The following is a 1,153,433-nucleotide window of genomic DNA, read 5'->3' as shown; positions in this document are numbered from 1 at the left end:
TATGCGTGCTTATGCGCTTACGCGCTAAGGGCCTTTCCTCGGATTTCACGCTGACGTGCCAAATTTTCACGTGCCAAATCACTCCGTATCAAGCTGGCCACACGAAAACACACGGAAGACCACGCTCCTGCCCAGAAGGCCGAGTTACTGCCCCCCGTGCCCCGAGCAGCCTCCCACGTGCCATCTGCTGCTGCCTGCCTGCCTGCCTGCTGCCACCGTGCCCTGCCATTTGGTGCCTGCACATCAGCCATCTGCAGGGGTCCAGTTGCTGTGTCCACCCCTGCTGGAACTGAAGACTCCCGACTGGGATTACATCGCTCCACAGCCCAGCCCCAGGACCCAGTTGCCCACCCACACCTTCCTCTGGGGTTGCCATGTCGGGCACTTCCACATCTGGCACCAGTGGCAACCCCAGGCCAGAGGGGCAGAGGGGCACCAGCTTCACTGCCACCGAAGTTGGTGTCCTGGTGGAGCATGTCCTGGGGCAGTATGATGCCCTCTTTGGATCGTCCCGCGCCAGCAAGGATGGACGGGAGAGGATCTGGGCCGACTGTGTGGTTGCCATCAACGCGGAGGGGGTGGCAACCCGCAACATCCAGAAGATCAAGAAGCGCTGGGAGGACTTGAGGTCCAGGACCCTTGTGAAGGCCCGGCGCCTCGTGGAGGGGGGCCGGGGCCGCATGAGTTCCATCCAGATGAGGGTCCTGGAACGCGTACGCCCAGCGCTCCACGCCCAGATCCTTGAGAGGGAGGCCCGTCTGGAGTTGAGCGGTAAGTGTCCAAGCATTACTGTGTGACACAGGGCATGTTGCTGTGTGCTGGGTCTATGATACTTGCCTGTATGTGTGCCATAGGCCATGTATGCATGTATGTGTGCATGGACATCATGGTAATGCATGTGCAACCTGTGATGTGTGACCCACATGGTTGTTGCATGTGTTCAAATGCCGCATGGGGACCCCTATGCAGATTTTGAACATGAGAGCATGCCAGTCTCTGTACCGGGACATGGGTGGGGGTGAGGGATGGGTGCTGATGCCAGGTACATATGTGGTAGCCATGTCTGTGTGGCTGACCTGCGTGTCTGTGACTTGTGCATGCCATGGATGCATGACACGTGTGTGACAATGCACAGATTCAGTGAAGCAGCCAAATTGCCCTTGTATCCGCTGTGTTTGTTGTGTTTGGGGCCAGATGGATGTGACTGAGGTGAAGTGTGTGCATGTGAAAGGCATGAGCCATGATGCATGTGAGTTCCATATCATTGAATGTTTCAAGAGTCCATTGGACATGCATGGAAATGTCCATGGCATGCAGCATGCCTGTTACTGTGTGTGTTTTGCCTGGACTGACCCATGTGTTGTGGAGGGACATGATGGAAGTGTACTTTGACAGCGGTGGTCATCTGCTATTGCTTCCTGTCTAGGGGACCATTGTACAGTACCCTGATGCTTGTGTTCTTTGTCTCCCTCTACGCAGCGGCTAGTGAAGAAGAGGGCGGAGACGGCGCTGTGGAGCAAGGCGGCGGGGATGCCCCCACGGCTGCAGCGGAAGGGGTGGGTGAGCCCCCACAGGGGCCTGCTACGGTGCGAGACGGTGAGGAGCCATCCAGGTTGGTGGTTTGCACAGAGGAGGAGGAGGCCGCCACTGGGGCACACATGGGGCCTGGTGGGGGCATCCCTGCTGGTGCAAGTGGTGCAGTCCAGGGCCAGGGGCAGGAGGCAGCACAGGTCACCGTGGAGGGGCCTGTGCATGTCGCTGTCCCTGACCCTGTGAGTGCACCACCATGCACCAGCAGGGATGCCCCGTCCCAGGCCCGTCCGCAGGTAGAGGGGATGTCCATATCACCTGACTCCCCTCCACCTGCGGACGTGGGAACCCCTGGCCGTGCGGAGAAGGTCCTGATTGGGGTCGCGATGCGCACGGCTGTGATTCGTGATGCCGTGCGTGCTTCCCGGGAGGAGCTCGCACGTCATCACGAAGTGCACCGTGCCGACGTGGCCCAATTGGGATCGGCCATGTTCGGGGGTTTCCTGCATGTGTTGGCCAATGTGGCGGCCCTCTCCTCCTCTGTGCAGGCTATACACCAGTCGTTCTCCTTGCCGTCTTCCAGCCCAGATGCCACCACGGCCCCCTGTGGACCTGCCCCGACCAATGCAGCCAGCTCGGTGGGGATCCCATCCCTGCCACAGTTGGGAGTCGGAGGTCCAGCAGGGGTGGACAACACAGCAACTGGACCCCAGCAGATGGAAGATGTGACAGCATCATCAGACAGGGCACGTGCACGACCGCGTCGGTGGTTTCCATCAGCCTGGATGCCGTCGTGCTGGCAGAGGCAGTGGCGTCGGAGGCAGCAGCGGGCTCGACGTGGGAGGCATCATGGCTCGGGGCCATCAAGATCAGAGGGGCAGGCATCGGCCGGAGGGCAGGGCAACCCTGGGATGGTGGTGTCTTCCGTGTGGGAGCAGTTGGTCCAGCGGATAGGTGCGGAGCGGCAGCGGGCGGAAGAGGAGCGGCTCGCCATGGTCAGGGCGGAGTTCTCCATGCGTCGGGCGTTGAGGCGGGCTGAGTGCCTCGAGGAAGCTCGCAGGGAGTTTGAGCTGAACATGGGGTTATCCCTGCGAGACCTCGGGGCCAGGACAGAGTTCCGCCTCCAGGACATCGACATGGAGTTCGATGATGCCCTGGCCAGCAACATCAACAAGTGAGCCGCAGGACTTGCCCGCTGCCTTTGTATATAGTTATATAGTTAGTTAGTGTTAGGTTTCCTTTATTTGTTTTTATTATTTTGGACCGCTCGGACAATGGCCACTTTTTTGTATATATTTTTTTCATTAGGTAGTAGTAGGTTTCCTTTATGGTGTTGGGCTCATGGACCCTGGTACATTCCTGTATTTAGTTTGTTTTTTGAAGGAACATTTTCTTTTTTTCATTATTGTGTTCACCATGTGGAAATGGTTTTTCATTCTTTTCCTTCTACTTGATATTGCTTTGGTCAACATTTGTTTTTGTATTCCTTTTTATTTTTTTGATTTTTACTTTTGTTCTCCGACATGGACCATTTATTTTGTTATCCACATAGTTGTATGTTTGATTTGTTTACTTATTTTTAATCTTTAATACATTTTTTATTTTTACTTCCACTTGTGTTATTTTGTCTTTGGTTTCATACATGTCATGATATGGGTTTTGACATTCACTTGCAGCCATTGTGTATGTGTGTGTGACGGACATGTGTTCATTTACATACTTGCCTTTGGGGTTGTGTCATGTAATTGCATTCACTATGTGGGTGGATGCAATCCTTGCCTGGGTCTTTGTGCTGGGTATGCTGCCCATTACTGCCATGATTGTGTATCGTCAGGACCTGGGGGCAGGGGGACATGGGTGGGGGCCTGGTGGAGGCTGCCCCTGGTTGCTGGGGGTGGGGGGGGTGGGAGACATGGGTGGGGGCCTGGTGGAGGCTGCCCCTGGATGCTGGGGGGTGGGGGTGGTGGGTGACATGGGTGGGGGCCTGCTGGCAGGTGCCCCACAGTGCTGGGTGGTGGGGGTGGCGGGAGACATGAGTGGGGGCCTGGTGGAGGGTGCCCCTGGTGACTGGGGGGGTGGGGGTGGTGGGAGACATGAGTGGGGGCCTGGTGGAGGGTGCCCCTGGTGACTGGGGGGTGGGGGTGATAGGGGACATGAGTGGGGGCCTGGTGGAGGGTGCCCCTGCACTGCTGGGGGGTGGGGGTGGTGGGAGACATGAGTGGGGGCCTGGTGGAGGGTGCCCCTGGTGGCGGGGGGGTGGGGGTGATAGGGGACATGAGTGGGTGCCTGGTGGAGGCTGCCCCTGCACTGCTGGGGGGTGGGGGTGGTGGGAGACATGAGTGGGGGCCTGGTGGAGGGTGCCCCTGGTGACTGGGGGGGTGGGGGTGGTGGGAGACATGAGTAGGGGCCTGGTGGAGGGTGCCCCTCGTGACTGGGGGGGTGGGGGTGATAGGGGACATGAGTGGGGGCCTGGTGGAGGGTGCCCCTGCACTGCTGGGGGGTGGGGGTGGTGGGAGACATGAGTGGGGGCCTGGTGGAGGGTGCCCCTGGTGGCGGGGGGGGTGGGGGTGATAGGGGACATGAGTGGGTGCCTGGTGGAGGCTGCCCCTGCACTGCTGGGGGGTGGGGGTGGTGGGAGACATGAGTGGGGGCCTGGTGGAGGGTGCCCCTGGTGACTGGAGGGGTGGGGGTGATAGGGGACATGAGTGGGGGCCTGGTGGGGGCTGCCCCTGCACTGCTGGGGGGTGGGGGTGGTGGGAGACATGGGTGGGGGCCTGGTGGAGGGTGCCCCTGCACTGCTGGGGGGTGGGGGTGGTGGGAGACATGAGTGGGGGCCTGGTGGAGGCTGCCCCTGGTGACTGGGGGGGTGGGGGTGGTGGGAGACATGAGTGGGGGCCTGGTGGAGGGTGCCCCTGGATGGTGGGGGGTGGGGGTGGTGGGAGACATGAGCAGGTGTGCAGGGTAGTCCCCTGTTTTGTGGGCTGCCTGCAGGGGCCGTGGAGGGTGTACAGGGAACACCTGTGAGGAACCACCCAGCCTAATCGCGTGTGTAACTTCCCACGCACCCCTGTAATACACGTACCAAGCCAAATCGCGTGTGATAATTCCCGCGCACCCCTGAAATACACGCGCCCAGGCTATTCGCGTGTGGAAATTCCCACGCACCCCTGAAATACACGTACCCTGCTGTAATCGCGTGTGGGACTTCCTGCGCACCCCTGAAATACACGCGCCCAGGCTATTCGCGTGTGGAAATTCCCGCGCACCCCTGAAATACACGTACCCTGCTGTAATCGCGTGTGGGACTTCCCGCGCACCCCTGAAATACACGCGCCCAGGCTATTCGCGTGTGGAACTTCCAGCGCACCCCTGAAATACACGCGCCCAGGCTATTCGCGTGTGGAACTTCCCGCGCACCCCTGAAATACACGCGCCCAGGCTATTCGCGTGTGGAACTTCCCGCGCACCCCTGAAATGCACGCGCCCAGGCTATTCGCGTGTGGAACTTCCCGCGCACCCCTGAAATACACGTACCCTGCTGTAATCGCGTGTGGGACTTCCCGCGCACCCCTGAAATACACGTACCCTGATGGAATCGCGTGTGGATCTTCCCGCGCACCCCTGAAATACACCTACCCTGATGGAATCGCGTGTGGAACTTCCCGCGCACCCCTGAAATCCACGTACCCGGCCAAATCGCGTGTGAGACTTCCCGCGCACCCCGGTATACATGCACACGTATTTTTTGTCAGCGTGTCCGTGTTTGTGGGTACCCCTTTGCACGTCATTTGTCCAGGAGGGCCACAGTATAGGACATTCATCATGGCAGTATATGGGTGCTATTTGTTGGCGCACCTTTTGGCGCACATTTCTTACAGCCGCAGAGACGCTACCGCCTGCTTTCTTGTGGCGGTCGTGTTTGTGCCTATGCGCTGGTTTGAGCGTGCGCTTTTTTGCCCTATTCTATTCCATGAATACGTGTTGTAGGCGAGCGTGTGGGCGTTCCGCGCACTTGTGCCCTGTACTTCCCCCGTGACGCCCACGTTTTTGCAAGTTGTTCCCCATTCCGAGTGTTACGCCCGTGTTCCGCCTACTTTTGTTGCGTGCGCCGCGCTATGTGCGAATTTCGCTGTGGCCTGTGCGATTTTCGCGGTGACCTGGCGCACGCTGTTAGATGGCCTGTGCGCCAACGTGCGCGGCGCACTTTTTATCGCACATCCGCTGGTTTTCTCGCGCACGGACTTCCATGAATCGACGTGCGCTGCTTTTCGTGCGATTTTCGCACTTGCACTGCGATTTTCGCTATTCCACTGCGATTCGCACGTTTTTGCCCACTTGCGCCGCGCTAATTATTCCATGAATCAGCCTGTAAGCTGTTACTTGAGCACTGAGAAGTCTTCTTTAGATTGTTTATATTGACACATGGTATTTTCTATCTCAGTCATGACTATTTCTGCTTCATTTAGAATGAGTGGTTCTTGGCTTCCTGTAAGGGAAGGTTGGCTGCCCTCGGGAGTGTCTTTATCTAGTTGAGCTTCATAGTCGTCCTCTTGTTGTCGTTCATTGTCCAGGAAAAAGTCTCCCACAGGGAGAGGTACAAAGGAGAATGGTTGTCACTTGTTAATGTCAGCACATAATCAGTTCCTCAATTAGGTGTTTAATGCATAGTGGTCTGATGTTAGAAAGCAAGGAGGAATACAAAGGTGACAGAAGTTTCTATCTGCCCCTACCTCTCTAAGTCACTTTCCCTAGGCATCGCTGGTGGGCTGCTTATCTAAAGGTGGATAGAATAAGGAGGTGCAGAGAATTGCTTCAGAATGCTTTTACTATAATTAGACTATAGATGTTTATCTTGTCTTTAGTTAGTCTTTCAAATGACTAATAATATGCAAGACTATTGCAGTTGTGGCCCGAAGAAGGGCTGGTGTTAGTTGTGTAACCAAGAGCTAGCAATATGATCAACTAAAAACAGGGCAGGACGCCCCCCACCCACAGATATTGTGGCAATGATTTCTTTATTAGCCTGTACTGTGGCTGAGTGTGCCATGGTAAAAAGGGAGGAAAAGAGCCCTCTCAATAGAGCAGTTTAAAAAAGGATGTTGCCTAGGGAAAGTGATTTGTGCTAATACACTTCGCTTGGCATAACCCAGTCATAAATATTGATAAGCATTTAACCCTCCTTTTGTGTGAACCCAGCGTTCATTGTCCAACATTTCTTTGTATTGTTTGAAATTGGCATTTGTTATACTCCTATCATTTGCTTTGAATGCAGTTTCAAATTAGTCATAATCATCTAATGATTCTTCTTTTCTCCAAGGTTTAAAAAGTTGCAGTAGGACCATGTAATACAGTTCTCTGTTTTACTGGGCTTCCTTCACAAGTTGAGACTGAATATTTGCTGGTTGTCTCATCTGATGTGACATTGGGCCTCATTATAAGTTTGCCGGTCCGGTATTAAAGGCACCGGTAAGCTACCAGCGCTGTTACTACCGTACTGGCAAACTACGAGTTCTGCTCGCGGGTGACTTTTTCCCCGCCAGGTCTGACACCCGCGAGCAGAGCACGTTGGATGCAACGGCACCATTCACAAATGGGTCCGGTGCATCCGACCTACCCATTCCCATCCAGCCCTTGGGGCTCGATGGGAATGGGGAGTAATTACCGGCACTCGGTAATGGGGATGTACCGGGTCAGCTGGTGCTGGAATGCCCAGGTACAGCCCCATTGCCGGTTCCCAGTAAAAAATTACTCTGGTACCGCCGTAGTCATAATGAGGCCCATTGTTTTTATAGGAGTCGTTTTGGCTACATCGTACAAGCACATGTTCTCCAAAGCAGTACTTCTGTTTGGGTAGTATGTGTCAATTACATTGTTTTTTAAAATGTCCTGGCTGTTGGGATCATTTGTGGCTATTGTTTCGATCTCTTGGTAGGATTTGAGTACTTTTTTTTTTTTTTTGGGATGAAGCTGGACCAAGGTTTAGCCAGACACTGTGTTCCGATTTGCCATATAAGGCTGTACCTGTTAAACGGCCTGCAGCCTCGTAGCACCTGCATTCTCTATAAGAGAGCATTATTATACTGAAGCTGTACAATTTTTCTGATAGTGTTTTGTCAGATGATCTGTCATACCAGAGGTCTTTTAGCTCTGTTTTCTCAGCTTTGGTGAGATCGGTTGTGAAATATCTTGCAACTGCAGTGGGATTGTCTGCAATGTATAATATGTCTATGTTTGCATTCCATAAGAGGGCAATGATTGTATTGTAATCATTGATGTACTTGGATGCTTTGTCCCTTTTAGTGTTGTATGTGTTTTTAGAGGATTTGACTTTTACGCTGTGTCTAACAGAAGATATGAAGCTATTTACTTATTTTGCAAACGGGTCTAGGGAAGCCAAAGTGACATTTGGTATAGTATTTATCTTTGTTTTTATATGTACGTCTGCAGTATTTGCCACACGTATCTTTTTGGAAGCATAAGACTTGTGTACGTAGGTCACCATCTGTGGTTTCTGAAGGGATATCGCAGTTAGTGTATTTTTCAATAAACTGTAAAACAGTGGTGTCGCTGTCGTGGCCAAATTTGGGTGACAATAGCAAAACAAAAGAGTTGATGGCTGGAAGGTTTAGAATAAATCTTGACCTCTGGCATTGCTCTGGGCAACCCTCCAGACCATCGTTCTTCGCCTGCCAAGCCATTACAAAAGGGGAAAAACCATATGCAAATCAGGCTTGGTCCCACCCCCAAAGGGGTAGTCCAGCCCGAACTGCTAGGTCACATCCCTTTTGCACGAGACCACAAGCATCCCCAGACATGTTTCAGCCTTGTTGGGCGTCATCAGTGAGGAGTAGCTTGGGTCTCTAGGCCCAGCAGGCAAGGGACCCACGTCTGGGCATACCCTTCCCACTCGGGGTGACAATAGCAAAACAAAAGAGTTGATGGCTGGAAGGTTTAGAATAAATCTTGACCTCTGGCATTGCTCTGGGCAACCCTCCAGACCATCGTTCTTCGCCTGCCAAGCCATTACAAAAGGGGAAAAACCATATGCAAATCAGGCTTGGTCCCACCCCCAAAGGGGTAGTCCAGCCCGAACTGCTAGGTCACATCCCTTTTGCACGAGACCACAAGCATCCCCAGACATGTTTCAGCCTTGTTGGGCGTCATCAGTGAGGAGTAGCTTGGGTCTCTAGGCCCAGCAGGCAAGGGACCCACGTCTGGGCATACCCTTCCCACTCGGGGTGACAATAGCAAAACAAAAGAGTTGATGGCTGGAAGGTTTAGAATAAATCTTGACCTCTGGCATTGCTCTGGGCAACCCTCCAGACCATCGTTCTTCGCCTGCCAAGCCATTACAAAAGGGGAAAAACCATATGCAAATCAGGCTTGGTCCCACCCCCAAAGGGGTAGTCCAGCCCGAACTGCTAGGTCACATCCCTTTTGCACGAGACCACAAGCATCCCCAGACATGTTTCAGCCTTGTTGGGCGTCATCAGTGAGGAGTAGCTTGGGTCTCTAGGCCCAGCAGGCAAGGGACCCACGTCTGGGCATACCCTTCCCACTCGGGGTGACAATAGCAAAACAAAAGAGTTGATGGCTGGAAGGTTTAGAATAAATCTTGACCTCTGGCATTGCTCTGGGCAACCCTCCAGACCATCGTTCTTCGCCTGCCAAGCCATTACAAAAGGGGAAAAACCATATGCAAATCAGGCTTGGTCCCACCCCCAAAGGGGTAGTCCAGCCCGAACTGCTAGGTCACATCCCTTTTGCACGAGACCACAAGCATCCCCAGACATGCCAAGCCTGATTTGCATATGGTCTTTCCCTTCTGTAATGGCTTGGCAGGCGAAGAACGGTGGTCTGGAGGGTTGCCCAGAGCATTGCCAGTGGTTAAGATTAATTCTAAACCTTCCAGCCATCACCTCTTTGTTTTTGCTATGTCACCCCGAGTGGGACGGGTATGCCCAGACGTGGGTCCCGTGCCTGCTGGGCCTAGAGACCCAAGCTACTCCTCACTGATGAGCCCCAACAAGGGCGAAACATGTTTGGGGATGCTTGTGGTCTCGTGCAGAAGGGATGTGGCCTAGCAGTTCGGGCTGGACTGCCCCTTTTGGGGTGGGGCCAAGCCTGATTTGCATATGGTCTTTCCCTTCTGTAATGGCTTGGCAGGCGAAGAACGGTGGTCTGGAGGGTTGCCCAGAGCATTGCCAGTGGTTAAGATTAATTCTAAACCTTCCAGCCATCACCTCTTTGTTTTTGCTATGTCACCCCGAGTGGGACGGGTATGCCCAGACGTGGGTCCCGTGCCTGCTGGGCCTAGAGACCCAAGCTACTCCTCACTGATGAGCCCCAACAAGGGCGAAACATGTTTGGGGATGCTTGTGGTCTCGTGCAGAAGGGATGTGGCCTAGCAGTTCGGGCTGGACTGCCCCTTTTGGGGTGGGGCCAAGCCTGATTTGCATATGGTCTTTCCCTTCTGTAATGGCTTGGCAGGCGAAGAACGGTGGTCTGGAGGGTTGCCCAGAGCATTGCCAGTGGTTAAGATTAATTCTAAACCTTCCAGCCATCACCTCTTTGTTTTTGCTATGTCACCCCGAGTGGGACGGGTATGCCCAGACGTGGGTCCCGTGCCTGCTGGGCCTAGAGACCCAAGCTACTCCTCACTGATGAGCCCCAACAAGGGCGAAACATGTTTGGGGATGCTTGTGGTCTCGTGCAGAAGGGATGTGGCCTAGCAGTTCGGGCTGGACTGCCCCTTTTGGGGTGGGGCCAAGCCTGATTTGCATATGGTCTTTCCCTTCTGTAATGGCTTGGCAGGCGAAGAACGGTGGTCTGGAGGGTTGCCCAGAGCATTGCCAGTGGTTAAGATTAATTCTAAACCTTCCAGCCATCACCTCTTTGTTTTTGCTATGTCACCCCGAGTGGGACGGGTATGCCCAGACGTGGGTCCCGTGCCTGCTGGGCCTAGAGACCCAAGCTACTCCTCACTGATGAGCCCCAACAAGGGCGAAACATGTTTGGGGATGCTTGTGGTCTCGTGCAGAAGGGATGTGGCCTAGCAGTTCCGGCTGGACTGCCCCTTTTGGGGTGGGGCCAAGCCTGATTTGCATATGGTCTTTCCCTTCTGTAATGGCTTGGCAGGCGAAGAACGGTGGTCTGGAGGGTTTCCCAGAGCATTGCCAGTGGTTAAGATTAATTCTAAACCTTCCAGCCATCACCTCTTTGTTTTTGCTATGTCACCCCGAGTGGGACGGGTATGCCCAGACGTGGGTCCCGTGCCTGCTGGGCCTAGAGACCCAAGCTACTCCTCACTGATGAGCCCCAACAAGGGCGAAACATGTTTGGGGATGCTTGTGGTCTCGTGCAGAAGGGATGTGGCCTAGCAGTTCGGGCTGGACTGCCCCTTTTGGGGTGGGGCCAAGCCTGATTTGCATATGGTCTTTCCCTTCTGTAATGGCTTGGCAGGCGAAGAACGGTGGTCTGGAGGGTTGCCCAGAGCATTGCCAGTGGTTAAGATTAATTCTAAACCTTCCAGCCATCACCTCTTTGTTTTTGCTGTGGCCAAATTTGGGATCATCTTTTATCCACACAAGAATGTGGATGTGTGGTGCTCCTCTGGATTGATAATCTTTTCTCCAAAATAAGTGTTGTACTTCTCTGAGCGGAGGGTTAGTTTTATTGCAGATGAAGTGCAGCATGGCAATTAAGCGATGGTGAATGTACCTTGATACATTGACAGTCAATAGAACAGAGTTCTCCTGGTGTTTTTATATCTATTCCCTCTTTATTTTGGTTTACAGTGTGTAAGAAGTTGTGCAAGTCATTACATGCGTACTCTGCACAGCTTAAAGTAACAAACCGTGTGGGTGGGCCTAGGTTACTTAGCATACAACGTACATTAGCGTGACGTTGGAACCAGTATTCTTTTGTACCCTGCATGTTTGCCAAGAGATCTGTGATAATTGAATGCAAAACTTCATCTTTGTCTTTATTTTTTTAAGCAGTTGGGTAGCGGACGTGGTTAAAAAATGTGAGCCTGATTTTAATATGTTCCGCACCATAACATGGAGTTGCTAGTTCACTTTCAAACAGGAGGCGCAAAATGTATTTTACATTTTGTCTGAATCTGCTGTCTTCAGAATACAATTGTAAAGATAGATATTCTAATGCACTAATTTGTGTGGACCTTTTGTCATATCTTTCTCCTTTATCTGTCAGAAAGAGTAGAGGAAACGAACGTGCTTCTACACTGTTTTACCTTATGCTGATTGGGGCTTCTTTGGATTGACGCATTTGATATGTTTCTAATGCATCTGCGATGGTGTCTTTGGAGTGTGGTGGGTGAATTGTATACCGGTCTAAAATGTTGGCTGCAGTAACAGGATCTACATGTTCAAATTGGCCAGTTGCTGGTGAATCTTGAACTATTAGGGTAGTTTCTTTTAAGTTTTCCTGTTTATATTTTTGTAGTATTCATTGTTTTCTTTCAGATATTGCAGGGCTTGACTAACTTTGTTCAAGTCTACTAGTTGCCAATTTTTGTTGTCTTTTGTTGGTACACCTTGAACTAGTACAATCAAAGATTGAACTATTGGTCATTGCACTCCTAGAGTTTCTACATTTTCATTAAGATTTAATGGCAAATATATATTACTTTGCTACTGATGCCCTTTAGTAACTCAGATGGAGGCAATTTGGCTGTTTCCGACTGAAAGCGTATTATTTATTTAAATGGTGTACTGTTTGGATTATAATGCTCTCATACAAGTTAAGTTGTTAGAGACGCTTTGGAAGTGGGAATATTAGTGATAGCATTTGAGGGCATTTGGTTATTGTCAAGCTTTGTGTTGTGAGTATGTGCAAACTATTGAGGGGTGAGTTATTTTGTGTTTATTTTCTGCTGTTAGATATAAAGCTAATTGGAACCATTGTGATTCTTTATTGTCTTCTATTTTGTAGGCCATATCTACTGTTTTTATGCTCTTTTTATAAAAAAAGTTCTCCAACAACAGACATACTTGGTCTGGTGTTTCAGCAGATGTGTTTGGAAACTTAACTATTTCTTTTTTGTATTTGTGTGAGGTTTTCGGTAATGTTATTGAAGTTACTGAATTGTCTAAGTCAACTTCAGTTCCAAAGTGCTTACTTTGGATGTGCTCTATTTTTAAAGGAGTTCTTTGGCTGTCCCATGTAGGGGAATGTTATTTTGTAGTTCTATAGCAGGAGATTTTGCATAGTATAGTCTATGCACAAGATTCTGTATAGCAGAATGTTGTGTTGCTAATATTTTGATGTGGTGGAATGTGCTTGTGAAAGCAGATCCCGAAATGCAGACTGATGAATTTCCTTGCAGACCAGAGTGGCTGTGCACTGAACAGGAGCCCATGGTTTTCATTCTACTTCTGTCTTTTAGTTTCATATAGTGATTGAGGAATTGTCGTAAACATTTGAAGGAGTATTGCCTTATGTTCCACATGGAGCTGTATGTACATTTGTACAATGGATGGTTTGTTTGGGGCGAAAGGAACATTTGGTTGAAATTTTGTTGGGGAGGTTTTTTCTATAAGGGTTCATTTACCATAATGGTGTCTCCTGATATTCACGGTCAATGGCAATTGTTTCTTTTTTGTGTGTTTCTATAAGCCTGCTAACTGAAATATGGTTCTGTGCTGTTTGTGTGAATCCATTCACCTTCACAGAAATTTGAAAAGGTATCAATATTGACATTGGGCATGTTTAGAAGCAGTGTGCAATGCAATAATGCATTTAGTTAGTGGTTTCATTCTCTTTAAAATCAATATAAACTATTTTTCCTTTAGTAGAAATGCGTTGTCAATTAGAGCTTGAAGGATAAGTCTCCTGCACTCATTTTTTAAGGGTAGATCGTGACTTTTCAGCTTTTGTGATAAGATTTTAAGGTTTTCTACAGTGGAAAATGTTTTGTAACATTCATTATTTGGATTGCTTTACAGTGGCTATGTTAACACTGGTAGATATAGTGTTAGGATCATTAGTAGGTCTGCTTTTCTTTGTTCATCTTTTTTTACTTTTAGTTTCTTTAGGAGGGGCCTTACCTTTTTCAGTCATGGCTGGTTTCATTTTTTTGAGTCAGGTGAATGAGTATATGGTTTGCTTTTATTTTGATCTGCTCTATTTTTTCTTTCTTTTCTACAGAGTCGCTTTTTAGTAGGCATTGTGTTGTGTCTGTTGGAAAAAAAGAAAGGTTGGGTTTGAAAGTTGTGGAATGCATATGAAAGTATTTTGCATGGGTGTGTCGGTGTGATTGTAGAGATGAATAGCGTGTTGTGTGATTGTGTAGTGGAATTATAGTTGTGCTTGGAAAGGTTGTAAGAGGAAAAATGTGTACAGGTGTGATGGGTTTGGGTTGGTGAGTAAGAGAGTGGTAGTGTGAATGAATAAGCAGGGACATTGTGATGTTTTGAGGAAAACAGTGGGTGTTGTACCCATGGTGTTGCGATGGGAATAGAAAGAGTGTGCATGTTACAATATGGGTAAGGGTAAAATAAATGTTGATTTGTAAAAATACTCAAAGAACTCTCCCCTTTAATCACATCCTTGATCAATGCCTCATTCGCAACGGGCATTGCTCCAGCTAATCTCAAGGATGCCCAGGTCCTCCCACTACTGAAGAAACCTACTCTAGACCCATTAACGCCTCCTTCGCCACTAGCACCATCCCGCTCTCCCTTAAGGAAGCTTGGATTCGGCCTCGTCTAAAAAAACCTACCCTTGACCCAGACTCCCCTAACAACTACCGCCCAATCACCACCATGCTATTCCTTCTGAAAATACTAAACAAGGATGCATATCTTCAGATCCAGGCCTACCTAGAAGCGCACAACATCTTGGGAAAAACAATCTGGCTTCCGCCCTCGGCATGGCACAGAGTCAGCCCTACTTGACCTCAAGAACCAACTACACAAGCCCATGGACAAAGCCAAGTCCTCACTCCTCCAACTCTTAGATCTCTCAGCGGCCTTTGACTTGGTTGACCAGAAGATCCTATGTAAATATCTTACTGATACAGCCCACTTCTCCCAAGAAGCTACTGCCTGGATCACATCATTCCTGAATGGTCGAGTCATGAGAGTCTTTTCTGATCAGGCATCTGTCTCTTCATCACCCATCGGTTGTGGAGTCCCACAGGTCTCGTGCACCTCCCCTTCCCCCTATAATCTATTCACTCTCCCCTTATTCGGCGACCTAGAAGATTTCGGCATTGCCTTTCTCCAGCATTGGATCTTTCATGGATTCACATGCTTAGAATATTCCCCGTCGTCAGGCTGGGAATCCTCGGTAAATTATATAGACATTTTCCATAAGAAAACTTCCTACACTTTTGTGTCCTATCTATGTCGTTTTGGGCCACGTACGGCAGCGCCACTAGGACATAGAGGTATAAATAGCCCTGCCCCGCGGCTCCCTCAGATGTCAATCGTCTTCCAAAGTAGTGGGATTACCTCGAGTATCTACTATTTTATTAGGTTGTGCGTTCTTCTTCTACGACTGTTTATTTTCGAAGAATGTCTGGAAAGGCGTTATTTTGTCCGTGTGCTACATGCGGTCTTAAGAAAGTGTATGAAGGAGACGGGCATATGGACTGTATTTACTGTCTTCACCCTCATCATAAGGCGGACATGTGTGAGATCTATCAGGGCTTCTCACAAAAGACCCTAAAAGATCGCAACAGACGCCTGGTTACTTGGCTCAATGATGGAGCGGGTGCGTACCCGGCATCGGAGGTAGGCTCCACAGCCTCGAGATCTAAGTCTCCTGTGCCCCCTCATTGCTCAGTGTCGGCGGAGCCTCCGGCGAAGAAATCACGTTCATCTGAAAAACGCCCCTCGGAGAAACATCCTGCGCGGTCCTCCTCTTCACATAAGGCTTCGTCTTCTTCCTCCTCATCTAAAAAGGAGAGAAAAGACTCATCGAAATCCTCCTCAGGAGACCGTCATAAGTCTACCTCGAGTCGAGAGTCCTCGTCCCACAAGTCGAATTCAAAAACGATGGGAACGCCTCAAGGCCCTGCGCCACAGACTTCATCGACGACGGTCCGATCGTCGACGCCGGCTTTGTCTTCGGCGACGGCTCTTCCTACGGCTATTTCGTCAGGTCAAACAGCGCCTATGGAAAAGATGTCATCGTCAGTGGGATGGCAACCAGAGGTTTTCGATCCGATCCCGCCTGAGGCCTTGCTACAACCAGAAGCGGCTTTCTCCATCTCATCCGCGGAGGATGACCATGGTCCGGTCGCACATCCAACTGATCTGGGATTACAACCAACTGGTTCGGTGTCGCTCTCGAGTGGAAGTGCCATTCAAGTTACCTCTTCCTTACTGAATCCCCAGACAGTTCTGTCCCTGGAGGTGTTGAACACGTTACAGAAGCTGTTGGAGCTGTTGGACACACAGTTGCCTCAGCCTAGTGTTCCGACAGTGTTACAGCCAGTCGTCGACGAGCCAGGCCCGGCTCCTCGCCCTCCATCCAGAATTCCTACCGCTTACCCGGTTGAGGAAGATCGTTCTCGTCCACAGGAAGAAGGAGAACTGTCAGAGTCGGAACGTGAAGGGTCGGGTTCAGACATCTCGTTATCTCCCTCAAGGGACCCGACATGGGACTCTGAAGCGGAGATGGAAATGCCAAAGAGTCCGGCGCAGCCATCACCACCTGATGACGTGGGTGCTTTCCATGCCATGATGGGTAAGGCATGTGCGGAGTTTGGCCTAGTCCCAGAAGAAGAGAAAAAAGATTGTTTGCTGTTCGATCATATGGGCAAGAGTAGAAAGTCGATATTTGCTATCCCCATTTTAGACCAGTCTGGCAGGAGGGACTAAAAACCATGTGTCATCCTTTTTCGGAACCGGCAGTAAAAGGTCGATTGGAAAAGAAATTCAAGGCTCCGGAAACGACTCCCAAGTGCTTGACGTCTCAACCTTCGCCGGAATCAGTGGTATCCTCCGCGACGGCCAGAAAGGCAAGGTCGCAACACAAATGCACGACCCCACCAGACAACGAAGCCAGGAGACAAGATGCTTTTGGAAGATAGTGCTATCGGTAGGAAATATGCCATGCTGCTCGTACGTGAGGGAGAAGAGGCTTCCAATCATTCCATTAACATTGCTGTCGACCTGGCGGAATCAGGCTTTAAGCAAATCAACAATGGCGTAGTGTTGCGAAGGCAAGCTTGGCTGAAGTGCACGACGTTCAGACCAGAGGTACAATATAAGGTAATGCATATGCCGTGCAAAGGAGAACACCTGTTTGGGGAGAAAGTGGATGAGGCCTTGAAGGGCATGAAAGAAGATTCTGACACGGCTCGTTCCCTTGGAGCCCTCCAGAGTGGTAGGAATTTTCGTTCCTTTCGTCCTTTCAGAGGAGCATCAGGTAACTCCCGGTTTGGATCGTCTACAGACCGAGGTTTCAGCAGACCCTCCTACTCTTCCCAAGGCTACATACGTGCAGCACAAGCTACTCGTGAAGGCAGAGATTACCAAACCTCCAGACGACGAGGCGCCTACTCCTCGTCGACGAAGGATAAACAGGCCAAAAGCCAGCGATGACAATTTACAGGATGTCCTGGGGGCAGAGTGTCTCGTCACGTCGACGAGTGGGCGCGCATAACAGACCAATGGGTTTTGGACACAATACATCTGGGCCATTCTCTACAGTTCAAGGGCAAGCCACCACGCATTCCACCAGTGTTCTCGACGCAGCCCCACCTTCAAATACTAATGCAAGAGGTGGCGCTTATGCTGCAGAAAGGGGCTATAGAACTGGTCCCAGTGGCAGAAAGAGGACAGGGAGTGTACTCCCGTTACTTTGTCGTCAAGAAACCCAATGGAAAATGGCGTCCCATTCTAGACCTACGAGCTCTCAACAAACTGCTCAAGAATCTAAAATTCAAGATGCTGACACTCCAAGAGGTGATCCGTTCGATACAACCGGGAGATTATTTGTCGTCGCTAGACCTTCAGGACGCATACTTCCATATCCCGATGCGTCGACGACACAAAAGATTTCTACGGTTCATCGTCGGACGAACCCACTATCAGTTCAAGGTCCTCCCGTTAGGAATGAAATCGTCTCCCAGGCTCCAGTAGCAGCCTAGTTAAGGAAAGAAGGTCATCATGTGTACACTTATCTGGACGATTGGCTAGTGAGGGGATTGTCTCCGGAAAGGGCACAGGAAAGTCTAAATGCCACCATGTGCCTCCTACAACGTCTGGGCTTCGCAACAAACTTCGAAAAGTCCTCCTTATCGCCATCAAGGACCTTGGTCTTTCTGGGGGCGGAGTTCCAGACGCAGTCAGGACTGGTAAAGCCATCCATCGAAAGGGTTCTGAAACTACAGCAAAAAGCATCAGATTGGAAAGTCGACACCAGAGTGTCAGTGCGAAAGTACATGTCCCTACTGGGGACCATGTTGTCCTGCATACCCTTAATCAACAATTGTCATCTCTTGATGAGGCCGATTCAGGAATTCTTGGTGGATCGATGGGCACAGAGTCAAGGGCGTTGGTCGGACAAATTGACCATCAACAGCAAACTCGTGCAGCGCTTCAATGGTGGAGAGTTTCCATAAATCTGACAAAGGGAATGCCCTTGCTGGAACCGGTGGTCCAGATGACAGTAGTGACGGATGCTTCTCTAACTGGATGGGGAGCTCATCTGGATTCCCTACAGGTTCAGGGTCGTTGGTCATCGGAGGAGTCCGGCCTTCATATCAATGTGCTAGAGTTAAGGGCGGTGCGTTGGGCCCTGAAATCCTTTCTTCCATGGATAAAGGGATCAGTTGTACGGATTATGACAGACAACACAACAACAATGTTTTATCTAAGAAAACAGGGAGGAACTCACTCCAGAACTCTGTCGACAGAAGCCCACGAGATCTGGCATTGGGCCCTTCAGCAGAAGATATATCTATTGGTGTTCCACTTGCCAGGAGTCAAAAACGTGCAAGCAGACTCTCTCAGCAGGGAGATGAATCGACTACACGAATGGGAACTGAACGACCAACAACTACACCGTGTCTTCGAGAAATGGGGTCGTCAGGCCCTCGATCTCTTTGCGACGAGAGACAACAGGAAATGTCCACAATACGTGAGCAGGTGGCCACAGCAATACTCACTAGGGGAAGCGTTCTCTTTCCCGTGGACGGACAAGTTTCTGTATGCCTTTCCCACGTTTCCGCTCATACGTCGGACGCTGCAATGGATCCACAGATATCCATGTTGGGTGATCCTGGTGGACCCGTACTGGGCCAGACAAGTGTGGTTCTCCGATCTACTCCATCTTTCAGCGGCAGAACCAGTGAGGTTCCAGAAAATCCCGAACCTTCTGTCTCAAGAGAAAGGGGTTGTTTGGCATCACGACCCAGACAGCCTCAGTCTGACAGCCTGGCTCCTGATTTCTCCGAGTTTGGTACGTTAGCGATTCCAGCGGACTGTCGTCGCATTTTGCAAGCTGCGAGGGCGCCGTCCACGAACGCTTCGTATTCATACAAATGGAAGAGATTCTGCATATGGTGCGCAGGTCAACCAGGTTTGATCCCGCTTAATATCACACCGGAACAGCTTCTACCATACTTGCTACTCCTAGCTCAAAAAGACTTGTCTGTTTCATCCATAAAAGTGCATCTGGCTGCCATTTCGAGATTTACTCGGAAGAGACATTCAACTCCGTTATTTAGTGACCGGCTGATTAAACATTTCCTTAAAGGATTGTTCCAAACCTTTCCTCCCACGAAAAAGATTCCTCCAATCTGGATTCTTAACCTGGTTCTGGCAGCGCTGATGAAGGCCCCTTTTGAGCCGATGTCATCGTCATCATTGAAATTTTTGTCGTGGAAATTGGCTTTTCTGGTGACTATTACTTCGGCTCGACGACTGTCTAAATACAAGCTTTAGTGATCGATCCACGGTACTTGAGGTTTTTCAATAATAAAGTCGTGTTGGCTACTAATCCTCCGTTTCATTCCTAAAGTGCCTACCATGTTCCATAAGCACTCTTCTATAGTGCTGCCGACCTTTTTTCCAACACCTTCGTCGGTTGCGGAGAAGACTCTCCATACATTGGACGTGAAAAGAGCTTTAAAATTTTACCTCCATCGCACTCAAAGCTTCAGAGACACGAGACAACTATTTGTGGCTTATGGCCCTTCGGCTAAAGGTAAACCGATCTCAAAACAAGGACTAGCCCGATGGGTGTCGTCTGCGATTTCCTTTTGTCACTCAAAAGCCGGCAAATCACTGGAAAAGCGTCCAAGGGCCCATTCGGCGAGATCCACTTCTTCGTCGACGGCATTGTGGTCCGGAATTCCGCTGGGAGATATCTGTCAGGCGGCTTCCTGGTCGGTACCACACACGTTTACCCGGCATTATTGCCTCGAACAGCAACATGCTGAGGTTACACAGATGGGTCGTGCAGTCCTACGGCACCTGTTTCAATAAGGTAAACCCCAATTAAGGGGTCACATCCTTCGGCTAATGTACTTTTAAGTGTGGTGTTTTCACTGTTAACATACTATAATGTGATGTTTTGCCATGATAAATATGCATTATGGTTATTGTGATATTGGTTTGCATACACACCTCCAACGTTGGGGGATACTGCTATACAATCTATTCTAAGCATGTGAATTCCTGAAAGATCCAATGCTGGAGAAGGGAATAGTTTCATACCTGTAACTCCATTTCTCCAGCATTGGTATCTTTCATGGATTCTCATGCGCCCGCCAGCCTCCCCTACGCATGCAAACCAGAGATCCCCCCATACTACTTTGGGGGCCGAAATCTGAGGGAGCCGCGGCAGCGGGGCTATTTATACCTCTACATCCTAGTGGCGCTGCCGTACGCAGCCCAAAACGACGTAGATAGGACACAAAAGTGTCGGAAGATTTCCTATGGAAAATGTTTATATAACTTACCGAGGATTCCCAGCCTGACGACAGGAATATTCTAAGAATGTGAATCCATGAAAGATACCAATGCTGGAGAAATGGAGATACAGGTAAGAAACTATTCCCTTCTGACGGAATGAGCCTTCTTTTCAAACATTTTGGTTTTTGAGGAATACGGTACATTTTTAGATGGGGTGTGTACAGTGCACGTAGTCTATTGTACTCTATGATGCAAGGAATTTCTGCACTGACTGCAGTTGCATCAAAATTAACTAGATGGTCCTTCCAGTGTACGTACTCGTGACAGTGCTACGTAACTCATGCCTTCTTTGAAGACTGTGTTGCCAATATCAATCAATGCTTGATCTAAGGTTAGACCTTGCGATTTATGAATAGTTGCTGCATAAGGTAGCGACAGAGAAGACTGTTCTCCGCGCACATACATGTCCTTGAAAAGAAGGAATCTTGCAGTTGTGCGTCCCATATTTTTGATTTCTGAAAGTTTATCAAACTTGATGTTTACAAACTGAATGCTGTTGTCCCGTGGGGATGTCTGAAAGCTAACAACTGTACCAAATGCTCCATTAACTAAACCTTGCTCTACATCAATGTTACGCTTCAGCATATGTCTGGCAGAGGGACTCCCAGGACCCCCATTGGTAACTCTACAGTTGATACATAAAGTAAACATTTTCTCCAAACCAACTGTGTTGGAGATGGAGTTCTCCAAAGCTTGTAGTCGTGCTATGCCTTGTTGACACATAGGTATTGTAGTGCATTAAATTGTGCACAGCTTGCTAGAGTTGGCATTAAGGACATACAGCTGACATTTTTCTGAGCTAATTGTTCCATGACATCAGTAGCACATATGTTACACCCGTAAAGCTCATGGATGCGTCTATTATTGAGGGTAGACTGAGCCTCCTTTGAGAGTACACCAAGCTGTATGTTTTTTAAAATTTTGGCATAGGTGAGGTCTGCAGACTGATGCATGTTTTGAGTTAATGTTATGTTAATGTTGCCAAAGATTTACATTCCTGATGCTTCCAAGACTTTTACGGCACTGTTTGTGTCCTAAGGTTTTGAAGATAGGTTCACCTTTGACTGGTGTCAATTGAAGGAGATCTCCGAAAACAATGACATTCTTTCCTAGAAAGAGTTCTTCGTAGTCTATTTTAAGTACCTATAGCAATCTGAGGTGAATCAAATCCAACATTAGGTTGGAGACCATGCTCACCTCATCTATTAGGAGCATTTTCATTTGTTTCAAAACTCTGCGTAGCTCCATAGCAGATTCTGCTGAAAGTTTAAAGTACTCTAATTTGTTTTGGTGTTGTACTGGTAGGAGTACCAATCGGTGTAGTGACTCCACCTATGTTGTAGGCAGCCAAACCTGTAGGGGTGGTTATAACCGCAGAAAGGTTGTTTGTTAATTGTTGGAGGTATTTACTGGTAATTTTTATTAAGAATGTTTTACCTGACCCAGCTTCACCACTTACATACAGCAGTACGGGTTTGTAGTTGTCACAGGTTCAAGTTCTACTTTCGTGCTTACTTTTACAAGAATGGTACGCTGTTCATCGTTTAGTTGGGATTTAAGTGCTGCCAACTCTTCTGTAGAGTGCTCATACTGAAGCATAGTGGTAGTTGCCTTTGTCATGGCTAATCCTGCCTCATTTGCTAGGAGTGGCTCTCCAAGTGGTTCTTGGCTGCCTGTTTGCGAAGGTTCACTGCTCTTAGAAGTGTCTAAAGTTAGTTGTACTTCAAGTTCTTTTTGGCGTTCACTGTCCAATATGGCTTTGTACCGTGTAACATTTTCATATGTAATTGTACTTTCAGTGGCTTTGAATGCATCTTCATAGGAGGTGTAGGTGGCTAGGAAATCTTCTTCTTTTATCCATGGTTTGAAAAGTTGCAGTAGAGCCATGTAGTGCAGTTCTTTGTGTTGAGGAGTTTTTAAGGACAACTTCATATGATTAATTAGGCTGCATTTGGTAAGTATCACTAGGCTGCCTTCACAACCTTCCACTCTGTATCTACCTTTTTACTCATTTGGTGTAATGTTTTTGTATGAGAAGTTTTGGGCTACCTGGTACAAGCGCAAGGCTTCCAAAGTACTTCTGTTTGGGTAGTATGTGTCCAATAAGTTGTTCTTCAAAATGTCCTGGCTCTTGGGATCACTTTTGGCTATTGTTTGTATGTCTTCGTACGATTTAAGTACTCTTCTTCTGGATGCAGCATGCCCAAGGTTTAGCCACACTATGTTGTCAGATTTCCCATATAAGGCTGTGCCGGTTAAGTGGTCAGCGGCTTCGTAGCTGTCCCATTCTCTATGGGACAGCATTGTAATGCCAAAGCTGTACAATTGTGGTGCCAGTTTTGGTTAAGTAGGCGGTGACATATCATGCAACAGCAGTGAAATTGTCTGCAATGTACTGTACATCAACATTGGCATTCCATAAGAGGGCAATAATTGCATTGTAATCATTGATGTACTTTGATGCTTTGCTCCTTTTTATGCAGTATGTGTTTTTAGGAGATATTCCTTTCACACTGTGTCGAACCAAAGACATAAAGTTGTTTACTTGGCCTGTTGTTGAAACTGGTCTAGGGAAACCAAAGCAGCATTTGGTGTAGTTTACCTCTGTTCTTACATTTGTGTCGACAATACTTACCACACTTGTGTCTTTGGAATTGCAAAATGTGTGGTAGTAGGTCACTATGGGTACTTTCCGAAGGGATTTCGCAAGTGACATATTTGTGAATGAACTGCAAAACCATTTAATCAATTTCCTCACCAAATTTAGGAGCATGTTTAATTCACAAAAGCATGTGGATGTTTGGTGCTTTTGATATTCTTTTCTTCAAAAGAAGTGTTCCACTTCTCCGAGGGGAGGAAGTGCTTTATTGCAAATGAAGTGCAGCATGGCAAGGAAGCGATGATGAAAGTAGCGTGAAACATTTACTGGATCGAGAGAGCACAGCTCTCCTGGTGTTTTCATGTCTACACCTGTTTTTGTTTGCTATGCGTAGGAAAGTGTGCAAGTCTTCCCTTGCATACTCAGCACAACTTAAAGTGACCCACCATGTGGGAGGGCCAAGGTTGCGTAGCATACACCGTACATCTGCGTGACGTCGGAACCAGTACTCTTTCGTACCACGCATGTTTGCCAAGAGATTTGTAACACTTGACTTTAAAACTTCATCCTTCTCTTGCACCTTTTGAAGTAGTTGTGTAGCAGACATAATGGGAACCTGTTTTTAATGTGTGGGCAACTCCATAACATAGCGTTGCTAGTTCACTTTCAAAGACCTTGTAGAATATGTACTCCACGTTCTGTCTAAATCTAGGGTCTTCAGAATACATTCGTAAATAGCAGTATTCTGATGCTGGTATTTGTGTGCTGCTTTCATCATATCTTCCACCTTTTCCAGTGGTGAAGAGTAGAGGAAAGGCTCGAGCTTTGACAATTTTTTTCCCATATACTGATTGGCGCTCCTTTGGCTTGCCGCATTTGATATGTTTCTAGTGCGTCATCTATGCATCGTCTATGGTGTCTTTGGAGTGCAGTGGGTGAATTGTATAGTGGTCGAAAATACTGGAGGCTGCAGTAGGATCTAGACATTCAAATTGGCCCCTTGTTGAGGAGTACTGAATTATTTTGGTTGTTTCAGGTTTTCTTGAACGTTTATTTCCTTCTAGTATTCATTGTTTTCTTTAAGGTACTACAACGCCTCTCTAACTTTGGTTAAGTTCACTAGGTGTTGCCAAATTTCTTTGTCTTTTGTAGGTACACCATTTACCAGGATAATCAACTATTCGTGTATTGGCCTTTGCACACAGTGTCAAAATTTTCTTTGAGATCTAACTAACATGTATGCCTTTCAGTAATTCGGTGGGAGGTAATTTTGCAGTTTTTGGTTGAAGACGTATTATTGCTTGAAATGGGTGCACTGTTTGTATTATAATGCTCTCATACAAATTAAGCTGCTGCAGTGCGTTTGGCAGTGTAAATAGTTCCAAATTATTACTAATTAACCAAAGGCCTTCACGGGCATTGTCAAGTTTTGCGGTGCAATATGTGCACAGTATGGAGGTGTTTATAAATTCGTACTTGTTTTCTGCTAGAAGGTCCAGAGTTCATTGAAACCATTGGGATTCTTCATTGCCTTCTATTTTATGCATTATATCTACTGTTTTGATTCTCTTTTTATAGAAAGTTCTACGACAACACACACATTCTTGGTTTGGCATTTCATCAGAAGTGCTTTTGAACTTTTGTATTTCTTTTCTGTATGTGTGATATAAAAAGTTGATAGCGGCACTGTTGTCAGTACTGTTGCCTGAAAATGTTGAAGTGTGTAAGTGCTCTTCAGTTCCACAGTATTTACTTTGGATGTGCTCAATTTCATCGAGCACTTGTTTGGCTGTACTATGTAGGAGAATATCATTTCAATGTTGGAGTGCTAAAGCTGGAGTTTTTGCATAGTACAGCTTGTAAACTAGATTTCTGACTGTTGAATGGAGGGTTGCTAACATTTTTATACAGTGGAAGGTGCTTTTGCAAGGTGGTCCAGAAATACAGGCTAAGGAATGTCCATGTATTGCAGTGTAGTTGAACACTGGACCTGAGTCCATAGTTTGTAGTATTTTCATTTTTATTTTGTTGTTGCTTTTGACATACTGATTGAGGAATTGCTGCACATTTTTGATTAGGCATTGGCGAACGTTGCACATTGGTGGGCAAGGCCATTTATAGGTGCAGTGTGTTGGTTTGGTGGATTGGAGAGTGACATCCAAGTTTGTTGGAGATATTTCAGTTTCCTCTTCCATTATGGTATTGTGTATCTTTTCATACCCTCGTCCACTCCGATGTAAGGCAGTTTGGTTAGTTTGTTGTTGTTTGTATGATTCTTCATTGAAGTATGGCTCTGTGTTGGTGGTGGGACTCCACTCACCTGTACAGATGTGGCCAAAGGTATCTATGCTCACATTGCGTTTGTTTCGAAGTAGTGCTTGCAATTTACCAATTAATCTTGTTAGTGGTTTCATTTTCTTCAAAATTACTGTAAACAATTTCTGCTTCACGCTTATAGCACTGTCTACAAGAGCTTCTAGGATGACTTTTCTGCGGTAGGTTTTGAGGGTTGAGCGTAATTTCTGCCCTCTACTTGTAAGGTTCTGAAGGACTCTGTGGTGGAATTTCTTTTTGTAAAATTACTTTTTTAGAATGCTTGCTTGTGATTACATTCCCCTTTGTAGTGCTCTCTTAGCAGTAATGTGCGTTGCACTGTATTTAGTGGGTTTCTTTACATTCACATTTTGACAGATCACCTACACTGTCTTTACTGATAGAGGCATCCGTTTTCCTTAATGACTGAATTACCTCTTCTCCTTAACCTTTCTGTTCACGGTGAGCTTGCTGTGGATGGCTACTTTCTGTGTTTGTAGGTTGCGTGGCTCTCTTTCTGTGTTGCTTTCTACAGAATTGCCGTTTGGTAGGCATTATCTAGTAGCTGTTGGCGAAGAAAGGGAAGTGTAGGTGTGCACATTTTCACATGTATATGTGTGCAATGTTCGGCTGTGCAGTGGTGTGTAAGGTTAGGTTGGGGATACTATTTTAGTATGTGGGCGTTATTCTAATGGTGTCGACATAACAAACATGTAGAGGATTGATCAGTAACAATGAAGTACATAGTGCTGCATGGGCACACATCTATATGCTACAGTACAACACTAGTGCACTCGTTTAGTAAGACAAACAAGAGTATGCTGGTATTGTACTTACTTTCTTGATTGCAGAGAGTAGGTTTATTGTAGGCTGTATTTTGAAGTGCACACTCCAGTGGCTTTCCAGAGACAGGTGGGCACTGCTCCTGTATAAGAAGATGGTAAGAAAATATGTTGGCTAATGACATAGTGCTTACATTTGTAAATTACATTCTTCAAAAGTATAGGGGGATGTCTTGGCAGGAAGACAAAGTGTGTGTGTGTGTCTATAAATGGAAGGTGTACAATATGAAGGGCGCATGGGAGCATAAGCATGTTTGTTAAGGGAGTAGGTGGGCTATTTGGGAGTTTAGTGTATCACTTGTTATGAAAAACGTGTGTGTATTAGTGTAGGCCTATTTACTTGAAAAATGCAAGATTTACACGTTGTGGAGGATGAGACAAAAGGTGCAGAAGGATGTACAGAGTGCAAACCACTGTAGGAGCGATTTAATGGTAGGTAATGGGAGACATAACAGTACAAATTTTGAGTACGTTATGGAGATTTACTGCTACGTACACCGTTGCTACGCACGTATAACACAGTTGGCACTGTACTGTAGAAAACATAGTAATACCTACTGGATGTGGTGATGGGTAGCGATGCTGATGTTTGTGGGTGCAGAACGCGTAGTTCATTGTACAGTACTTTCTAGTGCAGGTGCTTTTGATTTACAGGATATTTCACCTGTGTGTTTAACGGCTGTTATGCACTGTTCAATAGATGTGATAGCATTACATGCACAGTCCTTGGATGTAATTGGTGGATGTGTATGTAATACTTTAACAGTAGCCAATCAGGGAGCGCTGCTGAAAGAGTACTTGAAAGGGAAGAAGGACTGGCCCTGCTTTACTGGGCCGCAGCCCTCGTGGTAGTTGGGGAAATCACATGTGCTACATGCTGTCCTTCGTAATGTGCTTGCTATGGAAATGGGAATACAGTTTAGCGATTCATGTGTATGTCTGATTTTGTGTTCCATGGTAGGATGTTCTTTTGTGCCCATGACAACGTTGGTGCTTGGGGTGTGACGTTTGTCAATGGCCGTGACTCCTCCTCCCCTATTGCAATTAGTAATCTGTTGCACTATGTACAATGTACGCTGCAGACACACGTGTAGTAATCTACAGAGGACAAGCCGAGAGCAACCCCTAACAAGGAGCACACAAAAAGGTGTTTCTTTACATGTCCCTTTAGCAAAATTAGAAAAACACTTTGCACAACTTATACGAAGACGCCCACTTTCTATGATGCTTAAAATGTGTTTGTGCAGGCCCGTACAAAGGGCAATATGTTGGTGAAAGCCGTGCCTTTTGGGGGTGCGCACGTGCTACATCTGGGTCTTTTGAGGGTGGCTGCAATGGAAATGGTACTGTGCAGGAGTTGGGATTGGTCAATGTGAATTTGTGACAACAGTTGTGCCAGAACATCTTTTTGCCAATAGGAGTGGACATGGCTACGGGGACAAGTGTGTTGTTCAGTAGGCGGACTATATGGCTGTTGCGCGACTCATGGATACATTGGGTGCAAGTTTATGCAGAACGTTGTACACTAGCAGCACACCTTGGTTTCCATAATGTTGATGTGTACTGATACGTGGGATGCAGTGGTTCCATATGGGTCCTCTTTTTTTGTGCCAGTTTGGTGACGCTTGCTCATCCAGACATTATTATTGTTCATTTTGGAGGGAACAGTTTGGGGCATGTTACCGGCATTTCACTGCAGTTTGCAATGAAGGAGACATTTCGGCAACTCATGCATGGAAATGTTTCCAAAATCACACCATTTATTTATTGCATTGCCCAGAGACAGATGTGGCTGCGTTCTTCCTTCTGTGGCCTACAAATGAAGAAAGCGCGGCGCAATGTGAACAAGGCTGTTTGCGCTTTCTTTGCCCGGCGTTTGCATGTTCTCCTTCCACAATGAAAACATTGTTTTTCGTAGTAGGAACATTTTTCGTTCAGATGGAGTTCATCCGACTGATGCTGGCAATGAGATCTTTCTGCATAATATCCAAAATGCTGCACAGCGCTTCCTGCAAGTGTAGGAAGCATTTTCCCTTTGGTTGTTCACCATTTTTAACGTTGAACATACAAAAAGCACAAAAAAGGCTCTTTTCAGAGCCACCCCTTTTTGCAAATGCGTACAATGCTTTTGACGGCGTACAGCCGCCCATTGTTGCCATCTCTGTACACTGCGCTTATAGGCAGCGTCACCGCTTGCATGCTTGCATTCAACTTCTATTTTTGAACAGTGCAAGGTGGCTCTGAAAAGAGCCTTTTTGTTCCCCACACCTTCTGGCTGTGTAGCATTTTTCTTGTTATAAAACACACCAGAAAAATCCAGCAGTGGAAGGGAGATTTGGCAAAGGGTATCAACCACAGGGATAAGAAATTGTACGTGGAGAGCAGAAGATGTGGGGTGCACCTTACGTGGGTAGGGGGCAGTGTCTGTCATGCTCACAGACCAAAGCCTCAAAAGCACTTAGCAAATGTTCTCCCATACACAGTACCACGTCGCAATATATGCACAATACAGTGACCTTTGAAAGGTAGGGTTCTGTTGCACTGCGTATGTCCTCCAAGGCTGCTTGCGGGACGCAGTGGCCCACTGGAGTGTCCCTAGTGGTAGCAGGAGCAGATGCAGAGGATGCTGTAGAGCACAATAACCTACTGCCTGCTTGGAAGGGGATAGCCTTCCGAAGAGCAGCCTGGTGGTTCGCTTTCAGGTGCCCGCTGCATGGAGGTGGTGCCATATCTGCACAAGCCAGGTTTTCTGCGACTGAGTTGCACTCAGCGCATTGCACCTGGTTTGCATGAGATTTTGGCACATCTCCAACGGTCCTAAATAGTTTCCACACCCAGGATTGACGCTGGCTGTAGGCAATGGGGATTCCTTCTACTTTATTCTCGTTTCCTTTTCGATGTCCCTCCACATTATGATGCCTGTCCCCTTGCTCAGGACGTTCAGAAGGAGGTGTTGGTCGTGAGGGTGTGGGTGTTCCTGAGTCAGAGGTAGTAGCAGAAGCTCTGGTGGCCATTACTTGGAGAAGTAGTTTGCAGGCACACAATTGGTGAGAAAGCAATTTCTACCCCAGCCAATGTGCATCAGTGCTATTTGTTAGAAAGCCTAAAAGAGAACTTGTGGGGTGTGCCCTTTTATCGGTCTGATGTGGAGCACGTGACACCGCAAAGTGGCACTAACTCTTTCCCTACAATATCTACATGTAGAAGAAAGAGTGGAGGATCTCTTTAAGGGCGCACTATCACTGTAACACTACATGCATTGCAGAAAAATGTCCTCTTTCGATGTGTTACGGATCTGGGTTGTATCCGCCAAATAAGGGACCGCACGCACCGTTGATCCAATACCATGATGATGTCGCCATACTTCTCTATTTGCAAGCTTGTCTGCCGGACGTATATTGGCGGTTATACTTTGTGGCCATGTGCATAGTTCTCCTACCGATACTCTTGCCAACCCTGGACTACTTTAACATATGGCACACGTACATTGCACATTTCTACCTACGCTTGCTGTGAGCATGATACAATAGGTGGAATGTTTATGTGCAAAAATACTAGCAGGACGTGGGTGGACGCTTCCAGCTAGTACAACTACATCACACGTCTATTCACATGAGTCTAGGCAGATAGAACCATCAGAAATGCTTTTACGGTAAGAAATGCATGTCATTGAGCACATCAGTGTTTGGCCTCTATTGTAGTCTACTGAACACTGCTAAAGTTAACGCCGAAAAAGCGCTTCCGAGTGTTACGGCTGTCTGACTCCATGGCGTGAAAAAGATACAGAGGTGCACCTCAAATTTCGCGATTGAAAATCAGTGACCTTCTTCTCATATTAAGGAAGACGGATAATCTAATCAATTTGGTCATCCCTAATGTGGATTTTGAATCTAGGCAGAGAGTCAGAAAAGACTTGACGTTTGCACAGGCATTTGCCGCTAGCACATGGGTGTTGGGAGATCATCTTCTTAGTTGGCTTTGTAGGTCACCAAGATGTAAGTTTGCTCACTTTCTTTCAGTTTTTGTGCACCTTGTCCTGCATATCATTTTCTGCAGGGGCATATTTGGCAGAAAGTCACAAATGTTACCTCTAGTTGTATGGTCTGAAAAATGTGCAGCTTTGCTTGTTATTATGGCATGAACCCGATGAACATGGGAATTGCTCACCTTGGGGGTGAACAGGAATCTTGGAATTGGCAAGGTTTGAATGCAGTCAGCATTCAACAAGTTTGAGGTGGTGGTCCCCAATTCCATTATGGAGTATGTTTAGTGTGAGTGCTTAGGTTCATGCTGTAATAATATAAAGCATTGACTTTTTGTCCATGCGTTAGTGCAATGAATTCTGGAGGTATTGTCCGCATTGGGCTGGGGTTGGAACCAATCTTGTGATAGAGCTGCCATCGGCCAAGTTTTTCCTATTACATCGATCGTGTTTCATGAACTGTTTAGTTGAAATAAGGACCGCCTTATCATTGCTCACTCTTGAAAATGGGATACATTGTAGTCCTTTTTTTGGTGTCTCTTGGATTAATGGACCTGCTCTTGGGTGCATGCAATTTGCATTAAAAATTGAATTCCTGTCTGAATATATTTTTGACTTTAAAAGTGGCGTTGATGGTGGAAATGATACGTATCCAAAAATCAACTTCGTCTCCAGGTATGCGTAATTTATTACTACTCCTCTCCCCAACCCTCCAGTGAGACGGTAGAGTGTAGCCTAACGGTGAATATCTTCTATATATCAGAAGTACGTTTGTACACTACACTTCCTCTGGAACGGTCCAGCAATGATCTACTAGTGCTAGTCTCCACTTACTCCTCACTTCTTATCTGCCACACTCCTTCAGGAGGCCTCCAGGTCAAGATGCAGACTCCTTGGAGGTCTGCCATCTGCACTGGATCATTAGGAGTAGTCTGACTTTGTCTTGATCATACTCTCTCATGGCACCAGCAACCGCTACAGGTGTCCCCTATATGGTAGATGTATCCAAGCTAGTCTTTTGTCCTACTGTTTTTCAGAATCCAGTGAAGCTCATGCAGTTGCACGCTTTGGCAGGTGGTTGATGGGCATCCTCATTGCCTGTGTTGAGTTCAGTTCCTTCTGAGACAATACGCTTGAACTGCTATAACACTGTTTTCTCATGGTTGCCAAGCATTCCTTTTCCGTGGGTCGGGGTGACTGCTGGGTCTGGGTTTTCTCTGACTTTGACTGGCTGTTACAACTACACAATGAACTCTCAAACTCTTAATTAAGCCACACCTTGCTTGTGATTAGTTTCCAGGATTGCTTACGCCCAGAGTTGACACCACCCAACATACAAGCACAGGGTTCGAAATTGCTATTTGGGTCTTGCGTCTACTGTAGGAGAGCTTGGTTAGCGTAATGCCAATGGCTACCGCGAGCTACTTTTGGTTCCTAGGGACAGCTGGTGCCTTACAAACACCTCTGTAACACTTATTTAATTGTATTTGTAAAGCGCACTAACAGCCCGCAGGCATAGAGGCGCTGTTGCAGAGATTGGGCCTCATTCCGAGTACGGCGCTAACCAATGGCGCTATTAACGCCTTGGTTGACGCCGTACCCGGACCGGCAGCGCCTTGGTGGTTGGCGGAATTACCGCCCCATTCCAAGGTTGGCGGGGCGGTAATTCCCCAATCCCCATTTACCCTTCCCCATTCCCATTCTTGCCCCATAGGGCATAATGGGAGTGGGGAAGGCGTCAATTACGCCACCGTAAATTACGGTGGCGTAATTAACATCAAGGTCCCTTAGCGCCATGGTATTTAACGCCTGCTAAAAGCAGGTGTTAAAAGCACCATGGCGCTAAGGGAACTCGGAGTATGGCGGTAAGGGATTACCGCCACCGCTCTCGTTAGCGGTGGCCGCTATCCCTTACCGCCATACTCGGAATGAGGCCCATTGTCTTATTTGCACATATTTCTTAGTTACACTGGTGTGATTGGCTCTTGGTTACATTGAGCATGAGAACAGTGTTGCCGTAGGTACATGTGGAGATATTGGTACAGGAGACATGCGTTAGCTTTTGGTTACAGAGAACAGCAGTCACGGAAGAGGAGCTTGGGTTCTGTTAGGTAAGTCATTAACTTTCAGTGTTTGAGAATATTAATAAAGAAGAATTAGCTATATCTTATACAGATTTAAACATAATGATCACACATACTGCACAAAAGATAGTGGTCATCTCACGTGAATGTTGCTCCTGGTTGCTCAGTTGTAGATCCCACTTACCGGGTGATGCCGACACCCAGGTGTTGGTTTGGCTCTTGCCCACAGCTCCCGCTTACTGGGTGATGCCCGACACCCAGGCACTGGCTGTAGCTCCTGCCCACAGGATGATGCCTGCCCAGGCTCTGGCTGTAGCTCCCGCCCACAGGGTGATGCCCGATGCCCAGGCGCTGGCTGTAGCTCCCGCCCACAGGGTGATGCCGGACACCCAGGTGCTGGCTGTAGCTCCTGCCCACAGGGTGATGCCCGACAACCAGGCACTGGTATAAGCTCCTGCCCACAGGGTGATGCCCGACACCCAGGCGCTGCTATAAGCTCCTGCCCACAGGGTGATGCCTGACACCCATGCACTGGCGGCTTTAGCTCCCACTTACTGGGTGGTGCCTGACACCCAGGTGCTGCCTGTAGCTCCTGCCCACTGGGTGATGCCCGACACCCAGGCGCTGGTATAAGCTCCTGCCCACTGGGTGCTTATACCAGCGCCTGGGTGTCGGGCATCACCCTGTGGGCAGGAGCTTATACCAGTGCCTGGTTGTCGGGCATCACCCTGTGGGCAGGAGCTACAGCCAGCACCTGGGTGTCCGGCATCATCCTGTGGGCGCTCCCTGTGGGAGCTAATGCCAGACACTCAGGTGCTGGCATTAGCTCCCGCTTACTGAGTGATGCTCCTGCTTATCAAATCTTCATTTTGACCCCTGAAGCGCAGTACAGGTCCAATGCTAAATCGGTTTCTTCAGCATTTTGGTCCAAAATTAATATTTAAGTAACCTCTCGGCCTCTTACATCACACACCCCAGCCCTGCATGTATATTGCCCTCTGTGCTTCATCCTCGGTGATGTGGGTTCGGAGTGCGTTTGGAGCTACTGCTTATGACTGGACACCAGCACTTCTTTGGACCAGGCAAGGCACATGAGCTTTCTAGAATGCAGTATCTAAAAGCTTGTTGACAGCAGGGGAGCAGACTTGCAGCTAATCCTCCCAACTGGCATGAAACGGAACTATACACGCCTGCATCCAACCTTCATTGACTACTTGGCCAAGGCTTCCAGGTACCCGGGGCACAGGAGTTCCTGTGCTTGGTTGTTATTTTAGAAGCCATCTTGCAGGGCTAAAGTGAAGATGGGATGAGCAGAAGCAACAGGCAGCTCCTTGGAATCTGGCATCCCCCAGTAAGCAGGATCTGGTATATGGGGGTGGGGGGCTCAAATTGAACTTAGACTTGTTATGCAAACTATAATCAGGGGGCAAAAACTCGGCTGCAAGCCACTAGGCAGCTATAGCAGTTAGTTGCCATCTAAACTCTATACGTACAGCACACAATTTCTTACTGAGAGTCCAATATCACTAAACAATGTCTAGTGCAGATTTTGCACCCGCTATGTTTTTGTTCCATTAGTATATGTGGCCCATGTGATATACTGTAAACCTCTTCTAGACAGGTCGTCCTTTTCCTTCACACACATTCCGAAACACTGTAGTCACCAAGGCATGTTACACGCCATTTGGCCGTGGGAGTCAAAACTAGGTCCTGGTGACTATTGGTGTCGAGCTCGCTAGACTTTTCTAGGCAGTGCCCAGGAGCTATATAATCTCCCAGCACTTTCAATCCTGGACCTTCTTAACCCATTGCATGTTTGCTCTTTCAGAGTGTTTGATAAATTGGCGAAATTCACTTGTGACTTTGTGGTCTTTGTGCTGACTGTCTGGTACAGTCTAGCAGCTCCCCAGCATGACGGGTGACGCAGTGGTGTTGGAGAGATTTGTTTGCAGAATATTCCACACATTTCTCATTGCAGAATATGAATTAATTTAGTCACCAGAGGGTCAGAAGGAAGATGCAGTCTCTTTTAAGACTTTTTGTGTGTTATTAAAGGAAAGGATAATGCCCATCTCTCCCTGCTTCTTCCCTACCTAACAAGCCAAGGTGCTCGTCAGTGAATCTGTTCACCGTCCACACTGATTATCCCAACTGGCATTGTATGGAACTATACACGTCTGTATCCAACCTTCACAAGGTCTGGCCAAGGCATTCCAGTACCTGGGGCATAGAAGAGGGGAGGAGGAGGGTCCCTCTAGACACATGCTTTTATATGCTCGAAGTGGAACACTTGGGAGTCATTCTCCTGTCCTTTAGTTGAGCGTTGCATGGAGGTCCCTTTCATTCTCCTAGATTGGCTTCTGTAGCTGATTTCCAAGTAGTCTCTTGTGACTTCTTTGACCAGTTCATACAGTTCTCTCAGTACTTCCTTATGTTTTGGGGTGTCCATGACTCCAGACGGATATCTTCTCCCTTGTGAATAGTTTGGGTTTGCTTCTTACTCCCCTCTTTAGTTTTACTACAAAGGGTTATTCTTCCCTTTCCATGTAGTTAACAATCACTGCGCACTGTTGGAGCAGCCCGCTCACCTCCTTCCTGCTACGTAAGCCCTATCGGTCTTTTGGGGGATTGTTGCTTTTTTAAAGGATTTTTTGTCAAAATCAAGTGGAGCGCTCAAACACACTGCTTATTTAATGGGTACCTTAAATTCACCCATCTGCGTTGCACACATGTTCCTGGTGGTGTAACCCCACAGAGGCAACTTGGCCATTGTAAATCAGCATTGTGAACTGCATCCTCAAAAATTGCTGTTTCTTCTTTCCGAGCAACAGCCCACCACCAGAAGCTGCTCTGATTCTATTGGCTGCCACTGCCATCTTTTGGCCAATCCAAATTGCCGGCAGGCTTAAGCCGGCCCCTCACACAAAGGCTATGCAACAAAGTCTCCTGGCGGTGCCTGTCGGGGCCTTGCTGGGCATGGGCCCCGCTCCTCTGTTGCCACTGCCAAAGACATGGATTATGCTGGGCACCCCATCCTAGCACCCTTCAACTGTGGCATCCCTGCTGCCTCACGTGAGTGACTATTGCTCGGTATCTGCTACATCTCTCCTGGACTCTACCCTCCTCCCTCCAGGCATTTAATTGCCCGATATCTACTGTGCCATACTCCCTTTTAAGGTTGATCTACCTCCTCCATGTATTCTTTCCTTCTGGATCTCCCACCTCACTACCCTCGTTTCTGTACTGCTGTGCTGTATCCTGGTGTGCTTTCCTTGTGCATTAATTGTGACTGTTAGTGTGCCCCCATCCTGCATTGGTCTAGTTCTGCTAGTTAGAATTCTACTTACTCCCTCTGTTTTGTTTCTGCCCCTGCTCCCACCACCCCTCCACACCCCGACCACCTTTAGCTTCCACTGTTCCCCCATTCCTCTGGTGTTTCCTTGTTCCCATTCTTATTGTGTCCGCTTATTCTCGTGCACCCTCCTACTAACTCTCTCCTGTGTGCCTCAGCTGCTCAGCCTGGTTAAGTGTAGCACCTCTGTCCCCCTCATTCCGGCGCTCTATCTCTCCTATCTTTATCTCCTACCCTTCACCGCTCACCAATTCGGGCAGGAAGACACTTAAGAAGGACACACTTAGTGTCACCTAGGTGGCCGAGGCCGAACTTGGGTAAGGTTATGAATGTGAGTGGATGCCATGTGGGGAAGGGACTGCAAGTATCGGACGGGCCAGATCAGCACAGAGACGCAGAGATGCTCCCGCAACCCACCTGGAGACAATATGGAAATTCAGCGCCTCACTTCAGCAGTGCCAATGAACCAATCCACTAACCATTTCACCCCTCTGCCTGCACCGCAATCTCTAACCAAACACAACCACGAGCCTACAACACATCAATCCGCACAAACTTCACTACACTGCAACAACAAAACAAACCACACATAGACTTGCACAAGACTACCGACCATAAAACACCCCAAGCTCAGCCAACGGACCCACGGGGCTGAGGCCACCAACAGCACATCACTGCTCTCTTGCACTTCTCCAGTTTATTCACACTAACTCACCCCCACCCTTTTTCAGAGCCACCGGAGGACCACTGCTGTAGTGATAGTTTGAGGTACAAATATCCTTTAACATTAACATCCAACCCGGGCCTTTCTATCACTGACAGCGTCGGTGCTTCCGCCAGAGAGGCTCTTATCGACCTCCTTTTTCTTCGTTCCTTCCCCCGACCTATGGACTCTCCATATGGCCGCTCTGCTCTCTTCCTCCCACACAAATGGTGGCACCTACTGGGAGGCCCTTGCCTCCTCGACCTCAAGGATCATCAGAAATGTCTATCGTAACGGTACCGTCTTGGTACAGGGGCCTCAACTGAACCTCCTTTTTGATAGGCAGCTCCCTTGCCTTATCATTTTCCACCTTCCTCTTCACTGGCACCCTTGCCAAGTGCTCCTTCATCCTTGTCAGCCTCGTCCACGCTAGTTCCCCAGCCACCCTCTGCATGCATCTGGGGCGCCCTTGCCTTCTGAGACCCTTCCTTCACTGGTACCATTGCCATCTATTACCGTCCCGGCTCTCTTGCCTGCACTCCTTTCAGTTCCAATGCTTTCTCTTGCTTCTATCTCTTTGGTGTCCTCACTGCTTACGAGTGGTACCTCTGTCCCCTGCACCCCACCCCGTAAATCCTTAAACATCAATCTGCTCCATGTTGCCACACTAACTCTCGCTCTTCCGTCAAGCACTCCTCCTTGAACACCTGGATCTGGATGTTCTTGCTCTCACTGAGACCTGGTTTAAGGACAGCTATTACAAGTTTTAACACCCTTTTCCCTGAAGGTTACAAGATCACCTCTGAACCCAGGCTTAACCGATCAGGTGGGTGAGTTTCCCCGATATTTCCAGAGTGGATCGCTGTTTCCCCAATTCCAATTCAGGCCTACTCTTCTTTAGAATGCCTAGCCTGTAGGCTCTCTCTCAGGTCTCCTCTTACTCTGGCCACCTTCTATCGGTCGCCGGGCTAGTCCACACTCTTTCTCTCGGAATGGGCTGACCTAGCCTCGTCTCGCCTTTCCTCCTCGCATCTCCTCCTGCTGAGGGATCTCAACATCTCTCTCGACTCCGTTGACGCCTCAGGAGCTTTCTGCAACCTTTGAGACTCACTCTCTCCATTCTACCCTCTGGTCCTACACATACAGCCGACCACACCTTGGATGCTGTCCTCTCCAGACATCCCACTCTATTCCTCTCACTACTTCACTCTCATGGACTGGTCATTCTCTTCTCTTCTCACTTGAAGCTTTCTTCTGCTTTAAGCCCAGCAGACCCTGCACTGCATCCCACCTACAAGGTCTTCCGACCCATGAAGAAAGTGTCAGTGGCTGCCTTTGGCTCCACCTACTCCCCGCCGCCTACTCCTGTGGCTGACTCCCACCCTGACACAGCCCTCTCTAACCTTCATCTCTCCATCTCCAATACTCTTGACATCCTTGCCCCTTTCATCAGGGTCCGACAGAAGCCTCCCAGAAAGTGCCATTCTTGGTACGACTCCGATCTGGCTGACCTTAAATGCAAGTGCACGGCAGCTGAACGGAAATGGGAACTTCAGGTGCATCCTCTGATAAACTGGCCAACCACCTTTGCAAAGGCAATATAGACTCTGCATCCGGGTCAAGAAAAGTCCATATTCAAGCCTGCATCTCTGCAGCATCCAACAACATGGGCAAACTTTTCAAAGTCTGTAAGGAGCTGACCAATCCTACTGCAGCCTCATCCTCTGTTGCACCCACCCAGGCCCTCTGCGGAGCACTGGCAGCACACGTCCCCTCCAACTCAAGACCTCTTGTCCCCTCTCTCCTTCCGCGCCCACTCGAGCACCATCATCTCCTGGGCCCCCTTTCAGCCGCACCCACCACACCCCCTCTTCTCTCCTCCCTGTCATACCCGAGGAGGTTTGCAGACCAGTCCACTCTATGAAAGCTTCGTCCAAACAGGTAGACCCGTTCCCCTCCAAAACCATCAAGGACAACATTGACACTCTTGCTCCAGCCTTGACAATCCTCTGCAACTTCTCCTTTGCCACTGGAGTCTTCCCCACTTCTGTCAACCATTCTCTTGTGCACCCTCTGCTCAAAATACTCACTGCCGACCCTTCTATTCTGGCAAACTGTTAGGCAGAATCCTGTGCAGTGCCCTTAGGGACCAAAACACACAATTAAGACTACGAGTGGTAATACAAGTTCACCTTTGGTACAAGCCTGTACTACTATATTAAAGTGGTAGCAGTAGCGGAGCAGCCAGGCTTATCTCAAGAGTATATGAGCAGTAGCAGAGATTACACAAAGGACCACAATTACTGTGACTCAAGCAAACACTGATTCAAGGTTTCAGGTAAAAAATATAAGTACATTTATTTTTAAACCATCTGTTATAAAACACTTCACTTCTATAGATTGGAAACCACACGTAAAATACACCCCACACAACCAATTCCACTTGTGCCAGTAAATTCAAGGTAAGTACATTAGGATTTGACAGACCGGTGTTGCGATACTAACGCGTACCCGTGGATAGAAATGCTCACAAAGTTAAAACACACTTTGTACTTAAGAATTTAAAACAAGGGAAAAGTGAATAAAAATCAAAGCCAATACTTTTTCAAGGCAGGGAGACTCGAGGAAAAGTTCAAAGATTCAGATTAAAGTCAATAGGCCTGCGCCAGTGTCAGTGGAGCAGATGTCCAGTTGCTGAGGATCACACGTTGAACAGTTCGAGATTCGGGATGCCAAGAGTTCGTAAAGATTGTCAAATGGAAGGAAAAGTTATAAGAAGGAGGGAAGAAAGAACAAATCTCTGTGGAGGAAAAGGGTTTGCCCCGATTCCGGCTGGTCAGACGGAGAGAAAGACCAAGTGTGCATAGTACCTTATTCCATTGGAGAAAAGCTGGTGCCACGGCAGTTGTTCCTGGTATTTCCTGCAGACTCACGCTTCCTGCGGCTTCAGTCTTGGGGACAAGAAGGATGACGTCTGGAGCGATCTGCACTACCCAGGGATGAGGCCAGCAGCAGCGAGAAAGACAATGATGAATAAACGGAGCACTCCTTTAAATCAGGAGAGGGCTCTTCTGATGGCTATCCGGACCACTACAGCACAGCAGTGATTTCGACCCAGGAGAGGATTCTCTGACTGAAGAAAAGACGAGCTGGTTGGTCCCACCAGGCTCAAGGGAAGAAGACTCCAGACTGGATCTTCTCTTAGTCGTTGAAAGGGTAGATAGCTCAGGACTGCAGCAGGGCTTCACTGGGACTCGGGGTTGCAGCAGCCGTCTTCTTCTACGCTTCTCTTTGGTTCCTTGTAGTTCCAGAGGCGACTCTGCCTTCTAGCTCAAGAGTCCTGCCTTTTATGACAAAATCCCCCATTCACACAGCCTGGCTGTCACTCAGCAGGTAGGTTGTCCAGCCCGGTCAACCACCTAAGCCAATCAATACAAAGTGCGACTTGGGTCTCGAAGGAGACCCTGTGCAGGGGGTGACTACACCCCTCCCTCACATTCAGCCCACCTAGACATAGAGACGCCAAAGGAGGGCTTCTGGTCAGAACCCCGCCAAAGGTCGGCGAACAAAGGAGGCAAACCTGGTTTGCCGCGCAAAGAAAGACCCAGGAAGGATGTTAACAACAAAAAAAGGCGATAAAACCCAATCGGAGCCGAAATGAAAAGTATTTGGGGCTAGCAGGTTTAAAGTTCCAGGCTACTAAAATATCCTAAAACAATACCACATTATGTTATATAATTGCGGTAGGAAAATTATGGTAGATACCACTGCCACCAGCCAAGTCTTAATTTTAAGGGAGCGAAACAATGCTCCAGGAGGTAGAGATAAAAAGGGCTAAGAATTAACCCTTTCCAATACTCCATATAAGAGGGGGTGAACTGGTTCTGTGGTTAAATGACTATGTAAAGTTAATGGCAACTTTACCCTTTTCTGGGGGACAGTAGTCAGCCCCAGAAATGGAGTAAGTTGGAAGTCGAAACGACAACCCTCTGTCACTTCACTGAAGGTTCTGTGTAACACACAAGTGTGGGGCTACTGAAGTGGTGTACTCCAGAGTCCACAATCACAAAAACAGATTAAATACACATGGTAAAACACACGTAAGAGTGGGGGAAAAGCTCACACTCTTACCAAGTGGAAAAAATAAACTCCAGAAATCCAGCAAAGCTGCTGAGGGACTCACTAGGCAAGGCGAATTAGCCATAGAATGAGAATCCTTCCTAACACAAACTATCTCCCGATCTCCGTCATTTATTTCCTGGGCAAACTCCTGAAGAAGTTAGCTATTTCAGCTTACTCTCCACACAGAATCCGTTGGCTGTCTGGATTTAGAGCATCCAGAGGCACAGAAACTGCTCTTCTGAACACCCGTTCATACCGGCTTGACATCCTTGATTCTAAATCTTCCTCTGTCCTCATTTTCCTTGACCTTTCCTCTGCTTTTGATACAGTAAACCACAACAATTAATTGCAATTAATTAACAAATGGTAATTTAGTGCCATTTTGTTGTTTTTTGCGGACCCATGTCCTGGGAGAAGGCCCCTTGCTTCCTTGGCCTCCCCGCACCAACTTCCTGAGTCCTGTGCCCTCCCAACCCGCTCTCCACCCTCCCATTGGCTCCCCTCCTGGTCTTAACTGGCCCTCCCAGGGCAGCCCTCTGCCCGGCATCCTCCTTCGGCTAAGGACCCCTAGGCAAAGGGCGGCTCCAACAGAGGCGGCTCCAAGAAGTGTCAGCAGGTGTCCACAGGGGAAGCAAAGGAAGCCAGCAACGAACAGACACAAACAAAACTGTAAGTGTGGCATGGGTGGGGTGTAGAGCAATTACTCCACTCCAGAAAGCCCTCGACACTCTACCTTACCTCTCCATAACATTAATATTGAGTGTGCCCTAATGGCATCACTATAGAAGGTATTCCAACATCATTGAGGGTGCCTAATAGCGCCTCTGTGTTAAAGTTGAACTTGGAAAGTGTGCCCTGATAGCGTAACTATAGAAGGTATTCCAACATTGAGTGTTACCTAATAGCCTCACTGTGTTAGAGTTGAATTTCGAAGGTATTCCCAACATCATTGAGTGTGCCTGGTCGCATACACCTTACTGATTACCACAATATCACACTACTACACTTACTCTCTCCTATATACCACCAGTCAACTAGAACACAGCAGCACTATGACACATTCGGTAAAGCTGTTCTCATACTAACCCGACTCATCAAACCACCCATCATCCTAATAAAACACTGTTAGCTAGCACATACCGGCTCGCTTAGGCGTCTCCTCAGGCCTAACGCAGCCAGAACTCAGTCTGGATGTCCACCCCCCAGACTGAACACATTCAACTGATCTCCTCAGCACCACACTTGCTGCTAAGAAGCAGCTACCATGCAACAACCACACCAGCTGCACACATACCTGGTGCACGCGCACTTTCTCTCTCTCTCTCTCTCTCTCTCTCTCTCTCTCTCTCTCTCTCTCTCTCTCTCTCTCTCTCTCTCTCTCTCTTTCTCTTTCTCTTTCTCTTTCTCTTTCTCTCTCTCTCTCTCTCTCTTCCTCCCAACCCCCCCGCCCCCGGAGGGCGTTCAACCTACCAGCGCCTTGAGATCATACCAATGGTACATAAGACGCTACAATACAAATGCAAAATAACATAACATTCACCAGGGACAGTGTTACCAGGCGTCACAGGATGATATACGCATGTGCGCAGCTGTGCCACAGATAAACGGACGCTCCTGCAACTATTTACTGGCGGAAGAAGGGATTGAGGTCTCATCGAAGCATCTCTCATGACACTCAATTTGCGGCCGGGGGGGCTGGGAAATGGGGAAGGCGGGCATGTGCAAATTGGGCAGTGATATCTTATTTTCCCCATTATATGTTCTTCTACAACATTTCTTAAGGCAGCAAATTGGAAGAGCAACTGATCGATTTTGGCGTCCAGGAGGTCAACTTGTATATGCCCAGTGTTTACTTCAGTTTCGGTGGACGTATGTTCCTTTGGAAAAGGCGCTGCTTCTGGTGTACTGCTTTGCATTCCGGTATGTTCTGTTAAAAGACAACAAATGTGGTTAATTCACATGAAGTATTACATTGTGATTGTGTTCATCTTGGCACCGCATTCCCTACCTATGGGGTTACTATGCTCACTCATTTGGTCATGCAGGAAATTCTCCTCCAGCCATTCAAGGGTGCTTGCCCTTACAGTAGCTTTCCCTTTTCACGGTGCGGCGGGTAACAATGGGCCTATCGTCATCACTCATTTCTTCATGCAGAAAATTCTCCTCCAGCCAATCTAGGGTGGAAGCCATTGCTGCGCACAAACGGAAAACATCACGCTTTGCTACTATTGTACACTACCAGACCTGTGCAATTATAACATAAACTTTTGTGTACTTACCACGTTGCTCTGATGTTCTGTTCTTGGTAGTTGTCTGCTCCTCTGCCTCTTCGTTCTTTGTTTGATTGTGCAGCAGGTGTGCAGCAACATTGATGAAGGCAAACGTCGCTTTTGTTGGTGCTTTCCATTGTGCTGCATACCCTATGCCTTTGGGCACTTTGTTGCGAAAGTACAGATTTTGTACAGCTATGGCATTTTCCCTTCCCATTCACGCACTTGCTGCTGTTTGTGTATGTTTTTTGTCGCTGCTGCATGTTACCACTTTTTATGACCACCCCTCCCTTTCTGGGCACGTTGGACTCCACCCGACCTTTGCAAACGGACACAGTGTTCCCAACCTTTGTGCCTATTACTATAGAGCCACCGGCTTCAGTATGTTGTACAGTACATCTTTACAAACTAAGCGTATCCTATAAAAAACAAATGCAATTCAGTGAAAGACACATTATTACAGGGACGATGTGGTTCACCTGTGCAACTCGCACCCGATCACCTTTCCTCAAAAAATATAATGATGTCATGGATGTAAGTCCTTGCAGTGCACAGTGGTAGCGGGAGTTATGGTTGCGTACCTTACCATAACTTGTGAATTTCTGGGATTTTTAGGTTGTACCTGCAACCATAACATCCCTTTAACAACATTTTTTGTTATATATATATATATATATATATATTTTACACTGCCCGCAGTAGCGGCTGTGTAGTTATGGGTAAGTTGCTAAACCCATAGGAAGACCACTTTTTCTGCGGCTTATAACTGCGCTCCCCTGGACGAATCCGCACCAAACTTTAACTAAAAAAAGTATTTGGCCCGCTCTGAATTTTTTTCAGCAAGTTTGGTGAGGTTTCGTGGAAGTTATAGGTGGGGGGTCCCAAAACATATTTTTTTCCATAGACTGAATGGGCAAAAACTTTGTGCACGGCTAGAGCCCGAACGGCTGGACGGATTTGCACCAAATTTGCAGCAGGAGCGGGGCCTTGGGTCAGAAAGCGTGCTTTTATGTGTTTGGTGGGAATCCGATCAGTACTTTTGTTGCAAACAACTGAAATGTACGTCTCTAAAAATGTGTGATATCTGGGTCCGTTCCACGGACAGGAGTGTCATTGACTTGCGGTATGACATGCTGTCAGAACTTTGGACGCGGGTGGTGGTTGGCTGGAGGGAAGTATGCTGTGCCACCATGGTGTATCAGAGGACAGTGCGCCGGTGGAAGAGTCTGGAAAATATACTGTATGCCATGTGTTGGCGGCAAGAAGGGAGGGAATGGGTGGGAGAGTGAGAAGTGGTTCATGTGACATATAGGTGGAAGAAGACCGAGGAGTGCCTGCAGTATTTGTGCGTATTGCACCATTTCGCGGGTAGCTAGACAGGCGACTACTTTGTGTGGTGATTGGAGACAGCTGTCGTAACGGCCCAATAGCTTGTGCTGCAACCTGTTTGCGGCAACCTCTTTCCTTGAGGAGTGGTGGCAGGGGAATTTCAGAAGGGGAGTGAATTGCACATGACATAGGTTGGGTGGGAGCACAGGTGTCTGTGCTCTGCGCATGGATTGCGGTAGTTGGACACATGGTGGCATGCATGGGTGCATGAAGTAGCAGTGGGTCTGTTGAAGGATTAGACTATTGGGTGCATGGCCGTAGGGCATGTACTCAAGAGCCAAGGGCTTCAGCACACCCACCGCAGCAATGCATGTCTGACTCTGCATCCAGTGCGCGGTGGTGCTTGCATAGTGTGGTGTGTGCAGATTGGTTGGAGGAGGGCCAATGTTGTGAACAGTATGTGGGTAGGTTGGCAGTTACACAGTACTTTGTGAATGGAAGTGGGTATGTCCATAGTATGTGAATGAAAGTGCACAGGGGTGCAGGAGACAGTGTTTTCTTTCTATATTATGGTAACTGTTACAATTTTTTGCTGGATAGCTCCATGGCGGTGTGCAGATTGGGTAGGAGTGCTGGTAGCTGTGGTGTGTATGTGGATTGTCGTAGTTGGTGACATGCATGGTGGCATTATGGTGCAGTGGGTGTGTTCAAGGCCTAGACTATTGGGTGCATGGCCGAAGGGATTAGCCTAGGACTTGAGCACACCCACGGCAGTAATGCATTTTTGCATCAGTTAGAGGGTGGTGACTTGTACAGACTGGTTGTGGAGCACATTTCAGATGCAATAGAGCAGCAGAAGAGAGCTGTCATGCCTGTATGGTTGGTTTAGCAGGTGAGGTCACTGTTAAAACATGATAAAGTTTTTCATGTGTGGTTGGAGATGGTGCAGTGAAAAGTCACGCAGTGTGGGCACTGGGTGCAGTGTTTGCATACTGTCAGAATGGAAGAGGGTATGATTGAAGTGCAGCTTATATGTGCTTGGATAGAGTGCTGTGTGCAGATTGTTTGGAGTAGGGGCAATGTTGTGAAAATGTTGTGGTTAGGTTGGCAGTGACACAGTAATGTCTGAGTGGAAGTGGGTAAGACCATAGTATGTGAATGAAAGGGCGTAGGGGTGCCGAAGACAGTGTGATGTTTGTAGATTATGGTAACTGTTGCATTTTACGCTGTATAGCTCCATTGCAGTGCAGAGGTTGAGTAGGAGTTCTGTTGACAGTGGTGTGTATATGCATAGTGGTAGTTGGTGACATGCTGACATGCATGGTTGCATTACGGTGCAGGGAATGTGTGCAAAGAGCACACCCACTGCAGCAATGCAGATTTGACAGTGCATCAGGAACAGGGTGGTGATATTTGGAGAATGGGTGTGGAGCACATTGTAGATGTGCTACAGATGCACAATTGAGTTGAAAAGCGTATATTGTGCGTTCCATGGTTGTGGTGATAGTTGCAACATGCTACAGTATTTAGTGTATGGAAGGAGATGGTGCAGTGTTTATATAATGTGAGTATGGAAGAGGAGATGGTTGAAGGGCAGCTTATATGTGCTTGTTACTTTGCTGTGTGAAAATGTATTGAAGTAGCCCCAATGTTGTGAAGATGTTGTGCTTAGGTTGCCAGTGACACAATACTTTGTGAATGGCAGTGGGCAGTGGTAGTGCAGGCTGTGGTATGTTTGTGGATTCTGCTAATTGTGACATATTTTCATGAATGGGTGTTTTATGGTGTGGGGGAGCTGGGTAGAAGTGCTGCTTCGTATGTTAAATTTGTGCATAATGTTAGCTGTCCACATGGTCGCATGCATGCATCCATAGTGTTGTATTGGGTGTGTGCAAGGGCTGCACTGTTGTGTGCATGGCCAAAGGTGTGCTGGGTGCACCTCAGGATCTTTGTGGATGCTGCAATCGTGCATTATTTAACAGAGGTTTCTGGTGGAGGCTTTGGAATCAAACGTAACGTTCACTCAAAGTGTTTAACGGTAAATATGGAGTGGTGTCCAGAAATGATAGTGTGCAATGCAGAGGTTTTGTATGTGAGTGCTGCATGTGTGTTTGGAAATTTGACAGCACCCAATGAGGGAGTGCTGCAAAAATTCCAGTGCAAAGGGAAGAAGTATTGTGTCTGCTTTACTAGGCCGTGGCCCTCATTGTAGATGGGGAAAGCGCACGTGCCACATCCTTCCATTATGAGCATGGTGGCCATGGAAACGGAATTGTGGGAAATGGGCAATTGTGTTTAGGATGTGGATGACAGCCAGGGGTGGTACCATTTCTCCCCAATACTGTGTCGTGAGGTTGGTCGAGATGGAGAGACGCACGGTGCTTATTGTCGGTGATACCTTTGTGCGCCATCTGCACAGAGTGTTGTGTGCAAAGAGGCGTTGCTGGTAATTTCGTGTTGGAAGGAGTGGACGCTTTCTGGGGCTGTCGGGGTGACTGCAGCTTCAGCGTGATGGTTCGCCTTTGCAGATATGTGGCCTCCGTCATGAACATTGACTTTGTCGTTGTGCACTATGGAAGTCTACATTTGGGTTACATGTCGTGTGGACTTTTAATCCGTCACCTGAAGAGGTTGCTGAACGCAGTGATGCAGATTTTTCCTACTGCCATTGTCGTTTTCCTCATGCATAAAACCATGCCGGTGTAATTTGTCCCCAGCCAGAGGTCGAAAGGTTTGTTATAAACAGAAGCATGTGTGAATTTAATCATACTGCTGGCCTGTTCTCCACCCACTATGCGATCATGAGGTCACAAAATATGCAGTGGTTCCGTAGAAATGGCTTTTATTCGAGTGCCATTGGCAATGCCGTTTCCTTTTACACTATGCAAGAAGCATGGACCAGAATGTAGTAAAAGAAAACAGTTGCTCACATGCAAATTAAAAAAAAAAACCTTTATACATCTACGATGGAAGACTCAATCCCCGACCCAGCTTGATATTGCTTCCCCCGCCACTCCACTCCCTCACTATCACAAAAAGCTAGCGGATTCTGCAGTACTTTCATGATTATATGTGCCACATCCTGGGTGGCCATGTGGATGGAGAAATCGTGCATACTTTTACTGAACTTTGTAGTGGACGTGCTTTGGAATGGCACACTTGTACTGTAAATGTGGAACGGTACATTTAAAGTGTTGTACAGGAGTGACAGTGTTGGATGATGGTGGCTTCAATGCAAATGGTGTATGCTTGTGTGCCTATTTACGCGTAACCCAATGAGGTAGTGCTGCAGAGAAGATAGTGAAAAGGGAAGAAGGACTGCTCCAGCTTTACAGGGGTACGGCCCTTGCAATACTTTGGGAAGCACACAAGCCACAATCTGCCCTTGGCACCATGCTGCCCAATTGACATGGCACTGTGGGGATTATTCAATCAGGTACGGTGGGTGTGGTTCACAGGATGGGCCGGTCAAACTGTTGATTATACTCTGCGTACTGAGGGTGGCTGACATGGCAAAACTCATTGTGTTGACTGTAGGTAATCCTTTTGTCATAGATCTGCACAACTATGCCCTGGAAAGACACTTTGACAGCAATTTCGGTTTGGAAGGAGTGGATGCATTGTGGAACGCTGTGTATGTGGGCAATTTCGCCAAAATGCATGCACTTTGCGATGACCTGGCCACTTTTGCTACTGTGGATGTTATTGTCCTCCAGTGCGGCGTCATGCATATGGGTGACGTGGCTTGCTTAGATTTGTTCCGTCGACACAGGAGATTGCTGGATGTCGTGAAGACGCTTTTTCCCACTGCCAAGGTGCTTTTCTCATCACTAATACCACGAAGAGTATGGGCTACTGCTCATGGATGTTGTTCTGAGCCAGACGCAGGAACAGAAGCATGTATACTTTTTTGTCCGCTCGTGTAATGCTCTTCTGCAACAATGACCTCATTACTTGTGGAAATGCAGACTTTTTCCAAGAAAGTGGCATTTTGTTGTCACTCATTGGCAATGCAGTTTTGTTTGCCCGTCTTGGGGATGTGGTGAAGAGTTTACTATAATGTGAGCACAAGAAAACACAAAAACAAATAAAAACCAGAAAAAAAGTGTTTCTCTGGAAGTATCTAACAAAAACCAAAAAAAGGCTTTTTTAAGAGCCACCCCTTACCACGAACTCCCCCTTCCCTGGTTGCAAGTTATTCCCCCACACCCGTACGCAGCACGAAAGCCACATCCGGGGATGTTGAGGCTGATGGAAATGGGACTGTGGGGATAGGGGATTGTCCAATCAGGTGAGTAGGGTGTGCGGCAATAGGAAGGACTCCTGCTTCACTCTGGCCTGGCCTTCGCAGTACTTGGGAAGCGCACAAGCCACATTCTGTGCTTCTCACCATGCCAGCCTATGGAAATGGGACTGTAGGGATTGTCCTATCACGTGCTTACGGTGTGCGGCACAGGAAAGCGCGCCAATAGGAAGTACGACTCTTGCTTTACTGGGGCGTGGCCCTCGCAGTACTTGGGAAAGCATAAATGCCACAATCTGCGCTTTTCACCATGGCGGCCAATAGAAATGGGACTGTGGGGATTGTCCAATCAGGTGCTCAGAGTGTGCGTCACAGGAAAGGGCGGCAATATATTTTCCCATTACTCTGTGTACTGACAGTAGCAGGCAGAGATGGAGAGACGCACTGTCTTGATAGTCGGTGATGCCTTTGTGGAAAATCTGTTCCAGTATGCCGTCAAAAAAGGCTTTCATGGCAATTTTGATTTGGAGGGAGTGGAGGTTTTGTGGTGCTGTGGCGATGTGTACAGCTTCGGCCCTGTGCTTGCAGTATGTCGACGAGTGGCCACTTTAGCTACTGTACATAGTGTGGGCGTGCACTATGGAGCGTTGCATTTGGGTTCCATGCCTTGTTCCCGTCTGTACCATCAACTGAAGAAGGTGATGAAAGTAGTGCAGCGTATTTTTCCCACTGTCAAGGTGCTTTTCTCATGTGTACCACCAAGATTACTATGCACCTATTCCAATGATTGCTGCCGCCAGCTAGATGTCGGAAGGGGTCTCATCAACAGACACATGTATACTTTTTTGTCCGTTCATGGGATGTTCTTCTGCAACAATGACCCCATCAGGTGTGGAAATGCAGAGTTGTTCCAAGCAAATGGCATTTTGTTGTTGTCCATTGGTAATGCAGTTTTCTTTGCTCGTGTACAGGATGAAGAATTTATTGTGATAATGTGAGCACAAAAAAACACAAAATCACATACAAACTGAAAAAAAGGTGTTTCTCTAGAAGCATCTACAAAAAAAACTCTTTTCAGAGCTTCCCCTTACAACGAACTCCCCCCTACTCTGGTCGCAATTTATTCCCCCACGCCCACATGCAGCACGAAAGCCACATCCGGGGATTTTCAGGATGGCGGTAATAGAAATGAGACTGGAGGCAGAGGGATTGCGCAATAATGTTTCTGGCTGTGGTGTGTATACAGAGGACTGTTGTACAGAAATGATACTGTTACATGGGGAGCTCTTCAATGTTATTGGTGGATGCATGTGGAAGTTTTTAACTGTACGCAATGATGGTTTGCTGGAAAGACAGTAGAAAGGGAAGAAGGAATGTTTCTGCTTTATTGGGGCACGACCCTCGCCGTCTTTGGGGAAACGCACGTGTGCATACTCCTAGGTTCAGCTTGCTACCCATGACATTGGGACAGTGGCGACTATCACACCTGCGGGTGTGGGTCACAGGAAGGGCCATTCTTAATTTTCTACATTACTGTGCACACTGAGCCGGACTGATATGGTTGCAATTACTTGCAAACGCAATTTATCACACCCCATTTGGTCCAACATCACTTACATGCCAAACCTATGTGGCCTGCTACTGTGTTCTGAAAAGCTGCAAACAGATTGCGGAGCAGCTCTGAGGTGTGGCCTTTTGTTCAAAAAAACTACACACATGTACATCGGCCCATTGTGGTGTGTTTGTAAGCATGTACTTTCCGAAAAACACTTCCTACGTTCCTCAACACTGTACTTTGCTGCTGTCTATGGGTCCGGATCATGTCACCGAAATAAGGGCCCACGCGAAGCCTGGGTGCGGTCGCATGGTGACATCGCCACTGCTCTCCTTTCGAACTACTGTCCACAAGACGCATTTTGGGCAGAATACGTTGTCCGCATGTGCACACCGTTGCCACTTCTATACTTAATAATAGGGCGCCATATGTGTGCTGAGCATTTTGGGAGACGCTGGCTGTTTATAGGGTATAGCAGGTGGGATGTTTATCTGTATAGGTACCTGTAGACCGTGGGTGGGCGCTGCAACCTAATTAACTTTCGTTCGCATATGCTGCACAGTGGCAGTGTTACCAGGACACAGGAACAGATACACATGCGTGTACTTGCACAATACCCAAATGTCCCCTCCCACATGCCTTCATAGGTGGAGGACAACATGCAGACATGAGAGCATGCTGGCGTCGTACGGATGTCTCCATTGTCACTGTGGATAGGCTGGGCAACTGCAGCGTCCATAGGACACCTACCTTTTCCTTAATTGCTGTCATTCCAATGAGCAATGTGCTGCAAAGTGAGAACAGCATTTCAACAAAAAAAAGGTATCACATATACACTCAACAACCTTTCACTTATTAACGTTTACTTGTACACATTCATACACACCATTAGGAAAGGGAAGTGGTAGCATAAGTGGATACTTACTGTGGGGAATTGAGGATTTCCTCAAGTTGGTTGTGAGGAGAGGAAGACATTGGGCCTCATTCCGAGTACGGCGCTAACCAATGGCGCTATTAACGCCTTGGTTGACGCCGTACCCGGACCGGCAGCGTCTTGGTGGATGGCGGAATCACCGCCCCATTCCAAGGTTGGCGGGGTGGTAATTCCCCATTCCCCAAGGCTCTTCCCCATTCCCAAATGAGCCCCCATAGGGCTCAATGGGAATGGGGAAGATGCAAATAACGGTGACCGTTCATTACGGTCACCGTTATTGGCTTGGAGGCCCCTTTGCGCCCTCGACTTTAACACCTGCTCAAAGCAGGCGTTAAGGGCGAGGGCGCAGAGGGAACTCGGAGTATGGCGGTAAGGGATTACCGCCACCGGTCTCGTTACCGGTGGCCGCTATCCCTTACCGCCATACTCTGAATGAGGCCCATTGAGGTCTTACCTTTAACATCTGCCATCACACAGATTTTGAGGGGATGGCGCCTTTTGAGATGGAGGAAGTGGTACACGTCTGCTAGAGCTGTTTCATTTTGTCAATAACACACCCTTGTACGCAACCTTTCAGCCGGCACAATTGTTCACCAATTTTTCCACTTTGGCTTCCAGGCTGTCCTTTTTGCTATGCACAGAGTTTCTTTCCTTTGCTATGGCCGTATGCTGTTGTGGAAGGTTTGCCGCTTGTGCTGCCTTGCTTTCCTTTCCAATATGTTTTCTCACAGAAAAGAAAATATGTTTGGTGTACATATAGCAATATATATTACATAATGTACACTTCACAGTGCTGTGCGTATCAATAGGTTTAGTAGTGTAAGCCGCTGCGTCACTGGGGGAATTTTCTTCTAGCCACTCTAAGGTGCTTGCCATTGCTCTGTAATAAATGAGAAAGTATGCTTCTCTACTATTGTTTACTGCAGCACCTATGCAATTAGTAAATAAACTTCAGTGTGCTTACTACATTGTAGTGACGTTCTGGTCTTGGTACTTTCCAGTCTGTACTCTCTGAAAACACGTTGTTAAAGAGAAGTTATGGTAAAGTTGCACTAGCAAAAACCTATGAAATTCAATGGAAAAACGTTGTTACAGGGACGTTATGGTTGCAGATCAAACCGAAACCGCTGAAATTCGCCAGTTATGGTAAGCTAAGCAGCGATAACTCGTGCCACCAGTGTGCACTGCAAGGACTAACACCCATGACATCAAAGATGCCATCACAAATCTCATAGATGACATCACATGTGCATTTAGATTTCATGGAACGCCTCCACAAGGGTTTGTTATTGTAATGGTGGCAGAAAACTATCAAAGATCATTGGAAGAACTATCATGAGATAAGTAGTTCATTGCGCAATGCATTGCCATGCACACCATTGTATTAGAGACTTCTTTGCAGTACATGAAACAACTTACGTGGAAATGTAGCCATTGTCTGCACCATGCCCCATAGAACTGTAATCTTCAAAATCTTCCCATGTTACATAGTGCAATCATGAATGCTTTCGTTTTAGAGTGTCAGGTACTGTGAAACATGTAAGAAGTAGCTACCATTGCCTTAATAACTACATAATTACACTAATGCACAGAAAACATAGACCCCACAATGCATACAAATATGAGCATACAGGGAAATTACAGTAAGCAAAAAAGGAGCAGTATTACTAGAAACTGTTCATAACATAACTGCTTATCTTCATGCACCAAAATGATTGCTGGGTTTTACGCTTTCTTCTTCCCCTATATGTATCATATGATGTGAGTGAACCCTAAGGAAAGTAGTGCAGGAACATATGAGAAGGGTTCTGTACACATAGATAGAACCTTTTGAATTGTTAGTTCCTGACTGTTGGTGAAGAAAAGCACCTGCCCTACTTATGGCAGTGAACAAAAAAGAGGCAGCCACATATGTGATGTCATCAATGAGATTTGTGATGGCATCTTTGATGTCATGGGTGTAAGTCCTTGCAGTGCACACTGGTGGTGCAAGTTTTTTTTTTTCAGTTTTACCTGTAACTATAACGTCCCTATAACGTTTCTCCATTGCATTTCATAGGTTTTTGCTAGTACAACTTAAAACTTAAGCTATATATATATATATATATTACTTTCCATAATGTATATTATATACTTGGCTGCGGTAGTTATGGTTAAATTGCTAAACCCACAGGAAGAGCACTTGTTTGGGCAGCTTATAACTTTGCTCCCCCTGGACGAATCCTCACCAAACTTTGCAAACAAACGATATGGCCCACTCTAAATTGTTTTGCAAAGTTTGGTGAGGTTTGGTCAAGGGTGGGAAAAGTTATAGGGGGTCCCAACATTTATTTTTTAGACTGAATGAAGAAAAAAATTTGCTCATGTCTACAGCCCAAACCGCTGGATGGATTTTCACCAAATTTGCAGCAGGAGCGGTGGCTTAGTCCCGAAAGCGTGCTTTTGTAAATGTGGTGGAAATCCATCCAGTAGTGTTTTTTTTTTTTAAACAACCAAAAAGTAGGTCCCAAAAAATTAGTGATATCTATGTCCGCTCCCTGGACACACTTCTCTGTTCGCTCTGCGGACAGGACACTGATTGGCTAGGGGCCTATGTCATGTTCGCAGACAATCAACATGTTTGCAGATTGGTTGGAGTGAAGCGTGAGGTGCATCACATTTTCTCGATGCGCCCGCCATCTTGGATTCGCGGTCATCGGCCGCTGTCTGTGGACATCGCGGTAAAACATATAAAAAAACACAACATTGCACTTGTCAAATTTATCAAATAATCTCTGGGGAGGTGAGGGGTGATTAGGATGGGATGGGGATATGGCTGCCAGAAGCAAAAACAAAAAAAACGGGTGTTTTTCACCGCTAAAGTCTGCGAACAGTTCGGGTGTTCGCGAACGAAGTTGGCGGGCACCTCTGCATTACAGGGTGGGTGAAAAGCAGTTTTGGATGGCTTATAACTTTGGTGCAACTTAATGATACTGCATGAAATTTTGCATTCATATTCTTAACCCGATTCTGAATGGGTTTGCAACGTTTGGTGGGATTCTGTCAAGAGGGGGCAAAATTAGAGGGGCAGGTCCCAAAATAATATAAAGGCTTATAAATGAGGTGCCATTTGAATCTACACAAAGGTTTGCAAACTGATAATAGAGCTAGATATAAATGTTTTTGCCACCCTGAGTTACCTGGGGGCAACCAGACGTGGACTCCCTGCTCACTGTGCTCAGAGAGGCACAGCTTCACCTCACTGATGAGGCTCAACAAGGCTAAAACAAGTGTATGGGGTTGCTGTTGGTACTCTTGTTCAGAGAGGAATTGCCATAGCATTTCAGTGCTGGACTGCCCATGTCGGCGGGACAAAGACTGATATGCAAATGGATATTTCCCATCTGTGTAAGGTACAGTGAGCAAAAAGTGTGTGCTGCAAACTCTCATCTCAGAACAGGTCATCATGCCATGTTCTTTCTGGAGAGGAGCGCCTGCTACCTTTTTTGATAGATCTAGATATAAATGTTTTTACAGTCTAGTGGGATTTTGTCAACAGGGGTCAAAATTAGAGGGGGGAGTCCAAAAATATTGTAAAGTCTTAAAAATGTGGTGCAATTTGACGAATCTACACAAGTTTGCAAAAAGATTTGAAATCTAGATATAAATGTTTTTGTGAAGTCTGAATGGATTTTGTCAAGAGGGGGCTAAGTTATATGACTATTGTATGCGCATACATTTGAGACACTTGTGAAAAAATAAAACGTGGGTGGATTTCCAGGAAACATGTGTAAGGAGCATTGGCAAGGACCTTAAAGCATGGTTTTTCAAATGTGTCAGTGTTTTAATGTAGGTACAAAAAATAGTGATATACCTTTGGTGACTGAGGTGTAGCCTGTGGCTATAAGCAGTGGCCACATTGTCTGGGTCATGGAATAAGGTCATGATCCGGACAATATGGCTACTGACCATGACTATGAGGGACAACACATGGGGTTAAAGTGGCCATGTCTACCTGGGACTGGCTTTGTGGTAAAGTTATTCGAAATTGTGATAGTAGGTTTGAAAGGGAAGAAAAATGTGCTTGTGGTAATAACGTCATAGGGTTCTCTTTTCGTCTTCTGCAGGCTGCCATGGAAAGTGAAGAGGGGCCTTGTATGGAACCCCGCCTTCCCTTTCCATGGTGGCCATCTTGGCCACCATGCGGTATCCCGGTGTAGGAGGAAAAATCCTTTTTTTTTTTGTTTTTTTTTAGCGCCCCGGGTTCCCGCTTTGGGAACTTCGGGTGCTAATGGCCTTCATCCCCCATTACACGGGCTGTAATGGGGGATAATGGTCCGGAGACCTCGTTATCCACCCTATCTTCGCTTGGGCTGGTATCCACCGGTTCACTCCCTAGAACGGGGGATGAATGTCGCAATATTCCCATTAGCATAACACAAAATACAAATGGAAATGTTGGAAAATCTTATTGGGTCTATGTACTTCACTGAGAAATGTAAAGTAGATGGAGTCTATGGGCCTCATTATGACTTTACACCATGACTGCCTCCAAAATCATGTCTGGGTTCCCTGAATGGGGAAATACCGGGCCATTCCGACTTTGGAAGGCCCAGTATTTCCTCCTCCAGGGAACCCGGGCCTGGTCCTTCCCCATTCCTATTCGAGCCCCTATAGGGCTCAATGGGGAGGGAGTTTACAATGGGCACGTCAATTATGGGCCCGTTGTTAGCTCCCTGGTCCCCTCACGGGACCCGCTATGGACGTCTGGAAAAACCAGACGTCCAGAGCGGGTCCCGCGAGGGGACCTCGTAATAGTGCGGAGTGGGTTCACTGGCGCCGTTAAACCCATTCTGCACTAGTCTTAATGAGGCCCTATACGTTTAAGTTCTATTTTTTAACTGTGAAAGGTGGCTCCTAAAGGAACATTTCTTTTGTTGTTTTCGGATGTATTTTTTTTTTTTTTTTGGCACGAGAGCTTAGAATTAAATGTGGGGAGGGAAATGAGGGAAGAGGCACCAAACACTAATATGGAGGGGCAGGTGGACAGGGGAAAATGTTCCGCGTTTGTTGTTTCTAAGGTAGCGGGCAGTGTTTCTCATGCTCCTTGATTACAGCATTGGTGGTGGATCTTGGGGAAGATTGATGGCATTAGTTGATGCCATTTTAAGATAAATTACAGTTTTGCTAAAAGTATGTACTGTGTACTGGATTGTTAATGGATAATGAGTGTAGGAGCCGTGCAAGGGACATTTCGAAGTAGAAAGATCCTAGATCAGTAGAAAATGCAGTTCCGAACTGTCCGCGAAGCAATTCAATTAAACAACTTCACCGTTGACCACTTTGTCCTGCCCGAGAAAGTCTTGGTTGTCAGCTACTGAGGAAAGCCGCTGGTGGGTTTCCCACCACCAGAAGCCGACAAAGACATTCCAAGGACACTGATGCAGTGAAGATCTGAGGTCCAGCCCGTGGTCGAGTCCCGATCGCAGAAGCTATCCCGAGGTACGTGCTGCAGCACCAACCGGTCAGAGGACTGCCAAAGCAACTCCTGACGTCTGCTGCTGGGCATAGATCCATAATCCAGTCTTCTTTGCAGCACTGAATACTTTGCATCAAGGTTTACCGCATGCCTCATCTTCCCAGGACTTCCACGATTGATCGTCAAAGAGCAACGCGAATATTGAAGCTGCAGCATCACCGCAAGTGTTCCACTTTTCCTTGAGGTTCTCAACGCCCAGTGGCTCCTGCTTGAAAGGGAGTCCACCCTTGAAGGATACCATTGACGAACCGTTGAAGAAACTCGCCCACTTCAGGTACATTGGTGTGGTTGAACCTTTTAACCAAGAAGCAAGGCTCATTGAGCATTTATGGACTGAGCTTGTTAATTATTTTATTACAGGTTGCCCAGGTGGGGGAACCTCATTCAGAATTGTGTATCTCTATCCAAAGAAAGCATTCTGCATTGGTTTAACTTTAGCCTGCCTTCCTTCCTTATTGTCTGTTTCCCTCGTAGCGGGCTGTCCATGAGAAAGTGTTTGTGTTGTAAAAGAGGGAAGAGTTCCTAAATATCCTACCGGGTAGGATGGAGTAAAGGTGTTACATGGAAGGGGATACCACATCTCCCCATCCGGTGTCCTATTCCCCGAACACCTCACCCAGGTGTTCCTCCCGCACTGGTCCATCCCCAGGAATTGGATCCAAAAGCGCTGGCCATGTCCTGGCCACCTGGATGACAGATCCCCAAGGACTTGTGGGTGAGATACCTTCTGGTGTCTCACACCACCCCGATGAGGATTTTCCTGCCTATTAAAATAACTAAAGGAAACCCTGTAACAAAAGGATTCTGTCCCTCACACTTGTCCATACAAAAAACTCAACAAGGTAATATATGGCAATTCCGATATAAAAGAAATAAGTTATGTTCAAAACCATCTAACTGTTTCTCCTTATAATCTGGTTGTGACCCTTCCCTCAAACAGGATTTCAATCAAGAGTTCAAAAGAATAAGGACATCTTGTCTTGCAACAAAGTTCCAATAAAGTTCTTCTTGCTCCAGTAAGGCTCTCACTTGGACTTAATCAATAGTTCAAAATGTTCAACAAGTTTTGATCTTTCCAAAGAGTTCTACTCAATTTCTCCTCAGAAAGTAAGTCAACTCCTACAGTTCATCAATATCAACAAAAAGGCTTCTGTCAGGATAATTCTATAACAGTTCACAAAATACTTGTATCAGCCATATTGATTTTTCAGGATTATTCCACAACTATTCCCAATGTGCTTTGGTGGTCTTGCCACTTCAACACGTTTACCACACCAAAGTACTTCAAGGTCTTCCACCTGGTCCACTCACCTGCCAGGCCTACTTCTACAAGGTGCCTTGTCCTGGTGTACTCTCCTGCCAGGACTAGTGAAACTACTTATACTTCTACAAGTACTTTTGTGGTTTCGTTTTACTTCACAGAACTCAGTCTTGTGACTTTTCACAACATCAATTTTGACTACTACTTCTGGGAAAACATGAGATACATTGTGCTGTTCCAACCTTTTGATGCCACATGCAGTGCAAGTTATGCTCCTCTTCGGCTGAATACCTTCTATCAAAAGGGCAGCCTTCCTGCCACTCTTGTCTTCCCACTTTTGAATTAACCAAATGCTGAAAATGGCTTATTTTCACTATTCTTCTTTGGCTTGGGCAATGCTTGGTTAGGTCAGTCCCCCCTATTGCTTCTGTCTCCCTCTGACAATAGGGTATATAAACAACATTGTTCTCAGTTGCCCTCTCTTGGCGTTGGCAATGCTGGTTCTCTTTACTTTGCCTTGCTATTGCCCACTTCATGCTTTGGCAATAGGTCTGACCTTCCAAAACACAATGATGCTTTTCTGGCCTATTAGCCAGGTTCTTATGTTGCCACTTTCTACACTTCGTGTCAGCTTTGTATTCAAAGTAATTAGTATTCTGCCTTAAATCAGTTTGATGATCAAAATACTTTTGTTTCTGCCTCTTTACTCTGTTTACATTCAATCAGCATTAACAGTACCCAGAAGTGTCGAGCGATCGAACACAGAGCGCTCCGGGGTCACAGTAGGTTAGGGAACTCACCTGGTTTGGGACGCGCGCCCGCTGCTCCACTGCCTTCAGGTCTTCTGCTTCTTTTTCCCAGCTCGACAGGGTAAACAGCTTTTGTGTATTTTTGAAAGGAGCGTTCTTTGCTCACAGGGCTCTCTGGTGCTCGCTTCCCACCAAACAGTCGGCAATCGACTGCAGCTTTCGGGTGTCTTTCTTCTCCTTCAGCTTTAACTGCAATGTGGGGTTGAAGCAACCACACCAGCTCCCACTATTGCTCTATATGCTACTCTCCCTGGTCTGCATCTGAGGGGGCCCTGTAGTCCTCCCAGTCTCCCTCAGGTGTGGGTCATTAACCCTATTAACCTGCAACTTGCAGATTACTGCCTCTGCACCCCTCTTCTTCGTCCCAGTACGTTGTGCATTGTGGGACTTGAAGTCCCCAATGTTCATATCGCCATTTTCCACAGTTTTGATTGTCGGGTCTTTTCCCATTCATCCTGACCTGCTTCCTCCTTCATGTTATTCTCTTGCAGAACAAATCCCCCAGGGTCAGGATCAGGCAGTGTCTGCCTTTGCCTGGCCACATGAGAAGGGTGCCAGGCCTGGTTTTCTGGTGGAATCATCTCTGATTCATAATCGGGCCCTTCGCGGCTGTTTCAGGGAGACCTACTAATCAAATGTTCCGCTGTGCTCTAGATTCCAGGTAGTCATTTTTGTCCAGCACCTTTTTCATATCTCTTTCCAAGTCGGACCCATCCGCTCCATCGTTTTAACTGAATCCTCTGCTGTACCAATACGATTCTCCACTTCTGACATACTGCCACAAAGTTGTTCGATCTTTTGTTGGGAATTACCAAGTCTGCCCATTAAAGTGTCAATTTTTTGTGCAAACATATTCAAGGTGCCCTTCATATCAAGCATTAAAGCACTTAGCTCCACAGATTGCTGCTATTCAGATTGACTAAAAGAGGTTGTAGGTTCCGATGGAGTTGCTTGTTACTTCAGTGAAGGGGTAGCTTTAGCAAAAGTGTCCAACTGACTCTGCTTCTTGGCGTTGGAGCCAGGCATCTCGGCTCTGATGAGGGCCCCACAACAACCCCTACACAGTCTCGACTGAGCAAGCTCTCCCCTCCTCCTGCATTGTGGACCCTAGGCTGGGCAAGGCTGCCAGCTAGAGGTGCCCACTTGCTAAAGTGAGAAGCTGAGGTTCTAGCAGACACAAGAGGGGCAATCCCACAGGGCTACCCCTACAGGATTCCAGCAATGCAATGTTGCCACCCATTGTAGTCCTCCACTCGCCTCCTGCAGCTAAGAAAATCACCCAGCCCCATGAAGCAAAACATTACCTGGGGTCCTTTACTGTAATGTACATGGGCGTTAGCAGTCATTCCTTCCCAATCCACTAGGGCATTTGAGATTCACTGCGAGTGTATCCAGGCGTGTGATTTGATTGCAGTGCTCTCTAGCCACAGTCATCCTCTTCCACAGCATCGGGTACGCGCCAAGCCAAGAGAGGGTGTTCACAGCCCGATTCACTGTCGAGCCTCCACCTCCTTGCACCGGAGCTCCGGATCGTAATCTCTCTCTCTCTCTCTCTCCCTCCACCAGTTGCAAGTCTGCTGGAGTGGGTCCTCCGCCTCCGTTCAGATGTCGGTTCTGTAAGAAACTCATGTTGGCAACAGTAAAGGCAGACACAAGCGATCACAGTTCAAGTGTGTTTATTAAACTGTATGTGCAGGTTGGAAAAGCGCCTAATCTAAATCTAAGATGGGAGCAAGCTACGGCTATCAAATAATAATAAGGCAGTCCTAGTGGAGTCTTGTCAAAATAAAAGCACCCATACTAAAAAAAAAAGATTGCCAATCCTTGCAACTAAATTCAAAAAAGAGTGTGAGATAGTGTTGACAAAAAGGAAGTGTTCATAAAGGATAAGTCAGGATATGGTAGCCGGGAGTCTCCCTTCCCCACGTTTTGAGCAGGGACAAGGCGGGACTCCTGAGCACCACACATGCTCAGCCTTTCCCATAACGAGACAACAGTTCCGTTCTCAGCTATCAGGATCTTCAGTGGTTAAGTCTCTTTTCTACAAAAAAGTCTCTTGCCTCCGAGGACCTGATGTGGTCAAAATAACAGACAAAAGGTCCTTTCCATATGTACGTTGGGTGATGACTTTTCACCCCTGGATCCCCCTCTTCCGGGCTCAGATCCACCAAAAAGTTTCTAGTGATATCATGACTTTCTGTGTTTAAGTTTCTTGCTTCTGAGGGTCTGATGTGCTAAAGTTCCTTTCTGGTTGCTGTTAGGGTGATGATTATTCACCCCTGGGTCCCCCTCTTCCGGGCTCAGACCCCTCTCGAATTTCAAACTCCCTCTATCAGTTTCACTAAGGCTTGAATTCAAAAGATTTATTCACGTGCCGTGCAGTGATTGTGTTTCCCCCCTGGATCCCCCTTTTTTATTGAAACTATTACGGCTCGTTATGTTATGTTAACTGAACTTGGAGAGCACACGTACACCCTAAGGCAGTTTGACTTGTATTGTCGTTTGCTTACTCCAAGAGTCAATTAAGGCCGTACTTGCCTCCCGTTTATCCAAGCCTTTACATAGGTAAAATAGGTCAGAGTTTGACATAAACAGATGCTAAAGGTCTCTAGCTCTTCCTCTGCTTCTTCCCACGCTTCGCCCTTTAAACACCCTATTTCCATAGGTTCTTCCTTTATATTCTTTGGACAGTGTCTAGCTAAGTGTCCCATTTCTATACAGGAGAAACATACTGGAGGAGGTGGTTTGCCTCCTTTTTACATCCGCTCTTCTACCTTAATATTTGTTTTTTGAGTCTATCATCCTGATCTCCACTCTCTCGTGTAAAGCCTTCTTTACTTCGGAACAACCCCCCTATTTCATCTATTCCCTAAGTTGGAGGTTGGCATACAGGGTGATCCTTCCATTCCTCCAAACAATGGACCGAGTGGAAATGTTTAGCTGCATCTGAATGGTTTTGTGCAGTTCCTATAGCTATGGCTAGGGTACGCTGATTTAATTGCAGAACGGCCTTATGCAAAAAAGGGGGTTAGGAGTTAGTGAATTGTTCCAGGGGGATAATTTCTGTCAGTTCTTCTAAGGATTTGTCACTAATACAGAGTGCCAATGTGTTTTTGACACGTTCACCTATTTCTATGGGGGTTTCTCCTGGTTTCAATCTAATGGCCCTCAATTTCTGCTGATTAAAAATTGCAGGTTTGTTGCACTCTTTTAAGCAACCATTCTTTGATGGATCAAAAGGTGGCTCCCTGGGCATGATTAAGTAGCTGATAAGAGGTTTGTAATTCGTCTTTCAGTAGAGGGGCTAGATAGCATCTTCTAAGGTTCTCTTCCCATCCTAGTTGTTCAGCTAGGCGTTCAAAGTTTAGAAAATAATTTCCTAAATCTTCACCTTCAAAATAGGTTTGGATCACCCCCTGTGGTAGCAAGGGTCTTGCTTGCAGTTCAATTAGCTTGGCTACATTTTCTTGAAGTCTAATCTCGGCTTGCATCTGATGGGCTGCTAAGTGGGCGATGACATTGGGTAAGTCGGCCATTTATTCTGGTGATATAAGGTGTCCCTTGTGTAGATGGCTCTGAATCTGAAAGGAACCAACTTTCAATTCCGTCGGATAAGGTCGCAATCTTCTGACTCCGAGTTTGTCAAAGTAATGGACTGCAGTAGATTGATCCCTAAACCTGATGGTCCCGCAATAGATCATGAATGGGTACTCAAAAAAATAAAAAGGTTTGGAAGGAAGCAGATTCAGGGCACTAGATCTGATGAAGGAAAAAACAGGCCAAACATTTAGAATTATCCGGTCCCACGGTTGTATGTGGTAACGAGAGAGAGGAAGGGCATCTAGTAACACTTGGGTCTTCAAGAACAGATCCTGTTGACCAGGTGGGACACCCAATTGAGAGGACACCACCTCTTTCAGCATGGATACATGGTCGGAGTCAAAGAGATCAACTATCTTATTTTCCCCTTCTGGTGGTACCACAATTATTAGCATGGGTTTCATTTTTTATCAGTTGAATCACATCCCACTCCTTACACCACATGTAAAACTTGTGGTGGCAACAGTAAAGACAGACACAAGTGATCACAGTTGAAGGGTGATTATTAAACTGCATGTGCAGGTTGGAAAAACACATAATCTAAACCTAAATCTAAGTTGGGAGCAAGCTACGACCATCAAATAATAAGGCAGTCCTAGTGGTGTCTTGTCAAAATAAAAGGGCCTATACTAAAAAAATCTACTGCCAATCCTTACAACTAAATACAAAAAAAAGAGTGTGGATAGTGTTCCCAAGAAAGGGAGAAGTGTTCATGAATGATAAGTAAGGATATGGTAGCCGGGGGTCTCCCTTCCCCACGTTTCTGAGCACAGCACACACTCGAGCTTTCCCAGCATGAGACAGCAGCTCCATTCTCAGATATCAGTATATTCGGTGGTTAAGTCTCTTTACTACAAAAAAAGTCTCTTGCCTCCAAGGACCTGATGTGGTCAAAAAAACAAACAAATGTTCCTTTCCATATGTACGTTGGGTGATTACTTTTTTCACCCCTGGATTCCCCTCTTCCAGGATCAGATCCACCAATAGGTTTCTAGTGATATCAGAACCTTCAGTGTTTGTTTCTGCTTACGAGGGTTTGATCAGTTAAAAAAACAAAACAAAAAAAATTCCTTTATGGTTGCCGTTGGGTTGATGATTCTTCACCCCTGGGTCCCCCTTGTCTGGGCTCAGACCCCTCTGGAATTTCAGCCTCCCTCCGTCGGGCTCACTACGGCTTGAATTCAAAAGGTTTATTCATGTGTCGTGGGATGAGTGTTTCACCCCTGGATCCACTTATTCCAGGCTCAGACACTTCTCGACTGTTTGCCTCCCTCCGTCAGTTTCACTACAACTTTTCCTCAAAACACTCATCTGTAGCATTCACGATTCTTAATGTCTTTTTAAACAGTTCACTGTGGACATCCCTCTGTCCAGTTCACTCTTTGTCAACACACTGTTCATTGGGACGTCAGGCCTCGCCCCGTTCTATCGCATCACTCTGTCAGGTTCACTCTTGCCAATCATAGAGGTTCTTTTTCTTGCATTCATTATGTGGGATTCATCTCCGTTAGCTTTCCAATTATATGGAGGTGTGATAATTCTGGAGTTCGTGGGGGAAAGATGTCAGAGGAGACTGCTGCTGAAAACAACGATCAAGTTGGACGGGATAAGAAAGGCTGACACAAGTAGGGGCGGGATTTGTATTGCCTTAGAGATGCCCCAGTTCATTATTGTCTCAGCTGTAGCAAGGTCCTTTTTTCTAGGGAAATATAATATCCTGTTTTCTTGTTTGTTAATAGGAGACTGGAGCGAATGAAGAGGAGGAAATTGTCCGTTACGAGTGGGTTTATTAGGTTGGAGACCAGTGTGACCAAAGTTATTATAAGTAAAGTTCAGTTAATAAGTAGCAAGTAAATTGACGATACGCGTACGTTCGTGTCATCTGAAATGCAAGATAAATGCTCTGGCTCGCAGAAGCTGCGTTAGCCGAGTGAAACTCTCCGGTAGATGGCTGCCCTTAGTCTGTGAGCCAGACGTCGGCCCGCCTCGACATACCGCCGTGAGACGGACGAGCCCACAGACGAGCTTCGCTAAAGAGGAGGCTTGGTTGCTACGGCGAATCAGGTGCGCCGCTTACACAGTGAGGAGCTGAGTGAGGAACACCCATCGACAAGCGAGAGAACAAGCGTGTCAGACGTAAAGGAAAAGCACGATCGCTGACACGCCTTTCCCAGCTGATCACATCCCTCTCAGGAGCCGATTACGAAACAGGTCAGGGGGGAGGGCCTCACGAACTTTGAAGCGACAGACCGCAGAGATGTGAAAGCAAGTCGACGCTGTGTTTGGCAGAAGGACCTTGGGGTCTTTTGGTATTAATGATGGAGAGTGTTTACCTGCCTTAGTAGAAAAACGTGACATGCGAGCTAACAGAAGAAAATAAAAGATACACTCAACTAAAGACTGGTTTTCCCTTCAAATAAGCGAAAGCCTTGGCAGCCTATAAAGTATATGTTAAATGTTTCAAAAGACTGCTCCACATTTGTCTTAACTGATAAGAAAGTCCAAGAGATAACATACAAGGCTGAAAGGCTCACCAAGTAATAAAATAGAAGAAATTTCAAGACATACCTAAGAGACTCTAACAAGTCTGAAGGAGTGCCTATATGAATGAAGAGACAATTCAGTTTAGGATGGTAACTTCTATGGGAGAAGAGAAACCTGTGGTATTCATCAGCACCAGAGGTCCTACAGTACAGAAGGAGATCTTCACTTCCTTTATCCTTTTTTTCAAGCTTGAACATAGAGATTGAAATAAAGTTCTTTTAAAACCACACACCTATCAGTGTGTGTGTGCTCTTATTCCCACAAGAAGTAACAGGCGGTCAAAGACTTTTGACTATAAAGGGTTTTGCTAGACCCCTGTATGACCACTGTGACCTTTTCTTTGCGGCTCCCATAGGGCCTTTTGGTTTCGTCAGTTTCAACAAATGCAGGATTAACCAGAGTCACTTGAGTGAGCAACCACATGGTGCCGGACCCCTATGCAGCTGTTTTTCCCTTAATGTTCACAGTTCTTTGAACTTTTCTTAATTTGTCACTTTATCCCTGTGGGGAAGGGAAAGGACCATCAGGTGTGTGTGATTCTGGTCAATTGTCTGAATTTGCCTGACACTTGTGTTGGGACACGTCGGGTAAACGGCTCTGGTGTTAGTCCATTGTCTTTCGCACTGTGCGAAAGTGCTGTTGTTGGAAAAGAGGTGAGTGATAGAGTTTTTGAGTATCCTACATGGTAGCCTGGGGAAAGGTGTGAGAAGAAGGGGGATATTGCGTCTCATCCATCAGTGTCCCGCTTACACTCCCCGAGGACCCCCCTCCAGGTGATCCTCTCGCACGGGTCCACCCCCAGGAACTGGATCCAAAAGCGATGGCTGTGTCCTGGCCACCTGGATGACAGATCCCTAGGGAAGAGTCAAGAAGACACCTTCAGGTTTCTCACAGTTCGTACAAACTCAAGCTGCCATTGCGTCGGAACTCCTTCAGAAAGGGGCGTTCACAATACAGGGCCGCACAGGCCTCTCCTCATATGAACCGCAAGTTCACAACTAGCTTCCCAAACTTGCCTCAGAGATGCATCTCATGTTCGTCTTCCACCATTAGGCATGTAAGGTTTCTTGGTAGTATCTCGGCCCCTCATTAAGAACAGGATTTTTGGTACCCCAGGCGGCAATGAGCACAAGTAGGGTTGCAGCTGTCAATGATAATTTGCAACTCTTCTGGAAATGTAACCGGGTCTTCATGAATCTTGGGAAACCTTTGCAAAAAGTTAAATAAGTCAGTTGAACTCCATGGCATGTGCACGGTAACTAATGTTGCCTGACTCGGGTAGCTGTATTAAAGGGAATGATGCAGCGTCATTTTGTGGTGGTGAATTTGGAATTCCCTCAAAAGTGACAGATGCATTGGTAGTAGACGCCACAAAAATATTGGCGACCATCTATTGCGCAATGCATAAACAGTTGAAATTGATTGCTATGTAGAGCTTCTTAATGATCGAATAGGTATTGACTGGATATATGCTGGCAGTTAAATGAACGCTGAATATCAGCTTTGGGCTTCACTCTGTCCGCCTGGTGATAGCGGTGGAGCAGAAGCTGCTGCTTTTAATTTGAACAGGTGCTTGATTATGTGCACATTCAGCTTAAGAGTTTTATGAGTCTTGCATGTTCTCTAGAGTATCCTTTTGTAGTAGGCCCCTTACCAAGTGTCACTTCGGCCTCACCTTCAGCTTTTAGCAAATAAGGAGATTAGACACAGACTGATGGGTAAACCAAGCTTCTTGTATTAGATAGAAATGGTGGGAAGGTACTTGGCATGATATTTGGCAACAGCAGTCAACATCTCATTTGTGACCTTGTGACAAAGCCTTGCAGGGACATGGGCTGGGTACGTTGTGTTTTAATATGGTTTTAATATGGATAAGCAGCATTCACAGAAACACTATTGGTATCTACCATATATGGTGCTCATGCTATACTTGTAGAGAGCAGACAGAAGAGAAGGTCTGATGTGTCCCTCTGCCTTGTTATGGGGTCTTGGTCCAATCTGCACCAGGGAGGGTTTGAGAATGTCAGAAGAGCTGAGTGCAGAGAGCACAATATAGCTTACCATAGCGTAACCAGCCTACCACATCACTTTGGTGGGGATTACCTTTGAGGTGGTAAAGCCTATCATAATCCTTTTTGTTTTTAGGGGTTCCCAAATTAGCATGCTCAGCTTTTAAATCTTAACTATTCTTGAAGCTTATTGTAGATATGTCATGGCTCTAGTCTTCTAACTGATGTGCTGATTTGTGGCTTCCAAGAGCCAGTCGATCAAAGAATCCAACTGTTGTTGATGCCCTTTTTAGCCCCCGGTTTCTAGGGATCCTAGTAGATCAATCATTCTAAGCAGATTAAATGGACCCTCTTCAGGGAACTGTATTGTGGGGTCATTAGTAAAATAGTGCCATTTGTGCTGGAATTTACAAGTTTTTAGGAACTAATGTGCATACATGAAATGTGATGAACTTCTATAGGAGCAAGTGGCACTTGCCTTGATCTGCCTGCTCTCATTCTCACAGGGTAAGGTAAGTAATGGCTTAGTGCAGAAGTCTGTACTGCTCTTTTGGAAAGCCCTGCGCCATAGCATGGATGGAGCACTAGAGCCGAAATGCATCATGTGACCTCTAAAAAAGAAAAAACGCCATACACACCGGTGCCAAACATGCTTTTTCCTCATAGACCCATAGCAACTATTGTGGATTTTAAAAAACTCAAGACTCTACTTCAGATTTGGACATGGGCTGTTTGCTAAACTTCAATAGTGACAAAGTGGAAAATGACAGAGGAACGTATACATAACAAGTTGTCAGACAAGCGAGCCGGTCCTGTTTTTCCCCTTCACTCCACATCTTTGTTTTTGTAGGTTTCCTACTACATTGGAGCCTATGTGTTCAGTTAAAAGAATTGTAAACTTCATTTAAGGAGGTTCCTCTGATTTCACAATTATCTTCAGAGTCTCAACATATAAGGGATACATTCAAATTTACACCGAATACTCCCAAACATTCCAAATGTTAGAAGTGCAGCTGTGCGGCCATCATTATAATTGAATTTACAATCCTATTTAGGCTTCTTTTTAAATTGGAACTTGCCGGATTTCCAATAGAGACCATCTCATATCTGAACCTTCAAGTCCACAGTTGATGGTCAGGCATTGTTAGAGAAGATGAAGTTACTTTCCAGTGTAACCTAGTTATTGTAGCAAATGCTTGCCAATGCATTGTATGAACAAACTCTGGTGTTTTATGAGTAATTCCAAAACACATCCATCGTGCAGCTACTGTGACAAGAGGGCTTTGAGTCAAGAAAATGCTCTGCAAGTTATAAACAATTTAATCTCTGGAACTTGTATTGCTGGTTCTTACTTTTGTATCAGCACATCCTGACTATAGAAACACATTTCTTGGGTTGTGTTAATTTGAATTTGAGAGGAGGATTAGACTACTGTATTGTAAGTTGTTACGATGCTGCCATATGGGTGGAAGGTATAACACAAAGCATCACAGAACAAATGTGGTAATTACAAACCAATATTGCTCCTTAATGTAGATGTGAAATTATTAGCAAAAATATTTGTATGTAGACTTGGGAAGGTGTTGCCGAAAATAATTCACAGTAACTCGGATAATTCGAGGGAACTTATAGATGTAATCTACTTGTACAAGAATGTGATAGAACCCGTCTTAGTAGTGGGCATTGATGCTTAGAAAGCATTTGACCGAGTAGGTTGAAACTATAAAGTCTTTGTTGAGGTTAATGAAACGTGGCCCAAATGTAAGTCTATAATTAAGGCACCCTATAGCAAGGCCAGAGCTCAAGTAACGATGAATGGGGTGGCCTCATCTATATTTAACATTGAGAGAGGAATGCATCAAGGGTCCCCTCTCTCACCCTTGCTGTATATTTGATTTATTAATCAAACTCCTTACAATATTTCTTAGAAGAGACCCTGGGATTAAAGGGATTGATAAAGGTGATCATACCTCTAATGTTTTCATTTATGCCAATGACTTTATGGTTCTCTTATCTGACCCAAAAAACTAATTTAAACAACTAGGACAGGTCTTAGAGAACTTTTGGAAGGTATCTAGTTTCAAAGTGAATAATAGCAAGATGGATGTATTTGCAATTTTGAGTTATTGTCACAGAGTCCAGATTACCAATGAAGACCTTCTCATATCTGAACCCATAAGTCCACAGTTGGAGGTCAGGCATTGTTAGAGGGAGGATGAAGTTCCTTTGGAGAACTGTTATTTTATGTTATGCTATGTTGATTTATAAAGTGCACCACTGCCATTTGCATGGTCTCCAGGCGCACATGTGGCTGTGTAAGGAAAGTGGGTAGGGCTGATTAGTGAGGGAGAGAGGGATAGGATAGAGATTGTGCTCATCTGTTGATGTGTGCAGAGCCAGAAGAAACTGGTGTCGGCGCGTGTGAGCTTTATGTGCTTTATGTGCACTGGGTTTGTTGTGTCTGGAAAGGTGGAATCCAGTGTCTGAGGTGCTTGTTGTCTGGAAATATTGGGTTTGTGGCATAATTGGAGAAGGGTGTGTGGTTTGCATGTTTTGGTGGGCTGCTTCATTAGCCCACTGGATGTGTTTGGTACATGAGAGTTGTGGAGTGTGAAAAAGAGAAGGTGGTTGGTTGGTTGTCTTCTGTGATCTCTGGGTGTTGAGTAGTTTTATTGTCAGTTTTTCATTCTGTGTGTTTGCTTTGATCCAGGAGTATGGTTTGTAGGGGTGTGTATCAATGTTTATCTCAGTGATTTGAATAGCCATGGTTTTAGTTGTTTCCTGAATGTTAGGTGGTATTCCATTGTTCTTATTTCCTTCAGTATCAAGTTCCATAGTTTGACTACCAGATAGTAGAAGGCGGTTACTTCAAATTTCCTTTTCTCGTAGTATCTTGTGCTATTTCGAGGTTGTTGCTCGATCTTAAGTCTCTTGCTGGTTGATAACAGGTGATTTTAGCTTGGAGGAATTCCTCTTGTTGTCTGTGTAGTGATTTATGGGCAATGTAGGGCTTTGAAGTTAATGTGTTTATTTGCTGTCAACCAGTTTAGACTTCTCAGGGCCAGTTTGATGTGGTCTCGTCTATCTTGCCTTAGGAGTAGTCTTGCTGCAATATTTTGGATGCTTTGTAGTTTTTTTGTAAGTCAATCTGGCAGTCCAAGGTAGAGCCTATTTGCATTGTGTTTTCTTGATAATACCAAGGAGATGATCACAAGGGTTCTGTGTGAGAAATTGAGGTAAGGGAGGATCCCTCTTATTAATCACAGGAGGTAGAAACATTGTTCCTATTGCATTGACTTGTGATTCCAAGGAGAGGCTGTTGTCCTTGTGGATTCAGATTATTTTTTCACTGTCAGTGTCTCCAGTTGGGTTCCCATGCTCGGTTGCCAGGTCAGGTATGCCTGTGTTTAATTGTCTTCCGTTGGGGGGATCATTATTTCTGTTTTGGTTTAGCTTGTGGTTGTTTTTTGTCATTATGTTGGTGGGGCATTTGTTGAGGGCGTTGTCTGGGTCTCAGCCTACAACTGCGCAGATGGCACCCAACTCATCTTCGGCATAACTTCCGGCTGTCAGTCCATGGGTTTGAATAAGTTTCATTAGGGAGGGGTATCATGTAGATGTTGAAGAAAAGCGGGGAGACGCTTGATCCTTGTGGTACATGGTAGGTGATAGTTTTGGTGTTTGATGTAAATGGTAGTGGTGCGTTCTTTCGGTTCGGTTGGTAAGGAAACTGTCAGCCGTTGTAGTGCAGAGCTTTTAATACTGCATTCCTCCAGTCTCCTTGTTAGCATTTTGTGTCGTATTGTGTCAAAAACAGCTGGTATGTCCAGTAGTATGAGAGCCGATTGGGTGCTGTTGTCCGTGTTTATTTGTAGGTCTTCCAATATGGAGAGGAGTGCTGATTCAGTACCTCTCATAGGTCTGAAGCCGACTTGGGATTGGTCAAGTATTCTGTAGCTTTCTACATGATTGAGTAGTTCTTTTGTAGGCATGGTTCTCTAGGATTTTCACTGGCTATGGTCGTTTTTGATATAGGTCTGTTAATAGGGTCTTCTGTATTTTCCATCTCATCTTATAGGAGTGGTTTGATGTTTGTGGATTTGAATTATTTTGGTGCTATTCCTGTGATTGGGGATAGATTCCTTAGTAGTTGGAAGTATAAGTGTCATGCCTACAGCACGTTCATTCACTCAACCTTGTGCTCCTTCCCGACCATGTCCCAGACCGGGTACTAGCTCTCACCTCCATTCCCCCCATGAGATCAGATCTTCCGCTGGTGGCAGGAGTTGGGGAGGCCATCGGAGAAAAAATCAGGTAAGGGGTCATCGCCTTTATCTCAAGTGGCGACTCCCCTGGCGTATGTCCCCAATGCACAATCGGTCCACCTCTGGCAAACAACCACTAGGGGCATCAAACCTGCACAATACCCGGACCTTCACCGAACCACGTGTTACGGCTTCCGCCACTCCTACTCCCCAACAGACATCCATTAGCTTATCATGGCACGGCATCGCGGGTGGCTGCGGTAACGGCCACGCCTCTTTGGACCACCGCATTTTCATTGGATCCATCAACGTTCAAGTCTCCACCGACAGACGCAGTGGTCACGTGACACATAACGCGTCCTTAGTAATCACGTGACATGTCTCTGGGTATTTAAGGAGCTCCAGAATGCTACACAATGCTTCTCAACTGTTTGTTTACGCCGTTTTGGAGCCTCCTCTTCGTACTTGTTACCTGGAGCTACTGTTTTTTGACCACGGACTACATATTATGGATTCCTCAGCTTTTCCCTTTTTTGGTACTTTGTTTGGTCTCTATTGGACTCTCGGAATTACAGACCACGGACCGTCCCTTTGATCATGTTTAGTCTACTCCTTTGGCAAAGTCATACCCGGACTCACTGTTGATAACTTGGTGCTCCAGCTTCCATCCTCCAGGAGCATACTACTCGGGTGGTTTCCAGTGTGGCATTCCATCTTTCCTCCTCTGGCCTCCCTGATCTCAGCCCACTGAGGGAACAGGCATTACCCCATCGTTTAGGCTTACCATCTAGTGGTTCTTGGTAGGTGTAATTCTCCTTTCGGTAATTCTGTATTGTCCTGCCTTGTGTGTTCCTGGTCTTACCTGTTCCTCTTCCTTTACAGCAGTCATCTGGACCATGCAGGTATCCTGTTTCTCCACCTGTGGCCCTAATCCTCGAACAGCAAGTGACTATTTTCTTGATGTTGGTGGCTTCGGGACAGAGGTATTCTTGTTCCTCGCGACCATCAAGTCTTGACAATAAGGCTGGTGTTCTGTAGTTGAGAACGTTTTTTTGTAGCTACCCTGTGGGCTTGGGTCACTGGGAGATCCGGTCATGTTGGTGTCTTATTAGTTTCCACGCTTATGGGTTTGAATCGATCGAGTATTATGGTGGTTGATGTAGTTGTTGCAAGAAGTTGAGGGTTTTATTTCCTTGATGATTTTGAAAGGTTACATGTGATTGATAACTAATGGAAAAATAACAAATACAAAATAACTAATTCCACAATAACTAATTTGTCATTGGTTTGGGAGTTTCTCCCCCCAAATACCCTCTTTTTTAAAAAAAACTTTTCCCCCACCCCCAAAACCACTATTTGCTCTCACAAACCCATTTTATGTTTTTTTCAAAATTAGTTATTTTGGTATTCGTTTTTTCTTTCGTCATTCTTTCATTCGTTGTTTTGTATATAATCAATGCATACCATCTGAACGTTTCTTTTTGTGGGTTTGTTGCCAATTGGATTCTTGTGGTGTATTATGGTTTTTTGGCTTTTAAGGCTGAAGATTTGTAAAGGTGGATATGTCGTTGGTCGTTTTTTTCAAGTTGGTTGTACTGTTTTCTTCATCGTTATTCCAGTTATTCCAGTTTAGTTTTTTTTGTTTTGTTCCCTCAGTTCTTCTGTGAACCATCTTGCCGTGATTTTTTTTTGGAGTGGGTTTGAAGAGTTTTAGGGGTGCTAATTGATTTAACGCATCTGTGATTCATGTGTGAAACTTCTCTTCCACTGGGTTCAGTGTCATTCTATTTAGTTGGAAGGTGTCAGGTTTGGTAGATTTATTATTATTTTTTTTTTGGGTTTCCATGTCATTTTCTTTTGTTTGTCACCGGGAGTTTTATGTTTGTCAGCATCATGCAGCTTGGTATTTGGCGGTGAACGGGATGATTTGATCGTTGCCCCACATGATTGCTACCGGTGGGATGGCGGTCAAGAGTCCATCTCTGCAGAAGATTGCATCTACAGTGTGGGTGGGACCGTTTACTATTTGTTTGAAGTGAAGGGTTTCCAGTAGGGTGCTGAGGGAGTTTTTAGTGGTTTCCTTTTCTCTTTCGAACCAAATGTTGAAATCTCCTAGAACAATTATATTGTCATGGTTTGTAGAGGGATTCGCTAGGGCATCAGTAAGATGTGTGGCCAAGTTGCTGTTTGCAGTTGTAGTTGGTCTATAGATCAGAGTGAACAGTAGGTTGCATTGGTCGTTGAGATTGAGATTGACTAGGAGTGGTTTGCAGTCTTCTATGTCTATTGAGGGCAGGGGTGTTAAGCAGGTGTGATTTTTGTGTGCTAGGGCGATTCCTTCTCCTATTCTGTTTTCTCCGTTAGTGTGTATTAGTTTGTAGTTGTCGGGTATGGCTTTGTGGGTGATTACTTTGTAGTTGTCAGCCATGTTTCAGTGAGAAAGAGGGTGTCTGTTCCGCCTTCACTTAAGAGGTCGTAAATTTCAGTTTTGTGCTTTGCCATAGATTGTACGGCTGAGTAGGCTGCAGTGTAGGGTGTGCGAGTTGGCTTGAGCTTTAAGTGCCATTTCTCGCGTTTTGGTTGGGGAAGTGACTCTTACGCACTCTTTGGGGGATCCCATTTTTTCTTAGTGCCCGGTTGAATCCTCTGTCCCTTTATTGAGGAGTTCCATTAATTTGACCCATGGGTTTCTCGTTGGGGTTCCTGGGGTCCTGATTCATTGTAGTGGGGTGCTTGGTTGTCTGTGTGGTCTTTTTCTAGTCGCTGGTTATGTAAGGGGTGTGTATGGTTAGGGATTCTAGCGTAGCTATGGTTCTTATAGGTGTCTTTTTTAAGCTGTTTTCCATGTTGCTAGGTTCTGTGCATGTTGGTGGGTGGTTTGATCCCACTAATAGCAGCATATGCTTGTTAAAGCATTGTATGAAGAACCTCTGGTGTTTTATGAGTAGCTTCAAAATACATCTATTGTGCAACTACTGTAACGAGGGTTGTGATTCATAAAACATTTCTGGAAGTTAAACAATTTAGTCTCTTTGGACCTTATATCACTGGTTCATACTTCTGTATCAACACATCCAGACCACGGATACGCATTTGATAGTTGAGTGGAAGAAGTGACATTTGGAAATTAGTGAAAAATATCTGTCTAGAGGCTTCTCTATGGAAAAATCTCCTGCTATGAAAATTAATAATCAGATTCTAGAACTGTGAGCTGAAGGAGATGGCAGCTTGAGAGCTCAGCTCCTGCCCTGAGATCCTACTTGTATTGAAGATGACAGATTTAGCCTCAACCTCTGTTGAAATGATGGACCCCCTTCTTCTAGAAGATCAAGACGGGGGTGAATCTACAGAGCACCAGGAAAGCGAAACCCAACCCTCCAAAAGTTAAAAAAGATGGCCTGATTGCCTACAGAGCTGAGGGACAGTCTACTGACAATGACCTGACAGAGATCATGGATAGCGTTGTACTGTCTATTGGGAAAAAATGAACTGAAAGGCTGTGAGCTAGCGTATCTGATCTGAGGACTATCTCTGCCCTTGAGGATAAAGTTTCCTATCTGACCCTGCATGTGGCTGAAGCTCAAAAAAAGATCTCTGAGCAAGAAAATTATACAATATGCTCAAATCTGAGAATAATTGGTTTTCCTGAAGATGTGGAGAACAGACGCCCTGAGGACTTTCTACAGAAAAGTGCTTGAAAGTGAAAGGAAATGCCACATCCTAGGCCCAAAGCCTGCTCTGGGTCAACCGCCTAGGGCTTTCTTGGTGAAATTACTCAGATTCCCCATCAAGGAGCTCTTGTTGAAGAATAGTAGAGTTCTAGGTGAGCTGAGCTGGAATGGCCACAAGATTATACTTTTCAATGACTACAGTAAAGATATTGCTGTCCAGAGGAAGATTTTCTTGGAGTCAAGGTGCCTGGCATGGGAGAAGCACTTTGTTCATTATATGATTTACCCTGCAATCTTTAAAGTTGTCATGGATGGTGTAACCCATGCCTTCACTGATCATCATAAAGCCATCAGCTTTCTTAATGCTCCAAATTCAGGGAAAAAAGGAAAAAATGCCAGCCGTGAAACAGAGGGCCTGATATCTGGCCAGTATAATATGCATTTATTTTTAATCCCTCCTATGTTGTCTTCATTTTTACACAATCCTTCTTAAAGTATCAACGCTTTAACATCTTTTTTCATAAGAGACTTTCAAATCCACTATGCAATTGCAGTGGATCAGTTAAATTTGAATTTCATCAACAAGCTGGGTTTGGAAACCAGGACTGTATACGTCCTTTCCTCTAATGCCTTGTTTCAATGTTCAGTTCCCAGAAGGATTCGCAATGTCCACTGGATCGTCCGTCATTATTCCTGTGCTCTCTGTTGCCCGCCACCAATGGGTTAACTTGCTTAGCCCCTGCCGTTGGAGAGGCAGAGTTATAACGGGGAGTTGGGGAACAAGGGGAGTTCTGGGTAAGGCGCAAGAAGCGACAGTTATCGTTTGGTGGAATAGTAATAAAGATGTGTTGAGTGCATGTCCTCCTTTCAGGCCTAGTCAGATGCAACACTGGCGACGAAGGCTGTCCGTGCGCACAACGGAGTCCTCCTTTGGCAATCCGCCTTATCCTCCCTCGGATGTCCGCCGAGTCTCCTCTTACTCCTCCTCCTCCAGTACGAATAACGTGCGCGAGGGCGTTTTCGCCGAACTCCTCCCCTCCTCCATCGTCACGCCTGGGACGGCGTTCCAGACAGCTGCACGAGCACTAGGAAGTGCGCATCTGGTCCCGGCAGTCCGCCAGGTCCGCTCCAGCGACGCGTGCCGGTGATCCCACTCGCACCCTCCAGCTGCACCTCTGGCCTCTTTCTCCGAAAGGCTCACCCTCAAATGAGTGCAAGTCCACGCTCGCCTGCGTGTTAGGCCTACACCAGTGTACGCCATCGCCTGCGGTGCGGCCGCCAAACCGAGGCAGCATTTGGACTGACTGCACGCCCGCAGGCTCCCACCGCCCAGCAACATGAGCAACCCCACGTCCAATCCTGGATCCCCCCAACTGGCCCGCAAGACGAAACCAATACAGCTGCGTTTACCTCCGCCATTCACCATGGCGCCCCAAGCCACCAAGGGGCCGAGATGGACTGACTGGATGGAAGATTTTCAGCACTACGTGCGGGGGTCTGGCGATGGCGACTCCCCCAATATCAGGGACATCTTCCTCAATCTGGTGTGGGGGGAGATAAAGACAGTTGTGAAAACGATCCCAGCAGCCCAACAAACCACATTCACGAATTTGATTGGGGCCCTTGACAAACTCCTCATCATCGAAGTCAACCGCGACTATGAGCGGTATCTATTCAACAAATGCACCCAATTGCCACATGAGACAGTCGATGAATTCATAACCCGCCTGAGGGTGAAGGGAGCAAACTGTCAGTTCGACACATTTGCCCTAGAAGAAGCGATAAGACTGAGGGTCATAGAAGGGTGCCTGTCCCCCGCACTCAAGAAACAACTGCTGAAAAAAACCCTCACCATCCCAGAAGTCAGCGAGCTTGCTCGCATACATGAGGGTTGATGCCCAAGCTTTATCCATGAGCAACGCAGGCAACCCTAAACCTGACACCAATGAACTCGTCGCAGCCATACAGCCCCCTCGTCAAGGCGACAGAGGGTCACAACCATACAGAGCGCCAGCTACGCAGGTTCCGCGCCAACAGAGACAATGCTACTGTTGTGGGATGTCCTTCCCACACTCCGGGTCATGCCCAGCTCTATCCCAACGATGCACAAACTGCGGAAGAGAAGGACATTTTCACTCTGTATGTAGAGAGGGCATACCATTTCCTCCAATGCGCCCCCAAGCGCCCGCCAGGACGCCTCTCTGCTCGCCGTCCCCACAATACAATCAACTCAGATACCACCAGCAAGGGCAAGGACAGAGGCAATACGTCAGAGCCATCGACGAGTACCAAGCACAGGGGTACCCACCACAGGTGGACCAGGCAGACCAAGCCAGATATTTCACGGATGAGTATGACTACCCACCAACAGAATATAGGCCTGAAACATTCTACCACGACGAGCCGGAAGCAGCATACAACACGCCATATGATCAATTCGACCAGGACGAATACGTCAATCTTATACTTGACAACGAAGAGGCCAGGGAAGCCCCCAAAATCCCGATCAAAATGTGGAACTGCCAATTCCAATTCATGGTCGACTCAGGCGCTACTGTCAATATCATGGGCGAACAGGACTACGCCAAAATACCAAACCCGCCAATGCTCGAACCATCACACTCGAGAATCTTTCAATGGGGAGCTGCCACCCCCCTGCAGACAGTGGGGCGTTTCACGCAACGGCTCTTTTTGAATGGGCGGCAAGTGGACACAACCATTCACATCATCCGCTCACTTGCCAGAAGCCGATGCATTCTCAGCTATCACACGGCATCCCGCCTGGGACTGATTGAGATACACGTAAAAGCAGGAGACACCATTACTGCCACCTCGAACAGACTGAATCCGAGAGACTCTGTCAGCACCATGGCGTGTTACCAATCCCAGAACCTCATCACACAAGGCGACATCACAAGAACATTCCCCAACCTATACACAGGGCTGGGTAAACTCAAGGCCCCTCCCATCACACTCCATATCGACCCCTCGGTAAGACCGGTGCCACAACAGCCCAGAAGAGTTGGGTTCCACATGCAGGAGGCAGTGTCAGCAGCCCTCCAACAACTGCTTTCCGATGGGATCATCGAACCGGCAACGGGGCCAACGCCATGGTTATCTCCTCTGGTGGTCGTACCCAAGGAAGGAGGAAAGATCCGGTTGTGCGTGGACATGAGGGTTGCGAACACCGCCATTCAACGGGAGAGGCATCCGGGCCCGTGCATTGAGGACATGATTGTGCAACTTGACAATGCCCGGATGTTGTCCAAGCTCGACCTCATCAAAGGCTACCACCAGCTAGAGTTACATCCTGATTCCAGGCCCATCACAACGTTCGCGACGCACGACGGTCTTTTCAGATACCTGAGACTGAATTTTGGCATCTCGTCCGCCGCAGAGATTTTCCAGGAAGCCATACGCCAGGTCATCAGGCCCATAAGAGGCACGCTGAATTACAGTGACAACATCCTCGTTTTTGGGTCTTCAAAAGAGTCCCACGACAAAGCACTACATGCCACGCGCGCCGCGCTTCAGGAGGCGGGCCTCACACTCAACATCGCCAAATGCCGATTCAGCAAGAAAAAACTAAAATTCTTCGGACACATCTTCTCCAGTGAAGGGATGATGCCGGACCCCGACAAGGTCGACACAATCACCAACCTCGGCGAACCACAGCAGCTTGCGGATGTCCGCTCTTTCCTCGGCATGGCGGGATACTGCACGAGGTACATACCCCATTATGCCTCTCTCACTGACCCGTTGAGGAAGCTACTGCAAAAAGACTCAACCTTTGAGTGGACCCCCGCCTGCCGCCAGGCCTTTACCAGCATCAAACACGACGTAACAGAAGCCCACCGCCTTGCCTACTTCAATCCCTCATGGCACACAGAAGTGGTCGTTGACGCGAGCCTGGTTGGCCTCAGCGCCATTTTGGCTCAAACCAGCGGCGAAGACATCAACCCCAGGCACGTGGTTGCTTACGCAAGCAGGGCATTGTCAACCCCAGAACTAGCCTATTCCCAGGCGGAGAAGGAGAGTTTGGCAGCGGTCTGGGCATGTGAGCATTTTCACAATTTCCTCATTGGGAAACGGTTCACGATGATCACTGACCACCAGGCGTGGTTGTCGTTGTTCGGGAACCCGCACACCAAAATGCCCCCGAGGATTGAGCGGTGGGGCATCCGTCTACAGGAATATGATTATGACATTGTCCATCGCTCGGGGGTGAACTTAACCCTGCTGACTACCTATTGCGACATCCAGTCGGGTCCCCATTAACCCGGAAAGGCGATGACGCCTATGTGCAGTACGTAGCATCCAACTCGCTACCTCCGGCTCTGTCCCTTGAGATGGTCGCCAACGCTTCGGCTGCTGACCCTACGACAGCCCTCGCTATCAGCCTCACACTGACCAACAAGTGGAAAGACCATCACAGAGCAATGCTGGCACACCCGGGAGTGAGCAGGTAGGAGATCGAAAGACTGGCGAGGGTGCACAGGAAACTGGCTGTCAAGGACAACAACATTCTTCTCAGAGGATGCAGGATTGTCATCCCTGCCACACTAAGGAGCGAGGTTGTCCGAACGGCCCATGAGGGGCACAGAGGGGCCGAGAACACCAAAAAACAGCTCAGGTGCCATGTCTGGTTCCCTTTCCTAGATGCAGCAGTAGAGGAATGGGTGAAGAACTGCCATGCCTGCCAGTGCACAGCCCCGGCAGAGAACCCACCACCACTACAGCACACGCAGATACCCGATCGCCCGTGGGAGCGAGTAGCCATGGACTTTTATGGGCCCACGGAAGCGGGTGGCTACCTCCTGCTGCTAATAGACAAACATTCCAGATTCCCAATCGTCAAACTGGTTACCACCACAGCGTTTCCCCAAGTAGCAGAGGCGCTGGAGGAAGTATTCAGCGAGTGGGGAATCCCCAAAACAGTCAAGTCCGACAATGGACCACCGTTCTGTGGCCACGACTTCGGGGCATTGGTGAAGCATCTGGGTTTCACACACATGAAGATAACCCCCCGCCACCCGCAAGCAAACGGAATGGCAGAACGTTTCATGGCATTGATTAAAAAGACGATACAAAGGGCCAGGGTCGAAGCAGTCAATCCCCACCAGGCACTGTGTCGACTCCTACGAGACTATAGAAACACACCCCACGAAGCCACGAACAAGACACCAGCCGAGCTAATGCTCCGCTACGAAGTGCGAACCCGCATACCACGCAACCTGTCAAGCGATGAACCGCCTGACATGGACCTACTCCAAAGGGATGCAGAAGCCAAAGACAGAGCAAGACAAGATACCGACACTCGCCGCCACGCAGTGACAAAAGATTTCCACATAGGGGATGAAGTTCTCGTCCAACAGCCAATGCCCAGAAAGACAGATCCGCGGTTTGCCCCAAGTCCTATGAGGGTAACCGCAGTGAAAGGTACAATGGTGACAGCCGAAGATCAAAACAGAGCTGTCACCAGGAACTGTCAGCAATTTAGACACTATGTCAGACGAGAGGGAACGGAGCTACCTCAGAGACCGTGTTCCCCAGAACCGCGAGAGCCGCGGGACGACCTGTGGACCCCTCCGGTAGGAGATCCTGGAGGGACAAGCCAAGAAGAAGGAACTCAGGAAATGTCAGGGCCAGTTGCCCAAGATGAGAGACCACGGCGAACCATCAAGAGACCTATGAGGCTTGTTGAAGAATGTTGAGTTGATGTTTGGACATATTGTTCGGGAGTGGTGTTGCCCGCCACCAATGGTTTAACTTGCTTAGCCCCCGCCGTTGGAGAGGCGGAGTTATGACGGGGAGTTGGGGAATGAGGGGAGTTCTGGGTAAGGCGCGAGAAGTGTCAGTTATCGTTTGGTGGAAGAGTAATAAAGACGTGTTGAGAAATCCCTCCGTGTGCGCGTCTTCCTTTCAGGCCTAGTCAGAGGCAACACTCTCCTGGCTAATAAGACTGAAATGGACTGCCTGTAGGGATTTCTATTTGCAGCCCACGCAAGCATTGTATTGCAGTTCGTCAATTCCCGCTCCAAGATGTATTCATCCTGCAATACGCTCATGCCTGCCTACATCCAAAAATGCAGATCCCGGGAATACGCCACCGGAATACCATGTCTGCATGTTCGCAAGTCTACGCCTGAACCATGATCAGTGGGAGCGGGTGCTGGAAGCCATTACTGGCGTATGGGGATAATGGAATTATGCACTGCAGTCACTCCTTGGCAGCACTGCTCTCAGCCTCACTTTGCTCCCTTCAGGTTATTTGCGCAGTTAACGTGGATTTTCTAGAAACATGCACTCTGCAGATTCAGAAATGGGAAAGCGCTCTTATTATGGGCCAGCTTATTCCTGATGTAAATGCTCATTCCTACTGTGCATAAAGGCGAGCATGGACACCATACGGAAACTGTGCCAAATGTCACCAACTCGTGTCGGCCAATAATCTCTAAAACGCATGAGCTTGCCATGATTAAGGTCCCTGTTCTCACGGTTCGCTACCTACTCGCCTAAACATACTTCCATTCCATTGCTTCAAAACACTATGCTTCAAGTTAGACAGCTAGATGGCAGGAGACATTAGGGAAAGTAATCATGTTCTCCTGAAGCTTCATATTAACAGTGAACGTGAAGCTGATCCAAGGGCATCTGAGAACAATTGTGTGAGTGGGGTGAACTCCTTTAGATGTGGCATTTTCAATACGTTGGTGTATATTGATTATTATTGAATCCTTTATTGGACACATTATTTTGTGCAGCGATACGCCGGAGAGTTCAGCACTAGCCTCATGAACTAGGCGCACACCTTTTAAATGAAAGGACTTGGGGGTGAACAGTGGGAACAAACGTCCCATGCTGCCTTCCTTTCTCTTGCTTAACCTAAATTACCTTATCTCGTTTCGTTTATACTTATGGTGTAACAAATAGAGATTACGTTTCTGATTCCGTTCTGGGTTGCATTTCCTTTGTCGTTTGAATAATAGCCATTATATAGGAAAATGCTGCTTTTCGCTCTGTCTCCATAGTCAGAAATGTGACGGCATGGTTGCTCTGGATCTATGCCCTAAACAGTGCGCTGAGTTCAGCAAGAATGCTTAGGTTATTATGGAATGGTGCGTTTGTCTATCTGTATGGCCGCCTTTAACCAACCCCCCCTGTAGGTGATTTCACACAATTGTGTATAGTGTTGTGTTGAGGTTTGGTGGAGGCCTTACATAGAATATGAGGTTTTGGAGAGGATGCATTTGGCCATTGTGCTGGAGCAGCCCATAGATGCCTGATGTTAGGGGGAAAGATGCGAAGGGGAGGTAGAGATAGGATAATGTCCATATTCTAGTATTGAGACGCAGTGGTTTTGCAGGACCCAAATAAACTTCCAAGGTCTAGCCGTCTTGCTGACTTTGATGTCCTACACTGTGTGTTGCTATATTTAATATGAAGGCTTCTACATTAGACAAATGGTGTCACAAACACATGTTAACCAATGCACTGGCCGTGTGTCCATAATTAGAATAATTTTGTGTATTTATTTGGTGGGGAGGGTGAAGGACCGCGGGCAAGACTGTGATATGATGCAAATCTGTCAGATTGATGCACACAGATGTAATAAGGTAAACAACTGGTTTCCCCTGTTCTTGCCCACTCCCCCACTCCCTCTTGTTTTTTTTTTTATTTAGTACCTGTATAATCAGCGCATCTTTCGCAGGCTTGATGACAAAGGGGAGGGGAGGGGGTGTGGGGCAGGAATGAGGGGGACAAGAGGAAGAAGGGGTAGATAAGGATACAGAGATTAAATTATATGATATGTTTTAATATGCTGTATTGGGTATTAGATCTGAACATTGTCTGCATTAATGTAGATAACCTTGGCTGATAGGTTCGGGTATGGTATCTTATGCCTTATTAACTGATAATAATCCAATGGCATTAGAGTGGAGGATCTTTCTGGCGGGTGGGTGGATAGTTTGCTTTGCTTGGGTTGCAAATATGCTTATATGATACTACTTCCTTCATTTGAATTTTAAAACGTATTTCCACTCCCACGTTAATGAAGATTGAGGATTCACACAATTGTTCCATCTGTTCCTTCTTAGGTTGTTTGTTTAAGTTGCCTAATTCCTCTGTCTCTTCCACTGGTTTTACTCAATAATAATGGGCTGAGAGACTGTGTTCTCTTTTCTGCTACTCTTCAGCCATGTTATGGACGACCTGTTTCAGCTTACATTTTCCATTATGCTTATTGTCTTGTGTCTAACTCTTTGTCTAATTTTCATTGTTTCGTTTGTTCTATTTTCTGTTTTTAGGTTTGCTTTGCTTTCTTTTCCATACTTTTGTAGGGAGGTATACTTTCAAGTCATTTGCGGATGCATTGCGAAAATGTATTTCATGTGTCTTATAGATCTATGTTTGGGCAGTTGTTTCATTGGGGCTATGACCCTGATATTTGGCTGTCAGATCAACTACAAAATGGAAATTGCTTTTGATTCACATGTCAGAAAATCTGCGTATATTAAGTTGAAATGTGAAGGTGGTTAATAGCCCAATAAATAGGAGGAAGGTGCTAAATTTCCTAAATAGGAGGAAGCCCGATATTGTCCTACTCCAGGAAACCCACCTACAATAAGATAAATCAGAATATATTCTGAATAATCTATTTGTAAAAGAATATTCAAGTGCATTTTCCAGTAATTCGCAAGGGGTGGCAATTCTATTTAGGAAAAACGTAAGGTTCTCTGTGGAAAAAGTGGACATTGACTCTGAGGGTACATTTGTGGCTATTAAGGTGTTAGTGGAGAACAACCATTTAATAATTAACATCCATGCTCCAAATTTTGCACAATAAAATGTCTTCAATAAACTTGGAGACATCATGCCGAGTATGGGGGATGGCGCAATAATAATAGGCAGTGAATTCAATACTATCCTAGATGGAGTGTTGGACAAGTCAGAACGTTCGCGCTCTTATGCAGAAGAGCGGGCCAGAAAGGGTCTCTTGCAACTTATGCAGACTTGGGACTTGCCTGACATATGGCGCGAATTGAACCCTAATAAGAGACAGTATAGCTTTTCCTCTGTTTTGCATGGTACCTTATCCCGGATTGAATATTTTTAAGTTGGCAGCGATCTTTATAGCGCTGTACGGGTGTCTGGTATGGGGGACATTGTGGTTTCTGATCATACTTGTGTGCTCCTAGAGCTGGATCAGTCTTTGGGAAGTGAGATGTGCACAAGACAATGAAGACTAAATACTCGCTTATTAATGGATGAGGATTTTGTTAAGCAAATTAGTGCTGAAATTTCGCTCCTTCTGGATGATGACGCTGGGTCGGTTAGTAGTTTATTTGCCATCGGGGATGCACTGAAGGCTTATTTGCATGATCAAATAATTAGTTATGCCTCATACAAAAAAAGATGGCTGAAGCAGATTATGTTAATCTAGAAACTAATTACAAACATTCGGTGACTACCCAAGCTGCTTGCCCTTCTGAGGCTACCCTATCTGCAATGCTGAGGGCTAGAAGCTTGCTGGATAGCTAAATTCTTCCTAAAGCGGAAAAGGTATATTTTACACCATGCAGGCGTTCTGGGATCATGGGGAAAAGTCAGGTGCCTTGCTTGCAAACCGACTGAGGGATAGAGAGTGAGGTAGGAAGGTATTGTCCCTGTGTGATGGTAATTGGCTTTTTCTTGAAAAGAATGAAGAAATATATGGTGCATTACAGAATGTTTACGCGTTGTAGTTCTGCAGTAATTTTAGTCCAATTTCTCTTCTAAATGCGGATGTTAAGTTATTAGCAAAAATGTATGTTTCCAAAATTGGTCCACTGAAATCAGACAGGCTTCATTGTTGGTAGGAATAGTTATGATAAACTGAGGGAATTACTGGATGTTATACATTTAAAGAGTAACTCTGTGGACCCATTTGCTAGGGTCAGCAGTGATGCAGAAAAAGCATTTGGTAGGATTAGCTAGGTTTTTCTCAGTCAACTATTAATTAGAGTGAACTGTAGCCCTCATTTCTTGAAGCTATTTTCTGCTCTATAAAACGATGCCGAAGCAAGAGTTCTAGTAAACGGTTGTTTATCGAATTGTTTCTGAAACTATCGGGTTACAAGCCAGGGTTGTCCCTTATCCCCTCTATTGTTTGCCCTTTTATAGCGCCATTGGCTACCTCAATTAGGGAAAATATTGGCATAAAGGGTATTTTGATGGGCAACTGCACCTCTAAAGTCCTGCTTTATGCACACAACCTTTTAGTTCTACTTACTGATCCTGAAGCCTCGTTCAAGGAACTTATTTTGGCACTGACTAGATTTGGTCAAGTTTCAGATTATAAATTAATGTATTAAAAACACAAATGTTCCCAATTTCAGCCTTATGTCATAGAGGTCTTTTCGGTGTTGAGCTGGGAATTATTTTGTAAATCTGGGAATACAAATTTCTAGGCGTGTTAACTGTTTGTTAGCCTCCAATATTAGAATCAAGCTCACAGAGATTGGGCTGCTAAGTTTGTAGTGGAAAAGATTTAACCTACAATTGTGGGGTAAGATTCATGTAATAAAGATGTCTCTGCTTCCAAAACTACTTTACGTCTTTAGCAGGCTTCCTCTTCCTTTAACGGTAGATTTGCTTTGCAACATTAATAGAGTTTTACATCATTTCCTATGGTGAGAGGGGGGCAAATCCAGGATCCCAATGGAGGTACTTATGAAGCCTGTGCATTTGGGTGGTTTTGGTTTCCCTGATACAGTCTCATACCATAGGGCCTTTTCCCTGCACACACTGCATTTCTAGTTAAGAGAAGATGCAGCTAGCTGGCCGAACTGGGTCAAAATATAGAGTGACATGGTGCACCCAGTCCCTTTTGTATTGCTGCCTTAGTATGGAAAAAAGATACTGCGGATAAATTCATGCCATTTGTTGGCCACATCCTTAAAGACTGGAAGAATTGTTGTGAAAGTTCTGGAATTAAATAGATACGGAGTCCGGAATCTTCCATCTGGAGAAACTCAGCAATACGTTTTAATAACCGTACCCTCTCGTGGCACTCTTGGCAATCTGCATGTATCTGATGTTTGGGACAGGTACACAATGGGCATCCAATGCTCTCGTTTGAATTCCTCAAGTTTAAATATAAGTTGCGTATGTCAGAGGATTATTGATGCTGAGTCCTCTGCGATGTTTTGACAAATCTACTTGCACCTTTAAACGCCTTGTTCCATAGCATCCCTCCTATATTGTAACTATCCAAAAGTATGCCTCTATCGGCTTCCACTTTGTACAGCCTTCTTGTGCAGGTGGGCAGTGATGTTCCTTCTGAGCAGGGTAGCGCAACTTGGTCCCTTGATATGGGACTTGAGTTATCTGAGGAAGTATGGAAAGGAATTTATGCAGGGCTTTGTAAGTATAAAATTGATCTAGTTTTGAGGTTTACTGAGCAGCGAATTGTGCGTTGCATCTACTGGACACCTTCAAAAATGAAGCATTGGAAACTTGTGCAGGAAGGCACATGTTGGAATTGTAAGTCTGATGGGAGTACTGGTTTGCACATGTTTTGGTCCTGTGTGAAAAGTAATAGCTTCTGGGATGATGTTCTGCAACGCGTGGCATTTGTCTTGGGTTTCTTATCCCCCCGCACACTTTTGCTGTGTCTACTGGGCTTGTTCCCAGTAGATATTCAGCTTTCGGTTGGTCAGCTCTTTTGGTCTTATAGGATGCTATTGGTAGCTAAAAATCAAATCTTTAAATACTGGAAAAGTGATGCAAAGCCTTCAGTCGATGGCTGGTTGCAGGATTTAGCCATTCTTTCAAGTAGGGAGAAGGTAATTTATCGGAGACTGAAAAAGACTGATACATATTGGTCTATATGGAATGCCTTCAATGAATTGTATATCTGAATAATTTCCCTTTCATTGTATTGCATTGGATGGGTTTTTTTTCGCTTTCTTCTCCTCTCCTCTCCTTTCCTTCTTCTTTGGCTCACTGTTTGCTCTTTCTTTTTTTTCTTCCTGTATGCCAACTTTCTCAGGCTTTCTTTCCTTTCTTGCTCTATATGCCTCCTGTAAAAAATGTGTAAACATACTGTTATATTGTTTGAAAGATGTTTACTTGTTACAATATGATATTGCTGTTTAGCTTCTGTATGTTATAAAAATTTAAATAAAGAAATTTGATAAAGAAAAAAATATGTATCAAATGATCTATTGGAAGACTTGGCAGAAGGCTGGTATCTGGAAAATCGGTCAGATACTAAATGAATATGATATGCTAGAACTTGAATATTTAGGATTTAAATGCCGGCTAGACAAGGGAGAAAGAACACACAATCATAACTTATTTTTTCTATTTCTATATACATTTTTGAAGTATTGAAGGTGAAGATATATGACCCCCCCCCCATGGTTTTGTAAAGTTAAATCTTCTCCTAGGTCTGCCTCTTCAATATAGAATTGACGCTGTCTGTAGCCAATAACAAATCTGTAATCCGTGGTTATATTGAATGGGAAATGGAATTTAATCAAACTATAAATGCGAAGGATTGGGATAAGGTATGCTCCAATCCATGTTAGAAAGTTGATCTCAATCTTTGCTTTACGCACATAGGGTATTACATTGGGGGTATTTGGTCACTGATTAGGATGTTTACTTGCAAAGTCCAATATTATGTGGATTGTTGTTATTGTAACAAAGAAATGGGAACCTTCACACATTTTTGGAATTGTGCGAAGGGTAAACCTTTTTTGGAGGAAGTTCCAGAAATGGTTGATATGATTATGGGTCTCTCTCTCTTCCAAGAAAAAGGACTTCATACATGTTGGGATTGATCCCTCAGAAAGAGCGTACTGAAGTTCAATCAATGTGGTTATATAGAGCACTTATAGCTGATTTTGAAATGTTGGAAAATGTAAGAAAATCAACCTGTGAAGAAGCTGTATGATATAGCTATTTTATCTGCTAGAGGAAACGTTTCTTATTAAAAGGATGACACTGAAGATGATAATGCTACGTGGGGTGGTTTCAATGAATTGTATGTTTGTCTTAATTATTTCATGCAATGTTTTGTGCATTATTTGGTTTTTCACGGAACTGCTTTAGACACCCTTTTTTATTTTGCTATTTTTATGATATAACGATAATGCTCTGTATAATGGAGTAGTAATAGAAGGCGAGATTTCTGACACGTGGCTATTATTTGTAGACTTTCGATCAGCATTCAAAAGAGTATAGAGAAGCCTATTAAGGCACAACATGACTAGATTGAATGTAGATCAGGAACTTATGCATCACGTCAAAAGGTTGCATACAGATTTAGTGTCTGGGTACGGTTGAGCAGCATGGGTCCTGTGCAGATGAAATTAACAACCTTGAGGGTCTGTAGCAGGGGTGTGTACTGGCCCCCATGCTTCTCAACGTATACCTGACTGATCTGCCACAGAGACTTGAGAATGTCAATTGTACTCCTCCCAAAATTGGCAGCCAATGTGTGAGATGGTTGTCCTATGCCAACGACATTGTGTTGATCGATCGCTCACTGTGCGGTTCTAAGGATGGCAGCTAGGGAACTGATTGTGTATGCCTCAGATAATGGGTTAGATATAAACTTGGAAAAAAAACAAGTATATGATTATTGGCAAATCTAGAGATACAAGAAGGAAGATAATTTTAGATACTGGTGTGGTTGAGAGGGTACCACATGTAAATATCTTGATTATGTTATTGAGGAATCAGCTGCCTATAGCAAATTATTAGTGAGCAGTAAGAAAGCATGCACCATATCTTTGATGAAACTGGCCAAACGACATACAGAGCGAACAGCCGCGTACAAGCTAAAAAGGCATGATTACTTTATACAAACAAGAGGTGGTACCTGCATTGCTCTACGTGTTGGATGCTAGTTATTGAAATGATTTAAAATGGCTGAATGTGCTGGAGGCAAAAAGTATGGCAGGGCATATTGGGTAAGTACAGTGAACCTGATTGATTGAATTAGGATTGAATTGGGCCTTATGTTTCTGTTGAGGATGATAAGGCTAAGGAGAGGAATATTCTATATCAAGGCCATCAAAAATCCAGTGTGCCAGCTGTTGTGGTTGCTTGGCACAAATATGAAACAATCTAGCGTGCACGCCGTAGACCAGTTTAAACAGTTAAATATGTCTGGATTGGCGGCCATTGAATAATGCCCTGATTGGTCACTAGGATACCATGAATTAGGTGCACAAATTAGGTACAAACTGCGACTCTGTGATTGGAATCTGAATTATACCCACTTTGATTCATTAAAATCTAACATTGGGCACGCTAGGCACATTTTTAGGTATAAAACTTCAACATTACTTGGTCAATCCCTCGCCTAAACTGCAAAGGTATATTTTGCAACTTAGATTAAATATAATGCCTACATTATCATTCATTGGCACTAGAACAGGGATTCGAGGGACAAAAGGATATATTGTTTGTGTAAATGTAACTATGCCATGGAGACTAATGGGCATGTATTAACCGGTTGCCTCGCTATGAGGGACTTGTACGAGAGGCATCTCAAAAAATCGTGCATGATTTTAACTAGTTCGGTAAAAACTCCTTTTGGGACTGGTGTATTAGCGGGCACTCAATCTCTCTTAACATCGCTCTGTTTACCATCTGGCAGAGAAAAGATTGACAGGAGAGGAAAGCCTGCCTGAGCTACTTGAAGAAACGTGCATTTATTTATTGTACTGTTTTTTTTCTTTTTTTTCTCTTTTACCAATATCACAGTAGAGCTTGGTTCATATAGATGTACTGTTGTGTTCCTGCACCATGGATAGCCCTTTTTACAATATTCTGTATAATATTAGAATTACTAATACTTTATGAATGATTTTATTAATGCTGTGAGTTAATGCAAAATGTGAATTTGTAGAAGATTTTGTAATGTCCAGTTAAAATGTTGATGTACATTGGTATTTTAATCTTGTTGTGTGGGATGATTTATTATTTAAGTATATAAGAAAAGTTCAATTTGAACTAAAACAAATTAAAACTAAATACAAAATAAAGATCATGCTGAACTCTATGTTAACAGGTTGAGGTTTTGTATGTTTGTTTAATGTAATAAATATATTTGAACAAAGCCTCATGATGACCAACACTGTCATACATTGCTTCCATAAAAGTGGGAGGGATAGCACTATAATGAAAGCATCATGATGATCAAGTACATTTATTGAGATGTGGAAGGCATAGAGGTCAAATATGCATATCAGATTCGCCATCACTAAATAAAGCAAAAGTGTGACACCTACCAAGGATAGAATGATGACACAGAATTCACCCCCATTGGATGTTTCATAGATTCACGTGCTTGAATTATTCCCTGTGATCAGACTGGGAATACTTCAAGCATGTGAATCTATGAAAGATACCAGTGCTGAAGAACTACAGTTATAGATGAGCAACAAACTATCCCTGCCAACACCACTGGATCTAACTGGGAAGTGTGTAATACAAGCCCTGTGGCTCTTTATGGTGCTGACGAAGATAGAATTCCCATTTACTTTTGAGAAAAACTGTGGACATGGCATTTGCTTACTGAATTGGTAGTTTATAATATAATTTAGTTATATACAAACAGCAACAAATCCAAATCTTCATTTGTTTTGATGAGAGGATGTTCAAAGTTAATTCAGTTAAATGAAAAATATAGAGATTGTTTTCACAGGGCCAAATATTCACTTTTTTGAGTAGGTTGGTGTTATTAAGCTACCCCAGTTAAATGACAAAATAAAAAAAACATTCTTTGCATCCATGAATAAAAGTGGTATAATCAAACTGTTAAAACCTTGCCTTGAGTGCTGTTATGAAACAGTGTTAACATAGCAACTGCACAAGGATACCTTTCAGAAGTGGTGAAAATAACATTGTTAAAACCTCTGGTCTTCCTTTCTAGCCCAGTCAGTGTGCAGTAAAGGGCAATGTGCTGTCTAATCTCACTACCTCAGAGGGAAGAATCTCATTGGACCGGATTGCCCAGGTATGAACTCAGCATTTCCAGTCGTTAACTTTCTATTTTTGTAAATATATTTATTAGATGTTATGCAACATCAACCAAACTGTTATTACCATCAATGCATTATTGATCATTTTCACATACAACCCCCTTCCCTTCCCTCCCAAGACCACAGATTGTCTTTCAGTTCTGCCGTTACCAGACTCCGATTACGAGCTGCTTGTTTCATCCGTAGTAGTATCGTCTCTCCTTGGGTTAAATAGTAGCACCGTGAGCACCACCTATTGATGTAAGTCTTCGCTGGTGTCCAGCTTCTGTTCTGGAAGTGCATTCTCCCACGCCCCAGATTCTGCGGTTACCCACTTATGAAGGTCTTCCCACCACAGTACGACACTTGGGCCTTTTGTGTTTTTCCATCCCATAGCAATGCGTCTTTTCGCTAGTATGTACATAAAATCCTTGAGCTTGTTTAGTGGTTTGTTCTTCCGGCTCTTTTTATATGCACCCAGGATGCATGCTGTCTGAGTTTGTACGTCCAGTACAATATCTGCCTCTGCCACCCTTGCAGCTATCTGTGTCCAAAAGGATTGTATTACCCGGCAGCCCCACAACATGTGCGTCATTCCTGCACTAGGTTCATTACATTTAGGGCATTCTTTAGTTCCCGCCCCCTTAAACCTGGAAACCACCTCTGGTGTAAGGTACGCTCTGTTGGTAATATAGAACTGTATGAGCTGTAATCGGGCGTTCCTGGAGACCTTCGTATGATAGTGGGTTATGGTTCCCCATGCCGTGTCCTCGAATTCCAAGCCCAGTTCGTGCTCCCATTTTGCCTTACATTTAAGCTCTGATTTGGTTGTACTATCCAATAATGTTTCGTAAAGCCTCGAGGTTTTGTGCCCACCCTCAGCAACATTCAGCATATTCTCTATTGTCTTGTGTTCTTTTTCTAGATTCTTGACGTCAGGCTATCTGTCCATAAGCTTTTGCACCACTGCTCCGTGAAGCAGAAACTGTCCTGTAGGCAGTCCCGTGATTTCGTTCAGCAAAAGTTAATATCCCCTGGTCGTTCACTAGGTCCCCCAGTATAGGTACTGCGCAGGGTTCCCATCTATTTCTTAACTCTTTTTGTCCCCAGGGTCTGCTCGCCATAATTGCTGCTATAGGAATCTGGGGGGAGATTGGGTCATTTACCTTCACCGTCCTGCAGACCCGTTTACAAATCTGGATCCCCAGTTTCACCAAATGGGGGCAATTCTGTGTTGCGCCTACAGGGGCCCACAGCAGATCCCTAAGGAGCATTTGAGGGACAGCTGGTTGTAAGAGTCAGGTGTCTGTCGTGGTCTCGTCCGCCATCCATTTCGCTACATGTCGCAGTTGACATGCCAAGTAATACAGTTCAAAATTGGGGATTTTCAGGCGTCCCTTTTCGTAGGGTCTCTGTATTAATTGTAGTGCTACTCTGTGCCTCCCTCTCTGCCAGAGGAATATTCTGCAGAGCTTATCTAAGTCTTTGAAGAACTGTGGAGGAACGTTGAATGGGACGTTACTAAAACAGTGTAGTAGTCGGGGGAGCGCCACCATTTTGAGAAGTCCAGCCCTTCCTGCCACCGACAGCGGCAGTTTACTCCAGAAGTCTATTGATTTTTCTAGGCCCTCTTTGGCATTCACCAGGTTCAGTGTGTTCAATTTTGGGATTACGCTGGATAGTAATTCTCAAGTATTTGAAGGAGGCGGTCCTCCACTGGAAGGCCATAGCAGGGAGACTCTCAATTCCGTCCTCGCACAGGGCAGCAAGGGGGAAGAGGCATGATTTTTCTTTATTGATTTGGAGCCCTGTGTATCTATAAAACCCATCCAGTGTCTACAATATATATGGTAGTATGTGTTCAGGGTTATTCAGGTAGAGTAGTGTGTCTTCTGCATACATTGACACTAAAGGAGTTACCCCGTCTATTACTATGCCCCCATCCCTCATCCTTGTCGTGTGCCCCTGTGTAGATGCCACTTGTCAGAGTATGTTTTATCCGTACGCACTCTAGCCATAGGGCCCGTGTATATGAGTTTGGTCCACTTTAAGAAGGCTGGTCCAATCCCCATTTTTGTCATGGTGGCATATATCCAGTTCCACCTGACTGAATCAAAAGCTTTAGTGGCGCCCAGAGACGCCACTGCGCATTTCTCGGGTCTGTTGTTAGTGTTGTATATGACATGGTGTAGTCTATGCAGGTTTTCAGTAATGGTCTGCCCTGGCACGTAACCCTTCTGATCTTGGTGGATCAACAGAGGGATCACTTTACGTAGTCCCCTCGCCAGTAGTGCCGTCAGAATCTTGTTATCTTGATTTAACATAGATAAGGGCCTGTATGAACCGCACTCCTCCCCGTCCCTTCCAGGTTTTAGTAGTGGAATAATTACAGCCTCGCTCATGATTTCTGGGAGGGTGCCTGCGTCATACGCAGTGTTAAACACTTGGGCTAGGAGTGGCGCCAGGACATCTTCATACGCTTTGTAAAACTCTCCTGGGAGCCCATCAGTTCCTGGGGTTTTTCCAGATGGTAGGGATCTAATGGTAACCAGTAATTCTTCTGGGGTAATGGATTCATCTAGAGCATCTGCCAATTGTGCGTCTAATTTGGGCAGCTTAATGATGTCTAAGATGTCCTTTATTTCAATGTCTGTGGGAGACGGGTTGCTGGCATAGAGGACCTGGTAAAACTTAGAAACCACAGAGTTTATTTCTGTTTGTGTGTGCACTACCCTACCTTCCGGGTTGCGGACACGGCATATTGGCGTCCTAGGGGCCTCTCGTTTGTATATGCAGGCCAGTCATTTCCCTGGTTTGTCACCAAGGGTGTGGCTTCTTTCAATGTGTTTCGTGTAGCTATATTTCCCCAATATGTTAAACAAGCTTGTCTAAGCTCGATCTCTTTCTTCAAATGTTCAGGGTTTGAGTTGGCCTCCGCTTCTAGTTTCCTCAGTTCCCTTTCGGTGTGTGCTAATGAGGTTTCAATGGATCTCTGGGCTCCCCCTATTGCAGCAATCATTTCTCCCCTAATGACCACCTTGTATAGTTCCCATACTGTGCCAATGTGTTGCATGCTTTTTTCATTTATCTGCCAGAAGAACTGTGTGCTTTTCCTATTCTGTTCACGAAAAGACACATCTAGCAAGGCCTCACCTTTAAGCCTCCATACAGGTACAGGGGGTCTAGTTGCAAACACTGTCCAGGTGGCCATGAGTGGGGCGTGGTCTGATAGGACTCTGGCTAAGTATTGTGTGTCCCCGAACTTAGCTTGTTGCTCTTCGCTTACAAATATATAGTCTAACCTAGTGTGGACAGCATGCGGGGGAGAATAAAATGAGTACTCCCTATTTTCTGGATGCAGACCTCCTTTCCTTCTATAGTGCTGTGTATCAAGGCCATCCTACCTTCGTTATCTATTTTGTGGTTATAACTTTAAGGGGAATGTTTGGATCTATCCAGATCAGGACCCCCTGGCATAGGTAGAGTATGTGGAGCCTATCAGTGTCCCTCTCCAAGACTTGGCTAAAGAATCTAGCTTACATGCATCCAGGTTGGTCTCTTGTAGCAAGGCGATTCCTATCTTGTTTCGCTTTATATGTGCATGGATTCAGCAATGCTTGACAAAACTGTTCATTCCTCTGACATTCCACGTCAGGATTCTGATCTTGTCAGCCATAATGTATGGAAACCCATGTGTTCTTGTGGGTGGCGCATCTGGTGGTGTCTCTACTGGTTTTGATGATCGTTAAAGCTCTGGATGGTCTTGTCCCTTTTTATTTCCTCAGCCACGATAACAACTCCCTTATACCCTCCCTTCCCCAACTTTAAACTCCCCAGTAATAGAACTTTTCCAGCGAGGTTTCCCCCCCATTATGACTATCCCTTTTCCATTCAACCGTATACTGGTCTCCTGGCGCCCTACGGGCGGTTAACTATACCCAAATAACTTCTGGGGGCAAAGGAGGTCTGCTTTGTCTGTCCTCACATTAGGAACAGACCATCCTTCGCACGGCTCCTCTAGGTAATCGATCTTGCTGTGTTTAGATATGGATTCAGTCTGTTATTTGTGTGTGCTTAGTTTGAAAACTAGTCTTACATGCAACCTCACCAGGCAGTCCTTGGCGTGTGTTGTGCCCTTTTACTTCAAAGTCCTGGATCTGTTCTCCGTCCATCCATTCCCTGGCTTCAGCAGGTGTCTCGAACAGAAGGGCTCGTTTGTTATGCAGCACTTTCAATCTCGCTGGGTATAAGAGCATATACCGTACACCTGCTTTTTCAATCTTGCTTTTGTGTAGATGAATTGTGCCCTCTTCATTTGGACTTGGAAGGTGTAATAAGGATATATGGATATCTTCGCAGAGTCTCTTTGGATCTGGCCTCCCGATCTTGAAAAGGGCAAAATTGTTTCTCTGTCTTTATAATTAAGCATGTTAGCTATCACCAGCCTAGGCGAAGCCCCAGGCGGCGGTCGTTTAGTGAGGGATCGATGGGCCCTTTCAACGTTGAAGCCTTGTGAGAGTTTCTGCGCTCCGATCTCTTGTATCAAAAGATTCTCTACGTAGTTAGTGGGATCAGTCCCCTCAATTCCCTCGGCAAGGCCTAGAATTCTAATGTTATTTCGGCATGCGCGCCCTCCAGCTTCCTCAGCCCTGCTTTAGTTGTTTTACTTTTTGTGCCAGTTCGTTAACATCTTTCAGAAGCAGTTTTTTGGCGTCTGTGTTTTCTCGAACCTGGGTCTCAAGCGCTTCAGTCCTGCCAGCGATGGTGTGGACATCTTGTCGCAATAGGCCCAGGTCTATTGCCACTGCATCAATTTTGTTCTCCATCGTTGTCTGGAGCATCTTAATGGCGTCCAGGATCTGTGAATTGCCCGGTTCGATCATAGTTTCCGGAGTTTTGGTCAGTGCTGCCGCAGTATTTTTAATGTTGGTTTCAGGTCTTGTTGACCCTCCAGCGGCGAAGGTCCCCATGGTGGTCTGTTTTTGTTTGGCTTTCACCCCCCTTTGAGAACATTACACCAAGGGTAAGGGGTTCTATAGATTCCTAGGTGGGGCTCTGCGTCTTTTGCGACTTCTGCACAGCTGTGAGGCGGCGTCATCACCTTGCGTCGCTTCGAGTGTCACCGTAGTAAGGCGCCAAACGGTGACGTCCTTGTAGCCCTGGGGTGCTTGGTGTTATCTTGTGTTTCTCCTCGAATGAGTTAGGTTGGACCTTGGATCTCTGTTATTGAATCTCCCTGCTTTGTATGATGTCTTTTAGGGCGAATGATCTACTCTGGCTCTTAGGCTCACCCCCTGTTTTCCAGCTCCCCACCTCTCCGAGCTTTCAGCGCCTGTTCCTCTCAGTCTTCATTTGGGCCCTGTCGCTCTTCTACAGGCCCCTGGCAGCTTAGAGGCTGAAGTCTCTATTTCCACTATGTCCAGCAATAACGGGCAGGGGGGGGTTCGCTTTGCCTTCTGGGCGCAAGGGTGTAGCGACCTAGCTGGGTCCCCCCACCACTAGCCCCTCACCTTGTGTTTGATGCTCTGCCAGGCCCTTCTAACGGCTCCCATGGAGTGCGCGTCCTGCACTCCTCTGCAGGCCTCCTGTGTTCGGGTCCTCCTGCCGCAGCGCCGCCACAGCTGCTCTCCAGGGGTTAGCCTCCACCTGCCATACTCTAGCGCCGCCGCCTCCGAGCTCACCTGCTCCATCGCAGGCTGTGTGTAGCGATTGGGTCCCAGCATGTCTTCCACCAGTTCAGCCGTCTTGGTCCCCTCAAGTCTCGGTCCTCTCGTGGGGCTCCGGGATTGCCGGCGCCGGTCTGCAATGGCAGGCACTCCCGTCTCTGCTCTTCCGTCTCAGCTACCTGCCCGTCTCTGCAATTGCTAGACTGCATCGGGTTCTCAATCCGCCCTCCAGCTCATCCGGGCTCGTCAGCATTCAGCCCATTGGTTCGGGTCTGTCAGCGCAGCGCCGCCTCGATTTCTCATGCAGCAGGCGACATTTTCAGCCCGGCTCCCCAGCTCAGCGTTACGCACCAAATGGGACTCTCTGGAACACGAAACTCGGGACAGAGCCACTCGATGTCTTCAGCAATAATTTTAGCAATTAAACAGATGTTTTGGTCATCATTAAAATGTATTTTAACAGCATATCCTGGTCACATCGTGCGCAGCTCGCCGAGTGTGCGCCCTTCCGACATGGCAGTTAACCACACCCCCCTTCCAGTTTTTACCTTTATCACCATCTCCAGTTTGTTTTTATTTTAAATGTATGTACCTTTTCCTTTAGTCCTCTTGACTCCAACCAACTAGAAAGATGCAGTATCTGATGCAGTATCTGAGATACCCTTTTCTGAAAAAAACAGTATTACCTGGAGGTGTAAACACAATGTGTGGCAAAGTTGCAGCTCATCTACAACATTTGAGTTCAGTCCATCTGTCATACCAGGACCAGCTGCGAGTCAGGGTCATACATAGCACAGAATATCCTCGGAGAAACTGTATCTGTATGAGAATAAATCATCTGCATATTTTATACTTGTGTTATACACTTTCGATATTGGCGATCGCAGTATCCCCATGCAACATCAATCAGACTGATTGTGGCCACAACTGACAAACCTATGATAGATCACATCGTTTTTTGGCAGGAATACAGCATTGGGGAAAATGGGAACTTAATGTCACAATTTAGCCCAGTCAGCAATGGTGTCTAATGAGTATGTATGTCCACTAGCAAACATTAATAGCAGAGAATCAGTGTCCACTCATTTTCTTGACTTTTTCACTGCTTTCAATACCATAGATTACAACACCCTTAAAGAGCAGATGGCTTGTTTCAGTATCCAAAGAACAACCCCAAATTGGATTTTATCATTCTTAGCTGGAAGCAAGCAGGGGGTGAAACCGGAAAAATGCCAGTAGTACAATAAAACACCCTAAATTGGCATTGAGTCGGAAGTAAAGATTCAAGTACAAGAACACCCCAACGTGTACGCTCCCAAGATGAAAGAAGAATGAAGAACATTTGAACCAGAAGTGCAGATAACTGGGTGAGTAGTGAAAAAAACAGTCTTACCTGGAGGTGTAAACACAATGTCTGGCGTCAGGAAGGAGACCCAAGCAATTTGCAATAGCAATGCAAAGGAAACTGGAGACAGTCCAGAGGTCAAGTAACCGACGGAACGATCCCCATTCTGGACGCAGATGCCAAGGAAGACCAAATGTTCACAGGGGGCCTGACTAAGCAGAGCAAGGGATCTACTAATCAACCTGAGACTCCTTCACTGATCAGGTAAGTAACCACCCAGTTGAAGCAGATTGTTCCAAGGAAATGGGGAAATCCCAAAATTCAGGAAACAGTAAACAGAACGTCAAAAGAACCCCCAGGAAAACCAGACCTCCAAAGGTAAGCAAAGAACACCAAACACAAGCGAGGATCCAAACTTGGTCCATACAACAGGCCAGGGCCAGAAGGGAATAGCCACAAGGTGACACAACCAAAAAGAATAAGGAAGAGCAGTTGAAGATCCAAGTCAAGTAAAATACCAGAAAACAGGACCCACAGGAAAACATGCTACTCAAGGTTGAAAACCAATTGCGAAGCGCTGTGAATCGAGAGGTCTTAAGTTCCAGGATCCTGGCTAAACCATGATGCCATTGGATGACGTTACAGAAGAGGTGCTGACATCACGCAACATCCCTAACACCTGAAAGGAAAGTGCAGCTGACGTCCGACGTCATCCTAGATGCAGACAAGGAAGGTGCTACACTCCACGGGCCTGACCAAGTCTCTGTGGTAACTAATAACGCCTCCACAGCATATCAGTAAGCAGATGCCTACGAGACCTGACACCGATGCGGTCATGCCATATTACTGCATGCATTAATATTGCACCTTTAAAGCTTTTGTGCAGTGGAAACCTCCTCCACACAAAGGCAGGCAGTGTGGTAAAAGTGGTGGAATTGTACTACCACCCCTTTTAAACTGCAAAGCAAAACTCTAAATGGGTCGTTCGTCAAGAGAAAAGCAAAATGGGGCCAAACACGATTGCTTGACAAAAGTCCAAGCTTGGATTAACTCAAATTGGCTTGCCTTGATTGTCACAATTCAGATGCTATTGACCATGAATGAAGGTGCAGATTCAATACGGTTTCCAAGGTCAGCCACCTCAACAAATCTCCAATGCACACTGATAATATTGGGCTTAACCTTAGACCATCTTCAGTCTTTCAAACTAAATGTGTCTTTGGCAGTAAATAAATACAACCTTTCCTGGAATCGTGTTAGTAGCATCCTCCCTTACTGACAGACAACAAAATCACCATTTTCTCAGTCATCATATTACCAAGAATAGATTATTGAAGCTAATCACTGGTCAGGGTCTTGTGACGAAATGACTGCTGCTCTGCAGGAGTACAGGGATGAGTAGTTATTACTAAATCAGCAGTGTTCTCATTCATAACGGTGAAACATGCGCAACTTGAATCATACACCACCTTTGACTCTTTAAGGTAGCTATAATCTTCAATGGGGGGGGTTGAACCAAAATAAAAGAAATGTCCATCAAGGTTCTATAAAACTATGAGACTTTAATTATACTCCAAGGACAAACAAACTCTTAAAAACACTAGCAACCCTGTAAGAAAATACAAAGATAATGAATACTTGTAGGTCAAATTGGTACTCTGGGTATAAAGAAAAGGGGTATGCAGGCAAATAGTATTTGCAGTAAATTCAACTTCCAAGGTATAAATGGGACTCATTACGAGCAGTGTTCGTCGCCAGGAATCAAATTTAGGAGGGGCACGGAGGGGGCCAAAGACAGAAGTAGGGGGGCACAGACAAATGTAAGGGGAGAACATCGTCACTGCGCGTCTTAGGCAGGGGGGGCACAAGGGTGGGCACATGGTTTCACAGAGGGGGGCTTCCCCACCCCCCCAGGTACCCTCCTAGCGACGCCACTGATTACAAGTATCTGATATGAAGGAGTTCCCTTTTGGCCATTTATGCTTTTAAAAAGGAACCTACATGAGAATGTTTTACTCGGTTTCTGCATGTGCACATTTCCATCTGTGCTTACATTTACATTACGAGTTTGGCAGTATTTCGTGGTAGTAGGGAGGTGTAAGTCCCCATTTTTGGAGTCCATAGGATTCCATTGGGATTTGGTAGGAATTGCTGCCAACGGTGATTCTGCCGATTTCTGGCAGTAGGGAGAAGGTTTTGCTTCCAACTTTTAGTCATAGGTAATCCTACCACCATACTGCTAAACTCGTAGCTCAGTGCTGCGCTATTTTGACAGTAATGCAGTGGTAATGGAATTACCACAGTATTACCACAGTTTTTACCATTCTCGTAATGAGCCCTAAATGGAGTCCTAATTGACACTCTGGCCAATGGAGCAAGGCCAGAGGGGGAAGAAACATTTTTAGATACCTTGATGCCTTCCTTGGGGTGAAGTGAGATCCTTCCCATTGTCTCTGTGAAAAGGTGAGGCTGACTTCTGCCCTCCTCTTCCAGGTAGGTTGCCAGTGACACTTACAGGGCTGCCACTTCCACTGGCAGAGACCTGTGAACCAGTGTCTAGCAGCAGTCTGGTTTTCCTCCAGCAGCGCCTTGGTGTGATGTGAGGCCCTGCACTGGGTCTCTGAGGAAAGGTGAGCCCATTTCTGCCCTTCCCAGTCAGGAAGGGATACTTGCAGGTTTGCTCTTTCAGTGGGCAAAGTCAGGGGGCCAAGAATCCACCAGCAGTCAGGCTTTTCAAACAGCAAGTCACTTAATTCCCCTGAAGCATTTGAGGGAGAGTCTTCACCTTCTTTGGAGATCCTTATCTTCACAAATGGCTGGGGACCATGGGCAATCTTTACCCGAACATGGTTCCATGGAAATTATTTGAGAAGTTTCAAAAAGATGGTTCCATGAAGATGATTTTGAAGTTTTGGAAGATGATCCAATGCGATAATACACTTGGGAATCATCCGATGCATGCGGCATAGAGCAATCATTGAACCAATATTTTTAAAAGGGCAATAACGTATTACATTCTACGTGTAGGCCTATATCGCTTAGTTGGGAGTTCAAAGATATTTAGGCGGTTACCATATGCCTGTATCGATTATTGTGGCCAATATAATGGCAGATAACCAATTGGGATTTATGGAAGGGTAAGAGGTTGTAAATCGGTATTTTGAATCTATATATGATTGCAGCTAAATATGTCTATCTTACTAATGCCCCAATCTATTTGCCATTTGTGGCACCATCCACTGTTCTTGACCTGTTGCTCAGGGGCTACTTTGGGTTATCCTAGTTGACTTGAGCTTCCCTCCTGGATTATTACAATTGTTAATTCCCATCCACATAGAAACCTGCCACCTTGAGACGTGGGGAAGCCAGAAAACGCACTGACTATTCTAAAGGGTTAAGACAAGGCTGTGTACTGGCCCCTTTGCTATTTAGGGCCCGATTCATGGAATCTGGTGCAGAAATGGCGCAAGGGCCGCATGGCGAGAAGGAACCTGCGTGAGCCATGACGGAAAAAAATGTGCGCGCCCTGCGTATTCATGGATTTCAAGACTCATTACTAGCCGTCGCGCAAGTAAAAACAAGCTGCGTGAGGATCGCCCCCAAAATGTCCCCATGCACACCAAAAAGCAAGTAAAAGGACTAATGCGGCGCAAGCCTCAGTGCCATCCCTGGCCCAGCATCCAGTACCACAGGGAAAATGCCTGACAAAACCTCGCAATTCCAGCCCGCACCCCAGCAAAATCACGAGCCCTCCCTCGCAACCCCAACCAATACCCTAGCGAAATCGTGTGCCCCCTCATAAGTGTAGGTTAGACCGCTTAGAAAAACATTAGTTCCCCCCTACACCCTCGGCACCCATCCTGTCCACATACCCCCCTACTGCACATTAACCACTGTAGTCCACACACCAGCTCCCGTCACCTGCGACCCCCCCCTGCAGGCAGCCCCCTCCACAAGGGACAACCCCCCCCCCACAGGCAGCCTCCTCCAGACGGTACACTACCCCATCCCCCCTCACCTGTGACACACCCCACAGGCAGCTCCCTCCAGACAGGATACCACCCCACAGCACCCCTCACCTGTGACACCCCCCCCACACACAGCCCCCCTCCAGATGGGACACCACCCCACAGACAGCCCCCTCCAGACGGAACACCACCCCCATTTCCCCCCTCACCTGTGACACCACTCCCCCCAGAGGCAGCGCCCTCCAGAAGAGACACCCACCACAGGCAGTCCCCTCCAGACGGTGCACATCCCCCCCAACGCCTCTCACATGTGACACCTCCCACAGGCAGCCCCCACCAGACAGGACACCACTCCCCAGCCCCCCTCACCTGTGCCCCCCCCCACAGGCAGCCACCTTCAGAAGGGATACCGCCCTACAGGCAGCCCCCTCCAGAAGGGACATCTGTTAGGTATTTCAATCAGGTGAGACACCCTGGTCTCAGCCTAGTATGCAGCGCACAGCTGAAATGCTTATTTTATTATGTCTATAGGTTCAATATTCTGAGTGATATACCACTCATATCACACCCCTTCTCAAAATAACCCAGGTCACAATGGACCAGGAATCAGGCTGGTTGGTAAAGGTAATATTTATTTAAAATTCAAATTAAACATATACTTGGTAATAGGGTGCAGCAATCACCAATGTGGTGACAATAACAGACAAGAAGGTAAGTAAGGCACTTAAATTCAGTCTTTAGCACACAGAAGGTAAACACCAGAGAAACAGAACACTTTTGGCTTGTTTAGAAAGATAGCACTTATGTTAGGATTTCTCCCTGCAACATTCCTCAACTCACAAATAAGCAATTCTAAACAGATGTAAGGTAGCAGCAGATATTCAGGAATAAAGCACCGTAAACAGAATTTAAATACCACCTCCCTCCCCAAACAAGAGAGAAAAACAGGTTTGCAATCTTACACTTTTAAAATGACATTCGAAAATGGCTTAGCAAAACAATGAAAAATGTGCAAAACCCCTTAATTCAGCATAGATTTCTATGGGAGCAACATTGGAAAGATGCTAACAATTATTAGCTATAGTTTGAGTAAAATGAAACACTTTGAATCTGAATGGAAGGTTGAAAATAATTTAAATTGAAAATCACACGTGTAAAACTTTGCAGAAATGCAGATCCCCGCTTAAATTTAACCAAATGTTTTTTAAAAAAAATGCGTGAAATACACTAATTTGGAGTGTGGTTGGGGGGCTAGCTATGGGCCTTAGCTATACTCCAGAGTTGAAATGAAGTCTCTAGCTATTAAATTGTGTGAGTTACGCAATGTTGAATGAGAGACGTTTTTGGAAAATAATGGTGCGGAAAAAAAAAACAGAAATCAATTTTAACAAGGATAGTTTTATTCTACACTAGGGCATTCAGGCTAGGTTACCAGATTGAAACACGGTAAGCTCTAGAGTTGATCCGCGGAACCAACACCAGCACCTCCGTGTCCGCCCTGGCGGACTCAGTCCGATTACCCGAGGGAGGATTTAAGAGTTTGGGATTTCACAAGACAAAATTGTTTAGAGAAGTTAGCACTAGTGCAAAGAATCAAAGGTAAGTTTTCAAGTATGGTTCTGACAATATTACAAGTTCTTAAGGTAAGGCTAGCATGGTTTAGAGATTGGGATGAACAAAACAAGGCAAGGTATGCTATGATTTTCTATGCTTCCTATTAATACTTACAGTCCACTTTAATTTAGGATTTTGGACCTTCAAGGCTTCTGGTCATCACACGTATGTGGTCTAACCAAGGACAGCTGGGCAACTCGGGTAGAACAGGATCAGGTGGGCGGTTCTGGTCACTGGACTGGCACTGCGGGGTACTGCACTGGACTGCCTAGTTAGTTTGCAGCAGGCATGCATTTAGTAGTAGCAAGCCAGACTGGATCAAAAAATGTTTCCCTTAGGTTTTGGGAATTGTTTAGAATTTGAGGCCTAGCTGGAAAAATGAGTCAATAATGCTTAGGCCTTGGCTTTGTAATGAAATCAGGAATCAGGGTCAAGGATGGAGAATTCAGGAACAGGGCGCCACGTAGAAAATCAGGATGAAGTCAGGAATCAGTGTGTCCTGGTGTTGTGAGGTTCCCTTATTCATAATGCCAAATGACATCCCTAAATTACATGGCAGGGGCAGTCTTACTGTCCACACCCCTACTGCTAGGATTGGGCAAAAGCACAGTTTCCGCCTTGCTTTTCGCTGATTGGTGTTATTTACACAATGTCTAAAAACCTCCCCTAGCTATTGGGACCAAAATCTAACTCTACCACAAATACATATTTATGTAGTTTGACCCATAAGAAAATCAAATACACAGGTCACATATTTTGTTGGTTATAATTAAATCCAAATCCTGTCACGCACTCCTCTGTCACGCACTCATCCTCAAAGCACATATCTGGCAGTAACCCCGAAATCCCCCTGGCTCGCCCTTGTCCCTCGACTCCATCACGTTCCTCACTCAAATTACGGGACTCACGTGTGCAGCCTGCTGCCTCTCGTGTGCAAGCATGGGTCATCCTCAGCAGGACGCACTCCCGATTGCGCCTGTTTTGTCATTGGCAACTTCCCTGGCGCCTGAAAGACCGGCTAAACTACAGTACACTTCCGCGTCACGTGACTGATGCATCCCGCTCATGTGACTCAGGAGCCCGTCCACGTGATGCGGTTGTGCGTCACGTGACCAGGAAGTAGCGTGAGTATTTAAACAGAGCTATCCGTATACTCGCCGCTTCACAGCTGTTCCCTGCAACTCTGTTTGGCATCTTGCACTCGTTCATTTGGATTCATTGGACTCAACCTTGGCTTTTGGAATTACGGACTTTTCTTGGAAAAACCTTATTGGCTACTGGTAACTTGGATATACTTTGCTGATTGACCACGGACCGTTTCTTGGATTGCTCTTGGATTACCCTTTGGCACCCTTCTGTCTTCCTACTAAGTCCTCCACAGTTACCTGGATCTGGATTTTGCAATCAGGTGGGCCTAATACCACACTGCTCAGTGGGCTCTAACGCTGATTGCTCCACATTGAGGGGCGCTGCCCACGTGAGTCCTGGAACCCCAACCTCAAAGGGTTAGCAGTATCCTCCCTACCCTTACCCTTTTCTTGTCAGCACGTTCCATGTTATTTTATACTGTTCTTAACTGTTTTTGCTTGGTACTTAATTGATATTTTCTTTACAGCGGATTGGGGTCTCCAGAGGTTTGTGGTTCCGGAGTGTAACATCTCCCACCTGTGGCCTCAAGGGTTGCACAGGGAGTGACTTTGGGTTCTCTCTGTGCGACACTTGGGGACAGAGGTTTCTTCTGCCTACACGACATTCAAGTCACGACAAATCCCAAGTCTGTGGGACCTGCTTTAGTCTTTCTACAACATTTTGGCAATTTTAACCATGAAAGATTTGGCCTAACATTTCCCAATTTTGTACATAGATACTCATTTACCCCTAGGATATCTAGACACAATGTTATGTTTACAACATTAATACTTTTTGCGCAGTCGGTCCTTCATTATAACTTCTGTTCCTTACGCAGTAAGAAGTTCTACCAACTTTTCAAATGAATAGCATAAAATTATGCACTTTTCACATGTTTCCTCATTCTTGTGGCAAAGTTAAATGTCTTTAAAGTTAGGTTACAAATAGGCTTTGTCAGTTTAGTTTTCTTTTTCCCAAGTGTAAGCAAATGTCAGTCCTTTGAAGTAGAGTGAGGGGCCGCTTCCTTGAGAGTGAAGCTTCCTGCCCCTCCCACTGGAAGGGTGAATGTCTTAGCCTGCTATTGTCTTTGCCTGGGGCAAAGACGAGTGTCTAATGTGACTTGAAAATCCCCATTGTCCTGGGAATTCAAAGCCTCCCGCTAACAATTAGCCTTTTCCTGTTCCAGGAGTTGAGGTCTCACCCTTTCTCAGGGTCAGCACCGACAAAGCAGGTTCTTTTTCTTTTAAATATAGTTTACCAACTCAGACGGGGTTGAGCTTTGATTTATACTTTTAAATCTTAACTTTTAAAAATATAGAATGAAAACAGTTTAAGTGTCTCTTCCATTACAAATCCTTTTACATTTCTTAAGTAATTAAGCCTTGACACAACAATGTACTTTTAAAATACGCGATTTTCCCCCTTCAGTCAAGAAAAAGCCCATTTTACTATTACTTTAAATTCTGTTTTCATCTCAGCAAATCAACACTTTGTGCAGTTTATAGTTCTTGTCTTGAGTGCTAGAATTGTTTTGCAGCATGGATACAGTTAGTCATCTAATCTGAGTCTCTCTCTGGACAGCAGATCCTTGATACTGTTGCAAAGAAATAGCCACGTTTCTCGTGAAAATGAAAACCAAGACTCGGGTTGAATTTTCCAAAGATACATTGGACTGGAGCTGTCACTCAAATGAGGCCCGGTTCCTCTGAGCCGCAATGAATGATCCTAGGCATTGCAGGGCCTTTATAATCGCAGTGGTTTATAAGAAAATGATGCATTTAGCGCCAAGGAGCACTTTTGAAGGTTGGGAAAGTGTCATTTTAAAAGGCATTTTTGGGTTTTCAGCCCAATGAGGCTGCTTCATTCACTTTGCTCCATGTCAAATATTGCAGAGCCCAATGGCATACTTCTGGAGTGAGGACTCTGTTTTCACCCCCCCTGAAGTGTGTGTAGCAGGGTGTGCAGCAAATTTCTTGTTGTGACACAAACGCAGTTTTAAAGATCTTGGCGCGCACAGGAGTCAGCGCAGTCATTTTGGGCTGTTTCTTTCACCATTGCAGTAAAGTGATTTAGTGAGCATAGCTGAGTGGGTCAAAATATCCCACAGAATTCCCCCCCCCCCCCCCCCCGACTTCATCTTGACTTCCAGTTGTGGGGGAGTCGGGCAAGTGGGATGTTTTTCTTTTCGTGAAAAAGCAAGTTCAGTCAGGTGTAAGTCCTTCTCCCATCAGCGAATGATGCAACATGCTCTCCTAGGATTTGGAATGATACCCCCAGCCTTCGTTCAGGTTTACTTTTCTGGTGTGGCGCAACACTCTGAATTTACTTGGGTCTCTCCTTCCGGGTCCCCGAGGAGGTCCTCCTTGGTTATTGTATAATCAATGCCAATCTATAAAATAGAACACGAAGCAGTTATGACAATTTTCCCCCTACTGTCCTCCAATCGGGATTTCAGCAGTGGGATATACATGCATTCAGTGAACATAGAAAACCCAGTAGGGGATACTTCTGAAGCATGGAAATATTTCAATGGGCTCCTATTTGCCTGAAAGTGTGCCTGGGGTGGCAACTCTTTAGCTGATTGATGTGGACCCACTTTTTTCTTCTGTCAAGTCGCCCTTGGGGAGGCGGATTCTATAGGCGACTGGTGAGATTTTGTCCACAATTGCAAAAGGTCTCTGCCAACTAGGCAAAAATGTGCGCTCTTTGGCTTGGTTCCTTTGGAAATTGTGCAAGTAGACCCTGTCTCCTTGGTATTCCTTTTTGGTTGTCTTTAGATCATAGTGGGTCTTCATGCTGTCTGTAGATCATTCTAGATTCTGCTGAGCATACGCAAAAGCATGTTGAAGGTATTTTCTCAGATTTTCAACATACTCGTGAGTTGTGGAGGCATTTATTTGTGTCTACTCTTGGGTTCTATAGAGCAGGTGCTGGGGTAGCACCATCCTTCATTCAGTATTCAGCTTGAATGGAGACATTTTTGTTGCAGAAGAAGGGGTAGATCTGATGGCCATCAGGACAAGTGGTAATCGAATATCCCAACTTGGCCCAGAGTCTGCCACAAACGTTTTTAGTATGCTCACAATGGTTTTATTGTACCTCTCAACTCCACCACTAGAGGACTGGCGGTATGCAATGTGTAGTTTCCTTTTTACCCCAAGTATCTCCCACATCTTTGTCATCATTTTGCTGGTGAAGTCACTACCTCGATCTGACTTAATCCTTTGGGGTAGTCCAAAACGTGAGAAGATGTGATTGACCATCAGGGCAGCTGCTGTTTCTGCCTTGCAATTTGAGTCCGGGAGACATTCCACCCATTTAGTAAACAAGCATGTTACGGTTAAAACTTACTTGTTCCCCCTAGAGGAGCGAATCACGGGCCCGATGAAATCTACTTGTAAATCTGACCAAGGCAGTGTCATCCCCCTCTTTTGGAGGGGAGCTCCGTGTGTGAGTGATGTTGGCTGAAATTGTGCACAACAAGACACCCCTTCAAGTATTGGTTGAGGTACTGCCCCGTGTGTGGCCAGTATGCAACCTCTCACAAGATTTCTCTATGTAGTATTAAACCCACGATGATCGGCTGTGGCCGCATCATGGGCGTGACTTGGCATCAGGCTTCAGAATGAGGTAGGGACCACCCACTGGTCACAGCCAGATATGGATCTCCTCACCAACAGACCGTCTTGGATTCAGAACATTTTTGGACATTTCATCAACACTCTGAGGTCCTCTTTCCCAATGCAGTCGGTATCCGTCAGGGGGAAATTTCTCAGGGTCCTCAATGTGTTGATAACACTTAACAATGATTGGATCCCCTTTTTGAGCCGTGATTAAATCAGCATCTGGGGTCTCCTTACTCCACTGGGCAGTTGAGAGTTCATTGTGAGCATTTGTTGGGTCTGTTAGTGTTGTATATGACATGGTGTAGTCTACGCAGGTTTTCAGTAATGGTCTGCCCTGGCACGTAACCCTTCTGATCTTGGTGGATCAACAGAGGGATCACTTTACGTAGTCCCCTCGCCAGTAGTGCCGTCAGAATCTTGTTATCTTGATTTAACATAGATAAGGGCCTATATGAACTGCACTCCTCCCCGTCCCTTCCAGGTTTTAGTAGTGGAATAATTACAGCCTCCCTCATGGTTTCTGGGAGGGTGCCTGCGTCGTACGCAGTGTTAAACACTTGGGCTAGTAGTGGCGCCAGGACGTCTTCATGACCACCTTGTATACTTCCCATACTGTGCCAATGTGTCGCACACTTTTTTCATTTATCTGCCAGAAGTATTGTGTGCTTTTCCTATTCTGTTCACGAAAAGCCACTAGGACTCTGGCTAAGTATTGTGTGTCCCCGAACATAGCTTGTTGCTCTTCGCTTACAAATATATAGTCTAACCTAGTGTGGACAGCATGCGGGGGAGAATAAAATGAGTACTCCCTATTTTCTGGATGCAGACCTCCTTTCCTTCTATAGTGCTGTGTATCAAGGCCATCCTACCTTCGTTATCTATTTTGTGGTTATAACTTTAAGGGGAATGTTTGGATCTATCCAGATCAGGACCCCCTGGCATAGGTAGAGTATGTGGAGCCTATCAGTGTCCCTCTCCAAGACTTGGCTAAAGAATCTAGCTTACATGCATCCAGGTTGGTCTCTTGTAGCAAGGCGATTCCTATCTTGTTTCGCTTTATATGTGCATGGATTCAGCAATGCTTGACAAAACTGTTCATTCCTCTGACATTCCACGTCAGGATTCTGATCTTGTCAGCCATAATGTATGGAAACCCATGTGTTCTTGTGGGTGGCGCATCTGGTGGTGTCTCCTGGTCTCCTGGCGCCCTACGGGCGGTTAACTATACCCAAATAACTTCTGGGGGCAAAGGAGGTCTGCTTTGTCTGTCCTCACATTAGGAACAGACCATCCTTCACGCGGCTCCTCTAGGTAATCGATCTTGCTGTGTTTAGATATGGATTCAGTCTGTTATTTGTGTGTGCTTAGTTTGAAAACTAGTCTTACATGCAACCTCACCAGGCAGTCCTTGGCGTGTGTTGCGCCCTTTTACTTCAAAGTCCTGGATCTGTTCTCCGTCCAACCATTCCCTGGCTTCAGCAGGTGTCTCGAACAGAAGCGCTCGTTTGTTATGCAGCACTTTCAATCTCGCTGGGTATAAGAGCATATACCGTAGGCCTGCTTTTTCAATCTTGCTTTTGTGTAGATGAATTGTGCCCTCTTCATTTGGACTTGGAAGGTGTAATACGGATATATGGATATCTTTGCAGAGTCTCTTTGGATCCGGCCTCCTGATCTTGAAAAGGGCAAAATTGTTTCTCTGTCTTTAGAATTAAGCATTTTAGCTGTCACCAGCCTAGGCGGAGCCCCAGGCGGCGGTCGTTTAGTGAGGGATCGATGGGCCCTTTCAATGGTGAAGCCTTGTGAGAGTTTCTGCGCTCCGATCTCTTGTATCAAAAGATTCTCTACGTAGTTTGTGGGATCAGTCCCCTCAATTCCCTCCGGCAGGCCTAGAATTCTAATGTTATTTCGGCATGCGCGCCCTCCAGCTTCTTCAGCCCTGCTTTAGTTGTTTTACTTTCTGTGCCAGTTCGTTAACATCTTTCAGAAGCAGTTTTTTGGCGTCTGTGTTTTCTCGAACCTGGGTTTCAAGCGCTTCAGTCCTGCCAGCGATGGTGTGGACATCTTGTCGCAATAGGCCCAGGTCTATTGCCACTGCATCAATTTTGTTCTCCATCATTGCATTGGAGCATCTTAATGGCGTCCAGGATCTGTGAATTGCCCGGTTCGATCATAGTTTCCGGAGTTTCGGTCAGCGCTGCCGCAGTATTTTTAATGTTGGTTTCAGGTCTTGTTGACCCTCCAGCGGCGAAGGTCCCCATGGTGGTCTGTTTTTGTTTGGCTTTCACCCCCCTTTGAGAACATTACACCAAGGGTAAGGGGTTCTATAGATTCCTAGGTGGGGCTCTGCGTCTTTTGCGACTGCTACACAGCTGTGAGGCGGCGTCATCACCTTGCGTCGCTTCAAGTGTCACCGTAGTAAGGCGCCAAACGGTGACGTCCTTGTAGCCCTGGGGCGCTTGGTGTTATCTTGTGTTTCTCCTCGAATGAGTTATGTTGGACCTTAGATCTCTGTTATTGAATCTCCCTGCTTTGTATAATGTCTTTTAGGGCGAATGATCTACTCTGGCTCTTAGGCTCACCCCCTGTTTTCCAGCTCCCCACCTCTCTGAGGTCTCAGCGCCTGTTCCTCTCAGTCTTCATTTGGGCCCTGTCACTCTTCTACAGGCCCCTGGCAGCTTAGGTGCTGAAGTCTCTATTTCCACAATGTCCAGCAAGGACGAGCGGGGAGAGGTTCGCTTTGCCTTCTGGGCGCAAGGGTGTAGCGATCTAGCTGGGTCCCCCCACAACTAGCCCCTCACCTTGTGTTTGATACTCTGCCAGGCCCTTCTAACAGCTCCCATGGAGTTCGCGTCCCGCACTCCTCTGCAGGCCTCCTGTTGTTCGGGTCCTCCTGCCGCAGCTCCGCCACAGCTGCTCTCCAGGGGTTAGCCTCCACCTGCCATACTCTAGCGCCACCGCCTCCGAGCTCACCTGCTCCATCGCAGGCTGTGTGTAGCGATTGGGTCCAAGCATGTCTTCCACCAGTTCAGCCCTCTTGGTCCCCTCAAGTCTCGGTCCTCTCGTGGGGCTCCGGGATTGCCGGTGCCGGTCAGCATTGCCAGGCACTCCCGTCTCTGCTCTTCCGTCTCAGCGACCTGCCCGTCTCTGCAACTGCTAGACTGCATCGGGTTCTCAATCCGCCCTCCAGCTCATCCGGGCTCGCCAGCATTCAGCCCAGTGGTTCGGGTCTGTCGGCGCAGCGCCGCCTCGATCTCTCATGCAGCAGGCGACATTTTCAGCCCGGCTCCCCAGCTCAGCGTTACGCACCAAATGGGACTCTCTGGAACACGAAACTCGGGACAGAGCCACTCGATGTCTTCAGCAATAATTTTAGCAATTAAAAAGATGCTTTGGTCATCATTAAAATGTATTTTAACAGCATATCCTGGTCACATCGTGCAGAGCTCGCCGAGTGTGCGTCCTTCCTACATGGCAGTTACCCACACCCCCCTTCCAGTTGTTACCTTTATCACCATCTCCAGTTTGTTTTTATTTTAAATGTATGTACCTTTTCCTTTAGTCCTCCTGACTTCAACCAACTAGAAAGATGCAGTGTCTGATGCAGTATCTGAGTTACCCTTTTCTGAAAAAACAGTATTACCTGGAGGTGTAAACACAATGTGTGGCAAAGTTGCAGCTCATCTACAACATTTGAGTTCAGTCCATCTGCAATACCAGGACCAGCTGCGAGTCAGGGTCATACATAGCACAGAATATCCTCGGAGAAAATGTATCTGTATGAGAATAAATCATCTGCATATTTTATACTTGTGTTATACACTTTCGATATTGGCGATCACAGTATCCCCATGCAACATTAATCAGACTGATTGTGGCCACAACTGACAAACCTATGATAGATCACATCGTTTTTTGGCAGGAATACAGCATTGGGGGAAAAAGGGAACTTAATGTCACAATTTAGCCCAGTCAGCAATGGTGTCTAACAGATGTCCACTATCCCCCTTTTTAATGAGTTTGTATGTCCACTAGCAAACATTAATAGCAGAGAATCAGTGTCCACTCATTTTCTTGACTTTTTCACTGCTTTCAATACCATAGATTACAACACCCTTAAAGAGCAGATGGCTTGTTTCAGTATCCAAAGAACAACCCCAAATTGGATTTTATCATTCTTAGCTGGAAGCATGCAGCGGGTGAAACCGGAAAACTGCCAGTAGTACAATAAAACACCCTAAATTGGCATTGAGTCGGAAGGCAAGATTCAAGTACAAGAACACCCCAACGTGTACGCTCCCAAGATGAAAGAAGAATGAAGAACATTCGAACCAGAAGTGCAGATAGCTGGGTGAGTAGTGAAAAAAACAGTCTTACCTGGAGGTGTAGACACAATGTCTGGCATTAGGAAGGAGACCCAAGCAACTTGCAATAGCAATGCAAAGGAAACTGGAGACAGTCCAGAGGTCAAGAAACCGACGGAACGATCCCCAATCTGGACGCAGATGCCAAGGAAGACCAAATGTTTGCAGGGGGCCTGACTAAGCAGAACAAGGGATCTACTAATCAACCTAAGACTCCTTCACTGATCAGGTAAGTAACTACCCAGTTGAAGCAGATTGTTCCAAGGAAATGGGGAAATCCCAAAATTCAGGAAACAGTAAACAGAACGTCAAAAGAAACCCGAGGAAAACCAGACCTCCAAAGGTAAGCAAAGAACACCAAACACAAGTGAGGATCCAAACTTTGGCCATACAACAGGCCAGGGCCAGAAGGGAATAGCCACAAGGTGACGCAACCGAAAAGAATAAGGAAGAGCAGTTGAAGAAGATCCAAGTCAAGTAAAATACCAGAAAACAGGACCCACAGGAAAACATGCTACTCAAGGTTCAAAACCAATTGCGAAGCGCTGTGAATCCAGAGGTCTTAAGTTCCAGGATCCTGGCTAAACCATGAATCCATTGGCTGACGTTACAGAGGAGGTGCTGACATCACGCAACATCCCTAACGCCTGAAAGGAAAGTGCAGCTGACGTCCGACGTCATCCTAGATGCAGACGAGGAAGGTTATACACTCCACGGGCCTGACCAAGTCTCTGTGGTAACTAATAACGCCTCCACAGCATATCAGTAAGCAGATGCCTACGAGACTTGACACCGATGCGGTCATGCCATATTACTGCATGCATTAATATTGCACCTTTAAAGCTTTCGTGCAGTGGAAACTTCCTCCACACAAAGGCAGGCAGTGTGGTAAAAGTGGTGGAATTGTACTACCACCCCTTTTTAACTGCAAAGCAAAACTCTAAATGGGTCGTTCGTCAAGAGAAAAGCAAAATGGGGCCAAACACGATTGCTTGACAAAAGTCCAAGCTTGGATTAACTCAAATTGGCTTGCCTTGATTGTCACAAATCAGATGCTATTGACCATGAATGAAGGTGCAGATTCATTACGGTTTCCAAGGTCAGCCACCTCAAGAAATCTCCATTGCACACTGATAATATTGGGCTTAACCTTAGACAATCTTCGGTCTTTCAAACTAAATGTGTCTTTGGCAGTAAATAAATACAACCTTTCCTGGAATCGTGTTAGTAGCATCCTCCCTTACTGACAGACAACAAAATCACAATTTTCTCAGTCATCATATTACCAAGAATAGATTATTGAAGCTAATCACTGGTCAGGGTCTTGTGACGAAATGACTGCTGCTCTGCAGGAGTACAGGGATGAGTAGTTATTACTAAATCAGCAGTGTTCTCATTCATAACGGTGAAACATGCGCAACTTGAATCATACACCACCTTTGCCTCTTTAAGGTAGCTATAATCTTCAATGGGGGGGGGCTTGAACCAAAATAAAAGAAATGTCTATCAAGGTTCTATGAAACTATGAGACTTTAATTATACTCCAAGGACAAACAAACTCTTAAAAACACTAGCAACCCTGTAAGAAAATACAAAGATAATGAATACTTGTAGGTCAAATTGGTACTCTGGGTATAAAGAAAAGGGGTATGCAGGCAAATAGTATTTGCAGTAAATTCAACTTCTAACGTATAAATGGGACTCATTACGAGCAGTGTTCGTCGCCAGGAATCAAATTTAGGAGGGGCACGGAGGGGGCCAAAGACAGAAGTAGGGGGGCACAGACAAATGTAAGGGGAGAACATGGTCACTGCGCGTCTTAGGCAGGGGGGGCACAAGGGTGGGCACATGATTTCACAGAGGGGGGGCTTCCCCACCCCCCCAGGTACCCTCCTAGCGACGCCACTGATTACAAGTATCTGATATGAAGGAGTTCCCTTTTGGCCATTTATGCTTTTAAAAAGGAACCTACATGAGAATGTTTTACTCGGTTTCTGCATGTGCACATTTCCATCTGTGCTTACATTTACATTACGAGTTTGGCAGTATTTCGTGGTGGTAGGGAGGTGTAAGTCCCCATTTTTGGAGTCCATAGGATTCCATTGGGATTTGGTAGCAATTGCTGCCGACGGTGATTCTGCCGATTTCTGGCAGTAGGGAGGTTTTGCTTCCAACTTTTAGTCATAGGTAATCCTACCACCAAACTGCTAAACTCGTAGCTCGGTGCTGCGCTATTTTGACAGTAATGCAGTGGTAATGGAATTACCACAGTATTACCGCAGTTTTTACCATTCTCGTAATGAGCCCTAAATGGAGTCCTAATTGACACTCTGGCCGATGGAGCAAGGCCAGAGGGGGAAGAAACATTGTTAGATACCTTGATGCCTTCCTTGGGGTGCAGTGAGATCCTTCCCATGGTCTCTGAGAAAAGGTGAGGCTGACTTCTGCCCTCATCTTCCAGGCAGGTTGCCAGTGACACTTACAGGGCTGCCACTTCCACTGGCAGAGACCTGTGAACCAGTGTATAGCAGCAGTCTGGTTTTCCTCCAGCAGCGCCTTGGTGTGATGTGAGGCCCTGCACTGGGTCTCTGAGGAAAGGTGAGCCCATTTCTGCCCTTCCCAGTCAGGAAGGGATACTTGCAGGTTTGCTCTTTCAGTGGGCAAAGTCAGGGGGCCAAGAATCCACCAGCAGTCAGGCTTTCCAAACAGCAAGTCACTTAATTCCCCTGAAGCGTTTGAGGGAGAGTCTTCACCTTCTTTGGAGATTCTTATCTTCACAAATGGCTGGGGACCATGGGCAATCTTTACCCGAACATGGTTCCATGGAAATTATTTGAGAAGTTTCAAAAAGATGGTTCCATGAAGATGATTTTGAAGTTTTGGAAGATGATCCAATGCGATAATACACTTGGGAATCATCCGATGCATGCGGCATAGAGCAATCATTGAACCAATATTTTTAAAAGGGCAATAACGCATTACGTTCTACGTGTAGGCCTATATCGCTTAGTTGGGAGTTCAAAGATTTTTAGGCGTTTACCATATGCCTGTATCGATTATTGTGGCCAATATAATGGCAGATAACCAATTGGGATTTATGGAAGGGTAAGAGGTTGTAAATCGGTATTTTGAATCTATATATGATTGCAGCTAAATATGTCTATCTTACTAATGCCCCAATCTATTTGCCATTTGTGGCACCATCCACTGTTCTTGACCTGTTGATCAGGGGCTACTTTGGGTTATCCTAGTGGACTTGAGCTTCCCTCCGGGATTATTACAATTGTTAATTCCCATCCACATAGACAACTGCCACCTTCAGACGTGGGGAAGCCAGAAAACGTACTGACTATTCTAAAGGGTTAAGACAAGGCTGTGTACTGGCCCCTTTGCTATTTAGGGCCCGATTCATGGAATCTGGTGCAGAAATGGCACAAGGGCCGCGTGGCAAGAAGGAACCTGCGTGAGCCATGACGGAAAAAAATGTGCGCGCCCTACGTATTCATGGATTTCAAGACTCATTACTAGCCGTCGCGCAAGTAAAAACAAGCTGTGTGAGGATCGCCCCCAAAATGTCCCCATGCACACCAAAAAGCAAGTAAAAGGACTAACGCGGCGCAAGCCTCAGTGCCATCCCTGGCCCAGCATCCAGTACCACAGGGAAAACGCCTGACAAAACCTCGCAATTCCAGGCCGCACCCCAGCAAAATCACGAGCCCTCCCTTGCAAGCCCAGCCAGTACCCTAGCGAAATCGTGTGCCCCCTCATAAGTGTAGGCTAGTCCGCTTAGAAAAACATTAGTTCCCCCTACACCCTCGGCACCCATCCTGTCCACATACCCCCCTACTGCAAATTAACCACTGTAGTCCACACACCAGCTCCCGTCACCTGCGACCCCCCCTCCTGCAGGCAGCCCCTTCCACAAGGGACAACCCCCCCACAGGCAGCCCCCTCCAGACGGTACACTACCCCATCCCCCCTCACCTGTGACACTCCCCACAGGCAGCTCCCTCCAGACAGGATACCACCCCACAGCACCCCTCACCTGTGACACCCCCCCACACAGAGCCCCCTCCAGATGGGACACCACCCCACAGACAGCCCCCTCCAGACGGAACACCATCCCCATTTCCTCCCTCACCTGTGACACCACTCCCCCCACAGGCAGCCCCCTCTAGAACGTACACCCCCCCACAGGCAGCCCCTTCCAGACAGGCCACCACCCTCCAGCCCCCTCACCTGTGACTGACACAGGCAGCCCCCTCCAGAAGGGACACCCCCCACAGGCAGCCCCCTCCAGACGGGGCACCAGCCCCGCCTCACCTGTGACACCCACCACAGGTGGCCCCCTCCAGACAGTACACCACCCCTAGCCCCCCTCACCAGCGACACCCACCTCACCTTTGACTCCCCCCACAGGCAATCCCCTCCAGACGGTACACATCCCCCCAACGCCCCTCACATGTGACACCTCCCACAGGCAGCCCCCACCAGACAGGACACCACTCCCCAGCCCCCCTCACCTGTAACACCCCCACAGGCAGCTCCCTCCAGATGTGACACCAACCCTTAGCCCCCTCACCTGTGCCCCCCCCCCCACAGGCAGCCACCTTCAGAAGGGATACCGCCCTACAGGCAGCCCCCTCCAGAAGGGACACCTGTTAGGTATTTCAATCAGGTGAGACACCCTGGTCTCAGCCTAGTATGCAGCGCACAGCTGAAATGCTTATTTTATTATGTCTATAGGTTCAATATTCTGAGTGATATACCACTCATATCACACCCCTTCTCAAAATAACCCAGGTCACAATGGACCAGGAATCAGGCTGGTTGGTAAATTTAATATTTAATTAAAATTCAAATTAAACATATACTTGGTAATAGGGTGCAGCAATCACCAATGTGGTGACAATAACAGACAAGAAGGTAAGTAAGGCACTTAAATTCAGTCTTTAGCACACAGAAGGTAAACACCAGAGAAACAGAACACTTTTGGCTTGTTTAGAAAGATAGCACTTATGTTAGGATTTCTCCCTGCAACATTCCTCAACTCATAAATAAGCAATTCTAAACAGATGTAAGGTAGCAGCAGATATTCAGGAATAAAGCACCGTAAACAGAATTTAAATACCACCTCCCTCCCCAAACAAGAGAGAAAAACAGGTTTGCAATCTTACACTTTTAAAATGACATTCGAAAATGGCTTAGCAAAACAATGAAAAATGTGCAAAACCCCTTAATTCAGCATAGATTTCTATGGGAGCAACATTGGAAAGATGCTAACAATTATTAGCTATAGTTTGAGTAAAATGAAACACTTTGAATCTGAATGGAAGGTTGAAAATAATTTAAATTGAAAATCACACGTGTAAAACTTTGCAGAAATGCAGATTCCCACTTAAAATTAAACAGATGTTTTTTAAGAAAAATGCGTGAAATACACTAATATGGAGTGTGGTTGGGGGGGCGTAGCTATGGGCCTTAGCTATACTCCAGAGTTGAAATGAAGTCTCTAGCTATTAAATTGTGTGAGTTATGCAATGTTGAATGAGAGACGTTTTTGGAAAATAATGGCGCGGAAAAAAAAAAGAAATCAATTTTAACAAGGATAGTTTTATTCTACACTAGGGCATTCAGGCTAGGTTACCAGATTGAAACACCGTAAGCTGTAGACTTGATCCGCGGAACCAACACCAGCACCTCCATGTCCGCCCTGGTGGACTCAGTCCGATTACCCGAGGGAGGATTTAAGGGTTTGGGATTTCGCAAGACAAAATTGTTTAAAGAAGTTAGCACTAGCGCAAAGAATCCAAGGCAAGTTTTCAAGTATGGTTCTGACAATATTACAAGTTCTTAAGGTAAGGCTAGCATGGTTTAGAGATTGGGATGGAACAAAACAAGGCAAGGTATGCTATGATTTTCTATGCTTCCTATTAATACTTACAGTCCACTTAGGATTTTGGACCGTCAAGGTTTCTGGTCATCACATGGATCTGGTCTAACCAAGGACAGCTGGGCAACTCGGGTGGAACAGGATCAGGTGGGCGGTTCTGGTCACTGGACTGGCACCGCGGGGTACTGCACTGGACTGCCTGGTTAGTTTGCAGCAGGCATGCATTTAGTAGTAGCAAGCCAAACTGGATCAAACCATGTTTCCCTTAGGTTTTGGGATTTGTTTAGAATTTGAGGCCTAGCTGAAAAAATGAGTCAATAATGCTTAGGCCTTGGCTTTGTAATGAAATCAGGAATCAGGGACAAGGATGGAGAATTCAGGAACAGGGCGCCATGTAGAAAATCAGGATGAAGTCAGGAATCAGTGTGTCCTGGTGTTGCGAGGTTCCCTTATTCATAATGCCAAATAACATCACTAAATTACATGGCAGGGGCAGTCTTACTGTCCACACCCCTACTGCTAGAATTGGGCAAAAGCACAGTTTCCGCCTTGCTTTTCGCTGATTGGTGTTATTTATATAATGTCTAAAAACCTCCCCTAGCTATTGGGAGCAAAATCTAACTCTACCACAAATACATATTTATGTAGTTTGACCCATAAGAAAATGAAATACACAGGTCACATATTTTGTTGGTTATAATTAAATCCAAATCCTGTCACGCACTCCTCTGTCACGCACTCATCCTCAAAGCACATATCTGGCAGTAACCCCGAAATCCCCCTGGCTCGCCCTTGTCCCTCGACTCCATCACGTTCCTCACTCAAGTTACGGGACTCACGTGTGCAGCCTGCTGCCTCTCGTGTGCAAGCATGGGTCATCCTCAGCAGGACGCACTCCCGATTGCGCCTGTTTTGTCATTGGCAACTTCCCTGGCACCTGAAAGACCGGCTAAGCTACAGTACACTTCCGCATCGTGTGACTGATGCATCCCGCTCATGTGACTCAGGAGCCCGTCCATGTGATGCGGCCGTGCGTCACGTGACCAGGAAGTAGCGTGAGTATTTAAACAGAGCTATCCGTATACTCGCCGCTGCACAGCTGTTCCCTGCAACTCTGTTTGGCATCTTGCACTCGTTCATTTGGATTCATTGGACTCAACCTTGGCTTTTGGAATTACGGACTTCTCTTGGAAAAACCTTATTGGCTACTGGTAACTTGGATATAGTTTGCTGATTGACCACGGACCGTTTCTTGGATTGCTCTTGGATTACCCTTTGGCACTCTTCTGTCTTCCTACTAAGTCCTCCACAGTTACCTGGATCTGGATTTTGCAATCAGGTGGGCCTAATACCACACTGCTCAGTGGGCTCTACCGGTGATTGCTCCACATTGAGGTGTGCTGCCCACGTGAGTCCTGGAACCCCAACCTCAAAGGGTTAGCATTATCCTCCCTACCCTTTTGTCGTCAGCCCGTTCCATGTTATTTTATACTGTTGTTAACTGTTTTGGCTTGGTACTTAATTGATATTTTCTTTACAGCGGATTGGGGTCTCCAGAGGTTTGTGGTTCCGGAGTATAACATCTCCCACCTGTGGCCTCAAGGGTGCACAGGGAGTGACTTTGGGTTCTCTCTGTGCGACACTTGGGGACAGAGGTTTCTTCTGCCTACACGACATTCAAGTCACGACAAATCCCAAGTCTGTGGGACCTGGTTTAGTCTTTCTACAACATTTTGGCAATTTTAACCATGAAAGATTTGGCCTAACATTTCCCAATTTTGTACATAGATACTCATTTACCCCTAGGATATCTAGACACAATGTTATGTTTACAACATTAATACTTTCTGCGCAGTCGGTCCTTCATTATAACTTCTGTTCCTTACGCAGTAAGAAGTTCTATCAACTTTTCAAATGAATAGCATAAAATTATGCACTTTTCACATGTTTCCTCATTCTTGTGGCAAAGTTAAATGTCTTTAAAGTTCAGTTACAAATAGGCTTTTTAAACACCAAATGTCCTTGTCAGTTTAGTTTTTTTTTCCCAAGTGTAAGCAAATGTCAGTCCTTTGAAGTAGAGTGAGGGGCCGCTTCCTTGAGAGTGAAGCTTCCTGCACCTCCCACTGGAAGGGTGAATGTCTTAGCCTGCTATTGTCTTGGCGTGGGGCAAAGACGAATGTCTAATGTGACTTGAAAATCCCCATTCTCCTGGGGATTCAAAGCCTCCCGCTAACAATTAGCCTTTTCCTGTTCCAGGAGTTGAGGTGTCACCCTTTCTCAGGGTCAGCACCGACAAAGCAGGTTCTTTTTCTTTTAAATATAGTTTACCAACTCAGACGGGGTTGAGCTTTGATTTATACTTTTAAATCTTAACTTTTAAACGTATAGAATTAAAACAGTTTGTGTCTCTTCCATTACAAATCCTTTTACATTTCTTAAGTAATTAAGCCTTGACACAACAATGTACTTTTAAAATATGCGATTTTCCCCCTTCAGTCAGGAAAAAGCCCATTTTACTATTCCTTTAAATTCTGTTTTCATCTCAGCAAATTAACACTTTGTACAGTTTATAGTTCTTGTCGTGAGTGCTAGAATTGTTTTGCAGCATGGATACAGTTAGTCATCTAATCTGAGTCTCTCTCTGGACAGCAGATCCTTGATACTGTTGCAAAGAAATAGCCACGTTTCTCGTGAAACTGAAAACCAAGACTCGGGTTGATTTTTCCAAAGATACATTGGACTGGAGCTGTCACTCAAATGAGGCCCGGTTCCTCTGAGCCACAATGAATGATCCTAGGCATTGCAGGTCCTTTATAATCGCAGTGGTTTATAAGAAAATGATGCATTTAGCGCCAAGCAGCACTTTTGAAGGTTGGGAAAGTGTCATTTTAAAAGGCATTTTTGGGTTTTCAGCCCAATGAGTCTGCTTCATTCACTTTGCTCCATGTCAAATATTGCAGAGCCCACTGGCATACTTCTGCAGTGAGGACTCTGTTTTCACCCCCCCTAAAGTGGGTGTAGCAGGGTGTGCAGCAATTTTCTGGTTGTGACACAAACGCAGTTTTAAAGATCTTGGCGCGCACAGGAGTCTGTTTCTTGGGCTGTTTCTTTCACCATTGCAGTAAAGTGATGTAGTGAGCATAGCTGAGTGGGTCAAAATATCCCACAGAATTCCCCCCCCCCCCGACTTCGTCTTGACTTCCAGTCGTGGGGGAGTCGGGCAAGTGGGATGTTTTTCTTTTCGTGAAAAAGCAAGTTCAGTCAGGTGTAAGTCCTTCTCCCATCAGCGAATCATGCAACATGCTCTCCTAGGATTTGGAATGATACCCCCAGCCTTCGTTCCAGTTTTCTTTTCTGATGTGGCGCAACACTCTGGATTTACTTGGGTCTCTCCTTCCGGGTCCCCGAGGAGGTCCTCCTTGGTTATGGTATAATCAATGCCGATCTATAAAATAGAACACGAAGCAGTTATGACAATTTTCCCCCTACTGTCCTCCGTATCGGGATTTCAGCAGTGGGATATACATGCATTCAGTGAACATAGAAAACCCAGTAGGGGATACTTCTGAAGCATGGAAATATTTCAATGGGCTCCTATTTGCCTGAAAGTGTGCCTGGGGTGGCAACTCTTTAGCTGATTGATGTGGACCCACTTTTTTCTTCTGTCAAGTCGCCCTTGGGGAGGCGGATTCTACAGGCGACTGGTGAGATTTTGTCCAGAATTGCAAAAGGTCTCTGCCAACTAGGCAAAAATGTGCGCTCTTTGGCTTGGTTCCTTTGGAAATTGTGCAAGTAGACCCTGTCTCCTTGGTATTCCTTTTTGGTTGTCTTTAGATCATAGTGGGTCTTCATGCTGTCTGTAGATCATTCTAGATTCTGCTGAGCATACGCAAAAGCATGTTGAAGGTATTTTCGCAGATTTTCAACATACTCGGGAGTTATGGAGGCATTTATTTGTGTCTGCTCTTGGGTTCTATAGAGCAGGTGCTGGGGTAGCACCATCCTTCATCCAGTAATCAGCTTGAATGGAGACATTTTTGTTGCAGAAGAAGGGGTAGATCTGATGGCCATCAGGACAAGTGGTAATCGAATATCCCAACTTGGCCCAGAGTCTGCCACAAACGTTTTTAGTATGCTCACAATGGTTTTATTGTACCTCTGAACTCCACCACTAGAGGACTGGCGGTATGCAATGTGTAGTTTCTTTTTACCCCAAGTATCTCCCACATCTTTGTCATCATTTTGCTGGTGAAGTCACTACCTCGATCTGACTTAATCCTTTGGGGTAGTCCAAAATGTGAGAAGATGTGATTGATCATCAGGGCAGCTGCTGTTTCTGCCTTGTAATTTGGGTCCGGGAGACATTCCACCCATTTAGTAAACAAGCATGTTACGGTTAAAACGTACTTGTTCCCCTAGAGGAGCGAAACACGGGCCCGATGAAATCTACTTGTAAATCTGACCAAGGCAGTGTCATCCCCCTCTTTTGGAGGGGAGCTCGGTCTGTGAGTGATGTTGGCTGAAATTGTGCACAACAAGACACCCCTTCAAGTATTGGTTGAGGTACTGCCCCGTGTGTGGCCAGTATGCAACCTCTCGCAAGATTTCTCTATTTAGTATGAAACCCACGATGATCGGCTGTGGCCGCATCATGGGCGTGACTTGGAATCAGGCTTCGGAATGAGGTAGGGACCACCCACTGGTCACAGCCAGATATCGATCTCCTCACCAACAGACCGTCTTAGATTCAGAACATTTTTGGACATTTCATCAACACTCTGAGGTCCTCTTTCCCAATGCAATCGGTATCCGTCAGGGGGAAATTTCTCAGGGTCCTCAATGTGTTGATAACACTTACCAATGATTGGATCCCCTTTTTGAGCCGTGATTAAATCAGCATCTGGGGTCTCCTTACTCCACTGGGCAGTTGAGAGTTCATTGTGAGCATTTGTCGGGTCTGTTGTTAGTGTTGTATATGACATGGTGTAGTCTACGCAGGTTTTCAGTAATGGTCTGCCCTGGCACGTAACCCTTCTGATCTTGGTGGATCAGCAGAGGGATCACTTTACGTAGTCCCCTCGCCAGTGGTACCGTCAGAATCTTGTTATCTTGATTTAACATAGATAAGTGCCTATATGAACCGCACTCCTCCCCGTCCCTTCCAGGTTTTAGTAGTGGAATAATTACAGCCTCCCTTCATGGTTTCTGGGAGGGTGCCTGCGTCGTACGCAGTGTTAAACACTTGGGCTAGGAGTGGCGCCAGGACGTCTTCATACGCTTTGTAAAACTCTCCTGGGAGCCCATCAGTTCCTGGGGTTTTTCCAGATGGTAGGGATCTAATGGTAACCAGTAGTTCTTCTGGGTTAATGGATTCATCTAGAGCACCTGCCAACTGTGCGTCTATTTTGGGCAGCTTAATGATGTCTAAGACGTCCTCTATTTCAATGTCTGTGGGCGACGGGGTGCTGGCATAGAGGTCCTGGTAAAACTTAGAAACCACAGAGTTTATTTCTGTTTGTCTGTGCACTACCAAACCTTCCGGGTTGCGGACACCGCATATGGGCGTCCTAGGGGCCTCTCGTTTGTATAAGCAGGCCAGTCATTTCCCTGGTTTGTTACCAAGGGTGTGGCTTCTTTCAATGTGTTTCGTGTAGCTATATTTCCCCAATATGTTAAACAAGCTTGTCTAAGCTCGACCTCTTTCTTCAAATGTTCAGGGTTTGAATTGGCCTCCGCTTCTAGTTTCCTCAGTTCCCTTTCGGTGTGTGCTAATGAGGTTTTGATGGATCTCTGGGCTCCCCCTATTGCAGCAATCATTTCTCCCCTAATGACCACCTTATATACTTCCCATACTGTGCCAATGTGTTGCACGCTTTTTTCATTTATCTGCCAGAAGTACTGTGTGCTTTTCCTATTCTGTTCACGAAAAGCCACATCTAGCAAGGCCTCACTTCTAAGCCTCCATACAGGTACGGGGGTCTAGTTACAAACACCGTCCAGGTGGCCATGAGTGGGGCGTGGTCTGATAGGACTCTGGCTAAGTATTGTGTGTCCCCGAACATAGCTTGTTGCTCTTTGCTTAAAATATATAGTTTAACCTAGTGTGGACAGCATGCGGGGAGAATAAAATGAGTAGTCCCTATTTTCTGGATGCAGACCTCCTTTCCTTCTATAGTGCTGTGTATCAAGGCCATCCTACCTTCGTTATCTATTTTGTGGTTATAACTTTAAGGGGAATAGTTGGATCTATCCATATCAGGACCCCCTGACATAGGTAGAGTATGTGGAGCCTATCAGTGTCCCTCTCCAAGACTTGGCTAAAGAATCTAGCTTACATGCATCCAGGTTGGTCTCTTGTAGCAAGGCGATTCCTATCTTGTTTCGCTTTATATGTGCGTGGATTCGGCATTGCTTGACAAAACTGTTCATTCCTCTGACATTCCACGTCAGGATTCTGATCTTGTCAGGCATAATGTATGGAAACCCATGTGTTCTTGTGGGTGGCGCATCTGGTGGTGTCTCTACTGGTTTTGATGATCGTTAAAGCTCTGGGTGGTCTTGTCTTGTCCCTTTTTATTTCCTCAGCCACGATAACAACTCCCTTATACCCTCCCTTCCCCAACTTTAAACTCCCCAGTAACAGAACTTGTCCAGCGAGGTTTCCCCCCCATTATGACTATCCCGTTTTCCGCTCCATTCAACCGTATACTGGTCTCCTGGCGCCCTACGGGCGGTTAACTATGCCCAAATAACTTCTGGGGGCAAAGGAGGTCTGCTTTGTCTGTCCTCACATTAGGTACAGACCATCCTTCGCGCGGCTCCTCTAGGTAATTGATCTTGCTGTGTTTAGATATGGATTCAGTCTGTTATTTGTGTGTGCTTAGTTTGAAAACTAGTCTTACATGCAACCTCACCAGGCAGTCCTTGGCGTGTGTTGCGCCCTTTTACTTCAAAGTCCTGTATCTGTTCTCCGTCCATCCGTTCCCTGGCTTCAGCAGGTGTCTTGAATAGAAGCGCTCGTTTGTTATGCAGCACTTTCAATCTCGCTGGGTATAAGAGCATATACCGTAGGCCTGCTTTTTCAATCTTGCTTTTGTGTAGATGAATTGTGCCCTCTTCATTTGGACTTGGAAGGTGTAATAAGGATATATGGATATCTTAGCAGATTCTCTTTGGATCTGGCCTCCCGATCTTGAAAAGGGCAAAATTGTTTCTCTGTCTTTATAATTAAGCATTTTAGCTATCACCAGCCTAGGCGGAGCCCCAGGCGGCGGTCGTTTAGTGAGGGATCGATGGGCCCTTTCAATGGTGAAGCCTTGTGAGAGTTTCTTCTCTCCAATCTCTTGTATCAAAAGATTCTCTACGTAGTTAGTGGGATCAGTCCCCTCAATTCCCACCGGCAGGCCTAGAATTCTAATGTTATTTCGGCATGCGCGCCCTCCAGCTTCTTCAGTCCTGCTTTAGTTATTTTACTTTTTGTGCCAGTTCGTTAACATCTTTCAGAAGCAGTTTTTTGGCGTCTGTGTTTTCTCGAACCTGGGTTTCAAGCGCTTCAGTCCTGGCAGCGATGGTGTGGACATCTTGTCGCAATAGGCCCAGGTCTATTACCACTGCATCAATTTTGTTCTCCATCGTTGTCTGGAGCATCTTTATGGCGTCCAGGATCTGTGAATTGCCCAGTTCGATCATAGTTTCCGGAGTTTTGGTCAGCGATGCCGCAGTATTTTTAATGTTGGTTTCAGGTCTTGTTGACCCTCCAGCGGCGAAGGTCCCAATGGTGGTCTGTTTTTGTTTGGCTTTCACCCCCCCTTTGAGAAGATTACACCAAGGGTAAGGGGTTCTATAGATTCCTAGGTGGGGCTCTGCGTCTTTTGCGACTGCTACACAGCTGTGAGGTGGCGTCATCACCTTGCGTCGCTTCGAGTGTCACCGTAGGCGCCAAACGGGGACGTCCTTGTAGCCCTGGGGCGCTTGGTGTTATCTTGTGTTTCTCCTCGAATGAGTTATGTTGGGCCTTAGATCTCTGTTATTGAATGTCCCTGATTTGTATGATGTCTTTTAGGGCAAATGATCTACTCTGGCTCTTAGGTTCACCCCCTGTTTTCCAGCTCCCCACCTCTCCGAGCTCTCAGCGCCTGTTCCTCTCAGTCTTCATTTGGGCCCTGTCGCTCTTCTACAGGCCCCTGGCAGCTTAGGTGCTGAAGTCTCTATTTCCACTATGTCCAGCAAGGACGAGCGGGGGGGGTTCGCTTTGCCTTCTGGGCGCAAGGTTGTAGCGATCTAGCTGGGTCGCCCCCACCACTAGCCCTTCACCTTGTGTTTGATGCTCTGCCAGGCCCTTCTAACGGCTCCCATGGAGTTCGCGTCCCGCAGTCCTCTGCAGGCCTCCTGTTGTTCGGGTCCTCCTGCCGCAGCGCCACCACAGCTGCTCTCCAGGGGTTAGCCTCCACCTGCCATACTCTAGCGCCACCGCCTCCGAGCTCACCTGCTTCATCGCAGGCTGTGTGTAGCGATTGGGTCCCAGCATGTCTTCCACCAGTTCAGCCCTCTTGGTCCCCTCAAGTCTCGGTCCTCTCGTGGTGCTCCGGGATTGCCGGCGCCGGTCAGCATTGCCAGGCACTCCCGTCTCTGCTCTTCCGTCTCAGCGACCTGCCCGTCTCTGCAACTGCTAGACTCCATCGGGTTCTCAATCCGCCCTCCAGCTCATCCAGGCTCGCCAGCATTCAGCCCAGTGGTTCGGGTCTGTCAGCGCAGCGCCGCCTCGATCTCTCATGCAGCAGGCGACATTTTCAGCCCGGCTCCCCAGCTCAGCGTTACGCACCAAATGGGACTCTCTGGAACACGAAACTCAGGACAGAGCCACTCGATGTCTTCAGCAATAATTTTAGCAATTATCACCATCTCCAGTTTGTTTTTATTTTAAATGTATGTACCTTTTCCTTTAGTCCTCCTGACTCCAACCAAGTAGAAAGATGCAGTATCTGATGCAGTATCTGAGATACCCTTTTCTGAAAAAAACAGTATTACCTGGAGGTGTAAACACAATGTGTGGCAAAGTTGCAGCTCATCTACAACATTTGAGTTCAGTCCATCTGTAATACCAGGACCAGCTGCGAGTCAGCGTCATATATAGCACAGAATATCCTCGGAGAAAATGTATCTGTATGAGAATAAATCATCTGCATATTTTATACTTGTGTTATACACTTTCGATATTGGTGATCACAGTATCCCCATGCAACATTAATCAGACTGATTGTGGCCTCAACTGACAAACCTATGATAGATCACATCGTTTTTTGGCAGGAATACAGCATTGGGGAAAAAGGGAACTTAATGTCACAATTTAGCCCAGTCAGCAATGGTGTCTAACAGATGTCCACTATCCCCCTTGTTAATGAGTATGTATGTCCACTAGCAAACATTAATAGCAGAGAATCAGTGTCCACTCATTTTCTTGACTTTTTCACTGCTTTCAATACCATAGATTACAACACCCTTAAAGAGCAGATGGCTTGTTTCAGTATCCAAAGAACAACCCCAAATTGGATTTTATCATTCTTAGCTGGAAGCATGCAGCGGGTGAAACCGGAAAACTGCCAGTAGTACAATAAAACACCCTAAGTTGGCATTGAGTCGGAAGGCAAGATTCAAGTACAAGAACACCCCATCGTGTACGCTCCCAAGATGAAAGATGAATGAAGAACATTCGAACCAGAAGTGCAGATAGCTGGGTGAGTAGTGAAAAAAACAGTCTTACCTGGAGGTGTAAACACAATGTCTGGCGTCAGGAAGGAGACCCAAGCAACTTGCAATAGCAATGCAAAGGAAACTGGAGACAGTCCAGAGGTCAAGTAACCGACGGAACGATCCCCAATCTGGACGCAGATGCCAAGGAAGACCAAATGTTCGCAGGGGGCCTAACTAAGCAGAACAAGGGATCTACTAATCAACCTGAGACTCCTTCACTGATCAGGTAAGTAACCACCCAGTTGAAGCAGATTGTTCCAAGGAAATGGGGAAATCCCAAAATTCAGGAAACAGTAAACAGAACGTCAAAAGAACCCCCAGGAAAACCAGACCTCTAAAGGTAAGCAAAGAACACCAAACACAAGCGAGGATCCAAACTTGGTCCATACAACAGGCCAGGGTCAGAAGGGAATAGCCACAAGGTGACACAACCGAAAAGAATAAGGAAGAGCAGTTGAAGAAGATCCAAGTCAAGTAAAATACCAGGAAACAGGACCCACAGGAAAACATGCTACTCAAGGTTGAAAACCAATTGCGAAGCGCTGTGAATCCAGAGGTCTTAAGTTCCAGGATCCTGGCTAAACCATGATGCCATTGGATGACGTTACAGAGGAGGTGCTGACATCACGCAACAGCCCTAACGCCTGAAAGGAAAGTGCAGCTGACGTCTGACGTCATCCTAGATGCAGACGAGGAAGGTGCTACACTCCACGGGCCTGACCAAGTCTCTGTGGTAACTAATAACGCCTCCACAGCATATCAGTAAGCAGATGCCTACGAGACCTGACACCGATGCGGTCATGCCATATTACTGCATGCATTAATATTGCACCTTTAAAGCTTTTGTGCAGTGGAAACTTCCTCCACACAAAGGCAGGCAGTGTGGTAAAAGTGGTGGAATTGTACAACCACCCCTTTTTAACTGCAAAGCAAAACTCTAAATGGGTCGTTCGTCAAGAGAAAAGCAAAATGGGGCCAAACACGATTGCTTGACAAAAGTCCAAGCTTGGATTAACTCAAATTGGCTTTCCTTGATTGTCACAAATCAGATGCTATTGACCATGAATGAAGGTGCAGATTCAATACGGTTTCCAAGGTCAGCCACCTCAAGAAATCTCCAATGCACACTGATAATATTGGGCTTAACCTTAGACAATCTTCGGTCTTTCAAACTAAATGTGTCTTTGGCAGTAAATAAATACAACCTTTCCTGGAATCGTGTTAGTAGCATCCTCCCTTACTGACAGACAACAAAATCACCATTTTCTCAGTCATCATATTACCAAGAATAGATTATTGAAGCTAATCACTGGTCAGGGTCTTGTGACGAAATGACTGCTGCTCTGCAGGAGTACAGGGATGAGTAGTTATTACTAAATCAGCAGTGTTCTCATTCATAACGGTGAAACATGCGCAACTTGAATCATACACCACCTTTGCTCTTTGAGGTAGCTATAATCTTCAATGGGGGGGGGGGTTGAACCAAAATAAAAGAAATGTCCATCAAGGTTCTATAAAACTTTGAGACTTTAATTATACTCCAAGGACAAACAAACTCTTAAAAACCCTAGCAACCCTGTAAGAAAATACAAAGATAATGAATACTTGTAGGTCAAATTGGTTCTCTGGGTATAAAGAAAATGGGTATGCAGGCAAATAGTATTTGCAGTAAATTCAACTTCCAAGGTATAAATGGGACTCATTACGAGCAGTGTTCGTCGCCAGGAATCAAATTTAGGAGGGGCACTGAGGGGGCCAAAGACAGAAGTAGGGGGGCACAGACAAATGTAAGGGGAGAACATGGTCACTGCGCGTCTTAGGCAGGGGGGGCACAAGGGTGGGCACATGGTTTCACAGAGGGGGGGCTTCCCCACCCCCCCAGGTACCCTCCTAGCGACGCCACTGATTACAAGTATCTGATATGAAGGAGTTCCCTTTTGGCCATTTATGCTTTTAAAAAGGAACCTACATGAGAATGTTTTACTCGGTTTCTGCATGTGCACATTTCCATCTGTGCTTACATTTACATTATGAGTTTGGCAGTATTTCGTGGTGGTAGGGAGGTGTAAGTCTCCATTTTTGGAGTCCATAGGATTCCATTGGGATTTGGTAGGAATTGCTGCCGACGGTGATTCTGTCGATTTCTGGCAGTAGGGAGAAGGTTTTACTTCCAACTTTTAGTCATAGGTAATCCTACCACCATACTGCTAAACTCGTAGCTCGGTGCTGCGCTATTTTGACAGTAATGCAGTGGTAATGGAATTACCACAGTATTACCGCAGTTTTTACCATTCTCATAATGAGCCCTAAATGGAGTCATAATTGACACTCTGGCCGATGGAGCAAGGCCAGAGGGGGAAGAAACATTGTTAGATACCTTGATGCCTTCCTTGGGGTGCAATGAGATCCTTCCCATGGTCTCTGAGAAAAGGTGAGGCTGACTTCTGCCCTCCTCTTCCAGGCAGGTTGCCAGTGACACTTACAGGGCTGCCACTTCCACTGGCAGAGACCTGTGAACCAGTGTCTAGCAGCAGTCTGGTTTTCCTCCAGCAGCGCCTGGTGTGATGTGAGGCCCTGCACTGGGTCTCTGAGGAAAGGTGAGCCCATTTCTGCCCTTCCCAGTCAGGAAGGGATACTTGCAGGTTTGCTCTTTTAGTGGGCAAAGTCAGGGGGCCAAGAATCCACCAGCAGTCAGTCTTTCCGAACAGCAAGTCACTTAATTCCCCTGAAGCGTTTGAGGGAGAGTCTTCACCTTCTTTGGAGATCCTTATCTTCACAAATGGCTGGGGACCATGGGCAATCTTTACCCGAACATGGTTCCATGGAAATTATTTGAGAAGTTTCAAAAAGATGGTTCCATGAAGATGATTTTAAAGTTTTGGAAGATGATCCAATGCGATACTACACTTGGGAATCATCCGATGCATGCGGCATAGAGCAATCATTGAACCAATATTTTTAAAAGGGCAATAACGCATTACGTTCTACGTGTAGGCCTATATTGCTTAGTTGGGAGTTCAAAGATTTTTAGGTGTTTACCATATGCCTGTATCGATTATTGTGGCCAATATAATGGCAGATAACCAATTGGGATTTATGGAAGGGTAAGAGGTTGTAAATCGGTATTTTGAATCTATTTATGATTGCAGCTAAATATGTCTATCTTACTAATGCCCCAATCTATTTGCCATTTGTGGCACCATCCACCGTTCTTGACCTGTTGATCAGGGGCTACTTTGGGTTATCCTAGTTGACTTGAGCTTCCCTCCGGGATTATTACAATTGTTAATTCCCATCCACATAGACACCTGCCACCCTGAGACGTGGGGAAGCCAGAAAACGCACTGACTATTCTAAAGGGTTAAGACAAGGCTGTGTACTGGCCCCTTTGCTATTTAGGGCCCGATTCATGGAATCTGGTGGAGAAATGGCGCAAGGGCCGCGTGGCGAGAAGGAACCTGCGTGAGCCATGACGGAAAAAAATGTGCGCGCCCTGCGTATTCATGGATTTCAAGACTCATTACTAGCCGTCGCGCAAGTAAAAAGAAGCTGCGTGAGGATCGCCCCCAAAATGTCCCCATGCACACCAAAAAGCAAGTAAAAGGACTAACGCGACGCAAGCCTCAGTGCCATCCCTGGCCCAGCATCCAGTACCACAGGGAAAACGCTTGACAAAACCTTGCAATTCCAGGCCGCACCCCAGCAAAATCACGAGCCCTCCCTCGCAAGCCCAGCCAGTACCCTAGCGAAATCGTGTGCCCCCTCATACGTGTAGGCTAGACCGCTTAGAAAAATACAGGCAGCCACCTTCAGAAGGGATACCGCCCTACAGGCAGCCCCCTCCAGAAGGGACACCTGTTAGGTATTTCAATCAGGTGAGACACCCTGGTCTCAGCCTAGTATGCAGCGCACCGCTGAAATGCTTATTTTATTATGTCTATAGGTCCAATATTCTGAGTGATATACCACTCATATCACACCTTTTCTCAAAATAACCCAGGTCACAATGGACCAGGAATCATGCTGGTTGGTAAAGGTAATATTTATTTAAAATTCAAATTAAACATATACTTGGTAATAGGGTGCAGCAATCACCAATGTGGTGACAATAACAGACAAGAAGGTAAGTAAGGCACTTAAATTCAGTCTTTAGCACACAGAAGGTAAACACCAGAGAAACAGAACACTTTTGGCTTGTTTAGAAAGATAGCACTTATGTTAGGATTTCTCCCTGCAACATTCCTCAACTCACAAATAAGCAATTCTAAACAGATGTAAGGTAGCAGCAGATATTCAGGAATAAAGCACCGTAAACAGAATTTAAATACCACCTCCCTCCCCAAACAAGAGAGAAAAACAGGTTTGCAATCTTACACTTTTAAAATGACATTCGAAAATGGCTTAGCAAAACAATGAAAAATGTGCAAAACCCCTTAATTCAGCATAGATTTCTATGGGAGCAACATTGGAAAGATGCTAACAATTATTAGCTATAGTTTGAGTAAAATGAAACACTTTGAATCTGAATGGAAGGTTGAAAATAATTTAAATTGAAAATCACACGTGTAAAACTTTGCAGAAATGCAGATTCCCGCTTAAATTTAACTAAAATGTTTTTTAAGAGAAATGCGTGAAATACACTAATTTGGAGTGTGTTTGGGGGGGGGCTAGCTATGGGCCTTAGCTATACTCCAGAGTTGAAATGAAGTCTCTAGCTATTACATTGTGTGAGTTATGCAATGTTGAATGAGAGATGTTTTTGGAAAATAATGGCGCGGAAAAAAAAACAAATCAGTTTTAACAAGGATAGTTTTATTCTACACTAGGGCATTCAGGCTAGGTTACCAGATTGAAACACGGTAAGCTCTAGAGTTGATATGCGGAACCAACACCAGCACCTCCGTGTCCGCCCTGGCGGACTCAGTCCGATTACCCGAGGGAGGATTTAAGAGTTTGGGATTTCACAAGATAAAATTGTTTAAAGAAGTTAGCACTAGCGCAAAGAATCAAAGGCAAGTTTTCAAGTATGGTTCTGACAATATTACAAGTTCTTAAGGTAAGGCTAGCATGGTTTAGAGATTGGGATGGAACAAAACAAGGCAAGGTATGCTATGATTTTCTATGCTTCCTATTAATACTTACAGTCCACTTTAATTTAGGATTTTGGACCGTCAAGGCTTCTGGTCATCACACGGATCTGGTCTAACCAAGGACAGCTGGGCAATTCGGGTGGAACAGGATCAGGTGGGCGGTTCTGGTCACTGGACTGGCACCGCGGGGTACTGCACTGGACTGCCTGGTTAGTTTGCAGCAGGCATGCATTTAGTAGTAGCAAGCCAGACTGGATCAAAGAATGTTTCCCTTAGGTTTTGGGATTTGTTTAGAATTTGAGGCCTAGCTGAAAAAATGAGTCAATAATGCTTAGGCCTTGGCTTTGTAATGAAATCAAGAATCAGGAACAAGGATGGAGAATTCAGGAACAGGGCGCCACGTAGAAAATCAGGATGAAGTCAGGAATCAGTGTGTCCTGGTGTTGCGAGGTTCCCTTATTCATAATGCCAAATGACATCACTAAATTACATGGCAGGGGCAGTCTTACTGTCCACACCCCTACTGCTAGGATTGGGCAAAAGCACAGTTTCCACCTTGCTTTTCGCTGATTGGTGTTATTTATATAATGTCTAAAAACCTCCCCTAGCTATTGGGACCAAAATCTAACTACCACAAATACATATTTATGTAGTTTGACCCATAAGAAAATCAAATACACAGGTCATTTATTTTGTTGGTTATAATTAAATCCAAATCCTGTCACGCACTCCTCTGTCAAGCACTCATCCTCTAAGCACATATCTGGCAGTAACCCCGAAATCCCCCTGGCTCGCCCTTGTCCCTCGACTCCATCACGTTCCTCACTCAAGTTACGGGACTCACGTGTGCAGCCTGCTGCCTCTCGTGTGCAAGCATGGGTCATCCTCAGCAGGACGCACTCCCGATTGCGCCTGTTTTGCCATTGGCAACTTCCCTGGCGCCTGAAAGACCGGCTAAGCTACAGTACACTTCCGCGTCGCGTGACTGATGCATCCCGCTCATGTGACTCAGGAGCCCGTCCACGTGATGCGGTCGTGCGTCACGTGACCAGGAAGTAGCGTGAGTATTTAAACAGAGCTATCCGTATACTCGCCGCTTCACAGCTGTTCCCTTCAACTCTGTTTGGCATCTTGCACTCGTTCATTTGGATTCATTGGACTCAACCTTGGCTTTTGGAAATACGGACTTCTCTTGGAAAAACCTTATTGGCTACTGGTAACTTGGATATACTTTGCTGATTGACCACGGACCGTTTCTTGGATTGCTCTTGGATTACCCTTTGGCACTCTTCTGTCTTCCTACTAAGTCCTCCACAGTTACCTGGATCTGGATTTTGCAATCAGGTGGTCCTAATACCACACTGCTCAGTGGGCTCTACCGCTGATTGCTCCACATTGAGGGGCGCTGCCCACGTGAGTCCTGGAACCCCAACCTCAAAGGGTTAGCAGTATCCTCACTACCCTTTTCTTGTCAGCCCGTTCCATGTTATTTTATACTGTTGTTAACTGTTTTGGCTTGATACTCAATTGATATTTTCTTTACAGCGGATTGGGATCTCCAGAGGTTTGTGGTTCCGGAGTATAACATCTCCCACCTGTGGCCTCAAGGGTTGCACAGGGAGTGACTTTGGGTTCTCTCTGTGCGACACTTGGGGACAGAGGTTTCTTCTGCCTACACGACATTCAAGTCACGACAAATCCCAAGTCTGTGGGACCTGGTTTAGTCTTTCTACAACATTTTGGCAATTTTAACCATGAAAGATTTGGCCTAACATTTCCCAATTTTGTACATAGATACGCATTTACCCCTAGGATATCTAGACACAACGTTATGTTTACAACATTAATACTTTCTGCGCAGTCGGTCCTTCATTATAACTTCTGTTCCTTACGCAGTAAGAAGTTCTACCAACTTTTCAAATGAATAGCATAAAATTATGCACTTTTCACATGTTTCCTCGTTCTTGTGGCAAAGTTAAATGTCTTTAAAGTTCAGTTACAAATAGGCTTTTTAAACACCAAATGTCCTTGTCAGTTTAGTTTTCTTTTTCCCAAGTGTAAGCAAATGTCAGTCCTTTGAAGTAGAGTGAGGGGCCGCTTCCTTGAGAGTGAAGCTTCCTGCCCCTCCCACTGGAAGGGGGAATGTCTTAGCCTGCTATTGTCTTGGCCTGGGGCAAAGACGAATGTCTAATGTGACTTGAAAATCCCCATTGTCCTGGGGATTCAAACCCTCCCGCTAACAATTAGCCTTTTCCTGTTCCAGGAGTTGAGGTGTCACCCTTTCTCAGGGTCAGCAACGACAAAGCAGGTTCTTTTTCTTTTAAATATAGTTTACCAACTCAGACGGGGTTGAGCTTTGATTTATACTTTTAAATCTTAACTTTTAAACGTATAGAATTAAAACAGTTTAAGTGTCTCTTCCATTACAAATCCTTTTACATTTCTTAAGTAATTAAGCCTTGACACAACAATGTACTTTTAAAATATGCGATTTTCCCCCTTCAGTCAGGAAAAAGCCCATTTTACTATTCCTTTAAATTCTGTTTTCATCTCAGCAAATCAACACTTTGTACAGTTTATAGTTCTTGTCTTTATTGCTAGAATTGTTTTGCAGCATGGATACAGTTAGTCATCTAATCTGAGTCTCTCTCTGGACAGCAGATCCTTGATACTGTTGCAAAGAAATAGCCACGTTTCTCGTGAAAATGAAAACCAAGACTCGGGTTGATTTTTCCAAAGATACATTGGACTGGAGCTGTCACTCAAATGAGGCCCGGTTCCTCTGAGCCACAATGAATGATCCTTTGCATTGCAGGTCCTTTATAATCGCAGTGGTTTATAAGAAAATTATGCATTTAGCGCCAAGCAGCACTTTTGAAGGTTGGGAAAGTGTCATTTTAAAAGGCATTTTTGGGTTTTCAGCCCAATGAGGCTGCTTCATTCACTTTTCTAAATGTCAAATATTGCAGAGCCCACTGGCATACTTCTGTAGTGAGGACTCTGTTTTCACCCCCCCGTGAAGTGTGTGTAGCAGGGTCTGCAGCAATTTTCTGGTTTTGACACAAACGCAGTTTTAAAGATCTTGGCGCGCACAGTTTTGGGCTGTTTCTTTCAGTAAAGTGATGTAGTGAGCATAGCTGAGTGGGTCAAAATATCCCACAGAATTCCCCCCCCCCCCCCGACTTCGTCTTGACTTCCAGTCGTGGGGGAGTCGGGCAAGTGGGATGTTTTTCTTTTCGTGAAAAAGCAAGTTCAGTCAGGTTTAAGTCCTTCTCCCATCAGCGAAAGATGCAACATGCTCTCCTAGGATTTGGAATGATACCCCCAGCCTTCGTTCAGGTTTTCTTTTCTGGTGTGGCGCGACACTCTGGATTTACTTGGGTCTCTCCTTCCGGGTCCCCGAGGAGGTCCTCCTTGGTTATGGTATAATCAATGCCGATCTATAAAATAGAACACGAAGCAGTTATGACAATTTTCCCCCTACTGTCCTCCAATCGGGATTTCAGCAGTGGGATATACATGCATTCAGTGAACATAGAAAACCCAGTAGGGGATACTTCTGAAGCATGGAAATATTTCAATGGGATCCTATTTGTCAAGTCGCCCTTGGGGAGGCGGATTCTATAGGCGACTGGTGAGATTTTGTCCACAATTGCAAAAGGTCTCTGCCAACTAGGCAAAAATGTGCGCTCTTTGGCTTGGTTCCTTTGGAAATTGTGCAAGTAGACCCTGTCTCCTTGGTATTCCTTTTTGGTTATCTTTAGATCATAGTGGGTCTTCATGCTGTCTGTAGATCTTTCTAGATTATGCTGAGCATACGCACAAGCATGTTGAAGGTATTTCTCAGATTTTCAACATACTCATGAGTTGTGGAGGCATTTATTTGTGTCTGCTCTTGGGTTCTATAGAGCAGGTGCTGGGGTAGCACCATCCTTCATCCAGTAATCAGCTTGAATGGAGACATTTTTGTTGCAGAAGAAGGGGTAGATCTGATGGCCATCAGGAAAAGTGGTAATCGAATATCCCAACTTGGCCCAGAGTCTGCCACAAACGTTTTTAGTATGCTCACAATGGTTTTATTGTACCTCTCAACTCCACCACTAGAGGACTGGCGGTATGCAATGTGTAGTTTCCTTTTTACCCCAAGTATCTCCCACATCTTTGTCATCATTTTGCTGGTGAAGTCACTACCTCGATCTGACTTAATCCTTTGGGGTAGTCCAAAACGTGAGAAGTTGTGATTGATCATCAGGGCAGCTGCTGTTTCTGCCTTGCAATTTGGGTCCGGGAGACATTCCCCCATTTAGTAAACAAGCATGTTACGGTTAAAACGTACTTGTTCCCCCTAGAGGAGCGAATCACAGGCCCGATGAAATCTACTTGTAAATCTGACCAAGGCAGTGTCATCCCCCTCTTTTGGAGGGGAGCTCGGTGTGTGAGTGATGTTGGCTGAAATTGTGCACAACAAGACACCCCTTCAAGTATTGGTTGAGGTACTGCCCAGTGTGTGGCCAGTATGCAACCTCTTGCAAGATTTCTCTATGTAGTATGAAACCCACGATGATCGGCTGTGGCCGCATCATGGGCGTGACTGGGCATCAGGCTTCGGAATGAGGTAGGGACCACCCACTGGTCACAGCCAGATATGGATCCCCTCACCAACAGACCGTCTTGGATTCAGAACATTTTTGGACATTTCATCAACACTCTGAGGTCCTCTTTCCCAATGCAGTCGGTATCCGTCAGGGGGAAATTTCTCAGGTTCCTCAATGTGTTGATAACACTTACCAATGATTGGATCCCCTTTTTGATCCGTGATTAAATCAGCATCTGGGGTCTCCTTACTACACTGGGCAGTTGAGAGTTCATTGTGAGCATTTGTCTGGGACCTAGTGATAGCAGTGACCTGGATTTCCCCCCAAGGACTCGATCTCAAGGAGATCCACGTGGATGGCTCTAGTTTTAGCCAGTTGATCAGCTGGGTAATTTCCAGTTTTGTCTGGTCCCTCTATTCTGGAATGACCCTTGATCTTTTTCTAGTAGATGGTCATCCCACAAGAGGTGACCAGATCATCAATATTTTGTGTTAGCTTGCCATGTTTGAGTGGTTTGTTAGCACATAGCATGCCTCTTGTCTTCCAATTTACCAGGTGCTCCACGAACCCGTTCCGGACCTAATCTGATCAGTGATTATGACCAGTTTGTGGAGCTGGTGTTGGACGGCAGTGAGGATGGCTTGATGGACTGCCATCAGCTCTGCCACCTGACTACTACGGGGACCGATTTTGTACCCAGCGGAGGGTTCTGGGGCATCATTCACCCAGGCATTCTCAACACTGGCCACCAGTTACTATTCCCTGTTGTTGTCAACATGGTAGGAGCACCCATCCACATAAGCAGTGGGCATTCCGTCGCATTTGTCTTCTTCATAGACTTTGTGCGGGGAATTCAGGTATGCCTCCATGTTGTCCTGGATTTTAAGACTTTCGTCCTCAAGACTGTTTTTTCTGGCACAATCATGCAAGTCAGCCAGACCTTGCGCAAGGGGACTCTTCTTGTTTTGGCCATATCTGACTTCCACAGGAAAGCCTTGCATTGACAGAATCCAGGAAGTAATTCTGGAATTACTCACATTTCTCGCCCGGATTCTGTCACTTTGAAGATATTGCAGAGGCTGGTGTGGAATCTCCACTATGATATGTTCCCCTTGGATGAACAGGAGGTAATTTTCCAATGCCCACACCGTTGCCAGGAGTGCCTTCTCAAAATCGTTGAATTTTTCTTCCACAGAGGATAAAGTCTTACTTGCATAGGAGATGACTTTATTCACCTTGTCATGCTTTTGGTATAATACTGCGGTCAAGCATGTATTTGAGAACCCTGTCTCCAAGAAGAACTCCTTGTTTTTGACAGGTTAAGCTAGACAAGGCGCTTGTAAGAGGCTTCTTTTGAGTTGCTTTACAGCCTTGGCTTGTTCTGGACCCCATTCCCACTTGACTCCCCCTTACAACAGATGGATCAGGGGTCTTGTGATCTCTGTGTAATCCACAATGAACTTTCTACTGTAATTAGTCAGTCCAAGGAGGCTCCTTAGCTCACGCAGAGTTGTGGGGTATTTTAGTTTCAGGAGTGCTTCCACTTTCTTTTCCTGGGGACAGAGAACCTCAGGAGTTATCTCATGCCCCAAGAAATTGACACGGGTCCTGCACCACGGTGCCTTTTGGAAACAGTTTTGCTTCGGCAACCCTCAACTGGGTAAGAACCTAACGGATTTCCGCTATGTGTTCCTCCACAGTTGAGCTTTTGATTAGAACATTATCTACATAGGCGAGGTTACCACTTTTGCCCAAGTCGGGCATGGCCTTGTGTAAGAATGTTAAATTCATTGCCAGAGTTGATGCCTCCGAAGGGAGTCCGGGTCCATGTGTACTGCTGCCCCCGAAGGTAAAGGCCAGCTTGTATTGGTCCTCCCTACTGACAGGTACGGTCCAGTACCCATTGTCAGGTCAATGGCAGTGTATACCTTTGACCCCTGGAACTGGGCCCGCCCTGGTCAATGTAGGGGAGGGGCCATCGGGACATATGGACCGGTTTGTTTAGCTCCCTTATGTCAGCAGAGTCTCCACTGGCCGTTGGGTTTAGAAATTCCCCAGCACTGGATTATCAAAGGTGCTGTGGACTGGACGAATTATCCCACGGTACTCAAGTTTTTTGATTATTTCTGTGAGGGACTCCATGGATGCGAGAGGCAAGCGATATTGCTTCACCAACGCTGGAGTCACACCAGGGTTCCTGGGAATTGTCGTTGTATGGATTTTGGTGCAACCACAGTCATGAGTCCACCGCAAAGAGATCTTGAAAATCTAAGAAAACTTGTTTTAACTTTTGCTTTTGTTCCAGAGTCCCACAGGCATCAGCTAGGTTGACTCTCTCTTCAACCATTTGCCGGAAGCCTGGAAAGACTTCTGGTTTGGCTATTTCAGCGGCCTCCTCCAGCTGGGTGGAGAAGTCCTTGGTTAAAGTATTGACCTGGACAGAGGGTTTCAGGCAGGGATGGCAGGTCTTGTGGACTTGGAACATCACCTCATCCCTCCTGAAGTCACAGGTCATCTCCTCCTTACCGTAAGGGAAGAAATAGTACACCAGGAAATTCCCCCCATGCCGGGTAAAGATCCTGTCCGGTGTTATGTCATTGTCGCGATCACTGTCAAAACAGTCATTGGGGATCGGTCCTATCAGTTCATTACCTAAATCTATGGAAAAATGTTGGTCATCAACCACCATTCCAATAATTGTGCCTGCGCCCAGAGTGATGCTCCTAAGGTCGCTGTTATCCACCAATATAGTGATGGTGTTGTGTTCTACATTGACTATGTCTTTATGCTTATAACACGCCGACAGCCCGCAGGCATCAGGACGCAGAAAAACCAATAATGTTTACTTGCCTATTTGGCACCACAAAGATCTTGCTGACCTGTGTGGTCGAGAATCTGGGATGATGGTGTTGGGTTTAACCCCAACCATTGCTGTTGGAGATGGCCGTTGAGGTGAACATATGCATCAGGATTTTGCAGTCTCTTTTAATTCTTAATTCAAGTGGGAATAATTGTGTCCGTCTTGGGATGGTGACTTCCTCTCCAATTTGAACTTCAACTGCATGCTGCAGCAATTGGGCTCACCAAAATGCTTTTTCTGACTCATCAAAGCCCGTGGGATTACCCCCTAATGGGGACCAGGCTTTGTAGTTGATCAGGTCCAAATTAATGGCTAAGCGATTGAGGATGTCACTAAATAAAATGCAGCAGGGACATCTCGCACAACCCAACAATCATGTACTATGCTTTTATTGTCTATAGAAATTTTGAGCATACACCTGCTAGGCACGAGATGTTTGGAATTGGGAGTTTCCAGGTCTATTTCCCATTTAGCAATCAATTTACATGTGGGAATGGCTGGATCTTTTGGGAGTTTTCGGAACATGGCTTCGCTGATGAAGCTCTTACCGTTGTTCACGCTCACTCGGGCAAGAACAGATTCCTTCCCCTCATTTAACTGAATCGGGACTCTTTGCTAATTTTCCGAATGTCAGCTAAACCTTGAGCTGGTTTCTCATCATTTAGGACTATGGAATTGGAATTTTCAGATTGTGAATTAGTATAGAATTTCAGAGAATTTCCTTCCAGTGTGGAATGCCACTTGAAACTGGAAGGAAGGTTGATTTTCAGAAATAGAGACTCATTCCCATCACCAGTTTGTTGTCCTACAGAAATGACTGTCATGTCAGGGATTTTGTTGTTTTGAAAATGGAACTCAATAGGATCCTGTTTTTGTTCAACCATGTGGCACGTGCCATTTAAACTAACATGGTTGAAACTGTTTTAATTTTATTGGCCAGTTATTCTGGGTCCAGAGGATCTAGGGGGGACAACCTTCGCAGGATGTCATTCCCCAGTAGACCGGGTGTGCCCTCCGGTGTCATGACTATGACCAGGTGTTTCACCTTGAGTCACCCAATTTTAATTTCCAGATCCGCATTCCCCTCGACACGAATTTCATTCCCGTCGAAGTTCTGAAGTTGTTCAGAAAGAGGGGTGAGAGGGATCTGGTATCTCCCCCTTCCTGAATTCAGCAGATCAAAGGCCCTCTTTGACAGAAGAGGTGCTAGGGATCCAGTGTCCACCAGTGCTGACACTATACACTGCCCTTGTATTTGGACCAGGGCAAAAAATCTTCCCTCCTTCCCCTCAAGGGGGCAAAGATAATGTGCATTTTGGGCCAGTCAGTTGGTTACTTTCTTGATTCTTGACTCTGACACAGGGATAGTTTGGTCATGATTCTGTGTGGGAGCTTGGGGATCTGCAAGAAAAATGTGGCAGTTGGATATTTGGGGAGTTTTGTGCTCCCCTGTTTCTGATTCTGGGCCGCCCCCCTTGTTGGAGGCAGTCACCAGAATAGGTTTGGTCAATGTGGTTTCCTAGATTATTATTTTGGGGTTCAATGATGGGCGATTCTAACTTAGTCCCCACATTCACCCAGTCTTCATTAGGATCTCTTGGGACCCATTTCTCTTTGGGAGGAGTTGCCCCGTCCCTGAAGGTGAAGACCTTTTTTCGAGAATCCTCTGAGGATCCCTCTCCTTCAAATTGGAGGACACTAACCACCAGACAATGGGCCTTTTTAGGTTCTTTATTTCTCCTACCCACCCTCTGTTCCTTGGGTTGCAGAATTTCAGGGGCAGGAGATTTTGGTTCTGGTTCCTGGGTTTCCAGGGGCTTTTCACAAGTGGGGAAGGAAGCTTCCTCTAAGGCTTTACACCTCCCCTTCCCTGTACCTCCTCCTTTGGTACCGGTGAATTGTTGGGGTTCTCTCCCTGTCATTGTTCTGGAGTACCAGACCCTTGGTTTGTGGGGTTCTGAGCCACCATGTTCATCTGAGGGTTCTGCTGAGCCCTCAACATGCAGCCCAGATCCTGGGACAAGTACTGGACCTGGCGCTCCAGTTGAGGCCCCCGTTCCGGCTGGTACGGGGGTCTCTGGTCCATCCTAGGTGAATCACAGGAACAGTAACTATCCCTTCTCCCATAGTACCCTGGGTTGGAAAATTGGGGTAACCCTCCACCCTTGGCCTCCCCTCTCGTGGATTGGGCTGTCTGGGCCCAGGAAAGTGGGGAAAGAAAGGAGGGTTGTTTTGTAGGGTTGAAGTTTTGAGGGTACCGGGGAAAGAAACTCAACCCATTATTGCCCTCCTGGGGAAAGTTAGGAGGGGGGTTTCCTGGGGTGGTACCTACCTGGTTAGATTTCCCCCTTCTTGGGCTGGGGGAGTCCACACATACCCCAGGATGGGTTTGTTACCCTTGTATCGGGGATAATGTAATTAGGGGAGTTTGGGGTCCCATTTGTGGGATTACCTCCCTGACTACCACCTGTCTGGGATTGGCCCGAGGGCCTTCTGGTTCTTTGGCTGGACGGATTTTGTACAGGTATATATTTAAGCCCTCCCATCTCCAGATCTAAAATGGGGGGGCAATCTTCACCTCCGCCACCATAGAAGCAGCAGGGGTGTTGGCTGGTTTGGGGTTTTTATTTGTGTTCTTGTTATCTACAGGTTTTTGTACCTCATAAATACGGGTCGCCTGTTCTATGACCCAGTCTAGTGATCTCTTTTCATGAAAGTCCCTCACCAGCTGGGTCATTATATATTTGGGGAGTGCATGGAAAAAAGGTGTTGATGAACTCCCTACTATCTGTGCGCACCCTCCTGGTGGTCTGCGCAAAGGCACGTTTGAGTTCCTGCACAAATTCTTGTGGGGCCTGATCTTCCTCGCACTGTAGATTGTAGGCCGCCTTGCGGGCCTCTTGTGGGTTTCTATGTGCAGAGAAATGTTTTAAGATGGCCACCCTGTAGGTGGACCATCTTGAGTGATTCTGATCCTCCAGTCCCCCAAAGAAACTGGAGTATTCCGGAGAGAATGTCCATTTCACATACTGGATGCAATTCTGGCTATCTTTCCGATGAAAAGTGTCCACCTGTTCAAATAATTCTAGGTGTTCCCAGACTGAACACTTTGCATATTTATGATACAGAGTTATAACACTCCTAATGGCCTTGATCTGCTTCAGGGGATCTTTCTGCATAGCTCTCTTAATTTTGTTTGCCTTTTTGGTTTTAGTTATTGTTATTGTTATTTTGCATTTATATAGCGCCTTATATACCATTGGTATGGTCTGAAGGCGCTGGTAGGTTGAACGCCCTTGGGAACCGAAGTTCATATCAGTAGAGAGAGAGAAGAGAGAGTCAAAAAGGTGCGTGTGAGCACCAGGTATGTGTACAGCTCGTGCAGTATCAGTGTAATAGCTGCTTTCTAGCGGTAGGTGTGGTGGTTGAGAGGTCAGGAGTATGTGTTCGTTCTGGCAGGATTAATCCAGATCGGATGTGGCTGCGTTAGGCCTGAGGAGAACGCCTTGCTGGGGGGTGTGTAACCAGCAGTGATTATTTAGAATGATGTGGAGTGAGCAGCGAATGTTGATATGAGAACAGTTATACCGAATGGTGTCATAGTATCTCTGTGTTCTAGTTGAGTGGTGATGTAAGGAGAGAGTCAGCGTGTTGGTGAGATATGATGGGTTTCATGCCCTTTCAGAGACTTCTAATTCACAGGGAGGCTATTGGGGACACTTCTAAATTCAACTTCATAGAGAGGCTATTGGGCACATTTCTAAATTCAACATTTCACAGCTATTGGGTGCACTTCTGAATTCAACTTTCTAAATGTACTTCTAAATTCAACTTTCCACAGAGAAGCTATTGGGTAACTTCTAAATTCAACTTTCTACAGAGAAGCTGTTGGGTACACTTCTAAATGCGACTTTCTAAATGTACTTCTAAATTCAACTTTTCGCAGAGAGGCTATTGGGCACATTTCTAAATTCAACTTTTCATAGAGAGGCTATTGAGCACAATTCTAAATGCAACATTTCACAGCTATTGGGTACACTTCTAAATGCAACTTTCTAAATGTACTTCTAAATTCAACTTTTCGCAGAGAGGCTATTGGGCACATTTCTAAATTCAACTTTTCATAGAGAGGCTATTGAGCACAATTCTAAATGCAACATTTCACAGCTATTGGGTACACTTCTAAATGCAACTTTCTAAATGTACTTCTAGTTTCAACTTTTCACAGAGAGGCTATTGGGCACATTTCTAAATTCGACTATCCGCAGAGGAGCTATTGGGTACACTTCTGAATTCCACTTTTCACAGGGAGGCTGTTGGGTACACTTCTAAATTCGACTTTCCACAGAGAAGCTATTGGGTACACTTCTAGATGTACTTCTAAATTCAACTTTCCACAGAGAGGCTATTGGGTACATTTCTAAATTCAGCTTTTCACAGAGAAGCTATTGAGCACAATTCTAAATGCAACATTTCACAGCTATTGGGTACACTTCTGAATTCCACTTTTCACAGAGAGGCAGTTGGGCACTCTTCTAAATTCTACTTTTCACAGGAAGGCTGTCGGGTACACTTCTAAATTAAACTTTCCACAGAGAAGCTATTGGGTACACTTCTAAATGTACTTCTAAATTCAACTTTTCACAGAGAGGCTATTGGGCACATTTCTAAATTCAACTTTTCATAGAGAGGCTATTGAGCGCAATTCTAAATGTAACATTTCACAGCTATTGGGCACACTTCTAAATTCAACTTTCCACAGAGAGGCTATTGGGGACATTTCTAAATTCAACTTTTCATAGAGAGGCTCTTGAGCACAATTCTAAATGCAACATTTCACAGCTATTGGGCACACTTCTAAATAGTACTTTTCACAGGGAGGCTATTGGGTACACTTCTAAATTCAACTTTCTAAATGAACTTCTATATTCTACTTTCACAGAGAGGCTATTAGAAGCCATCTAAGTGTGGCATAAGCTAACAATCACATTTCTGGCTAGATGAGGGGGAGGCTAATCAGTGTGGTTCTCTAGGGCAATGGTGCTGGTTAACATTAGACTGCAGGCCATTGAAAGGTATGTGAGAGTGGCAGGAGCTTTCTGGAGTAGAGTAATTGCTCTACCCCCCACCCAAGCCAGCACTTACAGTTTTGTCGGTGTCTGGTGGCTTCCTTGGCTTCCCCTGCGGACACCTGCTGACACTTCCTGGAGCCGCCCTTGGCCTTGGGGCTGCCGGGCAGAGGGCTGCCCCTGGGAGGACCTGTGATGAAGGGCTCACGGCCCAATGAGAGCGGGGGTGGGCGGGTTGGGAGGCGGGAGGGGAGCGGGAAACAGGAAGAGGGTGCGGGGTGGGAGAGGGACGCTCCGAGGGCCTGGGGGCCCAGTTGGCTCCAAAATCGGAGGCATGCCCAGAAGGGCTTCCTTACCTTGCGTCGGCCGCCTGCACTGAAATGTAGGGGCCGCCGCGAGGAGGGTCGCTAGACCCTTCCAGCTGGGGCTCACGGCCCAATCAGAGCGGGGGTGGGCGGGTTGGGAGGCGGGAGGGGAGCGGGAAACAGGAAGAGGGTGCGGGGTGGGAGAGGGACGCTCCGAGGGCCTGGGGGCCCAGTTGGCTCCAAAATCGGAGGCATGCCCAGAAGGGCTTCCTTACCTCGCGTCGGCCGCCTGCACTGAAATGCAGGGGCCGCCGCGAGGAGGGTCGCTAGACCCTTCCAGCTGGGGCTCACGGCCCAATCAGAGCGGGGGTGGGCGGGTTGGGAGGCGGGAGGGGAGCGGGAAACAGGAAGAGGGTGCGGGTGGGAGAGGGACGCTCCGAGGGCCTGGGGGCCCAGTTGGCTCCAAAATCGGAGGCATGCCCAGAAGGGCTTCCTTACCTCGCGTCGGCCGCCTGCACTGAAATGCAGGGGCCGCCGCGAGGAGGGTCGCTATACCCTTCCAGCTGGGGCTCACGGCCCAATCAGAGCGGGGGTGGGCGGGTTGGGAGGGGAGCGGGAAACAGGAAGAGGGTGCGGGGTGGGAGAGGGACGCTCCGAGGGCCTGGGGGCCCAGTTGGCTCCAAAATCGGAGGCATGCCCAGAAGGGCTTCCTTACCTCGCGTCGGCCGCTGCACTGAAATGCAGGGGCCGCCGCGAGGAGGGTCGCTAGACCCTTCCAGCTGGGGCTCACGGCCCAATCAGAGCGGGGGTGGGCGGGTTGGGAGGCGGGAGGGGAGCGGGAAACAGGAAGAGGGTGCGGGGTGGGAGAGGGACGCTCCGAGGGCCTGGGGGCCCAGTTGGCTCCAAAATCGGAGGCATGCCCAGAAGGGCTTCCTTACCTCGCGTCGGCCGCCTGCACTGAAATGCAGGGGCCCCCGCGAGGAGGGTCGCTAGACCCTTCCAGCTGGGGCTCACGGCCCAATCAGAGCGGGGGTGGGCGGGTTGGGAGGCGGGAGGGGAGCGGGAAACAGGAAGAGGGTGCGGGGTGGGAGAGGGACGCTCCGAGGGCCTGGGGGCCCAGTTGGCTCCAAAATCGGAGGCATGCCCAGAAGGGCTTCCTTACCTCGCGTCGGCCGCCTGCACTGAAATGCAGGGGCCGCCGCGAGGAGGGTCGCTAGACCCTTCCAGCTGGGGCTCACGGCCCAATCAGAGCGGGGGTGGGCGGGTTGGGAGGCGGGAGGGGAGCGGGAAACAGGAAGAGGGTGCGGGGTTGGAGAGGGACGCTCCGAGGGCATGGGGGCCCAGTTGGCTCCAAAATCGGAGGCATGCCCAGAAGGGCTTCCTTACCTCGCGTCGGCCGCCTGCACTGAAATGCAGGGGCCGCCGCGAGGAGGGTCGCTAGACCCTTCCAGCTGGGGCTCACGGCCCAATCAGAGCGGGGGTGGGCGGGTTGGGAGGGGAGCGGGAAACAGGAAGAGGGTGCGGGGTGGGAGAGGGACGCTCCGAGGGCCTGGGGGCCCAGTTGGCTCCAAAATCGGAGGCATGCCCAGAAGGGCTTCCTTACCTCGCGTCGGCCGCTGCACTGAAATGCAGGGGCCGCCGCGAGGAGGGTCGCTAGACCCTTCCAGCTGGGGCTCACGGCCCAATCAGAGCGGGGGTGGGCGGGTTGGGAGGCGGGAGGGGAGCGGGAAACAGGAAGAGGGTGCGGGGTGGGAGAGGGACGCTCCGAGGGCCTGGGGGCCCAGTTGGCTCCAAAATCGGAGGCATGCCCAGAAGGGCTTCCTTACCTCGCGTCGGCCGCCTCCACTCGTCCTCAGACTCAGAGGCACTACTACTGGATGTGGCTTCTTGATCCTCTAGGCACTCCCTGATTCTGCGATCTTGAGAAGGGCTGGCAGAATGTTGGGGCCTAGTTTCCCTGTTCCTGTGGCGTTCAGAAGAGTCTTCTGACTCTCCCCTGCTCCCAGGATTGGCAGAGTCCCCCCCCCGCCCTGACTGGGTAGAGGTCTTCAGGATACTCTTTTTGGGCTTCATTTCCTGAAGTTCCCCACCAAATTTCACCAACTGATCTTTTGGAAGGCGGTATTTTTGTGGATCCAGTTCCCTGACTCTCTCCTCATGAGTCTTCCTGGTCAGAGATATTAGCCCTAATCTTTGGGGATCTGTACAGGGACGCCTGTTCAGTTTCTGGGGGGTGCTGATCTGTCAGTCCCATTTTACCAACTCTTTTGAAGTCTACCATCCCCATGGCCCCTGGCTCATATGAGCCAGTGGACATGAAGCTGGCAGAGTTCATGGTATTGAAGGGGTTTGAGTCCCAGAGTACAGGGGTTCTGTTGTTGGGATCAGGAGTTGCTCTGTCCCTCTCTACCTTTTCGCTTTCAGCCCCTATTCCCTGGTGATAAGCAAAAATCTGAGCCTTTTGTTCCTCTATCAAGGCCTTACTGGTCTCAATAATTTGCTCTTGCATTGCTACTCGTTGGTGGAGCCTATCATTCTTTTCACAGAGAGTCTCATTGCCTCTCTGAGCTTCCTGCATGGTCTGGGAATATTGGGCCAATTTCTGCTGCAGGAGACTCGCCTCCTGAGTTTTAGCATCTTTGGTATGGTGGTTCGCTTCAAGCGCATCATCCACCCATCTGGTGTGCTCTAGTAGCTTCCCATATCCTGTTTTTAATTCCTTCAGCTCCTGAAGGGCCAGTTTTCTTCCCTCTAGCTCAGTTTTTAATTGGCTTACTTCCTGGCCTAAGGTGTCTCTCTCCTGATTTAGGGTGCCCCTCTGTTCAACCAGGTCATCCCTTTATTTTTGAACGCATTGGATTTCTGTCTGAGAGTGCAAGTCTCTCATAATTAATTTATCATTTTCCTCTTTCAAGGTTTCTATCTGTTTTTTTAAGGTAACTATCTGTTCTGCGCAGACTCTATTATAATTTAATTGTTGATTTAACTTCTGGTGACTCTCCTTCAAAGAGTCAACCCTTTCCTGACACTCCTTTTAGTGCCCGTAATTGGGTGTCTTGCTCTGCATTCTCTTTCTGTAGGAGAGCCAGATCTTCTTTTACTTTTGTGACATGCTTTCTAGATTCTGCCTCTATTTATTGGCTCTTCAGTAGCCTTTGTTCTGCAGAGTCGAGATCATTCTGGATGCTCTCTAGTGATTCCACTTGATTCTGTGCTAGAACTATGTTTTCAGCGTGCTTTTCCTGCATCACTCCTATGTTGAGGTATAGGTAGGCTGCAATTCTGGCAATTTTACTTTGCTCCTCTTTAACTTTTGGGGCCATGTAAAATTCACTGAGAGCTTGGTGTAATGGGCCCTTGTCCTGCCATCTATCCAGGTTCATGGCAGTGACCTGTTCTGTGATTTCCTGCAGCCATAGATGTTCATTCTGTTCTGGCCACTCACCCTCTGACAAAAAGTTTGTGCAGGATGTGCTCCCTAGCGATACTAATTTCTACAGGAATCGCCATTTTGGAACTATCAATTTCTTTATTAATTGATTCGGGGTTGATTTACTTTTTACAGACCGGCCTGGTCTTTGATTTAGAGGTGCTTGTACAGTGTAGCACAGTACACCAACCAAGCAAGGGATGTCTACCCTGCAGGTTAGTCTGCTGTGTTAGACTGTCACGGGTGGTAACTCAACTTCAAAATCACGGCACAAGCCCCAAAGTATTTCAATCAGACGATACACCCTGGTCTCAGCCTAGTATGCAGCGCACAGCTGAAATGCTTATTTTATTATGTCTATGGCCCTCATTACGATATTGGCGCTAAACCATGGCGCTATTAGGACCATGGTTGGTGCCGGTATCATAACAAGTCCGCCAATGTTCAATGGGGAATTAACACCCCATTCCAAGGTTGGCGGGGCAGTAATTCCCCATTGAACATTGGCCCTTCCCCATTCCCATTTTTGCCCCATAGGGCTCAATGGGACTGGGGAAGGCGCTAAGTACGGTACCGCAAATTGCGGTACCGTACTTAGCACCAAGGTCCCTTTGCGGGTCCCTACTTTAACGGCTGGTCTAGACCAGCCGTTCAGATCGGGTCCTGCAAAGGGACCTCGTAGTAAGGCGCTAATGGGTTAATGGCGCTGCAGCCTTTTATGGCGCCGTTAACCCATTAGCGCCAGGGTCGTAATGAGTCCCTATAGGTTTAATATTCTGAGTGATATACTACTCATATCACACCCCTTCTCAAAATACCCCAGGTCACAATGGACCAGGAACCAGGCTGGTTGGTAAATGGAATATTTAGTTATTTAAAATTCAAATTAAACATATTTTTGGTAATAGGGAGCAGTAATCACCAATGTGGTGACAATAACAGATAAGAAGGTATGTAAGGCACTTAAATTCACTCCTTAGCACACATAAGGAAAACACCAGAGAAACAGAACACTTTTGGCTTGTTTAGAAAGATAGCACTTATGTTAGGATTTCTCCCTGCAACATTCCTCAACTCACAAATAAGCAATTCTAACAGATGTAAGGAAGCAGCAGGTATTCGGGAATAAAGCACCGTAATCAGAATTTCTCCAGCATGGGGTCTGGCATGGATTCACATGCTCATGAATATTCCCCGTCGTCAGGCTGGGAATCCTCGGTAAAGAAAAAACCAGTATCAGTTTCGTTTCTGATCTGTCTTTCGCAGTAATAACCAATCACTGGTCTCTGCGTCATACTGACCACAGCCAATGACTGCCCTCTACCTAAGCACCGCCTCTGGCAGCCATCTTCAGATTTTTACCGCACGTTCATGTGTTGGGATCCTCGTGCTATTGCTCTCGAGCGTTAGTGCTTTTTTTCGTGCTTTTTCACAAAAAACTTCGATTCTTTCGGTCAAAAGAGCCTCAAGCTCCACCGATCCTACATCCGATCAACGGGGACCCGTGTCGGATTCATCTGTGCCCCTCAAGGGTGAAGATTTCGTCGAGCTACACTTCGGAGGACTCCAGAAGCTTCTCAGGCCCGGTCTCGGAGATGGCCCAGGAGAAGGGAAGCTCGACGCCCGGAAAGCTGTTCAGGGTCTGCCCTGGATGCCAGCTGCAGAACGTCTTCAAGGAGGACGAACACTCTTTCTGCCTTTACTGCCTTCATGAGGACAAGACGCACGTGGAGAAGGACTGTGCGTTTTGCGGCAACATGTCGGAACGGACCATGAAGGACCGCCATCAACGTCTCGCCAACTGGCTGGAGGGTAAGAGCCCGTCTGGCGAGAAGAAGAAGAAATCCGAGCGGTCTTCTAAGACCTTTGAGGGCGCCCCGGCGACGGGGGCCCAACATAAGGCCAAGCACCGCGAGTCCGCTGGCACCGGGAGCGCCGAATGGTCGGGCTCTACGGGCGCCAGGCAGGGCGCACCCTCCCCGGCACCATCAACCACGAGCCAACGCTCTGGGTCGGGTAAGAGGAAGGCCGAGCACCCGGCCAAGCTCCTGGAGAGGCCCCGGTCGAGCTCTAAGGCAGAGGAGGAGCGTGGCAGTGCCCCCTCCCTCAAGGATAAGGCGGTGAGCGCACCTAAGGTGGTGAAGGCCTTGATCCATCCGACCAAGCCCTCTATCGAAACGGTCGCGGCGGCCCTGGCTCAGCCTGTGGTGGCTGCACCAGTGGAGGCGACCTCAGGGCCCAGAATCTCCCTGCCTCCTCGGAGGGAGTCTTCCTTTGTGCCCATCAATAGGACCCCCGTGAAACCCTCCGTGGGGAAGAAGAAGGGGGGGCAGGGTGTCGTCGTAGATTCGGCCTCAACCTCAGAAGAGGAGCTGATCGAGGTCTTAAGCCACGGCCTAGGCGTGGAAGAAGGCCAGCCCGTCGGAATGGACCCCGACGCAGGTGACGACGACGACATCGTCGAGGATACCGACGGGGCCCCTGCTCGCCCGTCGGATTCCCCTCTGCCAGCGCCGCAAGACAACTCGGCGGCCATTTTGTTGGCCATACAGTCCTTATGCTCCGAGATAAGGACGAGGCTACCGTTACCGACGGAGGAACCTCTCCCGTCGGGGGATCCAGAACCGGGACCTTCTGGTGTTCCCCCTACCAAGAAAAGAAGGATCCATCCACCACCTCCTTTTCAACCGTCGCGCCCCGTCCAGCCCTCCTCCCCGTCCACCCGAGGGGATGATACGGGCACTGACACGGCAGCGACGGGTACGGACGACGAGGCATACGACGAGGATTTTCCGTCGTCGCCTCCCACCAGGGCTTCTCCGCCCGACGAGATCGGATCTTTCCACTCCATGATCTCCAGGGCTTCCGAGCTTTTCCAACTCTGCCCTGAGGAGAAGAAAAAGGAAGGCTTCCTTTATCAGCGGCGCGAGGCCAAGAGGAAGACGGTCCTCGCAGTGCCTCTGTTGGACGACATTTGGGATGAGGGCCTTTCCCTCCTCAAGAACCCTTCCACGACGCCAGCTAGAAGAGACCGGTACGAGAAAAAGTACCGGGTCCCGGACACGGCCCCCCTATGCCTCCGGGCGCAGCCTACCCCGGACTCCGTCGTCTCCGCGGCAGCCAGGAAGAAAGCGGGGGGGGGTGCGGCCTCCACATCGACTTCCCCGCCGGACGGCGAGGGAAAGAAATTGGATGCTATGGGACGTAGAGTCATCTCGTCGGCAGCGACGACGATTAAAGCGGCCAACGCCTTGGCTATCGTGGCCCGCTACGACAGGGAGCTCTGGTACAAGATAGCTCCCCTGCTGGATTTTCTGCCGGACGACAAGAGGGCGGAGGCCCTTGAGATCCTGCAGGAAGGTGAGGTGGCGACGGACATCGCCGACACTGGGTTCCGCCAGCTGGGCAACGGCGTTTGCCTTCGACGTCGTGGATGGCTCAAAGCTACGGACTTTCGGCAGGACGTCCAGACCAGGGTCCTGGACATGCCCTTCGACGGGAACAACCTGTTTGGGAAGACAGTGGACGATTCCCTTCAGGCCATCAAGGCGGATACTGAGACGGCCCGGGCCCTTGGAGTCCTGCAGCAACGACGAACGCCCTTTCGGAGCGGCGGAGGCAAGGGCGCCTCCAAAGGTTCCGGCGGCGGTTTCGCTTCCTACCGTCAAGCGGCCCGCTCGTCGTCGCAAGAGGCCTACAGAGGACGAGGCAAGTCTAGCGGACCCCGCCGTCGTCGCCAAGGAGGTCAAGGCGGCAAGGCCGCGTCCAAGCAGGATTGAACCGGCCGTGGGGTCGGGCCCCCACCGAAGCACCCCGGTGGGAGGCCGGCTGGCGGGCTTCGTCAGCGTGTGGGAGTCCATCTCCACCGACCGTTGGGTGCTGGACGCCCTGGCCCGGGGCCACGCGCTCGAGTTTCAAAGAAGGTGCCCGCGCGTCCCCCCCGTGGCCAGGAAAGAACTTCACGTCCCTCAACTTCTCCTGGAGGTAAAGGCGATGCTCAGAAAGGGCGCCATCGAACTCGTCCCAAAGAGGCTTCGGGGCTCCGGAGTCTACTCGCGATACTTCCTCGTGAAGAAGAAGACGGGAGGATGGCGCCCCATCCTAGACCTGCGACGTCTGAACAAGTTCATCAAGGCGCAGAAGTTCCGGATGGTCACCCTCCAGCACGTCCTGGGTCAGCTGGAGGAAGGAGACTTCCTATCGTCGTTGGATTTGGAGGATGCCTACTTCCACATTCCCATCCTAAAGGGGCACCGAAAATTCCTCAGATTCGTGGTCCAAGGGCGTCATTACCAGTTCAAAGCCCTTCCCTTCGGACTACGGTCGGCACCCAGGGTATTCACCAAGTGCCTCGCACCGGTGGCGGCGCAGCTGCGCCGCGAGGGGATTCACGTCTACCCCTACCTGGACGACTGGCTCATCCGCGCCAAGACGAGGGAGCTCGCCGTGGTCCACACGGCAAGGACCGTCCAACTCCTCACGGACCTGGGATTCTCCGTGAACTACGCCAAATCCCACCTGGTGCCCGCGCAAGTCGCACTGTTTCTGGGAGCGAGGCTCGACACAGTGTCCCTTCTGGCCTCCCCGTCGGAGGAGAGGACCAGGACCATCTTGGGCAAGGTACAACGGATGTTGGTGGCCGACGCGGCCAAAGTGAGGTCCATCAAGTCCCTCCTCGGGATGATGTCTTCCTGCATCTACCTCATTCCCATGTGCAGGCTCCGGATGCGCCCGTTGCAAGAATTCCTGGATGCGCGCTGGATCCAGACGACGGGCAGCTTCGAGGAAAGGATCAAGCTCGACGAGAGTTTCCGACGAGCGATACGGTGGTGGGGCAGCCGCGCGCATCTGACGGCGGGCATGGACTTCCAGACCCCAGCCCACCAGGAGACTGTGACCACGGATGCCTCCCTGGAAGGGTGGGGAGCGCACACCGAAAATCTGCACGCAAGGGGACTCTGGCTCCCGACGGAGAAGTCCCTGCATATCAACGTCCTGGAGCTCCGTGCAGTGTTTTGGGCCCTCAGGTCCTTCCTTCCGTCCCTCAAGGGCAAGGTGGTGAGGATCTTCACCGACAACACCACCACCATGTTTTACATCAGGAAACAGGGCGGAACCAGGTCCCCAGCGCTGTCCAAGGAGGCGCAGGACCTGTGGCATTGGGCCGTCGCCCAAGGGATTTTTCTGGTGCCGTTTCATCTGGCAGGGATAAAAAACACCATCGCCGACTCACTCAGCAGGGAGCTGCGCTCGTGCCACGAGTGGGAACTACGGCAGGATCTGGTGGATCGCCTCTTCCGACGGTGGGGCACACCCCAGATCGACCTGTTCGCGACGGCGACGAACACCAAGTGCCGGAGGTTCGCCAGCAGGTTTCCCCAGACGAGGAGCATGGGCGATGCTTTCTCGTTCCCCTGGGAGGGCCTGTTCCTCTACGCGTTCCCTCCCTTGCCTCTGCTAATCCGGCTCGTCAACCAGCTCAAGAGGTCCCGGTGCAGGATGATCCTCGTCGCACCTGCGTGGCCGAGGCAGATATGGTTCCCGGACCTTCTGGACTTGTCAGCGTCCCCGCCGATCAAGCTGCCGGCGGACGCGGATCTACTCTCCAGGGAAGGAGGCGCCATCCTCCACCACAACCCGAAGTCGCTGAACTTGCAGGCCTGGCTCCTGCAGCGCTAGAGTTTGGAGGATACGACATACCGGCCGATTGCAGAGAGGTTCTTGCAAAGGCCAGGGCGTCCTCGACTCTTAAATGCTACGGACACAAATGGAAGAGGTTCTCTGTCTGGTGCCACGCACAGAAGATTAACCCTCTACGGATTACGGCTCCCCAAGTACTGCCGTACCTGCTGACGCTGGCCAAAGCTGGTCTGGCACACGCGTCCATCAAGATTCATCTTGCTGCGATCTCCCGATACACCAGAACCACGGGGCGGACGTCCTTGTGGTCTCATCGTCTGGTGAAAGAGTTCATGAAGGGACTGTTCAGATCGTTCCCGCCGGTGAAGGCTCCGGCCCCGGCGTGGGAGCTCAACGTGGTGCTGACCAAGCTCATGGGACCTCCGTTCGAGCCTCTGCACTCGGCCCCGTTGAAGTTTCTATCGTGGAAAACAGCTTTTCTTGTGGCCATCACCTCCGCACGACGAGTGGGAGAGATCCAGGCCCTTTCCTGCAAGGCCCCGTACTTGACTTTCCACGACACGAGGGTAGTGCTCAGGACGCACCCCTCCTTCATGCCCAAGGTACCGTCGGACTTCCATCTCAACGAACCCTTGGTGTTACCTGTGTTCTTCCCGTCGCCTTCATCGCCGGCTGAGAGGACTTTGCACTCGCTGGATGTAGCTAGAGCGCTGAAGTTCTACGTGGACCGCACGAAGGGTTTTCGGAAGACGTCACAACTCTTTGTGAACTTTGGACCTGTCAATCAGGGGAAGGCTCTCTCGAAGGCTTCCATCTCCAGATGGCTCTCCGGCTGTATCATGTGCTGTCACCGGTTGGCAAACCGACCGCTGCCTGGCCGTCCGAGAGCCCATTCCACCAGAGCGATCGCAGCTACCACGGCGTTCCTATCTGGTGTGCCCCTGCTGGACATATGCAGGGCTGCTACGTGGAGGTCGACGCACACCTTCACGAAATTCTACTGCGTCGACCGGGATTCCAGGGAGGAGTCCAGGGTCGGCCAAGCAGTGCTGCGCAACCTGTTCGCCTGAGGTGAGCCTGGTGAGGAGGTAAGATGCTTAATGTTGAGTTGATGTGATGCTTAATGTTGAGCCTTTGCCACCTCCCGTGGTTGTGCATGTGTGTACTGCTATGTATTCTTTATTCATGAGCATGTGAATCCATGCCAGACCCCATGCTGGAGAAGGAACAAGTTACTTACCTGTAACTGTTGTTCTCCAGCATGGGTCTGGCATGGATTCACATGCGAACCCTCCCGCCTACCCCTCTGCGGCTCTTCACTTGGTCATACTGCCACTTCACGTGCTTCCAAATCTGAAGATGGCTGCCAGAGGCGGTGCTTAGGTAGAGGGCAGTCATTGGCTGTGGTCAGTATGACGCAGAGACCAGTGATTGGTTATTACTGCGAAAGACAGATCAGAAACGAAACTGATACTGGTTTTTTCTTTACCGAGGATTCCCAGCCTGACGACGGGGAATATTCATGAGCATGTGAATCCATGCCAGACCCATGCTGGAGAACAACAGTTACAGGTAAGTAACTTGTTCCTTAAATAACACCTTCGCTCCCCAAACAAGAGAGAAAAACGAGTTTGCAATCTTACACTTTTAAAATGACAATCGAAAATGGCTTGGCAAAACAATGAAAAATGTACAAAACTCCTTAATTCAGAATATATTTCTATGGGAGCAACATTGGAAAGATGGTAGCAATCATGAGCTATAGTTTGAGCAAAATTAAACACTTTGAATCTGTATGGAAGGTTGAAAATAATTCAAATTGAAAATCAAACGTGTAAAACTTTGCAGAAATGCGGATTCCCGCCTAAATTTAACCAAACGGTTTTTAAGAAAAACAGGTGAAATAAACTAATTTGGAGTGCGGTTCCTAAGTTGGGAGGTAGCTATGGATCTTAGGTATACTCCAGAGTTGAAATGAAGTCTCTAGCCATTCAAATGAATGAGTTATGCAATGCTGAATGAGAGACGTTTTTGGAAAATAATGGCGCGAAAAAGAAAACAAATCAATTTTTACAAGGATAGTTTTATTCTACTCTAGGGCATTCAGGCTAGGTTACAAGATTGAAACACAGAAAGGTCTAGCGTTGATCCGCAGAACCAACACCAGCACCTCAGTGTCTGCCCTGGCGGACTCAGTCCGATTACCCGAGGGAGGATTTAAGGGTTTGGGATTTGCAAGACAAAATTGTTTAGAGAAGTTAGCACTAGCGCAAAGAATCAAAGGCAAGGTTTCAAGAATGGTTCTCACAATATTACAAGTTCTTAAGGTAAGGCTAGGATGGTTTAGAAATTGGGATGGAATAAAACTAGGCAAGGTATGCTATGATTTTTCTATGCTTCCTACTAATACTTACAGTCCTTTAATTTAGGATTTTGGACTGTCAAGGGTTCTGGTCATCACAAAGATCTGGTCTAACCAAGGACAGCTGGGCAACTCAGGTGGAACAGGATCAGGTGGACGGTTCTGGTCACTGGACTGGCACCTCGGGGTACTGGAATGCCTGGTTAGTTTGCAGCAGGCATGCATTTAGTAGTAACAAGCCAGACTGGATCAAAAATACTTCCCTTAGGTTTTGGGATTTGTTTAGAATTTGAGGCCTAGCTGAAAAAGGAATCAGCAATGTTTAGGCCTCGGCTTTTTAATGAAATCGGGAATCAGGAACAAGGATGGAGAATTCAGGGTCAGGGTACCACGCAAAAAATCAGGATGAAGTCAGGAATCAGTGTGTCCTGGTGTTGTGAGGTTCTCTTATTTATCATGCCAAATGACATCACTAAATTACATGGCAGGGGCAGTCTTACTGTCCACACCCCTACTGCTAGCATTGGGCAAAAGCATAGTTTCTGCCTTGCTTTTCGCTGATTGGATGACAGAGAAGGATGTCATGTTTCTGGTGTTACTTTTATAATGTCTAAAAACCTCCCCTAGCTATTGGGACTAAAATCTAACTTTACCACAAATACACATTTATGTAGTTATGACCTCAAAGAAAATCAAATACACAGGTTACATATTTTGTGGGTTATAATTCAAGCCAAACCCCCAGTCTGTGGCACCTGGTTTAGTCTTTCTGCGAAATTTTGGCAATTTTAACCATGAAAGATTTGGCCTAACATTTCCCAATTTTGTACATAGTTGCGCATTTACCGTTGTATTGTGTAAACAATGTTATGTTTACAATATTAATACTTTCTGCACAATCGGTCCTTCATTATAACTTGTTTCTTCTGCAGTAAGAAGCTCTACCAAGTTTTCAAATGAATAGCATAAAATTAGATTTAGAAATATGCACTTTTCACATTTTTCTTCATTCTTGTGGCAAAGTTAAATGTCTTTAAAGTTCAGTTACAAATAGGCTTTTTAAACACCAAATGTCCTTGTCAGTTTATTTTTCTTATTCCCAAGTGTAAGCAAATGTCAATCCTTTGAAGTAGAGTGAGGGGCCTCTTCCTTGAGAGTGAAGCTTCTTGCCCCTCCCACTGGAAGGGTGAGTGTCTTAGCCTGCTATTGTCTTGGCATGGGGCAAAGACATATGTCTAATGTGACTTGAAAATCCCCATTGTCCTGGGGATTCAAATCCTCCTGCTAGCAATTAGCCTTTTCCTGTGCCAGCAGTTGAGGTGTCACCCTTTCTCAGGGTCAGCACTGACAGAGCAGGTTCTTTTTCTTTTAAATATAGTTTACCAACTCAGACGGGGTTGAGCTTTGATTTATACTTTTAAATCATAACTTTAAACATATAGAATTAAAACAGTTTGTGTGGCTTTTCCATTACAAATCATTTTACATTTCTTAAGTAATTAAGCCTTGACACAACAATGCACTTTTAAAATAGGCGATTTTCCCCCTTCATTCAGGAAAAAGCCTATTTTACTATTCCTTTAAATTCTGTTTTCATCTCAGCAAATGTACACTTTGTGCAGCTTACAGTTCTTGTCACGAGTGCTAGAATTGTTTTGCAGCATGGATACAGTTCGTCATCTATTCTGAGCCTCTCTCTGGACAGCTGATCCTTGATACTGTTGCAAAGAAATAGCCGCGTTTCCTGTGAAAATGAAAACAAAGCCTCGGGTTGATTTTCCAAAGATACATTAGACTGGAGCTGTCACTCAAATGAGGCCCGGTTCCCTGAGCCACAATGAATGATCCTAGGCACTGCAGGTCCTTTATAATCGCAGTGGTTTATAAGAAAATTATGCATTAAGCGCCAACCAGCACTTTTGAAGGTTGGGGAAAGTTTCATTTTAAAAGGCATTTTTGGGTTTTCAGCCCAATGAGGCAGCTTCATTCACATTGCTCCATGTAAAATGTTTCCAAGCCCGCTGGCATAGTTCTGCAGGGAGGACTCTGTTTTCACCCCCCCCCCCCTGAATGTGTGTGGCAGGGTGTGCAGCAATTTTCTGGTTGTGACACAAACGCAGTTTTAAAGATCTTGGCGCGCACAGGAGTCAGCGTGGTCATTTTGGGCTGTTTCTTTCACCATTGCAGTAAAGTGATGTAGTGAGCATAGCTGAGTAGGCCAAAATATTCCACACACAGCCCCCACAGGCTGCCCCTTCCAGACAGGACACCACACCACAGCCCCCTCACCTTTGAGCCCCCTCCAGATGGGACCCCACCCCCAGATGCCCCTCACCTATGACACCCCCCCACAGACAGCCCCTTCCAGACGGGACACCACCCCATCCCCCCTCACCTGTGACCCCCCTTCAGGCAGCCCCCTCCAGATGGGGCACAACCTCCCCATTCCCCCCTCACCTGTGATGCACCCCACAGGCAGCCCCTTCCAGCGGGACACTACCCTCCATCCCCCTTCACATCTGACACCCCCCATAGGTAGCCCGCTCCAGACAGGACACAAACACCCAGCCCCCCTCACCTGTGAACCCCCCTACAGGCAGCCCCCCCTCCAGAAGGGACACCATCTCCCAGCCCCCCTCCTCACCTGTGACACCCTCACAGGTAGTACCCTGACAGTCTGACACATCACCACTGCAATGAATGTCTGTTGCTCACCTGAACTTCTGTGGTGTGACAGTACCATGAATTGCAACATGAACATAAATCCTGAAAATCCAAACAACTGCAATCACCTAAGGTCCATCCATTAGTGGAGCATCTGCTCACAACCCTCCCAGGCCCTTATCATTCCCCAACATACACATGTGACAAGTGAGTGCAAGAACATGTGCATGCTGCCCATGGCACATTGCCATAGCATAAAAGCAAAGTGACAGAATGTGGGCCGACGACAGAAGCAAACATACTAAAATGTTTGCAAGATCCACAAATAATAGGCAGGCATGTCACAGCCTGAGCATGAGTGAGCTGGATGGCAAAATACCTGTCGGGGAACTATCACATGACCGGTCCATGAATGGGTGATGGTAGGTTAGTCACAGAGAGCATGACTCGCAGAGGCTGGTGAATCCTGCAGCCATTCTGGAATATAATATGTGGCACTATTGCTCTCTAGTATTAGAGGTTGACCAACACATGAGAGAAGGCATTGCGTCATTGCACATGCTGGTGAAGGTGTATGCATGACATGTTTTTTACACGGCAACAACAAAGTAATGTGCTATGCTAGTGACCATGGCACACTCCCACAGGGAGCCCACCTCCATCCACCCCAACCACAGTGATGCCAAACACAGAGTGAAGCAGCACAGGTCGACGCAAATCCAAATATACAGTGCACACCCAATCGTCTCACACACCACCACATGTCAAGCACATGTGCATCCTGCCATCCGCAAGCATCCTAGCAACAATACCCAAGCATGCACACAAGACACATGACTTGCAATGGAGAGATGCATTAGTTCAAAATAGAACTAGCAAACAGGGTGACACACAAATGAACTGCACTAAGTGTTGAATTTTACAAACACATTGAGATATATATTGAATGAATATCTATAGAACATTTTTTCAAATGAAGCTTAAAGTAGGACTGGTCAAATAAAAAAACAAATGATCCTTACGCCTAAATAACTATATACAGGAAAAAAAAGGGGGAAGGAATGTCAAAAAAGTCTGGGGAAAAGAAAAAAGAAAGGAAACCTACGCCTAAATAAATATTTAGACAGGCAGCGGGCTAGTCCATCTCCTCATCCCTAATCTCGCTCAAGCTCTCCACCAGGGCTGAGTCCAGCGCCACATCCTCATCCCCAGGCGGGCCTCTGTTGTTGCCTGGATGGCTTTCAGGGCCTCCAGAATGTGTTTCTATCACCTCGGCTTCCCTGCAAGTGGCCTCCAGGATAGCAGCTCACCCGACACAGCACAATCCCAGCCCTGGCCAACAGCATCCTTGCATCCCGGGCCCACTGCCTCTCTGCTCCGATTTGCTGTCAATATCACTGGAACACAGAAGACATACTTTTTCCGAGGTCCACGTGTTCCTCCCGCCTCACATCCTGCACCTGCCTCCTTTTCATTTTGGGCCCTGAGAAATGTAGCCTCCTCCTTAATGCCTGCTTTGTGTGTACGCCCTCTGGGATGATGACGATACCCGGGGGCGTTCAGCCCGTGCCCTGCTTCTGGGTGCCTGCTGTCCCTTCATTGCAGGTGACCGTGGTGCCTGGGTAGGCACTGTGACCACCTCAGCTGATTGACCTTCAACTCCCAACTCGGGCAGGGATGTTGGCTCCAACAGACTGGGCAATGTGTGTGTGACTGGTGCACAGCGTTTCCTGGTGGGAACTGGGCCGGAAGGCACCCCGCAGGACGACTGGCGCACAGGGGAAGACGATGAGAAGGGGGATGCATTAGTGAACAGCCCCATGGGTCTGAGTGGAGGCATCCCGGAAGGTGCATACAGCTGCATCTGCTAGAGCTGGGACATTTTGGGTGATGCCATGCCCCAGGCCACTAGTGGTCCGGCATCTGGGCCCTGAGTGGTCCCAGCCACACAGGGTCAACACCATGTGACAAGAATGCAACGCCTACACCGAAGGAACAGGCTCAACCGCATGCCACGGCACAGGACACCGGCACGTTGAGGAAGAGGAACTTCAATGATGAAGAACTCGAGATCCTCATGGACTACCTGACCGAGCATCATGACATGTGCCTGCAACCAGGGAGCACACATACATCTGCTCAGTGTATGGTGCATTGGCAGCATGTCACAGATGAGATAAACGCCTTAGGGTATGAGAAGCGCAGTGCTGCTCAGGACATGAAGCGCTGGAATTACCTCAACTGTGGCACTAAGTCAAAGATGTGTGTCAACCTCTCCTCTGCTATGGCAACTGGAGGGGCTCACCAGAAAAGGAGTTCACCCCGCATGAAGAGGCTATGAGCCAATTAATTCTATTGGATCAAGTGCAAGGCATGGGAGGGCTGCCAGATTACGAGGGCATGTCCGGTGAGTGACCAAGATTGTTTATCCTGAGTACGTGTATGATTGTGTTGCGCTTACGCCTGCATGTTAATGACTGCCCTGGCTGAACCATGTCATATTGTACTGACTCCTGTCCCGTGTACTCAAGAGTGGATACAACCAATGTTTTATACATCCATAGCACATGGCCGTGTGACAGTACTGATCCCCCACTAGCATACCCAACCAACATCTGCAACATGCTACCACAACGTGCCATCTAGTCAGTTGCATCAGTGATGTCAGTGACTCTGCTAGACATATGCTTGTGTGTCTGAAGCCGAGTTACACTTCATGCACTGCATGGTGTAGATTGTCTATTCACACATGTGCATAGGTGGTTTCATGCTACAAAGAACTTCCAAGAAGACTACCAACACGCCTCACAGTGTGCTATGAATGACCGTGCATATTTCTAGACTGTGCACATCCCTGATGCAGCTATGGCAATGACTCTGGTGTCAAATTGTTTTGAGGACTGATCCCTGTTACCTTTCCACACTCAGCACACACTCCAGGGGTCCATGCCCCTGTCCCTCTTGTGTGTCACTGTCCCTTCTTCCTATCTCCAAGTGCATGTAGTTACTTTCTCCACTTTACAGACCTTGTCTAGGTCTTACTCTTACAGTCATACTTCAACTGGGACTGTTTCCTTTTTTCCACACTCAGGGCATGTTCACATTGTGTGCAGTCCGTGTGCCAGTTCAATAGTGGTGTGGCATGTGATGGAGGCGTACGTGGATGTGAATAAGTGTCTACCTGTTGACATGTAATGTAGTAGCATGTTACTGAGCCACATAACCATGCCCATTTCACAGGTATTTGTCAATAGTTTGCAGTGCCATGTGCCATAATGTGCTTGCTGAGAACCATGTTTGTTGGCAATGTGTCCACTGGCTACATGGGCCTGAACATGGAATGTTGTTGCCAGTCTGCATATGCCATGATCAGAGTGCTTCTTGTACATAGTGTGTGTATGCTATTTCTCTCATGGTGAAATGCCCTGCATTGTGTTGCATGACAGCAATATGATACACATGTTTACTGTAGACACGTTTCACATGAATCCTCATGTCTTTTTATGTCCATGTGCAGGTGAGGAGGCACCAGATGCGGAGGAAGAGGTGGAAGAAGAGTCTGTGCTGGTCCAGACCACGAGTGGAGGACGTGACATGGCAGGCCAGGAGAATCCACTGCTCCTACAGACCATCCTATGACTTTTGGCATATGACACTGACTCTTGGGAATCCAGTAGGTCTGGTGCTGAACCGGATGTGCAATCTTCAATGCTGGTGGAGGGGAGTGCACCAATTGTTGGAGCAGTTGGGGCCTGTGAATCTGCAGGGGATTTGTTGCCTTCACAAGGCCAGTCAGTGGTGTCAGGTGCATCTGTGGTTACGGATGCAAGGCCATGCTCTCATGTATTGGTTTCTGGTCCTGGGCCAGATGTCCAAGGGAGGGTTGCAGTCCTGCAGTCAGAGACAGGGCATCACAGCAAGGGCCATGCTCCCTTGGGTCAGGCAGGAGTAGGCCCCGCACAAGTGGAGGACGTGTGCAGCCTGGACAGACAGTGTTGGAGCAGCAGATGTTGCGGCTGCGCACCGACCAGGTGCTGCCTATGAGAGTTTGGCTGAGGGCATGGATAGGGTGGCCAGTTCCTTGATCCCACAGGCAACACAGGTGGAGCAACAGTTCCAGGTAATGTGGTCCACATTCCTGCTCGCACAGGCTGCATATGGAGGCCAGCATCAGGAGCCGACAGGCAGATCTGAGGTCACTGCAGGCATCCTTGCTTGCTGAGGGACAGGCACACAGGGAAGCCCTGAGGCCAGAGTTGTTGGACCACAGAGCTGCAATCCAAGAGGAAGAGGCAGCCACCAGGAGACTGGAGATGCTACAATTGAGGCAGAATATCTTGGAGGAACTCTGTGCATACCGTGAGGTTATGCATGGTGACCTCCAAGCCCTTCGTGTGCTGGTGCATTCATCAGTGTCGCGCACGGCCGCTGCCACTGACGAACAGGCCAGGGCACTGCGTGGTGAGCCTCCTACACCACTACCACCTTCTGATTCACCACAGCAAGGTGGTGTCAGCAGAGACATGCCTCGCGGTCCACCACAGCTGTGTAGTCCATGGGCCCAAGGGTAAGTTGACATGCACCCTGCCCCTGCCCCCACCTGGGTGGACCCTACACCCGCCACCCACTCCCAGTCCATGATGGAAATTTAAGATTTTTTGTGTATACTTTTGTTCAACCCAGGTCCGGATGTTGGCATTGTATTTTTGATTTGGCCTTTCCTGGTTATTCTTTTTTCCTTGATGTGTGATGTTAACATCTCAAGGCCTTGACTTGTGCAGAGGTGTACATGCAGTGAGGACAACTTGCACGTTTGCATGGTGGTGCACAGGATGGCATGTGCAGGTAATTATGGTTTACGTGTGCAATTGCACATGTGTGCAGTGTCTATGGTACCTCACTATGGCTGTTTTAATGTCTTCTCCCGTGTTAGAGTAATCCGTGACCTGGTGGTGACTGCTGTTCCAGGGGAGACACCCTGCACCCTTTGACGTCCATGCTCCCCATGCCTTCCACCAGGCACTGCCCTCCTGTACCTGATTAGGAGACACAGTTCCTGGTGAAGGCGATGCAGAATTGACACCATGCCGGCGCAGTCAGCGAGTAAGCTTGAGCACTGTCTTGCATGTTGAGCATGCGTCATTGGTGTGCATGTTTGCTGCATATCTTGCTAATTGTATAAGTGCTTAGCATGCTCACATGCTGGTATGATTATTTAAGTGGTGCTCATGTCGCATTTTAATCTACCTATGTGTATCCTCTATGGCTGCACCTACTGTGCTGTACAGCATCTCATTGTCCAATCTCCATTTCCTTGGCCTTCCCTCTCTGTGTCACTCTCTCTCCCTCTCTCTGTTGTGGTACACTGCACTCCTGGGCTGATCACAATCTATTTCCAGTCACCCTCTGGCACCCTGGGTTGCTCCTGAAGTGGGTGGTCTCTGCATTTCTCCAGCATTGGATCTTTCATAGTCAGATGCTTGAATATTCCCCGTCGTCAGAACGGGAATCTTTGTGATTTAAATAATTATTAAAAAATGTAATATATATACATTTCCATAGAAAATTAATGTAGATTGTCCATTATGGCCCATGAGCCATTCAATTGTCTAGTCCCTCCACCTCACTTTGGTCCTTTATGTCCCTAACCAAAGGGGTGGCAGGGCTTAAACTCCGCCCCAGGCAGCCATCATCAGATTTTTCACTGCAGTCTAACAGTTATCTGTTTTCAAACTATTTGTCAAAATATATTCCATCTGGATCTCCTGATCATATTGATTGTGTGTTTCTGGACTCAAAAAACACAAAAATTCGACCTGTTTTCGTCAAGGGAAACTTCACTTCACACCATGGCTGAAGAACTAAAAGCCTTCCCTGTTGAGGGACTGCACAAGGTGCAAGAAGAAACTTGTTTATATGAGGGACCCTCATGAGCACTGTATTAACTACCTCTACCCTCATGATATCCACAAATGTGACATTTGCAAGACATTCACCAACAAAACCTTGCAAAACCGACACAAGAGACTTTTGCTACACCTTGAATCAAAAGGACACTCTTCTGATGAGGAATCTGTCAAGACAGCTCCTGTCCCATCTGAGAGGTAAACTTCAAAGAGAAGGGCCTCCTCAATGGAAAGGAGTACTTTTCTTTCACATAAAAGCAAGAGAAAGGTGGAGATGACCTCCCTCACACCTTGTCTTAGCTCTGGGCACTACAAGAAACGGCTTCCTGAGGAAAAAACGATCTCCAAAAGGTAAGGAGGCGTTTTCTAAAAACTCATCGGGGAGGGGGGGGCAATCGTCCACGAAAACACTGTCTACAAGCCAACGGTCCATCACTCGTAAACGAAATCATCGTCGACGAAGCAACCACCATTGTAGACGAAACCGTCAAAGCTATCAACACCTACGCCGACAGAGAAAAGCAAGCCTAAAACACTGTCCACGGACATCCCAGTTGCGCCGTCCAATGAGGACAGCACAGAAACCAATGAGCACGATTCCTTACACTTCAGAGGTCCACGAGGAACCAATACGAGCCCAGTTATCTCCCTTAACAGAGATGACAAAGCTGCCTGACATCATTTTACAGGAAGCATTTTAGGACACTGAATTTATATGGGGAAAACCTATTTTCACTCCTAAGGAGAATAGCCCATCCTGGCATCCCAATACGGAGGAGCCCTCGGACCCATACGAACCAGTACTCATGGAGTCAATGCAAAGGATTATTAACGATTTCAATAGGCGTCGGTCTTCTACTTCGACAGATGCAAGGTCCCCTCGGATGGACAAATCACCTTCCCATAGCACGCCGAGAAGCTCACCTCCCAAGATCAGACCTCATAAAAGACCACGTTAATTCGAACCTCCTCGCAGATCTAGGAGCAGGACACGTAGTGCTTCACCAAGGTCTTCGCCTAGACCAAGACCACACTCGCCTGCAAGGAACCCTACAGTTGTACTGTCGACTGCTTCGGTTTCAGACTGGCAGGAGGACCCATTCAGAGATTTTTCAGACACCAAAGAGGGAGAGTTTACTTATGAACCGGACACACAAAGCGAGTGGGACGACATCATAGAGAAACCCAGGAAGGATTCACCAGGAGGTACCTCACCACCTGACGATTTGGTATTGTTCAATACGATCATCAGCAAGGCAGCAGATCATTTCAAGTTGCAAGTTACGGCCAAAGAAAAGAAGTCAGTTTTATGAGAACATAGGGATAAGCATAGGAGAACAATCACCACTATCCCTATTTTAGACACCATGTGGGACTCGGGAGCAAAGATTTTGTCTACACCCCTGTCCACACCTGCACTCGTCTCGCAGCCAGAAAGGAAATACAAAGCTCCAGACACGGCACCTCTATGCTTAAGAGGGCATACTAAGCCAGACTCCATAATCACAGTGGCATCCAGAAGGAAATTGGCTAACCCTTCATCTCCCTTATCAGCCCCACCTGATAAGGAAGGCTGTAAATTGGAGGCTATGGGCAGAAAAGTGTCCTTGTCGGCTCCCCTTTCCATTAGGGCAGGCAACGTTCTGGCCATGACAGCGCGACTAGACCCTGAGCTATGGCTTAGTTATCCAAACACTCACTTGCGGAATTACAGGAAGAGACAACGGCAATCATATCAGATGGTGAACCTACATCCGATCATATGATTGATGCAACGGTGGACGCAGCAGAATCAGGCTTTAAGCAAATGGCCCACGGTACGGTCTTGAGAAAACAAGCCTGGATGAAAGCAACAAACTTCCGGCCGGAGGTCCAAGCTCAAATATTGGATATTGTCACGCGCCGGACCCCTTAGCGTTTGTGGTTTGCTTGGCGGCTCACCCGCCATTAGGATGTTCCACTACGCTACCGTCTTTCTGGGCGCGTAGGTCTAGTCTTTCTGTCCTATCTTTCTGCATCCTCCTTTATAGCTCCGTCCTGCTCTCCCCACGGTGCGTTCCAACCCTTTCCTTTTCGCTCCGCTCCTGGGTTAACATGCTAGTATTCTTGTTCGCTTGCTACCTTGGTTTAGTCACTTACGTTCCTCACCCTAGTTGCTCTCTCTAACTCTCCATCTTCCCCTCGCCTTCTCCTTTCCTGATTGCCGGGACGGATTGCTGTTTGTTCCGTCTGACTACTACTCCTTTGCTGAGTCTCGCCCCGGTCCTCTCCGTCTTGTTTTTTTACCTCTTACCTTCCTTCCAGGACTCTCCTCCCTTCCGGTCCTGCTCACCTGGGTTTTCAGTTTCTTCTTTTCAGCTTCCAGACCAGCTTACGGTGTTTACCTGTCTAGCCTCCTTGCGGTCCTTACGGATCTCTGTCAGTGTCCTCCGGTTAAGGTTTTCTATTCTTCTGGACTCCACTCCTGCCTTCTCTCCTTCCTCTGGACTGCCTTCAGAACCTTAGCTGCCTGCTCCTCATTTCTCATGTGGATACTCCTTCCTATCCTGTTTGGACATCCAGAATCGCCATCTACAAAACTACTGCTCCATCCTGTGTTTGCTGAAGACATACCCTCCACTCGCTACATTCCCAGCGCCACATCGGATTGTACGAGAGTTTTTTTTCTTCCTCCGGCTTTTTCCTTTCTTGGGCTCTTTCGGGAAGGGGGTCCTTTGCTTGCCATTACCAGAAAGGCAGCAGAGCGGCTTCAACCAGAGGGAGGCCTTATCTCTACAAAAGAAACATAAGGATCAAAAACGGGAAAGAGGCCAGAGACATCCACGGAAGATACAGGTGAGGAGGAGGGGGACATTGAATTAAGTGATGACCCTGAAACTTGTGCCACACCCGACCAGTCTGAAAGATTGGCCCTTTGATGGACAAGATCTCTTTGGGAAAAAGATTGATGACCATCTCAAGGGAATAAAACAGACCCTGATACAGCCAGAGCCATCAGTTCCCTTAACAATACGATCCTTTCGAGGATCATCGTCCAAGTACAGAGGCTTTAACCGCCCACCCTACGGTCAAAAGACACAGGGCAACAGCTTTCAAGACAACAGATGCTATCAGTCGACAGCCAGGTACAGCAACAGGGGGAGGTGTGGCTCTAACTAGACCAAAACACAAAGTAAACCAAATTGACAACTCCTATCTTCCCTTACCATGTCACACCCCGGTAGGGGGGAAAGTAAGCTGCTATTACCCACACTGGCGGACAATAACATAGGACAAGTGGATGTTGCAAGTGATTCGAGAGGGTCACACTATCAAATTCCTGGATCAACCCCCCCATCCCTTGCTCCCATCCCACGCAAGGTGTAGCTCTTGAAACATATCATGTAGGAAATCCGCAAGTTGATTTAAAAAAACCAGCTATAGAACCGGTTCCAGATCAACAAATGGGAAGAGGCTTCTACTCCTGGTTTTCCTCGTAAGAAACAGGAACAGTCAGTGGAGAGTGATATTGGATTTAAGAACGCTGAACAAATTTGTCAAGCGCATCAAATTCAAGATGACGTCCTCCCATGGTTGAACAAACCTGATTTCCTAGCCACCCTGGACTTGGAAGACGCCCATTTCCATATTCCCATTCATCCTACCCACAGAAAGTTCCTCAGATTCGCAATAGGGGAGTTACGTTTTCAATTCTGTGTTCTTCCATTCGGACTAAGGTCAGCATAGAGAGTCTTTACCAAGTGTCTGGCACCAGTGGCAGCAGGATTCGGGCAAACAGGAACTCAGGATCATCCATACCTGGATGACTGGTTAATAAAGGCAAGCTCGTTCAAACTTGCAACCGCGGCTGTGACAAACAATGAACCTATTGAAGGGGCTAGGTTTCTCAATAAACAAAGACAAATCCTGTCCAACACCTGACAAGACAGTACTCTTTCTGGGAGCAGAACTTATCATACCCAGGGTACAGCCTTCAGCGGACAGAATATCAGCAATGCTTCAACTAACCTCTTGGTTCCACGACAACGTGACAGCCACAGTACGCTCTTTCAAGTCACGCCTGGGCACGATGTCCTCATGTATATTTCTCATACCAAATTGCAGGCTTCGCATGAGACCAATCCAAAAGACCCTAGACCGGCAATAGAGACAAGCATTCGGGTCAAGGGAAGATACTATCCAGCTCCCAGAAACCTTCCACAAGGCACTTGAATGGTGGAACACCCCTCAAAATCTGTTGCACGGAATGCCTTTTCAAGCTCTGACATCGATGCTTCTCCTCAGAACAGATGCATCGCTATCAGGCTGGGGAGCCCACCTGGCAGATCTGCAAACAAAGGGCGCTTGGTCAGGCCTGGAGTCCGGGCTATATATCAATATATTGGAACTCAAGGCGATACTCTCGGCACTGAAAGCCTTCCTTCCGGTACTAGCAGGGCAAGTAGTAACCATCCACAACCTCCATGCATTATACCAACAAGCAGGGAGGCACGAGATCAGAGATGTTGTCCCAGGAAGCGCAGAAGCTATGGACCTGGACACTACAACAAAAGGTTCACATCAAAGCAGAACATCTACAGAGAGTGGACAATGTCTTAGCAGACAAGCTAAGCAGAGACTACAGTGCATCCCACGAATGGGAACTGGACGAAGCAGAAGCTCAACAGATATTCCACGAGTGGGGATCCGGAGATCGACCTCTCTGCCACAAAGAGCAACAGGAAATGTAAAATGTTTCACTTCCAGATACCCAGAACACCAGTCACTAGGGGATGCCTTCTCAGTGAACTGGACAGGCAAATTCCTTTATGCCTTCCCGCCGATTCCTCTGATAGCGCGAGTACTTCGCAGATTGAAGGAACAAGTGTGCACAATGATACTGAAAGCACAGGATTGGGCTTGTCAGGTTTGGTACCCAACCCTCCAACACTTATCCCAGTGGCCCCCGATTCACCTCCGACTCACCAGAATCTTTTAACACAACAGAATCACAAGGTTCTCCACCACGACCTGGCGAGCCTGTCTCTCAAGATGTGGTTCCTGAGTTCCTGAGCAGCGAAAGCTAGCTAATCTGACTCTCCCCCCAGAATGCTGTGACATAATCAAAGCCTCTAGGGCTCCGTCCACATGGACCACATACATCGTAAATGGACTTGTTACATCAAATGGTGCGAGACGTCACTGGTGAACTCATTCACTGCGTCAGTAGAACAAGTGCTACCATACTTGCTGCACCTAGCTAAAGCAGGGCTTTTCCTGGCCTGCATCAAGCTGCATTTATCCGCCATATCTGCCTACACCAGAAACCCAAATCAACCATCCTTGCTTACCAACACGTCTATGAAGGTATTTCTGAAAGGATTACTGCATACTTTCCCACCAACGCCGGTTCCTTCTTGGAGCCTGAACACGGTCCTGGCAGCGCTCATGGAATCACCATATGAACTGATACATAAGTGTGACATGACATTTTGGATCCTGGAAAACTGCTTTCCTAGTAGCAATCACATCAGCCAGGAGGATTAGTGAACTGCAAGCTCTTTCATCAGAACATCCATTCACCATGTTCCAAAGGGACCGTGTCACCCTGAAAACGCACCCTAAATTTCTACCTAAGGTGCTATCAGAAATGTCCTTCTCGGAGCAAATCGTGCTTCCAACTTTCTTCACAAGCCACGCATCTAATGCGGAGAGATCATTACACTCGCTAGATCTAGCGTGATTCGTAACATTTTACATACAGAGGACCAAGGAGTTCCGCTCCTCTACAAGACTTTTCATATCTTTCGTTGGTCGCACAAAAGGACAGCATATATCCAAACATAATCTAGCAGGTTGGGTGACCCAATGTATTACCCACTTCCATCAGTCTAAAGGCGATCCTCTTGCCAAACTGCCTTCAGCTCACTCCACCAGGGGAAGAGCAGCTTCAGTTCCGCTCCATGCAAGAGTAGCCATAAAAGACATCTGCAGAGCTGCGACCTGGAGCACATTGCATACTTTCGCCAAACATTACTGCTTTGCTGAGGATGCCAACAAGGAAGCAGCGGTTGGACAGGCGGTCCTCCGCCACCTCTTTGTGTAAGGTAGGAGCAGCCTCCTTCCCAGCTTTCCCTAGTAAATATTATTATTATTATGACTTGTGAGTTGCTGTATGCTAGGTGCACAGAAGACTACTTCAGAATATATAGTATTGTGGGCGTGCTTAACTGCTTGGTATTCCATTCACGCATCTGAATCTATCAAAGATCCAATGCTGGAGAAGTCTTAGTTACGTACCTGTAACTGTATCTCTCCAGCATTGGTATCTTTCATAGATTCACATGCGCCCAACCACCTCCCCTGAGAGGCTGCTCCAAGGCCCGGCAGTCATCATACATGTAGTCTACTCACCGTTCAAAATCTAAAGATGGCTGCCTGGGGCGGAGCTTAAACCCTACCACCTCATTTAGGTTAGGGCCTTAAAGGACCAAAGTGAGGTGGAGGGACTACACAATTGAATGGCTCATGGGCCATAATGGATTCTTTTTCTATGGAAATAATGTATATATATTTATTTTTTGTTAATTATTTAAATCACCCATAGATTTCCGGTCTGACGACAGGGAATATTCAAGCATCTGAATCTATGAAGGATACCAATGCTGGAGAAATAGAGTTAAGTAACAAACATTTTCTGTATCAAATCATGTGTTGTCATGGATGTGCAATTTGTTTCTCTTGTTACGATGCATGTTATTTCATTTAAAAAAAAAAAATGTTTTATTGTGGTGTAAACCAAATGGTTTTTTCACAAATATAAAGAAAACTTTCAAAACGTACATTTCATCTTTAAAACAGATTGTTTTCCTTTTACCTACTAGCCATACACAAAGAAAGAAAAACATTATACGTCCAAGTTTCTAATCTTCAACTTTCGCTATTCAAGAGAGTGGATGGACATTTTCAATTCAGAATTAAACCTGTCTGTTGCAGCACTCTAACCACATTTATCGTCAGCGCAGTTTCATACCCTGATGTCAATCTCACCCAAAAGTCCTCCGATAACAACCAGTCACTTGAGCTAACAAAGTGCCCCAGATATTTCTTCGAACATCCCACGTTCCTTGGCAAAATCTTAATAGATGCTCAAGTGTCTGTTCTTTTGTGTCTTGACATTTTGCGCATAAAGATCTGCTTTTTGCTCCCCACCCCCAACGGGCAAGAACAGATCCTGTGTGAGTCAGACCCAGACACATTTGGAGGAAATTATGCCTCCCGTTTGCATCCAGGAATTTCGTCAAATAATTTGGAAGATATTCAAGTCTCTTATCCGTCGGAGAGAGAGAAGGCGCCACTGGGGAAGATTGTGTATGTTCAATTGTCTTTATCCAATCTGATGTTAGTAGCGCCCTCTTTGTCTTCATGGAGTTTACAGTTAGAGTATCCATGTCGCTATTGCATCTGATCAGAATTTCTTGGGATGTTCTTTTTAGATCACACAATACCCCCACGGAAACAGACTTCAGATGGTCTTGTAGGTCTTCATATAGGGTATTGCGCCTGGGGTTAGCTATCAGGCTAAAAAATGAACCAGCGTTTCCAGTCGACCTGCGACCCGAGTGAGAAGAGACCCAACTCAAATCTCAAACTGGCCATCGGCAGGCTTTTTGGCAGACAAAGCTTTTTTCCAAATCCTGCCCTCTATTATCTGACAGTCGATGGTCCAGGCCAATGGTTTTGCCTCTAGGCCAAACAGGAGTACTGGAATAATCTTAGCTGTATAGAACCGGATTGCTGGCAGGAGGGAGAACTTACAGTATTGTTTGATCATTTTCTGTAGTTGCGACGTCAGTTGGGTACATTTTTGTAGTCACTCTGCCCATGCAAGGCTGGCTTTCGGTGTAGCACGTAGTGTAACCCAGATAAAGGATTTCCTCCACCACTGGGATACATTTGCTCCCCACCGTCCAGCAAAACCTGCCTCCTCTCCCGCCTTTCTCCCCAAAGATCACCACTTTCGATTTTGCAGGGTTTCCTTGGAGATCGTTATCCTTTATATATTGGTCCAAAGCATTTAGCAGCCTCTGGAGGCCCACTGGTATTTTGTTCGGGAGGACGATATCATCCGCGTACATGAGCCACTTAATTGCATTTGTGCCAATCTTGGCACTGCCCAATGCCGCGATCTCAACCTGTCCAAAATCAGCCAGATAAAAATTAAACAAAAAGGGAGCAACCATGCACCTCTGCCTCACCCCCCTTTTCACTTTGAGGTGTTTAGATAAGAACCCATCTAGATTTAATTTTACTTGCACCGTATTTCCTTCGTGCAGGGAAGCTAAGATGTCTATAAGCGAGGCCGGAGCACCCCTACCTTTAAGTTTAGACCATAGTCTGTCTCGGTTCACCAAATTGAAAGCACTTGATAGATTATCGAAGGCACCATATAGTCGTGGTGTTTTCCCACCTTCTGTGGTGTTACAGAGGGTGGAGAGAACTATACCGTTCAGGGATGTTGAATGCCCTTTCCGAAAACCGGTCTGTTTCGGGAGAATATTATTTGACTCAGCCCAACGCTCCAAGTCTCAACAGTAGACTCGCAAACAATTTGCTTTCCACGTCGCGAAGAGTAATAGGGCTATAATTTATAGGGCCCTTCCAGTCCCCCTTTTTAAATATTGGAACGATGATACCCGATTTCCAGGATATCGGAATCTTTTTATGCCTTATTATCCCCTGGAACAGTGTAATCAAAAGACTGGCCCACCTGTTAGGGTTTCCCTTTAGGACTTGGTATGTAAGGCCACTAGGGCCCGCTGCTCTTGAAGCCAAAGACTTCATTATTAGATCGTAAATGGATACTACAGAAGAGGAAAAAGTTCACTGGCCCCCAGAGGTGCAGAGAATTGGCTCACCTTTCAACTTGGCATATTTTTTTAGAGAAAATTTACCCACTCTAATTCAGAGACCGTATTTAACAAGGCACTGACTTGATTAAATGCTTGTTTATTGATCAAGGACCAAAGTTTTTTTTATTTTTTTTATTTAGGATAGCCTGAAGCATAGACTCCCCATCCTCCTGTGCACAAGACATTTGTTGTTGTATAGACCATTGTTTGTACTTATTTTTAATGGTCTTAACTTTAGCTTCCCTGATGGACTTATCCGTTTCATCGCTTTTTATAGCTCTTACCAACCACCTCATCTCACGTTTCTTCTGCCAGGTGTGTTCATCAAATGTGTCTACATGCTATACTCTTTTGGGCTGCCATTATTTGGGGTGCCTCAACTGACCACAGAAAGTCATAGAAGGTATGAGGGTTGCAAATGTCTACCAAGTCTCTGTCGCTTTACTGATAATTTAATTTGTCCAGAGCTTTAATTGCTCTCCATCCCTCTTGTATTTACCGACTGTTTTCTTTGGATTGTTTACGGCTATATGCTCCACCCGCCTCTTTATGATCTTTTCATATTGCCATCTAAATGAAATTTCTAGATGCTTGTGGTCACTTGTACCTCCTTCTCTCACCCAGAAGTTTCCACATTTATCAAACATGCTCGATGACATGAACATATAATCCAAAATTGATTCTGATGACCCCCGGGAACATGTGCTAGCAGGGGGAATATCCCCTTCCAGAGACCCGTTTCCCATTTTCAAGTCCCATTCCTTGAAGAAAGATAACCACACATTCCCATTTGAGGAGATACCCTTTTGTTTCAGTGCCCCTCCTCCCTTGCCCACTATCCACACATTGTGCATTCAAGTCCCCTGCCACCAGAACATGAGCATCGGGATAGTCCACTTTTATTTTAGTCAGCACATCTGATAAAGCATCCAGAAAGTCAGCAAGCTTTGAACAGGCTGGGTTCCAGTATAGATTTACTAGTGTTATATGCTTCATCCCTTGGGATGTTGGTACCACACATTTTGTTGCCAAAATCCCCTCTTGTTTGCTGGGAGTTACTACCACCTCTTTAAAGAGAGTGGCATTACAGGCCAGCAATAAGCCACCTTTTGGCCTTCCTTTCCCAATTGTTGTTGCTGGTTGTGTGGTAATTATGAAGCCCTCTAGCTCTGGCGATTTGACTAAACATGTCTCCTGTAGGAGAATCAGATCATTTTCACCAAATACCTCCAATCTCATTTTGAGGTTCCTAAAAGAACTGGAGCCCCGCGTGTTCCAACTTACCACCCTCATGCTCCCCCGACTAAAGATGGGTCTCACCCACACCCAGCTTCTGGCAGACCTGTATTATGATCTCCGGCAGCAGCGACCACATCGATGCCTTGTTCCCATTGACCTGGTCTTGCTCAGTTGCTGATGTTCCCTTGGCATGATCTTTTTTTGTTCTAAACCCCCCACCCCTCCGTTCACTGCCTCCACCCTTCGTTCCCCAACACTTGCATTTGAGGCCATGGATTCGTAGATGGTCAGACCTTGTTTCTGCAAAAGGCCTGCTGCTTCCAGCACTGCCCTCGCCCCTATCTTAGATGTGAACCCAACTTCCACTAAGTGGGTCAGCTGCCACTCTGGGAATTTAACATACTCTATGTTTTATATGCAAAAAGGTACAAATCTGATATCTTTTTAAAGAGTATCAAAAGTGATATTTACAGTTTACAGTTCGTTTTGTCTTTGTGGCCCTGGAACCAGAGTCATGGGACTGCAAAAGGATTGATTTTCCCAGGTGGTGATTCCATTTTGCCAATTTCATTTGGATCTCCTTCTTGTTTGCTTCCAGTTTCTTTACTCTATAGTTGCTCTTCATGGGTATCGTTTGCTGCATCTTCTTTGGGCCTCAGCGATTTTTGCGGATCGCTTTGGGCCAAGAGTGCTAGTGAACTTCCACTTGTTCCATCTTCTCTCTTTTCATGGCCTTCTGATGCTTTTGTGTGCATTTTTTTTTTTTTGGGTCCTTGAAGGAATATTGGAGCTATTTTTTTTTTAAGGGGGCTCCTAACTGAGGCAGTATCATTGAGGCTGGCTTGATTCTTGGTAGAAAAATCGGTGCCCATTTTATCGATTTCCCAGCAGTAGCTGGGAGTAGTGTGCCCACACATGGCACAGCAGAGTGGTCCAAAATGTTACCTACAACTTGATCCGTTTGTTTGCCTACTGTTTTTTTTTTAGACGTTTTTTAATTTCAGGTCTCAATTTATCCCTTGTCTCTTTGTTGTTCGTTCCCGTCGCCGGGGCATCTGAAGACTCCATTTCGGGATCTATAGGATATTTGTCTCCTTTACCGGTCTTCTCTTTCGATTTTTTTTTTGATGGATTTGTAAGACTGCTGATAAATTTGTTCGTATCAGTGTTTGCTTTTTTTGGTCTTCATATTTTTGGATTTATTTTCCTGTCTAGTTGGTTGTTGAGATTTTTGTCTAGCATTTTTCTGTTTTTCTTTTTCCTCATCCTCCTCCTTCGGGATGTTTGTTCTGCACTTTCCTTCCATGAGTTCTCTCCCTCTCCAATATCAATTGGCTTTGAAGGCAACTCTTCTTCTATACAGATCACTTCATCTTGAGGGACTGCATCAGCCAGTTGAGCTAAATGACAAAATTCGTCCATCACCGATTGGGACAGCAGAGTGTCGTCCAAAGTGGAGGGGGATCGCTCTTGGGAAGGCTCAATAGATGGAGGCTGCTCCCGCCCCTTGTCATTTCCATGGATATGGATATGGATAAAATGTAACAGCATAGATTTAGTTTCTTTTCCTTCTGTGCTTATACTATGGAGCATGGTGTTAATATCAGCTAGCTCTGCTTTCTGTAAAGCTAAGGCCTCTGTCAGTGTTGATAGTGATGGTATAATTGCACTGTTTATGGCGTTGGTAAGACCCACTATCGAAGACTCAAACAATTCAATATCTTGACATTAATAGTAAAATTCCAGTGTGTACTTGAATGTCTTCCTTTGTTGCCTCAAAAACCCCCACCAAAGAATTTAGTACACAATTCAGGGCTGTTAGAGTGATTTCACTAGCCATGCATTCTTCGGTTGGGGGGCTGTATATGTTCATTTGTTTGGAGTCTCGAGGCCAGTTGCTCTCCTGATTCTCTTCTGATGTTTTCTGTTGAGTTGAAAGAGGGACCCAGATTTGGTGCAGTGTGCGTTCAAATTGCACACAGATTGCTACCCTCTGAGAGGTCTAAACATGCATTTAGAAGAGTGGCATTTCCCATCTCTACCGCAGTTTTTGTTTACTGTACATAGGCGTTTGTGAACCCTCTTAATCACCAAGGCATCTGTGGCCTCTCCTCAAAATATTGGTCTATTGTCCCCTTAATATTAGAGGTTGTGAGGGTAAAGTCTTTACCTCTTTTAAGCGTCGAGACCAATGAGAATGCTGTATCACCCATGTCCTCTCTTCCTTTCTGATGTGAGAATACAGTGTCATGTATTTGCACATTTGTGGCCACCGTCTGGCCTGCGGGGACACTCGATTGCAGTTTTTGAATGGGACTGTCTTGTTACATTATTGCGTTTTGATTTGAGGAGCCCTCTCCTTCCGAGTCCCCTTGATCTTCTACCAATGGACCACTCCTCAGATTTTATCTCATTGACATGATAAATTATCAATGTCCCAGGGTGGGTCCTCAGGCTAAACCGAAAAAGAGACGGTAACAGATTTTGCCAGGCGGGATCAAAGGGGACAGAGCCCCAACAGTAGCCCGTCCTGTTTCAATGTAGTCTGGTTTAGCCATGACCGTGTGAAATTGTTTCCTTCTCTTCTTCCCTGTCGGGAGACGTTCCGATGTCTATAGTCAGTATACAATGGAAATCAAAGTCGCACTGTTGTTTCCAGGAACCCCTAAACAGTGAGGAGACTGAGGGACCCCTCAACTGATCTAGAGGAATATATTCAGACAAGTTGCTATGATGGTTGTCTGACTTAGTCCGACCGACAAGTGGTGTGCAGAGACAATAGTTAGGTGCACTTTAAATGTTCTCACCAACCTTTTAGTAACCAATAATCTGTACAGCAATCAATCTAGGCAGTGGCCGTGTGGGAGAATGAAAGTGATTACTCACGTCTTTATGTCTGGAGATATCTCTGCGGCCCTGGTCCAGACAAACAGACAGATAGCAGCTCTTTACGCAGCAGGGCTTAACGCTGCAATGGCTGCTGGGTCCCCAATTTATACACACTTCCTCCTTCCATCAAGGGGGCAGGACCGGAGGGTGTTAAAGGCACAGTGCGGCATGTAGAGTGGTGAGCAATTCCTTTTGTTTCCTTCTTCATTCTCCAAAAGAAAAACAAAAGCGTTCCTACTCCAGACCCACCAGACAGCAAATTGCAGATAAACAGACAGCAGCCCTTTACGCGGCAGGGCTTTATTTAGGGGAAGCGTCTCCCGATGGTGTGCATCGTATGCAAGGCTGGTGGGTTCACTGGACAGGTAAGTGAATGACATTCGCTGACACTTGTGGGTGTTTGCATGGGAGTCTAGCACCGTGTGTGTTCACTTGGTATTGACTTGTCTTGTGGTCAACCACTATTTCTTAAGGGGTGCATGTTTCACAGGGGGCGCTTCTGATGATGGGTATGGGCATGTTGTTTTGATGGATTGCTGGGGCCACCGTTTACTAATTCTAAAATGTGGGCATTCTAACTGTGTGGGGCTTTCATGGTTGTTTGGAAGCGGGTAGCATGGCTTACTGTTTGTGGTCTGTGACAGGTTTTGATGGTTGTGCTGTTGTGTGGCTCATGGCACATTGATCATGTGTAATGAGTGACACCTCACATCCCTAGCAGTGTTTGTGGGTTTATGGCTCTATGGTACAATTGGCCTGTCTTGATTATGGATCAACCATTACGGTGTTTTGCATCAGTTTAAAGCCACAAACATGTGGGTATGTGTGCATTTTTGTGAGATATCTTGTGTACCAGCACATTAGGGTTAGTGTTGTTGGTGCTTTCTCATGTATTTACCACGGATGCTGCACCATTGTGTTTGTAGCTTCTAGTTCACTAAAGCTGGGTGCATGGTACTGCTGCATTTGATTGAATGCAGTATTTGACCATTTGTATGCTGTAACAATGAATTCTGTATTGAACATGGTCTTGTGGTTAACATTGTACTTTTAGCATGCTTTTATCTTTGTTTGCTGTATCACATTGCTTTGAGTGGTCTGCTTATGTCTTACCATAGCAGTTCACTCGATGCCCAGAATTACATTGTGACAGCAAGCATGGTCCTGGCGGGAGTGCAAGAGGTGAGTATGCACTTGCCAACCCATCCACTGTATCTTCTGCACCTACTCCTTCACAGTACCTTTGTAATGTGCTTGCATCTCATTTGTTTCCCAGGACATACTAAACCTCTTGTGGCAGGCTCTTCAAACACAGCCCTCTGCACCTCTTCCCCCCCCCTACCACTCACCCTCCTCTTTTCTCATTCTCCCCCTTCACTCATGTCTCCCCTGAAGTAGTCACTAGAGATGTCAACCCCATGAAAGTGTCATCCAAACTGGTGTGCCGGTGCTCATACAGAACCATGAAGAGCAAACTCTCCTCTCTGGCACTTGCTCTTGCTAATCTCTGCAACCACTCCTTTCCTGCTGTTTAGTTTCCTGCCTCCATCAAGCACTCCCTTGTGCGCCACATCCTTACTATACCATATGCAGAACCTTCCTGACCAGCAAACTACTGCCACATTTCAATCACCACATTCCTGGGTCAACTGCTTTAGAAGTTTGCCCTCCAACAAATGGATGCCCCCGATATTGTTGTTGGTGGTGGTATCCATGTACACCAGTGTGGATTCAAACCATCCTGAGCCACGGACACTGCTCTCCAGAACACCCATGAACAAATGGTAGCATCCTCAATTCATAATCCCTTGCTGTCCTCATCCTCCTTGATATATCATCTGCTTTTCACACAGTGAACAATTACATCCTCATTAAAATGCTCCATGAACAGCCAGTGGACTTGCTTAGCTCATTCCTAACCAACCATTCTGTGCCCTTTCTTCTCCCTACTTCAACCTCCACCTGGGGCGTCCCACAGGTGTCCATTCTTTTGCCATGCATCTTTGATAAACATTTCCTTGCTGAAACGTTTCTTTGCCTCATTCTCCCACAAATTCCAGTGATATGCCGATGGCACACTACTCTTCAGCAATGTTCCTATGGACACACTTGCACCCTCATTCCCCCTGACTACCTCTCAGCCATCCTGCCCTGGCGCACTGCAAACGACCTTGGCTTGTACGCCACACAAAGATTAGAGTGTCCCTATTGGATCCCCTGCAGCATACTTCTGTCATTCACTCGGTCCTTCCTTCCTGGGCTCACTCCCTGCCCCCTCATCCGAAGCCAGGAATCTTGGAGTCCTCTTCGACTACACCCTTTACTTTATGCCTCATATTCGGGAGATTGTCAAGAAATCAGACTTTCTGCTCCTGCTGCTCAAAGTAACTGTACACTTCCCACTGAGGTGCAATGTTACACATGCTGTGGTTCTCTTGGATCTACGTGATCCGACCGCAGCTGATTTTACATGGCCAAAATGTTTGCATGTGAAATGTACGAACCTTTTGTGGTTTGTACATTTCCCATGCGAACACACATCCATAACCCCTACATACCCACACCCCCACAACACCCCCTAACCCCCCCACGACACCACGCACACCCCCAACATACCCACACCCTACTTACCTGTCATTGCGTTGCGCTGTGTCCCTGCATCACCATTTCCCTTTCACTTCCGTGATTGGGAACCAGCGCCGCAGGGTCACTTTTTTTTTGGGAGCTGCAGGGGTTTTCCCCACAGCCCTCAGTCAGTAAAGTGAGCGGGGTGTTGCGGAGGAAACCCCTGCAGTCTTTTTGTTTTATACTTACCTACAATGCTACCACCAAAGGTTCAAACATTTGCTGGTAGAATTTTCCGGTCTTTTTGTACGGTCAGACCTTTTTGCTTTCAGGCAATGAGGAATACGTTGGAGGAACATCCAATCGAAAGAACGTTACCAGTTGGTAAGTAACTTGTTCTTCGAGTGGATTGTGTCCTCCAATGTATTCCTCATCTTAGATAGACTCCCAAAGCAGTATGGACAATTCCTCTGGAGGAGGGGGTACATTTTTCGATACTCTTAGATGGCCGAGTATAGTACTGCTTTTCCAAAAGTTAGCTCCCTAGACTGGAAGCATCCAGGTTATAGAATTTTGAGAAGGTGTGTAGCAAAGACCAAGTTGCTGCTTCGCAAATGGATCTTATTGGAACACCTCTTTGAAGGGCCGTGGAGGAGGCGATGCCTCTGGTAGAATGAGCCCTTAACCCTTCCGGATGGTCTTTTTGAGCTAGTCTGTAGCATTCTGAAATGCAAAGCACAATCCAGCATGAAATTGTCTGTTTTGTCACCAATTGACCCAGTTTCCTTCCTGTGTAACCTATAAACAGCTGGTTGTCCACTCTAAGTCTGGAAAATCTAGAGATGAAAAAGCTTAAAGCTCTTTTCGGATCCAACCTGTGTAATCTTTCCTCCTCCTTCGAAGGATTGGGTGGAGGATAGAATGCGGGTAAGACAATTTTCTGACTTAAATGAAAATCAGATATTACTTTTGGAACACAGTATAGGGTGACCCAGAAGACAGTGCCTGCAATTCGTTCACTCTTCTTGCTGATGTTAGAGCAACCAAGAAGGCCGTTTTCCACGTTAGTAATCTTAATGGACACGTGTGCATAGGCTCAAAGGGAGCACACATTAAGAATTTTAGGACTAAATTTAGATCCCAGATCTGTACTTGAAATGGGTGAGGAGTAAACACATTAGTGAGTCCTTTTAAGAATTGTATTATCAAAAGGAATTTTGAAGTAGGAGCATTCTTCCGATGAGCGCTTGAAAATGGAAAGCGCCGCAAGGTAACCTTTTATTGTTCCAATATTCAGACCTCTATGTGCTAGGGTCAGAAGGAAAGATGATACTTCCGGAATAGAACATAGAAAAGGATCGACATTCTTTTCTCTGCACCAGTTGCAAAACTTTTTTCCAACGGCAACGGTATAGAGACTTTGTTGCTGGCCTTCTTGCCGAAAGCAACACCTCCATAATGTCATCTGCAAGGTTCCAATCCCTGTATCTCAGCCTTTCAGATACCAAGCATGAAGGTTGAGCGTTATGACCTCTGGATGGAGAACCTGATCTTCCATTTGAGAGAGAAGGTTCTCTCTCTCTGAGGAAGACATACTGGAGGACAGATGGACATGTCTAGAAGGTCCGGGTACCACGTTCTCCTGGCCCAATCCGGGGCAATTAGGATCATGCAGCTCCGAAACCTTCTCAGCCTCATGATGACCTGAGGAATGACGGGAATCGGAGGGAACGCGTACAATAGTGGGAAATTCCACTCCACCACAAACGCGTCCCCCAGGGCTCGTCTCAGGGGAAATTCCCTTGAGCAATACCTTTCGCATTTTCAGTTGATTCCGGTTCCAAACAGGTCTACTTGAGGGGTTCCCCAAAGGGCGAAGATCTCTTGAATGACTTCCTGAGCCAGTTCCCATTCGTGGGATACCGTGCTCTGCCTGCTCAGAGCATCTGCCGTCATTCTCTTCACCGGCTAGATGAATTTCCGTTAAAGAGATTCCTTCCTGAATTGCCCAATACCAGAGCTGCATTTACCTCTCTGCACAGGGGTAGTGACTCCACACCACCTCTTTTGTTTAGGTAGTGCATGGCCACTGTGTTGTCCGTCATTATCAGGACATTCTTTCCCCTGACAGATGGCAGGAAGGCCTTCAGCGCTAGTCTGATTGCCCTCAGCTCTAAAAGGTTGGTTGATATGTAGTTTGGACTCCGATGGAGACCAACGACCGCTGATTGTCAAATAATTGGCATGAGCTCCCTACCGCAGGAGTGAGGCGTCCATCACTACTGTGATCTCCGGCCATGGTTGCCAAAAATGTTCTCCTTTTAGGATGTTCTCTGTACAGGTCCACCATAGAAGGTCTTGTCTGACCTTGTTCGGAATCTGAAGATCTTCCATTTGACCCGAGAAGTGGGACCACTGAGTCTTTAGGGCTCATTGAAGGGATCTCATCCTCAAGCGTGCCTCTGGCACCAGAAAGGTGCAGGATGCCATGAGGCCGAGCAACCTTAAAAAAGTCATAAGTCTGGAGATTTTGGGCATTTTGGAATTTGGAAACCATCTGAAGAATGTCTTGAGCCCTCGACATGGGAGGCAAGCTCTTTCCCAAGGACGTGTCTAATACAGCTCCTATGTACTGAAGCTGTTGGGAAGGTGTCATCTGCGACTTCTTGAAATTGAGGGAGAAGCCCAGTTTGTGGAGGAAGTGGCAGGTGACTTTCAGATGATCCAGTGCTTGCTCGGCAGAGCGCGCTCTGATCAACCAATCATCCAGGTAGTGGTAGACATGAATCCCCCCTCTCCTGAGGAGCGCTGCCACCACTACCATTAACTTGGTGAAGACCCTCAGGGCGGCGGTCAACCCGAATGGCAGGATTCGAAACTGATAGTGTGAGTCGCCAACTACGAACCTCAGGTATTTTCTGTGTTTGAGATGAATCAGCACATGAAAATAAGCATCCTGGAGGTCCAATGACACCAACCAGTCCTGGAGATGAAGGGCCTGAAGGATCTGAGAAAGGGTAACCATCTTGAACTAGTTCTTCCTGAGGAACTTGTCCTTCCTGGATCTCAATCCTCTGGCCTTTTTGGCGATCAAAGAATACGGGGAGTACCAACCCTTGTTCCTCTCCGCTGCAGGTATTGGTTCTATAGCACCTTTCTCCAACAGGGTTAAAACCTCCTGCTTAGGAGCGGGTTTGAAAGTTTAAACGGGTGTCTCCTTGGTGGATTGCTTTGAGGTTGCATTAGAAAAGGAAGGCAATAGCCATGGGCTATTATTTCTAGAGCCCAAACATCTGAAGTAATGGTTCGCCATTCTTGCAGATGCTGCGACAGCCTGCCTCCTACAGGTGTTTTGTGGTGCAAGTCCTCAAAGTGGTTTTATGGCGGATGTTGCAGCTGCTGCAGCAGGAGCTAGCTTAGCACGTTTTCCTCGTCCACCACGAGTGGCCTTTCTTTGGCCCCTTTGAATGGCCATTCCTCTCTCTTCCTGTATGAGGTGTAATAACGATAGAATCGTCCCCTCCATGATTGCCCTTGTGCACAAAAACGCTGAGGTTGCCTAATAGCAGCTCCTAAGGATTTTGCCTCTGCTTTTGAGGTCTGCAACCTCTTAAGGCTCTCGTCAGCCTTGTTGCCAAAAAGGTGAGACCCGTCAAAAGGCAGGTTCAGGAGACGGTTCTGTACGTCCGGTGCAAAACCAGACTTCCGTAACCACGCAAACCTGCGCAACTATCCGCAGTGTCCAATCCAGATTGAAGGGATTCCTGCATGGCCTCCTTTCCATCTCCAACGATGGCTAGGAAACCTTCCCTTTCTTCCCCTTCCTGAATGTGCTCCGTCGCCATTGCGATGCCCTCCTATAGAGTGTACGAACATTTTGCCAAGGCACATGTGGAGTTGTCAGATTTTAATGCCATGCTCCCGGCTGAAAATACCTTCCGTGCCCAACCATCCACACGCTTATCGTCCCTGTCTGGAGGGATAGACGGGTACGCAAGTTTGTTGGAAGCGGTGGCTGCCTGTATGACCAAACTCTCAGGAGTTGGATGTTTTGACAGATAGCCTGGGTCGCTACTGGCTGGGCGGTATTTTGATGCAAGGGATTTATTTACCGGAGGAATAGAATCCGGAGTTTCCCAAGTCTTGGCCACCCTGTTTTATAAGGCTACATGAAAAGGTAGTACTGGGTTTTCAGGGGAACCATGGTCCAATATGTCTGTTAAATCGTCCTGGACGAATTGGGCTGGTGGTCTAGACCATTCCAGGCAATCTACCACCTTGGTCATTAACTGACAGTAAGATGGACTGGCATGCTCTCCTGGATCTGGTCTACCAAAGACATTCTCAGGAGAGGTGTCAATGCCACTTGCATTGTGTAAAGACTCCACCAAATCCCTCATTCTGCTTTCCTCTGAGATCAAGCATTCTGGGACATTTGGGATGCCATACTCCAATCCAAAAGGTACATTTTCCTCCTCGGATCTCTCCTGTTCCTCAAAAATTGAGGTCAAGGATTTGAAAAACTCCTTCCTAGGGAGAGGCTTGAAAACCTTCTCTGACTGAAGGGGGAACATTGCCTATTTAAAAGTACATTGTTGTGTAAAGGCTTGATTACTTAGAAAGGTAAAAGGATTTGTTACGGGTAGGAATACACTTATAAACTGCTTTAATTCTATGGGTTTAACGTTAAGATTTAAAAGGAGAAAATCAAAGCTAAAACTCAGGCTGAGTTGGCAAACTATATTAAAAAAATTTACTCTGCCAATTGCTTGGTCTGAGAAAGGGTAAGACCCTAAAAATTCTAGAACAGGAAAGTTCCTAATTGCTAGCATGGAGGCTTTGAATACCCGGGACAAACGGACTTCTCAAGTCGTCATCAGACATTCATCTTTGCTCCAGGCTGGGACAATTGCAGGCTGAGACTCACCTGTCAAGTGTGAGGGGCAGTAAACTTCAATCAAAAGAGAGACCCCTCATACTGCTTCAAATGAATTGACATTTGCTTGCAGTTGGGGAAAAGAAAAAAAAACAGATTAAGTGACAATAGACTTCCCATTGATTTTAAAAAGCCTATTTTGTAACTGAACTTTAAAAAGAATGAGGAACAATAGAAGTTTGAAGTTCTAAATCTAATTTTATGCTCTTTCTGGGAAAACCTGGTAGAACTCCTTACTGCATAAGGAACAGAATTTGTAAAGAAAGATGTAAAGAATGACAGGGGTAAACACACATCTGTGTACCAAGATGGGACATTTTAGGCCAAATCTTTCATGGTTAAAATTGCCAAAATGTAGCAGACAGGCAGAACCAGGTCCCACAAGCTTGAGGTTTGGATTGAAATGTGACCCACAAAATATGTAACCCATGCATCTAATTGTCTCAGTGGTTATAACTGTATAAATATGTATTTGTGGGAAAGTTAGATTTTGGTTCCAGTAGCTAGGGGAGATTGAGTCATTGTAAAAATATCATCCCATAAACATGACATCCTTTTCTGTGATCCAATCAGCGAAGAGCAAGGCGGAAACTATGCTCTTGCCCAATCCTAGCATTATGGGTGTGGGTAGTAAGCCTGCCCCTACCATATACTGTAGTGATGTCATTTGGCATGATAAATAAGGGAACCTGACAACCCACACACACACAGATTCCTGACTTCCTTCCCGATTTCCTGTGTGGCGTCCTGTTCCCGATTTCTTCATCCTGCTTGATCCCGATTCCAGATTTCATTTCAAAGCCAAGGCCTATGCATTGCTGAACTCTTTTCAGCTAGGCCTCAATTTATAAAAATAAAAAATCCCAAAAACCCAAGGGAAGCATCCTGATCCAGTCTGGCTTGCTACGACTAGATGCATGCCTGCTCCAAAATCACCATCGCACTGATCTCCAGTAACCAGAAAGGCCAGTCCAGTGCAGTCCAGTGACGAGAACGGCCTAGATGATCCTGTCCCGCCAATTTGCCCACCTGTCCTTGGTTAGACCCGATCCGTGTGATGACCAGAACCCTTGACGTCCTAAATTAAAGTGGACTGTAAGTATTTATAGAAATCATAGGAAACCATAGCATACCTTGCCTTGTCTCATCCCAATCCCTAAACCATCCTATCCTTACCTGAATAATTTGTAACAGTCTCAGAATCCTTATTGCAATCCTGTTCTTGATTTGTTTTGCTAAGCACCATTTCTATAGTCATTTTTATCTTGTGTAAATCCTAAACTATCAATCCTATTTCAAGTGGTCGGTCTGGTTGCTCCAGAGTGGGCTCTGGGGTTGAAGTCATGAACCGACACCAGAGCTTACTGTGTCCCTCTTTGGTATTCTAGCTTGCCTGCTCTAGTCTAGAGTAACATTTTTGTAAATATTTTCATGTCCAAACTGAGTTTCTTTTCTGTTTTCACTACCTGTTTTTTTTTTTCTAAAAACACCTCGTTCAACATTGCATACCTCCATCATCTCTTTCACCCATTTTTCTTAAAAAGCGTATGGTTAATTTTAGGCAGGAATCCACAATTTTGCAAAGTTTTACATGTGTGATTTATATTCTAAATTATTTTCAACCTTACATTCAGATTCAAAGTGTTTACTTTTGCTCAAACTATTGCTTGCATTTGCTAGTATCTTTCCAATGTTGCTCCCATAGAGATTTGTACTGATTTAAGGATTTTTGCACACATTGTTTTACCTAGCCATTTCCGAAATACCATTTTAAAGTGCAAGATTTCAAATCCGTTTTTCTCTTGTTTGGGGAGGGAAGGTTGGATTCAATTTCTGCTTTCCATTCCTTATTCCTGATTACCTGCAGCTTCCTTATATATATAGATCTAGAATTGTTTAGCACTTAAGTGCTATCTTTCCAAACAAGCCAAAAGTGTTCTTTTCTCTGGTGTTTTCCTTCTGTGTTGCTAAAGAGTGAATTTAAGTGCATTACATAACTTCCTGTCGGTTATTGTCACCACATTGGTGATTGCCGCTCCCTATTAAAAGTACATGGTTGATTTGAATTTGAAATAAATAAATAGTATGTTACCAACCAGCCTGATTCCTGGTCCATTGTGACCCCCGGGGTATTTGAATAAGGGATGTGATATGAGTGGTATATCACTCAGAATCTGGAACCTATACAGATAATAAAATAAGAATTTCAGCTTTGCGCTGCATACTAGGCTGAGACCAGGGTGTATCACCTGATTGAAATACTAAACACAACACTCAATCCCTCCAAAGCTGCCACACATTTACCACGCTTGCTGCATTAATCTCATTTAGTAAGATCTGCCTGCAGAGCAAAATGCAGCAATTATTCAAAACATTCCCATTCTAACTGCTTCACCCTTGCATGTTAAACATTTGCCGTCTCTCCCCATCCTCTCAGCTTCCCCTTGTATTTCCTTTTCCCTTTTAGCAGACTATGGTATGGATAACCTACGTAGGGGCACAAAATCCCATCTCACAGACGTGGTGTTTGGCACAACATGAAAACAGTTAATATTCTATCAGTTATGAGTGCTTTTGCATACTTGTGTATTTATTTCAAACATGCTCCATTGTTTATGTTTGCAGTCGATGCTGAACGGCAACCTAACCATGCAGCCTCTGGCCTACCAGCACTCGGCTTGGAATGCAAAGGAGTTGGGTCCTTTTCTGCGCCTGTGCCTCTTGGACCAGCACTTTCCTGCCTTTGTTGAAGATGTCGAAAAGGAACTCCAACAACTAGCAGATGGGTGACCGGGCTTGGACTGCGCTGTTGTGGTTGGAGAAGACAACACTAAAAAGTTGAGAATAAAGCACTGACAAATGTTTCTTTTAGTAGTTTATTTTTTAAAAACCAGTGAATTCGCTTTTTTTTTTTTTTTTACATCATTGCACTTCAGCAAATTTACACAGAAAGCACACGGTCATGCACCTAGCAACACCACATGAAAACCCTGACTCAGTGCAGAAATCTAACTCAAACCCCACAAAGATATCAGACCTCAGAGAATACAGACCTATTGATCTAATTGCATAGAATAGAACCATGCTAGAGAACATATCAAGACCTTAAAAAAAAAAGAATTATAAAAGTTTGTCAGAATGAATGTACAATATTGTTGAACAATCAGTGCAAAAAAGGATTAAGAAAAATTACAATTTCAACTAAAACTTAAAATGTCTCTAATCTATTATGCACCTATGGTGGTGTGAGCATAAGAGATGAGACCCAGGAGCTAGAGATCCACAACAAGAAAACAGACAAGTTGGTCCACAAATTCCGATAAAAGAAAAAAAAAAACGATATTTGCCCATGTAAGCTTGTCTTCTATACAATGATGAACTTTTGTGAACAATGGAGTTTCATATTTTACGTGCCTTGCTATGAATGAATCAATAGCTACAGTCAAAAGTCAGAACAGATTTGTCATCCATATGTAGCAAAGCTTGACACCGTGCATCGCACTGACTTAACTTGTAAAGTTAAGTAGATGAAATCAACCATTGGGCAAAGTGGATCCTCCCAAGAGACATGCTCGATTAGGATGATTGCTTTTTCAGCAAAATGTTTTTTTATTTGTCCAAACACACATACAATAAAAGTACAGAGTGATAAGAAATATACATTTCTAGTGAGGCTCGTACATTAAAATATTTAACAGTAAAAATATATGTTACTTTGTACCTCCACAGATCACCTTCATTTTGTAGTATCATAACTAAACGCTTGGCTTCCAAGTGACCGGTAGCCCCAGCACGGAGTGATGGCACTGTCAAACACATGTGTACCTCATCTTATGCAACATTCTTCGTTCAATATTTACCTGTGTTTTTCATCAAGCATTCAAGGAGAGCATGCCAACATTCGAATGTAAGGAAAAGTAGTATGAAGAAATGAAATACTAGTGTGCATTTGGTGCCTGCAAATATCTTTTTCACTTTAATATCTCTGCTCAGCTTCCCAAAACCTTGAATAATTCTACAGCAATATTGCTAAAAAACTAGGGAGATGGAAGAGAATTAAGGCTGATGTAAGGAGTTTATGAATGTGCCAAACAGACTTTGCAGCTGCCTTACACCCCTACCAAGAAGTAAGTTTCAATGCAACCATGATATGACTAAGCAAGGGAGCGCGGTCTTTTGCTGAACTAATATTTGGTAAAATAGAGAAGTCTGTAAGGGTAATATGAAAAACTACCATACAGTACTTTAGTAGGAGCACTCGCAGGAATGACAAAGGCCACAAACAAATAAGACGGGGCATTCCTCTTTCCTATTCAAAATGGCTGCAAATCTGCTACATTCATGTGCACCCTGCGATCCAAAAATGAACAAACAGAAAGACAAACTAAATATTTGGGGTGGTATGACCGGACTGCTAATACCTCCTTGTTGTGAAAGACTATAAGCAAGTAGTTTCATAAGGAAGCAAATAGTTCAATGAAATGCAAAAAATGCTATGCCTGAAGCAAAAAAGAAATTCCATCCACAAAACTCAAGGATATACTGAATACTATAGTACGATCTGAGGAAGCAGAAATGACAGTATGAACTTAGTGGAAAATAATACAAAAACACTGATACAAATGTTGTAGTGTTACCATCTGCAATACTCTCAAAGGCCAGAAAAAGCGTATAATAGATCCAAACTAGTTTTGCAGTGATTACCATTATTCAGCTACCTAATTTAAAAGGTTCATACACTGAACAGTTCTAGAAGGTGCTGGAGTGAGTGGGGCTGGTGCGTGGGCTGTTCTGCAGATACATGATTCACCAAGACAGTTCAACAGTGGTACTTTAACATAGTTACAATGCTAGATTCATCATGTGTTGCAAAGCGTAAGATTACCAGCTCACCCTTTTGCTGTGTGGCTTTAACATGCAACTCTGCTGAAATGATAACTGTTTTATCATGTTCAAGTTAGAAAATAACCATTCATTAAAACATGGAAAATTAAACTTTGAGTGCTTCAAGGATGTGTGGTCGATCATGTGAGTAGAAGTTCTTACACATACCCACCACCTATGTTTGGCGTTGGGTTGCCAGTATTGCAACTCACCCATCAATTCTTTGATACCCCAGTCAAACAAGTTTTGGCATTTCATCTTTTTAGTTCCAGTGCTAAAACGTCTACCTTGCAACCAAGAATATTTGGTTCACATTAGAAGCACTATAAGGAACTCAGCATCTGAATAGATTTAAGTAAAAGGCAAAATCACCACATGCACAAACCCTGTCTTTTCATTATATTAGAGAAAAGACAAGAGTATTGTGGAAATAACCCAAAACCACAAAAAATAGGGAATCAGAGTTTGCACTTGAAGATAGATGCCACAACCATCACCAAAGTTAAATTGCCCTTTGGTGGGTGGTGGTAGCTGGGTTTTTAGTGGAATGACCCATCAGATTCTTATAATATTTTGGTATAGCACAGATGCTTCCCAAAAATCAAACACACAAAATCCCTTTAAACTTCCCATCAAAGCAGCAATGGTCATGCTACTGTAAAAAATAAAAAAGGGCAATAGATTAGAAGCCAGAAAAGTATTTGCACAATCACAAAGATATTATGGTTGCATCAGCAGCTGCCTGTGTCAGTGAGATTCTGCCAAAACAATAACCAAAAGGTTTATTCTGTTTGAGGAGCAATTAACAATCAATACTCAATAAAGTGCCTAGGGATACGAGACTGATTATTTTAAAAATGTTCTACATACCTAACACTATAGAGAAAAAGGAAAAAGTGTTCTCTTGGTGCATATGCAAGCTGCAAATGAAATGATAGCACTGCCACCAGACTGAAAAAGATGGGTGGTTATTGGCATTACTATCCAGTAGGTCCATTTCTATAATTGGGAGATGGTGGCGGCAGCCAGTTGCAATGGCCTCAATTTGCTAGGTCTTGTGGTTCTGTGAGACTTGCCACATCACATGCACAATCAATGCTGTGATCCCAGAGTTCTAGAAGGTCTCCTTATTCAAAATGACTCCCGATTACAAATGGGAAATTCTGTCCGAATTAAAGGATAAAAGACAAAACAGCTAGATAAACCTGGAAAAGCACCATTTTGCCCTTCTAAAGCTGGGTGCAAAGCATAGAATCGGTTTTAAACCGAAGAAGTTGACTCAAAGCAAACATGGCAACCATAACAACATAGGCAACTATATAAAAAAACAGACTAATAAAACCCTCAGCATCTCTTGAGACAGAGCTGTAGTTTCCAAGGTTTCATTAATATTCTTGGTCAGATCAGGAGAGATAAACACCCGCATTCTCAAACCAGATATTAGCATCTCAAATGCAATTATCAACCAAAGTTACTGCAAATACATTTTTTTCGACATCATCCTCCACAGGCAAGCATTTCCCCACACGTGACCTCCTGTGCCTTTACATATGCATCCTAAGGTATACAAACGAAAAGCGTCAGCCGGTTACAGGGGGGATAAGGGGTACCAACAATCAAACTTTGTGAATGAAAGAAAGCATTGCAAGTGTTTTTGTAGCCAAGGTACCAAATCAATGGAAAGTGCTAGTAACAGAGGGCAAGAGGACAATGATTTCAAATGCGTTTTTTTGGAAGTTTACCAAAAAGGAATATTCAAGGTTGTGAGAATCTAAGGAGAAAATAACACTTCTTTCAATGCACAGGTATTCTTGTTTTCTCGGTCATGTTTATTTTCACAATATGGAAACGGTAATTAATGCAGTGGGGACTAGCCTCGCCCACATTAAACGTGCATGCATAGAGCCACACAAAATCACTTTGTACTTCAGTTCACAAAACCGAAACTGGTGCAACTTTTAAAGAAAGTTTTTAGTTAAAGAAAATTCTTTTAGGATAATAGTTCATGTGAAGCCCAATGGTAAATCTTGGTTTAAATTAACCATGAAAGCACCAAATGGTATTTCCCTACAAAACGAGGAGCAAGATGGAACGGAATGATCAGCAGAAAATAAATGACTTAACAGAAAAGCATAGTTCCACCTTCCAGAAATACCCTCCCAAATATATATATATATATTTATAAATATGTATATACTGTATTTATTTTAGGTTTTGCTGTAATCTTTAGATGGCAGCTGTGCAATGCTACTGGAGCAATTTTGGGAGCTTTCCAAATTCAAGGTATCACAAACCACCTTAGGATGCAAGCAGTCTGTACGAGTGATTATAGAGGAAGCAAGGGTGTGTCAAAATACTGACAGTTACAGAACGTTTACACGAGTTAACCCAACACACAGGTGTGTAACAGGAAATTGTCGAGAGTCCAAAAAGGCTGTGGAATCAAGGTTAATCAGATCTCTGCACATGCACCATTTAAACAAGGCATAATACCCTCTCCCTTTGCAAGATACTGAAAATACAGATTCAATAAATGAAAAAGGGGCAGGGACAAGCTCTAACACACATCTTATATGACTATGCTCCGAGATGAGACTAGCCCACTGGGAACAGTGGGATTGCGGTCAGTAAAGTGTACAGAGCACCTGATCATGCGCCAGTTAAGGATCCTTTCTCTAAAGAAACAAGGTGAGGATTCAAGTCCAAGGTGCACAAGGATCCTGTACACAACTGTTTTTCACCTCCATCGGGTTTAGTCTTTGGCAGGGCTGGGTGAGAAAACCCTCCAGTATGCATCCACCTTCAGAGATATATAGATTTTTCCTTTCTCTTTCGGTATGAACAAAGTTGACTGCATGGTATCAAATCCTAAAGGCCAGTACATGGTGTTCTTTAATCGTATGTATTGGTTGAAGATCCTAAGGTTCTCAGTGCAGGGCTTCCATCCTACACAGGAATGTCCTTCTCATTTTCCTGACAGCACCATAAGAGTGACTAATCTTCACACTATTACCTTCGGTATTGGATTCAACCATTTCAAAGCTTTTCAATATGTTAATGTACATATATTTTTGATAGAAATACAAACCTGTACCATGAATCCTTTTATGCTCCAAATTTACTGCAGGAATCCAGTATATAGAAAGACAGAGGGCACTGATACAGTCATGATCCTTTGCAACACACTTCGAGCAAACAGAAGACAGAAATAATCGCATTCCTCTGCAGAAGCCCAATTTAAGAGGCAGAACGATTTACAAACCTCAGGTACAAAACTGGAGTGTGAAATACCTTACTGCTTCCATACAGACATGAACAACGGAGCATGCATGACCTGCCTCACAGGATTGGAAAATTCCCAATTTTAAGTACTTTAATGAATAAAAAAGCCACATCCACTGCACATCGAGTCCAAAATAGATTACAAAGTCAACACTGAAGCACTGTAAAATGTAATGTTCGATCACCCTTACAGGAGAGGCTAAATAAGGCATGCTTTAGACACTTTATCCTCGCTCACTTAAAACAAATAAAACCGGAAATACTGATCAGGACCAAGCTTGAGCCCAGAGTTCCAGACAGAGTTCAGCATGTCAGTTTGTGGTCAGCCTTCAGAAAAGCAAAGCTCTCGAATTAAACAGGAATCGGAAGAGAAGATCAGACTTCATCCTCTGTAAAGCGACACCGTCTGCAACAAAACAATGGTTGGAGAGTAAGAAAACGCATGAAATAGTGATCAAATGAAGGTATATTGCAAATGTCAGGAATATGTGTGATAAATCTCATTACACTGAACCTCTTCACAGTAATCAGTAGTTTGTGGTCTCCTGAAACTCTCCAATGGAGATCTATGCCCTCTACACTCAATCATCAGTTCTAGTAAGGAGGTTTGCTGCAGGAGCTCTTGCACTTTTCTTTCTGTTTAAGACATAATGCGTAAAGGGCACACCCGTGATTGTGTATGCAGCTACACTGAAGCACAAAACAAAAGTGAAAAGCTACCCCTCCCTCAGACCTCCAGTTCTAGTCAGACCTTTCTTTACAGTGAATACACATTATTTTCAAATGCACTACACCTATGCAGAACGTTTTGGTGCTTACAAGTTCAATGTATTAATTTTTTGCTCGTTAAGCACTTTCCGTAAACATTTTAATTACATGTATATCATAAAAACAAAAACTTTTCACAACATTTTCTCATACAGTGTAATTTGGGCTTATTTTCGTCTAAGCCAATCATGTGGGGTTAGTATTCAGTGGAGTGCTTGTATTGCAATAAGAGTATCAGTATAACACATTGTTTCTACAACTGATTAACAGGTGCCTTCGACACAAACCGTTTTTTATGGCTAGTGGGAGCTACATGCATATAGTTTTTCTTCGTCTAAGCCACAGTCAATATTGGTTGAGTCTTCAGATTTTCTGCACCTTGTGGTTTACATGCCAATATACACAGTTGCCACTCTTTTGGTTTGTTACTGGGATGTTGGTTTCACAAGATGCGTCAACACAATGTGTTTCGGCCTTTTGGTGATGGTTCGCACATCCAACTACCATACCATTTGATATTTAGGAGGCCTTCATCAGGATGGTAGATTTGTTGATGTGATTTTAAAAAATCTGTTTTCTAACCCTTTATTTGGATGGTGATCTGGTAATGACTCAGATCATAGGGACACAAAAGTTCCATCTAGTGGGCCATTATTCTGTGTCCTGGTGTCAACTCTCGAGGTAGTTTCTTTTTTTGGAGCATCTGGATTGATAATTCAACTCGCTCGCAACCTTCACTGTTCGCCACGCGGTCTCTACACTGAACATGTTTTCCAACCTGAAGGTTACCAAGACCCTAACCTAGCATCCAGTGCAAACGTGGCAATAATAATAATTTAGCATTTATATAGCGCTACAAACCCTCAGGTATCTGAGCGCTGCTTATTATTACCCACGTTGTGTGGTGCTCATTTATCAACCTCAGAAGGATGAAAGGCTGAGTTTGGCCCTGCCAGGATTCGAGCCTGCGTCAGCAGGCTCTGCACAGGTGTCAAAGCGAGCGCTCTACTCGCTTGCCACTTGACCTCTGTGAGCCGAGTTAGGCCCTGGACTCACACAAAGGAAGTTTCCAGGATCAGAGTGTGCAAGTCTAGATGGGATCCTAAGGAGTATGGGTGCCTGTGCTCCTTCTGTCCAAACCAATTATCCCTTTTAAAGAGGATGCAACCTATGCAGGGATAATAGTGGATGGACATTAGCACTTCGACAGTGGATGTTTACTGCAAGGAATGGTCCATAGTTAAGCTAGATGGGACACCTGTTCCTCCTCCTGCTTCACCTTCCCCAATAATATGATGAATCTAATGAATTCCTGTGGGGCAGGAAACAGTTAAAAGTAACAAACTTACATCACAATACTTGCAACATACCCTTTTTAACCTTCAAATCAATTATTACAATCACCATCAGTATAGGAGAACAGATTGCACTACAGCGGCCCCGAGTAAAGAGCCTCTTGAATCCCACCTTAACAAATAAGTCATGAAGATAAGGCCGCCCTGGATCCCTTTTCCCTCCTTTCCAAGAGCATCTGCTCAAGAAGCTGCCACCCTTCTAGTAGAACTGCCCTGGATAACGGGAGTAAGGTGGACCCAAGCAGCCCTACAGGTAAGAGGTGTATCAGCCACGTTTATTCCCAGAAAATGGGCAAATACTCCGGAAAAGTAAAAATACTCCCAACAGGAAACAGACATTTAGAACCATGTGCCTCTGCTTTCACCAACACAGCTCCATGGATATGTTTCGGTCATTACTGCACATAGTACCGCAGGAAGAAACTATTATTGCTGCCTGATCGGAAGTAGTAAACATGTATCTTTTAATGTGCGTGAATCCCTAGGTGCAAAGAAATGCTAACAAAAACATTTCCGTTTTCCAGTTAAAACAATTTTACTTGCTTATAAACTATTCCCATTGGTAATTTTACTTCCATATTTACTCCCTAAAATCATTTTACTGCCAGTTTTAAAATATATGGAGTAAAATACTCACCCTTACAAATCCCATCTAGAGCACTGGATACAACATTAATTCCACTTCCTCTGAAAAACTGTCAGCAATGTCCAGTTGGCATTGACAAGCAAGGATTTCTTGTTTGAATTTGCCAACGATTCCTGGATGGTAAGGTTTCGAAGAAACTTCCTGGAAGATGGATCATTATTCTGGGCATTACAATTTTGTTTTTTCCCCCCTAATGGCCTTTCATGGTTTTTCTGCTGCTTTTTTCTGAGCGCCCGCTTGGACATTCATAGCGGACACATTCTGTTGTGAGGGTTGCGAAATAACGCAAACTTTGGCGTGGGAGTTGGCACGGTCCATATTGGAAATCGTTCTAGTAGCTGTCGGTCTACCCAGGGGACTCGGCTTGGATTTGGCTTATGGCAGAGTTAAATCTGTGGTATTTTTAACATCAGTATAGCCTGAGACAGATCGGCTAATTCTGAGTGCAGCTGTGTCTAGCTAGTCTGAAAATATGCTTTTAACTCAGCCTCATTGGAGGCCTTCTCCAATTTCTTGTGAATTGAGCCAAGTATGATCGTGTGCATTTGAGCCAGACTTCACTCTCATTAAGGAGGGTCAAATTATGACAGCACGTAATTCAAGGCAATCAATGTTTTTTGAGCACCAGGACTTTGATCTCCGCCGATTTGCATGGGTAACTCATAAGGCCAATTTAGCTGCTGTGGCCAAGGAGTAGATGTATGATGTAATAGTTACATCACTACCATCTCTTCCAGTCAGTATAGAAAGCAGGAGAATGAAAACTATTATCCTCACTCTCTGCTAGACCATTTTCTTGATTAGTCAAAGCAAAAACTATTTTGTCATGTGACACGGATGGTTCTCATGCTCTTCATTAGAGCCCGCCACTCGCCCAGTAGTTCCTTTGTGTTTTATACTGTCAGTTTTTGGAAGTAATGGGGACTGTCGTTTCATAGTTTCTCTGGTCGCGGCTTATATTATCCAAAGGTAAGCCAGTAATGGGACCACTCCCTCCTTCACCGGGGGAAGCCAGTAGGGGCAGATCTGTAGCCATCTCAAACATTTGTTCTGCAATGGTTTGGTCCAAAGGCTTTGAAAGGCTCCACAAAAAGTACATATTTACTAAATATCAAAGTAAGTAAGATAACACCACTTACAGTCAGCCCTACAGATAAGGGGCGTATCTGCCATTTTTACTCACTAAAAATTGAAAACTACTATGGAAAAAAAATAGTAAGTAAAAATACTCCCAACAAGAAAATTGGAAAAACACGTAGAACCATGTGCCCCTGCTTTTACTCACAGTGCTCCATGGATACGTTTGGACCAGCAGTGCACGTGGTACCGCAGGAAGAAGCCTTTTTAACTGCACGATTTTAAGTGAACATGTATTTTTTAATGTGGAGGATTTTTATAATGTGCATGAATAAGTAGGTGCAAAGAAATTACAAAAACATTTCTGTTATTCAGTTAAAACATTTTTACACGACTTACATTTGTACTCCCTAAAAAATAAATTAAAATATGGCGAGGGACATAAAACGGGGAGGACCACCCGTTGCTCCAAGTGAAATGCAGAACAAATTTTAAGTAGGAACTGCAGACCAGTACCCAAAACTAGAGCATCTCTAAGAAGCTTAAAATATTGAAATGGCAGAGCATGCCAAAATACTCCCCGCTCAGCCAAAGGTGAGAAAACCATCAAAACGTCAACCAATTTAGAGAAGTTTCCTGAAGCAGTTCAAATGGCGATCGAGCAATGATCTCTGAATCAGAGACAAGTCTCACAGTAATAAGGGACACCTTAGAAGGAGGATCCAACAGGATATGTCCTTTCGAAAGCATCCAGCCTATCAAGTGCAAAGCCTCAACCTCCCCCCCACTACCCGCCGCCCTCGACTTCCACCCAGTCAAAAAGGAAGTCTTTTATAGCAACCCACTGAACGTTTAACATGAAACACAGGGAAACCCTTTGATAGCGCTGGCAAAATTACAAAATGAGACGCCTTTCATCTCTGAAATGAAACAGAGTGACTTCAATATGCAGTCTCGAGTGTCTCCTGGACTGAACAGCAGCCTCGTCTTATAAACCCAGCTATCATAAACTCGCCTCAAAAAAACAGGTCAACAGCCAGAGTTGAACATTTTCCATTCAGACTATACCAGATAACAGTGGTAAATGAGTGAAGTCTAGCTTTCAACTCAATGATAAGGATCCAAGGCCTTTGACCCAAAATGGAACCAACAGAATAATTTCTGCTCCCTCCCCTTGAGCTTCACCTGATCTTTGAAGATTAGGAGAAATGGAGGTAATGCAAATAGGGCCTTCGGCTAGGACACAGAGTGGAACCACTATGAAAACTGATCGTAGAGTTTGAACAGAACATCTCTAACAGTATTCTCACAGCAAGTCTGTCCATAGTTCAAACCCTGCAAACGCAACAGAGATTCTGCAATGCCGCATGCAAAAATAAAATGGACTCCAGTGAGGAGGGGAAAAAACGTGGTTGAGTGACAACACCACAGAACATGCCTGCATGTGTACGGCTGACAGGGAAATAAAAAGAAAAAAAAAAAAAAAGAAATCGCTTTAGCCAAAGTTAATTTTAGTACCACCATAGCAGTTGATTTACGATTTTGAAAATACCTTATCTGTTGGTATTAGTTCATATGTGCTGTTGGTCTGACTGGAAAAAGCTGAAACACTCGATTGCTTTGAGGTCATTCCAGCTCGACAATTTTGCTAAGTGTTCCAAAAGGATACTTTCCCTGGAACTCTTAATTGCTGTACGTTGCCTCACGCACCCCATAACAATTGTGCATCTGATCCAACCACCAGCATTGGGTGATTGAGGGGCATTCCCTTTGCCAGATGACCCAACTGAAAACGCAAGTTCATCCTGATTTCTTCTGTCACAGGAATCTTCATTTTGTACAACTGCAGTGATTCACAAAAGGTTGCCAGTAAAATCTTGCCCAAGGACCAAAACGGCCCTGGCCTGTGCCTGCTATTGTCAGAGTATGAAACTCGTGTCTTAGCAGTTGAGCCCTCTGCTACAATCCTTGTACAGTACAGAATAGAGTCCCTATGCACACCTGACAAGATGTGATATTTTTAAAAACCCACTAGAAATCTCATGCTGCGAAGTCAGCCAGGAGCCTGATCTGTGGCCCTAACTACTTCTTTCAGAAATTCTGCATGGATCGACCAATCGTCCAGGTACAGGCATATTGTAGCTTTATACTTTCCTGGTGTACCATTTCAATCACGTGTCAACACCTTTGTGAATTATCATGCAGGTGGGACTAGGTCCAAAAGGCAGCAATGGTGGTGGTAATCCATGATGCTGAACCAGATACCACTGGTGAGCAGGCGCCATTTGAATGCGATATGCATCCGGGAAATTGGTGGACACATCCGAAATTGGCCTGTCCCTGTAGGGGAATAAGCCTTCATAGAGTTTATTTCTTTAAGTTTATAGCGAGAATCCAACAGTCGAGATTACTGTCCGCAATGAATTCCAAATCCTCCCAATACTTTAGGTGGCAATAACAAAGGAATAGGACCCACTCTCTTTAGGGGAACCAGTATAATCACTCTTGATCATTAGGTAGTCAAAACTATGAATTAAGGCTTTTGCTCGTAATTTCTTTGGGATCTGTGTCGCTCGCACTCTTGAATTCCAAGGCAGTTTTTTTTACTACAAGTTGATAAGCCGCCGAGGTAAAACTCGGATGTGACCTTTGGAAGGACAGAAGGGCACTCTCTAAGCCACCTTGTTGTTGTAAAAGTTTGTAAAAGGAGACATACAGGACAGGACTGCAATTCGCTCACTCTCTGGGCTGAGGAAATGGTAACCAAAAAGGTCATCTTCCAGGAAAGTTGCCTAAGAAGACACAAATGTAATGGCTCAAATGGCAAAGCCATGAGAAATACTACCATGTTTAAGTCCTGGCCCGGTACCATGAAGGGTGTCTGAGGGGAAAGCGTTTGTCAGGCATTTTAGAAAACTGCACCACCAAGGGGATCGGGAAGTACAATCCTTATTTTGGCATGCACTTAAAAATGGATAGCACTGCTAAATAGCCCGTGAAGGTGGTGACCTGAAGGCCCCGTCTTGCCAAACGAAAGAAGGTCAACACCTTTGAGGTGTTGCTTGGAAAGGGATCCACATGGTGTGCTCTGCACCAGCTGCTGAATGATTTTCAATGGCAGCGGTATAGAACTTCAGTGGCTGGGCTTCTGGCCGAAAGCAACACCTCAATCACGTCTTCTAGAAGGTCCCAATCCCTGTACCTTAGCCTTTCAGAAGCAAGGCGTGCAGGTTAAGCGTCTGTATGCTCAGGTGAAGAACCAGCCCCAGCTCTTGCGAGAAGGTCTCGCCTCCAGGGAAGATGGAGGACAGATGGCCAAGTCTAAGATCCAGGTACCACATTCTCCTGGCCCAGTCTGGGGCAATCAGGATCATAGTTGCTCAGTACCTTTTCAACCTCCTGATCACTTGAGGGATGATGGGGAATTGGTGGGAACACATACAGGAGCTGAAAGTTTGTCCACCACCAATGTGTCCCCCCCAGTGCTCCTCCCGGAGGAAATTACCTGGAGCAGAAAAGTTTGTGTTTCCTGTTCACATGGAATGCAAACAGATCCACTTGAGGGGTTCCCCAGAGGCTGAAGATCTCTAGGAGAACTTCCTGGCACAGCGTCTACTCATGAGAAACCAAGCCCTGCCTGCACAGGGTGTTCACCGTTTTATTCTCCTTCCTGGTGAGGTGAATTGCCAACAGGGAGATCTTGTTCTGTCTGCCCAGAACCAGAGCTACATTGCTTCTCTGCAGAGGGGGTTGGGGAGGGGATAACCCTACACCACCTCTCTTGTTGCTGCAAGGTTCGAAATTGCAGGGAGCGATTTACCTCCTGGTTATAGCCAAGGGGAGTCTGGTGAGCTTTAAACATCTACCAGGAGCTACTTTTGGCTCCTGGCGTAAGTGGCTTTGTGATTTTAAATATGCATGTTTGGGAATGTATACAATGATGATAAATAGCACACTTAAGGGACATTTAGAGCATATTGGAGAACATGAAGTTTGTATCTCGCAAAGTTAGATTTGCTGTACACTCCGTACTACCTCTTGGTTCCCAGAGGTAGCTCCTGCCTTACTCTCTATGCCATACGGCATAGGCGGCACTAGGAGCAAAAAGCAGCTCCTGAGTCACCAAATCCCAATTTTGATTTCTATTGATGTAGTGCATGGCCACTGTGTTGTCGGTCATGATCAGGACAGTCTTCCCCTGCATGAAGGGCAAGAAGGCCATCAGCGCTAGTCTGATCGCCCTTCGCTCCAATAGGTTAATGTGAAGCTCTGTCTCAGTCACCATAACCCGTTCACGGTCAGCTCGTTCAGGTGAGCGCTCTAGGTTGGCCATGGTTACCAAAATAATTCTCTGGCCATCAAGTTCTCTGTGCAAGTCTACCACAGGAGATCCAGAGCGACTGTTTGGGACTTGAATCAAATCAGTCATAGCACCGCAGAACTGCAACCATTGAGATCAGAGGGCCCATTGGAGTATCTCATTCTCAACCGAGCCTCTGGCACCGTGAAGATGCAGGAGGCCATGAGGCAAAGTAACTGTAGGAAGTTTAGCGTTGGCACGTATTGGGCGTTCTGGAATTTGGTGATCTGCAGGATGTGTAGAGCCCTCTCCTAGGGAGGAAAAGCCTTGCCCGAGGGCGAATCCAGGACTGCTCCAATGAATTGCAGCATTTGAGGTGGTGTCAGTGGGGACTACAAATTGAGGGAGAAGCCCAGCTTGTGGAGGATGTGGCAGGTGCGATTGAAATGATACAGCACTTGCTTCGGAGAATATGCCCCAATTAACCAATCGTCCAGGTAAGGAAAGACGAGAATCCCTGCTTTCTTGAGACTGGCTGCCACCACTGCCAACGTCTTGGTGCAGACCCTCTGGTGGATGCAAGCCCAAAAGGCAGAACTTGAACCTGGTAGTTAATGTTGCATATGACAAACCTCAGCTCCTTCCTGTGCTTTGGATGTACTGGCACATGGAAGTAAGCGTCCTGTAGGTCGACTGACACCAACCAATCCTGAATGTGTGGGGCCTGGAGGATCTGCAAGAATGTTGTCATCATGAATTTGTCCTAGATGGGCCGCAGACCTCTGTCCTTTGGGAACTAAAGATTGCGGGAGTATTACCCCCCCCCCCACCCCCATTCCTTTCCTGTACAGGTACCAACTCTATGGCACCCTTCTCCAGAAGCAGTGGGTCTGCAACAGGAGTTTTCTGGCTAGCGGGGGGCAATCTGGCTGGCACTTTAAAAATGCAAGGCAGCAACTATGGGAGAGTACAGTCAGTGCCCATGCGTCTGAAGTAATGGTGCATGGTGTAACAGATGCTTCCCCTACCAGTGTAGTGTGGCAGAAATCCTTAGAGGTTTTGTGGCAGGAGCCGCATTGGAGGGAACAGACGCACAGGTGGTTTGGAGAGAAGTGTCTTTGACCTTGACGGGCAGCAGGCAGTTTAGCCTTTTGCCCATAATTGTAGTAATGAAGCTTTCCCTTGCATTAAGTGAAAGGTTGCCTCACTGCTTCACCTAAAGACTTTTCCACAGCCTTGGAAGCCTGAAATTATTCAAGGCGATCATCTGCCTTTTGACCAAATAGATGTGTGCCGTCAAAAGGCATGTCAAGCAGTTTTGCTTGTACATGCTGCACAATCCCCGACTGAGCCAGGCGAATCTTCGCATGACGGAACTTGCTGCCATAGATGATCTCACATAATCAACTGTGTCTAGTCCTTACTGCAGGGATTGGTGCATGGCTTCCTTTCCATCCTGCACTATGTTGAGGAAACCTTTCTTCATTTCACACTCTAGGATGTACATGGATACCAGCTCTAACAGACCATAGGGTATATGTCTATACTTGGACAGTGCACATGAAGCATTAACTGCTTTAAGTGTCATACTGGCAGAGGAAAAATCTTTTTTGTAAAAGCGTCATAACGGTTGTCACCGCGGTCAGGGGAGCAAGGATGGATAAGTGCTAGCCTCGTTACCCACAGTCGCAGCCTGCACACTACCAGACTCATGTGCTGGATGTTGGGTTAGGAATTCTGGATCAGATAAGGCAGGTCTGTATTTCTTTGTAAAATCCTTGTGGATTGCTGGCCCCAAGCAGGGAGTCTTCCATAGCTCATGAAGGGATTTTTGATGGCATTATGTAAGGGAAAGAGGGGTTCAACTGTTGGTCCCTTGTCTAGGATGTCAGTCAGGCCACATTACGTTAGGTCACTAGGTACGGACCCCCAACCTAAGGCTTCAGTTACCTTAGCCGTCACCCTCCTATATGCCGCATTAGTATGGTCTCTAGGATCTCCCCTGTGGGAATTCCACCTCAGGAGAGGTGTCCAAGCAACTTGCGTCATGCAGGGCAGAAGCTAAATCAGACAGCCTTTGTTCCACATACTGAAACTGCAGGATGTTGAGTAAGGCCAAGGGAGTCAAACCCAAAGGCAACAGAGTCATCATCCTTATAAAAATGTCATGACAAGAGGACATAAAAGCCATCCTAGATTTTGGAGTAAATTTAATCGAGGGATATTAGACAGTCTTCAATGGATCATTTTTTGATGTCGACAGCACAGATTGAGTTGCTGGGATGTCGAACGCATCAGCAACCTATGGTGTAGACCCTCCTCAATGAAGGATTTCACTTGTCTCTGGGTGCACGAGGTGGTTGTTGAGCAGAGTCCCTGCAAGCATTGAACGGCATGGTGGGGTCGATGGTTTTCTTCCAGGGGGATGAGTGATCGAGCCAGCCCGCTTTCCCAAAGATTATTTTGATGCAAAAGTCTTCCCATTTCTGCGCTGAGGCGGATTTAGACGGGAAACTTACCCATCTCTCTGGGGATGAGTGACAAATGCTTCCTCCTTTTCTTCTTCAAATAGGAAGAATGATGGGAGTCACTCTTCAAGTGGGATCAATGTTGGGATGGAAATGAGTATATCCCACCCCCCCTAGGCGCTTTCAGGTGAGGCAAACCCCATATCAAGTGGTGTAGTGTACAAGAGTGGAGAAAACCGCATCATTAAATACAAAGAAATGTAGCGCCAACAGGAGGTGCGCAGCACTAGAACACATAGAATGAAACTCCATTTTGCAGTAGGCCATGAAGCAAAGGCTTGTATGATCACGCTGCACCCGCCAAACTCCATGAACCCAGTTCACTAGGCCCAACCCCATTAAGGCATAATGAATCCGCAGAGTCCGTCCTCACAGACGTTCAATTCCCCCTTCTCCCTCCACTGTTGCAAAAATTTAGTATCTTTCAGAGAAATACACCCTGCAAGAGCGTGAGACACAACCAGGCTCCGCGCAGCGTCCATTCATCTCTACCAAACTGCCAATGGACCTCTAACACCCTCCCCGCCACCCAGCAAGCACAAATGTTAGGTACACACCACTGAGTCGTCCCCCACCCCCATGAGTAAGGGGGGAGGGTGGCACCACATTAACTGTCTCGACCAGAGTGGGAGAAAAATATAATGAGAAACATAGGAGCTTTGTATAATTAAAGAGCTCTGGAAAAGTAGTGGTTATTTTAGTTTATTTTGTTGGTGTACTTTAACGTGTACGGAGGAGGCCCAGGAGGGGTGTATGTGACATGTGTGAGCGCATCAGGGGAGCATTTAGGGAGTGTATGAAGAAGCTCTAGTGGGAAGCATGAGAGGAGGAAAAGTGAATTGATTTTCTGTGAAATTGATAGTACTGACTGGTGATAAAGACACGATTAAGGTGTATATGCGTTAACTAGTGGACACATTTCTGTTTTGACTGTGGTGTAGTAGTACAAGCATAGCCCCGACATAAGACATCCTCCGGTAAAGGACAATGGGGACAGACACACCCCTAGACACTATATATAGCCTTGTCTATATACTGTGAGAAAATTAAAAAGTACCACAATCAATGGGCGACAGACAAAAGGGGAAGGAGTGCCCCACTCCTGGCCAGAGCATGGGTCCTTCGACAAATGCACCCCCTAGATCATATGTCCACCTATTTGACCGCAAGGTATAAGGGGAGACCATTGCAGAATAGAAGGGAAATATTAGACCTCGGGAGAATGTTCGAAGAAACAGGTCACAAAAGGGGAGGGGGGCAACATCGGACAGTGACAAGACGACAAGTACAGAGGAGACCGGGAAGAATGTGGAGACGAAAAAGGGAATATATGCGCTAGCAACGTGCCCAGCAAAAGGGTATACAAACCAGACACGTGTCGGCAGGCACTATGGTGGTCAAACCAGGTACAGCCCAACCATATGTCTCACCCCCAGAGGTATCGACCCACACCGGGTGAGCGCAAGAGACCTAGGAGGTAGCTTTAGCCTCAACCTGCACAGGACTGACTGATGACACAGAAGAAGATTGAGAGGGGCTGAGTAAGCGCCACAGACCATTCAGATTAGAAAGCCTATGGGAAGGAAGATTAACAAAAAGTTTTGCTAGAACAGCACTGGCACGGAAAAAGGGAAGTGTAATCAAAGGCGGGAAAGGAAAGGCAAAGCTGCAAAGGCCCCTAATACACAAGGGAACAGGGCGACCACACTGTGTACCCAGGGCACAAATGGACAAAAATAATCTCCTGAAGCCACTCTCACAACTCACAGGGGGGGTGGGGAAATGGATCTACGCATTTGAGGAAAAACACAGCAGGGGTGCCCTTAGCCATAGGGGGCATTAAGAGTTTGTTAGTAGCAGCAGTGGGAGATCAGGCAGAGATGGTGTGGATTAAGGCTGGGTACCCAGGAGTAACGCTAAGGATGCCCATGATTGAGCACCAGTTAACAAGATTAGAGCGCGAGTATGGGATGCGCTGCAACGCACGTTCCCAGGCACCCCAGATTTACAATCAATAATGCAATGCACAATGGGGGATGAGGAAGATGCTGCGGCAGTATCGACACGGCTGCCCACAGAGTAGACTGGAGAGGAGGGATGCACCTCCATTGCGAACCAGGCAAGGATAGCAGCAGTTTAGGCTGATGGCGGCCATGGCCAGTACGGAGGAAACCAGTACTTCTCGGGACCCCAATGGCAAAGAGGGCAGTAACGAGGACAAAGTGGGTTCCAAGGGCCTAGGGAGGGCGTCGGGGAGTGGTGGGCCTGGACAGTGCTGGACTTGTGTGAGCACTTTTACAGACAGTCACAGTAAGCAGGGAGGGAATTAGAACTACAATCAAAACCGTGTGAGCATACCCTCCCAGATAGCCCCACCAACGGCCCGATTGTGGAATGACATCAATACCATACGAGATTCACCAGGCCTATACGCAGTTACCTCCCCAAATCCCCAGCCCATACCACCCACCACACCAACAAGCAATGCAGCCACACCAGCCCTGACCCAGCCAACAGCCTGCAGAGAGCAGACATCCATTCGCAACTGCACCCAACAGAGCAGCGGCCCCCATATCAAGGAGCTACCGTGGTAGGGGGGAAACCCTTTTTCGTTAACCGGGACAGGACGTACCCAGACTAGGACAGCCCACAAGGAGCACTTGCATGTCCAGTCCTGTCAATTACCTTACACCCAGAAGAGAAACCCCTGGTGGAGGCAGAGCTAGGGAATTTAAGCAATTCATCTTCATGGTGGACTCAGAGTGGAGAAGTCGTGCATTAGTGAAGGAAACTTCCTGCTATCAGGAAAGACTCGACACACAGGGATTCTCTAGGGCTGTTTTAACGGTTCCTTACATAAGATCTAGACTTCAAGGTGGGAGGGAAGGTTGTAAGAGTTCCCCTGCTCTTTTCCGAGAGTTCCCCTGACAAATTGTTTGGTAGGGACCTGCTTAGTAAATTGAACAAGACAATTTCATTTACAGACAAAGGGATTGTTTGCAACACCTGGCATGTGCTCCCTATGAGCAATGCTTGTAATACATGCCGTGGCAGTGAGGGGTATCCCCATAAATCCTGACATGCTTGTTTATGGTATCAAGATACTTGCACGTGCTGTCCCCCAGATTACCAGAAAAGAAAAAGTGGAGGATACCCACTGCCTTCATTTTTTGACATGAAGTGCTCCCTGAGCTGGTTGCAGGGACAATCCTATCATTAAATCTGGAAGGCCTGGTGGCATCTACAAAACGGATTGTAGTGCCGGGTACTAACCCCCACGGGTGCCAATGGCACACTATTATGCATCAACCCTAATGTGCCCCTAAGAGAATTGTCCGCAAAGACCATGGCAATAATGATGGAGAAATCATCCGAGATTTGCATACCTTGTGAAATAGTTGTGCAATAGGGGGAAAGTGCAAAGTCCCATCATGGCTATTGTTAGTGGACCACCCCCATTCAGCAAGAATAACAAAATAACACTCAAGCCAGGGGCAGTACTTCCACGGGTGAAACAATACTCGCTGTCCAGGGAGGTGGAGGAGGGGGATTTAGGAAACACTGCAAGCCCTGTTGCACCAAGGGATCATAGTGCCCACCACCTCACCATGCAATACCGCAATATACCCCATTAAAAAGGCAACAGGGCAGTTGGAGGATGATCCAGAATTTGAGACCCCTAAATGAAGTAGTACAGTAGGAGTTTCCACTCATCCCAAACCCTGCATCCATCTTGTGTAGCATCCACTAAGAGGCAACTAATGTCTCTGTTGTGGATCAGAAGACTGCCTTCTTCTCAGTTCCCCTGCACCCACACTCAATACCTCATAGCCTTTACCCTGGGCTGAAAGCTCTATGAGCACACTTGTCTTTAACAGGGTACTACATGAAGACCTAGGGAATGTCCAAGTACCCAGCACGATAATTCAATACTTAGATGACTTACTGGTCTGCAGCGACAACAAGCAAGGTTGTTGGGACTCAAATGCCTTACTGCAGTTGCTAGCAAGGAAAGGGTAAAAGGTGGACAAGTCGGGGGGCGTGGCTAGGAGCCAGCGCGGACGGCATGGCTTCCTGAGAGCTCCGGCTGGCCCAATGCTCCGTAACTAATTTGCACCGGCCAGAGGCCCCGATAAATGCTGAAACTGGCACATGATGTGTCAGAGGTTTCCCTGCGGCTGTCGCGCTGGTGACTTCCAGATCCGAAGCCAAATGAAGAGGTTATCGGCCGTTTTGTTCGCAAGGTTCCCGCCGGCTCCCAAGATGGCTGCCGCAACTCGCCCCCGCGCGGAGGCACTGAGAGCATGAATTGGGGTCGAGGGCCGCGTTTGAACTGAAGCCGCCGATCGCCACTTCCAACTTTCCCAGAAGCGCATCCATCTGCAGCAGGATTTGAACTCACCAGAGCCGCGTTTCTCCACTGAGCAGGGGATCGGAGCCGCATATTGCATGAACGTGCACAGCTGCCTGGCGCCCGAAGCTCGCTCGGCGCCCAACGGGTAAGGTCTGTGACTCAGCCTGAGGAGGCGCGAGCAGGAGCAACAGGGTGAGACTATGGCCCACACCGCAAGAAAGAAGCATCAGGACCAGATTCCGGCTGGCGTCCTGCACTGCGCCGGTCGCCACTCCTAGGGAGTATTTCATCGGAGCGGTGCGGGGCTCTTTTCTGGACCTCTGTGGCCGCGGAGTACCCGCGGATCCCTTCCATCCAGGCAGCGAGAGCAAGGTGGACATAGCAGGGCGCCCCAGATACCCGTGGCTCTGCCTTCCCAAGCCCCATTTACGCTGCCTCAAACCTGCTACCATCCAGCTGAGCAGCTCACCTACTCTACATATCGTAAGCACCCACGCACGGCAGCAGTCGGAGGCCCAGGGGATCGAGGGCCGCTGCCAGAAAGGTGAATCCCACTGAGTGCAAAGACCCCGGCCGGGACCCGCCACTTGATGCAACTGCATGCCACATCGGCCCGAGGCTTGGAGGTGAGGAGTTGGGAAGGGAAGTGATCCTGTTAAGCTTTAGAAGGTCCGTCGGGATCGGGGCTCACTTGCAACTCAATCCTAGCTGGACCGAAATCTGCTCCAGGACTAGCCATTGGGGGTGCATGCACCGCACCATAGACCAAAGGGACCCCGGTCTCTGAAACGGGCGCAACCCGACTGGTGCCAATCACCCAGAGGGCGAGTAAAGCAGACCCAGACATCCAGCACTTTTGCACACGGAAAAGGAGAGACACCGAAGCTGGAGCCAAGTGTTACAGCCTCACAGATACCGACAGCATGTCTAAAAGTGGGAAACCTTCCAAGCAGGCAGATATTGCCGCCCTCATGGTCAATGCATCTGCGGACAGGTCCAAAAGGGCCGACCCCCCGGCAGACCCAATCGGGATCGGTGTCTCCGCCTTGGAGGGAAAAGACCCCAACGCAGCTCAGGCAGCCACCAAGTCTGACCTTCAGGACCTATTGACAGCATTGACTAGGGAGATTCAAAAGGGGACGGAAGAAGTTACGAAGAAAATCAACGCCTTAGATAAAAGCATCGGGGAAGTGGAGCAACGAACCGCCGGTTTGGAATCTGAGGTCTGCGAGCAAAAAATTGACAGCGAACAGGACAGGGACAGAATTTCAGCCCTCGAAACCAGATGAAATGCCCTTGAAGCAAAACAGGAGGACTAGGAAAATCGTTCACGAAGGAACAACATCCGTATTAGAGGGATCCCCTCTTCGATCGCAGATGCAGAACTGAAATCCTATGTGACGGAGTTATTCCGATTTATCATCACCCTACCGGATAACTCGCCCCTGGAGCTAGACCGGGTTCACAGAACGACCCCCAGGAATACATCTAAACTTCCCCCTGATGTTCTTGCCAGAATACATTTCTTTCAAATAAATGAAGACATAATGCGGGAAGCTAAGCAGCTACAGCAAATCACCTTCCGGGGCTCAACATTATCTTTATAGCAGGACCTGGCAATGCAGACCCTCCAAAAGCGGAAAATGATGCGTCCATTGACGGCGTGGCTATGGAACAAGAAAATCCCGTACCATTGGGGATTTCCCACCTCAGTGAAATTCAGATGGGAGGGGTCCCAGAGGCAAATTTACACAATGAAAGAAGCGGAGAAACTCATGAGCCGGAAGAGTGCAGGGGAGGAATCCGAACCCGAAGAAGCAACCAACACTCAACCGGAGGTTGACAGAGGAGGGGAATGGACAAGATCTAACAAGAGGCGCAGACCTCAGGGCCCACCACACCAAGGAAAGACAGCGAATTGGGCTGAGGGTCTCCCGCGGAAGGCTCCGATGGACCCCAACACCAGTTACCAGAACCTGTCCGCTTGGAGGGGTAAGCGGACATACAGCAAAGAGTGGAAAGTTCCATCTATCCAAGTGAGCGATGAATGATCATTTGCAGCGCTTCAGCAAACCGGATTTCGGCGCCCAGTTGCCAGCAGTTGGAGCATTGGTGCCACCAGTTCCCCGGTGGCAGTAGGATGCCGGTTCTCCTACCAGTTCATTGTTGGGTGGAGGGAGGGGGGGTTGCTAGGGGTCTTAGAGGGACAAATTCAAATCTGTTGACAGCATTCACAGTGAGGGACATTCCTCAGGGCAACATCACAGTACGCAACGAGAATACAAGTACATGGACCGTTTTAGTTCGATCACAGATTCCGCTTATCATGCACACAGCCCCGGAGGTGGAGCGGGTCAGATTTCATAAGCAACATGAGCGCCTGGGCTATGGCTGATCGGAGCGAGTTACGAATCCTATCTTGGAATGTGCAAGGCATGAATTCTCCAAGGAAGCGCCGCTCAGTAGAACATCTGCTTGAGCAACTGGCTGGAGATATTGTGCTACTCCAAGAAACCCACCTATTGCAGGAAGACGAATGCTGCATAAGATTCAAAAGATATAGGACGGCCTACTTTGCTACCGCGGAGTCAAAACAAGAGGGGTTGCGATATTGTTAAGCAATAAAGTTCCACTCTCAAACATTACAATACAAAGAGACTCGGAGGGCTGCTTCCTCCTGCTCAAGGGCCTGTTCGAAGAACTACCTATCACGATTGTTACAATTTATTGCCCCAACACAGCCCAAAACAAGTTCATCAAGGACCTGATCCCAACTATCTTAGCATTCCGTGAAGGCCATTTGTTCATCGGGGGGGGGGAAGGGGTGGGGGACTTTAACCCCACGCCAAACCTGGAAGTTGACAAAACCCTTCCCTCTACAGCAGCAGACATCACACATGCTCTTTCTCTAGCCGAACTGTTCAGAGAGACGGAGACTGTGGATGTGTGGAGACTATTCAACAGCAACTCAAGAGATTACATGCACTTCTCCAACGTGCACAAAGGCTTCTCGAGACTAGACATCTTGTTGCCCGGAACATTATTCCCATGTTTAAAGAACGTAGAAATACACACATGCATGATTTCGGATCACGCGCCAGTCTCCGCAAACCGAACTATATCAGGCCAAAGGAGCCCCGCTTTGTGGTATTGGAAATTAAATGACTCCTTGCTGCTAGATGAAGCCATCAGGTTGGAAATTGAGAGCATATTAACCAACTACTTTGCAGAAAACACCACTGAATCATCCCCCATCAATATCATCTGGGACCCAATAAAAGCGGTGGTCAGAGGTGCTCTGATAGGGGCAGGAGCGGAGCAGAGACGAATATCGACTATAGCTATGGCCAAGCTAGAAAAAGAAGTGTCCCAACGAGAAGCGGAACCGAAAGCATGTTACACCAGGAAGGCCTAAAGATCTGAGAAAGGCTAAATTAGCGTTAGCAATGCACTGCGCTGGTCGCACCGCCAAATCCCTAGCATATAACTAATCAATTCTATTATAGCAAAGGGAACAAAGCAAACAAAATTCTAGTGCAGAAACTGAAGAAGACGCATAGCCGCAACATCGCAAAGATACGTGGACATGATGGGAAGCTGTACTACACCGACACAGGGAAAATCAACGAACTAGTGAAGCACCATCAATCCATTATGTCTGGCGATCCACGGTCCTGGATGGGCTGCCAGAATTCCTAAGTGCCATTCCCCCAGATGGAGTGTCTGGATGAACCCGTTAATGTTGAAGAAATCATCGAAGCTATCAAATCCCTTACATCCACAGTGCCGGGTCCAGATGGCCTTCCCGCACATTTTTACAAAAAATATACCAGAATACTAGCCCCACAGCTAGCTAATCTATTTAACTCCTTTTTATCCACAGGCTCCATGACTGACTCAATGGCCGAGTCGATCACGATCTTATTACACAAGCCCGGGAGGAATCCTGAATCCCCGTTCTCCTATCGACCAATATCTCTCGTGAACAACGATAGCAAAATATTCACGAAAGTATTAGCGAAAAGACTGGGCACGTTCCTCCCGGCTCTGATTAATCGAGACCAAATGAGGTTTATCCCGGGCAGAAGCACCCATGACAATATCAGAAGAATAAATGTGATCGAAAGTGCCCGCAAAACAAAGGTCGGCATGGCCGTGATTTCACTAGATGCACACAAGGCCTTCGACCAAGTAGATTGGGGTTATATCCGTGCAGTCCTTGAGCATTTTGGCCCCAATTTTATCACTTGGGTTATGGCCAACTATCAACGGCCTACAACACAGCTATGGGTCAATGGCATAAGGTCAGAGCCCATATAGATATCCAGGGGTACTAGGCAGGGTTGCCCGCTTTCCCCGTTGTATTTGCCCTTTCGATGGAGCCAGTTGCGGCCAGAATCAGACAAAATGGGGATATAGAGAGGATATCAGTGGGAGATCACAAATCCAAAATTGCATTATATGCAGATGATGTGTTAATTACTGCATCATCACTAGAGAAATCCCTGCTTGCGATGTGGGAAGAGATCAGGGAATTCGGTACCCTGTCGGGATTTCAGATGAACCGGTCCAAATCTGCAGCCGTGGATATCAATCTCACTGCACAAGAGAAAGAATCGCTAGCTCCACTATTTTCAATCCCATGGGCTAAAGGGACTATTGAATATCTTGGGGTTCAGATAACAAGAAACCCTTTGCGACTTTACTCTAGCAACTTCACACACCTCATACGCAGCCTGCAGGATGACCTTAAAAGGTGGACACAGCAGGAGATCTCTTGGTTTGGCCATATTACAGCGATCAAAATGACCCTAATTACCAGATGGCTCTACCACTGCACAGCTTTGCCCATACACATCTCAGGCCTGGCTCTAACCGCTCTGCAAAAGAAGATCCTAGACTTCGTCTGGGGGTGGGAAAAAGACTAGAATTAAACAAATCATGCTAAAAAGGGAGGGTGCAGGGAGGACTGGAGTCCCAGACCTAGCTAGATGCACCCTAGCCACCCAATTATCGCACGCATTCACATGGGTGCAGGAATCAGACCCCCCCCCCCCCCCGGAAGTGAAGGCAAATCGAAGAATACTGGTGCCTGGTCCCATTATCAGACCTCCCACACCTACCAAATACACGGTTGTTACGAGCCAATGTTGGAAAGCGGCTTCCCAGAGATGGGGCATCCGTGGCTCCGTTGACCCCTATATGGAATAACCCTCTCACCAGGCAGGCACCCACGAGAGTTCCAGTCCTGGATAGATGGTGGGTTGGTTAAAACTAGCGATTTCCTAGAAGAGGGGACCCCCATCACATTTGAGAGATGTAAAGTAAAATTTGGAGTAAGGGAACGGTAAAGATTCCACTATGCCCAGATCAGGCGCTGGATGTCTGGTAGACTAATCCGTGAAAAAAGCGCAAGAGACCTGTCGGCTCTCGAGCTCTCTTTAAACACACCTACTAGCAGGGGTAGGATCTCCACTATCTACCGCCTCCTAGACAGGACAGACCCGGGGAAGAAGGAACAAGTTACTTACCTGTAACTGTTGTTCTCCAGCATGGTTCTGGCATGGATTCACATGCTCATGAATATTCCCCGTCAGGCTGGGAATCCTCGGTAAAGAAAAATCAGTATCAGTTTCGTTTCTGATCTGTCTTTCGTAGTAGTAACCAATCACTGATCTCTGCGTCATACTGACCACAGCCAATGACTGCCCTCTCCCTAAGCCCTGCCGCTGGCAGCCATCTTCAGATTTGGTAGCACGAAAAGTGGAAGTATGACCAAGTGAAGAGCCGCAGAGGGGTAGGCGGGAGGGTTCGCATGTGAATCCATGCCAGACCCATGCTGGAGAACAACAGTTACAGGTAAGTAACTTGTTCCTTCTCCAGAATGGGGGTCTGGCATGGATTCACATGCTCATGAATAAAAGAATACATAGCAGTACACACATGCACAACCACGGGAGGTGGCAAAGGCTCAACATTAAGCAATTCTTACCTCCTCACCAGGCTCACCTTAGGCGAACAGGTTGCGCAGCACTGCTTGGCCGACCCTGGACTCCTCCCTGGAATCCCGATCGACGCAGTAGAATTTTGTGAAGGTGTGCGTCGACCTCCACGTAGCAGCCCTGCAGATGTCCAGCAAGGGCACACCAGATAGGAACGCCGTGGTAGCTGCGATTACTCTGGTGGAATGGGCTCTTGGACGGCCAGGCAGCGGTCGGTTTGCCAATCGATGACAGTACATGATACAGCTGGAGAGCCATCTGGAAATGGAAGCCTTCGAGGGAGCCTTCCCCTGATTGACAGGTCCAAAGTTCACAAAAAGTTGTGACGTCTTCCGAAAACTCTTTGTGCAGTCCACGTAGAACTTCAGCGCTCTAGCCACATCCAGCGAGTGCAAAGTCCTTTCAGCCAGCGACGAAGGCGACAGGAAGAAAACAGGCAACACCAAGGGTTCATTGAGGTGGAAGTCCGACGGCACCTTGGGCATGAAGGAGGGGTGCGTCCTGAGCACTACCCTCGTGTCGTGAAAAGTCAAGTACGGAGGCTTGCAGGAAAGGGCCTGGATCTCTCCCACCCGTCGTACAGAGGTGATGGCCACAAGAAACGCTGTTTTCCACGACAAGAACTTCAACGGAGCTGAGTGCAGAGGCTTGAACGGAGGTCCCATGAGCTTGGTCAGCACCACGTTGAGCTCCCACGCCGGGGCTGGGGCCTTCACCGGCGGGAACGATCTGAACAGTCCCTTCATGAATTCTTTCACCAGACTAGACCACAAAGACGTCCGTCTCGTGGTTCTGGTGTATCGGGAGATTGCAGCAAGATGAATCTTGATGGACGCATGCGCCAGTCCAGCCTTGGCCAGCGTCAGTAGGTACGGCAGTACTTGAGGAGCCGTAATCCGTAGAGGGTTAATCTTCTGTGCGTGGCACCAGACAGAGAACCTCTTCCATTTGTGTCCGTAGCATTTAAGAGTTGGGGACGCCCTGGCCTTTGCAAGAACCTCTCTGCAGTCAGCCGGTATGTCGTAACCTCCAAACTCTAACGCTGCAGGAGCCAGGCCTGCAAGTTCAGCGACTTCGGGTCGTGATGGAGGATGGCGCCTCCTTCCCTGGAGAGAAGATCCGCGTCCACTGGTAGTTTGATTGACGGGGACGCTGACAAGTCCAGAAGGTCCGGGAACCATATCTGCCTCGGCCACGCAGGTGCGACGAGGATCATCCTGCACCGTGACCTCTTGAGCTGGTTGATGAGCCGGATCAGCAGTGGCAATGGCGGGAACGCATAAAGGAACAGGCCCTCCCAGGTGAACGAGAAAGCATCGCCCATGCTCCTCGGCTGGGGAAACCTGCTGGCGAACCTCCGGCACTTGGAGTTCGTCGCGAACAGATCGATCTGGGGTGTGCCCCACCGTCAGAAGAGGCGGTCCCCTAGATCCTGTCGTAGTTCCCACTTGTGGCACGAGCGCAGCTCTCTGCTGAGCGAGTCGGCAATGGTGTTTTTTATTCCTGCCAGATGAAACGGCACCAGAAACATCCCTTTGACGACAGCCCAATGCCACAGATCCTGCGCCTCCTTGGACTGGGCTGGGGATCTGGTACCGCCCTGCTAACTGATGTAGAACATGGTGGTGGTGTCAGTGAAGACCCTCACCACCTTGCCCTTGAGGGACGGAAGAAAGGACCTGAGGGCCCAAAACACTGCACAAAGTTCCAGGACGTTGATATGGAGGGACTTCTCTGCCGGCAGCCAAAGACCCCTCGCGTGCAGGTTTTCGGTGTGCGCTCCCCACCCTTCCAGGGAGGCATCCGTGGTCACTGCCTTCTGGTGGCCTGGGGTCTGGAAGTCCATGCCCGCCGTCAGATGCGCGCGGGTGCCCCACCACCGGATCACTCGTCGGAAGCTCTTGTCGAGTGTGATCCTGTCCTCGAAGCTGCCCGTCGTCTGGATCCAGCGAGCGTCCAGGAACTCCTGTAACGGGCGCATCCGAAGCCTGCACAGGCGGATGAGATAAATGCAAGAAGACATCATTCCAAGGAGGGACTTGATGGACCTCACCCTGGCCGCGTCCGCAACCAGCATCCGCCGCACCTTGCCCAAGATGGTCCTCGTCCTTTCCTCCGACGGAGAGGCCAGAAGCGACACTGTCGAGCTTCGCTCCCAGAAACAGTGCGTCTTGCGCGGGCACCAGGTGGGACTTGGCGTAGTTTATGGAGAATCCCAGGTCCGTGAGTAGTTGGACGGTCCTTGCCGTGTGCTCCGCGGCGAGCTCCTTCGTCTTTGCTCGGATGAGCCAGTCGTCCAGGTAGGGGTAGACGTGGATCCCTCCAGGCGCAGCCGCGCCGCCACCGGTACGAGGCACTTGGTGAACACCCTGGGTGCCGACCTCAAACCGAAGGGAAGGGCTCTGAACTGGTAGTGACGCCCTTGTACCACGAATCTGAGAAACTTTCGGTGTCCCTTTAGGATGGGGATATGGAAGTAGGCAACCTCCAAATCCAACGACAGGAAATCGCCCTCCTCCAGTTGACCCAGGACGTGCTGGAGGGTGACCATCCGGAACTTCTGTGCCTTGATGAATTTGTTCAGTCGTCGTAGGTCCAGGATGGGACGCCATCCTCCCGTCTTCTTCACGAGGAAGTATCTTGAGTAAACTCCGGAGCCCCTAAGCCTCTTTGGGACGAGCTCGATGGCGCCTTTTTTGAGCATCGCCTTTACCTCCAAGAGAAGTTGAGGGACGTGATGTTCCTTCCTGGCCACGGGGGGGATGCGCGGGCACTTCTTTAGAAACTTGAGCGCGTGACCCTGGGCCAGGGCGTCCAGTACCCAACGGTCGGTGGAGATGGACTCCCACACGCTGACGAAGCTCGCCAGCCGGCCTCCCACCGGGGTGCTTCGGTGGGGGCCCGACCCCACGGCCGGTTCAGTCCTGCTTCAACGAGGCTTTGCCGCCTTGTCCTCCCTGGCGACGATGGCGGGGTCCGCCCGACTTGCCTCGTCCCCTGTAGGCTTCCTGCGACGACGAACGGGCCGCTTGACGATAGGTGGAAAATCTGCCGCCGGAACTTTTGAAGGCACCTTGCTTGCCTCCGCCGCTCCGAAAGGGTGGCCGTCGTTGCTGGAGAACACCAAGAGCCCGGGCCGTCTCCGTGTCTGTCTTGATGGCTTGTAGGGAATCGTCCACTGTTTTCCCAAACAGGTTGCTCCCGTCGAACGGCATGTCCAAGACTCTGGTCTGCACGTCCTGACGGAAGTCAGTTGCCTTGAGCCATCCATGCCGCCTAAGGCACACGCCGTTGCCCAACTGGCGAAATCCAGTGTCAGCGATGTCCGTCGCTATCGTAATGGCGTGGTCTGACGCCATTTCTCCTTCCTGCAGGATCTCTAGGGCCTCCGCCCTCTTGTCTGGTAAGAAGTCCAGCAGGGGGGCGATTTTGTTCCACAACTCCCTGTCGTAGCAGGCTACGATAGCCAAGGCGTTGGCAGCCTTAATCGTCGTCGCTGCCGATGAGATGACTCTGCGTCCCATCGTGTCCAATTTCTTTCCCTCGCCGTCCGGCGGGGAGGTTGACGTAGAGGCCGAGGCCCCCCCCCCCGCTTTCTTCCTGGCCGCCGCGGAGACGACCGAGTCCGGGGTCGGCTGTGCCCGAAGGCACAAGGGGGCCCCCCGGTGCTTCTTCTCGTACCAATCCCTTCTCACAGGCGTTGTGGCTGGGTTCTTGAGGAGGGCGAGGCCCTCATCCCAGATATCGTCCAGTAGAGGTACAGCGAGGACAGTCTTCCTCTTGGTCTCGCGCCGTTGATAAAGGAAACCTTCCTTCTTCTCTTCCGGGCAGAGCTGGAAAAGATCGGATGCCCTGGCGATCATGGCGTGAAACGATCCAATCTCGTCGGACGGGGAAGCCCGGGGAGGAGGTGACGACGGGAGATCCTCGTCGTCTGTACCCGTCGCGGCCGTGTCAGTCCCCGTATCATCCCCACGGGTCGTGGACGGGGAGGAGGGTTGAGCAGGGCGCGATGGCTGAAAAGGAGGTGGAGGATGAATCCTTCTTCTCTTAAGAGGAGGGCTCCCAGAAGGGCCTGGTTCCGGGTCCCCCGTCGGGAGCGATTCCTCCATTGGTGATAACGGCAATCTCGTCCTTATCTCCAAGCATAAGGACTGTATAGCCAACAAAATGGCCACCGAGTTGTCTTGCGGCACTGGTTGAGGGGATTACAACGGGTGGTCAGGAGCCCCGTCAGCACCCTCGACGTTTCCGTCGTCTCCTACGTCGGGATCCGTCCCGACGGGCGGGTCTTCTTCCACGCCAACGCCGTGGCCTAAGACTTCGATCAGCTCCTCCTCAGAGGTTGAGGCCGTATCCACGACGACCTCCTGCCCCCCTTTTTCTTCTCCGTCGGAGGTTTCACGGGGGTCCTGTCGATGGGCATGAAAGAGGACTCCCTCCGCGGTGGCAGGGAGACTCTGGGCCCAGAGGTCGCCACCACTAGTGAAGCCTCCACAGCCATCAAGGCTTTCACCACCTTAGGTGCGCTCACCGCCTTCTCGTTGGGGTGAGGGTCACCGCCTCGCTCCCCCTCCGATGGGGCCTTCGAGATCGACCGGGGTCTCTCCAGGAGCTTCGCCGGGTGCTCGGACTTCCTCTTACCCGAGCCAGAGCATTGGCTCGTGGTTGATGGCGCCGGGAGGATGCGCCCTGCCTGGCGCCCGTAGAGCCTGACGGTTCGGCGCTCCCGGTGCTAGCGGACTCGCGGTGCTTGGCCTTCTGTTGGACCCCCGTCGCCGGGGCGTCCTCATAGGTCTTAGAAGACCGCTCAGACTTCTTTTTCTTCTCGCCTGACGGGCCCTTCCCTTCCAGCCAGTTGGCGAGACACAGATGGCAGTCCTTCATGGTCCGCTCCGACATATTGTCGCAAAACGCACAGTCCTTCTCCACGTGCATCTTATCCTCATGCAGGCAGTAGAGGCAAAGGGTGTATTCGTCCTCCTTAAAGACATTCTGAAGCTGGCATCCAAGGCAGACTCTGAACAGCTTTCCGGGTGTCGAGCTTCCCTTCTCCTGGGCCATGATCGAGATGGGCCTGAGAAACATCTGGAGTCCTCCAAAAGCGTGGCTTGACGAAATCTTCACCCTTGAGGGGCGTAGAAGAATCCGACACGGGTCCCCGTTGATCGGATAAAGAAACGGTGGAGTTTGAGGCTCTTTTTGACCGAAAAAGAGAAAACTTTCCTAAGAAAAAAGTGTGAAAAAGCACTACAGCTCGAGAGCAATAGCACGAGGATCCCAACACTTCAACGTGCGGTAAAAATCTGAAGATGGATGCCGGAGGCGGGGCTTAGGGAGAGGGCAGTCATTGGCTGTGGTCAGTATGACGCAGAGATGGTTACTACTACGAAAGACAGATCAGAAACGAAACTGATACTGATTTTTCTTTACCGAGGATTCCCAGCCTGACGACGGGGAATATTCATGAGCATGTGAATCCATGCCAGAGAAAGAAAGATTTATGTTGGAGTGGGAAAAAGATCTAGGCCGAGAAATAGAGGTTGAAGAGTGGGGGAAAATATGGACGAAATTGCACAAAAGCTCTCAATGTGTCACGAATAGGGAAGGAGGCTATAAGTTAAGCTACAGATACCATGTAACCCCAGTCCAAATTCAGAAGGCCAATCCGGCCACTCCTGGTAGCTGCTGGTGCGGTTGCCCAGCCCCCGGATCATTGTTCCACATGGTTTGGGACTGCCCGAAGGCAGAAAAATACTGGAGAGAAATACTAAATCACATTAAAGATATCACAGGGCTCTCCTTACCCTGGCACCCGGGGATTGTTCTATTGGGGGAAACTGCCCTGACAGTGGGTATGCTCCGTTACCAGAGAGCCAGCCTATGCACCCACCTGCTCCTAGCGGCGAAGATCGCAATGGCCAAACTATGGAAAGACGAAGGGGGACCATCGATAGCGCTGCGGTGGTTCAAATGCTGGGACATAGCAGTGGCCGAGAAAATTGCAGCTATCCGAGTAGGCGCCCTGAACAAAACTGACCACCTCGGACCCTTTTTTTGACTTTGTGGCTAAATTCCCAGCCCTCCCGAGGAGGCCCCCTCTCACCAGATGGCTGCAACACAGCCCACTTCTCTGAACAATAGGCGCGGCTGGGAAAAACTATTAGCAGGGTAACCAGCGCCAGATGGGGCCTGAACTGTTCCAAAGTTGTTAACCACAGAAACGTGGAGTCATTGGCAATTCCTGTAATTGATAACCACATTGGGAAACAGGTCTATATGTAATGTCTCGCTACTGTTGCAGTACTGCGATTTCTGTAGTGAATTGTAAAATTTAATAAAATGTTAAAAAGAAAAAAAAAAAAATTAAAAAAAAAAAGGTGGACAAGGCAAAACTCCAATACTGTCAGCAGAAAGCTTTTTACCTAGGTAAACTCATTTCCAAAGATGGAAAAGGGATAATTCCGGACAGGGCAGCAACAGTACGTGCCACTCCCAAACCACTTACAGTGAAGGACATGCAAAAGTTCCTAGGTCTATGCAATTATTGCAGGGCACGGATTTTGGACTATGCAGCATACCCAAGGCCACTCTTAAAGGCTTCAAGGAGGCCCATAAAGAGCAACAACATTGAATGGACCCCAGAGATGACAATTAGTTTCAATGACTTGAAAGTAGTAATTTCAACAGCACCTGCCCTTGCCAGCCCAGATTACACAAAGGAATTCTACATCACACTCATGACAGCAGTGCTCACACAGAAGAGCACGATGGGTCATAAACCACTAGCCTATTACAGTGGCAACTCGATTCTTTCATGCAGGGACAAAGTTCAACAATTGTCATGGGGCGCTCAGTAACGTATGTAGAGCATTCACTTTTTGCAATCCTGGACCGCTCAAGTCCACACTCGCCACACAAAGAGCATCAACATATGAGATAATACTGTACAGCCCCCACATCTATGTCATACGGTGCAAGACAGTAAACCCTGCCACATTCCTCATTCAGCCTTGCATGCCTGAAGATTTGCAACAGCATGGTTGTGCATCATATGAAGGGGAAGACAATGTTATCCCCAGAGCCAAAGACAGCCCCCTAGAAGAAGTGTTCTTCGTTGATGGATCAGCATCAATTGACCAGGAAACAGGCAAAAGATGTGTTAGGACAGCGGTGGTACGCCCAGGAGGGAGAATACAAAACACTGGTCATGAAAAGATTGCCCATGCATTACTCTGCATAAGCAGCTGAACTAGTAGCGCTCATAAAAGCTCTACAGACCTCTGAGGGGTGCCATGTTACCATCTACTCAGATTCTGCCTATGTCACTACCACAGTGCATGCAGGTCTGTCGAGCTGGAGAAGGGGGGGGTTCAGAACAGATGGCTCACCATTACAGCATGCTGCCGAACTCAACACGCTGATTTCCACTCTCGCAGTGCTCTCTGTGGTGGTCAAATGCGCCGCACATACACACAATACAGACAAAACCTCACGCATATCTCCCAGTGCCAACATCTGCTAAATATGATGCGACTACAGTAAACACCAGGCCAGACACAGATGCATACACAGCTCTCACCATCGCACAGATAATTGAACTACAGCATAGGGTACCCCAAGAAGACTAGGACATATGGCTCAAGCTTGGGTGCATACAATTGCCCACAGATCTTTTATGGAGACAGCCAAGTACAGGGAAGGTAGTAATGCCAGTGTAATTATTGCATACATCCTTCAAGCAATTGCTTTACCCATCCCATAGCTCTAAGCAGCACATTGCAACAGACATTCAGGAAGATTGGTTTGTCCCAAACCTACAGGAGCACCTTGCAACATGGTGGTGCAATGTACAACATGTCAAGTATTTAGTACAGGCATGACACTGAGAACACAGAGGAACGCTGCGCTGCCCTGTCGGCCCATTCCGTGAGCTGCACATTGATTATGCAGACATGGGGGGGGGGGTCCGGGGGGTGATGCAATGGCGCACGATATCTAATTGTGTTGGTGTGTTCCATTTTCCCGATGGGTTGAGACTGGCTCATGTGCCCACACAGATGGTAAGTGTCCCGCAAAATTCCTCGTCGGGGAAGTATTCCCCCGGTCGGGAGTGTGACGTTTTGAGATCAGATAATGGCACCCAATTATTCAATGAGCTGTTCAAGGAAATAACAGTCTTTTTAGGAATAAAGCATTGTATGTGTTCAATTTACCACTCACAAGTGAATGGAGTGGAAGAAAGGATCAACCGCCTCCTTAGAAGCAGATTCTCCAAGCTGTGTAACACCCTAAAAAAGAATTGGTGTATTGCCTGCCCCTGTTCCATCTGCCTACACAGCCCATTAAGGACCTCTACCTGTCCCCTCACAAAATAGTGACTGGCCAACGCATGCAAACACCTCTGTCACCAGTACGAAGAGCATCAGATGCTCACAGAGCAGCAGCAGTCCACGGGGAAGTGTTCAAACCATGCCTGTCCCAACTGACACGTGCGATAAGATGCATCGCAAAACAAATTGCTCCGCCACACACAGAGGAAGCACAAATGACAACTGCCCTGCAAACTGACACCACCCCCGCACAACCATTGTTTCTGGGTGAACTGGTCTATGTCAGAAGCTTTGTTCGAAAATGGAACAACCCCAGATTTCATGGGCCGTACAAGGTCGTGTTATCCACCCAACCTCCCCCCATCGCAGTAAAGGTGAAGTGGATGAGATATTGGATACACCTCTCAGATGTTCACAGGGTCCCACTGGACAACACAAGGTGTCCAGAATGAAGAAAACAATATTACCTCAACTCTTGTAGCTTCTTGCCGACTATATGAAGTGCATGTGTAAACATGCATTGCTGCTACAGCACCAGCTATGTGAATTAAAACACGTTTGCTCCCTTTCTTGTTCTTTCCTGCCCCCTACCCCCTCCTCGCCTCCCTTTTCCCCCAAATTACAGGTATGCCAGCGATGGAGAGAACACCCAGATACTCAACAGCAGAAGACAGAAATAGTATCAGTAGTACTAGAATGTACAGCTAGGATTGTGGTCTTCATTTTATGGCCATTTTGTTGACTGTAATGTTTGCATTAAGAATTTATTGGGGAACATCTTTTATCTGGGCTCACCATCTAAAAGGATCGGTTTCAAATAGTACTGAAGTATATTTTAATGTCACTATGGTCCTTCCAATGTAACTGAAGTTCCTCCCACTATTGCTGAGCTCGCCCCTAGAAGTCCCCCGGCAGTTAAATTCATCCCGACCCCCACCTCCCCAGTCATAATACTAAGTTCCAGTCCAAGCCTAAAGCCGAATGAAAGGATGAATGAAAGTGTACCATTCAATATTTCAGAACCAACCACTGTAATGAAAATTGGATCAATGTATAATATGACCGTCGCAAATAGTAGCAGCTCCCAAACCACTATATGTAATAGTAAAATGTTCCAAAAACTGACAAATGTAAAAAAATGTCTTCTGTAATGGGAACAGTAATGTAAATATAACTAGAAGTACAATAGTGAAAAGACACGCAATACGTAATAGAAGGAAAAGACAAGCGCGCCAACATAAATCTGATGCATACCATGGTCTAGTACTAGATGCGGCGCAAGATATTCGTCACCCTAAACACTCCAACAGTTGGTACTTCGACATGAATGCAATTGGAAGACAAACGACTAATGGTAGTTGCTACGTCTGTTCCTTAATACTGCATGCATCTGGGGCACCCAGGGTCTTCGTTCTGCAAGAAGTACCCATGATAGAGACCCAATGTCTAATTCATCTTGCGCTATGTAGGATCAAAGGCACTTTCCAGGCACGCAACATTCATCTAGAACTCATTGATCTGGACCCCCTGAAAATGCAAAACCCAGTTCCAATAACCCAAACTGTCTGAAAGAACCACATCTAGTAATCGAATGGCAGAGAGGTGTCAACGAGTGGCAAGAAGCAACACATGCATGCAAGGCTGAAGGGCTTTAGGGTTATCTAAGAAAATTGCAGCACTCATGGAGCAGACAAGCGCACAAACTTTGGCCGAACCCATCACCAAACTTACATGGGTTGCATCTCGAGAAACCAGTAAAAGTGCACCAACTAAAAATCATATGAACTTTGTTTTTATAATGAAGCAACAGTTTGTAGGGTCGAAGGAACAATGCAACCAAACTGTCATAGTACCCAACCTCAAGACAGTTACTGCCACGCTGATGGACTATTATTGGATCTGTGGCCAGCAAGCGTACTTGAACCTCCCGCCTTCTCGGAGGAGCTACTGTTCACTAGCAACGCTGCACTCTGCCCTGTTAGTAGCACCAGAAGAGGGAAATGGCCCAAAATGTAGACACCCCCTTACACCACATATGTGGGTGGGTATGGGATAATATCGTAATATGGGGGAGGTGTGGGGGTGTCTCCCCAGCATACCTATTTGGTGGAAAGGGGGTTTAATTAAAAAATAAATTTTCAAAAAGTCGGCATTTTCAGCCGTCGCTATTATATGTGGTCGCAGTGATCACATAGATCCCCAGAAGAGCACCTTACACCCGACAGTCGAAACATGACAATGCCACCACCAAAACTGCATACTCCCTGAGAAAGGGTCCTAGACCAGCTGCAAAGAAGAATGAGATCCTCAAATTACATATCAAAGGACTCGTACGAACTGCTTGCGCAAATACCCAATGAATACAGGCTCTATAATTCAGCAGAGACATTTTTTGCATCCCTAATACCCAGCATCTAGACATGATTGAATGCAAAGTTGCTCCGGATCATCAGGTGGGAGCTGATCCAGCTAGCTAACGATACTGAGCATGGGTCCAATGTCAAAAGTGGAACGAAGGGCCCTAACATTAAGGACAATGCAGAACCGCTACTTATTGGATCTCTTGATAGCCATGGAAGGAGGTGTTGGCAAAAAGATCGGGAGTTCATGTTGCACATTCGCACCTTCCGAAGAGACTGAGAACGGGATATTGTCACACGTCATTGCAGAAGTGCATGAACTAGGGGTAAAAATGAAGAAAGAAGCTAGAGTTAAAGAAGACTGGTTCACCACAGCCCTCAGCTGGGTCCCATCTTGGCTTGGAACATTGGTGAAAATGTTGGTCACCATCATCGCGGTTATCCTGGTAATCGTTTTTGCACGTGCCGATTGGGCCTCAGGTGTTCTGCCAGAGCTCTGCCTAATAGCGCAATGATGATGGCTAGGAGTGGTAATACTAAGGGACAGCGTGATACAAAAGAAGATAGACTGATCAAAACAACCACCCCCCCCCCGTGCACCACATGATCCCAATTCCTATTGGAGATCTAGTTGATGCATGACATGTACACTTGAATAGTATGCACAAAGAGGGGAAGTTTACGACAAGTGTACAGAGCCTGGATGCCAATTAAGGGAACAGCTGCATGGGATGAGGCAGTAAGGGGCGCAATGAGTAAATATGGTGGGGGAGAATTAGTTAATGTAGACGTGACGAAAGGGAGGAATGTTGGGTACGAAATTAGTATATCTCACCCTCCTTCCCCCCCAAGGCGCTTTCAGGTGAGGCGAACCCCATATGAAGTGGTGTAGTGTATATGGGGGGAGAAAACTGCACCATTAAACACAACGTAGAAGCAATGTAGCGCCAACAGTAGGTGCGTGACACTAGAAAACAGAATGAGACTCCATTTTGCAGTAGGCCATGAAGCACAGGCTTGCAAGGTCACGCTGCACCCGCCAAACTTCATGAACCTAGTTACTAGGCCCAACCTCATTAAGGCAGAATGAATCTGCACAGCCCGTTCTCACTGAAATTCACTTCCCCATTGTCCCTCCACTGTTGCAAACATTTAGTATCTTTCACAGGAATGCGCACCGCAAGAGCACGAGACAACACCAGGCTCTGTGCAGCGTCCATTCATCTCCACTTAACTGCCAATAGGCATCTAAACCCCCACCCAGCGAGCGCATATGCTAGGCCCACACCACTGATTCAACCCCCACACATCTGCATTCCATGATAAGCAAATGGCCCTCCTGTCCCAACACGAATCAAGTGTTCATAAAAGATCCAAGCATGCAGAACTATTTCTTCCAACATAAAACACAACCTTTGTAACACAGGTACACGGAGGGATAAATTAAAGACCAAACCCAGGGTGGAGACCTTGAGTGCGGGAAGTGTAGAATCAACGAAGCCCTGAATGTGTGGATCAGCTTGACTATATTTTAGCCTCCCTTCCCCCGGCACTATTTTCCGTGCCACCCAGGTGCATGCCACAATGATGGAATAAGGAGTTTAGCATGTTAGTTTAGATGTAACATTGTATTATATGAGCAACCGGACCTTCACCAAAGACTGAGATGAGCGCAGCTGACCCACGTGGTTCCTGAACTAACCAATTGTTGCCTGGCATCCCCTTTGGAGGCCATCTATAAGGTACCACCAATCAGTACCACCAGTTTTTACTTATATGATGCCACATGGCTTTTTAAGCTTCTGCTTGTTCTTAGATCGGAGTCCTTTGCTGATATTTTGTATTCTGCACAATTAAACCTTTGTTATCCTTGCAACACCATCTCATGGCCTATTCCCCTAGAGGATTGTCTATTCTGGAGTGTGCGTAAAAAGGGACTTGCCTTCATCTTCCACTGTTTTTTTCAACAATTTGTTTATTCTTTTCAGGCTATTAATTGGCTGCAGAGCGCTCTTTGTTTTGTCTGATCTTCGAAGATGTTGTACTTGGGGACTTCGAAGAGCGACCCAGGGTCGATTTTGAGGCTCTCTCCTTTAAGGCTTTAGGGTCATAACTGGCCATGAGCCGCAATACGCCACAACGTGATCGGTACCGTGGTACCACAGACGAACTGGGGATCAGTAAGCGACATTTTTGCGCTGCAATTACAGCACTTTCTGAAACTGAAGGATTCGGGAGTAGACCTGTTGAAAGAATCTACCAACATTCAAAAGATTTTTGAAAGAAAGGATTTCTCTGAGGCGAATTTCCCGAATATTGTGCTGGGCATGCAAAAAAAAAAAAGGAATGAGGTCACTGGGTGCGCTATTTATGCCCACATCACAGACTCATCGGCCATAGACGTTAGTGCACACGACGCTCCTGGCTGGGAAAAGGTTTATAGAGAGCTGCAAAGCAGGAGACAATATATCTAAGATGAGGAATCCGTGGGAGGATATCGCCTATTAGAAATGTCATCGACAGACAACTACCAGTTAAGAATTATGTGCAGTCTATTTCACGAAGGAGCTAGAGGAAGGGGACCAGACTTTGAAGAGACAGCATATCACCCCCTCTGCACTGTAGAAGAGATCCACCACTCACTCTTGGTATTAGGCTTTTTAGAGAATACTGCAGATTTCCCCTGCATGGGTTAAGACTACTTCCTCTCCTAAAAAGCCAACACCTCCCCCCCCCCCACCCCCGAGGTCAAACAGCAGGTTTCCCAAACCTCTCATTCATAAAACGACTTTCCTTTGGCAGTTTTGGACATGCATATTAAGCCTTGATACCAATCAGTGCAGCTGCGGTTGTAGAGTAATCACTCTGCAGAAATTAACTATATCTGGTGTTCCACTAAAAAAACTTCATCATGCCTGTCCTGAAGGACAGAATGAGGCAGCGGATGCCTTTAATGGTAAATCCACTAAACCCATCTACAGCAGCTCTTGACATTTCTTCTGCAGTTACAGATTTGCATAAATGGTTCTCTACTTGAGTCAACAATTAACAGATTATGTCATGTTGCTGTCTGCCCCTGCTCTAGGTACTATTTGACAAAAACCTGGGGAGAATTACTTTCCCCTGCTCTTGCCATTTCCAGTCTGTCACGTTTTGCACACATTTTAACAAGAAACGTGCAGTGAACTTATACAGTCACCTGCCTTCACTTCATTCTCTGCAGTGGGAGATTGAAACTCTTCCATGCATGTGCTGAAAGATCAGGGCTTTAAGGAAATGAATCTGCACTCAAAATAAGGGTCTTTGAGAGGAACAAATACCCCACCTTTAGATATATCCTGCAATATCACTGTAGTCTGAGGAAGGCGGGGGGAGGGACGGGTGGGGAGGGGGGGGGAGAAGAGGTCCATCCAATGACTTTGGATTCCATCATTGACCTGTTGGCTTCCCAGGATGCTGCAAACTCTTAGGGAATATGATATGATAGGTTATTTAGAATGCGCTTAATACCCAGAAGTTTCTGAGCGCGACCGGGGATTGAACCTGTGGTGTGTCGTCTTGCTTCCAAGCAGAGCATGTTGCCCCTGAGCTATCCTCCCGAGTAAAATCATGACTTTGCCTGCTCCTACTCTGCCTCGGACGTGGCGTGAATTACTGCTCTGATGCTCATCCTGCCTGTCCCAAGTTTAGTGACTGCACCTACTCAGTTTGAGCGCTTGTGTTCAAGATGGGACAGAGGACCTTGTTTCATGGGTAGAGGACCTTGTTCAATCCACCTGCCAGACAGTCTGCATCTTTCGCATTCCATTTATTATGGTGCTGCACGATCCTTGAGCTCTCTCTACATGACCTGATCTAGCGACACTGTTTGGTGCATCCATGGACCCTGTGTCTCTCCAACAGCTCTGCCAACTAGATCTGCTCACTCTGATCTCTTCACCATTTTCGAAGTAGTCTGGATTTCAACTCCAATGTGGCTACTTACAGCCAGGGGCCCCGACGGGGCTTTTCTTACAAGTGAGCACTGAGCATAGACAAAGTTGAAAGTTCTACATCCCGGGTAAGTCACTCTCCCACAGGGAAGTGCGCATTAATGAATAATTTTCCTTTCCCCACTTACAGATGGGGTGTTAACGTCCTGAGAAGACAGTGCTGGAATAACGAGAATAAGCCGTACCTGCCTGTCGCCTGTACAGACAGGGATTTGCACCTCGGATACTCCAGAGCAGATACTCTTCTTGATCTGTAAAAATGACTCCTGCATTCCATCAATAACAGCAATGAAAACTATGAAACACGACGATTCGTAAATACACTTGCTATCGACAGCTCCCCTGGCTTCGGATCTTCAAAAACTGCCCTTGCAAAGCTGTGCTTAGATCAGTGGTGTTCAAACTTTTTTGGCCTGGGCGCCCCCCCCCCCCCCCTGAGCAAAGTTTGGGCAGGCCGGACCCCCCAAAAGTGCCAGATGGACAGTATGTAGAAATCGCTATGAACTTGTTTGCCGTCACCGCACCCTACTCCCATTACAGACCCTGGGCTCTCCCCACTCTACTCCCACCACTATCCCAGTGCTGCCGCCCATCCTGCTCCCACCACAGTCCCATAACACAAGCATACACACATCCATACACGTTTAAATAAAAAATAAATTGCCATAAACGTACCTTCTGCAGAGGCCTGCGCATGGTTGCTAAAATGCCCCGCTCCAGGTTGCTCTGATACATGCAGTGCCCCAGCCAGCATTTCCAATGAGCTATGCATGGCTGGCGAAGCAAAACACCCCCAGCGTTGCATGGCTCAGTGATAATGCGTGGCTGGGGAAATGAACTGTCAAAGGCAAACAGTGTTTCCCTTTGACAGTTCAGCCAGCCCAGGAGCACTCCCTCAGCTGGAAAAAGCAGCTGAGGGAGTGCTCAGTGTTTCACTGGGCTGACTCCTCGGCTCCTCCATAATGGGTGAGGTGGCCAGTGGGTAGACGCCCCCTCACCCATTATGGATGAGCCGGCAGGCTTGGACTGGCCTATAGGGCGATGACCGTACCAAAACTGCAAAATGCTAGTGTAGGCCAGTCAAAATGGGCCACGTTTTTGGCCAATGTGGGCCAGTTTGATGCTATGTGAACTATGCAGCTAGTAGTTTTGACCATTGTTGCTGAATAAATATTCTTTAAATATCACAATTTGTTTACATTTTAACAGAAAACAACCCCTTGGGTACTATTCAAACCATCTGTGACTAAAGGACTCAATATCCATTTGCAACTGCTGGCCATTTTTTAATTGGTGCCTAAGACTGTTATGGTCCAGTCTGACCATGTGAGATGCCCCTTCTCATTTCCTCCAATCAAAAAATAATTTTTACATTTCATGCTGGGCTCTGGTGCCCCCCCACACCCCCCAGGGGGCGGGGGGGGGGCACAGTTTGAAGACCTCTGCCTTAGATGTATTCTTTGTTCAACCAAATGAACGACAAAGACCACTAGGGGCAGCCACGCTCTACATGCCATTCTGCGTTATGTTTTGTGACCACGCCGGGATTAAAGATTTGCGTTATTCATGCTATCTGAGGGGGCCCTGATGCGGCTGGATCTAATCATTCTACATAGATCAGTATACAAAGCCAGTTGGCTGTCAATTTCTAATATTAATGGGGTTTCTTCTTCTAAAGTAAGTTCGACTGATAGTGATAGCAAATACCAAACTGCTGAATTAGGAGGTATTGTGATTACTAAGCAGGTTTTGATAATTGGTTGTTGTAATGTACGACAGGATAGGTTAACTCCTTATTTCTTTCTTGTTCTTTGCACACAAGTGAATGGGGTACACGTATATGTTTTGAAACGTTGACTTATACCGCGCGCCACCACCCAGGGACAGTCTCCAAGTGCTCTATGAATGAGTAACTTGGATGTCGTCCCTGATGCTGATGAATGGGTATCAAAATCATTCTGTGCATTAAGGATTTAAATAGATATTCAGTGGAAAAAAACGTTAGTTGAAGCACCATTAAGGTGAAACAATCTGATGCAACGAAACACTTGAAATTCAGTTAAAGAAATCTTTAGTGAATGTGACGTTAAAGTTGCTGTTTTAATGCAACAAAACCACTGAAATTAGACAGGGCTAGGAAGCTGCGCCACCTTAACTAGGAGTCCTCAGTGTGCAGCTCTGAAGCACACTGATGACATCACAAAGGGCATCACCATGGGCATGTCAGATGCCATCAGTGCCGACATATGAGAAATCTGGAAGGAAATCAAACAACCTACTCAATGACCTTACTCGTAAGTACAAGCCATAAGTAAAAATGTTTTACTGTGCCTTCTGTGAATGTCTAAAAACATTTAGCAAGAATTATAAATGGTAGGGCAACTACGGAAAGTTAAATCTTGCACATAATCTACACTTTCAGATGCAATACAGCGGGAGTCTGCAACCTTTGGATCGCCATAGGTTTTACATTACAACTTCCACTAGCCCGAACCAGCACAGGCAATGGGGAGGGATCATAAGCATCCCAGACCAAAACATGTAGTGGAAAGCAGGCTTCAGCCCCAGGTACAAACCATTACAACTTTCGTCCGTCCAGTACATTAGCTACTCTATTCCGGATAACCCTGGCCCTTCACAACACAAAAGAGTTAAACATTGTTGAGCTTTGCAGGCTACCTGCTCCAACCTGTACCATTTGACAGGTTAAATCTTACCTTTTAATTGATTATACTGACAGTTGACCGATATATGCAGACATGTTGATTTCGGAAACTGTTCCTTCACAGGTATGTTGAATTCTTTGGTGGTCTGTTACACAATCATAATTGTACTACCCAAATGTTCTCTTTGCATAGGGGACTGTTTTTACAACAGATTGATAACGGTACTAGAGTATCTCATCATGGCAAATACTGATTCAGTAAAAAGTTACTGGTGTGAAATAATACCATGGTTGTAAACAGACAGTACTTTTACTTGCATGCGTAATCTGCTTTACCAATGATGCCATCAGTGTGCTTTATGTCTGTGCAATGGAGGCCTCAGTTAAGGTGGTATAGCTTCCAGTACCTGCCTAATTTCAGATTTTGTTGCATTAAATGGGCACCTTAACATCACATCAACTAACGTTTATTCTACTCAATTTCAAGGATTTTGTTGTATCAGATGGTTTCCCCTTAACAGTGCTTCAACTAAAGCTTCTTCACTGAATTTCAGGGGTCTTATGCTATAAATCCCATCACCTGTAATTCTACAATTCTCTGCTATAACTGTTGTCATAATTTGTTATAAATGTGTTCAGCTATCCAACATCTGGCTTATCAAGATTTTCATCTTTTTTTTCTCCACCAGTAAGAATGGATTACTAATGGTGTACTGGACAAGGAAGAGGGAGGAAGTGCAGTGCAACATATTTGGGCAGTGGTATGAGTAAGAGCGATGTGGCAATAATGCTAGGGTTACTGATGTGGTACTGGGCAAGTTGGGGGATTGTGACAAGGAAGATTGAGGTGGTTATTGGGATGAGGAACAAGGATGTGAAGTAAAGACATGGATTATTATTGAGTACTGGGGTGAGAAAGGGGAGGTGACGTAAAGGTAGGATTACTAATTAGGTACTGTGATGAGGAAATTGGTGTGGGGTAATCCTATTAATAATTGGGGTACTGCAACGAGTAATGGTGAGGTGTATAGTGTGGCATTGTGATGAGGTAGAGTGAGATGGGTTAGTGGTGGACTGAGGAAGTGTGGCATGGGACTGACCAAGAAGAGGGATGTGAGAGAAAAAGTTAAGATTACTATTGGGTACTAGGAGTAAGAGGGATGTAGTAGTAAAGACAAAATGACTATTGGGTACTGGGATGAGGAAGAGGGATGTGAGGTAATCACATGGATTATTACTTGGTACTGGGAATTGAAAGAGGCAGGTGAAGGTAGGATTACTAATGAGGTACTGGGATGAGGAAGTGGGAAGTAGGGGTGATGCTAGTGGTTACTACTGGGGTACTGCGATGAGGAAGATTAATGTGCGCGGGGGGACCAAGGAAAAGTGAGGTGTGTAGGGGGACTGACAAGGAAGAGTGAGGTGTTGGGACTGAGGAAGAGTATGCATTTTAATCAGAGGCCCAAACAAACAGGACTGAAAGGCCCACCAGAAAAGTGACCCATCAGCCTTCAAAAACCATCACGCTAAAAACTGGCCTATTAAGGCAGACCATGTGGGTGTCTTTCTGCTGCTGGAATCCAGAGAAAGCCGAATTTGTTTTAATCATAGTGCAAATTGGAAAGGCACATCACATTGCTGGCTGGGAGATAAATGTAGCATTTTCACTTAAAGTGCCACCCATTAAAAGGTGGTGCACTATGACAACCCAGACTCACTTTTCTACATAAAAAGAGCACGATAAAAAATTATTTTTTTAATGACTAAAAGAAACAACTCTGTACTTCCAGCTGTCATATTTATAAACCAACGCAGTGTGAAAAGAAGAAGAAATCCACTGATGCAAAAAGCAAAAGTAAACCATGTGGGTCTCTGGGCAGAAGTTGCAAATGGCTTTCTCCACTGCAAGCCTGTTGGTCTCTTGATCTGGAGAGGGAATTCTTTTGAAGCTCTTGCATCCCAACTATTTACAATTTAAATAAAGTGTGGCTTGCCCTTAATGGTGTTCAAAACAAACTTTGCACATGGTCAGACCTGTTGTCTCTGAAGGCTCATTCTTTGTAGGGCCTAGCCAGTGCGTGTCTGGAATTAAGTGGAGGAGCTGTGTAAACAGGGGCTGCAACCGAGGGAAGCTGAACTCTGAAATAAATGCACAGAAAACAGAAGGCTTTCAGATGGAAATGGTGGTCAACTTCAGATACCAGGACTAAATGCCAGATGTCATCATGGGTAGCTGATGGATCCCAACTATTTATGACCTACAGCCTACCAACTTCAAACAAAGATGCAAATAAAAACAGTTGAGTAAGCTATGGTCACATGCTGGCCAAGAATCGAAACTGGCCTGAAGAAAGGGGAGCTCAGATTTGCATAGATGAACAAGTTACTCCTTACCTGGTAACGTTCTTTCGATGGGATGTTCCTCCGACGTATTCCTTATCTATGATATTTGTATTTCCAGCTTGCTGGCCTCAAAAAATGTTTTCCCAGTAGAGGGCGCTGTGCGTCGACGTCCGTCGAGTAGATGTTCCTCGGCAGCCACCGTATCGACGCCGACGTCATCATGCCTATAAATGGCCACGCGCAGCGTCCGTTGCTCAGTTCCGTTTTGTAGAGTAAGGTAGTTATTGCATGAAAGGTTACTACCCTTGAAGGAGTGTAAGCTGCAACCACAAGGGAAATGTTACTGCGGGGATGGATGGGAGGGGCGATAAGGAATACGTCGGAGGAACATCCCATCGAAAGAATGTTACCAGGTAAGGAGTAACTTGTTCTTCGAAGGGATTGTGTCCTCCGACGTATTCCTCGTCTATGATAGACTCCCATAGCAGTGGTATGTGATTGGAGGCGGGAGTAAGAGATGCCATATTACTCTTTAAGAATGAACAGATTGTAACACAGCTTTGCCAAATCTAGTCTTTTGACTAGAGGAGCAATCCAGGCTATAAAATTTGGTAAAGGTATGTGCGGACGACCATGTGGCAGCCGCACATATGTCTCGAATTGGTACCCCTCTTTGAAGAGCTGAGGAGGCTGCGATACCCCTGGTCAAATGAGCCCTTAGATTTTGAGGGGGCTCTTTCCCTGCCAGTTTGTAGCATTCCAGAATGGCTAAAATAATCCATCTGGAGATGGTTTGTTTGGTTATTGGTAATCCCAACTTATGTCCTGCATAACCTACAAAGAGTTGGTCTGCTTGTCTAATTTTAGCAAGTCTACTGATATAAAAACTCAAGGCTCGCTTAGGGTCCAGCCAGTGTAGTCTCTCTTCCTCTTTCCCCGGATGGGGAGGAGGATAGAATGAAGGTAAAGTAATCTTCTGAGTAATGTGAAATTCAGAAACTACCTTTGGGAGGAAGTTAGGCTTCACCTGTAGAACGACTTTGTCCTTGTGAAAAATTGTATGAGGAGGTTTACAAGATAGGGCTTGTATCTCGCTAACCCTTCTAGCAGATGTTAATGCTACCAATAAAACAGTTTTGAGGGTGAGAAACTTTAATGAACAAGAGTGAAGTGGTTCAAATGGAGCACCCTTTAGGAAGTTTAAAACTGGGTAAACATTAGTTAGACCTTTCAGGTATTGTATTACCAATGGAATTTTGAAATATGAAGGCTCCTCTGCATTGCGCTTAAAGATCGATAGCGCTGCGAGATAGCTCTTAATAGTGCCAACTTGAAGGCCTGAATTTGCCAAATAAAGTAAGAAGGATAACACCGCAGGTGTACCACATGAAAAGGGTTTGATATTCTTTTCTCTGCACCAGCTGCAAAATGTATTCCAACAGCAGCGGTATAGAGTTTTAGTTGCTGGCCTTCTGGCCGAAAGCAACACCTCCATGACGTCATCTGGAAGGTCCCAATCCTTGTACCTCAACCTTTCAGATACCAAGCGTGAAGGTAGAGGGTCTTGATGGCTGGATGGAGAACCTGACCTCCCTTCTGCGAGAGAAGATCCTCTCTGTACGGTAGACGAATTGGAGGGTGGATGGACATGTCCAGAAGGTCCGGGTACCACGTTCTCCTGGCCCAATCTGGGGCAATTAGGATCATGGTCTTCCGAAACCTTCTCAACCTACTGATCATCTGAGGAATGACAGGGACCGGAGGAAACGCGTACAGAAGTGGGAACTCCCAGTCCACTACGAACGCATCTCCTAGAGCTCCTCTCGGGGGAAATTCCCTTGAGCAAAATCTGTCGCACTTCCTGTTGATACTGGTGGCAAACAGATCCACTTGAGGGGTTCCCCAAAGGGCGAAGATCTCTTGAAGGGCTTCCTGAGCTATCTCCCACTCGTGGGAGACTGTGTTCTGCCTGCTCAGAGCATCCGCTGTCAAGTTCTTTTCTCCGGCTAGGTGAATTGCCGATGGAGAGATTCCTTCCCAAGTTGCCCAAAACCAGAGCTGCATCGCCTCTCTGCACAGTGGCAGTGACCCTACGCCTCCCCTTTTGTTGAGGTAGTGCATGGCCACTGTATTGTCTGTCATTATCAGGACGTTTCTCCCCCGTACAGACGGCAGAAAAGCCTTCAGTGCCAGTCTGATGGCTCTCAGCTCCAATAGGTTGATGTGTAGTCTGGACTCCGATGGAGACCAACGACCGCTGACGGTCAAGTCATTGGCATGGGCTCCCCACCCAGTCAGTGAGGCGTCTGTGACTACTGTTATCTCCGGCCATGGTTGCCAAAACAGTTCTCCTTTCAAGATGTTCTCTGGATAGGCCCACCATTGAAGGTCGTGGGCTACCTTGTCCGGAATCCAGAGGAGATCCGTCATCCTCCCTGAGAATTGTGACCACTGAGTCCTCAGTGCCCACTGAAGGGATCTCATTCTCAGGCGAGCCCCTGGCACAAGGGATATGTAGGATGCCATGAGGCCTAGCAACCTCAAAACGTCGTAGGCTGGGAGACGTTGGGCATTTTGAAACCTGGTGACCATCTGCAGAATATCTTGAGCCCTCACCTCTGGTGGTGAGGCTTTTCCCAGGGACGTGTCCAGGACTGCTCCAATGAACTGGAGTCTCTGTGATGGTATCATCTGTGACTTCTTTAAATTGAGGGAGAAGCCCAGCTTGTGAAGGAAGTGGCAGACATAATCTAGTTGGATCAGAGCTTGCTCCGAAGAAACTGCTCTGATCAACCAATCGTCCAGGTAGGGGTAGACGTGAATCTCTTCCCTCCTTAGACTGACAGCCGACATTAGCTTGGTGAAGACCCTCGGGCGGAGGTCAGCCCAAATGGCAGAACTCGAAATTGATAATGAGAGTTGCCAATTGCAAACCTCAGGTACTTCCTGTGCTTGGAATGGATTGGCACATGAAAATAAGCATCCTGAAGGTCCAGAGATACCAACCAGTCCTGAAGCTGGAGGGCTTGAAGGATCAGAGAGAGTTACCATCTTGAACTTGTCCTTCCTGAGGAACTTGTTCAATTCTCGTAAGTCCAGGATGGGTCTCAGACCTCCGTCTTTCTTTGGTATGAGAAAGTAAGGGGGGGGGGGGGGTACCAGCCCTTGTTCCTGTCCGCTACACGTACCGGTTCTATGGCACCTTTCTCTAGCAGGTCTACAATTTCCTGCAAGAGGAGCGGATCCGGCACTTTCAGAGAGCTGGTCCCCGGTGGATGGCTCTGAGGGATGCGTAGAAAAGGCAGGCAGTAACCTTGGGCAACTGTCTCCAATGCCCAAGCATCTGACGTAATAGCCTGCCATTCCGTCAGATAGTGAGTTAACCTGCCCCCTACAGGTGTCTTGTGATGGGAGACCTCAGAGTGGTTTGGGAGCGGCTGATGCAGTTGCCGAAGGTAAAGCGGTTCCTGCTCCTGCGGCTTTTTCCTCTACCCTGTCCACCACGGGTACATTTTCCTTGGCCTCTTTGAGCCGGCCGTCCTCTGCCTCTTCCATATGAGGAATAATTGCGAAAGGACCTTCCTCTCCAAGAGGATCCTGAGGGACGAAAATTAGTTTGGCGGATTGCAGCTCCTAGTGACTTGGCTGCTGCTTTAGATGTTTGCAGTTTTTCCAAACTGTCATCTGCCTTTTTACCAAACAGGGAAGATCCGTCAAAGGGCATATTTAAAAGTCTGGCCTCTATGTCAGAAGCAAAGCCGGACTTTCTCAACCACGCATGCCTGCGGATTGTGGTACTTGCCGCCATAGCCATGCTGATACTGTCAGCAGAATCAATGCCAGTTTGAAGGGACTCACACATTGCATCTTTACCATCTCTGATATTTAAAAATGCGTCCCTTTCTTCCCCTTCCTGAAGGCAGTCAGCCGCTGATGAAGCATACTCCCAAAGAGTGTGGCTGAACCTAGCGAGCGTACAAGTTGCATTAATAGATTTTAAAGCCATGATACAGGCCGAGAAGACTTTCTTAGCCATGGCATCATATTTATCATCATCCCTATCCTGTGGAGCAGTGGGGTATGCAGATGTACTGCCTGATGAAGTTGCAGCCTGGACCACCAGACTCTCTGGAGTAGGGTGTTTAGATAGGTATTCAGGGTCAGAAGCAGATACCCTATATTTCGCTGACAACTTCTCGTTAACCGCAGGGATAACTTCAGAAGTTTACCAGTTAGTTAAAATCTTTCTCTGTAAGGCAGAGTGAAATGGAACCACAGGATCCTCCTGTGGACCTTTATCCAAAATGTCAGTGAGGTCATCCTGCTGAAAACCAGGTGAAGGTGCAGACCAACCCATGAATTCTATGATTCTTGACATTAGGGTTCTATAAGGGGTTTCAGCCTGTTCCCCTGGGTCTATTTTGACAAATTCCACTTCAGGGGAAGTGTCTAAACCACTTGCTTCCTTTAATACATCCTGAAGGTCTTTCAACCTTCTTTCCTCAGGGTCAAAAGTCTCTGGTTCAGGTGAAGGCCTTTCTTGATCTGAGTCTTCCCTTTCCTCATAAATTGAGGTTAAAGGGGGGTGTTCTGAGTGAAAAGGGACAAAACTCATTTCTACAGCAGAAGGAGCCATCATCACTGGCCTTGAAAAGGTTGATGTCGTCGACACCAATGTAAAAATCCTCGAAGGCGCCGTCAAAGGCGTTGAGAAAACTGGAAGAGTCCCCGTAGAACTCGAAAGGATTGGAACCCTGCTCGAGGATGTCGACGACGCTCTCGGCGTCATGTCGGAGGCTCTTGGCCTAACCGTTGGCTGTGGAGTAGCCGTGGTTTTTTCTTTCATCGGCGTCGACGCCAGTGTCGTCTCAATCGACGGATGCGAAGAACCCTTCGATAACGGCGTTGATGGCGCCGATCTATGCTTCGAAGGGGCTTTCGACGATGGCGTCGAAGATGCTTTACTTCCCGATAGCTCATGGCACTTTCGGGTCGACTCTTTCGCCAGGAGCTTCGACTCGCGGCGTTTAGATTTTTTGGGCTTTTCACCCGGGGTATCTCCCTCAGCTGACTTCGAGGGGGTCGAGGCCGCTTTCTCAAAGACGCTTAGCATCTTTTTTCTGAATTTCTCCCACTCAGCCTGAGAGCTGTGTTTTGTGGGGCAATGTACGCTTTCAGGGGAACTAGAAGACAACGACGAAGGAGATCTTCTACGTCTCTTTTTCGAGTGTCTAGACCTCGACGAGTGGTGGGAGCCACTTCGAGACCTAGACCGAGAATGCTTTCGACGGTGAGGAGACGAATGTCTCGACTCTACCGCGGAAACTTTCGAGGAAGTTAAAACTGACCTACCTCTCTCGAGCTTCCCCTTACGCTCCTTCAAGGCTTTCGCCATCATGGATAGGCATTCCTCACACTCCGAACACTGGTGTTAGATTCCCAGCCACCACAAAGAGATCCTGTGAGGATCCGTCAACGACATTTTCTTCCCACAGTCTCAGCATTTTTTGAAACCGGACCGAGGAGTCGGGTCGGAGAAGGAAGCCATCGAGTACGAGTCGGTTTTCTCGAGGAAATATGAATATATTTCGACTGACGAACTGAGCAACGGTATTCCAAGGCACACGAAGCACGGAAAAACGGAACTGAGCAACGGACGCTGCGCGTAGCCATTTATAGGCATGATGACGTCGGCGTTGATACAGTGGCTGTCGAGGAACACCTACTCGACGGACGTCGACGCACAGCGCCCTCTACTGGCAATTTTTTTTTCCGAGGCCAGCAAGCTGGAGATACAAATATCATAGATAAGGAATAAGTCAGAGGACACAATCCCTTCGAAATGAAGATTTGCAATTAGTTTAAATGGCTATTATAACTGATACCTTTTCTCAGCAACAAATCACACTGCATCCATTTATGTGTAATGTTTAAGATAGTTTCAAGGCAATTTTGTTGAAATAAAATGTATCCACATGCAACATATGGAATTGTAATAGCAAGCTAAAATGTGTTTTTGGCTGCTCTGAAAACACCATGAATTTAAGAATTGGCGAGCTGGTGTAGTGTAAAGTTAGGTATTTAGAGAGCAAACTGCATGTTCATAACGATACCTTTTGTATAAATGGCGATAATTTGCCACATGCCTGTGAAACATGGTGCAAACCCAACTGTTATTAAATCCCCTATTATTGGCTGAAGCAGAATATATATATTAAGGCAGTTATTAGTAAATTATCAAGGTTTTGCCATGTAGCTACTTTCTGGGTGAAGTTGACATAAGAACAAAAATTGTAATTTCAAAGGGGAGTTGCAATATGTGTGTTCTGGACTCCTGAATCAATCCTTAGGCAGGGGATGGTCTGGGGGTTGGAGAGACACGAAGGACCAATGAAACGTGCGAGCATTCTCGCAGTGCACTGCCCAAGATTGAAATCTTGATGGCGTCATCACTGGTATATAAATGGGATGCACTAAGAGAGGGGAGAGCTGCTAGAAATTACCACCAGAAAGAGCTGCACAAATATTACCAAGAGGGACAGCTGCCCAAAAAGTACCAAGAGATTTGCTGAAGTTTCTTTCGGGTGGAAAGATTGTTGGGGGAAGACTACAAAAGGAGCCAGAGAGAGAGAGAGAAGTGCTGTGGGATCCAATTGACTGAAGCACTGGCTAGAATCCTGTTTTTCCCCTACAAGTGAAGCTGCTCAGTCCCAGAGTGCCAAGCCCAGAGATTTCTAACAGCAAGTAGAATGTCCAACAAAAAGGTATGCAGGGGGATCCACTTAATCCTTAAACCCTTAATCCTTAAACCCTTTCGTCGTTGGGTTCTTTTCAATTAGTGGGCAGAGGCAAATTGTGTAGATCCTTAGCCTATTTGACTGAAATTAAATGTAAAGAATTCCCATTTAGCAAAGCACCCCAGGTGATTTTGGTAAAATTCGGAATTCTCACTGTATGCTGAAAACTATAGCCTGTAAAGTAATTGGGAAATCCTATTTTTCCTGTTGACGCCAACTTTAAGGAAGAGGGGTGTCTTTGTCCCTAAAATAAAATTTAAAAAATCCCTAAACGGTCAATGTCCCCAAACACAGGTTTTTCAATTGGAAAGGGGTCTGCAAATCCAAAATTCCTTAATCATCCCCATTCAACCACCCAACTTCCCCCACCCAACACTGGCCTTTAGGTGAGGAGGAGTGGGGGGGTCTGAAACACAAACTTTTAAACTGTCCCCAGTTGGGGGTGCTTGCAAAAAGTGAGACCTCATATATACAACATTGTAAACCAAACTGCTAGCCTTTTTAAGCGCACAGTATAAATGAAATTGCACAGCACTGCATATGTTAATTGATTTTCAAAGTTTACGTTTATTAGATATACTTTTAGCCAATTGGCTTTGTATAACACAAGGACATTACATAAAATTAATTTCCGACATTAAAAGGGTTATAGACCTAAATCATTCAGAAATCTATTCAATGAACTTTAAAATCACTACAATGCTTAGATAAAATACAACCATAAAATAAATAAGATTAATATCATTACCCCTCAAATATTCCCCACAGCGCCTCAATTGCATTCTGATCGATCATGTAGTTATAAGATTTCATATATTTGTAACGCAGATCATGCAAACTTTCACAATTCATGAGCAAGTGGTAAAGTGACTCAGTAGTATTGTTTCCACATAATCGGCACATCTGCATATCATGCGATCGACCAAACCTCTCACCCTTTGTATCCAGCGCCTCTGAGATATTAAATATCAATAGGGAATAAGTAAGAAATGTTTTTACACTTGGATAAGTGTTAATATACTTTGGTGCAATACACAGGGTAATCTGCTCTTGACAATATGGGACACTAGGCACCTTTGTTGCCAAATTAATGAGATTTTGTTCAAAACACAATTTCTTTCAATTTATGGTTCAATTGGTATTTCACGCCATTTGCAGTCTGCCTGGTAGTAGTTAACATACCAGTCCATTTCATATGAAGGTCTTTCAATATGCCCTTAGTACCAACTGGTAAGTTCCCTTCAGACCTCAGAAACGCCTTTATATAAGTAACTACTTTTGTATCGGTTTCAAGTTTACATATATTTTCAAAGGACAATACACATTGACTTATGTAATCATACTATATCCCTTTGATGTCGAATTCAAGGTAGAGATATTCCACACTTACATTTTGGGGTAACCGCAACAATTTGCTTAACATTTTAGCTTCAACGATCTCCAATTGTTTATCAAATTTGTGATCCCACATTGCTATTACATATATTAAAGTTGCATAGATAGTAAGCACAGCCAATCCCGAATAGCCACTATTCCGCCGTTTAAAAATACTTTAACGCATTTACTGATGCAAGACATCATGCTTTCAATGAGGACCACTGAGAGTTCCATCGTAACTTTTCATCAGCCTCAATTCCAAGGTCTTGTTATTTAGTGTCCATGCATTTTTTCAAAAATACCATCACTTTACTTTTGCAATGTTAATAGTTAGACCATTCACCCGACAGTATTCCTCCAAGGAATCAAGCATATTCTGGAGTCCTGCTGGAGTATAATCTAAAATAATCGGGTCATCAGCATAAGCAAGCCACCCGATTGCATTATTAATCTTTACAGGATTAGCATTTGATAAACTGAAGGTTGCTTTCATATCTGCTAAACGGAGATTAAATAACACTGCTGCTACCATGCACCCTTGCTTAACTCCACTAAATGTGTCCATAGATGTGGAGAGTTTACCCATTGCATTTAGGCGACTAAGCAAATTTGTATCTGTGTGTAATAACATGAGCATTCGCAAAAGGTCTTTGGTGATACCCCAAGCACGAAGTTCCTGCTACAATCTATTTCTCGGGACCGTATCGAAGGCTGTGGAGAAATCAATGTATGCACAGTATACATCAAAGTTCTGTTTTTTCCCCAATAGTGCTCCACTGCAGTTGTCAATAGCAATAGGTTGTGCAAGGTGCTAGACTGCTCTCTAAACCCAATTTGATTAGGTTGCAAGATTTTCTCAGTCTCTATCCACACATTCAATTCTTGTAACAGAACACTAGAAAATATCTTCGATGAGATATCAATCATCGCTAAGATGCGATAATTGCCAGGACAATCCCAAGCTATTTTTTTGTGTACTGTGAAGATATGGCTAGACTGCCAAGATTTCGGTATTATGCCAGTTTCACCAATTTGTTTAAACAATAGGTGGAGCGCAGCAGCCAGAGTTCAGGTTGCTTTTTCATGAGATTGCATACCCCGTCAGGACCTGCAGCATGGGATTTTTTTAGATTTTGTATTATCACTTATGTCTAGAATTTAGGCTTTACAGGCCCAGTTGATTTTCTTCATTGACCAGTGTTGATTATTCCTTGAATTGAAATCTGTTTAACGTATTGCAATTTCTGTTTTCCCAACCAACTTGTGCAATTTATGTAAAAGGTTTAATCAGGAGCCACAGAAAAGTTGGCATGTGTGGTTTTAGTGCGACTTCCATTACTTGTAATTCAAATAAATCTAAATATATTTTCTGTACACCAGCCTGGTTCTTGGCTCATTGGTGGCACAGGGTGAGGGATCAAGGGGCATGATATGAATCTGAAATCGGCCTGAACAAAGAATCAAACAATTTGTTGTGCAACGCCCTGCCTGGGGAAGGAAGGAAGGAACTCCATGTTGAGGATGGCCTCTCAAACCGTTACAAGTGAGATGGGGATAGTGGGGTGCTGTGACAAGGAAGAGTGAGGTGGGGCTAGTGTGGCATTGACTTGGAACGGGGATGTGGGGGTAAAGTTAAGATTACTATTTGATAAAGGGACAAATAAGAGGGATGTAACGATTAAGCCAGGATTACTAATTGGGTACTGGGACGAGGGAGGTGCAGTAATGTAGAGATCTTAGCTGATATCAGGAGAAGATCGAGGTAATAACTTAAGTCACTCAAAAGCTTGTGCAATCAAAACAAAGCATATAGAAAACATGCATCGGCATCCCTATCTTCTGGTATGCACTTTAGCAAATTCAACACCCACAAACAATTAAAAGCTCCCCAAAATACCCCTCCCTCACAGTTTAATTTAGGAAGAAATCTCCAATTTATTTTTTTAAGAAAAATAATGCTTCCTAAATAAACATAAAACATTTCTCTTCCCCCAACTAGTCATCACTGTGCTTGCCACATTTCAATATATTCTAGTTGTGAATTTACTTTTTTCTATTTCCACTCAAGATTCAGATCGCAGCAAAATAATTGAAATAAAAAAAAAAAACACTTGCCAAGCCCCAAACCTTCACAGATCTTACCCCCTCTCCCCCACTCCCATGCAGCCCCGCTGCAAAACTAGCCTAGTCACACATCTTGTATCATTTGAGGGCAGTTTACAAAAACGAATAAAGATCTTTGATCTCAAACTGACAGTGATGGATTTTCAGGAATGAAAAGCCTTAGTACCAGCAATGCATCATGGGAGATCATGTTTAAGATACATGGGTACCCTGCTCTATGCCAAATACTATAAAATATAATGGACAGATTCAGGCCAAACCAAGGAAGGATTTCCTTTGAGCGCTCTGTGCCCAATAGGTTTCTTAATTACAGAAAATCCTTCCAGTGGTTTTGGCTGTGGGCTTCAGCAAAACATTTTCCCTATGGGAAAACGAATGGAAAAGTGACACCACCATTTGACTCTTTTCTATCTTTTGAACTGCAACACAGAATTTCACTTTAGGGGGCTCCAGGTCTGACATCTTGTTCGGAGAATTGATATAGCTCAAAAATTGGAATAGAATGTTTGCACTTCTCATGAAGATAGGTTTCACCTTAATAGGGCAACTAACAGCCTATAAAAAAACGAACACATTTTTATATATATACACACACACATACATACACACACACATACATATACACACATACATATACATATATACACATATACATATATACACATACACATATACATACACATATACATACACATATACATACACATATACACACATACATACATACACATATACATACATACACATATACACACACATACATACATACACATACATACATACACATACATACATACACATATATACATATACATACACATACACATACACATACACATACACATACACATACACACATATACATATATATATGCATACATATGCATACATATACATACATATACATACACATACACACATACACATACACACATATATACACATACACATACACATATATATACACACATATATATATACACATACACACATATATACACACATATATATATACACATACACACATATATACACATATATACACATATATACACATATACACATACATACACACATACATATATATATTTTTTTTTGTTGCCGGAAGCATTTCTCTGCGGCCGATCCTCCATCATGCCTGCATCTGGTGTTTGGGTATACATCGTCTTTTGCTGTGGGATTCACCCGAGGTCTCTGCACACACTTCTCTCCATGTCACAGCGGGGACCGGTACCAAATACGACCAAAGACTTTGTACGGAACAGGAGGGAGGCAGACATCAGTAAAGGGGGGGCCGTACCTTCAGGTGAGGTATGTGTTTCGGCACCGGCCTTCGGTATCTAAGGGAAGACCGTCTCCTCAGTTCTGGGGTCTTCATAGGACCGTTAAGGGGGTAACCCCAGGTGTGTTCACCTGAGAGTAACTCAGAGTGGGAAAGTGTCTGAGAAGATCCACCCGGTAGCGGAAGAATTATTTACACCAAACAAAATTATTACAGTACCGGGGAACACTCTAATGCTTTGGTAAACCAAACAGGCAAGGGTTCCTTCAAAGAGGCTGACGCCTCCGGGGTTGACTCAGTATTTTTCCGATTCCCCTGTATCCGCTACAGCCAAGTTGACTATTGCATGTAAATCGTCAGTACCGAAGGACATCTTATCCTCGGTAACCGCAGTTGAGCCCTCAAGCTCCTCCGTACCGAAAAAGTCACAAGATTTCTCCAAGGAAGCACAAGCACGACAAAAAAATACAAAAAAAAAAAATCACCCGTTGCATCCATTTCCGATTCAGTACCTGAGAGTCAAAAAGATAATTCCTTTCTAGTTGACTCCGAAGACTTTGATGCTTCACATTTTTTAGTTTCTCCAGAACAATTATTCAGCACTCAGAGCGAATTCACCTCAGATATTGCCACTATTTTCTCCTCAATCTGAGGACAATTTGACTCAACCGATTCAGATTCCAGCAGAATCTGGATCACAGCAGGATTTAACAAATATCCAACCGTCTAGACCTGTGGGTTTCAACATCTACAATCCAAACCATCCGTCTACCAGGGTTGACTCTTCTACATCTCCTTTTTTTTAGGTTATAAGAGCCCCAACCTAGCCCTTCTCATATGGCGAATGACATAACTAGTACAGTACTGAAACCATGCTTTGTGAGGCATTCTTAGAAGTTCAGGCTCAACGCATTAAAGACAACATGTAGCCTATTATACCTCCTCAGGGATCAGTGCCCACCGATCCTATCCTTGAGTCAATAACTGTCAGTTGACAAGGATTCAACTCTTCCGTCTAAGAAACAAAATATCCAACGATTATGAAACAGATTCAGATGACAAGGCTCCGTCACCATCAAGGTGGTTCATGAGATTGTGACAAAAGCCATGCAGGCCTTGGAAATCCTTCCTAAGGAAAAGCCTGAAACGACTGGCGTTTGTGGTAAACTGCCTTCTCAGCAGTCTAAAAACCCACTTCCCCTTGAGTTATCCGTCCTAGAGCAAGCGTTGGGGAAAACCTCATTTCAGATCTGCACATCTCCAAAGCTTTTGACGCCAATTTGATGGCAAATCTTGCAGCACAATCTTCAGTAGTATCTGCTACCCTAGGCACCAAATGAAAGGCTCTTCATCTCCAGCTTCAATTCTTGATAAGAATGCAAAAGCATGGGAGGAAAAGGGGAAAGGTCCTATACTAATGCTACCTTACAACTCAGACAAGTAAACACTGCTACAGTTTTGGCAGGATGGAATATCCATAATTGGGAGAATCTGAAACGCTTTACAGACATGCTCCCTCGGGTGCTGATGCGTTTTCCTTTTGTATTTCAAAAGGTAGAGAGGCGGCTATGCAGCAGCTTCAGGTAGTTAAGGACCTCACTGATACAACAGCAAGAGCAGTCACTAATGCAGCATACATGCATAGACATGCATACTTATCAGCCTCTTCTCTTCACCAGGATATCCAAGAGAAAGTTCTTGACTTTCCATTCAACGGCAAGACACTTTGATCCTGCCACTGATGAGGTGTAAAGCCAGTGCCACTGCAGCTAAAACCCTTCGTTCAATTTCTGTGAAACAAACACATCACCAAAGCTTCAAATGGTTCAAACCACGTCCTCAAGGAAATAGGTGTCCATCCACTCCCACAAAGTCTCATTACTTTTCCAATAAGAGAAGATACAGACCTAAATCTAAGTCGAGGCCTTCCCCTACCTCCAATTCTTCCCAAGAACATAAGTAGTATTTTTGACTTCCTTCCGGGCATCTGCTCGTACCATCATCAATGAGCATACATTTCCGGTAGCAGGAAGGGTGTCCAACTTTCTTCCTCATTGGGAAGCATTGCTCAAGAGGAATAGGTCTTGATTATTCAACATGGTTACCATCTTGCCCTTCCAGCTTTTCTCCCATCCTCTCCTCCAAAGCTCCAAAAAACGTCCCCTGAGATCCTGGAAGAGATCCAAAAACTCCTTTCCTTAGGAGCTAAGGAATTGTTTCCTTAAGAGAAATTAGGTTGCAGGTTTAATTCCCGTTACTTTCTAATCCTGAAGAAAACCGGCAGGATTCGGCCAATTCTGGACCTCTCAGAACTCAACCAGCTTCCGTTAATCGAAACCTTCCATATGGTGACCATTACTCAGATTTTAGCCGCTCTTCATCAGAACGATTGGATGGCATCTATAGATCGGCAGGATGCTTATTTTCACATTCCCATCTTTAAAGATCACGGTCGGTTTCTGAGGTCCACCATAGGAAAAGTCTTAAAGGCATAAATTAGTTTTCAACAATTGATTAGGAGAGATGGCAAATTAAAATGTTCTTGATTGCCAAACCAACCTATTTGATTGGCAATTTTGCACTAATCTGTTCAATGTCACCATAGGTTATTTGTGCCAAAGACATCAAATGAGCAACCATGCAGCAGGTTTGTGTATTTTATTGGAGGGCAGGGCTTCTAACAGCCTTTAAACCCGAGCCCGGTAGACTGATGTGCAGCATTCTAGCCCTATGCACCCACAATATTGACTTTTATCCTTATTAGCACTCAGAACCGCCCTCTGGGGGTGCCCATGCTATTCTGAATGTTTTTAAGATAACTAGGTATTGCGCGATTCATGATTCCGTTGAAAAGTAGTTACACATGTCTGATTGGAAATTACTATTTCCAGGACTTGGTGGTGCACGGGTAAGTGGGCAATGGGTGTCGAGGTGTGGAGACTCAACCTGGAGCACCTCCTCAAAAGATGTGGTGGAGGCTGGGCAGAGGCGCAGTGGGGCCAAAATGAAATGCGGGTGGCTACTTGCAGATTCAGCTTGAGCTCCCAGTTTCTGGATTAGCCAGCTCTCTTCTGCAGGTGCTAATATATAATACAATCGTAATAGAGTAAAGCCAGCTCTGGGAGGCGCACTACAGTGTACGGTATTGAAGTAGATCTGTAGCTGTTCTGACTGTATGGAACTATTGATCACTACTTTGCATCGTTCACTTAACATAAACATCAGCTTTGTATATACATTATGTAAGAGGAAAGAAAGCAAGACTAAGCAGAGTGGGTGGTGTAGCATGCAGACAACTGGGGACAACATGTAGAATATTGTAGTTTGTGGCCACCTCTATTTCAAACTAGATGGTATAAAGCAACAAAGTGATAAGCTAGTATGTCTAGGAGTTTGGGATCCGCTCATGGGTTGGGTACCAGGTGGACAGATACATGCAACTAAAGTCACAGAACTAGGGGTGCCATTAAAAGCATTTGGCTGTGTGATCATGTAAGGTTTCAAAAGTGTCCTCATCAATGTGATGCATCTTCCCTAACAAAATGGAATCTAGTTGACGCAGATATTTAGATACACTAACCTGAACTCAACTGAAAAACATGCATACAATGCTGTTTTTTTACAATAGCAATACTGCAATTATGCAACAGGAATGGAATTGCAGGACTCTCTTATCAAATAAAGGTAACAAATGCAGGTCTTCGCCAAACTGGAATTCGTTTTACTTCTGGTTTGACATTATTTGAAAAATAAAGAACTTATCTTGCCTAGCAGTCCCACACCGGCCATTGACAGTTTTAGAGTGGAGGGGTTGATTACTGTGGCACTTACTCTCCATTATCACCTTTGAACTTGCAGTGAGCAGGGAAAAGAGTGGAGAGAGCCCTGGGGGTAAGAGGAATGCTAGGTGAGCGTTCATTGAGCAGCGGAATTTAAATAGCTAACTGTGCTACACAATTGTCAATTTAATTAGCAAACCTTCATAAGTGCATAGCAAAGTGCTATGCAACACTGCTTATTTTATGCCTTAATCTCAACAAGCAGGGGGGGGGGGTACTCGTGCCCTTCCACGGGTCTCCTGGCAGAGGAGATTTGGTATTGGGTCATTCAGAACCACATTTTCTTGTTGGTATCCCATCTGGAGGGAAAGAAGAACGTCCTAGCAGACAGACTGAGCAGGTTACAGTCTGCTCTGCACGAGTAGCAAAGACGATATTTCAGAAGTGGGGCCATCCATCAATAGTCCTCTTTGCCAACCAGCACAACACTATGTCCTCAGTTTGCATCAAGTCACGGTCAGGGTCATCAGTCTCTGGGAGATGCTCTACACCTGGATTGATCGAACCTAGAACTATAAGCACTTTTTGCTTTTCCACCTCTCGCAATAATACACAAAACAATGCTCAAATTCAAAATGTGTCAGAGTCTAACAATGATTTGCATAGCAGCATTCTGGCCTTGCCAGATTTGGTTTCCAGATCTCCTAGAATTAGCAGTGACTTCCAAATTAGATGTCCCATCATCGAGGGATCTGTGGACTCAAAAGAAAGGACAGGTTCTTCATCCCTCCCATCAATTGCTGAACTTGAAGGCTAGGTTCCTGAAAAACTAGCCTACTCGCACCTACATTGGTTAGAGCAAAATCTAACAATCTTGTCAGCTTCCAGAAAAGCTTCTACTAAGAGGCAATACTGTATGGTTACAGTTCCGTCAATGAGCATTAGACCGAAATCTTAACCCTGTAGAGGCTTCTATTGATTATGTCATGTCCTTCGTGTCTCATCTAGTTTCCACAGGTGTCAAAGTAGACCCTTTCAAACACTAATCAGCTATTGGAGCATACCTAAACAGAGAAAATACATCTTTCTCACCTTAAAACAAAGCCATTCGTAGGCACTTGGAGGGCCTTTTACGTTTACATCCCTCTGTTCGTGAACCTTCACCTCAATGGGATCTCAACATAGTTTTGTCAGCTCTAATGCAAACATCATTCCAGTCTATAGCATCATGCGAATTAGAGCTACTAACCTGGAAAACTGCATTTTTAGTAGCCATTACTTCGGCTAGAAGAATTTGAGAACTGCAAGCTCTCGCCTCCAAGGAACCTTATATAGTTTTCCATAAGGATTGTATGGTCCCCTCCTTTCTGCCAAAGGTGGTTTCCGATTTTCATTTGAATCAATAAATAGGTCTTCCTGTTTTTCTTCCTAGGCTGCATGCGTCTCCGGCAGAGAAGACATTACTTAACCTAGACGCAAGAATACAAAAATGTTATCTAGAAAGGACCTAACCGTTCAGAAAAGCAGACCAGCTCTTCACTAGTTACGGTGGTCCATCTCTTCGCAATAAAGCAGCTAAACTTTCCATTGCCAGATGGGTTGTCTACTGCATCTCCAGGGCTTATCTGAAAGGGCTTGCGACTATGCAGAGACTTTGGGCTCATTGCACAAGAGCCACGGCAGCAACCACAGCCTTCACCAGGCACTTTCCGATTGTAGTAATCTGTAGAGCTGCTAACTGGGCTACCCCTCTTGCAAGCACTATGCTATTTATACATTCTCTAGAACCTATGGAAAATTTGGCCAAGAGGTGCTCCGCAACTCATTTGCCTGAATTCCGTAGATGCAGTCTCCTCCACCCTTACTTATTCTATGGCTTTTTAGTCTGGTCCCAACCAGTTGGGAAGGATGGGGAGCCAGGAAAAAATTAAAAGTTACCTTCATGGTGATTCAGGTTCTCTTAATCCAGGCTCTCCCTCCTTCACAACACCCACCCAGCCATTCCCTATAGTAAGCATATACTTAAATTTCTAACGCCATCGGCAGAACCACAGGAACTGGTTGTGGAACGTTGGTGGCATAGGGGTAAGGTGTGGGCCCAGCATGCAGAGGGACGCATGCGTGACATAGGCCGTATGGCTTCAAATTTCTTTAGGTGACCACTATCTTTTGCAGCCAGCCTTTCCGGCCTGTCTGCGGATGCAGGCGTTCCAAAACAGTTGTGAAGGAAGGAGAGCCTGGACTAAGAGAACCTGAATCACTATGAAGGTAATTCTTCATATATTCTAGTGTGGCGGTTGCTGCACTATAGTTCAGGTGTGTAGTGAGTTCCATAGGAAATCAAAAAAAGGAATTGCTAACTTGTATGATGAACTTGGCTGAAATTCTGCAGACACTTTTGTACACACAGGCCCCCACAGACTGGACATATTTTAGTAAAGATTTGTTCAAAAATAAAATGAAAAAAAAGCACTCAGCCTAGTCACCATTTATTTTCCCCATAGACAAAAAGGTCATTTTTGTCACGCCGCCCAGAAAAACAAATTAAAAAAAAAAAAAAACACGCTGGATGGAATGGCACCAGGTCCGAAACAACTTTGGAACAAAGCACTGACTACCAATCCTTTTGTGGTTTGGGGTATTGTGTCCAGTACTTTAAAGAAATATATTTTCTGGAGAAGGGTGTGCCCCTTTCTCCCAAAACCATAGCTATAGCTCCCATGGTGCTTTGCAGGATGAGGCTTATCTGAAGCAAGAGTTAGCCACGGCTATACCTGCGATTATCAGAAAACGATAATCAGAAAATGGCATTTCGAGCCAGAAAAATTGACATGGGATCAGTGTAGATGGGTGTGGGCAACAGAAGAGGGAGGCCACCATATGACATTTGGGAGTCGGAGCTAGGCTAGGGACCAAGTTTGCAGCACAAATGTTTGACCGTAGCCATGATTATCCAGTCTGATAAACACAGCTATCAGAGAAAACAAGATCAGGAAAGCAAAGTGCTTCGCAGGGAATGAGTGTTTGAATGGGGGTATGGGAGAGCTGGGGAGGTTAACAGGTGTTGGGGGGGACCTGCTCATGAGCAAAGGGGCACTTGGCGAGTGAGGATCCAAGGGAACACAAAGTTTGACGTTTTTCCCCATAATCCCAGCTATATGAAAAGGACGGATAATCATGCCTAGATGTAGTTCGTTATAGCAGTGGTTATGGGGAAAAAGTGAAAAACAAAGTGCATATTTATTCAGCTACATTGAGGTTGGGGCTGAAAAAAAACATCACTGCCTGGGCAGTTAGTGCTTCAAAGGGAATTAGCCAATTTGATCAAATTATTCATTTGATCGTTTGTAAGAGGTACAAATGGACCTTCTGTTAAGTGTTTGGGGGCTGCAGGGGTGTCTCGCTTCCATTGAAAGGATTGCAAGGGAAGGAGTGGTGGTGTGTGTGTTGGGGAGAGGTAGATGTCCAGGGAATCATTACAATAAGTTGAGGCACAGCGAACATTCCTCTCCGTAGCAAAGGGGAACTACAGCATAAATAGGGCAATGGAGCCGTTGTGTGAAATTTGTCATTTTTGACACGCTCAATATTTACTGGTTTTCCATCTACGCACAAACGGTAACTTGGAACAATTACATTTCGGTCAGGTCACCAGCAACAAATCATATGCGAACACAAATCCCTTGAAATTATACAGTGGGCACAGCCGAAGCCTGCATCCAATGGCCCTGTCCAAAGGCCAATGCAAGTGGAGTCAAAAAATATGCAGTGGTCACGGTCGTGGCCACTGGCCATGAGAAAAGACCACGGCCCGTTGTGCTAAAAAATATACAGTGGGCACAGCCAGAAGCAATGAAAAATGTACAGTCTGGCCATCATCAAAGGCCATGACCAGTAGTGCCAAAAAGAACAAACAAACTTGACATTCAGTGAAAATAAATGTGTAAGTGCAGTTAAGGTGACTAAATCCAACAAAACAATTGAAATACATTTTGCACTTTGGGAAACTCAGGACCAACTTAACTCAGCGTGTTCCCAATGCAAAGCCCAAGAGCACGTATATATATTTTGAGAAGCTCCCCAGAAGCTCTCAGTCTACAGAGCTCTGGTTCTCTTTAGGCTGGACTACTGCAACAGCCTCTTTCTAAATTTGCCTTCTACTCTCCGCCATCTGCAACTCATCCAGAGCAGGAATGCAAGACTGCAAGAGTTATCCTTTGCCTAAAGCCCGGGGATCATCTCTCTCCAGGACTGAAATCTCTTCATTGGCTCCCAGTGGCTGCGAGGATTAATTTCAAAACCATCTGCATTGTCCACAAGGCCTTCTGGGGTCGGGGGAATCAATACCTTCAACTCTCACTTCCTAAATATCTTCCTTCCTGAGCTCTTCGCTCATCTGCCTCCAACTCCCGCAGGGCCAGTCGCTTCTCCAAGCAACAAGTTGTTGGTAGATCTCTTTCTTCGGCTGGGGCCTCCCTCTGCAACAGCCTCCCTCCCACCCTGAAACTCGAGGAGAATCATCTCCGGTTCCGGAAGCACCTCAAAACCTCTTTGCATGTGCTTTTTCTCCTCTCCCCTGCTGACTTCCTGACTGAAACTGAAATTGCACTGGTTACCTGGCCACCCTCTGTTCTCGGGCCCAGGTCCCCTCGCCCGCCAGTCGCACACCTGCACTGTCTTCCTGGCAGCCCCCGCACTTTGGGACGGCTTTCTGTATCCCTACAGTTCCACTACCAGCACTTAATACCTGATGTCTGCAACCCCTCCACATCCCTGCACCTGCCACCAGCTGGCTGTGCTTTTATTTATTCTATTAAATAACACCTGAATGACACCTGGCCTAGTAGGATCGTTGTCTGTCTTCCCTCTGTTCCCCCTCCCTTGCCTCTTCGTGCCTTGAAACACTTGTGTATAGGCGCGTTATAGATGCCATATCATTCAAAATGTCATACAAAATGGCATTATGTGGGATATGGCATTATGGGGGAGATCAATGGGAACGCAGAGTACCAATGCTCTCCTACTGGTTTCTGTGCTCTCCACATCGTCAGGGAGACCGTCTTTCCTTGCACCTCACAGTCTGTGCAGGTGTTTTCTGCTGCAAAGACTTCTAGCTGTAGTAATCAGGTTTGCAGGGTATCCGCTCACACCCAGACCCACAGTGGGGGGGAAGAGGGGTGTAGCCCACAATGTGGCACTCCAAACAGGGCATTTGTCACCCTGGTGCAGCACCCTATGGGATTCTGAAGCTTCCATCCTTCAGAAATCCATGAATATTAACTGTCCAGGAAAGAAGGGCACACTCTGGTTCCCTGCACAGTTAACCTAGTAAGCCTTCTGGTAGCTGTAGGAAATATATGCCTGGCTTTGGAGTGCCACACTGTGGCCCCCCCCCCCCACCACTGTGGGTGCAAGCAGGTGTGTGTGCAACCCTAATGAATACAGCTACCTACATAAAGTCCTTGCAGCAGAATCAATATTGATTGATTACACCTGCACCAGCTCATTGCTGCAAGTGAGTGCCTCCCCGATGACGTGATGAGCACAGAAACCTGTCGGAGGAGAACATCAGTTACTTACCGTAATCGTATTTCTGATGCTTGGATCTGTTTAGATTCACATGCTATGTATAGGCCGACATCTAGTGGAAACTGCAGAGTATTACAGTTGCTTTCGAAACTCGGAAAAAGGGACGTCAACAGGGTGTGCCAGTAATACTATCCCTAGTGTGAAGTCTACTGTACCCACGGTGCTTCACGCGTCGAGGTCCCTCAGATTGTTTCTGACATGAGGTTGTATGAAGTGTAGTGCGAGTACAGGTGTTGTAAAGCAGATTATGTACAGATAAGCCCAGAAAAACATCTATGAAACTTCTACTCCACGGGGAGGAAGGGAGGGCGCATGTGAATCTAAGCAGATACAAGCATCAGAATAACAGTTACTCACCATAGTGAATACCTTAGTCCTAGTCCATAATCCCCTTTCCTCCATACTTGTGGGACATTCCGCTCTTCAGGACGGGACCAGAGCAGTTTTGTCAAAGACTCAAATTAAATTTTTGTCCTTTTATTTTTACTCGGGGTATTGTGCGTGGCCGTAACCCTGCCCTCCCGAGCTCCGCCCATCACCCTTCAGTCCTTTTCTATCGCCAGGTCTGAGACCATTTAAGCAATAATAGAGGATACTTATTAGAGGTGGCGGCAGGCGGGCGTATGGAGGAAAGGAGACTATGGACTAAAAGTAAGGTAGTTACTACAGTGAGTAACTTTGTTATACTCCTATGTCCCATCCCCTTTTCTCCATACTTGTGGGAGATTCCCAAGCACATACCGTAGGTAGTACGGGTGGATGGAAAACCCCTTTACAGGAATAAGTTCTTAAGAAGAGCCTGGCCAAATTGGGCATCAGCCCTGAAGCTCAGGTAAAGCCGATGGGGAGGCCCATGAATCCGCCTTGGCGATGGACTCCCAAGGGACAAACTTTGGAATGCAACAGCAGTTGCTTTGCCATAGACTAGATGTGCATGGATACTCTTCGGTGGATGAAGGCCTTGAATACTTTAGGCTACTGAACAACATGAGGCAATCCAGCTGGGAATAGTTGCTTTGGAAGCTGGTTTCCCCTTCAGGTCTCAGAATGTGACAGGAAAGGAGACAGCTTGTTTGAAATGAAAATCCGCAACCACCTTAGGCAGGAAGAAAGGATGAAAGCGAAGCACAACCTCATCCTTGTGGAACGTGAGCAACGAATGCTTTAAGGAAAGAGTGAAGCTCACTTACTCGCCTTGCCGATGTTTTTGCGATCAGAAGGCAACCTTCCAAGAAAGGTTCTCAAGATGTGGCCATGGGTTCAAATGACTTATTAGCATAATGCCCCAGCGGAAAAAATGGAGACCCGCAAAATGACTGGATAAGGCAATGAAAAGAAACAGCTGTCCGTGGACAGATAGGCCGCAGTAGCAGATAAGTAAGTACTGCATAACAGAGCATGGATGCCAGAAACGGCCAGATGAGAAAGACAGAACAGTGTCAACCGAATCTTGCCTGGAATTGAGCTGTTCAGCTAAACGCCAAAGGCAAAAACGGAGTCATTTGCTCCTGTACGAAGCCCTCGTAGAGGGCTTCCTGTACGCTTGGATAATGCGCACATTATCCTTGGACAGATCGAACTGTGTTAACGATCTGAACTCAGGCCCTGGCCCCCAAGCTGAACGATTGTGGGGAGGGGTGCCGCATCTGGCGAATGCTCTTGTGAAGCAGGTGAGGAATCTGCAGCAATCTGATCAATAGGTACTGACAGATGCTGTAGCTCCGAAGTCCAGAATCTGACTGGCCACCAAGGAGCCTTGAACAGGAGAGTGCAGTTGAATGTGCTCTTGAGCTTACAGAGAGACCGATGGATAAGACGCAATGAAGAGAAAGCATAAGCTTACATGTTGTTCCATGGGATCTCGAGGGCGTCTCCCAGGGAGGACGCTCTAAAACCGTCCCTGGATGCATGAAGAGGCAGTTTCTGGTTAAAAGAAGTTGCAAAGAGGTCCACCTCTGGAGTGTCCCATTGATGGAAAATGTTGGAGGACATTGCTGTTCATCTCTCACTCGTAACAGATGCCGACAGTGCATCTGCATCCACACTGAGGTGACCGAGGATGTGTACAGCCTGGAGCCAAACAATGTTCTGGATGGCCCATTCCAAATTGGTATGCAGTGATAAAATCAGGGCAAAAATGTCGCCTGTACAAAAAAATTGCAGCAGAAATGCTGTTTGACCTGTTAAAGGTGTACACCATTTAAGGAGAGCGGGTGTTGCAGGGATATCCCCCATTCCCCTTAAATGGTATAATAGATCCAGGGGTTGCGGGGGTGTCCCCGCATCCTTTACATGGATTGCGGCGGCAAAACCACTGCCTTTTTGCTGCGATATTTTGTTCCACAGCCATTTTTGCTGCGATTTTACCACATGGAACCTGCAAATTTGTATGGCAGGATCTATAAGGAGAGGAGACTTGGTGCTGCCATGCTTGTTGATGCTTGTTGATGTAAAACATTGCCACCGAATTGTCCGTGCAAACACAAACTACACTGCTGCTGTAAGGGAGGCAATCAAAATGGCCGCCATGATCGCAGAGGTTGGGCCACCATTTTGACAACACCTGGGGTGAACTGCGTCACAGGAGCAAGTGAGGCAATAGTCTCCCCAGGGGAATCTGCCGCCTTGCGTGCCATATTAGCCTTGAAACAAGGAACCACGGCAGAGCAGGTACTGGCAGATCTAGGGTGTTTACTCTACACATAGAGACTGCCCCAGAATTAGCCTCTAGTGGAGGATTCTCTGCCGAGCCAGTACTGGAAGGCCTATGGTGCGTGACCACCTTCTTTTGCCCCCCTCAACAGAACTGGTATCACCACGGCCGTGTGCGTGGGAAGGCTGAGGGGATATAGCTTACAGCCAAGACCCTCGATGAGGGCCCTAAATTCTGTTGGTGTCCGATTTAGCCCCAAGAATGGGAACTCCGCTTTAACCCCGGTACATATAGCCACCTCGAGAGGGGCCTTGAAGCCAAGACTTGGTACAGTTGGCTCCAGATGCAGAAGCCTCAGGAGGAACCCTGGTATCCAGAGCCACAGCAGAACTGGGCTTAGCCTTAGCAACAGGGAACCTCGGAAGAAGATCCGATTTTGGCAGACCCCCGCAGGGCCCTCAGAGTCGTCTCAGTTCCGTCTCACTGAGCTGAAACCAAAAGGAGTACTGGAATCTGAAAGTGTTTTGCTCCTACGGAGAACCGCAGATATTTCCCATGGGGGGCCCAAATCAGAATGTGCATGTACACATTCTGGAGGTCCACCACACTGAGCCAAACGCCCTTCCGAAGAGAGGACTTAATTTGGCAGTGCGGGATCACCTTGAATTTCTCATTAGGAAGAGAGATTGAACTGGGAAAGATCGAGGATAGTGCGTAGGCCAGCCTGGGTGTGTTTAGGCACTGTGAAACAGACAGGAGTAATAGCCCCCTTTTGTCCCTGAGGGGAACAGATTCCACCACTTTGAGTTCTAGAAGTTGCTGTACCTCGGTTCTGGGGGAAGAGCGTCCTGATCTGTTGGAAAGGAAGTTTGAAGCGTGGGGTAGTGGAAAAGGCCAAGTAAAAGCCTGCGTGAGTGATGGACAAACCCACCGGTCTTCGGTGATGGTCTGTCAAGCCTCCAGATGAGACGAGATTCGTCCTCCCACCGGAGTCTCGTGCGACGACAAAAAATATCATTTGGATAATTTGTCGGCAGGGAGAATACCTGTCCCTGCATAGTAGGCTGATGGCCAAGAGCAAAACAGACCACCTTGCCGCTGCTGGTGGGGCCACCAACCGGAGCTTCAGACCGGCACGCACGATGACCCCAAAAACACCTGAATCCAGACAGTCTAGGACCCTGACCACTGTACAAGGGGCCTTAGCTGAAGCTTTTGCAACGACCGATAAACAGTTTGTCGTTCACAAAGCGTGGAAAGTTTGCTCAGCCCCAAAAGAAAAGCTCCCAGCAGCAGCCGTCGTGAACATTGGTGTAAGGGAGGTATCCAAAATGGCAACCGTGGACCAAGAATGTTGGGTGGCCATTTTGTCACCACCTGAGGAGAACTGCGTCATTGGAGAAAGTGAGGCAACCGTCTCCTCAGGGGAGTCAGGGGACTTAAATAATACTTTAGCCTTGAAACAAGGATCCTTGGCCGAGCCGGTGCTGGCAGATCTAGGATGTTTACTGGACATCTTAGGAACTGTCCCAGAATAAGCCTCCAGTGGAGGAACCTCAGCAGAGCCGGTACTGGAATGCCTGTGGTGCTTGACCGCCTTTCTTTGCCCCCTCGACAGAACCGGTAACACCACGATCCAGAGCTTGGGACGGTTGAGTAACGTACCCTACCGACAGGATCCTCAGAGGATCCATTGACTGTCGGTACTGGATTTAGCCCCAAGAAGAACAACCTCAGGTTTTAACCTGGGATGAACAGCTCACTCAAGAGGGGCCTCGAGCCGTGGCTCAGCGTGAAAAGTTCCAGAAACTGAGACCTCATGGTGTACCCCGGTATCAGTGTGGAAAGCTCCAGAAATGGAGACCTCGGGGCGAACCCCAGTATCCAGAGCCACAGACAAAGTGGGCTGAACCTTAGCTCCCAAATGGTGAACCTTGGAACAACGCCTGATTTTGGCTAACACTCCAGTGTGTGTATTAGGCTCTTGGGCACCCTTCAGGTTTTAAAGTATTGTACCTGTCCACCGGTGTCTGGGGCAGAGGAGGAAGAAATGGAGGAGTTCCAGAAGGAAGTGGGAGTGGCACCACCGGAACCTGAATCAGAACAGCCGGTGCCAGGGGTGGAACAGGAGGCTCAGGGTACATTTCCCTTAGACGCTTGGAATGTGTCCTCATAGGGACAGAATTCCTGAGCATCTGAAACTTCCCAAAAAACTCCTCAGCTGAGGGCTTAGGCTTTGGACGAGGAAGAGGCTGCTCGTAATGGGCATACCCCCACGAAAGCAGAGAGGATGGTTGACAGGAGGGTCCACCACTGGCCGGGTTCACATAGATCAGTGGCGCGGAAGCAGGCGGTAGCGAGACAGTATCAAGCAGCGTAGACCCTGCACGCCAGTCGGAAGAAGGGCGTAACAGGTTTTTGTTGTCCACGTGGTGTGGAAAAGGCTGCTGAGCCCAAATGGAATACTCGGCACCAGACGTTGTGAACGTAGGTGTAAGGGAGGTATCCAAAATGGCCGCTGTGGACCAGAGACGTTCGGTAACCATTTTTTCTACACCTGAAGATAGCTGCGTCACATGTGGAGATGAGGCAATTGTCTCCTCAGGAGAGTCAGGGGACTTAACACTTTAGCCTTACAAGGATCCTCTGCAGAGCCAGTACTGGGTGGTCTCGGATGTTTACTGGACATCTTAGAACCAGCCCCAAACTTCGCCTCCCATAGAGGAACCTCGGCAGAGCCAGTAGTAGAGGAATAATAGTCCGTGACCATCCTCTTTGCCCTGCAACAGAACCGGTACCACCACGACCCTGAGCATGGGACGGTTGAGGAATATACCTCACCGACAAGACCTTCAAAGAGGGTATCTCGGATCGGTCGCTGCAGACCTTCGCCTCAACAAGAGGAACCTCAGGTTTTAACCCGGTACGAAAAGCTCCCTCAATGAGGGGCCTCGCGCCGTGACTCGGTACAGAAAACTCCAAAATAGGAGACCTCAGGGCGAACCCTGGTATCAGTGTGGAAAGCTCCAGAAAAGGAGACCTCAGGGGGAACCCTGGCATCCAGAGCCACAGACAAGCTGGGCTTAACCTTAGCACCCAAATGGTGAACCTTGGAACGATGTCCCGTACTGGCCGGTCCGCTGCAGGAACCCTCTGAGAACACGCCGGTACGCCTATTAGGCCCCTGGGGCACCTCAGGGGAAACCCTGGTAACAGCTACACGAGCCTCTCTCGGACCTAGAAGACCCCGGGACGGAGTCCCCTGGTCGGAGCACCCTGAAAAGTAAAGCACTTACCGGGCGTTTATGAAAAGCTGGAAATGAGGTGGAGGAACGCGCTGAAACACTTCATCCCACAGAAGAAGACGGAGTGCCTGGACGAAGAGGGAGCCGCAGTAGAAGCAAGAATCTCTGCAATATTCCGGGCCTAGACACTCCACAAAGAGTGGGTATTCACTCTCGCGAAACGACGTTCGCATGAATAACAGGACACGAGTCCCAGACGCTGCGGCATAGACGGAGGACTAGATGACTGGGGAACTGGAGCAGGAAGGAGGGACAAAGGGAATAAAAATTCCCAGTGATGCTAGTGCATCCAGCCCGACCGCGCGGAGAAAAGGACTGAAGGGCGATGCGAGGGGCAGACCTCAGAAGGGTGGGGTTACGGCCAGAAGCGGTACACTTTGTAAAAATAAAAAGAACATACATTACATTTGTTATGCTTTTTGACAAAAATGCTCCGGTCCTGTCCCGCAGGACGGAATGTCCCACAAGTATGGAGGAAAGGGGACGGGATGTAGGAGTAATACGATTACGGTAAGTAATGTATCCCTTGTGGAATCTTCTTAGATCACATGCTATGCATAGATTAGTGAGCAGTGTTTGTAGAAGGTGGTGGGTTGTGCGACGGTACAGTGGCACCCGCCACTTGATCACGTACATTTTATAAATTAGACAATGATGCTTATAATACTACTGAGCATTTTATGGTTTCCCCTTCCGGTTGTCCTTTTTGTGCTCTTTTCATTTTTGGTGTTTTGCCCATAGCCGCTTAGCTCAAATCCATGGTCTCAATTTTATATGGTGGAATGCAGCCGCCATTTTGGAAATGTTTCCATGGTGCAAAGAGAATTTCGAGAAAAGGGCATAGTGTTCATATTGGTTGAATTATAGCACCAAAATAGATGCAGTGTTGCATCGTATATTGACAAATGCAGTGTGTACTCTTTTTGAAGCCACTCATATTTTGAGCAGTGATTTTATCCTTCACTTGGGCTAAAAGCTTTATAGATAACAGGCTTATGTAGGTTACTTGGAATAATTGCATATACACTGTGCATAATACAGATAACCACAATGTCTAAGCTACCGTGCATTTGGGATATTTGGGCATAATGCCCAGACATATCACAATTAGAATACTAACATGATAAGTAATTTGGACCCATATTATGTTGCATTTTAATTATATCCTATTTGCCAGAGACAACATCTAACAAAGTGGCCAATGCTCTGAAATAAAGTGCAGTTCCTTAGAGCAGCAGTACAATTAAATGTTCAATATTGAACAATATATAGAGAACCAAGTGCCAACTATTTTAAGAAAGCACGATTTGTTGCTAAGTGCCTAGTGCTCACAAAGTGCATGATGGTTACTTCTTCCAGCTCATTTGGGCACAATACCCAGGCAGATCACGATAAATTACCAACATGAGGACATCATACAATTAGAGCACATGTTATAAGGCGTTGGATATTGTATTGCATTTGCCGGAAATGACACTGAAAGTGTTCAATGCTTTGAAGTAAATTGCAGAATGCAGTTGTAACAATGCAATTAAAAACAATATGTACAAAGCGAAGTGCCATCCATTTTAAAAAATCGCAGTTTGTTGTAAAATGTCTAACGCGCACAATAAAGTGCATACTCGTACCAGCTCATTGGAACATTAAGCCCACTTGCAGATAACGCCAAAAGTCTTTGCACTTTGTATTTGTTTTATGGCCATATTTCTATAAAGTGCATTCCAATACAACTCCAATTTAATAAAAAGCGTTGCTCACCATGAGACAAAGTGCATAAAGGTTCTTATACATTCAACTAAATATTTTGTCAAAAAGCCCTATTGCACATGACTAGAGTACATACACAGATGAAGAAGAACAGATTTAGGAAAAGGAAATAAAATATAAAAAGAAAAGGAAATCTAAAGGTATCAAACACTTCACATTCTAAGTTCAGTATATGTACCCTTTATCGATATTTGTCTGTTTATTCATAACCACCACAGCCATAGAGGCATGAAAAAAATATCTACAAGAAACTTCACAAGGAAATTACTAACTGGGAAAATGCCTTCCAAGAATAAACAAATGAGCCAGAGAATGAAGTCACAAATTAGGGGAGGTAAGGGACAAGCGCAGAAATAGGCCATCTACTAAGGTGGCAATTAATATAACCTAACAGACATACTGGGTCAGGCAATGACAATTCACCTGTTTTCATACTCTTTGAGCTTGTTGGACTTTATGAACTGGAGCAAAAATATTTGTCTAGGTCACCAGTTCATGTCCCCAGAAAGGTATAGAGTTCTTAATCTAAATTATGTCCTTTGGGTTTTTTGTTTCAAAATCTAAATTGAATCTGGTTTCCATCTGCGCAGTTCAAGTTTGTGATTACCACCTTAAGGTTTTTCCTTAATTTGCTGTAGCCCAAAGAATCTTAGGCTTTTAACCTTGCCCTCATGTAAATCTGTAAAATGTACAGCCATTGGGCAGACGGATCAAAGTTTATTGCTCTCATATGTTGCAGAATTCTCAATTTTAATTTCCTAATTGTACTGCCCACGTACCATACATCACATGGGCATACAAGAGCGTATATAACAAAATCAGTGTTACATGCGATTCTAGTCTTCAATTCTACCTAATGGCCTATTGGAGGATGGTGATAACTGGTTCTGTTAAGAGCATGTTTACAGACCTTAGATTTGGTGCATTTATAAAAACCGTCATAACTAGCATTAAGCCATGGAAAAGCATTTACACTTTTGGTTGTTGCAGACAAGTGAATCTTTGATAGATGTTGATTTTCAGAAAGTTAGGTTTACACATTCGCTTAAGAAGGCAATTAGAGCTTCATCTAATTGTAGCACATGCCAGTGACTGTACAGAATTTTATGTTTGATACTCGAGTGGGTACCATGTGAGGATTAGTCTTTTCAGGATTTTCTTCTTCTTTAGTTTCCATTGATACTCTATTTGTTGACAATAAGGATGCTCGATTTAAATCGAGCTTTGCATTAAGCTCGTTCTAGAATAGCTTTGGGATATATTTGTTTTACAAAATTTTGTGCAGTATCCCTGCATTCCTTATCAAAGCATTCTAGTTTTGTGCAGATTGATGTGGTTCTGAGCTACAGTCCGAGACCACAGACCCTGAGCTGTGTGGTGAAGGTAGTGAGCCCCACCCTGCTAGTGAGGCGTCTGTTGTGACAACGCCTGTACCTCTGGATCGTAGAATGGTTTTCCTTTCGTTAGATTTTCTCTTGTCCACCAGCGAAGATTTTGTATTGTGTGTTGGCGAAACGACCACTAGATCGTCCCACTGACCACTTGCCTGAAACCACTGTTTCGCCAACCACTCCTGCATGGGTCACATGCGCAGGCGCGCATGAAGACCAGGTAAATGCAAGATGCCCATCATGCCTATTAAACATCATAGCTTTGCGCACGCTTATCTGGCGGCTGGCCTGATAATTTGGTATTTGCAGTAACAAATGTTTTACTCCTTCCTCTGATGGAAAGACCAACCCCTCCTCTGTGTTTAAGACAGCTCCTAGGAACTGTTTTGAAGTGCTTGGCATTAGGCTTGACTTTTTCTTGTTGCTGCAGAAGCCCAATTGAAAGAGGAGGTTGATTGGTCTCTGAATGTTTTGTCTGCAAATCAGGGGTGATTCCCCTGTAATGAGCCAGTCGTCCAGGTAAGAGTACACTGGGATTGTCTCCCTGCGCAGGTGCCCTGCCACCACTGCCAGTGCCTTTGTGAATACCCTTGGAGCCGAGGCTATTCCAAAGGGCAGCACTTTGAATTGGTAGTGCTGGTTCGCTATCTTGAAACCAAAGAATCTTCTGTGCGCTGGGAACATTGAAATACGAAAATAGGCATCTTTCATATCCAGTGTTGCCACATAATCCCCCTTTTTAGTAGAGAGATTACCACTTGTAGCATAGTCATGCAGAACTTTTGTGGCTTGACATACTTGTTTGCAGGGCGCAAATCTAATACTGGGCGCATTGTTAGATCTTTCTTTAGCACAAGGAAGTAAGTTGAATAAATACCCCCGTTTACCTGGTTGGCCGGGACGACTTTGATGGTGTCCTTTAATAGAAGTGTGGCCATCTCTTCGAGAAGGATACGCTGGTGTTCTTCTGAGTGGATATTCTGTTGTGGGGGGTGGTCGTGGGGACGTTGGAGTAGTTCTATACAGTATCCGCCTGCTACTGTGGACAGCACCCAACTGAGGTGATTCCCTCCTATGCGTGGGTGAAGCTGGAAATGCGTCCTACTGCAGAAGCATGGGAGAGCACCTAAAGCAGAAATTCACTTGCTCTGAGGTGGTGTGCAACCTCAAGCAGGACCTCTCCCCTGACCTCTGCGTTGACATATGGGATAGCTCTGGGAGGATTGGCCTGGATTACTTCCCCAGAAGGAACCTTGACCTTTATTGTAGCTGGATCCTCGTTGAGTTATGACCTCGAAAACAGTGAAAATGTCCGTTACCCCTCTGTCTGGAAGGCTTGATAGTGAGTTGACCTAGAGATTTAAGAGGGTCATACTCGTCCTTGGCTGTTTTAAGGGCGTCTTCTACAGCCTTAACGAAGAGCACATTACGTTCGACTGGCATAGAGTGGCCTGCGTTTCTGGTCTAAAACCTGACTGGCGCAGCCATGCATGCCTTTTAATAACTGTCCCTTGCGCAATGACTATTCCAGCATTGTCCACTGCGTCAACATTTATTTTAAGGAGACAGCTAGACACTGCCCTCCCATCTGCAGCCACCTGTGCTATTTGGGATTTGAGTGGCTCTGGGGCAGACGAAAGTAAAGCAGACATTTCCTCCCACTTGTGGCAGTTGTAACTAGCCAAGAGTCTCGCATTATTCGCTATTGTGGTCTGATAGGCGGCAACCTTTCTGCCCATGGCGTAAATCCTTTTGCTCTCCTTATCTGGTGGAGCCTCGGAGGAAGCAAGGGGTGTGCCTGCTCTTTTTCTAGTTGTAGTCACAACTAAGGAGTCTGGTTTCAGTTGCCCTCTAATATATAATGGGTCTGAAGGTGCGGTCTGAATAATTTCTCTACACGTGGGTTCACGGCCCGTGTGAGATCAGAGGCTTTTAAAGATGGCTGTATTCTGCGCTGCACTGATTTCAGTAGCAGAATAAACTGGGCCACTGTCTTTTTGTTCCCAAGAATTTGTTCTGCAAAGTCTTTACCCTCCTGTGCCTCCTGGGTGTCAATCTGAAAGTGCTCAGCCACCTTGGCTAGAACTTCATTGAGGAGAGGGTGATTATCAATAGGAGAATCGACAACTGGAGTGTCTTGGTTAAGAGGGGAATCTATAAAGTACATATTGGCTTCTTGGTCTGCCTCTTGGTCCTAGTCATCCCCATAAGGGTCCTCTGTATCCTCATCAATAAACTGAGTGTCAGCTGTCTCTACAAAGGAGAGATCTTCTTGGTGTGATTCAGGGTCATAGAGACCTATGACTGTACTCTGTAAAGGAGCATTTGAACAAGACCTCTTAGAAGGGGGTTGAATAGGTAAGGGAGAGGCTTGAGAACCAGATGGAGCTGTGGTGGGGGGAGTGGAGTTGAAGCTCTGAAGGTAATCTGGGTTCTTTTCGAAGAAATTGGCCATAAAGGTCATTCTTTTCATAACTGTCAATATCTTGTGAGGTCCACTCCTTGGAACTTGGAATTACCACATATTGAGGGGAAGTCCTAAATCCTCATCTGTGGGAGGTACCACTTTAGGCTTAGACTGTCTAGGTTTTTATATGGGCCTGGAAAGATTAGGTTTTTCTTTCTGAGGTGCTTTTCCCTGGAAGGGCTCTTGTCCCTATGAGGAGATTTTGAGGACTTTTTGTGATGTGCCCCCCCTGCCCCTGGGCCCCAGAGGAGTGTTTTACTGACTTTATGGGGCCTGCCACTTTGACGCAGAGCGGCGAATTTCGGATGCTGGTAGGGCCGAGGCCTCGCCTGCGGACAATCGACCTTCGGAGGGAGTTTTGCAAGCGACATCCTTGCCATCTTTCGACAGTTGGGCCCTGTCGTGTGGCGATCTCGAACGAGATTGCCCAGAGGACCGGGAATCTCGACCTAGGCTTATGTGCTTAGTGGTGTGAGTCTTTGTAGCGCTACCGCCGCCGGGTGTTGTCCCCACAACATGGCCGCCGGCCTATCCTACGGGGTTGGGGGCCTGCGCTTGTGTAGCAGGAGCTACTCTGTCGCACTCGCCGTCCGAAATGACGGCGTCGTTGACATCGCTTAAGGCACCTTCTACCCTCCATGGCCTCGAGCTGCCTGGCGTAGTGGGCCCAGCGTTTCATGGAGCGGTCCTTTAACGTCTTTGGCTTGAAGAGCCTGCACGCTCGACAAGACGTTTCAAAGTGGTCTCTTGGGAGACACAAGTTACAAACTAAGTGTTTGTCTAACCATAGGAATTAGCAATTACACTTGGGGCAGAATTTAAAAATGGTGCATTTTCCATAATTATAGGTTATGGCAGCTGGGCGAACAAAGTGTAGGAAGGGGAGTATATGCATCCTAAAATGGCCTCCCCCCTCTCTCCCTACTGTCTGGGCCGAGGCCCGGGGCGGCCTTCCAAGGTTGAACGGTCCGTCGCGGTAGTCTTTGACGGGCAGTCTGTCGTTACCGGCGCGCTGTTTCGCAGGTCGGTGAAAGGATAGAAAGAAATACTATTGGTAATTGTAAATAGTCGATGGTTTTATGCCGAGAGGAACTCCACTATACACGTCCGTCTCGAATGGCGGAAAAAAAAAACAATCTGAGGGACCTAGACGCGTGAGGGATCATGGCTACAGTGTACGTCACACTAGGGATAGTATTACAGGCACGCCCTGCCAACATCCCTTTTCGAATTTCGACAATAACTAATACTCCGCAGCATCCACTAGATGTCGGCCTATGCACAGCAATAATATCCCCAATGTGGCATCCACTGTACCCATGGTCCTTCATGCATCTAGGTCCCTCAGATTGTTTTGTTCTGACATGAGGTTGCATGAAGTGTAGCGTGAGTACAGGTGTATCCAAGCATAAAGATAACAAAGCTCTTAACATCTATGCACCTTCCCCCAGGGGAGGAAGGTTGAGCGCATGTGAATCTAAGCAGATACAAGCATCAGAAATACGATTACAGTGAGTAATGCATCCCTTCTAAGGCTTGTGCAATCTGCTTAGGTCACATGCTATGCATAGATTAGCAAGCAGTGTTAGAAGGTGGTGGGTCATGAGCAGGTGTAGCAGCAAATTGATGTTTTAGAACCGCTTGTCCCCCCTGTCTATCTGCTTTGGAATGGGTGGTAATGCAGTGGTGCTGAGTGAAAGTGTGTACTGAGCTCCATGTAGCTGCTTTGCAAATGCTGGTGGGACATTTGCGATAAAAGCCAGAGTAGCTCCTGTGCTCCATGAGGAGTGAGCTCTTGGTGTAAAAGGCAGTGTCTTGTTTGATAATGAATAGCATAAATGTATACATCCGACTATCCATCTGGAGATGGCATTCTTGGAAATGCGGTTCCTCTGCTTGTTGCTACGGAGACAAACAGTTTATCTGTTTTCCTAAGCAGCCTTGTCTTGTTTACGTAGTAAAGGACAGCCCTCCTCACATCCAGTGTGTGGAATTTTACCTCAGTTGAGCTAGATGGACTCTGAAAGAAAGCCAGAAGCTCAATAGATTGGTTCACATGGGATTTGGAAATTAATTTAGGGGAGAACCTAGGATGAGTACATAAAACCAATTTATCTATATGGATAAAAAAGAAAGGGTCCTCCACTGATGATGCTTGCAATTCACTAACTCTTTATGGAAGTAATAGCCACTAAGAAGGCAGTCTTGTATGTCGGGTGTTTAAGACTTGACTTATGCATAGGCTCGAATGGGGGTCCCCATGATCTTTGCTAGTACTACATTGGGTTCCCATCCTGGCGATGGGTTTGAAATTGGATGGTGGAGTCTTTACTCTCTCCATGAATGCCTTAATGACTGGAATTTTCCACCACAATAATTTACTTTGAGAGGTGGTATAAGCTGATAAAGCCGCCAGGTGGTCCTTAATAGAGTTGAATACTAACCCTGAATCTAACAAGTTGTGCATATAATTTAGAATGTGTGAAGGTGTACATTCTATGGGGTTTATTTGTTTTGACTAGCACCAAATTACAAATCTCCTCCACTTGTCGAAATAACAGTGTCTAGTGTTTGGTTTTTCGTGCCTACTTGAGGATATCCATACACCACTGTGGCAGATTAAGGTGTCTAAACTCTTAGACTTCAGGAGCCATGCTGACAAGTTCATTGAGTGTGGTTTTGGGTGCACTGTTCCCCCCCCCCCCGTGTTGGGTTACCAGGTTGAATTGGCACAGGAGCTTGATGGGAACGCACATAGCCAGTTTGCGCAGATGTAGGTACCACGGTTGTCTCTCCTACATGGGAGCAACTAGGATGAGTATCTGTTATCTGTGCATCTTGTTCACTATCCTACTCATTAATAGAGTCGGGGGCAGGCGGGGAAGCATAGGCAAATTTCCCGACCAGTTCATCCATAGGGCATTCCCCTTGCAGTCTGGCTGGGGGAACCTGGATGCGAAGTCTGGGCATTGCTTGTTTTCTCCTGTAGCGAATAAGTCTAGTGTGGGGTAACCCTACTGAGAGAAGATGTGGTCTACGACGTTTGAGTCTAGTTGCCACTCATGTTCCTCTGGTAGGGGATCTCTGCTCAGAGAGTCTGCTAGAGTGTGGAGTACTCCTGGAGCGTGTTGGGAGGATAGGGATATCCCCCGTCTGAGTGCCCAGTACCATATTTTTCGGCACCAACTTGGAGAGTGTTCCCCCTGTTCGTTGATGTAAAACATAGCAGTTGTGCTGTCCATTAGAATCTGAACCAACTGGTTCGTCAGTTGCGCTTCGAACGCTTATAGTGCTTTGAATACTGCTAGTAGTTTCAGAAGATTGATATGGTTCTGTGCCGTGATGCGAGTCCACAGACCATGTGCTGTGTGGTGAAGGTAATGAGCCCCCCACCCGGATAGCGATGCATCGGTTGTGAGAATCGCTCGTGCTTCCGGATCGTGGAGGGGTTTTCCCCTTTAACAGATTTTCCCTCAGCCACCAGCGTAGGTTTTGAACTAGTGTTGGCAAAACGACCACTAGATCGTCCCACTGACCACTTGCCTGAGACCACTGTTTCGCCAACCACTCCTGCATTGGTCGCGTGCGCAGACATGCGTGTGGGACTAGATAAATGTACAATGCCATCATGCCTAGCATAAGCATTGCTTTGCGTAGGTTTATCTGGAGACCGGCTTGATACTGGGGTATTTGCTGAAGCATGTCTGCACTTTTTCCATGGATGGAAAGGCTAAGCCTGTTTTTGTATGTAATACAGCTCCTAGGAACTGTTTTGTTGTGTTTGGTACAAGACTTTACTTTCTTGTTTATTGAGAAGCCCAACTGAAAGAAGATGTATGGTTCTTTGCATGTTTCATCTGCAAAGATGGGGTGTTGTGTTTCTCCTGTGATCAGCCAGTCGTCCAGGTAGGGGTACACTGGGATGGCCTCCCTTCGCAGGTGCACCGCCACCACTGCCAGTTCCTTGGTGAATACACTTGGTGCTGAAGCTATTCCGAAGGGTAGCACCTTCAATTGGTAGTGCTGGTTTGCTACTTTTAACTGCAATAGTTTTCTGTGCGCTGGGAGCATTGAAATATGAAAACAGGCATCTTTCATATTCAATGTTGCCATGTAATCTCCCCGTTTTATCAGGGTAAATATCTCTTGTAGCGTTGTCATGCAGAACTTTTGTGGCTTTACATAAGTGTTTGCGGGGCGTAAGTCTAATACTGGGCACATAGTTAGATCCATCTTTGGTACAAGGAAGTATGTTGAATACATACCCTTGTTTACCTCATTGGACGGCACAATCTTGATGGCGTCTTTGAGGAGAAGTGAGTGGACTTCTTCTACCAGGATGAGTTCTTCGCTTGTTTTCATTTGGCACGGTGGGTGGTTCGATGGTATTTCTAGGAGCTCAACACAATAACCTCCTGCTACTGTAGATAACACCCACTTGTCGTTGTTATTCCCTCCCATGCGTGGGTGAAGTGTGAAATCCGTCCCCCTACTGGGGAGGCGTGGGAGGGGACCTGTTGCAGGTAGTCATTGCTTGGGAGGCGTTCCTCCACCTCTAGATGTGGAGGATCTGCCCCGGCCTCCGGATCTGCGCTGACCTCTTGGATAACCCTGGGACAATTGACCGTGGTTGTTCCATGACGAATTTTGATTTTTTCTGTATCCGGACCCTCTTTGGGAACTTTGGCCATGAAAATTGCTCCCGCCCCTTTGGCCAGTATGTTTGTTAGTCAGTTGCCCAAGGGATTTGAGGGTATCATTCTTCTTTGGCGGATTTGAAAGCATCTACCGCTTTGCCGAATAGTACGGTTGGTTCCACTGGCATGTTGAGTAACGTTGCCTGGGTCTCATGCTTGAAGCCTGACTGGCGAAGTCAAGCATGGCGCTTGAGAAGGGTTCCTTCCGTAATAATACGACCCGCGTTATCTGCAGCGTCAAGGTTGTTCTTCAGCAAACTGCTGGCATTGGCTTTGCCCTCCGCTGCTAGTAGAGCAAGTTTAGATTTTAATGGCTCTGGAGCCGATTCGATGAGGGCCTAATCGCGTCCCATTTTATGGCAGTCGTAGCTCGCCACCAGTGCAGAATTGTTGGCAATCCTAGTTTGAAATGCTGCCGAAGTTGCAACATTCCTCCACATGGTATGGAGCTTCTTGCTCTCCTTCTCTGGGGGAGCTTCTGAAGAGGCTAGTGGTGTACCTGCCCTCTTCCGAGTAGTTGTGATGGCTGAAGCTGTCCCATGATATATAAAGGATTAGATGGCGCCGGGCGGAATAGTTTTTCTATCCGCGGGTTTACTGCTCTAGCTAGTTTGATTGGCTGTCTCCAGTGAAGGTTGGATTTGTCTCTGTACAGACTTCAAGATGGGGATGAACTGGGCAGCAGCTTTTTTGTCTCCCAGGATATCTTCGACAAAATCTTTGTCTTGCTGAGTTTCCTGTGTTTGAATACCGAAGTGCACAGCTACATTGATTAATAAGTCATTGGATAAGGGCTGATTATCTACTGGAGAATCAGGGACTCGGGAATCGTGTTGAATTGGAGAAGACATAGTATACACTTCTGCTTCATCACCACCATCAACATCATAGTATTGATACTCTTCATGATCCCCGTTCAGTGTCTGTATGGATGTCAAAAAGGTCAGCAGAGGTGTGAGACCTTTTTGCTTGTGGCTAGGACAAAGACAGTGGCTGAGACCTTGAAGCCTGAGCAGTAGGAGGTGTGATTTGAAAATTCTCTTGCCCGAGGGTTTTTTTCCAAAGAAATTTGCAAAAAAAAAAGTAATTCTGGACATCACCTTATCGATGTCCTCTGCTGACCATAGGGCCAAGCTGGGGATTACTCCTGGGTAGGATATGGCAGGGACTTGGGGTGTATGAGTGGGTAGGCCTTTATTTTTTTATGGCCTCACTTAAGGAACCTTCTTCTCCTCGTTCCTGTGGGACATTTACAATTACTTTTGAAGGGGTAGATTTGTACCTATGAACCTTGTCTTTGTTCTTATGGGACTTGTCTCAATCATCAGAGCTTTTTGTGGAAGATTTTTTGGAATTAGTAGGCTTAAAAAGTCCTTCTGGGACATGTTTTTTAAAAAAACTTTTTTATTTAGCTTGGCAGCACAGACATAGGCAAGCAACAAACAAAACAGGTACAATGCATTGGCAGTATAAATAATACAGGTATACAGGACCAACTTACAGTTTGATTATACACTTGGGAGATACATGCAGAGTGGGTGCGGGATTGGAGAGACAGCAGTTCAGGAAGGGGGACTAGAGTGAGGGGGGGTTGGAAGTCTGATGGAGTTTCCATAGCTGACATGTAGGATCGAAACTTAAGCCAAATGTCTCTGGGTCTCGAGTGAGTGGGCTGTAGTAGGGACCAGGATTCCTCGGTGTCTGAAGCCCAGGTAACCGCCCTGAGCCATTGCGCCTAAGTGGGTGGTGTGGGCCGAAGCCAGCAAAGTAGAATGGACCTCACTGCGAGTAACAGGCCGGCCAGTTTTGTGGAGTCACGGCGGAGTTCGGGAAAGTCGTGGAAGAGACACCTCATTGGGGATGGAATGATAGGATGCTCAAGAATAGTTGACACGGTAACACATACCAAATTCCAGAACTGGGCGAGGCTGGGACAGGACCAGATCATGTGAATATAGTCGGCAGTATCATAGCCACATCTGGGGCATCTTGGGGAGTAGTCATTGAGCATATGGTGGGTGGAGTCTGTTCGGGGTATAGTGATAACTGTGGAGTACCTTAAACTGGATTAATTTGAAGCGGGAGTTGAAGGATACTCTGTGTATGCGTGCGCACATATGGGCCCAGCGTTCATGCGTCTTTCAGTTTGGTGAATTCTGGGGTGGTTCTAGTTTGAACCATGGTATAGAGCCTGGATACTTTACCCCTCGTGGGCATTGGAGAGGTTAGCTCCGCAATTGCAGGGTCATCTGGCGGTATTGCTGGGAACATAGAATATTTGCGTTTAAGGGTCTTTCTGAGAGATGAGTACTGAAGCCATATAGATGGGCCCTGTCTCAGGGATAGTGGGAGGTATGACCATTCAATGAAGTTACCCTGCTCAAAGATGTCTCGGATCAACTAATATCCTGCCTCGGCCCAACGGTGCACTACGAGTGGTGGTACATGTGGGACCCCCGGAAGGAAGTTCCAGAGTGGGAGGTTACCGTGGAATGGATGGGCAGTGCCGAGTAATGTCCATACTTTCGTTAGGGCCAGGGACGTACAGGTCACTGGGTCAAGTGAGTAGGGGACTGAGGGGATGGGTTGGACAACTAGGGAACGAATGTCCCGGTCGCCAACCGCTAGTTTTTCGAGCCTGACGTGTGGGGGGAGGGGGCGGTTCTAGGGAGGGGGGTCTAAGATGTTAAACCAGTGTGACGTGAATTGGACTTGCGCTACCAGCCAGTATTTGAAGATGTCAGGAGCTCCGAAGCCACTACCCTCCATGGGGGTGGACAGGGTCCCAAGTTTAAGTCAGACCGCACCAGAGTGCCACAAGGTGTTAATCGTGCAAGTCAGTGTTCGAAAGAACCCTTCAATTGGCCATAAGGGGATGTTAGTGAACCTATACAGAAGTTGGGGTAGTACTATCATCTTTAGTATCCCTATTCTGCCTGCCAGGGAGATAGGCAGCTTACTCCAACCCAGTGCCCTGGTTGCGAGGTTCGTGAGATATTTTTGGTAGTTTTCTTCAAAGGTCAGTTCAAAGTGACAAGCTATTTCTATTCCAAGGTAGGTGTATTTGGACTGAGCCCAGGCGAACCCCAGAGTATCGGGGGGGGGGGGGGGAGAGGAGTGCAGACTGAGCGGGAAGAGGGTGGATTTAGTGCAATTCACTTAAAGTCCGGCGATGTGTCCGAAACGGATAACATCTTCCAATATTGGGGCCAGATTGATGGAGGGGGAGCGGATTAAGAGAAGCGCATCATTGGCCTGGCCCGCAGTTCGTAAACCTCTATGTGCGTGGGATTGGCGTAGCATATCGGCAAATGGTTCCATCACTATGGCGAAAACCAGGGGAGAGAATGGGCAGTCGTGCCTCGTCCCCCTAGTGATCTGAAAAAGGGGAGAGCATCGGTCCTCAGTGCGGACCCTGGCAACAGGGTCGGAGTATAGTAGTCTAACCCAGGTGAGAAAGGAGGGGCCGAGTTTGCATTTTTCAAGAACCCGCCAGAGGTACTCCGATGAGACCGAATTAAACGCTTTTGCATGTCGAGAGTAGCGGCTACTGCGTGGACATTTGGGTTTATTCTGCTAATTATATTAAAGAAGGCGCCTCAGGTTCAGGGAGGTGGGGCGTCTTGGAATAAAGCCTGCTTGATCAGGATGAATAATATGCGGCATGTAGGGGGCCTGGCGTAGAGCTAACAGTTTGGCGTAGATTTTGGTGTCACAATTAATGAGCGAGAGTGGACGGTACGAACAGCATTGTGTGGGGGGTTTGCCAGGTTGGAGTCAGACCGTTATCGTGGCCTCGCGGAGAGAGGGGGGGAATTTGCCCATCTCCACTGATTCCTCCAAGAGGGCCATTAGGCTGGGGAGTAAGAGCGATTTGTAGCCTTTATAAAATTCAATTGGGATGCCATCGGAGCCTGGGGACTTCCCTGTGGAAAGTGAGTCTAAAGCATCCGAGAACTCCTCACTGGTAAATGGGGAATCAAGAGACTCAATGGTTTCGGGGGAGGGCATCAAGGTAAGAGTCGATCTCCAATGTCGAGGCGCTGTCCGCTTTGGTATATAGGTCTTCATAAAAAGGTAAGAAATTCGGAATTGATATCTTGTGATGAAGTGGCCAGGGAGCCATCGGGCCTCTCCACCCCAAGAATGTGTGGGGCACCAAGCTAACGCCGGAGAAGCCTGGCCAGGAAGTGGCCCGGACGTTCACCCTCACCATATTTCCTAGCCAGGCAGGGGCTGTCCAGGAATTTTAGTTTGCGGTGTGCCAGGGTGCGGAAGGTGTCAAGTTCCGCTCCCATGGATGCTAGGGCTTCAGGAGTTTGGTGTAATGAGCATTGGGCTTCCATGGCCGATATTTAGGACTCACTTTCAGCGATGTCCTTTCGGATTGTTTTAAGGATACCATTTTCCTTGGATAGTGCTTTGCCCCTAATGTACGCCTGAAAAGATTCCCAAAGTGTGGCCTGGGAAGGTACCAAGTCAGTGTTTATTTCAAAGAGCTCTTCGATGGCTATCTCAATTTCGGAACTGACTACAGGGTCGAGGAGAGAGTGAGGCTTCATCCTCCAGTGCCTAGTTCGATCGCGCTCCGGGCCCCAACAAAGGGTAATGGTCACTGGTGAATGGTCAGATTGGGTTCTAGGAAGGATCAATAGCTGCGTCACGTTTTTTATCAGCATATCAGAGACTAGCCATCTGTCAATTTGGGAATAGGCGTCATGTACCGAGGAGTAGAAGGAGTAGGAGCGGGAATCGGGATAGAGGAACCTCCATGTGTCGACCAGTGCAAGACGAGGGAGAGACGACAATGTAGTATAAGCTGCTTTGGTAAGTTGATGGGGTCTGGAGCCGGACCTGTCCAGGTTCACGTCAAAAATTGTATTAAAGCCACCTCCCCAAAGTATTGGTATTAAGGGGAAGCTATCCAGGAGGGATGCGAGATGTAAATAAAATTCTGGATCGTCAATGTTAGGACCGTAAATGTTCAGTAGGACCACTTCCCTGTTCTGAAGTATGGCATGGAGTAGGACATATCTGCCCTGGGGTTTCAATCTGTGAGGATATAAGCTCGAACTTGAGGCTCCTGTGGATTAGGGTCATGACCCCATGACTTTGGGTGGAGTAATTAGTGAAGTATCTTTGAGGGCCCCGCGTTTTTGCAAATGTTTCCACAGTATTCAGTACAAGCGTGCGTCTCCTGCAGGAAAAGGATTTTGACCCCATGACGTTCAGACTGCAACTGAAGTTGTCTCATTTTCTTAGAAATTACCCAGACCACGCACGTTCCAACTCATGAAAGTTAAGTTATCTTCAGTTACCAGTTTAGAGATATTAGTGAAAAGTCAATATTTGACGGAGCAGCGGTCCCGATGACTGATGGATTGGTCTAGTAGCCCTGCAGTACCATCGGTTCAGTGCTACCTTGCGCTCAATCCTCGCTGCAGCCGCCAAGCTTTTTACAACATAACACCCAATATAACCCACCCACATCCCTCCCCCAAACAGAGGAATGATAACTCCATTAACCAAATCCAAACCAATGGCATCAATGCCGGGGGGCCTGTGAACTGGCCTGGTGACGATGCTCCGAACCATGGGACAATTTAAGGATAAACATGGTGCCTGACAGTGACGTCATCTGCAACTTGGGGAGGATTTTGTACACATAGATATAGCACGGTCGTACAACGGTGAACCAATTAGTTCTGGGTTGAAAATGGTAGAATTGTAGGTTACTGACGCAGAGTGGTGACCAGTTTTAGTAATCTCTCAGAGTGACAGCATTCGGAAATATTTGGTGCGGCGGGAGGTTTAGCCAGGGAAGTGTTCGTCAATGAACCTGGAGGCCTCCTCTGGAATTGTGAAAAAATACACCTGGTTAGAGTGTTCAATTCGTAGCTTAGCGGGGTATAGCATGGAGTATTTGACTCCATGGTCCCTTAGTCTTCTTTACCACCAAGAAGGTCTTGCGTTCCCGCTGAACAGCCACTGAGAAGTCAGGGTATAGGTGTATTCTGGCACCCCCACCCCCACCCCCCCAACAGCAGCTCGCCCTTAATTCTTGCAGCTCTGAGGAGGGCATCTCGATCTCGGAAGTTCAGGACCCTGGCTATGATAGGGCGCGGAGGGGCTCCCGGCTTGGGTTTAGCTGTTAGGGCTCGATGAGCTCTCTCTATAACGAATTGCAGGGAAAGTTTTGGAGAGTCAAGTAACATCAGCAGTGTGTGCTCGATATAGTCTTCCATCGGCTCATTGACACCGTCTTCAGGGACACCAATAATGCGGAGGTTGTTTCGTCTCGAACGGGACTCAAGGTCCTCGTTCTTCTTCTCGACCTCAAGGACTCGGTTGGAGAGAGAGGATACCTCTGCATGAAGGACGCCCAGGTTATCCTCAGTGGCGCATACCCTTGTCTCGATCTCTGCCACCCGGCCGCCAGTCCACTCAATGTGGGCCTTAATGGAGGATATGGTACAATTCATGTCATTGAATTTGGAATGAAGTGTGGTGAAGCCATCGCAGATAAATTCCATCATGCTCTGGGAGTCAGAAGGGACAGACGAAGTTGGATTGGTTGAAGGCTGCTCCGGCGCCTCCTCGGCTGATCTCGGAGTTTTTGCGAACATATTGATAGAGCATTGTTTTTTCCCTGCTCCTTTGGTCATGGTGCCGAGAGAAGTTCTGAATGAGGTGAAAGGTAGGCTTATAGAGATCAACAGTGGTGCAGGCAAGTAGCCAAGTAGGATGCAGAGAGTGGGAAGGAGGCGTCTCGTGAGTTGGCAAGTAGGTGACTACCAGGGGCACCAGTAGAATGTAACGAAAACCTCTCTAGTATCAGGGATAGCCAGGTATTGTGAGGAGGTGAGCCGACTTTCCTCACCAACAGCCGAGGCCGGCGTGATGTACCTAGGGTGGGGGGGGCTTGGAGGGTGAAGCAAGAGGGCGCCGGAGAACAAAGCGTCCACCCCCACGAAGTCTCAGCAGGCCCAGCTGAAGAAGTATGAAATAGGATCCTGGGCCGCAATGGGAGAGAGGCAAGCGGCACTCCAGATCTCCAATGTGCGCAAGGCTCCTGGTGCAGGTATTAAGGATTGCTGAGGATCAGGGAAGATGCCGCGAGTCCGCCACCCAGAGGGCCGCCGCACCAGGGACCAACAGGTCGAACATTTGGGGAGATAATGGAGGGCACCACCACAGCTGTTTCGCTGGTCTGCGAGTGTCTAGCCCCTGGATATCAAGTTTGAGCAGGGGGGCTGGGACGCACACCCCCGCAACGTTGATCCCCATGAGGTCGCCTCAGGATGAAACGCTGTGCTCCAGAGGGGCCACCATAAGAGCTGTGGGGCACACGGCTGATCCGGGCAGCGCCGGGATGTAGAGACAAGTAGCTGTGTCGAGGCGCCCCCACCGTGTTGTTAATGAGCAGGGGTCTCGTGCCCCCCCAGACACGTCTAGGGGTTCAGGAATGCCCCTGATAGTGAGTGGGTGTTCGTAGGGGGGAGCGGAAGATGCAGACTGCGCTCCCGAGATGAGGGAGGCCGTGGGAAAAAGAGGATATGTCTTTGCGGGAGGAGCGGCAGGGGGGCAAGGGCCTCGCAGAACTCACCATGCCCACCGGAGGCGGGGACGTCCCATGGGCAAGCCACAGCCAAGGCTCCAACAGACCTGGCGTCGGAATGAGGTCCGGAGCACAGCACGCCACCCAGGAGGGGCAGCGGAGCAGTCCGCTCTACAGGACGGGTTGTGGAGCTCCGAGGCTTCTGGCAGCGTGGGTGTCCAACGGGTGCTCCCCCCAGGGCGTTGTAGGTAGTAGGTCCGTGTCTTGCCTCTGTCCCTGGGTCTTCCACCCCCCCCCCCCAAGCCACAACAGTGTTCTCTTCTTGGGTCACATAACAGCCCATGTGGCGTGCGTTATATGATGGGGGTTCACAAGGTGTTTATTCATGCCTTTCGTGTTCCACAGCTGCCGAGGCCAGTATATTCCTATCCAATGGAGTCGGGGGGAGCACGGCACCAGGATTCCGTGGTGCGCCGCGCCTCAACCCCAGGTGTTAGAGTCTCGCTGAGGGGGGGCACACCGGTACGTGTCAGCCCCCTCAAATGGCGCTGTATAAACCCGCGTTGGGTGGTACAGCCCACCGCTGAGGTGGGGCTTGCCCCAATCCCTCGGGCGAATGCCGGTCCGAGCCACTGATACCACGGCCCGCAGCCGCGCAGGCAGCGCCGCGTCGCACTCGCAGGCCGAGGCTCTGACGCCGCGCTTCTCCCCTCGGGGCTCCGCTTCCAGGCCCAGCGGCTGTGGGCGTCCGTCCACCGCCAGGTTCCAACGAGGTCAGCAGGCTGTCTCCTTGGATGTGATCCAGGTCTGCTCCCACCCTCCGCAGCGCAGGGGCCGTTGGCTTTGGCGCGCAGCTTCTTGGCCGTTGGCGGGTGGCCACGGCCGTATGGGCTTTCGTTCTCTAGGTTCCTGGCACCGGTTTTGCACCAGTCTCAGGCCGGGTGATCCCCAGATCAGCTGCTGCGAAATAGTTTAGTTGGGTTCACTCAAGTAGTGCACCTGTGCAGAAATATCAAGAGAGGAATCCGCCGGCTACAGAGCACGCTAATCAAGCAGCCATCTTGTTCGGCGCACAACAGCACCCTCCCCTGGGACATGTTTCTTAACCTAGTGAGAGAACCCTGTATTTTTGGACTTCCAAGCCGGTTTCAACGTAATAGGTTGAGTTTCGGCATTGGAAGGGACCTCGGCCTCATCTGATGTTCGGTCAAAGAAGTTTTATGGGTGGTGTCCTTTGTCTTACAGGGCCTGTCATGGGGCGACCGGGACCTAGAGTGCCCAGGGGACAGGGAATCTACTGATCTCCCCCTAGACGCCGAATCTGGGCATTTGGTCAGTGGTGGCCTCGGCCTGCATGGCGTGATGGGCCCAGCGTTTGGTTCTGCAATCTAAGCATCTTCGGTTTAAAGAGCTCGACAGTGTTCTTCGTCGTGGTCGCAGTTTAGACACAGGTAGCACACTGTCGATCCACGAACATTTCTTATTACAAATAGGGTAGAATTTAAAGGGCATCTTATCCATGTTTGGGAAAGGCAGCTGGGCGATAAAGGGAAAGGGTGGGAAAATGCATTTTACAATGACGGCTCCCCACTCTCCCTACTGCATGGGCATAGGCCTGGTGGGCCTTCCAAGGCCGAAAGGGTCAGTCGAAACTTGACTTAATCCGACGGCAGAGTCTTGTCTTTTCCACTGCATTGATGAATAGGATGTCAGAAAGGAAAAGGACAGAAAGAGTAACTATTTAAACTTTTCATAAGCAAATGGCGTCAGCCAAAATTGAACTCTGCGAGAAGCGACCACTCACGATGGCGGACAAAAACAATCTGAGACCTCGACGTGTGAAGGACCATGGCTACAGAGGACGTAACACTAGGGATAGTATTACTGGCACGCCCCGCTGATGTCCCTTTGAGTTTCGAAAACACAACTAATACTCTGCAGCTTCCACTAGAGAGAGAGATAGATCTAATGCATTGCTCACCGCAATCGTATTTTTGGTGCTTGTATGTGCTTAGATTTACATGCTGTGCATAGTCTAACATCTAGTGGTAGTGGCAGAGTATTACAAGATTTGTTTTCAAAACTCGAAAACCGATGTCGACATGGCGTGTTAGCAAGACTTCCCCTAGTGTGATGTGTAGTGTACCCATGGTCCTTCATAAGTCGAGGTCCCTCAGATGTTTCTAACATGAGGTTGCATGAAGCGTAGCACGAGTACATATATATTGTATTTGGTTATTTATACGTCGCTCTTTCCCCACTTGTGTGGCCTCCATGCGCTTTTCCCTCGGTTGTAGCGGCCTTGGTGTCCGTAGTAGTCATGGTTGGAAAATTCTAGGGAGTTTAGCTTAGGAGATGCATGTGTGCATGTTGGTGTTCTAAGACTTGGGTGGCTGGCACGGCTCGACTAAGCAGCCCAAGAAAGGTCAGACATGGGTGGGTGCTGTTGAGGATTAGAGCTAGTTTGCTATTGTTGAGTCTTTGAGGCCAGCTATACCGCCTTCATTTCAGGTGGTGGTCGCTGTATGCTAGTGGCAGAGGTGTTGCGGTAGGTCAGGTGTTTCAGTCTGGACGGCTATGTGTGAACTAGACCGGATGTGCTTGGCCATTACCGTGTTCTATCATGAATGGGTGCTTGCCCGTACCTGCAGTCTGTGTCCACACAAGTGGTGTGAAGATATACGCACCGTAGGCTGTGAGATTGCTCGGCTGGAGCAATGTGTGTCCAGGTCTCGAATTGAGAGTCCTATACCAATGGGCCAAGCTTTCATGCTGTAGCCGGTACACCTAACAATGCAGTTTAAGTACAAAACTAAACACAGCTAGATTTGAGTACAAGACTAAAATACAGCTAGACTTGAGGGTCCTGTTTAGTGGGAGAGGGGGATGTAGGGAAAACTAATCACAATATTGTACAGGTGTAGTTAAGTTTGCTAAGTGGCTGGGCTTCTAGGGTAGGTTAATTGTTCTACTCCCCACCCAGGCCACTCCTACCGTACTTCGTCATTGCTGGTTGACGTTTGGCCACAGGCTTCCCCGGCTGACACCTGCAGACACCGGTTGGAGCCGCCATTGTTGGAGCCGCCCTTTGCCCTGGTGCCCTTAGCCACAGTGGCTGCACGGGCAGAGGGCTGCCCTGGAGAGGTCGATTAAGGTTATTGGTAAAGCTAATTTGAGTCGGAGGACGGGCTGGGAGGCAGGTTGGTAGGGAGGTCGAGTCGAAAGGGAAACGCAGTGGGCACAATAGAGGCCTAGGGGGTCACAAAATGGATGGGTCGGGTGGGCCAGAGCCCGGGAGGGCTGTGGGCTATACACTGACCTGCGGTGCCGGGGACCAAAACAGGATAAAGCATAAACAGTGATAACCCAGAAAAACATCTATGTGCCTTCTACTCCAGTAGGGGTGGAAGGATGGGCGCATGTGAATCTAAGCAGATACAAGCACCAGAAATACGATTACGGTGAGTAATGTATCCCTTCTGGGGCTTGTGGATCTGGTTAGATCATATGCTCTGCATAGAATAGCATGCAGTATCTGGAGAAGGATGCGTGAAGTGAGAAAGCACAGCGGCAAAGAGATGTTTTAGAACTGCTTGTCCCACCTGTGAATTTGCTTTAGAGTGAGTATCAATGCAATAATGCTTTGTGAACGTATGGCCGAATGACATCTAGAGGGACGTTTCAAATGAAAGGCAAGGTAGCTCCTGTACCTCTGATAGAGTGGGCACTGGGGGTGAAAGGTAAGACTCTTTTGGATAGGGAATAGCAGAGTTGTATGCACTCGACTATCCATCTGGAGATGGTGTTTTTTTTTTGTATGTGATCGCCCTCTCTCGCAGGTGCTATGGAATCAAATAGTTGATCCTTTTTCCTTAGACTTTTAGTTTTATTCACATAGTACAAGACTGCCCTCCATACATCAAGTGTATGGAGGCTTCTCTGGGCTGAGTTACATGGATTTTGAAAGAAGGTAGGAAGTTCAATGAATTGATTAACATGGAACTTTGAAATGAAAGTCAGTGAAAACCCAGGATGTGTTCCGAGTACCACCATGTCGTTGTGTATAATGAAGAAAGGGTCTTGTACGGATAAAGCCTGTAGCACACTGACTCGTCTTAGAGACAATAGCTACTAGGAATGCAGTATTTTAAGTCAGATGTTTTAGGCTGGCCTTGTGCATAGGCTCAAAGGGTGGACCCATGAGCTTCGAGAGCACAACATTAAGATCCCAACCTAGAGGAGGATTGGAAACTGGGGCAGTGGGTATAGCCTCTTTACCCCTTCCATGAATGCTTTCATAACAGGAACATTCCACCAGGACACACTTTTGCAAAGTGGTGTAAGCCGACAGAGCCACCAGATGTACTTTGATGGAGTTGAATACTAGGCCAGAGTCTAGTAGGTAAAGCATGCAATGTAGAATATTAGCTGGGGAACATTCTGTTGGGTTTAGTGTTTGTGATGTGCACCATATCACAAATCTCTTCTACTTACTGAAATAGCTGTGTCTGGTGTTGGGTTTTCGTTCCTCTTTTAGGATATCCATACACCTTTGTGGAATTTCATGTGGCCAAATTCTATGACTTCAGGAGCCAAGCTGCCAAGTTCATAGATTGAAAACGCAGATGGAGAGATGCTCCCTTGTGTTGTGCTGGCATGTTGTACAGGCATGGGTGCTTGATTGGGTCGCACATCGCCAGTTTGAGCAGATGTGCAAACTAAGTTTGTTCCAGGTGCATTTTGTGCACTATTTTGCTCAGTACTCGTATTGGTGCAGGGGGAAGGAAGCATAAGCAGATTTCCCTGACCAGTTCATCCACAGGGCATTCCCCTTCAACACTGGTTAGGAAAACCTGGACGTGAAGTCTGGGCATTGAGGCTCTTGGCGAACAAGTCTAATGGGGGGGGGGGTGGCCCCATTGTGAGAATATTCCGTCTACGCTATCTATCTGTCCAGTTGCCACTCATGTTCTTCTGGTAGAAGGTATCTGCTTAAAGCATCTGCCAGACAATTGAGTTCCCCTGGAACGGTTAGGAACATGTTCCGCTTGAGTGTCCACTTATAAAATGTTCGGGATAGCTTGGACAGTGTGTGCCACCCAGCTTGTTTAGGTAGAATATGGCAGTTGTGCTGTCTGTAAGGCTTGCACTGTCTTGTTGCTGAAAGGCCTGAAGAGCCTTGAGGACTGCCACAAGTTATAGGAAGTTGCTATGGCTTTGAGCTGCAGCACGTGCCGACTGGGTGTGTGGTGAAGGAAGTGATGGCCACCCCCCCATCCGGCGAGTGAGGAGTCGGTAGTTGGGATCGCTTGTGCTGGTGGAACACGAAAGCATTTTCCTTTTAGCAGGTTGTCCCCGGACCACCAGCGAAGAGCCTGTATCAAGGTTAGCGAAACAGCCACTAGATCGTCCCACTGACCGCTTTCCTGAGAACATAGTTTCTCTAACCATTCCTGCATTGGGAGCATGTGCAGGGGCGCGTGTGGGACCAAGTGAACACATGAGACCATCATCCCAAGCAAGCGCATTGCTTTGCGTACAGTCATCTGGCAACCGGTCTTGCAGTGAGGTACTTGCACAAGCATATTTTGTACCCTCTCGTTTGACGGCAAAGCCAGCTCCTCTTGTCTTTACAATCGCCCCTAGAAATAGTTTTATTTGGCTGGGGGATAGGTTTGATCTCTTTTCGTTGGAGAAGCCCAGATTGAAAAGCAGGTCTATTGTCTTTTGTGCATTTTGTTTGCAAATTTGAGGATATACCCCGGTAATTAGCCAGTCTTCCAGATAAGGGTATACTGGGATGGACTTTCTGCACAGGTGCTCTGCCACAACTGCGATCACCTTTGTGAATACTCTTGGCGCTGAGGCGATGCCTAAGGGGAGTACCTTGAACTGGTAGTGTACTGCAGCCATCTTGAAATGCAGATATTTTCTGTGTGCAGGGAGCATTGAAAGATGAAAGTATGCATCTTTCATATCCAATGCTGCCATGTAGTCCGGCCATTTTAGGAGGGGGATTACTTCTTGGAGTGTGGTCATTGGAACTTTTGGGGTTTGACACATTTGTTTGCAGGGCGCAGATCTAGTAATTGGCGCATGGAAAGTTCTTTGGCAGAAGGAAGTAGGTTGAATTAAAACCCTTGTTTAACCAAGTTGCTGGGACCATCTCTATGGCGTCCTTTTCCAGCAGTGCCCTTACTTCTTCCAACTGTGTGCGCATTTCTTTTGGTGTCATTTTCCTCTGTCTTGGCAGGCGGTTTGGTGGTTTTTGTGACAGTCTGATACAATAACCGTCTGCCACATTGGACAACACCCATTTGACTTTATCCCCTCCCATGCGTGTGTGAAGTGTGAAATTCGGCCTCATACTGGAGTGGCATGGGAGGGGAGGGGACCTGTAGCAGTGAGTCATTGTTTGGGAGGGGTGGGGCCACTCCCAGATGAGGTTGTGCCTCTTCCTCTGGCCCTTTTATTTCCTCTTTGAAAACCGGAAGAGGAAGCGCGTCCTTGCCATGGGCCCCAAGAAGACTGTCCGCCAGAGTATAGCCAAAAGAGCGTTGAACACCCTGACCCCGAAACCTTCTGGAGTTTGAGGAGCCCTGTTGTACGTAAGGCTTGTCAGCTGGCCAAGGGATTTAAGAGGGTCATTCTTTTCAACAGCCTTACCGAAGAGTACATTAGGCTCCACAGGCATGTTAAGGAGGGTGGCCAGAGTCTCGAACTTAAAACCAGACTGAGCCAGGCGTGGCACTTGATGAGCGTGCCTTCTGCGATGATGCATCCGCGATGGTCTGCTACATCAAGATTGTTTTTTGAGGATGCAGTTTGATACCCGCTTGCCCTCTGCAATAGTACTTAACAATTGTGACTTTAGGGGTTCAGGAACAACTTCAATATGACGTTCCAGGGCACCCCATTTGTGGCAGCCGTAACTAGCTAGAAGTGTAGTGTTGTTCGTGATTCTGGCTTGGCATACTGCTGAGAAGGCAACATTTCTCCTGAAAGAACAAGTTACTTACCAACTGTAACATTCTTTTGACTGGATGTTCCTCCCACGTATTCCTCATCTAATGATCCTGCCAGCTTTGCGGCTTCGGAAAAAATATTCGCCAGAGGGTGCTGTGCACGAGGTTGTGGCGTCAATGTCCCTCGACGGGCTCCATACCGTGTTGACGTCACCATCAGTATAAATAGCTTGTGCCACTCCGTTGGCTTCAGTTCTGTTTCTACGAGGAAATATTCGAGGAACACCCAGGCGTACCTCATGACTGATAGAATCTTCGTGAGAGGAAAGTGTAAGTAACGTAAACTGTACTGCGGGGTAAAATGGGAGGGGCGATGAGGAATATGTGGGAGGAACATCAAGTCGAAAGAATGTTACAGTTGGTAACTTGTTCTTCGAATGGATTGTGTCCTCGCATGTATTCCTCATTTTATGATAGTCTCCCATAGCAGTGGTAATTTTGGAGGTGGGAGTACTAATTATTTTTCTCATGGACGGAATGAAGTACCGCCTTGGCAAATAAACCTTCATTGGAAGAAGTGGCATCTAAGCAATAATGCTTGATGAAGGTATGCATTACTGCCCATGTTGCAGCTGAACAAATATCTGCTGCAGGGACTCCCCTCTTCAGAGCCGCAGAAGTAGCCATCCCTCTAGTGGAATGTGCTTAAAGCCCATCCGGTGGGTCTCCCGCCAATCTGAAGCACTCAATTATAGCCAGAATGATCCAGCGGGATATAGTCTGTTTCGTCACCACTAATCCCAATTTATGGCCTGTATAACCTACAAAAAGTTGGTCATCTTGACACAATTTTGACATTATTGAAATGTAAAACCAGAGCCCTTTTAGGGTCCATTCTATGCACTCTCTCTTCTTCTTTGCCCAAATGAGGAGGATAGAATGTTGGTTATATCATTTTTTGTGACAAGTGGAATTCAGAAACTACGTTTGGTAAGAAAAAGGGTTTAACCTTAAGAACCACTTTGTCCTTGTAAAAAGTAGTATATGGAGGTTTACATGAGAGAGCCTGTAGTTCACTATGTTAATGCCACAAGGACAGTTTTTAATGTTAGAAGCCTCAAGGGACAGGAGTGCAGAGGCTCAAAAGGTATACAAGTTAGAAACGTAAGTACTAGATTTAAATCCCAAGTTGGGACATGAAAGGGGACTGGAGGGTACACATTAGTAAGCACTTTCAGGAATTGAATTATTAACGGAATTTTGAAGTAAGAAACCTCTTCCGAGGAGCACTTGAAAATGGACAGCGCAGTTAGATATCCTTTAATTGTCCCAATCTGGAGCCCCAGATTAGCTAGATGCAATAGGAAAGAGCACCATTGGGGTGCCACATTGAAAAGGGTCCACATCCTTATCTTTGCACCAGTTACTGAACTTGTTCCAACGATACCGGTACAAGGATTTTGTTGCTGGCCTTCTGGCCGAAAGCAAAATCTCCATGTCGTCATCCGGAAGATCCCAATCCTTGTATCTCAACCTCTCAGAAACCATGCGTGAAGGTTGAGTGTTTTGACCTCTGGATGGAGAACCGGACCTTCCTCTTGCGAGAGAAGATCCTCTCTTTGCGGAAGATGTATTTGGGGGCAGATGGACATGTCCAGAAGGTCCGGTTACCATGTTGTCCTGGCCCGATCCAGGGCAATTAGGATCATGGTTTGCCAAAATGTTCTCAACCTCCCGATTACTTGAGGAATCACGGGGACTGGAGGAAACGCATACAGAAGTGGGAACTTCCAATCTACCACAAACGCGTCTCCTAGAGCTCCTCCTGGGGGAAATTCCCTTGAACAGAACTGTTTGCACTTCCGGTTGACCGTGGTCACGAACAGAGCCACTTGAGGGGTTCCCCAAAGGGCAAAGCTCTCCAGAAGGACTTCCTGAGCTAGCTCCCACGCTGTGTTCTGCTCTCCGGCTAGATGAACTGCCGATAGAGAGATTCCCTCTCGTATTGCCCAGAACCAGAGCTGCACTGCCTCTCTGCACAGTGGTAGTGATCCTACGCCTCCGCTCTTGAGGTAGTACATGACCACCGTGTTGTCAGTCATTATCAGGACATTCTTTCCCTGTACAGAGGGCAGGAAGGCCTTCAGCGCAAGTCTTCTTGCCCACAGCTCCAATAGGTTGATGTGTAGTTTGGACTCCGATGGAGACCAACGACCGCTGATTGTCACATTGTTGGTGTGGGCTCCCCACCGCGCGAGTGAGGCGTCCGTTACTACTGTTCTCTCCAGCCATGGTTGCCAAAAAGATTCTCCCTTGAGGATGTTGTCATTGCGAGCACACCATACTAGATCCTGAGCAATTGCGCTCGGGACTTGCAGAAGATTCGACAGCCCCCGAGAATTGGGACCACTGAGTTCTGAGGGCCCATTAGAGAGATCTCATCCTCAGTCGAGCCTGTGGCACCAGAAAAATGCAGGATGCCATGAGGCCGAGCAACCTCCGACAATCAAAGGCCGGCAGATGCTGGGCATTCTGGAACTTTGTTACCATCTGCAGAATGTGGAGAGCTCTCACTACGGTAGGCGAGGCTTTGCCCGAGGAAGTATCCAAGACTGCTCTGATAAACTGGAGCTCTTGGGATGGTATCATGTGAGACTTCTTGAAATTGAGGGAGAAGCCCAGTTTGTGAAGGAAGTGACAGGTGATCGACAGATGTTCCTGAGCTTGTTCGGGAGAACGCACTCTGATCAAACAATCATCCAGGTAGGGGTAGACCTGAATCTACCCTCTGCTGAGACTCGCTGCCACAACCGTCATCAGTTTGGTGAAAACCCTCGGGGCGCAGGTCAGCCCAAATGGCAGAACACGAAAGTGAAAGTGAGAACCGCAAACCTCAGGTACTTTCTGTGCTAGGGATGGATTGGCACATGAAAGTAAACATCTTAAAGGTCCAATTATACCAATCAGTCTTGGAGTTGGAGAGCCTGAAGGATCTGAGAAAGGGTTACCATCTTGAACTTGTCCTTCCTGAGGAACTTGTTCAAGTTTCTTAAGTCCAAGATGGGTCTCAATCCTCAGTCCAAGATGGGTCTCAATCCTCCATCCTTCTTTGGAATGAGAAAGTAAGGGGAGTATCAACCCTTGTTCCGCTCCGCTACAGGTACATGCTCTATTGCACCTTTCTCTAGCAGGGTTAAAATTTCCTGCAACAGGAGCGGATCTGGAATTTTGACTGAGTTGGTTCCCGGAGGATGGTCCTGAGGCCTTTTTAGGAAGGGGAGGCAGTAGTCTTGAGCTTCTGTCTACAGTGCCCAAGCATCTGAAGTAATGCCCTGCCATTCTTTCAGATGCTGAGAGATTCTGCCTCCCACCGGGGTTTTGTGTGATAAGGCCTTAGTGATTTGGAGGAGACGGAGGGCAAAGATGCCGTTCCTGAGGCTGGTTTTATACTTTTTCCTCGTCCACCACGAGCGACATTTCTCTTGCCTCTTTGAATGGCCTGTCCTCTTCCTCTACCAAAAGAGTAGTACCGAAAAGAACAACCTCTGCAGGAAGATGAGCCCGAATAAGGTTTCTGAGACCGTCGCATGGAGGCGCTAAGATTTAGCCGCTGCTTTTGGAGGTCTCTAGTTTTTCTGAGCTTTCATCAGCTTTACTACCAAACAGCCTAAAGCCATCAAAAGGCATGTTGAGTAGTCTGGCCTGCACATCTGGTGCAAACCCCGACTTCCTCAACCACGCAAATCTGCGTAGCACTGTGCTTGCAGCCATGGATCTGCTGATACCATCAGCAGTATCCAGTCCATTCTGGAGACTTTTCCACCATTGCCTTCTTTCCGTCTTTGACAATATTTAGGAAACCTTCCCTTTCCTCACCTTCCGGAATATGTTCAGCAGCCGCCGAAATGCAGTCCCACAGGGTATGGGGAACCTGGCCAGGGTACAGGTGACATTAGTTGACTTGAGAGCCATGCTACCCGAGGTAAAGACCTTACGGGCCCAAGTCCCAACCTTCTTATCCTCTCTATCCGGGGGGGATAGATGGATATGTGCTGTTTGTCTTGAGGAAGTTGCAGCCTTAATAACCAGACTTTCTGGAGTGGGGTGCCTACTTAAACAATCAGGGTCAGAACTAGAAGTTCTATACTTCTTTGGAAAATGATTGTTGACTGCAGCAATTGTATCAAGAACTTCCCAGTTTTTTTTCTACCGTTCTTTGATGTGCCCTATGGAAGGGGAGAACTGGATCCTTCTGGGGCCCTGATCAAGTATATCAGTCACATCATCCTGATTAAAAGTGGTTGAGGCTCTACCCCAGCCCATGTATTCAACCACCCTATTCATTAGACTCCTGTACCTTGAATCTGCATGTTCTGCAGGGTCAGGTTTTGCAAACTCTAGCTCAGGTGACGTATCGATGCCACTAGCAGAGTGAAGGGTATCACACAAGTCTCTCATTTTCGATTCTGGATCGATTAATTCTTCTGGGACCTCTCTAGTACCATATTGCACCCAAAAGGAGAAAACTTCAGAGACACTTTCTTCAAATATAGAAGACAGACTTAAAGAAGTCTGACTTAGGTAAGAGAGTAAATCTCCTTTCCTGTACTTGAGTTTGGGTCGAAGGAACCTTTGATAGTATCGAAGAAGTCTTCGAAGACACAGATGAAGTCTTCGAAGACACAGATGAAGTCTTCGAAGACACAGATGAAGTCTTCGACAAAGGCGTCGAAGCAGTCTGCGCCGATGGAATCGACAAAGTCTTTCGAGGTTCACCATTACTACTGGATCTTTCCACAGTAGTTCCCGACTTCCCTGTGTCGTCCGACAGAGCGACCGGGGTCTGGCTCTTTTGAGGCTTCTTTGAGGGAGTCGAGTCCATCATCTTCCTTCTCAATTCATCCCATTTTCTTGGGGAATCAGACTTAGTCGGGCATCGTACCAATTCGGTAGACGTATCAGGAAGAAGAGGGAGATCCATGCCTCCTCTTAACCTTTTTTGAAGAGGAAGATGAAGAGCATCTCAATCTACTGCGTGATTGAGACCTCTTTGAATGTTTACGGTGATCCAATTCCTTCGAATCGCTCGATTTCCTATGTCTTTTTGAGGAGGCCTTGGAAGCTTCCTGCCCCACCGACAGTTTACCTTTCCTCTCAAGAAGGGCCTTCTCCGTCATCGACTGACAGGAACCACAGTCGCTAGTGTCATGGTCTGAACCTAGGCACCAAAGACAAACACCGTGAGGATCTATAATCATCATCTTCGATCCACAGTCGATGCATTTTTTTAACCCTGTCTTGGGAGTAGAAGGGGTGGAAGAAGACGACATTTTCTGAAGAAAATTTCAAAGCGCGCCGGTCTAAAGCAAAGCAATTGGAAAAACGGAACTGAAGCCAACGGCCGCGGCACCAGCCATTTATTCTGATGGGGACGTTGACACCGTACAAAGCCCGTCGAGGGTCATCGATGCCACGACCTCATGCACAGCGCCCTCTGCCGAGAATATTTTGTCCGTAGCAGCAAAGCTGCAAGGATACGATTATCATAAGATGAGGAATACGTGGGAAGACAAAATCCATTCGAAGCATAGATTTTCTTGCTTTCCTTGTCTGGCTGGGCCTTATCCAATGCCAGGGGAGTGCCCACCCTCTTTGTGGTAGTGGGGACCACTAGTGAATCAGGTTTTAGCTGACCCCTAATATACAGAGGGTTAGTGGGCACTGGCCTGAAAAGTTTCTCTATTCTGGGATTAACTGCCCTTGTGAGACTAGGCGCATGTCCGGAGGGATGCAGGTGTCTTTGGACAGACTGTAGAAGTGGAATAAACGGAGTGGTGGACTTTGTCTCCCAGAATCTCCACAAAGTCCTTGTCGACTTGTGCCTCTTGAACGTCAATGTTAAAATGTTGTGCACCCTTCAGCAGCAGTTATTTATATTGTAGATGGTTATCAATGGGAGAATCTGCTACCAGCGGGTCTTGGTGGTCTGTCGACTGGATGGCGTAGATATCATAGCTCCCCTCGAGAGCCAGGGTCTTGAGACCCTGTGAGATCCTGTGAGATCCTCATTGAACATGTCCTGAGAGGGGTCTTGGTAGGTCAAGGCTAGGAGATGGAGGGGGCATAGAGCAGAGGTGCTAAGCTGCGGCTCAAGATTAGGTTTTTTGGGCATGGGGTTGTTGTGTTGAGGCCCCCCGTTGTGAGGCATCTCCAAGGGACACTAGTTTTTCTGGATGCCTGTCCATAAAGTCCACAGAACAGGACATCCTTTTTAAAATTGTATTAAATTGTTCAGGAGTATTGTCACACGACAGTGGGAAGCCTGGCATAGTAGGGGTGGTTTGGGAGGGAGTCTGGTTCTTGTGGTGCACATCCCCTGAGAGTGTGTCTACAGGGGAGGAAGAAAGTACAACCAGAGAGCTTTTGGAGGACAAAGGAGTCGAGGATTTTGACTTTTTTGGTGACTTTGCTTTTAACAGGGTAGCACTGATGTGTGTTTATGAATTTCTGCATTTTTGGCAGTTGTTTGGGAGTTGCTCCTTTCAATCGTCTGATACTCGGTGCGCGAAAGAAGAGCGTTTGTGCATGGTGCCCGAACTGACCTTGTGGTCTGGTTTCGGAGGCCTGTTGTGAGGTGAAAGCATACGAGATGGCCCAGAGGACAGGGACGAACCAGAGGATTTTTCTGCCGACGCCGCATGGGCCTAGATGCTCAATTTCGTCGAAAGTCAGGCATGGGGTATGTGCTTTGTGTTCTTGGACTTGTGTGATATGGCTGCCAGGTGTCATCTCTGTCAGAGCCACCGGCCTGCTTATTGGAGATGGGGGGCCCGCACATGGAATTCTGATGAACCCCGCTCGCCTTCGGAGTCACTAAGGATCCGATACTGCCCTTGCTTCAATCCTCCGTCATGTCGATGGAGGCCTCGGCCTGCGTTGCGCGAGTGGCCCAGCCTTTGGTGCGTCAATCTTTTAGCGTCTTGGGTCAAAAAAGTTTGCAGGACTTGTAAAGTTAGTAATTGCACACTCAGTGCATGTCCTCCGATAGGAATGTTCAATGGCAGGTATGGCAACATTTAAAGGGAGTTGTGTCCATTTACTGAAAGGGCAGTTTGGCGAGAACAAGGGAAAGGGGATGGCAGAATATGCATTCTTTAAAGAGGTCAGTATGAAGAACCTCCCCCTTTCTCCCTACTGTAAGAGCCGAAGCCCAAAGAGGCCAGTGTAGGCAGTGTCTCGTCATCGATTCACGCAAGTAGTCGACAAAGTTGTCAGTCGAAATCCATTCACCAGTCTGGTAGCCGTGCTGCAAATGCAGAAAATAAGGAGAGAAAGAAAAGTCTAACAGTAAACTTTCAATCAAAAGGCATCAGCCTGGAAAGGAACTCCAACTGGCAACCGACCACAATAAGGGAAAGAAACAATCAGTGAGGAACCTCGAGGCGTGAAGGACCATGGATACAGTACACGTCACACTAGGGATAGTATTACTAACATGCTCGGTCTACGTCAGTTTGAGTTTTGAAAACAAATCTTTTTACTCAACTACTACCACTAGATGTTGGACTCTGCAATGCATGCAATCTAAGCAGTTCCACAAGCCTAAGAAGGGATACATTACTCATCTGGAATCATATTTCTGATGTTTATATCTGCTTAGATTCACATGCTTTGCATAGGCCGACATATTACACATGAAGTTTTTCGAAGTTTGAAAAGGAGCGCGAACAGGGCGTGACTAATACTATCCCTAGTGTGACATACCCATCATCCCACACATGTTGAGGTCCCTCAGAGTATATGTTTCTGACGAGAGGGAGCGCAATTTGGAATTGTGGAGTGTAGGTAGAGATCTATGATCTTCTCCCAAGCACCTTCTACTCCAAGAGGTGAGGCAGTGCGGGCGCATGTGAATCTAATCCGATACAAGCATCGGAAATACGATGGATAAGTAAGGTATCCCTTCTGAGGCTTGTGGATCTGCTTAGATCACATGCTTTGCATAGATTAGCAAGCAGTACTTGGAGGTGGGTTGTTATAAGGTAGCGTGGCAAAGAGATGCTGAAGCACCACTAGTCCCACCTGTATATCACCCCTGGTATGTGTGTCCAAACAATGTTGGGTGAATGTGCGTACTGAACTCAAGTGGCATCAATGCAAATGTCATCCAGGCGTACATTTGTATGAAGGCTAGAGTTGCCTCTGTGCCTCGAGTTAAGTGTGCTCGTTCTCCAAGCAGGAGAGTAACAGAGTTGGATGCAGTCGACAATCCATTTAGAAACTTCTGCTTTAGAGATAGGGTCCCCTTCTCTTGCAGTGGCTACAGATACAAAGAAACAGTTTTTTTTTGATTGGCTTCATCTTTAGATGGCAGAACATAACAGCACTGTGTACATCTAGCGTATGAAGGTTTTTTTCTGTGTTTGTTGGATTTTGGAAAAACACAGAAAGCTCTATAGCTTGATCAACATGGAATTTAGATAACTTGGGTGAAAATTGAGGATGTGTGCGTGGCACCACCTTGTCGTCGTGTATAACTATAAAGGGGTGTGGGGTGTTGTACTGACGGAGCTTGTAGTTCGCTAACCTTTCTGTTCGAGGTAACTGTTACAAGGAAAGACATTCTTTATGCAAGATGTTCCAAGACTAGCCCTGTGCATGGGCTCAAATGGGGCTCCCATGAGTCTTGTGAGTATGATAGAGGTCCCAGCCTGAAGTAGGATTAGAAATGAGGAGGGTACAGTTTTTTATGCCTTCCATGAAAGCTTTAACTACAGTTACATTGCACCACAAAATTTTATTTTTAGATGTGGTTTAAGCGGAGAGAGCCGCTTTGCGTACCTTGAGCGAGTTAAAGACTAATCCCGAGTCAAGTAGATCAAGCGGGTAGTTGACTATTGGACGGTGGGCTGTCGGTTGGAGTAAGAGACCGTGTTCTGTACCATAACACAAAGCATTTCAATTTGTTAAAATAGCAGTGCCTTGTGTTAGGTGTGCATGCTTCTTTGAATATTTCCATGCACTTTTGGTCTAAGTGGACAAATTCTACAACGTCTTAGTTCAGTATCTAAGGGCATGGATGGATCGTTATTCCCTGATCCAGAGTTAACAGGTTGTCTGGACAATGTAGTTTCATGGGAGGACACAAGGACATAATTTGAAGATGGGAAAACCAGGTCTGTCATGCCCACATTGGAGCCATTAGGATCAGTGTTACTTGTTCCTGGTGTAGCATGGACTATTTTGTTGTGATACGGATTGGGGGGGTGGGGGGGACACGGGAGTGTAGGCACATTTCCCTGACCAGTTCATCAGGAGTGCATTCTCCTCGACTCTTTTCTGGTGAAACAGGACCGGTAATCTTGGCGTTGCACGTTCTCTAGGGTGAAGAAAAGGTCAATTTCTGGGAACTTCAGTCTGAGAAGGCATTGTCTAGCATGACTGTTTATTTGCCACTCGTGCTCCGAAGATAGCATTGCACTCCTACTTAGCACGTCTGCCAAAGAATTGAGTTACCCTGGAACATGTTTTGCCACTAGGAACATGTGATGTAGAGCCCACAGCCAGATGTTCTGAGCTAGTTTGGCGAGTGTTACCCAGAGTTTGTTTATATAAAACATTGCAGTGGTACTCTGAGGACTAGGACTGTCTTGTGCGCTAGCTGACTCTTGAAGGCTTGAAGTGCTTTGAGAATTGCTAGTAGTTACAGAAGGTTGATGTGCTTTCAGGTTAGCGCCCATGTCCACAGGCTGTGAGCAGTATGATGAAGTGAGCACCCCACCCTGTCATTGACGCATCGTTTGCGAGTGGCTTTGATCGCTGGTATCTGGAAAGGCTTTTCTTTTAGAAGATGGTTTCTGTTCCACCACTGTAGCGATTGAACCAAAGGTTGCGAAACCACCACTAGGTTGGTCCCACAACACGCTCGCCTGCAACCATTGTTTTGCTAGCCACTCTTGCATTGGACGCAAGCACAGCCTGGCGTGGGCCACTGGGTAGATGCAGAAGACATTCCCAGCCAGGGATATGCCTTTTGTACCGTCAGCTGACGAACAGCTGCATAAAGAGTCATTTGAAACAGCATGTTTTGGACCCTTTCTTTTGAGCGGAAGAAGACTAGTACCTAGTCAGTTTTGATCAGTGCCCCCAGAAATTGCTTTACTTGGCTGGGCAGTAGACTGGACTTTGTTTAGTTTACGGAGAAACACAATCAGAACAGCAGATTGATTGCATGTTTTGAAGGCACCTCTGGGGAGAGCCGCTGGTAATTAGCCAGTCTATTTAATGGTACACGGGAATGGACTGCCTTCGCAAGTGGGCAGCTACCAGTGTTTGGACCTTTGTGAATCCCCTGGGGGGGCTGATACAGTGCCGAATGGTAGCACCTTGAATTGGTAGTGCTTGTCCCCAATTTGAATCCGAGGTATTTTTTGTGCGCTGGCAACATTGAAATATGAAATTATGCATCTTTCATGTCCAAAGATGCCATGTAATCTCCTAGTTTCAGTAGTGGGTAGACCTCCTGTAGGAAAAACGAACGCAAGTGTATCCTATACAGATTCTTAGGACAGAAAATATCCAGAGCAGTGGAGCACCACCAACCAGCCTCCTTATAGCCCAGGTAAAAAGGGGGACCGAATGGGCTGGGTCTTAGGACTTGCTGTGACGATTTTCCTTGGTTATGAGGTCTGTGTGAGGGCCAGACCACCTTAAATAGTCAGGGATAAGCCGAGGAGGAGGAACCGAGGCATGGTCAGTGAAAATGGTTAATGAATTTACATGTAACGACTTTAGCTCCCTCCGGCACATGATTCGTAGTCAGGCCCTGCCTCAAACCACAGCCGTCCTGCTGGCTTCAATCATGAAGCTGTAATAAAAAAAAAAAATAAAAAAAGAAATCTGATATTTCCTGGTTTATTCCAACCCCTCAATTTCAAGGTAAAGTTTCCTTTCCACACCCCAAGTAAATGGATAAATGCTTCAAAAGATTAACAGAATCACACATTGTCAGCATTTATACCCATTCCTTACATACAAATCAACCCACCAGCAACCTATCAGGTAAATCCATTATAAACACAAGGCAGATTTCCACAGCCACCCCCCCTCAACTACAATGCAGAGCAACATTTAGTGAAAGCTAGGTACAAACCACAATTGTGTGCAACAATGAAGCAGGTGACATGGTTTCACTTCATAGAATGCAAACATATATTTACATGTTTTTGCCGTGGAGATGCGTTATCAGGTCCCTAACTTAGTACAAAATACGTTTTGAAACAATATAAGTAGTCGGGATATAAAATATGGTAAATATGGCAAGACAAGTTTTGTCAAAAGAAAAATGCTGAGGAAATATTGTGACAGGATCATTTAACTATTGTGAAATAGTTAAACGCAAATGGGTGTGTGCGCAATGGTAAACAGGGCTTGGTACTACGTATTGTTCGGGTTTCTTTTTTGCCCTCTTCCCTTTAATATGTACACAACATAAGTTCTAAAAATATATGGTTCAAGAAATAACCACACGGCTTTTTATACAGGAGTTTTCGATGTTGAAAGCAATCATTTTCAATGTCACCTTATGGACTGCCCCGTTTGGTACAATTCAATATTTTTTTTTTACACTAAACAAGTTAGAATTGTGTTCGGACTTAAACGATCGTAGGCACTTGGTTAAAATATAGTTTTTAAAAAAGGGGTCCAACTATGAAAGTTTTACTTTGCCCTAGCCACCGCACACAGCTTCCTTAGTGCCAGAGCTAGCTCGAGTATAGCTTCAACGTCTGCTGAGTCTTTACCACTGCGCCAGCCTTACCTCATGCGTTAAAGAAGCTGTCTGCTGCACATGGCACAGACCAGAACCACCCTTCTGTAGTCTGCCCACAGGTATCGCTACGGATAACTTTGGAGTTTTAAACTATTTAAGATCATGACTGAGATTATAACTAAAGAACGTAGAGACTTGCGGTTCCCATTTGTGCCTCATTTGCACCCTTATATTGCTCGTGTTAGATCAATATTGCATTCCACCCTATTACGCTTCAGTTAGACGTCTCAGTTGGTATCTGCCCTGCTGCAAATACCAAAATGCAACTTGGTGTTCACAAGCTCGAATGGGGGTAAGGTGGACTCATCCTTTCAGCCTTGTGAAGTTGATAAAAGGTGCCACTGAATAAAAGTAATTACTAATATTGTACAACTGGAGTTGGCAGGTAAAGGACTTTCATGAACCATCAAATCAAACTTATCAGCAAATGGCACAGGATCTAAACATCTAACTGCCCATCAAGTCGGTGTCGCACAGCATGGCAAACAAGGAGGGGGGAAGGGGAGGACGGGAGGGGATGGGGGGAAATCGCCCAGACAATTTATTTTTACCACCAGCTGATGCAACAAAAAGGAACTTATTGTCCACCAATGAGATTACACCTTCACTGAAGTGCGTGTGTGCAAGTATTTGTGTGAGACTAAAAACTTCACTTGTGTGCAAGAGAATGTGTGTGAGAGCTAGTGCACTAGAAAGTGCGAGTATTCATGTGACAGTGTCAGACATTCACATGAAGTGCCAGTAGGAGCGTAGGTATACGTGTTTGTGAGAATGGTTGCGCTTCAGTGTGTGCGTATAACATGTGACTGCAAACGTAAATGCATGAGTGTGAACAGAACAGTGCATGTGTGCGAGATCAGGAAGTATGATAAAATGTGTGAGTGGAAGGGTCGATGTGGGATTTAGTGTGCAAGTAGTGCCCACGCTTAAGAACTGGGTACTTACAACCTGCACCCATCACAGGTTTATCTGCTTTTCCTACTGTTACACTGAATCCTGCCCTTCCAACCCTTTTTTCTTACAGCGCCAAGATTAGCAGGTCCACAAACAGTGGCAGGAGGGTGCAATACAAGACCACTTACATCAGCAGTAGGTGCTTTGAAATAAAGAAGGTGTTAAAGACATTCCTACCATATTTCGGAAAGACCTTCGACTTACAGGAATGTGTACCATCCTATGTGTCAGAATCTGAATTTATAGGTGTGTGTACATTAAGTGTCTATGCAGGTGAGAGGCACGTGTACTTTAAGTATAGAAAAAGGTGAGATAACCATGCATAAGACTAACTTAACAGCAGTAACTATTAGACAAAAGTCTGTAAAGGCAAGCTCGTCTGCCTGTTTTAAATAGAAAATGTGCATATAACCTAGAAATCCACAGGCACACACCAACACCACCTCGCACACATTCGGCATACTTACAATAACCATTTAATTGGTGTTCCTCTGTCGCAGGTTCTTGTCTTTGTGATTGTTGGTAGAGTTGGTTTTCCTACAAAAAAGTGAAAAACACATCATTTGAAATTAATTCTTAGGGCGAATTATGCAAAGACTCTAGAAGCAAATAAAAAAAAACAACCAGAACAAGATATGATTAAAGGGGGCAAGTGTGGGAGGTTACAGCAACACTGGAAGTCATTCATGAAACTGCTGTGTTATCTTGCTGTGAAATGTTTGTTGACCACGAATGGGGAAAATTCATAGACAAAATATAAGGGGTAGGCGACTTACACTTACTTGTCCCTTTACAATAGTGAATCAAACTCTCTTTGTAACTGATTTGAGAGTCGAACAGTTGATCTATGAGTAAGTAAAGAATAAGGGAATAGTTTCTTACCTGCAACTCAATTTCTCCAGCATTGGTATCTTTCATGGATTCACATGCTTAGAATATTCCCCGTCGACAGACTGGAAACCCTCGGTACATTTATAAAGCCGTTTCCCATAGGACACAAAAGTGCCGGAAGGTTTCCTATCTGCGTCGTTTTTGGGGCCGCCCATGCATGCCCCACTAGGACGCAGCGGTATAAATGCCCCGCCTCCGCGGCTCCCTTCAGCTTTCGACCCCTCCAAAGCAGAATGGGGTGAAAACCTAGTTATACAAGTAGATTGCATTCCGGGGAGGCCGACGGGCGCATGTGAATCCAAGAAAGATACCAATGCTGGAGAAATGGAGTTACAGATAAGAAACTATTCCCTTCTCCAGCATTAGATCTTTGCTGTATATTCTATTCTAAGCATGTGGATCCATGAGTGATCCTGAAAAGGGGAGGTGTGAATGCAATCCGGCACCCTCCTAAGGATACCTATACCGAACCATGCTTACTTAAAACTGCCAACGTATAAATACGCCAATGTACATGCACATATATCTATATATCTATCTATATATTTTCAAAAAAGGAAAAGAATGCCCTAGGACAGGGCAAAATTCGATGGGTTGCACTCCCAAGAGCAGCTGAGAAACGAAATCCAGTCTCAGCAAGGAAAAGGCATGACAGCAAATCCAGGCAGTACAAGTGTTTATTAATAAAAAGGTGCAGCAAAAAGGGAAAGCTGGTTACAAAACGACGCGTTTCGCGGTACACTGACCGCTTGTTCACGTAGGTAGGGTATTTCATGGAAGAAGGACTTCTTATATATGCTTTAAAAACCTCTATGATACAAGTGCATAGAATGTCCCCATTCACGAGGTGGTACAAAATGATGAACACATGGCAGCCATCTTAAAAAATTTAAGGAACTTCAACATGAAGTGTGTTAAGTAAAATAGAAACACATCGTAAGTGTCAATGCATCAACCAAATGTTCTATGATTAAGAATATAGCAACAATTGCACAGATGTGCTGGCTGCGAGGACTGGAGGAAAATGGCAAAAAGAAAGCCTCAGATACACAACGTGTGTGAAAGGAAAAATATATATAAAAAAAGATATATAAATATATATAAATACACATCGTTCAAAATAAACGTGTGTTTTCCAATAGTATATCTGTCAACAAGGCTGGTACCCAAGATTAAATAAAGTAAAAAAATAATGCCATTCTAAGGCAACCGCCAAAAACAGATGGCGCAAGACTGCTCTTCCCATTTGTACCTCGTCCGCATGCTGCCGTTCGAGGCAGTAATGGTGGGTAAACGTGTGAGGCAATGACTATGCCACCGCCTGGCAAATGTCTGCCAGTGGGATTCCTGCCCACAACGCCATCAAAGACGAAGTTGCCCTCGTGGAATGAGCTCTTGGACGCTCTTGTAGCGGTTTTCCCGCTTTGGAATGTCAGAAGGCAATCATCGACGAGACCCATCGGGCCAGTCCCTGCTTTGAAATTGCTTTTCCTCTCGCCGATGGACCTTATGCAATGAAGAGTTGCTGCGTAGATCTAAGTTGTTGAGTCCGATGAAGGTAACATTTTAGAGCTCTCTTCATGTCCAAGGTATGGAGGACTTTTTCCGCAGCCGATGAGGGGGTCGCGAAAAAGGTAGGCAGGACAATGGACGAGTGTTTATGATAAGCCGTAGGAACTTTTGGAATGAAACGAGGATTAGTTGACAGAACCACTTAGTCCTTAAAGAACCTTAGATACGGCGGGTCTACGACCAATGCTTGCAATTCAGAGGACTATGTGTCCATTGGTTCAAAGGGTGCTTTCATTAACCCTGCTAGCACCACATTAAGACTCCACGTTGGTGGAAAACGTTTAATCGGCGGGAATGTTCGGAACAGACCCCTCGAAGTGTTTCACCAGCCTGTCACTAAACAAGGGAGACTGCCTCCTCCTCGTGAACCTTGAGATCACCGCCAGGTGTACCTTTATTGATGAAAAGGATAATCCGCTCTTCGCTAGGTTTAGCAGATACGGTAGAAGTTGCTCCGGAGTTACCCTTAGAGATTGCACTCCCGGTTGTCCTTGACACCACGTACAGAACCTTCTCCACTTACATGCGTACGACTTGGTGGAAGGGGCCCGTGCTGCCTGCAGGATTCTCCGACAATCCGACAAAATGCTCAAGGCACCAAATTCCGAAAAGTCAGGAGCCAAGCTGTGAGATTGAGACTGTCTGGATTGTGATGCCACGCTGTTCCTTCGTCCCGGGACAAGAGATTGGGAACCTTCGGGAACGTTACCGGTTGTTCTATTGACAGGTGAAGCAGGTCGGAAAGCCACAGCTGCCTCGGCCAACACGGTGCCACTAGGATGACCCGGCACCTGTACCTGCGTATCCACTGCAGAGTTCTCCGTATAAGAGGGAACGGGGGGAAGGCGTAGAGGAACTTGTCCGTCCACGGGAAGGAGAACGCTTCCCCCAGAGAACCTTCCTGTGGCCACATGTTGGCATACATCTCGCACTTCTTGTTCCTCTTCGTTGCAAAGAGATCCAGCGGAGGGCGTCCCCATTTCTCGAAGACCTTCGACAACTGAACGCTGTCTTTCTCCCGTTCGTGTATTTGGTCCATTTTTCTGCTGAGTGAGTCCGCTTGCTTGTTCCTTACTCCAGGGAGGTGATGAGCTACGATGGATATATCGTGTTTCAGAGCACAATGCCACACCTGAGCCTCGATGGAAAGGGTTGTGGACCGCTTGCCCCCTTGCTTCCTCAAGTAAAACATCGCTGTCGTGTTGTCTGTCAATATTCTCACTATGGAACCTCTGATGTGCGGCAGGAAAGACTTCAAGGCCCAGCGCACTGCTCTCAGTTCCAGAACGTTGATGTGCAGGAGTGACTCCCTCCGGGACCAACGACCTTGCGTTTGTAGAGTGCCCATGTGTGTCGCCGACACATTGGTATGTGGAAGTACGCGTCCTGCAGGTCCAGAGACGCCAGAAAATCCCCTTCCTGAAGTGATCGGATCACTTCCTGGAGCGTGAGCATCTTGAATTTTAGGCTTTTCAACGTCTTGTTGAGATCGCGCAGGTCTAGAATGGGACGCCATTTTCCGTTTGGTTTTTTCACTACAAAGTATCGGGAATAAACCCCTTGACCCTTCTGCGACGACGGAACCAATTCTATAGCACCTTTTTGTAGGGTTGCCAGTCAAACGATCGAATCTAAAGGGTCGACTGGTCAAAGGATCGACACCAAAGGGTCGACAGGTCAAAGGATCCCCCCACCCCCTTTTTTTGCTAAAAAACACGTTTTCCCTAAACGAAAACCTAAAAAGAAATACATATAATAAAAAAAAAATTCGATCCTTTGACCTGTCGACCCTTTGGTGTGGGTGGCGATCCTTTGACCTGTCGACCCTTTAGATTCGATCCTTTGACTAGACCCCTTTGTGTAGCTTAAGTGCTACTTCCTGCTGCAACACGCTCAGATGGGGTTGCACTACAAATGCCGGAGGAATGTGCGGAGGGTTGCTTTTGAATTGCAGGGAATGTCCGTACCTTACTGTGGCCAACACCCACTGATCCGTTGTTATTTGCTCCCATTCGTCAATGCAGTATGATACTCTGCCTCCCAGAACGTTCCGATGCCCGTCATTGCTGGTCCTTGGTCTGCTCATCTCTCGTCGATGACGAGTAACCTGTTCTCTTCCTGGAGGTCTGGTAGTCCCAGCGTCGCTTTGCCGCTTGAGAAGCCCGTCTGTATCCCTGGGAGGGGTACGCCGGCCTACTGAAGGATCTGTCTCTCGATGCCGAGAATCTTGGGTTTCCCGATGCTCCCATAAAGGGACGAAAAGAACAAACTTCGACCACTCTGGAGGGCACCCAAGGAACGCGCCGTGTCCGAGTCCTCCTTCATGCCCTTCAGGGCCTCGTCCACCTTCTCGCCGAACAGGTGGTCTCCCTTAAAGGGCATATCCAGCACCTTGTATTGCACCTCTGGTCTAAAGTTGGTGCATTTTAGCCATGCTTGCCTTCATAGAACCACCCCGTTATTCACCTGTTTAAACCCCGATTCTGCAAGGTCCACCGTGATGTTTATGGCATGATTGGAGGCCTCTTCACCTTCCCTGACGAGTAACATTGCCGCCTTGCGATGTTCTTCCGGAAGATGCTCCAGCACAGGTGCCAGTAGGTGCCACATCTCTGTCGTATCTGGCTACTATAGCCAGAGAGTTGGCCGCTTTCTCTGTGGTTGCTCCTACCGACAGCACTTTTTTGCCAAAGGCATCCTGTCTTCTGGCCTCACTTTCCGGGGGGGTTGTGCACTTGTGCTGGGCCCTCGCCTTTCTCGCCGCCGCCGCTGTCACCAACGAGTCAGGGGTTGGTTGGGAGGACAGACACTTGGGGATAGCTTCTAAGGCCTTACATTTTTTCTCCAGGCGACCTTTTATTGCCGGTTCCGAGAAAGGGTGTCGCATGGTCTGTAACCCCTCCTGCCACACATGATCCTGGATGGGTACCGAGAACACCGACTTTCCCTTTCCCATGTGGTCGAAAAGAAAAAAAACAGTCCTTTCTCTACTCTTCTTGGGCCAACCCGAATTCTGTACACGCTTTGGGCATCATGGCGTGAAATGACCCAATGTCGTCCGGGGGAGACTGTTGAGCTGGGCTTCTCGGGGTTTCTAATTCCACCTCAGACTCCCAGAATGGATCCCTGGAGGGGAAAAGTGAGACATCCAATAAGGTTCTCCTTTCCGAGTCCGAATCTATCAGTTCTCCCTCCTCGTGGCGTGCAGCTGAGAGGTCTTCACCCGCTGGCACTGCCGTGGGGATTGACGGAGGTAGCCGACGAGACAGGCCCGGTTCGTCGATGGCCGACCTGGCCGGAGTTGCTAGAGGTAGCCTCTCATCCAGTATCTTCAACAAAGTCTGTAACGTGGATAAAACCTCCAGCAACAAGAGTGACTGCGGATTAAGAAGAGGGGTAGACCCCGGAATGCCGGCTCCCCCGGAGAGAGAGGCTTGGTAATTCCTCGTAACCCGAGGTCTGCTACTCTCACATCCTCATCTCCCGAGGACACCGACAAGGCTGCCTCTTGCTGCAGTAGGGTCTCCGGCAAAACTGGGCCGATTACTTCTGGTCGCCAGGCCTCTTGCGGAATCTGTCGACGAGGCTAAAGCTGGCCCCGTCGTCGTCGCCACCATCTGCGGTCCAAGAATAGTTGAGACCAATTGTATCAGTGGCAGAGAAGGGGTCGACGACTGCCCTGCCGTCAACAACGGTGGTGGTCGTGTAGGTCCCTGAGGCGTTCCCGCCTTTTACGAACTTGACCTACGCTTCTCGACTCAAGGTCGATCTATGGTGATCGCCCGAGTAGGATTTCGACTTTTCCTTTCTGTCTTTCTTCGTCCAAGATGAGGATGACAAGGCTTTCTTCGATGAGGACTCCTTAGAACGGCTCCTCGATGATTCCTTTTCTGCCGGTCGTGATTTCTTCACCGGGGGTTCCGACGATGTCGAGCGGCGCGGGGCCCCTGAAGATTTTGACGCCGAGTCCACGCTGCGCGTGGAGCCTACCTCCGAAGGCGGGTATGCCCCCGCTCCATAGTTTAACCATGCCACTACTCACCGACTTCGATCTTTAAGTGTCTTCTGGGAGAAGCCCTTACATATGTCGCACTTGTCTGCCGAATGATGAGGGTGCAGACAATATATGCAATCCATATGCCCGTCCCCCTCATACACTTTCATCAACCCGCACGTAGCGCACAGGCGGAACAGCGCTTTTCCATACATCAGGACAAAACTCTAACAGCACAACCTTGACAAAATAGTAGACTCCACGAGGTGCTCCCACTACTTTGGAGACGGTTGAAATCTGAAGGGAGCAGCGGGGGCGGGGCATTTATACCACTACGTCCTAGTGGGGCATGCGTGGGCGGCCCCAAAAACGACGTAGATAGGACACAAAAGTGTCAGAAGTTTTCCTATGGGAAACGGCTTTATAAATGTACCGAGGGTTCCCAGTCCGTCGACGGGGAATATTCTAAGCATGTGAATCCATGAAAGATCCAATGCTGGAGAAATCAGTTACTACTAATGCATGCTTTGTAAATCCTCCCAAAACGACTAGAATTGAAAGTGTATTCTGGGACCCATTAAAAAAATAGCCCTGGCGGTATGTTCTGATCAGGATTACCATTGAAACAATTAAAATCGAAAAAGTTGTGATGGGCAACATGGACACGCATCTAGTAAGCGCTTGAGATCTACCCTCTGTGCTGCATATTCCATAGTTTGCACTGAAACCATTTGAAATCAGTACATCCCTTCAAATGGAGCAGTCTAACCCCCCAAATGCTAGACCAGGTTTCTTCTATGCAGAACGAGCAACCCCAGGCATGGTTCTCTCTGCCCCTGTTGGGCTTCTTTAGATAGGTGAACTGGAGTTTTTAAGACCAGCAAGTGATGAATTCAGCTCAAAATAGCGACCACGGTCTAGTTGCTGTCTAACAGGCACTTTTACCTGGTTTACATCAGATTTCTGTGAAGCACATGGGCATGGACGACATGAATGTTCTCCTAGTGCGCCTGAATTCTGAACAAAGTAAAATAGAGAATTCATTTACAATTTAACTAGTTTTCTTGTTTTTTTTTTTCAGGGATTGGAGGGTCTACCATTAATCCAGATCTGTGTTTTTTGATGCCCTGTTCTTTCACGTGAGGAGCCAAGTTTACCATTTTTCATCCTGTGAGAAATACATTTGTGCCTTTCATCCTTGAAAACTTTATAAGTATAAATAATGGAATTTCACACATCAGAACGTGAGGATTGAAAATGGGACACTCATGGTGGCATGTATGATTAAACATTTCTTACATGTTTTAATAATTGGTTTGTTAATGGTTGTAGGAACAATTAAATGTGACGTGTAGGCCTAATTCAATATTCTGGTGTGCAAGGTAAATTAATGGATTACATTAGTTTATTACACACCAAATAAAATATTCAGCAATGTTCTTGTCCCCATTGTAACATTCTTTACTGTTTTGTGTAGTCAGAAACTTTGCTGATTATTGTGCTGAACAACACATGAACACGCAGACATTGGAAGCCAGGTGATAGGCCTCAAAACAAGTTGGCATTGCTTTAGTTAATCTGAAAAAGATTAATCTGTTATGGTATTTGTTGTTTACCAGACGTTTTGTTGATATGAATGAATTTAATGTTTGCCATTTTGATACACTGAATTTTTAATTTCTTTGACTATAAAACACCTTTAAATAGCTTTCACTCAATTTATGTGTAACTTTAAATCTTGCCACCCCTTTTCCTGTTTGTCATAGTATGTTGTGAATAGGGGTTTAGGACATTTGTATTTGTTAAAAATTGACCGATTTAAGAAAAGAAAATCCTTGTGTGTTTTTTTGATGTATTAATGGTCCTCAAAGAATCTGCAGTTACTAGAATAGTCATGCTCCGGATGATCATTCACAAAGTCTTTACATCTGGTTTGCTTTCTTGCCCTCAAACCTCAGTGATGTGCATTATTTTTTTTTAATGTTCATGATCTTGTAGTGTCTTGTTTAAATGCTTCATTATTGCCGTTATAGTCTGACATAATTACCTTTCAGTTAACCAGAATATATTGATAGTTTACAATGCAGAAGGAGAACTTGCAAATCAATGTTATTTTTTCTGATTGTCATGATTGATTGGATTCCTTTATTGATATATTACATTGCTATGAGAGGTTGTGAAATGGATAATGTTGAGCATAAAATGGCTGAGCTTGAATATATGTAGGACCCATAGTATTTAAATTACATAACCGAGTTTTGATTTGGTAATGAGGAATAACCAGATAAAATACTGTTGTAATAATGAACTATGGAATGTGATGTTTTTATGTATTTAGTAAAATCTGTGGTAACCAATGAATTGAACTATATGGATTACTTATTGCGCTCCGATTTAGTGCTTCACCTATGCTAGTCTATCTGGCTGGTTAAGACATCATGCTTAGTGTGCTCATTAAAATCTTAGAGTTTTATTGCCTATTGTTTTTTGCGCTACGTAGGATTTATTTAATGTTCATTAATTTGTATAGTGACATTTTCAAATACATGGTTATATTTTGCTTATTTAGTGTGACTTGTGTACATTCTTTGAATATATTGGTTAAGTAATAGAAAATCAAAACAATCTGAATATTTAGTATGTGCTGTTTTTAAAAAATTGTTTTTAAATTCAAAATTCAACAAGTTTCCTGTTGTAATGCCAATTTGCAATCGCAAGTCTGGGATGATGTTCTGTCTTGTCACTGCCAATGTCTAATTTGGCTAAGGTTGTGATCTTTCAGTTCATGCCAATGTGCAGAAAGCAGGTGGGGTAGATGACATTTTTCATGTGTTCCTGTATTCCTTCAATGATTTTAATTTCTATTCCCCACATATGTTGTAAAACAAATAACACTTCACAGGTGGTATTACACCATCAAAATTGTGTATCCTCGTGATACATTGGACTGAAAATTCTTTGCACTGGTCATGCCCTATATATGCAATGTGCAGTTTCCATGCTAGCAGAATCTTAGTTTTGGGGATAACCAGGCTTCTTGTCCCAATTACTTTTCGATAAGTTAATGGGACCAACTTATTTTTTTTAACACAGTGCTCTTTTGTAAAAATATATATTTTTTTCTTTAGTATATTCATATACAATTGTAGAATGTGCAGTTTCATATAAACCAAAAGCAAGTCCCCTTTCTGCCATACTTGTAGGCATTAGTACGTATGTGGGCAGGACAGGAGCATATTGCTCGAATCTTGTGCATATTCTACTGGGCACATCGGCCAGTACTTTCTCTTCGCAGATGTAACAGCAGCATTTGCAAGCAAAACTTTTCCAATCTGAAAAACCTTTTTCACCATGTTTATCTCCCACTATGTGAGGTTGGGACGCTGTGCTTTCTGCCATAGATTGTACACTGCTTCAGACCTGCACGCAGTCGAGAGTGTGAGCCCAAACCATTCTTGCGGAGATTCTGCAGCTTTTTCCAGTAGAATGCATGCCATGAATCTTGTGAACCGGTAACGGTAGCAGATCATTCACCAGGCAGTGCCTCCATTTCTACACCTACTCTTTAGGCAAGATCAGTATTGTTTATTTTCTGGACATACTTCTGTGAGGTGACTTGTTTCTGGTTACTCACTGACCTAGGAGAGACTTACTTGGCCCTTTGCCACACCTTGAGCCATGAGGCACTGGTGCTTTTGGTGAGGAACACAGGACTTCAGTTAGGATCAATGCTGACATGCTGCTTGCCCAGCCCATCACTGGCCTTTGCATTTGCGTTCAGGTTCCTATAGGTTCTCTTTGCATCAGCGGCTGCAGCAACCGCCACAAAACCGCTTTGAGCACTTGAATCACAAGAAACCAGTGGGAGGCAGGCTGTCACAGCATCTGCAAGAATGGCGAGCCATTACTTCAGATGTTTGGGCTCTAGAAATAGCCCAAGGTTACTGCCTTCTTTTTCTAACGCAACCTCAAAGCAATCCACCATGGAGACACCTTTTGAAGTTTTCAGACACGCACCTGCAGAAGGAAGTTCTATCCCTGCTGTAGAAAGGTGCTATACAACCAGTACCTGTAGCGGAGAGAAACAAGGGATGGTACTCCCTTATTTTTTTATCCCCAAAAAGGACGGAGGACTGAGACCCACCTTGGACTTAAGAGGCTTGAACAAGCTCATCAGGAAGGACAAGTTCAAGATGGTTACTTTTTCTCAGATCCTTCAGGCTCTGCAACTTCAGGATTGGTTGGTGTCATTGGACCTCCAGGATGCTTATTTTCATGTGCTAATTCATCTCAAGCACAGAAAATACCATAGGCTCGTAGTTGGCAACTCGCAGTATCGAGTCCTGCCTTTCGGATTGACCTCCGCCCGAGGGTATTCACCAAGTTAACGGTAGTGATGGCAGCGCACCTCGAGAGGGGGGATTCACGTCTACCCCTACCTGGACAATTGGTTGATCAGGGAACGTTCTGCTGAACAAGCACTGGATCATCTGAAAGTAACCTGTCACTTCCTCCACAAACTGGGCTTCTCCCTCAATTTCAAGAAGTCACAAATGACACCTTCCCAACCGCTGCAGTACATAGGGGCTGTATTAGACACATCCTTGGGAAAGAGCTCGCCTCACAAGTCGAGGGCTCAAGACATTCTTCAGATGGTTTCCAAATTCCAAAATGCCCAAAATCACCAGGCCTACGATTTCTTAATGTTACTCGGCCTCATGGCATCCTGGATCTTCCTAGTGCCAAAGGCACGCCGGAGGATGAGATCCCTTGAATAGGCTCTAAAGACTCAATTGTCCCAGTTCTCAGGTCAAAGGACAGATTTTCTACAGATTCCGAACAAAGTTCGGCAGGATCTTCTGTGGTGGAATTGCACAGGGAATATCCTAAAAGAAGCGCAGTTCTGGCAACCATGGACGGAGATTATAGTAGTGACTGATGCCTCACTCACGGGATGGGGAGCTCATGCCAACGATCTGACAATCAGCGGTCGCTGGTCTCCATCGGAGTCCAAACTACACATCAACCTTTTAGAGCTGAGAGCAATCGGACTAGCGCTGAATTTTTCCTCTGACAGATGGTAGGAAAGCAATGTCTTGATAATGACGGACAACACAGTGGCCATGCATTATCTAAACAAAAGAGGTTTATGGTCACTACCTCTGCAGAGAGGCAATGCAGCTCTGGTATTGGGCAATTCAAGAAGGAATCTCCTTAACGGCAGTTCATCTAGCCGGGGAGGACAATATGCCGGCGGATGCTCTGAGCAGGCAGAGCACAGTGTCCCACAAGTGGGAACTGGCTCAGGAAGTCATTCAAGAGATCTTCGCACTTTGGGGAACCCCTCAAGTAGACCTATTTGCGACTGGAATCAACCGGAAGTGCGAAAGGTATTGCTCAAGGGAATTTCGCCCAAGAGGAGCCCTAGGGGACACGTTTGTGGTGGAGTGGAACTTCCCACTATTATACGTGTTCCCTCCGATTCCCGTCATTCCTCAGGTCATCAGGAGACTGAGATGGTTCGGAAACCGGATGATCTCAATTGACCCGAATTGTGCCAGGAGAACGTGGTACCCAGACCTTCTAGACATGTCCATCTGTCCCCCTGGTACGTCTTCCTCAGAGAGAGGACATTCTCTCACAAATGGAGGGTCAGGTTCTCCATCCAGAGGTCCAGATTCTCAACCTTCACGCTTGGTATCTGAAAGGCTGAGATACAAGGATTGGGACCTTCCAGATGACGTCATGGAGGTGTTGCTTTCGGCAAGAAGACCAACAACAAAATCTCTATACCGTTGGAAAAAGTTTTGCAACTGGTGCAGAGAAAAGAATGTTGATCTTTTTCTATGTTCTATCCCGGAAGTACTGTCCTTCCTCTTGTCCCTACCACATAGAGGTCTAAATGTTGGGACCATTAATGGTTATCTTGCAGCGCTTTCCATCTTCAAGCGCTCGTTGGAAGAATGCTCCTATTTCAAAATTCCTTTGGTAGTACAAGTCTTAAAAAAGGACTCACCAGTGTGTTCCCTCCTTACCAAGTACCAATTTGGTATCTTAATCGGGTTCTAAAATGTTTAATGTGTGCTTCTTTTGAACCCCTACACACTTGTCCCTTAAGATTACTGACATGGAAAACTGCTTTCCTAGTTGCTTTAACATCTACAAGAAGAGAGCGAATTGCAGGCACTGTCTTCTGGCCCACCCTATACTGTGTTCAAAAGGGGCAAAGTGGTATTAAGGCTTAAACCCTCATTTTTACCTAAAGTTGTGTCTGATTTTCATTTGAATCAGAAGATTGTTCCACCCACATTCTATCCTCCACCTCATCCTAGTAAGGAAGAGGAAAGATTGCACAGGTTAGATCCGAAAAGAACTCTAAGATTCTACATTTCTATGCTTTCCAAGCTTAGAGTGGATAATCAACTTTTCATTGGCTACACCGGAAGGAAATTGGGTCAATCGGTGTTGAAACAAACCATATCACGTTGGATTGTGCTTTGCATTTCAGAATCCTATAGGTTAGTAGAGAAAGACCCACCAGAAGGCTTAAGGGCCCATTCCACCAGAGGCATCGCCTCTTCGACAGCCCTTTAAAGAGGTGTTCCCATAAAATCCATTTGTGAAGCAGCAACTTGGTCTTCGCTGCATACTTTTTCAAGATTCTATAGTCTGGATGCTTCCCAGTATGAGGAGCTGAATTTTGGTAAATCAGTACTATATTCAGCCATTTAAGGGTATCAAACAAATCAACTCCAACCTCCAAAGAATTGTCCATATGGCTTTGGGAGTATCTAAGATGAGGAATACGTTGGAGGACACAATCCACTCGAAGAACAAGTTACTTACAAACTGGTAAAGTTCTTCCGATTGGATGTTCCGCCAACGTATTCTTCATCGCCCTCCCAGCCTACCCCTCTGTAGATTTGTCTGGGTTATTGCCACTTCAACTCTCGCAAGGCTAACACCCGACTATCGGCACAATCTACACAGTAGAACAAGAGTGAGGTGGAAAAACAGAATCGAGGCCAACGGGCGCCGCGCGTGCTACTTGTATACCCGATGACATCACCCTCAACGGAGGCCTTCGAGGGACCATCAACTCAACGACATCGACGCACGGTGCCCTCTGCCGAATTTTTTTCCAAAGCAGCTAAAGCTGGATGGAATACATCTAAGATGATGAATACGCTGGAGGAACATCCAATCGAAACAACGTTACCAGTTGGTAAGTAACTTGTTCATCTTAGGCAGGAGGGTGTGTCTATTTCCATGTACCTGGAAAAATGGCTCTTAAGAGCCCTCTCATCAGAGAGGGCATCTTCCTAACTTCAGAGGCCTTTGCACCTTGTGTATTCCCTATGCCAATCCATAATCACAAAGAAATCGTCAAGCAATATAAGCCTTCTAAAGCATCTTTGCTTAGACTAATGATCTGCACCTGATGAAGGTGTCAGGAAAGCTAAAGAAAGTCAAAAATAAACAGTCTGATATTGCATGTGTGCTTACATTATAGTGTTGTGTGAAAGTGAAAACTGAAATTTAAATAGGTGCCCTGCAAATTGCATAGAATGGGAAATTTGCAATAAAACTAAAGTGGACCCTCTGCTAAGTTTTAGGAGTGAAAGTAAAACGGTTTGTATGCCAACTTGCAGCAGAGTTGACCAGTACAATCCACATTGCAATGGTAGATTGTGTGACAGGACACCTATCCCTTACTGTTGCTAAAGAAACAAAACGGACCGGTTTATTGTAGTAATGTTAATTGTCGATGTCGAGACTGGGCTATGCTAACTCCCTATACCTAGGAGCCCTAGCAAACCAACACAAAGTCCAAAGAGCCCAAAACGTTGCTACAAAACTGCGCCTTGTCCGAGGTCCTTAGAAGCCACTTCACACCAATTCTCCCAACCCTCCACTGGCTCCCTGTTGGACAAAGGGCCACCTTCAAGACCCTATGCATCACTTGACGAGCAGTGCACAAGACCGGCCAGTTATACCTCCAGAACCCCAGCAACCGATGACTAACTGCTCAATGAGACCCCAAGCAATGTTGTCACCGAATACGCCCATTAATTCGCTACAAGCGACCCACGCCCGAAATATCGATCACCTTAGATAATAACTCCACCCAAACACTATCCTCTGCATATCACTATGCTTACTCTCTGCTCTACACATCACACAATTATAGTGCAGCTACTCCCCTTGATCAATTCGGCCTAGCTGCTCACATAGGAACACTACCCCATAGACACCTCATCATTCTAATAAAACGCAGCTATATACCATGACAAACCAGACTACCTGCTCACAGAAGCGTCCTTCAGGCTTCACGCAGCCAGAACCCAGTCTGGATGTCCACCGGCCAGACAGCACACATTCAACTGATATCAAAACTACCACACCTAATGCTAGAATGCAGCTACCATCAGGCAATCACATCAGCTGCACACAACTGGTGTACCCATGCACCCTACGACACCTTACTCTCTCAACTGACCTTCACTACGGTCCCAGAGGGCGTTCAATCTACCACTGCTTCGAGGTCATACCAATGATATATAGAACGCTATATAAATGCCAGATAACATAACAGATAGAATATTAATGAACTACGCACATCGAGTTAAGTGACTGTTTTTTTTAAGGTTTTGAAAGAAATAGGTTATTCTATTGACTGATCGACATGAAATTTGCAAATCAATTTAGGAGAAAAATGGAGAATTCTAAATACAACCGTATGTCTGAATTGTTATGTTAGTGGAATTTATACCACGCACCACTCGCATTTGCATGGTATCCACGTGCCCTTGCTGATCTGAAAATGAGAGGGGTTGGTTTGTTAGTGGGAGAAGGAGGAGTGTGCAAAGTGTTCTTGCTATGATATTAGTAGTTTCAATTCAGAAAAATTGGCCGCTCCGATTTTGCTTATATGTGGTCTGGGTTGGTGGGCGTGTAAGTCGTTTGCGTCCATAAGGGAGGTCTTGTGTGCACACGTTATGAGGATGCATTGGCTGTGCTGAAATTGTGCAAGTTACTGGAGGGGATGTGGAGTTCTGCTGTTTGGTGTCAGTGTGGGGGGACGTTATAGGTGTCATGTGTGCATGGCATAGCTGGTGTGATATTTTTTCAGAATGGATTAGAGAGAAAGTGTAATCCTAATGGCATCGGGTTAAGTTGCAGTTGCACAGGTAGCCTGTTGGGTCAATTAAAACCCAGTCAGCTGTGTTTGGTCTGTGACAATGGCCTTCAACTTTCAAGTTAGCGTGGCCTATTAAACAGCCAATTTGTAACTGCTTTCCTGAAGGTGAAGTTCAGGTGTTTCTCTATTGTGCATATTACCTAGGGGGGCAGGGGAGTTTCAGGGTTTCATTGAGATGCTTGAAAATCCTGATCCACTATATTTCATTTTCGAATAATGTTGGAGTACAAGTCTCATTTCATTGCTAGCTAGCATGGTTCCTTTTTGTCGGTAGACAGATTTTTTTTCTTACAAAAAATCCTTGGCCATGAATTGCTCTGTAACAAATGCACGGTGTGTTGAAATAGATCCCATTCTTGACTGATCGCCAGTGTAGTGATCTTTGTGCTGGCACGATGCATTCTCTTTTGAATCTTAAGCAACTTGTTGCAGCGTTCTTAATTCACTGCAGTTTTTTGGTGAGGTAGTCAGGCATGGCAAGGTAGATGATGTTTGCATATTCTATTCATGACAATGTTGGTGTAGAAAAGTGAGATAGGGTAAAGGTGTGATACATCGTGGATAGAAGACATTTCTTTACTACTCTGTTGCTTTTCTAGTGATGGCTCATTGTCCATAAAGATTCTGAGATGTTTAACCACTTGGGAAGCTTCCGGTCCGATTCCCATTTGAACATACCATGTTATGGGTGGTTGTATGGAATGGCCGTTGGGTGTGATCCAAATTTCATATTTAACCAGTTTAAGGTTGTTGTTGCGCAGCCATGTATTGATTTGTGAGAGGCGATTGACATGGTTTTGTTGTCTGTGTCCTTGCTGGTGTGATTTTGCAGATTGAGTGATATCTGCCTAGTTGCAGCATGTACACCCTTGTTTCAGGAGTTTTATGAGGGGAGCCATGTAGATATTGAAGAGTAGTGGTTAGATGGATGAGCCTTGTGGAATGCCACATGCGCGTATGTGAGGTTGAGCTAAAAGGGGCTAGCCAGGGGGTTTACATTCTTTCTGAAAGGAAGGATTTCATCCATTGTAGCACTATGTTGCTTACCACTGTTTCTTCTACTCTTGATGAGAATTGCATGGTAGACTGGCAATTGCTGCAAAAAGTTTTAATAGTATCAGTGCAGAAGTGGTTTTGGAGTCAGAGTTCCTTTTTAGGTTGTCTGAGATGGAAAGTAGTGCCGATTCAGCCCTTATCATTAGGTCTGAAACAGGCTTGTGCCTGGCCAAATAGATGGTCTTCTACGTTAAGATTTGTTTCTAGGAGTTTGACCAGGTTAAGGATATTGGGCAGTAGTTGGTGGGGTTGTCTGTGCTTCCTGTGGAGTCTGAGGTTCAATGTAGATGGATTTGAAGCTACTATGGACAGTTCCTGTTTCCAGCAAGTGGTTCATGAGCTAGTGAAATTATTGTGCAGGTGCTCCTTTGTGGAGGATTTTCTTGTAAATGTGCTGTGGGCAAGGGACTTTGTCACAGTTTCTGCAAGGCAGTGGGGAAGTTATTGCATGAGGTTGTATCTCGTCTCTCTAATGTTCAACATGTCTGTGTACTGCTTGCTTTTGAGATTTTTGCAGCATAGTGCACTTTCTTTGCTTTTAGGATTTCTGCTTTATAGCTGAATCTGCTTGTGGTACAAGAGTTTATCCTTTTTATAATGTTTCCTCCAGGATTGTTCAATTACAGATTTATTTTCTTCAATGCTGGTAAAAGGGTATAAACCATCTTGTGGCCAATTTCTTTTGGGAGTGGACAAAGTGTTTCTTTGGTGCTACAAAGTCTGATCCATTTTTGGAGCACTCCATTATTTTGTCTGGTGGTGGTGGTGGCGTCCTCAGGAGAGACTTGTGTGGTTTTGTGTATTCCAATTTGGTGTAGAGTTCTGCTGTGTTGAGGGATTTCCAGTTTCTCGATTAATGCTAGATTCTGGTGGGTGGCACATACTCACACTTGAGTGTTAATCACAAAAGGCATATGGTGGGGTCTTCAGAGAAGTGAAGTGGTAACAGTTGTAGTTACACTTTTCTTTGCAGAAACTATATCCAATATGTGTCGAGCACTGTGGGATGGCCCCTTCATTTTTTCGGAGGTAGAGGTTGGCCAAGTGGGCAGTTATTGATTTGATAGAGTTGCTATTCTTTGCTGCAAACTAGATGTTAAAGTCACATAGCATGAGGTGCTTGTGTTATACTCCAATGCTGGTTATGCGGTGTGCACATTTCTCTGAAGGTCGGGTTGTATGTGGGTGGCCTGTAAATGAGGGGGAAGGATAGATTGGTTTGATGGTACAATTAGAGGTGGAGGAAAAGTGATTCCCAGTCTGGGTTGTTTAGCCATGGTGCCACTCTGATTCTTAGGGGTTCTTCACAAGCTATGATTGGGGGGGCTTCCTACTTCTCGGTTGCATTGACCGAGTTTGAGGTTGCTAGGGAGGTATTTGTGAGCAACTACCTTAAAGTCAGCCATTATCCAGGTTTCTACAGTTGAGTCAGGAACCTTTGCAGTTTGGTACTTCGCAGAGTAGGCTGCATGTAGGGTCAATGTTGCTTTTGCGGGTGCATGCAATTTTGGGAGTTAGTATTTTGTTGTCTCACCAGTCCTCAGAGATCAAAGGAGTCTTCAGGTGGGTCACTTCTCTTATCCTTTGGGCATTTCTTAGCCTGTTGGTGGAGGTTACATCTTCTCTCACAGTGTTGGTGTGACTTTTCAGGTTGCCCGGCTTTGTAGGAGAATTGGTATTGCAAAACAAAGTGATTTTGGTTGAGATGTTGTGAATGGGCTCTGTTCTTTGAGGAGGGTCTACCAGGTTTCCATGAAGCAGTTGGTTTTGATTTTTGGCTTCATTTGCTAGTGCTTGCACCTTTATGAGTAGTTGTCTGATGGTCTTTCCGTGAGCAAGGTAGTTTAGCGTGGTTCTTGTGATTAGCTTACGGGGAGATGTAATCCTAGCGGACTGCCTGTGTGCTGTAGAGCATGGGGTGGGGAGGGGGTTCTCATTTTTCTTCTGAGTGCCTTGTGGTTAACTTGCTTACTAGTAACTGGTTATACTTTATTGGTGGGTGTGGGGAGGTTTAGTTTACCATTGGTAGCAATCTGTGTGGCGCTTTGGCTTGTCAACAGTGGGTTAATATCCTAATGAGAGTGTCATGGAGCATTTATCAAAGAGCTGTTCTAGGGACATATGGGAGTGCAGGAAGTGAGTAGTATTGAAGTCAGGGGGGCATCTCCGAGGAACATCAGGCAAAGTTATCCAAGTCGGGCAAAGTTGATTTTATTTATTGAATATTTATAAGGCGCACTATACAGCATAAAGTGTTTCCAGGCACCACAATGCAAAGAGGTGGGGGAAGACAGGGGAGATAAATAATAACGGTCCTACTAGGCCTTGACACGTCCGGATCGCAGGGGGGCAGACGTGGAGAGGTGGAGGGGAGATTGCAGGGGGGATAAGTGACGGGAGGGGAAGTAATATGCAGGGTGGAGAAGGAAAAAGGGCCAAGGGATAGGCAAGTGCTGGGGAGAGCCTTAGGGAAGGGGGGTGCAAGTGCCAGGGGATGCCGGGGGCAGACCAACATCCAAGTGCGAGGATGGTGGTGGACCAGGCTTGGGAGAGGTGCCCAACCCATCAGGCAAGACAGGGAAAGGGGCCTGAAGGGCAATGCTAGTTTGGGGGTGCTGGTATGCACTGTTAAGGGAGGGCCTGGTGCTCTAAAACTTAGGTGAGCAGGTCGCCAGTCGCAGCGGTTGGGGGGGCATTAGCAAGGGTGGTTGGTAGGAGGACTTGAGAAGCTTCTGGAATTTAAGGAGGTCTGGCTCAAGTCAGAGGGGTAGGGTGGCCATTCCAGAGGGAGGCCCCTGCCGAAGAGAAAAATCTAACCCTCACTACCTGCTTGGAAAAACATCTGATCTGCAGAGAGTTGGAGCTAGAGGACCGAAGGGCTCTAGCAGGAATGTATTTGGGGGGAGTTTTAGAGGTAGCACAGTCCCAGTGGCTTTGTGGATGATGCAGATGGTCTTGAATTTGATCCTTAGTTTAGTTTATTTATAGAGTGCACCTAATCCAGAGGTACCTGGGTGCTTAATCAGTAGGAAGTGGTTACAAATACAGAGCATAAAGTGATTTTCTTGCGTTACATATTAAGTCAGCGTATACAATGTAGGTGCAGCTAAAGTTAGTATGATACAAACAATAGTGATACAGTTAATAAGAAACATGTAGATATGATATGATCCGAAATAGCAGTAATGATCCAGTTAATAAGATACATAAAGCAATGTCGGAGTGTTACAAGATAAAGCATTTAATCACCGGGCCTGAGCGAAGAGCCAAGCTTTTGCTTCTTTTCAGAAGGTCAAAAAGGAAGGGCTCTAAGTGCTGTGGGGATGGAGTTCCAGAGTTTAGCGACTATCACCGGGAAGCTAGAACCGCAAGCTTTTTGTAATTTGTATTCAGGTATGTTAAGACAGTGTAAGTATTTCTACCTAGTGGGTCTAGTAAATTGGTTGCTGGTGAATTTGTCAACCAGGTATTTTGGAGCGGTGTTGGATAGGCATTTGTGTGCGATTACTAGTGTTCGAAGCAAGATTCTATCTTGCACTGGGAGCCACAGTAACTTGCAAGCATAGTGCCCAGATGCCTACGGGCTTGGCGCGCTCTACAAATAAATAAACAAAACTGTATATTGCGTCCAATTGCTGGGACGTGGTTTGAGCAAGGGATGTTAAGGGCAGATCTAAGTGAGTTACTTTTGCAATACTTTTAGTTTGTTCAAGTTCCATTAATTGGAGCCTAGGTATAATGTGTTACAATAGTCTAACTTGGAAAGAATCAAATCTCTGGCTAGGATAATGTAGCTGTTGGAAGAGAGAAATGGTTTGCAAGCATCAATCAGTTTAGAAGTGTATGCAGTGGCTGAAGTGGTTGCATTGACTAGCTTAGTGAGGGAGAGGGTTGAATGCAGGTATGTACCTAGCGTTTTGACCTCACTGGAGACTTTAATGGTGTTCCCATCAATGTTGAAGGATTTGTAGAGGGTGTCTAGCTTATTAAGTTGGGGCTGTGAGCCTATGAGAAGAAGCTCAGTCTTATCATTCAGGCAGAGGCCATGAAAGGCCTTGCAACCCTGAAAGTAAAGATAGATTTTTTTTTATCATGTTGGGGTCTTTATCGTAGCAGCCCGTAAGCATGATGAGGGCCTCTCTTGGCCCTCTTCCTGCTCCTACCTGCAAGGCAAAAAACCTCGGGGTCATCTTCAACTCCACACACTCCTTCTCTCCTCACATATCCGACGTCTCTAAGAAGTCACACTACCAGCTACACCTCCTCAGAGGTATCCTTCCTTTCCTCTCCTTCCCCCAGAAGCTCACTGTCTCTAGAGCCCTGGTTCTCTTGAAGCTGGACTACTGTAACAGCCTCTATCTAAATCTGGCTGCCTCTACTCTCCGCCTTTTGCAACTCATCCAGAACAGGACTGCAAGACTTGTCCTTGGCCTCAAGCCCATGGACCGTCTCTCTCCAGGACTGAAATCACTACACTGGCTCCCAGTGACTGCGAGGATCAAGTTCAAAACCCTCTGCATTGTCCACAAGGCCTTCTGGGGCCTTGGCCCAAAATACCTTCAACTCTCTCTTCCTAAATATCTTCCTCCTCGAGCTCTTCGCTCATCTGCCTCCAACTCCCTCAGGGTCAGCCGCTTCTCCAAACAACGAGTTGGGGGCAGATCTCTCTCCGCTGCAGGGGCCTCCCTCTGGAACAGCCTTCCTGCCTGAGGAGAACCATCTCCAGAAGCACCTCAAAACCTTCCTCTTTGCCTCCGCTTTCTCTCCCCCTTTCCTCTGCTAAAATTACTGAAACTGCACTGAATCTGCAACTGGGCCACCCACCATTCTCGGTCCTCGCCCAGCCACTCTCCCCTGCACTGCCTCCGGGGGAGCCCCTGCACTGCGGGACTGTGTCTGCATCCCTACAGCCCCCATTCCCAGCACTTACCTCGCACTTGCCATCAGCTGGCCCTTGTTATTTATCCTGTATGCCAATTACCCTGTACTGCACTTTCCCCTCTCCCTTACCCCTTGCACTTTTCCCTTCCCCTCCACCCATGCACTTGCGCGATCTGAATGACACCTGGCCTAGTAGGATCGTTGTCTGTCTCCCCTTGTCCCCCCCCGCCTCGTCGCGCCTTGAAACACTTGTGTATAGGCTTGTTACAAATGCCATATCATAAGTACTTGGGTGTCGTCTGCATAATTAGTGTAGATGACACCCAAGTCGTCTAGGTGGTCGAACAGGCTCTTTGTAAAGATGTTGTATGAGGTGGGGAGAAACAGGAGCCTTGTGGTAGTCCGCAGGAGATTGGTACTGGTTCGGCTGAGGCCGAGGGGGCAAAGACTCATTCCTGTTTGCTAAGAAAGACTGTATACAATTAGCAGTGTTCGGGGAGAAGGACACCACCAAGGTCAGATGTTTGGCGAGTATGTTATGGTTGACTAAATCGAACGCGTCTGAGAGGTCCAGCAGCAGGAGGATGGCCAGTTTGCCTTTATCTTTTGATTCGTCCATTTGGATTTTCAGATCGAGGAAGGCCGTTTCAGTGACATGTCTGAGTCCTGATAGTCAGAGGCCTAGGAGACTTGTCGTCAAGGTGCTTTTGGATTTGAAGGTATGCTGCTCTGTCAAGGATTTCATGGAGAAATGGAACAGTAGTCATGGGTCTGTAATTAGTTGGGATGTTTGGGTCCAGGTTAGTTTTTAAAAAAAAGAGGCATAACCCATACATACCTCCTTGAGATTGTTTGAGACTATGCAGGTTTCAAAGGAAGCATTAATCAATGACGTGATGAACGGGGCGAGATCCTTTGCTCCTTCCTTTATGATAGTGGCTGGGAAAATGTCACCTTGACATTTAGAGGGTTTAAGGCTGGCTTTGATATCTTCTACCTCTTTGGTGGATACCGGGGAGAATTGGAAAGGTGGGCAAGAGATAGGCGGTGAGTCGTGTGACTCACTGAGCTAGTTACTCAGAGTAAGACTGCCTTTTGGCTACTATTTTGGATTGCAACAGAGCTATTTTGTCAAGTAAGGCTTTTTTCATATTGGCACACCATAATGCATCCTTAATGCAGGCATGGGGTGTTGGGGGGGGGGGGGTGCAACAGGGGTCTCCAGCTCTCAGAGGATGATAAAAAGTTATTTTAAACCTGATTTAGCATTTTGTATTCTAACGTTGTAGTTCTCTCTTTTGGTATTTAGGATGGCGGTTTTGTATAATGAATCCGCAGTTGTGAACTTTTCCTTGTTTAAGTCAGGTGTTTTTTCCACAGGGCTTCGGAGGATCTTTTGGAACCGCGTAAGGTTTTTAAAATCGGTGGAGAACCACTTGTTTAGATGGGCTATAGGTTTGGCTTTTATTATTTTTAGCAGAGCTATTTTATTTAATGCCTGTATTAAGGTATGGTTGTACAAGTCCACAAGCAAAGATGTGTCCTTGTCTGGGCCAATATCTGGGTTGGTAATGGGTTGTAGCAAGGGCAGAAGGCTGTCTGCAGTGATGGTCCGAATATTTTTAGAAAGGGCCTGCGGGGCTAGGATGACATTAGGTTTTGAAGGCAAGCTGTTCTGAATGGTAAAGGAGATGCAGTGGTGGTCTGACCAAGCGCAGGGTGAATTGGCAGTGATCTTGGTGGTGCAATTTATGTCTGCAACCAATCCAAGGTTCTTCCCTTGTTGTGGGTTTGGCCGCTGATAGTGTTCAAAGGCAAGCTAGGAAAGGGTATTCTCTACGGCTATTGCATTAATATTGTTTGCATCATGAAGGCCTAGATTGAAGACTGGCATCACACAGAACAAGGACAGGTATATGGTCATTGTTATTCTTATTCATCAAAACAACTGTTCTTGTGTTCCCTATGTTTCGCCCTGACCAGAACACCACCCTGGCCCTCCGAGGTGTTCTCACCCTTGGTTACAGTGGTGCACCGCCTATTTAACAGGGGATAGCAAGGGTGATTTACTAGCCTTAAAGCTACAATGAGAGAGTTAATCAAGATAAAACAGACAGATCTGGGAGCCAGTCCCAGAAAAAAACTGAGCGGGTTATAGTAGGCAAAAAGCAGTTCATGGGGGAATATTCATTGACTGGTAATATCCAGAAATTTGACTAACCCTCCGTAAAGTATGCTAAGCCTACCCATAAAAACCCATTTCATAATTAGAAAAGGAGAGTAAATTGGAATACTTTCCAAACATCAGAGGTTTATCTACATGCGTACATTGTTTTTCTTTATCTTTAGTAGAGTTGAAGCCACAATGAGCCTAATTGCGTCAATATACAGACAATGTTTGAAAGACTCAACAAATGTGGTTAAAACCAAATATGTGTCATATAGGCACTGGTCTTTCAAGATATTTTCATTTCTTGCTTGTATCTTGTATGACTTCAAGATATCTGCATATGCTTGTGTCGACCCCTTTTCGATTATCTGTTTGTTACTGTTATCATCATCAAGACCAATTTCTTTTGATGGAGCATCAATCTTCCACCCATCTGGTGTGACGGAGCACTCTGCCCAACCTAGGGAGAGTCAAAATTACCCATTAAAGGCTGGGTTCTATATAGGAAAATCATTTTTTTATGAGCACTTACTGGTATTCATAGTATATGTTGGGCATGGACATTTTCTGTGCATGTCTCATTCTCCCCACGTAGTTGGGTATACACACATTTTCCTTTACATTTTAGGTAACTTATATCGCTTGATCCATGTGTTCAGCACGCGTGATGCTCGAGGATGGTGTCATTTTCATAGGCGAGCATCTTAGTTGGGAGTCTCCACAGGAGCCATGCTGTTGGCAGGTAGACAGAAAGAAATGCTTTCAGTTCATTCTGCCGTCTCTTAAGAATTAGACTAGCTGCTGTCCCTTAGCTAGTAGGGCTTGTGGTTGTTGCTGCATACATTCGTATAGATGTGAAATTCTCTGGGAAAAAAAGCCTCTTTTTTTTGAAGTTTTTTTTCCATAACTATTATTTTTACACAAAATTATAACACATTAGAACATACATATAAGTGAATTTGCAGTAAAGCCACAATCAGTTTTTACATAACACATTCCATATCAAAGTACCTTATTATATTTTCATAAGAAACCCAGCCCCACATCTCATCTTAATTACAACACACAAAGACAGGACAATAGACCAGACAAACACCCGCCCACCACCCACCCCCAATATTCTAATTTACTCCCCTTTTCTATTTATAAAATTGGATTTTATGGTTAGGTTTAGCATACTTCATGGAGGGTTAATAACATTTCTGGCTATTACCAGTCTCTGAATATTCCCCTGTGGAATGCTTTTAGCAGACTATAACCCGCTCGGTTTCTTTTCTGGGACTGGTTCCCAGATCTAGGTGTTTTATCTTGATTAACTCTCTCATTGTAGCTTTAGAGCTAGGAAATCTCCCTTGCATCAAATTTTAGATAGGCGGTGCACCACCGTAACCAAGGGTGAGAACACCTCGGAGGCCATGGGTGGTGTTCTGGTCAGGGAGAGACCTAGGGAACACAGTAACAGTTTTGATTAATAAGAACAACAACGACCATATACCTGTCCTTGTTCTGTGTGATACCATAATGTTAATATAACAGGAAGGTCTACATCCCCAGTTGAGATGTAATTTTTATAAGAAAAAAAACGTATGACCCCGAGTGGTTTTTGTGCTAGATTGAAGTCTCCCTGTATCATAATTTGGGAGCAAGGTTTGGTGTTGCACGAGAGGAGTAGAGTGATGTCTTCCTCAAAGGAAGCAATTGGGCCAGAGGGCCGATGAAGGAGATGTAGCAAGAGTATGTGAGGATGACAATGGGAGTTTGACGGAGAAGTTCACCTGAGGGGAAGGGTTTGTCAGTAATCTGAGGCCTAGTTGGTTTTTAGTAATGAATGCAACTCCACTGCCTCTGCTGGTCTCTGTCTGCTCTGATGATGGTATAGTTCTCTGGGGGAGCTAGAGACAGATGGCTCTGTGGCTGGATGCAGCCAGGTTTCAGTGATTGGCAGAAAAGTCAAGAAGGTTGGAGATAATGAGGTCTGCTATGTCTAAGGCGTGGGCAGTTAGTGATCTAGCATTGATGAATGCCCATTTGATGTGAGGTACCTCGGTGGTGGGTGTACCAGCACCTGAGGATGTGGTCGCTTGTGGTATAGGGGTATTAGTGATGTTGAGTTCAATGTTAACTCAAGAGGTGGTGGTGGGGGGGGGGGGGGAGTTAGAGCTTAGAGGGTACGTGGTGCAAGTTAACCATCCCTGAATGATTGACGTGAGAACCTAGTCTGGCATTTCTGATACCTAAAGGGCAGGGTTGCGTGGGCCGGGAGGCGTAGTACTGAATCCATTGTAGTGAAGTGATAGGGCATTGGCCCCTAACAGCTGAGTTTCAGTTGGTGCAAGGCAGCGGCAGGTAAAGCAGTGGAAGGAACCTAGTAGGTGCTATGGCGTTGAGTAAAAGTAGGAGGGTAGCCATAGTTTATGTAACTTTACGTAATGTAGCCATGTATTTGGTAGGACAGGCAGCGCAAGCTGTTGTGCTATTAGATGGCTACCTGAAGGGGTGGTAGAGAGGTAGGGTCAGTGCTGACTGAATAGATGTCAGTTTAGGCTATGTAGGACAACGAGATGGAAAGGCTGCGGTTAAGTGGTGGCCAGAATGCGAGCGGTCAGCAACTAGCGGCCTAGCAGTAGTTACACAATCTGACTGGGCATGCCTGGAATAGGGCAACGTAGCAATTGGATAGCACTAAAGTGACAGCTAGCGGCCTGGTAGTAGATGCAGTCTGACTAGGCATTCGTGAAATAGGGCAGCATATCAGTTAAAAAGCACTTACTAACAGATTTTGACAATGGCTTTGTGCATGCAGGGAGCCTGCGTTAAGGTGCCAATGGCATGTAGCTGCGGCGGATGAGGGCGTGGAGGAAAGGACAGGCGCTTACTAGATAGGAGGGGTTGGTGCCATGTTCAGTGACGGTAGAAGTGCCCAAGAAGATTGTACCGGCCCTTCAGTCCTCCCGGCTTTGGACAGGGCCTTATACATTGGTCCTACGAAAAGGGGCCGGCATCAGCCTGCAGGCAGACACTATAGGGTGATATAGTCAGCTAAGCAACCCTGTAAACAATTCAAACACTGAATGTGGTGGCCATCTTATCTATGCTAATGCTTCCAGATTCTTGTAAATTTGAGGCAAAAAAAGCTGGTGGACCACAGAGCCAGTGTTGCACATGGTATTCAAGGCAAGGGATGCCTAGGGATTTAAAATCAAATTCGGAATCAGATTTGTGGCAAGGGTGGCATCGATGGTCCCACAAGGATCGCTGCGCATGGTGGATTTTCCTTTTTCAACACGTGGATTCAGGCTTCTGCATAGACCACTCGGGCGGCTACGTGGGTATTGGGGCTCCTACCCTTTCTATACTCTATTGCAGCCACCAGAAGCTAATGGAGAGATTTAAGGGCTGCAGCGATGCCGTCCCTGGGCTTGAGGACAAGTATAAGTCTCAGTCCTATTCTGGATTAGTTGAAGGTGGGGGAAGAGAGGAAAGAGATTGAGGAAGAGGCTGTTTCAGTAGTCAAGCCTAGAGAGGACCAGAGCTCTGGAGAAATTGGGCATCATTACAAGTTTGCCGGTCCAGTAACAATGGTGCTGGTAAGCTACCAGCACCGTTGTTACCGAACTGGCAAACTACGAGTTCTGCGGGCAGGTACCCCCCTCCGCCCGCCAGGTCTGACCTGGTGGGCGGGACGGCACCCGCTCGCAGACCTTGGCGGATGCACCGGTGCATCCGTACTCCCCATTCCTAATGAGTCTAATGGGACACAAATGGGAATGGGGAGACATTTTTTCCAGGCACCCGGCAATAAGGAATTACCAGGATCGCCGGGGCTGTAATGTCCGGTAAGGCCCCATTGCCGGGCGCTGGAAAATGAAATGACTCCTGCAGTAGCTGTGCCGTTTTTACCGGCTCGGCTACAGCCTGACACATACTGAGGCCCGTTGAGTTTCTGGGGGGATGGGGGGGGAAGGGGAGACTGCCTTTGAGGAGGTGAAGCTGCAAGTGGGCCTTCTTGGCAAGGTCAGTGATGGGAGAGGGAGAGAGGGGGGATCAAAGATGACACCAAGGTTTTTAGCCTCATAAGATGGTGAAGGGAGGGGACCGCAGAAGGGCGCCAGAGTGGGAGGAAAGCAGGGGTCCCAATGAGAAGGATCTTGGCCCTACTGACATTAGGGCAGAGATCATTAGCCGTGCACCATGCCTGGATAGGAGTTAGACAGTCAGGAATGAGAGAGGAAGAAGAGTGGGTGGGTGGAGGGAAGCTTGAAGCAGAGCTGTGTGTCATCAGCATAACACTGGAAATGGAGAGGAGAAAATCAAGAGGGCCAGAGGGGCAAGGTAGATGTTGAAGAGCCATGGCGCTAGTATAGAGGCCTGAGGAACGCCGTAGGTAGGAGAGTTTGATGGAGGAAAGGAAAGGGCTCAGTTGCACCTAGGAAGGTTGATTAGATGGGAAGGTGGTCAAGCAATCCAGTGCCAGGTCTGAGATGCCAAATGTATCATAGTGCTGCTTTATGAGCGTGGAATGATTGACTGTGTCAAAGGCAGAAGAGAAATCAAGGACGACAGGAACAGCGGGAGAGTTGGAGTCGAGGTTTGAGGAGAGGTCTTCATGGGTGTTCAGGAGAGCAGTTTTTGTGCCTATGGATGCTCTGAGGCCAGACTGCTGGTCAATGAGACAACCAACAGATTAATTGTGGTGGGTCAAGTCAGTTGGGAGATGACCAACTTCTCCAAGAATTTGCCTAGGAAAGGGGTGGTGGAAATAGGGCTGCAGTTAGCCGGGCTGGAGGGGTCAGTGGACAGATTTTTGAGGAGAGGGTGCACAAGGGAGTGCTCGACGAATAGTCGGAAGGGGCCAGTGGCAAAAGAAGGGTTACAGAAATCAGCCAAGGCAGGAGCGAGAGAGGCAATGTTGTCCTTGATCGTTCTGGAGGAACAGGGGAGCACCTACTTGGAGGAGACTTTCATAGAGTGGACAGCTTTAGAGAGCTCATCCAGTGCCATCGGTGAGAAGGAGGAGATCATGTCGGAGGCAGGAGGGGGTGAAAAGGAACACCTGACAAAAGGTAGCGGAGTAGATAGAGGGGTAGAGGACTAGAGGAGTGTGAGGCCAGGAAGTCCTGGATTTTGGTTGTGAAACAAGAGCCCAGTGCAGTACAGAGGGCCTTGGCTGGACGAAGTGGAAATTGCAATAGGATTGGCAAGTTCCTTAGAGATTTTGAACAGTTTGGCCCTATTGTTGGTAGACCCAGTTATCCACGTCGGGCAAAGCTATCCACATCGGAAGCATCACAGTGGTAAATTCAATGGTTGGTAGATTCTCGTACTTACACAATATCACAGTAGCAAATTATCAAAGTGGCCAAGTACCCAGTGGCCAAATATCCAAGTGGCAAAATATTGAATTTGGAAGTATGTATCTTACTTGCATATTGATTGAGAGGTTTGTACTGCGCCGATATGACAAACCAAATCTTATCTCGGTGCAGCTGTTAGAAAATTAATTCTTCAATGGGTGACTAATCAGTGGAAATTACAATATGGTACAGGGCCATGTATCCTCAACATTATTTGAATCGATCAGTCTTTAGTTTTTTTTTCAGAAAATGGACAATGACTAGTTTCCTGATCGCTAGTAGCAAACTTCCAAAGTTTCGATCCCCAGACCAAGAATCTGCAGTCTCCTCTAGACACACAGCGAGATGGAGGGATGAGGAAAAAAAATATAATCTCATCTGTGAGGGGTCAGAAATGTGAGGCATACAACTTTGTGAAGGTTCTTCATACAATGACATTTTATTTCCCTGCCCATCAAAAAATAACCTGAAGGAAACACTGACAAAAAGACTCTGTACATCACACTTAAAGATACAAACATATTAAGGGAATACACAGCAATTCAAATAAAACAACAACAATTATGTCCAACAAACTTGACTATTTCTCCTTGTAACCCAAGTAATGTTCCCATCCCCAGGTTTAAAGCAGGGTTTTCCGTTAACAGTTTAAATAGGAAAGTCCAGTTTTACACGTTCTGGTGAGATTATTCTTACTCCAAAAAAGTCTCTCAATTGGACTTTGCAACAGTAAAGAAAAAAAATACTTGTCTTTCCACTTGCAGCAAATAGTTCAGTACAACTTCTCAGGAAACCAAAAACACTTCCACAGTTCATCATGAGCAACAGCAATTTTTTGTCAGGATGATTCCACAAGATAATGTAGCAGTCTTGGCACTCTTCTTCACAGTCTTTGACCAAAACACATTACTTGAACAATTTTTACCTGGTCCTCTAGCCTGCCAGGTCTACCAGTACCAAGTCCTTTGCCCTGGTATACTCGCTTGCAAGGACTAAAAAGCTTCTAATACTACAAGTACTTCAGTGGTAAAGTTCTTTTCAACTGAAAATACATTAAACACTTTGATGCCGTTTATACCACAGGAAATGCAGATTATGCTGCTCTCCTCCTGAATATCTCCCGTCAGGAGGGCAGCTCTTTTGCCACTTGTTTTCCCCGCTTGCATCAATCAAACTCTGATAATGGCCTTTTACCACACTTACTTTTCTTCGACTTACACAATGCCTGTTTGTGTCTTTAACAATTGCCGCCTCCTCTCTCTGGCCATAGGGATCACAATTAGTTTGTTTCACATTTGCCCTATCGGCTTTTATTGTTAATCTTCCTTAATATTGCTCTCTTGTCTTTGGCAATGGCTTCGATTTTTATAATTATAACCTTGTTTGTTCCCATGGATCTTACTCTGAGCCTTTTATTTTTTATCAGTTTGGTATGCAAAATGATTTAGTCTGCTCCTCTTGTTCCTTTACACCAGTTTGGTATTCAATATTTTTATCACAGTGGCCAGCGTGCGATTACGGAGCACACCGGTGTGACAAAGCTAGTGAACTCAACGGGTGCTGCAGACGCATCCATTCCTCCTGGCCTGACCCCTCCTCCCCCAAGTGATCCTTCCACCGAACACCCCCCAACAGTTTTAGGATCAGGAAGGGTCTGCCTTTCCCTGGCCACATGGGAAACCTTGATTAACAGGTTTTCTGGGGGAATCAACTCAGATTCATCGCAAATCTGAGAGACTGTGTTGGTTGGTACCAATTTGGCTTATCTACCAGATATGGGGAGCTAAATCGTTCAGGCATTTAAGTATCATGCATCCAATCTTGAACTTAATCCTGTCCTCCACAGCTAACAATGAATTAATTGGCGAAGCCCTGAAATTGGTGTGTACTTATTCACTCTGAACAGCAATCTAACCGATGCGCTCTTAGCCTTCTGTAGCCACTGAATTTGTTTGGCAGGAGCACTGGCCAGAAGGCTATTACAGTAATCCAATTTGGAATTTACCAGGGATCCTACCACTACTACATGGTCCTACTGAGGTACATATAGGTGGGCCAGCGTAGCAGTTGCAGGTTGTAGAAGACAGGCTTCACCCACTTTAGCCCCAATTTGACACTCACAGCTAAGGTCACTGCTACATGCAGCCAAGATTTGTTATCCTATTTGTATACTTCAATTCTGATCCCAACAGAAAGGGGTGCGTCACTAATCGACTTTCGAGGGACGAGTGGTCCAGTGATGAATATCAGTTTCTAAACCATCAATCAACCCCTCACCTCTAGTAGACCAGAAGGGATCTGAACAGATTGGAATACAAGTGAATTATAAAACCGGTTTAATTTTGATAACATGGACGGAACAGGCTTATCGCCGCAAGGTCGTGGATCGTTGGTTAGTTGCAACACAGCGAAAATACAATTACCCAATGATAAAAGGGACTGTCCAGTCAAGGTTGTATACAAATATCTACTTTATTATTACTACAACAGACAGTTCTAGCACACTACAAAACACACACTGGGATACAGAGGGATGCACTCTGGATACGGACAGGATGGTAATTGGTAAAGTAATCAATCTTACCGTTCAAGGTTATTTGGTTCCAGCACCAATGGGGAAAAGGATCATAACTATCTCCAGGGGCCCTCAGAGAAGGACCGGGGGCAGAACCACAATATACTTGGTGCTGAAGAAGTTCTTGGTGCTCAACAGCGTCAAGGTGGTTCCAGGGCGCTTCACAGTCCTCGAGACAGTTAGTTGTGGGAGACAGCTGCGGGTATCAGACGTCTGCAGACTGTCCCGTGCGGCGACTCAGGGCCCAGAATCGTGGTCTGTGCTGTTTGGCGGATCTGGAGCACTAGTCGAGGCGGACGGCTCTGGTGACTGCGGCATGACAACAGTCAGCAGTGCAGCCAGATGCGGTTGGCGGACTCGACTGTCTCGAAAATGTCATTAAAAGATGGACACTGGATGATGCTTATAAATGGCACTCCTAGCTTTTTCGCAGGGTTTGCGTCGTCCTTTCAAGGCGGACGGTCCAAAGCTCAGAAGAGTGTTTGCAGGCAACAGCCTTGTCCTTGGTTAAGTCACTCTCCGGCACTTCGCACCCAGGAAGCTTGCTGGCAGAACCTAGCAGGGCATGCTGTGTGCTGGCTGGGTACCGGTTCTGGAGCTGCTGGATGGGTCCTCTGAGTCTAGTATCTCCCTCTGTACCCTGGGAGATGTTTAGGTGAGGGATCTTGCTTCCCTCTTGGAACACCTGGCCTTCCTTCACTGGCGGAAGATGCAAGGTAGATTGCACCTTCCTTGAGCCTGGGCCCAAATTAGTCCTTACTCCTTTCAAAGCCATTGGATGATCTGCTAAGTGAGGGGTTCAGCCCTCTCAAAGCCAAATGGGCCCCAGTAATTGGTTCGGACTAAGACCACCTTAATGAACCAATCCTGGGTCCCCACCAACAATCTTCTGTTATGCATGAGGGCAGGACCAGAGTGCTCTGCAATAGGACAGATAAGGGGTGACAACATATACCCAAGTCCCACCCATCTTCCCGTCTGTTGTAGATCAATGTGTCTCTCTGGTTAATGGAGCCCTCTGACTCCTGATTAAAGCGCAGGTCTCCCTTGAAGTACATGGCGAGAGCAGGCTTCCTGTCTCCCCCAAATCACATACTTCTCCCCTCTGAAAGGGATCAGCTCAGCAGGGGTTTGTCTACTGTAAATAGTGGACTGAGACATGCATTTCACTGCCTTTCATACAGAGGAGTGGGAACTAGCTTCAAAGTTGACACATTGCATACCAAAGGAGCATTAGCCCCGTTTTTCCTGTTGTCTGTTCCAGCAACCAAGCCACTTCAAGGCTTACCTCAATTATCTCATTAGTATGCACTGCCACCAGTCGGATTAGATAAAGGGAAAGCAGATCAAGGGAGCCTTTGATGTTTAAAATAGGCTGCCCATGGCTGGAGGAAGGCGTGCCTTCCCCCTTCTTGAGATGCTTTAAAGTAACTGCGGGTGTCACATTCCAGCTGAATATGACAGGGGAAGATGGCGCATGTAGACGGTGTCCTCCCAGAGTGCACATGACTGTTTTGTGCGGTGAGTGGAGGAAATGTGTGGAATTGGCCTCGCATACTTCCAGAGACTGATCGCTCATCACTTATTTTACTTATAGACAAGCGCACTCTCCCTATGCAGATGGTTGAATTCCTCACAGGGGGTTGCGGGGGACATCTATTCTCCTCTATGTGCTTCGGGCCAAACAAAATAACCTCTATTTTGTTTGGATTGAGTTAGTACCAGTTAGTGCGCATCCAACCACCAACTTCATCTAGATTACAGCTCACCCCCGAGGACTCCTCCTCGATGGCACTTAGCCTGAGGAACGCCTGAGGGTTGTCTGCGTATGAATGGAAGTAGACCTTATGACTTAGCAAGATGTTCATTAGGGGATGTAGATATAAGTTAAGTAATAGTGGTGAGAGAGAAGACCCCCTCGGGAACTCCACAGTGCTGCATGAGGGCATCTGATTGTTAACCCATCCCTCGCCCCAACCTCACTCGTTGCTGCCCCGACATAAAAGAGGTGAACTATTTCTTTGTACTGGCTGAGACATTCCCTAATGACCTCAATCACTCAATGAGAATGTTGTGGTCCACTGTATCGAAGGCCGCGGACAGGTCCAATCTTACGAGAAGTGATAGTTCCCCTTTATCTGCCACTCTTAATAGTTCATCCCAAACCGCAACCAATGTGGTTTGTTTCAAATTTTGGGTAGAAACCAGATTGCAGTGGGTCCAATAGAAACTACATATTCCTGAAGCGGCACGTAGCCAAATTCAAGGGTTTTACGAGCCCATTGGAGACACGCAACTGGGCATTAACTCTGCAAGTTGTCAGGATCTAGATTTATTTTTCAAAGTGGAGAAATTATAGACAACTTCAATTCAGCTGGAACTATCCCTTGGCTCAGTGACGCGTTTACAAAACAAGTCATTAAAAGGGGCCAAATCTGCTGCCAGACGCTTTGCCGTACAAGCAGGGAGATTAAATAATTAATTTGTAGGTTTAAGGGCTGTTAGTAAAAACAATATCCCAGTGTCAAGTTGTGAAAGTGGCAAATTGTTAAGTGGCAGGGTTCGGATTTGCTGGGCACTAATTAGTTCCTGGTTTTATGACTGGGCACCTGCTGGTGTCCCTTTCAGCTGTTTGCAGGCGCTGCCATTAGCGCCTACCGTGAATTCAGTGTATGTGATCCAATACCCTATTTTCACCTGAAGATGGCAGCCGACAGCAATTCTAATAATGGTTACAGATCAGTTAACAAATATGCCCTGGCGTCAGAATGCACATCTTGCTGAACAGAAGCCCCTCAGCTCCCCCAAATCCCCCTCCCTCACGTCCAGGCAACAGTCAGGTGTCCCTGTGGCACGTTAAGGAGGCGCCGAGGCTGCTTCAGTGGTGAAGGCAGGCAGCACACACAACTTGCCTCTGCAGTCTTCCAATGCCAGTCAACACAGCCCTCCAGTATCCACTGCTTGTCCATCACTGTGCTGCCCACTGCACCCCGGGCACTGAAGTGCCAGTTGCCTGTGCTAGCGATCATGACTGTCCTGCCTTTCGAGGGGACAGAGTGGACCGATTTCCTTCCAAGTAGGCCTGGTAAATGCTCAGCAGAGCCTGCACTGGAAGTAGTACCACGCTCTTCCAGATTAAAACCAACCATTTAAACACTGCATATTAGTTTCTCATCGATCTACATCTTTAATTCAGAACGCAGCTAATCAACCGGCTGAAACAGATTATTCCCATTTAAATAATACCATTATATCCACGCTCGTATAGCTGCATAAAGATAGGGGATTACTAAAATCAATGAATTGTGCCATGAATAAAGTACCAGACCCAACGGGTCTGGTAACTATTTACGCTAGCATGCTTAGAGTCACTCGGGAGGTGCTCACCCAGTCTGGTTCTTTGCATTGTGGGAATTTCAGTTCTGATTTAACCTTGTAAATACTAGCCTTTAGGTGTCACAATGCAAAGAAAAAAACAAGACTGAAAGTGCAGCTCTTTAATACCACGGGGCGTGCTGACATCTGTGCATGTTGGAAGTTCCTGTTTTTAACAACAGACTCTGCTGCTTCCCCTTCAAATCCTGTCAGAACCCCTACAAATGCAGGTCACTTAATCACTTACCACTAATTAGTCTGATGATTACTACTGGCGCAAAACACACCAAAGACGCTTATTTGCACCGAAGACGGAACCTTCTTTCCCCCCGGAGTCCTATCCTCTCCTTGTTTGACAATTGATCTAAAAAGTAAACACTTAGGTAGGTGCATTGCAAACATGTTGCCAATGTAAAGGGAAATTTGACGGATAAGATTTACAGAAATAAAAAGCACAGCGAGACAAAATAAGTACATAATTTCAGGGAATATGATCACAGCCATACAAAAACATCTGCACAAACTGTGCAAGCACCTATGCAATACAGAACCATACTTCCCTTCAAATTGCAGTGCATACACTAATCTAAATAAAACGCGCTGCGAGCTTCGGAAGATGCTCATCCTGTCCCGATTTATTTTCTTTGCATTCTTGGACTTGTAGTCTGGGATTTACAAAGGAAAAGCAAAGAACAAATCAAGATTGACTGAGCACGCCCAGTAGGACGAGAAGCATCGGGCATGCATGTAAATTAGCAGTCTGGCAGCAGTCATGGTGTACAAAAAAATAAAATAAAAGCAAAATCTGGTCTGGCCTTGGCAAACGGTGAGGAGGCGGTGTTTATTGGAGCATAGCTTGGAGATGACTGGAGGGAGAGGTGTGGGGTTAGAACAAGTTACTGTCCCATCTTCAACAGAGTATATATTTAAGCAATAAGCCCCGAGTGGGGGGGCATTACCACTTCCGATAATGCCCCCCCAAGCGAGGGGCTTATTGCCATTAGTACCTGGGCCCGTAAAACCGGGTACTAAATATTTGTTTGTTCCGAAACGCTCCTGCGTTTTGGAACAGAATTTTTTTTTTTAATGGCCGCTGGGGAAGGGAAAATTAAGTCAGTTTTCCCTTTCCATGACGGCATGTCACAGATCAGGAGCGCGCCCGCTCCCGAAATGGACCCTTTAAATTCTCTTTACTCCCTCAATGAACGCTTGAACAGGGACATTACACCAGGTGTACATGGATAGAGAGGCTAGGTGAACCTTGGGGGTGAATACTAGGCCAGAGTCTAGTAAGTGAAGCATATAGTGAAGAATGTGAGAAAGTACATTCAACAGGGTTTAGATTTTTTGACTAGCACCACATTACAATTATTTGCCATTTGTTAAAGTAACTGTCTGGTGTTAGGTTAATATGCCCCCTTGAGGATTTCCATACACCTTTGAGGTGGTCTTAAATGACCAAACTAAGACTTCAGGAGCCAAGCTCATAGATTGAGGATGTGGGTGTAACATTGTCCCCCTGTGTTGGGTGAGCATGTTGAAGGGGCACAGGAGCTTGATAGGGTTGCACATCACCAGTTTGAGCCGATGCGGAAACCAAGGTTGTCTCGACCACATTGGAGCAACCAGGATTAGAGTTGCTTGTTCCTGGTGCATTTTGTGCAACATTCAGCTGAGGAGCAGTGTCGGTGGAAAAACGTAAGCAAATTTACCTGACCAGCTCATCCATAGGGTGTTTCCCTTGGATCTGGGTTGGAGAAACCTGGATGCGAAGTCTGGGCATTGTGCGTTTTGGTTTGTGGCGAACAATTCTAAAGAGGATAGCCCAGGAGGGGAAATATATTGTCTAAAAATCCTCTGTTGCATTGCCACTCGTGTTCTTTCGTTAAAGGATCTCTGCTTATAGAGTCTGCTAGAGGACTGAGTTCCCCTGGAACATATTGAGATACTAGGAACATGTTCCACTTGAGTGCCCACTTCCAAATTCACAATGACAGTGGTGCTGCATGTGAGGACTTGCGCTGTTTGACCTGTTAGATGTACATGAAAGGCTTGTAGGTCCTCGAGTACTGCTAGTACCTCCAAAAGGTTGATGTTGGATTGTGATCTGTTCCCACAGGCTATGGGCTGTGTGATGAAGGTAATGGGCTCCCCATCTGGAGAGTGAGGCATCTGTTGCAACTATGGCTTGCACGGGAGGATTGTGAAAGGTTTTTCCCCTTTAACAGATTTTCCTTTGTCCACCAGTGTAGCGCTTGAACTAGGATTCGCGAAACAACCACTAAATCGTCCCACTGACCGCTTGCCCGAAACCACTTTTGCTAACCACGCTTACATTGGGCGCATGTGCAACTGTGCATGCAGAACCAGGTAAAAGCTTGAAGCCATCCTCCCGAGCAAGCGCATTGATTTGCGTACGGTTATTTGGTGACCAGCCAGATGCTCATGTATTTGCAGCAGAATGTTTTGTATTCTTTCGTTTGAGGGGAGACTAGCCCCTCTTCTGTGTTTATGGTCGCTCCTAGGAAACTGTTTGGTTTTGCTTCGAACGAGACGATTTTTTTCTCGTTGATGGAGAATCCCAATTGGAACAGACGATTGATTGTCCTTTGGGTGTTTTGCCTGCAAATTTGAGGGGATTCCCCGGTTATCAGCCAGTCGTACAGGTAAGGGTACACGATTGATTCTATGCGTAAGTGCGCTGTCACTACTGCCAATATTGAATTGGTAGCGTTGATTTGCCAATTTGAAGCTTAGGAATTTTCTGTGCACTGGGAACATTGAAAATGAAAGTATGCATCTTTCATGTCCAAAGTTGCCATGTAGTCCTCCTGTTTTAGCAGTGGGATTACTTCCTGTAGCGTAGTCATGCAAAATTTCAGAGGCTTGACATGTGTTTGCAGGGTGCAGGTCTAGGACAGGGCGCATTGTAAGCTCTTTCTTTTGCACAAGGAAGTACATTGAATAGATACCCTTGTTCACCTGGTTTGCCTGGACAATTTCTATCGCGTCCTTTAATAGCAGTGCTTTGACCTCTTCCAGCAGAATGTGCTGTTCCTCCTGTGTCGTTTGTCTTTGTCTTGGCGGGTGGTGTTTGTACGAGTTCTATACAATAGCCTCCCGCCACAGTGGAAAGTACCCCACTTGTCTGACATGATCCCCTCCCGATGAGTGGGTAAATTGAGAAATGCAACCTACTGGAGAGGCATGGGAAGGGACCTGGAGAGGGTGGTCATTGCTTTGCTGGGGTGGAGCCTCTGGAGTAGGATCTGCCTCTACTTCTCGAACTTCTGTGGGCCCTTTGAAACTTTTGTTGGGAGGATTGCCCCTGCGAGCTGTCCCAGGGATTTGAGGGTGTTCTACTCCTCCTTAGCACTTTTCAGTGCGTCTGACAATTTCCCAAATAAAGAGTTATGCTCAATTAGCATATTTAAAAGGGTGGCTTGGGTTTCCAGCTTGAAACCTGATTGACGTAGCCATGCATGGCGTTTAATGAGGGTACCCCCAGCTACAATCCGGCCTTCACGGCCTTCATTATCTGCTGCGTCCAGATTCTTTTTCAGGATGCAGCTTGCAACCCGTTTACAGCTACTGATTTTAAAAGCTGCGTTTCAGGGTTACGGGGCAGAGTATTTGTTGTAAGATCTCATCCCACTCATGGCAATAACTCGCCAGGAGCTTAGTGTTGTTGGCTATCCTTACTTGGTAAGCAGCCGAGGGAGCTGTTTTCCTGCCCGTTGCACATGTTTTTGCTCTCCTTGTCAGGAGGGGCCCTGTCAGAGGATAAAAGGTGTGCCCACACTTCATTGCGGTGGTCACCACGAGAGTCAGGCAATCGCTTCCTCCTGATGAACAATGGGTCTGATGGGGCAGGTCTAAACATCTTCTCAATGCGAGGGTTCACTGCCCTGGTAAGGTTGGGGGTAAGTGAAGGCTGAATGCACCGTTGGATGGATTGTAGCAGTGGAATGAACTGTGCTGCAAATCTGTTATCCCTAAGGGTATTCTCTACAAAGCCTTTGACGACTTGTGCCTCCAGGGTATCGATTTTAAAATGTTCTGCAGCTTGTAAAATAAGATTATACTGCAGCTGGTTATCCACAGGGGAATCAGCTACAGGTTGGTCAATAATGTCTGGAGATTTATTTATATATCATTATATTGGTCTGTATTCTCCATGTCCCCTTGGTCTGCTATTGAACAAGGTATTGGGAAGGACACTTCACACGTGAGAATAGTAAAGTATTTTACTTCACACATTCAAATCATGTTACAGTGTAAGCAGCCCCAATCCGCCTTTTCATCAGTGCCTGCTTCTCACGTTCAAATTATAACATCCCAACAGCATAGCAATATTCTGTTCCAGAATGCAATGGATTCTGCTGATCAATCCAAGGGTTTGGAATTATGCAGGATTGTAATAATGATTGAACAGTACTTACATGTTTATGCATTTGGCCGATATAACACCTCCTTCCCTCTATTAAAATGTCATGCATAAGACCTTCCTTTAACATTCCTTTCCTGTTCAACATATCACCACTCTTTCCTTGCTCCACTTCTCACCATTGCTCAGTAGCACAGTGTTTCCAAGATCTTTCACTACCCATGGCGGACTTGAATACTTCATGTATCCTTTCTACACCATCCTCCCACTTCACCACTTCACCCTCTCAACCGTTCTCTAAAAGCTTTTCTCATCTCTTTTTTGATTTTATTTGCTCTCTTATAAGCCTTTCTCGCACAACCTCGAGACACCACTCTACGATCACTACCAAATTTCCCCATCCAACCTGGCTTCAATCTTGTGTTTGGTAATCTCCTTCCCAATGCCTTAAACAGTGAAACTCCTTTCACATGACGGGGTGCAATCCTATATTGTATGACCATCTCCATCACTGCCCATGACCAATCATCGCTACAGAAATTCATATCACTTCCAGTGTCCTGTTAAATATCTCCACTGTCATTTCCCTTAGGATTATATAATGCTGTGGTGGTATGCTCTACGCCTTTCTCCTTCAGTAATTCTTCCATTTCTCAACACACAACTTGTGGCCCATTATCTGACAGCAGTTACCTTCTCTCCAAAACACGCCTTGCAGAAAGCTCACAACTTTGTACGCACTTTTGACCTTATCCACACACACATTTGGACAACAAGTCCACAACCACAATTACATAAGTGCTCTGTTGCCCTCTTGCTGATATCTGACCCAAAATGTCTACAGCAACCACATCCCACACACAGTTGGGTGGTTTAATTACATTCATGTGTGGGGTCCTAGCAACAAGAACCTTACTGCAATTTTGAAAACCATTTCCGATCCAGGCCACCATAAATCTTGCCAAATCAATCCCTTTGTATTACACACACCGAGATGCCCCTCATGGGCTATGCCAAGTACTGCTCCCCTCATTCCTTCCGGCACCATCATCCTATCTCAAGTCAAAATCCCTTTCTCCACACAATTCATTTTTTTTAACTCTCGTATACCCTTTCAATTCTCCCTCCACATCTTCTTTCGGGCCATCCCTCCTACACATACTTTACAACCGTGCCATATAATCTGTCACACTGTTCTCTCCATTCCTTTTCATCCGCCACTCTGAAATTGACAAACACTTCTCCATCTTCCTCACACCTCTTCCATTCCTCATCCTCTACAACACTTTGAGACAAGGCATCTGCTGTCACATTCAGTTCCCCCTTCACATATCTTATTTCCATATCCAGGCCCTGCATCCCGCTGATCCATCAGGCAACTCACCTAGAGATGGCATCAAATCCTTTCTTATTGAAGAAACCACAAGGCTATGATCAGTCACTAGTACAAATGTTAACCCCCACAAAAACTGTTTAAATGTTTCCACTCCCCATACACAAGCTAAAGCCTCCCGGTGTATAATTGAGTCCCTCCACTCTGTCCTTCAGCAATCTTGACGCAAATGCTAGTTTCCAATTCTCTACCCTTTTGATGCATCAGCACACCCCCAGAACATTCTACTGGCATCCGTAAACAACTTCACATTCCAATCCACTTGAAATCCTTTTAAAACGGGTGCTTGTATCAAACAAATTACATCCTAAAATTCCCTTTCACACCCCTCACACCAAACATACCTTAACCGTTTCTTTACGAACATTCTCATAGTTTTCGTCCTTTGCCAGGTTTTTAATAAATGTACCATAATACGCCACAAGGCCTAAATAGGATGATAACTCCTTTCTCTCTTTTGGGGACCTCATCATTTTTATTGGCTCCATTGTAGACAACTTGGGGTTTATCCCCTCAGCAGACGCCTCATGAGTCAAATATTGTACATTATTTACTTTAAACTTGCATTTTTCCATTGATCTAGTCAAATTAGCTTTGTCCATTCTTCCCAACACACATTTCAATCGCTCATGTTCCTCTAAATCTTGTTGTCACACTAGAATCTCATCTTGATAACAGATCCTTTGTATTCCTGAGTAATTTGTTCATTACTCTTTGAAATACACAGGATGCAGAGATCAATCCAAACGGCAAACCCTGCACCTATACAAACCAAAAGGTGTTATGAATGCTGTAAGATCCATAGAGGAAGGGTAACTTCATAACTTCAGATCTAGTGTTAAAAACAACTTTCCCCCTTCAATTTCTGACAAAAGACTATCAATCTTTGGCAATGGAAACCTGTCTGTTAACACACTCTTATTCAACCCCCTCAAGTCAATACATAGTCTAACACTACCATTTGGTTTGCGCACTGCCACTATGAGCTCATTTACTCCGCTACTTCAATGATCCCTTCACTTAACATTTTTTCTAACACCTTTTCGACATCCGGTCGTAGAGCCAGAGGTATAGTACGTACCTTGGATCTCACAGGCATGGCAACTGGTTTCATTTTTTTTTTCTTCCACCAATTTCACTTTCCCTGTTTTTTTTCCGAATGACCATCATTTGCCTTGGATGATCCGGATCTAGTCTCGACCCAAATCAGCCTGGGCGTTACAAGATAGCAGGTTCCCTCCTTTTGCTGTGACCCTCGCTATTCCTTGTGCACAACCTTCACCATACTTTAAGTGTGCACAGAATTCCCCTACAATGTCTATCAGTATCCCTCCATAAGCATGCGCTCTCACAGTGGGTTCTTGCAGTTCACAAAAGTTAAACCTTTCCTTCCAGGTATCTAGATTCACAAGTGTATAGTCCACTCCATTGTAAATTAATACATTCATAAGAACATAATTTACATTAATCTCGGCGTGGGGTTTTACCCTTCGTGGCCTTGCATCAATTGCATTCACCACAGGTTTCATCTTCATCACTTGTACCACTATGTTTCCAGTAACTCGTACAATCACCAATTGTCTTTGTTCCTCCAGGCTTGCTCCAATGCATTCAACAGCAAGCAATATGCCCCTTCCTGCCACAATCTCTGCATAGTATATGATGTTCGAAACATTGTCACTTGCTGTGTGTTCTGGATTGCCGCATCGAACGCCTTTTGTTGACGAACTTCACATCATAGTTGTGTTTCAGTTTAGAATAATTCTTTGGTGCTGCTTTCCCTCCTTATTCGCCATTTGTTTTCTTGGTATTATTTATTGTACCACATTGATTGCTGGGACATTAGCTTTTTCAGCTTCAGTGTCCAAAGCTTTGACGATACTTCCATCTGTTACACCATTTTCGCTATTTCGATTGTTCTCTGAAGTGTTCTGTGGCACATCCTCCTCTCCACACAGCCTCTCTGATTCTTGGTCACTGCACCTTATTATATGATCCCTAATATGTCATCTCTGCAGTGATCATATTTACATTTATGGCTAGACCACAGAGCACTGTTACAAACTCCTCAATGGATTTGCCGTTCTTTTGATCCTGCATGGCAAAGTGGTATCTCGCTAGAAACATGTTCCCCTTAAGAATAAATTGTTTGTCCAATCTGCCCAAGCTCTGCCCAAAGCTTGATCAGCCCTGTGCTCCATTTGCTGAGAGTTCCGGTAGTTTCTTGAAAACGGCCTGTCCTTCTAGCCACACGCAATGATAAAGCAAGGAGTCCATTCTGTCACTGGCAAAGTTGTTGCCATATAACCCATGTACATATCTGATGAACCCTTCCTTACAGTCATCCCATTTCATAGTGGGTTCCCCTGGATGCGGGAAAAATAACACTGGTCCTGGAATGTTCATTTTTCTGTTTTATATGGGTTGTGCCCGACTTGCTGATGGCTCCTCTACTTCCTTTTCATCAATGTCCAAAGGTCGCATGACCTTAAAATGTTCACCCTCTTCTGTTTTCAGCAGTATCTTGTCGTCGCTTGACCTTGAAATGGCCGGTCAGCACTCTTCCCTGTGGTGTCTGACACTTGCTTGGCTTTAAAATGGTTGCCTGATCTCAAAATGGCTGTCCCGCACTGTTCCTAGTAATGTTGAAGGTCGCCTGACCTTATGATGGCCGCCCCGCCTCATGTTGCCGTATGCAGCATTCTTTTGGCATATATGCCTTACTGCAGCTTTGATGGCCGCTGCTGCATTCTTTGTCCCTCAACTTTCTAGGACTCCCTGTGGCCGTGCAGCTCCCTTGCAGCTAGTGGGTAGCGTGCGCACTCTGTAGTCTCCCTCACTTGCAGTCTCCTTGTACAGTCCCTGCCCCTCTCGGCGCTTAATACCTTATGCGGCAGGGGGAAGGTATCTCCTGGCTGGTGCGCTCCAGCTCCCTCACAGTGGGGGCTGGACTTCACATCATCACAAATGCTTCGACCTGTACCAGCTGCCCTCACCTTGCGGAGCTGCTTGTAGGCTGGGGCCGCTTTTAAAATCCTCGTCGCCAGTATTAGGAAGGCCACTTCACACATGAGAAGAGTAACATTAAAGTATTTATTAAACTTCACACATTCAAATCATGTTACAGTGTAAGCAGCCCCAACCCGCCTTTTCCATCAGTGCCTGCTTCTCACTTTCAAATCATAACCTCTCTTAAGAGCATTACAATATTCAGTTCCGGAATGGATTGTGCTGTCCAATCCACGGGCTTGGAATTCTGCATGGTTGTAATAATGATCAAAACAGTATTTACATTTGGCTGATACAACACCAGGGTTCTGCGAACCTGAAGTGTGAAAATAGTATACGTCGTCAGATATGTTTTGAGAAGTAGAGCTACTGGGCTGCGCCATGTCTACGCGTGGTCTTTTGGTGTCAGGCTATTAGCTGCTTCCCCTTGAGGGTGCCCCTGGAGATTGGTAAGTTGATCAGGGTGTTGCTCAAAATAGTAGGAGCTAGACATTTCCCTCATTACTCTATCAAATTTTTCCAGTGTCCATTGAGTGGAACTTGGTAAAACTGTGGGAACAGGGGTAGGGAAAGGCTCTGGTGTAGCGGGCTGTTTGTGGTGTATTGCCCCTGAGAGGGTGTCACTAGTGGCAGTGTGCTTTATCCTTTGTAACCAGTGTTTGAGTATAGGGGTGTCACAGATTTGGAGTTTTTGGATTTGTGGAGTGTGTCTGGGACGTATTTTTTTAATGAGTTCACTCATTTTAAATTATTAGCAAGGGCCATCGACGTGTCTAGACGCACGGTCACTGGTAGTCGAGGATTTTTATTTGCTTGCGGTGTCGGAAACTGACTTCAGGGTCTGTTTTGGGTGCCTGTGATGTGGTGAGCGCGGTGGCCCAGAAAACAGGGACTTTTCAGGCCTTCTCTTCCACGGAGCATGCAGCGGATTTATAGATGATGCGGTTGACTGTCGGCATTTGGGGGTCGGGGGATGTTTAGTGTGGCGTGCAGTGTGGGTGCTTGAGCTGCCAGGTGTCTCTAGCAGAACCACCAGACTGCCTGTTGGAGTCAGGGTCTCGCACGCGGGAAACTGTTGGGTCCCAATAGCCTCCAGCAATGGCTACATCCTAAGTGACTCTGAGGGCTATCGCAACGTCCATGGCGGCCTCGGCCTGCATGGCAAAGTGGTCCCAGCATTTCGTCTTAAGTCTTCCGATCCTTCCGTGTCTTGGCCCAAAACACAGGATTTGCACTGTTTTTCAGAATGGTCCCTAGTAAGGCAGAGATTAGACACCCTGTGTGAATCCTTCCAGGGAAACTTCCTGTTACAAGGACAACATTTAAACTGTCTGTTTTCCATAGTATGGAAAGATGGCAGCTCCGCGAAGTAAAAGGAATAGGGAAATGGGCATTCTCTAAATGAGATTAATTATGACCTCCATGAACTCTTTTGTGCAGGGCCGAAGCCCGTTGGGGCCACCATAGGACGCAGACAAATTATGTTGAGATGGGTGAGTAGATGTCATCGACAAATGGTCTTGTCCTCGAAAGCCGCCGCTGGAGATCTTGCAGTGTATAGCCGGCAAAAGGATAGAAAATCTAAAATTTAAACTTTGTATAAGTAAAGGAGTTAGCCAGAAGAAGGAACTCTGCAACTTGCGTCCGACTATGATGGCGGAAAAAACAATGAGGGACCAAGACGCGTGAAGGACTATGGGTACAGTAGCAGTTACACTAGGGATAGTACTGGCACACCTTATCGACATCCCTTTGAGTTTCGAAAACTAAAAATGTATTCCTGTGCGGCTACTACTATATGTTGGCTTGTGCATAGAATGTGATATAAGCAGATCCACAAGCCTCAGAAATATATGTATGAAGCCCGCGGGTCAAGGGCGCGGGGTGTTGGCAGCCCACTGGGAACGCTGTTTGTCCCTGGAGGGACTCCTTACTGGTGGCCACGCCCCCGTGTATTTCTCCCGCGACCCAAGCCCGGCAGGGTGAAGCCCGCGGGTCAAGGGCGCGGGGTGTTGGCGGCCCGCTGGGGTGTTCGCGGATCCGTGGGGGGGCTAGACAGACTGGCCTTCAACGATCTGTGCTGGACCGTGCCGAGGTGAAGAACGCAGCGGGGCAAGGTTTGGCCTGCGGCGGGAGACCTGCCTGGTCCGGCTCGCAAATTCAGAAAATTGAGGACCACGTAAGTGCCACACGAAGCCACATAAGAGACAGTCATCAAGCAACCACAAATCCAACTGCTGCCAAGGGGGGACAGTGATCGTTGGCCATGACTCTCCTAAAGTCTCTAAGGTCCCTAAAGTCTCATGCTGTGCCAAGGAAAGCTCCCTCTGTTTTGCCCCTCCTCCCCCCCCTTTTGGCCTCACGTCTGCTCCCCATGTTAACGGTCCTGAAACGGAACGCAAGGTACTGGTTGTCAGGAGGCAGCGTCAGCAGTGTCATACAGTTAAACCCCCTAACTCAGCCCTCCAGAACTCCGATGAGGTCGAGCTCCCCACACCTCAGCTCCCCACGATACCCAGCGCCTCAATTGGGACTTCTGTATCCGGCCAATCCTGTTTCGAGCAAGAGCAAGAGGGGGAACAAGAGAGGGAAGCGGCCGGGACTGTAACATTGGAAAGCAGCTGTCCACCACTAAAGCATGGTCCTCATCCCAGTCCCTTGCCCTAACCCTGGCTCTTGCACAGAGGTGGGCCCGTCCAGCTCCACCCCTGTCTGCTCACTCAACGCGGGCAGCCTACATCTTTGCAGTCTGCCTATTGACATACCCCCGCTGAATATATCCTCTGACCATAGCAGTCTCTGGAGCGATTATTTGTCACCGTCAAGCCCTTCAGTCAGGTCGCATTCTCATCGATCCTTACTCGGGGCTCCGAAGCAACAACCTGATGACCCCAATTCCGCTGTAAAACCAGCCACTGACCCCCCCAATTGGGGGTGATTTTACAGCCAGGGTGTGCAAATGTGTATGCATCCAAGTGTTGGCTGAGTTGGCAGTTATCAAAAATCTGCTCTCAGTCCTCATAGGAATGCAGGGGGAAAAGCAGTGCAAGGGGGAGCCCTGTAACATTCCAATAGCTCGCAAAGGGCCCATTGTCTCACCCCTGGCCCACCCCCTGGCACACCATCAGGAACAGGCCCCTGTGACACCCACGTTCACTGAACCTTGCTCTAGCATGGTGCTTGGGAATCTACAAGCAGCCAAGGGTATAAACCCCAGTACTTGTGTCGAGCCTAGAGTGTCCAATGGGGTTCCCCAATCTAAGGCAAAACCTACATCTCGGGAGGACACTGCACCAAGCAAATCGGGCCCAACACGCCTCATTCCTGGAGAGGGGAGAGCCTATGGCTCGCGGCGTAGAGAGAGGTTACCTCCACCCTATGTCCTAGGCCGGACCGGACAAGCTACCGTGTACCTGCATGGCGTACCCAGGTTGGAAAGGGACAGGAAGGAGTCAAGGGCTGCCCTCCTCAACAAAAGTTTACATTGGCTGCGGTATGTAAGAGGCTGCTCTTTTGTGTCCAGGGAATCCTTGGCAGGGTGTCGCAGAATGCCAAGAGTGGACAATCAGCAGGGTGACATTGTGGAACTTGCATTTTGGGACCTGGGAGTGGCAAGGGCGGTCCTAGGACAATGTGGGGGGACTAGTTGGTCACCCAGGAGTGGTATTCTAATTAGTAGTCATCCTCTAATAGTCCTTGAGTGCCCCCCGAGGTTAACTATGAGACCCTTCCCCCTGTCTGGTGCTAACCTCACCCCTTTGGGTCGTCATTGGTCAGGCTCCTTGGGGGATAGGCCCTTGTAATGGGGGATTTCTTGATGGTAATGGGGCTCCTAGTTTTACTTATTTTCCTCCTCAATGATTTTTGATGGGGTGCATTCTGTTATCTCTTGGAATATTGAATGTAATTGTTTTTGTGTGATGCTTTTTTGTGTTTGATGGATTTTCTTCGGAATCCGAATAAACGTGTTGATTGATTGATATATGTATGACTCACCATAATCTTATTTCTGATGCTTGTATCTTGTACAAATATAGATTTACAAGCTATGCATAGGCCGACATCTAGTGGTAGCCGCGGATTATTGCATGACTTGTTTTCGAAACTCGAAAAGGAACATCAACTGGGCGTGTTTGTAATACTATCCCTAGCATGACATACCATACCCATGGTCCTGGAAGTGTTTGCGCGAGTACAAAAAAGATAAAGCAGAAAGGTAAAGATGGAGACATCTATGCACCTTCAAACTCTAGGCAGGGAGAGTGCATGTGGATCTAAGCAGATACAAGTCTCGGAAATACAATTACGGTGAGTAATCCATGCTTTCTGAGGCTGGTGGATCTGCTTAGATCACATGCTATGCATAGATTAGCAAGCAGTACCTGGTGAAGGAGGTGGGTGGGTTGTGAGAAGGAACGACAGCTAATAGATGTTTTAATACTGCTTGTCCCACCTGTGAATCTGCTTAAGAGTGTGTCTAAGCAGTAATGCAGAGTAAAGGTATGAATGGAACTCCAAGTAGCAGCATTGCAAATGTCATCTAAAGGAACATTTGCAATAAATGCTAAAGTAGCCCCTGTGTCTCGGGTAGAGTGGGCTCTAGGTGTAAAAGGTAAAGTAATTTTTGACAGTGAGTAGCAAAGCTGGATTGATTTGACTCTCTGGAGATAGCATTGCTTTTAGAAACATTATCTCCTTCTCTGCCAATTGCTGTGGAAACAAAGAGCTGATCTGTTTTCCTCAGTGGTTTAGTTTTGTTGTAGTACGAGACCGCCATCCTTACATCTAGGGTATGGAGGCTCTTTTCTACTCAATTTGTAGGATGTTGGGAAAAGGTAGGAAGTTCAATACATTAACATGGAACTTTGATATGAATTTTGTGTTATAAGAACCACCTTGTCTTTGCGGATAATGAAAGGATCTTGTACTGAAAGTGTTTGCAGTTCAATGACTCGTCTTATGGAAGCGATAGCCACTATAAAAGCAGTCTTGTAAGCTAAAAGCTTCAGACTTGCCTTGTGCATAGGTTCAAATGGTGGACCCATCAGTTTTGAGAGTAAAACATTTAGGTCCCAACCTGGTGGTGGATTAGAAATGGGAGGGTATAGACTTTTTACTCCCTCCATGAATGCTTAGCTAACAGGTACTTTCCACCAGAAAACCTGGTTTTGAGATGTAGTGTACACAGACAGAGCTGCTAAGTGCACTTTGATAGAATTAAAGACTAAACGCGAGTCTAGTAGGTAAAGCATACAGTGAACTATGTGCAATGGAGAACGGTCAATTAGACTTATGTTGCGTGATCTCCACCAAATGATAATTCTTTTCCACTTGTTAAAATAACCATGTCTTGCGTTTGGTTTCCATAAGGATAGCCATATACCTTTGTGAAAGATTTAAATGCCTACATTCTATGACTTTGTGAGCTAAGCTGCCAAGTTCAGATTCTGAGGGTATGGATAGAACGTTGTCCCCTTACATTGGCACAGCATGTTGAATGGGCACAGAATCTTGTTTGGTTTGCCCATTGCTAGTTTTAGTAGGTGTAGTTTTAGTAGGTATAGCAACCATGGTTGTTCCGCCCACATTTGTGCTATCACAATTAGTGTAACTTGGTCCTGGTGCATCTTGTGCACCATGTTGTTCAGGAGTGGTGTTGGTGGAAAAGCGGAAGCAAATTTCCCCGACCAACTCATCCACAACGGGTTCCCCTTGGATCCTGGTTGGGGAAAGCAGGATGCGAAGTCTGGGCAAAGTGCGCTTTGCTTTGTTGCAAACAAGTAGGTTTGGTGAGGTAGGATTTTATGGCTTTCATGAGTTTAGTGCTGTGTGCAGATGCTGAGGCCATAGCACGAACTTGTCTGTTAATTGATAATGTAGCATCAATGTAGATGCCTAACGTCTTTACAGAAGAGGAGACTGGGATGATAGAGTTGTCGATGTTAAAGTTTGAATCGTGGCAGTTTAGTTTCGCTAGGGTGGCTTTCTGCGTGAGGATAAGGATTTCTGTCTTATCCCCGATGAGGCATAGGCCGTTAGCCACCATCCAGGCTTGGATTGTAGTGTAGATTTTGTGTAATGCCAAGGCGTCCTGGTCCTAAGAACCAGATAGTGGTATGAGTATTTCGGTATCATCAGCATAATTAGTATATGCTATACCTAGAGTATCAAGTAAGTCTAAGAGAGGCTTCGTGAATAAGTTGTACAATGTAGGGGATGTACATGAGCCCTGAGGAACTCCACAGTGTATGGTAGTAGGGACAGCATTCGCTATGTTAGAGAATACCTTCATAGCTCTGCCCTCCAGGAAGGAGGTAATCCAGGAGGTATTGTACTATCGGACCGAAAAAAAGGTCCGACCGTACAATACGACCAAAAAATGCTACCATCAAAGGTTCGAACACCAAAAGTTCGAACCTTTGGTGGTAGCATTGCAGTTAAGTAAAAAAATAAAATAAAATAAAGACTGCAGGGGCTGCAGGGGTGTCCTCTGCAGCACCCCGCTCACTAACACCCCGCTCACTATACTTTTCCTTGGCTTGAGAATTGGTATTGGAGATCCTATCATTGAATGAGTCGGCTTTAGCTGTAATGATGGCTTCTTTGTATTGGAGAGCTAGCTGCTTGAAGCTGTCTGGTTGAGTCACTGGGTTGGCCTGCCAGTTTTTAAGGGCCTGACGTTTCTGCAAGCAAAGAGCTTGGAGCTCGTCTGAGAACCAGGAGTTACTGTGAAAGGACTTTTTCTTCTTACATTCGAGTGGAGCCATTGAGTTTACCGCATTAGTGAGGGTGTCCTTAAAAATGTCTGCTAGGATGTTGGGATCCTGCAAGAATGGGGGTGATGGACATGGGATGTCAAGGTATGGTCGGAGGTTGTCCAAGTTCAGTTTTTTGAGCTTCTTGCTTTAGCTGGAGGGGCATGTGTGAGGGTTTTGGGGATAGGGGCCGTAGCAATAGTGAATTGAATGCAATTGTGATCAGTCCGGGGGTAGGCAATGTTTGAAGTGACGGTGGAGGCACAATTGTGGTCCACCATTCAGTCTAGGGTGCCCCCTTTGGAGTGAGTAGGGCTCATAACTTTTTGAATGAATCCTAGGTCTAATAGTTCTTTGGCTAGTGCTATAGCGGATTTGTCCTTGGGGGTCATCGAAGCCTAGGTTTAGATCTCCTAGAAGTATAATTTTTTAGGATTATTTGATATTGTTGCTAAGTAGGTGAGTGAGGCATCCTTGAAAATCTGTGGGGAGGCCTGAGGGCCGATATAGGATATGAATGTTGATGGAGTTATTGGGCGAGAGGGATAGTTTAGCGGATAGGATGTCCGCATTGCCGTCCCATATGCTCGAGTTGGACCTAATGGATAGAGAATCTTTGTAGATGAGGGCTACTCCACCTCCTATTCTGGAAAGTCTGCCCTGCCGCAGGAAGGTGTAACCTGGAGGCAGGGCAAGTGTGACGGCAGGGCTGGAGGCGTCATGTAACGAGGGTGCGGTGATGCCTAGTATGTCCAAGTTTTGGCTGGATAGGAGGTCATTTATTTCCAGGGCAGGCAGGTTTAGAGAGTCACGGGAGCCACTGGTGGCAGAGGCTCTACCCCTTCCTTTATGTCCTCTTTGAAAAGTGAGCTGGTAACTTGTGGACTGACACTGTATTGCCCCAGGGAGAGGACTGTCCTCATCTGTATAATTATATAATTGTTGTTTTATAACCAGCTTAATATCAATGAGGGGTTTCTAAGCACAGGATCGGGATTCGAACCTGTTCTAAGTTGCGTTCTCTTGCTTCCAAGACAAATGTGTTGCCCCTCAGCTATCCTTCCACCCCATCCTTGCACACGAAAGGAGTGTCTAGTATTGAACACCTCCCGTTGAATAAACTGTTATTTAGCCCAATGATTTTAATGTTTCATGCTCCTCTTTCGCACTCTTTAGTGCATCATCAACAGCCTTGCCAAATCGCACATTGGGTTCTATTGGCATATTTAAAAGGGTGGCCTGGGTCCATAGTTTGAAGTTTGACTGTCGCAGCCATGCGTGCCCTTTTATTAGGGTGTCTTTGGCTATAATGCATCCAGCATTATCTGCTGCATCTAAATTATTCTTTTGGATGCAGCTGGCAATCAGTTTACCCTCTGAGATGGTTGTAAGGAGCTCAGACTAAGGGCTCAGGAACAGTGTCAATCTGTTGCTGTATTGTCTCCCAGATATGGCAGTTATAACTGGCAAGTAGGGTGGTATTATTGGCAATACGGGTTTGGTATGCCACCTTCCTGCAGAATGTATATATGTTTTTGCTCTCCTTGTCTGGTGGTGCCTCCATAGAAGCTAGTGGAGTCGGGCTTTAGCTGACCGCTGATATAAACAGAGTTATTTGGAGCAGGTTTCAAAATCTTTTCTATACAATAAACATTCTTATTAATGTGGGAGTAACTAGAGATGGTTGAAAAAGTCTCTGTACATACTAGAGAAGGGGAATAAACTCACAGATTTTGTGTCCCCTAAAATGTCATCTACAAAGTCTCTTGAATGGTTCCTGTGTATCAATGTTAAAGTGCTGAACAGCTTTAATGAGCAGCTCGTTGTATTGCAGTTGGTTATCATTTGGGGAGTCAAAACTAGGCTGATCCTGGTCTTCTGGGGATGGAATTCTATATATGCCTGGATTGTCAGAACTGGTCTTGGTAAAATTGGTCATCTTGTGAGATTTGATCACCTTGATGGGTAGGGTCAATAATGTAGGTGTCATCTGAGGTGTCCAGACTAAGGGTTGGTTTGTGAAAGTACTAGGTTGCAAGCTGCCTTGTCTCTGTACCTTGGAAGGTGGTTGCCCACTACCCTGTTGTGTTGTAGTACCCTCGGAGTGCATGAAGTCCTCTAGATGCCGGTGTATAAAATCAAAGAGCACAAGATCCTCTTCTTGGCTCACATTTTGCAGTAGTCCACTCGGTGGATCTTGGAAATGGGTTTGGCCCCCCGATGGAGAAGGTTCTGGGTGAGAGGAGTGTATGACGATGTAATGCCCCTGTTAAAAAGTGTCTTGAGGGTGTATAATATTTTTCTTGAGACTTCTCTTTTTCGGGTGTCGAAATAATTGTAGATTGACGTCTTTCCCTTCAAGAAAGGTCTTGGGAACATGTTTTTGTATTAACTGTTGCATTCGACAGGCCTAAAGTGTGCAAAGATTTATGTTTTGAAGCATGTTCTTCAGCGTGTGAAAGAAAGCCTTTTTTGGAGCAGTGTCAGAAACAGGCCTACTCAATGCCTGTTTGAGAGTTCTGTCTTGTGGTGATCATGAGCACAAGGACCCAAAGTACAATGGGCGTTTTGATTTTTCCTTCCCTCTCTAGACACTGCATTGCTGTGTTTTTCTGACAGCATGGTCGAAATACGGCTCAGGGTTGCGAGTTTATGGATGCAACGACTTTTGCCGCCTTGTGTTATCTCCATCACAGGGCCGCCGACTTTCTTACTGGAGCCAGTGACTAGCATGTGGGGATCCGCGGAACCCAGATCATCCTCTGTCATTTTGTGCACCGTAGCTGCCTTCATCAGATTCTTTTGCACCTGCAATGTCAATGGATGACTCGGCCTGAATAGTGTACGCGGCCCAATGCTTTGTGTGGCGATCCTTTGAAGTTTTGGGCTTTAAAAGTTTGCAAGACTTGCAATGCTTTTTTCGGCATGGTCTTGCAGAAGACCGTGATTGCACACACTGTGCGTGTCTTTCCAGGGGCACTTACAAGAGGGACAAAACGTAAACAGTATTTTCCGTATCTAAAAGGAAAGGCAGCAAGACTTCTCATGGGAAGTGGTGTGAGGAAAATAGGTATTCTATAGAGAAAAATAGTAGATCTCCTTCCCCCTGCTACCTACTGTGATGGGCCAGAGACCGGTGAAGTCAAGGTTTTACACAAAAAAAAAAAATTTGAGGATTCCTCTTTGATTAAGGTAACCAGATCAGTCCGTCGAGAATCACTGAAGGTTGCTTGATAGCAAGAGGCAATTAAAGGATAAAACAGCAAATATAATTTAAAACTTTGTAACAAAGGTGTATAGCCAGGCATCTCAGCAACAGGCGACCAGCTATGATGGTGTGGTGAAAAAACTGTGCAGGTCCTCGACGAGTGGAGGACCATGGGTACAGTAAACGTCACACGGGATAGTATTACAAAACCGCCCAGTCAACGTCCCTTTGAGTTTCGAAAACAAGTCATGCAATACTCCGCAACTACCACTAGATGTCGGCCTATGCATAGCATGGATTTGGCTGAAATTGTACAAACATTATTTAAAATTGTACTTACAGGGTCCCCCAAGACTGGGCATTTTGGAAAAGGTCCATTAAACATGTATTAGAAAAAAAGAAAAGGCTGTTTCTGCCTATTCCCAATCATTTTCCCATAGAGAAAAAAGTACATTTTCTGCTCAAGCACACAGTGAAAACCGCTGGACGGAATTGTACCAGGTATGAAACCACTTGACACGAAGCGTTGACTTGATTTCCAAGGGACTAAGGGGGTCTGGGGCCACTGCATCCAGTAGTTTTTAAAATATTTGATAAAGAAGGTGCCCCCTTCTCACAACATTTTAAGTACATCTTCCATGGTGCTTTACAGCAGAGAGGCTGGCAGGATTTCCAGAAATTAAAAGGCGTCCATTTCTTCCCAAAACTCTATTGCTAACAACTTTTAACTTGCTGGATGAATCTGGATGCAATTTTCAAAAGAAGTTTGTCGATGGCCCCCCCCTAGACTGCACATTTTGGGAACGTTATAAAAAAGTTAAGAAAACAAAAACACCAGTGTTCCACAGTTTTCATCCCAATCATTTTGCCATAGAGAAAAAGTGCAGTTTTTGGACACCCGTCTGGGCAGATTTGGACCAAATAAGAAACCACTTGGTGACAAAGTGTTGACTTAAATTCCTTAAAACATTTATATCGGCCTTAGTGCTTTTTAGAGCAGAGAGGCTGAGCAAGGCTAATAAGTTGACTAGCTGTTTGGATTACATTTTCACAACAGTTTATCAAAAGCCCCACAAAACGGGACATTTTTAGAACAATTTGATAGAAAATAAAGTTAAGAAAATATCACACTGTTTTTTGCCTACTCTCATTAATTGTGAAGTATTTGAACAGCCGTAGCATGTAAACTGCTAGGCCCGATTTGGATCAAATAAGGAACATTTTCGGCACAAAGTGTTGACTTAGTTCCCTTGACTGATTTGGGGTAAATCCATGAAGAAGTTTAAAAAAGAACTCGCCGCAATCCTATTTCTGATGATTTTATCTTCTTAGATTCACATGCTGTGCATATAGCCTGGCATCTAGTGGTGATAGATGAGTATTTCATCTTTTTTTCCAAGATCAAAAGGGTCGTCGACATGTGCGTGACTAACACTATCAGTAATGTGTAGTGTACCCAAAATCCCTCAGGTGTCGAGGTCCCACTGGTTGGGTTTTTTCTGCCATGAGGGAGCACTCTAGTCTGCGTGAGTGAATACAGAAGAGAGTAAGAAGTCCATGTTCCTTCTAGTCCAGGAGGGGAGGAAGGGTGGGCGCATGTGAATCTAAGCAGATACAGTCATCAGAGCAGTACCCAAAGATGGAGGGATGTGTCAAGGAACAGTAGCAAAGTAGTCTTAGCACAGCTAGTCCCACCTGAGAATCAGACCTACAGTGTGCATCTAGACTGCAGTGTTGTGTAAAGGTGTGTACAGAACTCCATGTTTCTGCTTTGTAAATGGAATCTAGAGGAACATTTTGCAATTAATGCTATGGTAGCCCCTGTGCCCAGAGTCGAGTGAACTCTAGGCGTGAAGGGTAGTCTCTTTTAGCAAGAGTAACAGTGAGATGCAGGTTACGATCCACTTGGAAATAGCCAACTTAGAGACAGGGTCCCCTTCTCTACCAGCTGCCACTGATACAAAGAACAGGTTTGTTTTTCTTAGTGGCTTTGTCCTTTCCAGATAGTAAATAACCACTCTCACATCTAGTGTGCAGAGGCTCCTTTCTGTCACGTTAGTGGGGTTTTGGAAAAAGGTGGGTAGTTCTATGGACTGGTTTACATGGTACTTTGAGATACATTTTGGCGCAAAGCATGGGTATGTGCAAAACCACCTTGCCTTTGTGAATTGTGACGAAGGGATCCTGAACTGAAAGGGCCTGCAGTTCACCAACTCTCATAGTGGTGATCGCCACTAGGAAGGCTGTCTTCTAGGTGAGTGCCTTAAGGCTAGCCTTGTGCATTGGTTCAAAAGGAGGTCCCATTAGTCTGGTAAGAACATTCAGGTCCCATCCGGGGGATGGGTTGGAGCTAGGGGGATGAAGTCTTTCACCCCCTCCTTAAAGGCTTTAATCACAGGAATCTTCCACCACAAAGACCTGCACTGGGGTTTGGTGTACGCCAAAAGAGCAGCTAAGTGGAGGTGTGTCTGGAAAGCCTTCAGGGCCTTGAACACTGCTAGTAGTTCCAACAGGTTGATGTGATTGGATGCGACTGCTGGAGACCACACGCTGTGCGTGGTCTGTTAAAGGAGGCGAGTCCCCCACCCCCGACAGAGGAGTCTGGTGGTAGTGGCTTCTACTGCGGGGTTGGTGAAGGTTTTCTCCTGGAATAGGTTTTCCCTTGACAAAGGATTTCCTTTGACCACCACAGACTGAGCGAGGGCTGCCAAAACAGCCACTAGATCTTTCCACTGGCCTGACACTATTGGCTCGAAAGCCACTCTTGCATGGGGCGCATGCGCATACGAGCATGAGGAACTAGGTAGCCGCAGGTAGCCATCATACCCATCAGTCGCATGGCTTTGCGTACGGTCACCTGGTGACTGGCTACATAGTGAGGCATCTGGAACAGCGTGTTTTGGACCCTCTCATTGGAGGGGAAGACGAGCCCATCTTCTGTCCGAATAAGACCCCACAGAAGCTGTTTTACCTGGCTGAGGGTTAGACTGGTTTCTTCCGTTGATAGAGTCCTCGGTTGAACAGGAGGACTACCGTCTCCTGGGTATTTGTCTAGCATGTTCCGTACAAATCCCATTATGAGTCAGACGTCGAAGTAGGGATGGACTGCTTGCGCAGGCGAGACGTCACTACCTTTGTGAACACCCTTGGGGCTGAGGTAAGGCTGAAGGGGAGAACATTGAATCAATAGTCTGTGCCCTCTATCATCAACCTGAGGTACTTTGTGTACGCTGGCAACATTGAAATATGAAAGTATGCATTGTTCATGTCCAATGTGGCCATGTAATCCCCTGCTGCAGAAGTGGGATTACCTCCTGAAGTGTTGTCATCCTGAACCTTTGAGGTTTGACATACTTGTTTGCAGGCCTAAAAAACAGGGCACATTGTGAGATACTTTTTGGGTACAAAGTACTCTGAAATCGTACCCCTTCTGCAGCTAAACAAGGGTATTTATTCAATGGTGCCCTTTTCCAGCAGGACCTGAACTTCATCCAGCAGGATGCGCAGGTGTTCTGGCGACAGGAGTCAGCTTCTTGGTGGGTAGTAGCAAGGTGGTCAGAGAAACGCAATACAATACCTGTGGGCAACTGTCTTTAGTACCCACTGATCTGAAGTGATCCCCTCCCAGGTGTGGATAATTGAAGACAGGCGACCCCTGGTTAAGTCTCGTGCTCCTTTTTTGCAGTTTCCAGGGAGTAGTCAAAAAGCCTTCCCAAATAGGTTAGATTCCTCCCCTGGCTTGTTAATTACAGGCTCTTGTTTTGGGTTTGAACCCAGAGTTTAACCAGGCATGCCGCTTGAGTAGGGTTCCCTGGGGGAGGGTGCTTCCAGCAGTTTCGGCCAAGTCCAGTGTGTTTTTCAGGATATTCGGGGTCACTTGTCTGTCTTCACGACAGAAGGCGTGATCGGGTAGGTTCTGGAACTTCCCGAAGACCATCCTGTACTAGGCCCCACTGAACATCACTAGCTCGCAAGGAGTGTAGTGTTGGCAACTCTCGTGGAGTAGGCCGCAGAGGTGGCGACACGCTTCCCAAGGGTATACAGTTTTTGCAGTCCTTTTCTGGAAGGGATTCTGCCGAGGACAGTGGTACCCCTGCCCTCTTGCGAGTGGTTACTACCAAAGAGTCTGGTGTGGTGTCACCCCTAATGTAGAGGGTGGTCAGAAGGGGCTAGGCAAAAAAAAATATTCCACACAGGGATTAACTGCCCGTGTAAGACATGGGGACAGTAAAGGAGCCCAGCGCCTTATAAGACAATGGCTTGGCTAACCAGAGTCTTTTCTAGGAGGATGTTTTCCACGAAGTCTGAGTCAGCTTCATGCGTAGAAATTTTGAAATGGTTGGCTGTTCTCAGAGGGAGTTGATTTGGTCGTCAACTAGTGACGAATCTCTCTGCGTAGGAGTACTAGGGGGATTCTGACAGATGACGTCTCGCTCAGATGTATGTGGCAGTGTGTGCCATGAGTGCTGGTCATCCGCCCAATCCCAGTCTGGGTCTTGATAGACTGGGAGCTGATCATAAAGGTTAAACCCTTCATAAGAAACCTGGGTCGGGTCATCGGGGTCATCCCCAAAGATATTACTGCAGTGTCCCAGTCGTTCCTCCCAAGAGGTAAACTGGGAACCAGGGAAGGGAAGTTTCTGAACTTTAGAGGGGATGGGGCAAGAGTCTACTTCCCTAGGTCTCTTCAAGGCTTAGTTATACTGGTCTGAAAAGTCAATGAACTCAGCCATACACTGTTCAAACCTCTCCCTAGTCCATTCGGAGGAAGCTGAAAGGTCAGGAGGTGGGAAGGTCTGCCTAGAAGGGGCGTGAACCCTTATGCAAGGCCTGAGAAAGAGGCTGGGGGAGAGTCAGACAAGTCCTCGCAGGGAGAGGGGGTCTCTTTGGAGACCCTGGCCGCTGAAAGGGTATCCAAAAGCTTCTTGCAAAGCTTCCGAAGCTGTATTGACAGAGTAGAGGGTTTCAGCACGCCTGAAAGCGCTGCCGCGGATGGTGACACCAGCAAGTCCTTCGGCGTTAGGAGGACCAGCCATTCCAGAAGTAGTGTTATGCCCATTTGCATGCCGAGGTTGCAGGGAGAATGCTGAACTGCGAGGTTCGGAGGGTACTGTTGAAATTTACGGCAGCCCTATGGGCGTTGATGCCTTTTTTGATGACCCAGTCGAAGAGGCCTTAGGGATTGTGTGCTTAAGTACACATGGTGCGTGGGTGCCCTTGTCGCCGGGGTGTGACTTCCCCATAACAGTGCCAACAGCCTACCTATCGGGCTGGCACATGGGAGCACGTAGACTCTGCAGAAAGTTTGATGGCTTCTGAAGCATGGGAATCTCACAAGATTACATCGACAATGCCGCAAGATGCGCTCAGAGAAAAAAAGTGTCACACGAAGCAATGAGTGATGGGTTAACGGTAGAGGGTTAGGGAGGGGAAAAAAGCAATTGGGTGGGGTGACCGGGAAAAAAGAAGGGGTACACATGTTGAGTGCCGGAGAAATGTTCCTGTTATTGTGGGAAATCGGTGTAGCGCTACTCTTCCGCAGGAATTCATGCTATTGGAAATGTTCATAGGGAAATGATCGCAGGAATACGGATTTAGAGGGCAATGGGTGTTTGGTGACAGATTAATGGTTTGACTTGGCCAGTGGGCCCAAAAGATAGATTGGTGCAACATGCACAGAGGCCACGGCCGAAGGCCAGAGCCAATGAAACCTGGACATGAGTAGAATGGGTAGCATGGAAAGAGGAGGGCACTGGGTGCTTTTTTACGGTCAACAGCAGTCATTTGCAGGCATTTACGGATAACCAGGGTAATTTATTGTACATTGCTAAACTAACTGTGGTTATGGGAGAAAGTGAATACAAAAAAGCTGAATTTTACAGCTACAGTGAGTTGGGGGTAATGGGTGTGGCCGAAGGATGCGGCTATTGGGTTACTTTAAAGAAACTAATGGTGCAATATGGAAAATTGACACACCCAAAGGCCATGGCTAGTGGGCCCCCAACAAAACCTATTGGGGCAACATGTCAAGGGTTCCAATATGGAAAGTATACACGGCTGATATCCATGGTGAACTAGTGGGTCAAAAAAAAACATTGGGGGAACATATACAGTGGACATGTCCAAAATCCATGGCTAGGACGTCCAAAAGACCTGTATAGTGGCCATCTAGTGGTTCCAAAGAAAAGATATTGGGGAAACATGCACAGTGGACACAGCAATGTTTTAGAAACGCTGTGTGGCCCTGGATAATGGGACCGGCATTGGCCGCCTAGTGGGCCCCAACGAAACCTATTGGGGCAACATGTCAAGGGTTGCAATATGGAAAGTGGCACGGCTGAAGGATGTAGGCACCTAGCGGGTCCAAAAGAAACATTGGGGGCACATGTACAGTGGATACAGCCGAAGGCCCTGGCTAGTGGGCCTGAAAGACATGTATAGTGGCCATGGCTGAAGGACATCTAGTAGTTAAAAAAAAAATATTGGGGGTCATGAAAGTGTTTTAAAATATACAGTAGCCAAGGCCAAAGGCCCAGCCCACTGGGCCCGGCCGTTGCTGCCTAGCAGGTCCAAAAGAAACATTGCGGGGGACATTCACAGTGGACAAGTGGACACAGGGAAAGCCGTGGCCACTGGCAGAGTCTGAAGGCTATGACTAACACTGGTTAAAAAAACGTGGCCTTCAGTTTCCACTGTACATCTTCCCCCCCCAGGCCCTCCTTACTTACAATAGGCTTCTTTTGAACCCACTAGGTGGCCATGGCACAGCCACTATAAAGGTCTTTCAGGCCCACTAGCATTTTAAAACACAACCGAGCCACTAGCCATGGCCTTCCTCGAGGCCACAGTCTTTGGCCATGTCCACTATACATGTTCCCCCAATAGGTTTCTTTTGTACCCACTTAGACTGAACATGTCTTTCGGGCCACTAGCCAGGACCTTTCAATTCAGAAAAGCCTCTCTGCTGCAAAGCACCATGTGAGATTATCTATAATTGTGTCTACCCTTCTCTTCCTCTCCAGAACTGGAGTGAATGCTTTGTGCCCAAGTTGTTTTGTACCTGGTCTAATTCCATCCAGCGGTTTTTGATGTGCAGTCCAGAAAAAATTGCCCTTTTCTGTCTATGGGAAAATGAATGAATACTAGGCCCCAAGTATTTTATTGTTATCGTGATAACCTTTTTATTTTTTAACAGGTCTTTCCAAAATCATTTTTTGCATTTGCAATGGTCCGCAACATGCAACTTACCAAAAGTGCAGCAACTGCCACACTAAAATACGTATATGGATGCAATTATAAATTGTCTCGATTATGCCCACTGTACACTTCCTCCCAAAAGTTCACAAGAGCACAAGCCACCAGGTAGGCCTATCACATTCACTGGGGATCTACTGGTAAGCCGATCCAACTATGTTGACAAGGTCCTTTTGCCATTTCTTTCAACTCTTCCTTCCTACCCCAGGGACACTAAATACCTACTTTGTAAGATCAATGGAATCCCCCGGGGAACAGAGTTCATGTTGGCTACACTCAACATAGTTTTGTTCTCTCCTTGTCTATTAAACACAAACATGGGAAAAAAGCCTGCCAATATTTCTTAAACATGAGGTGCTTGAATTATTTACAGCACACCCTCATGATCATTGAAACGATTGACTTATATTTGACAATATCTTTTTCTTCAACAATGAGTACTTCATACAACTCCAAGGTACAGCTATGGGGGCGATCTTCACGCCCTACTACACTAACCTCATGATGGGCTGGTGGGAAATGTTTGTTGTGTGGACAGGAGAAAATACCAGGTATACAGATAAAATGCTCTGGCTTCGGTTCATCATTTGGCAAGGTAATGAAACAGATTGCAAAGAGTGCACGACAGCTCTGAATGAAAACCCTTTGAATCTAACATTCAAAGACTCATAGTTGCAACTCATTTTCTTAGATGTAAGAGTGAAACATGACAAAGGAGCACTAATCACAGAACTCTACAGGGAACCTATGAGTTCAAGAGTTCAAATGCACCTTTGTTTGCCACTAGCAGCCAGGGCACCCTCTCCCCCCCACTCTGAAGTGGAGCATCCCCTACGGGAAATTCCTTAGAATTCAATGCAATTGACAACTGTTCTAGAATGGAGTCTTGACTGCAAAAGTAGAATAGCAGCACAAAGTTTTAAGAGTCAACAGTACCCCAATAGTGATAGAACAGGTCTTTATTAAAGCCTGCAACTTGAACAGGGATTCTCTACTACTCTCGACCTCAACAGCAAAGGAAACTGAGGAAAATGAAGCAGTCGGCTCAATTTTCAGAAAATTCGACTTGAATTCATCAATATGAGACAAAGTGAATGTTACATTCCGCAAATCATTATCATTCAAAGCCTCTTTGGTGTTCAGTTACTCGGCCACAGATAAACTGTCACAGTGATAACTGGCTCAGTGAGTACACCCCTGGGTTTTACACATGTTTCAAGTGTAAAGCATGCCAATATGCCATAGCAAGCATCCAATCCCTGAGCATGAACTCCTGCGACACAGATTGTCTCGTTTATTTAGTAACCTGTGCATGTGAAAAATTGTATGTTGGCAGTACCATTGGCAAACAAACATTATGTATTTTACAATGCATCAGCAATCAAGAATGCAGATCCATCCTATCCAATAGCCAAACTTTTACATAAGCACGAGGGCTAACTGCAAGGCTTTGCCTTTTTCAACATTAAAAAAAAACAGGAGTATTACAGATGCAACAGCTAGAAACCCGAAGCATCCTGGACTTTGAGAGACAAAAAAAAAAAAAGTCCCCACAATCTAGACGAGGAACTGCACATTTTTCATAACGTGACTAATTATTTTTGCATTGCTTTTGAGTCAGTGAGGAGGGTCCTTATTTTCTCTTCTTTGGTCACATGTCATTAGTACCATTGATTTATTTGGTATTTCATGCTGCCAGAGTCTTTATTCCGACCTACGTGCTTGGATTATGAATTCTAAAGTATGAGGCAATGGCATTTCATTGCAATGAACATTTGCATCAATTTTTCCTTTGTATGGCGTTCATTCATATTTAATTTAAATTGTGGTTTTGGAAAGCCACTTATTTCCAAAGTGGGATAAGGTATGCGTAATAGCCTAGAGCAGTGTGGTCAAGAGAAAGGAAATTTACCACGAAATCGTTTTGCAAATGTATGTTGAATGCATTTTATTAATATGAATTTGGTAATATTGGTTGAACATGCAACTAACATTTCTCGGGTGCTCAACACTGCCCAAATGATAGGGATTTTTTGCGTAATTATATTTATCTTAATGCACTTGCACTTCAGTGTGCAATTTTATCAAACAAAAAAAACGGCATGCTAAAAAGCTGTACTGGAATGCACTTGCACCTTATCGAGAGACCGATTTGACACTCTTATAAGGCGGATATATTGATGTTAGAATCTTATATTTGTGTTTTATTTCATTGGTGGTACTACTATGTATAGGTGTACTTGCATTCTATTTAGCGACTTAATTGCCACCATGGAAATGCTGCCATGCCTTGAATTGGCACTGTTATGCGCTGGCACATTATATAGATTCTCAATTTTTGTAATGCTGTTGCATCAATGTTAGAAAAACAATATTCTGATTTTTCCCTGATATTTCTTCGTTAGCTACACGGTGATGCATTGGCACTTTATAGGTCCACTTGTGCGTTAGCTGGTGTTAGGAAAGATTTCGTAATTGTAGGTAATTTTCCTTCCATGTGGCAACCCCTAAACTTTTTGCTGTTGTTTTTCACCTTGTTCTCGACTTTGCCAGAGAAGTGCAGCCTTCTGCCGCACTCCTCTGGGCTTTCGCTCCTTTCTTACGGGGAAACTGACATGCCCTTAAGACAGTCAGTACCGGGGAACGCTGTTTCCCGTAGTTTCTTTTATCATGTTGCGGCTTTCGTGCAACATGACAAGAGGGCACTGTAAGCTAAGTTATAGCTCTCTTGGGTCTCTAGCCTTCTACAGGCCCTAGATACTCTTTTAGGATTGTAACTGATCGGTGCAAGTGATTCAGGGACGGGAATGGTGGCCGCGATCGCTACCTTGATTGGTCTGGCTTGTCCAGAGGTTACCCTGTTCCAAGTAATTAGGTTGGCCTTCTGAACTTCTGCGCCACCAGGACAGAGTTCAGAAATCCGTCTTAACAAATTGGTGTACAGCGGTGGGATACGACTGAAGGTATCCAGTGTTGCGCACGAACTAAGGCATTTCAGGTTATTCCAACCAGGACACGTAGTGAATTGTTGTAGTATAACTTTAAAAAGGCCATAGTCCTATCTAACAGTATGGAAACAAATACCTTGTTAACTTTAAATGCTTCCAAATCAGAAACATTGAAAAAGATGAGTGCGGAGAGAGGTGTTTCCTCTCAAGGCACGAAATTGGAAATGATCCAAAGAATCGTGGCATGGCAAGAAGCGCAGCTTGACGCTATAACTTCTGAGGACAGTGCGGAAGGAGGTGGGGCTGCTCTCACTGGTAGAACCGACGGTTCTGCCGCTGCACTGATCCAACGCGACCACGAGGACAGGGAGGATGAGATGTCTAATGTTTCCTCTGCCAGTGCTGATGGGGAGGCTATGCTTGAATTCAAGAAGCAAGAGCTGCGGTTTAGGCAGCAGGAGCTTGAATTCAGCATAGCCAACTAAAAATAGAACAGGCAGAAAAACAAAAAGACAGGGATCACCAGTTGGAACTGGCCAAGCTTCAGGTTGCAAATGGGTCCAAGGGTCCTGGACATGGGTCTGGGGCCTCCTCTCATCCACGGTTTCCGAAAGAGCTGCTCAGTGTGTATGAAGAAAGGAATGACATTATGGACTGGCTGAATGCGTTTGAGTATGCATGCGAAGTTCAACAAGTTGACAATGCTGATAGGATTGCCTGGTTACTCAGCCGACTGCCCCATTCTGGCTGTAGTGCCATTATGGAAATGTCGAAGGCTGAGCGAGCTGATTTCGCAATGTTAAAGCAAACTCTCATTTTAAAGTTTGGGAAGACTCTGGCCCAATATTTGAAACGTTTCAGAGAGTATAAGAAAAAGGAAGGTGGTACTTGGGTATCTTATGTCACTGAATCCTTGAAAAACTTAACTGGCTGGGTCGAAGGTTATAAGGTTTCTACCTTCGAAGGCATGATAAATCTTGTCATGCTGGAACACATTTTTGCATCTTCTTCCCCGGAGCTTAAGCAGCATTTGGCCGATTCGAAGGAGATAGATCCTAAGAAGCTGGCCATTGCAGCAGACTTATGGGTGTCACACCGAGTGTCCCATAAGGACAAAACTCATCCTGGTAAGCAGGAGGAAGGGAAAAAGTCCAAAGATAGGGAGGGTGGAGAATCTGATAAATCTTCTCATAAGGGCCACAAAAAGAAAAATAAGGGTAAGAGACAAGAGAACTCATAGGGTAGTGGAGGTCAGCCTCCGAAACAGAACTCTGGTTACAATAAGCCTCCCTATGTAAACAGACCCAATGGATCTTGTTTTGCTTGTGGAGCAACTGACCACGTGAAGGGGGATCCCCGGTGTAAGGTTAGACCTTTGGGGGTCCACTCCGCTAATCTGGCCTTCTCCTCCTACGAGGAAGAAGAGATTACAGGAGCATCCTTCTCCTCAAACTTATTCCCCAGCGGGATAGAGGCTGAGGTAGTTTTAGTTTCCCTGGGTTCCTGGGAGCCTAAAGTCGCAGAGGCTTATGCTAGGATTCCGGATAATACCAAGCACTACTTTAAAGACATTGTGCTGATCAATAGAGTAGATACTCCAGCTCTTAGGGATAGTGGGTGCAGTCGCACTGTAGTGGATTCTACCTTGGTAGACTCAGAGGAAGTTGCCAGAGCTACTCTGATGCCCACAAAGTTGGCTGACGGCCCCCTCCGTATGTTCCCAGTAATACCTGTAAATCTTACTTTAAATGGTACAGCAGTCAGGATTCCAGTGAGCATTCAGAGAAACGTCCCAGGAAAGGTCTTGTTAGGTAATGATCTCAGAGCTTTAGGGCTCGTAGGAGACACTGCCGAAAGACCCTACACACGGTCTCAAGCACGGGCTGCATTGGCCAAGACCAATACGCCGCCCCCGCTGAAGGGGAAACCCAAGGCGAAAGGATCGACAAGTCAAGACGAGGGAAAGGGAATATTCCCCCGAGCTCGCCTACCACTGCGGTGGAGGAAGTTGGTCAATCGCCCGGGCCTGACGAGGAGGTGGCGATGCCTGAAGTATTTGACCCCAACGATCATCCTGAACTAAAAGACTTGTTAGCTGAAAGAGGTCCTGATAGGGACGAATTCAGTAAAGGCCAACGTGAGTGCCCATCTCTGGAAGGCCCAAGGAGACAGGCCTGCTCCCAGCTTGAGGGTGAACCTCCTGGGACGCATAGGATTTATTGGGAAGGTGGACTCCTGTATAGTGAGCCCACAGAGTCTACAGAAGGAGACCATAGGAGGTTGGTGGTTCCCCTTGCTGTTAGGCCCTTCCTCCTGCAGTTGGCGCATGAAGTTCCCCTTGCTGGTCACCTTGGTATGAAAAGGACCAAGCAAAGGTTATCCATGCACTTCTACTGGCCCAAGATGGCGGTGCAAGTAGAAAGTCACTGCAGGAGTTGCGCCTCCTGCCAGTTGTTTGGTAAGGTTGGCGCGACAATCCAAGCTCCGTTGGTACCTCTCCCAGTTGTGGGGGTACCATTTGAAAGGGTAGGGATCGACATCGTTGGTCCCCTTGACCCGCAAACATCCTCAGGCAATAGGTTTATCCTGGTGCTGGTCGACCATGCAACCAGATATCCTGAGGCCATCCCATTGAAAACTGTAACTGCCAAGTCAGTTGCAAAAGCTTTACTTGGCATATTTACTAGGGTTGGCTTCCCTAAAGAAGTTGTGTCGGATCGTGGCAGCAACTTTATGTCAAAGTATATGCAGGCTATGTGGAAAGAATGTGGGGTCACCTACAAGTTCTCTTCTGCATACCACCCCCAGACCAATGGTCTGGTGGAACGTTTCAACAGAACGTTAAAAAGCATGATTGGGGCTCTGGAGGAACCTCAGAGAAGAAAATGGGATCTCCTTTTACCGTGCTTACTGTTTGCCTACCGAGAGGTACCAAAGGAGGGTGTTGGCTTCAGCCCCTTCGAACTTCTGTTCGGTCATCCAGTACGGGGACCCTTAGCCATCGTCAGAGGGATGGGAGATGCCCACTCCCCCTGTTACTACCAACGTAGTTGATTATGTGCTAGGGCTCAGAAAACGGATGGTACTTCTGATGGGCTTGGCTAGTGATAAATTGAAGGCAGGACAAGCGCTGGTGAAACATTGGTACGACCAGAAAGCTTCCCTCATCAACTTTACACCTGGTCAGCAAGTCCTGATCATGAATCCCATAAGGCCTAGAGCTTTACAGGACAAATGGTCAGGCCCTTACACAGTGGTTCGTCCCAAGAGTCGAAATCGCAGCACTGGTACTGGCTTCAGATGTTGAGGAAGAGGAGTCGGAACCTCTCTTTGAGGGTGTCCGAGTGGCCCCTTACATGACTTCTGATCAGCAGGCTGAGGTGAAAAGTTTGCTTAGGCAGTTTTCCCCCCTGTTTTCACAGTCGCCTGGTTTGACATCTTGGTGCAAACATAACAGACACAGGAGACAGTGTACCTACCAAAAGTAGGGGATACAGGATGTCAGACAAAGCACGGTCTTATATTAAGACCGAGGTCAACAAGATGTTAGACCTTGGGACGAAAGCCTTCAGCCTATTCAGGTGAAACACTTTTGGAGCCTGTCCAGGCCTTCCAAGGTCCACTAAATAGTTAACCTCACCCAGGGGCTCCACCACTGTGTAAGGGCCTGACCATTTGTCCTGTAAAGCTTGAGGCCTTATGGGATTCATGATCAGGACTTGCTGACCAGGTGTAAAGTTGATGAGGGAAGCTTTCTGGTCGTACCAATGTTTCACCAGCGCTTGTCCTGCCTTCAATTTATCACTAGCCAAGCCCATCAGAAGTACCATCCGTTTTCTGAGCCCTAGCACATAATCAACTACGTTGGTAGTAACAGGGGGAGTGGGCATCTCCCATCCCTCTTTGACGATGGCTAAGGGTCCCCGTACGGGATGACCGAACAGAAGTTCGAAGGGGCTGAAGCCAACACCCTCCTTTGATACCTCTCGGTAGGCAAACAGTAAGCACGGTAAAAGGAGATCCCATTTTCTTCTCTGAGGTTCCTCCAGAGCCCCAATCATGCTTTTTAACGTTCTGTTGAAACGTTCCACCAGACCATTGGTCTGGGGGTGGTATGCAGAAGAGAACTTGTAGGTGACCCCACATTCTTTCCACATAGCCTGCATGTACTTTGACATAAAGTTGCTGCCACGATCCAACACAACTTCTTTAGGGAAGCCAACCCTAGTAAATATGCCAAGTAAAGCCTTTGCAACTGACTTGGCAGTTACAGTTTTCAATGGAATGGCCTCAGGATATCTGGTTGCATGGTCGACCAGTACCAGGATAAACCTTTTGCCTGAGGATGTTTGCGGGTCAAGGGAACCAACGATGTCGATTCCTACTCTTTCAAATGGTACCCCCACAACTGGGAGTGGTACCAACGGAGCTAGGAACTGGTCGCCCTCCTGCAGGAGCCCATAGCTTTTCCCCGCTGTGTCAAAACAGCGCCCTTTTCCGTACTCGCGCTCTGCTTCTGCCCACAGTAGAGGCTGCGCTTGAGTCGCGGAACTTGTTCTTCTTTTGTGCACTAAACTGAACTGCCCGACTTCCTTCGAAGAGACTCCCCTTTTGCCCGTTGGCACCAGTTTCACTTTATACCAATGACCATAGAGATAGGCTTTCCAGAGGCCACCAGGGGGCGCGCAAGCAATGGCTGCCTGATCGTGCTGCTCCCGACATAGCAGGGCTGTATTAGGGGATTGAGCCCCTCCGAAGTCCCCCAGGCGGACCAAGCAAGACGGAGGGGCGCAAGGAATCTTCCGAACACCCAACGAGCGAAGGAGCGACGCTCGAGGCCCCCGGGAAACGCGAAAACAAGACCCGCAGTGCCAGGCGGGGACGAGGCCGCACCGGGCCTCGGCGCCGAAGAAGCGAAGTAGAGCCCCAGTGAAGCCGCGCGGACACAGAGGGCTCCCTCCTCTCCCGCCTTCCTTGACCGATCCCTCGATCCGGTGGAGCCCTTGGTCCCGCGATCGGGGGCCGGGACGGATCGCGGGGCCTGGCCTGATCTGTGCTACGGACCCACGCCCCTCCCCCCCGCGACTCGTCGACGGGAAGAAACCAGCGTTGGGAGGACCTGTGCTGGTGATCCCTCTGGAGAGGTGCAGGAACCTCAGAGCACCGGGCGGGACGCCCTCAGCTGGATAGCTGGCACCACGCCACAACAGAAAGAGCCCGGGCCAGGCGAAGTTCTACTGGGCGGGCGAGATGGTCCTCGCCCGCACGCCGTGAAGGAGGAAGGCCCGGGGTGGGAAGATCCATTTGGGACAGGCAAGTGTGGTGCACCCCCGGATTGAACCCAGGGCCCCGCCGCCCCTGTTAGGACAGTTTTTCTGAAGTCCAGTTAAGGGCCTAGTAAAACCATTCAACTGAGGCAGTACAAGACTCCACTCTTAGTATAAGACTGTACCACCTGAGTACATGGTAGCGTAGGCAGAGCAGCCAGGCTTATCTTAGGAGGGAGAGAGGGCAGTAGATACAGTACAAGTGAAAATTGTAATACAAATGATCCAAAGAAACACTGAAACACTATGTATGATAAAAATAAAGGATTTATTTAAATACAAGTAGGCCCAGATAAATCTAGGGGTTAAGTAAATACTGAAACATTATATGAAATCACAATATAAAACACAACACTATACTTGAAAGTACACAGACCCAAGTATAGACCTTATTTGGAACACCTAACAGTAGTTCTAGGGAAGTCAAAACCTTGTTATACACATTTAGTATAGGCCAAGCCTATTCCTTGGGAGTAAAAGACCAATGGTTACTTTTAGATTACTTTTGGTAATACAAGGACAGTAGGCCCTTCCAGTTGTACAGTGACTCTTGGAACAAATCACAAACAGTCAACTGGACACAATACTTTTGATGAATAGTGAAACACTTATTCTAGGTGCAGTAAAAACCTATCACTACTTTTGTCATAACACACAGTTATACCAGGTGAGCAAAACCTAATGGATGTAATATACAATTACAGATGCTTTGGAAATCAGGGAACCCCAGATGGAGATGAGCAATAACTCTTGTAACTTGTTTTGGATGGCACACAGCTAACACAAGGTAAGTAAAACCCACTTACTTTAACTTCACAATGAAGGGTAAAGTAAAACCCAATGTCACACTTTACAGAATAGATAATCCTAGGTAGGCAACAACCTAATGTAGACTTATTAAAGACAGGCTAGCAGCAAGTCAGGGGAAGCAAGACCCAGTTGGGGGACACTCATACAGTTATCCTAACAGGACTAACCTGGTGATACCAACAGTTGGAGGACAATCATACAATTACCCTTCAGGAATAATCTGGTGAAACCAACACATTACTTTTGTAAAGAGGCACAACCTAATCACAGGAGAGTAAAATACCTTCACATCTACTTTCTTTTAGACTGGCAAAACAGTGGCTAAGGAAGGAAGGATGTTAACCATACTTTTAAGAATAGTGCATCACACATTCAAGATCAGTAAGAACTTTTGTAACTGTTCACTCTTAGAATTACAGTTACCAACCAACCAACTCTTTACAAGTAAGTAAAACACTTGATTTCTTTTGCTAGGCAGAAGTCCCAATCCCTTCAAAGTCTTTCCCTTTGAGCATGAGTGTTCTCAGTGGCAGAAGGGGGGTCACTAGGACTAGTGACCAACAGGCAGTGTTAGAATAAGTTCTTTAGTAGCAAAAGTCAGGGTTTCCTTAGGAAAACTGGCAACCAAGTGAGTACTTTACTTCTAGGGTTAGAAGAGGGTCCAGGGGCTTCGCAGAAGACACCCCAGCAGGATTCTAGCAGTGGGACTGGGTGTACTGGACGAGGGACCTCCCAATCACAGAAAACACCCCAGGACTACACAGAAATCCCAACAGGCTTAAGGTAAGTATATACCCAAGCCAACACAGTACCTCAGCAATGAAGAAGAGATTGCAGCAGGAGAACTTCAGGGACTGCAGCCAAATACCCGGTCACTGGATTCCTTGTCCTGGAGACTGAACACAAGACCTCAGAAGGGACTTTGCAGCAGGGATCGATGAAGAAGGCTCTAGGCAAGATTTCTCTCGCGGCTGAATGCGGTTCTGCGGGTTTGGCGCCTTTTCAAGGAGCACAGATGAAGACAGAAAATCGCGGTTGAATTCTCGTCGTTTAAAAGGTCCAGCACTCTTGTGAGGGGACTTTTTGGACTCGATTCGTGTCTCTGGAGATAGACCAAGATGCCCACGAAGTTTCAGCGAGATTCGGAATTCGGAAGACCATGCACCGCACAGTGGCAGGAGGTCCCAGGGTATTGGGGTATTGCAAGAACGCAAGGTCGCAGGAACCCGTGGGATGGCTCAAAATGCAGGTCGTCTTGAGTCTAGTGGGTCTCACCAGGCTCTGGGTTCGGGTCGTCGGTTTCGGAGACCCCAGGTCGATCGAAAGGAAGGGCTGCAGCAGGCTCCGGTTACAAAGCAGGCTCTCCGGCCGCTGGAAATCATTCCCGCCGCTTTTCCTTCGTCATCCTCTTCGGTTTTCAGTTCCAGTGGTCGACATGACTTCAGCCTCCAGGTTTCCAGTATTTATCAGGAACTGCAACACAACCTCTGCATTCTCTCCCCGCATTTTACAAGAAAGGGGCGTTTGGCTGTCCAATCAGGACAGCCAACCCCCCACTGGGATTTGGCCCAGTTGAAGGAAGACCTAAGACAAAGGAGGGGGAAGTTTGGGACCCCTCCCCCACTTCCTGTGCTTACAGACTGACTGGAGCCTGGGCGGGGTGTCCAGGGGACTCCCGCCGAAGACAAAACTCAAACAAAGGATTTTCCCGCCCTGGATGTCAGGGGAAGGAACAAGAAATGACAAGAAACACTAAAATGGCAGAAAAAGAAGACAGGGGCCATTTTGGAAAAAATGAGCACCCTTAGGTGCCTTTACTGCAGCTGTGATTACAGCACGCGGTAAAGGTGCACCAAATTAGTAAAAGGTATCACTGCCATCAGCCATTAAAGGTAAGCTTGTCACTGTAACATAATTGTTACAGTTTAAATGTGAAAGGGGATACATTGTATCTCCCCAGCACTCCACATAAGGTGGGGTGTGCTGGTTTCACAGAAGTAAATGTAAAAGGGATCCAAAGATCCTTTCTACCCTTGGGAACTGTAGTTCACTCAAGGTTAGCACAAGAAAGTTAAAGGGGGAGCCCCTAGGGCAACCCAGCAACAACAGGCACTTATTGCCAATAAGTTGTTAGACATGATAACTTTAAAAAGACACTATGGAGAGTCTTAAAAATGACACCCATAAAAAGAGTTAAAGACAGGTGAGTGTGGAAAAAGGTTCCCACTCACTGAGGTATTAATGGAAAATATCTCACTAGGAAAGCAAAAAGTTCTGGAGTTGAACCAGGCAAGGAAGATTTACCAGCCCTGTGGAAATCTTACCTAACAGCCCCCACAAGGAGAGCCCCAGCAGCTACGAAGGTCCCCGGGAGCGAGGCCCCCGCCAGGCCTTGGCGGGGCGTGTGCCCGCCCTGGGACGACATCGGTCCCCCCCACCCTTGGGGACGAAGGTGAGGTGAATTGGGGGGGTGGAGGCCACGTATCCTGTGGCCCATAAAGACCAGTGGCAACCTAAGCGGACTGCGGCCCCTTCAGCCCGGGTGTGTGGCCCCCGCCTGGAGACGGTGGGGCGTGTGCTCGCCCGGTGAAAACCCCCTGCAGCAGCACACGACAGTAGGGGAGGGGCGCGCCTCGCCCGGGGGCCCCCTCCCCACTAGTCTTCACGTCCCTGATCTGAGGGCCCCAGGAGGGAAAGCACTGGCTAACCTAGGGGGGGAGCCCGATGGACTGGTGGGCAAACCTTACAGGAATTCCGCTTTCAGGAGATGGCGTCCAGCAAGAGAAGCCCAAGCCCCACCAAAGGACTTGCACAGTCGGAGACCCCAGGACCCCCCACGTCTGCCATGGAAAGAGGCTTCGCCTCCATATTACAGGAGATCAGGGTCATGCAATCTGACATTGCCCAGAAATTTGAAAAAATAGATCAAAGAGCGGACAAGGTCAAAGACAGACTGTTGCAGGTTGAGACCAACCAAACATCGACGTCTCTAGAGATGGATCTAAGGCTGAGGATAGCAGCCCTGGAGAAAAGGGAGGAGGAAAGGTCCAGGCAGATGGACGACTTTGAAAATAGGGAAAGGAGGAACAATCTCAGAATTTTTGGGGTACCGGAACAGGAAGGGGAAACGGAAAGAGACATTACCCGCACGGTGAGAGACATCATCACGCTCCTCTTTGCTGAAGAAATGACTATGGAACCCACGTTCGATAGAGTGCACAGGGCTGGGGGTAGAGCGGGGGGCCCCCGGTCTATCTTGGTCCGGTTCCACTATTACTCCGAAAAAACAAAGGTGTTGGAGGAAGCCAGGAAGGCTCGGGAGATCACCTACAACAACGCCCAGATTTCAATCTACCAAGATCTCTCCGCCTACACCCTGGCCAAACGCAGGATGTGTCGCCCACTAACACTATCTGAAGGAAAAGGGGGTCCGCTACCATTGGGGCTATCCCTTCTCTTTGACCTTTGAGTACATGGGCCAGCGGTCAACTCTGACCACGGAAGACGACATACGAGGAGCCAACTAGGACTACGTTGTGGACACGAATATCAGGAGGGCACCGTCGGGGCCGTGGAGGGATACCCCAGGGAGCCCGGGCCCATCGAAAGACAAGAGACGAAAAACTGGCGCGGGGAAATACAGGAAAATGAATACCCCATCGCCAGTTAAGGAGGGGGAGCGGAACGATTCCGAGGATTGAGACTGGGGGAAACCCACCAAATCATGTGGGACGCACAGAAAAGTCCGCGGATTCACCATTAATAGCGTCCCTACGAACAGCAAGTATTGGGGAGTCATGAGGGGGACGGCACGGCAAGGAGTGAGGGGGGGCTCACAGAAACACGCTTTCCACAGAATGCCCTGCAGCAGTGGGTAGGCTGGTGGTTCGGCCAGTAGCCAGGGATGGCAGAACTATTTGGCCGGACGCCGGGGAAGGGGGGACACGAAGTTGGGGTAGTTCAATTACGGTTTGGGGAAGGGGGACAGTTGGGGTCTGGTTCTTGGCCCACCCGGAGGGGAGGGGGGAGTCAGGGAACGAAAAGTCAAAGCAAGGGAGCACGCTAGGAAGAGCATGTTGAGAACGTTGACTGGGAGAGAGGAAATCTTAGATTATGGCTAACAGTCTGCCCCCCCTGGGTGTGGGCTCCCTAAATGTACCGGGCTTAAACACCCCCACAAAGAGATCGCTGGTCTGCAGGGAATTTAGAAGGGCCAACCTCGACTTTCTCTTTGTGCAAGAGACTCATTGGCCGCGGGGTAACGAGCCCAAAATGCGGGGATGACGAATAGGGGAGGACTTCAGTGCTTCCCATAAAGGCAAAAAGAGAGGTGTTGCCATCTTAGTATCGAGGAATGCAGGCTTCGAGAACGAGGCCATGCTGAAAGACCCAGAGGGCCGCTATGGAACAAGTTACTTACCTGTAACTGTTCTCCAGCATGGGTCTGGTATGGCTTCACATGCTCATGAATATTCATCGTCATCAGGCTGGGAATCCTCGTTAAAGAAAAAAATCAGTATCGGTTTCGTTTCTGATCTGTCTTTCGTAGTAGTAACCAATCACTGATCTCTGCGTCATACTGACCACAGCCAATGACTGCCATCTCCCTAAGCCCCGCCTCTGGCAGCCATCTTCAGATTTGGTAGCACGTGAAGTGGCAGTATGACCAAGTGAAGAGCCGCAGAGGGGTAGGCAGGAGGGTTTGCATGTGAATCCATGCCAGACCCATGCTGGAGAACAACAGTTACAGGTAAGTAACTTGTTCCTTCTCCAGCATGGGGTCTGGCATGGATTCACATGCTCATGAATATAATAATACATAGCAGTAGACACATGCACAACTACGGGAGGTGGCAAAGGCTAAACATTAAGCAATACAACAACTCAACATTAAGCATCTTTTACCTCCTCACCAGGCTCACCTTAAGCGAACAGGTTGCGCAGCACTGCTTGGCCGACCCTGAACTCCTCCCTGGAATCCCGATCGACGCAGTAGAATCTCGTGAAGGTGTGCGTCGACCTCCACGTAGCAGCCCTGCAGATGTCCAGCAGGGGCACACCAGATAGGAACGCCGTAGTAGCAGCGATCGCTCTGGTCGAATGGGCTCTCGGACGGCCTGGCAGCGGTCGGTTAGCCAACCGGTGGCAGTGCATGATGCAGCCGGAGAGCCATCTGGAAATAGAAGACTTCGAGAGAGCCTTCCCTTGATTCACATGTCCAAAGTTCACAAACAGCTGTGATGCCCTCCGAAAACTCTTCGTACGATCCACGTAGAACTTCAGCGCTCTAGCCACATCCAGCGAGTGCAAAGTCCTCTCGGCCGGCGACGAAGGAGACGGGAAGAAAACAGGTAACACCAGGGGCTCGTTAAGATGGAAGTCCGACGGCACCTTGGGCATAAAGGAGGGGTGCTTTCTAAGCACCACCCTCGAGGCATGGAAAGCCAAGTACGGTGCTTTGCAGGATAGGGCCTGGATCCCTCCCACTCGTCGTGCGGAGGTAATGGCCACCAGGAATGCAGTCTTCCACGACACAAACTTCGTAGGTGCGGAGTGCATCGGCTCGAATGGGGGCCCCCATGAGCCTAGTCAGCACCACGTTAAGTTCCCATGCCGGGGCTGGGGCCTTCACCGGCGGGAACGACCGGAACAGTCCTTTCATAAACTCTTTCACCAGTCGATGGGACCACAGGGACGTCCGTCCTGTGGTTCTGGTATATCTGGAGATCGCCGCCAGATGAATCTTAATGGAGGCATGGGCTAGCCCAGCCTTTGCCAGCGATAGCAGGTACGGCAGCACCTGAGGGGCCGTAATCCGTAGGGGGTTGATCTTCTGTGCTCGGCACCAGATAGAGAACCTCTTCCACTTGTGACCGTAGCATTTGAGAGTCGAGGACGCCCTGGCCTTTGCAAGAACCTCTCTGCACTCGGCCGGTATATCGTACCCTCCAAACTCTAGCGCTGCAGGAGCCAAGCCTGCATGTTCAGCGACGCCGGGTCGTGGTGGAAGATGGCGCCTCCTTCTCTGGAGAGAAGATCCGCGTCCGCCGACAGCTTGATGGATGGGGACGTTGACAAGTCCAGAAGGTCCAGGAACCAGATCTGCCTCGGCCACGCCGGTGCGACGAGGATCATCCTGCACCGGGACCTCTTGAGCTGGTTGATGAGTCGAAGCAGCAATGGCAACGGAGGGAACGCATACAGGTAGAGGCCGTCCCAGGGGAACGAGAACGCATCGCCCATGCTTCTCGGCTGGGGAAACCTGCTGGCGAACCTCTGGCACTTCGAGTTCGTCGCTGTTGCGAGCAGGTCGATTTGGGGTTTGCCCCATTGTCGGAAGAGTTGATCCACCTGATCCTGGCGCAGCTCCCACTCGTGACACGCGCGCAGCTCCCTGCTGAGCGAGTCGGCAATGGTGTTTCTTTCTCCTGCCAGGTGGAAGGGAACCAGGAACATCCCCTGGGCGACCGCCCAGTGCCACAGATCCTGCGCCTCCTTGGATAGGGCTGGGGATCTGGTACCTCCCTGCTTCCGTATGTAAAACATTGTTGTGGTGTTGGCCGTGAAGATCCGCACCACCTTGCCCTTGAGCGACGGGAGAACACTTTGAGAGCCCAGAACACGGCTCGGAGTTCAGGATGTTGATGTGCAGGAGCTTCTCCTCCGGGAGCCAGAGGCCTCTTGCGTGGAGATCTCCGGTGTGGGCGCCCCAACCTTCCAGGGAAGCATCCGTCGTCACCGTCTCCTGGTACGCCGGCGTCTGAAAGTCCTTGCCCGCCGTGAGGTGCACTCGAACGCCCCACCACTGAATTGCCCGCCGGAACACCTCGTTGAGGGGGACCCTGTCTTCGAGGTGCCCTTCGCCTGCGTCCAACGGGCGTCGAGAAATTCTTGAAGAGGGTGCATCCGTAGTCTGCATAGGCGCACCAGGTAGATGCAAGAGGACATCATCCCCAGGAGGGACTTGATGGACCTCACCCTGGCCACGTCCGTGGCTAGCAGGTGCTGCACTTTGCCCAGAATGGTCTTCGTCCGTTCTTCCGACGGTGCCGCCAGGCACCTCACTGTATCGAGCTTCACTCCCAGAAACAGGGCCACCGGCGACGGCACCAGGTGGGACTTTGGGTAATTTATGGCGAATCCCAGGTCTGTGAGTAGCTGGGCGGTCCTCGCAGTGTGTTCAACGGCGAGTTCCCTCGTCCTTGAGCGGATGAGCCAGTCGTCCAGGTAGGGGTAGACGTGAATCCCCGGCAGGCGCAGCCGTGCCGCCACAGGTGCTAGGCACTTGGTAAAGACCCTGGGGGCCGACTTCAATCTGAACGGCAGTGCTCTGAATTGGTAGTGGCATCCCTGGACGACGAACCTGAGGAACTTTCGGTGACTTCTGAGGATGGGAACGTGGAAGTATGCATCCTCCAGGTCCAGCGACAATAGAAAGTCGCCTTCCTCCAGCTGTCCCAGCACGTGCTGCAGGGTGACCATACTGAACTTTTGTGACCTGATGTATTTGTTCAAACGACGAAGGTCCAGGATGGGGCGCCAGCCGCCCGTCTTCTTCCTGACGAGGAAGTACCTCGAGTACACCCCGGAGCCCCAGAGCCTCTTCGGGACGAACTTGATGGCGCCTTTCCTGAGCATCGCCCGTACTTCCAACAGCAGTTGCGGGACGTGATTTTCCTCCCTGGCCACAGGTGGAATGTGAGGGCACTTCTTCAGGAATTCGATAGAGCGTCCTCTTGCCAGGGTATCCAGCACCCAACGATCAGTGGAGATGGACTTCCACACGCCGACGAACTTCGTAAGACGGCCTCCCACCGGGGTGCTTCGGTGGGGGCCCGAGGCCACGGCAGGTTGTCCTGCTTGGAGGTGGTGGCCTTGCCGACGGCGCGAGGCGCTCCCTGCTTGCCGCGACCCCTGTAGGCCTCCTGAGACGAGGAGCATGCCGCCTGGCGGTAGGACGACGAGCCACCGCTGAATCCCTTGGAGGCCCCCTGTGCCTCCGGAGCTCCGAAAGGGCCGTCGTTGCTGAAGGGCTCCTAGGGCGCGGGTCGTCTCCGTGTCCGTCTTTATGGCTTGGAGGGATTCGTCCACCACCTTCCCGAACAAGTTGCTGCCGAACGGCATGTCCAACACCCTGGTCTGGACGTCCTGACAGAAGTCGGTCGCCCGGAGCCAACCCCGTCGTCGTAGGCAAACTCCGTTGCCCAGCTGGCGGAACCTGGTATCGGCAATATCGGTTGCCACCGTTATGGCGTGGTCCGACGCCACCTCGCCTTCTTGAAGTATTTCCAGGGCCTCGGACCTCTTGTCGTCCGGTAGGAAGTCCAATATGGGGGCCAGCTTAAACCAGAGCTCCCTGTCGTAACGGGCCACGATCGCCAGGGCGTTGGCCGCTTTGATCGTCGCCACTGACGAAATGACCCGTCGCCCCATGGCGTCCAACTTCTTTCCCTCGCCGTCTGGAGGGGAATTAGACGTTGAGGCTCCTGACCCCGCCACTTTCTTCTTCGCCGTCGCCGAGACGACCGGGTCTGGCGTTGGCTGGGCCCTGAGGCACAGGGGAGCGGTCTCGGGGACCCGGTACTTCTTCTCGTACCGGTCCCGTTTGGCTGGTGCCGTGGAGGGGTTCTTGAGTACCGACAGGCCCTCCTCCCAGATGTCATTGATTAGAGGCACCGCGATCACAGTCTTCCTCTTGGCCTCCCGGCGCTGATAGAGGAAAACTTCCTTTTTCTGCTCCTCCGGGCAGAGCTGGAACGATTCGGACGCCCTGGCGATCATGGCGTGGAATGAGCCAATCTCGTCGGGCGGAGATGCCCGTGCAACGGGAGACCCATTCCGTCGTCGTCGCCCTCAGAACCCGTCGTCGAGCCCACCGCACCATCATCTCCCGACTCGTGGGAGGATGAGGAGGGAACTGCAGGCCTTACGGGGGCGAGCGGAGGAGAGGGTTGGGTCCTCAGTCGTTTGTTCTGAGGACTTCCCGACGGGCCAGGTTGCGGGTCCTCCGGCCTGGGCCGTGGTAATCTCGTCCTAATCTCAGAGCATAAGGACTGGATCGCAAACAAAATGGCCGCCGAGCCATCCTGAGGCCTAGGTTCTGGCTGCACCGGAAGGGAAGGCTGCTCTTCCTCGCCATCGTCGTCTTCCTCGGTTATCTCCCAAGGATCTTCCTTGCGGGACCGAACCTTCTCGAATTGTACTTCGAGATTCCTCGCGACCTCGGTCAGTTCCCCCTCCGAGGCTGACTCAGAGCTCGAGGAGGCTACCGTGCCCCCCACCCCTCTTGTTCCATCATGGGGGCCATGACGATGGGCTGAAAAGAGGATTCCCTCCTTGGCGGCAGGGAAACTCTAGTCCCGGAGGCAGTCTCCGCTGGCGGGGTCTCTGCCGGCTTGGCCAGAGTCGCCGCGATCGCCTCGATAGAGGCCTTTGCCTGCTGGGTAGGGGCCTTCACCACCTTAGGTGCGTCCTGGGCCATCTCCTTAGGGGGAGGGGCGACGCCTCGCTCCCCCGAGATCGGACGGGGCTTCTCCCGAAGCTTACCCGGGGTCTCGGACTTTCTCTTCCCCGAACCGGAGCGCTGGCTCGTGGTTGACACTGCCGGGGAAAGGTGCGCCCTGCCTGGCAACCGAAGAGCCCGACCTTTCGGCGCTCCTGGAGCCAGCGGACTCGCGGCGCTTAGCCTGGTGTTGGGCCCCCGTCGCCGGGGCGCCCGCACAGGACTTAGAAGCCCGCTCGGACCCTTTCTTCTTCTTCTCACCCGTTGAGCCCTTCTCCAACCAGCTGGCGAGACGAGATTGACGGTCCATCATGGTCCGCTCTGACAAGTTCTTGCAGAACTGGCATTCCTTCTCTACATGAGTCTTGTCCCCATGAAGACAGAGGCATCGCAAATGTTCGTCCTCCTTAAACACATTCTGCAGCCCGCATCCAGGGCAGCTGCGAAACAGCTTGGGTCCGGGTGACGAACTCGCGTCCTGGGCCATCTCGAAGTAGGCCGCGAATATTCTGGAATCCTCCAAGAGGTTGATTCGACGAAATCTTCACCCTTGAGGGGCATAGGAAAATCCTGCAACCGGTACCCGTTAACGGGAGTAGAAACGGTGGAGCTTGAGGCTCGATTAACTGAAAAAATGTGAAAATTCACCTGAAAAAGCGCGAAACATGCAGTAAAAGCTCGAGAGCTAAGCACGAGGACTCCCAACACATGAACGTGCGGTAAAAATCTGAAGATGGCTGCCAGAGGCGGGGCTTAGGGAGATGGCAGTCATTGGCTGTGGTCAGTATGACGCAGAGATCAGTGATTGGTTACTACTACGAAAGACAGATCAGAAACGAAACTGATACTGATTTTTTCTTTACCGAGGATTCCCAGCCTGACGGGGAATATTCATGAGCATGTGAATCCATGCCAGACCCCATGCTGGAGAACTGATGTTGCGGGGGTCCCTTCAGTGGGCCCCGCTCACCCTTGCTTTTATCTATGCCCCAAATGAAGGCCAAACCCTATTTTGGGAAGAGGTAGGGGACAAACTCAAGCACTTTGTTCATGGGTCGGTGGTGGTGGGGGGGGACGTCAACATGGTCCTGGACCCAATCCGGGACAGAAAACGCACAGGTCCGCAGCCCTCCAGGGCGTCAGACGAGACCATGGCGCGTAACTTCCAAGGGGTTAATCTAGACTTGGGACTGATGGACACGATCCCGATCCCCAGAACAAACACCCCCCCTTCACATATTACTCAGCCATTCATGCGTCGTTCTCCAGGATAGACTATATCTTGGTGGACCAGATCCTGCACCCATTTACCCCAGGCCATAGGGTTGACCCCGTCCCCTGGTCCGACCACGACCTGGTCCGAATCACGATAGCAAGGGGAGGATTAAGCGAACGCAGGGGGAGGTGGAAGTGCAACGACTCCCTGTTAAAGGAGGAGGTACTAGCTCAGGAAGTTCGAGGCCATCACGGATTTCTTCAATTTTAACGATAATGGGGAGGTAGGTTTGCATACCCTATGGGATGCCTTTAAGGCTACCCTACGAGGAGTCCTGATCAAAATGGGAGCCCAGAAAAAGAGGGAGGCCCAGGAAAGACTACTGAGGGAGAAAATAGCCCAACTCCAACCGGGAGGGGCTCCCCACAGTCCCCTTGGACCGAGGCCAGGTGGCCGCCCTGGAGGACTGTAGACTCCAGCTGAGGGACCTCCTCCTCCACCAGACAGAGAGAAGCCTTCAATTGGTCAAACAAAAGTACTACGAAAAAGGGGACAGGGTGGACAGGATTTTAGCTTGGAAGTTGAGGGAGGTACAGAGAAGCAGATTAGCGAAAGCAGTAAAGAACGAGGTGGGGGAGGTAGGTTACGACACATCCCACATTGGGGAGGCCTTCCGCCGATACTATGAGAAACTATACTCGTCCGGATTCAACGGGAGGGAGGCGGAGATTGAGGGGTTCCTGAACTCGATACAGATCCCGGCCCCGTCAAGGGAGACGGCAGAGGGGTTGGAGGCCCCGGTGACAGAGGAGGAGGTGGAGCGCATGATCAGAGGGATGAAAGGGGGTACTTCCCCTGGCGAGGACGGCTACTCGGTCTATTTCTATAAGAGGTTCTGCTCGACCCCATCCCCCTACTTGGTTAAGGTATTCAATGCAGTGCTGGAAGGGGGACCCCTCCCGGACTCCATGATGGAGGCAATTATAGTGGTGCTCCCCAAGGACGGTAGGGACCCCTCGGAGTGCTCCTCCTACCGCCCAATTTCTTTGCTGAACACCGATGTAAAGATCCTGGCTAAGGTGATCGGGGGGCGAATGGAGGGGATCCTGTCGAAGCTGGTCCATGGAGACCAGGTGGGGTTCATTAGGGGGAAGACAGGGCTCTGGCAATATCTGAAAAACCATAGACTTGTTCCACTATGTCCAGGTGTCGGACCTAGACGCGTGCGTCTTGTCGCTCGACTCAGAAAAGGCATTTGACAGGGTTGAGGGAAATTCATGGAACTCGCCCTCCAGAAAATGGGCTTTGGGTCTCACATCATGGGTTGGGTGGCGGCGCTATATAGGGCCCCAAAGGCCAGGGTCCAGGTGAATGGGCAGGCTGTCAGAGCCTTTCCCCCTCTCGCGGGGAACACGGCAGGGGTGCCTGCTCTCCCCCCTCATCTATGTCCTCACCATGGAACCCCTGGCCATAGCGTTCAGAGCACACCCAGACATCAAGGGGATCCGGAGAGGCGAAGTAGAATTTAAACTCTCCCCGTTTGCCGATGATATCCTGGCCTACCTGGTGGACCCGGGATCCTCGCTCCCCCCCCCTCATGTCCCTGATGGCTGCATATGGTCGCCTCTCGGGGCTCAAGACCAATGCCTCTAAATCAGTCCTGCTCCCCATGAGAACGAGGGACCCGGCCCTGGACCCCCTGATCAGCCTGGGAGGGATAAACGTATGGAAGGCTTCCATCCGATACCTGGGCGTCCCTTTCACCCGGGACCTCTCCAACCTCGCCCCAGCTAACTACGACCCCGTAATGGCAAGGGTCACTGCAGATCTAAGGAGATGGGGGTCAATGATCCTGTCCTGGTACGGCCGCATGACGGCTGTGAAGATGAACATACTCCCGCGCTTGCTAGATCTCTTCACCGCCCTCCCAACCTGTGTTCCCGACCAAATCTTCAGGATCTGCCAGAATGCGGTGCGTGAGTTTATATGGCAGGGTAGGACCCCCGAGGACTGCAAGAGCGATCCAGACCCTCCCGAGGGAGGAGGGAGGGTTCGGGCTGCCGGACTTCCAACTCCAGTTGCGTGTACTTCTTGAACATATGAAGGAGGGGATGGGTACATACTGGACGTACTTGGAGGACATGGACGCCCACCCACTTAAGGTCAGGGACCTTCTGTGGGCCCCAAGCAAGTTCATTCCGAATAGACTAAAATCACACCCAACGTTGGGAGTCCTCTGGTCGATCTGGCGGGAAAGCCCCCAGACGGCACACCTAACGTCATGGCCGTCACCGATGTCATCGCTCTGGGGTCACCCCCTCAGACTGGGAAGCAGGGGGTTCCGCAATGCTCAGTCCTGGTCCGATTCGGGGATGGAATGGGCGGGGCAAATGTTCAAGGAGGGGGAATTCTGGCCCTATGAGGAAATGAGAGAAGCCCTGGGGCAGGGGACACTCTCCATCTTTGAATATCTCCGCTTGAAGGGAATTTTATGCGACCAATCCTGGGGGCAGAACTTGAAAAGACAGTTGACCCCCTTCGAAAAACTCGTGGTCACAGCGACATCCAGGAAGGGGGTGGTATCAGGGATGTATAGAATACTGAACACTGTCAACCTGGGGGAGAGGAGGAGGTTCCGTACCTTCTGGAACGATTTGGCGGGGGATGAGATCTCTGAGGATGCCTGGGCAAGGATATTTAAGATAGCTTTCCATGGGAACTTATTTACAGCGGACATGGAACACAATTTCAAGATCTTGCAGGGGTGGCACAGGGATCCTGCGAAGTTGGCGAGAATTTTCATGGGAGTGTCCCCCGCATGTCCAAGGGGATGTGATCAGGTCGGTACAAGAGGTCACATGTGGTGGCACTGCCCGAAAGTCCAGGCATACTGGGAGGAGGTACGGGGCTGGATCGCTGAAGTTACTGAGGAACTACTCCCCCAGAACCCCCTGACAATGTTGCTGGGCCTCACCGCAGAGGAAACAGACATAGCTAGATACACAAGGATGTGGGAAACCATGTTGAGGGCGGGGAGGGTGGCCCTGGCACAAAAATGGAAGAGCCTGGAGACCCCATCAAAGGAGGTCTGGTTGAAAAAGGTTAAGAACATGTTTCTGATGGACAAACTAACGGCAATGATGAATAACGAGTTGGGCACATTCCAAGCGAACTGGTTCGGGGTACAGCAGACCTGGGGATGGGACGTTCACTGACCCATGAGGAGGAAAGAAGGAGGGATCGGGCGCCCACGGCCCGGGGAAGGGTGGACGATGTACAGCCACAAACATAGTCCACGTTCAAGCTCTTTCTCAAGCTCCAGACATATAAAGCTTCCACAGCGTCTCCCCAAATAAGGAGACCCATCTGGGTCCAAGTTTCTTTGGGGGGGGGGGGGGGGGTCCGTTTGGGGTGGGAGAGGGGAGGGGGGAGGGTTGTTGGGCCAGCCATTTGTATATCTTTTTGAAATTGCTTTGAGCCCTTTTATTATATTATAAAAAATGCTAATAAAATAAAGTTTAAAAAAAAAAAAAAAAAGAGAGATAGGCTTTCCGAAACGTATCTTTGTATGTGATCAAGCAGTAGGAAGGCTGCGAAACGCTTCGTACCGTGGCTGTCTGTTTTTTAATGGAGGTATGGAATAACATTTTTTTTATCTTAATTTGCTCTGTGCACATGGTTTTTGGCCCACTGATATCTTTGGCGCAGTTCAACGAATTATGAAACTTTGGCGGAAAAAAAAAATAGTCACCTCTGAATAATTTAACGAAATTTTGGGCAATTTCATTAAGGGGGTCCCAAAACGTTTGAAATCCGGATATACATGAATGGAAAATGTTTTGCTCGGCTACAGCCCAAACCGCTGGCTGGACGGATTTGCACCAAACTTAAACACTCAAATACACAGCATTACACTTGTCAAACAAATGAAACAATCTCTGGGGTGTTGGGGATGGGATATGTCCAGAAAAAGCAAATAAATCGGGTGATTTTTCTGCTCCCATGTTTGGGGGCATTGCGGTGATGTTCACAAATTTGACAAATCTTGGATGACATCCATGCTTATTTCTGCATTACTGGGTCAGTAAAGAGCAGTTTTTGGATGGCTTATACCTTCGGGGCCATTCAATGAAACCGCAAAAACATTCACAGTTGGGTCTACAATTGTATTACACACTTTCATGCAAAGGCAAAGTTTGGAGAGATTTTGTGAAGATGGGGCAAAATTAGAGGGGGAGGGGGTACCAACATTCTTAGAAGGCTTATAATTTTGGCACCGTTTGACGAATCTGCACAAAAGCTTGCAGAAAGGTTATTGATCCACATCTGAGTGTTTGTGCACAGTCTGAATGGATTTTGTAAAGTGGTGGCTAAGTTATATCACTATTGTATGTACCTACATTTTGACACTTTCCAAAAAATACAGCACAGACGAATTTGCAGCAAACTTATGCAAGGACAGGAAAGCATGGTTTTGCAAATGTGCCTGTTTTTTTCTTTTTCTAAAGTGTAATAACCTGGTGACTGAGGCAGAGCATGTGGCCATGGCAGTGGCAAGATTATCCGGCACATAGGCAAAGGCCATGTCCCAGACAATCTGGCCACTGCCCATTGCAACCAAAGGCCAGCAATGGGGTTAAAGTGGGCATTGCCACCACGGACCGGATATGTGGTAAAATGTTCAAAATCGGTATAGGCCTGAATGGGGAAAAATGATTCTGCTTGCAGCTACAGCCTGAAGGGATGGATGGATTTGTAGCAAACGTGCACAAGGAGCATAAGCAAGGACCTGAAAACATGCTTTTACAAAGCTCTCATGAGTTATTTTTTCCAAAGCATCAAAATGCATGCACAAAAAGTACTGATGCAACTTGTGCATGGGCAGTGGGCCTCACCCTCTGCAAGGACACATCTCTACTCTGTTGCTTATTGGGGCCTGCAGCATGGCCGAAGCCCAAGTCCCATGGATTGTGGTGACTGGCCATGGCTGCAAGCCATGAGCACTAGCCATTGGTCACATGATGGGGGTATAGTGGAGGCTAGACCATAAAGAAGGCTAGGTGCAATGGATAATGGGGGTGGTTTGGTGGGGCTGGGGTCACGGTCTAGCCTCATGCCATTGGCCAGGGCTATCCATCTCCAGGCCACAAGGGCCAGAATCCAGACGGGTTTTCAGGATCTCCCTCAATATTAATGAGGAAAGATTTGCATACATTTAGTATCACTTTATGCAAATCTCATGAATATTAATGAAGGCTACCCTGAAAAGCCGAAAAGTTTCCAGCCCTCGAGGCCTGGAGCTGGACAACCCTGCCCTAGGCAATTCAACAATCACTTGCGTCTACAGCATGCATTGCTGAATGTGGTGGTTAGAGGTTTATAGTTTTCATACATGTTAAAAGAGGAATTATTAATAACATACATTGCTGTAACATGAATCATTTTTACTTATAAAAAAATTCAGTGAAAAACAGTTACAAGGGACGTTGCACAGTAAAACATTTTTAATCTGGTAATATTGGCCAGTAGATTCATAAATCCAAGCCTATCAGAATATTGACCAATGGGAAACTTGGAATTACCAGCTAACAAAACGAATTACTAAACGTTTTAGTACAAAAAATATATAAATCTGAGGCACTTACATGGAAACTCTAGTAAGGAAGAAACCTACACCATGACTATAAAATATACCAAGATTAAAGTTTGTCATGTATAAAAAATGACTTGCCTGCTTACTGATCCATGTATTTACACCAAAAGCTCAGGCCAAACCCCAAGGAAAGTATCATAAGAACATAACGTTAAAGTCTACATATACAGCACCTTTAGAGTATGTTTTAGCATATTTTCAATGCAGTATGACCAGCTCAAGGCCTCGTGTTAAAATACTCACCGTCAATGAACAAAATAATTGCCCGGATTTGTGATGTCATTAGTGTCATCATCTTTGATACCCTGGGTGTTAGTCTTAGCAGTGCATGGCGGTGGTGGGAGTTATGGTTGCATAGCTAAACTACCACAACTGGCATATTTCTTTGGTTTTTCGATTTTACAGTGCAACCACAACTTCGCCTTTAACAAAGTGTTTCACTGAATATATATATATATATCCTGTGTGTCTCTTATAAATGTCTTTGTTATACTAACTTGACATTATAACTTCACCGCCCAGGATGAATCCTCGCAAAATTTTAAAATATGTAAAAAAGAAAAAAGTATATGGCCCCCATCAGATTGATTCTGCAAAGTTTGTGGAGGTTTCGTCCAGTGGTGGATCAAAGTTACAGGGGGGCGGGGGACTAAAAAATTGGCAGGTTCTTCCCATAGACACAATGGAAAAAATGTTTTGCTCACACCTACAGCCCAAACCGCTGGACCGAGTTGCACCAAATATACGTCAGGAGAGGTGGCTTAGATTTAAATTGTGTAAATCCGTCCAGTATTTTTTTTTAAACTGTCAAAAAGTAGGTAAAATAAAATGAGTGCTACCTGGGTTCGGTTTGCATACTCACTTCTCTGTTAGATCCACAGACATGCTCAGTGATTGGTCCAGAGGGCAGTGTGATGTTCGTAGACATCGGATGCGCCTGCTACTAGGATGAACAGCGTGAGGTGCGTCATTTTCAAAACACCTGCCATGTTGGATTCGTGAACAGCTCCTGCTGTCCGCGAACATGACGAAAACACACCATTGCACTTGTTAAACTAATGAAACAATCTCTGGGGAGGTGAGGAATAGTATTGGATATGGGCATAAAAAGCCACAAAACAAGCCGATTTCTTCCGAAGTTCGCGAACAGTCCGGATTGCCGGGGCAGTCCTGTGATGTTCACAGACATCTGAGATGTTCGGGGGCGTACATTCCTATTTTTTAATTACAGGGTTGGTGAAAAGCAGTTTTTGGATGGCTTATAACTTTGGCGCCATTCAATGATACTGCATGAAATTCTGCAATTACATTCTAGGCCTGACTCTAAATGGTTCTACAAAGTTTGGTGCTGTTTTACCAAGAGGGACCAAGATTAGAAGGGTGCAGGGGGTCCCACAATATATTAAAGGCTTATAAATGTGTTGCCATTTGATGAATCTGCGCATAAGTTTGCAAAATGATTGTAGACCTAAAAATTAGTGTTTTTGCAAGGTTTGGTGGGATTTTGTCGAGAGGGCAAAATCAGAGGGGGCCTCAACATTTTTAGATGGTTTATAACTTTGTTGCCATTTGACGAACGTGCACAAAGGTTTTCAGAAAGATTAGACCCAACCTTGAAGGTTTGTGCAAAATGTGAATGGATTTTGTCAAGTGGGGGCCAAGTTAAATGACTATTTTATGTAGATACATTTTGACACTTTTCAAAATAAAACATGGATGAATTTGCAACAAACTCTTGCAAGGACCTGAAAGCATGGTTTTGCCAATGTGTTGTGTTTTATTGTTTGAAAAGTGTAATCATGTAGGTACAAAACAAAAAAAAATAATGATATACCTTTGGTGACTGAGGTATAGTGGCCATGGGCAGTGGCCAGATTGTCCCGGTCACGGCCAAAGTCCATGACCCGGACAAAATGGCTACTGGCCATGACCACGCGGGACCAGCAATGGGGTTAAAGTGGGGATGGCCACCAGGGACCAGCAATGTGGTAAAGTTCATCGAAATCGGGATAGGTTTGAATGGGAAAGAAAATTCTGCTTGAAGGTACTGGTTGAAGTGCTGAATGGGATTGCAGCAAATATGTACGAGGAGGATCAGCAAGCACTTCAAAGCATGGTTTTGCAAAAATGTGTTATTTTTAATAATGATGTTGCTACACAACACAGTAATAGAACATTGGTGTCTGGGAAATGGGCCTGGCTGTCAGCAAGGAGAAATGTGTACTGTAATTTGCTTATTGCGGCATGGACGAAGCAGTAGGTTGGATTGGGAAAAAATATTCTGCTCGCGCTTACAGCCTGAAGTGGACTATATTACAACAAACTTGCGCGACGAGCATCAGCAAGGACCTGAAAGCATCTTTTTGGAAAAATGTCTTGCGTTTTATTTTTCCAGAATGTAATAATGAAAGTACAAAAACTGGCGATATAACTTTGTTGCCTGGGTAGTGGACCTTGCCGTCGGTAAACGCAAATGTGTACTCTGATTTGCTTATTGGGGAATGCGGCATGGCCAAAGCCTTTGCCTCATGGATTGTCATGGCTGCAAGCTAAGAGCACTGGCCATTGGTCCCATTATTAGGGTATAGTGAACAATCAGCTAGGGTAGGTGCAGTGAATAATAGGGGTAGATTAGTGGGGCTGTGGTCATGGTTGAGCCTTATGTCAAAGGCAATTGAAACTTGCATCCCAAGCATGCGCTGCTGATAACGACATAAGTATGTGTTGCAAAAAATATGTTTCTTAAAGGATGTTTATAGTTCTTTATATGGAAAGAGGAATTCTTAAACATACACAGTGATGTACGATCATGAAACATTTCACTTATAAAAACATATTCAATTGACAGAAAAAACTTTGTTAAAGGGACATTCCGGTTAAGATGCATCCCACCCTTCGGACTCACCTGCTCCAGTAGTTAGCCAGTGGTGTCCCACCTTGGCACTTTCCCGAGTTCTCATGAGCACTTGCCCATCCGTACTGCCCCTTCTATTTATGCTCTTCTCTCCCTGCACAATGCATGTGTGCATTTATAGGAGCACTTCATACAAGTTGTTGTGTACAAGGAAAATGCAGATGCAAAAGATTTGAAGAAGATTGTTAAGTGGTAATTGGTGTGTGGAAGCTTAATATGTTCATATGGTTGTATGTACAGTTTTTGGAAGTGATTGCTGGATGGATGTGTGACTGTTTGAAAGCAGGCATTGAGGGAGTGTTACAACTATAAAACTAAAAAGGGTAGAAGGGCTGCCCTTTGCCATGGTGTGCACATGCCATCCGGGTCTTTTAATGATCCATGGCCTGGAGACCGTGGATAGTTATAAACGTCGATTATGCTCCTTATTGTACGCTAGAGAAAAGGACAAACAATACTTTCATATTTTTCTCCAGTATACAATTGTGCATTATTCCCATTAGCATAATACAAAAAGCTAATGGAAATGCGGGAGAATCTTGAGTCCAACTACTTTACTGAGAAATGTAAAGTAGATTGAGTCTGAGATTATATTGTTTAGTTCTTTTTTTAACTGAAAGGTGGTTCCTAAAGGAACCTTTTTTTAATGTCATTTTTTGCGGGAGAGGTCAGAAAGTAAGGTGGGGAAGGAAATGAGCCAAGAGGCACCAACCACAAATATGGGCAGGTGGACAAAGGAAGATGTTGCGCATGTGGTACAACTAAGGTAGGGTGCAGTGCTGTTCATGCTCCTTGATTACAGCTGCAAAAGCACTTTGAAATTGCTGCCCTCTGCAGAGTAGTGTGTTGCAGTATATACAGAGTACTGTAGTCTTCAAAAGATATGGATCAACAGCCTCTTTATGGCTTGCAAGGTAGCTGGTGGGATTTTGTGTCCCACAGAAGTAGGCTGTGTGGTTACAGCATTGGTTGAGGAAGAGGAGGTAGAGGAAGACAGCCTACTTCTTCCTATGAAAGGAACAGCCTTTCAGAGAGCATTGTGGTGGTTGTGTTTGGTGTGGCGGCGCATGGAGGTGGTCCCATAATCCTCAACCGAGTACTCCGTGCATTTAACTTCGTTAGCTTTAGCCTTTGGTACATTCCCCAACAGTGGTAAAGAACTGCCACACCCATGATTCTCTCTGGGTGCTAGAAGTAGGCACTCCTCTACCACATCTTCTTGGTCCTCCTCATTGTCTTTTGAAGAACTGCGCTTTTTTGTTGTGTAGGTCCTCCAGCTGGGATGTCAAAAGGTGATGCCAGTTTTAAGATAAATGGCAGTTTTGCTAATATTCTTCCAAGTATGTGCTGTGTGCTAGATTGTTAAAGGACAATGATTAAGAATAGACGTAGGAGCTGTCCAAGGGTACATTTTGAGCTTCAAAGTTCCTAGATGAGCTGAAAAAATGCAGTTCCGAACTATTTGCGAAGCACGGACCTGTTCGCGAAATGCAGACGTGTTCATGTACACGTCATGCTGCACGCTCATGTGTCACATGACCATGTCCGGAAAGTCTGCGATGACCTCAGACGTTCGCGAACGTCTGCCAACACAAACTGTGGAAAAAGTTGAGAAATGGCAGAGTTTTAATGTGAAACTTTATAAATTGGACACAAATGTTGCTAAATTGTGGTAAGTAATATAAGTAAGTTGTAGGAAATTAAGAGTGCACTGGTAAAAACCTTTGAAATTCACTGAAAAAACTGTTAAAGGGACGCCAGTTACAAGTAAAACCGAAAACCACATACATTTGCCAGTAATGTTAAGCTAAGCAACCATAAGTCACACCACCACCGTGCACTGCTAAGCCTAACACCCAGGAACATGAAAGATGACATCAAATGTCAGTGATGACATAACATTAAGTTACTCATTTTAATAAACAGTCCGTACAAGGGGTTGTTTATATAATGTTGGTAACAAGATGTTAGGGGTGATTCAGGGACCTATCATGAACTACTTAATGTATTAAACAATGTGCACATGTAAACAAATCCTATTCTAGTGTTAGCAGCAGACCCTAATCTAAATACATCTAGGCAATGGTTGCAGCATGCGCCATAGAAATACAATATTTTTAATCTGGCAATTTCAAATGGTTAAATAATAAATGCCATCTCTTATGAGAGTTTGGAGTTATGTTAAACATAGAATAAATAGCTAACTACTGAAAACTTACTACCACTTGTGTTGTGTTAGTAGAAAAAATACAAATAAAAATGCACAATGCATACAAATTAGAGGCACATATCAGGAAATTAAAGTAAGGAAGAAAGAGCACCAAAAAATGAGAACATTACATTTAATCATCATGTACACAAATTGTGTGTTTGAGGCCTGCTTATTGCACATGTATGTGCACTATGAGCTCAGATTAAACTAACTTATCAAAAATCATGAAAAAAAAGGCTGTAGCTATACATCCCCTTTTACATTTTAGAAATTCTCATTGTCAGTAAAAATGAAAACTAGCATAATCATGCCAGTAAACAGCAAGTGGCCCAGATAGAACATTTGTGAGGTCATCATTCATGCCCTGGGTGTTAGTCTTAGCAGTGCACATTGGTGGTGCGAGTTATGGTTGCTTAGCTTACCACAACTGGTGAATTACTGGGGGGTTTCGGTTTTACTTGTAACCCCCTTAACAAAATATATATATATATATATATATATATATATGATACAACATCAGAAATAAGATTACTTTGAGTAATGTATCTGCTTAGATTCACACGCTATGCATAGGCTGACCTCTAGTGAAAGCTGCAGAGTATTACAGTTGTTTGCGAAACTCGAACAGGGATATCGACAGGGTGCGCCAGTGATACTAGCCCTAGTGTGATGTCCACTCTACCCATGGTCCTTCATGTGTCGAGGTCCCACAGATTGTTTTGTTTCTGACATGAGGTAGCATGAAGTGTAGCATGAGTACAGGTGTATTAAAGCAGATATGTATCAGATAAAGCTCAGATAAAACATCCTTGCACCTTCTTTCCAAGGGGAGGAAGGGTGAGCACATGTGAATCTAAGCAGATACAAGCAATCAGAAATACGATTACAGTGAGTAATGTATCCCTTCTGAGGCTGATGGAATGTGCTTAGATCACATGCTATGCATAGATTAGCAATCAGTATTAGGAGGAGGTGGTGAGTTGTGAGACAGTCCAGCGGCAAACAGATGTCTTAGAAAAGCTTGTCCCACCTGTGTATCTGCTTTAGAACGAGTGTCAATGCATTAGTGCTGAATGAAAGTTTGTACTGAGCTCCATGTAGCTGCTTTGCAAATGGTGTCTAGCGGGACATTTGCGATAGAAGCCAACGTAGCTCCTGTACCCCCCTTGAGGAGTGAGCGGCAGTGTTTTAATTGGTAAAGAGTAAAGAGTTGTATGCATCCGACTATCCATCGGGAGATGGCATTCTTTGAAATGCAGTCCCCTTTTCTGCGCTACAGAGACAAATAGTGTCTGCTTGAAGTTCACCAACACTTCTTATGGATGCGATAGCCACCAAAAAGGCAGTCTTATATATGAGGTGTTTAATACTTGACTTATGCACAGGCTCAAATGGGGATGGGGGTTCCCATGAGCCTAGAAAGTACATTGAGATCCCAGCCTGGCGGTGGGTTTGAAATAGGAGGGTGGAGCCTCTTCCCTAAGATACAGATGGTTATTCAGAAAGTGACACCCACCACAAGGGGGTGAGATCTCAACAGGACCCATACACAACTAGAACAAAGGTGGGTCCATAGACTGGATATGGTACGGGCAGGGCTCAATGTTTCTGTAGAGTGGAAATCATTTCTGTGACTTCACAACTTTGATCACCCCAGTGAAATTGTGGCTTCCATTTAGCCACTTTATGCTACTAGGTCTTGATTGTTGATGACAGTATATAAATTGTAGTACACAATGTTCTGTTAGAACAAGCTGGGTGCACATCCCCACATCTTTACTCTGTGTTGTTAAGCCTGAATGATACGTCTTGACATTATGTCACTAGGTCCTGATGGTGATGAGTATATGAATTGTAGTACACAATGTTATGTTAGAACAAGCTGTGTATACATCCCTATATATCTTTACTATGTGTTGTTAAGCCTGAACGAGACATTTAACATGTCTAAGTGTTTGCCTTACATTGATGTACTCGCCCTTCTCCATTATGATTTACTTCTGTTGCAACGCTCCTTCCCTACACAGTGATTGGGTACAGCCTGTATGGGAAAATGCACTCTATGTGATTACGACTAGACCCACAATAGATACGACCTCACCATTGTTTGATTAGCAAATGCTTGCACTCTATTGACTGGAGTGTGACCCCCCGGTCGTTACCATGGCAACGACTTGATACATTTGGTACCTGTTTACCACAACGTTATACCCCTGGAGGGCATCCACTATAATTGCTTTGTGGGTGTTTTTGCACTCTTGAGGCAGTTAGTAATGAAATCCAACGAATGGTGTAGCACACCATTTCAAGAGGGCCGACGTTACTTATAGACGCGTGACCTAGCAACAGCGTAAGCAACGCTGTGCTACTGGGCCCGCCACCAACAAACAAGCCTGCTTCACAATCACTTCGTAGACCGTGACTAGCCACACGATCCCGGGTGCATTAAACGCTCACTTTGGCTTGCTTGAAGAGAGACCTTCAGAGGTATTCTTGCGGTTACAAACTATCATACAATAGATCGCCAGTATTTAACTATAACCATCGGTCCCACTAACCGTGTGCCCTCTCCTAGGCCACGCTTTGAAGCGGATCCACTACGATCATGCATATATTGCACCACGAAATCCTCAGCCACCCGCGTCGAGGTAAGCCGACATATGTGCCTGCATGACTCACTTGTGCACAACTCAGATGTGCTACATTTTTGAATAAATGAGTAGGAAACAACACTTGTTTTCCTATTCTTTATTCACTAACAGGAGTCCACTGAGACTTTGATGAGTTATCCCATTAGTACACCAGTGGCCATTCCTATCCCACAGGTAAGCTGTGTCCATTAATCATGTTTGACACACAGTGATTTTATCACCTTGTAGAAACATTTAGCTCAGCATTCCCATTACTGTATTTTCTTTCACCTTTTGCAGCACCTTCTGAACATCCCGATCATACAGTCCCTGTCCTGATGAAGGCCGTGTCAAATATGAAGCATATCCAGCCCCTATAGACAGCTCAAACACCTTGGTGTAGACGAACTTTCAAACCACAGTGTTACCAATGCTTCCACACTGTCCTGTACACAAATTCATTTCGTATCTTTGTTCCAAATGTTTATTTTTTTACCATTGTAACCATATATCGACAGTAGAGATCTGCACTCTGTTCATTGTATAAGTAATTTCTGACTTGATGTTTGTTGTCCTGTGAAATTCTGTATGACTTTACTCTGAAACTTTTGATGTTTAACTTTGTACCAAAAACATTATGCAAATAGATGTTGCTACATAAAAACTAGAATTTTATATACCTAGGTGCAATACTCAATTTTGTCTGAGTTTACAGTGATTGAACAGTAAGGGAGTGCATCAGTCTTCACCGACCCATTCACTTGTATCTTTGTGTCTCTTCACTCCCTCCATCAATGCCTTAATGACGGTAACCTTCCACCATGATACTTTCTTGTGAAAGGTGGTGTAAGCTGATAAAGCCGCCAGGTGAACCTTTATCGAGTTAAATACTAACCCTGAATCTAACAAGTGGAGCATATAGTTAAGAATGTGGGATGGACTACATTCTATGGGGTTTATTGGTTTAGATTGGCACCAAATTACAAATCGTCTCCACTTATTGAAATAACAGTGTCTGGTGTATGGTTTATGTGCCTCTGAGGATATCCATACACCTTTGTGGTAGATTTAGGTGTCCAAACTAGGACTTCAGGAGACATGCTGCCCAGTTTATTGAGCGATGTTGACGGCGTAATGTTATTCCCCTGTGTTGGGTCAGCAGATTGGTCTAGCCCGGGAGTTTGATGGGGTCGCACATCACCAGCTTGCGCAGATGTGGATATCATGGTTGTCTTGCCCACATGGGAGCAACTAGGATGAGCGTCATCTGTTCCTTGTGAATCTTGTTCACCACCCTGTTCATTAGTGGAGTTGGGGGAAAAGCGTAGGCAAATTTCCCTGACCAACTCATCCAGAGGGCGTTGCCCTTGGAGTTTGGTTAGGGAAACCTGGACGCAAAGTCTAGATATTGCTTTTTTTCTTTTGTAGTGAACAAGTCTAGCTTGGGGTAACCCCACTGTGAAGATGTGCTCTACGACGCTTGTGTTGAGTCATCATTCATGTTCGACTGGTAGGGGATCTCTGCTTAGCACGTCTGCTAGGGTGTTGAGTTTCCCTGGAACATGTCAATTTAGGAACACCCCCCCCCCCTTTTCCACAATTTCAGTGCTAGCCTACACAGATTTGGAGAAGGTCTGCCCACCTGCTTGTTGATGTAGAAAATTGCAGTGGTGCTGTAGGTTAGGATTTGGACAGACCGATTTGTCAGCTGTGCTTTGAATGCTTGAAGCGCCTTGAATACCGCCAGAAGTTCCAGCAGGTTGATATGGTTCTGTGCTGTGGTGAGAGTCCACAGACCATGTGTTGTGAGATTAAGATGATGTGCCCTCGACCCGGACAGCAATGAGTCTGTTGCAACGACCGCCTGCACCACCTTTCCCTTTAACAGATTCTCCCTTGTCCACCAGCGAAGGGCTTGTACTAGTGTTGGCGAAACAACCACTAAATCGTCCCACTGACCGCTTGCCCGAGACCCCCGTTTTGCCAACCACTACTGCATCGGGCGCATGCGCAAATGTGTGTGGGAGACCAGGTAAATGCAAGATGCCATCATGCCGAGCAAACGCATACCTTTGCATACGCTTAACTGGTGACCGGCTTGATACTGACGTATTTGCAGTAGCATGTTTTGGACTCTTTCCTTTGACGGAAAGACCAGCCCTCCTTCAGTGTTTAGGACAGCTCCTAGGATCTGTTTGGTTTCGTTTGGTACAAGGCTTCATTTCTTCTCGTTTATTGAGAAACCCAATTGGTAAAGGTTTGTTCTTTGTGTGTTTTGCCTGCAAATTTTGGGCGACTCCCCTGTGATCAGTCATCCATCCAGGCAGGTGTACACTATGATTGCCTCCCTACGCATGTGCGCTGTCACCACCACCAGTACCTAGGTGAATACCCTTGGAGCGGATGCTATTCTGAGAAGGGTAGCACCTTGAATTGGTAGTGCTGGTTTGCTATCTTGAAACGCAAGAATCTTCTGTGTGCTGGGATCATTGAAATATGAAATTAAGCATCTTTCATATCCAAGGTTGCCATGTGGTCCCCCCGCTTTAGCAGTGGGATCACTTCTTGTAGTGTTGTCATGCAGAATTTTTGTGGCTTTACGTAGGTGTTTGCAGGGTGCAGGTCTAATACTGGGCGCACTGGTAGGTCCTTCTTTGGCACAAGGAAGTACCTAGTTTGCTAGGACAATTTGGATGGCATCCTTGAGCAGCAGTGTTGCAACCTTTTCTAGAAGGATGCGTTGCTCCTCCTTTGTGGTGGATTTTTGATGCTGGGGATGGTTTGAGGGTCGCTGCAGTAACTCCACGCAATAACCGCCTGCCACAGTTAATGACACCCACCTGTCCGATGTGATCCCCTCCCATGCATGGGTGAAGTGTAATAAACCCTCCTACTGGAGAGACATGGGAGGGGACATGAAGCAGGTGGTCATTGTTTGAGGTGTTGCGCCACCTCTGGAAGTTGATGCGGGATCTACGCTGGCCCCTTTGGAAGCCTTGAGAGGCTTGTCCTCAATTTGAACCCCAGAATGAGCTTTGATTTTGGCTTTATCCTGCACCTCTCTGGAAGTTTGGTCCTCGAAAGCGACGAAAATAGTTTCCGCCTCTTTGGTTTGGTGGTTTATTAGTTAGCTGGCCTAATGATTTAGGAGTGCCATAGCGCATTTTAACGCATGCTCAACCGCTTTACCGAATAGGACATTCGGTTCGAAAGGCATGTTGAGCAGTGTTGCGTGCGTTTCCAGTTTAAATCCTGATTGGCAAAGCCATGCATGGTGTTTTAAGCGTGTCCCCACAGCGATTATTCTGCCCGCATTAGCTGCAGCATCCAAGTTATTTTTTAGGATGCAGTTTGAGACTACCTTTCCTACTGCTACTGTGAGGGCCAGTTGCGACTTGTTCTGGAGCCGAGGCAATTAGGGTTGCAATCTCCTCCCACTTGTGGCTGTTGTAACTTGCCAATAAAGTGGTGGTGTTGGCAATCCTGGTTTGGAATGCCGCTGAAGTTGCCACTTTTCTCTGAAGCATGTGAAGCTTTTTGCTCTTATCGGGGGTGCTTTCGATGAGGCTAGAGGTGTTCCTGCCCTTTCTCGGGTTGTGGACACTACTAGTGAATCTGGCTTTAATTGGCCCCTTATTTACAGTGGATTTGTGGATGCAGGGCGGAACAGTTTTTCAAACTGCGGGGTCACCGCCCGCGTTTGGCTAGGAGTTTCTAAAGAGGGTTGGATTCTTCTTTGAACAGACTGAAGAATAGGTATAAATTAGGTAACAACCTTCCTGTCCCCCAAAAATGTCCTCTACAAAGTCCTGGTCTAATTGCGTCTCCAGGGTCTGAATGTGGAAATGCTCTTTTGCTTTTATGATTATGTCATTATACTGAAGTTGGTTGTCCACCGGTGAATCTGCCACTGGTGAGTGTAGGTTAACTGGAGAGGGTAAGTTATATACATCCTCTTCATCGTAGTATTGGTCCACCTCCTCTAGAGTTTCAATCTCCTCAGAGTCTGTGTTTGGATCATCGAGATCAATTTGGACTGTGTCTTGCTGAAGGGTAACTAGAAGGATGTCTGGACGTGGCCTCATTGCTGTGGGCTGCAATGATGTGGCGCCACTGATAGGTGGCATGTTTTGTAAGCTTTGCATAGCCGGAGTATTCTTTTCAAAAATTGTGCCATGAAGGTCTTGCGTCTCATCACCCCATCAATGTCCTCAGAGGTCCACTGAGAGGAACTTGGTATGGTTACAGGAGTTTGTGGTGTTATAGGAGTAGGTTGACCCCTGTTCTTTAAGGCTGCTGCCATGGTATCCTCCCATTGGGAAACAATGTCTTTCTCCTTGTGTGGTGTACTTGTTTTCTCTATGAGAAAGATGACTCTTTGAAGAGCTTTTTTTGGAAGTACTCCCATTAAGGATACATGCTTTCACACCACATGAGCTATTTCCGAAGTTTTGCTGCTTTTTGCCGATTTCTACGTTTGTGGGGTGTGTTGAATTTCAGCAGATAGGAGGTCTGAAGCTGCGTCTTCAGATGCTCAGCTGATGATTTGGACACAGCTTCTGCGTCGTCTCGTGACTTTGAGGGCCTGTCGTGTCGCGATCGGAACCTCGAGTGCCCAGAGGACAGGGAGCCACTGGACCTACCCCTCAACACAGTGTGTGGGCGTGTAGAAAATGCCGTCGTAGACTCTCGGCCATTGGGTGTTTAGTGTGGGCTGATATATAATTTGGCATTTGTATAGCGCTACGAACCCTCAGGTATCTGAGCGCTGCTTATTATTATCCACGGTGTGTGGTGCTCATTTTAATCGACCTTGGAAGGATGAAAGGCTGAGTTTGGCCCCACCGTGATTCGAACCTGCGTTAGCAGGCTCTGCACGGATGTCAAAGTGAGCGCTCTACTTGCTGTGCCACTTGACTGGCAAGTGTGCTACTGCCGTTGGGTGTCGTCTCCGCAACAGCGTTGCCGACCTGTCTGATGGGGCCTGGGGCTAGCACATGGGAATCGGTCGGTTCCCCATCGCCTTCGTCCGAAAAGACTCGATGCTGCCGTGGCTGGATGCACCCTCCACGTCTATGGCGGCTTCGGCCTGCATGGCGTGGTGAGCCCAACGTTTGGTCTTTCGGTCCTTTAAAGTTTTAGGTTTGGCCATCCTCGTGGTACCGTGCAAAACAGAGGTTGCACACCTGGTGCTGGTCTTTCCAGGGGAACATTTTGTTGTTACTGGGGCAGAATTTAATGGTGCATTTTCCATATTTGGATGAGAAGGCAGCTAACCAAAAATAGAGCAAAAAGGGGACATGCAGTCTCTTAGTGGACTAAGAAATGTCCACCACCCCCCCCATTCTCCGAACTGTCTGGGACGATGCCCGGAGTGGCCTTCCAAGGCCAAACGGTGGTCAATGACAGGATTTTCGTCAGAACGACGTTCTTCCTTATTACCACCAAAGATGATCGTCGAAGGTCAGTGATGAGTACTAGCTATAATAACGTTAATAATTCATGGCGTTAGCTGAAATGGAACTCTGTTATAGCGTCAGATGATGGTGGAAAAAACAATCTGAGGGACCTCGATGCGTGAAGGACCCTGGGTACAGGAGACGTGACACTAGGCGAACAAGTTACTTTCTTACCTGGTAACATTCTTTCGATGGGATGTTCCGACGACGTATTCCATATCCATGACAGGTAATCACCACAGCTGTGCTGCTTCGGAAAATTTTTGGCGTCTGCGTCCTTCGTTGATAAGCTGTCCTCGAGGGCCTCCGTCGAGCCGACGTCACTGGATGTTATAAGTAGGGCGCACGATGCCCATAGCCTCAGTTGTAGTTTTTCCCCAGAATGTGTGGCACCAATCTTCTGCTAGTATGACAACAGAAAGCCTTGCGGAAACGTAAGCTGCAATCGCATAAGAAATTCTGTAGCGGGGCAGGCTGGGAGGGTACGATATGGAATATGTCGTCGGAACATCCCATCGAAAGAACGTTACCAGGTAAGAAAGTAACTTGTTCTTCGAGGGGATTGGTTCCTCCGACGTATTCCATATCTATGACAGACTCCCAAAGCAGTACCAACGTATGGAGGAGGGAAAAGAATTTAGAAATTTAGAATGCCCAACTAAATTGCAGAATAAAGGACCGTCTTGCCAAAGGCCAGATCCTGCCCATGGATAGAATCAAGGGATTAGTGTCTTACAAAAGTATGGACCGAAGCTCATGTGGCTGCTTCACTAATGTTACGAATAGGAACACCACTCTGCAGAGCAGTAGAGGCAGCCACACCCCTAGTAGAATGGGCCTGTAAGCCTACCGGAGGGTCCTTACCCGCCAAGCAGTAACATTCAGAAATTGCCAAGATAATCCATCTAGACAAAGTCTGCTTACTAACAGCTTGTGCCAAACACCTTCCAGCGTATCCTATAAAGAGCTGATCGTCCACTCTGACCCGGGACATGCGTGAAATGTAGCAACTTAAAGCTCTCCTAGGATCCAACCTATGGAGCCTCTCCTCTTCCTTACCAGGATGCGGAGGAGGATAGAACACCGGAAGAATGACCTTCTGGCTTAAATGAAATTCTGACACAACGTTCGGAAGAAAGGATGAAAGGACGAACTCCCAGGACAACCCTGTCCTTATGAAACACTGTGAAGGGTGGCTTAACTGAAAGTGCCTGCAACTCACTCACTCTGCGAGCAGAAGTAACTGCAACTAAAAATACAGTTTTAAGGGTTAACAGTGTTAAAGGACAAGAATGTAAAGGCTCAAATGGAGCACCCATTAGGAAATTCAGAACCAGGTTCAAATCCCAACTGGGAACCTGGAAAGGTGACGCTGGAAACACATTAGTGAGCCCTTTCAGAAACTGAGAAATTAGCTCTTTAGTGCCATGGGTATTTCCCCCCCAGTGCCCGGGACTTTTTTGGTGATTTTGGTATGTGGCCATTCAATGCCTTGTAACTTTTCGGTTAGGTTGCTGTGGGGTGGGGAGTGTCAGAGAAAATAAGCAAAAAGGGCAAAAATTTTGGGTTTTTTCAAAAAAAGTCAATAAAATGATGTACAAAGCAGCCTGTAGCTTTTTTCTTTGTAAGAGCTAGGAACAAATGGTTTGCTGTGCCGAGTTCCCCAATTTCCTGGCTTTGAAGAACAAGTTGAGTGGAAACAGTTTTTTTTAATGTGGTTATCAACTGTTTTGTGAGAGGTAGGCGATTTTGGCCATTTTTGCCAATTGGACATGCATGGATGGAACGTAAGAAAAGGATAGGAAAGCCGAACTGGAGGACAGAAAGGCATATATTTCTGAAAAGTAGACAAAATTCCAAGTTTAGGAAGGGGTGATTTGCGTAGGTCAGGTAACAACTAGGTAGGGGAAAATGCCATAGATTGGGGGAAAAGCGGGAAAATGACCGAAAAAAGGTATGTGTTGGACATGGTTGGCTTGGTACAGCAATGGCTTCTATGAATTTTGAGAAAAGCAATGCTCCGTTACATTCTCCCGACTCTTGCAGTTAGGAAAGCACACATTTTTTGTAGTGTTTTACAAAACAAGCAATACCACAAGCCAAACACTGAGCCATGGTACACAGGAGTTTTATGCTCACGGCCTGAACAGACGCACTTAGCATGTGTAAATCGGGAAAACCAATGTGGTGAGGAACGGCAAGCATCCATTTTTTGAAAGAGCACAGGCAGACCTTTACAAAGGTGGTGACTTGTGCAGGTTACAAAAGTGCATGGTGCCTAAAGCAGCGACTAAATGTAGGTTACATTTGGGAAATGAAAGGGTTGTGTGACAAAGGGCACCAGCAAATGGGTCAAAACGTTATGAAAACTACACAAACACAACAAATGTTATACCTTCCTGCGTTCCCACATGTGTCCCGATGGAAACGGTACCTCACATGTGTGGGTGCACCTACCTGGGCACCAAGGGGAAAGCCTAAAACACAGGTAACCCCAAGTCTGTTTCGACACCTGAATTTGTACCTTTCTCCAGACCAGCACAACATACAGATATGGGCCTCGGGTGTCCAAGCCACCAAGGAAAACAGGGAACCCCATGCATTTCCAAAAAGAGGACACCCGTGGGAATCCACAGACATCTGCCTTGCGCAAATTGCCCCAGTTTGCATTAGCCAAAATCCTCGACAAAGTGCGATATTTGGTGGGGAAAAACACAAGTTTCACTTTGTCTGAGGTTCTGGGTAATAAATTCTGGGCTGCTTTGCGCAAGTCAGACCTCTGTGCATTCCTACGGTGTCCTCTTTTGTGAAATGCATGGGGTTCCCCGTTTTCCTTGCTGGCTTCGACACCCTAGGCCCAAATCTGTAGGTTGCCCACATGAACAAATTGTGCTGTGGCGAAAGGCTTGGGGTTACCAGTGGGTTACCCTTTTCCTTTTGCGCCCCCGGTAGGTGCACCCAGACATGCGAGGTACCTTTTACGTCGGGACACCCGTAGGAACGCGAGAGGGTATGACATCGGTTGTTGGCGACGTGTTTCGGTGAGTGGACACATGGATATGTCTCTGAAATAGGCTGGCAATGAAGACAATTCTCAGACATTTCGCTCTGGCAACCCACCGAAACACCACCAACACTACATGGCCTACCTTCCCGCGTCCCCACAAGTGTCCCGATGAAAATGGTACCTCACATGTGTGGGTGCACCTACAGGCGGCGCAAAAGGAAACGGGTAACCCACTGGTAACCACAAGCCTTTCGCCACTGCCCATTTTGTTCATGTGGGCAACCTACAGATTTTGGCCTAGGGTGTCGAAGCCAGCAAGGAAAACAGGGAACCCCATGCATTTCCCAAAAGAGAACACCCGTGGGAATATACACATGGCCAAATTGGAGGGGCGGCCCATCTCATGTAGCCCTCCTCAGGGGCAGATAAGGGGGGGGGCTATCCAGCACTCCTCCCTGGGCTCAGGCGTGCATGACATGGCACCCACTCCATTGCGGCAGGAGGGGGGACAACGCCCCATCCCATTAGAACATTCTCAGAGCCTTTAGGGTGACCCACAGCCCTCCCTAAAAAGCGTTTCACTATTTTCACTTTTCCTTTGGTAACCCAACTCCCCTTGGTGCAGAGAGGCACATTGATGTGCCAATCAGGCTCTGGGGTGCCCACACCTTACTGCCCCACCCACTGGGGGGCCTGTCCCACCATTTTGGGGGGCCCTCTCCCCCCTACCCCAAATGGGTGGCGGGGCACCTCATGCAGGCCTCCCTGGGTCTCCTACAAACGGCTGTGTGAGGTACACCCTCCCTCCATTTGGGGTGGGGGGAGAGGGCCCCAACAAATGGTGGGACAGGCCCCCCAGTTGGTGGGGCAGTAAGGTTTGGGCACCCCTGGCGCCAGATTGGCACACCAATGTGCCCCTCTGCCCCAAGGCAAGTTTCGTAAACAAAACAAAAAAAATGAAAAGGTACACTACACTTTAGGGTGGGCTGAGGGGCACCCCAAACCGCCAGGTAATTTTCAAATCTACTGGGAGGTAACCCTCTACCCCCCCTACACACCCCAAATGCAGGGAGGCATCTCATGCAGCCCTCCCTGGAGTCAGATGCCCCTTCCTAGGAGCAGATATCTGTCCCCAAGGAGGGCTACAAGGGGTGCCCCCAATTCCCCTTGTGTGAGGGGGAGAGGGCCACCCTCCATCTCTGTAAAATATATCCCTGGTGGCTAGTGCCCCCCCCCAATCCCACCTAAAATTCCATTTTCTTATTTTTATTTTATTATTTTGTTTTGCCCCCTTCCATGGAGGCAGATCAGCCATCTGCCCCCGGGGGAGGCCTAACCTGCAGGCCCCATCCCTTGGGGGGCCTGCACACTAATTCCCGGCAGCCCTCTCCCCCCACCCCCAATTGGATGGGGGGCCACCTCATGTACTCCTGCCTGGGGCCATAAATCTGCCCCCAGGGAGGGCTACAAGGGGTGCCCCCCCTTTCCACTTGGTGTGGGAGGGGGGAGGGCCACCACCATTTCATGGGGGCAAAAAAATCCCAGGTCCCCCACCCCCGTTCTATTTTTTTTTTTTTGCCTCCTTCCCTGGGGGCAGATGATCAGCCATCTGCTCCCAGGGTTCTGCACATATGTGCCCCCATGCTTTGGGGGCCTGGGGGTGGGGGGGGGGGGGAAGACCGCTGCTTACTTGAAGCAGCCACCCTCCCCCCCCCACGTCACAAAAGTTTCCATGGTGGTCCAGTGGGTTGCTGGTCACGGATCGAGCGCTCTGCACTGATCCGTGACCAGCAATGCCTCATATACGTGGTGTCCTTGGAAAGGGGAGAACCTCCCCTCTACAAGGACACCACTTTTTCCTATATCCCTGGTGGCCTAGTGGGCCCCAAAACCCCTCCCACCTCACCCCTTCCCTCGCCTTTTTTAAAAAATGATTTGTCACCCCTGGGGGCAGTGATCATCTGCCCCAGGGGTCTCCAGCGCTGTGGCCCCATGCTTTCGGGGCACGAGGGGGGGGAAGGGGGCCGCTTACCTAGTAAGCACCCCCCCCACCCCTGCGTCACAAACAGATCTCTATTGATCCTGTGACATTGCTGCTCACGGATAGGGCACCCCGCGCCCGATCCGTGAGCAGAAATGCCACACAATGGGTATCGTTGAAAAGGGGAGAATCTCCCCTTTCCAACGATACCCGCCTCGATCTCCGGCTTGAAATACAGCCGGAGATCGAGGCTGACAAAGAAGGGCACTAACCTTCTTTCTTCACTGCAGCAGCCGAAAATGGCTGCTGCAGTGACTTTACTTTGTTTGTTTCACGCCGACGTGCACCCCCTATGTGAGGGGGACCACCCCCTCACATAGCCTGGGGGTTGCATTACAGTTTTGAGCGATCCCTGCTTTACAGGGATCACTCAAAACAAGGTGCCAAAAAAGACGAGATACCTCGTCCTTGGCACTTAAGGGGTTAAAGGAATCTTAAATTAACACCACTCAGACGAACGCTTAAATATGTACAGCGCCACCAGGTAACCTTTAAATGGTACCCACTTGCAGGCCCTTGTGGGCCAAGGAAAGCAAAAAAAACACAGGGATGTCACGTGAAAAAAGATCGACATTCTGAACCCTGCACCAGTCTCAGAACTTTCACCACCGGCAACGGTACAGGGACTTTGTCGCAGGCTGTCTGGCCGAAAGCAACACCTCCATCACATCTTCAGGGAGGTCCCAATCCTTATAACTCAACCTTTCAGAAGCCAAGTGTGAAGGTTGAGGGATCTGACCTCTGGATGGAGAACCCGACACCCCCTCCCGTGAAAGCAGATCGTCTCGGTAGGGAAGACGGCGTGGAGGGCAGATGGACAAGTCGAGAAGGTCCAGGTACCACATTCACCGGGCCCATGCCAGAGTAAAGAGGATCATCCGGGAACCAAACCTCAACCTCCGCAGCACAAACGCGTCCCCTAAGGCTCCTCTTGGAGGAAATTCCCACGAGCAGAACCTTTCGCACTTCCGGTTGACACTGGTGGCAAAGAGATCCACTTGTGGGGTCCTCGAAAGGGTGAAGATCTCCAGGAGAATCTCCTGAGCCAGCTCCCACTCGTGAGAGATCGTGCTCTGCCTGCTCAGAGCGTTCGCCGTCTCGTTTTCGTCTTCGGCCAGATGAACTGCCGAGATCAACATTTCCTGCTGGATGGCCCAGAACCAGAGCTGCATCGCCTCTCTGCATAGAGGAAGTGACCCTTCCACCCTGCAACCCCTTTTTGTTGAGGTAGTGCATGGCCACTGTGTTGTCCGTCAGAATCAGGACATTCTTCCCTCACAGTCGGCAGAAAAGCCTTCAGGGCAACTCTGACAGCCCACAGCTCCAACAGATTGATATGGAGACTGGACTCCGGCGGAGACCAAGGACCGCTGACTGTCAACTCGTTGGCATGAGCTCCCCATCCCGTGAGGGATGCGTCCGTCACGATCGTCATCTCCGGTCAGGGTAGCCAAAACGGAGCCCCCTTCATCAGATTGCCTTCGACGGCCCACCACAGAAGGTCCTGGGCAACCTAGGGCGGCACCTGAACAGGATCCAACATCCTGCCGTAAGGACTGTGACCACTGCATCTTGAGAGCCCACTGCAGAGATCTCATCCGCAGTCGTGCCTCTGGCACCAGAAGAATGCAGGATGCCATGAGGCCAAGCAACCTCAAGAACTTGAACGCTTGAAGACTCTGGGCATGTTGAAAGTTGTGCACCATCTGCAGAATGTGATGAGCCATCACATGGGGAGGCGAACACTGCCCCAGAGAAGTGTCGAGCACTGCTCAGATGTACTGGAGCCGCTGGGTAGGTGTCACATGAGACTTCTTTAAGTTGAGGGAGAAGCCCAGCTTGTGAAGGGAGTGGCAGGTGACTGACAGATGACCCAGGAGGACTTGCTTGGGAGAGCGTGCCCTGATCAACCAATCGGCCAGGTAGGGGTAGACGTGAATCTCCCCCATTCCTGAGATACGCTGCCACCACAACTATGAGCTTGGTGAAGAACCTCGGGGCGGAGGTCAATCCGAACGGCAGGACCCGAAACTGAAAATGCTAGTCACCAACCTCGAACCTCAGGTACTTGTGCTTGGGATGAATCGGCACATGAAAATAAGCATCCTTGAGGTCGAGACACACCAACCAGTCCTGAAGTTGAAGGTCCTGGAGGACTTGAGAAAGAGTAACCAAGTTGAACTTGTCCTTCCTGAGGAGCTTGTTCAAACCGCGCAAGTCTATGATGGGTCTCAATCCCCCGTCTTTCTCCGGGATCAAAAAAATAAGGGTAACACCATCCCTTGTTCCTCTCCGCTACAGGCAATAGTTCTATGGCGCCTTTCTCCAGCAGGGATTTGATTTCCTGTGCAAGGAGCGGATCCAGACTCTTCAAAGAGACATTCCCTGGTGGATTGTTGTGAGGCCTCTCTCCGGAAAGGAAGACAGTAGCCGTGGGCTATGATCTCCAGAACCCACACATCTGAAGTAATGGCATGCCATTTTACAAGATGCTGCGCCAGCCTTCCCCCAACCGGCGAACCATGGGACATGGCCGCATGACTGAGCAGAAGCGGCTGCGGCATTGCCCGAGGGTAAAGAGGCAACTGCCCGGGTCGACCATGGCACCTCGAGTACCTTGTTTTCCACCTCTGGCACTCCTACGGTGGCCCCTTTGACTTGCAGCCCCTCTCACCCTACCAAAGGAAAAGTAGTAACGAAAGGAACCTCCCCTCCATTGCTGTCCCCTAGAACGAAAAGGCGGAGGTTGGCGAACTGCAGCGCTCAAAGACTTCGCTGCAGCTTTGGAGGTCTGCAACCTCTCAAGGCTCTCATCAGCCTTGCTGCCAAAAAGATGTTCACCATCAAAGGGCATGTTGAGAAGCCGGGCTTGCACATCAGGAGCAAATCCCGACTTACTCAACCACACAAATCTGTGCATTACGGTGCTCGCCGCCATGGACCAGCTGACATGTCCACACCCGACTGAACGGATTCACACATGGCATCCTTGCCATCCTGAACAAGAGCAAGAAAGCCATCCTTTTCCTCCCCTTCAGGAATATGTTCAGCCGCCAAAGACAATTCAACAGAGTACGAGTTAAACATGCTAAGGCACACACAGAGTTGGCTGCCTGTAAAGCCATATCCCCTGAAGAAAACGCTTTCTTCGCCCAGCCATCAAAACGCTTGTCGTCCCTATCAGGAGGGATGGTAGGGTATGACACCCGTTTTGCTGGGGCCGTAGTCGCCTGCACCACCAAACTCTCCGGAGTGGGGTGCGTAGTCAAGTAGCTGGGGTCACTAATGGCTGGACGGTATTTTTTCGGCAAAGACTTGCCCACTGCCGGGAGACTCTCCGGAGCAGTCCAAGCCGCTGCCACCCTTCTTTGCAAGGCCATATGGAATGGCTGTACCAAGTCAGTTGGTGGACCTTGGTCCAAGATATCCGTCAGGTCATCCTGCAGAAAACCCCATGGTGGCACAGACCACCCCAAGTACTCCGTCACCCTCGACATAAGGTGCCAGTACGAGGATTCAGCATGCGTACCCGGCTCAGGCCTGCCAAACTCAACCTACGGGGAGGTGTCCAGACCACTGGCGTCGTGCAAAGACTGACGCAGGTCTTCTAACTGGCTATGACCAGATAATAGGTAATCAGGAACCTCCACAGGAACCAGACCATTATCAAACCCTTCATCAACCTCAGAAATATAATCAAGAGGCTGGAATAAATCCCTGGATGAGGGCACAGAAATAGGCACGTGTTTGGACTTGGCCAAAGCCTTCCTCGAAGTTTCCACCAGTCTACGGGGCACCTCCGATAAAGCCTCCTCGAAAGGCGTCGACGGAAACGTCTAGTGTGGCGCAGATGGCTTCAACACAGGCCTCAAGGGCGGTGCCCCGAGCATGTCCTTCGACGGCCTCAGTCGATGTTAACGACTGGCAATCATCCGTGGCATGGTCCTCACGAAGGTACCAGAGGCAGGCGTTGTGCGGGTCCGTCAGCGACATCTTGGAACCGCAGTTCCGACACTTCTTGAAACTCGGCCGTGGGGTAGAAGAAGACAAAGACATCAGGAAATCTTCACAAACGGGTTCGAAAGAACTAATAGAATAACAAGAACCGAGGCGCGCCGAGATCTCCGAAGTGAACACGTTCGCAGAAAAAATGGAACTGAGCCTATGGGCGTCGTCGTCCTACTTATAACACCCAGTGACGTCTGCTCGACGGAGGCCCTCGAGGACAGCGTATCGAAGTCATTGACGCAGGAGCCGAACATTTTCCGAAGCAGCACAGCTGTGACGATTACCTGTCATAGATATGTAATACGTCAGAGGAACCAATCCCCTTGAAATAGTATTAATGGCACACCCTGTCGACGTCCCTTTGATTTTCGAAAATAACTAATACTCTGAGCTTCCAATAGATGTCGGCCTATGCATAGCATGTGATCTAAGCAGATTCCACAAGAGATATACATACACACTGAACAGACATTTTAGACCATATCGTTTCCCTCTGGGGTTATCCTGTGGATAAGCTGGTCAGGGAAATTTGCTTATGCTTCTAGCCCCCCTCAAGCCCCCGACACCGGTCCTAAGCAGAATAGTACACAAGATGCACCAGGAACAAATAACTAATCCTAGTGGGTCCAACGTGGACAAGACAACCTTGGTTTGTCTTTATGATGTCCCTTTTCAAAAACAAAAAATGTAACACTCCACGGCTACCACTACATGTCAGCCTATGCACAGCTTGTGATATGCAGATCCACAAGCCTCAGAAATATATATTTGAGGTTTGAAGATCTGCTTAGAATCAGATGCTTTGCATAGGCCGACATTTAGTGGAAGTTGCAGAGTATTGCACATTACATTTTCGAAGTTCGAAAAGGGACCTCGGCAGGGTGTGACTAATACTACCCCTAGTGGGACGTACCCATGATCCCTCACGCGTCAAGGTCCCTCCGATTCTGCCATCGTGTCAAGTTGTTCTTTCGTGGAGTCCGTTCTGCTCAGACAGGCTTCGGTCTACAGTAGTAAGATTTGGGGGTGACTGATCCTTTGTTATAGAAAGTATACCCCCCCCCCCCCATTTACTTACTGCCCCTACTAGATTTGTCCTGCTGAATTTGTGTCCGCCTACCACTATGGAGTACACCTTTTAAATTCAGTCCCAAGTGCAATAGAAAATTCCTGTGGGTCGACAGTTTTGCAACCACGGTCTTCCACATGATCAGCTCTAATCCCGTTGCGCAGCATGAATGCTCTTTAGGCCCGAGATCCTAAAAGGAACTCCAGATCAAGCAGTGGGAGGCACACTCATGTCAGCAGAGTCAGAAACAGCCGCTGGGACTTTATTTTTATTTTATTTTCAAAATCGGGCCAAGGAGGACAAGGCAGCAGAGACTGATTCGGAGCTCGAGGACACCATTAGGTAAGATTTCCATTTATGTGCAATTTTCTATCCAGTTGTGACCCCCCCCGCGCCCCATTTTCTGTTGTCCAACCATGATAGCCTGACTTTCCAGTGGAGCCTGTGATGCTGGAAATGCATTGGAGGGACAGTGCCTCCCTGTCCTTGTCCTGTAGTCCTTTTTCATTTGTATTCTGTAATGTTTTCTGCCCAGGAGTTCATGTGGGACTCCTGGCACCGCAGATTTTCCTGTTTTTGGTTTGGTGAACAGACCCATGGGATACCCTTATGGCACCCGTGGGTGGGGGTGACACCCTGTGCCCATAGTGCAGAGCAGGGTAGGGGCTGGTGGCAGCTCCATGCTGAATTTGACAGGTGCTCCCAGTATCCTCCATTTTGGGATACCCAGGCCCTGCCATTGGAATCAGTCTATTCCTGGTAGGAAACATGATGGCCCCTGTGGCCTCCTGTTTCCTATTGCCTGTTACCTTGTTTTCCCAAAGTCCTGGGAAGCCCAGACTCTGTCCCTTCCCCCTGACTGGCTGTTGGGTGGAAGTTCCATATATGGTGTTGTTGTGAAGTCCAGGCCAGACTGGCTGGAGCCTTCCCAGTGACTGTTGTGGGTACGCCTTGTGGGTGGGACTCTGGTGAATGCACTTCTTGTTGTGGATGTCCGGTTTCTGGTATGAGATACACAGACTGAGACAACCCTGCCCAAAACTGGCATGAATGCAGTGTGTAGTGTTGAATGGCTTGGTACTTGTCCCAATCCACATTCCTTGTTGCGAGTGTCTGAAAGGGAGGAGTATGGTCTGAATACACTGTATGCCTAATTGGCTGACTGACTGCATGAATGCCCTTCTGTATGATTGGCTGCTGAGTGTGACCCAGCAGTGTGGATGAGAGACAGAATCGTATATCTGGGGACCTCTCACCACTGGAAATTGTTCAGAAGCTGAGTTGACACTTTAAGAGTAACTGGAATTGCTCATCCTCGACGCCCAGCTGGAAGAAGAACTACATTTGCTTCTACCCGATCCGAAAGCTGTAGAGTTCGTCGAGGACTGATCAGAGAGGGCCTGGTTAGGCACCCTCTTCCCGTGCTCCGAGGGACAAATGAGCACTGCTTAGCTTCGCCAAAGCTCCCTGGAAGTCAGACCCTCGAAAGGCTGCCGACCGGAGACAGGGATCACCGAGGAGAACGAAGTGAAGCACCTGGACATCAACGCCGACATCCATTGCCGTCAACCAGGGTTCGGAGTATCGGTGTTACCGCTGGAGGCCCTGTCGAAGCCATGTTGCCCAGAAGAGGAGACCGCTTGACGCTGTGCCGCCGACGACCGGAGCCGCCCGCTCCTTTGCCTAAGACTGTTACATCGAAGTACTCCCCTGTCTGCACCGTCGACCACTTTATCCCGCCGGAGAAAGTCATGGACGCTGACGCGCCGAGACGAATCCGCCGTTGGGTTTCTTGCCACCCAAAGACCACAAAGACTTTGAGGACTCGACACCCTTCTCAGGCCACAGTTCTTCAGAAATTCTTAGCGGTTCTGAACTATCAATCGCCGAGGTGCCCCGCACACCTCATCCTCACAGGACGTCACAGACGAGCACCACCTGGATTGACGCCGTGGTCTCGGCACCCTCGAACTTTTCATCAAAGCCAAGTTCAACTTCTTCGATGCCTCTCGACAATCCGTGGCTCCTGCTTTAAAGGGAGTCTCTCAAGAAGGCTCCATCAACGCCTCTTTGGAGAACTCTGCTCTACCAGGTACATTGGGGGCAGGGGGTGTATAAACAGATGCCACAGGTGCCACCAACCGGAGTGTCAGTCCTGTGAGCCTGGCAGTCCTGAAACCCCCTTGGAGCCAGAGAAGGATCCAGACAGACCCCGACCTCTGGGTGTAAGGGGCCTTAGCTGGGACCTTTGCCAGGACTGACAAGTAATCCGTAGAAGAGTGAACAACTCCTTTCCGTCGAAGGGAAGGTCCAGAACTTTAGCTTGCACCTCCTTCGAAAACTTTGTTGCAAGGAGCCACGCCTGGCAGGAGGTGTCAATTTCCACCATCAGGCCTCGCGCTGAAGTATTCACATGGTGTGCCGCAGCCTCCAGGATAGCCTGTGCCAACACTCTAGCGTCGAACAAGCCGGCCTTGAAGTAGTCTAGCCTATCCGAAGGAATGCACTCCTGGAAATCAGCCAACTCCCTCCACAGCTTCATATTATCTGCCACCAGGATCAGCTCAGTATTTGCTTGGCTGAGTTAGCAAAGATTTTCTTGCCTAAGGAGTCCAGAATGTTGTCTTCCCTGGAGAGAATCTGAGCTGCAGCTGTAGAGGTCGCACATGCAGTCTTCGATTGAAGCATGGCCGCAGCTACCACTGTTGAGGAAGGGAGCAGGCAAGACGCCAAGGCTATCTCCTCGGAGGTGGGAAGCCTGTAACAGGCATTGATTCTCTTAATATGTAGCCCAGTGAAGGATTTATTCCAGACCTTATGGGCCTCAGCCAAAGCGTCCTTATGGAGGAACAGGCCGGTGCGCTCTTGAGGTGACTAGGTGAATGCTCCCGAAAGCACCCCTTCCTGTGGAGCGGGGGGGCCTCAGGTACTGGAATGTCAAGGAGGGCCATCATATCCAGAACCCGGTCATGGAATGCTCGGACAGAGCGGGGCCGCTAATCACTATCAAGATATGCCTGAAGGTCATCCGATGGATTAGTGGCAGACGGCTGAGCCGCCACATGGTTTAAAGTGCTATCCTGCTCCACCGGTGTCTTCTCTAAAGGAGACAACAGGGGTAGGGGAGAAAGAAGTGGAGGTGGACCGATAGGGAAAGGTGGTACAACCGCAGAGCCGCTGGAGTGGAAGGTGGCGCCCGGAGGATCAGGATACCTTTCCTTGAAAAGACCCTTAAAGTACTCCTTCATAGGGTCAGAGTGCATGAGCCTCTGAAATTTTCCAAAAACATGAAGGCTTAGGCGCTGGAGTAGGCAGGGGCCTCTCATAAGTGGCGTACTGCCAAAAACGCAATAAGGAAGGTTGCCAGGAAGGCCCACCACCAATCAGGTTCGCGTAGATCAGTGGAGCAGAAGTAAGAGGAAGCGAGACGGTATGTGGCAGCGGCATCCGAGCGCGCCAGTCACAAGAAGGGCAGAACAGATTTTTACATTCCGCCAAAGGTGCAAAAGGCTCCTCAGCCCCAAAACTAAGATTCCCAGCACCCGCCGTCGAGAACGTAGGTGTAAAGGAAGGATCCAAAATGGCCACCGTGGACCATGAGGGGTGGGCTGACATTGTGTCGATGCCTGAAGAGAACTGCGTCACATGTACAGCTGAGGCAATTGTCTCCACAGGCTGGTCAGGGGACTTAAGTAACAATTTAGCCTTGACACAAGGATCCTCGGTCGAGCCGGTACTGGGGGATCTCAGATGTTTGCTTGACATCTTAGAGGTGGCCCCCAACATTAGCCTCCAAGGGAGGAACCTCGGCAGAGCCGGTACCAGAGGAGTTGCGGAGCAGGACCACCCTCTTTGCCCCCTCGACAGAACCGGTATCGCTGCGATGAGCGCAGGAAAACTGAGGAATGACTCTTACAGACAAGACCTTAGGAGCAGGTCTCTCGGTTCTGTTGGTACAGACCTTAGCCTCAAGTAGAGGAACCTCTGGTTTCGTCCCGTATGTATAGCTCCCTCATGAGGGGCCTCAATCCGTGGCTTGGTACAGAAAGCTCCAGAAACGGAGACCTTGCAGCAAACCCCAGTGTCCAAAGCGGTGTCCTGTCAATTGGTCGACTGCAATTTGGTCGACACCATTTGGTCGAATGCCAAATGGTCGAATTTTTTTTTTTTAATTTATATATATTTTTTGTGGGTTTTCGTGTGGGGAAAGAAAAAAAAAAAGAAAAAAAGGGGGTGGGGGACCCCCCCAAAAAAAAAAAAAAAAAAAGGGTAAAAAAAAAAAAAAATAATAATTCGACCATTTGGCATTCGACCAAATGGTGTCGACCAAATGTTTTCGACCAATTGACTGGTAACCGTCCAAAGCCTCTGACGAACTAGGTCTACGTTTAGCACCAGACAGGTGAACCTCAGAACGTGTTCCATTCTTGGCAGGTCAGTCGTGGGAACCCTCAGAGAAAACGCCGATACCCCTTATTAGGCCTCATCAGGAGACATCCTGGTGGTAGAACTACTAGAGCCCCTCTCGGACCGAGAAGACCCCGGAAAGGAGTCCCCAGCCGTTGCACTCTAAAAAGTAAGGAACTTATCGGGCGTCTTTTTGTCGATGAAAAGCTGAAGATGAGGTTGGAGGAACATGCTGAAAAACGTCCTCCCACAGAAGACGGTGCTCGAGTGCCTGGATGGAGAGGGAATCGCAGTAGAAGCATGAATCCCAGCGATGGTCCAGCCCGAGACACTCCAAGCACAGAGAATGGGGATCCGCCCTAGACAAGCGACGTTTGCATGAAGAACAGGACACAAATCCCAGACACTACGGCATAGATGAGGACTACACGACCGCAGAACCAGAGCAGGAGAGAAGGACAACAGGAATAAAAAACTCCCGAAGATGCAAGTATGTCCAGTCCTGACCGCACAGAGAAAAAGGACTGAAGGGCGATGCGTGGGGTGGAGCTCAGGAGGGCGGGGTTACGGCCGCGTGCGGTACCCCACGTAAAAAGAAGGATAAAAATGTTTGATGCTTTTTTGGAAAAAAAGGGCTCCGGTCCCATCCCAAAGGACGTAATGTCCCCCACAAGTATGGAGGAAAGGGGACGGGACCTAGGAGTATGTTAGTCACTATGGTGAGTAACGTATAATTACTCCTATGTCCCGTCCCCTTTCCTCCATACTGTATTGGTGATTACAAATGAATGTAGCCCCAGGGTGGAGAGTTGACCCTCCTTAAGAAAACAAGTTCCTTAATACTGCCTGCTCAAATTCCACTTCTGACCTGGAGGCAGCATCCAAATAGTAGTGCTTGCAGAAGACCAATGGAGTGGCCTACGTGGACACCCTGCTGATGACCTGCCACGGAACGTGCCTCTGGAACCAGACTGCCGTGGCTCTAATGGCGTGAGCATGCAAGTTTGCCAGAAGTGGTTTGTGCTGCCACTCATAAGCCTCCTTGATGGCCAAAACCATCCACCTTGCTATAGAGGCATTGGAAGCCTGATATCCAGGCCATGACCCGCCAAATGTAACAGAGCCTCATATTTGCAGAAGCTCTTAGTCCCTTCCAGATAGAATGTCAGCGCACGCTTGACTTTTAGACCGTGCAAGACCTGCAGAGCATCGTCCTTCGGGTCTGTGAAGAAAGTAGGTAACACTATCTCCTCATTTAGGTGAGAAGAGACTACCTTAGGCAAAAACGCGGGATGCGGGATGCGTTCTAAGGACAGACTTCTCTATTGAAAGGTAGTGTAAGGTTCTGAAGCCACCAGTGCCTGGATTTTGCTGACCCTGCATGCCGATGCAAGACCCACCAATAAGGCTGTCTAAATGGGGACTAACTTGATGTCCACGGATGCCATTGGCTCAAAAGGTTTGTGCGCCAAGGCGCCCAACACTACGCTGAAGTCCCACACAGGGTGTGGCTTCTTGATAGGCAGGAAGAGCCTGGTGAGGCCCGCCACATGTCTCTTAACCACCTGGTTGGCGGAAGAAAAGACCTATTCCGAATTCCTGTAGGCTCCGAAAGCTGCCGGATAGGTGCGAGATGGGTCTATCTGCACCAGAGTGTGCAAGGTGAGCCAAGAAGGATAGCAGGTCATCCAACGTTTAAGTTAGAGGATCAACCTCCTCGTTTGCTCTTGTACTGGCTGCTAGAAGCAGAGCTCCTAGCGCCCTGTATGATATGATATGGCATTTATAACACGCCTATACACAAGTGTTTCAAGGTGTCTAGGTTAGCCTGTAAAAGACACAGATGCTTTAGTTAGAGGGCTAACTTCAGCGGGGCATGGTGGATGACCCTGCCTCCCTGCTGTGATAGAAGATGAGCTGGACCCAGCAGAAGGTGAATCGGCGGCTGGTCCAAGAGGCTGAGCCGTTCCCAGAATCATGGTGTCGCAGGCCACCACGGAGCTATCAGAATGAGGCTGAGGTGTCGTGACTGCCTTACCTTGCAGATCACTGTGGACCAGGGGAGTGGGAGGACATTTATGTGTGTTCATGCAGGTCCACTAAGGTGTTGCCCAGGGAGCCTATGCCCTGTCCCTGCCAGGACGTGAACAGAGGGCACTTCCTGTTGTGCCAGGTGGTGAAGAGATCCATCTGGGCCTGCCCGCATCTGCTGAAGATCCCCTGAAGGACCCGATAATTCAATTGCCATTCCTAATTTTCAGCACCCAGCCTGCTGAGCCTGTCCGCTCCAGGTTTGACTCCCCCGGGACGTGAATCTCTGTCATGTGTGTGTTCACCAGAGCCCATTCCCAAATACTGACTGCGAGGATGCATAGAAAAGACCACCTGGTGCTACCCTGCTTGTTAATGCAATACATGCTGGTGGAGTCGTCTGTTTGAATGAGGATCGTCTTGCTGCTGATTAGCGGTAGGAAGGCTTTAAGAGCCAGCCAGATGGTCTTCAAATCTAGCCAATTGACATGGGCCTCCTGTTCCTGACGAGACCATACTCTGGATGCTGTGGTTGTCCAGGGTAGCTCCCCATTCCTCAAGGGAAGAGTCTGTGGTGATGGTAACCTGTGGTGCTGGTTGACGGGAGGGTCTGCCTATCCTCAAATTGCAGTCCGTGCTCCAGACAAGGTCCTGGTGGAGAAAAGGAGGAATGCTGATGAGTTCCACCTGGGAACCCTGCTCCTGACTCCATGAGGCTGCGAAGTGCAGCTGTAATCTCATTTTAGGCCTTGTGTAAGGCACTGCCAATAGACATGTCGCCATGATACCCAGGAGGTGCTGGTACCACTATGCTGAGGTCACTGCTCTTCTGAGAAAATTACTTATGACCCCCTGGATGGCTGTGTCTTGTCCTCAGAGGGAAGAAAATCGTTCGGAGCTTGTGTCCGAGATGAGTCCCAGGAATGCCAGACTCAGTTGGCTGCAGCTGTGACTTCTTGAGATTGATGAAAAAATCCCAATTTGTGTAGCGTATTCATGAGGGCGGAGGTGTGAAGGACGGCCTCTGTGTTGCTCGGCCTGACGAGCCAGTCATCTAGGTATGGGTTGACAGTGTGGCCTTGAGCCCCGAGGAGGGCTGCCACCGCATTCAGCCTGGTAAATACCCTAGGGGCTGAACTGAGACGAAAGGGTAGAAACTTGTATTGGAAATGAAAGCCCATGATCCGGAACCTCAGGAAGGACCGAAGAGGCTGCCAAATCGGGACGTGTAGATATGCATCCTTCAGATCCAGGGAGCACATCCAGACTCCCCTGCACAGTGTCTCTGTAATAAGTGCTGGTGCAACCATCTTGAGCTTTTCAAGAGGGAGGGCAAGGTTCAGGGTGGAAAGGTCCAACACAACTCTCAGGCCAGTCTGATTCTTGTGTATGACGAAAAAATCCTGGAGTAGAAGCCCATGCCCCGCTGGGAGGCTGGGACTTATTGCACTCCCTGGCTCCCTACGAGTGATCGAAATTCTGCCAACAGAGTTGGCCCAATCTGTGGGAGCAGAGGTGAGGAGAGGGAGGAACCGGAAGGCAGTAACCCGTGGACACTACGTGCCGGATGCAGGGGTCCGCGAACCTTGTGCGCCCATGATGTGTGAAAGGCAAGCCTGCTCCCCCCACCCGAGACAGGTGGACCCGGAGGGGAATGTCATGCCTTCTTTCCCGCTGGGGCTGAGAAGGGGGACTGGAAGAATCTTATTCTCCGCTTTGCGTTTGCGGCTGTGCTGACTCAGAGAGCAGTCTGGCTGCCTGGACCTGTGCTCCTGAAAGCCATGTAACCTGCCGATGGCCCGGTTTCTATATGCGCAACGGTGGATGCCATGATGTCCTGCCTGACTGTGCACAAATGTTCTGGAAGGAAGTTGGCTATGTCCCGCCAAAGTCTCTGATTAACGGCTGCAAACAATGCATCTGCATTAGACTGACAAAGGTGCAGTGAGGTGTTGGAATAAGCCTTCTTTCCATAAGCCTCCAAGATCTTCTCCTTGCCTAGAAGTGCCAAAGACGAGGTAGCTGAGGACGACTGAGACTTGGAGTAGAGAGAGGTTGCAGCAATCACCAACGAGTGTGGTTGAGGGGGTGCCGACAGCAAGAGTGGATCCCCCTCCAGTTGTCTGTACTTGGCGTTGAGGCACTGATTGGCAGGCTGCGCCGAATGGGGTTTAAGCCATCCGTTCTTGGCCAAGGCGACCAAGTCCTTTTGACTCAGGATCCCTGTTCTGGCCACAGGGTGTAGAGTGAAGACCTCGTGCAGGACCACTGCCTCGGGTTGTTCCACTTTGGGTTGTGGAAGCCCCAAGTGTTGTGGAAGCCCCAAGTATTCGACCAAACCTGCAAGTCCTTCATGAAAGGCCTTGGCTGAAGATGGCGTGTCAGGGTCCTCCTCCTCGTCAGTGTCCACCAGGGTGTCCGGCTGGTCTGGCGCCAAAGGGGGCAGTGCTGGGCGCTGAAGGCTGAGGTGTGGAGACCGGAGGCTGCTGTGGAGGCTGGTGCAGAACTGCCTGAACTGTAGGAGGCAGGGAAGCTGGAATCAAAGGACCCGACGTGGGCAGCTGGAGCAGAGGCACTGGAGCCATAGAAGGAATGACTATATGCACTGGTGGTGGGACTGGAGGCAGCATGTCCCTGATCACATCCCGAAGGATGGCAGCCATCTGAGGGGACCTCATAAGCGTGAGGAATTTCTCGAAAAACCTGTCCTCACAGGCTGGAGGGGTGGCAGGTGGTATTGAGTGAGTAGTGGGTGGCTGCTGAGGCCTGTGCGTACTCTGCCTGGCTGGGTGAGGGGTATATATCTGCCCTGCGACGCTGAAGGATAAGCTGTAGGCCACGTACCTGGCAAAGATGAGTCCCGCCAACTGGACACTCGATCTACCTTCTCCCCGAACAGGGCTGGTGTCATACGAGTGGCCATTTTGTCAGGCTGCATGCCACGTGCCTGCATCGTGGTGCTTGCCTCGCCAGGCCCGGCCTCCTCCTGGACTCTTGGCGGTGGACCTTGAGGCCTAGTCTGCACCTCAGGACAAGACCTGGTAGGCGTGCTGCCCCCGGCTGTGTCGCCGTTAGTGCTGTGTCGCCGTTAGTGCTGTGTATTGGTGCCCCCTCAGACATTTGTCTGAGGAACTAGGGCGTAGCCCCTTGTGTGGATACCCAGTAAAAAAAAATAAAAAATGAGGTTCCCTCATCACTGTCTCTGGAAGGATCTAGCGACCCCCTCAGCCGGGTTAACGGTAGCTGAATGAGCCTCGGTACCTATGCTGGTGTGAGAACCTGAACGGTCCCTCCCAATCGGACGAGTCCTAGGAAAGGAGTCGCCCTTGCAGGGTGCGATAGAAAGTGGCCCTACCTTGGGCCTTGACCTATGTTTGACTAAGTTCAAGTCCTTTGGAGTTGACTTATCAAACAGCTCCCTCCACCGAGCTAGCCTGTTCTTCAGGGCGCACGGTTTAAGCGGGTCACACGCACTACACCCCTCGCAGCCGTGTTCAGGGCCAAAGGCAGCAGAGACAAAGAGTGTGGGGGTCGGATGTAGGGAAGAGCCCCTCACAGGCTGGACAGCTGCTGAAGCCCGATGACATCGACAGGCGCTCAGGAGGAGCATGGCTCCAGAGGACTGAGTACCTGATTAAAGACAAAAAGACAAAAGACCGTATCTGGGGAAGAGCGTGTGGAATTACAAGGCCAAAGCCAAACCCAGGAGCGCTGGTGAAAACAGTCTGTTCCAGTCGACACGGAAAATTAGGACTGAGGAGTGGCGCCGGTGGGCAAAGTCAGGGGAGCACATGCTCCCAGGCCCACGCTCCTGTGTGCCTCTAGATTTAAAGGGGCAGAAGATTTTTTTCTGCTGAAAAAGGTTCTGTCTCTCGTCCCTAGCAAGGGATGCCCATACAGTATGGAGGAAACGGGACATAGGAGTATAAGCCCATTAGCCAGGCTATTCCTCTCCTAGAGTCCATCAAAAAGAGGATCGCTCCATCCCAGTCTACTCGCTCTCTTTCTAGGGCAGTTAACACACTGGTGGTGAAGTCTTTTAGGCCCTCTCTTTCAGATCCCCTTTACATTAAGGGTCACGTCCAGCCCGATTCTCTGGCGATGACCACTACCAGAAAGAGATGGTGTTCCACTCACAGCCTCGGAGTCCTCCCCACACCCCCTCCCAAACAAGGAGTGCAAGAGATTTTCTAAGCTGGGAAAGCGTATTACAACCTCTGCTGCGTACCTCACCAGGATAGCAAACACCACCTTGTTTGCCAGCTACAGCAGCACCCAGTGGGATGAAGTCCTGCAGCATCTAGACAGTACCAGAGCCAGCTCGCACCCAACTTCTCAAGACCACCACCGTAGGCAAACAGGTTTCCCAAAAAATCCTCAAAAATCTCTTGGATTCCGCAGACACCTGCGGAAGTGTCATTGCAGAGGATACCATATTAAAAAGACATTCCTGGCTCAGAGATTCAGGATTTAAGCCAGAGACACAAGTGGCCTTAATCAACATGCCCATTGAGGAGGGTCTCCTCTTTGGCAAAGGTGTGAACGACCAGCTGGAAACAGCAAAAAAAGGAGCATGATAATCAAGACCCTTGGTCATATCTCCAACAAGCCCTTTGTTTCTAGAGGAGCGTTTAACACACAACGTAACTTTCTGGGGCAAGGCTAAGGAAAACGAGGACAAGCTAGAGCAAGCATGGCTGATGCCTACTTTTAAGCCTCCCATGTGTCCACAGTCAGGGTTTGCATAACACTCTTGGCCCAGCAATGGGAGGGAACGTTAGGCCGCTGGGTGCTCCATACTGTGGTCAAAGGATACTCTGTGGGGTTCCTCGAAACACATTGCCTCCATCCACCATTTGTAGGACGAATGTCCTCCAAAAACACCTCCACATCCTATTACAGAAAGGAGCCATCGAGCAGATGCCTGTCATGGAACAGAATCGAGGTATTTATTCAAGCATTTCCTTGTTCCAAAGAAAGATCTAACAATGCGCCCAGTGCTGAATCTGCTCCCTGAAAACACGTCAAACCTCAAAAATTCAGGATGCCAATGCTGCAGGTGGTCATTCTACTATTGAAAATGGGGGATTACATGGCAACATTGGACATGAAAGATGCATACTTTCATAGTTCAATGTTGCTAGCACACAAAACAATACCTCATTCAAAATGGGAAAGCAGCACTAAAAATTCAAGGTGCTACGATTCGACATTGCATCAGTCCCCAGGGTATTCGCAAAGGTCCTAGCAATGGTGGCAACCGACTTGCGCAGGTAGTGCATTCCAGTGTATCCTTACATAGACGTATTACCGGGAACTCTCCCCAGAGGGTCCTCAAAACACGCTGCAAACTATCAATCTGCTGTTCCATTTGGGCTTCTCCATAAACGAAAAGTCCAGTCTAGTGCCCAGTCAAGTAAAGCCATTTCGGGGAGCACTAATCAAAACAGACTAGTCTAACCCTCATAAGAGAGGGTCCAAAACATGCTGTTTCAAACACCACAGTATGTAGCAGGTCGTCAAGTTATGGTACGAAAGGCAATGCATCTGCTGGGAATGATTGCTTCCTGCATCTGCCTAGTGCTTCACAGCAGGCTGCACATGCGTCCAATGCTAGAGTGCTAGCGAAACAATGGTTGCAAGCAAGCGGGTTGTGGGACAATGTAGTGGTGGTTTAGCCAACCTCTGGTTCAATCGCTGCTGTGGTGGAACAGACAATCTGGTAAAAGGGCAGCCTTTCCACAAACCAGCGATCAAGGCCACTCACGTCAGATGAATCAATGGCAGGGTGGGTGCTCACTTCCTACATCACACTGCTCATGGCCTATGGACACCGGCGCTAACAAGGAAGCACATCAACCTTTCGAGCTACTAGCGACTCTCAAAGCACTTTAAGGCTTCAAGACTCAGCTAGCGCACAAAACAGTCCTAGTCCTTACAGACAGTACCACAGCCATGTTTTATGTAACTGAGTCTCCCGGCCTGTCCAAACTAGCCCAGAACATCTGGCAGTGGGCACTGCATCACAGGTTCCTAGTGGCACAACATGTTCAAGAGGGAATTCAATTCTTGGGCAGACTTTTTAAGCAGGAGTATAATGCTACCCTCAAGAGCACGAATAGCAACGTAACACAGCTGTGCTATACAACGTCTTCTCAAACTGGGAGTTCCCAGAGATGGTCCTTTCCGCAAACCCTGAAAACACGCAATGCCAATATTACAAATCCAGGTTTCCCGAGAATGGGTCCAATGGGAATGTAGTTCTGATTAACTGGTTAGTGAAATTTGCACCAAACACCTCTGCTGTACAAAATAGTCCACAAGCTGCACCAGGAACAAGCAACACTGAAGTTATCAGCTTGGCTCCTGAGGTCATAGAATTTGGTCACCTTAACATAGGAACGCAAGCCTTACACAGGTACTGCTATTTTAACAAATGCAAATGTGTTGTGTTATGCCGCAGAACACGGTCTCTCAATATCACCAACTGTTCACCTACTAACCGTCAACTACAGGCTCCACTTACTTGACTCAGGATTAGTCTAACTCACTTAAAGTACACAAAACTGCTCTCTGACTACACCACGTCTCAGAACAAGATTGTGGTGGAAGATGCCAGTAGTTAAGGCTTTCATGGAGGTTATAAAAAAACTACACTCCCATCTCTAATCCTACTCCCGGCTGGGACCTCAATATTCTCACAAGGCTCATGGGGGACCCCTTCGAGCCTATGCACAAAGCCAGCCGTAAACAAACACTTTGCATAAAAAACAACCTTCCTAATTGCTGTTACTTCTATCAGAAGGGTCAGTGAACTACCAGCTGTCTGTACAAGGCCCCTTCGTAGTTATACACAAAGACAAGGTGGTGCTACGCACACATCCTTGCTTCTCACCCAAATTCATATAAAAACTCCATCTCAAAGTATATAGCTTCCTGCATTCTTCCAAAACCCAACTAACGCAGCAAAGAGAAGTCTATATACACTAGATGTATGCACAGCTGTCCTGTTCTACCTTCAAAAGACAAAGCCAATCAGAAAGACAAAGCTTTGCATCTGTTGCCGCTGGAAGAGAAGGGTACCCCATCTCTAAAGCAGCGATTTCTAAATGGATTGTCAACTGCCTCTAACTCCGCTAGTCTCTTGCCAAGAGAACATTGCCCTTTAGGCACACAACTCGAGGCACAGGGGCAACTTTAGCCTTTGTAGCAAATGTGCCTCTAGAAGCCATTTGCAAGGCTGCCACTTGGAGTTCAGTACACACCTTCACCCAACATTACTGTCTGGACACATTCTAAGGGTGAATCTAAGCAGCTACAAGCATCAGAAATACGATTACAGTGAGCAATGTATCCCTTCTGAGGCTTGTGGCTCTGCTTAGATCACATGCGATGCATAGACTAGCGAGCAGTATCAGGGGGAAGGTGGGTTGTGAGAAGGTACGGTAGCAAAGAGATGTTTTAGCATTGCTCGTCCCACCGGTGAATCACCTTTAGAATGTGTGTCAATGCAGTAGTGCTAAGTAAAAGTTATGTATGGAACTCCATGTAGCCGCTTTGCAAATGGCGTCTAGAGGGACGTTTGCAATAAAAACCAAAGTAGCTCCTGTACCTCAGGTAGAGAGCTCTTGGTGTGAAAGGCAGAGTTTTGTTTGATAGGGAATAGAATTGAATGCATTTCACTACCATCTGGAGATGGCGTTTTTTGAAACATGATCACCTCCTCTGCCCAGTGCTATGGAGACAGTTGATCTGTTTTTCTTAGCGGTTTTGTTTTATCTACATAGTTTAAAATAGTTTTTAGGTTCTTCTCAGCTGAGCTTGAAGGATTTTGAAAGAAAGTAGGTAGTTCAATGGATTGGTTAACATGGAACTTGGATATGCATTTAGGTGAAACCCTAGGATGTCTTCTTAGAACCAACTTGTCTTTGCGGATAACAAAAAATGGGTTTTGTACTGACAAAGCTTGTAGCTCACTAACCCTTCTTATGGCTGGGATAGCTACTACAAAAGCTGTTTTGAGTTAGGTGTTTGAAGCTGGACTTGTGCATTGGGTCAAAGGGAGGACCCATGAGCTATGAGAGCACCACATTGAGATCCCAACATGGAAGCGGGTTGGAAATGGGGTGTAAAGTCTCTTTACTCCCTCCATGAAAGCCTTAGACTTTCCACCAGGACACCTTGTTTTGTGAAGTGCGATATGCGGACAGAGCCACAAGGTGAACCTTGGAGTTAAATACTAGGCCAGAGTCTAGTAAATCAAGCATGTAGTAAAGAATGTGTGTGGGGGTACTTTCAATAGGGTTTATATCATTTAATTGGCACCACATTACACATCTTTTCCATTCGCTGAAATAGCAGTGCCTGGCGTTAGGTTTGCATGCATCCTTAAGGAATTCCATACACCTTTGAGGGAATTTAAATGTCCAAACTTTTGACTTCAGGAGACTGAGGATGTGGGTGGAATGTTGTCCCCGTGTGCTTGAATAGCATGTTGTAGGGGGCACAGTTTCATTGGTTTGCACATCGCCAGTTTGAGCAGATGTGCAACCCAGGGTTGTCTCGCCCACATAGGAGCAACTAGGATTAGAGGTGTGTGTTCCTGCTGCATCTTGTGCACTATCCAGCTTAATAGCAGTGCTGGTGGAAAAGCTTAAGCAAATTTCCCTGACCAGCTTATCCACAAGGCGTTCCCCTATGATCTGGCTTGGAGAAACCTGGACGCTAAGGCTGGGCATTGTGCGTTTAGACTTGTGGTGAACAAGTCTAAAGGAGGGTAACCCCAGAGGGAGAAGGCATTGTCTAGAATCCCTCTTTTGAGTTGCCACTTTTGTTTCTCGGGTAGAGGATCTCTGCTTAGAAAGTCTGCTAGGGAATTTAGTTCCCCTGGAACGGAACATGTTCCGCTTGAGTGTCCACTTCCACATTTTCTGGGATAACCTGGACAGACAGAACGGCTGTCGTGACCACTGTGAGGGGGCACAAGTTGTGCCACAAGCAGGCTTCCACTAGAACCCTAAGGGCCTTAAAACACTGCAAAAGGGCTCCTGGAGCCAGTCCTGGCACCTTTGGCGCCAAGCTCATATGTAGGAAGGAAGGGCTGTTCAAACTAGGTCCCATTTATGTACATGGGCCTTTAAATCCAACATGGAAGCACCCACACAGTCTAGTTCTAAGAACCAAGCCATGCGGTTTAGTGTTTTGGGTGTGGCAGGCCTGGAACTACTTTCCCTGGTACTACTTTAACTGGGCTATATAAACTACACCCCGACTGCAGAACACACTTCGAGTTATTTGGCAACCCGCAGCGTGATGCTCACTGTGTCCAGCTCCTGGTCTTCAGCATCTTTCTGTAATCCTGCAAGAAGATTATTCTGTTTTACCTGAGAAAACACCATCCAGCACTCAGCATCTCAACTGGGCTGCAATCTGTGGAAACCGAGAAGAAACATCACTCACCTGTGAGTACTAGCTTAAGGACTTGCGGCGAACCGCTACCACAGCTGCAATTTGAACATTGCGACCTGCAATAACGAGAAAGGGAAAAATATTAGAACGTACGCTTCCAAAACATCAAATTCAATCAGTCTTGCCTGAATTCCATCGGGCTATGCCACGCTTCCATCCGGAGCACCACAGCAACATCTGCAAAGAAAAAGAGACATTCAGGTTCGCTTTCAATATTAAACAACCACACAGCGCTGTACTTACCTTAACGTATTCTGGGGGCCTGTTTGTCATCACGCTCTCATCCACTCGCAGCACCACAGTGGCCTGTGGAGAAGAAAACACAGGTTAGCTTTGAAAGACAAAGGCGCTGCGCTTCGCGCTTTCTTTTACCTAGAAAACGTGCCTCTCCATCCGGCACACCAGCATCAAGACCGTCGCACATGAAAAGGAGATAAAGACATTAATGAATTCCAACCATAAACAGAACAAAGACTTACAATTAACAAACCTACCTGCCTACCAGCAGATTCGGGGTCACAGCAGGCCTGGGCCCAAGGAAGGCGTACTGCACCAGTGAAGCAACTCAGGCAGCTTGCCAACAAACGTCAAGCTCCCCTGCACAAGAAACGCAGGACGGATAGCTCACCCTACAAATAACTAACGTGAGAAAAGAACCCAGTGGGAAGGGAATCAGTCAGAGGGAGGTGGGAGATTCACCCATTAGAGACAGTTGTCACAAATCCTCCCTTCTGTAATTGCCGCTTCATTATTCAGCACTGGGCAACTACGCATCCAGGGTTCCAGATCTCAGAGCCTTCCAGACGCCCCCGGGGATATCAGGTGAGTGTAACAGTGTGCCTCCCTGTTTATGTAGAGCATGGCAGTGGTGAGTTCTGTGAGGACTTGCACTGTTTGGCCTATTAGATGCATTTGGAAAGCTTGCAGGGCTTTGAGCACCGCCAGTAGTTTGAGGTATATGTGGTTTTGGACTGGCGTCATATGTGTCCTTAGGCCATGCCCTGTGTGGTGTAGATATTGAGCTCCCCATCCAGAAAGTGAGACATTGGTTGTAACCATTGTTGGTACTGGAGGATTGTGAAGTGCTTGTACTAGTTTTAGCGAGATAACCACTAGATCGTCCCACTGACTACTTGTCTGAGACCACTGTTTCGCTAACCATTCCTGCGCTGGGCGCAGTCACGCATTTGGTACCAGATAAATGCATGAAGCCATCATCCCTAGCAGGTGCATGGTCTTGCGTATGGTTATTTGGCGACCAGCCAGATGAGGTATTTGCAGCAGTGTGTTCTGAATTCTTTCGTCTGAGGGGAAGACTAGCCCCTCTTCTGTTTTTATTATAGCTCCTAGGAACTGTTTGGTTTGACTTGGAATGAGGCTTGTTTTTTTCTCGCCGATTGTAAACCCCAGTTGGAACAGCAGGTTGATTTTTCTTTGGGTATTGTACTTGCATATTTTGGGGGAACTCCCATTATCAGCCAGTTATCCAGATAAGGGTACACTGGGATTGATTCTCTAAGTGCACCCCCACCAACGCCAATACCTTGGTGAATACCTTTGGGGAAGAAGCTATGCCAAAGCGTAGCACCTTGAATTGATGGGGTTGATTTGCTATTTTTAAGCGCAGGAATTTTCTGTGCACATGGAACTTTGAAATATGTAAGTATGCATCTTTCATGTCCAATGCTGCCATGTAGTTACCTCCCCGTTTTAGCAGTGGGATTACTTCTTGTAGCGTTATGTGGATTGACGTGTTTTCAGGGCGCAGGTTTAGGACCAGGCGCATTGTAAGGTCTTTCTTTGGCACAAATACGTACGATGAATATATACCCTTGTTTACCTGGTTTGCTGGGACTATCTATGGCCTCCTTCTCTAGCAATGCTTCAACCTCTAGCAGAATACCCTGTTCCTCCTGCGTTGTCCATCTTTGTCTTGGCGGGTGGTTGGGTGTGTTTGTATGAGTTCTATGCAATAGCCACCCGCTACAGAGAAAAGTACCCACTTGTCTGACGTGATCACCTCCCATGCGTGGGTAAAATGACAAATGAGACTTCCTACTGGAGAAGCATAGGAGGGGACGTGGAGCGGGTGGTCATTGCTTTGGTGGGGGGGAGCCTCTGGTGGAGGAGGCCCTCCCCTCTACTTTCACCTTTTTTGCACTCTTTGAAAATGTTGCTAGGGGATTGTGAGGAACCCCAAGATTAAGCTTGTCCGCCCTGGTTGTCAGCCTCGGAAGTTGTGAATGAAACGCAACACTGTACAAAGGGTTTATTCGTTAGCTGTCCCAGGGACTTGGGGCGTCTTACTCCTCTTAAGCACTTTTCAGTGTGTCGACTGCCTTCCCAAATAAGGTGTTTGGTTCAATCAGCATATTTAGTAGGGTGGCTTGTGTTTTAAACCCGATTGACATAGCCATGCATGACACTGAATGAGAGTACCCTCAGCTACAATAAAGCCTGCATTATCTGCTGCATCCAGATTTTTCAGGATGCAACTTGCCACCTGCTTACCCTCAGCGTTTGTTTTTAAAAGCTGTGATTTAAGGGGTTCTGGGACAGTCTCGAATTGCTGTGAGATCTCGTCCCATTTGTGGAAATTGGGACTTGCGAAGAGTGTGCCGTTATTGGCTATTCTTACTCGGTAAGCAGCTGAGGAAGCAACTTTCCTGCCCGGCATATTTATGTTCTTGCTCTCCTTGTCAGGAGGGGCTTCAGCAGAGGCTAAGGTTGTGCCTGCTCTTTTTTCTTGTGGTAGTCACAACAAGAGAATCTGGCTTTAATTGACCCCTGAGGTATGATGGGGCTAGTCTAAACATCTTTTCCAATATGAGCGTTAACTGCCCTTGTAAGGTTGGGTGTGCAGTAGTGGTAAGGAGTGTGCTGCAGACCCTTTATCCCCAAGGACGTCCTCTACAAAATCCTTGTCGACTTGAGCATCCTGGGTACCAATTATAAAATGTCCTGCAGCTTTTTGAAGGAGCTCATACTGCAGCTGATTGTGTACAGGGAAAATCAGCAACGGGTTTATCATGATGGTCCAGGGATTGTATTATGTATACATCATAATATTGGCCTGTGTCAGTAGGTCCCCTTCGTCCTCTAGGACTGCTATTGAACCAGGGTCCTGCAAGCCTGAAGTGTTGATCTAGTATAGGTCCTCAGGGGTGTTCACTGAGGTACTAGGCTGGGCAGTGTCTAGGCGGGGTCTTTTGGAGTCCGACTTATTTTTAGCTGCTTTGCCTTGAGAGGGCCCTTGGAGACTGGACCATTGATCAGGGTGTTGATCAAAAAAATTTAGACATTTTCCTCATTACTCCATCAAATTGTTCAGGGGTCCATTGTGTGGTGCTTGGAAAAACTGTAGGAAAGGGGTAGGGAAAGCCTCAGATTTAGAGGGTTTGTGGTGCACTGGACCCGAGAGGGTGTCACTAGGGGCAGTGTGTTCTTTAACCCTTGAAACTGGTGTTTGAGGATCGGGGCATCAAAGATTTTGAGTGCTTTAACGTTTTGGATTTGAGGAGTGTCTGGGACGTGTTTTTTAATGAGTTCTCATTTTGGAATTATTAGAAAGGGCCTTTGACGTGTCTTTCGACACACAGTCGCCGGTGCCGAGGACTTGTCTGATTTGCTTGCAGTGTCGGAAACAGAATTCGGCATCTGTTTTGGGGGCCCATCATGTGGCGAACGAGATGGCCTAGAGAACAGGAACTTTTGGATCTTCCTTTCTACCCAGCGTGTGCCTCATCGGTCAAGGACACGGTCGAATGTCAGCCATGGGTCGAGGAGGGTGTGCAGTGTGGGTGCTTGTGCCGCCGGGTGTCGTCTCCGTAGCAGGACCCCCTGTTGGAGTCGGGGGCTTGCATGCGGGAAAGAGTCAGGACCAGATCGCCCTCGGCATCACTTAGGACACTGATGCTGCCAGCGGGGGAGGCTCCCTCCACATCCATGGCAGCCTTGGCCTGCATGGCGTGATGGGCCCAGCGCTTAGTCATCCGGTCCTTTAGTGTTTTAGGTTAAAACAGTTTGCAGACCTTCACTGTTTTTCAGGATGATCCCTGGGAAGGCAGAGGTTACACAGCCCGTGTGAGTCCTTCCAGGGAAACTTCCCGTTACAGGAAGGGCAGCATTTAAATGTTGTATTCTCCATTATCTAGAGAGATGGCAGCTCAGCAATGGAAAGGGAAGAATAGGGAAATAGGCATTCTTTAAAATAAGAAATTATGGCCTGCCCCCCCTCTCCCTACTGTGAAGGGATTTGAGGGTTGAATCAGTCGTCGAGGAATCTGTCCTTGAAAGCAGTCGCCGAAGATCTTGCGGTGTGCAGCCACCGAAAATTAAAGAGTCTAAATGTAAACTTTGTATTTTGAAATAATTAATGGCATTAGCCAGAAGAAGGAACTCAGCAACTTGCGTCCAACTATGATGGTGGAAAAAAATAATCTGAGGGACCTCGACACATGAAGGGCAATGGGTGCAGGGGACATCACACAAGGGATAGTATTACTGGAACGCCCTGTTGACGCCTCCGAGTTTCGAAAACAATGTAATACTATGCAGCTACCACTAGATGCCGGCCTATGCATAGCATGTGATCTAAGCAGATCCACAAGCCTCAAAAGTATATATACATATACACATACATCTTTTTGGACAGGACACTCACTTTACTGTTAAGAAATTCAGTTTGTAATTAATCCTATTACTTATGGAATCTGAATCTAAAATATGGTGAGGGGTAGGAGTAGTGAATGTCAGACCTAGATTAACATAAAGCTCAACAAGAGGCCCTCTTCTCTTCATTAAGTCCAAGAACCAAGTTTGCAACAAGATTAATTGCCTACTGAAGGATCTGAACTGACGCCAGCTAAAAGGGCATTTTATGGAAAGAGAATTAATGGTACACCGTCCCATTGGATTTACGCTTAAACCTCAGATGCTGTTCAAGAAAAGAACAAAAAAACACTGTAGGTAGTGGAAAGTATACAAACAAACTTTTCACCATAATGGTATGCTCCACATTGATATGCACAGAAGAAAAAGGCTGCTGGGTTTGGCAACCGATAATGCCATGTAAATAGGCAAACACTAATTATATGCAAGACTATGCATGGTCATCACACCACAGAAAGCAGGGAAACACATGAAGGCACGCACCCAGTTCTATCGTGATCTAGTCCGTAGGCTTTCTGAGGTGGAGGTGCAACAAGTATACCGGACTCTAGGATCTAGTATATTGTGCCTCTTGGCAGTAAAAATGGATGTTACTTGTTTCACTGTCTCATGTAAATTAGGTACTTGCAATCAGCATCTTTTTATGCAATAAAAACCAAATTCTTCTACCTCTAGGCCCAAAATATTGACTGAAAAGCCACGTGTTTTCTAAAATCTGAACATGTCAAAGGTAATCTGCAGAAATTATTCATGTGTAGTTTGAATCAGCAGAGGGCCTAGCCTTCTGGGTCATGAAGAAAAGCTGGGATCTAGATTAGTTACAAAAGAATCCTATTGGCAAAGAGCATGAAGTAGCCCAACTCTGTACTACTTTTGTCTTTAAGCTGTTTCTGACAACTGAGCCACCATGCCTGGTAATGTGTTTCTCAAGTAATACGTTTTTTGCACAAGGTATTCGAAATGGCAACAATCGGTTCCCGCTCTGTGGCAGTGATTTGTGAAGTCATAACATGGCCCTCATGAAAACAACTATCATCCAAGAATTGTACACATTTTGTAGCCAAATAAAGTGACACTTCTCTTCAAAATATTCATACAGTTCAACGCTTTTGAATGAAAAGTTCAAGTTAGGTCAACATTTTAATATCAGAGAAAATGTCAAAGGTTGATGGGTAATATTGAGATTGCATTTATCTTTCATCACATTGCATCCCAAAGCTGGTTCTAGAAACTGCAATGCCTACTTAGGTTTTCTCAACTTAATGCTCTACGTGGCACACGTTTCCTATGTTGAATAGCTTCACAAAATAAGCATTACTTCAGTCTGATAGCCTTTTATTCTTACAATGCTAGTTTATTTTAACTGCTATCCACTAACTGTACACTATTCTAAGAACATATTTTTTTATTGTAATAGCTCCTTGTTCATGTGGGTAGCTCCTGGTCAGAGTAAAATTCCTGACACCAAGGAGCTGCTTTCAGCTCCTGCTTCACAATTTCCAATTTCGAACCCTACAGTTGCCAATTGTCAAAGTGGTACAAAGTCAAAGTAGAAAAATATTACAGTGGTATGCTATGAAAGGGGGGAAATATTACAGTGGTAAATTATCAAAGTGGTGAAAAATCCCAGTAGCAAAGTAGGCAAAACATTACATTGGCAAAATAGCTTAGATGAGAAATGTAACGGTGTTCAATTATGAAAGTGGCAAGTATCACAATGCTAAATTATCAAAGTAGTGAAATATCAGTGTCAAACTGTCAAAGTGCCCCAATCTCAGAATGGTAGCTCAAAGTGGCAAAATCTATCAAGTTCACAAAAAATCAAAATGTTGTAGCGGCCAACTATCGGAGCAGCCATGGTTAATTATTAACTGCTCTGTACCTTAATGAGACCAAGTGCTGCTCTCAGTGAGTTATTTTGGAGCACCTGAGGTCTATTTAAGTTGTGTTCAGAGGAACCAAGGAACAATGTGTTTCAGTAGTCAAGTTTAGATAAAGCGAGTGCTCTAGCTAGCGTTAGAGCTCTGTTTTTGGGTAAATACGATTTACAACTGTAGATCAGTTTATTGGTATAAGCCGTGGCATACGCCACACTACTGACCTGTTTAAGAGAAAGAGTTGAGTCGAGGTAGACCTCCAATGTTTTTATCTCTCTAGAGACATTAATTTTATTACGGTCAATGATGAAAGAAGAGTATCTGGTGTTGAGTTTATTCAGGCGCACTGGAGTACCCACGATCATTAACTCGGTCTTGTCGTCATTGAGGCATAGACTGTTGGTGTCCATCCATGCTTGGATTTCGCTGTAAATGTTGTTTAGCAGTTTGGAGTCATGGTCGTAACAGCCAGTGAGGGGGGTGAGGACTTGAGTGTCATCTGCATAGTTAGTGTAGATGACACCCAAGTAGTCCAGGCGGTCAAAGAGTAGCTTCATAAATATATTGTATAATGTGGGCGACACACAAGACCCCTGGGGGACACCAGAGTATCGGTGTGGGATCTGCTGAGGCCGAAGGGGAGAAGACTCTGGTAGTCCGATTTGATAAGAAGGATTTAACCCAGTCAGATGCATTGGTGGCGAACGCTGCTGCTGTGTTAAGATGCTTGATGAGAATTTGGTGGTCGAAGGACGCAGCTAAGTAGAGGAGTAGGACTACTGTTCACTTACCTTTGTCCTTCGCCTGGTCCATTTGGATCTTTATATCTAGGAGGGCTGTCTCAGTTCCATGTCTGGATCTGAAGCCTGATTGAGTCCCACGAGTTCATTGTTTTCCTCTAGGTGCTTCTGGATTTGCAGATAGGCCACCTGATCCAGGATTTTTTTAGAAAGAACGGGATAGTGGTGATGGGTCTAAAGTTTGTGGGGACATTTGGACCTAGGTTATTTTTCTTTTAGTAAGGGCATAACCCAAGCTTCCTTGAGGTTGTTAGGTACCTGGTTGGAGGGGAATGAGGAGTTTATCAGGGAGGTGATGAATAGGGCTAGGTTTTTAGCTCCCTCTTTAATGATGGTGGCTGGGCAAATATCCCCCTTGGCAGTGGGATGGTTTTAGGCTTTTTAATGATAGCTTCAACTTCCTTTGAAGTTACTTGAGAAAAGGTAAAGAGAGTATAGAGATGAGTGGTTTTCGGGTGAGGGGCAGACTGGGAGTCTATAGTAAGGCTTGTCTTTTTAGCTTTGATCTTATTTTGCAGTAAAGTGATTTTATCTGCAAGGGCTTTCTGGATTTTAGTACACCATTCTGCATCTTTGATGCAGTCTTGTGTAGGCGGTGCAGGGGATTCAAGCTCTTTTAGGATGCTGAAGGGTTCCTTAGTGCTGGATTTGGTAGTGTGGATTCTGGAATTATAAGTTTCTTTTTTTTGCCGAGAGTATAGCTGCTTTGTAAATAGCAGAGGCCGACGTAAATGCAGTTTTGTTGTTGATGGAAGGTGATTTGCACCTGGTGGATTCAGCTGATCTTTTATTGATTGAGGTTTTTTAGTTCGGGGTGAACCACTTGTTAAGGTGGACCAAAGGTTTGGCTTTCCCAAGTTTGAGGGGCTGCGATGTCTAAGAATGATTTAAGAGTATTGTTATAGAGGTCCCCCAAGTTGGGAGGGTCGAGCTTGTTGAATTTAGTCTCATTAAGGATGTCGCTAATGAAGGGCTGGAGCAAAGGGGGTGCTAATGTGGATTTAATGGGAGAGGGTCCAGGGATGGAGAACAAGATGAGGTGATGGTCTGACCAAGCTACTGGTTCATTTTGGGTAATGGAGACAGAACTGTTAAGGTTTGGCACCTAGTCCAGCGTTATGCCTTTGGAGTGGGTAGGTGTTGTGATTCTGTTTGTAAATCCCAGATTAGAGTTGGTGTTGTCTACGGCTAAGGCAAGAAGATCGTTGGGGTCCTGGAAGCCAAGGTTGATAGCCAAGGAGGCTAGTTTGGGATCCAAGTTTAGTGTGAGTGGAAAGGAGGTTTAGGATGTCGTCCTCAACGGATGGAGAAGGGCTGGGAGGCCGGTAGACCAGGTGCAGGAGTATTGTTTGGCAGGGTGAAAGTTAGTTTCACTGATCGGAGCTCCAATGGGTCAGGGTAGAGGGTGTTGCAGAGCAGGGCTAGCACCAGGCAAACAGGAAACACACCCTTAGCCTTTGCTCTTCACCGGCTGACCAGGCAAGGATGCCCTATGCGAACTGTAGAAATGGGAGGCGACTTCCTAGGCATTGGGCAGACCTTGATTTCACAAACAGATTGGGGAGAGGGCTGTGCAAGATGACTGATTGCAAAGCTAATTTCTTTTTTGGAAAAAAGCTTTAAAAAAGAAACCATCCAACGACCAACACAATACTTGCTGTTTTAAAGCCTTAAAAAGGGAAAAATTGGATTTCACGTAAAAACTGATCAAAATACCTAAAAACCACCTTCTACTACCAATCTCCTCTCCAGACAAAATCTGGTCTACTACTGCTTGAAGTTTGCTTGCAACGAAGAAAGCTACCTTATAAGTGAGGTCCTTAGGGAATCTTTGTGCCGCAAAAGCAGTACCCATTAGTCTATGTAATACTACATTTAGATACCAACTTGGCGGTGAGTGCGCCACGATAGAATATATACCTTTGACCCCTTTCAGGAAAGCTTCGACAACTGGTACGTCCCACTTGTGTTGTAAAATAGGGTATGCCACTAGAGCTACAAAATGTACCTCCAGGGAATTATATACTAACCCAGAGACTTGAAGGAACAGGAAGTAGTTAACATTCTCCAGCATGGGGTCCGGCATGGATTCACATGATTATGAATATTCCCTGTCAGACTGGGTATCCTCAGCAGAAGTAAACATTTTCACTTTAGCTTGAAAACTGTATTTCTCCTAAACCAATCACTGTCACTTGGTTCATACTGCCCCAGTCCAATGAAAATCCTGTCCCTAAGCTTCACCACTGAAGCCATCTTCAAATTTCGGCAAATTTTTGTAAAGTTCTTGACCGATTTTTGTCTAATCGTTCGACTGGAGGTCAACTACCGGCAGCAGGGACACGCTGTTGGCAAAGATCACACAACATTGTATATTATTCATCTAGTTTCGAGAAGGCCCGGGCTTGGGCCTACTTTGTGCCTTTCCACCATGATCGAGGAGAAGAGATGTAGGTTAAGGAACCGGTACCTCGAAGATAGACACTATAAATGTCTATTACCTGCATCCGGACGATGAGGAGGGATACAAAGTCTGGCATGGATTTTTCAAAAAAGACAAAGAACGATCGCTACAGCAGGCTGGCAGCGTGGCTCAAATCAGGCAAGCCCTCTTACTTCCCCCAGGACCAGCCCGCCCCATGAACAAACTGCCTCAGAAAAGAGGTTGAGAACCCCTGCCCTCGTGGTCCAAAAGAAAGCAAAGCTGCAGGTCGTTGACCCACTCTAGCGTCGCCGCTGCTGGAGGTCCCAGCTGAGGAAAGACAAGGTCACCGTTACCAACCACTTCTAGAGTGACCCTACCCGTGAGGAGCACTCCCTCCAAAAGAAAGTGCTTGACTTCTTCAAAACTCTGCTTACCGTTGGCAGACAAGGCGACGAAGGAGAGATCCAAAGGGGGTCCTTCGCTGCCCCCCTCAGCAGCACAACCTGCCAAAACAACTCATCAACGGTCACGACCACGTCGACAAAGGCTCCTGCTACCACCCAGTCGACGACCACTACTACTTCATAAAAAGGAGGGCTGGCACGAAGGTGGAGGCCACAGTCGCGGCGACTGCCGCCCAACATGTGTCGCTAGCACTATGACGTGAAGCAGCTGCTGCGCTCCGGCAAAGGCCCCTGGAATGGGAACGGTAGCCACTCCTCCCCAGAAGTCTACAGAGAGGGGAAAGCGTAAAACTCCTACAGACCCTAAGAAGGTTACGGAGCCACAGGCTGCCCCAGGGAGACCAGTACAGATTTACACGATCCCCGATGAGGGAGACAACAATTTGCTTGAAGACTATTATTCGGACTATGAATGGGTCAGGAACCCGTGTCTGTAGGTGGGTCACCATGAGGCGAACCCGGTCCTCGACCTTGCCAGAAGAGGTGCACCAGTCCAAAGCCTCCACCTCGCATTCCTTACACGCCTCAGCCCATGGACATGGCTTTGGACATTCTGACCTCACTGCACGCTTGCATCAGAAATTCAACAGAGACTGCCAGCCGCACCACTGCTCAGTCTAGGAGTCCCACCAAGATCCGGCGCTGTTCAAAGGACCCTGCTGGTTAAGGCGTCAACCAACACCGCTGCCTCCACCTCGGGACTTGGTCCCCAACTGGGGATCCTGCCAGGCACATGGACACAGTGGCTACGGACACAGATGAAACTGATGACTTTCTACCAGCTGACAGGGAACCAGTGGGTGTGGATGAACTGCACAGGGCGTCTCCGCTGGATGAGGTCAACTCCTTCCACGCGATGTCCAGGGCCTCTGAACCTTTCCAACTGGTGCCTTAGGAGACTAAAAAGGAATGATTCCTTTACCAACATCGCGAGTCCAAATGGAAGATCATCATGTCTGTCCTCTTGCTGTAGGATACCTGGGATTAGGGCCTGGCCCTAATGAAGAATTTGAGCAATGCTCCACCCAAGCGGGACAGACTTGAGCAGAAATACAGAGTTCCAAATTTGACCCCCCAGCCCCCCCACCCACCCACGACCCACCCCCCCACCCGCAACCATTCACATCAATGTCCCGGAGCTTCGGGCTGTCTTCTGGTCCCTCAAGTTCTTCCTGCCGTCGCTGAGGGGCAAGGTGGTAAGGATCTTCACGGACAAGCCACCATGATAGACATCCGGAAGCAGGGTGGGATGAGCTCTGTGGCTCTCTAGGGAGGCCCAGGCTCTGTGGCACTGGGGCCATTCATCAGGACATGTTTCTCTTCCCTTTTCACCTGGAAGGCACCAAGAACACTGTTGCAGACTCGCTCAGCAGGGAACCACTTTCTTGCCATAAGTTGGAGCTTCACCAGGACCAAGTGGATCTTCTTTTCCACAAATGGAGTCAACCCCAGATCGATCTTTTCACAACAGCAATGAATTCCAAGTGTCAGATGTTTGTCAGCAGGTTCCTGAGGCAGAGGAGCACGGGGGAAGTATTCCAATGGGAGAGCTTTTTCCCCATACGCTTTCCTCCAGTCCCACTCCTGCTATGAGTGATCAACACACTGAGTGTCAGTGCAGTATGCTATTCGTCGCTACGGGGTGGCCGCGACAAATCTGGTATCCAGACCGGCTAAGTCTGTCGGAGGCTCAGTCCATCAGGCTGCCACTACTTCCCGAACTTCTCACCAGAGAGGGAGGGGCAATTCTGCATCAAGATCCACCGCCGCTGAGCTTCAGGGCCTGGCTCCTGCAGCCCTAGAATTTGAACATTCTTTACCTGCGTAGCGCAAGGACATCCTGTACAAGGCCATAGCCTCTTTAACATAGACGTGCTACGGCCATTAGTGGAAGCGTTTCTCTGTGTGTCACAACCCTGCAGCTCCTACCATACCTGCTTTCCTTGGCCAAGACTGGACTGGCTCACTCCTCTACCAAGGTGCACCTGGCCGCCACATCCAGTTACACCAGGACACCGGGTAGGCCCTTCCCTGTGGTCGCACAGACTCCAAGGAAAGGCCTCTTCAGGACTTTTCTGCTGGTGAAGGTTCCTGCCTTAGCTTGGGGACTCAATGTGGTCTTGACTTAACTCATAGGGATGCTTTTTGAGTAGATTCATGAAGCCCTGTTCAAGTTTCTATCGAGGAAGACTGCTTTCCTTGTGGCGATCACCTCAGCCAGGCGGGTAGGGTAGATTCAGGCCCCGTCTTGCAAGCAGGCGTACTTGTACTTCCACGCTTCAAGCGTGGTACTGCATGCACACTCCACCTTTATGCTGAAGATGCCGTGGGAGTTCCACCTCAACAGGCCTTTGGTGTTGCCCATCATCTTCCTGCATCAGTCGTTACCAGCGGAGAGAGGGCCTTGCATTCGCTGGATGTTGCTCGGGCTTCCCTTCGAGGCCGGCCAAAAGCCCACTCCACCAGAGCAATCGCTGCAACACTGCTTCTCTCTTGTGTTCCACTGCTTGACATCTGCAGGGCTGCAACGTGGAGGTCCATGCACACCTTGACAAGGTTCTACTGCATCGACAGGGATTCCAGGGAGGACTCCCGGGTCGGCCAAGCGCGCTACACAACCTGTTCACTTGAGGAGGGACTGTTGCAGGGGTGTTTATTTACTTCTGTTGAGCCTTGCCACCATCTGTGGTTGTGTATGTGTACTGCTGTGTAATCTTTATTCATGAGCATGTGAATCCGTGCGAGACCCCATGCTGGAGAAGGAACAAGTTACTTAACAGCAACTCCTGGTCTCCAGCATGGGTCTGGCATGGATTCACACGCAAACCCTCCTACCTTCCCCTCTGTGGCTCTTCTTGGTTCATACTACCACTTTACGTGCAACCAAATCTGAAGATGGCCTCCAGGGGTGGAGCTTCGGGAGACAACTGTCACTGGATGGGGGCAGTGTAACCCAAAGGACAGTGATTGGTTTAGAGGAGAAATACAGTTTAAGTTAGTGAACATTTTTTCTTTTACTAAGGATTCCCAGCAGGACAACAGGGAATATTCATGAGTCTGTTCCAGGGGTGTGTGTTTCTTTACTTCTGTAGAACCTTGCCACCATCTGTGGTTGTGCAAGTGTACTGCTGCGTAATCTTTATTCATGAGCATGTGAATCCATGCCAGATCCATGCTGGAGAACAGAAGTTAAAGGTGGGTGGTGCACGGTGGCCGTGTTAGATTGTGTGTTATGCTACACGCTTGTGGGGTAATTTAAGCGTCCGAGTGAATTGGAATAGAATAATTTATAGATCCACGAAATTGTTGGAACTCGTTGGGGCGAATGATAATCCTCTGTTTAGTACAGTGTTGTCCATATTAGTTAAAGGTCTCGTTGACCGCCACCACCATGCACCTTCAACCACCATGTAACAATGCAACCAGCATTTATGAGGCCTAAATGGCAAGCATAGAGACACTCCCCATTCAGCCCACAAGTGTGTAGCAGAACACAATATAACAGCCACTGTGCACCACCATGGAATAATGCACTAGCATAGACCTGGCTTAATGGTTAACATGGAGATACTGCCCACTCTCACCCACTTAGTCCCGTCTCCCCTCTCCACCATAATCGGTGAAGCACACACAGCTTTCAACCATGCAGACAGCACCAATAAACACGCACCATAATTCATGAACACACCAAGGCCCCAGTAACACACCCCTGGGACTCCTCCACACACTGCCAACCAGCATGCTGCACCCAGCTGGGACCAACATCAGACTAAACCAAGATTGCTGTTCTCAAATCACCACAAACAATGGGAAACTGAGCCCTGCAACCCAGAAACGTGGAAACAAACTAAGGAACATCAGGTAAGAAATGGCAATTGAACCATATATTCCCCTCCCCCAGTCCATAAGTAAGACTAAACCCTTTGATCAGAAATACTTGCCCAATACTAATTCTCAACCTCCTCTCTCCTTTCTTCCTTCCCAATCCCCATCCCCTACCTGTATGTATGTCCAACTGTCACCAAATTATGTACATTTCATGTTGCACGAATAATAATTTATCGCCTTAATTTGGTATAACCATGCAATATCAACTAGGATCTCCAATGTCACCAATTCTGTCAGTTTCACTGCACAGATGGTAATGTTTAATACTCTCTGCCGTGATAAAGACCCAGAGGTGTCAAAACACGTGTCTGCTGACAATGATTTCGCATTTATATAGCGCTACGAATCCTCAGGTATCTTGAGCGCTGCTTATTATTACCCATGGTGTGTGGTGCTCATTTATCGACCTCGGAAGGATGAAAGGCTGAGTTTGGCCCCTGCCGGGATTCGAACCTGCGTTAGCAGGCTCTGCACAGATGTCTAACCGAGCGCTCTACTCGCTGTGCCACTTGACCGACAAAACCATAACCATGACAAAAAAAAAGATTAAAACTTTATTTCGAAGGGATTGTGTCCTCCGACGTATTCCTTATCTTTGATATAATCCATTCCAGTTTGCTGGCCTCGGAAATGTTTTCTCAGTAGAGGGCGCTGCGCGCCGACGTCCCTCGAGTCGGTGTCCCTCGACAGCCTCTGTATCGGCGCCGATGTCATCCTGAGTAGAAATAGACCTTGCACAGCGTCCGTTGCTCAGTTCTGTTTTTCTGCGCTTTGTGTGCGCTCAGTTTGTTTTCTTCATAAAAAACCTTACTCTTCGAAGATATTTGGTTTTACACAATAGCATCTTCATCCGAACCATTGACTCCACGGTCCGGTTTCAAAGAATGTCACGACTGGAAAGAAAATGTCTTTAACAGATCCTCACAGGATCAGTTTGTGGTGCCCGGGATCGGAGCATCACTGTTCAGAGTGTGAGGACTAAGGCTTTAAAAACTTATGCCCCTTCAAAGGTTTCTTCGGCTGACTAGAGGCATTCGTCTCCTTATCGTGAAAAGAAACACTCCCGTTCGAGATCTCGAAGCGGTTCCCATCATTCTTCGAGATCAAGACACTCCAAAAAGAGGCGTCAGATCTCCTTCCTCTTCCTCTAGTTCCCCAGAAAGGGTCACCTGCCCCACGAAAAACAGCTCTCCGTCTAAGTGGGAGGAATTCCGCCAAAAAATGCTTAGCGCCTTCGAGAAAGCGGCCTCGACCCCCTCAGAGACGTCTAAGGGTGATACCCTGGGTGAAAGACCCGAAAAATCAAAACGCTGCGAGTCGTTGAACCCAGCGAGTAAAAATACTCAAGAGCGCCATGAACCCTCGAGCAAAGGCAATAAGACTGTCGACGCATAAATCTGTTTCATCGATGCCATCTTCGACGCCGTTGTCGACCCCGATAAAGGACAAGCCTAGAACTGCCACTACATCACAGGCAGTAGAGATGTCGAAAGCCCCGACCATGATATCGAGAGTGGCATCGACAATCTTGACGGCGCCGAGTAGGATTCCGATCCTCTCGAGTTCATCGAGTCCTTTTCTGACGTTTGATGCCCTTTTCAGCATTGTTGAAGCCTACGATGTCCACAACCACAACATTTTCTCAGGCAGCAACACATTTGGCTCCTTCTCTAGAAATGGGGTTTACACCACATCCTAGGTCTGATTACTTTAGAGCCTTGTCCTGCATATATGAGGAAGGGGAGGACACTGACAATGAGAGACCTTTTGGTCTGCAAATGACTACAATACCCATCCCAGAGGAATTAATCCCTGAAGAAAATAGGTCAAACCATCTTCAGGAGTCTCTACATGAGGCAAGTGGTATAGACACTTCTCCAGAAGTAGAGTTTGCTAAACCAGACCCTGGAGAACATGCCGAGATACCTTATAGGGCTCTTATGGCTAGAATAATTGAATTTATGGGGTGGGCTACACCTGCTCCTTTTCAGCAAGAAGACCTTACTGATATATTAAAGGACCCCAGGAAGACTGTTGATTTTCATGCTGCTCTACAAAGAAAAATATCTGGAAATTGGGAAACTCCTGAAGTTATCCCTGCAGTAAATCAAAAACTCTCTGCTAAATACAGAGTATCAGCTTCAGATCCTGAATATCTAAGCAAGCATCCAACTCCGGAGAGTTTAGTTGTGCAGGCAAAGACTACATCAAACAGTAAGTCAGCATACCGTACCATTCCACAAGACGGAGATAAAAGATTTGACGCCATATCAAAAAAAGTATTTTCGGCATGTAGTATGGCACTTAAATTTATCAACGCCACTTACACGCTAGCAAGATTCAGCCACACACTTTGGGCATGTACTTCATCTGTGGCTGACTGTCTCCCAGAAGGAGAAGAACGGGAAGCATTCTTAAACATCATCAGGGATGGAAAGGATGCAATGGGTGAATTCCTTCAAACAGGCATTGACTCTCCTGACCGTATCAGCAGGGCCATGGCGGCAAGCACCACAATCCACAGGTTTGCGTGGTTGCGGAAATCTGGGCTTGCGCCAGATGTGCAAGCCACACTTCTAAATATGCCCTTTGACGGCACTTCTCCATTTGGAAAGAAGGCTGATGACAGCCTGGAGAAATTGCAAACATCCAAAGCAGCAGCAAAATCCCTTGGGGCTGCATTCTGGCAAACTCCAAATCATCCTTCAGGTACATCGTGGAGGGGTAAGTCCTTTCGTTTTTACTCCGCATTCGGAAAAGGCAGAGGACAGCCAGCTCAAAGGGGCCAGAGACGATTCTCCCGTTGTGGACGGGGTAAAGGTACAAAATCCGCATCAGCAGGTGCAACTTTACCCTCAGCATCTGCGTTCTAAACCCTTCTGAGGTCTCCCCCTCACAAGACACCAGTAGGGGGCAGGTTAACTCAACATCTGGCAGAATGGCAGGCTATTACATCAGATGCTTGGGCATTGGAGACAGTTGCCCAAGGTTACTGCCTGCCTTTCCTACACTTTCCTCGGAGTAATCCACCAGGGAACAACTCTTTGAAGCTTCCAGACCCACTCCTTATGCAGGGGATTTCAGACCTGCTAGAGAAAGGTGTCATAGAACCGTTACCTGTAGCAGAAACGAACAGGGTTGGTATTCCCCCTACTTTCTAGTACCAAAGAAGGACGGAGGACTGAGACCCATCTTGGACTTGCGAGAATTGAACAAATTCCTCAGGAAATACAAGTTCAATATGATAACTCTTTCTCAGATCCTTCAGGCCCTCCAGCTTCAGGACTGGTTGGTATCTCTAGCACTTCAGGATGCTTATTTCCATGTGCCAATCCATCTCAAACACAGGAAATACCTGAGGTTCACAATTGGCAACTCATTATCAATTTCGAGTTCTGCCATTTGGGCTGACCGCCCGAGGGTCTTTACAAAGCTAATGTCGGTTGTGGCTGCAAGTCTAAGGATGGAAGGGATTCACGTCTACCCCTACCTGGACGACGGGTTGATCAGAGCAGTATCGCCAGAACAAGCTCAGATACACCTAGATTATGTTTGCCACTTCCTTCACAAGCTGGGCTTCTCCTTCAACTTAAAGAAGTCACAGATGATACCATCACGGAGGCTCCAGTTCATTGGAGCAGTCCTGGACACATCCCTGGGAAAAGCCTCGCAACCAGAGGTGAGGGCTCAAGATATTCTACAGATGGTCACCAGGTTTCAAAATGTCCAACGTCTACCAGCCTTCGACTTTTTGAGGTTGCTTGGTCTCATGGCATCCTGCATCTTCCTAGTGCCAGATGCTCGCCTGAGAATGAGACCCCTCCAGTGGGTGCTAAGGACCCAATGGTCACAATTCTCAGGAAAAATGTCAGATCTCCTACAAGTCCTGGACAGAGTAGCTCGAGACTTTCATTGATGGGCCTGTCGGGAGAACATCTTAAAAAGGAGAACAGTTTTGGCAACCATGGCCAAAGGTAACAGTAGTCACGGATGCTTCACTCACAGGGTGGGGAGCCCATGCCAACGACTTGACCATCAGCGGTCGTTGGTCTCCATAGGAGTCCAGACTACACATCAACCTATTGGAGCTGAGAGCGATCAGACTAGCGCTGAAAGCTTTTATGCCATCAGTACAGGGAAAGAATGCCCTGATAATGATGAACACAGTGGCCATGCACTACCTCAACAAAAGAGGCGTAGAGTCACTGCCACTGTGCAGAGAGGCAATGCAGCTTTGGTTTTGGGCAATACAAGAAGGAATCTCTGTCGGCAGTTCACCTAGCCGGAGAGAAGAACTTGACGGCGGACGCTCTGAGCAGGCAGAGCACAGTCTCTCACGAGTGGGAACTAGCTCAGGAAGTCCTTCAAGAGATATTCGCCCTTTGGGGAACCCCTCAAGTGGATCTGTTCGCCACCAGCATCAACAAGAAGTGCGATCAGTATTGCTCAAGGGATTTCCCCCCCCATCCCCCCACCCCCCCCAAATCCCCCCCCCCCTGAGAGTAGCTCTAGGGGACGCGTTCGTAGTGGACTGGGATTATCCACTTCTATACGTGTATCCTCCAGTCCCCGTCATTCCTCAAATAATCAGGAGGTTGAGAAGATTCGGGAAACCCATGATCCTAATTGCCCCAGATTGGGCCAGGAGAACGTGGTATCTTCTAGACATGTCCATCTGTGCTCCGATTCGTCTTCTGCAAAGAGGATCTTCTCTAGCAGAAGGGAGGTCTGTTTCGCCATCTGGATATCAGAACCCTCAACCTTCACGCCTGGTTTCTGAAAGGTTGATATACAAGGATTGGGATCTCCCGGATGACGTCATGGAGGTGTTGCTTTCAGCCAGAAGGCCAGCAACAAAGACTTTATACCGCTGCCGTTGGAACACATTTTGCAGCTGGTGTAGAGAAAAGAATATTGAAACCTTTTCATGTATTACACCGATGGTTTTATCTTTCTTGCTTTACTTAGCAAATTCAGGTCTTCAAGTTAGTACGATCAAGGGCTATCTCGCAGCGCTGTCAATCTTTAGGCATACTGCTGAGGAGCAATCAATTTCTGAAAGGATTAATGTTTATCCCCCAAAGCCTTTTCAAGTTCCATTGTGGGACCTAAATCTAGTCTTAAACTTTCTGATGGGTACTCCTTTTGAAACACTTCATTCCTGTTCATTAAGATTTCTCACTCTTAAAAACAGTCTTTGTAGTGGCTCTAACTTCTGCCAAAAGAGTGAGCAAATTACAAGCTCTATCTTGCAAACCTCCTCATACAATCTTTCATAAAGACAAGGTTGTTTTACAAGTGAAGCCCAAATTTCTCCCCATGGTGGTCTCTTAATTCCACATTACTCGGAAAATAACTTTACCCTTGTTCTATCCTCCTCCACATCCAGGGAAAGAGGAAGAGAGATTACACAGGCTGTATCCAAGGCGTGCCTTAAGCTTTTACATGAACAGACTTGCAAAAATCAGACAAGCAGACCAATTGTTTGTGGGATATGCAGGGCACAAATTAGGGTTGCCAATTACAAAACAAACCATTTCAAGATGGATTATTCTAACTATTATAGAATGCTATAAATAGGCGGGAAAAGAGCCACCTCAACATCTTAGGGCTCATTCAACCAGGGGTATCACAGCCTCTTCAGCTGTCCAAAGAGGGGTTCTGAATAAGGTCATATGTGCGGCTGCCACATGGTCGTCCGTACATACTTACCAAATTTTACAGCCTTGATTTCTCTTGTAGCCAGGAGACAAAATTTGGAAAAGCTGCGTTGCATTCTGTACATCTTTAAAGAAAAACATTTCATTTTTACTCCCGCCTCCTCTTTATACTACTGCTATGGGAGTCTATCAAAGATGAGGAATACATCGGAGGACACAATCCCTTCGAAGATCAAGTTACTTACCAAATTGGTAACGTTCTTTCGATGGGATGTTCCGACGTATTCCTCATCGCCCCTCCCATCCATCCCTGCAGTAAAATGTCCCTTGTAGTTGCAGCTTACGCTCCTTCAAGGTTACTAACCAATTCATGCAAAGCAAAACTAAACTTCAAAACGGAACAGAGCAACAGACTCTGCGCAAGTCTATTTATACTCAGGACGACGTCAGCGCGGATACGGAGGCTGTCGAGGGACATCATCTCGAGGGACGTCGACGTGCAGCACCCTCTGAGAAAACACTTCGAGGCCAGCAAGCTGGAATGGATTATATCAAAGATAAGGAATACGTCGGAGGAACATCCCATCGAAAGAATGTTACCAGTTTGGTAAGTAACTTGTTCTTCTCAAACCTTAAAAATATATATTCTCTAATGAACTGAAGCGCATGATAAACCGGACAAATACAAATTCTAGCGGAGACACAAGGTGTGGGGAACACCTCAACAACCGCAACCTCGCAGCTTAAACCCAAACTGAAAGCAACCAAGAAAAACCCAGAGGAAAAGCGCAAGTTGAGTCAAAGCTTTGTGCCCAAACTTTACTAACACTAGAAATTAAATACAATTTGAGGTGTCATGCAGCACCTGGAAAAAAAGCATTTCTGGTAAGAATGGCATTCTTTCAGTGCAATCCAGTTCTCAAAAATTAACTTAAATTGTAAGATGCATGTACCTGTTTTCCAATATGAAAAGAGGTTTCCAAAAAATGAAGAACTGCAAAACATGCATAAAACCAGAACTAGATGTCTGTCTAGCTGACCCTGTGTGTATTACATAGAAAAAGCATATTGGAACCATGTGGAAGAGACTTACAGATATCAAGTCGCTAAGTAGTTTACAATGGTGTTCCCCTACAAAAGGAGATTCGGAAATTGAAGCATACACTCAACAAATGCTCTCTTGAACCAATTTCTTTAAACAATTATGGAACTTTCAACACAACTTACAGAGTGATTTATTGAATAAAGATGCAGTGAAAACGGGGCTTACGCATGCAAAACGCGCGCAAGCGCCCATTTACTTATTCATGGAACACATTGCGTGTGGCTTACCCGAGACCTGCGTTGAATCCACGCGGGCCCAACACGTCATTGCGACACCACAAAAGCCTTGCGCGATACGGCCAGCGAAGGCACACATCGTCCAGTGCACACACCTAAAAGGAGGTGGAACACATGGAATGGGAAACAATCGAAAATGTGGGCGTTATGGGGAAAGCATTGCAGTAAAATCCTTGCAACGCCCATAGGCATGCTAACACGTATTCATGGAATTGAACAAGGCTCACCGGAACTTGGGAAAAGACGTGCAAACCGGGAAACACATACACCACACAAAAGTTGGCATAAGCGCCCCCGCGGAACAAATGCAATGCATAAAAGTGCGCACAAACAACAAACGCGCGTATACAGCTACGATGAATGTACCATTCCTCGCAGCAGTGATCGCCGGACACCGCAGGAGAAGGAGGATAGCCAGGCCCTGCATTTTATAGCCAGGACCAGCCTTTTAGGGATGCCTGATGACCAGGTCTATGGCAGGTATAAGTTTCCATCTCTCATCATCCTAGACCTGGTCACTGAGTGGGAGGATGACCTCACATCACCCACCCTTTGCTCCCAAGCACTGAGCCCCTTGGAACAGGTGCTCAATGTACTGCATTTTTTGGCCACTGAGTAATTTCCGCGGATAACTGCCATAGTTGGGGGTGTCTAACAGCCCATGCAGTCATGCTGTCTACACCAGGTGTTCGCAATCATGACTGCACGCCGCTCAGTCTGCAGGCACATATATGCCCAGAACACCTGCAGAAAGGCAGGCCGTAGTCCAGGACTTTTACAGCGTAGCACACTTCCCCAAAGTGCTTGGTGCCATCGATTGCACCCATGTGGCCCCACGTCCACCTAGGACCACTGAGCACATCTATCGCAATCACAAGCACTGGCATTCCATCAACGTGCAGTTTGTATTTGATGCCAAGGGAATCATTACCTCAGTCTATGCCAACTATCCAAGGTCCACCCATGATAGTTTCATACTCAGAATGTCACCCCTAAACCAGGACCTGGAATTGGGGAGTACAAATGCCTGTGCACCTGCATGTCACACAGACAAATAGACAAACCCAACTAATGACAACCGTTATCACCTCGCCAGGAGACAGTGCCTACCCTCTGAGCACCTACATGATGCCAATACAGAACCACACCACCCTAGGTAAGATATAACGCAGCCCATATTGCAACCAAGGCCATAGTGGAGCGCACATTCAGAGTGCTGAAGTAACAATTCCACTTCCTTGACCACTCCGGTGGACAGCTACTATATGCACGACCAGTAGTCTGCAGGATCATTGTGGCAGCATGTGTCCTGCACAATGTAGCAACATAGCAGGGCGTACCGGTGGACATGGTGGTGCCCCCACATCCAACCACATGCACGCCCGGTGCACATAGGAGGGGAAGGGCACATGGTGAGGCTGCCCGTACCCAGCTTGTGGCACAATTTTTCACCTGAAATCCCACCCCTGTGAAGTGCACACAGGCCTGGCACATTACCGGTGACAATCAATGACAAAGGGACAAACAACTGTCACAACCTTACCACCCTGAGAATGTGTCCTTGGAAGTGCTACAATGTGCGCATCCCTAACTACTTAAACCAACACAATCCTGTGTGACCAAAAGGCACACATTCAAGATGCAGTATGCCACTAACCCTATGCAAAACAGCACATCCAAATACTGGTATGTCACCTAAACCCTCCCAAAACCCATGTCACCGGGCCGACACGACGGCATGGCATGCAATGTAAAAAGTCCAAAGTAAATGCACAACACATGACAACTGTCACAAAGTGCACATTGCCAAATGGAAATAGGTTGGAAACAATTCTGACAGATCAACATGAAACCGTACACAGGAACATCGATTTACCAGCATAACATATAAACACAGGACCCAACAGTGACAATGTCAGTGACCAATCACAATAGCACAAGGGCCTCAATGTGACAAAGCCACCACATGGACCCGTTCCATCTTAAGTGTGTCTCTGCTAGCTAAGGGGGGCAGGGTAACGCATACAGCATGAAGGACATCAATAATGGAGACAGGCAATGACCATTTAACAATATACAAACCAAAATGCATGCTAAACTGGACAAAATCATGAATCCCTACTAGGGGTGTATACACAGGTTGGCCTTCAGACAGGCCACATAAATGACGGAAGCCCAATGCCTCTAAGTCACTGTCACACCTGCCCTCCTTGCAAGTCCATGCATGTATAGGGGAAGCAGGAGAGGCATATGTTTCTGAACCCCAAGCCACAAACACAAATGCGAGACAAGCCTGTATGGGCCCAGCCGGAACACACAGTGGGTGCCTTTGGATGCCACACAAAGCAACACACTGTTAAATGAATGCACAATAGACAAAAAATGTAAAAAAGAATAAAAATGGCCATGGTGGACTGAGGTGGCGGGGGTAGGAGGGGTCAGGCTGACCACGCATAGCCCTGGTATGCTCCTCATTGGCAGCAAGCATGCATGCCTGAAAGGTCTGATTCTGCATAATGATGGTACGGAGGTCCCCATGCAGCACCTCACGTGTAGCATGGAGTTCTGCCTGCAAGACCTCCTGGGATGCATGGAGTACAGCAGAGGTGTTGTGCGTCAGCTGCTCCATCTGCTGTTCTGCCAGTCTACTGCGGGCCATCTCAAGTGCAGCCAGAGTAGAACTGAGGTAGGTGTTCTGTTCCTTCAGGGCATCCCTGTGGGCCTCTGCCTGTGCATCTATGGCTGTGCGCAGAGCCCCCAGTTCAGCCAGTCGGTCCCTGTTGCTGGCCAACATGTCCAGCCTGTGCGAGTGGCATGTGGACCGCACTGCCTGCTGCTGGAGCTCCATTTGCTTTTCAGAGGGCAGGGGGAGAATGGAAGTGGTCACCCCTTCCACGCCCTGAGCCAACATCTCACATGATGCCCCGTTGCTGTGTAATGGCATACATGGAATTCTCCCACACATTATTCCCGGGTGGCACATGGCCACCGGGTTGCCGGATACTACACCTGTCGGGCCCAAGGATACCTGGCCCTGGCTGCCCTGGTCGCTGCAGGACTGCATTCCTCCATTGCTGAGCTGCCCCAAGAACAGGAGCAATTAGTGCGGAGCGTGACCCTGCATCCGTAACCACCACAGACAACGTACCAACACTGACTGGCACCATGAGAGGTCTAGCACCCCCCCCCCCCCCCTTTGCAGGTGTGTCGGACAGAACAGCATCCACTGCAGAATCACTCAACTGCGACAGCAATGAGGGTTCAATGTTCGATTCCGCACCAGAGGCATAGGGCTCCTCAGAGGCGTACTCAGACACCCCTGGCCAGGATGGTCTGGCGCATCAATGGAATTTCATGGGCCACCACACCACAGCCTCCACTGGTGCCTGGTTGGGGCTCTGAATAAGTAACCCTCTCCACCCTCTCTTCCTCCACTGCATCCAGTGCCTCATCACTTGCAGAAAATCAAAAGACATGAACACATGTTAACAGCATAGGCCACCCATAGGTATCCATGTTGACAGCCAACACATGAACCAGCCATGTCACATGACAAACACTCAGGCACGCAGTGTCAATGAAATGTAAGGGGAGCCTGAAAGAAGACATGGATGCATGTGGAGTGGCAAAATAAGACATGTACTGCATGGTGCATAGCACCTGCATCACACACAAGCTTGTGACTGGCATAGTCCTTCCATAAACATGACAGATGCCAACACACAGATGACACGTAGCACACCCATGCCCAAATTGTCAACCAGAACCAGATGGAAGCCAATACTACTGTCCATGAGCCATGTACAATGCATGTCATTTGACATTTCATTGAAATGATAAAACACACATGTGACACAGGCTGCAACAACGCTGGGGTGTTGAAATACAGTGAAGGAAGGCACATGGATTCATTATCGGCAGGTCACTTTGACATCACGCAAATTAATAGGAATGTGGAAGGAGAGAACAGGGTTCAGAAGTGTGTGGGTGCAGTGCAGTACACGTGTACGGCCTCAACTATCATTGAGAACACAGAGGCAGTAATGTGAATGTTGTGGACTGATGGCAGTGTAATGGCAAGTGTAGTCATTCTGTGTTAAGTGTTGGTTGTGGGTTGTAGGGATACAGTAAAGCCTACCCCCAAGGGCAGGGGATCGTTTGGAGGTAGTGCATGGCTCAAAATGGCTGCTCAGAGTACTGTGTTGTAGCAGACAGTGTGGGAAGGTGTCAATTGCATTCTTTCAGTCATCTGGGACAACAGCAGGGGAGAGGAGGACAGTAAGCACAACACATGTGGAGGCATCAGAAGTGCCCCCAGACCCTGAGAAGCTACACCACCAGTTGCATAGAGGCAGGAAGGCTGTACGAGAGGGAGGCTTCCGTTCGACAGATGAGAACCCCAAACTAATGGCTAGGAGAAGCAACTGACCCTGAGTGAGCAGGAAAGGGATGATCAAATACCATGAGAAGGAAGCAAATACTGGAGATGGAGTTGAATAAATTGCTTGCCCAGGACCCATATGGACTTGCTGGGAATGCACAGGGTCCAGGAAGCAACACTTATAGCCACTGTGAGCCTGTGCCATCCGCACAATCCGAGTGAGATACCCTGCACCAAGGCCAAAGGACGTTCCACACAGTCCAGGTTTGGCAGAGGGAAGAGTGTATATTCTCATGAATTCAGGTAAAGCCTGTTGCAGTATTCAGCCATTAGAATCACCAGTCCCATGGAGACAGTGAGCTGCTGGGGGATGGAGAGGTAAGGAAGAATGCCTCTGAGGAGGAACAGCTTACAGGGTGACCTCACAGACGTCAGTCATGCCACGATAGAAGGCAAGTGTTGAGTGGAAGATCATCAAAGGCCATCCGCGACCATAGGTTGGAGAAAGAATAGGGCCAAGAAAGGCTGCACATAGATTTTCATGGAAGGAAGGAGCAGGTGTGGAGATGAGGATTGCCTCCGTGTGCAGGACATGGTTTGTATGCAGTCTGCATGACAACAAGCACGTATCAGTTCAACATCACATGGGTCACACATGGCAGTCATGTAAATGTAGCCTGAACTGGCAGACAATCATAACACATCACCCAAGCAACATACACATGGCCTGGACACACACGCATCACCACTCACTGGACATTCTCATAATTTCGCAGGTCTCCCACGCCTTGGACTTGCTCCACTGCGATGAAATTACCAGCGATATCCTTATGTGCAGTGAGTTCATCGTCTTCTGGTGGTGTCCCACTGCCAGTCACCAGAGTAGAGGCGAACTTTGCAGCCAGCTTATCTTTCGGTCGGCGTCGGAGGTCATTCCAACGCTTAAGGACATCTGATGTGCGCCTCCCATGTCCCAAGGAATGGATACGGTCCGCGAGGCACTGCCAGTGGGCCCTACGCTGAGCAGGCCCATGTGTGCTCCCTCCCCGCACCAGCATGTCGCGGCCGTGATCCAGCACGTAATCCACAAGTGCGTCCAGTTCCTCATCAATGAAACTCCTCTTCCTTGAAGTGTGGGACTCTTGAGCCGTGTCTGGGGTACCAGCCTGTACCGCTGGAGCACGCGTCTTCCGCTTGTGAGATGGTGCAGACCCCGAGTGGCTTGCGCCGCTCCTGTCAGTAGGGGTTGAAGTAGAGGTGGACTGGCCAATGGAATCAGGCAATGATGCGACAACCGAAGGTCGGACTCCAGGTATTTGCAGCTGGGTGCTGTTGCCAGGACCCTGCGCGCCGCACCTGCCTTGGTGACACGACCCGTAACCAATCCAGTCCTGGCTGGGTGACCCAGAGCAGGGGTGGTGGTAGCTGCAGCTGCCCCTGCCGCTTCCACACCCTGGCTACTCGGGACAGCAGATGACACTGCTGCTCCAGATCCACGTGTCCTGGTGGCAGCAACTTGCCTTGGCCTTCCGGACACAGAAATCGGCCATTGAGTCACCCTGTGGCTGTTCCGGGAGTACTGCAGTCCGGGCTGGCTGACCCTGAGCCTGGGTGGTGGTAGCCGCAGCTGCCCCTGCAGCTTCAAACCCCTAGCTGCACAGGACAGCAGATGGCACTGCTTGTCGGGTCTGACGGGTGCTGGGGATGTCAGCAACATCTGCATCTCCCTAATCCGCTTGGGTGGGGGGCATGAGATCCCTGCATGGGCCTGGACACCTTGCCCTCATGGACCACCCTGGCCACGTCTACCACCTTGGCCATGTCGCCCAGCCTGGCCAACTTGCCCACCACGGCTACCTCGCCCAACTCCGGTAGGTCGCCCAGCTTTGTCTCCCTTACCACTTGTTGCCCTCCCAGTCATGGCACTGATAGACTAGTGCAATGGGAGGTGCAGACAATTGTTCTGGTAAATTTGGAGTGAGGGGGCAGGGTACGTGATGGAAAATGTACCACTGTGCTCCAGCAAGGTTGTATGTGCCCCCTGGGGGAAAACTAACTGGTCGCTCAGGCACCCCAAAAAATAAACGTGTACGCGACCCCTCGGTAGCCCACGTGTCTTGAATAAAGGTCCTGCAGTACGCAGTGGCACCCAGCAACACAAAAAATGCGTACGCGAGGAACGCATAGGCTACTATGACCTCAAAAATGAGGTACGCGACACAGGGGCAACCACAGTCGGGAAAAATACGTGTGCAAATCACCCTCTGCCTCAAAAATAAGAGCACACGTGTGTGCGTGCATAGGCAACTCCCCCGCCAAAACAAGAAGTACGCACTGTCATAGTAGTGAACAATTCGCGTGTGAACCCAAAAAAATAGGAATCTAACGCGTCGGTCTCCACAAAAAGCACATACATTTCACTGTTGTCCTACATGGACCTTTAACCCGTACTGAACGGCAACGCCCAGCGAGCGTCACGTAACGTACGTGCTTAGGGCCTTTCCTCCAATTACACGTTAACATGCTGTTTCAGCACGTGCGGAGTCACTGTTTCCGGCTAGCCATGCAAAAGAACACAGAAGACCCACACTCCTGCCCACAAGGCCATTTACCTGCCTCCGACTGCCCCAAGCTGCCTCCTAGAGCCATCTGCTGCTGCCAGCCCACTGTGTGCCTGCTGCCCATGTGTCCTGCATTTTGGTGCCTGCTCTGAAGCCATTGCCAGTGATCCTGTTGCTACCACCTCTGCTGATCTTGAAGACTCCCGAATGCCATTCCATCCCTCCACAGCCCAGCTCCAGGACCACCTGCCCACCCATACCTGCATCAGGGGTTGCCATGTCTGACCCAACTCCATCTGAGGCAAATGGCAACACCACGGCAGAGAGGCAGAGGGCTGTCAGCTTCTCTTCCACAGAAGTTGGCATCCTGGTAGAGCAAGTCCTGGGCATTACGAAGGCCCCTTCCCTGGACCATCGAGAGTCAACAAGGAAGGACAGAGTAAGATCTGGGCGGACATCGTGGGTGCCATCAACACGGAAGGGGTGGCACCCTGTGACTACCAACATGTCCAATAGTGCTGGGAAGACTTCAGGTCCAGGACCCTCAAGGCCCGGCACCTCCTCAAGGATGGTGATGATCGAGCAAAGCGCCGGGCCGGTTGACCAACGATGCTTGGATCTCGTGCTCCATCTGGAGTGGACTGGTAAGTGTCGATGTGTTCTTGTCCACCATAGTGCATGTGTATGTGTAGGTTGACGTGTGGCTGGAGTGTGCATGTGGTCTCATGTCTGGCATGCCTCCTGTACAGATGTCTGTGTGCATGTCCCTGACAGTGCTGCATGTGAGTCCATTCAAGCATGACCCACATCAATGGTGTGTGTTGCAATGCGTGATGCGCACCGACATGTAACGAGGTGCACATGTTTGCATACCTGTGTCTGCACTGGGGCATGCGAGAGGTGCGACACATTGGTTCTTATGCCACCATCAAGGACATGAGTGGTGTACATGTGCATGTGTCCGAGTAGTGTGTGTGACTGGCCAACCCCATGGATACATGACACATTAGCATCTCAATGCATGATTGACTCATGTGGCCCAGTTGTCCCCAAGTGCAATGTGACGGGAGGTCTACAAGGCCTGATGCATGATTGTCAGGTGTTGTGTGTGTGTATGTGATGTGCATGTACCATGATGCATGTGAGGTTCAGCCCCTCTTCTAATGTGCCTGCAGTGCCTTGAACACGGATGTGAATGTTTGTTGCACATGGCATGCATGATTGTTGCTGGCACTGACCTGTGTGTTGGGGAGGGTGATGGTTGTGATGTTTGACAGTGCCACTCATGTGCATTTGCTTTGTGTCAAGCAGACATTTGTTCGGTACACTGATGCTTGTGTTCAATGACTCCCTATCCACAGCGACGACGGAGGAAGAGGGCAGAGTTGGCGCTGTGGAGCACCATAGCAGGGATGCCTCCACCAGGCACTGACGTAAGGTCCAGTCGTCCTCCCAGGGTTTGTCATCTTCCAGGAGCGAGGAGGCTGGTGCGGCGTCAGTCATCAGCCGCAGCTGCTGAGGGGAGGCCCAAGAGGGTGAAGTTGGTTGTGGGCTCCTCAGCAGTGGGGACAGGTGAGACCACACAGGGGCAATCCAATGCAGAAGACCGTGAGGAGTCATCCAGGTTGGTGGTTGAGGAGGAGGAAGCCACATCAGCCCAGCACATGGGGCCTGGCAGGGGTGATGAGGTAGGCATTCCTGGTGCAGTTCAGGGTCAGGGGCCAGAGACAGTGCAGGTCACTGTGGAGGGGCCTGTGACTGCTGCTGTCCCTGGAATTACGACAGTATGCACCTGCGGGCATGACTCAGGCCGGACTCGTCCGCAGGCGGCGGATGTATCCACGGAAACAGATCTTAAAATACCGGTGGATGAGGCAATTCGTGGCAGGGTTGAACTTGTGCTAGCCGGTATTGTGAGGCATACAGCCAGCATTCGTGATGATGTGCATGCTTCCAATCGGGTGCTTGCACATCACAATGAGGCCTGCCTCATCAACTGGCTACCACAGTTCATGGTCACGAATGTGCTACGTGTGCTGGCCACTGCTGCGACCCCCCTCTTCTTCCTCTGTGCGCCAGTCGTCCTCCTTGCCGTCTTCCTGCCCAGATCCCACCAGGCCCCCTGGGTACCTGTCCAAACCCTGGCGGCCAGTCTGGTGGAGACCACATCCCTGCCACAGTCAGAAGTCGAAGGAGGATCATCAGAGGTGGTCACTGCAGCAACAGGACCAGTTGCAATGGAGGAAGTGCAGGCACCAAGCAGCAGGGCACGTGCGCGACAGCCCCAGAGTTTATCCCAGAGGCGCAGGCACCAGTCTCGCCGTAGGCGGCGACAGGGCTCGGGCCCTCAACATCAGAGTGGCAGGTATCGGCCATCAGCCAGGAGGGAAACGTGGACCTTAAACACAAGGATGTCTTCCGTGTTGGAGCGAATGGGCCAGCAGATTGGAGCAGAGCAGCAGCGGGCATGACTCCCCATCGCCAGGGCTGAGAACACTGTCGGCAGAGAGGCGGGCAGAGAGGCGGGCCGAGTTCCTCGAGGAGTCTCGCAGGGAGTTTGAGAGGAGCATGTTGGAGTCCCTGTGGGCCCTCGAGGGGAGAGCAGAGGCCCTCCTCAGTGAAATAGACACAGAGTTCGATGATGCTCTGGCCGAAACTCTTGGGGGGAAATGGTGAGTCTTAGAACTAACCCATAGTTTTATTAATAGTACTTCTAGGGTGTTCTTGTATTTTTGGGGATCATGGACCTGTGAACTTTGTATATAGTTGGGATCTTGTCGCATCTGGACCAATTGTTACCATGGAGCAATGGTTTTATTCACATTTTTCTTTGCATTTTCATATACTGCAATGGACATGGACCACAATTTGGAGTCTTATTTTTCTATCCATTTTTTTTTCTGCATTTGAATTTCATTTGGAATTATTATGATGATTTCACTGGTTTTATTTTAATGTGTTTCATTTGGAAACAGGATTAATACATTTGTATACCTTGAAGTAAAAGTGGTGTCTGCTCTCAATGTTTTGGTGCACGTTTCAATCTTCCTTGTCTGTATTACGTGTCCCTGCTGTTGAGCAAGGTTTTTCATGTGTGTGCAAACATGCATGCGTGAGTTTGTGATTTCCATGGGGCATGTAATGGGGAGCAGGAACAATGGATGAGTGTTGAGGTGCACCATGTGGGTGCAGCAGGTGGTGGGATTTTGGTGGACATATGCTACATGATCGAATGGTGTACAAATGCGGGAGGTTGGGGGGACATGAGTCGGGGGCTGACTGCAGGTTGCCGTCACTGGTGGGGAGACATGAGTCGGGGCCTGCCTGCAGGGTATGGTCACGGGTGATATGGGTACCTTGTGGTGTGGGTTGCCTGCGGGTTTGATCTTGGGTGATAGGGGGGTCCTTTGTGGTGTGGGCTGGCTGTAGGGTATGGCCACGGGTGATGGGGGGGTCCCTTGTGGTGTGGCCGGGCTGCGGGGTGTTTTCTTGGCTAATGGCAGCACACACGTCCCTTTCAACTAGATTTGGCTGGCACACGCAGGGTATGCGATTTTGCGGCGGTATGCACAGCCCTGTACACGCAACTTGTTTGGTGTGAGCGGGGTACACGATTTTGCAGGGGTACGTGCAGCCCTTTGCATATGATTTGGCTGGTGCGAGCGGGGTACGCTCTGAATTTCACACTATTACGATGGAGCGGGGGCTGTATGCTGTGCCACGGATGGCAAGGCACCTTGCGCCGTATTAGCCATTTCACTGGCTTTTTCCTGCGTATGGGGCAGTGTTTGGGGCGTTACTGGTGCTGCTTACTTTTCATTGTGCCACGGCTACTGAAGCATTGGGAATTCCATGAATATGCGTGCTGCGCAATTGCTGGTTTGCGCCACGGCTGGCGCTCACTTAGCGCACGCTCCTTCTCGGGGCGCGGCGCTGCTTATGCACTGGAGTCTATGAATCAGGTCCTTAATATCACAAATGAAAGGGATTACATTAGAGTTAACAGTCACACCTGATCAAGAAGAATTTTCATCCTTATTAGAATAGATCGTAAATTGGGTAGATATAAGTCTGAATTAACACTTTTTTTGTTGAACCATTCAAAAGAGACACCTATTATAATTTAAATGAGGAAGTCCATACGTTGATGCATAAATATAGGTACCAGAGCAACACCTATAAAAGAACAAGCTCTACAGAAACTGAGTTCCAACTCAGATATCAGTACAGCGGATACTCTTATGAATACAGGTGGATTACAGGATCTCTGAATCACAAGAACCAGGATCCAATGGTAGGCAGATCGAAGAGCCACTCCATCACAGGTTTTTTTTTTGTAGTTCAAGACACAAGTACAAAATAACCAGGAGGAAGAGAAGGAAGACAAACCTAATCTATCACAGAACAGGTATCCAACAAGGAAGACCTAGTCATTTTATATAATCGCATTCTCAATAAAGCAGAAACGTACCTTACAAAAGGGACTTAATTTTAACTAAGTTCAAGTTTATTTGAAACTAAAGTTGGGTTGTTCAAGTTTATTTGGAAAAAAACTTAAAACCATTTTGCTAATTTAGACAAGGTCAGTATGCACACAGATACTGAGGACATGGAATACTTCCAACTGAAATGTAAAAGTAACTCTATTCCATCATTACCACACGCCACGATAGATGTATTCCATACAGCAGTACCAAGAGATCTATAGAAACTTTCATGCAAGCTACCCAAATATCGTAATTTAAGCTGAAGAGATTTCAACATCATTAGAAATCTCTACCAAGATGATCATATAACCATCCATCTAGATGACAAAGGTGGAGCCTTATTGATTTTAAACACTGAGGACTATGGTGCAGAAGGCCATCAACAATTGAGTGACAAGACGTACACATTCTTAGACCATGACCCTACCATAGAGATCACAGAACATTTGAAAACTCTAAGGAACTTGCTGAGAGGTATGAGTGGATTAATGATTAAACTAAATGTTTTCTTTTGAAACTTTATCCTAAGACATCACACTTTTACCTTTATCCGAAGGTACATAAATCTCTTGATAAACCATTAGGACACCCAATTGTTTCTGCTACTGATGGTATTCTACAACTGTTTGGGGTTTACTTTGATACCATCTTTCAACCCTTATTACAGAAGTATCCCAATTAGATAAAAGATACAACACTTTATAAATATATTTAACTCCTTGCACATTGAAATGTAAAAAATGTTTTTTTAAAAATGTAATTAAATACAGGATATCTTGGTCACAGCAAATGTGAGAAGGTTATACACATCTATTCCCCACAACCTAGGGCTAAAAGCAGTGGAGTGACCTAGGGCTAAAAGCATTGGAGTGACCTAGGGCTAAAAGCAGTGAAGTGGATTCTGCTCAATGAAGGTGCACCCAAGGAATTTGTGTAATGTCTACTAGATAACATATCGCAAAAGGCACATTTTAAGTTTAAGACAAATTACTATTTCCAGACAAGTGGAACGGCATGGGTGCTACCATGACACCTGCCTCTGCCAACAATTATGTTGAAATTTGAGCAAGATCACAACATGCACCAACATACTGGGAAAGGTAAATCAATGTAATTTTTACCTGGAAAGATAATCTAGAGGCATTGTATAGTTTTCAAAGACTACTTGAATGCCATAGATGCAAGGATACAGTTCACCTATGAGATTGGGAATCCAGGATTACATTTCTTAGATGTACAAGTAAAAACAAAGGTGCAAGGGTTCATTACTACTGTCTACCATAGACCCACTGACTGCAACAAATTGCTGCACTGTCTAGTCTCCATCCCACCCACTACACTCAGAACTCTCAAGTACAGTCAATTACCGCATGCCAAAAGACTAGACAATAAAGCTGCATTTATAGAGGAATACACTAAGGTACTTAAACTTGCAGAACTAGCATACCCAGAGAATGAGCTAGATTTGGCAAGAGAAATAGTTGAGTCTAGAACTCACACTTCATTACTTGAAGCTAAAACCAAGACCAATGAATCTGTATCCACACCATTTGTTTTTGTTAGTAAATATAGCACCTAATCATCTCAAATCAAAAATACCATTTTGAACCACTGGCTGATTATTTCATGTGACAGTAGACTCATTTGTTTAAGGACAATCCTATTTTCTCATACCAAAGGAGCAGTAATCTCAGATTTGCTAGTCTCCACTAAACCGGTTAAAACCAAGAAAGCCAGAGCTAGACAGAAAGGCACATTTCCGTGCTTGTAATGCGGCAACTATAGTGTAATAAAAGGTGATGCATCCTAAGAGGGGAAAACAGCAAGAATGTGCTATATACTAGCAAATGTCTGATCTGCTTTATGTAGGATAAACTAGCTGTAAGGCCCAGATCAGATGGAACGACCACAATTCTAATATTCGATTACACAACTTTAATTCAGCTGTCGCCACACATTTTGATGAACAGAAACAATTGGCACAAATTAGATATCAGAAGTAGCGGATAAGGATTAAATTATGAATATCAGAAAAAAAACTTGAACAAAGGGAATCCTACCCAATAGAGGGGCTAGATACTGTCTTTCCTAATGGTACAAATTAAGTTACTTTTGAGCTGTTGTGGGAATAAAATGAATAGGAGGGTGACTATTGTATTATTTAAGCTACTTTGTGTATTAGAACTGTCCTTTTGAGCCTGTTTGACTACTGTCACCTCACTGGATTATATATAGCATTATCTAAAATGTACCTTCTATGGGAATGATCGTTGGATAACATCTAGACAGCTTCGATGCTGGACTTCTTGTATCAGAAATTGTTTGATGAGGTTTATATTTGTATTTTATTGAATTTATATAGCACTTTAATCCAAAGTGCTTTACATAAGAACTAGAAGAAATACAAGCATAAGATGGTAATTGAATCACAACTCGTAAAGGGAGTGGAGAGGGACAAAGGAATAAGGGGAGGAGAGATACAATAAACAAAAGATAATTGAAACAAATTGAAAACAGTATAAGGAACATTTAACATTATTGGTGAGGAGGGAGTGGAGAGGGACAAAGGAATAAGAGGGAATGGGAGGGATGAGAGGAGAGGGTGTGAGGAAGAGAGGCAAGAATAAGGCTAAGAGCAGGAGGTAGGATAAAAGGGGAGTAGAGGGGAGGAGAGGGTGTAGAGGTGGTGGAGAAGTAGGAGGTGAGGCATGGGCGGAGAGAAGTAGAAGAGGAAGTGAGAGGTATTGGGGGAATGGAAAAGATTCAATTTTATAGAAGAGCAAAAGGTATGGTAGTAGGGAGAAGAGCGGATGGGTAGGGGGAGGCGGTTCCAGTGGAACGGAGCAAGGATTTGGAAAGAGCGGAAGCGGGAGGAAGCAGAGGGAGGCGGAGGAGAGAGTAGGAAAAGATCAGCAGAGCAAAGAGAACGAAAGGGGGAATAGAGAGTAAGAATGGAGAAAAGGTAGGGGGGTGGCAAGACCATGAAGGGATTTGAAGACAAGACGACAAGACAGAGGAACTTGAATTTAAGCTGGGAGTGAAAAGAAAGCCAGCCTAGGGAGGCGAGAGAAGAAGAGATAGAGTCAAAAGGCGAGAGAAGGAAGAGGGAGCGGATGGCGGAATCGTAGATAAGATTTTAGTGGGGATAGGTGAGAGGAGGGGAGTCCGAAGAAAGGTAGGAACAGTAGAAAAGTCTGGAGAAGATGAGGGAGGTGATCAAGAGTTTAGTAGCATGAAAGGTTAGGAGTGGTTGTATAGGTGAAAGCAACAAGATTTGGCAGTGACAGAAATGCGGTGAGATAGGGAGAGGTAAAGGTCAATATGAAGACCAAGGTTACGAGAGTGGTGAGAGAAGCAGAGTTGTGAGGGGTAAAGAGAATGAGAGGTGGAAGGGAGGGAGGAGGAAGAGTTGGCAGGGAAGAAAAGGAGTTCAGTTTTTTCAGCATTAAGAGTAAGGAAGTGAGAAGACTAGCAGAAAGGCATATATTTGTTATTGAATATATTTGTTACATCACATTACATGCTCTGTGGATTTACATGAACAGTTTGGGAAGCTCACTTGCCATACATAATGTGCATGGGGTTGTTAGAAGACAGTTGTTGACAATTGATGGCACTTAATTAGGATTGACGACTATTGTGTATATTATACTGTTTATTGTGATAGAATGTTAATTGCCATCAACACTATCCAACCTAAGGCATAGAATCTACTAAGAGGATTACTTGAGATGTTCCTGTTAGACATATATGTAACATGTTATTTTTGTTTAATCACGTTATGTTGCATCTTTACATGACAATACTCAATGTATTATATAAATGCTCACATGCTGTCCCGTTTATCTGTTGAATGCTTACCTACAATTTTTAGTTTATCTGTTAGTTATGTAGTGATACTGAGATAGGATGCATCTGTAAACAGCAACCATGTCTTTACAAAAGATGTTTTAACCATTTTTTGTATGTATATATTTGTATGCGTCTTGGGAGGATAGCTCAGCTGCAACATGCTCGCCTTGAAAGCAAGACGACACGGAGCAACACAGGTTCGATCCACAGATCTGTGCTTGGACAGCTCTGGCTATTTAGCGTGTTATAAATAACCTATCATATCATATTTGAGGCTTTTCCTTATGTTGATTCATGTTCATTGATGTGGACTTGTACACAGCAATATAATACCGTACATTTATTCCAATAGGCATCACCTGGCCAGTTTGGGCAATATTTCCTTAACCCATTAGGAGCATTTTTATTACATCATGAAGTATTTGTGATTTCTTTAATGGCTATGCCACACTGTTATTGACCTAATTCGTGTACATTCGCAGTAGAGATTGCAAGGACGTCACATCACAGCATGTGATGTCACAGGTCATAACACCACTCGCTCGGTTCTATGAGTCACACAGGCATTTTTTGCATTTGTTTAAGGTTAATAAGCAAGTGTAGATGTGGCGATTCTTTCTGTAAGAGAAACACCATCCTGTACTACTAAGCAACTTGGCAACCAAGTCTTTTCCACATGGTTCAAATATGCTTTTTCTATGCCACACACACAGGGTCAACTAGATTCTGACACCTAGTACTGTTTTGTGTGCATGTTTTACAGGTCTTCATTTTTTGGAGGCAGCTATTTTCACATTGGACATCTTACATTTCAGTACATTTTTGAGATCTGGATTGTTTTCTTACAGTAGGGACATTTTCATTTTCTTTTACACATGCACTGTTTCTTTAGGTCGCTAAACCCTTTCGGTGCAGTTAAGGAGCTGATTCTATATTTTAGTGAGATTTTGGTTCAGAGAAAAGTTAGAGACTCACCGTTTTAACTTTTTTGAACACCTCATGGGATTATGTGGTCCTGTTTACCATTTGCAGATATTTTTGGGACATGAGAAAAATCAAATTGTAAATATATAGTTTTAATAAATATAGCCCTGACGATGGACCAATTGTCCGAAATGCATCGGCTGTTTCTGCTACCTCTGAGCTGCGCTAACAATCGGATGCACCAATAAAATATTACACCAAAAGAATTAGAATTTTCTTGATAGATTGTTATATGCTTGCATTAGCAAAGTAATACATGCAGTAGTGTGTACCACACAAACTGTCTCTCCAGATCTGATTATCAGATTACAGTTATGTGCAAGGATGCCTGTTGATGTGCACGTGCCATGAGACTTGCTGTGGGCTCCCCACCCGAAATTTGATGCATCTGTTGTTACCCTCACTTGTACTGGTGAATTCACAAAATGTCTTCCTTTTAAAATGTCTGCTAGAGTCCACAACTTTAAGTCCCTTTCACCTTTTGGGAAACACCCACTAGACTTGTCCTAGTCACCTGTGAACAGTGGCTGGACAGCCACTCTTGTAGAAAGTAAAGGTTTTGCCAGAAGGGCCCGAACCCTTCCCTGTGAAGGTTATGCAATTGCTTTGTGTGCAGAACTGCTCCTAGGAACAACTTTTTGAACAGACTATAAACTAAGCTTTACTTGAGCGTTTGAGAATCCCAGTTGATGGGCCTGTTTTTTTTCTTCATATTTGCGGGTGCTTTCCACCATTATGAGCCAGTTATCCATACTGGGATATATATTGTGATTTTCTGCCTGTGCAAATGTGCTGCAATCACTGCCAACATCTGTAAACACAAGGTGTCAATGCAATCCAAATGGAAGTACTTTAAATTGATTACTTGCACCTACTTTGAACTCTTCCGATAAGGAACCATGGACACAAGAAAACATGGTTTGACAAATGTGCTGGGTGCAGTTGTAACACTGCTCATTGTTTGGTATTTTTCAGGCATTCAGAGTAAATACTTAGTTATTGATGTTTGGGAAACTCCTCAACTGCCTTTTTATTTTTTTAAAGTGTTTTCACTTCAACCTGCAGAAGTTGCTGATGGCTCAACAATCTTCTGTGGCATTGCGATAGATCCGTTTTCTGACAATTCTGATGCAGCAATACTACTCCACTGTGCCAAGCACCCACTTGCTCTTAGTGATCCGCTTCCATGTGTGGGTGAACACCAATTGTCAACCTCATACTAGAAATAAATGGAAGATGACATTTACGCTGCAGGTATTGTGTGGAGGAGGTTGCTGGTCTTGTGAATGCACCCCCCATTATCCATCCATACGTTGTCCTCTGTGCGTGGAGCTATATGTGATGATTTGACCTGCCGCAGTGCCTTGTCCCCAACCTCTGTAGATAAGTCTTGAAACTGAGTGCGTAGAAGCTTGACTGTCTGCATTGGTGTGCTGCAAAAGTCGATTGGAGGCAGGTCTTTTTGATTGTCTGTTTACGAGGGAATAGAGCAACTCCTAGGACTCTTCACTAGCGACTAGACAGCGGACCATGCAAGGCATGCAAAACATTTACAAGTTTCAGAAATAAAGTTATGCGTTGGTTCGCTTTCATATAGTACAATGGTGGGGAGAAAGAAGGGTAAAGACTTAAGAGATGGTCTTTGAGACTGTGGCACTTTTCTCAGAACCACCACAAATGTCTTGCTTTTGTACCCCAATTATGCCTTCTTTTGTTTTGAAAACTTTTTGGAACAAATTGAAAACATTCCCTCAACAAAACCCCCCCCTCCACCCTCCCACCCACCTCCCTGAGGCTACGACTACTCCATTCCCGATTCGCTTTCTTCCCGGGCTGACACTTCACGCTCATTGCAGATCTAATAGTCTCAGGCGTTGTGGACACCACATCACTCTAAAATCAGAAAAGTTACTATTTCCCCCCCAGTTGGCCAATCCTGAGTCTTGGTGGTCTCTGGGCACTTCCAACTTTGGGCTATTAACATCATAGCCACCAAAGTTAGTATCAGTTTTGCTTTCTCCCTCGCCCTAGGTTCCCCCTCTCTCATAGTTCCTCTAATGCCTAGGAGGATCTGCGCTGGCAATCTTCCATCTCAGGAACCAAAGGCCTGCTCCTGCGCCCCCCTGTATCTGCCTCCAGAAAGGTTCAATGTTTGGGCATTCCCACCAAATATGCTCTGCTGTGCCCACCAGCCCGCAGCCCCTCCAGCACACCCCCGGGGTTCCTGGATACATCTGATGAAGGCGGGCCGGCGTATAATGCCAACCGACCAGTATCTTATACCAAGCTTCCTGCAATTGGGAAGCTTTAGCCAATTTGGCTACTTACCTCCACAACCTCTCCCATTCTGCCCCACTGATTTCCCTCCCCAAGACACGTTCCCATTTCTGCATATACCCCCACTGGCAATCTGCGCTCCCACTACTCAGAATCTTATAAATATTGGAAATGAGGCCCTTCGCTCCATCATTAGATAAAAAAGCTTTCGAATTTCGTTGGTCCTCTAGTAGCCGCTTTCCTGTTCTCCGGGTGTAACACCCAGTGCCTTATTTGTGCATACCTTAGTCGTTCCCCTTCCTGTAGTGCATATTCCTGTTTACAATCCTTGAAAGACATCAATTCACCCCCTCGGAACATATCACAGCTTTTTACAACCTCCATCCTGCCAGTGCTGAAAAGCACCCCCTTCTCCATCCCCAGTGTGAAATCTTGGTAACCGAAAATAGGTGTAAAAGGCGAAGGAAATGTCGTAATTCCCATGGGTCCCGGGGAGGGGGGGGGGCGGGGGGAGGAAGCAGCTATTGTGATACATGGAGAAATGCCTGGGTCCAGAAGGGGCAGCTTTGGTTTGAGAGGAAGTGAAGATCCAGATGGGACCTATTGAAGTCAGGTGAAAGTCAAAACCTATTTGAATCGCGAGGGCAAAGCAGGGTCCAGGCAGGTCCTCTTTGAATCTTGGCAGGAAGCCAAGGTTGAAGAGAGACTGGATGAAGCCTCAGAGAAAGCTTTCGAAGACGAGACATATTTGGATATCTGAGAGAAAGCCAGAGTCTAGGAGGACAGTGTGAATCTGGAGAGAACTTAAAGGTCCTGAAGGTATCAGTTGTGAACCCTTCGAGAGTGAAATTCTAGGAGGTACTAAGACATGAAAAGAGTTGATGACGGTAAAATAGAGATCTGCGGAAACATTGTTATTTAATTTGTGTATATGGCGCAGACACATATGGGGTCTCAGGGCGCCAAGACAAACCAACATAAATCAAAACTGAGGAATGGGAGCAGAGAGCTACATCAATGCTTTCATTAAAAAGAAAGGTTTTCAGATTGTAAAATGTCTTAGTACGATGTCAAGAGGAACAACATTTCAAGTTTAAGGAGCCAGGTATCAAATCTGGAGCCCCCAAACAAAGCTTATATCCAGGTTGGCACAACAAAATGCCATTGTTTGACCAAAGTTCTGGGGATGGGTTTCACTCGCAACCAAACACTCAAATAGCCGGGAGCACCATCATAGATGCATTTCTTTGTCGAGACATGACCTTATGTTGACCAGGATGAATCACAGGGAGTGAGTGAAGGGTACGCCTGAAAGAGGTGACATGCTCTGTTCTGAGTCCGTAAGAAGCCCAGACTGCTCCATGTTGAAGAATTTGCAACTTGTTCAGATTTTTCTTGGAAATCCCAATAAACAGGCTATACGATAGTCGAGCCCAGAATTCTTAAGGCGACTGGCTAGTAGGGCTCCATTTTTTAATGATCGGTATGGATGGATTTGACACAGTTTTTTTCTTTTTTTTTTATTGTGTTCGATTCAAAATAGAAACTTTACAATTTTATAACACATTTTTGTTTGTTTAAAAGAAGAAAACATAACAGTATAAATTCTCAATTCATTACATATTAAAAGACAACAGAATATAAAATTACTTCAATTTACATTAATTCATTTTGTGCAAAAATAGCTTTCATTATGACCTTTAAAAAATTAGTCAGATTGATAAGTAACTTACAACTGTTCCCCCACATACACCTATTCCATAAGGTTTGTTTGGAGAATTCGGTATCAGAATACAAGTTACTTCTTAGATGTCTATTTCTTACTTCATCGAAGTGTTTACAATAGATTACCAAATGTTTCAGCGATTCAGTGACACCATATATTTGACAAAATCTGCAATCTGCACCTTGTCTATCAAACTTCACACCTTTATCAACCCAGCTCTGAATTCGCTCAAAAGTAGGAAATAGGTTCAAACAGAACCGCATATATAAGTTCCTTTCTAAAAAATTAGGAAATAGGAACAAATACCTAGGTAAAACCCCCATTTTACTTCTAAATGACGCATATTCTTTATACATCTTAAAGTTACCAATTTGGTCAGATTGCCGACACCAAGCCAAGAGTTGGAATTTACGTTTGTTTGCAGGTAGACACAGTAGAAAGTCTTCTTTAGGAATATTTGTGATTTCTAGAATGTCATCCATTTTCTTAGTAAAGTTATCTAATTCAAATAAGGAACCATGTTCTATTATTTGACCAAGATCACCATAGAGTGAGTTTCCTAGGTGGATTTAACATCTTTCTGTAGTTGTTCAAACGTCTCCAATTCCACTTGGCAGACAATGGCAACAATCCTATTTCATGGAGAATAATTGCATTTGGAACAGATCTAGCAATACCCAGAACCTTTTTCCAAATTTGCCCTTTAATCAGGTCAAGAAAATCCTCCATATCAAACATACACGAATCAAGGATGTATAATATACAAGGTTCGATCTTCAGCAAATAAAACTGAATGATTGGTATCAGAGAATAATTGCAATATTTCCTGAATAATATGCTCATTTGAGATATCAAGGGTTTAGTTCTTTCCCTTAACAGTTTAGACCACCATATCTTAGAATACAGATCAGTAATAGAGTAACCAAGAGAACGCAGTTCTTTAACCACCTTTAGTTTTTCCATACCAATTGCCCAATCATACTTTGATATTTTTCTTCCCATCCGCAAAAACCAAAATTTTAGATTTAGCCCAATTTATTTTCAAATTATGTTCCTCTGCAAAAAGATTAAATGCATCCAGCTTGTTCTAACCCAAACGGAGTTCTATCAAGGAATAATAAATCATCTGCGAAACTAATACAGTTCAGTTTGAGATGTCCAAGTTTAGCCGGATAGCATGTTATGCCTTTCCAGAGAGTTTCAATTTGGGAGAGATAAATATTAAATAATATCGCGGCCATAGAGCAACCCTGTTTCAGTCCAATTTCAGTAGGGATTTGATCTGTAAGGGTTCCCATTTTATGAACACAAACCATATAATTTGTGTTGGCGTGTAGTAAGGCTATCAACGCCACCAGATCTACTGGAATCCCTAGATGGATCATAATCTTCCATAGAAGACATCTTATAACAGTGTCAAAAGCTGAACTAAGGTCTATCGCAGCCATATAGACTGCTCCAATTCCCTTTTTTTTGGTCTGACACTGGAGAATAGATAAAATAGTGGCATTCAAGGTACACCCCATATCCTTACGGAAACCAGTCTGAAATTTGGACAGAATATCATTCTGAAATAAGTATTCTTGAAGTTCTTTTAGAATAAGCTGAGAAAAAACCTTAGCAGAGGCATCCGTGATCGCAATTGGCCTAACATTTTGGGGATCGTTGGAGGGACCCTTCTTATAAATGGGGACTATAATTGCGGAGCACCAAGTGAATGGAATTCTTTTAGTAGCAAAAATTGAATCAAATTTAATTTTTAGGATAGGAGCCCAAAAATGCGGGTCATGTTTAAGTACGCATGCCAGGATATAATCGGGGCCAGAAGCTTTAGTATCTTTCAGCCTGAGGATAGCATCTATCACATCCTCAACTGACCATGGACAACATTCCAAAATAAATTCTGCAAATTCAACGTGAGGAATATTTCGGAATGATTTTGGTAATAAAATTTGTTCACGTATGTAGGTAACCCAAGTAGCAGCTAGAATGGAAGGTTCACAAGAGACACTGGTAACATGCAAATTTCTAATGAGAGACCAGATATAGTATCATGGTCAAAAGCATGCCAATGTTCACTCCAAGTAACAGATGGTCTAAGGGCGTATGCTATATCTAACAAATTTGTTTGAATGATATAATTTAGTTTAGCTTCCGTTTTGGGTTTATGTAGCTCATGATTCCAATTAATAGATAGAAAAGTTACATCATTCTTGATTTTATCAATCAATTTTCTGCAAATGTATCTGTTCCACCGTATGGACAGACCAGGCCCATCAGTCTCCGACAATTGCAACGATTCTTCCTTAACTAAACTCCACTCTTTCATATTTAAGCTAATAGAGATGGCAATATAGTCCCCATAACCAAAGTTTAACATTTGGGTTGGTTCGCATGTATTATAAAAGTAAGAAGATATGAAAAAATTGTCAATATAAGAGCTACGATCACCACGTTTCCAGGAATACAAGGGGGATCCATGCTCGGGCTTAATTAGTTGCATGTCCCAACCTAACAAATGCCGTACCTATTTTTTGCCATTTATCACAGTTATTGGTAAACTCCAATTTACGATACACATTCCAAAAGATTTGGTCCCATAACAGGAGGAATTAAAATCGCCACTTAAGATGATCTGCACATGTTGCATAGTTGAGAATATATCTTCCAATATTCCATCAAGTACTTACAAAATTCGATCCCAGGTGATAGGGGCTCTATTCCAATAAGGGAATAGTTTCTTACCTGTAACTCCATTTCTCCAGCATTGGTATCTTTCATGGATTCACATGCTTAGAATATTCCCCGTCGTCAGACTGGGATCCTCGGTACACATATATAGCCTTTTCCTATAGGAAAAACTTCGACACTTTTGTGTCCTATACGTCCTTTTAGGACCCGCCTACGCATGCTCTGTAGGCCGTCCCAGTATAAGAGGCCCGCCCCCGCGGCTCCCCTTCAGATTTCGGCCCCTCCAAAGTAGGAAGGGTTAAACTTATCAAGCAAATACATTGCATTCCGGGGAGGCTGGCGGGCGCATGTGAATCCATGAAAGATACCAATGCTGGAGAAATGGAGTTACAGGTAAGAAACTATTCCCTTCTCCAGCATTGGATCTTTCATGGATTCACATGCTTAGAATAGATTGTATAGCAGTAACCCTGACACGGCGGTGAGAATGTAATATAATATACCCCACCATAATACACAATGCATATGTACAGCAGGAATAAGTTTAGTCATATAACCTTACCCACATAAAGTATACGGTCATCAAAAGGTAGAACAGACTCTCCACAGTGTGGAGCTTACCTTACTGAAACAGATGGCGCAGGACAGCTCTTCCCGTCTGCACTTCGTCTGCATGCTGCCTGGCAAGGCAGTAGTGGCAGGTAAACGTGTGGGGCACTGACCATGCCGCAGCCTGGCATATGTCAGTTAGCGGAATTCCTGCCCATAATGCTGCTGAGGACGTTGATCTGGTAGAATGGGCTCTAGGATGCCCTTGCAGCGGCCTTCCGGCCTTGGAGTGGCAAAACGTAATCGTCGATGAGACCCATCGAGCCAATCCTTGTTTAGAGATTGCTTTTCCCCTCGTCGACGGACCATATGCGATGAACAGTTGTCGAGTAGACCCGAGTTCCTGTGTACGATGTAGGTAAAATTTCAGAGCCCTCTTAACGTCCAAGGTATGAAGAGCTTTTTCTGCTGATGATGGGGTCGTGAAGAAAGTAGGGAGAACAATGGACGAGTGTTTGTGATACACTGTCGGAACTTTTGGGACGAACGTAGGATTAGTTGCCAGGACCACCTTGTCCTTAAAGAACATTAAGTATGGTGGGTCTACGACCAGTGCTTGCAGTTCCGAGATTCTCCTAGCTGATGTGATAGCAATTAAGAATGCCAACTTCCACGATATGAATTTCATGTCCGACGTGGCCATAGGCTCAAAGGGTGGTTTCATTAACCCTGCCAACACTGTGTTGAGACTCCAAGTTGGAGGGAAACGTTTTACCGGGGGAAAATTTCGAAATAAACCCCTCATGAAGTGTTTCACAAGTCTGTCGCTGAATAGAGGAGACGACTGCCTCTTCCTCGTGAACCTCGAGATGGCCGCCAGGTGCACCTTTATCGATGTGAGGGATAAACCCCTCTCCGCCAAGAGAAGCAGGTAAGGTAGAACTTGTTCCGGGGTCACCGTCAACGGTTGTAGGCCTTGCTGTCCTCGACACCATTGACAGAACCTCCGCCACTTATAGGTGTAAGATTTGTTGGTAGAAGGGGCTCGAGCCGCCTGCAGAATTTTTTGACAATCCTCCGTAACGTCTAACTCACCGAACTCCGAAAAGTCAGGAGCCAGGCTGCAAGGTTGAGACTGTCCGGGTCGTGATGCCACACCGTGCCTTTGTCCCGGGATAGTAGGTTCGGGACTCTCGGAAACGCTATTGGATGTTGCAGCGACAGGTGAAGCAGGTCGGAGAACCACGGTTGCCGCGGCCAGTACGGTGCCACTAGAATTACCCGGCAACTATCTGCGTATCTGCTGTACTGTCCTCCGTATGAGAGGGAACGGAGGAAAAGCATAAAGGAACATGTCCGTCCATGGGAAGGAGAATGCCTCCCCCATGGAACCCTGCTGAGGCCATCTGCTTGCGAATTGCTCGCATTTATTGTTGTCCTTGGTTGCAAAAGCGTCCAGAGGGGGGTGACCCCATTTCTCGAACACTTTCATCAGCTGAACTGTGTCCATTTCCCATTCGTGTATCTGGGCCATGCTTCTGCTGAGGGAATCTGCTTGTGAATTCCTCACTCCCGGGAGATGGTGAGCCACGATGGAAATCTCGTGCTTCAATGCCCAATGCCATGTTTTCAGGGCCTCTATGGAAAGAGTTCTTGATCGCGTCCCTCCTTTCTCAAATAAAACATGGCCGTTGTATTGTCGGTCAGCACTCGTACTCGCGATCCCTTGATGTGTGGTAGGAATGCCTTCAAGGCCCATCGTACTGCTGAGCTGTAACACGTTTATGTGTAGGAGTGACTCCGTTGGAGACCAGCAACCTTGCGTTTGAAGAGTACCCATGTGAGCTCCCCATCCGGTTAGGGACACATCTGTGACTATGGTTCGCTGAAACTCCGGTTCCTGTAGGGGTACACCGTTGTTCAGATTGTGGAAACTGCCACCACTGAAGGGTCCGAAGCAGCTTGTCGTCGTCGATGGTTATCTTGTCTGACCACGATCCTTGGGCCTGCGTCCATCGGTCCGCGAGGAATTCCTGGACTGGCCTCATGAATAGGTGACAGTTTTCCACCAGATGGATGCAGGATGCCATGGCCCCTAGGACCGAAATGTATTTCCTCACTGAGAGCCTGGTGCTTTGTCGTAGTCGGCTCGTCAGCTGATTGAGTTTTGAGGTTCTGTCGAGAGAAGGCTTCACTAGCCCTAACTGGGTCTCGAACTGTGCCCCCAGGAACACCAACGTTCTCGATGGCCGCAGAGAGGATTTTTCGAAGTTTATGGCAAATCCCAGCTGTTGTAGAAGCTGCATGGTGGCTTGCAAACTTGTGTTGGTCGACGCTGAGGAGGATCCCCTTACCAGCCAGTCGTCGAGGTATGGGTATACGTGGTGGCTTTGCTTCCTTAGCCAGGCCGCTACTGGGGCCAGGCATTTTGTGAACGTTCTGGGGGAGGTCTTGAGCCCAAAGGGGAGAACCGTGAATTGGTAGTGAGTCCGCCCTATTACAAATCTCAGGAATTTCCTGCGTTTCCGACACATTGGAATATGGAAGTACGCGTCCTGTAAATCCAGGGACGCTAGAAAATCCCCTTCTTGAACGGCGCGGATCACTTCCTGCAGCGTGAGCATTTTGAATTTTAGGCTCTTTGTTGCAGTATCCTCAGATGGGAATGAGCGGTGAACGCAGGTGGAATGTGCGGAGGGCTGTGCTTGAATTGTAGAGTGCCCGTTCCTTATAGTGTCCAGCACCCATTGATCCGTCGTTATTCGTTCCCATTTGTCGACATATGCTGACACTCTTCCCCCCAGAACGGTGTGTTGGCTGTCACTGCTGATCTTTAGTTTGTCTCTCGACGACGACGGATAGGATGGTCTCTTCCCGGACGTCTGGAAGTTCCGGTGTCGGTTTGTCGTTTGGGAAGCACGCCTGTATCCCTGGGAGGGGTAAGCCGACCTGCCAAAGGGTCGGTCTCCAGACGCAGAGAATCTGGAATTACCTGAAGCCCCTCTAAAGGGACGAAAAGACTTGTAGCTTCGGCCACTCTGGAGGGCACCCAATGAACGTGCCGTGTCCGAGTCCTCTTTCATTCCCTTTAGGGCCTCGTCTACCTTCTCTCCGAATAGAAGGTCTCCCTCAAAAGGCAGATCTAATACTTTGTATTGTACCTCTGGTCTGAAGTAGGTACACTTAAGCCATGACTGTCGTAATACGACCCCATTATTGACTTGCTTGAAGCCTGACTCAGCGAGGTCCACCGCAATGTTTATTGCGTGATTGGAGGCTTCCTCACCCTCTCGGACAAGTAACATCACTGCCTTCCTATGCTCTTCCGGAAGATGATCCAGCAACGGCGCTAGCCTGTGCCACATCTCTGTCGTATCTGGCTACGATAGCCAGAGAGTTTGCGGCCTTTACCGTGGTTGCTCCCACAGATAGCACTTTGTTGCCAAAGGCATCCTGGCGTCTTGCTTCGTTTTCAGGCGGAGTCGTGCACTTGTGCTGGGCCTTCGCCTTCCTCGCCGCTGCCGCCGACAACACCGATTCTGGCGTTGGTTGGGAGGATAAACACTTGGGGGTAGACTCTGGAGCCTTAAACTTTTTCTCGAGGCGTCCTTTCACTGCCGGCTCTGAAAAGGGGTGACGCATTGTCTGCAATCCCTCCTTCCACACGTGGTCTAATATTGGTATTGAGAACACAGACCTCCTTCTCTTACCCATGTGGTCGAACAAAAAACAGTCCTTTTTCTGTTCTTCCTGGGACAAACCAAATTCTTTACACGCCTTCTCCATCATAGAATGGAATGATGCAATGTCGTCCGGAGGGGACGGGTGAGCTGGGCTTCTTGGGGTTTCTAACTCCACCTCTGATTCCCAGGTTGGATCCCTGGAGGGGGATGATGAGATATCCGACATGGCTCCCCTGTCAGACTCCGAATCTGGCAGCTCACCTTCCTCTTGTGGTGCCAGTGCTGGAATTGGCGTGCGTAAGTGCGTCGGTGGACGGGACGGGCCCGGCTCGTCGACGGGTGAATGTGGCAGGTTTGCCTGAGGTAGTCTCTGGTCCACGACTGCACAAAAGACTGAAGCGTGGACAGAATTCCAACGACAAAACAGATTGAGGATTGAGAAGAGGGGCAGATACCGGTATACCGGATCCCCTCGTCGACTACTTGTCAACCACTCGTAGGGTTTCCTGCAAAAGAAATATTTCATGGTTTTTGCTGGATTTATCTTTACCATACCACCGCTGGAAATTTACAAGTCCACAACAATTCCAGGATGTAATTCTCAGTTCACCATAGCTACGCTATATCATCTCTGTTAGCTTTTGCAGGATGACATACAACATCACTAGATCCCGAGGTAACTCCGTTAAGGGCAACCACTAATGCGAGCAATTGTTTCAATGTATCAGCACTAACATTTAGTTCCGGGGCCACTTGTGTATTCACAGCTTTGGGAATATCAGTTTTGAGTGGAGTTGTCAAGAATTCATCTGCACCCTTAACGTTCATAAAAACAAATGGAGTAATACCCAGTTCCATGAAGTTTTCCCTTTGCTCCCAGACCATCTTCATAATTAACATTGACTGAAAGCCACATAATATGCGATGATTACAATGAATACCAATCCGTATCCAGTCAATGTCATCAGAACGAAGAGTTCTAAGTGGGGGGATGGATTGAAAAGTTTTCAGCATAAATGTTCTGTTTAAACTGGTTCTACCGTTTATTTGCACATTATTTTCCCGTCCCATAATAACCGGCATACCAGGAGTCAATTTCACATCCTGTTCCACTTTATCAATACATGACTTGGAATCATCATTTTCATAAATCGACTTGGATTCCAATTCCACATTATTCTCACAGTTAAGGGAGTAGGGCCAGATATCACACTCGGAGCTTGCTTTTTTATCTTAATTAAAGGTTTCTTCACTCCCTTATTTCCTAAACCCACAGGTTTACTTACTCCTTTAGTTTCAGAACCCATATCGCCATTCACTTCTTCAATCGTTTCATCAAAGTGATTATCTCCACTGTCCAACACAGTTTTATGACCTTCATCTATAACCTCCTTCATGTTATTACCATTACCAATGAGGTTATTATTCGCCATAATTTTTCTGTTTTTCTTTTCAGCTTTTATTGTTTACAGGATAGAATTGAGAGGGCAGTTTGCACACCCATTGTACCCATACCTATCGATGTAGACTGGCCCTTTGTAGAGAGCAAACGATTACATTCTTTACCAGACTTGCTGGCATTAGTATTCTTGTCAACATTTAGGTGTTTGCATTTTTTCAAACATTTTTTTGGCTGCAATATATCTTCATTTGAGCCCTCGGAAGTCAAATTTAAATGGGCCTTGGACTCATCCAATTGATGAAGATCAATGCCCTTCTCTTCACTGGCACCAATCCTTTCTTTGTAAGCTACGGTCTCAAACTCCTTTTTGGATTGAACGTTCATATTTTTCTCATTTGCTTTTTGGGATTTATTTCTCTTTGCTTCCCTTTTCAGTGCACGGCTAATGTTTTTTTTCTCTCCTTGTCAGTACCACTTTATGCTCTACACAATCATTTTCAGATTTGGACTCATTCAAACAGTCACTCATCTCTTCATTTCTGTCCTCCGTTAGATCAATTAAATCTAAAAGCAGTGACGGACTATTCATCACGTCCCCACGAGACATCGGTTCTACTTTAGGCGAAATCAGGCACTTATTTTCGATATTTAATTTTCCCACAAGATTTTTTTTACCTCCTCTATGTCGATTTTCAAATTTTAATATCGCTACTTAAGTCACCTATAGCTTTTATTAAAGAAACAGAAGCTTTTGATTCGTAATTGGGCAAACAAACTATTGGAGGAGTCGCCATTTCTGCAAATGTTTTCAATTCAGCATTCACCATTCTTCCATCCGCTGGAGTTTGTGTAGAGCAATCCTTAGTATTTAGTCTATTTTTTTTGTAAACTAGATTAGACACTGCGTCGCAAGTAAACAGCAGCCCCTCTACTTTGTTCACCCTACATAAGAGCTCAGTTATAATTGATCTCAAATAAACTAAATAACCATGCGTTTGTTCGTGTCCCTTATCTAATAAATCCAGTATCCTTGAAAGAACTGGAAAGTCAATACCAAAACCTGGGGCATCACGAGCACGCAAGTCCAATTCCTCATCCACTTTTACATCATCGCAATTCTTTCCTTTGAAACTCATACCTTTCTTTTTTTCAAATTGTTCAATTTGTTCATTAGGGTCCATGTAGGAATTTTTCTTAGTTACCAGTGGCTTTTTAAGGATTAGCAAGGGTTTGCCTTCAAGACTATCACCTTTACAAGCTTTACCATCATAGTCACCATCTTCACTCAAATTGCCCACAAAAGAGTGGCGGTCGTGTCCGTAATGGGTTGGTAAACTAAACATATGGACGTCCTCTCTACCCATCATTCTATTTGAGACAGGAGTAGATGGCCCCATAGAGAATCGCATTCTCTTACCCACTTCCATCTCAATGGTCGGACCAAGAATAGAACAGTCGTTCAGGCCCCCCAACACTCTATTACGATTTCTAGAATCAAGCTTACTTCCCCATCCACTCATCCAGCTCGGGCTCACTGGGGGCCATATTCAAGGGCACATTGAATTCATTTACCTCCTTAACATTATATTTAATCGGTGAGGATGCGAGATTAGATAAGGCATGATATCCCATTTTAGGAACGTCCTTTAATAGAGCACTTTCCTCATTAGTACTCTGCATCTGATCAATTTTAGATGCTTCAAAGGTTACCCCCCTTCCTCATTCATACTCTATTTGTTCAATCTTTGAGGCATTCAAAGTTACCACTTCATCATTTGAACACTGAACGCCATCATTTTTTGAAGCAATCGGAGTAACAATACCATCCTCAATCACAGCAGGGGGCAGAGGCAAATTATTGAGACTATAGTCACTACATTCGTAGTTAACCACCGCATCCTGAATGGCATCAAAATTGACATCAAGATTACCCGGATCTTCATGTGAGGATCTTTCATTGAACAAATCCAAAGGTGCTATGACGGGACTCATTGCCCCTTTAAGCTTCCTACCACTCCTAAGCCAGTTAACCATATTCATAAGACTTGGAGCAGCAACCCTCAGATATAAACTTAGTACTTATAAAAGGTCTGCACGCTTATCACCAAAATACAGAACTCGTGCTATAGAGGAACAGGAACAACCACAATAATATCTGTCCGTTATAGGTATCAGATAGATAAGAATAGAACACATATAACCATGCATATAAACCTTATTAGGGAAACTAAATTTCAAAAATGTAGAATACCAGCACTCTGCCCGCATGCACGCCACCACTCCTAACAGCCCAACAGCCACTTCTGATCCACTTCCGATGTGCTCGCGCAATGCGCGTGCATCAGCCCAAATATAGGAAGTGGATCGTGGCCAATGGCGCGGGAGGCATGCCTATGGAAGCTGAAACAAGAGGAGAGAAAGAAACTGTCACGCTTGAATACGCTTGAATATTACGAGCGCGCACACAGACACAGATCAAGCCGCGGCTCAACATTGATTTAAAGAGTGTTCAGGAGTTCACAAGATGCAAGATGCATGAACTCAAAACAGTAACTAATGTCAAATTACTTCAGTCCAAACGAGTGAAAGTTGAAACACTGTTCCGGCGGGTCAGAAACTTCCTCTCACCAACGACGATCCCAACATCAAGGAAAAAGCGAAGAGCAGGGTTTTAGGCAGCTACAGCTACAGCCCAACAGCCACTTCTGATGCGCGCAGTAGTTTTGTTAACGTACCCACATGTGGAACCAAGATGAGCAACATGATTGGAAAAGAGCAGCCAAGAGTCGAAATGGACTCCCAGCGTTTTCACACAGGATGCAACCTGAATGTGTCAGCCCGCAATACAAAGTACTCATATCTAGTGTCCAGTTTACTCACCTGAGCCAGCGATGAGCAATTCTGTTTTGCTGCCATTCAGCATCAAGGAATTTGTTGCCATCGACAATTGGTTAATGGAAAAAAAAAATCTTATTGAGGGTCTGGGAATCTGATCATGATCATTTGATAACTAAAAGGATTTGGGAGTCAATCTGCAAAATTGGTATAGGGGATGCCAATGTTATCCAGAAAATCAAACAGTGGTCTAGTATATACATCAAACAGTGTGGGCGAGTGGCATGCACCCTGTGGAACCCCACACTAAAGGTCCACTGGGGTCGCATGCAAATAAGTCACTGCTATCCTAACTGTACGGGGCCCCAAAAAAGATGCGATCCTCGTGGTTGCATCATCCAAGCAAATAGCCATCTCACCTAGTCTCCATCAGCAGAGAATGATCGACTAAAATCAAAGTCTGACAAGTCTAAAGAGCATAAGGACTGCAGTGTGCCCTTTGTCAATGATCTTATTTATATTGGCTTTAAAGTCCAATAATGCTGACTCAGTGCTATGCCTTGCCCTAAAACCAGACTGCCGAACACCCAGGATATATTTCTCAATATGTTCAAGTAGTTCAAGGTAGGGAATTCTAATTCTATCTTCATACGGAAAGGGGTGTTTGTAATTGGTCTATAATTACCTGGGATTGTAGGATCCACATTTTCGTTTTTAAGTAAGGGAGTGATACAAGCTTGTGTAAGGGAAATGGGGACTTTCAAGTCTGCAAAGGATAAATTGACAATATGAATAATAGCCGGAAGTAAGAAATTCAAACAATCCTTAAAAGTTTGTGCTGGTCAGATATCTCCCATACAAACAGTGGGTTTGAGGTTTTTGATGATAGTTCTAACTTCATCCTCAGTTACTTGGTGAAAGGAAAAACTAGGAAAGTTCTTAACTAACTTGGAATTAGCCAGCACATCCATGAAGTTTGATAAAATAGTATCAGATTGTACTTTCCTCAAAGTGATTGCTTGTTTGTGCTTTTGTTACTTTAAAAATTCTGAATATTTTGGCACCATTCTTTAGAAAGCCAACAATGTTTTTTAGAAACCGCCTTGCCTTCAAGCTCTTTAAGTATGATAGTTATCTGGAATTAGACTTTGCATTGGCTATTCTTGTGCCATAGGCTACTTGCTTGGTATCTAGAATAGCCGGTTTATAATCTGACAGATTTCTTATAGGCTAGTGAATTTTCATACTAGGAGTTTTTCGCCATAATCTTTTTGGCACATTACGTCTTTCATGGTTTTACTGACAGCATCAATAAATCAGGTATTTTTGGGTGTTTTCTTTTTTATGGTTTTAGTAGAAATAGAAGCAAGAATGTCAATGGCATCATGTAAAGTTGCTAGAAAATGTTGTACAAGAACCTTAGAGGTTTGAAGTCCAGAAAATTATGGGAGGGCAGACAAAGGCTTGACAAGAGAAATAATCTATAAACCTGAAAAGCTCAAATAAGCATGTGAACAAAGTCCTTAACAAGATTGAGAAACCGCGCTACAAAAAGCTTCACTGAAGCAGGTTTCCATTTGTTGCTACAGACAAGGGATAGACTAAGGATAGGTTTTGGACCGTTTAGGCAATCGTTGGAACATTTTTGTTGATCGAGTAGAGTAGCCAGAAGGTAAAAGGATTTAAGCTCAATAGTAATAACTTTAATTTGGCCCATAATTTGGAACTCTGTTGTAGAGTAGGGTGTCCCAAGGGTAGACAATGACTTAACTTCAAACGTGTAGACTTCATAACTAAGGTTGCTAGACATCTGGGAAGAACCCCACATCGGTGTTAATATCCCTACTTTAGGTAAATCTTTTGTTTATAACGTTATGGCTCGACCCTATAGGTTTTGAAACAACCAGTCCTTGCTAGAACTGTAATAAAAGAGGACACTATCAAAACACCCATTGAATGTCATGCAAGTCACTACTCAGGCCTCACAAGCGTATTCTCAAATGATTAAAGCCTGTGTGCTCCCAGCACGCACATATCAAAAACTGCTTGGCCACATGGTGGTCTGCATGATGGTAGTCAAAACCACATGACTGGTGAGGGGTCAGAAATGCGAGTCAAACCAGTAACTGGAGTTCTCACAAGTAGCCATTTATTTAATAATATGGGTGAGATAAAAACCCATCTTCCCCTAAGAAGGACTTCCCTACCGGTCACACTAAGGCTAAAAGAAAATAATCAAACATATCTATCCCTCACACTCATTCATACAAAATCATACCGGGACTATATGGCTCCATAAAATAACAGGTATATTGATGTTATCAACATGTATTCTTGTCACCAGGGTCGGATCTCCTTCCCCCAGAATCATTTCAGGGTATTTCAAATCAAAGTTTAAATCAAGATAGTTATTTTCACTAGCTAAGTTCCAAGTATAACACAGTTACTTCTATTCCACAAGTCCTTCACTTGCCAGTGGAATGTCTTATTTTCAAACCAATTTCTTCACTCTTCAAACAATAGTCAAAATGTCCGTAAACCTCTGCTTGACAACCAGAAAGACTAACTTCACACACCCAATCGGTATTCAATATAAATTATTGTCTTCTTTGATTACCAATTATTTCCTCTATACACATTTCTTCCTTCATAAGCAACACAGTTTTGTAAGGATGGTTTTACAACAGTTCAACAAAACATTTAGTGGACTTGCCACTTTCTTTACACCACAACCTTCTACCACACTGTAGCAATTGCCAGGACTATCCACCAACTGTCCTTTTCCTGGTACACTCGCCTGCCAGGATAACACACTTACTACTGTGTGGTGAGGTTTGCTTAAGACTTTCCACACTTAAATCCTCAATGGGGAAAGTACATCAAAAACACTGCTTTTAGATAAATCTTTTGACTTTCAACAGCAACTTCTTTCATACGGATACTGCACACAGACACTGTCTCTCACATTGATTCATTTGCCACAAGCAATGCAGGTGACATTTCTCTTCCCCATTTTGATTACATGATATGATATGGCATTTATAACACGCCTATACACAAGTGTTTCAAGGCGCGACAAGGCAAGGGAGAGGAAACAGAAGGAAGAGAGACAACAATCCTACTAGGCCAGGTGACTGACATTTCGCAAGTGTAGGGAGGGTGTGGAGTGGGAGTGCGGGGGGGGAGGTGGCAGTGCAGTCCCTTATAATAACATGGAAAGAAAATACAATAAAGATGGTTCCCCACTACTTTTCAGAGACTGTCAGCAGAAGTTCGGCGAACGGGAAAAGGGAGCGGTACAGGTATGCGCAAATAAGACATTGGATAACCCATTCGACGGTGAAAAGGGCAGGCACACGACCGTCTGGCCTAGAGCTAACCTTGCAGGAGGGTCAGACAAAAAAAGGGATCACCAGTCTCTACAAACTTCTCTCAAATTCCCAAATGACAGACTGCCTCCCATATCAAGTAAATTGGGAAAGTGACCTGCAAGAGTCCTTAACAGAAGAAGAATGGTGCAAAATATGCTCACGTGCGCCTGGTACCGCCAGATGCACCACGATTAAAGAATCCGGCTATAAACTGTGCCTCAGGTGGTATATGCCCCCACACCGTCTGCATAAGATCACCAAGACCTATTCGCCATACTGCTGGAGAAACTGGAGAGAGGTGACTTAATTCACATGTGGTGGACATGTCCCAAAGCGGTGGTCTATTGGAAGGAGATATTGGGCTACATTAAAGACATCACTGGCGTCGAACTCGCGATGTCCCCGAAAACTATCCTATTCGGTGTCCCGATAGCTGGCAAATATGCAATGTCATGGGCGACAGCCACTCTCATCACTCACCTGTTATCAGCGGCTAGGATGACCTTAGCAGAAAACTGGAAAAACGAAGAGGGCCCCATAGTGGCATGGTGGTGGATCAAGGTTTGGGGAGTGATAGCCATGGAGAAAATATGCACACTCGCTACAGGAAAATACCAAAAATTCCTGCCGACCTGGACTCCATTCCACGAGTGCCTGAGCGCCAGAGGCCCACTTCTTTAAACCCCGTCTTCTCAGGAGCATACATGTTGTATAAGTGCCATCAACAGCAAGAGGGAATGAACACAGACCAAATCCTACCCAGAGCCCTCACACATGTTGATCTCTGTATTGTATTATATTATTCTGAAGTGTTGGTTAAAGCAGGGAGGGGGGTAGGAAAAGGGAGGGTGGGACAGGGGAAAAGGGGTGTGTGGATTGCAAAATGAAAAATGAAAACACTCAAAGGCTAAGAGACCTTGATCATTGTTGGACAACATCAGAAGAGAGGGAAGATGAATAATAACGTTAACTTACTATTTCTGAACTGTTTAATACATCTGTATGCCCTTGATCCAAAAATAAAGCTGGTGGCAAGTGCAAGGGTAAGTGCAGACATCAGGGGCAAGACCTGGTAGGGGCTGTAGGGATACAGAAACAGTCCCCGAGAGCAAGGTTTGCCAGGTGGGGGGGGGGGCAGTGCAGGTGTGCAACTGTCGGGGAAGGGGCCTGGGCCAGAGTTCAGATGGTAGCCAGGTAACCAGTGCAATTTCAGATTCAGCCAGGAGATCAACAGGGGAGAGGAGAAGAGAAAGCAGAAGCTAAGAGGAAGGTATTGAGGTGCTTCCAGAACCAGAAATGGTTCTCCTAAAGTTTCAGAGGCAGGGAGGCTATTCCAGAGGGAGGTCTCAGCAGAAGAACGACCAACCACCAACTTGCTGCTTGGATAAGCGACTGACCCTGTGTTACGCTCACCTGGTTCCCACAGGGGCGTCGATCGGACCCGGACAGCTGCGGTCTCCACCAACGTGATGCGTAGTGAAGAGAGGACAGTCTGGACTGATCCGCCTAATATTGTATGATGGACTCTTAGAAGTATTCTCCTGCAAGTGGAGAAAGGGATTTAGCCACCCGTGGACTTTAGTGATGCCCCCCCGGCCACCCAACTGTTCTCGTTCTCCCCACTAATCACCTCCGATATCCCCTCTTGGTAACCTCACTTTATGTTTTTAAATGATGAGCTCTCCATCCTGCATGGCATGCAGGGGCGCCTAGATACCAGTTACTTCACTGGTTTGAAAGTACTGTAGGAGTTCCGGAGGAATATTGACTCCAGTGTCTATAAAGTTCAAAGAGTTCAATATGTCCGATGTTCACTCTTGTTCCATTCCCTCGTTAGGTTGCAGCTGGGTCCAAAAGAATATTGCCTGGAGGCAGCTGATGGCGTTCAGGTAAGAGTCTGTATTACCAAACACTGTCTGGTAAAAGTTGCATGAGTTTAACTTGCTGTTCGCTCTCCCTTTATAGGTGCGGCATAGAAAGATGCAGCGAATTAAAAGATAATACCTCCGGTGGTAAAGCAGTTATGCCTATGGTGGCAAAGAGATCGTCTGTCGGTTTTCTCGGCTCACCTTGTTATTCTTTTTGTTTTCCCCCCAGGTGCTGGGTTTCGACGAAGAAAATGGAGGCAGCGCCGAGTTGAAAGATGCGGTGGACTAGTGAGTATAACGCGGCGCTGCTGCTGGCGAAGCGACGCGTGCTGAAATCATGTCCTTTCCAGGCTCGGAGATGTGCTGGGTCCGGAATCAGGTAAAGAATCAAACAATTTATGTGATCCAACCTCTTCTCCCTTCTTTTCCTTTTGTCTAGGAGCTCCGGATTCGAAGCGGGTGTGGCAGAAGACTGGATGCTGACTTGCAGACATGTTGAGCGTTACGCTGCTGGATGCAGAATAACACGGAGCATGAGCTGCTGTTCGGGCGTGGTTTAAATAGCCTGCAAAGTAGTCCCAGGAAAGAAGATCCACAGAACCACACCAGAGTAAAAAATAGTCCCTGTAATAAAATAGTCCCATCAAGGCCTCACGTTGGTTTGGACTCATTTGCAGCATGGTCTGCATAAGGTAAGTAAAGTCTATGAGCCTGGCGCCTAAGGCACCAGGACTGAATCCAAACAGCCCCGAGCCGGGGCTGTTGGGGTTTTAATGAGTATCTGGATGCCTGCTTCCGGGGCTGATTGACTCGATCCGGATGCCCGGGGGTAGTTATGACACCCTGAGGCAGTTGGAGGTAGATGAGCAAAGAGCTCGAGACTGAAGATATTTAGGAAAAGAGTTAAAGGTATTGAGCTCCCAGGCCCCAGAAGGCCTTGTGGACAATGCAGAGGGTTTTGAACGTAATCCTCGCCGCCACTGGGAGCCAGTGCAGGGATTTGAGTCCTGGAGAGATGAGATCCCTGGCCTTGAGGCCAAGGACAAGTCTCACAGTCCTGTTTTGGATGAGTTGGAGAGGACAGAGTAGAGGAAGGCAGATTTATAAAGAGGCTGTTGCAATAGTTCAGCCTACAGAGAAATGGAGCTGTGGTGAGATGAGCTTCTGGGGGAAGGAGAGGAAAGGCAAGGAATACCACCTCTGAGGACGTGCATCTGGTAGTGTGACTTCTTATAGACGTCAGATGTGAGGCGAGAAGGAAAGCGTGGAGTTGAAGATGACCCTGAGGTTGATTGCCTCACAGGTGGGAGCAGGAAGCGGGCCAAGAGAGACCAGCCACAGGGTGACAGGAAGAGAGGGTGTGCAAATGAGGAGAAACTCAGTCTTACTGACATCAAGACAGATCATTGGTGGTACACCACTCCTGGATCGCCGACAGTCAGATGAGAGAAGAAGAGGGGGGAGGAAGGAGCTTGAACCTGAGCTGAGTGTCATCCGCATAGCAGTGAAAGTTGGGGCAGAGAGCGGCCATGCAGTGGGCAAGAAGTGCCAGGTATGGTAGAACAGCCAGGGAAAGGAGGTTAGACTCCTGGGGAACACCAGAGATAGAGATAGAGGAGAGGAGAGGAAGGAACCAAGTTGGACCTGGGAGGGTCGATCGGAGAGGAAGGAGGTCAGGCAAGCCAGGGCCTGATCGGCGATACCCAGGTTATCATGTAGACTATTGAGCAGGATGGCATGGATGACTGTGTCAAAGGCAGAAGAGACAAAAAGTCAGATGAGGACACAGGGTGTGTTGGAATCAAGATTGGATGTTCAAGAGAGCAGTTTGCATGCTTCTGGCAGCTGCGAAGCCAGACTGATGGTCATGGAGACAACCAACATATTCAGTGGGAAGACTTATCTGGGATATGGCTAGCTTTTCCAGCTAGAGTTTGCCCAGGAAAGGAGTGACAGAGATTGGGTGGTAGTTAGCAGGGCACCACGGGTCGGCAGAGGGTTTACGAAGAGGGTGCACAAGGGAGTGCTTCAGGGAGGAGGGAATGACTCCAGTGGCAAAGGAATGGTTGCAGAAATCAGCCAGAGTAGGAGCCAGGGTGTCAATGTGGTCCTTGATGGTTTTGGAGGCACAGGGGTGAATCTGTTTTGACGAGACTTTCATAGATCTGACTTATCTAGAAACCTTGTCTGGGGAGAACAGGGGAAAGGCAGAGAAGGGGAGAGGTGGCCGAAGTAGGGCCAGAGGAAGAGAGGGGAGTAGAAGGGGGAGGAGAGGAAGAGAGGACAGGATGTCCTGAGTTTTAGAGATGAAATGAGAAGCCAGAGCCTTGGAGAGGGCCTGGGAGGGGAAAGAGGAGGTAGAGACTGCAGCAGGATTGGCCAGCTCCTTGCATATTTTAAAGAGTTTGGCTGAGTTGTTGGATTCCGCGGAGACGCAGGCTTCGATGTGGGCTCTCTTCTTGGTGCAAACAGAGCCGGTATTGCCTTTGGAGCAGGCGGCAGGCCAGTTTGTCAGAGGATGTACTGGAAGCACGCCATTTTCTCTCGGCCACCCTGCACTTGCGTTTAAGGGTGATGAGGTCTGAGTTGCACCAAGAGTTGCACTTGGCTTTGGATTTCAAGAGGATCCTCATGACAGGGGCAAGAGCATCGAGAGTATCAGATGAACAACTTACTTACCAACTGGTAACGTTCTTTCGACTGGATGTTACTCCAACGTATTCCACATCTTTGACATGTAATGTCAACAGCTGAGGGCGTTGTGCATCGAGTCGATGTCCCTCAAAGGCCTCTGTGGAGGGCGTCATCAAATGATGTTATAAATTGGACGCACGGTGCCCAGAGACTAAGTTTATGTTTTTTCCTCCATAACGTGTGACATGCACATATCCAATGCCTGCTTGACTGCACATAGCCTTGCGGGAATGCAAGCTGCAATCGCATAGGAAATTCTCCAGAGGGGCAGACTGGGAGGGCGATGTGGAAAAAGTTGGAGGAACATCCAGTTGAAAGAACGTAACCAATTGGTAAGTAACTTGTTCTTCGAATGGATTGTGTCCTCCATCGTATTCCACATCTTTGACAGACTCCCTAAGCAGTACCAGAAAATGGAGGCGGGAAAAGAATTTAGCATACCCAATCAGGTGGCATAGTATAGAACCGCCTTACCCAAGGCCATATTTTGACCATGGAGCGTATCCAGGGAGTAATGTTTGACAAAAGTGTGGATAGAAGCCCATGTGGCTGCATCACAAATATTCCTAACAGAAAAACCTGGCTGCAGGGCTGTGTAAGTAGCGACGCCCCTAGTGGAATGAGCATGCAACCCTTCAGGAGGGTCCTTGCCCGCCAATCGGTAACATTCCGTAATGGGGAGGATAATCCACCTGGACAAGATTGGTTTGGTAGCAGTCTGACCCAATCGGTGTCAAGCATACCCCACAATGAGTTGATCGTCCACTCTGACCCCGGACATCCTACAAATATAAAACTCAGAGCTCTCCTATGGTCCAACCTAGGGAGTCACCCCTCTTCCTTACCAGGATGAGAAGGAGGATAGAAAGACTGAAGAATCACTTTCTGGCTTAAATTAAATTCAAAGACTACCTTAGCTAGAAAGGAAGGTCGTACCCTCAGTACAACCCTATCCTTGTGGAACACAGTAAAGGGTGGCTTAGATGAAAGTGCCTGCAATTCACTCACTCTGCGAGCAGAAGTAACCGCAACCAAGAACACCATCTTGAAAGACAACAGTCTCAAAGGACAAGCATGCAAAGGTTCAAATGGAGCACCAATCAGGAATTTCAAGACCAAATTCAAATCCCAAACTGGAACCTGGAAAGGGGACGGCGGGAACACATTAATGAGTCCTTTAAGAAATTGGGAAATCAAAGGAATCCTAAAATAAGAACATTATTCAGACGAGCGCTTGAAGATAGACAGCACCGCCAGGTAAACCTTAATGGTACCCACTTGAAGGCCCCTGTGGGCCAAAGAAAGAAAGAAAGACCCATGGGAATGGAAGGATCAATATTTTGTCCTCTGCACCAGTCGCAGAACTTAAAGCAACGGTACAGGGATTTTGTTGCTGGCCGAAAGCAACACCTCCATCACATCATCCGGGAGGTCCCAATCCTTATACCTCAACCTTTCAGATACCAAGCATGAAGGTGGAGTGTCCTGATCTCTGGATGGAGAACTTGACCCCCCACACCCCTCCTTGCTCAAGAGCAGATCCTTTGGGGAGGGACGACAGCGTGGAGGGCAGATGGACATTTCTAGAAGGTCCGGGTAAGACGCTTTCCTGACCCAATCCGGAGCAATGAGGATCATGTGGGACCCGAACTTCCGCAACCTCCTTAACACTTGAGGAATGACGGGGACGGCAGAAACGTGTACAGAAGTGGGAATGACCAATCCACAACGAAGACGTCTCCTAAGGCTCCTCTCGGAGGAAACTTCCTCGAGCAGAATCTCTCGCACTTCCGGTTGGCACTGGTGGCGAAGAGATCCACTTGTGGGGGTTCCCCAAAGGGCGAATATCTCCAAAAGGATTTCCTGAGCCAACTCCCACTCGTGAGAAACTGCTTGCTCACAGCATCCGCCACCGCATTCTCCTCTCCGGCCAGATGAACTGCCGAGAGCGATATTACCTGCTGGATTGCCCAGAACCAGAGCTGCAGCGCCTCTCTGCACAACGGGAGTGACCCTACCCCCGCTTTTCTGTTCAGGTAATGCATGGCCACTGTATTGTCCGTCATGATCAGGACACTTCCCCCGCACAGAACGCAGAAAAGCCTTCAGGGCCAGCCTAATGGCCCTCATCTCTAACAGGTTGATGTGGAGTTTGGACTCCGATGGAGACCAACGACCGCTGGCGGTCAAATCTTCGGCATGAGCTCCCTCTGCTGCGAGGGAAGCGTCCGTTACAACTGTCGCCTCCGGCCATGGTTACCAAAACGGCTCCCCCTTCATCAAGTTCCCCCTCGTTGGCCCACACAGCAGATCCTGTGAGACCAAGAGTGGAATCTGAACAGGATCCAACATCTTGCCAGAGAATTGTGACCACTGCATCTTGAGAACCCATTGCAGGGATCTCATCCTCAGTCTGGCCTCTGGCAACAGAAAAATGCAGGATGCCATGAGGTCGAGAAACCTTAAGAATTCAAAAGCCGGAAGACACTGGGCATGTTGACGTGTCCAACACAGCCCCGATATACTGAAGCTGTTGGGAAGGTGTCAGATGCGACTTCTTGAAATTGAGGGAGAAGACCAGTTTGGTGAGGGAGCGGCAGGTGAGACCGAGGTGATCCATCCCTTGCTCGGGAGAACGCGCACGGATCATCCAGTTGTCCAGGTAGGGGTAGACGTGAATTCCCCCTCCCCCGACCTCGCCTGAGATACGCTGCCACCACCACCATTAGCTTGGAGGGGACCCAAAACTGAAAGTGCGAGTCGCCAGCCGCAAACCTCAGGTACTTTCTGTGCTTTGGATGAATCAGCACATGAACGTAAGCATCCTTTAGATCCAGAGACACCAACCAATCCTGAAGTTGAAGGGCCTAGCAGCCTTGAGAAAGAGTGACCATCTTGAACTTGTCCTTCCTGAGAAATTTGTTCAACCATCGCAAGTCTGAGATGCGTCACAATCCCCAGTCTTTCTTTGGAATCAAAAAATATGGGGACTACCATCCCTTGTTCCTCTCCGCTACAGACACCAGTTCTATAGCGCCTTTCTTCAGCAGGGTCAAGATTTCCTGCACAAGGAGCAGATCTGGAAGCTTCAAAGAGATTCCCCAGTGGATTGTCGTGAGGCCGCTTTAATAATAGCTCGCCATTCTTCGAGATGCTGAGACAGTCTGTCCCCAACCAGCAAACAATGGGACATGGCCTCATGCTTGTTTTGGAGCAGCTGCGGCAGCGCCTGAAGGCAAAGAGGCAGCTGCCTGAGCAGCTTTGGCGGCCCCATTTCCCAGACCACCACAGGTACTCTTACGCTGACCCCTTTGACTGGCAGCTCCTCTCATTCTACCAAAGGAGTAGTAACGAAAAGAACCTCCCTTCCACTGCTGTCTCCTAGGAGAAAAAGGCGGAGGTTGGCGCACAGCTGCGCTCAAAGACTTTGCTGCAGCTTTTGAGGTCTGCAACCTCGCGAGGCTCTCGTCAGCCTTGCTGCCAAACAAATGCGCACGCCATCAAAGGGCATGTTCAAAAGACAGGATTGCACATACAGAGCAAAATCCGACTTCCGCAACCACGCAAATCTGCGATAACTGTGCTTGCAGCCAAGGACCGGCTAACACCGTTGGCCGTGTCCAAACCCAACTGAAGGGATTCACACATGGCAGCCTTGCCATCTTGCACGAGAGCAAGGAACCCATCCCCTTTCTTCCCTTTTGGGAATATGCTCAGTCGCTAGAGAAACAATTCCACAGAGTGTGTGAAAATCTTGCCAAAGCACAAGTGGAGATGGCTGACTTCAACGCCATACTCCCTGCAGAAAACACCTTGCGTGCCCAACCGTTGGAGCGTTTGTCGTCCCTACCAGAGGGATGGTAGGGTACGCCGCCTGCCTCGAGGTGGCCTTAGCTGCCTGAACCACCAAACTCTCTGGAGTGGGGTGAGATGAAAGGTAGCTGGGGTCGCTACCGGAAGGGCGGTACTTTTTAGTTAACGATTTGTTAACTGCCAAAAGAGATTCTGGTGTTTGCCGAGCAGCCGTCACCCTTTCCTGCAACGTCAAATGAAAAGGTAACACTGGGCCAGAGGACGGACCTTGATCCAAAATATCCATTAAGTCATCCTGAACCAAAGCTACAGCAGGACTGGACCAGCCAAGATACTCCATGACCGAGCCATGAGCCTCCTGTACGATGACTCAGCATTAGGCCCAGGCTCAGGCCTGCAACGTCCACATAAGGAGAAGTGTCCAAGCCACTGGCATCATGAAGAGACTGCCTCAACTCTTCCAATTGACTGTCTCCAGAAAAGACAGGAGCCACATCAGGCTCAACAGGGTCAAAATCGAAGTCTGACCTCTTCTCCTCCTCATAGATGTCATCCAGAGGGAGGTAAAAGTCCTGCCTCGAGCCAGAAGTGGGTCTGGAGTCCGTAACAGATCTCTCAGACTTTGAAGTAGCCATCCTTGGAGGATCCACAGTAGCAGGGATCTCCAACGGTAAATTCCTGCCCAAAGGCGTTGAGGGGCCTGAAGGCTTCGGCATCGATGTCGATAACGGCACTGAAGGCTGGTGCAAAGTAGCAGGGAAAGCCTCAAATGACACACGCTTTCATGGGTCGGATAACCGAGAAGGTAGGTGGCAGTGCTGGAGTTGGCTTGACCTAGGGTAGAGAGGGTGAGTTGCGCCGAGAGGAGAAAGTGATCACTCCAGGAGAGAGGAGTGGTGAGAGAGATCGAAAGGGGAAGGTCTGAAGGGATCAGAACATCCAGGGTGTGCCCTGCAGAGTGTGTCAGGCCAGAGGGGAGAATAAAGAGTCAGAGGTCACAAAACAGTCCAGTGGAAGGACAGGAAGCATCCAGGTGGATGTTGAAGTCTCCAAGGAGGCGGAGTGGAGTGGTTGATGCCAGGAGGGAAGAGGAGAGGTCCGCCCACTCAGAGGAAGGAGGAGATCTGACAAGGTGGCTGATCGATTGTAGCCACTGTAAAGGAATGGCCAGGAGAGGGAGAGAGGGCCTGCAGACGAGACATTCGAAGAGGATTAGGCCTCCGTCGGAATGACAGATGCAGGAATACACTTGGGGAAGATCAGGGCTACACCCCACTCCCCCCAGAGCAGTTGGATCTGGGCACGGAGAGGATCTTGTAGCCATCAGGGAGGAGTGTCAAAGCTCGTGACAGAGATGGCCGTGAACCAAGTCTCGATGAGAACAAGGACATCGAGGTCAAGTTCCTCCAGGAGGCGGCAGAGGTCAGAGGAGTGTTTGACAGCTGAGCAAGAGTTTAGAGTGGCAATATGGAGACGGTTGCAGTCCTTAAAAGACTTCCGGGGAGGTGTACAAATCAGAGGTAAGCCCTGCCGAGGTGTAGAAGCAGCCCCAGGCGGGGCAGAAGAGGAAGGTGGAGAGGGCAAGGTAGCCGAGAAGGAGACAGCAGAAGGAGGCAAAGAGGCTGTGACGGGGAGAGATGGGACAGCAGGAGAAGGAAGGGAATTGATGAGGCGCGGGAAGCGTCTATCAAAGAGCAGGTTGGCTTGAGGGCCTTGGACCAAGATGGTACCATTCAGGTAAACATTGACCTTAGAGGAGTGGAAGGAGTCCAGGAGGACCTCCCACTGTGCGTCACCATTAATGGGAGAAGAGAAAGGAGAGAGCACAGAGACCATATGTAGAGTCCATAGGTCTGGTGAGGGAACGACAGAGGATGTCAGTGAAAGTTTCCCTGGAGGAGGCACTGGTATAGGTGTCGGCGATAGGGAGGCCTGGGTTGGAGACCAGGATGCCTTTTTAAAACTTCCTACCAGATTTAGACAAGTAGAATTTGGACAGGATGACAGGCGCGAGGTAGTAGTAGAAAGGTGGGGCCATAAAGAGGGCTTCTCTCCTGCCATACTTGCTTTCCTACTACACCATGAATAAGCTGCTGGTAATGCAGTTTCCAATGTTCCTTTCCTGGTAGCCCTTACTAGGGAAGTTGTACCCCTTTATTTACAATTGCCTTTCTTTGGCTTAGGCAATGGTGGTTATACTCTTCTCTCAAAGGTAGTCTCCCCGTTTGTAAGTTACAGCCATTTTTGTTTGAATATTGTTCCCTTTTTACTTTAGGAATAGATGTTACAATAGTCTTCTACTTAGTCCCTCTTAAACATTGAGTTGTGCCCAAAATGCTTTAATTCAATAGTTCGATATTCAAAAGCTTTACTTTGAGTAAAGAGTTAATTTAAGAGCGCCCTGTGGTTATGTAAGGCAAACACACGGTTCTTTCCTTGTGTCTCCATTGTACCTGCTGCTTTGGTTTCTTCGTTCGTCGGGATGGTCCGGGCACTTGACAGCTCCGGTAACATCAGCTGCTCACACCTGCTGAAAAGGGAGCTTTCTAGGTTCTGCGCATATTTCGGTGAACGCCAACCATGGAAGTCGGATGCATTGCCAGGAGAGCTTCTCTCCCCCACAGGACAGCTAGTCTTAGTGCCACTCCCCACTGCACGTCCTATGCATTCAGGATTACAGACTTCTGCCCCTCTCTCAACACGATGTCCCACTGGCAACACAGCGGCAGTTCCTTCTCCTTCTTGCACTGCTTCTCTTCTATGGCCGGCACCCGAATGGCCTTTATATATTTAAAGGTCCCACTCTGGTGTGGGCCATTACAACCTCTAGACTGTACACTACAGTTCTGCAAGTTGAGCCCCTCTTCCTTGTCTCAGTACCAAGAGTATTATGGGATTTGAAGTCCTGAATGCTCTTCATTTGAACCTCAGAATCCTCAACTTCACAATAGGCCATAAAAATCGTATGATCATTATGGACATTTTTCAGAGTGTTCTCCCTTTCTTCCTGACCTGGGCCTCCTCATGTGATCCTCTTGCTTGATACCACACCGCCAGGGTCAGGGAGCCACTGCCTTTCCCTGGCCACATGAGAAGGGTTCACGGCCAGGGTTTCTGGGATGATCACTTCTGATCCACCACACTGTAGGAGTACAAAGCAGAACCATCTGCTGCAGTGTTGGAACCAAGAGCTGTAGCCCCCAGTTTACCATGATGACCATCTATGCAAAGGTGCCCCCGTTTTATGAATTGGATGCCTGTGGCCTCCACTATGGAGCCTTTGATTCTCCATGAAGTCCACAAGCTCCACGATATCTGAAACTAGCAGGACCAGAACCTGCTCATCAAGGTGATCTAACTAAAGACCATTTTCCTCGCCTCAGAAGCCTTTCTACCTTCGATTCGCAACTGCAAAGTACTTGAGAAAACAGGACACCAGAGCCAGATTGTACTTAAACAAGCAAACAAGCATTGGGTCTCTGAAACTGTGCAATAGAGGACAATAAAGCACTGGAGCATTCAGAATGGAGTTCAACCGGTACCAACTCACCTAGTGGAGACCCTCTGTCTCTGAAGCAACTCAGGAGTTGAAGCTCAGTAGATTGCCTCTGCCATCTTTAGCAGAGGGCACTCATCTCTCATGGATGTTTGCCAAGCTGTCGAAACGGAAAGTGCCCTCTTGCCTTTGAGAGGAGAGAGGGAGCTGATGCACAGGGAGGTTTTTCTTAACGCCTAGCAGAGGCAGAAAGCATATGACTTTGCACCTCTTACCCTCATCCCAAAGGTGATACATAAGCTGAGATGGAGCGACAATTGTCAAAGGATCTAAATTGCCCGATACTGGCCAAACAGTTATTTGTTCTTGGACATACTCAAAATGCCCAAGACACTATATTGGATACTTCTGATGTGGAAGTATCGCCTCACAGCAGGGAGACATGGTTTTCCATCCATCCGAATGGTCAACGAACATAGGAGCCTGGTACATGAGGAGGTAAATAAAAAAACCTCCACTAATTGAGTTGCCAAGAAACCATGTATGAGATCCCGCTATTCTAGAAAATAGACTAGGATTTGCTACTGGTGTCTAGAGATTGGGAATGGAGTTGCCTGTATGTAGTTTGTGCAAGTCTGGCCTGGCAACAAATATGATTCCCGTCACACATCCGTTGCCATCAGCATTACAACATTTCTGCAGAGTTCCTCCTTTTCCGTTTCAAACTCTGAAGAGCCTTCAATGGTAGCCAATCCCAAGGCCCAATATCTCAATCCTCCATGAGATCGTCCAAAACATCCATGGGATCTCAACATAGTTTTCTCTGCACTGGCTCACAAACCATTTGAGCTTGTAGCTTCACAGGAATTGATGTTTAGAGCCTGGAAGACCGCCTTTCTGGTTGCAGTTACATTGCCCTGTGGGATAGGCAAACTGCATGCAACCAATCTCCCATTGCGGTGTTGCACAGGTATGACAACGCAAGTTCTTTCGAAACATGGTCACAGAATTCCACAAGGACCAGATCATTTGCCAAGTTGCTCCACAGACCTAGAACGAGACAGGATTCTGCACAATCATGATATTCGTAGGGATCTGAAAAGTATGACCTAAGGGGGTTTATGCCCTTCCCACCTTTTATTCCCCTAGGTTAGTCCTTCTCTGGGATCCGGGACTGCCAAGAGCACAATTGCACAGTGAATTGCAGACCACATTTTGCAGTGCTACTCGCTCACAAAGGTCCCATGTCCAAAGATGTGGTAGGATCATCTGGCTAAGGTAAAATCTGCTTCTGTTGCTTTCTGTTAGTGCTTCATTGGAGGACATATGTCAAGCTACACATCAAACCTCCTGCAGACACTATTCCGTAGACCCCAGTCTCATGGAGAGGCCCAGTTTAGCCAGGCAGTGCTCTGCAAAATGTTACCTTCTTCCATCCTCTCCTTGGTGTGGTCTTTGTAGTCTCCCACAAACATTGAAGAAATGTGGTCTAAGAACAAGTTATTCATTGTAGTCACTAATGTATTCCTAATGCATAGTGCCCTTTTCTTTATACAGCCCTCCCTCTTTATACAGCCCTCCCTTTTAAATGCTGTAATAAAAGGACTGGAGCCAGGTTGTTCAGCTTGGAACGCGATAGAGGTGGTACCAATACCTCCCCCGATGTAAACAGCATCTCCCCTGGCACAAAAAAAACTAAAAGTAAAGGCTCAAATAACAGTCTGTTCAACAATCCAAGGTAAACCTTGGTCAATCCTCTTCCTTTTGCTAATTTAACCTGTTAGGATGGCAACATGGCTGTGTTGGAGAATCCCTTTGATATTGGACTTGCTTGGAGAGTACACTTACGAGAAAATCATAACCAGAGCCACTTTGAGAATAAAGATTGCCCATGCGACTAGCGCAGGAAGTCTTGATTCTAGTAAAGACACGGAGGCGAGCATTATGCTTTTCTTCTTTAATTGCTGCTAACCACAGCTTTTTAAATCTTTCTTTGTTTTCATGTATAACCCTTTTTTTATAACTCGTATAAACAGAAAAGAAAAAATGAAAACATCGTTTTAACATGATAAAACTACATTTCCCATGAGGCTTCTCTGCCTGGTAGTCCCACAGCCTCTCTTTCACTGTCCAATCCGGCAATCCTTCCTGCTATAAGTCCCTGTTTCCCTGGTTCCCTTCCTCTTCTTTTGCAGCGCACAGATTAACTGAGCAAAGTCTAAAATCCAACTGAATTATCGTAACTCCAAACAGAAATTGTCTTTTCTATCCTCGATAGCTTTGCCGTGCTCTAAATTCGCAGGACTGCTGCCTTCCATACACTAATCTGTTACTCTCTTGATCCTCTCCTACGCAAAAAGAGAAATGTGCATGTTAGGGAAGGGGAATATAGTTCGTCACATATCATAACCAAGTCTTTACGTAAACAACTTTGAAACCATTATAGATCATAACATAACACCCATCGCTGTATTCCATAGGGTGTTATAATGCTCGCCTCCGTGTCTTTAATAGAATCAAGACTTCCTGCGCTAGTCGCATGGGCAATCTTTATTCTATGACAAGACCGGAGGCGAGCATTATGCTTGTTCAAAGCTTTCTACCACAGCAGCTGCTATATTGGATACTGGTTTGAAATAAAAAGTCTTAAAGACGGAGTCGCTCGACCAGTCTGCTGCTTTCATGATCTCTTGCAGCGGAACTCCTACTGCAAAAGCCCGTGAAGCCATTGCTCCCCTGGTAGAATGAGCCCCAAATTTAGACGTGTCTATACCTGCCAATTCCATTATTTCCTTCACCCATCTAGCTGTAGTAGCTGATGTGACTGCTTTATACGCGCTATAAGCAATTGTTTCACTCCTTGTGGCCTAACCGCTGCTGTCGCTGCTTCATAACACTTTATGCAATTTGCCACACACAATTTCCCATTATTCGGCCAATATGGGTATGAGATCACTTTAGACTTGGTCTTTGTACGCTGCGCTATGGTAAAGGCTATCCCTTCTGGGTAATACATCTTTCTGTCTATCTCGAGTGCTTTAACTTCTGAAACACTTCTACAAGACACTAAGCAAAGGAGTGTAGCTAATTTGCCTGAAAGTTGCTTTCCTGACAGAAAGTTGTTACTAGGCCATTGCTCTAACAGATGTATGATTTTTTGGACATCCCACAGTGATGAGTACTTGGGTCCGGGAGGTTTGCTCATCTTCACACCTTTCAGCAATCGGGACACCGCCGGGTGTTCCCCCATTGGTGCCCCGTCCACTAACTCGTGCCCCGCGGAGATTGCTGACCTATATACCCCTACGGTCCTGAAAGCTCTACCTGCTGAAGGGAGGCTGGCTAAGAAATTCACTACTTGCACTACAAGTGCTAAAATGGGAGATATACTCCTCCTCCTGCACCATAAATCCCAGGCTTGCCATGCGGAATTATAGCTCCTGATCGTAGATGGGGCCCATGATAGATTGATAAGTCTTGTAGCGTCTTCTGAAAGGCCTGGCAATCGCCATCTATGCCTGAAATTCTGCACGCTATCAGTGACAAGGATTGATCCTCTATCAGAAGATGAGGAACTCCTGCTGGATCGACCAGCAAGTCTGGTCTGTATGCAATCTTCTGTGGAAAATCCGTAGAAAGTTCCATCAGAACTGGAAACCAGGCTTGCGACTTCCACTCTGGCATCACTATCACTATTCGCGCCTTGTCTCTGCGCACTTTTGCTAGTACCCTCGCCAGCATCGCGAAGAGGGGAAAAGCGTAGTGCTTCTGCGACCCCCAATGATGCATGAATGCGTTGGTGCCTTGGGCTTCCGGGTCTAGCCTCCAGCTGAAGTAGTTCGCCCATTGAGTGTTCAGTCTCGAGGCGAACAGGTCTATGTGCAGGGGACCCCATTTTGCTTCCAATCTCTCGAATATGTCCCTGTGTAGTTTCCAGTCGCTGTAATCCACTAGGTGTCGGGAGTTCCAGTCCGCCACTGAATTCAGGGCCCCTGCGAGATACTCTGCCTTCACTGTGATCTGTCTCTGTAGGCAGTCGTGCCAGAAATCTTTCGCTAATTCCGCTAACATCTTGGACCTGGTACCTCCCAGTTTGTCGATATATCTTACTGCAGATATATTGTCCATCCTGAGAAGTATGCTGCAGTGCGCTTTGTCCCTGGTAAATGCTTTCACTGCGAAAGATCCCACTAGCAACTCTAGACAATTCATATGAAGTTCTAATTCTTCTTTTGACCATCTTCCTCCTGTCTCTATCTCGCCACATCGCGCCCCCCAGCCGGACCTGCTGGCGTCTGACTCTATAACCAACTCTGGTACGTCGCCGAAAATGGCGCGGCCGTTCCAGGCTTCCATATTGTGGAACCACCAGATGAGCTTGGACTTGCTTTCTTCGTCTAAGGGCACTAGTCGATGGTATCTCCAGCCTTTCCTTAGGTATTTGATCTTCAGCCTCTGAAGAGCTCGATAATGTAACGGGCCGGGAAATACTGCTTGTATGGATGCTGCCAATAGCCCTACTATCCTGGCTAGATAACGAAGAGAGATCAGCGGCTTCTTGAGCGCTGTCCTCAGATCTTTCTTGATAGCCTTCATTTTCTGAGTTGGCAACTCCAATGTAGCTTTCTTTGTATCATTGGTGAAGCCTAAGAATTCTAGTCGCCTGGTTGGCGCTAGCTCTGATTTGTCTCTGTTCACCAGGAATACCAGATTGGAGATCAGCTCTATTGCCCAGTGGACCTGCTTTTGTAAGCGGTCTTTGTCTTCGGCCATGAAAAGGATGTCATCTAAGTAGACAATCATCCGACATCCTTGTTCTCGAAGTGCTGTCGCAACGGGCCTCATGAGCTTGGTGAACGCCCATGGTGCAGATGCTAGACCGAACGGCAGGCATTTGAATTGCCAGAGCTCGCTTCTCCACCTGAATCTTAGGAAGTGTCGGAAAGGCGCTGCTATGGGCACGGTGAGATATGCCTCTTTCAGGTCCAGGCGCGCTAGCCAATCTCCCTTCTTGAGCAAGTCTCCTAGTAGATGGATCCCTTCCATCTTGCAGTGTTTGTACACTAACCAGCTGTTGAGCTCCTTCAGATTGATCACTGGACGAACTTTGTCCTTGCGATGTACTAGGAAAATATTGCTCAGGAAGGAATGGGCGCTCTCGGTCGCTCTCTCTATCGCGTTTTTCTGCGCTAAAGCTTGGATCTCTGCTCCTAATAGAGATTCTTCTGTTTACGTCATTTGAATTCTGTGAGGCCGATTCTGCACTGGATGATCTACGAACTCTAGCATAAAGCCTTGTACCGTCTGAAGGACCCACGCATCTGACGATAACTCGCGCCAGTTGTGCAAATAGAGCGTTGTCCTGCCCCCCACAGGAGGATAGGTCGCTGCGCGTTCTCACCTGTATTGTTGCTCTGGTGTCGGTAATATCCGCGTCCCCGCGAGCCCCGTCCTCTGTTCGGGAAGAAGGTGTCTTGTTGTCGGTTCTCCCAATATTGGGCTCTGGGGCCTTGCGCTCTTCTGTTATTGAAGCGGCCGGTCGAGCGGCCTCTATCGACCGGCCCCTGAAAAAACTCCCCGGAAACACCTTCCTGATGGAGGCCTGCGCCTTCTCCAGCGCCGTATATGTACCGACGAACCTGTTCATCTCCTTAACGAATGTATCACCGAACAGGAGACCTTGGGCGCTTTCCCCGGCTTCATAGGACGCTAAGTCCCCAAGTTTGTTATCGATTTTCAATAGGGCTGATCTGCGTCGTTCCAAAGATATGGCGCAGTTTGCATTGCCTAGCATGCAGACTGCTCTCTGTGCCCAGCTTGCTAGGATGGATGGGTCGACTGGCTCCCCTGTATCTCTGGCCCTTTCGGCCAGGTCCATTATCTTGGCTATAGGGCCGGCTATGTCTAGCAGCTTGTCTTGTCATGTTTTCCATGACCCATCCATACCTTTCCTGGTGTCTTTCCCTGCATTTGTAATGAAGGTTAGCATCTTTGCGTCGATTTCGGGTGTATATGCAACTTTCCCAGTCAGCTCTGACACTCAGCTTTGAGTCTGAATGTCTTTTTCCATAGGCTTCCTCATTTTTTGAGGCATGTAAAGGGCTACTCTTGGAGAAGGCGTCCAGTCTGTCGATCTGGGGTGCCTTATGGTGTCTGGGTCGAACATGTCCGATATGTCCTCTTCATCCAGAAGGGCCTCCACACTGCTGGCTTTAGGCTCGCCTGCACTCTTTTGCGAGACCATGCTTACTTTGCTTATGCTTTGAACATCCTCCTCTGGCTGTTCTTGATCTGAGTGCTCCGAGGATGAATAGGCATCCCCTTTATTTTTTGCCCCTGGGGTAGGGGGTACAGGTTGGGCAGGGCTGTCTTCGCAAGGAAGGCACTTTTAAGCCTGTTGAATGCATCAGCCACCTCCAGGGATTTATCCTTCCCTGTATTTTCACCCGGGGGAGTAGAAGAGTGTTTCCTCTTCCGGGCCACTTTCTTCCCCTTCTCACCTTTTTGCAGAGGATTTTGTGTGGAGGTTCCTTCTCTGGGATCAAGCGTGCCAGCTTTTCTGGCCAGCATCTCTTCCAGGACTAATAGCCTGTCTTGTAGAGGCTTAACTCCTAGTGCTACGGCTTGAACTAATGAGTCGCCTAGCACTCTCTTGAAGCTTTGGGAGAGGTCTACATCTTCCTCCATGCATTCTGCTTCCTGGTCCAGTCCTCCTTCGCTCCCTTCACTCCAAGCCTCATTTCCCCTGCTGTATGCCATGGTAATTGTATGTGCCGTACAGAGGAAACTAGTGGGTTAAAGACGTAGCTCCTCTACAATGGCCACTGAAATTATGTATTATTATTATCTATTTTTTTTTTTGTAAATCTTTTAAAATCTGGGATACCTCTCTGTGCTAGGGCGAACTGCTAAGAAAATAGTGAAATTCGCGCTCCTGGGAATGAAATAAGGGCGAAGGACTGGCCGTACGTTTTCTCCGAGTGAGAAAACGTTCCACTGAGGAGATTGTAAGTCGATGCGCATGCGTGTGCTTCACCTTGTTTCTAAGGTCAGTTGGGCTTACTCCGCGTATAACGCGAGCTCCATCAACATTAAATGCATTGCCGTGTGGCCGGCTGCCTGAGCCCTAAAGCGAGTGTCAGATCACTCATGGGCTCGGCAGGCGGCCGCTCTGAAATACACTATGCTACTCGCGAGGTCAGCGCATATAAAGCTCGCGCGAACGCTATGCCGCTTGTTAGATACACGCAGGCACAATTAATAAGTAAGTCCATTCCTGAAACGTTTCAACAGACGAAGATAGTATAATCAAGCACTATCCATGATAAACGTCACTTATCTGTGGCTGCAGCAAAAAAGAAGAGGAAGGGACCCAGGGAAACGGGGACTTATAGCAGGAAGGATTGCCAGATTGGACAGTGAAAGAGGCTGTGGGACTACCAGGCAGAGAAGCCTCATGGGAAATGTAGTTTTGTCATGTTAAAACGATGTTTTCATTTTTTCTTTTCTCTGTTTATATGAGTTATAAAAAAAAGTGTTATACATGAAAACAAAGAAAGATTTAAAAAGCTGTGGTTAGCAGTAATTAAAGAAGAAAAGCATAATGCTCGCCTCCGGTCTTGTCATAGAATCTAAGCACTAAAGACAGTTGGATGATTCTGTTATACCAAACGGGTGATAACATTGTAGGCGCTAGATCTGGTGAATCCCAGTGGCAATCTAACATACTGTAAGACTTGCTGATCTTTATGGTCAATGCCGATGTAATAGACTGGTCTATACTCCGATAATGGACAGTATGTCCTGGTTGTCAGCACTGACACACACATAGGCAGTAGAATTTGGGATTTTGGTAGATTAAATGGATTACACTGGATATGAGATCAGATTTCAGACAGTCATTTATGTAAGAAATAAGGTACTAAAACTCGAAATCCTACAATCAGATCACTCTTACTGCATACTTGAATCTCAGATGAGTCTGCCTGCAGGTGTGACTGCACTCCCCAAAGAACTATGGGCTGAAACAATATGGACTGCAGTTAAGAGAAAACTCCAAAATTCCTTAATTTGCCAATTGCAGGACACTCATGGATTCAGGGGCAGGTAGCATACCATCTAAGGTTTTCTGACAGGCACATTCTCAAGTTGGTCGATGCTTAAGAATGACAATGATTCCCAATTAGTGGAGGCGTTTAAATCGGTAGCAACCACTTTTGCCGAAAAGCCTTTTTGGCACTTTTTTTGCCAATGTTTAACCACTAAAATATGAATGGTAAAGTTTGAGTTCGGTATATAAAAAGGGGAGTTTGTTTAGAGGGAATGAGATCTCTCTCCCACCCCCTGATTTTTGCGGGTAAAAAAAGAAGGGAAAAAAAGATTCGGAAAAATTGCCATTCTGCTAAAAAAAGCAATGACTGTTCATAGATCTTTTAAATCGGCTAACCTTTACTGATAGCTGAAGGTCCAAGTAAAAATACATGGCTTGATGAGGGTTGAAGGATGGCGCAGTCTGAACTTTTAACTGCTATAAATTCCTACTGCTTCACCATCAATCCAAAACTCTGCAAGATCTAATTAAAGAAGCAAATGCCATATCATATCATATCAAGCAAAACAAAAAGAACTAGGAGCAAAACATGCTCATGAACAGGAAAAGTGGAATGTATTGCTTACTTGCTATAAACCTAACTATTCAAAGGATGTTTGGCAAATATCCAACGTCTCCGGGGTCAATACCACTGATGAGGCTATACACAATTATACTACTTCAACACTGGTATTGTGGGCTATATGGATGTACAAATATTGGTTACAATTTACTTCTACTACTGGTACACTAGTTCAAGAACGGTCACTCACAAACCTAAATAGGCCAATTAACTTAAACCTATGACAGCTTTGAGTATGTTGGCGTTCCTTGAGACTTCAATAAAGCCAGTATAATTCCTGTTTGGTTCCTCTGTAAAATATTTGGTGTCTGAATTTTAAAACTGCACTTTTGCCAAACACATTAAGTCGGTTAAAGTTCACATTTTCAAAAAAGGATGCAGAGACGACCCATCCGGTTACGATCCTATCCCTTTCGGAGACATTTCCCGTAAATTACTTGCCATATTTATCTATGAGAAACGAGACTGGATAAATAGTAACAATATTCTGAGATAATCGATTTCGGGAAGGAGTGAGAAAAAACAAACTTAATCCATCAATCCGGGGGACAAATACCAAGATATCATATGGTCCTACATTTACCTGGCCTTCATGGATTTGTCTACCAAGTTTGAACGAGTTGACCCATCACTTCTGTCGTAATTTCTCACTGATATCAGTGTGAACCAGCAGTAACTTTGTACTTATTGTGCAGTTATATATCTGCATAAAGGCCTACCAACATTACTAAGGGAGAAAATGTAAGCAGACTTAATGCTTCCTCCCTCCCCCCCCCCACGTGGTGCTCAGCAGGGCTGTTTCATAGCTCCACTTTTATTTAATCTACATTTAAATTGTTTGGATGAACACCTTATTTGTTACACCTGATGTCTCCATAGGGACTGTCTGGCATATTCCACCCACTGCTTCTGCAGATGTCATTTGTGTCTTCCCTGTTGAGAGGTAGAGGTTTTGGCCGCTTACACTCCTAAATAGGAACAGACGCAAAGAAGGTGCACACAGCTTACTCCATTCAACATAGTGTTCCTCCTCTACGATGGTGGCCACCATACTACCAGCTGACCATACCAAGTTGGTGGACTTCCGGGTCGCTGGAGCATGACGCTGGGTACCTTCAATAGCAGCTTCAGCCCAGGACACACTGCGTCTCAACACTTAGGTTATTGTACATGAAGTTGGCCTTGTTCCTAGTCCCGGTTCATGCATTTTCCTCCTGTGATTCTGCTGATCCCTTGAACATTACGTTTGCTGCTCACCCAGTTTGTCCTGCCTTGCATTGTGACCTACAGTCGAACTTCTGCAAATTGGACTTCCGTGGATTCTACCATCACGTTAGCTGCTCTAATCCGCCCAGAGTTATGTCAATCCCCCGCCCCCCAACCCATCCCTCCCAACCCTTCCCAGGTTTATTTTGCTGCTACTCTAGCTTCACTCCCTGGGGCCTCCATTTCCAAAGGTATTCCCCCCATACCTCCTCTGCTGGTATGATGGCATCGGGGGTGTTGAGGGGGGGCAGGTATAGAAACATCCAATTTTCTCCAGAACAGAGCGTGCCGAGGTAAGACCTGCACTTGTCAGATGTCCTCTTAGGTAGGAAGCTGAATGTGCTCCAAAAACTGCAATAACTTTCTTTTTAGATTCAAGAAAAACTATATAACACAGCCAAATCACAAGTGTTAAGCTATCAGAGGTGCTAAGAAAAGTGCCAGTTCCACATTAATAATGTTGCTTCATCCAAAGTCAGAAATTGTAAGTAATTGTTGATGTAAGCAAATAAGATGTTTAGCAACAAGGCTAATTTATTCTAGCAAATCCATCATATGGTTTTTCAACTCAGTACAGTAGTGGGTGCTGTGACCCCACCAGCCTTAAGGCCAAATCCGTTAGCTTGGCAAGATACGGGCCTGGCGTTTTGGCAACATTACTTATGGAGCCAATTACCAAAACTGAATGCACATTTTTAAATCACAACAGAAGTGTTACTATACTTGGAAACTCCCATATTGCCCATAGTCTCGAAATAGTAATTTGCGCTGGCACGTGGTGTGTGTTATGGTGTAATGCCAAAGCTACTCTTAATGAGCTAATTTTACATGGCACTAGCTTCTGATGAGCCTAATTCATCCAGATTGATTTCTGGAGTTAAAATTAAGCATGCATCTATGTTACATTCTTCAGGCCTTTTAGATCTTTTCTTTGATTTTAGTATTCAATCAACAAAACAGACGATTTTACATGCAGCATCTGCCAAAATGTCAGGCTTATGGGAAACGCCCTTGGTAAGGCTTCAATGCTTGCCTTTTTACCCTTTCATCACTTGTCAGAATCCTCTTTATTTTGAATGACAATATCGTCAGCAAGAAAATTACTACCAAGACTACAGCCATCACAGTGACTATAGGCAAAACATGGCACACTTTGTAAATGTGATAATCTGTCCTAAGACTTCTATACATTGTTCTTCTGTCAATGGCATGTTCTTCCTAGAACCCCTTTAGTTCTTTTGCTCAAGAAGTTGATATTTACTGTTGTGCAGGATTTGTATATTTAATATTAATGAATGATGGATTAACTTGGCGTTTACAACATTTCAGGCCTCATTACAAGTTTGGTGGTAACGTGACGGTAAATGGTCCATTGTCAAACTATTGCCGTCAACTTAGTCCCGCGGATTTACTGCAGGATTACTAGGACAGTGTTAATCCCCATTTTCAGAGTCCATAGAACTCCATGGGGATTTCGGTGGAATTACTGCTCGTGTAATTATGCTGATTTTGGTGGCAAGCTGGAGGATTTACCTCCATCTTTTTGCTAGCAGTAAATCCTCCCCCCTTACTACCAACCCTTTAGGAGAGTGGTGCAGCAGTTAAGGAATTACTGCCGTTTTTACCCACAGCACTGCACTGCACTTGTAATTTGCCTCCGTTACTGCTGTGTTGCAGATAAGACCAAAAATTATAATTTTTTTATAAAAGATTTCCGGTTTTTCAAACAAATTAAAATTGAAAAAAATTTTAGCAATGTCTTACTCATTTACCAACTCCTCTTCCCAAGCAAATATGACTCAACTACCACAATAAAACATTAACAATCTTGTTTTCAAACAGCGATTTCCCTCTTAAGCACTCAGTATACTAATACATGCAGCCTTCTCAATATAAGCAGTCTGAACAGGTCAAACCGGATCATTAGTCAGAAATTCTCATTTGCTCCATATCTTCTGGTGTTTAGGAAAGCATCCAGTGGCTCTGAATACCTTTGTTTCTGTTGAGCAGCATCTATCCAGTCCCACACTCCAGACCAATTACCTTGGCATGTACGTACTGTGAGAAACCAGACAACGTCCTCACATCTTCCCCAGCCCCCCTCCCCCTTGAGTCCTCTTCACAGCCGACCAGGGAAAGCCATTGCTTTTGTTTCCTGACCCTGGGGGTGGAGAAGCGAGGGAGAAACACTTGGGTAAAGTGCTCGTGGGGCAATAGCAGGAAATGTCCTCACGGGAAACACAGTATTCTCCCTACTACATGATGAACTCTTAATCCCAGAAGCCTTTATGGGATATTGTTTTACCATTCCCTCTGGTCAAAGTAACAGCAGGAGAAGAACACTGAAAACCTAGAAGGAAGGTTAGTAAAAGTGGGGTGTCTTTGGGCGGGACATGGTATCCCGTTGCCATAATAACAACCAACCCTACCCCAACATCTATGGGTTATTGCAAGCCAGCGCCCCCTCTTTTCTCCACAACTGAGCCATGCTAGAAGGTTGCCCCATTCCTTTCTATTCAACGTGATTTGTCCCCTGTGGTGGATGACCAGCTCAGGAGTGTCTGAGGGGCACAAACTGGAGTTCTGACACTAAAGGAAGAAGGCTGTGTGATCTGCGTGCAGTTCAAACATTCAAAGTGACTAGTGAGTTTCTGGTGCTTGGGGAAACCCAGTGCACGTGTGTGAACAGGAGCATTTCCTGAAATACTTTGTATCGGAGTGGTCGTGTCTGGCAAGGAGCACGTTTTAGAAAGTCTCCAAACACTGAACTATTCAATTAAAGTGAAACAAAGTTATGTGTCACCTCTTAAATAAGAGGGAATACTTTGAGAAAAATTACCCTAAGCCAGAGGTCTAACTATTGAATACCGAATTGTCCTACAACTTTGCTGCTAAACAGAATCAAACCATCATAAATTGAAGTGCTAAACTGAATATAATTCTTAAATCCACCACAGTACGCTGAGATATGACTTGAAATGGCAAACAAAGGATACTGAAGCCCTATTTACAGTGATATTTCCAACATGTGTAAAAATTATCGGAACTGTATATTTGAACTGCGTCCAACAACAACCTTAACTAAACTAAGTAAGACAGGGACATTGTGTTTCTTTTTCGAAGTGTGACACTTGGAGAATCTGAAAAGACTTGCATCTAAAATTCAAGAAAAGGAATCCCAAGAGATTTTTCTGTGTGGTACTAGTTTATACTTTGGGATGGGAGCTGAAAGGAAGCTACCAGCTGGAAGAAGCTCAGAACTTTACGTTTAACACTTTCTTGGTTGCCGACATCCTTGCACTTTATATAGATTAGTTGTGAGAGCAAGCATATATTTTGGACACAGATTCCTAAATTGAACCCTTTGACGCAGACTTTCCTTAGTTTTATTTAGGTTGGGAAATCCCACCTTTGTATAGGGAAAGTTGGACCTTTCGCCATTCTGACATTTAAGTTAATAAGATTGGTGGTTTTGAATTTGGAATCTGTTATCTGTGTCCTTCATGATACCTTCACAGAGCTTCACTCCCCATCGGATGCAATATTTTTGCCACTGCCAATGCCGCATACGTAAATAACTAATATCTGGACAGGTCAATCTCACTCCAGATAGTTGGTAATACCAGTTTACGCCTCTTCTAGAACGATCCGGCAAGAGTCTTAAGGATCGCAAAGATCTTCCTCCAATAATTCTGTATCTTTGTGAAAATAAATATCCGGCCTACACCCCACAGCAAAGAAATCTGGGATCTGGAGACTGGCCTATCCTACGCAAGCACACCCTTGAATAATAGATCCTGTAAACACATATCAGTCTACATTTACTGCAAACAGCCACTTCTTGTGTGAACATACTAGCCTCCACTCGGCTTCATCTAAAATACAGACATTGGATTTCAAATTAGGTTTTGGATTCATAAGAGGTGAAAACCTTTGGAATAACGGGATAGAAAGTAGGTGAGATCGCTTATTTTTTTTCTACTGCGATCCGCTTCCACACAGTAGTATTCTGGCAGATCCAACCATTTCCTCAACTGAGTTTGTAAGGCATGCCCAAGTCTGACATACAAATGGAAATACTTGAGTAAATGCAATCTCCCCTTCAACAACCGAAGGGATGTTAAGTGTACATGTTGTACAATGTCCCCTACATTTTTGATGCCTTGTTAAATCCAACAGTGTATCATACCAAGTTTACCAATTTTGGGAATATCTGAATTGTCCCAAGTGGCACTGTTAGGATAACCTCCCCCACCCTAGAAGCCATATCCCTGTAACATCCCTCCATATCGGAATAGGCCTTTTAGTCGCTTATGGGAAAATCACATTGTTTGCTTTTCCATTAAGAAATGTAGATGGAAATTCTTGCTCATCTGGGCAACTTCCAGTTTGAGATGTGATCTCTTTGTCCCCATGTAGCCACTGGTTAGCTGCCACAAAATGGGTTGCCCAATAATACTTGCGGCCACTCAGTAGGCCAATGCCAATCTCACACACTTCAGTAGAGGGTCCTCAGTGTAGCACAGGGTACTTTGTCCATATTATTTATCTCTGCTTTCCTTACACTTGTAACAAATTCGACCTGTTGGTGTGTTCTGAAGGACAAAGCTTCTGTAGGGATATCATTTGGAATGGGGTGCCCACTCCAGCCTGAACATTGGGTGGGTAGGCCAATGCCCTGTATCCCCCTGTAGTCAATCCAGGGTTCAGATTCCTGAATGAGGATTTTCATTTCCACATATTACAATAATCTCATAACTAGAACTATGGCTGGATGGATTTATGATTGCCTAATACTGAAAAATCATCCGCATATAGCGAGATTCAATAATCCCAGTGCTCTGGCAATCTGAAAAAAATTATCTAGTCTCTCCTCATCAATAACTTTCAGCCGTAAAACCATAAAAGTACATTGTGACACAAGTAAATCAACAACAGTAACAAATATAACATTCCATCCATATAACAAGCAGAACATGCACAGCACCCCTGTGGCCTACTTCTGTCCACAATGGCACACACTTCTATAAGTGAATCCTGTGCCCAAGTAGCACAGACTGACCATCTCAACATCACAGCGGTTTGACCCAGAAGGATTTCCCATTGTCCTCCCCTATCCCCCCCCAACGAGACTACCTTTGCGCCTGACAGCAAAGGCCAATGGGGGCTATTTACAGAGTGGGCAACAGTGTTTGCCCCCCAGGTATTCCCGGACTAGCACTGGGAGTGGCATCTCCTAGTAAAGCCCAATATACCTTTCCCAACACTTGGCTCCCTGAAGTCAAATGGAACAGTCGTGGGTAGTCCCCCCCCCCCCCCCACCCCGCCCTCCCCCACCTGGTAGGGCAGCCTGGTACACCTTAGGATTTTCTCCCGTGTTATGAAAAGGCAACACCACACAGCCCGGATCCATTGAATACACTTCTTCACACGGGCTTCGCTGGGTTCATTGTAATTTGAGGCAATTTTGGGACCATATACAGACCCTCCCCTGCCAGGCACTATCCCTTCCTGGATTTGGCATTAATATTTAATGGTGCATAGCCAACCACGCTAGATACATTTCCCATTGGGCCTAGAGCCAACTTCACCCTTCCTGGTAGTGGTCTGCAAGGGTTGGGGTGGAAGGAAATCTAAATATTCATGAGTAATCTTGCCCCCTTTGGGCAAAAGGGGCCAGAGGTGCTGTCAAGGGGGGCACTTTCAGTTTTACCACTCACAGTCACTAGTAGACCCAAGCCTGATGGGGTTGGAGTTTACATTGTTGTGAGTGGTGACATAGTTTACAAAAGATAGAGTTGTTCTTTTTACCCTCCCGCATGGTAGGAGTCTTGCTGTTTCAACCTCCTTTCCCGTGAGCTTCCAGCAGCAACTGGAGTTTTTCAATTGATGCCAACTCAATCAAGACAAGGTTGTATTTGCATGCTTGAGCCCCTGGATCATCCATCCACTCCTGGTCAGCGTTGGGCATTAGTACCGATCCGAGTGGTGTGGGGGAGGGGAGGAGGGGAGATGCAGTGACATAAGTCGGTACCAGGATGAGAGTCAGTGTTAACACCTGTATGTTCATCTGGATATTCCCAGGGACCCAGTTGCTGTCTTACAGACGACCCCTCCACCCGCCCTTCCCTGGGGTTTGCATGTATGCCCTATGATCGGGTTAACCCACCCTGCTGTCTGCCACCAATGTGGTTAGCCTCCGGCCCCCCCATTCACCCTGACTGGTTGCAGGGAACTCTGGAGTATCAGAGGTACCAATAATGTCATGGATAACCGGTGGAGACTGGCTGGAGGTTGGACGGTCTGGGGCTGAGGTGGTCAGAGTTGAAGACATGTTGATCATGGAGGCTGCTGGGGTACTAGCCTGGAATTCTATGCTTCCTGTGGTCACAGGTGAACTGGGCTTTTCCAAGGCCAGTCGCTTTATAAATTTACAATTATAAATTATTCTACTATATTGATTCCCAAGGATGTTAGTATTGCCAAAAAATGATGTGATCCGCTAATAAGGGCGTGAGCCTCCACCACAGATCTTGAGAAGTAATTGTGCTTGTTCTTCATTGTACCCGATTAGCATGGGGAGGCGGTAGGTAGTTTTCTTACAACGGTAAAAGGTTTCCGCTTTGGTGAAGTAGGAGGCATAGTCGGCGAGTTGGCGGGCGGGGTGACTATGTTTAATGGATAGTTGAGTAATGATTTTTGGGTTTTCACAGGCAGTGGAGATCATTTTCATTTAGTCAGCACGGAAAAGGGAACAAAATGAATGGTTGCAAGAACATATGCCCATGTTCTTTTGCCCCCATGGTGAAAATCAAAAGCTGGCGCCAATGAAATATATCCACAGTAAATGGACATATCTTAAAGTGAAATATACAACTGCAGTTCAATTGACCTTCCTCTTAGAAGAACGTGTGCAAGACAAAAGAAAAGTAATGAACAGCAGAAAAATTACCTTACAGGGGAAATGTTTCAATAGATTTGCTGGAAAAGTATATAAGGTACTCACCTTTTAAACCCAGCAATGTGTATTGAAATATTCCCTGGAAAACAAAATCCAAATACGAGACAATTGTTTGTGGTCTGGAGAGTAAGCCTCTTCACTGGGAACACGATAACCTGAATAAAATACTGGTAGCCAAATACTTGAGCAAGCTTGCCAACCTCAAAAAATCCAAGGGGTTGTGTCCAACCACTGAAATAAAGTTACGCGGTCCACCCAGCCCGACAGATAAGGCGTGTATCTGCCAATTTTACTCCCTAAAAAAAGGCAAATCTCAAAAAATAAAAATGGGGAGTAAAAATAGGAAACAACGTAGAAGCTTGTGCCCCTGCTTACACCCTCACAGCTCTAAGGATATGTTTGGACTAGTGCACGTAGTAGTACAGGAAGAACTACTACTGTTCCTGCCTGATCAGAAGTAAACCTGCATCTTTTAATGTGCATGCATAACTAGGTGCAAAGAAATAACTATTACAAAAGCATTTGTTTTTCCAGTTAAAACCTCTTTACTCGCTTATAAAATACTCCCATTGGAAATTGGACCTACATTTTTAGTCCCTAAAAATAATTTTAAGACAGGAATCTCCAATGTAAATATATACTGTATGTAAATAGATTTGTAAAAATGTGATGTATATGTAAATGGATAAGTAAAAATGTGATCTATAGGCATCATTTGTTTATTTATGTGACTGTAACCTTGCAAGAAATGCGCCCAGATGCCTTTGGCCCAGGCGCACTACACAAATCAACAAAATACAAATAGAAATACTCATGCATGCTTTTACACTTCTTGGTGTTAAATTAGAACATCTGTTACCATTCATTCCCTATCTGTTACTTTGTTACTATTACCTCTTTTTCAAGAAGCCTCGCCAAGAATATATACATTTCTTGAAGGAGCGTCAATTTCTTTAACCGTCCTAATGGACAGACTGGTGAGCCTACCTCACTCAGACTTCAGATTTCCTGATGCCAAGTTTCCTCTAAAAATCACCCACAGCGCGCTTAGAATTACAGAAACCGGATCACCTCCCTTTGTGAGCTTATATCAATCCACACAACACTAACTCGGAGATATAAATGCTTGGCCAGCTGATGGTAACCAGGATGACATGCTGTTCACTGCACCGCCAGCCCGTGCTGCTTCACTGGCGAGAAAGGCACGCGGTCACTGATGAGCAAAAACATGTTTTATTCTTGTGCTAATGGAGGAGCAGGGGCAAGCGGTGCAGTGAACAGGTGACAGCAGCATGATGTACTCTTCTTTAGAGAGCATTGCAGGTGCAGGAACATCCTGTTCATCGTTTTAGCCCATATTAATAGTTCTGGAAGAAATATTAGCTCCCTTTGTGCCTGCATCTTGGAGTTCATCCTGTACCGTTTCAGAATTCCCTTCCGTTTTACGAGAGCCATTAACAAAGATAAAGGATGCGTGCTGTGTTTTTAAAGCTTGAATGGCTAGCTGGAGATATGTGGAGTCCTTTGACTTTATCGACTCAGGATTTAAGTCCTTCATCGAAGTTGAGACCTCATAGGATTTTACAGAACACTGCACCAGAGATGTTTCCAGGGATCAATTTTGAAACGCTAGTCGGGTCAATGCTGAGCCATTTTTGGTAATTCCAGGGCCTTATGGAACTCCACAGTGGTGGCTGTGATCTATTGGCAAGTAACAGTCTTTTCAAGCCATGGACAGGTTTGCACAGTGCAGAATAATGAGACCATGCCCCTTTCAGTCCATCACATACCTGTGCACAGTGAACAACTGACGAAAAAAAGTCCATGGCCTCATGCCGTTCCTACATACTTTCCAACGCACAGTGTCTGATAATTATTGAGACATTCCTGTAATTCTGACTTGCTATCTCACACCTGCACACATCAGCGCACCAAGCCAAATTGCTAATGGGACAAAGTGTCAGAGCTTTACTAAACCAGTGTTTTCCAGCCCCCAAATAAATTCAAAACAAAAATTCGAAGTGATTGCAACAAAGTTAACAAACATGAAGTCATTTACTTTGTTGCAATAGTGTAGGACCATTGAGACATACTATGGCCTTTTTGAAGGACTACAGTTGCAGTGTGTTTTGGGGATAGTTGGGAGGAAGCTACCAAGATATCTACCTCTCTATGTAAATGGCCCCTCATTGATTGGTGGTAATGTGATTATGATGGAGAGAGCGTTGAATTCGTTTTATGGAAAACTGACAATACAATATTTTACATAACTAAGGATCATGGTCCAAAGTAACATTTGTTAGTGTGTAATGTTTTATAAAGGTATTAGCATAGTTGTTTGTGCTGTGATAATGCACTTGAGCAGTCCATTTACAAAAATATAAAACTGAAAGATTGGATTATGTTCTCAAGTCATTGACGGGTAACCAAATCTCAATTGTGGTTGCTCTAATGTTTAAAATGAACTGACAGTACTGATTTATTGTTAGATTGGTACAATGTAAAACTAAAGTTTGACACAAAAAAAAAAAAAGTGTCGGGTTGGGCAGGGAGCATTTGTGAGGGTGGTGTGTGGGCCTGGTTGCATAGGCACAGTATGCTCGGGTTCTGCCTCCTAGGAGAACATTAGCTACCTCTATGGAGGAAAGGGGATTATGCACTAGGAGTACAGCAGCCGCAAGGATGAACAGCTTGATCTTCATTCGGCCTGATGTTTTACAATTTTTGGGGACTCAATGGTTTGGGGTGCTCCGTGCTTTCGATTAAGCACTGTGCACCATGGACTGGAGTTGACTGTTGAAGCGGCCGCTTGTGAGTTTAATTTCGTTTCTGTGCGGTGCAGCTTGACGGTATCGGTCTTGGATTGAGCAGACTTCGAGCACAGAGAGGCCCTTTCCTCTAGCCCTCAATCCAACGCTGCGAGCAGGGAAGTGCTTGCAGAGAAGAGGTTGTTCCAAAAACTGGAAACACTACAAATGTGGTAAAAGGGTAAACTGGTTATCACAGTAATTACTGCAGAATGAGGAGAACACTAATTGATACGAGTGGAGGCAGGGGATGAGCGGCCGAGGTGCTGGGTGTAAATCTTGGTTTTGGTAGCCCTATTTTAGAGCACTAGTAAGGGTTTATAGACCATTGGAGCAAAAATTGGATCAGAGTGGGGGTGACTGAGGGAAAGGCAAAGGTAAGCGACCCGGACAGACATCTGTTCACGTTGTGGTGTGCTTTGACTTTACACCCCTCTGTTGTCCATGTGGCCTCCTGTGTGAGGCATTTTTTTTCCTTGGTGCAGCTCTGCCTCCCTTAACACACTTCAATTGGAGGTGCGACGACTGGGGATAGACTCCCTTTGAGCCTGTTTGGTGACTGCAGGGTTCATCTTTTAAAAACCCCAAGAGCCGAACATTGATTTTATTTTTATGTAAGAAAATAACGCCAGGGACTGTCGGGAATTTCCCTTCAGGACAGATTATATTTTAGCGGTCAATTTTGTTTTTTTAAAAAAATAACACTTTGGGGAATTCTTTAAACTGCTACAAGGAGAACAGCACTTAGAATCTTCATGTAAAGCACATAAAAAGGTTTTGCCAGTGCCCATTTGTGGCACTATGCATGGCAAAACTAAGATACAAATTAAGGAGTGGGGAACCCACACCCCTGGATAAGGAAAGTAAACTTAGGGCTGCAAGATGTAAGAGTAGATCAGGCAATACAATGCAAATGATACAGCCAAGTAGCTCAATCACTTTCTGATACTGCAATATTGGAAACTGCAATATCAGAAAGGGGTAATATGGCAGAAGACATATTTTGGGTCCAGTTCTTTGTGATGTGGAAAGGTGAGCAAGTACTTCATTGATGAATGCGTGTCTAAGCCTAGATGATGAAATTCATACTTTAGATATTCCATCAACACGTCTAAGTATTTCACATACTTTGAGTCTCTGGGGAACATTGAAACCACAGCTCATTTCATGAATAGTGAAATGACAATCATACACAATTTGAAAGTAGTCCCGCTTTACCTTTTCATGGCAATGCCATTTCCTCTCAGGAATCCACTCAAATGGGCGGCAGTTCTCTAGCAGCATTGAACGTGGTTCTGCAAATCCTTTATACGATTATACAATAAAAAAACATTTGAACACAAAAGATCAACCTCCAAAAGACAGCATTATAAATGAGGTGGCAGAGGATTTGGCTCAGAAAAATTCAGTAAAAGAGGAAATCCGTCACTGAAGTTCCACTAAAGAAATCAAAAAATATAAAAGGAACTGCGAAAAATATTAGTAAGATTCAAGGAAATTCCTCCAAACAATTATGGGTGCAACACATTGTTGTGAACAGATAACAGAGCGGTTAAAGGACCAACAGCATCTAGAGATGCTACAATTAAAGGAAACAGTTACCGACAAAGAGGGAGCGAACTCTGGAGGAAAAGAAAAGACAAAGTACAACCCAAGCCCATTCTCTAAGAAGTACAACCCGAGGAGCTTCCTAAAACAGTTAGAAAATTCTTCTCTGCAATAGATACAGTGGTGGAGTCTGAGTCAAAAGAAGAACAAAATGTGATTGATTCCAACAGTTTTGGTAAAGGTCAAGATACAGAGAGTAATTGATTTCGTTATACCAGTCATACATCAAAATAATAAACTGTTTAACACACGTAGACTGGTGTCAGATAAAGATGATGGGTCCAAGATAACAGTTGAAACTATAAGAACCTTTTATGTAAACAAAAGTATCACATCCAAATATTAATTCACTAATATTTAAATCTGTCTTAAGAAAGTTTCAATATACATCTAAACAGATCCAGAATACTGTCACTTAGTACGATTCCACAATTGGAGTCAATATTGTCCACACATCTAATATTTGTGTATTTATTTGATGAGTGGTTGGGGAAAGAGTACAGTTCATGTTACTCTATTGATAAACAATTTGGTTCATGCAAATTATGACAATATTTTAAAATGGGGGTTTGCCTCATTAAAACCAATTGAAAATGAAGAAAATGGTATGTTTGACGATTGTAGGATGTAGTTGCCAAAAATGAATTTAAAATGTACGGTTGATGGGCAGGGACGAAGGCAGGTCACGTTTAATCAAGAATTTGACAGTTGGGCATGGCTGGCAGCCTCCCTTACTACCAACATTGGAAAGCATCGTGGTATTAAATAAAAAAGAGGGTAAAATAATGAGTTGGAACTCTCAGGGCCATAATAGGAGAAAGAAAATCCTGGAGTTAGCCTTTGTTCGAAAAACAGGAAACCTGGTTAGAGGTTATTCCAACCATTGCTAGGTACCTTGTGGACATTAAGTTAGCTAGAAAGGTTAGTAAAGAGCATCCCTATGAAGTAATTCTAACAGCAGTAAAAAATGGTCGAGGGAAGGGTACTGACCATATCAAATCGGGATCAGAGGCTGTTTTGGCGACGCATGTTTGTACACAAAATGGGGAAACAATCAAGGATGTAAGTCATTAATGTTTATTTTAATACCATTACTGATGATATAGATGTTAATGAATTGGAAAATATTTTAATGGATTTTAGTTTGAATTGCACTGATAGTCCTATATTAATAGTGGGTGATTTAAAAAGCATTTGTTTAGGTGTTGATAAATCTTTTAAGGAAAAGAAGGGAGGGGAAGTTATTGCATGATCTGGGACAGCAAGTAAGAAAGATGGCAGACAGAGGCATTTGCGCCCAATTTTTGGCAAGCTGTGAGTGTATTCAATTAAACTCGTTTTTGCCAAAGTCAAATCTCAGCCTCTACTTGGTTTGGTATTGCCTCGTCCTCAGCAATAATTCCATCTTTCGTCAAACGTTGAAATAACAGATAGCACTGTAATGTCATTATAAGAATGCAACAGAAAAACTTGAGGAAAGATCTTAAGTAAAGAATATCTTAGAGATGGACTGGGAGGAGAAAAAAAAAGTAAAATGTGTTTGCTTAAACAAAAATACCAACATTGGTTGCAGAACTATACAATGTAGAATTATATCAAGTATATACCGAGTCCTGGCACAATGCAATACCAATTCAAATAAAAAAAAAAAAACCGAAGACAGGATTGACCTTTGAGTTACCATCCAATTTCTTACCGATTGTTCTTTGAAGGTCCTTGCTAATTTAAGCTTGAAGGAAAGGGATTGGAACAGTGATCAGTGGGATGGTGCTACATTCATGTATGGTTCAGGCAGGTAAAGCGACGGGGTGTACACTACATGTTGCAAGCCTGAATCTATCCTCTGCCTACGTGAATAGATCAATTTTGGGGAAGAAGTTGAAGAGGTGAGGGATCGAAATGGTGATGAATCCGGTAAAAACAGTGGAAATGACAGTGAGTCTGATAAAAGTAGTAGACTTTTTTTGTTATTTGGGTTTTATTTTTACAAATATTTTTTTTTTAAATATGCAGACAGATGAGTAAGCTAGAGCTTGTGTATCTTTAATGAAGTCTAGTCAATTTAGGCTATGTGCCTTTTCTCTTAAACCATTGATAGATTGTTATCATATGAAAGTAACCCCCATGATTTTATAGAGCAGAAATTGTTAATTTTCCAATTAGGATATTTTTGGATATACTAGATGGATATATTCGGCGGGAAGTACTTCAGTCCCTCGATCAGTTCCACTAAGTGTGAAATGCCTAGAAATGAATTTACAATCTTGATGTGCCTCATATACCAACAAGTATCTATTTGTATAGAAACATCACGGAGGGTGGTGTTTAATTTATTGTTCACTTGTTTGGCGCTTATACAGCAAGTACATACTGTTTCAAAGCGCCCACAGGGCAAAAGAGGGAACAAGGGAGTGATGCATATTGAATACACAACAGAGAAGGGGGAAAGGAAAAGGACAAGCCCACTATGCCTTGTGAGTAATTCAGAACGTGCAAGTGCAGCAAGGAAAAGGGCAGAAGGGGAAGGTGCTGGAGTATCTGTGCTCGTGAGTGAGCAACAGATGAAGTGGCGAGAGAAGTGTTACACAATCAAGAGCCGTGTTAGGTCTAAGTGCGAGCCTCCCGGCGTAGGGAATGCCAAGGCAAGTGCTGAGAGTAGACAGAAGATGGGACGATTGGATGTGGGAGGTCAGGGACCTTGAGGATGCATAAGTGCCCAGGATACCAATCACAGCAACTGTGAGATTAGGAGAGGAGATGAGAAGGAGGAAGGTCTTGAGGAGCTTCCGGAATTTAAGCAAGTCCTGCTTAAGGCGTAGAGGAAAGGGAGGCTGTTCCATATACGGGAGCCAGCTGAGGGAAGCAATAGATCTCCTGCCCTCTGTTTAGCTTGGCAAGTATTAAGGGAGAGACTCTAAAGGGAGATTTTAATAAATCTTACATTTCAGAAGATGCCTTGAGTCTAGACAATTGCGGAGTTTAAAAAAGGAATGTACAATTAGCATTACAAAGCAAAAGATGCGAAATTGGGACAGAATAACAGACTCCAAAGATTTACAGAGATTGAAATTGTATAAAAGGAAAATCTGTGTGGTACTAAAAAAAAAAAAAAAAAAAAAAAAAAATCTAAGGCCATGCCTTGTTAGATTTAGTTTGATGTTTGATTTCTGTATATGAAATTTCAATTCAACTGTCTGCCTATTTTGGAAGTGGTCAGACCTAAATAAAAAATTCCCTCAGAACCAAGAACCTGTAGAGTTTGTAAAGGTCTGAATGCAAAGGGGGCCCTGCTGAGCAGCAAGAGAAATGGTGGCCCAAGTTGGAGCTCCAGCAACATCCTGAATCAGCTACTATCCTTCTGTGAGTCATTTGAGAAGGCAGCGGCTGGGAACCTTGGGCACACGCTGACTGAACAATAAGCTTGCTTAGTGGCAAGACGACAGAGCCTGGAAACTGTTGCAGAGAAGGCAGGGAGATTGAGGTAACCTGCCCAACAAACGTCTCCACCGGGCTCAGAGCGACAGGCTTCTGCATCAGGTGCGGGGAAGGCCGACTGGTGGAGGGGCAGGAGTCCACTGTAGCCCCCGCTGGGCTCCCACTGCTGCAACATTCTCCAGGAGACTGGTGGCCCTGTGTGGCAGAGTACGTAAATAAATGCACATGGCTGGTGTGCCCTGTGCCATCACAAAGCGGACAGTGGTGGAAAGGTCAATATGCAGTCCCATTTGAGAGGTACGACCCAACGGCAGCTGATTCCAGCTCCGGTGGGCAGAGAGGTGTGCCTGCACCAGAGGCTGTGGGCAGCCAGCGAGAGTCTTGGAGATCTGTGCCCCCCCCCCCCAACTCCACAAATCCTCACTGTTAGCAGGTGGCGCCCCCCGAACTCCCTTGGCACTGCAACCAACACATTCTTACGGCGACCTTGACAAGGAAGTACTTTGGCCCAACACAGACATTTCTGGAAGGGCACTCTCATCCCTGAGCTGAGATTATTATAAACAATGTAATGCTGGTGCGAATGGGGCGAGGACTTCTGGCAGGCACCGTAAAATACCACCACTGCTAGAGGCTGCGAGGTGAAGACATTTTTATATTGAGATAACAACCCACATGTGATCAGAAAGCATAAGAGGAGCAGGAGGGTGTCCGCGCAGCATCATAACAAGGGCGGGTATAGCTCCGGTCCTCGCTGCACTGTGGGGCCCGGGATAATGTGTGAAGTTGGGGGGACAGGACCAGGTGGCGCAACAAATAAATATCTGACCCGCGAACCAGCATTTGGCTCAGTACGTGGGGCTCCTTATTAGAGTGCGACACAGAGCTGACCTCGGAGCCCACTCTCTAAACTGTTGGGAGACAATTTGAGGCAGGCTAGACAGTGCAAGACAATCAAGAAGTTTATCCTCAGGACACAGTGCTGAAGTACTGGCACTGTTGGGTACTCCCGAGTAATAGTTAGTAACCCAGATGGACTAATAACTGGGGTCGTTCAAGAGGGGGGTCCATTATCCTAGATACCCATGGGCACATTTGAGTGCGGAAGTGGCTCGGGCTGTACTGGGTTCAACTGGCACATTCCACGACTGGTGAACTGGTGACAATAGAAGGCGAAAAAGATTCTTGCATATTTGCACGGTCACTGGCCCAGAGTAGTAATGCTTCAGGAAATGCATGTTTGAGGGCCGCTGAACTGGAAGTTTGCACCCAAATGGGCAGACCAACAGTACTACACGTAATAAAGTGATCACCACCCTGGCTTGTCGAATACTCCACCGGGCTCTGCTTTCAGGAGGAAAAAAAGGAGCCTTGACTTGCAGGGTCGCTATGCGATTGTGTGGGGGAGACTCATGGGCATAATGGTGGTTAACACATACAGGCCAAATATAAATGACTGGTTTCTATGGGGACCTGGTCGAGATACTGTTGAAAGGGATAGCTACTGTGATTTGGGGCGGGGACTACAACATGGTTCTGTACAGCATATTGGACCGATCTATAACTACTCAGAGAGATCTGACCGGGGCAGCATCCATGGTCACCCAGCTTATGACTCGGACAGAGTTGGTTGATGTCTTGAGACCATAATCCGGGGGTGGCCGAGAACGTGGATTACTCAGCGGTTCATGACGCACATTCCAGGATAGACTATTGGCTACTATCCAGTACATGGGCAACATAGATGCGGGACTGTGTGATCCACCCAAGGACCCTCTCTGATCATTCACCAGTTGAGATAACGTCAATGTGGGAGGGGGGTCTGCAGGCCCTCGACTGTTGGAGGATTGCCCCCTCAATAATGCAGGACAAATTGCAGCTCTCATTGCAGGACAAAACTGAGGGTTTCATTGGGAGGAACGAAGGATCTGTACTCCACTATGCCACATCACTCTCCTCGTCCTATCTGCAGAGGCACGTGCTGCTCTAGATTCATCATTTACGGTGGAGAAGTGGCAGACGCAATAACACTGGCCTTTGAGAAGGCCCTGGGTTCCAATGGCCTGAGTATTGAACTGTATAAAGAACTAGGGTTCTGAAGCTGTGGGAGGAGTCAATGGATTCAGGCAGGCTTCAATGTGTGCAATAATAATCATGTGATGTGGTCTACCTGCTCTGCACTGTAACCTGCCTGCCTATGGTTACATAAAGTTAATTTAAAAAGTCTGTATGGAAACTATCAAGTAATGATTCAATGTCCATTGTTCCCATCTCAGGATAAAACATGTTGGTCCATTTGTATCTTTTACCTCAAAAGGTTTTATCACAAATAGCATGGAAAAAACTCATGAATGGTGTAAAAGTATCCTGAATATTAGCATTAGGTTATTAAAAAGGTTTTTAAATTGGTGAAGTGATTTGATGGAAGTTTTAGTATGGTGGTAATCATGGGGAGGTATTCCTTTTAAATTTTGATATGATGAATTTGAGCGTTCTCTTGTCACGATTATGGAGTTTTATGGTTGTTTTGAAGATAAAAATGGAATTCGAGGTTTTCTTTTTTGATAAATTTGTGAATGGTATGTTTTATACCTAAAATCAATAAAAACTGCATATTGTTCCATACATTGCAATTAAGATGCAAGAATTCCCACAAAGGGGAGCTATTAATCTTGATATGCGCTCGTTGTATTTAATATTGAATTTACCAACATTTCTTTTCAGTGATCTTTACTTGCTAATCTCGTTCGATTTACAGAATTTTCAAATTTAAGTAAATACTCCTCTTGTTGGAGGGAATTTAATATTATGGCTACTGTGGTTTAAACACACCATCCTCTACCAACTTGGCTTCTGTGCACTTTCACAGTAAAATATCAAAATAAGATACACTTAACTGCATTTTGTAGATGCTCATGTACGTTACAAGATAATTTCCAATAGACCAATAAAGATGGTAACATTGCTAATGTTAATTTAAGTGTCAGTTAATGCAGTGGATTTCTCTTGTTCTAGTCAAACTGCTCTTTTTAAAAGCAACAGCTCTGTACTTTCAAATAAGGATTCCAATTTCCCCTGATGGTTTGAAACTGCTTGCATGTATAGTTCTTCTCCCCTTTTGATTTTAATTCCAGAAATAATTGTCCAATTCCACCCTCCTTTGATTGCATTTGGGCCATCCAAAAAGCAAGTAGTGAATCCCATCAGCTGCTCGGATACCTCCTATCCCAGGACATCCGCTCACTCCAATTCTTGTGATAGTAATTTTTAAGAGCCATTGTTCCCTTTTCTGATGGGACAAGGTCTTGCACTATTACCCATATTCTGCCCGTCACAGTCCCCACCCTGCATTTCTAGTTCAATATTAACTCAGTAATGGAGTAATGCTTTTGTGTTCAGCGTTTACTCTTTGGAGTCTAAAAAATATTTGCATTTCAAAATAATCCAAACTAAGATTAGTTTAGGCACTTAATAACAGAATGTAAAATTTGTTTCATATCCATTCATTTACCTCCATATGTCTGTCACTGCCAGATCTATTGTATTAACCAATGATTTTACATGACCAGAGTGGGTTGAAGACTATTAAAATCAGACCCAATTATTATCTTTCTCCAAAAAACATCCTTTATCTGGAAACACTATTAAAACGAATTGTTTGACATTCACAGGGGTCCATGAAGTACAATGGGAATATGCTCTAGTCCACAAGAAGCCCAGAATTAGTCGATGCACTCTCTAAATAGCCCCACCTCCGGCAGCTGCACTTATTAGACTATTCACCCCACACTCATTTCCTGTGAATTATAAGAATATCTGCATTGGATACTCCTTTCAGAACGTGGTTGTGATCAGTTACACTCAAATGGAGGATTGTTGGGTTGGGAGGGGGCTGGAGTAAGACGGAAGGGGCAATACATTCACATTTCTGTGAGTTTGAAAACATCCAGTATGCATGATGAACCTGTTCCAGAAATTAAGGTCCAGGATGCCATTTAAGTACCAGGTTTACACCACAGTGCGATTTACTACCCCAGGCATTTAATTCCATCCTTCATGATTACCATTCTTCCCCATTAGCACCAGTTGCCCATGTTTGGGATATCTCGGGTAAGTGTTCCACAATTCTGCACAATCCAGAATCTTACATAGACACTTAAAAATGCACTTGTACATTTAACAAGTCCCCATCTCCATATGGAGTACCACGCAGTGGACAATAACTTATTGCAGCGCTTAGATACCTGCGGGTTGGTAACACTATATAACAACTTGTTTTTATCATTATTGTACTGTCCATATATTAGCTTGTCCATGACAAAACGAAAAAGGCGCATAGAGCACTGGGGAGAATGGGAGCGCCATGATGAGGAATGTGAAGTGAGGTTGTAGCAGCAGCGACAAAGAGCAAGGCCAGATTATAAAAGTCTGAAAAAAGCAACATGCAAAACTGCTGATAGTTGTCAGATGAAAAAGCAATCAGAACCCACAACCACTGAGTGCCGGTATACGATGAGCTACCAGGCAGAGCAGGTTGAGTCACTGAGGAATGGGCACCAGGAATGATGCATAACCCAATCTACTACTGATATGCTGCCATCGAGCTGGAGGATGTGGACGGCTACTATGCTCCTGGGTCAGAAGATCATTTGCAAAGTACTGCCAGAGAGCACACAGAAGGTATGTGATACGGAAAAGACAACTGAACTATGCAAGCAACTGCTTTTGGGAATTCAAACTAAAATCCCAAAGCATTCCAAGTAAGAATATGACCAGTGAGGCAAACTGACTAAAAAGGAAGTGAAAAGGTCCATCAATGAAAAAGAAAAAAGAAAAAAACTTCTAGAAGTAAAACTCTAAAAATGTAGTTTGCTTAAACTCGGTTGTAGAAGTTTAATGATATTACTCTGCCATAACTGAAAGTTTCATACCCCAAATATCACATTAAGTTTTAGATGAAGGAATGCTTTTGGACCAAATATATTACATTTTAGGTTTGCGCATCCTATGCAGATTATAAGCAATAGTGCCTTCTATTGCCCGTCCATTTACACTTCTACACTCAAAAGGAACAGACACTTTAAAAGTATCAAAACATACAAAAACAAAACCAGCAAATACATATCCCTCACAAAAGCCGACATCAGGTAAACAATGGAAAAATGCGGAAAAGTACTCTTTTCAGTCATCTTCTATTTTTCATGTCATCTTTCACTTTTCCCTGCTTACTAGATAGAGTCACCCGATGCCTCGGTCTTGGTTGGAGTTGCACAATGCAGTCTTCTATGATGTCAGAGTACAGGTTCCTATGCATCGCGCAATTCCATGATCTTGGAAGGACCGGTTCTGGTAGTGGAGGCCACACTCCCCTTTTAACATTAATACCAATTTGACAGTGTGACGAATTGTGGGATTCAGTCACTTCTCAATGGGGTGGATGCCTTTCCTTCTGATTCTACGGAGGTGAGCCTGCTGCACTACCTTCGCTTACGGGTTGCAGCAAGAGAGACATCACTGGGAGAGACACTCTCTCGCCCCTTCTCCCCCATTGGACAAAGTCCCGTGCCGATGAGGAACTTTTCTCCTTGCCCACAGACCAACAGCGACAGTCACATTGAGAGAGAACACTAAGAGCCTATTGGAGACCGGACAAAAAAAAGCTCAAGACTTATAACAATGTACCAAGAAAATACTGCGACAATGAATACCAATGAAGTTAAAATTAATGTAAGCCAGAAACAGGACTCCTACAAGCTGCCAGGGAAATCCCAGGACCTCCTCGTAAAATTAGGAGGAGAGAAAGAGAGAAGCACAGGAGTTTTGGATCTGCTTTGAGAGGGACGTTCACCTGAAGGTGCAGAGACTGTTTCCCCAAGACGTAAGGAAGCTGTGGGAAGCAGTCTCATATACCTCTGGCAAAGGGGAACACCTTCAAGCTGCAGAGTTGATTGCCAGGTAAAGTTCAGACACAGCAGGCTACCAAACGCCAGAAAAGTAACATTCAGTTCCAGAAGAGACGAGAGAAAGCTGAAGAACAGACTGGTGAATAGAAAAGAGCTTGCGAAGGCTAATGAAGTCCTGGGATGGACATAAGACTTAGATGGCCGGAACCAGGAATGTGAGGAAGCACTCAGCGAAGCCAAGACAACTCGTATAAATGATTTTTGGAAAACACAGCAAAAGGAAAGGCAACTCCGTATGGAGGATATCCTAACAAGAAACAGAGAACCAGAGAAAGAACGCTGAACCGGGGAGACAACCCACTGTAAGAGCCAACAGGGGGAGCAAGAAAGCCGGAGAGGGAGGCAGTGATGACGGCTCCCTTAACAGTTACTGTCACTGTTGGATAAATGAAAATAATGATCAGGGTAACATACTCGCGTCAGCGAGAGGACCAGTAATCCAGAGAAACAGCATTGCGAATATCATACTCGTACTAGTGAAAGGACTAATACACTAGAGACTAAGAAACAGTGTCATAAACAGCTTCCTCGTCCCAGTGAGGACCAACAATAAGAGGGATAATCATTCTGGGACTCTGCCTATTTGTCCCAGTCAATGGCACCAAGAAGGGTGAAACCCATCAAACTCATCTCAGTGATACGAGACAGACTCAAGTAACAGAATCACCAAACTTATTTTCTCATCTTAAGAATACACAAAGTGGTCAAGAGAATGAGAATAACCATTGGGTCTACTATACGTGCCCCAAAGAGATGTTCAGTGACACTCGTAGTCCGAGAGATTCAAAATCTAAGAACACAGATTAAGTTTTCAAAGGGAAGAGAGAGCCAGAGATTTGGAACAGTCCCCTGGACGAACTCTATAACCTAATTGAAAAGATAGTCAAAAACTATCCAACATGACATAATGAGGCTTGGGATGCCTATCCAGAAGAGGGGAGACATTCTCCTTGGCTTTTGTTTCATCTTAGTGGTAGGGACAGTGTAGCTTAGTTTTTGAATGGAGGACACGGTCTACTTTGGACTTTACAGTAGACGAGCACCCTAGTTCGTTCTGTTAGGCAGTTGAAATACTTAGATCAAGGATGCTGAGGCTTTTTTTTTAACCTAGTATTTCAATAAAACCTTATAAAAATGAAAAAACTGGTCTGCCTCCTGATCTACCACAACGGTTAATTGTTAGTAGAGGACATCATTATCATTAAGACAGTTTGTTACATCTGTCACTTTTCTGTGAAAGAACACTGGGTTTGATCATGAAATATTTTTATTCCCGCACCTCTGAATGAGATGAATGAGCTTTTACTTTGACCTATCAATTATTTTACTTTGAAATGGTGGACCCTAGTAATCGCATCCGACTGGAACCCATTCTTTTGTTAAAGCAAAGAATATTTTGTATGTTTGATAGGGCAATAAATGAATATGGGTTAAACAATGCCAGTTGCATTTTATGGCCACATTCTAATACTGTTTCCAGTACAACCTGTTCAACATGCAGACTCACTTCCTCCCTCTACGCTTGTTGTTGGTCTGCAGAGTAGAGCCGCAACTCCAATTGAGATTTCCATTTTTCTTATCCGCACATAAGCTCTAATAGTGTTAGAGCCTGCACCAACCATTCTGTCAAAATAGATTGTATGCTATACCACGCTCGGTTCCATTACATATTATACCAGATTCAGCTGAGGCTTCCACCCCAAGTGAAATCAATTGACTAGATTTCACGGTGGCATCAAATCAGATGGGTAAAAAAAAATCTCACCCAGCACTCTACACTAAATAGTTTATATTGCCATTTGACATGCCTATTCACAGCTTGAAGATAGTTTTCAGCCATATGTATCGACTAGCCCACCTATTTTTTCCAATACATAGCAACACTGCTTTGCTAGAACTAGGCCCAGTGTTAACAGGATTTGCTGTGCAAACAATCGCTTGAGAAGCAGCAACCCCAGCATACACAACCCCAACCAAGAGGTCCAGTCTGCACACCAGACACGTTTATGTTTTACATTTGTAAATCGCCCAAGCCCAAGGGCACTCAAGTTGCTGTTGCGAACTTGTTGCATATAACGCATACTTGCAGAGATAGTACATTGTGTCGGGGTTGCGCCAGAGACTCAGGCAAGCATCTTAGAAACTGAGTGCTGCAGGAGGCCAATATTTAGGCAAAGAGCCACATTTTTAAAGCTTTTAAGTGTCATCTTATTTTTTGTTTATAACAATATCGTCTTGTTGCTTGCAGTTGTGAAAATCCTCCTGATGCCGTTTAGTTTTTGCATGAAATTTATTGGGGAATTTGAAGCAGCGCCCGACATGACAAACAGAACATGTTGGCTTTGTCTACGCTTGTATGGTCTTGGTGTCAAGAGTGGCCATTTTATATTGACAGCAGTGGTTATTTTGTGCTTTGGTGAAGGGGTATTGCGAGCCAGGAAGGAAGTGGCTGGCGAACATTTCTTGGTTTAAAAAACACATCCGCCTGATATTTATTCTGTTTTTGGGAGTAAAGATCAGCAGAATGTTTTTTTTATTGTGTCATATTTGAGGGAGGCCACAAAATAGCCGTTTCTTTCTTATTATACAAAAATGTAAAACTGCTAGATGTTTTATGTCAGTGCAGCAAACCACAGTTCTGCTGTTTGCTTGGAAAGGAAGGAAGCGTTCGGTATGGATACTTTGACATAGCCACAAACTCAGTTCCTTCTGGACTGTTCTATGTGCCAGCAGGAGGGGCCTACATTAGTAGTCTGTTAGAGAGGCGCACATCAAATTACTGTGAGGTTAAGCTACACAGTTTTTCAGAACCCCCATGGGTTGCGCACCTCTGTCTTGGGATCCAACTGCACCCTTTGTTCTGTATGGGGATGCAATATGAAAAACGTGAAGATGCAGTGTGACGAATCTGGTAAATTTGTCCTTTCTCCCCAGTAGGGAGCCATCCTCTCTGAAGTTAGGTAGGTGAGCCCGCTCTGCAAAACCCTCCCTGGGTGTATTGGAGTAGCGGACCGCATTGGTAGCAACTCCCCTTTGTGGGTTAAGGACTCCTGGTCCGAGAAAGCCCTCCGGGACCAGACCCACGTGTCAAGCTACATAAATGTGGAAAATACTTTACTACTGACCTAAGAAAAAGGGGGAGGTAGCAGGAGGGGAGGGGGGGGGGGGGAGTCTTCCAGTCTACACCTTTGTTTCTAAAATGGCTGTGCCAGTTAGGAGGCAGGCTTTGGACCAAGGACATTTTATTTTGTTTAATAGGTAGGGAACGTGCCTCTTAGGAAGTGGATGATCATGTTGTTCCCTTCTGGAGCCTTGGTATTACTTATATTCCAAGAGTGAGTAGAATAGGAGGATCCTAAACAAACTGGTGAAACGTCAAAGGGTTGAACTGGACTGCGCTCAACTACTTTATAGTAGCTGTCATGAATGATCATCTCATGCCTGGTTCGTAATTGAAGCCATCAGAATCATGGCATCTAATGGCAAAAATCACCAGTTAATTTATAGGATCCTCCTATTCTAGTATTATATGATAGGTTATTCATAATGCGCTTAATACCCAGAGGTTTCCAAGCGCAGACCAGGGGATCGAACCTGTGGTGCTCCGTGTCGTCTTGCTTCCAAGGCAAGCACGTTGCCCCTGAGCTATCCTCCCGAGACGTATTCCCAAAGTGAGTCTCTTTGGTCCTTTATGAACATTGTTTTGAAGATCACATACTGGAAATCAAGTAAAGACTAACGAATCACTGGTGCAAGTAGGTTTTTCCTCTAAACTTATATGGCATGACATTTTTGGATGAAAAGTGAATGTTGGGGCGTTTTGTCTGAAAAGGAGGTTGTCTATTTTATTTTTTGTATTTTATTTGTGTTGGTTTTACAAAACCTTTACAAAATGAACACAAGACATTGAAACCTAACAATTCAAATCATAACAAAGCAATTTGTGACAATAAAACAATTCTACTGACCTATGCACCAACAGCAAAGCAAAACTAAGTCTGTAGTCAATTTTTCCATAGACATTTTTGGAGACCTTGATCATACCTTATGCTATTTTTGGTTGCTAGGTGAAGAGGAAGTGCCAAGCACCATCCACACTCCAGCCACCCCCTTCACAGTACCAGGTACGTTCATGCCAAAATATGCGACGTATGAAGAACAAATAAACCAGCAGAGAGCAGCAGTCGGGCTCTGCCCAGTACCTATCAGAGTAACAGAACCTATTGAAGTACTGACACCTAAGAAAACCTGGACAGTACAGTACCCACTGAAAAAACCAAATCTACAGGCAAGACAAAATGACAGTTGTCAGAATGGAATACCCAAAGAAGCCAAGAAGATAAAGGAAGACAAATGGTGACGTCATAAGAAATCGGACTTACGCACATATAGAAGATATACTGACCTAAGAAGACTGACAGACAAAATACCATGGATAAGTGACATCTTCAGCCTAAGGTGGAGTAGTTGATGTCAAGATACAGAAACCTATGCCATATGCACGATGAAGACAGTTAGTTTAAACATGTACAGATGCAAGGAACCGCAAGAAGCAAAGAAATTGTTAATCTTGCTTATGCTTAGTAGTAAATAGATTGCAGCAAGCGCCAACATATACATATATACCTCAAAAGCACTTTATAGATGAGTGAAAATCCACTATGCACATGAGCAGAATTGAACAAAGGTTACTAAAGGTCTCAAGAGCAGAGCGTTGCAGCAAACAAATCGAGAATTCAGCTGGGTTTCTCTGTCTTAAGGTAACCATGCCAAGAATCCAAGGTCGTATCGGGCTGGAAAAGGCCAACAGTGGATACAATTAAAGAGAAAAAGAACAGAGTATCCTGTTCAGAAAGGTCAAGATAAGCCACAGATGGTAGAAGACTGGCAGAATTAAAATCAAATGCATGAAAATGCATGAAGAGGCCAATTTCACGGTGTCCAAATCACGTGACAAGACAGGCAGGAAGGGATGAGACGTTCACACCTATGCATGGATCCCTGCCATACCCATACTCCTTAAACTTTCTCAGACCAAGAAGCAGACTCTAGGTCAAACTACAAAGCAGTAATTGGCATGACCACTGAGGTGATGATTGATTGTAACATAATTAGACCAAATCTATATGACCCAAACCTTGGATTTATGACCCAACTAACATCCATACCAACGCAACATCCTCAAGCTCCTCACCACTTCCTGACCCTTGGCACGTAAGTCACTTCGATCAGAGCTGACAACCAGGGTTTCCCTAGACCACTACAGCTTTGCAAAAGCGCACACCAGACCATCCCAGGGTTGGGGATCCATCGCTATGCTCCTACAGAGACGAGCCTAGAAAAGCAGGGTTTAAGCCCACCTCCAACACAATCATAGGAGTATGTCATCCAAAGCACTTCTCCAATGTACTTCACTTGAACAGAATATGATGACCTGATCCTAGTGAAGAGGTAGCGAGGTGAGTAACTCTCCAGGGACTCACCCACGGTTGGGAGTGGGGCCTTCCATTCCACATGGCCAAGGCGGCAGAAATGTTAAGTCATCCTTACTGGGAAAAAGGAGGAATTCCCCTAACTGAGAAGAGTGAAAAAGTGGACAGCTGTGATGGCAATCATTCTTGAGGACATCTGGGAGGATAGGCTAGTGGCCAGGCATAATCCTTTTACAGCCCCTACAAGGGGTGACCATAGGGACAATAACCTATAAAGCCACCAATCATGCACCGAAATGCCACAGAAAACTAACTAGCTCAGACTCCATTATAAAAGCTACAATCAGGAAATAGTCTGCAAACCCTTCCTCGCCATGTGCAGTTGATCCGGACAAGAAAGTGAAGCAGTTGAATGCCTAGGGGGGAGAAATTCATCAACATGGCCATAACCAGAGTAACAGCAACAAACTCTTTAGAAACAATCGCTTTAGCCATAATAGTGCAGGATGAATGTGAACTCCGTCTCTGCAGTAGCAAAGCCTGGTTGCAGAGCTGGAAAAAAAGGCATACTTGGTCTGCATGCACAGAAAGGGGATTCTGGAAAGAGCATGTAAAATGATGATTTACTCCCAGGAGATTTAACCCGGTTATTTGAGTGCCTTTGACCAACATAGAGTGACCAACTAAGAATACTACGGATATTGAACAGACCCTAATACAGTCAATGAGTATGAATCAATCTCAATTAACCCCGGTCTTGAGAAAGGCCTAATGGGCGAAACATGTGTTAACCACTAAGGGCAATTTAATCAATCTTGTAATATTGGACAAGAACAAACCACAATAAAATGTGTAATAACGTTGCATTTGTGTTATGAATGCCGGCACAACACTTGAATACAACCAAACCATTTTCCAGATGAAGGAAGGGGCACTCCTTTGTATTTTTATGTGCCACAAATATTACTAATTAATTTGTATTACTAACTCTAGGCTCAAGAAGTCAGCCTATAAACTCCACTCTATTTGCTGACACAAGATGAGCCGCATTTTATAATTCCTGCCTGACGACACAGGAGATGCATTCACTCTCATACACGAAGGGTAAGCTGCTTCTTGGCATACATGGGTGGCCCAAGGTAATTATTTCAAGCCAGATGTGGAGGCAAAAATTGTTATGCTGGTTGATGTGGGCTGACCCCATAAGCACAAATATGGATAAGACAAGACCACCTATAACAGATATGGATAGGCCAGATCATTGGGCTTGCCGCCACAAAGATGTTCGAACCACTCATTCTTTACCAGATTGAAGGTAATCAAGATCAGGAGGAAGATTGCCAGCCTTATACCGTTCAAACAGTCTGCAAACTATAAGAAATGCTGTCAAGATTAGTGATGGAGTCTCATGGCAAGGGTCTCCTCCCAGCTTAAATTGCAGATTTTCAAACAGCATTTCAGCATCCCAGTGGGGGAAAGGGTCTGTCCAATTAAATTATTCGGTGGGAGAAAGTGACATCATACCGTTGGGTGCTATTGTTTTTGGCCACATCGTAGAATTTCTGCAAAAGCCACTGATAACATCACTGGTCACAAGAATGTAGACTACCTCGATATCCTCCACGAAGAGGTCAACAAAGCGTTAATTCTGTGTAGGCTCCAGCTGAGACTGCTTGAGATTGATGGAAAATCCTAATTCGTCTAGTGTATTCATCAGGGTGGAGGCGGTGTGTTGGACTGCCTCCAGAGATCGTGCCCTGACGAGCCAGTCGTCTAGTTATGGGTAGACGTGGTGACCCTGGGCCCTGAGAAGGGCTTCCAACACATTCCTAAGTCTATTAAAGACCCTGGGGGCTGAATTTAGGCCAAATGGTAGGACCTTGTATTGGAAATGAAAGCCCATGATGCTGAACCTCAGAAAGGACCGATGGTGCTGCCAAATCGGAATGTGTAGGTACGCATCCTTCAGATCCAGGGAGCACATCCAGTCTCCCCTGCACAAAGTCTCCACAATAAGCGCTGGAGTAACCATCTTGAACTTTTAAGAGGGAGGAAAGGTTGAAGGTGGAAAGGTCCAACAACTCTCAGGCCAGCCTGGTTCTTCTTGCGTATGGTGAAAATCCATGAATAGAAGCCCGTACCCCGCTGGGAGGCTGGGACTTCCACTGCCCGACTCAACGGGCAATTGAATTTCTGCCAACAGAGTTGCTGTCCCAATCTGTGGGAGCAGAGGAGAGAGGGGAGGGAGGCATTGGTAGGTGGTAGCCAGTGGACATTACCGAGAGGATCCAGGGGTCCGTGAACCGTGTGTGCCAGCATTGAGCTTGACTGGCAAGCCTGCTCCCCACCGGAGACATGTGGTCCCAGATAAGGGTGTCATGCCTTTTTTCCCCTCTGTGGCGGCAGGGACTAAGGGGGACTGAAAAAAGCCCTTATTCCCCACCTTGTGTTTGCAGCGGTGCTGACGTAGGGACCGATCTGGATGCCTGGACCTTTGTTCCTGGAAGCCTTGGAACCCGCCGAAGGCCCGGCCCTTGTTGGAACGCTGGTGCACCTGGCTTTAGGTCTTGAGCGTGGACGTGAGGATAGATCAGTATTTTGCAGTCTGGGAACTAATTTTCTTCTCGTCAAGTTCCTCAAATTGTGCAATGAAAAAGGTTGCCACCCTCGAATGGAAGGTCCAAAATGTGCTCCTGGACGCCGTGTTGAACTTGGTAGCCCGTAGCCAGGCTGATCTTATATCTGTAGCGATGCAGATGGCACGGCCAGAGGTGTCTGTGTGGGCCATAGTTGACTCCATTATGACAATTTTTGCTTCTGCCAGCCCCACCTTGAAGCGCTCCTGACTCTGTACCGGAAAATCCGGAAGGAAATCGGCTATTTTCCGCCGAAGTCTTTGGTTGACAGCAGCAAGCATAGCATCCACATTGGATTGACGAAGGTGCAGCAAAGCGTTGGAATAGACCACCTTTCCATACGCTTCCAAGATCTTCGCCTTACCCAGGAGTGCCGAGGTAGCCAAGGAGGATTGCAGCTTGAAGTAGAGTAAGGCTGCAGTGATCACTGAGGAGTGTGGCTGACGGTGTGCCGACAACAAGAGTGGATACTCCTCCATTTTCCTTTATTTGGCATCGAGGCACCTGTTGGTAGGCTGTGCCAAATGGGGTTTAAGCCATCCTTTTTGGCCAATGGAATACCACTTCTAGTCGCGGGGCGTAGAGCAAGGACCTCTCTCAAACTCCCACCTCTGGTTGTTCAACTTTGGCTTCTGTGAGCCCCAGGGATTCGGCCAGACCTGCGCGCCATTCATGAAATGTCTCGGCAGAGGAAGGTGTGTCGGAGTCGTCCTCATAGGTGTCCACCAAAGTGTCCTGTTGGTCCGGTGCAGCTGGAGGACTGGACGCCGACAGCTGAGGTACTGACCGGAGCCGGCTGTGGGGGCGGATACGGAACCACCAGGACTGCAGGAGGCCGGTATTGTGGGAACAGGCATGGGCAGCAGAGGCTGCACGGTGGCTTGAGATGCTGGAGCCACGGGCAAAGCAGCCGTGGGTACTAGTGGCAGAACTGGAGGGTGCATGTCCCTGATAACATCCTTGAGGATGACGACCATCTGTGGGGACCTCATAAGCGTGAGGAACTTTTCCAAAAACCTGTCCTAACAGGGTGGTGGGGTGATTGGTGGTGCGGGCATAGGCGCATGGCCCTGAGGTTGCTGAGGCCTGGCCACACTGCCTCACTGCTTGCGGGGTGCATCTGCCCTGCGACTCTCAAGGATATGCTGTAGGCCACGTGCCTGGTGAAGACCAGTCCCACATAGAAACTTGTTCTCCCATCAGTTCCCCGAAGGGGGGGGGAATGTGTCGGACGAGCGGCCATTTTGTCTGGTGCCGTTGCCATTTTGTCGGGCTGCATGCCACATGCCTGTCGTGACACTTGCCGCACTGGGCCCAGCCTCTTCCTGGCCTCTTGGCGGTGAAGGTTGAGGCCTACACTGCACCTCAGGTCGGGGTCTGGTAGGCGTTGTGCCCTCTGCGGTGTTGCCAGTAGTGCTGCGTACAGGTGCCCCCCTCAGACATTTGTCCGGTAGTAGGGCATAGCCCCTCAGGTAAAGGGCCGGTAATCGAACCTTGCAGTCCCTCACCGGTAGGATCTTGCAGCCCCTCGGCCTGGCAGCCGGTAGCTGAAGCAGCCTCAGTACCTGTGCTAGTGCTAGGACCTGACGGGTCCCTCCCGCTAGGACTTTCCTGGGGAAGGAGTCGCCCTTGCGGACTGCTGATGAAAATAGTAGCCCTACCTTGGGCCTTGACTTGTGTCTGACGAAGTCCTTCAAGTCTTTCTGGAGGCAACCTTCCAAAGAGCTCTCTCGACCGGGCCAACCTATTCTTCAGAGCGTGCGGTGTCACACGCGGAGCACCCCTCCCAGCCGTGATCGGGGTCAAGGCAGCAGAGGCAAAGAGCGTGGGGGTCGATGTAGGGAAGAGCCCAGCGCAGGTTGGAGACCTGCTGAAACCCTATGACATCGACATGCGGCGGGGAGGAGTGTGGCGCTGGAGGATAGAGGTATCTGAATAAAGACAAAAAGGCAAAGATACTTCTCTGGGGAAGAGCGTGTGGAATTACTAGGCCGAAGCATAACTCTAGAGTGCTGCTGAAAGCGGTCCGTTCTAGTCAACGTGGAAAAGAGGACTGGGGAGTGGCGCCGGTGGGCAGAGTCAGGGGAGGACATGCTCACCTTAAAAGGGAAGATTTTTTTCTGGTGAAAAAGGTTCCGTCTCCCGTCCTTAGCGAGGGACGCCCAAACAGTATGGAGGAAAGGGGATGGGGCGCAGGCGTATGAGGCTGATAAACCAGCAACCACTTTTAATGCTCTATGTACACAAACTGTGATAAATCAGAATCAGGAGATGGCCTTACCGGACTATCAATGATTCTCTCCAAGATAGTTTTCCTGGTTTTCCCCTTCAAGCGATCTTGCTCCAGTCTCTCCATTGATTGTCTCTAATAGATTCCAGAGATGGGGAAGATGGGTTAGATGCTATACTCAAGCAGGAGACACTTTGTTCAAGTAACTCACCCTCAGAACCTCTAGGGAGTTCACGAGTGAGGAGAATGGTTGGACACATGGCCGAGAGGTCTTCTGGAACCAGGGAAGGGCGCTTCCTCGTTGCACCCAAAGTTTGATATCCCCGTTTTATAGGTGCTAGTCTAGTATATCAATGGACATGTGGAGGCTGGTTGGGCCTAGACCATCACAATAACACGCAGCCTTTGGGCACACCCTGGAATGGTTTGGTCTTAGCATTGCTGGATTGGGGGGTAGAGAGGGGCAGGAGTGTCCACCAGTTTCATATAGGCATTCCCTGTTGTGGGGACGTCTGCACATCTTTCTTCTAGCACATTGACCGGGAAAGTTTTCAATCAGCAATCTCGAGAGAGGGTGTTTACCCTGACCTTTTTGGGCCATAGTCGAAGGGGAGACCGATGATGGGATGGCAGCATGGTCAGACCAGTCAAGCGGGATAGGGTCTGCACAGGTGATGCATGGGGAGGAGGTGAAGACAATGTCTAGGGAGTTGCCTTTGTTGTGCGTGGGATAGCACAATTTGCATGAGGTCCATGGAAGCAGTCAGTACGAGAAGTGTGCTTCAAGTGCAGCTGTCATCCTGGGACTCGGGGATGTTAAAAATTAAAAAAAGATAGTAGAATGTGGTACTTTGGCAAAGGAGAGTACGTTGGAAACATCTGGGTTATGGTCTCTAGTGGCGTTCCTTGGCTATACTTCAAGCCCCGCACTGGTGTGGGCTTGTTCTCACCCCACTCTAGAGTATTTCTTGTGGCATCCAACTTGGGGAATGGTAGTGCTCACCCCTCTTTGGGGTATGGTTTCCGGCTCCCTGCCCTGTAGTTTGCTTGCAATCCCCTCCAATGTCTAACGGAGCTACTGCACACTGCTCTCTGTTGCAGTCCACCTCGAGCAGATGGGAAACTTTGGGGTCAGCATCAGCGACTTTCCTCCTCTGCCGCAGTAAGGAGGCATCACAGTTTTATCTTGGGCCCCTCACATTTCAGTGGCATTTGCATTCTGCCCCACTGTCTCTTGACTAAAGACCCTCTGAGCATTCGCAGGTCTTGTGCCTGTTGGTGTCTCCGCGTTGGGAAATGTCAGGTGTCAGTTTTCATCTCCTAGACAACTCCCAGGAGGTGGTCTTCCTGTCTCTGCTGCTCTGCCGGCATCTCGCCTCATTCTGCACTGCATCTTTATGTTTCAACCCAAAGGGGAGGGGGTGCTTCTTGGCCACATTCTCTCCTCTGGGGGGACCGCCATGGGGTCAGAAAAAAGTCAACCATTTGTGTATCCCGTTGGGAGTCAGTACACCATTAAATTCCATTGTAACCAACAAAACATATCACTTTGGGATAATGGAGGATAACATATCCCCATCTTTGTATTGCCTGTCCTTTTAAAAGAGGGGAGGGGGCCACCCCCATTGGGATCCCACTTTCCCCGACTCCTAGCAGGTGTCTGGCTTAGCGGGCTCACCTTCCCAATCCCAAAGGGGGCGGTCGCTCCCCTCTGAGACGAATAATTCCCTGGATTTGTCACATACCACTGCTGTTGGCTCTGAGCTACCTATTGGGGTTGCCATTTTGGCCGGCACACCTTCCTGCAAACCCCATGTTGTGCTCCTGCTTTCCTTGATAAAGGTGTGGGGTTGGGGGGGTCAGTACATCTTGGCTCTTCCCACATTGGGGAACTGAAGTAGGTCTGAAAAAGCTGGAGTAGCCATCACAATAATTATCTCCTTTGGGAGTCCGTGAACGAGTGCCACATTTAGCAAGGTGTGGTCACCCCGGACCTCTGAAGGTGATTGAACACTTTGGGTAGAATTAAGCCACCGCGAGAATATGTGATTCTTACAGCATCTTCCGGAGCTAGGCTGTTCGCATAAACAAGTCCAGTGAATGGTCATTTGCCTGCTGCCTGAATCAATCTGGTCATTGGCACCAATTTGATTAACTCAGACTGGTTTGCAGGCCTGGAAAGGGACAGGTGCTAAATAACAGGGTGTTGGTCCCGTCAGTTGTTTCGCCCCGATTTTTTCTTCCCACTCCTGCCATCCTTCTACCTCTAACCACCTTACCTACAAAGGACCTTCGGGTTGATTTTTCAGGCTGACGCGAACATAATGCCCCTCTTCTCCACATGAGAAGGCAGCAAGGGAGAGGGGTAGAAGGAAGGGTTTTTACTTTAATAGTATCAGAGATACAATGGGTTTTTATCAGGGGCAGGTCTCCTTATAAACTCTTCCTTCCTTTTCATGACGAAGGGCAGCAGCATTTCTCAACCCTTCATTAAAGGAGCAGGGAGTCTGTCACCTGAGGTTTAGGTTCTTTTCTAGGTTCGGGACACTTTCCAAACCTAGGCTATTTGAAGAAGTGGAATGCCTCGGAGTGAGCCTGGGCAATTTGGATGGCCATCTCAAAAGATGATTTATATTCCTCAGGGTTTTACAATCTGCGGCTCTCCAGATGCAGTTGACTGCAACTCCCATGATCCCTCACCACTGACTTTGCTGGATAAGGCTGATGAGATTTATAGTCCAAAACAGCTGGAGAGCCGAAGTTTGTAGACCCTCCCACCCCCGAAAGATTTCATACACCTTCATTGCATTATTGATAAACATTATCTTTATACAGATTACTTCAAATTAAAACATGCATAATAATTAAAATATTACAATTACTCTATAGTAAAACTTTTCCACGCTAGTAATAGTCGGCAGTTAAACCAATGTAGACTAATACTTCAGGTTATATATTGCATTTTGTCAGATTGACTGACCCTATTTTTGCATTATTGTCCGACATCAGTACTTGACAAACTGACCTTTTATCTGGTGGGGTCATATGCACATTATTACCAAGGTAGCAATTCCTTGCAGATTGAGGCTTTATAGTATACAGGCTACCTGCCCTGGGTTTTGCTTGTCCTTCCCCCCTTGCAGTGTTGCCCGAAGCTATAGCGTACCTTGCTATTTGTTGCATGACTCATTGGGCATATGAATAGCATTGCGCACACACAGAGTGGTACAAAACAAGTGTCAAATATACATGATAGTCCAAAATTAATAAAAGATTAGGAGGTCCCTGAGGCCAGAGCGAAAAAGCAGAAAGGGAGAAGACAAGAGCAAAGGGAGAAGACAAGAGCAAAGGGAGAAGACAAGAGCAATGGAGAAGACGAGAGCAATGGAGAAGACGAGAGCAATGGAGAAGACGAGAGCAATGGAGAAGACGAGAGCAATGGAAGAGACGAGAGCAATGGAAGAGACGAGAGCAATGGAAGAGACGAGAGCAATGGAAGAGACGAGAGCAATGGAAGAGACGAGAGCAATGGAAGAGACGAGAGCAATGGAAGAGACGAGAGCAATGGAAGAGACGAGAGCAATGGAAGAGACGAGAGCAATGGAAGAGACGAGAGCAATGGAAGAGACGAGAGCAATGGAAGAGACGAGAGCAATGGAAGAGACGAGAGCAATGGAAGAGACGAGAGCACTGGAAGAGACGAGAGCAATGGAAGAGACGAGAGCACTGGAAGAGACGAGAGCACTGGAAGAGACGAGAGCACTGGAAGAGACGAGAGCACTGGAAGAGACGAGAGCACTGGAAGAGACGAGAGCACTGGAAGAGACGAGAGCACTGGAAGAGACGAGAGCACTGGAAGAGACGAGAGCACTGGAAGAGACGAGAGCACTGGAAGAGACGAGAGCACTGGAAGAGACGAGAGCACTGGAAGAGACGAGAGCACTGGAAGAGACGAGAGCAATGAGGAAATTAGCAACTTGGAAGCATGAAACGTGAGAAAAGGTCAGGCCTTACGGATAAAGATGAACCATGCAAGAGTGAGAAACAGATGAGATGTGCACAGTAAAATAAAAAGAAATCTAGGTAGACACCGAGATTATGGGCGGATTGAGAATTAGGAAGCAAGGAAGGAGGAAAGGGAACAGAAGCAAGAGATGCCGGGCGAGGGATGGTTAAAGCAGGGAAGAAAAGAACCCCAGTCTTTCAAGGATTAAGACTGAGGTAGTGAACAGCCATCCGTGATTGGATGGGCAGGAGGTTGTCTGAGGTAATCAGCATAGAGGTGGTGAGAAAGACAAAGGATGAAATTATAAGAGCAAAAAGGAAGGTGCAGATGGAGAAAAGAAGAGGGACCAGAACTGAATCTTTATAGAGACAGTGGTGGAAGATTTGCCAACCCAAGAAACAGTAGGTATGATTAGCCCAGTACGACAAGAACCACTTCAGAACAGCTCCAGAAAACTCGAGGGAGGAGAAGGGGGAAACAGGAGAGTGGTCAAGAGTATCGAAGACTGTTGACAAGTCAAGAAGGAGCAAGTGGCAAGAGTGTTTCACACAGTGTGCAGAAAGGAGTGGGTCACAGACAGCAAGCAAGCCAGTCTCTGGTGTGGCAAGGGCTCAAGCCAGATTGAAAGTGTGGGGAGGATGGAGTTAGAGGAAGAAATGAAGGAAGAAGTATTGAAAGATCATAGATTACAGTGATGGTATGCGAGGAGGGAAGAGACAAGGGTGCTAAAAAGAGGGAATCATCGAAGAGAAGATAGTGGTCTGAGGAATATACAGGAAAAGCGAAGAGGATGTGGATAAACAAGAGAAAATAAGGTAAATATGAGAGCCAAAGGTGTGTGAGAAGGGTAGCGATAGGGGAGAGGTAAGAATCAAGAATAGAAGCCGAGGAACAGAAGAGTAGAAGTAAGGTGAATAACAGTACTCGGGAGAAGAGGAAAGGACGGGGGGAAGAGAAGGCTTCAGAAAATAAGTATAGTGATACTCGAATTAACAAAAAAAAAAAAAAACAGGAAGAAAAGGGGCAGTAAAGTAAGAACGATGGAGAATACGGACCCCGACCCCTCAACCGGAGACGCTGAGGGGGTGGTTATGCAGCAAAGAGCTAGACGAGGTGGAGAGATTAGCAGATGTGACAGAATTGAGAGGGGGAATTGAGGTCTTCTGAGAAGATTTCCGCTTTTCTGCCGCAATAAGCATCAGTCGTTCTCTCTTGGGCCTCACATTTCGGTGGCCATCAGGCTCTGGCCCACCATCTGTCTCGACTCGAAACCCATCAGAGTGCTTGCAGCTCTCATCTGTTAGTGTGTCTGTGTGCCTCTTTGTGCTGGGGAATGGCACGCAACGCGCCCTGCGTCTCCTAGACAACTGCCAGGAGGACTTCTTCCCACCTCTGCTGCTCTGCACTGTATCTTTATGTTCCAAAACTCTAGGTTCTGGGCCTGACTGTCGGAAAGGGGTCAAAAGACAACCATTTGTTGTAAGCCAGTACACTACTCAATTCCCATGTAACCACCATAACTGTTATTGCCTGTACTCGAAGGATGGGGGGAGTTGGTGGGTCAATTTTCAGAAGAATTCCACTTGTTCTGTCCTCTAGGAGACAGAAGGCTTAGCGGGCTCACCCCCCTTGTCCTCAAGGGTTGGCTTCCCCTCGAGGAGAGGGGACAAATTCCCTGGATTCATCACAACTGCTTTGTTATCGCCCTGAGGATTCTCAGGCTGACGATCGGGGGAATATTCCAACAGCATGAACATCTATGGAAGATACCAATAGTGGAACACTGCAGTTACTGTTTGGTTGATTTTTTCCTTCGGTTACGTGCAGGAATAAAATGCATTAAAGTGCACAGTTGTATCAAATATAATAGGAATCCAAATGTTCTAAATGGAGCATACATGTCTGCCCCTAAGAACGCTCCCAAACGCATCTTAGGCAAGCAGTGCGATAGTAATGAGGGAGAAAAAAGGAGCAAGATCAACACTATACAGATACATGCATGCACACAGTCCCACCAAAGCAGATTAAAGATCTGGCAGGTAAAGAATCAGGTCATGGCAGGGTGGTCCTTCATCCATAGCCTGCACATCTGCTACCCAAAGGTTTGGGAATTAGGATGGATGCTGCATAAGGTTTATGAAAGTGGGTAGGAAGGAGTAGATTGTTTAAATTTACTTAAATGGCATATTGATGAACAGTGCAAGGAAGTTCTAAATAAGAGGTCTGCTTTCCATTACACAAGTTACTTTCAAAGAAAATGTCAAACTTGAAACTATCCCTGGAAGAGGATATTCTCAAAATAGATGTAATCATTCAGAAGGTAAAAAATACTTACATTGGCCCAGCTGGTTCATCATCTACATAGGAGGTCGATGGTGTTCCAAGTTTCGAAAGAAAGGAGAGTGGTAGGGGATAAAAACAAAACCAAACGTTAGAGAAAATAAAGAGTCAATGGAACAGTGGCTTCAAACAGACTTTCTACAACAGACAGACCATTCACTTGGTAGGTGCAGAGGGTCATGGTTACTGGTCTGAACTTGCAATTTCATGGTAAGTTATGCTGTTCTAATGGGTTTCAAGTAACACTTCAAATGCTATGCCATGAAAAACTGCAACTGTAGTGGACAGATCGTTGCACTATTAAGTAGAGAAAGTTATCTTGTCCCCAAGTTCCAGTGGTTCACTCTGCTAAAGTGATGAGAAGACAAACCAACATTTCAGTTGTAAAATCCTGCTGTTTGTTTCCTTTCACTGAGATTTAGTGCATGCTTTTTATGAAGTGTCAGGGGGGTGGTGGGTCTGTGTGTCTTGAACACATACTGCTGGTTTGCGAGATGGTGCTTCATGAAGTCTACACCCTTACCTGATACACTCAGTAGAGTATCAGCTGCAGCTGACGTGCAATTTGTCAAGATAAGTTATGGTTGTGTATTCTGTAAGTGTGCACGCTTGTGCATGTTTGCGTGCAGGTGATATGATCCTTCACCCAGTACCCGGTCCGGCAGACTTCAGCTACTCCGAAATGGATTATCGGGAGGAGACTACAGATCTTAAATGTGATTTTAGGGAGGAATGCTTATTTGACCAACTTTTTAAGTAAAATTTTAGTAAATTCAATTAGAAATCTTGATTTAGTTGCACTTCCTCCATTGCTCAAATTATCTTAATATTTGAGCCACCAACCCAAAGTGTAATCACCTAAAGTAATAGCAGCGAGATCAATTACTGTAACCAAGCTTAAAATTGTTTCCCATTGTTCTTTAACGTTCTAATTGAAGATGTGCCATATTTCACTGAAGTCTTCTAGAAACGCGCAGCAGGATTCCACAAGGCGATTTGTGCACATGAAGCAGTTAAATGGAGAAAAGGGGACTGTCTCAAAACAAGTGGAAGTTGGCATCAGCATGAGCACAAACAGGAGAAATGTCATAATTCAACTCCCTCTAAGAAAACAAGGGGTGGGAAAGCAGGGGATAACCCCTTCTGTCCCTCCAGTCTGCAGAAAGGCAATGTTACAACGCAGACAAACGCAACAGGGAAAACGTTTTTTGAAATGCAAACAATTTTTAAATATAGTCACAAACCAACAGTTTAAAGAAACAGCCAATAAAAGACCACACCAAAGACACATCAGTGTCCAAAGAATTCCAATGTTATCAGGAATAAGGCACTGAGACGCAACAAAGAACCAGGACTGGGACAACAACTAGAGGATGGGTGAGCAATACATAACAGACGCAGCAGGACCAGAGACAGGACAAACAGATCCCCTTTCACGCATTGCTAAAAGGCCCAAAAGGCCTGAAAGCCAAAAGTGAACCCCCCACTATATTGTGTAGGTCATTTTGCGTAACCAGACAGGTGAGCATAGTGCTCACAGTGCAAGCGAGAGTCTCGGTGCATTCCGGGACAAGTCTCCACTACACATCCCAGATTTCAATGAGTTAAAATAGGATAGACGGACTTAAAGGCTGTATGATATTCTGAAACAAGCAACTTCCTCTGCACAGACTAGCATTGCAGATCAGGCATTTGTAAAGCAAGCCTTTGCTCTTTGACACACATTGCTTCAAATGCTGGTGTTAAAGTAAACCATTGTGACCGATCATTTGCAGACCTAATTTTTCAATGTCGCAGTACAGTGGCTACATAGCCACTGAGGTAGAAACATTTCCACAAGCATGGCACTCTGAGCTAAGGTCTTATCACTGACTGCTTTGATCAGGGGAGTCGGGTGCCTAATATGCAGACAGATGCAATGTTACCTTGTACAATTAATGAAAAGGGGTACATTTACATGAGTAAGCAACCAGGCTCAAAAATTGGAGTGGTTTATTTTTGTGGTCCGAAATCAAAATGTACCTCCGAGGACATACCTCACGAGCTGTACGAGTCATTGCCTTTGGCCTACGCATATTTGTTTAAATGGTCACCAAGATGTACCTACATTGCTGTCCAAGTAAATGTCTTCTAAATAAGATCTTCAGAAGATTTCCCTCTTACAATATTTATTATATCCAAGCATGGATAGTATGTTTAACAGGCACCAATCTAATTTTATGACCAGGTTATTTGCGACGATAGGACTGTCCACTTGCTGCAACTGGATGAGCAAAAACACCAACCTAGTTTTGAGCTTGTATTTTACTTCCTGGTGTAAATCAATGCATGCAGCTCACCCCTAAAATGTTCGGGCCACCAGATGTTTCGGACTACTACTCCCATAGGACCTAGTCAACAGACAACAGTGAGGCAGTCCAAAACATCTGGTGATCCACAAGTTGCATTTACCTAAACTAGTCCATCTCCACACTTTCTGCTTTTTTAAACACACTAGATTAGAGATGGGATGGGATTCCCCGTCTTTTTATAAAAAGAAAATGCTTTCCTCAAACATTAAGAGGCTATAATAGGATAATAGCGCCAGTTAGGAGAGCAGCAGTGTAACCTGCTTATAGCACACAACTCCGCCATTCATAGTTACTGGTGAACACGTTAATTCACTTTATAAGGCAAATTCAGATTCTCGCTATGGAAATACTTAAAATGGACTGTCAGAAATGGGGATGAATGATTGTCTTTTGGAGTATTTTATGCTCCATTTCCAGACGAATATCTGGTGTGAATCCTAATGTCTGTATCTGATGAAAAGGGCTTTGGGAAAAAGGTGCACCAATTACTGCCCAGCAGCATTACAGATCTCAAAAAGGATAAGCTGACCGTGCTTAGACTTTGCAGAGTAGACTTCGTCACTTCAAGGACAAGCCTCCCTACCCAAATCACAACAAGTGCCATTTGCAAGCAGATTCTTTGCCACAAGCACACCAATTGGAGCGTGGATGGGTTGTGCAAAGGTCATGTAAAGCTGCTTTCCTTACTTTCAACGCCATTCCCTCCATAATCATTCTCCCGTGCGAAACCACACCAGGAAAGAGAGAGTGATCATAAAATACACCCTTTCAGGGAAGAGCGACTACACACAAACCTGTTGGAGACAGATTGGTTTTTCGCCACATCACTTTGTCGTATGGTGTTCATCACCTCACCACATGAAAAGGTAGAGACTTCTGGGACAGTAAACTGGCTTCAATAAGCACCTCAGGACCAAATGCAACCTCAAAAGGTAGCAGCTATCAAGGATAAACTAGTTGAAAACATTGACATCTGTATCAAGTGTTGATCCAAACCCAATGCAGCCAGAGATATTCTAAAAGATAACCAGTGTACAGCTGCAGATATTTTTTTACCACACATTTCTTTACCAAATGTTTGCCTCTAAATGCAGGGTGGTAGGTATAAATGGGGCAATATGGGTAAAGAGTCTGGTGTGTAATGGGGGGTTTCTCCCCTCATTTTGGGTACAAATAAATGGTAAATAATTTGCTGTAAAACAAAATCCACCGTGAAAACGCTTCAGATATGCATAGATTGCGTGCAACTAAGGCTTCACAGGAGAAATTTGCAGTCTAAAGCTAAATTAATATGATCAATGATGTAAACTTAACTTTGTCCTCCAAAAATGAGGATCTAAAGTTCACTGCAGAACTGGAATATAATGGAGGTTCTAGAGTCATCTGATGCACCAGAGAAACAGGGGTGTAGTCCGATCTAACAATGTTTTTCTGGCTGTGATTTCACTCTACGCCTCCCCCCACTACCAGTCAGCATATAGTTTTGCAATGGACAGTCCATGCTTTAGTGTATGTAACGGTCTTTATTTCAGAGCAAGACGTGGCATTGTATTCCCTGTAAAACATCTCTACTCCAACATTTTCTCTGTCTCACACAGCATGGAGTCTGCCCCTAGGTGGTAGCAGTGTGCAGGAATAAAGCAACATAACATCCATGAACCAAGAGCGCTACCATAGCGTATTATAAGAGCAGGAAATATGGAGATTCAAAGGCTGGGTATAGATGTATAATCCCTTTCACAAGGAGTTAGGGTTCATAGATTTCTTTTGACTGGAAAGGATGTGCACTGTAACCCCTGATAACATGGTTATATCAGAGAAGTTACTGTGAAGGAAGCCAAATCCACCAAATATGTTTTCTACGTATTTATTGAAGGCGAAAATGCATCATTGTGCACTAGTACATAACAGCATCTATATCTAGTCCGCACACAAATGAGAGTCAGTGATAGAGTAATTTTGCTCTATTTCAGTTTTTAGCTCATAAAGGCCAAACACTATTTTATAGCAGATTTCTTTTCTAGTGATTAAGACCAGAACAACTACCTTGGAATCCATAAACTATAGACTTGCAAAAGTGCAAACATGTGGGACCAAACGTGATGCCTTGCATAAAAGACTACTGCCACACATTTTTGTAGGCCACAAGAGACCAAGGCTTGGCTAGCAGTTTGGGTTGACTGCCCCTTTTTGGGTGGGACCAAGCCTGATTTGAATGTGGTCTTTCCCCTGTTTTAATGGCTTGGCAGGCGAAGAACGATGGTCTGGAGGGCTGCCAAGAGTAACGCCAGCGGGTACGATCAATTCAAAACCTTCCAGCCATCACCTGGTTTTTCTACAGTCACCCGGAGCGAGACGGGTATGCCCAGACATGGGTCCTGTGCCTAGAGACCCCAAGCTACTACTCACTGGAAAGGTCCAACAAGGCCGAAACATGTTTAGGGATGCTTGTGGTCTCGTGCAGAAGGGATGTGAACTAGCAGTTCAAGTTGGACTGCCCCTTTTGGGGTGGGACCAAGACCGATTTGAACCTGGTCTTTCCCCTTTTGTAATGGCTTGGCAGGAAGAGAACCATGGTCTAGAGGGTTGCCCAGAGCCATGCCAGAGGGTAAGATTAATTCTAAACCTTCCAGCCATCACTTCTTGTGATGCCTAGACGATAAGCCAGAGTGACAATCTTTCAATCTTTTTGTTGAGGTTTCGCTTCTGAGAGCAAATGTTCTAAATACTATCACAACTTAGTTCTAACATGCTTTCAGTGTTCTTGGCTGCTACAAGCCATCCAGTTTTCTTAAACTAAAGTGTTTGCTATTTCTTTAACAAAAGCTATCAAAAAGCATTCCATTCACTAAATATGAAAATCAGGAGATTGCTTGTCAAATTGTGAAAACTACTTTCCTTTCAACTTTAGGATCAGTGTTTGGCAATGCGTACTTGTGGTTGGAAAGCATCAATGTGCTCATGCAGGAGGTTCGCAAAAGGAAACCCTTATAGGAAGCTGTTACCCAAGTGATGCTGCTGGTTGTGTTTACAAACAACTGACAAAGTGGAATTGGTTTCCCATGGACGAGGAAAGCCCAAAGACACTACAAATAAATTAATGGTCGAACTGGAGTTGTGCAAAAATACAAGGCAAGGCTATTAGCAATTCTGACAAAAAAGCCAGCCACATGTGTGCAAAACCGTCTCAAATAAGAAGAGGGCACATCCATGAGAGGCTAGGAGAGTAGCAAGGTTATTGTCCACGATAGCTATCAAGGACTAGGTAAACCTAAAAGGTCTGTAGAATTATGACGCAGACTTGATGTCCTTTTTCCTTTTCTGGACTCAACAAAATCCCCAGTTGAGGCATACTTGTAAGTCAAGGTCTTGTGTTTAGTAGGTCCAAGTATCAGACAGGAGAAGCAAATAAATCTGCAAGTGGTGAAATAACCAGACAAACTCAACCTAACACATGGTCTACACAAGCTACCTAACAGGCCAGCCCGTTTTAAGAGCTAAAGAGAATTACTCAAAGATTAATGTTTGAAAGGGTGAGCACAGGATTAGTTTCAGAAATCTGCACCAGACCTCAGAAGGTGGGCAGTTATTGAGAAAGGCCAAATGTTGACCATTTTTAATTGAAAACCTACGGTTGCTATAGCTGGCCAAGTTTCAGCTGGCTTCCAGCGCAGAACGTGACGGGGCAATGACATCAGCACAAGAACAGAACCATAGCAGGGTATGCTGTGAGAAATGAGTGTGCAGCATACTTTGAGTTCTGTACCTTACTTTGCAACAGCATCAGTAGCTGAGTAGTAAGGTAAACCCACCCAGGGCCCACCGTTGACCATAACATGGGTTAGGGGATTAATGCAGTATCATAACCACCACCTATTTTGTTTGCAAAAGCTTAAGCTAAGGGGTAAAAGGTCTTTCAAAACATTCAGTGTCACTTACCTTGCAGATAGATGCATTCCTATTTAATCTGAGCATGCAGTGAAGTAAATTAGAAAGTTCTAGGTGGCTTGACGTTTTCCTCTCCAGAAAAAGTCAAGAAAGACTTGGCACACTGCAAAGACCATCTAAAAAGACAGCTATTCCTCATTGGGTTGGTTGAAGATTCAAAATGGTGGGACTGTACACAGGACAGTATAAAAGATTGAATACTGCACTTTCTTGAAGCATCTCGTGTCAGTGAAAAGCCAATCATGTTTTAGTGTGCGTAAGTTTATAGGACTTAAGGTCACTCCTAAAAATATACATTTACTTAGACATTATGAGGTATCCGTTTCTACATATATGTTAAGATCAGCATGATGCTCCTCTGCTGTGCAGGTTTAGGAGGCCAGTGAGCAGCACCTTCCCGTTTGTGTAAGTGTTTACACAGGATGCCTAAAAGTTGCTGGCCGAGTCCAAAACCTTGTGAATTTTTACCTTAACGGGAAGCCAACAAGAATGAAGATTTCAGACTGGGATCTTCCTCTGAAGCCATTATTGTATTTTTCCATTTGATCGGACAATGTATGCTAATTTCTTGGTTTTCTGCTCAACATAGAATCACAGAGGTTCATAAATATGGTTGTCAGGGCGCTAGAGAGCCATCCAAGATGGCTGCCTCCTAGAGAGCTCCGTGTGGCTCTCCATTAATCCTGCGACATCCTTCCCTCTGCGGTGTTCATTTCTCCCGCAAACACAGACTGGAGCCTTCAGGAGACACCGAACAACATTTTAAGCCCGATATTGTCTTTGGCGGGGAAGCGGCGGCCGAGTCCCGGCCAGGCAGCAGGCCTGCGGTTCGTGCCGGCGGTGAGCCTGGGACGGAGGAAGGAACGAGAAAGAGGCGCAAAGGCTCCCCTTCGAAGCTCGAGCGGCGGCGCTGATGTGTCACCCGACACCCAGAACCTACAGAGATCCGTGGAGTTGAAGAGCTGGGCCGCGTCAAGCAGCGGGTAGACGTGCGCGCCGGTGGCGCCAAGAGACACACAGTCTCCGTCCCTGCAACGGCCCAGCCGACGCCCAAGAAGCAGGACGACAAGCGGTGGTGCTCTCGCCGAGCACCCAGGTAGGAGCTCCCCCCAGCGTGCGCAAGCTACCTTCCCGATCCCCGTCAAATCCCTCGGTGAATGAAGGAGGCATAGCAGGGTACGCCTCGCCAGCAACCGTCTCCAACGCCCAACCGGCTGCGTCCCTCCAATACGAAGAGCGCGCTTGACCGGCTCCGAACAACCGGGGATATCTCCACCATCACCCGCGGCCACAGCGAAAGCCACAGCGAACAGCCCATTTGGCCAGGGCCAATACAATCAAATCCCAAGGCCGCCGATTTGCAGAGCCCAGTTCAGAGACCCTCTGCGCCCCATAGCATATAGCATAATTCGGCAAGCAGAGGAGACCCAGACTGACAAGATCACCATTAGGAGGTTGGCTACGATACAGGGCCTAACGTGCCACGACTCCTTACACTGCAGCTCGATAAACACTCGACGGCTCACGCCCAGAATATCGGCAGCCAGAGGAACACAGCGATCCCGTCTGAAAACCTCAAAAGTCGCCTCCCCCCACGAGAACAGCACTAACCAAAGTAACTCTGGTGGTCCCAACCCCCGAGCCAACCACAGACCCAAGGATCACTGCCGTAAAGAGAAAGGACGGCTTGTGCAGGCCCTACAGAATCAGGGGGGAAAAACCACCTCACAAGGAATTCACTCCAAACCACCCCCAAATAGCAGCCCAGCGCAGACCCGGCAGCTGCCCCAGCGCAACACCACAACGAAACCAATAGACGCCACTCAAATACCAGTGTTTGGCCCACAGTTACCAGTCGGCCCCATTGTTGAGTGCCCAGAAGCAGAAGAAAGTTTAATATGGGGAAATTAGACAAATCCCAAAAGAAACTGAACTTTGAGTCTGGCTCCACCAGCAAACCGCACTCCGAGGCGAGCGGAGTAGTGTCACCAACACCCACTACGTCCCCGCCAGAAGAACAACTACCATGTTTCGATATCAGAGAAATCCTGATGGACCTCAAAGCGGGAATCGGCGACTTGGGCAGTAAACTCGACAACCTATCATCGAAAGTAGACCTGCTCCAACATCGCCTCGACAAGCACGCCGACAGGCTAGACACGGTGGAGCAACGAGTATCCGACCTGGATGACGGCGCAACAGGCCTTGCCACACGAGTCACCGCCCTCGAGTCCCAGATGAAGTCTGTCAATGCCAAGAATGAAGACTTAGAAGGACGCTCACGAAGGAATAATATCAGAATCATCGGATTCAGAGAACAACAACTCCAAACGAAAATGGAGGACCATGTCGAACAGATTTGCATAGACCTTTTCGGGAAAGAGATCCTCTCCAAATTGTTCGTAGTCGAACGAGCCCACAGAATTCCGAGCGCCAAACCAATCCCAGGCGCAAGTCCACGGCCGATTATTGCAAAACTATTAAATTATAAAGATAGAGATGCGATACTCAAGGCTGCCAGAGAAAAAGGGAAAATTCAATATGACGGAGACCCAATTCAATTTTTCCCAGATTTCTCCCCTACCGTTCAAACACTGAGGCGCTCCTTCACGACAGTTAAGAGAAGGCTGCAAGACAATCAAATACAATACTCAATGCTCTTCCCAGCAAAGCTTCGCATTCAACATGATGGGAAAGCACTCTTCTTCCACACGCCTGAGGAAGCCAGCGACTACCTGGATCACGCCGGCTACAGATCCGCCGCTAATAACTCCAGACCGCAGCGTGAACACCAAAGACGCAGAGAACCGCCATAACGTTCAACCCAGACACCCAAGGAAACAGAATCCATATCCTAGGTAACAAGACATAAACCTAATACCGCAGAGACTAACTCCTAGTGTAAAGGAGAGCCACCCTTCCCTCTCGGGAGGCACAAGTGCCCCAAGCACAGCAACCTGTTCAGTTTAGTTATGAAAAGGGAACCTTGCGGGTCAGTTGGGGGTTACCCGCGTGTGGGAGGGAAGTCACAGTTACCATACCACCTCCAGTTGAGGTGTACATCCTCACCCCAGTTTAGCCGTAGGAAACGGCCAAGTTTTGCGCCACCAGTTCCACGCCATCCTCCGACCCTGAGCCCCCTCCGCTCACCACCACCTCTATCTCACCGTCCATCCATTGAACCTCCAAGCAGGACCAAAAGGAACAAAAAACGAATCAAAATGGTCCCCGATCAGTTCTATTCAAAATCATAACCTGGAATATAAGAGGAGGCAACATCCCATCCAAAACCAGAAAAATCCTCCAGTACCTTAGAAGACATGAAGTCGACGTTGCCATGCTTCAAGAAACTCACTTACTCCCGGAGAAGGATCACCAGTGGGCCAAGAGCTGGGGGTGCCATAGATATTTTTCATCGTACTCATCTTACTCCAGAGGAGTCGCGATCTTAATACACAAAAGGATCAGCTTTCGGCTTGTCCACACCACAAAAGACGCCGAAGGGAGAACTCTTCTGGTGAGTGGCATTATAGCAGGTCAGAGAATCACCTTTGTTAACTCCTACGCACCGAACATAGACGGCCCCGACAACTTCGGCTGGGTACTTTCCCGTCTACCATCTCATGAACCAGCGACTATAATCTGGGGCGGAGATATGAATACAGTGATGGATCCGGTGAGAGACAGATCTAGAGCAACCCCGCAATCTCCATCCAAAGCCAGCCTCCAAATAAAAGAAATCTGCAAAGCATTCAATCTGAAAGACGCATGGAGAACGTCTAAAGGGGAGCTGCGCGAATATACTTTCCACTCTGCCGTACACAACTCGAGTTCCAGGATCGACTATCTGTTCATCTCTGTGAACGGCCCATGGACAGGCGACCCATGTGATATCCATCCAAGAACTCTCTCAGACCACTCCCCGGTGACTCTCGTACTAAACCCAGCATGCCCCAACCCCCCTCTACAGCGGTGGCGCTTCAAAACCGGCTCGATGCGAGACGAGGTGTTCGCTGCCGAACTAAGAGAAGAGATTGCGGTGTTCCTCGAAGTCAACACAGGTTCCGTAGCCTCACCCAGCACACTGTGGGAAACTCTAAAGTGTTTCGTCAGAGGGGTCTGCCACGCTAAAGAAAATGGCATATTGAAACTTATACGACGGGAGCTGACAATTTGTGAAGGGAAACTAAAACAACTCGAACTTCAGCGCGTGAGCGCAACCAACCCGAACATACCAGTCGCTCTGAGAGAAGAGCTACAAAAATTCAATAGCGCAGCAGATCGAGAAGTGAAATTTCTAAACCGCAACAGCCTAATCAGACAATACGGCGAGGGTCAAAGACCGGGCGCCCTCCTGGCAAATCTGGTCAAGGCACACAATAAACTAGCGCCAATTGAAAGGATTCAGACCAGGCAGGGACACTTCGTCCACACTGATGAAGACATAGCAGAGGAATTCAGGCTTTTCTATCAAGACCTATACAGCAACAGCCACAACAACGACCCACAAGTCTCGTTGGAATACCTCGAAGACGCAGAGTTATACTGGGTCGAGCACTCCCTGCGGGAACCACTGAACGACCTAATCACACAAGAGGAGATCACAGAAGCCATCAAATCCCTCCCTAGCTCAAAAGCTCCTGGCCCAGATGGCCTAACAGGAGAGTTTTACAAAGCCTTCGCCACCACCCTCGCCCCCCTCCTGGCGACAGTATATGCCGAAGCACTAGAAAAGGAGACTCTCCCCCATTCCTCCCGTGAGGCCAACGTCATCCTCCTGCATAAACCAGGCAAGCCACCAGAGGATTGTGCGTCGTACAGGCCCATCTCCCTCCTCAACCTCGACAACAAAATACTCGCAAAAGTGCTTGCCAACAGGCTACTACCATTGATGCCCACCCTCGTCCTAGCAGACCAGGCAGGCTTCATTCCTGGCCGCAACACGACCTTCGGCATCAGGAGGCTGTTCAGCGTCATTGAAGCACTAGATCCCTCAACTCAAGCAATAGCGGTCCTCCTCGACGCTGAAAAGGCATTCGACTCGGTGGAATGGCCATTTATGTTCGCTGTACTCACCAGAATGGGTCTGGGAGCCCGCTTTGTCAAACTAGTTTCGTTATTATACAACGAGCCACGCTCCAACATCATTATAGGCACGGCAAAATCGGCTCCAGTGATACTCCAGCGAGGCACCAGACAAGGCTGTCCACTTTCAGCATTGATCTTCGCCCTGGTGATGGAACCGCTGGCCTCCATCCTAAGAGAACATCGACAACAAAGAGGTCTTGTTATCGGACCACACAAGCTCATAATATCCCTCTACGCAGACGACGTGGTCCTATTCGTCCGCAATCCCGAAGAGAACCTGAACCCTGTCATGAGGGAAGTAATCAAATTTGGAACAGCCTCTGGCCTGAAAATCAATCAGTCAAAGTCCATCATCTTCCCGCTGACTCCAGCCACCAAACCCTTTGTAGATGACTTCCAATTCACTTGGAAAACGTCCAATGTCCGCTACCTGGGAATCCAAATGTCCTTGAACTATCACGAGGTGTTCCGTGACAATTACGAAGAGGTGACCAAGTCCCTCCAGGAAAAAGTGACAAGATGGAAGACCCTTCCACTAACGCTCTGGGGAAGGGTCTCCCTAGTTAAGATGGTGATCCTACCAAAATTACTCTACCTGTTTTCCAATATTCCAATATTCCTTCCTCAAACTTATCTGAAGAGACTGAAGAGCATGGTCCTTGAACTTCTATGGGCAAATAAACCGGCCAGAGTGGCATATGCAACGCTAACACTTCCGGTGACATGTGGTGGCCTTGCCCTCCCGGACCTGGAAAAGTACTTCTGGGCAGCGCAAGCACAATTTCTCAGTCACTGGTACGCCTCCCACACAATCAGACCCCACGTTCAGGTGGAACGGGCGCTGGCAACACCGAATCTGTTAACCGCAGTAATCTTCAGTCAAATTCCCATTCCCAACTCCACCATGAACGTAATGCTCTCAACTTACAGAGTGTGGCTGCGACTGGCCCAAAGGCAAGGGGTAAAAACGAGATACTCCCCACTGTTACCAGTTAAATTCATTCCAGGAGTTCCACTCACATCTGAAAAAGTGTTTCATCAGTGGGCCGAAAAGTTGAAAATTGAGACTCTGGGGGATCTCTTCACAGAAGACGGCTTTATAACTCCGCAACAAGCTAAAGCGAAAGGAGGCACCACCGCACTCGATGTATTCCTCTACTTCAGGACCCGTTACACATTTCAAGCGATCCTACCAGATTTCCCAAGACAGCCACGGACCTGGCAATTACTTCACAACGCCATTCAAGCGCAGGGTGAAGGCAAGCTAGTGTCACAAATCTACAAAGCTATTACTACCGATACATCACCTAAACTCGGCCAAGCAAAGACCAGATGGGAAAGAGCCCTGCACAGTACAATATCAGCGGAAGACTGGACTTTCATCTTGAAGCAGACTCAAAAAATCGCCCTCAACACACGCTTTAAACTAATCCACTTCAACTTCCTACACCAGACCTACTATACACCTGCGAAAGCGAACAAACATCACCCTGAAACAGCTGCGAAATGTGAGAGATGTGGGGAACATTCGGCAGACTTCGTCCATTTGGCATGGGACTGCCCCGAAATAACACCATTCTGGAATCAAGTCTTGGAGACAACAGCAGCAATAGTGGGAGAGGCGATACAGCCGAGCCAGACTGCGGCATTGCTGGGTATGACGAGGCTGCTCGCTGCCCCGACAAGGAAACTGACAGGTCTTCTGTTGACACTGGCCCGAAGGAGAGTGGCCATGTCCTGGGGCCGAGGCCCCCCTCCATCGTTCAGCGCCTGGCGCAAAGATATCCTTTACTGCCAGGATGTGGAAACAGACTTTGTCAAGCTACTTCCCCTACATGCCCGACCTCCAGACATCTGGGGACCGTTGATAACATTCTTGCTAAGAGAATCGGAGGAGGTCTTTACCAGCCAACCAGTTGCCTCAGACACAAGAGAAGGGTCTCAGTGAAGGCACAGGACTAGCAGCACTATTTCCATGCTACATCGACCTGGAAACAAGATAGCACGAACAGTAGAATCATGGGCCGAGCGAGGGGGTGGGGAGGGGAGCGGTGGGAGGAGGACAGGTGTGTGGGACATGGCGCAGAGTTAAGTCCACCCTAATGTGGGTGTGTATTTGTTATTATGTCGTTACAGGACTACACAAAAACCAAAAATAAAGGTTTTAAAAAAAAAAAATAAATATGGTTGTCAGTAGGTAGGATGGTTTAGCACTCAAATCAATCTTACTCTAAAGAATACAACAAGACCACAATCTCAAGCATTGCTTCTTGGTGGAGGAAAAAGATATTTGTACTGGTGAGCCCCACCCACCACCCCACTCATAAAATACATTACAAAACACAACAAACAAAAGTAGTCTGAATCCCCAGACTTGGGGGAGGGACAGAATTTTGAGGGTCGGACAGAATTACAGATAAAGGGTACAGAAACCCAACAATAAAATTAAAGATTATAAACAGCAAACTGAAATCCAAATTAGTCGTGAAACGTGAATGAGGAACTCTAATAAAAAAGTGTTAACATCATGAACTGCGCATCTTATAGACGGAAGCAGAGATAAGACAAACTCCAAGACATGCAGAACTCTCACTTACCACCAGGGTTTTTTTATGTGTATGATGCAATTGAAGGGGGGAAAAAAAAGAAGTCACAGTAACCGACAAGTATCAATAATAACCCCCCCACCAACCTTCCCCAGTCACATGACAAAACCATCCCACCACCCATTATGAAGCTAGACTAATGGCACACCTTAGAACTATGAAGCACTACTGCACAACAAATTAAGCAAGCGGCTTGTGCTACTGATTCCTAATGTCAACAAAACGACCCAGTCTGAAAATTGAAAATGGGTTACAAGGAGGTAACTGTAAAGGATAAAGGTGATCTCAAGCTGTCTTTGCAGGCAGAGTTTTCATCCCATTTTGCTCCTAAGATTATGTGCCATGAAGAATCGGTTTCCACAAGGCTTCATGACTCAGATGTCCCATTTACCTGTAAAAACATCTTCCTGTATGTGATGAATAATTAATTGCAAACGTTTTTTATCCCTAAAATCTGTAATAGTCTGAATGAGAAGATCCCACATTTTGATGAACCCACTGGTCCAAATCCCTTTATTTCTCTCTTTGCAAAGGGATGGGACAAACATTTCATACACACTGCAGTACAGTTCAAACCAAGTACAATCACCACTGGGCAGGCTGGGGATCACACAGGGATGAGTGGCAGCAGATTATTACCTATAGGTCACAACTTACATTTCTCACTTGAAGGTGAACCTTTTTTAGAGGTGCGCAAGTCATAGCACTCAAGGAATTCGAAATTTAACAAGCTTCCCGTTTAAAAGGACATCTGAATTATACCCCCACACTCCTACCTGACTGGCGTGGGTTTGGGGTGTCTGCCTTTTCCCTGTTGGGGAAGGTTACAATTGTCCTCATGCATTAGGAAACTATACAGTTTTAACGGTGTAGAACATTCCTAGTACTCCTCAAAAAGGAAGTAAATTGAAGCAGAGCAGATAAAGTCTAAATACACCTTATTCAAACATGTATTTTGTTACCATGACTTCCTTGTACCTTTTCTCTGTGTGCGTCTCCACCATAAAGCTCAAAACCAGAGTGCCTTCTGCTTCATAGTAAAGAGGCACATGTTCATATCAAAAGCTTGCATGCTATTCTCTACTTTGAATTCTAGCATACAGCAATTCAAGGAAACCCATATAGGAACTTTAAATCAAAATAAACATAAGTGCGTTAACAAAATAAATCAATTTGATAATGGTTAAACAAAATGTGCTGCAACGACACTCTAAACTGTTGACAGATAAAAAAAAAAACAGTATGAAAGTTTATAGAGATTAAAAACGTGAAAATGTATGGCAGTAGCCATCAAACACATTCAAGCCAAAAGGAAATACACCATGCTAAAGGCACTACTGTGCTACTGGATGCACCTAAAGTGGACACATTGTGTGCTTCAATACAAAAGTTATAAAGTATAGCAAAGTGGATGAAGAAAAGTATCCCAATTGTTGAAACGCTTTTTAGGAGGTGTTATCCCAGTGACACTAATGATAACTTCAGGAACGCTGGATCCATGTCACTCCACTCTTAACAGTGCTGAGAAGCTTACCAGAGTAAATGAATGGCAATACCATTGGCACAATCAAAACACTTCAGCTACAGAGATGCAGTTGATAACTCCAATAAGGGGCACTTCTGATACTGCCTCAATAAAGACGGGCTATTACAACCTTAACCATTGAAGTTCCCCAACCAAACATGGACACCTAATATTGAGAACAGCCTCGGACTAACTCCATTAATAATTCCTCCAATCCAAATAAGCCACTGATAAATTCCACAAAAGTCTAATCAGTAAGGCCTTGCAACTCCAAGAATACAAGTGATCAGCTTCGAGAACAAACAATTAAACTACTTCAGCACTAAGGAATGCTAATCAAACACTGCAAGCAGACTAACAAAGCACACATTTTGATCTGGGAGGTAAACGTCACAACAGAAATAACCCCTGCATAATCCACTACAGAAATGTCACTTTAGCAGATGATAAAATGTTTAAATCACAAACATGTGCCTCGACAAGCTCTTGCATACGTAAGAGTGGGAGACTGAATGGTTTCTGAAAATAAAAATCCAATAAAGCAACCATTAAAGTCATGTATAGATGAAAAAAAGGAGTGCTCTCCCTGGGGTCTTCAACCACTGTAGAGAGATGGCAATGAATACACCGAACAGCATAATCCACATTTGGTGACCTAATGTACTATCAGATACTTGGATAAATCCTGCAAGTGCAAATCAAAGATTCTAGTTTTAAAGAGGACAAATGCACTTAATTATTGCATACAAGTTGTGCCAACCATAAACCATTACGAGTTTCAAAAGAGCCACCAATTAACTTCCAGCACTAAAAAACAGAAATGTGCAAAACTATATTGCTAATAAACCCTTCCAGGCATAAGTCATACTATTGATATTTTTTCAGCAGAGTATACCAATCTATTCTAGCACTAGTTAAGTACCATCCCCAGTCTTCAAAAATAAACTGCAGGTCCAACACTTGGGAGACTTCAGATAAACCTCAAGCATCATTAAGCAGCAGCAAGTGAAACTGAAAAGGGAAATTAGGAGTTCTAGAAAATCACATTTTGGATTAAGTGCTTACTTTCGTTAACCCTTAGGGCTAAAATAAAGGTTCAAAGTAGTTCATGAAATCCAAAAGACAAATGACCTCATGCAGATTTAGACTGTCCAAAGAGCAAAAGAAATTTCAACATTACTCAAAGCAGAAATTTCCAATTAACATTCCAACACTGAGAAAGTATGAATCCTAACTGATAAACCCTCTGGAAATGATCTATGGCAGCACTTAAATGTTCGGTTTACAAAAGGACTGTCAAAAACATACTTCTGTTAGAAAGGCATTTATAAATTCTACTAGTGTAAGGAAACCACATCTGCATTTAACTTCTGTTATTATGGAGGGCTTCCTGCTGCCACAGAGACACTAATGGGTGAATTAATTAATCTCTTAAATTCAATGAAGTGATTTAATTGAACTCCACAACAGTAAGGAGCAGAATTGTATTCTCCCCATATCAGAATAATCAAACTCTCGAGCCCTAAATATTTTACCACTGAAAAGCAATCGAACATTTCCGTGCCAAGCACAACATCATTACACGTTACGCCCTAAAGAGGCATGAATTCCTTTCATCACCAAAATGAGTCATCAAACTACTCCATTAGTAATGAGCACCAGCGGTAAACATTTTTTTTTAGAAGTAATGGAGATCAACCTCTATGCTTATAGCACTAATCATTACTATGAAGTAACCTTAGTTGGCATGTTAGAGTACTACAGATAAGAAAAGTCATCCATTGGCAATTAGAGCAGCATTAAAAAAGGGATAATATTTAGTAGCAAAGCCACACTAACAGGTCATTGGCTAGGGAAGACAACCAAACAGTTCCAAGATTAAAGTTGGTCTTAGACAAACAGACTAAAAGCAGCTTTTTGTACAGTAATGAAGACGGACCGCCACAACACGAACATTGTGCTTAGATTATCGCACATTTCCCAGAGTAAGGAAGCAAAATAATGTGCTTTTAATACGAGAAAGACAACCGCTTTGCATAAATGGCACCATGTCATGGTAATCACTTGCAGCCAGAAAACAAAATTGGCCTCTTTTGATGAATTCTTATAGTGCCTGAAAACCGCAAAAATTAACCCCTTAAGCACTGAAAACTTTACCACACTAAAGAGTATGCTCACTGATCCGGCAAACCAAATAACCACCAAGCCCTTAAGGATTTAATTGAGAAAATCTGCTAAGCAAAAACAGTTTTTTAAACTATTTACTACACTAAGAAAACACTTTCGACAGAAATGAAAATTGAGGCATAATAGTGAAAAGTACTCTAGCCCAAATAAAGAATACAAACATCTCTACACTAAGGATCCTCATCAGGTTTCCAAATATTTCAGCAGTGAGGTTGACAATGTAAATGGCTACGAGTATTAAAATAAATACCATTGCAAAATTGTAACCGTATGTAAAGCCATCAATTGTGTATCCTACTGAGCAATACAATGAACTGTTAAGCACAATGGTTGATGCTAGTGTAGAAAAAGCCAGAACAAATTCACAGAATTTAGATGTGGTTAAACATTTCCATGTGGGAGATGTGCAGTCAATAAACCCAATCGGCAAAAAGGTACCTCTAGTGACTTGCTAGCCCCTTGTAATCATCTAGAAAATATAACTAATGATAACCATCAATATATTGATTTACGAGCAAGTAGTGCAAATTAAAACTACACTTTCATCCTAATAGTGCTCTACAACCCGTGCCTCTCCAAATGTATTGCGACTACAAATCCCATGATCCCTCACCATTGACTATGCTGGCACGGTTGACTGACATGGTCCAAAACATCTTAGAAACCAAAAGTTGCAGACCCCTGCCCTAATATTAGTAAAGCATAATTAAACCATTATTTAACCTTTTGAGAGCACAAGTGAAAAATAAAGCGCCTCTTGCACTCCATTAGAGAGCATACAAGCAATACTAAAAGGATCCAAGCACTCGGGCTCTCCACAATTTCCGAAATATGGGGCCTTGAATTATTTGGAGGCCAACAAAAAAACTATCTGCACCACTAACATACCTTGCCAACACAAACAAGGACTATGAACGCATTATTCCAGCATGAGCAAGCTGTAATTAAAAATAAAACAGGAGAACCTGCATCAATCTTCTCCTCAAGCACTTTGGAAATGTACAGAGGAACATACAGTGTGCAGGAGAATAACCAAGCAGTACTATAACAATACAAGGTCAGTCTAACTCGGAAATAAAGTAATACATACATAATTCTGCCAACACTAAACATCACTTTAAGGACTACTCCAGCACTCAACAGCACTGTTAAATAGCTATTACAGGATACAGGAAAAACCAAGATAAAACATCCAAGGAAATATGCAAGCCATTATCAATAACTTTGCCATGGATGGATGCAGTGAATACATTTTTACAAAATAGAGTTTGATAATCCTTCCTGAAGTATTACCAATGGGCTCTTCCAAAATTAGATGTGATTAAGCAGCAGGGAGACCTACAGAAAGTACTTTAGATTAAATCGCTCAATTTACATGCCTGTCACAAATGAGTGACCCATATCAATTCAGCATTGAAGAGCAACATTAAATAGGTGAGTACTGAAAAAGCCATTCAAATCTACTTCAGGACAACCTATAGTGTGTCAGATATGTGCTGAACGATAAAGAAAAAACAAATCGGTAAAAGGAAGAACGATTAAGTATGAGGGAGGAGACCAGGAGAAGGGACTAGATTAGAGAAAGATTGTGTGAAAAAGCTGAAAAGCAAAGATACACTGCCTGATTCATGGAATTATTTGCGTGAAAAACGTAGATGTGCGCACCTTTCTGCCCGAAAATCCCCATACTTCAAACAGGGATTTTCGGGCAGAAAGGCACGCACATCTGCGTTTTTCACACAAATAATTCCATACCATTAGCCATACCAAAGCCATTAAAACAACGCTATTTGCCTAAAATGCATTTGTCACCCAGCAAGTAGTTACCCTATACACTACTGTAACCCAACGCTAACACCCTAACTGTACTATGTAACCTTGCTCATATGCTGTAACCAAGTAACCACTGCCTGTTTTTAATCTTGCTTACGTACACCTTGTAACCAGCGCCTCAATACCTGCGGGCTGCAGTGCGCTATATAAATGTAAAAAAATAAAAAATAAAAACCGTCCACCTGGCACTTCCTTCTCATTGGCCCGCTCACCCAGTTCCTGCACTTCCCCAACCCCCCCACCCCCACATCTTGCACTTCTTGTTATTGCACTTGCACAATCTGAATGTTGTAAGACCTACTAGTATCGCTACTATTCCCCTACCTCACCCCCCAGCCCCCACCCTCTGCCTTGCTGTGCCTCGAAACACTTATGTACAGGCACACTACAAATGAACAATAAAATAAAATCCAACCACAGCATTAATAGAAACTCCCTCAGTCCTTTTAGTAATGAAGCAATTTGTAAGACTGTTGCCTTTACATGGTATATCCAGAGCTGCGAGCAATAATTTTCCGTTTCTAAATTCTTTTGTTTATGCAGTGTTGTCTATGTAGTACACTAGACCTATGCTTAAAATTAAAATATATATGCATAATCCTTCTGCCACCAGTAGTGTGATTTAACCCATTTTCTTTAATATTGATCGAGTGATAAAATTATACTACTTTTGGGAGAACTCATGAGCTACCCCCATAGCAGTGGGTTGTCTGAATAATTGTATAATAGATTCCACAATTGGTGGAAACTGAGTGGAGCGCACTTTGTAACGAGAAAATAGCAACCAGGAATGTTACTTTCCATGACAAATCTATAACCAGATGGTGTACAGATGTTATGTGCTACAAATCTAAGTTGGTTTACGATCATGTTTAGATTATACTTTGGAGCTGCAAAATGGTAATAAATCCCTTTAAAAAACAATTAATGGAATCACATAGAAAACTGGATGACATTTCATTTGTGCAGCTAGAGCTGCAAGATGGAGGTCTATAGAAGTGCATATTAACCTGTCAAAAACGTTCATGGAAATCCAGATCGGGTGCCCTCTAGGGACCGAGGGGGGGGGGAGGAAGTCATCCAAGCAGGAGAAATAATGTGCATCCTCATACTTTGGAACCACTTTTAGCGACAGTGGCAGGAGAAGGGAATAGTTTCTCACCTGTAACTCCATTTCTCCAGCATTGGTATCTTTCATGGATTCACATGCTTAGAATATTCCCCATTGTCAGGCTGGGAATCCTCGGTAAATTATATAGACCTTTCCCATAGGAAAATATTGACACTTTCGTCCGATCTACGTCATTTTGGGCTGCGTACGCCTGCGCCATTAGGACGTAGAGGTATAAGTAGCCCCGCCCCCGCGGCTCCCTCAGATTTCGACCCCATAAGTAGTCTGGGGGATATCTGGTTTGCATGACAGGGGAGGCTGGCGGGCGCATGTGAATCCATGAAAGATAACAATGCTGGAGAAATGGAGTTACAGGTGAGAAACTATTCCCTTCTCCAGCATTGGATCTTTCATGGATTCACATGCTTAGAATAGATTGTACAGCAGTATCCCCCATAGATGGAGGTGTGTATGCAAACCAATATCTCAATAACCATAGTGCATATTTATCATGGCAAAACCTCACCGTATAGTATGTTAACAAGGACAATATTACACTTCAAATTACATTAGCCAAATGATGTGACCCCTTAATTGGGGCTTACCTTATTGAAACAGGTGCCGTAGGACTGCGCGTCCCATCTGTGTATCCTCAGCATGTTGCTGCTCGAGACAATGCCGGGTAAACGTGTGTGGTACCGACCAGGAAGCCGCCTGACAGATGTCTCCCAGCGGAATTCCGGACCACAACGCCGTTGACGAGGAAGTGGATCTCGTCGAATGGGCCCTGGGACGCTTCTCCAGCGGTTTTCCGGCTTTTGAGTGACAACAGGAAATCGTAGACGACACCCATCGGGCTAGTCCTCGTTTCGAGATCGGCTTACCTTGAGCCGAAGGGCCATAAGCCACAAATAGCTGTCTCGTGTCTCTGAAGCTTTGAGTGCGATGGAGGTAGAATTTTAAAGCTCTCTTCACGTCCAATGTATGGAGAGTCTTCTATGCAACTGACGAATGTGTTGGAAAAAACGTCGGCAGCACTTTAGAAGAGTGCTTATGAAACATGGTAGGTACTTAATAAAATGAGGATTAGTAGCCAACACGACTTTATTACTGAAAAATCTCAAGTACGGTGGATCGATCACTAAAGCTTGCATTTCTGACAGTCGTCGAGCTGAAGTAATAGCTACCAGAAAAGCCAACTTCCATGACAAAAATGTCAATGACGACGATGACATCAGCTCAAAAGGGGGCTTCATCAGCACTGCCAGAACCAGGTTAAGACTCCAGCTTGGAGGGAACTTTTTCGCCGGAGGAAAGGTTCGGAACAACCCTTTAAGGAAATGTTTAATCAGCCGGTCACTAAATAACGGAGTTGAATGTCTCTTCCGAGTAAATCTCGAAATGGCGGCTAGATGCACTTATGGATGAAACAGACAATCCTTTTTGAGCTAGGAGTAGCAAGTATGGTAGAAGATGTTCCGGTGTGATATCCAGCGGGACTAGACATGGGTGACCTGCGCACCATATGCAGAATCTTCCTAATTGTATGAATATGAAGCGTTCGTGGACGGCCCCCTCGCCGCTTGCAAAATGCGACAACAGTCCGCTGGAATCTCTAACGTACCAAACTCAGAGAAAATCAGGAGCCAGGCTGTCAGACTGAAGCTGTCGGGGGTCGTGATGCGAAACAACCCCTTTCTCCTGAGACAGAAGGTTCGGGACTTTCTGGAACTTCATTGGTTCTGCCGCTGAAAGATCGAGTAGATCGGAGAACCACACTTGTCTGGCTGAGTACGGGGCCAACAGGATCACCCGACATGGATATCTTGATCCATTGCAGCGTCCAACATATGAGCGGAAATGGGGGGGAAGGCATACAGAAACTTGCCCGTCCACGGGAAAGAGAACGCTTCCCCTAGTGAGTCTTGCTGCGGCCACCTGCTCGTGTATTGTGGGCATTTCTTGTTGTCTCTCGTTGCAAAGAGGTCGAGGGCCGGATGACCCCATTTCTCGAAGACACGGTGTAGTTGTTGGTCGTTCAATTCCCATCGTGTAGTCGGTTCATTTCCCTGCTGAGAGAGTCTGCTTGCACGTTCTTGACTCCTGGCAAGTGGAACGCCAATAGATATATGTTCTGCTGAATGGCCCAATGGCAGATCTCCTGGGCTTCGGATGACAGAGTTCTGGAGCAAGTTACTCCCTGTTTCCTTAGATAAAACATTGTTGTTGTGTTGTCTGTCATAATCCGTACAACCGATCCCTTTATCCGCGGAAGAAAGGATTTCAGGGCCCAACGCACCACTCTCAATTCCAGCACACTGATATGAAGGCCGGATTCCTCCTATGACCAACGCCCCTGAACCTGTAGGGAACCCAGATGAGCTCCCCATCCAGTTAGGGAAGCATCCGTCACCACCGTCATCTGGAACACCGGGTCCAGTAAGGGCATTCCCTTTGTCAGATTTATGGAAACTCTCCACCACTGAAGTGCCTGCACGAGTTTGCTGTTGATCGTCAATTTGTCCGACCAAAGCCCTTGACTCTGTGCCCATCGATCCACCAAGAATTCTTGAATCGGTCTCATGAAGAGACGACAATTGTTGATTAAGGGTATGCAGGACGACATGGTTCCCCAGTAGGGAAATGTACCTTCGCACTGATACTCCGATGCTTTTTGCTGCAGTTTCAGAACCCTTTCGATGGATGGCTTTACCAGTCCTGACTGCGTCTGGAACTCTGCCTCCAGAAAGACCAAGGTCCTTGATGGCAATAAGGAGGACTTTTCGAAGTTTATTGCGAAGCCCAAACGTTGTAGGAGGCACATGGTGGCATGCAGACTTTCCTGTGTTCTTTCTGGAGACAACCCCCTCACTAGCCAATCGTCTAGATAAGGGTAGACATGATGACCTTCTTTCCTTAACCAGGCTGCTACTGGAGCCAGACACTTGTTGAACGTCCTGGGAGACGATTTTAGACCGAATGGGAGGACCTTGAACTGATAGTGGGTCCGTCCGACGACGAACCTTAGAATTTTTTGTGACACCGACGCACCGGGATATGGAAGTATGCGTCCTGAAGATCTAGCGCCGACAAATAGTCTCCCGGTTGTATCGAACGGATCACTTCTTGGAGCGTAAGCATCTTGAACTTTAGATTCTTGAGCAGTTTGTTGAGTGCTCGTAGATCTAGAATAGGACGCCATTTTCCGTTGGGTTTCTTGACGACAAAGTAACAGGAGTACAATCCCTGTCCTCTTTCTGCCACCGGGACCAGTTCTATAGCCCCTTTCTGCAGCATAAGCGTCACCTCTTGCCTTAGTATTTGAAGGTGGGGCTGCGTCGAGAACACCGGTGGAATGCGTGGCGGCTTGTCTTTGAACTGTAGAGAATGGCCCAGATGTATCGTGTCCAAAACCCATTGGTCTGTTATGCGTGCCCACTCGTCGACGTGACGAGACACTCTGCCCCCCAGGACGCCCTGTAAGTTGTCATTGCTGGCCTTTGGTCTGTTATCCTTTGTCGACAAGGAGTAGGCGCCTCGTCGTCTGGAGGTTTGGTAATCTCTGCCTTTTCGAGTAGCTTGGGCTGCACGTCTGTAGCCTTGGGAAGAGTAGGAGGGCCTGGTGAAACCACAGTCTCTAGATGATCCAAACCGGAGATTACCTGATGCTCCTCTGAAGGGACGAAAGGAACGAAAATTCCTATCACTCAGGAGGACTCCAAGGGAACGAGCCGTGTCAGAATCTTCTTTCATGCCCTTCAGGGCTTCATCGACTTTTTCCCCAAACAGGTGTTCTCCTTCGCACGGCATATCCATTACCTTATATTGTACCTCTGGTCTGAACGTCGTGCATTTCAGCCAGGCTTGCCTCCCTAACACTACGCCATTGTTAATTTGCTTAAAGCCTGATTGCGCCAGGTCGACAGCAATGTTAATAGAATGATTGGAGGCCTCTTCTCCCTCACGTACGAGCAGATGGTCCAAGATAGGAGCTAGTCGATGCCACATTTCCCCATCATACCTGGCCATAATAGCCAGGGAGTTGGCTGCTTTAACTGTAGTCGCTCCGACCGATAGCACTTTCTTTCCAAAAGCATCTGGTCTCCTGGCTTCGTTATCAGACGGGGTCGTGCATTTGTGTTGCGACCTTGCCTTTCTGGCCGCCGCCGCGGATACCACCGATTCCGGCGAAGGTTGAGACGTCAAGCACTTGGGGGTCGATTCCGGAGCCTTGAATTTCTTTTCCAATCGACCTTTTACCGCCGGTTCTGAAAAAGGGTGACGCATGGTTTTCAGTCCCTCCTGCCAGACATGGTCCAAAATGGGGATAGCAAATATCGCCTTTCTTCTCTTGCCCATATGATCGAACAGAAAACAATCTTTTTTCTCTTCTTCTGGGACTAGGCCAAACGCCGCACATGCCTTACCCATCATGGCATGGAAAGCACCCACATCATCCGGTGGTGATGGCTGCGCTGGACTCTTCGGAGTTTCCATCTCCGCTTCAGAGTCCCATGTAGGGTCCCTTGAGGGTATAACGAGATGTCTGAAACCGACCCTTCACGTTCCGACTGACAGTTCCCCTTCTTCCTGCGGACGAGAACGTTCTTCCTTAACCGGGTAAGCGGTAGGAATTCTGGGTGGAGGGCGAGGAGCCGGGCCTGGCTCGTCGACGACTGACGAGGCTTGCGGCGCTGTCGAGAGAAGCTGAGGTAACCGAGTGTCCAACCGCTCCAACAGCTTCTGTATTGTGTTCAACACCTCCAGCGACTGAACAGCCTGGGGATTCAGTAAGGAAGAGGTAACTGGAATGGCGCTTCCACTAAAGAGCGACCCCGAACCAGTTGGCTGTAGTGCCAGGTCGGTTGGCTGTGCGACCGGCTCACGGTCATCCTCCTCCGACTAGATGGAGAAAGCCGCTTCTGGTTGCAGCAAGGCTTCAGGCGGAATCGGGTCAAAAACCTCCGGTTGCCATCCCATTGACGAGGCCGCCGTTGACGATGACATCTTTCCAATAGGCTCTGTTTGACCTGATGAAATAGCCGTCGGAAGAGCCGTCGCCGAAACAAAGCAGGCGTCGTCGACCGGACCGTGGTCGATGAAGTCTGTGAAGCAGGGCCTTGAGGCGTTCCCACCGTTTTTGGCCTCGACTTGTGGGACGAGGACTCTCGACTCGAGGTAGACTTATGACAGTCTCCTGAGGAGGATTTCGATGGGTCTTCTCTACTTTTTAGATAAGGAGGAAGAAGACGAAGCCTTATGTGAAGAGGAGGACTTCGCAGGATGTTTCTCCGAGGGGCATTTCTCAGATGGGCGCGATTTCTTCGCCAGAGGCTCCGCCGACCCTGATCGACGAGGGGGGACAGGAGACTTCGATCTCGAGGCTGTAGAGCCTACCTCCGATGCAGGGTACGCACCCGCTCCGTCATTGAGCCAAGTAACCAGGCGTCTGTTGCGGCCTTTTAGGGTCTTCTGTGAGAAGCCTTGACAGATCTCACGTGTCCGCCGTATGATGAGGGTGAAGGCAGTAAATACAGTCCATATGGCAGTCTCCTTCATATACCTTCTTAAGACCGCATGTAGCACACGGACGAAATAACGCCTTTCCAGACATACTTCGAAAAGAAACAGTCGAAGCAGAAGTAGAAGAACGCACAACCTAATAAAATAGTAGATCCTCGAGGTAATCCCACTACTTTGGTAGACGGTTGAAATCTGAGGAAGCCGCGGGGGTGGGGCTACTTATACCTCTACGTCCTAATGGTGCATACGCGTACGCAGCCCAAAACGACGTAGATAGGACACAAAAGTGTCGACATTTTCCTATGGGAAAGGTCTATATAATTTACAGAGGATTCCCAGCCTGACGACAGGGAATATTCTAAGCATGTGAATCCATGAAAGATCCAATGCTGGAGAATGGCTATTCCAAAAGGAAGATCCAAGCATACATGTTTCCAATGTGGTAAATATGGCCAACAAGATCTTCGCGGCATCCAGTGTTGGTGCTGGAAGTGCAATAGGAAAATGCAATTCGCCCAAGTCTGCAAGGTGGTTTTAGAACATTAAGATGTGCAATGCAGTCGATCAGAGCATTTTGCTATTTTCCTATTGTGGTAGGGCAGATGCCAAAGCAGCGAGGGAGGGCTCATGTAGCCGAATTATGGTCAGGTAAAGATGCTGGTGCATTTAAGATCACCCTATCCCACTGATATTACAGAACTTTGTGAATGCGTGAAGCAAGATTGAGATGAAACCAGACCGTGAGTCCCCAAATGATTATGGTGGCATGCCTGGTTATTTTAGGTACACCATTGCTTGCTAGAATCTTAACCAATGTGAGATTGTGGCCCATGTCAATGCTGCCAACAAAGGACAACCTCCTGGGCGGAGGACACCAAATAAGTTAATGCATCCATTTCAAGACAAAGTGAAACTACAGACTGGGGATGTTGGTACAACACAACTAGGGGTTTAGTTGCCTGAATAGAAAACAAAGGGATATCCTTTATTGGACCTTTCACATGCAAGAATGTTTTCCCATTGTGAAAGTGGATATCCGTGGTACATAACATTTCACAGCACTACATTGCGCCTTTAGCAGGCCTATGAGAGCAGGGCCTTCTACCACCATCCCTGGGCCTGCTCTCAGGCGAGTGCTCTCTGACCCTCCATGGTAGTCCCTCAATCTCTCTTCTGTCTTTGCTCTTTATTCCACCTTTTTCATCTCCCCCCCCCCTTTTCCACTCGCTTTGCCCAACCTGCTGCTGCTCCCTCACCTCCGCTGCAGTGCTCCCGCCCTGCACCCGCTTCACCTGCCGTAATTAGCCCTGCTACCTGGACTGCAGGGCCCAGCATGGTCTTTCCACCTGTAGCAGTCCTGTGAAAGCGGGTCCTGCTACCATCATCCCTGGGTCTGCTTTCAGGTGAGGGCTCTGCTCCCTGCCCCCCTCCATGGTAGTCTTCCTCTCGCCCTCGTTTTTGCCCTTTCATCTTCTTGCCTCCCCCATTTCCACTTGTTTTTCATCTTCCCCCCTCCCTTTTCCACTCGCTTCAGCCAACCCGCTGCTGCTCCCTCCCAGACTATCCCCTGTAGTGCTCCTGCCCTCCACCCACCTACACTGCCCGTGATTGGCCCTGCAATGTAGCTGTGTTCATTGAACAGAGGTACATAGGGAAGCCTTGCCCAGGTAGCAATTGGCTTTGGGGACAGAGGCAAAGGGCAGCTCCATACTGAGCAGCACCACTTCATGTTAGCCTGTGTTCGCCTGGTACGCCCAACCCAGACAGCCCACTGCTACCAATAAGGTAAGTGCATTCTCGGTGGAGAGTACAACCATTACTGTACCCCAGTAAAAACAGCATCAATTACCTTTTACCATATACCTACATGCATTTAGCCTAATTGAGTAAGGGAGCCATATTCTTGAACAGCTAACACATTTTCTCTCCCAACATACTGCACCTTTGTAACTTAGAGGAAGATACTGGCTCATTCCACACACCCTGCAGTAACTTGTAACAAACACTACTGCACAACACCTCTGCCATTAGAACAAAGCTACTTTTAAGGACAAGAATTTGAACTGTAGCTCATCACATAATTCCGCCTCTCCTTAAACAAAACCCACCCCAGTCTAGTTCAACTCCACTGCACCCATCCACACGCCATTCAGAGATGGGTGACTAGCAGGGTATGGACACCCTCACATAACTTTAATGGCTGAAATGCACACACAATCACGCCTTCCAACTTCTCCGAGGGCCTTCCAAATTTGGACTCCGAGGGCATTCAACCAACAGTGCGTTGGGACCATAATTATGGTAAAAGGGGCTATAGAAATGACAAAATGAATGAACACAGAGCACAGGAAGGCTACACATAGCCTATCCAACTCCTTTTGGTATTTGTCCACTGAACTAGTAGGGTATATCAGCCTTCGCTCCACCCCATACAGCCATCTCCAGATTTGTCAATGCAGGTCTTGTGACATGGAATCATCTTCATACCACAGTGATTTTTTCCAGCAATTTTTCCATAAACCTCAGCTCTGGATTGTTTGCCACTGACACAGCTAGGTTATTTCAGCATTTTCAGCTCTCCCTCCTGGGAACATGGAAGGAGGTAGAAAAGTTGAACTGCTCCAAGATACGAAGTCTTAATGTAAAGATTGCAACAATTGTGACATTTCACTCAAGGAGCCGAATTACTGTATTAATTGCCTCCATCCACACAAAATTACAGACCAACATCTGCAAATTATTTTCTCAGAATACGTATTGGGGAGGCAGAGAAACCTATTGCTTCTGGAGGACAGTAGAGGGGCACCATCATGAGAGGAGTCTGAACAGCCCTTACATTCCAGGACTCCCGGTAAGCATGAGCCATTGCAAAGTAAAGTTCCCTACATAGAGGCAGATACACCTGCACAAGTCAAAAGGTTCCAATGAACACTATTTGCATCAAGTGAGGCTCCCAGTGGTGTGACAAAATGATTATTGCTCTGCAGGAGTTCAGGGATAAGCAGTAGCTAAATCGCCTATTCAGCCCCACACTACTACTAAATCTTCAGGAGGGGTGTGAGCAGATAACAGTAGGAACTCAAAAAGCTTTAGTACAATGGTTCCCAAATATAAAGATCCAATCATGGTTCTTGAAAAATACAAACTGTTGAACAAAAATGGCAAACTAATAAAAGGAATACTAGGAAACCCCCCTGCACCCCCACCCCCTGACTATAAAGAAATACAGATGCAGACTTGTGAAACAGTACTCTGGGTAGATTATCAGGGGAGTTCAGGCAATCAGAGTGGGAAACAATGTCAATGTTTAAAGTGAAGTGCGTAAAAAGACAAAAGAAAAAAAGGAGGATAAATGGACTTAAAATTCACTATGGTCCTTTGATTTGGAGTTATTTATATAGCGCACCTAACGAACCAAATCGTATCTGGGCGCAGACTGGATCTGAATACACTCAAACACTACGAGAAAGGAATATTTATACCTAATTCAAAACATTAATCCGAAGGGGGCTCCTACGATAGCACCATTTTATACCAGGTATTTAAACAAATTATTTTTAAAATGGACCAGGAGCAGGGGCCTCTGAAAAAAATTCTCTTTTGCAGTTCAGCAGCATCAAGCCAGTCTCCATCGTGCTTTCCAAGGTGGCGATTTAGGGTCACTGCGGTTAACAAGCAGCAAAGACGTGCCACAAAGCAGCTTGGGCAGGCAAGCAATGTCAGTCTGTAGGCTCACATGTATTTTGTCGTGGGAATCGGGGTTCAGAGTGGTTACTCAATTGTAGAGAACTAGTCCAGGGTCAATGCTGTGCTTCCACTCCCCAGAGTTGGCAGGCCCCGACAGGTTATTCTTCGGCTCTAGTGAACGGTAGTCGGGTTCCAGTGCAGCCAGCAGATGCAGGTCTTGGTCCACAGAAGTTGAACCCAACTGTTCCCTGGGGATTGTTAGGAGATGGAGCTCTTCCCCGTGTGGGTGGTTGTTTTGACCTCACTGGTGGGAAACTTCGGAATTGACTGCACTCCGACCAGATGCCCAGTGAATTCTTCTTGTGCTTCACGAGACCAAAGATAAATCAAAGAAAGGGGCACTACTTATAAAGGTAAAATGCCACAGGGGATTGGTCCAAAGCATGCCTGCTAGAAGGGGTCCAATCCAGGTGGTTGTAACACGTACCCTTTGCCATGTAACATCATCCTACAGTATTGTGCCTGCTGGAAATGGAGAAAGACTGAAATGGGACAAAAAGCATCAGACCAGGCGTGACCGTCGGCTTCAACAGAAGGTCTGCAGGTTGTTGCAGGGCAGTCACCACTACATTGGCATTCACACAGTTTTTAAGATTGCCTGCAAAAATGCAATCCAAGACATTTCAGCTTCACAACGGAAAACTCGTCCACTGTCTCGAGAATATCTGTACTATACTATGAAATGGACAGCATTTGATGCAGACAATGAGACCATACACATGGTCCATGTCTTTGAAGTACATACAAAGATAAAACTGCGAATCATACTCTTACCCACAAACCACGAATATAAACTAGACCATTGGAGATTTTACCATTGTAACAGCATTAGAAAATGCGCTTCCATCAATCAGCAATGGATGTTCGACCCCGAGGAAGCTCAGGCTGAAACGCTTGTATGCCTAATGCAAAGCAGCTAAATGTGTTTCGTTCTCTTCCATATAATATTCATGTATTCACATTTCCAAGTCAGCCTACAGCATCAGATTTTATAATAAGCAATAAATCAGTTCCATGCCGAAAAACGTTTCTTGTACTTATGCATTTTTAAATTAAATAAGATAATTTGCGCATTAGGGAGCAAAGTATCTTTTTTTACTATGAGGTGATACACGTCAATTTTGGAAACCTATACAGCATATACTCCCAGCACCAAAATGCTTTGCAGCACTATCAACATATCACTTTTTGGTCAAGTTAAGAAACTTGTGGCAAGCATACCTGCCACATTTTCTCCCGGAAGCAATGTCCTTTGAATTCTGTGCTCCTACCTAGAAGCCCATGGCATCAAAGCTGGGGATTGCCTGCATGTGCGAGGTCACATTTCACTGAGGAACAGATGGCTACAGACCCTTGGGAGGATCCCTTAGGGACTTCAACGCAGTACAGCCAGGTGAGGATAAGCCAGAGTAGGTGCGGTTCGATGTCAAACTGCCTCGTTATGGTACCAACAGAGCTCCACCAAAGATTCTGCCCACTGAGTGCAGAAGGATCAAGCTACTCATTGCCTTCAACAACCAAGCAAGCTTGTCTCCTTTCCGATCAACCTCCCTACACAGCAACTCTGTGGGTGGTCAGTTCAGGAAGCAAGAAGTCAATGGAGTTTCATTACTTCTGACAATTGGGTGTTAGAAACTTTCAAAGCAACATTCAGTGGATTCTGGTGCAAGGCCTCCGCACACTCCACCCGTAATATAAAGCAATCAGGAATTAGCTTAACTGCAGAAGGAGGTATTGCAGTTCTTTGGGAAAGGATCAGTAGAAATTGTGGCAAAATGGCACAGTGCAAGTTTTTAACTCTCAATACTTTCTGGCGAAGAAAAACAGACGAGTGCCAGCCAATACTGGATTTGTGAGCCTCAAATGCATCAAGCCTCCCACAAAATGACAGCAGCATAGCATCCTGTGGACACAAGGAAGAATTCCTAGTCATGGTGGACATGGAAGAGGCCTACTGCCACACATTCCAATCCATCAGATACAAAGGTGCATCATGTCAGCCAGGTGAATTAGACCGCAAGCTCCGAGTCCATTGGCTCTACAAGAATTCTGTGGAGACAGTCCTGCTTAAACTTCATCAGAAATTCCTGTCCACAGTCATTTTGGAATTTACATGTGACGAACCCATCTTTACCAGAATGTATTCCAAAATCCACTCCACCCAATCCATGTTTTATATGCAACTCCTTTCCTTTTCAGGGAATCTAATTTGTAGAGGTTCATCCACAGAAGGCTCAAGCCATATTAACGCAAGGGCTGGCAGTTTTGGTAGTCGCACACATTTTTTATAGTCGTACCATGCTCTTATATACTGCTGCAGGTCCAATACAAAAGCACAAGACTATGGTCAGAGCTGCAGCAGCAGCTGTCCATGCTGGGATCTTCTTGCGGGACATCAGGAGAGCTGCAACGTGGAAGTATCACCACACCTTTGCCAGGTGCTACTACCTGCGAAAGCAATTCATGACAAACGTCGGTTGGCTAGCTGGTGCTTTGTCATCCCTTTGCTAAAAGGTAGGTGCAGCCCAAGTTTCCTACCTTGCCATAGGTTTTCAATTGGATGGTGTGCTCCAACATAGTCCAAATCTTTACATCTTCCATCCAGCGCCAGCTGCTTTGAAAACTCTCAGCAGAGGGCACTTTGCATCGTCGACTCATGCCCCTCGACTGCCTCAGTCTGCTCTCGAATATGATGTCACTGACTATATATATATAGCATGCACTGCGCCCCTTACTTCAGTTCCGTTTATCCACTGCACAGTTCGCTTAAGTTCGGTTCTTTGGGTCAAGGGTTTTTCAAATGGAGACTCCCAAGACAGGCTTTAAGTGATGTGTGGGTCGAAAATGTCCATTACAGACCTACACTGCATCTGTCTCTTGTGCTTGATTACCAGGCACAAGATAGAAGACTGCAGTCCGTGAAAGAAAAGGCGATGAAGGAGGGGGAACAGGAACTCTGGTTAGGCTCCCTTCCAAGTAAGTCCATCGACAACTCCTACTCTATGAGTAGATCGCAACACTCTTAGTCTTCGTCCTCCCGGAAGCAGGCCAGGAAGAAGAGTCCTAGCTCAAGCTCTTCATCCTCTGACTCTTTGCCCGATCGCTAGGTTGTTTGTCCAGGTAAGACTGCTTCTAAAGCCGAGTGGAGGGATTATTGCCTCGGAATGTTGAAAAAAATTGAGAAGACGGCTTCTCCCACCCCTTTGAGAGAGTTTAAGAGCCCTGACCTGGTCGAGCCTCGTAAGGCTGAGTGAGGTTTGGTCTAAAAAGGTTTCTGCTTGTGCACGCTCAAGCCCGGCCCCAAAACCATAGACCCCTCGAAAAGACCTGAAGCCTCGAGAGAAGGAAAGGCCTATAGTCTTCATCCTTCGACTACCTCGACAAGTCTCGGGTCAGGTATTTCGGCATCGAGATCTTCATTGAAACAGCCACGGTGACCTAAAAGGTCTACAACCCTCAGCCAAAAATGGACTTTAAGTCAATGTGCTCAATTTGAGGAAGATTAGGGTTCCGAACAGGACACCCTTATTTTTGGCCTGGAATTTGGGACACCAAATCATACTCCTCAGGATTTTTCGGCATGAAATTGCATATTTTGCAGCACAAACCTTTATTTGTTGCAGCATTTTTGCAGCACATTTTTTATTGACTGGAGGGTGCACGATTGGCACATTGCAGGAAAGAGGCAGTGTGCAAGGGTGTAATTATTTGTACCTTTTGTAACAATTTAATTGGAAGAGTCCTAGATGTCTCTGGCTTGGCAGAACAGTGTTTTGGCTACGCTTTTTGGTTTAATGCACATGCCTATTCATGAACGGTATTGATCATTATCAGTTGTAATGCTGAAAATATTCCCCTTCTATGTTCGCCTATCTCCCAAACACCCACATACCTCACCCAACACCTCACATGCTTCACCAATTACCCATCACAACTTTTATTTTCGAACCACTCAGTCACACATACTCACATGCTCAGTCATACTGTAAAGTCAGAATTTGCACTCTCCGGTCTCAGCCAAACTCCAAATCATACTCCCAACTCACCTTACGCTCCCCAATTCCTCCCGCAGTATTCAGTCCTTCTTTCTTTCGTGCTTCTTCTGCATCTTTTCTCTTTCTATTGCGCTCTTCCCTCATCTATCCTTGTAATATGCAGCTCACGGCCTCTTTCCGGCTAACCCCTCTTTTTAACCTTCCATGCTCACTCCACTATCTGATTTCTGGCCCACTGCCACACTGCAACCTCTCTGCCCTCCTGCCCACCGCTTCACACTCTGACCCACTGCTCTACCTTCCCTCTGCTCTCTTGCCTACCACTCCACAGCTCACGTAGCACTCCCACTCTCTTTCTCCCCTTTACCTCTCATATTGTGCATGCCCATTTTTAAGTTTTGAAAACTACATTTAGGCCCAGACCCTCAATAAAAGAACATCTAAAAATAGAGCAGAGAATGTGCAATTTTTTAGATAGCCCATTTTTGGAAATGAGTGGTCATCTTACTCTCAAAGGTGACTTATGCATTTTCACAGGGCTGAGCTGTAGCGTAAAAGATGCGCTGGCTAGCTGCCTTGAAACGTTTGTGTTGGAAGCGCTCTCGACAATGGTCTACAGACTCCCGTGCATTTCACTGACGGGCCCTTAAGGGTCCTGCCACTGTAAAATGCAACCCAAACAAAAAAAGATTTCTATCCCATTTGGGGAACAGAAATGCAAGTGAGATATTTGTGAAGACCCAGTCATGCCATTGGACACCCCCCCGTGCACCTAATCAAAGTGGCCACATAGGGTTGCCTACAATTTCTGCACTGTCATTTTGGGATGCGCTTTTCGATGCTCAGCAAAACCACCTGATTTGCACAAAGGGGTGCAAAAGGACATCTTAATGGGCTCAAAAGAAGCACCCATTCAGATGTCCTTTGTGGATTGGGCTGCTCTTTTTTTGCGCAAGTGATGAGATGTGCTTGTGCATTTTATTTCTTGAGACAAAAAAAGTGTTGAGAAACTGGCCCCTTGAGTATTTATTTTCTTTTAATGTGTTTTGCAAAAACTGCAATCTTTGCAGGTGTTTTCAAAAACACTAATTTTTGCACTTTAAAAAAAAGAAAATGTACGCTGCATTTTGCGAGATCGCAAAATCGCTATAAACTGGAGGGTCTGCCTAATGTTCCTGAGGTTTTTACTTCAGAAGAGTCTATGATGCAGCATCTGGTAGACTTGAGGTATGCAAGTTGCCTAGACATCCCTCCTGGGGTGGAGTTTGCCAGTCCAGAGCCCTATGCTCATGCAGATGCCCCTTATAGGGCACTTATGTTTAGGGTAAAAGAATATCTAGGTTGTGGGAGGCCTGCAGCAGTTTATGGGCGGAATGACCAAACTGATATTTTGGATAAGGGTCCTCAGAAAGATCCCATCCTACATTTTCCTACTGCTCTAAAGAAAAGCGTAATTACCATTTGGGAAGCCCCAAATACTAACCGTGCAGTCAGAAAAGATCTCACAAGGAAGTTTAAGCCTACTTGTGTGGATCTGGACTTTGTCGAAGTATCTGTCACGACCCTCGCCCAAAACCCCCTCTGGCAAACCCTTTGGCCAGGTGGAGTCAGGACTCGGGCCTCTAGAGCCTGGCATCCTCTTCAAAAACCCTCATGGGGTCAGTCCTGGCGCCTAGGGCGCCAGGCTCATACACCATGAAAAACAATGTGCTTGGGAACTACTTTATTGTATTGTCAATCAACATGGAGGCATCCACATAGCTTGGTTATTAAGAACCAAGCTATGCGGTCTAGTGTTTTGGGTGTGGTAGCCTAGGGACTACTTTACCTGGACTATTTTGTTGGGGCTATTTAAACCACACCCGAGCAAGACAACACGCTTTGTGTTACTTTGCAGCTTGCAACGTGACGCTCACTGTGTCCAGCTATTCCCTGGAACCTCGGAGAAGCAGAACCTGCAAGTAGACAAAAGGAACATTAGCAGCAGCGTCATCTTACCTGCAGTCTTCATCTTTAAACACTCGCAGCTACTGAGAACAGCTTCCTCTAATCTGCACACCTCCCGGACAGAACGACCTGAAAGAGGAAGATAGAGGCAACATTAAAGAAAGCAGTAGAGACATTTACAAATTACGAACTGCTCAAAAGGCTTACCTGGCTGGTCGCCTCTCGGCTGGCACCACTCCGGACAGTCCACTTGCGCTGAAGAACACCGCAACCTACAAGGAAGGAAAACACAGGTCAGCAAAGGCAAGACTTCGCAGCGCTGCGCTTAGTGCTTACTTACCGCATCATAGCGCTCTTAATGCCCCATCATTTACCAGCGGGGCTCAACCAAGCCAGTTCGCCGCGCTGAAGCTCCGCATACCTAAGGGAGAAAAAAGACATTTTAAACAAGAAAGGCATGCAAGATAGCAACAAAACTAAAGAACAGCAATAAGACCTACCTGAACAATATCAAACGGGCCGGCGTCAGTGAAGTAACTGGCCCGCACTCGCCCTTGAAAGACAACGCGCCCCTGCAAAGAAGGCAGGGCGGAGAGCACACCTAATTCTACCACAAGGTGAGGAGAGGGCGCCAGAGGGACTGAAATCATACGGGGGTGGAGGGAGGATACTTACCCCAGTCGGTCAGTCTTGAACACAGTCCTCCTGTATTTTCAGACAGAACAAACCCCATAGACCACATCAGGGCAAAGCTGAGAAGCATACCAGCGAGTAATCCGGCTGGGTGGCGTCCCTGTGGATACCAGGTGAGCGTAACAGTATCCGTCCTCTGAATGTTTGGTAGTCCAGGCTGCCACCTCATCTAGGGCTGCTGCCTACCAGACTATCACCCCACAGGGATGACAACAAATTTGACACCTTAGCCAAGGGTTCTCTCTGCCAGTAGCATGGTTCTAAAATCTATCAACGCTACTTGTGCTCTTGGCTAGTTTTCCTTCGTGCTATGGGATGTCATAGCTATGGCTGCGGACCAGATCTAAGAAGCAGAGGAAAGGGATGGTTTCTTAAGCATCATTAAAGATGGGAAGGAGGCCATGTGCCAGTCACTACAATCTGGGCTTGAGTCAGCTGAAAAGGTCAGCCGGGCGATGATAGCTAGCACTGTTTCACGCAGGTTTGCTTGGCTGCGTAAGTATGGATTTGCACATGGTGTTCAGACAAGAGTGTTAAACAAAGCTGATGAGAGCTTAGAATAATTCCAATCAAAGGCAAGCAGCTTGGAGCGCAATTTGCCAGCCGCAGCAGACCCACACAGCTCCTCAATTCCATATTATTCATCATTTGGAAGGACAAAGGGGAGTTTTGGGGGGGTTGGGGAGGGAGGGAGGGGGGGGGGGGGTCAGGCCACAGAAGAGCCAGAGAAGATTCTTACAGTGGTCAAGGTACCACCCAAACAGCTGCAGCCTCCTTAGCATCAGCTGCTGCCACAACTACACCAAAACCTCTGAAGCCTTGGTCCACGGGACCGTAGTGGGGGGCAGGCCGAGTCAGCATTTGGAAGAATGGCAGGGCATTACTTCGATGCTTGGGCCTTGGAAACTATAGCCCAAGGTTACTGCCTCCCTTTCTTGAGAAGGCCTCAAGGTTCCGTATCCGCTCCTTCTGCAGGAGATTGCCATCCTGCTGGAGAAAGGTGCCATAGAGTTGGTGCCTGTGGCAGAGAAACCGAGGGTGGTACTCCCCTATTTTTTGATGCCCAAAAAGGAGGGAAGATCTATTTTACTTGTATTGCTCACATACACAAGTGTTTCAGAGTGCGACTAGGCAAGGGAGGCGAACAGGGGAGAACACAACAGCGATCTTACTAGGCCCAGTGACATTGAGAATGCACAAGTGCATGGGAAAGGGAAAAAGTACATGGAAGGGGGAGAGTGGAAAGTGCGGAGCAGAGGAGCGCAGATAATAACAATAAATAGAAAATGGAGGCAATAAAGTGGTAGTGCAGCAAGCAAGTGGCAAGTGCTGTGTTTAAGACAGCAGACTGGGTAAGTCTGATAAGTGCAGAAAAAGAAACGGGGGCTGTTGTATGGGTACAGATACAGTCCCCAGTGCAAGGGGTGGCCAGGAGGCAGTGCAGGAAGGTGGCAGGGTGAGCAGGTACCTGGACCCATGTGACAGAGGGTGGCCAGGTGCACAGTGCCAAGAGAGCAGATCAGCAGGGGAGCGAAGGCAGAAGCAAAGAGGAAGGTCTCGAGATGCTTCCGGAATCCGCATTGTTTCTCCTCAAGTTTTAGAGTGTCAGGGAGGCTGTTCCAGAGGGAGGCCCCAGCCGGAGATGGAGATTTACCCGCAGCTCGTTTCTTTGAAAAACGATTGACCCGGAGGGAGTTAGAGGTAGAGGAGCGAAGAGCGGAGGGATAGCTGAAGGTATTTTGGACCCAGGCCCCAGAAAGCCTTGTGGACAATGCAGAGGATTTTTGAATTTAATCATTGCATCCACTGGCGAGATTTCAGAGCTGGAGATACACGATCCCAGGGCTTGAGGCCAAGGACAAGTCTTGCAGTCCTGCTCTGGTTAAGTTGTAGAGGGCGGAAAGTAGAGGCAGGTAGATTTAGAAAGAGGCTGTTACAATAGTCCAACCTAGAGAGAACCAGAGCTTGGGAGACAGTGAGCTTCTGGGGAAGGAGAGGAAAGGCAGAGTACCCCTGAGGTGCTGTAGGAAGTTTGACTTTTTAGATACCTCAGAGAGATCTGGGCCGAGAAGGAAAGTGTGCGGTCAAAGATGAACCCAAGGTTCTTAGCCTCGCAGGTAGGAGGGCCAAGAGAGGCCGGCCAGAGAGTGAGGGAAAAGGATGGAGATGGTGTGCTGATGAGTATCTCCGTCTTGCTGGTGGCACACCAATCTTGAATGGCAGGTAGGCAGTCAAAGATGAGAGAGGGAGGGAGAGGAGGTGGCTGAGGGCAGCCGGAAAATGAGTTTGGTGTCATCAGCGTAGCACTGGAAATTTGAGCAGGAAATGGCAATGCAGTGAGTGAGAGTTGCCAGGTATTGGTTGAAGAGACAGGGCGAGAGGTTAGACCCCTGGGTAACCCCACAGGTAGAGGGGAAGATAGATAGGAAGGACCCCCGTTGGACCTGGAGGGTCGATCAGAGGAAAGAGGTCAGCACGGCCAGAGCCTCATCAGTGATACACAGATTGTGACCCATCTTCGACTGAAGATGTTTGGACAGGTTTCCTCAGGAAGAACACTTTCTCAAATCCTCCAGGCCCTCCAGCTCCTGGATTGGATGGCATCATTGGACCTTCAGGATGCTTACTTTCATGTGCCTATCCATCACAAGCACAGACCCGAGGTTCGCCATTGGCAGGTCTCATTTTCAGCTTCTGCCATTTGGGCTCAACGCGCCACAAGAGTTTACACTAAGTTAATGGTGGTAGTGGCAGAAAGTCTAAGGTTAAGGAAGGGGTTGGGGGAAATTCACAACTACCCCTACCTACCTACCTAGACTATCAGAGCCATGCCCCAAAACAGGTCCTATAGCATCTCAACATCACCTGCCACTCTTTCCACAAGCTAGGTTTTTCCCTGAATTTCAAGAAGTCCCACATGCTACCTTCTCAAAACCTTCAATTTATTGGAATGGTCCTGGATCCTTCCTTGGGGGAAAGCCTCACCACCCGAGTTGAGGGCTCATCACATTCAGCAGATGGTCATGAAGTTTCAAAATGCACATCTTCCTGACTTCGATTTTCAGAGGTTGTTCGGTCTCCATACATCCAGCATTTTTCAAGTGCCAGAAGCCCTTCCGAGAATGAAGTCTCTTCAATGGTCCCTCAGAGCCAAGTGTCCACAATTCTCCAGCAGAATGACGCACCTACTTCATGTCCTGATTAAGGTCCTGCAGGATCTCCTGTGGTGGGTCTGCAAGGAGAATGTGTTGACAGGGGAACCCTTTTGGCAACCATGGCTGGAGATTACAGTAGTTACAGACGCCTCCCTCACAGGTTGAGCCCAAACCAGCAATCTGATTATCAGCAGCCATTGGTCTCCATCAGGGTCCAAACTACACATCAACCTTTTAGAACTGAGGGCAATCAGACAAGCGCTGATGGCTTTCTGCCCTCTGTACAGGGAAAGAATGTCCTGATAATGACCGACAACACAGTGACCATACATTATCTCATCAAGAGAGGGAGGTGTAGGGTCACTAACAGTAGCAATGCACTTAGAGAGGCAATGCAGCTCTGGTTTCGGGCACTTCAAGAAGTAATCTCCCCATCAATGCTCTAAGCAGGCAAAGTATGACTCCCACAAGTGGGAGCTAGCTCAGGAAGTCCAAGAGATCTTCACCCTTTGGGGAACCCCTCAAGTGGATCTGTTCGCGTCCAGTGTCAACAGGAAGTGCAACCTGTTCTGTTCCGAGGAATTTCCTCGGAGAGGAGCTCAGGGAGATGCGTTCGTAGTGGACTGGTACTTTTCACTCCTATACGCATTTCCTCCATTCACTGTCATTCTCAACATCATCAGGCTGCAGAAGTTCAGGAAAACCATGATCCCAATTGCTCCGGATTGGGCCAGGAGGACATAGTACCAGACATGTTCCTCTGCCCTCCAATTCATCTTCCCAAAGAGTACCTGCTCTTACAAGAAGCGGGTGGGGAGGGTGTCATTCTTCATCCAGAATCAGGACTCTGAAACTTCATGCCTGGTTTCTGAGAGGTTAATATACAATAATTGGGACCTACCGGAAGACATAATGGAGGTGTTGCTTTCCGCTTAAAGACCAGCAACAGACTCATTGTACCGCTGAAGTTGGAACACATTCTGCAGTTGGCGCAGAGCTAACAATGCAGACTCTTTCACCTGCAACACACCAGTGGTGCGGTCTTTTAACTTCATTTGGTCCATCAGGGGCTACAGGTTGCGACTGTAAAAGGCTACCTAGCAGCACAGTCTATTTTGAAGCGTTTGCCAGAGCAGAGATTGCTCTTTAAGATACCTATTGTCACTTTTCTGAAGGGACCAACTAATGTTTTCTTTCCTGTTCTGTTCATTTTTCCCCCATCTGGGATTTGAGTGTGTTAAAATAAGTCATGGGCGCTCAGTTTGAGCCCCTTCATTCATGTCCTTTAAGGATGCCGATCCTCAAAACTGTCTTAACTGCCATTGCCTCCGCTCAGAGTCGGTGAATTACATGCTCTATCTTGTAAGCCTCCATTTACCACCTTTTACAAGGAGAAGGTGGTGTTGAAGGTCCGCCCTGCCTTTCTTCTGAAGGTAGTTTCCGAATTTCATCTAGCAGAAAAGATTGTGCTTCCTACCTTTTACCCGCCACCACATCCCTCCAAGGAGGAGAGACATTTTGACATCTTGTTCTTAAGAGGGCCTTGAGCTTTCACATCTCTAGAATGGCAAAGCTTAGGCAAGACAACCAACTTTTTGTGGGGTATGCCAGTCACAAGCTAGATTTAGCTGTAACCAAGCAGACTGTCAGCTGGATTATCCTTTGCATAGCGAATGCTACATGCCCAGCGGGTAAAGACATCCCAGTTAAATTACGGGCACAATCAACAAGGGGGGTGGCTACTTGCCCTGTCTTCCAGAGAGGGGTTCCAATGCAGGACATTGGTAGTGCTGCAACTTGGTCCTCTATTCATACATTCGCAAACATTATTGCCTGGGGTCTGCATCGTGTCAGGAGGCGAGGTTTGGGAAAGCAGTTTTACACAGCATTAATGAAAGATACGTTCTCTGTTCCCGCCTCCAGTAATATACTTCTTTCAAAAATGAAGAATACGTGAGAGAACACATTCCATTAGAAAAACAAATTACTTATCCCTTGTAAAGTTCTTTCGACTGGATGTTCCTCCCAAGTATACCTCATCGCGCCTCCCAACCTGCCCCTCAGGAGAATGACCATATATCACAAATTCCTCTCCTCCAACTTTGCGCCATTCTTTGGCCTCGCAAAGGTCTGATTTTGAGAGAGGAAAACCTAGAACTAAATTAACAGGAGGAGCGTGTGGCATGCTATGTATACACAGACGGTACATGCTCGAGAGCAGATTAAGGCAGTCCACGATGCAGAGCGCCCTCTGCGGTGAAGAAATGTTTCTGATGCAGCTGGCACTGGATGGAAGATATGAAAGATGAGGAATACATGGGAGGCACATCCAGTTGAAAGAACATTACCAGGGGTAAGTAATTGGTTCTTCTTGCATGCATTTCTTTAAAATATGTGAATGCAAACCAGTCCTTGATTTCATCAAGGATTTATGCTTGCTGTACCTGCTTGGTAATCTATTCAAACATTTGAGTATATTATAGACCCAATGCTAGAGAACAATTTGTTATTAACTGCAACTGTAGTTTCTCCAGCATTGTATTTTTCATGGACCCACATGCAGCCCATCCACCTGCCCGGGTGGTTGCAGGTTTGAGTATACATGGTCACATGACTAGGTTTCAAATAGGGTTGAAGATGGCTGACCAAGATACAGCAAAGGCCTAGCCCTCCTATTTCTTCAGAGAAAAAGGACCAAAAGGAGGTGGATAGGCAACAAGTTCAAATCCTTCCTGTGCTCTGTGCAATGTATAGCTAGGTTATGTCATACAAGGGATTCCCATTGTGAGGACGAGGAATAATGAAAGCATGTGAATCTATGAAAGACACCAACCCTGTAGAACTACAGCTACACGTAAAGAACTCATTCTTCAGCCACAGAATAAAGCCAATTGAGGTGTGAAACCAGTAGTGCGTAAGGTTAGGATGTTGCGCTCAAGGGGAAAACCAGATCGGAACAGTAAGCTTGAAAGGTTTCTCCATGTTGGCTCTTTCCTTCAACCATCAGGTAGGATTTAAGTTGAAAAAGGCGGTTGACTGAGGCGTATGGCAGCGTCACAATACGAAGATACCCGTTGGGTTAGCCTCCCGAGTGCTGTTTTTCTTGTCATGGAAAATCTATTCTCTGTGGATAAAGGTATCCAGTGTTTTCAGAATGTGAACATAACAGATTGATGAGCTCCATGTTGGAGAAGTTTCATAATGGAGCCTTAACCGTAAGGGAATAATGCAATTGCAAAGTAAATCCGGTGACATATCTGGGGTCAAACGTTAATGTAGTTTTAGTCAAACAAACTGGCTTAGATGGAAAGCCACACACAAGGCAAGTGTACTTGTTGATAAGCAGCAGTTAAAAATCAGAGGACTGATTGAATTTTTACTGCAAATTCTTCCAAAACAGTGGTGCTTAGGGATGTACTGAAGAAGGGTGTGATGTTTAACAAAACAGAGGCCATGCAAAATGCTTTCGAGAGTCGCAAATGTGATGTAGCCAATACCACTAATCTCCATAATGTTATTGAGGCAGAAACCGCAGTTTCAGGCTATGCCAGCAATAGAGGGCTGAGCGCTCTAGTTTGCCATTAGCCAGATGAGGAGGATGAATAGATGCGAAGATAGACTGACTAGGCAGTCTGAAAAATAGAAGCTCAAAGAAAGTAATTGCATAATGCCTTGTAGGTGGTGCCACTAAGGTGAAGCAGAAGGTGGCGAGTGAGTCATAAAAAATATACGGTTTCAAGTGAAGACTGGCGAATCTGCATTTTCACCCTCATGTAATGGTTCTGGAAGAATGGGAAAAACAGTGTCTTTGAAGAGCCTGTAGCATGCATGGACCAAAGTGTGAGCCAAACAAGCTGGGAAAGTAATATACCCAGCAAAAACACTGGCAGGGACTGACCTGCCTGGTGGTCACTAAAGCTACTGAGATAAGACCGTGAAAATCTGTGGGACATTGTTTTGGATATTTACTTTGGGTGTCTTGAAATTGTTGCATGAATTCGAAGGAGGCGTATCAAATGAGCTGCACCCTACTGTGGCATCTACTTGGTGGAACATTATTCCTCTGCAGAGGGTCTTTGTCACCTATTCTATTGTGAATCAATGTATCAAACCAATGTCTGTTTCTACATCTTCACCTGATTAAATAATTTTCTCCTGCCCCCTTGCAAACATTTATATCATATCCAAATTGGGAAGGTCTCGGCCTTTACGTACATCTGAATCACTTTAAACATTTGATGCCATACATGACTAAATATCACCAGTAACTAACCCTGCCAGTGCTCAACTACTGGCACATACATATATTCTGAAGGAGTTCAGTCAGAGTACACACTATTTAAGTGTTCAAAACACCAAATACTTCTTTAGCCTTAAAACGAAAGCATATTTCCATTACTCTATGCACGTGTGGTGGAGCTACAAAAAGATTTATGAATATGTGGTTTCTTCAGCAGAAAGATTTGCTTTGTGCTTGATCTGTGCATCTAGCTGCTAATTCTCATTTGTCCATTTGTTTCTATACACCGGTCCTCCCACTGAGTGCATCAGCCCAATTACTTATGCTATGCTTTTAACTACTGGCATTTTCAGATTTGTCAAAATATGAAAAATGACCCCACCCAACTTCTGCTTAGTCTGCCACACGTTCATCAAGCCCAACATTCAGTTGTTTGCGCTCTCATGCTAAAGCTTTGACAGAGACAGTCCTCTTCCAGACCTGGGTTGCTGATCAGAGAGATTTGACCATCTTAATGTCTTTGTGCTCCCTCGACTCAATAGGCTATTTCTCAGCTCCCAAAAGAAAACATGTCTCTGGTAGTTTTGATAGACTGGCATTTCATCACCAAAACTGAAAAACGGTGGTGTGGCACATCCCCATCAGCCTAGTTTGTTTTGACTGCCATGATATCATTCTAACAAACTGGCACAATAATGGATGCCCGAAATCCTCGTCTGCATTACTTTTTACTTGCCTTTCCATAGGAAGTGTCATACCAAGACAGGAGTGTGAGGTTTAAGAGTGGATACCTGCATGGAGTTAGTCTCTAGATGTATTCCAAAAAGCATAAGTAAAATGCAAGCAGTGTGTTTGTGAGCGATAGACTGCAAGATCATAATTTATAAGATAACCATAAACATGACTGATCAACGGCTGATTTGAATGGTAGCCGGAGAGGGAATTAGGAAGCGCAAACATCAAACAAAGACAAATATTAATGTTAGAACGTTCTGCTTGCTTGACCAGGGCAAATTCTGTACCTTTGAAAGAATGGTTTCCATTTTACAATCCCACCCTCTCGTGCGTCCCCCCTGTGACGGTAGAAAGGCATACAACACAAAGGCAATCCTTTTGCTTTGCCAAAGGTTTTGAATTTTCTAATGTGGGCTTTCAAACTGCTTCCCATTTTACAACCTCTTGGTTCTGGCTTGTGTCCCATGATATAGATGTTTCACGTAGCCTTCCTCTTCAAAGCCTGCATTTCTGTAGCACTGTTAAATAAAGGACACTCAACTAACATATTGTCTGCCTTCTTTGTCTCAGATAGCGTATGTGTCAACAGAAAGGTAAACTGGTGTGTGGGAGAGGCAACCAAGAAGTAGCCGAAGACATTTCTTTCAGCTTGGGAACACTTACCTTCTGGAACCTCATCTGGCCTCTTGCGCTTCTCGTACACTACTATGATAACCACGAGGATGATGACTTCTACCAAAATTCCAAGGAATGGCCAGAGTGGGGCCAGGTGGCTACGTACACGCAGGATCGTTTTAAAGGTGGCTGACCCCACAGAGTTGGTAGCATTGCATGAATACTCGCCAGGATCTTCATTCAGCTGCAGATTAATGATGGTCAGTTCTGTTAAGTTATCTTTGTTGAGAATGAAGAAGCGTCCAGACTTATTTTCAATCTCCTTAAATAGAAAAGAGATGGACAGCTGGAAGTTATTCAAGAACACAGCAAGATACAGTATGTCAATATTGCACAATGACTACATGTAATACCGCCCTAGATCCTGGAACAATCAATAGGACCATCCAAAGGCAAAGGGAATACAAACACAGGATTTCAAAAGAAAAATCTGAATAACCTCTTCCATCAAGATTAACCCAAAACAGTTCTCTTTTTAGAAGTATCTAAGCATTCCAAAACCAAAAGATTGCCATTTTCGTCAAAGAAAGCAACTTAAACAAGCTGTGTGCATAGACTTTCTAGTTGGTAGACGTGCCCCACACACCAAGGCTCACCAACAAGAAAGTCCTCTTTTTCCTCTGAACTATGCCAGAGAAAGATCTACATAGTATTCTTGGTTCTTCATGCTGTATTTTCTACCGAAAGGATCCCCGTTGATAATGCTTTCATCTACTACTTCTCACTTTCTTGCATTGGCCTCATTGTTCTTTTAGGTAAAGCTTTCAGAGTTACCCTCAGGTAATTGCAGGGACAACTACTGTTTCTGTGAAGGTCATGGCTTTGTTGAGCTCTGGCAAAGACGAGCACTCACACTGCCTGTCTTTTCAACACACAACTTCAGCAGACAAACGTTGCAAAAAATGTGAATCGATTGCCTTCAGAGTGCCATGCTCAAGGCAAAACCACAGGAGAAAAGTGTAATCTCTGCATTGCCACAACCCTCCAGTGTTTAGCTTACATTACTCCCAGTGGTGTCTTCTCTAAAAACACTGAGGGTTTTGCAATCTTTCTGCACATGCCCCAGAGGAGCCATCCTGCATTGAAACTAAATAATATACCAAGACCATACAAGATATTGGGGTTAAGAGGCATACATGTACTACGGTCGACCAGGATAACAACAAGAGTTCTCGATTGTTAAGGACGTCTTTGTAACACTCAGTTGAAGATGCTACAACTAACCCTAAGGGAAAAGCTAAAACACCAGACTAGAAAAGAAAGCTAAACCTCTTAAACGTGGGTAGCGCTGTCAAGAGTGATAAGGCTCAACTCTCAGGTGAATGACAGATTAATCCACACACAAATCTAGAAAGCAAATACTACACTGATATACTGAAAAATATGTACTTTAATAAAGTCACAATCCTAAAACTGTCAAATAAGTACTTCAGTCAAAAGAAAGCTTTATTCGGGCGAAGCAAAGTGTATTAAATACAACATTTGATCAAATACATCAGTTAACAATAAAATAGTGTTTTAAACTCATAGGAAATTAAATCGGTAGCCAGAGTATAACTGTGCTTGTATACAATTCTGAAGATAATCCTATTTTATAACCAGCATTTCATCCATATGCCATGATTAAGACCAACATATGCATCAAATCTGACAGATTAATATACATGTGCAAAAATCGTAAAAGAAATGTAAACATTTGTGCATGATATGAAACGTCAATAAAATACAAAAGTTGAAAACGCATAAAATAACTGAAATCAATCTATCATGGGTCTAAGTCATTGTGCATAAAATCTCAAGGATAACCATGTTTAACACCATTTCTCAGTAGAATGACGTTAAGGCTCATAATTTAAATCCAATCAACATAAAACCTTATAATGTAGATTGTGCAAAATGGTAAGAATAGCAGCAGACAATTATGCAAAATCCGAAACATCATATCAATTAGCTTGACATTATAATTGCCCAGATTTCCGTCTCATCTGCCATGCACTCAAAAGAACTCTGGATTATTGCAAACATCAGTGCAGCTCATCAGTTTGCATAAGGCATAAGTTTCAGTCAAGTTATTAACCTGGTATTAAAACACAATTGGCAGTAATCGTGGTTAGTTTGAACAAGAGAAAGTGTGCATTTTGCCTATCAAAGAAAATAACAGTGCAAAGGGTTAAGTTTGAGGGGAACAATTTGCTTGTAAAGTCGGCCACTGGAAATACATTTAACCTGAACTTTATATAAACTGATTCTTCAGTGTACACTGCATTAAGAAAGTTCGTGGTGGGGGTGATTACATTTAAAAATTATGTAACCGGAATTCTGGAGGGAGTGGATGAATAAAGAAGATGGTCTATAATCATAAGACATGCAACTTGGCTTGTTTTCTCTGGCCATTATTTCAGAGATAGGTGCATCTTTTTTCAGCAAGTTCGCCAAACTTAACTTATGCATTGTGTCAGCAACATGTTTATACAATTTCCATTTAAATCAGATTCTAGAACATCCTACATTTCGTTCAGTAGATGACATGCATTACTCACCGTGATAGCATTTCCAATGATTGCATCTGCTTAGATTCACATGCTGTTCATATAGACCGACATCTAGCGTTAACTGCAGAGTATTGCATCTTGTCTTTCGAGAATGAAAAGGGGACATCGACATGGACATGCCTGTAACACAATCCCTAACGCGACGTGTAGTGGACCCAAAATCCCTCATGCGTCGAGGTCCCTCCGATTGTATTTTTTCTGCCATAAGGGAGTCTAATGACTATCATGAGTGAGAACATAAAAGAGAAAGTAGAAGTGGGGAGGAAGGGTGGGCGCATGTGAACCTAAACAGATACAATCATTAGAAATTCTATTACGGCGAGTAATGCATGTCTTCAGATGCTCGTTAATCTGCTTAGAATCACATGCTGTGCATAGCCTAGCGAGCAGTACCCTGAGTTGGAGGTGGGCTGTGAGAAGGAACAGTAGTGAAAATATGTCTTAGTACTGCTCGCCCCACCTGGGAATCAGACCTAGAATGAGTTTCTAGGCAATAGTGTTTTGTAAAGGTGTACACAGAACTCCAGGTTGCCGCTTTGCAAATGGACTCTAGGTGGAACATTTGCAATGAATGCTATGGAAGCCCCCATGCCTCGAATAGAATGTGCTCTAGGCTTGAAGGACAATTCTCTTAGCAAAAGATAAACAGTGTGATGCAACTGACAATCCACCTTGAGATAGCCGATTTAGAGACAGTATTCCCTTCTCTACCAATGGCAACTGAAATGAAAAACTGGTTTGTCTTGCTAAGTGGTCTAGTTCTTTCCAGGTTAAAACATGACTGCCCTGGCCCCAGGAGTCAGAGAAGCAATCCCAGAACACCCCAGATACCAAACCTGGTTCGACGCCCGACTCGAAAGGATTGGGCAGCTATGGCGAGACGACAAATTCATACCAATCACAGACCTGGAGGAAGCCCTTCAGCTGCACCCAATACCGATTTTCCTCTACCTACGCCTGAAAGGCGTCCTCTCCAAACGCAAATGGAAATCCAAGATCCAAAGACAACTAACCGCCTTCGAGAAAATCCTGGATACAACCACCACGAAAAAAGGCCTCATAGCACGCATGTACAGCGCCCTGATCAGCAAGGACCTGAATTCAAATCTTCGCCTCAGAGAAATGGGAGAAAGACTTCAACAGAGAATTCGACCAACAAGCGTGGGACACGATTTGCAAAACACCATCCTGGATATCGATTGCCGCACAATACAGGCTACACGCTATAAAGTTATTTCATAGATGGCAGTACGACCCCCACAGATTATCGAAAATGTACCAGACCAACAGCCCAAAATGTTGGCGACAATGCAGAATGAACGCTAACTATAGGCACATGTAGTGGGACTGTCCAAAGGTCCGCGTATACTGGACCGAGGTGCTCGGATGGATAAAACAAATAGATGGCACTGAAAGACAAGCAATTCCCCTCCTCACCCTATACGGCCTAGAAGAGGAAGACGACTAACTAGTCAGGATAAGGGGACTCGCACCTCCATTACTATTAGCAGCAAGAGCGGGCCTAGCTACCAAATGGAAATCGCCACAACTCCCACAAAAAAAAGAATGGATAAACATTGCAACAAACATTTACGATGGAGAAAATCACGGCAGCCCTCCATTGAAAAGCAGCACGCCACGAAGAAACTTGGTGCGACTTTGCCGCCACATATATCCCAAGCCGAGGACAAGATCAATCCACAGACCCGGACACAAACTCAACGCAAATCACACATGTACAAGACTCTTAACCATCATATAATACCCCACTGGTGCAGAGACCCACTGCACAACACGAGCCCACATATGCCAAATGAAGCAAACGTCCCAGATCGCACTAATGATTGTTCTAGTTCATGCCAACGACCAAGCTATAATGGACCGACCGTCCTGGAGGGGGGAAAATGGACAAAATTAACTTAACTCAACAAGGGAAGGGAAAGTTAAATGTGTAAGTTTTTTGTTTACTTATAATAAAACAGTGGTAACAATGTGAAGTTAACAAAATTGTACCAAATATGCATCACCCTTGTGCTGAAAACCTAATAAAACTTAAATTTAAACACATGACTGCCCTGCACACATTTAATGTGTGTAAGCTTCTTTCGGCCACGTTAGTGGGGTCCTGGAAGAAAGTAGGCAGTTCTATTGATTGGTGAACTTGGAAATAAATGTAGGTGCAAATAGAGGGTGAGTGCGCAGAACCACCTTCTCTGAACTGTAACGAAAGGGTCTAGAACTGAAAGGGCCTGTAGTTCTTATAGAAGTGGTAGCCACTGGGAAGGCTGTCTCATAGGTAAGATTCTTGAGACTTGCCTTATGCACAGGCTCAAAAGGACACCCCATAAGTCTAGTCAATACCACATTTATGTCCCATTCGGGAGCCGGGTTAGAAATGGGGGAGGGTATGAATCCTTTTAACCCCTTCCATGAAAGCCTTAACAGTTTTTTTCCACCACACCTTCTGTTGTGATGTAGTGTAGGCTGAGAGAGCAGCTAAGTGAACCTTCAGGGAAATAAAAACCAGGCCGAGTCTAGTTAGTGAGTGAGATACAATACAATGTGAGTAGGAGAGCAGTCAATGGGTTGGATGCCCTTGGAATTTCACCAGATAAAGCGCTTCCATTTACTGGAGTAGGGTGCAAGTTCTTTCGCCTCTCTAAGTATGTCCATGCCTCGCTATGCATCTGAGGGAGTTGTAGGCGTCTGAACTCTATGACCTCAGAAGCCAGGCTGTTAGGTACACAGGAATCAACCGTCGAAAGGAGTGACAATGAGAACAAACGACCGAAGGTCGACAAATAACAATAACACAATGTTTTATGAAGCACTCTGCATTAGGGCGACCAGATAGCTGGGCAGAAAAAAACAATCTCAGGGACCTCGACGCATGAGGGATTTTGGGTACACTTCACGTCACGTTAGGGATTGTGTTACAGGCACGCCCATGTCGACGTCCCCTTTCGATTCTCGAAAGACGAGATGCAATACTCTGCGGTTACCACTGGATGTCAGACTACATGCACAGCATGCAATTCTAAGCAGATTAACAAGCATCAGAATCAAATTCTCATTTTGTGCAGACACATCCAATGGTAGTGGCTTACATCACACTATGAAGCAGATACTTTTCATCCCGGTTTCCATTAAGGGAGAAGTTGTGGGCATAGTTTTTAGAAAGACCTTAGGCTTATTTTTCTATTTTCGACTACTGTAAGGCTGTGAAGATCTCCAGTGCCCCACAGTTTACTGCAGTGCAATGCTGCTGGTAATGATTGAGCTTCATGGACTGAAAAGCTTGTTAGAGGTGAACCGTTTCCACATTGACTGCTCAAATATGATCTTGCACAATCTTGTTTTAAGAATTCCACCTTTTGTTGCTCTGTAACTTCATGCCTAAGTAATCATAGGCACTCCCTTCCATGCCCCCACGCGCCCCTCAATATGGATATTTCCTTTTAAATTTACACTTTAAATGGCAAACCATAAGTTTAGTTTTCTTGCAGTTGATGTTAAGCTTGCTTTCTTTAAAAAATCCCAGGTAATCCATAATTCTTTAAGTCCATTCTAGTTTTAGACGTTACCACAGCATCTGCATATTATAATACTCCAATTTTGCAGGGAGCTACCAAACAAGTGCATTGGGATACCAACGCAGTAAAATGGCTTGCACCCTGGGTGAAGCCAAAATGAAAGCAGTCACCACCACCTATTTCCTAAAGCCAAATTACATTGACATAATCACGCTAGGGCAGAAATTGAATGACCGATTAGCACCCCCGGGTCTGGGCACCTTAGGGGCGACCCAATTGCATATATCTTAGAATAGGTAAAAAGGGGCATCATTGTAAGGAGGCGCTCAGGAGAGGTCACTTGGGCCACCAAAAAGACCAAGGAACCAAAAAGGATGGGGGGGAAGCAAAATGTTGAGGGACCAATGGTGGCAATGCCATGACCCTGGTATTTTATATTCATGGATACATGCTTCATTTTGGAGGGCAGGATGACCAGATTGGGAAGCTCTTGAAGGGGTACTTCATGAAGGAGTTTGCTTAAGCCCAAATCCATGTCACACTTTGCATTGTGTCCTACACCCAAGCATGCAGTCATAAATCATACTAATGATAAATACACCAGTTAAAATGCATGGCCAATTCAATACATTAAAAAAAAAATCCAGTCGATAATCACATAATTAAGTGAATCATTACAGAACCGTGTTATACAGAAGTAAAAGTATTTAAAAAGGACAATTCGCCGAGTATCTACTTAGAATTATTTGTCCTACCTTTCATTAATTGTTTTAAAGGTTGCATAATCTTATGGCTCTGTAACTACGCTCTCTGAATATATTTTCAAATGGTACAGGTCATACTCATTTTCTATTGATTGACACAATGTCATTGTGTCAAGTAATTATTGCATTCAATGCTCTCAATATAGCTTTAAGTATATTGACACAAGTCAAGGCCAACGGTAAAATAAGAGAACGTTTTCTAGCGTTTCCCTAGAGTCAATACACTCCGGGTATGAGGCAGAGTCTAACACTCCAGAAGCTAATCAAGTGAGCCAATGGGTGCATGCATAATCAGAACCTTACATAAAGTGAGTGAGCGTATGGTGGATTAAGTACATTGAGGTATTGTCGATACCCAAAATCTGTCTACTGAGTCCAGCGAGCAGAGTAGGATTGTTCGCAGTAAATTTTAATTATTCTTGTATAAGGTGATCATACAATCTTTTTGACATACGCTCTGTCCTGCAATCAAAAAGAAAACTTAATTCAACTGCAAACCATCAAAGTGCAAAGTACAATAATACAAATTCCGAGATTGAGTATTTGTAATACCTGAAATAAAACAGCAGAGTCAAAACATTAAAATACATCAATGTGCAAACCACGAGAAATAGAAATAAAAAGGCAGCTTATGCATTGTATTATTGTTTCGGCTATGTGTCCTAGTTTAAAAACATTTAACGACAGCATTGGCATTGATTAAAACTATTAAAAATGCAATATGCAAATATTTAGCTAAAACAATAAGTTTGATTTGAATAACATGCTCTTAAAAAACCCAATGCATCCTCCGTCAGCCCAAGCCCATTTTGCCTTGAATAGTGGTTTGATCAATTTTTCTCCTGCTGAAGAATATAGCCGATATAAAAACATAAAACGGACGGAAATGTAAAGTTTTGCAATTTGGACAATTCAATTGAAACCCATTTGTGCGTACACACAGCCAAGGGAAATACCTCTAAGCGAAACGTTGTCGGGAACACAGGGGTGTATTTTGTAGCCAAGACAAATAATCCTCACCACCACAAACGTTTTTTATACAAATAGTGCAATCTTGGGGATTTATGCCCCCAGTGTTTCAAAAGCTGCACACTTTCCTCAGAGAAGCCACCACCTTTTGCTAAGGATCGATAGTAAACTAGGAGACTTGGCTTCATATGAGGTGGAGAGACCGCACAGGGCTTCTTGTTTGGCAGTGCATTAACAAAAGATTATCACGTTTGTAGGCACATGCATGGCACTAGATCGAGCACAGTCAATACAGAAATTATTCCCCAATAGAGTTTCCTGGGACTGGCTGAAGCAGAGTCATTCAGCTGGTCGATATAATTCGCAGAGATGAACTCAGGGCGCCAGAGCACAGTACTGGGAGACAGGACAGCACAATTTCTTCTTCCCAACATGCAGAAGAAGCTGAAGAGGATACTTCAGACATCACGGTGCCACTGCAGGCGAGTGCACAAGCAATAAAATACCCACCAGTGGGAGGTAACAGTTTTTTTTGGCAATTATCAAAAGATGTTTGGGTATTAAAAAAAAAATTTAAAAAAAAGTTGTGGGGTTCAAGCTGGAGTTTGTAAGGATGCCACACAGAACACAGTCCCAACATGCCTGATAGTTTTGCAATCGGAAGAGAGACTGTTCTAGGCAGAACTAGAACAGTTGCGACTGAAAGGGGCAACAGAAGAGAAGGGAGTAGTTTCTTACCTGCAACTCCATTTCTCCAGCATATTTCAAGGAATCGCATGCCTTGAATATTCCCAGTCAGGCTGGAAATCCCTGGTTCCTTTGACTTAGTAATTTTCCTATGGAAAAGCCTCACACCTCGTGTCCCATCAATGTCATGGGTGCTTTTGGTACCCACCAATGGGACGCTGAGCATTGCTCTGCCCCAGCAGCTTGCAGCAGATTTTAACCACTCCAGCTGGAGGATATCCCCCATGAAGAGGATGTTTGCCTGTAGGCTGGAGAGCGCATGTGAATCTATGAAAGACACCAATGCTGGAAAAATGGAGTTAAAGGTAAGAAACTACTTCTTTCTCTAGCATTAGATCTTTCATGGATTTACATGCTGTGAATAGATTGTGTAGCAGTATACATGTTAGGAGGCGGTAAACCAGGCAAACACAGATTAGATAGTTTAAAATTGTCTGCGTTAATGCGAGAAGAATACATACGCAAATAGAGAAAGGAACCAACCCCGGAAGCTGCAGGGCTTAGCATACTGGAACAGCCATTGAAAGACTGCTCATCGCATCTGTACATCCTCAGCATGTTGCTGATGTAAGCAGTAGTGCCTGGTAAATGTGAGGGGCACTGACCACGTTGCTGCTTGGCAAATTTATCTGATGGGTACTCCAGACCAGAAAGCTGCTGAGGCTCTAGTGGAGTGCACTCACCCTTAGAGTGGCAGAAGGAGATTTTAGATTAAACCCATCTTGAAATGCCCTGTTTTTATATGCATTTTCACTTGTTGGATGGACCGAAGGTGACAAACGGCTGCTTAGTCTAGCCGAAAGATTTTGTGCAACCCAAATAATATTTCGAAGGGATTGTGTCCTCAGACGTATTCCTCATCTTTGATAGATCATCTCCCAGCTTGCTGGCCTCGGAATTTCTTTTTCAGTAGAGGGCGATGAGCGTCGACGTCCCTCGACCGCCTCCGTATCGGCGCCAACATCACCACGCGTATAGACTTGCACAGCATCCGTTGCTCAGTTCCGTTTTTCCGCGCTTCGTGGGGCCTCGGAATATCGTTGCTCAGTTCTTCAGTCAAATATATCTATATATTCCTCGTGAATACCGACTCGTACTCAATGGCTTCCTCACCCGAACCGACGACTCCACGGTCCGGCTTCAAAAAATGTCGAGACTGGAAAGAAAATGTCGTTGACGGATCCTCACAGGATCTGTTTGTGGTGCCTGGGAATCGAGCACCATTGTTCAGAGTGCGAGGACTGCATGTCCATGGCGGCGAAAGCCTTGAAGGAGCGTTAGGGGGAAGCTCGAGAGAGGTAAGGCAGTTAAAACTTCTTTGAAAGTTTCCTCAGCGGAGTCAAGACATTAGTCTCCTCACCATCATAAAAGACATTCTCGTTCTAGGTCCTGAAGCAGTTCCCATCACTCTTCGAGATCTAAGCATTCAAAAAAGAGACGAAGATCCCCTTCCTCGTCTTCTTCCGTTTCCCCGAAAAGGGTCTCCTGCCCCACCAAACATAGCATCTTTTTCCTGAATTCCTCCCACTCAGCCTGAGAGCTAAGTGTCTTCGAGAAAGCGGCCTCGACCCCCTCAAAGACTGCTGAGGGTGATATCCTGGGTGAAAGACCCGAAAAATCAAAAAGCTGCGAGTCGCAGTACCCAGCGAAAAAAGCCACTCTTCGAGTAAAGGCAAAGTTGCGTCTTCGACGCCGTCGAAGATCCCTTCGAAACATAGATCGGCGTCATCGTTATGGAAGGGTTCTTCGACGCACAGGTCAGTCGAGTCGACGCCGTTTTCGACGCCGAGAAAGGATAAACCCCACAGCCATCTCACAGCCAGTGGCCATACCTAGAGCCTCGAGCATGAGAATGTCGTTGACAACCTCGAGTAGAATCCCGATACTCTCGAGTTCATCGAGGCCTCTACCACCTTTCTCGACGTCTTTTTCGATGGCTTCAAAGCCTTTAACGTCTGCGTTGACGTTTTCTCAACCATTCATGACAAATTTGGCTCCTTCTGCTCTGGAAATGGTATTTATACCATTTTCAAGACCTCACCACTCCAGGGTCTTATGTTCTATTTATGAAGGGGAGGATTCAGATCAGGAAAGACCTTTTGAGTTGCAGGGATCTGCAACTCCTGCACCAGAGGAATTTACCTCTGAGGAAGGTAGGTTGAAAGACCTCCATGAAACCCTACAGGAAGCAAGTGGGTTGGACACTTCCCCAGAAGTGGAATTTGCCACACCAGACCCAGGGGAACATGCTGAAACCCCTTACAGAACCTTGATGGCAAGAATAATAGAGTTTATGGGATGGTCCACACCCTCACCTGCTTTTCAGCAAGACAACCTCACAGACATCTTGGTCAAAGGTCCACAGGATGATCCTTGGTGCCATTTCATGCGGCATTACAAAGGAGAATATTGGCAAACTGGGAAACACCTGAGGTAATCCCCGCAGTTAACAAGAAACTATCAGCTAAATATCGGGTGTCTTCTGCTGACCCTGACTATTTATCCAAACACCCAACTCCGGAGAGTCTGGTTCAGGCAGCTACTTCAGCAGGTAGTAAATCGGCTTACCCTACTGTTCCACAGGACAGGGATGATAAGAGATATGACTATGGCCAAAAAAGTATTTTCCGCATGTAGCATGGCATTGAAATCCATCAATGCTACTTGTACGCTCGCAAGGTTCAGCCACACACTTTGGGAGTGTGCTTCATCTGCGGCTGACTGCCTCCCGGAGGGAGAAGAAAGGGAAGCGTTTCTCAACATCATTAAGGATGGTAAGGAAGCAATGTGCGAATCCCTTCATACTGGCATCGATTCTGCTGACAGTATCAGCAGGGCCATGGCGGCAAGTACAACAACCAGGAGATTTGCTTGGTTGCGAAAGTCTGGTTTTGCTCCAGATCTGCAAAGCAGACTCTTGAATATGCCCTTTGACGGCTCTTTGTTTGGTAAGAAGGCGGATGACAGTTTAGAAAAACTACAAACATAAAAGGCAGCAGCAAAATCCTTAGGAGCTGCAATCCGTCAGACACCATATCGCCCCTCAGGAACCTCTTGGAGAGGTAAGTCCTTTCGCTTCTATTCCACATTTGGAAAGGGCAGAGGACAGCCGGTTCAAAGGGGTCAGAAGAAATTCACCCGAGGTGGACGGGATAAAAACAAAAGCTGCTGCAGCAGCAGGTGCCTCTTAACCCTCGGCATCTGCATCAGCCGCCTTCAAACCGCTCTGAGGACTCTTCACAAAACACCAGTAGGGGGCAGGTAAACTCAACATCTGACGGAATGGCAGGCTATTAGGTCAGATGCTTGGGCATTGGAGACAGTTGCCCAAGGTTACTGCCTGCCTTTTCTACGCATCCCTCAGAGTCATCCACCGGGGAACAGCGCTCTGAAAGTTCCAGATCCGCTCCTCTTGCAGGAAATTGTAGACCTGCTAGAGAAAGGTGCCATAGAACCGGTACCTGTAGCGGAGAGGAACAAGGGCTGGTACTCCCTACTTTCTCATACCGAAGAAAGACGGAGGACTGAGACCTATCTTGGACTTATGAGAATTGAACAAGTTCCTCAGGAAGGACAAGTTCAAGATGGTAACTCTCTCAGATCCTTCAGGCCCTCCAGCTCCAGGACTGGCTGGTATCTCTGGACCTTCAGGATGTTTATTTCCATGTGCCAATCCATCTCAAACACAGGAAATACCAGAGGTTCGCAATTGGCGGCTCTATTATCAATTTCGAGTTCTGCCATTTGGGCTGACCGCCGCCCTGAGGGTCTTCACCAAGCTAATGTCGGTAGTGGCTGCAAGTATAAGGAGGGAAGGGATCCACGTCCACCCCTACCTGGACGATTGGCTGATCAGAGCTATATCTTCGGAACAAGCTCAGATCCAGCTAGATTATGTCTGCCATTTCCTTCACAAACTGGGCTTCTCCCTCAATTTAAAGTAGTCACAGATGATACCATCACAGAGACTCCAGTTCATTGGAGCGGTCCTGGACACTTCCCTGGGAAAAGCCTCGCAACCAGAGGTGAGGGCTCAAGATATTCAGCAGATGGTCACCAAGTTTCAAAATGCCCAACGTCTCCCAGCCTTTGACTTTTTGAGGTTGCTAGGCGTCATGGCATCCTGCATCTTTCTTGTGCCAGAGGCTTGCCTGAGAATGAGATCTCTTCAGTGGGCACTGAGGACTCAGTGGTCAATTCTCAGGGAGAATGACAGACCTTCAGATTCCAGACAAGGTGGCTCGAGACCTTCGGTGCTGGGCCTGCCAGAAAAACATCTTGAAGGGGGAACTGTTTTGGCAACCATGGCCAGAGATAACAGTAGTCACAGATGCCTCACTCACGGGGTGGGGAGCCCATACCAACGACTTTACCATCAGCGGTCGTTGGTCTCCATCGGAGTCCAGACTACATATCGACCTGTTAGAGCTGAGAGCAATCAGACTAGCGCTGGAAGCTTTTCTGTCATCTGTACATGGGAAAAATGTCCTGATAATGACAGACAACACAGTGGCCATGCACTACCTCAACAAAAGAGGAGGCGTAGGATCACTACCACTGTGCAGAGAGGCAATGCAGCTCTGGTTTTGGGCAATTCAAGAAGGAATCTCTCTATCGGCAGTCCATCTAGCCGGAGAAAAGAACTTGACAGCGGATGCTCTGAGCAGGCAGGGCACAGTCTCCCACGAGTGGGAACTAGCTCAGGAAGTCCTTCAGGAGATCTTCGCCCTTTGGGGAACCCCTCAAGTAGATCTGTTTGCCACCAGTACCAACAGAAAGTGCGATCTGTTTTGTTGAAGGGAATTTCCCCCGAGAGGAGCTCTAGGGGACGCGTTCGTAGTGGACTGGGAGTCTCCACTCCTGTACGCGTTTCCACCAGTCCCTGTCATTCCTCAAAAGATCAGGAGGTTGAGAAGATTCCAGAGAACCATGATCCTAATTGCCCCAGACTGGGCCAGGAGAACGTGGTACCCGGACCGTCTGGAAATGTCCATCTGCCCTCCAATTCGTCTTCCACTCAAGGAGAATCTTCTCTCGCAGAAGGGAGGTCAGGTTCTCCATCCAGACATCAGAACGCTCAACCTTCACGCCTAGCTTCTGAAAGGTGGAGATACAAGGATTGGGACCTCCCTGATGACATCATGGAAGTGTTGCTTTTGGCCAAAAGGCCAGCAACAAAGTCTTTATACCGCTGCCGTTGGAACAAGTTTTGCAGCTGGTGTAGAGAAGAGAATATCGACCCCTTTTCATGTGGTACACCAACGGTGTTATCCTTTCTACTCTACTTGGCAAATTCAGGCCTTCAAGTTGGCACTATCAAGGGCTATCTCGCAGCGCTATCAATCTTCAAGCGCACTGCGAAGGAACCTTCGTATTTCAAATTACCCTTAGTAATACAATTTCTAAAGGGATTAACTAATGTCTACCCCTCCAAAACCTTTCCAGGTTCCTTTATGGGACTTAAATTTAGTCTTAAATTTCCTGATGGGTACTTCTTTCGAACCACTCCACTCTTGTTCGCTAAGATTTCTCACCCTTAAAACTATCTTATTAGTGGCTTTAACATCTGCTAGAAGGGTGAGCGAATTACAAACTATCTTGTAAACCCCCCTCATACAATTTTTCATAAAGACAAGGTTGTCCTACAGGTGAAGCCTAATTTCCTCCCAAAGGTGGTTTCTGAATTCCACATCACTCAGAAAATTACTTTGCCTTCATTCTATCCGCCTCCCCATCCGGGGAAAGAGGAAGAAAGGCTACATAGGCTGGACCCAAGGCGGGCTTTAAGCTTTTACATCAGCAGACTTGCTAGGATTAGGCAAGCAGACCAACTGTTCGTGGGTTACTCAGGGCACAAGTTGGGACTACCGATAACAAAACAAACCATTTCCAGATGGATTATTTTGGCCATCCTGGAATGTTACAAACTGGCAGGGAAAGAGCCTCCTCAAAATCTTAGGGCTCATTCAACCAGGGGTATCGCAGCCTCCTCGGCCCTCCAAAGAGGGGTTTCGGTTCGAGACATGTGCGGCTGCCACATGGTGGTCCGCACATACCTTGACAAGATTTTACAACCTGGATTCCTCCTCTAGTCAAGAGACTAGGTTGGGCAAAGCCGTATTACATTCGGTTCATTCCTAAAGGAAACATGGCGTTTTACTTCCACCTCCAATTGCACACCACTGCTATGGGAGTCTATCAAAGATGAGGAATACGTCGGAGGACACAATCCCTTCGAAGAACAAGTTACTTCTTACCTTGTAACGTTCTTTCGATGGGATATTCCTCCTACGTATTCCTTATCGCCCATCCCATCCATCCCAGCAGTAATACTTCTCTTGTGGTTGCAGCTCACGCTCCTTCAAGGTCAATAACCAATTCATGTAAAACAACTGTTAACGTCAAAACGGAACTGAGCAACGGACGCTGGGCGAGTATTTATACGCGTGGTGATGTCGGCGCCGATACGGAGGCCGTCGAGGGACATCGGCTCGAGGGACGTCGACACGCAGCGCCCTCTACTGAAAAAAAAATTGAGGCCAGCAAGCTGGGAGATCTATCAAAGATAAGGAATATGTCGGAGGAACATCCCATCGAAAGAAAGTTACAAGGTAAGAAGTAACTTGTTCTTCAATGCTCTTTTGCCATCCAGAGAGTGCATGGCCTTCTCCACTGGTGAAGTGGCATTTTGAAAAAATGTGGGCAGAATTATGGTTGCATTTTTATGAAACTCTCAAGGTACTTTAGGGATGAAATGAGGATTAGTGGTAACACATTGTCTCATGAACTGTAGATACAGAGGGTCTACAACCAAAGCTTGCAGTTCCGAAACACGTCTAGAGAGCATAATGGCCACTAAAAAAGCCACCTTCGACATTAGAAATTTGATGTGTGTTGTCGACAAAGGTTAGAATGGAGGCTTCATAAGCCCGGCCAGGACCAGGTTTAAGCTCCATACAGGTGGAATCCTTTGGCGAAAATGTACAAAAAAAAGAAGTGTTTGATTAGCCTGTCACTGTAGAGGGGGAAGATCTTTTGCGTGTAAAGCTAAAGATTGCTGATAAGTCATGGAAGAGATTGCTAGACCTTCTGTTGCTAACTTTAGCAGATAAGGAATGATCTAATGAGTTGCAATAGCCAACGGCTGCAGGTTAGGGTGCTGTGCACACCATGCATAGAATCTTTTCAATTTTCGGCTATAGGAAATGTTAGTAAAAGGAGCTCTAGCTGCTGCTAGAATGCGCCGACAGCCTTGAAGGCTATTCAAATGACCGAATTCAGAGTGGTAAGGCACTGCGCAGTTAATTTGAGAGAGCCTGGGTCGTGATTAAGATCATCCCGTTGTTCTGGGATAGAAGATTGGCATGAGAGCCTAGATGGATTGGATCGTCCTCTGCCATTTGCAGGAAGTCGAGAGCCAGGTCTGCCTGGGCCAGTCCGGAACTACCAAGATTATTCTGCAACAACCTATGCATATCATCTGTATCATTTTCCTGATGAGAGGAAACAGCGGGAACGCGTAAGCAATTGTCTGCGTTAATGCGAGAGTCAGGATGCAGAATCCTGCTGGCAAATTTCTGTCGGGACTGGGAATCTGTCTAGAGGAGGATGACCCCCCCCACCTTGAGAAAATCTTGGCTATCTGAATGCTGTGCAGTTGCCACTCGTGTGTCTGAGGAATCCCTGAGGGAATCTGCTTGCTCGTTTTGCACCCCAGGCAAGTGGAAGATCTGAAGTAGGATGTTGTGCCAGATGGTCTATGGCTCCTGGGACAAGGTGTTTGATTGCGTTCCACCTTGCTTCCGTCGATAAAAATTGGTTGTGTTGTCTGCAAGGGTGCGAACCACCAAATTCTCGATTAGAGGAAGAAAGGATTTTAGAGCCCAGTACACTGCCCATAATTCCAGCACATTGACGTGGAGGACTGTTTCCTCAGGGGTCCAGCGGCCTTTGACTTGGTGCTTGTCCAAATGAGCGCACCATACACCTGGGAGGCATCGATCAAAATGGTAAGAGGGTAATTTGGCTCCATCAGGGGCATTCCTTTTGCGATGTTGCAAGGGTATGTCCACCATTTCAATATGTTTGACAGAGCCCAAGAGATGGTTACTTTGACTAGGAACCCCAGATTTGAGACCATCTGGAAGCCCGAAAAGTTTTCACTGGCCACATGTGCAGCGGGTAGAGAGGAATAAGCGGAATGCAACAGGACATGGTCTCAAGGAGAGCCATGTATGCGCAGACCGTGACTAGCTTGTTTGGCGTAAATGAGTTCGCTAGTGTTATCAATTTTTTGATTCTTTCCGTAGAGGGTCTGACTAGACTCTGGCCTGTAACGAATTGAGCGGCCAGGAATACCTAATTCCTTGAGGGAACTGCGCAGGATTTTGTATAATTTATTTTAAAGCCCAATTGTTGGAGCACCGATTCCATTTGGTTGAGTGAAGATGAGGCTTGTTGATCAGTTGAACCTCAAACCAGCCAATCGTTCATGTACGGGTAGACGTGGTGGCCCTATTTTCAGACGAAGGCTGCTACCGGTGCCACGCACTTAGTGAATATTCTGGGTGCCGATTTCAGGCCAAAAGGCAGTACATGAAATTGATAATGGCTTTTGCCAACTACGAACCTTCGGTACTTTCGGTGCCTTGGATGTATATGCACCTAGAAGTATGCATCCGTGAGATCTAAGGCCTCAAGGTATTCCTGGGGCTGAATGGCTTTTATGACCTCCTGGAGTGTTACCATTTTGAATGTTTGCTTTTTGATGTTCTTGCTGAGTTTTTCGTAGATCGAGAATAGGGCGCCACATCCCGTCTTTTTTTTAATTTTATTTTTTACGTATGTGGAATATACTCCCTTTCCTCTTGCCGAGGGAAGAACTCTTTCGATGGCTCGTTTTAGCATTTGACATCTCATGCTGTAAAACCTGATGGTACGGGTGAGATACCTTTATGGGAGGTAGCAGGGTTTGTGCGCGCTTGAACGCCAACAAGTGGCCTTACTAGATTGCAGCTACAAACATAGTTCGTTATTGTTTGCCACTCGAAGTAGAACGCCACATTTCCCCCAACCTGTCTGCCCCTAAGGCAGTCATTGCTGTGCCTCATTATGCCTGCCTCTCTGGGAGGTGGCCGATCTGCGCTTTTGTTGCCCTTGATGGTATTCTCTGCTGCGCTGAGAGGATTGATAATTCCGCTTTTAGCCCTGAGAATAATATCTGGGTCTACCATAGTTCTTGTTGTCTCTAGAGGCTGAGAAACTTGCATTACCTGAAGATCCTCGAAAGGAGCAAAAGGACCGCCTGCCCTGAAAAGCTGTAAGAGACCTAGCCGTGTCCGAGTCAGCCTTCATGGCTTTAAGGGCCTCATCAATTTTGTCCCCAAACAAATGTTCCCCTTCACATGGCAAATCGATGACTGTTGTACTGCCTGATGAAAATCAGGGCAACTTTGGCAGTGGGGCAGGGCTAACCCACCCCATTGCCAATCTGCTTGAACACTGTTTCAGCAAGGTCTACAGCAACACGGATACTGTGATTCAAGGCTTCCTCCCCTTCGCGCACCAGCATCATGGCCCCTTTTCTCTGCTGCTCCGGCAAGTGTTCCAATAAAGGAATCAGACAGTCTCACATCTCTCAATCATATCGATCAACTGTTGCCAGGGCATTCTAGGCTTTAACCGTTGTTGCCCCAATGGTGAGAACTTTTTTTCCCCAAAAGGCATCCATTTTCCGTTTTTCATTGTCTGGCATAGTGGCGCACTTATGCCGTGCTCGAGCCTTGCAGCTTTCTGCCACTGAAACAACTGACTCTGTAGCAGGTTGCGAGGTGAGTCATTTCGGTGTTGTGTCTGGAGCCTTAAATTTCTTCTCCAGCCTACCTTTAACTACGGCTCTGTAAGAGGATGCTTCAGAGTACAAGGCCCTCCTGCCAAACGTGATCCAGAATGGGTATTGGAAAGACTGCCTTTCTGCATTTACCCATGCGGTTGAAGAGGAAACAATTTTTCTTTTCCTCACCTGGAATCAGACCAAACTCCTGACATGCCTCCGACATAATGGAGTGAAAGGCCCAATGTCACCTGGAGGCCAAGGTTGAGCCGGGCTACCCTGCACATCTAGGTCAGGATCTGTGTGCCATTTGTCGGCTCTCCGTAGTGATGAGGAGGCAGTGGACCTTGTATTCCTCAGACCAGTGTCCTGGTCTGTGTCAATCAATTCCCCCTTTCTTGCTCTCTCGTACGTGGACTGAATGTACGTGCATTGGGGGTGTTTGAATTCTAGGGAGTATGCCCTGGTCCCTAAAGGGATGGGTTGGATCCCTTAGATGTTGAGGGGTAACTTGATGTTCTGTGTAAGACTGAATTGTCTGAGCTTGAAGGAGCGGAAGTCTGGCATCATTGTCCCAAACAAGACTACACTGTTGTAAGGACCTGCAGAGATTGTGGGTTTATAAGGTGGTATTGTAGATGCATACCGCTTGTTCCAGCAGGTGTTGATGGCAGAGTAGGGGTCTGAAACCTTAGAGGTGTATCTTACTCTTATATGGTCCTTGGATAAGTTCCTGCTTCAGGATCAGATTCAAAGACACATGGACATTCCTCTGGTGAAGGCTCAAAATCTGATGTAATCTCATGCCGCAAAATGTCTTCTGGCATTTTATTTGGGTATTCTACGGGGGACATTCCCAGGGGAGCCTGGCTGTGCTGCATCATGGCCTGAGTTGGGGTTTTCAAACATACTCTTATGGGACAATCTATTGCCTTCTGTCTGTAAATCCGGAATGTGCCGTAGTGGTGGAGGGGCACATAGGTTTTTCTGTAGAAGATTTATTTTTGGTCGTCGACTAGGTGGTCTCGACGAGAGACGAGCCGTAGAGCCTGACGAAGATGCCGCCGTGGTAGTCCGCGGGGTTGTCAATGCCGTTGTCGATGGTGCTGTCGTTGGAATAGACTTTCAATCACTTCGCAGAGGAGGATTTCATAGCGGATTTGGCTCTGTGCCTGCCAGTCAATGGAGATCTCCTGGATGGGTCTGCGGATTTTGACGATCGATGAGAGCCTTTCTCTCGGTTTTTCAGACAGTGCTTTGGTCAACGGACCATTGGAGTGTTTTGACCCGATATGGGACCCTCCACCACTAGCTGGTGGTTTTTTTACAGGGAAAGAGTGCTTGGCTTTATGCCCAGAGGACGATTTTGCCTCACCTGTGTTTTTTTGCTGCTGGTTCCTCAGATCTGGACCTCTGTCTTGACAGTGACCTGTCAGGGGAGTGGTTGCTCTCCCACTCTGATGAGCCAATCTCAGACGCCGGATAAGCTCCTTCATTGAGTCAGCAGACTAGGGGTTGGTTCCTGTCCTTCTGGGTTTTTAGCAAGAAACCCTGGCAGACGTCGAAGTCATCAGCAGAATGGTTCAGGTAGAGGCAGTAAAAATATTGCATGTGACGGTCTTCCTCATACACATTTTTTAGGCCGAAAGTGTTGCATGGCCCAAATAACTTCTTAGGTCCTGAAGATTCCATGGTTGGAACTGGAACCATGTGTATGTAGACGTCGGTAGCACAGGATGGTGAAATTTTAAGAAAAGTTAATTTTCTCGGAAATTGAATTCTCTCTCTGGAGAGAAACATGAGGAATCCAACAACTTGGAAGACGGTTGAAGTTGGAGGGGAAGCGGCTGGGACGGAGCTATACACTCGACGTCCCAGTGGTGGGTACCAAAAGAACCCACAACGACGTTGATGGGACACTCAAGGTATCAAGTTTTTCCATAGGAAAATTACTAAGTCAAAGTAACCGGGGATTCCCAGCCTGATGGGGAATATTCACAGCATGCGAATCCATGAAACATCCAATGCTGGAGAAAGGGACTATTCCCAGTCACCACGGTTTTTCAGCAACCTCTTCCTGGTGCACAGGAAGGGCAATGGGAAACCAGTGGTCAACCCGAGAGAGCTCAACAAGTGGGTAGTGTACAGGCACTTAAAGATGGAAAGCAAACACCTCCTCAGGAGAGATCAGTTCGCAAGAATGGACCTGAAGGATGTGTACCTTACAATTCTGGTGGTGCTCAGCCACTACTTGAGGTTCCCATGGAAAGGCCATTCTTGCGGTCTTTCTTCAACACCCTTCACTAACCTGATGCGACCAGTGGCAGCTGCCGTAGAGAGGAATGCAAATCGTAATATATCTAGATGACGTACTCGTCCTAGTGCAAGACAGATGCTTATAGAACAAATACAGTAGGTAGAAACACTCCTGTCATCTCTCAGGCTTTCTCATCAATCAGGAGCAATCTGATCTGACCTAACAAAGGCGATGGAGTTCTTCGGGTTCGTAGTAAATACCAGGAAGGCGACACTGAACTGCCAGCTCAGAAGAGAGCAATAAAATGGGAGTTGTACTCAAGAAGACGACTATTTCACTTCGGAGTCCAGCCAGAGTGGTGGGGCTTCTAGCATAAATCGATACAAGCTATTTTTCATGGGCCATTGCACTACAGAGCACTTCAGAGGCTGAAGATCAAGCACTTTCAAGGGGGTTCCTGTGGAAGAACTGAGCTAGAGTGACAGTTGTACAAAATGGAAGTGTGGAATGGTCAGGCTATTTCCGGAGACATTCCAGAGTTGGTAAAAGAATCGGACTTGAGCAGATCCAGTTGAGGAGCAAGATTTGGTCAGTTAGGCAGCAAATGGTTGCAGGGAAAATTAAACCTCCACATCCACTGTCTAGAATTAGCAGCAAGATCCTTTACAGTTAAGACATTTGCAAGAGAAAAGGCAAAGTGTTGTCCATCCTGAGCAGGGTACAACATATTGGCAGTGTGGTACATCAACAAACTAGTAGGGACGAGATCCAAGATGACAGTGGAATTTCAGAAAGACTTCTGGCACTATTGTCTAGACAGATACCAATAACGGCAGAGTACCTGCCAGGAACACAGAACGGCTCCTGTTGGCATGTAGGGTTTTGAGAGAGACTAGCATGCCAGGAAATTCAGGACAAGCTGCTAGGCATAAGAGAACCATGGGCCCCCCTCCACATTAGGGAGCAATGGGGTTGCATGGCAGCGTTTGGAGGCCTGGTGCAAGCAGCAGGGTTTTCCTCCCGTTTCTGCCCATTTAGTGCAAGTGCTGAATTTGCTAGCACTCACGGGACAGGGGAGAGCGTTCAGGACTGTCGGAGTTTACAGATCAGCTATAAATCGGCATGTCATAACAGATTTGATGGCTTCGCAGTGGGCAAACATCCAGCAGTGATTAGTCTACTCTGTGGCGTAAAGCTTTGTAGACGGCCAAAGTATGCATCATTGTGGGACGTTAATGCTGTACTAGACTGGTTTGTGACCTATTCGAGGAATGAGCATTTTTCCGTACAATAATTGTCAGATGAAATTGCGATGTTGCTTTGCCTAGTGTTGTGTAGGAACGTGTCGAATGTGAAGGCGTTCAAGTGGATAGGATGGTTTTCAACCCAGAAGTGGCATTTTGCAAAGCGTACCAAGCGTAACTCAGTCATTCCTTACCAATACTTGCAGAGAAAACAAAATGTGTGGCAAGATGCATTAAGGATTACGAGCAAGTGACCGTGGAAGTCAGTCCACATGGTATTACGCAGGTGCTTAGTGCACATAGCAAGCCTTATCAAGCAGTGGCATAAACGACCAGAGCCAGAGGGTTGAGAGAAGTAATGGTGCTGGCAGGCATTGATGGGCCATAGCGTCCAAGGCTTTTACAGCGTGCGCCCAGCTGCAGGACACAATAAAAAGGTGGCCGACAAGCAATTCTACCTTTAGTATGTTCTATCTATTTTAAGCCGATTTCAGCTGTGGCAGCGGCAGTGGTGGGGAGCTTTGAAAACAGAGAATGCTTGCCTCCGGTATTGACATAGAATTAAGTTTATCCAGGTTTACAGCTCAGGGAGACTTGATTCTATTAAAGGCAAGGGTTAGCATTATCTCCACCCAGGATACGCAGAGCAAGCAGGGAGTCATTCCGGTTGTAAAAGAATGTCATGTTAGAATTTACAAACTGCGTATCTCCCTCCTTGATGTGTGTTTCTACTGATCCGCAGCAGTGGAAAAGAATGGGTGAGATGTGACGTTTCATGAGATTTGAAAGGATCTGCGCCCTCGAGAGTGTCAAAGGTTGTTTGGGATATCATTTGTATGCTTCATCCCCTCTCCTAGCGAGACCCCCCGGCACTTTTCACTGGACTGCTGGACCTTTTTCTTTAAATCCTGAATGAGTGGAGCCTTTTTCTACTCCTACATTCTTAGAGGGGGGATCTGTCTTTTGGAACTCTATTATTTGTATTCTACCTGTACTATGGATTCTGTCTGCTGCATAGCTCAGAAAAGCATCTGTGTTTTATTACTGCAACACACAGCTCTTTATGGGCAGTGTTGCTGGGGACCCTTCAGGTTCTCCTTTAAGTATTTTTCTATATCCTCAAGTAACTACAGTTACTAAGGATAGAGAGATACTGTGCATCTCTCCCAAAACTCTATAGTTGAGAAATTGGCACACAACCTTCAGTAGAGTGCCACATAGACACCTAGTATCCCCCTGCTCTACTCCTGTGACTTTAGTCACATGGACAATCTCCTAGTTATGGCTAGTGGCAGTAAATGTGTTCTACCAACTATTGTGTAATTTGTCTGCCGCAGGCTATGTCCATTGCCTGAGTAGGGCACAATAAGTACCAACTTGGGGCCTCCATTTTTTCATCATTACTGTCATGATGCCTACCCCCGGGGAACCAGACCTGGTCCAGCAGCCCCGGGAGCAGGCATCACGTTCCCGGGGAAAGGCCAAGCGATCCCTGTTAGGGGCCATCTGGACACAGTCATGGCGCCTTTGGCGCCAGGCTCATATGTGACTTCAGTCCTGGCGCCTACGGCGCCAGGCTCATAAGGGGAAAACTTACCTGGACTTGCCTGATGCAGACCATGCTGCAAGGGATCCAAGCCCTCAAGAGGCCTAGAAGGGACTACTTTACCTAGGGACTCTTGCCACTCGGGTGTGGCGGTGGAGGAATACTTACCTGGAACTACTTTGCAGGCTATTTAAACCACGTCCGAAGAGCAGCACACGCTTCGCGTTATTCTGCATCCAGCAGCATAACGCTCACCGTGCCTGCAGCAGCATCCAGACTTCGGTCACACCCGCCTCGAACCCGGAGCACCTAGAAAAAAGGGAAAGAAGGAGAAAGGTTAGAACCATAACATTTACCAGCTTCTTACCCGATTCCAGAGCCATTGCATCATCGAACCAAAGGAAAGACTATTTTTACACACATCGCCAGCAGCAGCACTGCGCTGCACTCACCGTTCCTCGCAGCATCTTCACGTTTCACCGCAGCCTCCTGCATGTTCCCGCCGCATTCCGGCACCTAGGGGGAGATAAAGACAAGGTGAGCCAAGGGAACATATAGAGGAATACTGGTTACCACCCTAAGACCTACCTGATTTACCACCGGGGGAACCATTCCTCTCCTCGGGTCGGGGCAGCTCCCACTGCACCATCGCCGTACCCCAGCCCCTAAGGGGAAACAAAAGCACAACAGGGTGAATCAAAAGGACAATCAAGAGGAGCCACCTCCCGCCATAGACTTACCTAATTTTACCGCCGGAGGTATAACTCCTCGACTCTGGTTTTCTCTCAGCACCTGAATAAAGGAGAAGACCACAGATTACGGGATTTGATAGGAGTGATGGTCAGGCATTTGAACTCTTACGAACTGCATACTTACGGCGTCTTGCCGGGAGAGTCAAAATAGCCCTGGAACTCACCAATTCCTTTGACCAGTGGAGCAACTGGTCCATCACGCGCCCCTGCGCTCGAAGTAGGATGGAGAGCTCACCCTTTCAAAACATAAGCCGAGACTTCAGCGGGGACATCGGAAGTGGTCAGTGGGGAGAACAACGGGGCTGGAGGGAATTTACGCTCAACTCCACGGGTGGTTAATTCCCCTTTCTCCATTCACAGAAGTGTACTCCTACCGGCCAGACAAACTACACATCTCGGCCCTACGCATTACGCTGGAGGAGGCCGCAGCAGCCCAGATCAGACCGGCACCTCTGTGGGAGTCAGGTGAGTAACAATTACTAGCATGGTTGTCCTTTGTTAGCCCTTCTTCTAGCAATCAGAGGGGGAGGTTAGTGAGCGTTTTGATTTTGGCAGGAACCCTTGGGTATCCCCACAGAGACACCAGAGTGCCTGGGATGCAGGAAGTGGGGTAGGAGGCTTTCACCCCCTGTCCTTTGTCTGCAAGAGTGCCTGAATAGGACCAGCTCCCACAGGGGGCCTTGGCTGTCCTGATTGGACAGCCAAACGTCACTTTTTGTAAAATGCTGAGAGAGATTGCAGAACAGTGTGCTGGAACTGTATAAAAGGTGATGCTTATGGAGTGAAAAGCAAGTCGACCACTGGAAACTGAAGTAACCGAAGATGACCACAGATGCCTGCATACCCTTTGCACCACTGAAGTGACCACTGCTATCCTGGCCCAGTTTTCTATGCAACAGAGGGCTCCTAAGAAGAAGTATTCCCTTTGGCTGGTCGAAACAACCAGTACCAAGACTGACTTTGAATCAAGCCATCTCCCGAGGTCCTAGGAGTTTCCAGAGCTGCGGAACCCCAATACCAGGAGACCTGCTCCCATTTCAAGTGCATCATTGGAGAAAGGCTGAATCCATCCAAATCTTTGCTGAACCAGTAAGCAAACTCCAGAGATGAGATCTAAATCGCCTAGACCCCCTTACCAGAATGCGGGACTGCAGGAAGCGAAGATTGACCGGATAATCCGTCCTACAGAAAAGGCGCCAAAAACCGCAGAGTGAACCAAGAAGTTGCTTAAAGTCATGCCACAGGTCCTCCCTAGAGACTGCAGCCAAGAGATCCTGCCTTCAGTCATCAGACCATCCGGAAGTTGGGTCCAGAGCTGCATCATCACAGAGCATCCAGCACAAACATCTTCAAACCTAAGGTACTGTGGGGAAAAAGGTTTTGCTTACCTGATTCCGAGTAGTTGTCCAGAGCGTTGGAGTGCACCCGGGTGTCCAGGGTCACCTCCTCTTACCACTGACCCAAGCTGCTGCTGGTGTCCCTTCATCGTGTCCTTTTACCAACTCCCCCCACCCCACCCCCCCCCCTTGTTATTTTCTTGCTGTTTCTATACCACTAGAGACTGGAAGAAATCCTCTGGAACTCATGGTAATCTGCTGCTTGCAAAGACTTTCAGCCCTCACTGAACTGCCTTTTAGCTAGGGTTGCATTTTTGAACTTTCAAGACTTGCTGTGCGAAGAAACCTTCTAGAACCTTAAACCAAGCTAACGTTACACTAACCATTTTCTTCCCTTAAAGTAACTTTACTATACGTCTTTGCAGAGTAAAGTTATTACCGTATAAACTTTTAGAATGTGCAGGTACTCGTAATAACCGATAATACGATAACATTGGCTTAGCCCTAATATTGCAACAAATTTAACCGCGAACAAACGCAAACGTGTCCTTGGAAGAGTATCAAGTATTCTAAAGTGTTCTAGTGCAAACGTCTAAAGTATTGAAAGGGATTCTGGTGTGTATATATCCTGGTCAGTCAAGAGAGTAGGGTGTTATAGGGTGCACTCAATATGTGAGTAGCTGATGCAAATGCCTGATGTTAGCTGCATCCTAACATTAGGTGTGGTGGCATTGTGATATCAGTTGAATGTGTACAGTCTGGTGGTTGTTCTCAGAGATTGCATTCTGCCACCATTAGGCCTGTGTAGGATGCTTGTGTGCAACTAGGCAGATTTTCTGTGGGGTATAGCTGTGTTCCAGCAGGATTTTGATGTGTTCATGGAGTATTGTTCGTATGTGAGCAGCTAGGCCGAAACTAAGTGAGGGATGTAGCTGCTCTATTGTGTGTTGGTGTAGAGTACATAGTGAGCATAGTGATGGGAAAGGCGAGTGTCTGCAGTTGATGTTTCATTCTTACCAGCCCACTGTAGCAGATTACAGTTACACGTTTCGTGATAGCTGCACTCATAGGGAGATGGCATAGGACACAGCTAGGAATGTGTAGCAGACTCAGGAAACGGATAGTCAGCAGTCCAGTGTCATTGAGGTCGTGGTTCTTGGCATTGGGTTTCCGCAGACTCAGATGGTCATAGTCAGGTTTATGGGAAGAGACGGGTTTTTAGAGTTTTGCCAAGGTCATGTAGTCTTGAGTGTGTCGAATGTGTGGGGGGAGTGAGTGCCACAGAGTTGGTGCCAAGGTTGAGAACGCGGATCCTCCAATCCTGACTGAATTGGCGGTTGGAATAACAAGAGGGCAGCACTTGATCTTAGGGTGCATGATAGGTAGTAGGGTTTAATCTTCCCTTGTAGGTATGTTGCACCGATCTTGTGCGCTGCTCGGTGGGTTATGTATAAGGTTTTGAAGGTGTCCCGTCATCCTACAGTGAGCCATTGAAGGTGCAAGTGCGGGGGAGAGGTGTTCTGTGTCCCAGGACGAGAAGGAGTTTGGTGGCAGCATTTTGGGTTCTTTGACGTTTAAATTGGTATGCCGGTGCTCCCAGGAATAAGGAGTTGGCATAGTCCAGTCTGGACATAACAATGGACATAACAGCAGTGAGAGTTGGGATAGGTGAGGTAATGGAAAATGAATTTAAGGAGTTTGAGGTGTTAGTGACAGGATGTGGATACATTATTGATCAGACGGGAGAGGGTTAGGCCCGAGTCCATTAAGCAACCAGGGTTTTGACTATTTTGGAGGAGTTGTGGGGGGGCAGCAGGAGAGGGTGCGGGAGAAGGGCAGTATTGCCGCACATCATGATTTCAGTTTTATCTGGGTTCAGAAGGAGGTGGTTTCTTGTCATCCATCGGTCAATATCACTGAGGCAAGCTTCAAAGTCGGGATGAGGGTTGGTGCTTGTTTTGGGAATTCTTAGGATAATTTGGGTATCGTCTGCATAGTTGTAACATGAGAGGATGTGCACACAGAGGATTCCTGGTAGGGTGGTCAGATAGAGGTTGAAAAGGAGAGCAGAGAGGCAGGCGCCTTTGGGTACTCCAGTGTTCACAGCGTGAGCAGTTGAGACAAAAAGGGGGGAGGAATGCGCTTTGTTTCCAGTTACTGAGGAAGAAGACAAGCCATTTGAATGCCGAACCACGGATTCCGATGCAGTCAAGAAGGATAGAATGGTTAACGGTGTCAAGGGCTGCTGACAAATCAAGGAGAATCAGTGCTGCACAGCCGTCAGTCTGCAGCGACCTTGAGATCAGCCCAGATCGAGAGTTTTCTGTTCCATGACGTGGCCTGAAGCCAGATTGCGCAGGGTCCAGTAGTTCGTTGGATTCTACAAAGTGGTAAAGCTGGGAGTATGCAGCCTGGTCAATGAGTTTTGCAAGAAATCTGGTATTGGAGATCAGTCTGTAATTCTTAGGGTCAAATGGGTGTGGGGGGGCGGGTGGTCGAGGTATGCTTTTTTATTTAGAAGCGGTTTGACATGCACTGTTTTAAAGGCCTCTGGAAAAATGCCAAAGGTGAGGAGTCATTTAGTATGGACCTTGCATTTTCTCCTGCGCAAGTTGAGAATATGTCTTTCAGAAAAGAGGTGGAACAGGGGTCAAGGGTGGATTCGGAGGGTCTTCTGCCGGATAGTAAATGGGTTGGAAAGAGTCCAAGGTTGGCATTGCAGTCGTTGGGGCAACGGGATCGGATTGGGTAGGGTAGGTGTGGGGCAGGAGGTGAGGGTGGAGAGGTTGGTGTTAAGGTTTGCCGTCCTGTCAAGTGCACTGTTGTAGAAATGTAGCAAGAGGGAAGCGCAGAGCCTTTGCGTGGGGGTGGTTAGTGCAATTTGGTTTCACAAATTCGGAGATCTTGTGGAGTTCTTTTCTGCTTCTGCAGCAGTTCAGAATTTGTAATAGGCCTTTTTGGCTTCTCGGATCTTGGATTTGTAATTACAGTGGTGGCCGAACATAGATCTGTAGAAAGCAGATTAGATGCTCGCCATTTGCGCTCAAGAGTTATTTTGACTTTTGAAAGTCTTCAGGTGGGGCTTGAGCCATTTGGGGAATCAGAGGAATTAGTGTTTCTTTAAGGGGACTTGCGGGCGTGGGGGCGAGGGTGGGGGGGAGGTCGGGGGGAGTGCCTCATGCCCCACTGGTGCAAAATCAGAGAATCAGATTTCAATGATAAAGGCGAGGTCAGGGTTGTCAGAGGATAGGTCAAAGATGCTGTGTCCGTTTTTCGCCACAGCTGGCATTGAAAAGGAGGCATGTGATTTTCGTGATGCTCATGGCAGGGAGTGCTCGGTCTATGTAGGTGCCCTTTGCGATGTTGGGAGTGGTCAAATTAGTTTGGCTGGTTGAGACTGAGGTGTGGTAGAGGGGGGTTGGGATGTAGGTACTCTTTGGGTGGGCGAGTGGGTCAGGTAGATGAGGTGCGAGAAGAGTAGGCGGGCGTAGGAAGGTATGTGACGTGGGGAGGGATCAGCAGCATGGGGTTGGAGAGTGGAGCATGTGAGGTGTGTGGGGTTTGGCAAGTTGATTTGTGTGGGATGGAGCTGATCAGCAGCTGAGCAACGTGGGGGGGTGGGATCAAAAGTTAGCTGCACGTCCAGAGGGCTAGGACCAAAGGAGTCTGGGTCGAGGCACCTATGAATAAGATGGCAGGAAGTGTACCGAGCTATTGTGCAATAGCAGCACTTCGGTTTGGGAATCCTGGATAGAGGGAGAAAATGCCTAATACAGGGGAACAACAATAAAGCAATAACAGTAGTAATGGTAACACAAAAGGCAGGCAGTAATCCCAAAGACTAAGTTTAAAATTCCAGATAGTGCTAGTTTAGTACATTCTGGTCGATTCTGAAAAGCGTCCGATTGGTCACAGTGAGGATGTTTGGGCAGTCAGGCTAGATGCGAGAGGCTGCTATCTGGCACATGTTGCAGGGTACAATTTACAGAAATGTTTGGCTTGGGGCTATTGGAGAACAATGAAACTGGTTTAGGTTCTCCATTTTATAGCAATATATGGCTATGGGGTATAGGCTAACTAGAAGGAGAATTAGTCTATGGGGCAGGCTACGTAAAGGTTATGTTTGGCTGGATCCAAGTGTGACAGGACACAACAGGTGGGGTTAAAAAAATAAATCTATGTGTTTGGACAATTTATTGGGGAGCAGCAGGAACTGGTCTCCTACCTTGTCGGTGGCTGCTGGTTAATGGCTGCAGGCACCACAGGCTAACATGGGCACACACTGTCTGGAGCTGCTGTCCTTTGCCTGTGGGTCCTTCGGTGCAGGGCCTGCAAGGGCAAGGTGCTGCCCTGGGTGGATGTCTTAAATGGGTTGTCTTCCACCAATCAGGGAAGACTAAGAGGTGCCACAGTAACAGTCAATCATGGGAGGTTGGGAGGAAGGGTTTGGATATCAGGAAATGGAAAGAAGGACAGGGGCTGCAAGGCACGGAGTACTGATGGCACTTCGGTGCAAGCAAAGATATTTAGTAGAGCCAAAGAAGCCCTTACATTTCTCTGGAGGGTTGGGCCTGCAAGCACTCACCTGCAAATGTTTGGATTCTTTCAATCTGTCAGGAGTTGTACAATTCCGTTCACTTTTCCTCACTGTCTTTACCACTCTCAAACTGCTAGAATCACCACCTCTTCTCCCATTGTAACACGATCTGACTCCTCCACCTCATTCACCCCCACTACATCCATTTCTGCTACACGATTCCGACACTATATTCTCCTCCTTCCTTCTATATTTCACAACCCTATTAAGATTCCACACAGGCCCATCCTCCAATCGGACAGAATTATTAAAACATCTTACCACGTTCATGGGACTAAATCTTTGCCAACCCGCCTCCATTTCTCCTACCACCTTTCCACAAACAATTGTTTCACACTTCCATTAAAAACTTATCACGGTATTCCTTGCATTGCCAAAAAAAAATGTTCCAGCAACAAAACCCTCATCCACCATCCCAATACCCAATGTATCATTTAACCATGACAGACAAATTTATTGTTATGCGTCCTGCCTCTTAAACAAAAAGGGGATACCCCGGTAGCGCTGTGCAGAGTTACCTGTGCGCTTCATATAAAAAAGGACTCAATTCCTTCCTCCACATTGATCTACTTGCCAACGCCCGTTGTATACAACCACCAATCACTGTTCATCCTTTCTCCATTCATCCTTTCCACCATCACATTAGCCTCTGGACGATATACAGAAGAACATTTCCATTCAAAACCTGACCAACAACAAACTCCTTAATTTCTTTTGCCCAATTACACTTTCAGGATTGCCTTCTCTTTTTGAATATCACATTTTTGGAAATCACCCTATTAAGTGATAACCTATGTGTCGCCACATCTATTGGCACAATGCGCACATAGTCCACACAACCTTATAATCCTTTCTACTTGAGTGTCCATTGCTGGCCACCAGAGTAGTTCCCTGATTTTCTTCTTGGCAATCATTAAACTAGGATGACCATGTGCTAGACGAAAAATGTGTGTCCTCAACGACTATTACCTTACATCCTCTCAAAAAACATCTTCAACAAAAAATTCCGCTTTTCACTATGTAAAATGCTTTATACCCGTTGTCCACTTCACTTTTCTCTGGCCATCCCTCCCTAATCCACTGTACTTTATTCATCATCCTGGGAACTGTTTTCCTCCCATGCCTCTATATTTAGAGCTTCCATCATATTAAACACTTGTTCCTCAACTTCTTCCCCAGCAACTTTCATGGAGACTTCAGTCGGTAACTGCATCCTTGATACAAAAATCTGCCACAGTTTTTTTACCAAGCAAGTACTCTACCCAGCAGTTATACTCCCATCAACCTTAACCCCCAAACTAGCAATTCTGGGTGTCGATCTTAACATATCTTGTACTTTTTGAATTTCTACCAACGGTTTATGATCCATCTTCATAAAAGCTTCTCCCCACATATATGGTCTAAAAGGATCAGCTCCCCAACAGACCAACAATTCTCGTTCTACAACTGAATACTGTGTTTCAGTGTCTGTAACCGCTCTGGAGGCAAATGCGACTATTCTCTCACGGTCACCATTTCCTGTGACAACACTTCACCTAACCCATAACAGCTAGCGTCTACAGTTATCTATTTCTTTCCTGGTACAAAACCGCCCAACGATGGTGCCTCTATTATACCCATTTTTTTACTTTCATCATTGCCCGATCTTGTATTTCCGTCCATTCAAACGTGGCATTTTTATTCATGAGCTCCCTCAATGCTCAAGTTATTTCTGCAAAACCGTGAAGAAACTTATTGTAGTATTCCGTTAGACTTAAGAATGAATGGAATTCCTCCAGGTTACCAGGCGTATGAGCTGCCTTCATAACTTTTTCTTTGGGTCTATATCCTCCTTTGGACAGAGTGTGCACTAAATAATCCACTGCACTTCTGCACTTGCTATGTTCTGCAGTAGAACTTTTCTGTTTCCTCAATACTTCCCAGTCTCCCATCATGTTGCTCTTTTCCAAGTCCATGCACCGATATCCCATCTTGGAAAACCTGTACCGCCACTCATCTCTCCAAACATGCGAGTCACCGCCCGCTGGAAAACAGCAGTAGCCGATGTTAAACCAAAAGGCATTCTCACATATCCCAAATGGGGTAACTCAAGTTGTATTTTTCATGGATGGATTCCTGATGTAATTGGGTTGGGTGATAAGCAGCCGATAAATTGTGGAGAAGGTATCTGCTTTGCTCAGTTAACTTTTCCAATATCAGTGGTAACATACTTCTCCACAACTATACACTTATTTAAGCCCCCCAAGGTCCATGCACATTGACACTTTCCTGTTACTCTTCCTTGCAACGTTTGGAAACATCCATTCTGATATTTGTAATTCCTCAATTATGCCTTCTTATTTAAGTCTTTAATTCCTTATCTCTTAAAGAGATGGAAATACACCTCACTGAATGATATAAGTTTTACACCTGCGTTGAGCTTAATCTTATGGCAATATTCCTCAAGTTTCCCCAGCTTTACATTAAATACCCCATGAAATAGTTCCTGGGGTATTTAAGAGTAAGTGTTTCTTTGCTGTGCATGTCTAACTAAGGTTCAGTGTACTTGCCTAAAGCTCACATCTTCCTCTTAAGATAAACCTGAATGATCTGCCACTCTAACAAGGTCCTGAGTTAGTACAGACTGATGCTAAGAGTTGGAGATCTACAAACCACCAGGTGAGCTTACAAAAGTCGTACTACCAGTAAGAATTAAGGAACACTCCCACAACAAAGGTTGTGAAGCACAATGGGACCACATTGAGTGATTGGTTTTGAGTTCTCTGATGAACAGTTTCTACATGTGGTTGTAGGTTATAGAATAATCAGTTACGGTGCATCAAAAGAAGAGGCAATAAATGAAGCATGGTCTGACAGGGAGAGAGCTCCGACTGGTGAACACTAAAGGTGGAAAAACTACACTCTAGAAAGGACCGATACGGATTTGTAGTCCTATGTGTGTTCCGGGCTAGTTTAAATACACTTTATTTTCGGGGGGGCGCTGTTGCGTACAACGGAAATGGCCGCCTGATTCCAGAGCTCCCGCTCCACTAAGATATCCTGCGCCATATCATCCGTTATAACATTGCCTGCGTAGCCTAAACGTTCTGGGAAGGTAGTCCAGCCATCCGTGGTGGGTCAGTCGAACTGTGAATCAGAGGCCAGGAACGCCGGAGATACAGCTCCAGACAGATCGGCTGACACACGCGGCTGAATATATCCTGCGCCGAGCTCAAGGGAGATCCACGCGAGTGCTGCTGTGCGGCTGTAGGACCTACGCCCCTGATGGGAGGAGCCTGAACTGCGGCCCAGGCCCTACGCCCTGCTGGTAATAAGCTGTTGTCTCTGGGTTGGCCGTGACATGGGTGGTTCAGTCGGACGAACCGACCCGCGTTCCAGTCCGACCCTGGTGTGGTGGCCCACGGCCGCTGAGCTCCAGAAAAGCCCTTTGCGGAAGCTGCATCACAACACAGGGCGAGGCGTGCGACGGGCCCGCAATACAGGACCGCGAACTTCTGGTAAAGAGGCACGGCTGGGCGGCGGATGAGTGGCCAAAAAAGGACATTTACCGGGGGCAGCGGCTTGCAGACCCAGCGACAATCTTCAATGAGCCGATATACTTTATCTGCCGTTCCGTTGGACCGGCGAATCCCGGTGATGCACACGGCAAGTTGGGGTCACTCGGGCGGTTCCGTTGTGTGGGGAACATGAACCCCCACCCACGACCCCCGATACCGGCCCCGACCTCTGCCGGCGGCGCACTGGGCTGGCCCACGCTCCAGTGATCTGCTCTGGCTCCCAGGCACGGTATCAGGTATTAATATCGCCACATATATGGTCGCCGTAAATAATATTGGCGGGAAAATGTTGTGGCGTTATTATTTGGGTGACCATATATGTGACGATAGGGGCAAAAAAAAAATAATTTAAAAAATAAAAAATGTGGGGGTTGCGGGGGTATCCCCCGCATGTTCCATGCAATAATGTCGCCACAAAAAACGACCATTTTTCGGCGATATTTTTGTGGCGACATTATTACATGGAACCCCAGGCACACCATAGTACGCGTCACGGGACCACCGGGGGCACAAGCTTGCACTGCTGAATAGGGGGACCGGGCTTGGTGGAGACCCCCAACATATACAGCAGCTGCGGATTAGAGCGGCTCAGAAACCCTCTTAAAACGACACAGAACTATTAAGCACTTCGAATGCAGTAAGCATGGAGTACTGTACGTCGGGGGTCAGTCCACTCGGACCACCAAATTCTGGCTGGGGGTTCATTGTGTAATCGTTCATAACGCCTCTAGCCCCTTAATCCGATCCACTCCCAGGGCTCGGACACTGCATAAGGAGCAAGGGAAGACGGCGAATAGAAATTTGGCTAACAATATACAGCACTGCTTCAAAACACGATTCTGACAGTATCATGGCGGAACCACAGAAGTCGGGAAAAGGTGCCAAAACTCCAGAAAAACAGAAGAAACGCCCAATGGACGCTTACACGGGCAGTCTGCCACTGCCATAACGAGGCCCCCACTACTGAGCCTAGTGACAATTTAGACAACTTAACCACAATAGTGCAGAATGGTTTCCGCTCAGTCAACACGAAATTGGATGACATAGTGTCCACTATCAGCTCCTTAAAGGCTAGAGTGGAGAAAGAAAGTTTGCGTATAACAGAAACCGAAATCAGGATAAGCACTAATGAAGACACTATCTCACATCACAGCCGTGACATCACCCAAATCAAAGAAAATATGTCGAAACTACAGAACAAATGCGAGGACTTAGAGTCGCGCTCCAGGAGAAACAATATCCATGTGGTGGGCGTAGCGGAATCATTTGGCAAAGGCCAAATGGAGAAAACTCGAAACACTGCTTAAAAACACTCTTTGGACCGGAGACATTCTGTGAACATTTTTTGGTGGAACGAGCACACCGTACATTGGCCCCAGCACCCAAACCAGGCGCACCACCACGTACCATAATCGCACGACTCCTCAATTACAGGGATAGAGATACAATCCTACGTAAGGCAATGGAGGCAGGCACCCTCCAATATGAGGAAAGTTGCTTTCACATTTACCCAGATTTCTCCTCGGGGGTGTAGGCAAGCAGAAGATCCTACAAGCCAGTCAAGAGGCGCCTAAGAGAACGCCAGATCCCATATGCTTTGATGTTCCCGGCAAAAATGAGGATTCAGCATGCAGGAAGGGCCCATTTCTTTGAGTCTCCGGCCGAAGCCACGCAATATATTGAAACGTCCATACCCCTTCCTCCTAGTGGGGGCAGACCGGCACAAAACAGACCCAGACCTGCAGACTAAGAAACACTAGACTGTCAACCCTTTCTAAGGCTATACTCAAGTATCGGATCAAGCTGTACCAGGCAATTTGGGGTGGTGGAGTTGTTGGACCTGATTGGCGGCCATGTGGAGCAACATGGCTACCTGCGGAATACTCCATAAGTTTTGTTGGACACATAGTCAAGTTGGGGGTGATGAGGGTGGGGGGCTTGGACAAGGTGAGGGGTTTGGTGAATTCAGCTCTTGTATTGACTTATGGTGGCATCTGGTTGTGGGTTGGTGCCATTCTACGGAACCATGTTCATGTGTAAAGTGGTTGGAGGTGATTTGTTGGTCGAAAAGTAAAATTATGGTGGCATCGATTATGTTGCACGATTACTGTAAACCCATTGAGTTTGACAATGGCTAATGCTCCATTTCAGAGCCCTGGTGCTGGGCTTAAGGTTAAACTCCTGACGTGGAATATGTCCGAGGATTAAATAATCAGGTTAAGGTCAAGAAGATTTCCAACTATGTTGCCAGGCATAATCCGCAAATCCTGATGCTACAAGAAACCCATTCGGTAGGAATGAGTAATGTCCATATATTGCCCAGGTGGGGTCCCCTGAGATTTTACACTGATTATTCATCCCAGTCCAGAGGGGTGATCAGCCTTATTCATCCAGGCCTTGGGTTCAGGGTGTGTAGTCACAAGGCTGATCCTCTGGGCAGATGTGTCATGGTCTGGGGGGAGGTGGCTACTCAACAAATACTCCTGGTCAACACGTACAGGCCCAACATTGATGACCCTGCTTTTTACATGGATGTATACCAGATAATTATGTCACTTGATGTTCCGAATGTGCTATTGGGGGGAGACTTCAATTTGGCCTTGGACCAGGTTCTTGATAGATCCTCGAAGGTGGTTAGAACCCCAAGTAGGGCAGTACTAAATCTGTTTTGTCACAACTTTTGCTGGTCGATGTATGGCGTGAAAATCATCCTGATAGGAGATATACATTTTATTCCAGTCTAGGATTGATTATTGGTTTGTTTCCATGTCTCTGATGGCTGTGGTGGGGGGTGCAAAATCCTTCCTCGAACATTGTCAGATCATTCCCCAGTGCTGTTGGAACTAATGTTCCGGAATGCCCCATGTCCTGCTAGGAGGTGGAGGATGCTGGGTGGAATGTTAGGAGACCCGGGGACAGTAGAAGCACTCCATGCTGAGATCACAGTTTCTATCCAACAATGTGGGGTCAGTTGACAAATACTAAATGGTGTGGGTAATCCTTCAAGGTCTGGATAAGGGGTGTGTTGATGTCCAAAACTACGGGTATGCTGAAGGCTGTGAGAACCGAATTGTCAACTAGATGTTCTGGAGAAAACATACAAGCATGCAAGACAAAGTAGTATTAGCCAATATACACATGCACCTTCAAGGGTTTGATAAACTCGCCATAAGGGAGGTCCGATACGTGGCAGCCCCTATACGTGCGCGCAGATACGAGGAGGGTAACAAGGCTGGCAGAACGCTTTCCAACTTACTCAAGCACGATAAACAACCTACACAGATCACAAGTATATGCACAGTACAGGGGAGGTTACTGCTCAGAGATGAAGACATTAATGGGGAATTTATGGAATTCTACAAGGAATTATATTCAAATAAAGATAAGAAAACAAAATATACCTTGAGGCTCTCTCCCCCCCTAAACTCCCCGACGAAGAACGCCGAGCGCTAGATCAACCGGTGACTGCGGAAGAGATTGTAGAAGCGGTCCAAGCATTGGCTGTAACGCTCACCTGACTCCCACGGAGGCGCTGGCCTGGTTCGCGCTGCTGTGACCTCTTCTAAGGTGATGCGCAGGGTTCGGAAGACGGACTGGACCGGGCCCCCAAATCTGACTTGTCTGGCTCGCAGAAGTATCCTTCTGTAGGCGAAAATAGGGGATTAACTGTCTGCGGGGTAATGCAATAGCCTCCCACTTTCCCCTCTCACCCTCCTCGAAACCCTTCTGTGATTCCTCGAAGCGTCTCACCTTAGGGTCTGGAAGGACAAGCTCTCCATCCTGCTTCTGATGCAGGGGCGCGTTGGTATCCAGTTACTTCACTGGATTTTCGGATTGGTGAGAACCAAACTTGCTTGGCTTCCAGGTAAGTTTTTTGATAAGAGGTTCCCCTTGTGTCCATGCATTAATGTACTAATGCTAGTGTCTTTTTCCCCATAGGGGCCGGGGTACGGAATGCTGGGGAACAGGCACCGACCCGAGATGAGAGTTGAAAATCCTTGTAGAAATCAGGTAAGTCTTTAATGAGCGTTTTTTGGTAATGTCTTTTCATTCGCTCATTAACGCTGATGTTTCTTTTTCCCCTTAGAGGCCGGGGTCCGGAAATGCCAGGATGCGGCGCAGACCCGAAATGAAGAGGGAATGAATCAACAGGTAAGTCTTAACATGGAGAATCAGCTTTCCTTATTCCCTTCTCTCTCTCACCTTTTGTTCTGGTCTTTTTCTCCCTAGGCGCTGGGGCGTGACTGCGAATCAGGATGATCGCTGCTGAACATGGAGGCGCCCAGTAAAGGTGAGTGGAATGCGGCGCTGCAGCGATCAACGCGATGAGCTTTTAAATAAAAGTCTTCCTTTTCAGGATTGTCGGCGAGATGTCTCCGGGGTGCGGATTTAGCAGGTAAGGACTTTTCCTTCTTCTGTTCTCTTCTTCTCTTCCTTTGCAGGTGATCCAGGATGCTGGCAGAAGTCAGGATGCAAGAGCAGACACGGTGAGCGTCCAGCTGCTAGATGCAGAACAACGCGAAGCACGTGTGGCTGTTCGGGTGGGGTTTAAATAGCCTTGGAAGAAGTTCCAGGTATGTATCCTTCCTCCAATCAGGTATGTATCCTTCCCCGACCACGCCCGGGTGGTAAATTAGTCCCACAGGTAACGTAGTTCCTTTCAGGCCTCAAGGAGGCCGGGATCCTGCAGCATGGTCTGCATCTGGTAAGTGCACCCAAGCACATCCATAATGAGCCTGGCGCCTATGGTGCCAGGACACTGTCCAAAGGGCCCCTATATGGGGTTGCTGGGTCCTTCCTTGGGGACTGGATGTCCGCTTTCGGGGACGCAGGGCTTGAACCGGCTCCCCGGGAGCGGGCATCATGACATTGGCTTCGGGCAGGGCACCAGGGTCGGACGGGTTGGGAGCTGAATTCTACAAAGAATTTCACGAGGAACTTGTTCCAATACTGCTGCAGGTGTGGGAGCAGGCACTTGAGTGCGGCAAGTTACACTCTCCCCTCCCCAACCCCCCCAACTATGAGAGAAGCTATTATAACCGTGCTCCATAAGCCTAGGCGACCACCACAGGACGTTTCGTCCTACAGGCCCCTGTCACTCAAATACCGATGCTAAAATATTTGCAAAGGTCCTGGCGAATCGGCTTCTGCCGGCAGTCCCTAACCTAGTACATCCTGATCAGAACGGGTTTATCCCCCCGCACGATCTACGGCCCTGAACCTCCGAAGACTCTTTTGTATAATGGCACAAATAAATCCGCGAGAAGCGCAGTGGCCATATCCCTCGACGCTGAAAAGGCATTTGATTCTGTCTCGTGGGTCCATCTCCTTGCGGTGCTGGAGGCGTTTGGGATGGGGCCCAACTTTTTAAGATAGGTGAAATTACTGTACACAGAGCCTGGAGCTCGTGTCCTGACCAATAGAGCCATTTCCCAGATGTTCCTGTTGGGGCGGGGAACCAGACAGGGCTGCCCGTTTTCGCCCTTGCTGTTCGCATTATCCATTGTGCCAATGGCGGCTGCAGTCCATCTCAGACATGCAGATAGAGGGAACAAAATGAAGGGATCTACCCAACTAATATCGCTCTATGCGGATGACACTTTATTATATGTCAAGGAACCTGAACTCCATATAACACCCATCATGGCAGAGATGCAGGAGTTTGCAGATTACTCTGGGTACATGATAAACAAGGCAAAATCCGAAATATTTCCTATTACACCGGCCACCCAGTGCCCCACAGTGACAGGTGGGCTCAAATGGTCTGAAGACCGTATCAGATACCCGGGAATTCTTGTCTCCAGGAATAAGCTTACATTATATTCAGATAACCACGAAAGCCTTGCAAACTTTAACGGCCAAGCTCCAGATGTGGGGGCGTTCCCGATCTCTTTAGCCGGTCGAGTCGCTATTCTTAAAATGGTTATCCTACCTAAACTTCTTTATCTGTTTGTCAACATCCCTATAAGGCCTGGCAGAGCCTTCTTCACCAAACTCAGATCCATGGCGGTAACATTTCTCTGGAACGGTAAGACAGCGAGGATAAGCTGGGAAAAAATGACAGAACCCTATTCTTCGGGAGGTATAGCAGCCCCTGATTTCGAGCTTTACTATTATGTGGCCCAGGCTCAATTTGCTAAATATTGTTACAATGATGAGGACAGCACACCCCATGCATGGATAGAAGAATACACTACACATCCCACAAACATACAATCAGTCATTTTTGATCCACACTATAAAGACACGTGTGAATACACAGTCAGGGCATGGGAAGCTATATACAAAAGGCTTAGACTTGAGGCCCCCTATAACCGAGATACCTCTGTGGAACTTTCCGGGAATACCTCCTACATATGACATGAGCATACAGGAATCCTGGGACCCTCACTGTGAAAAGAAGCTTGGTGATCTGTTTGTCAATGGCATTTTTTTACACCTGGGGTCTGTTGCCGAGGGCACTGGGAGATGGTCCACTGAAAACGCTGCAATATTACCGTACGAGATCTGCATTTCAGAAAAGGTGGCCTCTCTTCCCGGACGAACCTCCACCACATCCATGTATACAACTAGTGACAGCTAAAAATGGCCTGGGAATCTCTAGGCTATACACTGAAGTCCAGAACCACACCCCCACAGTGAATCAGATAAGGGAGCGGTGGGAGGCAGACTTACAAGTGCCTATCGAAGAGAAGAAATGGGCCAGATATTGTTCACTAACTAAGAAGATCTCGCTCAACTCTGGCCTGAGGTTGATGCAATTTAAAATTCTAAATAGATTCCATTACACACCGGCCAGGATCACTAAATTCGCACCGGATGCCTCGGATGCCTGCCCCAAATGCAATGCTCCTCAGGCTGGTTCCTTTCATATGTACTGGGACTGTCCGGTGGTTAGGGGGTTCTGGAGGGCAGTAGCAGAAATGTCGGAAGAAATAACTCAGGTTCCCCCCGATTTGACCCCCCAGAAATATCTGTTTGGGACACAGGCAAGCACTCAGAAAAAAATCAGAAGACTATTCAACATTTCATGTGCGGTTGCCAAAAAATGTATTTTATTGAAATGGAAAAGCGCTCTGCCACCCAGCATGAACCAATTCCTACAAGAATTGACACATGTCAATGAGTCAGAGGAGCAGTTTGTTTGGACCCAACCTTCGACGTTCAGACCCAAAGACATTTGGGGCCCGTTTAGAGTCTACCTGTGCAATAGGATTACTGATGACTTGTCACAATAATATTGTTTTGTAAAACTGCATTGAACAAATGTATTCCTGTTGTATCTGTGAAATGAACTGTACAATGGTGCTGTTGCCTTTTTTGTTACCACTAATAAAAAAGAGTTTAAAAAAAAAAAACACTATTTTCAGTGAAGGGGCAAATATACATTTGAAATGCTGCCAAGGAGCAGCAATAAAGAATTTCAAGCATAGTGCTTTCCTCCGTGTCTTTAATGGAATCAAATATTAATCTTCATTACCAAGCATTTGTTCATAACACATTCAAGAGCAACAAGGATATTCCTAGAGTCACTACTAAAGAGTGACTGTAACTTTTTTAAATTTCATTAGATTACTGAATCTGCCTCAATATTAAATTGGATTTTATTTAGATTTATAAGGTGATAGGCTTGAAGTTGCTTTCCTCTTGTCCAGAATGTACATTCTAAACTTTTAGGATGCTGCGATCGCAAATATATAACAATGAAGTACAACATGCAAGATGACTAGGTATAAAACAAAAAGTTTTAAAAATAGACTAAAACAAATAAAAGTGAAATGTACAAATTAAGCGCCAAGGCAGATGCTATGGCTACATGCAAACACGGACCTATAATATAGTGCATGTTAAGTGCCTCAAAATAGAAGGTTTTTTTACTTTCCTGTACAAAATAATTACACAGAAAATTATTCATCAGTCAAAGATAGAGAGCGCCTTTGTATCCCAGGTAGCCTCAATCCATTTCCCCCTTCGCCCTTGCTCAGTGTACTGCTAAATCCATCTAATCACAAGGAAAGCCTTGACAGCTTAAGGAGCTGCCAAAGTCTGCCTCTCCCCCCTCACCTCTGGGATATTGAGCAAGGTAAGTAAGGATTAAATCAGAGGAGCTGGGGTGAAGGGTAAACAATTATCCCTTTATGGTGGTAGTAATTTATTATTAGAGTATTTATTGAGCGCAGACCTAGCTTCGGGAAGCAACAGAGCACTTTACAATCATAGGGGGAAGAACACTGGGAGGGAAGTAGAGAAAAAGGAGCAGGGAGCTAACAGGGGAGAGTGGGCATTTGGCAGTTTGGGGGAAACAGTAGGGAGCAGATCACAGTCTCAGGTAGGGTGGAGAGTGCAGGATGTGGGGACGTAGGTGTTAAGGCGGAGCCATGCCTTTAAGAGGATGGTCTTGAGCCGTTAACTGAACTGCAGAAGTGATGGGGCAAGTCTGATGCCGATAGGAAGGAGATTCCAGGGTTTGGAGCATAGACAGAAGGCCTGTCTTCTAGTTCTTTCCTTCCTGCACTGTCATAATTCAAGTCTGCACATTTCCGTACTTCTGGTGTATTGCAGGCCTCTGGCTCTGGATGTCTATACGGTACCATGCTATTTGTTCATGTGGTGGTTTTGCAGTCAAGTGTTAAAAAAGGTAGCATCATTGCCAGATCCATTTTGCTTAAAGAAAAACATACAAATAAGCACAACCTGTACTTCTCATTCAGTGAACCCTGCTCCCCAATGCCATCATTAAATTGGTATACAATTTTAAAAAGAAAATCTAAAATAAATAATTTAAAATAAACTTACAGCATATTCTCCATCCACTACCTTCTGCCAGCTCCATTCAGGATGTGGGTATCCCACAGACTTGCAGTACATGTATGCCTCCTGCCCCTCATGCTTGTTCTCACTTCTCTTATGGCCGATGATATCGGGAGCAGCTAGGAACAAAGCCAAAGGATTTTAAAGCTAAAGGCAAACAGTATTAGACTATTATACCCAACACCTTTAGCCAGGAAAGCCAGAAAGCAGTGCAGGAAGCAATGTATAATGATAATACCATGTGCCTAGTGACAGATGTCCAATATCCACTAGCAGCCAATCAGCCCAATTATAGGACCTACTACACAAAAGCATTTCTCTCTACACCTCTTCAACCGCCTGTAACAAAAGTGATGGTTTAGGAATAGAGATAATGTAGATAAACATCGGTGGGAGCACACAAGGAACCAGATTTGTGATATTATTAGGAATTTTTGCAAATATTACAACCAAACAAAAAAGATTGCAAAGTCAAGGAGTTACTTCGCCATAAGGTTTCCAAGGCATTGTTTCATCTCTTTCTCAATTGAGTTTGAGGTTCCTGAACATATTTTGCACTTTGGTGAAAGGTGGAAAATGTAAACCAAAAATGTTTCTCAATTTCAATTATGCATACTGGGTATGCGGCATCTAGTATTGCTTTTATTCTAGTGTTGGACATTTCTTTTCAACATCCCTGCACTATTGCTTCACCAATCTAATATTTTAAGATTTTATTTCCATTGTGTACTGTACTAACAAGAAAATACTTTTTAAACACTGGCCCACTTGTCCTAGAAACTGGGATTGTGGAGCTAAGGGTTGAAGTAATTGGTGGTCGGCAGGCAGCTTTAGGAGGACTCAGTATCAGGTAATTTTATCCCCACCAAAAATATTGCCGTATATATGGTCGTTTGGAACGGCCATAGGCAATATTTTTGGTGGGGATAATCTTGGGGGTTTTTGGGAGGGGGTGTCCCCCCCAAACTCCTTTAAAAATAATGCAGGGGTTGCAGAGGTGTCCCCTGCAGGTTCCATGCCCTAATATCGCCGCAAAAATATGGCGATATTTTTGCGGGGATATTAACACATGCAACCGCTTCCTCCCTCCACCCGACCTTTTTGGTGGCCCTTTAAGTAGCTCTTAAGGGCCACGTTTACTTAAAAGCAACATTAGCACTACAAATTCACTATGAAAGGGTACAGCAAACCACTATAACCTAACACTCAAGCCAGATGAAGGAAAACAGCAACAGTGCTCTCCTAAAGATTCGGACAGCCAATATACTAGCGATTATGCTTGGTCAGCTATGTGATCTTTTTAGTATGGCATATTCAAATTAATCACAAAGCCTTGCTACTATTGCTACCGCCTCAATCTGGCGACCTTCTCCAATGGCCACTGAAGTACTGTAGTGAACTGCACTTTCTGAACTCTTCTCTTCACCAACCTTGCTTCATGTACGATACAGTATAACAGACTGGATCAGAGGAGAATGCAGACAGGCAGGAGCAACAGAGTGTTTAGCTTTTCTACAGCAGAGGCAACCTAGAGTGAGGAAGTCATTTGAGCATTGCACCTGCATTGAAATATACGCACCAAAAGGCAGAAGATGCCAACGCAAGTCACAAGCCGTAATTCAGGGCGCTGCAACCATTGCAGTGAGAATGTGTGGAGAGAACAACTCTTGAGGAGCCCATTAAGATTTCTTCTTTGTTATGGGACATTAGGATGAGCGACTCAAGCGCTGGGCAAGACAGTCATATTGATCTGCAAGTGCAGACCACAGGCACAATAGATAAATGAACCCACATGTGTGCAGTCTGCAGAATACACCGCAGACACCATCTGACTCAGCATTTGATACCACTGAAGATAAAAGGAAAGCTGCAGGCAGACTCAGAACTACAAATGAGCTACTTACGGAAGGCAAGCAACATGCAATCAGACCCGTGGGAACTGGAGTGATCAGGCAGTTGCCTTATTTATCATATTTCTATAGCATAAAAACTAACTCGGGAACTGATGTACAGCAGAATTAGGGTAACATTAACATAAGAGTATTGCAGTACTGTGCGTACAAAAGAATTAACATGATAGTATGGTCTCTCCACGGCTGGTGGGTAGCCTCAGAGTCTAGTAATGTTAAGGTGCGACTGAAATATCCAGGTTTTTAGCTTTTTTGGGGCGACTGAGTGCAAGGAGGGATTAGTCCGGATTGCTATGGGATGGAATTCCATGGGACCGGAGCATAGCAGGAGAATGTCCATTTCATAGTTATCTCCTTGCAGGGCCATGTAGCCTGGCAATGGTCCTACTGCGCGTATGTCACGATTTGCCGGTGCATTTTTTTTTTAACAGGATTCTAGCTGGTAAGGGTAACCAGTGCCTCTCGCAAGGGTGGGAGAGTGGTGGTCAAAAAGTGCTCTGGGGATAATGGCATAACACCTGAAGGAGTGGCCAGATTATGTGTGGGAGCCCTGCTAGTAGGGCATCTCCCTCCTCCCCACCCACATCTGTGTAATTACCAGAGCCTGCACTACCGTTTGGAAACCCTGGTGTAAGAGTGGCATCTTGTGAAGGAGTGAGATTTAATGCCAGGGGCCACTTGAACCTTTTCAGCTAGGCGTGGTTGAAAGGATAGATTGCGGTCCACAATGATCTAACATTTCACTGTGTTGTTGCGTAAATTATCAAAGTTCATACCACCCAGTAACCTTTGAATGGGAGCCTGCATGGCTGGGGGGGCCTAGGTGGACTAATTCTGTCTTGGTAGGGTTAAGTTTCATGTAGGTGCTGCACATCCATATTTGAATGCTATCTAGGCCTGCAGAGGCAAGCGATGTCCATGAGACCACCAACCTTTAAGTATATCTGAGTGATATCTGTGAATTAGTGCAATAAGATGTCTTTCTGAGTCAGTAAGGTGTGTGGCAAGGGGTTCCATGTATGGATTGAGGAAGACTGAAGAGAAGATTGAGTCCTCTGGGACACTGCAGGCCACGTGGCAGCATGCTACCCTCAGACAACCCATCTTTATGGCCTAGCGTCTGGAAAAAGAACAGTTATGATAGAGCCTGCAAAGTCTGTCCTGTGAGTAAGGTGGGACAGTAGCGGGACAATAGCAGGTCATGGTAGACTGTTGAATGGGGCAGACGGCGATTAGGCATGAGTCATCTTTATCAATAATTTGCAAGGCATCATCCACCACTTGGCTGGTGGCACGTCTCCATACTGCATTTGTGGTGGAAGACAGATTTCTAAAACAGAAGCAGGCCAAGTTGGTCGATTTTAATGAGTAGTTGATTGACAACTACCTTCTCAATGATTTTTCCAGTGAACAGGAGAATGTTTGCTAGAGTCTCAGAGCAGGTCGGTTTTTCAAGTGGGGGCCTATGAAGAGGAGTGGACTATCCAGAGAAGGGCAACCATGGCATGATCGGCAAGTTAATTGAGGGTGCTTGCTAGCAGTCATTCAAGTGGGCAGCAAGCTTCAGGGAGAAACTATTGTTTAAGAAAGGTCCTCAGGTGATGGAAAGGATACGTATATCTCTAGGGTCTGGCCTGGCATATTTTGATTGGGGCACAGGTGTGGTCCAGCGCCTTTGGTGTTTGCCAAAAAGTCCAAAAGGTGGTGACCTTCTCGGTGGAAGGCGAGTTAAAGACTCTTTCTATGGCATGTACCAGAAGCTTTTGAATGATCGTCATGTGACCATAGAGCGCTTATCCTGGCCTTTATAGGCTGCCATGAGGAGTTAGGGACAAGGGGATGGTCGCATGATCTGACCAGTCGAAGGTGGTCAGTACAGTTTAGGAGGGAGGGGGAGGAGAGGTTTAGGTCTAGTGTGTTCCCCTTGATGCGAGTGGAGAGCACATGTTGAACTGGGCCTAGGGATTCAGCTGCTTGAAATAAGAGTGCTTCACTGGTATTCTAAATTGGATATGTCCTGGGGGGGATTGAAGTCTTGCAAGCAGCAATTCGTGTGCAAGACTGAGGCTGTCAAGATAGTAGATGAGGGGGCCGAGACTGTGTGTAAAAGAGGGGCAATGTGTACATAATGGTTTCCATTGTGTTAACAGGTAGTCTGGTATAAACCAAACACGACATTAACATTTGTGGATGACCGCCACACTCCCACTCACCCCCACCCTCATCAGGCTGCATGTTGAATGAGGACATCGAAGATATGGGAGGAGGTTGTCACAATCATTACCCACCTTGGCTCAGTTTGTGGAAGGTGTTGAGGGTTGAGATGTCAAGATGTGTACGACAATTGGTGTTGCATTGATCAGCACGAGGGCAATTGAGCATAGGTGTGAGGTGAATAGAGGTAATTTGAGGTTAGTAGTTCGGTAATGCTGCAGGCATGAGCTGTTAACCAGGCGTACCTGGAGATGTAGCGATGGGAAGGGGTTTTGGGAGACACATGATGGTTACTTCCTATGGAGATAAAAAGTGTTTAGAGCTTTCTTCCAGGCCCCAACGGACACAAACAGGCGTTGTCTGATCCTTTACGGAGGACAACTAGGGGAGACCTTTGATTAAGCCTCAGGTGGGTGATGCCAGAGTGATTGTGGTGGCCAGCAAAGAGGGAGGAGGCAAGGTCATTTGACTTGCACCATGCTGCCGCCAGTGGTGGAAATGGCACTAGGCCACCAGAGTGGCATTGATCAAGAACTACAGAAAGGTTTGGGCAGAAGAGTAATAAAATAAGAAGGCATCAACAGATTAGCAGTGAGATGGGTGGGGAAAAGGTTACATGATCTTGAACCTCTTGCACCAGTTGACCACCTGCTTTGACAGGGCCACCTGATCCCAATATGATGCCATCTATGCTTTAAAGCCTCGGCCGACAGATTAGCAACAATCTAAACAATTGGATACACCTGCATCAGATGAGGGCACACTGACAGTCACCAAATCAAAGGTGCACACTGTCAACAGGGCCCAGAAGCCCCAATGCCATAACCTAGCAAAAGTATAAAGGGGAGATCGCCATCAAGGAAGTTGGGAGAAAAAGAAATAGTGAGGGAGTGAATGCAGGAAGCAGTAGGAGAGCAGGGACGAAGTAGTAGTTCTAGGCAGATGAGCTTGTGTTGAAACAGGAGGAAAGAGCAGTGAAATCAGAAGTTTGGAGAAGAGACAAGATGATAGGCAGGTGGTGGTCATCAGAGGCAGGAAAACGTTCGAGACAGATGAGTGTCAGCTATGAGTGCAGCTCATTCAATTCAGTTATATATAATTATATAGTATGGCAGGGAAACCCCCCTCAAGCCAGCTGTTCCTCAAAGGGGGGGGAAGCCACTCATTTTTCCAAGTGCTCTCAAAAACATTTTGCGGGCGTCATTAGCATAAGGTAATCTGTTCTGCTGAGAAGTTACGCAGCTTTGTGTATATAGATATCAATTGTAATATTCTTAGTCTAAATGCCTACATGTCTCTGTTTTGAGGATCATACATTTTGGCCATCAGCATGTGGTCTGTATCCTCAAGAGTCCGTTATACGTGATTTGTTTTGGATCCATCTAGATTTTTTCTTAATCAATTTCAAGGTTTATTTCTTTATTCAATGTTCGATTTCTGCAAGCATTGCGGTGATTCAATTACTTTTGTGTTTGTAGCCAGATCCTAGTTTCCAGTTCCCATTATCTGAAATATTGTTATCTTATGGCAGGTCCCATGGATTCCCTTTTTTTTATTTCTTGTGTCCCACCCAATTTTCTATTGTAGTCTATCTGCAACACAACCTAACAGACACCATATCCTAAACAATCCAAGATTTTGGTTTGTTATTGAAAAATAACCTAAAAAAGTATCACATGCTCTAATGTTTGAATGGCCTGATGCGAAAAACTGACTGCATTAAGCGTAATCTCCCTTGTAGCCTGTTCAAAACTCTGGTTCAGTTGCCACTGAAGAAATGTCACCCATCGACCCCTTAAGCTGAAGCCATAGTACGAGGCAGCCTTTGTTAGTTGCCCAACTTTTAAAAAAGTACTTGGTTTGAAAAGCCTGCACATTTGACAGATTATTTCTGGGTCCTGTGGCAGACAGATTACAAGCCCTAGGTTGGTTTATCAGCACGATTTTCCATTTAAGGGTGTTGTACTGCTCTATGACTCAGACCCACTATGCTGTGCAAAACAATCATTTGCATTCCAAAGCAACTCTTGTGAACCAGAGGGCCACAACCTTGGCTCCCAGTACTCTATTTAGTGCCTTGGATGGGACTCTACTTGGGATCTTTGTGCTCTCTGCAAAAAGATTTCCACATGTGCATTGGGCAATGAGAGAGGCCCTTTCACCATCCCATTCCGACATCAATTAGCAATCTGCCTTTTTAGGCAACAACCTATTTTGCTCCATTAAATGGCTCAAATCAGTTCAAGACACTTTCAGATAAAAATCTCCACAGTTTGAGCTGGCATAGTTACATTTAATGCCGATAGGTATACTAAATTAGCTCTTGCATTACATTCCGACACACATGCATTAACCTTACGCCATCTTTAATTTTAAGCCAGTCTCCTTTGGAGATGTAGGCTTCATTTATTGCCAACACCAACGAGTAGTTAACAATTCGCTATACCCTAGTAGCCTTGTGTGAGGAAAGATTTCCATTTCATGTGTAATTTTTCCTCCAGTTGTGTACCACCCCACCAGGCCCCCAACCCCAAGTTTTTGCTGATTTCTGAACACCATAGTTTGACTTTACCAAAGGAGCACAGCCTTCACAGCTTTCGGTCAACTGTTATGGGGAAACGGACATGCCCTTAAAGACAGTCAGAACTGGGAGACTTTGTTTCCCTTCGTTCTTTCCAATGTTGCAACTTTTCAGCAACATGTAACAAATGTTCTATGTACCTTACAGTACACTTTGGTTTAGTAATTTCCAAAAGACCCTAGATCCTCTAAGGATTTTTTTTTAGGATAAGTGCAGATGTGCCTTGGACTGGGCTGGTGGCAAGTTATAATTTTGCATATTTTTAATCCTTTCTTGCCAGGTAAACCGTGATTACTGTGTTTGGCACGGTTAGTCGGCTTGGCACCAAAATAGGCACGCCACGAGGTTCTTTGTCCTGTCCTTTGGCCATCTTGCCCCTTCAGCTTCCCAGGTCAAGCCGAACTGGGTCAGTCCTTATATGGGCATGCATTTTCCTGCAAAGCTTTTGCAGGCTTCTGCATGCCTTGTGTGCATGCCCAGAGGATGTAGGCTGGAACGTCTGGTTCCCATACACATCCTGGGTGCCAGAGAGTCTGGAGTGCTGTGAATGCCTGGGACCACAGTGGTCCACGATTGGACCACATATGGTATGCTTGTATGTGAGCAGATCTCCCATTGGGTCCTCTTCGTTTTTGGCGCGAAGGAGATTCTGGATAAGAGAAGGCCCCAAACACCCATACCATGTCGATCTCTGGAGTTCTCACTGAACGAAGGATAGGATCCAAGCATCCTGAAACTAAGAAGCAGAGTCAAGGAACCGCTGGTAACCCGCTGGAAGGTTTGGCACCCTGAGCCCGCTGTCGTCCTGCTCGACCCTGCTGCATCTGGTCGTCCAAGAAGGTCTGCGTAGACGCTTCTACCTATTGGAATAGTGGGACCAACTATTCTCGGCACCTTCATCTTAACCTGCAAGTAAGCCTTTTCAGAAATGTCCCTGGGCCATCCAGTGGACTGACCAGTTTGTGCAGACGTTGTGCTCTGATACCGCCGCTGTTTCGAGGAGGCCCTTGAAACTTGGCACATTGCAAGTCGCATTTGAACCTGCAACTGAAGTGGACTCGACTGCCGAAGTTTGGTCCAGAGTGCGCCAGGGCTCGGTGAGTAATTGCAACCCTAATCGGTGGCCCCTACCGCATCCATCCATTTTTATGCACGAGTGGCCCCTGAGGGCCCCTCTCCTTTCCACAGCTAGTGCAAACTAGCAAACTATTCCCTACTCTTGGAATCGACTGCCCTTAAGTGGAGGCCCTCCTCGAATAGTGGGAACCTATTCTTCATCACCTCACCCACCATCCTGAGCTGCTACAGACCCTTGAAGAAACCCCTTTTTGCCCATTTGAACTACCCCGTGCGCCAGCAGTGCAAGTACATTTGAGCAAAAGGCTCCACTCTTCTTAGGGATTGGACTGCCTCTTAGTTAGGAGTGTGTTGGATGCAAAAGGGACTAAACTATTTGCACTGCCCGTTTCCCTCCCCGTTTAGGCTGTGGACCCATTTCGTGCATTAACCCTTTAGATTCTATTGGTCTTTTATATATTTCTGTTTAGCTAGGATTGAGTTGGCTTAAAAGTAACTGATTTGTATGTTGAAACTCCAAGGCCTTGAAATAAATGTAATAGATATATATGCCCCTGACGGAGTGGTTTGCAAGTGTCCTTTACTCTGTGGGCTCATTGAGGTCTTTCAGTCAGCCTCTCACCTCCTGAGACCTAGTCTTGACCAACGCCAAGCTACCTCGATTGGTCTGGCTTATCCAGAAGGTTACCCTGTTCCAAGAAGCTAGGCTGGCCTTCTGAAACACTGCCCACCAGGTCAGAGTTCAGAAATCCGTCTTAACTCCTTGTAAGGCCTAACAGGCTCCTAGTTATCTCCATTACTGAAGCAATATTCTCTGGATCCAGATGTCGCCTCTAGCTGATGCCCTATAGACAAGGCCCCATTTCTGGACAAAGTTCTACAGTGTGCAATCACAATCCAACTAAAGGAGCATGTCAAAAAACATAATATAAAGGGAACCAAACAATCTGGATTCATGCAACAGCTCTGTTATAGACGACATTCTCCTGGGCATAGATAGCCATCCGAATACAGTAATGGTTATGTTAAACATGTCATCTGCCTTCAACACCCTGGACCTTCGGATTATTTTGGATAGATCAATATCGGTGGCCATGCCAAATGTGACATGGGCAGGGGTGGGAAGAGGGTCTGACCCTTATCAGCCTGGGGGCAGAAGGCTCATGAAAACAAAGGTTAGAAAAAGCCATGCTCCAGGTATAAGGTGGGAGGAGGTTGGGGGTTTTGAGAGAGCACTGACCCACCCATGCCGAAAATCTACACCCCAATACCAATCTTCCACTCTATCTCCCAAGACCTCTCAAAGCAGTCGCTTGCCACCATTCTTACCTTTATTTTATTACAGAACTACATCTCTTAGCAATCCACCTGGTAGGGCAGAGCAGAAATACCAAGATGAAATTGGAGCCTTCACTACATCCCAACAGTAAGACTCACCATCCAGGTAGGAAAAAGAATGTTCAGTCCACAGCATGACAGGAACCAGACTGTTTCTAAAACCGTGCTGGAAAAGGGAGGTTTTTTTATTTTTAAAACCTCATCAACTATGTTGCACACCTCTTGGTGCAGGAAATCAGGTGAGACAATGGAAGAAAGTACAGCCCTGGATTTTAAAAGCTTCAGAAGCAGAGTGTGGGTTGTGCAGCTGAGGTCACAGGAGGAGCTGGAGGGGGACCATGAGACCAAGTGGAGGAGGAACGGAATGTTGGAATTGGTGGTAGAGCTTAGAAAATGTGAGGTATGCGAGTGTGATATCAGGATAGTGTAGGAATTTGGGAGGTGGGTGCATCAAAGTTGTAAGATAGTGAAAGATACGAGTAGAGAAGTGGCAAAGTAGTCGGTGTGAGAGGGAGAGAGGCTAACAGGGGTTTAAGTGGAGTCGGAAGAGAAGGGTGCAGTAGAGAAGTGAGGATGAGGTGAGCGGTAGTGAGAGGAGAGGGAGCAGTAGTGGGATTATAATAGTGGTAGTACTGGGAGGAAAGTTAGATGACGGTAATAGCATCAAAGGGTGGAGGAGAGGACTAGTGATATGGAGGAGATGGCGGCACAGTAGTAGCAGTAGAGGATGAAGTGTAGCAGTGCAGAAAAAATAGTGTAGCAGTAGAGTGTAGAGGAGTGTGGAAGAAAGGGGAGTGAAACATTGGAGAGCAGGACATGGTCAGAGAGGTGGTGTGTGTGTGTGTAGCTTGATGGAGGAGACTACGAAGAGGACGGTAGAAAGGAAATGGAAGAAAGCTGCAATGGCACATACATACACCACCCTTTAGTACCAACAGAATTGCTAGTTTAGTCAGGTAGAAAGCCCATGAGGGAGATAAACAGCCAGAATCTCAGGGACTGTGCATTACACAAAAGCAGAGAATAGACTGAGGTTGCTGATCCGCAGTACTAACTGAGTTATAGATGCATGGATGAGGTGAGATCTGCTAGTCCTAGAGTCACTTCACTAACACCTTTTCCAGATGGTACACCCTATTAAACCATCTGTATTTCAATGCCAAATCATTTACCTACTGAGAAAATGACTCATTATCCGGACTTCTGTGATCCTTAATAAACATGTAAAACTCACTGGCAACAAAATTCGGTTAAATGTTTTTCGTCTTTATCTAATGACTACACATTTTCCTTGCAGATGTAGAAAACAGACAATACTAACTCACGCTAGTTTGTACCCAAAGTGATTTAACAATTTGAAAAATCTAACTTACCAACTATTCTTAATTACTTGATAACTTGATTACTTAATCTACTTGATAAACATGGCTGCTTGTCAGCTATTTCCAGTTCCATAACTTCTTTATTTTCAGAACTCATTGACAGCAGCAACTTGTCCGTACAGCCACAGCAATTAGTCAAACGATAGACTAATGTTCTAAAAATGGGATGCTTAAAAAAAAAAAACTTTATTTGATGCATATATATATATATATATATATATATATATATATATATATATATGGGATACATTACTCACCGTAATCGTATTTCTGATGCTTGTATCTGCTTAGATTCACATGCTGTGCATAGGCCGACATCTAGTGGAAGCTGCGGAGTATTACAGTTTGTTTTTCGAAAGTCGAAAATGGGCGTCGACACAGGCGTGCCAGTAATACTATCCCTAGTGTGACGTCCACTGTACCCAAGATCCCTCACGCGTGTAGGATCCTCAGATTGTATTTTTTCTGACATGAGGAAGCATGAGGAGTAGCGTGAGTACAGATAATCCAAGCAGATAGACAGAAAAGGTAAGACTACAAGCAATCATGCGCCTTCTCTCGGAGGGGAGGAAGGGTGGGTCGCATGTGAATCTAAGCAGATACAAGCATCAGAAATACGATTACGGTGAGTAATGTATCCCTTCTGAGGCTTGTGGAATCTGCTTAGATCACATGCTGTGCATAGATTAGCGAGCAGTACCAGAAGAAGGAGGTGGGATGTGAGAAGGGTCATGAGCAAACAGGTGTCTTAGAACCGCTTGTCCCACTTGTGTATCTGTCTTGGAATGAGTGTCAATGCAGTAATGCTGAGTAAAAGTGTGAATAGAGCTCCAAGTAGCCGCTTTGCAAATGGTGTCGAGGGGAACATTTGCAATGAAAGCCAGAGTGGCACCAATGCCTCTAGTAGAGTGGGCCCTTGGCGTAAAAGGCAGAGTCTTGTCAGAAAGAGAGTAACACAGCTGTATACAGTTGATAATCCACTTCGAGATAGCGCCCTTAGAGACGCGATCCCCCTCTCTGCCTGTAGCTACGGAGACAAACAGTTGATCTGTTTTCCTTAGCGGTCTGGTTTTATTTACATAGTATAGGACCGCCCTACGCACATCTAGGGTGTGTAGTTTCACCTCAGCCGAGCTTTGCGGGTTCTGGAAGAAAGCCGGAAGCTCGATGGACTGGTTTACATGGAACTTGGATATGAATTTAGGTGAGAACCTAGGGTGTGTGCGTAAAACCAGTTTGTCCTTGTGGATAGTAAAGAAAGGATCCTGCACTGACAGAGCCTGAATTTCACTGACCCTTCTTATGGAGGTAATGGCTACTAAGAAGGCCGTTTTATAAGTCAGGTGTTTGAGACTACTTTTATGCATGGGTTCGAATGGGGGTCCCATGAGCTTAGCTAGCACCACGTTGAGGTCCCATCCTGGCGGTGGGTTCGAAATAGGAGGGTGAAGTCTCTTTACTCCTTCCATGAAGGCTTTAACCACTGGTACTTTCCACCACGAGACCTTGTTATGGGATGTGGTGTAAGCCGAGAGGGCTGCCAGGTGTACTTTCAGCGAGTTAAAAACCAACCCTGCATCCAGCAGGTGGAGCATGTATGTCACAACGTTGGAAGGAGTGCAATCAACCGGGTTGATTTGTTTATTCTGGCACCAGATAACGAATCTTTTCCACTTATCAAAGTAACAGTGCCTTGTATTTGGTTTCCTGGACTCCTTTAGAATGTCCATACACCTCTGTGGTAATTTGAGATGTCCAAACTCTATGACTTCAGGAGCCATGCTGCTAGGTTCATAGAGTTGGGTTCCTGATGCACTGTTTGACCCTGTTGCTGGGACAGTAGGTTGTACCAGGCTGGGAGTCTGATGGGTTCGCACACCGCCATCCTGCGTAGGTGTGGAAACCATGGTTGTCTCGCCCACATGGGAGCAACTAGGATGAGCGTCATAGATTCCTTGTTCATCTTGTACACCACCTTCCTGATGAGAGGAGTTGGTGGAAAAGCGTACGCAAACATCCCTGACCAGTTCATCCACAGGGCATTCCCTTGGGAGTCCGGCTGGGGGAACCTGGATGCAAATCCTGGGCATTGTTTGTTTTCGCTTGTGGCGAATAGGTCTATAGTGGGGAAACCCCACTGAGAGAAGAGATCTTCTACTACGTCTCTGTGAAGGACCCATTCGTGTTCTTCTGGGAGGGAGTTTCTGCTTAGAGCATCCGCTAGGGAATTGAGCTCCCCTGGAACATGTTGCGATGACAGGAAGATGTTCCGTCTGAGTGCCCATATCCATATTTTCTGGGCAAGCTTGGACAGATTTGGCGAACGAGTCCCCCCTTGCTTGTTCAGATAGAACATGGCTGTCGTGCTGTCCGTCCTGATCTGCACCGACAAGTTCAGTAGATGGGGCTCGAACGCCCTTAGCGCTCGGAATACTGCCAGAAGCTCTAGCAGATTGATGTGGTTCTTGGCTACTGAGTGAGACCAGAGACCCTGAGCTGTGTGGTGGAGATGGTGAGCTCCCCACCCAGTCAGGCATGCATCTGTAGTCACCACGGCTTGTACTTCGGGATCGTAAAAGGGTTTCCCCTTTGCGAGATTCTCTCTTGTCCACCAGTGTAGGCTCTGTACGAGTGTTGGCGAAACGACCACTAGATCGTCCCAATGACCACTTGCCTGAGACCACTGTTTCGCCAACCATTCCTGCATGGGACGCATGCGCAGACGCGCGTGGGGGACCAGGTAAATGCATGACGCCATCATGCCCAGTAACCGCATAGCTTTGCGTACTGTTATCTGTTGACCTGACTGATAATGCGGAATTTGCAGAAGTATATTCCGAATTCTCTCTTCCGAAGGGAAGGTCAATCCTTTCTGAGTATCTAGGATAGCTCCTAGAAACTGTTTTGAGGTGCTTGGCACCAGACTTGACTTTTTCTCGTTGATGGAGAAGCCTAATTCGTGGAGGAGGTCGATAGTCCTCTGAATGTTTGACCTGCAAATTCCTGGGGTTTCCCCCGTTATGAGCCAGTCGTCCAGATAAGGGTACACCGGGATTGCTTCCCTGCGTAGGTGTGCAGCCGCCACCGCCAGTACCTTGGTGAATACCCTTGGTGCTGAAGCTATCCCGAAGGGCAGTACCTTGAATTGGTAGTGGCGACTGTCCACCTTGAAGCGCAAGTACTTTTTGTGCGCTGGGAGCATGGAAATATGAAAATAAGCATCTTTCATATCCAAGGTTGCCATGTAATCCCCCTTTTTTAGGAGGGGGATTACCTCTTGTAGCGTGGTCATACGGAATTTTTGGGGCTTGACATATTTGTTGGCAGGCCGTAAGTCCAATACTGGGCGCATTGTCAAATCTTTCTTTGGCACAAGGAAGTAAGTTGAATAGATACCCTTGTTTACCTGGTGTCCTGGGACGAGTTCTATCGCGTCCTTTTCTAGCAGAATGGCGATCTCCTCGAGAAGGATCCTTTGATGCTCTAGGGAGTGCACTCTTTGTCGTGGAGGATGATTCCGGGGACGCTGCAGTAGTTCTATACAATATCCTGCGGATACTGTTGACAGCACCCATCTGTCTGAGGTGATCCCTTCCCAAGCCTGGGTGAAGGTGGAAATGCGTCCCCCTACTGGGGTTGCGTGGCAAGGGACCCTGAACTGAGCGTCACTGTTTTGGTGGAGGCGTGCCACCGCCCTTGTTGGGGCTGCCTCTGCCTCTTCCACGACCTCTCTTGTTACCCCTGCCGTAACTCTGGGTAGACTGCTGGTTGTTATTCCATTGTGTACCTTGTCCCTGGGCATAGTTGCCTCTTTGTGAATTTTGGCCGCGTGGGCGACGAAAATTATTGTTCCCCCTCTGGTTAGGGGGTTTGTTGGTAAGCTGGCCAAGGGATTTGAGAGTCTCATATTCATCTTTGGCATTTTTAAGTGCGTCTTCGACCGCTTTCCCAAACAATAGGTCGGGTTCCACTGGCTTGTCTATTAAAGAAGCCTGGGTTTCTGTCTTGAATCCCGACTGCCGTAACCACGCATGTCTCTTGATAACAGTACCTTCTGCTATCAATCTCCCTGCGTTGTCAGCGGCGTCGAAAGTTGCTTTTAAAATGCAACCAGACACGGCTCTCCCCTCTGCCGAGATCCGAGCCAGCTGGCCCTTTAACGGTTCTGGAGCAGAGGCAATGAGCGCCGCGACTTCTTCCCATTGATGGCAATTGTAACTAGCCAACAGGGTGGTGGAATTCGCAATCCTTGCTTGGTAGGCGGACGTTGAGGCTACCTTTCTGCCAAACCCGTAAAGTTTTTTGCTCTCCTTGTCGGGAGGAGCTTCTGATGAAGATAAGGGCGTGCCAGCCCTCTTTCTAGTGTTGGTCACCACTAGGGAATCTGGTTTAAGATGTCCCTTTATATACAGAGGGTCAGACTGGGCTGCCCGGAAAATCTTTTCAATTCTGGGGTTGACAGCTCTGGTGAGGTTAGGATTCACCAGGGAAGGATCTATTCTTCGTTGGATGGATTTGAGGATAGGGATGGTCTGAGCGACCGGTCTTCTCTCTCCTACAAACTCCTCCGCGAAGTCCCTTTCCTCCTGTACACCGTGGGTGTCGATGTGGAAGTGTTCCGCTGCTCGAGCGAGAACCTCGTTAAGGAGGGGCTGGTTATCAACTGGAGAGTCAGTAACTGGGGCTTCGCTTTGTACTGGGGAATCTACTCTGTAAATTTCCTGCTCATCTTCTCCCTCCTCCAGGTCCTCATCCTCTGCATAGTAATCTGTCCCGGTTTGTTCTTCCATAATTGCAAACTCCTGGTCCTCTTCAGGGAAAACTTGTCCCTGATAACTGGGGAGTGGAGTAGAATATGGAGTGGAGTAAGGCTGAACCTCGAAGGGTTCAGGTCTTTCGACCCGGGGCTTTTTACTTAGCGGGATAGGATCGGAGGAGCCTGAGGGTGTGGCCCCTTGAGGGTTATATGAAAGAAAGTGTTTTGGGTTCTTATCATAAAAATCAGCCAAGGAAGACATCCTAGACATAACCCTGTCTATGTCTTCACTGGACCATTCCCTGGAACAGGGTATTACTTTAGCAGGTGATTTATTTTCAAGGGTAGACTTGTGTTTGCTTGTCTGCTTAGGCTTTACAGGGGTGTAAGGCTGTGCTTTCCGCTGTTTCCCCCCTTCTCCGTGCGTGGAAAAATGTTTTCCCTGTCCCTTGGGGGCCCCAGAGACTTTCGACGCCTGGCGTCGAGGGTCTGGAAAGGTATCTGTGTGCTTCGGGCGTGGGGCCTCACTGGTGTTAACCGCGGTCTCGGTATCTTGGAGCGCGGCCTGGGGGTGGAAGTCGTCTTCGTCTCCCGACGATCGAACTTCCGTTAGTGTGTGTAGCGAGGCACTCTTGGCAAGAGTGGATGATTGCCTTGCGTCGTGAGGCGATCTCGATCGAGAGCGCCCAGAGGACACCGAGTCGGACCGTTCTTTTTGTGCCTCTTTCCGGGAAGTCGACGTCGTCGAGGTCCGGTTGGTCTTAGTGTGTTTAGTGTGTGTTAGGTGTGTAGCGCTTGCGTCGCCGGGGGTCTTCCCCATAGCCGCCTTGCCGGACGACCTTCCGAGGTCGGGGACCTGCGCTCGTCGGCTGTCTTTCGACGCCGTAATGCCCTCGCCGTCCGAAAGTACGGCGTCGCTGCCATCGCTGAAGGCGCCCTCCGCTGCCATGGCCTCCTGCCTGGCGTGGTGGGCCCAACGCTTTGTCGAACGGTCCTTAAGTGTCTTAGGTTTAAACCTACTACACGCTCTGCAGTTCGCTTCGGGGTGATCCCTCGGCAAGCAGAGATTGCACGTGGCGTGCCTGTCGACCCAAGGGTATTTGCGATTGCACTTGGGGCAGAATTGAAAAGGGGTACCCTCCATACGCACCTTAAGGCAGCGGGCTGCTAAGTGTAGGAATATATATAAATGTAACTATATATCAAGAGTGAAGAGTATGTACCACCCCCCACTCTCCCTACTTGTAAGGGCCGAGGCCAGCGGCCTACTAGGCCCGGGCCGAGGCCAGCGGCCTACCGAGGCCCAGATCCGTCGTGCAGCAGTCGACGGTCGATGACTTCTCCAGCCGTCGTCGAGGTTGAGGGTCGACGTTGGGGTGGGGAAGGGAATGAATAAGAATTAAAATTATAATAACAGCAAAAGTATAGCTAAGGCCAGGGAACTCCGCAAGATGCTTCCGACCAGTATGGCGGAAAAAAACAATCTGAGGATCCTACACGCGTGAGGGATCTTGGGTACAGTGGACGTCACACTAGGGATAGTATTACTGGCACGCCTGTGTCGACGCCCATTTTCGACTTTCGAAAAACAAACTGTAATACTCCGCAGCTTCCACTAGATGTCGGCCTATGCACAGCATGTGATCTAAGCAGATTCCACAAGCCTCAGAAATATATATATAATATGCATCAAATAAAGTTGTCCATAAAGCAGTCTGGCATCCCCCGGGCGTCATTTGCTCATGCAACGCCCAAGCTCCAGAAACAGCATTGCCTTCAAAGTGACTACATTAATGCATGTGTCTTGCAAACAAAAACCCCTCGCCATTTATTTAATTTTTTTAATGTATAAAGCACACTAGTAGCCCAGAGGCAGTTAGGCGCTGTTACATGGATGTGTCTTAGTTACAAGGGAGGTACATACGAAGGTGTCTTGGTTACATGGGAAGTACATACATTGCTCCAGGTTACAGTGTGCAAATGAAATTTCACCGAGTATAAAGTTACATTAATGAAGTTGCATGTAGCTGATACATTTCCACATGGCACAACAAGGGAGCTGTGTGGCGGGCTGGGGGTCATTAATTGGACAAATAGTAATGTTATTAACAACTTTGCAGAAAGCTAGGTGCGAGTCTATACCTCTAAGGTGAGGCGGTAGTGAGTGCCAATGCATAGCAGCAATGAACATGAAGCTAGAGCCGCCAGCAGGTGCTCTAAGTGTCTTGGGAACTATGACTGTTGGTGTATGCGTTTCTGGAGGGTCTGTCTTTGACTGGTTTGGCGATTCTCTGAGACAAATATACAGTGAGGTTACCAGTCATTTGGTCGAATGACCATTTGATCGATGTAAAATGGTCGGAAAAAAAAAAGGAGGTTGAATTTTTTATTTTTTTTTATTTTTTTATTTTATGGGGGGTTCCCTCCCAACCCCCCTTTAAGTAACCAAACTAAAAAAGAAATCTATAAATAAATTACACCTTTTTTTTCCGACCATTTTGATTCGATCAAATGGTCATTCAACCATTTATTTTCGACCAAATGACCGGACACCATACAGTGATAGTGTTGTGGATGCATTTGTGTGTTATTGCAAGTGTATTAAAGAGGACTCGTTCTTTAATGGGAAGCCAGTGCGCTTGTAGCCTGGCTGCCGAGATGTGGTCTCTTTTGGGAATGCCAATGGCCCTGAGGGCATCATTTTGGACAGTCTGGAGTGTGATAATATTTGTTACTGAAGTGCCTGCTTGGAGGGCGTTACAGTAATCTAGTCAGTATGGCTCTTGCTGTGGTGAGACAGTTTTGCTTGCAAAGGAAGGGTCTTGCTGTGTTTAGTAGCTTAGTGTTGTAGGCTGATATGGATGCTATTGCGTTCATTTGTCTGGTCATTGAGAGGTTTGAGTCTAGATAGACTCCCAAGGTTTTGACAGCTTGGGAAACTAGAATCTGGGCATTGTCAATCGTGAAAGCGTTGTACTGGTCGTCAAGCTTCTTCAGGGTTTCATGGAGTCAATTAGGAGTTCAGTTTTTTCACCATTTAGGCACAGCCAGTTTTCAGGTATCCAAGTTTGAATGGTGGAGTAGATGGACTTTAAGGTTTCTGAGTCTAACTCGTAGTCGCCGGTGAGGAGGATAAGGACTTGAGTCATCAAGATAATTGGTGTATGCGATTACTGGGTAATCAAGGATGTTGAATAGTGGCTTCGTGAATAGATTGTATAGGGTGGGGGACATGCAAGAGCCATGTGGCACTCTGCATTTCATTGGACTTGGGAAGGCGCAGGCTTGGTCTGAGAAGACGTTCATGACTCTTTCTTGAAGAAAGGAAGCAATCCATGCCGTTGCTTTGGGAGAGAAGTTAGCAGCAAATGAGAGGTGATGGCAGAAGGATTAATGGTCCACAAGGTCAAAAGCCGCTTACAGGTCTAGGAGTAGGAGCAGGGATGGTTTGCCTGCATCTCTGAAATCATCCATCCGATTCTTCAGTAACGTGGCCGGGGCGGAAGCCAGACTGACAGAGTCCGAGAAAGTTGTTGGTCTCAAGAAGAACAAGTTACTCTCTTACCTGGTAACGTTCTTTCGATGGGATGGTCCAACGACGTATTCCACATCTATGACGGTAATCGCCACAGCTGTACCGCTTTGGAAAATCTTTGGCGTCTGCGTCGATGACGTCGATAGGCTGCCCTCGAGGACCTCCTCCGACAGCCGACGTCAATGGATGTTATAAGTAGGACGCAGGATGCCCGTAGCCTCAGTTGTAGTTTTTTTTCCCCAGAACGTGTGCCACCAGTCTTCTGCCAGTCTGACACACAAAGCCTTGAGGAAACATAAGCTGCAATCGCATAAGAAATTCTGTAGCGGGGAAGGTAGGGAGGGAGCAATATGGAATACGTCTTCGGACCATCCCATCGAAAGAACATTACCAGGTAAGAGTGTAACTTGTTCTTCGAGGGGATTGGGTCTTCCGACGTATTCCATATCTATGACAGACTCCCAAAGCAGTACCAATGCAAGGCGGTGGGAAAAGAATTTAGCATGGCCAAACAAATTGCGAAGTAAAGGACCGCCTTGCCAAAGGCCAGATCCTTCCCCCGGATGGAATCGAGGGAATAGTGACGTACAAAAGTACCGAAGCCCAGGTGGCTGCATCACAGATGTTACGAATAGGAACACCCATCTGCAGGGCAGTAGAGGCAGCCATACCCCTGGTAGAATGGGCCCGTAAACCGACCAGTGGGTCCTTACCCCGCCAAGCGGTAACACTCAGATAGCCAAAATAATCCAGCGAGATAAAGTCTGTTTCGCCACAGCTTATCCCAAACGCTTTCCTGCGTAACCAATGAAGAGCTGATCGTCCACTCTGACCCGGGACATGCGTGAAATATAAAAGCTTATCACTCTCCTAGGATCTGTAAGAGGATTCAATTCAGCACTACAGCTAAGTTAACGCCTAGTCTAGAATACTGAATGAAAACCCTTATTGATATATCTTTAGGTCCAGTTCATGCGTTCTGGATGACTACCCCTATATAACACCCCTCTCTTGGAATCCCCCTGACCCCACTGAGCCAAGAAGTAGTTCTGTTTTGCAAGTTTAAAAGGTTTATTTGATAATTTAAAATAGATATATCACGCTTTATAATAAATTAATAATTGAATAGCACACTTAATCTGATATGATAAAGATCAACAACGGAGAATCTGGCGCTAGCACACTTCTTATAATCAATAAGGAGTTGAGATGAAATGGATAAGGTAGCACACTGGTAAATAGGTACAGAAGTATAATGTGGTAGAGGATGCTTTATGTAAGCTCAGGTGGATGCAATATTCAATGAATGCAGTACAGAAAATACTCAATATGATTTCAACCAAACAATGTAATCACTTTTCTCTGGCTATTCACTCCCCCCCTCTTTATGCAATGCAAGGAAATGGAAGGAAGCACACAGTTCTCAGAAATGCAATCAATGTAATCAGTTCAATCCCCCCCAAGCTTAGACAACAGAAGTTTAAAACACAGATAGGAGTTTTGAAAACACGGGCCCAAATGCTTTGATATGTGCTAGCAATGGATGAGAAATATGCTGGAAATGCTTTTTAATTCCCTTTCAGAGGTTCAGGGTGAGTGGTATCTAGTTAATATTAGTCCAGGCTCACACTAGCAATGATGCAGGGATAGTTAGCAGGTTAAACGAATTTCTGGCAAATGGAAGGCAAGCAGCAGCAGTTTTTTACATGTGAAGAAATTGCAAATCGCGGTAAAATTCGCGGATGCGTGTTCCGCGATTGCGGTAAAAAATATAAGGGGTAGGAATGCGGTTCTTGGTTCGTAGGAAAGCCACGATTCTAAGCTATCAAATAAAAGTTATTGCAAGTCTCTAGCACAAACGGTTGCGGAGATATGAGCGATTTAATAAAGGTCGTTTTTGGGTTTGCAAATTTCAAAAGCTCAAAATGACAAGTGCAGCTTGCAACTAGAAATGACAGGTGACAGCTAGGAGGCAGTTCTACTTAGGTTAAATAGATTGAATTAGATGAATTTAAACTAAGAGATTGGTTCTACACAGTTCTGCTGGGTACTCACACCATATTCTTGAGTGAAATGGGCCTCGCCACGGATCTGGTCAGGGTTTTAGACTGGACTCTGGTCTGGTCTGGCCTCTGCACTTCACAGTGATCTGGGTCAGCTCTCTCTGCTGGTCTGGGTCTCTCTGGGTACAGCACTGCTTTCTCTCTCTGGTCTGGTCTCTTAGTTCTGGATAGATTGAAGTCTCTAGTTTGGCTTTCTGGAGGTTGATGGAGGTAAGTATGGATTTTTCCGGCAGAGCGTCCCGCTGCAGATGGATTTGGAAGGTCCCTATCTGTCCTGTCTGTCTGCTTTTATGTGTTTAGAATGTGGGTGTTTTCTAGCATCACTGACCCTACCTCTCTCTCAGCTTCTAATTGGTCAAACTTCCATTTCTCATTTGATTGGGTAATGAACTGTGAGTCAGAGGGATGTCATTTTACAGCCTGCAGAAAGTCCACTCCTCCTGTCAACTTACACACAAATCTAGATTTGAAACAAATACATATTTGCAGAGGTACATATTGTTTTAAAATCATATGCACCCATCATGCATTACAGGAGGTATACCCTGTTCAAACTCTGCTCTTCCTGGGAGCTTGCATTCAGAACTGGCACATATTTCACTTTTTAACTGATTTTGCAATTTCTGACATTGACCCAACTTTACATACATGTGTGCAGGGAGTAGGGACATTAACTGATGAAGTTTCAGATTTTTAACATGCATACATTTAGAGTAATATCCATTTTTCCGCTAAAACCCCCCTGAACATGCCACCGGGTCGAAAAACCTCTTAAAATGTGGGCAGAAAAATCACAAGAATTATGGTATCATTTATAAAATTTTCACATGTCCGCTCTATGAGTTATTCATCTTTTTAAAGTTATGTTCTGGCTCCAAAGGGGTGTGGTTTCCCAGGTCACATGGTATAGAAACCAGTCTTTCCAGTTTCTGCCAAGCCAGCTTGCTCTCACAGGCAGTGCTCCTCCCAGCTCCTGCCAAGAGGAAGCTACAATTTACGACTGCGGTAATAAAAACCTTTGCCTGAGTGAAGAGGGCTTTGTTCACTCTCTTGCAGAGCACAGATAATTCAATTATCAGATAGATGGCATATCCTTAGTGTGGGCAGCAAAAGGAAGGTTGGCCTGGGAACACAGTGGTGACTCAAGTTTCACTGCTGATGGGGGTAGTTGCCAGGCAGAATCAAGTTCCTTAAGTCAGACTTTCAGCTACTGTCATGTTATTTGTTGCTTTTTAAATTAACTTGCAATTTTACACATGCAGCTAGAATGCTGATTCTAAGTTTAAAACTATGACATTTAAACAGTTACAAAGGCATGTGACACCAAACATAGCTCACTCATTTAATCTAAACATTTTCGATTTTAGTGTCTTTCAATCCAGTGCAACTTAAACTGCTGACTCCATAGCAGTTTTGTTATAAGCATTGTTTTGGGCTCTTCATTTCCCAGATTTTGTAGGCACACAACACTCCATTCTACCAAATGTCTGCTGGTGTCCAGTGAGTTTTTAGATGTGTTGCAATGTTTAAAATAGACAGTTTGAGCCTGCCTTCAGAGAAACACAGGGTGGTTTTAAAACGCCGGCTTTTGGATAGTGGTGAGTACTGGTACTGCACCCATTTTTGGGATTTAAGAAATAAATTCTCCACAATTCTAGGTTGCATTTGGCAATCAGCATTGCCATTCCCAATGGTTTCAGACTACTGTGCGGGTAGTCCAATGGTGGTTTTAGGCAGTGTCCTTCTGTGCCCATAACATCGGCAAAAATGAGTGGCAGCCTATTCTTCATGCATTTCCCTGTGCATTTTCTGGGAAGCTCTGGCCATCATGATGTTTTCCATGTCAGTACTGCACAGTTTTGAGGTAGGGCTAGGATGCATGGGTAAATACATCCCACAGATCAAGCCTGTGGAGCCTCTCCTCTTCCTTACCAGGATGTGGAGGAGGATAAAATGCCGAAAGAACAACCTTCTGGCCTAAATTAAATCCCAACACCATCTTCGGAAGAAAAGGACGAACTCTAAGGACAACCCTGTCCTTATGAAACACAGTGAAGGTGGCTTAACTGAAAGTGCCTGTAACTCACTCACTCAGCGAACGGAAGTGACCGCAACTAAAAATACAGTTTTTAGAGTTAAGTCTAAAAGGGCATGAATGCAAAGGCTCAAACGGAGCACCCATCAGAAACTTGAGAACAAGGTTCAAATCCAAACCGGGCACCTGGAAAGGTGACGAGGGAACACATTAGTGAGCCCTTTCAGAAACTGAGAAATTAAAAGGAATTTTAAAATAGGAACACTCTTCAGACGAGCGCTTAAGCGCCACCAGGTAACCTTTAATGCTACCCACTTGAAGCCCCCTGAGGGCCAAAGAAAGCAAAAAAGACAGAACCATGGGAATTTCACATGCAAAAGGATCCACATTCTTAACCCTGCACCAGTCGCAGAACTTTCTCCAACAGCAACGGTACAGGGACTTTGTTGTGGGCCTTCTGGCCGAAAGCAACACCTCCATCACGTCTTCAGGGAGGTCCCAATCCTTATACCTCAACCTTTCAGAAACCAAGCGTGAAGGTTGAGGGATCTGACCTCTGGATGGAGGACCTGACCACCCTCCCGTGAGAGCAGATCGTCTCGGTAGGGAAGACGACGTGGAGGGCAGATGGACAAGTCGAGAATGTCCGGGTACCACGTCCTCCGGGTCCACACCGGAGCAATGAGGATCATCCGGGAACCGAACCTCCGTAACCTCTACAGTACTTGCGGGATGACGGGGACTCGAGGAAACGCGTACAGCAGTGGGTATGACCATTCCACCACAAACGCGTCTCCCAAGGCTCAGTTTGGAGGAAATTCCCGCAAGCAGAACCTCTCGCACTTCAGGTTGACTCTGGAGGCGAAAAGATCCACTTGAGGGGTCCCCCAAAGAGCAAAGATCTCCAGGAGAATCTCCCGAGCCAACTCCCACTTGTGAGAGATCGCGCTCTGCCTGCTCAGAGCGTCCGCCATCTCGTTTTCATCTCCTGCCAGATGAACTGCGGAGATCGAAACTTCCTGCTGGATTGCCAGGAACCAGAGCTGCATCGCCTCCCTGCACAGAGGAAGTGACCCTGACCCCCCTTTTTTGTTGAGGTAGTGCATGGCCACAGTGTTGACCGTCAGGATCAAGACATTCTTTCCTCGCACAGTCGGCAGAAAAGCCTTCAGGGCTAGACTGACAGCCCTCAGGTCCAACAGACTGAGATGGAGTCTGGACTCCGGAGACCAACAACCGCTGACTGTCAACTCGTTGGCATGAGCTCCCCATCCTGTGAGGGATGCATCCATCACGATCGTCACCTCCAGCCAGGGCAGCCAAAATGGAGCCCCCCTCATCAGATTGCCTTCAGCGTCCCACCACAGAAGGTCCTCGGCGACCGAAGATGGCAACTGAACAGGGTCCGACATCCTGCCGGAGGACTGAGACCTCTGGAGCTTGAGTGCCCATTGCAGAAATCTCATCCGCAACCTGGCCTCTGGCACCAGATGAGTGCAGGATGCCATGAGGCCGAGCAGTCTCAAGAACTCGAACGCTGGGAGAGTCTGGGCAAGTTGAAACCTGTGCACCATCTGCTGAATGTGATGAGCCCTCACCTGGGGAGGAAAACACTGCCCCAGGGACGTGTCGAGCACTGCTCCGATGTACTGGAGCCTCTGAGTTGGTGTCAAATGGGATTTCTTTAAGTTGAGGGAGAGGCTCAGCTTGTGGAGGGAGTAGCAGGTGACTGACAGATGATCCAGGACTTGCTCGGGAGAGTGCGCCCTGATCAACTAATCATCCAGGTAGGGGTAGACGTGAATCCCCCTTTCCTGGAGGTGCGCGGCCACCACTGCAATGAGCTTGGTGATGACCCTCGGGGCGGAGGTCAATCCGAACGGCAGGACGCGAAACTGAAAGTGCGAGTCGCCAACGGCTAACCTCAGGTATTTCTTGTGCTTTGGATGGATCGGCACATGAAAATAAGAGTCCTTGAGGTCGAGAGAACCAACCAGTCCTGAAGTTGAAGGGCCTGGAGGACTTGAGAGAGTAACCATCTTGAACTTGTCCTTCATGAGGAGTTTGTTCACACCACGCAAGTCCATGATGGGTCTCAATCCCCAGTCTTTCTTGGAAATCAAAAAATAAGAGGAATATCATCCTTTGTTCCTCTCCGCTGCAGGCACCAGTTCTATGGTGCCTTTCTCCAGCAGGGATTCAATTTCCTGCGCAAAGAGCGGATCCAGACTCTTCAAAGAGATTCCCCGGTGGATTGTCTTGAGGCCTCTGCCAGAAAGGAAGACAGTAGCCGTGGGTTATGATCTCCAGAACCCACACATCTGAAGTAATGGCGCGCCACTCTACAAGATGCTGCGCCAGCATACCCCAACCGGCGAACCATGGGACATGGCCTCATGACTGAGCTGAAGCGGCTGCGGTGTTGCCTGAGGGCAAAGAGGCAACAGCCTGAGCGGCCTGGGCACCTCAGGTACCTCGTTTTCCACCTCAGGCACTCCTACGGTGGCCCCTTTGACTGGCAGATCCTCTCGCTTTACCAAAGGATGAGTAATAACGAAAGGAACCTCCCCTCCGTTGCTGTCCCCTAGTACGAAAAGGCGGAGGTTGTCGAACTGCAGCGCCCAACGACTTTGCTGCAGCTTTTGAGGTCTGCAACCTCTCAAGGCACTCGTCAGCCTTGCTGCCAAAAAGATGTTCCCCGTCAAAGGGCATGTTGAGGAGCCTGGCCTGCACATCAGGAGCAAACCCAGACTGACGACGGGGAATATTCATGAGCATGTGAATCCATGCCAAACCCATGCTGGAGAACAACAGTTACAGGTAAGTAACTTGTTCCTTCTCCAGCATGGGGTCTGGCATGGATTCACATGCTCATGAATATAAGATTAAATAGCAGTACACACATACACAACCACGGGGGGTGGTAAAAGGCTCAACATTAAGCAATACAAAAACTCAACATTAAGCATCTCTTACCTCCTCACCAGGCTCACCTTAAGCGAACAGGTTGCGCAGCACTGCTTGGCCGACCCTGGACTCCTCCCTGGAATCCCGATCGACGCAGTAGAATCTCGTGAAGGTGTGCGTCGACCTCCACGTAGCAGCCCTGCAGATGTCCAGCAGGGGCACACCAGATAAGAACGCCGTAGTAGCAGCGATCGCTCTGGTCGAATAGGCTCTCGGACGGCCTGGCAGCGGTCGGTTAGCCAACCGGTGACAGTGCAAGATGCAGCCGGAGAGCCATCTGGAAATAGAAGACTTCGAGAGAGCCTTCCCTTGATTCACAGGTCCAAAGTTCACGAACAGCTGTGATGTCCTCCGGAAACTCTTTGTGCGGTCCACGTAGAACTTCAGCGCTCTAGCCACATCCAGCGAGTGCAAAGTCCTCTCGGCCGGCGACGAAGGAGACGGAAAGTTAACAGGTAACGCCAAGGGCTCGTTAAGATGGAAGTCCGATGGCACCTTGGGCATAAAGGAGGGGTGCGTCCTAAGCACCACCCTCGAGGCATGGAAAGTCAAGTACGGTGCTTTGCAGGATAGGGCCTGGATCTCTCCCACTCGTCGTGCGGAGGTAATGGCCACCAGGAACGCCGTCTTCCACGACACAAACTTCATAGGTGCAGAGTGCATCGGCTTGAATGGGGGTCCCATGAGCCTGGTCAGCACCACGTTAAGTACCCACGCCGGGGCCGGGGCCTTCACCGGCGGGAACAACCGGAACAGTCCTTTCATAAACTCTTTTACCAGTCGATGGGACCACAGGGACATCCGTCCTGTGGTTCTGGTATATCTGGAGATCGCCGCCAGATGAATCTTAATGGAGGCATGGGCTAGCCCAGCCTTCGCCAGCGATAGCATGTACGGCAGCACCTGAGGGGCCGTAATCCGTAGGGGGTTGATCTTCTGTGCTCGGCACCAGATAGAGAACCTCTTCCACTTATGACCGTAGCATTTGAGAGTCGAGGACGCCCTGGCCTTTGCAAGAACCTCTCTGCAATCGAGCCAAGCCTGCAGGTTCAGCGACGCCGGGTCGTGGTGGAAGATGGCGCCTCCTTCTCTGGAGAGAAGGTCCGCGTCCGCCGACAGCTTGATGGGAGGGGACGTTGACAAGTCCAGAAGGTCCGGGAACCAGATCTGCCTCGGGCACGCCGGTGCGACGAGGATCATCCTGCACCAGGACCTCTTGAGCTGGCTGATGAGTCGAAGCAGCAACGGCAACGGAGGGAACGCATACAGGTATAGGCCGTCCAAGGAGAACAAGAATGCATCGCCCATGCTTCTCGGCTGGGGAAACCTGCTGGCGAACCTCTTGCACTTTGAGTTCGTCGCTGTTGCGAACAGGTCGATTTGGGGTTTGCCCCATCGTCGGAAGAGTTGATCCACCTGATCCTGGCGCAGTTCCCACTCGTGACACGCGCGCAGCTCCCTGCTGAGCGAGTCGGCGATGGTGTTGCTTTCTCCTGCCAGGTGGAAGGGAACCAGGAACATCCCCTGGGCGACCGCCCAGTGCCACAGATCCTGTGCCTCCTTGGATAGGGCTGGGGATCTGGTGCCTCCCTGCTTCCGTATGTAAAACATTGTCGTGGTGTTGTCCGTGAAGATCCGCACCACCTTGCCCTTGAGCGAAGGGAGGAACGACTTGAGAGCCCAGAACACGGCTCGGAGTTCCAGGACGTTGATGTGCAGGGGCCTCTCCTCCGGGAGCAAGAGGCCTCTTGCGTGGAGATCTCCGTTGTGGGCGCCCCAAACTTCCAGGGAGGCGTCCGTCGTCACCGTCTCCTGGTACGCCGGCGTCTGAAAGTCCTTGCCCACCGTGAGGTGCGCCCGAACGCCCCACCACTGAATCGCCCGCCGGAACACCTCGTTGAGGGGGACCCTGTCTTCAAAGGTGCCCTTCGCCTGTATCCAACGGGCGTCGAGAAATTCTTGAAGGGGGCGCATCCGTAGTCTGCAGAGGCGCACCAGGTAGATGCAAGAGGACATCATCCCCAGGAAGGACTTGATGGACCTCACCCTGGCCACGTCCGTGGCTAGCAGGCGCTGCACTTTGCCTAGAATGGTCTTCGTCCGTTCTTCCGACGGGGCCGCCAGGCGCCTCACTGTATCGAGCTTCGCTCCCAGAAACAGGGCCACCTGCGAAGGCACCAGGTGGGACTTTGGGTAGTTTATGGCGAATCCCAGGTCTGTGAGTAGCTGGACGGTCCTCGCAGTGTGTTCGACGGCGAGTTCCCTCGTCCTCGAGCGGATGAGCCAGTCGTCCAGGTAGGGGTAGACGTGAATCCCCTGCAGGCGCAGCCGCGCCGCCACTGGTGCTAGGCACTTGGTAAAGACCCTGGGGGCCGACTTCAATCCGAACGGCAGTGCTCTGAATTGGTAGTGGTGTCCCTGGACGACGAACCTGAGGAACTTTCGGTGACTTTTGAGGATGGGAACGTGGAAGTATGCATCCTCCAGTTCCAACGACGATAGAAAGTCGCCTTCCTCCAGCTGTCCCAGTACGTGCTGGAGGGTGACCATCCTGAACTTTTGTGATCTGATGTATTTGTTCAAACGACGAAGGTCCAGGATGGGGCGCCAGCCGCCCGTCTTCTTCCTGACGAGGAAGTATCTTGACTACACCCCGGAGCCTCTTCGGGACAAGCTTGTTGGCGCCTTTCCTGAGCATCGCCCGTACTTCCAACAGCAGTTGCGGGACGTGATTTTCCCGCCTGGCCACGGGTGGAACGTGAGGGCACCTCTTCAGGAATTCGATAGTGTCCTCTTGCCAGGGTATCCAGCACCCAACGGTCGGTGGAGATGGACTTCCACACGCCGATGAAATTCGTCAGCCGGCCTCCCACCGGGGTGCTTCGGTGGAGACCCTAGACCACGGCAGGTTCAGTCCTGCTTGGAGGTGGTGGCCTTGCCGCCCTGACCACCTTGCCGACGGCGGCGAGGCGCTCCCTTGCCGCCGACGAAATGACCCGTCGCCCCATGTCGTCCAACTTCTTTCCCTCGCTGTCCGACGGGGAATTCAACGTCGAGGCTCCTGACCCCGCCGCTTTCTTCTTCGCTGCCGCCGACACGACCGAGTCTGGCGTTGGCTGGGCCCTGAGGCACAGGGGAGAGGTTTCGGGGACCCGGTACTTCTTCTCGTACCGGTCCCGTTTGGCTGGTGCCGTGGAGGGGTTTTGAGAACCGACAGGCCCTCCTCCCAGATGTCATCGATTAGGGGCACCGCAATGACTGTCTTCCTCTTGGCCTCCTGGCGCTGATAGAGGAAACCTTCCTTTTTCTGCTCCTCCGGGCAGAGCTGGAACAATTCGGACGCCCTGGCGATCATGGCGTGGAATGAGCCAATCTCGACGGGCGGCGAGGCCCGGGAGACGGGAGACCCGTTCCGTCATCATCGCCGTCGCCCTCGGAACCCGTCGTCGAGCCCAACGCACCGTCATCTCCCGACTCGTGGGAGGATGAGGAGGGAACTGTAGGCCTTACGGGCGCGAGCGGAGGAGAGGGTTGGGTCCTCCGTCGTTTGTTCTGAGGACTTCCCGACGGGCCAGGTTGCGGGTCCTCCGGCCTGGGCAGCGGGAATCTCGTCCTTATCTCAGAGCATAAGGACTGGATGGCAGACAAAATGGCCGCCGAGCCATCCTGAGCCCTAGGATCCGGCTGCGCCTCACCATAGTCGTCTTCCTCGGTTATCTCCCGAGGATCTACCTGACGGGATCGAACCTTCTCGAAAGCCGCCCGTTGGACTTCGAGGTTCTTCACGGCCTCGGTCAGTTCCTCCTCCGAGGCTGACTCCGAGCTCGAGGAGGGCACCGTGCCCCCCCCTCGCTTCTTCCATCATGGCGGCCACAACGATGGGCTGAAAAGAGGATTCCCTCCTTGGCGGCAGGGAAACTCTAGTCCAGGAGGCAGTCTCCGCTGGTGGGGTGTCTGCCGGCTTGGCAAGAGTCGCCGCGATAGCCTCGATAGAGGCCTTCGCCTGCTGGGTAGGGGCCTTCACCACCTTAGGTGCGTCCCGGGCCTTCTCCTTCGGGGGAGTGGCGACGCCTCGCTCCCCCTCTTCAGAGATCGGACGGGGCTTCTCCAGAAGCTTACCCGGGGTCTCGGACTTTCTCTTCCCCGAACCGGAGCGTTGGCTCGTGGTTGACGGCGCCGGGGAAGGTGCGCCCTGCCTGGCGACCGAAGAGCCCGACCTTTCGGCACTCCCGGAGCCAGCGGACTTGCAGCGCTTGGCCTGGTGTTGGGCCCCCGTCGCCGGGGCGCCCGCACAGAACTTAGAAGCCCGCTCGGACCCTTTATTCTTCTCACCCGTCGAGCCCTTCTCCAACCAGCTTGCGAGACGGGATCGACGGTCCCTCATGGTCCGCTCCGACAAGTTCTTGCAGAACTGGCAGTCCTTCTCTACATGAGTCTTGTCCCCATGAAGACAGTAGAGGCATCGCGAATGTTCGTCTTCCTTAAACACATTCTGCAGCCTGCATCCAGGGCAGCTGCGAAACCGCTTGGGTCCGGGCGACGAACTCTCATCCTGGGCCATCTCGAAGTAGGCCGCGAATCTTCTGGAATCCTCCAAGAAGTTGATTCGACGAAATCTTCACTCTTGAGGGGCGTAGGAAAATCCCGCAACGGGTAGCCGTTAACTTGAGGCTCGATTGACCGAGAAAAATGTGAAAATTCACCTGAAAAAGCGCGAAACACGCAGTAAAAGCTCGAGAGCTAAGTTGGACTCCTCTCAACACTTGAACGTGCGGTAAAAATCTGAAGATGGCTGCCAGAGGCGGGGCTTCGGTAGAGGGCAGTCATTGGCTGTGGTCAGTATGACGCAGAAATCAGTGATTGGTTACTACTAGGAAGGACAGATCAGAAACGAAACTGATACTGATTTTTTCAGTACCAAGGATTCCGATGATTCCCAGCCTGACGACGGGGAATATTCATGAGCATGTGAATCCATGCCAGACCCCATGCTGGAGAAGAAGCATTTACGTGCGCTGCCTCGCCTGCTGCAGCGCCGCGCTGAACTCACCGGCGCTCGCAGCACCCTCACGATCCACCGCATCCTTCTGCACGTTCCGCCGCCTTCTGGCACCTAAGGGGAACACAAGAACATCAAAGGTGAGCCAAGGAAATAAACCGAGGCAATAGTAACTACCCCCATAGACTTACCTGATTACCGCCGGGGGTACTATTCCTCTTCACGGGTCGGTGCAGTCTCCATTGCATCCTCGCCGCACCCCAGCCCCTAAGGCGAACAAAAGGAAGACAAGGTAAGACAACGGGACAAATAAAGGGAACTCTTCTCACCGCAATAGACTTACATAATTTTACCGCCGGAGGCATAATTCCTCGAACTTCATATATTCTCGCCACACCTGAATAAGGGAACAGGCATCTTACATTCTGGCCTTATTTTATTGAACTGTGTAGGATAAGCCAAATCCTTACCTTAACTTGTCAGCTACCACAAGGAATTCTTTGCTGGGGTCAAGCTGCAAACTGCAAGGAATCGGACAAGAGTGAAAGTCAGACAGGTGAACTCTTACGAACTACATATTTTTCGGAGTCATTATTGGTCTGGAACTCACCGATTCCTTCGAGCCAGTGAAGCAACTGGTTATCAACGCGCCCCTGCGATCAATGCAGGATGGTGAGCTCATCTTTCCAAACCATCAGGTGAGACTATAGGAGGTGGACATCAAAGGTGATCTGTGGGGAGAACAGCGGGGGTCGGGGAAATTTGCACTCGACTCCACGGGTGGTTAATTCCCTTTCTCCATTTGCAGAAGGATATTCCTATGGGCCAAGCAAACGAAGCTAGGTGGGCCAGTCCAGTCCGTCATCTCGGCCCTACGTGTCACATTGGTGGAGACCGCAGCTGTCCACTTCAGATCTCCCCTCTGTGGGAGCCAGGTGAGCATCACAAAGAAATACTTCACAAACAGGTTCGAAGAACCGAGAAACAGAAACTTCAAAGAGTCGAGGCGTGCCGAGATTCCCGAAGCGAACACGTCCGTGGAAAAAACGGAACTGAGGCTACGGGTGTCGTGCGTCCTACTTCTAACATCCAGTGACGTCGGAGGTCCTCGAGGGCAGCGTATCGACGTCATCAACGCAGGAGCCGAAGATTTCCCGAAGCAGCACAGCTGTGGTGATTACTGTCAGATATGGAATACATCGGAGGATCCAATCCTCTCGAAATGTTTGGATTTGCAGATAGGCAGCCTTGTCAAGGATTTTTAATAGGAAAGGGACCGTGGTGATCAGTCTGTAGTTTCCAGGAATATTTGGGTCAAGGGAGGGATTGAGGAGCGGGCAGACACAAGCTTCCTTAAAGGAGGATGTTACAAGGATAGTGGAGGAGGCATTGAGGAACGCTGTTAGGAAGAGAGCAAGGGTGGAGGCGCATTCTTTGATTAGTTGAGCGAGGCATGCATCCCCTTTGCAGTTGGTAGGTTTGATCATGTTGGCAGGGAGATGACTTCAGTCTCATTAAGTTCTTTGAACGTGAAAGAGGGGGGAACCAGTAGAGGTGGTGTTTTGGAGATTCGATATATAGAGGTTCACAGACTGTTGGTGGGCATGTATTTTGCTTTGCAAGGTGTCCACTTTGTCTAGCATGGCGGATTAGATGCTGTTGCACCAGTTTTAGTCCTTGGAGAGCGTGTGTGAGCTCCCTGAAAATGGCGAATACCTCCTTTGTGCCTCATTTCGTGTTGGCTATTCTAATGTTGAAGGAAGTGGCATTGGCTCATATTATGGCTGATTAGTACACTTTGGCAATTTTGTGGAATACAAGTTTGGAGGAGTCGTTGGGGTTGGCTTTCCAGGAGCAGAGGGCAGCCTTTTTTCTCATGAATTGCTCCAGGAGTTCAGGGGAGAACCAGGCATTTGAGTGTTCGGTGCGCTTAGCTTTCCTGAGGATGAGCTGGCCAATGGAGTCTACAGTTTCGGCGATGATGGTGTTGAATGTGAGGGCAGGATTATTAGGGTCGTTGTCAAATGGTGGGCTGAGGGCAGGGACTGTCATCCTACGTGGATTAAAATTCATCAAACCCGATTGAACTCTTAGATCTGCCGACACTTGATCCTTGGGTGCATTTGAAATCTGCAGGTGGCAAAACCTTGGTGATTGAAAAAACACTACCGTTTACTTAAACTCTGAAGCAGAGTTTACCAGTACTTCCATGCTGTGATTTGTAATGTGTAATGTGTTGCAGTGCTTTTCTTCTCTCCTTACAAGTAACTGGTCATGTAAAAGCACCTTGATCACCAAGGGCTTAGTCTGCTATACAAATGTAAAAAATAAATAAGAATTGAGCCCCTATTGTCTGGAATGGTTTGCTAATCTCACTTCTAAAATCAGGTAGGCATCATGAACTTCAAAAAAAAAAAAAAACATTTTGTTATTGTAACTACTAAATGCTTCCATCCTGCTACTTCACAGTTTCTCAAAAAGCATGATAGTAGCAAAGTGTCATCTGTCAATATAAAGCCACAAACAGCACCTGGAATGGGAAGGACCCATATAGTTTTGTAGCTTGTGAAATCGCGCAGCCACACTGAGGTTCCAGTGATTGCGAACAAATACTGGTCATAAGACAGAGGTCCTTTCCAGCTCTTGTGCTGGGTGCAGACCAAAGAGTAGTATAAGTTCTTAAGCTTTATCAGGTGATCGCTTTACCGGGACCTCATCACGACATTCCACAATGCTTCTGCCAAAGGACAGTCCACATGCCCATCAAGAACATGTTCTCGGTGCACAGCGCTGCCCCATGGCACATCTGGGTGGTGCACAAATTGGCAAGCCCATGAACCCAATGAATGCCCTTTATGGTGCTTCCGCAACCTTTCATGGTTGTTAGCTTGACCTCCATTTAACTTTGAGAATAGTCTGCTTCCTGTGACCCTCAGAGGATAGCTATAGGTCCCCATTCAGAAACAAAAATTAATCTTCGACTTTTTAGGGAATACTTAAGTGCGTTGCTGCCTCCGACTTGCAAACTACTGTATTCCATGAATTTTAGACTCACAAACAAGGCACTAAAGTACAAAGGAAAGCTCCTGGTTTCCTCAACCAAGCAGATCGGTCTACACCTGAAACGTCAGGCAAAGACATTCTTTTTTAAATTATAGCAGCTCAGGAAGTCCTCAGCCTGAAGGGTTGAGTTCAACACACCTATGGTGCCAACTTGCACTACATCCATAGTCTGCAAATGCTACGTCCTCAACTCTCATTTGGGACTCAGCTGGCTCCAGTGTGCCTCTACTATTTTCATCAATTTGACCGTATGCTGGAGGTGATCAGCCAGACATTAGCAACCGAAGGCTTCTCATGCGTGCATTGAATTTATGGGATTCTGCCCCAGTGTGACCAGCATCGGGGGAAGGAGTGCTGGCTTCAGTATTTTTCCCATAGGAAGGAATATTGATCTGGCATCAATTTCCAAAAGAATGTGCACTCGCGCGCAAGACCATGAACATCTGGGCCAAACCTCACTGTGGTAGCATTAAACAAATGCATCAATTCCAGATGCAGAACTTTAACCTCCACATTACAGTTACTGTTCAGGCACCTTTATGTGTCTTTATAACTGCCTGACCTGTCGGAACTGGAAACTAGACAGGTCAGTTCACATTAGACATGTGAGGGCAACTTACACCTGCTCCAATAAGTGGCCTTAAATATGGATTAAAAAAAAAAAGACTCATTTATAATGAGTTGCAGCAGCTCACCAACATCTAGAACTTACAAGACGCAATCTGCTTGATCATCTGTTAACACATCTTTTGCTCTCCCTTATTGCCTGGCCTGCCTGACTTTGAAGCAGGATGTTACAGCGTGCGTTATGCACAGATGCTCAATATATCAGGGGGTCATATGACCTGGGTGCAGCAGACTCTACGAACATTTTGGCTACTAGCACGGGCAACGCCATTTCTTAATTACAGTTCAGTAGATGACACTACCGTACAGGATAGAAGCGAATGTGGTCAGGACCATTGTAACAGGTACGGATGATGGCAGACTGACAGAAGTGGTTGTGTGTGGCGACAGTTCGGCTTACCGACTTTGTTCCAACGAAAATCGATAGAGCCCGAGTAGTTGGTCTAGCAATGACTGGACTGTGCTTTTGTTGTACATAAAGTTGTTTTTCAGCACCCTTGAAGAAAACAGAGTGACCAAATGGTCTTGTTTTTTTCATTTTCTCTGCCATTAGACTAACTGGCTACATGTCCCAGCAGTTTTATCTTGAGCCTTTATGATCCACCATGAAACAAACGCAAAGGTAAGTGACGGTTTTAGTTATGTGTATTGTCTGCAATATGAGATCTATCCAGTATTACCAAACCCTGGTTTCCCATGGGGGTTTCATCCAAGGTGTGCAATCTGTTGTGTTTTGTAACATGATGTGCGCACAGAAATCACGATTATCCACGTTACCTGTTTAATTCATTTAATTCTGCAACAGTGCCGTGACCTTCTATTATTTTTCCCATATAAGGCCACAACTTCAGTGTACACTTACATTATACAATGACTGTGGTAAAAATTTTGCACACGTACATATATGCAACAGACTAGTGAGTATTTTACTCTACTTTTTATACACAAAGACTGACCTGAAGAAAATGGTTGTCAGAAATTCTTAACTCAAACTGGTAGACAGCAGAAATTGTGGTGGGGTAGTAGGGAACCTACACATTTATACAGTTTTGATCTGATCAATCCTGGACCAACAAGATACAAAGTGTCTGGTATCTGATGAGATGGAGTCTTCACACTTATTTTTATCTTTGATGTTTTGGAAATAAGGCCCACCTGACTATAGGTTAATAAATTAGGTTCTACCATAGTCGAACAGACCTTCCACAATGTTCTATGCATATGATTGACAGATAGAAGTTGTAGAGGAGACAAGGAGAAAACAGATCAGTAGGCCTCGAGAACAGCCCATTTGTGGCCTCTGAGAAATGATAGAAAAAAAAACAGAACAATTGACTCCTACTTCATCTTATTCTATCCCCTTTTAGATAGGCGGCACACCAGCGTAGCCTAGGATTAATTCACTGATAGGTAGGATTAGACGATCACCATATGCTTTGCTAAAGCACTTCTCTCGCCAATAAGGCATGGGTAACATCAGTAGGAATTTATGACACCTCTACAATTCTGTGTGAATGTGGAGTATGTTGCATTACACTGCTTTCAGGTGTGCTTGCCCTTCTTTGTAATAACACTTTACGTCAGGGATTGCCATGTTTACATTGACAAAAGGCTCCCTATTGGGTGAATTTGCACCTTAGGTGCAGGACAAGGAGTAGCAGAGAGCAGTAGCGGGAGGTGGAGTGGTTGCTGTAACTCCACATCGCAGCTGAAACTGGAGAAGGGAGACGCCAGAGTCTCCGCACAGATGGTTCTCTTCCTTCAGAGCCTTTGGTTGTAGACATTCTGCAGTGGGAAGCGTTACTGGTGAAAGCCTTCCTCCTGAAGGCGGGTTCTGGAATCATGAAAGCACCAGAAAACCGGTGGATCAATGAATGCTCCTTGCCTACCTACCGCGAGTCAGGAAGACCTAGTACATTTTTCTTACCGTCTGGAGCAGACCCAACAGACTACCCGAAGGCAGCGGAGCGAGCGGACACGCAAGCCAAATCCAGTGAGTTCACTAGTAGTCTGTAACCCAGGAGCGCTCCGTAACCACCTGCTGGCCAAGGCCGGGAGTTTTGAATATTGAACACATGAAACAAAAGCAAAGTGGCAGAAATACCAGTATTTCGTATGACGAACTAATGTGAAGCTGAAAGATAATTATTTTAAACATAAACTGATACAAAGTGGAGAAAGGCAATACAAAAACTTGACAAACAGACCAATCAAGTATTCTGGTGAATTTGAAGGTCAGAATAATTAAAACGAAAGGGTAATATTGTTAGAAACCAATATAAACAACTGTTGCCAAAGCCAAAAGAAGACCATAACCAATCCTGTTATAAAGAACAATCATTGCCAAAGCCAAGAGAATGCCATTAAGAAGCCAGTTACTTGTGGACCCTGTTATCAGAGGTAGAGGGAAGCAATAGGGAGAACTGACCTGAACAATCATTACCTAAACCAAAGAAGAACAGGAGTACAGAAGAACCCTTGTCAGTACTTGGCTGGCTCAAGAGTGGGTAAACAAGAGTGGCAGGAAAGCTGCCCTTCTGACCGAAGGTATTCAGGAGGAGAGGCGCATAACCTGCATTATATGTGGCAATCAAAATTATGTAACAAACAGCACCAATGTGTGTTAAGTTTTCCCAGAACTAGTATTCTACCTTCTTTATGAAACCATAAGACTGAATTGTGTGAAGAAAACCTAAACTACAGAAGTACTAGTAGTAGTAGTTTTAAGAGTCAAGGCAGGAAAGTACACCAGGACAAGAGACCTTTTAGTATAGGCCTGCCAGGTGATTGGACCAGGCAGAAGTCATTGAAGTTCTGTGGTGTGGTTAAAAGTGTTGATGCAGAAGGAAAGTGGGAAGACCACAAAAACACATTGTGAATAGTTATGGAATCAACTCAACAAACCAATATTGCTGATGCAAGGATTCTGTGAACTGTCAAAGAATTATCTTGCCATAAACTTTTTTGTTGATTTTGATTAAATGTGGAAGTAAACTTACTATTTTCTGAAGAAAGGTTGTGTAGAACTCTGCGCCAAGTGGAAAGACAAGATTTGTTAAACATTTTGAACTGTTGGTCAAGTCCAATTGAGAGACTTATTAGAACTTTTTTGGAACATTGTTGCAAGACATGATTTCCTTATTCTTTTAAACTGTTGGTTGAAATCCTGATTGAATCTGGGGAAGGGGAACTCATCTGTTACAAGGAGAAACAGTTACCTGGTCTTGAATATAACTTAATTTTGTTGCATCTGAATTGCCATGTGTTACACTGTTGAGTTTGTTCAATGCATAAGTGTGAGGGACTGAATCCTTTTGTTGGAGCGTTTCCTTTAGTTTATGTTAGGCAGGGAAATCCTCATCAGGGTAGGGATAGAGAATCGTTTATCAAGACCTTTTGAGTTTAATAAAATTGCATTATTTGAGAAACCTTCAGAAAAATGGTGTGCCTCACATTTCTGACCCCCTCGGAGTATGCTGCGCTACCAATTTCAATCCTACATAAGGACAATAAGTGGTGGTCTGTTCCTCAGTTTATTAGCAGAGTTTCTAGTCCATGTAGCTTCCCAGATTAGACTAGCACTACAGACTCCATTAACATGGGGGGGTGGGGGGGGGCACCCTGGATGGTCAGTTGATCCATGATCCCTAGATGGCCCGTGACATGAAGGACCACATCTGTACCCCAGAGGCTAGGGTTGTTTTTCTAGTACTTAAAGCATTTATACCAGTAATTCTGAACAAGTATGCATTGATCCTCAAGGGCAATACTACTGCAACAGATAAACATGGGGGTGACAAACTGTCTCCTCTCTGCAAGCAAGGTCTAGCCACATGGGAATGGGCCATCAAGGAGAACACCCAATTGCAAGAAAGTCACCTGGTGGGGGGACCTGAACGAAGTGACCACTACCTGAGCACACAATACAGCTACAACTGAAAACTCCATATGAATGCAGCCAATCTCGATCTACCAGCATTGGGGGGAGGCTCCACAAATAGATTGTTTTGTCACACACTTTAACTCCAAATGTTCTCTTTAATCATTAAGAATCTGTTAGGGCCATACTCTTATTTTACAGTCAAATGTGATGCGCCACTATGCCCTGCGCACCCCCCCCCCCCATCCTCCCTCCCTCCATGCATGATACACCACAGTTCTGGTGCAGTTTAGTAAGTCACTGCTATATTTGCAGTTTCTCAGAACACCTTTTTGGTGAGTGAAACCTTGGTTCTCTGTCCTAGTCAACATGAACTGCATATTGCAGATACCGTCTTCCTGTGAGGAAGGATTTGCCATCCCAACAAAAGGAACTGGTTATTCACTCCCCTGCCCACAGTATGTCTCATTTGGGATGGGCTCCTGAGGAACAAACGTTTGGACACTTGGGTCTGTTGCAGAGCAACATGGAAATAATCCAGGCGGCACACATAGGGACCCAGTATTGCAACAAACCTACACAGTTTCGCCACTTGCTCTAGCAAAGTATTGTTTTTCATTTCTGCTGTTGCATCTTCTGGGGTACGGACGGTTTCTTGTAGATTTTACCTAGCAGTTTTAACTCATTTTCCATGCTGTTCTCCTGTTCGAACCCAGTAATGAAGTGTCATGTGGAAGGTCTACTAGATATTTTCCTCCCGTCTTGAGCCCTTAACCCCAGTGCGTTCTAATGTTGTACTCAAAGCATTACGCTAATGAAACAGTTAGGAATGCAAAGCTATTTTTAAAGTAACTCAATTAAGGGGTGGAGTATCAGTGCCTACACCAGTACGGACTGAAGTTAAACCAAAAATATACAGAAACTGTTGCACTTCAGGCAGAAACATCCTCAAGAAAGAAGGATCATTTTGTCTTTTGTAAAAGCGCACCGAACTTGGTTTAAAAAAAACATTTCTGCTTTTTTTGGAATTAAACGTTTTCAAAATATTCTGTATATCATTACAATGTTCCTTCAAAAGAGCCATACATTTCATATACAAACTATTATAAACCAAAAAAGATGATACATTTACTTACATTTGAAGTTTTCCTATACATCCACATGGTTGTCTGAGGCAGGGGACCATGCTATCTGCAAGTCTCACAAAATAAATTCCTTCTGGGCCTATAGACGTCTCTAGGTAAACACTTTGGCACCAACTCTGTGTGTAAACCGAGTAGGAGGCCGCTCACTTTCCTCAGCTGGATCCCTGCTTTGGAACAGCCTACTTCTCCGTCTTGAGCAGGACCTTCTGAAGTTCCAAAAGCACCACTAGACTCCTCTTCTTCTCCTCCTTCCCTTCTTCCTTCCTCCGCTAATAACAGTTGCTGTGATTGTTGTCTTGGACCCTTATACATCCTCTGGGCCCCTGACCATTCACACCCAATCTCCCCAGCATCTGTCTTCCTTAACACTTGCCTAGCCACACCCTCCGCACTGGAGATTAGCACTTTCCACCCAACGCGACTCCTTGTCAGACAGCACTTCCGATACCTTGCACTTCATCTGCGGCTCACAATTCAAGTACGGACACCACAGCACTTACCCCACTCTTCCTTCCTGCATGTGCACGTTCTGAATACTCAAGGCATAGGAGGTTTGGCCGTCCCTCCCCCCTCTGTATTTTTTCTATTTAATAATACTGCTATCCCATGTTCCCTCCCTGCTGCCCTGTGGGTGCTTTGGAACAGAATGTATTTCCTGTATCAGTGCCTAACAAGCAAATAATAAGTAACTATGGACCATTTCATCATTCAAAGCACCTGTGCAAACCTATCCTTTACATAATGTAATACAATGCAGTAATATATTTAAATTGAACATAATCAGACCTCCAATATGGCTTCTACGTGTTTCAGGTTACTCCGAAACCTTGCTTCATGTGGGCTGTAGGGAGTAAGTAGAGGGACAGCCCATAAACATGGGAGGACTAAGGGCTGAAAAACTAGGAAACATGAGGCGTCCTGCCACAAATATTTTTCTTTGCCAAACATTTCTCATGTAGGCTTTCCAGTAATTTTTATCTGAAATCCCTTTCTAAATTGCAGGGCACGTATCAATCTGCCCTAACTCGTCCACAACAGAGCTGGGAATGCATTTGCTAATTCAATGTTATGAAAAACATTGCCAGTACTACAGAAATTGTTCTAGCATTTATTAATTTGCCATAATGCCAGTGTGTCAGATTAACATTCTGATATCATGGTTTGTCTTTCTTCCTTTGGGGATTCAAACAAACAAGCAGCTCCCTAAAGCAGGTTTGCTCTAAACGGGTGCATAGAAATGTAATGTGGTTGGGGGTGTGGCTGAGCGGCACGCCATGCGGACGTGTCGGCTGCGAGCTCTGTATGCAGGCACCCACATTTTTGTGTTATACATGCCCCAACACCGTAATTTTTGGATGATTTGTGCCCTAGGATTGAGTGGCATAACGCAGCACTTGTGGAAACCGAGATGAGACCCCCGACGCTCGTGGGAGCCGGTATTTGTTTGAGAGCCTCCCAGGGATGAATGGCGAAAATGGCGCCCGCCGAGAATTTCGCTTGGCGTCAGTTGGAGGTTTCCCGCCGGCTGGTGAATGCATGAGCAGCCTGCTGCACACTCCGATGCAGCGAACCGCGTCGCCTGCAGAGAGGAGGGACTGCGGATGTCTTGAGGCTCCCCGCCGGCCTGTTGGGCTCCACCGGTGGGGAGGAGAGGCTCGGACGAGGGGAGCCGCGGCCCTTGGGAGCTCCGGGCGCACGGCTCGGCGGAGTCCCTCTGGGCCTGTTTGTTGCTGCGGGAGCGCACGCTCCCTCCTACACTCCCGAAGCCCTTTCGGCGCTGGCTGCTGGAGCGGAGCGACCTGCAGTACCCACCGGTTGGGCAGACCGCGGCACCTGCGGTGCAGGGGGAGAGCAGGTGCTTTGAAGCTCCCCACTGCTCTGCTGAACATCAGAGGGACTTGGACGTGAGAGGCCGTGGTCTGTGGAGGCTGCGGGGCTCTGTGCGCGCGGCTTGATGGAGCCCCTTGGGGCTTGGTCCCTGCTGCGGGTGTGCTCGTTCCATCCCTCTGTACCCGCGAGGACCTTGCAGAGCCGGATGCTGGGGCAGAGCGCCGGTAATCGCGCACCGCAGGAATGGCATCTTGACGGGCACTGGAGCATACCCCCTGAGCCCTCGGCACAGCTGACTCCGGTGGCCCGGGCAGAGTTGAGATCCTCACCTATGCGCGGGGCCCAGCTCCCCTGCCAGGATTAAGATAGTCCTTCAGCCGCGGAAGTACGGCCGGCAAAACCGGGTGGTAGGTAAGAGGATTTGCCTGAGGGGGAAGCGGTCTATGACGCCCGGGAAAATTAACTGTAGGTGGAAGGGGGACTGGAGGATTGAGACAGATTGATTGTAAAAGGATTGTGAAGGGATTGGGAGTGAAAGCGCCTCAGATCTTGGCACAGCCCCAGGAGAGAGGGGTTTTGGTTGAGAGATAATCCTCTGGGACCAGTGCCTCAGGTGGGGGATCCTCTCCTTGGCCCCGACAGGAAGAAGCTCTCCTCCGCACTTCCCACTCCTGTTGCAGAAAGCCCTCTGCCACAACTGGTGCACGCCCTAGCAATGCCTAAAACAGCAGCTAAGCGGAGATCACAAAGTATTCAAGCTTTTCTGTCACCGCAGACGACAATGCCCAGATCACGCATTGTGGTGGCAGAAATACATTCACCTCCGGCCTCTGGTCCAGATCCGAACATGGCCCTCTCCAAGGAGGATTTCGAAGCTTTGCTCAGATCTTTCAAGCAACAAATCACGGTAGAGATCAAATCCGAAATCAAAACCTCCAAAGACTCTTTGGCCCGTTCGCTAGCAGACCTGACAACACCTTACAGGCCTGGAAACCAGGATCAACGAGCTGGAAAATGTGACATATGAACACGCACATGAGGTCGAAGTGTTGACCAAAAGAATGAGGTCCATCGAGGACCATCTGGAGGTGGTCTGGGCAAAACAAGCAGTCCTTGAAAATAGGTCGAGAAGAAACAATGTCCGTCTTCGGGGCGTTACCCGGCAGGTTACTGATCAGGAATTACCCGACTACGTGGAGGCGCTGTACAGATCCATCTTAAAGATTCCATCAGAGGAACTGCTGCTGGACAGAACTCACTGTTTACTCCGCCACTCAACTTAAAAGAAACCTCCCAGACGTCCTTACTCGGGTGCACTTTTTCCAACAGAAGGAAAAGCTTGTGGCAGCCACCAGGGGCTCTTCCACAGTGCAATTCCGAGGCTCGACACTCCAGCTCTTTCAGGACCTCTCTCCATATACACTTGCAAACAGGAGACAACTGCACAACATAACGGCTTGGCTGAGATCTAAGCAGATCCGTTATTGCTGGGGATATCCCTGTAAACTACTTTGAGTTCCAGAATCAACATCACGTGATCTCCTCGGAGGAGGGCAGTGCCTTGATGGCGGGAGCAGTAGGGTCCAACTCCTGCTCTCAGACCTCGACTGAATTAACTTTTGCTCCCTCGCCAAGATATAAGCAGAGGAAGCCCCGTGGCTGGCGCAGTCTGAAACCATCTCCTCAACAGGAAGGGGGAGGCACAGAGCGCAGAGATTCGGATCCCTGAAAAAATTTCTGTAGAGACAAAGGGGGGATGACATGGCGAATGGTTGATCCGAATGCTCAAATGATGCAAGCTCCTGGCTTTGGCGAGCAGAGGGGATCTACCCCTCACCCTCTCCATTGGAAGCCAGCCCGGGTTTCCTCGAACGGGGGACCCCTCTTGGGCTGCTCATGCTTGGTTTGGTAGTTTTGCCTTTCAGTTCGCTTTGTTTGCAAGTTTTCGCCTGCATTCCCGACATGCCTGAGGTTTAGTGCGGGTGGATTGGGACGATTAAAATTCAGTTCAATTTGCAATTTCGGGCGCCTGTGCGGATTGCGCCCAACATGGTTATTAATTGGGAAGAATTAACTGGGATCTTCAATAGATCTAGATTCTTGGGATGGGTACCTATGCTAATTTGTCATTTTTATTCATTTGTGCAGTATTTTCTTTTTCTTCTGTTTTTTTCACCTGTTTTTTCCCCCGGATGGCCCTGAAAAACCAGCTCCTCGTAATATATACATGGTTTCCCCCCCCCTTGTTAGAGGTGCTAGCAGATTGTTTGGTCTCCCCAAGCTGGATTATAGGTCACAAAGTGAGTTAATGGGTGTGACGGGCTGCTCTAATGCAGGGGAAGCGGACCGGCCCGAACCACGAAAGGCGCCGCCGTACCTCACATGTGTCACAATGAAGGTGCAAGGTTTAAACTCTCCCTTAAAACGCAAAGCGCTCTTTCACAGATTGGCTACATTGCAAGCGACGGTTTTATTTCTGCAAGAGACCCACTTCTGTCCTGCGGATGAACCGCGTCCTAATAAACTTTACCCCACACCATTTTTCGCCTCCAGTGGGCTTAAAAACGAGGTGTCGCCATCCTGGTTCGCAAAGGTACTTGGTTTAAGACTCTGGAAGTGGTCTGAGACGAAGAGGGGAGGTTCCTGTTGGTGGTGGGGGTATTGGATGGACACAGTCACACTAATCTTGATGTATGGTCCAAATGTTAAACAAGATACATTTTTTGCAAAGCTATCCAAAGCCCTGTTTGACCATGCGGATGGGGAAATTCTCCTGGGGGGAGATTTTAACACGGTTATAAATCCTCTTATAGATAAAACTCTACCCCCATCCTCAGCAGATAGGAACAACTTTCGAGCACTTACTACTTTATTGTGTGATCATTCCCTTATTGAGATCTGGTGCTATTGTCATCAAAATGAGCGGGATTACACTTATTTCTCAGCGACACACGGGGTTTGTCTAGGTTAGACATGTTTCTGGTTACCGACTCCCTGGTCCCACCGGTGAGGGCAGTGGAGATTCTGCCTGAGGCTCTCTCTGACCATGCACCGGTGAGACTTGTGTTTTCATCCTTTCACGAGACCCCGCCTCAGAAGCCCCCCTGGAGGCTGAACGATTTTCTACTTGAAGACCCATTAGTTCGCACACATAAGAAATCCTAGACTCCTACTTTCGTGAGAACAAAACGGGAGACGTGAATTTGGGGACACTCTGGGATGCAGCCAAGGCGGTAATCAGGGGTCATCTGATTGACCAGGCAGTGCAGAGAGGGAGGGCCAGGAAGGCACTGCAAGCACATCTTGAAGAAGCTCACAGGCTCGAAGAGATTCATAAAACAAACGGGTCTCGAAGGTCTCTGAGAGACATGCAAGTAGCAAAGAGGGCGCTAGAAGCACATCACATGGGTAAAGCGGCTTATTCGATGCTGCTTACCAAACAATATTTTTATTCGAAGGGGAATAAAGCGAACAAACTCCTTGCTGCTAAATTTAAAAAACAGGACCGACAAAACAGAATAGATGCTCTGAGAGATGAGGCTGGGAAGTGCATCTATTCAGAGGAAGGCAAGCTCCAGATTGTCGAGAAATTCTTTGTTGAACAAACTGCGCCCTACTTAGGGAATCCACAGATCTCTAAAGACTTCCTGGCTAAAGCAAATCTTCACAAATCTCTCAAGCCTTACAAGTCTCGTTGGAAACTCTGATAACCACGCAAGAAGTGGAATTGGCCATTAAGACACTCCCCTTGGGCAAAGCCCCAGGCCCAGATGGCTTCACCAATAAATTCTATAAAGTATTCTCGGCCGAGCTTACACCTCAAGGAAATATTTAATAATTTATGGGAAACTGGCTCAGTCACCCACTCCATGGCAGCTTCCTCCACTACTCTAATCTTAAAACCCTAGAAAGACCCGACCGATTGTACCTCATACCGCCCTATAGCTCTACTTAATACAGATGCAAAATTATTTAGCAAAATTATAGCTCAGCGCTTAGGTGAGGTGCTCCCAGCTATTATAAAGACCAGTCCGAATTTATCCTTGGACGCTCAGCACATGATATTTGCAGGGCGGTCGATCTGGTTGCCCTTGCCTCCACTATCCTGGGCCCGTTGTCCCTTTTATCCCTAGATGCCCACAGGGCATTTGATAGCATGGCCTGGGATGATCTGCTTTTAGTGCTGAAAAGTTTTGGATTCGGCTAGAAATTTTCTAAATTAATCCTTTCAAACTTTCAGATTCCCTCAACCCAAATTAGAATGAATTCACTCTGGTCAGAACAAATTCTGTTGGGCAGAGGGACTAGGCAGGGGTGTCCCCTATTCCAGTTAGTTTTTGCCCTGGCTATTGAACCCCTGGCCCAGCATATCCGTCTTCATCCGAAGATTAAGAGTTTTACAGTCGGGAATCAATGTCACAAAGTTGCGTTATATGCAGACGACATCCTCTGCTTTTTGAAAGAAACTCAAACCTCACTTCCCCCCCTCATGGACCTCCCTACTCAATTCGAGAAGATCTCGGGATTCACAATAAACATGGCCAAGTCAATGGGGCCAAGTTTGTCCGAAACTCCCGAGACCCTGGGGGTTCTGCAGAGCCTCTGCTCCATTCACTGGACTAACACCTCCATTAGGTATCTCGGAATTCAGCTAACTCCGACCTTTGCGGGTCTGCTAAAGGCCAATGTCCCTACATTATTAAAAGAAGCCAAAGAATCCCTAGGGAGGTGGTCACTTCAGGAAATATCTTGGCTGGGGTGAATAAGCACTATCAAAATGGCTTTACTTCCCAGGCTTCTATATACATTCCAGGCCCCTCCCATAACGATCCCTGATCGGGAACTCTAGGGACTCCAGATGGAAATATGTTGCTTTGTTTGGAAGCGCAAAACCCCCTTGCATCCAACGCAAACTCCTGACCTGCGGCAGCTTGACGGGAGGGCTGGGTCTCCCCTCAATTGTCAGATATTACTGTGCTTCCCAATTGGCCGCCATTTTGACATGGTCTCACCCAAAAACCCTACACGTGGCAGGACATCGAACAGCACTACACCGAGATCCCCCCCAAGTCATCTGCCCTTCCTCCCCCGGGAGGAACGTGCATTCATAGAGGATCCCTTCTACCTTCCACAAAAACCACACTCCGTGCATGGGATAGATTCTGTGCTCAAAGAGGCATCACGTCAGGACTGGGCCCAATGTCTCCTGTATTGCAAAACCCAGCTTTCGCTCCTGGGCTTCAACCTAAGTCTTTCATTCTATGACCGAGAGAGTAACCTCTAACATTAAGTGACCTCCCCACTAACCTTCGACCAGTGCAAAGCAAAATTCAATCTTCCTGAGACCGAAGGTTTAGGTACATCCAGCTCAGTCACTGGATAACCAATCCAGGTGTAAAAAAGGCAGCCACTAGATCCGCCACAGGGTTAGAGCTGATGCTGAGGGAAGGTCAACTCACCAGAAGGGTAGCTACATGCTACCGTCTTTTAGAGGAAAATGCGAGAGAAGAGAAAATGCCCTATATGACAGCTTGGGAAAGGGAGCTGGGTAGAGAAATTGATCAGGAGTCCTGGCAAAGGATATGGGTAAGAGCCCACAAAAGTCTCTAGATGTACCATGGTGAGGGAGTGTGCGCTTAAAATGTGTTTTCGTTGGTACTTTCCCCCGCAGAAACTCCATGCAATTAATCCTGATTATCCAGATACCTGCTGGCACGGTTGTGGGGCAAAGCGGGACCTAGGCCATCTGTGGTGGTATTGTCCAATCAACCAGTCTTTCTGGAGGTCAGATCCAAGATCACAGATATTTGTGGAAATCTTCTCCCCATGGACCCGTTAATAATGGTATTGGGAGCCATCCCAGACGACGGTACATACCCACAGTCAGGCCCCAGAGCGGAATTGATAACTCATCTACTTATGGCAGCCCGGCTCACTCGTGCCAGATTTTGGAAAGACATTGAAGGCCCACCATATCGCATGCTGGTGGGTTAAGGTATGGGACTTGCTGGGCTTGGAAAAGTTAACGGCCACATTGGAAAGAAAGACAGCTAAGTTCTCAAGGATCTGGGGACCTTTCCTAGAACTTGTTGCCGAGAAGGAACATATGTTTTTTCAACCTCACCTGATCAAATATCTTCTGAAACCCTAAGGGACCTCTAATATGGACACTGGGGAGTATCTAGGAGGGTCGCTGAACCGGGATGAGGTCATTAGAGCCTGAGGCTGTGTTTTAATTGGAGGACAATATGGACCTGTTTTTTTTTCTCTCTCTCCTCTGTCCATGCTTTGTTTTAAAAGTGTTCAGCTTGAGTTAAACTTCTCTCATATGATGCCAGTTATTAATGAATTAGATTATTTGATGAATTTATACTGATGGAAATGAAATATCGCGGGGTTGATTGATTGTAATGATTCCTAACAAACTTCCACATGAATGTATTTGATAGTTTCATGATTGTATGATATTTGAATAAAAATATTTTGTCCAAAAAAAAAAAGAATGTAATGTGATCAACAAAAACAGTACAATTCATAGAAATCATCAAATGTGTCTGGCATAGGATGGTCTGTCAGTCCGTAATGTTTTTTTGAAGACGGTTCCTAAGCCTTAATCTACACAGCCCATTGCGAAGCTGCAGATGAGAACTGCTCAACTAAGTTCCAAAGTTCCTAACAAGATATACTTCGAATATGTCCTACATCTTGACCTCCTAGGTGTCAATTGCCGGGTGAACAGGTGACCAATGCTAGTACTGCTACCCCATGTTGCTTCCCTGCTGCAATGTGGGTGCTTTGAAACAATGTATTTCCTGTATAAGCGCCTAACAAGCAAACAATATGTAAAGAACAAGTTACTTACCTGTAACTGTTGTTCTCCAGCATGGGTCTGGCATGGATTCACATGCTCATGAATATTCCCCCGTCGTCAGGCTGGGAATCCTCGGTAAAGAAAAAATCAGTATCAGTTTCGTTTCTGATCTGTCCTTCCTAGTAGTAACCAATCACTGATCTCTGCATCATACTGACCACAGCCAATGACTGCCCTCTACCTAAGCCCCGCCTCTGGCAGCCATCTTCAGATTTTTACCGCACGTTCAAGTGTTGGGAGTCCTCGTGCTTAGCTCTCGAGCTTTTACTGCGTGTTTCGCGCTTTTTCAGGTGAATTTTCACATTTTTTCGGTTAATCGAGCCTCAAGCTCCACCGTTTATACTCCCGTTAACGGCTACCCATTGCGGGATTTTCCTACGCCCCTCAAGGGTGAAGATTTCGTCGAATCAACTTCTTGGAGGATTCCAGAAGATTTGCAGCCTACTTCGAGATGGCCCAGGTTGCAAGTTCGTCGCCCGGACCCAAGCTGTTTCGCAGCTGCCCTAAGTCCTGTACGGGCGCCCCGGCGACGGGGGCCCAACACCAGGCCAAGCGCCGCGAGTCCGCTGGCTCCGGGAGTGCCGAAAGGTCGGGCTCTTCGGTCGCCAGGCAGGGCGCACTTTCCCCGGCGCCGTCAACCACGAGCCAACGCTCCGGTTCGGGGAAGAGAAAGTCCGAGACCCCGGGTAAGCTTCGGGAGAAGCCCCGTCCGATCTCGGAAGAGGGGGAGCGAGGCTTCGCCCCTCCCCCAAAGTAGAAGGCCCGGGACGCACCTAAGGTGGTGAAGGCCCCTACCCAGCAGGCGAAGGCCTCTATCGAGGCTATCGCGGCGACTCTTGCCAAGCCGGCAGAGACACCGCCAGCGGAGACTGCCTCCGGGACTAGAGTTTCCCTGCCGCCAAGGAGGGAATCCTCTTTTCAGCCCATCGTTGAGGCCGCCATGATGGAAGAAGCGAGGGGGGGCACGGTGCCCTCCTCGAGCTCGGAGTCAGCCTCGGAGGAGGAACTGACCGAGGCCGTGAAGAACCTCGAAGTCCAACGGGCGGCTTTCGAGAAGGTTCGATCCCGTCGGGTAGATCCTCGGGAGATAACCGAGGAAGACGACGATGGTGAGGAAGAGTGGCCTTCCCTTCCAGCGCAGCCGGATCCTAGGCCTCAGGATGGCTCGGTGGCCATTTTGTCTGCCATCCAGTCCTTATGCTCTGAGATAAGGACGAGATTCCCGCGGCCCAGGCCGGAGGACCCGCAACCTGGCCCGTCGGGACCCAACCCTCTCCTCTGCTCGCCTCCGTAAGGCCTACAGTTCCCTCCTCATCCTCCCACGAGTCGGGAGATGACGGTGCGTTGGGCTCGACGGGTTCCGAGGGCGGCGACGACGGAATGGGTCTCCCGTCTCCCGTCGCACGGGCCTCGCCACCCGACGAGATTGGCTCATTCCAGAATGATCGCCAAGGCGTCTGAATTGTTCCAGCTCTGCCAGGAGGAGCAGAAAAAGGAAGGTTTCCTCTATCAGCGCCGGGAGGCCAAGAGGAAGACGGTCATCGCGGTGCCCCTAATCGATGACCTCTGGGAGGAGGGCCTGTTGGTTCTCAAAAACCCCTCCACGGCACCAGCCAAACTGGAACGGTACGAGAAGAAGTACCGGGTCCCCGAAACCGCTCCCCTGTGCCTCAGGGCCCAGCCAACGCCAGACTCGGTTGTCTCGGCGGCGGCGAAGAAGAAAGCGGCAGGGTCAGGAGCCTCGACGTTGAATTCCCCGCCGGACGGCGAGGGAAAGAAGTTGGACGCCATGGGGTGGCGGGTCATTTCGTCGGCGGCGACAACTATCAAAGCGGCCAACGCCCTGGCGATCGTGGCCCGCTACGACAGGGAGCTCTGGTTTAAGATGGCCCCCATATTGGACTTCCTGCCGGACGACAAGAGGTCCGAGGCCCTGGAAATACTGCAAGAGGGCGAGGTGGCGTCGGACCACGCCATAACGGTGGCAACCGATATTGCCGATACCGGGTTCTGCCAGCTGGGCAACGGTGATTGCCTACGACGACGGGGTTGGCTTCGGGCGACCGACTTCCGTCAGGACGTCCAGACCACGGTGTTGGACATGTCGTTCGACGGCAGCAACTTGTTAGTTAAGGCGGTGGACGAGTCCCTCCAAGCCATAAAAACGGAGACGGCCCGCGCCCTAGGAGCCCTTCAGCAACGCCGGCCCTTTCGGACCTCCGGAGGCAGACAGGGTGCCTCCAAGGGATCCAGCGGTGGCTCGTCGTCCTACCGCCAGGCGGCACGCTCCTCGTCCCAGGAGGCCTACAGGGGTCGCGGCAAGCAGGGAGCGCCTCGCCGCCGTCGGCAAGGTGGCCAGGGCGGCAAGGCCACAACCTCCAAGCAGGACTGAACCGGCCGTGGTCTCGGGCCCCCACCGAAGCACCCCGGTGGGAGGCCGGCTGATGAATTTCGTCGGCGTGTGGAAGTCCATCTCCACCGACCGTTGGGTGCTGGATACCCTGGCAAGAGGACACTATCGAATTCCTGAAGAAGTGCCCTCACGTTCCACCTGTGGCCAGGAAGGAAAATCACGTCCCGCAACTGCTGTTGGAAGTACGGGCGATGCTCAGGAAAGGCGCCATCGACCTCGTCCCGAAGAGGCTCCGGGGTGTACTCAAGATACTTCGTCAGGAAGAAGACGGGCAGCTGGCGCCCCATCCTGGACCTTCGTCGTTTGAACAAATACATCAGATCACAAAAGTTCAGGATGGTCACCCTCCAGCACGTACTGGGACAGCTGGAGGAAGGCGACTTTCTATCGTCGTTGGACCTGGAGAATGCTTACTTCCACGTTCCCATCTTCAAAAGTCACCGAAAGTTCCTCAGGTTCGTCGTCCAGGGACGCCACTACCAATTCAGAGCACTGCCGTTCGGATTGAAGTCGGCCCCCAAGGTCTTTACCAAGTGCCTAGCAACAGTGGCGGCGCGGCTGCGCCTACAGGGGATTCACTGAGGATTCCCAGCCTGACGACTGGGGAATATTCATGAGCATGTGAATCCATGCCAGACCCCATGCTGGAGAAATCTGGTTCATTTGATCATTCAAAGCACCTATGAAAAACCCATCCTTTATATAATGTACTACAATGCAGTAATCTACTTAAAATGTAACATACTCGCACTTCCAATATGCCCTCTACATGTTTCAGGTTACTCCTAGACCTTGCTTCATGTGGGCTGTAGCCTGCACTACCACTCAAGACCTTTGAGTAAATTACAACAAACGATCTACAACCAGTGTCCTGAAAACTGCCTTCCTAGTGGCAGTCACTGCTGACCGACCTGTCAGTGAGGTGCAGACTTTGTTGGCTTCTAAACCTTTTACAGGTCCAAAGTGGCAAATACCCTTCTTTCTTTTTAAGGTGCTTTTAGACTTCCATATTAATCAGGAGATTTGTTAGCTTTCCTTTTGTCCAGAATTCTTCTTTGGAGGCAATATTGAGACGCACGCAAGGCGCTCCAAATTTTAGACAGGATGAAAGATGCAATCTTTTCGATGGACAGACTCAACCTGGCAAAGCAGAAACCAAGACCTCTTTTGCAAGCTGGATTGTTTCATGAATTTTGAAATCAAGCATGCCTAGGAGCTTTAACCTCCCAAGGGTCTCCAGCCTACTCTGTGCAGGATGGAGCAGTTTCGGTAGCATTTCGGCATTACGCTCCCAAGGTTATCGGTAAAACTGTCACATGTGCCTCAGCTTGCTTTTGCAGGCATTACTGCATGTACACAAGTTCGCGATCTGACACCAACTTTGGCTAGATAGATCCACCTCGCCATCTTTGTGCTTTGGGAATTTCCTTAAAGTATAGGAGAAAAGGGGACAGGATGGAATATGTAAAGGTTACGCACCTTAGTGAGTGTACTCCTAGTTTCCCTTCTCCCATATTGCCTACCTCCATCTATGCAAAACTCTACATTATGCGAGAAATAGCTGGTTTAAGTGAAACTAACATCAGATGCTAGAGGGTGGGCTCTCGCAGATGTGAATGTTCCAGAGTTCCCATGTACACTTTGAAAAACCTCCAAGATCCCGAGCTCATAACTTGGGACAAAAATCCTGGGCATTTTGCATTTTCTGTGCTGCTTGCAGGTGCACATCAGTACTCCCCAATTTTGAAACTGCTATTTTTAGACAGCTTTCTCATACATCTAATCTTTACCAATAGCTCCTGATGCAACAGCGCAGCAACCAGCACAGCCAACCGGCTAACGAAATACTCTACGCTACATGGACCTGTGCTTAAGCATGAACCTCACCTTTGGGGAACATGCAGAGCAGTAAGCATTGCAAAGTGGCAATCCAGTGCTGCACGTGTTAAGACAGTATCCTATCTTGCAACAAGGCTGCAGAGCGGTACCCATGCCAAACCGGCATACCAACCTACAGTAAGCCCCGACATGAACTGGGAAATTGATTATTGTGACAGGCCACCATTGCCTAGAGCAGGAAGACCCATGTACGAGGAGGGGGTATGGGGGTTAGACTGTAACGCTCAACTGATTCCCGCAGAGGCGCCGGTCTTGACTGGGTGAATGCCGTATCTTCAAAGGTGATGTATAACACACGGTTGGCTCTTTGGGCTGGACCTCTGTGCACTGTATGTCTGACTCGAAGAGTAAGATGTCTGCAGATAGAAAATATGGGATTAATGAACTGGGGTTATTGGGTGCATCTCTCCTCTTCCCTTTCTCTTCTCCTGTAGAACCCCAAAGGTTAACACCCTCACCTTAGGTAAGTGAACGCCGAGCTCTCCATCTGCCTCGGGGCAAGGTGCCGTAACCAGTTTCTCCACTGGATAAGGGTGCAGGCCTCTTGACCTCAGAGGACTGCTGTCCGTCGTTAACTGCACGAACGGTAAGTTCTGGGCACTTCAAATGTCTTAAAAGTCTTTTGTAATAATATCTATTGTTTTGCAGGGTTCCGGCGATGGCGGATGGCGGGCTGAGGAGAGTTGAGGATCGAACCCGCGTGAGGAATAGAAGCGCCTGGAAGCACGTAAGTAAGCGCTTGTTGCCTGCTTCACGATGCGCACTAACTGTCCCTTTTATCTTGCAGGTACAAGTTCGGAGCTTTAGAGAAGCTGAAGGGTGCTGGAATACCCACTGGATTCGGCGTGGGAAGGAGTAATGGCACGTGAGTAATAAAGTTGCCCAATGTCTTTAAACGCACCTTTTGTCTTTCAGATGCGGGATGCAGCGCCGAAGGCCTCCGGAGCGTGCGAAGAGCTGATAAGCTTTTATCTTTCAGATGCCCGAATGCAGTGCGAAGACCTCCGGAGCATGCGAAGAGTAGGTAAGCCTTTGTCTTTCAGATGCCGGAATGCAGCGCGAGGCGTTGGTGACAGCCGATGGACCAGGTAAGAGATGTGCTGCCACTGAAGACCGTAGTGCTAACCTGTTCTTTCTTTGTCTTTACAGGTGCTGCTGAAGACTGTCTTTAACAGGTGCTGCTGAAGACTGTCTTTACAGGTGCTGCTGAAGACTGGATTCCAGGATGGTAAGCCTTTGTTCCCTTAGGCCCAGGATCAGAAGCAGAAGACACGATGAGCGTTCTGCTGCAGAGAATGCAGAATAACGCAAAGCAAGATTCATCCATCGGGTGTGGTTTAAATAGCCTCCTGTAGTGCTTAGGTGTCTCCTTCCACAGCCACGCCTAGGTAAGAAAAGAGTTCCTGCTTTCAAGAAGAGTTCGTGTTCTGAACCTAGGGAGTGGCTCCTGCCCCACCCAACAGGAAAAGTAGTCCCAAACAGAAGAGGATCAGGGGTTCAACTGGCAGGTAAGTAAGCAGCATGGTCTGCTGCAGGTAAGTCCACCCAAGCATTATGAGCCCGGCGCTTCCAGCGCTGGGACTGGGCATCTTTATGAGCCTGGTGCCACTGGCGCCAGGACAGGGTCCAAAAGGTCCCAATTGGGACTGGCTGGCACTCGGAACCGGGGTTATGGGTCTGCTTCCACGGGAGTCGGGCAAGTCCTGATCTTTTGGAAGCAGAGATCATGACATAGACCTACCCCACTCCTTTATAGGTTTGCTTACTTGTAATACCTCCCCTGGGGGAAAGAAAGCGAGCAGTTTGTTTGGGAAACCAGATGAGGGAGTAAACAAATGGAAGCAGAAGGATGGGGTGTTAAAAGGGGATACAAGCAACAGAAAGGGCTGAGGAGAAGGATGACCAGCATAACAAGCAGAGGAAGGACAGTTCAGAGGGGCTTTGAGGAGAATTGCTGTAAGTGTGTACAAGTTGAGTTATTGGTTGTATTTAGATTTTTTTTTATAGAGCGCTTTAATCCAAAGCGCTTTACAGTTTCACAACAAGAATACATTGAGCATGGAACAGTAGAAGCAATAGCAATATATATGAATTAAACAGCATGTAGAACAATTTGCCTACGAGGATGAAGGGAGGAGGTGGGGAAGAAAAGGAAGAGGGAGAAGGTGAAGGGAGTAGAGTGTGTTGTAGGAAGAAGGTGGAATTGGGAGAGAAGGGGCGGTAAAGAGAAGACAGGGGTACAAGAGGTGAGACAAAGGTGGAAGGGGGAAAGGTGTCAGGGAGGGGAATGAAGAAGTGATTTCAAGGAGAAGCGGAAAGAGGAATAGGTGGGAATGGAGTGAATAGAAAAGAGGTAGGGAATTCGTGTAGGGGAGCGAGGAGCAGAAACGAGAAGCACAAGGGGGGGACAGAAAGTAAGAAGAGATGAGCAGATCGAAGAGAGCAAGAGGGGGTGTAAAATGAGGAGAGGAGAGATTTGGAGGTGCAAGATCATGAAGAAATTTAAAGACAAGACAGATGAAGTTAAAATTTAAGCAGGGAGTGGAAGGGAAGCCAGCCTAGGTTAGAGAGTTGGAGATGGAGTCATGAGGAGAGAGAGAGAAGACAGAGGGTATGGATGGCAGAGTGGTAGAGGGAATCGAGTGGGGCGAGATGGGAAGTGGGGAGTCCAAAGAAGAGAATAGAAGGAGAGAAAAGAATAGGGAGATTAAGAGTTTGGTAGCATGGAAGGTGAGAGAAGAGCCTACTTCACGAATATTGAAGAGGTGGTAGCGACATGCTCCTACCAATCATGCATGGTTAGTGGGAGAAAGTGGTACTTGAGTTGGAACTTGCAGCATGGAGTAAGGGTGATGAGACTACTAGAGTTTCTATTTCAATTTCATTTATATTGGCCGGTAACTCTCGAGTCTCGGGGCGCAGATAGTACGGGACAAGACGTGAAGTGGGCGACTAAATGGGTGATGCAAAACAGTTAACTAAAGATGCAAGTCTTCACGAGCTTCCGAAAGCTTAAGTAGTTCACTTCTTTTCTTATATTGATGGGCAAGTTATTCCATAGACCAGCAGTAACTGTTGGAAAGGATTTGCCTAGACAAAGCTTACGTGTATGGTTTGCTAGCACAACTTTGTTTTGGTCAGCAGAGCTAAGAGAACGGGTGGGAACATATGTAAGGATTTCAAGTATCCCAGAGCTTTTCCATGAATACAACGATGTGCGGTAGTGAGGGCCTTGAATTATATTCTCTATTTTAAGCCAGTGCAACTCTCTCCTAGCATTACTGATGTGATCACGTTTGGGTATGGGCTTAATGATCTTGACTGCATTATTTTTTATGATCTGGTAGGCTTTAATGCATTTGTTGTTTGCCCCTACCATCAGGGCATTAAAATAATCCAGCCGAGATAAAATGGTTGCCCTAGCCACTGTGGCGCAATTGTCCTCCGATAGATAGGGTCGGATGATTTTAAGGAGTCAAAGATAATAGCCGCAATGCTTCGGCTCCTAATGATGCTTCCATCATCATGCCCAGCATTTTAACTTTATCAAGGACCTTAATCAGTGTGGTATCAATCTCAAAAGAGTTGTATTCTGGAGAGAGAGAATTTCTAACCAGCTGGGAGCCAAAGACCATCAACTCTATTTTCTTTCCGTTTAAGCACATCCGATTCAGATCCATCCACTGCTCAATGCTGGAGAAGATAAGTAGATTTTAATTATCCTTCTGATGATCTCCACAGAGTTCAATCACTGAGTTTCGTCTGCGTAATTCGTAAAACAGACGTTTAACTGCTCCAACAACAGCAAGGGGGACATACTGGCTCCCTGGGGAACCCCACAGAGGATTTCTCTTTGACGAGAATTTGTCACCCCAGTGAACCGGTGATGTCCTTTTGTTTACGAATGACATTATGCACCCCTTGGCTGCCAAAGAGCCATTGGCTGTTTACTCGGAGCAACTTCAAGGAGGTAATGGTCAAGAAGATCGAAGGCCGCACTAAGGTCCAATAGGACAAGGCGGCCTGCTTTTCCATTGTCCATAATACTGAGCATCTTTGTCTGAAGGTCTAACATCGCCGTCTCAGTACTATGCGCTGTCTAAAGCCCGACTGCTGGGGATGGAGAGATTCAGATGCTTCTACATGCGCATGTAGTTGTACATGTCCATAATTTTCAGAAGGAAGTTAGTTAGTAATTGGCCTGACGTCACTCAGGATTTCTAGTATCCAGACCTGGTTTCTTGACCAATTGGCTAACAGTAACCCTTTTTATGTCCAAAGGGGCTATTTGGTCCGTAAATAAGGAGTTAATGATTTTAGATAATATAGGTGACAAAAGATCTGAGTTATCTAGGATCATTTTTGCTGGTAGGATATTTTCAGGGCAAGAAGTTGGCTTCATAGTAGCAAGTGTTTCTTTCATCTCCTCTTGTGTAACGTTAGAGAAGTTGAAAGTTTTAACATTGCCAATGGCCTCTTCCATAGGTAGAATTAAGTTTTTTGGTTGGTCTAATTGGGATTTGGTAATTAAATCTCTAGCCGTTTCGATTTTCAGAAAGGCTTGTTGTGTATTCTCACAATTTTGTTATGACGGAATGAAAGGGGTTGAAATGGCCTCCGGTTTTTCAATAGACTTCAGGATACTGAATAGTTTGCCTGTAGCATTAACCGCGGTTGTGATTTGGTTGTCATAGTACTGTTTTTTTGCCTCTATTATCTCTTTCTTATAACTTAGCTCTATGTTCTTCCATTTTTCCTTGTTCTCTACTGTAGGATTTTTTTCCCCATACATTTTCTAGCTTTCTTTTTTCCCTTTTTAGCTCTGACAGATCTTTAGAAAACCAAGTATGAGATTTAACAATCGATCTACGAGTTTTAGACTGTAGAGGGGCGTTCTGGTCCGCCAATTCTTTGACATGTGAGAAAGTAAATTGGTCATCATGACTTTGCAAGAGTTTTCCTCTTTGATGTTATCATTAATATCTTTTATATAGGATTCTAACTGTTCCCTACTGATGTTTTTAAATTTCCTTTTGGGCCATTTTCAAAAGTGGGTTTTGAGTTTTGTCTCCGGAAGGCGATTTGAAAGGTAACTCTAATGATCTGACCAAATACACGGTTCAGTCTTGTAGTCGTGCGTCTTTAAGTTGTTTGTCACTACCCAGTCTAGTTGATGTACATTTTTCATTGTAGGTTCATTGTTAGTGACATAGAAGTCGAGATTTTTTTAATAATCTCTCTAGGTTGATGGCGTCTTTATCTGATGGGTCACCATACCATCTATTCAGGTCTCCCACTACCAACGTGGCGCAATTTGTACCTTTGAGAAGGTTAAGAAGGTGGGAGAACTCTTCATTAAAGTCAGGGGTGATAGAGGGCGGCCTATATACAACTATCAAGTAGAGACATCCGTTTCCGGTCGACAAGTATTTAAGGTGTAACATTTCACTACCCTTACATTATAGATTTACCTGGAAACCGGGAGTTCGAATTCCTAGCCATAACTGCCACTCCTACTTGGCCAGATTCTCTATTAGTGAAGTATATTGCATATCTTTCAGGGACTGCAATACCACATGTAGGGACTATTGGTTCTTTTAACCATGTTTCAATAATACAGAAGAACAAGTTACTCTCTTACCTGGTAACGTTCTTTCGATGGGATGGTCCGACGACGTATTGCATATCTATGACAGTAAGCACCACAGCTGTGCTGCTTTGGAAAATCTTTCAGTGTCTGCGTCGATGACGTCGATAAGCTGTCCTCGAGGGCCTCTGTCGAGCCGACGTCACTGGATGTTATAAGTAGGATGCATGACGCCCGTAGCCTCAGTTGTAGTTTTTTCCCAGAATGTATGGCACCAATCTTCTGCCAGTATGACCACAGAAAGCCTTGCGGAAACGTAAGCTGCAATCGCATAAGAAATTCTGTAGCGGGGCAGCGATATGGAATACGTCGTCGGACCATCTCATCGAAAGAACGTTATCAGGTAAGAGAGTAACTTGTTCTTCGAGGGGATTGGGTCCTCCGGCGTATTCCATATCTATGACAGACTCGCAAAGCAGTACCAACGTATGGAGGAGTGAAAAAGAATTTAGAATATAGAAATTTAGAATGCCCAATCAAATTGCAGCGTAAAGGATCGCCTTGCCAAAGACCAGATCCTGCCCATGGATAGAATCTAGGGAGTAGTGGCGTACAAAAGTATGGACCAAAGCCCAAGTGGCTGCTTCACAGATGTTACGAATAGGAACACCCCTCTGCAGGACAGTAGAGGCAGCCATACCCCAAGTAGAATGGGCCCGTAAGCCTACCGGAGGGTCCTTACCCGCCAAGCGGTAACATTCAGAAATTGCCAAGATAATCCATCTAGACAAAGTCTACTTAGTAACAGCTTGTCCCAAACGCCTTCCAGCGTAACCAATAAAGAGCTGATCATCCACCCTGACTCGTGACATGCGAGAAATGTAGAAACTTAAAGCCCTCCTAGGATCCAACCTATGGAGCATCTGCCCTTCCTTACAAGGATGTGGAGGAGGCTAAAATGCAAGAAGAACAACCTTCTGGCTTAAATGAAATTCTGACACCACCATCGGAAGACAAGGACGAACTCTAAGGACAACCCTGTCCTTATGAAAAATAGTGAAGGGTGGCTTAATTGAAAGTGCCTGCAACTCACTCTGCGAGCGGAAGTGACCACAACTAAAAACAGTTTTAAGGGTTAACAGCCTCAAAGGACAAGAATGTAAAGGCTCAAACAGAGCACCCATAAGGAATTTCAAAACAAGGTTCAAATCCCCACCAGGCACCTGGAAAGGTGACGGCGGAAACACATTAGTAAGTCCTTTGAGAAACTGAGAAATGAACAGAATTTTGAAATAACACTCCTCAGACGATCGCTTAAATATAGACAGCACCGCCAGGTAACCTTTTACAGTACCCACTTGCAGGCCCCTGTGGGCCAACGAAAGCAAAAAAGACAGAACTACAGGAATGTCACATGAAAAAGGATCCACATTCTTAACCCTGCACCAGTCACAAAACTTTCTCCAACGGCAACGGTACAGGGACTTACTTGCCAGCCGTCTGGCCGAAAGCAACACCTCCATCACGTCTTCAGGGAGGTCCCAATCCTTATACCTCAACCTTTCAGAAGCCAAGCGTGAATTTAGAGGGATCTGACCTCTGGATGGAGAACCTGGCCCCCCCCCCCCCCGTGAGAGCAGGTCGTCTCGGTAGGGAAGATGACGTGGATGGCAGATGGACAAGTCGAGATGGTCTGGGTACCATGCCCACCGAGCCCAAGCCGAAGCAATGAGGATCACCCGGGAACCGAACCTCCACAGCACTTGCGGGATGACGGGGACTGGAGGAAACGCGTACAGCAGTGGGAAGGACCACTCCACCACGAACGCGTCTCCTAAGGCTCCTTTTGGAGGAAATTGCCGCGAGCAGAACCTTTCGCACTTCCGGTTGACACTGGAGGCGAAGAGATCCACCTGAGGGGTCCCCCAAAGGGCGAAGATCTCCAGGAGAATCTCCTGAGCCAGCTCCCACTCATGAGAGATTGCGCTCTGCCTGCTCAGAGCGTCCGTCTCGTTTTCATCTCCGGTCAGATGAACTGCTGAGATCGAAACTTCCTGCTGGATGGCCCAGAACCAGAGCTGCATCGCCTCCCTGCACAGAGGAAGTGACCCTGCCCTCCCCCCCTTTTTGTTGAGGTAGTGCATGGCCACTGTGTTGTCCGTCAGAATCAGGACATTCTTTCCATGCGCAGTCGGCAGAATACCTTCAGGGCAAGCCTGACGGCCCTCTGCTCCAACAGATTGATATGGAGTCTGGACTCCGACGGAGACCAACGACCGCTGACTGTCAACTCGTTGTCACTAGCTCCCCATCCCGTAGGGATGTGTCTGTCACGATCGTCACCTCCAGCCAGGGTAGCCAAAACAGAGCCCCCTTCATCAGATTGCCTTCGACGGCCCACCTCAGAAGGTCCTGGGCGACCGAGGGCAGCACCTGAACGGGGTCCGACATCCTGCCGGAGGACTGCGACCACTGCATCTTGAGGGCCCACTGCAGAGATCTCATCCACACCAGTAGAATGGAGGATGCCATGAGGCCGAGCAACCTCAAGAACTCGAACGCCGGGAGACTCTGGGCGTGTTGAAACTTGTGCACCATCTGCTGAATGTGATGAGCCCTCACCTGGGGAGGCGAACACTGCCCCAGGGATGTGTCGAGCACTGCTCTGATGTACTTGAGCCGCTGGGTTGGCGTCAAATGGGACTTCAAGTTGAGGGAGAAGCCCAGCTTGTGAAGGGAGTGGCAGGTGACGGACAGACGATGCAGGACTTGCTCGGGAGAGCGCGCCCTGATCAACCAATCGTCCAGAGAGGGGTAGACGTGAATCCCCCTTTCCTGAGATACGCTGCCATCACCACCATGAGCTTGGTGAAGACCCTCAGGGCAGAGGTCAATCCAAACGGCAGGATCCGAAACTGAACGTGCGAGTCGCCAACCGCGAATCTCAGGTGCTTCTTGGGCTTTGGATGGATCTACACATGAAAATAGGACTCCTTGAGGTCAAGAGACACCAACCAGTCCTGAAGTTGAAGGGCCTGGAGGACTTGAGAAAGAGTAACCCTCTTGAACTTGTCCTTCCTGAGGAGCTTGTTCAAACCACGCAAGTCCATGATGGGTCTCAATCCCCAGTCTTTCTTCGAAATAAAAAAATAAGGGGAATACCATCTCTTGTTCCTCTCCACTACAGGCACCAGTTCTATGGCGCCTTTCTCCAGCAGGGATTGAATTTCCTGCGCAAGGAGCAGATCCTGACTCTTCAAAGAGATTCCCTGGTGGATTGTCATGAAGCCTCTGTCGGAAAGAAAGACAGTAGCTGTGGGCTATGGTCTCCAGAACCCACACATCTGAAGTAAAGGCAAGCCAATCTACAAGATGCTGCGCCAGCCTTCCCCCAACCGGCGAACCATGGGACATGGTCTCATTACTGAGCTGAAGCGGCTGCGGCAGTGCCTGAGGGCAAAGAGGCAACTGCCCGAACGGCATTGGCACCTCGAGTACCCCGATTTCCACCTCTGGCACGCTTACGGTGGCCCCTTTGACTTGCAGCTCCTCTCGATTTACTAAAGGATGAATAATATCGAAAGGAACCTCCCCTCCATTGCTGTCCCCTAGGACGAAAAGGCGGAGGTTGGCGAACTGCAGCGCTCAACGACTTCGCTGCAGCTTTGGAGGTCTGCAACCTCTCAAGGCTCTCGTCAGCCGTGCTGCCAAAAAGATGTTCACCATCAAAGGGCATGTTGAGGAGCCGGGCCTGCACATCAGGAGCAAACCCCGACTTCCGCAACCACGCAAACCTGCGTATTACGGTGCTCGCCGCCATGGACTGGCTGACACAATCCGCCTGTTACGCTCACCTGGTTCCCACAGAGGCGTCGATCTGAACTGGACAGCTGCGGTCTCCACCAATGTGACGCGTAGGGCCGAGATGACGGACTGGACTGGCCCACCTAGCTTCGTTTGCTTTGAAGTCCCCTCTTATAGTCTCACCTGATGGTTTGAAAATATGAGCTCTCAATCCGGCATTGAGCGCAGGGGCGCGTTGATAACCAGTTGCTTCACTGGCTCAAAGGAATTGGCGAGTTCCAGAATAGTGACTCCGAAAAGTATGTAGTGCGTAAGAGTTCATATGTCTGACTTTCACTCTTGTCCGATTCCTTGCAGTTTGTAGCTTGACCCCAGCAAAGGGTTCCTCGTGGTAGCTGACGAAGTTCAGGTAAGGATTTGGATTATCCTACACAGTTCAATAAAATAAGGCCAGAATGTAACCTGCTGCTTGTTCCCTTATTCAGGTGTGGAGAGAAAATATGAAGTTCGGTGAATTATGCCTCCGGCGGAAAAATTAGGTTAGTCTATTGCGGTGAGAAGAGTACCCCTTATTTGTCCCGTTGTCTCACCTTGTTGTCCTTTTGTTCCCCATAAGGGCCGGGGTACGGCGAGGATGTAATGGAGACTGCGCCGACCCGTGAAGAGGAATAGTACCCCCAGCGGTAATCAGGTAAGTCTATGGGGTAGTTACTATTGCCTCCGTTTATTTCCTTGGCTCACCTTGGCTGTTCTTGTGTCCCCTTAGGTGCCAGAATGCAGCGGGAACGTGCAGAAGGATGCGGTGGATCGTGAGGATGCTGCGAAGGCCGGTGAGTTCAGCGCGGTGCTGCAACAGGTGAGGCGGCGCGCGTAAAATGCTTCTTTCTTCTAGCTCGAAGGCGCGGTGGATCCAGAATTTAGGTAAGGGTCGAAGGTAAGTCCCACTCTATGAGCCTGGCGCCATAGGCGCCAGGATCGCACCCAGACCGCAGGGGTTTTTGGGCTTGCTCAAAATAACGTGATGCCTGCTTCTGGGGCTGCTGGACCTGGTCTGGTTCCCCGGGGGTAGGCATCATGACACCGCCACGTCCAGACCCGACTGAACGGACTCGCACATGGCATCCTTGCCATCCTGCATGATAGCAAGAAAACCATCCGGTTCCTCCCCTTTGGGAATATGTTCAGCCGCCAATGGAATACAGTTCCACATAGTGTGCATGAAACGCAACAGGGCACACACAGAGTTGGCTGCCTGTAAAGCCATACCCCCTGAAGAAAACACTTTCTTCGCCCAGCCATCGAAATCCTTGTCGTCCCCATCAGGAGGGATGGTAGGGTACAACGCCTGCTTTGCTGGGGCCGTGGCCGCCTGCACAACCAAACTCTCCAGAGTGGGGTGCGTGGTCAAGTAGCAGGGGTCACTACTGGCTGGACAGTATTTTCGCAGCAAAGACTTGCTCACTGCCGGGAGACTCTCCGCAGCAGTCCAAGCTGCAGCCACCCTTCTTTGCAAAGCCATATGGAAAGGCAGTACGGGGCCAGTTGGAGGTCCTCGTCGAGGATGTCCGTCCGGGCATCCTGCAGAAAATCCACAGGTGGCGCAGGCCACCCCTAGTAATCCGTGACCCTCGACATAAGGCACCGGTACGAGGACTCGGCATGGGTGCCAGGCTCAGGCCGACAGAACTCCACCTCCGGAGAGGTGTCCAGACCACTGGCATCATGCAGTGACTGACGCAGGTCTTCAATCTGGCTGTGACCAGACAAAATCTCGCCCTGCACCTCCTCAGGCACCAAGCCTTCCTCAGATCCCTCATCCCCCTCAGAAATAAAATCCACAGGTCGGAAAGAGGGCACAGAAAAAGGGACAAAGACATTCTTAGCCTTGGCCAGAGCCTTTCTGGGGGGTTCCACAATGCCATGGGGTACCTCCGACAAAGCAGCCTCGAAAGGCATCGAGGGAGTCTACGGAATCAGCGTCAAGTGAGGCGCCAACAACTTCGCCGATGTCGACACAGGCCTCGAGGGCGGAGCCCCGAGCATGTCCTTCGACAGCCTGGGCACAGATGGCGTTGAAGACTTACTCGAAGACTTTGCAGGCTCACGCAGTCTCGAGGGAGTCGAGGACCGGGACCTGGAACGGGCATGTCTAGAGCGACCATCCTTGTCCGACCGGGACCTCAAAGGCGCCCGGTGGTTGCGACGACCGCTCGAGTCTGAAGGCGTATGACCGGTGTCTCTAGCACGGTCACAGCCAGCGTCCTTCGACAGCGCGGACGGACTGGAGCCCTGCGATTGAAAAATCGCCATCATCTCCTTTCGGAAGGAATCCCATTCCTCCGGAGTGAAATGCTTGTTGGGACAAGCAACCTGCCGACAGGCAGAGTCCTCGGATGAGGACGGGGAAGGCGACCTGTGACGGCGCTTCCGTGAGTGCCTCAAAGAGGCAGAGGAATGGCGAGACCGACTCCTGGACCGGGTCCCCCCCCCCGGACTCACGACGATGATGCGGAGAGTCGCCCCTCGAAAGGTCAGTCGAAAGTCCCGTGGATCCCGATTTCCGGGGCTTGGCCACCTTACCCACCAACAGCTTCTTCCTACCCTCCAGCAAGGTCATCGATGTAAGCGACTGGCAGTCGACAGTCATCCGTATCGTGGTCCTCCCCGAGGCACCAGAGGCAAGCGTTGTGCGCGTCTGTCAACATCTTGGACCCGCACACCCGACACTTCTTCAAACCCGACCGCGGGGTGGAAGAAGCCAAAGATATCATTTCAAGTACACAAACGAACAGGTTCGAAGAACCGAAAGAATAGGATTTAGTAGAACCGAGGCGCGCCGAGATCTCCGAAGTGAACATGTTCGCGGAGAAAACGGAACTGAGGCTACGGGTGTCGTGCGTCCTACTTATAACATCCAGTGATGTCGGCTCAACGGAGGCCCTCGAGGACAGCGTATCGACGTCGGACGCCGAAAGATTTTCCAAAGCAGCACATCTGTGGTGATTACTGTCACAGATATGGAATATGTCGGAGGACCCAATCCCCTCGAATATGTCAATTTCCTCCTCAATGATCCTATCATGAACACATAGTGCATGCTTATTCAATGATCTAGTGTTAAGTATACAGATTTTAAGCTCTGCGATAGATAGTGTTTTGCATGCTGATTTACAGGACTGAGTCTGTCCGCCGACCTTTCTTTAGATGTCTTTTGATGGCTAAACCCTCTTCTTTCATGGGTACTAGACTTTGTCTAGCGTGTTGTGAACTGCCGTAATGGTGTTAACACACGGTTTATGATTGTCCAAAAGAATTTTGGCCAGTATTGGATTTGGCGTGTTTTTTTTCAGTTTGGTGCCCTGAGATAGGGGCTGTATTGGTGGTATGAAAGCAACATCCTGTGTGTAAATGGGGTTAAACTCCATGTTCTTAGTTAAGGTGGAGGTACTTACAATCACAGGCAGGGACATGCTGCTGCAGCAATTGCCTCCAGAACCTCCTGGAGCCCCATCTTACTGAAGAGAGGTACCACGTAGCCACGTCTGGCCACGGACCGGCACAGACTGGCTTGCTACCTTCGCGCCGGCGCATTTGCACCAGGTTAGGCAAGAAATGCGCCAAAAAACTACGAGCGCTGCTGGGAAATCTAGTTTTCCCCGAGTGCCGTGTGTGCAGGAAGCTTCTCTTCCTGATTCAAATCGCACTGAGGCAGCTACTCCAAGTCTATTCAAAACATACTGCTGCAATGATAAAAAGGTGCAACAACAACAATAGACAATTATTAAAATAAGATGCATCACAGTAAAAATGCTAAATAGCAATTTAAAATAGCAGAAAATATCTACAGTCGATACACATTAACAAACAGACCTGAGGAATCAAGAGGAAGTTGTGGACCATATAGTCTGGCCGGATCGGCTTGCCCCCTTCGCGCCGGCGTGTTCGCGCAGGGTTAGGCAAGAAATTTGCCAAAAAGAACTACGAGCGCTGCTGGGAAATGTAGCCCCTCCCCACCCCCCTCCCTACACCCCCCACCGAGTGCCGTGCGTGCAGGAAGCTTCTCTTCCGGATTCAAATCGAGTTGAGTGTGATCAGGAGAGAGAAAAGTGGAGAGAAGGAGCAGCGCGGTGGAGAGAAGGAGCAGCGCGGTGGAGAGAAGGAGCAGCGCGGTGGAGAGAAGGAGCAGCGCGGTGGAGAGAAGGAGCAGCGCGGTGGAGAGAAGGAGCAGCGCGGTGGAGAGAAGGAGCAGCGCGGTGGAGAGAAGGAGCAGCGCGGTGGAGAGAAGGAGCAGCGCGGTGGAGAGAAGGAGCAGCGCGGTGGAGAGAAGGAGCAGCGCGGTGGAGAGAAGGAGCAGCGCGGTGGAGAGAAGGAGCAGCGCGGTGGAGAGAAGGAGCAGCGCGGTGGAGAGAAGGAGCAGCGCGGTGGAGAGAAGGAGCAGCGCGGTGGAGAGAAGGAGCAGCGCGGTGGAGAGAAGGAGCAGCGCGGTGGAGAGAAGGAAGTGTAGTGGTCAAGCATGAAGGTGATTAGGGATAGAGAAAATATTGCGGGGAAGGGTGCAAAGGGAGAGAGCGGCGAGTGGGGGGAAGAAGGGGCGGAAAGTATAAGGAAGAGCGAGGAAGTAAAGATCACCAGACTGGGAAATACAAGGGGGTTGAAGGGAAGGACCAAGGTTAGGGATTACCTAGAATGTTCACAGAGGGAGACCAAAAGAAAGGGTGTTTGCCGATAGGTCATCAAAAACGGGCAGGCAGAATTATAGACAGGGGCAGTGGGGGCTGAAGGGGGGGGGGTAAGTGATGACTGAGCTAAGGAGGGAACCTGCCATGCTTGATGAACAAGACAGCCCTGAGGGAGCCCGCTTTCAATTTCATGAACCTACTCTTTAACCATCTTTAATAGTTGGTGTGTTCTTGAAGCCATCTGTGACGAGATACACTTGGTTAAGACAGGATTACACTAGTAGCTAATTTACAGCTGCAATTAAGTTATTACCTTTGAGAAAACGGTTTAGAAATAGCAAGCGCATTTTCTTAAAAGCAGAGCTAGCTCAAAGATCCCAAAGAGGTGCTTTGAGCAGGAAGGGGCAGATAGTAGGTGGAATTGCCATACAGACCAGCATGGAAAGTGTGGTGAATGGTCGAGGAAAATAACCAAAAAACACCACAGACTTTTCCTTTTACACAACCCGTTTTGGCTTATTGGAAGCTCTTACAAAATCAACTATTACCAAAATGAATAAAGGGAATGGTGCCAACTGCATTGCATCACTAGGGTTATATAGAGGCAAGCTTCTAAAAGATGGTAGTGTTCATGTAATATAAAAACAAGCGCTATGCTTTTATTTATCTTTTGGTTTCTTTTCAATGCCCAAAATTGAAAACGGCAGACATTTTTCTGGATCCAAGTAACTAAAAATATGAATGAATAACACATGGCTATACTGCTAAGAGATATTGCCATTTTCTTCTAGTTCAGTCATAGCTTCCCCCCCCCCACCTCTTCTATTGCTCAACACTACTGTTCAGTATATTTAACCAATTTCAATTACTATGAAGGTCACAAGACTGAACAACTTTTATCTGTGGTGTGTGAATCAAAGGCAATGTGCAAGCAGAAGCTTTCTAGCATGGTTTTGATCTTGTGAGTGAACAGTGAGTGGGCCATGAAAGTCCTGCTATAATGGATAGTGAACCCAAGGGAGCAGCACTTTCAGGAGAACAAGGACTATGGGTACCATAGTCCTTGTTATATGGGTAATACAATGCCAAATACCAGCTGGAACACAAATATAAAACCGGATGTCCTGATGAAAATTAACTTTCACCACCCATTCTGGGGCCAAATGGGAGACCCAACAGCTTCCACAGGGTTCTTAGACTTTTTGCATGGGAAAAGTGGAACAGTGGCAGAGATGGAGACAGCGGAGAGTTGCACAGCAGTAGGGAAGACTAGGAATACTCCACAAAATCCCCATGGACAGTGATTTCCCAGATACAGGCGGAGAAAAGATCGCAAACTACACAAGCACTGCATGGTAGGCTGGAAGAGAATGGATGCTGAAATGAGGCAGAACTAAAGCCTTTGTGAAGATTACCAGGAAGAATTCCAGGACGGGAAGAGAGGAGTGCTGGATTGACAATGCAGAGAATCGCCAAGTGAGACAGTTGAATGATTGCAAAATCAGATTATGGAACTTGGAAGGGGAGGGCTCTACAAACTCAGGAAATTCAGTCTGCAGTGAAAGGTGGTCAGATGGAGTGAAGGACCACCAAGAGACCAGACAGCAGTGTACAGCAGGTGTTGAACGGCTTGGAGATATGGTTGAGCATTGAGAGAGTGATGCCAATTTTGTTGAATGTATAAATGTGAGAGAAAGAGGGGAGCAGTAAAATCAGGAGGGAGGAGAGTAGGATGAGAGGAAGAGTAACATTAGAAGGGAGGAGAGTAAGGCCCAGAGACAGTAGAGGAGCGGTGGAGGGAAGAGTGAGAACATTAACTGATAGGCCATTGAGTGAGAGGAAGGTTATCACAAATCCATCAAGCTAACCCTGTTTTGGTCCCCTAGAAAGTAGCTTCGGTGGGAGGGAGTGAGGGAGAGAAAAGACTATGGCCTTGCTTTAGGCCTAAGACAGTAGGGGAACCCAGTCTATAGTTGTCTGAAATTACCCCTGGATGAATTACCCAGACAGCGTTTCTACCAGGTGGTAAATACATGGTTGAGGATCAAGCAATTCCAAGAGGTGATCCTCATGCAATCTACAGGGTCCCCTAACCCATACCTGCACAAAGTAGTTTGCCAACTGCATGAACTTAAACTGGAAGAAATGGGGCAAACGGTAAAAAAAAGCCTATCAATGGGTTAACACAATACAAGTCAACCCGCCCAGAAAAGTCACTGAGGAAGACCCATCATATTATGGAAAAAGGCATCATAAGTGTGCTGGAAACTGTTCTTGTACATGGTTGGGAACATGCATGGAACACTACAATAGATGCATTACTCTACAAAAACAGATTGCAAACTGGCCACAAAAAGCGTGCCACAAAATGCACCATTTTAACCTATTTTTTACATTTTCTTGGGGATAGAACTTCTCTTGGCTGTCTCAGCCTACACCCTGTAGCTATGGCATATTCATAGGAAACCCTCATGCCCCTCCAATTAAAGTAAATCACCAGCAGCCACTGGGAGAGTGAAGCTAAGGTGTGAGAATTGAGAAAGTGCTACCAATGTTGTTGTATGTAAGGATGTGACTGGGAGTTAGACTGAAGTGGTACAATCTAAAGGTTGGAGTAAGGTGAGCAAGGATAGCCAAGATTACGAGGAGGAGAGGAGTAGGAGTAAGAAGTATCAGGAGGGAGGAGGAGGAGGAAAGTAGAAAGAGGTGAAGTGAGAGGAGCATTAAGATCAGACGGGAGGGTATTAGAGGAAGAGTAAGGCCCAGAGGAAGATGAGATAGAATGGGAGGGAAGAGTGACAAGAACAGACAGGCCATCCACCAAGAGGAAGGTATGACAAGTCTATCAAGGTACCACTCTGTTTCGGTCACCTACAAGTCCCCCAGGCAGAGCTAGGGATAAGGCTACATCCTTTAGGCCTCCAAAGCAAATGGTAAGCTTAGACAGGAGAGAAACACTGTCTATAGTGAACCAATATCATTGTAAGTATTTTGGGATTATGGAACCTGGGTTAGGGAGGTGGAAGCCCCCTTCAAGGTTTTAAGGCAGGCATACATGGACAGACCCTAAACTTTAAGCCCCAATTGCTTCATTTGTAGTTTTTAGCGTAATAAAAACTAAAAATGTACTGATGCCGTCAGGTGAGTTATGGAAAACCTCGGCACAATAACTGCAGTGCAGTGATTACACATTCCTGAAACTATAAATAAAAAATATTGACAAAAGGATGCACAAAGCAAGAGAAGCCCAGTGATGAGAAAATGACAAAGTAAAGGCAAGAATACCAACACTTGGAAGTGATGAACACAAACGTATGTAGGTCATTCACCAAGCAAAGAAAACAAATTGATATACCTTTAATCCGTATTGTGGCATTGGCAGAAGGAGAGTTGGGAATAGTAAAAACACACATGTATTCTCCAGAGTTTTCCACTTTCGGCTTTTCAATCCTGCAGAAAAAGAAGCAAATCACGATTTGTAACCTTAGCATAGAGATTAAACCTCACTATAAGCAGACATACTTGAATGGTATCCTATCATGACACCAGATATAGTTTGAAGAAATATGTATCACGTACAAACTCAAAACAAGGACATTTCAATAAAAATGCCATTAAGGTATAAATAAAAACTAGCCGGAAAAATAAAAACCCACACCAATATTAAATAATATTGAAGTAAATGGCAGTGAACAAGGTAAACCCCAAAACAAAATCACTAATCAAGTATAAGGAAAAGCAGAGCAAAGGGGCGAAAATTACTTTCCCGTTAATCATTCTTGAAGGGAGGAAAAGAATATTAAAAATACAACAGATGCAGAGTTGAAATGTTCATAAAAGAATGTAAACATGGTTGATTACCTTCATAGCAGTTGAGCTAATATGTACCTCTTCAGCTTTCAAAACTAATTTTGTATCCCAGACCCTGCACCTGGCCCAAAAACCTTTCCTGAGTTAAAGCAATAACTTTCAACTCTCTCAAAACAGATTAAGGAAGAAGTAACCGGGGATGTGGGCGGGAATCAAGAGTATCTGTCTTTTCTCCACAGGTGGGGAGGTGGGAGTATTGGGTGTCACCCCCTTTGAGGCTAGGGAGGTGAGCCTGCTCCACAAGACCATCCCTAGGGTTCTGGGCAAGTGGGACCTCACTGGGAGCTGCCTCCACTTGCAGGAAAAGAGCTCATTCCCACAAGGAACTAAATCGGATGAGAGAGAGCCATGTGCAGGGGTAGTAGCTACGACTTGGAGGGACAGAACAGTGAAGCCTGCGGCAATCTGAGAACCAGAGAATGCCAGAGCGAGACGTCAGAGACCTGGCAACCCGCACAGTGGAAAATCTGCTGCCAGGACAGAACTTTGAGGACTGGTGTGGTGGCATGACCACAGAAGCACAAAGGGGATGGGGGGCTGTCTAACTACACCGATACCAGTGGAAGCGGGAGACCTGAAACCTGTCAGCAAGCATTTGTAGAGCACAGCAACCTAGAGAGCTGTTGAGAAGCTTGGAGCAGGGAGACAAGTAACAAGCAGGCTCGTGCAATTGCCAAATTCCAATTACACCACCCACAATGAACAGCGGTAACTGCGTGGAATGGAGAAGGGGGAGGCCGCCGGGGAAACATACCTTAACTGAAGGAAGTTGCGAAATTATATTGGGACATTGAAAAAGCATAAGTGCATGTATCACGAGAAACCAATGAAAGTGAAGATATTAAGCATGAGGCTTTGAGAAAGCCAGAAAGAGTATCCTATGAAGTATGGAAGAAGTTACCAAAGTTAACTAGAGTGGGGGAATGCCTTAATGAGAACCTCTGAAAAGTACTACGAGTCAAAATTGCACGTTGCTCCAAGGGCACAGAGAAAGAGGCTAGCAGATCAGTGGTCAAAGTGTTTGAAAAGAAGTCGTGTAACAATGTTCCCTAAAGGCCCGACCGTACTCCCCCACAAACCCCAAACTAATGCACCCTCCACGCAGGTTTCAATCTCTTCCTACACTTATTTTAAAACAAAACCATTCCAGAAAGGTTTCTTTTTAAAATAAGAACTGCAAAACATAATTAAAAGAAAGTAGAGTAGCACCGCTCAAGGCCACTTCGACCACTGTAGCAGAGACCCCCCAGGAGTGGTGATGCTTCACCCATGATAAAGAAATAGCAAACCCTAGATGGTTTGAGTGGAAAGATGAAATACTCAGAGGAAATACTCAGAGGAAGAGTAAGAGACTATCTTAAGAAAACCATTAAGAAAAGTACTGAGAATACTGATAAGCATTACACCTTCTGGAAGGCCAGACCTGTGAGTATTTGGCACAAGCTCATAGGGCATCATGGCACAGACAGTTCAGGAATCAACCAGCAAATGCAGCGATTAAGCTGTGAAACGATAGGTTTTCAGGGCAAGGCAGACAGAGGTGATTTTCGAGTGCATGCAGGAACCGAGGAACAGTGTTCCACAAAGAAGCCACCACCACAGACAAGGAACTGCCGCCTACGTGAACCAGCCTAAACCGGGGGACCATAACTCTCAGGGAAGAAACTGAACGCAAGTTCCGAGTAGGAACATTGGGGTGGAATTTAGCCTGTGAAAGAAAAGAAATGGGCCATTCCCATAGAAGGCACGGTGGACCAAGCACAAAGCCTTGAACGTAATATGCTTGGCCACCGGGAGCCAGTGCAGTTCTTCCAGAATCACCTTAGTGAGACAGAACCATGAATCACCCACTGCCAGTCGGACTGCAGAGATTTGCAGTGGCTGAAGATACACCGGCTGAGCTAGATAAAGAGCATTACAGTAGTCTAAAGAGCCAGCAGTAAGAGAGGATACCACCAAAGAGTAAAGATGAGAAGGAAGATAAGGGAGCACTTTCCAGAGAATGTGAGGTTTAAAGTGAACTGACAGACAGCGCTGACCTGACTCTGCATAGACTCTGAAAGCTTATTCCAGCTCCGCCCACCCCTCCACCCCCCCCCCCCCAATTCTTCACCACCATAGAAGGCGTAGGAACAGGACCAAGTTTGGTTGGCCAGAAAGCCGAAGACCATTCCACCGGAGCCAGAGGCATGCTGACAACTAGAACCTCAGTCTTCCTGCCAGTAAGGCAAAGCCAGTTTTTGCCCATCCAGAAGGGTATAGCAAGTAGGCAGGAGCAGCAAAGCTCCGCTGAGGCACAGTGCGATAGATCTAGTCTCACCAAAATCTGTGTCATCAGTCTAGGAAAAACTGAAACCCAAAAGAGAGAATCAGCTTGACAAGCGGATGAATATATAAGTTGAAAAGCGGGTAAAGAACCTTGAGGCACACCACAGGTGAGGCGTTTTGCAACCGAAACAAAAGGAGGACGTGAGAACTTGGGTACGGCCAGCTAGAAAAGAAACAAACTAGTCCAGAACTGGGCCAAAACCCCAGCCGAGGACAGCCGTTGCAGCAAGATAGCATGGTTGACCGTGTCGAAAGCAGCAGGTAAGTCCAGCAGGATCAGGGCAGCGGTGCCAACCGGATCTTTAATCTGAGCCAGATCATCCACCACTGCCACCAGAACTGACTGTTCCGCGACCAGGCCCGGAAACCGGACTGGAAAGGATCAGGACAGCCCGACTCCTTAAGAAAAGAGGGGAGGAGTAACCAGGGTTTCCAGACGTTTCATGGGACAGGACAGAAGAGAACTAGGACAAAAGTTTGCCAGAACAGAGGAATCAAGATTCGGCTTCTCAAGGAGAGTGAGAATAAGAGCGTGATTGAGGGGACCAGGAATGTGAGCAGATGAAAGATAGACTGCAGCCGTGAGCAAATGCGAGATGCCAGGGAAGATATCCTTCAGGATGCTAAGAACAATGTCGCCGGGGGAGGCAGATTCAAGACCAAGCACCACTGAAGTCACAACAGACTGAGTAAACTGGAAAAGAGCAAACCAGAGGGAACACTCAGGGGATTAAGGCTCACCGTTACTGGGTCAGGTCGGCTGTAACAGAGGCCTCAATTTTCTGATGAATAATGGCGATTTTATCACCATATCACTGTGCACAGAGGAAGGCAAGGAAAGGAAGCTTACCTTAGAGAATCCCTTTCTAAACAGCTCCTAAGAGGATTTGGTAGAAGCTTCCACCTTCCCAAGATGCCATCACAAATCTTCATGACATCACCGAAATCACATGTGCATTTAGCTTTAATAGGAAACCTCCACAAGGGATTGTTATTGTAATGGTGGGAGAAAACTATCAAAGAATAATGGAACTATCATGAAAAAAGTAGGTCATGGAGGAATGCATTGATATACACACCATTGTATTACACACTCCTTCACTGTACATGAAGGAACTCCTGTGCAAACATAGCCATTGTCTGCACCATGCCTCATGGAAGTTTAACCTTCAAATTCTGTTAAACAGTGAAATCATTAATGCATTAGTTTAATAGTGTCGAGTACTGTTAAACATAAGCTACCATTGCCTTTATAACTACATAATTGCACTACTGCACAGAAACCATAAAGACACCACAATGCATACAAACATGACCATATACAAGGAAATTAAAGTAAGCTAAAAAGGAGCAGTATTACCAGAAACTGTTCATAACATAACTGATTATCTTCATGCACAAAAACCAGTGCTGTGTTTTACGCTTTCTTCTTCCCCTATATGCATCATATGATGTGAGTGAACCGTAAGGAAAGTAGTGCAAGAACATATTCGAAGGGTACTGTACACAAATAGACTGTTTGGAATTGTTTGTTCCTGACTGTTAGTGAAGAAAAGCACCTGCCCTACTTATGGTAGTTAAGAAAACAGAGGGAGTCACATGATATCAGTGATGTCATGAATGAGATTTGTGACGGCATCTTTGAAGTCATGGGTGTTAGTCGTTGCAGTGCACACTGGTGGCACGAGTTATATTTGCTTAGCTTAACATAACTGTCAAATTTCAGCTGGTTTTCAGTTTTACCTGTAACCAGAACGTCCCTTTAACAACGTTTTTTGTTAGTGAATTTCATAGGTTTTTAGTAAGGCACTTTAAGCATAATGTTGCTTTAGGGTAGTTTTTCAGTAATGGGGAAAAGGTTTTTAGTAACATATGTAGACTTCACCTGATTGGCGTATGTGCAAGTATCCGTAGGACTCCATTAGTGGCCGCATGTCTGCATCTTCAAATGCACTTTTAAGTAGTGGTGGAAGCGCACAGGTTTACGTTCCACACCTAGACCCATGCATAGGTCATGCACTGTATGCTGATAACACTGCCCCGGTCGCCAGCGCTACGTATTCATGCAGTAGGCTACTGCATTTAACGTATTGCTGTCCACTTCGTTGGCGGTTTGTAAGTGACAGTGTTGGCTTTTGGGGGGGGGGGTTGGTCAATTAAGGCGACAAATGTGATGAACATGGGAATGTTGTTGAACTTCAATATCAAAACCAAATGTCGCGTCTCACCAAGTGGTGGTTAAAAAGCCAAAGAAACCACTTCCGATAAATGTATTCCGAACATACTCAGATATTAGACTGCGCCAAAATGAGTGTTCTAATAAATATTTAATCATAAGTGCCCTTAGTGATGACACGTGTTTCGGATGTACAGCCTTTTTCAAATCAGGGCTCGTTTCTCAATACAATTCTTGTGTTATGGTCACAAATAACATTCAAAGTAATAACCCCAATATTCAAAAAGTGGGAAAGTCCGAAAAATACATAAACAAATTAAGTTTTTCAACGTGTAACAGATATGTTAATGGTACCGCCAACAGTAATGGTGTAACAGTGTTTGTACTGCAAGTCTTGACAACTCAAATTAAAGGACAAAATAACAGTGCGCCGGCTACCGCCTTTCGAAGAATGACATTGGGTACTTTCATGTACAGCATTTGCCACATCTGCTGCGGGCAACAAGAGGGGCACACCTGTAGAGCAGTGGAGCTGTAAAACAACCTTTCCAAAACATATGCTGCGCTACAGACCCTTATAATGAGTGCCACCTATATAGGCAAAGGCCACCCAATAATTCCGTCTCGCGGCACTTCCCTATAGTATATAGGCAGGTGCTGCCCCCTCTAATGGAACTTTTCTGGCTTTCCTTCTGTGGCGTGTGTGAGAACACGATAATAAATAAAGATGCACTCGAGAATGGAAAAAAGTAAAAAAATGAAAGCACCTTTCACAGATGAACAACAGAATTGCCAATGCACGCATGCAGGGCGGGAGGCATGGCATAGTGGAGAACACTCTAGTTCAGTCGGTTATAAAGGAGTGCGCTGTTCAAAGGCATTTCTTTACGTGTTGCAGAACTTCAAGTGAGTCACAGCGCAACACTTACAAGAAAATATCACTACTTGCAAGAAAGGCACCAAGGCAATTTAGATGGGGTGTGCAGAAATTGAGAAAGCTGGCACAGTAAGATGAACGTTGTAGCGAGGGAAACTTATTTGTGCTGTGAAACGTCATAATGCCATGGGCGAAGTATGCCATTGGCACATGACAAAGAAATGCACAAATACACTTCTTTGCAATGTACCGCGCTGTCGCCACTGACGGACCAAATAGAAAATGACGCTGCCAGATCGGTAGCTGCATACTGCGAAAGAAAGTTATGCAAGAGATCGGATAGAAAAGCATGAACTGGGCAAGTGCCCCCTTCATCGCAAACGGCACTGAAACTTGTGTAACATGCAGTGCAATGTTCCCTGCACAATGAACAATATTGTCATGATTGCGTATCACACACACAAACCAACCAAAATCAGACACTTCATTGTACCTAGTCCAAAGCACTACACATGCACATCATAGGATTAGTAAATGAGTAGGGAGTGCAGTGTTTTGCATTCACTTGCACTGAATGTAGGTCTGCCTACCCTGAAACCCGCATGCTGTGCCTCGTAAAACGCAAAGCCACAACGGCACCCTCTGCATTTCTGTGAACAAATACACAATGTAGCACCATTGGTCCGTACACACCACACCCACTAACTTTATTGCCCAATCCTGTAGCCTCTGCAGACCCATTTCTATGGACGTCATCTGCAAAAGGGGCATATGTACCACGTGCCACCCTGCAACTGTTGCGATAGTCACTGGTTTTGTGCTGCACGCGCGCGGCAGTGGGGGAATAACTTTGTACCAGGGGAGTGCACGTCGGTTGTGGAGGCTCTTAAAAGAACCTTTGTTTTTTTTCCCCTAGAAACACTTTTGGGGTTTTCATACGAGAATGTGTGTTTTCAACTTCAGCTCACATTCTTACAGTAGGATCTTCAGTGCAGTCTGTAGATTGTGAACTAACATTGAATTGCCACTGGCCGACAAAGACATGCCATTTGCCTTGAAAAGGTGTATGTATCGGGAACCAAAGTTCTCATTCTCACAGGAGAACATCCCAGCAGCACTCAAGTCACACATGCTTCTGTTGATGAGACCCCTTCCGACCTCTGGCTGGCAACAGGAAGCATTGGAATAATGCCAAGCGATTCTCGGCAGTATAGATGAGAAAATAACCTTGGCAGTAGGAAAAATGCACTGCACTGCTTTCATCAAAATCTTCAGTTCACTGAACACACAGGAACAAGGCATGTAACCCAAAAAGAAGCCTGCAAAGTGCACGATCACAACATGTGGCCTCTTCGGCAACTGTACATGTCAACATTCTAGAAGCAGTCAGCGGAAACAGCACAATTCCATACCACTCCACAAAACATCCACATCTCCAAACCTAAATTGCTAGACAAGTCTTCTTGGAGGGCATACACACAGATCTTCCACAAAGTAATCACCCACTATGAAAACTCTGCATTTTGCCATGTTTGCCAGCCACAGTACACAAAGATATGGAAAAGTGAATGCCTACCTTTTCTGTGACACACACCCAGAGCATCTGACTGGCCAGAGGCCATAGTCCAATTTCCATTGGCCAACATGGTGAGAAGGGCAAAATGTGGCACATGCCTTTCGCCAATCACCGCAAGGGAGGCGCCCCGGTGAAGCAGGACTACTCCTTCTCCCTATTGGTGCTCTTTTCTGTAACGTACACCCTGACCACCTGATTGGCCACAGGGCATAGTCCCATTTCTATTGGCCAGCATTCTCACAAACACAGAATGTGGGTCGTGCCTTTCTCCAAGTGCTGCCAGGGCTGTGCCCCAGTAAAGCCGGAGGAGTCCTTCCTATTGGCACACTTTCCTCGGACACACACACCCTGAGCAGCACATGATGGGACAATTGATAGGAGCGTCGAATGTGGCTCGTGCGGGTCCCCAAGTATGTTGAATGCCAGTCCCCAGTGCAGCAGGAGTCCCTCTTCCTATTGCCGCACATCCTAAGCAACTCATTGGACAATGCCCACAGTTCCATTTTCGTGGCAGCCACCCGCAAAATCCCTGCATGTGACTTTCATACTGCGTGCAGGAACAACATGCAACCAGGGCAGGGGCCGTTTGTATTAAGGGGCTACACAAAAGAGTGTAGATCCTTCTACCAAAACACCTTTGTTTTCAGTAGCTTTTGTGCTTTCTTCTACGCACATTAGTTCAGTAAACTCTTCACCGCATCCTATTGACGAGCAAACAAAACTGCTTTGCCAATGGATGACAACAAAATGCCATTTTCTTGGAAAGACCACGCATTTCCACAAGTTATAAGGTCATTGTTGCAGAAGAATATTCCATGAGCAGACAAAAAAAGTGTACATGCTTCTGTTGATGAGACACCTTCCTTCGTCTGGCTCAGAACATCCATGAGCCGTAGGCCATACTCTTTGCTGTATTATAGAAGAGAAAAGCACCTTGCCGGTGGGAAAAAGCATCCTCACGACATCCAGCAACCTCCTCAGTCTACGGAATAACTGTAAGCAAGGCAGGTAACCCATATGCATGCCGCCGTAATGAATTATGATAACATGTACTACTGGAAACGTGGCAAGGTCTTTGCAAAGTTTATGCATATCGAAGAAACGGCACTCACGCACAGCGTTCCACAAGGCGTCGACTCCTTCCAAACCAAAATTGCCGTCAAAGTTTCTTTGTAATAGGTCTGCACAACTATGCTCTGCAAAGTGATCACCTACAGGCAACAATACGGTTCACCATGTCAGCCACCCTCAGTATGCCGAGTATAATGTGCAACCGTTTCACCTCCCCTTCCTGTTAACTACACTACCTGATTGGCTAATCCCCACACTGCCATGGCAATTGGGAAAGGTTGTGTAAAGGGCAGATTTTGGCACGTGCACCTCCCAAAGTAGCGCGAGGGCCGCACCCCTGTAAAGCCGGAGCAGTCCTTTCCTTTGCTCCATCTTCTGTGCAGCTCTTCTTCATTAGGTTACTGGTAAATGGGCACATATGCATCCACCAATCGCATTAAAGCCATCATCGAACAACGTCACTGCTGTACAACACTTCAATTGTACAGATATACAGTCATAGTACAAATGTTGTGCCATTCAAAAGCACATCCACTACAAAGTTCAATGAAAGTATGCACGATTTCTCCATCCGCATACATCAAGATAGCCACCCAGGATGTGGCACGTGCCATCCTGAAAGTACAGTGCAATTCACTACCTTTTCGCGAAGGTTGAGGGACGGGGGTTTAAACAATATGAAACTAGGCAGAGGATTCCGTCTTCCAGCGTATATATCTACAGTTTTTCTTTTTTTTACGTGCAAGCTATTTTTTTTTGTATTTTCTCTTTATATACTTTTCTGTTTGCCTGTCCTCACGTTTCTACAACATTCTGGTCAATGCTTCTTGCACAGTGTGAAAGAAAACGGCATTGCCAATGGCGCACAAATACATACCATTTCTACAGAACCACTGGCTAATCCCCACACTGCCATGGCAATTGGGCAAGGTGGTGTAAAGGGCAGATTTTGGCACGTGCGCCTCCCAAAGCAGCGCGAGGGCTGCACCCCTGTAAAGCCGGAGCAGTCCTTCCCTTTGCTCCATCTTCCGTGCAGCTCTACTTCCTTAGTTTACTGGTAAATAAGCACACAATAGGCCAAAATCTGCTCTTTACACCACCTTGCACAATTGCCACGCCATATCCACAAGAAACAAAAAGGATATCACTCGGGACAAACTTCTCCCCATCATAATGCCCACGCTTAATAACATTGCACAATCATGTACAGACCCTACTACCCTCGTGGATGTATACAACTGCACCATGCTCAAGGCTATTAAAACTATAGCCCCCACTAAACTTAGGAAACCTAAACAACGCGTGCACCTCAATACCTGGTTCACACCACAACAGAGCGCTTTGTAAAGAAAAATGCACACCTGAAACTCGCTGGAAAAGCCTCCCTTGCATCACTAACAAAGACAACCTAGTAGTTGCTACTCTCAACTACAAGGAAGCCATTCTCCAAGCTAAAAAACAGACATACAACATACGCATAACACAAGCAGAATCGAATACGAAGGAGCTCTTCAAAATCCTGAAGGAACTAGAATCGCACTCCTCCTCTACTGACACTTGTAGCAAAGACAGCGCGTGGTGTTCCAACATCCAAAAAGCACCGTTAGACAAGACAGCTATGCTCCAGTTGAAAATCAATAATAAAAAAAACTGCCTTCAAAACACCATATTACCTAATACTTCGACCACCTTGTCAGCGCACACCCAGGCACCATTCAACTTCTCACCACTTACTATTCCAAAAGTTGAAAGTATCAGCAAACTCAAACCCTCCAACTGTCAGGGTGATACTTGTCCCGCCCCCATCATCAAGGATGCTGCTCACAAACTAGCCCCAGCATACCAACTAACTACAAGCCCATCACCACCGTCCCCTTCACTGCAGATACAGGATTACCTGGAATCTAACCATCTCCTTAGCCTAAGACAATCCGGATTCCACCCTAGGCACGGAACAGAGACTGCGCTTATAGACCTTAAGACACAAATTGAGGACCTTAAAGACAATGGCAAATTAGCCCTACTACTACTTGATTTATCAGCAGCATTTGACCTTGTCAACCACCACATCCTCAACACCTCGAAACTGCTTCTCATTTTTCGGATAAAGCCACCACCTGGATCAGATCGTTCTTGAATAACAGATCCATGAGGGTCTTCTCCCCCTCCGCCGCGGCTGACACATCACCAGTCCTAGGTTGGGTCCCACAAGGTTCTTGCGTTTCCCCCACACTCTATGTGTTCACCAAGCCATTATTTGACATACTTGACTATCTGGGAGTTACATACACCAACTATGCTGACGACACCCAGATACTCATGCCGATCACGGGTGACCACATTGACACTAAAGCCCTTAACAATCAAGTCATACAGGCTTGGATGGCCCAACACAAGCTCTGTCTTAACTATCAAAAGACAGAGTTCCTCATCCTTGGCTCATAGAATCAGATTAATTAACTGGACCCGGCCCTCAGAGCCTTTAACATTGATGGTAACACTATCAAGGTGTCCAACACCAAAACCCTTGGGATCTACCGCAACTCCACACTTTCGCTCAACAGACAAACCAACGCAGTCATTGCAGCTTCGGCATACACCTGCAAATTGATCTCAGCCTGCCGCCTGTTCCTTACCACACCCAATTGCATTACGCTCACCAGGACCTTGGTTATTTCTAAACTGGACTACTGCAATGCACTATACATAGGGACTAGTCAATGCAACTTAAACTTCAGGTTATTCAAAATAATGCCATCAGGGCTGCCCTCAACTTTCCTAGATCTTCACACATGTCAGACACTAGACGAAGCCTTCACTGGCTATCAGTCTCCCAAAGAATTTCTCTTAAAACACTCGTCCTCACACATAAATGTGTGAGCAACCAGGCCTAGGCCTACTTGACAAACCGATTTACTCAGCACTCCTCAACACGGCCCCTGAGATATGCCCAAATGCATAGCCTCAAGATTCCAAGATATAATCTCCAAAAAGCAGGCGGGGTGAGCTTCCCTGTCCTCGCCGCTAAACTTTGGAACTCTACGCCCAACCCCATTAGGAATGAGCCATTGTTCCACTCCTTTAAACAAAGCCAAGATGTGGCTGGTGTCCCAGGATGTCTAGCTTCTTACGCTACATCTACTCTGCTTGCATAAGGGTAACTGTACCTACCCAACTTCTCACTGCACCATCTCCTGCCGCAAACCAAATACTGTAGGCTGTCCCAACTATCATCACAACCAGAGAATGCACAATACATGTTTTGCAACTCACTTGTGCTGCTGTAGCAAGTCGACAATGCTCCACACATTCTCCAAAGATCACCATGTGCCTCATACACTGCCAAACCTGCATTGCTCCAGTGGATCTGCTCCTTGCACACATTCCCCCACCATAATTAAATACTTGTCCGCATATCACCAACTACCACTATGCACCACTGGCACCAGCACTCCTAATCAACCTCGACACCGCAATGGACATACACATTATATACAACTGTTACCATAATGTATAAACATTACAATGTCTCCGGCACCCCTACGCCCTTTCACTCACATACTATTGTCTTACCCACTTTCACTTAGAAAGGATTGTTACACTGGGAACAAAAATACAACATTTTTAGAACATTGCCCATATTGCAAGCATTGTGCACACAGCACACTATCCAAGCACATATCAGCTGCCCTTCAACCATACCCTGTAAGATACTGACAGTATACATGGATTGCACCCAGTGCCCACACAGTGACTTTTCACTACAGCATCTCCAACCACAGGGCACCGCCATGGAGGTATGCAGTAACAAATTGCATCAGTTACCATAATGTACAAACAAGACACTCTACTGCATCCCTGTGCACTTTCAATCACATACTATGGGCGTACCCACAACCATTCACAAAGTATTGTGCCACTGACAACCTACCCACAATCCGTTTGCAACAGTGGCCTATAACGGCTTACATGTGCTCCACACCCATTCCTTACATGTCACCAACCTCTAACTCATGTACATTGAAAAATGCATTACTGCTGTGTGTGTCCTCAAGGCCTAGGCTCCAATAGTCTAGGCCTTGAACACTCACAGCAACCTAACGCCACCATGCATGTCTCCATATCAGCAACTGCGACAATCCACATAGACACCAGTGCCACCAACACTCCTACCCAACCTGTACACCTACATGGCGCAACAAATGGCAACAGTTAACATAATGGCCATGTGGGCAGCTAGCATTTTGCCAAAAGGTGCCACAAGTAGGTAGCAGCACTTCACCCCAACTCCCCCACACCATAAAACACCCAATCACGAACACATGTCGCACTTACCAGAATGCACAAACATACCATATCCTCCACCACCTCTACCCACAGCCATTGAAAGTATTGGGTCACTAACCACAATTTTTTACAACATTCGGCCTACTTCAACAATTCTGCACACAGCATAGGCCTTAAACACACCTACAGCAACGTAATTCCACCATGCATTTCACCAACTATGACCATCAACATACACACCGCTGCCACCAGCAGTCCTACCAAACCTGCGCACCAAAATGTAGCTATGCAACAACAAATTGCAACAGATAAAACAATGTGGAAAGAAAACTCTCCTGCACCCTATACACTCTTCACATACTATAGGCGTACCCACTCCCATTCAGAAAGTACTGAATCACTGCCAACCTACCCACATTCAGTTTGCAGCACTAACGCTACTACAACAAATCTGCACACACTGCACTATACAAGCACCACCCTGTACCGGATGCAGACTCAAACATGCCTTCCTGAGGTGTGTATGTTGCAGCCCTAAACTCCTCAGTGCATGCCCTACAGCCTACAGCCTTCTGCTATGCACCCAATAGTATAATCCTTCCACAGATCCAACGCACCTTCATTCATCCATGCATGCCTTCATGTGCCCAACTACCGCATTCTTCCATCCGCAGCGCACCGCCACCCGGGCTCCCATCCAATCCGTCATGTGCAATTCACTCCCCATCTGCAAATGACCTGCCACCACTCACTACGAAAAGAGTTTGCCGCAAACAGGTTGCGGCAGAAGCTAAGGGACCGTTATGACAGCTGCCTCCAATCACCACATAAAATACTAGCCTACATATGTCACACATAAACCATCTCTCCCCCAGCCATTCCCTTCCTTATTGCCGCCAACACAATGCGTAAGCCATTTCCCAGACCCTTCCGTCACCGCGCTGTCCTCTGTAAACAAGGGGGAGTGACCTCTGACCGGCCATAGAATCAGGTCGCCCTAGAGTACTTTAAAATGAGATAGCTGCACCTTGAGGAGGATGGGGGTGCGGGATTCCCTTACTCCAACACCAATCAATAAGGACAACTCAATGGTTTGGCAAAGGGGAGTCCGTTTAATGACAAGTACAAGAAACGGGGAAACATGGAGAACAGTAATGAGATGGTCCGTCTCGCTTCAACTCCCACAATCTTCATTCAAAAAGCAATAGTTCTAGTCAAAATTCGTCATCATTGACATGCAACACTCAAATGTTTGTCATGCAATTATATTGGTTGGAAAAGGTAACTTAAATATAGGCGCTATATCTGTATGTGGTAACAGTGTGAGGATTGGATAACCCTAATCCGGTGGGCGTCTACGCCCTTCCCTCTAACATTACTCATGTAAAACGTCACTACAAGTATGAAGTCCCATTGGTTCCATCTATAGGACCTATAGGACCTGAGATTATTTGGGCCATTGTGATTGGGCTGGCTACAACCCTAAGCATAAATCTCCACTTTAATTAGCAGCATGCAGAATGGTCACCTAGATGCAGGATGCCCCCTTCCATCAATCAGTACTTTAGGGCTATGTGTCAATTAGTTGGCCGAGGTTGGCCTCGAAACTATCTTCTTGTCAGGAAAAGTTATGGTATCTCCTGTTTTGGGTGACAGATGTTGGTACCTCTTCGCGCTTGGCTGGTCACGTGTTAGCACACCGTGAATCGGTTTAGTTTTCCTTCTACTTGTGCATTTAATTCTTACTTTTGGCCGCCACCTGCCTGGGCCTCCTCATCTCGACCTTCACGGGGCAGGCTGCTCTGTTTCGATTCTCCGAAGTTACGGTCCGCCCCCCCCCCTCACCCTTGGGTTGACCTTGATTTTCCCAGGCGTGGCCTGCTCCTTGCTGAGGTTCGATTCCGCTGTCTCTTCTTGTTGTAGCTGGAATAAGAATCCTGGCCCGTTTGACCCTTAGTAACCTGGGTTAATTCTGCTTTTGAATAAAGTGGACTGCACTTCTATAATGTGCTTTGCTGAGGTAGATATATAGTTGGCGCTTGCCGCTCTATTCTTTTACTAAGCCGTACTGGTTTCTTAGCTTCTTGCGTTACGAGCCTATGTACAGGCGTCAGCTGGTTGAATACTTTCATCCTGCTTTACAGTTATGTTTCTTTATATTTCAACGTCGTCTCTCCTAAATTCATGCTGTCCTTATTCAAGACGTTTTGTCTCTGTGTGCCATCGATTGTCGTCTTTCATTTGTGAGTGTCTGTGAAATCACCATTCGTCTTCAATTAAGGCCTCCGAGTTTCTTCTGGGACAGGGTTTAAGCAATCTTCATTTCGTGTCATTTGCTGATATGGTTGCCTTAATGGATACCTTACTGCCCATGGCTGTCGGGTTATTGGCATTTCAATGGCTGTTGCTCTTCTGATGGGCACTGGACAAAGTCCTACCGTGACTCTCTGCTGGTTTATTTGTTCGTCATACGTCACATATCGCGGTTCAAACGTTCCTTGTACTTCAAAATGGGCGACTGGAGTGCAGGCCACACCTGGGACCTCCTCTACACCTCCGATACACCATTGCAGCTTTCCCCAAAAAAGTTGCCGCACAGCACGCTTCACTCCAGCCAACCCACTGGCTGCATCGAAACTTCTCAGACACCACGCTGTACCGCAATCCAATGATCCTTATGTCCACGGAGTGAACAGGGAAATCGGTCCATGCAGCGGACCCAGATATCACTAATTGTTTGGGACATACATTTCAGTGTTTTGCAAAACACTTACTGGTCCGATTTCCATCAAAAACAGAAAAGCACGCTTTCTGGTCCGAGCCAATGGCTCCTGGCGCAAATTTGGTGAAAATCCGTCCAGCCGTTGACCTGTAGCCATGTGCAAAGTTTTTCCCCAGCCTATGAGGGGGGAAAAAAAAAAATTGCGACCCCCCTCTATGAATCCCCATCAATCCCCCCCCCGCACGAAAACTCCCCAACTTGGCGAAAAAATTCAGAGCCGCCCATATACTTTTTTTGCAAAGTTTGGTAAGGATTTGTCCAGGGGGAGCAAAGTTATAAGCCGCTGAAAAAGTGCTCTTCCTACGAGTATAGCAACTTAACCATAACTACACAGCATACTTGTTGTGCATAGGCTGACATCTAATAGAAGCTGCAGAGTATTACAGTTGTTTTCGAAACTCAAAGGGATGTCAACAGGGTGTGCCAGGACTCGCGCGTCGAGGTCCCTCGGATTGTTATTTTTCTGACATGAGGTAGCACGAGGTGTAGCGCAACTACAGTTGTATCCAAGCAGATACGTATCAAACACGCACATAAGCATTCATGTGCCTTCTCTCAGAGGGGAGCAAGGGTGGGCGTATGTGTATCTAAGCAGACACAAGCATCAGAAATACGATTACAGTGAGTAATTTATCCCTTCTGAGGTTTTTGGAATCTGCCTAGATCACATGCTGTGCATAGATTAGCGAGCACTGTTAGGAGGTGGGATGTGAGAAGGTTCATGAGCGAGTAAATGTCTTAGAACCGCTTGTCCCACTTTTGTATCCGTCTTAGAATGAGTATCAATGCAGTAGTGCTGAGTGAAAGTATGTATTAAGCTATGATATATTATATTTTATTTGTATCGCGCTCGTACACAAGTGTTTTAATGTGCTCCATGTATCTGCTTTGCAAACACTGTCTAAAGGGACATTTGCAATGAAAGCCAGGGTAGCTCCTGTGCCTCTAGTGGAATGGGCCCTGGGCGTAAAAGGCAGTGTCTTATTTGATAGGGAATAGCACAGTTGTATACATCTGAATATCCACCTACAGATGGCACTCTTTGAAATGCGGTCACCTTCTCTGCCTGGCGCTATGGAGACAAACAATTTATCTGTTTTTCTAAGCGGACCAGTCTTGTCTACATGGTAGAGGACCGCTCTCCTCACATCTAGTGTGTGGAGGTTTACCTCAGCTGAGCTGTTGGGTTCGTGGAAGAAAGCCGGTAGCTCAATTGACTGGTTTACATGAAATTTGGAGATTAATTTAGGGGAGAACCGAGGGCGAGTACATAAAACCAGCTTGTCTTTGTGTACAACAAAGAAAGGATCCTGCACGACGATGCCTGTATTTCACTTACTCTTCTTACGGAATGGATAGCCACGAAGTCAAGTGTTTTAGACTAGACTTGTGCATTGGCTCGAAAGGGGGTCCCATGAGCTTAGCTAGTACCATGTTGCGATCCCCAACCTGGCGGTGGGTTTGAACTAAGGGTGGAGTCTCTTTACTCCTTCCATGAATGCCTTGATGACCGGTACTTTCCACCACGAGACCTTATTATGGAAAGTAGTGTAGGCTGATAAAGCAGTCAGGCGGACCTTTAGGGAGTTGAATACTAACCCCACATCTACGGGGTTGATTTGTTCAGACTGGCACCAAATTACGAATCTTCTCCATTTGACAACGTAACAATGTCTAGTGTTTGGTTTTCTTGATTCTTTCAAGATATCCATGCATCTCTGTGGCAGGTTAAGATGTCTGCCATGCTGCTGTTAGCCCCTCGTGCTGAGTGAGTAGATTGTACAGGCACAGGAGTTTGATGGGATTGCACATCACCAGTTTGCAGAGATGTGGATACCATGGTTGTCTTGCCCACATAGGAGCTACTAGGAAAAGTGTCATCGGTTCCTTGTGGATCTTGTTCACCACCTCCCTCATGAGAGGTTTGTGGGGGGTGGTGGGGCCGGGGGAGCGGAGAAAAGCGTAAGCAAATTTCCCTGACAAGTTCATCCATAGGGCATTCCCCTTGGGAGCCTGGCTGGGGGGACCTGGATGCGAAGTCTGGGCATTGACGGTTTGCTTGTAGCGAACAAGTCTATTACGAGGAAACCACAGAGAGAAGCGGTGTTCTACGACTTTCGTGTAGACGCCACTCGTGTTCCTCTGGCAGAGGATCTCTGCTCAATGAGTCTGCTAGAGAGTTGAGCTCCCCTAGAACATGCTGTGACGATGGGAACATCTTCCGTTTTAGTGCCCATTTCCAAATTTGCTGCACAAGCCTGGACAAATTTGGAGAACGTGTGCCCCCCTCCCCCCAGTTTGTGATTATAAAACATTGCTGTAGTGCTGTCTGTTAGGACTTGCAAATTGGATCTTTAAATGGGATTTGAATGCCCGAAGGGCTTTGAATACTGCCCGAATTTCTAGCATATTGATGTGGTTTTGGGCTGCTGTGCAAGACCACAGACCCTGAGCTGTGTGATGAAGGTAATAATAATAATAAATAATAATAATTTGGCATTTATAAAGCGCTACGAACCCTCAGGTATCTGAGCGCTGCTTATTATTACCCACGGTGTGTGGTGCTCATTTATCGATCTCGGAAGGATGAAAGGCTGATTTTGGCCCCGCCGGGATTCGAACCTGCGTTAGCAGGCTCTGCACGAATGTCAAAGTGAGCGCTCTACTCACTGGGCCACTTGACCGGCTAATGAGTGCCCCACCCCGCTAGAGAGGCGTCCGTCATGACAATCACCTCTACTCCTGGACCATAGCAGGTTTCCCCTTCAGCAGATTTTACCATGTCCACCAGCAAAGATTTTGTACAAGTGTTGGTGAAACGACCACTAGATCGCCCCACTGACCACTTGCCTCAGACCACTGTTTTGCCAACCACTCCTGCATGGGTCCGATGCGCAAGCGCATGTGAGGAACCAGGTAAATGCAAGATGCCATCATGCCTAGCAAACACATAGCTTTGCGCACTCTTATCTGGCAGCCAGCCTGATAATGCGGTATTTGCAATAACACATTTTGGACTCTTTCCTCTAACGGAAATACAACCCCTTCTGTGTTTAAGACAGCTCCTAGTAACTGTTTGGACGTGCTTGGCACTAGGCTTGACTTTCTCGTTGACGAAGCCCAAGTGAAAGGGGAGGTGGATTGTTTTTTGAATGTTTTGTCTGCAAACTGGGGAGGTGATGGGGGGACTCCCCTGTAATGAGCCAGTCATCCAGGTAAGGGTACACTGGGATTGCCTTTCTGCATAGGTGCACTGCCACCACCACCAGTACCTTTGTGAATACCCTTGAAGCAGAAGCTATTCCGAAGGGCAGCACTTTGAATTGGTAGTGCTGGTTCGCTACCTTGAAACGCAAGAATCTTCGGTGCTCTGGGAACATTGAAATATGAAAATGGGTATCTTTCATTTCCAGTGTTGCCATGCAATCCCCTTTCTTATTAGAGGGATTACCTCTTGTGCATAGTCATGCAGAACTTTTGTGGCTTGACATACTTGTTTGCAGGGCGCAAATCTAATACTGGGCACATTGTTAGATATTTGGTACAAGGAAGTAAGTTGAATAAATACCCCCATTTACCTGGTTCTCGGGGACGACTTCGTTGACATCCTTTATTAGAAGAGTGGCCATCTCCTCGAGGAGGATACGCTGCGGTTCTCTTGAGTGGATCTTCTGTCGTGAGGGGGTGGTCGTGGTATTGGAGTTCTAAACAGTATCCGCCTGCTACTGTGGACAGCACCCATCTGTCTGAGGAGATTCCCTCCCATGCATGGGGGAAGCTGGAAATGTGCCCTCCTACTGGAGAGGCATGGGAGGGCACCTGAAGCTGAGTGTCACTGCTACTGAGTTGGGGTGCCACCTCAAGAGGGGCTTGCCCCTTCCAAGACCTCTGCCCTGTCCTCTAGGATAGCTCTGGGAGGACTGACCGATTATTTCCACAGGAGCAGCTTTGGTTTTGACTGTAATTGGACCCCCGTTGAGAACAATGGCCACGAAAACAGCGAAGGAAATTGCCATTACCCTTTTGGCCGGGTGGCTTGTTGGCGAGTTGGCCCAACGATTTAAGAGTGTCATACACGTCTTTGGCTATTTTAAGGACGTTGATGGCTTTGCCGAAGAGCACATTGGGCTCAATAGGCATGTTAGTGTGGCCTGCTTTTCTGGTCTGAAACCGGATTGCTGCAGCCACGCACGATGTTTAATAACAGTACCCTGAGCAATGGTTCTTCTGGCATTGTCCGCCGCATCAATGCTTGTTTTAAGCAAGCAGCTTGACACTGCCCTCCCTTCTGCGGCCACCTGTGATTTCATTGGTTCTGGGGCAGACGATAGAGCCAACACTTCCTCCCATTTGTGGCAGTTATACCTGGCGAAAAGGGTAGCATTGTTCACAATTCTGGTTTGGTAAGCCGCAGAGGAGGCGACTTTCCTACCGATGGTGTAAATCTTTTTGCTTTGTCGGGTGGGGCCTCAGAGGAAGCAAGGGGGCTGCCTGCTCTTTTCCTAGTTGTAGTTCCAACTAATGAGTCTGGTTTCAGCTGCCCTCTAATATACAGTGGGTCTGAAGGTTCGGGTTTAAAAAGCTTTTCTACAAGTGGGTTCACAGCCCGTGTGAGGTTAAGGGCTTCTAATGACGGTTGTATCCTGTCCTGTATTGACTTGAGTAAAGGAATAAACTGCGTCATTGTTTTCTTGTCCCAAGGATCTGTTCTACAAAGTCCTTATCCTCCTGCACTTCCTGGGTGTCAATCCGAAAGTGCTCAGCCGCCCTTGCTAGCACCTCATTAAGAAGGGGTTGGATGTCAATAGGAGAATCAACGATAGGAAGGTCCTGATCGATAGATGAGTCTATCGGATACATATTGGCCTCTGGGTAAGCCTCTTGGTCCTCATCAGCCCCATAATAAGGATTTGCTGCCTCCTCGTCGTACTGAGGGTCAGCTGCCTCTACAATTGAGAGATCTTCGTGCTCAGAGTCCAGGTAATAGAGTTCTTGGACTGGGCTATGCACTGTAATTTCTGTACGAGACCTTTTAGAAGGGGGTTGAGAAGGTTGAGCAGAGAAGTATGCAGGGTCCTTTTTGTAGAAATTGGACATTCTCCTCATGACCCCATCTAGGTCTTGTGAAGACCATTATGCTTAACTTAGGACTTCGTTCTGGGCCTAGTTTCCTTAGGTTTCTCTTTAGAAGTGTTTTCCCGATGAGGGGTCTTTGAGGACTTCTTTTTATGTTCTTTGCTCCACTCCCCCCGGTGCCCAAAGCCGTGTTTATCCGACTGTTTGGGGCCTACTACCTGATCTGACGCAGAGCGTTGAGGTTAGGTTGTGGGAAGGGCTGAGGCCTTGCCATCGGACACCCGCACGCCTTTCGACGGTTGGGTCTGGTCGTGCAGCGATCGAGCGCAAGCACTCAGGACAGGGACTCAGCAGACCTTTCCCTGGGTGCACGCTGTCGACCGCTCAACACGTGTCGAGTCTCGACGTGGGGTTGTTTGTTTAGTGGTGGATGGAATTGTTGTGCTTTTGCCGCCGGGTGTAGACCGCACAACAGGGCGCCGGCCTCTCACGGGGTCGGGGGCCTCCGCTTGGGTAGCCAAAGCTACCCAGTCACCCTTGCGGTCCGAAACAGTGGCGTTACCGCCATCGCTGAAAGCGCCTTCAACCTCTATGGCCTCAAGCTGCCTGGCGTAGTGTGCCCAGCGTTTTGTGGATCGGTCCTTTGAAGTCTTGGGCTTGAAGCGTCTACAAGCTCGACAAGACCCTTCGACGTGGTCTCTTGGGAGACACAAGTTACAGACTAAATGCTCATCGACCCACGGAAATGTTCGATTGCACTTGGGGCAAAATTTAAATGGGGTCTTGTCCATAACTACAAACTATTGCAGCTGGGCAAAAATAGTGTAAGAAAAGGGGAACATACATCCAAAAATGAACTCCCCACTATGTGCCTACTGTCTGGGCCAAGACCCGGGGTGGCCTTCCAAGGCCGAGCGGTCCGTTGTGGTAATCTTTCGACAGGCAGTCTTTGCATGATGTTTCGATGATCAGCGAAGTAAAGGATAGAAAGAGTGAACTATCGGTAATTGAAATAAGTCAATGGTTTTACGCCGAAAGAACTCCTCCGGAAAACTACTAATACTCTGCAGCTTCCACTAGATGTCGGCCTATGCACAGCATGTGATCTAAGCAGATTCCACAAGCCTCAGAAAGACATTTTTGCAAATTTTAGTTGCAAGTATTAGGGGTAGGGTCAAGTAGATTACATTTTGGACAAAGGACATTTTTGATTTGGACTTAACAGACAAGCACCTTTAGTTTGGTTAGGTAGGGAACATTCCCGCAGCAATAGAGTAAGAAGGGCCTTTTATTTATTGTTTTGAATAACTACCGAAGGAATCTCCAAGATGTGTCCAACTCCTTCGCAACACACAAGATGGTCATCAATGTTGCAAACCGATTTTAACAGGGAGGGAGACGCAGTGTCTCAGGAGTTGCAACTACGCTGGGTGCATGTATCTTTTTTGTGTAGAACTATGCATCAGTCAATACCAAATTAACTGATCAATCCATATTTGGTACTAGGACTGAAATACAGACACTGACCATCTTACGAATTAAGCCAACTACTGCAGATCTTGAAGTTCAGTGTTTTGCAGAAAGAGCCCAAAACAGTCATGCTTTCTTGAAATGTATATAGTCACCCAAAAGATTAAGAGGAAGGAGAACTTTTAAGCAAGAATACCAAAGCCTTCATTACTCTTATGAGAAGAAGTTCTCCTTCCTTCCCAACATCTTAGGACAGCCCCTGGGATAGAGATTCTGGGAAGGGTATGACTTGTGTGTTTTGAATTCACATTTTTTTACACTCCTTTTTTTGCCACCACATGCACGGGGAGACTCACTCCGCCAATTCTCCCAACGTACCACCCAATCCCCAGCTCATATTGCCTCACTCAAACCAACTTGCATTTTGTGGCAGTAATGTGGTTAAAAGAGTGCAGTAAACAAATGCAGCTGCTTTTGCAGTGACTACAGATGACAATATGTAATGGTCTTGTATGGTGCTGGTCTGCCATTATTGGTGGCCTCACTGCACTTGGCTCTTTAAAAAGGGAGGAGAAAAAGGGTTTGGGTTCATTAGTGAGATAATGGGAAAGGCAGATACAAAAACTGTTGTGCTGTTGGGCGCAGGTTGGAGGTACTCCGTTCCCAAGTGCCAATCTGCCTTTTATGGGGCTAAAGAGGAAGGTTTAGTGGGGCTCAGTGTTGATGTGCTAGGCCTGTGGTTGTCTTGTGGGGGTGGGGCGTGGGGGTTTAGGTTGAGTAATGAAAAGTGGTAGGAGATTTTAGGAAGGGAGTTGGTTAGTCGGGGAGGCGGGAGTAGGCCTTACAAGGCAAAACAATCTGCACTCCTACCCATGACCATTTGCAATTATGTATGTACGTCTGTTAGGCAGAATCCTGTGCAGTGCCCTTAGGGACCACTACACACAATTAAGACTACAAGTGGACTGCGCATGCGCGAGCCGCGCATGAAGAGCTAATCGTCTCGGGCTCCCGCGGAATATATCCTGTAATTATTCCGCATATCGGAACCACCCGACCTCAAGACACAGCACCCCAGTGGCGGACGTCCCCAGGCAACAATAGCTGCAGCCGGGGGCGAAATCGGTCCCGGGAAGGCGAAGAACGCGACCCCGGATTCGCCGGTGCGAGACTTGCCACCATTGCCGTGTGGCTGCAGAGCGGCCGCTCCCCCGCTCCCCCCGAACCATTGAGGTGCGGGCACTTCACAGAAGGCAGGAGACGGCCCCGAACCGACACCTACAGGCTGCAGCCCGGAGCCCCTCTCTCCCCGTGCCACGCAAGACAGCCAGACGCCTGCCCACGCTGCCGGACCGGACGACATATGAGAGGAAGAGGACGGGGGACGAGGCACGGAGCTGGGACCTCTCCGCCCCTCCCCCCCGCCACTGGTGAGACAGCAGCATCCGGGGTTGAGCCGCGACGCAGTCACAGGCAACACGGTGTCGCGCTCCCCCCAACAATACCGACAAGGTGCGTGGAGCCTCCCCCCCACCCCCCACCCCCCACCCAACGGACCGAGGGACAGCGTCCCGCACGAAGGAAGGGGCACACCCCCCTCCCACGACAACAACAGAGCTGGGTGAAGGGGACTGAAGGCGCTCTCCGCCCCCACCTCTAGGAGCACCCTGTACTGGTGACTGTGCGCATAACCTCACCCCCACGCTGCGAAAAGGCTTCAAAGGCCCGGAGGACTGGCCACAAAGCGGCAACTTTGGGACACGATTGTTGGAGGCACGAAGGCCCCTGATGCAGGACACATAGCCCCACTGGCAAAAAGTTCTGGACACACCCCACAAGGGGGAACAACTCCCGGTGGGGACAAGCATTGGGGCAACCCCCCCCCCAAAGCTCTACCAGACCGCCGCAGATCAAGGGCCTTGGGCACCATTACCGCTTGGAGACCAGGCCGTCACCCTACAACCAGGTCCCTGGGAGGATAACACTCCTACAGAAGTGCACGTGGTGGGGTGTGGGTGACTGGCGCCAGAGACAGCGCCCCTCTGCGCTTCAATCCACTCAGGAACAGTACACATTCGAGACGGTGGGCACGGTCCTCACATGTACGCAACTACAAGAATCCCCCCCCCCCCAGTGGACCACAGACTCTCCAACAAGTATACCGGACCACCCAGAACTGGGGATTGGCGCTTAAGCAACCCACGCAGCCCCTGCCCCTACTTCGAAACAGAGACAGAGTGGCAAAAGATAGACGACCGGCAAGCCCACCCCGACTTGGTCCCCTCGGCGATCCCCCGCGGGGCACCCACACGACCCACCCGGGCCTAAATCCTCACAAATCACCGACTCGGCCATGGGCAAAGACAAGGTCAAGCGGCAAACCCTGCAGAGTAAAATGGACCTTTACACAGTGGAGGCCCCCTCCCACCAGGAGACAAAACCCGGCGGAAGCAGGCAACATGGAAGGAACTCAGGACCCCCCAACTCTCCCTGAATGACTTAATGAAGGCAATTGGGGACTCGAGAACTTCGCTGGAACTTAAAATAGGAGGTGTCTCCACGGAAGTATCTCTCCTACGCCAGGATCTCCGCAACCTGTCGTCCAGGGTCGGAGAAGCGGAACAAAGGGTGTCGGATACAGAAGATAACGTCTGCCAGTTGGAATAACAACTAGCCATAATCGCCCAGAAAGTCAACCAACATGAATACCGGGCCGAAGACAGTGAGGGCAGGGCACGCCGCAACAACCTCAGGATTCTCGGGATCCCGGAGAGAGAGGAAGGCCCTAGTGTCGAACTTTTCCTACAGGACTGGCTACCTCGTGTCTTTGCCCCCAAGAAATTGTCAAAATTCTTCTCTATCGAGAGAGCACATAGGGTACCCACTGGGCGACCCACCCCAGGAGCCCCGCCTAGAACAATAATAGCACGCCTCCTCAACTTCCGGGACCGAGACGCCATCCTGCAGATGGCACGGGCCTCTGGCCCAATCACATACAACGGCTATAGAGTGGGGTTTTTCCCGGACTATACCAAAGCGGTCCAGAAGGCCCGCCAGTCATACGACTGTCAAGAAGAAACTTCACTCCTTGTCACTTAAGTTTGCTCTCTTCTTCCCGGCGATACTCAAGGTCCACCACGAGGGCACGACCCATTTATTCCACAATCCCAAAGCAGCATGGGATTGGCTCGAAACACAGATCCTCAATGGGCCCATGGCCCGATGCTCGCCCTCTGGACCGCCTGCGCGCAAACCCGGGCCCGGGCAGCGCTTGCCACCCTTCACCCAGATAGACCCGGAAACCGCATCGCCACAGCGTCCCACCCAAAATACCAGAGAACGGATGAGGTCTGGGCACCACAGAACCGAACTTGCCACGTGACAACACGGAAACTACATCATTGCAGCCGCCACCATTCAGGTACCGCAGTCTCCACAAGGGCTACCACCCTAGGTCGGGTCATCCCGATGCAGTTTAAGTTCACCAAGTTATAAGTTCAATGTTTGGACAACAGGTGCTTCCAGTTTGGGGGGGGGGGGGGTGCACAGGGTGGGGGGAGTTTTGGGGAATCGAGGAAACGGAATCACGAGAAAAGAAAGATGGAAACCAACAAGAGCAGACAAGGCAAACAAATACTGGACCAGGTACACAAGTATCCGCCAGCCTTCAGGCGCTCCAGTGCGAAGCGGCCCCTGGATTCCCCCCCCTAGAGGAAAACGACATACATCCCCGGGGGGGAAAAATGCAACTGCCACTAATCCTCCCTGCTACCCCACCAAATAGACTCACGCAGATAGGATGAACAATACTGTAAGGTGACAATACTGTCCTGGAACGTCAATGGCCTCTGCTCTAGCATAAAGCGGAGACTGGTGCTCCAGTACCTAAACCGACACTCGCCGGACATTGCCCTCTTAAATGAAACGCACTTGATAGGCACAAACACCAACTTTTTCAAAAGGTCCAACTACTCGAATGTCTACCATGCCGGATTCACGAAAGGAGCCAGGGGCACAATGATTCTCTTTCACAAGAGAGTCCCTCTCCAGGTTAGGAAGATCAGGGCGGACCCCCGGGGCCGCTATGTACTGATGCTAGCAGACATCTGGGGCGAGAAATGGGGCCTGGCAGCAATCTATGCCCCCCCCCCCCACGCTGACGAAAGAACTGCTCGCCGAGCTTCAGAGCTTGCTCCTTTAGGAGGAGGAGGCTGATGTGTGGGTGCTCGGAGGGGACTTTAACGAAGTAATGGACATCACAGTCGACAGAACCTATAGGCGAGCTGGAACATGCCCCACCTCCACACCACTCGCCACGTTCGCCGAGGCCTCAGGAATGGTGGCCGCATGGCGCACACTTCATGGAGACGAGGCAGGGTTCTCCTACTCAGGTGTCCACAAATCATTCTCCAGGATCGACTACGCCTTTGTCCCGCAACATGACCCACAGGCTTCTCAACGCTGCATTCCTTGCGAGAGGAATTTCGGACCACTCCCCGCTTCTCTTAACTCTCAAAAACTCCTCCTGTCGCCCGGATCGTAATTGGCGCCTAAATGCATACCATCTCAGTCTTCCTGAAATTGCGGAGGAGCTAGAAAAGAGGACAACGGAATATTTCGAAATTAATGAGGACTCGGTGGACTGCCCGATTTCGATCTGGGAGGCATACAAAACAGTCCTACGAGGGGAGGTTATTTCCACGGTTTACGCCTACCAACGCCGCCAAGTCCAGAAGATCAGGAAACCAGAAACACGCGTCCTGGAGTGTGAGCGACTTATCCTTATACAAAACACCCAAGAAGAAAAGGAAGCGATGCTCACGGCGCAAGACGCCCTCAGTAACCTGTCCCTAGACAACGCACGAACTGCCCACCAATTAGTCCGGAGCCAAATATATGAAAGGGGCGACAAAGCTAACAAGACTCTGGCCTGGTTGGAGAGATGCGTGCAAAGCAGGGGACACCTAAGGGCAATCAGATCTCTGGATGGGACATTGTTGACAGAAGACTCTGATATCGTCGAGGCATTCGACACCTATTACAAAAATCTTTATACCCCACCCATTGGGAATCCATCAGTTGAACCCTCTCGATACCTCGACCACATCGAGATTCCGATACTCCCGCAACACCAATCTGATCTCCTGAATGCTGACATCACTGACACCGAGGTACAGGATGCACTGGCGAAACTCCAACCCGGGAAAACTCTGGGCCCAATGGGTTCCCAACTGAAAGGTGGAAGTGCCTCTGAGCCATGCTACCTGCCCCCATGCACCACATGTTTCTACGTAGCAAGGAACTAGGAGCACTTCCCCCCCAGACCTCAGGAAGGCATGCATAGTCATACATAAGCCTGGGAAACCCCCGGAGGAATGTGCCTCCTATCGTCCGATATCCTTGATCAATGGCAAAGCGAAGGTTCTCGCCAAAACACTCGCTAACAGATTGCTGCAAGTGATTGAGACCCTCGTCCACCCAGACCAATGTGGTTTTATGCCCAATAAATCAACTCGGATGAACTTACGCAGAGTCCAATTGTCGCTGTCCAGGGCAAAGGAAATACCAGCCCCACTCGCCCTCTTGGCGGTGGACTTCGAAAAAGCCTTTGACTCTGTGGGGTGGGATGCTTTGTGGGAGATCATGGCTAGGATGAACCTGGGGCAGACATTTATATCCTGGGTAAAACTTTTATATGCATCCCCGGAGGCCACGGTGAGGGTGAACGGCAGGTCCTCCAAACCATTCCCCCTGGGTCGCGAATGAGACAGGGATGCCCGCTGTCTCCACTCCTCTTCCTCCTTGCCATCGAGCCGCTAGCGATTGAGCTTAGAGCTAACACCAACTGGACTGGTTTCGTCTGGCCGGGAGGGGGAGAAGACCGCCTTTCGCTCTATGCGGATGACCTGCTCTTATACCTCAGCAACCCGAGTATCTCGTGCCCGGTGGTCTCCCTCATACTCAGGGAATATCAGTATTTTGCAGGCCTGAAGGTTAATGATGCCAAAACCATCTTCTTCCCGATTCAGGGTGGTGAGTCGGCGATCCCGGAGACCTGCCCATATCACGTCTCTATCAGGGAACTCAAATACCTGGGCATACGGCACCACCCGATGCTTGATTGGTTCCCCCGGCTTAATTTACAACCAGTCATAGAGCGGTTCAACAGAGACACCCCCCATTGGCAATCTCTTCCCCTATCGCTAATGGGCCAGGCTGCATTATTCAAAATGATGACCCTTCCCAGACTATTGTATGTCCTCCAAAATGCCCCAACATTCGCACTCATTGACAAGGATTGCCCTTGATACGCTCCAGAGATCGGTGTGGGAGGGAGGCATCGGTTTACCCTGTATACGCACCTATTACCTGGCCACACAGATAGGGGTGGTGAATGACTGGATGCACGCGGATCCCACACTCCCACACACCCGTATAGAGCTGGAGACCATGTCCCTGCTAACACCGCTTCAAATCCTCTACGCCACCCACGATCAACTCCTGGTGCTGCCCAAAATGACCCACCACATCCTGCGCGCATGGCGGGCCGCACACAAACTAATTGGCTGGGAAGAACAGCCAACACTGTTGCAACCCATATGGCACAATGCGCTCCTCCCAGAACTAGTGAAAATGGGCTCCTTCAGTCACTGGCTGGCAAAAGGAATACACACATTAGCACACGTGATACAAGAGGGTCGCCTCCTGAGCTTTGAGGCCATGCGCGAACAATTCGACTTGGCACCCATGGACCGGTTTTGGCATGCGCAACTGTCCCACGCCCTCCGCACCCAATTCCCCGACACTACGGTCGTACCTCCCTGCTCTCCCATCGAGGCCAATATCCTTCCACAGCACATCTCCTCTAGGGTCACTTCCACTCCCCATCAGGCCCTTAACTCATTCGGGGCTACACAACTCGACGGGCTAAAAGGCAAAGTGGGAAAGGGATCTGGGCCCCCTGAAGATTGGGTGGAGGCATTAATGTCCCCCAGAGATATTGGAATAGAATCCAAGCTCAGACTAATACAGTTGAGGATTCTCCATCGTTCATACCACTCACGTACTGCAATGGCCAGATGGGGTGGAATAGAAGACGGGACATGTGTCCGATGCAAAACTGACCCCGCCACCTTCTACCATATGATATGGGACTGTCAGGCGATATAGGCCTTCTGGGTGGGCTGTGTCAACACAATCTCAGCCGCTCTGGCAACACCAATCCCTAGGGACCCCAAGATGATACTCTTGGGCATTGGGGGTGAAGTAGACCTGTCCAAATATGAGAAAATGTTTTTGGCAATTGCATTGGGGGCAGGCAAAAGACTTATTGCGGCCAATTGGGGATCTGCCGAACCACTGAGCCTGAACCGTTGGAGTAATGAGTTGGACAGGTGCACAACCTTAGAACGCCGGATCTATAATGCAAGGGGCTGTCCCCGCAAATTCGAAAAAATATGGGGTAAATGGCTAGACGCTCAATGAGCCCCGCGGGTGGGGGTACACCGGTAACGCTGCTAGCATTGTTTGCCTGCCTTGTCCTATTGATGCCTTACGGTCCTCGGCCCTATGGGCCCTGTTGCTATGGATAATTGCCTTCAACGTGTATACCGCTGATTCATGTACGTTTCTTTATGTTATGTTGTTAAAATTCAATAAACGGAGTTATAAAAAAAAAAGACTACAAGTGGCAGTACAAGTTCACCTTTGGTGCAAACCTGTACTACACTGTTAAAGTGGTAGCAGTAGCCGAGCAGCCAGACTTATCTCAAGAGCAAATGAGCAATAGTAGAGATTACACAAAGGACCACAATTACTGTGACTCAAGCAAACACTGACTCAAGGTTTTTGGTTGAAAAGTAAAAATACATTTCCAAACGATCTGTTGGTAAAATACCACTTCTATTAAATTAAAACCACACGAAAAATAAACTACACAACCAATTCTCTTGGCACTGAACAACTCAAGGTAAGTACCCTATGTTTTAACGGACCGGTGTTGTGAAACAAAAGACGTTACCGGGAATACATATGCAATCACTTTTTGACATTAATGGCATTTCGGTCTTACGAAAGATACGTGTATCCGCAGAAAGAAATGTTACCGGGCAAAAACACACTTAGCACCTGAGTTAACCAAAGAGAGTTGGGGGCAAAAATCATAGGCAATACTTTTGTCAAGGCAGACAATCAGAGAACACTTGCTGACAAGAAAACAAAAGTCAATAGGCCGGAGCCAGTGTCAAGTGGAACTGGGTTCCTTTTGTCGAGGATCACATAGTCAGAAAGTTCAAGATTCAACGTTGCCATGCGTACTTGGATATTGTCAGAGGAAGCAAAAGTTAGGAGGGAAGACAAGGGCAAGCCTTGGATGAGGAGGAAAGGGATTCACCCTATTTCCTCGAAACTGGACACAGTACCTTGTTCAATGAAGAAGCTGGTGCCACGGCAGTTGTTCCTGGTAGTTTCCTAAAGACATGCGGTTCCTGGAGCTTCGGTCGCGGAGACAAGGACGTCTGGAGGGTCCTGCACTAATCAGGGATGAGGCCAGCAGCAGTGACGGTGAATAAAAGGTGCGCTCCTATAAAACAGAAGAGGCTCTTCCGATGGTTATCTGGACCACTACAGCAGAGTGCAGTGATTTCGACCACCAAGAGGATCCTCTGGCTGTGGAAGATGAGCTGGTTGACCCCCACCAACCTCAAGGAAGACGACTACGGACTGGATCTTCTCTGGTCGTTGAAGGGTAGATAGCACAGGACTGCAGCAGGGCTTCACCGGGACGGGGTAGCTGCAGCAGCTGTCTTCCTCTCCACTTCTCTTCGGTTCCTTGTAGTTCCTGTGGCGACTGACTTCCAGCCCAAGAGTCCTGCCTTTCATGCGAAAATCCCCCATTCACACAGCCTGGCTGTCAATCACGCAGCAGGGGGGTTGTCCGGCCCGGACAACCACCTCAGCCAATTATTGCAAAGTGCGACTTGGGTTTCCTAGGCTACCCTGTGCAGGGGGTGACTACACCCCTCCCTCACATTCAGCCCACCTAGACACCCAGGCGCCAAGAGGAGGGCTTCTGGGCAGAAGCCCGCTAAAAGACGGTGAATAAAGAAGGCACACCTAGTTTTCCACGCAAAGTAAAACACAAGAAGGACTTTAACAAAAAGAAATGGCGAATAAACCCGACCGGAGCCAAACTAAAAAGTATTTGGGGTCAAGCAGCCTAAAACAATACCACGTTTATATAGTATAATCGCGGTAAAAAAGTTAGTGTAGATACCACTGCCACCAGCCAAGTCTAAATGTTAAGAGCAAAACAAAGCTCAGAGAGGCACAGACAAAAAGGGATAGGCGTTAACCCTTTCCAGTACTCCATGTAAGATGGGGTGTACTGGGTTTGTAGTATAAAGCGACTATGTAAAGTTAATGGGAACTTTACTTGTTTCTGGGGGACAGTAGTCAGCCCCAGAAACTGAGTCATTGGGAAGTCTTAGAGACAACCCTGTGTTACTACACGGAGGTTGCTATGTAACACAAGTTGGACCCATGGAGGGGTGTGCTCCAGAGCTCAAGATCACACAAGTAAAAATACACATGGCAAAACACATGTAAGAGTGGGAGAAAGGCTCACACTCCTACCAAGTGGAAATAGTAAACTCCAGAAAAGCTGCTGGGGGACTCACTAGGTGAGGGAAATTAGCCATAGAATGAGAATTCTCCCCAAAGTCTCAAAAAGATTAATTGTACTCCCATGAGGAACAAAACAAGCATCTGTGACAGATGTGAACTTCTAAACTAAAGACATTATCATAACCTACTAAGATTATGGGAGGCAAGAATATGCCACAATGACTACAAGAAACATGTACTCGGAACCCTTTGACCCATGAAGAATCCCACCTGGAGGCACCATTTAGCGAGTAATGAGGAACACTGTCCAAGCGACAGCTCAATAGACCTCAAGGCGCAGGCCTCAGAAATACATATTGTCCATTGGATGTGGTGAAATGTGCATGCAGCCTCAAGAATCCAAACGCCATACAAAACGTATCTACCTAGTATAAAGCAGTGTTAGCCACCTTGTACTCTAGGTTCAACTTCAAGGAAGGGAAGTATTAGCAAGTTGAAAATAATCTTTTGCTAGCTCTAAAGATCTAGGTTGCAAGTATGTGGCAGTTCAATTTCTATCTTGCATGAGCTACCTTTTCTGGCTATGTGCAGTGTTGCTATGCATGCTATTGCAGAAGTCCGAGATTGGATTCTTGAAGCCCTTTACTCCCGAGATCGCCCACCCACCGATCCAACTATCCTCAAACTAGCCTGACTGGGCCCCCCCCACCTATTCACTGGTGGCAGCACCAATCGGGTAAGTCAAAGGAATGTTTGTAAGAGTTTAATTAAATAGGTTTCCACTTCTTTCAGGTTCCAAACGAGGTCAGGGGAGGATCCTGGAAAGTTGGCAGTGTTTGCAAGCATAACAGATTGCAGAGTCCCAGAAAGGTAGCAAGGGCGGTTTTGTACGATCAGACTGAAAAAAAGGTCCGACCGTAGAAAACGACTGAAAAATGCTATCACCGAAAGTTCGAACCTTTGGTGGTAGCATTGCAGGTAAGCAGTAAAAAGAAAAAAAATAAAACCCCACGGGGCAGGTCCTACCACATATGATCATTTATTTACTAATATGTTGTGTAAATAATTCTCATTTCTACACGTTTCATAGCTTCACAGGGAAAAACCGTGCTACCGTTTATCAAATTGGAAAGTAGAAGAGCAAGGAAAACCGAGAAAAAAGAAAAGATTGACCCACTAGCTAAATAATAAAAGCTGTATGAACTCCGTTTCCTTGCTCTTCTACTTCTCCATGTGAAGCTATAAAACATGAAGAAATATGTATTATTTACACAAAGTATTAGTAAATTAGTGATCATATGTGGTAGGACGCTACCCCCTTTGTTCCAAATCTTACTAGCTCACAAGTCCTCCCACAAACTTGAGCTGCCCCTCAAGTTACCCAGTAGAAATGGTCAAGTCTGCCCAGCATGGGGGAAATAATCAAATTTGGGCAAGGTTTGCAGAGTCGCATCAATGGGTGGTTGCTTTGTTCTCAAGGCACAGCAAGCTTGGGACCCATGTGTGAATGTATCCCTCCTCTAACCCGCCCCACCAAAAATAGGTCTGGGGTTTTCCCTTTCATTAGTCCTGGCCCGCTTCTGCTCACAGAGGGATAATGCCCGATAATGCCCGATAATTTAAGCGCAACTACTTTTGGGGGCAACACCAAGACCGATTTCAATGTCATTTGTCCCCATCTGAAGTGTACTGCAGGCAAACCCACTTAATTTCATTCTTTTGGAGGTATCTGATCATAAATCTAGCTGCAGGTAACAGCACTGTACATCAGTAGGAGTGACAAGCATACATGCAACAGTTACAAAACTCACAACATGGGAAGTAGAGAACAGTTAACATTTATGGGCAGGGGGAACCATGCCGAAGGTGGAAGGGGGGGCCCAATGGGGATTGTGCTATAAAGGGAGGCCCTCAGGAGGGATACTCAGCTGGGATGGTGGGTTGTGGTGTGCATGTTAAAAGGTGCAAGGGTACATGTTGAAGAGGATGGTCTCCATTTATTTTCTGAATTGCATGAGGGACATGGGCAAGTTGGATGCTGACTGTATGAGGTTCCACAGTCTGGACATAGACCAAATATTTTTGGTCAAGATGTTGGACTAGAACCTGGGCCAGTAGAATTCAGTGGTCATAAATAATAAAAACTTATCAACTAAGCACAAATAAATATACATAAAATGACAATCATTTACGTCAACAGTTGTGAAACTGAGAAACTGTAGATCACAGGAATTAATATCAGCAATGTAGCATGTGTCCGCAACCGGGATCTATTTCACCAAATGGTACACCTTTCGGCAAATCACGGTTTCCGATTTCACAAGTGACTAGTTACTGTGCCACAGGACAAACAGCCATCTACCAATACTTCTGTTCAATTAGCCTCTAAAATTAAAGGAGGCCTAGGAAACAGGTCATATAGTGGCAGTAAGCCCCCATGAAAAGAAGAAAAAAACACAACAGAACCCCCAACATGATCAGGAATACCTTGAGTTGGGAAGGCTCTGCGCTCTCGGATGCTTAATTGGTCTGCCGTACTGCTTGATCAATCAGTGTTCCCCTCCCACTCGTTTTTGTCTTGGGCGCCTGGAAACACTTTACTGTATAGGCACCATACAAATGTTCAATAAATTAAAACCATTAAAAAAAAAGTCTGAAATTGGAAAACCGGGGTGTAAGGAAAGCTTTGTTAGGAGAGAGAATAAAAGGCATGCTTAAAAAGATACAGAAGGTTGAAGGAAAAACAATGTTAAAAAGCGAAGAAGGCTAGACCAAGGGTATATTGAGGAATTATCTGTTCGGCAATTGCCACAGTGGGATGAGCACATGCAAGCAGAAGAGAAGAGTTGGCGGTAGATAGAGCAAAAAAACATGAAAAAGCAGCAGTGTCAACAGATGGAAAGTGGCAGCGAGCAGTAAGGGAGGTGGTAATAGAAGCGTGAAGAGAAACTACCTTTGATAAGTAAAAATCAGACAGAGGGGAAGAAGAAACACCAGGAGAAGGACGAGAAACTAAACAGGAAAGAGTATGGCAAAGACAGGATGAGTGGACTAAGAGTGAAGATTGGAATAAAAAGTGCGTTTACTTTCATAGTGAATGAAAAGAGGACAAGGAAGAAGAATCAGCATTTGGATGTGATTTGCGCCAACGGTGTAGTTCTTGGAACATAGTATGAAGTTGTGGAGTCATCCAGGGCTGAGAAGGCTTTCGAGAAGGAATGAAAGGAAACTGGATACAAAGAATCAAGAGGAGGAAGAGGGCAGAAAAGAGAATTAGCGTCGTCGGCAGAAAGAGTTGCAAAAGTGTGCGAAGGTAGATCACAAGTACACAAGGAGAAGGGTGTTGAAGGCACTAAGAAAGTAGGTGAACCGAGAGGAATCAGTAACAAGAAGGAGAAAGAAAGTGATCAGAGGAGTACATTGGCTCAGCTACCACCGACAAAGTAAAGAGGAGAAGAAAACATTAGGTAAAGTCGAGAACCCGATACATAAGAAGGAGGAGAAGGAATATGACTTGGATAGAAGGAATCAAGAACCGAGAGACAGTGTAATCAATTTACAGTTAGGGTTACATCACAGATTGCAATGGATGAATAGGGCAAATACATTTTGGAACAAGTGATAATTGGGCTTTGAGACCAGCAGGCTACAAAAGTGTGGGAGAGAAAAAAAGGCAACCCACATAGCAGATAAGCTAGAAATATATGTAGCCATGGCAAATCAAAAAGGTGAGGGCTGCCATTACAGACCTCTCCTGGGTTGCAGTTTAAATCTGGATAGGTGAGAGGGCTTGCTTGTGAGGTAAAATAAGGATGCAAGGTGCTAGAGGTCAGAGTGAAGAAAAGAAGGTTACCATGCCAGGTCAGCTCATATTTGTGCCAGTAAGCTCTAGAGTTGACAGTCTAGCTTAAAAGGGACAGATGTGTCCTTTGCATGGTGGGATATGGGTAAACACCTAATGACTACCATAGTTCCTAAAACGATGGGCAGAAGCACAGGAGTAGTTTTGTAAGAGCAATGCCAGGTATGACTGATACCAGAAGTAGGTAAGGGGAGTAGCACTGCAGGGGTTCAATAATATCAAGTTGGAGCATTGGTCATCACAATGATGAACTCCAGGAAGATGTGTGACCACTGAGGGGAAGGAGAGAAAGAGGGGGTGCGGAGGGTGGGTTACAGGGAGATAAGAGACACTGACAGGTGGGATGCGTCTCCAAGATAAGATGCAGATGGGCAGATTCCTTGTAATATGTTTATGAGGTCTGCCTCCTCTTAGTATTTCTTGGAGTTTTCAGTATTCTCCAAAACTGGGGTGGTTGCCCCCCCCCCCCAACCCTCCACCGCTTCATTTTGAAATAAAAAAAATGGTGACCTTTGTTAAAGTGGGCAATGTAAGAAAGGCATGGCATCAACAGTAAGACAGAAAGTGACAACAGTTCAAATGTGTTTTTTTTATTGTTTTGGTTTATACAAACCTTTACAACATTTTAATAGCAAAATACATAAGATTTCGATAAAACATTTTGACATTTTAAAATATCACTTCCGTTTATTACATTCTAGAACATACAATATGCACACGTGATTACACTAACTCAAAAACCTCTACCCGTTGAAACTAATTTACATTTAGAATCCGATTACTATACAAATGTATTTGCCTAGTTCGACAAAAAAGTACCCACTGCCGCAGGGCAAATTAGTATGACTTGAGTTTTAACCGTCAAAAGTGTTTATCGAACTTCAAAAAGGGTTTGATAAACACCTATCTAAACCTAAATCTATCAATAGGAGCAAGCTACGATCATCAAATAACGCTGTCCTAGTGATGTCTTTGAAAATATAAAGGGCCTATACTAAAAAACCTACTGCCAATCCACACCTAAATAAAAATAATGTGGGCAACAACTTTACGACATAAGTGTTCAAAATGATATGTCAGGTTGTTCAGTCCGCTGGCCTCCATTTTCCATGTTTTCAGCACGTTACGAGGCTGTTCACTCGAGTGTAGCACAGTCTCTGGCTTCTTTAGCACGAGGATACAGTTCAAATCATTGGAATTGGGAACTTCGATGCGCAAATTTCCTTGCTTTTAAAAGTCGCTTCTCTCAGGATGCCTGTTGTAATCAACTAAACAAGTTCTTCTCCTCCTTTGGTTTGTACAAGTATTGACTTTGGGTGATTCACTATTCACCCCGGCTCCCCCTCAGACTAGCTCAGATCCCTTTGACAAAATGTTCGTAGTTTGTTCTTTTCTCAGGTGTCTCACGGTTCACCCTGGATCCCCTCAGCCGGGCTCAGATCCCTTTTCTACAATTGGTCACCCTCAGCCGGGCTCGGCCAGACTTCAATTTACTTCATAGATCGAAGACTTTCGAATGTGCACAGGGTTTAGCTTGACCCGTTCAAGGACCGATTTGATATCACAATTCCTCTTGTTTTAGCATTTGGTACCTTTTCGTTGGATACCTAACAGACTTTCGAATAAGCACCCACATGGTGACGGCCCACTCGGTCTGTGGCATCGTAACTTAGCTTCAAAGTTCCATCACTCATCAGCTGTTCAGATTAGATTTGTGACGCCAGCCACATATGCTTCATGCGTGGTTCTCTTCAATATTCCTTCTTTATATAATGTTACCGTTTCCAATCTCACACAGAAAGGTTTGGTATCAGTCTCCCCCAACTCACCGGATGAGCGGACTTCACTGGTGCCACTTTGTTGTAGGAGCCAAGGACAGTACCACAGTGCCAATAGATTCTCCCTGCCTTGACTGTCGATGTTGGAGCCCCGGGTACCCGAGACAATGCAGGATTCTTCAGCATTGATTCCAGGTCTTGCTTACGAAAGATACTGGCTTTCGGTGAAAAAGTCAAGGGCACTTCCCTCCTTGCAATCCTCTCCGGTCTTACCATCTTCAGACTTGTATTAAACTACCATCTTGGTACTGCTTCTGCCGCGTGTGCTTTGCCTTGCTCAGAGTGTGCTCCCATGATCCACCTTTTATCAGTTGTGTGTAGTTATCAGTAATTGCCCGACTGCCTGAACATTGTAGTGGGACACATCAGGTATACATATACAGCTCGGGGGTTAGTCAGTTTTCTTTCACAATGAGCTATCCATGGGAAAGTGTTTGTTGGAAAAAAGGGGGTGGGGGTGAATCAGAGTAGGATGGGGTAAAGGTTCCAGGGAAGGTGATGCCACATCTCACCATGCAGTGTCCCACTTCCACTTCCACTCCCTGAAGACCCCTCATCCAGGTGATCCTCCCGCACTGGTACACCCCCAGGAACTGCCACATACGACAGATCCCTGGGGACTAACGGGTGAGACACCTTCAGGTGTCTCACAGCACCAAGAGAAGACATACAATATATATGTAAGTGACAATTTCCAAACTGATCTTTGCCAACAGGTGCTCTCTATGCATTTTCCAGTTTTAAGATTGAAGATATATTGGCCTCAATCAGGACTGGGAATTCTGAAATAAAATGGCCATGGTTAACACAATTAGATTTAGAAAAATGAGTGGCTGTAGATGAACAAGTTACTTTCTTACCTGGTAATGTTCTTTCGATGGGATGGTCCGAAGACGTATTCCATATCTAGGACATGTAATCACCACAGCTGTGCTGCTTCGGAAACTTTTTTCGGCGTCTGCGTCCTGCGTCGATGACGTCGATGCGCCGTCGTCGAGGGCCTCCTCCGACGTCCGACGTCATCCGATGTGATAAGTAGGACGTACGACGCCCGTAGCCTCAGTTGTAGTTTTTTCCCCAAGAACGTGTGACACTAGTCAACTGCCAGTCAGGCACAAAGCCTTGCGTAACGTAAGCTGCAATCGCAAAAGAAATTCTGCAGCGGGGAAGGCAGGGCGGGAGCGATATGGAATACGTCGTCGGACCATCCCATCGAAAGAACGTTACCAGGTAAGAAAGTAACTTGTTCTTCGATGGGATTGGGTCCTCCGACGTATTCCATATCTATGACAGACTCCCAAAGCAGTACCAGAGCAAGGAGGAGGGAAAGAATTTAGAATCAAGATTTAGAATAGCCAATCAAATAGCAGAGCAAAGGACCGCCTTGCCAAAGGCCAGATCCTGTGCTCGGATGGAATCGAGGGAATAGTGACGTACAAATGTATGTACTGAAGCCCAGGTGGCTGCATCACAGATGTTGCGAATAGGAACACCCCTCTGCAGGGCAGTAGACGCAGCCATACCCCTGGTAGAATGGGCCCGCAAGCCAGCCGGTGGGTCCTTACCCGCCAAGCGGTAGCACTCCGAGATGGCCAAAATAATCCAGTGAGACAAAGGCTGTTTCGCCACAGCTTGCCCCAAACGCTTTCCAGCGTAACCAATAAAGAGTTGATCATCCACTCTGACCCGGGACATGCGTGAAACATAAAAGCTTAAAGCTCTCCTAGGATCAAGCCTATGGAGCCTCTCCTCTTCCTTACCAGGATGCGGAGGAGGATAGAATGCCGGAAGAACAACCTTCTGGGCCAAATGAAATTCCGTCACTACCTTCGGAAGAAAAGAAGGACGAACTCTAAGGACAACCCTGTCCTTGTGAAATACAGTGAAGGGAGGCTTAACTGAAAGTGCCTGTAACTCACTCACTCTGCGAGCGGAAGTAACCGCAAATAAAAACAGTTTTCAGAGTTAACAGCCTCAAAGGGCAAGAATGTAAAGGCTCAAACGGAGCACCCATAAGAAACTTAAGAACAAGGTTTAAATCCCAACCGGGCACCAGGAAAGGTGACGGAGGGAACACATTAGAGAGCCCTTTCAGGAACTGTGAAATCAAAGGGATTTTAAAGTAAGAACACTCTTCAGACGAGCGCTTAAAGATGGACAGCGCCGCCAGGTAACCCTTAACGGTACCCACTTGCAAGCCCCTGTGGGCCAAAGAAAGTAAAAAGGACAGAACCATGGGGATGTCACATGCAAAAGGATCCACATTCTGAACTCTGCACCAGTCGCAGAACTTACGCCAACGGCAACAGTACAGAGACTTTGTTGCTGGCCTTTGGGCCGAAAGCAACACATCCATCACGTCCTCAGGGAGGTCCCAATCCTTATACCTCAACCTTTCAAAAGCCAAGCGTGAAGGTTGAGGGATCTGACCTCTGGATGGAGAACCTGACCCCCCTCCCGTGAGAGCAGATCGTCTCGGTAGGGAAGACGACGTGGAGGGCAGATGGATAAGTCGAGAAGGTCCGGGTACCACGTCCTCCGAGCCCACGCCGGGGCAATGAGGATCATCCGGGAACCGAACTTCCGTAACCTCCGCAGCACTTGCGGGATGACGGGGACTGGAGGAAACGCGTACAGCAGCGGGAATGACCACTCCACCACGAACGCGTCTCCTAAGGCTCCTTTTGGAGGAAATTCCCGCGAGCAAAACCTTTCGCACTTCCGGTTGACACTGGAGGCGAAGAGATCCACTTGAGGGGTCCCCCAAAGGGCGAAGATCTCCAGGAGAATCTCCTGAGCCAACTCCCACTCATGAGAGATCGCACTCTGCCTGCTCAGAGCGTCCGTCACGTTTTCGGCTCCGGCCAGATGAACTGCCGAGATCGAAACTTCCTGCTGGATGGCCCAGAACTCGAGCTGCATCGCCTCCCTGCACAGAGGAAGTGACCCTGCCCCCCCCTTTTTGTTGAGGTAGTGCATGGCCACTGTGTTGTCCGTCAGGATCAGGACATTCTTCCCTCGCACAGACGGCAGAAAAGCCTTCAGGGCTAGCCTGACGGCCCTCAGCTCCAACAGATTGATATGGAGTCTGGACTCCGACGGAGACCAACGACCGCTGACTGTCAGCCCGTTGGCATGAGCTCCCCATCCCGTGAGGGATGCATCCGTCACGATCGTCACCTCCGGCCAGGGAAGCCAAAATGGAGCCCCCTTCATCAAGTTGCCTTCGACGGCCCACCACAGAAGGTCCCGGGCGACCGAGGACAGCACTTGAATCGAGTCAGACATCCTGCCGGAGGACTGCGACCATTGCGTCTTGAGTGCCCACTGCAAAGATCCCATCCGCAGGCGAGCCTCTGGCACCAGAAGAATGCAGGATGCCATGAGGCCGAGCAACCTCAAGAACTCGAACGCTGGGAGCGTCTGGGCATGCTGAAACTTGTGCACCATCTGCTGAATGTGAAGAGCCCTCACCTGGGGAGGAAAACACTGCCCCAGGGAAGTGTCGAGCACTGCTCCGATGTACTGGAGCCGCTGTGTTGGCATCAAATGGGACTTCTTTAAATTGAGGGAGAAGCCCAGCCTGTGAAGGGAGCGACAGGTGACCGATAGATGATCCAGGACTTGCTCGGGAGAGCTCCCCCTGATCAACCAATCATCCAGGTAGGGGTAGACATGAATCCCCCCCTTGCCTGAGATGCGCTGCCACCACCACCATGAGCTTGGTGAAAACCCTCGGGCGGAGGTCAATCCGAACGGCAGGACCCGAAACTGAAAGTGCGAGTCGCCAACCGCGAACCTCAGGTACTTCTTGTGCATGGGATGGATCGGCACATGGAAGTAAGCATCCTTGAGGTCGAGTGACACCAACCAGTCCTGAAGCTGAAGGGCCTGGAGGACTTGAGAGAGAGTAACCATCTTGAACTTGTCCTTCCTGAGGAGTTTGTTCAAACCGCGCAAGTCCATGATGGGTCTCAATCCCCAGTCTTTCTTCGAAATCAAAAAATAAGGGGAATACCATCCCTTGTTCCTCTCCGCCACAGGCACCAGTTCTATGGCGCCTTTCTCCAGCAGGGCTTGAATTTCCTGCGCAAGGAGCGGATCCGGACTCTGCAAAGAGAGGTTCCCCGGTGGATTGTCGCGAGGCCTGTGCCGAAAGGGAAGACAGTAGCCGTGGGTTATGATCTCCAGAACCCACACATCTGAAGTAATGGCTTGCCACTCTACAAGATGCTGCGCCAGCCTTTCCCCAACCGGCGAACCATGGGACATGGCCTCACGACTGAGTGGGAGCGGCTGCAGCGTTACCTGAGGGCTAAGAGGCAACTGCCCGAGCGGCCTTGGCACCACGGGTACCCTGTCGTCCACCTCTGGTAACCCTGCGTTGGCCTCTTTGACTGCCAGCTCCTCTCGCTTTACTGAAGGATGAGTAATAGCGAAAGGAACCACCCCTCCACTGCTGTCCCCTAGGACGAAAAGGCGGAGGTTGGCGAACTGCAGCGCCCAACGACTTCGCTGCAGCTTTTGAGGTCTGCAACCTCTCAAGGCTCTCGTCAGCCTTGCTGCCAAAAAGGTGTTCACCGTCAAAGGGCATGTTGAGGAGCCGGGACTGCACATCAGGAGCAAACCCCGACTTCCGCAACCACGCAAACCTGCGTATCACGGTGCTCGCCGCCATGGACCTACTGACGCATTCAGCGAAGTCCAAACCCGACTGAACGGACTCACACATGGCATCCTTACCATCCTGGACCATAGCAAGGAAACCATCCCGTTCGTCCCCTTCGGGAATATGTTCAGCCGCTAACGCAACACAGTTCCACAGAGTGTGCGTGAAACGCGGCAAGGCACAAATGGAGTTGGCCGCCTGAAGCGCCATACCACCAGAAGAAAACACTTTCTTCGCCCAGCCATCAAAACGTTTGTCGTCCCTATCAGGAGGGATGGTAGGGTACGACGCCTGCTTCGCCGGGGCCGTGGCCGCCTGCACCACCAAACTCTCCGGAGTGGGGTGCCTGGTCAAGTAGCAGGGGTCGCCACTGGCTGGACGGTATTTTCGCGACAAGGATTTGCCCACCGCCGGGAGACTCTCCGGAGCAGTCCAAGCCGCTGCCACCCTTCTCTGTAAAGCCATATGGAACGGCAGTACCGGGTCAGTTGGGGGACCAACATCAAGGATGTCCGTCAGATCATCCTGCACAAACTCCCCTGGGGGAGCAGACCATCCCAAGTACTCCGAAACCCTAGCCATAAGGCGCCGGTACGAGGAATCAGCATGAGAGCCAAGCTCAGGCCTACAAAATTCCACCTCCGGAGAGGTGTCCAGACCACTGGCATCATGCAGTGACTGTCTCAACTCGTCAAACTGACTATGGCCCGAGACAATGTCATCCGGAACCTGACTAGGAACCAGGCCATCAGAATCCTCATCCGCCTCTGAAATATAGTCCAGGCGGCGAAAAGAAGGCACCCTAGAGTGCTTGCTCTTAACCAGAGCCTTCCTAGGGGGTCCACCCGTGCCCCGGGGTACCTCCGTCACGAAAGACGTAGATGGCGTCGAGCGAACCGGCGCCAGCGTCGAGAGGATCGGCGTCGAGGAAATCGGCGTCTACGTCAGATGCAGCGCCTCCAGAATCGGCGGCGTCGACACAGCCCTCGAGGCCGGAGCCCTGAGCGTGTCCCTCGACGACCCGAGCGTCGACGGCCTCGACGACTTCCTCGAAGCCGGAGCCTCGAGAAAGCCTGTCGACGCCCTCGACGCCTCAGACGTCGATGTCTTCCTTGAAGACTTCACAGGTGCACACGGTCTCGAACGCGTCGAGGACCGGGACCTGGAACGGGTACGGCGAGAACGAGTCTCCTTGTCCGAAAGGGACCTCTCCCGCGACTCGTGCCGACCACTCATGCGAGCGGTGTCTCTCGACCTCACACGACCGACCCCACTCGGGGGCGCTGACGGCTTAGTACCCTGCGACTCAAGAATCGCCAGCATTTTCTTCCCGAAGGAAGCCCATTCCTCCGGCGTCGCACGGCTGGTGGGGTAAGCGACGTGCCGGGCAGAGTCCTCCGAGGAGGACCTGGAAGACGACCGGTGTCGGCGCTTCCGAGAACGCCTCGAAGAGGCAGAGGAGTGGCGAGACCGACTCCTAGAAGGAGACCCACGAGACTTCCGACGATGACGCGAAGAGTCACCGCTCGAATCATCCGTCGAAAGCCCCGCAGACTTCGACTTCCTGGGCTTGGACACCCGACCTACCGACAACTTCTTCTAACGTTCGCGTAAGGCTTTGGACGTGAGCGACTGGCAGTCGATACAGTCATCCGTGTCGTGGGCCTCCCCGAGGCACCAGAGGCAGGCGTCGTGCGAGTCCGTCACCGACATCTTGGACCCACACTCCCTGCACTTCTTGAAGCCCGGACGCGGGGTCGAAGACGAAGTAGAAGACATCCTCACACGAAGGATTTGCACAAAACGAACAGGTTCGAAGAACCGAGAAGAACAGAACTCAGTCGAGGCGTGAACCGAGAATCACGAAGCAACACGTTCGCGGAAAAAACGGAACTGAGGCTACGGGCGTCGTGCGTCCTACTTATCACATCGGATGACGTCGGAGGAGGCCCTCGACGACGGCGCATCGACGCAGGACGCAGACGCCGAAAAAAGTTTCCGAAGCAGCACAGCTGTGGTGATTACATGTCATAGATATGGAATACGTCGGAGGACCCAATCCCCTCGAATTATATATTCTGCTACAAAACCATCAGGACAGGTACCTACCCACTGGAATTGCTTGACACTTGTGCAAATCCAGTTAAAGTAAATATAGGCATCAATCAATTGTCATACTTTTAGATCCAGGGAAGGCAGGCACATTTTTTAATGCCTTCGCCATCATACTTTTAAAATTTGGATTAAAATTACCAAAATATTGATGCAAAGCTCAGTTCAAATTTAGAGAACACTGGTAGATGGATTATAAATGGAAGTAATCATTGATCTACTATTCTTAATTTCAGTATGCAAATCCGAATCTTTACCTGCCTTTTGACCATAAAGATCCCAGTAACTAGCTAATACATTGATGCCTTACTAAATAAAATTTCACCTCTGTCTTTGCTCTTCCTTTAGTCCTCCGGTCATATCCAATCTTGACTAGCCACTTCTTTAAAACTGCCTCTTCCACATTTCTAATGCAGAGATTCAGATTGCTCAGGGTTTTCTCCAGTCCCTTCAACTTAGGTCAACAATATGCAGTTAATGAACCCAGCAAGTTGGCCTTAAAAAGAGGACCCAAATGATTGTTATAGTCTCGGGAGAGTTGCCCCGGGGCCTATACCTAAATTGCACTAGTAATTCTAACAATCTCAAAGATTTTGAGCCTAAATGATAGTCATCACTGCCCCAGTCCATTCTCAGCCCCCCCCCCCCATTTGATATAACCAATTCTGAAACTTGCCTATATTTCATTGAAACAAGTATTCTTTATCTGGATGTAGAAATCAAGTAGATGGCACATTTTCGTTATTAGCCACTATAGTATTGCTTCTGTTTTTAATATCCTTAAAGTTAAACAACATTCCAGCATTATTAAACACAAATTTAAAATTATAAATAAAAATCATAGCAGTTGTCATACTCCTACTGATCGATGCAGCTTTCAATATTTAACCACATAACTGATAGAGATTATAAGGTGAAATGGGTAACTAAGCCACAATGTAGGCAACCCTTCCCTGCAGACAACAAAAATCACATGTGTACTGCCAGGTTCAGTGCTAATCCTCGAAGATTACTGTGGCGTATGGCAAGGATCAAGGCCATAACTGATCCTCTTCAATATGTACATTGCCCATCTCAGGAGCCTCAAATGGCATGGACTCACCTGCTACAACTGTGCAGATGAGATGATACATTATTCAAATGGATTGTGATCTCCAACGTATTCCTAATCTTTGATAATCATGTCCAGCTTCGGCTGCTTCAAAAAAGAATTTTGGCAGAGGGCACCCTGTGTCGATGGCGTCGAGTCAATGTCCCTCGAAGGCCTCAATCGAGGGTGACGTCATAGGGTGGTATAAGTAGCATGTACGGCACCCGTTGGACTTAGTCCGGTTTTTCCGCAAACATGTTTACTTCGGAGACTCGGCACGCCTCGCTAGTTATTTTGACTATGCAGTTTTGAAAAAAATCCTCATTAAGATGTCTTCGTCCTCCACTCTGACAACTCCTTGCACCGGTTTTCAGAAGTGTAAGGAGTGTGACTCGAAAGTGTCGATCACGGATCCACATCCTCCTTGCCTGTGGTGCTTGGGGGAAGGCCAAGACACAGATTCCTGCTCAAAATGTCAGGCTGTGACAGGAAAAGCAATGTGAGAACGAAAGGGGAAGTTACAGGTAGTAAAGTTGTCCAAGCCTCGTAAAAGACCAAACCCGATTGTTTCTCAACCGCCGAGTCGAGAGATCGTTCTCCTCGATGCAAGATCGATAAACGATCAAGGTCCCGTAGTAGCTCACGCCATTCTTCGTCCTCGACAAAGCGATCGAGAAGGAGGCACCATCGGTCGCCCTCCTCTTCATCCTCGTCACGCGAAACCCCTGAGAGTGAAGTGCCCCACCAGACACCTGCAGAGTGGGAAGCATGCAGTTTAGAAATGCTCAAAATATTTGAAAAGCAGGGTAAGCCTCCGTCCGCGCCTTCTATTGAAGCCGGCAGAGAGCTGTCTCACCTCACTCGCATGCCCTCGAGCCCAGGTGTTCGAAAGGATACTCATAAAAAGCCATTGAGGATTCCAAAGAGTAAAATTCACTCGAAGCGTGACGAGCGTTCGAGATTGTAGACGCTGTCGAAACCTGCATAACGCATGAAGCCAAAATCTTCAAAGGGGTCCATTGATTCGTCGACATTATTCAAGCCATCAGCACCATTTACATCGACGCCATTGTCGACGTCAGAACCAGATGCCAAAAAGTACTGGTTGTTTCAGTTCAACCTCCAGGTCATGATGAAACTCATAAGAAGACTAAATCAAAACCTCCTTCAAAGCCGATACCACTTGTGAGTGCTCCTGAGAAATCCTTCACTCCTTTGCTAAGGAAGGAGTATTTCAAATCTCTGCCTTCAATCTTTGAAGAGGAAGAAAGTTTTGGACGGGGCAGATGTCCCTTTTGGGCTTCAATTTGGAACCCCAAACATGCCGGAATGCCTCATCAGAAGAGAACATGGAGAATCTTTGCGAAACTCTACATAATGCCAATGACATTGATACCTCTCCTGAATTGGAGTTTGGTAGGCCAGAACCTGGAGAGCACGCCAACTCTTCATAACATCACCTAAGGTCTAGGGTAGTGGAATACACAGGTTGGGTTAGACCTCTGTTACAATTTGTTCAAGATCACCTAACAGTCTGGACCAAGGTCCACCTACAGACCCAATTTTACCTTTACATGTGGCTCTACAAAATAGGGTGGCCAGAAATTGGGAGATGCTGGACACCAATCCTCCGGTGGGCAAATCTCACAAGAAAATACCACCCTTCCAGTAGCGACCCCAGCTACCTGTCCAGGCACCCCACTCCGCAGAGTCTGGTGGTCCCGGCAGCCGCATTGAACAAGGCAGCATACCCCATCATCCCTCCAAATAGCGACAACAAGCGTGTGGATAGATGGACACAGAAGGTATTTTCAGCTGGAAGTATGGCCCTGAACTCTGCCAACTACACATGCCTTAGCAAAATTTAAATACACTCTAAGTGAGTGCATATCTATGGCGGCAGAGCACATTCCAGAAGGGGAGAAAAGGGATGGTTTCCTAGCTATCGTTAAAGATGGCAAGGAAGCCTTGCGCGAGTCCCTTCAGTCTGGATTGGACACGGTGGACATCAGCAGGTCCATGGCTACAAGCACCGTAATGCACAGGTGTGTTTGCGGAAGTCAGGTTTTGCACCGGATGTGCAAGCTCGTCTTCTCAAAATGCCATTTGACGGGACTCATCTTTTTTGGCAGCAAGGCTGGCGAGAGCCTTGAGAGGTTGCAGACCTCAAAATGAGTCTGCCAAATCTTTAGGGGCCGCTGTTAGGCAACCTCAGCCTTTTCATCCGACAGGACAGCCATGAAGGGGGCGATCCTATCGCTACTGCTCATTTGGAAAGGCGAGAGGAATGGCCAGCCAAAGAGGCCAATGAAAATTCCCTGGTGGTGGACGAGGTAAAGGTGTAAAGCCAGCTGCAGCACCCGCTACAAAACTACTTTGAGAGCTTGCCTCACGACTCACCGGTGGGGGGCAGACGGTCTCAGCATCTTGAAGAATGGCGAGCCATTACTTCAGATGCTTGGGCTCTGGAGACAATAGCCCAAGGTTACTGCCTCCATTCATAAAGCAGCCTCATACCAATCCACCAGGGAAACACTGAGGATTCCAGATCCGTTCCTTGTGCAGCAAATATTAACCCTGCTAGAGAAAGGTACTATAGAACTGGTACCTGTAGCGGAGAGGAACAAGGGTTGGTATTGCCCTTACTTTTTGATCCCCAAGAAAGACGGAGGAATGAGAGCCATCTTGGATTTGAGATACTTGAACAAGTCCCTCAGGAAGGACAAAGTCAAGATTGTCACACTTTCTCAGATCCTTCAGGCCCTCTAGTTACACGATTGGTTGGTGTCATTGGACCTTCAGGATGCTTATTTTCATGTGCCAATCCATCTCAAGCACAGAAAATACCAGAGGTTCACCGTTGGTGGCTCACACTATTAGTTTCAAGTCCTGCCATTTGGGTTGACCTACGCCTGAAGGTCTTCACCGAACTGATGGCAGTAGTGGCAGCGATTCTCAGGATAGAGGGGGTGGGGAATTCAGGTCTACCCCTATCTGGACGATTGGGAGAACGCCCCCCTGATCAGCCAATCAAGCCCTGGATCATCTCAAAGTCACCTGCCACTCCCTTCACAGACTGGGCTTCTCCTTCAATTTCAACAAGTCACAGATTAAACATTCCCAGCAGCTCCAGTACATCTGAGCTGTACTAGACACATCTTAGGGAAAGAGCTCGCCGGCGAGGGCTCAAGACATTCTGACCGTTACCAAATTTCAAACTGCTCAGAATCTTCCGGCCTTCGTTGTGAGGTTGCTCGGCCTCATGGCATCCTGCATTTTCTGGTGCCAGAGGTAAACCTGAGAATGAGATCCCTTCAAAGGGTACATGCCATCAGAGTCCAAACTACACATCAATCTTTTGGAGCTAAGGGCAATTAGACTAGAACTAAAGGCCTTCCTGCCCTCTGTACGGGGAAAGACCTTCCTGATAATGACGGACAACACAGTGCCCATGCACTACCTCAACAAAAGAGGAGGCATAGGGTCACTACTACTGTGCAGAGGCAATGCAGCTCTGGTACTGGGCAATTGGAGAAGGAATCTCCCTATCTGCAGTACACCGGCCGGGGAGGAGAACGCAATGGCAAATGCTCTCAGCAGGCAGAGCAGTCTACCACGAGCGGTAACTGCTCAGGAAGTCCTTCAAGAGATCTTTGCCCTTTGGGGAACCCCTCAAGTAGACCAGTTTGCGACCAGAATCAACCAGAAGTGCGAAAGGTACTGCTCAAGGGAATATCCTCCGAGAGTAGCTCTAGGAGACACGTACGTGGTGGATTGGGAGTTCCCACTGCTATATGCGTTTCCACAGATCCCAGCAATTCCTCAAGTAGGAGGTCGAGAAAGTTCGGAAGCCGCATGATCTTAATTGCCCCAGATTGGGCCAGGAGAATGTGACACTCGGACCTTCTGGATATGTCCATCTGTCTTCCGATACGTCTTCCACAAAGATAGAATCTTCTCTCACAAAGTCAGGGACAGCTTCCCCATCCAGAGGTCAACGCTCTCAACCTTCACGCGTGGTTTCTGAAAGGTTGATACACAAGGGTTGGGGAGTTTCGGCAAGAAGGCCAGCAACAAAATCTCTGTACCGTTGCCGGTGGAATACACTTTGCAACTGGTGCAGGGAAAAGAAGGTTGATCCTGGTCTATGTTCAACTCCGGATGTGGTATCCTTTCTCCCATCATTAGCACACAAAAGTCTTAATATTGGGACCCAAAGGTTACCTGGCAGCGCTTTCCATATTCAAGCAGTCTGTCATGCATGCTGGACGCTACGCTCGTAGAACAGCTAGACCGTTCTACTCTAAATGGAGGCTATTCGATACGTTACCGGGAAAACGACGTTTACACTTTACACGTCGCTAACTTCACGTGACTTGCTTCGTCACGTGAACTACGGTATCACGTATTTAAGCAGCGTAGAAACTTCACTCGCTGCTTCTGATCGTCTCTATTGGCGTCGTGTAGCTGAACCTCTGATCTACAACCTGATAATTTCCTACAGCTACTTTTGGGCCTTCGGTAGCGTGTGTTCCGCCACACGCTGATTCCTGGAACTATCCCTTCGCGTGCTATTCCACACGCGCTCTTCGTCTGCAAGTGCGGCCGGCCCAGGCTGCGTGAATCCTGCCCGCGTGTAAAATCCACACGCGCTCTTTGTCTTCATACGCGGCTGGCCAAGGCTGCGTAAATCCTGCCCGCGTGTAACATCCACACGCGCTCTTCGTCTTCAAGTGCGGCCGGCCCAGGCTGCGTGAATCCTGCCCGCGTGTAAAATCCACACGCGCTCTTTGTCTTCATACGCGGCTGGCCAAGGCTGCGTAAATCCTGCCCGCGTGTAACATCCACACGCGCTCTTTGTCTTCATACGCGGCTGGCCAAGGCTGCGTAAATCCTGCCCGCGTGTAACATCCACACGCGCTCTTCGTCTTCAAGTGCGGCCGGCCCAGGCTGCGTGAATCCTGCCCGCGTGTAAAGTCCACACGCTCACGTTGTCTTCAAACACTGTTTTCTTCTACCTCCTGCATCTGTGGAATTAACAGAAGGATTGATCCCTAAGTGGGAAGGAAGCCTTTCAAGGATTATTGGAAGTGACTTTGAACTGAACTTTGAACGCTATCCTGTGGTGAATTCAACCCGTATCTAGCGTGAGCCTCGTTCCGTCCGGGATAAGTCTCCCTTACTAATTTTCCCTTCCCTGTCGTTTTGTTCTTCATTTCGAATCCATCAAGAGACTTCTGGATTGTTCTACCCAGAGATACAGGTCAGTGTGATCATTCCTGTCATTATCTAACTCATCATACTCAGGTTGGAGCAGTTATTCATGATACTTTAATTTGTCCTAGGCTGGATTACTATACCTTACCCACGCCCTTTCCAGTGATCCATCGCTCTGCCTGTTTTATCAGCCAGAGGGTTGTATCATTTGGAAGGTCTTTGTTGACTTCACGACTATCAAGTCGGGTGAACAAGGATCCGGAAGACCCTACCTCCTGTATCCTTTTGAATATAGTATCCTTTTCGTTTGATACTTTGGTGCATTCTGACACAGTCTTCAGAAGAATGCTCCTACTTCAAAATTCCCTTGATAGTTCAATTTCTAAAAAAGGGCTCACAAACGTGTTCCCGCCTTCTACTTTTCTGGTTCCAGTCTGGGACCTTAACTTGGCTCTCAAATTTCTAATGTGTGCCTCATTTGAACCTTTGCATACATGTCCATTGAGGTTATTAACCTTTAAAACCATATTGTTGGTTGCACTTACATTTGCACGGAGAGTGAGCGAGTTGCAGGCACTCTTTCAGGCCACCCTATCCCGTATTCCACAAGGACAGGGTTGTGTTGAGGGTAAAACTCTCCTTCCTGCCTAAAGTTGTATTGGATTTCCATTTAAATAACAAAAATAAATTGATCTGCCAGCATTTTATCCCCAGCTGCATCCCAGTAAAGAGGAGAGGCTCCATAGATTGGACCCTAGAAGAGCTCTAAGCTTTTATATATGTCTAGATTCTCCATAATTGAGAGTAGACGACCAACTCTTTATTGGATACACTGGATGAAAATTAGGACAAGCTGTTTCTAAACTGTCAAGGTGGATCATCCTTGGTATTTCAGAACGTTACAGATAGGCGGGCAAGGACCCACCAGAGGGTTTGCAGGCTCATTCTACCGGGGCATACCCTCTTCCGCAGCCCATCAATTTGTGATGCTGCAACACGTTCATTGTGGATACGTTCACCAAGCATTATTGCTTGGATGCTTCCCATGCTCAGGACCTCGCTTTTGGTAAAGCAGATTTTTATTCTGCCTTATAAAAATGGTCAATTATAAATTATCCACCCTCCTCCAATCCTACATACTGCTTTGGGAGTCTATCAAAGATGAGGAATACGTTGGAGGACAAAATCCATTTGAAAGAACAACTAACTTACCAACTGGTAACGTTCTTTCGACTGGATGCTCCAATGTATTCCTCATCGCCGTCCCATCCTACCCCTCTGTGGAATTTCCTATGCGGGTTTACCTTTCGTTCTCGCAAGGCTGATACTGCCTGCGATAACAGCCAACATAAAGGTGGGAGTGTGTGGGGGGGAATAGGACAGAACTGAGGCCAACAGGTGCTGTGTGCCTGTATACCACGTGACGGCATAACCCTCAACGGAGGCCTTCGAGGGACATGGACTATGTCTTCGACACAGGGAGCCCTCTGCCGAAAAAAATTTCTGAGGCAGCCAAAGCTGGACACGATTATCAAAGATGAGTAATACGCTGAAGGAACATCCAGTCGAAAGAATGTTACCAGTTGGTAAGTAACTTGTTCTCAGCCCCCCACCTCCTCCCCCCACTCAAGGATACCAATTTTCTCACTCAAGGGAATGAATGTTATTGTATAGAGCACGGACCTAGCTCAAGAGCAGCGTATGTGCATCAGCATTTGTGTCCATTGGAATTAGTCCATGGTGGGGAGCTGTTGAATAAGTCAATGAGCCATGTTTTGATACATTTATGAAAATTGGAGAATTGTGGGGACATTCCAGGCCAACACTGGGATCTAGTTCCAGAGGGAGAATGCCTGGATGATGAACAATATTTGTTAAACTAAACCCAAACAAGATTGAGTTGATGCTCCTTTGACCACAAGCAGCAATTCATTGGTTTACAGAAATAGGTGACTGCCTGGAAACCTCAAGGGTGATGAACCTTTGTATTCTTATGGACAAACAACTTACCCAAGACATAAGTCGCAAAATGTCTACCACCTAAACTTAAATCAGGCAGATGATGCTCTCTCTCTCCTTCCGTCACAGGACATGTACAGTCAACCATTCAGTACGAGCAAGAATCAACTATGCAATATTGTATACCTTAGGAACCCGGCTTATCCAACTAAAACTTCAACGCATCCAGAACACTGCAAGAAGAGTTCTTAGCCTTGACAGGAGCTAACACACCAGCTCTAAGACACTGCTTTGGCTTACGCCCAAGAAAAAGGATCCATTTCAAAGTACTCTGCATCACCCACTGAGCCCTTGAGGGCCAAGTGGCCAAAATCATAGAAGAAGTTAATTCCATAGCGATGAAGCAGAACACAGATCCAAGTGTAACACTCCAAGAAACCATGCAAGTAACTAGAAGATACAGGGGTTGGCCTTCTCTGACAAAGCAAAACTATGCATATTTCCTTTTGGAGGGAATTCCATTAACCATGATCACTTTCAGCACAATGAACTAGCCATGGCACCACACTGCCAATAGACCACTGATTAACTTCACAGAGTCGCTAAACAACCCATCAGGCACCAACATCTTAAACTCAAACAAGTAATACACATACCAACTACCCCACCCGCACCTGGCCGATCCTTCCCATTAGACTTCAAACCCACAACACTACAGCTCTAGAATATACCCCTGACCCCCTGGCAAATGTAACTTGCACAACAGGCACACAAGGTGTCGAGCTACAAACCGGGCCAGGACAATTCACCTATGAAACTTACCCACACGTAAAGCACAGGGTACTTTTGGTCTTCATACTTTGGACGAGTCAGAAATGAAAGCCGGACCCAACGTGGTCATGTTCTTGGTTAAGGATATTTGTATTAATTAAAAATAGGTTGGGAAAATACCTCTATGGCCCTATTCTAATTCCTACCTAGAATACAAGTGTCGGTCTGTGTCAGTAACTGAAAAGCCGTCCTTGTTTCCAAAACGTCCTATCCAGACCCTCACACTATATACAAAACCACAAAGGGTTCAACGAAATGTCTTTAACTTGATGTTAGCAATAGTGTTCAAAACCAAAAATATAAGAATGACGCTAACGAAAATGTTCACCTAGGTAAAGACCCTTGGATCCAGAGGTTGGTCCTCTTCCCCAGGATTCTTAAACAGGATGGCAAAAATGTCCAACAGTCCATTGTAGCTTCACTGGACTCGCAACGTTTGGTTTAAATGAATAGTGCACTCAAAAATATTATTGTCCCGAAGGTTTGGGCATGTGTTTAAGCATACGTTGATCGATCGTACAAACATTTCCTATGGACCTTAGAATAGGGTTTTTTTTCCCACATGCAAAATCAGGCAGCAGGGCATGGCCATCTTGTGCTAATCTTATCCTTTGCTGCATCGCCCTATGGTGAACTGCCCTGGCGGCACTAAATCATATCCCCTGCCCCGAGCCTGAGATCACTAGACGCGTACCGCCCATTTCACAACGCCAAAGCACGTCTCGCGTCAACATTCTCTGCGCTTCAGCTAATGACGTGTCTCCATGGAAATGGCAGGACGCCTCTTTCCTCAATAAGTATAGACAGACCGCTTCTCATCAGACATCAGATTTGCTTTTCCAATCGTTTCACTGTGTTTTGAGTATTCTGTGCCTCGTTTCTGTAATCTGGTCAGCTACCTTTGTTGCTCATATTCTGTGAGAACAGATACTAGAACCATTACAATACATTTTTATTTTGTCACTTTATGGCAACAATACAGCCCTACCAGTACGAGCCGGAGTATTCCGAGGTGGAATTACTCGAAAGAGAAAGATGCAGAAACAATAGGGCTTCTCACGACAGTTGGGCGGACCAATCAACAGATCAAGAGCCTGAGCCTAGTTGCATGGACAGCGTTTCCACCTGGTATATCTGCAGTTGGTGCGTGCTAATGCCAACCGAGGAGGAGAACTGCTGCTGCTGAGAAAACTCTGGATGCTTTTCTTACATATCAGGTGAGACACGGCCACAATGCGTTACCGAGCTGCATGACTTGAGGGCAGCCTGCCTCACACGGTCCATGTTGAGGATTATGAGGGAGCTTATGCATGAACTTCGCGCAACAGTTCGCCCTCGCAATCCAAGGAACAAGTACGTGCACTCTAGTTGTGATGTCACTTAGGCCACTACCATTTCATGGTTGTCTCCTATATTGTCGGAACTTTCATCTATCACTGCCAAATGAATGTAGTCTTGCAATTCTATACATCACTTGCAATTTGGGGAAATCATAGTGGTCTTATGTTTATTTCATGTACAACCATGAAGCAATATTTCTTTGTGTCCCAAATTTAATTGAATACATAGTCGTTCAATATTGTAATTTGTCTACACTTTAAAGCCCAAGTGGATTGATGCGTGAAATAACATTTTTACTGGCAACAATGCCATTGGATACAAGATTGCATTTTCAACTAAGGTTTAATACACTTATCTTGTTCATTTAAAAACAGTTTGCATCTTTCTCTTCCACAGGTGCTACAGGCTGGTGCCTTATCGTGTTAGTTTATATAGTGGTTTCCTGGGAGGCTTGGACGCCGCGTTTGACAAGCAATACCAGCCTTTGTTGTTGGTGCCATTAGAGACACATTCCCCAATGACAGCTGTCAGTACAGGGGATTCTCCCATACTGTGCTGAAACCCAAAGTTTATAATGTGTAATACATTTGAGCCATCACAATCAACAACAAAATAAAATGAACTTGTATGCAATTTTTCAGGGAAGTGTCTCCATTCAGCAGTGTTCTGGCCCTTTCTTGCATGCCTCTTGGCCGTCCGTCCCTGCTTACCAATGACTGTTAGCACCTGTGCCCTCCCAAGGTGGCTGGCAGGGTGGGAACGGCCAAGGTGCCACACCCAGTGTACACTTCAAAGGTATCTTACGCGCAGGGGCCAATGTTCACATGCCTTCCTCATACCCAGTGTCTCCAAGCAGGCTCCCCTGAAGCAGGCCGCGCCCCTATAATCCACATAAGTCTCTCTCCCTTCAGCGCTGTTCCAGGCCTTGTCTGCATGCCTCATGCCCATCCATCCCCCCCACCAGAATAAACAGCAGTTTGCACCAGTGGATGTGCACTGCCAAGGGGGGCTGGCAGGGGTGGGAACGGCCAAGGTGCCAAACACCATGTACACTTCAAAAGGTATCTTACAAACAGGGGCCATTTTACACATGGCCTAGCCAGACCCTGTGCCTCCATGCAGGCTCTGCTGAAGCAGGCCGTGCCCCTGTTATCCATATGAGACCACGCCATATACGCGTCACTCATTCACATACACAGCCACTTTTCAAATTCTTTATAAACCCCTTGATATTTATCACGAGAACATCTGTGAGCACTGCAAGTCTACTCGTGAACGTGTGAACATCTCCCTGTTCTCCTGCTACCAACTACCCTGCTTGCTGAATCTAACTGTTAGGTAAGGGCAGGTCACCTAATCAGATCTCCTTGATCTTTAAATTTCTATCTATTTCGAACAAACATACCCAGTAGTGTAATGTTCATTTATCTCATTGCCATTGACTTGAGTTTAATTTGTTCTGTTCTCGACATATAGCAATTGCCATCAGTGTCAATTGGGATGGAATTGCATCCTTTGCAGACCGTGTCTATAAGCATGTTTCCTTTAGATGCATGACAGTACATTCAAGGGACGCGTAACATGTTACGATTTGCTACGCTACACAGGTTTTGCTATGGTGACCAAAACATAGATTTCATAGAAAAATATATGATATAATTCCATCTTTTTCATGCTTTTATGCAAAATAATTTGGACTTTTTTTTTACAGAATTTCCAACAATGCCTGCATGTATTTGTTTTGTTTGTTTTTATTATTTGTATAGCGCTCCAAACTCGGAGGTAGAAGGGCGCTTAAGGAGACAGTAACATATTATGGTATATCCAGTTTCAATGTACAGCAATTTACTGAGTATACAATCATAGTTAAGCAGTTTATTATGCAAAATGTTATGCCCATATCTCGGGGTACTACAATTACAGGTACAACAACTGTTAGAGTTCACAGACATATTTAAGCAGCAGGATGAGGTGAACCACAAGTCTATGGGGCTACTCTTTGTTCAGGAGCCAACCGATAACATGTTTCCTGAAGATCTGAAAGGATTCAATGGTTTTAATATTGAGTGGAAGTGTGTTCCAGAGTAGAGAGGCAAGTACTGTGAAGCTGGCCCCTCCAGCTCTTTTTAAGGAGAATCTAGGCACTGTCAGGCATAAGGTGTTGGAGGATCTAGTGGTTCTAATGGCGGGTTTCATTGTACATTTATTGGCGCGATATGGTGGGGCTAGGTGGTTCAAAGCCTTGTATGTGAGGCAAATGGTTTTCAGATCAATTTGTTGTCATATGGAGAGCCATTTGCACGATTTCCTAGCTGTGGAGATGTGCTCTCGCCTGAGGATGTTAAGTGCTGCACGTAGAGCGTTGTTTTGAAGTACCTGTAGTTTGTTAATTATAGATTGGTTAGCACCTAGGTACAGGCTATTGCAATAGTCCAGCTTGGACAGTAGGAGGGCTCTAGCAAGAGTGAGGAAGCTTTTGGGTGATAGGAAGGGTCTACTGGCCCGATAAGCTTGCCGGTGTAGGCGGATGCTGAGGCGATCATGTTGGTTTGTTTGGAAAGGTTAGAGTTGGCATCAAGGTAAAAACAGTTTTCACACTTTTGGCAATAGGGATGGTGTGACCATCGATAATGATGTTATTGTAATTAGGATTAAATTTAGACAAGTTACTAGGAGAGCCGACAAGGAGGAGCTCTGTCTTATCATTCAGGCAGAGGCCATCCATGCCTGAATGATGGATAATATTTCGTTAATCTGGGTGACGTCTTCATGGTAGTTGCCAGTGATGGGACACCAGGACGGTCCAGTTGGTCAAATAGTGTATTTGTAAATATGTTATACAAAGTGGGGGAGACACAGGAGCCTTGTAGGACCCCGCAAGAGATGGGGATGCGGTCAGCAGCAGCTGTTGTGGAGAAGACCTGCATGCTTCTGTCTGCCAGAAAGGATTGTATCCAGGTGACGGCAGAGGAGGAGAAGTGAGCTGCGGACACTAGATGGCTACAGAGGATTTTGTGGTCGACCAGGTGGAAGGCCGCTGAGTAGTTGTCGGGGATGGCTAGCGATAAGTGGGGGCCGGACGCTTCATGAAGCCAGGTTTCTGTTAATGCTAGGAAATCTAGATCATTGGTTAGGATGATGGTAGCGATTTCAGTAGGGTGGGCAGCAAGGGATCTAACATGGAGTCAAGCTCCTTTTAGAGGGAGTAGTATGGGCTTATTAGGTGCCTTTTGCTTCTTGTTGGTTTTGGAGTTGGATTTGGTAGTGGGCCTGCTAATTGTAATGGGGAGCCTAGTGCCTAGTCTATTGTTGTGGGCCGTGAGGTTGGGGGTGAAGGAGGAGGTCGGTCCAGGAGGTTTACGGTTGCCGTTCTAAGACCCATAATAAGCCTAAAGGCACAATAATGCATATATTACTGAAGAATATAGATCTAATAAGAGATTGGGTCAGATACTGCAGATTTGTGCCAGACAAACTTGAAAGTAGAGCCCAGGATGTCTTGAGGGACTTGAGGGGGTGATCGATTCTGCAGCCTGCACTTTACCACGCATATGTAAAACAAATCGCAGTACACAAAGAAGCATAGACTCGTAAATTGCTTCCAAATGCAATTCCAACTCTATTCATGCACATGCTGCCTCAGGTGAGTCACGGTTCAGGATTTAGCTGTAGGCCTTGGGGTACTGAACAGTTAACTAAATGGACGGATTGGTGTTTTAGGTGTAAATGTCCCTTATAATACTATTTACAAGATTGAATTGCTTTATAACTAAACCCCATTTTGCTATACATCTGTCCTTGGTTTTAGGAGCATCATAGAAAAGGATTTATGGGCACAGGTAACTATGCTGTAGTGCCCTTGGAAATAGCCATAATCTTTTCGTAATCAGTTGCTTTACATCTCAATTTTTTTTTTAGGTTAGCATTTCTAATTCAAATCTAATTTTCCCTTTACAACTCCATGACAATGCACTGAATATGAAGGAGCAAGATTCTGCATTGAAGTCTTTCCCGGCGTCAAAAACTTTGAGCACGTATCAGGTAGTTCTATTTCGCTATTCAGTTCCGGAAATGTATTATGCATGGAATTAGAGCTATGATATCCTGTAGTTTACATAATGTTTTATTTTGGGGTTTTTATCGATATGTATCATTGTCTGCATCCCATTGCGTGTGTTCAATTTCACTTTTTTCATCCATTCTAAAACAAGTACTGTGTTACAGGGGGATGCTGATACTTCGACTACAATTACATCATCCTTTCAAGCTGGTCCAGAGCCTGAGGTATGCGTACAGACAGTTCCCTTGAATGAAAGTACATCGTACATCTGATATTATTAGACATTATAAACAAGCATCTTTTGCAAAATGCTTGAGTGCAACATTACAATCAGTGGGTTTCGGACAGTGATCTCTGATCGAGTACACTAGCCATCAATCAGGTGCAATTCGAAATGTATATTTGGACTAAATGACATACAAAGTGTATGAGGGTATCTATGCAAGCCATGTGTGCAAGGAAATTTGATTTAAAATACGATTGACTTTTTTTAATCAATATTCTATTCTAGGCATGTATACAAGATCAGGAAATCGAGGAGGCACGTGGATCAGACGTGGTGGACCAACTTGCTGGTGCAGTCGTTACAGTGAAGAACACGGTTTCAAAGAAAATCAAGAAAACAAGGGTAACTAGCAAACAAGTGCAACTACAAAAAGTGTTTTGGGCATGCTTTATTTTAAATCTAAAGTGCTATATACTTTGTTGGTTTTACATTGAACATGGTTTCACAACCCACCTCCTAGAGGCCCAAAAGAAAAACTTTGATGACACAGACAGCTACTAAAGCCAGAGATGCTGCTTGCCAAAATCTCACCATGGAGCAACTATCAATTTGAGGCGCAGCGTGTACAAATCAATAAGCAGAATTGAGATGCTTATGCCCAATGGCCAGAAAATGAATTGAATGTGACCGGCGAAGCCAGCAAAGTGTTGTTGGACCATTGCTACAATGCGAGAACTCTACAAAATGAAGACGAAACAGAATATAATGATGCTTTTGAATTACTCACAGACCACTTGACAACCGACACCAGCAAAAAAAGGACCACCCAACAAACAAATCGACATTGATGTTTTCTCCGATTCGTGTTCAAACACAAGCTGAATTAACAGACACTGAAGCCTCAACACAATTGACTGAGGACCTTGCCAAAGATCTCGACTACAGCGTGTCCTGTTCGGCCGATATGTCCACCTTAGTTGAGTCACAAACCACATTCATGCAGGACGATGGTCTAATACAGGAGCCCAAATACATTGTATTCGACAGCTGCCTGATGGAGATTATACTGATGCTGAAATGTGTCCATCCAGTGAGGGGGAAGAGGGAGAGTATGCGGGAAGCCATTGTTGAATGTGACTCGTGTATCATAAGGCACCAACTTGAAAATACAAGCCATCTGTGTTCTGCTCCATGCCAAATTTTCATGGTCCGCTCAACCGATGCTGGAGAAAGTGGCAGCTGGAAATCTACTGTGTGCAGCAGCTTTACTTTTCAGTGGCTCCACTTTAAATAAGTTTTCCAGTTTCTGTCAATTTGAGGAACTCCAGTTCCTTTCTAAAACGCAGTACTACAAATATCAACGTGAATGTTTTCCCCGCTATTAGTGAAGCCTGGAAAATTGAACAAATGTCAATTGAAAGGACATTCTCTGACAAACGGTTCAGGCTAGCTGGCGATGGACAGTGGGACAGCCCCGGATTTTCAGAAAAGTACTGCATGAACCATTTTCAGGAGATGGAAACTAAAATAATTTTGAGTTTGGTGGTCGTGCAGGTGTCTAAATTTAAATCCTCAGTGGCCATGGGAAAACATGGTTTCATCAAATTCCTGGAAGATCTCCAATCGAGGGGAATGCAAATCGACCTCATAGCCACGGACAGACATGTTTTAATAGCCAAGACCATGAGAGAGCAGTTTCCAAATATTTGCCATCAATTTGATGTATGGCACGTTGCCAAATCAACCAATAAAAAAATCTCAGCTGCTGAGAAAAAAAAAAAAAGGTTCGGAAAATATTTTACAGTGATCCCAGTCTTTCAGCAGCCATCTTTGGTGGAGCTCCAAAACTTGTGGCGAGTCTGTGGAAATTCTACAAGAAAAATGTCAGTCACTAATGCACCACTGTTCCAACGTTCACTCTTGGACAGAAAACAAACATTTCCACCAATATGCACATGGACCTTTGTCGCCGGAGCAAGAACGCAAGATTCCATATTCACCTCCACACAAAGCTCTTGAGAAAATCGTGTTTGATAAAACTATCAAGCGATCTGAAGGGACTCACGGAATTCTGTCACACGGGGGATATAGAAGTGTTCCACAATATGTGCCTAAAGTAAAGGTCCAAGAGATTGCATTTCGGCGGGTTGTTGGTGAGAAATAGCTGCATTCGGACCTATATTTTCATGGGGGTATGTGTTGGGGGTTGTTGCTAATGTAAGGAAGGAGTGGGTCAGTTGAGCCCCCCCCCCCCCAATCATTCTATGCGAATGACTTTGCTCTTGCACTCGTGGGGATGCCTCTTTTGCCCTTATGTCGGGCCTTCTTCCCCATGGCTGCAGAGGTGGGGCTATTGCTAGAAACACTTGGACTCCATTGTGTGCCCTCAACTCAACTTTGGACTAGGCCGCATTCTGGCATTGCAAAGTTTCCCCCTCCCCTCAGCAGCGCAGCAAGCACTGGCAGCCCCCCCCCTTTTTCCTCCAGCGCCTGTGCCTCCCAAGTCCCTTTCTCACGGATGCACGGAGACAAGATGTTGCGAACAAAGAATTATTTAATTTCATTCTTCCTCTGAGATCACCGTCCTGTGTGTGACAGGGCCAAATCATGACTTGTAGTTCAGCCATCTCAACAGATGTGCTCCTGCACCTCTGACCCCCCCCCCCCCACTGCTGGAAAATGAATGCATGTTCAACCTTGTGCCCTTCCAAAGCCATTCTTTTGATGTACTAGAAGTGTGACCCGTCCTTGCTGACCACCCCAGAGTGCCCCTAATAAAACAAGACCCCAGTCACAGTATATTCCGTCCTAAACCAACATGTGTCACACCCTTTCTCGTCCTGTCAGACCTGTCAGCTATCAATCACAACCCCCACAGGTTACCTCAGGGGCAAGACCCCCACACCCTTCACCTAGCTAGTGACCCAAAGTGGGATAGTACAAACACGTGTGCTATGTATAGGCCTCCAATATATACTTAAAAGGTATAGTGATGATCATTATTTAATGCATGTCCAGGATAAGTGTGTACATCAGTGTGGGGAGTGAGCGCCTTCGCTATCGGATTTTTTATCACAGAGCCGATCTTTGATTTGCAGCCCTCTGAGTATTATGATTTCAAAAACGCAGTGGGGGTAGGTGTCGGCGTTACCAGAATAGATGACAAGTCCAGAATAGGTAAATGGGGGTGAGGTTGAGGTGGTGCGGGGTTAGGGTCTCGAAACCAAATGCGTTCTAGGAGAACTGGGGTCATAGGTTCAGGTAACCGCTGCCTGGCAGGAGGGGGTAGCAGGAGGGCTTGCCTGAACATTCTTGTACAAGCACATTTGGTCAGGGCTCGAGACTTGCTCCTTGCAAAAAATATTTACGTGATTTGCCGTGTGAAAAGGAGATGGGCTGAGCAGACAGGTGGTGTGGGCTGGCTGTGGGAGTCGCTGGGAGAGTGCGAAGTTCTCCAGGCGAACATTATAAATTAGGCTTTCAGAAGTAAACTTTTTTCATAAAAAAAGTAAATTACCAGATATTTCGTGCAGCATTGGTGGATGGCAGCAAACAATTCATTTGTTTTTCAAAAATATTTCAAATGCCACTATGGTCTGAAGGTCTAGTGGCTCGCATTCAGAGTGAAGGTCAGCGGCTTTGAATTTTACTTGCGAGCTGAGCAAACCCATGCATCATACACAGTATAAGGTTCAATTGTTTTTCAAACTTGGAAGAAAGGGAGGATTCCCAAAGGAATGAAGGGAGGGAGGGGTGTAATACTGTCAAATATGATCAGGTTCATCATTCCAAAACTGCAAAAAGGAACATGTAATTTCATTTTATGAAAATTCGTTGATCTGAACAGAGTCTCTGCGTTACGCCAAGAATGGCAGTGCCGAATATTATGTCAATTTTACTTTAGACGATTTTGTAGACCAACGATTCAACATATCATTAGCCAACCGTTATTGCTGGCTTACATCGTACTGGGTTGTTTTTTGTGGCATATTGCAATGACACGCAAATACAACTTGTGTGTACTTTGTCCCGGGCACATGGGCAGTCCAGCATCAAAATGCATGTAGTCCACGTCTGGGTTCCCCCAGGATCCACAAACGGCAAATTCTACGCTAATATTTAGTTGAAATGCTGTCCATGTGTTCTTTCGAATTGTAGAATCAGCTTCCGCATCCCATTTGGAGCTGAACATACTACATAGCAGTAACCTCTCAAGCAAATGGTAGACTACTTTCCACGTTATTTTCTGTGCTCCCATTGCTTCACATTTGTGTTCATCATTAGTTTTCACAGTGTGCAGAATTAATGGGTAAAATGATACATTATAATAAAGAACCGCTACTGAGACATTTCTGTTATGTTTTTCAAACAGCTACATCCTGCCTTTCTGCAAATGCCATCGATTCCAGATACCAATTGACTTTTTTTTAACAGGCATCTGCAGATACACTTAAATGGCTGGATCACCATGACACCGTTTTGGGACGATCGCACAGGCCAAAATGCCCCTACACAGTACCAGCAATAAGGAGCAACCGCACATCGTTTACGGTGGCCTAGCGCCAAGCTGATGCCGAAGCCTTGTGATTCAGTGCGTCCAATGAGCTTCTTATACGCAAAAGGAAAACCGCGCGACTCACGAAAAACATTTGTGGATCGAGAACAAAGAAAAAAAATTAACCACTTGCTTGAAAATGGCAATGGACTGATGTTCTCAGAGTGTTTATTGTGAAATAAATATACTTTACAAATTGCCATTTCCTTTAAAAGTATAGTTTTATATTCAAAATTGGGACGCGCTGTGTTGCAAGATGGTGTGTGTTGATATTCCGGGTTCTGCGTCAACCTACATTAACACGTGGGTGACGACTGGGCACGTTTCACTACGCTGCCCAGTAACGTTATGGAGATAGCCAGAGAATATCACTAGGTTTGGTGAGGTCAGCCTCAGGGGCGGGGGGATATGATTTAGTGCCGCCAGGGCAGTTCACCCTAGGGCGATGCGGCAATGGAGAAGATTAGCACAAGATGGCCACGCCCTGCTGCCGGATTTCGTATGCGTAAAAAATGAGGAATACTACGGTAAGGTACTTAGGAAATGTTTGTATGATCGATCAACGTATGCTTAAACACATGCCCGTACCCTCGGGACAATAATATTTTTGAGCGCACTATTTTTGTAAGGATAATATTCTTTAACAGTCTCTTACAGATCACCTGGTATACTCCCTGCAAGGAATCATACAATTTCAGCTGCGTGGTGTACTTCCCCTCTCTCCCCCCCCAGGACTTCTTATGCGTCTCACAGTTCTTTGGTTATACCACAATAGCAAATACCGAAGGTGTTTGGTATATCTGTCTTTGGTATAGTCGCCCAATAGTTTTCCCCACACTGGCATCTCATGCATCTGGACTTGAGTGGGGTTTGCCTTTGTACTTTGCCTTGTCTGCAATCAAACATTCTCCATATTGGTTGGACACAGAGGAATCCAACATTCCAATGAATGTAAGGGAAAATAACTTACCAACCAGCAGCAGAAACAAAATGTATCTCAAGTGCAAAGGACGGTAATAACTTCATTGCCATCACAAATGGGAATTAGCATCCCATGTCACTCAATTGACAACAATCAGTCCCTGTTGCAATTGTGCTACATGGTAGAATGGGAATCATTGGGCTGGGGGCTCCCACAAGGAATCATCACAGCACTTCCTGCTCAGAGTGAAAGTTTAATTAAACTTAATATATTATCAAAGTCACCTGACTGATCACGACAGATAATCAACAAGTTATCGATCTAGAGAATGGAATAGTGGTATTGACTTGGGTGACTTATTTATCCAAGGTCTTATGTAATGCAGTAAGTAATCTCTCGGCAACCTGCAAGGCACTACTGGAATTATGCTAAAGAAATTGCAAGTGAGCAAACAAATCTGATGTATGCAACAAGTAAAATGACTATTCGTCACGCGCCATGTAGTAATAAAGCGGTGAAGAAAATGCAAGGACAACAACATTTGATTAATCTGGAACCGGAGTTAGACAAACCCAAAGGGAGTGGTAACTTAGACCAGCGGATACCAGTGATTAACTCCATTGAATGCAAGTGTTGACTAACCATAACTCACAGAAAGAAGGATTACAAAGACAAAGAAAACGCCTGCAATCGAAAGCAGCAAATCCCACCCCTGCTAGATCAGAGGGAACAGATAAAGGGAGGGCGTTAGAATTGGTAGCAGAAAAGAATGGGACCTTTGATCTATTTGAGTAGTGAAAATGGAAATATGGTTAAGCCGGTGTCGAGCACAAGGGGTGAAAAGATGATGCGTACAATTGATTGATGGTTGTTCCAAAATAAACAAAGTAGGCAGACTGAAAGAACATCAAGTGAGAAATCCCGTCAGGATTGTGAATTGATTCAAATAGAGGGAAATGTGAATGTCAAAACCGTTGAGGCAACTATGGAGGATGTTACAGGAAGGAAAGGACCCACAGTAAAATTAAATAAAGGTAACAGTAAAAATTCTGTTATTGGAAGAAGAGGCAACTAATAGTTAGTTTATCAATAGATCACAAATATTCATATTGATGAAGCATATCCCAGCTCTGGAAGTAATGTCTGGTAATATGACATAAGTAGAGTTACCGATTGGAATTGGGCGACAGTCCACTTTTCATCCACTTTGTTTGTGTAGCATTTTCTTTTGCATGCTGAAGTATTGAAATTGAATGGTTTTTTGGTTACTCCTCTACCAACAATTATGGCAGATTTGGAAGCAGATTCAACTTGGAATTAAAAATAAAAAAAAGTAACCTAGAGATTGTGGATATTGGTAGAGGAATCTCCCTGTTGGGGTCCAAATTAGAAGCTTTTAAAAGTAGCCCTAGATGAGGAAAAGGTGAAGAACTTGGTATTCTCAAATTGAACCCTAGAGCTCATGAAGGACGTGATAAATATGAGTGAAATTAAACTAATCTCTTGTAATTTGAGAGGGTATAATGCATTCTTACATAATGAGGGGGCTGCGCTTCCTGTTGGGCTCAAATGTTTTTGGCACACTACAACATGCCACAGATGGTTTTGTCATGATACAAAGGCTGACTAGGAAAAAGAAATAAAGGTAGACCTATGGGAGGACTGATCACGGGTGTAAGAACTTAAGTCTGGAAGAGTTTTTTCCTCACTGGCAAATTGATAATGCAATTTGTACCAGTGTTAGACTTGGTGATAAGGATGGAAGAGGGAATCTGTTAACGTATACAACCCCCCCCACCCCTGAGAGGATTAACACAAATGATTCAAACTTATGTAAATTCAATATTCATACACTGGGTGAATCATGATGCAGGACATCTTTAATGTAATGGGTTATTTTAATGAGGCAAGTTATGAATTCTTTGCAGTGGATGGTAACTTTCAGGATCTAAAGAGGGAAACATGTTGTGGTTTCTGGATGGAACATGAGTTATGTTTTTTGACCAAAAGACTATGGGGCATTAAAGCCAAGTACATGGTCTAGAGGTGATTTTAGGTCAATTGATTATTTGCGTCTCTATGGCGTTAAAGGCTTAAATGTCAAAATGTGCCACAATTTCCACTAAAATGCAGTAATCATGTTGTGGTTAAAGCAGTTTTAAACAATCACCATAGGGTTAAACAAAACCCAATGCTCTACTTACTGTCATGCAATCCTCAAGCGAAAAGGTTAAAGTGGAACGCCAATAACGTAAAACGGTTTAATGTACTATTGCAAGAAGAGTGGAAAATGAGCGGTTTGTATAATGAGGGGGGAGGGCAGTTCAGGGAAATCCTGTTTCAAGGGATCGAAGGGGTAAAAATGAATCCAAATGATCTGAAGGACGAAACTCAACTTGGCCGTGCATCAGTAAGGAAAGTAAACAGTGGTATTGGACTTGTGATTGAGAAGGAGGAAAAGATAGTTGACCGGAAAACAAAATTGTGTAAGATCTCATAAGCAATGGCAGTTCAATTTGCAATGGAGCATTTGATCGGGGGCATTATTGTCAAAGGACAGCAAGAAGTTTTGGCACTGGTCCAATGAACATTTGGCAAAAAAAAATCTATGGAAATTAACCCAATCCTAGAAAAGGTTGGTTGATTTTGTCAGAGCTTTACTATAAAACGTGGGTAACGGGAACTGGTCTGAGAAATGGAGTGGGGATGGAGACTGGTTTACGTTTGATGTAAATGATATTTTGCAAATAGTGATTGGATTAAAACCTTCACATGCACCAGGACCCGGCGGAATACCTAATGTTATAATAAAAAAGCAAGCAGATGTGGGCTACTATATTGTTTAAACTGATTAATGATATTGCAAAACACGGCTGGATTCCTATTTCATGGAAAAAGAACGTTTGTGCCCATATTTAAAAAGGGGGGGGGAGAAATCGAGCAAACCCAACCAACTATAGGATGATTGCATTATCAGACAGTATCACAAATCTTCTCAATATGCTTACTGCAAAAAACAAAAGAGTAGGAGACAGAAGCAGCTATACTATGTCCCCAACAAATAGGCTTTACTAGAGGTATTGGAACGCATGTCAACTAACCTATTTGTGTTGATATATCCGATTCGTAATTATGTAGAGAAAGCTGAACAAACTTTATACATTTGTTTTGTAGGCTATACGAGAGCCATTGACACTATCAAGGAACCTAGCAAGGGGAAAACATTTCTAAATGGGGGTGTAACTGATCTTATACTTGGTGCGACAGTTTAATAATGACACGATTGTCTGTGTAAGATTGGACCATAAGGGAAACGCAATCTGTGATATAGACACACATTAAGGTCTAAAGCAGGGTTGTGTTCAGGCCCCTTTAGTATATAATCTGTTCGTAGCTGACATGAAACAGTGCTTCGAAAAATTGTAATAACTTTCCGACTAAAGTCGCTCAAAATTTTGTAGGATGGACAACATATGCAGACGCAAGTTTTATTAGATAATACTACTGTGGTTCTGCAACATAGTATAGCAGCCCTGGAAAAGTACCCCAAGGATAATTTGGCTGATAATTAGTGCCAACAAAACAAAGATAATAGGCAAAAAAAAAAGAAACATGCTTTTTATGAACAATCTGGTTCCAAAATAGAAGTTGTCTAAAATATGTATATCTCGGAGACCCAATTGATGAGTCCAAAGATAGATGCACTCTAAGACCATGTGTTTTCTAAAACACTGGAATTAAAATGCGGGTGCTAAGGTCGCGGGTGAGCCACACAGGTTGTTTCTCTATTCCTGCAATGGTGAAACTACAAATAGATTAAGATTCCAGGGATCTTTTATGGACTAAAGCCATACTCCGAAAAAAAGGTGAAATTACTACATCAGCTGGAGGGTAGGATTTGGAGGTATTTCCTAGGACTCCGTGTGTTCCCATTGAAGCAATACAATGCAAATTGAGACTATTCTCCCCACTGACAAGACGGAAAATAATGAGCCACCTTTTATTTAAAATTGCTAAATATGAAGAGTGAAGAAAAATCAGTTCTGTCTGATTTTGCCATGATGGCTAAGAATTACATAAAACTTCTGTTTTATTAGATTTGAAAAGAAAGTTTTGACTTGAAGGATATACACATTTAAGGTTGAACCGCCTTTGGAATTAGGAATGACCCTCAGAATTTAACCATAGGGCTTCAGGTTGAGGCAAATGTGTAAAAATGTATCTTTTATCAAAGAAAAGCAAGCATAAAGAATACTGTGGGCAACGTTGAATCGATTCAACACATTTTGACCGAATGTGCGAGGTCACTGATTTATAAGAAGGGTTATGGATCTGTTATGTCATGGGGAGAGTGTTGAATTGAATCAATTCTCGAGTATGGTGTTCTCAGGTGAGTTTTGGGTGACATTAACTGCAGCTTTGCATATTTGGAAAACATTTACTAAGTGTGTAAATACATGAAAGGAATTTTGGATTTTATTGTATATACTAGGGATAAATTGGCAGGATGGTTTTTTTTATAAAGTTGTTGAAATGTGTTTATTGTCTTTTAATTAATTGTGATTTCTCCTTTAGTGGTTTTGTATTTGATATGTTTAAAGTTAGTGATAAACTGAAACAAAAAAATTAAACTATATAGGAGTGCCTGGAGACCAAGCCAATTGCAGCGTGATGCTGTATAAATCCCAGGCACTTAACATTACTTAGTTATTAGACACAATCAGATAGGTTCCTTGCCTGGGGAATATTATCAGATTGAACAATATTCTGCTTTACTCAATAGAATACATCTTTTCAACCTTTTCTTCCCCCTTGATGAGGGGGTGTGGACAAAGTGTGCGGTTGGCAATCCTTGCAGGGGTCATGAGTGGCATGTGCTTCTTGAACAATTAGCTCAGAAAATACACAAGCAAAAAATTGTCGTGGGGTGGGTGGTTGAGATGGGTGGGTCTTCACATTGTGGGTGTGTTGGTCGTCGAGATGGGTGGGAGGGAGCGATAAGTGGGGAGGGAGGGCATAGGTGGTCGAGATGGGTGGGTGTTCAAATGAGATGGGTGGGGTGGGTGATTGAGATGGGTGGGAGGTAGGAATGGGAGAGGTGGGAGGGAGGGAAGGAAGGGTTGGGTGGGGTGGGTAGGATTGGTGGGGTGGTAGTGAGGGATAAGCGAGTAGGTTGGAGTGATAGATAAGTAGGTGGAAAGGATCGGTGGGAGGGATAGTGGGATGTAGGGCACCAGTGGGGAGGGTGGGCAATAGTGGAGGGGTGGGCCATGGGGCGGCATGGGGGTGGGGGTGTGGCTCAGCTGTGGCAGGTGGGACAGCAGTGGGGGTGGGGCAGCAGTGGGGGTGGGTTGGTGGGGGATGGGGCAGCAGTGTGGCAGGTGGGACAGCAGTGGGGGTGGGGCAGCAGTAGGGGTGGGTTGGTGGGGGAAGGGGCAGCAGTGGTGAGGTGAGGCATGGGACAGTAACGGGGAGGTGAGGCAGGCTCGGTCATGAAGGGGCAGTGCGTTCCAAAAAATTAGTAAGGCTGCAAGTGTCTTGGCCAAAGAGCAAAAAGCAAAGAAAACAGTGAGTTACATTTCAATGAGATGATGATGAAATAAATTAAAATTTTGAGTTGAAGGACTATGACAACGTATACACATGGGACGCTCACATACAACCAGTGATTGACAGTCCATGTTGATAGATGCACACAGGTCCCATGTATCCATACGTTTTTAGAGGTAGTGTTTTTTTAAAGGGAGAGCGAGTGTAAAGGGGCGTCGGTTATGCTCTTTTGTGCTGCCCCCCCTGATGATTTTTTCCATACATTCTAGTGACTTACATTTGTATTGCTAGTCTACCTCTCACAACCCTATATCCATTGCATCCTTACTTCCTAGTAAATTACAGCAGTTAAACATTGACCGAAAGCTGGTCTGAGCTATATTACCACAAAGTGGAAGACTCCCCTTTGCCGGCAGCGTACACTCTCCCCTCCACTGAAGTAGACCGCTGCATTACCCTCTATTCTCATCTGAAAAAAAAACTGCTAGCCCCTTATACAACTCAACTTACTTCAGCTCAATACTGTAGTCTTTAGCTGTAAATAAGTTTTTCGTAGTGTCGGCTATCAGTTGGTCATTTTTCATCCAGAAGCCAGTTTCCGGTGTACTGTCCCCATCAGTCCAAATCAGCTTGCACTGGAGTACAATAGGACTGCTAGTCATGCCTGGAATTGGAGTGAAAGTCACATCTTCTGTGTAGTTCACCTTCGGTCCTGCAACAGAGCAAAGCAATAAAAGGTACATACAAGATCTCTGGGGTTGTACAAAGTGATTGTTTTCCTTCACACGCTAGGAGAACCAAGACATTCTATTCACAAACAATGATCAGATACTTTCTAAATGTAATCAAAACCTGTACATCGATTTTATTTGTACTAAGAATTGGGTGCTTTGCAAAGAAGCACCATGACTTAAGCAAAAAAACCTGGGCAAGTATAGCAGTTAGTACATTAAACAGCATGGTGGTGAGGGAGGTGCTGGAAACAGCAAATGGCAACGGCACAAGACTGACATTAAATGCATCTAAAATAAATGCAGAAATAAAAAGGTTGAAACGGTTAGGGTTATTGGCCAAGGTGGGGCAACGAGATTATAGCATCACAAGGTTCCTCGGATCCCTCAGAGAAAAAGACTGCTCACCAAGGTGATCTTTAAACCAGACACTGTTGCAATGTCCTTAAATTATTGGGTAGGCATTCCAGTGATGGGGAGCAAGGAGGACGATGGCAGCATACAGAGAAGGAACAAGTTACTTACCTGTAACTGTTGTTCTCCAGCATGGGTCTGGCATGGATTCACATGCTCATGAATATTCCCCGTCGTCAGGCTGGGAATCCTCGGTAAAGAAAAAACCAGTATCAGTTTCGTTTCTGATCTGTCTTTCGTAGTAGTAACCAATCACTGGTCTCTGCGTCATACTGACCACAGCCAATGACTGCCCTCTACCTAAGCACCGCCTCTGGCAGCCATCTTCAGATTTGGAAGCACGTGAAGTGGCAGTATGACCAAGTGAAGAGCCGCAGAGGGGTAGGCGGGAGGGTTCGCATGTGAATCCATGCCAGACCCATGCTGGAGAACACCAGTTACAGGTAAGAAACTTGTTCCTTCTCCAGCATGGGGTCTGGCATGGATTCACATGCTCATGAATAAAGAATACATAGCAGTACACACATGCACAACCACGGGAGGTGGCAAAGGCTCAACATTAAGCATTACATCAAACTCAACATTAAGCATCTTACCTCCTCACCAGGCTCACCTCAGGCGAACTGGTTGCGCAGCACTGCTTGGCCGACCCTGGACTCCTCCCTGGAATCCCGATCGACGCAGTAGAATTTCGTGAAGGTGTGCGTCGACCTCCACGTAGCAGCCCTACATATGTCCAGCAGGGGCACACCAGAAAGGAACGCCGTGGTAGCTGCGATCGCTCTGGTGGAATGGGCTCTCGGTCGGCCAGGCAGCGGTCGGTTTGCCAACCGATGACAGTACATGATACAGCCGGAGAGCCATCTGGAAATGGAAGCCTTCGAGAGAGCCTTCCCCTGATTGACAGGTCCAAAGTTCACAAAGAGTTGTGACGTCTTCCGAAAACACTTCGTGCGATCCACGTAGAACTTCAGCGCTCTAGCCACATCCAGCGAGTGCAAAGTCCTCTCAGCCGGCGACGAAGGCGACGGGAAGAACACAGGCAACACCAAGGGTTCGTTGAGATGGAAGTCCGACGGTACCTTGGGCATGAAGGAGGGGTACGTCCTGAGCACTACCCTTGTGTCGTGAAAAGTCAAGTACGGGGCCTTGCAGGAAAGGGCCTGGATCTCTCCCACCCGTCGTGCGGAGGTGATGGCCACAAGAAACGCTGTTTTCCACGACAGAAACTTCAACGGGGCCGAGTGCAGAGGCTCGAACGGAGGTCCCATGAGCTTGGTCAGCACCACGTTGAGCTCCCACGCCGGGGCCGGAGCCTTCACCGGCGGGAACGATCTGAACAGTCCCTTCATGAACTCTTTCACCAGACGATGAGACCACAAGGACGTCCGCCCCGTGGTTCTGGTGTATCGGGAGATCGCAGCAAGATGAATCTTGATGGACGCGTGTGCCAGTCCAGCGTTGGCCAGCGTCAGCAGGTACGGCAGTACCTGGGGAGCCGTAATCCGTAGAGGGTTAATCTTCTGTGCGTGGCACCAGACAGAGAACCTCTTCCATTTGTGTCCGTAGCATTTAAGAGTCGAGAACCTCTCTGCAGTCGGCCGGTATGTCGTATCCTCCAAACTCTAGCGCTGCAGGAGCCAGGCCTGCAAGTTCAGCGATTTCGGGTCGTGGTGGAGGATGGCGCCTCCTTCCCTGGAGAGTAGATCCGCGTCCACCGGCAGCTTGATTGGCGGGGACGCTGACAAGTCCAGAAGGTCCGGGAACCATATCTGCCTCGGCCACGCAGGTGCGACGAGGATCATCCTGCACCATGACCTCTTGAGCTGGTTGACGAGCCGGATTAGCAGTGGCAAAGTAGGGAACGCGTAGAGGAACAGGCCCTCCCAGGGGAACGAGAAAGCATCGCCCATGCTCCTCGCCTGGGGAAACCTGCTGGCGAACCTCCGGCACTTGGAGTTCGTCGCCATCGCGAACAGGTCGATCTGGGGTGTGCCCCACCGTCGGAAGAGGCGATCCACTAGATCCTGCCGTAGTTCCCACTCGTGGCACGAGCGCAGCTCCCTGCTGAGTGAGTCGGCGATGCCAGATGAAACGGCACCAGAAACATCCTTTGGGCGACGGCCCAATGCCACAGGTCCTGCGCCTCCTTGGACAGTGCTGGGGACCTGGTTCCGCCCTGTTTCCTGATGTAAAGCATGGTGGTGGTGTTGTCGGTGAAGATCCTCACCACCTTGCCCTTGAGGGACGGAAGGAAGGACCTGAGGGCCCAGAACACTGCACGCAGCTCCAGGACGTTGATATGGAGGGACTTCTCCGTCGGGAGCCAAAGGCCTCTCGCGTGTAGATTTTCGGTGTGCGCTCCCCACCCTTCCAGGGAGGCATCCGTGGTCACTGTCTCCTGGTGGTCTGGGGTCTGGGGTCTGGAAGTCCATGCCCGCTGTCAGATGCACGCGGGTGCCCCACCACCGGACCGCGCGGCGGAAACTCTCGTCGAGTGTGATCCTCTCCTCGAAGCCGCCCGTCGTTTGGATCCAGCGCGCGTCCAGGAACTCCTGCAACGGGCGCATCTGGAGCCTGCACATGTGAATGAGGTAGATGCAAGAAGACATCATTCCGAGGAGGGACTTGATGGACCTCACCTTGGCCGCGTCGGAAGCCAACATCCGCTGTACCTTGCCCAGGATGGACCTGGTCCTTTCCTCCGACGGGGAGGCCAGAAGGGACACTGTCGAGCTTCGCTCCCAGAAACAGTGCGTTTTGCGCGGGTACCAGGTGGAACTTGGCGTAGTTCGCGGAGAATCCCAGGTCCGTGAGAAGTTGGACGGTCCTTGCCGTGTGCTCCACGGCGAGCTCCCTCGTCTTGGCCCGGATGAGCCAGTCGTCCAGGTAGGGGTAGACGTGGATCCCCTCGCGGCGCAGCTGCGCCGCCACCGGTGCAAGGCACTTGGTGAATACCCTGGGTGCCGACCGTAGTCCGAAGGGGAGGGCTTTGAACTGGTAGTGACGCCCTTGGACCACAAACCTGAGGAATTTTCGGTGCCCCTTTAGGATGGGAATATGGAAGTAGGCATCCTCCAAATCCAACGACGACAGGAAGTCTCCTTCCTCCAGCTGACCCAGGACGTGCTGGAGGGTGACCATCCGGAACTTCTGCGCCTTGATGAATTTGTTCAGACGTAGCAGGTCTAGGATGGGGCGCCATCCTCCCGTCTTCTTCTTCACGAGGAAGTATCTCGAGTAAACTCCGGAGCCCCGAAGCCTCTTTGGGACGAGTTCGATGGCACCCTTCCTGAGCATCGCCCTTACCTCCAGGAGAAGCGGAGGGACGTGAAGCTCTTTTCTGGCCACGGGGGGGACGCGCGGGCACCTTCTTTGGTCCAGCACCCAAAGGTCGGTGGAGATGGACTCCCACACGCTGACGAAGCTCGCCAGCCGGCCTCCCACTGGGGTGCATCGGTGGGGGCCCGACCCCACGGTCGGTTCAATCCTGTTTCGACGAGGCTTTGCCGCCTTGACCTCCTTGGTGACGACGGCGGGGTCCACCAGACTTGCCTCGTCCTCTGTAGGCCTCCTGAGACGACGAGCGGGCCGCTTGACGGTAGGTGGAGAAACCGCCGCCGGAACCTTTGGAGGCGCCCTTGCCTCCGCTGCTCCGAAAGGGCGTCCGTCGTTGCTGCAGAACCCCAAGGGCCCGGGCCGTCTCAGTGTCCGCTTTAATGGCCTGAAGGGAATCGTCCACTGTTTTCCCAAACAGGTTGTTCCCATCGAACGGCATGTCCAGGACTCTGGTCTGTACGTCTTGACGGAAGTCCGTAGCCTTGAGCCATCCACGCCGCCTAAGGCACACGCCGTTGCCCAACTGGCGAAACCCAGTGTCGGCGATGTCCGTCGCAATAGTGATGGCGTGGTCCGACGCCACCTCACCTTCCTGTAGGATCTCCAGGGCATCCGCCCTCTTGTCGTTCGGTAGGAAGTCCAGCAGGGGAGCCAGTTTGTACCATAGCTCCCTGTCGTAGCGGGCCACGATAGCCAAGGCGTTGGCCGCTTTAATCGTCGTCGCTGCAGACGAGATGACCCTGCGTCCCATAGTGTCCAATTTCTTTCCCTCGCCGTCCGGTGGGGAAGTCGATGTGGAGGCCGCACCCCCCCCCCCCCGCTTTCTTCCTGGCTGCCGCGGAGACGACAGAGTCCGGGGTAGGCTGCGCCCGGAGGCACAGGGGGCCGCGTCCGGGACCCACTACTTCTTCTCGTACCGGTCTCTTCTAGCTGGCGTAGTAGAAGGGTTCTTGAGGAGGGCGAGGCCCTCATCCCAAATGTCGTCCAGTAGAGGCACCGCGAGGACCGTCTTCCTCTTGGCCTCGCGCCGTTGATAAAGGAATCCTTCCTTTTATTTCTCCTCAGGGCAGAGTTGGAAAAGCTCGGATGCCCTGGCGATCATGGAGTGGAACGAACCAATCTCGTCGGGCGGAGAAGCCCTGGTGGGAGGTGACGGTAGATCCTCGTCGTATACCTAGTCGTCCGTACCCGTCGCTGCCGTGTCAGTCCCCGTATCATCCCCTCGGGTGGACGGGGAGGAGGGCTGGACGGTGCGCGACGGCTGAAAAGGAGGTGGAGGGTGAATCCTTTTCTTGGGCGGGGGAACGCCAGAAGGTCCCGGTTCAGGATCCCCCGACGGGAGAGGTTCCTCCGTCGGCAACGGTAGTCATGTCCTTATCTCTGAGCATAAGGACTGTATAGCCAACAAAATGGCCGCCGAGTTGTCTTGCGGCGCTGGCAGAGGGGAATCCGACGGGCAATCAGGGGTCCCGTCGGCACCCTCGTCGTTGTCACCCGCGTCGGGATCCATCCCGACGGGCCAGTCTTCTTCCACGCCAAGGCCGTGGCTTAAGACCTCGATCAGCTCTTCCTCTGAGGTTGAAGCCGAATCTACGACGACGCCCTGCCCCCCCCCCTTTTTCTTCCCCGCCGGGGATTTCACGGGGGTCCTATCGATGGGCACAAAAGAGGACTCCCTCCGAGGTGGCAGGGAGACTCTGAGCCCCGAGGTCGCCACCACTGGTGTAGCCTCCACAGGCTGAGCCAGGGTCGCCGCGACAGTATCGATGGAGGGCTTGGCCTGATGGATTAAGGCCTTCACCACCTTAGGTGCGCTCACCGCCTTATCCTTGAGGGGGGGGGGGACACTGCCTCGCTCCCCCTCTGATGGGGCCTTCGAGCTCGACCGGGGCCTCCCCAGGAGCTTCGCCGGGTGCTCGCCCTTCCTCTTACCCGACCCAGAGCGTTGGCTCGTAGTTGAAGGTGCCGGGGAGGGTGCGCCCTGCCTGGCGCCCGTAGAGCCCGACCGTTCGGCGCTCCCGGTGCCAGCGGACTCGCGGTGCTTGGCCTTGTGTTGGACCCCCGTCGCCGGGAAGACCGCTCGGATTTCTTCCTCTTCTTCTCGCCTGACGGGCTCTTCCCTTCCAGCCAGTTGGCGAGACGTTGATGGCGGTCCTTCATGGTCCGCTCCGACATATTGCCGCAAAACGCACAGTCCTTCTCCACGTGCGTCTTGTCCTCATGTAAGCAGTAGAGACAAAAGGAGTGTTCGTCCTCCTTAAAGACGTTCTGCAGCTGGCATCCAGGGCAGACCCTGAACAGCTTTCCGGGCGTCGAGCTTCCCTTCTCCTGGGCCATGTCCGGGCCTGAGAAGCTTCTGGAGTCCTCCAAAGCGTAGCTCGATGAAATCTTCACCCTTGAGGGGGGACGCAGACGAATCCGACACAGGTCCCCGTTGATCGGATGGAGAGTCGGTGGAGCTTGAGGCTCTTTTGACCGAAAAAACGAAGTTTTTGAGCAAAAAACGTGAAAAAATAGTACTAACGCTCGAGAGCAATAGCACGAGGATCCCAACACATGAACGTGCGGTAAAAATCTGAAGATGGCTGCCAGAGGCGGTGCTTAGGTAGAGGGCAGTCATTGGCTGTGGTCAGTATGACGCAGAGACCAGTGATTGGTTACTACTACGAAAGACAGATCAGAAACTAAACTGATACTGGTTTTTTCTTTACCGAGGATTCCCAGCCTGACAAGGGGGAATATTCATGAGCATGTGAATCCATGCCAGACCCCATGCTGGAGAATGGTTAGATTGACAAGGGATTGGGTGTGACGAGGTAATGGAAATGTATTTCACCATGGCAAACTGGCACATTAGATGTAAAGACAAGGATTAGGGAGCGTTTTTGCATGGACAGGCATCCCACATAGAGGTGGTATGTTGATTATAGGAGTGTTTAGAAGGTTCTGATAGCCAAGCTCATAACTTGAGGAGAAAAGGAGAAGGGGTGTTCCCATGAAATGGCTGAGGAGGGGATGGTATGTATTTGGGCAGGGTGAGATGGTACATATTTTGAAGCGGTTAAGTATGGCTATTTTCTCGTTGGAGGGGATTAACCGTTTAAGAAAAATTGAGCATCAGCCAAAACTGCACCATCCAGTGACGGAGCAGAGGGAGGATGTGAACTAACTTGAGGGCAAAAGGAACAAATTAGAAGATTGGAGTATTATCAAAAAAGAGTTGAGAAGCAAAAGGAGAGTAGCATGTGAAGAGAGAAGGTGTAGACTTAAAAGGAAGGGCCAAGTAGAGAGTTGCAGGATCAAGCCTGATAAGGGTGATGGAGGAAGTCCGTGTTGCTGGAAATTGAGTGATCTGCATACACACTTGTGCATAGGCAATAAATGTCATATCATAGTTCAAGGTCACCAAAGCTAGTGTGGTTCCCTAAAGCTAGGATGCAAGTCTGGAGGACACAATTACCAACTTTGTCAAAGGTAGCAGAGTGGCCAATCAGGACAGATGGCAGTAGCGAGGGCAGTCGTGACAGTGAGCCATGGTTGAGGGAGGTCTGTGTAGCATCCACTGCAAAATGCAGGTTGCAGCAGGTTACCGATTTTGTTGACCTCCAGATAAGCAGTGATGCAGTTGAAGGCTACTCCTTCAAACAGTTGGGAATTTTGAGAAAAGAGGACACGCAAACAGGCAGTTGGCTGGATGACAGGAAGACAATAGTGGTTTCTTCAAGATGGAAATTACAATAGCCATCTGAACCATTTCCTGTTTTCTTAAATATGAAATATTTATTCTTTTGATATTTATGTGGATTTCTTTGTACAAGCTCGAGCCTGGTCTAGGTTTTTGGTTAATAACCAGTTCTTACACTTCATTTTTAAATAGAATGCAATCTTAAAAAAAAGGTAGGCTATTTGCGATTTAGTTTCCAGAAAGGTTGGAATTTCAGCTAACCGTCACCCCTTATGTTTTTAAAAAGGAAGAATTGGGGGATGGGGTTATTACAAATACATAACCAGAATTAATCTTAAGCACATGAGGGCAACAGGAATGTGATTGTATCGAACTGCTTTCAGACTTCCCTAAACTCAAGTACATTTAGGTGTACTAATCAAGCTCTTACAGTTCAAAGAATTGATAAACTAGCAGTCACAAACTAGAGTACAATGTGCAGAGGTAAACCAAGCATCATAGAACCAAGCCCTTCAAATTAAAGGTACTGATTAAGTACAACGAAAAACATTTGCAACTAGGAGTGCCTCTTGGCTTCTATTTTATTGCATCCCAACACACTGACAAGACTGGGATGGAACAGTATAATGTCCTTAGTTTCCACATGTAAATCATCCTATATCAGTTAAGCTTTTCTCGAATTCAATCCCAGAACAGTAAGATGAAAAAGCTGCAATTTGAACAACATCAACAACATGGATGCTCATGCACACAACAAATGCACAGAGGTTTCTGCACATAAACAAGGAAAAATGATAGACTTACCTCAAATGACCGTTATCAGCTTATAGTCCTCAACCTGTTACCAACACATTGGGAACCAATAATTCAGACAACCAGCCATCACTTCGTCTACCTCAATTTAATAGCCTCTACACTAGCAATGCTGCAAGGGTCATACTATGTCCAGAAGACACTTAAATATAGCATAGCAACGCATTTGTGACTAACCCATACAAGATATTATGTCATGTCTGAGGAAGGCTAGCAGACGTGAGAACATTTTAGCAGTACACAGAATTTGCGGCCTCACGTTAGTCTTAAATACTGATAACTAAACATGGTTATGAAAAAAACAGGCAACGTCAAGGGATGTTTTGGTAAAAACCAGAGGGTACCATTAGTTATATTGATCTTTGGGTCTTGCTAGGCAAAAAGCGCTGCATGCGTCTATCTCCAAAGAAAGTTCTTTCGACTGGATGGTCCTCCAACGTATTCCTCATCTTTGATAATCAAGTCGAGCTTCAGCGAAACATTTCTCGACAGAGGGCGTTGTGCATCGAGTCGTCGTCCCTCGGAGGCCTCCGTCATGGGCGACGTCATTGGGTGTACAATTAGCATGTGCGGTGCCCGTTCGCCTCAGTTCTGTTTTTCCCTCCCGTTCGTGTTGTGCTGCCAGCCTAGGCAAGCAGTAGTTCGCCATGCGAGAACGGAAGCTGCAACAGCATTGGAAATTCTACTGCGGTGTAGGCTGGGTGGGCAATGAGGAATACGTTGGAGGAACATCTAGTCGAAAGAACGTTAACAGTTGGTAAGTAACTTGTTCTTCAAATGGATTGTGTCCTCCAACATATTCCTCATCTTTGATAGACACCCAAAGCAGTATGCAGAATAGGTGGAGGGAGCAGAATTTCAAATTGTCGGCATTGTATAAGGCCAAATACAGTACTGCCTTACCAAAGGAACATCCTGAAAGTGGGATGCATCTAAACAGTAATGCTTTGTCAACATATGCAGCGATGACCATGTTGCAGCATCAGAGATAGTCTTAATAGGTACACCCCTTTGAAGGGTTGCAGAAGAGACTACACCCCTGGTGGAATGAGCTTGCAAACCCTCCGGCAGGTCCTTTCCAATTTTCATCCTGTGTAGCCAATAAAGAGTTGGTCATCCACTCTGAGTTTGGAAAACCTAGAAATATAGAATCTTAAAGCTCTTCTAGGGTCCAACCTATGTGGCCTTTCTTCCTCTTTACTGGGATGCGGCAGGGGGGCCGGGTTTGGGGGTTTGGGGGTTTAAATGCCCGCAGAACAATTTTTTGATTTAGATGTCCTTGTGGAATACAGTATTGGGTGGCCTGAAGAAAGTGCCTGCAGCTTGCTCACTACGTGCAGATGTCAATGCAACCATCAACATGGTTTTTAAGGTCAATAACCTCTATGGACATGTGTGCAAGGGTTCAAAAAGGGGCACACCAAATACTTTAGAACCAGGTAAAGGTCCCAAACCTGAAAAGAAAAAGTCAGGAAAACGTTTGTGAGCCCTTTCAGAAATAGAATCACCAATGACATTTTAAAGTAGGAGCATTCTTCCGAAGAGCGCTTGAAAATAAAAAGTGTTGTCAGGGTAACCTTTAATGGTCCCAACATTAAGACCCTTGTGTGCTAATGATAGGAGAAAGAATAACACCTCGGCGTTGAACATAGAAGAAGCGCAACATTTTTTTCCCTGCACCAGTCGCAGAACTTGTTCCAACGGCAAAGGAACAGATTTTGTTGCTGGCCTTCTTGCCAAAAGCAACACAAAGTCATTCAGGATGTCCCAAATCCTTGTATCTCAGCCTTTCAGAAACCATGCGTGAAGGTTGAGAGCATGGACCTCTGAATGGAGAACCGGACCCTCCCTTTGGGAAGAGAAGATTCTCCTTGTGGAAGACGTATCGGAGCACAGATGGACATTTCTAAAAGGTCCAGGTACCACGTTCTCCTGGCCCAATCTGGGGCAATTATGATCATGTGTCTTCCAAACCGTCTCAACCTCCTGATTACTCGAGGAATGACAGGGATTGTGGAAACGCGTATAGCAGTGGAACTCCCAATCCACCACAAACGCATCTCTTAGAGCTCCTCTCGGAGGAAATTCCCTTGAGCAATACCTCTCGCACTTATGGTTGACTCCAGTCACAAACAGGTCTACTTGAGGGGTCAAGATCGCTTGAAGGACTTCCTGTGCTTGTTCCCATTCGTGGGACACTACACTCTGCCTGCTCAAAGCATCCGCTATTGTGTTCTCCTCCCCGGCTAGGTAAACTGACAATAGGGAGATTCCTTCTCGAATTGCCCAGTACCAGAGCATAATTGCCTCTCTGCACAGTGGTAGTGACCCTTCACCACCTCTCTTGTTGAGGTAATGCTTCAGCAGGACATTTCTTTCTCTGTACAGAGGGCAGGAAGGCCTTCAGCGCTAGTCTGATTGCCCTCAGCTCCAAGAGATTGATATGTAGTTTGGTCTCCCATGAGACCAACGACCGCCGATTGTCAGAACATTTGCATGGGCTCCCCACCCCATGAGTGAGGCGTCCGTCACTACTGTAATCTCTGGCCATGGCTGCCAAAAATGTTCTCCGTTCACAATAGGCCCACCAGAGAAGATCCTGCGAGACCTTGGTTGGAACCTGAAGTCAATCCGACATCTTTCCTGAGTATTGGGACCATTGTGTTCTTTGAGCCAATTGAAGGGATCTCATTCTCAGGCGGGCTTCTGGCACCAGAAAAAGGCAGGATGCCATGAGACCGAGCAACCTCAAGAAATCGAAGGCCGGAAGATTCTGGGCAGTTTGAAATTTGGTAACCATCTGAAGAAAGTCTTGAGCCTTTGCCGGCAAACTCCCCCCCACCACCCCCTCCCCCCCAAGGATGTGTGTCTAGTACAGCTCAGATGTACTGGAGGTGTTGGGAAGGTGTCATCTGTGACATCTTGAAATTGAGGGAGAAGCCCAGTCTGTGAAGGAGAGCGGCAGGTGACAGATGATCCAGAGCTTGTTCGGGAGAACCTTCCCCAATATGCCAATTGTCCAGGTCTGGGTAGACATTAATCCCCCCCCTCCTGAGATGCGCTGCCACCACCACCAGTTTGGTGAAGACCCTCGGGCAGCGGTCAACCTGAATAGTAGGACTCACAACTGATAGGCGAACCTCAGGTATTTTCTGTGCTTGTAATGGATAGGCACACGACAGTAAGTATCCTGAAGGTCCAATGACACCAACCAATCCTGAAACTGGAGGGCCTGAAGGATCTTAGAAAGTGTGACCATCTTGAATTTAGCCTTCCTGAGGAACTTGTTAAAGTATCTCAAGTCCAAGATGGGTCTCAGTCCTCCATCCTTTTTGGGGATCAAAAAATATGGGGAATACCAACCCTTGTTCCTCTCTGCTACAGGTCCTGGTTCAATAGCACCTTTCTCTAGCAGGGTTATAATTTCCTGCTTAAGGAGCAGATCTGGAAGCCTCAAAGAGTGTTTCCCCGGTGTATTGTGGTGAGGCTGCGTTGTAAATGGAAGGCAGTAACCTTGGGCTATTGTCTCCAGAGGACAAGCATCTGAATGAATGGCTTGCCATTCTTTGAGATGCTGAGACAGTCTGCTATACCCCCTCCCACCCTCCCCCTGGTGATTTGTGACGCAAGCTCTGAAAGTGGTTTTGGAGCAGTTGCTGCAGCTGGTAAGAAAGCTGTAGCTGGAGCTGGCTTTGCACTTTCTCCTCGTCCACCACGAGGGTTTCTTCTTTGGCCTCTTTGACTGGCCATTCCCCTTGCATTTCCAAATGAGTAGCAATGATAGGATCGCCCCCTCCATGGTTGTCCTGAAGAACGAAAAGGCTGAGGTTGCCCAACAGCGGCCCTTAAAGATTTGGCAGCCGCCTTTGAGGTCTGCAACCTCTCAAGGCTCTCGTCAGCCTTGTGTCAAATAGCTGAGACCCGTCAAATGGCATGTTTAGAAAACTAGCCTGCATGTACAGTGCAAAACCATAATTACACAACAACACAAATCTGCACATTACTGTGCTCATAGCCATGGACCTGCTGATGCTGTCCCCAGTGTACAATCCAGATTGAAGGGATTACTGCATGGCTTCTTTGCCATCTTTGACGATAGCTAGGAAAGCTTACCTTTCCCCATCCTGGAATGTGCTCTGCCGCCATGGATATGCACTCCCACAGAGTGTATGAAAACTTGGCTAACGCACCACATGTGAAGTTGGCCGACTTCAGGGCCATACTCCCAGCTTAATATACCTTGCTCACCCATCTATCCATCCACACGCTTGTCATCCCTATCCGGAGGGATGGTAGGGTACGCTGCCTTATTTGGAGTAGCTGTGGCTGCCCGGACCACCTGACTCTCGGGAGTGGGGTGCTTGGACAGATAGCCGGGGTCGCTACTGGAAGGGCGGTATGTTTTCGCGAGGGATTTATCCACCGCAGGGATACAATCCGGTGACAATTTTTGGCCACCCTATTTTGCAAGGCCACATGAAAGGATAAGATTGGGTCTGTAGGTGGACCTTGGTCCAGAATATCAGTAAGGATATCTTTGATAAATTGAACCGGTGGTCTAACCCAGCGTAGATAGGATACCACCTTTGACATCAGGTGCCGATACGAAGAGTCAGCGTGCTCTCCTGGCTCTGGTCTACCGAACTCCGTTTCAGGCGATGCGTCAACACCAGACCGCATTGTGCACTGTGTCAATACATTCTCTCCTCTTACTTTCCTCTGAGACTAAACATACTGGCACATTTGGAGTTCCAAACTCAAGACCAAAGGGGACCTCTTCTTCCTCAGACCGACCTTCCTCAAAAATCAAAGAAAGGGATTAAAGTACTCCTTTCTAGGCAAAGGGGTATATGTTTTCTGGGGAACCACCAAAGGTGTAGCAGGTTTTAGAGAAGGCTTTAGTTTACCACCTTTGTCAGTCTTAACATGCTCAGAGGGCTGTGGTGAAACCACAGGAATCTTGGGAGATGATGGTTTTGGTGTCGACAAAAGGAATTGATGGTAATGGCGCTGATGGATTCGAGGATTAGACAGCCTTCTTCAAAGACTTCTTCGAGGTGTGTGGAGTCTTCGACGGCGTCGAGGACCTAGAGCGCTCATCATGACTCAAGTGACTTATCATTGGAGACCTCGAAAGTTATCAATGGATTTTTCTTCGACCACCCGGGCTCGAGGGTGCATGAGTGTTGGAAGGGGACCACTCTCGGCCGGCTTCCGAAGAAGGCACGGACAGAGGCTTGTCCTTTTCGAATATTTCCAGCATTTTCACACGAAATGCCTCCCACTCTGCAGATTAAGAATGTTTGGTGGGACACTTACATTTTCTGGGGGATTCATCCGACAATGACTGAGGATGGCGTCTGATGGTGCCATCTCTTTGACCTTCTCGTCGAGGACGAGTGGCGGGCACCACCATGGGATCTCGATCTCTTTTTGTCGCTCTTCCCGTCACTCCCTGACATTCGAGCAGGAATCAATGTCGTGGCCTTCCCCCAAAACACCACAGGCAAGAGCGATGCAGATCCGTGATGGACATTTTTGAATGGCATGCTTTACACTTCTTGAAACCCGAGCGAGGTGTAGTCTGGGTTGTTGAAGAAATGTCGATTTTTCGATATTTGAAGAACTGCTTAGTAAATAAATACTAGCGAGGCGTGCCGAGTCTCTGAAGTAAACACGTTTGCGGAGTAACAGACCTGAGGCCAACTGGTGCTGCGCATGCTACTTTTACACCCGATGAAGTCACCCTCGATGGAGGCCTTCGAGGGACATCGATTCAACGCCATCGACACACAACGCCATCTGCCGAGAAAAATGTTTCCGAAGCTGGACGTGATTATCAAAGATTGGGAATACGTTGGAGGACACAATACATTCAAAATGTTCATATGATGTATGTAATTTATAATGCGTCTATACACAAGTGTTTCTAAGCGCGAAAAGGGAGGGAAGAGGGAGGACAAACAAATTATCTTACTAGGCCTTGTGTCATTCAGATCGTGCAAATGCGATCACGCAAAGTGCAGGGGGAGGGAGGAGGGGAAAGTGCAAGAGGGAAAGGGGCATTGCAATCAAGGCAGTATTGCTCCAAGTGCAGCCAGGGCGGCACGTCTCTGGGTAAGCGCAGGGAGGCAGGGGACTGTAGGGTTACAGCCCAAGTGCACGGTAGGCCTGGAGGCAGTGCAGGGGTGACTCGTCGTGGAGGGGCCTGGGTAGCCAGGCCACCAGTCAGCGCAGCAGATAGGTAGGTCAGCAGGGGAGAGAGTGAGCAAGAAAGCAGAGGCAAAAAGGAAGGGCTTGAGCTGCCTCCAGAACGTCAGGTGGTCCGCTTCAAGTTTGGGAGGGTCAGGGAGGCCAATCCAGAGGGAGGCACCTACAGATGAGAGCTGTACACCCCCACTCTCTGCCTGGAGAAGCGTCTGAATATCAAGCAGTAACTAAGTAAACAAGTTGCCAAGACTGGAAACAGCTTGTCAAGCGGTAACTTGACAATCACACCCTGAAGCGTAGGAGTTTCAGTCAAAGAAAAATACCTCAAACTAATGGAAGTATTTCAAAGAATTCCTAAATTTGCTCCACCATAATTAGCACCACCAATAGTTTCATACTCGTTAATAATGGCTCCCAGCAGAAGGACGTACATTATCTAACTTTGTAGAAGAACCTTTAGGTAGCGTCTTGGCGTTATAGGGACTACATTTGTTACCATCTTGGGTGACGTCACAGGCACATCAGACACCAGATTTTATTCTATTTTTGTAACAGGAAACAATGGGACAGACGGCTCATGACAAACCAGAGTATTCAGAAGGGTCACATGTAAAATTGGGAAAGATACAAATGGTAGCATGCATACTAAAAAAGGTCATTTTCTCAAATTTGCTTGCCAAGCTGAATTGAATATTAGGCAGAGGCTTCATGCAGAATGTGGCTATGGGGGAGTGAATCCCATTATATGAAGAAAATCAGGTTTGCTTGATCTCGGAAGATGAGCAATAGTTTGTGAATTTAAGAAATTCCCACATGAATGCTCCGAAGATTGCCAATTAACTAAAATCCTCACAAGTGCCATAATGCCATTTTTCTCTTGAAGGAGGTCCGGAGAAGAATTCTGATGAAGAGGATTAAATGTCAGGTAACTACTCAAAAATGTGCCATTGTCTCTGGCAACCTTACGATTGGAACAATCTTTGCAGCAAATTGGTTGCGCCTGACTGAAAAACCTTAACAGGGTCTAAGCAATACCCAAATGCAGCGTTAGCAGTCCTAGCATGAAGAAAGTGTTCTGCAGAAATAGATTGCAAGGAACAATCTTAATGAGTGAGCTCTGGCTTGTTCCAAAAGAACATCTCTCAACAGTAAAAAGTCTTACTAATATAGCGAGAAAGAGCAATTCATTAACCTAAGCAGGTGATGTGCCTTCAATAAAAGCTATTTAGAATGATAAATTAACTTGTGCATACTGCGAAGGCTGAAAATGAGTTTCATAAAATTGGCAGAAAATGCTGTCTCCAAGCAGCATTGGACATTGGTAGGCACGTCCTCATTTCAGAAGCCAGAAAGGCTGCCCACTGGCTCCCGGTCAAGGACAGAATCCAGTTCAAGACACTCCATCACCCACCGCTGCATCGCCAACGAAGCACCCCAATATCGGTCAAAAAACAAAAAAAAAAAAAACACACTTCTCTACCAGACCGGTGAGATCGATCTACAAACATTGCCTCATCACCCCAAGATTCAGCAGGAGAAGAGCGGGAAGTGCAAGCTTCCTGTCTTGGGCGCCCACCCTTAAGAATGAGCTAACCCACCCACCTGCGAAAAGAGAACTGTCCTACAATACCTTCAAGAAACACCTTAAAACCTACCTTTTCAATAGACTTTCACTATGGTACCAAACCCTTTGCAAAAAGTGCCCAAAATTAAAGGAATGGTTAAAAAAAAATAAAATTAAAAAAAAAAAAAAAAAAAAAGTACTACATTTTCTGTGTATTTATTACAATAGCTACTAGTTTAAGCGCTAACAAACATCTAAATGAAGGCTAGATTTGGTCCAATAAGTAAGAGTGGAACAGTCTTCACCAGAAAATGTGGCCAACAAAGCCCTCAAACAAAGCACCAAATAATGTATCCTGCCCACAGACTACTAGTGAACCATATTGTTTGCAGTGGAGCAGCAATGATGCCAGGAAATATAATACCAAAAACATTAATGCAATGCTGGAATTAATAGAATTAGGCTTGGCCCCTAGAGAAAATATCTGAGTAGTTCAGTCCTTTAATTTGGTACTGTTGAAATTACAAGAAGGTAAATGCAGCAAATTATTCTGACAGGCATTTCGTTTGTCCAGTTAGTATAACAGTTGTGTTATAATGCTGGAATGGACCTGGTTATGTTAGTGGTAGACAACGACAACCACAGACATTTGTTTTACTAGTTCTTTAAAAGGAGTTGCTACAATTGACTGGGAACTTGTAAATAGTACAAGCTCTGCGTCCAATTTCTTTTGCGGCACATACATCAATCTGTGGTCTTACAGAAGGTAAGATTGAGGATATTTATCCCGCACATCCTAGACATTTGTAAGCATATGCTGACAGTGTATAAAGCCAAAGTTATAATTATGGTCTCTTATAGTGCAGGATCATTGAGAAGGCCATAATCGAATGACATTCTATAGACTTTTTGGAAAAGTATGAGTGTTCCCAAGTCAACGTCATCTTACATGTTGGACATTGAGTTAAGAGTCCTCTGGGTGGATCGCTTGCTATTCAAAGAAATACCGATTTAGTCAGGTATCTTACACACAAAAAAAGCCTCGATTACCACACTACTGCTCAGTGACTTAAGAGCTTCACCTGTAGCCACAAAAATACCATTGCTAACCTACATTAATGAGCAATTTCTCACATTAGGTTTGCAGCACTAGTACAAGGACCCAAGGAATATTCCATCAAATGCTAAATGGCACAAACTGTCCATGAAGGCCTATTGCACAGAGCATAGAAGAGCCAACGAGGAATGTAATGGTCAGAGTAGATCTTCCATTTGCTTTATTTAATGTTGTATCATTAAGATTCACACTGCGCTTGGTAAATTACATCAAAAATAATGAAGCTAACGCAGGATGGCCCGACTGAGAAAAGGTGTGCCTGTAATCAAAGAGTAGAGGAATCACCGTTCTATTTTGTGCGCTTTATCCTTTATGTAGTTTAGCAAGGAGGGACAACATTATTCCATTATTGAAGGAAGGATTCTGTGCTGTGCAGGCCTTTGTATTGCACAAAGCTGCCATCTGTTTTGCTATGGCCGTCTACATTTTTACTGCTCCGACGGTGCCGAAAAAGTTAAAAGCACAAGGTAAAGGTAACCACCCTATTTATGTATATATTTCCGAAATAAAATGAGGATTTGATGTGTACCCATTTGTAATATACATGGATCTCTTTACTGCTGGCAAGTCTGCTTGACTGAAGAGGATTTGAGATTTTGTCAGGACCCACTACCACAAGAGCTATGCATCCACTCATAGGGCCAATACAGTTGATCCTTTAGGCTTTTTTAATTACTGAAACATGGTTTATGTTTTGTCCATTAGATTCTGTAAGATTTTATTCTGCGGAACATAACTGATCCAAGTGACAATATTGTGCTGGATCACTTTGAAACTGCAACAGAGCAGAACGGTTCTGTAGCCTTCTAAACTATTGATTCATTATGTTCCGCTACTTTTCTTGATAAAGAGTCCATGAATGTTAAGTTTATCTTGTGCCGAGAGGTTAACCCAGTCAATTTTCTTTATGTCATTTTTATGTTGGAAAAGATTGAGCTGACCTGAATTGGCTAGAAGTCAAAGTGTGTCTCGGGAAGCAATTGGTCTATTGACATTATCGGGCCAGCAAAAGACACCACTTTCTGGACATTATGTAGTCTATTTGATAGACTCGATGTGGAGCATACAAACTGTTGGTGTTGTCAAGTTACGCTTTGAGTGAGCTTTTTATTGTGGTCTAGGTTTTGCTGTTAAAAGGGCATTACCGTAAACCTAGTTGCGAATAATGGTTAAGACAGGTGACATTTTTGAAATACTTCTCTCAAGCTGTGACAAACTTGTGGGTCATGTAAATGGAAGCGGAAGCAGATATGGCGCCCCATGTGTAGGTTCAAGACTAGTGGGGAAAAGAGAAAGATATGAGGTTTTCCACGAGCGATCTGTGTCCACCACAAGAGGACTTCCTCAAGACTTGTTTTCTGGTGGTGGTTAACCAGAAGTCTCTAAACAACTTTAGGACCAGACAAGATATACACGGATTGCCTGATCCAAGCATTCAAAGAGCATGTCACCACTTATAGCATCAATTGAGCATGGAAATGGAGCCTCCATCGGCAGTAGTCAGTATGTGGTCACAAACATTCAACAGGGTAGTCTCTGCCCAGTGTTTAAGACAGAATACAGACCACATAGGATCAAGTGGGGACCAGCTGTCAACACAATTTTGAAGTGGAGACTTAGGCTACAATCATACTAAACTTCTCGCAGAGGTAGGAGCCTAGGTTATTAAAGAGCTATAGAAAGTGCTGAGGTAGCTACCTTGCCATTTTGAAAACCTTTTAGTTTCAGGCAAGACGCCAGGAATAGGTAAGAGTACGTAGCTTTTATTTTATTGTAGGCAGTATCGTTTCCTAGATTTGTAATCAAGTAGTGATGAGTGGTTTGGGGATTTGCACTACTTTGTCTCTAGATTTTTTCACAAATCTTTCCTCTAAGAATTTAAAAGGGAATCACTCGAACAATCTTGTGGGTGCTTAGTAACAATGGTGAACATCAAACATAAATCAATGTTATTTACATTCTTGCATGTTTTGCCACCAGAGGACTAGTCGGCACAATGAGCAACTTATCGAAAAAAACAGATATCAATGAGAGGGACACAGCATCAGAAGAACTCATTTGGCATGAACCGTAAATACATGAAACATCTCAATAGCAGGAAAGGCATTTGCAGAGGTTCTCAGAAATACTGCTGTGAAATATAACCCACTTGAGCATCTTTGGAGTTTGATTTTACACGTACTTGTTCCTCACGAAAACGAGGCTTCAAGTAGAATAATGAAGAGGGATCATGGCCATGCCATGGTTCAAACAGACGTTAACCTCCAAAGCCTGGAGCCAGTGAACAAACAATGGCATATTCCCACAGAGGAAATTGTCTCACTGAACCAAATATCAACAGCAGAGTGCAGTGGAAGCCAGGGAACCTAGTCTGGAGGCTTCCCAGGGCTTGAATCAACCACCGCCTATAGAACAGCCTCTTTGGCGTCACTGGCTTAACAAGCGCATAAATCAAGATGCCGACCCCCAAAGACTACACTGTAGAGGAGCCAAGCCTCAGGAGAGGCAAGATGCCAGTGAGGCGTAAACCCGTGCAGAGGCAATGGGAGCGGAAGAATTGGACTGGGGCGTGTGCAATGACCAGCACGGCATACCCAGGTTTTGTCCAGAAGGAGCAGCGAGCCCCCACTCCAACTGGCATGTGTTGCGGCGCACCAGGATCTCGAGTGTACAGTGATGCTGATCCCAACCAGAGGGCAGCCGAGGCAGATGTTGACCCTGCCAGCAAATCCACTGCAGTGACCAGATTCCACAGCCAAATGAATGGCAGTGGAGTGGGAGAGGGAAGGGGGTCAACCACCAGTGCTGTGGCGGGATCTGGCACCTGCAGTATGTGTGACATTAGGCAGTGGGCCGCAGGGGACATTGTGATCCTGGCCCAGCTGGAGGACCCAAGGTGGTGAGTGAAAGGCAAGCAGGGGTCTAGAAGCTAAGGCTGGAGTTCAGTGCTGGAAGGCAGCTGAGAGGCCAGTATCAGAGTTGTGAGGCAGGGGGAGAAGGGGGCTGGCTACTTGTGTGTTGTGTAGGATGGGCCCTGCCAGTTGGATTACCTCCCTCCTCTTCTCCCCAACATGGTCCACCCTAAACCCAAGGGGGGGGGGGGGGCACTTGCTGCAGCAATTTAGGAGTGAGGGACTCCGACACCCCAGGCTTCTGCATCCTCCTCTAAAGACTGCCTTATTTATAAAGCAGAAGCAGAACCGGCTACAAAGGCGAATCAGGCATTGAAGCATGACCTGACTGCATGAGCTAAAGGACCCAAGCTGTGAGCTGAGCCACAACGTCCAAGGGATTGTGTAGAGTGGATGAGTTGGAGACAACCTTTTAGGGTGCCACATATCCAAGAAGGCCCGGAGTACAGAGTAATCACATTGGAGGAGCACCAACGCAGCATAGGCGAGAAGCTCACGCCATAACATACAGGTGTGAGGGATACCCAAGGGGGTCTCCAATGGGAATCTGTATGTTCAGGAATTATTGAACTCCATACTGGGGGACACCCCAGCAATCAGCACTAAGACAAGGCCCACTGAGTAGATTAGTATTTTTAACTTCTACAGCGATTCACGGCAAAGCACTGAGCAGGACACACTTTACAGTACAATCAAATGCAGGGTTAAAAACTACAAGAACTTATTCGGAATGGTCTTTCTAAAGGAAGATAATTCTTAAGAGGAGTACGAAATCAAGAGTAAGAGGTAATAGAACAAAGAGATTGAGGAAGAACATTCCAGTGAGCTGGAGCTAGCAAAGTAAACAAACAAAACCGTGATTGTACACCAAAGCCCAGCTCCCCCAGCAGGAAATACCTCCACACAGAGCACAGTGGCCAATCCAATCCAATCCAAAGGGAAATCAAAGGGGGCCATGAGGCGGGTATACATCCTGAGCTGAACAAGTACTCCCCCGGGTAGCCCAGACCAGCGGGGTGCTGGGGGAGAGGAAAACCAGGGCCCGCACAAGGCCATCAGTAGAACTGTACAAGAGAGGCCGCAATAGGGAATACCGTGACCACTGGGGAGGCAGAAAGAGCATAGGGTCTTTTCCAAAATAGGAACCACAAAACCCTCCCCCCACAACTGGAATCCAGATAGGCTGAGGCCACCAGAGAAAGCCCCTCGGTGGAGGGGACATACTTAGGAGGGGGTAGGAAGAGGAGGCCCAGCCCCCCGCCCCACCCCCAAACTAAAACATGGGAGAGATGAAATACACGGTGTAATTTCCCAAGGACAAAGCTCGACAGAATACAACAAACGCAACGCCGACACACTAGGGGAGTGTAAGGGACAACACACGGGGAAGCATAACTCCAACAGCCAAAGTCGCAAAGACGGGGCAAAAATGTCAAGAAAGAGGGAAGGTCCCCTCGACCCCAGCAAAAGGGGATAAGAAGAACTCGGAAGGAGCACTACAGAAAATATGGAGGAGAGAGGAGCGACCCCAGCCTGACAACGAAACACCCCCTCCCCTCCCGCCCCCAGGAGGAAGAACAAGAGGCTAGATGGGTCACAAAAACAAACCATGGAGCAATGCTTCCAAAACTTTGGGGACAGGATGGCAAATGTGATGCAAACCCAATTCAACAAAATGAAGGAGGAAGTGACTGGAACGCTTAAGGAAGTAAAGAATGACCTACATATGTTGGAAGCAAGAGTTGAAACCAACGAAACAGCATTGCAGGAGCTGGTGGACGATGCTCATAAGGTAGCCGATTTTATGGAACATCTGGCCAGGGCCATGCATCACCTAGAAATCCAGAATTAAGACCTAGAAAATAGGTCAAGAAGGGCAAACATAAGGGTCAAGTCAATCCCCGAGACGGTGGGGGACACAGAGCTGCAACAAACAGTGAAACAAATATTCACAACCCTAAGTGACATTTCAGATCCAGAGGAGATACTGGTAGACAGGGTTCACAGAATAGGGCCTAAGGAATTAACCAGGAAAAAGGCCAAGGGTGTACTAGTGGCAATGCATGAATGCACACAAAAAAAGGTTCTGCTGGCAGCCAGATTGTCAGACAACCTTAACTTCAATGGGGCCAAGATCCAGCTATACCAAAGCCTCTCCCAAATCCCCCTCACTAAGAGACAAATGCGCCCGATAGTTCAACAGTTTCTGAAACGAGGCATCAGATACAAATGACTTTCCCATTCGCCCTCCTGTTCTGTTCAAAGTAGACAAAAGACAGAAGGATCCCCACTATAGAAGAGGGGGCGGATATACTCGGCATAGAGTTAAATTAGACAGAATGAGCTGCAAGACATGGAAAAGGAGCATCCAAAGAGGTAGGTGTGTGTGGTCAACACAGGAATCAAAGAGGAAGGTGAGGAAAAGGAGAGGTCTGTTGGGCCCCAGACAAAAGACTCATCACTAGATTCAGAGCTGCTGGGCAGGAGCCCCAACCGATAAACCTACCATGGCTTTGAGACCAAAGTAAAAGCGCCCAGGGAGGGGGAAAATACATAAGCAGTGGGTTCGAGGGGCCGGGAGCCTGTTAGATCACCTCACGGGTCAGGGAAGACCTGCTAGAGGAGACAATGAGAGCGGAATGGTTCACAACACCCGCAGAGGAGTTTTGGGGGGGGGGGAATATAGGCCGGTGGAACCAACCCTGAGATCTAGGACCAGGTCAGGAAGGAAGCAATGGGCCGCTATCGACTGGGGCCAAGACAAACACTGGTAATCAATGGCAAAGGATAGGTCCCTAAAGATCATGGCCCTAAACATCAAAGGGCTCAACTCGCTGAATAAGATGAAAAAACTGGAGATGTTTTTAGCAAGGGAGGACCCAGACTTAATAGCCGTACAGGAGACGCACATACAAGAGAAGGACCGACATAGAATGAGAATAAAAAGGGATATAACCAAATGCAACAAAAAAAACCAGAAACAAAGGGGGCACCCTTATAGCCTTGAAAAATAGTTAGATCTGACAATTATAGGCACAACTAGAGATGCACAGGCAGATTTATAGCATTAATCCTTCATGGAGGGGGGGGTGGGGGAGAGAACACTTGCAACAATCTATGTGCCCAACACGGGTCAAGATCACTTTATACAAACAATGCTCCATAAACTAGAAGGGTACGCCAAGGGGAACATAATACTCCCATGGGACTACAACTTAGCGTGGAAACCCAGCAAGGAATAGGAGTGCTAGAATCTCGCACACCCAAACTAAACCATCAAAGGAACTATGAAGGAGAATGGATACCCTGTCACTGTTGGGCACATGGAGGGAAAAGGGGGACTCCAGACAATACACCTTTTATTCCCATATTCATAGGACGGCGTCGAGAATAGATTTGGCATGGGTTTATCGTCACCAGATAGATAAAAGTGACGGAAGTGGAGTGAGGAGCTATCACCATAACGGATCATGACACAGTTACAAGGATACTTACACAACCGACACAAGCAGGACTGTGGAGATGGGAGGTACCCAGCACACGTATTCAAAGATAAAATCCTGAGTAGGGAACTGCAGGAGGAGATGGATCAATATTTCCAGACAAATGAGTCCCAGGAGGTGGACCCGAATATAGTGTGCATCGCCTTTAAAGCCACTACTATAAGGAAGATAATAGCAATAAAGGCAAAAGGGGATAGAGAGGTCAGGAAGTTGGAGGACGACCTAGAGGTTAGGCTTGAGGCAATCATGCGGGAAATGGCGATAAAACCCTCAGGAGAGACCAGATGGGAATATAGGGCGGTCAAGGGCCAAAATGAAAACAATACAATCCACTAGAGCCGAGAGGGCTCTTATGCACCTCATAAGTATTCTAGTAAGGCTAACAGAGTGGATAGACTCCTGGCTAGACTTCTAAGGAAAGAGGAAAAAAAATAACTATCCTAAAAATTAAGATGGCAGGGGGCAACGGGGGGTGTGGTGGAGGAAAGATCAGACCTCAAATCATTTAAGGGGGAATTTGATATACCTTCCCATAATAGTTCACAAACGGATAGTCCAGATGCAAAGGCCCAATCAAAATACCAAGAACATTCTAAGCTGCCAAAGATAACGGCCCTAGAGGGAGGAACTGGAGCAGGAGCCATCTAGAGAAGAATTACCATCACTGGACTACCATCTAATAAAGCCCCGGGCCTGATGGCTTTATGTAAGAATGTTATAAGTTATTCAGGGACATTTTGGCCCCGCACATGGCAGGCTTGTTTAACAGATATGGGGTAAGGGGAGGGATAATAGTCAATGGAAGAGGCAGAAGTGGTACTATTGCCCAAGCCAGGGAAGGACCCCACAACATGAGGCACATACAGGCAGATTGCTCCAATTAATTTAGATGCAAAAATGTATACTAAGATCCTAGCAAACAGATTAGACCCTCTACTCCCAGGTCTGGTGGACGCTGACCAATACGGATTTATACGGGGTAGGCAAACCCATGACAACACACAGAGAATTGCCCATATAATAGAGAAAATTAATAAATCATGCACTGGAGCCCAAGTGGACATGTTGGACCGAGAAAAGGCATTCGACATGGTGGAGTGGCAGTTCCTCTTTTCCACAATGTGCAAAATGGGATTTGGGGAGGCGTTCATGTCCAAATGAGAAGCTAATTAACGAAACCCGTTGTTACGCCTAACGATCAATGGGGAAGTCTCAGACCACGTGGCAATGTCTAGAGGTAAGAAACAGCAATGCCCCGGGTTGCCGTTATATGCCAGCTACCTAGAACCGCTCTTGAGCATCATCAGAACCACCCACGAAATCGAAGGGGTCCCATTTGGCAGGAGGACCTATAAAGTGGCTGCATTCGCAGACAATATGCTGCTAACCCCAACAATTCCACACAAGTCCCTGGAGGCAGTAGACACAGCCATGGCAGAGTGGGCAGGTAGCAGGGCCGAGAATAAACAAGAACAAATATGAGGTGCTGAGTCTGCAAACGTCACCAGAAAAGGAGGAGAAGGTGGTCGGCTCATCGTACTTGTGGGCCACGGATAAAAGAAGATATCCATTGACCAACTATTCAGGGCTTACCATCCCCGCCTGCTGGAGAATATTAAGAATCTGCTTCACGGCTGGGGCCCCTTAACCATACCCTGGATGGGCAGGGTTAATGCCTTAAAAATTGTAATCTTGCCAAAACTACTGTATGCGTTTATGGCAATCCCTGCTAAGGTCCCGAAATTCTTCAGAAAACTATTCAAATACAAACGGGCCTATATTTGGGAACAGGAGAAACCAAAAATGGCAGGCAAACTGATGCAACAGCTTGGGGACAAGAGAGGCATAGGGGAACCCAACCCAATAACATTACTGTGCAGATCAGGGTGTTAAGAGACTGGACGAAGGATAACTTAGGAGGGGGCAAAATGGATCGAGCGGTGGTGGGTACAGACCTGGAAAAAGTACTGCAGCTTCCCCGGGCGAACAGGCCCGGCAATATGTATTGCAGTGACATAGTGGCTCTGGTAGGGCAAACATGGAACGAAGCAGTAAAGGGAGCCAAAATCACCACTTTCCCATCACCACTTACCCAGATCTTCAAGAAGAACAAGTTACTTTCTTACCTGGTAACATTCTTTCGATGGGATGTTCCAACGACGTATTCCACATCCGTCCCTACCTGCCCCTCTACAGAATTTCTTATGCGATTGCAGCTTTCATTTCCGCAAGGCTTTCTGTAGTCATTCTGTAAGAATATTGGTGCCACACTTTCTGGGGAAAAAACTACAATTGAAGCTGCGGGCTTTGTGCGTCCTACTTATAACATCCAGTGACGTCGGCTTGACGGAAGGCCCTCGAGGACAGCATATCTATGTCATCAACGCAGGACACAGATGCTGAAAATTTTCCGAAGCAGCACAGCTGTGGTGATTACCTGTCATAGATGTGGAATAAGTCGTCGGAACATCCTAACGAAAGAACGTTACCAGGTAAGAAAGTAACTTGTTCTTCGAAGGGATTGGTTCCTCCGGCGTATTCCACATCTATGACAGACTCCCAAAGCAGTACCAATGTAAGGAGGTGAGAAAAGAATTTTGAATTTTAGAATGCCCAATTAAATTGCAGACTAGAGGACCGCCTTGCCAAAGGCCAAATCTTGCCCATGGATAGAATCCAAGGAGTAGTGTTTTACAAAAGTATGGACAGAGGCCCATGTGGCTGCTTCACAAATGTTACGAATGGGAACACCCCTCTGCAGGGCAGTAGAGCAGCCACACCCCTAGTAGAATGGGCCCGTAAGCCTATCGGGGGGTCCTTGCCCACCAAGTGGTAACATTCAGAAACTGTCAAGATAATCCATCCAGACAAAGTCCGTTTAGTAACAGCTTGTCCTAAACCCCTTCCAGCGTAACCTACAAAGAGCTGATCGTCCACTCTGACCCGGGACATCCGTGAGATGTAGAAACTTAAAGCTCTCCTAGGATCCAACCTATGGAGCCACTCCTCTTCCTTACCAGGATGCGGAGGAGGATAGAACGCCGGAAAAATTACCTTCTGGCTTAAATGAAATTCCGACAACTTTCGGAAGAGAAGGACGAACCCTAAGGACAACCCTGTCCTTATGGAACATTGTGAAGGTTGGCTTAACGGAAAGTGCCTGCAACTCACTCACTCTGCGAGCGGAAGTGACCACAACTAAAAATACAGTTTAAGGTAAAAAGTCTCAAAGGACAAGAATGTAAAGGCTCAAACGGACCTCCTATTAGGAATTTTAGAACCAGGTTCAAATCCCAACCGGGCACCTGGAAAGGTGATGGTGGGAACACATTAGTGAGCCCTTTCAGAAACTGAGAAATCAAAAGGAATTTTAAAATAAGAACACTCCTCAGACGAGCGCTTAAATATGGACAGCGCCGCCAGGTAACCTTTAATGGTACCCACTTGCAGGCCCTTGTGGGCTAACTAAAGCAAAAAAGACAAAACCACAGGAATGGCACATGACAAAGGATCCACATTCTTAACCCTGCACCAGTCGCAGAACTTTCTCCAACAGCAACGGTACAGGGACTTCGTTGCAGGCCTTCTGGCCGAAAGCAACACCTCCATCACGTCTTCAGGGAGGTCCCAATCCTTATACCTCAACCTTTCAGAAGCCAAGCATGAAGGTTGAGGGACTTGACCTCTGGATGGAGAACCTGACCCCCCCCCTGCAGTGAGAGCAGATTGTCTCGGTAGGGAAGACGGCGTGGAGGGCAGATGGACATGTTGAGAAGGTCTGGGTACCACGTTCTCCTGGCCCTTGCCGGAGCAATGAGGATCATTCGGGAACCGAACTTCCGTAACCTCCGCAGCACTTGCGGAATGACGGGAACTGGAGGAAACGCATACAACAGTGGGAAGGACCACTCCACTACGAACGCGTCCCCCAAGGCTCCTCTTGGAGGAAATTCCAGCGAGCAGAATCTTTTGCACTTCTGGTGGACACTGGTGGCGAAGAGATCCACTTGTGGGGTCCCCCAAAGGGCGAAGATCTCCAGGAGAATCTCCCGAGCCAGCTCCCACTCGTGAGAGACCGTGCTCTGCCTGCTCAGAGCGTCCGCCGTCTCATTTTCGTCTCCGGCCAGATGAACTGCCGAGATCGAAATTTCCTGCTGGATGGCCCAGAACCAGCGCTGCATCGCCTCTCTGCACAGAGGGAGCGATCCTGCCCTCCCCCCCTTTTTGTTGAGGTAGTGAGGTAGTGCATGGCAACTATATTGCCCATCAGAATCAGGACATTCTTCCCCCACACAGACGGCAGAAAAGCCTTCAGGGCTAGTCTGACGGCCCTCAGCTCCAACAGATTGATATGGAGTCTGGACTGCGACGGAGACCAACGACCGCGGACTGTCAACTCGTTGGCAGGAGCTCCCCATCCCGTGAGAGATGCGTCCGTCACAATCGTCACCTCCGGCGTGGGTAGCCAAAATGGAGCCCCCCCCCCCCTTCATCAGATTGCCATCGAAGGATCCTGGGCGACAGAGGGCGACACCTGAACAGGATCCGACATCCTGCCGGAAGACTGACCACTGTATCTTGAGAGCCCACTGCAGAGATCTGCAGCCTGGCCTCTGGCACCAGGAGAATGCAGGATGCCATGAGGCCGTGCAACCTCAAGAACTCGAACGCCGGGAGACTCTGGGCATGTTTAAACATGTTCACCATCTGCAGAATGTGACGAGCCCTCACCTGGGGAGGAGAAAACAGCCCCAGAGATGTGTCGAGCATTGCTCCAATGTACTGGAGCCGCTGGGTAGGTGTCAAGTGGGACTTTAATTTGAGGGAAAAGCCCAGCCTGTTAAGTGAGTGGCAGGTGACAAAGATGATCCAGGACTTGCTCGGGAGAGCGCGCCCTGACCAACCAATTGTCCAGGTAGGGGCAAATGTAAATCCCCCTTTCCTGAGATACGCTGCCACCACGAGCTTGGTGAAGACCCTCGGGGCGGAGGTCAATCCGAACGGCAGGACCCGAAACTAAAAGTGCGAGTCGCCAACCGCGAACCTCGGGTACTTCTTGTGCTTGGGATGAATCGGCACATGAAAGTAAGCGCCCCTGAGGTCGAGAGACACCAACAAGTCCTGAAGTTGAAGGGCCTGGAGGACTTGAGAGAGAGTAACCCTCTTGAACTTGTCCTACCTGAGGAGCTTGTTCAAACCACGCAAGTCCATGATGGGTCTCGATCCCCAGTCTTTTTTTGGTATCAAAGAAATATGGGGAATACCATCCCTTGTTCCTCTCCGCTACAGGCACCAGTTCTATGGCACCTTTATCCAGCAGGGATTTGATTTCCTGTGCAAGGAGGGGATCTGGACTCCCTGGTGGATTGTTGACAGAGCCGTGGGATATGATCTCCAGAACCCACACATCCAAAGTAATGGCACGCCATTCTACAAGATGCCGCGCCAGCCTTCCCCCAACCGTCGAACCATGGGACATGGCCTCATGACTGAGCAGAAGCGGCTGCGGCAGTGCCTGAGGGCAAAGAGGCAACTGCTCGAGCAGCCTTGGCACCTCAAGTACCCCATTTTCCACCTCTGGTACTCCTACGTTGGCCCCTTTGACTGGCCGCTCCCCTCGATCTACCAAAAGACAAGTAGTATCGAAAGGAACCTCCCCTCCATTGCTGTCCCCTAGGACGAAAAGGCAGAGGTCGGCGAACTGCAGCGCTCACTGACTTCGCTGCAGCCTTTGAGGTCTGCAACCTCTCAAGGCTCTCGTCAGCCTTGCTGCCAAAAAAATGGACACCATCAAAGGGCATGTTGAGAAGCCGGGCTTGTACGTCAGGAGCAAACCGCGACTTCCGCAACCACGCTAATCTGCGCATCCCGCTGCTCGCCGCCATGGACCGGCTGACACAGTCTACCATGTCCAGACCCAACTGAACGGATTCACACATGGCATCCGTGCCATCCTGAACAAGGGCAAGAAAGCCATCCCGTTCCTCCTTCGGGAATATGTTCAGCCACCAAAGAGACAATTCCACAGAGTGTGAGTGAAACGTGCTAAGGAACACACAGAGTTGGCTGCCTGTAAAGCCATAACCCCTGAAGAAAACACTTTCTTTGCCCAGCCATCAAAACGTTTGTCGTCCCCATCAGGAGCGATGGCAGGGTACGATGCCTACTTTGCCATGGCCGTAGCTGCCTGCACCACCAAACTCTCCGGAATGGGGAGCATAGTCAAGTAGCAAGGGTCGCTACTGGCTGGACGGTATTCTTTCGGCAACGACTTGCTCACTGCCGGGAGACTCTCCGGAGCAGTCCAAGCCGCTGCCACCCTTCTTGTAAAAAGCCATATGAAATGGCAGCACGGGGTCAGGGGGGGTGGACCTTGGTCAAGGATATCTGTCAGGTCATCCTGCAGAAAATCCAATGGTGGTGCAGACCACCCCAAGTACTCCGTCACCCTCGACATGAGTCGCCTGTACGAAGATTCAGCATGCGTACCAGGCTCAGGCCTGCCAAACTCAACCTCCGGGGAGGTATCAAGACCACTTGCGTCGTGCAAAGACTGACGCAGTTCTTCCAACTGGCTAAAACCAGATAACAGGTCATCAGGAACCTCATCATGAGCCAAACCTTCCTCAGACCCTTCATCCACCTCAGAGATATAATCCACATGGCACCTCCGGTAAAGCCTCCAAAAAAGGCGTAGAGGGTGTTGACAAAAATCGGTCGTCGAGCGTGGCACCGATGGCTTCGACACAGACCTCGAGGGCAGTGCCCCGAGCATGTCCTTCGACGGCCTCTGCACCAATGGCTTCCTCGGAAGCATAGCCTCGAGAGTCCCTCGACGGACATGGCTCTGATGGCGTCGACGTCTTCTTAGAAGACCTCACAGGCTCTACCAGTCTCGAGGGTCGTCGAGGACCGGGACCTGGAGCGGGCATGGCTAGAGCGATCCACCTTGTCCGACCGGGACCTCGAAGGTTCCCGGTGATAGCGCCGACCGCCCGAGCCCGAAGGCATGCGAACGGTGGCCCTAGCGCGTTCTCTCGAAGGCACGGATGGAACAGAGCCCTGCGACTCGAAAATTGCCATTGTTTTCTTACGAAATGCGTGCCATTCCGCAGGAGAGGAATGCTTGGTAGGACAAGCTACTCGCCGTCTGGCGGAGTCCTCAGACAAGGAAGGTGACAGGTGACAGAGCTTCCGCAAGTGCCTCGAAGAGGCAGAGGAATGGCGGGAACCACTCCGAGACCGAGACCCCCTGGACTTAGGCCAGCAATTAGGAGAGTCGCCCCTCTAATAGTCGGTCGAAAGCCCAGCGGATTTCGACTTTTGGGGCTTGGAAACCCTAGCTACCGACAGCTTCTTCTTTCGCTCCTGCAAGCCCTTTGACGTCAAAGACTGGTATTCGTCAGAGTCATCAGTGGCGTGGTCCTCGCCGAGGCACCGGAGGCAGATGTTGTGCGGGTCCGTAAGTGACATCTTGAAACTGCAGTCTCTACACTTATTGAATCCCGACCGCGGGGTAGAAGACGACATGATAATTTTACAAACCAAGTTCGAAGAACTGATAGAATCAGAAGAACCGAGGCACGCCGAAATCGCCGAAGCGAACACGTTCACGTAAAAAACGGAACTGAGGCTACGGGTGTCGTGTGTCCTACTTATAACATCCAGTGATGTCGGCTCGACGGAGGCACTCGAGGACGGCATATCGACGTCATCGATGCAGGTGCAGAAAATTTGCCGAAGCAGCACAGCTGTGGTGACTACCTGTCAGATGTGGAATACATCGGAGGAACCAATCCCTTCAAACCCACAATTCATGCTAGGGTGGGGGGCCACGTCAGGTTTTGGCAAATGGCAAGATGGGGGACGTCGGATGTTAAGGCACCGCTACGAACAGATGAATTGCAAGAGTGACTTTGGAGTGGGTGAAGGGGAACGATTCTGGTATGCCCAATTGAGACACTGGGTCCAGCACCCTACAATAAAGGATGCAGCAACAAGGGAACTGGCCACATTCAAGAAATACGTTTCAACCCATAGAGGGGATAGACACATGGTGGGGGAGGTGTACAGGCTGCTCATGGAGGGGGGACGGGGCAAGAAAGTTCATGTGCAACTGGGGCAAGGGATGTCAATCAAGAGATTAGCATAGATTAGTGGCAAAACCCATGGGCGAGCATACTGAAAATGACGAACTCATGGCAAATCCAAGAAATCTGGGCAAAACTCATGAACCAGTGGCAACTCAACCCATGTAAACTGGCAAAACAGGCGGTGTGTTGCAGCTGTGCGTTTTGGTGAAGCAGTGGAGCCAGACGTCGCATTTGTCCTCTCCGTGATCTACCAATCTCCTTTCTACGCCGGTGACTTTGCATATAAACACTGCGCATGTGGTGTGTGTTGCAGCAGTGCGTTTTGATGTTTGGAGTTTTGGAGGAAGTAGGGGAATGGGAGCGCTTTGGGGTACGTTTTTTTGGTCAAATACAGTTCAGCGGGGGTCAGGGAGATAAAGGTTTTAATCCTTCTGTCTGCGAAGAATAGTTATGCACTGGAAACCTCTATAGGTACTGCCCTAGCCGTTGCACGGTGACTGCAGTTTGTTATCTTTGAACCACTCTGGCTTGGGTAAAAGGCACGGAGTGTAATGCACAATAAAACTTTGGCCTAAAACTCAGATGATTGTGGAACTGGGTGGTATGAAACGTTTCTCCAGTGCCTGCAGGGAATCCTGCCTTACTTCAACACGCATCATTGTATGTTATTGATTAAGTGGTTAGAACACCTGTAATAGCAAAGGACGCGCTATTACCTGTTAAATACTTCATTCGCTTCCCTTATTAAAAGTTTGCTTTGCTGCAAAATGTCTTTTCCCAAGTGTGCAGACGTTGGACTTTGACCATCCGAAAGGATATGCTCTTTCCAGCAGCAGATCTACACGTAGACTGCTTTTAAAGCATTAACTATTGAGCTTGCTTGTGCCTGATGAAATACACCCACGGTTTTTGTTTGCTGGATGCTATTGTGGGGAGTATAATCATGACATTACGTAGCAAGCTTAAGGCAAATAAGAAAAATGCCAATGGAAATAGAGCTGGGATAACAATACAGGTGAAGCCAGCACGCAAACCATTACACCAAGGGCCATCCTGGTCAACCGGTGACTGGAGATACATGAAGAACCCATGAATACTGAGGAAGTTTTGGCTGAAGCAATTTCGATCCCAGCGGAAGGCCAGATAGCTAATCTTGAGAGGAAATCTGAGACAGCTGTGCAACCAGATACACCAGTCCCCGAGGTGGTGGGGGAGGAGGAATGGGGGGGGGGATTAGCTTCGAGAAACTGCAGCCTAGTAGGAGCGAGATACACAGCCCCTCGCCTCATGCACAGCCTGTGGTGGCTTCTGGTACACTGTCTTGTACCCCTTGGCTGAGTGGCATTGCTGATAGATCTATGCTACCTGATATTGACAATAAGGAACAGACAGATTTCAGCTGAGAGCTCTCTGGTAAACTGTGTTTAAGACTCGCCTTAAGAATATGGAGGCGCATAATATCTCAACAAACTTTGCATTAAAAGTACTGCTGAAACTGTCCCATAACATCTTGTGCTTGGTCGAGAAGAACGCATCAGTCTTTAAACAGATGACTCTACCCAAAGGCAGTAAAGTGGGAAAATGAAGACATGCCCATTAATTTATCATTGCCTCAGAGAGTACAGGAGGTAACAGTCCCTGCCAATTTAGAATCTACTCTTCTAGAGATCTTGGCTGGGGACACTTTGGACATAGATGAGACATGTGGTTTAACCAAGAGGGGAAAACACTAATAAAAAGGATGGCCTCAAACAGAAAGACCATATAGATGAGATTGAGGCTATTAATCTCAGTAAATCCCCCGTTAAACAAGTCCCATCCAAAAGGATTAGAAAAAGAATAGCCAGCAAGGCAAAAAAAAACAGGCACTTAAGACAGGAAATCTTACCTCGTGGGTGCTAGAGGCTGGGACTCCGAAAAAAAAGCCTATCCCCACTAAGATGATGATAGAATCCAGTCTTAGCGACTCCCCTTCTGATCAGTCGGAGGCTGTGATAGTAGCTTCTCACTCATGGAATCCCCTATTCCGAACCCAATGAAAAGGAAAGCTTCAGCCTATGAAAATAAAGCTAGTCAAGGGCAGGCGATTGCCAATCGAGATTGAGGAAAAATGGTGAATCTTCCAAAAAGAATATTCACTATTTCTCCAGCATTGGATCTGTCAAATTCAGACGTTTGAATATTCCCCGTTGTCTGACTGGGAATCCTCGGTGATACAATTATTTTTTAATATACACACATTGCTACATAGCAATCAATGCATGTACATAGCCCATTATGGCCTACGAGTCATTATATTGTGTAGTCCCTTCACCTCACTTTGGTCCTTAATTACCCCAATGAGGTGGCAGGGCTCAAGCTCCGCCCCAGGCAGCTATCATCAGATTTTTCACCGCAGTCTAATTGACACAGGGAATCCTCAAGCTCTGAGCTTTTTTTTCCGAATTTCCTTCAAATTTCACAGTAGTGTATATTTTTATATACTCTACCACATTCCCCTGGCTAGGGGCTATCACCACTGGTTTTTGGGGTGTCAAAAAACATTCTTTTGACCCAGAATTCGTTGAGTGAACTTTCTCTTCAGATGGCCGACCATCAGACTACCAAGAAGCCTTCCCTCTTCAGGGATTGCATGAGGTGCAAGAGAAATGTGGTTTACATGAAAGGTCCCCATGATCTTTGTGTATATACTGTCTTTATCCTCAATACATCCAAAAATGAAAAAGACTTGCAAATTTGACCACTGAAACCCTACAAGGAAGGCATAGAAGACTTCTACATTTAGAAGCCAAGGCACTTTCTTCTGATGAGGAATCTGCGAAGACAGCCCCTGTTCACTCCAGCAAGTTGGCCGAGAAGCAAACTTCTAAAAGAAGGGCTTCTTCAGTGGCAAGGAGCTCCTCTCCCTCTCCCAAGAACAAGAGGAAGCTGGAAATTATACCTTTCCTTCCTCCCCTGGACTCTATAAGCCATAAAATGAAGCATTCTACGGCAAAAACTACCTCCAAAAAGGTAAGGAAGAGTTTGCAAAAAACCGAGGGGGCAGTCGTCCACAGAGGCAGTCTACGAGCGGCAGTAAAAGTAGAGGCTTTGTCGACGGCATCCTCATCGACGACCACCACGCAAACCTCATCGTCCACGATCAAGTACTCATCGGCGAGTTTATCGTCCACTAAACAATCAGACGAAGGAGGCTCATCACTCGTCCACGAGACATTCATCCACAAAGCACTCTGAGAAGTTACCGTCCACGAAATCTTGCATGCACTTGTCGACAGATGAATGCAAGCCAGAGTCCACGAAATCCTCGCCCACGGATCTGTCGTCGACAAAAAACTTCGGCTCCGTCGACGGCACCACGAGTTCCATTACCGATGGAAGTAGGGCCCAAAACACCCCTCGCTGACGCCACTTTTACACCAACCAATGAAGACAGTCTCCCTGAGTCTTTATAAGCGCCGCCTCAGTTTGTGGACGCTCTTGAACCACAGGGAATGCAATTATCTCCCTTAGGAGAAATGCCAGAGCTGCCTGACGTCATCCTACAAGAGGATTTTTCAGACACTGAGTTTGTTGAGGAACAACACTGTCTTACACCTAAGGAACACAGTCCTCCTTGGCAACCTACTACAGAGATGCCTGCTGATCCTTATGATCCTGTGCTAATGTTATCAATGCAAAGGATCATTGAAGAGTTCAACAGATGAGAAAATGAAAAAAGCAAGGCAATTGTACAGAGGGTCTAACCCTCTACAGAGGGATTTTTCACCCGAGCCACCGCGCAGGTCTAGGAGCAGGACACTCAGTGCTTGACCAACAAGGGCCCCTTCTCCGGCATCGTTGCACAGGACAAGGTCTCCAGCTAGCGATCCAACAATTGTACCATCCTCTGTTTCGGTCTCAGACTGGCAAGAAGATCCTTTCAGAGAGTTTTCTGAACCAGAAGACGAGATCACGCAAGAACCGGACACTAGTGAATGGGACGATTACATTGTCGAAAAAAGCCCAGAAAGAGATTCTCTGGGCAGCTCTTCACTGCCGGATGATCTAGTCTCTTTTCATACTATCATCAGCAAAGCCGCATGATTGTTCCAGTTACAGGTCACATCGGAGGAGAAGGCAGTGCTTTACGAGCACAGGGACAAGCATAGGAGAACTGTTACTACCGTTACTCTCCTCGACACCATTTGGGAGTCTGGTTCCAAGATATGAGCCACACCCTTACCCACTCCGGCTCTAGTTTCCAGGCAAGAGAAAAAGTACAAGGCTCCGGAGTCTGCTCCTCTTGGTCTTCGAGGTCATACAAAACCGGACTTGGTTATCACAGTAGCAGCTAGGAAAAAGTTGACCAATCCAGCATCACCTCTATCAGCCCCACCAGACAAGGACGGTTGCAAACTAGAGGCTATGTGCAGGAAAGTGTCCGCATCAGCATCGCTTACCATCAGAGCGGGCAACATGCTGGCCATGACTGAGATTCAACCGTGAGCTTTGGCTCCGTATGTCCAAGCTGGCCAAACAGCTACCTGTAGAACTCCAGGAGGAAGCCAGGTCGATTATCGCCGATGGGGAAGCAGGTTTGGATCACATGAGTGACGCTGCAGTCAATGTGGCAGAGTCAGGTTTCCGGCAGACAGCCCACAGCACAGTGCTGAGAAGACAGGCCTGGATGAAGGCTACCAATTATAGACCTGAGGTCCAAGCACAGATTTTGGATATGCCCTTCGATGGTCAAGAACTCGATGACCACCTCAAAGGAATCAAAACGGACACGGCACGGGCCATCAGCTCCTTGATAGACAAAAGACAAGGATTGCTGGTCGTTTCGTCCATTTCGAGGTTCATCCTCGAAGTACAGAGGTTTTAACCACCCTTCCAATGGCCAGAAGTCGCAAGGTAGTTCATACCAGGGCACCAAATATCAATCTTTCAATAAGTACGCCCAGAGAGGAAGGTGGGGTGCCGCTCAAGAGCAATCGCAGAGCAAGCAAAACTGACAGTCTAGCTCATTCCCCGCCCCCCCCCCCCCCCAACGTCACACCCTGGAGGGCGGGAGGGGGTGACCCAGTTCAACCAACACTGGCAGTTAATAACATCAGACAAATGGGTGTTACAGGTGGTGCGCGAGGGACACCTTGGAATTTCTAGACCAGCCCCCCTCCTTACCCCCGGCTCCGCGCAAGGTACATATGTTAAAGCAAGTAATGTCCAAAATCCAGAAACTGCTGCACGAAGCAGCGATAGAGCCAGCAACTTACTCTCTAAGGGGGAAGGGTTTCTACTCCAGTTTCTTCCTCGTCAAAAAAAAAAAGTCAATGGCGACCCATCTTCGAGCTGAGAACGCTAAACGAATCTATGAAGCGCATCAAATTCAAGATGATAACTCTGCAAAGAGTGCTCCCTTGGCTAAACTTGCACGATTTCTTGCCCATTCCAGACTTGGACGACGCATGCTTACACGTACCGATCCATCCAGTACACAGAAAATTCTTCAAGTTCACTGTGGGCGATCTTCATTTTCAGTTTCGAGGGCTCCCGTTCGGTCTGAGATCAGCACCAAGGGGGTTTACAAAATGCCTAGCACCAGAGGCTGCAAAACTCAGGAGGACAGGAAGAGAAGTCTTTCCATATCTGGACGACTGGATAAGAGCTAGTTCCGCCTCAAGCGTGCGCTTGGCAGTTTCAAATACAACAAATCTAGGAGGGTTCGGTTTCGCCATAAACGAAGCAAAGTTCTGTCCAGTTCCCAGCAAGAACGTTTCTTTCCTGGGAGCAGATCTCAACACCAACATTCCCAGAGTGAGACCGTCGGCAGAAAGAGCATCAGCAATTCTCCACTTGACCTCTTGTTTCTTAGGGAGAGAAACTACAGTGTGCTCTTACAAGTCCCTCATGGGCATGATGTCCTCATGTATATTCCTCAAACCAAATTGCAGGTTTCGCATGAGGCCTGTTTAGGAGGCACTGGGCCACCAACGGAAATAAGCTCTCGGTTCGTGGAAGGACATCGTCCAGATTCCTATGACTCTGCACAGGGCTCATCGATGGTGGAACTCTCTGCAGAACCTCTTACAGGGAATGCTGTTTCAGGCACCAACATCGACCCTTCTCTTGAGGACGGACGCGTCTTTCGGGCTGGGGCGCTCATCTTGCAGACTTGCAAATCAAGGGGTCCTGGTCACCCCAGGAGTCCATTCCACATCAGCATGTTGGAACTCAGGGCCATTCGGTGGGCGCTGAGAGCTTTCCTTCCAGTAGTAGCGGGGCAGGTACTCACTGCACAGACAGACAACCCGACCTCCATGCACTACACAAACAAGCAAGGAGGCACGAGGTCAGAGATATTGTCTCAAGAAGCTCAACTACTATGGGCATGGACCCTGCATCACAGAGTTGAAATTAAGGCAGACCATCTTCCTGGAGTGGACAATGTCCTAGCGGACAAGCTGAGCAGGGATTACGAGTCTTCTCACGAGTGGGAGCTGGACGAGAAGGAAGCACAACGGATTTGCACCTTATGGGGCCATCCACATCTCAATCTTTTTGCTAACAGAGCCAACAAGAAATGCAAAATGTTCGCCTCCAGGTACCCAGAGAGTCAGTCGGTAGTAGACGCTTAGTGGATTGGACGGGGAAATTCCTATATGCCTTTCCCCCCTTTCCCCTCATTTCCAGGAAATTACGCAGGCTGAAAGAGCAGAAGTGTTCTATGATCCTAATTGCACCAGACTGGGCACGGCAGGTCTGGTACACGACCCTACAGCACCTGTCCCAATGGCCTCCGATTCCCCTCAAGGCGCATCAGTATCTATTGACGCAATAGAACAGCAAGGTACTCCATCACGATCCAGCGAGCCGGTCTCTCAAGGCTTGGTTCCTGAGCAGCGCAAACTGATGAATTTCAATCTACCTGCGGAATGCTGGGATATAATCAGGGCCTCGAGGGCCCCTTCTACACGCATCACCTACACTAGGAAATGGACATGTTTTTCCAAGTGGTGTGTGAGATATGCTTTTGATACCCTTATCGCTTCGATTGAGCAAGTACTTCCTTACTGCACTTGGCCAAAGCAGGTCTTTCACTGTCTTCGATCAAGGGCCACCTATCAGCCATTATGGCATACACGACGGCCCCGGAGACACTGTCTTTACTCTCCCTTCTGGCCGTTAAGGTCTTCCTTGAAGTACTTTTATGTACATACCCGCCTACGCCAGTTCCAGCCTGGAGCTTGAACGCGGTGCTAACAGCCCACATGGAGTCTCCTTACAAGCCCATCCACAGGTGCAACATAAAAGTTCTTGTCATGGAAAATGGCTTTAATAGCCATTACTTCGGCCAGGAGGCTCGGTGAGTTACAAGCCTTATCTTCTGAACCTCACTTCACCTTGTTCCATAAGGGCAGTGTAATTTTAAGACCACACCCTAAGTTCCTTCCGAAGGTATCGGAAATGACGCTCACAGAACGCATTGTCTTACCAACTTTCTTCCAGAACCATTCTTCGGAAGCAGAACAAACATTGCATTCTCTGGACATAGCAAGAGTATTAAAGTTTTATTTGCAAAGGACTAGAGAGTTCTGTTCTTCAAATAGGCTGTTCATCGCCTTCTCTGGTCATACAAGGGGCCAGCATATTTCCAAATAAGGTCTGGCGCACTGGGTCTCCTCTTGCATCACCCACTGCCATCAGACAAAAGGCGACCCCCCCCTTTCCAAACCACCGTCAGTGCACTCCACAATAGGGAGAGCGGAGTCAACAGAATTCCACGCAGGGGTGGCCCTGAAGGACATATGCAGAGCCGCCACGTGGACCACTCTGCACACGCTCACTAAACACTACTGCCTGGCTGAGGATACCAACAAAGAAACTGCTGTTGGACAGCCAGTGCTCCGCCATCTCTTTGCATAATTTAGGACCAGCCTCCTTTTCCCACCTTTCCTGGAGTATGTAACCGTTGTGTTGCTGCATGGTAAAGCTTTGATCTGAAATATGTTTTTTCTGTATTTGCATATATGCATATGATGGTGGCATGTTTTGTTTAACTGCTTGGTATTCTATTCAAGCATCTGAATCTATGAAAGATCCAATACTGGATAAGTCTTAGTTACTTACCTGTAACTGTATTTCTCCAGCATTGGTATCTTTCATGGATTCACATGCGCCCACCCGCCTCCCCCGAAAGGCTGCTCCTACGCTCCGCATCCATCATACTGTTGTCTCTACGGTTCAAAATCTGAAGATGGCTGCCTGGGGCGGTGCTTAAGCCTTGCCACCTCATTGGTTGGGGTCCTAAAGGACCAAAGTGAGGTGGAGGGACTACACAATAGAATGGCTTGGGCCATAATGGGCTATGTACATGCATTGCTATGTAGCAATGTGTGTATATTAAAAAACATTTTAATTATTTTTATCACAGAGGATTCCCAGTCTGACAGGGAATATTCAAGCATGTGAATCTATGAAAGATACCAATGCTGGAGAAATACAGTTACAGGTAAGTAAATAAGACATCTGCAGTATGGAAGAGGCTAAAGAAACCAATAAATAGACGCCTACTGCTAGAGATTCTCCATTCTCAACTAACGCTTAGAGTGGTAAAAAGTAGCGACTAAGTTCATGTATCCACTTGATAAAGGCCTGAGTGTAGTACCCTGCTATTCTGAGGCGGTAGTTTCCTTGATCAGAAGTGTTAAATCAGACATTAAGAAGTATGGGTATTAAATTGATGTTACTTTGACTATAAGGAAGCAAATTAAATTTCAAGTGCCAGAAACTGAAGACTGGGATAAAACCCGTAAACCTGGAAATGAAATTTTGAAAGATGACATAACTAAAGCCCATTGGGAATGGCTTTGCTCCTTTCTTCCACCTATTGGCCGTCAACATTGAGCAAATTTGGCTATAGCCTCTTGGAATACTCGGGGGCATAGCAATCTTGTTGGACCTATGGGCTCTTTCAAATTGATTGAGGATATGGATGTATTATTTTTACACGAAACATGGCTCCTAAATGCACCAGTATATAATGGCTTTACCACATATTGTAGAAGGGTGAAAAGGGAAGACCATTTGGGAGCCTAGTTACCCTGGTTCGTAGTAGTATTAAGTCAGTGGTTTGCACTGCTGAGACAAGTGATAATTCTCTGATTGTAAAGATTTGTGTTGTCAGCCGCCAAGATATGCTATTAGTTAACATCTATGATCCTCCAGGGGATGATTGCACTTTGGATATCCAACTAAATATCTTCCAATGTCTGTACAAGAGATTTGCTGTTTATGGTGACCTAAATGATTTTGGGTGGCGATCTAAATGCCCCTCTGGCATATAAACAAAAGACTAATGGTTGGCAGTTGTGTGGAAATTAAAGTTGAAAGATGGAGCTCCTTTCTCGAATAAATTGATCTTCATATGGTGAAGTCTGGGAAATAACCAGGTTACTCACCGTAGTGACCACCTTACTCCTAGTCCATAGTCCCCTTTCCTCCATACTTATGGGACATCTCTCCGTCCTGTGGGACGGGACCGGAGCACTTTGTAAAAAGCATCCAAATTTTTCCAAAAATGTGTCCTTCCTCTTTCGCGCGGAGCTCGGCACACGGCACACGGCCGTAACCCCGCCCACCTTGGCTCCGCCCTGCACATCGCCCATCAGTCCTTTTCTATCGCTAGGTCAGAGACCTATTAGAAATAACAGAGGAACCTTATTAGAGGGGTGGGCGTATGGAGGAAATGGGACTATGGACTAGCAGTAAGGTAGTCACTACGGTGAGTAACCTGGTTATACTCCTATGTCCCGTCCCCTTTCCTCAATACTTATGGGAGATTCCCAAGCAATCCTTACAGGAACTACCCCTTACTGAAAAAGGTTCTTCAGCACAGCCTGACCAAACTGAGCATCAGCTCTTGAGCTCATGTCGAGACAATGCTTACAAAAAGCAGATGGGGAGGCCCAAGTAGCTGCCCTAGCGATGGACTCCCAGGGGACATTTCTGAAAAGCAACCGCGGCTGCCTTGCCCCGCACCAGGTGTGCATGAATACCCTTAGGAGGTTTCAGCCCTTGGACGGTGAAAGACTCCGTGATGCAGGCGGCGATCCACCGAGAAATAGTCGCCTTAGACGCCTGCTTACCCTGAGGGTTACCGAAGGTCACAAAAAGTTGAGAAGAACTAAGCTCGGAAGTCCTGTCCAGGTAGAACTTAAGAGCTCTTCTGACATCAAGAACCCTTTCAACCTCCGAGACAGGGTTCGGAAAAAAGACCGGTAGGGAGATCGACTGATTCAGGTGGAATTCAGTTACCACCTTCGGTAGAAAGTTCGGGTTTGTCCGCAGGACTACCTTGTCCTTGTGAAAGACCAAGAAAGGATGCTCCACTGACAAGGCCTGGAGCTCACTCACTCTCCTCGCTGAAGTAACGGCGACCAGAATGGACACTTTCCAGGATAAGTACTTGAGGTCCACCGTGGCCATTGGTTCAAAAGGTTTATGGCAGAACACTGTCAGGACTACATTAAGGTCCCACGGTGGATGCTGACTACGAACCGGAGGGTAGAGGCGTGTCAAGTCTGCAAAATGCCTCTTAACCACTCTGTTACTCAGCGAATAAGAACATTGGTTTGTAGAAAGATAAGCGGAAACCGCTGAAAGCTAAGTTCAGCATGACAGAACGTGAACACCCGACTCTGCTAGGGAGGACACGAAGGACAGTACTGTGTCCTTCCAATTGCTTCTCCAAACACCAATGACAGAACCTGAGCCATTTACTCCTGTAGTGGGATCTGGTCGAGGGTTTCCTGGCTGCCTGGATAATACGCATGTTATCCGTAGACAAGTTAAGATGCTCTAAAGACTTGAACTGAGGCACCATACCGCCAAGCTGAGCGATTGTGGCGAGGGGTGCCACATCTGCTATTCCCCCTGATTAAGAAGATCGGAGTTACTGGCAACCTGATCGGCGGATACACCGACAGGTGTTGAAGTTCTGAGAACCAAAACCTGGCCGGCCACCACGGGGCTATGAGTAGAAGCAAACAGTTCACAGAGTTCTTCAGCTTCCAAATTGCCCGATGGACTAGAGGCAGAAGCGGGAAGGCATAAGCTCTCATGTTGTGCCATGGAATCTTGAGAGCATCCCCCAGAGAGGAGGCTCCCAGCCCTCCTCTGGAGGCATACTGAGGAAGCCTCTTGTTTACCGCCGTAGCAAAGAGGTCCACCTCCGGTGTGCCCCAATGAGAGAAAATCCATGAGAGGACCTCCGCCTTCAACTCCCACTCATAGCTGACCACTGGCCGCCGGCTGAGGGCATCCGCTGTGACATTCAGCAGGCCCGGGATGTGCACTGCAAGCAGCCAGACACCCTGAAGCATGGGCCACTCCCATATCTGGATAGACGGGTCCACGAGGGGGTCGGGGGGGGTGAGAGACAGCGTTCCCCCTGCTTGTTGATATAATACATTGACACCACATTGTCCGTGCGTATGCGGACCACCTTGTTGGCAATGAGCGGTCTGAACGCCTTGAGCGCCAGAAAGATCGACAGAAGCTCCAAATGATTTATGTGCAGGAGCTTGTCCTGAGGCGACCAGAGGTCTGAGACCTGAAGATGATCTAATGTCACACCCCACCCCACCCCAGAAGGGAGGAGTCCGTCGTGATCGTCACCGTGGGGGCTGGGTCCTGAAACCCTGCATCCCCCTCCTCTCTCCCCCCCAAACGCCCCCCCACCCCCCACCGACAGGTTGCTGAGAGATGACCACCAATCCAGGTCCACTCATGGAATCCGGAATCATTATCCGCTTGGAATCCGGGTCCACAGCCCGACGCCAGGAACTCCTAAGAGCCATCTGGGTCAGTCTCATCTTGAGAAGAGGAAGAGCCAGCACACACGAGGCCATGAGGCCCAGAAGCCTCTGGAACCACCAGGCCGACATGCTCTCTGACTGCGCAATCCTCCGACACGTGGCTAACAGATTCGCCATTCTGTCACAGGTCAGGTACACTCTGCAGTCGATCGTGTTCCAGCAAAGACCCAGGAAAATCAGGTCCTGCGAGACAGTCATGAAAGATTTCCACCAGTTCACCGACAGCCCAAGATGGAACAGGAGCTGAAGGAGAGACTGGAGATTGGCCGCTGATGCCTGCGGGCAAAGGGCTGTGTAAGAGCCAGTCGTCCAAATATGGATACACATGGATACACATGGATACCCTGGAGACGAAGATAGGCCGCAATCACCGATATTTTCGTGAAGACACGCAGCGTCGAGCTGAGGCCAAAAGGAAGCACTCGAAACTGGAAGTGCTCCTCTCCCAAAGAGAAGCGGAGATACCTCCTGTGTGGGTTCCAAATCAGGATATGCATGTACGCGTCCTGAAGATCCACCACGCTGAGCCAATCGCTCATCTGCAAGGAGGAGCGTATCTGGCTGGGGTGATCATCTTGAATTTCTCTTGGGGTAGGAAAGGTCTAGGATGGTGCGCAGGCCAGCCTGGTTGGGTTTGGGCACTGTAAACAGCCAGGAGTAAAAGCCCTCCCCTCGCTCCCCAAGGGGAACGGGTTCCACAGCTCTGAGATCCAGAAATTTCTGAACTTTGGCTTTGAGGGAGGGCGAGCCCGACAGCTAAAAAGGAGGGTTGAGGGGTGGGGTAGAGGTAAGCAGAAGCCCGCCCGAGCGACTGCCAAGACCCATCTGTCTTCTGTGATGGTCTGCCACGCCTCCCAATGAGACGCAATGCGTCCTCCCACCGGGGTCTCGTGCGAGCGCGGAAAACCCTCATTTAGTAGTTTTATCGTGGCAGTGCCACCTGAACCTGAGGAGGCGGCTGAAGAGCGGGAGAGAAACCGCGTCCGTTGTTGCCTACGGCGGTTGTTCCCTGCAGGGTTATCCACTCTGCGAGATTCGCGGTCAAGGAAGCCCCTAAAGCCAGAGTAAGGTCGAATTTGTGACAACGGTCTCTGGGCTTTGAAAGGAGCCTTAACCAGGACAGACAATGACTTCGCTGTCTGAGTGTTATCCTTCGTCTTGGTGAGCTCTACATCTGTTGTAGAATGAAAGAGCTCTTACCATCAAACGCAAAGGTCCAACACCTTGTCCTGCACTTCTGTTGAAAATTTGTGGCATGCAGCCACGCCTGCCGCGAGGTATCATCCCCCAGCGTAAGGCCCCGAGCCGAGGTGTCTACATGATGAGCTGCAGCCTCCAGGAGATCCTGGAGGAAGACCCTGGCGTCGGATAGGCCCCCGTTGAAGTCTTCCAGCTTCTCGACCGGGATAAACTCTGACAGACCTTTCCACATCTGCATGTTAGCTCCCGCTAAAATCAATTCAGCGTTGGCCTACCTGAGCTGCAAGGCCGAGTTGGCGAAGATTTTCCTCCCGAGGGAGTCTAGGAGCTTGTCCTCCTTTCCCAGAACCTGAGTAGCCGTTGTGGAAGAGGATGCTGCAGACCTGGGCTGCAAAGTGGCCGCAGCCACCACTGTGGAGGAGGGAGGCGGACAAGACGACAGGGCCACCTCTTCTGAAGAATGCAGCCTGTATCGCGCGTCAATTTTCTTATTGACAAAAAGTCCAGAGTGTGGCTTTTCCCAGACTCTGCAGACCTCGGCCAGAACGTGCTTCTCCAATAATAGGCCGGTACGCTCCAAGGGAGACAGGGTGAACGCCCCAGAAAGCACGCCCTCCTGCGGAGCGGGTGTCTCGGGCACCGGGACATCTAAGAAACTCATGTCCAGTACCCGGTCATGAAAAGCTCTAATAGAGCGGGGAAGGTCCTTGTTGTCCCTATCGCCTTGGGCGTCATCTGGCAGGTCAGGATCCCGCTGAGCCGTGGCAGGCAAAGAGTCGGGGAAGGCACCGAAGGCAAGGGAGGTGCCGGCGGAACCACCGGAGGAATGGGTGGAGCCGGAGGTGCAGGTGGACATATCTCCCTGAAAAGCCCTTTGAAATATTCCCTCAGGGGTCGGTACGCATAAGCATTTGAAATCTACCGAAAAAGGCGTCCTCCGGGGACTGTTTCGGACGCTGAGGAGGCCTCTCATGAGGTGGACAAATCCAGGGATGTAACGGGGAAGGGTGCCACGTAGGCCCGTCCACCGACGTATCCACATAAATCAAAGGTGCCGAGCCCACAGGCAACAAAACATTGTGCGGAAGAGGCATCCAGGCGTTCCAATCGTAAACTGGCTGATAAGGATGCGCACAAGGGACCCCATGTTCACCCAAGGGACCAACCCCTACACCTGAGGCCGATGGCGTAGTTGTAGGGATAGCACCTAAAATGGCCACCGCAGACGTGGTGGGAACGGGCGCCATTTTGTCCTCATCTGAGGGGACCTGCGGCACGTGAGGAAGTGAGGCAGGGGTCCCCGATGGATCAGGGGTCTTAACTTTAGCCTTAACATGAGGAACCTCGGCAGAGCCGGTACTGTGAGGCCTGGAATGTTTTTGTGACATACCAACCGCCAACTCAGCATTCGAAGGAAAGACCTCGGCACTGCCGTTAAAAGAAGAACTTTGCTTCTTTGCCCCCTCAACAGGTCCTGTATCACCGCAGGACCGGGAACAGTGAGAAACAGCCTTCACCAACAAGGCCTTGTCAGGCCTCTCAGAACTGTTGGTAGCTTTAGCCTCTGAACAAGGGATCTCGGACTCAGGTCCGGTAACAGCCTCATCTACGTGGGCCTCGAACATCCATTCGGTAACGACAAGCCCACCCAAGGCCTCGGGGCGCACCCCGGTCTTATTTTGGAGGGAAGCCGACAGGCCTCAGAGCGAGCTCTGGTACCCCACGACTCAGTAGAACTGGGTCTACAAACAGCCCCCACAGGAGGGGCCTCAGAGCGTACTTCGGTACACAGAGGCCGCTTATGGAGACCCTCAGAGAAAACTCCGGTAGAATTATTAGGCCCAACGGGCACGTCAGGGCGCACCGCAGTGACAGAGCGATCAACGCCCCTCCCGGCCCGAGAGGAACCCAGAAAGGTGTCCTCTGGCTGGGATGCTCTGAAAAGTAATGAACTTACTGGGCGTTTTTTTCTTCTCGTCGATGAACGCCTAAAAATGTGAAGGAGGAGTTCGTCGGAACACCTCCTCCCATCGCTCCAACCGACGTTGAAGTGCCCGGACCGAAAGGGAGTCGCAGTATAAAACAGGAGTCCCAAGGGTGATCCGAACCCAAACACTCCAAGCAAAGAGGATGGGGATCCGCCCTCGCGAAACGACAGTGACACGATGAACAATCTGGAAAGTCTAGTTTGAACGAAATAGACAGACTAGTAAACGATCGCTAGTGAGAGCCAGAGAGGAAAAAGGGAAGAAAATCTTCATAGGATCCAAGTGCGTCCAGTCCCGATCAAGCAGAGAAAAGGACTGATGGGCGATGTGGAGCCAAGGTGTGCGGGGTTACAGCCGCGTGCCGGGTCCCGCGCAAGAAAGAGAGGAAGGACACTTTTGAAAAAAATGTGGGATGCTTTTTACAAAGTGCTCCGGTCCCGTCCCAGAGGACGGAGAGATGTCCCATAAGTGTGGAGGAAAGGGGACGAGACATAGGAGTAAGGGACTGAAGGATGTGGATCCCACTTGGTCGTAATTGTTCCACAATAAAGTACATTTATGTGAATGCCTCACCTCGATACTGCATCTCAGTTTTCTGTCACTTCCATCTCTTTTAGTGACCATTCACTTCTGAGCTGTGTGCTGGATCTGAAGGTTGTGGAGAGCCTTCTGGTTAATAAAATCGGGGCAGGAAATTTGTTGGGAAATGGTAAAAGGCTGGGGTGGTCGGATCGTAACTTGATGAAAGCCTGTAATTGGAGTAAATGTCTCCAGATTCAAGATAAGATTAAATACTCTGCTGATGAAATAGTGAACTGGATCGCCACATGTCTTCATGACATGATGCCTATTGGCAGTACCTTGCCCTCATATCTGCAGACAAAGTATTATGCCAAACCTTTTGATAAGATAATTCACTTTGAGAAGAAAAAAATGAGAAGCGGTTAAGGCACTTGAATATAGTGTCCCCTCTGGGCACACCTACAAACAAGCCAAGAGAAGGAAAAAAAAATGGATAGCTAGATATAGTGCCTTAAATTACAACATAAATTGGCAACATATGGTGAAAGTCCTCTTGGCCGGGGATGCAAAAAAAACTTTGGGCAAATTTCAGGGCTACTTCGGGTAACGCTAATTGAGATGTGGCATGTTGTATTGATAATAAAACTTGGGTTACTTATCTGGAAGGGAAGTTTAAAGAGATAACATCTCTGCTTCACAAAAAACAAAAAACCTATAAAGGATTTTGTGCTGTTGCGAGAGGAAGTAATTGCCATTATTAAGAAGCTTAAAACATCTACGGCGCCTGGCCCAACCATCCTATGCAACATCATAATTAAACAAAATGCTGAAACTTGGGCGGACATCATACTTATTATCTTCTGTAAAATCCTTGACAGAGGTGTTATACCCACTTCATGTAGCACCTCGATCACTATTCCAGTCTTCAAAAGCGCAAACAAATCTACCTACGAATTACCACCTATTGGCCTTGACAGATGTACCAAGTAAAATATTCTGTACTCTGGTTCTTCAAGAGATCAATTGGGTGGATAAATGCTAAATATTTCCTGAATAAAGCCCAAAACAGGATTTAGGAAAGGTTATGCTACAGTTGATACTATTCTGATGGTTAATATCCTGGTCGAACAAGTTCCCATGTTGAACTGCCCCTATAATTCTCCATGTGGATTTCTCTTCGGTATTTGACATGGTGAACAGAAACCTGTTATGGGATAAACTTAAACATATGGGTATGCCTGAACATCTGTTGTATATCTGTAGGATGATGTATGAGAAAAACACAACCAGGTTACGCTTGAATATCATGAGCCTTATGTCTGACCCCATAGCAGTCAGGATGGGTGTCAGACAAGGCTGTGCCATGGCGCCCATTTTCTTCAATTTGTTTAAGTCTGATTTCGAGGAGATTTTTATTGAAAAGAAAAATGCATTCCCTAGAATTGGGGCAGATAAACAAGGCTGGATCTGCTATGCAAACATTTTTGATAACACCTACAATGGGATATGTAACAGTGCTAAGGCAATGTGTGCATATGCGGAAAAGAATGGTCTTAAAATTAACATCGAAAAGACCCAATTCATAGCAGTAGGACATAAATGTTGTAATAAGAACTCTATCCATTGTGACATTGGTATCATCAAGAGGGTTGGCTCATATGTATTTGGTCCAAGATACTGTGACAAACAAAAAGGTACTGAAAGAAACTTAACAAATGTGCGAAGGCTCAAGCATAGGGCTGATTCTTTCCTTCTCGAAACAAACTGCGGGATATAGTTTGAGTGGTATCTGTACCATTTATATACAAACACTAGCATCTGCTTTCCTGTAGGCCTCATTAAGTGACAACTATTTGGGCAGACAAAGTCGAAGGCCTGATTATGGCGTCGGATTTTGGGTCTAATTAACTATACACCAGTGAAGGCCATCAGGCTTGAGATGGGTCTTACTTCGCTTGCTACCCTGATCGAGTTTAAAAGACCAAAATTATATTTTAAGATTATGTTTTCAACCCCTAATTCCTTTCTATCCATACTCTATTCTGCTGTGGAAAAGGGCGTGTGTGTAGCTTTGGAAAGATTTAAATTTATGAATGAGGATTTCTTTACAAGACTATGCTGGATTCCGAATGTGGGAGTATGGACAGGGGGTGGTATTGACATCTTTGATAGCTTCTGCTAAGCATTTCGACTGGGTAAAGTCCAATGATAGAGTGGCAAATATGAAATCTCCATCTACCTTTGCCAGAATGCCTTGTAAATTGGGCAAATCTCAAGAATATCTAAGGCTAATCCTGTTGATTAAGACCCGAAGAATCTTTATGAACATTAGGCTAAGTAGGCTTGATGTCCTTGAAGTGAGAGGTGCCTGGGCAGGGATTCCTGATTCTGAAAGAATTTGTAGGATCTGTTTTAACTGTCAGAAAGTGGAATCAGTGAGGCATGTTCTAACTAGATGTAAATGTATGGCCCCAGTGTATAAAAGTTATTACTCTGACTTTGCAGAAGATGCAGATGTAATAGCTGGTGAAGCGTTTTGGTTAAGAAGTCTAACAGGTATGAGTCGGAGAAAAATAAAGACAATAACCCAGGTGTGGAAAATTGCTAATGGAAAATTGAGGAAGTTTGAGGCGGACACTAAATTATTGGAGGATGTGTAAAAACTGAAAAATCCTAGTTCCTCCCCTAGGGTGGTGGTGATGGGTTTTATTTTGACCTCATCTTGCTCCTTTTTTCCCTCTTGATTAATGCTTATTTACTCTCCCTTTTTTCTTCTTTCTTCCGCATTTACTCCATACTGTCTCTTTAAATATGATTGTGCCTTTATCTGTATCCTTTTCTTTTTTCCTCATTTATTTAAAACATTTAACTAAATTAAAGTATGGTTAATGTGACTTATGCCATTTAAATTTTTGTACTTGAAATTTGTGTGTGTTTTGCTAAACTGTATATACAATAAAGAATAAAGGAAACTGGAAAAAATATCGAAATACATCCAATGCTTGCTAGAGGGGATGTGGATGCCCAATAGAACCAATTTGGGGATGATTCAAGAAGCAATGAAGGAAATATTGGGATTGGAAAGAGGAACAAATTCAGGACTGTTTATACTGGGAATGGATGGAAATCTGGAAAAACTGCCAAGAAAGACCGACTGAAAATATATGTAATCCGAGTGATGGCAGGGGCCTTGCTGGTGGCCAAAAAATGGAAATGTAAGGTGGCACTCACGGAACATGGATGGGTAGGGAAAATATGGACCATGGCAGCCCTGGAAAAAGTGACTCAATAAGGGGAAAACAAGAAATTTCTTATTGACTGGGACCTAGTCCTACAATTACTAAGGAAGGACTCCGAGAGCCTGGTGCCCACGGAAAATGAAGCTTCTGGGTCTCGCATAGAGGTAGCTCCTGCTAAAGGAAGGTGGAAAAAATTGCAAAAGGAGAAGGGAAAAAAGCGGCCAGGGCCACCGGCACGGACCGGAGAGGGGAGGAATCAAAGATTATACAGAGCAGGGGCAACTAGCAGAAACAGACAAGAAGTGGAGCAGTGGCGTACACGACCTGGACAAGGATACAGAAAAGAACTCTGACCTGGGAGAGTGGGGTGGGGAGGGGAGGGAAGTTCGTTTTGTAAGGTACAAGTTGTTTAAGAAATGCTAATAAACAATTTTTAAAAAATAAAATAAAAAAAATAAAAAAAGGACAGTGTCAGAAGAGGACCCAGGCCAAGAAACCAAATACGTTCGGTTAGACTGATATGAACGAAAAGATAAAACAGAACAAGAAAACACAAAAGAAAAAAAGAGAGTGATCAACATAGCCAAAAGTCGCTGATAAATTCAGTAGAAACAAAATAGAAGAACAAGTTACTTCTTACCTTGTAACGTTCTTTCGACGGGATGTTCCTCCGACGTATTCCTCATCTTAGATATCTCCTTCCAGCTCTGCTGGCCTCGGAAAATGTTTTCTCTAGAGGGCGCTGCGCGTTGACGTCCTCCGAGTCGATGTCCCTTGACAGCCGCCGTGTCGACGTCATCCTGCCTATAAAGGCCGCGCGCAGCGTCCATTTCTCAGTTCCGTTTTGTAGCCCACAATAATACTTTCTGGACTAGACTAATCACCCTGAAGGAGCGTAAACTGCAACAACACGGGAAGTAGAACTGTGGGGGGATGGGAGGGCCGATGAGGAATACATCGGAGGAACATCCCGTCGAAAGAACGTTACAAGGTAAGAAGTAACTTGTTCTTCGAAGGGATTGTGTCCTCCGACGTATTCCTCATCTTAGATAGGCTCCCATAGCAGTATTCTATTATTGGAGGAGGGAGTACTGACTTCACGCTGTCTTCTATTGATGAATAGAATGCAGTACAGCCCTTCCAAACCTAGTCTCTTGACTGGAGGAGGAATCCAAATTGTAAAAACGTGTAACGGTATGGACAGACGACCATGTAGCGGCCGCACAGATGTTTTTAACCGGCACGCCTCTTGAGGGCCGATGAAGCTGCAATACCTCTGGTCGAATGAGCCCTAAGGTTTTGAGGGGGCTCTTTCCCTGCCAGTTTATAACATTCCAGAATGGCTAGAATGATTCATCTGGAAATGGTCTGCTTAGTTATTGATAACCCCAGCTTGTGACCTGCGTAACCTACAAACAGCTGGTCTGCCTGTCTTATCCAGGCTGGTCTACTGATGTAAAAACTTAAAGCCCTTCTAGGGTCTAGCCTGTGTAACCTCTCTTCCTCTTTCCCCGGGTGAGGAGGAGGATAGAAAGATGGTAGGGTAATCTTCTGAGAGATATGAAATTCAGAAACCACCTTTGGGAGGAAATTAGGCTTCACTTGCAGGACAACTTTGTCTTTGTGAAATATTGTGTGAGGGGGTTTACAAGAAAGAGCTTGTAATTCGCTCACCCTTCTAGCAGATATAAGTGCTATTAATAAAACAGTTTTAAGGGTAAGGAATCTTAACGAACAAGAATGGAGTGGTTCGAAAGGTGTGCCCATCAGGAAAGTTAGTACTAAGTTTAAATCCCATAGGGGAACTTGGAATGGTCTTGGGGGATAAACATTGGTTAACCCCTTTAGAAACTGTATTACCAAGGGTAATTTGAAATAGGATGGTTCTTCCGCAGTGGGCTTAAAGATGGATAGCGCTGCAAGATAGCCCTTAATGGTGCCAACTTGAAGGCCTGAATTCGCCAAATATAGAAGGAAGGACAAAACCATTGGTGTACCACATGAAAAAGGGTCGATATTCTGTTCACCAGCTGCAAAATCTGTTCCAACGGCAACGGTATAAAGACTTTGTTGCTGGCCTCCTTGCCGAAAGCAACACCTCCATAACATCATCAGGGAGGTCCCAATCCTTGTACCTCAACCTTTCAGAAGCCAAGCGTGAAGGTTGAGGGTTTTGATGTCTGGATGGAGAACCTGACCTCCCTTCTGTGAGAGTAGGTTCTCTCTGAGTGGAAGTCGAATTGGAGGGCAGATGGACAAGTCTAGACAGTCCGGGTACCACGTTCTCCTGGCCCAATCCGGGGCAATTAGGATCATGGTTCTCTGGAATCTTCTCAACCTCCTGATCATTTGAGGAATGACAGGGACCGGTGGGAACGCGTACAGAAGCGGGAACGCGTACAGAAGCGGAAACTCCCAGTCCACTATGAACGCGTCTCCCAGAGCTCCTCTCGGGGGAAATTCCCTTGAGCAGAACAGATCGCATTTCCTGTTGACGCTGGTGGCAAACAGATCCACCTGAGGGGTTCCCCAAAGGACGAAGATCTCTTGAAGGACTTCCTGAGCTAGTTCCCACTCATGGGAGACTGTGCTCTGCCTGCTCAGAGCGTCCGCTGTCAAGTTCTTCTCTCCAGCTAGGTGAACTGCCGATAGAGAGATTCCTTCTTGGATTGCCCAAAACCAGAGCTGCATCGCCTCTCTGCAAAGGGGTAGTGATCCTACGCCTCCTCTTTTGTTGAGGTAATGCATGGCCACTGTGTTGTCCGTCATTATCAGGACGTTTTTCCCTTGTACAGCTGGCAGGAACGCCTTCAGCGCAAGTCTGATGGCTCTCAGCTCTAACAGGTTGATATGTAGTCTGGACTCCGATGAAGACCAACGACCGCTGATGGTCAAGTCGTTGGCGTGGGCTCCCCACCCCGTGAGTGAGGCATCCGTGACTACTGTTATCTCCGGCCAGGGTTGCCAAAAATGTTCTTTCAGAATGTTCTCCTGACAGGCCCACCACTGAATTCTCGAGCCACCCTGTCGGGAACCTGAAGAAGATCTGTCATTCTCCCTGAGAATTGTGACCACAGTCCTCAGTGCCCACTGGAGGGATCTCATTCTCAGGCGAGCCTCTGGCACTAGGAAAATGCAGGATGCCATGAGGCCTAGCAACCTCAAAAAGTCGAAGGCTGGGAGACGTTGGGCATCTTGGAACTTGGTAACCATCTGTAGAATATCTTGACCCCTCACCTCTGGTGGCGAGGCTTTTCCAAGGGAAGTGTCCTGGATCGCTCCTATGAACTGGAGTCTCTGCGATGGTATCATTTGTGACTTCTTTAAATTGAGGGAGAAGCCCAGTCTGTGAAGGGAGTGGCACACGTGATTTAGCTGGATCTGAGCTTGTTCCGAAGAGACAGCCCTGATCAACCAATCGTCCAGGTAGGGGTAGACATGAATCCCTTCCCTCCTTAGACTTGCCGCCACTACCGACATTAACTTGGTGAAGACCCTCGGGGCGGAGGTCAGCCCAAATGGCAGCACTCGAAATTGAAAGTGAGAGTTGCCAATTGCGAACCTCAGGTATTTCCTGTGTTTGAGATGGATAGGCACATGGAAATAAGCGTCCTGAAGGTCCAGAGATACCAACCAGTCCTGGAACTGAAGGGCCTGGAGGATCTGAGAAAGAGTGACCATCTTGAATTTGTCTTTTCTGAGGAATATGTTCAATTCTCGCAAGTCCAAGATGGGTCTCGGTCCTCCGTCTTTCTTTGGAAAGAGAAAGTTAGGGGAGTACCAGCCCTTGTTCCTCTCCGCTGCAGGTACCGGTTCTATGGCACCTTTCTCTAGCAGGTCCAAAATTTCCTGCAAGAGGAGCGGATCTGGAGCTTTCTGAGAGCTGATCCCCGGTGGATGACTGAGGTATGCGTAGGAGAGGCAGGCAGTAACCTTGGGCAACTGTTTCCAATGCCCAAGCATCTGACGTGATAGCCTGCCATTCCGCCAGATGTTGAGTCAACCTGCCTCCTACAGGTGTCCTGTGAGGGAAGTCCTCAGAGTGGTTTTGGGGCGGCTGATGCAGATGACGATGGTAAAGAGGCACCTGCTGTTGCTGCGGCCTTTGAATATCTACCCCGTCCACCTTGGGTAGTTCTTCTTTGTCCCCTTTGAGCCGGTCGTCCTCTACCTCTTCCGAATGCGGAGTAGAAGCGAAAGGACTTGCCTCTCGCAGAGGTTCCTGTGGGACGAAAAGGTGTCTGACGGATTGCAGCGACTAGGGATTTTGCTGCTGCTTTTGAAGTTTGCAGTTTTTCTAAACTGTCATCCGCCTTTTTCCCAAACAAAGAAGAGCCATCGAATGGCATGTTCAAGAGCCTGGCTTGCACATGTGGGGCAAAACCAGACTCTCAACCAAGCAAATCTCCTGGTTGTTGTACTTGCCGCCATTGCTCTGCTGATACGGTCAGCCGAATCAATGCCCGTCTGGAGGGATTCGCACATAGCGTCTTTACCGTCCTGTATGATATTCAGGAACGCCTCCCTTTCTTCTCCCTCCGGGATGCAGTCAGCCGCTGTAGAAGCACACTCCCAAAGTGTATGGCTGAATCGAGCAAGGGTGCAAGTAGCATTAACAGATTTTAACGCCATGCTACATGCCGAAAAAACTTTCTTTGCCATAGCATCATATTTTTTATCGTCCCCTGTCCTGTGGGACGGTAGGATAAGCCGTCTTGACATCGGTAGAAGATGCTGCCTGTACCACCAGACTTTCTGGGGATGGGTGTTTTGACAAAAACTCTGGGTCTGTAGAGGATACCCTGTATTTTGTAGACAGTTTATTTACTGCCGGGACGACATCTGGGGTTTCCCAGTTCGTCATAATCTTCCTCTGAAGAGCTTTATGGAAAGGCACCACAGGATCCTCCTGTGGGCCTTTATCAAGAATATCCGTGAGGTCATCTTGTTGGAAAGATTGTGAAGGTGCAGACCACCCCATAAACTCTGTGATCCTGGCCATTAAGGCTCTATAGGGGGTTTCAACATGCTCCCCCGGGTCTGGCCTAGCAAACTCCACCTCAGGGGAAGTGTCTAACCCACTTGCCTCATGTAAGGAATCATGAAGATCCTTTAACCTGCGTTCTTCAGAGGGAAATTCCTCTCTAATTGGGGTTACAGGTCCCTGCAACTCACATGTGTCTTCCTGTTCAGACAATTCACCCTCTTCCAAAATTGAGGACATAGTTCTCAATTGTTCTGAACTCATAAAGGGTGTAAATCCCATTTCCAAGGCAGAGGGTGCCGAACTTGTCATTATCGGCCTCGAAAACGTCGATGTCGTCGAAGGCTTCGAGCGTGGCGTCGAAAACAAAGGCGGAGGCCTCGATGACCTCGACAGAATTGGGATTCTACTGGACAATCTCAAAGCCATCGTCATCGAGGACCTGGGGATAGTCACTGGGTGTGTCGTGACCGTGACTTTTCTTGGCGTCGACGCCGGTGTCGAAGCTGGCGTCGAGTCGAAAGACCCGTGTGTCGAAGGTCCCTTCGACAACGGCGTCGAAGACACAGACCTCGGCGTCGACGGAACCCTCGTCGACGGCACCTTCGAGAAAGGTTTGGAGGTCATAGTCCTACTCGAGGGTTCGAGACGCGCTCGAGAGGTTTCCTTCGCCGGGTACTGCGACTCGCGGCGTTTTTGACCTTCGGGTCTTTCGACCAGAGCATCGCTCTCGGCAGTCTTCGAGGGGGTCGAGGCCGCTTTCTCGAAGACGCTCATCATATTTTTGCGGAATTCCTCCCATTCAGTCCGGGAACTATGTTTCGTGGGGCAAGGGATTCTTTTTGGCAAAACAGAGGAAGAGGAAGACTGAGAAGGGGATCTTCGACGTCTCCTCTTCGAGTGCTTCGATCTCGAGGAGTGATGGGACCCACTCCGAGACCTGGAGCGCGAATGGTGACGAGGAGACGAATGTCTCGACTTTGTCGACGAAGAAGAAGTTTTAAAAGTCTTACCTTTCTCCAGCTTCCCCCTACGCTCCTTCAGGGCCTTAGCTGTCATGGACATACAGTCCTCGCACTCCGAACAATGATGTTCAGCTCCCAAACACCACAGACAAACTCTGTGAGGGTCAGTCAGTGACATCTTTTTTCCACAGTCTCGGCATTTTTTGAAGCCGGATCGAGGAGTTGTCGGTTCCGACGAGGAAGCCATCGAGTACGGATCGAATAACTCGAGGTAAATAGGTTTAATCTGACAAAAACTGAGCAACGGTATTCCGAGGCACTGAGTAAGCGTGGAAAAACGGAATTGAGCAACGGACGCTGCGCGCGGCCTTTATAGGCAGGATGAACTCGATACGGCGGCTGTCGAGGGACAATGACTCGAAGGACGTCGACACGCAGCGCCCTCTAGAGAAAACATTTTCCGAGGCCAGCAGAGCTGGAAGGAGATATCTAAGATGAGGAATACGTCGGAGGACACAATCCCTTCGAAAAGTGTTTACTGAAACTGCTCTCCTTTCAGTTTGATTCTCTTTCTGCTCGTTACTCTAGAGTGGAGCAGCTGAAAGCCAGACTGGGAACAAGGAAGAATAGTTTTCAGTGACAAAAGTAGAGACCAGGGAATAGACAGTACTCGAGAAGCTTAGAAAGATAGGGAAGAGCAATAGGTCGAAAATTAGCGGGAATTGAGGTGTGAAGGGAAGAATGGAAGCGTGCTTAAATGAAAGAAATGTTGCAGTAAGGAGAGAAATATTAAAGAGGTAAGTTAGACGAGCAAGCTATAAACCTTAGGGAGCAGTAAAGAAGGAATCAGAGGGAGACGCATTAGGGTTGACCCGAACAAGTAAAGAAGATCTGATAGAAACATGAGAACCAAGGTGGGCGAGGAGATTGGGGAAGAGCAAACAGAAGAAGGAACGAACGATGGCCGTGCAAAGAGTGGCTAACTTTGAAGAAAAATATGAGGCAGTTCAGATTTAGTTTAGTGAATAATCGAGAGAGGGTGAGAAAGAAGACAAGATAGCATTTGAAACAGATGCCTAGGATGAGTAGATTAAGATTGCAGAAGATCAGAATGGAATGAGCGTTCAGCTGAATGAAGATCTGTGTAAGAAAAGAAACTAGGCCAACACTGCTCGAGGTAGTTAAGTACTTGTTGCATAGAGCGAAGGTGGGGGATAAGTCATGATTGAGATTGTTTCCAAGACGGGCAAAAAGAAGTAGTGGGGTAAAGAGAAGCAAGCGCAGAAGAGAAGGAGAATGTAGTAGCCGCATCATCAGCAGCGAGGGCAGCAATTGAAGGATGCATAGGAAGATTCGAAATGCAAGAGGAAGGAACAAGTTACTTACCTGTAACTGTTGTTCTCCAGCATGGGTCTGGCATGGATTCACATGCTCATGAATATTCCCCGTCGTCAGGCTGGGAATCCTCGGTAAAGAAAAAACCAGTATCAGTTTCGTTTCTGATCTGTCTTTCGTAGTAATAACCAATCACTGGTCTCTGCGTCATACTGACCACAGCCAATGACTGCCCTCTACCTAAGCACCGCCTCTGGCAGCCATCTTCAGATTTGGAAGCACGTGAAGTGGCAGTATGACCAAGTGAAGAGCCGCAGAGGGGTAGGCGGGAGGGTTCGCATGTGAATCCATGCCAGACCCATGCTGGAGAACAACAGTTACAGGTAAGTAACTTGTTCCTTCTCCAGCATGGGGTCTGGCATGGATTCACATGCTCATGAATAAAGAATACATAGCAGTACACACATGCACAACCACGGGAGGTGGCAAAGGCTCAACATTAAGCATCACATCAACTCAACATTAAGCATCTTACCTCCTCACCAGGCTCACCTCAGGCGAACAGGTTTCGCAGCACTGCTTGGCCGACCCTGGACTCCTCCCTGGAATCCCGGTCGACGCAGTAGAATTTCGTGAAGGTGTGCGTCGACCTCCACGTAGCAGCCCTGCATATGTCCAGCAGGGGCACACCAGATAGGAACGCCGTGGTAGCTGCGATCGCTCTGGTGGAATGGGCTCTCGGACGGCCAGGCAGCGGTCGGTTTGCCAACCGGTGACAGCACATGATACAGCCGGAGAGCCATCTGGAGATGGAAGCCTTCGAGAGAGCCTTCCCCTGATTGACAGGTCCAAAGTTCACAAAAAGTTGTGACGTCTTCCGAAAACCCTTCGTGCGGTCCACGTAGAACTTCAGCGCTCTAGCTACATCCAGCGAGTGCAAAGTCCTCTCAGCCGGCGACGAAGGCGACGGGAAGAACACAGGTAACACCAAGGGTTCGTTGAGATGGAAGTCCGACGGTACCTTGGGCATGAAGGAGGGGTGCGTCCTGAGCACTACCCTCGTGTCGTGGAAAATCAAGTACGGGGCCTTGCAGGAAAGGGCCTGGATCTCTCCCACTCGTCGTGCGGAGGTGATGGCCACAAGAAAAGCTGTTTTCCACGATAGAAACTTCAACGGGGCCGAGTGCAGAGGCTCGAACGGAGGTCCCATGAGCTTGGTCAGCACCACGTTGAGCTCCCACGCCGGGGCCGGAGCCTTCACCGGCGGGAACGATCTGAACAGTCCCTTCATGAACTCTTTCACCAGACGATGAGACCACAAGGACGCCCGCCCCGTGGTTCTGGTGTATCGGGAGATCGCAGCAAGATGAATCTTGATGGACGCGTGTGCCAGACCAGCTTTGGCCAGCGTCAGCAGGTATGGCAGTACTTGGGGAGCCGTAATCCGTAGAGGGTTAATCTTCTGTGCGTGGCACCAGACAGAGAACCTCTTCCATTTGTGTCCGTAGCATTTAAGAGTCGAGGACGCCCTGGCCTTTGCAAGAACCTCTCTGCAATCGGCCGGTATGTCGTATCCTCCAAACTCTAACGCTGCAGGAGCCAGGCCTGCAAGTTCAGCGACTTCGGGTCGTGGTGGAGGATGGCGCCTCCTTCCCTGGAGAGTAGATCCGCGTCCGCCGGCAGCTTGATCGGCGGGGACGCTGACAAGTCCAGAAGGTCCGGGAACCATATCTGCCTCGGCCACGCAGGTGCGACGAGGATCATCCTGCACCGTGACCTCTTGAGCTGGTTGACGAGCCGGATTAGCAGAGGCAAGGGAGGGAACGCGTAGAGGAACAGGCCCTCCCAGGGGAACGAGAAAGCATCGCCCATGCTCCTCGTCTGGGGAAACCTGCTGGCGAACCTCCGGCACTTGGTGTTCGTCGCCGTCGCGAACAGGTCGATCTGGGGTGTGCCCCACCGTCGGAAGAGGCGATCCACCAGATCCTGCCGTAGTTCCCACTCGTGGCACGAGCGCAGCTCCCTGCTGAGTGAGTCGGCGATGGTGTTTTTTATCCCTGCCAGATGAAACGGCACCAGAAAAATCCCTTGGGCGACGGCCCAATGCCACAGGTCCTGCGCCTCCTTGGACAGCGCTGGGGACCTGGTTCCGCCCTGTTTCCTGATGTAAAACATGGTGGTGGTGTTGTCGGTGAAGATCCTCACCACCTTGCCCTTGAGGGACGGAAGGAAGGACCCGAGGGCGCAAAACACTGCACGGAGCTCCAGGACGTTGATATGCAGGGACTTCTCCGTCGGGAGCCAGAGTCCCCTTGCGTGCAGATTTTCGGTGTGCGCTCCCCACCCTTCCAGGGAGGCATCCGTGGTCACAGTCTCCTGGTGGGCTGGGGTCTGGAAGTCCATGCCCGCCGTCAGATGCGCGCGGGTGCCCCACCACCGTATCGCTCGTCGGAAACTCTCGTCGAGCTTGATCCTTTCCTCGAAGCTGCCCGTCGTCTGGATCCAGCGCGCATCCAGGAATTCTTGCAACGGGCGCATCCGGAGCCTGCACATGGGAATGAGGTAGATGCAGGAAGACATCATCCCGAGGAGGGACTTGATGGACCTCACTTTGGCCGCGTCGGCCACCAACATCCGTTGCACCTTGCCCAAGATGGTCCTGGTCCTCTCCTCCGACGGGGAGGCCAGAAGGGACACTGTGTCGAGCCTCGCTCCCAGAAACAGTGCGACTTGCGCGGGCACCAGGTGGGATTTGGCGTAGTTCACGGAGAATCCCAGGTCCATGAGGAGTTGGACGGTCCTTGCCGTGCGGACCACGGCGAGCTCCCTCGTCTTGGCGCGGATGAGCCAGTCGTCCAGGTAGGGGTAGACGTGAATCCCCTCGCGGCGCAGCTGCGCCGCCACCGGTGCGAGGCACTTGGTGAATACCCTGGGTGCCGACCGTAGTCCGAAGGGAAGGGCTTTGAACTGGTAATGACGCCCTTGGACCACGAATCTGAGGAATTTTCGGTGCCCCTTTAGGATGGGAATGTGGAAGTAGGCATCCTCCAAATCCAACGACGATAGGAAGTCTCCTTCCTCCAGCTGACCCAGGACGTGCTGGAGGGTGACCATCCGGAACTTCTGCGCCTTGATGAACTTGTTCAGACGTCGCAGGTCTAGGATGGGGCGCCATCCTCCCGTCTTCTTCTTCACGAGGAAGTATCGCGAGTAGACTCCGGAGCCCCGAAGCCTCTTTGGGACGAGTTCGATGGCGCCCTTTCTGAGCATCGCCTTTACCTCCAGGAGAAGTTGAGGGACGTGAAGTTCTTTCCTGGCCACGGGGGGGACGCGCGGGCACCTTCTTTGAAACTCGAGCGCGTGGCCCCGGGCCAGGGCGTCCAGCACCCAACGGTCGGTGGAGATGGACTCCCACACGCTGACGAAGCCCGCCAGCCGGCCTCCCACCGGGGTGCTTTGGTGGGGGCCCGACCCCACGGCCGGTTCAATCCTGCTTGGACGCGGCCTTGCCGCCTTGACCTCCTTGGCGACGACGGCGGGGTCCGCTAGACTTGCCTCGTCCTCTGTAGGCCTCTTGCGACGACGAGCGGGCCGCTTGACGGTAGGAAGCGAAAACCGCCGCCGGAACCTTTGGAGGCGCCCTTGCCTCCGCCGCTCCGAAAGGGCGTCCGTCGTTGCTGCAGGACTCCAAGGGCCCGGGCCGTCTCAGTATCCGCCTTGATGGCCTGAAGGGAATCGTCCACTGTCTTCCCAAACAGGTTGTTCCCGTCGAAGGGCATGTCCTGGACTCTGGTCTGGACGTCCTGCCGGAAGTCCGTAGCTTTGAGCCATCCACGACGTCGAAGGCAAACGCCGTTGCCCAGCTGGCGGAACCCAGTGTCGGCGATGTCCGTCGCCACGGTGATGGCGTGGTCCGAGGCCACCTCACCTTCCTGCAGGATCTCCAGGGCCTCCGCCCTCTTGTCGTCCGGCAGAAAATCCAGCAGGGGAGCTATCTTGTACCAGAGCTCCCTGTCGTAGAGGGCCACGATAGCCAAGGCGTTGGCCGCTTTAATCGTCGTCGCTGCCGACGAGATGACTCTACGTCCCATAGCATCCAATTTCTTTCCCTCGCCGTCCGGCGGGGAAGTCGATGTGGAGGCCGCACCCCCCCCCCCGCTTTCTTCCTGGCTGCCGCGGAGACGACGGAATCCGGGGTAGGCTGAGCCCGGAGGCATAGGGGGGCCGTGTCCGGGACCCGGTACTTTTTCTCGTACCGGTCTCTTCTAGCTGGCGTCGTGGAAGGGTTCTTGAGGAGGGAAAGGCCCTCATCCCAAATGTCGTCCAACAGAGGCACTGCGAGGACCGTCTTCCTCTTGGCCTCGCGCCGCTGATAAAGGAAGCCTTCCTTTTTCTTCTCCTCAGGGCAGAGTTGGAAAAGCTCGGAAGCCCTGGAGATCATGGAGTGGAAAGATCCGATCTCGTCGGGCGGAAAAGCCCTGGTGGGAGGCGACGACGGAAAATCCTCGTCGTATGCCTCGTCGTCCGTACCCGTCGCTGCCGTGTCAGTCCCCGTATCATCCCCTCGGGTGGACGGGGAGGAGGGCTGGACGGGGCGCGACGGTTGAAAAGGAGGTGGTGGATGGATCCTTCTTTTCTTGGTAGGGGGAACACCAGAAGGTCCCGGTTCTGGATCCCCCGACGGGAGAGGTTCCTCCGTCGGTAACGGTAGCCTCGTCCTTATCTCGGAGCATAAGGACTGTATGGCCAACAAAATGGCCGCCGAGTTGTCTTGCGGCGCTGGCAGAGGGGAATCCGACGGGCGAGCAGGGGCCCCGTCGGTATCCTCGACGATGTCGTCGTCGTCACCTGCGTCGGGGTCCATTCCGACGGGCTGGCCTTCTTCCACGCCTAGGCCGTGGCTTAAGACCTCGATCAGCTCCTCTTCTGAGGTTGAGGCCGAATCTACGACGACGCCCTGCCGCCCCCTTCTTCTTCCCCACGGAGGGTTTCACGGGGGTCCTATCGATGGGCACAAAAGAAGACTCCCTCCGAGGAGGCAGGGAGATTCTGGGCCCTGAGGTCGCCACCACTGGTGCAGCCACCACAGGCTGAGCCAGGGCCGCCGCGACCGTTTCGATAGAGGGCTTGGTCGGATGGATCAAGGCCTTCACCACCTTAGGTGCGCTCACCGCCTTATCCTTGAGGGAGGGGGCACTGCCACGCTCCTCCTCTGCCTTAGAGCTCGACCGGGGCCTCTCCCTTCGCCGGGTGCTCGGCCTTCCTCTTACCCGACCCAGAGCGTTGGCTCGTGGTTGATGGTGCCGGGGAGGGTGCGCCCTGCCTGGCGCCCGTAGAGCCCGACCGTTCGGCGCTCCCGGTGCCAGCGGACTCGCGGTGCTTGGCCTTATGTTGGGCCCCCGTCGCCGGGGCGCCCTCAAAAGGTCTTAGAAGACCGCTCGGATTTCTTCTTCTTCTCGCCAGACGGGCTCTTACCCTCCAGCCAGTTGGCGAGACGTTGATGGCGGTCCTTCATGGTCCGTTCCGACATGTTGCCGCAAAACGCACAGTCCTTCTCCACGTGCGTCTTGTCCTCATGAAGGCAGTAAAGGCAGAAAGAGTGTTCGTCCTCCTTAAAGACGTTCTGCAGCTGGCATCCAGGGCAGACCCTGAACAGCTTTCCGGGCGTCGAGCTTCCCTTCTCCTGGGCCATCTCCGAGACCGGGCCTGAGAAGCTTCTGGAGTCCTCCGAAGTGTAGCTCGACGAAATCTCCACCCTTGAGGGGCACAGACGAATCCGACACGGGTCCCCGTTGATCGGATGTAGGATCGGTGGAGCTTGAGGCTCTTTTGACCGAAAGAATCGAAGTTTTTTGTGAAAAAGCGCGAAAAATAGCACTAACGCTCGAGAGCAATAGCACGAGGATCCCAACACATGAACGTGCGGTAAAAATCTGAAGATGGCTGCCAGAGGCGGTGCTTAGGTAGAGGGCAGTCATTGGCTGTGGTCAGTATGACGCAGAGACCAGTGATTGGTTATTACTACGAAAGACAGATCAGAAACGAAACTGATACTGGTTTTTTCTTTACCGAGGATTCCCAGCCTGACGACGGGGAATATTCATGAGCATGTGAATCCATGCCAGACCCCATGCTGGAGAAACGGGAGTATTAAAAGCACCAAGATCTCGAACATATGTCGAAGCGTCTGAACCAGAAGTAGGCGAGCTAAGAGAAGGAAGAATCAAAAAGGATAGAAGATCAGAAGAGTAAACATGGCGTACAGAAACAGACCTTGTGGATAAAGATGAAATAAAATAAGATCAAGTCAAGAGCCAGACAGAGCAGTAGGGAGGGCAGAAAGAAGATTCAAGAATTGAAAGAAACAGAAGAGATGTGTGTAGTGGAGCGATGAAGATTAAAATCACAAAGAAGTATAAATGAAGTATAACAGGATAGAATAGCACAAAGCAAGATATTAATATTATAGAAGGTTCCTACAGAACCAAGAGGGCGAGAGACTAGAACAAAAAGTCAAAGATTCAGGCTGAGTGACAGAGTAAGTGAATATTCAAATGAAGAAAATGTGGGAAGAGACAATGAACTAGTAAGAGACAATGAACTATTAAGAGACAAAAGATTAACGGTAAAGAACACCAGTTCCACCCCCAAAGGCCAATGACCCGGGGTGTGTTAAAAAATGCTGTGTCGGAGGTAAAAAAGGGGTACAGGAATAGCAGTATAAGATGAAAGCCATGTCTTAGTAATACACAAAAAGTGTATTTACGATGGAGAGAAGTATCCAAGACAGAGCGGGGTGTGTTACAAAGGGAGCAAGCATTCCAGAGTCAATATTAACAGGTGGGGGTTAACTAGAGTAGAGAGGATGGATAAGATTAGAATAATTATTAAAAGGACAAGAACAAAAAGGAATACAGGAGGTAGAATGACAGACATGCCAGCAGTATCAGAGGCCAAAACAATTAAATCAAAGGATCAATAGTGGAGCAAGCACTATGGTTAATAAGCGTAAACCAGCAAGTTAGTAACCTGGGGGTGCTGCGGCGAAGGAAGGAGAAGCAGCTGTTGAGTGTTGCATTGGAGCTAGAAATAATGAGTACAGAAACAAAGAGGCGGCAAAGGATACAGATTAAGAAATGTGCATCCAGCTGCAGACAGCAGCTACCAGATTTTGCCGGGCTTCACCAAGGATATGATTAAGTCTGGAGCTGAAGGGCCAGCCAAAAGGGGGCATAGCCAAAGTCAGTGACTGAGGCAATGGAAACAGATTCCAGGAGAAGCAGGCAGGCGAGTAGACAGCCCCCGAGAGGGCAGCAGGTGAAAAACTACAGTTGCCCTCACAACCCGGAACACTGCAGATGTTTAAGCAGCACAAACAGCTGGTGCTGCAGAGGGGGCACAGCAGTGCCACCACATGCGGACTCAGCTGACGACAGCAGTGACTACATTTTTGCTGGACTTTCAGACTATATATGAAGCTTCAGAAGAAAAATTGTTGGACCCAGATGTCCTCGGGCAGTTACACTACTACAAGACCAAGGAAGCGATTCTACAAAAAGCCGGATGTCAAGAGACTATTGACTTCAGAGGAGTACGCCTAAGCCTCTTTGAAGACTTGGCTCCAGCTACCATCATTGCCTGATGAAACCTGGCTCCAGAAAACGGGTATAGTTTATCTTTGGGGCTACCCCTTTTAGATCATCCTTACCTATATAGGGGTCTCAGCATCAAGTTACCACACTAAAAGCAGTCCGAGAGCTGTGCAAGATTCTCTTCAAAGATCTCCACCTGCCAGACTATCGTAACCGCAGGCATCATAATCGGGATGATCCAGTCGGAGTTCCCAATGTGAGAAGGCGCAAGCTCAAGATTCACTCAATGGAAGTAACGGTTCTCTGGCTCCTACCGGACACTACGTTGGTCTCTTACTCTGCCCCTAAACAGAGTCGAGCCCTCTAGGTGAGCGTCGGTTGGTTCACTCCAAATGTGGCCTGGTTAAATTGGTCCCGTGTTGTTGTAGTTTACATGTATGAGGAGGGTAAGCATCCTGCTTGTTCTCCCAAAGGTCCAAGGAGTAGTTGGGAGTTGGGCCTTAGGTTTGGCACACCCTATCAGGATCAGCAAATGAGATCCCCCACAAAAAGAGGCCCGAAAACATGCCTTTAGGATGTTTTGTTTTCATATTTTTAGGTGTCGGTTTCATGTTTTTCCCCCTGCTCACTCACTACACTGTGGTAATGCACTAGGGAAGGGTCAAAGTTGTACATGTTGCTGGAATCTTAAATTCAGTTCCTTAAGTATCTCTAGCTTGATTTACAGTTTCTCTGTTCGGGGTAGCCCACATGGCTTTGATCAGAGCACTGCTGCATTTTATTCATCTCCACCCCCATTACAAATACAGAACCTTAAATGTGCATCACTAAATGTTCAAGGTCTAATTTCTCCCATGAAGTAGCGAAGCATTCTAAACCAGATTCAAGAGCTGGAGGCCAATATAGCCCTTCTACAGGAGACCCATCTTCTGCAGAGGGACTAGTACCGCCTGAAATCACAATCGTTTCCCCCACCAATTTTTTGCCTCATCTTAAGAGCATAAAAAAGGAAAGGGGTGGCAATATTGGCGAACAAGCACCTGGTGTTCACAAATTGAGGGCAGCTAGGGCCGAACATGGCAGGTTGCTGGGTGTAGTTATCCAATGTCAGGGGAACACACCATCATCTCGATATAGGCATTATATCTTGGTGTTGCACTTTAGTTTCCTGCACAGTAACAGTCTACAGAACTAGCCTTTGTCTCCAACCATCCTACGGAGTCGGATCTGGCTGACGAGTCTCTGCGATGGAGGATCGATACTGAAGGGCCAGAAGGTGCGCGATTCAACTGAGTCCAGGATAGCTCTGTTCTTTGAGGAGAATTCACTGTCAGATACTTCAGTAGCCTCAAGGTGGGAGGTGTTGAACCAACCACTAGAGGGGAGTTGCAAAGTCTGGCATCTGTGCGGAAAAGAATTCGGATGGCCACACTGGTGGAGACAGAAGACTAAATTAAAACAGCTGAAACCCAATATAAGGCCAACAGCACGAAGACAGCCTATAGAAATATCCAGGCCACTAGATCAGAGCTTAAGGCATTGTGGGCCTCAGATACAGCAGACAAGTTGCCAAAAACAAATGAGTTCTATTTTAGCTCATCAAACAAGGCCTCTAGGCTGCTAGCCTATAAACGTAATACGATCATGCAATTCCAGGATGGTGAAGATCGGCATCGCTCGTCTGAGCAAAACAAGCAGAATATTTTCTCAGACTTCTGCTCTACAATATATGCCCCGGCCCAACTCAATGAGTTATAACAGGAATCCTACTTGGAGAGTTCTAGGCTAACCTACATCTCCCCCTCGAGTGGGCAAGATTAGATAAGCCCATCATTGCAGAAGAGGTTTCCAGGTTGTACACAACCTAATTAAAAAGGTCCCCAGGCCGGGACAGGCCATCTGCCCTCTTTTATAGACCGACTCCTCCCCACCTAGTGCAGCACCAATATAACTTCAGATGCTGGGGCATTCACCCCAACAATGGGAGAATCTACATTGTCCCTACTAGTGAAACCTGGAAAAAACAAGACCACCTGTGGATGATACAGACCTATTGGGGTACTGAACTATGATACTAGTATATGTCAAAGAGACTAGCAAACAAACTGTCTTCTATAATCCCAAATATAATTCAACTAGACCAAACTGGCTTTTTACCAGGACAGACAGTTGCAGGACAAACTGATCAAATGTGCAAGTCTGGCAAAGACTTCAGTGGCCTTGTTTTCCATATATGCTGAAAAGGCATTCAACACATGCGTTGGAGATCCCGGGAGGTGCGGGGGCATACTCTCACGTCAGGTTTGGCACCAAGTTTAAAAAAAATTGTAAAGTCAAATTGTATGCATCCGTCTGCCTGCATAAAGGTACATAGAGTCTTCTTGGATCCCATTGAAACGTCTGGGGATATACCTGGTATAGTCACATCCGTTGCTCAAACAACATATTCCAGAGCGGATATGCAATAGCAAATGAGATCTAGCCCAGAAGACATTTTGTGAATGGGTAGAATCTTGGAACCAAAAATAACCCTTCTCCACCCTCCCCCAATCGTTGTCCCAAAGATAATTATAAAGGGACTTGCAGGCGCTTATGTTTAAGTTTATCTGAGCTAAGGGGTGCTCCAGAATCCATAGGAAAACCAAGCTCATATCGATGCTTCAGGGAGGGATGGTAGTCCCGGACAGTTCTCTGCCCAGCTCAATTAGCCCCTACTCTAGGGGCCCTCCCCAATATAAACACCTAAGTGAATGGAATTAAAGCAAAGCATGCAGACTGATGTGCTAGCGCAGTACATCTGGATTCGCCCTAGAGGACGAGGATTAACAGGTCCTCCCAATAGCCAAGGCAACATTGCAATACTGGGTGCAGCTTTACAGAAGGGTTACACATCCTCCTACCCATCCTCTAACCTCCAATTGTGGGTAACCCAGATTACCCCCACCTGGGTCAGTCCCAAACTGGGCATAAGGGGGGCTAGAGCAGTTTGGGCAGCTATTTAAAGAGGAAGTGTTCCTCTTGTCTGAAGCCAGTAAACAAGCATTTGTGTTCTCCGAACCTCGGCTAGGTTTAGATATTCTCAGCTAAAGCACTGGGCTAGCAGCTGCAAAATCAAGCAAGGATGAAGTAGACCAACTACAAAGATTGAGGACCTTTACATCAGGACCCCCCCTAACTTGGAGAATATCGGTACTAAACTTAACTTAGGGTGGAAAATATATAAATGGGAATAAGATGTGGGAATGAGAATATAGGATACATCTTAGAACAATATCTGGACAAGAGCAGTGGGGTGCAATCATCCGCGTGTGTGCAAGTGAGATAAAATAGCTACATGGCTCTGATGCGATCATATCCCCTCAAGGCTGCACAAATGTCCCTTTCTACCTCCCCAATTTGTTGGCAATATGAACAAGCTCCCGCCATGTGCTTCCATATATAGTGTGAAGTGGACACCCTCTTCAATACTTTTGGAAGGAGATACGTTCCCAAAAACGTGTCTTAGTTGTGGAGCCGACACTAAATCAGCAGGTTCTCCTAGTGGGGAATGAGATACCGGATTGGCAGTATAAGATTTCCACCAAGAGCTCGAAGCATATAACGCACTTCTTGATGGTAGCCTGCCTTACGATTGCCCACAACTGAAAGACACGTGATACCACAGATATATGGGAATGGTGGGCAAGATTTTGGCACACCGCAGCAATTGCTAAAATAATGGCCACTGAGGAACAAGATGCCCAAGTATATAGAAACCTGAGGACCCCTTAGCCAATCAATAGAAGGACTACCCAGCCACACCACAGCACACAATATCAATTCCCTTTTGCTGATAAAGGAGTGCTGTTGAACCTTTGTATCACCCACTCATATGTTGACCACACCCCCTTTTGTTTTTCCCCGATTTAGGATGGCTTTCCTTGACAATGTATTAAGTGTTGTTGTTTGACACTTCTGTTTGCTGGGTTGATGGATCAAACATTTTGGTGTATTCTGTGTAACATTAGGACCCAAGCACAAGTCTATGCCATCTTTTGTCAAACTGGCAATTCAAAAGGCTTTATGACAGTACATCTTTCCTAGATCTAAACACTCATCACCCACTAATACACCTTGCAAGAAACTTGAATCATTCCCACTCTTTGGAGTGTCATTGCGGAAACCACTCGGGGTCCCCGATTCAGGATTTCTGCATTAGTCCTCAAACTGTTCCAAAACCTACAATCTACACAGTTAATAGCTTTAGCACACTAAACTCTTAGTAACAGGTCCTTTAACATTACCAATTGTAAGGAACATGAATCCATGCAAGAGGAGTGGAAACAATGTGCAAACCCTATTGACCACAAGCCTGGGAGATCTACGCTCATGTACCCCTTCCGCCTCCCCACCAAACAAATGGTGTCAGTTTCAACAACTGAACAAGCTGCTTGAATTAGAAACATTAGAATGGATTTGGGCTGGGAAGGAATATGTTACTCAAATAAAGACGATGCACAGTAAAGGCAATTTTGAGCACACTATTACTCCCTGGAATTTAACCAGTTTTAAGAAAAAAAAGATATCAAACTAAACGGCTTGGTACAAGTCGGCATCAGCTGAACAGCCATCTGAAGAGTAAGAGATATAAAAGGTTTAAGAGTAGCATTTGTTTGAGAAGACGCAGATGCTACCTTGGCTTTGGTGGAAAATACATGGAATATTTAGAGCAAGGTAACATGTTGAGTATTGTTGAAATGGAAATGCAAGAGACAATCCAACACATCAGGAGCATCTGAAACATTTGATCGTCATAGCGGACCAAAAGGTTGGGAGTGAAGTGGAGTGAAATTCCCCTGTATTGCCTAAGCAAAAGCTTAAAGCCACCCATGTTGGAGTGAAAAAGGTTGACTCTGGTTAGAAGCATAGGAACAGAAATATTCTGCTTAATTATCTTAAGTGCAAAAGGTGGATATGGTTGATGGATTACTTTCATCTTTGAAAAATGAAGTACAGCTCAGGCGCAGAAATCACTTTGAGAATATCTATTCACCTGCCATTGGTTGGGACCATCATAAGTTTTTCTCACAGGATATGATTTACTAAAATGACACTTTGGGCAGCAACACTTAAAACAATATTGACGACAATGTAGCGGGATTAAAAAAGTTAGCATTAAACTGTTTTCCAAAAGAGAAAAAAGTAAAAAGTAAATGGAGAGGTTATTGAAATCTGCACTTTGAGCAGAGTTGGACAATTATGATCTAGTCTGGGGCATGTGACAATATGCCAGTGGTTGAACAATACATTCTGACAGTAAAAGTAATGCTGCCTTAGTTTAGTAATATGCTGAAATGAACGACACCTTAGGATCAGTTAGGAAAGCAATTGCTTTTGCAAAGAGCTGGTTCTATCTTTTTTGCTTGGAGAGCTTAAGCGTCACATGAGAGAATTATGATGAAACCAAGTCCTCATGGTCTTAACGTTTTTCAATGGAAAAAGTATGTGAAGCATAATTTTTTTTTTGCCGCACAAGCAGAGTCAGATTCATTTTCTCTTGATTTGCGAGAAATTTCTTACACTGAGGGGTTACTACCTTCGACCAACCTTTACACCAGCAGGTACTCAACAGGAGAAGCACTAGCAAATTCTCTGTTCTGCCTCAGGAGGTTTTTGCCACCGCCCAAGTCCTGGAACTTAAGAGCAAAATGTATTAGGCATGTTGATTGATGAGTATTTTGTCATCATCTGTGATCATTGTTGGTTCGGGCGTATTATAGTGATGGTGTGAGGCTGTGAGCTTGCTCTCCTCACCCATGTTGAATTGTCTTTCAATTCAATTTATTCAATTTCAATTACTTCTCCGTTCCTCATCTCGGATGTCTGCTATCCAGGAGTGGTGTGCAGCCAAGGAACTCTACTCTAATGCCAGCAAGACAGATTCTCTTTAACGGCACACCCACTACCCCTTTCCTGTAGCTCACTGGCTGGCCTTTAGGCCCTCTTCCTGCAAGGCTAAGAGCCTCGGGATCATCTTAGACTCCACACTCTCCTTCTAGCCTCACATATCTAACGTCTAAGAAGTCATACTACCCGCTGCACCGCCTCAGAGGTATTCTTCCTTTCCTCTCCTTCCCCCAAAAGCTCGTTGTCTCCAGAGGTCTGGTTCTCTCTAAGCTGGACTATTGCAACAGCCTCTTTCTAAATCTGCCTGCTTCTACTCTGCACCCTCGGCAACTCATCCAGAACAGGACTGCGAGACTCGTCATTGGCCTCAAGCCCAGGGATCGTATCCCTCAAGGACTGAAATCTCTGCACTGTCTCCCAGTGGCTGCGAGGATTAAGTAAAAAAACTCTGCGTCATCCACAAGGCCTTCTGGGGCCTGGGGCCTCAATACCTTAAACTCTCTTCCTAAATATCTTCCCTCGTGAGATCCTCGGCCTCCAACTCCCTCAGGGTCAGTCGCTTCTCCAAGCAACAAGTTGGTGGTAGGCCTCCCTCTTCGGCTGGGGCCTCCCTCTTCGGCTGGGGCCTCCCTCTTCGGCTGGGGCCTCCCTCTTCGGCTGGGGCCTCCCTCTTCGGCTGGGGCCTCCCTCTTCGGCTGGGGCCTCCCTGAAACTTGATTCAGTTCCGGAAGCACCTGAAAACCTTCCTCTTTGCTTCTGCTTTCTCTCCCCCTCTCCCCTGCTGAAGTCCTGGCTGACACAGACTGCACTGGTTACCTAGCCACCCATCTTATCTCGGGGCCAATCCCTGCCACCTGGGGACTGTTTTCTGTATCCATACAGTCCCCCACCAGCACTTATGCCTGCACTCGCCCAGCACTTGCCACCAGCTGGACGTTTTTATTTATCTTGTTATTTATTATCCCATGTACTGCACTTTCCCCTTCCCCGTGCACTTTCCTGCCCCCCCTTCCCTTGCATGATCTGAATGACACCTGGCCTAATAAGATCGTTGTCGGTCTTCCCTCTGTTACCGCTCCCTTGCCTTGTCGCACCTTGTAACACTTGCATATAACCGCGTTATAAATGACATTTCATATAAGAATGATCATTTTAACCTAATAGCTCAGGTCTTCGTGTTTTTTTTTTAATTTCGTTTTAATCGGTCGGTTGTTTTGCACAACTTTTGCCTACTTAGTACAATAGAAGGATTTTTTTTGGACAATTTGTGCTCATTGAAATTTGTACAATTACTGAACTGTTGTGTTTATTTTGCACCTCGTTTTAAATTGTGATAGAACTTTAGTTGGAAAAAAACTGATTGATATGAACTCTCCAACCTGGCCATCTGAATAGAATACCGACTTGCATACCATAAAGAAAAGTTACATTTGCAGATGACCCTGGAACACGGATGGCCCATGAAACATTAACATCCATTACAGCATTGTATGACAAGGTATTTAGTGTTAATCGTCAATATCCAGTGCAAGTTTATATTGTTTGCGGGAACAGAATATCAATACATGTTCAAAAGTGTATGAAGCCTTCTCAGCCAGAGGTGGGAGGCGTACCAAGGAGGAATCCAGAGCCAGTTCTACCAGAGGTGACTGGTGGTAGCATAGAGGGACCCAATTCCGGTCGTCCCTCCCCTGTGCCAGTATGCTCTCCAGTGCAGACCATAGTTATCTCCAGCCTTGCTCAGCAAATAGACATTTTGCAGTCTTTTTTTATTTGCAATACATTAGGAGTGCACCACATCGGCAGACTGCTACGGGGTAGCAGGATGTACAAAGGAGGTGAGATAACTGCATTCACACTAACCGGGTACGAAGGCATCCCGAAACCAATAGAGCACCCCACAGCCAAACTGCTGCGGGAGATCATGATAAACTGAAACCCAGTGAAGGCACAGCACAGGGAAGCTGCAGACAGATCCACTGCGACTAGAAGAGACCAGCACGCACACTCAACAGTACCAGAGTGTTTGTTGGGCCGCAAAACAGTCAATGTTAGCCCATGCAACAACTTGGAGGCGCCTGAACAACAGAGACCTTAGCGGGAAGCCAAACCCATCCCTCCCCATTGAACATACTGGAAGACTGGGTGAAAATCAAACCCGGAACATAAAGGCTAACATTCCTGGGGTGCCATCCAGAACATGAAGCGAGCCCATGAAGAGAAAGTGGGTGGTGTTTAGCCCCCTATTTAAGACTTTTGAACTATATACACAGCCTCTGGGGGGGGGTGGGGGGGGACTACAGGACGAGGGCCCAATCATCTACACAGGACTAGCATAAAAAACAGGAACTGTGGGGTTTTCAGGTGAGATCACGGGTGGAGGACAACCAAGAGATCAGCAGTAGGAAAGAGCAGCAGCTTGTGGAAGAGATTTATGGAGCAGGTGATATATTTGCCTAGGAGTGGGAGTAGTTCTGGAGACTGAGCGTGCACGTTTGTGCAGTGAGTAGAGTGGAGTGGACAAAGGGTACTTTTGTAGGGTGGAGTAGTAGTGGGAGGAGTGTGTTCAAGATGACGATTGAAAACATTATATTGAGAATACAATTGGAACAAAGTAATACTGTAGGTTACTATAGAGAAATCACTCAATTAAACATACTATACATGTATGCCCTTGACTTGCTGACTTATTTGTAACATTCAAATGACTGAACATATATTAGCTATAACTGCAATCTAAATTTGACCTTCACATGAAATTTGGTGTACTGTTATATCCATTCTAAACTACAGACTGTAGACCAGCCCGTTTACACCCACTATAGTTGCTACCATCCATTTTCACTATGAGTTCAGCGCTGCACAAATAGGTATAGCCCAACCTAATCATTCAACGTAATGGAGATGGTCTCAGAATCTGATTGTTTGCAACTGTGCCAGCCCTCCAATCTGAAATGGTGCCTTCTACCTGAAGCTCCGGTAACTGTTGAATTTATAATTGTAATTGTAATGTCCCTTGTCCTTTTAATCCTGGCTCCAAACACCTGCTTTGGTGAAGAGTACCGCAAAGAAAATTACTTTCTCATCACTCGCATAGGAGGCTGGGACCACAAAATGCTACAATCATGGCCCACTGGCAGAGCGGCTCTCGCTGGCAATGTACTGAACCAGCATCCATGACATGTACATTATAAAACACTACAGACAGTAGCAGCGACCCCTGCTACGTTGGACAAACAGGAACGCTTAGTCTGCCCTCTGTGGACAGCTTCTGGTCATTTACCTGCATTCCTGTTGGGACCCTGTCCAGTGCATATGCCTCCGTCAAGGGCATGTGTCAAATTTATTTAGCACAAACAAGATCTTCAGTTAAGAGGGAGCTGTGTGGGGCCACTCTCCATGCCAGGGCCCACTGGTTGGTCCTTCTACCGTGGCCCTATTGTAGCTCTAGTTTTCTCTTTAGACAGGAAGCAGAGAATTCAGCCTTTTCTTTCTTCAACAATGGTTCACTTAGACTGGCTTAACAGGTTCTTTACAGGATCTTGTAGTGTGAGCAAAGCAAATTTAACTGGCGACGTTTGCCCTCCTTAAATTTACTCAGACTGGTTGTGGCACATATGGTCATTCTTCCACCACTTAATTTGGTCCTCATCACTTCACAATAGCCCTAGTAACGCTGAAAAATGCCCAACCACAACACAAGAGACTAATACCGAATACGTGCTCTTGGAAACTTAAGTCAATTCAATGGTGCAAGACAAAGCACCACTACAGATATGTTTGCACACATGAAACAAATGTGTAGAGGCATGAGCCAGATTAAAGGTATTTTTAAAGGTATGTTATAAAGATGTGCTGGCCTTACTCAGGTGGAAACTAGACTGTCCTAAACACTCTAAAAAAAGACCCACCAAAACTAATAAATGTCTTCTCTAGAAGACCGCATTGATTTTCAGTTCACAGAATTCTACCAATATAAGCACTGTAGGGATCTGAAGGGGAATAAAACCCTTTACAGATTAACATTTTAGATCTCACTGAAATTGATACAGCACACATAGGGCTCTCAAACCACTTCCACACCCAAAGAAACCTCAGAGGAACTGGATTAGAAGTTATCCAACGATTCTCGAAGGAAATGGCAAGGTCAAAGGCTAGAGAAAAGAAAGTGATGGTCAATCGATTGACAAATAGTAACAGGATCTGGCACCCCAACATTCTTGGAGAAGAAAACCTTCATAAACATGACATCTGCAACTATTGGGTCTTTGGACTGAACGAAATGTTCAGTGGAAGGACGAGAATGATGTTGCTGTGGACCCTGGTCAGTTGCAGCTTCCCAATCGAACAATGAGAACCTAATCAACGCTACTCAAAACTATTCAACATATTTTCAAAGAACGTAGTTGTGTGGTGAACATCCGCTCAGGCCCAAGTCTCCGGTTACCATAGATTTCTAAAAGATTTTACCTTCTTGCTCTAGACTTCCACTTTAACAAAACTACTAGATTTTGATGGAGGATAACACTGTACAGTTTCTCAAGTGGAATATCAATAACATTAACAACCTGATTAAACAAATGACAAATAACACCCATCTGAAAAGTTATGCACATCTGTAAGGTGTCACAGGCACTTAAGTGAACCATTTGCCAAGATATGGTTTGGCACTTGTGACTTAAGCCACGCTAAAGCAAAGAAGAATGGGCGAATGATCTTATTGCACTGCCTGACATTGATGGCAGATGGATAGCGGTTGGCGACCTTGTCAGACAAAAACACCCTGACAGTATTTTTATAAGCCCCTTTCAAGCTACACTTCACGAAAAATCTGAATTATCCACGTCTAACTGCAATGCTAACTGGTAATGGGTTGGGACAGGAATGAAGTAGTAGACCGCATCATGGACAGATGGGGGGATCCGAAGCTCTGCATTTCTCCTATTAGATGAGCTTTCTGAGATTTGATTGGAGTAATCTGGCCTCCTCCATGGCATGGTATCCTTTTCATGCCACAGTTTGGAATTATACATTCTAGTCTCCATGGTATCCGGGATCGATACCCTGTTAATCTCCAAACAGCATTCTTCCAACCTTAATGACCTTAAAATATCGCCCCTACACTTTCAGGTCATGCATTTGCCTCAATAAATTTGAAAATTTACAACTGCAGACCTTGGAGGACATGCCGCTTTAATGAAACTGCCAAAGCCAGCAGTCAGACCTTTGGGGCACCACAAAAATGGTATTGAGCGTGCATATTAATTATTCTTTTGTAATGCACTTAATACTGGAGAACAGTCCCTAAACAGGACCAGGATTCAAACCGGTGTTGCTCCAGGCTGTTTTGCTTCCAAGACAAATGTACTGCCCCTGACCGACCCTGCCAGCAGAAACTGGGCTCATTGGAAAAAGCAAGAGGAGATTCACCCCATAGAGGCAGATGACTCTTGAACAGGCTTAAAAAAAGATCTTCCGACAATGCATCTCTACAGAAATTGCCGATGGTCACATAGGATTCCAGATATCTTTATCCCGTTCGGCCTGCTTTTTACACATGAGTGGGGCGAATATATTTGTGAACAAGGAACTAAACATGGGAAATTCCTGGCCTTGATACAGACCTGCTAGTCCGACGCGACAAGAGTAAGGCAATGACCAGAAATACATTGCACATTCATTTCAGACATTCTGCTCTGCCTCATACTGCTAGGAACAATTCCCCTTACAACATTTTGACTCTGTTGCGCTTCACAAACTGGAAATTACTGTAGCACAGGATTGGGCTTGACCAGTCTCTGTTGAGGAATTGGATAGGCCATCTCTGCCCTTAAAAATTGGAAAATGTCTGGCCGTGTTGGCTCTAATTCAAAACGTTAGAAGACTTTTGCCACACCACTGGTATTGAACATCACTAAGCTTTTCAATGCTGTGCTCTAACAAGAGTTATTTACAAGCTATGAAAAAAACCACTATAGCCTTTATCCATGAAGAAGGGCAGGACTGCCAAGTGACCAATTTACACCACACCTAAATATTTAAAAACCCTAATGAAGTTTGCAGCAGATAGTTTCAAATAACCTGGACCAGGTGGGGTTAGAGTCTCTGCAGACCACATGAGATTCCTATACGAAATTATAGACTTGGCAAAGAAATATCTGAGGTCAATGTGTCTCTTGGGACTTCGCTTGTCAATTTTGCCACTTTGATTTCTATAAAGACTGAAAAAAAACTCTTGATGAGACCGAGTGCTCTCTTTAACAGTCTTAGAGAATTCAGATTCAGCCCCCAAACAGACTGTGGCAATCACAAAGATTAAAATACTCCTCCTTCACTCTTGAAAGGAGCAGAAGGCAAGTATGTCCACTCTTATTACAAGAATAGGGCTGCAAGGTAGGACAAATACTTGATATTAAAGTGTAGGGTAGTATGGGAGAGATTGTTAGGTTTGTTTTATGCAGAGGATATACTTTGTATGCTGCTGAGTAGATTATCGACTTAGTTTACTGTAAAGTTGGTGACATGGTTATAAATAATTGGGAGGGAAGACCCGGTGCTACTCTTCATTTTGGGGCTCAGTGGGTCAAGGGGCTGCCAGATCAGAGATACAAAGATCTACCTACGGGTTAAACTCCAGAGGTCTCCTTCAACCATGGTTATTAGTTTTGGGTGGGATGAGGGGTGCAGTCTTAGAGAGACCTATGATTTTGGAAGACTTTGCCACATTCCTTAATGGGAAAACTATAGCTATGCAAAATTGCCTCACTCCCTCAGATCCTTTATTTTCTTGGATTGCTTCCCCTTATGATCCCAGCTTCACATTTAAAGAAAATGACTAGCGGGCCTTGCAAATTCTTAAAAATCCCACTGGACCGCAGGGCAAGTTCCTTAGTTTACATTCTCAACCCAAGCACTTGCCCCATGGTGACGGGTGACATTTACCAGTGCTCTCTGTAAAATGGTGCACGGCACCATAAGCACCTCATATTTGGTGCAATGTAGCCACTCAAATGTCAGCCGTGCACAGTGAAACTCATTTGACATTTACTGCAAAAAAATATTGTTTGCAATAAATGCCAAATAAGTTTCAAACATCCCCATACTCACTCGCCAGTAATGTCGAATACTATGTACATGTACTCGCCCTTAATAAAATCTCCTCGCCAATGCGTGTGGGCTAGTAGATTTTGCAAGTCCCGATTACTAGGATGCTTCTTTTACATCCCTGTTAAGGGAATAAAGCTGGAGCTCTTGAAGATATGTGCATCTGAGGAACTGCATCCTTAAGGGACAAGAGGGGTTTGAAGGCCAATCCCAATTATCTTCCCCTTTCCAGGCATAAAGGGGAACACTCATGCAAAATAAGCTATTTCGTGGGCATGAAAATACCATTACAAAAAGAAATTGACAAACCTTTCCCTGCATTGAGATAATCTTGCAAGTGATACCTGGGTATAGTATTTACGGATACTCAGTTGGAGAAATTCCTAGTATCCGAGTGTTTCAGCGTTAACCACACTAATACCAGCTTTAACTCTTATGGAATGCTGCTTAGAATGGATTGGCATCACCAACTTTTACATTAGATTCAAGAGAAACACTTCACCGAAATCGAGAGGCTACGAGTGAAATTTTTTTTAAACACATTTGGCTCTGCTTAAGACAATATTCCAGAGCGTTAGTCCTCAATGACTAGGTATAAGGTTCTTCAGAGAAAATCAGCGTTGTTGGCTCTAGTTATGATACCAGGTTTTATAGAGCGCTAGCTCAGCCAAGTGCCTCAAAGTTCTGTAATAACACTCAATATCATTACCCACAGCGTGGTACTCATTTTATCGACCTCGGAACGATGAAAGGCTAAGTTGGCACCACCAGGATTCAAGTCTGCATCAGCAGGCTATGAGCAGATGTCAAAAACAATCTCAGCTCCCTGGGCTATGTGGCCGGCTACTTGGAGTTACTGAAACAGAAGATGCTCCACTACCCAAGCCAGAGGCAAAATGGAGAGCCTTGGTTTTATCAAATGCAAGGCCAATCCTCTTAACCTTCAACCCATGCCACCTATTCATGATGTAAACTCAATGGCATGTTTTTACAGTGTTCATATGAGCAGGTTCTCCTCAGATCTTCGTCCACTATCAGGGCAGGCAATATCCATTACGCCTTACTTTCTATGGCTTTTTAAAACTGGTGGCAGGGAAGATTAGGTTCATATGGAGAGACTGGGAACGGGGAGGCAAAAGTAGCAACAAAATTATCTTACTTGGATCTGCCACCACCTTCATAGATTGCCCGTCACTTTTCCCTCGATCCTCATTATGGTACAAACACCCAGAAAGGATTTATGTAATAACATTTAGGTTTGATTTTGTTAAATGAAAGAAAATCCTTTAGACTTAAACTTAAAAATCTATATTCAGAAACTGGCAGCACAATCCTGAAAGACATAACTATGCATGGAACAAACAGGGAGCATTTTTACATTATATAGCCATGTAGGAAGTGAATCAACCGGAGCAGAATTCAAAGTATGAATGCTAAAGCGCCAAACTCAGGCCTTTGGTTGCTATCAAATCTGGGCTTTGAATGCAAAATAAAAGCACCTAGAAAGCATTGGACATAAGTGTCTAAAATCTAATGGGGGATTGGCAAAAGTAAGTAACATGCTTGCCCACAAACAAACTTAATGGGCCCTACATTTCAGCTTTAATTGTTCCGAAAGGTAGTATGTCATGGATTCAGCTTTGGATGACTGATGGCATTTGTTGCAATGTGACCAGATTGTGAAAGTAGGGTTCATGCAACATCCTCTATGGTGATCTGGCTAAATGAAAGGAAAAGACTAACAAGGGAGCATGAAAGCAAGTTTGTATCCTAATCCCCTCGATTCCTGCTCAGTAAAATAAACAATCTCAAATTGTGAAAAAGTAGGATGGAACGCTGGTTAAGACTGGATTGGATTAGGCAATGATGAAAGGAAGCCACAGAATATTAACCAAACATTTGGGCTTGTTTACATGGATTATTATTAGGGCAAGCTGGCAGAGCAACAATATTTGGAATGAGGTATGGTTTTATGGGAGGATCGAGGCACTTCTCTTACTTTGTCGGTTGTATTGCAATTGTGGAATTTGTGAAAATACCCCTCTGTTTAGAGGAAATAAGCAAGGAGATTTCTTTTTTAAACCAAATGTTTTCATCTTGCTCAAGCCAACATATTGGTCATATTAATGCATAGTGACGAATCCAGGGTATTCATCCCTTCTCCCCAAAGTGGAGCCACTCATTGAGACTGGTGAAGTGAGCCTGCTAAGCAATACCCTCACTTGGGGTTTTGGCAAGGAGGGAATCTCAATGGGAGTGACTCCCCCTTAGGGGACAAGCACTCGAGCATTTCTCAAGATCTCACCCAAATCCAGCGTTTTCTGCCTACATGGGTGCTGAAGAGGTTTCTCAAAGCGATAAAGCTGTTTATTTTTGTTGAACGTTAATGCTGACCACAACTCAACTTCGCAATCCGGTAATCAAGGAAACTTTGTCTATAATGACCTTTCAACCCTTAACAGGAGAAAGGACTAGATGACGTTGAGTCAATCAGCTGGAGTTTAAAAGCAGAGTGGACATCTCCACTACTGTGCAGAATTAGTGCTGCCTGGAGGTGGGACCACAGAGTATGTGGTGGGCAAGCAGCCCACAGAACTTTGCCAAGCCCAGGAACGATAACCAAACTAAATGTTCTGCTTGCGTCCGTAGAGACACCAATAGAGAAAGACACCACTGAGCCCAAGAGAAGGCTGCCGCCAGCAAAAGCACCAGTGAGCCCACAAGAAAGTCCCTGCTGGAGAATGCCCCAAAAAGGGGATACCCACGAGCCACTGAGAAGGCTGCCGCCGCCGAATGCAAGAAAGCATTATGCTGTGATGGAGGCTGCCACCACTGGAGCCACCGACACTCCCTGGAGAGGGTACCGCGCAGCATCACGTACTCCATTTGGGCAGAGAAAGGGAGGTGGGTGGTTAAGCTCAGCAGCGAACCCAGCGAAGTACAATAGCCAGTGAAATATAAGGGAGGCAAAGCTTATGAGAGTGTTAGTCTCCAAGCCCATAAAAACCAAGGCAAATACATAGACGAGACTGCAAATAACCCTAAGGAAGCACCCGAAAAGAGTAATCAAAGGGGCCAAAGGGCCCAGTAAAGGTATAAGGCAACCAAGCTATGATACACATAAGGTGGGCCAGGAGGTCCAAGAGCGAAAATTGAACATAGAAACATTTCTGACTACAACCCTGAGAGGAGGCATAGTTGCCCTGGAAAGAAGCTGTCAAAACAAAGCCCAAGCATTTGGAAGGGAATGAGAAAAGTAAAAATGTTCCTGCTTCAGTGAAACTTACAAGTTTACAGAGAACGGATAGGAAAACCAGCTCATGGTAAAAGACTTGAACTGAGTGACCTGTGTACAAGACACTGCTGGTAACTGATGAACATTTCCTTTCAAGAATTTTTCAGCAGGGAGGGGGTCAGGTACAAGAGCCTAAGCCAAGCATGCGTTTACTTTAATTGTCATAATTTGTATTTAGTGGCAGTGCCAGTTCGATTAGATTTCATACAGAGGACGGACCTTTTCATATTAAAGACACGTGCAGGATAGCACCATAGGTTTTCAGTTCTAGATGGGAGCTTCATGACAGCAGTAGAACCAGAGTAGGCAGGCTTTCATTCAAGTTGATAGGAATCTCGTTAGAATCGTGTCCTGTGGTCAGACTGCCATTTCTGGCTCACCCCAGTATAAATGATTGCTGTTCTTATACTTTAAATATGTGCGATCACAAATTACTAAGTATATAAGAGGGTGATTCCATCTCTGCGCATCAAACACTGATGCAGTAAAAATGTGATAGGGTTTCATAATTAGGACTACAAAGGATTTGAAAGAAGGGACTCTCAGAACTTTAAATGGAGAGGGGTTAAGACAGCATACACGCTGTCCATCTTGAGATACAGGATGTGTAAATTGCCAACGAGAAAAAAGCAACTCAATTGCATCATGACCAATTTCCTTTTAGTATGGAGACTCGGTTTTGGATAACAGCTCTGATCTGGGAGAAGGGTGACTTTAGAATGGTCCCCGCTGTGTGTTCATATGCTGTGGGGAAATAACATCTAAAACAAAGGTTACTTTTTTATATCACTTGTTTGTCAACACTCCGTAAAACCCATTATCCCAAACCACTTACTTCGTCTTGGAATTTCTAAATTAAAAGGGAGGTTACATGCCAGGCCTGCGAATAATTATTCATACAATAATTATGGATTCCTATCCTTTGACCACACAGAAAAGGTTGCTTTTATAGAGATGAATGGCTCACTCTTTACCAATGTGCATTACTTCAATTGTTGGTCTAGACCCATCGATCTGGTGTTGCTGCAAGATCAGTTATTTGCACTTTACCCCAAACCTGTATGTGCTTCTAACCACGCTGTCCCACTACTATTGTGCAGCAACAAATCGGCTCTCCATTTCGATAGGGGCTGCTAGTTGCAGAGCATATTTAATTTATTGGGTTTTTATAATACGCCTATGCACAATGTGTTTCATAAAGCTGTGACAGCAGATGCTGATCAATACCACACCAGTACACCCAGCATACAGCCTGCTAGTATGACAGTAAGATCAGCTTTTAATTTGCTGCCCGTTAATGTTCTGTGACAATTCTATTTCTGCAGCACCATGAGAAGTCTTAGGTGGCAGAGATAAATTAAGAAAACCTGCCAGCTCTGACAACAAGCTAGCATAGAAAGACGTACTGGTCTTGCTACCTTAGAAACTGAATAACCATCACAGCATCGGATGGCAGTATCACTTAGAGTTTGTCTCACTCTAAACCCAGTGCAATACCACCCAACCTCGGAATCAGAAGTATCAATAAGATAAATACTTAACTCTGTATAGGAGACTAAATTATGTTCCTGCACCAGTCCTGCTTCAGACAACTGTATGGTTCCAACTGTTCTATGTCCTCATTTTATTTGCCATTTTCTGCTCCGATTAAGCATCTTATATGAGGAGGCAGGAGAGGACTGATTTAGTACGAGACCTGCAGAGCAAACCAAATCTACCACTGACCTAAAAGGAATTACCAAAATGTAACATGGACATGCTTTTACAAACATCAAACCATATTGTCAAGTACCCATCACTCCACAAGAGACCTACAGAAATCAGCAGCTACATTTGAACACTCATCAGAAGAACAAAGATTGGCAAGACTGTCACAAGGAAAACAGATGTAATGTAACTAGAGTTAGTGACATATGGGAGAAACCACACAGGCAAAGGTCAAAAGTGATTGCACTCTGACAATAGAAAGGAAACAAAGGTTTCAGTGCAACAATGTAAAAGGCCGGACTCAAGAACCTAACAAGGCATTTTTGGCAGAAATGGATAGAATGTGCTCTGTACAGGCAACAGAAGAAACGGCATGATTAAGAGAAGACCAGAAAAGTAAAGAAAGCCTGTGGAAGACCACATAAATAGGAATTAAACAAATGAGAAGACTCAAGTTCAGAAGAAACCTCAGTGTCATCTTTGAACGAACCTCAAATGTGAGGGCTGGTTGCACAGACCCACTCATTTGTTACCTATATAGAGGGCACACCATCCCATATGGTTTTTAAGGGCAGAGTGCTGTATCTATACACCACTCTACCCAGCTTCTCCCTGAAGATTTTCCCGTTTGGAAGCTTTATAGGATTTCAGTAATCAGTGACCATTAAAACACATTTTCATGTGCATTTGCTTCTAAAATGTCAAACCAGTCTTTATGATTCACGGGCATTCAATACTGGTACACTGTGGGGACTTTGTTACAGTGTTAGTGGGAGAACAAGAAGATATCCACTAGTGAATAATTCCATAAACTCAGATGCATGGCAGAATAAATGTAAAAGCTAAAGAAAAACGGGACCAAATTAATACAAACACGCAGTTCTACTAATTTGATGCTTGAGTTAAGTGAATAATATCTGTTCAGATTAAGTCATGTAATGAGGTAAACAACCAAGAACTTACTCCACATGAACCATACAAGAGCATTAGAAAAGATATCCGGTGCGTAAAAGCACACCTGCATCTCTAAAGAACACAACCAGGTGCCAATTGCATGGCTTTCTTTCCAATAGTAGAATTATGCCATTAACCGTTACAAACTCCTGGGTGTCAAACTATAACCAAAACGTAAAGGGCAACACACTTCAGTTTGTAAAGGAGACTAAACTGTTCTAGCTGAACCCCAAGGTCAAGACGAAACTTCTTTTCATAAATATATAAAGCAGGTACTCTGAAGATATCAAGTACAAGTGCGCACGTTTCATCCGCACTTCATGGCGATTCGGAGTGCATGTGTCTGGTCTTCTGCTTCGAAAAGTAAAATGTGGGGCTAGAATTACTTGTACCCAACACATCCACTCCATTCCCTTGTGTTTACAGGGTAATAGAAAAAACCATGAACACAAAGTGCCCAATTCACAGAACATTTTCCAATAGGGGTTTGCCATTATAAAATGCTTCTGTGAATTAGGCCCAAAGACGGTCTTGCTTACTCAAAGATGTTGATGTGAAGCAAAATAAAATATTTGAATTAAAACAAAAAGACAAATGCATAAAAGTGAAACTAGGACAGAGAAAACAAAGATGTGTACATGAGTGAATTCACCAGAACAGAATGGGAAATTCGGTCATAAGACATTTCTATACACACTGCATGGAGTTCAACATATAACAAAGACCAAAAAGAAAACGGTGTTCTAGCAACACCACTTTGCCCTCTAAAACGCAAATTCCTCTTGAAATATCACATACATTCTATCAGTTTTCGCCAGCATTTCAAGAGACTGCATCGCATTTCCAAACGCCAATTGTGTCTTGGCCCCATATTAACATTGTAAACACGTTGTTTCAAGCACCTGCTAATATAGAAACCGCAAAAATATGAACCCATTCATTTTTATTATTCTCTATGCCAATGCAGAACTTTCCTTCATGGGACTATGTCAGAACCCATTTGACAATTTGTGCTCTTCTCTGCATGTCTATATACAACTTCTACAAGATCTGTGCTGCACTTATCTTCGGGACTTGCTTTCACTTGTGCTGCTGCAGTCTTCTTTTCAGTCAGTTTGAGGCCGCTGTACTGCCATGTCCAAGATTTACTCCTCTTCCAAGTCACCTGCCAACTATGTGGCTGCTGAACTCCCAACTCCACCATCTTAGTCTATATTCCAGCCTCCTTTGTCAAACGCGCAACTTCCGTTTCCACTCCAATGTTGTTGCCAGTGCTGCACTATTGCAGTCCAAATGGAAGAAAGCCATCCAGTAATCTCGCACACGTTTCACTCATTCATTTTATTTTACATTTAGCAGGGCATTCCTGCAACTGACAATCTCTTCGCCTGCAACCGTGTTTGTGCTATACTTTGGTGTGATTCATCATGTCCTGCTTCGGGTGGGGACTATGTTTTAGTGGAATATGACAAATCGATGCCCAGACAATAGTAGTACATATGAGGTTATATGGATTATTTTCTCCATGTTGCACAGGGCTGTGGGCCAGTCGGTACTCTGCCAACCTAGATTACCTCAAGGGCCTTCTCTTTGTCGGTACATCACTGCTTGTATTCCCCATTCCATGTTTGTATATACTTCTTTACAGCTGAGTGTCCTTCCGACGACACGCTTTTTCCCCAGCTAAAGAGTTCGAGCATTCATGCGTTCTCTGCCCACCTGATACAAACCCGAGATTCTATGCCGATTGCAACTTCCCCCTACTAAAAAATAAATAAAACACGTCCCTAAGAGAACTCATATCCACGAGAGCACAATGTTGGCCATTTGTGGTGCACACTACAGTCTACATATCCAAGACCAACTGTGTGGAATTGTGCTACTCCTGGGCTGTGAGATGTTTGAAGTCCACATACCTGACTATCATACCTAATATAGTAAGTCAATCAGTTAATACTCTTACTTTACAGGTCCAATAGGATATACCTTATTAAGAAGCGAAAGTTCCTTTGTGTTTTTGATTTAGCGTTGCCATAGTGAAACACATTTACGGTGAAATTTCAGTATTGATACTGCATGCAAAGTGCTTCTAACGGATGTCTCATTCAAGTATTTTGTTTATGTTGATTTTTCGGTATAAGTGCAACGACTACAACAATTCCTGATTAGAATCTATTAGTTATGTCGTTTGTAATTTTTTTAGCTGTCATTTCTGAGCATCCGCTTTCATTGAAGTTGGATACTTGACACAAGACCATTATTAGCACATGGATTTTGAACTTAGAATTTATTTGGACAGAGGTTTGACTTCTTGGTTTTTGAACACTTTAGATTTGGCAATAATCTCTGGCGTTTCGTAAGCAAGTATATTGGGGAGGAAGGATAGCTCCAGGGCAACTAGTTTGTCTTGGAAGCAAGACAACACAGTCGGTATTAAGTGTGTTACAAAAGAACAATTATAATTGTATTGATGTACAATTTTTTCTTTTTCCCCTTCCCATTTCTTTTGTCTGGTTTTTACTTTAATCTTGTAATTTTTATTAATTTAATGGTCAAAATATATTAATGTCACATATTGGTCTCAATTGCACTACTGCTCGTGTTCCGACCTTGTAATTCAGGATATCCTACATTAGTAATTGGTGCTTTAATTCAGTTTACTATACCTTCAGCTGCACAATAGGTTGTGGGACATATATGTTTTAAATACTTGGTAATCTTGCCTTTAAAAAGCTTTTTGTGGACGTCACCGAGGGCAATACAATCAGCACAATTTTGACTATTGTAAACCCAGTTTTAGTGTGTATAACTACTCCATCACATCTTTACTAACCCACAAATTGGTGCTCTTCCCTCGTGTGGATAGGTCTGGAAGGACTCCTGCTTCCTCTCCGTCACTCCGCCTGCTTCGGTGCCGCCTTTGTCCTGTCCACCCTGGACTTTTAAAGGACTCAATAAATCTGTTACCCATCTTTCCTTATTCCGGATTGGTCCAAGTCTTTGTCAAACTGTATTGGGCCATTGCATTGGATGGATTGCTCAATCACTGCCTTTCCACTCCCTGCTGCAGATTCCGATCTTTCAAAATGGATACAGAGCCCAGCAATCATCTTGACATCCAGGAGAAGTCCCACTCGTGTGTCAGCTCTGGACTCCTCAGCGTTAGTTACCGTCTCGGCTTTGAGCAGCATGAATCGCAAGTTATTTCTCTTCACTGCTGCCCAAATATGTCTTTCGATTTCTGGTTTGCTTTTGCTTAAAAAGGATCCAGTTCATGAGTGATACCTTGTGCCCACAAGCCGCATCGCTCATTTTACTGTGCCTTGTTCATCACACTGGGTGTAGGCTGGTCTTTAACCACAGGAATGACCCCTCCCCCATCCTAGCATATTGTTTCCCACAATATTTGTTAACTACCACAACGCGCGTCATAAAACGTTTAGTCACTTTATGCAACCTTCCTATTCATTGCTTAGTATTTTTGTAAGATTTAACATATTGATTAACTCGTAGTTTTCCCCATGAAGGGCATATGTATTGCCGAAGACGACCGTTCCATTCAGTTTCGCTTCGCCAACCTGCATGCAAGAAATAGGGACAAGGTACATAACATACGAAGCAAGCATGTAAATCTGCATTCGAATGGATTGTGTCCTCTCACATATTCCTCATGTTTGATAATCTCCTTCCAGCGTCAGCCGTTTCGGAACCAAATTCTCTTTACAAAGTGGCGTGCATCAACTTGATGGTCCTCCATCCACCCTCGAGCAGGACGTCACTGACAGTACATATAGCATGTACTGCACTGGTTACTACAGTTCTGTTTTTCCACTGCACAGTTTGATTTGGATACAGTGTGCTTTTGTCGTTCAATGATTATTTTCAATAATGTCGACTCCAAAACAGGATTCGATAAATGCAGAGACTGTGAGGCCAAGATATCCATTATGGACCCACACCAAGTTTCTCTGGAGTCTCAGGCTGAGGGCCGCTGCTAGGGGAGTTGACGGTTTTTCTTTATACTGTACTACAGGGAGGACTCTCACCCCCCCCGCCCTCCCGCCCATAAACATACAAAACACTACAATTGGATTGTTTCGTCCGGCGGTGCTGTGGTGACTGATTGGGATCAGGCCTGCTATTTTTACTTTAACACCAGACGTGATCCCACGCAACAAGTTTCCATGGTTAAGGGGCAACAGAAAACTGATTATGTGGAGGCAAAACCTAAACAGTCCGTGTGGGGGTGTCGGTGGAGACTAGAAGGGCCACTGCTCAGGACACAGCTGGTGTGACTATGGAGAGCCTATTGGTGGCGATAAAGGATTCTAGACCGTCCCTAGATTGCAAGATCGAAGAGGTGGGGGTGGATGGCTGCCTGGTGAGGGCAAATCTCCATACAATCTGTGAGGGCGACAGAAGTTGGAGAGAGCACAGTGGAGGATGAGCTAGCGAAACTATGGAACCAGGCGAAGGTGGCTGATGGAGCGACAAGGACCCTAGAACCAAGAGCAGAAGACAGAGGGTCGTTCCCGCATCCGTCTGGTTGGGGTGCCAGAAGGTGAGGAGGGCCATAATGCGGAATTGTATGTAGGAAAGCTGATTTTGGAGAAGTTGTGGATTAGAGGCCTCTTCAAACTAGTCATGGTACAGCGGGCGCACCGGATGCCAGGTCGGCCCCACAACCCCATTTGTACAAGTTACGTTCTTACCAGGTAACGTTCTTTCGATGGGATGGTCCGATGACGTATTCCATATCTATGACATGTAATCACCACAGCTGTGCTGCTTCGGAAACTTTTCGGCGTCTGCATCCTGCGTCGATGTCGATGCGCCGTCGTCGAGGACCTCCTCTGACGTCATCCGATGTGATAAGTAGGACGCACAACGCCCGTAGCCTCAGTTGTAGTTTTTTCCCCCAGAACGTGTGACATTAGACAACTGCCAGTCAGACAAAGCCTTGCAGAACTTAAGCTGCAATCGCAAAAGAAATTTTGCAGCGGGGTAGGCAGGGAGGGAGCGATATGCAATACGCCGTCGGACCATCCCATCGAAAGAACGTTACCAGGTAAGAAAGTAACTTGTTCTTCGAGGGGATTGGGTCCTCCGACGTATTCCATATCTATGACAGACTCCCAAAGCAGTACCAGAGCAAGGAGGAGGGAAAGAATTTAGAATAAAAATTTAGAATAGCCAATCAAATAGCAGAGCAAAGGACCGCCTTGCCAAAGGCCAGATCCTGTCCTCGGATGGAATCGAGGGAATAGTGACGTACAAATGTATGTACTGAAGCCCAGGTGGCTGCCTCACAGATGCAGCCAATAGGAACACCCCTCTGCAGGGCAGTAGATGCAGCCATACCCCTGGTAGAATGGGCCCGCAAGCCAGCCGGTGGGTCCTTACCCGACAAGCGGTAACACTCCGAGATGGCCAAAATAATCCAGCGAGACAAAGTCTGTTTCGTCACAGCTTGTCCCAAACACTTTCCAGTGTAACCAATAAAGAGTTGATCATCCACTCTGACCCGGGACATGCGTGAAACATAAAAGCTTAAAGCTCTCCTAGGATCAAGCCTATGGAGACTCTCCTCTTCCTTACCAGGATGCGGAGGAGGATAGAATGCCGGAAGAACAACCTTCTTGGCCAAATGAAATTCCGTCACTACCTTCGGAAGGAAAGAAGGACGAACTCTAAGGACAACCCTGTCCTTGTGAAATACAGTGAAGAGTGGCTTAACTGAAAGTGCCTGTAACTCACTCACTCTGCGAGCGGAAGTAACGCAACTAAAAACACATTTTTCAGAGTTAACAGCCTCAAAGGGCAAGAATGTAAAGGCTCAAATGGAGCACCCATAACAAACTTAAGAACAAGGTTTAAATCCCAACCGGGCACCAGGAAAGGTGACGGAGGGAACACAGTGAGCCCTTTCAGAAACTGAAATTAAAGGGATTTTAAAGTTGGAAAACTCTTCAGACGAGCGCTTAAAGATGGACAGCGCCGCCAGGTAACTTTTAATGGTACCCACTTGCAAGCCCGTGGGCCAAAGAAAGTAAAAAGGACAGAACCATGGGGATGTCACTTGCAAAAGGATCCACATTCTGAACTCTGCACCAGTTGCAGAACTTACGGCAACGGTACAGAGACTTTGTTGCTGGCCTTCGGGCCGAGAGCAACACCTCCATCACGTCTTCAGGGAGGTCCCAATCCTTATACCTCAACCTTTCAGAAGCCAAGCGTGATGGTTGAGGGAACTGACCTCTGGATGGAGAACCTGACCACCCCCCTCCCGTGAGAGCAGATCATCTCGGTAGGGAAGATGACGTGGAGGGCAGATGGACAAGTCGAGAAGGTCCGGGTACCACGTCCTCCGAGCCCACGCCGGAGCAATGAGGATCATCCGGGAACCGAACTTCCGTAACCTCCACAGCACTTGCGGGATGACGGGGACTGGAGTAAACGCGTACAGCAGCGGGAATGACCACTCCACCACAAACGCGTCTCCTAAGGCTCCTTTTGGAGGAAATTCCCGCGAGCAGAACCTCTCGCACTTCCGGTTGACACTGGAGGCGAAGAGATCCACTTGAGGGGTCCCCCAAAGGGCGAAGATCTCCAGGAGAATCTCCTGAGCCAACTCCCACTCGTGAGAGATCGTGCTCTGCCTGCTCAGAGCGTCCGCCGTCACGTTTTCGTCTCCGGCCAGATGAACTGCTGAGATCGAAACTTCCTGCTGGATGGCCCAGAACTCGAGCTGCATCGCCTCCCTGCACAGAGGAAGTGACCCTGCCCCCCCCCCCCCCCTTTTTGTTGAGGTAGTGCATGGCCACTGTGTTGTCCGTCAGGATCAGGACATTCTTCCCTCGCACAGACGGCAGAAAAGCCTTCAGGGCTAGCCTGACGGCCCTCAGCTCCAACAGATTGATATGGAGTCTGGACTCCGACGGAGCCCAACGACCGCCGACTGTCAGCCGTTGGCACGAGCTCCCCATCCCGTGAGGGATGCATCCGTCACGATCGTCACCTCCGGCCAGGGAAGCCAAAATGGAGCCCCCTTCATCAAGTTGCCTTCGACGGCCCACCACAGAAGGTCCCGGGCGACCGAGGGCGGCACCTAAACCGGGTCCGACATCCTGCCGGAGGACTGCAACCATTGCATCTTGAGTGCCCACTGCAAAGATCTCATCCGCAGGCGAGCCTCTGGCACCAGAAGAATGCAGGATGCCATGAGGCCGAACAACCTCAAGAACTCGAACGCTGGGAGCGTCTGGGCATGCTGAAACTTGTGCACCATCTGCTGAATGTGAAGAGCCCTCACCTGGGGAGGAAAACACTGCCCCAGGGAAGTGTCGAGCACTGCTCCGATGTACTGGAGCCGCTGTGTTGGCGTCAAATGGGACTTCTTTAAATTGAGGGAGAAGCCCAGCCTGTGAAGGGAGTGGCAGGTGACGGACAGATGATCCAGGACTTGCTCGGGAGAGCTCCCCCTTATCAACCAATCGTCCAGGTAGGGGTAGACGTGAATCCCCCCTTGCCTGAGATGCGCTACCACCACCACCATGAGCTTGGTGAAAACCCTCGGGCGGAGGTCAATCCGAACAGCAGGACCCGAAACTGAAAGTGCGAGTCGCCAACTGCGAACCTCAGGTACTTCTTATGCTTGGGATGGATCGGCACATGGAAGTAAGCATCCTTGAGGTCGAGAGACACCAACCAGTCCTGAAGCTGAAGGGCCCGGAGAACGAGAGAGAGTAACCATCTTGAACTTGTCCTTCCTGAGGAGTTTGTTCAAACCGTGCAAGTCCATGATGGGTCTCAATCCCCCGTCTTTCTTCGAAATCAAAAAATAAGGGGAATACCATCCCATGTTCCTCTCCGCTACAGGCACCAGTTCTATGGCGCCTTTCTCCAGCAGGGCTTGAATTTCCTGCGCAAGGAGCGGATCCGGACTCTGCAAAGAGAGGTTCACCGGTGGATTGTCGCGAGGCCTGTGCCGAAAGGGAAGACGGTAGCCGTTGGTTTTGATCTCCAGAACCCACACATCTGAAGTAATGGCACGCCACTCTGCAAGATGCTGCGCCATCCTTCCCCCAACCGGCGAACCATGGGACATGGCCTCATGACTGAGTGGTAGCGGCTGCGGCGTTACCTGAGGGCAAAGAGGCAACTGCCTGAGCGGCCTTGGCACCACGGGTACCCTGTCGTCCACCTCTGGTACCCCTGCGTTGGCCTCTTTGACTGCCAGCTCCTCTCGCTTTACTGAAGGACGAGTAATAGCGAAAGGAACCACCCGTCCATTGCTGTCCCCTAGGACGAAAAGGCGGAGGTTGGCGAACTGCAGCGCCCAACGACTTTGCTGCAGCTTTTGAGGTCTGCAACCTCTCAAGGCTCTCGTCAGCCTTGCTGCCAAAAAGGTGTTCACCGTCAAAGGGCATGTTGAGGAGCCGGGACTGCACATCAGGAGCAAACTCAGACTTCCGCAACCACGCAAACCTGCGTATCACGGTGCTCGCCGCCATGGACCTGCTGACGCATTCAGCCAAGTCCAAACCCGACTGAACGGACTCACACATGGCATCCTTACCATCCTGGACCATAGCAAGGAAATCATCCCGTTCGTCCCCTTCGGGAATATGTTCAGCCGCTAACGCAACACAGTTCCACAGAGTGTGTGTGAAACGAGACAAGGCACAAATGGAGTTGGCCGCCTGAAGCGCCATACCACCAGAAGAAAACACTTTCTTCGCCCAGCCATCAAAATGTTTGTCGTCCCCATCAGGAGGGATGGTAGGGTACGACGCCTGCTTTGCCGGGGCCGTGGCCGCCTGCACCACCAAACTGTCCGGAGTGGGGTGCCTGGTCAAGTAGCAGGGGTCGCTACTGGCTGGACGGTATTTTCGCGACAAGGACCTGCCCACCGCCGGGAGACTCTCCGGAGCAGTCCAAGCCGCTGCCACCCTTCTCTGTAACGCCATATGGAACGGCAGTACCGGGTCAGTTGGGGGACCAACATCAAGGATGTCTGTGAGATCATCCTGCACAAACTCCCCTGGGGGAGCAGACCATCCCAAGTACTCGGAAACCCAAGCCATAAGGCGTCGGTACGAGGAATCGGCATGAGAGCCAGGCTCAGGCCTACAAAACTCGACCTCCGGAGAGGTGTCCAGTCCACTGGCATCATGCAGTGACTGCCTCAAATCGTCAAACTGACTATGGCCCGAGACAATTTCATCTGGAACCTGACTAGGAACCAGGCCATCAGAATCCTCATCCGCCTCCGAAATATATTCCAGGTGGCGAAAAGAAGGCACCCGAGAGTGCTTGCTCTTAACTAGAGACTTCCTAGGGGGTTCCCCTGTGCCACGGGGTACCTCCGACACCCCGGCCTCGAAAGGCGTCGAGAGAACAGGCATCGGCGCCGAGAGGATCGGCGTCAAGTAAATCGACATCAGATGCAGCGCCGCCAGCATCGACGGCGTCGACAGTCCTCGAAGCCAGAGCTCCGAGCGTGTCCTTCAACGACCTGAGCGTCGACTGCTTCGATGACTTCCTCGGAGCCCCGAGAAAGCCTGTCGACGCCCTTGACGCCTCAGACCTCGATGTCTTCCTCGAAGACATCACAGGTGCACATGGTCTCGAACGCGTCAAGGACCGGGACCTGGAACGGGTACGTCGAGAACGAGTCCCCTTGTCCGAACGGGACCTCTCCCGTGACTCGTGCCGACCACTCTTGCAAGCGGCATCTCTCAACCTCTCACGACCGACCCCACTCGGGGGCGCGGACGGCTTACTACCCTGCGACTCAAGAATCGCCAGCATTTTCTTCCCGAAGGAAGCCCATTCCTCTGGCGTCGCACGGCTGGTGGGGTAAGCGGCATGCCGGGCAGAGTCCTCCAAAGAGGACCTGGAAGACGACCGTGTCGGCGCTTCCGAGAATGCCTCGAAGAGGCCGAGGAGTGGCGAGACCGACTCCTAGGAGACCCACGAGACTTCCGACGATGACTCGGAGAGTCTCCTCTCGAATCATCCGTCGAAAGCCCCGGAGATTTCGACTTCCGGGGCTTGGACACCCGACCTACCGACAACTTCTTATGTTCACGTAAGGCTTTGGACGTGAGCGACTGGCAGTCGATACAGTCATCCATGTCGTGGGCCTCCCCGAGGCACCAGAGGCAGGCGTCGTGCGAGTCCGTCACCGAAATCTTGGACCCACACTCCCCGCACTTCTTGAAGCCCGGACGCAGGGTCGAAGACTAAGTAGAAGACATCTTCACACAAAGGATTTTCACAAAAACGAACAGGTTCGTAAGAACCGAGAAGAACAGAACTCCAAAGAGTTGAGGCGTTAACCGAGATTCACGAAGCAACACGTTCGCAGAAAAAAACGGAACTGAGGCTACGGGCGTCGTGCGTCCTACTTATCACATCGGATGACGTCGGACGTCGGAGGAGGTCCTCGACGACGGCGCATCGACGCAGAAAAAAGTTTCCGAAGCAGCACAGCTGTGGTGATTACATGTCATAGATATGGAATACGTCGGAGGACCCAATCCCCTCGAAGTATATTTTTTTTTATTACATTTATTACACGCCCAGACCCTGGGGTATCATGGCGTGGTTACATTGGCAAATGAATATACATAGTTACATTTGCATAGGTATTCAGAACATTATTGCAAGATGGAAGTTGGATATAGTTACAGAGTGAGTTGCAGATTAGATGTGATAAACAGCAGAGAGAAGTATGTCCATGCAGAACGATCTCGCTCCCAAGAATGAGTAGTATCAGAAAAATTCGGAGGCTGATGAGAGCTGGTGATGTAGATAGGTCTACAAGCTGGTTAGCATTTGTTAAAGAGCCACGTTTTTCCTCTTTTTTGGGATTTGAGGTAAGGAGTGAGTTCCAATGTTTAGGGGCGAGGACTTGAAAGCTACTCCCTCCTGCTCTAGCATATTTGAATCGGGGGATCTCTAGCAGTTGGTCATTACTGGAGAGTGATGGTGGCTAAATTACTCAAGTTGAGATCAGGATGCAATCCTGCAGGAGGCTCACAAAAGTGGGCAATGCCAGAATTTCGATTTTCTCAGACTTAACACGAGAAGTGCAAAAGCCGAGGAGTTCATTTCATGTGATTCGACACTGCTTGTGGGCGGCAAATATGAAATATGTGATGATCTTTGCTGCAAAACTGAAAGTGCTGGATGAAGGGAAGTTGTATATTGATCCGGATTCTGTCACTGCAAGAAGCAGGCAACTGGTTGGATGTGAGGTTGGCTCACCCCGAGCCACGGAAGGCATGGGTTTAAGCATAATTGCTGGAACAGAGATCATGGGCCTTGAATGGGAGGACGATGGGCTGACTATAGACCCTGCAGCTTTTCTTTGGCTTGTGTGGGAGATCGGTGGAGGTTAATTGATGAGCTGTATGGGCAGGTCAAGGGGAGCGCAGACTGGCTTCACCCTCCCAGCGACCTAGGTCCGAGGAATTTAAAAGCACAGAGAACAAGCAGGTCCAGTATATTGGGGTCAGGGTGCGCATGGGGTGGAGGGAGGGAACGGAGGACTCTGGGGTATGTGGTTTGGGGAGTGTTTCCAGGCAGTTGGGGGTTTGTTTTGCGGTTTTCTCAACCAGTTGGACTGGCTCGAACTGCATGAGGCATGGACAGAATCGTGCTGTTGGGTTCAGGCACTTTGAGAGGGGAATTTGAAATATTCAATGGGTAAAGGCACGTTGCAAATATACACCTGGAATGTGCAAGGTCTGTGAAAAGTGGTGAAAACTGCTCAGTGAGGGTTTTTGAAGCGCCACAGGGTGCAAATCTCATACCTCCAGGAGGCACATTAGCAAGGTACGGATCTGCAAAGGTTAGAGAAGCGGTGGGGAGACAGTGTTGGGGTCGTCTTATTCCTCCTTTACTTGACAGGTTTGCTGGGTGGCTCTGGGTGTGCCAATAGAAGTAACAGGTACTGTTCGGGATGCGACAGGTAGGAAAATGCCACTACTGGGCACTGGAGGGAATGGATTTCTGTAATAATTCGTATGCCCCCAACATGGATGATAGGGACTTTTTCCACTCAGTACTGCACCTGGTGAAGCAGTACAGGTCTGGTATGTTCTTGTTTTTTGGACCATGCTCTCGATCAAAAGGGGATGCCAGGCCCCGCAAAAACCCAGGCATCAGCCTCGCTGTATCGAGTCTCGACTGACTTGGACTTGGTTGAACTGTGGAGGTTACCCCTGCTACTCAAAAACCCATCATTCATATTCTTGTTTGGATTATTTTATAAGCAAGAGTATTTTCATTGGTTTAAAGAGGTTACATATTTAGGGAGAGTTCTGTCGGATCATTTCCCCCCCCTCCCCGATTGCAACATTACAGAGGCCACATCAAAGACCACAGCGATTCCGCTGTGGATGTTCCAGGAGGAGGCATTAGAGCATGCAGTCTAAGTGCTATGCTACAGGAGGAAAATGTTCGGTTTGAGGTAAAGGAGGGCTCAGTGGCTGATGTGGGGACGCAGTGGGAGGCGTTCAAGGTGATACTGAGCGGGTTGTGCATTTCCTCAATTGCTGGGATCCGGAAGTCATTAGGCGATAATCTGATCAAGGCAGAAGAGTTAATCCAACACCTGCAGAGAGTTGGCAAAGGGGGCCCAGGTGGTGGAGAAACTAGCTAGGGTATTAAATAGCGCTCTGTCCAAGTTTGAGTATGCCCAATAAACTATGAAGTTACACAGGGAAGGGGTCAAAGTGGGGCACTTGTTATCATGGCTGATACGGCAGGAACAACCAAACTTGATAATTACCTGGATTCGGGATCAGAATGGAGATATGGAGGTCTCCAAACAGGAAATAAATTAGGTGTTCTGCTCGTATGTGCATAATTGTACACTAGCGTGGGTAGCTATTCTGATTAGGAAGCCATGGATTTGGTGAATCTAGTGAAGCTCCCCAGACTGACGGATGAAGTAACAGAGGAATTTGATGCGCCCGAGGCTGAAATCTTAAACGCTATTCAAACCATGCAGCGAAATAAGGTGCCGGGAAGTGATCGGTTTTCTGTTGAACTCTATCTGGTCTATGCAGATCTACTGGTTTCCAAACTCCAAAGAGTTTGAGAATGCGTTTGACAGGTTTTTTCACAGAGCATGCGTGAAGCGGTGATCAGTGCCCTACTAAAGAAGGGTGGGGTCCCACAGGAATGTACACTGTATAGACCCATTTCGTTATTAAATGTTTATGCAAAATTTTGGGGAAGTGCTAGCGACTAGACTGGCCAAGATGGTGCCAGGCCTGGTGCACCCAGGTCAGTGCGGTTATTATAGGGGGCATAATAAGACCATGAATCTGCGTCAGTTACACCAGGTTATAGATCAAATGTGGGGGTCAGGACGGGAATTGGCTATTGCATTGCTTGATGCAGTTAAAGCATTTGATTCAGTGAAGTGGTGTGGTTATTTAATATTCTGGAAGCTTTTGGCTTTGGAGCGAGAATGTTAGGGTGAGAATGTTAGGGTAGGTAAGGCATCTGTACACCAGGGCCTGCGGTGCAAATTAGGACTGGGACTTGCGTGTCATCAAGATGGGAATTAACCTGGGCATGTGGCAGGGTTGTCCGGTATTCCCCCATCGTGTTTTCTTTGGCATTAGAACCGCTGGCTCAGTACTTTCGGATGTACATTAAGCAGACTGGGATACAAGTGGGGGGAGTGCTCCATAATAGTTCATTATACACAGATTACATTCTAACCCTTTGGAAAATGTTCCAATTGTCCTGGAAGTTAAGCAAAACTTCAGGAAGTTGGCAGGCATTCAGATTAACAGATAAATTGGTGTTCCTTTGGCAGCACTATGTGGCAGACAGGTAGATGAGCTACCGGATTGGGGTCTCAAATGGGAGCCGGAATAGTTTCAGTACTTCTTGCTTCTTGCTTCTTGGGAGGGGGTGGGGGGGAACACGGGGGGGTGCCTGGGGGGATTCAGATATTTCATAAGGTTGAGGACACATTTGTATATAATACAGGGAGGGTGTTGTCTGGTATAGGTGATGCCATTGGCTATTGGACATTGCCGGTTTCTTTGAAAGGGAGGGTAGCACTTTGTAAAAAATGGTGGTGTTCCCCAGGCTATTATATTTTTTTACAATTATTATGTAGCGAATTAAGAAAATTAAGATGTTAGATGAAAAGAATTGGCAAGTTATTGTGGAACACAGGGCGACAGAGGGTAGCTCTGCGGGCATTGCGACTCAGACCTTGGGGGTGGGGGTTGAATCTACCCAATTTTGAAATGTACTATATAGCGGCCCAGTTCAACTCTGTGGCCAAGTGCGATTCCTCAACGAGGGGAGTTGTGGGGTTATTGGGCGGTTTTTCGCCACACAGGTAGGGAATTGAGCTGCTATGGCATCCCGTGGGGACTAAGGGCACCTCTGTTTTCACAGCGATACGAGACCCATGGCAGAATTGCTACGGAAACTGAAGGTGACAGTCCTCGACAGTGCTGAGTTGCACATAGGGTTTGAGACACAAATGCTTATATCCTGGGGTCCATGGGATTGGACACGTTAGCAAGGAGCAATTGCAGAGTATGCAGGGGGGTGGGTCTTCTGTTTGAAGGTGGACAGCTGTAGGGTTAGACCTAGTAATTGTTTATACTAGAGAGTGTTACCTAAATCTTTGTTGATCATACTCCAGCTAAACAGTTTTAGTGAGACCTGTTTCTGAAGTCCACAAATGTCATACGTACCAGTGTTGAATTCTTGTTACTACATTAGAAGTTCAGTGTCACAAGTACTTTATTTTAAAGAGGTTTTACATAATATGTTTAAATCTTATTCAAATTGTGTTAAATGTTTTAATTTATTAGAAATGGATAAACGCGTTTTGAATGAAAATGTTGGTATCTGGCTATGGTGTTGTGTAGCTATCTACCTTCTATTGAAGTATACTCTAACCGAGTCCCAAAACTAGGTAGAGAACCCACTATTTTGAATAGTAAAAGGAAGCAAGGTGTGGGCTACTCCATTACACAGAAACAACAGTCCCTTCACCGAGGCACCAGACATTCTCGGTTCGGGTCCGTGATGGACATTTTCGAACCGCAAGATTTACACTTTTTTGAACTCTGAGCGCAGGGTCATAGTCGGGGTCGACGAGGACATACCGAATATTCTTCAGTAACCGTGTCACAGAACTACTCAAGGCTTGCTGAGTCTCTGAAGCAACACGTACTGCAGAAAAACGGAACTGAAGCCAACGGGCACTGTTGCGTGCTACTTGTATGCCCGATGACGTAACCCTTGACGGAGGCCTGCGAGGGACCTCAACTCGACGACATCAACACACGGCACCCTCTGCAGAGGGAAAAAAAACTCCAAAGCAGCTGAAGCTGGATGGACTACATCTAAGATGAGGAATACGTTGGAGGACAATACATGCAAAGTTCACTTTTTGGAGGAGGCTAAGGCAGCCCGAGGGGGGTGTGGGGGAGCGCATGCGGATTGGGGCAGTTGCTGAATGAGCTGGCATCCTGCCTGGCCTTGAAAACGCCAGGAGACATTGGTTGACATAGATTGGGATGTATTGGGGCGATGTCGCCTTCAGCTGTGGTAATTATAATGGAAGATGACGGTTAGTGTTATTACTGTGGCAAAGGGCTGTTGCGGTGGGCATGTATTGGAGGCATTGAACGAGACGGGGTAGTGGGGGTATGAGAATGACTATGCTCAGGTAAGCATCACATGTTCTGTATTGTTGTGAGAAGGGGGAATTTAGTCAATGAAATTGTCATTTTTTTCTGAAAAGCCGACACTGATGTGAACGGTTTTGTTGCTGTGTTCTCTTATGGATAAACCAGAGTAACAAAATGTTTTTTTTAAAAAAGGCCTCCAGATCATCCACCAGGAAGTCACTTCCTTAGGGTTCCAGTCCCAGTCCTTCTACAGGTGGTCTCTATCGTGCTGGAGAAAGGTGAAATAGAGCCAGTGCCTGTAGCAGAGAGGAAAAGGAGGTGTTACTCCCCTTACTATTTGATCCCCCAAAAGGACTGAGGATTGAGACCCATTTTGGACCGAGATCCTTGTAAAAGAAGCTTCTGAGGAAGGACAAGTTTAAAATGGTACTCTTTCTCAGAGCCTTCAGGCCCTCCAGCTCCAGGATTGGATAGTATAATTGGACATTCAGGATGCTTCTTTCATGGGCAGTTCTGGGTTTGTCACGTAACTGCTGTTTTAGTCTGTTTTTTGATGTTTGGAATATTGTATGTTTTGTACTGTGGACCATTTCATTTAATTGGTTGTTTTAACTTCTATGATTCATCATTAAAATTATATTTTAATTGTGACTGGTCCCCTATGTGATAAATTGCTCTCTGCACCCCTGGCATCTACACTCTAGCTTTGTCTCTCTTTATATATATAGGCTATTGTCTACCTGGACATAGACAAAGTATGCATAGCTAACTGTTCTTAGCTATTAGTATACCAGGCTTCCTCCAAGTATAAATGATTCACAGTGGCTATCGGTCACAGGAAACCTTTTCAAGTGGGTGGTATTTTGTGCCCACACACAGCAGCCTTTGAGACCCCTATCCCCTTACCATTAGTTCCATTATGGCAGAAGATAGAACCTTAGCTTACAGTGAGGACTATGCAGCAGCCCTTATGAAAGCTATCTCTATTCTTGATCAGGACGCCATCAGGGATAACATACAAGAAAAAGATGAATGGAACGAACTAATACAGTTAAGAAAAAGGCTCACACGGACTGAACTTCATGGAGCGATCATGCTTGAATATCTCAAGAATAAAGCATTACCCCAAGGACTTACTGTCATGAATGAACCTAGATTGTTCCTTGATAATGAAAAGCTTAGAGTGCAATGGAGTTATATAGCGAATCGCTGCGGTCGCGATTGGTTAATTCTGATTATCGATACCGCAAAAGAAACATCTACCAAGTTAGAAATCGAACTACTCAAAATCGAAGAAAATATAAAAAAACTACTACCACTTGATAATTTTAAAAAACGACTAGAAGAGATTGATAAAGAACTGAAAGAATTTAAGACAACTAACACTAGGGAACGCATCCAACGTATGAAAAAAGACCTAGCACGCTTTACACATGAGAAAGCTTTCCCGTATGTTAAAGACGACTATGTCAACAAAACCTTACAAACTAGTGGTCCTACCCAACGCAACAGACGAGTTAGGTTCCGCAACACCTCATATAGTACAAGTAACGACAGCAGTGACCCCGATGATACTGGAGAAGGTACTTCCTCTGGGAATAAGACAACCAACAAAAGGGGCAGAGGCCAGTTCACAAGACGGCAGAACAGCGGAGGAAGGAGGAACAATCAAGGCCGTTTTTTATACCAGGCCCAGAACAGAAATACCTGGGACGACGGACCGAAACAAACCCGAAGCGGGAGTCGCTTCTGATTAACCTCTCTGACTACATACTTACAGAAATGGAACAACAAGTCCTCAATAAGGGACTTGGATACGTCATGACTAAACATGACCCTTTTGAATTCCGTATAGAATTCAAACAATTGATGAGGAAAATTCATCTCAAAGAATTTTTCTCTCTCGAAACTGAGAACATCTATGAAGGACCCCCCCAACTGTACGGGTCTGCGCAACCCCTCCACATTTAACCCACCTCCGCAGAGTTTCTCTCCAGAATCTTTGGTTTTTGAAAAGAAAGTGATGGCGGAAGTCACCGCCCTCGAGAATAAACAGCAGAGACCCTTCCAAAACCTCTCTAAGGCGGAATTCAAAGCCCTAGATTCTCTATCTAAAAATCCTCTCATCATCATCAAGAAGGCTGATAAAGGTGGGGGATTGTGATCCTTAATCGCAGCGATTATATTAAAGAATGCGAAAGACAACTTGGCAATAATCACTATTATCGCGTTCTCACACAGGATCCTACCCCTGAACTATTAATACTTATCTCTGACAAAGTGTCTAAGGCTAAAGATCGAGAATGGATTTCAAAACTGGAAGCAGACTTCCTAGTAAACAAAAAACCTAATGTCCCAACGTTCTACACCCTTCCTAAGGTGCACAAAACTCTTATCAACCCTCCTGGCAGGCCGATTGTGGCAGGGATTAACTCGGTCCTTGAACCCCTTTCCACTTTTGCTGACCATTACTTGAAAGGATATGTTCAAGCTATGCAATCCTATTTGAAAGACTCCAGAGATGTCATCAATAGCCATGAAAACCTCGATTTCGATCAAACTACACAGTTGCTACTGGGCCTTGACATTGTCTCACTGTACACTAATATCCCACAACAAGCCTCTTTGGATGTCATTGAAGAAACACTTCTAGCTCGCACAGATCATGACCCTGTGCCCACATCGTTTATTCTTTGGTGTGTTGAACTTGCACTCAAACGCAACTATTTTGAGTTTAATGGTAAATTCTACCAACAAATCGAGGGAACAGCAATGGGGGCGACCATGGCTCTGAGTGTAGCCAATCTTTATGTTGAGACTTTTGAGAAATCCCACATTTACAATAATTCAAACCCTTTCAATACCAACATTGTTAAATGGAGTCGTTATATTGACGACATTTTGGTACTTTGGAAAGGCACTGCTGATGAGGCCAACTATTTTTTCACCTGGCTCAATAGTCTGAATCCACATCTTCAGTTCACCATGACTTTGAGCAATGTTTCTACCAATTTTCTAGATCTTACCATCTATTCATCTAATGGGGTTCTCAAAATCAAACCATACCACAAATTGACTGATAAGAATTCCCTGTTAGACTATTCGAGCCATCACATAAAACATTTACGTGATAACCTTCCATTTGGCCAATTTTTACGCCTCAAAAGGAATAGCTCGGATAAAGAAACATGCGAGACCGAGGCTGCTTGCCTCAGTAAAAAACTCAGACAAAGAGGCTATCCCAAAAAATTGGTGAAAAAATCAGCAAAAAGGGCTTTTAATAACAATCGTGAAGCATTACTTGAACCAAAACCCACTAAACCCAAAGATGATCGTATTGTCTGTGTTAACACTTTTACAGACCAGAGTTTTAAAATTACCAACATCATCAAGAAAAATTGGAAAATCTTTGAAACCACTTCTCTAGTTATGCCACGACCTATATTTGCGTATAAAAGAAGCACCACCATCGGCAACAGAGTTAGTAATAGCAAACTTAAAAGTCCCAACATTTCGAAACCTAGACTTACCACTTTATGGGGTTTTCCCGATGCCACCGGGCATTACCCCTGTGGCTCATGCGGTGTCTGCAAATTGACTTCCAAAACGAAAATGGTTGATGTTGGCCTTTCAAAACTCTGGACCCAAAAGAATTTGACAAATTGTAACACTGAGTTTGTGGTGTATATGATCACTTGTATTTGTGGACTACACTATGTGGGCAAGACCACTCGTAAAGTAAAAACCAGAATCATGGAACATCGAAGCTGTCTGAAGAATAGAACTGAAAATGCTCCCATGGTGAAACATTTCAACTTGCTAAAGCACAATCATGAGGACTTTAAATGGACTGTTCTAATAGCCCTCAAAGGAACTAATTTTTCAGCTCGAGAAAAGAAACTGTTGAAGATGGAGCAGAAAATGATATATATGCTACACAGTGATGTGATTGTCTCAATGAATCGATTGATTGGCAAAATATTTAACAACATCTATACTCTGGTCTTACTTAATCACAGTGACGTTGATACACTTTCCATCTAGACCTATATATGTCATATACACCCCCGTGTAGATCTTCTGTCACTCCCCTCCACCTCTGTTTACGCTAGGGCCAGTGGCTTGCAGGCAATCACTCTACTTCTTAAGATGGCCGCCGTCGGGTTCCTTGTTTTTCCAGGCTCTGGTCTTATTTCCACTAAACATAGAGGTAGGACTACCAGGTAACTGACTACCTACTAACTTTGGTGACGAGCCTCCTGAGCCATTCGGGGAGTAATTCCCGCTGAGTACAGAGCACTTATCCTCTGGCGGTTATTACGTTGAGGGTAAGCGATGTGAATTTTTTAATTTTCTAATTTCTTATTCCCTAAGCGCTCTTGAATAAGTCGAAAAGAGATGGGTTACGAGCGTAAATTTATGCCAGCTCCGCTTGTATGTGTCCATTCTCTTTTAGGGTCGATCGAAGGATTCCCATTGAACTGTTGCCTATTTGGGCTTTCCTAAGGTATACCAGTGTTTTTTTATACCCCATAGCAACACATCCTTGGGTGTCATCTCCGGGTTCGGGACATAATCGACTGTCACTTTCCTCTTTACCTTTCGGAGCGATGCATGGCCCTCATAGTAGTTTTGAGCACTGCTGAGCCTCTATATTTGCACTTTAAGCATAGCGTTTCTTTATCTAACATGACCTTACTTAATATGAAACGATTCAACCTTTTTTGCTCGGCGATCCACCCCTACGGACCTTTGTATCTCTGTTGTATCCTTGTGACGTCCACCACACAGTACTTGACTTTTGCTTTTTGGTCTCCCTTTCTGTTGTGTGTTAAACACAATTTCTGCTTTTCTGTAAGCATCTTATTATGCTTATAAGGTAATTTTTTATCTCCTGTAGGATTGACCTTATGGTCTTCCACCTCCTACTATTCAGAGTAGCGAGCACCCACAGGCGTCATTTGAGGTATTGGTTTCCTCTTTTTGTACGCCTTGTTTATTGTTCATAGTTGGTGAACTTTTCATAGTATCGTGCTACTCAAAAGCTAACTATTTGTTTTTTCTGTTTTATTCTCACAGATGCTAGAGAGTGCTCACTGTTATGTGCTATATGTCAACTGTAACTGGGTTACGTTAATATTTTCCTCCTGATGAATGTTCCACACTTGTTTTAGGAACAGAAACATGTCGAGATACCTCTCTGTATTGTAACCAGAGATCGAAACTTACGACACATTGATTCTTACGAAAATAGGGTACTATACAATCTGTTTAATAGGTACCCCTTTGTGCTCTCTCAACACACCGGTTTTGTAACTAGCCGAACTAGTTTGTCACGTAACTGCTGTTTTAGTCTGTTTTTTGATGTTTGGAATATTGTATGTTTTGTACTGTGGACCATTTCATTTAATTGGTTGTTTTAACTTCTATGATTCATCATTAAAATTATATTTTAATTGCGATTGGTCCCCTATGTGATAAATTGCTCTCTGCACCCCTGGCATCTACACTCTAGCTTTGTCTCTCTTTATATATACAGTTCTGGGTTCTGCCATTCTGGCTCACATCCGCCCCAAGGGTTTTCACCAAGTTGATGGCAGTAGTAGCAGCAAGTCTCAGGAGGGTTTGGGGAAGGCGGGTCTGGGATTCCCCCATCTGCCCCTTCCTGGACGATTGGCTGATCAGAGCCCGTTCTTGCGAACAAGTCCTGAACATCACAGCATCACCTGGCACTCTCCACAGACTGGGCTTCTCCCTCAATTTCGAGAAGCCCCACAGTATAACTTCTCAAAATATTCATTGGAGCGATCCAGGATACTTCCTCAGGGAAAGCATTGCCACCAGAAGTGAGGGCACAACACATTCGGCAGATGGTCAACAAGTTTCAGAATGCCCAACGTCTTCAGGCTTTTGATTTTCAGAGGTTGCTCAGTCTCATGGCATCGTGCATTTTCCTAGTGCCAGTGGCTCTTCTGCGGAGGTCTCTCCAATGGGCCCTCAAGCAAAATGACAGACCTCCAGGTCTCGAGCAAGGTTGCGCAGGATCTCCTGTGGTGGGTCTGAGAGGAGAACATTTCTGGCAACCATGCCCGGAATGCCAGTAGTTACAGATGCTTCCCAAATGGGTTGGGGTGCACACACCAACGATCAGCGGTTGTAGGTCTCCATCAGAGTCCAAACTACACATCAACCTTCTGGAGCGGAGGGCAATCAACGTAGCACAGATTGCCTTTCTGTCCTCTATGTGGAAAGAATGTCCTGATAATGACAGACAACACAGCTCCAGGGAATTCCCTCAGAGGTGCTCTGGGAGACGTGTTCCTGGTGTACTGGGAATTTCCAATCCTGTACACATTCCCGCTAGTTCCGGTCATTCCTCACGTCATCAGGCGGTTGAGGAAGTTCAGGAAAACCACGATCCTCATTGCTCCGGATTGGGCCAGGAACACGTGGTACCAAGATCTTCTGGACAGGTCCATCTGCCCTCCATTTCGTCGTCCCCAAAGTGCGCAACATCTCACAAGAGGAAGGTCACATTCTTCACCCAGAGATCAGGACTTTCAACCTTCACACCTGGTTTGTGAGACGTTGAGAAAGATTGGGACCTCCAGCAAGAGGTCATTGACGTGTTTTCAGCTAGAAGGCCAGCAACAGAGTCTTTTAACTTTAGCAACTTGAGCAGAGATAAGAACGTAGATCCTTTCCTTGGTGACACTGATGGTGTTCTTTTTTCTTCAGTTGGCCAACCAGGGGCTCCAAGTTGCCTCTGTAAAAGGATACCAGACGGCGCTATCCATTTTTAAGCGGTCACCAGAGCAGGGATCCCATTTCAAGATCACCATTGTAGTCCAGTTTTTGAAAGGGCTCACTAATGCCTTTGCTCCAGCCCTTGTCATTGTACCAGTTTGGGACTTGAACCTTGTACGCAAACACCTCATGTGTGCTTCTTCTGAGCGGCTACATTCATGTCCTACAAGGATGTGGACTCTCAAAATGGTTTTCCTCATGGCCATTAGATCGGTGCGTAGAGTCCATGAACTACGGGCTCTTGTGTAAGCTGCCTTTTACCACCTTTTTCAAGGAAAAGGTTTTGAGTCGGTCCCACCTTTCTACCAAAGGTAGTTGGAGTTTAATCTTGCTAAAAATAATTGGCTTTCAACTTTTTATCCTCCACCTTATCCAAGATGAGGAATGACTACATCATCTTGACCCTAAGAGAGTCTTGTGTTTTTACATCTGTAGGATGGCAAACTTGGGACAAGACAACCCATTTTTCATGTGGTGGGTTACACAGGTCACAAGCTATGACTGGTTGTGACCAGCAAACCTTCTCGGCTGGATTAGACTTTACCCGCAAAAGTATAGCATTCTGAAAAACAAAGATGTTACTGTGGGCCTGCGGTCACATGCTACTAGGGGTGTGGCCACGTCAGCTTTACAGAGGGGTACCAGTACAAGACAGCTGTGCTGCTGCCGCTTGGTCCTCTGCAAACATTTTTAAAATTTTACTGCCTGGACTCTGCATCAGAACAGGGAGCAGGATTTGGGAAGGCTGTACTTCACTGTATTAATAATAAGTACATTCTTACTCCCACCTCCTACACATACTGCTTTGGGAGTTTATCAAAGATGAGGAATATGTGCGAGGACGATCCATTAGAAAAACAAAATTACTTACCGATGGTAGTGTTCTTTTGACTGGATGTTCCTTCCACATATTCCTCATCGCCCCTCCCATCCTACCGCTCAGAAAAATGTCTTTGCATTACACCTTCCTCTTTACCGTCTGGTCGTTTTGACCTTGAAAATTCCTGTGCTCTGTAAAGAGGGAATAAAACTGGAACTGAAGTAACAGGTGCAGTGCATGCTATATGTAGTATCGGTGACCATGCTCGAGAGCGGACAGAGGCTGGAAGTGACATTGGTTGGATGCCCTCTACAGAGAAAAAAAAATGTCCAAAGCAGCTGACGCTGGAAGGAGATAAAGTAATTTGTTCTTCTGAGTCTCCTAGCTAAGAGGCCACATCCCTTCAGTCAGTAAAAGGCCACATGCTTGGGGAGCACTGCAGCTCCCACTATATACCGCCACCAGGTAAATCTTGGCTCTGGCGATTGTGTCTTGGTAGGGCAACTTTCCTAGGCTGTATAGTGCTTGAAGGGCCTTTGGACACAACAAAAGGTTGGGCTTCCTCAAAATGGATTCAAGTACAATCTACATCCTAAGTATGTGATGAAAGTGGAGCAATGGGCAGGAGTAGTGCTAAATCTGTGGTGTAAGAAGTGCTTTGAGACGGTCCCTCTAAGTCTGGGGCGCCTACTTCTGGCATTTGTGCTTTCTCCTATCGTGGCCGCTGGCTTATGCCAGGGAGGCCCATACTCACTGTGCAGCTTAGGTTTCCTCTCCTTACTGCAAGCTCCTCCAGGGAGTGTTTGGTCTGCTCCAGAATGATACATTGCATAGGAATATCAGTTTCTGGTTTCCTTCCCATTAGTCCTGCTTGCTTCCGCACAGGCCCATTTTCATTAGCCTTCGATTACTGCACTACAGTGCCCCCCACTCCCTTTCTCTCCATTGTTATTTCCTGCTACGTCACTATAAATGAAAGTCCGGCTCAGAGCTTTGCTATGAAAAAACCTAGCAAATCTAGATTGCGGTTGCCTAACATGACAATCCAAACAATTTGCGTTCAAATGCCAGGACCTTATTCCAGATTAAGTAGGATATGCAATATTTTCCTGGGACCTGAACTGTCATTTACAATACTTAAGATTCAAAAGACAAAGCAGTCTTGAAGGTGTTGTCAATCTGGCTTTTGGAATTACATAGTGCAGCCATTGGCATCTTGATTTGCAACAAGCTGAAATATAATTTCTTTAACTGTTTCAATCTGTTCCCTGTGTATTGGTCGCTTTGTGTCAGTTTGGGACACTGCCCAGGAAGCAGGTCGACAACCCAAATACATGTTTTTGATGGGATAAAATGGGTGGCCTGGAGAGTGCTTATAAAACTGTAGACATGGTGTTTTATGGTTTACAAGTGCATATGAAGACCAAAGCTTTCCAAAAACAAGCATTGCATGTCATCTCTGAAAGAAAAATATCTTCGAGCACAGAGTCCAAAGTATGGCTTCAAAGGGACTAGCAATCAAAGTATCTGCACATGAAATGACCTGCAGATCCTTCTCCTGGCAGGTTTGCTTGTTCTGTACCTCAGATACACAAAACCTCCAATGAATGCCGTCTGTGCTGCATAGAATGCTCTGTGGCAATGGTCCCACAATACTCGTGGTTGTAGAACCTCTGTACTGCTGCATACTTAAACTCTTACTGATCTATGCTTAGAATGATCCTTTTCCACTTCCTTTGGCTGCACTGTGCCACAGCGGCCCAGTCTCCTGCCTCTTAGGGCTGCTGCAAACCCTCCTCTTGCTCACACCTGCTTTCTATCACTGGTGATCTCCTCAGCTACCACAGGTTGCCATATGCACCAATAAAGTACCCTCTATTCCCTTTGGCAGCTCTATATACCTTTGAAGTAAACTCCCCCCTCACCCCTCCCCCGATCCCCCAAGCATCTACTGACTGCCAAAGACCGGCTTCATTTTCCTTGGTTTCATCTCTCTGTGCGAAGGACCTCAATGTCAAGTGCCATTTAGTTGAGGCCTTGCAATGTTTCCTCAACCTATCACAATAATGGCTTTGTTGCTACTGTCGAATCTATAGTCTCCCGATACTCCAGTGATCATCAAAATCAGACTAGAGGCACTGTGCCTTCTCCAGCCTCTGCAACTTTGGTTGCTCTGTTGTGCGATGGTGACGAATCTAGAGGCATCATCTATTCTTTCCTGGTGGAAGGCACCCCTTTTGAGCCTAGAGCCCTCACCCCACCCTAGGGGTTTGTTAAAGAGGGCCCTCAATGGGAGCGACTCCCATGAAGGTGGCCAGGATTCCCATGGGGAACTCCATATAACTAAAGCATTATCTGCATACATGGGAATCACAAAAAAACTGATGTTACATTCAGCTGTGAGAAACCTCAAGGTTTCTCACCCGCTAGTCGCCGGGGATCTGTCTGCCAGGTGGCAAGGACACCACCATCGCTTTTGGATCCAGCTCCTGGCGGTGGAAAAATGCAGAGGATCGACTGGATGAGGGGTCTTTGGAGAGTGGGAGTGGGACACCGGATGGTGAGACGCAGTATCCCCTTCCCAGTCCACACCTTTTCCCCATCCTACCAGGTACGATACTAAGGAACTCAACCCCCACTCCCTCCCACTTTCCCCAACACAAACACTTTTACGGACAGCTCACCGTGAGCGAAAACTGACTAACACCAGAGCCATATAGCCAGCATGTCCCAATACACAGGTCAGGCAATTAATGAATACACACACCTGACTTTCATCACACTTCACAAACTGGGTAAAAAGGCGGAGCACAAAGGCACACTGAGCAAGGAGAAGCACACAAGCAAGCAGCAGTTCCAAGATGGAAGTTTAATACGAGGAGAAAGGAAGCAAGTCCAGAGGGTTGCAAGGCAGGAAGTGCTCTTGACATTTCAGACCATTCCTTTCGTGAGCATTGGAAAATAAGAAGTAAGCCTTGGCTTTAAATCTGAAGAAACCTGCATTGTGTGTGGGAGGTACCGGGCCTCTCCCGCGTCGATAAACAAGGCAGGAAGGAGTGTTTGTTGTACAAGCCAATGAGTACCAAAGTAGCACCAGTAAACTCGACACAGCTCGTGAGTCGGGGAGACTGATACCAGACCGATCTGTGTTAAAACAAGGTTGCAGGCAGCAACACTGTAGAAATCTGAAGCAAACAGTGTGTGAAACGTTTGTGATGAGCGACGCAAATGTAATTGAAAAACAGGAGTGACTGACTTGTGAAGCGAAAAAAGATACCGAAACAGTGGTCCGGCGCCACATGGGTGCTCATTCGAAGGTCTTGGTTAGGTATCCAACTGGTTGGCAAATGTGAAAAGGAATTAGGAGATCGAAGCGGACATGCAACAGGTCAAGCTATACCCTGTGGACATTTGAAAGTCGATAGTTAATACAAACTGAAATTGGTCCGGACCTGTCTGAGGGAGACTAGTTGTGGAAGAGGAAGGATCTGAGCCCTGCTGAAGGGGGTCCAGGACGAACCGTGAGTCACCAGAGAAAGACTATTCTCTGAACATTGTAAGGTGGGATCTAAGCTCGGAAGAAGGGGATCCAGGGTGAAGAGTGAATCAGCTGAATTGAGTACTTGTGAGAGGAAACAAACTGTTTGTTTTGTACATCAGGTCCTCTGAACCAAGAGACTGACAAGTAAAGAGACTTGGGCACAGACGGCCCTGATACCGGTAATTGAACTGCCAGAGTGTCGTATGCTCGAGTGAACCACCTTGTCCTGTGTAAAAAAATGTGGGGAAGGGAGGCCAACGGCCCGAACATCCTGACATATCATTTTGAACACCTTTCTTTTCATAAGATTATTCCCTACACCATTTGTATTTAGAGGTAAGGACTAGCGATAAACTTTTCGTCATATAGGCCCTTTTATTTTGACAGGACACCACTAGGACTGCGTCATTATTTGATGGTCGTAGCTTGCCCCATTTGTAGTTTTAAGATTTTGAAGTTCAATAAACACCCTTGAACTGTGGTCACTTGTGTCTGTTTTACTGTTGATACCATACCTTCCTTACAGAATCAAAGTAATTCTGTAAGGGTGTTTGGGTGAAGACCGTGCTGCTCTCTCGAGAATAATGTCACTATCATCCTTGAATGGTCGAGAGGCAATACGCAGTAGTGACCCTCGATGTGAGCACATCACCGAGAGGTGGAGCAGCGCTGCACTGTGGAGCAGACTGTGGCCAAAAGAAGCTGGAGAAGGAGAGATGCTGCCGACCCAGCACAGATCCGTGCAGAGTCAGTGAGGCCAAGGCCAAGCAGAGCCAGCCTTATCTGGAGACGCAACCATACAGAGGACGTGGTGGGCATAGGGCCCAAGAAACAACACCAAACCCAGACCAAGAGAGGAACTAATCCTCTGCTTGCAACGAGGGAGCCAAGGAGCAGAGTAATGAGACAAACAGACTGCAAAACTTGCTATTATCAAAACGAGAACACCAGAAAGCATGGGAGAGTGGGGAGGGGATGAGGCAGGGACCCCACTGCTACTGAGAAGACGGTACTTCACTGGAACACTGGGTTGCTCATAGTGGAAGGGGAGAGTGGGAGAGGGGGGGGTGGAGATCAAGGAAGGGTCACCCAAACACCATACCTGGGGCAGAAAGGTCCACAGAGAAGGAAGTGACACTAAGGGTTACAGGAGCCTGAGAAACCAGAATATTGCAATGAGCCAAACGGCTGACAAAAACTATCAAGAACCAAGAAAGGCATATAGAAAGAGGGGTTAAAAATACCCCCCCCGCCCCCCCCCCCCCCCCCCCCGAGTGATGCATGAGATATTGGGACAAAGAAACCCAAGAGATCCAGAGGGGCTCAATAAGACACGTGAACAACAAATTCAAGGCCAGTACAGAGGCAACCAAAATGTGAACCTAGTGGGGCGAAACCCATCCAAGCTGTGGAGAGGTGTTAAGGATGTATTCTTCGGTCTACGACAACTCGAACATTTGATATTTTCTGAAACTTCATACTTTAATTCATAAGCTTGAGAAATGTTTTGGTACCGATGGTCAAGAACTGTTAAAACCAGGAGAATAGTTATCTACGAATTAGCATGGATTGAAAACCAGAAAGGATTCCTGGAAGCACAGAGACCGGGACGAACAACTGAAGGCGGGACACTGCGGATACTATATTTTTCTCTAAGTGGTAGGGCCAGTTTTGAGGATAGATTTTGGACAGGATATTTGTTATTTTGACTATTGAAGTGCACATTGGTATCATTTGTTAGGAAGGGAACTCCCTTTCAGAAATGGGGCTAGACAGGCATTTTAAGTTAAATAAAACCCTTTTGATAACAAACACTCTCGTCAGAGTCCTTCTTGCAGGCCATTGATACATATTTTTCCAAACTCTTCTTGTTACACTCTGCAGGTGTCGGCAGTCTGCTGCCAGAACCTCCTCCGATTACACAGATTGTCCTCTATGCTGTTGCAGTCTCTTCAAACAGACTGTTCACCTCGGTTCGGAGGTTATTCCATCTTTCACTTCAAGCTGTTCCATGCTGCCTCCATCATCTTTAACTGCTAAAGATAAATAAATTGTGACAATGTAGATCACCTGCTGGGGTTTGGCAGAGTAACAAATTGCTTACCTAGGTAATGTTCTTGCTGCTGGATGTTCATCAGACGGATTCCTCATCTTAGATATATTCGTATTCTGCTTTTCAGTCTCAGAATATATTTTCAGAGACGGGGCAGGTGTCCTTTGCTGCAATCAGCGTCAATGTCACTCGATGGTTACCATCGTCGTGTCCAGACGCGACATCAATAATACAAGTAGCACGCACAGCACCTACTTACCACAGTTCTTAGTTTTTCAACTCTCCCTGCACAGCACTCTTGAGAATAATGTATCCTTTATGACCGTTGAAAGAAGAAATGAGAATTTGCTCAAATTCATTCTCGATTCCTCATCTTCGATAGACGCCCCCCCCCAATCTTAATATAGAATCGCACAGCAGTTTTAAAGATGGAGGTAGCAAAAGCAGATTGTTTAGTTAGTGCATAATGTTGTGCAGAACCGCTCTTCCAAATCAATTGTATCGTAAGCAATAGTGCTTTGAAAATGTAGTGAGGACGACCAAGTTGCGGCATTGCAAATTTCTATACTGGTAAACCTCTTTGTAAAACCGAAGTAGTTGTCACTTGCCTGTTGGAAGGGGCTCTTGAATGATCAGGGACTTCCTTCCTAGCAATGGAGTAGCATTCTGAAACAAAAAGGATAATCCATCTGGAAAGGGTCCGTTTGGTCACAGCTTTGCCATGTTTGGGACCAGTGCAGTGTGATGAATTGAGTGAATTAGTCACCCCCCACCTCCGCCCCCCCACTGTGCGGGGCTGTGGAGGACCCTGTGAGGCTACGGAGGTGAGCCTGCTCTGCAACACCATCCCTGGGGGGCAGGCGGGGGTTGATCCAAGTGGGACCTCATCAGCAGAGACTCCCCTTTGGGGACAAGGACTCCTGTTCCTGTGAGAAACTACCAGATGCCCTCCAAGTGACTGCTTATACGGACTTACCTAATAACCAGAACGTTATCAGTTTCATGAAGATAAAGTGAATCTGTATTATCAAAAACAAGAAACTGAGGTTAACCCTTAAAAATCAGAGTCTCCAATGGACTTTGCCAAGGATGCTGAAAAGTGATGACAAGCCAAAGAATCAGTGAGCATAGGTGGAAAGTGGAGAGCAGGCGAAAAGCTGATGTACCAGGGAGCCCTCTGTACGTTACAGAGTGGAAGGAGGCAGAGCCGTCGCAGAACACAGCACACATTACTCTGAGCAGCACGGAACAAGAAACACGGGAAGACCGTCATTCAAGAACAGAGGAAATTCAAACAAGTTGGAACCAGGAGAGTTCGGTGGTGACCATGCAGCAATCACGGTGGGAAACGGCCCGCACAACCACACCACCAGCGGAATGAAACCGGTCCTGAAACGAGTTGTCAGCAACAGTTCTATCCACGGCGACAGCAGAATGCATATGAAACAGACACTGCAGAAAGTGAACCGTGGAGGTACTAAGAAGCCCAGAGAGTCCAAAGCCCTACAGGCTCCGGCAACATTACTCCTGCAAGAGAAAGGGTCTATATCTTTAGCTCTAAAGCAACTGAAAATCTTGTTCAAACGGCAGTGGAATAGTGCTTTTGTTGCTGGTCTACCCAAAAACACAACCTCCAACTTTTTCAGGGGCAGTCCCAATCTTTGTACCTTAACCTCTTAAAACAATACGTGTAGGTTCAGTGTTCCGATTCCTGGTTTAAAAAGACAGCCTCCCTCCTGCGAGAGTATATTCACTCTCTGGCAAAGACGAAATGGAGGACGGATGGACATGTACAGATGGTCCCGGTACCATGTTCTTCTGGCCCAATCAGATTAATGGATTTACAAAACTTCAAGCTCCCAATTACTTGAGGAATTACAGGGACTGGTGGAGACGAGCATAGTCCAGTCGACCACGAACGCGCCCCCCAAAGCTCCAGAGGAAATTCCCTAGAGCAGAAAACTGCACTTCCCATTGGTACCAACACAAACAGATCCACCCCAGGGGTTCCCCAGAGGACAATGAGCTCTCAAAGGACTTTGTGAGCCAACTCTCAAGCAGGGAAGATCATGCTCTCCCTGCTCAGTGCATCCATTATCTTATTCTCTTTCCCAGCTAAAAGAAGAGCTGGCAGATCCTGTTGTAGAGCACAAAACTAGAGCTGCATTGCCTACGCACAGTGTGAGTAATCCTACACCTCAGCTTTTGTTGATGTAATGCAACTGTGTTGTCTGTCATTATCAGGCCGTTCCTTCCCCTGTACTGAAGGCATATGAAATACATGTCAGACTAAGTGCCCTCAGCTTTAACAGGTTTATATGCAGTCTTGAATCCATTAGGGACCAAAGTCCGCCCATAGTCCGATCGCTCATTCATGTTTGCTCCCCATCTCAAGAAGGAGGCATCTATGACTACGGTCATCTCCTGCCAGGGTTGTCAAAAAGATTCCCTGATCATCATGTTCTCCTTGCAGGCCCACCACAGGAGATCCTGTGCTACCTTGTTCAGAACCTGAAAGTGGTCTGTCATTCTGCCTGAGATCTGAAGACAAACTGTATGGACCTCATTCTCAGACTGACCTTTGGCACCAGAAAAATGCAGGATACCATGAGCCCAGAAATCTCAAGAAGTTGAATGCCGGCAGATATTGGGCGTTTTCAAATGTCATTACCATCTGTAAGATATGTTGAGCCCTCAACTCTGGAGAAGTGCAGGAACACCCCAATAAATTGAAGCATTTGAGAAGATGTCACCGGGGACTTCATGAAGTTGACAGAAAAGTTGAGTTTGTGGAGGGCATGGTAGGTGCTGTTGAGATGCTCCACAGTTTGTCCAGGAGAAAGTCCTGATCAACCCGTCATCCAGGTAGGGAAAGATGTAAATCCCTCCTCTCAGAGTCACTGCCACCACCACCATCAACTTGGTGAAGAGCCTCCGAGTGGAGGTAAGCACGAAAGGACACTTGCAATTGATGGTGAGAACCGCCAATGGCAAATCTCAGGCACTCTGTGCTTGGGATGTATGGGCACAGGAAAGTATGCATCGTGAAGATCAAGTGACACCATCCAGTCACTGAGTTGAAGGGCCTGGAGGATCTGCGAAAGTGACCATCTTGAATTTGTCTTTCTTGAGGAACTTATTCAAGCGCCCAGGATGGGTTGCAGTCCTCGGTCCTTTTTGGGTATCAGAAAGTAGGTGGCCTAGCAACCCTGGTTCAGTTCCGCAGCAGGAACATTTTCTACAGCACCTTTCTCCAACAGGGAAAGAAAATCTCCTATAAAGGCAGCGGGTCTGGTTTTATTCTTGCACATATTGGGTCAATCTGGCTCCCCCCCGGGTGTTGAGCAAAGTGCTCAGAGATGTTTTATGGCTCTAGCTGTGGCCTGGGCAGAAAGCTGCTGGCCTGGCAGGCTGCTACCTGGGGAGAAGGCTTCTTGCTGGGCGTGTATTCCTCCACGACTTCTAGGCACAGGTGCAAATCTTCTTTGCCCAGGTCTCTAAACACCTTGACATCTACATCTTTGGTTAGAGGAAAAGTAGTAACGAAAGGACCACCATATCCAACTTTGCGATGGAGCATGCTGCTGTTGTAGGCAGAAAGCTGCTCCTAAAGATTTTGCTGCAGCCTTTGACGCCAGCAATTTTTCCAGGCAGTTGTCCACCTTGGGACCAAACAAATTGGACCCACCAAAGGGCATCTAGGAGTAATGACTGGACGTCAGGAGCAAAACCTCATTTGCGCAGCCACAAAAAGCACCGATACCATGCGCTGGATCTCATGCATCTACCTACTCAGTCTGATGCATCCAACACTGACTGAAGGGATTGGTATGAAGCCTTCCTTCCAGTCATTGATAAGGTTCTAAAACCCTTCTGCCATCTCCCATTCTGGAATATTGTCGGCTGCTTGGGACACCACATTCCACAGTGTGTAGGAATATTGGGCTAAAGCGCATTATGCATCAATAGCTTTCAAAGCCATACATCTAGCAGAACATTTTTTTTTTGCTAGGACATCACAGTACTTATCCCACTCTAGGTAGGGTAAGCCAAAGCCTTGGGGGTAGTAGCTTTTACCACAACGCTTTCTGACATAGGGGGGTCTTGACAAAAAGTCCAGGTCTAAAGAAGTCAGTTTAGATTTTTAAACCCACTCCTTATTCACTGCAGGAGTTGTACTGCTTTGTTCCCCCTCTGTTCCAAAAGGTGGATCTCTGTGCTGTATGAAAACGAGGCAGAGGTTCCTTAGGAGGACCTGTGAGGTTACCTTGAGTGATGCCCTTGGCAGGACTACCCCAGCCTAAATATTCCATGCCTTTATTCATTAAAGTCCTTTAGGCTGCATTCACCTTGACTTAGGGGGAAGCACAGAGTACACTGGCATCTTTTAGGCAAGAAACTAGGTCTTCCATCTGCGATTCTTCCGAAATAAGTTCAGGGACATCGGAGCCCTACGGCGCTCATACCCAAAGAAAAATATATCATCATCTTAGTCTTCCTCCTCAAAGATTGAACCGAATGATTTGAAAAATGCATGTCAACGTAGATTGACGTCAACGTTGAAGGTCCGTTCAACATCAATGGTTACTTCGCAGGGTATATCGAGGTGGTCTTTTGCATCGCTAAGATCCCGGCAGTCAATGATTTAGACTATCGTCAGGTAGGCTTCTCAGAGGTATTCAGACTATGGCTTTTGGCACAAAGGTCGAAGCGTTAACTGTTTCACTGCCAGTCTTTGAGGATGTGGTAGGATACGTGGATCTTTCGCAGGGCCAGACAGAGGTGCCTTTGAAAATGCCACCAACAGTTTTACACTTAAATGTTCCAATTCAGCTGCCAAGGCCGTCTTCTTGGGGAAACGTAGCGGACGCCAGTTAGGTGAGGAATTGGACAAAGGATCAATGGCGTTTTACTATTCCTTGAAGAGTAATGACAAGAATCACTCTTGGACCTTTTCAGGAGATTCGTCCCATGCAGAGCTCCTACCTCCTGCTAAAATCAGAGGATGTTCTTTTGGAAGGTGTGGCAAGCAGGAATTGATACGGATCGACCCAGTGTGAGATTCAATCCGCTCTCCTTCAAGGCCTTATTGGTCATTAATTGGCAGGAGCCACACTAGATAACATCATGGGCCTCGCAAAGGCACTAGAGACATCTGTACGGAACAGTGATCAACATCTGAGATACAGTCCAGTCCACACATCTCTTGAAGCCTGATTTTAGACATAGACCTGGTGATAAAAATCACAAATAAATTCACGAAAGTACGATGTGCAGAGAAAAAGATTTCACTGAAGACAGTTGAATCATTCTGCGCACGTGTTGTGCATGCAGAAAAACAGAACTGAGGTAACGGAGCACAGTGCGTGCTATTCAAACTATCATCGACAACACGCTTAGATGCAGTAATGGTAACAGTCGAGGTCAAAACGCCCCGCCTGCCCCCCACCTCCTGATCATTATTTTTTCCCTGAGTGCAAAGGAGAATACAAATTTATCCAAGATGAGGAATCTGTATGAGGACACAATCCATTAGAAATTCCCTTGCCATCTCCTCATTGTCTGGTCTCTGTTCAGTTGGAGACATTTAGATTTGCTTATACCTACTCCGAGACAGATATCCCCCGGATATCACTATTGTGGCCACTATCTGTGTGGTTATGTTCTAACCTAACTTCAACTGGTGTCCTTGCACTACTGCATCCACCTCTTCAGCTTTGTCTGCTTACTTTTGGCTGCAATTCTGGCCCCCAAATTGTTCTCTGCTGCAGGCCCGTCTGCTGTTGCACTAACTAGTCCAGCTCTTTCCCATCTGTGAAATGACATACAATCCTCAAATCTGATTACGGTGAGTAATACATCTGCTTAGATTCACATGATGAGCCTATATTCTGACATCTAGTGGCAATCAGAGTATTTTTATTCTTCAAAGATCGAAAAGGGATGTCAACTTGGGTGTGAAAAACTATCCCTAACGTGAGGTGTAGTGTACCCAAACTATCACGCATCATGGGTCCCACCAGTGGTTGTTCTGCTGTGAGGGAGCCTTACAAAAGCATGAGCGAGTACAGAAGAAGAAAGTGTAAGATGTCCATGTTTCTTCTACTCCAAGAGGGGCGGAAGAGTGGGCGCATGTGACTCTAAACAGATACAATTATCAGAATGTGATTATGTTGATAAGCGTAGGTCTTCCGATGCTTGTGAATCCGCTTAGAATCACATACTGTGCATAGACTAGAAGTACCAGGAGATGGTGGTAGGATGTGTGTAGGAACAGTGGCAAAGTGTTGTCTTGGCACCGCTTGTCCCACCCAAGATTCAGACTTCAAATGTGTGTCTAAGCAGTAGAGTTGGGTGCAGGTATTAACAGAACTCCAAGTTGCTGCTTTGCAAATAGAATCTAGAAGAACACTTGCAATTAATGCTATAGTAGCCCCTGTGCCCAGAGTAGCATGAGCTATAGGCATAAAGGTTAGGTCTCTCTTGGAAAGACTAACATGGTGTGATGCATTTGACAATCCATTTAAAAAGCCAATTTAGAAACAGGATTCCCCTTCCATACCAGCTGTCACAGACAAAGAATTGGTTTGTCTTTCACAGAGGTTTGGTCTTTTCAAGAGAGTATACGACTGCTCTAACGTGCAGTGTATGGAGGATTCTTTCAGCTGTTTGTGGGTTTATGAAAAGTAGGACGTTCGATTGATTGGTTCACATGGAACTCAAGATGAATTTAGGTGCAAAACAAGGGTGTGTGTGCAAAATCACCTTATCTTTGTGAATAGTCACAAATGGGTCCGGAACAGAGAGTTCACCAACTTTCCGTAGAGGTAATGGCCACCAGGAAGGCAGTCCTATAGGTAAGGGCCTTAAAACTAGCCTTGTGCATTGGTTCAAAAAGAGGTCCCATTAATCTTGCGATAACAAAATTCAAGTCCCATCCGGGAGTTGCGTTGTAAACAGGTTGGTGAAGTCTCTTTACCCCTTCCACAAAGCCTTAATCACAGGAATCTTCCACAATGAAACCTTGCTCTGAAATGTGGTATACGCAGAGAGGATGGCAAGGCAAACTTTCAAGGAACTAAAAACAAGTGAGAGTCTAAAAGGTGTGTTAGTTAAAGGGCTATATCTTTCAGTGAACAATCAATAGGGTTGATGTTTTTAGTATTGCACCAAATGACAAAACCATTTATTGGAGTTGCAACACCTGTTCAGTTCCTGTGCATCCAAGTATGTCCATACAGCTTTGAGGTAGCTGGAGGTGTCCAAACTCTGACTTCAGGAGCCAGGCTGCTAATTTGAGTGTTTGGGGGCACAAATGCAGTGTTTCTCCCCCCCCCTCCCAAGACTTGCGACATCATGTTTTACAGGCAGGGCCGTTTTCTGGGAGGGGTGACTAACATTTTCACAAGGAGAGAACCATGGCTGTCGAGCCCACACAGAAGCCACCAGTATCATAGGGACTTGATCCTGGTGCTTCTTGTGCACTATCCTGTTGAGAAGGGGAATTGGGGGCGGGGGGCATTGACAAATCTCCCAGACCATATTATCCAGAGACAGTTCCCTTTGCACTGCCTTGCAGGGTACCTCTAGGCGTACTCTGGGCATTGGGTGTTGACAAACAAGCCGATGTCTGGAAACCCCAATTCTGCAAAGACGTTGAATAGAATGTGCTCTTGCAAACATCACTTGTGTTCTATGAATAGGTGCAAGTCTCTGCTGAGTACGTCTGCCAGAAGAATGTTGTTCCCTGCAACATGTGATAGTAGAACATGTGCTCGAGTGCCCATTTCCAAACGTTCTGGGACAGTTTGGATAGCCCTGGAGAACAAAAGCCCCCTGTTGAGATAGTACATGGCTCTAGTGCTGTCTGTAAGGACCAGAACGGTCTTCCACTGTAGATGTGCTAGGAAGGCCTTTGAACACTGCGAGTAGTTCGAACAGGTTGCTATGATTGGACGCTACTGATGGGGGCCACAGGCGGTGAGCTCCCCACCCAGACAGATGCGTACGTGGCCTCTACTTCGTGGGCACTAAAGGGTTTACCCCTGCAGAAGGTTTTCCTTTGACGACCACTGCAGAGACTGGACAAGGGATGTTGAGACAACCACTAGATCATCCCGTTGGCCTGACAACATTGTCAAGATACCACTCCTGCATGGGGCGCATGTGCAGATGGGCGTATGGAACTAGGAATATGCACGACGCAATCATTTCCAGCAGTCAAATCGCTTTGCATATGGTTACCCAGCGACTGACTACATAGTAAGGGATCTGTAACAACACATTTTGAGCCCTCTCTGAGGGGCAGTCTTGTCTGAATTAGGGCCCCAGAAAGGGTTTGACTTGGCTGGGGACCAGATATTTTCGCATGGATAGAGAACCCTAGATTGAAAAGGAGATCGCTCTTTTGGGTATTATCCAGAGCTGTTCCGTACGAGTCTCTGATTATGAGCCAGTCATTGAGGTAAGGATACACTGGGATGGATTAGCTGCGCAGGTGAGCTGCCGCTACCAATAATACCTTTGTAAACACCCTTAGGGCCAAGGCAATGCCGAAGAGGAGTACTTTGAACAGTATCCTCTAGCTGGAACCTGAGGTACTTCCTGTGTTCACTGGAAACATTGGCATACGAAAGTATGCCTCTTTCATGTCCAATGTGGCCAACTTCCTGAAGTCTTCATCCAAAACTTTTGGAGGCTTGACATTTTTGTTTGCAGGATGCAGATCTAAAACAGGGTGCATGGTTAGATCCTTTTTGGGTACAAGGAAGTATATTGATTAAATACCGTTGTGTACCTGAGATGGACAACTTTTCTAGAAGGACCTGGTCCTCTTCCAGGAGGATACACAGACGCTCTGGTGACAGTCTGCTCCGGGCTGGATGGTGGCGGAGGAATTCTATGCAGTACCTGTGAGCAATGGTCTCGAGTACCCACTGATCTGAAGTGATTTCCCCTTCCCATGCGTGGGGAAAAGGGGTTACACGTTCGCCGACCGGGGAAACATGGGAGGGGACCCATCGAAATCCCAGCTGTTGTGGGGACTGAAAACCACTCGAGGTACCCTGACCTGAGGACCAAAGGGTTTCTCCTGATCCGTACTGTGCCAGGGGTGGGGGGTGCGGGGTGCGGGGGTGGGGGGGTCCAGGGGGGGAAATGGAGCGGGAGAAATAGGTCAAAGGACCAGCAAGTATTAAAAGCCCCTCGCTGGACAAAAGGTTTGGCAAGATTTGTTCTAGTGATTTTACAGTCTTGTGCTTTTTTTTTGCAGTTTCCAAAGCCTTAACTACCACCTTACCGAAAAGGGCAGCATCTTCCACCAGCTTACCGATGAGGGAAGCCTTGATTTCGGTCTTAAATCCTGAGTTCCCTAGCCAGGCGTGGTGTTTTTGAAGAGTCCCTTGTATGAGGACGCATCCCGCTCTTTCAGCAGAGTCAGTATTTTTAAGGATATTCTGCGTGACGGGTCATTCTTCTGTGACCACAGCTAGGAGTTGATTGCGGGTTGGTTCCGGGACACTCTAAAAGCCCTCTTGAGAGAATACCCATTGTACATCACTATAGCTCGTGAGGCGCGTGGCGCTGTTGGCAATACTTGTAGAGAAGGCAGCAGATATGGCACCATGTTTGCCAAGAGCTTACAGTTTTTTGCAATCGTTGTCTGGAGGAGACTGATGACGATAATGGCACTCCTGCCCTTTTCCTGGTTGGGACGACTAGCGATCCGGGACAATGTGGCCCATAATGTACAGAGGGTCTGAAAGTGCCGGGAGAGGGGGAGTGCGGGGGACATCTTTTCCACTCAAAGGTTGACAGCACAAGTGAGCAAGAGTGTCAGCAGAGAGGGATGCTAGGCGTTTCTGTAACGAGTTTAAGAGGGGCAAAGGCCTGGATGACTGGGATCTTTTCCTTAAGGATGTTCTCCATGAAGTCTGAGTCAAGGACAGCTTCTTGGGTGGCGATTTTAAAATCAGCTGCCTTCTTAAGAAGGTTAAAAAGCATCCGACTGTCGATGGGCAACAAATCCCTGGGTTGAGCAACAGCAGGAGCGTCCAAAAATATGTTCAGTGTTATGGGGAGGCGTTGAGAGCCACGTGCCCAGATCAGCAGGGTCCCAGTCTGGGTATCGAGAGACTGGATCCAGAGCAGGGTAGCTTGGGCCAGGAATATAGTAGATTTCCTGGTTGGGGTCATCCTGGCTGCCCAGAAAAATCTAGCTGGAGGGGGGGTGGGGTCTTGCACAAAGGTGCTCATCCTAGGATACAAACTATGCACCTGGTTAAAGGAGTCTCTGGGACCTGAGAGACAGGAATCAACAGGCCTATGGTTTTCAGAATAGCAAAAAACTGGCCGGAAAAGTTGATATACTGCCATTTTATCCATGCATGCCTCAAATTTGTCTCCAGTCCACCCAGAGGAGCATATATCAGTAGGGGGAAAGGGATGGGCAGTTGGATCAGGGTCCTGCCACAGGGCCCTAGATAAAGAGGGAGGGAGAGGCAGACGAATAGCCTTCAGGTAAAGTTGATGCCACCTTGGGGTCAGAGTCCTGTAGACATGCTTTTGAAAGCTTCACCCAAAGCTTTGGGAGTGTTTGATGAATGGGCCTGCTTCGGTGTGCCTTTCGACAGTACCACGTCGAGGGCCAAAGATTTTGCATGAGCGCCCACTGAAACAAGTATGATCGCTGTGTACAGGCTGCAATGGTGGGTGCACAGAGGGTGTTGAACCGCTAGGTTTAGTGGGTCCCACATAAGTGTGACAGCTTTCTCAGCGGATCCACTGAGGAAAGCGTAGGGGTGGTGTGCTTTGGAGCAGGGGTTGTTCGTGTGCCTTTGTCGCCAGGGTGTTTCCCCATCACACTGCAGGTGGCATGCTTGTCGAGGCCAAGGACGGACTTGTAGGAACGCGAAGGTCAACGGCCTGCGAATTGGAGCCGCGGCTGCCGTCACACTCCTAGTCCGAGGCAACGGCACAGGTGAGGGGGTGGGGGGAGGAGAGTGATTCTGCCTAAATGGCATAGGCTGCCCACCACTTTCCGCACCAGTCTTAAGGTTTTGGGCTGAAAAAGTTCACAGGCCCAGCAACACTGCTCGACATCACGAGGGAGGCACCGATTGCACTGGCGATGGGCATCTTTCCAGAGAAATTTGCCATTGCAAAACAGGCAGAATTTAAAATGTGTTCACTTCATAGTAGGAGGGGCAAAGAAGAGGCATTCGAGAGAAAGTCAGTAATAACAGGGTCCCACTCTCCCTACTGTGAGGGCAGACCGAGTGGCCAAGGCTGCATGGAAATCAGTCGTTGGGAGGAGGATCGTCGCTGAGGCACAATCAGACGTTGAGTAGCCATTAAAAAGGCAAACGTGAAACGCTTCAGGGTACATAAAGCAATATTAACTCTTACGAGCTTCACGTTTGTTTGACCAACTAAATAGGTGGAAAAAACAATATGTGGTACCTCGACGTGTGAAGGATTTTGGGAACACAACACATGTTCGGGATAGTGTTACAGTCACACCCATGTTGAAGCCCCTTTTTGATCTTTCAAAAAAAGATTCAATACCATCACAAATGTATTTACATCACACACACTGCCAACTAAACCACCTCTTGGGTCACAAGAAGAACAATCTAATTTGCATTGCATAGTATTGTAAACAGCACCAAGTAAACCAGCCAAAGTAGTAGCATGCTTAATGGTTCATCTTAAGGTTTTCAGAAAGGAACCCTTCACAGGTGTAAGTATCAAGAAATTTGAATGCTTGATACACAGTACTTAAGTAAAGGGTTGACGAGATAATAAATTAAGATATGAAAGTGTTCGGTCTCCAAAGATCTGGACAATAAAACCTAATCTGGATGTTAAGTACCATAACGGTAAGGCTAATATGCTCTACAAACACAAGAATGAGATGCTTTACAAGTGGAAGGTTGAGGAGGTGAAAAGGGGCCAGTCTCATAACAAAGGAAGATTCTCACTTTGCTTCAAAGGGCTCCTCAAACCAATTGTCAGTCTCTCCCAAGTTCCAGCAAATGGTTCACAGTAATCCAAAACGAATAAAGGGTCCAAAACAGTGCTGCAAACGTATATAAAGACTCAACGTAAACATTGAAAAGAGAAAGTATATGCCTTCAAGGCGGGTTGTCACTTCTCCCATGATTAAACCAAATGGGATCCGCCCTATTTTGGTGTAACCTTTCTCCTGCCTCAGGGAACAAGCTCTCAGATAGCAAGCCGGCCCACCCTGCAAGCCGTCTCAAATGTGGGTTCATTGGGTAACTTATGAAGGGACTGCAAGGACCTCCAAAAAGGCTGGCTGTCAGGTTGGCCCTCAGCTAAGGTGTATTATGCCCTGGCTGGGTTCAGTGGAGAAGCATGTACCCAACTTAAACCCCATATTACCTTGGGGCTCAGCCTGGACCGCAGTCCCGTCTACTCTTGACCTGCCTCTTCCGGTCATGCTGGCCAGTTTCTATACCCACTTGTTCCTATATATGTGGTTTTAACATGGGCCTACTGGAACTCTGCTATTTTGGCAACTCTTCTCTTTGTCAGTCTTCTTTGGGTCTGAGCGACTCCATACCTTGTAGATTCTTTAACTTTCGGTGCCTTTTAATGGTAGTGGTCTTCCATCTCCCACCTCTCTTCCCATTGTCCTCTTCACCACAATCCTTTTATTTCAGTATCTCGCCTCTCCTCCCAGCTGGGATCCTCGTCTGTAGCTTCTCCAACAAGATCTCCCTTGCTCCTCTCCAATATCTCTCTCAATCTCCATCATCACGTCTAAGAGGTAACCTTGCTTCCTTTCACAATTGTACTTTTCTTCCTTACAAGATTCCTTCCCTTCTCTGCTCCAGTCCTGTTTTCCAGTGGACACCCCATGTCCCTCTCCCGAAGGAGGGATCCGTCTGTTGCTGCTGCAAGGCAAATCAACCTCTACTATACCGGACCAATTCTTCCTCCCGTTACAACTTAATGGCTTTCTTCCAAGCAAAATATGATTTTCTGATTACACCATTCCCCTCAAAAGTCTGCATATTTTTCCTCCTTCAGGATATGGACTCTGGGTTTTCGGTTTGGCCACCCATCATCTCTAAATGTCTTGTGCATTCCCTTAAACTTCAATGTTCCTTCTTTTTCCAATTGCACAGCATTCTTCCAAACCAAATCTATTCCTTTCTTCACAATAGTTTGTCCATGCTCAAACTGCAATACAATTCCCTTTAAAGCCTCTAACTTTCCTCACTTCTCCACACATCAGTACCTTTTTCCAAGGGCTGCTTCTCTGGCCCTTCTATAGTCTTCCTGGAGACTTCTGGTTGTGCTGGCTGTTTTTTAAAGGGCCGTTTCCCTTCCCATTGAAGGTGGTCTGAGCACACTGCATGCCACTATGCTGCAAGTAATGGCCCTTGTGAACAGGGTCCTATGGTGGGGGAGGAGGCTGGCCTATGTCTCAGAGGCCAGATGAGGACTGCAGTCTGACTGCCTGCGCTTCATGTGGCCTGCTTTCAATATAGCAAGTCTTTGGGAAGACGTCTAGTGTGGTTTCTATGTTGCTTAAATTGTACTTTTCCTGCATGTTTCAGGGATTAAAATTAGATCAGCAGGAAGTAAAAGCAGCTCCTGGCTATTCGGCATTAGCCAGTGACCAGGAGCTACCGTTGGAGAAGCAGCTAGTACATAGCATTGCGCAAATCTAACTGCAACATAGGATTCCAACATAAAATTTTGACTTTTAGGCCCCCTTATGCTTTCAATGCAACATAGATGTGTCCTGGGGGCGTGGCTACGAGGGCCATGTAGGAGGACGTGGTCTGAAGGAGCTCCTGAGATCCTGGCGAAATAGTGCATAACAAAGTGTCTATGACCGCCGAAAATACACATGCTGGTGTGTGAACGGGACGGCCGTACCTGATGAACTTTTGGAGTGCATAGGAGGGATGGCGATGGAGTTTTGAACACAATAAGACTGGGAGTGCTGGGGTAGGAGGACAAAGCAAAATGGCCGACCGATGGCCGGAACAAAGGAAGGAGTCGGCCGCGCGACGGCCAGGCGATAGAAGCGGACTGTGCGCGCATATGTAGTGTGCGAGGAACGAAGGATCCCTGTGACAGGATACAAGCACGGATCGGCCTGAACCTCCGAAGTGCTGTGGACAGAAATTGGTGGGGTGCCCTGCGCGTGTGGCTGAGGACCCCTCGCGTAACATAGGAGGGGCTCGCGAACCGCTGGGACGGCTGTGGGTCACAGCGGCGGCACCTGCTCTCACGAGCTGGATGGGGACGGGAGATCCCTGGTAGTGCGATCACAGCGGTAACAGTAACCGCACATCGGGAGGACTATAATGTATCTAACGGGCACATAGCCCGAGTGAACGAAACTGAGCAAGAGGTCCCACTTGAGAGGTCCCGAACTAAGGCAATGAGGAGGAGCCGCGGTACGGCTTGCAGTCAGCGGGAGGTGTGCAGACTGATAGGACTTCTGCAGAGGTGCAACGGCAGCGCAGGGTTGGAGTGCGCTTGCACACGTTAAGCAGTAGCGCAACTGGGAGCACTCGTGCTCGAACGCGCAGAAGGTATTGCACACGCGGGACAGCCCGCGTACGGCGCCCCCGCAGCCTACAACAGGCGTCGGCCCTTAGGCAGGTAAGGTGCCGGGCCGCGCCACAACATAACAGTAGCGAGGCGCTGCGAACTAGAGGCTTTGCTTGGGAAGTTCACAGTGTTCTGCACCAGACACCCTTGATGACACGCACGCTTTGGCCATCACAGGCCTCCTGGTGCTGCCAAACAACTGAGAAGAGGGGAGAAGGTGTACTTGTAGGCCGTCGCAGGCTGCCCGGGACGAGTTTAGGGGGAGGCTGGATGTGCCTTTGAGGCACTGACGCCCCACGCCTGGGTGGGCTGGTGATATTTGGACTGTGCTTGCCCTCCCCCAGCCCGTGGAACGGTCAGAGTGGTGTTCATACAGCTACGTGGGAGAGCACAACCCACTGTGGCAGACAGGGCTCGGCTGGGTGTGCCTCTGGAGTGGCCCCCTGAAACCTGATCCAACGGTCGCAGAACCATGTCCAATAAAGCTGTGAGACCGAAGGGCAGGCAGCCCACGCTGGACGAATTCTCCAGGACGTCCCCTGGTCTGGAAAGCTCCAAAAGCAAGGATAAGCCTTCTGCGGGCGGCATGCCTGTCACAGGCACTAACCAGGAGGTCCTGGCTGCGATTGCGGACCTGAAGGTGGCTTGGGAGGCCAAGCTTGAACTAGCTGTTACGGAGCTGAAAACGGCATTGGATCTTAAGGTTGGTGAGGTGCAGGAAGAGGTGAATTTACTCCGGCAGGACGTCAGGTCCCTGGCGGAGCGCACCGAGACCCTCAAGAAAGAGGTGAGCCCGAACACTGCAGACTGTGCCTCACACAAGGCGGAATTGCACGCCCTGGTGCAGAGAGTGGGCAACCTGGAGAACAGGGCGGAGGAAGCGGAAGGACGCGCCCGACGGAATAACATCGGCATAGTAGGCTTGCCAGAGGGATCAGAGGGCCATGACCCCACAGAGTTTATCGAATCCATGCTGCTGCAGGAGATACCTGGAGGAGCTCTGTCTCAGGGATTTGCGGTGGAACGTGCGCACAGAGCTCTAATGAAGCCGCCACCAGGTAATCCACCTAGGCCAGTAATTGCCAAGATACTTAACTACCGGGACCGGGAAAGGATACTGGAACACTTCCGCAAGGGTGGAACAATTAAACGAGGGGCGGCAAACATAACGGCCTACCGGGACTATACCATGATTGTGCAGCGGAGTCGCATGAACTTTGGGACCGTTAAGAGGAGATTGAGAGAAGCGGGCCATAAATACATGCTGCTTTACCCGGCAAAATTGAAGGTTTTTCACAAACACAGGACCTTGTTTTTTGAAACTCCGGAGGACGCCATGGGATGGCTTGACGCGCAGGGTTGCCCCCACGAGCCCGACATTCAGACGGGAAAAGGAGATGGAGGAGATCAGTAGTGCACGATGGGGGCGCCATGGGATGGAGCGGTGTAGGACTATGGGACTCGATTATAGTCATTGGTGCGGCCTTTAGGCGGATAAGCCCAGATTGTTCAATAATATGTGGCTAGCACTGTGACTATTGCTGTTATGAGGAGCCTTGCAGAGCTGGTCTTTATACCCCCATTTAGTATTCATAGTTAAGTGGCCATTAGGGCGACTTCATCCTACTGAGACCTGGGCATAGGTTTGTGCTTGCAGGGCTAGATGTGGGGGTGCCTGAGATCCAGGGATGGAGCTGGGCAGCAGTTGGGGAGTGTGGTGTTGGGGAAGGGATGGGTGGGGGAGGGAGGAGGGGAGTTTGGGGTGTATATAGTTATGGGGAGTTTGAGTTTGTGCCTGAGCCTGCGAGAAAGAGCTAGAGGGTTGTATCTATATCGTATGTGTGGGCGGGATTGGCTGAATGGAAGGGATGAGGATATTAACGAGCTATGGGAGATCTTAAGACTGTAACGTGGAATGTCAGGGGACTTAACAGTTAAAGAGGAACAAGGTCATGCTGTATTTAAAAAGACAAAGATAGATATTGCATTGCTGCAGGAGACGCACCTGACGCAAGGAAAATTGGAGCTGGTTGGGAAAAAGTGGAAAGGTATGGTAGTGGGATCCCCATACTCTGCCTATGCTAGGGGAGTATTGATTTGGGTGGCGCCGCACGTTCTGTTCCAGCTAATACAGGAAGTGGTGGACACCAAGAGGATGGCTATAGTGAGGGTATTGGTAGAGAATAAAGAGGTGTGCATTGTAAACACGTACGCCCCCAATCATAACACGGCGGCATACTTCAGGAATTTGTGCGCCAACCTGGTTGCGTGTGTGGGTGGTGCGGTTATCTGGGGAGGGGATTTCAATTGTGTGCTGAACCCCAGGTAGATAGATCTGATGGCAAGATTGAGAGGCCCACCCCAGCAGCTAGGGCATTGCAGACGCTGCTTGACGATTTCGGATTGGCAGACATGTGGAGATTAAAGCATCCTACTGAGAAGCAGTATTCGCACTACTCAGCCTCGCAGCAGCTGCACACAAGACATGATTATGTTTTTGCCACGCCAGATGTGGTGATAGAGATTACTCAAATAGAATATAAAATCTCTATCCGATCACTCGCCTCTGGTCCTGGGGTGGCAATATTGCCGCCCTAGGGCACGGATTCCAGTGTGGCGCCACCGCGCTGAGGCGCTCAAGGAGCCAGTTTTCAGAGAGGATATCAGAGATAAGATTACCAACTATTTCGAGGTGAACACTGGCAGTGTTGACTCGGCAGGTACACTATGGGAAGCCTTTAAGGTGGTGATGCGGGGTGCTGCAATCGCTAAATCAAAGGGCCTGCAGTGCAGGGTCCTGGGCGACTTACGGGGAGTAGAAGAGGAACTAGAAAGGGAATTAAAAAATGGAAGTGTGGACACGGAGCTAGTACTTAAACTACAGCAGCAGTGTGCAGAACTCTGGGAAAGGCTCTGCAACCTTAATTATAAAAAGTATGTTGAGAGGCAGCATGCAGGCGGGGATAAAACGGGCCGCTTCTTAGCATGGCTATACAAGGGTGAGACCCCTAGGCCCCCCGATTAGGGCAATAACCAGAGAAGATGGAGAGGTAGCGGACACTCAAGAGGGAGTCAATGGGGAATTTGTGGACTATTACAGGGTACTATAACGAGGACAAAGGGGGTGGCAGCCAAGAAGAGATACTTGAAACTTTAGGGGACATAGGATTGCCCAAGATCAGTGCAGAAGAAAGAAGTGCTGGATGCGCCGATCACTATGTAGGAATTGGAGGAGGTTGTGAGGCAGCTGCCTACCAGTAAGACCCCAGGAGCGGATGGGCTTCCTAGTGAATTTTATAAAGCATATAGAGAGGAGGTGCTCCCCCCCAATGCTGGAAATGCTTAATGAAGCGTTCGAGGTGGGTCGGTTGCCGGAGTCGCTTAGAGAAGCGATCATAATACCGCTCCCCAAGCCCAACAAACCAGGGCATAGATGTAGCTCCTACAGACCTTTGTCGATGCTGAACCAGGACAGCAAGATATTGACGGCGGTCCTGGCAAATAGATTGCGGAAAGTCATTAGTAAATTAATACATCCAGATCAAACAGGCTATGTACCAAACAGGAACATAACTCATAACCACAGGCGACTCCATCGGGTGATCGAATGGGGGAGTAGCAATGAAGGTGAAATGGCGGTTGTGTCTTTAGATGTAGTTAAAGCTTTCGACTCGGTTAGGTGGCCGTGGCTGTTGGTGGCACTGGGGGAGTACGGGATGGGGCCGGGTTACATCAGGTGGGCGAGGATGCTGTATAGTGAGCCGCTAGCCACGGTTCGCACAGGAGCGGTAATATCCGAGAGATGGCAACTTAGCAGAGGCACTAGACAGGGGTGCCCCTGGTCCCCGATGTTATACATTTTGGCTCTGGAGCCCCTGGCAGTATACCTTCGGCAACAACATGACATTATCGGTATTGAGGTAGGGGGGAGAGAAACATCTGATATCCCTGTATGTTATTATATTTGAAATATCCGGAGGAGAATCTAGAGTATATTCTGGAGGTAATAGAGAGGTATGCGGGGCTGTCTGGCATATTGGTGAATCCCCACAAATCTAGCATATTCCCGCTGGGTAGCTACAAGGGAACCCCCTTAGGAAGACTACCAGTGTTGCCAATACCATAGCCGGTTAGTTTCTTCCGCTACCTTGGAATAGATGTGTACCACACAGCGGAGGAGGAACATAGGTATAACACCGAGATAGCCATAGGAAGAATCCGTAATAGTATGAAGTTCTGGGAGAAGTTGCCCTTAGCAATGATGGGAGGAGGGGCGATGCTGAAAATGGTGGTCCTGCCTAGGCTTTTGCATTATTTTAGCAATATCCCATATATGATACCCAAGAAGTTTGTCAAGTTCAACAGTATGTGTAGAGACTTCCTGTGGCATGGGACCCGGAATAGAGTGGCGCTCTGGAAGTTGCAGAACTTCCATGAGAGGGGGGGTTATTAAACTGCCTAATTTTGAGGTCTATTATGTAGCTGGTCAACTGCAATATGTGGCCAAATGGCTCTCCGATGAAGCAACCCCCGAATTTAGGTTGTTTGGTCAGGACTGCATCTCGTTCTACCTGAAGGAAATTATCTGGTTGCCTGGCTCAGAAATGAAGGAGCGTCCAGGGATGATGTTGCTTGGGTGGAAAATGTGGCGTAGAGCATGCCGGATGATGGAGGACCCATACCCGTGTTCCCCGCAGGTGCCGCTGGTTGCCCTGGCGGGGGGTGGGAGGGAATCAGCAACTGAGGGTGGTTATCAGAACCTATTGGGAATCGGTCGGGCTGGTAACGGTGGGGGATATTTGGCAAGAGGGGACCATCAGAGATTTCGAAGGACTAGGGGGAAGAAGCGGGCTTCCATAAGGGCCAGTATGTCACGTACCACAGGTTGGTGCAGAACATTCGAAATACCTGGCCCGAGACAGCATTGGCAGAGGAACCAGATGCCACTATGGGGATAATACATGATATCAGAAGGGGGGATTGAGATTGTATGAGATGGTAATGACTAGGGTTGGGAAGGAGTTGACGCATTTGAGATTGGACTGGGAAGCGGAGGTGGGAGCCCAGATGGAGGATGGGATGTGGGAACGAGCCATGGGATACCACAAGAAGGTATCAAGAAATGCCAGATTACAACAAATACAGTTGTATATAACGCACAGAGCATATATGACCCCTATGAGAATACTAAAGTTTGGAAATGCGGGGCGACAGGCGTGCCCCAAGTGCGACAAGGAGAACGCTGATATGACACGTTTTGGGCTTGTCCAGTAATTGAGTGTTTCTGGAGAGAAGTGGCACAAAAACTGGTGGGGAAAGGGGTCACGCTCATTATAGATACGGCCTGGGCCTGCCTACTCGGAGGGTTCCCCAAAGCACGCAAACTTAGACATGTTGGGAAATTGAAAGATTTGGCATATGTGCTTGCAAAGCGGAGGATTGCGTTGGGATGGAAACAGTGTCATAAGCCACGGGTGGAGGTGTGGTGGAAGGAATTGCAGAAATGGGCAGAGGCTGAAAAGGTGGTATGGCAGGAGGCATGTAGCATGAGTGGGGAAGAAGAAATGGGCACCCTGATGGCATGGAAAGTATTAATAGTAGGACTGTTTGGAACAATATCGGATCCTGCGGATTCAGAAGAAAGTGATACCCTGCCACATGCAGCAGATACTGAATGTGTAGGACAAACAGGCTCTTGAAGGGAGGTGGGACCGGGGGAGCAGTGGTCAACACTAAGTGATATTAATGTGATGGTTGTGAAATACACTGCATGTTCAATTTGTATTGTTTGTTGGTTTTGGAAAAATTAATAAAATTTGTTTTAAAAAAATAGATGTGTCCTAATGCTTATTTATAGACTGTCCCAGATGCAGAGTTTAATTCACATGGGCGTTTGTTTGGCATCAGTTGGCGTGGAAGCCAAATGGAGCTCCTGGTAGCTGTTGTCAAGCTAACTAGGCTCTCCTATGCTACAAGCAGATTATAAATAGCTACCAGCGGCCCTCAATTTCGAACACTGTTTGCGGTTCAGCTGACGCAAAAAAAAAGTCTACAAACCCAAACACTAGATCTGTGAAGACCATGGATGAGCGAAAACCAGTGTCATGGGCGTTCAATGATTTGGAGGACAGCAGAGGGGGTTCCTGGCTGGCAGGTCTTTGGCACTGGAACACTCCAAATGTACAGATACCCACTTTCTGGTATACACAAAGATTGAGTGTTATAGATCACGTTCAAAAGTCGCAGAAGGAAGAAAATACTTAGATTTCATGAGACTGTTGCTACAGTCTTGTGTGGTGCTCCAGCTACATGCCTCTGTAGTGCAAATTTAATACCTCCAAATGCCCTATATCTTGCACCGGCTCCCTTCCCTTATAGTTGATTTATATGTTATAGGATCTGGTTATTCCCCCCTCCAATATGTTACAGTTAGGCATTTACTTAAGCAATAACCCCGCAAGGTGCCATGACATCAACTCCCAGGTGCCACAACGCCATGTGGTGCTGTCCGCTTGCTATTCTGTGCAGCTACAGTCACCCTCCACGTCTCGCCCCCCCCCCCCCCCCCCATCATTCTAATCTTGTTTCTCCGCCCACGTTTCACCTGCAGTACTGGGTGCTGTCAATTAGCCTGCATTCCTCATCGTCCAGGTCTTCTTCAGCTTCTGACCAAGGCATTAGGAGAAATGAAGGTCCATTTCCTCCTGTCCCCCCATCATTCGCCTAGTATAACAGGTCTGGGTAACGGGGTGATTAAAGTATACAACCCAAAAACAAGGGTAAAAGCCAACAATGGCACAAAAACCCCTTCTGGAAGATTTAGAACGCCAGAGATTCTCGTAGGTAATGATCCAGAGAAGGTCTTGTGGAAAAAAAGAACCCCCGGGCAGCGTAGGTCAGAAGAAAGGCTACAAAAATGAAGCCAGAAGGCAAATAAAAGTAAAGAAGGCATTAGCAGCAATTAGTAGGGAAAAGGCAAAAGGCAAACGGGAAAGAGAAAACTAGCGTCTTACCCCAAAGCAGGGTGGAAGCGTTGCAACGCGAGTTGCAGCTCGACTCCACCGAGTAAATAGGCGGATATCACGGTGGCCATCTTGGAAATAAGCTAGACTAATAATTAAAAAGCCGATCTAGCGTGATGGCAATGGGGAGCTCCAGCCAACATTGCCACAGCAAACATTGCATCGCTGCGACACTAAGCTACTGAAGATCCCTCAAAAACATCCAAGAGTTTTGCTCTCCACATAAGCTACTCCCGGAATACATTTATGTTAAATGAGGAACCATGCAAATGTGTGTTACTATATTCTGGGTATGTCAATGTAATAACTTCTATACCAAATAGATACAAAAATGAAAATTATAGGGCTGGTTTAGAATATTATCCAGCGGTCCCGATTAAGACGTCACATGTTTTTAGTGTACCTATGTACAGTACTACAAACATCCAACCATATCCATTGAAGGAAGTGTCCCTCCAAAGTATGTTCAGATGCATCAAAGTATCCAAGGGATCCTACGGCGCATCATCAACATTCTCAAACTCCACCCAAGCATCAAGTGTGCTCCCCAAGTTTTTGATGACTCCATACTAATATTATGTTGCCCTCTTACATGCCCCACCCCACAAAGCAACCTCTTAACACACACTGATCAAGGTCCCTGAAGGCACTGCCCAATACCTGCTCAAACTAGTGGAAGCTACTTTTGGACTTGCCATGGCCACAATCTCAGCGCAAATTAAAACCCCTAACTGGACCCATACTGTAACCATTTCTAAAATTGCCCGCAACTCACGATCAACACATCCAGAGACCCAAAACTGAAGTCTGTCCACATGCCATACATTTACCAATCTGCAATCTCAGATATTATCCCTATACAGTACATATGCTCACAGAATTTCACTTTGCAAGTTTGAAAAATATTGCAAGCTTCAATATTCTGAGAAATTGTAATAACCTTTGTATGGCTGTCAACATAAAAACCACATGAGCAAAATAAATATTCCATTCTGGGCAGGCTTAAAAACCCATCCCACCCAAAACGCAGTCAAAGAGCAAGGTCAAATACTCTGGTGGCGACCCAAAGCTCCGATCTCATTCAAATACATCTGCAATTTCAGTTTTCTGCTCTTCCATTTCAGAGTAGATGGGAGCTCGAACCATTTCTCCAAAGCAATTTGGCCATCTTCCAGCATAGGTCAACAGGCAATATACAAACAGGTTAGATGCTTCTGAAATCAGAAATCAGCTTCATACCACACAATGAAATATCCAGACCGATGTGTACTAGTCTAAAGAAATGCAAAATATGCTGGTTCTGCAAAATGGTAAAGGCCGAGTGTTTGTATGCCTATCCCACCGACACTCGTACCCCCGCCTCACAATTGATGATATACCACCTATAGCCATAAACAAAATGAAAGACTAGGATGAAAAGGGATAGCAGATCGAAACAGATTCACAAAAAGCAAGAGGCACAGTCAGGGACACCAACACAAAAGAAATACCAGGAAACCGGTAAAGGAGACAGATGAATGAAGACACGCAGGGAGGTGGGCTTTTAGAATTGGGCTATGGAGGCATTCTGCAGGGCCCCACAGCTGTTCAGCTCCTAATAGGGAGAGAAACAGGCAGCAATGCTCAAAGTGCCAGCATGACGACAACAAAAAGGAGAATCTAGGGGTCAAAATACAAGACAAAAGGAGAGCTACCATGGACGATGGGTAAGAGGGAGGTTGGGAGGGGGAAATCGGGGTCACTGGACCGCATCTAGTTTCTACAGTACCACTACTGTAGGAAGAAGAGAAGGGTGCCTGAGAACTCACTCTGAAGGATGCGTATGGTTGCCTGGGCTCGTATCCATGATAAGGAAGGGTTTTGCCTCAGATCATTCCGCCGGGGGTCGTTGCTTGCCCTGCACTCGTATGTCCCCGAATCTTCCAAGGTCAGGCGGGTTATTCTCAGCACGCTGACGCCGTTTGCACCATAGGCAGTGTTTATGGTGACACGGCGCTTCCGGGCACCATCCCACAGCTGTTTGAAGGAGTCAGCCCGGTTTACTTCAGCGTACCACCACTGGATCTCCGGAGTGGGGAGCCCCGTCACGTCACAGTACAGCTCAAAGGCGTCTCCCGTGAGTTTTGTCTCTGACATGGGCGACTTCATAAACCCAGCTAAAGAGGGAGGGGCAGCAAAGAGGCAGTGACAGGAAGGGAGGGGCAGAAAAGAACAGATTTTAAAAGAACAAAAGCAAATAAGAATGCAAAAGAGGATTATAAAAAATAAAGACTGCTGAAAGCAACAGCAATTGATAAAAGCTGGCAAGTAGGAATGGCCCCCAATCACATGCCAATCCATAACTGAATGTCCAATTTGTTATAGCAGTTCATAATTTGAAGTAAACCCAACCACACACACCCATACATACAGACATACATACCCACACACCATAAATGGCAGCAAACCACAAAATGTACTGAAATACTAAAATGGCTGTAAATCCTTGCACATCTGATACTAAATATAGGTGTGAAATAGTACAAGTCACTCACCGCAATGATTCTTGTACTGGTATGCCTTACCTGCATTTCTTCAGGCTCATGTCATGTCTGGATTGCCATGACAAACTCGAACATTCCTTGTAAACAAAAAGAAAAAAGAAGTGGGAGCCAGATGCACATGTGCGCCAACAGGCTCTGCCCCATTTCGCACCTTTTGATTAATTTTACCTTATAGAAAAAGGGGCGATGAGGCAGGTTTGCCCTAAAGGAAGACACTTGGGAATACTAATATGTACGTTCCAATTATAACTTGCACGTATTGTACATAGTCTCACTTCCTCCCGATTCCTGTGAAAAAGTAACCATAGTGTAACAAACAAAAATTCACAATTCATGAATGCACCTAGGGACCTAAATTCTGAATTATTCTGTATGGATCACGAACATAGCCAGTTTGGATATGAAAGTGGGACAGAATTAAAGGGTATGAATTCAGCACCAGGACACTGCTTGTGAAATAGTATTCCTTTCTGAGGCAGAAACAGAGGAGCCTACAACAAGATAGAGTCAGGATATTTAGACCAATAATAGAAAGTAGTTGGGCAATAGAGTGACACAAATGTTGCTGCTTCTGGAACATGTGAACTTTAACAGTGTGCTAAGAGGGGACGTTTACAAAGTGAACCCCTTCCCATCAGATGCAAAAAAAAGGCACATTTGCTTCAGAGTGCAGTAGGTCCACCTTGGAAAGATTCAGGAGGTAGAATAAAATGGAGACTAACAGATTGTTTGGGGTCTAAGTTACTCTGTGTGCACAGGTAGTTTGCCTAGGCGTTTTAGGTGGGCAGCCAAGGCCACTGCAGCATCAGGAGACCATAAAAGGTGGCATGGGAAAATGTGGATTGCTCTCCAGGTAGATCTTCTGCCCACTCCCTTACCCTAATTGGTTGCCCTCATCAGTCCACTTAAGTGCTGGAAGCAAGTGCCAATATACTTGTGTCCATTTCCCATTCATGTAAATTTGCCTACACCACGTATTGGCAAATGCCTGGAACCTAAAATGCGCATGGTCCTCTTTTTGTATGAACCAAAGGCCTGGCCCTGATTTTTTCCAAGAATTTAGGAGATTGCTGTCTGAGGACACAGAGCTTGGATTTTTTGAGTTAGGTGACTGAGGAAGTTGCTTCTCGAATAGGAAAATCATCTTTTTCTAATGAGGAAAATGCAATGTTAGTCTTGTCGCCATATGGCAACCCCAGATTTGTCACTTTGACTTGTATAAAGTACACAATTGTGGCATACAGACCCAGATTCCAGTTTGCTTTTTCACGCTCTTTCATGCTAGCTAGTAATTCCACATTCACCTCAGCAGGTAACGTAGGGTTTGTACCGATGGAAAGGAAGGTCATCAAAAAGTCTGCTACACCAAGCCACGTCTAGTGGATTTTTGCCTTTCGCTTTTTCAGTGAATCCAGGTGTGCCAAATGGTATTCATTTCAGAGTCCACTGATTTTGGCAGCACCTTAAATCAAGATTTGGTTGAAAACGTTTCATGTGGCACCTTAAGTAGAAGCTTTTGGCAAGAGTTCAGATCCCTGGCTGGACTTTCCTCCATGTAGTCAGTGGGAATGGTATCAACCAGACTGAGGCTTTAAAGACTGACGGGATGCATTGTCCAGTAAGAACAAAATAAACCTGTTTGGGAACAATAACAATGGTGTACCCACCTGACATTTCACAGCTATGATGACCTGAAGATCCTTTAGAACAACAAAGAGTTGGTGGGCTACCACTGAAGCTTGAGGCACCAAAAAGAAAGGAAAACAATTGTGCAAAATCAGGTTTTACGCCCCAAACATTGGGAGGATACTGGGAGTAAGTTGATACAGACAAAAGAAAAGAATTACAGCAAAAACACGTCCTGCATTGGAACATCAAACTGTGCCCAAGTGATCAAAAGCACAGATCAATGGGAACTGGGCCAATGTGGGGTGGGCAAGCTAGGAGGCTTTACATCATCAAAATTAACACCTGCAGCACAAAGCATATTCTGCCCATGTTTTAGAAAACAGTTGAGGAGAATGGGGAATGGTCACAATAGTTCCTACAATCTTTAACAGGATAGAAATCTAGCAAGCATTGCAGTACAAAAATGAGACATGTGGGACCATCGTAAAATGCAACCCACAATTGGACGGTGGCCTTCATAGGCACAGCAATCCATATATGGATGAAGGCCTCAACTTCTACTGCCGTCTGGAACATCCACCAGGCATTCAAATCCACATTTCAATGGAAATCCCAACACTGCAGCCCACAAAGGAATCAACAGCAAGACGAAATCCACAGAACAATCCATACAGGAATAGAGTACCTAGTGCAATTAATAACTGGGTGGAAAACTCCACCTATCGCTATCCACAAATGAGTGAACAACTAGCACCCAATTCAATCAATAATTCAAAGGAATTACTGCAGGCATCCTAGTTAGCAACTGGATTGGGGAACTCCCAGTGCAATTCACATACGGAATGAAATTCCAGCATACCAGGAAATCAATTGAAGGGAAGCTCCAACACAGCCAACAATCCTCAATGGAGATGTACACAAGAAAGAAACTTTCGTAAAGTAGCAGTAAAGGGGAAATGTGGGTTTCAAAGTGATCCAGAAGGTTAATACAGGCTTCCTTAGCCAAATGTCCAATGGTCCCTTGGTAAATCAATTGCCATCTCTGATGAGGTTGTGTGTATTGTAACCAGCTGATCTAGTGACCAAAACATACTTTGACTAGACTTGCTATTAGTGACACGTATAAAAATAGCAGCTGCGAAGATGACAATGCAAAGATGCAACGAATGGCAAACAATGAGCAACTGTGAAGAACCTGGAAGTAAAGGTTAACCTGTTCAAGATGAATAGAGGGTCTTATACCAGCTACTGTAAACGAAACTAAAAAGAAAAAGCTTGATTAACTGCCTTTACATGAGCTGACGGCTGAACTGGGATTTGGTCACAGTAAACCACAATGAAGTTAGGGTTTCCTAGTATGAAGTTTACACTATGCAAGGACAAATGACCCAAGCTGACCAGCCTGTATTCCAATTGACTTGGAGGCAGGTGAGGCTGCCAATACCTTCACAAACACCTTGGATGTCCTCTAGGAAAAACGTGCGCTCTACAAATGAACTTATTTCGCAGATCCACAATGAAGGCCCTCCTAAGATTTTCGTTCCACTCAGTCACTGGAGAGATTTTAAGTGGTGCAGTAGGAAGGCATTCATTAGAAAGATTAATTAGGTGATACAATGCAATAAATAAAACTGGTATAAACTCAACATTGTGAAAAGCACAACCTGCTATAACGTCCATCTAACGAGCAGCAATGTGATCTAGATCTGAACTGACAACTAGATGCCACTCCCAAACTAACCATATGCAATCCTAATGCACAATTCATTAGAATTCACATTCGAAGTTCGGGGACACAAATCAGTCCACACCAGAAGGTGAAACCTTACACAGTACAATATATAGCTGCATATGAAACCTAATACTTCAATGCACAGAGGGATGCCAACTACAACCATACATTCAACTCCTTTAAAAATTACAATACCCATGCATCCTCCACTACCAAGTGCACCCTACACTTGGATATGAAGACAATGCCTCTACCCTCACCAAAACAATCGAAGCGTTAGGCTTCACACACCGCAATACTAACCACACCAAAGGTAGAGCACCCGACTGGCTGGCAGACTAACTGCAATATTAAGATTCTCCCCAACACCCTGTCCCTGGTCTGACCATCACCATATATCATTCACTATACCTAAAAACAAGACCACACAGCCTACCAAAGCTCCAGCTGCCCTATCCAGAAACTATTGCAACATAACACCAGAGAAACTAATACCCGTGATGCTTCCCATCACAGAACATCAGAACACTGGCAACAACCCAGCCACAGTGGTGGAGCTCTACAACCAAACCCTCTTAGCTGCCATAGACAAGTAGCACCACTAAGTTTGCGCGAACCCACACCCCACACTCACCTTAACTCATGGTACACCACCAATCTGAAAACTACATCGTACTAAGAGAACAGCTGAGCCCAATTTGAAAAAAAAATCCCCCACCGAACTGAACAAAGACATCTTAACTAGTTCCTCAAAAAACTATAAAAAGGCTAAACTACCAACTAAAAGTTCTACATACAGTGAAATAATCACCAAAGCCAACTCTGGCACTAAAGAATTATTTACTTTCCTATGTGAGCTTGAGTCACCAGTGCCTCTCCAAGAATCATGCCTCAAAGACATCACCTGGTGCACAGATATACAAAAATCTCTTTGACAAAATTGCCTTGCTCCAATCAAAAATTGAACAAAAAAAAAATGGAACCTCTCTCCTTGTTAACCCATGCAGATCCCCATATACTCAGCACAGAACCCTAACACCTATTTTGACTTTGCCTCAGTCTCAACAACTGAAGTGTGGAAAATTATCACAAGTCTCAAACCCTTTAGATCCCAAGGCGACATATGCCCAGCCTCATTCATTAAAGAATGCACGTCCAATTTCACCACCCACCACCAACCTCAAAGACGCGTGGGTTCTCCCACTACTAAAGAAACCCACCTTGGACCCTAACATACCTACAAACTACCATCCTATAACCGTACCCTTCCTCAAAAAGCTGGACAGAGCGGCCTACCTGACAATCCAAAATAATCTAGAAAAAAAAAACAACCTCTTAGGCCCCCGCCAATCAGGCTTTCGACCAGGACATGATAATGAGACAGCATTGGTGGATCTAAAAATACCAATGGACGAAATCTAAGACATCGGTAATCTAGCGCCACTCCTGTTCGACTTATCAGCGGCCTCCGATTTAGTCAACCATAACATACTACGCAATTACCTCACTTTTCAACTAATGCCATACATTGGCTACAATCCTTCCTAATCAATAGAACCATGAGTCTTCTCAGCCACTGCAGCAGCACTGCCATCCCCAGACACCTGTGGAGTACTGCAAGGATTGTGCGTCTCCCCTACACTCTACAATATTGTCACAAAACCATGATTTGACCTCCTTGATGATCTGGGCGTCACCTACACCAACAACGCGGATGACACCCAAATCCTCATACCCATAACAGGCGCCTATGACCACAACACTAAAAGAAATCTACCGAATAATCCAGGTGTGGATGACCCAACACGGCCTCTGTCTTAACGAAGACAGAATTACTCCTAATCGGCTCATAACACCATCTAAACAAACTTGACAATGCCTTTAAATCCTTTACAACTGATGGCATCACCATCAATGTCTGAGAAAGTAAAATCCCTGGGCATCTACCTCGATTCTGCCCTCATATTCACTAGACAAGTCAACGCCACAGCTACTGCGGCAGCCTACATATTTAAGCTCATTAACGCTTGCCGAATTTTGTCTTGTGTCAGTTATATTACCTTGGCCACAGCTTTCATCTTATCCACATTAGACTACTGCAATGCCCTCTACACTGGTATTAACAGATGAAACAAAAAACTACAGGTGATCCAAAATAACGCTCCAAGAGCAGCACTCAATATCCCAAAAAAATCATTAGTGCGACAAGACGTAAAGCCCATTGGCTGCCGGTCCATGATCGAATACTCTTCAAAACCCTTTCTCAGGCACACAAATGCATCTTGCATTGAGCCCCTAAGTACTGATCCAATAAATTTGTAAAAACTTATCCAACAGACCTACACGCATCAACTTACCATTCCCAAATTCAGACTACAGAAAGCAGTGGGTAACCGCTTCCCAGTGGTAACTGCTAAACATTGGAACGCACTACCATCTTCACTAAGATCTGAATACACTTTCTGGGCCTTCCGCAAAAGTTTGAAAACTTGGCTATTCACACAAGAGCAACCTAATTAACACAAGCCTCCTCTCATACCACACAGTATATCTATGCTTCCCAATACTACTTTAGTTAAATTCCATTAGCCTATTTGCAATGCTAATTTATACCTTTATATGTATGCATTAATATGTGCTGTACTACTAAATGTAACCTCAACTGATATGCGATACGCCTTAACACAGTATGTAAAGAATCAGTGCCTAGATGCCTTAGGGTTAAGTACGCTCTACAAATGTCAAAATAAATAAACCAGAGACTCTAACATGTAAAATGTATTTAAAGTCAGACCCAATACATTGCAATTCACACTTGCAATTCAAAACTGTTGCCATTTTATGTAAAACCCAACACTGCAACTGCTTAACTCACACGTGACACCATATTCAAAAAAGAAAAACTTGCACAAGCCCCAACCACCTGTAAAACCCCCCAATTGGATTTTAACAATTAAAATTTGCTACAGGTGTCCCCTTCACACCAGAACAAGTAAAATGTACTTCCGACCTAAATACAAACTGCAACACTGACAATCAGATCCTTTGTGGCTACATGCAACAATTTCCAGGCAACAGTTTCAGAATCTCCAGAATCTCCAGGGTTGACAACATTCTGTTTAGTATGAAGGTTTTAGACCCATGGCACTTAATTACTACCACGGGAGTGCACAATAAAATGATTACATACTCGCCAACAAGCCCCATTTCATTTGGGAGACTCGGTTTTAACATTTTGTGGGACTTTCGGTCCTGGGTTTCTCCTTTAAGAATCCAGGTTGACAAGTCACAGAATGCAAAGTTAAAACCAGTACTGGATGTGCATCTCCCAAAAGCAATGGGGTATGTCGACATGTACAAGGCTAATAGGCATTGCAGATTTTGCACAGGCATCAGTCAAAATGACTGCTATCCATTATCACAGGATGAAAACACAGTAAATTACATTCCCTACCCACACCCCCAAAGAAAAATTATTCTATCTACACTTGCAGTTCACAGCGACAACACTATTGCAATTTTGATTTCTTGAAGGGGGTTTTTGAAATCTGCATTTCTTGAAGCTTCTTGATTTCTTAACCATTAAATCTGGAGACAATTTAAAAACGTTAACTATACCAAAGTAGTACATGCACTATACTGCTTCTCATAAATACAATTGAAGTAGGGATACTTTATATGCTCTGCCGAGCATACAGCAAAACAGCGCCTTGTAAAAGCACACCATGTAATGAAGTTGGGAGTGCAACTGTTTTGATTCAGGGTGGAGAAAAAGCTGATGTAAGGCCTCTGAACTTTGTAACATGGATTGGGGCGCCAGATATTGAAAACTATTAACATTAAGAGCTACCATGACGAAATTCCTGCGGTTAGCAGAAGGAAAAACATCTCAAGTTCCTTTATGAGCAATACACTTATTTGATGGTGTGCTGGAAAAATAAATTGCAATTCGGATCTCTCCACCATCATTATCTTATCGTCTTGTTATGGAATAAATTGCTCTTGTATATATAATGCTGCACATGTATGTTTTGTATGTTTTGTACATTTTGTGTAGAACTCAGGAATGAATGAAATACAAATACATACGATTTTAAGATTCAATACCAATTTTAATTCTCCAGCATTGGATTTTTCATATATTCGCATGAGGCTGGAATATACACCATCGTCGTGCTGGGAATCCTCAGTAACATTAAAGCAGTTTCATTGAAAAGGAAGACAAATACAATCCCTTGTTTTGTCGCATGTACCACTCAGCCAATAGGCAGTACCTCCCATAGCTCCACACCTGGAAACCACCTTCAGGTCTAACGAATTTGGAGGACCATCTTCAGATGTTTACAGCATGTTGAGGTGTTGGGAGTCCTTTTCTCTACTTTTATTCAACGTTTTTCATAAGACTTTTACATTCTTCAAACTGATTTTTAAACAGTTGGTAAGCCAAGTACTTTCTTCTCTGGGGATTTGGAAGTCTGGCACCCATTTGGTACTCCCATACATGTCATACCCCCTGCATTCAAGCCTGGGTTGATACCTGTGGAGTCTTGTCTGCTCCACCCATCACTCCAAACCCCCCGGCTCCATCCAAGACTAAGATAAGTCTTTTTAAAAGCATGCGCCACCTGCTACATTGAAGATTAGCCTGATGAGTGTCTATATTGTTGGTTTACAGACCACGATAGTCACTCCTGCTAAATATGCCACTCTGTTTCCAAATAAAACATTAAAAGGACCAATACAGGAGGTGGTCTGGCTGGATGAGGGACTGGCCTCCGACTTTGCATCAGTGATAACTCATGACTCACTAAGTCATAGCAGGCCTCAAGAGTTCTCCCTCTTCTAAGAGGTTGAGATACCATCAGGAGGCGACATGTGGAAAAAGGGTGAGGAAAGGAAATACCGTCCAGGACCGTTATGCCCCAGACAAGGTGGGCCTACCACCTAAATCCTCATCACAAACAGCGAGCGTTGTCACTGAAGCCAACAATGACTTTAGTCCCAGTTGGCTGCACCATCAAGATTCAACACAACTGTCTAATGTCCATCTTTCGTCCACAAAGATTAAACAGTCTACCACCTAGATGACAATGGAGAAATCAGTCCAGTCATTTCATCCACTACTCCTGACGCCAACCACGTTGAAAATCCAGTCACCAATTCCCTCCCTTTTAACAACCGTGCCTTGACCACCTTATCAATTACCATTAAGGCCCCAGCACAGACTGCTCCATCAACAACATCGTCCATGACATCTGCACACAACCACTGCCTCCTCTGCTCAGGTCAAAAGACAAAGAGCCCCTTTTTACTCCCAGGGCTTACACAGACCAGCCAATGTGCCTACATGATAAACAGATTTTGAGGGTACGGAAGGGGTTTTCTTGGAAAAGGAAGAGTACCATTTCATCACGTCTCGGCGCAACCACCTCATGCAAAACCTTTAGCCGTGCAGCCTCTGCCTTCTCCCGCTCTTCCAGAAGCTCACTACTTCTCCAAAGATATCTTGTACACTCCACAAACACTGGTTTCGGAACTAAAGAAACAAGTTCCCTCAATTCCTCCTCTACATAAGCCTCCTGAACCACCCAACTATTGCCACCTCCCTCATTCCGTACCTAGCCTTCCAGAGGACCTTTCAGACTGATTAACAAGATGGATTATTCCCAGGCTACTGCATCCACTCACTCGTTCTCCTCAGATCAGTTTGATGATTTAGTGCCAGCGGACTGACCCTGAGGAGCTTCCAATTGGGGAATCTTCTATTGATGAAGTTGGGACATTTCACACCATCATGTCCAAAGCGGCTAAAAGGTTTGTCCTCCCTGCAGAACAGAAGGCAGGTGGGTTTCCTCCATCAGCTAAGGGATCAGGCTCAGAAGACCATTGTGTTTATTCAGGTTCTGGATGACATCTGGGAGGACGGCTTGCTTCCAATGACACTTTTTACTGCACCTTCTAAATAGGACAGGATTGACAAAAATTATAGGGCACCAGACGCTGCCACAAAGGTCTCTTTACTCAACCCAGTCCAGATTCTGTTGAGTCTATGGCAGCATGCAAGTGATCAACCAATCCCTCTTCTCCTTGGGCTGTGCCTTCGGACAAGGAAGGGAGAAAAGTTGATGCCTTCAGAAAACAATCTCTACTGAAGCCACCATCAAAACCGTGACCTCCCTCGCCTTGTCACGCTGACCAAAATAACAAAAGAAAACTTCATGTTACTTTGTGAATGTCAAGCTGCATCAGACAATGTCATTTTAGCGGCGGTTGACCTTGCTGAAACTGGTTTTGGCCAGATGGGAAATGGTGTTGTGCTATATCGCATGGGATGGCTCAAAGCCACAAGCTTCCACCCAGATGTCCCACCTTCCACTTCTGCACCGTAGTGGGAGGAGGCTGCCACTACTTTTGCAAGTGGGTGCTTTAGCTACCAGCATAGCCATAATCAGGAGTTGCTATGACGACCACCCAACACTCCACACCTTCAACAAAAGCAAATAAAAAGGCTTTGCATGCCAAGGCTGGAGGTTCACACACACACATTTAAAAAGGAGCAATCTAAATAGTCCCTCATGTCAAGTGGTATCAGAGCATTTACTTTGGTTACTTTCTTGTGAAGAAAAGATCTGGGCAGTGGATGTCTTTTCTAAACTAGCTAATTTTGTTTCCAAAGGTTCAATGGTCACACTGCAACACATCCTTACTCGGTTAAAGGGAATTTCTAATCATCCCTAGAGTCGGAGTCCACGCATTTGCACATTGCATACATTGCCGCCTCTGGAAGTTCCTCCAATTTACAGTTGCAGGTTTTCACTAGCAGTTCGAGGTCCTACACATTGGCCTTAAGTTTGCCTCAAGGGCCTTCATAAAAAGCCTGGCCCAGATGGCTGTGCCTCTCGAGAAGTCTGTGTCTCCATGTCTACCTATACCTTGATGGCTGGTTGGTGAGTGCCCAATCTTTACCACTAGCATGCACACACAGACTATAGTAATCTGCTTTTCTTTATTGGGGCTCTCAATCAACTACAGCTAGTCCTTTGCGACACCCTCCCAACAAATTCTTCTGCTGGGAGCGCAGTTGAACAGTCTCTTACACCACTACCCCATCCGCCGATAGGTTCAAGACCATCCAAGACCCACTCACGTTCATAACAAGTTGCGTCAGTGCAGGCACCAAAAACCTTCCTGGGGTTAAGGACTACTTGTATCCCCGCTCATAAAGCACTGCCAGCTTCGCATGTGACCTGTACAGGAGTCCCTGGATGCCACTGGCAACAGATCACTTGCCATTGGTACAACAAGGTGTCCCTCACACATTAATTCCACGACACTTCATTGGTGGTCGGAAGGCACCACCTCACACAGGGAGCACCGTTTGCGAAACCAGGTGATGGTTAAGACTGATGCATCCATGGATGGCGTGCGAGTCCCCACTAGGGCTCATGCCAGCGGTCTGAGGTAAGAAATAGAAATGTCCTTACAGATCAATGTCCTGGAGCTGAGGGGCAGTGTTCAGGGTACTGAAGTCCTTTCGCCTGTACCTGTAAGGGAAAGTGGTTCACAGACAACACAATCACCATGTTCTATATCCAGAAGCAGGATGGAACCAAATATCTTATGCTGTCTGGCAAAGCGCAATCCCTCTGGAAATGGGTTCTCACAGGACATTCTGGTTTCCTTTTCAACTACTGAGTCGGTGGCCGTTTCCCACAACAGGGAACCCCATTCCTACTACGACTGGGAGCTCCTCCACAATCAAACATGGGGAACCCCCAACATTGACCTATTTGCCACAAGGGGCAATTCAAAGTGTCTTGGATTCGCAGTCAGATTCCCAGAGCCAGGTAGCCTTGGGAACACATTCACACTTCCAAAACGTAACACATTCTGCCATATCTACTCTCCTTGGAATGCAGGAGCCTGACGCACACATTTCAAGGTTCCCTTGGCTGCAATTTCCTGCTTGCTCATACTCCTACAACTTTGCTGTGGTCTCATGAGGTCATTAAGGAATTTCTTAACAGCCTTTTCTTTGCTTTCCCACCAGTAAGTGCACTGGTCCTGCTTACAAAATCAACATTGTGCTCTCCAGGTTGAGGAGCCATCTTTTGGGGTCTCTAAACAAGGCAGATATCCAATTCTTTAATTCAAAAAAAAGCTTTCTGGGGCTCCATGCCCCTCAGCCAGCTGAGTTACCAAAACCAGGTACTTGCCATCAATCCAGCTTGCCTTATTTTACACAAATCGAAGGTCCTGTTGAGGACAAATACTACGTTTGTACCTAAAGTGCTCATGTCGTTTCACCTCAATGAGCCTTTAATACAGTGCGTTCTTCGGCTCTCCTACCATGCCTGTTGAGCGCCGTATTGACTCTCTGGATGTCATGCAAGCAATGAAGTACTATGCTATACCAAGACGTTCCGTAAGTACCTGCAACTATTTGTGTCAGTTTAGACCCATGGCCATCAGCAACGGGCCACCCATGTGCGCCATCTGACTTTCGTCTTACATCGCTTTTTATCAACTGGCCAGCAGGCCGCTTCCCAGACGCCCAAGGGACATTCCATGAGAACTAGCTCATCCATCACTGCCTTCCTCAATGGGGACCACATTGTGGACATTTGCAGGGCAGAAACGTGGAGGTCCGTTCGCACCTTTACCAAGTTCAACTGTATCAACAAAGACTAGACATAGAAGTCCCGAGTTGGATAGGATGTCCTGACATCTGTTCACCATAGGTGAGCTTTATCCTGAAGGTGAGCCTCATGCTCCTCCCGGTTCGGCATCGTATGCATGGATGTGTACATTTATACTATGTATACATACTGCTCTATAAAAAGCTAGTCAAAAGCATGTGCAGTCATGAAACATCCAATGGTGGAAAAGAAATCTGTTACTTACCTGTAACTCCCATTTAGTGTCCCCCACACTTGGGCAAATCACCAACTGCCTGTGGCACTATTCCCTTATTTGCCAAAATGGTTGCGGTTATTAAACGGCTGATCATTATTACTGGATACCATTAACAAAAGCAGAGATGTTTACATTTAGGTGTATACACTTTTGCATTTAGTAGTCACGGTCACAGGAATGGAATACGAAATATCAGCTGATTGAATTTTAGATCAGTGTGCACACAAACGGCTTACAAGCACACAAGTAGTATTCATTTTTTCCAAGAAGTACTGAAGCAGTAAGGGTATTACAGTGGTTGACAAACCATCAATGCAAGCCTCTACATTCATGCCAGTCCACTCCAGATTGCACAATATGGGAAACAATTTTACTTAAAAAGTGTAAACATCACTTAAGAGCTGTGATGTGAGCTACTAGATGAATGAAGGGTTGAACCAGGAACAAGGCACATCAAATCCTAACTTTTTGGTTTCCCACTGGTATATCCTCCCTCTACTCCCCTTATCCGCCCTAAAGTGAAGACCCAAAATCATGCAAAACCTGTCCACTAGCAAATATTGGCAATAATTATACGTGTTTGTCCCCAGTTCAAACTCCTTTTCAGAGCTTTTTAAAATGTCAGTTTACATCAAAAATCTGAGCAGTCTCCACATTGAAGGTGTAACGCACTTCACCTGTGGGAAAAATCAAACAATCTTGCAATCCCTCTCCTGACCACCGTTTCTCCCCCCCCCCAACCTTTCCTTCAGCACAACAAGCATGCCATCTCCCCCATAATCCTTTACATAGACATGGGCTACAGTTGGAAGATCTATTTACAAACTGCTGCAAAGCGTTTACCAATATCTGTAACTTGCAATGTAGTGCAAAGCCCTCCACTGAGGCAGGGACTGTTGTGACCAACCCTCGCTGCATTTTCAATGCTGTGTCCAAGCGTTCGGGAGAGTCATTGCCCACACCGCTGCTGCCACCATCATGCATAGGAACTCCACCAGGTTCCGAATCTCCATTTACCAGCTTCAAATCCACCCCCTTGACAGGGTCAATCATTAACTGCAGCCCTTTCTCATTTATTTACACACATTTCAAAGGATTGAAATTTGCACTCAATATAGGAGACCACTTTTTAAACTACCGATAAAGTATTTTCCTACACAGAGGCCATAATCTCTTAGTCCTCAGACAATGCATCTTCACTTGATCGTGCACTGTACAGATTTAAAAAAAAAAAAAAAAAAAAAAAAAAAAAAAAAAAAAAACTCAGTTGTTTTAGGGCTGTACCCTCCCAGGGATAAACGCTGGTTAAATCCAGTGAGCTACAAATCACTCCATAAATATAGGTCAGGTCTGGTGTGCACAAAACTGGTTCCACTTCCCACGATATAATTGGTGTGCACAGGCAGCTAGGAGACCTTCCAGCCGCACGCATGGAGCAGGAGAGGTTTCTGTGGACCCCGTCAAGCCACCACCTGCCACAGTGGATGAGCAGCACTGTTTCACTCTAGGTTTTCCTCTTGGGGTACCCCTGCCCACCAGTCACCAATAGCTCAACTGCTTCACCAGGATCCAGAGTTGCCAATATCAACTAGCAGCAAGAGAGGGAGGAGTGCTTCACTCCTTATTGAACACTTATGGAACTTGTAGTGAACATCTGACTTTCAGTCAGCCCTGCTGATGCACCACACCACCTTTCTGGAGAGCATAGGTTGGCTTCTTCTGCCCGAGTGGCTTGTCGGATGAGATCAGTCAGATTCGACTTTTTATTAGTAGATTAGTTTTGGAAATACATAAACATGTATACAATAAAACCAATAATAGTAAATAAAATCCAATGTTTGCATGCGCATATATCAATTTTCAATTGTTAAGAAAAGCAGAGCATTTAATTCAATAACATCAACTTTAAACCATTATCTAATAGCACAAACCTCTCCAGCATCAGAGTAGGTCAGCCATTGCAAATTCTTAAAAATCCCCCTAGACCTGCAGGCTAGTTCCTTAGTTTATAGAGTCAACGCAAGAAAAATACACTTGCCCTCAGGATGATCGTGACAAAATATTGGTGACAAAATATTAGTGTTTTTTTTGTGAAATGGTGCAGGTCACCAAAAGCACACTTCATATTTGGTGCAATGCTGCCACCCAAAGCCCAGCCATGCACAGTAAACATGCATATGCCATTTACTGCAATAAAAGCTTTTTACAGTAAATATCAAATAAAAATGTCAAACATTATCATCACACTCATACCTAAAGAGCGGAGGGACAATAGGAAGTGCAGAAATTATAGACCAATATCCTTGCTAAATGTTGATATAAAAAAGTTTCCAAAAATAATGGCGAATAGACTGAATAACTGTATTGGGAAATGAATGAATCTCAGGTTGGGCTTATGAAGAATAGATTCAGATACTTTAACATTAGGATGCTTGTGGATATAATAAGTCTGCACCATAGAGAACCGGTAAATACCGCTCTTGTTTCTAGGGATGCTGAGAAGGCTTTCAATAGTGTGACCTGGGCTTTTCTGAAATTCACGATGGAGAAAATGGGATTTGGTAGTACATTTGTGGGGATGATGGTCTTTAGAATGCTGCAAAGGCACGTATCTGGGTAAATTATGAGTTGTCAGATGCATTTAGCCTTACTATGGGAACAAGACAAGGTTGTCCCTTATCACCACTACTATTCTACATTGCCTTAGAACCATTAGTAATTCTGATCCATAATGAGCAGAGGCTAAGAGGGCTGAAATGTGGGCCCAAAGAGGTTAAAGTACTTGTACACTGATGACACGGTGGTGGTCCTCTCGGATAGAGAAAAGGGCAGCGTTATTCTTAAAGAAATCGTTGAAAAGGTGGGTAAACTTTCAGGCTATAAAATCAATTGGGATAAGACAAAGGTGTTCCCGCTTTCCACGACCTGCAGAAGGTGAGACTTTGTTGAATGGAACTGTAAGTGGTCCGAGATGCATGTAAAATATTTAGGGGGTTTTCTAACCAAGGACATAAGAAAGATGGTAGAATTTGATGTGGTTAAATTAGTGCAGACACTTGAGACATTAGGAAATGGACACGGTTGAAACTAGGGATCTGGGCAAGGATTAATACAATCAAAATGTCCCTTTTGCCAAAGGGTTTGTACATAATTCAATCGATACCCCTTAGCTTCATGAAGAAACCAATCAAGGAAATTGATCAAGTCTTTCAGGATTTTCTCTGGGGTGAAAAAAAGGCTCTGGAAATTCTAAGATTTATCCTGTTGCGGGGTACTAAAGTAGGTGGCATTGGGTATCCAAACTTGGAAAACTATTACAGGGGACTCATCCTAAAAAAAAAAGCTGCCCTATGTGACTGCAGAGGTAGACCATGAACCAATTTGGTTGACAATTGAGAGAGACGCTCTTTCAGTTTCAATTGAACAATATCTTCTCTATGGAAAGATTGTCTAAAAGGGCTGTAAAGCTTCCACCTATTAAGGTGACTAAGGATCTGATGGCATGGTGGCTAGTTAATTTCAATTTAAGTTAATTTCAAAATGACACGGTGTCTATTTTGAATAATCCTGCACTAAAGATTACGAACAAGACTACATTGGCGAAGTTGGATTTCGAAGGGGATTTTAAAGAAATGGGATTTAATGCGTGATGATCATATGTTATCATTCAAAAAGCTGAATAGAAGGGAAAGGAATAGGTTTAGGGAATTAGAGTCTATTGACCCAGATTCTGAATATGTTATCTGCACCAATTGAGAAAGAGCCAGCAGGTTGGACTATCTTTTGCTTATCGCTGCGCTTGGTCTCCACATATTTAAATCTCATGCCTTAGAGTAATTTAATGACTAGATCATGGAGGGATCTGATAAGGAAGTGGGAAGATTTGGGATGTATTAATACTGATGGGAATTGGGAACACGTGTGGCTGGTTGGACACAAAGGTTAGACCTCAAGCTTAGACATATATCAAAAAGATCTTAGGAAGCTTGTATTGGACGCCTGAACGCCTGTGCAAATTAGGGTTAGTGACCGATACGTGTTGGTTATGTGGAAAAGAGAAAGGGACATTGCTTCAAGTGCTATGGTACTGTCACCAAGTACTTACCGTCTGGGGTGAAGTATTAGATGGACTAGATGTGATCTTATTAATTTTCCAAGAATGCCAATGCAGGTGCTACCGTTATCGAATAATGGACATTGTTCAACTGCTCGAATGTATGGGAGTTGGACTGAAAGTACTTGTGATAGCAGCAAAGCAGATCTCGAGAGTTTGGAACACCAAGAAGAAGCCACAAGTTGAGAGTTGGAGTAATGATACTTTGTTATCGGATTTTGAACGGGTCATGTTGCAGACACAGAGTAAGGAAGAAGCTCATCAGGTCCTTTGGCGGTCCTTTAATGCTCTATTTGGCAGTGGAGCGTCAGATTGAGTAAATTACTGGTCTAAACAGTCTTGAAGTTGAAATAAAATGGTATTTGTAATTTGTATTGTTTTTGTCATTGTGTGTGTAAATGTTTGTTTTTTGTTTGTCTAAGTGTGGAAATTAGGGTACTTGTTTTTTAATTTGTTTGCTGCTATTTAGAAATGATTGTTGCCCCAATATGAGTGCAATCACTTATCCTGTAAATAGTTTCTGCGGCATATACAATGTTTAGTAGTTGGATATGTTAGGATACATAATGTCTCACTTGTATTACTTAATAATGTACGCTGTTGTATTCTTACATACGCTTGTTCTGAAAATATTAAATAAAGATGGTTCACTTTTTTTAAAAAAATTGAACATCCCCATACTGCAAGGTCGCACACCAAGTAAATGGCACTTGCCCTCCATACAATCTCCATTTTGCGAGCCCTGTATGTCCAATGAAAAATAGCCCCTGAAATACATTGCATGCAAAAAACGTATTCTTGAGCAATAATAAATGTTGGCTAGTTTTGAAATGCTCATCTTGGCACAAGCATGTTTTATTGCAGATTGGAATTTTGACCCAAGCACCTATGACACCAATTGTTGATAGATCACATTTTAACCACTGATAATCATGTCTAATTATAGGATTGGGACATCGAAGCCCCATGTTAAAAGGTCATCTGTCCGAACATGAAGCATATATGGAATATACTCCAATAGGGCAATTTTGTTGCAAGGTCGATTAAAGTTTGATCATGTACCAGATAAAAAGTTGTCCTTTTTAAGTCCTTTGATATGTGTCGAGCTCCCCTTCAGCTATATTCTCCTTAAGGCATTAACAAGTCGCATCAACTAAACGTTTCCAAAATAGTTCTTTAGAAGACATAACAGGCCCTAAAACAGGTTTTCTGTATTCAGTAAAATAGTGTCATTAGCTTCTGCCAATTGAATTTTAGTACTGTAATTCAGACATCACTAGAATAGCTGAAATTGAATAGGACTAGCTCCAAATTGAACACGTAAAAATTCCGCAGGTAAGCTTTGGGTGCAAATACCAACATTCTTGACTCTCCAGATTTCAGCAGCATATAGCACTATATGTAACATTTTCATCTTGTAAATGTGTATTAGAGGTTTGAGAATATATCCAAAATGAACAGAAGAAAATTGGCTAGAAGCAGCAAGATACCTGGTAAATGTGCAACAAACTTATTCATTTTCGAGAGCTGAATAGGACACCAAGATGGGTATTAATAGACAAACTCCACAGGGGTCTGTGGCAAATCTAGCAATATCGCCACTGACTCTCTGGCGGGAAGCTTCCCCCTACTTGGCCAGGGAAGGGCAGAGGATACTTGACACCAACCCTGGGGGTACCAGTCTTGAGGACCACATGACGGAGGGCAAACTCCAGAAGGACAAGAAAGTGATAAATCAAAATGACCCTTCAGGTATACTTTGTGACATCATGTGCCTTTATCACATGTCTATATGGCATACTGTAACAGATGAATTCCCAAATCTGATTAACTGACAACCTTGACAACCCCCTCCCTATTTTGGTACTTCGAGAAAGAGGGATGGAACAATGAGGATGCCTAGAACCAATAAGGAGACACCGCGTTCTAGTGTTTGGAAGACATTAAAAAAAGCCACACAGCGGACCAGAATGAGGAGAAGAGGCAGAGGCTGCCGTGTAACAGCTTGGGCTGGCGCTGACTGGAACACCGGAAACAAACACTTTTGTGAATGCAGCACGGAGGCGGACTAGAATGGTGCATAGAGAAACCGGCCCAGGAGAAGTTATCCTTGGGAAACCAGCATAGAGGCGGATGTTAACGGGACAAAGAAATCAGCCTGGGAGAAATTAACCGCCCGACTGCTAGCGGCAGCTGGAGCTACACAGAACCACATAGAGGCTGCCCAAAGCAACAGAGTAAGGCGGGAGCGAGACAACAAACGGGACAAACTTCCAGTCAACGGCTCAAAAGGAGAGAGGACAAAGGTACGCGAAGAGCGTCTGAGTTGCCCAGTAAGTCCAGAGTGTGTGAGTGGTTTACCGGAGCACTTGGGAACCTGAGTCTCATTGTTAAAGACACAAGGAAGTCCAATAAAATAGTTGGAGAAACAGATGCCAATACGAACAATGTGTAGAAAGGGTCAGTAACCAAGTGTTTGGAAAAAGTGGTTGATATGAATACGAACAGTATAAAAAGGGTTGGTGGCCCAATGGCTAAAAGGAGAGACGGATATGGATACGAAAACGACCCATGTCCAGAAGAGGTCTGTGGTTCAACTAGAAAAGACGTTGATATAAATGTCAAGAAAAGGGCAGTGGCCCACTACTTAAGAAATATTGTTTTGGAGGAGAGAAAACAGTGAGACAAGACCTAGCAGCATAGTGAACCAGGTACTGTGCGAGTCTGGGGCGCGCACCCAATCAGAATTGTAAAATGTAAATGTGAATGTAAAATCACAGGAAAGGTGAAATTGTGCAAGTACCCTGTGTGAGAAACCTGAAGGTGCCGCACCAGCTAGTCCCTGGGGATCCATCATCCAGGTGGCCAGGACACAGCCATCGTTATTGGATCCAATTCTTGGGGGTGGACCAGTGCTAGAGGATCACCTGGATGAGGGGTCTTTGGGGAGCGGAAGTAGGACACTGAAGTGTGAGACACTGTAGCCTCTTCCCTGTAACACCTTTTCCCCAACCTACCAGGTAGGATACCTAGAAGGTCAACCCCCCACATCCCCTCCCTTTCCTGAAACAAAAACGTTCTCACAGTCAGTGCATTGTGAGCGACAAGGCACTAACACCAGAGCCGTATACCCGACATGTCGCAACACCATGGTCAGGCAAGATCAGGCAATTACTGATCATTACACACACCTGACTCCCATCACACTCCCCCCCCCCCCCCAACACGGATAAAAGGTGGAGCAAGAAAGCACACTCAGTGAGGAAATCCACACGAGGAAGCAGCACTTCCAAGATGGCGATTTAACACAAGGAGAAAGGTGGCGAGATCCTCATTAGCACTCCTGTACCCCTCCTTTCCTGTCACTCTCTGGCCTGCCTCCTTTGGCCCTCTTCCTGCTCCCACCAGGGAGGCTAAAAATCTCAGGGTCATCTTAGACACCAAGCTTTCCTTTTCTCCACACATCTGACGTCTCTAAGAAGTTGAACTACTAACTACACCTTTTCAGAGGCATTCTTCCCTTACTCTCCTTCCCCAAGAAGCACGCCGTCTCTAGAGCTCTGGTTCTCTCTAGGCTACACTACTGCAACAGCCTCTTTCTAAATCTTTTTGTTACTACTCTCTACCCTCTGCAACTCATCCAGAGCAGGACTGCGAGACTTGTCCTTGACCTAAAGCCCAGGGATCGTATCTCTTCAGCCCTGAAATCTCTTCATTTGCTGCCACTGACTGCAAGGATTAAGTTCAAGGCACTTCGCATTGTACACAAGGCCTTCTGGGGCCTGGGTCTGAAATATTTTCAACTCTGCCTATGGAAATGCCTTCCTAATCAAGATCTTCGATCCTCCAACTCCCTCAGGGTCAGTCACTTCTCCAAGCAATGAGTTGGTGGTAAATCTTGGTCTTCGGCTGGGGCCACATCAGGAACAGCCTCCCTGCCTCTCTGAAGCTCGAGGAGAACCATCTTCGGTTCAGGAAGCACCTCAAAACCTTTGCTTCCGCCTTCGCTCTTCCTCTGACCTTGCCGATCTGTCTGCTTCGGCACTAGGCACCCAAGTACCCTCTGATTTCGGATCCAGATCCCTGCCCACACAGCCGTAAACCCGCACTGCCTCCTGGCAACCCCTGCACTTGGGTCTGTAGCTGCAACCCTACAGTGCCCTTCCTGCACTTATGGACACCAGTCAATGCGCCCTATTCTTGCACTTGCCACCTGCTGGCCTCACTACCGTTTTGTTCACGTGTTCAGCACTTCCCACTTCTCCCCTGCCCTTTGCACTTTTCCCCTTGCCTCTCCACCTGCACTTGCTGATCTCAATGTCACCAGGCCTAGTAAGCTTGTTTTTTATCCTCCCTTGTTCTCCTCCCTTGCCTCATTGCGCTCTGCAACACGTGTGTCTGGGCGCAAAATAAATACAATATATCATCATATCATACCCAGCCCCCAGCGGTGACAGGGTTGAGCGGGCGGTGGGTGCGGACCTGCGGTGGCTGTCTGGGCTATTGGCAGGGATCCGGCTGGCAGCAGTGCAGAGATGAGCCTGAGCAGCTATAATAGAGGTGAGGAGGGCCCCACCTTGCGCCACACTACTTGATCCTTAAAGCCACAACAAAACCACTGCTAAACCCCTGCCACACTCAGCTCTGGCCAACCACTGCTGATACCCAAAGGGTGCGGCGGCCCCCTTCTCCCTGAAACTCGCTCTGACTCATCACCACTGGAGCACCTTCAGCACACCACCAAAGTGAGACATGCATGAGAGGGGTGGGGTGCGGAGGGCGCAGAGGTCCCACTGCCTTGTGGCTGGCAGCTGATCCTGGCATTGGGACACCTGTATACTGCATTGCATGAACTCATCTCGCTCCCGAGGCACTTGGTCACTGGGGTAAAACCCCATATTCCTATATATCAAACCTCTGAGCCCGGCAGATTATACATGCGGTTTGCCCCCCGGATGCATGCTAGGGCCCTGAAGTGCATCCCACTCTCATACAGGCAGGCGGGCAGGAGCTATATCTGTGGAGGGGTGGGGTGGTAAGGGGCGGAGTCTGGACTAATGGATAAATTCATGAGATCGGCACCCAGGCGTGAACACAGCCACTCGAGCCAAGCCCAGCTAGAACCCCCTATATCAAGCCCTGGCCCTTCCTCCACTCTCGACCTGACCAGTGTGATGGAGGCCACGGCAAAGGGATTCACGGCCGTGCACGTAAAACTTGAAGACACCGCAAATGTGGCATCCATGAGATCCCAACTGGCCCATGAGGGAGCCTGGATCACTGAGGGTGAGACCACAAAAGGGGCCAACGAAGACAGTCTGCACACACTCCAAGACACTGAGGCTACCCTTACAAGAGACATGAACAATGTCAAAAACAAATGAGACGACCGAGTACCGTTCCCGTAGGAACAACATTTGTATAGTCGGGGATGCACTCACCGGAAGAAACCGGCTGTCAAAAACGTACTCCAGGACCTATTAGGGAACCCAGTCCTTTCCCCTTCTTCACTGTTGAGTGGGCCCACCGAGCTCTGGCCCCCCGGCACAAAACAGGAGACTCCAAGGCCTAGAATAGCAAAGATATTGAGCGGTCGGGACAGGGATCACCAGCTTCGAATGCCCCGAGCAAAGAAGGAACTGAGGCTGGTTTCCTAAACTATCCGTATTTTCTCATATTTTTCTAACTCCGTGCAGCAAGAATGACAATTTACTGGAATGAAGATGCTGCTCAGAGAGCGGAAGATTGAATGTGCGATGCTGTTCCCGGCACGTCTAAATCTCCAGTTTTGTGGCAAACTTTACTTTGGCCGTCTCACCCTGCATCCCCATCAGCCGGGCTGTGAATTTCATCGAAACAGATACCCTTGGACAATCCAGCTGTTGATCAGGGGGGGGGGATCTATCCGACTGATAGTGCTTGGCTCGTGTGTCTGTCCACAATCAAGGATCCCAGACTCCACATGAGCGGATAGTGCTTATTATGCAACAGCTGCAACATTACACTTTACATGTGTGAGAATACATCCCAAGTGTAATATTCGATGCCGAGCACCAACAATGTACCCCTTTGCAGTGGCTTTGTGTATTGAGGGTTAAATGTGCCCCTGATCCCAGTTGGACTGGGGAAGCAGTTGGGGGTGGGGCTTGGAGGGGGGGGGGGAAGACACACTTCTAGGTTGGGGGTGGCAGTGTGGGAGGGAGGCACAGTTAATGGGATATGGACCATAAAGAGTTGGTGTGTCTGTTGTGCACTTTTAGAGAACTAGAGGGAGAAGAATTTAAAACTATTGTCAAGTACTCAGAGGGGTTCACCTTAACTACATAGCATTCTGAGCTAAGATATCACATTGGGTACACAAGAGGATGAGGCATGGGTTATGCAACTGCAGCTGAAAATGCAGAGCTGGAATGTCTCTGGTCTTGGCAACTTTGTTAAATCTTGCAAGATAGCGTCCTATGTACATCAACACAAAGCGACTACACCTTCTCAGCCAGACACTGCACCTTTGTGACGCATGCTGTATAGTGCACCCCCAGACGAGAGACTACATGTTTTACTCCTCAGTGCATGATATGTCATCTTGTATAGATATGTTCTTGCTTACCGCCTCACTGATGGGGAAGGTGACGGATGCAGATATTAGACAACGAACATTGTCCGATCACTCTGCAGTGTTCTTGATGCTACAGATCGGATGCAGGCATAGCAGCTGTACCTGGAGGTTTAAATTGGCCCCACTGGAGAAAATAGTGCTCTGGGCGGGGATCAAGACAGATCTAGAGACCTCCTTTGCTTGTAATGCGGCTGGAGGCACCTCGCACTGTGTCATATGTCAAGCCTTCAAGGTTTATATTAGAGGGATGCTGATAACCAGGGAAGCAAGTGTACTTCAAAGCATTTAAAGGGATCTCGAGAAATCTGAAATGGCTCTTAAGGAGGCTAGAAACAGAAAATTCCCTGGTCCCCAGACACTTCTGCAAATACGTACGTAACTCGAATCATTCGAAGTGCATGCGTGAGGGAGGTACGTTACTTCTCCCAACAGCTGGTGGCCAGGAAGTATGGAGAAGGGGATAGACCGGGGAAAACAATGCAGAGAGTAGTGCAAGCAGAAAGCAGGCAAACCCAAGTGGACTCCTTTCTTGATGGGGGCTACGTTAAGCAGACAGATACTGAAGTGGTGGGAGTTTCTCGTGACTTCTACTACAACCTATACTCGCAGAGTAGCCCTGCGGAAATCAGGCAATACATGCATTATTAGAGAGCATCCCACTAGCACAGATTAACTCCCAGTCCAGAGACACATACTGGACAACCCCATCACACTCGAAGAAATTGATGCAGTTATTTCCAACTTACCCAAGGGGGAAAGCCCCGGGACCCGACGGCCTCACTGCTGAGTTTTACCGAGAATACACAGCTGTAATAGACCCTATTCTCCTTAGTGTATGGGATGAATCCCTGAGGGACTTGTTGCTCCCAGAGTCATTGTGGTAAGCTGGGATTACCATACTCCTTAAACAAGATCAGTCTACTAATCATTGCAGGTCCTACAGGCCGCTTTCACTTATGAATTGTGATACAAACATTGCTTAGTTTATTGCCAACCGCCTACTCCCCCTGATGCCACACCTGGTCCATCCAGACCAAGCCGGGTTCATCCCCAGAAGATAAGCATTGCTTAACATTAGGAGACTATTCAATGTCATGGCATGGAACACCCCCTCACCCCCGCCCCAGCACAGGCAGTGGCGGTAACCATCGATGCCAAAAAAGCCTTTTATATTGTGTCATGGGAATTCTTTCTTGTGGGTAGCACTGGAAAAGATGGGGATCGGGCCTAACATGGTCCGGTATATCAAATTATTGTACACGCAACGATTTGCTAGTGTGTTGACTCCTGCGTGTCTAAGCAATTGCTGCCGAGTAGAGGCACCCGTCAGGGTTGGCCCCTCTCCCCAGTCTTGTTCAATCTGGCCATTGAGCCCATGGCTGACATAAGAGCGCCACAGACAACGCTGAATCCGTCTGACTGGCCCACCGGAGATAATCTCTATACGCAGATGATGTGTTGTATGTCAGAGACCTTCACATTAATCATTATCCCATTCTACAAAACATTAAATGATTTTACAATTCATATTTATCCAAATCTGAAATATTCCCACCGATGGACCACACCCAAGACTATTGTGGACTCTTCCCATTGCAGCGATCTCCTGACCACAACAAATATTTGGGAGTGATGGTATCTAGAACTTGTATCTCACTACTGCGAGACAACTACGAAGCAGCCACAGCAACCGCAGAGCACAAAATACTTAAGTGGCAGTTACTCCCACTCTCCCTAATCAAAATGATGCTTTTGCCCAAATTACTATACATTTTCACTAATGTACCGATATGGCCTGGGAAATCTTACTTCGTCAGGATGCACGCTGTACTCGCACAATTCTTGTGGCATTCCGGCACAGTCCGAAAGAAATGGGTGGAACTAACATTCCCATACGAGGGCGTGGGTGGGGGCGTGGTGGGGTTCTCAGCACCCCATCTGGAGCTCTATTGGGTGGCAGCCCAAGCGCAGTTCTCCTCATTCTAATATATTAAAGAGCGACCTCCCCCGCATGTCAAGTTAGAATCATTAGCAGTAGGGCGCACAGACTTCAAGGCACTGGTACTTGACCAACAGTATAAAGATGACTCCCCCCTGCCCCCTAGACCTAGTGGTCTCTACGCTGAGGGTGTGGTGCTCCATTTTCACCCTAATAGGGGCCGACCACCCATACTACTAGTGGCTTCCACTGTGGGACTTCTCCAGGCTACAACCACTGTGGGATAGGGCAATCCAAGTACATTGGGAGGGACTGGTTATAGAGCAGTGGCAGACCTATTCCCGAATGGGAACTGCATCATGCCGAGACATGGAGGCCCAGACATGGTATGATGGGAGGAGAAACATTCCAATACTATAGAATCCTCTTGATGGCAGGACTACCCCCAGCGAACAGACCCCGACCCCCCCACCCCACCCCCACCCCCACCCTACCCCCTCCCCCACCCCCCCCACCCCTGCCCCAAAATGTCCCCACCTACAGAGCAGTACTGCCCTAAATACCATTCAGTTTCCGCACACCTAAACATGTTCTGGCACTGTCCACAATTGAAAGACTTTTGGAATGGGGGCCACCAGAGGGCGCAGGCAAGATGGCCGCCTGAGCCGAGAGCTCTCAACCCAGCCCCGGGAAACCTGCGGAGAAACTAGATTAAACGGGCCCCAGCCTTTTGATGTTGCTGAGATGAACAAGTTACTTTTTTTACCTGGTAACGTTCTTTCGATGGGATGTTCCTCCGACGTATTCCACATCTATGACAGTAATCACCACAGCTGTGCTGCTTTGGAACATTTTTCACCATCGGCGTCGATACGCTGTCCTTCGAGGGCCTCCGTGGAGCGCTGACATCACCGGATGTTATATGTTTTTTCCCAGAGCGTGTGGCACCAGTCTATAGTATGACTACAGAAAGCCTTGCGGAAACATAGCTGAAATCGCATAAGAAATTCTGTAGATAGGCAGGCTGGGAGGGTGCGATGTGGAATACGTCAGAGGAACATCCATCGAAGGAACATTACCAGGTAAGAAAGTAACTTGTTCTTCGAGGGGATTGTGTCCTCACATATTCCAAATCTATGACAGACTCCCAAAGCAGTAACAACGTATGAGGTGGGGACATTTTTTTTTTTTAAATTTTAGAATGCCCAATCAAATTGCAGAATAGAGGACTGCCTTACCAAAGGCCAAATCTTGCCCATGGATAGAATCCAGGGAGTAGTGTTTTACAAAAGTATGGACAGAGGCCCATGTGGCTGCTTCACAAATATTACGAATGGGAACACCCCTCTGCAGAGCAGTGGAGGCAGCCACACCCCTAGTAGAATGAGCCCATTCGCCCACCGGAGGGTCCTTACCCGCCAGACAGTAGCATTCAGAGATTGTCAAGATGATCCAACAGGACAAGTTCTGCTTAGAAACAGCTTGACCTAAACACCTTCCAGCGGATCGTCCACTTTGACCCGGGACATGCGTGAGATGTAGAAACTTAAAGCTCTCCTAGGATCCAACCTATGGAGCCACTCCTCTTCCTTACCAGGATGCGGAGGGGGAAAGAACGACAGAAGAATTACCTTCTGGCTCAAATGAAATTCCGACACAACCTTCAGAGGAAAAGAAGGATGAACCCTATGGACAACCCTGTCCTTATGGAACAACGTGAAAGGTGGCTTGGCGGATAGTGCCTGCAACACACTCTGCAAGCGGAAGTAACCGCAACTAAAAATAGTCTTAAAGGACAACAGTCTCAATAGACAAGAATGTAAGGGCTCAAACAGAGCTCCCATCAGGAACTTTAAAACTAAGTTCAAATCCCAACCGGGCACCTGGAAAGGTGACGGAGGAACCACATTAGTTAGCCCTTTCAGAAACTGAGAAATCAAAGGAATCTTAAAATAAGAACACTTCATACGAGCGCTTCAATATGGACAGGGCCGCCAGTTATTAACCCTTAATGGTACCCACTTGCAGGACCTTGTGGGTTAAAGAAAGCAAACAAGACAGAACCACAGGAATTGAACACTGAAAAGGATCCACATTCTGTACCCTGCACCAGTCGCAGAACTTTCTCCAACGGCACAGGAATTTTGTTGCTGGCCTTCTGGCCGAGAGCAACACCTCCATCACGTCTTCAGGGAGGTCCCAATCAGCATAACTCAGCCTTTCAGATGCCAAGCATGAAGGCTGAGAGACTTGACCTCTGGATGGAGAGCCCAACCCCCCCTCCCGTGAGAGCAGATCATCTCGGTAGGGAAGATGGCATGGAGGGCAGATGGACATGTCAAGAAGGTCCGGGTACCACGCTCTCCTGGCTCACGCCGGAGCAATGAGTATCATTCGGGAACCGAACCTCCGCAACACTTGCGGAATGACGGGGCTGTAGGAAACGCGTACAGCAGTGGGAAGGACCACTCTACTACGAACGCATCCCCCAAGGCTCCTTTTGGAGGAAATTCCCACGAGCAGAATTTTTCGCACTTCCGGTTGATACTGGTGGCGAAGAGATCCACTTGTGGGGTCCCCCCAAAGGGCGAAGATATCCAGGAGAATCTCCTGAGCCAGCTCCCACTCGTGAGAGACCGTGCTCTGGCTGCTCAGAGCGTCCGCCGCCTCGTTTTAGTCTCCGGCCAGATGAACTGCCGAGATCGAAATTTCCTGCTGGATGGCCCAGAACCAGAGCTGAATCGCCCATCTACTTTTTGTTGAGGGAGTGCATGGCCACTGTGTTGTCTGTCAGAATCGGGACATTCTTCACCTGCACAGACGGCAGAAAAGCCTTCAGGGCTAGCCTGACGGCCCTCAGCGCCAACCGATTGATATGGAGTCTGGACTCCGACGGAGACCAGCGACCGCCGACTGTCAAGCCGTTGGCATGAGCCCCCCCCCCCATCCTGTGAGGGATGTGTCCATCACGATAGTCACCTCCGGCCAGGGTAGCCAAAATGGAGCCCCCTTCATCAGATTGCCTTCGGCGGCCCACCACAAGATCCTGGGCGGCATCTGAACGGGCTCTGCCCGAGGACTGCGACCACTACATCTTGAGAGCCCACTGCAGAGATCTCCTTCCGCAGCCTGGCCTCTGGCACCAGTAGAATGCAGGATGCCATGAGGCCGAGCAACCTCGGCCTCGAATGCCGGGAGACTCTGGGCATGTTGAAACTTGTCCACCATCTGCGGAATGTGATGAGCCCTCACCTGGGGAGGCGAGCACTGCTCCGATGTACTGGAGCCGCTGGGTAGGTGTCAAGTGGGACTTCTTTAAGTTGAGGGAGAAGCCCAGCTTGTGAAGGGAGTGGCAGGGGACTGACAGAGGATCCAGGACTTGCTCGCGAGAGTGTGCCCCAATCAACCAATCGTCCAGGTAGTGGTAGACGTGAATCCCCCCCTTTCCTGAGATAGGCTGCCACCACCACCATTAGCTTGGTGAAAACCCTCGGGCGGAGGTCAATCCGAACGTCAGGACCCGAAACTGAAAATGCAAGTCACCAACCGCGAACCTCAGGTACTTTGTGTGCTTGGGATGAATTGGCACATGAAAGTAAGCATCCTTGAGGTCGAGAGAGACCAATCAGTCCTGAAGTTGAAGGGCCTGGAGGACTTGAGAGAGAATAACCATCTTGAACTTGTCCTTCCTGAGGAGCTTGTTCAAACCACGCAACTCCATGATGGGTCTCAATCCCAGTCTTTTTTCGGGATCAAAAAATATGGGAAATACCATCCCTTGTTCCTCTCCGCTACAGGCAGCCGTTCTATGGCGCCTTTCTCCAGCAGGGATTGGATTTCCTGCGCAAGGAGCGGATCCAGACTCTTCAAAGAGAGCTTCCCTGGTGGATTGTCGTGAGGCCTCTGCCGGAACCGAAGACAGAAGCCGTGGGCTATGATCTCCAGAACCCACACATCTGAAGTAATGGCACGCCATTCTACAAGATGCTGCGCCAGCCTCCCCCAAACGGCGAACCATGGGACATGGCCTCATGACTGAGAAGAAGCGGCTGCGGCAGTGCCTGAGGGCAAAGAGGCAACTGCCCGAGCGGCTTTGGCACCTCGAGTACCTCGTTTTCCACCTCTGGTACTTCTACGTTGGCCCCTTTGACAGGCAGCTCCCCTCGATCTACCAAAGGAAGAGTAGTATCGAAAGGAACCTCCCCTCCATTGCTGTCCCCTAGGACGAAAAGGCGGAGGTTTACGTACTGCAGCGCTCAACGACTTTGCTGCAGCTTTGGAGGTCTGCAACCTCTCAAGGCTCATCAGCCTTGCTGCCAAAAAGATGGTCACCATCAAAGGGCATGTTGAGAAGCCGAGACTGTACATCAGGAGCAAACCCTGACTTCAGCAACCACGCAACCCTGCGCATCACGGTGCTCGCCGCCATGGACCGGCTGACAGTCTGCCACATCCAGAAACGACAGAACTGACTCACACATGGCATCCTTGCCATCCTGAACGAGGGCAAGAAAACCATCCTTTTCCTCCCCTTCGGGAATATGTTCAGCCACCAAAGATGCACAATTCCACAGAGCGTGAGTGAAACTTGCCAAGGCACAAACAGAGTTGGCTGCCTTTAAAGCCATACCCCAGATGAAAACCCTTTCTTCGCCCAACCATCAAAGCGCTTGTCGTCCCTATCCGGAGGGATGGTAGGGTACGCAGCCTGCTTTGCTGGGGCCGAAAGCCGCCTGCACCACCAAACTCGCCGGCGTGGGGTGAATAGACAAGTAGCAGGGGTCGCCACTGGCTGGACGGTATTTTTCGGTAGCGACTTATTCACTGCCAGGAGACTCTGCGGAGCAGTCCAAGCCACCGCCACCCTTCTTTGTAAGGCCATATGAAATGGCAGCAGCGGGTCAGTGGGTGGACCTTGGTCCAAAATATCTGTCAGGTCATCCTGCAGAAAATCCACAGGTGGAGCAGAACACCCCCGAACCCCCATCATCCCCCCTGTCCCCCCTCCCCCAAGTACTCCATCACCCTCGACATAAGACGCCTGTACGACGACTCAGCGTGTGTACCAGGCTCAGGCCTGCAAACCTCAACCTCCGGAGACGTGTCCAGACCACTGGCGTCATGTAAGGATTGACGCAGGTCTTCCATCTGGCTATGAACCGATAACAGGTCATCAGGAACCTCAGGAGGAACAAACCCCTCCACATCTGACCCTTCATCCACCTCTGAGATGTAATCCAAAGGCTGGAATAAATCCCTGGACGAGGGTACAGAAAAAGGCTCAAACACAGGCCTCACTGATTTACTCAGGGCCTTCCTCAGTTTCCACTGGCCTCCAGGGGACCTCCGATAAAGCCTCCTCAAAAGGCGTCGACGGAATCGGCGAAGTCGTCGGCACCTCGCTCGACAACGGCTTCGAGGCCGGAGCCCCAAACGAGTCCTTAGACGGCCTTTGCGCCGACGACTTTCTTGGAGGCAGAGCCTCAAGAGAGTCCCTTGACGGACACGGCGTCGATGGCTTCTTAGAAGGCCTCACAGTCTCCAACGGTCTCGAGGGCGTGGAGGACCAGGACATGGACCTGGCATGGCTAGTGCGATGAACCTTTTCCAGTCGGGACCTCGACGGCTACCGATGAACGCGACGACCGCCCGAGCCCGAAGGTGTGCGAGCAGTGGCCCTAGCGCGTTCCTTGCCTGCTTCTCTCAAAGGCGCAGATGGAACGGTGCCCTGCGATTCGAAAATCGCCATCATCTCCTTGAGAAATGCGTCCCATTCTGCCGGAGATTAATGCTTGTTGGGACAAGCTACCCGCCGTCTGGCGAGTCCTCGGACGGGGAAGGCGACCGGTGACAGCGCTTCCGTGAATGCCTAGAAGAGGCAGAGGAATGGCGGTAACCACTCCGGTACCGAGACCCCCTGGACTTACGCTGACGCGGAGAGTCGCCACTTGAATCATCAGTCGAAAGCCCAGCGGATTTCGACTTACGGGGTTTGGAAACCCTACCTACAGACAACTTCCTCTGCTCCCGCAAGGCCTTAGACATGAAAGACTGGCAATCACCACAGTCATCGGTGGTGTGGCTCTCGCCGAGCCACCACAAGCAGATGTTGTGCTGGTCCATAAGCAACATCTTGGGACCGCAGTCCCGGCACTTCTTGAAGCCTGACTTCGGGTAGAAGACTAAGACATTTCACAATTAACCAAGTACTAAGAACTGAGGCATGCTGAGATTCCAAAGCGAACACGTTTGTGGAAAAAGTGGAACTGAGGCTATGGGCATCGTGCTTCCTACATATAACATCCAGTGACGTCGGCACTCGAAGGACGCCCTCGAGGGACAGCGTATCGACATTGATGTAGGACGCATACAAATTTTCCAAAGCAGCACAGCTGTGGTGATTACTGTCAGATGTAGAATATGTTGGAGGACACAATCCCCTTGAAAAGGCTGTCGGAACCAATGCCCTACAGAACGATCCAAGTCTGAAGTTTGGAGGTGCCCCCAATCCCTAGCAACACAGCTGGGAGCCTGGGTGCCCCTCCCCCCAGGATCGCACGCTGCGCCGCAGAGGGACACAGAGGACCGAGGCGGGTAAACCTTCCCGGGCTGCGTTAGCCACGCCAGGGGGAGCACAACAGCAAGCAAACTGCCTGAGTCCCGACTGGCTAACTACACTTGGAGGAGCGGCCTGGACGCCCTCCACCCCCGCGGACACGTGCTACGTTATCCGCAGGGGGGGTGAAGAAGCTCCGCACCCGACGAGGCAGAGACTACGAGGGGCCGGTAGCAGCGGGGTGGGAGCCACTGCTCTCCCTCTCGGGGTCCATTCATAGCAGCGGGGCTATCCCCCACCCTGGCTACGCTCACCTGGCTCCCACAAGGGCGTCGATCTGAACTGGACAGCTGCGGTCTCCACCAATGTGACGCGTAGTGCCGAGATGACGGACTGGACTGGCCCACCTTCTTTGTTCGCTTGGCCTGTAGGACTATTCTTCTGATGGTTTGGAAAGATGAGCTCTCCATCCTGCCTTGAGCGCAGGGGCGCGTAGATAACCAGTTGCTTCACTGGCTCGAAGGAATTGGTGAGTTCCAGAATATTGACTATGAGATTCCCGGTAAGACGCCATAAGTATGTAGTTCGTAAGAGTTCAAATGTCTGACTTTCACTCTTGTCCAATTCCTTGCAGGTTGCGGCTTGATCCTAGCGAATAGTTCCTCGTGGCAACCGGTAATATTCAGGTAAGGATTTTTATTATCCAACACAGTTCGATAAAATAACGTCAATATGTAACCTGTTGCTTTCTCCCTTATTCATGCGCTGAGAGAAAGTTTTAAGTCTCTGGGAATAATGCCTCCGGCGGTAAAATCAGGTAAGTCTATTGTGGTGAGGAGGTTTCCCCTTGTTTGTCCCTTTGTTTCACTTTTCTGTCCTTTTGTTTCCCCTTAGGGGCCAGGGTTCGGCGAGGATGCAGTGGAAGCTGCGCCGACCTGTGAAGAGGAATAGTACCCCCGGCGGTAAAATCAGGTTAGTCTGTGGGGGGTAACTAATATTGCCTCTGTGTATTCCCTTGGCTCACCTTGCTGTTCTTGTCTTCCCCTTAGGTGCCGAGGTGCGGCGGGAACATGCAGAAGGATGCGAAGATGCTGCAAAGGCCGGCGAGTTCAGCGCGGCGCTGCAGCAGGCGAGGCGACACGCATAAAATAACTTCTTTCTTCCAGCTCGAAGGCGCGATGGATCGGGAATTCAGGTAAGGATCAAAGGTATTGCTCTTGTTCTAACCTTTTCTCCTTCTTTCTCCCTTTTTCTAGGAGCTCCAGACTCGAGGCGGGCTTGGCAGAAGACTGGATGCAGACTTGCAGGCATGGTGAGCGTTACGCTGCTGGATGCAGAATAACGCGAAGCGTGTGCTGCTTTTCGGGCGTGGTTTAAATAGCCCCCAAAGTAGTCCCAGATAAGTATTCCTCCCCAGCCCCACCCGAGTAAAAAATAGTCCCTAGGTAAAGTAGTCCCTTCCAAGCCTCTTTTGGCTTGGAGCTCTTGCAGCATGGTCTGCATCAGGTAAGTAATCTATGAGCCTGGCGCCTATGGCGCCAGGACTGACTCTCCATACGAGCCTGGCGCCATAGACGCCAGGCCTGCACCCAAATAGCCCCTAGCAGGGGTTGTTGGGCTTCCTTGGAATCACTTGATGCCTGCTTCCAGGGTTGCTGGACTTGGTCTGGGTCCCCGGGGGTAGGCATCATGACACACCCCCCCTGAAGCAGAGGGCGTCTCCCGGGCAGACAAGGGAGCGTGCCCATACTGCGGCCCGTAAGAGGGGCGGCCTAGCCTGGAGCCGAGAGACAAGGTGAGGAGGCGACTGGGTGAGGGCCCAGAGCGGACACCAGCGACCCCCAAAGCCCACACATGGGGGTCCACCGCAATTGAATATCTGCCCAGGACACAGTGAGGAATCCAAGAGCCCATAAACCCATGCAATTGGAACCGGGCAACTGACACCATACCCCTAGCAGGACCACCCTCCAGCCTGGGCCGATGTGGGAGTGTGCCCATACTGCGGCTTGTGAGAGGACCAGCACCGCTGGGAGTCATGAGACAAGGTGAGGAAGCAGTCTGAAGGAGGCCCTGAGCAGACACCAGTGACCCCACACAACCCACACGTGGGGGTCTAATGGGCCGCTGAGCTGCTGCCACCATCTGAGGGATAGAACACAGGCCCAGGTAGAAGTGTGAAGCTTAAGAACCCACAAACACACGCACCCGGACCCGGGTTTCCAGCCACGGGGCCTGCAACACCCGCCCCCGACTCCCAGTGGGGCACCCACACGGGCCCAGCGACACCGGCAACTAGCTCAATACCCCTAACAGGACCCCCGCCCCAGTTTGGGCTGTCACGGAAGCGCACCCTTTCCTCAGCTGGTGAGGAAAATACTGGAGGAGCACCGATGGGTGGCCACCACCTAGGTTGGTCCCCCCCTCCCTCCCAAGCGGGGCCACGACGAGGAGCACTACTTGATCTGAAGAAGGCTTCGACCCAATGCTCACTCTACACGGAGCCCCTTCCCACCTCGGATAAGGCCCACACACTGCCTCCCCGCCAGTCACCGCATCAGATCCAGAAGGAGTCAGAGACCCCTGCAAGGAGACCTAAAAATGTGTGGCAGGTGAGCAACCAGCAGCCCATCTATATTCCAACTCCTCCTCGGAACCAATAGCCACGGGCAGGGCAACCTAACCACCAGAGCCACTGGAACACCAGAGGGGAAAAACAGGAGTAGGCTGGTGGTACAGTTATCACATACTGGACACAGGGCTGTCCCCACATCCAACCTCGGCAAGACTTCTATGAGTTGGAAGGAAGCCCTCTCCAGATTCCAATTCCGAGCCGGCAAAGACGAGATGGCTTCTGGAGGCCTTTCCACACGGCCCCTGATCTGGGCGCGATTCAGAACATCTAGATGATCCTAGAGGAAATCCGGGGGATAAGAACAGACATGGGAGCCAAGATGGCAGAACTCACAACGAAAGTAACAACTTTGGAGGACCGCATGGAGGGGGTTGAAAACAACCAACTCTCTACAGCACTCCTAGAGACTCAAATGGAAGCAAGGTTCATGGAGGTACAACGTCGCGAAGAGGAACTACGATTCAAGGTTGACAACATGGAATACAGGGAAAGGAGAAACAATTTATGCATTTTTGGCCTGGCAGAGTCGGAGGGTGAGAGCCCGCTTGGCCTCGAGGGCAAGGTGCACGACATCATACGGATTATTCTAGGCACAGAAGCCGCTGAGAAGATCAAAATGGACAGAGTTCACTGTGCTGTAGGCTGAGGCAAGGGCCCTCGCTCGGCGCTGGCAAGATTACACTAATACAGGGACAAGGCTAAGATCCTAGAATAGGCCAGGACCCTTTCGAACTTACAATATGGAGACTAAGGTGGCTGTTTTTCAGGACCTCTCGGACCTTACCTTGCGTAGGAGGAAAAAATGTGGCAACCTCACCAAATGGCTCCAAGAGAGGAGTCAGGTACTGCTGGGGCCACCCCTTCTACCTAGCATTCGAATGGAAGAGAGAAGCATCACCTTGTATCTGAAGAAGACATTCAGAGGCTCACGGAAGACTTACTGAGCGACCGGGCCGGCTCCTCAGGCAGCCGTGACGGATATGCGCGGGAACCTGCTCGCGGCCCCAGTGGCCAAGACACTTTCAGGGGCAAAGCAAAGGTAAAAGGGGCCCACAAGTTAAAAAAAAAAAAAAAATCAGACGCCCCTCCTCGGCCGCCAAGGGGCCCTTAAAATGGTCCTGAAGCTGTGATACAGCTCTAGGCCAATACTGCCTCTGGCTTGGTGGTCACACACACACACACACACACACACACGAGGGCTTTGGAGATGCGGAGGATAAATGCCCCCGGGCACCACGTTCAAACGTCTCTTTGGCACCAGGTTTGCTCCAGAGTATGAGGAGCCAGTTGATGTTCCCTAACGGTAGCCGAGGTGTGGATGGACCCACAGCCTTCTTTAGAAATATTGGCAAGGCTGACGTAGGGAAGGGGGGGGGGAATTGAGAAATCTTGAGTGGGGGCTCCACTGACAAACCTAAAAGGGCAATGCTCTGACATGAAGTCGAAGCTGGGGAACCCTGACAAACTGTTACCCGGGGCTGGGGAAGAGAGCCTGGTGGTTCATTGATCAGTCCCAACGAGCATCGAGGGATGTGGACGAACGCCTCGAAAAGTGGGCAAGGGGTGAGTGAACAGGTGAGGGCGAGGGCGCAGGGGTGGGAAAAGGCAAAAGAATGGGGGGGGGGGTGGGGAGACACTCTAAGGGCTAAGGGGAAGGGTTTCAGCAAGATCGAGCCAGGGCTCTTTGCTGCACAATGGCCTATGCATCGGAAACAAAAATAGGAGCACAAAGAAAGTGAGACCAAGGACGACAATGGTTGAAGGCAGGCTAGGCACACTGAATTTCAAAGGCCTCAACTCTCAAAACAAAAGATCATTGACTAGCAACATGTTCCACAAACAGTTGATGGTACTCTTCTTACAGGAAACCCACTACAAACAGGGGAAAGAATCGACAATTAAGGGAAAGGAAATCGAAAGCAACTTCTGGGCCTCTCACAGAAGTTCAAAGAAGGAAGGGGTAGGCATTCCTTTGAACAAAACACTCCACCTCACAAGCATAAAAACCAAGAGGGGCTTTGGGGGGTGATTCCTGGGGATCAAGGGCATCTGCGCCCAACTCAGGTCAGATACGGTTTTTGACCCAGATCTTCAGTGTGATGGATGAATGGGTAGAGGGGGGCCATGATACTTGGTGACTTCAACCTCATAATGGACCCCAAACTGGACTGGTGGACGGCAAGAGGAGCGGGGTCAAGGGGAGCCACCAAAGATAATCTAGCCCTACAGACTCTAAGGGAACACTATTGGGTAGACGTATGGCGCAGGGTGTGGCCAGGCCCAGGGGATAAACCTTCTCCCCCCACCACACTACACCTACACAAAAGTTGACCTGCTCTTAACCTCAGAGGAAGGGGGAGGGGTGGCCATGCTCCCCAGGGTGGAAGCAATAACACGGTCCGACCACGAGTTATTAGTGGCAAACTGGTTGTTACACGTGTCCCCCGAGATCCTCTCCATTGGCGTTACAATGACACTCGAGAGACCCGGTCTTCAGAGACTTCCTAAGGAAGGAAATGGTAGCCTCATTCAAATCAAAATGACAATGGGGAGTTTGACATGGTGATGGAAAGGGAGGCCACAAAGGCCACCTTCTGGGGTCTCCTGATAGCCGAGGGCTCCAGGCGTGAGGAGAGAGAGGGCTTATTGAAAACAAGATCCGAGAAGAGCTGACGGCCCTGCGCGCAAGGCTTGGTCTCAAAGGGGAAGACCGAGAAACCCTCCTGGTAGAGATGCAAGAGAAGAGACAGGCACTGCATATGGTCCTCATAGGGGAAGTGGTTAAGAAAATGAGATACATGCGACAAAGTTATTATGAAAGGGGGGGAATAGAGTGGGGACTGTTACGCTCACCTGGGATCCATGGGGACGCCATCCAGCCAGCTGGTCGCTGATGCCCTTCCTGATGGTTCCCCTGTGGTCTTGGTGTCAAGGGAATTCTGCCTGGTTGCCGGAATCGGTGGGCTCTCCGTCCTGCTCTCTGGGCAGGGGCGCGTTGGCTTTTGTGGGCGGTGGCGGTCCAGTTACTTCACTGACTGCGGCCCTTTTAGTGTCTTTCAGGTAGGTCTTATTGCAATTAATGGTGTATTTCTTGCATGCCTTTTGTCTGTTCTAATGTCTCTTATTTCCTCTTGGGGCGTGGAGTGTCAACTTGGAGAACGGGATGTGCTGGTTCTCACTGGGAGATGATGGCGTGCTATAGCGCTATGATGCGGTAAGGAGGCGCTTTGCGTAGCGCAGTGATGCCTTGTCCTCACTGACCTGTGTTTTTTCCCTTTTCGTAGGTCGCAGAGAGTACCCAGCGCAGATGGGGTTTCCGGAGGAGTGCTGGTCGAGAAGTAACCAGCCAGGTGAGTCTTTAAGCTCTGTAATGGTTGTAATGTCTCTAGTACCTCCGTTAATAATGTCTTTCTCCTTTTCTCAGGTCCCTCGATCCAGGCGGCAAACTCCTCTAACAGAGATGCACAGGAGCTGGGAGCAGAGATGGATGAAAATTGCAGGTAAGATTCTGCTGCTTACAATGTTTGTTTTTTTCTGCAGGTCCAGAATTCATTGGGTTTGCGAGAAGCTGGACACGGTGAGCGTCATGCTGCTAGAAGCAAAGTAACGCGAAGCGTGTGTTCTTGTTCGGGTGTGGTTTAAATAGCCACTGTAAAGTAGTCCAGGTAAAGTAGTCCCTAGGCCACCACACCCAAAGCACTAGACCGCATAGCTTGGTTCTAGGAACCCAGCTATGTGGCTGCCTCCATGTTGGCTGAAAGCCTTAATAAAGTAATCCCTTAAGCAGATGCCTCTCCCAACTGATGAGCCTGGCGCCAAAGGCACCAGGCCTGGCCCCAAGTGGGCTTGAAAAGTGGAAGCCTGACCTTAAAGATCCGAGCCCTGATCCACCTGGCTTGTCAGTGGGGGGGTCAGGGCTGAGGGTCGTGACAGCCTCCTGGCGCGCAGGGCTAGGAGGGGGTGTAGAATGGAAAGGAGGGTGGGACCCACTAGAGACACAGGGGGGGCAATGAGTGCAACAAGAAGGAGCAAATAGTAGAATGCTTCCCTGACTTCTACAGGGAACTATATACAAAGTAGGAGGGGAAAAAAAAAAAAACACGGAGGCGATCCGGGCATACATGGCGGAACAGCCACTACCCCGACTGACCGAGCCAGAGCTGCAGGGGATATATCAGAAGAGGAGGTGAAAGGCACCATTAAGAGATTAAAAGTGGGAAAACCCCCGGGGGGGGGGGGGGGGAGACGGGTACATGGCAGATTTCTATAAACAGTGCCAAACCATCCTGGCAAAGCCTCTAGCTAAATTGTTCAATCAAATTAGAAACCAAGACTCAATCCCACCTACGTTTCTACAGGCCCTCATCACTAATACCCAAACCGGGCAGGGACCTGGCAGACTGGTTCATACAGGCCCATCTCCCTTCTGAACCTACATGCTAAAATCTTTGCCAGAATTCTAGCAACTCGATTAGAGAGATGCCTTCCCCGCCTGGTCCACCCAGATCAGGTGGGATTCATCGTAAACAGACAAGGCTCCAACAGCATGTGCAAAACCCTCCCTGTGCTAAATTCAAGGATGGTCTGGGATGATGGGGCCCTACTGCTGGCCCTCGACACAGAGAAGGCCTTCAACAGGATTAGTTGGTGATTCATGGGGGAGGTTTTCTCTGCGGTGGGGATGGGACCGAGGTGGTTGGGCTGAATGTCGGCACTGTATTCCTCTCCCTCAGCCAAGGTGGTCACAAAAGGGACAGAATCAAGGGCATTTCCCCTGGGGAGAAGCACGAGACAAGGCTGCCCGCTATCCCCCCTAATATATGCGTTGGTTATAGAGCCCTGGAAAATCTCGATCCGAAAGGATGAGGCAATCAACAGAGTACGGATAGGAGACTCACTGTAAAATTAGCCTCTTTGCCGATGATGCGCTGCTCTACATCACTAAACCATCCCATATGGTTCGCAGTGTACTGCAGGGCCTAGCGTGCTACGGAAAGCTCTAGGGATTCAAGGTTAACTTGGGGGAAATCTGTGGCGTTCATAGGGGGAAATCTATCAGATGCAGAGATAGAGTACGTGGGAGAGCTTCCCTTCCTACTCCAGAGGGACATGTTCCGGTTTTTGGTAGTCCAAGTCACAACCAACCCTACAGACCTCTTCCCCAATAACCTTATTCCACTCTGGTCAGAAGCCAAGAGGGATGTAGAGAGATGGGCAAGTTCAGGGCTCTCATGGATGTCGCATCTTAACCAACCTGGTTAAAATGGTGGTCCTCCCCAAGTTCCTGTTCCAGATGCTCCCCGTCCAGGTACCCAAGACTTTCCTAACGGAAATAAAATGAACTCTTGAGATTTCTCTGGGTGGGCAAGAAGCGCAGGATTTCATACGAGGTTCTAACGAGGCCCAAGGAAGATGGGGGTGTGGGGTTCCCAGATCTTGAAACATTATAAAGCTGCCCAGTTGACGGTCCCGACAGATAATTTCACCCCAGGGAAGGTAAAGCAGTGGGTGTCAATTGACAACAAGGTACTTGCCCCCGGTCACGCTAGATGAATGGTCATGGGTCCTGATCAGGCATTCCTAGAAGTGTTCTACACCAGCCAGTGCTGGGGGGTCTTATGGTCGGTCTGGAGGGAAGGGGGCAACTACAGATGGCTCACAACCTGGCCCTCTCTGCTGAGCTGTATTTGGGCCCCCCGTTCATTGACAAAGTAGCCGAACCAGCCGCATTCCAACAATGGTACAAGGGCAGTCTTACCAGGGCAGGCCAGCTATGGGTGGAGGGATCCTTCATACCCAAAAGACCTGGAAGCAGCCCTGGGGCTAGGCAAACTATCACTGTTCCGCTACCTCCAACTCAAGGGAGTCCTTAATGAACCGTTGTGGGAGGACACTCTTAGTAGAGACCTGACAGACTTCGAGAAATTGCTAATATCCACCCGGGGCTCCAGGGGGGGGGGGGGGGGGTCATATCCCGTCTTTACAAACTCCTCCTGCTCTCAGCTCCTGGGGAACCCCCGCCAGCCCGGACACAATGGGAAAGGGACCTGGGTGGGGCAAGCGATGACAAAAGATGGTCCAAAATGTGCATCCAAGCCAACCATCAACGGCCTCGCTCCAATACCGACACCAGGCCCTGAAGATCATGCCACCTGTGCAGTATCCTCCCCAGAGGATCGCTAGGATGAGGGCAGGATACGACCTGCACTGTTGGAAATGTTGGAAAGTAAAAGGTGAATACATACACATGTGGTGGAAATGCCCCATGTTCCAGACATACGGGGGGAGAGGTTCTATACTGTATTAAAGGGGTCGACGGAGTAGGGAGGTCATGGTGCCCCCGTCTTCTCCTCTTTGGAATCTATGTGGGGGGAAACCATGAGCAAACCCAGGGCCACATGTTGCAGGTCATTTATGACATGGGTTCCTGATACACCTCATTGATGAACCTAGAATATTGAAGAACTTTGGCTCCCCTTCTTTGAGAAGTACGGGTGCCTGGCCTGAAGTGAAAATAGCACGCCCGGGGACCAACCCAGACATCAATGGCCACCAGGAATGATACCCCACATGCAGGAGACGCTACACAAATATCCTACAGGGACCGCAAAAAACAGAGCCCAAGACATCAGTGTAGAAGGAACAGAAAGACTGTACCTTAAAACGTTTCCGTGAGCTTGCTGGATGAACTAGATACCAATGCTTGATCCATGGCTGAAGGTGGGGGTGGGAAGGAGGGCCGGGGTAAGGGTTATTGTTATAATGTTCTCAAGGTGAATATTGTTGAAACATAATGCATGATGTGATAACATAAAAATGCCAATAAAATATGATTTTCAAAAAAAAAAAAGAATGACTTCCGGAATAAAACTCTAGACATCATGGCAGATGTGGTGAGAGTTCTGGTGGAAAATAACCCACTCGGGGCACTATTCAGGCTGTGGTCTAATATTCGGAGCAAGAGCCAGAGCATTTGTGAACATGGGTTGCATAATAGCCAAAAGAACAATACTTCTAAACTGGAAAAATAGGAACCTCTCCCCCCTCCCCCCCCCCCGACCCCTCCCAAGGGAGAAAGAATGGCTGCTTGCACTGACCTGGGCACAAGAAAACGAGAAGCAATACGCTTACACCCTCGCAGCTAAAGCTAGATCTCAGGACCACTGGGCAGACTACAGATCCAAAGTTGCAAACAGCTGCGACATAAATGACTCAACAATAAGATTGTTCACTCCCATTCGTGATACAAATGGTACGAGATGCAATTGGTCTGAACGCAGTGGAGAGTGACTAGCTAAATATTAAGAAGGTATCTGAGCTGAAGATGTTACGGGGTAAACCGAGAGTCACCCAAGAAAGAATATTTTCTGAACATTAAAGTAAATGGATCTGAGCCCGTAAGAGGGGGGATGCAGGGTGAGACAGCCAAAGTAGAAAATTGTAAGAAAATAAGTATTTTAGTTTGGTCCATAAGGCCCTCTGAATCAAGAGACTGATGAGGAAAGAGACTTGTACACAGAAGCCCCTGACGCGTGTGATGGTGTCCTCGTCCTGAAGAAGCCCAGGAGTGTGCTATGCTCGAGTGAACCGCCTTGTCCTGTGCTGAAAACGTGGGGAAGGAAGGCCAATGGCTTGAACGGCTTGACTTATTTTATGAACACTTCTTTTTCATGAACATTACCCCCACACTATTTGTAACTTAGCGGTAAGGATTGGCAATACGTATTTAGTATAGGCCCCTTTATTTTGGCGAGACTCCACTAGGACTGCATTATTATTTTCATGGTCTTAGCTTGCTCCCATCTTCGATTTAGGTTTCGATATGCGTTTTTCACCCACATATCAAAGTTCAATAAACACCCTTGAACTGTGGTCACCTTGTGTCTTACTTGGATACCATGCCTTCCTTACACCTGGCAGGAGAGTATATTTGGGTTATAAGGAAGTATGACCACAGAAAAAGGGAAGCGTCATGCACCTTTTAAAGTCAATGAAAATATAGGTCTGAACATTGGAGAAAATGGTTTAAAAAAGGAGACTCAAGGGAAGGTGTATGCCTCTTGAAAACCGTGAACTGCGATAGTGACTTTATAATGCCACAAGAAATCTAGGGGGACAGGAAACCCCTTTCCTGGTTGGTGGAGCTTTCTTTTCTACACCTTTAATATTTGTGTTTTTGGAAATTGGAAGAAAAGCTATAGGTACTGAGCTTACCAAAATACCCTGGTACACATTTATTTTACATCATTTAACATTAAGTTTAGAGTGTACGGGTCAGTGTAGGGTTTGGACTGAGGACGCTCTTATTTTTTCATATCCCTTAGTTTAGTTGAGGCAGGGAAACCCCTCTTAGAGCTTAAGGATAGATCTGAAGTGTGGCAGTAACCTTTTGATGAGATCTGGGAGTGAAGAAATGGGATCGAGAACACCAATTATTAGTATCATAATGCAATTTAGTTGGTGGCATGCTGGCCGCTAATCTGGATAGCATGTGAAATGGTAGAAAGCACACATCTCCCGAATTGAAAAAGGTTTGCACTTCCACTTCCGAATGTTACAATTTGCTGGTGAAGGTAGGGTATTTTCTTGTCTCCACAGTTGCAAAAAAAGCCTATCTCCAGCAGACCTCGGAAACATATCATCCAGAGTTGCTTTGTCCTTTTTCAGTCTCCTTTGACTTGTATAACCCTAGCATCTAGCAACTTCAAAAATGGTTGCAGTTGCAATCTGCAAATTGGAACTAGTCCTGTGCATAAGCACAAAATTCCAATTAGCAACTTCACCTGTTCCTATGGAGAAAGCATGGACCATTGTTGCCAGATGCTGTTGCCAACCTTCCGGTGGACAAACTCTTGGTACTAATGTATCCAGTAGTGCACCCAGAAATTACGCAGTATTTGGAGGTGTGAGGGGTCGAAGTAAGGAAAAAGACAGTATTGCTTAAATAAAAGTGGTTGGAAAGAAATGCCTCACTAGCCCCAACTCTATAAGGGGTTTCCCTGCCTTAACAAAACTAACTAATGTCAGACGCCAGGATCTCAAACTAAGGTTCACTGTTCTGTGTCAAAAACCTATTCTGACCCTCACACTCCATTACAAAATTACTATAAGGGAAAAATAAAGTTTCTTCCAACTGCTTTCCTGCAGCATTCATCGACTTGACTGCGCACAGTTCCAATGTTTAAGCCAACCTAAGTGTTGCCAAACAATAACAAGTCCCAACCACTCAGTGAGGTTTTGTTCTTGGGGTCTTTACTGTTGGCGGAGTGACTTCCTTTTCCTGGCGATTGTTATAAAAAGGCCAAGGGGGACAATCTACATCCACTTGCCTTTCCTTGAAGATACCCATGTGTGAGCAATTATTTATTGTACTGGTGTTTTACAGACTTGCTACCAATTATGTTCCAATTTTATTGGGACAAGGAAGAGCAGTGTAAGCCTTCAAAATGCCCTGATTTTAACACTATAGACAATTCCCTTCATTGCATGTAGTGTTGTGCGTTGGGCCTGCCCATTTCACCCGTTGGGTATTTATATTCATAGATTAAGTATTTTACAACTATCTCCCCCACACTTTACCTTTCTCTACTTGTGTAGTTCCGTGTCAACTCAGTATTGCAAGCTGCCCATCGGTCGCATAAACTGAAGCCTAGGATAACTGTCACAACTGCTGACGTTCTTTCACAAGACGGCATCTCTCTCAGTGTTCACTGCGAAATGCGTCCAAGTCTCTGGGAAGTGCTCTGTCCTTTTCCGTGTGCAGAAAACCTGTCTACTCATAGGGTTATCCACTTCCCTGCTGCAGGAGTTTGGAAGTGTTGGCCCGACAGATACCCCTTATTCTATCTAGCTTCCACTTCAGGGTTATCTAAGCATGTTAGGTTCTTTAGGATGCCCAACTGCTTGCAGTTGTTTTTCCAAGTCACGTTCCAGACTGTGTTCTAGTATCGCGCTGTGCTAGTCACGTCAGGGAAGTCCTCTGAACACGTTGAAATCAGTATTCGGTTCAGTGACCATTTTGTGCTGCGGCGGAGCAGTGACTGGTCCCAATCACCTGTTCGAGAAGCTAGTATTAGCCTGGTTCCTCCTCCATTCTTTCTTCGCAGCGGCTTTCAGGTTGCCTCTCCAACATTTGACGCTGACCGCACCAGCCAGCAGAGAAGTCCCTGGTGAACGCTTTTGCTCGTTCACCCTCCAAACACCACCTCTTTCTTGGGCAGCAGTGGTCTTCTAGCCAAAGACACAGCGTATGCGTGTCTTGGAAAGACTGAGGCTGCACCACTGTGCAAAGACCTGGTTTCTGTCAGCTTTTGGACTCGTGCAGTGATTTTCTGCCCGTCATCCTGACTGGACTGGTGTCCAAGTCCTTTTATTCTGCTCCTACTTTCACAATTTAGTTACCCCTTCACTGCTTCAATTTGCTTATTCCTGCTGCTTTCATTCTGCCAACTTTGATATTCACTGCTAATGCTTCCAAGTCTGCCGTTGCAACTACTTCTGCCTCTTCAACAACCTGTTCTTGTGCATTTTCCCTTTTTAACCTCAAGTTAAAAAAGAGGACTGCCTCTCCACAGCGCAATGACTAGACTCATGTCATCAGTGGACGGCTTTGTCATAGTACTTCTCATTCCTAGTACTGGTGCATCTTTCATGCAATATACAGCTTTAGGTATTCCACCAGGGTTCAAACTAGGGAAAGTGGATAAAGTATTCTGGTGGTCTTTCTCCCCACCCTGGTGTTGTGGCTGTCAAGAGGGGGAGGGAGGTGATACCTTTCGTTTCATGGCAGAGGCTTGAGACAGTTTTCCAAATAGAAAGACTGTTGTCTGAACAGTTGCTACACCTCTTGCAGCACTCCATAGGCCTCTCAATTTGTAGGAGCCCACTTCAGGTAATCAGATAAGGATAGATGGATATTCCTTTCCTGTAGAGATGCACGGCTCAAATCTCATGGCTAGAGATTTCATTTAGAGCCCAGGGGTCGAAATTCAAGACCTTGAGCTGAAATTATTTTCCTATCCTCTGATATTTTCTGGATACCAGATGAATAGTCATGTGAAAGTAAACATCCTCAACATCTGTAAAGACTGCTTGAGGAATTGGTCTAGACAGTGGAGGTCTAGGATTTGCCTCAATTTTTCGTTACAGGAAAATACCTGGTGGAATAATGAAGGACCCAGCTGTCCAGAAGGCACCTACTCCACTGCCCACTTATCAATAAGGTGCATTACATTCTGCTGCATTTCCTGGAATGCAGGGTTTTGTTTTTTGTGCAAAAGCGATGGGGGGCTGCCCATCAACTTGCTTCTGAAAACTGGGAAATCCAGACCCTAACCAGGGAGCTGAAAACAGTTGTGGTAGGATGCGGATGTCTGGGGCATTTATTTTTTGTATTTATTTGTAGGTGGTGCCAAAAGCCTCCGGCATCGGGGGATCAAACAAAAACAGATACACCACATAACAGGCAGTGCACTGTTAGCAAGACCTCCGTTGAAAAGTAGTGTTTTGAACTGTTCGACTGTGCTTTATGTCTGGGACATCAATGTGCTAAACCCCTTATTTTGTTACTACCTCCAGATCTCTAATGGGTCCATTTTTGCCAACTTCAGGTATGACGACAATGGTTGAGTTTCTAGTAGGATCTATATTCCTGTTTTTGAGACGTTCTACTTGCTTTCCAAATACTTCATAAACTTCCACGTCCAGTATCTTGGCCTGAGCTTTAGACTTGAAATGGATGAACTTCATCCAGGCTTGTCTCCTTACAATTGCACCATTGGTGAGTTGCTGGAAGTCACACATGCAGACTCCACTGTAGCATGGATGGTGGAATTTGAGGCTCCCGTTCCTCTAATTTGTTTTCTTATCCACTACTTGTTTATATTCAGGCTGGTATTGTACACCAATCCACCATTTGGTAACATTACACAGTCCTAGCACAGAGTATGGCATAGGCATGTGTGGCACAAACGAAGCGATGCAGTTGCATCAAGCTTTCTTCCTTCAACTTCCAAGGGAATCGTTGAGTTGGCTGGCGGATTGGATGCGAGGATGCATATTACTACTGTCCAGACAGAATCTGGTTGTGTGTGAACTCAAGCAGACGGATGCTGAGTCAGTAGCTTTTATCTGGTTCAAAGTCAGTGTGAGCACAAATGGAATGCTCGAGTGCTAGCTCATATCCAACATTTCCCTCAAAAACTCTCACTAGGAATGTGCTGAATGAACATGGATGTGGCTTTGCCCATCATATGATTAAAAGGCTAGAATAGTGTCCAGTGGGGACACTGAGGAAACCTGAGGTTATTTGGTTTCTCAACTGCATGGACCCACTATACTCCTTCATCCGGCGTGATTTGTACCTCATCGATGTCCCCTTCTACAGTCACCCACAGTCTTGGCGTTCACCTGATAAAAGGGTTGTTCGACACATTCCTTGGCAAAGGGCCCATTAAGTCCCTTTCAGTCATAAGGGAAAAGACGTGCCACGTCATTATCAGTCAAGAAGGTTGCTGTAATATTTGACACTTATTCAGAAGAATGTTCGCCTAAATCTTGTGGGGTGTGTCTCACCCATTTCCTCGTAACCACTTATCACATGTTTTTTTCATCTTACTGGCTATACTGTGCTATATATGCAAACTGCAGCAAGTATGGGGTCATGTTTCAAGGTTCCTCGTGGTCCCTCCTTCTCCCAAGTTATGCATGTTAAGAGCTTAGCATCTTTCCTCATCAGTTTCCCCAACCTCCTCGTGGCAGGACCACCTCTGGAATAACTGAGTTGTAAATCAACTAGGGTGTTGCTTGTAAGGCACCGATCTTCTTGGATAATACCTAGTGCAATGTTTAATGCAGCCCTCCCCCACCCCCGTCACTCATCTGTGAAGAACAATGTTTCTACCAAATGTGCTGTAATCCCAAAATAGGGATACTTTGGGGGGGGGGGGGGGGGGGGAGATTGAAAAAACAAAACAGGCACAGTACAGGTTGAAAATTAAAAAAAGGGGACCTTGAGCGAACACATTTACAAAACCAAGTTTCCAATCATAAAAGATGCCCAAAGAACTCTGAAGATGGCTCTTCAGGGAGGAGCTTGGGCAAGCCACCTCATTGGTAGGGAGTCAATACAGACCTAATGTGGAACGTAGCCTACAAAAAAAAAAAAGTACTTCTTGGTCATTTCCAGCCGAAGGATCAAATGCTGGATGCCACCCTCCTTCTGTCATAATGAAGTGTACACCTGCTGCATGGAACCCCTGCAATCCCTCCGTGCCAGCTAAAGCATCCAACATCCACCAATACACCGATGCTGGACACAAAATATCTACCCTCAAAGACAACACTAGCTCAAGGCCTGCCTTGCTCAGATACAAACTTGGATGTCCAGTGCACAGCACAAACTGAACCCAATCAAAACAATTCGTCCTCTCCAACCTGGCTTTTCACCATGAACCTAGAAGGCTTTGTACCAGAACTGGCCATGTGCCAAACACCTGGGATTATACATAGACAACCGTCTCTCCTTGAAAACTAATATAGCAAAGAAAACAGACAGTTTGGTATCACCCATTTCTCTTTGCTAAATCTGTATATTTATTAGCACCAAACGGAGAGGCGCTGGCCGATCAGTTGTTGTATTTGTATTTTGCATTTATTTTTTATATAGCGCTTTACTCCAAAACGTGGAACGTGATGGAAACTCCGGGTGACCTCCCACATTTTCCACAGCCAGCTAAGCCTCTCCATGAGCGTATTGAAAGTTGTTTAATGAGAAGCATTACATGCAATGTGAATTTTGAAGTGTTAAATACTGAAATATCATGCAGCTGATATTATAAAAGTCCAAATGTTTCATAAAAATACTAAATTAGCTAATTGATATTTTATTTCTATCACGCTCGTACACAAGTGTTTCAAAAAAGGATCTGCATACATGCAGTGAAATTGCAAAGAATATAGTCAAGTTTGCACTTGCATTTTAGTGTTCTGCAAGGAAATGGACACTGTATGAACTAAATAAGCACATGAAAGCTTAGAATATTTATGTACAGAACCATTTAATATTATGAAAAAGACAAGGTAATAGATTTGTTGCATGGGGCACAATATTTTTCATGTGACTGTTATGTGCTGAGAATCAAATTCCACCTAAATGGTACGTTTATAAAGAGCTTAGTTCTCTTGAGACAAGGCACACACCAGCCCCATTGTCCATCACTTTTACCCACATATTGAAGAGGTTAATGGACAGCTCTTTGCAAAGAAGAAAATGTCAACTTAATCCAAACCGATTTTCAGGTCCCTATTTTTCAAGAAACTAGCAAGGTCCAATGCGTTCACGGTCTGTAATGTGCATTCTTAATAGCAGTGGGCTCAAACAGACCCAGACTTAAGACTCGGGCAAAGAAATGTGTCCAATGAAAGCAGACTATTAAAATGATGCCTTTGGTTCACATATCAGCCTCAGCCAGTGTATGCGGCTGATCAAAATGGATTAAACCACAAGCGCCAAATGTAACTAACATGCTGCACAGAAAAATTGCATTTGAAAGTATTAAGTGGGAAATACATTATTGGTTCTAGTAAATGAAATCTTTGTGCGATTTGAAAACAGAGGATAGATTTGTTTTTTTCCAAATCAAGGGGGAACATACAAATAAAACAATACTTTAAAATGAGTGTATAATGGATAAATGGCTTGTTTTAATAGCTCTGCTATGCATATAGACAAGGAATTATTTGAACTCAAAATGTCTTGCACATCTGAATATATAGTTCTAAAATGCGCTGGTCCATAGTGGGAATTAAGGGAAATCTACACTTCAGCCAAATTCAAATTTTATATTTCCAAGTTGAGGGCAACCTCATACCCAGCATATTTCCTAGTTACAGTAATTTCAATAGGCTAATCGATACAAAGGAGGAAGATCCCAGTGGGTGAAGATAACCTATGACAGGCTCTGTCCAATCCAAAATTACCATCTCAAATGATGCTGCATGGGTGGAGTTTGCTGTGTAATCAAACCAACACATAGGAAGAGAGCACCGTTTTTTAGGTAACCAGATAAGGAAGAGCCTGCCAGACAGGAAAAATTATTGGAGATCCAGCAGGAAGTAGGTGATTAAAATTCCCTTTTAGAAGGCCCTTTCTAGCAGCAAACAAATGCAGAGGCATGTTCTAAAGCAGAAGCAGATTGCCCGAAAAGGATTTTGGGAGCAGGTGGGCAGGCAAAGGAAGAGCTTTCCTGATGTCCCTACCTGTCCTGGGCCTTTACAAGACAAACCGGAAGTACAATAAACACAATTCCAGAACATTTAAACAAATGGCCCAATAATGAACAAAGTAATAAAATCATTTTGGGGGAACCCCCTTTATAAACAAAGGGGAAATGGAATACAAGCAATATGTGCCTTGTGACTGAATTAAAACTGAAACCTTGGGTATTTTGACCTTAAATCTTTTTGAGCACTTCAAGATCTCCCTGACCACCCCATTTTCATCTCGCAGTAAAGACGAGACTGCCCTAATGGGCCCCTTCTCCAAATCATACCACTGCTATGCTTCTCTTTAACCTGGACTGCCAAAATGGAAATAATCCCATCATTGTACTTCTACAAATAAATCCAGGACTTTACAATAGACCCAGACCCTCACCCTCCCCTTAACGCCTCCAAAACTATAATCACTTTCTTCACTATCCCTTTCACCCAGCTCCTCTGATTTATCAAACATCACCTCCTCCACTTATTCAAAACAGGTTGTGATCTTCAACAAATTATCTTTCAAACCCCAGATCGACACTTCCTGGGAAAGAAACCATGCACGTTGAGCATCACATACTCCTGAAGATATTGAATTACCTGGATTGGACACACTGAAGATCACTAGAGCACTGGTTCCCTGTCGGGAATATTGTAGTATGCTAGAATTAGGCCTCAAATCCACAGCAAATACAGCTGACCCTAAACATGACCATCAGATGTGTCCCCAGCCTTCAATCCTGTGACCATATCAAGTCTGGAGACATTCAAATGGCTCCCCAGGAAGTAAAGGATCAGACCTAAGAGTTACCGTATATAAGCGAAAGCTAGCACAAAATGACCTGAAAGCCTTTAACACCAAGTACACGCTCAAGATCCACCTGAGAATTATCTATAATTATCTGGCAACATCTTGCATAAAAAAACCTGCTACCAACTGGAATCCCGCCCACCTTCAAATATAGCAATGAGATTTTAAAAAAAATTAAAAAAAATAAAAACACATTCTAGCTGATTGAACCTTCATAATTAACAGACTGTCCAAGCGCACCCTGTGTTTTCCTGTTAATACCTTCAGCCATGCACTAGCCCTTACCATCCTAACCTGTGCCACTTACCATCTCATCACCTCTGTTAACTCAGAATCTATATTCTCTTGGTCTGCAAAAGGTTACCAACTCATCCCTAACCTGCGAGTATCTTAGTCTATTCTTTCTGCACGATGGGAACCCCGCTATGTGCACAGGATGTGTTTAGATCTAAATGAAATATTTTATTTATATCACACTCATACACAAGTGTTTCAGAGTGTGACCAGGCAAAGGGAGGGGAAACCGAGGAGAATAAACAACGATCTTACTAGGCCCAGTGACATTCGGAGCGCGCAAGTGCATGGGAAAGGGAAAAGGGGGGAAATTCATGGAGGGGGGGGGATGTGGAAAGTGTGGAACAGAGGAGAAAACAGAATATTAATAAGTAAAAAGAAAAGCGATAAACAGTGGTAGTGCAGCCATCAAGTGGCAAGTGCTACGTTAGTCAGATCGGGTAGATCCAATAAGTGCAGAAGAAGAGTGGGTGGAGGACTGTAGGAGTACAAGTGCAGACCCCAGTGCAAGTGGTGGCCCGGAGGCAGTGCAGGAAGGTGGCAGAGTGAACAGGTACCTGTGCCCAAAGGACAGAGTGGCCAGATCCACGGTGCCAAGGTAGAGAACAGATCAGCAGGTGAGACAAGGGGAGAAAAGGCAGAGTCAAAAAGAAAGGTCTTGAGGTGCTTCCAGAACCGGAGATCGTTCTCCTCAAGTTTCAAGGTGGCAGGGAGGCCCCAGCTGAAGCCAGATCTACTCCCGGCCCATTTCTTTGAAAACGACTGACCCTAAGGGAATTCGAAGTAGAGGATTGAAGGGCTCGAGAGGAAAGGTATTTACAGAGGGATAGTTGAAGGTATTTTAGAATCAGGCCCCAGAAAGCCTTGTAGACAATGCAGAAGGTTTTACATGTATTCATTGCATCCACTGGGAGCCAATGGAGGGATTTCAGAGCTGGAGATACACAATCCCAGGTGTTGAGGCCAAGGACAAGTCTCGCAGTCCTGTTCTGGATTAGTTGTAAAGGGTGGAGAGTGGAGGAAGGTAGATTTAGAAAGAGGCTGTTACAGTAGTTCAATCTGGAGAGAACCAAAGATTGGGAGACAGTGAGCTTCTGAGGGAAGGAAAGGAAAGGCAGAGTACCTCTGAGGAGGTGCAGTAGGAAGTTTGATTTTTTTAGAGACATAGATGTGTGAGAAGGACATTGTAGAATCAAAGATGACCCTGAGGTTCTTAGCCTCGCAGGTGGGGGGGGTAGGGGGGCCAGGGGAGGCTGGCCAGAGAGTGAGGGGAAGGATGGTGAAGGTGTACCAATGAGTAGGATCTCCGTCTTGTTGGCATTTAGACAAAGATCATTGGCAGCACACCAATTCTGAATGGCAATTGGTGAAGGAGAGTAGGCGGCTGAAGAAAGCCTGAAAATGAGTTGGGTGTCATTAGGATGGCACTGGAAATTGGAGCAGAAAATAGAAATGCAGTAGGCAAGAGTTGCCAGGTATTGGTTGAAAAGCCAGGGCGAGAGGTTAGACCCCCGGGGAACACCGCAGGCAGAGAGGGATATAGAAGATCGGAAGGACCCAAGTTCTACCTGGGAGGGTCGATCAGGGAGGAAAGATCAGCCAAGCCAGAGCCTGATCGGTGATACTCAGGTTGTCACAGAGACGGTTGAGCAGGGTGGTATGGTTGACCGTGTCGAAAGCAGAGGAGAGATCAAGTAGGATGAGGACAGAGGGAATGTTAGATTCAAGGTTGTAGAGCAGGTCTTCACGGATGTTCAGGAGAGCAGTTTCCGTGCTTCTGGCAGCTCTGAAGCCAGATTAGTGATCATGGAGAGAGCCAACAGAATGAAGGTTACGCTGAAAGATGGCCAGCTTTTCCAGGAGTTTACCCAAAAGTAATGGAAATTGGGCAAGGATCAGCTGTGGGCTTCTTGAGGAGAGGATGCACAAGTGAGTGCTTCAGAGGGGAAGATCCGGAGGCAAAGGAGAGGTTGCAGAAATCGGCAAGGGCTGTAGCGAGGGTATCGATGTGGTAGTTAAGTGTTTTAGAGGAACAGAGATGGACTGGTTTTGATGAGGCTTTCATAGATCGGACTTGTCTAGTGACCTCATCAGGGGAAAAAAAGAGGAAAGGAGGAGAAATAGGGGGGGTAACTGAAGGAGGGTCAGTAAGCCGAGAAGGGAGAGAAGGGGGGAGCGAGGGAGAGGGTGGACAAGATGTCCTGGGTTTTAGAGAAAGTGAGAGGCAAGGGCATTGCAAAGAGCCTGGGAGGTGAGAGAAGAGGTGGAGACTGGGGCAGGGTTGGCCAGCTCCTTACAGATTTTAAAGAGTTTGCTGAGTTGTTAGATGCCGCAGTGACACAGGCTTGAATGTCGACTCTTCTTGGTGCAGACCGAGTCCGTATTGCCTTTGGAGCAGGCAGCAGGCCAGTTTGTCAGAGGATGAGCAAGAAGCCCTCCATTTCCTCTCAGCCAAACTAACATTCGAGTGTAGCTAGGTCAATCTCATACCAAGAATTGCACTTGGCTTTGGGCTTCAAACGGATCCTCATGACTGCGCCAAGAGCATCAAGAGTAGCAGAAATAGAGGAGTAAAGCAGGGACAGGGCTGTGTCAGGGTGCGAGTCAGCCAGCAGTGGAGGGGGATGGCGTGGGGGAGAAGGTGGCAGCGAAAGCCTCGACTGACACTTCATGGGCTGGATGTCTGAGAAGGTGGGTGGCAAAGTCTGAGTGGGGATGATGGAGGTAGGAATCCACTCAGGGAAGATCAGGACTACCCCCCACCACCCCTCCTCCCAGGCCGGGTGGATCTGGGGGCAGGGAGGATCTTGTAGCCGTCAGGGAGGAGAGTGTCAAAGCTCCTTACAGAGCTGGCCGTTAATCATGTCTCGGTAAAACAGAGGACAGCCAGGTCGAGTTCTTCAAGGAGGTGGCAGATGTTAGGAGTGTGACAGCACAGCGAGAGTGGCAAGGCAAAGAAGGTTCCCAGCCTTAAAGACCTTACAGGGAGGGGTACAAATAAGAGGTATGCCCTGCAGAGGTGTGGAGGGAGCTTGAGATGGGGCACAGGAGGACAGAAAAGGGCAAGGTAGCCAGGAGATGAGTGTAAGGGACAGCTGGAGATGAGGAAGTTGATGAGGCATGGGAACAGTCTATCAAAGAGGAGGGGATTGTCATTTAAGTGGACATTAATGACTTCCCAGCGTCTGCCACCATTAATGGGAGACAGGACAGAACACAGATCATATGAGGGGTACAGAGATCTGGCGAAGGAATGACAACGAGGATGTCAGTGAGGGTTTGTCTGGCAGAGGCACTGGAATAGGTATAAGCAATGGGGAGCCCTGGGTTGGAGGCCAAGATATCCTTTTTAAATTTCTTCTTACCAGGCTTAGTGAGAAGTGAGGGATAGTTGATAGAGAAGCAGTTGGAGTAGATGGGAGAAACAGATAGTCGCATGGGCAGGTGGAGAGGAGGCAGGAGACATGCAAGTACAGCGGTAAAGGAACAGTCACTGGGCTAGCATTTAGGGCCAAATATTTAATAAAAAAAACACACCCAAATTTAACTTTTAAAAAGGCAGATGCTAAGGCATCATAGGTAAAAGAAATGAGGTACAAGTTAGGTACGAGTGCAGAAACAAGAGCAATTTGAAAACAAAACAAGGAGACCAGTTGGAGCAGGAGAATGAAGGAACATGAAGGGAGGAAAAAGGGTAACAGAAGGAGGAACTAGCTTAGTAGGCCAGTTTCATAGCTGAGTAAGCTGGCAGCTCCAAGGAGGGTCAGGTAGCGGTAGTGGATTCATGTAGCGTTCCAGTAGAGGACAGGAAGACAAGGGCCCATAGAAGTGGCCTTTGGGTGAGAGGGCCAGCTACAACCCTGCCGGTTCCCAGTTGGTTAAGGAAAACACTACGGTGCCCAATGGGAGCACAGGAGGAAAGCTTGAGGTCAGCCACAATGCCTACAATCTATAACCATATCTTGACAAACTGAAATTGTAACCCGTTCAAGCTGTCAACATGCTTTCCCAACAGTAAGGGATGCCCTTCATGCGTGTAACCAAATCCTGACTTTTCCAACCTTGTAATCCAACTTGGCACCAACATTATTGGACGCTGTAACCTTGTCTTTCATCGCAATACAGTTTGTGGCGCGTGCAGGATTACTGCTCTTTTAATATTGTAATGGTTTTTCCTGTAACAGGTTTCCCTGCAAAGGCACTTTGAAGCAGCACTCCTGCAAGCTGGCTTTTGTTTTTTTAATTCCCAAATAAAAATTGAAATACAATTCAGAGACTGAACAGTTAGACCATTTAACCTGGTGATTGCCGACAACACAATCATGCATCACCGACATGGACCACTAAATAAGTTTTTTTAAAAAATTACAAAAAAAGAAAAACACAAAATGTTCAACATAGTTAGCCCTGAAGACTACGTAGATTACTTTCATTATGTCCATTCCTTAGTTGAAGTGTAGTGCCTTTGCCTATGTACATTTACTATACATTTCTTCATAGCACTCAAATGCTTTGTGAAACCAGATTTCGATCATGCTGGTGAGCAAAGGTAATAGAAGTTGGATAAGAAAAGATGCTATAGTATGCAGCATTTGAACAACCAGAGACTCGCAAAGCAGAGAGCATGGTCCAAAGCCAACAGTTTGTTTCATTCCATCAGCATAGTTTTAGCATGTTTCAGGTACTGCCATAATTGTGCTCCCTAGCCATAAGATAGCAAAAGCTGGCAAATCTTGCTATTACAGCAGTGCCTATACAAGAGCGAAAACTGCTGGCTTTGCCAATGCATCTAGCAGGAACTCAGTGCAGGAACCAATGCAAAGAGCTAGAGGGCCCTGTAATGCTTACTCATTTAAAATAAATATGGATTTGTATTTTGTGTCTTGTGTGGTGCAGCGCCTTTAAACTGGTCCTGTACTGGTGATAATGTTGTACTTAATACATTTTACTACATGCTACTACTTATTAATCAAGTGGCTGAATGGCCACTTGGTTAAGACTATTTTATTACAAGGAACTGGTGTATAGCTGCAATCATTCCATTACCTTTCAAAAGGCTGGTTAGAAAGCACAGAGCTATACTAAAAGAGATGCCAGTAGGTTGGTCGGGGGGGAGGGGGTATATTGACCATATGCATAGGATGTCCATAGGTGTAGTCAATGGGAAGCTAAATAACCAAACGCCACCACCAAGTTGTGTGTCCTCACATCTCTTATCGCTCCCATCTTCACTTCCCATAACAGTTTCAGTTTATAGGCAGTGCTTTCAGTGCCCCCCTAATAATCAAAACGAAGACGACTAAACAAGAATAGCACATGAAAGCAAATAACCCCATTGAAAAAGGCACTGCAAAACAGGCACTTGCTACTAGCCACTGGCTAGGAAATCAGACTCTTGCACAGTAAGAAATTGTGTGGCGTGTGTATGTATAGAATGGAGGTGGCCAATGACATTTCCATGGCTGGCTAGTAGCTTGCAAGTTGACATTTTTCGTCCTGGAAAAAGGCTTTGTAAATCACAAAGTTTTATAACAGAGCCTGAAAAACAATAAACAGCTGAATACTTATTTGTAAAAGGATGAACCCTGCACAGCTCTATTCTAGACTGGAGGCCATAGATCTAATTACTCAATTCTGACCCCTCACCATCCAGCGTTAAACCCAGAAAATGTTTCAGAACTCAAAAAGCATCAACTGCCCTTCAACAAACCAGCTGCAATAACTCACTTTCTACCATCCGGTCACCTAACAAACGTTACATACGACATGTCAAGTAGATTTAAAGTGCTCTACATGGTCTGGGCAGGATGGTGCAAGGGTTTTAGGAGTGTCATCCCAAGGGGATGGTTTCTAGTAGGACCACATTCAATAGTCTCCAGATTTGCGCAATAGTGAGGGGCCAAATTAATATTTCTGGGGTTTATAATCAACAATCCAGGGATCCCATCCTGCAACATTCTCCAGTCGCTCACTTTCCACACTTTGGCTTCTGAGTCTGTTGAGACAGTACCTAGGCTTTTCATCCTCATCTCCATCCTCCACACAACTCCCGCCCTCCTCATGGTCCCCCCCCCCCAGTCCCACTTGCCTTGCTTAGGTCTCAAGAAAGACCTTAGTGTACATGTATGTTAGGCCTTAGCAGAAGCTGGAAGTGGCAACAATTTCCACCAGGAGGCTGGCCACTTCAGCTTTACAGAATTAAGCTGCTTTTCCTGGCCACCATCCAGTCTGTAGTCCCTCCTGCTCCCCCAAACCCTCAACATCCCTTTCAAGATGAGTCACAAAGGTCTTATGTTTCAGAGAAACTCTTCCAAACGTCTGCACTCTCAGCGCTTTCCACTTTCCAATTCCTCGAAGCTCCATCTCCATGCTCTCATCTCCACCTACCTCCACCGACACCCCTTAGACACTGTCCGCTTCCCTTTCATCTCATTTCTCTGCTCTTCACCTCCAAGATTCTCGCTCAATCTTCGCCTACTCATTCAAACTCCTCCTGGATGTACTGTCTCCATCCACCTCCAGCTCTCTCCAAAGCTCCTTCCCATGCTTCTAAAATCCTACTGTGCAGCTTGCCTGCTCTCCCCTTCTCCTGCACTCCCTCCCACCATTGTGCTGGAACCTGGTCATTATCTAGGCTATGGGATGAATGGCTTGCCCCAGATTGGATAGGGAGGCCATGGGATTTACCAGATCATGCTCAGTCCATGAGATGCCATATACTCCCGCTTTGTAAAGTCTTTCAATAGGAGAGCTGCCATCTTGGAACCCATTTTAGAACTTGCTCTCTACTGAATGTGTTGCAGCAGTGTACCACCCCACCTCTTGCTGAAGAGTGCTCTTCCCTGAAGTTTGTTTTGGAGCTCTCCTATAAAAAGCAGGCTAGCCTTAACGCCATTTGTGTGGTGGGGCCAAAAGGGTGTGGGGGCCAAGAGGGGTCCTGGAAGAAGTATCCTTCGGATGTCCAGGTACTGCATGTGTGAGGGCTTTGCTTTCCTCTCTGCAACCCTGAGTATTACATGGGTGAGGGGCATGCCCCCCATGACTGTCCTCTTTTGGGCTTGGAAAGTAGTTCTGTGGGGTGCTTAGGTCTTACCTATAGTCTTCCTGCCCCCAAATCTACTCCAGTCTGGGTATCCCTTATGGAGAAGGGAGGAATTATAGGTGACATTCTGGCAACCCTCTTTTCAGGCACACACTTGTGTTGTCCACATGGTCTTTCTGTTCCCAAATTAAAAGTACTCTCCCAGATCAATTTTTGGGTTTTCCATCCGACTAAGAGATGAGAAACACTTGTGTACAGGCACAATATAAATGCCACATCATATCACGAGTGGCTGGCTGACTTGGCCTTCGGATGCAGCTGCTCTCAGGGCCTGGAAATGCACAATGACCGTGCTGTCACTTCGGCATCACACCCCCATCTCTGTAAAACACACCTTCACTAGTCCCCTACTTTCCAGTAGGGAGATCCAAGATAGCTATCCCGGTGTACAATGGGCCTCTTTTAATCTCCGATGGCTCAAGCCACTTGAAAAAACACAACTAAGAGTCACATTTTGCATGGAATCATGTGGATTGAGCAATGTGATGAGGGTTGTCTGGTGGGGAATTACAGTGAGTGGGAGAAGCAGACTAATTGAGAAGTACTATGATCAAATACAAAAATACAGCAGAAGTGTAAATTACATTTAGAGATGCTCCGCCCAAGGTTAACACTGGGCATAATTGACAGCTGGTAGACACTTAGTATTACCTCCATAGTGATCTGAACATTTGGTGCAAGGGAACTGCAGAGATTATTATTACTGATATTTTTATTATCACGAGTGTTGACCTAGCTTCTGGAAGCCGCAGAGCGCATTACAATCATAAGGGGAACAACGCAGTGAGGGAAGCAGAGAAATAAGGGGGAGTTGAGCCAACAGGGGAGGGCAGACAATGAGTCCGAAATGGACCCATGTGCTAGGGAGGAGGCATTCCTTGAAGATGCAGGTCTTTAGCAAAACAGGCAAATTAGTCAGGCAGAGTGGAAAAATATCTGCAAAGAAACAATTTCAACAAATGGTCTTGCACTGCATCAGAAAGCCAAAATAGTCAGTGTAGAAACAAAAAAGGCATTGCTTGCAGCAGTGCCCAAAATGAAAGCTAAAGTTTCAAGGGCTCTCCGTATCTTTGGGGAAGGGCTAAAAATATGAAGATGGCCTACGCAAAGTTTATCATGTCGCTGTGTGATACTAGCATGGATCGAAAAAAAAAAAAAACAAGTTTCTCGTGCTGCTGTACCAAACTATTACAGATCAAAAATGCCACTAGCGCCTGTATCTCAGTGATCCTGCGCGCTGCAGTAAGGCCAACCATTAGAGCAGTCTATCGTAACCAGCCTGATATCCGCTGACGCCATGGGCTCGAAATGCTTGTGGGCTAGGGTGCCTAGCAACAGGTTAAGGTCCCAGACCGGGTGTGGTCGCTTGACTGGGAGGATACAGTCTGGTCAGACCCGCCAGGTGCCTTTTGACCACTGGAGTAGAGGAGGCGCAGAGGTAATCTCCGGAGTTACTTTAAGCCCTTATGGCCTCCAGGTAGATACAAGGTGTCTACCTGCACACCTGAATGTGCCAGATGCACAGAAAACTACAGCACATGGTCTAGCGTGCATGCCAGAGGGTCTACCTCGTTTGCTATGGCCCAGTGACAGAACCTGGTCCATTTGCTTTTGTATCTACTCCTGGTGGCGCCGCTTCTTCCCCCTGAATGATAGCCAACTTGTCATGTGACAAGTGCAGATGTTTTAGGGTGCTGCGTTCATGAACCAGGCTGCTAGGGTTAACTTCTGCAGGGCAGAATGAACCCTTGTACATTCCTGATGTTATAGTAGGGGGGCTGATGCCAATGGAAGGAGGACTGGAGGTTGATCCGACAGTCGGAGGAGATCTGAGAAATGAGATTAAGATTAAGGAGATTAAGATGAGACGAACCCTCCACGACTCCTTGACATTACAGATGACCATGTGAATCAACAGCGTAGAAGGAAGGAAGGACACACACCCCCCCCCCCCCAACTGGGTCTGCAATGCATCCACAGCGGGCCCCTGCCTTGCCCCATCCAGGATGCAAATTGGTGGCATCTCCTTTTGCTCTGGATAGCAAATGGGTCTACCCGAGGGTGAGGGTAAGCCCCCCTCCACCCCCAGCCCACCGGATGATTTCCCTCAGGACACTCTTGTGCAACTGCCATTCGTAGTGGTCGACTCCCAGCCTGTTGAGTCTGTCCGCCTCCAGGTTGGAGCCCCCATGAGGTGGACTGCTTAGAGGCATATGTTGTTTGATAGTGCCCACTCCCACATGTCCATGGACAGCCTGCAGAGGGGAGGAGGCCTGGTGCCCCCTTGCTGGTTGACATAATACATGCATGTGGAGCAGTCTGAATGCAAAATGATTTGTTGCCTACAATGGAAGAAACAAGGGCAAGCCAAATGGCCATCTCGAGCCAGTTGATGTGCTCCAGTTATTCCTGCTTTGACCAGATTCCGTGGACACTGGTTGTCCAGGGAAGCCCCTGCCCCCATCCCTCCAGGGACAAGTCTGTGGTAATGGTGAACTCCGGTAGTAGCTGTCTTACAGCTTGCCCACTAACAGGTTGGCCTATGTCATCCACCATGAGAGATCCTGGTGCAGGTGCTGAGGTATGCCGACTAGAGCCACTTGGAAGCCAGTTTCCGGATTCCAAGAGGCTGAGACGTGTAGCTGCATCCTCCTCATTCTGAGCCTTGTATGAGGCACCGCCAGGAGACAAGCTGCCATTTTTCCCAGCAGGTGTTGGTACCACTGTGCCAAAGTTACTGGTCTGCTGAAGAAATGCCCTCTAGCCCTCTTGATTGCCGAGATCTTGTCTTCAGAGGGGAAGATCCTCTCTCAAACCTCGACACTAACCATCCTTCTGTCGTTATCCTCCTCAATCCCTATTCTGTATTTGATAACAGTCAACCATGCCATCCTGCTCACCTGGCTCCACGATAACCTGGGTATGAATGATCAGGCCAAAGCCTGGCTAACCTCCTTTCTCCCTGACCAACCCTCCCAGGTCCAACTTGGGTCCTTCCTCTCTTTTAGTTCCCTCTACATGTGGTGTTCCCCAGGGTTCTAAGCTTTCTCCTTGGCTGTGGAACAAATACCTGGCACCTCTCACCTAGCACTAAGCTGCTCCCTGCTCCAACTTTCATTGCTATGCAAATGATCCTCCGCTCTCTTTCAGGCTCCCCTGAGCCACCTCTTCTCCCTCTCATCCTGGATTGTCTGTTCGCAATCCAGGAGTGGTGTGCTACCAATGTTCTCTGCTTTAATGGCAGTAAAACAGAGATCCTCCTCATTGGATCACCAGCTCCCTCCTTTCCTCTCCGGCTGCCCACCGTAGGCCTTCTTCCTGCCCCTACCTGTGAGGCCAAGAACTGCCAGCTGCACCTCCTCGGGGGAATTCTTCCCTTCCTCACTGTCTCTAAAGCTTTGGTCCTCTCTAGGTTGGACTACTGCAACAGCCACTTTCTAAATCTACCTGCCTCCAACTCATCCAGAACAGGACCGGAAGACTTTTCCTTGGCCTCAAGCCCAGGGATCACATCTCTCCAGCAGTGATATATCAGTATGCAGTGATAAAATCGTGGCAAAAATGTTCCCGGTACAAAAAAGAAAATTGTGGCAAAAAATGTTGTGGTTTGACCTGTTAAAGGTGTACCCCAATACACAATTTAATGGGTCTCGGGGTGACCCCCACATCCTTTTCATGGATTGCGGTGGCAAAATCACAGCCATTTTTTGCAGCAAATTTAACACATGGAACCGAAATCTTTGTTGGCTCCCAGTGGCAGCAAGGATCAAGTTCAAGACCCCCTGCATCAGCCACAAGGCTTTCTGGGGCCAAGGACTACAATACCTCCAACTCTCTACCGAAATAGCTTCCTACTCGAGCCCTCCACTCCTCCAACTTCTTGAGGGTCAGTTGCTTCTCCAAGCAATGAGCTGGGGAAGATCTTTCTTCGGCTGGTGCCTCCCTCTGGAACAGCCTCCCTGCCTCTCTGAAACTTGAGCAGAACCATCTCCGGTTAGGGAAGCACCTCAAGACCTTCCTCTTTGCTTCTTCCTTCTCTCTTCCTCTCCCCTGCTGATCTCCTGTCTGATCCACGCACTGGTCACCTGGCCACCCACGGAATCTGGGCCCACTTGTGGTCTGCATCTGTAACCCACTACAGACCCTCCTCTCCTGCACCGATTAGACACTTGTCTGCACTTCTAAGCACCCACACTTGCCACCAGTTGGCTGCACTACTTGTTGCTCCCATTTCCATTGTCCTCCACTACTCCATCCTCACCCCCCCCCCCACAGCACTTCTCCCCTGCACTTGCGCGATCTGAATGTCACTAGGCCTAGGAAGATCGTTTTTGTCCTCACTCTGTTCCCCCCTTGCCTTGTCGCGCCTTGAAACACTTGTGTATAGGCACGTTATAGATGCCATATCATATCTCCACCCTCGTATCCCAATTTAGTCCCAAGAAAACCATGGTCTGCGTGGGCAGTAACTGATTTGAGGTTGATGGAAAACCCAATTCGAGTAGCATGTGCATTAGGCTGGCTGCCATGCGCTGGACTCCCTCAGGCGACTCTGCTCACAAGAGCGTCATCGAGGGCTGCCACCGCATTCATTGACCTTGTAAAGACCCTTCGGACCGAACTGAAGGCAAATGGGAGGACCTTGTATTGGATATGAAAACCCATGATCATGAACCATTGGAAGGAACGATGGGGCTCCCAAATCGGGATGTCCAGGTAAGCATCCTTCAGATCCAGGGAGCACATCCAGTCTCCCCCACAATCTCTGCTATTAGTGCTGGCGTAACCATCTGGACATTTTGAAGGGGTAGGGAAAGGATCAAAGTTGATAGGTTCAGTGCAACTCTGGTATCAGAAGGCTGAAGCCCGAGGAAACCACAGAGAATCCATGGGTCCACGAACCTTGCCAATGAATGAAGGGAAATCCTGCCCCCACCGGAGAAATGTGGGTCTGGAAGGCACCGTCATGGTTTCTTTCCTTCTGAGGCTGGTGCCTGGGAGTGGGACTGAAAGAGCCATTTGTGCGATAATTTGTGCTGCTTGAGTCAGTGCTGGCTGGGCGACCTGTCCAGTTGCCTAGAGCGGTGATCCTTGAAGCCCCTGAAGCCACCAAAAGTTACAATATCTGTCAGAGCGTGGGTGACTCTTGCTATAGCTTTTGGATGCAGGCTTAGTTAAAATTGCCAGGGATTTAGCTGTTTGGGAGAGGTTTTTCATTCTGTAGATGAAACAAGCCCATCCCTACTCAAATGGCAGGTCGAGAATGCATTCCTGCACGTCAGGATTAAACTTTGTTGCCTTAAGCCAAGCTGTCCTCATGTCGGTGGCAACACAAATAGTCCTGCCTGTGGTGTCAAGTACCACTGTCTACTCCATGATGTCCTGGGCTACTATCTTAGCCTTTGCCAGACCCGCCTTGAATCTCCCGCCATTGCTTTTGGTTTACTGCAGCCAGCATGCCTCCCCCACCCCCCATTAGCATGCCATAGGTGGAGCATAGCATTACATTATATTTTTTTCCATATGCCTCTAGAGTATTTCTTCTTTGTCTAGAAGGGCCGAAGTAGGTGTAGACTTGGATGTTGGTGGCTTAATAGCCCTTCTTTGCAAATGACAACATCCTTCTGCAACGGGATCCCACATTTAGAGGTTCACCAGATGTTAAGCACCTCAGCCAAGAAATCCACCTTAAATTCCTCAGCCTGTAGCTGTGGGATGCCCAAGTATTCTGCCACGCCAGCCAGACTTTCGTGGAAGGCACCAACTGAGGTTTCTTGAACCCCATTTTCTGTGTCTCCCACTATGTCCTGTAGGTCCGGGCCTGCTGGTGGAGTGCTGGAGGGTGCTGCAGGCAGTTGTGGCATGCTGATAGGCTGCACCTGGAGCCGAGCCGCAGTTGATCTATGCCTGGGGTATCACAGGAACCTGGGCCTGCCCTGGTACTTGTGTAAGAACCACTACAGGCGGTTTAGGGGTTTTGGGGGGGGGGGGGGGGCTAGCAAGTCTTGGATGACTACCTCAGTATTGTCACATTCCTGTAACATTAGCAGCGTCTCCCTCTCCATGCCTGCCCCTCTCCTCGACTCCAGTTGTATCCCTCCCACACGCTTCCTTCCACCAGTCCACATACCTCAAATTAGCTCTCCCCAGTTGAGAAGCACTCCAACTTACCTCTCCACCAAGAAGAGAGACCTAAATCAAATTTAGAAACCTCAGACTTGTCTGGCAAACCAGGGCCAGCAAGTTCTCTTCCTCAACTCTCATGCCTTCGACTCAAAGAAGCAACACTTTTCTTTCCTACAGAACCACGAACATTACTGCAAAGCCCACCAAAGTACACACTATTAGCACAATTGACAGGGTCTTACTTACCCCACCAGGAACGACTCCAACTCAAAACCTAGTCTACCTGAGACCCGCTCATTGCCACTTAGCTGAACGACTGGCGCCCAAGTGTCGAACAACAAACAAAAAAGCCAGGGATCCATGGGGCACTCATCAATGCCAGGTATCTCCTGGCACATACCTTAGACATTGCGATGTCAATAACAAATAATCTTATCTTCATTGCGATCACCGAATCATGGCTCCATTCGGCGGCAGGTCCTGCCCTCGGACTAGCTATCCCAGATAACTATACTATCTTCTGAATATTTTTATTTGTATTTTGTTTATTTATAGTGCGTACCCTGCCCAGGGGCATCTGGGCGCATGTTTAGAAGGCAGTTACAGGTTACAGTAATAGGTACATTACATTTTATACATATCTAAAGAAAGGATAAGACATTGCAACCGAAAGCAGAGCAGACCAGCGTATACAGTATATACAGTGTGCAGCCAGATTACTGCTAACAGTTGCCTAGATTACAGTGGGGTGGCCAGGACATCCTGTTCATGAAGCCACAGTTTGTTTTTATTTTTGAAGGATTGGAAGGCAGGAACATTTCTGAGAGCATTAGGGTAGAGAGTTCCACAGCTTGGCCACTAGGACTGGGAAGCTCGAGCCTTTGGCTGTCTCCATCTTGAAACTGGGAAAAGTTAGAGTGTGAGCCTGTGCCGAGCACAAGGGTCTGGTTGCAGTGTGTTGGGTAAAGTGTGTGGACAAGTAGGCAGGTGCTGCGTTATTCTGGGCTTTGTGAGTTACGGTGAATGCTTTGAGCGAGATGCAGTGAGTAATGGGTAGCCAATGTAGGTTGCGTCTGGTGGATGCGATGTGGGAGCGCCTAGGGACATTGAGAGCTGCCCTTATGGCATTGTTCTGAGTGACCTGAAGTTTATCAAGATTTCTTTGACTCATCCCTAGGTAGAGGGCGTTGCAATAGTCGATTTTGGACATGATGAGGGTTCTAGCAAGGATTAAACAGTTTCCCGTTGTCAAGAAGGGACGGCACACTGATCAGTTTACAAGTATAGGCAGACGCTGAGGTAACTGAATTGGTATGTCTGTTGAGAGAAATAGATTGAACCATCACCGGTAGAGGGGGGGGGGGGGGGGAGAGGCAGCCATCATCGCCAAAAACACTAGACAGAGAAACAGAGAAATACCGAACACTTCGTTCCTTCCTGCAGAATTACTTTGTCAAATTGGCTCCATCACCGACAGCCTGGCAACATTCTCCGGATCTACAGACCACCTGGCCCCATACACCAATTTGAGGACGCCGTAGCTCAACTGTTGTCAACAACTACCAAAGCTAGTTCCCAAACCCTTCTCATGGGTGACCTCAATTTAGGTTTTAACAATTCAAAAGACAACAATGCCGTAGACCTTGCAAATACTAGGCTTCAAGCACTGGATCAAGAATCCCACATATATCAAGGGTCGGATACTTGACTGGCTAGCTGACGTTAACTGTAACACTAACATAACCTATTGTCCATGGTCTGACCACCATATCATCACCTTCAAAAACCAACGCAGGGACCATCAACCCTCCACCAGTAGCCCTGCCGACCTTATCCAAAAACAAATTTAACATCACAGCAATAAATATCCTACCTCTACGACAGTAACCAACAATCCATCCACCATGGTTGATATTTACAACCAAACAGTCCTCTCCGACATTGACAATATATCACCTCTTTCCATGTGTAAAGCTAAGTCAGTCAGCCCATATCAACTCATGGTACACACAGACACTAAAAACTCTGCGTAATACAAAGAGAACAGCTGAGACCATCTGGGGAGGAAAAAAAAATGAATTAAAGTAAAACTCCATAAATTGGCTAAAAACTACAAACAGGCTGTCAACCAGACGAAAAACTCCACTTTTAACGAGAGCATATCAAATGCTAAATCAGGAACTAATTGCCATACTGAAAGACCTAGAATCCCTGTACCACTATTGGAAGTCTGCAACAAAGATGCCAACTGGTGCACTAGTATGCAGTTAGCACTGTCCGATAAAATAACGCTCCTAAAAACTAAAATTGAACTGAAAAAAGCCACTATCCAACTCATCTTACTGGCTCAACATACTCCCGCCCACTCGGTTAGTAGCACTAACCTTCAATTCAAATTCACTCCAGACACCAACTCGGAAGTCCTAAAATTATCACCAGTCTCAAACCCTCAAGATGCCAAGAGGACCCATGTCCGGCAGCGGTCAAAGACTGCCCGTCTGATCTGACTCGCTTCATCATGAAGCTCATCAATGCTTCCTTCGAAATTAGCACTCTCCCAACCAACCTGAAAAATGCATGGGTTCTCCCCTTACTAAAAAAGTAATCGCTTGAACCGAACATTCCCACAAACTATTCATCACTACAGTGCCTTTCTTACTTAAAATACTAGATATAGCTTATCTCCAGATCCAAAACTTCTTTGAAGCAAACAACCGCCTGGGCCTTCGACAATCTGGCTTCTGCCCATGGATGTCATTTAGGGGTCGCAACTGCGACCCCTGAGGTCTCCCTTGCTGCTCATTAAAAAAATGCTTGCTCCTGGGCTGTGGCCAGCGCCATTTGACTTTGCTTCTGGAGTCGCCGGTTTACTCGTGCAGGCCTCTAAAAAAACAAAAACACCACAACACATGAACAGGGGTTCCACAAGTCTTAAACTTACAGCAGTGACCCCAAATAAGAAAGAATAGGGATACCAAATAATTTGTTTTTCTATACAATCATTACTAGGCTCATTAAAGGTTTATTTCAGGCACACTTCAGGGGGAAGAGTCACTGATTATGTCTGTTCTTAAACACCTCAACTCAGCCTTTCATCCTTCGATAAAAAGTTTGGCACATATTGTATGTATATTTGTCCTATATACAGCACTTAAGCGCAAGTGCTATATATGAACATGTTATTTTGCCTTGGACATCTGCTTGCATTCACAGTTATTTGTTAATATGAGCCTATACACACTGATCTTAATGATACATATGGCGATCCATTCTTGTATGAAATGTATATCACATTTAAAGTGACAACGTAATCATATTTTTCGTAGTGTACTTAGGAACAATGCTATGTGATGCCACTTACTGTTTTGTCAAGGGGTGAAAGGTTACATTCCAATGCTTCCTGTGGTATCACTTTGGGGTCAAATGGCATCACCTCCTGTGATGTCAGAGGTCAAGGGTCGTGTGATGTCACTTCCGCTACCCCTGGCATTTTGGTGAAATGCCGTCCCTGCTTCCACCGTAGACATGGGACAGAAACAGCACTCCTGGATTTGAAAATTCAAATGGCCAAGCTCAAATAACAAATTAGCCCTGCTCCTCCTACTTGACCTTTGTGCAGCGTTTGATCTGGTCAATAACATACTTTGTCAACATCTTTCCTCAGTAGCACACTCACCGAAAGCCATTCAATGGATACAATCCTTTGTCAGACAGAACAATGAGTCTTCTCACCTACTGCAGCAGCACACCCTAGCCCAATCGCCGGTGGTGTACCACAAGGCTCCTGTGTCTCACAGACACTATAATATATTTACAAACCCTTATTTGACCGCCTGGATGACTTGGGCGTCACCTACACTAAACAGATGACACCCAAATGCTCATCCCCATCTCTGGCTCTCATGACATCGACTCTGCTTCGCTCAACATCTACCAAACTATCCAAACCTGAATGGCCCACCATGGCTTAGGTTTGAATGAAAAGATGGAACTCCACCTTTTAGGGTCGCAACTTCACCTTAAATTGGATGAAGCCTTTAAGGCTTTCAATATGGACGGTAACATTATAAAGGTGTCGAAAGAAGTAAAAACCTTAGGGTTCTACCTAGACTTCGCCCTCACATTAACTACAAGCGAGCAACACAGCAGCAGCCTATACTTCCAAGCTGATCAATGCCGGAAGACCATTTGTCCTCTGAAAGCTGCATTACACTAGCTAGAACACTCATCCTTTCTAGATTGGACTATTGTAATGCCCTCTATGCAGGCACCAAAATTCACAATATAAAAAACTACAGGCAATACAAAATAATGCCCTCAGAGCAGCTCTAAAGATACAAAAAAACGCCTATATTGCCACGTTAAGAAGGAATACCAACTGGCTTCCGGTGCAAGAGCGTATTGTCTTCAACACCCTTACCTGTACACACAAATGCTTACACTAATCGGTGCCTACTTAGATTGCGATCTAGAGAATTTGTCTGCTAACAGGCACACGTGATCGACTCAGATGCACCTACTCTCCACACCGAGATTCAGGTTACAGAAAGCCAGAGGTACTCGCTTCCCAGCAATAGCCGCTAGACTCTGGAACACCATTCCAGCCAAACTAAGGTCCGAAGACTACTTTTGGACCTTCCGAAAACAACTGAAAACCTGGCTCTTCACTCACGAAACAGATTTAGTCCCATCCACCAGTTTATAACCCAACTATACTAGTAACCCCACATGTCTAAGCTTAGGCTACAGATGAGCTTGTATCTTCATACCACCTGTCTAAGACGCTCAACTTTGTGACTATGTATCAATTTCAATCATGAATATATGTAAACATTTAACGACTATTAACCACTGTCAAGAACAGCGCCAAGATGCCACAGGGTTCGCTGCGCTATACAATTTGCAAAAAAAATAAATAAAAAAAGGAGGCGACCTCATGAGCGTAGGGAACTTTTCGAAGAATCTGTCCTTGCATGCTGGGGAGGAGCTTACTTGCATAGGTGCGGGTCCTTGTACCCGTTGTGATCTACCCGCCCCTTGCCTCAGGTAGCTGGGGTCTGTCATTCGCCCCTGCGTGGAACCAGTTGGGTATGCAGTGGACCAAGTGACCTGTGCTGACAAGTCCCACCTTGGCAGGCGTTTCTATGCCTGCGCCCTTGAATGGAGGCGCTTGGGGTGTGCCACCAACTTGTCTGGCAGGGAGGCCATTTCGTCTGGTACTGCGCCACGTGCTTGCTGCGTGACAACCGGCGTACTGAGACCAGTCTCCACATGCTTGCCTAACGGCAAAGGTTCGGACCTTCCCTGCACCCCAGACAATGGCCTGGGAGGCGGAGTGCCCTGGGCCATGTCGCTGGTAGTGCTGGTACTGCGTTTAGGCACCCCCTCTGGTTTACGCCCGGCATTAGAGCTAAACCCCTCGGGGAGATCCCTGGTACAAGAGCCTTGCAGCCCCTCAGCTATGGGACCAGGAGGATTCTTAGACACTCCCCCGCCCCTCAGCCGTATGGCTGGTAGCTGGTAGAGCCTTGGTCCCCTTTCTGGTAGGACCTGGAAGGGGTGCAGAGGAGAACAGGGCACCTACCTTCAGCCTGGTCTTCCTCCTGACATACTCTTTGATGTGCTCCTGTGACAATCTTGAGAAGAGCTCCTTCCACCTGACAAAGCAGTTCTTCACCAGCGCTACAGAGTAACGAGTCTCTTAAAAGAAAGAGGGAGCAAGCGAGCACAAAGCTCTTATATTTAGATCACAACTAATGCAGTGGGAATTTCGTGTATACAACAGTCGGTGAAAATATCTTTTTTGGAACACAAGCATCAACTGTTACTCTACATACACCTAAGCTTTTTAGTACAGAAAGAAAAGACTTCTTTGTAGACCTCAACACAAACTTCTGTAACAAACGCACAGCATTGGCGTTTGTCCAATAAAAAGCATCACATGTGCAGAATCCATTTCCCTCACAGTGGCAGTAATGCCCTTTAGTGTTTAGAGAGAACCTTTGTTACCATGCAGCTTTAGGAGCATTTGTGGGATTAAACTGAAAACTCTAGCCCCTGTAAGTTACAGTTCGAAAATCTATTCTCGGGGAAATCATGTTATATTACGTGAGCTTGATTAAACATACCAAGGAATGGTCTTGAGTGGCCCAAGACAAACTCAACTGTGCCAGTGACGGTTTGATATTTGTAGAAGTTGTCCAATCTGTGGTACTTGGAGGGTGGTCAGGGACCTATAAGCCTTTTTCATTTCCTCTATGTACAGGTAGGTTTGTCCTAATGACATAAGCATAGCTTTCACGCCCCAGTGGCAGGGAGGCCATGGGATTTAATGGCACACCAGGCCGAGCTTTGTCGGCCGAGCAAACCGAGGGCCTCAGATTGTGCTGCAGGATGTTAAATCCCATGTCTACACCGCCGCTGTGGCATGAAACCTATTCGCACCCTGGGATTTACCAGGGTGCACATAGTTTTCATTTTTGTCCCCTTCCGACGGGAGACAGTTCTGCGCGGACTCATCTTCCACCGGAATGGAAAAAAAATTGCTGCCACCATGACGAGGGACCTAGTCCCTTTTCTGTGTTAATTTGTGGCGGCCACGTTTACATTTTTTTTCCACCGCCGGCAGTGAATGCACATTCGCACCGGGAAAGGTGGATTGTCATTGGTCAATCATTCTTTCCCGGGTGAGAATACCATTTAATACAGGTTGCTAGTACAAAGGACTGAAACAAAATGGTTTAGGTTGGCGTGGGAGGTGAGCTGTGCAGCCATGATAGTGTGCCAGGTTTACCCATGCCTGCCCGTTTATAGATGTGGTGCATTGGAGAGTGTGCAATTTCAGATCAATTTGTCCCAACTATGGATGTAGAAGACAGCACGAGCAGTCTCGGGCCTCACCCTATATTTATCACGGGTTCTCTCCCCTGGATCCTCCTAGACCGTTGTCCATAACGGCACGCCAGTCATTCAAAGAAAAGAACATTTGTCAAGCATTAGTCAGGCGAGTAGCTGGGGCCAAGTTCCATGGTTATTAGCCCAAGGAATCTGCCCAGTGCCTCCAACAGTAGTCAGGAGCAAGCTGCAGGAACCTGCCCCCCCCAATCCCTTGACCTAAAAAGGCCCTGTGTGCGAGAACAGCAGTGGGACAAAGGGTGTTGTGCTTGTGCCAGCAAATCAGTGCTGTAGAGGGCTGGAGAACTTAGCGTAGCAGGCCAATACTTGGTTTCCACCAAGTAATGTCTTGTCCCCTCTTCTTGCAGTGCCTTGTGGAAAGGGTTGCAAAAATGCAATCTACAAGATCATGTCACATTATGCAAGTCCTCTCCAGGCCCAAACTAAACTGTTGCCAAACTAAAACATTCCCGCTAGCAAAAACCTGCCTATTTTATGCAGTTGCCTGCGGAAGGCGGAACATGTTGCTTCATCACGTGCTGCTTCAGTCTTCCTAGGGTAAACCAAGGGATTATGGGGTCGTGTTCATATTTCTCCTTCTATTGGTGGTCTTCTGAGGTCTGTGGACATTTTTTTGCCTATACCCAAGTTTGTTTGCTTGCAAACTTTACAAATCTAAAACATTGCTGCCGTCACTTGAAAAGTAATCCGTCGCTGTCACTTGAAAAGTAATCCGTCAGCTGTTAACCACTCAGATTAGTGACCTCCTGCAAGACAATATTGACATGATCTGGCTTTCCAACATTTGGCTTATGGCACTCTATTCCAGGTATCTCCCATTTTGCTCCCCACTGGTATTTTATCCAGGTGGAAAACAGCATTAAGGGGGTTAGAGGGAGGAGTTGCAGTCGTTTATAGGAGCCTTTCAAATTGACCAACCTCTGGTGTCAGTATGCACTCGGGGTTGGGATTGCATGCAGATTTCCTGCTCTCGTCCAATATTTCCTCTTGATAGCTGCTTTGTTGTATAGTCCAAGGATGGAACTTGCACATCAAATCTTGCTGATATATTGGCTACTCTGTGCAAATCTCATTTGACATCTGAGGGGCACTCACTTTGTTTAAATTTGCCAACAGACTCTTGTGCCTCCTTCATAAAGCTATTTCCTACTTCTCATCTCATTTCTGTTCCCACTCATCGCAAAAGATATGCACTCTACTTGAACCTATGTCTTGGCCTCGGAGACGAGTGGACGACCAGCAAGAGAGCCTATGGCATCCCTACACTGACACTCCGAGACCTGTATTTAAATAAGAAAGGTTTATGTGCGCACAAAGTCCTCTGGGATAATGGCCTCGGATCTTTAAATAGCAGAGAACCACCTTACATTACAACGTTTTGTATGCTAGTAGCATAATTGATTATATAATTTTGACCATAAAGTTCTGGCATTTTGCTATTTCCTTAGGGGTTAAAGGGTACCCCTACGATTAACATTTATTTGTAGAGTGCTGCAGGCCCATGGGTCAGAGAGCTCCAAAAAAATAAATACGTAAATAACACATACTAAAAGAAAAAAAGCAGACAAGAAACTCAGTGAATAGACTAACAAGCAAGGAAAAACCGAACATGAGAACTAAAACAAGTCAGTCTTGAGATTCTTTTTAAAAGAAAGTCAGCAAGCTACGACTATGGATGGACAAGCTGTTCCACAGAGATGGTGTTGCAATTTCAAACGTGTGCAACTTGTCAGCTGAAGTTTTGAATGACCCACTTCCAGGCGTTTAAGGGTCCTGAGGGCGAAGGACTTTGGATTCATGAAGCTGGATCCTAGCATTAAGATAGGCAGGTGTCGAGTCATGCAAGGATCTATGGGTAAGTGTAATCTTTTGTTTAATATGGTTAATGCCTGAAAATGGCGATCTACTCCCGCTGAGAAAAATTACAAATGATACAAAGTCATTTTGAATGAATGCCAAATGTTGACTTGAGAAAAGTACATACATCAAGCTTGGAACGAATAACAGAAGCCAAACTGCCATAACGTTGCTCAGACAAATGAGGCCTATATAGTCTAGGAATCTTAAGATAGTTAGTCGAGAGGATCCAAGGTATACAGTGTGTAAATTCATGAATAAAATTGGAGTAAAAAAAAATAAAAAAAAAATAAAAGAATTAAAAGAATAAACCATAGTGTCTTACCTTTCTGGACCACTGGAATGGTAAAATATAGCATCAACACCCGGTCCGGTGGACCAGATTGAGTGCTAAGTCTATTAGCACCTCAGTTTTCAGTTCCAGAAACCTGGAATGTGAAGAAAAGTTTATTTTCATTCAAGGAATGGGACGCTGCCTGCATCCCCTTCCTTGAATGAAAATACTTGTATAAAATGGCCACCATGGATCTGGAAGGCAGGTGCTCCATAAGGAACCCATCTTCCATTTCCACAGTGTATGGCAAAGGGAGACTGAGTGAAGCTGTAGCGGCAGGCGGCAGCACTGCCACAATCAGGTGAGTTGGGCTGTGGAGGGGTTTTAGGGTTTCTAAAAAATGTAAATGAAGGGAGCAGGAGGGTGGGAAGAAGATGGCTGCGGGGTAGGGGAAACCAGCTAACAGGTTCCATGGAACGTGGGCAGAGATCAGCAGCTTCGGCACGCGATCCATGGAACCAGATTGGCTGTGGAGAGAAAGGTGGAGAAATGTATAATCTAACACCACATTGTTAGATAAGCATGTTTGACAGATTCATGTCCCATTGCAGAAGTTCAGACTAATTTCAGTCTTCTCTCAGCACCATGTCAAAGCTTTTACTGCGACCACATCCTTATCCTCCCTAATTCAACCCTCAGTGTGGTTTAAAAGCGAGGGCAAATTTAGGAAAAAACATTTGTCTGCTCAAGTTAAAAAACACAACAAAATTAGCATAATTAAAGCAAGGAAACTGTACAAGGATAAACTGAAGCACCATAAAAACGTACCCCTGATCAAGTCCTTGGAAGAGCCAATTGTGGCTGATGCATATCCGAACTCGAGGTCATTTTGGGAGAGGATTGAACTGGGCCCCAAACACTTAATGAAGAAACAATCCGTCATTACTCATGACACTTGGTTCTTACACTAAAAAAAATTACATTCACTCCATAGCACTAATAAGGAGGCTATAGGGATGTAGGCGAGTTTACCTGCTGCCATCACTACTTATTTATTTCAGGTACCCAAGGTTGAAATTGCCTTAAAATACGCTCCATGCCAGCAACGGTCTTGGTGCCGATTATACTCCACCAGACCTATTTTTTATGACCAACAAGGAGATCCGGGCTCCCCTCCCAACTCTTGTTTTCAAAGCTATTGTGGACCTAGAACAAGAACCCTTCAGTTGGAAGAAAGCCATCATATGCCCCATTTACAAGGAAGATGCAATGGCTGCCAATAACTGTAGGCCCATCTCATTAATAGATCACTTCAATTACACTGCATTCAAACGAAATAGTTCGTGTATCTCAGCTAGAACGGAGGGCTGGCTTGGGCACACAACATCAGACCCTTAGTTTAGATTTTCTAGCAGCCACATCTATTTATGTTCAGCATGAGAACTTTTATATAGTATTCATGGATCTGGCTGCAGCATTTGACTCTGTAGGTAGGGCAATGATGTGGCCAATCCTGACAAAGGCATACAGTCAACCCTACTAAGAATAATATTTCATTTCCATGAACATAACTGTAGTGGCCAGATATGGTAGACTGCCGTTACTTCATTAATCCCAATTGGGCGAAAGAGGAATGGCGTGAAGAGATGAGTACAGTAGGACTGCGTGTTGCCCCCTTACTCACCATCTCTCTGCATGCAACATTGTGCACTCTGTCAATTGATGGTCCACACATCAATAGGTTTAAGACCGCCATACTCATGTACGCCAAAGATAGTGGGCTCCTACCCAGAAGCGCAAATTCCCCAGCAAAAACTCATTGACATCTATACATCATATGACAGATAGCTAGATGTCAAGCTGTTAACCCAAGGAAACCTGCAATTCTCGTCTTTGGGAATAGATCTTCAGCCAGACATCTGATTTTTCTGAAAGGTTACAAATATTTAGGTGTTTGCTTTAATGAACAGCTGGTAAACAACCCCCATGTAGAGAGGTGGGCTATAAGAATGTCACAAGTGATCGGAGGCCTTTGCGGGCCTTTTTGCCTTCACTATAGGCTTCATTTGGCCCATTTACAAATTATTAAAAAGATATTTTTTTTTGCAAAAGAATTCTGGCCCCTCCCAATTCCGCTCCCATTCTCACTATGCATAATGAGATTGCCCTGCACCATCTTGAAGACCAAAAAGCTGGCCCGATATGCCTTTTTGTTAGAACGGCTGCTAATAAACACGGCAAGCTTAACTTCAGAACAAAAAATGTCAATTTGAGATCATTTTTGTTCCCTATCTTTAGACCCAGAAATATTTGACAATGTAAAGCAGCATTTGTTGATTTACTCTGGGCAAACGACACAGCTTGGGCTCTAGCAACATCTTTAGCTAAAGCAATGCTCATTAGAAATTGAGCTATACATTTGTAATGTAGTAAATAGCTGTGTTCCAAAACAGGTTAAGAGCCTTGGTCTTTCCTGTGCAGAGCTTGGCAGGAGGGCATACTAAACAGGATTTTTGTGTTGTGTTTTTAAAGCTTTGGAAGTCCTAGGAAACCTTTGTAAATATCGATGCTTAATTATCAAATCGATTGGACATTGTTAATAAGACTGCATCTTTTGGATTAGGATCTTTTCTTTCTTCACTATTTTATTCATGTTTTATTCTTGCTTTCATTTTATAAAATACATTTTTTTTTCCAGAAGTTAGAATGAAGGGTAAAGCAGTGTGCAAAAAGATTGAACACTAGCAACATTCCAAAACCGACTGCCAACATTACTCCCTTGCAATGATTGTTGAAGCAGTCCATAAAATAAATGTATAGGTGGCGGCGAAGTATGGTCCTGAAAATCTTTGGGAGCAGTACTAACGTTAATCAACATTTCACAATGTAAAGTTAAAAAAATGATAGTACATTTAACTGCACGTCATCGGTTATTAGCCCATATTCCACATGAAACCTTTAGAAATATTTACAGTCCCGACTTATGATAAATCAGAAACGGACTGAGCCCCAAGTCATTTTTGCTTCTCGTCTCTCTCCGACCACCCCCAACCCCCCCCCCCCCCCCCCCCCAAGTTTTGAGTCGCCACCCAAAGCCTCGCCATTAATGCAACTGTCCATGTGTCCTTGTGAGTCTGCTACAATTTGGCACACCCCGACCTGCAACTCATGTCATCGGTCCCCCCACTACTCTGCTCTTTGAGTAAACACATAGGCTGGTAGCAGATCCTTTGCATTTGTAGATGACTGCATGCTGCTTCAGCCATTTGGGATCAGAGAACAAATGCTCATTTTTTACATTTTTTATTTGTGTTTAATTGTAACTTTGACAATGTTTACAAATTAGACGATAGTGTATGTCATGCTTGTGCTTTTTCGCTCAGTCTTTTGATTTTCTCTCCATGTGAGATCAGAGTTTGGGCTTTTTCAAGTGCCAGGCTCTAAGAATTTTGCTGTGGCAATGGTTAGGATGTATGGTCTCTGCTCATCATTCAGTTCCACCAAGATTCTTTGTCCAGTGTGAGCCGTTTGTGCCTGTGTGGTTGTAGGTACGTGGTCCTTAGATTAGCGGTCCCTGGGCATGATAAAAGATGATGCCGCACTGTCTCAACGTGGTCTGTGTTCTTACACCAACGGCATGTATTGCCCACTGTTTCCGAAAAAAATAGGACTTTGTTCTTTTTCAAGACATTCAGACGGGCTCTTAGGTAAATTGTGCGAAGTGCCTTGTCGGGAAACTTAGTAGTTTCAAACCTCGTCCACTTTGAGTGTTGAATGTCAAGTGGGCGGTTGATTTGCACTCCTTTGATTTGTCCAGTGTCTCGATCCAGTCCCAGATTTTGAGTTTTTCTTTGACTTTGTTCGGGATGCATTCAAGGTCCCATTGGGACCTTCGATTGTTTCCACCAGATCCAAGTGACTTTTTAACCAGGATGCCATCGTCCGTTTTTTTCCACTGGTCATTTCTTTGTGAATGATGAAGTATTTTCGGTCTGGGCCTTCTGAAGATTATTCCCAGGAATAACACTGTTCCTCTCTACCAGGAATTTCAATGAAGACAGGCAGAGTTCCTTTCTGATTACAGCCATAGGAGTCGAGGTTGGTAGCTTTAAGACCTTATGCCAAAATAGGCCTTCAAGTTTGATCCAGAGTGTGTATGGTAGTTGTGGCATTGCCTAAGCAGCCGGTGTGGCTTTTGCTTTGTAGAAGTTTACCACTGGTATTAGTGAGAACGTACAAAACTTCTTTCCAAGATCGAAGCTTGGGCTGCCAGTGTTGTCTTTGCGTAGAGATGCTCCTGCATAGTCTTTTCTATACCGCTGCGGGATAATTTGACTCCCGAGTAGCTGAGGCTTGTTACAATTTCCAGTTTCTCTGAATTCATAAACCAATGTGGGTTCCTCGTCTTTTTTGTTGCATTTCCGATGATCATCACCTTTGTTTTGTTTATAAATGCCCATTTCTATCTGGTCCCCATTAAGTTTACAACCTGGATTTGGAAATCCACTGTTGAAAAGTTTGACTGGTTGACAACATGCGGCCCATGGGCCGAATGCAGCCCTTCAGGACATTATGTGGTCAATAAGCTTGTCATAAGTTGTGTGAAGCATCTATGAATCTGTCCTTGCATCATGATATATGCAGTTTTAAAAATAATGTCATACAGTAAAAAATAAACATTACACTGTAAAACACTCAAATTTGAACACCGATATTGCTACTTACTCATTCACATGGATAGTTCGGCCCACTGTCTGGGACTTGTGTGGTACATTCAGCCCTCCACCAAAATGAGTTGTCATCTCCGATTTACAAGGAGGCATTTTTAACCTGGCAAGCATATAATCAAATACATGTGGGCAAAGGTCTACGGAGATTCCAGGGAGAACAGGGCAGCCATATCTAGATTTGGTTGAACGCAAGAGTAGGTGTTGGTGATTCTCACCTGAATCCACATCCTGTGAAAAAGCACTGGAAGGCTGGATTTAAGTGACTGAGGTTGGCATCCTCTACCACCCCAAGTTTATCACCTCCCCTCCTCTCCCTTCCTTTGAATTCCTTTACAAATCGTTCTCTCCCCACCCTATCTCTCTCCTGATTATTTATCGACCCCTGGCCCTCTTCCTTCTATGAAGACCTGGATCACCTCCTCTCGCTCATCTCTCCCTCCCCCTCTCCTCTGTCAGTGCTTGGCGATTTTGATCTTCATCTCCCTTCTCCTCCTTAATCCTCCCCCCCCCTCTTCTCTATCCTCAATTCCTACCTCCTTTCCCCACTCCTACACACTCCTCTGGCTCCACCCTTGACCTCATCGTCAACTCTTCCTACCCCCTTCCCCTGTATCTACCCTTCCTATCCATCTGTGACCATGCATTACTCTCTTTTTCCCCTTTCTCCTCTCCCTCACTCCCCCTCCTCCTCCTCCTCCTAACCCCTCCCCTCCAATCTACTCACGGCGTGACTTCCACAACTTTGACCCCTCCGTCTTTACTGCCACTTGCTCTTCTCTTCTCCCATCTCTCCGTGACTACTCATTATCGGCGAATGATGCTCTTTCCTCCCTTTCTTCTGCTATTTCATCCTCCATTTCTTCTGCTATTTCATCCTCCCTTGATAAACTCTACCCCCTTTCTTCCGCCCAACCCGGAAACCCTCTCAACCTTGGCTCACTCCTCATCTCTCTATGAGGCGCCTTCTCAGACGTCTTGAAAGACTATGGCTCAAAACTCCCTCATCTAACCAAACCTCTTAATTCTCCTATCACACCAACTACGACTCTTGTCTGACCTCAGCTAAATCCTCTTCTCCAACCTGCTCCAATCTCAAGCAGCTCACCCCTGCCGTATCTTCCAAACTCTCTCTCGACTCCTCTCTCCCCCCCCACTCCTGATCCCTCCTCCAATTCTTCACTCTCTCCTTCTGACTTCGTTAACTTCTTCTCTTCTAAGATGGTTTCCATGCGGCAACAAATACACCCCCCCTCCGATTTCTCTTCTACTCCCCCTCCCCTCCTCCCTCCTGCATGTCCATCTTCTCTCCCGTCTACCCTTCAGAAGTCTCCACCCTCCTATCCAACGCCCACCCCACATCTGCCCCTACTGACACTCTCCCTTCCCATCCCTAAGATTTACCCTCTTCTTGTCCCCTAACTCACCTTCAACATCTGTCTCTCCTCAGCTACCTTCCCCTCTGCCTTTAAACATTCCACGTTCATCCCCATTCTAAAGAAACCTTCTGCTGACCCACGTCTCACCTCGAATTTCAGGCCCATTTCTTTTCTCCCTTTCCTCTCCAAGCTTCTCAAACGCCTTGCCTACTCTCAACTTTCATCCTTTGTCACTAATTCCTCTCTTACCACCCTTCCAATCAGGCTTTCGTCCTAAACACTCCACTGAAACTGCTCTCACCTCTATTCTGAACTCCCTTCTTACTGCTCGCCATGCTAAACAATCCTCTATCCTTATTCTCCTTGATCTCTCTGCAGCCTTTGACACGGTCGATCACCCCCTCCTCCTTCATACTCTCTCAACCTTTGGCTTCAAAGGCTCCGTACTCAACTGGTTATCCTCTTATCTCTCTTCCCGCTCTTTTACAGTCTCCTGGGGTGGCCGGTCCTCCCCCAACTATCCTCTTGAATATGGCGTACCCCAAGGCTCTGTCCTAGGCCTTTTCCTTTTCTCTCTATACACCTCCCTCATTGCTCCCGTTATCTCCTCGTTTAGCATCTCCCACCACTTCTACGCCGATGACACTCAACTCTTCCTCTCCTTCTCCTTAACTGACCTCCACCTACAAATCTCTTACTGCCATCAAGAACTGGATGTCTTCCCGATTTCTCTCTCAACACGGACAAGACAGAAGTCATTCTTTCCCTCTCTCTTCCACCCCCTTTCATTCACTTCCCTCCCTCCAACCTCCCCATCTCTCTTCAGGCTAGTAACTCTGACTCCTCTCTCTCCTTCTCCCAACACATCTCCCTCACTTCTCGCTCCTGTCGCTTCCACCTCTTCAACAGTCACAAAATCCGTCCCCCTCTCACTTTCTACGCCACTAAACTCTTAATCTCCTCCCTCATCTTCTCCCGCCTCTTCTACTGCTCTTCTTTACTCTTTGGACTTCCTTCTTCTCACCTTACCCCTCTTAAATCCATCTACCACTCTGCTGTTCGCACCCTCTGTCTCCTTACCTCCTGTGATTCCATCTCTTCCTCTCTCCTACCTTGGCTGGCTTCCTTTTCACTCCCAACTTAAATTTCAATTTCTCTGCCTTGTCTTCAAATCTCTCCATGGTCTTGCCCCCCCCCCCTCCTTATCTCTCCTCCCTTCTCCTATTCCCTCTCCCGATCCCTTCGGTCCGCTGACCATTTCCTTCTCACTTCACCCCCACCCCCCTGTGCCTCCTCCCATTTTCGCTCCTACCAACTCTTAGCACCCCTACACTGGAACTCACTTCGTCTTGCTATCCGTTCTTCCCCCACCTTCACTTCATTCCGCACTTCCCTTAAATTTCTCCATTCTCCTCCTTGAAACTCCTACCCCCTTTTACTTCCCCCTTCCTCACTCTTTTCCCCCCCACTTTCTCCCCTCCCATCTCCTACCGCCCCTCTTCTACCCTCCCTTTCCTTCTCCTGCCCTCCTCCTCCAATACCCCTTAACATGTCCCATCTCCCTTCCCCCTTCAGTCAATTGCTCTTCTCACTGTTTTATTGTTTGTTTGATTGATTCATATTGTAATTGCTTCAACAGTTTTAGCGTTCATGTTTTATGTATTATGTTGTTCCATGTACAGCGCTTTGGCATAAGGCGCTTTATAAATCAATAAATACAAATGCCAATCTAATATTTGAGGTGTGCAGTATGCCTGATTGGAGGCTGAATGAGACTATATAACGGATGGGGATATCCACATCATACTGTAGTGAAATGCAGGGACAGCTGCAAGTGTCAGTGCTTTATCAAGCCAAGGGAGCTCGGCATGCAGTTATCTATAGTACAGAAAGGACCGGTCATAATGAGGATGACGTACTTCGCACATTTAAGACAGAAAAGGGCAATTTCTTTCACTCAGTGTTGGGTTGTTAAACATAGCAATAGTGGCCAATATTCTGGCCGAATGATCTGCTAGAGAGTGGATCATGCCTTAAAACTGGGCTTTTAGGTAAGAAGCTTCTCATCAATGCATAACTGACAATATCAAAGAGACAGTGTTGACCGGTTATCAATGAGGACAGTCTATGGAGTGAGGACAGCTTAGTTCAAAGAAAGGGAGCCTTTCTACAGTAGTCCATTAAATGTTAGGCGGTAGGGAGGAAAAATTGTCATTAATGTCCAAGTTAGTAACAACCAAAGCGGAGGAAAAATAGGACGGTTTAGCATGTACAACCTCTAGCATATTGGCTGCAATTTAAGTGGCACATTGAGTTGTCAGTAGGTTTGAGACTTTCATTGCTCTCCCTATACGGGTGTATCCCCGTCTATCAGAAATGTCTGAAAGGAAGACATTCTGTGCAAGAGCAGCAATTAACATTTACCCCATTTAAAAAAACAGCTTTTTCACTGTAAAAACTAACACCGGTTTAGGCCATCGACGGTCATCCCTTCTCTGCCAGCGATTGGGGGAGAATTCTCTTGCACTGATGGGCACATATGCATTGGCAGATTAAAGCAAAATTAACAGTTAAACTCTGTTAACACTGGCACAATGATGTATGCTGCTCAAGTGGTAATTTCATGGTCATTGGGCTTATGCGGAGATTCAGTGAACACAAATTCCTGGGAGAATTTCATGGCAATTAACGGGGGACTCTGGCCTTGCAGTTACCTGTAAAAGCACTGTGCAAGTGGTGTTGTGCGAGAAATCAGAGTATTCTCACTCCACCCCCTCGATCCTCTGCTCAGGGGGCCAGGGGACAACCATCGCTGTTGGATCCAGAACTTGGGGTCCTTCCTTCCTTCCTTCCTCCCTCCCTCCCTCCCTCCCTCCCTCCCGATTCAGGACTGGTGTGCCTCAAACAATCTGTCTTAGTGCCAGCAAGACTGAGATACTTCATGTTGGCACACCTGCTCCTGCTTTACATCTTTGACTCTGGCCGCCCGCCTACATTCGAATTCCTGTGAGACAAAAAACCTAGTGTCATCTTCGAGTTCTCTCTCCTTCTCTACTCTTGACACCACAGAGCTTGCCAAGAAGGACCAATTCCAGCTGCACCTCCACAGAGGTAGTCTACCTTTTCTCACTTTCCCCCAGACGCTGTCTCCAGAGCCCTGGTTCTCTCCAGGCTGTACTACTGCAACAGCCTCATTCTCAGTCTGCCTACCTCTACTCTTCGCCATTTGCAACTAATCCAGAACAAATAGGACTGCAAGACTTATCCTTGGCCTCAAGCCAGAGGACTGCATCTCTCCAGCACTAAAATCGGTCCACTAGCTCCCAGTGGCTGCGAGGTTCAATTTCAAGACCCTCTGCATTGTCCACAAGGCTTCCTGGGGCCGGGGCCCGCACTACATCCAACTCTCTTCTGAAATACCTTCCTTCCTGAGCCCTTCACTGAGCTATATCCAACTCGCTTGAGGGTCAGACACTTCTCCAGTCGGAGAGTGGGGGGCGGAGGGATTAGATCTCTCCCCTCTGCAGGTGCCTCCCTCTGGAATGGCCTCACTGCTGCTCTTAGACTTGAGCCAAACCACCAAAAGTTCCTGAAGCAGCTCAAGACCTTCCAAAATCTCCAACAAATACTGGTACCACACTTCACCCAATGCCTCCCTAAACCCCAGAACAATACCCCAAAGCTCAATCGTGAATCAGGATTCCCATATTATAGAAAACACAGACCCCAATATGTCAGGCAACTATATGTCCATAAAGAACAAGCCTGCACAGCAAAATCCCATTAAGACCATGATCCTCAGACAACACTCCAACCACCTGCAAACCAACTAAGCAATTAACCATGTCTAGGCACTAAATCAACATTACTAAACAGTAACTGTGGGATTATCCCATTAGACATTCTAAAAGAAAGCTTCTGTGTTATAGGTGTAAGTAGATGGAGATGACGGCCATGTTGCCTTGAGTTATCTGCAGTGATTTATTTGTGCTTTCTTTATAATGGTTGGTCCAAGTGACTTTACCATACGGTTATGCTGTTTGGACTCCTATATGGTTATATTAGAACCTCTGCACCACACCGGGCCAATGGATCATATAATTGTATTAATGACTCATGTAGGGGGTGCAGACATTGGTAGCATGGCCCTAAACTAGTTCTCTGCATTCCCATGCAAACAGACCTGCCGGACAAAACTATGCATGTGAGGACTAGGAGATTCTGGAGGGAAGTAGCTCACCTCCTGGCTGAGAAAGAGAAACCTAGAGACGGACTTGTTGTGGGCATGTGTGGTTGGGGTGTGGGGGAGGTTCCTAGACTGCATAAACTCAAACATGTGAGTAAATTCAAGGACTTACCATATATATGGGCTAAAGGCAGGATTGCGATGAGCTGGAATGCGAGTTAGAGACTGAAAGTGGAAGCCTGGTGGCGGGACCTGCAGAAATGGGCAGACGCTGAGACAGTGGTATGGAGTGAAGCAGTGGGCCTGGGTGGCGAGGAGGAAGTAGTAACGTTGGTAGCCTCACTGTCAGGATCCACACAGGCCGAGTTGATTGATGGCCCCATGGAAACGGAAGGAGAGTCCACTGAAGTAGAAGCGTAGGAGGCAGATGTGCGAGAGGGTGGGGGAGGCACAGTGGGGGGGGGACATGTCATAATACTGAGTGTATTGATAGGCTTTTTGTTTTTTCTTATACTGTATGATGTACATGTCTACAATAAACATTGTTTTTAAAAATATTTAACTATGCATGTGATGACTATAGACTCCAAGAGAACAGTGCAGAGTATCACGAGATTCATCACCCTCAATCCAAGAACCCTTGCCATCATGTACATCAATAAAACCAAACTATATGTTAACTCCCTTAAGCATTCAGTGATCGGATTCTCAGATGTAAAAATAACCAGTGTCATGCTACTAGCCAGATATAAAAAAAGTCACTTGCCACCTAAAGTTTACACATGCACACAGCACATCATTTTGTATTGCCAAAAGTCCATCATTAGCTAGTGGCGAGTGGAAATGTTGCACCCTGGGAATCCGGCTCAGGTTCTACAACGAAAATAACCAGTATTAATACCGCCAGACTCCAGATCATTGACTGATCGATCAACCTGTGCATGGCCAGCCTCCTTTAGCCGCTAGATTAAAACCATCTAAAAAGTGTGAAACAGAGAGCCCTTCAGCCGTTAAGTGAACTTGAGTCACTAAAAATATATTCCACTACCTTCACACCTCCTCACAGTAGCAATTGTGAAGAATCCTATGGGACCACTCACTGGAACTCTGCCTAAAGTCTCCTCCCAGGGGAAGACAGACACTTCCTGATCTTAACCCTGGGGGTGTTGTATTGCGGGAGGAGACAGGGCCCAGGATGGCGAGGAGCTTCTGTGGGATGAGACAGTATTTTTCCTTTGGGACGAAGAATCTTCCCAAGGTACCTAAAGAAGTATTGGCTTATAGTCATTATAATGTCCATAACTGAAATGATGCTTTTTGGTGTCCCAAACTAAAGACCTTTCTCAAACCCAAGGGTACACCATAAAGGAATGTGGAAAGGTCTTCAATAAACTAGCTGCTGAAAAGGCCAATCTTCATATCCCCTCTCTTAACCAAGGGAATTAAACCTACCCTTAAAATCATTCAAATATGCAAAAACCGAACTGTGGAAAGAAACTAGAAGTCCCAGAATCCTAGAGGGACTGAGACAAGGAAGAGGTCTGAGGATGCATGTAGTTGTTAAAGTCAGGCAATTAAACCTAGTAGCCATTTCAGTAGTTCGGCAATTGAGGCCAATACCTTGGAGGCTTAAGAGGCCCAGTAGAAGCAGAAGGTAGACACAAGACTGGCAAACCAAACAGAAGTGAGAAAAATTCACCTGCATGTTCTGAGAGAGCCCGGTCCTCCCACACTCTTCCACTGTGCAGCCTCTGCACTTCAGACATGCTGGAGAAACGGTTTTCCCCATGTGAGCCAGATTGCCTTGGTTGCCAAGCTGTTGGCATGTCGACTAATGAGGCAAGCAGTAATTGCCAGGTCGAGGGTCTCAAGAGTAGAGTAAACTCCCAAGACGTGTGGCTGGATCAGAGACACATGTGCAAGAGAAGGGTGTGGGTCCCCTGTGAGCCAGAAGCAGAAATTGTAGTAGTATTCGGGAAAGTAATGCGACTCAGAGAACACGCTTCAGGCGCCAGCGAGTGAAGCATTGCACAAGCCTTGCCAGTAATAGTAACCAGCTCCTTTGCTACTGGCGCAATATTTTCAGCAAGTAGCAGTGGACCTCTGTATTGAAGATTCTTTATACAATGAAAATGCAACACGCGTATTGAGGAAAAGGCTTAACTGCGTAAGAAGCTAATGCAGTTACAGTCCATTGTTCCTTTAACTGAAGGCTATAAATGCTGAAAGAGGGGTCGCCCGCCCCTAGTTAAAAAGGGAATGCTGCAAAACCATTACAATTTAAAAGTTACAATTTTTATCGTGGGAAAACTACATCAAAGAGTGGTTCGGTATGCCCAATTGTGATTTCTCTTGAAAGACTGAACTTTATACTTTGTATACAATTAACATACCTTTTATTCACAATAGTATAGACAAGACTGAAGAGAACAAGCATTGCCTAAAGCCAAGAGGTATCCCATATAAATTGTAAAGCTGAATCTTTCTCAGAGTTTAAACCAATTCAGCAATACTGTGAAGTTATTAACAGTTTATCGGCATACAGCAAGTATACAACGTTACCTGAGGCCAAGAGTGACGCCAAGGCTTCTGTGTAATTGTTGGGCTAAAAGCTGGCATAAATGTACAGGCAAAGTTGGGTAAGGGGAATTGGCAAGAACATTTTCGAAGTAGACTAAACCTGTAATGCCCAGGCCTGTGGAGACCAGAGAGAAGGTAGTCTTGAAAGCAAACACAGGTTACCATTGTTGACATAAATGGTAGAGGTTAAGAGGCTGCCCATTTGAAGATAACAGTTTGAAGGAAGAGGGCCTAGCCCACCTGAAGACAAAGTACTGTCAAAACTATCTTCGCAAAGACGGTTTGAAAGCCATTAAAGTTGTAGCAGTAGGCTTAAGTACAGAAACTCCTGAGGTACATTTGGTTGTCAGTAGATGATACATTGAAATTGTTGAAAGGCAGACTACTGTTGGACAAAGGTGACTGTTCTCATGGTAAAAGAAAAAGATATGGTTGTTGAATTAAAACCAAAAACAAGGTCAAGACCCTGGGGGTTTACCTTGACCTCACCCTGAATAGGAAAGTCCAAAGCAGTCTGGTCTCGTCGGCTTCTTACTATAGCAAGCTTTTAACCCACGCACGCCCATTAATTTCAAAAGAGAGTTGGGAAATGTTAACACTGATGTGATCTAGAATGGACAACTGTAGTAGTCTCCTCATTGGTTTGCCTAAAACAGGAGGTTAATAGACTGCTGGTTGTGCAAAATAATGCGGTCAGAGTCATGGACGGCAAGACAAGGGACCACATACGAGGCCAGAAGCCGCCTACACTGGCTTCCGATCAAGGATAGAATTTATTTCCGTCTTATGTTGATCATTTTTAAGTGCCGGTGATGTACTGCACCAGCTTATCTTAAGGATAAACTGGTCGTCAAATCGAATACTCACAATTTGACATCTAATAATTCCTCTCAACTGAAAATCCCTTCTTGTAGACTGGTGCAGGCCAAGAAGGAAGCATTTTATGCTGCAGCTCTAGCTGCCTGGAATAGCCTTCCGCCAAGTCCGAGAGAAGAACCTTTGATCATGATCTATAGGAAGACTTGAGACTTTTCTATTAAACTAATATGTCGAGCCCATCTTTTTAGAACTGCTGCTGCAGATATGCCCTTGCAATATCCGTTTTAATTATCTATTGTGTGGTTTTGTTCCCTGTCTTTTAGCGCCCTTAAACCTCCGGGTCAGTGGCTGCCCTATATACATCAAAGTAAAGTGAAGTAGAACCAGCAGTATTAAAACGTCATCCTGACAACTATACCATTTTGACTGTTGAAACCAAATTTCAAGGAATCCTAACTGTTACTCAATAACTGTGCACCATTAACAGTGTGAATATTGCATTTTCTTTTGAACTGTGGCAAATCTTCCTGTGGGATTGACAAAGCAGTGTGGCCAGGATTACCACTGGGGCTATTTTGCTTGAAGTGGAAAGTAGAAAGTTTCACCCAAAAGGAGATTGGTTACCATTGGAACTTTTATTGATGAACTTTTGCTTTGACTTTACATCTTTAAGAAAAAAGTTAAGACATTTCCTTTTCAAGGTTGAGCATTGCGGTGAAGGGGCTTTAATTCCTGGGGAAGAGAAATCACCCATGTCTTCAGAAGATCATTTCGGAACTGTACACCTTATTCATGTTGTGTTGAATATGTATTTGTTGTTAGTGTGAGGGCCAGTTAGCTTATGCTAGAGTGAGTTCCCTTAGCTTTTACAATATTCAGGGAATTGCTCGAAGTAAGGAAAGTGAGGCATTTTGATGCATTCTTTTAAAATAAAAGGACAGATTGTGAGAGATATCTTCAAACAGTTTTCCGCCTCGCAGTACTGACTCACAATATTCGGCCTGAAATGCTGCAATGCAGTTTAGACAGAACTTAAGTGTTCATAACAATGCTGCCAAGATCATCCTCGGAATTAAACCTTTGGACCACACCGCTGCAGCCTTTTTGGGGCTAGATTGCAGACAGGTTCTCAGTCGGTCAAGACTGACATGTTTACAGCAAGTAAAAAAGTTACCAAGTCATATGTCCTTCTGCCAAACGGCTCAACTCCTACATCGATGAAGAGAACAGTTTCATGGCTAAAACCATATACGAGGGATGACCGAACCTGCATTTAACCAGTTTCATTTAAGTTCATTCAAGACTGCCACTTTCTGGAGGCATGCTAACTATGAAGATGATCCTGGGCCTTTTGCCTTTAGTCTGGGTTAGGTTCAGCTACATGTGTACATGGACATATGAATTCAAGACTGCCACTTACTGGATGTATGGCAACTATGAAGATAAATCCTAGGCCTTTTGCTTTTAGTCTGGGTTAGGCTCAGCTACATTGACATATTGGTGGGTCACTAATGCACCAGAAGCAGGATTGAGATTAAATATACAAATTTGTAAAACATTTTCCATTTCTACTTGTATGCACGTAGATGTGGCCTCCAATGTCAGGAGTAAGGAGAGACTAATTAGTGTATATTATTAGAAGTAATCTCATGGAACATTTCCTGCAGAAACAGACTGTAGGTCTCAAGAGCCTCAGCTCTCAGTAATGTAGAAGACTTCAATTACTCTATATCCCAAGGTGCCAATTAAACTGCAAGCACGCTGCCTGTACATATCTGCGTTCCTAGTACATCGCACGTATTTTGAGACATTTAAAAGATTGCGTGAAATAGGCCCCTAAACCTAAATGTACAATACCTGGTTGTTGCGTAATGACAGGCCTGAATAAAGTGGACCACTGAAGCAGGGTCATTTAGAAAAATGATGGGTCCATTTATAAGGGAATAGTTTCTTACCTGTAACTCCATTTCTCCAGTATTGGTATCTTTCATGGATTCACATGCTTGGAATATTCCCCGTCAGACTGGGAACCCTCGGTACACTTATAAAGCCGTTTTTCCATAGGAAAACGGCGACACTTCTGTGTCCTATTCATGTCGTTTTTGGGCTGCTCACGCATGCCCCAATAGGACGTAGCGGTATAAATACCCCGCCCCCGCAGCGCCCTTCAGATTATAACCCCTCCAAAGTAGCATGGGGGGATACATCATGTACACTGCATTCAGGGTAGGCCAGCGGGCGCATGTAAATCCATGAAAGATCCAATGCTGGAGAAACTATTCCCTGCTCCAGCATTGGATCTTTCATGGATTCACATTCTTACAATAGATTGCACAGCAGTAACTGATATATATATATATATATATATATATCTGCACATCGTCCGCATGTTGCCGTTCAAGGCAGTAATGGCGGGTAAACGTGTGTGGCACAGACCAGGACACTGCTTGGCAAATGTCTCATTGGAATCCCTGCCCACCGCGCCGCCGAGGACGAAGTTGATCTCATGAAATGAGCTCTCGGAAGACCTAGCAGTTTTCCCGCCTTGGAGTGACAAAAATCAATCGTTGACGAGACCCATCTAGCTAGTCCTTGTTTTGAGATTGCCTTTCCTCTCGTCGACGGACCATAAGCCACAAACAGTTGCTGCTTAGTCCTGATTTGCTGAGACCGATGAAGGTAGAATTTCAGAGCCATCTTCACGTCCAAAGTATGGAGGGCCTTTTCCGCAGCCGATGAAGGAATTTGCGAAAAAGGTAGGTAGAACAATTCACGAATGTTTATGATCAACAGTAGGAACTTTTTGAATAAAATGGAGGATTAGTCGACAGCACCACTTTGTCCTTAAAGAACCCCAAGTACGGCGGATCTATGACCAATGCTTTTATCTCCGAGAGCCATCAAGCTGACGTAATAGCTATTAGAAAACCCAACTTCCATGATAAGAATTTCATTAGACGAGGAAGCCATCGGTACAAAGGGAGCTTTCATTAGCCCCGCTAACACCAAGTTAAGACTCCATATCGGTGGAAAGTGCTTAATCGGTGGGAATTTACAGAATAGACCCCTCATGAAGTGCTTTATCAGCCTATCACTAAACAAGGGAGACTGCCTTTTCCTCGTGAACCTTGAGATGGCCGCTAGGTGTACCTTTATTGACGAAAAAGACAATCCGCTCTCCCCCAAATGCAGCAGATCTGGGAGAAGCTGTTCCAGAGTTTCTCCTGGGCTTACTTTCATTTCGTTCAGCAGCATGGCACAGAGTTCCGCAATTGCGAAACAGTGAGTGCATCTGGCACTGGCCACGATATACTTAATTGGTTAGCTAGCTCTTGAAACTTTCAGCCTCAGATGAAGAGTCAGTGATGACTCGAAACACCTGTCAAGCTACTTCGTTATTAAACGCATGAGAAATCCCCTCCTCCTTTGAATTACTTTGAACACCCGTCACTATTGCACTGGTCAGCGCAGTGAGACTGAGAACTGTCTGTGTTCATTTAGGTTCTTAACTGTGGGTGGCATCTGGCAGTGCTCCCACACCCCTCAGCCACCTGCAGCTTTAGTGCTTCCCTAATTTCTTTAGTGTACAAGTGCTGTGGACTTTGACTTGCTCTGCCAAACAGGTGTGTTTCCTGTCCGGAGTTATATTCAAGAGGTGCAATCCCGGCTGACTTTGACACCACCCACAGAATCTCCTCCACTTGCATGCATACGACGTGTTCGTGGAAGGAGCCCGTGCGGCCTGCAGGATTCTCCGACAATCTGACGAAATACTCAGGGTACCAAACTCCGAAAAGTCAGGAGCCAAGCTGTGAGGTTGAGACTGTCCGGGTCGTGATGCCACTGTCCCTTTGTCCCGGGACAGGAGGTTCAGGGCTTCAGAAATGTTATCGGCTGCTCTATTGACAGTTGAAGCAGGTCGGAAAACCACGCCTGTCTCGGCCAATACGGAGCCACTAGGATGACTTGACACCTGTATCTGCGAATCCATTGCAGGTTCTCCGTATGAGAGAAAACAGGGGAAAGACGTAGAGAAACTTGTCCGTCCACGGGAAGGAGAACGCCTCCCCCAGCGAGCCCCTCTGTGGCCACCTGCTGGCATACAGTTCGCACTTCTTGTTCTCCTTTGTTGCAAAGAGATCCAGAGGAGGTTGCCACCACTTCTTGAAGATCTTCGATAACTGAAGACTATCTCCCATTCGTGTATTTGGTCCATTTTCCTGCTGAGGGAGTCCGCTTGCTCGTTCCTTACTCCAGGGAGATGGTGAGCTACGATGGTTATATCATGCTTCAGAGCCCATTGCCATACTCTGAGCCTCGGTGGAAGGGGTTCTGGACCGAGTGCCTCCTTGTTTTCTCAAGTAAAACATTGCTGTTTTGTTGTCTGTCAATATTCGCACTACCGAGCCTTATGTGTGGTAGGAAAGATTTTAGGGCCCAGCGCACTGCCCTCAACTCCAGACCTTTGATGTGCTGGAGCGATTCCCTCAGACCATCGACCTTGCGTTTGGAGAGTGCCCATATGTGCTCCCCAACCAGTCAGCAACGCGTCCGTCACTATGGTCACACGAAATTCCGGTTCCTGCAGGATGGGTTCTGAAAGCTCTGCCACCATCGAAGAGCACGTAGGAGCTCGTCGTCGACCAGTTTGTCCGACCAAAGTCCTTGTGTCTGGGTCCACCGGTCCGCCAGGAACTCTTGAATTGGCCTCATGAAAAGGCGCCAGTTGTCCACCAAAGGAATGCACGACGCTATAGCACCCCAGTATCGACATATTTCCTCACCGATACTCTGGTATTGATCCTCCACTGACTTGCTAGCTGATTGAGTCTGTGGATTCTGTCGACGGATGGCATCACCAACCCTGACTGGGTTTCGAACTGTGCACCCAAGAACACTAAGCTTCTCGACAGAGTCAACAAAGACTTCGAAGTTTACTGCAAATCCCAGCCGTCGTAAAAGTTGCATGGTGGCTTGTAAACTTGTTTGAGTTGCCATAGGGGAGGATCCCCTCACCAACTGGTCGTTGAGGTACGGGTACATGTGATGGCCTTGCTTTCTCAACCATGCTGCAACTGGAGCTAAACATTTCGTGAACGTCCTGGAGAAGGATTGTAGTCCAAAAGGAAGCACTGAACTGGTAGTGAGTCCGTCCTACCACAAACCTTAGGAACTTTGTGTCGTCGACACATTGGTATGTGGAAGTACGCGTCTTGAAGGTCCAGCAATGCCAGAAAATCCCTTCTTGGACAGACCGGATCACTTCCTGGAGTGTGAGCATCTTGAATTTTAGGCTTTTCAACGCTTTGAGGTCGCGAAAGGTCGAGAATGGGACGCCATTTTCCGTTTGGCTTTTTCACTATGAAGTATCAGGAATAAACACCTTGACCCCTCTGCGATGCAGGAACCAATTCTATAGCCCCTTTTTGTAGCATAAGCACCACCTCCTGTTGCAACACGCTCAGGGGGGGTTGAGCCAGAAACGCTGGTGGAACATGCAGAGGGTTGCTTTTGAATTGCAGGGAATGTCCAAACCTTACAGTGTCCAGCACCCACTGATCCGTGGTTATTTGCTCCCATTTGTCGACACAATGCGATACCCTGCCTCCCAGGATGTTCTGACGCCCGTCATTGCTGGTCTTTGGCCTGCTCATCTTTCGACGAGTAGCCAGTCCTCTTCCTGGAGGTCTGGTAGTCTTGGCGTCGTTTCGCGGCTTGAGAAGGCCGTCTGTAGCCCTGCGAGGAGTACGCCGGCCTATTTAAAGACATGTCCCTTGATGTTGAGAATCGGGAGTGTCCCGATGCTCCCCTAAAGGGGCGAAAAGAATGAAAATTCCTTCCACTCTGGAGGGCACCCAAGAACATGCCGTGTCAGAGTCTTCCTTCATGCCCTTTAAGGCCTCATCCACCCTTTCGCCGAACAGGTGGTCTCCCTCAAAGGGCATATCCAGCACCTTGTATTGCACCTCAGGTCTAAAGTTGGTGCATTTAAGCCACGCTTGTCTCTGTAGAACCACCCCGTTGTGGACTTGCTTAAATCCTGATTCTGCGAGGTCCACAGCGATATTTATAGAATGCTTTGAGGCCTCTTCACCCTCTCGGACGAGTAACATTGCCGCTTTACTGTGTTCTTCTGGGAGATGTTCTAGTATGGGTGCCAACCGGTGCCACATCTCTCTATCATACCTTGCCATTATAGCTAGAGAGTTGGCCGCCTTCACCATCATTGCACCCACCGACAACACCTTCTTGCCAAAGGCATCTTGTCTCCTGGCCTCGTTCTCTGGAGTCGTCGTGCATTTGTCCTGGGACCTTGCTTTTCACGCCGCAGCCGCCGATACCGACTCTGGGGCTGGTTGGGAGGATAGACATTTGGGGGTGGATTCTGGAGCCTTAAATTTCTTCTCTAACCTACCTTTTATTGCGGGCTCCGAGAAAGGATGACGCATCATCTGTAAACCCTCCTGCCACACATGATCCAGGATGAGTACCGAGAACACCGACGACCTCTTTCCCATGTGGTCGAATAGAAAACAGTCTTTTTTCTCTTCCTATTGAGCCAATCTGAATTCGGTACACGCTTTGCTCATCATGGCATGGAACAACCCAATGTCGTCCAGGGGAGGAGGCTGAGCTGGGCTCCTTGGGGCTTCGTATTCTGCCTCCGACTCCCAGGTTGGATCACTAGAGGGGGATAACGAAATATCCGATAAGGACCTTCTGTCTGAGTCTAGCAGCTCTCCTTCCTCCGGGCGTGCACCTGTGAGGTCCTCACGTGCTGGTACTGCTGTCGACACCGGAATTGGCCGACGGGAAGGGCCAGGTTCGTCGACGGTCGATATGGTCGGAGCGGTCACTTGAGGTAATTTCTCGTCCAATTTCTTTAACAAGGTCTGGAACGTGGATAGAACTTCCAGTGATAGAACAGACTGCGGGTTAAGAAGAGGGGTTGTAACCGGGATATTAGTCCTGCTGGAAAGAGTCAGCTTGCTAACCCCTTGTAACCCGAGCTCTGCATGCCCAGCTATCCTCTCACTCCTCGTCCACAGAGGAAACAGACAAGGCCGCCTCCTGTTGCAGCAAGGGTTCCGGTAAAACCGGGTCGAATACTTGCGGGATCTCCGTCGACGAGGCTAAAGTTGGGCCAGCCGTCGTCGTAGCCACCGCCTGCGGCATAACAATAGACGAAACCAACTGCGTCATTGGTAATGAGGGAGTCAACGATCACCCTCCCGTTGACGACGGAGATATCTGGGCAGCTCTCTAAGGCGTTGCCGCCTTTTATGAACTTGACCTGTGTTTCCCAGACTCTCGACTCGAGGATGATCTATAATGATCACCTGAGGAGGATCTCGACTTCCTTTTTCTCTCCTTTTTTGACAACGAGGTTTTCTTCAGTGAAGATTCCCTTGCGGAATGGTTTCCCGAAGACACCTTCTCCGCAGGGTGTGGTTTCTTCACCAGGGTTTCAGCCGATGCCGAACGGCGGAGGGCCCCTAAGGATTTTGATGCCGAGGCCACGCTGCGCATGGAGCCTACCTCCGAAGGCAGGCAAGCACCCGCTCCATCGCTCAACCTGGCCACCAACCGCCGACTCCGGTCTTGAGTCTTTTGGGAGAAGCCCTTACATATGTCGCACTCGTCTGCCGAGTGGTGAGGGTGTAGACAATATATGCAGTCCATATGTCCATCCCCTCATACACTTTCTTCAGCCCGCATGTAGCACACGGGCGGAACAGGGCTTTTCCAGACATCAGGAAAAAACACAACGAACAACCTTGACAAAATAGATGACGCAAGGTGATCCCACTACTTTGGAAGACGGTTGAAATCTGAAGGGAGCCGCGGGGGCAGGGCATTTATACCGCTACGTCCTATTGGGGCTTGCGTGAGCAGCCCAAAAACAACGTGGATAGGACACAGAAGTGTTGAAGTTTTCCTATGGAAAAACGGCTCTATAAGTGTACCGAGGGTTCCCAGTCTGACGACGGGGAATATTCTAATGAAAGATCCAATGCTGGACCACTGTATTTGCCACTATTGTGATTGAAGTATCAGCTTTCTGTAAAAATCACGTACTTTCACCATCACAATGTGATGACAACGCTATATTACCATATTACGGGCTAGTAACCCTTCAGCTCATCTTGAATAGTACAGGACATAATTTTGACCCACAGCAATCGCCACACTGTAGAAGAATCCCTACTCCTAGTACTTTGTGGTAGATTGGGAAAGAGGAGATCAAGCAGCAGATGAAAATCAAGAAATCCATACTGGGATTCCAAGATGGTGACCAGAGGCAGTCTGATGTGAGCACTGAAATTCCGACCCCGTGCCCCGCCAGAAAACAATCTGCAACACATGCTGCTCCGGAGAAGAGGCTGCAACCCGATCCCAGCACTTGCTGCATCACCGGCATCAGACAGATGCTTCAGTGACTTTCAGGAAAAGCTTACATCTGATTTTCAAACCCAATTTTCTGCGTTTCTATCGGAAATTAAGTTGCCAATTCAAGATCTGAAGATAGATGTGGCATCACTCGAAGAGCAGACCCAACCTAAAGAGCTCGACAGGAGGTAGTGAAAGACAGCAGGAAGACCGACTAGACCCTAGAAGACCTAGTTAGAATCTCACACAACCTTGAATTGCAGTGCGAGGATTTAGAAAACAGATCCCAGGGATCCAATATCCGCATTTGGGTTGGGGGTGAAGTGCCCAACAAAGACCTGAAGGACACTGTGCAGCAAATCTACGCACACTTGCTTGGTGGTGAGACCAGAGGCAATACTTATGGATAGGGTTCATAGGACTGGCCCCAAATGGCAAGACCTGGGGGCTCGACCCAGGGATATTTTGAAAGCACTAACCTCATACAACCAGAAGGAAACCAGGAGGCCCCGCAGGTGTCATGCCTGCTGGACATATCTCTGGACCAGGAACGACCTCTCCATACAAAATGAGTTACGCCCATAGAACCACTAGACCATTCTACTCGAAATGGAGGTTGTTCGATGCATTGCCCGGAAAACGGCGTCTGCATTTTCCACGTCGTTAAAATTCACGTGACTTAGTTCTGTCACGTGTATCACTGCAGTGCGTACTCAAGCAGCGTGGAAACGCTGATCGCTGCTTCTGATTAATTCATTTTTGGCGTTTTGTAGCTGAACTCCGGACCTGCGTTCTCGCATTCCCTTCAGCAACTTCTTTGGCCTTTTTTGAGCGTGTTTTCCTCCACACGCTAATTCCTGGAGCCGTGTATCCTGTTCGCATGCCAAATTTCCTCCACGCGGACGCTGTCTTCAAGACACTCAACAGAATGTTCTCTGCTTGTATCTGGAAAAATACCCATGGGGAGCATTTAAACATTAATGATGCCTACACAAGTGGGGGAGAGGGGTTGGGCCTTCCAAACCTTCTCCAGTATTAGAGGAAGGCTCAGTTGTGGATCATCAGGGACTGGTTTATCGGGACAACTGAGAAAAGCGGAGTACAAAACTGATAAGGATGTTTTGTTGGAGGGGAGGCCCATCAACCAGTGTCTCAGTTGGGGCTATTGCTGTATGTCCCCTTATCCCAGTCTCAGCTCTCCCTTGCACTGATCAAATGGTTTGATCTCTCCACCCTGAGTCATACCCCTCCTTTTAACACACCCTGCTGCTTTCAAAGGGGGAAAACTGCAGCTGACTAGGCCTGGAGAGAACTGTGAGTTGCGAAACAGTGGGGTTAACTGGAGAGGGGAAGGAGGTAATGCCATGTAGATTGATGCGTTGTGATAGCAGATATATATATCTGCTAACAGAGGGGGCAATTCCACTACACAGCCCACCTATATACATGGATGGGAAGAGACTATGGGGAGGCCATAGGGGTTAAAGAGTGGGAATAGCTTTGGGGGGTGGGGTGGGATACCTAAAACTTACCAACGCCATGGTATAAGGTCATGACTCAATGGTACTACACTCCTGTGCGCCTGCACTTGATTAGTGCACAAACACCTCAAAGCTGTTGGAGGGAATGCCAGGGGAGGGGCGATTGGGCCCACATATGTTGGAACTGATCAAGACTACTGGGGTTCTAGCGGGGGCCAGTCAAGGACAATATGTTGAAAGTCTTTGGCATTCAGGCTAAAGGGGTGGGTAAGGGGGGGTGGAACACCTCTTGGGCCTATACGATATGGATAGCAAGTTGTGGCAGACATAGGTGAAAAACTTTTACCATCTTGAGCTTGGCTGCACTGCTGGTTATTGTGCAATAATTGTGATCTGAAGAGCCCCCAAGAGAGCAAGACTGGATTGCCAAGTTCTGGAACTTCATTTCCCCAGAATGGGTCACATACCTCACTCACTACAGGGAGATCAATCCAAGTTTTCAATGGAGTGGGAACTGGTACTGTCCTCCTTGCACGATGATTTTATCGAACATTAGCACACTCGATTACTACGCATTCTGAGAATTCATGGAACCCTTCATTTGCAAGTGCCCGGCTTTCTAATCGTGCTGGGGGCAGGGGGCTGCATGTGGGGGTGGCAGGGGGGAGGGGGAATGGCCGTTGGGGGCAGTTGCAATGTTTACTCTTTCAAATAATGAAAATGGCAAAATAGGTTTGAAAAAAAAAAAATACCGCAAACAAACCAACGCATTAGTGCCACTACACCTTAGCTCCCCACATTTAAAAAAAGGGAGGGACATGGTGGAAGACCTTTGCGGTTTCCGTCAAATAATGAACACTCAACCACATACCCGAGAACAGAGCCAAATTACAACAAATTCAAGGGAACTGTAAAACATCAGCCCAGTTTAACACAGCAACTAAGGGACGACACTGGGGGCTGCAGAGATCAGACCAGATAACCACCTTGAATTCCCTTCGGGTTTACCTAGCCACTCTGAATAGCCCAAGCTTACCATGCTTGAGGAGACAGTTTTCTGCAGCCTTGGGACATTCATTATGTTTTTTTTAAACTAGGTGTTTTGCTAAATATTTTCGGTTGTAAATCGGAATATACTCTACACTAGGTGTTAACATGATTGCTGAAATGCACTAACCTGCTCTCCTTTGTTTTTCCAATTAGTTTCCTCTACCCAAGTGCTTTGAAACATTGCTGTACGCTGTCATGTTATAAAACAATTAAAATATATTGGAAAATAGTATTGCAGCTTGCCAATCATTTTTAAAAGGAAGCAGAAACCAAGTCCAACCTCTACAAGTGCAGAGTGCAGGTATGAGAAAAATGTCATTAACTTTCCACTACTGCATTTTTACTTCCTACACAGTGCGAGTATGCAGCTTTAATGGAACCCATAGAAGGAAAATCTAACATGTGTAAGACCATGTCAGCTTCCATAGCCTCTGAAATAGGGGGAGATGGTCGTGGTCACCTAATCTGCAAATCACAAGCAAGAGATTATGCATCTTGCACAGACCAAGGACGAGTGGACCACTACTTCTATAGGAGCGTAGCCAACGTCCAGAACACCGAGGGGCGGGCGTAAGGCAATATGTCCAGGCCCAGTGTATGAGAGCAAGCTACAATAGGAGACTGGCAGTTTTCAAAGCATCTGCTGCAAAATGTGCTATCCATTTATAGATGCGGGTGAGGGGCAGATATCACTCGAACATTGTAGACCAACAGATACTTTGACAATTCGTTGGCTGTAAAGAATCAACTTCCAGGGCACCAGTGGTCCAGAGATGATATCTGTTTCTAAACCATCAACCAGCCCCACACCGCTAGTACACCAGAAGGGGTCCAAACAGATGGAAACACAAGCACATTAGAAACCTGCATTTCCAATGTTGGTAACGTGGACAGTTATCTCTGCAAGGTCGATGGTTTGTTAGTTACAACAGCAAAAAATACAAATACCCAATGATAAAAAGGGACTGTCCAGTCAAGGTTGTACAGACAGTTCTAGCACACTACAAAATACAACCCACCATATAGGAATGCAGAGGACAGTCAGTTGCAAGAAGGAAAGGGAATGCACTCTGGATACTGACAGGAGGGTAGTAGGTAAAGTAATGAATGGCCATAGTTCTAGGATACTTGGTTTCAACACGAAGGGAGCAATGGGTCGTAAAATGTCACTAGTGGCCTGTAGAGAAGGACCAAGCGGACAGAACCACAATGTATTTTGTACTTTTAGAAGTTCTTGGTGCTCGACGGTCTAGAGTCGGTTTCAGGGTGCTTTGCAGCTTCTGCGACAGGGGTCAAGACGGGAGATGGTTGCGGGTATCAGGTGGCAGGCAGTTGGCGAGCAAGGCTAGACGGACGGCTGCAAGCTGGCCTACATGGCGGCTCAGGAATCGTTTCAGCGCTGGTTGGCGGGTCTGAAGCACTGGTCAAAGGATCTCAGACAATGTTAGCGACTTCAGCGTGAAAACTATCAGTGGTGCAGTCGATTGCAGTTCGAGGGGCTCGGAAATGTGCTTTAAGGAGGATGCTGGTTGATACACTGCTCCTAGCTTCTTCACGGAGCTTGTGTCGTCCTTTAAGGCGGACTGCCCAAAGCTGAGGAACGGCCTTCTCTGTGGTTTGGTTCAGAGACTTTTTGGCACATCCCACCTAGGAAGCTTACAGAGTCTAGCAGGGCACACCTTGTGCTGGGTGGGCACCGGTTCAGGAGCTGCTGGAGGGGACTCTGGATTCAGTATCTCCCTCTGTTCCCCGAGGGATGTTTAGGGGAGGAATCTCGTTTCCCTCTTTGGAAATCCTGGCCTTCCTTCACTGGTGGAAGCTGTAAGGCAGACTGCACCTTCAGCCAGGGTCCAAATGAGTTCTTGTTACTCCTCCTTGCAAAGTCTTCAGATGATCTGCCAAATGAGGGGCTAGACCCTCTTAAAGCCAAATGGGCCCCAGTGATTGGAGTAGGCTGCTAAACCTACCTTAATGAACCAATCTTGGGTCCCCACCAACAATTATCTGTTAGGCCTATGGTCATGGGTGAAAGCATGTACTAATAAGTCCCACCCATCTTCCTGTAGGTTGTGGATCAAAGGGTCTCTGGTTAATTTAGCACTCTGTGGTTCCTGATAGAAGGCATGTCTTCCTTGAAGTTGTGGCGAGAACAGACTGTATCCATCAAATCACATCCTCCTACCCCCTGAATGCGGTCCCCCTGCGGGGATGACGTCTGTAAAACGCTGTCCCAGTCATGACATTCACTGCCCTTGATACAAAGAGGCAGGAGCTGGTTTAAGGTTGATAAAGATGCATATCAAGGGAGTTGGAGTTTCCGGTCTCTTGTTACCTCTGCAACCAGGCCTCTCGTGTTTAAAATAACTGTTTAGTATGTGAAGCAGCCACCAGCACACTTGACAACGGATAGGGCAGATACATGGAGCCTTTGTTATTTAATTAGGCTGGCCATGGCAGAAGGAAGGTTTTGCCCTCCCCTTTTGAGATGCCTTGATGTACTCCTCGGTGTCACGTTACAACTAAATGTGATAGGGAGGACTGTGACGGTAGGCTGTGTCCACCTAGAGTAAACAGGTCTATGGGCTTTTGTATATTGTGCATAGGACATTGTGTGCAGATTAGCCCCACACATTTTCCATGGCTGATCTACCATCACTGAATTTCATAAAAAATTTTAAGAAGCCCAGGCGAGTGCACACCCCCGTGTGGATTGTCGAATTACTCACATTGACATCACATATATCTAATATTTTTTTACAGGAAGCAACACAGCGTGCTTAACTAGAAGGTCATGGTTTCCGTCCATCACAATGTATAACATACTCCTGTCGCTTTAATGACAGGAGGGAGACAAAGCTCCATAAAACTTAAGGGGGCAGGAGGGGGAATGTACACGTTAAAAGAAACCAAAAAGAAAAAACGGGATAAATCAAACATCTGCAGTTGCAAACTTACAGTGATCTGAAATAAGATATCTAGCTGCTGTATACTCCCAATAATTTCATCAACAAGCTACTGCGCAAAATAATTATTTTGCAACTGCCTTAAACAACCTCATCTACCGGGAGTGTTAGAACAGACAAGATTTGACTTATTATACTGTTCTATGCACTCCATCACTTCATTGTGACCCGCTACCCAAGAGAAGCAGAGGTCCTCACTACCGACCAACGTGGGTCCTTCAATTTAGCTACTACCATTACATTTTTATGCCAAAATCTCCAAACGTCCCTCTACAGAGTTGTCTACTCGCTACATTTCTCAAGTGGCGAACGACACAAATAGGCTCCAATCAGCTTTAATGCTGGTGCATGTACAAGAGCTGAAAATGGAAATATGGGAAATTCCTGGCAAATCCTCCTCATGCTCCAAGGCTTTCTATAGCCTTGTTTGGGTGTTAGGGGCAGGGGTGAATAGGTGTAGCATTAGCTCTATGATGAGATACATGTTGCACACTCCTTCCTCACAGAAGCATAGAGGCAAATGGGTGTATGCATACACAAGCAACAGTGCCCAGTGTATGCACACCCAAAGCAAGATGGTCGCTTTTGGGCAGCAAAGCTGCCCAAGCAGCCTGTTGTCTTCCTCGCAGTGCCTCCTTAATGATAGTGGCACATCCCATAACAGACGAGACATATGGGAAGCTGTGTGGTAACCAGAAACTCATTTTAACTGCAAGATGTACTTTGTACTTCTGGTTAAATTGCAGTTAGTGTTATGTCAACAATGCACCTAATTGTTATCTATATTGTAAAATCAATAATAATCATATTCTAAAGAATCACTGCAACTCTCTAGAATGGAAACTGTTAATGCACGATAACCCCACAAAAATCGCTACTTCAGGTGTGCTGAAAAAATATTTTAAAGTGGCAGACTAATAGATATTCTTTTTAAAAGGTCACATTCTATAACGTTCACATTCATACATGATTTATAGCAACAATTGTAAAGCCCAAATCTCAAATTGGTTCAGTATTCCAGCTAAAAGCCAACACTGGCCAACTGGAGCATATGCAAGTGTTTCACCTCTATAGGCTTGGTCAAGGCACCTTCAAAATAAAAAACTCATTGCACCACATTTCCTAACAAAATAAAATCTTGACATTGAATTATGAGCAATGCAATTTGGATATTGGTTCTGAAAATCTCCAAACTTCTAGGTTCACCTCATTTGCTCTAAACCGATGTTTGCCCAACTAGTATAGCTTTGAGTTTTCTGATCTAACCAATGTTAATTCCCATCATATGTTATAAGCGCTTATTCTTAAATGAAAGTGATGCATCTGGAATAAGTCTTAATTGCCATTCAACAAACAATTAAATCCTGTTTGTTGAATGGCAATTAAGATACCTATGATACCCAGCTCCAAGAGCCCTATTAACTACAGGCATGTAACTGGATAGTTTTGCCATTAGCACCCCAGGCACAGCCCAGAGAGTGTTACGGTCCCATTAAAATTCTGAAAACGGGCTGCGGGTAAGCATGGGATTGGCGGGCCTGTAATAAATGCAAACAGCCACCATAAAAATGGTATGCAGGGCTCGGAGTCGAGCCCCTCTTCCATTTCTCTGGCCTGGCCAGGGAAGGGGAAGTGAGTGTAAGTTGGCCTGGCGAACATGGAGGTGGCGCAAGAAAGTGGCATCACCAGAAGTTAATGGGGCGTAAGGGGGTAGAGTGCGAATACCAGGGCAGGCCGATAAGAGGGAACGCTGGGGGACAATGCACCGGCCAGCAGCAGAGAACAGGGGCTTACCTATTTAGATAAAGCTTGCACTCCCCTGAAACTATTCCCTGCATGCATGAAAACAGTCTAGGCAGAGCACCTACACATCCCATACAGAAGAATCCAGAGGGGTAGAACGAAAAGGGATTCAGCACCCAGTCACTGCAGAACACTGATATAATCCACACATTACAAAAAGTGTAGGGGGGCAGGAATTACAGTTAATAAAGACATCCAACATATTACACCCAAAGGTCATGAGAGGGGTGACAGTTTATGGTTTTTATCTGCAGCACACGTAGTCATGAAACAAAATGGTCAACGGAAAATGAAAAGCACCAGCATACACAAAACATTAACATGCAAGGATCAAGAGGGAAGGTTACTGAACGCGTTCAATATGAACAATCTACATGTCAAGTGCACAGACACTAAAAGGGTCATTACAGGAGCAACACGACCAACATGAAAGCCATGGGAATTTATGTAAAGACATGAGATCCACAATTGCAAAGAGCTCTTAATGAAGTGAGAATACCAATATGGCCCTTGTGTATGAAGTCAAGATTTAAGCATAGTTCAGTGTTTTGGAATGCGTCTTATTTTAGCCTAAATAATTATTTACGATAGAAGGTAAAGAGCTCTATTAGTACACATTCTTTGATTATGTAACTTGCCAATGGCCCTCCAATATTCTAGTGCCCCAGCAGGCTTAGACAACCATGATAGCATACGTGTGCATTCCTTACACAGGGACTTCAGTGAAAATGCAGCTTGAATGAGAGAATTGCATAGGCAAAGTACAAAGCTTGAACACCTTTTTATGAGGTTGTAACTGAATGGTACAGATGTCCTCGAGTCTCTCGTAGCATGTGAAGTTTCGAGCGTGAAAGGAAACCGTGAGGTCTCAGCCAGAAACTAGTTGTGGAGCAGGTGGGTGCGTGCTGTGTTTGCGTAACATCTCGCTAAATTCCTCGGCCGCTCTGCTTTTATTCCTTGAATTTCTGTTTCTAAGACACCTCAGACAGGTGATACCAATCCCATCAGCGCAGCATTAAACTTTCATATAACCAACTGAGAGCTTCTGTTACACATTGCTCAGAAATAATGGAGGACGTATACTTCCTGCTGTAAGAAAGCCTCGGGCAAATGCTGGCTCAATTTCATCATCGCTATTATAGGCTCCAATGCCTTCTTGTGCATGGCTGAGCTTAAAGGAGTTTTTCCAGCCATGATCGAGACGAGGCTTGATTCTTCGACGGATTACCCCAATAGAAAGTTATTCTTAAAATGCTGCAAATATTTACAGGAGTCAAGTTTTCCAGACTGGCATATATGTTATGACATAACAGACCCAGATAAAAGGAAAAGGGTGCAAAAAACTAACAGTCATTATCTGGGCCATTGGCTCCATGAAGGTTTGAAGCTGCGGACGTACGGTTACATTTGCATGGATTTCATTATAGAACATATACACGGGAGAAAGACAGTATTTGCTGCATCAAAAGCAATCGAATTCCATAATAACTTAGCAGCTGGATAAAAAGCCCCAGACGAAGACCCGGAATAACTCAAAGCAAAGTCTACATATACATTTACCCTCTATACCCACCTCTTGCTCTGCCACATGATCCCTTCCCCCTCTATATATTTTTATAGAAAAAGCCACTGACACCCACACAGGCGCCCCCCCACACACACACACACACACACACACACACACACACACCACCACCACCACCACCACCACCGCCACCACCACCACCAATCCCCCCCTTATGCTCCAGTCCGTATAGATCACTACCTTAATGCACTCTAATCCCCTTGCAAGGAAGGACATGTGGTTCAATTCTCTTAAAATCATTACTGATGGTCCTAGCACTAGCATTTACCCGCTAGAGATCAATAAAGAATTATCTGCAGCAGAAAATCGATAGATTCCATTTACTTTGAGCTTCAGATCCAAAAATCTCCAGAAAATGAGCACATTCTCATTGGGGTAATGTGCCTCATCGTTACTTTTTAATTGCCCCCTTCTCGCCACAACAGTTCCACTTTGGTGTGCCATCCTTGGAAGGCATCTTTCTCAAAAGGACTAGAATGTACTGTTGCAAAGCCAGCAAAAATCGAACGACTAAAGCTTGCTCCAGGGAAATCTATATCATACCCATGCAGCATAAATGTTTCTTCAGATCACCACACGGTGTTCAGAATGGGGCACTTGTGGTGAAAAAGAAAGTCTGTAGAAGGCCCCACATGGCCTGAAGGAGACAAAAGTACACCATTTCCTCAGCAACGTCTCCAGCGAGGCTCTAATTTTGATCGGAGCATAGTGCAACACACAGCGATATACTGGTTTTAACGGCAATGTGAGGCACCATTCACAATTCCTGCGTGAACTTTGCTACTCAACATATCAGTGCGATTTGTTGTACTTCGAAAATGTCACTGGGCTTGAAAAGCCATGAGTCAGCCCTAAGGAACTTAGCAAGGTGTACCCCTGAAGATGGGACTGGTTGCTGCGTGTCAGGTTCTAATAGAACCGCGTTCCAAGTGGTAAAAAGGTATTCGGGAGACCCTTCTTGTGGCGATCTTGGCTTGGCGTTCATTGACATTTCATCTGTCCGTTACCTGGTTTTTACCTTCTAATTGATTTGCACGTACATTTTCTGTGTTTTTGTACGTTTGTCTAAAATTCTTTATGAACAATTAAATGCTGTTTGAAGGATCCTTAATGAATTTACCCATTGCATCTAAAAGAAACTTTTTGAATAATGAACAAATGTGCAAAATAATGTTTTCAATCTACATCCTTCAGTGTGCAGTTGCGCTTGGGCCAAGTTCCGTTCAGACATTTTCCTTCATTGTATTTTTTGCGAGTACATGGGACGAACTCCTTTTTGCAACATTGCACCAGTGTTTAATGTTTACCTAATGGAATATTAGGAGTAGCAATGATTTAGTGCAGCCTCGCTTTTCCTTCTCTGAAGGAAATCAGGCCCGTACCTAACCTCTCACAGGGTGCAACTAAGAGGGATAAAAAATACAGCAGTTGAAGGTTAGGCGCACAGTCCAGGGGGAACAGAGCGCAATGGCATTGCACACCCGAGCAGTTGAATGGGGGAGAGTGGGTGGATATTGTGAGAAGATATTAAAATAGATTGAGGCACAAAGACAGAATGCATTAGGAAGCTAGATAAAAAGATGGAGCCAGTTAGCAAGAGTACATAATTTCAAGCTCTGCCATCTGTTAGCCAATAGTTATTGTCAAAAATAGTGCCATGTGAAGATGCATTATGTTTGAGAACATTTTTATTTCAATATCAATCTGACAGGGCTATCCACCAGTAAGGGCAGAAAGGGATGGAAACAGTAGTCGGACACTCCTCAAGGAACTGTGGAGGATGCTGGTCTGCAACCTATAGTCTATCATGGTTTGGAGAGATGATTGAACATCTGGCATAAGCAACCTCAAAATGCCATTGAAGGGTGGCACTTTCAGTACTCCAACAGGTTCCCATTTCCACTGACAATCTTATATGAGAAGACTCATTTAATGCATGGTGATCATTTGTAATTTTATATTTGGATGCTAAGTGTATAAATTCCATAACAGTGAGGTCTTTTGTGTTCATGAAAATGTGTTGTCTGGTCCTCTGATGTACAATATTTGAAATTAACTAAGGAAACCTGCTAGAATGGGGGTTCCAGAGGTGATATTTTGTATAAGATTCAAACTTGCCGATATTTGCAACTACAAATACTTTAGATTGTATATAGTACTCTAGATCTTGGGGTATGCGTGCTGTGCTCTTTAGAGCTAATTGGCACTGTGTCTATAGAGTGTGTTGACATAGTTTATGCAAAGAAATTTAAGATGGGACATTATGCACATCCAGAAAAGTAAACCTATTAGCAAGTAAGATACTGTGGCTGCCAAGTTAACTCAGTTCACTCAAATGCAGGATCAGACAGCCCCAACATGGAGCTGTAATGTGAGGTTTCGTCAGTGAGCTGTTGCACTGTATGTTGCAACAGTCTTCTTGTTCACAGTACTCTGTGCCATTGGCACAAGTATGCTTGCAGAAGCTCAACCATTTTTGGCCTACGCCTACGGTCGCCACGGTCTTATTTTTAAGACCGAGCTTTTAACTATTTTGAAACAAAAACAGAAAACATACCATTGCTTGATTAGATCTAAGAAGATTACCATAAAAATATACAACATAGCAGCAAAGAAAAGACACAAGTGGATTCAGATCAGTCATAGTACAGAATATGGGGTTCAAGCAAATAATTTGCCTCAACCCTACCACCTGCCCGATACCTTCTGAAATGTTGAGGGGGCAACACTACATTGTAAACTCTTCTCTCCAGCGACACACACAGGTTTACTTCAGCAGACCAACGAATGAGCCGTGGACGGTCCGCCGAGAATCACAATGCTGCATTGATCCTTTTTATCAGCCCAATTGCTATGGCTAAAAAAAACTGTCGACTGTGGCCAATGGGAGTTGTAGACTAAAACCAGGAGAGTCTGTTTTGTTCTGGCAATGCCTCTTAGAATGAGTTAGGTCTGCAATTCATTGGCAGCAGTCCTCCAGATAAGGTGCATATCAAGCCTTTTTACACACTGAATTCTTATCAATACGGCCCTTTTAATTCTTCCTTGCATGCAATTTACACAGGCCATTTATAGCAGCACCCCCATAAATCTTGGATGTCAATGGTGACAGGATGGCCAGCAGCAGCTTGCAAACCCACTCTTTACTTTAGTAATCCATACAGTTCCTTGAAAGAAGCAACTTGGACGAGTCCTAGTCTATTTCTTTTTTTAACACTCTTGGTTAATAATTCTAACAAGTTAATACGTTCTGAGTAATGTAGCAGGGAATTTGTGTTTTGTTCACTTTGTTCAACTGCTTGCATTTTGTAGGTTACAGTGTTATTGAAGCATTTTGAATCATGATCATGCTTTTCACATTGCTTTAGGACATAGTATTGTGTAAAATGAAAATGGTCTTAAAACTAGCGCTGCATTCTACTTCATTTTCCTCTGTTTTGATCAGCTTTAATAGTGCCAGCGCAGTTGCAGCATAGTGGGCATTTCATACTTTGTTTTCTTTTCATCGACGAAGCACATCATTTGTGTTTGATGTCTCGAAGATTTATAACAGCCTCCCAGCAAGCAGCAGTTTGGCATGTGTGAGAAGGAAAAGCTTTTGGTGTTCTATATGAAGATGTGTTTTTTTTGTTTTAAGAATGTATGTGTCTATGTGCATTTATGAAAGGGCACAGTACACAGTTTGGTGTCTGACAGCAAGGAATAGCTGGGCATGTAGGCTGAACTTTAACTCCCTTTCTGGCCACCCGCCTAGCGCATGTGGCTACAATGGATGCAGGTAGGAGCTGCTGTATATATTTCCAGTGGCAGATTGTACAGGTACCTATGAACAGGACTGCTATATATGGAGTCAAATTAGCCTAATTTATCAGCAGAGCTGCTATACGCATGTCATGGCATGTGCTAATTATTCACAGCAGGGCTGATTGCATCATGCCCACATTTCTTAGCAGGACTGCCATGTTTTGGGACAATACCTGCATTTCTTCTTAAAAGAGCTGCTGTAATGGCAAAGCACAACATGTGTTGGTGTTTTCTGCAGCGGGCTAAAGTGCTGAGCAAGAACAGTGTCTGAGCTCTTCCCGAAATTCCTGAATCCCTTAATGCAATGTAGAAAATCTTGCATGGAAAACAAACAAAAAAAATTGTACCCTAAAGAATAGATGGGGAGGGGAGTTGGGGAGAGGTATTTAAAAATTTAATAAAGTGGGTCGATGTGGAGGGGGTGTCCTGCAAGCGGTCTCCCCATGCATTAAAATACAGAAAGTGTGTTTTACATGCAGGATTTGACACCTCACAGTAAAACATTTGGTATTTTCATGTAGCTACTTCCCACCAACCTCCTGAGCTGGTGTGATGCACAATGGCGCACAGCGTGAGAAGATAGCAATGCTGTCATATACTTCATCCCTTCTACTCTGCATTGGGTTAAACTTCTGCTCCTCCCACGTCACATTACTGAGTCCCACTACCAAAAATCCAGCACATTTCAAAGTCTTGTTATGAATATACCGACTCATGTCAGATAGTTCAAACAGGCTGAGAGCAAGCCTCACATGGAACTGCAAGTGCCCTAACCCTATCTGCCTTTCCAAGTCAACAGCCTGTTGGGAAAGATAGCTAAGTGTGTCAATAACCCTGCTGCAAAGATCATTATGTAACCTGTTAGTTCAAATCCTGTTGGTAGGTGATTTAATGCGTATGCATCAGAGTTATGTGTTTAATATGCAGGTAACATTCAATTGTAATAGAGCTGACTTAACTTTCGACTTATCAAAAGGACTACTAAATGTGCCGTGTTTCAGAACACACACCGCATCGGGATCATACAAATACTGCGCCTTTGTTACGGTGACCACCAAAAATGTTGACTTATTTCAACCCCATATATATGTGGGCGGATGGCTACATATACTGAATGTAGGGGGGTGCATGGGTTTGCTATATTAAAAAGGGTGTTCAATTTATTTTTTTTTAAATCTGCATGTTCGGTGGTTGCAGTAAAAACGGCACAGTGATCACATATATCCCTTCTCATCAGGCCTGCTATACATGCAATGGTTCGGAACACACATCTCATCGGGGCTGCTATACCTGTAATGGCTCAGAAGTAGTACATCTCATGAGGGCCGCTAAACTTGTAATGGCTCAGAAAACATCCCCCTGCCCCCCCCCTAATCAAGCATGCTATATCTGTAATGGCTCAGAACAAGAATATCCCACAAGGGCTTCTATACTTGTAATGGCTCAGAACACATCTCAGCGGGGCTCCTCTACTTGTAATGACATACCATGCTGGCATTCAAGCAAGTACTGCATCTGCTGAGACACCTCCAACTCCAATTCCCAGCCTAATGGCCAAATGAAGGTTTGCACACATCTAAAAAAGGAGCACCCAATGGTAAAGCTGCACTGGATTTGTAAGTGTAAAAGGCATTTTCAGCCTTTTAAATATTTATTGGTGCTATGTCGAAAGACAAAAAGGAGAGAAATCTGAACCTAATCAATACAGGGGAACAAAGTGACGGGATGGGGAGAGGCCGCAAGAACAAAGAAAGCATTAGGCAATCCAAAACAGGAATTTGAGCAACAGGAAGAAAGAGACCAATGAGCTACAGAAGAGAGCAACAAAGAAGTGAGAAGGGAAACAGAGGTAAATAATAGGACACACAATAAGAGTGAGGGATAGAAGCAGAGCAAGAGAGGCAGAGACAGTAAAATAATAAAACACAGAACAGCAGATGGGGAGATTTAGACATAGAAAATCCAGATTAGAGAAGGGCAGGCCAATAGCATAAGAGGCAGTGCAAGGAAGATAATCAAAAGGGGTAGCAACCACAACAGCGAAAATTAAAAAGCAGATATAACCAGAGTAATGCCATGAGAGAATAAGAGGAGTTAAATTAAACTATACACCACAATGTAGGAGGGAAACCGCAATAATAGAATGCAGAGATGGGAGAGGAAGAGTCACAGAGCAACAGGCCTCAAAATGTGGCAAAGCAACACAAGAGTGAGCGGCAGCACATCAGAAGGTGACAGACAGGGAAAACAGAGTAGCAAAGAGAAGGATAGATCGAGCAAATACATGAGTGGATGTCAAGCAGGTAGTGCCAGGCAGCAAAAATGGGCCGAAAGTCAGAAGTGATGATCGTAGAGTGAGGGATGATGCAACTAGCTGGCATCTGTAGTAAGAGTTTTGGTGTCCAGGTATAATGAAGATGAAGCTTGGTTGTACGCATCAACAAGTGCTTTGTCAGTAATGTTTAACAGTTTTAATTTTACACACAAATTGGATAGTTGTCAGCCACTTTTTTACTCTTGCGACAAAGAAACTCATTTTTTACTCTTGAAATTGGATTTACTCTCCAATTCTAAAAATATTAATCACACCAAAATCTTATCTGGAGCACTGATTGGCACAGTACACAAACTTGGAGGCAGATAGTCACGCAGGCGCTAAGTGATCGAGAACCTATACAAAATTAGCAGAATGCTTTTGTGTGCGTGCATTTATTGGCCTACAGACACAATTACCTATAAATGTTCAATCAGGTAAGCTTGTGCGTCAACTGCTTTCCCTTCTCACATGTGCCTGCTGGTCTGATGATCAGAATGTGTTACATCATTTATGTAAAATGTGGAGTACTTCTGAACAAGGGCCTTGCTACATGGAGTGCAAAGGGTACACATATGCCATTTATTAAAAAAAAAAAAAAAAAAAAAAAAAAAAAGGTATGCAGACTGCATAGGTGACTGACAATGGATTGCCTTAGGACACAAGGATTCTGTAGCAAAAGCAGAGTTCGAGCCACTCACGCTCCACTTTCCCAACACTATGGTAGTGTGTGTCAACGTTCTTCAGGAACGAGACAGCGACAGGAGTGAGTATGGCAATTTGCTTAAAACAAAATGTAAAGAAGACACATTCGTGCTTTTTGACCAGTAGCAAAACTACTTTCCTTGCACAACACAAACTTCAGTATCTTCTGCAACTGGCATTGGTGGCAGAGAAGGACTAATTTCCCAGCTGTCCTCTCCCACAGCCACCTTTTCTTGTCCCCCTCACCCCAAGTATGCCTTTCCTTGAAAGTTTATTTTTTTTAAATAAAACGTTTACTAGCTGCTTTTTGATTGCTTTTATCAGCACAACCTCATCAGTTGCACCAAATGTGGGTACCTGTGGTATGGTTAGTGACTTGACCCTGTCAAGGCAGTTAGGGGGGACCAAACCCCTAACCCTCCCCCCCTCCCCCTCCTCCTCCTCCTCCTCCTCCTCCCACCACCACCACCACTGCCCACCCAAAACCAACTCCTCTGCTATCCCCCTCCCCACCCTCCTCCACCCCCACCGAGCCCTCTCAATCCCCGAATGGGATTACTGGTACCACTTTCAACCACCCAATTCCAATATTGTTTCTGGCCAGACCTTCAACTCTCAGAATGCCCGTGGGAGCAATGAGAAAAAAAACAGAATAAAACAAGTCGGAAATAATAAAATGTGTTAACTGGCAAATTCCAAACCTCATTTTCCAGTATGCCAACCAAGCAAACAACTCAGCGGGGGGAAAGCAAAACAAACTTTAAACCCACAGCCTTCCAGAGAAACCATCGGCGACTGTTGCATAAACAGTGCTGGGAAAGGGGGAGGAGTTTAGAAGGTTAACACCCGTCATCTGTATAAGCCCACGGCGAAGACCCTGTGAAACCAGTCCTACTGTGACAAGAACACACAGACCAAGAAGAATACTAACCTACGACTAATTACTCAACCTGAGAAGATGGAGTAATGAGGTTCAAGCCTCGGTATCCAAAAAAAAAAATCAACTCTGATGAATACAATCTATCAGCAAGAAGAAGACAACGAGGCAGACGCAGATTGCCAGGTCAGTGCTGGAACCAAATGGGGGAGGGGCAGAGGGTGGGAGTGCGTTAGAAGCAGATGATGGAGGTGCTGGCAGAGTGCAGCAGAGGTATTGGTAGTGAAGTAGTGTGGGTGTGTAGAGGGCAGCAGCGTGACAAGGGTGAGTGCAGAATATCGGAGGCACAAGAGAAGGGGACAGTTAGAAAGTGGATGTTTGAGTGGTTCTATGTGCCAGTGTCAGTCGATTGTGTGCGGTCCTCAAAAAGCAGAAATAGCACAGGCCGGGAGGGAGGGGGGTGCGTCATCCCCCTGGCCCCACCTTCCTCCTTGCTCCCCCACCCCTCCAATTGCCTTTCACCCCAAGTATTCCCACTCAATCCCTCACCAAGTACACACAAACACTGTTACATTTACCCCCTTCTCCTCACCCTCTCCATCACAAACATTCTCCCTTTTCTCACACATGCGACTCCTCACCTGTGCCCTGCAGTGCCAGTCAACCCCTGTGCGCACTAGTGGTATATGGGGATGTGGGTTCGTCAGAAACTTTCTGGTGTTAAATCCATTCCAATTCCGCCGCTCTTTCTAGTAGCTTCTCCCCCTTTCTTATCTCCTCCGTGGGGTCGGTGTCCAATAGGGCATAGGTATTGGTGTCATTAAGTTGTCGTACACATTCTTGGTCGTAATCTTGACCGTTTAATAGCACTATACTGCCTCCTTTGTCCGCAGATCTTATCGTTAGCGATTCATCCCCATATAAGTCTGAGATCAATTTGAATTCATGAGGTTTCATGTCACTGGGAGATGGGACCCAAGGCGTACGTGTTCAAGCGCGACGCCTCTGGGTCTCCATAGCAACATTTAAATACTGCTGCTTACATTTGCGCACGCGTTTGTTATGCACGCAGCGCTTTACTGCCGAGTAATGGTAAGCACTCTTTCTATGTTCCATCCACTGGGTGCACAAAAGATTGATTACCGATTAGTTTTTACATGATGTTGACAGGAGCATTTACTCATACTGGATTCTTCATTCGCAAGTTGAAGAGTCTTATGAAGTACAAGGTACATTGAATCTCCTTAATGTTCGCACGAGAATGTTGATTCTGGCTAAACCATTGACTTTGACAAAAACGTTTTCTTTTCTTTCATTACCACTACATCGTTATTGTTGGAATACTTTGATGATACACGGAACCAGTATGTGTTTTCTATACATGTCAATCAATCACTGTTGAATTATATGGCACACCATATGTTGCTGAAACTGTTTAACATAGCAAATTGTGGGGCATATGAAAATTAATGTACGGCCCCGATGAAGGTTTTTATAACCGAAAAGCAAATTCTAGCCAGTATTCTATGCCTTGCCTCACTGAATATGAAGTAAAAATATTCGATAAAAGGATTAATTAAGAGCTGTGATTAAACATTTCTTTCAAGAAAACTATCCACAAGAATACTCATTATTTGAACGTTAATGTTCACTCAGAATAATCAGAATTTAAGTGTGCGGCCCTGTTTAGGGCCAACTGAGAGCACCAGTTTAATAGGGTGGACCCACTATTTTTTCTTGGTTCATCACAGACCTGTGAGGACACGCTGTTGAAACTGGACAACCTTGTAAACAGGGAGCGTCAGAACAACTTGCGCATTCTTGGGATAAGAGAACAGAAGGGGAGACAGCAGCAGATGTTGGGAGGAAGGTGCAAGACCTGATTAATACCATCTTCATAGGAGATGGTGGTAAGGACATTCAGCTAGAGATGGAGGCGGAGGAGGCAAGGGCCCGAGGTTGACAGTGGTCCGTTTCCTAAGATACAAGTAAAGGATGGAGGTACTTGAAAAAGCCAAGTGTCTGAGCAGTGTGCAATTTGAGGGGGACACAGTCAAGGTGTTCCAGGATCTTTCAGGTCTCACCCTGTCCCGGCATAGAGATTGCTGCGCCCTGACACAATGGCTCACAGTGAAGGGTATTAGACACCGCTAGTCCTTTTCTCTTCACGCTGACCTTTGAGAGAGAAGTGGACTACCGAATCACCATTGGCCAGGAGGCGCAACAGGTTTTGCATGTCTTGGAGGAGATTTTGAACGAAGGCCTCAGAGTAAACGCTGGTGGGGTACCGATAGAACCGAGTCAGGGGGGTAGTTTGCGCACAAAGAGGAAGCCGGGGGATGAAAATGTGTGGACAGTCCATGTACCACAGTGGTGGTCATGGCCAAACAGGAGCTGGGGAAACAAGCCGAGGGGGGAGGAGGGGCCTCCTTGGTTATATGATTGATCAGGGTCTGACTGAAGTGTGTTTGGGGTGGGGGGGGGGGGGGCTGATCAGGGCTTTACTTTCTTTTCCCCAGTCCACGGGTCCAGAACAAGGATTGATTTCTGGTTTGTGCATCAGCAGCACATTCAAAGGGTTACCACCAGTGATCTTATCCCCATTAGTTGGTCAGACCACGAGATGGTTGACATGGGCACATTACTGACAGGCCTTAGAACTAGGGAATCCTTATGCCGCTGTAATGATAGGTTATTGAAGGATGTTGGAAATGAGGGAGGCGATAGACTGCTTTAGCTTCAACGACAATGGGGAGGTGGAATTGGGAATGGTTTGGTAGGCAGCCAAGGCCACCTGCAGATCATGTCACATCACATGTGCTATGGGGAGCCACAAACCTCAGACAGCATGGCTGAGAGGACTAAAGGGGCAAAGTGTGAGAAGTAGTGATGTGTGCATAGTATGCTTCACATTATGCATTTGCCAAATATGTCGAGAATTAAATTTCGCACAACATGCATCAACTGCTAATGGGGGGATGGGACAAATCGAAACTCCTGCAGTGCCTTGGCTCAGGCGCAATATATGGGCACCTGCCGGATCAGGGCATGGCTAGCTCACATCCACCCATCCACCCGCCCCCCTTTAAAGCCCTGCACCCAGCTTTGCCACATGGTGACTGAGGCACAAAGGTATGAGAGTATCTGCAAAAGGAGTTTGGTGAGGGGAGTCGTAATTAAAAACCAGTCCTTCCATTTCAAAATTCTACATCTCTCATCATTTTCACACAAATGAATTGCTACGGGTATAAGGAAGCAAACTCAATACTAGCCCACTCTCATAAATACGATCACTGTGCTTTGAGCCAAGCGTGGTACTCTGGCTAAAACTGCAGATCATCACTATAAAGTTGGTACATGCACGCTCATGTCATACGCTACACCGTTTTCACAATATGGGCGACTGATTTATATGCAACTTGTAGCTTACATCTTTAAATGTTACAGCCTGACAACTGAATCTGCAATATCCCCTGGAGTGTGCATTCGGGTCTTTCAGAGAACAGCAAGCACGGAGAGACGACTAGTTCAATTTGGGGGAGGTGTGGCCCCCAAAATAAAGAAAAAGAAACGGACCCAACAGACCCATCACGAAACCTGTAATATGCTGTCTCATTCCTACGAAACGAAAAAACGTACCTTGGAATACCAGCATAGTGTCTAAAACGAGTGAAATTAGAATATATCGAACAAGGCCTCTATTCAGACTGGCACACATTCCAAATGAATCCCTTGAAATGTAATTAGGGGAGGCTGAAAAGCCATTTTAATTAGCATGTATCGTCAGCAGTCTTTTTCCCGAGAGAGAGTGTAGTACTGTGCAATTTACGTACAGCTTTACCGAGGGTGCTCAAAGAAACAGCAGCTCTAACTGCGTCCCCTCTGTATGGGTGGGGCACAGGTCTATACATTCATCGAATCCGAAGGGTCATACTTATTACCAACTCTCAAACGTATGCCAGGAAATGTAATACTGAACTAAAACGCTAGATTTGAATGAGGCGTTTTCTGTACCAAAAAACTGGAGGTGGATCGATATACACACAATTGACTGTGGAATTACTGTAACGTAAAAAATTTCATTACACAATGAGCTGGATTAATGTAGTTATGCAAACAATGTACCAGCCACTAAATAATTGCAAACCGCAAATTAGGATTTCGAAACACCTAAAAAAGAAATCAAGAAATTAAGAAAACACACCGAGTGGCTTTCATGAAAAGGGCCATTACGGCTGAAGGAGAGGCATGCACATGTAATCTGGTAAACACACTACACCCCTGTTTAGACCATGATTTGCACACTACCTGCAATCTGTTCTGCAACGAAGTATTTCCCAGCACATGAATTGGATGTAAAATAAAATCGAATGCACCTAGCCTCACTAACAATAAAGAAAAAAAGAAGGTATTTGCAGCTGAGGTCTAGAAGGATATGCAAAGCAGGATTATGCACATTTACTAGCAGAAGAGTCCAGCCTAAGACGGGGTGGGGAGGGGCGGGGTGGGGGACGTTTGCATCCTCACTCACCACCATGACGGGCCCCCAAAGCTCCTAGCTGGTATCAAGAACTTACAGGACGCCACATACAGAGCTTTGCTCACAGAGGAGACAGTTCAAAACACACCCTTACTAAAACTGCCCAGCACTCCTTTCAGCGTACCAATCTATAGTACCTGACCTAGGGGGAGCAAGTAGGAGGGCAAAACCCTTCAGTTTTCTTTGGCATGGTTTCAACAGGCCCAGGCTGACAATGGCACCATGGAATGCCAAGAAGCCTGACCACTGTTCAACCAAATACAGCATTTATGTCCTTAAAAATATTGAAGCAAGAGCAATAAAGGACAAACATAGGTGCTCCAAGACTACTGTGGTGGCGATTTGGCACATTATAAAAACTTGCAACATAATGGGGGTTACTATTTCTCATTTTTCAGTGATTTGCAAACATGGCAAGCTAGCACCAGGGTTCAAAATTGAGGAGAGCTGGAAGCTATTTCGCTCCAGCCTCTAACTGAGTGCATCCTGGTTAGCTTGAAACCAACAGCTACGTTTGGCTCCTATGACCAACTGACCAACTGGTGTCTTCCAAACATGTACATGTGACAAATGAGTATTTGAGAATGTTAACAAAGAGGAATTAGAACACATCTAAACACAATGGTTCATACTAAACATACAAAAAGTTAAAGGCTGTACAAGTGGCCCAGACCACCATCTCTTAAATCTGCAAGTATGTTTGGCACACATTTACTTTGGTTTCACACCCCTTCTCTCCACTCTGAATGGTTGAGTAGTTCCCAAGTGCTGTTCTTTGGGCAAACCAGAATTTACGTTTTTGGCTTGCAACCTGAAAGATTCCCTTACTGCTGCTCAGTTGCGTCAGGTGGCCTTACTGTAACAAGTTACAGCCAAGTGTCATAGCCTTATGGCAACCAGTCAAACCATATTAACAGAACAGAAAAGCGCCAGACTGTTACTGCATACAGGAGGACAGTCATCTTGCCCTTCTCTCCCTACCTACCCTGTATCGTATATCCACCACCTTTGACATCTAATGAACACAGCTTGCTAAGGGACTTGGGCTAGATTTTCTCACTATAGAAGGATATAGCTCGTATTACTATACTCGTCTCCCAAAGAAAACCTGCTCCGTCTCACTGAAGACTAGCATTACATGTCATACTCCCACAATCAAATTAAAAAAGGCTTTTTGCAGACAGGTGTAAACACCGAACGCTTCAAACCGGTTTTTATGTAGATAACCCAGTCTAAACGATGTGTTTTACAATGTGCCACACGAACACAAGATACATCAGAGTGCACAGAAAGGGGTGGTGGGATGAGGAATGAATGTGGGTTGAGACAACGAAAGTTGCCTAATATCAAGGCATTAAAAGTGCAGCATGAGCAGCATATTACCGGTCTTGACACGGAATACCTGATCTGAAGACTAACTACAGAAAGAACTTTTTTTTAATCTGAAAGAATGACTAAATGCAAAATATGGATTCACAAAAATCTGCATAAGTTATAATATATTTTGACTCCAATAGAAATACTCCCATTGGGAATGGTAATCACTTTATTTATGTAGGCAATCATGTTACCCCAAAATTAAACAAAGGGGAGACTAACACTGCCACTTCAAAATCATGTATAGTAAAGAGCATACTTTTCTAGAGTTTACAGATTGGTTGTACGTACCACATGCTACACTTAGGGAGGCCTTACAGAAATGAGTGTATTGCTTTTCTGATTTTCAGGAGGGGTTCTAATCTCAACACTGCCAGGAAAGTGCTCCACAGACCTGACCTAGTGACAGCTCTTCCCAACATTTTTTAATTCTGTGAACTGCTCAAGTCAGCCTGTCAACAGAACTGCAATGTAGAAATTGTGGTTGGGTGGGCGGCTAGACAGATTTATAACCAACTGTTCATTCAGCTCTCGTGATGCAAAAGAGATAAACACTAACACTATATTGCTGGGATCTCCATCCTTTGGATCGTCAAATATGTTTGACTCTACTCCCATTAACCCCAACTATTACAGTCAATTGGGAGGGGCTCATGGGAAGTGTACACAACATCACATCTGGAGAGCCAAAGGTTACAAAACTATGCTATATTATATAGGTAGCCAAACCAGATTTTAAGAGTTCAGGGGATAGGATGTCCTCTCCTGACCAGAGATCGACCACAACCCTGTTTTGAATGGACTGCAATGTGTTTGTTGCGAAGTCTCAGCTGAAGGCAGTAATCCAGCCTTGGCACGAACACTGAAAGGATTATTTCAATTTGGTAATTCAGGTCTAGGGCCGGGAGAAACCTGCAAAACAGAACATGAATTGACAAGAGATTAGAAGGAGAGATTCATCTGAAAGATCATGCCAATTATTCTGAAGGTCTTGACTGGGAGCGGGATAAGATCCAGGGCAGTCAGCCATAACTTTGGAATGTTGTTGCTTGAGCAAAACGACCATGCAGGATTTCTGTCCTACTGGATTAAAGACAAAGCAGGCTATGGCAAGGATGGCACCAAGGTACGCAATGAAGTTCCACGAGTTCGACAGGTAATCTACATTCAGATGGACTTGTATAAGACTGTTTAAGGCAATGTTAACCTGGTTACATATCACTGTAAGGGACGAGGTAGTTGCTAATGAGCCACAGTGAGTGGAGAACTATACAGAATTCCACACTGAAGGGTGATATGCTTCAAGGTTCTCTTTCCAACTGACATGTCTGAGTAAGGACCCAATCCACATTGTAGCAATGCTCCCAATGTCAAAATATATATCCTCAACAAAGTAGCATGCCTAAATGTGTAGTAATCTGCGGCGAGACATAAGAGTAGGATAGTCAGTCAGGAGTCTAGGTTGTCAAAAGATCTCATGTGAAGCATTATGGTTTCAGTGCTTCTCTTATATCAAAACCCGACTGCTTAATGTGGAATAGCTTGTTACTTTTTCTGGATTTTTAGTTTAGGCATCAACCTGTACATCATTACAAACGGGAAGGTCAAGATAGGGCAATAGTTAAGAGGGTAGTATCAGCAGCCTATGTAAACAGTGGGATGATTACAGCAGTTTTGCGGAGGGATGAGAAGAAGATACCTGTGGAAAAGGATGCATTGCATAAGACTGCAATGGTGGTGCAAGGGGGCTTTCCAAGGAAGCCATGAGAATTAGTGTGACAAGGTCCCCTGCATGACTAGGGATCGCAAGGAAGAGGACTCAGGTGGCCTGGTGCCAGCTCGAGGCAGTGTATTTTGGGCCACAGGGGCCGTACGCGCAAAATCCCCTCATCACCTTAACCGCTCAAGACTGCCAGCAAGAGACGGTCATTGCCTCACCCTGTGCTAGTACCAGGGGTCCAGGTGGTACCATCCACACTGCCCATCAGAGCAGACCAGCTTATGGACTCAAATCATCTGCGAGCTGGTGGAAAAGGTTCTCACCAAGAGATAAAAAGTTCAAACTTCCCCCTATCCAAACAAAAATCTACAATGCTGAAAAATAATGCTTCCCTTTTATGGGAAAGTCTGTGACCAGCGAAGGGAGAAATTACAACACTGCTGTTACCAAGTTACCTGGCACTTAAAAGAAATGATGGTTGAAGTCAGACGAGAGCATGACCAACAACGAATACAATGCTTCAAGCATACAACTCCCCAAACGACAGTAAACTAACCCTGGAAACAACGTTGCAACTCTAGTATTGCCAGTCAACTGACCCGTACCCTAGGTAGACAAAGTATCACGCCCAGTTAACTAGAAGTAGTCTGCATGTTTTAATTCCATAACTGACAACACACTAAAAGCACCACACTCCTCAGCTCAGTGCAGCAGCATCAGGGAGGGATTAATGGGTCATATTTAGTATTCACGATGGTGGGCATACCAGATATGGCCTGGTTCCTAACCCCTCCGCCACCTTCCACAAGACCATATGAGCCATGGTTACAAGTGGGGGTGCTAGCCAATCCCAGTCCACAACCCCAAAAGGTGCAGAGCCTTAGAGTAAACCCTATCCAGGGATAGGAAAAGCCAAAGTATAAATGCAGCTAGCGTCACAGACTGTGGGTGGGCTGTTACATCAGGTTGTGGCTGGTGGTTGGAGGAGCTGAGGGTTTTACAAGGACAGAGTTCACTGTTGTTGGTGAAAGGGGGGGGATGAGGAGTCAGGAGGAGGTGAAGATCTGGAGGACATTTTCGGTGACTGCATAAAGAAGGGGTGCTCAACCCAAAAGTGAGTACATAATAGCTGGAGGAGGACTAAGCCATCAAGCGCAGGAAGGTTATATCAGACCAGGTCAGCACTAGGTGGGAGAAGGAATGAGACAGGAAGGTTACTGCGAGTCCAGATTTGTTTTCTTTTAACCTTGTCTTCAAGAAACTAATCGTTTACCTCAACTTCACACTTTATAAACATCCATGATTAGTTGCACCTGTGGCTAATGCCACTACATTCACAGCTCAATCTAGAGATGCTTTGTAAAACTGCATGCTGCAGTACCAGGTTGTGTTATGCAGTAGCTTACCCTTATCTCACTCAAACATGTTTCATGTATGCCTGAAACAAATGTGGGGAGACAACGGCTCCTCTTCACTCAAATATTCGCAAGTCCACCGACTTCGCTGGTCAATAACCGTTGGTTAAATATAACCTCTACAGTCAATTTATGTTGCGTTTTTCTGTGTATGACTAAAGGTTAACATTAAATGAACAATTCATTCTTCCATCGCAAACCAAATCCAGTCTTACCTTGCATGAATAATTTCATACGATTCCCACTCGAAATGCTCTCTCAGTAATCCATTCCTCCGAGTCTCAGATACTCGTCACAAACCTAGCACCATGTTCAATTGGCATAGAAATAGGTATTGGACTACTTGGTAAATGCCAACCAAAAGGTTATAGTTCTTTTTGTGGCTAAGTTCCTCTTTCCTTCTCCATTTGCCAGTGTCATTTTATTCCTACCTTTTGGCAACAGGCACGAGTTACTTGTTGAAAGGAGATGTATGTGTGTAAGCCCGGCGGGCCATTTTGCAACGCGAATACCATCGATTTTATGTACTCCGGTATTTATCCAATGCGCAAATGTGTATGGAAACGATCTAGTGATACTCAGTTCTTTTCCAGTCTGTAATGTTAATCACAAAAAGTCACATGTACAAAATTACATCCAATATCCAAAAAAGAAAAGTAACATTACCATTAACTATGGTTACATTTTTTTGTCAGAGTAAGGAGCTCCAAGGGCACAATGGCCTGGGATCTCGAAACTTCCGGGGGGGGGGGGGGGGGGACAATTGGCTCCAACAAGATTTGCACTTACAATTGCTGGAGGAAGGTTAAAATCCTGGAGGGTCGAATAGCAAATTTGTCTTTGGACCAGCGAAGGAGACTTGGTGTGAGATAGCTAGGTTAATGGACTGAGCAAAGCCACGTCTAATTCAATAGGATTGGCCATCACCCGATGATGGGAGACTTTGCTTTGTGGTCACTTAGCCATTTCTGTTTGCTATTTTGGGAATTAAGCTAAACATACCGTGGTAAAAGCAAGACCACCTTCAGAGTCCAGTCGTTTGTGCGTCCGACAAGGCCTCCATGACAACCAAAAAAAGGTTGCTAGAGTTTGATGGGTTTATAATGGTACTCATGTCTAGCAGCAACAGGGGAATGCAGAGAAGGATGTGCTTCGCTTTGACACTAACCCTGAAAGGTATCACACAGGAAGGTCCAATATACAGCTTCTGATGGCTTCAACTTCAGTGGTGATAAAGGTTCCCAGTGCTGAAGGGCCCCGTGTCTGCCAACTATTTTGGTGGTTCCAAGGAAGGAGACCGGTAAAAACGTAAGACGTAATGCAGCCAAACATGTGCACGACCAGCTTAACTCAGTCGTCTCTGTGGCAGCAAGGAAACACTTAAAAGAATTCTTCCTCTGGCTAAGTTCCTACTGTTAAGGATGCAACAGCAAGAATCATTTGGAAAAAGTGTAATAACCACAGTCATGTCTGCCAATGCCACAAAAGCCCCAAAGGTTCTTCCTCAATCTAACTGTGAATAAACTATCCCCATCCAAAGTCTCCTCTGGAAAGATAAAGGAAAAAGCCCATGGCAATATTTGTGCAATGGAGGGGCATTGTCCGACCATTCCAAACCCGTAGCCATGGCCAACAAGGGATTCCATCAAATGGAAAAAAGGAGCAGTCCTTTTGTTGTCAGCAGTGGTTTAAATCAGAACTTTAGGTCCGACATCCAGCCAAAGGTTTTGGATATGCAGTTTAAAGGATAGTATTTTTTTGGAAAGAAGGTCGACAAGATGCAGCAATCTATAAAACCGATAAATACAGGCCCATTCACTGTGCTCACTTCAGTTCTACCAGCCTTAATACTCCTTTTGGGGGTCCAGAGGGGGATACTCTAGGGAGGGATCGAGGTGCTTGTACTGTCCTCAGTCCCATAGAGAATTCCATGCCACCCAACAACTCTACAAAACCTGAAAACAACTACAGCAGCTCCAACAGGCTTGAAGGATCAAAACGAGCATTATTTGTTCCTAATGCCAACCTCCTGTCCCTCAGATACTTAAGCATTCCTTGGGGGTTGGGGTGCGTCTCACTACATTCATTTTAGAATCTCTTAATGTCAGTCTGTTAAATGTGAACGCTTCAGAAGTTTATTCACAATGCAATTTCTAAAAAAGCTGCAAGGAGGTCCTTTGGATCATCGGCCAGAAAACATCGATACCCCGAAAACTAAATTTACTCCTTCCTTCACAATGGTTTGTGGCCAGAGGGTCGATAATAAGGGTACCCCCTTCACAAGTGTATCAAGACATTCACCATATAATTCCCACACCACAAAGAATCCAGCAGATTAAGAACCATTTAGGCCCTTAATCTTTAAACAAATCAATCAGTCAATCCAAATGGTAATCTTGCAGGAACTCCCATCACCGCTAGAGGATAGCAACCTTTGACTCCCTATATGGAGGATGCTTATTTTCTCATACCCTGAGCTCAAGTTTTCCAGTTCTATGCGCATCAGTACCGTTTTTTACTCTGAACTATGCATCTTGTGGTTTTCCCTTTTTCATTTTAAATTTAGGACTGCAGATTGGAGAATTCAAAGAACAAAATAGACTGGCACACTTGCACATGGACCTGGGAATCTTGAGAGCTCTGCATACCCATACAGGGATCCTGCTAAGATTTTAAAGTGGGAGTATTTTACTCCTCATGTGTTAAAGTTGGGAGTAAAAAAGTAAATCCCATAACCAACCAAGTATTTTGGGTTGTAGGTGAAAGGGTCGAATGAAAAGATCAAATGAAAAGATTCGAAATACAATTGTTTCGAATCAAAAGACCCGGGAAAAAAAAGAAAAAAGTGAATGCATTTTTTTGGGGGTCCCCCTTAAAGCCCAATTTTTTGCCCAAAAAGCACATTTACCTATACCAAGGCCAAAAAATTAAAAATACATTTTAAAAAAGGCATTCGATCCTTTATCCTTTTGAGTCAAACGTATCGTATTCTACCCTTTTTCATTCGACCCTTTGACTGGACACCATATTGTGTAGGTCAGAAAAAAGTTTTCCAACTCCAAAACCAATTCCTTGCAATTCATACATTGTGGCACCTCATAATTCCTACAAATACGTTTATGTTTTTCACCCGAAGGTTCCGTATCAGATCAGCCACTAATACTGGTGTTCCATCAATGTGGCAGTATCCCTGACCCCACTCCCAGCTGGATCTGTTGAGCTGCCTGGGTGGAAGAAGGGGTGCAGGGTCCTATATGTCTGCTATTTCCCATTTTATTGCTGGGAGTACTTTTACCCAACATTTTTGTTTGTGCCCAAGAATACCAGGACGTGCTGAATAGGGTTCCTGGATGTAAATCTAGTAAACTTCAAAGCAGGACATGAAGATTTTACCCTGGTAATTCCGTGCCTGAACAAAAGTTACTGAATGGACCATTAGACAATTGAAGTTCAAAACACCTTTTTTCTGGACACATGGAGATTAATTTTGGATGACCCTGTATAAATATGATATATATTGCATTTATAACAAGCCTATATACAAGTGTTTCAAGGCGTGACGAGGCAAGGGAGGGGGGACAGAGGGAAGACAGACAACAATCTTACTAGGTCAGGTGACATTGAGATCGCCCAAGTGCGGTGGGAAAGGGACAGGGGGGCAGTGCAGTACATGGGATCGACAGTAAAAAAAATAAATAGAATAAAGCAGTAAGTAAAAAGTGCAGCAAGCGGGTGGCAAGTGCAAGATTAAGTGTGGACATCAGGTGTCAAGTGCTGGTAGGGGGACTGTAGGGATACAGAAAACAGTCCCCAAGTGCGGGGGTTGCCAGGGAGGCAGTGCAGGTGTGCAACTGGCAGCAGAGGGGACATGGGCCAGAGATCAGAGGGTGACCAGTGCAGTTACAGCCAGGAGTTCAGCAGGGTAGATGAGGCAAGAAAGCAGAAGCACAGAGTAAGGTTTTGAGGTGCTTCCGGAACCAGAGATGGTTCTACTCAAGTTTCAGGGAGGCTGTTCCAGAGGGAGGGCCCAGCCAAAGAAAGATCTACCCCCAACTGACCCTGAGGGAGTTGGAGGCGGATGAGCAAAGAGCTCAAGAAGGAAGATATTTAGGAAGAGAGATTTGAAGGTATTGAGGCCACATGCCCCAGAAGGCCTTGTGGACAATGCAGAGGGTTTTGAACTTAATCCTCGCAGCCACTGGGAGCCAGTGCAGAGATTTCAGTCCTGAAGAGTCTCGCAGTCCTGTTCTGGATGAGTTGCGGAGAGTAGAAGCAGGCAGATTTAGAAAGGCTGTTGCAGTAATCCAGCCTAGAGAGAACCAGAGCTCTCTAGACAATGAGCTTCTGGGGGAAGGAGAGGAAAGGAAGAATACCTAAGAGGACGTGCAGCTGGTAGTGTGACTTCTTAGAGACGTCAGATGTGAGGAGAGGAGAGTGTGGAGTCGAAGATGGCCCTGAGGTTTTTAGCCTCACAGCTGGCATCAGGAAGAAGGCCAAGAGGCCGGCCCGCGAGTGACAGGAAAGGTGGGAGCAGGTGTGCTGATAAAGTGAATCTCAGTCTTACAGGCATTAAGGCAGAGATCATTGGCAGCACACCACTCCGGGATAGAGATGAGAGAAGGAGAAGTAGCGAAAGGGAGCCTGAAAATTTGTTGGGTGTCTTCCGCACAGCACTGAAAAGTTGGGGCAGAGAGCAGCAATGCGGTGGGCAAGAAGTGCCAGGTATTGGTTGAACAGCCAGGGAGAGAGGTTAGACCCCTGGGGAAATCCACAGGTAGAGATCGAGAGAGGAATGATCCAAGTTGGACCTGGGAGGGTTGATCAGAGGAAAGAGGTCAGCCAAGCCAGGGCCTGATCAGTGATACCCAGGTTATCAGGAAGACGGTTGAGCAAGATGGCATGATTGACTGTGTCAAAAGGAAGAAGACAGATGGACACAGGGGGTGTTGGAATTGAGGTTGGAGAGCAGGTCTTCACAGATGTTCAGGAGAGCAGTTTTCCGTGCTTCTGGTAGCTCTGAAGCCAGACTGATGGTCATGGAAGAAACCAACAGATTGAGTGTGAAGATTAAGCTGGAAGAGGGCCAGCTTTTCCAGGAGTTTGCCCAGGAAATGAGTGATAGAGATTGGGCGATAGTTGGCTGGCCGATAGTTGGCTGGGCAGGACGGGTTAGCAGAGGGTTTCTTAAGAAGAGGGTGCACAAGGGAGTGCTTCGGGGGGGGGGGGTAAGGCGGGGGAGAGACCCCAGGGGCGAAGGAGTGGTTGCAGAAGTCAGCCAGAGCAGGGGCCAAGGTGTCAATGTGTTCCTTGATGGTTTTGGAGGAACAGGGGTGAATAGATCGGACTTGTCTAGAATCCTCATCTGGGGAGAACAGGGTAAAGGAAGGAGGAGAGGTGGCCAAGGAAGGGCCAGAGGAAGAGCAGAGAGTAGAGGGGGCATAACAGACATGCTTTGAGGGAAAGAGGGAAAGAGGGAAAGAGGGAAAGGCAGAGGTCGCGAAAGAGTCCAGAGAAGGACAGGAAGTAACCAGGTGGATGTTGAAGTCTCCAAGAAGGAGGAGTTAGTGGTCGACACCAGGAGGGAGGGAAGAGGAGAGGTCTATCAATTCAGAGGAAGGAGATCTCACCAGGTAGCCCATAGATGGTAGCCACAGTAAGGGAATGGCTAGGAGAGAGCCTGTAGATGAGGCATTTGAAAAAGAAAAAAAAAAAAGAAAAAAAAAGTGTAGGTCTGTGTGTAGGAATGACAGAGGCAGGAATCCACTCGTGGAAGATCAGAGCTACAACCCCTCCGGAACGGTTGGACCTGGGTGCAGAGAGGGTCTTGTAACAGTCAGGGAGGAGTGTGTCAAAATAGAGGACATCGAGGTCAAGTTCTTCAAGGAGGTAGCAGAAGTCAGGAGTGTGACAGCTGAGCAAGAGTTTACAGTGGCAATATGGAGAAGGTTGCCGTCCTTGAAAGACTTCCGGGGAGGGGTACAAATCAGAGGTACGCCCTGCGGAGGTGCAGAAGAAGCAGGAGGAGGGGGGGGGAGGTAAGGTAGCCAAGGAGGAGACAGCAGGGAGAGGCAAGGAAGCCGTGGATGGAAGAGGGGATACCAGAAGGAAGGAAAATGATGCGGCGCGGGACTCGTCCATCAAGACCTGAGGGCCTTGGACCAAGATGGTACCATTCAGGTAAACATTAATGATGACCTTAGAGGAGTCGAAAGAGGCCAAGAGGGCCTCCCACCGGGTGCCACATTAATGGAAGAATAAGGGAAAGGAGAAAGCACAGAGACCATAAGAGTCCATAAGTTTGGAGAGGGAACGACAGAGGAGGTCGGTGAGGGTTTGCCTAGAGGAAGCAGTGGTATAGTTGTCAGCGCTAGGGAGACATGGGTTGGAGACCAGGATGTCCTTTTTAAACTTCTTCCTACCAAATGTACTGGGGAGAGCAGGATAGTTGATAGAGAAGCAGTTAGAAAAGATCAGAGACAGAGCACAATAGAGTAGGTAGGGAGAGGAGAGAAGAGGAAGGGGGGAGGGGTGGTAGGGGCCAGGAGAATACTAGGGAAGGATGCATGCAGACAAGATAAGGAGAGACAAGACAATAGACAATTGAACAAAACAAGAAGGGTTCAGACAGTAGTAGAACAGTTTGCTAGGTGAACGCTTTGCTAAGAAGGCAAGAACCAAAGACAACGCTACTTTCACAATGTAGTTTAAACACCAGAGACAGCACACCTAGGTCTGAGAGTCCAGTATAGTGGAAGGCAGGCCTAGGTTTCACAATATAATTAAATAAAACACACACATAGGTCGGAGAGTCCAGTAATGAGCTGGGTCAACCTCTTTGCTCTTACCCTATTTTAACTCCCCTTTCCTGATATCAGAGCAGCATCAAGTAGAAACTGCCGAGAGCCATAAAGAAGGTTTAAGGAAGTTTTCACCAAGATCAATATTCTTTGCAGTTGATAGGACAGATAATGCGGGTCTTTGAGTGCTGTGAAATCTGTCTCTCCCAAACTAAGATTAAAAGAGGATCCTCAAATGTCCCCTCTACCTGGAAGTGACAGACCTGCAATGTGAAAAACACTTTCAGGAAGCTTGCTTGAACACTCCCATCTACCACCCTAATCATAATTCCTAAGGTTAAAAGAAGTAAACCATTGCTTCCAAATGCACCCCTTCATCGCCTCAGCATAGCCGCAGGAGTGTGCTGCGAGGGGATTATGGCCATCCCACTGGGATGAAATCCAAATAAGTCAAACCCAGATGGCAGTCTGATGAAGTCATCCAGTTTTGCAGGGTGCCCCTTTGACCCCAAGACTACACCCAGTAATCCCTCTTGGGTCAAACCATCAATTTGCAGAAGTCTTCCATCAATTGGTCTCAAAGGATATGCTACATAGGTTTCCTGAGGACACAACTGGGCATAGACTTATCCTTTCATGTAAAGTCTGTCTCTTGAAAATATCTTCAAGACTATCAGGAAGGAGTGCATTCAAGGCCTTTGCTATTACAGTATCCTGGGGCCATATGCGGACCGTCTACTGGCGGTCCTCGTCTCCTCTATGGCTGAGCTTGTTAGTCTTGCAATTTACATGGAATTTAAGTAACCAACTCACCCAGTGACAGCAAAAGGGACGAGCTAGGTTTCAACGACTCAGACCCAGTAGGAAATGTAATTAGAACGGATGAGTTTACCTGCAAATGTGTGCGCCATTGCCTTGCTGTATATATGGCCAGAACAGCTATGAGGTTAAGGCCCGGACAGATTAGAGAAATGTGCAGGTACAAGTACATGTAGGAGCCTTTGGAGGGGAGAAAAATACATATTCCGACTAGATGCGAGGGCGGCAGATGCCAGAGTGTATGCAAGGATAAGGGTTAAATGTTCATACATAGTATTACTATGGTAATGATTTGAACAATTTGAAAAGGGAGGCGTGTTATGGATAGCATTTTCAAAAGAGAGTTTATAGAAACACTTCTATTGTGCCTATATTATCAATGTTCTCTTAGAGTGGTAGAAGACAAATGAAGGGGGTTGTAACAATGTGTGCGTGACTGAGGAGTGGAGGGTGGTAGAATGTAAGGAACATTTTCTATGCATTTCAAACAGACAAAGTGTCACCTTTTGGCTACTTCAGAGCAATTTACATGGGTATGGGGGTTGCAGTGAAGATAGGAGAAGTATGAAAAGGGGAGGGTTTCAAATACAAATCAAGTTGGAGATCAGCAATTGAAGTGCTTGCTTCTTTATTTTCTGTGTTTTAGGTTACCCTTTCTTATGGACACTTCAAGCGTCGGACCTACATATATACCAACATTATAAAGAAAAGAAATAAAGGGTTGCGTAGGAGTAGAATTGTGGTCAGCTTTAAAAATCCGTGGGGGCATGAAAGCACATAGGGGAAGTTGGGAGCCGGCAAAGGGGATGGGGATTAAAAGAAGGATGGGAATAACAGCGGCAAAGGAGGAAGAAACCAAAAAAACAAAATGAAAAAATGAAAAAAAAAACACCAAATCATTGGTTGGGTTGGTTTCCATTCAACTTTTTGAATATTGGAAATTCCTTTATAGCACAAAGATTGCGCCCAGGTGAAGGTCCAGACAGCTAGATAACAAGGGTCCCTGAATGAACGCATCACATTGAGAACAAGCAATTCAGAGCCAAATACATTGAGGTGAAAAGCAGACAAACTCCTTCCAATATGGATGTCAGCTCTGTAAGCAAGTGGGAGTCAGGAAGAGGGGGTGGCTATATTTTATATTGGCCCGGCACAACAGTAGCCTGTAGAGCACAAAAACAGATGGGGAGGCGGAGTCAGCACCGGAAGGACCGCCATCACATAATACAGCGAGAGTGCAGCTCCAGCAGATAGAGCCTACTGGACCCTGCGCTCAGTGAACCACCACTGAGCCACCAAGGACTTTCATTAATGAACAGCCTCTATGGAGGCTGTACCAACAACTGCACCAGCAAGGGAATAAAAACCGACCATGCAAAAAGGCATCAGGACTACAGGAACAGGTGGGGCTTACAAGCCCTTTTAAGCTCTCCCCATAGCCTTCCACTGTCACACCCCTTCAGCCAGGTAAGCCATTGGATATGGTAGGTGGCTAATCCTGGGAGGGTGGTGGGGTTTTTAAGTCTGAGCGGTAGTGTGGTTTAGGTGGAGAAGGACATCCAAGAGACCAGAGGAGGAAAGCGCGACCAGACTGGTGGAGCGGTTGTAAGAAAGGAGATAGCAGCAGAAGTATTTGTAGCAGAGTGGTGGTTTGAGAAGAATAAGGAGAGTGGTGACATTTAAGGGTGGAAGTAGGAAGGCAAAGGGAGATCGGAGGGACAGTGGTACCGTGGAGAACATCTTGGGGCCTAGTGTAGGGAAGGGTCAGGTGAGACTGCAAGAACGACGGTTGGAAGGAGGCACCATCCCATAACACCCCTAGATTACCAAGCAGCCTAGGTTGGGGACAGCTAGAAGATCCCTCTGGAGATAGGTAGCCATTGTCTTAGACAAAACATCTTTAGTCCCAGTCAGAAGACCATAGGTGGTCCTGATTAATAGTATGAACATCGGTTGGTGGGGCAGAGGAAGTGGGTGGGGGGGAGGCGCAAGACCGTCCTAGCGGCATTTCGCCCCCCCCCCCCCCCCCCAAGATCCTGATCAGGCCTGATAACTACCAGTGAGCCCTTGACCCAAAGTGTTTGTAAGGGCCCAAAAAAACACCCTAGGACTACCAGAGTCAGCATGCTCATTTGTGGCATGCCACTCCATCATACTGTGTTGGATGAGGGCAAACTGAACAATAAGGTTAAACTAAAAGCTTGTTTCTGGTGACAGATGTGGACGCTAAGAAGGCAGTCATTTGTGGTCTACACCATTTTTATTCTCAAGAGTACATAGTCCAGGATCGAAATTGAGATTGGATAACCAAGAGCTAAAAGCAGCTCATGGGTATCCAGAAATAACCAGGAACTAGGAGCTACCACTGGTAAACGAGGAACTAGTACCTAGTGTTCCACCAATGTAACTTCCACGTAAGAAGCAAACTATTTTGTCCATTATTTATGACCCCTTATATCATATAGATGTGTCCTAATGTTTAGATTGTCCCAAACACATTAATGTCAAATTGGTACCTTCGCGCAGCATCAGTTGGCCTGGGGAGCAAAAAGTAGCTCCTGGTAGCTGTTGGTGTAAACTAACCAGACTCGCAGCTCTCCTAGCTTTCAATGTCGTCGAACCCCGATAATGAACAACCATCCCTTTCCACAAGAGAAAATAACCAGTTATCTAAAATTGGATGTTTCTACAACTTTTCCCTTACAAAAAGGGACAGGCCCACATGGCGATTTCAAACATACAAAAAAAAGTAACTTCCAAATTCCAGATGGCTAACCGTTCAACTTGACAGGAGTCAGAAGTATGGAAAAAGGCAGTTTGAACTAGACACCTCAAAGCCAAGCAACCTAAAAGAAAGCAGTGGATTTTCCCCATCAATCAAGGGTCCAGAGGAGTACAAGAAAACAAGATTAACGGAAGGCAGTCAATCATTGTCTGGCGTAGGAGCAGGAAGCATAGTGCTTCTGTACTTTGGGGCTAAACAGAGCATCCCAACTCCCACCATCGATCTGCCTGAAGGACCTGCTGAGAACCCAGAAATGCACCTAGAACCTGAGGAGGTGTAGGGGGATCAAAAGGTCCACAACTGGAGAGAAACACTGAGAAACGTAGAGCTTGAGCTGTTGAACACCCAAGATAGCTACCAGGAGGCTACAGGAGAAGGATAAACAAGTAACCAGTAATTGAATAATGTCGATAAAAAGGCATACACCTAGTCTTTGAATTATGTGTGCACATTCCCACACAAAACAAATGCTGGATTACCACATCTGAAAAAACCAACAAAATAGAGCTTTTAAAGGGTACCAATGTTCTGAATATGCACATGTAAGTAATGTACTAACTTGGAACACTGCACAAAACTCTATTTGGACTACAACATCCTACATAATCTCATCCTCAGGTTTCTGCAGAGAGCATTCCACAAAAAAAGCACTCACCAGAGCATATCAAACTCGCCTCCATCTTTAACCTCCATCTCCAAGCTAAATTTTACACTGTTGAACATCCTTCCCTCCTTGGCTTCCAAGGCACTGCACTGAAATGGATTGCTGCTTACTAATCATCCATCTCCTAGGAGACATGTCCTAGGACACCCAAAAGCTTAGACCTGGATTCCATCCTCGTCACCATCACACTCCAAGCCTCCTCTTTGCGACCTAATCTCCAATTTGTAGAGTATACCCAAATCTCATTTACCCTTGAATTAACCACTCACATTAACAGTCCTTTTAAGATCAGAAAGTAATATTAGAGCTCCTTCCTGCGACACTGCTTTGTGGGTACCAATGCACCACATATATATGTGCGGGTGGCAGCAGTCTATGTGTCGGTTCCTTATTTTTTTGTTACGAGTATTTGTTTTAAGGGAGTAAGAGAGGCTGGTATGCCACTCATCAAGGCGTTGTCCATGGCTCGAAATCCGGGTGCTCCCATTCAGAACAACCATAATCCCCAACAGTTTATCACCATGACTAAAGAGGTCATGCTCCACCTGCACAACATATGCAGGATAACACCTTACTTTGCCTTCCACACTTCTAGCACCCTCATCTGCACTATTGTTCTCAGCAGACTAATGCTGTAGACTCCGTGTGGGTCGGTCACCTTCTCGCCCCTAAATCCCTCAAAATACTCAACTAAGCTAAGCTACTGGAACAATCTTCAAGCTCGTTCATTTTTCTGCCTCCTCTGCCCATAGACTTTGCATTGGCTGGCTCACTATGCAACACAGGTCAATCTTGTTTTTTTTATGGTGTTAAAATCCATCTGCCCCACCCCCCTTACTTTGTCAACTTTCTGTATTGCTATACCTTACCTTGAACCACAGACTTACATAACCCCATTCTGTGCCCCACAATCCTGTGCAGCTTCCTGCAACTTTTTCCTCCCTACGCCACACCAATGGAATGGAGACAGCTTCCTTCCCAAAAACTACCAATATCCAGGGTTTCAGGAATGTCCTAAAGAACACCAGTTATCCCTTGAAAGAAGGGTAAAAATATACAGTGGAGTAACACCTTCCCTTGCCCCAATGTCTGGCCTTTCTAACCCTACTTTGACTGCTCTCTGTTGTATACGGCTGCACGTTTCTTATTGTCAGTCTGCCAATTACTACTCCCCATAGCATTGAGCATCCCTTACTGTGTATTACCTTGTACTATTATTCTGCTGTATATATTCTTATAGTTCATTGCCTTTGGCATTTATTAATGGTTCGTTCCATTTGTAAGTTCCCTCTCACTCCTCAGAAGAAGTTTTATCCTGCATTCAAATCTCATGGCTCCTTGTGACATGATTAATCGGTTCGCAGCCCTGTACACTAAATAGTGATTCAGCTCAAAGCTCTATGCTCCCCATTACACAGACACAAAATCTTAGCAGTACAAAATTGTTTAGAGGAGTGCATATGGCTGTGAGATACAATATTTATGGAAAGTGCTTGGCAAGGCCTGCTAGACACATGTGAAGATTAGCCGTTATATAATTAGCAAATACAGTTTAATTTTTAATAGTATTGTGTGTCCTCACAAAGGTCACATTGTCGGCAGGAACTTTTTAATTGCTTGATGTCTAAATGTAACAGTCCTAAACTCAAAAATGGCCATTGCCGCAAACTGGTGTGGCTCAATCCAAAACTTTATCAAACCCACAGGTCCCTCATTCCCACTCACTTCCTGGTGCCCTGGCTGCACCCCACTGTACAGTGATCACATCATTTGCAGGTCACAGACCATGCTGGCGCCAGTTGTTTCCTGCAGCATCTTCTTCGAAAGCAGCTTCCAACCATCCCAAGGTTGAGCCCTCGATGTACAGTTCCATATTGTACAGATAGGCATGTACAGCTTGAGATGAGACTGAAGGAACCAACCACTGTTTAGTGCATGTACTAGGTTTGACACCATATACTGCTACCTCCCCGAAATAAGCCCCACCATTGGTGGCAATGTGAATCCAGACATCTTCTGCCATGTCCCAGGTCACAGCTACCATCTATTGAAGAAACCATTACATCCGGATTACTTAATTTGTGTTTTTCACTCCAAATCTTTCTAAAATGGAGGGTAGCTACATGGAAATTGAAGATCACATGATCCATGACATTTATACCGATCACCATTAACTAATGCTACAAAGAACCCAGGGAAGGCACTTAAAGGTCATCCCTCATATCTCTTAAGTGAGCTTAGCTGTTAGTGGCCCCCAGTGAACTTTCTGGCTACCATCTTGATCCCTGCCACATACTATAAAATCCAACAGATAAAAATTAGACTTTTCAAAATATCTTTGTGTGGAGGCGTTTTAGTAATTACAGGGGCAACTGCATCAAAGACTGCAATAATGGAGTTATACGCAGAGATAACATCCGGGAGCTTGGTAAGGTCGTGGGTATTAATTCTTGTATGTTCTATTGAAACTGTCAATAACAGGTCAACATACGATAAACTGCAATTGAGTTTAGATGCTGTGGTTTTGCAAGAAAGATAGACTAGTGGCTTTTATGATAAAGATACAAATGTCGTACAAATGTCGTGAGATGAAACCAATCTATTTGTTTAGTATACAAGTCGGTAAAGGTGACATTAGTTGCGAAGATGCAGTCCAGTGAACGCCTTTTAATAAAAGTGGGGTTTTGGCGGGGGATGGTGGGGGGGGGTTAACGATTAATCCGGTTAAGAGCTGATCAAATATCGCTAGAATATTGGTGTTAAGGGTTTTAGGTTAGGTAGTATTAATTCTAGCAATTACGCCATAAAGTTTTCCTTTCTCCAGCATTGGATCTTTCATAGATTCACATGCTTTAATAGCCCCACGTCAGACTGTGAATCCTCCAATTTAAAATGCATCTTTAAACAAACTTTTCCAAAGGAAAATGCGACACAGAAGGCTTCAGAGACGGTGTTGAGTGGTCCCCCCACCTTCGTTGGTCCTTTTAGACGCTAAGGAATGAGGTGGCAAGGCTTAGGGCTCCACCCCATGCCGCCATCTTCAGATTTTCAACTGTAGACCGACGGGGGAACCCTCTTGAGCTCTGCAAGCTAATTTCGAATTTCTCTTTAGAACTCTGTTCTTTTTTAACCCCTGTAGTAAGCTTTTACCGGGCTCCGGGAACTATTTTTTTATTGGAAAACGTTATGTTCTTGCTGCCCATAACACACCTCATGGCAGAGTCAGATATGCAGGTTCCAAGGAGTAGACTTGCCTCTTCAGGGACTGCAGCAAGCGTGGCAAGAGGGTAATTTTCATCAGGCACGCTAACAAGTACTGTATTTACTGCCTGTACCCACATGAAATACAGGCTTGCAAGATTTACCAGACCTTCTCCATGAAGACTCTGAAGGATAGGCACAGGCAGCTTCTTCTACATCTCAAAAGCAAGCAGATGTCCTTTGACGAGGAGTCACTTAAAACTGCATTCTACATCCCAAAAGCATACTGAGAAGCAAGCTCTTAAAGGAGAACTTCATCAGTGGACAGAGCGGATTCACCACTTCCTAAATCAAAGAAAACGTGAAAAGATTGCTTCTACATCTGAAAAGGTGTCCAAGGACCGTCAGAAAGGTGACCAGCTTAAAAAAGTAAAGATCTTATTACTACACCTTTTCCAAATGAACGTTGTCCACAGGCCCATCCACGAACGACCTTGCATCTTCCAAAACACCTGGCCCATCCACAGAGAAGCACTCGTCGACTAAGAAAACAGTCAACTCAAGACTTCGAAGGACTCATCAACAGTAACTTAGTCCACAAAACACTAGTCTGTGACGTACCACTCGTCGACGAAGGGGATGCCGTTGACAAACCCAAGAAAATCTGAAGGAAGTCCCATCGACTACAATCTCACTGTCCGTGGGGGGGGGGGGGTGTCGATTGTTACGTAGATAGACGAGCCACCAGTTAAGCTCATACTATCTGAAAAGAAGCCAATTGACAGGGAACCAGAAAATCCCACTATATGGAGCAGGGGAGAAGCTGTACATCAGCCTCCAATCATGGAAACAGCTGAACTTCTGGACTTCATCCTACAGGAGTACTCCGAGGGGGAGGAGCCACAACAAGCACGGCCTAAGGAACAAATCCCTCACTGGCAGCCTGTCATGGAAGATGCATCGGACCCATTTGACCCTGCCTTAATGCAGTCGATGCAAAGGATAATCGATTCATTTCAAAGGAGGCAGGGGGCTAGATTGACTACCTCATTACCTAGACAGGAAGGAGTTATGCATCACAGAAACAAGTCGCCTACATCACGTTGGCACTCTCGAAGCAGGCCGCCTTCAGCTCACACTCCGCATAGATCGCCATCAGTGAGCAGACAGCGCTCACACCACAGTGGGTCTCCTAGATGTAAAACATCACCAGCTCTGCAGAAACAACGACCTTCCTCGCCACAGAGGACTCGAGTGGCCAGAACCTTGTCTGTTAGTTTGCAAGTGGCAGGAGGACTCGACAGACAACCCTTTCAGGGATTTCTCTGACCCCCAACATACAGGATGATGAGCTGGAGGAGGGCGAGCTCCCCAGAGTTGCGCCCGAGGAGGAACCAGATGAAAGGGACACCCATATAATTGAGAAGCAAAGGAGGCACGACTCTCTGGGTGGGGTGCCACTACAGGATGATACAGTCTTCCTTCAATTATAGCCAAGTCGGATGACATTCTGCAGAATACTGAGAAGAAACGTCCAGCCGTGTACCACCTGAAGGGCATCAAATCGGAAACGGTGAGAGCCATCAGTTCCCTCAGGGATAAGGACAAGGATCATCGCCCCTTTCATTCTGTTCCAGGCTCAGGAACCAAGTACCGATCCTATGCAGATCCTTCCAGGCACAAGGCTCGCTTCTGGCTCCTACCAGACAAGTGGCAGATGCCACTTGACGTCGTCCAGGTATCAGACTCAAAGAGGCAGAAGGGGACCAGGGAAGAGCCCAGGGCAAGAATAATTCACCCAAGTGCACTGCACCTTCCACATCAGACCCCGGTGGGAGTGGGGATAAGCCAAACCCTACAACAGTGGACTATCACCACATCAGACAATTGGGTGTTAAAGGTGGTGCAGGGAAGGCATACCATCAAGTTCCTCCAACCCCCAACCTGTCCTCCACAACCAAGAAAGTCCCATCTATTACACCAACTGATGGTGAAGTGGACAAACTGCTACTGAAGGCAGCAATAGAGAGTTCCGCTCCTGTACCAAGGAAAAGGGTTATATTCACACTTATTTTTCATCCTTACCAGGAAGTAGAGTCTGAGACTAGATCTAAGGGCCCTCAAGTGTATACACCGCCTAAAATTCAAGATAGCATCTCTCCAGATGCTCCTGCCGTGGCTAATCAAGGGAGATTTTCTAGCTACCCTAGTCCTAGAGGATGCTTACTTTCATATACTAATCCACTCAGCACACAGGCAGTACCTTCGATTCTCGGTGGTACAAGACCATTCCCAGTTCAGGGTACTCCCCTTTCGGACCAAGAGTGTTTACAAAGTGTCTGGCACAGGTGGCCGCCCATCTCAGTAGATCAGTATAAGGTCTTCCAGTACTTCGACTGGCTCATAAGGAAGTTCGTCAAAAGCAGTGAAGCAGAACAACCCTGCTTCAAAGCCCGGGTTTCACCATCAACAGTGAAAAGTCATCACCTGTGGCAGTAAAGACATTGATCTTTCTGGGGGCAGACCTATGCATATTCCAAGAATATGGCCATCAACAGAAAGAGTGGCAGCAAGTTAAGTTGCCTGGTTTCGAGATAATGCATGTCCACGGTACGACGATACAAGTCCCTCCTGGGAATGATGTCCTCTTGTATCTTCCTCATACCAATTTTCAGAATGAGGCCCATCCAGGAATAATTTGACCAGCAGTGGGTCCAGATCAACAGCTCATTGTAAGACATTGTGCACCTCACACCTGCATTCCACGTCCACAAGGCATTGTGCTGATGAGCCAAGGAAGACCACCAGACTCAGGGCATGCCCTTCCAGACACCCAAGTGAACGTTACTGCTCTGGACAGACCTCTCTAGTGGTATGGGGCGCTCACTTGGGTGTGTGGGGCGTGGGGAAGCAAATCTTCAAGCAAGGGGAGTTTGAAGGCGGGATTCTTCCCCCCCCCCCCCCCGACCACATAAATATGCTGGAACTGCAAGCGATACACTGGGTGCTAAAATCCTTCCAGCCAGCCCTTATCTGGTTAAGTTGGAACAGTGCCGACGGACAATACAACATCAATGCACCATACAAACAAGCAAAGGGGGCACAAGATCCAACATCTTGTTGCCGGAATCAAAGGATATGGAACTGGGTCCTCAAGCACAAGATCCAACTGAGGGCGGAGCACCTTCTGGGGAAAGGGCAACATCCTGGCAGACAAGCTCAGCAGGGATCACAGTCCCACTAATGGGAGCTGGACAACCAGGAACTCAACCAGCTGTTCACCAGGTGGGGTAAACACAAAATAGATCCGTTTGCCACATTCAACAAGAAGATCATGCACAGACCTGTCCATGGTGTCAGTGGAAGAGATATTGCCCCCATCTCCTGCATCTGGCGAAGGGCAGCCTGCCCCAGTCATCGATCAAGGTGCATCTCTGTCATTTCAACATACGCCACAAAGCCTCATCAAGCTGCTCTGGTCTCTGACACAGCATAAATGTTTTCCTTAAAGGGTTAATGCACAACTTCCCCAGACAAATAAAGCCCATACCATCCTGGAGTCTCACTATAGTCTTGAGAGCACTGATGAGAGGAAATGTAGGTCGCATTTATAATAGGTTCATACAGTGCTCTCAAGTAAAGTGGCCTTTCTGGTGGTGGCCATCACTTCAGCCAGGCGCTCTGGTGAGCTTGAGGCGCTATCCATTGAAACAACTTTCCAAAAGGATCAAGTTATTCTAAGACCACAGCGTAAGTTTATTCCTAGATGGTGTCAGAAATGCCTTATCTGACTGGATTGTGTTAGCTGCTTTTATTTCAGCAGCCACTCAACTGCAGTTGAACGGTCGCTACGCTCCTTGGAGATTTTGAAATTCTACATGCAAAGGACGAAAGACTTCAGATCCTCAACTAGACTGTCGCCTTTTCAGGCCGCAAGAAAGGGTATGTATTTCTAAACAAGGGCTGTCTTGTTGGGCAACTAATTGTATCACCCACTGTCATCTCACAAAAGGGGACCCACTTCCTTCCCCGCCAACAGCACACTCCACCAGAGGGAGAGCAGCATTGGCCGGCAACATTCCAGTAAGGAGTGCCTTTGATGGATATATGCTGAGCGGCCACCTGGAGGATGCTCCACACATTCACCAAGCATTACTCCTTAGAGGAAGATACCAGGAGGAAGCAGCAGTTGGCCATGAGGTCTGTTCGCTTAAGGTATGAGCTGCCGATGTATCTCCTCCTTCCCTGCAACGTTTCCTAACATGCCTGCTCTGTACTATTGCTCTGTTGGTGTAGAGAGAATCTCTCCAATACGTTAACAAGCATGGCATGTTGTTTTACTACTTGGTATTCTGTTCAAGCATGGGAATCTATGAAAGATGCAATGCTGGGGAAGTCTTAGTTACTTACCTTTAACTGCATTTCTCCAGCATTGGTATCTTTCATAGATACCAATGCGTGGGGACTACTCCGTAGTCAGTCAGTCATCACAGTTCAAAATATGAAGATGGCTGCCTGGTGTGGAGCCTAAGCCCTGCCACCTCACTGGTTGAGTGTCTAAAAGGACAAAAAGAAGGTGGAGGGACTACACAAGTGAACGGCTACACAGGCCCTACGGGGCTATCTGTAGAGCCTTTTCCGATGGAAAGGTTTGCTTAATGATACATTTTAAATAAACAACCAAGGATTCTCAGTATGAAGGGTAATATTGAAGCATGTGAATCTATTAAAGATTACAATGCTCGAGAAATATAGTTAAGTAACTAATTCTTACTGTGGGAGGGCGATATAAGAGGCAGGTTTATGGGGAAGGGAGTGCTTTTGTTGCAACCCTGAGAATGTCACAACCGGAAATATTAGTGTACACAAATGTTTGACAGGTAATGGTAGATTTAAAATACAGGGGTTACCCCGCCCCCCCCACCCTTTACACATTCTATTAATGTTGATGAATGAATATCCATTGGGGATTGTTCTGGGTAGTGCGGGACCAAAGTAGGAGTTTAATCAGGTTTCCAAGATGGCCAGTAGGTACAAGTTATATGCAACTATCAGGTCATCCAATTCTAAGGAGTGACAGATAAATAAGCGTACTTCAGGGAGAACACAGAATCAGGAATTAAAAATCGTAAAAGGTGCAGACAAAACATGTTGGTATAAGGTTGGTGCAGGGCTAGATGTGGTATGAAGGTTGGAATCAGATAGGGTGTGATAACGTGGAAAAACGAGATGAACTGATCATTTCAAAAAAGTAGGTCGCAATGTACCCAATTCAGTTTCATAGCTTGTTCTTGCTGTTTCTACCAGCCAAAGTAATTGCCTCACTTTTTTTTAAAGTACGCTTTAAAAGAACTTGTAAAGGTTGCATTCTATTCTCTGACCAGTACCTATAGCAAACGAAGCTTAACACTGCTGATGTCCATGATTAAATAGTGTGATTGAAATTTGCAAAGTTGCTGCCTGCACAGAACCTTGCACCGTGTGGAATAGGGTTGTATTTTCTCTATATAAAAAAAAAAATTAAAAAATTAAAAAAAAAGGTCTAAAGTATGAACTTTAGTTGCTGGTGCATCGTACAAAAAGCGTTAAAGAAGCTTACATTGCTGCACCCTGCCTCAAACCAGTTAGTGTTTGACTACAGACTGCGCTCCAGCCCACAGTGTAACCTTTGCCAACATGGTGACAAGCTTGCACTGTCCTTACCAGGCTGTACCTGTTGTCCGTTTAGAAGAGTGACATCAGCACTTCACTATCGTTACATGCTTCTCTTTGACAAAGAGGAGAAGCATATAAATGAAGCTTGGCAGTTTCTAAACAATATTGCGCCCTGGGCACCTGAATAAACACCCAACTGCTACTCCACGCTGCACTCTCTCTCAAAATCATTAGATCATTGCAAGCATTTCATGGACTTACGACATTAAACAATATTACAAACAGGAAACCCATGTTTATTATAGTGGTTTAAATGAAGGGCATTCCCCTAGATTTGCTGCCGCAAAGGGGTCTATTGCGGCAGTGGAATATATTTTTCCAAAAATGGCACTCAATTGAAAGTGTAGCTGTTATTTTAACAAATCATGTCAAAACCTATCAAGGGTTGATGACTTGGACATGCAATTGTAAATCTAGGAAAATTGTGGGGGTACATGGGCATGCGATTTCAATACCTGCAACAACAACAAAGAAAACATGTTCATTACACACAAGACAAAACTGTTGGCTTTGTTAATGCTGTTTTCCAACTGTGCACATGGAACAAGTTACTAACCCGTTTCTTGCATGAATTCACATGCTCATGAATATTCTCTGTCCTCAGGCTGGGAATCATCTAAAAATAAAGCAGTTTAACTTTAAATTTAAACTACTCATCTCCTCGAATCACCATCCTTTGGGTAATACTGCCCCCAGTGAAAGACATTAGTCCTCCGAAGCTCCACTTGTGGTCATCTAGAGATTTGCTAGCTCACGTAAAGTGTCTGCATGAACCACAAAGAGACAGAGGGGAAGAAGGGAGGTTTTGTATGTGAAACCATTCAAGACCCATGCTGGAGACCAAGAGTTATAGGTAAGTAAGTTGTTCTCCAGCATGGGGTATTATACATGGATTCATTTGCTTGAGAAGACTATTATACAGCAGTACATATACACAACCATGGGAGGTTGCAAGGTTCACAGAAGCAATACACTTTCCCCTAGAACAAACTCAACTCAAAACAAATGGTTGCGTAGCACCGCTTGGCTGACCCGGGACTCCTGGAAAGGAAAGGCGTGTATTACTACCTGCCAACCCTTAGTGCACTCCAGAGGGAATAAAATCCCAAAACGTATTAGTGTTGCAGGCACGTGGGCTATAGGAAGGTTCCCACTGCTTGCAATTCAGATTTTGACTGAAGGTATGATTTCTTTTTTTAGGTTTTAAATTCCTAAGGTACAAGGTGGTTAGGCAAGGTGTACAGTCACCGCTTCACTGTTGTGTTATATCCAACAATAGTATTTTACTTTTTTGGATTCAATTCACAGGGTGTCACAATTTCGCAAATCCGTTATTTGATACAAAATATTACAACCTTAGTGAAAGTAGAAAAACCCTTCATGGGTTATTTTAATCAAAATATATAGTTTTTTTTCTCAAAGCCTTATTGTTAAATACATTCTAAATCATAAAACTTTGTTTTCATACATGAATTCACCAAATCCCTTTTTGGGTAATGACAAAATAAAGTAAGACAAATTTCTTGGTTAAAGTCACCAAACCAAACTAGTATCAAGATTTATCAGTGTGTTGCCAACGCGTTTCGGACTTTTCTGACAGTCCATCTTCAGGGCTAATGACACTATTTGTTCCAACAATACATGTGTTTCTTGAATTCAATTCCTACGATAAAAACATAGACAATATTTTCACTATTAGTGTTCTTGCATCACTTATTCAAAATAATGGGAAACTCAACAGTAAGAAATAACAACTTGAAAGGTTGCCTTTCAGACAATTCAAAACATTACTTTTAACGCACCTTTTTCTATTGCCTCTGGCACCTTGCTTCCTGATTCTTTGACACTATCTTGTTGATAGGTTAAATACACCTACTCTGCTCTGTGTGTGAACAATTGTACTTCAAGGGGAATTCTTCTCAAAGAGTTTCTAGAAAAAAACCAACAGGGGGAGATTATTTTTTGGATACTTGGTAGGCTCCACTGAGAATTATATTTGCAAGTTATAAAAGTGAACCGCTATGTGTTAGTAGAGTAGATCCAGGGGTATACTATTCCCCCATAATGTTAATCTGGCTGTATTCTTTTAACTAGATGCACATTGTGCATACTATTTATCTAGTCAAATGATGTAGGGACCAGGGCTGCGCCTGTTAAATCTGTTCTAAATCTCTTTCTCACCTCTAGGTGCAGCGTGTGGGTGCCTTGTAAGTCCTTGGGTATCCGGAGCATCGAGCGGAGCTCTTCGGTTCGTAGCCTTGCCTGGTGGTAACTGTTCTAAATAGTGTGGGGAGCCTGTGCGCATGCCCGTGAGCGGACCGGGCCGCTTACTATTCGCGCATGCGCACGGTGGAAGTTCGTGTCTAGTCTGACTTCGTGTGCGCGTGGGCGGGCTGTGCCACTGATTCCACGCGCATGTGTGTCGACAGGAGCTCGGTCTGATTTCGTTTAGGCATGCGCGGGTGCACTGTGTGAACCTCTGTTGCGCAGATGATGTGCCCGTCTAATCGCAACTCGGTTCAGGACCACTGTGCCTCCACGCATGCGTATGCATACCTGATGTATCTCGGGGAGGGGCGAGCCCTATGCTGACTTGCAGTTTAGTGAGCCGGTACTTGCTAGGTAAGGCATCTTATCCCATCCATTTGGGAAGATAGGATAAATTAATATGGTCAATCTCGAAAAAATGACATTTTTTATAAAAGAAGGTTCTGCCAAAAATCTGTATCATAGAGCCACAGTGTGAATGAGTGGGGAGTGACGCAGACAGCTAGTCTGCTTGGGTCCCCTTTCATTCCACACTGTGGCTGAAACGTGACACGATAGTCTCTCTCCTGCCTCTCTGCTACCTGAAAGGCCTGTTGTTTCAACATTTTAACAAGTTGGTCTCTGCCAATTAGATGGCTCACATTCTGTGTGGTTTATGAGCCAAATTTTGCTTTTGCATATAATCAAACGTGGCTGACATCAAGGCATTTTAGACATGTACATTAGTCAGTTGGAATTACAAAGTTAGGTGCCCGGAGGTAGGGTAGAGTATATTTAACAGAAGAGACATCTGTACATTTACATACTTGTGACCCGAAACATGCATACATTCAAACATAACACATTAGATCAAACTCTATGTTCATGCCTCTAGGGCTAAGGCAGTCAAGGGTGTCAATCCATATTATCTCCCTCTGGTGGAGAGTTCTTAGAATGTCTCCGCCTCTAGGGCCAAGTTTTACATGTTCGAGTATAACACATTTCATTTGTGCTACCGAGTGTCTAGCTTCTGAGAAGTGTGTGGCCACGGGTGATTTCTGACTTTTTGTTCTGATGTTAGACTTATGCTCTGACCATCTGGTTTTTACTTTTCTGGTGGTCATGCCCACATAGAATAGGCCACAAGGACACTTGAGTCCATAAATGACATTTGATGCATCACACGTGCATGAGTGTTTCAAGGGGATAGGTTTTCCTGTGTATGGGTGGCTGATGGTATTGCCTTTTAATATATTGTCACAATGTTGGCAGTTGTGGCAGGGGACAGTACCCTTGAATGTAGTTTTTCCGGTTCCCATGGTAGTTATGTCTGCTTTAATCAGGCTGTTACGTAAGGATTTATTGTTCCTGTACGCGAACGTTGGTATATCTGGGAAGAGTTGTAGCAATTTCGGATCCATTTGGAGCAGGTGCCAATGTTTCTGAAAAATCCTTTTGATCCTCTTACTCTGGGTGGAGTATGTCGTAACGTATACCAATTTCTGTTGATCTTGGTTGGTTCTGGGAGTAAGTAGAGTATCCCTTTGGGTTGAGTTAACTTTGTCTTTGATTTCAGAAATTAGATTTCTATCATATCCTCTCTCGATAAACTTTGTTTGTAAGGTTGATGATTGTCTGGAGAATTCTGACATTTCAGAGATGTTTCGCCTGTATCGTAAAAATTGGCTCAACGGTACACTATCCAGTGTTCTTTGAGGATGAAAGCTTGTTGCTAGTAGTAAGTTGTTCCTGTCTGTCTCCTTTGTGAAGATCCTTGTTTCTAGTTTTCCTTCTTTCGCGTAGATTTCGACATCAAGGAAGTGTATTCTAGAGTCACTAGTGACTGATGTAAACTTGATTCTGGGGTTCATTAGGTTCATCATGGTAAAGAATTGTTCCAACTCGTCTGCTGGACCTGTCCAGATACCGAAGATGTCATCAATGTATCGTGTGTAGAGTGATAGGTGTCGAGACCATCTTGGGGGGGTGAGGACATTTTCATACTCTAGGTAAAACATGAATATATTAGCATAGCATGGTGCCATGGCGGCTCCCATGCTGGTTCCTGATACTTGTAAGAAATAGCGCTCTCCAAATTTGAAAAAATTGTTCATTAGAACCAATTTTAATAAAGTCAGTACAAACACTCGATCTGCCTTGCAATCTGCTGTTCTTAGGAGCATCCACTCTACTGCCTCTAGACCGGTCTCATGGGTGATATTAGTGTAGAGGGATGTGACATCCATGGTGAAGAGCATGTCACGGCCCGCTACAAATTCAACATCTTGTAGTTTTTGTAAAAAATGTGTTGTATCTTTTAGATACGTCTCTGTGTTCTGAATCAAAGGTTGCAGTATTCGGTCCAGATACTGTGCTAGGGGTTCTAAGATGCTATTTGTAGCTGCAATGATTGGTCGACCTGGTGGTTTCAATAATCTTTTGTGAATTTTAGGCAGTATGTATAGTACTGGCATAATTGGATGTTTGTTGTTAAGGAACTTATGCGTTTTCTCCGAGATTTTGCCCATTTCTTCAGCTTCGTCGAGAGTTTCCTCGATTAGTGTCATGGTCTGATTTGTAGGGTCGGAGTTGATTTCAATATAAGTTTGTGTCGGCCAGTTGTCTCTCAATTTCCTCCAGATAATCGCTCTTGTCCATTAAGACTAGCGCGCCTCCCTTATCAGCGGGTTTGAAGATTATCGTCTGGTTGTCCAATAGATTTTTTAGAGTCTGCTTTTCCCATTTCGAGAAATTCCCATAGCCCCTGTTCTTGAATTCCAGTTTTTTGAGGTCTTGGAGTATCATTTTTTCGAAAGTAGAGAGCACATGGTTCTGTACTTGAGGATAAAAATGGCTTTTTGGATTAAACTCAAGAAATTCTGGTGTTTCTTTAGGGTCTTGATCTTCTTCGAGGTCATCGAAAAATATTTTTAATTTCATTTTCCTCAATAGTCTAAAGAAGTCTATTTTTTCTTTCAGAAGTGTGCTGTTGCTCTGGGGGACAAAGGACAGACCTTTGCGGAGTACCCGAAGTTCTGGGTGAGTCAGGGTGTGTGACGAGATATTGATTACTAGGTCTTTTTCTGGGTCTTCTTCCTTTGCGCGTTTCTTCTTTTGTCCACGTCTTGTTGGCCTATTTCTAAAAAAGGCGTTTCTTCTGTAGATGGTATTTCTTCCTGTGGGACAGTTGGTTGGGAGGTTTCTGGTATCACTGTTGGATCCATTTCTGTACTTGATGCATCTGAGGTTGTAACTTCGGCTTGTGGTGTGGCTGGTTTCAGTACCTGTCCCTGGTATGGCTTGTTCGGACGTTGTCCATAGTATTCCTGCCATGTGTACACTATGTCCAACTTATAATCAAGTGTATCCCTGCGAAATGTACGTATCTTCTTGGTTTCTAATTCCTGTTTGTATTTCTGTAGTTTCTGGTTGGTGTCGTCCAACACTTCTTTGAGTTGGTCCTCTGTGTAGCATTTACTTAGTGAATTTTTAAGGATTTCCACGTCTTCACTTAGTGTTTTCAGATTCTGTGCCAATTCTTCAATGGTGAGAAGTATGAGGTCCAATGAGCATTTGTTTAAAATCTGGCGCCACCTCTTCACAAAAGTGGGGTTTTCCTTGCATAAGGTTGGTTCCAAGTTGACTCTAAGGCCACGAGGTATTCTCTGTGCCTTATAATAACGTGCTAAGGTAGAGGCGTGTAGTTTCAAGTTAATTTCACGTCTTATTTTCCACTCTAATTGTCTAATGAGTGCCTCTGGTTTCTCTGATGTGGTTAGGTCTTCGGTCGTTAGTTTGATTAATGCTAAGATGCGTTTTGCTTCTTCTTCACTGAAGCCTAATGTTTCGGCTCTTCTGTCTGTACTTTGTTCGATTTTGTTGAAAGACATGCTGTTTAGGTGGATTACTGGATGGTAAGTGTGTGTGCTCTCCCAAGAATCGTGGCCGATGGAACAACAATTGTGAGGAAATGAAGAGGAGGCACTACTATGGGTTGCTTATGCGTTTATATCATTTAAAAATGGTGGTGAAAACAAATACGTTTGTTATTTATTCAAATGTAGTGAGACTTCAGGTGCACCAGGGCGAATGTCACGGGGCCACTCGGGACTGATAAAGAAACTGGAAAGGAAAGGCGTGTATTACTACCTGCCAACCCTTAGTGCACTCCAGAGGGAATAAAATCCCAAAACGTATTAGTGTTGCAGGCACGTGGGCTATAGGAAGGTTCCCACTGCTTGCAATTCAGATTTTGACTGAAGGTATGATTTCTTTTTTTAGGTTTTAAATTCCTAAGGTACAAGGTGGTTAGGCAAGGTGTACAGTCACCGCTTCACTGTTGTGACCCGGGACTCCTCCCTAGAATCCCCGTCGACACATTGGGATTTCGTGACGTGTGGCTAGACCTCCACGTAGCAGTCCTGCAGATGTCGAGCAGGGGGACAGCAGAGAGAAACGTTGTCGTTGCTGCAATGGTTCTAGTGGAGTGTGCCCTTAGTAGGCCTGGAAGCAATCTGTTGGACTGACGATGGCAATGCATGATACAGCCAGAGAGCCATCTGGAGAGGGAAGCCTTAAGACGGTGCCTTCACGTGTCCCATAGGTTTAAAATTAACAAACAGCTGAGACTTATTTTGTGCATGCCACATGGGTACAAGAAATGTCCAGGTAACGCAATACCCTTTCAGCAGATGAAAAAGGTTCAGCGAAGAAAACTGGCAGAACCAAAGGCTTGTTGAGATGGAAGTCTGACTGAACATTCGGCATGAAGGAAGGAGTTCGCAGAACCAATTTAGCAGTGTGGAAGCACAAAAATAGAGGCTTACGTGAGAGTGCCTGTACCTCCCCCATTTGCCTGGCCAATGTAATTGCCACAAGGAAGGCCGTCTTCCACAAAAAATTCAAAGGGTGCACAACGCATAAGTAGTTCAAACGGAGGACCCATGAAACTTGACAGTACCAAGTTCAGTTCCCAAGCCAGGGCAGGTACTTTCACCGGCAGGAATGTCCTGAAGAGACTGCTGAAGAACTCCTTAACTGTGCGACCACAAGGATAGAATGCCAGCGTGTACCGTGATATGGCAGGCATGTGGACTTAATAGATGCATGGGCAAAACCAGCCCTGGTCACAGAGCAGGTACGGGAGGAGCTGTGCAGCAGAAAAATTCTGTGCCCGGCACGACACCAAAGAGCTTCTATTTGTGCCTGTAGCAAGTCAATGTAGAGGAAGACATGGCCTTGACTAGGCTATTCTTGCATTCCAAAAACATTGAATAGTGTCCGAAATCTAAGCCTGCAGATGCCAGGGCATGAGGCTCAGCAATGGCAGGTCGTGGTGCTGGATTAACCACCCCCCTATGGAGAGGAGGTCCGGAAGTGGAGATAGTTTGATGGGCGGAACCTCCGAGTACCAGATCTGCCTTGGCCACGTCGGAGCAATGAGCATCATTCTGCAGTGGCAACCAACAAGTGCGATTGTGTTTATCACATGTAGCAACAGCGGGACCGGAGGTAAAGCGTACAGGAAGAAACCCTCCGAGGGGGAAGAGAAGGCATCCCCTAGGCTCCTCGGCAGAGGAGATTTACTGGCAAACCTCTGACACTGAGTTGGCAGCTGTGACAAAGAGGTAGATCTGAGCAAGACCCAACTTGCTGAAGCTCTCAGTCGTGGCAGGACTGCAGCTCCCTGCTGAGAGAGTCTGTGATGGTGTTCTTGGCGCCTGCCAGGTGAAACTGGACAAGGAACATGCGTTGAAGAATGGCCCAGTGCCACAGGCTACTAGGGAGAGAGCAGGGGAATGCGTCCTGCCCAGTTTCCTGATGTAAAACATGGCGGTGGTGTTGCCCATGAAGACACGCACCACTTTTCCCCAGAGTGGAGGCTGGAAAGACATGAGTGCAGAAGACCACCTGCAGTTCCAGGACGTTTAATGTGCAACTTCTTTTCCTCTGGAAGCCAGAGTGGGGGCCCCACAACCTTCCAGAAAGGCGTTGGTAGTGACTGTAGCCTGGTACAGAACGATATGAAAGAACTCCGAGTGAGGGATGGACTAACTGACCACCATTGCAGGTGGTGACAAAATGCCTGATTGAGAGCGATCTCGTCTGTCCATATGCCAGTGACTTGCTGCCACCTGGCATCCTGAAATTCTCTAAGGGGTTTCATTTGAAGCCTGCAAAAAGAGCCCAGACAGATGCAGGAAAACATCATCCCCAGCAGGGACTTGATGGACCAGACTGTTGTAACTGACGCCATCGACAGCCGTTGGGCTTTTCCCAGGATGGCCTTCACCTTATCTTCCGAGGGAGTCGCCAGACCCAAGACTGTCGAGTCGAGCACCCAGGAACAACAAGTTCAGAGATGGCATTATGCAGGACTTCGGATAGTTGATCGAGAAACCTAGCGAAATCAGAAGTTGTATGGTCTTTGCCGAGTGCTGGGTTGCCAATGCACGGAAGCTGGACTGGATGAGCCAATCGTCCAAGTAATGGTAGATGTGGATTCCTTTGCTGCTCAGATGTGCTGCCACCAGGGCCCAGCATTTGGTCAACACCCTCAGAGTAAAATTCAGGCCAAAAGGAAGTGCCTTGAATTTTTAATTATTTAAAGGAATATCATTTTATATAGAGTTTTACAAAAGAAAACTTTTACAAACATGATTTCTAGCACAAAACTTTTGAAGTTTCAGACCTAGCCATTAAAATTTCAATTGACAAGACAAAAATTATAAAATTAAATTCAATTCATCAGCCATTCCTTTGTAGAAATTAAGATTTTAACATTGCTAATAAAGAAAAGGTTACATAGTTATCTTTGTAATTTATTTCTTTAGACATTCTTTTCATAGCCAACAACATGTTTAGCCTACCCAAAACATACCACGAAATTAAATGGACATGACTTTAAAAGCCATACGTTTAGTTTGGAGTGGTTGAATTAACATTTACACTTTCCAGAGCAGTTTCGATTTTACCCAGCAAACGTATTAACGAGATGACAAGTACCATGCTCCCACCATACATACAACTGTCCCAAAGAAAAGATTAAGATATCTGTCTTTTGGAGCAAATTTCCCCAAAGAGTTTTTTCTGTCTTGTTCAAAAAAAGATACAATCGACTACAAGATGTTTCAAAGTTTCAGTGGCGCCACAATCACAAAATCGACAGTACTGATTAGAAAAGATACCGTTAAAGATTCTCCAATGATAAATTCTTTCAAGTGTATGGTATTGATTTAACTTGAACCTCAAGTATGCTCTACGCATCTTACTTGATGGACATAACACCAGATACGAAGGTCTTAGCTCTCTTCTTTATGGCCTTCTGGCATATTCCACATATAATTTATAAGAATTGTTGCAATCTAAAGTAGTTGACCAATCCCGATCAAAAAGGTTCCTTTTAACTTGGGAAGCTTCATAACAAGGTCTGAAATCATGCAGTCACAGTCATCCAGGGTGTACTTCATTTGATTGACAAATACACTCATAGATTTTAGTTTAGACGACACAACCAGCCCATATAAGTCTACATACAAGGAATTCTTGTGAGGGGCCATGATATCAGCATATCGTGATGTTTTCTCCAAACCCATCTTGCTGCTAGAGAAACTAGACCAAGTTAATGTCTAATTATAGAATTAGGAACTGAGATAGATAGCCCCGATACACTTTTCCATACATTACCCTGTATTTGATTTAATATGACCCCTACATCATGAAGACACATGTCCAACCCATATAAAAGGATCGGTTCCACTTTCAGCAGATAGAAGTCGATCAATGGTTGCAACGAAAATTCGCAAATTGTTCTTAGCATAACCTTCATCATTGATACCAATGGACGGACCTTCATCTTTAAATATGACTGCCAAAATTTGAGAGAATACTGGACATTTAGGGGATACCCCAGATATCGAGTATAGTTTTCACATACAATACCAATGCCAATGCCATTTAATTGCCACTTGTACGATTTAATTTTTCCAAAATTTCAGATTACAACAATTTGTGATTTTGAAGAATTTGGTGATAAGTTGTGAGATGCTGCATATTTAGCAAATCGGTCCAATTTTAATTGTAGTCCACTAGGAGTGCGATCAAATAATAAGATAACATCTGCGAAACATAACCATGACATTTTCAATTCCCCTAAATTCACAGGAAACATGCCAGATTCATTCCACAACATATCCATGTCACAGAGATATAGGTTAAACAGTGTGGCGGCCAAGTTGCAGCCTTGCTTCGCTCCTATCATGGTCAAAATAGCAGCTGTAAGAGCACCGTCTCCGTTTACCCTTATTTGATATGTCGTATGATTATGTAGCACTGCATGATTATGTAGCACTGCAACTAATTGAATCATTCTTTTAGGGAAACTGAGTTTTAAAAGTTTTGTCCATAATACCTCTCTTATAACTGAGTCAAACGCACTGCTCATATCTAGTGCTGCCATATAGACAGCACCAGACTCTGATGTTTTAGTTTGAGCAAAAATGTGTGAGATAATGAAAGCATTTAACGAGGTCTCCATATACTTGCGAAACCCCGTTTGAAACTTGGAGAATATATTCTTGGTTTCGATAAAGTTTTGGAGAGGCTGAAGTAAAATTATAGAGAAAACCTTTTCAGAGGCAGACCATCAGGCCCAGCCGCTTTGGAGTAATTAAGCAAGTTGATGGCATCAACAACAATCACTGTATTTATGTTTAAAATAGTCAATCCAAATACTTGAAGCAATTGGAGAACCAAAATCATGAGATTTTATTTTTTGCCTGTAATCGTTTGTGATCCTTTTTTGGCAAGATAATAAAGTGAGTGATGCAAGTGTTTCTGCTTTAATGCACGTAGAGATCGGTTTTTGTCCCTCTTAGCCACTACTATTTCCAGATTATACCCACTCTCTCCGGTCGAGTTTAGGGTTTTAGCTTTTTGGACTAGATATTCAATATGTTCTTTAATTATAAACGAATTCCATTCTCCTCTTCAACGTGTATTAAAAAGCAGATTATCAGTGTTAGACACCCGAATCACATCTCTGTGCACATTTTTGGATACCATCCCACAGAATTCTGTGCTCGTTGGAGGGTTACCAATCCCAGACCGGCCTCTTTATTTAAAGATGCCAAAACGCATCTTATACTTGTGCTTAATGGATAATGGTCGCTCAAAGTTTGTTTATGGATTAATACATTGTTTACCAAAGGCATGAAGAGACAAAAAAATAATCAATGTATGAGGAGTGAATCCCCCTCTTCCAAGTTCCTTTGTGGTCGCCAGTATGATATTCCAGCAATTGAATATTCCAATCTTTAAAATAGGACACCCAGCGCTTGCCCAAAGAATCTGAGGTACTTGAAGAAGACTTACACTTATGAGTGAACTTAGATGTTGGGGATAAACAAACAGCATTAAAGTCACCACCAATGACAATCATGTAGTGCGGGTTTGTAACCATGGCCTCCTCGAGTAACTCATCCAGGCTATCCAATGCAGCCTCAATCGAGAGATTGACGGGATTGTAGTACACACATAAAAATAACAGTACACAGGACGATACGCCTGTAAAGACAGACTCAACTGCCAACATTCCATGTTTCGCAAAAATGACCTTTGATTTGTGATTCATGGCATAAGTATAGCGATGCCCCCTTGCGGCCGACCAATTACACCTTTTACAGCTGGTACACAAAAGTTGGAGAAGCCCTCAATGTTCAAATCATTGACACACTTGTTTTCCTGTAATAATATGATTGTATGAGATCCCATTGATACATAATGAGAGGACAATTTCTCTAAATTCCTTTTCCCACAACAATTCCAAGATAGTATTTTAAGATTCTGTACATTTGAGGCTATACCATTGTTTATCTATGGTTAACTTTGCTTATTAGAGAATTCAAGAATAGAGGACATTAGGGGAGCTAACCAAGAAGTGTTCGAGGTGGATCCCACCAATTCAGATATTGTTAATATTAATTCAGCGGTTTGTTCAGAGCCAGCTAATGTATTTGCTTGTGTGGCTCCCATCACTTCATCAGGTTTTAACACTTAATTTAAGAATTTCTCAGCTTCTTCAATCGTCCTGAATAGATGTAATGTTAGCCCGCGAGAATTGAAGTCCTCTCTGTGGTACCATAACAACCTAAGTATCATTGCTGAATGTGGGGCACAAATCATTCTGAGATTATTGTGGTTCGCCAATCTCAACCACTCAATGTCATCCATATGGAGGGTTCTCAAATGAGGACTCTCCTTAAAGATATTAAACAAAAACAATCTATTCAACCTTTGTTTGCCATTAATTGCCTGATCACTAGACCAGCCCAAAAAGTACCTTACATCTCTGCTAAAAACATATTTGATTTCTTCTTTTTCAGGGCTACCTCAGGAGGGAAGCTTACTCTCGTCGGTTTCCCTAATGTCTGCGGCTACCATTTCTACATTGTTGGATGCCCCCTCACATTCACTCGAGTCAACCTGGCTCGCTGAATGAGTATTATTACTTTCACACTCCTCAGCCATTTGGGGGTTATCCGCATTTCTTTCAGAGCTGTTTTTAAACTTCATAGCACAGGCCTTTTTTTGTTTGGGGACTGCACCCGAGTTCTTATCCGGAATTTGATCCTTCATTTGCCCTTTCACCGTGTTTTTTTTTCAATGATAGGATAAAAGGTCAAAAGACGGCCTTGTGCCATCTGTCCCAAGTTACCCAACCCCAATTCATCCATTGGTTTTCTCGTATTGGATCCTGTTTTTTTTCCCTTTGAGAATGGGTATCAGCTGCAGGAACCACATTTAAGACTACCTTTGATTCGTCATTCAATTGTCTCAGGTTAATCTTGGATTCATTTGCAGAGCCTAGATGTAAATTAGAAGACTGCAACTCCTCCGAATCATCAGCAGTATTCACCCTCTTTATTTTTCTTATTTTTTTTACTATTAACCTGACATTTTTTTTGCATCCAGAATTAATAACTTTTTTTTCCAATTTATTTTCTCTTTTAATTGCCCTAATGTGAGCACGCTTCATTTTTCGTGACATGGTGTCTGTGTCCCCAGAATCATTAACCTCACAATCACTGCTCGCTACATCTCCCTTTTCACAAAATTTCGCCAAATTTTCAGCCATGATAGAATCGCTTCTCAGTTCTTCCTCGGCTTCAATTATAACATTTACTAAACATATAACATTTACTAAAGGGGAGGGGCTGTTAGGAGTATTCTCTTGTGGAATTGGCATGGAATCAATGGCATCAACAAACTCCTCAAGACGCCCCCCACCACATCTTGATTCCAAATGTTGTCTTGTTAATAAGCAAACTCGTCTAATCTCTGAGAGTTCTGCTTAACTTCTTCCAATAAGGTAGATGACCCAACACATGCCATAGGAGTGCATATCTCCTTGGGACCTTCTACAACAGCTCTTGCATACGTGCGTGAATCAGATGCCACAATTTCGGAGGAATCAATTGTTTGTGTATATCGATTCCTGCACGTTTGATCATTATTTGACAGAGCTTTCAATAAGCATGCATCTACAAGTGCCTGTTTCTCTGATTGTGCAGCAGAGTGAGAAGTCAACATACCCTCAATTTTGGATACCTTATTGGTAAGGGTTATCACTACTTCTTTTAGGGAGTTAATGTGCATGTGCGTTAGGTCATGACCCTTATCCAATAGATTTAGAAGAGATGAAATCACCGGAAAATTATTTAATTCATCATCATTATTCGGACCCTTGGAGTTGGATTGTTGATTTTTAACTGGAGTGGGACACGCCCCTACACATATCTTCATCAAAGGTTTCATTCGCCATTTGTGAGGGTACTGAAATAGGACCTTGGGCATTAGATATTTTACAATTTATGGGGGAGCTGCAGGAGGGTCTCTTCGCACGTTCAGGATAGGATTCAATACCTACAAGAGAATGTATATAGGGCCCTTCATGTAAATTATGCAAACAGATGCGTTCAACCTCGGAAGGCAAAAATACGACCGGTGAATTCGGAGTAAGTGAAATTCGACAATGTTTCTCCCATTCTCCAATCAATGCAGGACCCAAAAAGGAGACGTCAGAAATGACATTAGACGCCACATAAGTTTTGACATCTTGCTTTTCAACTGCTAAGTTCCCTACTGACTCCTTCTGTGTTATTAAGAGTTGCTACATCATAGGTTTTTACATTAGTAGGCGTTTTAATTGACTCTCCAACTGCAAATGGAACATTAGATGTGCAGAGGGGCGGCTGATTGTGTTTGTCATCGTTCGGTTCTACTGCTAATGATTGCAGACTATACGGGATGTTTTTTGTATCATTTATGCCATCATCACGTACCGCTGCGTTAAATACAATTGGCTTTGGCTCTATATCAGAGTCATGTAATAGCACCGGAATTGTTGCATTCATCCCTACATGAGAGTTACCTTCAGCAAGGCTTTTGCTGCTGCGTAAGCTGACCACCATTGTTTAATCAGTAGTTAACAAGTACCTTAATCTCCTCTGTCCACAATGGGATGGGTCTCAGGAGGCCCAGCGACCCGCGAACAGCCAACAGTACTTAGCCCGTACTTGGTGCGCAAGGCTGTGTGCTTTTGAGGAAAACAAGAGGCGTCGCACGTAAGAGGAGGGCGGAGCCTCCTCAACAGGAAACACCTTCAAAGGATAGAGAGGGGATATTATTAACACGGTCTATCCAGCTAGTACACTGTCACAAGCCACAACTAGCCAAACAACTACAATGGTGCACAACTTCACAGCTTCAAAAGCAGACAGCACAGGGAGTACGTAATCACCTAGAGATCAGGCAGGCTGGTGTTACCAGTTTGTACGTCCTCCAAAGAAGCAAGTCTGTGATTTGAGATTAGTCCATACAGCGACTCCAATGCTGCTCAGCGTCACTGACGAGTCCAAAAGATTCAAAGGCGCAAGCAGCCGACAGCCAACAGTACTTAGCCCGTACTTGGTGCGCCAAGTACCTTGAATTGGTAATGCCACCCCAGGATGACAAAATACAGAACTTCCAGTGTTTACGATGAAAGGTGTTATGGAAGTATGCGTCGACCGAGAGCCACCAGAAAATCCTCATCAGCTGGTCGAGCACGTGCTGCAATGTCACCATCCTGAACTTCTGGGATCTGAGAAACTTGAGGCTTCATAAGTCTAGGATTGACCACCACCCTCCTGACTTTTTCCTTACCAGAAAGGTATCTGGACTACACTCCCGAGCCTCTGAGGGACTGGTTCTTTGCCCCTTTGTGTAGCATGGCTTGAACCTCATGTAGCAGCTGGGCCATGTGTAGTTCTTGTGACGCGACGGGAGGAACGCGGGGGCACTGGTCTTGGAATTCTAAAGCGTGTCCCTGCTGAAGAAAACCCAGCACCCATTTGTCTGTGGCGATCTTTCACCAGTGATTGACAAAGTTTGATAGTTGGTCTCCCAATGTGGTGCAGAAGTGGGGGTGTGAATCTTTGGCCAGTTCAGGCCTGCTTTGGAATCTACATACTGGATTGGGGGTTGATGACAATGCTAGGTGCCACTGCCGCATCGCTGGGAGCAACTGCCATAATCCTCAAGGGTGGAAGATTGGGGAGGGTGATAAGGGGTGGTGGAACCCTTGAATCTGGAAACGTTCCACTTCAGGGAACAAGTGGAGTCTTCTCTGCTGCAGGGACCCCAGACAGTGTGCCTGGAGTCTCATTGACCACTTTGCCAAATAGGTTATCCCCATCGAATGGCATGTCGATGAGCACATCTGTGCAGAAATTCGTGGCCTTTAGCCAACCTCGGCATTCAGAGAGCCACACCCCATCTGGCACAAGCCAGAGTCTGCTATGTAAGAGTGACAGTGATGGCGTGGATGGACACTACTTCCTGGAACAGAGCCAAAGCCTCTGCCTTCTTGTCATCAGAGAGGAAGTAAAGGATGGGCCCCAGCTTGTTCCACAGCTCTCCGTCACACATGGACAGGATGGCGAGGGTGTGGGTACCCTTGATAGTGGAAAGAGCTGCGGTGAGGTGCTTCCCTGCAGCATTGAGTTTTTGCCTTCCCGGTCCGGAGGCACAACGGACGACAAAGAGGAGTTGGAGGACCTCTTTCTGGCACCAACGATACCACAGAGTCCGGTGAAGACAGACCCACAGGGCCAAATCTGGTACCCAGTAGATCTTCTCCAACTGGTCACGCTTAGCAGGCGAGGTATTCAGATCCTTCATGGTTACCAAGCCATCCTCCCATCTGTCATCCAACAAAGGGATCAATACGATGGTTGTTTTAGCGGACTGCCCCCCCCCCCCCCCCCCCACTTCAAAAAGTAAACCCTGCTCCACTTCAGGGACCAGTTGAAAAGTTTGGCAGCTTTGGAAATGGAGTGGAAACAGCCAATTCATCCGGGGGGAAGAAGCCCTAGAGGGCTCATCGACATCCAGGGGTTACCCATCCACAGGAACATAGTCTAACTCATCTGTGCAAATACTGGTGGTGTCAACGTCTGTGTGAACTGGCTCCTCTGCCAAAGGGTCAGGGCCCCTAGCACTGGCCGAGGGGTAACTGGTGCCTTAAGAGGTGGTGTCAGCTGATGAGGAGGAGGCCATGGAGGACTCTTGGCTGGACCAGGCAAAGGAGCAGTGGGCAGCCGCTGCTGAATTTCAGCCACCACGGAGTGGAGGGTGGTTAGGATGCCCAAGGACATGTCTTTGCCCAGGAGCCGGTACATTGGGAGCAGGAACAGGGCCTTTGCCTCTCGGAGTGCTAAACGGCTGGGAAGGCTGATGGGTCAGTGACCACTCATGAGGTAGGCAGCAAGGGGTCTGGTTCCCCATGGTACCCTTCCTGAGCCGAATAAAAATCTTCAGGCACATCGTCTTCAGAACTGGTGTAGATGGCTAGTGACTTTCTGTGGGATCCCATAGGAGCCACAGTAAAGAAGGGGCAGCCTTTGTGGGCCTGGACAGGAATTCCAGAGCTGACGGCATGTTTCTCACCAGATCAGAGCCCCTCAGGAAAGAGGCTACGACAGGAGCCTGCGGAGCAGAATAGATGCTGTCGTTTACAGGATCACTGTAGGGACCGTTAACAGGGTCTAGGAGGCAGACACACCCTGGGAGTGGTGACCACCGTAGAGGTAAGGTTGACGGTTGTTGACAAACACTTTCAGTGCAGCGGCCGTTGAAGGTTTTCGCTGGCTTCACCAATGTGGTCGACCTTAAAGTTGTCAACTAAATTTCTGTCGACTGCATTGACGGCAGCGGGTCTGTTAAACGATCTGTTCTTTCATCTGTGCTTGGATGACAAGGTCAGTGATTTCCTTGCGGAGGGAGGAATCCCACCAGCCGGTATGCCAACCGTCTATGACGGCCCTTCTCAGAACTTGATCCTGAAGCCAAAGAGACAGTTGTCGATGGAGCGTGGGATTTCGTCTTTTTTTTGGATCTTCGCAGTGGAAGCATCCTCAAAGGACCTCGGCCTCTTCTTACTCGAGGGAGTACGCTCAGTGGACCTGCCTGCTCTGTAGAGACATGACTACACCCGGAAGCTGCGTCAAAAGGCCTTCCCTTCCTTGATCCATGCCACCAACCTCTGGTGATTGTCCGAGTGTTCGACAAAAAAAAAAAGACAGATTGAGCATCCGTTGCACCATGGTTGGGATGAAGACAATAATTGCACTTTAGGTGACGATCCTCAAAGATCGAGGGTTTTCTTTGTGGCATCCGCCATGGTTGAGGTGTCGGCCTGGGCCTGCTGCGCCACAGACTGAAGCTCTGACGTGGATTGAAGATTTTGAACAGAGGCCTCGTGAAGAGGTTGTAGAGGGTGGCAGCAATGCATGGACCCTGTGGGACCCCACATGTAATGATGCTAGGGTTGTCACAATAGGATTCGGAGAAGACCTTCAGTGCTCTTTCCTGCAGGAATGAGATTATCCAGTCACAGGCCCTTGGCGAAAGTTAGCTGCGGTGGAAAAGTGATTGCAGAGGGTCTTGTGATCCACCAGATCAAAGGCAGTGGATAAGTCCAGGAGGAGAAGGAGCGCAGGTTTGCCTGCATCTGAGGTCATCCATTTGGTTTTTGAGGTCAAGGAGGGCCGTTTTGGTGCCATGTCACGGCCGGACCCCAGACTGCCGGAGACCAAGAAGATGGTTGTCCTCTGGGAATGTTTGTACTTCCAGGTAGGCTGCTTTGTCGGGGATGAGTTTTTCAAAGAAATTCGAGTAGTGTTAAGTCTCTCATTTGATCACCTTAAATGATGCCACAAAGTTAGCCCTGTCACCTTCTACAAGGCCATTAACAAATCAATTCCTCACATCCCCGTTTATTAAGCCTTCCTTCTTCCATTGAATTAGTCAACCCCCTGCCCACACAACCTCCTACTCGAGCAGGACGCCTTTTGCCCTTTTGATCACGCCAGGAAAAAATAAAACAAAAAAAAATTATAAATAAAAAGAAGCAATGTATTAAGCGATTGGCTGCCTAGTGATGGAAGGGAGGGGGAGGGTAGATGGATCGTGGCATCTTTATCAAACAGGTTTATCTACCGATGGGGGGCAAATAAGCCTCATACTATTTGTTTTTTCCCCTCAAACACAAAGCAGCAAACTTGACAACCAATAGAAAAACCTAACATGGAAGCAGCGGAGAAGGAAGAAAAAGCCAGTAGGGAGCCTTTAAAGCAGTTACTCAAAAGAGGCTTTTGAACCCAGCAAGCGCTCGATCAACACTACACTGGTGTATTAAGTAAAAAGCCACATGTGAAAAAAACGGAAGCATACAAAAGGAAGTCGAGAGAGTATTTTGGGTAGCAATCTGTTGCAAGGCCCCAGAAAAAAAACTCCTTCCCATCAACCTTCAAAAAAATAAAAACAACATGCCTTTTCTCTCGCACTCTTACTAACCTAACCCACCCACATCTCTTTCCAACCCGCTAGAGCGACTGGAGACCGTGCAAATGGAACCACGGCGCGGTATAAATGCCTACAAACCATAAAATCACATCTGCAGACATGTCTGTTTCCTCAACCGGCTTGTCTCCAGGCAGCCTCGCTGCAGTAAAGAAGAGAGGCCACCAATGCGACAGCAACACGAGCTCCTTCCTCGTTCATGCTGCTAAAATATTTACGGTGCCGACACCAGAGGCAGGCAGAGATGAGCAAACCTATTCTGCCGCCAGATCTTCCTACCCAGCCGTACATTTCCCTAGTGGACTGCCTTACTTAGCCTTGAAAGCACGTACCCTCGTGCCAATGATTAGCTGGAGACGTGCCCTGTGGCTCAGTTCTTTAAGAATTCCCTAAGGTCGTCCCTTAAAAGAAACAAGAATGTAATACGTATGCTTTGACTAGGGCTGTTGAATATCCCTAATCTAGCGACCGTCTGCTAATAAACGTGTACTACTGGATTAAGACTAGCAAAACGCACACCTTACTGCTTATCCTGCGTAGGGAGATCTATGCGCAGAAAATTCCCAAAATAGATTCCACCAAACCCCCTCCCCCTCCCAAGATAGCAAAGTCAAGAGTGGCAAAGACGAGCGCAGGCACTGTACCTCTGGATAAAAAGGTAGCCAATCACGGTGCGGGAGCAAAAGAGCACAGGAGAGCATCAGTGAGCTCTTAGGAAGATCACCTCGGAGGGCTCAACCTTTCTTGGATCGAAACCACGATGCCCGGGTTTACTTCACCACCACCATTAAAGCAACTGAGGAACTTAATTCAGCCATTAGTACGAAATACAGACGGAGGATGTACAACCGTACGGCTTCGAAATGTAATCCTCCTAGCGAGGTCACCTCACGTCCCACCTGCGGATCCGCAATGCGAACGTGCCTCTGCCAGGGCATATGGACCTGCCATTAGTCATTCTGCGGCGGGCAGCGTGTAAGCTAGGCAGCAGTGCACATTTAATTACATGCTTGCTCCTGTGCTTGCGGTTCCCACCTCTGCCACTCCCAAGGGAAGTTCAAACAGGCATTGGAAAATCCAACAGTTGTTGCGTAGGCCTGGGATAGGCATTTTCCATGCACTGATGGAATGGTACAATTTGCCAGAAGATGGCAGCAGCTGCACAATGGTGCGTTTACTCGACAACAGCACCTGGTAAATACCTATACACAAGCCAAAACTGTTCACTTTATTAATGTCCGTTTTTAACAGGACTTCGTTGTAATGAATTCATGTGGCTGCAGGGAGCCTCGGTTAAGACTGTTACACCAATAGCACATTTACAGCTCTAATAAAACCATTGCCTCTTTATCGACGGCTTAGAAATTACACCGGCCGGAATTTGATGTCACTGCTTGATAGAGATGGCTCAAAGCGATCCAAGGGTATATGTTTTGAGCAGGAGTGACACATCATGGGCGGGTATGCCCCTAGCGATTAACATGGGCAGTTAATGGGTAGTTACAGAACAACGAAACAAAAAAAAGGTGTACCCCTCACATAATTTCCCTTCTGGTTGTACTCCGTCCAGTGCAGTAGTTTCGGCTTATACATGGCACTAGCCAACACTAAAAATGGCAAGGCTAGTCTCGGTGACTGCCAACTTCTAGCATGCCACCTGTTGAACACACGTGGTCGCCCTAAAAACTCTTCCTCCACTATTGTAACGATAACGCTTAATTTTTCCCCAAAGTAAATGCCTTACTATCATGGATATTTTATGAATTGCTTTTGTAACATTTTAAATCAAATTACATAGGACAATAGTAACCGCACAACGCCGTAAAAAAGCCGGTTGACATCACGTGGCATAATGACAGTTGTGCGTGAAGGTTACTGTTGTCCACGCTCAGCAGAGTTCTCCTAAACTTGCAGACTACTACTACCTGTGTAGTTTGGGCCAAAATAGCAACGTATCAAGACCCACAAAATAAGCAAACTTACTCACCAAATGCATCCGGTATGCAATTTTACAAACACCACATTTTAAACACACCGCGAATACCAGAGTAGAATGCCAACAAGCTACAGCCTGCATGGTATACCCGTTTGCTCTACAGTATTCCGATTAGTGAGTTTGGCAAATGTTTCTTCCCAAGATTACGGCAATCAGTAGTACTCTGCGGATCTGCCACATTACAACAATAAAATGTGCAAGTAGTATTATAAATACTTTTGTAAAATACAATTCCATGCCTATTCTGATGATGAAATTGTGTGTACAGACGTGCCTAATTTTGCTACTGCACAACGTAAACAATGCAAAGGAGTTTTTTATAGACCCGTCTCCTCATTACTCTGAAAAGAGGATGAGCCTCTGATACGCCCGCCCTTTTCACAACCCTGAGAGATATTTGCATACGGTAAACACATTACGGCCCTTAGTCCGGTGGACAGTAATAGCAGATGGTATTTGGAGCACTTAAATTCATAATACAGGCCTACGATGTCTGCCGCCTCGACGAGCATGCCCTGTGCATCATTTCTAAAGAGAATCCTTCAGACAAACGCAATTACATTAGTGAACTCATTCCCGAGTAAGTGCAGGCTCAGTTAGGGTACTGTCCTGAATGCAAAGCAATTCCTGCCAACGTTCAGCCACACTGGTCACATGCTGTTACAATCTTACTTCATGATAAACAGATTTTGCCACTGTGCTGGGACAGGTAGGTGACAGAAAAAAAAAGTTATCCTTTCATCTTTAATATGCATCTTTGAGCCAGTTTGAGGAGTGAAAAGGCATCCTTTCTATTAACTGTGCAGACACATTTTGATACAATTGGACGATTGGCATGCAACAGATTTTTTTCAAAGTGAACTGAAAAGGGGACTCGTAGAGGATGACCGAAAGCTACTACAGGAAAAATTACTGATGGATGTTCTTACAGATAACGACTTTTATAACCCCTGGAATTAACTTTTCCGGACATACTCCTTTGATCCCGACCCGAACGCAGTATCTGGGATCTGTAATCTCGGTATCTTGACGGACACACCTAACCTTAAAGGCACAGTTTTCCTCATTGGTCAAATCTCGTGTCTTCTGCCTGAAACAATTATGGTACCTTTTGCCAATGCTCAGTTCTCTGCATTAGAAAATTAGCAGTCATGCCTTTATTGACTATTCACGCCTTGATTTCGACAACAGTCTATATCCAGGAATCTCAACTAAGTTAATATGCAGTTTTTAGAGTGTCCAAGATGTTGTGGCAAGACTTTTTTTTGCAGTTTCATAGATTTGACACTGTTTGCCCTTGCCACCAGTCTTGGTCCTCGTGGACTTCAAATCGTTATGCTTAGTACAAATCTCTACATGGCAATGTTCCAACTTATTACCACACACCGTGGGTAATAATAAGCAGCCCTCCGATACCTGAGGGTTCATAGCGCTATATAAAAGCGAAATTATTATTAAGCGACTAGAGGGGTATTAAGCTAACATAGCAGAGATCATAGTGATTCTTTCCCCAGGCAAAGTTTAGAAAAAAACCCTGCGAGGAGGAAAGGCAGTTTGTCCTGGCCGTTAAAAGATGGAATAAACAGCCAGGATCAAGAAACTAAAAGGAATAAGTTTACACTAAAACTTCTTCTTTCCCAACATCTTTCTAACAAACTTGTTTGTTGGTTTCTTTAACCTCGTAATGTATCCTAATCTTTCCAATAGCGCTTTGATGTCTTGGAGTGCAGTGATTGTGCTCTATAAATCCTGTTAACACACACCTTAAGAAGTGGATGCTTGCTTCAGGGAAACCTCATAACAATTCGCTTTAGACCATGGTTTAATTCTCAAGGAACAGCTTAATCGTGCAATGTGTTTCCAGAACACCTCCATATAGGCATGGGCGAGCCCACTGGGAATTCTCATTACGAGACAATGCAGTAGTGTTTGTTAACAGCAAACTATAAAACAACGACTTATCTGCAATGGCACACGCCCACCTGGTAACAAAGTCATTCAAGTGCTTGCTTAAGTACTGTGCTCACATCAGCACCATCAAATAACTGATAGGTATAAGACTGGAATATGCACATTGGCAATGTTCTCTAACAATAATACATCAGACCATCTTCTAAAATCCACCCTGACAAAAAGGGGATAGAAATCGCAACACCCTTTTTTCATAGTCATGCTTCAGCAAGTAACATTCCTTGAATAGCAGCCTGTCCATATACCTCTTGGAAACCACTAGGACCATACCATCTTCTTTCTACCTCCCTGCTTCAAATGCTGCTAGGCCAAGGCCTTTTCAGACAGTTAATCCTCCCACAATGTCCAATCCCCATCTAGCCCGCTAGTCACCAGTTTCCCTACAAGGGCTATCAAGAATTTGCATGGACGTGCGATGAACTGCGTGGTTTATCTCAGTTCCACATCTCGCAAACGTTTATCCAAACAATGCCAGAGTTATTTTCATGTCATTTTAAAAAAGGAGACAATCATAACTAAACCCACCCATAATTAGCTAGCAGGTTTCTTTACAAACCTATTTCAAGAGTACCAGGTAAAAATGTAGTTCAACATTTGGTACAATGACTTACTTACCTGTCGAAGAACAGATAAATAGGGCAGTAAAAAAGACAATGCTAGTCCTGAACAAGCCTCCAAAATGTACACTCACTAAATCATTGGTGGGTGATCATTGTTGACTCTTGATGAGTAAGAAATGGTGTGTTGGGTGCATTTGGAGAACAGAGTGACATTGCATGCCTAGCATTTCTAAAACACTTATCCAGATGAAGAGGTTCTTGGTAAATGAACGAGAGTATAACAATGTTCGAATGAAATGAGCCCTAGGAGGAACATTTTCTCCCTGCCCGAGGTAAATCTACCCAGAAGTTCTAAAAACATACCTTGAAGAAACGTGTGTGCAATGGGGGATAGTGCATGTACACACACCGAAGACCCACCCTCATAGCAAAGAGTCATGGTGCATTACGATTCTTGAGGTGCTAGTAAGCCTCCAACCAGCAAATCATTGCCGTTTGATTAGTGACGCCCGTTCATATAAAACACAAAGCAATTAATAATGCTTGGTTGTTATAAAAACACACACCCCCATGAGCGCGCACACACACACAATCTATCACACAGACTAACGTACACCATCAGTGCGCGGAGCTTCAAACCACCGCCGTCTTTTTTCAACAATAAAAACCCTCATACCTTTCACGTTAACCCTTCCTCGGTGCCGTATGTACGAAGCTTCCTTGACCCACAGCTGTAACCCAATGATTTAAACTCCAAACCATGCTCATTAACTAACTCAACCAAATATCACCACGGTTCTAAAACGCACATCCAACTTAAGCCCATTCTTCCTTGGGCAGTACCCCCCCCCCACCTCACTCCCTACCCTTCGGCGTATCTCTTCCTAGATTACCCTCATAATTCGTCTCTTGCATATTTTCTAGCCAATGACTTTAAGGCTTGGCACTGCAGCACTCGCCGTCTCCATCTGCCGAGCGCTTATTCCCCCTTTCTTCATTTACCTTGCATATCTTGATCCTAGCACCCAGCCCACGTACCTTCTCTCGCCAAGTCACCTACCCCCATTAGTCTTGCCACCTTGCCCATCACCCCCCCCGTTATTCATTGGTCATTAAGCGCGCGTCTTTCCAGTCTTCCTCCCACACCATCTATACCAATTTACATATCCTCACTGCAGTACCTTTGCGCCCTATGCAGACCCCTTCTGAGACGTTCCGCAACACCTGGACTACCCCGACCCCCCTCCTCTACCTCATCACTCATCCAGTATCCCAGCCCCTGCCCTTCTTACCGGTCTGGGCTCGGGCGGTCCCCAGGGTTACTGTCAGCAGCAACAGCAGGGAGAGCGCTGCGGTGGAAGTCGGGCAGGTCATGGCTCGGACAGAAACGTACTATGTGGGGGCGACGGATTCTGCAGGCAGCTTGAGGTCTCTGCAGCTCCGCGTCCTTCCTTGTCTCCTTCCTACCGCAGCAGCTCCTGCCCACAAACCTCGCGAGACTTCCTTGACAGCTCGAGACTGCGGCATCACAGACATGGAAGAAGGAGCGGTGTGAGCAACATCTCCCAGAGGCGAACTACTCGGCCATTTTGAGTTGGGCTATTTGGTGACCCTACTTTGTGTTATGAGGTAGATAGGCCAATCCACGACGTCTCGTCTGCCATAACCTCACCAGGCTCTTTTGAGACCATAGGCAGGCTTTTCTACCGGGATCCTTGGCAATTTCCCTGGGGCCATTGCATCATGGATCTCTCTAATGTGGGCACCCTTAACATCTATTCCAATGTCATTCAAACTTTTTCATACCGAGACCCCCTTCCCTTGAGGTAAAACTATTGTTTCTGCTCCCACCCCACCACCGCAGTTAGGGGCATAGGTCTCAACCTTTCATGGCCCTTGGGCGGGTGAAAACGCCCGATTTTGTATATGGCGGGTGAAAACCCATTGATTCCTATGGGCATGCAGGGAGCTTGGCAGGGGCATACCTCTCAACTCACATGCTTTTGGCCGGTATCACCCGCCCTGAATGCAGCTCTCTCACCCGCCAATCTGTCTACACTTCAATATAAATGAATGGGCTTTCTCGCATAAAAGCAAAATCGGGTGTTTTCACCCACTGTGGGGTGACAAAACGTTGAGAGCTATGCGGGTGAGAGAGATGCCTAAGTGCCGGGTGACAGTAAAAGCGTGTGAGTTGAGAGCTCTGTAGGGCTTATCACCAGTGCTTTATAAATCGATGGGGGGGCGCTCTCGTTAGGGTGTGTGGCCTAAGTACGGATGTACTTAGGCCATAACCCCTATTGATAGCCCCCCCTGCCTATGGGAGGGGGGCTGCTAAAAGAAGTAGAGCTGGGGTGAACTGGTACTATTAGTGTTGAAGTGCCAAGCCCCTTCTTTTAAACAAAAGAAAGGGTGGGGTGCACCAAAGGCATAGCTCTCATCCTTTCATGGCCCCTGGGCGAGTGAAAACACCCGATTTTGTATTTGGCGGATGAAAGCCCATTGATTGCTATGGTCGTGTAGGGAGTTTGGCGGGTGAGAGAGCTGCCTAAGTGGTGGGTGACACTGCCAAAAGCGGGTGAGTTGAGAGGTATACCAAAGGTTGACACCAGTGTGCCCCAGCTCACACGCGACAGGCAGCCCTTTCATTCAAGGAGATGTGTGGTGCAACACTTTAACCATGACTCCTTGAATGAAAGGGCTGCGTGCAGACCTCCTCCTGTTTCAGATTACATAGACATCAGGCGGCCCGCACTAGACGATTACACCTGCTGCTTGCAGGTGTCAGTAGTTCGGTTTAGAAAAAAGAAAAGGCATATTTTTTCTATTCGAAGTACTGACACCTGCAGGCAGCTTTTGTAACCGTGCAGCTGCTACATGGGCTGCCTCAGCTGTCAGTGTGGCTGGGGCGCGAACCCTTCTGCGGCAAAGCCTGCGCAGGCCAAGGGTGCAGTATTGAGTATCGCCGGTCCGCAGAGCACGCTGCTCGAACCACGTCCACTACGTGCTAGGCTTCGAGGTCCAATTCCTCTTCGGTAAAACCTGCGTGCCGAACCCCCCTGCAACAAAGCCTGCGCATGTCAAGGGTGCGGTGTCGAGCGCTGCAGTTCCGCATAGCCTGCTGCTCGATCCGCCTCAACTACATGCTACGCATCGACATCCGCCTCCACTTGACTAAAACCTAAATGCCAAACCCTCTGCGGCATAGCCTGCACAGGCCAAGCATGCAATTTTGAGTGCCGCAGGTGTTAGGCGCGTACAATGAGACACTGAACTCATCCGCTGTGCACTTTGTTTCTCATTCTCGAGTGAACCCCATGAACCTGGACTTGAAACAACCCCAACCAGATCCGAGGCCTCAGCCAGCTAACCAAGAACCACTAGAGCACCCTTTACGCAAGCACAGTCAGCACCAAGGGTGCCCGCTCCACATGGACCGCAGGTAAGCGCCCTGGTGCCTCAACCTTCAACACCTCGCTGCTCCTCTTATGCACCCCAAGGCCACCCCACCGACTCCCGTATCATCTCGATACTCTTGGCCCCGCCATCGCCATGTCCCTCTCGATCCTTACGAGGAATAGCCTCCTCAGGCTATGCACTCGGTTCACTGCATGTGTCCCTCACCACGCTCCTCAATCAGTCCGCCCACCGCAGACCCACAGACCAGGCCCCATGCAACCTAAAATCCTCGACACTGACATCAATATGACCCCGCCGATCCTTACGAGTAACAAGCTACTGGGGCTGTGCACTGGGCTCACTGCGTGTCTCCCATACCACGCTCCTCAATAACTTATCCCACTGAAGACTCACAGACCAGGTATTACGCTAACCGATAGCCCCAATTCGGCCATCGCCTCGCCCCCTCCAATTCTCAAGAGGAATAGGTTCCTCAGATTCCGCACACAGTTAATCCCACGCTTCCCTCTCTATGCTCCCCAGCCATTGCATATTTCCCAAACACGCACGCCCGCCAGGCCCAATCCGGAAAGCCATCAAATGTGCATGAATAAATCCCGGCACACTCCACTGAAATCCTGGATCTTATAACCTCCAACGACCTCAACTTGCTTGCCATCACTGAAACCTGGCTGCATCCCGCTGCAGGCCCAGCCCTCTCTATTGCCATCCCCCATGGCTTTGCCATCCAAATATGTGACAGATCTCCTAAAACAGGAGACATTGTTGCCATCATCGTTAAAAACAACCTCACTATCAGAGTCACGCAAACCAATGTCATACCCAACTGCAAATCCCTACTCGCCACGATCTCCATGTCTCTGACTGATTCTCTCACCGTCCTCCTTATCTACTGCCCACCTGGCCCCAGCCTTACCTTCGAAGATAACTTAATGCAAAGCATCTTCTCGTCCATCAAGCCTAACTCAAAAGTTCTAATACTTTGTGACCTGAACCGGGGCCTCAACAACCCAGCAGACTCAATAAATACTCTAAATATCCTACAGGGTAGGATGGGGAAAAGGTGTTACAAGGAAGGGGATACCGGTTCTCAACCCTTGGTGTCCCACTTCCACTCGCCGAAGACCCCTCGCTCAGGTGATCCTCCCCCACTTGTCGACCCCCAGGAACTCGATCCAATAGCGATGGCCGTGTCCTGGCCACCTGGACGACAGATCCCCAGGGATTAGTAAGTGAGACACCCTCGGGTTTCTCACAGATGAGATCATCCTGCTGACGTATACTCCAGCCAATCGGAGCACAGACAAGAAGGAAGCACAGATAAAAATCATGACAGCATTCTCTGTGGTACTTCTCAGCGGCTGTTTTACGATCAGATGTACAGGAAGTGTGCATGATAATGGGTTCTTTTTTATTAAATTTTTTTTTTATTGTCATACGGTTTACATTGAAAACCTTTCACAAATCCAACAATATATAATAGGTAAAAAAGAAAACACAGATAATCAATACATTTAGAATACAATTCCTCATGGCTGAGTTTCTAATAATTCCAAACAAAGAAAGCTCTAGGAGCCCCTCTATTTGAGAATGAACACAGCCAAGAAGCCCGTTTTCTGTGAAGGTGCCCAATCGGGAGGGTATTCAGCCACATTTTAGCTCACTGTAGATTTCACAAAGAAGTAATATCCTTTTGCATATCAGTCTGACCCCCCCACTTGAGCAGTACAGCACGGAAATGCTAGGCAAATCTCCTCTGAACAAGAGTACCAACAGCAACCCAAGACATGTGTTTCAGCCAAGTCGGGCCTTATCAGTGAGTTGATGCTGTGCCTCTCTTAAGTCGGGCCTAATCAGTGAATTGATGCTGTGCCTCTCTAAGTGTCAAAACCCACCGCCGGATTACCACAATATAACCAACATGCAAAAAGGGCACCAACCTGGAGCTGGCGCAACAGTCCAGCCGAAGGGAGAATCCACTTGGTCACTCTCCTCCTCTCTATTGAGACCTGCCGGGAAGAGCAGGGCTTCCAGGATAACCCTCTGTGGGAAGAAAACCCTGTTCTGGTAGCAGGGGTCCCTCAGATGTCTGGGTTGAAAATCCCTCTCATGACGTGCAGCCGTGGGAGAATTCTGGGTTACACTGCAATACAAAGAGAATTGTTTAATATGGTTTTGAGGTAAGGTTATCGTCCCTGATGACAAGTAGTTGTATTAACCTTTGTAACTGGATTGAAACAGGGGCTGCTGGAACACTGCAGGTGTCCCACTAGAGGGCGCATGGGATGGAGTTCGTCAGAACTGATGCCAGCTAGAAAGAGAAATGATGTGAGAAGAGGGGACTAATGTATTGAAAGCAAATGTGGAAGAGAGTTATCTCCTACCGTGATCGCCCAGCTGAGGGGAGGTGCAGGGAGTTTTAGCAGCCATGAGGGAAGAAAAGAGAGACTGCACATTTCGGGGAGCATAATCTTGGTGTCTGTTGCTAGGGAACTCGAAGGAGTTGTTGGCGGTGCCTAGGGCAGAAGCAGAAGGTGAATGCTAGCCTCAGTAGGTTGAGCGAGGAAACAGAAGGAGAAAAGGAGAACTGTACCGGTAGCCGGCAGACTTCTCGGGAAGCCGTTAGATGGGTGGAGCTGAGTGCATGTGTCGGAAAGCCTCAGAAAGCGAGGAGGGGCTGCGGTAGTAGAGAAAAAGGAAACAGAGAATGTAAGCCTGTATTCTTAGAAGCATGGGTCAGAGTTTTAAGGAATCTAATTAAACTTATGGAACATGGCTACTATAGGACTAGCAACACGATGCAGCACTGTCTGGGACTCAATTAACATCCTTCACAGAGGAAAAATATCCATTTGTATATCAGTCTTTGTCCCACCCACAAGTGTAGTCCAGCATCAAAATGCTAGGCAAATCTCCTAGTGTTCAAAGGAGAATTTCCTAGCATTTCGGTGCTGGGCTGCCCTTGTGTGTGGGACAAAGACTGATATGCAAATGGTTATTTCTCTTCTGTGAATGGTGCAGTGAGCTAAAACGTGGTTGTAGTCCCACCAGAGTGGAGGAAATTCCACAGAACAGGCTATGTGACCCATGTTTGCTCTCAGTAGAGGGGCTCCCACACTCATTTTCAATTTTGGAAAACTTGGGAATTCTTCCCAAGTAACCAAGGGTAATCCAGACATGGTGACACAGAGAGGCTCAGTGTCACCTTACTGAAGAGGTTCCAAATGGCCGAAACACTTGTCTGGGGTTGCTGATTTGACTCTTTTATAGAGGAGAATAGCCTAGCATTTCGATGCCGGACTCCCCTTGTGGTGGGACAAAGACTGATATAGAAATGGATATTCTTCCTCTGTGAAGGGTGCCATTAGCTAAAACGTGGTTGTAGACCCCCCTGAGTGGGAGAAATTCCATAGAACAGGGTATTTGACCCATGTTTGTTCTCAGTAGAGGGCCCCCCACAATTCTTTTCAATAGAGATTCTAATAAAAGAAGAAGTGTCTGAGAAACTTGAAGGTGTCTCACCTGCTAGTCCCCGGAGATATGTCATCAAGATGGCCAGAACACGGCCATCGCTACTCGATCCAGTTCCTGGGGGTGGACCAGTGCGGGAAGATCACCTGGATGGGGGGGGGGCTTCGGGGAGTGGGACACCAGAGGATGGGACGCAGTATCCCCTTCCCTGTAACACCTTTACCCCATCCTAACCAGTGGGTTACTTAGGAATCCAACCCCCGTTTTCCGACACGAACACTTTCCCACGAACAACTAACTGTGAAAAAAAACAGACTAACACCTGAGCCATATACCTGACATGTCCCACTACTAGGGTCAGGCAATTACTGATCATTATACACACCTGACTTCCATCACATTTCCCCACACAGATAAAAGGCAGAGCACGAAAGCACACTCTCAGCAAGGCAAAGCACACGAGGAAACAGCAGTTCCAAGATGGCAGTTTAAAACTAGGCAGAAGACGGCAAGTCCAAAGAGGACTTCAAGGAGGGAAGTGCCCTTGACCTTTTCCCCAAAAGCCAGTATCAAACCCCGAAAGGAGGGAGTAGCATAGGAGAGGCAAAAAAGGGAAAAAAGGCAAAGCAAAGGGTGCCAGAGAGAAGGGCTCATCAGAGCTAAGAGGAAAACTCACGGGAGCGCTGGCAACGAATGAAGAAGTCATACAGTTGCAACGCATCCGCTGCCGGCAGAGAACTGCTGAAAAGTCGTTGGCGGCGGCCATGACAGAAGGAAAGACTAGACCTCTGTAAACGCTGCAGCACAACGTAGTGGAGCAATTCTATGGCAGCTGCGTCGCCATCGGTCCCATACCCTCACATAACATAGAAGGGGCGCATGACAGTATGCCACCCCCAGGGTGGGCGAATCCTGGTTTACCCTGATGGGCTCGGTAAAACTTTCTCAATAAACGTGGAGCTCAGACGTGTGAACTGGGTTCCCAGGAGTCTTCAGAAGAGGGATAACCTTTCCAGGAAATAAGAAATTCCAATCTGCCCCTGCGGTAACGTGAGTCCTTGATCTCCGCCACTTCATATTCATCTTCGGTTGCAGTGTTATCTTCTTTGCGCCGCGTAACCGGAGCAGTGGGGATGTCTTCAGAGGCTGGACGCAATAAGGAGGAGTGGAAAACAGGATGTATCTTGCTCATGTTTCTGGGCAAGTAGAGGCGAAAGGCCACCGGATTAATGCGGGATTCCACTGTGAAAGGACCTATAAACCTAGGAGGCAACTTGGAATGACGTATCCATCTAGGTAGGTATTTGGTGGATAACCAATCTCTGTAACAAGGCCCAAAAGACGGAACTTCCGTTCTTTTCCGATCTGTCAATCTCTTGTAGCCTGAACAAGTTTCTACCAAGGCTCTTTCACTGATTTTGTGAGCTTTCTGGATTTGCAATAAACGGACATCAATGGAGGGGCACACGGAATTGGAGGAAGACACTGGTAGTATGCCCTTGGGGTGTTGACCATATGTGCAGAAGAAGGGACTGAGATCAAGAGCCGAGTGTTTAGAATTATTATAGGCAAATTCGGCAGTTGGCAGTAAATCATACCAGTTATTTTGGGCTTTGTTGACGTAGCATCGTAAATATTGCTCCAGGGTGCCATTGAGCCTCTCAGTCTGACCATTCGTTTGTGGGTGGAAGCCTGAGGAGAGAGCCCGTGCTATCCCTAACTGATGACATAAGGCTTTCCGGAATTTGGAGGTGAGTTGACTCCCCCTATCCGAAATTATTTTAGTAGGCAGTCCGTGTAGGCGAAAAATATCTCTGATAAATACTTCCGCTATTTCAGATGCGGAGGGTAATCCCAGAAGTCAGGAGGAATGAGATAACTTAGTAAGGGAGTCCACCGTAACCATTATGAAGGTGTGTCCTCGAGATGCTGGTAGTTCTACAATGAAATCTGTGGATATCTGCTCCCATGGTCTTGTAGGTAACGGGATCTGCTCTAGAAGACCTATGGGCTTCTGATAGCGATGTTTACTGCGAGTGCATTGGACACAGGACTGTACATGTCTCCTGACATCTGCAGATATTTCTGGCCAAAAGAATGATCTCCTGACACGATCTTCAGAGTTCTTTATGCCTCAATGCCCCGCCAACTTATGGTCATGACACCACGACAAAATTTTGAGACGCAGGTCCGGCAACGGTATGTATAACTTCTTGTTAACAAAGAACAGCCCATCCTTCTTCACGACCTTAAACTTGGGGGTCTTAAACACGGGGAGAGGTAATCGTTCGTTGGCTGACCTTATTTGGGAGAGAAAGGCCACTGTGGCTCCAATAAACACCTGATCCGGGAAGAGCTTCTCCTTGATCTGAGACGAGGGGCCTTCGATGTTCCATCGACGGGAAAGTGAGTCTGCTACCACATTCTGAATGCCCGGAAAATAGGTGATTTCAAAGTCGTACTGAGCAAAAAAAGTGAGCCCATCTTGCCTGTCGGGCATTGGTACACTCCATGTTCTTTAAAGATTTCAGATTCTTATGGTCCGTCCGTATGGTGAAAGGTCCTACTCCTCCTTGAAGGAGATGCCTCCAGTCCTCGCACGCAAGTTTGATGGCCAGAAGTTCTTGCTCAATCACAGAATAATTCTTTTGACTGGGGTTTAGGGTTTTGGAGAGATATGCCACAGGGTGTTCGACTGTGTCATGCTCTTGTAGTAGGACAGCTCCCACTGCATCAGCTGATGCATCGGCTTCCACTATAAACCTCTTGGATTGATCTGGTTGCTTCAGTATGGGGGCTGAACTAAATTTCCCCTTCAAAGCTCCTGAATGCCTCTTCAGCTTCCAAAGACCACTGAAAGGGAAGTTGGTCTTTCTTGAGAAGAGAAGTGATGGGAGGAACCACTGTAGAAGAAAAGTCCTTGATGAATTTGCGATAAAAATTGGCAAATCCCAGAAATCTCTGAACCTCCTTCACAGAGGAAGGAGAAGGCCAGTCAGAGATTGCAGAAATCTTCTTAGGATCCATGTGAACACCATAACTGGAAAGTATAAATCCCAAATAAGGAACCAAGGATACCTGAAAAAGACATTTACTAGGTTTGACCAATAGATGATTGTTTTGAAGACGTCTGAGTACTTCATGTAGGTGAGTGGAATGTTCTTGGATGGATTTGGAGAAGACTAGGATATCATCCAAGTAAATGATGACCGAATGGAATAGTAAGTCTGAAAAGGTCCGGTCCATAAACCGTTGAAACACTGCAGGCGCATTGACTAAGCCAAAGGGCATTACCTTATATTCGTAGAGCCCGTACTGGGTTCTAAAGGCGGTCTTCCATTCATCTCCAGCACGGATGCGCAGGAGATGATAAGCGTTCCGGAGATACAGTTTGGTAAAAATGACTGCCCCTTTGACAGCCTCGAGTATGTCTGAGATTAGGGGCCTGGGATACCTGTCTCTGATGGTGACCTTATTGAGTCCGCGATAGTCAATGCAGGGCCGGAGCTCCTCAGAATCTTTTTTTGAGATAAAAAATAGTGAAGCCCCAGCTGGTGATTTGGAATGTTGAATTAAACGGTTCTTGAGATTGGCATCCAGATATTGTTGAAGAACCAATTTCTCTTTGAGGGACAAGGAAAACATCCTACTGAATGGTACTAAGGCCTCCGGAATAAGGTCAATAGCACAGTCCTCAGGGCGTTGGGTACGGGGGGGTATTTCATGTTCCACCTTCTCAACAAAAACTTGGGAATATTCTGAGAATTGGGGTGGTACAGAGTGTATGGTTCGAATTTGAGACTCTATGGTTTAAAAACAGCAGTCTGATATCGCTGAGACGCCAAACACGACTGACTGCAGTAGGAAGAGAGAAAACTGAGGGTATTGGTCGCCCAGTCGATAGTTGGATTGTGACGAGGGAGCCACGAGATGCCCAAAATTATGGGGAAGTGAGCTGCCCTAATGATATCAAATGACATCTCTTCCTTATGATCCTGAATGGCAACCTGGATGGCTTCAGTGGAGTGGGTGAAGGGACCTGAACAGAGGGGAGTGCCATCCACTCCTTCAACCTTGAGGTATTCTTTATTCTGAACTCATTGGATACCCATCTTGTTGGCCCAAACGGTGTCCATAAAGCTTCCCACTGCACCACAATCTATGAGTGCCAGTGTGTCAACGGAATTCTGACCCCAGGACAGATGCAGGGATACCACCATTAGGCGAGCGTCTTCATTCTGGCGAGAGGGGGCAATAGATAAAGTTACATAGGGACCCTTATTCACTCCTCGAACCGTGGTCCCATTTAGGTTCGAGGTACCTTGTTTCCCGAACGTCTCGGTGGGACATCCGGACAATCACGGAGTAGATGAGAGTGTAAGAGGATTCAATTCAACACTACAGCTAAGTCAACGCCTAGTCTATAATACTGAATGAAAACCCTTATTGATATAACTTTATGTCCAGTTCATGTGTTCTGGATGACTACCCCTATATAACACCCCTCTCTTGGAATCCTCCTGACCCCACTGAGCCAAGAAGTAGTTCTGTTTTGCAAGTTTAAAGGTTTATTTGATAACTTAAACAATATATATTATATCACGCTTTATAATAAATTAATAATTGGATATCACACTTAATCTGGTATGATAAAGATTAACAACGGAGAATCTGGCACTAGCACACTTCTTGATAATCACTAAGGAGTTGACATGAAATGGATAAGATAGCAACAATACTTTTATGGTTTCCAATGGATGCAATGTGGAATGAAATGCAGTACAGAAAATAACTTGATAGGATTTCAGCAAAAACAATGTAATCACTTTCTTGTACAATTCACCCCCCCCCCTTTTATGCAATGCAAGGAAATGGAAGGAAGGCACACAGTTCTCAGAAATGCAATTAAATGTGATTCAGTTCACCCAGCAACTTAGACTACAGAAGTTTAAAACACAGGCAAAATGCTTTTATATGTGCTGGCAATGGAGTGAAAAATATGCTAAATTTGCTTTTAATTCCCTCTAGAAGTTCAGGGTGAGTGGTATCTAGTTAATATTAGTCCAGGCTCACACTAGCAATGATTCAGGGATGATTAGCAGGTTAAACGAATTTCTGGCAAATGGAAGGCAAGCAGCAGCAGATTTTTACACGTGAAGAAATTTGCAAATCGCGGCAAAATTCGCGAATGCGTGTTCCGCGATTGCGGTAAAACTATAAGGGGTAGGAATGTGGTTCTTGGTGCGATTAAAAGCTAAGATTCTAAGCTTTCAGATGAAAGTTACTGCAAGTCTCTAAGACAAACGGTCGCGGAGATATGAGCGATTTAGTGAAGGTCGTTTTTGGTTTTGCAAATTTTAAACGCAACACTTTTTCAGCCTTAAAAATGATGGCAGAATAACACAATTGCTAAACTGCAGTTCTACTTAGATTAAAAATGGATTGAATTATATGATTTTACCTAAGAGATGTGTTCTGAGTTTTGCTGAGTACTCACAAGAGATTTTGAACCGGAAAGCGACTTGGTCACGGACTTCAGTCTGGTCAGGTCTTCCCGAGTTCCGCTCACAGCGCCTGGCCTCTGGAACTGCTCACAGCATCGGGGTCAGCACTCTGGATACAATGGCCTGGTCTCTGCTAGGCACCGGTTCTCTGGGTCGGGTCCTGCCTTCTCTTTGGATATTTCTGTCACCGGGTTCTTGCAAAAGTTCTTGGCAAAATTCAGACGGCGTCAGCCGGCTGTCTGAAGAGTTCAGTTGCAAAAAGATTTTCAGGCCTGTTGACAAATACTCTTGCTGGCAGTGGCCTTTTTGGTTAAGGTTCTGTAGTCTCTGTTTATCTTGGAGTCTAAGTGTTGGCTCCTTGAAGGTTGATGGAGGTAAGTATGGATTTTTCCGGCAGAGCGTCCCGCTGCAGATGGAAATGAATCTCTCTACCTAAGTTTCATTGGTCCATTTATATGTTCTGCAAGTGGGTGTGTGTGTTGGTCATAACTAAACTTGCCCCTCTCACTTGTCATTGGTCCAGCTTTCATTTCTCCCCTGATTGGGGGAGCTAAGTTGTGTCAGAGTGATGTCAGCCATTTATAATCTCTTGAAAAAACTCCCCTGTCATCTGTGCACCCAAATCTATATATGATCAAAATACATATTTCACAGTTACACAGTTGTTTGAAATTACATACCCATGTCACATATCACATGAGGTATACTCTGTCCCAAATCTGCTGTTTCTAAGAGCTTGCATTCAAAAATGGCAACTTTTAGCACATTTTAATGTGCTAAACAACATTGGATCTTCATTAAATTTTATACAACTGTTCCTCACATATCTACCCACATACCAATGCATTTTCGTTTGTCTAGCTGAAACAGGGAGTCTGTAATATTAATAAACAGCAGGGTTTTGTCCCAGAATATCCCACAATTTGGAGTTTGGGCTTGAATTAAAGGTACATTTTTTAAATTAAGTCTCTCAAAGTTATACATTTCTGTTATTTGATTACAAAGAGTTATCAGTGTTTTTGTAAAATATATATTTTACTTTCAATTCAGTCCTCAGAGTGTTGGAATCCGCCTCCAAGACTTGGGTGGGTCAGTCACATGTCTTCTGGCAGGCAGGCCTTTGTTGACAGTAAAACAGTAAAAATCAACATATTCCTTTCAGAGGAGAGGGGCCATTGTGTGGTCTCTGGGAAGCTGACATCAGGAGGCCAGGGAGCCACTTTGCATTTAATTAACAGAACCCTGTGATTTCCTGGCTTCTTGTGTTGAGTTCTGAAGTGTCAAGAGTTCTCAGGACAGGCAACCCCTTTGAACTTTTGATGAAATGAGACCCCTTTCTTTGCACTAGACAGTTTTGCAAGACAGCTCTCCTGTCAGAGTTTAGACCGCCAGCGCCACCCTCAGGATTTTGCGGTTACTGCATCCCTCCTTGGGATTTTTTTTAGATTGATTCATTTCAGCAAGTGATATTACATGGAGTATATTGTCCATGTTCAGGACATGGCATTGGTGTGTTTCTGAAGTAAAGTAATTCTGTGCCCATGATTTTGCCATATTTGACATTCAAGAAAAATGAATTCCCCACAATTCTAGGTGGCTTTTGGCAATCAGCATTGTCATTCCCAATGGTTTCAGACTACTGTGCGGGTAGTCCAATGGTGGTTTTAGGCAGTGCCCTTCTGTTCCCATAACATCGGCAAAATGGGTGGCAGCCTATTCTTCATGCCCTTCCCTGGGCATCTTCTGGGAAGTTCTGGCCATCATGATGTTTTCAACGCCAGTACTGCCCAGTTTTTGAGGTAGGGCTCGGATGCATGGGTAAAAACATCCCACAAGAGGCAGATCCGCAATACATGCAGAGACCTGCTTCACGGCATCTCTTTCTTCCGGAGTGAGAGGCGATCTCATAGTGCCAATCTGCATGGGTTCCTCTTTAGAGAGACCTGGGGAAGCAGGAGTGGTACACAAAGGACTGGGAAGACTGAAGGCCCCTCTGGCCTTCTTCTTTTCTTGCTTCCTTTCGTTGATGCGATGCTCAATTTGTAGTGTAACTGACAACAACTCAGTGAAAGAAGCCGGACGAGGAATTCTCGCAAGTTCATCCTTCAATTCCTCCTTAAGTCCTCTCCGGAAGATGGTAAATTGGGCTTGTTCCTGCCAATTAGCTTCTGTGGCAAGTTGTTTGAACTTGGTGATGTACGATAAGAGATCCATCTGCCTTTGATGGACCTCCAACAATTCTTCACAAGCCATATACTTGATTTCTGGCCTTTCAAAACTCAGTGAAGGAAGCCGTACGAGGAATTCTCGCAAGTTCATCCTTCAATTCCTCCTTAAGTCCTCTCCGGAAGATGGTAAATTGGGCTTGTTCCTGCCAATTAGCTTCTGTGGCAAGTTGTTTGAACTTGGTGATGTACGATAAGAGATCCATCTGCCTTTGATGGACCTCCAACAATTCTTCACAAGCCATATACTTGATTTCTGGCCTTTCAAAAGTCTGTTTAAACTTTTCAAGAAAAGCAGTCCAGTCCCTCAAAATAGGGTTGTCTGCCGTAACAAAGGGGCTCGCCCAGGCCAGTGCGTTCCCCGACAAATTAGAAACCAAAAACCCGACCTTACTTAGATCTGTGGAAAAGGTTGTAGGCCGAAAGGCAAATAATATTTTACACGCCTCAATGAACTCCTTAAGCCGCTTTGAAGAACCGTCACACTTTCCGGATGACAGTGGCATTGGAGGAAGATCCGTATTACGGGATTCACGATTCGCCACTAACTGTCGGAGTACATTGTTCTCTGCCTTGATATTCCGTAACTCCTGGTTTAAGTTTCGCACCTCCATATTCAAGGACTGAACAGCCGCTACCAACTCTTGGACCTGTTCAGCGGTCGCCATTACGGGAGCTCTCTGGTGTTGCAAGCTGTCAGGTAAGTCAACTTCAATCTCTGAATAATTGATCTCACTCTCTTCCTCACCTGAAGATAAAGTGGGAGATGCTTTGGTGTGACAGTGATGGACTTCCGGATACACAGGTAAGCTGTCAATACACAAACAGAACGGCTCCACTCCGCAATCTTGAAGCCGGGTCGGGAAGCCAGAGATCGCGGACAAGGCAGGATGAAGCCAAGAGGTAACGGGAAACCCGAAAGGAGGGAGTAGCATAGGAGAGGCAGAAAAGGGAAAAAAGGCAAGGCGAAGGGCGCCAGAGAGAAGGGCTCATCAGAGCCAAGAGGAAAACTCACGGGAGCGCTGGCAACGAAGGAGGAAGTCACACAGTTGCAACGTGTCCGCTGCCGGTAGAGAACTGCTGAAAAGCCGGCGGCGACCATGACAGCAGGAAAGACTAGACCGCTGTAAACGCTGCGGCACAACTTAGTGGAGCAATTCTATGGCGGCTGCGTCGCCATCGGTCCCATACCCTCACATAGAAGGGGCGCATGACAAAGGGTTGATTACATTGGCAGTAGCTTCGGGTGAGGTGCCATTGTGGATACTCTGCAGAGTCGAGTAATGGTGGACACCTCAACAAACCCGTGTGTGAACAAGTTGACATATTCCAAGGGCACGGTTGATGTCATTAGGCAAATAGGGTGAAGTAAATCCTCCAGAGCACCAGGCCCTGATGGTGTTTGTAGTTCTCTGATCAAAGCTGACACCAACCACTGGGCCAATGCCCTTCACTGGCTATTTCGCTGGATTGGAGGGTAATAGGACTGAACCCAGTAATTACTGGCTACAGGCCATGTTGGACACCCCATCCAAAATCTTCACCCGTCTGCTATTGGACGATTGGGCAGTAAACTCAAAACTTATACCCTTCAACCAGACTGGTTTTCAGAAGAGTCTGTATAAATCCACCAATTGTCGCACGCTGTTATCAGTGATTCAGCAAGCCGGAGCATTCATTGGATAGCAGTGTATGTAGCATTTATTGACTACAGCACTGCCTTCAACTCGGTCAATAGGCACAGGCTCTGGAGTAAGCTTGCTAGTTGGAATATTCCAGCAGGGCTCCTCTCAATGATAATCGCTCTCCCCGAAGGGACTAGAGTCAAAATACGCTTCGATAAGGCAGGAAGGGCATCCCCCTGGATTTCAACCTACCAGAACCTAAAACAGGGATGTTTACTTGCACCCCTACTTTATAACTTATATATGGCTAACATGGGACCAGTATTGCATAACCCTACCTCTATTCCACCTAAATTGGGGAATCTGTTGCTCCAATGGATGGGCTATGTTGACAATATTGTCCTGCTTGACCTTACTCCTTTAGGGTTGCAGGTTGCCTTGTCGAAAACTAAAGGAATATTCTGATCTCAATTCCTTGACTATTAACTTGAACAAATCTAAGGTCATGATCTTTAGCCGTTGCATGGCAAGGCTCAGCGTTTTGAAAGGCAACTAGAGGGGATCAAACTTGAGGTAGTTGACAAATACAAATATCTCTGAGTCATTCTTCATAGGAGGCTAACTGGCTCTTGTCATCTCAGGTTACTTGAGCGAAAATGCATCCAGGCCATTAGTGGCATGTACAATATGACCAGGAGTGGTGGAGGATATTCCCTTGGGATACTGATACAACTGTACGTGGCAAAGATCTTACCCATACTCCTATATGGTGTGGAGGTTTGGGCTTTTGGTAATACCGCAATGCTAACTAGACTGGAGTGCAAGCTGTTGAGGGAACCTTTTGCCTCCTGGCGCGTGCTTCAGTAGAGCCCATACACCTCGAATTTGACTTGACTCTGAGGGATGAGAGATTTCAGTTGTCTTGTGTTAACATCCATTTGAAACCGACTAACGCTCCTATTGGCTCTTTAAATTGGTTCTTATCAGAAGCTGCAAGAACTAAGGCTCACTTAATGCCGAAAAGTAATTTGGCAAATATTATGGCCATGGTGGATCACTGGCATTCCCTGACAATTGGGTTGAGTGAAAGCGCTAGTTACATGCACCATGAATTGCACATGAAAACCAGCATTTTCCAAAATGTCCATGAACAACTCAAACTCAAACTCTCTGTGAAGAGGTCTTGTGTTCTATTTCATGAATTCATTTTACAACGTGTCCTACCCCCTTATTACATCCACTATTTTGTGGCTAATTCTTTGGTGTGAGACTATTTAAAGATCAAAATAAATATTGTCAAGTCCCTGGAAATAACTGGAGTTTGGTCCCATATACCGGGGTCACTCAGTTATTGTAGGCTTTGTGGGGATACTAAAATAGAAACCACCAAACATTTCCTAACAAACTGTGATGGTGTGGGGCCTTTGAGGATTGCTGCATGTGCGGCGGCTGTAATAACTGAGTATGATGACTATGCATTATGGATGATGTTTTTAAATGGCCTTAACAAAGCTTGTATTTATTTTACTATTCTGTGGAGGAAGTTAATGCTAATTTTAGATGAGTTACAGGGTATCCAATGTTGAGTGGGATGACTGGGTGGGAGGAGGAAGAAATTGCCAATGAGATTTTCTGGATTGCTAAGAAATGTGGGGGGGGGCAATGTTAATATTTCTGTATTGTATTGTGTGCTGAGAAACCGTTGTTTGTATAGTTAAATAGTGTGTTAATAAAATGAATAAATACATAAATATTCTTTTTTAAGTTTAGGGAATAGTCTTCTAGTCCCAGAACCTCTGTATGTAGATCCCACTTACCCTGATTGAGTATCGAAGGGCAAGCTAGGGGACCTCACACACGTTTCCTTTTTTGGGAACCACTGTGTTTTCCATATTTCCTCTCCTTAGGTATTTAAGTTCCGTGTGAAGCAGCATGGATCATTGGGATATGGTGGTTCGAGAGAGACTCTTGGCTCCTCAAGTAAGTTCATAGGTACAGTTGGGGAAGGCCAGGAAGAGGGTTTATTAGTTTGATTAATTGTGCTGAAAATTACTCTTGTTATCCCTGCAGTTCCAGAGTCTGCATACCAGATCCTGTGAACGGGGTGTGCGCAGACTCCAAGTCGCTCCCATCTAGAGTAGAAATCCTCCCTTGTGTAAGATGCACCAAGGGGGGAGCTTTGCTTGACTGGGTGTGAGCAGTCCTTCCTGATTCCCAAGAGACTTATATCAGGAAAAAGGTTGAGGATGACAGATTACAAGACCTTCCCACAGTCTTTTTGGAATCATGGAGGATCTAGTAAAAGAGTTAGCAAATGCCTTGCAGAAACTGCAAGCTGAAGTAGCCGCCTCCCATCAGGAGAGTGCAGTTCTGTTTCAGGTGGTTTCCATGATGCAGGGCAAGATGGATCAGATGGCCGGGAGAGTTCCTGTAGGAGGGGACCTTGCAGTGACTTCCAGTCCTCCAAGTGTCCACCAAGACTCTCAACCTATCCTCACTCCCGCCTCTTTACCACCTGCTGCGCTGGGACCGAATATACCTTCTCCCCCTATGCCGGTAAAGTGCGGCTGAGACCCCCGCAATTTCAGAGCCTTTAGCAACCAATACAAGATACATTTCTTAAACAGAATGTCCCTTTATGCCACTGATCAGACAAAATGTGTCTTCATTTTGTTGAATCTGGGAAGAAAAAGCACTGTCATGGGCAACCCCACATGTGGATACTATTGATCCAATTCTCTTGAACTTTGATGCATTCTTCAAATCGTTTCAAGCTATGTTTGACTGTCAACACGCCTCCAATTCTGTGTGCAATTAATTTGTGGATATTGTTAGAAACCAGAAGGTGTCTCACGTGCTGATCCCCGGGGATTTGACGTCCAGGTGGCCAGGACACAGCCATCGCTGTTGGATCCAGTTCCTGGGGGTGGGCCAGGGTGGGAGGATTATCTGTGTGAGGGATCCTCAGGGAGTAGGATAGGGCCACATAATGGTGCGATCCCCAGGTAGTATTTAGGAACTGAACCTCCCCCCTTCCCAACACAAACACTTTCCTACTGACAACTCACTGTGAGCGACAACAGGACTAGCCCTCTCGACAGTATTTTTCTGGATTTTCCTAAACTTACTAGTGAAAACTAAACTACAATCCCCATAATTCCTCCCCTCTGTTCTTTTCTAAAGTCACTGAGACGAAGCGGAGAGTGATTGGGAGGTTGAAGATTACCAACAGAGAACCACAGACACAGAAAACAGACTTAAAACAGCACATCCCTTCCACAGCATTGCATACCAAATTATTAATCAATTGCAGCTCTATTCTACAAAATAGCTCTATTCTGCATAAAAACAATGAATCAATTGCAGCTCTACTCGGCAAAATAGCTTTTCTAAAATGTTTACTATCTAATAGCAGCTCAGTCAAAGCTTGAGAAGTTTCATCTAGCCCTTTAACTATTAAACAAGCTAATTTAATCATGGTGTTATATCCCCCAGATGCTAAACCCCAAATCCCTATTATGGAAACGGCCAGAGCCAATACTTCGGCTTCAGATATCAAACTCACATTACAATCACAATCAGGCGACAAGGCGGTATAGAGACTAGACCGCGTAGACCGTCGAATAGCAGGCTGCAAAGGAAACATCATTAGACTAAGGCGTGTTAAAGCACATGGGCCACCTGAAATATTAGCAGGAATATATGAATAGGTCCAGACCTCACAGGAGAATAACCAACCGGTAGGAAGTTTGACATGATTCAGGTGGCTGCCAGTTAAAATGGTATAATTGCAAAGCATATGATTCTATACCTCAGCGCACGCACTTGATGGTCAAGCGCACAGGCTTTTTTCAAAATCAGTTCCTTCCCGATTATTGTTCAAATCCATTTGTTGGCATTTTCCGATATAGTTCGGATCTCAAGTCATTTGATAACAAACATCAGCTGAAGCAACATTATAAGTGACAATAGGTGTCATGTTGCTCCATTTGTGGTCCGCATCTGCACAAAATTTGCAGTACTCATAAAACGGAAAACGAACCACGTACATCGGATTCCTTCACTAATGAATCCTCATGCAACACCCCAAATAGATGTCGCCGCAGAGGGGCAAGTGTTGGCACAGCTACTAAACACGTGGAAATCAAATTTGCAGAATCACGAATATCCGTTAAGCAGAAATGTGAGATGTTCAGTAACCGCCGAGCCCGAAAAATCCAAATATTTTCAGGTTGCTCGACTATGGCCGAATACCCATGCTGCACAAAGGACATAGAAACTACAGAAGAGGTAAGGCATCACGCTTAGCCCATGTCGATTCCGTGAAACAGTGCGTTCTGCCACAATGGACGCATCATTTGGTGCAGCGGTTGTAGTTAACTTGTTGGTCATCATCCATATCTCTCGTTCCATCTTTACACTGGAGACATTTGCCACTTCTCTGGCATGTCCTGGACACTCCCAAACAGATTCCACACATCATTGCCATGCAATCAGAATACTTAGGATCCAACAGATTCAAGGTGCAAAACAAGATATCAGTGGAGTACATTACTAAATGCAAATAACATTTGTCAGCAGGAACATGAGTCCATTTCCTTTTCCCAGGTTCCATTACCAGGAACACCTGATCCTCTCCTGCTGCAGTCACATCCGCTGGGAACGGGCGGACCACTAGGCTTTTCCACCCAACCGTTCGCACCAGGGGCCATTGTATCTGAGGAGCCAAACTCCTATCCCCATGGATTGTCACTACAGTGGGCGGTTCATCCTTCTCCACCACAGACAATTACACAGGTACCAAAATTAGTTGTGCTACCCTATCTCCTACATCAATGGGCAACATATTTTCCCCACTGTTCAACAATATTACTTTTGTTTCTCCTTGATAATCTGCATCCACAATCCCACCCAACACCTGAATACCATTTAAGGCTAATCCAGATCTGGGGACAATCAATCCCATATGGCCAGAGGGAATGTGTACTCTAATCCCTGTATCAATCACAATTCCCCTGGGTTCCAATCAGATGTCTTCCCTTGCATGAAAATCCACCCCAGCAGACTCAGGAGTGGCTCGATAAGAAGCTAAAGCCCCAGGAGACATATCCCAATGCAACAAAGTTTCCATAGCTCGGTTGGGTTTCATTTGTATGGCTGGCGTTAACATGCGCATCAGAGGAGTCTCTGTTACCCTCACCTGGATCCCACAGGGGTGTCGGGCGGAACTGGACAGCCACGGTCTCCACCAACGTGATGCGTAGTGCAGAGATGACTGACTGGACTGGCCCACCTAGCTTCGTCTGCTTGACCCATAGAAGTAGTCTCCTAGAGGCAGAGAAAGGGAATTAGCCACCCGTGGATTTGAGTAATAGCCCCTCACTGCGTCCCCATTTATCACCTCTGATATTCCCGTTCACAAAGCTCACCTTATAGTTTTGAATGATGAGCTCTCCATCCTGCGAGGAACGCAGGGGCGCATTGATGGCCAGTTACTTCACCGGCTTGAGGATATTGGAAGAGTTCTAGACAAATATTGGCTCCAAAACTCCTAGCGAAGGACCGTAAGCATATAGTTCTTAAGAGTTCAAAAATGTCTGAATAATCACTCTTGTCCAATTCCTTTGTTTATCTTGCAGCTTAGACCCAAAAGAAGATAGTTCTGTGGCAGCTAAAGCGTTCAGGTAAGAGTCTGTGCTGTCCGTTAAATGATGCCAAAGTTTAACTTGCTGCTTTCTCCTTCCTTACAGGTGCGGCGTAAGAAGATTTGGCGTGCTGGTGAATAATACCTTTCGGCGGTAAAATCAGGTAAGTATATGGTGGCAAGAGATTGTCCTTGTTTGTTTCCACTCGGCTCACCTTGTTGTTTTCTTGTCCCCCTTAGGTGCTAGAATGCGGCAACATAATGATGGCGGCAGCGCCGGATCGTAGAGATGCTGCGAGGAACGGTGAGTATGGCGCGACGCTGCTGCTGGCGATGCAACGTGTTTAAATAAAGTATTTTTCTTGTTCAAAGGTGCGATGAATCTGGAATCAGGTAACAAACCCAATGTTCTTGTTCTAACCTTTCTTCTTCTTTCCCCTTCTTTCTAGACGCTCTGGACTCGAGACGGGCTTGGCACGAGGCTGGATGCTGACTGCAGGCACGGTGAGCGTTACGCTGCAGGATGCAGAATAATGCGAAGCGTGTGCTCCCCTTCGGGCGTGGTTTAAATAGCCACCAAAGTAGTTCCAGGTAAGTATTCCTCCACAACCACACCCGAGTAACAAAATAGTCCCTAGGTAAAGATGTTCCTTCCAAGCCTCACATGGGCTTGGATCTCTTGCAGCATGGTCTGCATCAGGTAAGTTTTAACATATGAGCCTGGCGTCTATGGCGCCAGGACTGTTCCCCCATATGAGCCTGGCGCCATAGACGCCAGGACTGTACCCATATAGCCCCTAACAAGGGTTGCTGGGCTTTCTCTGGGTAACATGATGCCTGCTTCCGGGGTTGCTGGTCTTGGTCTGGATGCCCGGGGGTAGGCATCATGACAGCACTCCCCCCCAAGGCCCCTCCTAAAGTCGTTCTTCCCCTTGGTCTTGGTTTGTCTGGGAAATTCTGGTGGAATCTTCTCCCCAACTGAGGTGCATGAACGTGGTCACTAGGTTCCCATGACCTTTCTTGTGGTCCGTATCCGTTCCAGTCGATTAAATAAAAAAGTTTTGACTTAACCATTTTGGAGTCCAGGATACTTTTAACTTCAAATTCGGGTTCCTCGTCTACAAGGATGGGGTCAGTTGGCTTGGTTAGTCTTGTTCCAGGTTGTACTGGCTTCAGAAGCGACACATGGAAGACGGGGTGAATCCGCATACTAGCAGGTAATTCCAATTTGACGGCCACTGGGTTGATAATGGCCTTAATAGAGTAAGGTCCCAAATACCTAGGGTTAAAGGTCCACGTTCCCTTTAAAGGTATGTGTTTTGTGGCCAACCAAACTTGATCCCCAATCTGGTATTGCGGAGCATCACTTTTATGCTGATCAGCATTTTTCTTGTATTTTTCTTTCGCTTGCTTCAAATGTTCAGTTGCTTCCTTAAAGGCTTGTGTAATAGTAGCGTGCAGATGGTTCACTGCGGGCATTTCTAAGTGTTGAGGTGAGTCAAGTTCTGAGGTTCGAGGATGGTGCCCGTATATGGGATAAAAGGGGCTTTGTCCAGTTCCAGAATGTACAGAGTTATTGTATGCGTATTCGGCAATTCATAGAATGTCCTTCTAATTACCTTCAGTCTGGTGTAACATACAACGTAGGTACTGTTCAAGAGTCTGGTTGGTCCTCTCCGTCTGACCATCGGTCTGGGGGTGGTGACTGGTTGACAACCTCACGTCGATTTGCGCCAATTGACAATATTTTTTCCAAAAATGTGAAATGAATTGACTACCTCGGTCAGAGACCAATATGGAAGGAAATCCATGTATTCGAACAATGTTTTCGAGGAACTCTTTGGCCAGAATTGAAGCAGAAGGTAATCCCTTTAAAGGAATAAAGTGGGCCATCTTGGAAAAAAGATCCACAATAACTAGAATGGTGTTAAATCCATTACATGGAGGTAGGTCTTTAATAAAGTCTAACGATAAGGTGTGCCATGGTGTAGGCGGGATATCCAAAGGTTGTAAAAGTCCAGCTGGTTTTTTCTTCTGACTTTTGTTTTGGGCGCAAATTCCACAAGACATTACAAATGACTTTACATCTTTTCGCCAGGTGAGCCACCAGAATTGTCTCTTAATTTTAGCTTCAGTCTTTGCGATACCTGGGTGCCCTTCCATCAGGGTGTCATGATAATTGGAGATGACTATTTCTTGTAGTTCCTTGTGTGGCAGAAATAGTCGCCCTTGATAATAAGGTAGACCATTGATAGTCTGGGCCTTTCTTTACCCAGTCCTGCAGGGCTGTTGGATCGAAGAGTTGTTGGATCTTTACCTGAATATCCTCTAGTGTCTGTAGAGTAGTTATGCCAAGAATTCTTTGTTCTGAAATTATAGGTACCGGTTCTGGGTTCACATATGCTTCTCCCATCCCTATTCGGGATAAAGCGTCTGCCTTGCCATTTTTACAGCCTGATCGATAAGTGATCACGAAATCGAACTCGGAAAAGAACAATGCCCATCGAAGTTGGCGTGCCCATCAAAATTGGGCCTTGGCTGTTTTTAAATACTGCAAGTTCCGGTGATCGGTGATTACAGTAATGGTATGCCTGGCACCGAGAAGATAGTGATGCCAAGCCTTGAAGGCGGATTTGATGGCTAATAACTCTTTATCGGTAACCGCATAGTTTAACTCGGGTGCCGAAAACTTTCTGGACCAAAATGCTACTAGGTGAAGTTGACCAGTTTCAGGATCCTTCTGAGACAGGGCAGCTCCCATGGCTAAACTGGATGCATCAGTTTCAACTATGTATGGAAGTTCAGGGCGTGGGTGCTTTAATACAGGTGCAGACGTGAATTTCGCTTTGAACTCTTGGAAGGCATTTTCAGCTTCTTCGGTCCACAAGAAGCGTTTGTTTTTTCGCAAGAGTGCTGGGATAGGGTGTACAACATTTGAGAAATCCGGAATTAATCTGCAGTAGAAATGAGCAAATCCGAGCATGCTTTGTAATCCTTTAACTGAACTGGGTGATGGCCACTTGAGAATTGCGTCCACCTTTCGCAAGTCCATTCGGACTCCTTTTGGAGTCAGGATAAATCCAAGGAATTCAACTTCCGTAGCATGAAAAACGCATTTTTCCAATTTTGCGTACAACTTGTGCTGGCGTAGTTTCTCTAGGACTGCACAAACGTGCTTCACATGGTCTGATTCTGAAGAGGTGTACAGTCTATGTATACAATAACACAGACGTCAATGAGTTCACGAAGGACATCGTTCATAAAATACTGGACGGCTGTTGGTGCATTGCACAACCCGAAGGGCATTACCTGGTATTCGAATAACCCATACTTAGTGCAAAAAGCAGTTTTCCATTCGTCGCCTTTCTTCACACGCACCAGATGATATTCCCCTTGGAGATCTAACTTAGTGTAGATGCAAGCGTCCTTTACTTGGTCTAGTAATTCCGGGATCAGAGGCAATGGGTGTCGGTTCTTAACCGTGATCTGATTCAATGCGAGGTAGTCTATGCACGTTCTGATGTCCCCTTCCTTTTTTGGCACGAAGAACAAAGCTGAAGATGCAGGGGACTTGGATGGATGAATGAAGCCATTGGCAAGATATTGGTCCAAGTATTGTCGTAGGTGAAGGTTTTTAGGTTCAGTAAGGGCGTAGATCCTACTACATGGAGGTTGTGCACCGGGAATGAGATCGATTTGACAATCGTATGATCTGTGAGGTGGTAAGGTGTTTGCCTGTTCTTTTTGGAAAACATCCTGGAATTTTTGATATTCCTGAGGTAACTGCACGACTGGAGTAGTGACTGCAGCCAGGCCTTCATTCAAGGGTTTTTTCAGGTAACAAGTATGTGCCCAATCCGGGAAGGTCATTTTCTTCTCTCGCCAATCAATACAAGGATTATGTGTTTCCAACCAAGGTATCCCCAGTATTATTTGAAACTGCAGGGCTTTGATTAAATCAAACACAAAAGTCTCTCGATGCCCATCCTGACCCAATAGTGTCATCTCTGCGGTGGAATGAGCTACAGGCCCAGAGGCAATTTCAGTTCCATCGACTGTAGTGATGACATCCGAAGTGGTCTTTCTGCAGAGAGGTAGATTCATCCTAGAAGCCAATTTGTGGTCCACATAGTTTCCTATGGCCCCGCTATCAATGTATGCCCTTACTGCGTGCATACGTGATGGTTGCCCTGGATCTATAAGGACCATTGGTATGATGAAGTGCGAGGTCTGAATATCCTTCTTCAAGCTCGGCAAGCGGACCTCTACGCTTGTCGGGCGTGGTCGTTTCCCGAGTCAGACTCCAAATGGCTTTTATCAGCAGCTCCTACCACTTTCTTGGGTGGTTTTACAGGGCAATCCCATAGAAAATGTCCCGAAGTTCCACAGTATAGACAAAATTGCATTTGCCGTCTCCTTTCTCTTTCCTTCTGAGTCAAGGGTCCTTTAACCCCTCCGATTTGCATGGGTTCTGAGGCATCTGCTCCTTTGGGGGTAGCGTTGGGTTTAACCAACACCCGGTTCTCGAACTTGGCTCGGTCGGCCTTTCTGTTCTGAAGTCTGTGATCTAACTGGAACACTAAGGGGTCGATTCATGGAAATAATGTGCGCCGAAAATTCCCGCGCAGAGGTGCCAAAACGTGCGAATTGCAGGAAAAGTGCGAAAATCGCAGTGCAAGTGCGAAAATCGCAGGGAAACCAGCGCACAGCGATTCATGGAAGTCCGTGCGCGAGAAAAACATTGGATGTGCGCTAAAAATGTGCGCCGCGCACGCCGGCGCACAGGACATCCAACAGCGTGCGCCACGGCCACTGCGAAATCGCACATAGTGCGGCACACATCACAAAAGTAGGCGGAACACGGGGCGTAACACTCGGAATGGGGAACAACGTGTGAAAATATGGGCGTCCCGGGGGAAGTACAGGAGGCAAGTGCGCGGAACGCCCACACGCTCGCCTGCAACCCGTATTCATGTAATCGAATAGGGCAAACCAGCGCACGGTCAAAGACGCGCACAGGGCCAAACAAATACGCCACAAGAAAGCAGGCGGTAGCGCCCCTGCGACTAAAAAAAATGTGCGCCAAAATGGGCGCTAACAAAAAGCACCCATATACAGCCATGATGAATGGGCCATGCAGTGGCCCTCTAGGACAAATGAGGTGCAAAGGGGCAACGACAAACACGGACACCCGCTGTGTGTAAAATAGCGTGTTCACCTGTTCCTGGGTGCACGGGAAGTTCCACACGCGATTGGCCTGGGTACGTGTACTTCGGGGTGCGCGGGAAGCTCCACACGCGATTAGCCTGGGTACGTGTACTAGAGGGTGCACAGGAAGTTCCACACGCGATTGGCCTGGGTAGGTGGGGGTGCGCGGGAAGTCCCACACGCGATTGGCCTGGGTACGTGTACTTCAGGGTGCGCGGGAAGTTCCACACTCGATTGGCCTGGGTAGGTGGGGGTGCGCGGGAAGTTCCACACGCGATTGGCCTGGGTACGTGTACTTCGGGGTGCGCAGGAATTTCCACACGCGATTGGCCCGGGTACGTGTACTACGGGGTGCGCGGGATGTTCCACAAGCGATTGGCCTGGGTAGGTGGGGGTGCGCAGGAAGTTCCACATGCGATTGGCCTGGGTACGTGTACTTCGGGGTGCGCGGGAAGTTCCACACGCGATTGGCCTGGGTACGTGTATTCCGAGGTGCGCGGGAAGATTCACACGCGATTTCTGCAGGGTATGTGTATTTCGGTGGTGCCGGGGAATGCTACACGTGATTTGGCCATGTGGGTCCTCCCAGGTGTTCCCTCTACACCCTCCATGGCCCCTGCAGGCAGCCCACACCACAGGGTACTACCCTGCACCCCTGCTCATGTCCCACAGGCAACCAATCCACCATGGCCATGCCCACCAGCCAACCCACATGTCACCTTGCACTACTGATCACCAACACATGTCTCCCATCATTCCCAACCCCCCAGCAGTGCAGGGGCAGCCTCCACCAGGCCCCCACTCATATCCAACTCATGTCTCCCTGCACCCCCACCCCCCAGCAGTGCAGGGGCAGCCTCCACCAGGCCCCCACTCATGTCTACCACCACTCCCACCCCCCAGCCACCAGGGGCAGCCTCCACCAGGCCCCCACTCATGTCCCCTATCACCCCCACCCCCCAGCAGTGCAGGGGCAGCCTCCACCAGGCCCCCACTCATGTCCCCTATCACCCCCACCCCCCAGCCACCAGGGGCAGCCTCCACCAGGCCCCCACTCATGTCCCCTATCACCCCCACCCCGCAGCAGTGCAGGGGCAGCCTCCACCAGGCCCCCACCCATGTCTACCACCACCCCCACCCCCCAGCCACCAGGGGCAGCCTCCACCAGGTCCCCACTCCTGTCCCCTATCACCCCCACCCCCCAGCCACCAGGGGCAGCCTCCACCAGGCTCCCACACATGTCCCCCTGCACCCCCACCCCCCAGCCACCAGGGGCAGCCTACACCAGGCCCCCACTCATGTCCCCTATCACCCCCACCCCCCAGCAGTGCAGGGGCAGCCTCCACCAGGCCCCCACCCATGTCTACCACCACCCCCACCCCCCAGCCATCAGGGACAGCCTCCACCAGGCCCCCACTCATGTCCCCTATCACCCCACCCCCCAGCCACCAGGGGCAGCCTCCACCAGGCTCCCACACATGTCCCCCTGCACCCCCACCCCCCAGCCACCAGGGGCAGCCTCCACCAGGCCCCCACTCATGTCCCCTATCACCCCCACCCCCCAGCAGTACAGGGACAGCCTCCATCAGGCCCCCACTCATGTCTCCGATCACCCCACCCCCCAGCAGTGCAAGGGCAGCCTCCACCAGGCCCCCACTCATGTCCCCTATCACCCCCACCCCCCAGCCACCAGGGGTAGCCTCCACCAGGCTCCCACACATGTCCCCCTGCACCCCCACCCCCCAGCAGTGCAGGGGCAGCCCCCACCAGGCCCCCACACATGTCCCCCTGCACCCCCACCCCCCAGCCACCAGGGGCAGCCTCCACCAGGCCCCCACTCATGTCTCCCATCACCCCACCCCCCAGCAGTGCAGGGGCAGCCTCCACCAGGCCCCCACCCATGTCTACCACCACCCCCACCCCCCAGCCACCAGGGGCAGCCTCCACCAGGCTCCCACACATGTCCCCTATCACCCCCACCCCCCAGCAGTGCAGGGGCAGCCTCCACCAGGCCCCCACTCATGTCTCCCACCACCCCCACCCCCCAGCAGTGCAGGGGCAGCCTCCACCAGGCTCCCACACATGTCCCCCGGCACCCCCACCCCCCAGCCACCAGGGGCAGCCTCCACCAGGCCCCCACTCATGTCTCCCATCACCCCCAATCCCCAGCAGTGCAGGGGCAGCCTCCACCAGGCCCCCACTCATGTCTCCCATCACCCCCACCCCCCAGCAGTGCAGGGGCAGCCTCCACCATGCCCCCACCCATGTCTACCACCCCCCCACCCCCCAGCCACCAGGGGCAGTGTCCACCAGGCCCCCACTCATGTCCCCTATCACCCCCACCCCCCAGCCACCAGGGGCAGCCTCCACCAAGCTCCCACACATGTCCCCGTGCACCCCCACCCCCCAGCCACCAGGGGCAGCCTACACCAGGCCCCCACTCATGTCCACTATCACCCCCACCCCCCAGCAGTGCAGGGGCAGCCCCCACCAGGCTCCCACACATGTCCCCCTGCACCCCCAGCCACCAGGGGCACCCTCCACCAGGCCCCCACTCATGTCTCCCATCACCCCCACCCCCCAGCAGTGCAGGGGCAGCCTCTACCAGGCCCCCACCCATGTCTACCCCCACCCCCACCCCCCAGCCACCAGGGGCAGCCTCCACCAGGCTCCCACACATGTCCCCCTGCACCCCCACCCCCCAGCCACCAGGGGCAGCCTCCACCAGGCCCCCACTCATGTCTCCCATCACCCCCATCCCCCAGCAGTGCAGGGGCAGCCTCCACCAGGCCCCCACTCATGTCTCCCATCACCCCCACCCCCCAGCGGTGCAGGGGCAGCCTCCACCAGGCCCCCACCCATGTCTACCACCACCCCCACCCCCCAGCCACCAGGGGCAGCGTCCACCAGGCCCCCACTCATGTCCCCTATCACCCCCACCCCCCAGCCACCACGGGCAGCCTCCACCAGGCTCCCACACATGTCCCCCTGCACCCCGACCCCCCAGCCACCAGGGGCAGCCTACACCAGGCCCCCACTCATGTCTCCCATCACCCCCACCCCCCAGCAGTGCAGGGGCAGCCTCCACCAGGCTCCCACACATGTCCCCCTGCACCCCCACACCCCAGCCACCAGGGGCAGCCTCCACCAGGCCCCCACTCATGTCTCCCATCACCCCCACCCCCCAGCAGTGCAGGGGCAGCCTCCACCAGGCCCCCGCTCATGTCCCCTATCACCCCCACCCCCCAGCCACCAGGGGCAGCCTCCACCAGGCTCCCACACATGTCCCCCTGCACCCCACCCCCCAGCAGTGCAGGGGCAGCCCCTACCAGGCCCCCACACATGTCCCCCTGCACCCCCACCCCCCAGCCACCAGGGGCAGCCACACCAGGCCCCCACTCATGTCCCCTATCACCCCCACCCCCCAGCAGTGCAGGGACAGCCTCCACCAGGCTCCCACACATGTCCCCCTGCACCGCCACCCCCCAGCAGTGCAGGGGCAGCCCCCACCAGGCCCCCGCACATGTCCCCCTGCACCCCCACCCCCCAGCCACCAGGGGCAGCCTCCACCAGGCTCCCACACATGTCCCCCTGCACCCCCACCCCCCAGCCACCAGGGGCAGCCTCCACCAGGCCCCCACTCATGTCCTCTATCACCCCCACCCCCCAGCAGTGCAGGGGCAGCCTCCACCAGGCCCCCACTCATGTCTACCCCCACCCCCCAGCAGTGCGGGGGCAGCCTCCACCAGGCTCCCACACATGTCCCCCTGCACCCCCACCCCCCAGCCACCAGGGGCAGCCTCCACCAGGCCCCCACTCATGTCTCCCATCACCCCCACCCCCCAGCAGTGCAGGGGCAGCCTCCACCAGGCCCCCACTCATGTCTCCCATCACCCCCACCCCTCAGCAGTGCAGGGGCAGCCTCCACCAGGCCCCCACCCATGTCTACCACCACCCCCACCCCCCAGCCACCAGGGACAGCGTCCACCAGGCCCCCACTCATGTCCCCTATCACCCCCACCCCCCAGCCACCAGGGGCAGCCTCCACCAGGCCCCCACTCATGTCCACTATCACCCCCACCCCCAGCAGTGCAGGGGCAGCCTCCACCAGGCTCCCACACATGTCCCCCTGCACCCCCACACCCCAGCCACCAGGGGCAGCCTCCACCAGGCCCCCACTCATGTCTCCCATCACCCCCACCCCCCCAGCAGTGCAGGGGCAGCCTCCACCAGGCCCCCACTCATGTCCCCTATCACCCCCACCCCCCAGCCACCAGGGGCAGACTCCACCAGGCTCCCACACATGTCCCCTTGCACCCCCACCCCCCAGCAGTACAGGGGCAGCCCCCACCAGGCCCCCACACATGTCCCCCTTCACCCCCACCCCCCAGCCACCAGGGGCAGCCTACACCAGGCCCCCACTCATGTCCCCTATCACCCCACCCCCCAGCAGTGCAGGGGCAGCCTCCACCAGGCTCCCACACATGTCCCCCTGCACCCCCACCCCCCAGCAGTGCAGGGGCAGCCCCCACCAGGCCCCCACACATGTCCCCCTGCACTCCCACCCCCCAGCCACCAGGGGCAGCCTCCACCAGGCCCCCACCCATGTCTCACATCACCCCCACCCCCCAGCCACCAGGGGCAGCCTCCATCAGGCTCCCACACATGTCCCCCTGCACCCCCACCCCCCAGCCACCAGGGGCAGCCTCCACCAGGCCCCCACTCATGTCCCCTATCACCCCCACCCCCCAGCAGTGCAGGGGCAGCCTCCACCAGGCCCCCACGCATGTCTACCACCACCCCCAACCCCAGCAGTGCAGGGGCAGCCTCCACCAGGCCCCCACCCATGTCTACCACCACCGCCACCCCCCAGCAGTGCAGGGTCAGCCTCCACCAGGCCCCCACTTATGTCCAACTCATTTCTCCCTGCACCTCCACCCCCCAGCCACCAGGGGCAGCCTCCACCAGGCCCCCACCCATGTCTACCACCACCCCCACCCCCCAGCCACCAGGTGCAGCCTCCACCAGGCCCCCGCTCATGTCCCCTATCACCCCCACCACCCAGCCACCAGGGGCAGCCTCCACCAGGCTCCCACACATGTCCCCCTGCACCCCCACCTCCCAGCCACCAGGGGAAGCCTACACCAAGCCCCCACTCATGTCCCCTATCACCCCCACCCCCCAGCAGTGCAGGGGCAGCCTCCACCAGGCTCCCACACATGTCCCCCTGCACCCCCACCCCCCAGCCACCAGGGCTGCCTCTACCAGGCCCCCACTCATGTCTCCCATCACCCCCACCCCCCAGCAGTGCAGGGGCAGCCTCCACCAGGCCCCCACTCATGTCCCCTATCACCCCCACCCCCCAGCCACCAGGGGCAGCCTCCACCAGGCTCCCAGACATGTCCCCTGCACCCCCACCCCCAGCAGTGCAGGGGCAGCCCCCACCAGGCCCCCACACATGTCCCCCTGCATCCCTACCCCCCAGCCACCAGGGGCAGCCTACACCAGGCCCCCACTCATGTCCCCTATCACCCCCACCCCCCAGCAGTGCAGGGGCAGCCTCCACCAGGCTCCCACACATGTCCCCCTGCACCCCCACCCCCCCAGCAGTGCAGAGGCAGCCCCCACCAGGCCCCCACACATGTCCCCCTGCACCCCCACCCCCCCAGCATTGCAGAGGCAGCCCCCACCAGGCCCCCACACATGTCCCCCTGCACCCCCACCCCCCAGCCACCAGGGGCAGCCTCCACCAGGCTCCCACACATGTCCCCCTGCACCCCCACCCCCCAGCAGTGCAGGGGCAGCCCCCACCAGGCCCCCACACATGTCCCCCTGCACCCCCACCCCCCGGCCACCAGGGGAAGCCTACACCAGGCCCCCACTCATGTCCCCTATCACCCCCACCCCCCAGCAGTGCAGGGGCAGCCTCCACCAGGCTCCCACACATGTCCCCCTGCACCCCCACCCCCCAGCAGTGCAGGGGCAGCCCCACCAGGCCCCCACACATGTCCCCCTGCACTCCCACCCCCCCAGCAGTGCAGAGGCAGCCCCCACCAGGCCCCCACACATGTCCCCCTGCACCCCCACCCCCCCAGCATTGCAGAGGCAGCCCCCACCAGGCCCCCACACATGTCCCCTATCACCCCCACCCCCCAGCAGTGCAGGGGCAGCCTCCACCAGGCTCCCACACATGTCCCCCTGCACCCCCACCCCCCCAGCAGTGCAGAGGCAGCCCCCACCAGGCCCCCACACATGTCCCCCTGCACCCCCACCCCCCCAGCATTGCAGAGGCAGCCCCCACCAGGCCCCCACACATGTCCCCCTGCACCCCCACCCCCCAGCCACCAGGGGCAGCCTCCACCAGGCTCCCACACATGTCCCCCTGCACCCCCACCCCCCAGCAGTGCAGGGGCAGTCCCCACCAGGCCCCCACACATGTCCCCCTGCACCCCCACCCCCCGGCCACCAGGGGCAGCCTACACCAGGCCCCCACTCATGTCCCCTATCACCCCCAACCCCCAGCAGTGCAGGGGCAGCCTCCACCAGGCTCCCACACATGTCCCCCTGCACCCCCACCCCCAGCAGTGCAGGGGCAGCCCCACCAGGCCCCCACACATGTCCCCCTGCACTCCCACCCCCCAGCCACCAGGGGCAGCCTCCACCAGGCCCCCACTCATGTCTCACATCACCCCCACCCCCCAGCCACCAGGGGCAGCCTCCACCAGGCTCCCACACATGTCCCCCTGCACCCCCACCCCCCAGCCACCAAGGGCAGCCTCCACCAGGCCCCCACTCATGTCCCCTATCACCCCCACCCCCCAGCAGTGCAGGGGCAGCCTCCACCAGGCCCCCACGCATGTCTACCACCACCCCCACCCCCCAGCAGTGCAGGGGCAGCCTCCACCAGGCCCCCACCCATGTCTACCACCACCACCACCCCCCAGCAGTGCAGGGGCAGCCTCCACCAGGCCCCCACTTATGTCCAACTCATTTCTCCCTGCACCTCCACCCCCCAGCCACCAGGGGCAGCCTCCACCAGGCCCCCACCCATGTCTACTACCACCCCAACCCCCCAGCCACCAGGTGCAGCCTCCACCAGGCCCCCACTCATGTCCCCTATCACCCCCACCACCCAGCCACCAGGGCTGCCTCCACCAGGCTCCCACACATGTCCCCCTGCACCCCCACCTCCCAGCCACCAGGGGCAGCCTACACCAAGCCCCCACTCATGTCCCCTATCACCCCCACCCCCCAGCAGTGCAGGGCCAGCCTCCACCAGGCTCCCACACATGTCCCCGTGCACCCCCAGCCACCAGGGCTGCCTCCACCAGGCCCCCACTCATGTCTCCCATCACCCCCACCCCCCAGCAGTGCAGGGGCAGCCTCCACCAGGCCCCCACTCATGTCCCCTATCACCCCCACCCCCCAGCCACCAGGGGCAGCCTCCACCAGGCTCCCACACATGTCCCCCTGCACCCCCACCCCCAGCAGTGCAGGGGCAGCCCCACCAGGCCCCCACACATGTCCCCCTGCAACCCTACCCCCCAGCCACCAGGGGCAGCCTACACCAGGCCCCCACTCATGTCCCCTATCACCCCCACCCCCCAGCAGTGCAGGGGCAGCCTCCACCAGGCTCCCACACATGTCCCCCTGCACCCCACCCCCCCAGCATTGCAGAGGCAGCCCCCACCAGGCCCCCACACATGTCCCCCTGCACCCCCACCCCCCAGCCACCAGGGGCAGCCTTCACCAGGCCCCCACTCATGTCTCCCATCACCCCACCCCCCAGCAGTGCAGAGGCAGCCTCCACGAGGCCCCCACCCATGTCTACCACGACCCCCACCCCCCAGCCACCAGGGGCAGCCTCCACCAGGCTCCCACACATGTCCCCCTGCACCCCCACCCCCCAGCCACCAGGGGCAGCCTCCACCAGGCCCCCACTCATGTCCCCTATCACCCCCACGCCCCAGCAGTGCAGGGGCAGCCTCCACCAGGCCCCCACCCATGTCTACCCCCACCCCCCAGCAGTGCGGGGGCAGCCTCACCAGGCTCCCACACATGTCCCCCTGCACCCCCACCCCCCAGCCACCAGGGGCAGCCTCCACCAGGCCCCCACTCATGTCTCCCATCACCCCACCCCCCAGCAGTGCAGGGGCAGCCTCCACCAGGCCCCCACCCATGTCTCCCATCACCCCCACCCCCCAGCAGTGCAGGGGCAGCCTCCACCAGGCCCCCACCCATGTCTACCACCACCCCCACCCCCCAGCCACCAGGGACAGCGTCCACCAGGCCCCCACTCATGTCCCCTATCACCCCCACCCCCCAGCCACCAGGGGCAGCCTCCACCAGGCCCCCACTCATGTCCACTATCACCCCAACCCCCCAGCCACCAGGGGCAGCCTCCACCAGGCTCCCACACATGTCCCCCTGCACCCCCACCCCCCAGCAGTGCAGGGGCAGCCCCCACCAGGCCCCCACACATGTCCCCCTTCACCCCCACCCCCCAGCCACCAGGGGCAGCCTACACCAGGCCCCCACTCATGTCCCCTATCACCCCACCCCCAGCAGTGCAGGGGCAGCCTCCACCAGGCTCCCACACATGTCCCCCTGCACCCCCACCCCCCAGCAGTGCAGGGGCAGCCCCCACCAGGCCCCCACACATGTACCCCTGCACTCCCACCCCCCAGCCACCAGGGGCAGCCTCCACCAGGCCCCCACTCATGTCTCACATCACCCCCACCCCCCAGCCACCAGGGGCAGCCTCCATCAGGCTCCCACACATGTCCCCCTGCACCCCCACCCCCCAGCCACCAGGGGCAGCCTCCACCAGGCCCCCACTCATGTCTACCACCACCCCCAACCCCAGCAGTGCAGGGGCAGCCTCCACCAGGCCCCCACCCATGTCTACCACCACCGCCACCCCCCAGCAGTGCAGGGGCAGCCTCCACCAGGCCCCCACTTATGTCCAACTCATTTCTCCCTGCACCTCCACCCCCCAGCCACCAGGGGCAGCCTCCACCAGGCCCCCACCCATGTCTACCACCACCCCCACCCCCCAGCCACCAGGTGCAGCCTCCACCAGGCCCCCACTCATGTCCCCTATCACCCCCACCACCCAGCCACCAGGGGCAGCCTCCACCAGGCTCCCACACATGTCCCCCTGCTCCCCCACCTCCCAGCCACCAGGGGAAGCCTACACCAAGCCCCCACTCATGTCCCCTATCACCCCCACCCCCCAGCAGTGCAGGGGCAGCCTCCACCAGGCTCCCACACATGTCCCCCTGCACCCCCACCCCCCAGCCACCAGGGCTGCCTCCACCAGGCCCCCACTCATGTCTCCCATCACCCGCACCCCCCAGCAGTGCAGGGGCAGCCTCCACCAGGCCCCCACTCATGTCCCCTATCACCCCCACCCCCCAGCCACCAGGGGCAGCCTCCACCAGGCTCCCAGACATGTCCCCCTGCACCCCCACCCCCAGCAGTGCAGGGGCAGCCCCCACCAGGCCCCCACACATGTCCCCCTGCAACCCTACCCCCCAGCCACCAGGGGCAGCCTACACCAGGCCCCCACTCATGTCCCCTATCACCCCCACCCCCCAGCAGTGCAGGGGCAGCCTCCACCAGGCTCCCACACATGTCCCCCTGCACCCCCACCCCCCAGCAGTGCAGAGGCAGCCCCCACCAGGCCCCCACACATGTCCCCCTGCACCCCCACCCCCCCAGCATTGCAGAGGCAGCCCCCACCAGGCCCCCACACATGTCCCCCTGCACCCCCACCCCCCAGCCACCAGGGGCAGCCTCCACCAGGCTCCCACACATGTCCCCCTGCACCCCCACCCCCCAGCAGTGCAGGGGCAGCCCCCACCAGGCCCCCACACATGTCCCCCTGCGCCCCCACCCCCCGGCCACCAGGGGCAGCCTACACCAGGCCCCCACTCATGTCCCCTATCACCCCCACCCCCCAGCAGTGCAGGGGCAGCCTCCACCAGGCTCCCACACATGTCCCCCTGCACCCCCACCCCCCAGCAGTGCAGGGGCAGCCCCACCAGGCCCCCACACATGTCCCCCTGCACTCCCACCCCCCAGCCACCAGGGGCAGCCTCCACCAGGCCCCCACTCATGTCTCACATCACCCCCACCCCCCAGCCACCAGGGGCAGCCTCCACCAGGCTCCCACACATGTCCCCCTGCACCCCCACCCCCCAGCCACCAGGGGCAGCCTCCACCAGGCCCCCACTCATGTCCCCTATCACCCCCCAGCAGTGCAGGGGCAGCCTCCACCAGGCCCCCACGCATGTCTACCACCACCCCCACCCCCCAGCAGTGCAGGGGCAGCCTCCACCAGGCCCCCACCCATGTCTACCACCACCGCCACCCCCCAGCAGTGCAGGGGCAGCCGCCACCAGGCCCCCACTTATGTCCAACTCATTTCTCCCTGCACCTCCACCCCCCAGCCACCAGGGGCAGCCTCCACCAGGCCCCCACCCATGTCTACCACCACCCCCACCCCCCAGCCACCAGGTGCAGCCTCCACCAGGCCCCCACTCATGTCCCCTATCACCCCCACCACCCAGCCACCAGGGGCAGCCTCCACCAGGCTCCCACACACGTCCCCCTGCACCCCCACCTCCCAGCCACCAGGGGCAGCCTACACCAAGCCCCCACTCATGTCCCCTATCACCCCCACCCCCCAGCAGTGCAGGGCCAGCCTCCACCAGGCTCCCACACATGTCCCCGTGCACCCCCACCCCCCAGCCACCAGGGCTGCCTCCACCAGACCCCCACACATGTCTCCCATCACCCCCACCCCCCAGCAGTGCAGGGGCAGCCTCCACCAGGCCCCCACTCATGTCCCCTATCACCCCCAACCCCCAGCCACCAGGGGCAGCCTCCACCAGGCTCCCACACATGTCCCCCTGCACCCCCACCCCCAGCAGTGCAGGGGCAGCCCCACCAGGCCCCCACACATGTCCCCCTGCAACCCTACCCCCCAGCCTCCAGGGGCAGCCTACACCAGGCCCCCACTCATGTCCCCTATCACCCCCACCCCCCAGCAGTGCAGGGGCAGCCTCCACCAGGCTCCCACACATGTCCCCCTGCACCCCCACCCCCCCAGCATTGCAGAGGCAGCCCCCACCAGGCCCCCACACATGTCCCCCTGCACCCCCACCCCCCAGCCACCAGGGGCAGCCTCCACCAGGCCCCCACTCATGTCTCCCATCACCCCACCCCCCAGCAGTGCAGGGGCAGCCTCCACCAGGCCCCCACTCATGTCTACCCCCACCCCCCAGCAGTGCGGGGGCAGCCTCCACCAGGCTCCCACACATGTCCCCCTGCACCCCCACCCCCCAGCCACCAGGGGCAGCCTCCACCAGGCCCCCACTCATGTCTCCCATCACCCCCACCCCCCAGCAGTGCAGGGGCAGCCTCCACCAGGCCCCCACCCATGACTCCCATCACCCCCACCCCCCAGCAGTGCAGGGGCAGCCTCCACCAGGCCCTCACCCATGTCTACCACCACCCCCACCCCCCAGCCACCAGGGACAGCGTCCACCAGGCCCCCACTCATGTCCCCTATCACCCCCACCCCCCAGCCACCAGGGGCAGCCTCCACCAGGCCCCCACTCATGTCCACTATCACCCCCACCCCCCAGCAGTGCAGGGGCAGCCTCCACCAGGCTCCCACACATGTCCCCCTGCACCCCCACACCCCAGCCACCAGGGGCAGCCTCCACCAGGCCCCCACTCATGTCTCCCATCACCCCCACCCCCCAGCAGTGCAGGGGCAGCCTCCACCAGGCCCCCACTCATGTCCCCTATCACCCCCACCCCCCAGCCACCAGGGGCAGCCTCCACCAGGCTCCCACACATGTCCCCCTGCACCCCCACCCCCCAGCAGTGCAGGGGCAGCCCCCACCAGGCCCCCACACATGTCCCCCTGCACCCCCACCCCCCAGCCACCAGGGGCAGCCTACACCAGGCCCCCACTCATGTCCCCTATCACCCCCACCTCCCAGCAGTGCAGGGGCAGCCTCCACCAGGCTCCCACACATGTCCCCCTGCACCCCCACCCCCCAGCAGTGCAGGGGCAGCCCCCACCAGGCCCCCACACATGTCCCCCTGCACTCCCACCCCCCAGCCACCAGGGGCAGCCTCCACCAGGCCCCCACTCATGTCTCACATCACCCCCATCCCCCAGCCACCAGGGGCAGCCTCCACCAGGCTCCCACACATGTCCCCCTGCACCCCCACCCCCCAGCCACCAGGGGCAGCCTCCACCAGGCCCCCACTCATGTCCCCTATCACCCCCACCCCCCAGCAGTGCAGGGGCAGCCTCCACCAGGCCCCCACGCATGTCTACCACCACCCCCAACCCCAGCAGTGCAGGGGCAGCCTCCACCAGGCCCCCACCCATGTCTACCACCACCGCCACCCCCCAGCAGTGCAGGGGCAGCCTCCACCAGGCCCCCACTTATGTCCAACTCATTTCTCCCTGCACCTCCACCCCCCAGGGGCAGCCTCCACCAGGCCCCCACCCATGTCTACCACCACCCCCACCCCCCAGCCACCAGGTGCAGCCTCCACCAGGCCCCCACTCATGTCCCCTATCACCCCCACCACCCAGCCACCAGGGGCAGCCTCCACCAGGCTCCCACACATGTCCCCCTGCACCCCCACCTCCTAGCCACCAGGGGAAGCCTACACCAAGCCCCCACTCATGTCCCCTATCACCCCCACCCCCCAGCAGTGCAGGGGCAGCCTCCACCAGGCTCCCACACATGTCCCCCTGCACCCCCACCCCCCAGCCACCAGGGCGGCCTCCACCAGGCCCCCACTCATGTCTCCCATCACCCCCACCCCCCAGCAGTGCAGGGGCAGCCTCCACCAGGCCCCCACTCATGTCCCCTATCACCCCCACCCCCCAGCCACCAGGGGCAGCCTCCACCAGGCTCCCAGACATGTCCCCCTGCACCCCCACCCCCAGCAGTGCAGGGGCAGCCCCCACCAGGCCCCCACACGTCCCCCTGCAACCCTACCCCCCAGCCACCAGGGGAAGCCTACACCAGGCCCCCACTCATGTCCCCTATCACCCCCACCCCCCAGCATTGCAGGGGCAGCCTCCACCAGGCTCCCACACATGTCCCCCTGCACCCCCACCCCCCCAGCATTGCAGAGGCAGCCCCCACCAGGCCCCCACACATGTCCCCCTGCACCCCCACCCCCCCAGCATTGCAGAGGCAGCCCCCACCAGGCCCCCACACATGCCCCCCTGCACCCCCACCCCCCAGCCACCAGGGGCAGCCTCCACCAGGCTCCCACACATGTCCCCCTGCACCCCCACCCCCCAGCAGTGCAGGGGCAGCCCCCACCAGGCCCCCACACATGTCCCCCTGCACCCCCACCCCCCAGCCACCAGGGGCAGCCTACACCAGGCCCCCACTCATGTCCCCTATCACCCCCACCCCCCAGCAGTGCAGGGGCAGCCTCCACCAGGCTCCCACTCATGTCCCCCTGCACCCCCACCCCCCAGCAGTGCAGGGGCAGCCCCCACCAGGCCCCCACACAGGTCCCCCTGCACTCCCACCCCCCAGCCACCAGGGGCAGCCTCCACCAGGCCCCCACTCATGTCTCACATCACCCCCACCCCCCAGCCACCAGGGGCAGCCTCCACCAGGCTCCCACACATGTCCCCCTGCACCCCCACCCCCCAGCCACCAGGGGCAGCCTCCACCAGGCCCCCACTCATGTCCCCTATCACCCCCACCCCCAGCAGTGCAGGGGCAGCCTCCACCAGGCCCCCACGCATGTCTACCACCACCCCCACCCCCCAGCAGTGCAGGGGCAGCCTCCACCAGGCCCCCACCCATGTCTACCACCACCGCCACCCCCCAGCAGTGCAGGGGCAGCCTCCACCAGGCCCCCACTTATGTCCAACTCATTTCTCCCTGCACCTCCACCCCCCAGCCACCAGGGGCAGCCTCCACCAGGCCCCCACCCATGTCTACCACCACCCCCACCCCCCAGCCACCAGGTGCAGCCTCCACCAGGCCCCCACTCATGTCCCCTATCACCCCCACCACCCAGCCACCAGGGGCAGCCTCCACCAGGCTCCCACACATGTCCCCCTGCACCCCCACCTCCCAGCCACCAGGGGCAGCCTACACCAAGCCCCCACTCATGTCCCCTATCACCCCCACCCCCCAGCAGTGCAGGGCCAGCCTCCACCAGGCTCCCACACATGTCCCCCTGCACCCCCACCCCCCAGCCACCAGGGCTGCTTCCACCAGGCCCCCACTCATGTCTCCCATCACCCCCACCCCCCAGCAGTGCAGGGGCAGCCTCCACCAGGCCCCCACTCATGTCCCCTATCACCCCCACCCCCCAGCCACCAGGGGCAGCCTCCACCAGGCTCCCACACATGTCCCCCTGCACCCCCACCCCCAGCAGTGCAGGGGCAGCCCCACCAGGCCCCCACACATGTCTCCCTGCACCCCCACCCCCCAGCCACCAGGGGCAGCCTCCACCAGGCCCCCACTCATGTCTCCCATCACCCCACCCCCCAGCAGTGCAGGGGCAGCCTCCACCAGGCCCCCACCCATGTCTACCACGACCCCCACCCCCCAGCCACCAGGGGCAGCCTCCACCAGGCTCCCACACATGTCCCCCTGCACCCCCACCCCCCAGCCACCAGGGGCAGCCTCCACCAGGCCCCCACTCATGTCCCCTATCACCCCCAACCCCCAGCAGTGCAGGGGCAGCCTCCACCAGGCCCCCACTCATGTCTACCACCACCCCCACCCCCCAGCAGTGCAGGGGCAGTCTCCACCAGGCCCCCACCCATGTCTACCCCCACCCCCACCCCCCAGCCACCCGGGGCAGCCTCCACCAGGCTCCCACACATGTCCCCCTGCACCCCCAGCCACCAGGGGCAGCCTCCACCAGGCCCCCACTCATGTCCCCTATCACCCCCACCCCCCAGCAGTGCAGGGGCAGCCTCCACCAGGCCCCCACTCATGTCTACCACCCCCTCCCACCCCCCAGCAGTGCAGGGGCAGCCTTCACCAGGCCCCCACCCATGTCTACCACCACTGCCACCCCCAGCAGTGCAGGGGCAGCCTCCACCAGGCCCCCACGCATGTCCAACTCATGTCTCCCTGCACCTCCACCCCCCAGCCATCAGGGGCAGCCTCCACCAGGCCCCCACCCATGTCTACCACCACCCCCACCCCCAGCCACCAGGGGCAGCCTACACCAGGCCCCCACTCTTGTCCCCTATCACCCCCACCCCCCAGCAGTGCTGGGGCAGCCTCCACCAGACTCCCACACATGTCCCCCTGCACCCCCACCCCCCAGCCGTGCGATTGGCCTGGGTACGTGTACTTCGGGGTGTGCGGGAAGTTCCACATGCGATTAGCCTGGGTACGTGTACTACGGGATGCGCGGGAAGTCCCACACGCGATTGGCCTGGGTATTTGTACTTCGGGGTGCGCATGAACTTCCACACGCGATTGGCCTGGGTACGTGTATTTCAGGGTGTGCGTGAACTTCCACACGCGATTGGCCTGGGTACGTGTACTTCGGGGTGCGCGGGAAGTGCCACACGCGATTGGCCTGGGTACGTGTACTACGGGGTGCGCGTGAACTTCCACATGCGATTGGCCTGGGTACGTGTACTTCGGGGTGCGCGGGAAGTCCCACACGCGATTGGCCTGGGTACGTGTACTACGGGGTGCGCGTGAACTTCCACACGCGACTGGGCCTGGGAGAGCGTGCTACGTGTATTCCTGGGGTGGGCGGGAAGATTCACACGTTCGCCTACGACTTGCCGAACAATAAATGGTCCAATCCTGAGACACGTACGCCAGCCTGAAGCAGGCGTACGTCGACCCGCGCAGCATAAAAGTGCGCGCAAACAACAAACAAGCTCATACGCCAGGATGAATATACCATTCCTAGCAGCAGTGGCCGTGGGTTACCAAACGAGGAGGAGGAGGATATTGAGGGCCCGAATTTTCACTCCCAGAACCAGCCTTTTTGGGATGCCTGATGACCAGGTGTATAGGAGTTACAGGTTTCCCCCACACACAATACTGGACCTGGTCAGTGAGTGGGAGGATGACCTCACATCACCTACCCTGTGCTCCCAAGCACTCAGCCCCCTGGAGAAGGTCCTCAATGTACTGCACTTCTTGGCCACAGGATCATTTCAGCGGACAAGTGCCATAGTGGGTGGGGTGTCACAGGTCACGCAGTCACACTGCCTACACCAGGTCTTGAACATCATCACTGCATGCCCATCAGTCCGTAGGCACATATACCTGCCCAGGACACCTGCAGAAAGGCAGGCTGCCACCCTTGATTTCTACGGTGTGGCACAATTCCCAAAAGTGCTAGGTGCCATTGACTGCACCCATGTGGCACTACGTCCCCCCAGAGCATCTGAGCACATCTATAGGAACCGCAAGCAGTGGCATTCCATCAACGTGCAGGTAGTATCTAATGCTAAGGGAATCATCACCTCAGTATATGCCAACTATCCAGGGTCCACCCACGACAGCTTCATTTACCGAATGTCTACCCTAAGCCGGGACCTAGAAGCTGGGCGGCATGGCGACACATGGCTACTTGGTGAGTATGAATGCCACTGCACATGCATGCATGTCAGATGCAGAGTTATGTCAATACCCCACTAATGATACCCATCACCTCCTCACCAGGGGACAGTGCCTACCCTCTGAGCACCCACATGATGACGCCTATTCGGAACCCCATCACGCCTCCAGAGGTAAGATACAACACAGCCCATATTGCCACCCGGGGCATAGTGGAGCGCACATTCGGAGTGCTCAAGTCACGCTTTCGCTCCCTTGACCGTTCTGGCGGGCAGCTGTTATATGCGCCCCCAGTAGTGTGCAGGATCATAGTGGCAGCATGTGTCCTGCACAATGTTGCAACACGCCGTGGCCTGGCTGTGGACATGGTGGTGCCCCCACATCCCCAACCACATGCACGGCCGCTGCGCATGGGAGGGGAGAGGGCACGGGGTGAGGCAGCCCGTACGCAGCTGGTGGCTAATTACTTCACATAGAAATCACACATCCTAGTGGAGCGCACACAAGCCTGGCACATAACATTATAAGCAATGATGACTCGACCTGACAATTAAGACGAACAAAGGGACTGTCAACTGTCAGAACCATAGCAGCCTGAGATTGTTCATGTGGAAGTGTCACAATGTGTGCATCCCTACCTACACAAACACCACCAATGCAGTGTCATGAAAAGACACTTCCATGCTGCAGAAATTAATACCCACTCGCAAAATACTACATGAAAACAGTGCCATGTCACCCACCCCCTCCCCGGTACGGCCACACAACACACCATGGCATGTCATTCAATGTGAGAGTAAAGAAAGTAATCCCCACAACCTGCCCCAAGTGTCACCAGCTACAGTGTCCCTAATGGAAACATGTCCACACATGAAATGCTCACAGTGATGCAGGACCTACAACCCACATTACCAAATACTTACCAAGAATACCAATCACCTACACAACCTCCAACCTACCTTAAACATGACATTACAGACCTAAAAATTTGCTAGCCTCACCACCTGATGATGACAGCCCTCCGAACACTTCCAAGTATACAGTGTTAGCGCCACGCAAGAGTGTAGGTGCACTGCTTACAACATGGACTCCAGTTCCAAGGTGGACCGCATTGTGAAGACATGAGGAATGGACCTGCAAATATGGAGGATGAGATGGATGCAGAGGCACATATCAATACAACATGCAGTGTACAATACAACAACAATATGCACTATGAATGTATACACAGTATTGACTACAGACTGCCCACACAGCTCATGGGAGTCCAATGTCACCATGTATGTCAATGTCACTTGGGCACACCCTTTGCAAGCCCATGGAAACGGGAAGCAGGAGGGGTGTGTGTGACAAAAACCCAAGCATCTGAACCAAATCCATGACAAGCCTGCATGTGCCCAGCCATAATGCAGCTTATGCCCACGGGAGGCACACAAGGCAACACACTGTCCCAAAAAAAAAAAAAAAAAGAAAAAAAAAATCAAAAATGGCCATTAATGGGCCCGGGGGGGTTGGGGAAGCCACCCAGGAGGTCCGAGGACAGGGTGCACACCAAAACCCACCTGTGTGGATCTTGCGGAAAAAAAACACCTCCATGGGCTCATGGCCTACACGGCTACCCTATTGTGGGAGTATCACTGCTGTCGCTATCCTCACCCTCTGCAGCTGCATCACGAGGTGGTGGCACTATGGGAGGCAGCCCACACAAAGCCCTAGTCTGTTCCTCCATGGCTGCAAGCATGCGGGTGTGGTAGGTCTCGTTCTGGAGGATAAGTGTGCGGAGGTCCCCATGCAACAACTCACGGGATGCCCGGACCTCTGCCCTAGTTGCCTGCATCTCAGCTGAGAGCGTACGGGTGAGACGCTCCAGCTGCTGTTCTGTCCTTCGGTTTGTTGAAGCCTCAAGCTCAACAAGAGTCGTCCTGAGGTGAAGGAGTTCCAGCCTCAGGGCTTCCCTGTGGCCCTGGGACTCTATGGAGATGGCTTCCTGCAGAGTCGCCAGTGCCGCCCGCCTGTCCCTGTCGGACGCCAACATGTCCTCCCTGTGTGACTGGCAGATGGAGTCGGTTGCCTGCTGTAGTCGATCCATCAGCCTTTCGGGGGGGGCAATGGAAGTGGCCACCCTATCCATGGCCTGAGCCATCATCTCTGATGATGCTGCCTGTTGGGTTGCCATACCGTAAATGGATTGCTCCCATGCGGTATTGCCAGGTGGCGTACGGCCACCACGTCGGCGGGCACCACACCTGTCTGGGGCAAGGCGAACTGCGCCTTGCTGTGCTGGCACTGCCTGAGGCTGCAGAACTGCATTCCCCCTCTGATCTGCTGGCCCAGGAACAGGATCAGATGTCGCGGAGTGTGACCCTGCATCCGTAACCACCAAAGGCGTACCTGCCAACACTGACATCCCCATTGAGGGTTCTAACCCTGGTGCAGGTGGGTCGGACAGAACAGAATCCCTCCCAGAAACACTCACCTGCGACGGCACGTAGGTCTCATCCGAATCGACACCTGAATACAGCTCGGGGCAGGTGCAGCCAGAGACACCCCTTGAGAGCACGACCTGCAGCAGTTGTGGGTTCTCACCCACCAACACACCACGTCCCTCATTGGTGGTCGGTCGGCCCTCAGACCCCTCCTGGGTCTGCACCATCTCCACAACCCCAGCAGTATCAAGTGCGTCATCCCCTGCAAAGACATAAAAGAAAACAAATGGAAACAGGCATTAGCACTATGGCACACAATTAGGGCTGAGAGGCTACAGAAACAGTACTTGATTGACACATGTCCCACATGACTAAAACACTCCCATGCATGCACCGTCACTGCGTGTGATGGGGAGGCAGATGGCACACATTGATGACACCAAGATGGAAGATGAACACATTTGCTGCATGCTGCCTACCAGTGGCATCACACATTGGCCAGTGATTGGCAGGTCAAATACACATGCCATCACACAGATGGCATGTACCCTAGCCATGAAGTGAAGAGGGAGAGGAGGTCACCAATTGTTCATTCAGTCCAGTTTGCTCATATAATTGATTATTTTCATTGTAATGGTTCAAATGTTTAACCTGCAGCTGCCAGTCAAAAATGGTCCTATAGCACAGGGACATGTCTAAACTAATCATGTCCAGGAAACTGAGCCAGTCCACTGTACCATAGCCATGTCAGACATGTGACAATAGGACTGAGAAATCCCGAGTAAAAGTGGTGGTATGCAAACAATCTGCCTGAATAAACAGAGGTAAGTAAGCAACAGTGTTGTGGCAAGATGACACTCCAAGGGTAACTGGCGTGGTGTTGGGCTGGATGTCTAATGTTGGCCGAAGGGATGCTGCTATACCCAAATGCTGGTGCCAAGAATGTATAGGAAGAGGCACATGGGTGACCCAAACCACTCAGGCACACACACCTTCCCCTGGCACCCAAAAAGAAGCCCTCCCACACACACCATCCACATGGATGACACACACATGCATGTGCACTCACCGGACAATGCCTCGTAATCTGCCAGTTCTCCCACGCCTTGGATCTGTTCCTCCGTGACGTAGGTCCCAGCAACCTGCTCATGTGGAGTGGGTTCTATGTCGTCTGCTGGAGACCCACCTCCAGTCACTAGAGTTGCGGCATGATTTGAGGCCAGCTTATTCTTTGCCCTGCGCTTCAGGTCATTCCAGCGCTTGTAGCATTCATTAGCTGTGCGCCTCACGATTCCAAGGGCACTTATGATGTCCGCAATGGTCTGCCAGTGTGCCTGACGTTGTGCATGTGTGGTCTTGGATCCTGCAACAATCACCATTTCGCAGTCATGAGCGGACACATACTCTACAAGTGCATTCAGTTCGGCCTCATTGAAGCTGGGCTTCCTTGATGGGCCGGACTGTGTAGCCGTGTCTGGGGCATCAGCCTCTACTGGACGAGCACTCTTCCTCTTCCGCTTGGAAGGTGGTGGGGATCCTGAGTGTCCTACGCCACTCTGGACACTAGGGGCAGGAGCGTGGGATTGCACACTCAGCATGGGAGTTGGTGCAGGCATTAGCTCAAGTGTGATGGTGTCAGGGGAAATGTCAGCATGATGGACTTGGACCGACACTGTCCTGGATGGGTGTGTGAGAGGTGGGGTGGATGGAGCTGCAGCTGCCCCTGCAGCCTCCCCAGCCTGCCTACGCGGGGCAGCAGATGACCTAGCTGCCCCTGATCCACGTGGCCTGATGACACCAACGTTCACCGGCGCACGTGGCCTAGACCTGCTGACCTGGAAGTCAGCCATGGAGTCACCCTGTGCCAGGTCTGGTTCCACAGTCGGCTGGTCCAACAAGGGCTGTGCATGGATGGTGTCAGCCACGGTAACCTCAACCAGGGGGGGGCATGGGTGTCCCTGACTGCTCCTCCACACATGGGGGGCTAGGGGCACCCTGAAAGTCACGTCCACGTCCCCTACTGGATCCACCACGGCCACCACTTGGGGCTCGGCCACCTTTGCCACCCTTACGGCTTGGTCGCCTCCCAGCCATGGCACTGATGTTATTGTGCGTATGGGAGTCGATGTGAACTATTGTCCTGGGCAATTGGGGGTCAACGGGGTTGGGTACCAGATGGTAATCGTACCCTAGTGCTCTAGCAAGGCTGTATGTCAGCCCTGGGGAAAGATAACGGGTCACGCAACGCACAGGCACCCCAATAAAGCGTAGTAAGGTGCACGCAACTCCTCCTAGACCACGTGCGTGGAAAAATAAACCTGCACTACGCTGTGGCACCCAGAAACACAAGAATGAATGTTTGCGTGTCACACGCAGCCTAGAATGACCTCTGAAGGGGTACGGGACACACGGGGCCAGCACAGATGTTAAATACGTGCGCGACTCACCGTCTGCCAGGAACAAAAGTGTGAAAAATATGCGCGTGTGCGTGTTGGCAACACCGCTGCCAAAAGAAGAATTGTACGCTGTCTGAGGAGACAGGACAACAGTAGAAGGGAACGCTGTTTGAGGAAACAGGTCCAGGAAAAAGAGGAAATGAGAAAAAGCTGTCAGAGGTAACAGGGAGTACGAACTGGAAACGCCGTGAAGTAAATCGCGTGTGAACCGACAAGAAGTACAGAAATCACCCACTCGCTCTCCACGAAAAGCACGAACAAGGAAATGGCGTTCTACACGTACCTTTTATACCCACGTCACAGACGCGCATACGCAATGAGGACATTTCCACCAATTACGCGCTTTGACACTCGGACGTGTATCTCTTCATTTTTACACGCGCCATTCTCTACGGCCATACGCGTGATGTCACAGCTGCGCATGGTGGCCTTTGGGCCAATGAAATCGCATATGCGAGCACACGTGGTAAAACTGCACGTCCGAGTGTCATCGCGTGTAATCGGAGGAAAGTGAGCGTACACGCGATTGGCCTGGGTACGTGTATTTCTGGGGTGCGCAGGAAGTTCCACACGCGATTGGTGGAAATCCACGTGTGCTCTGTCATCACGTGTAATGAGGGAAACACCCGCGCGTCACGTCACAGACACGCTTACGCGCTAAGGGCCTTTGGTCCAATGAAATCGCATATGCGTGCTGACGTGCATACGCGCTAAGGCCTTTCCTCGATTCACACGCAGACGTGCAGGATTTTCACGTGCCAAATCACTCCGTATCAAGCTGGCCACGCGTAAGCACACGGAAGACCACGCTCCTGCCCAGAAGACCGAATTACTGCCCCCCAGAGCCCCGAGCACTCTCGCACCTGCCATCTGCTGCTGCCTGACTGCCTGCTGCCCATGTGCCCTGCCATTTGCTGCCTGCACATCAGCCAGGGGTGCTGTTGCTGTGACCACCCCTGCTGGAACCGAAGACTCCCGACTGGGATTCCATCGCTCCACAGCTCAAGCCCCAGGACCCAGTTGCCCACCCACTCCTGCCTCTGGGGTTGTCATGTCGGGCACTGCAACATCTGGCACCACTGACAACCCCTGGCCAGAGAGGCAGAGGGGCACCAGCTTCAGTGCCAGGGAAGTTGGTGTCCTGGTGGAGCAAGTCCTGGGGCAGTATGATGCCCTCTACGGAAGTGTGCGCGCCGACAGGGAAGGACGGACTCGGATCTGGACGGACATCGTGACTGCCATCAACGCGGAGGGGGTGGCAGTCTGCGACTTCCAACATGTCAAGAAGCGCTGGGAGGACTTCAGGTCTAGGACCCTGAACAAGGCCCGGCGCCTCTTGAAGGCAGCGGATGCTAAGGGGCGCCGGGGCCACTTGTCGGAAGATCAGATGAGGGTCCTGGAACGCATATCCCCAGCGCTCCACGTCCAGGTCCTTGAGAGGCAGACCCGTCTGGAGTTGAGCGGTAAGTGTACATGCATCATGATTGTAAGCTGTGCGTGTGGTGATGTGCCAGTAGTGTGCCGGTTGCACATCTGTTTGTAGGGGGCCGAGTATGGGTGGGGGTGTACAGGGCTGTGAGGCTAATACATGCGAGGGCTGTCATGTGTGAGACATGGATGGTGCTTGTGTGTGTAGGCTTGCATGCAAAATGCAGTTGTGTGGGCACACATGTTTGGATGAATGTGTATGTAAGTGGGCATGTTCGTGATGTCACGCATGTATGTTGTTTTCAGCTGCATGTATCAGCACTGTGTACATGTGCATGTGTGTGTATTTGACAAGAGTGCAACAGTGATGCAATATGGATGCACGTGACAGCGGGATGTGGAAGCCTGATTGGCAGATGTGACATGGATGCCCATCGGAACACTGCGACAGTTGGCTGAGGTGTACACATGCATGCAAGTGTGGTGGTGTGCGTGCATGTGTAGTGCACTCCCTGCGTTGCATGTGATGTCTGGCTCACCTTTGCCTGCTCATGCTGTTGTATGTGTATGGATGGTGCTGGCAGTTGCAATGTGGCTGTGGTATGGCTCATGTGTGCAAGTTGAAATGACATGTGTGTTGCCGATTCTGATGCCATGTCTGAGGTTTGCCAATGCCACTCATGTGCAACTATCATGTGTGTATGTCTCCATTGTACAGTGCCCTGATGCCTGTGTTTTATTTCTCCCTGTCTGCAGCGTCAACTGATGAAGAGGGCGGAGAAGGTGCTGTGGAGCACACCGGCCGGGATCGCACCGCCAGCCGGAGACACAAGGCCCGGCTCCCCTCCCAGGTTGTGATCTCGTCGGGGAGTGAGGAGTCTGGTGCCGCGTCCCAGGCCACAGCTGCCGGGGGGAGGTCCAAGAGGCGGAGGTGGGAGTTGGACTCCTCGGCAGCAGAAGGGGCAGCTGGGACCCCACAGGGCCCAACGGGGGAAGATGGCACGGAGTCATCCAGGTTGGTGGGGGGTTTGGTGGAGGAGGAGGCCGTGCAAGCAACAGAGACGGGGTCTAGAGGTGGGGATTCCACTGGTGCTAGTGGTGCAGTGCAGGACCAGGGACAGGAGCAGCACAGGTCTCCGCGGAGGTGCCTGTGTGCAATCCTGTCCCTGATCCTGTCACTGCATCATCTTGCACCAGCAGGGATGCCTACGTCCAGACCCGTTTTCAGGCAGGGGATGAGCTCACAACAACTGGCCTTCTCTGCCTGCGGACATGGCTATCCGGGTCCGGGTTGAGCCTGTCCTGACTGGTGTGGCGTTGCGTCAACGGGCCATGCGAGGTGACCTGCAGTCTTTTCATGAGGAGACTGCACGTCATCTCGAATGGCTCGTTGACCGCGTCGGCCTACTGGGACAGGTCACCCAGGCCGGATTCCTCCGTTTGATGGGGCTTGCTACGACCCCCTCCTCAACTGAACCCCCTATGCGCCAGTCGTCCTCCGTGCCATCTTCCCACCCATCAGTCACCTGGGTGCCCTGTGGAGCTGCCTCTGACGGTGCGGCCAGGCTGGTGGAGGAGGCATCCCTGCCACAGTCGGGAGTCGGACGTCCAGCAGGGGTGGCCACATCAACAACTGCACCCCAGCCAGCGGAGGATGTGCAGGCAGCAGGAGGCAGTGCACAGGCAGAGGCGCAGCAGCAGCAGCAGCAACGTGGTGGGAGCCATGATGGCTCAGGGCCTTCCACATCGGAGGGGCAGGCATCGGCCGGAGGGCAGGAGGACCCAGGACGGGAAGTGTCTTCCGTGTGGCAGCGGTTGGGCCACGCCATAGATGCGGAGCGGCAGCGGGCGGAAGTGGCACGGCTCACGATGGTCAGGGTGGAGAACTCCATGCAGAGGGCCCTGAGGCGTGCCGAGTGCCTCGAGGCAATCCGCAGGGAGTTTGGGGGGAACATGTGGACGGCCCTGCAGACCCTCGGGGCCATGGAGGAGGAGCGCCTCCGGGACATTGAGCAGGAGTTCGATGATGCCCTGGCCCGGAACATCCCGAAGTGAGCCGTCGGACTAGCCCGCTACCCTTGTAAATAGTTATATAGTTAGCGTTAGGTTTCCTTTGGTTTGGCTTTATTTTTGGACTTTTTGGACAATGGGCCACATTTTTGTATATAGTTTTGTTTTTTAGGTAGTGTTATTAGATAGGTTTCATTTCTTCGGTTGGGGTCATGGACCCTGGATAGTTATCTGTACATAGTTGACTTTTGGATTTTCAATATTTATTATGATTTCGCCATGGAGCAATGGTTTTCGATTTTAATTTGTGACTTTGGACACCTTTCCTTTGCATTATGATTTGTGGTTTTGCATTTTTTCACGGGCCTGCTGGTTTTTTTGTTGTTAAATTTCTATTATTGTTTGTTTATTTTTGAATCAATTTATGTTGCTTTTAATACATATTTTTTCTTCAAAGTTCAATGTGTAGTATCATCTCATTGGTTTCATGCATATCATGATAATGGTCTTGACATTCACTGACACCCATTGGGTGTATTTGAGGGACATGTGTTCATTTCAAAACTTGCAATTGGGCTTCTGTCATGTTTTTGCAATTTCTAAGTGGGTGGATGCAATACTCGGGTGAGTGTTAGCCATTTGGAGGCTGACCATAAGGGCCAGGGATCTACATTGTGGTGACATGTTGGCTGGGAGACGTGGGTGGGGGCCTGGTGGAGGCTGCCCCTGCACTGCTAGGGGGTGGAGTTAATAGGGGACATCAGTGGGGGCCTGGTGGAGGCTGCCCCTGCACTGCTGGGGGGTGGGGGTGATGGGAGACATGGTTGGGGGCCTGGTGGAGGCTGCCCCTGCACTGCTGGGGGGTGGGGGTGATGGGAGACATGAGTGGGGGCCTGGTGGAGGCTGCCCCTGGTGGCAGGGGGGTGGGGGTGAGGGGATACATGGGTGGGGGCCTGGTGGAGGCTGCCCCTGCACTGCTGGGGGGTGGGGGTAATAGGGGACATGAGTGGGGGCCTGGTGGAGGCTGCCCCTGATGGCTGGGGGGTGGGGGTGATGGGAGACATGAGTGGGGGCCTGGTGGAGGCTGCCCTTGACATGCTGGGGGTTGGGGGTGATGGGAGACATGAGTGGGGGCCTGGTGGAGGTTGCCCCTGCACTGCTGGGGGGTGGGGGTGATGGGAGACATGAGTGGGGTTTTAGCAAGGAAGTGTGGAAGACTGGATGAATCCTTTTCTAAGAATCTGGAAGCTGGAGTCGGTAGGCTACTGGATTAATAATTTCTTTTATGGAGAAGGGTCCATAATACTTGGGGGCCAGTTTATTTGGTCGTAGATGTCGAGGAAGAAGTTTCGAGGACAGCCAAACCTTGTCTCCCACCGCGTAAGAAGGGCTTGGTCTTCTTTTGGTGTCTGCATAACGTTTGACATCTTTCCTGGCCTTTTCCAGTCGTTCTTTGGCGTCTTTGTGGATGTTGATTAATGTTTCGATACAGGAATCAACCGCAGGGACTAGGGTTGGATGAGACAGAACAGACGGTAGAACTGAAGGATGAAATCCCTGGCTACAAAAGAACGGGCTGGTTTTGATGGCTGAATGATCCAAATTGTTGTAAGCGAATTCAGCTACAGGGATCAGAAGCGACCAATCATCCTGGACTTTGGTGGAGAAACAGCTAAGATACTGCTCTAGGGTCTGGTTGACTGGTTCTGTTGCTCCATTGGTTTGTGGGTGGTATCCTGAGGACAACGCGCACTGGATGCTCAATATCTGACATAGTTGTTTCCAAAATTGGGATATGTATTGGGGTCCTCTGTCGGCGATGATTTTGGAAGGTAGTCCATGAAGCCTGAATATGTGTGTCATGGGCACTAGCGTAGCTAGCACTTCCAAGTCACCTTCATATTCAATTCATGGCAAGAGGGGAAAACAAACAGGAGCACTGTGGGTGAGAGCATGGCGAGCAAGGATAGGGTTAATATCCATTTCATCCATTGGTACTCCCTACTCACATAGAATAACATGAGACTTCCTGTTTGCACTGGTATGGATCCTTTTTATGCCAAAGTGGAACTAAGTTGAACACTCTAGTCTTCGGCGTGGCTCTCTATAAAAGCCACGCCCAATGAGCAACCCATGGTTCGTGTGCTTTCTGTAGCTTCGAGCACACGCTTACCTGGTTCATGAGACTTCTACAGCTTTCTTCAGCCCTTGTGATCGGCAGATCAGTCTTCTTCACAGCGATCACCTCTCCTGAAAAGAGAAGAACAGAGACCTAAGCTGACAAGCGGATTTCTACTCACCATTTTTCAGCACCCCTCCAGAGTTTTCACGACTCCTTTTCCACTTGCGGACCGACAAGTCACTACCGCTCACCTTCTCTGCAAGCTATTCCGGATTTTCCATCCCCAAGTGATTCAGGCAACCTGCAAAGAGAAAAAACAAAGGAAAAGCAGGTTAGGACTTAAAGACACTTTGTTGGCAAAGACCTTCATAGACAATACAAACCTGAACTCTTTCACACGCGCTAACTCAGTGAAGCAACTGGGATTCCAAGGACATATAGCACTTACCTTATTCCAAAAAGGACTCCTTTTGTGCACATCTGCTATTCCCGTAGTACGAAGGTTCCAGTAAGGTAACTGGCCTTGGGACAATCTTTGGGAGAACACGAAGCCTACCCTTAAACACCTCCGCCTGAGCGATGGAAACCTCGGAGCTAGATCAGTTGTCACAGTTATTGGGGGAACTGCAGGCTGAGGTGCATGCAGCCCGTTCTGAGACAAGCGCCTTGAGGCGTGAACTCATAGTGAATAGGGACAAGACAGATGAGATTGCTCGCCAATTACTACAGACTCAAGCAGGATTAGCTTCATTGCCAGGGGGAGCCACGGCTACGCCAACGTCACCACCTCAACCCATAGCAGCACCAGTACAAGTAGTCCTTCCAGGTGACATACCACTGGCGCCCCCGGAGAGGTTCTTAGGAGAGCCCAAAAGGTTCAGGACTTTCATGAACCAGTGTCGTCTACATTTCCTGTGCAAACCAGGGTTTTTCTCCACTGACCAATCATAAGTGGCCTTTGTGTTGTCATACTTGGGGAGACATGCCGCAGACTGGTCTGTACCGTTAGTAAATAGGGACGACCCTTTGCTCCGGAATTTTGCCGGTTTCCAGCGTGAGTTGGAAAAGCTCTTCCCTCGTAGCACACAAGGACAGGCCTTGGATGACAAATTGTTATCTCTTCGGCAAGGAAATCAGGATCTTTTGGCTTATGTAGCAACTTTTAATCGTCTGGTAGCCAAAACAAACTGGCCCGAAGAAAAACGTACAACTCTATTTTACCAAGGTCTACGAGGGGAGCTCAAAGACGTCCTGGCACAAGTAGTCAACCCACCAGATGGGTGCGCCGAATACATTGGCCTAGCAATTCAGCTTGATCACCGTTTACAAACCCGGAAGGCCGACCGCTCAAGCTCTGAGAGAAGGGCGTTCTACATGCGGCCCAAAGAGACGCCGGTTTGCCAGCCCGTGGAAGCACATCCTGAACCCATGCAATTGGGTGGAGTTCGAGGTCCACTCACCAAGGCAGAACAAGACAGAAGGCGGCAGGAGCAGTTATGCTTGTACTGTGGACAATCCGGCCATTTTCTTTGTAATTGCCCGGTAAAATCCCCTGGAAAGACTGTTGGAGCTGTGGACGGGGCAAAGGAAGCAACCGAGGCGGAAAACTCCAACGCCCGACAAAAATAGAGGTCGGGTGCAACTAAGAATCCCTCGACTTCCCACTTTACCATCCCGGTGACCATCGTGGACCAACGCCAGCCCTCCAGGTTACACGCACTCGAAGCATTCGTGGATAGCGGAGCCATTGGGAATTATTTGGACCTTGAGACGGCAGACAAAATCGGTTTACCAGCCTATACAAAGGAAGTCGTAGACAATGTAACCGCTGTCGACGGAACTCAGCTACTATCAGGCCCGGTTACCCGTTGTACTGCAAAGGTCATTATGCTCTGTCAAGACGGACCTAAGGAAGACATTTCATTTGATCTCATTTCAGCCCCACAATTCTAGATGATCCTTGGCATACCTTGGCTCGAGAAACACAACCCGCTCATAGATTGGCGTAGTAGGTTGTTAACCTTTCCCAGGGACTGCAGATACTGTTATGAGACAGGTCAGGCACCAGAACATCCGATATCTGCATCTCAGAAAGCGTTCCCAGTATTGGGAATACTAGGGGCCTTACCCAAAGAATACCAGGACTTTCAAGAGGTATTCGCCAAAGATCAAGTCAATACACTGCCCCCGCATCGTTCTTATGACTGCCAGATAGACTTGGTACCGGGGGCAAAGGTTCCATGCAGCCACATATAAGCCCTGACGGAAGGGGAAAATGCCCATCTAAAGACCTACTTGGACCAGTATCTCGCAAATGGTTTTATATCCGCCCTTCCAAATCTCCCGCAGCTTCTCCCCTCTTCTTCGTCCCAAAGAAGGAGGGGACCTAAGAACGTGCATCAATTATCGCACGTTAAACCAGGTCACGGTAAAGAACAGTACCCGTTACCGCCAATACCTGTATTGCTTGACCAAGTACGACAAGCGCAAGTGTTTACGAAGCTGGATCTTCGAGGGGCCTATCACCTGGTGCGCATAAAAGAGGGCGATGAATGGAAGACGGCGTTCCGCACCAGGTACCGCCTCTACGAGTATCAGGTAATGCCGTTCGGGCTATGTAATGCGCCGGCGCCATTACAACACTTCATGAATTATGTCCTGCGAGAACTGTTAGACGTATGTGCCGTAGTGTACATAGATGACATCCTCATTTACTCGGCTTCCGTACAAGAACATGTAGCACATGTGCGGGCAGTTCTCCACAAGTTGCGCGAAAACCACCTATATGCCAAGCTTGAAAACTGCTCCTTCCATGTCACCGAAGTCGAGTTTCTGTCGTGTGTTGTCACCACAAGGGATCCGAATGGACAATAGAAATGTAGAGGCAATCCTCACTTGGCCATCACCCTCGTCTTTAAAGGGAGTGCAGAGCTTTCTTGGTTTTGCAAACTTCTACCAACATTTTATACCAGGATTTTCACACTTGGTGCATCCTAATACTACCCTTCTATGCAAGCACCGAAGATTTGAATGGACTCCCGCGGCTGAAGAGGCATTCTGTGCTCTAAAGAGCAGGTTTACGTCAGCCCCCGTATTACAACATCCACAACCAGATCTCCCTTACATCGTTGTAACCGACGCTTCAAGTATAGCCATGGGATCGGTCTTATCCCAACAGATTCCCGACACAGGTCATCTTCACCCTGTGGCTTTCTGGTCGAAGAAGCTTTCTCCAGCCAAACTGAATTACGCAGTCACGGATAAGGAACTGCTTGCGATTAAGGAGGCCCTCAAGGAATGGAGGCATTATTTACTCATAGCCAAGCATACCATCACCATAATAACTGATCATCGAAATCTCCAGTACTTGCACTCGGCTAAAGCACAATCATCCCGACAGCTTCGTGGGTCTCTGGTCCTATCAGAATATGATTTTTGTGATCAGTTACCGGCCCAGAGTAAAAAATGAGAAGGTAGATGCTTTATCACGCATCGGCAAAGGGGAACAAGCTTACAGCATTCCTGATCCGGTGGACATCATCCCCGGTGACAAAATCCTGGGTCTGTGTGGAGATGATTCTTCATGGGAGGCATTCAAGCAGAAGGGAAAGGATAGTCTGTTCATCAGAGAATTATGAACATGGGAAAACAAAGGAGTTAACTTTTCCATCAAGAACTGCCTACCGTATTACCGAGATAATCTTTACCTTCCAACGCGTACCTTGCAGGAAGAAATATTCACTAACTACCATAATTCACTAATTGAAGGGCACCCAGGAGTGGCAAAGACTACTGAAAAGATTGAAAGATCCTACTGGTGGCCAACCTGGCGACAAGACACCCATGACTTTGTCAACACATGTGAAACATGTGCTCAAAACAAGGCCTCAAGACAAAGACCCGCTGCGTTATTACAACCACTGGCGATACCACCCACACCCTGGCACACCGTCTCTATGGACTTTGTCACAGACCTACCTCCCAGTTCGGGATTTAATACCATCCTTGTGGTGGTAGATTTGTTCACCAAGATGGCCCATTTCATCGCTTTGAAAGGCATTCCATCTGCTCAGGCCCTGGCTCGGGTATTTCTCAATAACATAGTGAAGTTACATGGGTTTCCATCCATATTAGTCTTCGACAGGGGAAGCCAATTTGTGTCACGATTCTGGAAGCATTGTTGCTCGTTGGCCGGAATAGAAATCCGGTTGTCCACCAGTCACCATCTGCAAACAGACGGGCAAACAGAGCGCACAAATCAAACTCTGCAGCAATACCTCTGTTGTTTATTACATCAGACAGAATAATATTGGGAGGAAATCCTGTGGATAGCTGAATGTGCATACAATGATTCAGTACATGCCTCCACACGCATGACGCCATTTTACACTCTTTATGGCCGCAACCCAAGAACTTCGACATATGACCCGCCAAAAGCCATTGAGATGCTAGCCATTAAGACCTTACACGAAAACATCTCACAAGCAACCAAAGATGCAGTTGAACATCTCGAGGCAGCTAAGGCCACACAAAAAAGGTATGCTGATCGGCACCGACGAGAGGCCCCAAATTACCAAGCAGGAGATTCGGTATGGCTTGCATCTAAATATATAGCATTAAAAGGAACCAGAAAATTCCAACCCAAGTTCGTAGGCCCGTTCACAATTGAAAGCGTAGTTACTCCTGTTGTCATTAAGTTGACTCTACCACCACAAATGCGCATACACTTGGTTTTTCATGTTTCCTTGTTGAAACCTGTACACCCTGGGACTAGAACACTAACTCCACCAGCCCCATAGAAATCAAAGGGGAGGAACCAGAGTACGAGGTAAAAGAAATACTGGATTCCAAAATAGTACGAAACACCCTGTATTACTTAGTGGATTGGAAGGGATATGGGCCCCAAGATAGGTCATGGGAGTCAAGCGAGAACATTCATGCCCCTCGGTTACTACTCAAATACCATCGGAACAATCCCACAAGCCTGGACCAGGAAGCACACCTTTGAGAGGGGCCTTGAGGGGGGGACTGTCATGGGCACTAGCATAGCTAGCACTTCCAAGTCACCTTCATATTCAATTCATGGCAAGAGGGGAAAACAGACAGGAGCACTGTGGGTGAGAGCATGGCGAGCAAGGATAGGGTTAATATCCATTTCATCCATTGGTACTCCCTACTCCCATAGAATAACATGAGACTTCCTGTTTCCACTAGTATGGATCCTTTTTGTGCCAACCTGGAACTAAGTTGAACACTCTAGTCTTCGGCCGTGGCTCTCTATAAAAGCCACGCCCAATGAGCAACCCATGCTTCGTGTGTTTTCTGTAGCTTCGAGCACACGCTTACCTGGTTCCTGTGACTTCTACAGCTTTCTGCAGCCCTTGTGATCGTCATATCAGTCTTCTTCACAGCGATCACCTCTCCTGAAAAGAGAAGAACAGAGACCTAAGCTGACAAGCGGTTTTCTACTCACCTTTTTTCAGAGCCCCTCCGGAGTTTTCACGACTCCTTTTCCATTTGCGGACCGACAAGTCACTCCCGCTCACCTTCTCTGCAAGCTATTCCGGATTTTCCATCCCTGAGTGACTCCGGCAACCTGCCAAGGGAAAAAACAAAGGAAAAGCAGGTTAGGACTTAAAAACACTTTGTTGGCAAAGACCTTCATAGACAATACAAACCTGAACTCTTTGACACGCGCTAACCCAGTGAAGCAACTGGGATTCCAAGGACATATAGCAATTACCTTATTCCAAAAAGGACTCCTTTTGTGCATATCTGCTATTCCCGCAGTACGAAGGTTCCAGTGAGGTAACTGGCCTTGGCACACTCTTTGGGAGCTTCAGAACTCCACTGTCCAAAATAAGCGGTGGAGTTTACATCGCCGAACCAGCGCAGCAACCAGCAAAACTAGCACCAAGTCAGCGCAACAGCCTGCTGGTCCCGCACCGTAGCGCCCCTGCAGAGGCAGGACGGAGAGCCTGACATCCCAAACTAAGGGGTGAGCCCCCAGACACTATATTGCAGCACACAGAGAGGAGAGGCGGTTCCCTGGGTTTGGGTAGCACCACTCACTATCCCTTCATTCTCCTTCCAGGTTAAACTCCCAGTATTCCGGGTGAGAAGAGGGCAGGGCCGAGGTCGGCAAACTCCATCGCTCCTGCAGAGATTCAGGTGAGCGTGACAATGTGTTCCAGGAAAATCCCAGCCAATTCAGATGAGGATGGTAGCTTGAACAAGAGTGTAAAGTGAGCTATATGTGTAAACAGATCGATGGTAACCATTATGGTCGTGTATCCTCTGGATGGGGGTAATTCCACGATAAAATCCGTGGCAATGATTTCCCAAGGTCGTGTTGGCATTGCTGGTTGGTGTAAGAGACCTACTGGTCTTCTGTTATCATGTTTATTCTGGTTACAGATTGCACAGGATTGGACATAGGTTCTTACGTCATCTTTCATCCGTGGCCACCAGAACTGTCTCTGTAAAAGATGGAGGGTGGTGGTGATGCCTCGATTTCCCGAATGGAGGGTATAATGGCATAGTTTTTGTAATCTTACGTCTCAGTTCTTGTGTGGGTACTGCCAGCCAGGTTTCCTTGAAAAGAGATCCATCTTTCAGCTGGAGGTTCCTAGGATTGTGCCCTTCGTATTCCTTCCAGAGTTCGGAAGAAAGTGTTTTTGCACGAATGTCCACCAGGAGAGAAATAGCTTGAGCTACAAATACAGAGTCAGGAAACATCTTGGGAAAGGTCTGTGCTTTGAGAGGCTCGTAGTCAGGATGTCTGGACAAGGCATCAGCTATGATGTTATGTGCTCCAGGGAAGTGAAGAATTTGAAATTGGTATTGGGCAAAAAAGAAGGCCCAATGGCCCTGACGGGTGTTTCTGCACTCCAGGGATTGTAACACTTGTAAGTTCCGATGGTCCGTACGAACTTGTACTGGGTGTTTGGCACCCAAAAGGAGATGACGCCAGTCAGTGAAGGATTGTCGGGTGGCTAACAACTCCTTTTCCAGGACGGAATAAAGAGTTTCACTGGGAGTCAAGGTGCGGGATAAATAAGCAATGGGATGTTCCGTCTTGTCCTCAAGTTCTTGTTTTAAGACTGCTCCGATGGCATAGTCGGATGCATCAGTCTCAACCAAGAAGGGTCGATCTATATCAGGTTGAGCTGGGAAGGAGCCCGAGTGAATTCCAGTTTCAGTTGTTGAAACGGAAGTGTCTTTCTTTAAGAGTGTTACAATAGGGTGTACAATGTCAGAAAACGTGGGTATGAATTTTCTGTAAAAGTTGGCAAGTCCCAGGAAGGATTGAATGTGTTTCACAGTAGTGGGAACAGGCCAAGACAGGATGGAATCAACCTTGGAGGGATCCATTCTGATACCCTTGGAACTAAGGACAAACCCAAGATAATGAACGGTTGATACATGGAAAAGACATTTTTCAGGTTTGGTTAGGAGCTTATGTTCACGTAAACGTTGTAAAACTGCATTAACATGTTCTTGATGGTTCCAAGGTTCCTTGGAGTAAATCAGTATATCGTCTAGGTATACAATGACAAAAAGGAACAGCATGTCAGAAAAAACCCGATCCATGAAGCGTTGGAATACTGCGGGGGCATTAGCGAGACCAAAGGGCATTACCAGATACTCAAAGTGGGAAAAGGAGTTCTCAAGGCTGTTTTCCACTCATCGCCTTCCGTTATGCAAATGAGATGGTAGGCACCCCTGAGATCGAGTTTAGTGAAGATGACAGCACCCCTCACTGCCTCCAGAAAGTCCGAAATAAGAGGTAATGGATAGAGGTCCTTGAGGGTGCATTGGTTGAGGCCACAGTAATCCAGACATGGTCGAAGTTCCTAGGAGTCTTTTTTACGGATGAAGAAGAGAGAAACACCGGCTGGAGACTTGGAAGGTCGAATAGTTCAGTTTGTCAAATTGGTATCCAAATATTCTCGGAGGGCTTTCTTTTCCAGTTCAGACAAAATGAACATTCTTCCAAAGGGAATCACCGCTGAAGGCTCTGTATCAATGGCACAATCCTCAGGTCTGTGAGGTGGAAGAGATTGAACAATGGCTGTTGAAAACATATCTAAGTATGTTTGGTTTGCCTGAGGAATTTGGATAATGTTGGAGACAGTTACGGACGGTTGCTTGGGTTCCTGGAGGTCTTCTGAAGGATTTAGCAATGTGGCAAGAGATAAACAATGGAACATGCAATGTTCTGAACCGAGAAACAAGGATCCCGCTGCCCAATTGATGTAGGGATTGTGCTTCTGTAACCAAGACATGCCCAAAACCAAGGGGTAATGAGCCGATTTAATGATGTCAAATTTGAGTATCTCCTGATGACAGCAGTAAGTCCTTGGTTTGGTGGGTTATGGGTCCAGAAGACAAGGGTCTGCTGTCAATGGCTTCAACAGGTTGTATTATCCCTTTAGTTTCTTGTGGGATGTGATGTTTGACAATCCAATCATGGTCTATGAAAATGTCCATGGCACCACAGTCCACTAAAGCCTGGATGGGGTAGGATTCTTTTTTGGAAGAGGATATGACTGTTTGTAGAATCACAAGAGTGTTCTGTCCTGGAGATTTCAAGGAGGGAATAGATGAGGAGCAAACATCATTCTCCCGAAGCTGTGCTCCACCTAGGATTGGGAGCTGGCGTTTCCCGAACGCCGAGGCAGCGCTTTTGGGCATTCTCTAACAAGGTGTTTATCAGAGGCACAATACATACACAGTCCTGTATTAATCCTACAGATCCTTTCCTGGGGAGAAATAGGTCCTTGGAAGGATCCTAGTTGCATAGGTTCAGGGTCTGAGGCTTGCGTAGCAGTTGCTTCTTTTGGGCAGGGATAGCTTGTGGCTGACTTAGGAAATGTTGATTTAGATTTCCTCTTTTACGCCTTTCTTTCCTGGATCCGGAAATCTATCTGTAGGGAGAGGTCCTTGAGGGCTTGAAAGGAGCTTGGGCGAGCTACTCTAGCTAATTCATCCTTTATCTCATCATTTAAACCTCTTCGAAAGAGGGTAAAGCTGGCTTCCGGGGACCAATCAGCTTCTTTAACTAGCTGTTTAAAGCAAGTTACATAAGTTAGCATATCCTGGGTCCCTTGTTGGCATTCAAGCAATCTTTCCTGAGCACTGTAAACGAGCTCAGGGTGGTCAAACATGGCCTGAAGGGCTTCCACAAACCCATCGTAATGATCCAGGAGAGCATCACCAGCATTGACTAAGGGAGTTGCCCAGGTTAAGGCATTGCGAGTGAGATGAGATATAATGAATCCAACCTTTGCTCGTGGGGTGGAAAAATAGTATGGTTTGTAAGTGAAATGTACCAAACAAGAATCTAGGAAGGCACGTAGATTTTTTGATGATCCGTCGTATTTGTCCACTACTCCCCCCTAACAGGACACTTTCCTTGGCAGCAGAGTATCAAGACAAAACCAACTGCTTTAATACAGCATTCTCAGCCTTAAGGTTCGAACTTCAGTGGTTAATTCTTGCATACCTCTCATGAGGTCTTGGACTGCGGCTTCCATGTCTGTCCTTGTATCAGGTTTGAGGCGTCTCAATCTGTCACAAGTCTCTCCCCTTCTCACCTATTTCTCCTTACTTGTGACCTTCTTGTAAGTGGCTTCCTTCTTTCTTATTCTCCGGGACTTGTATAGGCCTGGACGCGGGTGTTCGGAGTCCAGCGTGAGGTTTGTTGCTTTCCACTAGGAAGCGTTCAGTATCCAGGACGAGGAACCAGGAAGAAGATGAGCCGGCTCGGAAGGAGCTGAAGCGCCAACTCTGAGCACGAGGTAATTCCAGGAATAGAACCACAAAAAGAAAGGGAAAGGGAACGAAGGAGTACCAGGAAGGAAGGAAACAAGGAATCAAAAAGGAGCACAAAGCGAATTTCGGAAACGCACGTCTAACTACACCAAGCAGTAGCATTGAGACGCACGGCACCGCAGAGGCGTGGCCCTTTTCTAGGAAGCCGAACGTAGCGTGGAAAGGCTGGTGTGCAGCTTTTCGGAACAATCGGCCATGTTGGTAGAACCGCAGAGTTCACACCGCGGTGCATCATGGACCATGAAGTCCAGAATGGACGAATTCGGCGCTTTATGACACATAGTCATAAATGGGCTTCGTGATCTTGGTGATCTTGGTGATCTTGGTGGCGTTATCCTCACCATTTGTCTGTTTTCCCTTTCAGGTTTTTGAGATAGGTTTCTGAGATAGATTATTGTCTTCATGAGAGACCACAATATTTAGAGATGTATCAATACATCATCCTCAATTACCAAATCAGTTATATCTCCAAGGCTAGCTCCAGGGGTATTGATGTCATCAATCCAGTCACCACAAGGCTTTGTGCTCAACTTCAACCTTCCATTCGGTTTAATCTGCACAGGAAGAGACAGATTTTAAGTTTCTTAAAAAGCTCTGAGATCCACGCGCTTTCCCCTGTTTGGCTCTTTGCATGTGCTTTGATTTATTTGTCAAGTCCTTCGATCTTGATAACTCCATGTTAATTACTGGAAGTTTCGTTTTTTGATCAAAGATAAAAAATATTTGCAACTTTTTGCTTTGCTGTTTCATTGCAGGAGCTCCAGATGATTGTATCAAAGCCGACCTTTCACCCCCTTCTCCAATGAGCTCTTCCGATCTTTCCTCATTTTCTAAACAGTTTGGTCCTGACAGCAGGCCCTCCTTAGAGGGGTCAGAAGTAGGGCAATCTATAGGTGTTACCAGGTTCCTTGATATACATAAGGGACCTCCTTCTAAGGGACCTGATGTAGGTTTTTCTATGGATATTACAGGGCTATAGTCATGAATGGATAACTCACAGCCACCCTTCACACCCATTTTCACCATTTCCCACCCAGTTTATAGGGGAATTTTTTGCCGGTATTAAAATCGATGAAACCTGCCTCGTCGGATTCTGTTTCAGATTTTCTCTGTGAAGGTCCGGACAATATACGCACTGGACAATGTCACGAGATCCTTCTAAAAGATTTTTTAATCTGTATGGGCTTCTTGGGTTAAATCGATTAATGACTTCAATATCACACCTTCCAGTTCTGTTTCTCTGGAGCTCTTTTCTTTAATGGCTGATATAAATGCTTCCACATGTGTCATCTTAGTGTGCATTAATGCCAGCAGAGTGGTCAAATCTTTATAGTTGTCATTTAGGTTCTCATAGAGCTTTAGGTAGGGGTTCAGCGTGATAGCAATGGATGAGAGTATGGATGATTGCAGATGCATTAGCCAGTCGGACTCCCTGCAACCCTGCGTTGTTTTTGAAGGAAATGTTTTAGATCTCATTGATAAGTTGATTCTTGACTTTTTTTGTTGGAAGGGAAACCTCTGTTCCTCAAGACATGAGACATCTGACAACGAGTCAGACTCTGAGTCTTCAGTAGACTTGTTCCATAACGTCATGGGTGGTTGGCCCCTGGCCAAACACACACCCCTTCGATCTTGTTTTAAGGTTCCTTTTGAAGTGCCGACAAATAGCTGTGAATCTTTTGACTGACACCGCGGTAACAGACGTTTTTCCAAATAAGAGGCTTTCATCTGTCATTTAGACAGGATTCTGAAGACCCTGGAGCTATCATCCTCCAGATCACTCATCGGATGCCTCTCACGCCTTTGAGGGGTCGGTCTCGCAGTGGCTCTTAAGGGACTAGCCTCCTTTGTATGCGGGGCTGTGTTAGGCCCGGACTGGGTCTTCGAAAGGAGGACAGACACACCGATGGAGAATACACGTCTCTCTTTATTCACATACATCAACTAACTGCCCGCCAAGCTCCTCCCCTCCTTCTGACGCGCGTCCCACGTGATGTCTCTCACGTGTAGGGTTGCATTCTCTTAAGGAGACACGAGCCCTGCAGTAGCATGGCCCCGTAACATCACCCCCGGACGAAATGTCCTTGCATAGAGTTCAACACTCTTCGACCAGGCGAGCTGGTTTCTTTATGGCGCGTTGGGGCCGGGTGCTGGTACCTTCTTGAGGATCTTCTTCAGGTCTCTCTGTCCTCTTGACTCCTGGCCGAGGAGAGAACCTTGGAGGCATCCACAGTGTGTCTCGCCCATCCACTATCATCGCTTCAGGGTCTGGGGTTTGGAGTCCCTCGGAATCTGAGGTTGTCGCCAATTTGAACTTTGAGCAGTTCCTTGTGATTTCTCTTTCTTCATTTTCGGCGGTCACCATTGTTCCTCTAACGGCCATGACCTGTAGTGTCTGCGGGGAGAATCTAGGGTCACTCTTCTTTACTGTTGGCTGTTGGACGAAAACTTCATCTCCTACTTGAAAGTCTTTCGGACGTGCTCGCCGCTTTTCATCGGTTTGGATGCGGGCACGTTCCTTTCTCTGCGCATCTCTCGCTAGGAGTTGCATGTCTGTGTCCGGTCTGTTCAACGGATGTTGAATGATCCTTGTTGGAACTTGGTACTTTACCATGATTTCAGCCGGGGTCTTGTTTGTCGCTTCATGCGGCGTGTTCCTATAGTCCCGAAGCATTCTGCACATAGCTTGGTGGAGATCTACATTTTCTAGCTTGGCTCTTTGTACTGTTTTCTTGATGGATGACATGAATCGCTCCGCCATGCCGTTCGCCTGGGGCCAGAGTGGCGTTATTTTCTGATGATTAAACCCCAGGTGTTTTGCCAGCTTTGAGAACTCATGTCCACAGAAAGGGGGTCCGTTGTCGGATTTGATCACCTCTGGTATGCCCCATTCGCTCACTACTTCATCAAAGATTGCCGCTACTTGTGCAAATGCCGTGGATGATGACCTTTTGACAATGGGGAAACGTGAGTGTTCATCAATGAACAGGAGTAGGTATTCTCCTGACTCTAGGGGCCCGTAGAAGTCTACCGCCACCCTTTCCCAGGGGCGTTCCGGGATCTGCGTCACTTGTAGAGGTGCAGGTGTCTCCTCTCTGGCCGTGCATTGGCATGCAATGCAGTTTCTTACCCATCGGTCAACTAAGGCATCGAGAAAAGGAAACCATACGTTTCGTCGTAGTTGGCGCTTGGTGTTGTCTGCGCCTCTGTGACCTTCGTGTGCTGTCTTGATTATTTCAGACCTCAGGGCTGTTGGGATTATTATTCTGCACCCTCTGAGAAGTATGGTGCTGTCTTGTACCGCCAGCTCTGAGTGAATTCTAGCAATCCTTTCCAACTCGTCTCGGTTTGCTCCTGGGTGTGTTGACAGTGCTCTTTTGTAGTCTTTCCACTTGTTGTGTTCTGTAAGTTCGATCGCCAAGGCCAGGGATGGGTCCGCTGCTGTCGCGAGCGCCACTGTTTCTAGTGACATTGCCGGAGGTAGTGCGTTGGTGGTGACATAGCTTATGTATTCTACGTCGCCCTGTCTTGGCGTTGACGTTCCGGAGGGGTGTCTCGACAGATAGTCGGCTGGATTGTGTTCGCCCCCCGGTCGATGAATGATGTGAAAGTCATATTCTTGCAGCCGGATGCCCCAACGTTCGATTCTGGGGGGCATTTTTGTCCGTGGGTTCCCAAATAGCGACAGGAGGGCTTGGTGATCCGTTACAAGGGTGAATCTTTTCCCAATGATAAAGTTGTGAAAGTGTTCACATGCCCAGACTGCTGCTAGACTCTCTTTTTCCGCTTGGGAGTACGCGGCCTCGGGGGGCGCAAGTGCTCTGCTGGCATATGCCACAACATGCCTTAGGTGAGCGCCGGTGCCGTTGGTCTGGGCGAGTATGGCACCTAGTCCCACCGGACTCGCATCGACCACTATTTCAGTGTGCCACTCTGGGTCGAAGTAGGCCAGCTTCCGCGCTTCTGCTAGGGACTGTTTAATGGAGTCAAACGCCTCCTGGCATTCAGTGGTCCAGGCGAAAAGCATGTCTTTTTGGAGTAACTTCCGAAGAGGTTCCGTGATGGTGGCATAGTGGGGTATGTATCGGGCGCAATACCCAGCCATACCCAGGAAGGAACGGACGTCGGCTATCTGTCTTGGAGTTTGCAGATTGAAGATAGTGGCCACTTTGTCGGGGTCTGGTGTCATCCCGTCGGCAGAGAAGATGTGTCCGAAAAATTTTAACTTGCTTTTGCTGAACCTGCATTTTTCCACATTTAACGTGAGGCCTGCGTCCTGGATGGCTTTGCACGTGGCACGGAGGGCTGCGTCATGTTCTTCACGGGTGCACCCGAATACCAGTATGTCGTTGCTGTAGTTCAGCGTGCCTTTGATTGGACGTATGAGTTGCCTGATGGCTTCATGAAAAATTTCTGCAGCTGACGAGATGCCAAAGTTTAGGCGTTTGTACCGATATAGCCCGTCGTGTGTGGCAAACGTGGTGATCCCTCTGGAATCCGGGTGGAGTACCATCTGGTGGTAACCCTGGTTCAAGTCCAGTTTTGAGAAGAGGGTGGATTTGTTCAATTGAACTATCATATCTTCAATTCGTGGCCCAGGATGCCTTTCACGTTGGATTGCTGTATTGGCTATGCGCATGTCGACGCAGAGTCTCAGCCGCCCACCCTCTTTTGGTACTATTACCAACGGGGATACCCATGGAGTCGGACCCGTGGCTGGTTCAATTATCCCGTCAGTTAGGAGTTGATTGAGTTCTGCCGACACTGCGGCCTGAAGATGGAAACCAACTCTTCTCGGGTGTTGTGGTACAGGTCGGACGGTGGGATCTATGTGGAGTTTCACAGGTGGTCCTTTCAGTTGACCCAGGCCTTTGCAGATAAGAGGGAACTCTTTTAGGATGTCATCGCGCGACATCATTCCAGTTTGGGTAGGTGCTGATGCGAGGAAGAACACTTTCTCCCGCGTCTCCAGTGTTGGGTCCGTCGAACGGATTTTGTCCCCTTCACCGACGTGTATGTCTATGAGTCCCAGGCACGACGCTGTTCTGTAACTGAGCAGGCATCTGCCTTTGGTAGGGCTGCGAATGACGTGGATGTCCGTCGTGATGGAATGGTTATCACGGATGAGTCGACGGCTGAAAAATCCAATCGACTGCAGAGGAGTTGTGGCCCCCCATTGGTAGATCTTGGAGTTTGAGGGTGTCAGGGGCGGCCGGTTGGCGATCTGATTGAATTCCTTCTCACCCATTATGTTGACGGTGGCTCCCGAGTCTACAAGGAAACAGAATTGTTGTCCTGCTATGTCAACGGGAATCTTTGGTGCCTCACGGGCCTCGCTTTCATCCATGATGAGGTTCACATATTCGTCGTGTGGATACTGATCGTAGTGGTCGAATTCCTGTAGGCCCCCTTGAGATCCTCCCTCATATTGTGAGAATTGTTCCAGGGGCCCGTCGTATTAGTCTCTGATGTGGGAGACTTGCTCTTCACCCCCGGGCTCTTGACTGTTATCCATGGGGTACACCTCTTCGACTACTCTGACGTACCTCTGTGGATTTTGGGCGTATGGACGTGGTTGGTAGGCTTGGGTTAGGGGGTTTCTAACCGGCGTTCTGAATTGAGGGGCAATTGGGAACTTTTGTGTGGGGAACGGTCTGCCTTCTCTGCAGACTGATTGGAAGTGTCCCTCTCTGCCGCAGTTGCCGCATCTCTGTGAAATGGCGGGGCAGGTTCCTGCATGAGGGAAAGACATTCCACAGCGGTAGCATTGGCGTTGGGTCCTCGGCGTCGTGGAATAGTTGGGGTTAGCGCCCTTATCCCCTTGTCTTGCGTTGCTGGCCTGCAGCGCAGCAACGGTTTCAGTTTTCTCTTGTCTCGTCGAGGCTGTGTTCGAGATTTGGGACACTTGCTTTTCAACCCTCTCTAAAATCCTGGCCATCTGGCTCACTTCCTCTATGGTGATAGGTTTTTTGAGGAGTTGTTTCTTTAAGGTTTGAGACAAACAGCCTTCAATAATCCTCAACCGTATGGCTTCGTCGAGTGAGAAGGCTTCGAACTGACAGTTGGCCCCTTTAATTCGTAGGCGGGTTATGAATTCATCAATGGTTTCATCGACCCTCTGTGTGCATAGGTTGAATACGTATCTTTCATAATCTCTGTTGGGTTCAATTACTAATCTTCTGTTTATGGCCGCTATTAGTGTTGGGAAGTCAGCTTGTTCAGCGGGGGGAATGGTCTTGGTAAGGATTTTGATGTCATTGCCCGCCAGATTTAGGAACATGCTGCGTAGCCGGGGGGATTTGTCTTCCCCAGCAGCATCAATGAAGGTGTTAAAGTCTTCTAGCCATTCAGTCCATCTTGGACCTTTGTCTGCTTGTGGCATCATTGAGAATGGGGGTGGCATGCGCCATGCTGTGGTTGCCGTGTTCCTTGCAGGGGCTGGGGCATTTGGAGGTTGATGGGCTTGAGGTGAGCTCATGCTGAGAGATTATACAGTAGTCCGTGTGTCTCTGATTATGTGTGGCAGCAGTGTTGTCAGACCCACCTCTTACGACTTCCAGGTTTCCGTAGCGCCTGCTGATGGGTCGTCGTGCAGTCAGCGTAGGCCGCGTGGTGCTTGGCACGTGGGTTCTCTGTGGTGTGGTGGTGCAGTTCTTTTACAGGAAAGCACGCCTGGGATCAGGCAACGTCGCTGGGGCCACCCGGGTGGAGGAGGCGGACCAGTTCGCAGCGCGGGTGCGCTGTCTGCTCGGTGAGGAGAGGACGGGCCTGGGATCAGGCTCGGCGCCGGGCGCGGAAGACACCCACGGCGCGGATGCGCTGTTTGCGCGGCAAGGAGGAGGCAGGCTGGGCGCCGGGCGCGGAGTAGGCCGCGGCGCGGACACGCTGTCGGCGCGGTGAGGAGGAGGCGGGCCTGGGATCAGGCACGTGCGCCGGGCTGGAAAGTGCCCGCGGCGCGGATCAGAGCGGGATCGCTGCTCGCAAAGGAGGAGGAGGATTCGGTGGTCTGGTAGGTCAACTCGTCGCCAAATGTTAGGCCCGGACTGGGTCTTCGAAAGGAGGACAGACACACCGATGGAGAATACACGTCTCTCTTTATTCACATACATCAACTAACTGCCCGCCAAGCTCCTCCCCTCCTTCTGACGCACGTCCCACGTGATGTCTCTCACGTGGTAGGGTTGCATTCTCTTAAGGAGATACGAGCCCTGCAGTAGCATGGCCCCGTAACAGGCTGTAGCACCCATCGGCATTTCAGCAACATTTCCCACACAGTATCTCTCGCAGTGGAAGAGGGATGTTTTGCACCCTCGGTCACAAAGCTTTTTATAGGATCCATACTTCCTCCTACTAGTGTGGAAATCTGCGGAGGATCCAGATCCTGGATCGTTGTTGCTGTCGTTAACACCACTGAAAGGACCACAGCTGCTCCCCCCACTAACAGTGCACTAGGAACATAGCCCCTCTGTTTCTCTTGCAAAGATTGTAGTGCTGGGCTATATGAAAGAGCCTGGTTGTTCCACTCCATAGAATAATGAAGGGCTTCATCGGGAACTTCGCCCCACCCCTCAAGCGTTCTGGGAGAGTCCTTCTTCTCACCCGAAACAGTGAAGGAGATTGTTTTTACAGTGGGGCCGGGCTTACGTTTGAAATGCCACTACAAGGATCCTAACTCAGCAACGGATTTAGATCTAATTTTTACAGTTTTTGGCAGACCAAGTTCATTTTGGAGACCCACGCCGACATACGACAAGGTGAGCAGCTGCAATGCGGGGCTCAGCAAAGTCTTTTTATGAGTTGACAGATACTCAGTTATTACATCCCCTGCGGCTGTCTGCACGCCGCGCCTGCTCGCTGCTTCAGCCAGATTTTCCTCTCTCACCCCGTCCGGGGAGTCAGAGCCGATGGTCACCTCACTTAAAGGAGCCAAGTCGGGGGTGGGGAGGCTGGTTCGCTTAGTTCAATTGGTTCACACGTGCCCCTGAGAGATACAACTTTCTGCATGTTATTACCTTGCAGCCTCTGGTTTTCCATCTCTCGGTCACGCAAAAAGGAGTCATCCACAATCTCAGGCTCCAGCTCGGGCATACCAGTTTTCGCACGCCGTTCCTGGAGGTGCATTTTCTGCAACCTGGTAGACTGTAAAAGGCTCCATCAGAGAACACCCAGCCAACATTCCACTACAGTACGTAGTGTTTTCGGTCTCCAGCAAACTCTTCCCTTGAACAGCAATGGAAAGCAGACTGACTGTAGGGACAACAGGACTTAGCAGGAACACTGAGCCAACACTCCGCTCTTAGTAGGGTCTCTCAGGAGTGATTTCGGTCTCCGGCAAACTCCTTCATTGAACAGCAATGGAGAGCAGACTGACTGTAGGGACAGTAGGACAGCAGGGCTTAGCAGGAACACTCAGCCAACACTCTGCTACGCTCCGCATAGGGGGGGCTCTCAAGAGTGTTTTCAGTCGCCAGCAAACTCCTCACTTGATCAGCAATGGAAAGCAGACTGTAGGGACAGGAGGACAGCAGGGTTTAGCAGCCAACGCTCCACTTTGGTCTGCTACGCTCCACATGGGGGGAACTCTCAAGAGTGTTTTTGGTCTCCAGCAAACTCGTCCCTTAAACAGCAATGGAAGGCAGACTGACTGTAGGGACAGCAGGACAGCAGGGCTTAGCAGGAACACTCAGCCGACACTCCGCTATGCTCCATGTAGTGGGAGCTCTCAAGAGTGTTTTCAGTCTCCAGCAAACTCCTCCCTTGAACAGCAATGGAAAGCAGACTGACTGTAGGGACAGCAGGGCTTAGCAGGAATACCCAGCCAATACTCTGCTAGGCTCTGTGTAGGGGGGCTCTCAAGAGTGTTTTCGGTCTTCAGCAAACTCCTCCCTTGAACAGCAATAGAAAGCAGACCAACTGTAGGGACAGCAGGGCTTAGCAGGAACACTCAGCCAACACTCCTCTACGCTCTGCATAGGGGGGCTCTCAAGAGTCTTTTTGGTATCCAGCAAACTCCTCCCTTGAAGAGCAGTGGAAAGCAGACTGACTGTAGGGACAGCAGGACAGCAGGACTTAGCAGGAACACTCACCAAACACTCCGCTACGCTCTGTGTAGGGGGTGCTCACAAGAGTGTTTTCGGTGTGCAGCAAACTCCTCCCTTGAACAGCAATGGAAAGCAGACTGACTGTAGGGATAGCAAGACAGCAGGGCTTAGCAGGAACACTCAGCCAACACTTTGCTATGCCCCACATAGGGGAGGCTTTCTTTTCACATATGTTTGTAATTTCATTTTCACATGTGTCTCCCTCTGGTGGATTAAACCCTCTTTTCTCTTTTGGGGTTCCCTTCCCCACGTTTTGTTCAATCCAACTTTTAACTGTCGAAGACTTTCGAAACTGCAAGGAATTTAAGTAGACCTCTGCATGACCACTTCAATTTCTCTTTAAACAATTTACCAAACAGCAATCTTCCTCACCTCGCAACACCAATGCTTCTTGGTACTTGAAGTTTCTTGGAATTATTATTTCTTTACTTTGCCCTCTTGGCATCTGTAAATGTTCAAATATCTTGCCCTCTTGGCGTATTCAAAGTTCATAAACTTCACTTTTCACTCAAGTCACGTTCAGGTTCACGGTTACTTTCTTGCCTTCGTTTCCTGTTTTATCACAACTTCAAACATTTCACAGAGACTTTCGTTTGTGGGATTCCGCCTCGCAGGACCACTCTGTTTCTTTGTATACTTTCATCACGATTCAGCAATTGTCTTTTCCATTATGCGTTTTATCGGCACACACGCAAGTACTTTGAAGGTATATTCTTTCTTCTTACTTGGTTTCAGTCTTGGAACGCTTATGGCTTTCCGAAAGTGTAGAATTCAAGCCTGGCTCTCTCTTGTTCTCCGCAACTGCTGATGAGCCCCTTGACCTTCCAGCTTCGATAGCCTGATTTGCATCAGTCCCGGAAGAGCTGCTCCTTCTCTTATGCTTGTGCACACCACTCGGTTTCAGTCTTAGAATGCTTGCGACTTTCCGAAAGTGTGGAATTCTCGCCTGGCTCGCTCTCATTCTCGGCTACTGACGATCAGCCCCTTGGCCTTCCAACTTTGATAAAGTCAGAAAACTCCCTTGCACTCTCACCTGATGAGTCTGAGGAGGCTGACTGGCCCGATTGTCCCGATTTGGGTTCCGGCATTCGTCTCCTGGAAGCACTCTTCTTCTCAAAGAGATAAGGTCTGTTCCCGGAGGTCACCACTATGTCGTGTGAATACTAAACAATAGGAAAGAATGGCGCTCCTCCTGGAAACAGCCCGTCTTTGGGGAAAAAGCCAGCAGGCATATACAAAAACAAGGTGCGTCGGGCGGAGAGAAGAATCTAACAAAATTATCTTCAGTCAGCATGCGTTCCCTATGTAGGACCACCTCAGGACATATCGAAGGACATCGGGAAAGACTGTTTGCCACAGTGTTCTCACTTCCAGGAATGTAAGTGATGAAAAAGAAATAGTGAGCAAAAAAAAGGCCCACCGGCCTGACGTGCGTTATGACAATCCATCTGTTGAAGTACTCAGAGATTGCGCTGGCCAACATTTCTCTTTCTATTACTGGGTAGTTTGTTTCGCTGGGAGTTAAGTAGGAGAAGTAAACAATGAGATGTTCCACTCCCTTCATAAATTGCTTCAGTACAGCCCCAACAGCACCAGCCAAAGCATCTGTCTCGACTATAAAGTGTTATTCCTGGTTAAGTTGTGTTAGGATGGGAGCAGAACCTGGGCTTTAACTCCTGAAAGGCGTGTTCGGCCTTACTGTTCCAGACAAAGGGCACGTCTTTATTTAGGAAGGCAGTAATAAGAAGAACCATGTGGGAGACATTCTTTATGAACTTGCTAGAAGTTAGCTAAGCCCAGGAACCTTTGTATGTCATTGACAGAAGCTGGAGAAGGCCATTTCAATATAGAGGAGACCTTTTTGGGATCCATTTTGAGCCCCTTGTCTGACAGTATAAAGCCAAGATACGTAACTGAAGAAACCTTGAATGGACACTTTTCGAGTTTAGCCAAAACATGATGGGAACAAAGGCGTTTCAGGACTTCGGTGAGATGGAGATGGTGTTGTTCCATATTGGGCGAGAAGACAAAATATCGTTCTGGTAGATGATTACTGACAGGATCAGCAAACAACCTGTCTATGAACCGCTGAAAGACAGCCGGGACGTTAACCAGCCCAAATGGTATTACTTGATACTCGTAGTGCCCATAAAGGGTACGAAAAGCCATCTTCCATTCATCACCTGCACGTATCCTGGGTAGGTGGTAGTCTTCCCGTAGGTCCAACTTGCTGAAGACAACAGCTCCTTGTACTGCCTCCAGTATATCCTTGATTAATCGCATGGGGTAACGATCACGGATAGTGACCTTTTTGAGACCCCTGTAATCTATGCATGGTCTAAGTTCCAATGTGTCCTTTTTAGGGATAATAAACAAGGATGCTCCTGCTGGTGACTTGGAGGGCCAGATAAGCCCATTCTGTAGGTTATTGTTGAGATATTCCCTAAGCGCTGTCTTTTCCAATATAGTCAAGGAGTATATCCGATCCGCCCAAATGGTACCATGGCATCAGAGAGTAAATCAATGGCACAATCTTCAGGTCTGTGGGGAGGCAACTGCTTTGGGGTCTTATCTTCAAATACGTCCTTGTACCCCCTGTAATGTAGATGAATGCAAATCACTTCAGTAATCTCATGTGAGGAATAGGTTGCTGGTGCACTGTTCTTGTGTGGTGAGTTGAGACAATGGGAACCACAATACTCAGATACACAGATCAGAGGTTTGAGTCCAGTCTATGAGAGGATTGTGTAAGCGCAGCCATGGAATTCCGAGTCTGACAGGGAAGTGAGCTGCTCTGATAATTTCAAAGGATATCCTCTCTTGATGATGAAATATCGAGACCCTTAAGGGCACTGAAGCATGTGTGATCGAGCCAGAATTTACAGGCTTTCTGTCGGCACCTTCCACAGGTTGATCATCTAGTCTTGCTAGTTGTGATACCCCTTCCTTATCAGCCCAATGGGTATCCAGAAAATGTCCAGCCGCCCCACTGTCCAACAAGGTCATCACGTTGCGTCTTTGTTCATTATCCTACTGCAGGGTAATCCTAGCCACCATGAAGTGGGAGTCCACTATTCCTTCTCTGGGTGATCCAAAACAGCAGGATCCTTGTGTAAACCCCTGCTAGTGGACCCCCAGGACCGGCATCTTCCACTTCCTGACTTCCGAGGGGGAACCTATGGACAATCCCACAACAAATGCCCTTTGGAAGCAGAATGAAGACACTGCCCCTTGTCTCTTTTCTTCCTTTCAGCTGTGGTCAAGGGCCCCTCTGCTATTCCTATTTCCATAGGTTCTTCAGAATTTATGCCCTCCTGAGAGGTCGGAGAAGAGGCTGCTAAAGGCAAAGATGAGCTCATTGCTCGGTTCTGTCTCCTTTCCGTTCGTCGCTCGGAAAGACGTTAGTCTGTCTGCAGCACTAATGAGAACAACTCCTCCAGAGAGTTGGGACGAGTGGTGCGGGTCAACTCGTCCTTTAGCTCCTCATGAAGCCCTCTCCTGTAGACTGTAAATGGGGCTGCTTCTGGCCACTTGGCCTCAGCCGCAAGGCACTTAAAGGGTGAGATGTATGTCATCAAGTCTTGGAACCCTGCCTTATGTGCAGAAGGGATTCCCCAGCCGAGTACACCATTTCCGGTCTTTCAAAAGTCTGCTGAAGAAGGGCAACAAAGACATTGTAGTATAGCAGGACCAGATTGACAGACGTTATAGGGGGTGTTGCCCAGCCTAGAGCATAGCCCACCAGGTTAGAAATCAAAAACCCCACTTGTGAGCGGTCCGAGGCATAGGCGGTGGGTCTAAAAGTGAAATAGACCATACATGCATCAACAAACTCCTTTAATTTCTTTGGGGACCCATCGAATTTCCCAGAAGGCCAGTCCCAAAGGGGGTAAATCGGTCTGGTGGGTGTCCTGGCTACTAACTGGCGAAGTACAGTATTCATGGCCTTCAATCCCTGTACCTCTAAGGACAAGCCTTCTACTGCAGATAGCAGTTCCTGGACTTCTTCAGCAGTGGCCATATCCGTATGGCGTTACAATCTCTCAGAAAACTCCCCTTCATTCTCACCCGATGAGTCTGAGGAGGCTAACTGGTCCGATTGTCCTGATGTGGGTTCCGGTATTCGTCTCCTGGAAACACTCTTCTTCTCGAAGAGATAAGTTCTGTTCCTGGAGGTCGCCACTATGCCCTAAACAATAGGAAAGAACGGCGCTCCTACCGGAAACAGCCCATCTTTGGGGACAAAGCCAGCAGGCATAAAAACCCCCAAGGTGTGTCGGGCAGAGAGTAGAACCTGATGTTGTAGTCTGATCTGCAGGACGAGGATGAGAGAGGATGATGTGAGGAGGCTGGCAGGCCCCGTTGAATGGAAGAAAGGCAGAGTAGCAGGGAAGAATGCAAGCAGGAGCATGAGCAGGAAAAGAACAGAGGGGAGCAGAAAGCAGCGCTAGCATAGCAGAGAAAAACCCACAAGAGGTACTGAGGTAGAAATGACAGCGTCTGACCCAAAGCGGTGTTGAGGGTTGTACCCCGAAGAAGGGGCAGTTGCAATAGTGTTTATGAAAACGGGAGGAAGCCATGTTGGGATAAACGCTAGACTGCTAATGCACAATACAGTACGAATGTGTGGAACAGTTTAATTGCAGAGATTCCATGTGTCCCAGAGTCTCCAAAAGGCAGTGTTCATGAAAGATAGCCTGTTAGAGCTGCTTCTTCTCCTACCCAGCCTTTCTCACTGTATGCCTGTGCGTGCCACTTTTTATCCTGACAAGGAGTATTAACAAGTGGCAGGTGCATGTAGTGAGGATTACGTGCCTGACTCTACCTGGTCTCATTAAAGGGACTCAGCCATTGCAAGTCAGTAGAGGTAATCTTCCTGGCCTCATTCCTCTTCTTCCTCCGCTCAGTAGTGTTATCAGTGTGAAGTGGAGAGGAATTATGGGAGCTGTAGTTTCCCATAAAATAGGTAGGGATAGGGGTTAGATGGATTGTAGAAAAAGGGGGATACCATATCTCACAATAAGGAGCTTCTCTCCCACTCCATGAGGACCCCCTACCCAGGTGATCCTCCCTCGCTTGTCCACCCCAGGGTCGGGATCCAAAAGCGATGGCCTTTCCCTGGCCACCTAAATGCGGGATCCCCGGGTACTAGGTCGTGAAACACCCTCTGGTTTTTCACGTAACCTTCCCCTATGCGATGTGGACAAATATGTTTCACAGGGGAACCGTGAAAGAAAATCCACATTGCTCTGATTTTTACCTTTCCAATGTTCTACGATGAAACAGTATGGTTGTAAATCCAGGAACCAACCCAGAACACATGATTTAGATTCCTTTCGCTGACTTATCCTCACAAGGCGAGAATGGTCAGTAACTAGGATGAATTATCTTCCCAAGAGGTGATATTTGAGATAAACGATGGCCCATTTGATGGATAATGCTTCTAATTCTAACATTGAATAGTTCTTCTCTCTGGGAAATAATTTGTGACTGGCAAAAAATATAGGGTGCTCAAAGCAGTTGTGTATTTGGGACAATCGAGCCCCCAGTCCAGTCAGAGAGGCATCAGTCTGGAGTATAAACTCTTTTGAGAAGTCTGCTACTTTCAATATGGGCTTTTGACATAAAGTTTGTTTGAAACTGGTATACCAGACGTCATCGGTCTAACAAATCCTTTAAGGCTTAGCATTGTCGGTCAGTCAGGATGTTTTTTCTGAGAAATTGGCGACAAACCTGCTGTAGTATCCAATCAGAGCCAAAAATGCTCTAAGGTCTTGTTTGGTCTTAATTGTTGCCGCATTTAGAGTAGCTATTACTTTCTCTTGCTGAGGCTGGATACTAACATTTCCTACAAAAAAGCCTAGATATTTTACAGCTGATTAAGCTAGCTTACATTTTCTAGTGTTAGCTGTCAGCCCATCTTTTTGTAGCGCTCTCATAATGGTGTAATAATGATAGAGATAGTCTTCCCATGTTTGGCTATAAATAATAATATCATCAATGTATGCCATGCAGAAATTAGAATAGGGTTGTAAAATCCCATCAATTAATCTATGGAAGTCGCTGGTGCACCGTGTAAACCAAAGGCTAGGATTTAGAATTGGAAAAGTCCTTTTGGTGTTGAAAAGGTTTTTTTTTCTTTATCTGGGCCATTTAAGGGAACCTGCCAGTATCCTTTAGTTACGTCCAATGTTGACAAGAAAACTACATTCCCCAATTTGTCTATCAGGTCGTCTATACAAGGCATTGGATATGCATCAAAGTCTGATATAGCGTTAACTTGCCTAAAATCTATGCAAAATCTCCAAGTTTGTGTCTTTCTCCCTGAGCCTTGTGTCTTCTCAATGAGCCTTACCTCCCCCCTTGTCCTTCGGATGCTGAGGGGAAGGAAAAATCTGTCTAAAACACCTGGGGGAGCTCCATTACCTGATAAAGGCTCATTGACCCCTCCGAGACAGGGCCTGGGAAGCTCCCCACTAATGAATCCCCTGTTAATCAATTCTGCTGCTGTGGTTGATGTCTGCCTGGCTGTCTGATGTCCTGACAGCTCTGCCCAAAGCGACTCCTCTGGCTCCTTTGGGTGGTTGTATCGCAGAGGTTCAGACTCTAAGCCAACTTAGGAAGCGAAGGGTACGACAAAAGCTGCACATGGAGAGGGACCATCTGTCTCCTGATGCAGATGACACTACCCCATCGAACAAAGGAGGTAATGGCTCGAATGTGGTAAATGGGACAACCGAAGAGGATATTAATATTGGGAAACCTCTTCCCATTATAGGGTTTTCCTGTTTGTCCCCACTGCTCATATTACCTTGCCTGGATCTGGATGGCTCGAAGGATAAGGCCGACTCCCAAGCCCCTCTGCACTCGGACCTTCTCTGGGGTTGACGGCTCTGCCTGACGTGGATACAGCCTCCCTAAGTATTCCAGATAAATGGGATCTGGTTAAAGCCAAAATTATTGAAGACCTGACCTTTTGTAAAAACTTTACAGATTTTTGCGCCTGGATGGATTCCCTTAACAATTGTGTTGGGGATTTCCACCTCAATAAAATGGATAATTCATCCCAAATGCAGCCTCTATTGCCTTTAAAGTTGCAGCATTTTTCTGGTTCTGTAAACACCCTCACCCAGCTGACCCTTTAGTGAACAGCTCATGCCAAACTGAGCCGTTAATCTTTTCAAGGCTGCAGCAACCTCTTGTCATTGTAAATACTGGTGCCTAGTTGGCTCCCTTATTGAAGAAAAAAGACAGTTCCTCCCACACTTCCCAGCAGATTCATAAGGAGGTTGATAATCCCCTCTCGGAAGGACATCATGAGCCTGTTTCTCCCTATTATGTACCTCTGGCGGACACAGTTAAGCCTAAACCAGGCCCTATTGGGGTAGATCACTCTGGGGCTCGATGTTTGCCGCCATCCATTCCAAAACCTTTCCGAGTTATGAAAGCACAACTCCCAGTTCCCAAGGATAAACTTTTATGTGACTTAGTTATGGATGAAAGAAATGTTTTCATCACTAATATAGAGAAACCGACCAGGCATGAGCCTAGAGACGCATTAAGGAACAAAGTCCTTGCTTGGCTCCGCCAGAAAACTGGGCCAGGAGTAGTTCGGGACTCAGACTTGAAATTGGTTCGAAGACTGCAGCTAGATGAATGGTGCAATCAGGATAACAGGGACTGTGTGCTGGGGGGCTGTGGAACCAGTAATCTCTTTCTCTATTTGAGTAATTGCAAATACTTCCCCAAGGGCCTATCGAACCTGAAACTTGTAGTGCAATGGCCTGGATAAGTAATTTCCCTATTTCAAGATGCGAAGGCTGTTGTCTTAGATGATTCTGCGATAAGACTGCTTTATTGTCCTTGTTCTGATGGTGTTATCTTATGGCTTATGTTTTCATGTTGTAAGTTGTGTTTGTAGTGCTCTGATGCCTGCATGCGTTTAGTGCTATACTAATATATAAATAAAATAAATACATTTAGTCTGGTTTTGTCACCAATCCAATGGAGGATGACCAAGGACTTAAGGAAGGTTCGATAGCGTTAGCCCAAAGCATACTTTCCACTTCGTCAATAATGATCTTTTTCCTTGCCTCAGGGAGTCTAAAGGATTTTAAGTGAACTACTTTCCCCAGTGGTGTTCATATATAGAGGTAAGTTCGGTGTACCCTCCCTGGTGACTCGCAAAATACATCAGGAAATGCGGAAACAAGATCATTCAAACTGTCTTTCTTATCATTGAGAAGTTATTGGGGTGTGTTATCAATTTCTTGAGGTGCCAAACAAGAAAATAGAGGAGTGTGAGAGGTTGATGGATTTTCCTTCCACTCCCTTCGAAGGTTGATATGGTAGATTTGAGTCTTTTGGCATCTGTCTGGTTGGGCTACTTTGTAGTTGCATGTTGCCATCTGTTCCAATACCTCATACGGTCTGTGCCACTTCAAGATTAATTTATTCTCCGAAGTGGGCAAGAGAACCAGAACTTTTTGTCCCACTGAAAATGTACTTAAATTAACTTTTTTTATCATATGAAAGCTACTGTTGGTGTTGAGCTTTCTCCATGTGCGTATGGACTAAAGATCTGACTAGGTTCATGTGTTCTTGTAACCGATTTGAGACAGTGGTATTGGGGGCTCCTCCCTCTCTTCCAAGGTTTCCCTGAGCATGCCCAAGACATCCCTTGTCTCTCTGCCATACAGTAGCTCAATAGGTAAAAATCTGGTAGATGCTTGAGGGGTTTTTCTCACAGCAAATAAGGCCCATGGAATCATGCAATCCCAATCTTTTGCGCCTTCATCAACTAGTTTTCTTAGAATGGTTGTAAGGGTCTTCTAGATAGCTCGACCAATCCATCTGTTTGAAGATGATAAACAGAGGTTCTTAATATAGTGATATGAAGTCATTCTTTAACTTCTCCCATGAGTTTACTCATAAAACTTGTTCCCTGATCTGTTAGAATTTCTTTTGAGAACCCGACCCGGGAAAAGAATGGTAGCAGATAGTTTAGTATTTTTGCTTGGTAGTACTATTTCTCATGGGGAAGACCTCAGGATACCTCGTAGCATAGTCAACAATCACTAAGACAAATGTATTGCCCAATTTAGGTGTTTTGAGGGGTCTAATGATGCCCATCCCCATTCAGGAGATTAGGGCCTCTATTATAAGTAGTGGACTCAAAGGGGCAGGTGAAGGAATATTTGTGCTGGTCGTGTGACATATCTCACATGCCTACACAAAGTTTTTAATGTTGGCATATATTCCTGGGCAATAAAACTTTCCATTGATATGGGCTTGGGTTTCAACTTGTCCTAGATGTCACACTGTTAAATGTGAGTGGGCAATTTCCCAAACTGTTTTCCGATTGGTTTGGGGTATTACCAACTGGGTTTTAGATATTCCTTCCCCTGAGGTGTCCCTTTGATATAACAGTCCCTGTTTTAGAAAGTAGAAGATACCTCCTTTATCACTGCCTTCAGACTTCAGGATTACTTTTAAGAAATCTTCTGCTAATAATGGATTGTTTCTCTGAGCAAAAGCCAAATATAGGAAGACAGTTGGTTCATC

At 47.3% G+C, this 1,153,433-nt stretch overlaps 1 protein-coding gene across 1 annotated transcript; it reads right to left on the bottom strand.

Moving 5' to 3' along the window:
• Positions 1 to 193,000: 193,000 nt before the first annotated feature.
• On the bottom strand, positions 193,001 to 1,072,289 carry NPTN (neuroplastin). The gene is made up of 9 exons (XM_069624603.1): positions 1,072,072 to 1,072,289; positions 905,895 to 906,242; positions 769,054 to 769,255; positions 698,530 to 698,624; positions 628,505 to 628,638; positions 586,010 to 586,283; positions 540,658 to 540,679; positions 300,200 to 300,269; positions 193,001 to 194,880 (listed from the first exon to the last, which is right to left on the bottom strand). Exons 1-8 carry the CDS (start codon positions 1,072,151 to 1,072,153, stop codon positions 300,209 to 300,211), a joined length of 1,218 nt encoding a protein of 405 aa, XP_069480704.1. The 5' UTR covers positions 1,072,154 to 1,072,289; the 3' UTR covers positions 193,001 to 194,880; positions 300,200 to 300,208.
• Positions 1,072,290 to 1,153,433: the final 81,144 nt, after the last annotated feature.

The sequence above is a fragment of the Ambystoma mexicanum genome, chromosome 11, assembly GCF_040938575.1.
Source record: "Ambystoma mexicanum isolate Mex_15411 chromosome 11, UKY_AmexF1_1, whole genome shotgun sequence".
In the NCBI taxonomy this organism is placed as follows: Eukaryota; Metazoa; Chordata; class Amphibia; order Caudata; family Ambystomatidae; genus Ambystoma; species Ambystoma mexicanum.
Note: the sequence above shows the minus strand (reverse complement) of the source record. Positions and strands in the feature narration are given on the sequence as shown.

Coding starts and splice junctions, on each gene's coding strand:
- NPTN (XM_069624603.1), bottom strand. CDS start 1,072,153: ATGACCTGCCCGACTTCCACCGCAGCGCTCTCCCTGCTGTTGCTGCTG. Junction 769,256..905,894: donor AACCATACGCATCCTTCAGA/GTGAGTTCTCAG, acceptor GCTCTGTTGCAG/GACCGAAGGTGAACTACACA. Junction 586,284..628,504: donor TAGTGGATGGAGAATATGCT/GTAAGTTTATTT, acceptor TTTCTATTTAAG/GAGATTGAAAATAAGTCTGG.